The following is a 1153433-nucleotide window of genomic DNA, read 5'->3' on the forward strand; positions in this document are numbered from 1 at the left end:
GGCCTGAGCTGTAGGGAATAATGGACTGGACTAGTTCAACACCATTTACTTTTGGAATGTCTCAGATGGTTTTAAACAAGATTTCCTAAAGGAATATGAACCTCTGCACACAATTTTAGATATGCATCAGAAGATACAGTAGCATTGGTGGTGTTCTCTGTGTGAGGACATCCTCTGATTAATAAAAAGAAGGAATTATATAATGCAGAGACATCCTTATCTCTGAGCTGTATGCTGCTGGACGCCACTGACGTCAATGAAAGCTATTATACAGTATAATACATATCACAGTTGAAACTATTAGTTGCATAAAGATAAAAGTAGCTAAACTATAAAAGGAAGCTCACACCAACTACAAAATGATTGTGTGTGTGTGTATATATATGTATATATATATATATATATATATATATACTGTACATACTAGCAGAAGGATCCGGCTTCACATGGGTATATTTCATCTATTTCATTTAATGTTTGTGTGTGTTGTTAAAAGATAGACAGTATCCCCCATAACAGTGACCTCTACAGCACCCGCCCCTTTAAAGGGGTTGTCCGGGTTCAGAGCTGAACCCGGACATACCCTTTTTTTCACCCAGGCAGCCCCCCTGAGGCTAGCATCGGAGCATCTCATGCTCCGATGCGCTCCCGTGCCCTGCGCTAAATCGCGCAGGGCACAGGCTTTTTTTGTTTTCAATAACACACTGCCGGGCGGTAACCTCCGCTCGGGAGTGTGTTCAGTGACGTCATCGGCTCTGAGGAGTGGGCTTTAGCTCTGCCCTAGCGGTTTTACTGGCTAGGGCAGAGCTAAATCCCGCCCATCAGTGCCGGTGACGTCACCGGGGTTCCTGTCACCCCCATGGAGAGCCCCGGTACGTCACCGGAACTCCTAAAAATGCCTTTGCCCTGTGCAATTTAGCGCAGGGCAAAGGAGAGCATCGGAGCATGAACTGCTACGATGCTCATGTCAGGGAAGCTGCCGGGGTGAAAATGGAGGGATGTCCGGGTTCAGCTCTGAACCCGGACAACCCCTTTAACAGTGAACTCCACAGTCCCCCACCCCTTAACACCAACCCCACAGTGCCCCGCCACTTTAAAATGGGACCTCCACAGCAGCCCATCCCCTTTAACAGTGAGATTCACAGCACTCCACTCCCTTGACAGTGACCTCGTTACAGCTCGCCCCCTTAACAGTGATCTCCACAGTACCCCGCTGCCCTAACAGTGACCTCCACAGCAGTTGCCCCTTTAATAGTTGCCCCTTCCCCCTTAACAGTGACCTCCACAGTGTCCGCCCCTTTAACAGTGACCTTCACAGCGGCCTTCCCACTTAACAGTAACATCCACAGTGAACACCTCTTTAATGCTAGGGCTACACGATGACATGTGTCGTGCGACATTTTGTCTCAACAATTTTTATAATGATAAGCTATGGTGTCGCACTGTGACATGTGACATGCTGCAACTGCGACACAACAGTTGCAAAACATCCATCTAAGATGGATTTTTCTGCGATTGTCGCATCGCAGTCGCAGCATGTCACATGTCGCAGTGCAACACCATAGACTATCATTATAAAAATTGTTGCGGCACATCAATATCGCGCGACACATGTAGCAGTGTAGTTGTGCCCTATGTGTCTTGTGACTTATTGTCGCGCGACCTACAGCAGTGAAGAAAACTAGCTGGGTTGTTATGGAAACCTGGAGTAAAACTGTGTGTATGTGGAGACTAAGGGCCTGCGAGCTTCTATTGGCTAATAAGGGACATGTGACCGTGTGTATGGCAGTTGGGATATGAAGAGAAAGACTTGCAAGCTTGTATTGGCTAATGCAGGTAATTATTTGGGAATATCTCAGGAACGGTACATTTTAGAGAGCTGTGACCCCCACAAGATTTCTTTCCAGGTAGCAAGGGATGTGTATACCAGGTTTAGTTGAAATCTATGGTTGCGTTTTTGAGTGATCGCGGAACATACATACATACATACATATATACGTCCTTCTTTATATATATATATATATATATATATATACAGTACAGACCAAAAGTTTGGACACACCTTCTCATTCAAAGAGTTTTCTTTATTTTCATGACTATGAAGGCATCAAAACTATGAATTAACACATGTGGAATTATATACATAACAAACAAGTGTGAAACAACTGAAAATATGTCATATTCTAGGTTCTTCAAAGTAGCCACCTTTTGCTTTGATTACTGCTTTGCACACTCTTGGCATTCTCTTGATTAGCTTCAAGAGGTAGTCCCCTGAAATGGTCTTCCAACAGTCTTGAAGGAGTTCCTAGAGATGCTTAGCACTTGTTGGCCCTTTTGCCTTCACTCTGCGGTCCAGCTCCCCCCAAACCATCTCAATTGGGTTCAGGTCCGGTGACTGTGGAGGCCAGGTCATCTGGCGCAGCACCCCATCACTCTCTTTCATGGTCAAATAGCCCTTACTTTCAAAGTTTTCCCAATTTTTCGGCTGACTGACTGACCTTCATTTCTTAAAGTAATGATGGCCACTCGTTTTTCTTTACTTAGCTGCTTTTTTCTTGCAATAATACAAATTCTAACAGTCTATTCAGTAGGACTATCAGCTGTGTATCCACCTGACTTCTCCTCAATGCTGATGGTCCCAACACCATTTATAAGGCAAGAAATCCCACTTATTAAACCTGACAGGGCACACCTGTGAAGTGAAAACCATTTCAGGGGACTACCTCTTGAAGCTCATCAAGAGAATGCCAAGAGTGTGCAAAGCAGTAATCAAAACAAAAGGTGGCTACTTTGAAGAACCTAGAATGACATATTTTCAGTTGTTTCACACTTGTTTGTTATGTATATAATTCCACATGTGTTAATTTATAGTTTTGATGCCTTCAGTGTGAATCTACAATTTTCATAGTCATGAAAATAAAGAAAACTCTTTGAATGAGAAGGTGTGTCCAAACTTTTGGTCTGTACTGTGTGTATATATATATATATATATATATATATATATATATAGTATTCAGAAAGTCTTTAGACCCTTTCACTTTTTTCCCACTTTGTTAGGCTGCGACCAGGGGTGTAGCTAAAGGCTCATGGGCCCTGGTGCAAGAGTTCAGCTTGGGCCCCCTTCCCTCAGTACTTTATGGCCAGTGGCAGGGAAGCACATAGCCTACGTGCTGCCTGAGGCAAAAATTGAAACGGCACCTCCCCCATTCCAAATTCTTAACCTTACCCCTTCTCTCCAGCCAGAGGTGTAACTTGGCCTGCATGTACTTTCTATAATGCCAGTGTCTTCTTATATGGCACAAGGGTCTTTGGGCCCCCTCAGGCTACTGGGCCCAGTATCGACTGTTACCTCTGCACCCCCTATAGCTACACCCCTGGTTGCGACCTTGTGTTAAAAAAAATCTAGTTTTTCCCCCATCATTCTGCACTCAACACCCCATAATCACAAAGTGAAAACTGAATGCTTGAAATCTTTACTAATTTATTGAAAAGAAAAAAGCTAAATATTTCATTGATATAAGTATTCAGACCCTTTACTCAGTACTTAGTTGAAGCATCTTTGGCAGTGATTACAGCATCCAGTCTTCTTGGGAAAGATGGTTTGCACATCTGGATTTGGGGATTTTATGACATTCTTCTCTGCAGATCCTCTCAAGCTCTGTCAGGTTGGATGGGGACAGCCATTTTCAAGTCTCTTCAATTGGGTTCAAGTCAAGGCTCCGGCTGGGCCACTTAAGAACATTCACAGAATTGTCCCTAAACCACTCCTATGTTGTCTTGGCTGTGTGCCTAGGGTCACCGTCTTGCTGGAAAGTAAATCTATGGCCCAGTCTGAGGTCCAGACTCTGGATAAGATTTTCATTTAAAAGAATATGGTGTTTGAGATACATGTAGCATGTTATAGAGCAGGAGGAGCTGAGTAGATAGATATATAGTTTTGTGGGAAAAGATTCAGTATAAGTTGTAATTTATTCATTAAAATTCGATTTCATTCTGGGCTTTAAAGTAAAGGCGACGGTCCTATCAGTGATTAACAGCCTTTCCTCTATGACTGTGTACACAGAGATAGCTGTCAATCACTGATAGGACCGCCTCCCTGACTTCAAAGCCCAGAATGAGCAGGAATTTAAATGAATAAAATGCAAGTTATACTGAATCTTTACCAATGAAATTATATATTAATTTTCTCAGCTCTTTCTGCTCTACAACATGCTGCCTGTAGCTTACATTGCATTTTTATGGTGACAAATTATCTTTAAGTATATTTCTGTACATTGCTCCATTCAGCTTTCTCTCAACTCTGACCAGTTTCCCTGTCACAGCCGCTAAACATCATCCTTCACTGTAGTAATGGTATTGGGCAGTGCATGGTTTCACCTAAATATGGCGCTTAGAACTTAGGCCAGAAAATTCAATCTTAACTTAGGCCAGAAAATTCAATCTTGGTTTAATCAGACCAGAGAATCTTGTTTCTATTTTGAAAACTCTAGGCAGGCTCTCATGTGTCTTTTACTAAAGATAGGCTTCTTTCTGGCTGCTTTGCCATAAAGCCCAGATTGATGGAATGCTGCAGTGATAGTTGACATTCTAGAGGTTTCTCCCATCTGCTCACAGGATCTTTGGAGCTAAACCAGAATTACCTTTGGGTTCCTGGTCACCTTTCTTACTATGGCCCTTTTTTTCCCCCATTAGTTAGTTTAGTGGGGCGGACAGTTATAGTAAGACTCCTGGTTGTTTCAAACTTCTTCCAGTTAAGAATTATGGAGGCCACTCTGCTATTTCAGTGCAGCAGACTTTTTTATAACCTTAAGAAGAAAGGGAAAATATCCGGCACTGGAATGATATTCAGTAAAAAACGTCTTCTTTATTGAACGTAACATAAATCCAAGTACAAACAGATCCTCGCACAAATCGCTTGTTGACGCGTTTCATACAGATGTCCTTAGTCGTACAATCATGCACTTCTTTCCTCCTCATGGCTTGTGATATGCATTGTCTGCTGTAAGACCATATAAAGACAGAGTTGTGTCTTTCGAAATCATGTTCAGTCAACTGAATTTACCACAGGTGGGCGTCAATCAAAGTGTAGAAGCATTTCAAAGATGATCAAGAGAAATGTGAGGTCCCCAGAGCTAAATTTGAATTGTCATATCAAAGGGTCTGAATACCTACAGCATATTCATGCAAAATTGTAGTTTTTCCAATAAATTTTCAAAAATGTTTAAGATTCTGTTTTCACTTTGTCATTATGGGTTATTGAGTGCAGAATAATAGGGGGAAACTTGTTTTTTATTTTAGAACAAGGCAGGAACATAACAAAATGTGAAAAAAGTTAAAAGGTCTGAAGACTTTCTGAATGCACTGTATATATACAGTACACATACATACATTTGCAGCACAGAGCACTAGGTCTCCAGTGTTATAGAGCAGGCACTGTCGAAATAGGATATAACTCTGATCACATCATTTTAATCCCTTAGATGCCATGGTCAAGCATGGACTGAGCAGTAAAACAGAGGAAAGGAGCTCCCTCTGTCTACCAATCGGCACCCTATGAACGCAGTCTCAGGGTGCTAATTACTTGGCAAGACAGATGGGGACTTTTTTAAAGGACCCAGGCATGCCATGTCCAAACTGCTAATACATCCTGCCTTAGCCAGGATGTAATAGCCTGTTTTTCAGAATGATTCAGGTTCAAGTCACCTAAGGGGACTAAATGTATAATAAAAAAGTAAACATAATTGGTATTGTCATGTTTGTAGCAACCTAATGTTATAAAATATCTAATTATTTAACCCGCATGGTGAACGCTGTAAAAAAATAATCCCTAATGCCGGATTTGCTGTTTATTGGTCAGCACGCCTTCCCTAAAAAAAAACGGAATAAAAAAATAATAATTTTTATGTATCCCAAGATGGTATAAATAAACACTATAGGTTGCCCTGCAATAAATGAGCCCTCACACATCTCCATAATTGTACCGACCGGCTGAATAAAACCCCCCAAAAAATGGCAGAATTATGTTGTTGTTTTTTAACACTGTTGTTCCCAAAAAGTCTTTTAAAGTTATACAATTCACCTGATGTACTGCAAAATGGTGACATAAAAAAATACACCTTGCCCTACATAAAACAATCCCTCGGCTATGTCGATGGAAAAATGTAAAAAAAAAAAACTTACAGCTTTGGAAATGCTGTGATGAAAAAATGAAGAAAGTCTGTGTCCTTAATGAAGGAGTTAAATAGCTCCTACATCCTGTGTTGGTTACTTTATTATAATCTTTTTATAGTGGTTCTCCATTTTTTTTATGTAGAGCTGCAAATCCCCTGCACAACCTATAGTTACAGCTGTCCGCAGCCACTACTGGGCACACTGAACTGTATGCTGTAATCTCGTAAATTCCCCTAGTGGCATCTGCTGGCAGAAACAAAATGTAGATTGTATCTGTATGCATTGGATTTGATCTGTATAAGGAAACAGGGCTCTAACTGCTATAAAGATAATGTACAGCACCTAAAACTCTGTGAGGACAAAAATGTGGAGATTCAGTTTACGAACAATGTTTTTCACTGGATTTAGCCCTATTTACCTATGAACACAAGTTTACAGTTTACATCTGAAATTAAAAAGGCGGAATAACATACAATACACATAATTTGCACAGGAACGAGCTTCCTTCTGAATGTTGGTTTGGCTGATCATCAGATCTTTTTGCACGCCATTGATCGGTCGCTCATTTATTGGCTGATCAACTCTTTTATGCAGCTGCAAAAATAATCATTTGTCAGCAGCACATTTCGAGAGCACAGTGGATGTGTTGATGACAATATGGAAACTGTGAAGGAGGTAAAGAATCGTACTAAAGATCGTTTGTGCCCCATGCAGTTTCTATATTGTAAGGTGTAAAGTCCCTTTAACCTCCGAACACATTAAAATTGGAAAAACCCTCCCAAAAATGTCACTTTTTTATTGTAGCTTTTTAATATGTGTTTGAAGTAAATCTACTGTCGGCTTCTGGTCCGTGCCTCCGCACCGCAAAAAGATAGAACGTGTTCTATCTTTGGCCATATGTTGCGGATTGCAGACCCATTCAAGTCAATGGGTCTGCATCCGTAAGTGAAGTGCACACAGCCAGTGCCCATGCAAAAAGGGATGCGCACAAGGGCACTGAAAAAGTACGCTTGTGGGCATGAGCCCAAGGTTTGCTTGTGATTTTATTTTTTTTACTTGTGCTTATAATCATTCTATCCTAGCTGTAAACCAGCCCCCATGCAGTAACTGTTAGCATGTGGCGGGATTGTGCGTATACACAACACTTAATCTGAACAGAGCTGCAGTATGAAGCAGAGGTTGTGAGAACAGAGGTTGTGAGTGAAAAAAAGCTCAGGTTAATGGGTTCATTCTGCCTGATGGCGCTTAGAGCTCTGCATTGGTCTGTTGTCTGGCGTTCCTCCTGCAAATGTGTGACTAAATTAACAGCTAGATGTCACCGCTCACCTTGTCAGTTGGGTGTGCCTCTAAATACTATGACGCTGTCAACACAGATTGTTAATACTCCATTTATTCATAAATTTACAGGGGGAATAACAGAGGAATAGCAAAATGCAGACGTCTAGGAAACAAAGCCCCAGACTGGTTATTTCATGGGGAATACTAGAATTAATTAACACCGACATGTCAGGAGAGGTGACAGGTCCTCTTTAAATCTTTGTGCCCAAAAGCTTGCATTTGTAATTTTTCTGGATAGCCATTAAAAAAATCTAACTTTTGATAAAAACAAAAATATTAGGAAGAATGAACTAAAAATGTGTCTATGGCCTTTACCACAAAGAAACACTAATGCATTTATTTAAAGTAGTTTATTTGTAGTTTTTAGATACTTTATACAAATGTAATATTGTATATTTCTATGCACAATTGTAAATCAATGTTAATGTTGATGCTGATTGCACATATTATGTCACTGATGAAGTGCAATAACTATTCCCTGTATTTCCTTGCTTTTTATGTTTACATTATATTTGATGTATTTATTTAAAAGAGGTTATGTGTATCTAACACCGTCCTATCAGCTTTAATAAGGTTTTTGGAAGATCTGGATATTTTCTCAGCATGATCAATTTCTGGATGAATTCTTTACACCCATTGCAAAAATTCTACACGTACGTTCCATATGTACTGTTAAAACAGACCATTACATAAAACTTTTTACTGGCCCAAGTCTATGGATCAAGCAGCGTTGCCCATAGCACCCAATAAGATTATAGCCGTCATTTTTCTTGAGTAGTTTGCTAGTGGTAACTTGCCTAGATTTACCCTGTTCATTGTAAAGCCATACTAAGGCTACATTTACACAAACGGATTTTGTTACCGTGTCCGCTAGTTTTTGTTTTTTTTTGCGGATTGGATTTCAATGGGTCCGCAAAAAATGCGGGCAGCACACTGTGTGCTGTCTGTATCTGTATGTCTGTTCCGTAGCCCCACAAAAAATGTAGAGCATGTCCTATTTTTGTCTGTTTTGCGCACAAGGATAGGCATTGTTACAATGGATCCGCAAAAAAAAAAACGGATGCAACACGGAAGTCAAACGGACGCCTTATATGAACAGATCCAGTTCTCTTAGCTATATGATATGGAACCTTATTGGAAGGCAATTGTAGAATATATTTATTTGCTCATTTCCTGAATCATGTCACATTCTGCGTGTAACTAACTCGCCAATTGCTGTTATATGATTATATAATCTTCTGCTTGGTAAAATGGAGTTGTAGAATGTTGTAGAGAGTTTCACACTACTGTAAAGTATATTTTTCTTCCTACTTGTTTTGATGTCATGGGTAACAGACTGTAGATGTAATAAAAATAAATTTTATTTAACTATGTTACAGGAATTGCTCATGTGTCCAGTAATCTGTTATTTTATTTTAAAAAAACAACACAATTCAGTGTCTGCTAACAGAAGCTGTCTCCAATGATGTGTTATAATATAGACGGCTACCCATACCTAGGGATGAGTGAACTTCAAGTTCCGTTACCATGGACCATAATGCAATTCAATGATGGTATTCATAACGGAATGCCTTTAGAGGCATTCCGTTATGCATTTTGTCATAATAGAAGTCTATCACCAGCATAACGGATCAGTCTCGTTTCCATTATGCAGGAAAGTCCTGGAAACTAGACGGATCTGTTATGCTGGCCATTGACTTCTATTACGATGGAATGCATAACGGAATGCCTCGACAGGCATTCCATTATGAATACCATCATTGAACTGCGTTATGGTCCATGGTAACGGAATCCATAACTCAATTCAGCGTATAGCCGAACTCGAACTTCAAAACAAAAGAGGTTTTACTAAGGGTACTTTCACACTTGCGTTAAACTTTTCCGGTATTGAGTTCCGTCCTAGGGACTCAATACCGGAAAAAAACTGATCAGTTTTATCTTAATGCATTCTGAATGAGAGCAATCTGTTCAGTATGCATCAGGATGTCTTGAGTTCAGTCACTGTACGGTTTTTGGACGGAGAAAATACCGCAACATGCGGCGATATTTTCTCTGTCCAAAATTCCGAAACACTTGCCGGAATGCCGGATCCGGCATTATTTTCCATTGAAATGCATTAATGCCGGATCTGGCCCCAAGTGTTCTGGAAAAACAGATCCGGTTTTGGGGTCTGCGCATGCGCAGACCTTTAAAAATGTGGGAAAAATAAATATCAGATCTGTTTTTCCAGATGACAACCGGAGAGACGGATCCGGTATTGCAATGCATTTGTGAGACGGATCCGCATCCGGATCCGTCTACAGATGGTAACAGTTTGCATACAGATTCGGAGACGGAACTGCCTGCCGGAATCCAACAACACAAGTGTGAAAGTACCCTAAGGCCTCTTTCAGATGGGAGTCCCAGATTTGCTCTGGATGCGTCGCGTGGGCATTGCGGGAAACCCACACAAGTCAGCACACAATTTCAGTCAGTTTTGACTGCGATTGCGTTGTGTTGTTCAGTTTTTATCGCGTGGGTGCAATGCGTTTTGCGTGATAAAAACTGAATGTGGTACCCAGACCCAAACCCGGACTTCTTCACTAAAATTCCGGTTTGGGTTAGGTGTTCTGAGATTTTATTATTTTCCCTTATAACATGGTTATAAGGGAAAAAATTTGCATTCTTAATACAGAATGCTTACTAAAATGTCGATTGAGGGGTTAAAAAAAAATACTCACCTTATCCATTTGATTACGCAGCCGGCATCGTCTTCTTTCTTCTTCTTTCAGGACCTGCAAAAGGACCTTTGATGACGTAATCACGCTCACCACGTGGTGAGCGCGGTGATGTCAGCGCACGTCCTGCTGAATGAAGATAGAAGATCCTCCTATCTTCATTCAGCAGGACCTGCGCTGATGTCACCACGCTCACCACGTGGTGAGGGCAATTACGTCATCAAAGGTTCTTTTGCAGGTCCTGAAAGAAGAAGAAAGAAGTCGATGCCGTCTGCGCAATCAAATGGATAAGGTGAGTACATTTTTTATTTTATTTTTTAACCTCTCAATCGACATTTTAGTAAGCATGTTGTATTAAGAATGCTATTATTTTCCCTTATAACCATGTTATAAGGGAAAATAATACAGTGAATATACTTTAATGGGGTCTGGGGTTGCTCATCCCTATCATCAACCATGCGTGAAAAATCGCACCGCATCCGCACATTTATTTCTATGAGGCCTGCATTGCGTGGAAAACGCAGAATATAGAACATGCTGCAATTTTCACGCAACGCACAAGTGATGCGTGAAAATCACCGCTCATCTGCACGGCCCCATTAAAGTGAATGGGTCCAGATTCAGTGCGGGTTCACCTCACACATTGCACCCGCGCGGAAAACTCACCCGTGTGAAAGGGGCCTGAGTTTTGCTCTGAATGAACACAAAACAAAATGTGACAAAAAACAGTTTTATGCAATGATCCCTGGTCCCAAGGCTTAAAGCACATCACGTTTTATAAAGTTTTTTGCTATAAATCACTTTGTGCGACTTTCTGCAGAAATTAAGGACCTTCAAATGGTCACATGACATCTGATGGTATTTAAAGGGGTTTTCCAGGAGGGATTTAAAATGGGTGCCAGCAACCTGTCTCAGAATAATAGCAGGACTGGTTGCCAGAGCTGTCTGGAAAGGGATGAGGGGGCAGGGCCTCACTAAACACTGCTCTCTGGCACTTTCAGGCTGCTCAGCCATGATGGCCTATCACAGGCAGGATCACATTATTACCATCTATTGTAGAGCAGTGTAGCGAGGCCCGTCCTTTCACCACCCTAGGCAGTTTTGCAAGTGGAGGCAGCCATTCCTACTCACATTCTAGGACAGGTTGCTGGGGGCAATTCAATCATTCCCAGAGACCCCTTTAATTAACATGAGAGAGTAACAAGGAGGCAAAGGAGGGTCTGTGGTCTGTATTTATTTATGGGGTCTGCCCTAGGTCAGTATTTAGGGGGCCTACGGTCTACTTAATTCACAACTGACTGTCCCAACATGTGGACAAAACTCTCTATTAGCCACAAAAAGCACCCATGTGAATTGGTATCATTTTGAGGTGCGTATGACTTTTTGATCACTTGTTATTTTTTATTTTTTTGTAGAGGTGAGGTGACAAAAACAGCAATTCCGTCATTGTTTTTTAAATTATTTTTTGCAGCATTCATCAGGCAGGATTAGTAACATGATACTTTTATAGATCAGGTCGTTACTGACGCGGTGAAACCAATTATGTGTAGTTTTTTTTTATTGTTTAATGACATAAATGAACGAAGAAAAGACAATTTTCATTTTTATTGAAATTTTTATTTATTTATGTATTTTTCTACTTTTTTTTCTACTTTTTTTTTATCAAGACCCATTTGGATCTTGAAGATCCAGTGAGCCTGATTGCTATACAGTGCATTGCAATAGTCATCTATTGCAATGCACTGTATTGTCAGTGTTACACTTAGGCCTCATGCACACGACCGTTTTTTTTTAAGGTCCGCAAAAACGGGGTCCGTAGGTCCGTGATCCGTGACCGTTTTTTCGTCCGTGGGTCTTACTTGATTTTTGGAGGATCCACGGACATGAAAAAAAAGTTGTTCTCGTGTCCGCCTGGCCGTGCGGAGCCAAACGGATCCGTCCTGAATTACAATGCAAGTCAATGGGGACGGATCCGTTTGACGTTGATACAATATGGTGCAATTGCAAACTGATCCGTCCTCCATTGACTTTCAATGTAAAGTCAGGAATCCCTTTTATACCATCGGATCAGAGTTTTCTCCAATCCGATGGTATATTTTAACTTGAAGCGTCCCCATCACCATGGGAACGCCTCTATGTTAGAATATACCATCGGATTTGAGTTAGATCGTGAAACTCAGATCCGACAGTATATTCTAACACAGAGGCGTTCCCATGGTGATGGGGACGCTTCAGGTTAGAATATACTAAAATAACTGTGTACATGACTGCCCCCTGCTGCCTGGCAGGTGCTGGGCAGACCCCCCCCTGTATTTAACTCATTGGTGGCCAGTGCGGCCGGCCCCCCCCTCCCTCCCTCCCCTGTAGTTAACACATTGGTGGTCAGTGCGGCCGGCCCCCCCTCCCTCCCCTGTAGTTAACACATTGGTGGCCAGTGCGGCCGCCCCCCCCCCTCCCTCCCCTGTAGTTAACACATTGGTGGCCAGTGCGGCCGACCCCCCTCCCTCCCCTGTAGTACTGTAGATTCATTGGTGGCCAGTGGGCCCCCCCTCCCTCCCCCTCCTAATTAAAATCTCCCCCCCTATCATTGGTGGCAGTGGAGAGTACCGATCGGAGTCCCAGTTTAATCGCTGGGGCTCTGATCGGTAACCATGGCAACCAGGACGCTACTGCAGTCCTGGTTGCCATGGTTACTTAGCAATTTTCAGAAGCATTATACTTACCTGCGAGCTGCGATGTCTGTGACCGGCCGGGCGCTCCTCCTACTGGTAAGTGAAAGGTCTGTGCGGCGCATTGCTTATAGCACAGACCTGTCACTTACCAGTAGGAGGAGCGCCCGGCCGGTCACAGACATCGCAGCTCGCAGGTAAGTATAATGCTTCTAAAAATTGCTAAGTAACCATGGCAACCAGGACTGCAGTAGTGTACTGGTTGCAATGGTTACTGATCGGAGCCCCAGCGATTAAACTGGGACTCCGATCGGTACTCTCCGCTGTACTCTTGGTACTCTCCGCTGCCACCAATGATAGGGGGGGAGATTTTAATTAGGAGGGGGAGGGAGGGGGGGCCCACTGGCCACCAATGAATCTACAGTACTACAGGGGAGGGGGGGGCCGGCCGCAGTGGCCACCAATGTGTTAACTACAGGGGAGGGGGGGGCCGGCCGCACTGGCCACCAATGTGTTAAATACAAGGGGGGGGGCCCACTGGCCACCAATGAATTTAAAACTGGGGAGGGAGGGGGGGGTGCCCCCTCCTGCCTGGCAGCACATGATCTCTTACAGGGGGCTATGATACGCAGCACCTGAGGGGTTAATTGTGCAGATCACAGCCCCTGTAAAAGATCGGGAGCAGGGGGCAGTCATGTACACAGTTCTCAATATATTTTAACTTGAAGCGTCCCCATCACTATGGGAACGCCTCTGTGTTAGAATATACTGTCGGATATGAGTTTTCACGAAGTGAAAACTCATATCTGAAAAAGCTTTTATGCAGACGGATCTGTGATCCATCTGTGTGAAAGTTGCCAACGGCCACGGATCACGGACCCGGATGCCAATCTTGTGTGCATCCGTGTTTATTCACGGACCCATTGACTTGAATGGGATCCGTGAAGCATTGTCCGTCAAAAAAATAGGACAGGTCTTATTTTTTTTACGGACACGAAACACGGATCATGGCCGCGGAAGAACAACGGTGCATCTTCCGAGTTTTCAACGGACCCATTGAAAGTCAATGGGTCCGCAGAAAATCATGGAAAACGGAACAATGGCCACGGATGCACACAACGGTCGTGTGCATGAGGCCTTACACCTCTTGCACACAGTTTTTTTCACCTTTACGTTCCGTTTTTTGCGTTCCATATACGGAACCATTCATTTCAATGGTTCTGCAAAAAAAATGTACTCCATATTCATTCAGTTTCCGTATTTCCATTCCGTTCAAAGATAGAACATGTCCTATTATTGTCCGCATAACGTACAAGGATAGTACTGTTCTATTATGGGCCAGCTGTTCCGTTCTACAAAAAACGGAATGCACATGGACATCATCCGTATTTTTTGCGGATCCGTTTTTTGTGGACCCCAAAATACTGAAAAAAACATACGGTCGTGTGCAATAGGCCTTACACTAAGGCCTCTTGCACACAAACGTTTTTTTTTATGTTTACGTTCCGTCATCCGTATTTATGTGGATCCATTTTTTGCGGGCCGCAAGATACTGAAAAAGCCACACTGTCTTGTGCAAGATTCCTAAGGCCTCATGCACACAGCCATTGCGTGGCCGTATTGCCGCCCGCAAACAGCGGGTCCGCAATATGCGGGCGCCAGCCGTGTGGTTCCCGCATAACAGATGCACACCCATTCACTTGAATGGGTCCGCAATCCAGAGCTGCGGTGCGGAACGGAGGCACTGAAGCACTACGTGGTGTTTCTGTCCGTGCCTCCGGACCGCAACATGTTCTATTTTTTTGTGGTGCGGACGAATCACTGACCCTTTCAAGTTGAATGGGTCTCCGTTCAAGTTGAATGGGTCTCGATCCGTCCCAGCCGCCGCACAGACGTTGCCCGTGCATTGGGGAGTGCAAATTGCAGTCCCCAATGCACGGAACGGCTGCACAACGGCGTCCGGTTGCCATGGTAACCATCGGGCCGCTGCCATCACGATTGCCGGCAAGGGACCACTCTGATTGGCCCCCTGCCATATTCTTTGGTGTCTCTGCTCTCAGGGAGAGCGGAGACACCGGGGCTGTGACACTTTATAGTGTCACAGCCCCGGTAGGCAGATTGGACGTGACTGTGCGTCCAAATGCACTAAATTATTTGCAATTTGGACATACAGTTACGTCGAAATGTGTGAATGGGTTAAAATTTTATGCAGAATCTGCTGTTTGAACACGAGTAGGCATACAGTACAGACCAAAAGTTTGGACACACCTTCTCATTCAAAGAGTTTTCTTTATTTTCATGACTATGAAAATTGTAGATTCACACTAAAGGCATCAAAACTATGAATTAACACATGTGGAATTATATACATAACAAACAAGTGTGAAACAACTGAAAATATGTCATATTCTAGGTTCTTCAAAGTAGCCACCTTTTGCTTTGATTACTGCTTTGCACACTCTTGGCATTCTCTTGATGAGCTTCAAGAGGTAGTCCCCTGAAATGGTTTTCACTTCACAGGTGTGCCCTGTCAGGTTTAATAAGTGGGATGTCTTGCCTTATAAATGGGGTTGGGACCATCAGTTGCGTTGAGGAGTAGTCAGGTGGATACACAGCTGATAGTCCTACTGAATAGACTGTTAGAATTTGTATTATAGCAAGAAAAAAGCAGCTAAGTAAAGAAAAACGAGTGGCCATCATTACTTTAAGAAATGAAGGTCAGTCAGTCAGCCGAAAAATTTGGAAAACTTTGAAAGTAAGGGCTATTTGACCATGAAGGAGAGTGATGGGGTGCTGCGCCAGATGACCTGGCCTCCACAGTCACCGGACCTGAACCCAATCGAGATGGTTTGGGGTGAGCTGGACCGCAGAGTGAAGGCAAAAGGGCCAACAAGTGCTAAGCATCTCTGGGAACTCCTTCAAGACTGTTGGGGACTACCTCTTGAAGCTCATCAAGAGAATGCCAAGAGTGTGCAAAGCAGTAATCAAAGCAAAAGGTGGCTATTTTGAAGAACCTAGAATATGACATATATTCAGTTGTTTCACACTTGTTTGTTATGTATATAATTCCACATGTGTTAATTCATAGTTTTGATGCCTTCATAGTCATGAAAATAAAGAAAACTCTTTAAATGAGAAGGTGTGTCCAAACTTTTGGTCTGTACTGAATGTGTTTCAGATTCTACCTGAATCTTTACTCATAGCACAGGTAGTGTCTGTAAGCACATTTGTGTTCAAAGGTTTCTGTATGAGATTTTATTGTGAACATTGAAAGAGGCCTTGCACTATGCTGCATAAGTTTTTCTTAAGCTTTGAGTTCATGCACACAGCTGTTGGGTGTTTAGTGTTCCACAAATTACGGACCAGCAAAACGCAGATACCGGCCGCGTGCATTCCGCATTTTGCAGAACGGAAGGGCCAGCCTCTAATAGAACAGTCCTATCCTTGTCCGAATTGCGTGTTCATCACAAAACATATAACATTTACATATTGATCTATAAAATAAATTTATACCCTCTGTTAATTTTAACAGTGAATGCCGTAACAAAAAAAAAAACTATAGTGGAATTATTTTTATTATGCAGTTCCCCATATTTAAAGGGGTTGTCCAGCCTTTACCAAGTGATAGCCTATTGTCACTAGCTGACCTGGCGAGGTTCTGACACCCCACACCTCCGCTGATCAGCTGTTCGGTGTAGCTCATTACTACAGCACTTAAGTCAATTGGAGCAGTGCTGTAATACCAAGATCCCTCCACTACACAGTTGACGGGCCTCTGACTTTAGGTGACGGAGCTACACCAAACAACTGATTTTGGTGCGGGGTGCCGTACCTCCCGCCAAACAGGTGGTAGTGGCATATCCTAGGAATAGGCTATCACTAAGCAAAGTCTGGACAACCCTTTAGTGACATAAAGTGTACCTGTCTATTGCAACCACTGCATCTGTGCGGTTATTTAAAGGGAGGGGGCCATTTGATTGCTAAGAATGTTTGCAGCCCTCCAAAGGCCCGCTATAATTAAGCCCAGGGCCGGCCTTAGGTGTTCAGGCGCCCTGTGCGAGATAATCTTGTGGCGCCCCCCCCCCCACCACCGTTTCACCTAAGCATACACAAAGAGGAAAACAATCTTTGTAACAAACAGTTTCCCAGACAGTGACAGTGCCACTTTAATAGTATAATCCACAAGGTCAGTTTATGTATTGTAGAAACAAGAGCAATGTTGTCAGTACACTATATTTAACCATTTTTCAACACTAAGCATGTATAGCCTCTCCCTCATTTCTTCAACCCAAGTCTTTGTTTGGCCCCCTCTAGACAATTTCAGGCACACCATATGCCGCCTTCACCCCCTTCACCAAAACCCTTGGCCACTCCTTCAATAAAACCCCTGCCCCCTTCATCAGACACTGGCCCCCCTTCAACATATACTGCCTCTATTCATCAGACCCTGTCCCCTTCATCAATCCCCAGGCTGCACCCCTTCATCAACCATTTGCACCCCTTAATCAGTCCCCTGCCCCCCTTAATCATACCCAGTGTCAACCAGAGCCAGTCCCCTGCCCCCTTAATCATACCCTGTCACCCTCACTCAGTCCCCTGCCTTTCTTAATCATACCCTGTCACCTTTACCAAGTCCCCTACCCACCTTAATCATACCCAGTGTCAACCAAAGCCACTCCCCTGCCCCTTAATCATACCCAGTGTCACCCTTAGGCCTTATCCAGTCCCCTGCCCCCTTAATCATGCCCAGTGACTGTCACCCTTATCCAGTAGTCCTGCCCGGCTGCCCCCCTTAATTAGACCCTGCCCCCATTTAATGAAAGTCTTTCAAGATATTTGGTTTAAAAAAAAAACACAATAAGAACAGCCAGGTAGGTACTCACTGACACTGTCTGTCTTCTGCGACTGCTCCCTCCCACCTGTCTGCAGAGGCGCACCGCCGGTCCGGCCGCAGTCACACATTGAGCGGCGGATCATTCCGCGGCTAGTCTCTGTGAAGGCGCAGGCTGCAGCACTTGGACGCTGCGCCTGCGCCCCTAAGCTACTCCTCCACGCTCCAGAACCAGCGGCTCAGCCTCAGCTCGCCACTCACCAGGCCCAGGCTCACCTAGTCGCCTCACCGCTAACACAATCTCGGGTCGGGCCGGCTGGCTGCTGTATCCTGTGTAAGAGAGAGTAGAGAGTGACCGACTGCGAGCTGTGTCGGCCGCCGGGCGCCCCTGTTGCCATGGCGCCCTGTGCGGCCGCACAGCTCGCACACCCCAAAGGCCGGCCCTGATTTAAGCCCCTATAAGCCCTTCTACAGACATGCCTTAATATGATCACTGGAAGACATTTATTAAGACCAGCATATTGTATGCCAGTCTTGATTCCCCCTGTGCTTCTGGAGGATGGGCCAAATTTAGGCAGAGGTGCATGCTTCTCATATATTTGGCACATCTTTCGGGCATGTGACACACTTAAATCTGCCATAGATTTTAGTATTTCGTCTACTGCTGTCTAAGGTATGTGATCCAATGATCACATGTTCAAGTCCACTAGATGGACTAAAAACAAAGTGAAAACAAATAAAAAACGGTTTTTAACCCCTTTGCTACCAGTGCTGTACATGTACAGCTCTGGAGCGAAGTGCAAACATGGCGCCTGCTCGCTCATGCAGCGGGCGTCATGGCCAACGGGTCTCCGCTGTTTCAAACAGCAGAGACCCGTGGCTAAAGACTGCAACTGGCAACAATGCTGATCATGGTCACTAAAGCCTTTAGATGCCGTGATCAAGTGAGATCACGGCATCTAAAGGATGAAAAACCCGGAAGCTCGCGCTTCTGGGCTTCTTACCGACCTCCTCTGCGGCCAATGAGGATGCCAGTAATTGAATTAAATACACTGGTCTCTCTGAACAGACCTAAGGTATTGAAGCTGCAATTTTTATTTTGGCCAGCAGGTGGCAGGCCAACATAAGAAATAAGCAATTCTGTACAAATAATAGATCTAAAAGTTCCATGATTGTTCAGAATTAAAAAAATATATATATTTTATAGGCTCAAATACGAGCTTGAAAATCATAAAAAAGTTAAAAGAAACTTAAAATATATATATAAAAATTGAAAAAAATATGAAAGCTTAAATCACCCCCCTTTCTGTAGAATAAAAAAATAAATACACGAATAACAAAAAATGTAAACATCATGGGCATCACCGCATCCAGAATCGCCCATACTGTTAAGTTATAAAAATATTTTTCCAATACGGCGAATGGCGTAACGGAAAATATGGTCAAAATAGCCAATTTGCTATTTTTTCATCGCTTCTCTTACGCAAAAAGAGTAATAAAATGTGATAAAAAAGTCACACACACTCCAAAATGGTGTCAATAAAAACTACAGATTGGCCCACAAACAATGAGTCCCCACACAACTCATTAGGTATAAATATAAAAAAAAGTTATGGGGGTTAGAATATGGTGATGTAAAAAAAAACAACATTTTTTAAAGGTTAAAATTTATTTTTACACTATTTAGGCATTAAAAAAACCTATAACATTGTAATTGTACTGACCCAGAGAATGAAGGGCATCGGTAATTTTTGCCACATAGGGAACACCGTGGGAACAAAATGCCTAAAATGGTGGAGGAATTGCATTTTTTCCAATTCCACTCCTTTTTGGAATTTTTTTCCTGCTCCCCACTACATTGTATCCCATATTAAATGGTGACATTATAAAGTACAACTTGTCCTGCAAAAAATAAGCACTCGTACAGCTAAGTGAATGGAAAAATAAAAAAAGTTATGGCTCAAGGAAGATAGGGGAAAAAAAATTAAACTGCAAAAATGAAAAACCTCCGGTATCCTAAGGGTTAAAATATTTTAAAATAATGAAAGGATTGAAAAGCAATCATGTCCATTCCCTATTATAGAAATAAAAATAAACAAAAAATAAATAATATTGTTATCCATGTTATAACGGAAAGCAGGACTGGTGCAAGGATTTTTGCCACCCTAGACAAAAGCTAATTTTGCTGCCCCCTTGACTCCGCCTATTGGCCACGCCCTTTGGCCCACCCATTTTTTGTCGCTCACCTGTTTATACAGACTACCTTTCATTGTGGTAAGGTCACGTTTTCTCCCTCCAGCTACATACCATGTCATCCACAGATCCCCATAAGTGTCATCCACAGATCCCCCTAAGTGTCATCCACAGATCCCCACAAGTATCATCTATAGATCCCCACAAGTGTCATCTACAGATCCCCACAAGTGTCATCTACAGATCCCCACAAGTGTCATCCACAGATCCCCCTAAGTGTCATCCACAGATCCCCCATAAGTGTCATCCACAGATCCCCCATAAGTGTCATCCACAGATCCCCCATAAGTGTCATCCACAGATCCCCCCAAGTTTCATCCACAGATCCCACCCAAGTGTCATCCACAGATCCCCCACAAGTGTCATCCACAGATCCCCCACAAGTGTCATCCACAGATCCCCCACAAGTGTCATCCACAGATCCCCACAGTGTCATCCACAGATCCCCCAAGTGTTATTCACAGATCCCCACAAGTGTCATCCACAGATCCCCACAAGTGCCATCCACAGATCCCCACAAGTGCCATCCACAGATCCCCACAAGTGTCATCCACAGATCCCGTCAAGTGTCATCCACAGATCCCCTCCCCGCCCAGCGCCGCCTCCTAGCTAATTTATTCACTTCACTTGCCTCTGTGTAATATCGCACTGGCAGAGGCATCGTCGAACGAGGTGCTCTGTAAGAAGGCGCATGCACACTTTGCTCGACGATGCTTCTGCCTGTGCGAGATTACACAGAGGCAAGTGAAGTGAATAAATTAGCTAGGAAGCCGCGCTGCGGGGAGGGGTCCGGGGGCCAGCGCCTCCAGCAAGAGTGCGCTCTATGTGGTGGCGTACCTTGCTTATGGGTGGCGCCGGCCCTGACGGAAAGCAATAACAGAATTCATAATATTGATGCGAACCCGCCCTAAGTGGTGCTGTGTGTCTCATTCTTTGCCTGAGGAACAGGTTTACTAGCTTGCTAGATCCTGCTAAGGTGCAATAATCTGCTTGCCTTCCCGTGTACAGAAATTCGCTTGATTCCTGGATCCTGAACCTCTGCTGCCTGATCTGACCCCCCTTTGCTGATCTGACCAATGCCTGATCATGTATTGACCCTGTACTACCTGTACTATCTGCCCTGACTTTTGGACTGTTTCACAGATTTGCACGAACTCTTCCTGCCCTGACCTCGGCCTGTTACTGACTACGAGTTTAGCCTGATCCCTCGGTCAGAGACAGGTGTGTCCGACCTCTGTGGGTCAGCTGTTAACCACACCAGGACTACTCTAGGAAGTAGTGGCTTGGTGGCTCCCTTTCAGTGAAGTCCAGATCTCTGTATAGGGGTTAAAGGGTGACTACCAGAGAACTGCCAGGATAACGGCTTTAGGATTAGCCCAAAGTCAGAACGGTTGGATAATTCAGTCACAAGAAAGTAAAAACTGTTATGGCTCTTGGAAGGCAGGGAGAGAAAAAGGTGAATTGATCATTAATTAGTTAAACTACAGTAGCATGCATAAGTTTGGGCATCCCTTGTCAAAATTACTGTTACTATAAACAGTTACGCAAGTTAAGGATGAAAAAAAAGGCATAAAGTTAAAGATGACTCATTCCCTTTGTATTTTAAGTAGAGACGAGCAAAGTTTTGAAAAATTTGATTTGGCAGCTTCGCTGAAGTTCCACAAGAAATTGTATTTAATCTCTATAAATCAGGTACACCCAGGCCACTCTGCCTTAGGGTACGGCCACACAGAGCGGCTGTACTTTGGGGGGGGTTCCAGCCATGCTGTGGTGAAGAACTGCACGGCAAATTAGCACTGTATAGTTGGTCTCCATTGTTAATGGCCATGCGGCACCTTTAACACACCTTTAAATAGGGGCTGTACCCACTTCTCCAACCCAATCGCTCTCCTGCCCTACAGGTGGGAGCCCTTCTTCTGCCATCTGCTTTTCCTCTTTTTCCACATCATCTGATATCTATGAGAATATGTCATCAGGAAATTCCAGCAACTCCTCTCTCTGCATCTTGCTGACTTTTCTAGAACATTGAGACTATGAAGGATGATTTGGAAGAAGTAAAGCCAGTAAAATATAAGGATGATCATTATTAGGACCTGGCCCCCCTAAAGGGTGCAGACTGGATGGTATTGGTTGGCACGCTGGCACTGGAATAATAAAGGCTTCCATCTTATTGGTATTAAATTACATATCTTAGTTTACGGCTGATGTAGGAATAAATAAATGTAGGAATAAATAAAACTGACACAGAATAAATCTCCATGCACTCTCCCTTTGCAATATTCTTCTATTAATTGTTTTCAGCAACACTGTCCCTAGTGTATGAGTGCTTGCCACATCTCTTCCTATGCTCAGCTAACGGGACAATGGCGGAGACCGCGCACAATGAGGGTTTTATAGGGCTGTGAGTAGTGATGAGCGGCAGGTGCAATATTCAAATTCGCGATATATCACGAATATTTAAGCGAATATTCACCAAATATTTGTGATTTCGTGATATTCATTATATTCTTTTCGATTGCGCTATTATGCGCGCACGCACGTACTCACTACTAGATGAAAATGGTTGGCAGCAACTTTCGAGATAGTGAGGAAGAACTCCTGATCACGGTAAGTAATTGCACATTACAGCACTGTTTTACATTTAAATTCCATGCATGTCATAACAATAGCTTTATATGCAGATAGAGTTTTTCAAAGTATTCAGGATCACGTAAATCGCCACTATTGATTCAAATATTTTAGCGCAATACATACAACTTCACCTTTAATCAGGTCATAATACTGATTGTTGAACTTGGTATTGTTGTGACATCACAGCTCTATTTCTGTAGCATGTATGTACGGACAGCAGAGAAATCTCTCTCACATGCACATTGCACATTTATTTTCCTGCCACACACTATAACCTATACTATCTAACACTAACTATATGGATTATATATTTCAGCTAACTATATCTATAACCTACACTACACTCTGCACTGGACCCTATCAGCTATTCAGCTACACAATTCCCTATTACTATCTAACACTAACTATCTGGAATATTTACATGCGATTTGGAAAGTAATTTGAAAAAGCACAGCACAGTATTCTCTCACATGAAACTCTACAAAATGCCTGCAGGGGAGTGTCTTAATTAATATAGTGAAGGGGTAGGCAACTTTTCTATTGGCTGCCAGGGATGTTGCTAAGCTGTGACAAAGCCTTCTCATTGGCCCACAAGCTAGAAGAAGGGAGGGATGATGACCTGATGTGTACTGTGTTAAAAAAATAAAAGCGAATATTCGTCATTACGAATATATAGCACTATATTCTAAATATTCGCGAATTCTCGAATTGCCGATATTCACGATAAAAATTCGTAATACGAATATTCGCGCTCAACACTAGCTGTGAGATCACAGGGGAAGAAGTTCTCTGGCTTGTCTCCTCTACACTTAGTTTCACTTTGTAACACGTACAGCCGCCATTTTAGGAAAACCTGATTTGTTACCACAAAGCGTAAGGAAATTCGGATTTGTTGTGAATCAAAGTTTTCCTAAACTTCGGATAGAGTTTCACTTCAAATGCTTTGCTTTGTTCAACGCTAATTTTAAGCCTGAAGCAGTGATATCTGCCAAAGGGGATGCTACCAGATACTACTAACCATGCTGGGTGTCCAAAATGTTGCTTTGGGCCCTTTTCCTTTTTTGATATTTTGAAAAATGTAAAAGATGAAAATATAAAAATAGCTTTTGCTTAAAATAAAAAGGAAATGTGTCATCTTTAACTTTATGCCTTTTGGAGATCATTTCATCTTCAACTTGCTTAACTGTTCACAATAACAGTATGTTTGACCAGGGGTGTCCAAACTTTTGCATGCCATTGTATACATATCCTGGATCTGTTTTGGAACAGCTACCAATGAATATCCATAGATATCATTGAATAATAATGCAGTTCTATGAGATTCTGGTATTTTTGCAGATTACTTTATTCTTGCCATCAAGAACATGGGAACTTCTGACAGAAAGGCAACAACACAAACGTGAGTAGAGCTAAACTCCACTGACAATGCAGACACATTCCAGAAATTTTTTGTACTGTTTCTTTTGAAAATGAACCCCAAATACCAGCCTGACATTGTCCTTTCTGAGGTATCCAAATCCAATATTCCATGTGTCCCTGAACACTGACTTCCTTGTGTTCATTTTTATTTTTCCAAATGATGTAGAATTTAAACTGGTTTGCCATCACATATAAGTTGTGGACAGTGAAACAAATCCTTCTCTCTGGAACAATGGAAATCTGTCCTGTATTGTTCAATTAAATGTTCTCACTGCATTAACCACGCTGAACAGAGTAGAAAGATTCAATTACGTTGGTCTCTCACACCGGACAGACTGTCCCACATAGTCCGAAACTACTCTTCCCTCTGTTGGCGCAAGTGTGGATCAAGGGGCTCCCCCTCTCATATGTGGTGGTTCTGCCCACACTCCATTATGGAGAGAGAAGGAAAAGTTGCTGGAGGAGGTCTTGGACGCCCACACTCTCTTGTCTCCAAAACTGGTGATTCTTAGCATTGATCTAGATGGCATTTAGCCATCCTTCCGATGGTTAGTGTCCCATATCCTCACGGCCATGCGCAAGGTAATAGCGAGACATTGGAAACAATCTGTCACCCCTAGCATATCAGAAGTGACCCAAATGGTAAACTTGCATATGATGTATGAGCTGGTTTTTGCCCCCTCCTTGCAATCCAGGATAAGGGCGCACAACCAATGGCTGATGTGGCTTTCTAGCGCACACGCCACTCCGCTGCCCACAACCTTATTATAAAAGAGTGTTTAAAGGATTATTAGCCCGGGTGTAGGCCCTCTTTACAGATCACTCTGTGGAGGCTGCTGGCTATAAAAACTTTCTCTTACAACTGTCTATGCAAAGTAATCCGGTCTCATACTGTACATGTAAACATGACAATACCATGTATCATGTCTTCTTTTATTGTTATTTTTGATCTTCCTTTTTTTTTATTTATTCTGTACTTCTCAAAATGTATAATATGCTTGAAAATCAATAAAAAGACAATGTTGAAAAAAAAAGTTGTGGACAGCGGTAGACAGTGGTGCCAAAAGCATTTTCATTTTGTGATAGTAACCCATAGATGATATATCAAAATGGCAAAGCTTTGATCCCAATGCCTTGACATGGTGGATTATGCTGAATGTACATTACTTTGTTCCTTGTGTTTAGTCTTAAATACATGTTCCATCATTTTATTATTTGCTTTCTTACTGTCCCGTAGTTTAACTTTCTTTGTTTGTTTTCCACTCTGGCTAAACTCTTCTTCACTCTCTCAAATGTATAACATCTTGGCCAAACATAACATTTCCCATAGAGTGCTTCCCTGAAATGGTTTCAGCAGGGCGGGTATGTGGGTAAGGCACACGTCACTGCATCTTCAGGAAAAACACTGCTGAACTGCAGCTTATTCATACCTCGAGGGTCACGAAAGTCTGACGCTGCTTTACCGAAAAACACCGTGGGACACGCCAGCAGAGCTCAGAACCCATTTCTATTAGCCTGTTCAGTTTTGGGTTTGGATGATATGTAAAAGCAAACTGAGTATTGCTTCTGTTAAAAATGTTATCTGAGGAGAGGTCATATTAAATAGAGCTATAAATCTAGTTATACAGGTACATGTGAGAATAATGTCAGCTGACTGTTAATCCCACCTCTGCTTATTTTGGGGAAGAAACTGTTTGTATCAGCTGAAATTAAACATGGCTGATTTTTGAGCTTGATGGTGTCTGAAATATGCTGTCAGACACCTGTCTGGAATCTGTCCAAAAGGAATCTATCCACCAACAGGGATCTAAAACATGGCAGAACATCTCAGAAAACATCTGTTCTCTGAATTCATCGTTGGATTACTTCAATGGCATCAGAGTGATAAAAACATGGAAACCGAGCACAACCTAAGTCTGTTTGGAGCCTATTGAACAGCAGTCTTATCATTGGCCACACTAGTGCATATAGGTTAATATATATTAACCTTACCCCATTGTCCTGGTATTTAATCAACACCTTTTACATTAGTTTACATTAGGTAAATGGGGTGTAGCCTTCCAGGTGCATGAGGTTTTTCTTATGATAGGAAATACAGTGCACCAAACAGGTGTGTCAATATTCATAAATTTGCTTTTTCAAGGGAACCATAAATCAATAGTAGTGTTATCAAAAACAAATTTAATTGAAATTTCCCTTGACACTATGTTGGAAATACTGAAATACGTCCACACAACTTCTGAGAGGCCTAGCCCTCAAATTTGGGAATAAAATGACAGTTATCCCACAGTTCACTGTGATCTCTTTCTACTCACATTACCCACAGTGCGATCTCCATGAAAGCACATGAAATATTACTACAGTATCCCACTTTTCGCTCCCTTCTTTGCTTGTTATCCATCTATCAATTTCTAACCTATTAGGTTTCAAGCCTTCCATTAGGTTCTTACTTGTTTCCTTTTTAATAATTTCCAAACTTTTTAGTGCCTTAGCAGTTAAATAATATTAAATTAAATTATACAATTCCATCTATGCAATGAGCTCACTAGAGTGCGCACTTGCAACTCAATAATAAATCAGTATGCAGTAAGAACCTCCTAAGAGCAACAGAAAGAATTTACTCATTTTTTGTTTGTTCATTTAAAGGCATTGACCACTTTATGGCTAATCTCAACAAAATATGTTAATGATTCATTTATGCAGCTTATTAATACAACCCCAACGCTAAGACAGTTGGGACACTGCATAAAATGTCAATAAATGTAAATAAAAACAATGCATTTTATTTACAATAGATCAGGGGTGCACAACCTTTTTTGGTCTGAGGGCCGCATTGTCACATCGTTCTATTTCAAGGGGCCGCAAATTAAAAAAAATGTTGATCGCCGCTAATTTGCATCAGCCTATTACACAGGCCAATGTATAGTCATTCCTCCTTCATTAAGTTCGTTAAGCTTATCTTCACTGCAGAGGCTGGCGCTCATTGGTTATTACCTCCTCCTGCCCCTTAGTTACAGGCTACATGTAATAACCAGTAAGCACTTTCCCTTACTAGTAGTACACTTTAATAACTAGGCCTGAACAGACAATTCTTTTGTGATGTAGCGCATGTGATGGTTCAAACGTTTCGAACTTTTTTGTTTTATGTGTTTGGACTACCAAATAATTTTTGAAACAAATTTTTACTTGACACATAGGGCTTTATAATTTATTTTTTTGTTTTATTTGGGGGAAAAACTGTACAAAACATTTTTAAATAGTATTTTTTTTTTCAAACTAAAGCTCCTTATTCTTTAAATATGTAAACTGACACCAAAATTAATTATTATAATTAGTTCCCCATTTTGTGTCAGTCGTTTTGTTATATAATATGTATGGTTTCACGTAAATAGGGCGATAATGGTGATGGTTTTGGTTGGTGTGTGTGTTTTTTCCTTTATGTATTTTATTTTATTTTATTTATTTTTTACTTAATTTTTTATATAGTTCTGCTACCAAATATATCCCCTAAGAGGTAATAAAGAGAACTTTGGACACTTACACTTTTTGTTAATGTTTCACTCTTTTCTTTTTTTTTTTTTCCTTTTATTTGTATTTTATTAATATTTTATTGTAACATTTATTAGTTTCTTTAAGAAGATCAATCAGCCCAAAAATAGTTTAAAAATTAAAAATGGTCATATGGTGCTATAGAGCAGGGCTGGCGAACCTGCGGCTCTCCAGCTGTTGTGATACTACAATTCCCACCATGCCCTGCTGTAGGCTGGTAGTTGTAGACAGTCTGGGCATGCTGGGAGTTGCAGTTTTGCAACAGCTGGAGAGCCACTAGACTGGGGGTTATTTTGATATATGGGGGGTCTCATCGGATATTTATATCCCCTTGAGCTACTGAGCTATGGCAATATTAAATCTTATTGTATCATATTATTGCTCTTGCGAATATGCAATAAATGTAGCAACTAAGTATCCAGTTTTTTTCTAATAGATTGCCATTCACGCTCTGATAAATAGCGATAGGGTATTTATTGCTAGTAATGGCTTGTGTCCGTTGTATCTTGCCCTAGGTCAGGGATGGGCAAACTGCGGCTCTCCAGCTGTTGTAAAACTACAACACAGTATGACCAGTCTGCCTACAGCTATCATCCTAGAGCAGGGCATGATGGGATTTGTAGTTTTACAACAGCTGGAGAGCTGTAGTTTGCCCATCATTGCCCTAGCTTAATGTCCCTGGGCTAATGGCAATACTAATCTCTACCCCTAATCGTTATTATCTCCCTTACCGTCTAATTTCTCTATAACATACAGATGTACTGGGTGCCTGCAGCACACCCTGCTCCTACATTTGTATTAACATGTGGCCATTATCTTTAAAATTAGAATTGCAGCTCCCCTGACATGTTTTCCCATTAAACGCGACGTAATTGCTATAACGTATTGCAATTTAAGCATGAGAGGTGGGTTTACCGTCTATCTTAGCCAATATGTTCTCACCGCTCGTGTGAACATGTAGGGGGGGAGCCAATAAACTCTTACCACACGCCAAACTCCAATGCAATATGTGGAGCTCCGTTCACCCAAGTTTACTACTGCGCATGAGTTGGGAAATAGTTATGTTTTCAATCCCCTCTACTCAATGCGCATGCTCCGGGACTTAGAATTATTCCTTCGATTTCTAGCTCTCAAACTACGCTTGCGCTTGGACTTTTCTTGTTTATTCATTGCAATAAAAAAGGAAGAAAATATGCTATCCACTGAATTGACTATATTAAATCTGGATTGAAAAAAATATTATATAACTTTTGATCTTAAGGGAGTGAGTTATTTGAAATAAATTCTCCTGGTGATGCTATCAAAATATATTTTTTGTTTCTTTTAACATTCGTTTTATAATATAGATAATAAAATCTATTTGGTTCTTATACTATGAGCTATTATAATAGTAAAGCAATAAAATATACAAAAAATATGCAGTTGCTTAATGGAAATAACTAAGGTGTCAACCCCAGTTAGGTGCAGTCTACATTAATCTTAGAATGATTAGTAAATTTATTAATTACATAAGGCAATCAATACAGTTTTTATTTTTTCTCATTCTTGGTTCATTTAGAGCCTTAATGTACTTTATTCTCTACTAGCAGATGGACCCGGCTTCACACGGGTATATTTAATCTACTCACTCACCTCACTCCCTTGACAGTGACCTCTTCAGGGGCCCTCCCCCTTAACAGTGACCTACATAGTACCCCACTGCCTTAACAGTAACCTCACAGTACCCTGATGCCTTAACAGTGACCTCCACAGCAGTTGCCCCTTTGATAGTGGCCCCTGCCCCTTTAACAGTGACCTCCACAGTGTCCGCCCCTTTAACAGTGACTTCCACAGCAGCCTGCCCCCTTAACAGTAACATCCACAGTGAACTCCTCTTTAACAGTGACCTCCACAGTGTCCGCCCCTTTAATAGTGACCTCCACAGCGCCCTGCCCCTTTAATGCTAGGGCTATACGACGACATGTGTCGCACGACATTTAGTCTCAACAATTTTTATAATGATAGGCTATGGTGTTGCACTGTGACATGTGACATGCTGCGACTGCGACACGACAGTTGCAAAAAATTCATCCAAGATGTAGCACTGTAGTTGTGCCCTATGTGTCATGCAACTTATTATTGCGCGACACGTCGTTGTGTGGCTTTGACTAAAGCTGACCTACAACAGTGAAGAAAAATGGCTGGGTTGTTATGGAAACCTGGAGTAAAACTGTGTGTATGTGGAGACTAAGGGCCTGCAAGCTTCTATTGGCTGATAAGGGACATGTGACCTTGTGTATGGCAGTTGGGATATAAAGAGAAAGACTTGCAGGCTTGTATTGGCTAATGCAGGTAATTTTTTGGGGAATATCTCAGGAACAGTATGTCCTAGAGAGCTGTGACCCCCCCACACAAGATTTCTTTCCAGGTAGCAAGGGATGTGTATACCAAGTTTGGATGAAATCGATGGCTGCGTTTTTGAGTGATCGCGGAACATACATGCATACGTTCTTCTTTATATATATATATATATATATATATATATATATATATATATATACACTGCGTGCAGAATTATTAGGCAAATGAGTATTTGGACCACATCATCCTCTTTATGCATGTTGTCTTACTCCAAGCTGTATAGGCTCGAAAGCCTACTACCAATAAAGCATATTAGGTGATGTGCATCTCTGTAATGAGAAGGGGTGTGGTCTAATGACATCAACACCCTATATCAGGTGTGCATAATTATTAGGCAACTTCCTTTCCTTTGGCAAAATGGGTCAAAAGAAGGACTTGACAGGCTCAGAAAAGTCAAAAATAGTGACATATCTTGCAGAGGGATGCAGCACTCTTAAAATTGCAAAGCTTCTGAAGCGTGATCATCGAACAATCAAGCGTTTCATTCAAAATAGTCAACAGGGTCGCAAGAAGCGTGTGGAAAAACCAAGGCGCAAAATAACTGCCCATGAACTGAGAAAAGTCAAGCGTGCAGCTGCCAAGATGCCACTTGCCACCAGTTTGGCCATATTTCAGAGCTGCAACATCACTGGAGTGCCCAAAAGCACAAGGTGTGCAATACTCAGAGACATGGCCAAGGTAAGAAAGGCTGAAAGACGACCACCACTGAACAAGACACACAAGCTGAAACGTCAAGACTGGGCCAAGAAATATCTCAAGACTGATTTTTCTAAGGTTTTATGGACTGATGAAATGAGAGTGAGTCTTGATGGGCCAGATGGATGGGCCCGTGGCTGGATTGGTAAAGGGCAGAGAGCTCCAGTCCGACTCAGACGCCAGCAAGGTGGAGGTGGAGTACTGGTTTGGGCTGGTATCATCAAAGATGAGCTTGTGGGGCCTTTTCGGGTTGAGGATGGAGTCAAGCTCAACTCCCAGTCCTACTGACAGTTTCTGGAAGACACCTTCTTCAAGCAGTGGTACAGAAAGAAGTCTGCATCCTTCAAGAAAAACATGATTTTCAAGCAGGACAATGCTCCATCACACGCGTCCAAGTACTCCACAGCGTGGCTGGCAAGAAAGGGTATAAAAGAAGAAAATTTATTGACATGGCCTCCTTGTTCACCTGATCTGAACCCCATTGAGAACCTGTGGTCCATCATCAAATGTGAGATTTACAAGGAGGGAAAACAGTACACCTCTCTGAACAGTGTCTGGGAGGCTGTGGTTGCTGCTGCATGCAATGTTGATGGTGAACAGATCAAAACACTGACAGAATCCATGGATGGCAGGCTTTTGAGTGTCCTTGCAAAGAAAGGTGGCTATATTGGTCACTGATTTGTTTTGTTTTGTTTTTGAATGTCAGAAATGTATATTTGTGAATGTTGAGATGTTATATTGGTTTCACTGGTAAAAATAAATAATTGAAATGGGTATATATTTGTTTTTTGTTAAGTTGCCTACTAATTATGCACAGTAATAGTCACCTGCACACACAGATATCCCCCTAAAATAGCTAAAACTAAAAACAAACTAAAAACTACTTCCAAAAATATTCAGCTTTGATATTAATGAGTTTTTGGGGTTCATTGAGAACATGGTTGTTGTTCAATAATAAAATTAATCCTCAAAAATACAACTTGCCTAATAATTCTGCACTCCCTGTATATAGATTTCATCAATTGTTTTATCTTTGATACTCTAGTATAATATAATAATTCTTCGATCCAGATATATGTGCTTGGCTTAATAAGAGTATAATCCCCCTATTGAGCTAAGGCTACTTTCACACTAGCGTTCGGGACTCCGCTTGTGAGCTCCGTTTGAAGGGGCTCACAAGCGGCCCCGAACTCATCCGTACTGCCCCAATGCATTCTGAGTGGATGAGGATCCGCTCAGAATGCATCAGTCAGCGTTCAGGTGTCCGCCTGGCCGTGCGGAGGCAAACGGATCCGTCCAGACTTACAATGTAAGTCAATAGGGACGGATCCGTTTGAAGTTGACACAATATGGCTCAATTTTCTGAACTACTTTCGCACTTAGAATTTTTTCTAAGCTATAATGCAGACGGATCCGTTCTGAACGGATCCAAACGTCTGCATTATAGGAGCGGATCCGTCTGTGCAGATACCAGACGGATCAGCTCTGAACGCAAGTGTGAAAGTAGCCTAAAATAGTTTTTTAACACATTTTCATCTAAATTATAAGGATCTTCATAGACAGAGGTTTTTTTTAGGGGATTACTGAACAGTACCCCTTTTCCCCTTAATTTTAAATAAATGCTGTGAAGGAAAACCCTTCATTGAGTCCATTCGGGCTTATGGTATTAAGCCTTTGGATCCAGCGAGCCACACATTGTAAACGTTTTTTGTCTAAATTACCCCCTTTGGGTCCCAGTCTCATCCTCTCCACTCCCCAGAAACATAACAGACTAATATTTTTCCCATGGATGTGTCTTGAGATGGACGTATCCTTATTTGTCTCTATTGCACATACAGGGAGTGCAGAATTATTAGGCAAGTTGTATTTTTGAGGATTAATTTTATTATTGAACAACAACCATGTTCTCAATGAACCCAAAAAACTCAATATCAAAGCTGAATATTTTTGGAAGTAGTTTTTAGTTTGTTTTTAGTTTTAGCTATTTTAGGGGGATATCTGTGTGTGCAGGTGACTATTACTGTGCATAATTATTAGGCAACTTAACAAAAAACAAATATATACCCATTTCAATTATTTATTTTTACCAGTGAAACCAATATAACATCTCAACATTCACAAATATACATTTCTGACATTCAAAAACAAAACAAAAACAAATCACTGACCAATATAGCCACCTTTCTTTGCAAGGACACTCAAAAGCCTGCCATCCATGGATTCTGTCAGTGTTTTGATCTGTTCACCATCAACATTGCGTGCAGCAGCAACCACAGCCTCCCAGACACTGTTCAGAGAGGTGTACTGTTTTCCCTCCTTGTAAATCTCACATTTGATGATGGACCACAGGTTCTCAATGGGGTTCAGATCAGGTGAACAAGGAGGCCATGTCATTAGATTTTCTTCTTTTATACCCTTTCTTGCCAGCCACGCTGTGGAGTACTTGGACGCGTGTGATGGAGCATTGTCCTGCATGAAAATCATGTTTTTCTTGAAGGATGCAGACTTCTTCCTGTACCACTGCTTGAAGAAGGTGTCTTCCAGAAACTGGCAGTAGGACTGGGAGTTGAGCTTGACTCCATCCTCAACCCGAAAAGGCCCCACAAGCTCATCTTTGATGATACCAGCCCAAACCAGTACTCCACCTCCACCTTGCTGGCGTCTGAGTCGGACTAGAGCTCTCTGCCCTTTACCAATCCAGCCACGGGCCCATCCATCTGGCCCATCAAGACTCACTCTCATTTCATCAGTCCATAAAACCTTAGAAAAATCAGTCTTGAGATATTTCTTGGCCCAGTCTTGACGTTTCAGCTTGTGTGTCTTGTTCAGTGGTGGTCGTCTTTCAGCCTTTCTTACCTTGGCCATGTCTCTGAGTATTGCACACCTTGTGCTTTTGGGCACTCCAGTGATGTTGCAGCTCTGAAATATGGCCAAACTGGTGGCAAGTGGCATCTTGGCAGCTGCACGCTTGACTTTTCTCAGTTCATGGGCAGTTATTTTGCGCCTTGGTTTTTCCACACGCTTCTTGCGACCCTGTTGACTATTTTGAATGAAACGCTTGATTGTTTGATGATCACGCTTCAGAAGCTTTGCAATTTTAAGAGTGCTGCATCCGTCTGCAAGATATCTCACTATTTTTGACTTTTCTGAGCCTGTCAAGTCCTTCTTTTGACCCATTTTGCCAAAGGAAAGGAAGTTGCCTAATAATTATGCACACCTAATATAGGGTGTTGATGTCATTAGACCACACCCCTTCTCATTACAGAGATGCACATCACCTAATATGCTTAATTGGTAGTAGGCTTTCGAGCCTATACAGCTTGGAGTAAGACAGCATGCATAAAGAGGATGATGTGGTCAAAATACTCATTTGCCTAATAATTCTGCACGCAGTGTAGATGACCAGAGATACGGCATCTTAGTTCTTGTGTTGTCTTTCCGACATACAGCTTTGGGCATAGGCATGAAGCAATGTAGATTACCCCTTGAGTTTTACAAGTAATTAATTGTCTAATCTCATATTCCTTTATCACTTGGATTGGTAAATTGCTTGATTCAAGGAATATATCTACAGAAGGAGCAATCTCCACTTGGTGCTGACCTTCAATATTTTCTCTGATTTCCGTCCTCATTGTCTTGGTCTCTTGAAGAAAGCTGTGGACCAAATGGTCCCTTAAATTTGGGCCTCTACGGTAGGTGATACTGGGGTTGGGGGTAAGAACAGGTCTCAGTTTTTTTAAACCTGGTGTATCTCTTTATTGTAGCCATCAAAGGTACCGATACATCTGATAGTATCATTATCTTTTCTCTGAGGAGTTTTCAATAAATACTCCCTCTTGGTGGTTGTAACGAACCAGCGGGTGTGTACCCACTGTGCCACTGACTGGCAATACTCTGGAGGGGCGTAACTAAGCAACACCAGGTCTTCACTATCGCCTCTGGTGGTGAGGATAGACTTGAGCCATTGTAGTTGCCAGGGGCGACTCCATGACGTAAACCAAGTCAGTGGCAGCTGGTCCAGCAGACCAGAAGATACCAACAATGGTACCAGCAGAGTCAGACAGTGATACCGATACAGATTCAGATACAGATTCAGAAACAGATACCACAGACAGGCAAGGCAAAGCAAAGGCTGAAGCAGATGCCTGCGCCGCAAGCAATAGCAGCTAGGTGGCCCCAGGCAGAGCTGCACACGGATGGCGATTCCCCCTCTAGGGAAGCCAGGGACCATCTTCCGAAGGCAGACATGGACATAACTGACATGAACAGAACAGGGACAGAAGCTAGAGACACAACAGGACAGGGCAGTTAAGCACTGCCAGGCTCTCAGACGCAGTTACGCACTGCTAGGCGAACAGGGAACAAACCAGGAACAAAACATAACATAATACAGGGCAGGTACAGACAGAACAGGACATGGCATAAACAAGATACAGAATAGAACAATGAAAACCTAGGCGGAACCATACAAACGGGCAGATGGTAAGACCCCTTGAGTCAGCAGCAAGGAGCTACACTTAGAGTGGAACAGGACAAACTGACCCCGAGCCCCACAGCTCACAGGAACTTAAAGCTGCATAACAAGGCACCTGAGAAGCCCCACCCATTCAAGAACCGCTGGGTTGCTGGTCAAGACACGACCGCTAGCTGACACTGGGAACTGAGGCCTCTCAAAGTGACCCCCTTACTCTGCTGCGACCTCTTCCTGCGCCAGAAACATTTCGGCCTCTTCCACTCCCCTGTGCAGGGCCTGGCACTTCTCTGTCTGACATGCTGTTAGATAAAATAAATAAATAAAGAGTAAATTAAAACACCCCAAAAAAATCAGCACACAATGGCTAATAAGCCCTTTTTTTTACCACCAATACATGCCAAAAAGGGCTGTAATTTTCTCACTTCCCCACATAACGGCAAATACTTTTTTGTGCCACTAATACACGCCAAAAAGGGCTTTAGAACATATAACTGCACCACTGAATGGCAAATAGGCCCTTATTTTTTTCCACTTATACACGACACAAAAGGCTTTAGAACAAATAACTGCACCGCTGACCGGCAAAAATATTTTTTCTTTTTCCACTAATACACGCCACAAAAGGCTTTAGAACATATAACTGCACCGCTGAACGGCAAATATATTTTTTCTTTTTCACTAATACACGCCACAAAAGGCTTTAGAACATATAACTGCACCGCTGAATGGCAAATATATTTTTATTTTGCCACTAATACACACAACAAAAGGCTTTAGAATAGATAACTTCACCGCTGAACGGCAAATATATTTTTTCTTTTTCTACTAATACACGCCACAAAAGGCTTTAAAACATATAACTGCACTGCTGACCAGTAAATATATTTTTTCTTTTTCCACTAATACACACCACAAAATGCTTTAGAATAAATAACTGCAAATAACTGCACCGCTGACCGGAAAATACTCTATTTTTCGCCCTATAAGACGCACCGGCCAATAAGACGCACCTAGGTTTTTGAGGAGGAAAATAAGAAAAAATATATTTTTAACCAAAAGGTGTGCTTTTGGTGCGTTTTGAACTAATAGTGGTCTGTGCATGACACTACTATGGGGGATCTGTGGATGGCACTGTTATGGGGGGATCTGTGGGTGGCACTGTTATGGGGGATCTGTGGATGGCACTGTTATGGGGTGATCTGTGTATGGCACTGTTATGGGGGGGATCTGAGGGGGGCACTGTTATGGGGGGGATATGAGGGGGGCACTGTTATGGGGGGTGATCTGTGGATGGCACTGTTACGGGGGGGTGATCTGTGGATGGCACTGTTACGGGGGGGATCTGTGGATGGCACTGTTATGGGGGGGTGATATGTGGATGGCACTGTTATGGGGGGTGATCTGTGGATGGCACTGTTATGGGGGGGTGATCTGTGGATGGCACTGTTATGGAGGGGGATCTGTGGATGGCACTGTTATGGGGGTTGGGTCTGTGGATGGCACTGCTATATATGTGTCACCCACAGATCCCCCACCCCATAACAGTGCCATCCACATATCCCCCACTCCATAATAGTGGCATCCAAAGATCACCCCTCCATGACAGTAACACCCACAGATCACCCCCCCCATAACAGTGCCATCCACAGATCTCCCCCCATAACAGTGCCATCCACATATCCCCCACCCCATAATAGTGGCATCCACAGATGCCCTAATATACGGGAGCTAAACCTGTGGGAGGGGCCGGTGTCATGCAAATGCGGCGGGGCCAGTGCGGTCACTGTACTCCGGCCCCACCACTCACTCACTGCTTTATTGCCTAAACATTTTATAATAATAGCTTTCATTGAAGTTCTGATCCCCAGCCCCATCTGTACTACTTACTAAATGTCCTGTAGCAGGCAGAGCAGGGCGGGCGGCCGGCCGGAACTCACTGACGTCACGTGCCTGCGCCACCTACTTTATGAATGAATTTGAGATTATATTCTTGATTGTGAAAATCAGCAATGTAATATTCTTGTAATGCGCACTAAATACAGGCGTGGGTCACTTATGCTATATTTTTCAAGCTGGTATAAGTTTCCTGAGACTGGAGAAAATGGTTGGCACGGCAGAACATTACAATAGCTTTATATGCAGATAGAGTGCTCCAATATATTTGCGCTTGCAAATTTTCGGCAATTAATGATGCACATTTTTTTTCGCAATACGTGCAACTTGTGACATCACAGCACTATGTCTGTAGCATGTACGTATGGACAGCAGAACCTATCACACTACCTAGCACCCTGCTACACTATATCACGATCTAACCTACACTGACTATCTCCCACTAACTATCTGAATTATATATATAAGTTAACTGTCTAATGTAATACAACAAAGCACAGAGCACAGCAATGACACTGCTGTCTCTTTCATAACTGCAATAAACTTTAGAAAATAGCTGCTGGGCAGGTTCTTATATAGTAAGGGGTAGGCAACTTTTCTATTGGTTGCTATGGATGTTGCTATGCTGTGACAAAGCCTTTTCATTGGCCCACAAACTAGAAGAAGGGAGGGATGATCACCTGATGTGTACTGTGTTAAAAAAACAAAAAAAAATAAAAAATATATTTGTCATTAGGAATATATAGCACTATATTCTAAATATTCGCGAATTCTCGAAGTGCCGATATTCACGATAAAAATTCGTAATACGAATATTCGCGCTCAACACTAATGATAATGTCAGTAAAGCACTGTGTAATATGTCAGTGCTCAGTGCCATATAAGTAAGTAAAATACATAAATATGGAATCCATTAGAAAATAAATTGTGATATGCTCCAATGCATATTGTACTATTGAGGTATTCTCTCCTTGAAGTAAAGCTTCTAGTGAAGTATATGTACCATTCACCAGTTTGTATATGTATAGCTTACACTAAAGCAAAAACAAACACAATGCAACAGCACTCCACAAACAAATAACAAAATATATTAAATAGTGCCATACTAACTATAAAAAAGACCATACTAGTGCTAATGCTATGCTCATCATATAAATGTGAGATTCTTGGCAAATACATTTTGCACAAAATCATTTGTGCCTGTCCACCTTGGTAAGGCGATCTCTTTAGCACAAGAACCTACGCTAAATACTTCCTCTTTTGGTGCCAGACTGGCCTCCATTAAATTCAGGAAATGCAGGTTGCTGAGCCCACTTTGCACTTTACCACTCCTGGCGCCAAATGACCTCCAATGAATACTGGGAGAGGAGGCTATAGCTTTATACTTGCACTAATTAAAATCAGCCTGTGGGACAGACAGGTTAGTCAGGAGTGCCCGACCAATGGAGACAGCTACATCTCCAAATACAGACTGCTAAGAAGACTGGGGGTTAGTCCGCAAATCCCAATGACAGATGTATGTCGCCATGGCTGATAGCACAAGAGCAAAAACAAACACAATGCAACAGCTCTCTGCAAATGAAAACAAAAACATATATATAATAATGCTATGCTAGCTATAGAAAATATAAATGTGAGATACTTGGCAAATACATTTTTTACAAAATCATTTGTGCCTGTAATCATTTGTGATCTGCAATATGTTGCCTATAGCCTGCTCCACATGCCTCTGGTTTAGGGCTCATTCAGACGACCGTATTTATGTGTCCGCATCCGTTCTGCAATTTTGTAGAACGGATGCGGAACCATTCATTTCAAAGGGGCTGCAAAAGTTGCGGACAGCACACTGTCTGCTGTACTCATCCGTACTTCTGTTCCGCGGACCGGCAAAAAAGATAGCGAGCAGTGTATAATGTGATGGAAAAATGAATGAAGCCTGCAAAGGAGGCAATATGGAAAGTCACAATACATTAATAAGTGTCTTGTATTTTGTCTACATGTTAAATTAAGTGCATCCTCCAGTGGTGCAGGGGATATCAAGCATCTTTGATAAATAACCCCATATGTAGTAAAACAGTAAAAGAGGACCTTTCACTAGAATAAAAAATCTAAACTAAGCATACAGACATGGAGAGCGGCGCCCAGGGATCTCCCTGCACTTACTATTATCCCTGGGCGCCGCTCCGTTCTCCCGGTATAGGCTCCCGTATCTTCATATGTTCGGCTCAACTGGGTGGAGCCTGCCGGCGTCTCCTTCTCCCAGGCTGTAGTGCTGGCCAATCGCAGCGCTCAGCTCATAGCCTGAGAGAAAAAAAAACCTCTCAGGCTATGAGCTGAGCGCTGCGATTGGCCAGCGCTACAGCCTGGGAAAAGTAGACGCCGGCAGGCTCCACCCAGTTGAGCCGAACATATGAAGATACCGGGGCCTATACCGGGAGAACGGAGCGGCGCCCAGGGATAATAATAAGTGCAGGGAGATCCCTGGGCGCCGCTCTACATGTCTGTATGCTTAGTTTAGATTTTTTATTCTAGTGAAAGGTCCTCTTTAAAGGGAACCTGTCACCGGGATTTTGGGTGTAGAGCTGAGGGCATGGGTTGCTAGATCGCCGCTAGCACATCCGCAATACCCAGTTCCCATAGTTTTGAGTGCTTTTATTGTGTAAAAAAAACTATTTGATACATATGAAAATTAACATAAAAGAGTCATATCTTACTTGTGTGACCAGAGAAGAGTCATATTTTCAGGCTCTGACTCATCTCAGGTTAATATGCATATGTATCAAATAGTTTTTTATACACAATAAAAGCACACAGAGCTATGGGGACTGGGTATTGCGGATGTGCTAGCGGCCATCTAGCAGCCCATGTCCTCAGCTCTATACCCAAAATCCCGGTGACAGGTTCCCTTTAAGAGTGACCAGAATGTGCAAAGGAGATCACCGGTGATTTCTAAAGTCAGTTCACTATATTGTTAAAAGTATACATTGGTCCTAGCAACATCAACAGGTATGCTTGGGTTAATAGCGTTTAATATACTGCACACACTTACTAGGTAATTTAATAGTTTATAATGGATTTCTACCTCCCTGTGATAAATCTAATGCAGACTGGACCAGAGAGCATGTACAAGGCTGCTCACACAACCTCCGAGGCACTTAAGTGCTCAGCACAATCCATGATTCACTTTTTTTCCACAATTTACAGAACACCTGTTCACAATCCGTTTGAGTCCAAATATATTTTTACAACTTTAATATAGTTGAATCCCCAGAGCCACATTCTAGTTGTCCCTTTAATTAATTCTAAGTTAAAGCCTTTTTGTAAAAATATTTTTATGCTGAATTTTGAATTTGCTTTTAGTCTTACAAATTACAAGAAAGTATTAAAGAATGGCCTTGTTCTAGTGATGGAATATTAAATTAGAGTAAAAACATTACCCTTCAAACAGGTATGTTTAACCCAAAAATACCCACACAGTTTCCATATTACTTTTGTGATTCAATAATCTATATTATTTTTATAATGCCAAGACTGAATAGTAAAATTATAGGCAATATCAAGAGAACGTTAAGGCAAGTAAAATACCTTTATATAATATATATAATGTACGGTCCTAGTACTGCACATGCATTGAGTTTCTAAAAGATAGACAAGACGGGTGCCACAACTGTGGAATTAGGCTGAATCTGACATGTAAATCTGAAGTCATGCATAGATTTTGCTTCATACAGTGGGATGCAAAAGTTTGGGCAACCTTGTTAATAGTCATAATTTTCCTGTATAAATCGTTGGTTGTTACGATAAAAAATGTCAGTTAAATATATCATATAGGAGACACACACAGTGATATGTGAGAAGTGAAATTAAGTTTATTGGATTTACAGAAAGTGTGCTATAATTGTTTAAACAAAATTTGGCAGGTGCATAAATTTGGGCACTGTTGTCATTTTATTGATTCAAAAACCTTAAGAACTAATTATTGGAACTCAAATTGGCTTGGTAAGCTCAGTGACCCCTGACCTACATACACAGGTGAATCCAATTATGAGAAAGAGTATTTAAGGGGGTCAATTGTAAGTTTCCCTCCTCTTTTAATTTTCTCTGAAGAGTAGCAACATGGGGGTCTCAAAACAACTCTCAAATGACCTGAAGACAAAGATTGTTCACCATCATGGTTTAGGGGAAGGATACAGAAAGCTGTCTCAGAGATTTCAGCTGTCTGTTTCCACAGTTAGGAACATATTGAGGAAATGGAAGACCGCAGGCTCAGTTCAAGTTAAGGCTCAAAGTGGCAGACCAAGAAAAATCTCGGATAGACAGAAGCGACGAATGGTGAGAACAGTCAGAGTCAACCCACAGACCAGCACCAAAGACCTACAACATCATCTTGCTGCAGATGGAGTCACTGTGCATCGTTCAACCATTCGGCGCACTTTACACAAGGAGATGCTGTATGCGAGAGTGATGCAGAGGAAGCCTTTCCTCTGCCCACAGCACAAAAAGTGCCGCCTGAGGTGGGCTAAAGCACATTTGGACAAGCCAGCTTCATTTTGGAATAAGGTGCTGTGGACTGATGAAACTAAAATTGAGTTATTTGGCCATAACAAGGGGCGTTATGCATGGAGGAAAAAGAACACAGCATTCCAAGAAAAACACCTGCTACCTACAGTAAAATATGGTGGTGGTTCCATCATGCTGTGGGGCTGTGTGGCCAGTGCAGAGACTGGGAATCTTGTCAAAGATGAGGGACGCATGGATTCCACTCAGTATCAGCAGATTCTGTAGACCAATGTCCTGGAATCAGTGACAAAGCTGAAGCTGCGCCGTGGCTGGATCTTTCAACAAGACAACGACCCTAAACACTGCTCAAAATCCACTAAGGCTTTTATGCAGAGGAACAAGTACAACGTTCTGGAATGGCCATCTCAGTCCCCAGACCTGAATACAATTGAAAATCTGTGGTGTGACTTAAAGAGAGCTGTCCATGCTCGGAAGCCATCAAACCTGAATGAACTAGATGTTTTGTAAAGAGGAATGGTCCAAAATACCTTCAACCAGAATCCAGACTCTCATTGGAACCTACAGGAAGCGTTTAGAGGCTGTAATTTCTGCAAAAGGAGGATCTACTAAATATTGATTTCACATCTTTTTTGTGGTGCCCAAATTTATTCACCTACCTAATTTTGTTTAAACAATTATAGCACACTTTCTGTAAATCCAATAAACTTCATTTCACTTCTCAAATATCACTGTGTGTGTATCCTATATGATATATTTAACTGACATTTTTTATCGTAACAACCAACGATTTATACAGGAAAATCATGACGATTAACAAGGTTGCCCAAACTTTCGCATCCCACTGTATATTACCAATTGCAAGGGACAAAATCTGCAACAGATAAGGCAAGCTGTGAATGTGAAAATCCACAGAATACTTTGCCTCCAAAGTGGATATTGTTTTTTAAAACCCTACTCAATTACAGTATAGTATACATTATTGATGAAAATCCACAAAAACAATTTGCAACAAATACACATGTGAACACAGCCGCACCCTTAAAGTCAGTGCTGTACCGTTTTTTTTTTTTTGGCCCACCACTGAAAATTATTCTGGGGCCCAATCTCTATATCTTCAAAAATGTCTAACAGGTTTTGAATGAAAGAAATAGACCCTAGTGACAAGTGATTATTATCTTCTTAACCTTTGGGGCTCACTATTACATCAGAGCCTGGGCGCTCCAGGGAATACTCTGGCACCCTGGTGGGTCAGTCCGACCCTTAAAGGGGTTCTCCACTTGGTACACACCCTATTTGTTAAAGAATCACACGACAATAAGCTGATCACAATGTTGCCTCCTGGCAGGACCCACCACAGCTATAATCTATGGAGAGACCTGACAAACAGTGTTCAATTTCCCTGTGGCACCATTACAAAGGAAATGAAGGATTATACACTGCCTATTCAAATCAATTGGTTCTCTGTTTAATAGTTACATAGTTACATAGTTGATACGGTCGAAAAAAGACATAAGTCCATCAAGTTCAATCAAGGGATAGGTGGGGATGCGAATCCCAGAAGGAAGTGAGACTCAGATTTCTACCCATTTTCATAAGCATTAATGTAATTTACTTCTAAGAATTCATCTAAACCCTTTTTAATACTGTCCACTGTTCCTGCTGTTACCACGTCCTGAGGACGTTTATTCCACAGATTCACAGTTCTTACATTAAAGAAGCTTTGACGCTTTTGGAGACTGAACTTTTTCTTCTTCAATGGGAGGCAGTGCCCCCTTGTCTTTTGAGCACATTTTACATGGAACTGTTTTTCACCGTATTTTTTGTATGGACCATTTATATACTTGTACAGGTTAATCATGTCCCCCCTTAGATGTCTCTTCTCAAGACTAAATAAATTTAATTATTTTAATCTTTCTTCATAACTAAGACCCTCCATGCCCCTTATCAGTTTAGTCACTCTCCTCTGTACTTTTTCCAGCTACAGAGCATCCTTTCTATGGACTGGTGCCCAGAACTGAACTGCATATTCCAGATGAGGCCGCACAAGCGCTTTGTAAAGTGGTAGTATTACATCCATGCCCCGCGAGTCCATGCTTCGTTTAATGCATGACAATATCCTGGTGGCAAAGCAGCTGATTGACATTGTATCCTGTTATTTAATCTACCATCTACAAGGACACCCAAATCCTTCTCTATAAGTGACTCTCCCAGTGTTACATCACCTAGGACATATGAAGCACAGAGATTATTACTACCAAAGTGCATAACTTTACATTTACCCACATTGAGCCAAGTTGATGCCAAATCATTCAGAGTGTTCAGGTCAGCTTGTAGTTTATGGACATCTTCCATAGACTGTAAAGTACTACACAGCTTAGTGTCATCTGCAAAAATAGAAATGGTGCTATTAATCCTGTCCTCGATATCATTAATAAATAAATTAAATAATAGAGGGTCCAGCACTGAACCCTGGGGTACACCACTTATAACCCTTACCTTACCTATTAAATGTCTATGAGGGACAGTATCAAAAGCCTTTGCAAAATCCAGAAACACTATATCCACAGCCACCCCTCTGTCCAGGCTACTACTCACCTCCTCATAAAAACAAATCAGATTAGTCTGACAACTTCTGTCCTTGGCAAACCCATGTTGGTTACTACTTATAATATAAATGCTGCCCTCAACCCAGGGAAATTAGCCTTTTTAAAATTCAGTGTCTTTTCTCTGCGTGACAGAGTATGCTTCTTATAGTGTAGGGGGAATATAATTATATTGTGGTCACTATTACCTAGTGTTTCTCGAACAGTAAAATTTCCAGCAAGCTCTGCATCATTAGAAATTACCAGATCCAACAGAGCATTGCTTCTAGTGGGAGCTTCTACAAACTGGCTGATAATGTGGTCCTGTAGCAAGTTGAGGAATTTTCTCCCCTTTGCGGTTGAGGCAGAATCATGACCCCAGTCAATGTCTGGGAAGTTAAAATCTCCCATTATGACCAGCGTACCAGCCTGTGCTGCCCGCTCTATTTGGTTATACAGTTGTGTTTCTATCTCCTCTGTGATGTTAGGGGGTCTATAGATTACACCAAGTGTTATTTTTCTTAGTCTTTATATCCCTTTGAACTTCCACCCATAAGGTTTCCATATCCTCACCATCCTCACCTACGATTGCCTCTTTCACACTAGTCTTCAGATCAATCCTCACATACAGGCACACACCACCACCTTTTCTATTGACCATGTCTTTCCTAAATAGTGTAAAACCCTCAATATTTACAGCCCAGTCATGCGAAGAATCCAACCATGTCTCAGCCACACCAACTACATCTATGTGTTCTTTTAGTAGCATAGCCTCCAGCTCCCCCATTTTTCTAGCTAGACTTCTGGCATTTGTGAAAATACATTTTAAATTACTATTACCTGTAAAGTGAATATCCAGGATTTTTGGGTTACCTTGGTTGATGTTTGTATGTAACAGGTTCTTACCAGCAGTTCTATTTTTCATCGGTGTATAGTTCTGCCCAGTCTTCTCCCTACTTTCCTCACTAACCCCATCCCCCACTAAATCCCCACTGTCCCCTCCTATATCCCACTCTCTATCTACACTATCTACCCCCTTATTAGTATGACCCCCCACCCTCCCCCAGATCCTATTTTAAAGCTCATACAGCCATTTAACCATTTTTTCCCCCGGGGCAGTTGTACCCACCCCATTAAGGTGCAGCCTGTCCCTACTGTAGAGCCTGTAACCGACAGGGAATTCGGCCCAGTTCTCCATGAACCCAAACCGTTCCTTCCTGCACCAGATTCTGAGTCCCTTATTTAACCCCCTAAGCTCTGTCTCTCTGGTGACGCTAGTGGCACTGGTAGTATTTCTGAAAACACTACCTTGGGGGTCCTGGACTAGTTTAAGCACCTTCCATCTCCCCCTGACTTTGTCATTGGTGCCAATGTGTACCATGACCGCCTGGTCTTCCCTAGCCCCACCCAGCAATCTGTAAACCTAACCTGCAATATGCCGAACCAGAGCACCCAGAAGACAACACACTGTTCGGCATTCACGGTCTATGCGACAGATGACCCTGTCTGTTCCCCTAATAATAGAGTCCGCTTCCACCAGGATCTGTCTAACCTTTGCTGCACTCCTTTTCCCATCCTTCCTGCAGGAGACATCTTCCTGATTGCTAGGAGAAAAGCCCTGCTGCAGTGTTTCTGGTCCTGGGCTTTCATAATGACAAGACAGGTCCTCCAAAGAGAGAGACACTCTTTTGAAACCACTCTCCACTCTGGTTAAGACATGAGGATCCTGAACAAAGCATCCTCATCTATTAACTCAATATTTCCTTACAGGGTATATGAAATGGGTTTACTAAACTGGATAAAACCCTTTAAAAACTGAGTTTATGGATAGCTATAGCTGGATTTCTGGAAGAGCCACTATCCAATAGTCAGGGGTGACAATAGATCAAAACAACCGGGACTTAGGCCCTGGATGTTTTGTCCAAGGCCCCAAACCTAGTGGCCGCCAGTTACACAACTATATTGTCGTACTTAGGACGGTGATACAATTGAATTACTGCGGTGCACTCTTTTAGGCTAGAGGCTAGAACCTACCTCTTCAGCCTATCAGTAACCACTGGTGTCTTCCCTTCCTTTTTTAAGCTCATGCTCATACTCAACAAGCCTTCCCTGGACCCATCCTCTTTATCCAGCTATCGCCCCATCTCACTATTCCCATTCCCATCAAAACTCCTAGAACAACATGTCCATCTTGACTGTCTTCCCATCTCTTATCCAACTCACTTTTTGATCCACTAAAATCTGACTTCAGACCCAATCACTCCACTGAAACAGCCCTAAACAAAATCGCCAACGATCTGCTAGTTGCCAAAGCTAAACATTATTACTCGATGCTCCTCCTCCTTAACCTGTCCTCTGCTTTTGACACTGTCAACCACTTTCTCCTATTACAAACCCTCTCTTCCCTTGGCATCAAAGACCTGGCCCTCTCCTGGATCTCCTCTTACCTCACCAACAAAAGCGTCAGCGTTTTTCATTCATACACAGCCTCCTCATCACGCCTCCTCTCTGTTGGTGTCCCTCAAGGCTTTGTCCTGGGTCCCCTACTTTTTTTCTTTTATACATTCAGTCTGGGACAGCTCATAGAGTCCCATGGCTTCATATACCACCTTTATGCTGATGACACTCAAATCTATCTCTCTGGCCCAGATGTCACTTCCCTGCTAACCAGAATGCCAGCGGGGCTGTCAGCTATATCATCATTCTTCTCCTTCTTAAATTGTGCCATCTTTCCACCATGTCTCTCCACCCCACTACTTGACCTATTCACTACAGTTAACAGCACCACACTTTCTCCAGTCTTAGACTGCCTGGGGATAACATGTGATTCTTCCCTGTTCTTTAAACCACACATCCAAACCCTTACCTCCACCTGCCGCTTTCAACTCAAGAACATCTCTTGTATTCACTCCGTCCTCACCTCTGAGTCAACTAAAATGTTAGTGCATGCTCTCATCTCCCGCCTGGACTACTGCAACATTCTCCTCTGTGGCCTCTCATCTAGCACTCTGGAACCCCTCCAATCTATTCTCAACTCTGCTGCCTGGTTAATCCACCTCTCCCCTTGTTTCTCCTCTCCCCTCTGCCAATCACTTCTCTGACTCCCGATTGCCCAGCGAATTCAGTTTAAAATACTAATATCTACATATAAGACCATCCACAATCTGTCCCCTCCTCACATCTCTGACCTGCTTTCCAGATACATCCCCACGCATCTCCAATCCTCAGAGGACCTTCTTCTTTGTTCTCCTCTCATCTGTTCTTCACACAATTGACTACACAATCGCCAACATACCCTAAAGAGCACAACAACTTTTATTTTATGCCACATTGATACATTTGGAATCTAGAGTGCTGCATTCTCACTAGTGTTCTGCTAACTTTTATGATTTGGTGAAGCTTAATCACTTTACCATTTACTGCATTGGTAGATCATGCTGCCAGACGTCTAATCTCTAGCATAATAACTTTATTATGCCACAAGACAGTGGTCTTCTATGAATGGGCACAAAATATCAGCAATTAAGCGATTCTTCTTTGTGTGTTTTTTTGCTGTTTACCATGCGGTAAAAATAACAATTCAATTTTTCAATTTGAATGCAGCAATACTGTATAGTATATAATATTATATGTTTTAGTACTTTTATACAATGAAAACTAATTTTTACAGAAAGAAAAGTAATTTCTGTGTTACAACCCAGAACTTTTATACTCTTCCACTGATGTAGCTGTGTGAGGGTTTTTATTGGTACCGTTTAGAGGTAGATATTATTTCTTACGTTTTTATAATATTTTGGGTGGTAGAGAAATGGAAAAAAATTGCAGATTTTTTTTTTTCTTAACCGCTTCACGTCCGCCCATAGACTATAAACGTCCTATGGGTGGACGTCTATTTCTGACAGCACGTTTTAGAACGTCCTGTCATAAATAGCAGCTGCACGCTAATCGTGCAGCTGCTGATCGGGTTGCCCGCTGTCAGTGACAGCAGGGCAACCCTAAGACAAGGCAGGGACAGTTCCCAGGTGTCCCTGCCTTCACGATCGCTGCAGACACAGCGCTCACCGAGCGCTGTGTCTGCAGAGAAGGAAGCGCTGTGCGCTTCCTGTTCCGGCCCGGCGGTCATGTGACCGGAGTGTGCAGGAGCTGTGTGAGGTCTCTCAGAGACCTCGATCAGCCCTGCTGTGAGGCTGTACAGCGCTAGATTGCTGCTGTACAGCCTCTATAGGGGTGCATTTGTCCTGTAACTGGGGCTACTATGTCAGCCCCAGTTACAGGAGAAATCAACAGTGAAAAAAAATAGAAAAAGTGAAGCAAATGTCCCCCAGAGGTCTTGTATGACCTTATGGGGGACGAAAAGTGTAAAAAAAAATAAAAAAAATAAAGGGTTGAAAAAATAAAATAAAATAAAGTTTCACATGTAAAAAAAAAAAAGTTCCCAAGTAAGGAATAAAAAAAAAAAATTAAAAATAGAAAAAATAAAATAAAATAGACATATTAGGTATCGCCGCGTCCGTAAAAACCAGCTCTATAAAAGTATCACATGAACCCTCGGGTGAACACCGTAAAAAAAAAAAAAAAAAAAAACAACTGTCAAAACAAGCAATTTTTGTCACCTTGCATCACAAAAGGTGCAACACCAAGTGATCAAAAACACGTATGTCCCACAAAATAGTACCAATAAAACCGTCACCTCATCCCGCAAAAAATGAGCCCCTACATAAGAAAATCTCTTAAAAAATAAAAAAAACTATAGCTCTTAGAACATGGAGACACTAAAACATAATTTTTTTGGTTTCAAAAATGCTATTATTGTGTTAAAGTGAAACAAATAAAAAAAAGTATACATATTAGGTATTGCCGCGTCCGTAAAAACCAGCTCTATAAAAATATCACATGACCTAACCCCTCGGGTGAACACCGTAAAAAAAAAAAAAAAAAAAACTGTGTCAAAACAAGCAATTTTTGTCACCTTGCATCACAAAAGGTGCAACACCAAGTGATCAAAAATGCGTATGTCCCACAAAATAGTACCAATAAAACCGTCACCTCATCCCGCAAAAAATGAGCCCCTACATAAGAAAATCTCTCAAAAAATAAAAAAACTATAGCTCTCAGAACATGGACACATTAAAACATAATTTTTTTGTTTCAAAAATGCTATTATTGTGTAAAACTTTAATAAATGAGAAAAAGTATACATATTAGGTATCGCCACGTCCGTAACAATCTGCTCTATAAAAATGTCACTTGACTGAACCCCTCAGGTGAACGCTGTAAAAATAAATAAATAGAAACTGTGCTAAAACAACCAATTTTTTGGTCACCTTGCCCCATAAAGTGTTATAATGAATGATCAAAAAATCATATGTACCCAAAAATAGTACTAATAAAACTGGCACCTTATCCCCTAGTTTCCAAAATGGGGTCACTTCTTGGGAGTTTCTACTGTAAGGGTGCATCAGGGGGCTTCAAATGGGACATGGCATCTAAAAACCATGTGGAGTTCCTTTTCTTCTGCGCCCTGCCGTGTGCCCATACAGCAGTTTATGACCACATGTGGGGTGTTTCTGTAAACCGCAGAATCTGGGTAATAAATATTGAGTTTTGTTTGGCTGTTAACCATCGATGTGTTAAAGAAAAAAATTGATTAAAATTGAAAATCTGCCCAAAAAGTGAAATTTAAAAATTTGATCTCCATTTTCCTTTAATTCTTGTGGAACGCCTAAAGGGTTAACAAAGTTTGTAAAATCGGTTTTGAATACCTTGAGGGGTGTAGTTTCTACAATGGGTCATTTATGGGGGTATCCACTATGTAGGCCCCACAAAGTGACTTCATACCTGAACTGGTCCTTAAAAAGTGGGTTTTGGCAATTTTCTTAAAAATTTGAAGAATTGCTTCTAAACTTCTAAGCCTTCTAACGTCCTAAAAAAATAAAATGACATTTCCAAAATGATGCCAACATAAAGTAGACATATGGGGAATGTTAAATAATAAATATTTTATGAGGTATCACTTTCTGTTTTAAAAGCAGAGAAATTGAAATTTAGAAAATTGCGAATTTTTCAAATTTTTTGGTAAATTTGGGATTTTTTCATAAATAAAAGGTGAAATATTTTGACTCAAATTTACCATTAACATGAAGTACAATGTGTCACGAGAAAACAATCTCTGAATGACTTGGATAAATAAAGGCGTTCCAAAGTTATTACCACATAAAGTGAGATATGTCAGTTTTGCAAAATTTGGCCTGGTCAGGAAGGGGGCAAATGGCCCGGATGGCAAGTGGTTAATGTGCCATTTGGTATAAATAATAAGTTATCTTTAGTATACTGTAATGGAAAATAATATTTAAATAAATATTTAAAAAAATTGTAAAAAGGTGCACATTTATTATGAAGAATAAAACTACTTATCAAAAATACACACCACAAAAAATAAAAATTATAATATTTTATTTGAACTGTTTAAAATTAAGACAATAACTAATACATAATAATACTACATATGCAGAGTAAACTGTTCAAGCAATACACACCAAATATATAAACACAGATAGATAGATAGATAGATAGATAGATAGATAGATAGATAGATAGATAGATAGATAGATACTGACTATCTAAAAACATCAAGTATACAAGTGTAAAAAGCTGTACAAATCTTCAAAAAATGCAGATGCATCAACACAGACTACAGGCTACTCCAACCCTAACACGTGTTTTGCCAATAGCTTCCGCAGGCGGTATCAATATGAAGAATATATTTGTCAGGACCTATCACCCACTCATAATGGATATACAGTATTCATCTATCCATCAACGGTCATTAAGGGGTCAAAAGAGAAACAACCAGATAACTCATATAAAATCCTTACGTATAAAAGTAAAAAATAGCTGCTGAAACCTCTAAATCACTAACAGGAGGTTCTTCAGGTTTCCAGACAGTTTCCATAAGTTGAATGTGGCCTCAAGTTACAATTGTATCTTTAAAATATTGTATCACAAGGTTATTGTAACTTGAGGGATCAATTGTTTATAAAAAGATCCAGGTGGAAGGACTGAGCTCCTGGACTTTTGCATCTACTGCCACCAACACATAAGGCAGATGTTCAAAGCAAGAACAAAAAGAAGAATACTAGTAAACACCATAACAAGCGTGTAAGAGCAATAGACACAGGCACTCTTTTAACCCCTTCTACCCCAGGCCAGTTTTCGCTATTCTACCCAGGCCATTTTTTGCAAATCTGACATGTGTCACTTTATGTGGTAATAGCTTTGGAACACTTTTAGTTATCCAAGCCATTCTGAGATTGTTTTCTCGTGACACATTGTACTTTATGATAGTCATAAATTTAAGTCAATATAGTTCACCTTTATTTGTGAAAAAATCCCAAATTTACCAAAAATTTTGAATAATTCCCAAATTTTCAAATTTCAATTTCTCTACTTTTATAATACTGTAGATAGTGATACCTCATATGGTAGTTATTACTTTACATTTCCCATATGTCTACTTCATGTTTAGATAATTTTGAAAATGAAATTAAATTTTTTTGGGGACGTTAGAAGGCTTAGAAATTTGCAAGCAAATCTTGAAATTTTTCAGAAAATGTTCAAAACCAACTTTTTAAGGACCAGTTCAGGTCTAAAGTCACTTTGTGGGGCTGCATAATAGAAACCACCCAAAAATTTTACCACACCCCTCAAGATATTCAAGACAGATTTTACAAACTTTGTTAACCCTTTAGGTGTTCCACAACAATTAATGGAAAATGGAGATGAAATTTCAGGATTTCACTTTTTTGGCAGATTTTACATTTTAATCCATTTTTTTCCAGTAGCAAAGCAAGGGTTAACAGCCAAACAAAACTCTATATCTATATATATATATATATATATATATATATATATATATATATATACACACAGTACAGACCAAAAGTTTGGACACACCTTCTCATTCAAAGAGTTTTCTTTATTTTCGTGACTATGAAGGCATCAAAACTATGAATTAACACATGTGGAATTATATACATAACAAACAAGTGTGAAACAACTGAAATGTCATATTCTAGGTTCTTCAAAGTAGCCACCTTTTGCTTTGATTACTGCTTTGCACATTCTTGGCATTCTCTTGATGAGCTTAAAGAGGTAGTCCCCTGAAATGGTCTTCCAACAGTCTTGAAGGAGTTCCCAGAGATGCTTAGCACTTGTTGGCCCTTTTGCCTTCACTCAGCGTTCCAGCTCACCCCAAACCATCTCGATTGGGTTCAGGTCCGGTGACTGTGGAGGCCAGGTCATCTGGAGCAGCACCCCATCACTCTCCTTCATGGTCAAATAGCCCTTACTTTCAAAGTTCTCCCAATTTTTCGGCTGACTGACTGAACTTCATTTCTTAAAGTAATGATGGCCACTCGTTTTTATTTACTTAGCTGCTTTTTTCTTGCCATAATACAAAATTCTAACAGTCTATTCAGTAGGACTATCAGCTGTGTATCAACCTGACTTCTCCTCAACGCAACTGATTGTCCCAACCCCATTTATAAGGCAAGAAATCCCACTTATTAAAGGGCTTCTGTCAGCCCACTAAACCGTTTTTTTTGCTTAATAATAACCCCTACACTGCGATTTATCCATACATAAGTAAAAAAAGAATTTTGGTTCAGTAGAATTTGCTAAAACCCTATTTTTATAATATGTAAATTACCTTGCTACCAGCAAGTAGGGCGGCTACTTGCTGGTAGCAGCCGCATCCTCCGATGGTAATGACGCCCCCTCTGCTTGTTGATTGACAGGGCCAGCGGACGGGATCTTTCTCCGCTGGCCCTGCCTGTTTTCATTCAATATCTGGCGCCTGCGCCGCGGCCGTACCTATCTTCAATCGGCGCAGGCGCACTGAGAGGCCGCTTCATCCTCAATGCGCCTGCGCCGATGACGTCATATCTACACCCGGCGCAGGCGCATTGAGGATGAAGCGGCCGAGTGAGTGGCCGCCTCTCAGTGCGCCTGCGCCGATTGAAGATAGGTACGGCCGCGGCGCAGGCGCCAGATATTGAATGAAAACAGGCAGGGCCAGCGGAGAAAGATCCCGTCCGCTGGCCCTGTCAATCAACAAGCAGAGGGGGCGTCATTACCATCGGAGGATGCGGCTGCTACCAGCAAGTAGCCGCCCTACTTGCTGGTAGCAAGGTAATTTACATATTATAAAAATAGGGTTTTAGCAAATTCTACTGAACCAAAATTCTTATTTTACTTATGTATGGATAAATCGCAGTGTAGGGGTTATTATTAAGCAAAAAAAAAAAAAAAAACGGTTTAGTGGGCTGACAGAAGCCCTTTAAACCTGACAGGGTACACCTGTGAAGTGAAAACCATTTCAGGGGACTACCTCTTGAAGCTCATCAAGAGAATGCCAATAGTGTGCAAAGCAGTAATCAAAGCAAAAGGTGGCTACTTTGAAGAACCTAGAATATGACATATTTTCAGTTGTTTCACACTTATTTGTTATGTATATAATTCCACATGTGTTAATTCATAGTTTTGATGCCTTCAGTGTGAATCTACAATTTTCATAGTCATGAAAATAAAGAAAACTCTTTGAATGAGAAGGTATGTCCAAACTTTGTCTGTACTGTATATATATATACACTGCTCAAAAAAATAAAGGGAACACTTAAACAACACAATGTAACTCCAAGTCAATCACACTTCTGTGAAATCAAACTGTCCACTTAGGAAGCAACACTGAGTGACAATCAATTTCACATGCTGTTGTGCAAATGGGATAGACAACAGGTGGAAATTATAGGCAATTAGCAAGACACCCCCAAGAAAGGAGTGGTTCTGCAGGTGGTAACCACAGACCACTTCTCAGTTCCTATGCTTCCTGGCTGATGTTTTGGTCACTTTTGAATGCTGGCGGTGCTTTCACTCTAGTGGTAGCATGAGACGGAGTCTACAACCCACACAAGTGGCTCAGGTAGTGCAGCTTATCCAAGATGGCACATCAATTTGAGCTGTGGCAAGAAGGTTTGCTGTGTCTGTCAGCGTAGTGTCCAGAGCATGGAGGCGCTACCAGGAGACAGGCCAGTACATCAGGAGATGTGGAGGAGGCCGTAGGAGGGCAACAACCCAGCAGCAGGACCGCAAGGAGGAACAGAAGGAGCACTGCCAGAGCCCTGCAAAATGACCTCCAGCAGGCCACAAATGTGCATGTGTCTGCTCAAACGGTCAGAAACAGACTCCATGAGGGTGATATGAGGGCCCGACGTCCACAGGTGGGGGTTGTCCTTACAGCCCAACACCATGCAGGACGTTTGGCATTTGCCAGAGAACACCAAGATTGGCAAATTCGCCACTGGCGCCCTGTGCTCTTCACAGATGAAAGCAGGTTCACACTGAGCACATGTGACAGAGTCTGGAGACGCCGTGGAGAACGTTCTGCTGCCTGCAACATCCTCCAGCATGATCGGTTTGCATTGGGTCAGTAATGGTGTGGGGTGGCATTTTTTTGGAGGGCCGCACAGCCCTCCATGTTCTCGCCAGAGGTAGCCTGACTGCCATTAGGTACCGAGATGAGATCCTCAGACCCCTTGTGAGACCATATGCTGGTGCGGTTGGCCCTGGGTTCCTCCTAATGCAAGACAATGCTAGACCTCATGTGGCTGGAGTGTGTCAGCAGTTCCTGCAAGACGAAGGCATTGATGCTATGGACTGGCCCGCACGTTCCCCAGACCTGAATCCAATTGAGCACATCTGGGACATCATGTCTCGCTCTATCTACCAACGTCACGTTACACCACAGACTGTCCAGGAGTTGGCAGATGCTTTAGTCCAGGTCTGGGAGGAGATCCCTCAGGAGACCGTCCGCCACCTCATCAGGAGCATGCACAGGCGTTGTAGGGAGGTCATACAGGCACGTGGAGGCCACACACACTACTGAGCCTCATTTTGACTTGTTTTAAGGACATTACATCAAAGTTGGATCAGCCTGTAGTGTGTTTTTCCACTTTAATTTTGAGTGTGACTCCAAATCCAGACCTCCATGGGTTGAAAAATTTGATTTCCATTTTATAATTTTTGTGTGATTTTGTTGTCAGCACATTCAACTATGTAAAGAACAAAGTATTTCAGAAGAATATTTAATTAACTCAGATCTAGGATGTGTTATTTTTGAGTTCCCTTTATTTTTTTGAGCAGTGTATATATATCTAAATTTTTTTACGGAGCAGGTTGTTACGGACGCAATGATATCAAATATGTCTACTTTCTATGATGTTTGTTCCAGTTTTACATAATAAAGCATTTTTGAAAACAAAAATTAGGTTTTTGTATCTCCATTTTCTGAACGCCTTATTTTTTTAAAATTTTTCTGCCGATCGTCTTGTGCAGGAACTCGTTTTTTGCAGGAAGAGTTGACGTTTTTATTTGTACCATTTTTGGGTACATATGATTTTTTGATTTCATTATTACACTTTATGGGGCAAGGTGACCAAAAAATTGGTTGTTTTGGCGCAGTTTTTATTTATTTATTTTTACAGTGTTCACCTGAGGGATTAGGTCATGTGACTTTTTATAGAGCAGATTGTTACAGACGTGGCAATACCTAATATGTCTACTTTTTCTTATTTATTTATGTTTTACACAATAACAGCATTTTTGAAACCGAAATAATGATGTTTTAGTGTCTCCATAGTCTAAGAGCCATAGCTTTTAAATTTTTTAACAGATTTTCTAAGGTAAGGTCTAATTTTTAGTGGTATGAGGTGACGGTTTGATTGGTACTATTTTGGGGGGTAAATGCCTTTTTAATCGCTTGGTGTTGCAATTTATGTGATGTAAGGTGACAAAAATGGCTTTTTTTTACACAGTTTTTTTTGTTTGTTTTTTACGGTGTTCACCTGAGGGGTTAGGTCGTGTGATATTTTTTATAGATCTGGTTGTTACGGACGTGGAGATACCTAATATGTATACTTTTTTTTATTTATTTCACTTTAGCACAATAATAGCAGTTTTGAACCAAAAAATAATCATATTTTAGTGTCTCCACTGTCTGTGCAATTGAAAATGGATCCGTCCCCCATTGACTTTTCAATTAATCCGTTTTGACTTAGACTTTTATTGAATAATGCAAACGGATCCGTTATGAACGGATACAAGCGTTTGCATTATCAGTGCGGATTCATCTGTGCAGATAGAAGACGGATCCGCACCGAGCCCAGGTGTGAAAGTAGCCTTAGGTGGGGCATCATTTTTTGCGGGATGAGGTGACGGTTTGATTGGTACTATTTTGGGGGGCATACGCCTTTTTGAACGCTTGCTGTTGCAATTTTTGTGATGTAAGGTGACAAAAATGGCTTTTTTTTCCACAGTTCTTATTTTTTTTACGGTGTTCACCTGAGGGGTTAGGTGATGTGATATTTTTATAGAGCTGGTTGTTACGGACGTGGCGATACTTTATTTATTTTTTTGAAAATCTTTATTTTTTAAATTTTTCGCATAAAGACATACAATGTTCAATAAGTGCATCAGATATTAACCACCTCAGCCCCCAGTGCTTAAACACCCTGAAAGACCAGGCCACTTTTTACACTTCTGACCTACACTACTTTCACCGTTTATTGCTCGGTCATGCAACTTACCACCCAAATGAATTTTACCTCCTTTTCTTCTCACTAATAGAGCTTTCATTTGGTGGTATTTCATTGCTGCTGACATTTTTACTTTTTTTGTTATTAATCGAAATTTAACGATTTTTTTGCAAAAAAATGACATTTTTCACTTTCAGTTGTAAAATTTTGCAAAAAAAAACGACATCCATATAGAAATTTTGCTCTAAATTTATAGTTCTACATGTCTTTGATAAAAAAAATATGTTTTGGTAAAAAAAAAATGGTTTGGGTAAAAGTTATAGCGTTTACAAACTATGGTACAAAAATGTGAATTTCCGCTTTTTGAAGCAGCTCTGACTTTCTGAGCACCTGTCATGTTTCCTGAGGTTCTACAATGCCCAGACAGTACAAACACCCCACAAATGACCCCATTTCTGAAAGTACACACCCTAAGGTATTCGCTGATGGGCATAGTGAGTTCATAGAACTTTTTATTTTTTGTCACAAGTTAGCGGAAAATGATGATTTTTTTTTTTTTTTTTTTTTTCCTTACAAAGTCTCATATTCCACTAACTTGTGACAAAAAATAAAAAGTTCTATGAACTCACTATGCCCATCAGCGAATACCTTGGGGTCTCTTCTTTCCAAAATGGGGTCACTTGTGGGGTAGTTATACTGCCCTGGCATTCTAGGGGCCCAAATGTGTGGTAAGGAGTTTGAAATCAAATTCTGTAAAAAATGACCTGTGAAATCCGAAAGGTGCTCTTTGGAATATGGGCCCCTTTGCCCACCTAGGCTGCAAAAAAGTGTCACACATCTGGTATCTCCGTACACAGGAGAAGGTGGGGAATGTGTTTTGGGGTGTCATTTTATATATACCCATGCTGGGTGAGAGAAATATCTTGGCAAAAGACAACTTTTCCCATTTTTTTATACAAAGTTGTCATTTGACCAAGATATTTATCTCACCCAGCATGGGTATATGTAAAAAGACACCCCAAAACACATTCCTCAACTTCTCCTGAGTACGGGGATACCAGATGTGTGACACTTTTTTGCAGCCTAGGTGGGCAAAGGGGCCCATATTCCAAAGAGCACCTTTCGGATTTCACTCCTCATTTTTTCCTGAATTTGATTTCAAACTCCTTACCACACATTTGGGCCCCTAGAATACCAGGGCAGTATAACTACCCCACAAGTGACCCCATTTTGGAAAGAAGACACCCCAAGGTATTCCGTGAGGGGCATGGCGAGTTCCTAGAATTTTTTATTTTTTGTCACAAGTTAGTGGAAAATGATGATTTTTTTTTTTTTTTTTTTTTTTTCCATACAAAGTCTCATATTCCACAAACTTGTGACAAAAAATAAAAACTTCCATGAACTCACTATGCCCATCAGCGAATACCTTGGGGTCTCTTCTTTCCAAAATGGGGTCACTTGTGGGGTAGTTATACTGCCCTGGCATTCTAGGGGCCCAAATGTGTGGTAAGTAGGTAAATGACCTGTGAAATCCGAAAGGTGCTCTTTGGAATGTGGGCCCCTTTGCCCACCTAGGCTGCAAAAAAGTGTCACACATCTGGTATCTCTGTATTCAGGAGAAGTTGAGGAATGTGTTTTGGGGTGTCTTTTTACATATACCCATGCTGGGTGAGATAAATATCTTGGTCAAATGCCAACTTTGTATAAAAAAATGGGAAAAGTTGTCTTTTGCCAAGATATTTCTCTCACCCAGCATGGGTATATGTAAAATGACACCCCAAAACACATTCCCCAACTTCTCCCGATTACGGAGATACCAGATGTGTGACACTTTTTTGCAGCCGAGGTGGGCAAAGGGGCCCATATTCAAAAGAGCACCTTTCGGATTTCACAGGTCATTTTTTACAGAATTTGATTTCAAACTCCTTACCACACATTTGGGCCCCTAGAATGCCAGGGCAGTATAACTACCCCACAAGTGACCCCATTTTGGAAAGAAGAGACCCCAAGGTATTCGCTGATGGGCAAAGTGAGTTCATGGAAGTTTTTATTTTTTGTCACAAGTTAGTGGAATATGAGACTTTGTATGAAAAAAAAAATAAAAAAAAAAAATAAGCATTTTCCACTAACTTGTGACAAAAAATAAAAAATTCTAGGAACTCGCCATGCCCCTCACGGAATACCTTGGGGTGTCTTCTTTCCAAAATGGGGTCACTTGTGGGGTAGTTATACTGCCCTGGCATTTTTCAGGGGCCCTAATGTGTGGTAAGTAGGTAAATGACCTGTGAAATCCTAAAGGTGCTCTTTGGAATATGGGCCCCTTTGCCCACCTAGGCTGCAAAAAAGTGTCACACATGTGGTATCGCCGTATTCAGGAGAAGTTGGGGAATGTGTTTTGTGGTGTCATTTTACATATACCCATGCTGGGTGAGAGAAATATCTTGGCAAAAGACAACTTTTCCCATTTTTTTATACAAAGTTGGCATTTGACCAAGATATTTCTCTCACCCAGCATGGGTATATGTAAAATGACACCCCAAAACACATTCCCCAACTTCTCCTGAGTACGGCGATACCAGATGTGTGACACTTTTTTGCAGCCTAGATGCGCAAAGGTGCCCAAATTCCTTTTAGGAGGGCATTTTTAGACATTTGGATACCAGACTTCTTCTCACGCTTTGGGGCCCCTAGAATGCCAGGGCAGTATAAATACCCCACATGTGACCCCATTTTGGAAAGAAGACACCCCAAGGTATTCAATGAGGGGCATGGCGAGTTCATAGAAATTTTTTTTTTTTGGCACAAGTTAGCGGAAATTGATATTTTTAATTTTTTTCTCACAAAGTCTCCCGTTCCGCTAACTTGGGACAAAAATTTCAATCTTTCATGGACTCAATATGCCCCTCGCGGAATACCTGGGGGTGTCTTCTTTCCGAAATGGGGTCACATGTGGGGTATTTATACTGCCCTGGCATTCTAGGGGCCCTAAAGCGTGAGAAGAAGTCTGGAATATAAATGTCTAAAAAATTTTACGCATTTGGATTCCGTGAGGGGTATGGTGAGTTCATGTGAGATTTTATTTTTTGACACAAGTTAGTGGAATATGAGACTTTGTAAGAAAAAAAAAAAAAAATTCCGCTAACTTGGGCCAAAAAAATATCTGAATGGAGCCTTACAGAGGGGTGATCAATGACAGGGGGGGTGATCAATGACAGGGGGGTGATCAATGACAGGGGGGTGATCAATGACAGGGGGGTGATCAATGACAGGGGGGTGATCAATGACAGGGGGTGATCAGGGAGTCTATATGGGGTGATAACCACAGTCATTGATCACGCCCGTGTAAGGCTTCATTCAGACGTCCGGATGCGTTTTGCGGATCCGATCCATCTATCAGTGCATCCGTAAAAATCATGCGGACATCTGAATGGAGCTTTACAGGGGGGTAATCAATGACAGGGGGGTGATCAATGACAGGGGGGTGATCAGGGAGTCTATATGGGGTGATCACCACAGTCATTGATCATGCCCCTGTAAGGCTTCATTCAGACGTCCGGATGCGTTTTGCGGATCCGATCCATCTATCAGTGCATCCGTAAAAATCATGCGGACATCTGAATGGAGCTTTACAGGGGGGTAATCAATGACAGGGGGGTGATCAATGACAGGGGGGTGATCAGGGAGTCTATATGGGGTGATCACCACAGTCATTGATCATGCCCCTGTAAGGCTTCATTCAGACGTCCGGATGCGTTTTGCGGATCGGATCCATCTATCAGTGCATCCGTAAAAATCATGCGGACATCTGAATGGAGCTTTACAGGGGGGTAATCAATGACAGGGGGGTGATCACCACAGTCATTGATCATGCCCCTGTAAGGCTTCATTCAGACGACCGGATGCGTTTTGCGGATCCGATCCATGTATCAGTGCATCCGTAAAAATCATGCGGACATCTGAATGGAGCTTTACAGGGGGGTGATCAGGGAGTCTATATGGGGTGATCACCACAGTCATTGATCATGCCCCTGTAAGGCTTCATTCAGACGTCCGGATGCGTTTTGCGGATCCGATCCATCTATCAGTGCATCCGTAAAAATCATGCGGACATCTGAATGGAGCTTTACAGGGGGGTAATCAATGACAGGGGGGTAATCAATGACAGGGGGGTGATCAGGGAGTCTATATGGGGTGATCACCACAGTCATTGATCATGCCCCTGTAAGGCTTCATTCAGACGTCCGGATGCGTTTTGCGGATCCGATCCATCTATCAGTGGATCCGTAAAAATCATGCGGACGTCTGAATGGAGCTTTACAGGGGGTTGATCAATGACAGGGGGGTAATCAATGACAGGGGGGTGATCAGGGAGTCTATATGGGGTGATCAGGGGTGATTAGGGGTGATCAGGGGCTAATAAGGGGTTAATAAGTGACGGGGGGGGGTGTAGTGTAGTGTAGTGGTGCTTGGTGCTACTTTACTGAGCTACCTGTGTCCTCTGGTGGTCGATCCAAACAAAGGGGACCACCAGAGGACCAGGTAGCAGGTATATTAGACGCTGTTATCAAAACAGCGTCTAATATACCTGTTAGGGGTTAAAAAAAACACATCTCCAGCCTGCCAGCGAACGATCGCCGCTGGCAGGCTGGAGATCAACTCTCTTACCTTCCGTTCCTGTGAGCGCGCGCGCCTGTGTGCGCGCGTTCACAGGAAATCTCGCGTCTCGCGAGATGACGCGTATATGCGTGACTGTGCGCAGCGCTGCCACCTCCGGAACGCGATCCTGCGTTAGGCGGTCCGGAGGTGGTTAAAGACGACAAATCCAACATTGTTACATCAATTTGATCTTCATACGAAGCAGAGAGAGGGTCAACCAGTAGGGTAAGTCCTCTCCAGCCACAAGTAAGAAATGTCATATATTAGCCTATAAGGCCAGAGTCAACTGACTCTTCCATTCATGCTATTTTATCCTGAGGCCAAAATATAGAATTGGTTGGGGGACCCCCCCCCCCCCCCCCTAGTCATCGCCTCCACCCACTCCAGGCAGTATGAAAGAAAATACATAAAAACCATTGAACAAAAGGACAAAGGGGGAAAAAATACAAGTCAGTCAGGATGTCAAGTATTAAATCCTCATGCTATCACCATAGTACCTATACCTCTAAAATATAAAGGATGTGAATGGATGAAACACGCAATCTCTACTGTACCACAATATTGGGGATGGTGTTAACCTTTGCCCTAAGCATACTTCTCCTCCATATGCACGAGCCAGGGCTGCCAGGTTCTAAGGAACAATTTCCTATTATTATTTTCCCACCCCGCCAACTCCTCCATCCAACATATTCAATTCATTTTCTCATACCACATTGCCAAGGTTGGCGGGTCTACCTCCCTCCATTTAATAGGAATAAGGAGTTTTGCAGCTGTAATCATGTGAGTAGCTAGCGAGGATTTATTTGGTCTAAAGTTTTTCTCTGGTCGCCATAATAGGACCAATGGGCCAGTGAGAACAATATTGACATGGAATACCTTATTAATAGTAGTTTTAATTTAATGCCAGAAATGTCTCAGTGACTGGCAAGCCCACCAAATGTGTGAGATGCTACCTACCCCATTGGAACATCTTCAGCATTCATTTGAAGGAATTAAGTTAATTTTGTGAAGAAATTACGGCGTACGATACCACCTAGTCATAATCTTCACCGAGTTCTCTTGGACCCGCACACACCTTGAGAATCCATAGAAATGAGATAGCACAAATGCCTTATCTAGGTCATTCAATGTGATATTCAGTTCTCTCTCCCACTCCCTCAAATAAGCTGGGGTCTGCTTATCTCTACCAGACAGTAATTGAATATATCTCAAAGAGAGGCATTTTGGGGGGGGGTGGAAGGGAGAAGGACATAATTTTCCAACCAGGTAGGATCTGGAAGGGGCAATAGCGAAGATCTCAAAAACCTGGCACAAGTACTCTCAAAGTCCCATTTCTGAATCATATCTATTTCAAACACAGAGTTACCAGTTAGGGTCGTGTAATATTCAGAGTTCGGGCCAATTTTCACTAAGTCCCCCAATCTGAGATCATGAACAAATCCCCAAATCTTGGGTCGTTTACTTGATGTGGTTGAGAGCATTTGTGGGAGTAGCTGAAGAGGCACCATGGGTGAAAGGCAGTCTTGACCCATATTAAGAGCTGAGGTAGCATTACAGTGCACAATTGTACACCTCGTGATGTCGCTTAAGACTACCTGTCTATTGGGAATGTTGTTACTATGTCTCCATAGGAGGTGTTCTTGATTCACTCACAGAAGAGCCTTTTCTAGAGAAATATTTAAGGGGGATAGGTTGCGTCCTAGAAAGAGTCAGCCACCTCTCCAAGTGAATAGCCTGAATGTACATAGAGAGATCCAGAAGGGATATACCCCCTTGTTTCCGGCGCCTGGTTAAGAGTGCATAAGACAGTCTGGCTCTCTTGTCGGCCCAGAGAAACCTACCCATGAATGTTCTCAGTTTGTTCAGGAATGACTTTGGGACCGTGATTGGGAGAGACCTAAAAGTGTACATAACCTGAGGCAGGACATATGTCGTCAGTACATTTTTTCTCCCTAACCAAGAAAGATTGGGTAATGAGGGTTTAGAAAGGAAAGCTTTTAATTTATTTAGTAAGGGGGTATAATTAAGCCTGAAAAGGAGAGCTGGATTAGCCGGCACCATGATCCCTAGGCGATACCTAATATGTATATATATTTTTTTATGTATTTCACTTTATCACAATAATAGCAGTTTTGAAACCAAAAAATGATGTTCTAGTGCAGGCATGGCCAACCTGTTGCTCTCCAGCTGTTGTAAAACTACAACTCCCACCATGCCCTGCTGTAGGCTGCTAGCTGTAGGCAGTCTGGGCATGCTGGGAGTTGTAGTTTTGCAACAGCTGGAGAGCCTCAGGTTGGCCATCCCTGTTCTAGTGTCTTTATGTTATGAGAGTTATATAAATTTAGTTTTTTTTGGGCGATTGTCTTCGGTAGGGGTTAATTTTTTGCGGGATGAGGTGACGGTTTTATTGATACCATTTTCCTTTTTGATCGCTTGGTGTTGCACTTTTTGTGATGTAAGGTGACAAAAATGGCTTTTTTACACCTTTTTTTATTTTATTTTTTATGATGTTTATCAGACAGGGTGGATCATGTGATATATTTATAGAGCCGGTCATTATGGATGCGGCAATACCTAATATGTGTGGTGGGGTTTTCAGTTTTTTATTATAAAATAAGCGTTTTTTCTTTTCTTTTTTTACTTAAAACGTTATTAATTTTATTAAAAACACTTTTTTTCTTTACTTTATTTCTGATGTTCACTTTTGGGGGTCTGATCCCCTCTGCAATGCATTACAATACATCTGTATTGTAATGCATTGCCTGTTCGTGTACTTCAGTGAGTAGTACACTAACAGGTTGCCTAGGAGACGCAGCCTGAGGCTGGATCTCCTCGGCACCCGTAGAAGGCAGGTCCCGATGCCGTGCAAGGCATTGGGCAGCCTCTACACGGCATCGGGCTGCCTTCTAACAAATCGAGTCCCCGCCACAGCAGCGCGGGGACTCGATGTGCTCCCTCACCCGACACAAACCCCTTCTATGTCGCGGTCAGTGTGGACCACGGAATAGAAGGGGTTAATCCGCCGGCATCAGATTTTACAGCGAATGGGCCCGGCTACCAGGGACTTCCGGGCCCCTGCAGTGATCGTGCACGCACCGCTCTGGTGCCCGCCCTATCACCATGACGTACTATTACGTCAAATTGCGGGAACTCAGTGGCTTCCATGATGTAATAGTACGTCATGTGTCGGGAAGGGGTTAATCATACTAATTGAGCACTTGTGTTTTGCGTGTAATATAAAAATGATGCTTGCAACAACCCATTTATGTTCTCTACTTTAGACTCTATATGACTGCTCTCATGGTAGTTCACTCTACATGTTTATTTTCATAACTGGTACCTAGAATTTAGACTACTTTGTTTTATGGTGGTGATCTTTAAAGGGGTTATCCAATATCATACAACAGTCCCCCCATGTGCTGGGCCCCTCAGAGGGAATATACTTGCCCTGCTCCCCGCTCCCTACGCAGCTCCTGGTGTCGAGAGAGGAGCAGCCAATGGCAGGCAGGGACAGGGACGAGCCTTCCTAGCGTCACCCGCGATGGCTGGGTGTTAATGGCATATTGTTAGGAAGTACAGTTCTGGGACCCAATCCTATCTCCAAAACAGGGCTCCTGAAGTGAAAAGACAGTAGCTGCATATAAGTGGCCACCCTCTATTCACTTCTATAGGAGTTCTGAAAATAGCTGAGCGCTGGCTGGCTTGGCTATTTTGTGCAGTCATATATTAGTAAATGGAGAGCAAGTTGTACAACCATGATGTGCTCTCCTTCACTTTCAGGCACCCCACTCTGGAGATAAGAAAGGGAACCACAGGTGAGACCCACACCCAGGGCCGGTTTTAGACAAAATGTGGCCCTGAGCAAAATCAAAAGTGGGGACCCAAATCGTGTAATAATGTACCAACAACACAGTCACATTGCGTTGATTCTGTCCCTCCCTCACAGAATTACACCCCATAAAGCTCTCCACACAGATCTGCACCCTCATTATCCCCAGAATTTGCCCTCCCCTCAAAAGAATGAGTTCCCTTCCCTCCCAAAAAGCTACAGCAATGGAGCGGGTCGTCATGCAGCATGTACCCCAGAACTGCACTGCATGCCACTAGATCATCCCTCACATGGCCGCTTGCAGGCATATACAACCTCTCTCCCAAAGTACCTCCAGGAGCTCCAGCAGTCCATGCAGAAAGAAAGCTCTATCCTATACACATTTGGTCATGTGACCATTAAAGGGTTTCTACCATCAGAATTTCTGTTATGTAGCTGACTGACATTCGCGATGTGCTAATGTCAGCAGTACATATCAGTGTTCTTTTTACATTTGTCCCTGCGGCCGTTCTCCTAAAAAACACACTTATACAATATGCTAATGAGCCTCTAGGTGCTATGTGGACGTAGATTCAGCACCTAGAGGCTCGGTCCACTCACCCTTTATCCCACCCAGGTCCTCCGTTTAGCCCGCCCCGCTCCTCTTGAGTGACGTCCGGGTTCGCAGCATCGCTGACGAAATACCGCGCCTGCGCCGTCCACTTCTGTATTCGGTGCAGGCGCAGTGATTGAATGACGCGCTCCTGGTGCCGGCTTCTTCACTGTGACGTAGTCGGTGCAGGCGCAGTGAGGAAGCCGGCACCAGGAGCGCGTCCTTCACTCACTGCGCCTGCGCCAAATACAGAAGTGGTCAGCACAGGCGCGGGATGCTGCTCATTAGCATATTGCAAAAGTTTGTTTTTTAGGAGAACGGCAGCAGGGACAAATGTAAAAAGAACACTGTTATGTACTGCTGACATTAGCACATCGCTAATGTCAGTCAGCTACATAACAGAAATCCTGATGGTAGAAACCCTTATAGGAGCCTTCTAACACAACCTTCTAACAAATCCATTCTAGCTTCTACACTGGTGCAGCAGTGTAGTAAGAAGAAGGAGGAGGCCGCACCAGGTTCACGTTCCTCACAGAACTTCCTGACACTAGTGTCCTGACGCACTGATTGAGGCTGGGCTTTCTGCAGTGATCGGGCCTATAGAGGTCCTGAGAGGGGGTGCTGTTAGGGTTGCCACCTTTCCCAACAAAAAATACTAGCTAAGCTTACACAGGTTAAGAAGGTTGGCGTGGTTTGGGGCGTGGCTTAACACGGGTGTTATTTGATTATATTTTATGTTCTGATTTCAATAAAATCAAACTTTTCACTGTTGGGGACACCCTGTGTGTTTAAGCTTTATTTAGTCTCTATTTCTGAAGTGTTTCTGCTGGGATTTGAACTCACAACCAACTACATTAAAGGCAAGAACCTTAACCACTGCGCTATACAGCTCAATGTTAAACTGCTACAGATATATTATGGCTAAAAACTTCAGTAAAAGTTTCCCATGTATTATGTGTTCATATAAATCAGAAGTATTATTTAATCAAAAAAATGTAGCAATTGCATTTTTTTTTTTTTAGTACTTCCAAATTTATTTTGGGCCATAATTTTTCTTTGCAATTACAAAAAAAATATAAAATTATACTTTTGCTTTATATGAATACATAATACATGGGAAACTACTACTGAGATTTTTAGCCATAAAGATGAGCAAACGGTTAACAATGTTTGGAACTTTAGACTTTCAGATTCCATATCTGGCCATCCACTACAGCTTCAAACGTGAGACTACCATCATTTTGTAGATAAATATCTTGGCTATCTCATACATAAATTGGACTTGGAACTATTTAGCATGTAGTTAGGATAGGTCATCAGTAGTAAAATGTTCTTGAGAGCAATGACAACAATAGCAAATAATGCAAGAGTGACACTGACATATATAGCTATGGGTCAGCGCATGGTTGACAGTGGTACAAAACATTGTGTTTATAATAACTGTCAGCAATAGTAACAGCAGCAGTAGCAGCACAGCATGGAACAGACAAGGCAGTAGATGTGTGTGGCTGTGTTGGGATAGTAGTAGTAGTGGCCACTGTGTAGGGGTAATGGTAACAGCAGTAGGGATAATGGAACTGGCAGTAGGGGGATTAGCAGCAGGGAGAAGTAGCCATGTCGGTGGAAGCAGCAGCCATATGGTACAAACCATTATGGTAGGCAGGCAGACAGCAGCAGTGGCGTGAAGGGGCGGGCAACAAATAATCATCAGCAATGGCAAATCTATTCATCGGCCTCATTCAGAGATGTCTGTAAGTTCTCACTGATCCATGGCTAGTTAAATTTTACAAATGTGATGTTTTGTACACAGGTGGAGGACAACTTTGTCCATTAGGGAGTGACAACACCACCTGCTGTGCTTAAAAAAAACATCTCTCAACTACGAGTACACACAGGCACAATATTAACCCCAAGACGACAAAGCGTTCACACAAAATGGCATACTTGCACGGCACTCTGATCGAGGTCAATAACAACCAGCTCTATATAATTATCACATGATCTATCCCGTCAAGTGAACACTGTAATACTATGCTAAAACAGCCATTTTTTGGTCACCTCGCCCCAAAAATCATTATATCAAGCAATCAAAAAGTTATACATACCCTAAAATGGTACCAATGAAAATGCCACCTCATCCCGCAAAAAACAAGCCCTCACACAAGATCATCACCAAAAAAAAACACTTTTAAATATGTCTCTTAGAATATGGTGTAACAAAAACGTGCAATTTTTATTTTGCCATTTTGCACCATCACCTGCAAAATTTCTGCAAAATACCTGTAGTGTCAAAATGCTTACTCCAACCCTTGATAATTAACTTGAGGGGTGTAGTTTCTAACATGAGGTCATTTTCAGTGTTTCAAATGGGATGTAGCACCCAAAAAACATTCCAGCTCCAAAAGCCATTCCTTTCTGAGCCCTGGCATGTGCAGCTTACTTCTGCATTTATGGCATTTCTGTACCCAGTAGAACCTGCCTATGAATTAAAGTAGCAAAACACCTGTGGGGTAAAAATGCTCACTACACCCCTTGGTAAATTCTGTGAGGGGTTCCATTTTTTTATTTCACCTCAGAACCTCTGCAGTTGTCGGCCAGTGCGGTATAAATCACCAAACTAGGCATTAAATACACATGATGCTCTTTCTCTTTGGAACCATGTAATATGCCCAAACAGCAGTTTGTGACCACATAGGGGGTATGGTCGTACTCGGAAAACATTATGTGAAACATTTGGGGTGTTTTTTTTTTCCTATTACAATTTGTGAAAAGTAAACATTTGAGGCTAAAATTACATATAATTGAAATACAATGTAATTATTCATTTCATGTTCCAATTAAATTCTATGAAGTCTCTGTGGGGTCTAGCCAATCACTATACCCCTAAGTAATTTCCTTAAAGGTTTTAGTTTCCAAAATATGGTAACTTTTGTGGGGTTTACACTGTAGTACTACCTCAGGATCTCTGCAAATGTGAAATGGCATCAGAGAACCATTCCAGCAAAACCTCGAAAAACTAAATGGCCCTTCTGATCCTTGTGGTGTGCCCGTAAAGCAGTTTATGGCAACATATGGGCTTTTGCCGTATTCAGGAAAAAATATGTAACAAACAGTGCTTTTTCTCTTGTTGCTCCTTGTGAAAATGAAAATGTGAGGCTAAAGCAACATTTTATTGTAAAAAAAATTCATTTTTATTTCCACAGCCAAGTGTCTCTAAATAAATGAAATGCTTTTGGTCAAAGTGCTAACTACAACCTTCGATAAATTCCAAGAGGGGTGTAGTTTCCAAAACGTCATTTTTGGAGAGTTTCCATTGTAGAGGTACATCCTCGTCTCTTCATATGCTGCATGGCACCCTACAATCATTACAGCAAAATCTGCACTCCAAAAGCCAAATGGCACTCCTTCCCTTATGAGCCCTGCTGTGTGACTAAACAGCAATTTACAGTCATACTTGGGGTCTTTGTTATAGGTGCCCCTTGTGAAAATGAAATATTTGGGGCTAAAGCAACATTTTTGGGGAAAAGATAAAATTTTCCATTTTTACAGCCAAGTGTCTCAAAAATTCTTTAAGGAGTTTAGTTTACAAAATGCAGTCACTTTTGGGGTGTTTCTACTGTATGAGTACCTCAGGGTTTCCTTGAATGCAACATGACACCCAAAAACCATTTCAACAAAAATATGACCTCCAAAAATCTCCCATCTGAACCCTGTCTTGTGCGCATACAGCAGTTTACGACCACATGTGGGGTGTTTCTGTTAACTGCAGAGCCAGTGTAATACATATTGAAATTTGTTTTGCTGTTAACCCTTTCTATGTTACAGGAAAAATGGAAAATCTGCACATAAAATTTTTAAAATTTCTCCTCTATTTTGCCCGTGGGACACCCAATGAGTTAACAAAGTGTCTAAAATCTGTTTTGAATAATTTGAGAGGTGTAGTTTCTAAAATGGGCTCTTTTATTGGTGGTTTCTATTATTTACATCCCTCAAAACTGAATTGGTCCTTAAAAAAAGCCATGAAAATTTTCTTGAAAATGTGAAAAATGACGTTTGCAAAATGATGCCAACATAAAGTAGACATGGTGAATGTTAATTTTTACCTATGTTCTAAGGTACGTATCATTATACCTTAGGGCTTGTTCACACAAATGTATTTTGCGTTCAGTATACGGACCGTTTTCTGCATTCCGCATACGGTACGTATATGGAACCATTCATTTCAATGGGTCCGCAAAAGATCCGATCAGCACTCTGTGTGCTGTCCACATCCGTTGCTTCGTTCCGTGGCCCCGCAAAAATTGAGTCCTGTCCTATTCTTGTCCGTTTTGGGGACAAGAATAGGCATTTTTACAATGGGCCTCCTGTTCCGTTCCGCAAATTGCGGAAGGCACACGGGCGGCATCTGTTTCTTGTGGATCCGCAATTTGCGGACCGCAAAAAACGGCACGGTAGTGTGAACAAGCCCTTAAAAGCAGAGAAATTCTAATTAAAAAAATTGGAAATTTTTGATTTTTTTTCATAAATAAAAAGTTAAAACATATCGACCCAAATTTACCAGTAACATGAAGTAAAATATGTCACGAGAAAACAATTTCAGAATTGATTGGACAAATGTGTTCTGTCCCCACATGAAGGAGAATGAAGATGTAAATAATAATGACTTTGTGACTGTCCTACCTTCGTATCCAAGCAGTGGAGCAGACCGGACCGGCAGATGCTCAGGTTAGATGGATCCAGACGTAGACATGAGGATGCAATCAAATGTGGGTTTATTTGATCCAGAGCAGTTACATACGGTGATACAATACAGGAATGCAGTAGATGCTGTGATGTGGATGTCTTTCCTGAGGCTAACTGCTGAGGCAACTGCTGGTCAAAAACTGATGCCTTCACAAGCCAAGGTGTGTTTCTCCAGTCACAAAGGATGCAGCACTGAAAAAGGCTACAGGAAGTGACCAGGCCCAAGGCTGCTAAAACCACGCCCAGAGAAAAAACTTTATTTAACAAGAACGAAGGCGTGCAGCATACGAATTCCGGCCAGCAGATGGCAGCAGAGAAAAAGAGACTTAAACAACATAGGTAAAACAAGAAATAATACAGTGCAGAAATTCAATATGAAAGGAACAGCACACTCCCCGTCTGAAATTCACTTTGGGGATTTCACTATGACGAATGTCCATAAAATATAAACAACCTGTAAAAGAAAACATGTTAGAATGCAAACATAGATAGTCCTGTTTTCCAATTTGGAATGGAGAAGATCTGCGAAGCTTGATACAGTCCTGTTCACCCATCAGGGACGTTCTCGATGGGTAATATTAAAATGAGTTTGTTGATTGGTCTTGAGAACGTTTTGAGCTCGCCTTTCCTGAAGATCTTCAACTCCACCTTCCGGACCTTGCCATCCTTGCTAGGGAAAACCTTTGAAATTAGTCCGATAGGCCAGTCAATCCTTTTGGTTTGTTGCTCTTTCACGGAGGGAAGTGGGGTATCCCAATCCTTGACTGTTTCAGAAAACTGTCTCAGTAGAGATTTACCTTGTATGGTAATGGGCGCTACAAATCCCAGCGGATCAAATAGGCTGTTTACCACTGATAGGACGCCTCGTTTTGTGAATGGCTTGTCTGCACAACTTATCTGAAAACCGAAGGAGTCAGCCGAGAGATCCCATCTGAGGCCCAAGCTCCTCTGCACAGGTGGACTGTCTAGTCCCAAGTTAATGTCCTTGAATCCTGGTGCATGATCGCCTGATTCGAAGGCCCTCATAACAGCCAGGCTGTTTGAAGCAATTTTGTGTAGTCTATGTTTAGCTTGGTACAACATACCTTGAGTCCTTTTGAGCAGATCGATAGCCGCTTTTTCAGTCGGTAGTGATTTGAGTCCATCGTCTACGTTGAAGTCCTTTTCTACAAAGTCTCTGGCGTCTTTACCGTACTCGGATTCTCCCTCTAATGCAGTTCGCCGAAGGCCGTAAGTTGCCACGGCAGGTGAAGGGCTGTTTCCAAATACGTGTACCCTCATTCGATATTCTGCCATCTCTGCGTTGGTGTCGTTATTCTTGTACCACAGAAACCTGAGGAAATTCCGGTGGTCCTCTCTGACTACGAAACAGTGGAACATCTGTTCAATGTCAGCGGTGATGGCAACGAGCTCTTTTCTGAACCTCATCAGCACTCCAACTAGGTTATTCGTCAGATTAGGACCTGTGAGAAGGACATCATTAAGAGATACACCTTGATGTTTGGCACTTGAGTCGAAAACAACCCTAATTTGATTAGGTTTCCGTGGGTGATACACTCCAAATGAAGGCAAGTACCAGCACTCGTCGTTCTTCCCTAAGGATGGAGCTGGTTCTGCATGGATGTTGCGGAATATTTTGTCGATAAAGGCAACGATGTGTTCTCTCATCTCAGGCTTACTGTTCATGGTACGCTGAAGAGAGTTAAATCTAGACAGAGCTTGTTCCCTATTGTTCGGGAGTCTCACCCTGGTAGCTCGGAAGGGTAATGGAGAAACCCAGTGATTGGTTTCGTCTTTAAGGAACTCATTGTCCATTATCTTGATAAATTCTCTGTCCTCTACTGACAAAGCTACTTTATCATCGTCCTTGCTTGTGTGAAAGACTAATCTTCCCAAGTTGTCGGCAAAGGGAGGAATGTCGTCAGGTGGTTGTATGAGGTCTGGAGGCTTCTCTTTCGCCTCATAGTGATGAGGACAAGGCTTAATGCAAGTTGTGCGTCCATCTCCACGCACGTACGTTTTGAATGAGTGGATTTTTGGCTGATCCAAACATACATTTCCTATGACTACCCATCCCAAGTCCAGTCTCTGGGCGTATGGTGCATAGTCGGGACCATTACACTGTTGACGCACCTTGTGTACCCTTAGATTGTCTCTGCCAAGCAGGAGTAGAATCTCGGCGTTGTTGTCCATAGGTGGGATAATGTTGGCTAGGTGCCTTAGGTGTGGATGGTGAAATGCAGCTTCCGGGGTAGGAATTTCATCCCTATGGTTGGGTATTTGATCGCATTCGATCAGCGTCTGTAGAGGTATTTCCGTATTTCCACTGACGGAACAAGCGATGAATCCTTGTGCCCTCCTGCCGCTAGTCTCTATGCGACCCGAGCAGGTGTTTAAGATGTAGGGTTCTGATGGTCCCTTTATTCCAAAGGCTTCAAAGAATTTAGGTCCTGCTAGGGAGCGGTTGCTTTGGTCGTCAATGATGGCATACATTTTTACTGCCTTTTCTGGTAGCCCCTCCGGGTAGACCTTGATTAGGCATATGCGGGCACAACATTTCTCACTCTGGCCCTCCCCACATACATCCAAGCATGAGCAGGAAACAGCAGTGGCTGTGTTAGCGTGGTTCTGGGGCTCCCCGCCATGACTTTGAGCAGGACTGGTGGTGACAGCAGCAGGTGAATCCCTTGTGAGTGGAGTTGGGTGCATAGCTGAGGCATGTCTTTCACTATGACACTCCTCACACTTGATAATGGATTTACAGTCCTTAGCCATGTGCTCCAATGAAGCGCAGCACTTGAAACATACCCCAAGCTCGGTGAGGACTTTCTTGCGCTCCTGTATGGTTTTGGATCTAAATCCTCTGCATTTGTTCAGTGAGTGTGTTTTTTTATGAATGGGACATTCACGATTGAAGGCCTTGTCTCCTGATGAGGTAGTGTACTGTCTACCAGTGGGTACTGCAGATGATGGTAGGTTAGTCTTTCTAACATTCACGCTGCTCTTAAAGTCTGTGTTTATGCACAATACTTTCATACCTTGATGATGGTGTCACTGAAGCTGTAGTATTGAACTCCAGGAAGTCAAGGCTGGGGTCATTCCTCATCTGGGACTGTTCATCGATGAATCTACAGAAATTAATAAATGAGGGAAAAGTGACGTCATGCACTCTTTTGTACCTTGGGACTGATGCCGCCCACTTCTCTTGCAGGCTGTATGGTAACTTCACGACAATTGGGTTCACCCCATGGGCTGTATCCAGGTAGCACAACCCGGACAGACGAGGGTCTCTTTTGGCGAGCTCCAGTTCCATGAGCAAATCACTTAAATCCTGAAGCTTATGGACATCCTTGAGACTGATCTTGGGGACGTTCTGCAGTCTCCTGAATAGTGCCTTCTCTATTGCTTCTGCACTGCCAAAGGTGCGTTCGAGTCTCTGCCAGGCTGCAGCGAGACCTGCTTCTGCTTGTCCCACATAGACAGTTCTAAGGCTCTTGATGCGATTTGTGGAGCCTGGGCCCAGCCAGTTGATCAAGAGGTCGAGCTCCTGCTCTGCGGTTAGGTTGAGGTTGGCGATGGCGGCTTTGAAGGTTGCCTTCCAGGCTCTGTAGCTCTCCGCACGGTCATCAAATTTTGAGAGACTGGTGTTAATTAGCTCTCTGCTCACCATAAACCTGGCAAATTCAGACATATCTGATTTCTCACTGCTTGTTGCCATGACAACTTGTGATGCCCCTGGGGCGTATAGGCTGCGTTGCGTGAAAGGGTGAGATGCTTCCGGGTAGAATGATGTTGCTGCAGGGTTGAGCTGTGGACTAGCCTCTGTAGATTTCGATGACTGCTGCTTGAGCTGTGGAGGTAGGCCAGGAAACACCTGGTAGCCATCTTGCTGTAATAACTGCCCTTGAGAGAGCGCGTCTGGGCGACTGTTATTGGATTGCTCGGGTGCTGTGGGTGTCACTGGCCCTGCAGGTAGAGCTGACTTGGAGGTTTCAGTGTTGTTGGCTTGGACAGTACTGCACACTGGGGGTGGTGCAGATAACTGTTTCAGTACATAGTCGCTGGTGCGATCAGCTGGATCGTCTATCTCCTCTGGTGGTAAGCAGACTGAATCAAGGCCTTGGCTTAATGCTTGCTCAAGTAGTCTTACTTTTGCTAATGCGATTTCCTCTTCCCTCTCTGATTCAAGCCTCTGCTTCTGCCCTCTTGGCTTCTGCCTCTGCTTCTGCCCTCTTGGCTTCTGCCTCCGCTTCTGCCCTCTTGGCCGCCGCCATCTGTGCTTCTGCCCTCGCAAGGACTTCTTTTTCAGTGAAGGAATGCCTCACTTTGGATTGCTCTGCATTTATGCGGGCCTCTAGTAATCTTTCGCTCAGGGTGGAGCTTCTAGAGCATGATGATCTGTAGGACCGCGAGGAATGTTTGGATGAATGCGATCTGTGTGATCTGGTTTCTTGTAAATGAGAGATGCGGAGTTTCACTTTATCTTTAGCGTCCAGCACCATGGCGTCTCTTTGTCTGTCTATTGATTCTGCCTTGCACAATTCTGACGGGGATTCTTCAATATTAGAGTCTTTTAGAAAGGTTAAATACCTTGTGGACAGTCTCTTGTATTTTTCATGGGCTGCGTTCAGCCGCCCGACAGCAACTTGTAAACTGGTGGCATCGCCTGAGGAGGACTTAAGTCCTGATATGAGGGAGGAAACTCGTTCCCATAGCTCTTCCAGGTTGTCACATAGCTCATCTTTCCTGGTGTGATAGTTTTCCGTGATCTTTATAGTTGGTTTGAGAGAGCGCCTTGGTCGCGTGACTTGGTCTGCTGGAAGTGTGGGTTCTACCTCCAGCTCTTCATAATGATCAGTATCAGGTTGCATTTGCTTTGTTTCATCACTAAGAAACTGTACAAGGTCCTTTTCGGCCATTTTGATTTAAGGTGCGCTGTCTCTTTAAGAAATCAAACTTTTGAATTGGGGGCTGAAAATTGCAGTGCGGCTCAGATGAGGCACCCCGATGAGTTTCGCAAGGTGTTTTGAGTGAATTGCGGGGTTTGGTTTAAGGGAGGCCCCGCGTGCGTGAACAGTTCTTATATCATGCGAGCAAGGGTTAATATAGGATGCAGAAAGTGGCTTGGCGAGTAGTGGAGGACTTCCAGGCGAGGGTACATCTACTGCGGACACGCCGTGCTTCCCCTTGGGCTTATGGGACGTGCACTGTTGCTGGGCAGATTTGCTGCGAGTGGGCCTGTTGCAGGGGAGGTTCCTGAGAGTGGCGCTGGGCTCTGTGGGAACCTGTAGCCGGGCATTGGACATTCAGACAGATATTGACTGGGGTATAAGGCTTTAAGGCAGTTTTTGACTGTTCTGTCCCCACATGAAGGCGAATGAAGATGTAAATGATAATGACTTTGTGACTGTCCTACCTTCGTATCCAAGCAGTGGAGCAGACCGGACCGGCAGATGCTCAGGTTAGATGGATCCAGACGTAGACATGAGGATGCAATCAAACGTGGGTTTATTTGATCCAGAGCAGTGACATACAGTGACACAATACAGGAATGCAGTAGATGCTGTCATGTGGACGTCTTTCCTGAGGCTAACTGCTGAGGCTACTGCTGGTCAAAAACTGATGCCTTCACAAGCCAAGGTGTGTGTCTCCAGTCACAAAGAATGCAGCACTAAAAAAGGCTACAGGAAGTGACCAGGCCCAAGGCTGCAAAACCACGCCCAGAGAAAAAACTTTATTTAACAAGAACGAAGGCGTGCAGCATACAAATTCCGGCCAGCAGATGGCAGCAGAGAACAATAGACTTAAACAACATAGGTAAAACAAGAAATAATACAGTGCAGAAATTCAATATGAAAGGAACAGCACAAAATGAAAGCCTTCAAAAATTACCACATAAAGTGACACATGTCAGATTAGCAAAATTATGCTCGGTCCTTAAAGGGAACCTGTCACCAGGATTTTGTGCATAGAGCTGGGGACATGGGCTGCTAGATGGCCGCTAGCACATCTGCAATACCCAGTCCCCATAGCTCTCTGCGCTTTTATTGTGTTAAAAAACCGTTTTGATCCATATGCAAATGAACCTGATAGGAGTCCTGTGTCCGGAGATGAGTCCAATTTTCTGAGCGCAGCACCACCCTGCGTCCTCCGAATCTCCTCCATGGGGGCTGACGTCACAGAGTTGGACCGCAGAAATCTCGCGATGCGCGAGCTAGCGCATGCGTAGTTCGTTCCCTGTGCTGATGCCAGCACAGGGAATGAACATGATGCCGACACTACGCATGCGCTAGCTCGCGCATCGCGAGATTTCGGCGCTCCAGCTCTGTGACGTCAGCCAGCAAGGAGGAGATTCGGAGGACGCGGGGTGGTGCTGGGCTCCTTTCCGCTGGACTCCCCTTCCGGATACAGGACTCATATCAGGTCATTTGCATATGGATCAAAATGTTTTTTTAACACAATAAAAGCGCAGAGAGCTATGGGGACTGGGTATTGCAGATGTGCTAGCGGCCATCTAGCAGCCCATGTCCTCAGCTCTATGCACAAAATCCTGGTGACAGGTTGCCTTTAAGGTGAAAACTGTGTCTTAAAGGGGTGTATTCAATCTCTGCATTCCATAATCACTAATGTCTTATTCATTAAAGTTTTTAAATAGCCATTTAGTTTCACATTGTTTTATGAAAAAGTTACACTTATTAAATGAAAGTAAATAAGAAAACTATTATGTATTCCATACAGTAAGGATATTATAGGAACATTAAAAAACAGACCACACATGTTGTACACTAGAAACTTTATGCACAGATGGATCTGAGGTAACAAACCTGTGAACAAGAAATCACACAATAGAGGTATTCATGAAATTAGTATTTGTTTCCACTAGTGGTTACCGTAATTGTAAAGGTCAGAAATGAAAACATTATGAATACATGAAATGTTCCAATTAACAGGAACTAAACCAACAGTATACTGTACATATGTTTAACCCTAACTAACCCTTCATTTTCACCTTTCTGCATTTTCTGATGCCTCATTCTCCCAACTATTAAAGGGAATGTGTCATCAGAAAATTACTTATTTAAACCATGTTATTATGTTACACATATTTTAAGGATTTTTTGGTGATGTTATTTTTAATTTCCCATGTCAATATCTATATAAAAAACAAACACAAAATTCTGCAGTTTTGGCACAGGCCACTGTGAAGCCTATTAATACGCACCACTTCTTGGTCTGACTCTGTACAGATCAGTATACTGCAGTTACCTGCTTATCATCAAAGGCAGGATTAGAAGGACAGATAGAATAGATAGATAGATAGATGAATGCATTATTGTTAGCACTATATAAATCCACTATGTTCCCACCAACCACTACACCTTGAGAAAGCTGACGGCGAAACGCGCGTCAGGGCGTGGTGGTGGTCTGACTTGAGGCTGGACACAATGATTTGGTTGGTACTATATAGATATCTGTCTATATACTTTGTATCATACTGCATCGCTTATTTTTTACATGTTATTTGATCTGTACTATTTATAGCCATACCATTAGGCTGTGTGTATAATACTTATTTATGTACTCTTGAATCTGCACTTTATAGTACCTATTAAAAGCTGAGACTTTTGCCAATATATTCCTGTCAGGAAAATATCGGAGCCCATCATGCACGTCACGGTCACTCAGCATGGCAAGGGGTCCTACCACTATGCTAACTATGGTGTGAACACGGTCTGAAGGTGATGTAATCCAGCTCACAGCCCAGCCTGCACACAACCGCATAGCAGGACAGCCAGTGCAATGTGAACAAAGCGAGACTGTAAGCCACACCCATATCAGGCCAAGTGATGGAGGTCACCAGGTGCAAAAGAGAGTGTTTGAATGCCAGGTAACGGCACATACACTACATATAAAACAAGACACAAACACAGAAATATAGTGGCAAATCTGGGGGAGCTGCTCAACCCCTAACACTGTAGCGTGTTTTTCATTGGGGGAGCAGCCCCACCGCATGTGGACCGCAGCAAACGACTATCCCCAGCAAAAAAAAATTGCATACGGTGGAGGATGTTGGCGCGGTCCACATGCACCACAAAGGCATCCTACACAAAACGGAGCATTGTGCGGATGAAAATATAATCATATAAATCACAGAAAAAATGCACCAAACGGATATGCCACTGGCTATACTGGCTAGTCATAAATGCAGATATTAAAAGCTGAGACTTTTGCCAATATATTCCTATCAGGAAAATATCGGAGCCCATCATGCACCACGTCACGGTCACTCAGCATGGCAAGGGGTCCTACCACTACGCTAACTATGGTGTGAACAAGGTCTGAAGGTGATGTAATCCAGCTCACAGCCAAGCTTCCACACAACCGCCTAGCAGGACCACTAGTGCAATGTGAACAAAGCAAGCCTGTAAGCCACACCCATATCAGACCATGTATAGTCAGTGGCATATCCGTTTGGTGCATTTTTTCTGTGATTTAGATGATTATATTTTCATCCGCACAATGCTCCGTTTTGTGTAGGATGTCTTTGTGGTGCATGTGGACCGCGCCGACATCCTCCACCGTATGCAATTTTTTTTTGCTGGGGATAGTCGTTTGCTGCGGTCCACATGTGGTGGGGCTGCTCCCCCAATGAAAAACACGCTACAGTGTTAGGGGTTGAGCAGCTCCCCCAGATTTGCCACTATATTTCTGTGTTTGTGACTTTATAGTACCTCCCTAAAAAAAGTTTTTGCACTTGCACTTTATTGCGTTTATCCTGCCATGTGGTCACCACTACTGTGTTGGTGTTTTTAACCTATTTTAATTTATTTGTGTATGCCAATCATGTCTGTAATATATGTTTAATAAAAATCTGATACTATAATCATTATAGATGTGTGATTAGCTTATTATTTATTATTGAACCACATATACTTCTATTGGTGTTCTGTTATCTGGAATAGACATATACTCAGATTGCCCAGACCTGGGACTGTATTCGGACTATATCTTTTGCTTGATTCCTTAGTGCTTTGTACCGGTGTCTCTGACCCCTGTGGGTCAGCAGCCAACTACACCAGGACTAGTCCAACCTGGTTGGTTCCCTACGGTGAAGTCCAGATCCCTGTATAGGGGTTAAAGGGTGAAAACCAGGGAACCAGCAGGACAATGCTGTTAGGTTTAGCGCAAAGTCCATTACAGCTGTTAAGAATGGCTTAGGCAAGGATGGCCGCCCTATAATCATGTTCAGGAAATAGAATAAAAAAATCTACAATCATAAAATAAAAACAGATTACAAATAAAGATATGTGTCACTATCTGGTTTTAAGTAGCAGAAAACATTTTTGGTCACATATTTCCTTTAATGACCTCTTGTACCTGTGACCACACTGTCCATAAAAGCAATAGATACAATGGGACAGTGTTACAGGAAGCAGATGTGGATCTGCTGTGGCTATTGTATTGATTTGGCTTGGGGCTACTCCTAAGGGTAATATCCTGGCAGGGATCTGTAATTCACTGCAAGGGAACCCCAGGCTGCTACCTCCTGGACTAGTCTCAGCTCAGAGGTTGCTGACCCATGGTGGTCAAGAGACATTGGTGCTAAGAATTGAGGGATCAAGCAATCCAAAATCAGTCTAAAGGTCAGGGCAGGCAGCTCAGAGTCAATGTGATGAATAGGCAGAGGTCAGGTCGGGCAGCAAAGTGTCAAATCCAAAAACTGGAAGATGTCAGTACACAGACAGGCAAAGCAGGACAATGGCATACATACCTTAGTTGGACACTAGATAATTAGAACCTATTGCTCAGGCACCTTCCCACAAGGGCAGGAGCCTAATATACCTTTAGGTGGTCAGACACTGCCTGGGGAAGACTGAGTTGCAGAGACATTGGCCCTTTAATAGCCAGAGGACAGGCATTCTCACGCCCTACAGGTGAAGAGAGGCATAGCAGGTGTATAGCAGGTATTTTAAGCCTATGCCACTTTCTTTAAACCATGCTATCTTTCATCAACCACACCACCTTTTCAAGACACTAGGCCAGATGAACTATTGACTTTGCACCTTCATTTTCTGTATAGTTCTGGTTCACTTTGCACAATTTTGCATGTAGTGTTTATCTAGGAGGAGATGTGGTCTAAAATGCAACTTTCAGCACCATACAGAGCCAAAGAGCCAAAATTTGGGCACAAAAATAGAAAGAAAGTAAGACAACTAAAAGTTATCTTAAACATTCATACAGGCAGTCTGTAAACTTAATCATTAGGGATAAGCGAATCGACTTCGGATGAAACATCTGAAGTCGATTCGCATAATACTTTGTTCCAATACTGTACGGAGCAGGAGCTCTGTACAGTATTAGAATGTATTGGCTCCGAGTATTAGAATGTATTGGAACTGAACCCGAGTTCAGGAAATGGTTCTTTACAGTACAAATTAATTTATGAAGTTATTACGCGAAGTCTCGCGAGACTCATCAGAGCCAATACATTCTAATACTGTATGGAGCTCCTGCTCTGTACAATATTGGAACGAAGATTTATGCAAATCAACTTTGGATGTTTCATCCGAAGTCGATTCACTCATCCCTACTTATCATACAACCTATGCCACTGAAATAATTGTGCCGCATTTAAAGATTCCCTGTCTACATGTCTACCCTGTCTTAAAAAATAAGAAATCTCGGCCACTGTCTATTGAGGTGAAGAAAGTGTCTAAAACAAAATAAATCTGGTGCAAGTCATGTACACCAGTTTTTTTTGGTGCAAACTGAGACGGAATATTGGTACAATATAGATTTATAATTTGATAAACATATATGGGGAAATTCATTATTCCCCCATGCCTGTTTTTGGCATAGAAAAGTCGCAAATGGCATTTTATGCTGGCATAAATAATGACTGAAATCTATGACTTAAATTAGATTTTATTCTGGCGCATGGACTACTGGAGGAGACATGTAATTTATGATGAGGGCTACACCTCATCATAAATTACATGGATGCTCCAACAGTGCAGGTTCCATCAACACGGCGTAGCAGGGCCATAGAGCATTAGGTAAATGTTCTGTTTTAAAACAATTATGCAGCAATCTAAGAAAGCCCTGTTCACAAGTAGCTCCCATCAAATCAGCATTGTCAAAAGAACTTAGAGGGGAATGTATTAAGGAGTCTCTTTGGTTATTCTTACGCTGCTGGAATCCGACGATTGAGAATTATTAAAAAATAATAATTCTGGTGCATCTTTGGTAGTTCCGTGCACCAGAAAATGAAATCTACACTATCAAGGAGCTGGAGTTGATTTCAAGTGTATTGTGGGCCAGTCTTCTTTTTAATGTATCGGACTGTGGGTGACCCCCTTCAGCCCTCTTCTTCCCACCCACTTTTTTGTAAAAGTGACATGGGGGGCAGAGAAGAAAAGGCACACTTTTTTCTGCAAAACAGCACTTGGGATAAAATTAGCAACTTTTGTGCCCCACAAAACTGTAGTATATTAATGATAAATTCCCACTTTAGTACTTAGAGGTATTATTATTAGAAAATAATTCCCACTTTAGAGGTATTATTATTAGAAAAGACGGCCTGCTAGCTCTGCCTCATTCAAGTGAATAGTGTTGGCATGCAATACCATACACAGCCACAGACAAGCGATCTCTTTCATTCTTTTCGACTTTCCGCTACTTAGAGGTTTTGTGGGGGGCAGTGCTTAACCACTTCCAGACCGAGCCATTTACCCCCTTCCTGACCAGGCCAAATTTTGAAAATCTGACATGTGTCACTTTATGTGGTAATAACTTTGGAACACTTACTTATCCAAGCCATTCTGAGTTTGTTTTTTCGTGACACATTGTACTTCATGTTAATGGTGAATTTGAGTCAATATGTTTTACCTTTATTTATAAAAAAAAATCCAAAAGTTAATGAAAATGTGAAAAAATTCACTGTTTTCTAAATTTGAATCTCTCTGCTCTTAATACAGATAGTGATGACTCATAAAATATTTATTAATTAACATTCCCCATATGTCTACTTTATGTTGGCATCATTTTAGTAATGTAATTTTTTTTTTTTTTAGGATGCTAGAAGGTTTAGAATTTTAGAAGCAATTTTTGAAATTTTTAAGAAAATTTCCAAAGTCAACTTTTTTAAGGACCAGTTCAGTTCTGAAGTCAGTTTGTGGGGCTTGCATAATAGAACCAACCCATAAATGACCCCATTTTAGAAATGACATCCCTCAAACTATTCAAAACTGGTTTTAGAAATGTTGTTAACCCTTTAGGTATTCCACAGAAATTAAAGCAAAATAGAGGTGAAATTTCAAAATGTCAATTTTTTTTCCGATTTCCCATTTTAATTTTTTCCTGGAACACATCAAGGGTTAACAACAAAACAAACCTCAAAATTTATTTCCTTGATTCTGCAGTTTGCATAAACACCCCATATGTGGTCATCTACCGCTGTTTGAGCACATGACAGGGCACAGAAGGCAAGGAGCGCCATATGTTTTTTTATGCAAGATGTTAACTACCCAAAATTACAGGAACAAGATAGCGAGCTTCTGGACGCAAAGATTACCCTAGAAGAAGTAGAAGATGCTATAAGGGGATTAGCCTTGAGAAAGTCACCTGGTCCTGATGAAATACTATTAGAGGTGTACTCCAAGTATATTGATATCCTCGGACCACAATTGCACTAAATGTATGGGGCAGCACAACGGGAGGGACGCCTTCCGGAGTCGCTATATGATGCCTCAATAGTAGTGGTGCTGAAACCTGATAAAAGCCCACTGGAATGCGGCTCTTATAGGCTCATTTCATTATTGAATATAGACTATAAAATACTTACCAAGATACTAGCCAATAGACTGAATAAAGTAATTACCACTATTATACATGAGGATCAATCCGGCTTTATACCGGGACGATCGACATCCAGGGCGCAGGTCATTGCTCAGGTGGGAGTAGGAGGAAAAGCGCACTGGGCCTTGGCTTCTCTAGATACAGCTAAGGCATTCGACTCCATGTAGTGGCCATATCTTTTAGAGGTGCTAAAATGTTTCGAGTTTGGCCCGATTTTTATTACTTGGAGCTCTATTCTATTTTAATGCCTCAAGGCACGCATCCTGGTTAATGGCTCATACTCAGCACCAGTTACTCAGCACCAAAGAGGGATGCCCCCTTTCACCCCTGCTGTTTGCAGTGGCCATAGAACCCCTTGCGCTTAGAATATCGCAGGACACTGTGTTTAAAGGGAATACAGAATTGGCTTATACACTGATGACTTGATACTCTTCATGGATAGTGTGGAGACCTCTTTACCGAGGGCGATAGATTTAGTTGACCGCTTTAGGCACTTCTTGGGACTCCGCATAAACTGGTCCAAATCGGCCCTCATGCCACTATGGACAACCACCTGGCCAACAGGATTTTACAATCTCCCGGTAGTAGATTACTTTAAGTATCTAGAAATAATTATCACTAAAGACCCGCTTCTATCCTTCACTAAGAATATAGCCCCCATTGAAACCTACTTTACAGATAAATTTAGATCTTGGAAAACTCTTCCCCTATCTATAATGGGCAGACTTAATCTAATTAAAATTATTTTGCTGCCCAATGGTCTCTATTTACAGGAATATGCTTGTACGTCTTTTTCGATCGGATGCACTCATTAATGACAGCCTTTGTATGGGGGTCAGCTAGACGTAAACTTGTTTTACACACCCTACAGAGATCTAAGCAGCAAGGGGGAGCAGCATTACCGGATTTCTTCTTATACTTCCTGTCTGGCCAGGTGAGATTTCTTGCATTTTGGGTGACAGCTACTACGTTACCTAATGCAGAATATTATCTACAGCAATACCTGCAGTTATCCACATTATTGCCAGTGCTGGAGAGCATTCACTTGTTTGCTGGACGTGCCCTCCCCATACATAGGCTGGCACATCAGGTATGGAATGCAGCGAAGCTTCATCAGTACAAGGATTTGGTGGATGCCATACCATTATGGGACAACCCAATGTTTCCTCACTTGCAAAACCATGCGGGGACGTAAATTTGGAAGGAATATATAATGGTCACTCTAAAAGATTTTTATGAAAATGGGATCTTATGTTCATTCACACAAATACAGGGAAAATCTGGACTCCCGCGTATTCACTTTTATAGATATCTACAGGTGCGCCACGCTCTTCACGCACAGTTTCGAGATGATATACGGCCTATTTCTAAGTACCCCCTGATAGGAGTACTCACCACACAAGGACCAAAGGGTATTATATCTATTCTATATACCCATTTATTGAGAAACCGAATGACTTGATCTCAAGTGCCCAAGTCCTACACGCACCCTATGCAATATTCTGTTAGCGGCAGCTAGGGTATTGATAGTGGTGAGATGGAAGTCTATAAACCACCCCACAAAGCCACATTGGATTCAGAAGTGTGATCAGTTATATCGCCTTGAACAGATAGCACACTGGGACTCCCGCACAGCTCATAAATTTGAGACTATCTGGGGACCCTGGAAAAAATACAGGAATTTTTCAGACACCTAAAATTGCAGGGCCTAAAAAGTGTTGTTGGATCTCTAGCATCCTGTATGCTGTATGCTTTTTTTGCAAAGATAGAACCCCCCCCCCCCATGACATACACTTACAAAACTCTATGAGTCATCCATTCCAACTAAGTTACAGTTTCGCAATGCCTCTTTATGTAGTGCCTCACCTGTTGATGTACCCTACCTACAAACAAAACTTGCCTTCTGACCGCCCATTACTATGAAGGGCCTTTTTCCCTTCCCCCCCCCCCCCCCCCCCACCCCCTCTATCCTAGTAATTCTATTCACCTTGTTCATAACTGGTTTCAGTTACTATATAGCAATTTTGTAAAACTATGTAGCATTGTACAGACTCTTGAAACTGTATTCCGGAATAGTTTTCTGACATCTCAAGGTACAACTACATAAGAAGCTATGTTATATACCTACTTGTTATAATGCATAATGCTTTATCACTTGTGACAAAGCTTATTGTCCATGATAAAACTCAATAAAAATAATTTTACAACAGAAACCGAATGACTTTAAATTAGCTGAAGGTTGAATCTAAATGGAGGGAAAATGTCTCTCTTTTATCTGCAGAGGAATGGCAGGAAGCACTAGAATCACCACTATATTTCTCACCCTCTACCAACAACAGGCTAAGGCCTCTTTCACACGACCGCATGTTTTTTCAGTGTTTTGCGGTCCGTTTTTCATGAATCCGTTGTTCCGTTTTTTGTTTCCATTGTCTTTCAGTTTCTGTTCCGTTTTTCCGTTCCGTTTTTCCGTATGGCATATACAGTTTACAGTAATTACAGAGAAAAAAATTGGGCTGGACATAAAATTTTAAAAAAATGGAACGGATACGGAAGACATACGGATGCATTTCCGTATGTGTTTGTTTTTTTTGCAGACTCATTGACTTGTAAGGAGCCACGGAACGTGATTTGCAGGTAATAATAGGACACGTTCTATCTTTCAACGGAACTGAAAAACGGAAATACGGTAGCGGAATGCATACGGAGTACATTCGTTGTTTTTATTAGGAACCATTGAAATGAATGGTTCTCTATACGGACCATATACAGTACGCAAAAAAAACGGTCGTGTGAAAGAGGCCTAATACAATTATTTATTTTACATAGATGTTACTTGACCCCCACTAGATTATACAAGATGGGTAAGCTATCGCACACTAGTTGCCACAGATGCTCACAGATAAACGCTGACTTCTGGCATATGATCTGGGACTGTAGCTACATCAAGTCCTATTGGCAGGAGGTCACTAATATGCTATCTAATGTGTTTTCTAGTCCTGTTCCCCATGACACTAAAGCGTGTTTGCTAGGAATTCTGGAGGAAGAAATGTGGCCCCACCATACTACAATATTTTTAAGAGAGACCTTGTTAAGGAAAGCCATTGCAATTAGATGGATGGCAGACCGTCCACCAACTGTGAATCAATGGAGATCTCTGGTTAACCAAATTGTCCCCTATAAAAATGTGGTGTTCAAAAACAGGGGGTGCCCGCAGAAGTTCTGGAAGGTGTGGGGAGCGTGGCGCACATCACTCTTGACAGTTTTCCAATCCAGACATATGCATTCTGGTAAAATGAACCTACAATAATGAATAACACCATGTATGCACAGTTGCTAATGTATTGAACAAAGCTTTATTTACTGTAAAGGACATGTAAGCATTTGTAATCTGTAGAGTATGTAACATTGCTATACCTTATTTGTTTATTCTTCAATAAAACAAGTAAAAAAAAAAGAGGTTTTATGAGATACAATTTAACTCCATACCGACCAGGCAGTGTACATGTGTGTCAGTGTCAGCCGTGGGACCCTGAGGCGAAGATAGAAGTGGTTTATTACCGTTTCTGCATTCCCCTGTGCTTGGTGTATAGCGCTATGCAGTGGATAGAGGAAGCAGCTCTGCTTCTTCCTATATTGGACCCAGCAATCAGGTGTCTTGGGTATAGTAGAGCTGCAAGGTCTAAGGCTACCACACTCGCGTTTGGTGCGGATCCGTCATGGGTCTGCACAGACGGATCCGCACCGATAATACAACCACATGCATCCGTTCAGAACGGATCCGTTTGTATTATCTTTAACTTTGCCAAAACGGATCCGTGTTGAACACCATTGAAAGTCAGTGGGGGCGGATCCGTTTTCTATTGTGTCAGTGAAAACGGATCCGTCCTCATTGACTTACATTGTGTGTCGGGACGGATCCGTTTGCCTCCGCATCGTCAGGAGGACACAAAAACGCTGTAAGCAGCGTTTTGGTGTCTGCCTCCAGAGCAGAATGGTGACTGAACGGAGGCAAACTGATGCATTCTGAGCGGATCCTTATCCATTCAGAATGCATTAGGGCAAAACTGATCCGTTTTGTACCGCTTGTGAGAGTCCTGAAACGGATCTCATAAACGGAAACCAAAACGCCAGTGTGAAAGTAGCCTAAGCAGACCCTGTTTGCCCCTGTTTGCATCCTAAGGGATGCCTCAGTTACAGTGGAAATGTGCAAAATTTTAAAAAAAAAGTTAATGTCCTCCAGAGGTCTTAATGACCTCTTGGGGATCAGATTATTTCCAAAAAATGTATTATAAATTAAGTAACGAAATATAATAAAATACAAATAAAAGAAAAAATAAAAAGATTAAAAACACCCATGCCAACCAAAACAGTTGCCATAGTCACCCCATTCACTAGGGGTGACTAGACTAGGGAATAGGGAATCTATTTTAAAAATGTATTTTGGTGCCAGTTTGCATATTTAAAAAATAAAAAGCCACGGTTTGGAAACAAAAGTATTTTTCACAGTTTTTCCAAAATAAAACTAAACAAGAAAAAATCTCTAAAAATATATTTTTTTTAAAAACGTACATGTCACATAAAAAATGTTGCAAAAAACCTTAGGACCATTAAAACATCAAACCACAAAAAGTGCCTGGCCATTAAAGGGTTAAAGATCTTCATACAATTCCTACAATATCAATTTAGGAGAAATATCGTTAATTGTATGTTTTTTCTCACAGAAATTTTATTTAATATAGAATTTAATAAAAATAAAAAAAAAGAAAACTTCAATTAGAACTCGGCTTTAGGCCTAGTTCACACGAACGTGTGTGATCCGTGGCCAAATTGCGGCCCGCAATACACGGCCACAGTTCCGTGTGCATTCCGCATCACGGATGCGAACCCATTCACTTCAATGGGTCCGCAAATCCGGAATTGCGGAACGGCTGCACGGAACGGGACCCCTCGGAAGCACTACGGAGTGCTTCTGTGGTGTTGCGTCCCATACTTCCGTTCCGCAAAAAGATAGAACATGTCCTATCTTTTTGCGGAACGGGCGGATCGCGGACCCGATGCGGCTGACCTACGGCCGGGGATCGTGCATTGCGGCCCGCAATTTTCAGGCCGCAGCACGGGCAAGGGTCACACGCGTTCATGTGAACTCGGCCTTAGGCCTCCTGCACACGACCGTATGGCTTTTTCAGTGTTTTGCGGTCCGTTTTTCACGGATCCATTGTTCCGTTTTTTGTTTCCATTGTGTTTCTGTCTCTGTTCCGTTTTTCCGGTCCGTTTTTCCGTATGCCATGTACAGTATACAGTAATTACATAGATAAAATTGGGCTGGGCATAACATTTTCAATAGATGGTTCCGCAAAAAACGGAACGGAAACGGAAGACATACGGATGCATTTCCGTATGTGTTCCGTTTTTTTGCGGACCCATTGACTTGAATGGAGCCACGGAACGTGATTTGCGGGCAATAATAGGACATGTTCTATCTTAAACGGAACGGAAAAACGGAAATACGGAAACGGAATGCATACGGAGTACATTCAGTTTTTTTTGCGGAACCATTGAACTGAATGGTTCCGTATACGGACCGTATACGGAACGCAAAAAACAGCCAGTAAGGGTCCATTCACACGTCCGTTGTTTCTTTCCTGATCTGTTCCGTTTTTTGCGGAACAGATCTGGACCAGTTCTGTACCCATTCATTTTCAATGGGTCCTGAAAAAAAATCTGACATTGAGCTGTCCGATTTTTTTCAGGACCCATTGAAAATGAATGGGTACTAAGGCTCCATTCACACGTCCGCAAAATGGGTCCGCATCCTTTCCGCAATTTTGCGGAATGGGTGCGGACCCATTCATTCTCTATGGGGACAGAATGGATGCGGACAGCACACAGTGTGCTGTCTGCAGCCGCAATTGCGGAGTGCGGCCCCGATTTTGGGTCCGCAGCTCCGCAAAAAGATAGAGCATGTCCTATTCTTGTCCGCAGCTTGCGGACAAGAATAGGCATTTCTATGGGGGTGCCGGGCGGGTGTGTTGCGGATCCGCAATTTGCGGGTCCGCAACACACCAGGGGCGTGTGAATGCAGCCTAAACGGGGGGAAAAAAACGGTCGTGTGCAGGAGGCCTTATGTATATGAATTAAAATATTATTTTACATGAAAGTCCACAGTACTGTGTTAAGTGTGAATTAAACAGTAACTTCTATCTGTTTTCCACACAGGACGTGATGATAATATATAGACTGGACCACACAGCTTGTTTATGTACAGATGTGAGCTAATGAACTCCAGCCCTCACACTCATGTGCAAGACACAATAGGCGTATTCATTTGGGCAGTGACAACATCTGAACATCTCTGGAAACACCGTCCTCATGATGCACATTGTTTGGCTGCATTCCTATAAATAGGGTGCAGGTCTTGCTGACCAGAGAGCGGCCATTCTTTACCACAACACTTATTTTTTCTATATTGCTGTATTCCCAGTCAGCGACATTCTAAAATGTAAAATTCAATAGACCTTGGCTGATAAAAAACAAAGGTGGAGATTTATGAAACTGGTCTAAAGTATCCAATCAGATTCCACCTTTCTTTACTTACAGCTCCTTTGGAAAATGAAAAGTGGAATCTGATTGGTTGCTATGGGCAACTAAGCCAGTTCTATTTTAGACCAGTTTGACAAATCTCCCCCAGAGTGTTTTACATTGTAGCATTTTTAGGCCTCACGACCATATTAATGGTCTGTGTCCGATCTGCAGTTTTTGCGGATCACACACAGACCCATTCATTTTTATGGGTGTCCGCAAAAAAACGGACAGCACACAGATGTGATAATTTATATCTAAAGGTAGGAGTCCGAATGAAAGCTACATTCACATGACAGTAAATAAAACAAACAAAAAAATAATAATCAGCTGTTAAAAATGGCCAAACAGTCAATTTTTAACTGCCATTTTTTCACGGATCCCTTTCTGAAAAATGGACATTAAAAACTACCCCCTTCAATTTTATAGAGGTTGTCGTCCGTGAAAACGGACTAAATAGGAAATGTATTATTTTTGGATGTCCGTTATTTGGTTGTGTGTATAGACTGCAATATTTCTTAAAACAGCCGCCTGCCGACAGTTAAAGTGACGGCCGTCATGTGGTAGTTTTTTTTTATGCCATGTGAATGTAGCCTAACCTTAATCGGATGTCTCCAAGGTATTTCAGGACTCATCTAAACACTCTTGGATCAACTGAATACTTGAATGTATGCGTTTGCACTTCCCGACTACAGCCAGTAGAGGGCATTGTTGTTCCAGCAGTTATGCAGCACGCACACATTGGTACAGTAGCAGCTGTTTGGGACATCAGTGTAGTTAAAGTGGGATCGTATTACTGTTTGTGGTAGTCGTATAAAATGATGGGATACAAAGCAAATAACAGATGACATGTAGTCAAGACAGAATATTGCTTTTCCATTGATGATTCTTATGATGTCATGAAAACAAAAGCATTATGAAACTAGCGTTCCGTCCTTGAGTGTAGAAGACGCATGAGGATTTCATTTACTGGCCATGGCAATTTGTCTCTCTATAAGTGTTTACCTTCACAGGGCATGGGATCATCTGTCAGCAAGTCTTTAGGGGAGGCTACTTTATTAAAATACATAACGAGGCAAATGCTTATTCAATTTTCTATATTACAGAGGGTTGTGGAGCTTTACTCCGATGCACAGCTGTCTTTTACTAGGTTACAGAGAGAATCTGGAGCTGTTTAACCATTCCTGAAATTTTGATTGGTTTTGACACAGTAGTCAGGTTGCATTGTGCGTTGTGATCATGTAGCAATCTTGGTTTTTTTCTGGGTATACCATTGAGGCAGACCACAAAGCTGCTATGGAGTCCTTGGCAGGATCAGGCCCAGCCCTGGTTGGTCTTGTCCTCTTTGCTACTGGGTAATTAAATTGTCTGCAGGACTGCACTCATCAGAAGAACTCTATGGAGGGAGGAATCGGCCAAGGATCATGGATCATGCTGAGCAAATACCAGGCCCTTCAGTTCTTGGTGGCAAAACTAGACACCATGATGGAGGCTTTCTTCTTCTAGGTCTTCCACATATCAGATATGAAAAATGATTCAAGTGCCCCCTAAGCACTAAAATTAAATGAATACATCACATGAAGGAGTGAAAAAAAATCCATGCCAATCCACTAGTCCCCAACCTTCCTTAACTTGAGAGCCACATTCAGCACTGAGAGATGGTCATGAGCCACATTCAACACAAAGATATTGCTGAAACCATAGCCTGTTAGGGTGCAGCCACACGTGGCGGATTCTCCAAAGTGAAATTGTATGCGGAAAATGTAAAGCATTTGCACTAGCAGCCAAGTGAGTGAGATTTCAGAAATCTTATCCATACATTACAAAGAAAACCTGCCACATAAAAATACTTGTCCTGCAGGTTTTAACCCCTTAATGCATAATCCCATACATGTACAGCATAATGGGCAAAGGCTTGAATGTATTATGCTCCATACATGCTGGGTGCCGACTGTATAATACAGCAGGCACCTGGCCACAATGACTGCAATCGGCTATGACGACAAAATCAGTAATTTAACCTCTAGGATGCTGCTTTCGGCATCCGATTGGTTACCATGACAGTCTGGGGCCTGTTGAAGGTTCCCAGGCCTGCCATGGCAAAGTGGCTGAGAAGCTGTGCAATGAAAATCACATAGACCATTATAGTTCTTTATTATGGTCTATGGTCAGCAGATAGCAGGTTAATAAGTCACTGAGTAATGAAAAAATGTAAAATAAATAAACATAAAAGTAAAAAAAAAAAATTAAAAAAAAATTCAAATCCCTCCTTCCCAATTTTAACCCCTTCCTGATACATGACGTAATAGTACGTCATAGCAGCAGATGACTTGCCGCAATTTGACATACAGTACTATTATGTCCAATCACTGCAGGGGCCTGGCAGTCACTGATAGCCGGGCCCATAACAACCTGCTCTATAAAAATAGCACATGATCGAACCTGTCAGATGAACATTGTAAAAAAACTAAAACTGAAAACTGTGCTAGAACAGCCATTTTTGGTTACTTTTGCCTCACAAAAAAACGTAATATCGAGCAATCAAAAATCATATGTACCCCAAAATAATACCAATAAAACTGTCACCTTATCCCGTATTTTCCAAAATGGGGTCACTTTTTTGGAGTTTCTATTGTAGGGGTGCATCAGGGGGTCCTCAAATGTGACATAGTGCCTAAAAACCAGTCCAGCAAAATCTGCCTTCCAAAAACCATATGGCGCTCCTTTCTTTCTGCGCCCTGCCGTGTGCCCTTACATCAGTTTACCACCATATGTGGGGTGTTTCTGTAAACTGCAGAATCAGGGTAATAGATATTGAGTTTTGTTTGGCTGTTAACACTTGATGTGTTAAAATTGATTAAAATGGACAATCTGCCAAAAAAGTGAAATTTAATCTCAATTTTCCTTTAATTCCTGTGGAACATCTAAAGGGTTAACAAAGCTTGTCAAATCAGTATTGAATAACTTGAGGGGTGTAGTTTCTAAAATGGGGTAATTTATGGGTGATTTCTACTATGTAGGCCCCACAAAGTGATTTCATAACTTAACTGGTCCTTAAAAAGAGGGTTTTGGAAATTTTCTAAAAATTTTTAAGAATTGCTTCTAAAATTCTAAGGCCTCTTTCACTCGGGCGTCGCGTGTGAGGTCCGGACAAGATGCGGCTAAGTTGCGGGAAAATGCACGATTTTTCCACGTGAGTGCAAAGCGTTTTAATGCGTTTTGCACGCTCGTGAGAAAAATCGGCATGTTTGGCACCCAGACCCGAACCCGGACTTCTTCACAGAAGTCCGGGTTTGGGAGCGGTGTTGTGTAGATTTTATTTTCCCTTATAACCATGTTAATACAGAATGCTTAGTAAAATGTCCATTAAGGGGTTAAAAATAATAAACAAATTTAACTCACCCATTCCACTTGTTCGCGTAGCGGATCTCCTCTTCTTTTTACTTTCTTCAGGACCTGCCTAAAGGACCTTTTCATGACGTCACCGTGCTCATCACATGGTCCATCACCTTTTCATCAAAAAAGAAAGAAGACATGCCAGGCTAAACGTTCAAGTGGATTAAGGTGAGTTTATTAATTGTTTTTAATTTTTTAACCCCTCCATCACTATTTTACTAAGCATTCTGTATTAAGAATGCTATTATTTTCCCTTATAACCATGTTATAAGGGAAAATAATAAGGATCGGGTCCCCATCACGATCGTCTCCTAGCAACCATGCGTGAAAATTGCACCGCATCCGCACTTGCTTGCAGATGCTTGCGATTTTCATGCAGGCCCAATTCACTTCTATGGGGCCTGCGTTGCGTGAAAAACGCACAATATAGTGATGCGTGAAACAGTGATGCGTGAAAATCACTGCTCATGTACACAGCCCTATTGAAGTGAATGGGTCCGGATTTAGTGCGGGTGCAATGCGTTCACCTCACGCATTGCACCCGCACGGAATTCTTGCCCTTGTAGACATATGGGGAAGTAATAAATATTTTATGGGGTATCAATTTATGTTTTAAAAGCAGTGAAAGTGAAATTTAAAAAATTGTGAATTTTTCCAAATTTTTTGTAAATTTTTGATTTTTTTCATAAATAAAAGTGAAATATATTGACTCAAATTTATGATGGAGTACAATGTGTCACGAGAAAACTATCTCAGAATGGCTTTGATAAGTAAAAGTGTTAAGTTATTACCACATAAAGTGACGAATGTCAAATTTGCAAAAAATGGCCTGGGCAGGAGGGGGAAAACTGGCCCGGGGTAGAAAAATATTTAAACAATAAAAAATAAACATAATAGGTATTTTTTACTCACATTGGTTTCCCAAAAAAATTCAAGTGAACAAAAAGTTATATGTGTCCCAAAATGGTATCAATAAAAACTACAGTTTGTCCTGCAAGAAACAAGCCCTAATGCAGCTCTGTAGATAGAAATTAAAAAAGTTATGGCTGTCAGAAAAAGCAATGCAAGGAAAATGTATGGGTCCAAGGGATCTATGGGACGGCTCTGTAGTATACACTTGAATAGGAATGAGCCGTCCCATTGAAATGAATGGGACAGCTTCTTGTAATTACACCTGCTCACTGCTGCTGTTGTGACGGTGAGTAGGTAAACAATGAAGGCTGCGGTGGCTCAGCACGCGGCTTCTTTTCCACCAGCTGATCATCTGATATTGATGAGCTATCCTGAGGATAGGTCATCAATAAATATAACTTTAGGGAATTAAGTTCACAAGGGGACATGTTCATGGATGAGATGGCCGTGTGGAGGGCACAGGCTGCTTTGATGTCACATGCTGGAAGGGGAGGCAGGCGCTGCACCGTTATAGCTTTTCATGGCTCTTATGCCTCTTTCACACAACCGTTTTTTTTCTGTTTACGGGCCGTTTTTTGCGTTCCAAAACCATTCATTTCAATGGTTCCGTAAAAAAAACTGAATGTACTCCGTATCCATTCCGCTTCCGTATTTCCGTTTTTCTGTTCCGTTGAAAGATAGAACATGTCCTATTATTGCCAGCAAATCACGTTCCATGGCTCTATTCAAGTCAATAGGTCCGCAAAAAAAACAGAACACATACGGAAATGCATCCGTATGTCTTCTGTATCCGTTCTGTTTTTTCAGAACCATCTATTGAAAATGTTATGCCCAGCCCAATTTTTTCTATCTAATTACTGTATACTGTATATGCCATACGAAAAAATGGAACAGAAATGGAAACACAACGGAAACAAAAAACGGAACAACAGATCCGTGAAAAACGGACTACAAAACACTGAAAAAGCCATACGGTCGTGTGAAAGAGGCCTTACTTTCCCACATTCTTGCCCTGTACAACACAAAAATTTGGCGCTACTCCATCTTAAATGTTTGGGTCTAGCAGACAGCCAAGAGTTATGCAGCAGGAGCCACTTGTGGGGATTCTTATCCTAATGTAATAATATATACAAATTATATATCAACATAAGCATGGAAATTTTAAATCATATTTTAGACACATTTTTAGACACCCTTTTAAGCTGCCTGTGGTCCAGCACTGGTACCGCTCTGGTCTCCGCCAGTCTTTTTTCACTTCAAGGCAGCAGTCAAATGACATCTAAGCACATGATCACTGTGGCCAATGGTGATACCATTGAGACCATTTATTGGCCACAGCAGTCACGGGCTTAGACACACATACAGTCAGGTCCATAAATATTGGGACATCTACACAATTGTAACATTTTTGGCTCTATACACCACCACAATGGATTTGAAATGAAACGAACAAGATGTGCTTTAACTGCAGACTGTCAGCTTTAATTTGAGGGTATTTACATCCGGTGAACGGTGTAGAAATTACAACAGTTTGCATATGTGCCTCCCACTTTTTAAGGAACCAAAAGTAATGGGACAATTGGCTTCTCAACTGTTCCATGGCCAAGTGTGTGTTATTCCCTCATTATCCCAATTACAATGAGCAGATAAAAGGTCCAGAGTTCATTTCAAGTGTGCTATTTGCATTTGGAATCTGTTACTGTCAACTCTCAAGATGAGATCCAAAGAGCTGTCACTATCAGTGAAGCAAGCCATCATTAGGCTGAAAAAACAAAACAAACCCATCAGAGAGATAGCAAAAACATTAGGCGTGGCCAAAACAACTGTTTGGCACATTCTTAAAAAGAAGGAACGCACCGGTGAGCTCAGCAACACCAAAAGATCCGGAAGATGACCGAAGAATTCTTTCCCTGGTGAAGAAAACACCCTTCACAACAGTTGGCCAGATCAAGAACACTCTCCAGGAGGTAGGTGTATGTGTGTCAAAGTCAACAATCAAGAGAAGACTTCACCAGAGTGAATACAGAGGGTTCACCACAAGATGTAAACCATTGGTGAGCCTCGAAAACAAGAAGACCAGATTAGAGTTGCCAAACGACATCTAAAAAAGCCTTCACAGTTCTGGAACAACATTCTATGGACAGATGAGACCAAGATCAACTTGTACCAGAGTGATGGGAAGAGAAGAGTATGGAGAAGGAAAGGAACTGCTCAGGATCCTAAGCATACCACCTCATCAGTGAAGCATGGTGGTGGTAGTGTCATGGCGTGGGCATGTATGGCTGCCAATGGAACTGGTTCTCTTGATTTTATTGATGATGTGACTGCTGACAAAAGCAGCAGGATGAATTCTGAAGTGTTTCTGGCAATATTATCTGCTCATATTCAGCCAAATGCTTCAGACCTTATTGGACGGCGCTTCACAGTCCAGATGGACAATGACCCAAAGCATACTGCAAAAGCAACCAAAGAGTTTTTTAAGGGAAAGAAGTGGAATGTTATGCAATGGCCAAGTCAATCACCTGACCTGAATCCGATTGAGCATGCATTTCACTTGCTGAAGACAAAACTGAAGGGAAAATGCTCCAAGAACAAGCAGGAACTGAAGACAGTTGCAGTAGAGGCCTGGCAGAGCATCACCAGGGATGAAACCCAGCGTCTGGTGATGTCTATGCGTTCCAGACTTCAGGCTGTAATTGACTGCAAAGGATTTGCAACCAAGTATTAAAAAGTGAAAGTTTGATTTATGATTATTATTCTGTCCCATTACTTTTGGTTCCTTAACAAATGGGAGGCACATATGCAAACTGTTGTAATTCCTATACCGTTCACCTGATTTGGATGTAAATACCCTCAAATTAAAGCGGACAGTCTGCAGTTAAAGCACATCTTGTTCGTTTCATTTCAAATCCATTGTGGTGGTGTATAGAGCCAAAAATGTTAGAATTGTGTCGATGTCCCAATATTTATGGACCTGACTGTAACCACTGTCCGGAAGTGAACGAGACACAGCACGCATTATAAGGGGGCATTGTTTGTACTGGTGCACATTATAAGTGGCATTTTTTTGGACTGACACATTATAAAGAGAATTATTATTACTGGGGGTTAATGAGGAATATGATTACTCAGATGGGCACAACAGGGGACATTATTACTTTTGGGGGGCATTGCTAACACTAGGTGCACTCAGGTGCCCTGCCCCTGGCCATACTGAAGGAAGGGGAACCGAATTTGAACTCTTGCACCAGGACCCATGAGCCTTTAGCTACGCCCCTGATAAAAAAGTAATGGCTTTCAGAATGTGAAAATTATAAAAATGGTTGTATTCCAAATTGAGCCATGTTCTTATGGGGGCTGTGACAACTTTTGAACTTGTTCCTTCTGCAAATGATAAGGGTTAAAAGTCTGATTGGTGAAAGTACAACTGCTGGGACTCCCATTGATCAGAAGTACGAGGTTCCTGCAGGACCGGCCTTAGGATAAATGATACCCTGTGCAGAATTTTCTTAATATAATGCCCCAGCATAAAAACCACAGTGCAGCACAGTATCCTCTCCCAGCAGACGTTGTATCACCTGCAATGCTTCCATTCATAAATGTCTATCTGCTTGAATTCGTTGTATGTCATCTGCTTAGCTACACTTCTATTGTAGATTGCCACAGAGTATTTCAGAATTCTTCTGCATGAATCTTATCTTTTTCCTTCAAAAGCCTTTGTGAGCCTGTTAACATGAGGTACCCTACTTGAATGATGTTATCACCACAATGGTTTATGTTGGTGATGAACATGTACTGTATGTTGTTTTTTTAAATACACTGGCAAAAGTTGTTTTCCATTTCATCCAGGGAAAATTGAAACTCCTTAAAGGGCATCTGTCAGCAGATTGGTACCTATGACACTGGCTGACCTGTTGCATGTGCACTTGGCAGTTGAAGGTATCTGTGTTCAAAGATTGGCGAGTACAGTGCTCAAGTGCTTCAGCAATCCCCTAGAGTTTGCATGGAGCTACAGCGCTCCTGCTCGACCGGCATTCTATTTAAACAGGGAAACCCCTTCTTGTGATTGGCGGGGGTCCCAGTATTTAGCCCCATACTTACCAGAGTCTTATAACTTATCCTATGCCATCCTGGGACAATCCCTTAAAGGGATGGCCTCATCTGAGACAATGGGGGCATATCGCTAGGATATGATTCCATTGTCTAATAAGTGCAGGCCCCACTGATGGGATCAACACCTATCTTCTAAATGGAGCCCCGAAAGTGTCTCGGCTATTTCTGTCAGGCCCATAGAAGTGAATGGGAGCGGTGACCAGTCATGCACTGTGCACTCCCATTCACTTCTATGGGGAGAGCGCTTGGTGGTGGCCGGACCGCAGTCCTCCAGCCACCAGTTTGACTGGCTCCGTTCTCGATATGCCCCCATTGCCTCAGATGAGACAACCCCTTTAAAGAGGGCCTTTCATTTTTTTTTTAAGTTTAAATAAATACCTTTCCTTGTGGGGTACCCCCACTGATGACGCCACCCTGCCTGTTTTTTTTAAATATCGCTCCTACGCCCCACTGTGCCCCCCTACAGTTTTCCCGCTCAGTATGTTAATACTGAGCATCGGTACAAGGAGGAGGAGACGCTAGGGTTTCTCAATGGGCGTCTCCTTCTCCCTGGCTGTGTGCGATCCAGTCACAGAGGAGAGCGTCACATCCAGGAAGAAAAAAAAGCTGACCTTCTCTCCGATGGGATAGGACCGCGGCACAGCCAGGGAGAAGGAGATTCCCATTGAGAAATGCTGGCGTCTCCTCCTCCCTGTACCGATGCTCAGTGTTAACATACTGAGCGGGGAAACTGCAGGGGGGCACAGTGGGGCGGTGGAGCAATATTTGAAATAAAACAGGCAGGGTGGCATCAGGGTACCCTGCAAGGAAAGGTATTTATCTAAACTAAAAAAAAAACATGAAAGGTCCTCTTTAAGATTTGTGATACTTTTCATGGTAGTATCTTTTACTATAGTGTCCTTCATAAATTGTCATTTTGTAAGAACAGTTTTCTTTAGGATATGTTCACATGATTGAAACACACATCTGAAAAGTCCAACATGCAGTTGCTATGGGTTCAGTGGTGGATCCAGAGCTTGGTCTCGGGAGGGGCACTTCCCAGGGCAATAGGAGATTATGGGGCCCCTGTGTCCCCATCCACCATCAAGACACACCCACACACAGCCCCACCCATATATCACGCCCATACCTCTTACTTCCAGTGACGTCTCCTTTCTTTATCTTCTCCATTCAGACCAGACCACCATGATGATTTCTTTCAGTCATCTCTCATCTCTGCAGAGTTTGATAGACAGACAGACATCTTAGTTTCCTACTTTTCCTCCCACCTTCTCAACATCCCATTATGCACCCCCAATACTGAGACGCTGTGCCCCCCAAAACTATACTGTAGAAACAGATAAACCCCCTGAAAATACTAGTTACACACAGATAGCGCCCCCTTCAATAATTATTGGAACACAATTCCCTAAAAAATAACTGCACCCAGCAAATAGTGCCCCTGACACTAATAGTGTAACCATAATGTCCTCCAAAAATAACTGTGCTAAACTAATACTGTGCCAGAGCACCCCACAGTAATAGTGCTCCCCAAAATCCCAACAATAGTAATAATTCTGTGCCAGAGTGCACTTAGTAGTAGTGGTGCTCCTACAGTGCTCCCAACAGTAATTATATCCCAGAAGTAATAATGCTCCCATAGTCCCCATCACTGGCGGATCCAGGGGGGGCAACAGGGCAATTGCCCCCCCGAGATGGTGGCGCACGGCCCTGCTCAGAAGTGGGGGGTGGTGGCGGTGGGGCACAGGTAAATGAGCACTTCCATTGTGGAAGCGCTCATCTCCACAGTCATCTGTATCGCCGTCCTCAGGACAGTGATACAGATGGCTGTGCTGCGGCAGGGGAGGGAGAGGCGTGTCCCTTTCCCTTCCTCTGATAGGCTGCCGGCACTAGGCCGGCAGCCTATCAGAGGCCGGCACAGGTGGCGCGATGACGTCATCGCGCCGCCAGAGCCGTACAGTGCGGGACACAGGTCGGAAGAGGCCTGCATCGCATCGCTGACATGGAGGTAAGTATAAGTGTTTTTTTATTATATATATACACAATACTTTTACTGGCACATTGGGGGGTGGGCTGTTATTACTGTCACATGATGGGGGGCTGTTATTATTGGCACATTGGGGGGGGCTGTTATTATTGGCACATGGGGGGGCTGTTATTACTGGCACATTGGGGGGGCTGTTATTACTGGGACATTGGGGGGGCTGTTATTACTGGCACATTGGGGGGGCTGTTATTACTGGCACATGATGGGGGGGCTATTACTGGCACATTGGGGGGGCTATTACTGGCACATTGGGGGGGCTGTTATTACTGGCACATTGAGGGGGCTGTTATTACTGGTACATGATGGGGGGGCTGTTATTACTGGCACATGATGGGGGTGCTGTTATTACTGGCACATGATGGGGGGGGCTGTTATTACTAGCACATGATGGGGGAGTGCTTTTATTACTGGCACATGATGGGGGGCTCTTGTTACTGGCACATGATGGGGGGGCTCTTGTTACTGGCACATGATTGGGGGGTTGCTCTTGTTACTGGCACATGATGAGGGGTGCTTTTATTACTGGCACATGATGGGGGGAGTGCTTTTCTTACTGGCACATTATTGGGGGTACTTATTACTGGCACATTATTGGGGGGCACTATAGGGGCATCTACTGAGGCCACAAAGAAGGGGTATTTTATATGGGGGGCTCTGTACAGTAGAATTTTATACTGGGACACATTATGGTGGGTACTATGGGGAAGGGGGAGAGGAGTACTATGGGGTCATCTACGGGGGGCACTAAGAAGGAGTATTTTATACTTGAAAATTATGGGGGACACTGAGGCCATCTACTGGGGCATTTTATACAGGTACATTATGGGGGGCACTAGGAGGAAGGGGGGGGAGGAGCACTATGGGGCATTTACTGGGGGCACTATATAGGGGTATTTTATACTGGCACATTATGGGGGCACTATGGGGACATTAGCTCAACTGGGGGAATTACAAGGGGGTATTTTTTGCACTGTCAGATTAAAAGGAGAATTATTTTTACGGGGGGGGGGGGGCGGCATTATGGTGGGCTTTATTACTCCTCCATGGTATGAGCCCCCTAGTAGCAGCACCAGCCTCTCCCTGCTCTGCTATCCCTCTGCCCCTTCTCCAAATCCTTATTATGAAATCTTTCTCATTAGGATAAAACACATCAGCTCCGCCGAGCCCCCCAGCCAAAGTGTTGAAGTGGTGTTCGAGATCCCCAAGGACCAAGCCAAGTAATTGTAAGTTTTCATGTGAAATATGTTTGTTATACACATATAGCATACACTGTGCCACACAATGTACAGTATACCTCTACACTGTGTAGTCTGTTCTATAAGCACCATTGTTTTGAGGTGGCGGACAGAAAATAATCTGGAAGTGCCCCTTCCGAGACCAGGCTCTGGATCCGCCACTGCCCCCAGTTGTAATAAAGCCCCCTTATAATGTGCGCAAATTGCGGCTCCGCAAAACATAGACACCAGCCATGTGCGTTTCTTGTCCGTGTCTGTGGACAAGAATAGGACATGTTCTATTTTTTGCAGAACAGAAATGCGGATGAGGACAGCACACTTTGTGCTGTCCGCATCTTTTCCGGCCCCATTGAAAATGAATGGGCCCGGATCCGTTCCGCAACATTGCGGAACGGATCTGGATCAATTTTTTTGACGTGTGAATGGACCCTAATAGATACTGAGTTTTGTTTGGCTGTTAACTCTTGATGTGTTAGAGAAAAAAAATTATAAAAATTGAAAATTTGCCGAAAATTGGACATTTAGAAATGTCATCTCCATTTTCCTTTAATTCTTGTGGAACACCTAAAGGGTTAACAAAGTTTGTAAAATCAAAATCAATTTTGAATAACTTGAGGGGTGTAGTTTCCAAAATGGAGTCATTTATGGGTGGTTTCTACTATGTAAGCCTCTGGATGGGTTAAAAATGAAGAAATGAAGACTGCAGACTGAAATTTAATAAAACTTTATTTTATTCAAAGCAACCACTAACATAAGTAAAATGTATATTTTCCATGCCAAAGATACCCATGGCCTTTAAGTACCAAACGAGTCAATAAAAGCTACAGATATGGGGGAATTTTTGGTTGCATACTACTTATATTGGTTTAGAATTATTTTTCCAATTGGTCTTTATAAAAAAAAAAATGTAAAAAAAAACTGTTTCTCTTTTACAGCTTTCAGTTTCACTGTCTCTGCACACTTATATAGTAACATAGTACATAAGGCCGAAAAAAGACATTTGTCCATCCAGTTCGGCCTGTTAACCTGCAAGTTGATCCAGAGGAAGGCAAACAAAAAAAAAAACTGTGAGGTAGAAGCCAATTTTCCCCACTTTAGGGGAATAAAAAATTCCTTCCCGACTCCAATTAGGCAATCAGAATAACTCCCTGGATCAACGACCCCCCTCTAGTAGCTATAGCCTGTAATATTATTACGCTCCAGAAATACATCCAGGCCCCTCTTGAATTCCTTTATTGTACTCACCATCACCACCTCCTCAGGCAGAGAGTTCCTGTGACGGTAACGTACACTACACACAGGGGGGAGGATAGTGACCACTGCCCTCCACCCTCACCCCTGGCCCTGCCTACTTGCCTCGCAAGTCCTAATGACAGGGGACAACTAGACAGCAGTCCCTAACTTAGGATACGTGCTGGGAAGACAGACAAGACAAATAACGGTACGTGAACGGACCGAGTCAATACCTAGAGAGCTACGCAGTACTAAGGAATGAGCAGAGAATAGTCAGGAAAAGCCGAGGTCAAATACCAGGAGAGAAACGAAGTACAACAGGAGTCCGCAAAGAATCGTCAGGTGGAAGCCGGGGTCAGGATACCAGAAGAGATGCGCAGTACAGGAGGAGCAGGCAGAGAATGGTCAGGGAACACAGGATCAGGTAAGTATGCAGGAACAAAACAATCACCAGATACCTAAAGTTAACAGGCAACCTGTGGCCAGCAGGCTGCCTGTATTTATAGTGGGGAGTGAGGGTCATGTGACGTGGCCAGCATCACATGACCGACAGACCGACCAGTCGAGCACCGAGTGATCAGCTCGGCGCTCAAGGCAGACCTAGGAGTAGGGAACCTCCCAGCTAGCAAAGCTACCCTGGGAACAAGGTCAAACACAGATCCTCGCTCCCGAAGCTAAGCAGCAGGTCTGCGGCTGATGGGAGACCGAGTGCGCCTTCGGCACCCCGTTACAGTACCCCCCCTTTTACGAGGGGCCACCGGACCCAAGACTTCAGGCGATGGCCTTTCAGGGTGTTCTAAATGAAATTTTCGAACAAGTCTAGGAGCATGAACCTCCCTGGCAGGTACCCAAGATCTCTCTTCAGGTCCATACCCCTTCCAGTGAATCAGGTACTGCAAGGAATTACGCACCTTCCTGACATCCACTATTTTAGACACCACATACTCAACAGCATCATTAACAAGAAATGGCGGAGGCGAGGCTTTCGATGGTACTACTGGTTAAACATATATTTTAAGTAGAGATTTATGGAACACATTATGAATGTGGAATGACTCGGGCAGCTCCAACCTAAACGATACTGGGTTAATCACCTCCATGATCTTATATGGTCCAATAAAATGAGGAGCAAATTTTTTAGAATCTACCTTGAGAGAGAGATTCTTGGAGGATAACCACACCTTATCCCCAACCAGAAAATTTGCGCCCCTTGAACGTTTCCTATTGGCTTTGAGTCTTTGAGAACTTTGAGCCTTTTCTAGGTTCATTTGAACCCGGGCCCAAACTGTGAACAGTTCAGAAGAGAGCCTATCCGCCTCAGGGATAGAGGAGGAGACGGATGACCCAGAATGAAAATGGGGATGAAAACCATGGTTACAAAAGAAAGGGGAGACCCCAGCAGAAGAATTAACACGGTTATTCAAAGCAAATTCAGCCAACGGAAGGTATTTAACCCATAATTGCTGGTCATCAGCAACATACGACCTTAGGAATTGTTCCACAGACTGATTAAGCCGTTCAGTCTGCCCATTACTCTCAGGGTGGTAGGCGGAGGAAAAAGACAACGAAATCTGACATCTTTGACAAGAAGCCCTCCAAAATTTGGACACAAACTGCACACCCCTGTCAGATACAATATTTTCCGGGATACCATGTAACCGTACAATTTCTTTCACAAAAATAGATGCCAGGGTCTTGGCATTCGGGAGTTTAGACAGAGGAATGAAATGAACCAACTTGCTAAACCTATCGACCACTACCCAAACCACAGTCTTACCGTCCGCCGGCGGCAGGTCAGTAATAAAGTCCATCGAGATATGGGACCAGGGTCTACTGGGAATGGGTAGGGGTCGTAGGTTACCAGCAGGGCGAGTCCTGGGTGTCTTAGACCTAGCACCAACCTCACAGGCTGACACGTAGGACTTGACATCCCTAAATAGAGTGGGCCACCAATAGGATCTAGAAACCAGCTCTCTAGTGCCCTCAAAACCAAGATGTCCACAAAAGGCAGAATCATGACACTCACCCAACAGCTGGAGACGAAATTGTATGGGAACAAACAACTTATCTGTTGGGGTGGTTGCCGGTGCCAGATGTTCTTCAGCCTTAATGAGAGCCGAGATATCTTGGGTTAAGGCTGCTACGAAGATATTTGCTGGTAGGATGGATGCAGGCGATGCCTCTGTAGGCTGAAAAGCATGGAAGCTCCGAGATAATGCATCAGCCTTCACGTTTTTACTTCCAGGCCTGAAAGTAATGGAGAATTCAAAACGAGTAAAAAACAGTGCCCATCTAGCCTGACGGGGATTCAACCTCTTAGCAGATTCGAGAAACATAAGGTTCTTATGGTCAGTGACAACAGTTACACAATGCCTTGCCCCCTCCAGAAAATGCCTCCACTCCTCAAATGCCCACTTAATGGCCAGCAACTCCCGATTCCCTATGTCGTAGTTTCTCTCGGTTGAAGAAAATTTTCTGGAAAAGAATGCACACGGTCTTAGGTTAGTTAGACTAGCAGGACCTTGTGAAAGGACTGCTCCTGCGCCGTCCTCAGACGCATCCACCTCTACAATAAAAGGTCTCTCCTGATCTGGCTGGATCAGAATGGGAGCGCTACTGAATGCCTTTTTTAGTGTTTCAAACAAAGTAATGGCCTCAGTAGACCAGTTCTCCAAATCCGCCCCTTTCTTAGTAAGGTCGGTCAACGGTTTAGCAATTACTGAAAAATTCTTAACAAATTTACGGTAGTAATTGGCAAAACCTAAGAACCGTTGTAAGGCCTTTAAGGATGAAGGCCTTACCCATTCCTTAATAGCTAGTACCTTACCAGGATCCATCTTGAAGGCGTGAGGGGTCAGGACATGCCCTAGAAACAGTATCTCCTGTACACCAAAGACACATTTCTCTTGTTTAGCGGACAACTGATTCTCCCTCAACACCTCTAATACATTCTATTCAATTTCCGGTAATCGATACAAGGCCTAACACCACCATCCTTCTTCTTAACGAAGAAAAACCCTGCTCCCATAGGAGAGACAGAAGGTCTAATGTGCCCCTTACCGAGGCTTTCCTTAATATAATCCTCCATGGCCTTGCGTTCGGGCTGAAAGAGATTATAAATACGCCCCTTAGGAAACCTAGCACCTTCTACTAACTCTATGGCGCAATCATAAGGTCTATGGGGTGGTAGATTCTCCGGGGTAGGTGATGAGAACACATCAGAATATTCCCTAATGACCGTGGGTAATATATCAGATTCTACAGGAGACCCCAGCTTGTACCACAGACAAGCACGAGTCACACTTAGGTCCCCATTTCACCAACTCCCCCCTGGACCAATCAATAGTGGGGTTGTGTAATCGGAGCCAAGGCAACCCTAGTACCACCTCGACCGGTAAGTTCTCCAGGACAAAGAGGGAACATTTCTCAGAGTGGCACACCCCCACGGTTAAAGAAATCTCTGAGGTACATGACCTCACCATACCACCTACCAGGGGAGTGGCGTCAATAGCCATGACATGGATAGGTGTAGAAAGAGAAAAAATTGGAATACCCAGTCTAATGGCGTACTCAGAGTCAATAAAGGCCTTACCCGGCCATTTATTAGCCCCCAGAGATATTGTTCTAGGTACCAAAAGCTTACATTTCGTAATATCAGGGTGTACCTGGTCTTTAGGTTGCCTTACCTTGGGAGACTTAACGGAGAAGGCCTTCTTTGGACACTGGTTGATCCAATGGTCAGGATCTCCGCAGTAAAAACACACTCCGCGTCTGCGGCGCAGATTCCCTTGAGTCATGCTGACCTGCATGGGTTCTTCGGTAGAGACCTCAGCGTTGTTTCTGGGATAGACCTCAGGCTGGACCACCATCTGAGAAGAGAACTGTCGTTCCTGTCGTCTCTCTCTAACCCATCGGTCAAGTCGGACTACAAGGGTCATCATCTCCTCTAGAGTCTCTGGAAGCTGATAGAAGATCCTTTAAGTTATCAGACAGACCTGACCTGAACTGACTCTTAAGTGCTGGTTCATTTCATCCTGAGGGAACACACCACCTTCTGAATTGGGTGCAATACTCCTCCGCAGGTAGATCGCCCTGAACCAGAACTTTTAGAGCAGTCTCGGCTACCACTGTCGTGTCTGGTTCATCATACAGGGTACCCAGGGCCTGAAAAAACCTCTCCACTGATGTTAAACAACTGGCGTCAGCAGGTAAAGAAAATGCCCAGTCCTGGGGATCACCCTGTAACCGGGAAATGACAATGCCCACGCGTTGACTCTCGGGGCCAGAGGATACGGGGCGCAAACAGAAAAAAGTTTACAATTTTCTTTAAAGGAAAGAAACTTCTTCCGATCTCCAGAAAAGGGCTCAGGAATCTTAATCTGGGGCTCTAAATGTGGACTGGAGGCCTGAGGGATGGAAGTACCTTGTCTTAGCTCAAAAGAACAGAGTTTCTCCCATAGCTCCTGCACAATCTGCGTCAGGTTAGAGACATGGTCAGTCAGGGTCACCAGAGGATTCATGATACAGTGGTTAGGTTACGGCCTGTTAATCTGTGACGGTAACGTACACTACACACAGGGGGGAGGATAGTGACCACTGCGCTCCACCCTCACCCCTGGCCCTGCCTACTTGCCTCGCAAGTCCTAATGACAGGGGACAACTAGACGGCAGTCCCTAACTTAGGATACGTGCTGGGAAGAAAGACAAATAACGGAACGTGAACGGACCGGGTCAATACCTAGAGAGCTACGCAGTACTAAGGAATGAGCAGAGAATAGTCAGGAAAAGCTTTCAGGGTACTGTAGTTGCCCCATTCCAGTTATTACTTTAGTTGCCCTCCTCTTGACCTTCTCCAGCTCTGCTTTGTCTGCCTTGTTTACAGGAGCCCAGAACTGTACACAGTACCCCATGTGTGGTCTGACTAGCGATTTGTAAAGTGGTAGGACTATGTTCTTATCACGGGCATCTATGCCCCTTCTGATGCAACCCATTATCTTATTGGCCTTGGCAGCAGCTGCCTGACACTGGTTTTTGCAGCTTAGTTTGCTGTTTATTAAAATTCCTAGATCCTTTTCCATGTCAGTGTTACCAAGTGTTTTATCATTTAGTATGTACGGGTGACTTGCATTATTCCTTCCCATGTGCATAACTTTACATTTGCCAGTGTTAAACCTCATCTGCCACTTATCTGCCCAAGCCTCCAATCTATCCAGATCCCTCTGTAGTAGTATACTGTCCTCTTCAGTGTAAATTACTTTACACAGTTTAGTGTCAGCTGCGAAAATTAATACTTTAATATGCAAGCCTTCTACAAGATCATTAATAAATATATTGAAGAGAATAGGGCCCAATACTGACCCCTGAGGTACCCCACTAGTGACAGTGACCCAATCTGAGTGTGTATCGTTAATAACCACCCTCTGTTTTCTATCATTGAGCCAGTTACTTAGCCACATACAGACGTTTTCTCCCAGTCCGAGCATTCTCATTTTATATACTAACCTTTTATGTGGTACAGTGTCAAATGCTTTGGAGAAGTCCAGATATACGACATCCATTGATTCGCCGCTGTCAAGTCTAGAACTTACCTCCTTCTGCTTCTCAGTAAACTATGTCAGAAAGCTCAATTGTCTGATCTGTAACCTAGTTTCCTAACAGCTCATAAAAACTCATGTAAATTGTGATCAAACTGATAAAAATGGAACTTAAATGGGTTTTAAAGGGAACTTGTCAACAGAACAGGCCTACTTAACTATTTACATGTCTTCTCCATTGTAGTTGTGCTCTTTCAGAAACGAGTTTTGTTGAAGCTCACAATCATGGTGTTTTTGTGAAAAATCGACTTTGAAAATGTACCTGACATCGTGAAAATGTAATTGCTGGAGCCCCTGGGACATATTGCTGCAAGCAGCGAGTCATCGAGTTATCCCCACTATCCCACCCACCTCGCTCTCACAGTCCTCCCCTTTCCTCCATTACATCAGCACCTGGCTGTATGAAACCTCGTGCAGGCACAGAGGACCTCATTCCATCAATAGGATTATGATATGCACAATGAGCAGAGGTGTATGAAACGCCTCAGTGACTCCAGCAATTATGTTTTGATGATGTCAGGTTCATTTTCAAAGTAAATTTTCCACAAAAACACCGTAATAGTGAGGTTCAACTGAACCAGTTTCTAAAAGAGTGCAGCTTGTACAGTGTGGACAATAGATTGATAGGCCTGTTCTGATGACAGATTCCTTTAAATGACCTGTCAGGGAACTAGAGATAATGGCTAGTGATGGTCAGTTCGCAGTGTTCGCCAGCGAACACATGCGGGCTGCCATCTTGACTCACCCGTCCGGCGATGCACATGTAAGCCCTTACCTGTGCCTGGAGCCGGTCTGAAATCAAATGTGGTCTCCGGGAGCAGGCAGTTCCGAGAACAGCCGCTGGCCTTCATCGGGCTGTTCTCGGAACTGCTTGCTCCCGGTGACCGCATTTGATTTCAGACCGGCTCCCGGCACAGGTAAGGGCTTACCTGTGCATCGCCGGACCGGTGAGTCAAGATGGCAGCCCGCATGTGTTCGCTGGCGAACACTGCGAACTGACCATCACTGATTATGGCTATAGATCAAGCCATCAGAGCAGCTCTCTGATGTATTTTGCTGAGGAGAACAAGCAGTCTGCAGATGCAGTGAAACTGTAAGCTCTATCAGACAAACAGTTGAAAATTTTTACCAAAGACCAATTGGAAAAATATTTTATACATTTTTTTGCCAAAAAATTTACAAACTATTGTTGTTAAAATTAAAAAAAGTGGTTGTGTGTAGTTACTTTTCAAGGAACATGCAATTAAAAAATATTTGAAATAAAGAAATTGCAAAAATTTGCTTTCGTTCTAAGCAAACACTTTGTGTGTAATTTTCTTATTATAAATGTGCCATCTTTCTTTCACCCAAAGCTACTGAAGACTGACAGATGTATGTACATCAGCATCTGCTAAATCTCACTGCTCCAATGAAAGCTCCATTATGAAGCGGCACACTGACTTCTTGCAAGCTAAACACCTGTGGAGAAAACATTCCAATATTACATATGAATGTCCCATACAGCCCACATATAAGCAAGCAAATCAGATTTTAGGAAAAAATTATCCAGTATTTAAAGGCACACTTCTATCAAAGGGGAATTTTAATAAACTCAATATTCCTAGAAATTAATTATTGGCTTTTTATTCCTTTTTTATTTCGGCAGCACTATACCATTGAAAATTAAATACAAAATATTGTCCTTCTGTAACAGTCAACACAAATTAGACCTGCTGTATAGATAGGTACTCAAATGTCAGTTTACTGCTGCTGTGAGGGGAAGATGTATTCTGAAGGATAATCCTCATTCTAAAGGTATGTGTAGAATTGGCATAACAGTATGACAGTTCTATTATTCTTTTGATGCCGACAGATTTGCATTGTATTTATTAGTCTATTGCTGTAAGTGAGTCGTTCACCCCCTTCCCTCTTACAGTGATGGTCTGACTGAAAAAGTTTAAGTTACTTTTATACCGATGGCCTATCCTCAGATAGATCATCATTATCTGATTGGCAGGGTTCCAACACCCCGTATCACTGGTAATTAAGGCCTCTTTCACACTTGCGTTGTCCGGATCCGTCGTGCACTCCATTTGCCGGAGGGGCCCGCCGGATCCGTAACAACGCAAGTGAACTGAAAGCATTTGAAGACTGATCCGTCTTCAAAATGCGTTCAGTGTTACTATGGCACCCAGGACGCTATTAAAGTCCTGGCTGCCATAGTAGTAGTGGGGAGCGGGGGAGCAGTATACTTACAGTCCGTGCGGCTCCCAGGGTGCTCCAGAATGACGTCAGAGCGCCCCATGCGCATGGATGACGTGATCCATGCGATCACGTCATCCATGCGCATGGGGCGCCCTGACGTCACTCTGAAGCGCCCCGGGAGCCGCACGGACGGTAAGTATACTGCTTTCCCGCTCCCCACTACACTTTACCATGGCAAACAGGACTTTAGCGTCCTGGAAGCCATGGTAACCATTCAGAAAAAGCTAAACGTCGGATCCGGTAATGCGCCAAAACGACGTTTAGCTTAAGGCCGGATCCGGATTAATGCCTTTTAATGGGCATTAATTCCGGATCCGGTCTTGCGGCAAGTGTTCAGGATTTTTGGCCGGAGCAAAAAGCGCAGCATGCTGCGGTATTTTCTCCGGCCAAAAACGTTCCGTTCCGGAACTGAAGACATCCTGATGCATCCTGAACGGATTTCTCTCCATTCAGAATGCATGGGGATAATCCTGATCAGGATTCTTCCGGCATATAGCCCAGACGACGGAACTCTATGACGGAACACAACAACGCAAGTGTGAAAGAGCCCTAAATGTTCTGCAGTATCTCTGGCTCCAGGAAAATGCATTGGAACCACACAACTCTGTCCATTGTGTAGTGGACTGAGCTGCTTACTGCAGCACTGCTCCCATTGAAGGTAATTGAAACAGTGCTGCAGTAATCCATCCACTATACAATGGAGCTATGTTGGTCGAACAACAACTTATGATGCTGGAGCTACTGTAGAACATACACACAGTTTTACACCAGGTTTCCATAACTACCCAGCCATTTTTCTTCGCTGCTGTAGGTCAGCTTTAAAGAGACAGGGCACTGTGGATGACACTGCTAAGGGAGCAAAGTGCTGTGGAGGTCACAGTCAAGGGGGCAGGCTGCTGTGGAGGTCACAGTTAAGGGGACGGTCTGCTATGGAGGTCAGTGTTAAGGGGCAGATTGGTGTAGAGGCCACTGTTAAGAGGGAGGGGTGTTGTGGAAATCACTGTTAAGGAGATGGGGTACTGTGGAGGTCACTAAAAAGGGGCAGCCGCTGTGGAGGTCATTGGTAAAGGGGCAGGCCGCTGTGAAGCTCACTGCTAAGGGGGTGGGATGCTGTGGAGGTCAATGTTAAAGGGGTGGGGGCTGTGGAGGTCTCTGTTAAGGGGGCAGGGAATGGTGGAAGTCATAGTTAAGGGGAAGGTCCACTATGGAGGTCAGTGTTAAGGGGTGGGGTGCTGTGGAGGTCACATTTTAAGGGAAGGGAGCTCTGTGGAGGTCACTGTTAAGGGGGAAGATTATTGTGGAAGTCACTGTTAACAAAATGGGGTACTGTGGAGGTCACAAATAAAGGGACGCCCACTGTGGAGGTCACTGATAAAGGGGTGGGCGCTGTGGAGGTTACTGTTAAGGAGGGCAGGGGACTGTGGAGATCACTATTAAAGGGGTGGCCACTGTGGAGGTCATCGTTAAAGGGACGGGCACTGTAGAGATCACTGTTAAGACAGCAGGATACTGTGGAGGCCACTATTAAAGGGGCAGAGAGGTACTGTGAGGTCACTGTTAAGACAGCAGGATACTGTAAGGTCACTGTTAAGGGAGCGGGGTACAGTGGAGGTCACTGTTAATGGACCGGGGTACTGTGGCAGTCACTGTGAAAGGGCAATCACTGTGAAGGTCTCTGTTAAGTGGGCCAGGAATGGAGGAGGTCACAGTTAAGGGGACTGTAACCTATGGTCAGTGTTAAGGGGCAGGTGCTCTGTAGAGGTCACTGTTAAGGGGGTGGACCCCTGTGGAGGTCACTGTCAAGGGGGTGGGCTGCTGTCGAAGTCCCATTTTAAGGAGGTGGGGCACTATGGGGGCGGTCAGCAGTGGCGTCGCTACAGCGGGGCAATGGGGGGCAATTTTTCCCCCCAGGTCATTCCTTGCCCCCCGGGTGCCCACCCCGCTGATTCGCTAATCGCTGCTGCGCCCAGCCGGCCGCCCGCACTACTGAGTGACTCAAGTACACACTACAGACAACACAGATACACAGACATGAGTCACATGACAGATGGGGGTGGGGGCGGCGTTCGGACCCAGCGGAGGCAGAGCTTGCAGGGCGGTCGCAGGCTGGGAGTGCGGCAGCCGCAGAGACGAGTTGACGTCACAACGTAAAACTGCGTGCCTGCCCACCCGCGCAAACGTTTGCTTCATCTTCTGCTACTAGTGACTTAGTGAGCCTGTCTCTGTCTGTGCCCACTGCCTAGCCCAGGCCCCAGCTTCAGACTGTCGGACAGGAGAGGAGGACTACTGACTGTGACTGTGTGTGGCAACTTCCTAACTCTGCCTGGCCCTGCCTGGCCGGCCCCGGTCCTAGAGAAAACAAAGTAAGAATAAAAAGTTTTAAAAAAAAATATGTACCCCCACTACCTCGCCTCATGGCCTGCCTGCCTACGCCCAGCCCCTCCTCAACCCTGATACCCCTATAACTTAGGGGTATCAGGGTACATTATACAGGGGTAATACACTGCTCAAAAAAATAAAGGGAACACTTAAACAACACAATGTAACTCCAAGTCAATCACACTTCTGTGAAATCAAACTGTCCACTTAGGAAGCAACACTGAGTGACAATCAATTTCACATGCTGTTGTGCAAATGGAATAGACAACAGGTGGAAATTATAGGTAATTAGCAAGACACCCCCAATAAAGGAGTGGTTCTGCAGGTGGTGACCACAGACCACTTCTCAGTTCCTATGCTTCCTGGCTGATGTTTTGGTCACTTTTGAATGCTGGCGGTGCTTTCACTCTAGTGGTAGCATGAGACGGAGTCTACAACCCACACAAGTGGCTCAGGTAGTGCAGCTTATCCAGGATGGCACATCAATGCGAGCTGTGGCAAGAAGGTTTGCTGTGTCTGTCAGTGTAGTGTCCAGAGCATGGAGGCGCTACCAGGAGACAGGCCAGTACATCAGGAGACGTGGAGTAGGCCGTAGGAGGGCAACAACCCAGCAGCAGGACCGCTACCTCCGCCTTTGTGCAAGGAGGAACAGGAGGAGCACTGCCAGAGCCCTGCAAAATGACCTCCAGCAGGCCACAAATGTGCATGTGTCTCCTCAAACGGTCAGAAACAGACTCCATGAGGGTGATATGAGGGCCCGACGTCCACAGGTAAGGGTTGTGCTTACATCCCAACACCGTGCAGGACGTTTGGCATTTGCCAGAGAACACCAAGATTGGCAAATTCGCCACTGCCGCCCTGTGCTCTTCACAGATGAAAGCAGGTTCACACTGAGCACATGTGACAGACGTGACAGAGTCTGGAGACGCCGTGGAGAACGTTCTGCTGCCTGCAACATCCTCCAGCATGACCGGTTTGGCATTGGGTCAGTAATGGTGTGGGGTGGCATTTCTTTGGAGGGCCGTACAGCCCTCCATGTGCTCGCCAGAGGTAGCCTGACTGCCATTAGGTACCGAGATGAGATCCTCAGACCCCTTGTGAGACCATATGCTGGTGCGGTTGGCCCTGGGTTCCTCCTAATGCAAGACAATGCTAGACCTCATGTGGCTGGAGTGTGTCAGCAGTTCCTGCAAGACTAAGGCATTGATGCTATGGACTGGCCCGCCCGTTCCCCAGACCTGAATCCAATTGAGCACATCTGGGACATCATGTCTCGCTCTATCCACCAACGTCACGTTGCACCACAGACTGTCCAGGAGTTGGCAGATGCTTTAGTCCAGGTCTGGGAGGAGATCCCTCAGGAGACCGTCCGCCACCTCATCAGGAGCATGCACAGGCGTTGTAGGGAGGTCATACAGGCACGTGGAGGCCACACACACTACTGAGCCTCATTTTGACTCGTTTTAAGGACATTACATCAAAGTTGGATCAGCCTGTAGTGTGTTTTTCCACTTTAATTTTGAGTGTGACTCCAAATCCAGACCTCCATGGGTTGAAAAATTTGATTTCCATTTTTTCATTTTTGTGTGATTTTGTTGTCAGCACATTCAACTATGTAAAGAACAAAGTATTTCAGAAGAATATTTAATTAATTCAGATCTAGGATGTGTTATTTTTGTGTTCCCTTTATTTTTTTGAGCAGTGTATAACTAAGGACCCCTGTATAATGTCCCCTGATAGCACTGAGTCCTCCTCAGTTATATTACCCTTGTATAATGTACCCTGATACCCCTTAGTTATAATATTACCCATAATGTCCCCTGATACCCCTCAGTTATATAACTGAGGGTAATCAGGGTACATTATACAGGGGGTAATATAACCAAGGGGTATCAGGGTACATTATACAGGGGGTAATATAACTTATATTACCACCGTATAATGCCTGATAGGCCTCCTGAGTAACTTATATTACCCTTGTATAATTATGTACCCGGATACCCGGCGGGGTCATATAACTAAGGAGTATCAGGGTACATTATTATACAGGGGTAATATAAATCAGGAGGCCTATCAGGCATTATACGGTGGTAATATAGCTTACATTACCCCTGTATAATGTCCCATGATAGCCCTCTTCAGTTATATTACCCTTGTATAATGTACCCTGATACCCCTCAGTTATATTACCCCTGTGTAATGTACCCTGATATCCCTTAGTTATATAACATAACTAAGGAGTATCAGGGTGCATTATACAGGGGTAACATAACTGAGGAGTGCTATCCTATCAGGGACGTAATACAGGGGTAATGTAAGCTATATTACCCCTTTATAATGTCTGAAAGCCCTCCTCAGTTATATTACACCCAATGTACCCTGTTACCCCTCAATTATAGTACCTCGACGCCAGGGGCGTAGCTGCAAGGAAAGCGGCTGCTTTGGGGCCCTGACCTAGAAGGGGCCCATCCAGGAGGAGGAGGACTAAAAGATTTTGTCAGGGCCTCCTCAACAGTATTACACTATGAAAGAATATACAGATAGTACAGACAGAGTAGGAAAAGGATGGAACAGCTGCCGGGCCTGTTCATGTAATGTGATTAACTAGCCATGGGGACTGGGACATTTCTGTCCGTGACCGTCCCTCGGTTTGGCTGGACAGGCATCTGGTTGTTATGGGGCAACATACATTAACCATGCTGTTTGCCTCAGCATCTGCAATTTGTGTAGAAACCTATACTATATTGTTTCCATAGTTTTCCATGAAGCGAATATAGATGTAAGTGAGCAGATGGATCTAGACGTTTAACATCCTTTCTTATGTGTTACAGCTTGTACAGAGTCCGAAGAGGAAGAACCCAAAAACCATACTGCCCAGGGGACGGCATTTTCTTACACCTAGCCCCCCCAGCCAAAGTGTTAAAGTCGCATCACAGATCACCAAGGTCAAGCCAAGTAATTGTAAGTTTTCATGTGGAGTATGTTTGCTATACACATATAGCATACACTGTGCCACACAATATACAGTATACCGCTACACTGTGTAGGGGTTATACTCTTTATTGTACAGCATGGCGCAGGGGTTATATTGTCCGGCATGGTGTAACCTCCATACATTTGAAGTACAGTATACATTATAATCCTTGTACCATGCCATACAATATACATTATGATCCATACACCATGCCACAGTATAATATACAGTATTGTTCATAAACATGCTATACAATATGTATAATAATCCTATATACTGTACAGCATGGTGTATGAACTAAAACGTATATTGTATTTTTCAGTAGTATGATTAGCTGGTGAAAATTATTAGTGCCCCCCCATTTTTGACTGTGTATCTTCTGTGCCCCCCCTATACACTGCGTGCAGAATTATTAGGCAAATGAGTATTTTGACCACATCATCCTCTTTATGCATGTTGTCTTACTCCAAGCTGTATAGGCTCGAAAGCCTACTACCAATTAAGCATATTAGGTGATGTGCATCTCTGTAATGAGAAGGGGTGTGGTCTAATGACATCAACACCCTATATTAGGTGTGCATAATTATTAGGCAACTTCCTTTCCTTTGGCAAAATGGGTCAAAAGAAGGACTTGACAGGCTCAGAAAAGTCAAAAATAGTGAGATATCTTGCAGAGGGATGCAGCACTCTTAAAATTGCAAAGCTTCTGAAGCGTGATCATCGAACAATCAAGCGTTTCATTCAAAATAGTCAACAGGGTCGCAAGAAGCGTGTGGAAAAACCAAGGCGCAAAATAACTGCCCATGAACTGAGAAAAGTCAAGCGTGCAGCTGCCAAGATGCCACTTGCCACCAGTTTGGCCATATTTCAGAGCTGCAACATCACTGGAGTGCCCAAAAGCACAAGGTGTGCAATACTCAGAGACATGGCCAAGGTAAGAAAGGCTGAAAGACGACCACCACTGAACAAGACACACAAGCTGAAACGTCAAGACTGGGCCAAGAAATATCTCAAGACTGATTTTTCTAAGGTTTTGTGGACTGATGAAATGAGAGTGAGTGGGCCAGATGGATGGGCCCGTGGCTGGATTGGTAAAGGGCAGAGAGCTCCAGTCCGATTTAGACGCCAGCAAGGTGGAGGTGGAGTACTGGTTTGGGCTGGTATCATCAAAGATGAGCTTGTGGGGCCTTTTCGGGTTGAGGGTGGAGTCAAGCTCAACTCCCAGTCCTACTGCGAGTTTCTGGAAGACACCTTCTTCAAGCAGTGGTACAGGAAGAAGTCTGCATCCTTCAAGAAAAACATGATTTTCATGCAGGACAATGCTCCATCACACGCGTCCAAGTACTCCACAGCGTGGCTGGCAAGAAAGGGTATAAAAGAAGAAAATCTAATGACATGGCCTCCTTGTTCACCTGATCTGAACCCCATTGAGAACCTGTGGTCCATCATCAAATGTGAGATTTACAAGGAGGGAAAACAGTACACCTCTCTGAACAGTGTCTGGGAGGCTGTGGTTGCTGCTGCACGCAATGTTGATGGTGAACAGATCAAAACACTGACAGAATCCATGGATGGCAGGCTTTTGAGTGTCCTTGCAAAGAAAGGTGGCTATATTGGTCACTGATTTGTTTTTGTTTTGTTTTTGAATGTCAGAAATGTATATTTGTGAATGTTGAGATGTTATATTGGTTTCACTGGTAAAAATAAATAATTGAAATGGGTATATATTTGTTTTTTGTTAAGTTGCCTAATAATTATGCACAGTAATAGTCACCTGCACACACAGATATCCCCCTAAAATAGCTAAAACTAAAAACAAACTAAAAACTACTTCCAAAAATATTCAGCTTTGATATTAATGAGTTTTTTGGGTTCATTGAGAACATGGTTGTTGTTCAATAATAAAATTAATCCTCAAAAATACAACTTGCCTAATAATTCTGCACTCCCTGTATATTGATCCTAGAGTCGCCACTGGCGGTCAGTGTTAAGGGGTGGGGGCTGTGGAGGTCACTGTTAAGGGGGCGGGGTACTGTAGATGTCACTGTTATAGGGGATACTGTCGATATCCTTTAACGACACACACAAACATTAAATGAAATAGATGAAATATACCTGTGTGTAGCCGGCTCCTTCTGCTAGTAGGTTTATAATATGTGCAAAAATATTTTTGATGGAAGTATTCCTTTAAAGGGACATCTATTAGGAAATGAATTAATAATAGGGTCATCAAGATTCACATCCCTTGGCTGAAGAAGAGGGCACCTACAAAGAGGATCCAGCATGGGACTCTTTCTGATTAGCCCTATTTTTTACTTTCCAAATCCATGTTTTCCACCATCAATTGACAAAATCCATGGGCTGGAGGTCACATTTTAAGGGAACGAAGCTCTGTGGAGGTCACTGTTAAGGGGGCAGGTTATTGTGGATATCACTGTTAACGAGACAGGGTACTGTGTATGAGCTCCAGCTAAACTAGCTTCCAACAATATTTTAGGTATCACCCATGTTACTACATGGCGCATGCATTTCTATCATAAACTGACTGTCCATTTCCTGCTTTGGAAGCATGTACCTGGCCATCACTTAAATTACCACAAATCACCTCTACATTCATTTTTGTAAAACTCAAATAGAGTCTGTCTACAAATTGGGTTGTGTTGTGTTCATTATTTTGGAGGCTGAGCCCACCAAAACTACTCTGGCATGCTGGTGGGCCAGCCTGACCCTTATAAATATTACCAACCATGTTCTCCTTAAAGGGGTTGTATCGCAAAAAATATTCTACAGTTTTCAAACCTGCACCCAGATAAGAATACTTTTCTAGCCACTGAGTTAATCAAAAAAATATATCTGTATAGCGCCACCTGCAGTTTGTTTTTTCTTATTTCTTTGACCTGCTCACTTAGAAGGCCGCACATGCGCAGTTTAATCCTTAAACTGCCCCCTGAGCTGTGATAGGAAGAGATGAGACACGCCCCCTTAGCTGCAGCAGAAAAGACACTCCCCTTGAGCTGCCAGATTGATATAAATCTAACAATGCAATGGATGGGGAGATCTCTGGATCCATGTGAGGTACAGGGCTGGTTCTAGCTCTGTTAGAAAGAGGTTGTCATGTTCTATATATCTGATGACATTAGTCATGGGATAACACCTTTAAAGAGTTATATCCATTGGAAACAGTGATGGAATATCGCTAGGACATACCATGATGTTATGATTGGTGGGAGTCCAATCTCTGAATCTTGAGGCCACCAACCCTGCCACCAACTTTGTAGAAGAACTGTAGCACGGTCAAGTGCATGTGGCTATGCTGCAGTTCCCTGCACAGCTGAGTGGCCAGGAGTGCCACTGCACGGGTAAAACTTAGAAGGAGACACATCTCTAAATCAGCACTGCTTCTCCTGCAATCTCGGAATGAATACTGGTCCATTCTTTAATGATATGCGATCACTTTAAAAACTGAAAGACCCCTTTAAGGCCTCATGCACACGACCGTTGTGTGCATCCGCGGCAGTTGTTCCGTTTTCCGTTTTTTTTCGCGGACCCATTGACTTTCAATGGGTCCGTGGAAAAATCGGAAAATGCACCGTTTTGCAGCCGCATCCGTGATCCGTGTTTCCTGGCCGTGAAAAAAATAAGACCTGTCCTATTTTTTTCACGGCCAACGGTTCACGGACCCATTCAAGTCAATGGGTCCGTGAAAGAACACGGATGCACACAAGATTGGCATCCGTGTCCGTGATCCGTGGCCGTAGGTTAGTTTTTATACAGACGGATCCGAAGATCCGTCTGCATAAAAGCTTTTTCAAAGCTGAGTTTTCACTTCGTGAAAACTCCGAACCGACAGTATATTCTAACACAGAAGCGTTCCCATGGTGATGGGGACGCTCCTAGTTAGAATACACTACAAACTGTGTACAAGACTGCCCCCTGCTGCCTGGCAGCACCCGATCTCTTACAGGGGGCCGTGATCAGCACAATTAACCCCTTCAGGTGCGGCACCTGAAGGGGTTAATTGTGTTGATCACGGCCCCCTGTAAGAGATCAGGGCTGCCAGGCAGCAGGGGGCAGACCCTCCCCCCCTCCCCAGTTTGAATATCATTGGTGGCCAGTGCGGCCCCCCCCCCTCTATTGTAATAATAGGTTGGTGGCCAGTGGGGCCCCCCCCTCCCTCTATTGTAATAATTCGTTGGTGGCACAGTGTGCGCGCCCCCCCCCTCCCTCCCTCTATTGTAATAATTCGTTGGTGGCACAGTGTGCGCCCCCCCCCTCCTCCCTCCCTCTATTGTAATAATTCGTTGGTGGCACAGTGTGCGCCCCCCATCGGCCCCCCTCCCTCTATAGCATTAACAACATTGGTGGCCAGTGTGCGGCCTCCCATCTCCCCCCCCCCCCCATCATTGGTGGCAGCAGAGTTACGATCGGAGTCCCAGTGTAATCGCTGGGGCTCCGATCGGTAACCATGGCAACCAGGACGCTACTACAGTCCTGGTTGCCATGGTTACTTAGCAATAGTACAATAGTAGAAGATTCATACTTACCGGCTGCTGCGATGTTCGTGTCCGGCTGGGAGCTCCTCCTACTGTTAAGTGACAGGTCTGTGCGGCGCATTGCTAAATGAACTGTCACTTACCAGTAGGAGGAGCTCCCGGCCGGACACAGACATCGCAGCTCCCAGGTAAGTATGAATCTTTTACTATTGTACTATTGCTAGTAACCCGCTGCCACCAATGATCGGGGGGGGTAGATGGGAGGCCGCACACTGGCCACCAACGAATTATTACAATAGAGGGAGGAAGGGGGGGGGCCGCACTGGCCACCAATGATATTCAAACTGGGGAGGGGGGGGGGGTCTGTCCCCTGCTGCCTGGCAGCCCTGATCTCTTACAGGGGGATATGATAGTACAATTAACCCCTTCAGGTGCGGCACCTGAGGGGTTAATTGTGCTGATCACGGCCCCCTGTAAGAGATCGGATGCTGCTAGGCAGCAGGGGGCAGTCATGTACACAGTTTGTAGTATATTCTAACTAGAAGCGTCCCCATCACCATGGGAACGCCTCTGTGTTAGAATATACTGTCGGAAATGAGGTTTCATGATCTAACTCATATCCGACAGTATATTCTAACATAGAGGCGTTCCCATGGTGAAGGGGACGCTTCAAGTTAAAATATACCATCGGATTGGAGAAAACTCCGATCCGATGGTATAAAAGGGACTCCAGACTTTACATTGAAAGTCAATGGGGACGGATCCGTTTGAAATGGCACCATATTGTGTCAACGTCAAACGGATCCGTCCCCATTGACTTGCATTGTAATTCAGGACGGATCCTCCAAAAATCAAGGAAGACCCACGGACGAAAAAACGGTCACGGATCACGGGAAAACGGAACCCCGTTTTGCGGACCGCAAAAAAATACGGTCGTGTGCATGAGGCCTAAGACACATAGGGGGCGATTTATCACACTGGTGTAAAGTAGAACTGGCTTAGTTGCCTATATCAACCAATCAATTTCCACCTTTCATTTTTGACAGCTCCTTTGGAAATTGAAAGGTGGAATCTAATTGGTTGCTATGGGCAACTAAGGCAGTTCTACTTTACACCAGTTTGATAAATCTCCCCCATAGTTTTCACACAAAGTCAATGGGTCATGTGCCGCATGGGGGACACGTATCCGCAAACTGGATACTGATGCAGGGAAAGCTGGGACCTGCAGAGCCAGTGAGACAGCAATGGAGCCGGAACCTAGAAGGGGGATCAGGTAAGTGTGATCACTGTGTGGTCTGTAGAAAAGCACAAAAATGGTGAACAAGTGCCACTGTCCCTTGACAAAGCCAGATCTTTTAGCCAAGGAGAGCCTTGCAAGTTTAAAAAAAAAATTAGCAGTGATTTGTATACTTTGTCGTAGCAGTGTATTGTTGTTTATTAGTACAGTACAAGTGTACTATAAAATTAAAGATTTCATAATTATATGGCATTTATATATTTAATTCATGGAAAAAGATGCAATCAAAAATTTGTTTACCAGATTCCTCAGCTGCCTCCTGAAAGAAAGTAGAACAAAAAAGGCACAAATTAACTAGGATGCTGCATTTTTGGTTTATAATATTCATATGCCCCAAGGGAAGTGGTTGTGGAATAAAATTTAGAAAGTAGTTATAAAAATTTGTGGTTTTATCTTAACCTTAAAAACATCTCAGGTTATTGGGATTAGCCATTGCCGCTTTCCTGCATGCCTTCAATTAGCTGCATAAAAGAAAAACCCACAGCTTTAGGACTGAAAATAGATGGACTGAAGTGACGCAGATTCCACTAGATGAAAGAGTGGATTCCAGAAGGGTAATTAGAAGCAACTGAGAAACTAGTATTTGATACAACGTTTACTCACCTGAACAAATAAACTGAGAACTGTAACTGGGCTTTAACACTGAGATGTGGGAAAGAGGCAAAAGGTTTTGCTCAGGTCACAGGAAGGCACAGTTACACAAGAACACTAAATCTGTCTGTTTCTACACTGCTTTGAGTCAGTGGGAGTTCAGTCAGTTTGATGAGGCCAACATCATTAAGAGAGTTATTCTACAAAAATGAGTTGTCTTCAACTGATGTCTGTTATGTTTCTTACATTCCTTATGCAATAAGAAAATTTAGGAAAAAGAGGGGTCGAGGATAGTTCCAACTACCAAATAACATGGTGAGGATGTTTTTACATTCCAGTATTTGCTTTTCCATTTTATCTGTATAGTATCTTCTACAGTCTAGTATGGTAATATAATAGTGCATTTAGCAAAACTTCAAAAATCCCACAGGAAAAAAAGAAAAGAAAATATCAGACTCAACACGCTGTAAAAATCTAATTTCTGGGTCAAAAATTAAAGTTGGCAAATTAAATACAAACACATGTGCCGGGCCCCTCACTGGTAATATACTTACCCCGCTCCCGGCGCCGCTCCTGGTTCCCGCACCGCCGCTGCTGCTTCTCCCTGCAAACGGATGAAAACATCCAGCGTTGGGGGCAGCAGTCATTTGTAGGCAGGGACCGGGACGAGCCTCCCTAGCATCTCTTCTGACATGTCTGTTTTAGTAATTACTTGCATTACCCATGCAATAACAATTATGGAGCAAATTTATTAATAAACTTGTAGTAGCAATAATTCAGGTCTCTAGATTTATGTTCCATGGGATACAGACGAAAGTAGTGCATTGACCCTGTTTGTGCAGAAAAACGGAGGTGTAATTTGCTCCACAGACTTCTGTGAGTCCATGTGCTGGCGCTTGCAGTCTCTTGTGCTCATGGATATCATGCAGATGAAAAATACGCCCATCTGAATAAGGACTTATAGTGATCTTGAAGGATGAAAGGTGCACAGCAATTTTTTCATACTAGGCCATGCCTCTAACTCCTCTCTAACTCATAATTATACACACCCAGTCCTACACAGTCCCCTTAATGTCCTCACATAGGGCGAGATTTCCGCGCGGATGCGATGCGTGAGGTGAACGCATTGCACCCGCACTGAATACCGACCCATTTATTTCTATGGGGCTGTTCAGATGAGAAGTGATTTTCACGCATCACTTATGTGTTGCGTGAAAATCGCAGCATGCTCTAAATTCTGCGTTTTTCACACAACGCAGGCCCCATAGAAGTGAATGGGGTTGCGTGAAAATCGCAAGCATCCGCAAGCAAGTGCGGATGCGGTGCGATTTTCACGCATGGTTGCTAGGTGACAGTCTATTCACTGTATTATTTTCCCTTATAACATGGTTATAAGGGAAAATAATAGCATTCTGATGTACCATGTGATTGGAGCATGTGATCTGACGTCACCAAAGGTCCTTTAGCCGATAGTTCATCTTTTGAGAAGTAAAGAAGAGACCGGGAGCTACGCGAACAAGAGGAGAAGGTGAGTTAATATTTTATTTTTTTTTTAACCCTCAATTGATCACCTACTATGCATTCTGTATTCAGAATGCTATTATTTTCCCTTATAACCATGTTATAAGGGAAAATAATAAAATCTACCCAACACCTAACCCAAGCCCGAACTTCTGTGAAGAAGTTCAGGTTTGGGTACCAAACATGCGTGATTTTTCTCACGCGAGTGCAAAACGCATTAGGCTACTTTCACACTAGCGTTCGGGTGTCCGCTCGTGCGCTCCGTTTGAAGGGGCTCACGAGCGGTCCCGAACGCATCCGTCTGGCCCCAATGCATTCTCAGTGGACGCGGATCCACTGAGAATGCATCCGCCTGCCAGCGTTCAGCCTCCGCTCCGCTCAGTGAGCGGACACCTGAACGCTGCTTGCAGCGTTCGGGTGTCCGCCTGGCCGTGCGGAGGCGAGCGGATCCGTCCAGACTTACAATGTAAGTCAATGGGGGCGGATCCGCTTGAAGATGACACCATATGGCTCAATCTTCAAGCAGATCCGTTCCCCATTGACTTACAATGTAAAGTCTGAACGGATCCGCTCAGACAACTTTCACACTTAGAAAATTTTCTAAGTTTTAATGCAGACGCATCCGTTCTGAACGGATGCGAACGTCTGCATTATCGGAGCGGATCCGTCTGATGAAACATCAGACGGATCCGCTCCGAACGCAAGTGTGAAAGTAGCCTTACAATGTTTTGCACTCGCGCGGAAAAATCGCGGGTGTTCCCGCAACGCACCCGCACATTTTTCCGCAACGCCCGTGTGAAAGAGGCCTAACTATTCCCCCTTTATGCCAGCACACAGTAGTAATGCCCATACTGTGCCCCTCAAAGTAGTTAGGCCCAGATGATCTTCACAGTAGTTGTGCCCAAACGTTCCCCTTTCACAGTGGCTATGCCCAGATATGCCCCCTTCATGGTAGTTGTGGCCAGATATGTGCCTCCTCACAGTGGATATGCCAGATATGTGCCCCAACACAGTGGTTGCGCCAGATAAGTTTTAAAAAAAACAAAACAGTAAATACTCACCTAGTTCCTCCGATGCTCACATGCCGGTGGTCACCAGCAGCAGGAAGCTGCTAGACATTGCGCTGCTGGTTTGTGGAAGAGGAGTACAGAGTCTGATTCCCGACTCCTACACAGACCAGTAGCATGACGCGAGGGTAAGAGATGTGAGGGTACTGTGCTGCTGCTGTGGATTGGCGGCAGCTGAGCTGCATGGTGAGGCGGGGAGCGAATGGCTTCCTGCTTCACTATTCCAATCAGCTGTCTCTGTATCCTATGGAAGCAGAGACAGCTGAGAGCGGGACATACCTCAGCTGTTCTAGGACCGCGGGACAGCCATCGAAATCCAGGACTTTCCCGCCAGATCCAGGGCGGTTGGGAGGTATGCTTTTATCATAGCTCTTGGAGAGCAGGATCTCACCTAGCCCCTCCTGCTCTCCTGTTCTACCTTCCTCTATCTGCATTTAAGGCTATAATGATTTTGGATGGTGGGGGAATTGTATCAAGCAGCCAGGCTCTGTAAACCAAGGGCATCATACAACAGTACTAGCTGTACCTGTACTGCCCTGATGAAAGTAGTAGTTTGCACAACAGCTTTCATTCTGCTGGAAGAGAGCTAATCTGAATATTCATTTTTGCCAGGAAGCACCGCCTGGTCTTTGACAGCATAATAACAGCTCTATGACAGCTCCTCACCTGGTTTGGTGCACTCCACAAGAAGCAACAATGCAACCTGGGACTTGCCTGCAGTCCTAAAGGTTCATAAACACGTACCATCTTTCCTATATTATTTTAGTGTGATTTTCATAATCACAGCAAAAACATAGTGAAAAATATGGTATGATTAGGAAAGTCACAGCAAAAAAATGCAAGCAAAAATGGTGAAGCATTGCAGCAAACAATTCTTTACATGTATTTTCCTTATTAGGCTACATGTACACAAACGTATTTTGTTTCCGTGTCCTTTCGGTTTTTGTTGCGGATTGGATAAGGACCCATTCATTTCAATGGGTCTGCAAAAAATGCACACTGTGTCCTCATCCGTATGTCCGTTCCGTAGCCCCGTAAAAAATATAGAGCATGTTCTATTCTTGTCCGTTTTGTGGACAAAGATAGGCATTGTTACAATAGATCGGCAAAAAAAACGGATGCCAAAAGGACTTAAAATACAAATGTAATAGCACTCTGCAACCAGCATTCTGCCCTGCCTCTATGCTGGATGAGGCATTGGTGTACATTTTGGCCAAAGCGTAATAAGCCACTCACCACGTCAAGGTCGCCTCTATGGAGTGGTCCCTAACACTAGTTCCTATCTGTTTATGGGCCATGACAGCCACACAAAGTCCAGGGAATTCAGGTACAGCATGCACGCCAAGCACACTCTGCTTTTGACCCCGTCCGGTGCCATTACAGCTTTCATCGGATCCAGGGATGCAAGTACCAACATGCATGCTGAGCCCACCATATACTTCTCCTGGAGCCAAATGGCTACTGGTAGGTTCTATAAAAGGACTTAGTCTGTATTTTTTTCGGTACAGTGTTTTGCGGACCACAAAACACATAAAGTCGTGTGAATGTAGCCTTAAAATTATGAAAAAATGACAAACTGCAGAAAGAAGACATGGATTGCACATCCACACGCTACGCATTGATCTACTGTATTGCTGCTTAACATAATTTCTGAATACGTACACACAGTACTGCATTAACGGTGCAAACCCTGCAGTCTTGTGGTAATTATTTGGCGCTGTTGGAGAGATATTTTGTGCTACATGGCAGTATTCATTTGGCGCAGTTGGGAAGATATTTTGTGCTGCACTGTAGTATTTATTTGGCGCTTTTGGGGGGATATTTTGAGCATTATCATGGTATGTGATGCTACTGGGGAGATAATGTACAGTCGTGGTCAAAAGTTTTGAGAATTACATAAATATTGGAAATTGGGAAAGTTGCTGCTTAAGTTTTTATAATAGCAATTTGCATATACTCCAGAATGTTATGAAGAGTGATCAGATGAATTGCATAGTCCTTCTTTGCCATGAAAATTAACTTAATCCCCAAAAAACATTTCCACTGTATTTCATTGCTGTCATTAAAGGACCTGCTGAGATAATTTCAGTAATCGTCTTGTTAACTCAGGTGAGAATGTTGACGAGCACAAGGCTGGAGATCATTATGTCAGGCTGATTGGGTTAAAATGGCAGACTTGACATGTTAAAAGGAGGGTGATGCTTGAAATCATTGTTCTTCCATTGTTAACCATGGTGACCTGCAAAGAAACGCGTGCAGCCATCATTGCGTTGCATAAAAATGGCTTCACAGGCAAGGATATTCTGGCTACTAAGATTGCACCTCAATCAACAATTTATAGGATCATCAAGAACTTCAAGGAAAGAGGTTCAATTCTTGTTAAGAAGGCTTCAGGGTGTCCAAGAAAGTCCAGCAAGCGCCAGGATCGTCTCCTAAAGAGGATTCAGCTGCGGGATCGGAGTGCTACCAGTGCAGAGCTTGCTCAGGAATGGCAGCAGGCAGGTGTGAGCGCATCTGCACGCACAGTGAGGCGAAGACTTTTGGAAGATGGCCTGATGTCAAGAAGGGCAGCAAAGAAGCCACTTCTCTCCAAAAAAAACATCAGGGACAGATTGATCTTCTGCAGAAAGTATGGTGAATGGACTGCTGAGGACTGGGGCAAAGTCATATTCTCCGATGAAGCATCTTTCCGATTGTTTGGGGCATCTGGAAAAAGGCTTGTCCGGAGAAGAAAAGGTGAGCGCTACCATCAGTCCTGTGTCATGCCAACAGTAAAGCATCCTGAGACCATTCATGTGTGGGGTTGCTTCTCATCCAAGGGAGTGGGCTCACTCACAATTTTGCCCAAAAACACAGCCATGAATAAAGAATGGTACCAAAACACCCTCCAACAGCAACTTCTTCCAACAATCCAACAACAGTTTGGTGAAGAACAATGCATTTTCCAGCACGATGGAGCACCGTGCCATAAGGCAAAAGTGATAACTAAGTGGCTCGGGGACCAAAACGTTGACATTTTGGGTCCATGGCCTGGAAACTCCTCAGATCTTAATTCCATTGAGAACTTGTGGTCAATCCTCAAGAGGCGGGTGGACAAACAAAAACCCACTAATTCTGACAAACTCCAAGAAGTGATTATGAAAGAATGGGTTGCTATCAGTCAGGAATTGGCCCAGAAGTTGATTGAGAGCATGTCCAGTCGAATGGCAGAGGTCCTGAAAAAGAAGGGCCAACACTGCAAATACTGACTCTTTGCATAAATGTCATGTAATTGTCGATAAAAGCCTTTGAAACGTATGAAGTGCGTGTAATTATATTTCACTACATCACAGAAACAACATAAACAAAGATCTAAAAGCAGTTTAGCAGCAAACTTTGTGAAAACTAATATTTGTGTCATTCTCAAAACTTTTGGCGACGACTGTATGTCCCTGACTGTATGTGATTAGGTATTTCTGTGTTCCACCTAAGTATTAATGATTTACCTAGAGGCATGAGCAAGTATAACAAAATTTGACGCAGTGTGCATTAACCACTACTATTATTTATTATTAAAACACCATTCATCCCATGGCGCTGCACATATCATAAGGGTGCTCATACACAATACAGACAATTACACTAAGCATGAACAAGACGAGTTACAAACTGGTACAGAAGGAGAGAGGGTCCTGCCCGTGAGGGTTTACAATCTGCAAGCTGTTTACAAAATATAAAAATATCATATGTGGACTTTGTCATCCCAGTCTGGCCTTGGGGGCCCCTAGGCGATCCAAAGCACTGGCTCATGGAGGGAGCACCAATTAAAACCAATGGCACAGCCGAGCTACAGAGTCTTAGCATACAATACATTGCAGATACAATCTAAGCTGACAGGGGAATTGCCTTGCAGGAGCCCGACCATGGGATCAGGTTATCATTCACTATAAAACATCTGAATTTTGCATTTGGGACCTGTTCACCACACATCCTGTATGTGCCAGTATGTGTGTGTGTTTATGTGCACATACATACAGACACATAATACACACACATGTATATATAAAATGGACACAGATGGAGGGACATGTGACAGGAGACATATTGTAAGACTGCAACATACCCCACTGCTTATAGAGCCCCCTCATCCTCTCTTGGCACAAGCAGGCATCAAACACAGATCTAAACACCCCTAGACACTTGACCTCTGCATTCTTGGTGGAAGTGCCTGGGGTCTCCTGGCAGCAGCAGAGAGAGGGGGCAGAAAACCTGCAGGTTCATGTCTCCTTGTCATCTTGTTTTCTGCTGTCATGCCTGATAGAGTCTAGAGTCTTTTAAGGACTGGTATAGGTGTGCTATCGATAGGTGAGATATACTGAGGGGTATGATATACTTATGATATACTTTTTAACATAGAAAGTATATTATAGTGCATTTGTATTGTGCAGTAGTTGTGCGCGGTTCTGCTGCGATACCGCAGGTATATAGAGGGACAAGCGTTATTGGAACAACTATTTGCAACGGGTGTGATATACCGGTTGCCCCCAAAAAAAATCTGATTGAGGGGTGCAATATACCTGCTTCCACAAAAAACTGATTAAGGGGTTTGATATACCTGCTTCCACAAAATACTGATTGAGGGGTCCGATATACCTGCTTCCACCAAATTTTGATTGAGGCCTGTGATATACCTGCTTCCACAAAATACTAATTGAGGGGTGCGATATACCTGCTTCCACCAAATATTGATTAAGGGGTTCTGGATACCTGTTTCCACAAAATACAGATTGAGGGGTGCAATATACCTGCTTCCACAAAATACTGATTAAGGTGTTTTTATATACCTGCTTCTACAAAATATTGATTAAGGGAATCTATATATCTGTTTCCACAAAATACTGATTGAGGGGTGCGATATACCTGCTTCCACAAAATACTGATTAAGGGGTTTGATATACCTGCTTCCACAAAATACAGATTGAGGGGTAAGAAATACCTGCTTCCAAAAAATACTAATTAAGGGGTTTGATATACCTGCTTCCACAAAAAACAGATTGAGGGTTGTGATATACCTGCTTCCACCAAATATTGATTGAGGGGTGCGATATACCTGCTGCCACCAAATATTGATTAAAGGGTTCTATATACCTGCTTCCACAAAATACAGATTACCTGCTTCCACCAAATATTGATTAAGGGGTTCTATATACCTGCTTCCACAAATTACTGATTGAGGGGTGCACTATACCTGCTTCCACAAAATACTGATTAAGGGGTTTGATATACCTGCTTCCACAAAATACTGATTGAGGGGTGCGATATACCTGCTTCTACCAAAAATTTATTAAGGGGTTCTATATACCTGCTTCTACAAAATACTGATTAAGGGGTTTGATATACCTGATTCCACCAAATACTGATTGAGGCCTGCTATACAACTGCTTCCACAAAATACTGATTGAGGGGTGCGATATACCTGTTTGCACAAAATACTGATTAAGGAGATTGATATACCTGCTTCTACCAAATATTTATTGAGGCCTGCGATACACCTTCTTCCACAGAATACTGATTAAGGCGTTTGATATACCTGCTTCCACCAAATACTGATTAAGGGGATTGATATACCCACTTCCACCAAATATTGATTGAGGCCTGCGATACACCTGCTTCCACAAAATACTGATTGAGGGGTGCAATATATCTGCTTCCACCAAATATTGATTGAGGCCTGCAAAACACCTGCTTCCACAAAATACTGATTGAGGGGTGCGATATACTGGCTTCCACCAAATACTGATTGAGGCTTGCGATATACCTGCCTCCACAAAATTGGTCTTCTTTAAGGACTTTGTCACAGTGTCTTTTTGAAAATGACAGGCAGAGGAAGAGGCAGGCCGTTCCGCAGGGGTGGTAAGGGTCGGGCAGGTGCACCAGGCCAGAGCCTAAGTGGGAAGTTGGAGAAGTTGCTTGCGATTACATCAAAGGACGCACCAGAGTTGGTTGAGTGGCTCACTCAGCCTTCCGCTCCTGCACCCTCCTCATTCTCTGTATCTGCATCCTTCTCACTCTCTGCTGTGTACACCCCAAAGACACCACCACCACCATAGCCCCTCCACTCGAGTCAGAGGAATTATTTTCCCATTTATCCCCAGACCTTACCGATGCGCAGCCATTCTTGGCATCGGATGAGGAAGATGAGGTAGCAACGGCCGCCACCCATAGCAACGGCCGCCACTCAGCGGACTGACGACAGTGCCCAGATCAGCCCAAGGAGGGTGGTCACCGCTGTTGCTGCCTACTCCGAGATCTCTAATGTCAGTGGTGGTGAAGGTGATGATAACGTGTCGATGGGCGTCACGTGGGTGCCCACAAGAGAGGAATAGTGTTGAGCGCAGATATTCAAATTGCGAATTTTAACCCCTTCAACCCCGGGCCTGTATTCACCTTCCTGCCCAGTCCATTTTTTGCAAATCTGACATGTGTCACTTTATGTGGAAATAGCTTTGGAACACTTTTACTTATCCAAGCTATTCTAATTGTTTTCTCGTGACACATTGTACTTCATGATAGTCTTAAACTTGAGTCAATATATTTCACCTTTATTTGTGAAAAAATCCCAAATTTACCAAACATTTTGAAAAATTCCCAAATTTTCAAATTTCAATTTGTCTACTTTTATAATAGATAGTGATACCTCATATAATAGTTATTACTTTACATTTCCCATATGTCTACTTCATGTTTGGATCATTACATTAAATTTTTGGGGGACGTTAGAAGGCTTAGAAGTTTGGAAGCAAATCTGGAAATTTTTGGGAAAATTTCTAAAGCCCACTTTTTATGGACCAGTTCAGGTCTGAAGTCACTTTGTGAGGCTTACATAATAGAAACCACCCAAAAATAAGCCCATTTTAGAAACTACACCCCTCAAGGTATTCAAAACTGATTTTATTAACTTTGTTAACCCTTTAGGTGTTCCACAAGAATTAATGGAAAATGGAGATAAAATTTCAGAAATTCGCTTTTTTGTCAGATTTTACATTTTAATCCATTTTTTCCAGTAGCAAAGCAAGGGTTAACAGCCAAATTAAACTCAATATTTATTACCCTGATTATGCAGTTTACAGAAACACTCCACATGTGATCGTAAACTGCTGTACGGACACACGGCAGGGCGTGGTAGGAACGGAACGTCATATGGTTTTTGGAAGGCAGATTGAGCTGAACTGGTTTTTAAATGCCATGCACCATTTGAAGCTCCCGTGATGCACCCCTACAGCAGAAACTCAAAAAAGTGACCACATTTTGGAAACTACGGGATAAGGTGCCAGATTTATTGATACTATTTTGGGGTACTTATGATTTTTAATTGCTCTATATTACGTTTTTTGTGAGGCAAGGTAACCAAAAAATTTATGTTTTGGCACCGTTTTTATTTTTTATTTTTAACAACATTCATCTGACAGGTTAGATCATGCACTATTTTTATAGAGCAGGTTGTTACGGATGCAATGATATCAAATATGTCTACTTTCTATGATGATTGTTTCAGTTTTACATAATAAAGCATTTTTGAAAACAAAAATTTGGTTTTTGTATCTCCATTTTCTGAACGGCCTATTTTTTTTTATTTTTCTGCCTATCGTCTTGTGCAAAGGCTAGTTTTTTGCAGGAAGAGTTGATGTTTTTATTGGTACCATTTTTCGGTACATATGATTTTTTAATCATTCATTATTACACTTTATGGGGCAAGGTGACACAAAAATTGGTTGTTTTGGCGCAGTTTATATTTATTTATTTTTACAGCGTTTACCTGAGAAATTAGGTCATGTGACTTTTTTATAGAACAAATCGTTACGGATGTGGCAATACCTAATATGTCAACTTTTTTTTATTTATTTAAGTTTTATACAATAATAGCATTTTTGAAACCGAAATAATAATATTTTAGTGTATCCATAGTCTGAGAGCCATAGCTTTTTTATTTTTTGACCGATTCTCTTAGGTAGGGTCTATTTTTTTGCGGGATAAGGTGACGGTATGATTAATACTATTTTGGGTGGCATACGCCTTTTTTATCACTTCCTGTTGCAATTTTTGTGATGTAATGTGACAAAAATGACTTTTTTTACACAGTTTTTTTTTATTTATTTTTTACGGTGTTCATCTGAGGGGTGTTCACCTGAGGGCGTTCACCTGAGGGCTAGCACAATACTAGCAGTTTTGAAACAAAAAAATGATGTTTTAGTGTCTCCATGTTCTGAGAGCTATAGTTTTTTATTTTTTGGGTGATTATGTTAGGTAGGAGCAAATTTTTTGCACAATGAGGTGACGGTTTTATTGATACCATTTTGTGGGACATATGCCTTTTTGATCGCTTGGTGTTGCACTTTTTGTGATGTAAGGTGACAAAAATGGCTTTTTTTTACACCGTTTTTTTTATTTTATGGTGTTTATCAGATAGGGTGGATCATGTGATATATTTATAGAGGCGGACGCAGCGATACCTAATATATGTGGGGGGTGTTTTTTTTTTTATATAAAATAAGGGGACAAGGGCCGTTTTTTTTTTCTTCTTTTTTTACTTTCTTAATTTTATTACTTTATTAATTTTATTGAAAACACTTTTTTTAACTTTTTTTCTTTACTTTATTTCTGATGTTCCCTTTTGGGGGTCTGATCCTCTCTGCAATGCATTACAATACATCTGTATTGTAATGCATTGCCTGTTCGTGTACTACAGTGAGTAGTACACAAACAGGTTGCCTAGGAGACCCATGCTGAGGCTGGATCTCCTCGGCACCCATAGAAGGCAGGTCCCGATGCCGTGCAAGGCATTGGGCAGCCTCTGCACGGCATTGGACTGCCTTCTTACCCATCGTTGGGCTCCTTCACCACTTCTATGTTGCAGTCAGTACCATGGACTGCTGGGCCCCTGCTCCGGTGCCCACCCGATCACCATGACGTACTATTACGTCAAATTGCGGGAACTCAGTGGTTTCCATGACGTAGTAGTACGTCATGGGTCGGGACGGGGTTAATTGCGAATATCGCCACTTTGAGAATTTGTGAATATTTTGAATATAGTGCTATATACTATTCGTATTCGCAAATAGTGTTGATCGCGAATATTCTAATTGTGAATTTATCTTGAATATCGGCACTTAGAAAAATCCCTAGCAACGAATAGGAAAATTGCCTACCCCTTAGTGTTGATCGCGAGATTTCTAATCGCAAATTTTTATCGCGAATATATAACATTGCCGATTTTTGCAATCAAGTAAATAATGACTGGAGATCACGAATTCACGAATTTGCAAATTTATGGCGAATATTCGTCCAAAAATAAGCAAAATATCGCGAATTCGAATATTGCCCATGCTGCTCATCACTAGAGAAGAAGAGGAGGGTAGTTCAGAGGGAGAGACGGAGCAGCAGATAGGGAGGAGAAAGAGGAGAAGCAGACAGAACTTGCAGTGCACAGGAGGCAAAAAGCAGACTGCAAATGTATCTGGAGCGAGCCATCCACCATGCATGGTCACATCTTGCGCTCCCAGGAAGCCGGCACATGGCTCCGCAGTGTGGGCTTTTTTTAACGTCTCAGCTGCTGACAATAGTGTTGCCATCTGCAGCCTGTGCTGTCAACGCATAAGTCGCGGTAAGCCCAACACTCACCTAGGGACGATCACCTTAAGAAGGCACCTGGCCTCCCATCTCCGAGCCCAGTGGGAGCAACGCCGTCAGAACCCACAAAGCCACACTCCCGGCGCTCCACCTCCTGCCTTTTCTCCTTCTCCTCTCTCCTCCCATTTGTTCTCCACTCCACTTTGATGCGCCTTTTGGTTCCGGCTGTCCCCCTCACCATGGATGTTCGCTGCCTGCCCCTCTGGATGGGATACAAGCGGGGGAGACATCTTCTTCCTGACATAGGAAAGGACGCAGGCACGGAAATCGTGGTCAGCAGTTGCAGTGCCCAACCCAGCAGCTCCACTCCTGTGTTAAGCAGCGGGAGGGCGCATGCCAGGAAGATTCCTCTACGCCGCTTGAAGCTCCAACATCCTCCCTTGTGTTCCGGACTGGGTCAGCTTCTGATGGTGAGTGCCTTAGTGGCTAGGCCCCTGTCCTTGCGTCTTTGTCCTCTGTCCTCTCTTCGTTGAAAAGTATGGTTCCTCCAGTTTCTCCATCTGCTGGTCCGTCTGCTTTTGTGGATGATGTTTCTTCCGCATGGCGCTCGGACGGGCAGAGGGAGAGTCAGGATTCTGATAGTGAAGATTCCCTCCCTTCGCCATTATTTTCTAAAAAGAAAAGGGTGGTGGAAACATGTTATAAAGAAACGCTCTTTTGCTATATATCTCCTTTGGGCTTTCATTTGTCCATGTCTATGAAAGAGAAGATATGGAGAAATGAATTTGTGGATATTTTATCCCTGTTGCCTGCATCTAAAGAATTTTTAGCAAAATTAGATAAACGAGAAGAAAAATCTGAGGAGGTCAGACGGCGTCCGATCCCTCTGCCTTTTAATAATTGTTTGCAGGCTTATTGTATTTTCTGTAGCGTGATGGGGGAAAAGTTCCCTCAAAAATGTTCGTGTCTGTTTCAACATTTAGACAATGTTTTGGAAGCCTATAAGAGTTTTGGAGGAATAGGTTGGTTTTCGTATGATGAGGGTTTCAGACAAAGACTGTCTGTATATCCTAGCATGCATTGGGGCACAAAGGATGTGGGTTTGTGGCAGAATTTGTTAGTGCCACAGCTTGCATCCTTTTCCGCCTCCAGACAGCAGTCATCATCGACGGTCTCTCAGTCATCTGTTTTCCGGAGGGGCACCTGCTTTACATTCAGCGAAGCGCAGTGTCAACGGCCTTTCTCATGTAAATATCGTCACGAATGTACGTTCTGTGGAGGCAGCCACCCCATGGTTCGCTGTTTTAAAAGAGCAAATTTTCCGACCGAACGGTCTACCAGAGAATTTGTTTAAAAAAGCTTGGACGCCTGTAAAGTTGGTCAGCATGCGTCCGTAGCTAGAGCAATACCCAAATCGCAAGATGGCGGAATTGCTTCTTGAAGGTTTTTCTGTCGGTTTTCGTTTGCCTTCATTCTCTGGTTCAGGGTGTGAGTGGGTAACTAATTTATCGTCAGTTGCTCAATTTCCGTTGAAGGATGAAGGAGTTGGATGCGGATAGGATTTCTGGTCCTTTCCCTTCCCCTCCCTTTGTTGACTTTCGTCTTTCTCCATTAGGTGTGGTACCAAAAAAGGAGTGCCTTTTGTTTGATTCATCATTTGTCTTTTCCCTATGGGGCATCGTTAAATGATGAAATCGATAGCGCATTGTGTTCTGTAAAATTGTCACGGATGATGTTGCAGATAGCTGGAACTTATGAATAAACGTCCGACTGGCTTGATCCCAAACTAAGGAGCATATAGGTGAGCCCTATAAAACCCTAAGAGCTCTCCCTGACTGCTATGCCCATGCAAGGTTCTCAACGGTAGACGAATGCATGCCCACGTACCTGTGTGACACCTGAAAACCCTATAATAGTGAGGGGACACGACCACCGGCTCCCTGCACTTAATACGGACGGAGTCAGGGTCACATAGAATCAAGCCAGCAAGGAAACACAATACATGAAAAGACTTATCTGAGCAAACAGCAGCAGCAGCCTCCAGCAGTGAACACTTCATCCAGGAACTAGTATAAACCGCAAAGTGAGGCAGTATGGGAGGGACTATAAAGGGAGACGATTAGTCTAAATAGGTGACACCTGGGAAAAGGAAAGGAGATGACAAAGTGAAACCAAAACAAAGAATGTCATGCAAGAGGTAGAGAAGGACGTCTGCAGACCTTCTCACAGAACTGGCGGTGACAAAAATATGCTACTTTTGATTCAGCAGTTGATTTGGTACACTCTTTTGGTAAAGGAGCACTGATGACTAAGGCTGTTTTTTCGTCGGCTTTTCGTTTATTGCCGGTGCACCCTTCCTGTTTTAATTCTCTTGGTTTTCATTTTCAGGGTTCATTTTATTTTGATAAGTGTTTGCCAATGGGATGTTCTTTGTCTTGTTTTTATTTTGAAGCTTTTTCCTCTTTTCTAGAATGGGTTGTCTCCGTGAGGACCATGCCAGGTGTAGTAACACACTATTTAGATGATTTTTTGTTTATTGGTCCTGTTGACTCCTCAGTTTGTTCTGATCTGTTTGATTCCTTTTTCTGTATTTGTTCTGAGTTTGGTGTTCCTTTGGCTGTTGACAAAACTGTTTACCCTGTTAATTGTTTAGAATATTTAGGTATTGTTATTGACTCTGTTAAGGGCGAGTTTCGTCTTTCTTTGCATAAGGTTGTTGTAATATGTTCTGTGATTACTGATCTGTTAGGTAGACGGATAGCGAAGGTAAAGGAAATTCAATCGTTGTTCGGTCTCTTGGCTTTTGCATCTAGAGTTATGCCAATGAGCCGTTTTTTTTGTAGGCAGTTGGCTTCTCGAATCTCTGGAGTGCGTAATCCGGTTTTGCATGTGCGGCTGTGTAAGGACATCAAGGAGGATTTGGTGATCTGGTAAGAATTTATTTCAACAATATAATGGTCGTTTTTATTGGCAGGAGCATTTCGTGTTTGCCCCTTCTTTAGAATTGTTCACAGACGCATCTGGCACTTGTGGATTTGGCACTTATTGGACTGGGCATTGGTGTGCTTCTGAATGGCACCCAAGGTGGGTGATTAGTGGTGTGACAAGAAATATTGTTGTTTTGGATTTTTCTACATATGGATAATAAGGGAGTTTTGTTCGCAATTAACTGTTTGTCGTCCAAATGTCCATTAGTTGTTAAGTTGTTGCGTCATTTAGTTTTTCTTTGTTTAAAACTGAATATTTGGTTGAAAGCACGTCATATTCCAGGCATAGATAACTCTATTGCTGATGCACTTAATAGCTTTCAGTTTCAGAGATTTCGCACATTGGTGAGAGGGGCCGACATGAAAGGGGAATTGCCCTCCGCATCTGTGGAATCTGATGTGGTCTTAGGTATGTCTTATTTGCAACCATCAGTAGCCCTGTCCACGTGGTTTGATTATGTACTCTCTTGGAGTCGGTGGTGTCGCTTTGCGGAATGTAGTGGTTGGTCTCCTTTTATGGGCAGTGAGGTTTCTGCATTAGCTTTTTGTTTGATGCTTTTTGAGGAACGTTTAGCTCATGAAACTGTTGTCTGGGTTTTGTCGGATGTGTCCTTTTTTCGTAAGGTATTGGGTTTTCCTTCTATCCTGGATTATTTAATGGTGAAGCAAGTCTTAATGGGTTATAGGAGAGGTAATTGTTCTCCTAATAGTAGATGTCCGACATCTCCTGGTTTGTTGGCGTCTTTGTGTAAGGTTACAGCTGCTGTTTGTTTGACTGAATATGAAGCTTTGCTTTTTTCTACTTTCTTTCTGTGTATGTTTTTTGGGGCTTTTAGGATTAGTGAGCTTTTACCGAGAAACGGAAGGTCTGGCCAGGGCTTAATGTTGGAGAATGTGCACATTCATTCTAATTATGTTTTGTTTTTTCTTCCTAATTCTAAGACAGATCAGACTAGAAGGGGTTCTTGGATACGTGTGGGCAGAATCAGGTCAGGTGATCTCTGCCCGGTGATTATTTTTGGTATTGCAGACCGGCGGGTGGTTCATTGTTTTTTATTCATTTAGATTTTTCCCCGCTAACTCAATACCAATTTTGGTCAGTCTTGTCTAAATGTTTTCAGGAATTGGGTTTGGAGGGTTTCCGCTTTACTTCACACTCTTTCAGGATTGGAGCTGCAACTACGGCAGCTTAATCTGGATTGGGTACATCACTGATTAAAAGGATTGGTAGGTGGTCCTCTAGTCGCTATAAGCTTTATGTTCGTCCATTTCTTGATGTTATCTAATGCTGATTGTTTTATTAGGTTTCACGGGGATCACCATATGGATTGTTGGCCATTCGTTCATTGGGCCCAGCTGAGAGCATCAAAAAGATCATACAGTGATAACCTTTCATGGTCTACGGACGATGTACGAGTTTATTGGAATGGAGTTAGAGAACTTCGTTGGGAGGGTTTGATGGATGTAGTGTTGGAAATGTATACGCTGCATCCGGATCCTGATATTATTGTCTTTCATGCAGGCGCCAATGATGTGGAAAAGTTAGGTACCATTGAATTGTTTTTTTGCATGAAACGTACCATGATTCGCACGAGGCGATTGTTTCCTGACTCCCGTTTTGTTTTTTCTAAAATGGTTCCACGTTTATTGTGGCTATCCTATGCGAATCTTAAATATCTGGATAGGATTAGTATTCGCATAAACAGAATTATGGCCCGATTTATGCCCTTAGTCTGGTGATTTTCTTATCGGCACATGGACTTGGAAGGAGGTTTGCCCGTCCTATATTTTTCAGATGGTATTCACCATTCGGACATCGGATTAGATATTTTTAATTTGGACTTTCAGGCTATGATCGAGATAGCTATGGGTGGGGTGGGGCCCAAGGCCCCTGTTTAGTTGGCATGGTCCGGTGGGTAAAGTCGCTCACTCAAATGGTGAGTGGACGAGTTAATTCTGGTATTTAGGCCGAGTTTATGGCTGCTCTAATCTGTGGTTATTAAGTTATATGGTTTATGTTTTAATGGTTTAAGCTGTTCTTTTATAAAGCTGGCCGTGGCCAAATCTTTCCATCACATCAGGTGTCCACGTGTCTTAATATGTTTATTTATAGTTTAAGTAGATTAAGCATTTATACAGGTTAATATGATCTATAATCCCATGATGGGATCCCAAAATTCTTATATGGAGGGATCCTCATGGAATTTTGATCATCCCATATTGTCTTTATACCGTTTTGGTGGGAATTTTCCCGCCAAGAATGGTGGTCAAGGTCGCTAAAAATAGCCATTGTCTCTGGGTAGAGGTAGGTAGTGGGAGATTAGCTGAGAAGGTTACCTATGGAAGGTCGTTGCTGGGCAGAGTAAATATTGATGCCCAGCAACAGTTAGGGCATTGGGTGGTTACTTTTGGCGGGTTAGCTGTTTTGTGTGTATATATATTGCGATGTTTGACAGTGCTATTGCTGTCAGCCAAGTCGCAAGAGTGAAGCTGCGTCCCACCCGCCCGCCCTGTAAATGTTATATTGTCATGGTCGCTTTATTAGAAGGAGGGGTAAAGTCGCTCACTGAAATGGTGAGTGGACGAGTTAATTCTCGTATTTAGGCCAAGCTTATGGCTGCTCTAATCTGTGGTTAATAATTTATATGGTTTATGTTTTAATGGTTTAAGCTGTTCTGTAATAAAGCTGGCCGTGGCCAAATCTTTCCATCACATCAGGTATCCACGTGTCTTATTATGTTTATTTATGGTTTAAGTAGATTAAGTATTTATACAGGTTAATATAATCTATAATCCCATGCCTAATTTTTGGGGCCTATACTCCACTGGTCTACAGTAAAATTGTCATTCAGTGACCGCCTAATGTACCTCCAGCCACATAATCACTTGTTCTTTTCTGTCAAGCGAATGTCTAATTTTTGGGCCCTGTACTCCACTGGCCTACAGTAAAAATGTTATTCAGTGACCGCCTAATGTACCTCCAGCCACATAATCACTTGTTCTTTTCTGTCAGGTGAATGCCTAATTTTTGGGGCCTGTACTCCCGTGACCTACAGTAAAATTGTTATTCAGTGACCGCCTAATGTACAGTCCTGATCAAAAGTTTAAGACCACTTGAAAAATCATATTTTGCATGGCTGGATCTTAACAAGGTTCCAAGTAGAGCTTCAACATGCAACAAGAGAAATGGGAGTGAGACCAAAAAAAAATTGAGCATTCAATTTAGTGAAAACAACGAATAAACTGAAACAGGCTGTTTTTCAGCTGATCAAAAGTTTAGGACCACACCTCCAAAAAAAAACTAAACCCCCCCAAAACAGAAATCCAACTTCCAAACATGAACTCAGTAATGAGTAGCTCCGCTGTTATTGTTTATCACTTCCAAAATTCGTTTCGGCATGCTTGATGCAAGCGTTTCCATGAGGTGAGTGGGAACATTTCTCCAAGTGGTGAAGACGGCCGCACGAAGGCCATCTACTGTCTGGAACTGTTGTCCATTTTTGTAAACTTCCCTTGCCATCCATCCCCAAAGGTTCTTAATTGGATTTAGATCAGGGGAACACGCAGGATGGGCCAAAAGAGTGATGTTATTCTCCTGGAAGAAGTCCCTTGTCCTGCGGGCATTGTGTACTGTAGCGTTGTCCTGTTGAAAACCCCCGTCGTTACCACACAGACGAGGGCCCTCAGTCATGAGGAATGCTCTCTGCAACATCTGGACATAGCCAGTGGCCGTTTGACGCCCCTGCACTTCCTGAAGCTCCATTGTTCCACTGAAGGAAAAATCACTCCAGGCCATTATGGCGCCCCCTCCACTGTGGCGTGTAGAAAACATCTCAGGTGGGATCTGCTTGTCATGCCAGTAATGTTGGAAACCATCAGGACCATCAAGGTTAAATTTCTTCTCATCAGAGAATAAAACTTTCTTCCACCTTTGAATGTCCCATGTTTGGTGCTCTCTTGCAAAGTCCAAACGAGCAGTTCTGTGGCGTTCAAGGAGACGAGGTCTTCGAAGACGTTTTTTGTTTTTGAAGCCCTTCAGTCTCAGATGCCGTCTGATGGTTATGGGCCTGCAGTCAGCACCAGTAAGGACTTAATTTGGGTAATTTGGGTCAACAACCCGTCCACGGTCAAAAAGGGAGAGTTTTTTTTGCCTTTGCCATCACAATGTGTGACTACCTGACAGAAAATGACAATAAATCCACATCTTTTCACAGATTTGGCCTTTTAAAGGCATGTGGTCCTAAAATTTGGATCAGCTGAAAAACAGCCTGTTTCAGTTTAATCGTTATTTTCAATTAATTGAATGCTCAAAAAATGTATTGTCTCACTCTCATTTCTTCTTGTTGCATGTTGAAGCTCTACTTGGAACCTTGTTAAGATCCAACAATGTAAAATATGATTTTTTGCCATTTTTTAAGTGGTCTTAAACTTTTGATCAGGACTTACCTCCAGCCACATAAGCACTTGTTCTTTTCTGTCAGGTTAATGCCTAATTTTTGGGGCCTGTACTCCCGTGGCCTAAAATAAAAATTTTCTAAGCTCCAGCAAGGCACATTTTTGAGAGTTTCACTTTAAGACCCATAAAAACAGCCCCTGAATAAAATACATATTTTTTGTGGAAATTTTTGCCATTGATCCCCCTCTGGTATGTCACTGTCCATGTTGTGGGACTATTTGTGCACTTCTAGTAAGTATTTGGTGGCTGCAAATATGACCTGAAGGTTTTTTAGGTTTGCCTGCCATTTAAGTGAATGGGGCCTGCCCGAACGCGCATTCGCGAAACGTCCCGGCCGATGTTCGTCCATCACTACACACCACCAGTGCGTAGCCCCATGTGAAGTTGAGCGAGTCCCTACTGTAGTTTGGACTACATGGCAGCAGCCACCTCTGTAACACAGCATTTGCAGGCAGCAAGTCCCAGCAGCCCAATAACACCCATGCCATGGCTAAATCATCCTTGGCACTGGACCCAACCAACCCCCATGCATAGCACCACAACAACAGCCACATGCAGTACTGCCCCTGTGAACAGATTAAAAAAATTCAACCTCCCATGTGGTCTCAGAAATAAGACTGAGACCGGGTAGGTGTTAAAGGGGTTGTCCACTTTCTGGTCATTGTTAAACTATGTGTTTGTAAGATGATTATATGCCACTTACTTATATACTCTTTGTTGACATTCTGCACCATTTTCTATATTTCATAAGATATGGCCCCTTGTTTACAAAGTGTATTGTGCTGTCCACACAGAGGTCCTGTTCATAAGATGGCCGCTAATGGAGGGTCATGTGACCAGGTAAATCACCTCCATGTGATGCCTCCTCCATTCAAATGCACTGCACCTGTCATCTGCATTTGTTCTGTTGGGGGTTTAGTGCAGGTACAGCGTACATGTATTTGACTGAAGAAGGCATCACATGACCCTCCATTAGCAGCCATCTTATGGACATGACCTCTGTGTGGACAGCAGAAAATACTTTGTAACAAGGGACCATACCTTGTGCAGATCGGTGCAGAATTTCACCAAAGACTATATTAGTAAGTGTGATATTACAAACACATTGGTCAACAGTAGCCAGAAAGTGGACAACCCCTTTAACCCTAAGTCCTCTTTTGCACAAGAGATACAGAACATGTCAGTCTGTTCGTGTCAGCACAATAGGCAGAAAACACACACACAGTAAGCCCTGACTGAAATCCAATGAGCTTTCCCTGCCTACTTGCAGTGTAAGCCCTAAGCAGCAAGTCCACCACTAGTCGATGTTCCCTGTTCTGCTAAGTGCAAGACAGACAGACACAAAGACGCAACCACACAGAAAAGGGTCATACGGAAATAGGTCAAAACCGGGAGGACAATATAGTACAAAACCAGAGGACGGAGGGTAGTCAAAATAGCAAAGTCAAAGTCAGAACCAAACAGGTATCAAGGTACAAAATCACAAGACAGAGGAAAGTCAGAGGCAAGCCAAGGTGTCACGGTAGGTGAGGGAAGGGAAGCAAACCAAATACAACAAAAGCAACAACACACCAGGCTAGGCCCCAAAGCTAGGGAACAGAGAAAGGTCACCACCTGACAATCCCTGAGTCTTTCCCTGACTGCTGACAACATGAGCAAATCCTAAAGGTGGAAGTGCTCATGCGCCGGAACCTAAGCCTAGCTGAAACTGTAACAAACCCTCAGCTACGGAGCTGGGGATAAGACAACCAGTTCCTAGCACTTGGTGCAAGAACCAGTGTCTTCCTGAGGCCTAGCCAGAACAAACAACAAAAGGGAAGGAATAGGACTTAGCTTAAGACAGACGGGGAACAGGAGATCCACCAAACACCAGCTGAGAACTCCAGAAGCAAATATAAACCGCAAGGGCTATAGTGAGAGGAGGGTATAAATAGCACCACAAAATAGCTAATGAGCAGAACCTGTGGGGAGGTGGGATCCTGCCCAAAACCACAACAAAGAGAAACAGAACAATCTGTCAGATAGACTCACGTGTAGCAAGTCTGTCAGATCTTCTCAAAATTCCCATTAGGCCGGTAGCCTCAACTGCCGCACGGCCGGCTGTGCCGATAGCAAGAAGGCTCCTTGGCCGGTGTAGCGACTGCCATAAACACCACACACTGTAACGACATGCAGGACAGCGGCAGCCTTCTCTCACCTCCTGGAAGCACCCTTACTACTTTATAGACACTCTGCCTGTGTCACAACTTGCACGCTTCTCATTTACAAGATTCGAATGCAACAAGTCCCAGGCATAGTCATCTGTATTGCCATCCCCAGGAGAGGGAGAGATGTGTCTGCTGGGATTTGAACCCACAACCTTCTGTATCAGAGTCAAAGCACTTACCCAGACAGCTATAAGAGCTGCACAGCCACTGACTGAAAAAAATATGAGACTTCTACTGTAGACTCTGTTATAGCTGTTATAGCCAGTGTACAGCTATACACATGACAGCTGCCCCAACACACCCAGCACTGCTATATCTCTATATGACAGCTGCCCCAGCACACTCAGTTCTGCTTTATCTCTATACATGACCGCTGCCACAGCACACCCAGCTCTGCTGCATCTATACACATGACAGCTGCCCCTGCACACTCAGCTCTTATAGCTGTGTTGCCTTGCCTCTGATATAGAAGGTCGCGAGTTCGAGTCCCAGCAGAAACTTTTCTGAAATACAGGCTAAATTAGAATACACAAGCACTTACTCCATATATGGACATACAGGCCGGAAGAGGCCTGCATCGCATCGCTGACATGGAGGTAAGTATAAAAGTTTTCATTTTTTTTCTTAAAATACCCAACTGTTACTGCCACATGAGGTATGGCACTATGATACTGGCACATTGGGGGGAGAGATGGCGCTATGATACTGGGACATGTGGGGGGGAGGGGGGAGGCACTTGATACTGGCACATGATGGGGGGACATCTATGGGGACACTTACTGGCATATTATTGGGGGGCATTATGGTGGTCCTTTTTTACTGGCACATTATTGGGCTGCACTAAGGGGGGCATCTACTGAGGCCACAAAGAAGGGGTATTTTATGTGGGGGGCTCTGTGTGGTACTACTATTATCAGGGGGTTTATCTGTTTCTGCAGTATAATATTGGGGAGCACAGCGGCACAGTATTGGGGGTAGTAGGATGATTTGTCCAAAAGATGCGAGAATGATGGAAAAGTAGTAAACTAAGATTTTTTTTTGTCAAACAGCAGAGAGGGAAAATGGCTGAAAACTGGTGGTCTGATCTGAAGGTCTGAAAGGAGAAGATGAGGAAAGAGAACATCTACGTCAAAAAGACATCACTGGATGTAAGAGGTATACCCTGTATTTCCAATTTTTTTTCGATTCCAAATCCGAATACTTTGTTAAAAAAGGACTCTTTATTTTTTCATATTAAAAAAATATTGAGTTTGGATCACTTTGTTTCTTACACCGTTCACACAGTTCTTATGTACAAGATTCGTAGGATTCAAGATTCGAAAGATTCGAGAGATTCGAGAGCCTTTTCGGATTCGAATTCAGATTAGAAAAAAAATTGAATCGTCCCACCTCTACTTTAAAGTAAAGTTCTTTGATTATTCTTAGTTCTGACCCAATTGGATGGGATAATGGTCTACTGTAGTGTTTCCCTACCAGGATGCCTCCAGCTGTTGCAAAACTACATTTCCCAACATGCCCTGACAGCCAAATGCTGTCTGGGCATGCTGAGAGTTGTAGTTTTGCAACAGCTGGAGGCATCCTGGTAGGGAAAAGCTGGTCTACGGTGATAATATGAACAATGGGGGTTCTACAAAAGAGCTATTGTGGGGAAAAGTTCATATTCGTGTTTACACACGTGTTCTAAAATGAATGCTTTCCCCTTTTATAAACAAGTAAATAATGACGCAATGCTGTGGGGCTCGTATGCAACTTTTTCCAGGGCTGGTTTTTATCCCCAGTCCGGCCCTGGCTCCATTATGCCTCATTCACACAGTGTTTTGGTCAGTGAATTCCATCAGTGATTGTGAGCCAAAACCAGGTACGGCTCTAAACACAGAACAGGTGCAGATCTTCCCCTTATACCTTATGTCTGTGGAGGCTCTGATCCTGGTTTTGGCTCACAATCACTGATGGAAAATACTGACCAAAACACGCAAAAAAAAAACGGATCGGACACGGAAACAAAATACGGTCGTGTGCATGAGGCCTTAGTCAGACACAGCACACAGGAACATAACAGCTGAGTAATCAAGGACTGCCTGTGTTCCCCCAGAACACGCCCGCTGTGGAGAAAAAAGAGCATTGCATCCAGTTGCTAGGGATGCTGTTGCGTCATAAGGGGGCGTGGCTTTGCAGCACGTCTCTCCCGGCGCTGGAGATCTTGCAAAAAATGCTGCTCGGATGCAGACCCAAACAACGGTAGGGTGCATGAGGCCTTATTGACATGAATGGACCAATCCTGCGTGAAAAACGAACAATATAGAACATGCTGAGATTTTTCCTGAATGGAGAGATGGTCAGTGAAAAACAATGCATAAACCCATTGAAATGAATGAGTCAGGGTTCAGATGCTGTCCATATGAAAAACGGAAAAAATTATTTATGTGAGATGACAGTATCTCACAAAAGTGAGTACACCCCTCACATTTTTTAAAATATTTTACTATATCTTTTCATTGGACGTTTGTTGCCAGAGGTTTAGACATTAATGGCTGTGTGTTGAGTTTTTTTGAGGTCACACCAAACACTGTTATACAAGCTGTACACTGACTACTTTACGTTGTATCAAAGTGTCATATCTTCAGTGTTGTCCCATGAAAAGGTTTAATAAAATATTTACAAAAATGTGATGGGTGTACTCACTTTTGTGAGATGCTGTAGCCTTTTGCAGTCTGCTGCTAATTAAAAACACCAGGGTCGAATGGGAGGAGTGCTGATAGCATGCCAAAAAAGAGAGGACAGATGCCAAACTGTCGAGCGAAAAAGACATGGATTGCACATTCACATGCCGTGCATTGCTCTATCACTTTTCTATCTTTTGATCAAAATTCATGAAAAAAATGCACCTACAATACATGCAGGGCAGGCTTTAAATAAAGAAAAATATATCATGCTCCCAAATTATCTAAATAACACATAGCCTAAGAAAAAATATGTATTGAATAATGTTTTATAACTCAAATAATTTCTAAATGTATAAATATAATGTAGTAGCAAACCTTTTCAATAATGGGTACAGAGAGGGCACACTGGGAACTTGAAGTGGGCCTGGAAAAAATACTAAAAGTGGCCCCATTTTGTAGTCAGAAACAAATTGATGGAAGGCAGGTAACAGAAATACCATATTGAGGCACATTATACTAGGGCTAAAAACTACTGTCCATCACAAAATACTGCCCGCAGCGCAAAATACATCCCAAAAAACTTCCGGACTCAGGAGGCCCCCTGGGCATTGGCCCACCGGGAAATTTCCCTGTAAGGTCTATGGCCAATCCGCACCTGGGTGCAGAGGTAGCAGTTGCTAACTAGTCTTGGTACTTGTCTATGCCACATAAGAAGACATCCGTATTACAAATGGCACATGGTACACTGGTGAGCCCAGATGCTTTACGTTAGGCCTCTGATTCATAGTATAATAAGTAAGAAGTGCAGAAAATTAGGTAGTGGCAGGTTTTAACACCTTTAGCAAACGTGTCATTAAAAGCTTAAAGAGGACCTTTCACTAGATTAAAAAATCTAAACTAAGTATACAGACATGGAGAGCAGCGCCCAGGGATCCCCCTGCACTTACTATTATCCCTGGGCGCCGCTCCATTCTCCGGTTATAGCCTCCGGTATCTTCATAGTTAGGCTCCACCCAGGGGAACCTGACGCCGTCTCATTCTTCCAGGCTGTAGCGCTGGCCAATCGCTGCGCTCAGCTCATAGCCTGAGAGAAAAAAAAAAAACTCTCAGGCTATGAGCTGAGCGCTGCGATTGGCCAGCGCTACAGCATGGGAGAAGGAGACGCCGGGAGAATGGAGCGGCGCCCAGGGATAACAGTAAGTGCAGGGGGATCCCTGGGCGCCGCTCTACATGTCTGTATAGTTAGTTTTGATTTTTTAATCTAGTGAAAGGTCCTCTTTAATTATACTTATATTTTTCACATACACCTCTTAGCCTCACCCACCCCACAAGATAAAATGGCCTCATTAGTTATAGAAGAGATTTAAAGGCGTTATCCAGGAAATGATAATGATGACTTATCCAGTGGCGTGCTAAGGAGGGGCGGTCTGCACCGGGGGGTGCCAGAGCCTAGAAGCAATGAGCGCTTCCATCAATATATGGAAGCGCTCATTGCTGGAGCACCGGGAGCTGTGGTCCTGTCACTCACTGACTTCTCAGCTCCCCGCACTCTGTCTCTCCCGCACTGAATGATAAAGTAGGGAGACTTCTTCCTGCTTCACCATTCAGCCTGCAGACACAGATCGCTCTGCCGGCCTGTGTAGGAGGAGCCTACAGCCCGGGAATCTGCCTGGGTTCCTCCCACACAGGGCTGCAGAGCGATCTGTGCCTGCTGGGGACAGCTGGATGTGAGCTTCAGGAATGGGACACGGTGAGTAGTTACTGTGAAGGGGACACAATGGGCATTCCTACTAAGGAGGGGGCACAAAGGGCATTACTACTACAAAGGGGGGCACAGAGGGCATTACTACTACAAAGGGGGCACAGAGGGCAATACTATTACAAAGAGGCACTGGGGGCATTACCACTATGAAGGGGGCACAATGGGCATTAGTACTGTGGAGGCAGCACAATGGCCATTACTACTGTGGAGGGGGATCCATGGGCTTTACTATGGAGGGGGCACAGTGGGCATTATTACTATAAAGGGGGCACAATGGCCATTACTACTGAGAAAGGGCACAATAGGCATTTTTACTGTGAAGCCAGCACAATGGACATTACAATTATGAAGGGGGCACAATGGCATTATTACTATGAAGGAGGCACAGAGGGCATTACTACTATGAAGGGGCACAGAGGGCATTACAACTGTGAAGGGGACACATAAATAGCATTACTACTGTGAAAGGGACAGAGAGAGGGCATAACTACTGCGAGGGGGGCACAAAGAGGGCATTACAACTTTGAAGGGGGCACAATGAATGGATAAGTACTTTAAGGGGGCACAATGTGGTCATAACTAATGTGAAAATTGTAGTGAGGGCATAAATACTGTGAGGGGGAACAAATATTGCAGCTCAGCTGCATTGACTTGAATGGGGCTGAGCTGCAACTAAGCCATGTGACGAATGTACAGTGATGTCACTGGCCCAGGAAGAGGCTCCGGCGGGCAAGGCCTTTTCTAACAGCTGATTGGCGGGGCGGGTCCCGGGTGTCACAACTCCACAGATCTGAGGCTACTGATAACCTATCCTGATTCTATCTTTTCTTAGATAACCCCTTTAATAAGGCTACTTTCACACTTGCGTTTAGGTGCGGATCCCTCTGGTATCTGCACAGACGGATCCGCACCTATAATGCAAACGCTTGTATCCGTTCAGAATGGATCTGTTTGCATTACCATGAACATTTTTTGTTCATGATAATGCAAACGGATCCGTTTTGACTTACATTGAAAGTCAATGGGAGGCAGATCCGTTTTCAATTGCACCATATTGTGTCAGTAAAAACGGATCCGTCCCCATTGACTTACATTGTAAGTCAGAACGGATCCGTTTGGCTCAGTTTCGTCAGACGGACATCAAAACGCTGCAAGCAGCGTCTTGATGTCCGCCTCCAGAGCGGAATAGAGGTGGAACGGAGGCAAACTGATGCATTCTGAACGGATCCTTATCCATTCAGAATGCATTGGGGCTGAACTGATCCGTTTTGGGCCGCTTGTGAGAGCCCTGAAACGGATCTCACAGGCGGACCCAGAAACGCCGGTGTGAAAGTAGCCTAAGCAGTTTTATAATCCCAAACTGAAATTAGGAGTTATTTTAGCAGATAATTGAAAGGGCACCTGTCTGTATGAAGACAATATCCAATCTACCAGCATCATGTCATAGAGATAAGTTGCAGAGTTCTTTAATATGTAATGTAAAAAATAGTCTGTATAACTTACCCTGTTGATGGAAGTCCTTGGTCTTACTATACTTTGGAGTCCAGTGGGCAGTCCTTTCCTGGGTATGGATACAGAGATTGCTAGCAATCAATAATTAGAACCACCCAATGAACTCCTAAGCATGTAAAGAACAAACACAGTCAATAAATTACAAGTTATACTTTAATATTTTATTATATTATATTCCAAATTATGTTTCAGTCTTCTCAGCATCTCCTGCTCTGAAACATGCAGATCAGACTGCATATTCAGCTTTACAGGTTCCCTTTAATCTTGCACATAAAAAAATGTGACAAGACCAATCTCGCCACATTGCATTGGAGAAGCCTGGTTGCCCGCCTGCTTCCTTTAGACTATGGCCCCATGTTGAAACGCGTGATTTTCCACTGCAAAGGCTATGTGAAAGACTTTGGCTCGATTCTACTGTATTTGTTTAGTCTGAGTGCCATTCACCTAATAATATGTGCTCAGACCTGAGCTATCTGGGGATATGTTAAATGTCTATGTTTTATGCAATAGCTGCACAGTTAAATATTCTTATGTCTTTTATTGTCTTTTGCTACCATGTGGCTAATGAAGTTTTGCCTCTGCCCTTGGAGATAAATTGGATTATTTCCCAGTTGTCTCCAGGACAGAAGACATTGTGTAAAACTGTGTATTCTCCTGCCCGTGATAATTACATTAACCCATTGTCTTAGGTAATTGTATCACAGGCAGAGGGGAGGATTTTGTGTGGGAGTGTCTGAGTGTATTGTACGGGGTTACTGGTTCTTTTACAAAGCCCTGTGGGTGGTACTAATGTGTAAGAATGTGTATATAAGAACAATAAACACACAGCTCTGTCTGTCCACTGCTTTACCCTCAACACAGAGCTTGGTCTTGTTCTTGGGGGGATTGTATGCTGTTCCAGTCCGACTGCTAGGAGTGTAAACCTTTCATATGGTTTTTCCTATTCGGATGTATGCAGCATTCATGTGGTTTCCAGTTCGGGAGAGGGGTGTCTTTAGTAGCTGCCCTTGCATCTGCAAAGGGAATATCTTTTAAACGGCTTTTACCCTCTTTTATGCCCGGGGTGCCGTTACATAAAACGTTTTAGAAAATCATAAGAAAAATATAGTAATTAATAATAAAAAGTAATTAAGGGTATCCAAAGGCATAGTTATGCCACAGTCGTAAACTGAGCCCTGTGAATATTTTTGTAAAACAGATTGTAAAACTAAAGATAATTTTCAACTTTATCTTTCAAAAGGAACACCGCAGCTTGTGCAGTATAAAATCAATTATCATCGGAAACATTGGTGGACCTTCACTATGTGCCTTAACCTTTATATCTACAGAGGGGTGGTTTTGTGACCGAGATTATTGGGAACTTTGTTGTTTGGCATCACCAAAAAGCTGTTGTATCCTATCCTGATCAGGACTAGTGAAATATAGCCAAGTGAGGCAGCGCGACTCCTTTTTTTAACGGACTTGTTGAATGTGAAGAAGCCCGCTTCACACGGTGGTCTGCGACGCCAAAAGAGAAGAGAACAGGGGTGAACTTTCATTTTTTATTTTGTTTGTTTTATTTTATTTTTATTTTATTTTTCTTGATTGAACAATCTCACATCAAGTAGCGGTCAAATCTTTACTGATATTCACTGTATTTTTTGGACTATAAGGCCTCATGCACACGACCGTTTTTTTTTGCGGTCCGCAAAACGGATTTCCGTTGTTCCGTGATCTGTGACCGTTTTTTCTTCCGTGGGTCTTCCTTGATTTTTAGAGGATCCACGGACATGAAAAAAGAAAAAAAAAACTAAGTCAAGTTTGCATTGAAAATGATAGGAAAAACGGACACGGATCACGGACACGGATGACTATCTTGTGTGCATCCATGATTTTTCACGGACCCATTGACTTGAATGGGTCCGTGAACCGTTGTCCGTGAAAAAAATAGGACAGGTCATATTTTTTTCACGGACTGGAAAAACGGATCACGGACGCGGAAGCCAAACGGTGCATTTTCCGATTTTTCCACAGATCCATTGAAAGTCGATGGGTCCGTGAAAAAAAAACGGAAAACTGAACAATGGCCGCGGATGCACACAACGGTCGTGTGCATGAGACATATTTTTAGGTGTGTCTGCACACCTTTCTTTCTCCCTGCCCGACAACGATCTGTGTGATCAGTGCAGGAAAGAGTGGAGGCTGAATGTGCAGCTCATGGAGAGAACTGAGAGAAGCACGGCCCTCCTCATGCTGAGGGTCCCCACGCAGCAGGGAGATACAGTACATGAAAGATCCATCTTAGTGTACCTAGAGCAGGGGTGGCCAACCCGCGGCTCGCGAGCCGCATGCGGCTCCTTGAGCCTTCATTTGCGGCTCGCAGGGGAGCGGTGCGGCCAGCGATTACAGTCTCCTCTCTGCCGCGCGTAAGTGAACTTCAAGCGCTGGAACGAGGTGGAAGAGTAGAGAGGACTCAGAGCGCCGAGAGCGGGCGAAGCTGCAGTGCTTAACCCCGCCACCAGCCGCCGATGTGCCCGCCCACGGCCCCACACCCCCTTCTGTGAGTGTGTTTGTGTCCTAATGCCTGCCCCCGCCCCCCAGTCTTCTCAGTGCCAGCCCAGCAGCCAGATTCATCAGACCGCGGGCTGGGGCTATGGGCGCGGCAAGAAGTGGCGCAGCAAGCAAGGAGGACCTGCTTCCAGCTCCATAGTAAATTTTAATGACTGTTAATGGTGGACAGCAGGGCAGTGGGCACTCAATCAGAGCAGCAGTGGCAAAGAGACTCACTGAGGCCAGCAGCAGCCATTTTAGTCCGATTACAGCCACTCTGCAGCTTTGGCTCTAATCTGACTGAAATGGCTGCTGCTGGCCTCAGTCTCTCTGCCACTGCTGCTCTGCCTTTTTTTTCACAGGTGCCACTGCCCAGCACACCAAGTGTGTTTGAGCATATGGGTGGTAGTCCAAGCATGGGTGGTCACCTGAGCATAGGGTGGTCACCTGAGCGTGGGGCGGTCATCTGAGCGTGGGGCGGTCATCTGAGCGTGGGGCGGTCATCTGAGCATTGAGCGGTCATCTGAGCATGGGGCGGTCATCTGAGCATGGAGCGGTCATCTGAGCATGGGGCGGTCATCTGAGCATGGGGCGGTCATCTGAGCATGGGGCGGTCATCTGAGCCTTTTGCGGTCATCTGAGCATGGGGCGGTCATCTGAGCATGGGGCGGTCATCTGAGCATAGAGCGGTCATCTGAGCATGGGGCGGTCATCTGAGCATGGGGCGGTCATCTGAGCATGGGGCGGTCATCTGAGCATGGGGCGGTCATCTAAGCATGGAGCGGTCATCTGAGCATGGGGCGGTCATCTGAGCGTGGGGCGGTTATCTGAGCGTGGGGCGGTCATCTGAGCGTGGGGCGGTCATCTGAGCATGGAGCGGTCATCTGAGCATGGGGCGGTCATTTGAGCATGGGGCGGTCATCTGAGCATGGGGCGGTCATCTGAGCATGGGGCGGTCATCTGAGCATAGAGCGGTCATCTGAGCATGGGGCGGTCATCTGAGCATGGGGCGGTCATCTGAGCATGGGGCGGTCATCTGAGCATGGAGCGGTCATCTGAGCATGGGGCGGTTATCTGAGCCTTTTGCGGTCATCTGAGCATGGGGCGGTCATCTGAGCATGGGGCGGTCATCTGAGCATGGGGCGATCATCTGAGCATGGGGCGATCATCTGAGCATAGATCGGTCATCTAAGCATGGGGCGGTCACCTGAGCATAGAGCGGTCACCTGAGCATAGAGCGGTCATCTGAGCATGGGGCGGTCATCTGAGAAATCTTGAAACACATTGTGAAAAACAAAGATTGCCAGAAGTCTCACTAAAGCTGTCTACATTACAGGTAGGAAAGGTGGTTTAAATGCACTTTTAAATGTTTGATAACTCAATTGCATTAATACTGTCGTGTGCACGCATATTTGTGTAAACGGAAAGCTTGTGGCTCCTGGCAGTCATACGATTTTTTTTTCTGGCTCTTTGTGCCTGTAAGGTTGGCCACCCCTGACCTAGAGGATCTTTCATGGAGTTAGACCAGGAAAAAAAGGGGGGTATTGTAGTGTACTGTACACTGTAACGTGTGATGAGGATAATATTGTGTAGGATGCCTGTGGGATAATGTGTATAACTGTGTTTTGCATGCAGCAGAGATGTGTGTATATGGTATGACTGTGTGTATCTACTGTGCATGTAGCAGTGCTGTGTGTGTATCTACTGTGCATGTAGTAGTGCTGTGTTTGTATCTATTGTGCGTGTAGCAGTGCTGTGTATCTACAGTGCATGTAGCAATGCTGTACGTACCTAATGTGAATGTAGCAGTGCTGTGTGTATGCATTTACTGATGCATGTAGCAGTGCTGTGTTTGTATCTATCATGCATGTAGCAGTGCTGTGTATCTACAGTGCATGTAGCAATGCTGTACGTATCTAATGTGAATGTAGCAGTCCTGTGTTTTTGTGTGTATTGTGCATGTAGCACTGCTGTGTGTGTATCTAAAGTGCATGTAGCAGTGCTGTATGTATCTAATGTGCATGTAGCAGTGCTGTGTGTATCTAATGTGCATGTAGCAGTGCTGTGTATCTACAGTGCATGTAGCAATGCTGTACGTACCTAATGTGAATGTAGCAGTGCTGTGTGTATGCATTTACTGATGCATGTAGCAGTGCTGTGTTTGTATCTATCATGCATGTAGCAGTGCTGTGTATCTACAGTGCATGTAGCAATGCTGTACGTATCTAATGTGAATGTAGCAGTCCTGTGTTTTTGTGTGTATTGTGCATGTAGCACTGCTGTGTGTGTATCTAAAGTGCATGTAGCAGTGCTGTATGTATCTAATGTGCATGTAGCAGTGCTGTGTGTATCTAATGTGCATGTAGCAGTGCTGTGTGTCTACAGTGCTGCTACACGCACACTGTAGATACACAGCACTGCTGTACGTATCTAATGTGAATGTACTGTAGCAGTGTTGTGTTTTTGTGTGTATTGTGCATGTAGCACTGCTGTATGTGTATCTACAGTGTAGCAGTGCTGTATGTATCTAAGGTGCATGTAGTAGTGCTGTGTGTGTATCTATTGTGCATGAAGTAGTGCTCTGTGTATCTACTATGCATGTAGCAGTGCTGTGTGTGTGGTGTTTGTTCAGCAAAAACTGCGTGTAGCTAATGTGATTGTGCACATGGCAGTTGTGTGTGTATCTACTGTACAGTAGCAGTGATGTGCTTGTATCTATTGTGCAGGTAGTAGTGCTGTGTGTATAATGTGCGATGCAGAGCTTTGTGTACATACAGTATAATGGGGGACACTTATCAAATCAGATATGTCAGTTTTGTGGCCTAAAAATATAATATTGCAGTGTTTGCTGCAACATTTGGTCAAATTTTGACACATTTGCTAAACCTCACTACGTCTCAAAGTGGTCAATGTTTAAGGGACAAAAGTGAGATTAGACCTGGATTATGGGACATTTACTACGTGCAACTTTTTGAAAATGTTGAAGAAAAGTCACTGTACTTTACTACATATAGGTGTATACCACATTGCACTCACACTAAATATATTATTAAGGTCTGCCGTGTCATAAATTTGGCACAGACACACAAAGCAAAGAAAAATTACACAAAACCAACTGCAAATGATAAATGTCCCCCAATGTGTTTGCCTCAAAGTTGGGTTTACATGTACTGTGCATGCAGCAGGAGAGTAGAACCCCCTCTACCCTAGATTTGTAAAGTTAGTGACATTGACCCCTCAATTTCTTTAATCTATCGGGATAGGTCATCAATATCAGATTGTCGGGGTCTGACTCCCGGCACACCCACTGATAAGCTGTGCTTGTATAGAATGGGAAGTGAATGGGACAACGTAGTTGTAATCACACCTGCTCACTGCTGCAGTTGTGACGGCGATCAGGTAAACAATGAAGAGAACACAGTGCTCGTACAAGCGTGGCCTTCTCTTCAGCTGATCAGTGGTGGTGCTGTAGGTCGGCCCCCCGCTGATCTAACATTGATGACCTATCCTGAGGATAGGTCATCAATATAAAAAAATCGGACAACCTCTTAAGTTTGTTGCAGCTAAGCTAGCCCCCTTGGATCTGGGCCCCATAGCAGCTGGTATGGATAATGCTATAGTTACCCCCATGATCATAGTGAAAACATGCCAGTTGACATGACTCGTTCCAGGCAGCACGTTATAACCGATAATCACACAGAATCCAATGCACAATAGTTAAATGCAAGTCTACCACAGGCTAATGTGCGTGGCATACTTCTGTTAGCAATTGGATTTTGTGGCATTTCATTATGCATTAGTAAATTGCTGCAAATCAACTACAGATGTCAGAGGAATTATTAACATTGAGGAAGAAAAGTTTTGGTTTGTTGTTTTCCTTGTTAATCACTAGGTAAACCTGTCTGATTGCTGTATAATCAGTTATCAGAGTATTTACTAAAAGTGACGACATTAAAGGCTTTGCCACGGGCTGAATACTGATTTAGATATTTCAAATGAGAGCTCTCTAAAGCTGACCATGATTCCTATTGCCATGGGGTAACCTCTAAAAGATAGCTTTAATCCAAGGGAACTGCTTCGCCCATTTCTACTGGTTTAGTAAATTAATGAAATAACAAGCCTGGAGCATCTTTCTTAGGCCTAGTTCACACGAACATATGGCTTTTATAGTTTTTGCGGTCCGTTTGTCACGGATCAGATGTTCCGTTTTTTGTCTCCATTGTGTTTCCGTTTCCTTTCCGTTTTTCCGTATGCCACATACAGTATACAGTAATTACATAGAAAAAATTGGGCTGGCCATAACATTTTCAATGGAAAAACGGAAATACGGAAACGGAATGCTTACGGAACACATTCTGTTTTTAATGCGGAACCATTGAAATGAATGGTTCCGTATACGGACCGTATACGGAACATCAAAAAACGTCCCGTACACTCGCAAAAAAAAACTATCGTGTGAACTAGGCCTTAGGCCTCTTTCGCACTACCGTTTTTTTCAGTTTACGGGCCTTTTTTTGCGTTCCATATACGGTTCGTATACGGAACCATTCATTTCAATGGTTCCGCAAAAAAAACGGAATGTACTCCATATGCAGTCCGTTTCCGTATTTCCATTTTTCCATTTCGTTGAAAGATAGAACATGTCCTATTATTGCCCACAAATCACGTTCCGTGGCTTCATTCAAGTCAATGGGTCCGCAAAAAAAATGGAACACATCCGGAAATGCATCCGTATGTCTTCCGTATCTGTTCCGTTTTTGCGGAACCATCTATTGAAAATGTTATGCCCAGCCCAATTTTTTCTATGTAATTACTGTATACTGTATATGCCATACGGAAAAATGGAACAGAAACACAACGGAAACAAAAAACAGAACAACGGACCGCAAAACACTGAAAAAGCCATCCGGTCATGTGAAAGAGGCCTTAGGGTCCATTCACACGTCCGTGTGTGTTTTGCGGATCCACGGATCCGTGGATCCGCAAAATACGGACATCAGCGATGTGTGTTCCGCATTTTGCGGATCGCACATCGCCGGCACTTAATATAAAATGCCTATTCTTGTCCGCAATTGCGGACAAGAATAGGATATGTTATATTTTTTTCAGGAACGGAATTGCGTACCCGGAAGTACGCATCCGCAATTCCGGATCCGGGCAGCACATCGTGCTGCCCCATAGAAATGAATGGGTCCGCGATTCCGTTCTGCAAAATGTGGAACGAAATTGCGGACATGTGAACCCTTAGGCTACTTTCACATCTGCGTTTTCCTTTCCGGTATTGAGATCCGTCATATGATCTCAAAACCGGAGGAAACTGGTTCAGTTTTGTCCCCATTCATTGTCAATGGGGACAAAACTGAACAGAACAGAGCACACCAGAATGCATTCCGTTCCATTTTGTTGTGTTCCCATGACGCACACAAAAGGGCTGCAAAGCAGCGTTTTTGAGTCCGTCATGGGATACGGAGAAAGACAGATAAGACACAAAAGAAAATGGATCCGGCGCCCATTGATGGTTTTAGTGCCAGATCCGTCTTGGTCATTTTAGAAATAATATAACCGGATCCGTTATCCATGACGGATACAGCAAAAGCGCAGATGTAAAAGTAGCCTTAATGCTGTATTAAACAGCCCGATTCTGCCGGTGATTGTCAGGAAGGTAACACTCCCGGCAATCGTCTGCTTGGTAGCGGAGGAGACCACTGCTAGTACATGCAGCAATCTCCTCCACAGCATGGGGAGGAGCAATCGTTATACCATCACTTGTCCCCATGCTGTCCAGTTGTTTGACGGCAGCAGGTCATGATTAGACACCACGATCTGCCGCTAGCAAATGCTAATTTTTAAACTTGTCAAAAGATTTGGATTGCAAACACTCGTTCATCGGGTAATTAGCGGCAGTATTAAACTGCCAGATGTAATATGAACGCTCATTAGCGATTATTGGTCCGACAATCGCCAGTGTAATACAGGCTTTAGAATTCTGTATTGAGATGTTGAGGCAGGGATACTGTATATACAAACCGTATAAAAAGTTGAATAGCTTGTTCAATACATTACATTACTTATCTTGTACTGTATCTACTTTTAAATAGTGTTATTTAGAGCTGCATTCATAATTTAGCTGGTCATGACTGGTAAAAGTTGATAAGCTTGTTGAAGGCCTAACCTAGACATCTATCACTCAGTATTATAGCTGAGTTTGCCCACATGACTAATGTAAAGATATCATTTCCAGTAATACAATTCTTCTGAGAAAGCTCTGTGCAGGCACTGACCCAGAAAGGGATGCTGTAAGATTTCAGCTCTGAAGGCAGCAGAACTGTGAACGTAGCTGGAGACTATTATACAGGCTGTGACTCAAAATTTATGATGAGGTGCAGCTTCCTCCGGCAGTCCATGTGCCAGAATGAAATCTACAGCAGTTCAGTCTGCCATAGATTGCAGTCATAATTTACTCCAGATTTTGCCGTGAATGAGTCTAGGCTGATGGCTTCATCCACATCCCATCCTTACCATGCCCCCTTTTCATAAAATTGTCGACAACTACGTAAAATGCTAATTGCAAGTAGAAAAGTCGTCATTGCATTAAAAAGTTGCAAATTTCTTGGATTTGTGACTTTTTTATACCAAAAAATGTTGTAGGGGGAATGATGAATGTCCCCCTAAATGTTTTCACAAATGTAATCAATTTTTTGTAGAATATTCTATATATGAATGCTAAAATAGTTGGTGTTCAAATGTGGGCATACAGTTTAAGGTTCCTAAGGGGAAAAAAATCTGTAAATAAATCAAAATGTTGGCTTGTTCACTTTCTAGACTATTAGTTTATTATTATAGTAGCCAATCCAGCACTAGATCAATCCTTGAGATTACACGGAATTAACAAAATAAACTGTAATTTGCTGTAATTAACTAATAATTACAGGAATTTTGTAAGGCAGACCGGATATGTTTCAGATAATCTGAAATAGTTTTACTGATCCACTTCACTATCTTACATTAACGCAGGCTAACTAGTAAAACAGGGTTAAAAATACAGAAGAATTTGTCAACCTACCACCGTGAAGGATCAATAAAGAAAATAGCAAAAATGTACAGTAAATTTATTTAGTTGCAGGATTATGGTACATGAGAATAGTGTTCTTTGATTTCTCCAGTGCTTTCAACAACATACAGCCAGGGCTACTAAGACACAAGCTGGATCTTATGGGAGTGGACCACCACCTCTTCAATTGGATCTTAGACCACCTGACAAACCAACCTCAATATGTGAGAGCCCGGAACTGTCAGACATGGTGATCTGTAGTACAGGGGCACCTCAGGGTACAGTTCTTGCTCCTTTCCCCTTCACACTGTACACTGAAGACTTAAGGTACAACTCATCTAGCTACTACTTACAGAAGTTCTCTGATGACTTCGCAATAGTAGGTCTCATCACAGACGAGTATAACATGGAATACAGAGAACTGACACGGGAATTTGTGGATTGGTGCTGGCAGAACTACCAAAACCGGGAAGTCTACGGAGATGGTTGTGGACTTCCGCAAGTACAGACATCCTTCTAAACCAGGGGATGGACATTGAGATAGTCAGCACTTATAAGTACCTGGGTGTACTCCTTAATAATAAGCTGGACTGGGCAGACAACATGGGCGCACTATACAGGAAGGGCCACAGCAGGCTTTACCTGCTTAGGAGACTGAGAGCTTTTGGGGTGCAGAGGGCACTTTTTAAGGCCTTTTTCAACTCTATGGTGGCATCAGCCATCTTTTTCAGAGTGGCTTGCTCGGGGTAGCTGCATCTCAACCAGAGAGGAAGAGACTTGACAAACTGATTAGAAGGGCCAGCATCGTCCTGGGGAGCCCCCTAGAATAGGTGCAGGTGGTAGGTGAGAAAAGGATACCATCCAAGTTGATCTCCATGCTGAAGAATAACTCCCATCCCATGCATGAGACGGTGATAGCATTGATCAGCACCGTCAATGACCGACTGCTTCACCCCAAGTGTGAGAAGGAGTGCTCTCGAAAGTCATTCGTCCCTGCTGCTTTTAGGCTGTACAACCAACACCGCCCCAAGCCGAGATAGACTGCACTATCTGGACATCATTCCATCCAGAGACTGAATTCTATAAGCTGTGATATCTATATCCCTTATTTTTACATTTTTTATCTGTAATCTACTGTCACTGTAATGCCTTTATTATCGAACACTTAGAATTTCCCCATGGTGGGACTATTAAAGGATTATTTTATCTTATCTTATACTTGTTTCCTTGTGAGATCAACACAATGGGGGAGATTTATCAAAACTGGTGTAAAACTGGCTTAGTTGCCCATAGCAACCAATGAGATTCCAACCATAATTTTTCAGAGCTTCTTTTGAAAATGAAAGGTGGAATCTGATTGGTTGCTATGAGCAACTAAACCAGTTTTCATTTGCACCAATTTTGATAAATCTACTCAAATGTGTAATGCAGAGTGTGCTGAACCAGAATAGATAGGGTAGGATACAACATATTTTGTTTTATGTTGATTCATATGATCAATCCTACATAAAAAAGCAAACCATATACTGTATGAGTGTAATAACCAGTGTAGCAGGCATTGCAGTGGCTATGGTGTGCAACAACTAAGAGAACCCACCTTCACTCCACAGAGGTGAGTTGAAGTTACCAATCACTATGGATGATGGAAGGAAATAACTGAAGAGACATTGATAAAAATCTAATGCAGATTACTCAGAGACCAAAGAAAGAAGATAATGGTACAGTGGACACACAAGTAATCATTGCTTTTCATGTCCGAAACATTATTGGGGAGATTTATCAAAACTGGTGTAAAGGTGAAGGTGGGTTCTCTTAGTTGTTGCACTGGCTTGGTTGCTCATAGCAACCAATCAGATTCCTCCTTTCATTCTTCAAAGAAATTCTGAAAAATTTGGAATGGTGGAATCTGATTAGTTGCAATGGTATGTGCTGCTGGAGGTGGGCATAGCAAAATAAAATTCCATATCTTTATGGTTTGGAAAGCAATGCTTACAAAGTTTGTAATGAAATTGTACCTCATTTAAAGTGTACCTGTACTTTCAAAAATTATTTGATATGTCATAGCGACATGATATAGGTATTGATTATGGGGGTCCAAGTGCTGACACCCTTGCGGATTGTCTGTCTTCTCGGCTGAAGACGGGCTCAATAGAAAATTTAAGAGCCTGTCTCCAGTCTGTCTTCAGGAGAGAGAAGAGACAGGGCTATATTCTTTTATCTCCTTGTTTTAGCAATAAGATGGGGCCTAAAGGATCCACACCAATCAAAACCTTTGATATGTCAATATGGAAAATCAGGCAGACTTTGTTTTTTGCAGGATGATTAGTAATTTTCATGGTTATTGTCATTTCAATTGCAGAGAGTCTCTGGTTGGCACCCTGTTGGAGGTGGTGCTCAGTGGTAGGAAACCATCTCCAATCAGTAAAATTTGTGAAACCACGGCACTCAAGAATTGTGATTCAAATAATTTGTCTTTATTCAGAGAGCTCCAAATATGACTATCAGAGGGGCAACACTAGTGTTCGGTCCATCCCGGTCCTTGGTCACAGCTGATTAAAAGGAATTGGAGCAGGTATAGAGGAGTTGGAGAAGGTGTAGACTAACAGATGTGTAGTGGAAATGCTCCACTTTGCATCTGCTAGTGACAGGTGTGACACCGTGATTCGGACACTGGTAAATATCTGGGTCATGGACTCAATAAACAGCCTAATTAGGCGCAGAGGGTTGACTAGATGAGCAAACGCTCATCTTCTCAATTATTGTCTGGGGAAAAAAGACTTCCCCCTGTAAGCAAATATGGTCTCTGAATAATGAGGGCAATTGATAACATGCACACAAGTCCATGTTACCCATCCCCTGGGGACATATACAGTTACATAAGGAGGGAGGATCTATGTCTCTCCTCACTGCAGCCTGTCAGCATGTCTCACACTGGCACCACCTCTCCTCCACACTGGCTAAAATAATAGCTAGCTCAAGGGGGTGGGCTGCTTTAACCTTTAATATATCACTCTACAAATGCGCTAGAGTCATGATCTTGGTCTTGTTTTAAAGCCGATAATCTAAGATGTTCTAGCTGCTATAAATATATATAAAATAGTGGTAGGTTGTGGTGGCTCACTAGCAAGTAGTTAAGGTATGGTGCTGCAAGCTCATATAGAGGGAATCACCCCACCCTCTTTTAAAGGCAAATGTAGTAATAGAATAATGAGCGAGCACTCATACACTTGGCAACCAGATTGACATATGCAGAAAATATTTATTAAATCCCCATAAAATACAAGTAATAAAATTTATAAGAACAATGTAGCAATAATATACAACATTACAGTCACATATATTGTGGTAGATATGATCGACACTATATTCATATGACTCAATAGTGTCGATAAATTCAATAATATATATCACACCAAAAAACTTCAAGTATATGCTGTTATTTGGGAAAGAGGGGGTGCTATCTTCTAGCGCTCTATCCCAATTTGGGAAACTGAATGTCACTGAAAATGTTGTAGGTGTATTCACTGGGAGCGCAATATGTTCATAAAGTGTCCACAGGAATCCTGATAATATGAAAAGTCTCTTATAGCATATCCTTTTAAGCTCGATATGAGCTTTGGATTGAAGAAAACTTTAAATCGATGTTTGGCTTACCGTCTAGCGTCTGCTGTCTCCCTATTGCTTCAATGGAGCTTTAAATATTTTCCGGCTTATTCAGTCGCTCCATACAGCAAGCTGGTTTGAATTTCGCGGGAGTTCCAAAGATCGCAGGAGTTGCCACTCTGTTCCGCAATTTCCTTTGGTGCAGCTTTCGACGATAAGAATAGTTAATCCTTTACAGTGGTCCACTGAGGAAGGGAGAGTGAATCTACCCGTAACGCGTATGGTGAAACAAGTGATGTACCTGCATTGAAAAGCCTCCGATAATACTGTATGGCCATACAGAAGAAAATCTCTACAGTAAAGGATTAACTATTCTTATCGTCGAAAGCTGCACCAAAGGAAATTGCAGAACAGAGTGGCAACTCCTGCGATCTTTGGAACTCCCGCGAAATTCAAACCAGCTTGCTGTATGGAGCGACTGAATAAGCAGGCAAATATTTAAAGCTCCATTTAAGCAATAGGGAGACAGCAGACGCTAGACGGTAAGCCAAACATCGATTTAAAGTTTTCTTCAATCCAAAGCTCATATCGAGCTTAAAAGGATATGCTATAAGAGACTTTTCATATTATCAGGATTCCTGTGGACACTTTATGAACATATTGCGCTCCCCGTGAATACACCTACAACATTTTCAGTGACATTCAGTTTCCCAAATTGGGATAGAGCGCTAGAAGATAGCGCCCCCTCTTTCCCAAATAACAGCATATACTTGAAGTTTTTTGGTGTGATATATATTATTGAATTTATCGACACTATTGAGTCATATGAATATAGTGTCGATCATATCTACCACAATATATGTGACTGTAATGTTGTATATTATTGCTACATTGTTCTTATAAATTTTATTACTTGTATTTTATGGGGATTTAATAAATATTTTCTGCATATGTCAATGTGGTTGCCAAGTGTATGAGTGCTCGCTCATTATTCTATTAATAAATATATATATATATTTGTAACGGACCGTTTCAGCAGACAAGGGGTTAAAATCCGTTTAGGCGATGTGCCCCTTTCTGAGAGACAGGCACAGCTACTGCAGAACACCAAACTCCCGAACTGGATACAAAGTAGCACTCCAAACTGGAACCTCACGAATAGCTGCTAGCAGACGAACAGGAATCAGCTTACACTCCTGGCAATCAGTCTCTAACAGCCTACAGCGGATCCCCCCAATAACGAGACAAGGCTCCGTGTTGAGGGTCAAGCAGTGGTCTGAGGTCCTGGCACACCCAGCCTGTTTTTTATTACAGTTGTTGCAATTACAGGTCCGCCCACAGGGAGGTATAAAACAACCAAGCCCATCTGGTGTACACGCCCCTAGGGGACCAGAATGAAGACTGTGACATAGGACAGATATGCAGCACTGTAGGATACACAGAGACAATACATTCCCACAATGCATCATGGTTTCCTCCTCTCTGCCCTGGAGACACCCGAGGCGTAATCCAATTATCTCTCAAGACAAAGAGAAGTCACCAATACACATGTGGATATAACAGGACAGACATCACCATTTAAACACACAATGGGACAATGGCACAATAGAAACACACCCAGCATATTCCTCCTAAGCTGACAAGTTACACTTATTATAAATTGTTACAACTTTGTGAGTTTACATTGGCCATACATATAACTTACATCAATTTAAACAGTATAACTTGGGGACAAACCTATCCAAAATTCACTTGAATAGGTTCAGGGGTTTAAAAGTTAGTATGGGCCATAATCCTGAGGCAAGAGGCTGATAAACAGGCCTCTCCAAAACCCAGTGGCGAGGTTGGTTTCGCCACACATCTCCCCCCCCCCCCCCCAGGGAAGACTAACCAGATACCTGACCTCACGCCGGTCGGTACCTGAGTTAGTCTGGCAGCCCACCCACAACCCAATACTGGACCTGTTGCATTTGGTAGCCTGTCTCTGTCCAGTGAGTCCACCAAGGTTATGTTGGAAGCTGGTACTCCCGGTCTCGGTGTTGCTCCCTGGCTTAGAGTCTGGTTGTTGGAGGGTGAGACCGACTGTCTCTACCCCCTGTGCTGTAAGTGCAGAGACCACGGTCCCATCTGCACTGTTGTGGGGCTTACTGTCTCCCCCTGGTACGTTAAGCTGCCGCTGGGGAGAGGGGGTAACGAGCTCCTCTCCCATACATACTTCCAGCCGCTGAGGAGGGCGACCGACCGTCTCCGCTCCCAATACAGTGTCCTGCTGCTGGGGAAAGGAGACTGGGCTCTCTATTCCCTGCTGGACACTCTGCCGCTGGGGAATGGAGACTGGGCTCCCAATTCCCAAAAAATAACTCTGCTGCTTGGGGGCAGGAACAACTACCTCTGCCCCCTGTAACTCAGCCTGCCGCTGGGGAGGGAGGACGCTGCTCTCCTCTCCCTGCATTTCACACTGCCTTCCCGGCATATCACTCTGCTGCTGGGGGGCAGGAACAACTACCTCTGCCCCCTGTAACTCAGCCTGCCGCTGGGGAGGGAGGACGCTGCTCTCCTCTCCCTGCATTTCACACTGCCTTCCTGGCATATCACTCTGCTGCTGGGAGGCAGGAACAACTACCTCTGCCCCCTGTAACTCAGCCTGCCACTGGGGAGGGAGGACGCTGCTCTCCTCTCCCTGCACTTCACACTGCCGCTGGGGAATGGAGACTGGGCTCCCAATTCCATGCAATTCACACTGCCGCTGGGGAATGGAGACTGGGCTCCCGATTCCCTGCTGGACACTCTGCTGCTGGGGAGGGGAGACTGAGCTCTCTCTGTCCCGCAACTGTAACTTCCGGTGGAGGTCCACCCAACGTGGCAGCTGACCGTCACCTTCTGCCCGGTATAGTAGGGTCTTGAACACTAGACTCCTCACGAACTTCACGTATTTCTCAGCTGGATTGGGTCCGAAGAAGTTCAGCCGCAACCACATCATATGGTCAAATTCCTCCACAGAGTATCTGTACTCCACTGCTGGTTCCATCCTGGTGCTTTTAGGGTCGCTGTACTGAGACATGCGTTGCCCTTAAGTTGTAAAATCCAAAGAAATGGTGTCTCCTGTAGCTGTCCTTCTGGCTGTAGGAACGATCCCGCTGCTTGCCACCAATGTAACGGACCGTTTCAGCAGACAAGGGGTTAAAATCCGTTTAGGCGATGTGCCCCTTTCTGAGAGACAGGCACAGCTACTGCAGAACACCAAACTCCCGAACTGGATACAAAGTAGCACTCCAAACTGGAACTTCACGAATAGCTGCTAGCAGACGAACAGGAATCAGCTTACACTCCTGGCAATCAGTCTCTAACAGCATACAGCGGATCCCCCCAATAACGAGACAAGGCTCCGTGTTGAGGGTCAAGCAGTGGTCTGAGGTCCTGGCACACCCAGCCTGTTTTTTATTACAGTTGTTGCAATTACAGGTCCGCCCACAGGGAGGTATAAAACAACCAAGCCCATCTGGTGTACACGCCCCTAGGGGACCAGAATGAAGACTGTGACATAGGACAGATATGCAGCACTGTAGGATACACAGAGACAATACATCCCCACAATGCATCATGGTTTCCTCCTCTCTGCCCTGGAGACACCCGAGGCGTAATCCAATTATCTCTCAAGACAAAGAGAAGTCACTAATACACATGTGGATATAACAGGACAGACATCACCATTTAAACACACAATGGGACAATGGCACAATAGAAACACACCCAGCATATTCCTCCCAAGCTGACAAGTTACACTTATTATAAATTGTTACAACTTTGTGAGTTTACATTGGCCATACATATAACTTACATCAATTTAAACAGTATAACTTGGGGACAAACCTATCCAAAATTCACTTGAATAGGTTCAGGGGTTTAAAAGTTAGTATGGGCCATAATCCTGAGGCAAGAGGCTGATAAACAGGCCTCTCCAAAACCCAGTGGCGAGGTTGGTTTTGCCACAATATTGTTTAGAAATTAGGTCAAAAGTGAGAGCTGCAGGTTTATGCAGCTCTTAATGAGACCTGTTTCTAACAGCTATATCTCAGTTTTTATGGCTAACACCACCATCCTAGTCTTGTTGTAAAGCTTAGGTTGGTATGCCAAGACCGTGGCTCTAGCTTAAGAAAGAGCCATTAGAAGCAGCCCTCCTGTGTAGTCACACAGCCGAAACACCATTTGGTCAAAACGGTATTGTCCTACGGTATCCTCCTTGCACAAACAGTCTATGTACTAATCACTTAGTGATTAAAAGGGTTTTTCGGGTTTATACATAGTGATAACCTATCCTTAGAATAGGGCAGGGATGAGCAAACTGCGGCTCTCCAGCTGTTGTAAAACTACAAATCCCATCATGCCCTGCTGTAGGCTTATAGCTGTAGGCAGACTGGGCTTACTGGGAGTTGTAGTTTTACAACAGCTGGAGAGCCGCAGTTTGCCCATCCCTGGAATAGGGCATCAGTATCAGCTCAGTGGGGGTCTAAAATAACATAGAGACAGGAGTAAAGCTCCATTCTCTACAATTTTTAAACTTGGCACAACCTTTTCAAGCTGGGGGCCGTAGCTGCATCCCATAACTCTGCTTTCCAATGATTAAGTTAAAGTATGTACAAATTCTGCACTCATTAATTTCCCAATATACCAGCTACATTTTTTCTGATGTATCCACTGCATAAGCTTTCTACGTACTGTTATATGTTAAACTAAATTATAAGACTAGTGGTAGCTGAATGCTAACCTGAAATGATGTCAGTGCAGTATACTGTATCAGTCTTCACAACATCCTAAAGATATATTAAGAAATTATTGAATTCAGAATTTTGGATCTGAGGCCTTATTCACATGTTTGTGTTGACATCCTTGACAAGTGGGTGAGTGGTTCGTCTGTGAAGATGTCCATGAAGGATCCATGTTTGGTGCGTGTGTTCATTTTCTGCCCTCCGTATGTCATCTGTATTCCATGGTCATTCCTAGGCTTAGGGTCCATTCACACGTCCGCATCCGCACTTCCGTTCCGCATTCTCACTTCCGTTCGGCAAAAAATAGAACATGTCCTATTCTTGTCCGCAAGAAAACGCATTTATATTAAAATGCCAGCCATGTGCAGTCCGCAAAATGCGGAACGCACATGGCCGGTGTCCGTGTTTTGCGGACGTGTGAATGGACCCTTAAAATTTGTTTCCAGAGCATCTCCTACCAGAGGTCTGTGAATACCACGACCAAACACAGATGCCACCAGTGTTGTGACTGTGGTCTTCACGGACTTGTTTGTATGAGGGATCCATATTCACTGACAAAAATAAGGCATGCCTCCAAGGTGTCACCACGGATCTATGGTCTGTGGAAAATAAATACACACATTAAAGTCAATAGGTATGTGTGCTGTCCATGGAGACCATGGACAGCAGACATCCATGATTTATTGATGTGTGAAAGAGGCCTAAGGATGGCATTATGAAAAAGGCAGAGATTTACTTTAAGATCCCGGGGGTGTTCACACTGACCTCTCCTCGACTGAAACTGATTTTTCTGATTCTGATAGTATACCGAAAGGTAATAGGCAATCCCCTCGTGGAGGGAATCGCCGTGGTCGACAAAGAGGAGGTTCCCATGGGAGGGACAGTCGTTTTTTAGGGGGAATCGGCCCATACTCGGGCCAACCCAATCCCCCACAAGTCTACCCGCTACGCAATCGGGCCCAATCCCTCCAAAACCCCTAGGACCTCAAATCGTCAATTTGTCCTCACGCCCTCTTAATGCTATTGAGACCCAGGTTCTTCAACTAGGCCTCTCATTTGTACCAACTCCCAATTTTAACAGATTCGACATCATAAAAGATCTCAATCTGTTTGTCCGTAAACTTCGCTGGCATAAATACTTCAAACTACAAGAAAGGAAGCAGTGCCGTGAACTTGGCATCCCTCTTGAGATCGTACGTCTGCTATACGATCTTGATAGGGAACCAGAGCAACAGGAGGGTCTGGGTCCTTTCACTAAGTTAAAAGCAAAAAGTAATAAAATGCCACCGTTGTCTGCGGAATTGTCCTGCGTAGATGTTTTCCTTGATCTGGCTTCACATCAAATTGAAGATTTAAGACCTTCACATTTCTCTAATATTGACCGGACCCAGGCCACTGTGATTTTTGATCTCGAGAATGATCGTTCCATAGTTATCAAACCCTCGGATAAGGGGGGTAACACAGTGGTCATGGATCAAGATCAGTATAGAGCTATGTGCGAATCTCATGATCCTTCTACATATGAGGTGTTACCTCGGGATCCTACCAATGATTTCAGGTCTGAACTTAAAACCATTCTTGAGGAGACTAAGTTGTCACGTGTCATTTCTGATGAGGAGTTTAGGTTTTTACTACCCACCTGTCCTCGCATGGCCACCTTTTACTGCCTCCCTAAACTTCACAAGGGAACGAATCCACTCAAGGGGCGCCCCATAGTATCGGGAGTGGGGAATCTGTGCCAAAACGTAGGAATATATGTTGACCAGATTTTGGCCCCGTTCGTGACTGCCCTTCCCTCATACACCCGCGATACCACAGATCTTCTTAAGCGTTTGGAGGGCATTTCACCCTTACCCGCAATGTGTTTTCCTTCAGCGGCAAGGTCTACCACCAGCTCAGGGGCACCTCGATGGGGAGCCCTTGTGCCCCATTGTATGCTAATTAGTTCCTGGGCTGGTGGGAGGAGACTTTGGTTTTTACAGATGCGGGATCCGCTACCATGGACCCTGTGGGACTGTGGGCGCGATACATTGATGACATCTTCATCACTTGGAATAGTGATGATGTCTCGTTTCGATCTCTAGTGGAGACACTTAATAATAACACCATAGGCCTTCGCTTCACTAGTGAGAACAATACCGTTTGCTTGCCGTTCTTAGACGTTCTCATCTCTAAAACTGAGGAAGGGGAGCTGATTACGTCTGTATATAGGAAACCTACCTCGACCAATACACTACTTAAGTGGGAGAGCAGCCATCCCCTCACCCTTAAGAAGGGCATTCCTAAGGGGCAATACCTCCGGCTGAGGAGGAATTGCTCTTCAAAAAAAGAATTTATTAAACAGGTCGATGACTTGCGTCTTAGATTTCGTCAGCGAGGTTATCCTGATAAGGTTCTGAGAGGAGCTTTTAGGTCAGCGTTGCAAGAAAACAGAACGAATCTTCTATCTAATCCCTAAGTCCAACCAGGCACAGACCGTGAACCTCATCCGCCTCATCGGTACCTTTGATCGGGCGGCACCTGAGGTCCGGGACGTTGTACGTAACAATTGGGGCATCTTACTCATGGATCCAGACAGGGGCGGACTGAGAAGCCTCAGGGCCCCCGGGCAAAATAAATCAAGGACCCCCTTACAGGCTCCACCCATGTTCAGCCGCAAGCCCCACCCACGTGTACAGGACCAGGCCCCTCCTGAGTCCTATCCTATGGATGGAAAAGCGCTGTATTATTAACCTAGTTCAGCAGTCCTGAGTCCCCCATTCACAGTAGGTATTAACTCCTTTCACTAGTCCCCTCTTCAGTGAAGGGGTTAATAAATACTGTGAACAGGGGACATTTGAAAGGGGTTAATAATTACTGTGTAAGGGCCTTCAATAGTTATTAACCCCTTTCAGCAGTCCCAATTCACAGTATTTATTAACCCCTTTCAGCAGTCCCCCATTCACAGTATTTATTAACCACTTCAGCAGTCCCCCATTCACAGTATTTATTAACCCCTTCAGCAGTCCCCCCTTCACTGAAGAGTGGACTAGTGAAAGGGGTTAATAAATACTGTGAATGGGGGACTGCTGAAACTGGTTAATAACTACTGTGAAGGGCCTTCAGTAGTTAGTAACCCCTTTTAACAGTCCTTCATTCACACTGGTATTTATCAGACTTTTTTATAACTTATTTTTCTCCCCTTTTCACCCCGGCCCTGCCACAGCCCACAGCAACAGCAGCACCGCCAGCCCAGCACAGTCTTCCAATTTCTTTCAGACCAGACATGGCTGAGACGTAAAGCTGCCTAGGCTACCACTTAACCAAAAACCACTAACTCAGCGAACTCTGTGCCCACGCTCCTCAGAGTTCCCTTCCTTCTCTCGCAAATCCCACAGTGCCAATGAGTGCGCGAAAAGCGCTGTGGTGTGCAGGGGCGTAACTAGAAGTGACTGGGCCCCACAGCAAATATTTGTAAGGGCCCCCCCAGCACACTTTGTAATGCCCCCAGTTGAGCTTATGCCCCCATAGTGCCCCCATAATGTCCCAGTATAAAATACCCCTATATAGTGCCCCCAGTAAATTCCCCCATAGTGCTCATCTCCCCCCTTCCTGCTAGTGCCCCCCATAATGTACCAGTATAAAATGCCCCATATATAGTGCCCCAGTAGATGCCCCTCAGTGTCCGGCCTCTGATAGGCTGCCGGCCTAGTGTCCTCCATAATGCCCCCCAATAATGTGCCAGTATCAAGTGCCACTCTCCTCCCCCCCCACATATCCCAGTATCATAGTGCCATCTCCCCCCCCAATGTGCCAGTATCAAGTGCCTCTCTCCTTCCCACCCCCCATGTGCCAGTATCATAGTGCCAAACCCCCCCATGTGCCAGTATCAAGTGCCTCTCCCCCCCCCACGCATGTGCTAGTATCAAGTGCCAAACCCCCCCTCCCACGTGCCAGTATCAAGTGCCTCTCTCCTCCCCCCCATGTCCCAGTATCATAGTGTCATCTCCCCCCCCCCCCAAAAAAAGTGCCAGTATCAAGTGCCTCTCTCCCCCCCCCCCATGTGCCAGTATCAGGTGCCAACCCCTCTCCCCCCCATGTGCCAGTATCAGGTGCCAACCCCCCTCCCCCCCCCCATTTACCAGTATCAGGTGCCAACCCCCCTCCCCCCATGTGCCAGTATCAAGTGCCTCCCGCTCCCCCCATGGCAGTAACAGTTGGGTATTAAAAAAATAAATAAACACTTATACTTACCTCCATGTCAGCGATGCGATGCAGCCTCTTCCTGTGTCCCGCCCTGTATGTCCATATATGGAGTCAGTGCTTGTATTTCAGAAAAGTTTCTGCTGGGATTCAAACCCACGACCTTCTGTATCAAAGGCAAAGCACTTAACCACACAGCTATAAGAGCTGCCTTGCCACTGACTGAAAAAATATGAGACTTCGACTGTTATAGCTGGCTAAGCGTACATCTATACACATGACAGCTGCCCCAACACACCCAGCACTGTTATATCTCTATATGACAGCTGTCCCAGCACACTCAGCTCTGCTATATCTCTATATATGATAGCTGCCCCAGCATACCCAGCTCTGCTACATCTAATACACATGACAGCTGCACCAGCACACTCAGATCTACTATATCTCTATATATGACAGCTACCCCAGCACACCCAGGCAAGGAATACGTCGGCAAGACCATCCGAAAGTTCCGCAGGCGAGTTGGTGAGCACTTGAATGACATTTCCAAGGCCAAAGATACACCAGTGGCCAATCACATTCATAATCACCTCAACGGCACTGCCCGTGTGTCTGTCATGGGCATCGGGGGGGGGGGGACTGGGACTGGGCCAGTTTTGCAGCGCGAGACCCGCTGGATTTACTATCTAAAAACAATGGCTCCAATGGGCCTCAACGAGCAGCTTAATTTTAGTAGTTTTTTGTGACTTCTGCTGGTTATAGCTCTATTCATTTGCATTACACTTCTTAACCCGGCTTCATCATCAGTCTAACTGTGTGTATTCGAGGCCTTATGCTCCTTAGCCTGTACATATGTAGCTCTGCTCTTACAAGTAATTTATTGCTATGGTTAACATGAGATCCATTTGACTGTTGGTCTCCTGTGCAATCTATGACGGCTCCGAGGTAAAGTTCCCGGCGTCTCGATTGCTTGGCAACCAGCCCGCCTCCAGTGTGTGAGTAACCGCCCCTCCTCCCGACCTGCGTGCGTTGTGGCGCGGCGGCTCCGTGCGATGTGTTCCACGCCTCCCCGCCTCCATCACGTGCTCCGTCACGTAGAGGGCGTCCCTACCATTTTGGGCCCCACAGGGACCTTGTTATGCTACATGCTATATAACATTATGCTGACATAGCCCACTGGCATGCCGGCATTTTAGGTCCATCTGTGTATACATTCTTTGCCTGGTCCCACTGGCCCGGCAATTGCTTCTGAGCCTTATTGGTCCCATTGGCGTATCTCAGTGCTTTTTCTGAGCCATACTGGCCCTATTGGCCTAGCTCAGTGTTTTTAGCCTCACGGCTTTAATTGTTGCCATTTTTCTTATTTTTCCCCTTAATTGCAGGCTTGGTTTGCCTGCCACCCTTAAATGCATACTTCCCCTGATGAGTTTTTTGTAATGAAACGTGACACGTCGGGAATTTTTTAGGGTACATTAGGGATACCGGCCTTCACTAGGGATTGGTATCCGGACGGGGTCGCTCCTTGCAGGGCAAGCACTCCGTATAGGTAGATAGGGTATCAATAGCCCCTTCCCTGCATTAGGATCTCACTAGGGAATTTATTCCTGACACCTACCTACTATTGCAGCAATCTTTTTGTGGCATCATTTTTGTATGGTTTCCAGTATTTGCAACAACACAGAATTGGAAGAGGCACTCCACGGTATCCTGTCATGGCACCCTTTTGATGGGCCCCATCCATCTTGACCATAACGGGTGAGAGTGTTCCTTTTATTTATACTGGTACCGCTTTGTAATTGTCTAGGCCCACGCGGGCTTGTCTTATATGTCATTTTGTTTAGTTCTTTTGTGCGCCATTTTCTTTTAACTAGATTCAATTAAATGCTACGTTTTATTCCCTCTGTCCCCTTCTCAGGAGACTAGTTCGTTGCTTTTGACTTTTGGGAGTATTTTGGACAAGCCTTTACCTAGCTCGACCATTCTGTACTTATTTTGCAGATATAAGCACATCTTAGCATATAAGAATAGCTCTAGGGGCAGATTATTATAGAAAATGTATCTTCAGTATAATAGCTTGTCTATAAATAATAAAGCATCCGTCAGACACCAAAACTGTACCTCAAAAGCTAAAATATTGAACGCTTCAGTGCCCAACAGCTGCCATAGCAACCAGAATAACTTTTTTCCTCCCTGCAACATCATTTCTAAACTTCTGGTGGAAAAATAAGCATGCAACATTAGTGAAACCATGATTTAGTAAATGAGTGCAAATTATTATTAATTATGATTATTTTCTATAATTACATCATCATTATATACTGTTGGAATGAATATCATCATCATATACTATTGGAATGAATATTCAATGTTGATATACACATATATGCAATTTGAGAAATGCAACCTCTGAAGATAAATGGTCCTAGTGGCTTCATAATGAATTTTGACAACTGCAATGGGGGTTGTAGATAAGTGATTATTCATGTTTGTGTTTTGCATTCATTCATTTGTAAAAAAAAATAAAGCCAAATATTTTATATTAGGTTAAAAAACAAAAAAATTGCATTGGGCTCCCTATTTTTTACATAGAAAAATAGGTCAGCACTATAATTTAGGTGATGTCCTTCACAATACTCTTTATTAAAGGGGTTATGCCACGAATGATGAAAATCAGACATCATATAGTATATGACTACCTCTTGCTAACAAATCTAGAACCAGCCCTGTACTCATTCTTTGCTCCAATAGCTCTGTTTTAGGCTGGCAGCTCGGGGGCGTGTCCTTTCTGCTGCAGCTCTCTCCTTGCAACTGTCACAGCTTCTAACAGTATATACGCTGGTGGCAGTTAAAAGGTGGAACTAAACGTGGATCTAAACACCAGCTTGTGAGCTCTTTTTACATGACTGCATATAAAGCTTGCCAATACAATGGGAAGCGATACATTGTTGTTTCAGAAAACTGCATGCATCATTGTTTTATTTAGCTTGTCCTTTTGCTACAGTAATGATGACTGTTTATTTTGTCATGGCAAATATAGTAAATGTATTCTTCCATTTGTGTTCCCCATTTGCAAGGAAATAGGCCAATTTCTGTGATTATTGGAGCATAAGTGTAAAAACAAGCCTCTAAGGAGTGAAAATGTGTAAATCACCCTCCAGTAGGTGAACTATAAAGCTTGTGCTTACATTAGGGACTATTGTTATAAGGCCTCTAACAAAGCAAACCCATGGCTCAGTCCCAACTCACATATTAGGCACTACACCGCCACTGAGTTAAGAGAAGCGTCAGTCTTCTGCTCTTAATTTAATAGGACAAAGAGAGATGTGTGTGACCGTCTGGGTCACTAGAAGTTCAGTCATTTTTACATCAGAGCACATGCAGTGAAATATCTGATTGCACTAATAGCTTTCATTACTTTTAACATGTATTCACTTAGCCAACAGGTGAAACTGATTTATGCCAGGTTTTACAAGCCCAGAGGCTGAGATAGAGATGAGGTTTTGCTGTGACAAGCTCTAGCTTCTTCTGGTTCCCATCCCAGTTTGATATTTGTGAGAAATTCAATTTGAGAAAGCACCCTTTTCAACTTTCAGGCTAACTAGGATACTGGAATCAAAACCAGATGTACTTATCAAGGCTAAAAATAACAAATATGCCGGAGGACCACCAGAGCAAGGGATAGAAGGAATCTCATGAAATTCTAGAACAATGCATAATAATGTTCAGCAAACCACTAAGTCTGAAGTGAGAGGGTTTTTTTCTTTCTGAAATTCTGAACAGTATCACAGTATTGTACAGTCGTTATTTGAGATTGTTTAAGTGAAACCAAAGACGGCCTGTTCTCCTCTTGTGCTGTCTTGTTCCCTTACAGAGTTGCCAAAGACAGGTCTGTCCAAGTGTGCCCATAGCAGGGGATGGTTTGTTTTGGCAAAAGGAGCAGGTGCCTTCCAAGTTCCAAGATCTGAAGTGTCAGCAGTGACCTCAGGTCTTGGGTGGCCAGCTTCACGCGTTCATTTCCCCCCCTGTCAGCTGATACTTCTGCCACCCACATACAATAGACGATTTTAACAAGCTCAAAGTCCACAAAATTGTAACAAAAATGTATTTTTGCATGCTGTCCCATGGTTTTGTTACTTTTTAAATGTTTGGTGCAGGTAATGGAATATTTAGTTACAAAAAAAAAGAACAATAGGGGAAACGGCAAATTTTTATTTGTGTATTCTCTTAATATGCAGATTATGAAAGCAAAGAAATGTATGGTCGGACCCAAGAAAAGAACAGCATAGGCTACTCCGAAGGTAGAAATTATATATGAATTGCTGTTGGTTGACAGAACCAGTAAGTTGGAACTGGTAAAATTAGGCTGTAGAAGGGTTTCTTACATTAACATCTCCATTTCCCAAACAAAAATGTCCTTGCACACTGGTAGAAAAAAAATTCAGAAACGTTTAATTTGTGGTATTTCACATTGTGTAACTTCTTTCCATATGGCATTACCGCCACACATCTATAACATTCCAAGAACATCTATTGGGCACCTGTTCCACCTAGTGATGTTTTTTTATTCTTTTTCTTTGCCAAGATGTGTTCATCTGTGAAACATGAAAAGTTTTCCTACATTCCTCCGCATTAAATTACATTCAATTATGAATGCATGTATAGGATCCCAGAGCAGGGGGTAGCTGCAAATGGTTTGTTATTTAATGTATTGTATTGTTATGTAATGTGTACCCAATATAGCTGTGTATGGATGGCACAGCCAGGGTTAACAATTTTGGCTCAGTCCTTGCAAGTTGCTAGGTAGTGGCTGGCTCCACCCCTAGCTTGAGGAAGTTGAGAGTTACAATTCAGGGAGAAAGGAGTCTGTTGTCTTGTACTCCCTCTTCTCAGACCCAGAAAGCCAGACTTACTAATCTCCGCATGATCTGCAATTGGATAGAAAGACAAAGAGAGAATTAGAGAACTTAGTATTTACATGACATTGAAGTCAGTAAGGTAACCCGCTACCAAAAGCTGCTAAGACTTTATTGCTGAGAGGGACACTGTTAAGACACTCTCCACACTTGAACACAACTTGGCCAGTCATATCACTAAACTTGAGCTGATTCTGTGGTCCTTAAGACCCTCGGAGCTGAAGAAGATGTTGATGCTTTCAGCCTAACTAGCTCTGTCCCTTCCTGGCAGGAATTCAGACCAGCCCACTGCTACCAAGAGGGGGAGGAATGGGATTGTTAGTCCCATTCCTGATGTCTAGCATAGCATATCATTGCTGGTGCACTGAGCATAACATAACAAATGAAAATACATAACATGACATGACAGATACCCTCAGGTCTGGGGTAATGCATATACCTTAGTGGACACTACAGCCATTATTGCACAAATAATATTGCCTGCCATAGGTTCTGTTGGAAGAGACATTAGCAAGATAGAGAAAGACGGTCATAACTCCCATCCTTGCCTAAATCCATACATCGCTATTCGGGAGAAAATAGCGCTGTGTACAGTTGCCTTCTAGCAGTGGATGTACTACAACTCCCATTTTGCACTTCTGTAAAGAGAGATGTTTATTGTTCTACCATTGGCCTGGTTTTCTGACTCCTGCACAATACACTGACCATTTCACTCCACATGCCCTGCCTTGCACTCATACAGATACTTTACATCATGGGCACCCCAAATACCATCAGGCAGGAGCACCAGTACCAAGGTGTGCCCAAGGACAGAAACAGTGCGTAATAGGGAGCAACAGCAAAAGGATAGCCACAGTGATAAATTGTTGCAGCCAAAGTCAATACCATCCTCATCCTCCACTCCAGCTCCTTTCTAGCCTCGGCACATATACTTATAGTCCTGGTTTCAGTAGTTTTAAATGTATCATGGAACTCTATAACATTAAAACTGGGGTGTGGCGTGGTGAGTATTATCAGTTAGCCTTTCAAAATCAGGTAAAGAAATTTGTAAAATAAGGATAGAAACTAGCTGGTCATTAGCAAGCTGTGAGAGTCTTCTGTTACTGTAGTTCTAAAATTTTGCAATGTTGGAGTACTTTCACATACAGAATCTGAAGGTACCCATCGTAAAGCAGAAAAACTGTATATCAATAAGTCAAGTCTAAAGTATGTAAGCCAGGTAAATAGAGGTACTGTAAATAGACTGTAGTTATAGCTACTGGACAAGGAAGCAAGGAAGTGAGAGACCAAGCCGGGAAAGAGGAGACCTCTGTCCTTTCCAAAGGATTTCGTTAAATGTTTTGAGTTATTGAAAATCAAGCATTGACACTGCTAGCATAGCAAAAAAAAAAAATTATACTCGCACTCTCAAATCCTTTTTGTTCCATCTCCACTGCTCCTATCACACCCACTACTGCTGCCATAATAAAATATTTTCACTGCAGCATTGACGTGCCTGTATACAGCGCAAGACCGCTAAGGTCAGTTATTTACTGCAGTAGTCATGTGCAGTATACAGACAGGTCACCTCTGCAATCAGGACACCAAAGCTCGACCAGAAGGACTGGTGCAGCGACGCTGGAATGGAGGTATTTTTGTCACTGATGTGCTAAAACACACTACATGGCCAAAATTATTCAAAATGGCCAAAAAAAGGTGCTTCAAGACACAATTTTTAAGCAGTTTTTGCCCAAAATATGCACGACACAAAACTGTGTGGCAGCACCCTTAGCACCAGTCAGCAAGATTAACCCTATTAAACCAAGTATATTGCCTGGTAGGGTTGATTCTGTTGATTAAAATGGTACCTGTCTTTTGAAAATCGGATGCAGTATTCTGAAGAAAATTTTTTATTATTTATGCAAATTAGGGCTTTAGTGCACAAAGGGGGCAGGACCTGGTAATGTCACGCTTCGGTGTGGGAGGGAAACACCACACTGAGCATAGGAGGGAAGGGGGAAACAGGGAATCAGGCCTGAGAACTAGGGAAGGAAGATGGACACTCCTAGTGAAAACCCTATCAAAATCCTGACTAACTACCAGTATGAACAGACCCCAAAAGGTACGTGAGTTCATACACAGGAATACCTAGAGTCCTGTCTAGCCCTATAGGACCCCGGTACTAATGGCAGGGATGAGACTATCTGTTCCTCCAAAAGGAAAGACGAACAGGATTCTACTTCAGGCCTAATATAAACAATAGGGAAATGCAACACACAGAACCCAAACAAAATAAAAAAAGGGAAAGGAAAGACTTAACGTCAAAGAAGCTATGGAAGCACCAGGAACTCAGCCGAGATCCAACCACAAACAATCCACAGGCACAGAAGCTATAAACCGCACAGCATAGTGGGAGAAGCAACTATAAATAAGGAAAGTTAAATGACCACATAAACAACACCTGGAGGCAAGGGGTGTGGCCATTACCAGAAACAACACAGACGCCTATTGATCCACAATTAAAACCTGTCAGATCAAACCACATGTTGCCAGTCTCACAGAGCCACTCACTGTTGCCGGGAGGTCCGTATGTCTCGGTACGTCAGTGACCAGTAATTGCATTGTTGCGTTCTTATTCCAAACCAGAATACCAGAATTTAAATGGTAATGTGAACGTAGCCTAAGGAAGAAATGCAATTTTACTTTTGTATAGTTAAGTACCGGTCATTTCAAAATTTGGCAGATATCAGAAGACACTGCATAAATGAAGACAGGCTATTTAGACATGGACTAACTTTATCACAGAGGCTCAGTCTGGATGATATACAGTGCATTCAGAAAGTCTTCAGACCCTTTCACTTTTTTCACATTTTGTTATGTTGCGGCCTTGTGCTAAAATTACGTTTTTGCTCACCATCCTGACTCAGTACCCCATAATGATAAAGTGAATGTTTGGGTTCAAGTTATGATTCTGGCTGGACCACTGAAGGAAATTCAAAGTTGTCCTCAAGCCAATGTCCAATGTTGTCTTGGCTGTGTGCTTGTCTTGTTAAAAGGTGAACCTTTGTCCCAATGTGAGTTTCAGACCCATCTGGATCAGGTTTTCATTAAGAATATCTCTGTACTGCGCTCCATTCATCTTTCCCTAAACTCTGACAAGTCTTCCTGTCCACCACATCATGGTGCTGTTCCCACCATGCTTTACTGTATGGATGGTATTGGGAAGGTGATGAGCAATGCCTGGTTTCCTCTAAACATGTCACTTAGAATTGAGGCTAAAAAGTTAAAGGGAGTCTTTCACCTATACTGACCGTTTTTGAACACTAACACCATTCTCAGCATTTTAGTACCCATATGTGAATGCTACTTACTGTTTAGCTGTCCGTCACCTATTTCCTTCAAAAAACACTTTATTCCAACATTCAAATTAGGTCTGAAGGTGCCCAGGGTTGGCGTTCAAGCGGCCGGTGCCCAGGCCCCTCTTCGCTATTCATATGTGCCCCTGGGCACCTTCAGTACTAATTTGAATATTGGATTAAAGTGTTTTTTGAAGGAAATAAGCGACGGACAGCTAAACGGTAAGTAGCATTCACATATGGGTACTAAAATGCTGAGAATGGTGTTAGTGTTCAAAAACGGTCAGTATAGGTGAAAGACTCCCTTTAAATCTTGGTTTCATCAGACTAGATATCTTGTTTCTCACAGTCTGAAAGTCCTTTAGGTGTTTTTTTTTTTTTTTTTTTTGCAAACTCCAATCGAGCCTCTATGTGTCTTTTACTACCTTTTGGAAATTGTTTTCCATATGCACACAGAATCTTTGGAGCTCAGGCATAGTGACCGTTATGTTCTTGGTTACCTCTCTTACCAAGTGCCTTCTCCCATGATTACTTCATTTTTTGGGATGGCCAGCTCTAAGAAGGGTCCTGGTTGTTCCAAACTTCTTCCATTTAAGATTCCAATTGTGGAAGCCATTATGCTTTTAGTGGAGCAGACATTTTTTTGTACTGTTCTCCAGAGCTTTGCCTCCACACAATTTTGTTGCTGAGCTCTACAGGCAGTTCTTTCCTCCTCATGGCTTAGTTTTTGTTCTGATATGCATTGTCAACTGTGAGACCTTACATAGACAGTGGGATGTGTTTCTAAATCATGTCCAATTAACTGAATTTACTACAGGTCCAGAAACATTTCAAAGATGATCAAAAGAAATGGGATAACCCAGGGCTAAATTTCAGGTGTAACAGCAAAGGGTCTGAATACTGATGTTTATGTGAAATTTTAGTTTTTCTTTTTTAATAAATTAGCTAAAATTTCTAAAATTCTATTTTCACCTTCTCATTTTGGGGTATTGAGTGCAGATTAATTGAGGAAAACTTGATTTTTTTTCTTATTTAAGCACAAGGCAGCAACATAACAAAATGTAAAAAGACAAAAGGTTCTGAAGACTTTCTGAATGAATGGAACGTGGTGCATGGCTATACATTTTTGAGTAAGCTTATATCAACTATTGATTGGCTCACTAGAATTTCATGGCAAAATTATGACACAATATGTTATATCTTAGGTCATGTCCCCTTAACTACTCCCTTTTCGAGTAATCTATGACCCATTGGTAAGGTAAAAACTGTGAATTTAATAAAAATAGATGTACCAAATTGTTACAATTTACAGCGTCTATGAGCACTTACATTAGTAAATATGGGCCATATTCTTGCATAGATTTTCTGGATACAGCTATGAAATTCATCTCTTCCATGTCACACACAAAATATAGAAACAAGTAACTACTCATTTAGTCGCCTTAATTAATAATATAGTATAAAGCATACTAGTTTATCAAGCTAAGGCCACTTTCACATTATGTTTACAGAAGCTCCTGTTCTTTTCTTTTTATTTTATTTTTTAAGCATAAGGGAATTTTACCCCACTAAAGAGGAGCCACTACTCTACTGAGCAATATGCATGAGTTTCTGTTGCACGAGCACAGTTGTATACACCCTTGACATCCTATAAGTTTTCATAAACATATACCACTCATCCCTTATGGCAAGGAAAAGGTAAAGATCTCATGGTTTGCACCTCTCAGGCCCCTTTACACAGGCGACTTTGCAGGCAATTATCGGGAACAAACTTTTCGTTCCCGATAACTGTCGACTTTTCAGATGAGATAAAAGCATGCAGCAATCATCTCCTCTGTACGTTCCTGATAACTGGCCCATGTAAAGGGGCTTTATGTCCATCTCAATTTTATTGATGTCATAAATTGTAATGTTTACATAGTTCATTTACAGGAAGTAGGACAGAATAGAAAAAAGAATGTAAAGTGAAAACAAGGCATATATTTCAAGAGTTTTTTGCTGCAAAAATATACTTAGAAATAATTCCACACTGGTTTCATGAATCCGTAGAAAAACTATTATTCCTCCAAGGAATGACATACAGTCAAACTCTTGAGAAATTCAAGAAATAATTAATCATACTACTGAATTATTTTAATGCTTGTTCAGTTATTTTAAATGACATCGTTAATGTCTGAATCCATTTGTAAATAACAATGTTAAAGTATGCTATCCTTTTATATAGACTATCCTCAAGAAAATTAAGCCTTAATTAGTTTCCCACAACTTTCCCAAAATCTCTCCTGACATCAAAAACACTTGATGGTTGGTTGCAAATCTGAGGAATAATAATGTATATAGTATTCTGGCATTTTTCATAGATTGATTAATTGGCTTTCATTTTCTGAAGAAAAACTATGTGAAGGCTAACTCCTGGTAAGGAGTCAATAGTACTTATCTATTCCAAAAACGCATTTGTGGAAAATGTTACAGAAAAGGTAAACAAAACCACAATTACTGTCCGCTAAATGTAACATTTATTACAATCAGTAGGCTTCATAGTTATTGCTACAAGGAATTCTAGAACACACATCACATGCTCTGTATAAATAATGTTAAGAAATGTAAGCAGGTATGGGGCAAGGAGCTTAGAGAGAAACAGCGCCATTTTGGAGAGCAACTCAAGAGCTGGGACAGTAGCAGTTGATTATATCATAATTTTAAGTTAACCAATGTTTTATCCAAATGATCAATAACACCTGTGATTTACATGCAATAGACAATGCTATGTTGTGGGCAATTACAACATTCCAGAGGCTAATCTGCAGGTCATGAGTTCACTAAAACCAATGGTATGAGAGAGAACTCAAAGACTTATGTTACATGTTTTCAAAGACTGTATTCATGAATCCTGGTTCTTTTTATAACGGTTCTTTTCTATGCAAAAATGGGTGTATGATAACTCACTGGAACTTCAATCAGTAGTTTAGGTAAAGTTTTGGAAAAAGTTTAGGAAGCAGAAGTTTGCTAGCATTAAACATTTTTCAAATTTCTTGTTGGTTATACACTAATCAGCCATAATATAACCACCTGCATAATGTTTGTAGATGTTGTGTGGAGGCACCAAGAAGTTAACAACAAACAGGCCCCTTAAAGTGATAGCGACGTCAAAAGTTTTGATCAGTGGGTTACAGGTGCTGAGAACCCACCGATTGCAAAAACAAGGAGGCAAAACCACTCATTCAAGCATTGTCTCTCCTTGCTAGTTGAAGACAGGCTAACTAGAAATAGTATGACATGATATGTCAACAGTTACACAGTCCTGTAATTTCCAAGGTGGGTTCTCCATTGATCAGACATTTTTTTCCAGTGCAAACCACAGATGCTCGATTGAACTAAGATCTTGGTAGTTTGGAGGCCAAGTAAACACCTTAAATTGTTTGTCAAGTTCTTCAAACCATCCTGAACTATTTTGCAGTGTGGCACAAAGGAAGGGGGGTACTTCATCTGCCACAATGTTTAAGGCTACTTTCACACTAGCGTTCGGAGCGGATCCGTCTGATGTTTCATCAGACGGATCCGCTCCGATAATGCAGACGTTTGCATCCGTTCAGAACGGATCCATCTGCATTATAACTTAGAAGATTTTCTAAGTCTGAAAGTAGCCTGAGCGGATCCATTCAGACTTTACATTGAAAGTCAATGGGGAACGGATCCGCTTGAAGATTGAGCCATATTGTGTCATCTTCAAGCGGATCCGTCCCCATTGACTTCCATTATAAGTCTGGACGGATCCGCTCGCCTCCGCACGGCCAGGCGGACACCCGAACGCTGCAAGCAGCGTTCAGGTGTCCGCTCACTGAGCGGAGCGGAGGCTGAGCGCTGGCAGGCGGATGCATTCTCAGTGGATCCGCCTCCACTGAGAATGCATTAGGGCCAGACGGATGCGTTCGGGGCCGCTCGTGAGCCCCTTCAAACGGAGCTCACGAACGGACACCCGAACGCTAGTGTGAAAGTAGCCTAAGTAGGTGGTGTGTGTCAAAGTAACATGCACATTACATTGGCTCTGCCAACCATCACACACATTTGGCCATCCGCAAGATGTAAAAGAAAATGTGGTTCATCAGACCAAGCTATCTTCTTCCATTGTTCCATGGTCAATTCTAATACTCATGTGACCATTATGGTCAATATTAATGATGGACAGGTAACAGCATGAACACTCTGACCAGTCTATGGCTATGCAGACCCATACACAGCAAGCTGTGATGTGCTGAATGTTCTAATAACTTTCTATCATAGCCAGCATTAACAATTTTTTGCTTTTCTGTGCGATCAGATCAAAAAGGGGGCGAGCCTTCGCCAACCACACGCATCATTTAAGTCTTGGACACCCATAGTAATATGCAATAGGCATAGAGTCTGGACCCACAGTGCCAACCAGTTTGGCTTTGGGCTAGATCTAAGGTGTTCTCCTGGTGGTCCCTTGGTATTTCAAGTTTTCAAGTTCGGCATACAAGGTTCGGGTTATCTAAGAATTCCGTTATGGATTCCTCTACCACGGACCATAAGTTATGGTCCATGGTAGCGGAATCCATAACGTTATTCTTAAATATCCCAAACCCGAACCTTGTACACCGAACTTGAAAACAGAAATTCGCTCAACATCAATATTCACCCTTTAACCCCTATACAGGGATGTGGTCTTTACTGCAGGGGAGCCACCAGGCCACTACCTCTTGGAATAGTCCCGGTGTAGTTGACAAGGGTCAAAGACAATGATTGAAGCACTGAAGATGCAGACAATACTCGTAGTCAGGAGACAGGCCAAGATCAGGGCAGGCAGCATTCTATGTATCTGTAAAACAAAGCTGAAGTCATGGCATACAGCAGGGTATCAGGGTTGGTAAACAGGCAGAGGTCATACACAGGTAGATGGACATAAAAAGCACACCTACACTAGGACTACCAATACACCTTGCAATAAACGAAAGAACCAACTGGTCCTACCTCATCCTGGGTGTCGCTGGCATCGACGTGATGTCCGCTGGATCCGGAACAAGGTCTCTGTGGTGATAGAGCAAAAAGAGTATTCACATAAGGAAGGGATGGTGACTGCCCCTGTTAAATAGGTACCCGTAGGACGGGGTGCTGTGCTGGTCCTGTATGACTGAGCCATCCTAATGTATAACAGGTTAATCTGAGGCATTTCCCTTTAGTGCTACCACACAGTACTAATGCCCAAATTGTGTCCCCTCACAGCAATTATGCCCACATTGTGCCCACTCACAGAACTAATGCCCACATTGTGCCCCTTTACATATGTCCTGCCTATCTTTGTGCCTCCTTTACAGTTGAAATGCTCACATTGTGCCACCCTCACAGTAGTTATGCCCACCTTGTGGCCCCTTCACATTAGTTATGCCCATCTTTGTGCCCCTTCACATTAGTTATGCCAACCTTTGTGCCCCTTCACAGTAGTTATGTCCTCTTTGCGGCACCTCACTGTAGTGATGCCCATCTTTGTGCCAGTCACAGTAGTTACGCCAATCTTTGTGTCCCTTCACAGTAGTTATGCCCACCTTTGTGCTCGTCACAGTAGTTATACTCACCTTTGTGCCCATCACAGTAGTTATGCCAACCTTTGGGCCCCCTCACTGTAGTTATGCCCCCTTTTCTGCCCCCTCACTGTAGTTATGCCCAGATATGTGCCCCTCACAGTAGTTATGCCCACTTTTGTGCCCCCTCACAGTAGTTATGTCCTCCTTGTGGGCCCCCCCCCTTTGGCCCCCAGTGCCCTCTCCAGCTCCATAAAAAAAATGCTTACCTGCTTCCCTGACCTGACGACGTGCTCCCACACATATCACCACTGCTGGCTGTACAGGATGCTGATTCCTGGGCTTTCAGTGCTCCTCTGACACATCCAGCAGTATGATGTGCAGCCTGAGGGGAGAAGACATTGGAGACCTTGAGGACCTGGAGAAGACATTCATAGACCTTCCAGTATAACAAGTCTGTGTGCTAACAAGGTATTCGCTGTTTATGGCCAATAGACTTTGCTCATGGTGGAAGGATTAACAGTCAATGGCACCTTTCAGACTCATAACGGGTTGGCCGACCATTTGTAGGATTTGCACCCCACCGTGGGACTGCAATACTTATTTTTAAAAGTTTTGCATGCCTGCAATCTTCTTGGAAATGTTGCAAAATGTTTAGAAGGAGTCTAGGGTATACTGCTCCTATTATCATCGCTCTTGTTGTTTGCCTGTATACAGCTATTGGTAAAGAGACTGTGATTTACCTTGGAACTGTGCCCTTATATCGTTGGATGTACTTCAACTCCCATTCTGTGCTTTAGTAAAGAGAGACTTGTTTATTCTGTATCATCAGTTACTGACTCTGGCCACAGCACCTACACCTCCTGCCTTGCATACGTACAGCACTCATAACACCAAAAGGCACCCCAACTACCATTAGGAGCAGGAACCCCAACATTAGGCTGTGCCCTGAAGGAAGAAAGGGGGTGCCCTCCTATCATTGCCCAGTGTAAGGATTGACACTGTGACTAATTATTGCAGCCAGAGCCACAACCACTCCCATCCTCTACTCCACTCCTCCAGGGCTTGTGGCCCTAGTGTTCATTAAAAAAAACTACACGTGACCCCTGTATCACACCTGTATTACTTTTGATATGTATTAATTGTATATTTTGTACCCAAACAGCAAATTTGTATTTGTATTAGCAAGGTTCTTAGACCCCTGCCTATTGCTTTCTCTAAAAGGGGATCACATGCTGGTTAGAACACAGAAACACAAAATGATTGTCCTCCCAACATGTTTAACTGCTGAATTAGCGTCATCAGGGGAAAAAACAAGGACAACAGAGTGTATGTTGGATTGCTAGTGATTTACTGCAATCCAGTATACACTGCGTGCAGAATTATTAGGCAAATGAGTATTTTGACCACATCATCCTCTTTATGCATGTTGTCTTACTCCAAGCTGTATAGGCTCGAAAGCCTACTACCAATTAAGCATATTAGGTGATGTGCATCTCTGTAATGAGAAGGGGTGTGGTCTAATGACATCAACACCCTATATTAGGTGTGCATAATTATTAGGCAACTTCCTTTCCTTTGGCAAAATGGGTCAAACGAAGGACTTGACAGGCTCAGAAAAGTCAAAAATAGTGAGATATCTTGCAGAGGGATGCAGCACTCTTAAAATTGCAAAGCTTCTGAAGCGTGATCATCGAACAATCAAGCGTTTCATTCAAAATAGTCAACAGGGTCGCAAGAAGCGTGTGGAAAAACCAAGGTGCAAAATAACTGCCCATGAACTGAGAAAAGTCAAGCGTGCAGCTGCCAAGATGCCACTTGCCACCAGTTTGGCCATATTTCAGAGCTGCAACATCACTGGAGTGCCCAAAAGCACAAGGTGTGCAATACTCAGAGACATGGCCAAGGTAAGAAAGGCTGAAAGACGACCACCACTGAACAAGACACACAAGCTGAAACGTCAAGACTGGGCCAAGAAATATCTCAAGACTGATTTTTCTAAGGTTTTATGGACTGATGAAATGAGAGTGAGTCTTGATGGGCCAGATGGATGGGCCCGTGGCTGGATTGGTAAAGGGCAGAGAGCTCCAGTCCGACTCAGACGCCAGCAAGGTGGAGGTGGAGTACTGATTTGGGCTGGTATCATCAAAGATGAGCTTGTGGGGCCTTTTCGGGTTGAGGATGGAGTCAAGCTCAACTCCCAGTCCTACTGCCAGTTTCTGGAAGACACCTTCTTCAAGCAGTGGTACAGGAAGAAGTCTGCATCCTTCAAGAAAAACATGATTTTCATGCAGGACAATGCTCCATCACACGCGTCCAAGTACTCCACAGCGTGGCTGGCAAGAAAGGGTATAAAAGAAGAAAATCTAATGACATGGCCTCCTTGTTCACCTGATCTGAACCCCATTGAGAACCTGTGGTCCATCATCAAATGTGAGATTTACAAGGAGGGAAAACAGTACACCTCTCTGAACAGTGTCTGGGAGGCTGTGGTTGCTGCTGCACGCAATGTTGATGGTGAACAGATCAAAACACTGACAGAATCTATGGATGGCAGGCTTTTGAGTGTCCTTGCCAAGAAAGGTGGCTATATTGGTCACTGATTTGTTTTTGTTTTGTTTTTGAATGTCAGAAATGTATATTTGTGAATGTTGAGATGTTATATTGGTTTCACAGGTAAAAATAAATAATTGAAATGGGTATATATTTATTTTTTGTTAAGTTGCCTAATAATTATGCACAGTAATAGTCACCTGCACACACAGATATCCCCCTAAAATAGCTAAAACTAAAAACAAACTAAAAACTACTTCCAAAAATATTCAGCTTTGATATTAATGAGTTTTTTGGGTTCATTGAGAACATGGTTGTTGTTCAATCATAAAATTAATCCTCAAAAATACAACTTGCCTAATAATTCTGCACTCCCTGTATATTGAGTGGATGGGGTGAGCTCAGGAGCTGTGACAGTGACATCTGCTGCAGATGTCAGCTGTGACACACAGCTGACACTTTGCTGCAACTGCCGAGATCAGAGTGATTTACTGCAATCCAGTATATATTGAGTGGATGGGGTGAGCTCAGGAGCTGTGACAGTGCCATCTGCTGCAGATGTCAGCTGTGACACACAGCTGACACTTTGCTGCAACTGCCGAGATCAGAGCTAGCTCCGATCCCAGAAGTTGAACCCCTTACATGCTACAAAAAATGGCAACCACAGCATCGAAGAGGTTGACAGAGGGAGGGAGCTTCTTCCGTCTGGCCATCAGCGCCGACGATGTGATCACAGGGTGCCACAGGCAGGGTCTAATAGGCTTACTGTCACTGTCATTGCAAAACTGGTACCTACGTTTTCTATGGCAAACAGAAGTCAAACAATGGCCCACAGGTCTGCCAGCTATGGAAGCCGATTAGACCCTGCCACAAGCAAGTTCTAATAGGCTCACTATGACTGTCAATGTAAAACAAGTACAATACCATGTAATTGATAAGCATTGCCACATATTATAACACTGATTAGGACAATACCATTTCAAGTCCCGAGTGTGACTTAAAAAAATGAAAAATGTTCATAACAACCCAATCTATAAAATTATCATGTTACTTATCCTGCAAAGTGAACACACTAAAAAGTAAAAAAAAAAAAGAAAAAAAACTATGGCAATGTAAAATACAAAAGATTTTTAATCAAATAAATGTACATATAAAAGACAAATAAATTTGGTATGTTACTTATCCTGCAAAGTGAACACACTAAAAAGTTAAAAAAAAACTATAAAAAAAACTATGGCAATGTAAAATACAAAAGATTTTTAATCAAATAAATGTACATATAAAAGACAAATAAATTTGGTATGTTACTTATCCTGCAAAGTGAACACACTAAAAAGTTAAAAAAAAACTATAAAAAAAACAATGGCAATGTAAAATACAAAAGATTTTTAATAAAATAAATGTATATATAAAAGACATATAAATTTGGTATCATAATCATATGAACCAGCAGAAAATTAACGTTATATAACCCACACATTGAAACCCATGAAAAATTTTAAAAAATTTACAGAATGTATACTATTTAGCCCCCTTGCCTTCTGAAAAATGGATGACACCAATGGAAACTAAACCTGATCCCGCAAAAAAACAAGCACTCCTACAGCTCCATCAATAGAAAATACAATAATTAAAAAAAGTGATTTAACGGTGTAAAAGTAGTAAAAAAAAAAAAAGCCTTTATATATTTGTTACCATGTTATTACCCCACAGGAACCCCATAATAAAAAAAACACTGACAGAATTGCTATTATCTGGCCACCTCACCTCCCCAAATATATAAAAGTCATCAAAAAGCTATATGCACCAATAAAAACTGCAGCTTATTCCACAATAAAAAGCCCTCATATAGATACCTTGACAGAAATATTCAAATGTGCTATGGATGATAGAATATGGTTCTAAAAGTACAGATGCAACCAGGCTAAATTTGATGGTTAATGCATTAAAAATGCCACAAAAAGGTGCACTAACTTTTTCAATGTATTTCAATGGCTTTTGTCAACAATGGCACGAGATAACACTGACATGTTAACAGAGCTATCAGAGTCAATTTTAGCTCGGCTACATGTGTAAGTAAAACTTAAAAAAATATATATAAATTTCATATCATTATAATCGTATCCACCCACAGAATAAAACGACCATGTCATTTATACCTCACGATGAACCCCATAAAAATAAAAAATAAAAACACTGTTAGAATAGCCGTTTTTCGTTTATTTTACCTACCAAAAAATAACATAAAATGCAATCAAAAAGTAATTTGTAACACACAATGGTGCCATTAAACACTACAATCTCTCCCACAAAAAACTAGCCCTCATACAGCTAGCTCAATGGAAAAAGTAAAATTAAAATATGGAGATGGGGAAAAAAATTCTCTTGATAGGTCATCAGTATCTGATCGGGGTTCCCGCCGATCAGCTGTTTAAGAAGGCACTACCTTCTCTCAGCTTACCAAGCACAGCGTCATCATACATTGTACAGAAACTGCACATGGTATCACAGCTCAGAACCATTTACTTCAATGGGACTGAGCTGTGCCTATGCTATGAGACAGATGAACATCACATCACATGGCCTAGGCTAAGCTACGAGAAGGCAGTGGCACTACTGCGAGTGCCGTTGCTTCTCAAACAACTAATCTGCAGGGGTCCCAGGTGTCAGACCCCCACCAATCAGATACTGATGACCTATCCAGATGATAGATCATCAGTATAAAAGTCTCGGAAAACCACTTTAACCCTTGTTTAAATGAAAAATGTATGGATAATGCAACAGACAATTGGAAAAAAAAAATATTTTTCATGGTCAAATGTTAATAAAGTCTATGAAACTATTAAGGACAGTGGATTCACTGTGCCAACCAATTTGACTTTGGGCTAGTCCTGAGGGTGTTATCCTGGCAGTCCCCTGGTTTTCACCCTTTAACTTCTGTACAGGAATCTGGCCTTAGCTGCAGGGGAGCCACCAGGCCTCTACCTCTTGGAATAGTCTCAATGCAGTTGACTGCTGATCCACAGGGTCAGAGACAGCAGAGTGAAGCACCAAAGGATCAGGCAAAACTTGTGGTCTGTGTAAGGTTGAGGTCAGAGCAGGCAAAGATAATGCAAATGCAAAAATCAGTCTAAAGATAAGGGCAGGCATCACAGGGTCAGAATGGAGAATAGGCACAGGTCAACTCAAGAGGCAGACGGTCAGAATCTTGGAATCAGGAAGAGGTCAGTACACAGACACCATTGGCTGATGAAGATTGGTGTACAGGTGCACAGGCTCTTTAATAGCCACAGAGCACACACACCCCATGAGTCAGGGAAAGAGGCCTAGCAACCAGATGCAGGCTTCGATCTCCAACAAGGGATACAGAACTGTACTACAATGACAGAAAGACCATCACTCCCAGATGAATTCCTGGGGGTGTAGTTTCCAGAAAGGGGTAATTATTTGGGGGTTTGCACTGTACTTAAACCTCAGGGGTTTTGTAATTGCAACATGGTGCCCATAACTCATTCCAGCAATATAATGATTTAATATCCAAATGGCACTCTTTCTCTTTTCTGCCCTGTTATTTGCTCAAGTAGCAGTATATGACCACCTTTGAAGTATTTCCTTACTAAGGAGAAATGGCTGTAGGGTGTTTTTTATCCTGTTAGCCCTTACATCTTGGTTAAAGCAACATAATGTTGCAAAAAATGTTATTTTCACAGTGCAAAGTTAATAAAGTTAATGAAACACACAACCATCACTACACTCTAGCTTTATTCCCTGGGGGTGTAATTTCCAAAACTGGGTCTTTCTTAGGGGTTCCATTGTATTGGTACCTCAGGGCAGGGCTGGATTAACCCTGGTGCAGATGGTGCAACTTCTCTGAATGTTGCTTGGGGGGCCCGAATCTCAAGAACTGAGAATAGATTTTCCACAGATATCAATCTGTAGTTTGCAATCAGATTGGACAGACAGCAAATAACTTAGACCAAATTCACACTTCAGTTATTTGGTCAGTTATTTCCATCAGTTATTTTGAGCCAAAACCAGTAGTGAAGCCTACACAGAGATCAGGTGTAATGTAAAGATTTGCACCTGTTCTGTGTTTTTGACCCACTCCTGAAAACTGACCAAATAACTGAAGTGTGAACTTGGCCTAACCTTCATACTGCACTACCACCCCTCTTGCAGACAACATGCTTTTTATTCAGCACTGCAGGCTTAGGTCCACCCCCGAGAGCTCCCACTGACTCACTACTCTCCCAGCTGGCTCTCCTGTTCTTCTGGTTTTGGAATGCCTACTAGATCTCCCACTAACCACTTCCCCAGCTGGTTCCCCTTACAGTGGCAGTAATACTGTAGTGGTGTTATGTATTAGGGACCATTCAGGTGGAGTTTTTTGCAAGCCGAGTTTGACACAGACCTTAAACTATACTAGTTGGTATAATTAAAATATCAGACAATCCTAGCCTAAAAGATAAAATAGCCTAAAATATAAAAACATGTAAGCAAGAGGTAAGCAAACGGAGGTAAAGAGGTAAGCAAACGGAGCCTCTAGGAGCAGGTGCAACCCCCCCCCCCCCCCCCCGCGCTCCTAGAGGCTCATTTGCATATTATAAAAGTTCATTTTTCTAAATAACGGCGGCACATAGGGACAACAACAACACAATGTAACTCCAAGTCAATCACACTTCTGTGAAATCAAACTGTCCACTTAGGAAGCAACACTGAGTGACAATCAATTTCACATGCTGTTGTGCAAATGGGATAGACAACAGGTGAAAATTATAGGCAATTAGCAAGACACCCCCAATAAAGGAGTGGTTCTGCAGGTGGTGATCACAGACCACTTCTCAGTTCCTATGCTTCCTGGCTGATGTTTTGGTCACTTTTGAATGCTGGCGGTGCTTTCACTCTAGTGGTAGCATGAGACGGAGTCTACAACCCACACAAGTGGCACAGGTAGTGCAGCTTATCCAGGATGGCACATCAATGCGAGCTGTGGCAAGAAGGTTTGCTGTGTCTCTCAGCGTAGTGTCCAGAGCATGGAGGCGCTACCAGGAGACAGGCCAGTACATCAGGAGACGTGGAGGAGGCCGTAGGAGGGAAACAACCCAGCAGCAGGACCGCTACCTCCGCCTTTGTGCAAGGAGGAACAGGAGGAGCACTGCCAGAGCCCTGCAAAATGAGCTCCACAAATGTGCATGTGTCTGCTCAAACGGTCAGAAACAGACTCCATGAGGGTGATATGAGGGCCCGACGTCCACAGGTGGGGGTTGTGCTTACAGCCCAACACCGTGCAGGACGTTTGGCATTTGCCAGAGAACACCAAGATTGGCAAATTCGCCACTGGCGCTCTGTGCTCTTCACAGATGAAAGCAGGTTCACACTGAGCACATGTGACAGACGTGACAGAGTCTGGAGACGCCGTGGAGAACGTTCTGCTGCCTGCAACATCCTCCAGCATGACCGGTTTGGCATTGGGTCAGTAATAGTGTGGGGTTGCATTTCTTTGGAGGGCCACACAGCCCTCCATGCTAGACCTCATGTGGCTGGAGTGTGATGCTATGGACTGGCATTGATGCTATGGACTGGCCCGCCCGTTCCCCAGACCTGAATCCAATTGAGCACATCTGAGACATCATGTCTCGCTCTATCCACCAATGTCACGTTGCACCACAGACTGTCCAGGAGTTGGCAGATGCTTTAGTCCAGGTCTGGGAGGAGATCCCTCAGGAGACCGTCCGCCACCTCATCAGGAGCATGCACAGGCGTTGTAGGGAGGTCATACAGGCACGTGGAGGCCACACACACTACTGAGCCTCATTTTGACTTGTTTTAAGGACATTACATCAAAGTTGGATCAGCCTGTAGTGTGTTTTTCCACTTTAATTTTGAGTGTGACTCCAAATCCAGACCTCCATGGGTTAAAAAATTTGATTTCCATTTTTTTATTTTTGTGTGATTTTGTTGTCAGCACATTTATTTTTTTGAGCAGTGTAGTTATGTTCAGCTGACATTAGCACATCGCTAATGTCAGCCAGGTTAATACCCATTTTTCTGATGACAGAAACCCTTTAAAGGCGCTTCCTGCCCCCAGAAAGGCGCCTGAGCAATCTTGGTCAGTAACTTGTTGTCAGGACTTGAACCCACGAACTCCTGTATCCCAGGCCGCAGCTCTTCCAACTGAGCCATTCAGCTTTCTGCACTGCTCCTGTGCTGAACTGAATCCTAGTTCCCTGTGCCTCTAGTTTCAGTTCCAGCCTCCCTGGTTTACTCCAACCTGTTCCTTGAGTAAACATCCTATTTAAGCCCAGCCTTGCACTTCCTGCCTTGCGAGGTTATTGTGCTCCCAGCCTGTAATCAAGCTAGTCGCTCCTGCTCTGCTGCTAATACGGACGCTCAATCTTGTGTATCGATCACTGGCTTCGTCCTTACTACGGTATTTGCCTACTCCTCTAATACTGACGCTCCATCTTTTGCATCGACCACTGACTTCCTCCTGACTACAAAATCGGCCATGCAATTACCCCAAGTAGTTGCAATAATAGACTACGAACCAGACCCGAACCATTACAGAATAATCTCACCCAAAAATGGAGTCTGTTGTGACCACCTTGAGGCAACAAGTGGCTGAGCTTCAAGAATTTGGTGCTATTTACCAAGAAAAATGTTCTAAGTTACAAACCCTGGTGCTGGATCAACAACAAGAAATAATTGAATGGCAAAATCAACTTCTGGATATGCGCAACTCATGCTCAGATTTAAATACCCGTATGCCTCTGCCATCAAAGTTCAGTGGGGATCGTCACCATTACAGAGGATTCCTTAATCAATACCGCATATATTTCCAAATGCAACAGCGACAGATGAAGCTCTTGCATGGGCCTCCCCTTATGTGGAAAAGAACTATGACCTCCTCAATGATTTAGATAACGTTATCACTGCTATGGATTACGTTTTTGAAGACCCTAATCATTATGCTACAGCTGAGACCAAATTGCATAATCTTCGACAAGGACGGCGCTCAGTTGCTGAATACACAGCAGAATTTCATCATGGGTAGCTGACACCACATGTAATGTAGCAGCCCAAAGGAGTCAATTTTGATGAGGGTTATCAGAGCTAGTGAAGGATGAACTTGCCAGAGTTGAGGCTCTGAATAATTTGGAGGATTTTATACAACTGTGCATCCGAATTGATCAAAGACTTACTAAACATAGAAAAGAGAGACCACGGATATTTGGAAACAAACCTACCTACTCCTTCAATCAATCAGCATTGAGCACACAGCAAAAGATTGAATCCTTACCAGAACCTATGCAGATTGATGTCACCATAAAACTTCTTAGTGCAGTAGACAAAGAGGGGCCGTACAGAAAATCTGTGCCTCAATTGTGGGGGCTCAGGACATTATGCCATTAATTGTCCCAACAAGTTTCAAAGGTCTAAAACCTGCACTATTGCTAAGGCAGATAGTAATTTTGAACTTTTCTGAACTGCTGGATTCAGTAATGCAGACCATTTCATTTCTAACCCAAAACAAAAGCAAAATGTATTCATCATCTTCTTATTTTGTCATTCCAATACAGGTCATTGTTGGGAGCCATAAACTGCAATGCTCTGCCATGTTAGATTCTGGGGCAGGGGGAATTTTCATAGACTTACAATTTGCGCTTGATAATAACATTGCGCGTAGAACAAAATCCATGCCAATTGACATGGAAACTGTTGATGGATCACCTTTATCATCTGGACCTGTAACTCACGAGACAATTGAACTTGGAATCTGTATTGAACCTGATCATCATAAACTATTAGTTTTCATCTGATTTCTTTCCCAACTTTCCGGTTATTTTAGGAATTCCGTGATTTGCTATCCATAATCTTTCTATTAACTGGGAATCAAGGACTGTTACATTTCTTTCTGAATACTGCAAGGACAATTGTTTATTCATCCAAAAACAAATAAAAGTTTCCAAAATTCCTCATGAGAGTTATGATAATTTGCCACCTCAGTATCAACAGTTTAGTGATATCTGCAGCAAGAAAAAAGCTGATCAACTACCTCCTCATCGTCCTTATCAGGCCCGTCTTTGCCGCAGGGCAAAAGGGGCAGCTGCCCCGGGCCCAGTTGCTCCTGGGGGCCAAAGGGAGCTCCGTTTCCAGAGTCCCGACTCCCAGTCCCATCCCATTCTGATTCACACTATGCGCAGCGCCAGCAGCAGTCTTCAGAACAACTTACAAGCGCTGCTTAGCAAGCACGTCGGCGCCCCGCCATCACGTGGTAAAAGGGGGTGTGTGTGTGACTCACTCACCGCAGCCTGGTGAGTGGCGCCACGGCGGAGCAGCCAGGCCAGCAGCAGGGAGTCCAGGGACTAAGTCTCCGCCTCCGGTCCGGAGCTAAAGGGATTGGGTGGTGAGTCACTCACGGCCTCACGTGACCAGACCAAGGCACCAGTGACTCACTCACCTAGTACCTACCTTACACAGCCAGACCTGAGACCTGCCACTGCCGTGCCTGGAGGGGAGGAGATTTGGTTAAGCAAAAAGCAGCCCACATATTGATTTTATTTTATATTAGAAATTTAGGCCGGTCAGGTCACCCCGAATTAATAATTAACCCCAGATGATCAGTTCCATTCATAAATTAGTGGGAGATAGAGACAGACGGCCCCAGGAGACATAAGGGGTTGGGTTCGGTTCTCTCTGTCTGCAGTCTGCTGCTGAACTGTGGCCTGGGGCCCCACCACCGGCCACATTTACTAATCTTTGCTCAGGGTCAGGGGGGCCGTCATGGTGTGGACTGGACTGGTCATTTTCACTAAGGAAGAATAGTTTAACCATTTATGTGCAAAAGAGAAAGTAAGAAGTCAGCTCCAATCAGATATCAATCTGCACATAGACCAAGAGTCTTGGTCTATGTGCTGCAGATATCTGATTGGAGCTGACTTAGTGACTCCTTTTTTTTCTCTTTTGCACATAAACGGTTAAACTATATTCCTTAGTAAAAATGAGGGCCCCCCTGAGCAAAGATTAGTAAATCTGGCCCCAGCCCACAATTAAGCAGACAGAGAGAACCCCTTAAGTCTCTCGTCTCTCTAAAAATCCACCAGTAATTTAAATAACCCCATTAGTGGGGGATTATTATAGAGACGGGAAACATAAGGGGTTGGGTTCTTTCTGTCTGCTGAACTGGGGCCACCCGGCCGGCCACATTTACTAACCTTTGCTCAGGAGGGCCCTCATGGTGTGGTGTGGACTGGTCATTTTTACTAAGGAATATAGTTTAACCGTTTATGTGCAAAAGAGAAAAAAATAAGTCACTAAGTCATCTCCAATCAGATATCTGCACATAGACCAAAAGTGCACATAAACGGTTAAACTATATTCCTTAGTAAAAAATGACCACTCCACACCACACCATGAGGGCCCCCCTGAGCAAAGGGTGACACCAGCCATAGCAACGCCACTGCCTCTATCTGTAAGTCGCTGGAGTGCACAGCAGGTTCGCTTTTCTGAAGGAAGTGGAACTGTTAACTGTCTGAACTCTGAACGACTGTACAGTCAGTAGTGGCATGTGACACATGTGGCAATAATAATGTGTCTGCTGGCCTGCAGCCTGGTAAAGACCTGTGTCATGTCATGTGTGATGTGCATCCCAATTATGCCATACATACGTGTACAGATACTGGTCCTGTACTCCTGTGAGGCTGCAAGGCAGGGGTGTGGTGGGGACCACTCATGAGACTGCATTGTGCTTAGGCCTTATGCACACGGCCGTTGTTTGGGTCCGCATCCGTTGCTCCGTTCCATGGCCCCGCCAAAAAAATAGAACATGTCCTATTCTTGTCCATTTTGCGGACAAAAATAGGCATGTCTACAATGGGCCGCCCGTTCCGTTACGTAAATTGCGGAAGGCACACGGGCGGCTTCCGTTTTTTGCGGATCCGCGGTTTACTCTACGAGGTGTGTGGATTATTATTTTTTGTGTGTGTTGTGGTGGAGGGCGTGATTGCATGCTAGGGTGTGTGAAGGCGGGATCCAGGGGGCCCAAGTAAATTCTTGCCCAGGGTCCAATCAATATTAAAGGGATACTGACAGGCCAAATCATGTTTTGCGGATCCGATCCATGTATCCGTAAAAAACATACGGACGTCTGAATGGAGCCTTACAGGGGGGTGATCAATGACAGGGGGGTGATCAGGGAGTCTATATGGGGTGATCAGGGGTTAATAAGTGACAGGGGGGGTGTAGTGTAGTGTAGTGGTGTTTGGTGCTACTTATTACTGAGCTGCCTGTGTCCTCTGGTGGTCGATCCAAGCAAAAGGGACCACCAGAGGACCAGGTAGCAGGTATATTAGACGCTGTTATCAAAACAACGTCTAATCTACCTGTTAGGGGTTAAAAAAAATCGCATCTACAGCCTGCCAGCGAACGATCGCTGCTGGCAGGCTGAAGATCCACTCGCTTACCTTCCGATCCTGTGAACGCGCGCGCCTGTGTGCGCGCGTTCACAGGAAATCTCGGCTCACGCGAGATGACGCCAATCGGCGTTAGTGTGACCTGGGAGCGCCGCAGCAATGACACCCTTCGGCGTTAGTGTGACGGGAGGTGGTTAAAGAAGGCCCTGGTCCTTATGATTGTCCCATTGAGTTGCTTCCTGGAGCTACTATTCCTTTTGGCAGAAATTACAATCTCTCTGAACCAGAATTAAAAGTGCTCAGAGAACACTTGGATGAAAATTTAAAGAAAGGCATCATTCGACCCTCCTCATCCCCAGCTGGGGCACCTTTGTTCTTTGTAGAAAAGGAAGACTCAACCTTGAGACCATGTATTGACTACAGAGAACTAAATAAGATTCCTGAGTTGCTGGAAGGACTCCGCTCTGCTAACATTTTTACAAAACTAGATTTGAGAGGGGCCTATAATCTCATACGCATTCATCCAGGGGATGAGTGGAAGACTTTAGAACTACATACGGACATTTTGAATACCTGGTTGTGTCATTCGGCCTCTGTAACACCCCTGCAACCTTTCAACATTTTGTTAAAGCGAACCTTTCACCTCATTTTCACTTTATAAACTAGCAACAGTACCTTATAGATTATCTTCAGTGTGTTCTTATACATGTTAGTGCCGCTTTCCTGCGATGTTTATTCTTGAAAAAATCATCTTATAAAGTTCACATTTCCAGCTCCAACAGTCACGCAACAAGTCAAGGGGGTATCCCTTCCCTCACCTCTGTCTGTACCTCCCCTGCCCTAACCCCGCCTCTATGCTCTGTAATTGACAGCCGGCTCAGTCGCCGGGACCGCGCTTGTGAATCCTGCGCATGCGCCGTCCTCCTCACTCGCCACCCGTCTTTCTTGCAGACACAAGCGCGATCCTGTAACAGAATCGCGCATGCGCCGTACGCAATGCCTGCCTGTCTGCTCTCCCTCCCGTCCGCGCGCTCCCCTATCTACAGTAACGCCCATATAGGAAGTCCGCCTTCCACACCACGCCCCCTTTCCTTCCCGATGCGCTCCACATTGGAACGCATCGGCACTACCTTCCCTGGTGCGCTCCACCCACCAGCTTACATGCTGGAACTAGCGCCTCCCAGTATACCCTGCCCTCTCATCAAACACGCCTCCTCTGCCTTGTCTGCCCAAACTCACCAGCACACAGCGGCCCCTCAAGAGTCCACACCTCCCCCTGCTTCAATCCACGGAACGCATAGTAACAATCCTATAATAGAGTTCTAATGCGTTCCACTGTGGAACGCATCACAGTCGTCATTTCCTGTGGATTCACAAGCGCGGTCCCGGCGACTGAGCCGGCTGTCAATTACAGAGCATAGAGGCGGGGTTAGGGCAGGGGAGGTACAGCCAGAGGTGAGGGAAGGGATACCCCCTTGACTTGTTGCGTGACTGTTGGAGCTGGAAATGTGAACTTTATAAGATGATTTTTTCAAGAATAAACATCGCAGGAAAGCGGCACTAACATGTATAAGAACACACTGAAGATAATCTATAAGGTACTGTTGCTAGTTTATAAAGTGAAAATGAGGTGAAAGGTTCGCTTTAATGATGTGTTTCGAGACTTCTTAGACCAATTTGTTGTTGTGTACTTTGATGACATCCTTATATTTTCAGACACCTTGTAGGAACATTGCAGACATGTTCAGTTAGCCTTGGAACGTCTACAGGAGAATAATCTTTATATCAAACTGTAAAAATGTGAATTTGAACAAACAAAAATCCCATTTCCTGGATATATCATCTCCCCAAAAGGTTTGAGTATGGGTCCTAGTAAAAATCTAAGCTATCATGGATTGGCCCACTCCAAGAAATCTTAAAGATGTTCAGCGATTTATAGGGTTTGCAAATTTCTACAGGAGATTCATAAAATACTTTTCTAAAAATGATCTTACCAATCACTTTACTCACAAAGAAAAAACAAGTATTTTCATGGTCTCCAGATGCACAAGTTGCTTTTGACCAACTAAAGACTCTCTTTATACCCATACTGGTCCATCCAAATCCTGAAATGCATTTTGTTGTTGAAGTAGGTGCCTCAGACTCTACTGTGGGAGCTGTCCTGTCTCAACGAGTTGCAGACAAGATGCAACTTCATCCATGTGCATTTCTTTCTCATACCACATCATCGGCAGAAAGAAATTACGACACAGGAAACAACTGTTGGCCATTAAAGTTGCTTTCTCTGAATGGAGACATCTTTTGGAAGGAGCTAATCATCCAGTGACTGTCCTTACTGACCACAAAATTTTTGAGTTCATCCGTACAGCTAAGAGTGTCTGCAAGACAAGCAAGATGGGCATTGTTTTTCTCTAGAGTTAATTTCATTATTTCTTATCGGCCAGGTTCAAGAAATGGCCAGGCTTTTTCCAGGAATCTTGCTGAACCACAGGAAGGGTCTAAAACAGAGTCTACTATTTTATCTTCCAAAAATGTTGTAGTAATACTGGATTCCAAAGAACTTTTAACCATGCTCAGAGAGGGATACCAGAATGACTCTTTTCTCAACCATCGTTTTAAAGATGTGGACCTTTCCTTTAAAGAAGGTTTTTGGAAGCAGGAACACAGAATATACGTCCCTGAATCTGCTCGACTTGAAGTCCTCAAACTGGTTTACAATTTTAAACTTGCAGGGCATCTTGGAGTCATGAAAACTTATGACCTACTGCTTTGTTCATTTTGGTGGCCTAATTGTAAGAACGATGTGAGAAAATATATTTTTCCTGTTTAACATGTGCACGAAACAAGACACCACGATCTCCCCCTCTAGGTCTTCTTCAACCACTTCCAGTTCCATCTAGGCCTTGGGGATCAATTTCCAATAGATTTTATTGTGGACCTTGTTGTTGTGGACCAACTGGATACCACCCCTTTGTACCCTTACTGAAGGCTAATAGCAATTCATTCATAACTTCTAGCAGGAATAATAAAGGAATGGCAGAACACAGAGACATAAGAATAGATGCTAAAGAATTGTTATTACATGGGCAATGCATGAAGCTATTAAAACAGGCATGTCGGGGTGGTGAAAGGTCCTCTTTAAGCCCAGCATTGCACTTCCTGCCTTGCGAGATTATTGTGCTCTCAGCCTGTAATTAAGCTAGTCTCTCCTGCTCTGCTGCTAATACGGACACTCCATCTTGTGCATCGACCACTGGCTTTCTCCTGACTACGATATCGGCCTTGCAATTACCCCAAGTAGTTGCAATAATAGACTCTGAACCAGACCTGGACTGTTACACTTGTCTAGTTCCTTGTGTGAAGGTGTTTTTAAGTTCTGCTTTGAATTATGGACATTGCTTGCTCACTGCCTGCCCTGACTCCGGACTTCCTGACTATGTCTTTTCCCTCTGTGCTTTGCACCAGTATCTTTGACCCCACAGGTCAGCTTTCACTGACTCGGGGACTGCTCTGGAGTGGCACCTGGTGACTACCCTAATGGCCCAAGCCTATCCTCACCATCAGAGGCTCTAGTGAATACCAGGTAGTTACTTAGTCATGCCCCTCCAGGGTATAGCCAGTAAGTGGCACAGTGGGTCCACACCCGCTTGCATAACACTGTGCCGCTCGGTTCCACAGAGACCCACAGGCCAATGTTGAGAGAGAAAAGTCACATCTGCAGACTCTGTTAAGCCATCTGATGATGAGTTCCTTCTGTCTCAGAGTTAGTGAAGGGTGGTGGACAACTTAAATGAATGATGATCAAGAATAATTTAGCCTATAATTTCAAACTCATAGAGGTACTCGTGTAAAATATAGTAGTGGCTATACGCATTCTGGGGCTCCTGTCCCTTTCATCACTAGCCAGGATAACCTTAGTTTCATCATAAAGGTTTGTGATGGTAAAGAGAATCACTGCATATACGGAACACAGAAGGGGCATTCATTACTGTGTGGGGCACAAAAGAGGGTATCATTACCATTTGGGGCAGTATGGATGGCAAGTGTAGAGGTGGGGAAAAGGCAAGGAAGGGTGTTCAATAGCAAGGAGCCAAAGATGTTTGTGTGTTACACTCTGCAGACAGGAAGAAGTTGTGGCTGGAAGAATCTCAGAATCGCTGGAATAAATAAAAGCATTCTAAAATGATAACCACCACATAGTGTGACATATTTTATATTTGAAAAATGGGGCTTTGGAGTTTGGGTCAGAATGACTTTGGCTGGAAGGGGTTAAAAATAGACAGAAACTCTCTGACTGAATTTCCCTGGTGGGCCAAAGTCTATACAGGTTGGCTGTGCAATTTTTATGAACACTACATCTAACAGCTGTATACAGATTCATGTGTGGTATAATTTATATAGTGTAGTTAAAGATGAGTATCATGAGTATCATGAGTTGTGACCAAAATAGCATTGCAGAGCAAAACACTATTTCTACAAAAGATTGATAGTATCAAATAAAAAAAATAAAAAAGTCATAGTGTTTATTTATTTGCAACACGTGTTAAAATAGATTTGTGAGAAAGTGTCAGTCGGGGACCTCTTCATCAGAAACATAGAGGATAACTAAAACCCTAGGGGGTTCATTGTAATCCAAAGATCCAAATAACATCATAGAGAAGAATGTTCTTGGGACCTTGAGAAAGTTAAACTTAACTTTATATATTTAGCTTATACAAGTCTCCTTATAATTCTGGTACCATGTGAAAGTTAAGGAACCTTGTAAGTCAAGGAACCTGAAGTTATAGTAAACTGTCCTTATGGTGCTCATCTTTTCCAATTATCTAGACCATTATTGGAGATATATAGCATCAGCATTTCACATTATGAATGGTTTTCAGGGACATATTAAAATTGATGCCAAAAGTACACTCACATGCTTTATAAAACTAGCAGATGATGACAAACTAAATACAAATATCCAAATTTCAATGTTCTAATAGCAAAATAAGCTATTTATTCCTAAATTCCACTTCCAGCAGACATATATATCCACATCAATATAAATGAGTCTTTAGACAAATATCAAAATAAAGTCCAGCAGAAAAGAAGACCCTTTAAAACACTCTTTAATTAATCCGATTAAGAATAAACCTAAAATATTCCCAATACATAATTATATTAATGGTCAAGAAGAAACATATATATCTATGTCCCAAGATAGTAATCTAGTATGTATGTCAATCATAGGGACAATGCAGTGAAGAGAAAACTTTCCCTGTGATATCCCTGCAGTGTCACTCAGCCCAGAGACAACTCCTGAAGGTGGGGACTCTCTCTCCTCGTACCTATACTGTCAACAACCCTAGTTGGCCCTCACGGGTCCCTGTACCCCAATGTGTTTCTCCCACTCTTGGGTTCCTCAGGGGGTCAATATATTGTGAGGTGGCTAGGTTCAATAAACGCCACCCACAGGGTTATATACGACATAAACAAATACACACGAGACACTGAATGGATAAATCAAAATGCTGTGCCAAAATGTATACTGTATTGTATAATAATGTATACTGCACCAGCAACTATTGATAGCAGGGGGGCGGTGTTGAGGGGTGATAGTGATGAAGTCATACAGACAAACTGCCTGTGAGTCAACCCCTCTGCTTGGGGTCCACTGGGTGATGATGACCCAAAGGTACGTGGACTACTCAAGGTATGTAGACTAACGCCTCCGCCGGTGTATTCCTAAATTCACAACATTGCCACTGAGCATACACACCCTGATTTTTAAAGTGGAAAACCACTTTAAAACTTGGAACCGAATGTGGCTTCAATTCCAAGGTACCTTATGTTTAAACATTGTTTATTGAGCTTTTACAAATAGTATAACCGTACATAATTGTAAATGTACAGTACAATAAAGGTATCAGTAAGCCAAGCATAACAGTCTCATTATTGGCTATAAAATATATGAACAAGAGTCATAACAAGTAACTGTCTGCAATTGTTATTGTTCGTAGATAGGTATATAAATTGTAAATACGAACAGTGTACAGGAGTGAGATTAGAAAGTGTAAGTTACGGAAAGGATAAAAGACAAGGGAGAGGAAGAAGAGAAGAAAGAAAAGAGATGGAAAAAAAAATGTTTCTCTTCCCTCAGCCTAAAGCCCCCCCCCCCCCCCTCTCCGACCCTCCATCCGATACTTAGGTTTACCTCAGAGGTCACTCAAGATGAGAGAAGTGTGAGGAAGTCCGGGGAATTCTGAGAATCTATCCAATGTGAACAAAACTTACGGTACTTGGAAGACTAGTCATTTGTTTCAGAGGAAATCTCTTCTATTCTGGCAATGTGTAGCATTTCTTGGTACCATTCTCTCATGTTAGGAAGGGTTGTCGTACGCCAGTGTCTAGGTATTACCGATCTACTGTAGCTGCTGTGATACAGAATCTTAGCAGACTCTTTTTTTGGGATGCAATAGAGCCAGGTAGGATGGAGAGGAGCGCCACTTGCAGAGAATTAACTACTGTTTTCTGGGTAATACTGCAGAATACTTCAAATACCTTGTCCCAAAAAGGTTTGACTCCTTCACATCCCCACCACACTTGTAGCATTGTGCCCTTTTCTTTACCGCAACGCCAACAATATTCAGAGACCATAGGATATATCCTGTGTAGTCTAACTGGGTATCTGTACCAGAGTGATAAAATCTTGTAATTTTATTTCCTGTGCTGAACATGCCATAGAAAGCTTATGAGAGAATAAGTAAGCTTTTTGTTGGTCAGAGCGTTCTATGGCAGTTCCAAATTCCTGCTCCCACTTCGAGACAAAGCTTGGAATGTCTTTATGAGAATCAGCCAGTAAGTTCTGATAGAGCTTAGGTGAGCCGGTGGAGAAGACAGATTGAACTGTTTTTTTATCTCTGTCAGGGATGTCCCAAAAGCGCATTGCTCTCCTCCAGAGTAGATAAAGGACTTCAATTGCTCATATTCCAACCACGAAATCTGTGAATTGGGGAATTTTGTATCCAACGCTGATAGCGAGGGCAGGGGGTTTCCAGATAGAATATGGTGAAGGTGAGGGTCCTCTATGGCTCGCAAACCGAGAAAGGAGTCTCTACCTTCACTAGCAGGGAAGGCCAGGATAAGTGGGCTGAATCTCCGTAAGCAAATGCCTTTTTGCGTCAAGGTGAGTATTCAGGAGTCCAACAAATAGACAGGAACCTAGAATCAACAGGCAACCTGTGGCCAGCAGGCTGCCTGTATTTATAGTGGGGCTAGCGTCACATGACCGACAGACAGACAAGTCGAGCACCGAGTGATCAGCTCAGCGCTCAAGGCAGACCTAGGAGCAGGGAGCATCCCAGCTAACAAAGCCGCCCTGGGAACGAGGCCAAACACAGATCCTCGCACCCGAAGCTAAGCAGCAGGTCTGCGGCTGATGGGAGACCGAGTGCGCCTTTGGCGCCCCGTGACAGTACCCCCCCTTTTACGAGGGGTCACCGGACCCAAGACTTCAGGCGATGGCCTTTCAGGGTGTTCTAAATGAAATTTTTGAACAAGTCTAGGAGCATGAACCTCCCTGGCGGGTACCCAAGATCTCTCTTCGGGTCCATACCCCTTCCAGTGAATCAGGTACTGTAAGGAATTACGCACTCTCCTGATATCCACTATCTTAGACACCACATACTCAACAGCATCACTAACAAGAACCGGCGGAGGCGAGGCTTTCAACGGTACAACAGGTTCAAAATACTTTTTAAGTAGAGATTTATGAAATACATTATGAATGTGGAACGACTCGGGCAGCTCCAACTTAAACGATACCGGATTAATCACCTCCTTGATCTTATATGGTCCAATAAAACGAGGAGCAAATTTTCTAGAAGCTACCTTGAGAGATAGTTTCTTGGAGGACAACCATACTTTATCTCCAACCTGAAAGTTCACTCCCTTGGAATGTCTCCTATCGGCCTTGAGTTTTTGAGAACTTTGAGCCTTTTCTAGGTTCAATTGAACCCGGGCCCAAACTGTGCACAGTTCGGAGGAGAGTTTATCCGCTTCAGGGTTAGAGGAGGAGACGGACGACCCAGAATGAAAATGGGGATGAAAACCATGGTTACAAAAGAAAGGGGAGACCCCAGCAGAAGAATTGACACGGTTATTCAAAGCAAATTCAGCGAACGGAAGGAATTTGACCCATAATTGCTGGTAATCAGCAACATATAACCTCAAGAATTGTTCCACAGACTGATTAAGGCGTTCAGTCTGCCCATTACTCTCAGGATGGTAGTTGGAAGAAAAAGACAATGAAATTTGACATCTTTGACAGAAGGCCCTCCAGAATTTGGACACAAACTGCACACCCCTGTTAGAAACAATATTTTCCGGGATGTCATGTAAACGAACAATCTCTCTCACAAAAAATAGACGCCAGGGTTTTTGCATTCAGAAGTTTAGACAGGGGAATGAAATGAACCATCTTGCTAAACCTATCGACCACTACCCAAACCACAGTCTTACCCTCCGCCAGCGGTAGGTTAGTTATAAAGTCCATCGAGATATGGGACCAGGGTCTACTGGGAATGGGTAGGAGTCGTAGGTTACCAGCAGGGCGAGTCCTAGGTGTCTTAGACCTGGCACAAACCTCACAGGCTGACACGTAGGACTTAACATCTCTGGTCAGAGTGGGCCACCAATAAGATCTAGAAACAAGATCCTTAGTGCCCTCAAAACCCGGATGTCACAAAAGGCAGAATCGTGACACTCACCCAACAGCTGGAGACGAAATTGTACGGGAACAAACAACTTATCTGTTGGGGTGGATGCCGGTGCCAGATGTTGTTCAGCTTTAATGCGAGCCGAGATATCCTGGGTTAGAGCTGCTAAGAAGATGTTTGCTGGTAGGATGGATTCAGGCGGTGCCTCAGTGGGTTGAAAAGCATGGAAGCTCCGAGATAATGCATCTGCCTTCACATTTTTACTTCCCGGCCTGAACGTAATGGAGAAATCAAAACGGGTAAAAAACAGAGCCCATCCGGCTTGCCGGGGATTCAACCTCTTGGCAGACTCGAGAAACATTAGGTTTTTATGGTCAGTGACAACAGTTACCCGATGCCTTGCCCCCTCCAAAAAATGCCTCCTCTCCTCAAATGCCCATTTAATAGCCAGCAGCTGCCTATTCCCAATGTCGTAGTTTCTCTCCGTGGGAGAGAATTTCCTGGAGAAGAAGGCACATGGTCTCAGGTTAGTGAGGCTAGCAGGACCTTGTGAAAGGACTGCTCCTGCGCCGTCCTTGGACGCATCCACCTCTACAATAAAGGGTCTCTCCTGATCAGGCTGGATCAGAATGGGAGCGCTACTAAATGCCTTTTTTAATGTTTCAAATGAAGAAATGGCCTTGGTAGACCAATTCTCCAAATCCGCCCCTTTCTTAGTAAGGTCAGTCAATGGTTTAGCAATTACAGAAAAATTCATGATAAATTTACGATAGTTATTAGCGAAACCCAAAAACCGTTGTAAGGCCTTTAAGGATGAAGGCCTTTCCCATTCCTTAATTGCCAAAACCTTACCACGGTCCATCTTAAAAGGCGTGAGGAGTCAGAACATGCCCTAGAAACAGTATCTCCTGTACACCAATGACACATTTCTCTTGCTTAGCGGATAGCTGATTCTCCCTCAACACCTCTAATACTTGTTTGACATGAGACACATGAGATTCGAAATCAGGAGAGAATATCAAAATGTCGTCAGGATAGACAATAATACATTTACCTAAGAACTCCCTAAGAAAATAGTTCATTAAGTTTTGGAACACAGCTGGGGCATTGCTGAGTCCAAAAGGCATCACCTGATATTCAAAGTGTCCTATCGGAGTATTGAACGCTGTCTTCCATTCGTCTCCCTCCTTGATTCGGATTAGATTGTATGCCCCTTTCAGGTCAATCTTGGAAAACCAGGTTGCCTCCAGAATCAATGGGAGAGAGTATCTATTTTGGACAGTGATTTTATTTAATCTCTGGCAATCAATACAAGGCCTAAGACCACCATCCTTCTTCTTAACAAAGAAAAACCCTTCTCCCATAGATGAGACTGAAGGTCTAATATGCCCTTTAGCAAGGCTCTCCTTCATATAATGTTCCATAGCCTTGCTTTCGGGCTTAGAAAGATTATAAATTCGCCCTTTAGGAAATTTGGCACCCTCTATTAGATCTATGGCGCAATCATAAGGTCTAGGGGGGGGGGTAGAACCTCTGGAGTAGGGGATGAGAATACATCAGAATATTCCTTAATAACTGAGGGTAATGTATTAGACCTTACTGAAACCCCAGCCTGGACCACGGATAAGCATGAGTCACACTTAGGTCCCCATTTCACCAACTCTCTTTTGGACCAATCTATTGTGGGGTTATGTAAACGGAGCCAAGGCAACCCTAGTACCACCTCAACCTGTAGGTTCTCCTTACTGAAACCCCAGGACTAAAAGAGAACATCTCTTAGAGTGGCACACACAAATTTCACAGGTACATGACCTCACCGTACCACCAATCAGGGGAGTAGCATCAATAGCCATGACATGGATAGGTGTAGGTAAAGCAAACATTGGAATACCCAATTTACTAGCATATTTAAAGTCAATAAAGCTGGCCGCTGAACCGGAATCAATAAAGGCCTTACCCGGCCACTTATTAAACCCCAGAGAAATTGTTATGGGTACCAAAAGCTTACATTTAGAAAAATCAGGGTGTACCTGGTCTTTAGGTTGTCTTGCCTTAGGAGACTTGTCAGAGAGGACCCTCTTAGGACACTTGTTGATCCAATGGTCAGGATCTCCACATTAGATGCACTCTTCGCATCTGCGACGAAGATTACCTGGGTCATGCCAACCTGCATGGGTTCCTCGGTGGAGACCTCAGTGTTGTCCCTGGAAAAGGCCTCTGGCTGGACCACCATCTGAGAACAGAACTGTCGTTCTTGACGTCTCTCTCTAACTCGTCGGTCAAGTCGGACAACTAGGCTCATCATCTCCTCTAAGGTCTCTGGAATTTTATAACTGACTAATAGATCTTTTAAATTATCAGACAGACCGAACCTAAGCTGTCTCTTCAGGGCTGGTTCATTCCATCCTGAGGGGACACACCACCGTCTGAATTGGGTGCAATACTCCTCCGCAGGGAGATGGCCCGTAACCAGTGCCCTAAGAGCCGTCTCGGCTACCAGGGCCCTGTCTGGTTCGTCATAGAGGGTACCCAGGGCCTGAAAAAACCTCTCCACAGAAGTTAGACAACTGGCCCCAGGAGGTAACGAGAATGCCCAGTCCTGGGGATCACCCTGTAGTATAGAAATGATAATACCCACGCGTTGGATCTCGGGACCGGAGGACACGGGGCGCAAACGGAAGTAGAGTTTGCAACTCTCCTTAAATGAGAGAAACCTCTTCCAGTCTCCAGAAAAGGGTTCTGGGAGCTTGATCTGGGGCTCAAAATGTGGACTGGGGGGCCGAGGAGTGGAAGAACCTTGCCCTAACTCAAAAGAACGGAGTTTCTCTCCTAGCTCCTGCACCATCTGTGTCAGGTTAGAGACATGGTCAGTCAGGGTCACAAGAGGATTCATGATACAGTGGTTATTGGGCCTGTTAATCTGTAACGGTCACGTCCACACACACACACACACACACACGGGGGAAGGATAGTGACCACTGCGCTCCACCCTCACCCCTGGCCCTGCCTACTTGCCTCGCGAGTCCTGATGACAGGGGACAACTGGACGACAGTCCCTTACTTAGGATATGTGCAGTGAAGACAGACAAGACAAAATACGGAAAACGTGAACGGACCGGGTCAGAACCAAGAGAGCTATGCTGTACAAAGGGTTAAGCAAAGAATGGTCAGGAGAAGCCGGGGTCAAATACCAGGAGAGTAGAGAAATACCAGAGGAGTCTGCAAAGAGTAGTCAGGTGGGAGCCGAGGTCACAATACCAGGAGGGATGCGCAGTACAGGAGGAGCAGGCAAAGGATCGTCAGGGAACAGGATCAGCTGAGTATTCAGTAGTCCAACAAATAGCCAGGAACCTAGAATTAACAGGCAACCTGTGGCCAGCAGGCTGCCTGTATTCATAGTGGGGTTGAGGGTCATGTGAAGTGGCCAGCGCCACATGACAGACAGACAGACAAGTCGATCACCGAGTGATTAGCTCGGCGCTCAAGGCAGACCTAGGAGCAGGGAGCCTCCCAGCTAGCAAAGCCACCCTGGGAACGAGGCCAAACACAGATCCTCGCTCCCGAAGCTAAGCAGCAGGTCTGTGGCTGATATGAGACCAAGTGCACCTTTGGCGCCCCGTGACAACACAAGCGAATAATACAAATAGCAGCCTATTGCTCCTGCCGACCCGGATTTCGCTCCAAAGCTTCATCGGGGGCGTAACCTAAAATCCCACATCGCATCTTTAAATACCCCCTCCCTTCCCCCATTTCAATCTTAAAACAATAAAAATTCTTCCTCTTCTTAAAACCACCTATCCACATTAATACCCTGTCTATAAACCGCAATTTCTTTAGATGTTCCTTTCATTCATCCACAAATATTCTTTTGTACGCACCCATCCAAGTCACATGTTCTATTTCATTCATCCTCATATACTAGATTTTACACACTAGTCAGGGTCACATGTCCTATTCTAACCTATCCTATACCAGCCAGCGCACACACCCTCTCCTGCTTACTCCAGCATCCAATCTTCAGAGGTCCACCTCTCTTCTTAACCTTAGATGACATAGTTCATACCTCGCTACAAGGTATGTGTTTGCAGAATCCTCCCTGGTGTAGGGGAACTATGCTTCCATGATATCTCCACTCAATCTAAAAGGCAGGGCGCGAGATCGAACTCCACATTAAGCCCATTTGGTTGAAGCGTATCTAATTCATAAATCCATTTGACTTCGCATCGATCTATCTTTGCAACAATATTCTCTCCCCTCCAATTGCTTTTCACTACTTCAACCCCCGTGAACTTTAACCCTTTTGGGTTCTTCTGATGTTTGTTTTTAAAATGCAGAGACACCCCGTGCGATTCTAGACCCTTCTTTATATTTTTCATGTGCTCCTGCACCCGAACTTTAAGCTTCCTGGTTGTTCAGCCCACATACTGGAGGCCACACGGGCACTCCAGCATGTAGACCACCCCTGAAGTTTCACAGGTAATCTCTCTCTTCACTTTAAAATCCTTGTTGCTTGCATTCAAATGTACTATTTGCACATACCTCTCTTTTTTTATTATATTTTTACATGGGGGAGAAAAACCGCACCATGTGAACTTCTCCTGACCTTTCTCCTTACCTTCCAATGGGATAGCGCTATGGACTAAATGATTACGAAAATTGGGGGCTTTTCTGGAGATAACATCCGGACGATCCGGTATATGAGGGACGAAGGTTTGCGACGTTCTAGGATGTAAGAGACGGGCCAATGGTCTGCCGCATTTGTTGGAATGTAGAAAAAGCGTTTTCCCTCATCTCAAAATTTTTAGCATTGTTTGTCAATTAGAGCTTTAATCGAATCTCTTACTTTAAGTAATTAAACATGTGTGGCCAGGGAGAGTGTTTGTTTATGTTGTATTTCTAAGTTATGGGCCTGAGCGAGAAGATTATTGAGCTTATTTGCTTTTTATTTTTTCAACCGGGTTCTGTGCTTTATGAAAACTCCTCTAAGTACGCACTTTAGCGTCTCCCATTGTGTGGGTAAGGATGTGTCGTCAGAGGCATGTAACTGTAGAAAGTTGCTAATTGTCTGTTCAATATCTGCTACGCATACTATATCTTTAAGCAGGTTGTCGTTCAACCTCCAATTCCATGGCCTAGGTGTTGCATCAGGAAGCTCTATTGTAAAATAGATCGGGGCATGGTTAGAAAATAGTATGTCTTCGATAGAGGCTTGTGGTTTCCAAGCTAGTCTGTGATGGCTTACGAGGAAGATATCTATGCGACTATAAGACTGGTGCAGTGGGGAAAAAAAATTAAAATCTTTACCTTGTGGGTGAGGAGTCCGCCAGATATCCACCAACTGAAGCAAATGGAGGTGGGATAGTAGGGATCCCAGTTGTTGGCGGGGAGCAGTGCCTTGGCCTGTGATAGAATCCAGAAGAGGATCCAAAGTGAAATTGAAATCTCCATTGAGAATCACCTGTCCCTCCGCAAAACAAGATAATTGGTGTAAGAAAGATCTGCAAGTAGAAAGCGGTCTCTGATTAGGAAGATACCAGTTGACCACAGTAACCAATGTGGAATAAAACCTCATTTTAAGGAATATATAGCGCCCCTTTCCCTCCATTTTGACATCACCCACCGTCCCTTGTAAGGATTTATGTAAACCCACTGATACTCCTCTGGATCGTGAGTTAGAACTCGGGGTATGGTGCCACACCGTATAATAACTATCACGTAGCACCGGGACATACCCCTCTTTAAAATGCGTTTCCTGCAGAAGTAGTATTTTCACCTTCTGCTTGTGCATGTGGTAGAGAATTTAAGACCTTTTTTGGGGTATACTAAATCCCCGTACATTCAGGGAACCTATCTTTAGAGTGGACATCTCTTCCTGAACGTAAAAAAAATGCAATAACGGGAAGGAAAGAGAAAAAAAAAAGGGGGGGGGGGGCGCCGGGACCTGGGAAGGAAGGAATGAAGAAGAAAGGGGGTGAGATGGAGAGAAAAGGGGGAATAAAGCGCAGGTAAAAGGCAAGGAGGAGGAAGACTGGAAAGACGAGAGGAAGAGAAAGAATATATCTCACATCAAGAGAGACGTGAGTTCCTAAGCGGAAGCAAACTTTCAACGGAGGAGCTACCCCCCTAGTCAGGAGGGGTCCCAAGTTATAATCTTAAAAAATGCTGAAAAGATACAAACATTACTATTTAAAGTAACAAACATTCGTGAGCTATGGGCTCGTAGACTCAGAGACACCTCACCTAGGTATTGGTATCTCAAGAAATAGTATCATTGATATTTTAACTGAAGCAGTGCCCATGCAGGTCCACCATCCAACTCCCTTCCATGGTTGAATAAAAATCAATCAGCCCTGGGCTATGTATTAACACCAAATCTCAATTGTAATATACTAAGAAAACATCGGGTTAAATATCCTAAGTGAGTTACTAATGTGTCCTCATATCTATCTAAGGCCTAATGTGACCTCGCACCATGAATGCTTCTCCATTCTAATCTTACTATCAGCAGGTCAAGGTTATGAACTAGTGTCTGCTCTTATTTTCAGAAATTCAAAGACAACTTCAAAAGTAAACTATTCTAACTATCAACAGTTGTGATTATATCAAGATTTTTCGGCTAGGATCACTAGTAATTTGAGGGTACTACACCATCTTCCTATGTATATCAGCTATTAATCCTCTACTACGAAGTCACCCCACTGGGGATGACAATCATAAAGTTAAGCATTCATAATATCTTACAAAGAGCCATCTCCACCCGGACCTCTGCTCCCCTAAAGGAGGAGCCAAATCCCAGAGGGCAGACCGACACGTGTGATTCAAATGCTCCAATTAGCTATTGTAGCCGTATGGTAGAATCTAACTGCACAAATCTAATATACAACCACCATTATTACTGTAGGACTCTAAGAGAGCCTTAAAGCAAAATTAGATAAGATTAGTAACATAAGTGTCCTCATCTGCTTGCAATTTTCTATGTGTCTTGGATACCTTCTTCTGTGGAGGCATTGGTCAGTGCATCTTGACTTCTGGCTGACTGTCTCACTTTTCTACGGGATGATCTGGATTCCCTCTGAGGTAATGGTGCTGCTTCTCTCATAACCGCGTCAGATAAGGAGGGCCAATCTGAGATTTTGACTAAAGAAATATCTAGTGCTTATGGGAAAGTTGGTAGGTCCCTGTGGAGCCGGAGAATTACTGACTGACCATTGATTCGAACTTGCAGACGAAAAGGGAATCCCCAGGTGTATGCAATTTTATGCTGTTGCAAAAGAGAGAGCAAGGGGCGCAAGGCCTTCCTTTTTAATAAAGTATAGCGGGAAAGGTCAGACAGGAGTTGTATGGTGGAGCCTCCATATTGCACTTGGCCAGTCTCTCTAGCCTTCTTCATTATGGCTTCTTTCTGTTGGTATTGATGTACTCGGCATATAACGTCTCTGACCCTATCTGGGTAGGTAGGTCTGTGTCCCAGGGCACTGTGCGCTCTGTCCAGCTCCAGGGGAGTATCTAATGGGACCCCCAGGAGACCATTAAAGATGGAGCGTAGTGTGCTCTCTCTAAGTCTCTGTGTGCTACTTTTTCAGAGAGGCCTTGCACTCTAATATTATTTCGCCTTTCTCTATTTTCAGCGTCATTCAGCATGTCTGCCAGGTATTGTATTTGAAAAATGTGTGCCTCAATGCTGTCCTCCTGTGTGGTTTGTTTGTTAGCCACTACTGCTATAGATTGTTTCATAAAAGTCACCTTAGTTCCCATAGAGAGGACTTCATTTTTTATGTTGTTAACTTCTGCCCTGTGGGACATTTCTAATCTGGAGATGTAAGTCTCCATGTCATCTTTGGTTGGGATAGTGGCAATACGTGCGCTTAAGTCCCTTAATTCAGTAAGGGTTGGGTTCTCCATGTCTGCCCTCATGGTGATGGCTGATGCAGACTGCGATTTACCCACTAGGGGATCCGGGAATGGAGGGTTAGATTGATGGTGTTCAAATAAGGGAGAATTTTACCACTCTCTGTCTCCCCACTCACTAGTTGTTGCCGCCTCCATGGCGGGTTCCCACGCTTCAGCTGCTGCACCACATGGCGACGCGGAGTGATGGACACTTGCTGGGTATATATTCGGTAAGCTGTTTGCCTGCTCTGTGTCAGCTGTCTCCCCTGGATCCTGAGCTGTGCCCATAGGGCTTCGGTGGTCTGTATCCAGGAGTGCAGATGGTGACTGTGTCCCTGCGGTCTCCACTACCTGGGAAGATGGCGCAAGGTGCGCCTGCTGTGAGCCCGGGGAGAGAAACCTCTCAATACTGTGCGATGGCGTTGTTTCCAGCTGGTTCGTGCTCGGTGGCATACTTTTCTTTTTTTCTTATGCCCATGGTGGATAGGATAGCGATGTTTGTATCGTGCATAGGGGTCTGTCCATTTCGACAAGGAGCAGGAGCCGAAGTTCAGCACGTCTTTACTCCTCCATAGCCAGGCCACGTACCTTATGATAAGATGCACTTCGATTTTTATTAGAAAAAAAAAAAAGAAAAAGAATATTTTGAACCAAATGGTGCACCTTTGGTGGGTTTTTGAACGAATGGGGTTCTATGGATGATGCACTGTTATGGGGGGTCTGTGGATAATACACTGTTAAGGGAGATCTATGGATGATACACTTATGGGGATCTGTGGATGACATTGTTGATTACACACATATGGCACCTTATGCTGGTATTAGTGTACCCTCATGTCTCTATGTGTCACAGTCATTAGTGTCTCCTCATTTCCTCTTATATCACAATCATTAATGTGTCCTCTCATGTTCCTGTGTGTTACAGTCTTTAGGTACCCATTATACTGGGGGACACTAATGGGGGCACTCTCAGGGAGCAGTATCACTGTACCAGAAACTATTACTAATGAAGATACCCTGAGAGAGTATTATAATAGGTGGGAATTTTGGAAGCACTATTAGTATGTGGGGGACTATATGTATGGTACTATTATTTCTTCAGTATCGTACTTGGGGGCATTGGGGAACACAGCAGGCTCAGTATTGGGGGTAGACAGGAGGTGGTGATGGAAAAGTAAAGAATCTAAGATGTCTGTGTAGCAATCTTGAAAGAGATGAGATGTGGATAAAAGATGTCATCATGGCGGTCTGCTCCATATAAAGAAGATGAGGAAAGAGAACATCTAAGGGTACTTTCACACGTGCGGCATAGGATTCCGGCAGCCAGTTCCGACAATCCTGGTGCAAACGGATGGCATTTGTCAGACGGATCCGGATGCAGATCCGTCTGACAAATGCATTGAAATACCGGATCCATCTCTCCAGTGTCATCCAGAAAAACGGATCCGGTATTTATTTATTTTTGCATTTTTAAAGGCCTGCACTGGAAATGTACTGGTATATACTGTAATGGATAAACAACCCACTATGGGAGACAAAGGCAGGGCCGCCTCCTCTCTGATGTATTTTAAAGGTAAAGAACTGGTTCATACTAGTCAATAGATATCCTGTTTCATTAGAATGTCTCGAAAAAATGTTGTAAGTATATTTATTTTGGCTGTTTAAGTTGGGATAATGTTGAAAGTGGATATTACAATCCTGCCAGACCAATGAGATCAGATCCATTAGGCAGCACATGCCAATATTCACAGGCTGAGTGTAGATTGTCTTTTTATCTCCTAAGCTAAAAATAAGTCACATAACACATTTGTGTCAGAGGCCTGATTATACTGAAATGATACTCATGTGACTCATTTATTTTCATTAATTCTTTGATAAGAGGCTTATTACTTAGTGAATGATTAGTCTATATTTAAGCTCAAGCAAAGAAGTACTTCTACGCTGGCCCCCATACACTTGAACCTGTCCATACTGGTGGGACTTGCAGATTATCTGATGTGTTTGAGGTCTTCCTGACTCTCCCTCGAAATCACTGGAGGGATCCAGCAAGTAATATTAATTTCAGCACCGGATTATTTTCTCAGGGAAGATAAACTGTCTGGCAGTGGCTTAGGACCTTCACCACACATGCTCAGCCAAGCACACATGTGTATGGGGAGGTCCAGTGGGTCTTTGTTTATGAGTAACCAGAACATGACTGCCAGACCGTCTGTACTGGATTGCAGGGATTGGAGATGTTTTTTGTTACTTTATAACATTTGCTGCTGTTGCTTCTTTTCTCAAAGGTTGCATAATCCCTTTAACACAACATTACTGGGGTCTGGGATAAAAGATCCCAACTAATACAGTAAATTAAAGTCAGTAGTGCTTGGTCGTGGCTGCAAACTGCTTTATCAGTTATCTGATATTTCCATAGCTCAGAATCAGCAAAGTTCAATAGAACCATTAATTATATTCATAAATAAGCTCTAGCATTCCCTTGTAGGTCTCAAGGTCACGCCACATGCCACTGGTGACGGCCTTACATACAGTATCCCAATTGTATGTCAGTAGATCTTCAAAGCAGTAAAAACTTCTTTAGGTGGGCGATTTCCACAAACCTTAAAGGAGGTTTTCCCCAATTAACATTAATTTTGCATGCCATAAATATCTTATCGCAGGGAATCCAGCCATTGGGACTTCTTGAGATCATGGAGATTGTGTTGCCGAATCTCCCATTTCCAGCAGAGAAGCAGAGAGTTGGCCATACTGTATGTGCCACCATTCTTCTATGAACTCTATGAAAATACGGAGACAGTAATTGTTGGACCCAACTAATAAGGTAGTTATGTAATATCACACAGTAGGAAAACCTTTTTTATACATATATATCCATATTTTCAAGCATCTTTGTCCAAGAAAAAACATGTTTTCCTAATTATAGGATCACTTATATTTTATCACTGAGAAGTCCACATTGATAGCCAAGTTGTTATGATATGAAATATTTTGACATTAAAAAGTGCAGTTCAGAAAATAACTTATGGGTTACCCCTACTGTTCATCTGTTCATCATGTGAATATCTACCATCTAACACCTGCTCTGAATATGATGCTGGGAAAGCTTGACCTTTTGCAGACTTTACCATCTGGATCCCAGTGGATTCTTATTAGAACATCTTTTTCACAAGAATCCACTATGCCTTACAGGTATATTTATATTGAAACGTTTGTCTGACTGGTGACATAAGGCTGGTTCCATCTTGAGAACATCTGACATCCTTAGCTCCTGCTGTTTCCTATTCCCCTTCAGAAAATAATTCCAGATGAAATGGTGGGAGGTAGAACACAAAGGTAGAGTCAGGTGTCTGTACTTGCTGGGGGCTGATACTTGATGCCAGTGTACAGTATATAACTCATTGTCCAATGTATTTTTGCAGCTGAGAGCACAGTTTGCAGTCTTACTTCAATTAGAGAAAAATGAATATCCAAGGATGACCTTTTCTGCCCCACAAGAGGAGATGGGAGTGGAAATGTGAAATGTTAAAAGTCCTCCAGGCGAGACCATAGGTTAAGAAAGATCAGAAAGGAAGAAAATTAGTTACATCAAAATGTTAAAATTATAATTATACACATGGCAGTAAACATAAAACCAGATCCATGGTTATTAAAGTTTCCTTTATCATCAATGCCAGATATACAAAGAAATATAAATGTTTTCCTATTCTTTATAGTCAGCTCTCATGTGTCTGTACATATATAACTTTCCTAAAGATTTCACTTACTGTATCTTGTCTAGGCAGAATCGCTGCATATTTATCAGAGATCAGCAGATCATTAGTGATGCATAAGGACATAAATAGTGCATGTAAGTAGTATCCTGAGGTATACCAGAATTATTAGAATACATAATGTTGATGCATGTATATAGCCATAGCTTAGGTTTCCACTGCTCCAGAGTCCAGTGTCAGGGTGCTTTATACCACTCCAGCAGAGGCTTAGTATTGTCTACGATGATCTTAGGCTTGTGTGCAGCTGCACACCAATGAAAACCCATTTCATGAGGTTCCCGACAGAAAATGTTTGTGCTGATTTCACATAGCTTAGACTCCAACTTATTACTCCAGAGAGAAGGTTTCCACTGCTCCAAAGTCCAGTGTCAGGGTGCTTTATACCACTCCAGCAGAGGCTTAGTATTGTCTACGATGATCTTAGGCTTGTGTGCAGCTGCACACCAATGAAAACCCATTTCATGAGGTTCCCGACAGAAAATGTTTGTGCTGATTTCACATAGCTTAGACTCCAACTTATTACTCCAGAGAGAAGGTTTCCACTGCTCCAAAGTCCAGTGTCAGGGTGCTTTAAACCACTGCAGCAGAGGCTTAGTATTGTACAGTGATCTTAGGCTTGTGTGTAGCTGCACACCAATGAAAACCCATTTCATGAGGTTCCCGAATCCCAACACAAAATTTTGTGCTGATTTCACTTCCAGAGACTGCTTTAAATTCTGTAGTGAATGATGCAACAAAGGCAAGCATAAGCAAATTTTAAGCGTTACTTTCTTCAGTGCTGATGTCACTTTTAAAGGGAACCTGTCAACATGTAAGCTACAGGCACCATGCTATAAAGGAAGAGGAGCTGAGCAGATTGACATGCTGTATAGATTTATCAGACAAGCTGCTGCATAACTTGTAATTTATTCATTTAAATTCCTGCTCATTCTGGTCTGTGAAGTCAGGAGGTCCAATCAGTGATTGACAGCTATCTCTGTGTACACAGTCATAGAGGGAAGGCTGTCAGTCACTGATAGGACCGTCTCCTTGACTTCAAAGCCCAGAATGAGCAGGAATTTAACTGAATAAATTACATGTTTTACTGAATCTTTTCCCATAAAACTTTATATCAATCTGCTCAGCTTCTCCTGCTCTATAACATACAGTCTGCAGCTCAAACACCATTTTCAATGTGACAGGTTCTCTTTCAGAGGGGGACTAGGAACCCACTAGGAACCTAAAGTCGCCGTGGAGACAAATCCAAAATGATAGAAGGCGGGACAACACAAGTAAGCAGTGCCAACACAAGTAGATAGGGCTGACACAAGTAGGCGGAGTCAGCAATACCATAGCGCAGCACAAAATACCACCCAAGCAGAACTAAATAACTCAGTGTAGCACTAGATACTGCCCCAGAAGCTGTCCCTCTCTGGTGGCGATCAGTAGCTGTACTTTCTGTCCTCCAGTTGTCTCTGATTAAGTAATGGAGCCACTGACTCCCATTCCCTGCTGCAGTATATATATTTTTTTATTTAACTTTCTTTATTAAAGTTCCAATATTAACAATCAGTTTTATAAAAACATATAAATATTAATATCTTTTTTCAACCAAAATACCCCCTCCCAATCACTCCCCCTCCCCTCCTATGATGCGTCCTCCCTTCACCACCATCCCTTCGTAACCAGACCGAGGAGAGATGGAGAAGGATGGAAAAAACGGAGGAAGCTCTAGGGATTCCAATCTCCCTAGATTCTAAGCCATTTTATCTCAATATTTCTTTGCTTATACAAAATATATTCATATCTCTTATTAGTATTTACCAAATTTAGCCATGTATTCATACTGGGAGCATCTCGCGCAAACCAAGAACGTGCTATTAGGAGTCTTGCCAGAAACATTATCTTAAACAAAAGATTTTTTTTTATATTGCTGACAACCCACCTTGGCAAGATCACCCAATACCCAACATACAGCAGTAAAAGGAACTGTATCAATGTCCTGAGGACAGCTATACAGTAGAATTCAGGTGGCACCTGCAGCCGCCGACCAGGTATATGAGTACCTGATGCTCCCAGCATTAATTACTGCCAAGAGCAGCAGATCCTTGTTTACTTGGCCATCGGCAGAAAGAAGGGTTTGCGCAGCCCCCTAGGAATCAGCCCATTGGGAAATTTCCCTGTAGGGTCTATGGCCAGTCCCTGTTCCCTTTAAAGGCTATTTCCACATACGCCATTCTACTAAAATATAAAAATTTTGGAGGGAGGTTAAGCAACCAAAAATGACCGTATGGGATAAATATTTTTATATTTTAACTAGCAGAAGGACCCAGCTTTGTACGGTTATATTTAATCTATTTCATTTAATGTTTCTGTAACAGTGACATCTACAGTACCCCGCCCCTTTAACAGTGACCTCCACAGCGGCCTTCCCCCTTAAGAGTAACATCCACAGCGCCCTCCCCTTTAACAGTGACCTCCACAGTGGCTGCCTCCTAATTAGTGACCTCCACAGTACCCCGTCTTGATAACAGTGATTTCCACAATAACCCGCCCCCTTAACAGTGACCTTCACAGAGCTCCATTCCATTAAAATTTGACCTCTACAGCATCACGCCCCTTAACACTGACCTCCATAGAGGACCGTCCCCTTAACTGTGACCTCCACCGTTCCTTGCCCCCTTATCAGAGACCTCCACAGCGCCTGACCCTTTAACAGTGACCTCCACAGCATCCCACCCACTTAACATTGCCCTCCACAGTGACCTGCCCTTTATTAGGTACTTCCACAGTACCCCATCTCCTTTAAAAGTGATTTCCGCAACACCCCCTCCCCTTAACAGTGGCCTCTACAGCAATCTGCCCCTTAATACTGACCTCCATAGCGGATCGTCCCCTTAAATGTGACCTCCACCATTCCCTGCTCCCTTAACTGAGACCTCCACAGTGCCTGCCCATTTAACAGTGACCTCCACAGCAACTCACCCCTTTAACAGTGACCTCCACAGCATCCCACCCACTTAACACTGACCTCCACAGCGACCTCCCCTTTATTACGTACTTCCACAGTACCCCATCTCCTTAACAGTAATTTCCACAACACCGTGTCCCCCTAAAAGTGGTTTCTACATAAATCTACCCCTTAACACTGACCTCCATAGCGGACTGTCCCCTTAACTGTGACCTCCACAGCAACATGCCCCTAGGGTGGCCAGAGGTCCAGTTTTAGGCCGGACAGTACGGCTTTCAGACTCCCTGTCCTCCGTCTGGTGCAGGGTCTGGATGGACACAGGGATGTCCTTTTGAACAGCTCACTCTCAGACAGCAGCACTTTGCTGTCTGAGCGTGAGCTGCAGGGAGAAAGTCACCATCCCACCCCTGCAGCTGACATAAGTTGATTTTTACCATAATTTTTTCAATCCCCTCAGCTGCGAGTGGGAAGGGGTGTGACCTAACCGGGTCAGAAACTTGGCTTAGCAGGGCCCTTGGGGTGGGGTTTTTATGTTGATCTTTTGAGGGTGGCCTGAATATCCACCCTACCTGCCCGCTTAACTGTGACCTCCACAGCACTCCGCTCCCTTAACAGCGCCCTGCTCCTTTAAAGCTGACCTACAGCAGTGAAGAAAAATGGCTGGGGGAGCATGGACGCGTGAACACATACCTTTCAGAGCTTCCGGACCCTGGGCCCTTTAACCTACCCTTTCTGCCTCTCAGAGAGCCTACAAACAGCGCACAAAGCCATGGTCAGGCGCTCAGGATGACGGGGATCCACTTACCTCGCCCCTGAGCCGCACATTCGGAGATTCTTCACCCAAACTCTGACCGCAGAGCGCGCGCCCGGCGCTTCCAAGTGGAACCTGCAGGGAAGACTACGACGCCGCTCCTTGGCTCACAGCCCCTCCTCGCTCTGAGCACCAGTGAAGAGCAGACGGAGCCCGCACCACAGAGCTCATCTTCTCAGCCCTCCTACACGAGGTCAGCTCTTACCTCGGGTCCTCTCCCGCTGCAGGACCCAACAACGGCAGCGCAGCCTCCATGGGGCCCCTCGGGCCTGAATGCCCAGACAGCAGCAGTGCCCCCATTCACTCACCCTCCTGCCCCAAGCCCCATATCATTGGCCCTGAGCACACAGGGAATGGAGCATTTAAACACATCTCCCATAGGGGAGACTATAGGGCGGGTCATAGAGATGAATAAACCCGGCGGGAACGCAGAGATCACATCACGGGGACAGATTGCAGAGGACTTGTGGGAGAGCCATATCTCCTCTCCCCACCTGATTCCACATGGTAGACTCTCCCCCATGGCACAGGAATTTGTCCCTCAGTCTGATTATTTGATCCAATCTCCACGAAACATATCAGGAGACTTTTCATCTGCTCCGGTGATCTTCAGCACTCAGTCTCCTTCAGAGGAAACGGAGGCCTCCACCTCTGCCTCGACCTCTCCATCCAGAAAGTCCAAAAGACCGAGGCTCAAAGATATATGGTCGCTATTAAGCTCTCCTCCCACCAAATCCGACTTAGAGACCTTGATAAGGAAGGTAAAATTCAAACAGGATAAAGCAATAGCAGAGGTGAAAGCCAACATTTCGAGTATTTCTGCTCAAATCACATCACAGGCTCAGGTGTCTGGTGTCCTGGACTCTCGCCTCACCATAGTAGAAAACAGTATTGCGTCCCAGAAAGCTTTGAACAGACACCTACTACTGCAGCTTGACGACCAATAAAACCGCGGTCGCCAAAACAATATCAAACTCCGTGGAATACCGGAAGAGGTTCAAGCCATTGATCTATGCAAGGTGGCTACCTCCATATTTAATACCCTCCTGTCCAGACCCACTGATGCAGAGATTGAATTGGACAGAGTTCACAGAGTTCTGGGTCCGAGACGCCCTGGGAATCTTAATCCTTGCGACGTTCTGTGCAGAATTCACTTTTCCCGCATTAAAGAAGATATTCTACAAAAGGCTTGGAGGCATGGTCCCGTGATGTTCGGCAACTCCCAAATCCAGCTCCTCCCAGACGTTTCCAGATGAACCTTACTGATGAGGAGATCTCTCAAGCCGCTCTTACAGATCATCACGGAAGCGGGGGCCACGTACCGCTGGGGTCACCCATTTCATCTCATCGTCCGCAAGAATGGATCCTCATTTGCTCTCCATACTCCAGACCAAGCAGGTGACCTGGGACGGTTCTTGGACATTCCATCTTTACAATCGCCGGGCTGGTTTGATGTCCCGATTTCTTAATTCCCTATGTCTGGTCCTTCCGCACATCCAGATGTAGGACCACATCAGGATCCCCAGTGAGAATCCACTTCTGCCGCCCTGCCACTGGCTGTCGAGACGATCGCTGGACCAATGGACTGACCTCTCAGTCTAGCTTAACTGTAGGATAGGCTTATATGTTTACCCTAGTTCCTTTTTATGCAGTTCAGCAGATGCAGATCTATGTGGTCCTGGCGTGTGGGCCGCCTTTTGGCAGTTTTGTCACCAATCTCCCATATGTTTAGCATATGCTGGACCCAGGGAAAGGGAGACGCTTCGATTTGCTCTCCCTCCTCCGACATAGTGTAGTGAGTCTTGGCTGGCTCTGTTACAGTTTGCCAAGAATCGCAAAGTGGGCTTGGTTCCCACAGTATTCTTTAGGGTTCCTCTAGAACCCTTTTTGTTACTTTTGCTCAGAGTTATTTCCTTCATTATTACTACCCTTTCTGGGTTAGCCGGTTGGGGTACATAGCTCTAGTAGCTTGTGCTGTGTGTTTTGTCTTCCCTGTCCTGGTTGTGTCTATCCCTTCCTCTGTTGTGTTCCTTTCCTCACATCTTTGTCTTCCAGATTGGAAACATGTCCACTATCAACTTCGCCTCGATCAATGCCAACGGGTTGAACACCCCTGAAAAACGCTCCTCCATTCTCCGGCTCCTATGGAGTAAAAAGGTACAGGTTGCTTTTATCCAGGAGACGCAATTTTGCTGTGATGCTATGCCGTCCTTCAAATCCCTAAGATACACTGATATGTATTACAGTTGCTATTCAGAATCAAGGAGGGTTAGTATCCTGATAGCCAGATCTGCCCCATGGGAACTTATTGATACTCGTAGAGATGACAATGGTAGATACCTCTTCGTCAAAGGCCGCTTAGGAGAACAACTTTTCACTTTTGCTAATGCCACAAGCTACGAGCGTTCTGGAACAGGGTTCATGGGTCATTGGCCAAGACGTTTCCCTTCTCTATACCGAATACACCAGGATTCTTCTTGCTATTTTACTCAGACCTCCCGCTGACGGTGTTGCGTAAATCCTGGTTGCGCTCCCTAGTCATAGCCGCAAGGGCATGCATCCCGGCGAGATGGAGGTCGTCCTCATCCCCACAGATTAGTTACTGGATTCAGAAGGTTGGGAAGATACGGAGAATGGAGGAGCTCATGTCGGCTTTAAGGCATGCTACTATTGCCCATGTCAAGGCATGGACCCCATGGCTTACCTTCCAGGGTACACAGGAGTACCAAGACCTACTGACACAATAGGCATTTATTCCCCCCCCACACTGACCCTTCCTCCCCCCTTCTGTCTAATCTTCCCCCTTGTTGTTCTGTCTTTGTCTGCTTCTTCTGTTTGTTTGGTTAATCCAAATACTGTCAAATGTTGACAAAGTGCTCTTAATAGTATATCTGATCGGTTTTGATGGAACACACCTAGCGCTTGTACTTTATGGTGTCATGTTTACGAAAATACTTCTATGGGACAACTTTTTCGCTAAATGTCCCTTTACATGTTTTTTATTGTTCATTCTCTTATATGATGATGTCATATGAAAATGGTAACCCGTTTGATTGCTTCACTCTTGGTGATTCAATAAAGAATAAAAAAAATAAAAAAAAATAAGAAAAATGGCTGGGTTGTTATGGAAAGCTGGTGTAAAACTGTGTGTATGTGGAGACTAAGGGCCTGCGAGCTTCTATTGGCTAGTAAGGGTCATGTGACCAGGCTTCTATTGGCTAATGCATTTTTTTGGGAATATCTCAGGAATGGTACGTGCTAGAGAGCTGAGACCCGGTCTAAAACCTTCCCGGACACCTGATGCACCTTTTTAGTTCCCAGATGCTAAAAAACAGCAGGCATTCTGCAGCTATGGCGCCCACTCTTTCCAGACCACTCAATGTAAATTTATGTTGGCCACCAGGAATTTAAAATAACTTCCGGGTGTCTGCTATTTTAAGTAGCAGACAACCGGCACTAATATCCATGAACGGCACCCCCTTTCCCCAAAATGTGAATAAAAATATATAAAAAATAAATATCATTGGCAAAAAAAATACACATCATGGGCATTGCTGCGTGTGAAAATGCTCATACTATTAAAATATAAAAATATTTTTTCCCATGCAGCAAACGGCGAAATGAAAAAAAATAAAATAAAATTTACGATTTGCATATTTTTTTGGTCACTTCTCCTCCCACAAAAAAAAAGTGATCAAAAAATTGTACACACCCCAAAATGGTATCATTGAAAAGTACAGATCGCCCGCAAAAAATGAGCCCTGCAATAAAGTTAGAGGGGGCAGTATATGGCGATGAAAAGAAAAAAACATTTTCAAAGTTTTTATTTTTTTTTAGTACTGAAAAAACTATACAAATGTGGGCTCACTATAATCAGAATAACTTGGAGAATAAAAGTAACAGATCAGTTTTATAGTAAATGGTAAAAAAAAAAACTGTGGCAGAATGATGTTTTTATTAATAATTCCACCCCATTTGGAATTTTCTATTCCGCTTCCCACCACATTTTATGCAACCGTATATGGTGTCATTAGAAAGTGCATCTTGTCCCACAAAAAACAAGCACTCATATGTCTATGTTAATGGAAAAATAAAAATGTTATGGCTTTGGGAGGGCTGGGAGTGAAAAAACAAAAACGAACAAATTGAAGATTTCCCAGTCATTAAAGGGTTAAAGACATGCCCAAAGCTGGGTGGAAAGGGTTAAAGGTGACATGTTATATATGCTGCATGGTGAACAACATAAATGGTTTAAATGCAAAAAATATATAATTTTATGCATTTTTCATTCATTGTCCCACATAAAAGTTAATAAAAATGAAACAATAAGTTATTTGTTCTTTAAAATTATACAGTTTTTATAAACTCAATGGAAAAATAAAAAAGGTATTGCTCTGTGAATGTGGCAATTCAAAAACACTAAAATGAAAAAAAATCTGTCAAAATAGGTCTGGTAACGAAGGGAGGGGGTGGGTTAAACCCACAGGAATTCAGCAGTTAGCATTCCTACTTTCTATGACGCCTAAAAGATACATCTTTAATTCAATGAAATATATGTAATCATCAGGTAATCATTGCCCGTTCATTATTTGTAAAGCCCTATGTGCCTTTTTTTTCTAGATATTGTAAAACTACTTGGTGTGATGCAGAGTGTACACTTACACCAGATGGAACCAGAGAGAGCCAAATCTATTACAAACTGGCTATAAACCCATTATGTATACATGAGGTAACCTGACCATTATTTGCTTCAATTTCTCTTTATAAGTCTTATAAATAGCCAACTGAATGAGGGAATATATTGCATGAAGGGAATATAACTGCTTATATATTTTCAAAAATTCAGAAACCTATATGCACCATTCATCTTACATTTTCATTAATACGTGAATTGTACCTGGCATCCTGCAGCTGAACAAACTTACAATGCACACTTTCTAATGATTTGATACATTATATAACAAGAGCGCCTTTATGAAAAACGCTGAAGCTGCCAGGGCATTATTTCTCTGAACTAATACACTCAGTATTTTATGTAGCAGCAAATCATACATCATAATATACGGAAATTTTATTTATAATTTGTTGTCTGCTGATAGTTGAATACAGACCCTAGAGTATATAAAACACAGTATATTTTTCTAAAGATTATACTAATTATCAGACCACCAAAGGTTTCTGGAAACATGATAGAATTCTTTTTATACAAAGTATTTGACCAGTGACACAATTTACCCTCTGTACACCACCACCACCACGATGGATTTGAAACAAAGCCATTATAGACAGAGCCATTAAGCATTTTAGTCTTGCTGTGTCGTTTTTTAATTAGGAATCTCTGTAGGAGTTTAAAAACACACAAAAAAACTGTTTATACAATTAAAAAAACACTAAAAACTGAGAAAAATGGGAGAAAATTATAAAGCCGCATGTCGTTTGTTCCCACCAAAAAAAAAAAAAAAATACTATTAGGGGAGTTATTAAACTGGTGTCCATAGCAACCAATCAAATTCCACCTTTCATTTTTCAGAGCTTCTTTGGAAAATGAAAGGAGAAATCTCATTGGTTGCTTTGAGCAACTAAATCAGTTTTCATTTACACCAATTTTGATAAATCTACTCAAATGTGTGAAGGAAGCCTAAAAGAGGAAAACAAAGAGAAACTGTTCTAAACTAAACTAACAAAAAAATACAGTACTCCTTTTTTCAATCCCGATCCAGCGCAGATGTCAAGTGCTGAGAAAGCACATAAGCGCTAGTAGCCTAGAAACAAAGACTGCAGTGGGACCACCAAAGTTTCTGAGCTGGATCGAAAGGGGCTTGAAGAGGGGAGTAGTTTTTTTTCTTATTATTTTAGAGAATTTGCTGCTCCTCATTTATCAAACACTCAGACAACCCCTTTACTGTTTGGAAATTACACCCATTTTTAACATACCTCCATTCTAACAGTAATTGGACAAACTTCTATAATTACGAACATAAGGATTAGTCTGTAGTACATGGACATCGCCAAACGTTTTCTCCTCTGCTATTCTTTTGCCAGACCTTTACTTGAGCTATCTTCTGTTGCTTCCTGGTTGTGGTTCTTTATGATTTCACTTTTGTCAGTAAGTAAAAACGACTGAGATGAGGTCAGATGACCAATTTGGCAACTGAAGAATATTTCATTTCTTTGCCTTAAAGGGGCTGTCTCCTGTAGGAAGGTACAAGAGGCCATCATTGATGGTCCGTACGTGTCACCGAGGTTCCTGGCCTCAGTGAGGTAAGAGCCAATTCTTTTTCCTGAAGTGTCAATATTGCAGATTGCAGTCTGACACTTCAGCTGTTTAGTATGGCTGTAAAGCTGATCCGGGACGGCTCTTACTAGGAGTAGCAAAGTGCTGGGTGGGTGGCTACTCCCCACGTTCCAGGCCGGGTCTTGGCAGACTTATAAAAGCAGTCAGCACTAGCAGGTGGTGTGGATTTTCCTCCATCTGACAGTGAAGCTGTGGAGTCCCCTAGGCTGAAGACTGCAAACAGGCGTGCAGGCCGCCTGGAAGCCTGCCAGTGAACTTTTCTGTGGCTGAGCATTCAGCCAGGTGTGAACCGACACCTAGGATTCCAGGTGAACATTGTTTTGTTTTTGCTGTGTGTGAACAAGCACCAAGACTGTTATGATTTGCTGAGTGTGAATAAAACACTGAAGTTTGATTTACAACCTGGTTCCTTGTCTCTATACTGCGTCCGCTAACCGGTCTAACAGAGCAAATCCCCACACCCTTAAAAAATATTCTACGGTTTTCAAACCAGCACCTGGATCTAAATACTTTTGTATTTGCATTTAATTAAAAATTTTGCATAGCCGTTGAGTTATTCAATAACATGTATCTGTCGAGCACCACCTGCTGCTTGTTTTTTTCTTATTTTTTTGGGGGCCGTGACAAAGATGGCTGCATAAGCCCAGTTTCATCCTTCCACTGTCTCCTGAGCTGTGATAAGGAGAGAGCCACAGCAGAAAGGAAATGCCCCCTGTGCTGCAGTAGAAAAAACTGTCTACTTGAGCTGCCAGCTTTATATAAATCTAGCAAAGCAATGAATGGGGAGATCTCTGGATCCATGTGAGGTACAGGGCTGGTTCAAGCTTTGTTAGAAAGAGATTGTCCTAAACTACATCATGCCTGATTTTTTTTTTTTACATTAGTCATGGGATAATCCCTTTAAGAAGCTCTTGGGTTGCTTTTGTGATATGCTTTCATCCATTACCCATCTGTGTCTATTAGCTGAACAGCATTTGACTGAATCTGATCAAAAAGTATATTTCTATACACTTCCAAATCTATCCTGCTACATCTATCCACAGTCACATTGTGACACTAGTGACTCAGTTTCCTTGGTAGCCATACATGCATGAGAGAAGATGTGGTATGCTTACGATCATGAGCCCTTCCTTTTATTCTCCATACTGTTCTCTTCCCATCATCCTGATACAAGTTAATCTTGGGTTCACCTGTCTAAAGAATCTTGTAAAAGTACTGGGCAACTTTTTTAAATGTTTTCTAGCTAAGTCTAATTTTTATTTATTTATTGTACTCACTAACATAGCTGACATATTCCGCATCAATTTACAGATGTTTTTATTGCTTGCTGTCTCCAATGGAGCTCACAATCTAAGGTCCCTATCAGTATGTCTTTGCAGTGTGGGAGGAAACTGGATTACTTGGATGAAACCCACGCAAACACGGGGAAAACACACAAACTCTATTGCCTTTCTGTTCTTGAGTGTTACCAGTGGTTTGCATCTTGAGATATATCATTTATATATAAATTAAAGAAGATATGTTTTCATTTTAGACTTTGATAATGATATGACTACCTCCACAAGAATGTTTTTGAGATGGTTAGATGTTGTATATAGATCCTTCTTTGCCAAGAAAAGATCATCCACTTTGACTGTTTTCAGTAATCTCCCAGGCCTTTTGATGTTACTGAGCTCACCCATGCTTTCCTTATTTTTTTAAATATTTTTTTATGATTTAAGGTATCTACAGTAATTGTTAATTTGGTCACTCCTAAAGTGAAGGCCTCCTTAATTTGCTTGACACCTCTCTGGACTGTATATTGAGAGTTTATGTATCAAATGCAAATTCAACTCTTGGAAATAACTTGATCTTTCATTTCTACTTAATTCCTCTGTTTCAATGAAAAATTCAAAGTGGGCTCTATGATAGTGAGCTGCCCAGGCTGTGATGCAGCAAGGTGGTCCAAAACAATAATATTTCCATCACGACCACCATACTTTACACTTGATATCAGGCTTTCCTAGTGAAATGTGGTATCAGGCGCTACTGCTGAAAATGTACATAATTAATAATTAACTGATGTTCTTTTTGGATGACCTACTATTCAACCATCAACCTTGACATCACTCATTTAAGCTGAATTCTTATCAACTTATAAGAATTTAGCTTAAATGAGCATTTATGAGCTTGTAGGAATAGAGAGATATGGCTTACAGATCAAGCCATGAGACAGCTCATCTGATGGATTTCACTGTAAAGGGAGCAGCCGTTTTCTGTGGGAAGATGCAGGTTGCAGAAGACAAACAGCTGCACATTTTTAACAAACTGCTAGTTGAAAAAATATTTTAACCCAAAATAATCACAATGTAATAATATAAAATGCATTCAAAGTTGTTCATAGCACTTAAGATACAAATTTGATGAATGTTAGCTAAACCTCAATTTTGGTGGGACCAGCAAACCATCTAATATATAGGATGGTGTTCCGATCCTCCCCACAACTCCAGATGACAGGGGAAAGAGTTGATCATGTTGATTTTCAAAATCCCTAATTCTTTGTTTTCAAATTAAATAAGCCACTGCCAATGGTGTCTGGCAGTTGCTTATTCTCCTCTCCCTACTGAGAAAACATGCATGCTCGCCCTAAGCGTGTATGTATATATGGAGCTCAGGAGGTATAGCTGTCAAGCATTTAGCCAACAGCTATCTAAGGTGTATGGCCAGAATAAGTGAATCAAATTTGCCTGGCAGTGACCAATTACCTTCCCTCCATTGAAAAATATGCTGATCTGAGTAGTCATGTTCTTGGAAGCAGCAGGAAATGTAGCTGCCACCCAAAACAGAATTTGGAAGAATCCTATATTAGCACTATAACAACTAATATGGCGGCGAGGATGTGGCGACAGAGTCTAAATAGTAAAATCTGAGGTTATACAGAAATACTACATACAATACAATTATGGTGCATAAGAATTTGAAGCACTGTCATGTTTTCATATTTTTTGTAGGAGGTATACTTGAATAAAGCTTCATATAATTTTTAAAGTTATGCTGTATTCTGTTGAATGTTTTAGACATACATTACTGTATGTTTTTATGGAACTGTTCTGTAAAATGTTTTGCATCTTTTACATTTTGTGAATGGTAAATGACTGGTTATGCAAGTATGCGAAAATTTTCTAGGATCATATAGATAGGAAATCATTAAAAGAGAGATGTTGTGCTGTATTAAAGTTGACTTATTTTTAACACTACTGGGAGCTCATTAGCAACTAGGAAAACATCAAAATGTGACAGATGTAGAGAAATAAATCTACCATGCCAAGAGCAGAATGTTAAAGTGGAGGCAATATAAGGTAATCCAGATGAAGCTTTCATAAACGCTTCTCAGACTTGTTCAATAAACAGGATTACCCAATGCATGGATTCACATTATGGGAGTGGTTCCAAGAACCTGAAAAGTGGGAGAACATATTAGGTAAATAATTTTGCACTGCTCTTTAGTGAAACTTGCTGCCTGTATGAATGATTGATAGATAGATATTTTTGCATTTTCGTTTTTCACTTCCTGCCTTCTGGGAGCCATAACATTTTTATTTTTCCATTCAAATAGCTGCAAGAGGGCTTGATTTTTTGCAGGACCAGTTGTACTTTCTAATGGCACTATTTATTAATGCATACAAGGTATTCGGAAGCTCAAAATAAAGTTCCAATTGGAAAAAAATAAAATTTCACCACAACTTGGAGTGAAACTGACTTTCTCTGTTCATTCTCTGGGTCAGTATGATTACAGCGATACCACATTTATATAGTTTTTCTCTTTTAATACTTATAGCATACATCAATATTATACCAAATACCAAAACACCGAATGACCAATTCTGGAATAATCAAAGAAATGTATTAGTACATATTAAATCATCATAAAATTAATCACAACAGCGGCATACATATACAGCAAATAAGAAGATACACTGGGCATGTAGTAATAAAAGCTTCATATCTCACATGGGCTTAGTACATCATAATGTGGCGCCTTATCGTATTATCCTAACACATACAATTCATATAAGTAAAGTGCTTAGTGCAATCCCAAAAACAAAAAATAATCAATAAGTATAGCAAATCTGTAGAAGATAAGAAGCAACCTCTAAGGGGAAAACCAAAATAGGATCAGATAGTATAAAATTTAAACATAGCCCATAGGGAGTGTATAATGAAAATACAGACCAGAGTGGCTCCAACCCCAACTCACGTTTCCTCTTAAGCTTCCTCAGGGGATAACAAATTGCTAGCTACTAACCTATTTATACACTGTTAATGACCTCAAATTAAAATCAAGTGGGGATAAATGGCTATACCTTGACCTACATGTTTCTGCTCTGTTTGTAAGGTGTGCGTTCCAATGTGGAACGCATGATGTTATTTACTCCCTAGATATCAATGTAACAAAAAGGCCCCTTAATGTATTCTCTATGATGATCAAAAGTAGATGCAAGGAAGAGTAAGTATAATCTGCCCCAAGTGCATATTAATATCTTCCTCTTTACTAGCTGCCCCAATACCAAAAATGTGTTCTCTAGTTCGTCTCTTGAGCTCCCGTGAGGAAATACGTGATGAAATTGAAGCACTCCTACTCCTTTGTCCATTTAAGGCATGCTTTACCTATATATACTCAACTTTGTTTAAAAAAAAAAAAAGGCTTATTGAAAGTATTCCGACAGGTCAGTTCCTAAGGTTACGAAGATTGTGTTCCAGTGATGAAACATTTGAAACACAGGCTAGAGAATTGAACGGCAGATTGAAGGCAAGAGGATACAGTGATACCCCATTGACAAGGAGCTATCTGCGAGCAAAGAACACAAAGAGGGAGGCCTTATTACAAAACCGAATAATAACTAGGAAAATGGATGGTGATAGAATCAGGTTTATCACTTCGTTTAACCCGGGTCACAAAGATGTTACAACAATTCTAAGGAAATATTGGAATATCTTACTTATGGATGATGTTTTGAAACAATACTTACCTGTCCATCCTGCCGTGACGTACAGACGGGAGAAAAATCAACGAGATATTCTTGTTCTCAGTCATTATGAGGGTATGAGCCCTACTAGAACCTTTGGGTCTAAAGGGCCCAAGTGGGGTTGTGGACCCTGTGGTGATTGCTTGTCTTGCCCTAATATAGAACGAACAAATGTTTTCACGGATGGATCTGGCCGGGAAAACGACCAGATTACACATGCTACATTATGATGTACTAAGCCCTGTGAGATATGAAGCTTTTATTACTACATGCCCAGTGTATCTTCTTATTTGCTGTATATGTATGCCGCTGTTGTGATTTATTTTATGACGATTTAATATGTACTAATAAAGTTCTTTGATTATTCCAGAATTTGTCATTCGGCGTGTTGGTATTTGGTATAATATTGGTGTATGCTATCTGTTTGGAACTACACATAGATTTATATAGCAGGAGACAGTTATTCGTTTTTTGGGGGGTCTTTTAATACTTAGAAAAAAATATTTTATTTGCATTACCATATTCTGACCCCCATAACTTAGTTAGATCTACGGAGCTGTGTGAGGGCAAATTTTTTCCGGGGTGGTCTGTAGTTTTTACTGATACCATTTGGTGTGTTTATTGCTTTTTTATTCCTTTTTATTAAATTTTAAATTTTATTGGTAGGGAAAGCGATGAAAAAATGGCAAATTGGCCATTTTGATTTTTTTCCATTACAGCTATCACCATATGGGATAAATACATTTATAGTTATATTTTAATAGTACAGGCACTTAGGGGTGCAGCGGTACAAATACATTTCTATCTTTTATTAATATTTTTTAAAACTTTTTCTTGACTTTTTTTTATTACACTTATATTAAGTCTAGACTACACTAGACTGCAACTACTACTTCTCGGACATTCAATACGTGCCTATGCACATTACTCCCATGGAAAGCCACCTCAGGTGCTATAGTCACAATTGACCTTGGCATCTGAGGTGTTAAATGTCTGTAATCTGTGTTATCACTAATTCTAGACATTAGCTCCAGGTGTCTGATGTGTGAAACAGCAGAAACCCGGCAGTTATGGTGCTTGTTCTAATCAGGAGTGGGGACCATCTTTAAAAACCCCACTTCCTCCATTCATGTAGGGGTTGAATTAAACATAAGATTATATTTTACATACTAATACTATACAATACTAATGCTTTAATGCTACCCAGAGCTTCCTGTTTTTTTGCAAGTCACAATTAAAGGGTTACTCCGCTCTGCTCACTCTGCAACTGCTGCATCCTCTCCACTTTCAATGACTTTAGGAGAAGTCAGGGCCAAGCGTGATCACGTTTACACTGCCTGGTCCTGTCAATCAAAGTGCAGAGGGAGCAGAAGAGAGCTGAGTCTCTAGGAGTAATGACAACGCCCCGGTTGCTCCTAGAAGCTCATTTGCATATGTTAAAACATCATTTTTCTCAGCAATGTGAGCACATATGAACATGGGACCAACACAGATGCCTTCAGCTACCAAGCACACATGCATAGATACAAATCTGCCGACAAATGCCCTTTAAGGAATATTCTATAAAGATTTAGACCTTTTAAACAGGAATCTATCAACTAAATTATAATTTATTTTCATTTATGAAACATGCAAGTGGTCCTGTTTGCAACTTTGTTTTCTTAATTATTGTGGAAATTACCTTAACAGTTCAAAAGCCAGGCTGGCAATTTTTAAAAAAAATTGTCTAATTTTGTTTTAGGTTTTAAAACGCTCATCTTTTTCTCACAATATAATCAAACTCTTGACTGTTTCAAAACGTGACCTTTACTGTTCACTGTGATTTAATGATTGCAAGCTCAAGGTGAGAAATAACTCATTTTGCCTTAAAAACCCAAGGTGCGTTTCATTTTTACAACTTGTATGCATTCTAGCTTGTGTTGCTGCTTAGAAATGATGTGTGAAGTTGCTGCATTTCTTCTTTCTTCTGCCAATATTTTTGTATGAAATAGATTAAGAAGTGCCTAACATCCCGCTGACCCTTAATACCACATTTTCATTCCTTGTTTGCTACGGGGCCTTAAATGAGGTTCTATATTTTGCCCTTGAGCTTTCGTTACACAAATACCTGATCATAAATTTTTACAACCAAATCCCACCATGTATTTTTTTTTACCATTTTATATTACATAGTAACTAGATAATGCTTTGCTTTCTTTAGACTAATGCTTGCGGGATCTTTATTGCAGATGATGGTGATACGTAAAGTCTTTTCAAACTAGCCTAATGACTGTGGAGCACAACTGAGCCCCAGTTAGCCACGGTCTTTCCCAAAAGTCTGTTTTGCCTTTCATAGTTCTATGAGTAAACAGTGATACAGTGTAATCAGGGGCGGAGTGGGAAATTAAAGTGGCCATGGGAAAAAAAAAACTAAGTGGCCCTATGTTATAGGTGGGTGTACATTGAATAAGGTGGGGCAACACAACTAGGCAGGGTCAGCAATACCACAACGCAAAATACCGTTCGAGCAGAACCATGAACCACAATGCAGCACAACATATTGCCACAAAAGCTGTCCCTATGTGGTAGCCATCGATAGCTGCCATTTTCTGTCCTCCTCCTCAATTTGCCTCTAATTAAGAGTGCATTCACACAACCGTAAGTGTTTTTCAGTCCGCAAATTGCGGATCCGCAAAACACGGATACCGGCCGTGTGCTTTCCGCATTTTGCAGACCACACATGGCGCTATATAGAGAATGGGGCATGCCTATAGACAAGAATAGGACATGCCCCATATTTTTTGCAGGGCCGCGGAACGGAACAACGGATCCATTTATACGGTCATGTGAATGTACCCTTAGATCTTGAGACATGAGCTTAGGAGGTGATATGTAGCCACAACAGTTGAATACAGGAGCGCAGTCACTGGCCGTGGACACAAGTACCTGATTCTCACAGAGTTAATTACTGCTTATAGCTCATTATGTACCCATCCAGCGGCAGAAAGGAGGGCTTGGATGTCCCACTGGACATCGGCCCACCAGGAAATTTCCCTGTAAGGTCTATGGCCAATCCACCCCTGTGTGAAATGTATTTTTTTGTGTGTTTCATGTACAAAGCAGACTCGAGAAAGTAGAGAAGAGAAATTTCCTGGAAGATGCAAGAACCATAAATTACATACCAAATGTGATTGATGTTCACTGTAACAGAACTGTCACGGGGTTCCGAAGGTGCACTCGGTCCCCCAGTTCCCGCAGACCTGTTGCTTAGCTTTGGGAATGAGGATCTGTGTTTGACCTCATTCCCAGGGCGGCTTTACTAGCTGGGTTGTTCCCTGCTCCTAGTCTGCCTTGAGCGCCGAGCTGATCACTCGGTGCTCGACTGGTTGGTCTGTCGGTCATGTGACGCTGGCCACGTCACATGACCCTCACTCCCCACTATAAATACAGGCAGCCTGCTGGCTACAGGTTGCCTGTTAATTTCTAGGTTCCTGGTTATTTGTTGGACTACTGAATACTTACCTGATCCTGTTCCCTGACGATCCTTTGCCTGCTCCTCCTGTACTGCGCATCCGTCCTGGTATTGTGACCTCGGCTTCCACCTGACTACTCTCTTAGGACTCCTCTTGTACTTCTCTGCTCTCCTGGTATTTGACCCCGGCCTCTTCTGACCATTCTTTGCTTAATCCTTTGTACTGCGTAGCTTTCTTGGTTCTGACCCGGTCCGTTCATGTTCCGTATTTTGTCTTGTCTGTCTTCCCTGCACATATCCTAAGTTAGGGACTGTCGTCCAGTTGTCCCCTGTCATCAGGACTCGTGAGGCAAGTAGGCAGGGCCAGGGGTGAGGGTGGAGCGCAGTGGTCACTATCCTTCCCCCTGTGTGTGTGTGGACGTGACCGTTACAAGAACTGACAGGATAAAGGTAACCTGTCCAGCAAACGGCTCACTCACTGCCAGACTTGGCGCTAGCTACCCGGTTCAGGAAGAGCTGGCGAACTTGCCCTGCAACATCCCTATGACTTATGAGGCATTGCCTACTGTGGAATAGCCACCCAATAATAATAAGAATACATATTTATATAGCGCCAACATATTCCGCAGCGCTTTACAGTTCAGAGGGAACATGTGCAAACAAAGTTGACATAACAGATTGAAAAGTAAACAATTCAGACAACAAAAATGAGGGCCTTGCTCAGAAGAGCTTACAATCTATGAGGAGATAGGGGTGATACATGAAGCATAAGCACTTGTATTGGACAAGGTCATAGCCAATCGTCTGCGCTCAACTTCTGGAATCAGAGATATTTCCGGTCCTAGTAATGTAGTCCCTTAGATGAGCGATTGCGGCATCTAAGCAGTTTGACAGAAGGAGTGGGCTCCAGCTGACACAGCTGGAGGCCTAGCAAAGGTCCACAGGTCTGCCAAAGGTACAAGCCTATTAGTGCACTGGAATGCTAAGTATGCCAAAAGCATTGTAGAAGCAATCAAAAGACTGCAGCTTCTATTCCCTTTGGGTCCAAAAAAGTGAAATTAAGATCAATAAAATGTAATGAACTAAAAATGTCCCCCATAAATAAAGAGAATCAAAACATTTCTAAATTAAAAATATAATTAAAAAAATTGTTACAAAATTTAAAAAAATATAACACATTTTTTTATAATGCATCATGTGTGGCGTGTAAAAATTATAGTGAAAGTGCTGTTTTTAACTCATCCCCTTGTAAAAATAAATAAAGGTTAAACAATAAACAATATGTCCTTAAAATGCCCTCATAGAGCTACATCAATGGTAGAAAGTTTCTATTCAGGAAAAGTACGAAAACATAGAAAACTGTATACATTTTTGCTTTTAGGATAAAGATTAATTATTTACACTGCAAACTACATGGCATAAAAAATGTAAAGTTAGCTAGTAAAAGTTAATAAATTAAATGTACCCCAGAATTATGTCACTGAAAGAACTCATTCTGCAAGAAAAACCCCAAACAGTTCATTAGCTAAGACAGAACCCGTCCCTGTCTCTCCATCAGCAGGGGCGAAGTGGAATAGATTAGTTAATGAAGTAGTCGGAAAGGATACGTTTATTGGTGAAAACGGAATAGAAAGAAGGCTCTAGTACCTTGTTGGACCCCCTGGATACAAGATGAGATACGGTTGAGCATGGAGGTATACAGGTTATTATAGTATCCTGCAGGATGTTTGCAGCTGGGCATGGAGATCCTGCACACTCATAGGTTACTAAAGCTGGCATCTTACCTGGTCCCATAAATGCTAGATTGGCAATAAATCGGGCATTCAAGCAAGCCACGGAAGTGTTGCAATCTGGCATTATCGTACTGAAAAAATGACTGTATTTGTTGCAAAAGACAATACAGTTGCAATCTGTAGCAGTCTAGTTTTGTCTTTTACAACAACACTGCAAACAAAGGAGCTGGTGGCTGCCAATGGCAGGACTTGTAATGGAAGCCATGGCACCAGATTTCCTTCTGCTAAGCACCTGGAAATGGTCTGGGCAGAGACAGATGTGTGTAATAAAGGTGCCACCTGTGTCTGGATGGTGGACAACAAAGCTGTGGGAGCTGCTCATGGTTGCCTCACATAACCACTGCTCACATCACCTATCTGCTAGGTCAGAATGGCCTATATGGTGGGCAATTAGTCGAAACATCCATCCTGCTTCTCTTCAATGATACACCCTCTCTCAAAGTCTGTCAACTGGGCAAAATATCTTTGAATGAGTCGTAGAGGCATGTCTACCAGTCAATGATCTCCTACCAATGTCACGGCAGACAGGATACAAGATACACAGGATATAACAAACAAGTGTCTAGGCAAGAAGCTGGGGAAAGGGGTCACCTCCTGACAAATCCCTAACAGCTCTCCCTAGACTACTATGCCCACATTCAGACCCTGAAGGTGGGAATGAATGTGTCCTCGTGCCTGGGCTGAAGATTCCCTAGAATCCCTAAGATGGTGAAAGGGGGAAAGAGGCAGCCTGCTCCCTCAGACCTGGAGGGGACAGGCATCTCTCTAACAGCCTAGACAGACAACCACAATAAAACAAAACCAACTTATCTATTGCTGAGCACGAACAGCCAATCCTTCCTTCCTTCCTCTGAGCCAGACAGAAGCTATAACCCGCCCAGGACACTGGGAGTGGGCTTAATTTAAACTCTTACCAATGACCCCACCCAGTGCACCTAAAGGGAGGCGGATACAGCTCCACTCCAAAACAATAACAAAAGGCTACACATGTGCTGCTAAACTAGCAGACCTCCGCACATGACCTGAGCAGGGCATGACAGTACCCCCCCTTCTACGGGTGACCTCCGGCCCAACTTTATCTCAGTGGGATCTGTGAAAAGCCCTCACCAGTCGGCTGGCATTAACATCCACAGCCGGAACCCACATCCTCTCCTCAGGGCCGTATCCCCTCCAGTGTACCAGATACTGAAGGGAACCCCGAAGAACTCTTGAGTCGAGAACCCTGGAGATCTCGAACTCTAAATTTCCATCAACCAGAACAGGGGGAGGAGGAAATGGCGATGGTTCCACCGGTTTCACATATTTCTTTAGTAAAGACTTGTGGAACACATCATGGATCCTCCAAGTCTGTGGAAGATCCAGACGAAACGCTACTGGATTGACCACCGCAGATATTTTGTAAGGTCCAATAAATCTTGGACCCGGTTTCCAAGATGGTACTCTCAGTTTAATATTTTTAGTAGATAACAACACCAGATCACCCACACACAGGTCTGGACCAGTCATATATGTCTCTTGTCAGCCATTCACTTATACCTCTCACCCATCTTCTCTAAATTCACCTGGATCCTCCGCCAGATAGAAGACAAGGCAGAAGAAAATCTTTCCTCCTCTGGCATCCCAGAGGAACTAGTCCCAGAAAAGGTACCAAACTAAGGATGAAAACCGTATGCGCAAAAAATGGCGACTTACCCGTGGACTCCTGCCTACGGTTATTCAAAGCAAACTCTGCTAGGGACAAGAATGAGGACCAGTCCTCCTGATTCTCAGCCACAAAGCACCTCAAGTAGGTCTCCAGGTTTTGATTAGTACGCCCTGTCTGCCCATTCGACTGCGGATGAAAAGCCGAAGAGAACGAAAGTTGAATGCCAAGCCGAGAGCAGAACGCCCTCCAAAACCTGGAGACAAACTGCGTGCCCCTATCAGAACCCACATCCGAGGGAATGCCATGTAATTTCACGATATTATCCACAAAACTCTGAGCAAGAGTCTTGGCATTAGGCAGACTGGCTTAGGCTACTTTCACACCTGCGTTCAGGTGTCCGCTGGTGAGCTTCGTTTGAAGGGGCTCACGAGCGGTCCCGAACGCAGCCGTCCAGCCCTGATGCATTCTCAATGGAGGCGGATCCACTGAGAATGCATCCGCCTGCCAGCGCTCAGCCTCCGCTCCGCTCAGTGAGCGGACACCTGAACGCTGCTTGCAGAAGTCAATGGGGACGGATCCGTTTTGAAGATGACACAGTATGGCTCAATTTTCAAACGGATCCGTCCCCCATTGACTTTCAATGTAAAGTCAAAACGGATCCGTTTGCATTATCATGAACAAAAAAAAAAAACGGATCCGTTCTGGACGGATGCAAGCGTTTGCATTATAGGAGCGGATCCGTCTGTGCAGACACCAGACGGATCCGCTCCTAACGCAAGTGTGAAAGTAGCCTAACGATACAAAGTGAGCCATTTTACTAAAACGGTCAACAACCACCAAAATTACTGTTTTCCCGGAGGAACTCGGCAGATCCGTTATAAAGTCCATAGACAAGTGTGTCCAAGGATGAGACGGAATAGACAAAGGAAGAAGTGAACCAGCAGGTCGAGTATGAGCAACCTTTGATCATGCACAGGTTTCACAAGCTGCTACGTAATCCTCAACACTCTTACGTAACCTGGGCCACCAGAACCTCTGGGACACAAGATCAAAGGATGTCCAGCAAGGACAGTATCGTGATGTTCCTTGAATACCTTGTATCGCAGTCCATCAGGAACAAACAACCTCCCTGGGGGACAAGAACCAGGAGCCCCCTCCTGGGCTCCCAACACCTCAATTTCCAATTCGGGGTACAGAGCGGAGACCACCACCCCATCAGCCAAAATCGGAGCAGGATCCTCGGAATCACATCCCCCAGGAAAACTGCGAGACAACGCATCAGCCTTGACGTTTTTAACCCCCGGACGAAAAGTAACCACAAAATTGAACCTGGTAAAGAACAGTGACCATCTGGCCTGTCTAGGATTCAGACGCTTGGCAGATTGCAGGTAAGCCAAATTCTTATGATCCGTATATACAGTAACGGGATGAGACGCCCCCTCCAACCAGTGATGCCATTCCTCAAAGACCAATTTGATGGCCAGCAATTCCCTATCTCCTACATCATAATTCCTCTCGGCGACCGAGAGCTTCTTGGAAAAAAAAGCACACGGAACCCATTTGCCAGGGGATGAACCCTGCGACAGCACTGCTCCAACCCCCACCTCTGATGCATCAACCTCCACCACGAATGGCTCAGACACATCGGGCTGCACCAGAATGGGAGCAGACACAAAACATTCCTTAATTGCCCAAAAGGCCTGCAATGCCTCATCTGACCAGACAGAGACATCGGCGCCCTTCTTAGTCATATCGGTCAGAGGTTTCACAATGATAGAATAGTTCAAGATAAATTTCTATAATAATTAGTAAACCCCAAAAACTGCATCAAAGCTTTCTGATTCTCCGGTTGGTCCCATTCCAGAACCGCCCGGACCATTTCGGGATCCATACGAAAACCAGAGTCAGAAAGCAGATATCCCAGAAACGGAAGCTCCTGCACAGCAAACACACATTTCTCCAATTTGGCATATAATTTATTCTCCCGAAGGATCGTCAAAACCTGCCTCACGTGATCCCGATGGGTCTTCAGATCAGGAGAGTAAATTAGAATGTCATCCAAGTAAACAACCACGAACCTCCCCACAAAATGATGGAAAATTTTATTGACGAATCGCTGAAATACTTCTGGTGCGTTAGTTAACCCAAAAGGCATAACCAAATTCTCGAAATGACCCTCATGCGTGTTGAAGGCCGTTTTCCACTCATCCCCTTCCTTGATTCTGATCAGATTGTAGGCCCCTCTTAAATCCAACTTGGAGAACACCTTGGCTCCAACAATCTAATCAAAAAGATCGGAGATCAAAGGAAGGGGATACGGATCACGGACTGTAATACGGTTCAATTCCCGGAAATCCAAACAAGGTCTCAGTGATCCATCCTTTTTCTTTACAAAGAATAAACCCACTGCCACTGGAGACTTAGATGGCCTAATATGACCTTTTGCCAAACTCTCTGCAATATACTTCCGCATGACCTCTCTTTCAGGTTGAGAAAGATTGTAAAGCCGAGACTTTGGCAACTTAGCTCCTGGGATGAGATTAACTGGACAATCATAGTCACGATGAGGGGGCAATTCCTGAGCCCCACCCTCCGAAAAGACATCCGCAAAATCTGAGAGATACTGAGGTAAAGCCGTAGTAGACACACCAGAGATAGATGTGCCCAGACAATTATCCGAACAAAATTCACTAAAACCAATGATCTGTCTTGCTTGCCAATCTATAATTGGGTTATGTTTTGTCAACCACGGTAACCCTAAGACTATAGGAGCGGGCAAGTCCTTCATGACAAAACAAGACATGAGCTCAACATGTGAATCACCCACCCTTAACAGAATACCATGAGCAATATGAGTGAGACTCCTTTGAGAAAGAGGGGAAGAATCAATTGCGAAAACCGGAATCTCTCTTTCTAAAGTGCAAGTACTTAGACCCAGATTTTGAAGAAAAAGAAAATCAATAAGGTTTACCCCAGCACCACAGTCAATGAATACTTCAACAAAAAAAATTCTTGAGTCTAGCGCCACCATAGCTGGAGGGAGAAAACGAGTATTACAGGGAGCTTGCATACCTGCATGCTCTACTACCCCATTCACACTACCAAGAGTCAGGGATGTTTCTTTTTTCTCTTTAAGTAAACCTCTTTGTTATTTTTTCTCAACATGCGGTTTAACAAAAGGACAACCAAAAATAAAATGACCACTTTTTCCACAGTAGTAACAAAGTTTATGCAACCTCCTAAAGTTCCTACTACCAGAACGGATAGATACCTGACCCAACTGCATGGGTTCCTCCCCTACCCCAGAGTTACATGTCATATCACCCTGGGGAGCAGGTGAGACGAAACCACTCACAGAAGGGATCCCTTGCGCGGAGGGAACCTTACACCTCTCTCTAATATGTCTATCTAACCGTACTGCCAAAGACATAGCATTCTCTAATGTATCCGGGTACTCATGAAAAGCTAGGGCATCTTTCAATCTCTCTGATAACCCCTGACAAAACTGACTACGTAACGCGGGGTCATTCCACTCTGACTCAGTAGCCCATCTCCTAAACTCAACGCAGTAAGTGTCTGCAGTATGTTCACCTTGTAATAAATTACGCAATTTAGATTCCGCCATCGAGACCCGATCTGGATCATCATAAATTAATCCCAAGGCTTTCAAAAATTCTTCCACCAACTGGAGGGCCAGAGAACCGGACGGCAGAGAAAAGGTCCAGGATTGCGCGTTCCCTTTAAGCAGGGAAATGATTATCCCTACCCTCTGACTCTCATCACCAGACGAAGATGGACGCAGCCGAAAATACAACTTGCATGACTTTTTAAAGTGGATAAAGTCATCCACACTCCCTGCAAATCTATCAGGGAGAGCGACTTTAGGCTCCCCATAAATTTGACTCCCTCCAGAGCATTCTGACACCGTGTGACCGAAATACGCAGATCCGCAACCTCTAGGGATAATCCCTGCATGCGATCAACTAGCGCATCAATTGACTCCATCTCAAAACAGCTGAAAAATGGCAGACAAAGTATTGGCGGGTTATAATGTCACGGCAGAGAGGATACAAGATACACAGGATATAACATATCTGCCATTCAGAGTTTTGCAGCAATCTAACATTTCTATATGGGTGTGGTATATTAATTAGTATATAATTAGTAAGTTTTATTGAATCACATGTGCTAAACAACCAAATAAGACTTTATGTCATAGATAACACCTAGTCTATTTTGGACTTCAGGCCGTGGGTGATTTTTATTTTCATTATTTTTTCATCTCCAGATTTAAAAAGCCTATTTTTTTTTTTTTTTTTTCTGTTGGCTTTTTTTTTTTTTTTTTGCAGGGCAAGCTGTATTAAATGGAACAATTTTGGGGTACATCCAATGTGTTAATTGGGGAGCCAACATGAAAAAACACAATTCCACTGTGTTTTGGGGGGGTCTTGAGGGAGGAGGGTTGTTTCTATGGCATTCCCTATGCAGTATAAGTAACATGATAACTTTATTTGGCAAATCAGTACAATTGTGTACAAGATGTGTTTATTTTTAATATGGTTTTCTACCTTTCTACCGTAAAAACACTGTAGTTAGAATTTATCATAGGGGTAGTGCATGGTACATTTTTAAACCTGATACTTTTGTTAAGAAATACTGTCCCAGCTACAGGACTGAGTTTGCATCTTATTTTGCAACTTTAAAAAAAAAAGTCACAGTGATAAATTACAGATTCATGGATTAAAGCTAATTAACATAGCTAATCACAACCACTTTTCAACCAACTTTTCAAAACTAGAAGGAATAAATAAGAAGATTGAGCAGCTCTCACCTGCTGCACCTGTAGTGAGCACGGTACTAGCCTGGACATGGCCGTAACAGCAAATCAACAAAAAGAGAAAATCCGGCTCTTGAACAACAGGAGACACTTTATTTAGCGGTAAAACTTCCAATCCTCATAGGCAGGGTATAGTTATTGTTCAAGAGCCGGATTTTCTCTTTTTGTTAACTTTTCAAAACAGGAGTGACTGGTATAAAAATGCAAAATGTCAGAAGATTTTGGCTCAAGTTAAGTCTAAATGCTGCAAAATCCTATTTGTGCGACCTTTTGAAACCAGAATTCTGGAGGATAGGGGGATGGGTTGTTTAAACAAATAAATAAACAGCAATTTTCACCCTTTATTTGTTCACTGTACAGGATAAATAATGGGGCATATTTAAAAAGCCTGTAGATGGCATAAGTCGAGGCTGACTGTCTAGACCTGCACAGATGAAGGACGACCACCCAGATGTATATAGTCAACAGGTAAGCAGGAAAGGGTTAATAATGTTGATAGTTCACCCCCATGCTCCCTCTGTACTGACTAAAGTGCCACTGAAATACATTGACAGGACTCCTGAGCTTGCACTCAAAATGGAAAAGAACTACCTGAGTGCAAGCTCAGTTGCAAGTTCTCTCAATGTATTTCAGTGGCATTTTACGGCATCTCAGAGGGGGAATGGTGCTGACATCAACATGTTAACCCATTCCTGCTTGCCTGTTGACTATATATGTCCGGGCTGTCACAGCACAAACCTAGGGGTGCATCTAGCCTTTCTGCTCCTACTGCACAAAATGTTGCAGATCTGACCTTAGATTTGACAGGTAAAATCTGTGGTCAAACATTTGGATTTTCTGCAAATGGGGAGTGGGGGCTTGTCTTTAGCAAAAATATTTCACTATGTGTATTATTATCTTTTGTGTTTGAAATGAGTGAAGAACCTGGAGTCCAGGGGTTACTCACCTCCTTCGGCTCCAGTGCTGTCTGGTGCTCCAATCCTTGGTCCACAACTAGGCAGGAAGGAACTGAATCCAGGCATTCTGCTGTATAGACAACCAGGAATAGGTGTGAGAACACTAACACTCAGAGAAAGAGTCAACAACAAGCATACACTTGTACCTAGCACAAGCATACATACACAGCATATACACAGTCCAGTCACATTATTATGAACACCAGCTAATAGCTAGAGTAACCGCCATATGCAACATAGACAGCAAATAAATGGACTGGGAGTTACTCAATATGGTTCTAGTAGGTTGTCACAGATCTCTAGAGCCATGATGATTGCAGTGCATCCCACAACTGCTGGAAGGTACATGGGGGAGGATTCATAGAGCGAACATGACGATTAAGGTGGTCCCACATATGTTCAATTGGCCAGGGTAGTACTTGAAAGTCTTGGTCATTTTCTTCCAAACAGTGCCGGACATTTCTAGCAGCATGACATGTTGCATTGTCTTGCTTGAAGATCCCATCTGCCCCAGGCAAGACAATCAGCATGTATGGGTGTACGTGATCTGCAAGGATGGATTCATACCCAAATTGGTTGAGCGCGCCTTTCACATGGATGAGTGTGCTCAGAGAACGCCAAGAAAACATTCCTCTGACTAATGCTGCTACCACCAACTTCTGTTCTTCCGGCAAGGGTTGCAGGGTGTTTTTCTTTTGATGTTTCTAATCTGAACTGCCAACATCCATCTGGTCGATGAACCAGAAAAACATACACACATACAGTGCCTTGCAAAAGTATTCACCCCCCTTTCCCCTTGACTTTTTTGCCCATTCCTCCTTACAAAACTGCTCCAGCTCTTCGGCACGTTCTTCTACAGGCGTGTGACATCAGCACGGGTGAGGCCGGTTTGAACGAGACAGAAAAAGAACAATGGCAGTGAATGTTTATTCCACATCAGTAACCAGTGACAATCTAAGTCGTCATGACATGCTTGCTTAGATTAATGAGTCCCTACAACTCCAGCTGACCAAGATAGAGCATATGTGTTCAGGTAGGATGTATTGACAGTTTATACAGTCGTGGCCAAAAGTTTTGAGAATGACACAAATATTCGTTTTCACAAAGTTTGCTGCTAAACTGCTTTTAGATCTTTGTTTAAGTTGTTTCTGTGATGTAGTGAAATATAATTACACGCATTTCATACGTTTCAAAGGCTTTTATCGACAATTACATGACATTTATGCAAAGGGTCATTATTTGCAGTGTTGGCCCTTCTTTTTCAGGACCTCTGCAATTCGACTGGGCATGCTCTCAATCAACTTCTGGGCCAATTCCTGACTGATAGAAACCCATTCTTTCATAATCACTTCTTGGAGTTTGTCAGAATTAGTGGGTTTTTGTTTGTCCACCCGCCTCTTCAGGATTGACCACTCAAGTTCTCAATGGAATTAAGATCTGGGGAGTTTCCAGGCCATGGACCCAAAATGTCAACGTTTTGGTCCCCGAGCCACTTAGTTATCACTTTTGCCTTATGGCACAGTGCTCCATTGTGCTGGAAAATGCATTGTTCTTCACCAAACTGTTGTTGGATTGTTGGAAGAAGTTTCTGTTGGAGGGTGTTTTGGTACCATTCTTTATTCATGGCTGTGTTTTTGGGCAAAATTGTGAGTGAGCCCACTCCCTTGGATGAGAAGCAACCCCACACATGAATGGTCTCAGGATGCTTTACTGTTGACATGACACAGGACTGATGGTAGCGCTCACCTTTTCTTCTCCGGACAAGCCTTTTTCCAGATGCCCCAAACAATCGGAAAGAGGCTTCATCGGAGAATATGACTTTGCCCCAGTCCTCAGCAGTCCATTCACCATACTTTCTGCAGAAGATCAATCTGTCGCTGATGAGAGAAGTGGCTTCTTTGCTGCCCTTCTTGACACCAGGCCATCTTCCAAAACTCTTCGCCTCACTGTGCGTGCAGATGCGCTCACACCTGCCTGCTGCCATTCCTGAGCAAGCTCTGCACTGGTGGCACTCCAATCCCGCAGCTGAATCCTCTTTAGGAGACGATCCTGGTGCTTGCTGGACTTTCTTGGACGCCCTGAAGCCTTCTTAACAAGAATTGAACCTCTTTCCTTGAAGTTCTTGATGATCCTATAAATTGTTGATTGAGGTGCAATCTTAGTAGCCACAATATCCTTGCCTGTGAAGCCATTTTTATGCAACGCAATGATGGCTGCACGTGTTTCTTTGCAGGTCACCATGGTTAACAATGGAAGAACAATGAATTCAAGCATCACCCTCCTTTTAACATGTCAAGTCTGCCATTTTAACCCAATCAGCCTGACATAATGATCTCCAGCCTTGTGCTTGTCAACATTCTCACCTGAGTTAACAAGACGATTACTGAAATGATCTCAGCAGGTCCTTTAATGACAGCAATGAAATGCAGTGGAAATGTTTTTTTGGGATTAAGTTAATTTTCATGGCAAAGAATGACTATGCAATTCATCTGATCACTCTTCATAACATTCTGGAGTATATGCAAATTGCTATTATAAAAACTTAAGCAGCAACTTTTCCAATTTCCAATATTTATGTAATTCTCAAAACTTTTGGCCACGACTGTAGATATGTTGTTTCCTGGATCAGTCACATTAAAGAAAGTGAAATTTCAAGCCAAACTTGAACACGAGTACATCCAGAACTTCAAAGTGCTACAAGCCGGCTTCAAGAAAATGGGTGTGGACAAAATAATTCCAGTGGACAAATTGGTGAAGGGAAAGTTCCAGGACAACTTTGAATTTGTACAGTGGTTTAAAAAGTTTTTTGATGCAAACTATGATGGCAAAGAAATAACAGGAATAGCTCACTCCTATGCGATCAGGACCAGGTGCTCTAGGCCAGAAAACTGTATCACCCGTACAGAGAAAAATATTGGAAATAGATAAATAAACTGGACTGGCACTCTGTATGTGTGGCGTAATACGGATAAAATGCAATAAAATATCAATAAAAGATAAAATAAAAAATATAGAATGCAATGTAGAGTGATCACACAATTTAATTCAAATAGCAATAAAATCACCAAAATACATGGCTTAAAAAATGAACGCTGCACGGCAATCCTGTATAAAATAAACATGCAATAACAATAGTATATTGTTCATATAATGTTCATGAAATATAATCCTAATGCGTTCTTGGAATCATGTATATCCAATAGTATTCAATAATATTCCTACATATAAGATTCTTTTAGTAGGAAAAGAAAGCAGGTTAAATGTCCTTCCTCTCAAGTACTTTATATAGGGAGGAATGCCGCTTGAATGTGCGGTTGTGAATCCTGTCCGTGATTTGAAGAGGACTTTGAAAAAACAGGTTCCCAAAAAAACTTTAGTTGCGATCCAATTCAATAGGTGGATAAAGTGCTGTGTGCTCTAAGGTAAAAATAGATCTTACCTTGGCCCAGATGATATTCAAAGTGGATGTAGATACCGCATACCTGATTGTGATTCCTCTGTGATATGCACGGTTTCGCGTTGTTTGAATGAACGCCGAGGTAGCGTGGTCTATGGCGTGCTCCTGGCTTAGTCCGTAGCGAGGTATCGTGAGAGCTAGTAACCGGACTGTTCGTATCCCAGGACGCCCACGTCTCACGTGATCTGTGACGTGCCTCTAGTCCGTGACCATATCGAGGTATCGCAGGAACTGTGCTCGGCGGTTTCTATGTAGAAAGATTTTTTACTGGAGCGCTCCAATTTTTGAAGAAATGTTCACAGACTTTGTGTCATCTGTAAAAAGGCCTTAGACGAAATGGGAGCTATCAGCTGGTTACGCCAGACGCGTTTCGGGGACCTCAGTAGCAGTAGCAAACAAACCTGCCCAGGGAGTTGCCAGAAAGCCTGCTGCCATGGGCAATGGTGAAGAGGAATCTGCAGAACTAATTCAACAGGTAAACGTCCTGAAAATCACTGTTGAAGACTTAGAGAAAGAAAGAGACTTTTATTTCGGCAAGCTAAGGAATATTAAACTGATCTGCCAAGAGAACGAAGGAGAGAGTGACCCTGTTCTGCAGAAGATCATAGAGATTCTTTATGCCACAGATGATGGCTTTGTCATACCAGATGAAGGCGCACCCCCAGAAGACCAGGAAGAATATTAACGGCACTCTCGTACCATGCAGTCATTTCCAGAAAAACATATTTTTTTTTTGTTTCCCTCCCAAATCATGTGCTTAACTGTAAAATATCCCTTTTATTCTCAGAGGGCTGGTTCAGCGCCTCACTTTTTGAAAGTGTACTTTGCCAAAGTTTCCAAAGTTTCACTTATTTTACAGTGGTTTAACCTTGGAGATGTCTGATTTTGTAGCAAAGAAGTATTGTTTTTATTGAACATTTTTGAGAACTTGAGAAGGTTCATATGTTGCAGAAAAGAATGTTTTAAATTGATTGTCGCTAAATGAAACGTGGGGTTGGGCAAACGACAAAAACGTATTGGAAGTCTTGTATTCATTGTAATGAGATTAAATCTAGTGAACAAGAGTTGAAAATGCCTTAAGAAGTTTACACGTGCTTTCATATCGAAGCCCAAGAAACTATAACCCTGGCGGCATGAGCGAGTTGCGTGCTCGTTGTGAAGCTGGTGTGCTTTCTTCTTAATCGTTTAAGGGCGTTTTCCTGGCTCCTCATATTGTTGACTGAGTGGAGCGGGGGGGCGGGGCACTACTACTAATGTCCAGACATTGAGAATTACACCCACTGGACATGCATAGTTGCCAAATGTCCCGAATTTTCAGGGACTGTCCCGGGCCAGAAATGGGTGGGGATAATGATAACACCGACCATAAGCTGGCGTTTCCAGGTAGAGTTGGGGCATTCCCAGGGTCAAGGTTTGGGATGCCATGACTTTACCAACCTAAACATTGCTAAGTATGGACATGATTAGTTGTGATGTGAAGTTCTCATATACAGATATGACAGCAGACGTTGACACACACAGATAGAGACAAACACACAGACACTTATTTGCTTGCAGGCTGCTGCAGGTTCTCCTTCTCCTCCTCGAAGGCTTAAGGACCATTGAGAGACAGTCATGTGACATGCCGACATCATCATATCCCAAAGGTCTTTTACCCTCTCCCAATGCCTAGAGGATATTCTAAATTGCAGTTTTATTGAAGCTTTTGCTGTGAATTGCGGCAAAACCCTGCAATAAATCTGTGATGTACCATATGATGTGTGCAGTGCTGTGCAAGACTACAGGGCTGGAGGCTAAATTGCTGCCTGCCTGCAGTCCTAGCAGAGCATTGCCAGAAGCCAGAGGCACAATTTGCCTCATCATTGGTGCGCCCCTAGTACTGCCCCACTCTCCTTACCGACGTCAGAGAGGGGCATTGGTACATGCATAGAACACCTCTGTGACCCTGTTGTCTCCAGACAGCTGAGATCACAGAGGTTTACCTTGGAGACCAATCAGTATGACCTTAGGGCATGTGAGAGCTTTAACAAACAGTCTCAGTGCTCACAAGTGTTTGAATGATCTCCCTCTCCTCAGTGCTGTTTGGAGAGGGAGATCACAATAACCCTGCAGCACCTTCATGACCATTGCTGTTTCCAGACAGCCGAGATCACAGAGTTTTACACCAGAGACCAAGGATCGCAAAGACTTTGGGGGTTGTATTCCTCCTGTAACGGGGGCTAATATATCTGCCCCAGTTACAGGAGAAATCAGCAATTAAAATTTGTTTAGACACCAGTCTTAATAAGGCCCTGTGCTGATGGTGGCCCGCCGAAGTTATGTAGAGGCGCCGGCCTCTACATAACTTCGGCGGATCCACCCCCACTTCTAAATCTACACCAACTCTCTTGCTGGCATAGAATTAGACCATTTTCTATGCCTAAAACAGGCATACAAAATATTGAATGAGACTGGCCTGCTGTCCCGTCCCCTTCCCCGTCTATGCCACGCCCCCTTTTTTAGACCTGGGATGGGTGGGTAAAAGTCGCAGATTGCGGCACAAATATATTTGCGCCGCAATCTGCATCAGAAATACGTCTAATATAGACATATTTCTGGTTAGTAAATGACCCCCTTAGAGCTCATTCCAGTAGTACTTTGCATGCAGTACTGCACTTAAAGGGGATAGGTGATCACTATCTGATCAATGGGGATCCGACACCCAGGACCCCCACTGATCAGCTGTTTGAGAAGGAACTGGTACTTGTAGTAGCACCGTGGCCTTCTCTCAGATGACCAAGCACAGTGCCGTGCTCAGCCCTATTCACTTCAATGGGGCTGAGCTGCACCTAAGCCATGTGACCGATGAACGTGACGTCACATGACCTAGGCAAAGCTGAGAGAAGGCTGTGGAACTACTGGTAGCACCGGTGCCTTCTCAAACAGCTAATCAGCGGGGGTCCTTGGTGTCGGTCTGCCACCAATCAGATACTGATGACCTATCCAGAGGATAGGTCATCAGTATCAAAATCTCGAAAAACCCTTTTAAACTTGCTTAGATGAATAGACAAAGGTCTACAGGCCAGCCCATGGAAAATGTAATTCTAATCTATTCTAGGTTAGATTTTAAAGCTTCCATTTTAAATTCTATAGGATAATAATTCAATTGTAGAAAATACCCAAGTTCCATCTAAATATAATACACATGAGAGCGTCGGCCCCTGGCCGCACAAGACTCTGAAGTAAGAACTGCATTTTGTTTGTGCTTTATTATATACAATATTATTTTATGTATGTTCTTCATTTTGCAGAGTGTAGGTTTCATTATCTCTACATAAAAATCTGAAGGATTGGCTGGAAAACCAGCAGGGGTATGGCATCTGGAAAAAAGAAGCCTACTTCTCATTTCAGACTACCCTTATTAAACCTGCATTTCAAAAATGCATTTATTACTCATCGTTATTCACTCGGCGAAAGTAAAAATGCACGGCTTATTCATGTTGTATGAAAAATGTTATTTTAGAAGGTGCTAAAAAGCCGGTTTTAAGCTTTAAAACCTGACAAGCATGATATCCATAGCAAAGTTGAGCCCACTGTGTTTTGGGTGAGCCAAATACGTTACAGACAGGCTGGTGATATATAACAGGTCACTACAAGGTTTCCATGACAATGCTGCGCTGTTCTAAGTAACGCATTTACTGGATATCAATTTCTACTTCAGACTATTTTTCATTAGGATGCATGTTATATTTCATTATGAAGTACCATGCCACACTGAGGAACCATAAGATTCATACTTTGTTTCCATGGTCACCCTGTGTATCTTGGCAGACTTCAGTATTCTAACAAGTAGCTAAAACAGTAATACGACCTCCCCAAACCACGGCTACATTTAATATTGCAAATCCAAACAGTGAAGTATGCCCAGGAATATTGGAGGGAATTACAAGTTAAAATACTTGTGGTGTCAAACCTCAGAGTGATACAAAAGTATGTAACATTGAAAGGGACATTTTCTGTTCATCAACCATTAAGAAGATTAAAGGGGTTGTCCAGGATTTAACAGGTTGATCTCAATCAACTACAAGTGTGATAATAAGACATTCTGTCATTTACAATAATGGCCGTTTTGGCTCTGTTTAGCCGATTCCCATGTTGGTCACATGACCCCCTTCCATTTTACTTTCACTGACATCACGTCCACATCTTCTGGCTCTCTGAGACTGAGATCTTCTGGCTCTCTGACGGTGCTCCTCCGATCCACTGCCAGTGCCTGGCACTTGCACAATGAGCATCCACCTTCATCAGAGCTCGGGATTGCACTGAACTATTGTTCTGCTGGTAAATTATGCATAAAGAATACCCTGACATACTATTGGGAATGATAAGAAAGAAAGCAAGAGTTCAGCTCACCAGTAAGGCAGAGTTCACACTTCAGTTATTTCCATCAGTTATTGTGAGCCAAAACCAGTAGGGAAGCCTACACAGACATCAGGTGTAATGATTTGACTTGCACCCATTCTGTGTTTTTGACCCTCACCTGGTTTTGGCTCACAAGAGGGGCCTGGATGTATTTCTGGAGTGTAATAATATTACAGGCTATAGCTACTAGAGAGGGGTCGTTGATCCAGGGGGATATTCCGATTGCCTGAATGGAGTCGGGAAGGAATTTTTTCCCCTAAAGTGGGGAAAATTGGCTTCTACCTCACAGTTTTTTTTTTTGCCTTCCTCTGGATCAACTTGCAAGATAACAGGCCGAACTGGATGGACAGATGTCTTTTTTCAGCCTTATAAACTATGTTACTAATAACTGATTGAAATAACTGACCAACTAGCTGAAGTGTGAACTCAACCTAATCCATAGGCTGCTTCTGTGTGTGAAGAGACACCATGTTGGTAGTGGGTATTCTGTGCAAACTTGAAAACACTCTTGCACTCGTGGAAATAAATATAGTTTAAAACAATAGTTTTTTTGTCAGTCCATAAAAAAAATGACACAGTCCATTGGTAAAAAAAAAAACACTTACACGTTTCGGACCAATGTGCACTAGTTCTTATTCATAGCATGCTATTAATAAGTACTGATGTACACTGGTTCAAAATGCGTAAGCGTCGTTTTACCAATGGACGGTGTCATGTTTTTAATGGATTGACCACAAAACTAGTGTCTTTAACTATATTTTTTCCACACAAGTGCTGGAGTGCTTTGAAGTTTGCCTGGATGTACCATTCCAACAATAACACTGCTGTGTTTTCATATTTGTCATTACATATGAGTTCTGTTTCCGGGGGTAAACCACCGATGAGGCCAGGTGAGGCAATTGCCCCAGGCAGCACCAGGCAGGGGCAAGAGGGGGCAGCGGAAGGGCCATGGGCAATGAGCGCTTTCATTGTGGCAAAGGGGTTAGGTTTAAGTTTTCGCCTCTGGCAGCAGAAAGGCTAGGTGCACCCCTGTCTGTTTCTGGCATACATACAGTATGTATCACACTACTTTGAAATCAAAAAGTTATAATCCCGTTGATTCTTTGCTCATATCTAGAAATATGTTTCGACTCAACTGACGCTTGGCGATATGTAGCATCAATATTAAAAAGTGTGTATGATTGTGCTAATGCAGCAGATTTATATATTTCTTTTATAATATACGTGTCATTAAAATGCATTCCTCTATAACAAGACACTGTCATTCTTTACTTCCTCTCTCCCCTGAAGAAAATAATAATGACCTGTTATTTTGCCAGTGTGCTACAATTTTTAGATGTTACCATCGGGGAAAGGCATGTGATACAATAAAAGCGTTCTAATATTAAAATAATATATATTTTTTTACCTGACAATACAGAATATTTATAGCTATTATATATTCACAATACTGAATGTTCCTGGAGGAAGTGTAATCTGGCAGAAGTAATGGGACATGACTTTGGTGCCCAGTGCTGACTTGACAATGGACATTGCAATCAATGCATGTCTAAAGCTTACACCAGCCACGTCCATTGATTAGCTTTCGGGCTGCCATGGTGCCAGAAACTATACAGTATGCAGAGCTGAAGCAGACAGCTCCATACACTATGTAGTGGTCATGCCGGGGTACTGCAGCTCAGCTCTTTTTCAAGTCAATGGGATATGAGCTTTAGTAGGCTGGGGCTGGAAAACTACACAATGTATGAAGGCATCTGCTTCCACTAAGTACACTTCTAGTTCCCGAGGCCGTGGCAGCCCGGTGGGGGGTGCCATCTGTCAGACCCCTAAGGATCTGATATTGATGACCTATCCTGAGAATGTGTTATCAATATCTGTAGCCTGGAGCACTCCCTTAAAGAGTCTGCTCTTTTTTATTTCATTCCTACTTGGCTATAAAAAAATGTCCGCAAAAATCATAGAACACTGCAATTATACTGGTAACCAGAGTGTTTGCATAAAAATGGTACTAGGAATAAAGACTATGCGGCAGATTTACTAATCCTGTCTAGAATGTAGACAATGTGAAGAAAAATAGGAGGAAGCAGATCAAGGGGCGCTCAAAGATTTATTAAAACAAATAATACAATAATAAAACTGTGTGACGCAATTCATTAGTGCACCGCTGGCTTCCTCAGACACATGAATATAGACAGTGTAAACTAGGGCCTGTTCACATCTCGATGTTGCTGTATGTCAGATAGATACGTTTAGACGTACCGTAAAAAAAGGTACACAAATGTATGCAATTTTGTGATTATCTAGCCTTTTTTAACATATACAGGTGAAACTCGAAAAATTAGAATATCGTGCAAAGTACATTTATTTCAGTAATGCAACTTAAAAGGTGAAACTAACATATGTGATAGACTCATTACATGCAAAGTGAGATATTTCAAGCCTTTATTTGTTATAATTTGGATGATTATGGCTTACAGCTTATGAAACCCCAAAGTCACAATCTCAGGTACCCTTTGCTCAGGGGGTATGGATTAATTAGCTGACTAAAGTGTGACACTTTGAGCCTGGAATATTGAACCTTTTCACAAAATTCTAATTTTAAGCTGCATTAATGCAATTCCTTTCAAGTTGCATTACTGAAATAAATGAACTTTTGCACGATATTCTAATTTTTTTTAGTTTCACCTGTACGCTTAATGGATGTGCATACGTTTCAATACCTGCATTAAATGCATTAAAGGAAGTAGGAAGTATCTGGATGAAAACTGATGCGTTTAAAGGAGGATAAACGTACTGTCTTGCGTTTCCATCCATCTCTTATTCTCTGCAATGTTGAAAAGAAATGATACATTTCTATACTTTTTGCAGGACAGAAAAGCGTTGTATGCAATGTTATTCTATTCTGCCAAAAAAACCTACAGAAAAGTAAACAGTGACAAATGGAGTAAAAAGTAGGCACTTTTGAACTACCTTTGCCCAATTATAGTCTGTGATCAAGCCATACGTTTCTATACGTTTTTTCAGTTTACAAATGTATCTGCTTGACGTACAGCAAATATAAAATGTGAACAGCCCCTCAGATAGGCACCTTTAAATGTGCCAAATCTATCATAGCCTTTTAATAAACATGAATATCTTCACTCCAACTATCTTTCTTTCAGACAGGCATATGAAAAGTGAGTCTTAATGAATTTGTCCAATTATCATTATATACAGAACACTGATGTACATACTTTCAAAATGACTAAGGATGAACATTGCTCCGCCCAGAGGACATTCTATGAACTGCACTCTCAACTAAGGACATTTCTAAGACTAGGCTTATTTATTTAATTTATGCACTTATATAGCTCTACTATATTCCGCAGCGCATTACAGACATTAGCATCCAACTATCCCTAATAGGGCTCATAATCTAAGGTCTCTATCAGTATGTATTTGGAGTGTGGGAGGAAACCGGAGTACCCGGAGGAAACCCACGCAAACACAGGGAGAACATACAAACTCCATGCAAATGTCGTCCTTGGTCGAATTCAAACCTTGGACCCCAGTGCTGCAAGGCAACAGTGCTAACCACTGAGCCACCGTGCTGCCCGGTTCACATATATCAGTTGTGCCCGGCTAGTTGTTTTATGCTGGAGCCAGGCACAACTGCTGGATGTGTACTGCAAGTCAGTGCAGATCCGGCGTCTGTACACTGATAGCGCCAGACCGAAAAACTGAGCGTGCAGCGTTTTTCTGTCAGGCACTATTTGACATTCAGCATCACAACCAGAATTTTTCTTTTTTTCAGGACAACTTATCCCAAAAACACGGACAACACTTTTTACTGACAAATTGGAAAATCGTAACGAATGATAAAGATTATAAGTACTACATGTCTATAGATCAATATACTGATAAGAACTCATTACTGCATTTACTGTAAGCTGTAAATAATGATAATTACCACCTAAATAATCTAGACAAGTACCACCAGCCTCAAAAAAATCATGGACACATCTATTTTTTTTTCACGGACACAGGAAAAAAAGTAGCCTATTTTTATAGACTGTCCAGAAATTTCTAGACTTTTGGCAACCCTGATCGCAACTGATGTGTTGGATGTATGAGAACAATCCCACAGAATCTATGGGACCAGTTCTAATGTCAGTTCCCCTCAGGCATTTCCTGCTTCACACTGGAGGGGAACTGAACAGGATTGCCGGATATATGTGTAGGGGCCCCTATGGCTCCTCAGTAAGAAAGAGTGGGTAAACGTGGAGCTCATAGAAGAGTTAGGGCTCATGCACACAAACGTATTTTCTTTCCGCTTCTGTTCCGTTTTCTTTGCGGACCGTATGCGGAACCATTCACTTCAATGGGGCTGTAGAAAATACAGAATTTACGCCATGTGCATTCCGTTTCCTTTTGTCCGCATGGCCGTTCTGCAAAAAAGTAGTGCATGTCCTATTATTGTCTGCAAATCACGGTCCGAGGTCCCATTCAAGTCAATGGGTCCGCAAAAAATAGGTAACACACACGGAACACATCCGTATGTCATCCATATTTCATCCGTATTTTGCGGATCCATACTGTAGAAATACTATGCCCAGCCCATATTGCTCATGTGTTTGGTGATTAATAAGTTACTGTTTCAGTATACGATCCGCAAAAAATGGATCAAATACGGAAACCATACGGATATGTTTTGTGCAATAACGGAACGGAAGAGGACTTAAATCAGAGACAAAAATCTCAGATACGGAACAACGGATCAGTGAAAAACGGACCGCAAAACAACAATGGTCGTGTGCATGAACCCTTAGTCTGACAAGCGTGTTAGGTCTGTGCATTTCCTGGACTAACCTCGACTCAGATGACCCAAACTCAATACATCATAGTGATCTCTGATGCTCTGACCTCCAGTGGAAGACAGTAGACCAATGTTTGGGCTGGAACAACATAGTGACAGAGATCCTTATGATCAGCTGAACCACGGTCGGTTCGGTAAATGCAACCGTCACACAGACCAGACTAAACATACTTGTGTGAAAGTGTGATAGTGTAGGGATAATCTGCTGCTGTGAGTACAGATCAAATCAGTTCTTTGGACTAAATCGAGAAGCAAAAGTGAGACAAGTGTTTTTTTTACTTATGGGAAGAAGCTATTTTTTCACATGAGTGATATTCTGGTTCATAACTGTGTTAATTAACCCCTCCAGGACTAAGAACCTTGGTGCCTAAAGGTTCACAACAAATTTTCATCTTTTCAAAACAATGCATTTTAAGCGTACGTACGCACGGGAGAAATACACTAGGGATTTGCTGCAAATCTGCAATCTTTACAGTACCTGCCAAATGGATGAGATTTTAAGAATTTATGCTACAGCATAATTTGACCTGTGGTTCAGATTTTAAATCTGCACCATGTCCATTTATCCTGCGGATTTCTATTGCAATGCATGGGGCTAAACCCATAGCTAATCCATAGCAAAATCTGCAAAGGAAGTTCCCCATTTGGCCGTACCCTAAGGATGAATATTTTTATATTATCTTTTGTATCTTAGATTTGGCTTTACATTTCGGTTTTATATAGAAAAACTGCAATCAGTTGTATTGTATACACATTTTCTTCTTCTTTTTCCATTTGTAACTCATTGTAATAATTTAATTAAATTTATATAAAAAAAAAATTAATATCATTCTACCATGTAGAATGATACCAAATATGCATACGGTGTCCAGTCTATATCATCACTGTAATACCAGAAAAGTCCTCATTTTTTGTGTGTCTCTTGCCATTAGGGCTTGTTTTGAATGCTATGTCCAGCACTTCTTGTTTTGAGAGATGATCATTTTAACTTCTCATCAACGACAGACACAGTGCTTTCTCAAAGTCTTTAATGTTGAAATGCTACACATTTGCCATAAAAGCAGTGGACATATAAAAGTGGTGCATCAATAACTACAATGTATACATAAAGATGGTGAGCTGAAAGGGGTTAACATAATAATTCAAGAACCGCATTGTGTGTTTCCCTAATATTACATTTTTTTACACATTGGAAACTTTTCAGTATAACAAATATACTAAAACATAGGACATTTTCACAACTCTAATATATACGTGTAGTTTATTAAATTGTCAGTCAGATACTTATTATTTAGGTCCAGATTAAAATTTATTTTTGCATAGAAAAAATAGAAATGTATTGTTTTGGGCTATTTTAAGTCCATAACGGGCAATTATGTGCTCCAGTTCACTTGATTTGTTATATGTATTTATACACTGTAGTAGATACATCTTGCAAGTCGACTCATACAGGATACCGGTAGTTTTACTTTGTTCACCTCAATATTTTATAAACGGTTGGGAAAACACTGGAGTCTTCCTCATACCATGAGTGAAACAACTAGCAGAAAATTCCCTGTCGTCTGAGGGGTCTGTCACAGTGTATGAGAACTGGCACAGATCAGACTATGGCTTTATGTCAGAGCTCAAGATTGATTACCCTGCCCATGGATCCAACTTTCTGTTCATGTCTCACCATAATGGTCACAAGAATCAAATTTCTGTCTGGGTTTAGTAAATCGTCCAATCATGTTCATTGCTCCAGTGTCGTGGGTGCTAATCTTGCTGTGAACTGGAGTGATAATTTGTTTTAAAGAAACCCAGAACTCCATGAATCACCTCTGCACAAATCTGCTATTCTTTAATAGGGGAACTATGCTTTTTTTCTGTCTGGTGGTAAGAGAAGTTCAAAATAGCTCAGGCTGTAATGCCAAATACCTCAAATACTAAGACAGCAACTAACTTTCCATTTTTTATTTTATTTTTTACTTTTCTCTGCTCAGCTTGTTACTTAGAGTACCATAATAACTCATGTGCACAGACGAATGATTAAAAAATATTATTTAGAACTGCTGCTTAACCCCTTCACTACCGAGCCATTTTTCACCTTAAATCCCAGGCCGATTTTTGCAAATCTGACGTGTCAATATATATGGTAATACATTTAAAACACTTTTACTTATCCAGGCCATTCTGAGATTGTTTTCTCGTCACATATTGTACTTCATGACAGTGGTAAAATTTTGTCAAAAAATTTCATTTTTATTTATAAAAAATACCAAATTGACCAAAAATTTAGAAAAATTAGCAAATTTCAATTTCTCTACTTTTATAATAGATAGTATTAACTCCAAAAATAGTTGCTACTTTACATTGCCCATATGTCTACTTCATGTTTGGATAATTTTGTGAATACCATTTTATTTTTTGGGGACGTTAGGAGGCTTAGAAGCAAATCTGGAAATTTTTCTGAAAATTTCCAATACCCACTTTTTAAGGACCAGTTCAGGTCTGAAGTCACTTTGTGAGGCTTACATAATAGAAACCAACCAAAAATGACCCCATTTTAGAAACTACACCCCTCAAGGTATTCAAAACAGATTTTACCAACTTTGTTAACCCTTTAGGTATTCCACAAGAATTAATGGAAAATGGAGCAAAAATTTCAGAATTTCACTTTTTTGGCAGATTTTCCATTTTAATCAATTTTTTTTCTACTAAAAAAGCAAGGGTTAACAGCCAAACAAAACTTAATATTTATTGCCCTGATTCTGTAGTTTACATAAACACCCCATATGTGATCGTAAACTGCTGTACAGGCAGACGGCATTGCGCAGAAGGAAAGGAAAGCCATATGGTTTTTGGAAAGCAGATTTCACTGGGATAATTTTAAACTGCCATGTCACATTTGAAGACCCCCTGATGCAACCCTAGAGTAGAAACTCCAAAAAAAAAAAACATTTTGGAAACTACGGGATAAGGTGGCAGTTTTGTTGGTACTATTTTAGGGTACATATGATTTTTGGTTGCTCTATATTACACTTTTTGTGAGGCAAGGAAACAAAAAATAGTTTATGTAAAAGGTTAGATCATTTGCTATTTTTATAGACAAGGTTGTTACGGATGCGACAATACCAAATATGACAACTTTTTTTGGTTATTTGTTTCAGTTTTACATAATAAAGCATTTTTTTTTTATTATTTTTTAGTGTCTCCATATTCTGAAAGCCTTAGTTTTTTTATATTTTTTGGGCGACTGTCTTATGTAGGGGCTCATTTTTTGTGGGATGAGATGACCATTTGATTGGTACTATTTTAGGGTGCATATTACTTTTTGATCGCTTGCTATTGCACTTTTTATGATGTAAGGTGACAAAAAATTGCTTTTTTTACATCGCTTTTTTTTATGGTGTTCACCTGAGAGGTTATTTCATGTGATATTTTTATACAGCAGGTTCTTACGGACGCGATGATACCTAATATGTATACTTCTTTTTATTTATTTATGTTTTACACAATAACAGCATTTTTGAATTTAATAAAATTGTGTTTCAGTGTCTATATATTCTGAGAGCCATAGTTTTTTTTATTTTTTGGGCGAATGTCTTAGGTAGGATCTAATTTTTTACGGGATGAGATAACGGTTTGATTGTACTATTTTGGAGTGCATATGACTTTTTGATCGCTTGCTATTACACTTTTTGTGATGTAAGGTGACAAAAAATGGCTATTTTACACCGTTTAAATTTTTTTTTTTACGGTGTTCATCTGAGGGGTTAGGTCATGTGATATTTTTATAGAGCAGGTCGTTATGGACGTGTCAATACGTAATATGTTTACTTATTTTATTTAAGTTTTGCACAACGATATAATTTTTGAAACAAAAAACAAACCATGTGTCACGGATGGTGTTGCAGAAAGCTGGAACTTATAAATAAACATCCGACTGGCTTGATCGCAAACTAAGGAGCATATGGGTGAGCCCTATAAAACCCCTAAGAAGGCTTTTGATAGAGTGGATTGGACTTTTATGTGTGCAGCGTTGAAAGTCTTTGGTATACCCCTAAGCTTTATTGAAGTAGTAATGGCTATGTACAGCAACCCTAGCGCCAGAGTTCTTGTAAATAGCCTACTCTCCCCCCCTTTACAATTAGTAATGGTACTAGGCAGGGCTGCCCTCTTTCCCCGCTCCTCTTCATCCTGTCAATGGAGCCACTCTTACAGGCTCTCCGGCGAGATGAAAAGATTCGGGGAATGACCATCAAAGGGAGAACCCACTCACTTGCTGCATTCGCAGACGACCTCCTCCTCATCATTACGAATCCCGCTGAAGCCTTCCTGGCGATTCATATGTTGTTGGAGTATTTCGGGTCCCTCTTTAATTTTAAGGTGAATCTTACCAAGTCGCAGGTCTTGAACATATCTCTTGACATACAAACACAAGCTTTCTTAGAGCTTCGTACCCCATTCAAGTGGTCTAATAATAGTATTACCTTCCTGGGGGTGAACATTACTTCCCATTACTCGCAGCTGTGTACGGAAAATTTTAAAAATATACCCCGGAAAATTAAAGACCTTATGACATCTTGAGATCTACCATTTACATCTTCGTTCGGCCACAGAACCTTAATTAAATCACTGATCCTTCCAAAGGTCCTGTATTACCTGCAGGCCTTACCAATTTTTGTACCAAGAATGTTTTTCATTCAACTGAAAGGGATATTGACGCGTTTCCTCTGGAGCAGTGCCAGACCTAGATTGCCGTACAGCCAAGTGATCAAACCTCAGAAGCTGGGAGGCTTGGGTGTCCCAGATTTTCTTCTGTAATATAAAGAAATCCATGGCCTAAGGGTCCTAGATTGGATGCGTAGCCCACCAGAAAGGTTGGATGTAGGGTTGGAACAGGATTTAGTGGGATTCCCTCTGCGCTCTTTAGCACTACTCACAGACCACAGGCAGGCAATCATGAAGCATATAACTAACCCCCTAACTCGCAACACTATCAAAGTATGGTTCGTGGGAATATCGGAGAAACTGGTCCCAGGGCTGATCTCTCCACTTTTGCAAGTTAGATACGTCTTATGGGATTCCTCCCCGGAGTTCAGATCCACGTTGGGTGAAGGGCCTAAAGTGAATTCTACCCCAATACTTGACTTATTGAGCAATCCTCCTGAGGGAGATGATGTGACTCTTGGTCAACCCCAAATTAAGAATCTATCCCAATTCCAATATGCCCACATTTTAAAGGCCACTGCAGGGAGACTATCACAGGTTCGGAACACCCCCACTCATTTTGAACAAATGTCCATGGGGAATCTCCAAAATATACGCCTCCCTACTCGAATCTCCCCAAACAATTGTACCCCCTTTCATCAGGAGTTGGGAGAAAGTCCTAGGCACCACGTTTTCTTCAGATGAAATAAGAATAATCTTATCACAAACCAACAAAATATCCAGATGTGTGCGACTGCAAGAGAATTACTTTAAGATGGTTACTAGGTGGTACTACACCCCAGCAAAGCTGCACAGGATTTTTCCTGACTCCTCGCCATTGTGTTGGAGGTGCCTTGACACTGAAGGCTCGTTCAAGCACATATGGTGGGATTGCCATCTAATAGAACCCTTCTGGAAGGGAGTATGTGATATTATTTCCAAATTGCAGGATAAGACCTTCCCACTTTCACCACAACATTGTCTAATTGGCTTAAGACCATCAAATTGCCGTTCTCCACATACTAACCGCCTGCAACAACACCTCTTGGCAGTAGCCAGACTCCTCATAGCTTCAAATTGGAAGTCGAGGAGTGTGCCTACTATCCCTCAATGGATGGCTCGCTGTGACCAAGTGTATAGGTTAGAGCAGATAGAGCATTGGGAGATTGGCAACACTCCTCTGTTTGACAGAGTCTGGGGAGTTTGGAAAAAACTTAGGGAATTTACCTAATTGGACCAAACATGTTGTTTGTGTGTAACAGCCTTCCGCTTTGTGAGGTATTCAGCCTATTATATTGATTAACACCTAGGAGTATAACTAAGAAGGTATATGATGCCACTGATATGACTTTATTCTGTGTCGTATGTTAATGTTAGTTGTTTCTTACTGCTTTACAAACTCACAGAAATTTGTCTATGTAGATGTCAATATTATCTTGCCTTGTGCGGAAGCACAATATGATACCATATTTGTCCTCAAAGTATGACATTCTTTATGATATGTACAATAAAATATTTTACAAACTAAACTATAAAACCCCTAGAGCTCTCCGACTGCTATGCCCATGCAAAGGTCTTTATGGTAGATGATTGCATGACCACGTACCTTATACTGTGTGACACCTGAAAACCCTATAATAGTGAGGGTACACGACCACCGGCTCCCTGCACTTAATACGGACGGAGTCAGGGTCACCTAGAATCAAGCCAGCAAGGAAACACAAATAAAGGAAAAGGACTTATCTGAGGAATCAGCAGTAGCAGCCTCCAGCAGTGAACAACTCATCCAGGAAGAAGTATAAACCGCAAAGTGAGGCAGTATGGGAGGGAATATAAAGGGAGACAATTAGTGTAAATAGGTGACAGCTGGGAGAAGCAAAGGAGATGACAAAGTGAAACCAAAACAAAGAACCTCATGCAAGAGATAGAGAAGAACGTCTAACAGACCTTCTCACAGAACTGGCGGTGACAGTACCCCTCCCTCTACGGGTGGACTCCGGACACGCAGAGCCAACCTTCTCAGGATGAGACCTATGGAAAGCCCTGATGAGAACAAAGACCATCTGGCCTGTCTCGAGTTCAGACGCTTGGCCGATTCCAAGTAGGCCAGATTCTTATGGTCTGTAAACACGGTAATAGGGTGTCTGGCTCCCTCTAACCAATGGCGCCATTTCTCAAAAGCTAATTTGATGGCCAACAACTCCCTATCTCCCACATCGTAATTTCTCTCTGCAGAGGAGAGTTTCCTTGAGAAAAAGGCACACGGTCGCCATTTGGCAGGAGAGGGACCCTGAGATAAGACCGCACCCACACCCACCTCAGAAGCGTCCACCTCAACAATAAACGGTAGAGAGACATCAGGTTGTACCAAAATGGGAGCGGAAGCAAAACCTTTTTGATAGTAGAAAAGGCTTTAAGCACATCTACCGACCACGAATAAATGATTGGCACTATTTTGGGGTGCATATGACTTTTTGATCGCTCGGTATTACACTTTTTGTGATGTAAGGTGACAAAAAATGGCTTTTTTTCACACCGTTTCTATATTTTTTTTTTTATGGTGTTCACCCGAGGGGTTAGGTCATGTGGTATTTTTATAGAGCAGGTAGTTACTGATGCATCGATACCTAATATGCCTACTTTTTTATTTTTTTTACATTTAAAACAATAAAAGCATTTTTGAAAAAAATAAACATGTTTTAGTGTCTCCATAGTCTGAGAGCCATAGTTTTTTAATTTTTTGGGCGATTGTCTTAGGTAGGGGCTCATTTTCTGCCGCATAAGGTGACGGTTAGATTGGTACTATTTTGGGGGGCATATGCCTTTTTGATCGCTTTTAGTGATGTAAAGTGATAAAAAAATGTTTTTTTAGCACAGTTTTTATTTAAATTTTTTGACAGTGTTCACCTGAGGGGTTAGGTCATGTGATATTTTTATAGAGCCGGTTGATATAGACGCGGTAAAACCTAATATGTCTACTTTTCAATTTTTTCCCTATTTTTTACAAAAAAAATTCTACTTTATTTTGGGAAAAGGACGCTTTTTTTTTTTTTTCTACTTTAAACTTTATTCTTTTTTTTTACTTTTTTTAACTTTATTTTTTGTCCCACTCTGAGACTTCAACTTTTGGGGGTCTTTACAATGCATTGGCTGTAAGTGTATTACCACTATAATACGCTTACAGCCTGCTTGCCTGTGAGATCCAGGGGGCTGGATCTCACAGGCTCTCCCGGAAGGCAGCCACGATGCCTAAGGAAGGCATCGGGCTGCCTTCCCTGCCATGGGGTCCCCGTCACAGAAGTGCGGGGACCCCATGGACATCGGCACCTGTGAGGATACCGCACGTGCTACCGTGGCCGTGCAAGGGTTAATGCGACTGCATCAGTGTTTTCACCGATGCCGGAGCATACAGCAGGGGTCCGGCTGTCATCGATAGCTCCGGCACCCACCCGATCAGGGCGCCGTACCTGTACTGCGCTGGGATTTCTGTCCCGCATTTCTGCGCCGTACATGTACGGCGTTGGTATCCTAAGGTTTAAAAGGAAATGCAGTAAGTGAAGTAAAAAAAATCTAATTCATGCTTAAAGGGGTATTCCCATCACAGACAATGGGGCATATCGCTAGGATATGCCCCCATTGTCTGATTGGTGCAGGTCCCACCTCTGGGACCCGCACCTACACCAAGAACGGAGTGGGGGAGCTGGCAGAGGGCACACTGCGCATGCGCAGCTGCCCTCCATTAATTTCTATGGGCCCACTGAAAATAGCTGAGCACTAGTTCGGCCATTTCCATCGGCCCCATAGAAATGAATGTGAGTGGTGGCCTTGCAAGCGCTGTGCACTCACCATACACTTGTATACCCGGGGTCCTCCAGCCACCATTCTCCCCGCTCCGTTTTCAGCGTAGGTGTGGGTCCCAGTGGTGGGACCCGCACCTATCAGACAATGGGGAATACCCCTTTAAGGTGACCCTCTAGTTCACAAAATAATCTTCATCTTTTTAGCTGCAGATCCACTGATTCCTTGACTTTTCTGCTATCCAAGACGGCCACACCGCTTCTCAGACTGCTTGATGAATACTGCGCATTTGGTAGCCAAAGACACATTCTGCTGCCCTTGGATTGGCCAGCACTGCACACGTGAGCAGTTCTGGCCAATCTAAGAGCAGAGCTGGAGAAGTAGGAAGTGTCTTGGGCTACTGATGCACAATGTGTATCAGGTAGTCTGAGAAACGATGCTGCTGTTTGGCTTGCAGAGAGAGGTGTCCAAAAATTAACAGTTCTGCAACTAAGAAGTTGAAAAGAAGGTCATCATGGAGGTATTCTGCTTGATTTCCAGTTAATGTGAATTTCTTTCTTGAACCAGAGGGTCACTTTCAAGGAATTTTCTGGAATTTTAAGTCTCAATATGGCCAAAAGTAAAAAAAAAAAACGAACCAAATTATAATATAGTTGCCTTAGTAATTCCCTGGTGTTCCGTTCCTCCTATTTAATATCTATTTGCCATGACACTCATGAGATGTCAAGTGATTGTAATGGCCAATTGAGTCCTGCAGCGATGACCATCTATACTAATGTCATGTTATACAGCAGTGAATGGCTGTAGCTCTCTCATATGGCATCTGGTGGTGTCACGACAGGGAGTGGGAGAAACCCCCCACCGTGCGGTGTCAAAGGGAAAAAGGGGATCAGCCTGGCCAAAAGGAGTAATAAGGGAGCAGGTCACCTCCTACTGCATCCCTAATCTTCTCCCTGACTCCTCACTGTATGAGTGGACCCCGATGGTAGGACGACTCATACTCAGGATACCTAGAAACCCTAAGTCGCCCGGGTAATCCCTCACTTAGCAGCTGGGGAGAGACAACCTGTTCATCCCAGTAATGGAGGAACAGGAGTCTCTATCTGAGGCCAGGCTGCAAGGAGAGGGGAACACATACAGCATGTGGAGATGGCAGGTAAGCGAGACTAATAACACACTTACCTGCCACAGACACACTGACAGGAACCCGTGCATAAAAGGACACAGCACACACCACAAACCACACAGGAACACCATAGCTGCAATAACGTGAGACACCACAAGAACATAATCTTAACATCTTCTATGACCACAAGGGTGGCCCTCACTAGACAGATGGCATATGAAGACCAGGAGGATAACTCCAGCATACACCATGGCTGGAGTACCCCCCAGCTTCAGGCATCCAGCAGAAGTTCAATAGCCCAAGCAACCACACCCACACACACATAAACCCAGTGTTAACACCAGGCATCCTCAAACTGCGTCCCTCCAGCTGTTTTAAAACTACAACTCCCACAATTCCCTGCTGTAGGCTGATACCTGTAGGCGGTTCGGGCATGCTGGGAGTTGTAGTTTTGCAACAGCTGGAGGGCCGCAGTTTGAGGATGCCTGGTTAACACACTAGAAAGGGAGTTAACCCTTCCATCACCAGACAAGGGAAGGAAGCCACTTAAAGGGGAAGTGCACACACAAGCATAAAAGCTACACGTTGCCGCAGGCAACAACATGCGTGGCAACCATGTCACGGCAATCACCCAGAAGGCCGAGAAACTGCCACCGCATGCACACACAGCAACACGTTGCCGCGGGCAACTGCAAGTGTAGCAACAGTGTCACAGCGCACACCATAGGCCGTGACAGGTGGACATCATAGAACAGGGAAACAATAAATTACAATTGGTTTTCCATTTTTAGCCACATTAAATCTTAGTTAAACTCCTGGAAGACCCGTGAAAAGATCCACTTTTGTAAAAATAAATCTTTGGCATTTTTAAATAAAACTAGTCTATTAGAACAGAAATTACCATACATTTCAGTGCCTAGTCTTCTTTAAAGCGGATCTGAATCATATTCTTAAAGAGGACCTGTCACCACAAAACGCAGTGTAATCTGCAGGCAGCAAATTATAGAGAAGGAGGAGCTAAGCAGATTAAAATATACTGTAGTTTTGTGGTAAAAGATTAAGTAAGACTCATAATTTAATTATTTAAATCTCTCCTCTTTCTGACTTCAGTTGTACATGGAGGAGGTGACTGATAGCATTCTCTGTGTAAGTGTGTATACAGAGATAGCTGTTAGTCAATGATAGTTGTACAAAGGCGAGGTGTTATCAGTGATTGATAGCATTCACTATGTAAATATGTATACAGATATAGCTGCCACTGATAGCTGTACACATGGGAGGTGTTATCTGTAATTGATAGCATCCTCTGTGTAAGTGTGTATACATAGATAGCTCAGAAGAAAAATCAGCCGGCACTCCGTGTATATGGTGAGCGGTGTGCGCGTCCAGGGTCGGCGTCCCATTAATCCAAGAACAAAGAAGACCGGCACTCGCTATATTGGATGTAACTTTATCCTTTTAATTCCCACATAGAGGAACAAATGACGCGTTTCAACTCAACACAAGTCTTTGTCAAGCAGCTTGACAAAGACTTGTGTTGATTCGAAACACGTCATTTGTTCCTCTATCTGGGAATTAAAAGGATAAGGTTTCATCCAATATAGCGAGTGCCAGTCTTCTTTGTTCTTATACATAGATAGCTGTCAGTCACTGATAGTTGTACATGGAGGAGGTGTTATTAGTGACTGATAGCACTCTCTGTGTAAGTATGTATACAGAGATAGCTGTCAGTCACTGATAGCTATACATAGGGGAGGTGTTAGCAGTGATTAATAGCATTCTCTGTGTAAGTGTGTACACAGAGATATTTGCCAGTCACTGATAGCTATACATGGGGGCAGGGGTGTAACTACCATAGTGGCAGACCATGCGACTGCTATGGGGCCCAGGGCAAGAAGGGGCTCAGTCTTAGTTGGGATTATCTCCTACTGGAGGTGAAAACTTGGTCAGGACTCTACACTCTAAAGCAACAACGTTTAGCAAATGAAGCAGTGGAAAAGTGGCCCTTCTGTCCTGTGTGGGGGGCCTGGTTTGATCCTTGCTATAGGGCCCTTACTTCTCTATGCACGCCACTGCATGGGGGAGATGTTATCAGCGATTGATAGCATTCTCTGTGTAAGTGTGTATACAAAGATAGCTGTCAGTCACTGATAGTTGTACATAAAGGAGGAGGTGTTATCAGTGTTTGATAGCATTCCCTGTGTAAGTGTGTATACAGAGATAGCTTTCAGTCCCTGATAGTAGTACAGAAGGAGGTGTTATCAGTTATTGATACAATTCTCTGTGTAAGTGTGTATACATAGATAGCTGTCAGTCACTGATAGCTGTACATGTGGGAGATGTCATCAGTGATTGATAGCATTCTCTGTGTAAGTGTGTATACAGAGAAAACTGTCAATCACTAAAAGCTGTACAGAGTAGAGGTGTTATTAGTAATTGATCTGTACAGACCAAGAAATGGCATCTATTATTAGGCTTAGTGACCAGTGCGAAAACTGCAGGATTTTATGGTTTGTGTATAAATTAGGGTTGCTTCTGGTATCGAACTTTCAATACCCTATCGATACTTTTAGCCTGGTATCGATACGATATTGGGATTTGTCTTTTATCGATACTAGGCTGTGCTGCTGCACAGCCCAGTATCAGTGAATATGGATGGCGCTGCTCTCAGCGCGCTCCATGTTCCCTCAGCAGCACAGGGAAGAAAGAAGCAGTCTTTCTCTCGCTCCTGTGCTGCTGCCGCTGCCTCCGATGAGAGCGCAGAGGGGCAGAGGAGGGGAGGGGCTGTGGCCACTGCACCACCAATGATAACTAACGTTTAATACATTAAAAATGCAGGCGGCGGCAGAAACACATTGCCGCCACCCTGCCTCTGACAGGGAGCTGCGATCCGCGGTAATTAACCCCTGATCGCAGCGCCCTGTCAGAGGTCGCGTGCCGGCAATGTGTTTCTGCCTCCGCCTGCATTTGTATATTAAACATTAATTATCATTGGTGGCGGTGAATGCTGTAAAAGAAAAAAAAAATAGAAAAACTGCGCGATTCGCCATTTTTTTTTGTCACCTTGTACCCCCAAAAAATAGGATAGGACTGTTCGATTATGGGCCGGGCGTTCCATAAAATGCATAATGCACGTGTCTTTTTTTGGAATTTTATTTTTTTCGCGTGGTATCGAATGGTATCGAGTATCGCAATACTTTTTTATGGTATCGAAACCGAATCAAAATTTTGGTATCGAAACAACCCTAGTTTAAATATAGATATGGACATGGAAAATTAAAAATAACATCCTTAAAAATTCTTTAACCTCTTTAGGACACAGGGCATACAGGTACGCCCTAATGTCCTAGTACCGTACCTGTACGCCCTGTGTATTTCCGATCACCGCCGTGCGGCGATCGGAACAAGGTGCCTGCTCAAATAATTGAGCAGGCACCTCGGCTAAATGCGCAGGGGGGTCCCGTGACCCCCCCCCCATGTCCGCGATCGCCGCAAACCGCAGGTCAATTCAGACCTGCGGTTTGCGGCTTTTAATGTAGCAGGCGGCGGCGGGTGTGCCATCGGGTCCCCATGTGGCTGTAGGGAGGACCCTATGACATCTCACAGGCCGGAAGCTGTATGAGTAATACACACAGTATTACTCATACAGCCAATGCATTCCAATACAGAAGTATTGGAATGCATTGTAAAGGGGATTAGACCCCAAAATTTGAAGTCCCATAGTGGTACAAAAAATAAAGTGAAAAACAAGTTTGAAAAAATAAACTTTTCCCCCCAAAAATTTAAAGTTTCAAGTAAAAATAAAGAAAAACTTCATTTTCCCCAAATAAAGTAAAAAAAAATTGGCAAAAAATAGGGGCAAAAAAAATACACATATTAGGTATCGCCGCATGCGTATAGAACGGCTCTATGAACATATCACATGACCTAACCCCTCAGACGTAAAAAATAAAAAAATAAAAACTGTGCTAAATAAACCATTTTTTTGTCACCTTACATCACAAAAAGTACAACAGCAAGCGATCAAAAAGGCGTACACCCACCAAAATAGTACCAATCTAACCGTCACCTAATCCCGCAAAAAATGAGCCCCTACCTGAGACAATCTCCCAAAAAATAAAAAAACTATGGCTCAGAATATGGAGACACTAAAACATATTTTTTTTTGTTTTAAAAAAGCTGTGTTTGTTTAAAACGTACATAAATTTAAAAAAAGTATACATATTAGGTATCGCTGCATCTGCATCTACCGGCTCTATAAACATATCACATGACCTAACCCCTCAGATGAACACCGTAAAAAATAGAAAATAAAAACTGTGCTAAATAAACAATTTTTTGTCACCTTACATCACAAAAACTGCAATAGCAAGCGATCAAAAAGTCATATGCACCCCAAAATAGTGCAAATCAAACCGTCATCTCATCCCGCAAAAATCATACCCTACCCAAGATAATCGCCCAAAAACTGAAAAAACTATGGGTCTCAGAATATGGAGACACTAAAACATGATTTTTTTTTTGTTTCAAAAAGGATATTATTGTGTAAAACTTACATAAATAATAAAAAAATATACATATTAGGTATCGCCGCGTCCGTATCGACCGGCTCTATAACAATATCACATGACCTAACCCCTCAGATGAACACCGTAAAAAATTAAAACTGTGCTAAATAAACAATTTTTTGTCACCTTACATCACAAAAAGTGTAATAGCAAGCGATCAAAAAGTCATATGCACCCCAAAATAGTGCCAATCAAACCGTCATCTCATCCCACAAAAATCATACCCTACCCAAGATAATCGCCCAAAAACAAAAAAAAACTATGGATCTCAGACTATGGAAACACTAAAACATGATTTTTTTTGTTTAATAAATGAAATCATTGTGTAAAACTTACATAAATAAAAAAATATACATATTAGGTATCGCCGCGTCCGTAATAAGTTGCTCTATAAAAATATCACATGACCTAACCCCTCAGATGAACACCGTAAAAAAAAATATTAAACGGTGTAAAATAGCCATTTTTTGTCACCTTACATCACAAAAAGTGTAATAGCAAGCGATCAAAAAGTCATATGCACTCCAAAATAGTACAATCAAACCGTTATCTCATCCCGTAAAAAATTAGATCCTACCTAAGACATTCGCCCAAAAAATAAAAAAAACTATGGCTCTCAGAATATATAGACACTGAAACACAATTTTATTAAATTCAAAAATGCTGTTATTGTGTAAAACATAAATAAATAAAAAGAAGTATACATATTAGGTATCATCGCGTCCGTAAGAACCTGCTGTATAAAAATATCACATGAAATAACCTCTCAGGTGAACACCATAAAAAAAAAGCGATGTAAAAAAAGCTATTTTTTGTCACCTTACATCACAAAAAGTGTAATAGCAAGTGATCAAAAAGTCATATGCACCCCAAAATAGTGCCAATCAAACCTTCATCTTATCCCGCAAAAAATTAGACCCTAGCTAAGATAATCGCCCAAAAACTGAAAAAACTATGGCTCCCAGAATATGGAGACACTCAAACATGATTTTTTTTGTTGTTCAATTATTTTATTTAGGCATAAAAAAAAATGTAACAACATGAATCAGTACAAAGCGAGAAACACATCATATTTAAAATGACATCAGTAGGTTACAGAACTTAAGCAAGTAAACCTTGCATCTGTAGGATTCACAACAAAGAGTGTTTCCAAAAGCCTATGCATAAACATGAGACGAGACAAACGGGGGAGACAAACACAGACAACACAGATAGACACAAAAGGAAAAAGACAAACTACTAGGTATCTTCCATAAAAGCAAGCATCTACAGTCTTATACAACCGGAGACACACTGTACCGATTCATCCATTCAGAAAATCCCTGAGACCCTTTAAACAAAATCCATGGCATCCACATTTTCAAGTATTTCTGGTCTAGTCCCGCATCCTCTGCTATCAATTCCTCCATTCTACGTAAGTTCTCAAACGTCTCTAGCCATTCTGACATCTTCGGCGCGTCCTGTGACTTCCAATGTCTAGGCAACACCAAACGAGCCGCCTGCATGAAAAATCTCAGGAGGCCTCTTTTGACTACCAGAGTGGGACTGGCAAACATTGATAACAAAGCTTCCTCCGGGGTCCAAACAGATGTCGTACCCACCACACTGTTGTACAATTCATTCAGGGCCGACCAAAAGGGAACAATTTTCTTACACCGCCACCAGATATGGGACATTGTACCCACCTCCTCCAAACATCTCCAACACAGGTCAGAGCACTCCGGGAAAAAGGAATGCAAAATAGCAGGGGTCCTATACCATCTAGAAAGTATTTTAAAATTATTTTCTTGCACCCCACAGCATATGGAGGACTTGTGAGATAATACAAATGATTTCTCCCATTGTTCCTTAGAGAACACTTTTCCCATTTCCTTCTCCCAAGCCCGAACATAAGGCAAGGAAGAGGCCGGTCCAGCATTCTCCTGTAGCAGCCCGTACACCAGAGACACCAAATGCGCAGGAGGAGATGACTGTGAACACACTGCTTCAAAGGGGGTCAGATCCCTAGCCAGGGCTTCCGTCGGACCTAAGGATAGTATGTAATTTCTCAGTCCTCTATATAAAATCCACGCCCCTCTATTCCTACACCCCGGCAAGTCATCTAAAGTACGGATAGAGGTTCCCAAGATCAATTGTCGAACCCTAAGTCCATCCTCTCTACGATAACCCAGTATTTCTCTCCTACCCTTACACAGCGGAAAAGCTGGATTATCAAATATCGATGTCATAGGGCTCGGGAAAGATGAGCAACCGAGTGCAGCCGCACATCTGTCCCACACCTGTAGTACCCCAGCTGTAATGGTCGGGATTACCTTGCCACGCAAACTTTTTGGTATCCACAAAAGATTTTGAGGGGGGACTTCCATCTCGCTCCTCTCAAATCCAACCCATCTTTTGCTGGAGCTGTTGTGAAACCAGTCTAATATGTATGCCAGAACTGCTGCTCTATGGTATAATTTAATATCAGGGACCCCAACTCCGCCTCTATCCTTAGTCCTAAAGAGGAACTTGATCCCCAACCTAGGAGTAGAACCGGCCCAAATAAAGTTTATAAACAAGGATCTTATGGTCCTGAAGAACACGCCTGGCAGCGGGATGGGAATAGTCCTGAGAACATAAAGAATCCTAGGGAGTACATTCATTTTTAACGCGTGTATTCTGCCAAACCATGACAGGGGTAATCCCTTCCAGACCGCCAGATCCTTCCTAATCTCCTCTATTAACGTAGAGAAATTTAGCTGATATAAGTCCTCTAAACGGGTAGGGATGGACACCCCCAGGTATGAAATGTGATCTGTCTTCCATTGAAATGGAAAGGCTTGTTTCAAAGCCTCCATTGTGGTGTGTGGAACCGTGACATTCAATATCTCAGATTTGTAGAAGTTCACCTTAAAATTACTCAAGTCTCCAAATATAGAGAATTCTTTAGTAATATTTGGTAAGCTAACAACTGGATCTGTACAGTATATCAGTAAGTCGTCTGCATATATTGCGATTTTAGATTCTAATGTACCAAAACACAGACCTCTAATTGAAGCATTAGCTCTCAGTGCCCTTGCCAGAAACTCCATGACCAGAATATATAGTAATGGCGATAGCGGACACCCCTGGCGAGTCCCATTGTGTATCTCAAAAGAGGAAGACAATGCGCCATTTACTCTCACCTGAGCTCGTGGTTTATTGTAGAGCGCCATTATTCTGAGCAACATATTAGGGCCCAGCCCAAACGCCAACAAGGTCTCCCTGAGGAAATCCCAGTCGACGCGGTCAAATGCTTTTTCCGCGTCGACTGAGAGAAGGCACAAAGGCGATCTGTCAGCTCTAGCCTTTGCGATATGAGCCAAGGATCTGATGGTATTGTCCCTAGCTTCCCTGCCGGGCACAAACCCCACTTGATCTGCCGAAACCAGGGAAGGAATATGCCCCCTTAGCCTATTTGCCAGTATTTTCGCGTAGATTTTCACATCCACGTTGATTAAAGAAATCGGCCGGTAATTACAACAGGCCAGGGGGTCCCTCCCCGTCTTAGGGATGACACATATGTGTGCCGTAACTGCCTGCGCCGGAAACACATCCCCCTGATCTAGAGAATTGCACATATCCTTCAGAGGCCCCAATATCTCCGTCAAAAACTTTTTATAAAAACGAGGTGTGAACCCGTCAGGGCCTGGGCACTTGCCTACCTCCAATGACTTCACCACCCCCTTTATCTCCTGATCCGTCACCTCCCTCTCTAAGTCCAAACTATCTATAGATGAGAGTTTAGGTCCCTTTAGCTCATTCAGGTACTGTCTTATCTTTTGGGCTTTAAGTTCAGAGGCTAAATCAGCATATTTCCCTTTTAAGCTATAAAGCTCCTCATAATAGGCCCGAAACTCCCTCAGAATGTCCTCCGTAGCATGGACCTTCCCCCCTACTCTACAGTTGAGAGAGGGAATATACCCGGAAGCCGTGCGTGGTCTCAACGCCCTCGCCAGGAGTCTACCACTCTTATCACCTAAGCCGTAGAACAAACTCTTCAATTTGTCCCTGGCCCCCAAATATTTCTGGTCAATGAGTTTCCGCAACGCACTTCTAGTGTCGCAGAGCTCCTGAAACACTCCAAGATCCAGACTGCTCTTATGGGACTTCTCCAGATCCGCTACCTACCTCAAAAGATACATGATTTTTTTTGTTTCAAAAATGAAATCATTGTGTAAAACTTGATCTAACATGATCTAACCTGTCAGATGAATGATGTAAATAACAAAAAAAAAGCTGTGCCAAAACAGCTATTTCTTGTTACATTGCCTCACAAAAAGTGTAATATAGAGCAAACAAAAATCATATGTACCCAAAACTAGTACCAACAAAACTTCCACCCTATCCCGTAGTTTCTAAAATGGGGTCACTTTTTGGGAGTTTCTACTCTAGGGGTGCATCAGGGGGGCTACAAATGGGACATGGTGTCAAAAAAACAGTCCAGCAAAATCTGCCTTCCAAAAACCGTATGGCATTCCTTTCCTTCTGCGTCCTGCCGTGTGCCAGTACCGTAGTTTACGACCACATATGGGGTGTTTCTGTAAACTACAGAATCAGGGCCATAAATATTGAGTTTTGTTTGGCTGTTTACCCTTGCTTTGTAACTGGAAAAAATATATTAAAATGGAAAATCTGCCAAAAAAGTGAAATTTTGAAATTGTATCTCTATTTTCCATTAATTCTTGTGGAACACCTAAAGGGTTAACAACATTTGTAAAATCAGTTTTGAATACCTTGAGGGGTGTAGTTTCTTAGATTGGGTCACTTTTATGGAGTTTCTACTCTAGGGGTGCATCAGGGGGGCTTCAAATGGGACATATACAAATGCAAAATACAAATGCAATAGCACTCTGCAACCAGGACTCTGCCCTGCCTCCATGCTGGATGTTAAATGAGGCATTGGTGTACATTTTGACAAAGCGTAATAAGCCACTCACCACGTCAAGGTCGCCTCTATGAGTGGTCCCTAACACTAGTACCTACCTGTTATGGGCCATGATAGCCACACAAGGTCCAGGGAGCGCAGGTACAGCATGCATGCCAGGCACACTCTGCTTTTAACCCCGTCCGGTGCCGTGACAGCTTTCATCGGATCCAGGGATGCAAGTACCAACATGCATGCTGAGCCCACTATATACTTCTCCCGGAGCCAAATGGCTACTGGTAGGCGCTGTAAGGACAGACACAGTTTTATACTGACTTTAAAACCAGCCTCCAGGGCATTCAACTGGCCCACGACGACCAATCCACTTTCCAGGAAACTGTTCATCTAGGAATGCTCGGACCTGACACCCATAATGTGGTGGTGCACCATCTTGCTGGAAAAACTCAGGGAACGTGCCAGCTAGATGAACAGTTTCCTGGAAAGTGGATTGGTCGTCGTGGGCCAGTTGAATGGCCCCCAAGGTCTCCCGATCTGACCCCCTTAGACTTTTATCTTTGGGGTCATCTGAAGGCAATTGTCTATGCTGTGAAGATACGAGATGTGCAGCACCTGAAACTACGGATACTGGAAGCCTGTGCTAGCATTTCTCCTGCAGTGTTGCTATCAGTGTGTGAAGAGTGGGAGAAGAGGGTTGCATTGACAATCCAACACAATGGGCAGCACATTGAACACATTTTATAAGTGGTCAGAAACTTGTAAATAACTCATGAAAGAATAAAGTTACATTAAAACCAAGCACACCATTGTTTTTCTTGTGAAAAATAAGTTTGATGTGTCACATGACCCTCTTCCTATTGAAAAAACAAAAGTTGGATTCAAAATGGCCGACTTCAAAATGGCCGCCATGGTCACCACCCATCTTGAAAAGTTTCCCCCCTCACATATACTAATGTGCCACAAACAGGAAGTTAATATCACCAACCATTCCCATTTTATTAAGGTGTATCCATATAAATGGCCCACCCTGTATATCAAAAGAGGATACTTTTGTTTTAAATTAATTTTACACACTTATATAACGCTACTACATTCCGCAGCGCTTTACAGATATTAGCATCTTGCTGTCCCCAATGAGGATCACAAACTAATTTGAATTGAGTATCTGGTATTGTCGTTAAACATCTTTTTAACGTTCCCCATTTGCTCACATTTAATCTTCAAGCTGGTAAGCCATGTCGAATAATTTTCTGTCCTCAGTGGAATCAACCATGGATTTCCGTAACATTCTTATTTTTGGTAACCCAAATAAAGCAGCTAAAGAAATATATACACAAGCGGAATATCGTAATATTAGTATTATTGTTTTTTTCAGAAATGGTTATGAAATGTTTATACTCATACACACACATAAGAGCTTGTTAAACCTGGCAAGCGTGGGCACCAGATGTGTCCAATTATATCTATATATGTGGTCCTCAGGTATGCCAACAGCAGGGACTGGCTCTTTGTTCCGTAGTTGCAGTAATCGGCTGCCACACTTTTGAGCCCTGCCAGACCACACCACATGGAAATGTACTGAATGGAATGGCCAGAGCAAAACAGGAAAGTTACTTAAGCTCATAAAGTCTGATTATAGTAACGATCATTTAAGTACTGACCAATGACAGTTTTTTTCTTTATTTGCATTTTGTATGGACTCAGAACAAGGCTCATAAATAAGAGGGATACAGTACATGAGGATTGTTACAAGGATTCAATACTGAATGTACAGTCGTGGCCAAAAGTTTTGAGAATGACACAAATATTAGTTTTCACAAAGTTTGCTGCTAAACTGCTTTTAGATCTTTGTTTCAGTTGTTTCTGTGATGTAGTGAAATATAATTACACGCACTTCATACGTTTCAAAGGCTTTTATCGACAATTACATGACATTTATGCAAAGAGTCAGTATTTGCAGTGTTGGCCCTTCTTTTTCAGGACCTCTGCAATTCAACTGGGCATGCTCTCAATCAACTTCTGGGCCAATTCCTGACTGATAGCAACCCATTCTTTCATAATCACTTCTTGGGGTTTGTCAGAATTAGTGGGTTTTTGTTTGTCCACCCGCCTCTTGAGGATTGACCACAAATTCTCAATGGGATTAAGATCTGGGGAGTTTCCAGGCCATGGACCCAAAATGTCAACGTTTTGGTCCCCGAGCCACTTAGTTATCACTTTTGCCTTATGGCACGGTGCTCCATCGTGCTGGAAAATGAATTGTTCTTCACCAAACTGTTGTTGGATTGCTGGAAGAAGTTGCTGTTGGAGGGTGTTTTGGTACCATTCTTTATTCATGGCTGTGTTTTTGGGCAAAATTGTGAGTGAGCCCACTCCCTTGGATGAGAAGCAACCCCACACATGAATGGTCTCAGGATGCTTTACTGTTGGCATGACACAGGACTGATGGTAGCGCTCACCTTTTCTTCTCCGGACAAGCCTTTTTCCAGATGCCCCAAACAATCAGAAAGAGGCTTCATCGGAGAATATGACTTTGCCCCAGTCCTCAGCAGTCCATTCACCATACTTTCTGCAGAAGATCAATCTGTCGCTGATGAGAGAAGTGGCTTCTTTGCTGCCCTTCTTGACACCAGGCCATCTTCCAAAACTCTTCGCCTCACTGTGCGTGCAGATGCGCTCACACCTGCCTGCTGCCATTCCTGAGCAAGCTCTGCACTGGTGCGACTCCAATCCCGCAGCTGAATCCTCTTTAGGAGACGATCCTGGTGCTTGCTGGACTTTCTTGGACGCCCTGAAGCCTTCTTAACAAGAATTTAACCTCTTTCCTTGAAGTTCTTGATGATCCTATAAATTGTTGATTGAGGTGCAATCTTAGTAGCCACAATATCCTTGCCTGTGAAGCCATTTTTATGCAACGCAATGATGGCTGCACACGTTTCTTTGCAGGTCACCATGGTTAACAATGGAAGAACAATGATTTCAAGCATCACCCTCCTTTTAACATGTCAAGTCTGCCATTTTAACCCAATCAGCCTGACATAATGATCTCCAGCCTTGTGCTCGTCAACATTCTCACCTGAGTTAACAAGACGATTACTGAAATGATCTCAGCAGGTCCTTTAATGACAGCAAGTGGAAATTTTTTTTGGGGATTAAGTTAATTTTCATGGAAAAGAAGGACTATGCAATTTATCTGATCACTCTTCATAACATTCTGGAGTATATGCAAATTGCTATTATAAAAACTTAAGCATATGTATAAAAGCAATATACTGTGCTCTGCCCACATGCCACCATTGCCAGTACAGAGAGAACTATAGTGGGTCACCCAGTTTGTGTCCATAAGATATATTTCTTGTGTGTTGTAAATTTTGAATGTCTTTATTTAGGCTCCATTCACACGTCCGCGGTGTGTTGCGGACCCGCAAATTGCGGATCCGCAACACACCCGCCCGGCACCCCTATAGAAATGCCTATTCAAGCTGCGGACAAGAATAGGACATGTTCTATCTTTTGTGGAGCTGCGGACCTGAAGATCGGGGCCGCGCTCCGCAAATGCGGATGCTGACAGCACACTCTGTGCTGTCCGCATCCATTCCGTCCCCATAGAATATGAATGGGTCCGCACCCGTTCCGCAAAAATGCGGAACGGATGCGGACCCATTTGCGGATGTGTGAATGGAGCCTAAAGGGGTAATCCCTTGATTAGGAACCTGCTAGAACCTGCCCTGTACCTCATGGATCCAGACCTCTCCCCATTTACTGCTCCAATTGCTCTGCTAGATTTATTTCAAGCTGGCACTAAGGGGGGGGGGGGTTCTTTCTCAGGGGATATGTCTTTCCTGCTGTAGCTCTCTCCCTGTAAGGCCCCTTTCACACGGGTGAGTTTTCCGCGCGGGAGCAATGCGTGAGGTGAACGCATTGCACCTGCACTGAATCCTGACCCATTCATTTCTATGGGGCTGTGCACATGAGCGGTGATTTTCACGCATCACTTGTGTGTTTGCGTGCAAATCGCAGCATGCTCCTCTTTGTGTGTTTTTCACGTAACGCAGGCCCCATAGAAATGAATGGGGTTGCGTGAAAATCGCAAGCATCCGCAAGCAAGTGCGGATGCGGTGCGATTTTCACGCACGGTTGCTAGGTGACGATCGGGATGGAGACCCGATCATTATTATTTTCCCTTATAACATGGTTATAAGGGAAAATAATAGCATTCTGAATACAGAATGCTAAGTAAAATAGGGCTGGAGGGGTTAAAAAAAATAAAAAAAATAATTTAACTCACCTTAATCCACTTGTTTGCACAGCTGGCATCTCTTCTGTTTTCATCTGTGAGCAATAGGATGTCACAGCCAGACAGCTGAGAAGCGCTCACAGGAGCTTCTCAGATCCTCCTCCTTGAATTTCTTTGTTTTGGTTTAGTTTCTCATCTCGTTAGTCTATCTCAGCTGTCATGCAGTTGGACTGATTGCTACCCTTTAAGTTCCTCCCCATAATGCAGTAGTGTGCGGCTGATACAACTTCCTGGAGTGTGTGTGCATGCAGTTCCCAGTTCCCAGTCCCCAGTCCCCAGTCGTCTGCAAGATAAGTGCTGTTTATGTATTTATGATTTTGTCTTTTCTGGATCCAGGTGACCCTGACTCCCTCCGTGTCAGTGTAGGGAGCCGGTGGTCGTGTCCCTTCACTATTGTAGGGTCTTCAGGTAATAGATAGCCGAGGAACGTGGATATGCGGCCATCCACCTTTGGGGTGTTCGCATAGGCTGAGCAGTGAGGGAGAGCGGCAGGTCTATTGCAGGGGTCTCCCTTTGTTCCTTAGTTGTGGATCCAGAGAGACATTGTTTATATGGTATTGTCTTGTTTCCTGTACACCATCCGTGACATTATCAGCCGCCAAAACCGTCTCAAGCATGGATCCGGTTTCACTTTTGGCTGAACGCCTCCAGGGTCTTTCATTGGAGGTAGCTGATCTCCGTAGGATTTTTTCTCAGTTTCAAGTGACCGGTTCAGCTTGCGTTCATGGAGTTTGTGCTGAGCCCAAGATCTCGCTCCCGGATACGTTCTCTGGGGGTAGTGAGAATTTTGTGCGTTTTAAAGAGGCTTGCAAACTCCATTTTCGCCTTCTTCCCCATTCTTCTGATGATGAAGAACGGAGGGTGGGGATCATTGTATCGCTGCTCCGGGGTAACGCTCAGTCTTGGGCCTTTTCGCTACCGGAGGGGGCACGGCCCTTCCGCTCAGTCGATGAATTATTTTTAGCCCTGGGTCAGATATATGATGATCCGGATCGTATTGCTCTGGCTGAGTCTAGACTACGTCTGTTATGCCAGGGTAAACAATCCGCAGAGATATACTGCTCAGAATTTCGGAGATGGGCAGCTGATACTGGTTGGAATGATGCTGCACTCCGAAGTCAATTTTGCCATGGTCTTTCAGAGGGATTGAAAGATGCATTTTCCTTTCATGAGAGGCCTATCTCCTTGGACTCTGCTATGTCTCAGGCCGTTCGTATTGACAGGCGTCTTAGAGAGAGACGAGAGATCTCTCCTTCCTGTCCTACTCAGTCCCGGAACAGTGCAGCGGTCTCATTCTGTGCGCAGGAGTCTCAGTCGCTGTCAGCCCCTTCTGAGCAGGAGTCCATGCAGCTGGGGTTGATTGCCTCTGACAATAGAAGATTCAGCCCGCATGGGAGGGTTTGTTTTTGTTGTGGAGGTATAAATCATTTGGCAAATGTTTGTCCCTCTAGGAGATTCAGGCAGTTTTCTGGGAGTAATAAAGAGACAAAAAGGAAAAAATCTTTTAAAAATGTTCCGTCTGTTACTATTGGCAGGGTTGAGGCGGAAATTGAAGGTTTTCCGTTTGCTTGTAGTTCCCGTTTTGTCCTGCCTGCTAGGGTGGCGCTAGAGAGCAAGAGCATTTTTTGTGAGATTTTTGTGGATAGTGGAGCAGCTGTCAATCTCATTGATAATCAATTTGCAATAACTCATGGTTTCCAGGTATGCACTTTGGGAAAGGATATTCCTGTTTTTGCTATTGATTCAGCTCCACTTTCTCAGAAATCATTAAAGGGCATAGTTCACAATATCCGTTTAATTGTGAGTGATGCTCATGTTGAGGATGTGTCATGTTTCGTCCTTAGCGGTTTGCCTACTCCTCTAGTGTTGGGGCTACCTTGGCTCACTAAACATAACCCCACCATTGATTGGCAAGCGAGGCAAATAAATGGTTGGAGTAACTTTTGCAAAGAGAATTGCCTCATGACATCTGTTTCTGAGGTTTCTACTAAGACTGTACCACCTTTCCTCTCTGAATTTTTGGATGTCTTCTCTGAGAGTGGAGTTCAGGGTTTACCTCCGCACAGGGAGTATGATTGCCCTATTAATCTCATCCCAGGCGCCAAGCTGCCTAAATCTCGTTTATACAATCTCTCCCAACCTGAGAGGGTCGCTATGCGGGCTTATATCTCTGAGAGACTGAGAAAAGGACACATACGACCCTCGAAGTCACCTGTTGCCGCTGGTTTTTTCTTTGTTAAGAAAAAAGATGGTTCTTTAAGACCTTGTCTGGATTTCAGGGAGCTGAACAGTATCACTATTCGTGATCCTTATCCGCTTCCTCTGATCCCGGACCTGTTTAACCAGGTTGTTGGGGCTAAAGTATTTTCCAAATTAGACCTAAGAGGGGCATACAACCTGGTTAGGGTCAGAGAAGGAGACGAATGGAAGACGGCTTTCAATACCCCTGAGGGCCATTTTGAGAATTTGGTTATGCCTTTTGGTTTGATGAATGCCCCAGCCGTTTTTCAGCATTTCGTCAACAGCATTTTTTATCATTTAATGGGAAAATTTGTATTAGTGTATTTGGATGACATTTTGATTTTTTCTCCTGATTTCAAGACTCATAAGGAACACTTACGTCAGGTCTTGCTCATCCTGCGGGAGAATAAATTATACGCGAAACTGGAAAAATGTGTGTTTGCGGTTCCAGAAATCCAATTTCTGGGGTTTCTTGTCTCCGCTTCTGGTTTTCGCATGGACCCCGAGAAGGTCCGCGCTGTGCTTGAGTGGGAGCTTCCTGAGAATCAGAAGGCGCTGATGCGTTTTTTGGGCTTTGCCAATTATTACAGGAAATTTATTTAGAATTATTCCTCTGTTGTTAATCCACTCACTGATATGACCAGAAAGGGGGTAGATTTTTCTTCCTGGTCGGTAGAGGCGCGTAAGGCCTTTTCTAATATCAAGGAGAGTTTTGCTTCCGCTCCCATCCTAGTACAACCTGATATTTCGTTACCCTTCATAGTTGAGGTTGATGCTTCTGAGGTAGGGGTGGGTGCGGTCTTGTCTCAGGGTTCCTCTCCTGCCAAATGGCAACCGTGTGCCTTTTTCTCAAAGAAACTCTCCTCCGCAGAGAGAAATGATGATGTGGGAGATAGGGAATTGTTGGCCATCAAGTTGGCTTTTGAGGAATGGCGCCATTGGCTAGAGGGAGCCAGACACCCTATTACCGTGTTTACTGACCATAAAAATCTGGCCTACTTGGAGTCAGCCAAGCGTCTGAACCCGAGACAGGCCAGATGGTCTTTGTTCTTTTCAAGGTTTAATTTTGTTGTTACGTTCCGCCCTGGGGTTAAGAATGTGAAGGCAGATGCCCTGTCACGTTGTTTTCCGGGAGGTGGGAATTTTGAAGACCCGGGTCCCATTTTGGCTGAAGGTGTGGTGGTCTCTGCTCTTTTTCCTGAATTGGAGGCAGAGGTGCAGGCAGCCCAGTCAGAAGCTCCTGATCTTTGTCCTCCTGGGAGGTTGTTTGTGCCTCTCGCTTTGAGACACAAGATTTTTAAAGAACACCACGACACGGTCCTTGCTGGGCACCCGGGGGCAAGAGCCACACTGGATCTCATCGCTCGGAGATTCTGGTGGCCTGCGCTTCGTAAGTCGGTTGAGGGTTTTGTGGCAGCTTGCGAGACTTGCGCTCGTGCCAAGGTCCCTCATTCACGGCCATCAGGTCCTCTCCTTCCTTTGCCCATTCCTTCCCGTCCTTGGACACATCTGTCCATGGACTTCATAACGGACTTGCCTCGTTCCTCGGGGAAGTCTGTGATTCTGGTGGTGGTGGACCGTTTTAGCAAAATGGTGCATTTTATCCCTTTTCCTGGTTTGCCCAATGCTAAGACGCTGGCGCAGGCATTTATTGACCACATTGTCAAATTGCATGGGATTCCTTCAGACATAGTCTCTGATAGGGGCATATCTGCGCTGTTTTGTGGCGGAGAATTAGGAGGATTGGTGTTCTTTTTTGTCCCTTGCTGAGTTTGCTTTAAATAACCGTCGTCAGGAGTCCTCTGATAAGTCACCATTTTTTGGTGCATATGGGTTCCATCCGCAGTTTGGGACTTTCTCGGGAGAGGGCTCTTCTGGTTTGCCTGATGAGGACAGATTCTCCTCGTCTTTGTCATCTATTTGGCAAAAGATTCAGGATAATCTAAAGAGCATGAGTGAGAGATATAAGCGTGTGGCGGATAAGAGACGTGCGCCTGGTCCGGACCTGAATGTTGGTGATCTGGTGTGGTTGTCTACCAAGAATATCAAATTGAAGGTTCCCTCCTGGAAGTTGGGTCCTAGGTTTATTGGGCCTTACAAGATCCTGTCTGTCATCAATCCTGTTGCCTACCGTCTTGATCTTCCTCAGACTTGGAAGATCCATAATGTTTTTCATAAGTCCTTATTGAAACCTTATGTTCAACCTATTGTACCCTCGCCTTTGCCTCCTCCTCCGATTATGGTTGATGGAAATCTTGAATTTCAGGTCTCTAGGATTGTGGATTCTCGTCTTGTCCGCGGTTCCCTCCAGTACCTCGTTCATTGGGAGGGTTATGGTCCTGAGGAGAGGATGTGGGTCCCAGTGACGGACATTAAGGCCTCTCGTCTCATCAGGGCTTTCCATAGGTCCCATCCTGAGAAGGTGGGCTCTGAGTGTCCGGAGTCCACTCCTAGAGGGAGGGGTACTGTCACAGCCAGACAGCTGAGAAGCGCTCACAGGAGCTTCTCAGATCCTCCTCCTTGAATTTCTTTGTTTTGGTTTAGTTTCTCATCTCGTTAGTCTATCTCAGCTGTCATGCAGTTGGACTGATTGCTACCCTTTAAGTTCCTCCCCATAATGCAGTAGTGTGCGGCTGATACAACTTCCTGGAGTGTGTGTGCATGCTGTTCCCAGTCCCCAGTCCCCAGTCGTCTGCAAGATAAGTGCTGTTTATGTATTTATGATTTTGTCTTTTCTGGATCCAGGTGACCCTGACTCTCTCTGTGTCAGTGTAGGGAGCCGGTGGTCGTGTCCCTTCACTATTGTAGGGTCTTCAGGTAATAGATAGCCGAGAAACGTGGATATGCGGCCATCCACCTTTGGGGTGTTCGCATAGGCTGAGCAGTGAGGGAGAGCGGCAGGTCTATTGCAGGGGTCTCCCTTTGTTCCTTAGTTGTGGATCCAGAGAGACATTGTTTATATGGTATTGTCTTGTTTCCTGTACACCATCCGTGACATAGGACCTTTGATGACGTCACTGCGTTCATCACATGGTCCGTCACATGATCCATCACCATAGTGATGGATCATGTGACGGACCACGTGATGAGTGTAGTGACGTCATCAAAGGTCCTATTACTCACAGAACAAGACAGAAGAGATGCCGGCTGCGCGAACAAGTGGATTAAGGTGAGTTAAATTAATTTTTATATTTTTCTAACCCCTCCAGCCCTATTGTATTATGCATTCTGTATTCAGAATGCTATTATTTTCCCTTATAACCATGTTATAAGGGGAAATAACACAATCTACACTACAACTAACCCAAAAATGAACTTCTGTGAAGCAGTTCGGGTCTGGGTACCAGAGTCAGTTTTTTATTAAGCGCGTGCAAAACACATTGCGCTCGTTAAAAACTGAACATCGGAACGCAATCGCAGTCAAAACGCACGGGATTGGACCTAATCCGGACACGCTCGTCTGCAAGGGGCCTAACTGTTTCACACGGACAAGAATTGCGCGCGGGTAAAATGCATGAGGTGAACACATTGCACCCGCACTGAATCCAGACCCATTCACTTCAATAGGGCTGTGCACATGAGCGGTGATTTTCAAGCATCACTTGTGCGTTGCGTGATAATCGCAGCATGCCCTATATTGTGCGTTTTTCATGCAACGCAGGCCCCATAGAAGTGAATGGGGCTGCGTGAAAATCCCTTTATTTCTTTGTCCAGCTCACTGAAATGGCCGCACATGCTCAGTTTCATCCTCCAACTGCCTGCTGAGCTGTGATAGGGAAGGCGATGCAGAAGAAAGGACATGCCTCCTAAGCTGCAACAGAAATGGCACTCCCTTTGAGCTTGCTGGCTTGATACAGTCATGGCTGTAAATGTTGGCACCCTTGAAATTTTTCAAGAAAATAAAGTATTTCTCACAGAAAAGTATTGCAGTAACACATGTTTTGCTATACACATGTTTATTCCCTTTGTGTGTATTGGAACAAAACGAAAAAAGGGAGGAAAAAAAGCAAATTGGACATAATGTCACACCAAACTCCAAAAATGGTCTGGACAAAATTATTGGCACCCATAACTTAATATTTGGTTGCACACCCTTTGGAAAAAATAACTGAAATCAGTCGCTTCCTACAACCATCAATAAGCTTCTAAAACCTCTCACCTGGAATTTTGGACCACTCTTCCTTAGCAAACTGCTTCAGGTCTCTCTTATTGGAAGGGCGCCTTTTCCCAACAGCAATTTTAAGATCTCTCCACAGGCGTTCAATGGGATTAAGATCTGGACTCATTGCTGGCCACTTCAGAACTCTCCAGTGCTTTGTTGCCATCCATTTCTGGGTGCTTTTTGATGTATGTTTGGGGTCATTGTCCTGCTGGAAGACACAAGATCTCGGACGCAACCCCAGCTTTCTGATACTGGGCTCTACAGTGCGACCCCAAAATCCGTTGGTAATCCTCAGATTTCATGAGGCCTTGCACACATTCAAGGCATTCAACCTCCACCATATTTCACTGTAGGTACTGTGTTCTTTTCTTTGTAGGCCTCATTCAGTTTTCAATAAACAGTAGAATGATGTGCTTTACTAAAAAGCTCTATCTTGGTCTCATCTGTCCACAAGACGTTTTCCCAGAAGGATTTTGGCGTACTCAAGTTCATTTTTGCAAAATGTAGTCTTGCTTTTTTTATGTCTCTGTGTCAGCAGTGGGGTCCTCCTGGGTCTCCTGCCATAGCGCTTCATTTCATTTAAATGTCGACGGATAGTTCGTGCGGACACTGATGCTCCATGAGCCTGCAGGACAGCTTGAGTATCTTTGGAACTTGTTTGGGGCTGCTTATCCACCATCCGGACTATCCTGCGTTGACACCTTTCATCAATTTTTCTCTTCCGTCCACACCCAGGGAGATTAGCTACAGTGCCATGGGTTGCAAACTTCTTGATAATGTTGCGCACTGTGGGCAAAGGAAAATGTAGATCTCTGGAGATGGACTTGTAACCTTGAGATTGTTGATATTTTTTCACAATTTTGGTTCTCAAGTCCTCAGACAGTTCTCTTCTTTCTGTTGTCCATGCTTAGTGTGGCGCAGACACAGAATGCAAAGACTAAGGGCTCATGCACACGACAGTATTTTGCGTTCAGTATACTGGCCGTTTTTTTAGTTCAGTATGCGGTACACATTCACTTCAATGGTTCAGCAAAAAATACTGAAGTGTCTCCGTGTGCATTCCGTTTCAGTATTTCCGTACCGTGAAAAGATAGAACATGTCCTATTCTTGTCCGCAAATCACGGTGCTTGGCTCCATTCAAGTCAATGCGTCCGCAAAAAAAAGGAACACATACGGAAATGCATCCGTATGTCTTCCGTATCCGTTCAGTTTTTGCGGAACCATCTATTGAAAATGTTATGCCCAGCCCAATTTTTTCTATGTAATTACTGTATACGGCATACAGAAAAACGGAAAGGAAACGAAAACAAAAAACGGAACAACGGACCCGTAAAAAACGGACCGCAAAAGACTGAAAAATCCATACGATCGTGTGCATGAGCCCTAAGTGAACTTCTCTCCTTTTTATCTGCTTTCATGTGTGATTTTTATGTTGCCCACACATGTTACTTGCCCCAGGTGAGTTTAAAGGAGCATCACATGCTTGAAACAATCTTATTTATCCACAATTTTGAAAGGGTGCCAATAATTTTGTCCAGCCCATTTTTGGAGTTTGGTGTGACATTATGTCTAATTTGCTTTTCTTCCTCCCTTTTTGGGTTTGTTCCATACACACAAAGGGAATAAACATGTGTATAGCAAAACATCTGTTACTGGCTGCAATACTTTTCCGAGAGAAATACTTCATTTTCTTGAAAAATTTCAGGAGTGCCAACTTTTACGGCCATGACTGTATAAGTTACAATTGGAGCAACAAATTGGGAGATCTCTGGATCTATGTGAGGTACAGGGCTGGTTCTGGCTTTGTTAGATAGATATTGTCATGTACCATATGATGTCTCATTTTCTTTTTTTTTTTACATTATTCATGAGATAACCCCTTTAAGCAGTTCTTATGTAGCTGTATATGAGCTAAAGTGAATAGGTGTTCATGTCCCATACAATTTGTAGTTGAATTCCCGTAGAATATACAATAAGCTGCTAGTCTATTGTTACATGCACAAAGCACACAGCTAGCAACACATAGGGGGTCATTTATCAAACTGGTGTAAAGTAGAACTGGCTTAGTTGCTCATAGCAACCAATAAGATTCCACCTTTAATTTTCCAAAGGAACTGTCAAAATGAAAGGTGGAATCCGATTGGTTGCTATGAGCAACTAAGCCAGTTCTACTTTACACCAGTTTGATAAATGACCCTAATAATTTTCTTAACGGTCTAACCAACTATTATTCAAGAGACTGAAGATAAAAGCTACATTTTAATACCCCTGTTTTGCATCAGTGAAGATCTAAAACAGCGGCTGCTTGCCCCATCAAACCTTCCAAATATCAGTACTAGAATTTACAAAGAAGACCAGTGATTTTGTGAAATATTAACTTGCACTTGAACAGTGTTTAAAGAACCTGTCAAGGCGAAAATCCTGATAAAACTCAGGCCTTACTAGAAAAGCGTTAGCGGCACCAAATTCTGTATATTTTTCCTTTGGTTCTTGTCCAGCTAGTTTTAAACCAGACATTGTTTTAAAAAAATTGTTCCACCTGTACAAAGAGCAGGTGTTCATAGTATTACGTCATCTAAGCCTACAGAAGGTCAGAAGAAGGAGATTTACATAAAAAATCTCCCAGATGCATCAGAGTGTTAACAGACTGCACACACATGACATCAGCATGCATTTAAATCAGGCTGCAGGTTCAAGGAAACTCAGAAACCACAACCAGGATACAATTCCTGCCCAGATGATATGTAATCCTGGCGCAATGTGGAGACAAGCCTGGAAAGACAAACAAATCTACAAGTCTATGAAATTCACTCTGTGATACGCAGGTACAGAGACAAAGGCCTCCTGCAAACCAACGTGAGCTTCCCGTTGCAGTATTGCGGACCGCATTTGCAGATCCGCAATACACGGGCACCGTCCCGTGTGCATTCCGCATCATGGATGCGGACCCATTTACTTCAATGGGTCCGCAAATGCGAAGATGCGGAATGGTGCGGAACGGAAGCACGGAACGGAACCCTAAGGCCTAGTTCACACGAACGTATGGCTTTTATAGTTTTTTGCGGCCCGTTTTTCACGAATCCGTTGTTCCGTTTTTGAGTTCCGTTGTGTTTCCGTTTCCGTTTGGTTTTTCAGTATGGCATATACAGTATACAGTAATTACATAGAAAAAATTGGGCTGGGCATAACATTTTCAATAGATGGTTCCGCAAAAACGGAACGGATATGGAAGACATACGGATGCATTTCCGTATGTGTTCCGTTTTTCTTGCGGACCCATTGACTTGAATGGAGCCACGGAACGTGATTTGCGGGCAATAATAGGACATGTTCTATCTTTCAACGGAACGGAAAAACGGAAATACGGAAACGGAATGCTTACGGAACACATTCCGTTTTTAATACGGAACCATTGAAATGAATGGTTCCGTATACAGACCGCATATGGAACACAAAAAAACGGCCCGTACAGTCGCAAAAAAACCATCGTGTGAACTAGGCCTAAGGGAGCACTACTATCTTTTTGCGGAACGGCCGGATCACGGACCCATTAAAAAGAATGGGTCCGTGATCCGATGCGGCTGCCCCATGGACGGTGTTCATGCATTCGTGTGCACAAGGCCAAAGGGTGGGTATACACGTTTCATTGTGACAAAAGCGCACAGTAATAAAATGCAAGCTTTCTTACTATGACTGCCACGGTTTTGCAGTGCTTTAATAGACTATGCAGTTCTTACAGATAAAATACATTAATTTAACCTATTTCATATGTAAAAAAAAAATGAAATCACGTAAAAATGAACAAAAAAAAAATGCAACCAAAACTGCTCACAGCTTACCAAGCACAGCGCTGTCCGATCATATGGCCTATGAAGAGGCAGTGGAGCTCACAGGAGTGCCGCAGCCTTTTCAAACACCCGATCGGTAGGGATACCGGGAGTCAGCCCCCAGCCGATCTGATATTGATGACCTAAGCTGAGGATAGGCCATCAATATCAAAATCCTGGGGAATCCTTTAAGAAAAAATAAAAAATAAAAATTTGTTTAGCGTATAGTCACGCTGGGCCACGTTCCACTGCAGATTGTTGTGGTTTTTGCTGAAGATTACGAACTCTACAAAGGGTGAAATCTGGGGTGGATATCTGTAGGATCAATTGACATCTGCACCGCAAGTCAATTTATGCAGCAGCATCATTTCTTAAACTCTCATTCACTTTGCTGGACGCAAATATGTGGTGACAAATCAGCAAAGTTTACATCATGTGTAACCCTGCCCTTAGAGTGAGATCATACATAACCACTAAGGTTTATTAGCGGTGCAGCTGCAAATGTGACGGAAAACCACCCTGTCATGCCATTTCATCACAGATTGGTGCATATTTTTATACCAACTGTTAAAGATCAGTTTTTTGCTCTGGCAAATATGCTGATTACCTGCAAAAACATGGCAATTTGACATATTGCGGGTGCACCTTAGGCACTAGAGGTGAACAAATTCTTAGGCGTCATGCACATGAACACATTTTTCCATTATGTGTTATCTGCACTTTTTGGATTCGTGTGGCCATTTTACAAATTATAGAACATGTCCTATTCTAGTCCACATTGCAGACAAGAATAGTCATTCCTATTGACGGGAGTGAGAAAAATGTGCAATGCATGCAAGGTATCCATATTTTGCGGACCACAAGCAGCACATCACTGCTGAAGCCAGTGGTTGGCTGCAGCAGAGCATGTGACCATGCCCATGCAGTGTAGGACGGATCAGAACAAGGATACAGAAGAGGCAGCACAGAGGACCAGACTGGCGGGGAGCAGGTACCGTAAGTATAAATGTAATGGCTCCATTACATCTCTGCAGAGGCTATTTATTACCCAGCTTTCCAAATTTGCCTAGTTAGGTATTGATAAATCCCTTAATATAGCCAGACCAGCTTGCTGTTCAGGGTCCTGGAAAAGCTGGGTGACAACACTATGCAGCTGCATTGGTGACAATAGATTATGTTGCCCTAAAATCATATGATAAATGCACACACACAGCATATCGGGGGGGGGGGGGGGTGGTATTGTGTGCATTTAATATAATCAATCAATATGCCCCCATCATCACCCCACAGATTGTGACCCAGCTCTATATATACTATAGCACAGCATTGAAATTTGCAACACTAAGCAAGAAAAGTCGTGTAATTATGGAAATCACAGGATCAATAGATTGATAATAATATGCAAATTATAAAAAAAATTGAAAAAAAATATTCAAAACATCTCAATTTCTTCAATATCCAGTATGAGTTCCTCCTGCATTACATGACTTGGCATGCTATCAGTGAGGTTATTAATGGCTATCTGAAGAACATTCTGCCACTCTGAATGCACTTGAGCACACAAATCATCAAGACTAGCTGCTGATGGCTCCCTTTGCAATTGCTGATCAATGAGGTTCCAGATGTGCTTGATGGGAGACAAGTCCAGAGACACTACAAGCCATAGAAGCATGTTTAAGCCATGCAGGCTGCTCAGCTCCCGTTAGATCTTATGACCACTTAGTTTTTAATTCTATTTTTCTTGAATGAATTATATACGTGTGGATTTTCCCATATACAGTATTTATTTTGTAGTGCAGTCACTGTAGCAGGAACAACATGCGGCCTGGCGTTGTTCTGTTGAAAAACGGTTTCTGGTATGTTTTGCACAAATAGCTGTACCACTGGTTCTACAACCAAATCAATGTAACACTGAGTTGTTAATGTACCTTAAATGAAGACGAGTGTCACGACGGGGAGTGGGGGAAACCCCCCACCGTGCGGTGTCAGAGGATAAAGGGGATCAGCCTGGCCAAAAGGAGTAATAAGGGAGCAGGTCACCTCCTACCGCGTCCCTAATCCTCTCCCTGACTCCTCACTGTATGAGCGGACCCCGATGGTAGGACGACTCATACTCAGGATTCCTAGAAACCCTAAGTCGCCCTGGTAATCCCTCACCAAGGAACAAGTGCTGGTGTCCCCACCAACATTAAAAGGACACAGCACACACCACAAACACACAGGAACCCAGGACCTCCATAGCTGCAATAAACGTGAGACACCATAAAAACATCTAACATCTATGACCACAAGGGTGGCCCTCACTGGACAGATGGAATATGAAGACCAGGAGGACAGCTCCAGCATACACCATGGCTGGAGTACCCCCCAGCTTCAGGCATCCAGCAGAGGCTAAATAGCCCAAGCAGCCACACCCACACACACATAAACCCAGTGTTCACAAAACACTAGGAAGGGAGTTAACCCTTCCAACACCAGACAAGGGAAGAAAGCCACTTAAAGGGGAAGTGCACACACAAGCATAGAAAGCTACACGTTGCCGCAGGCAACAACATGCGTGGCAACCATGTCATGGCAATCACCCAGAGGGCCGAGACACTGCCACCGCATGCTCACACAGCAACACATTGCCGCGGGCAACCGCAAGTGTAGCAACAGTGTCACAGCGCACACCACAAGCCGTGACAACGAGAGAGGTCTGGCTAACGTACATTATGCTACCGCACACCATAATCCCAGAAGTAGGACCAGTGTCATGTTCCCTTGTGAAAGCCTCTTCATGGCATTGCCAATGCGGTCTTCAAACCAATCTCCAGCTATTTTTGCGTCTGAGACAAAAGTGGGACTCATTGCTGAAGAGGACAGACCTCCATTGCCATCTTTCTTGCACCATGACAACCTTTGAAAGAACTGGCATGAGGTCAATGGAATGCCTGTAGCTGGACGTCTGGCTCAAAGACCAATGTGTTGCAAATGCCTTCTGATAGTGTAAACAAGAAGGCCACCAGTAGGCTCTGGAGACCAGATGTTTACTCCCAGCAATACCCGGATGACCTGCCAGTACCGAGCAATGAGATTCCTCCAAAACCTTAAAGGGCTTCTGTCACCCCACTAAACTGATTTTTTTTGTTGTTGTGTACTTATAATCCCTATCATGCGATATTGTTTTACCTTATGTTAGTAATAATTTTCGTTCAGTAGATTTTGCAAAAAACTTACTTTTATGATATGCTAATTACCTTTCTACCAGCAAGTAGGGCGTCTACTTGCTGGTAGCAGCCGCAGAAAACTGCCCCCTCCTCTTGTTGATTGACAGGGCCAGCCGCGATCTCCTCCTCCGGCCAGCCCTGTCAGCATTTAATAAATCGCGCGCCTGTGTTGATTCGGCGCAGGCGCTCTGAGATAAGGAGGCTCGGCTCCTCAGCACTCGCTCAGTGCGCCTACTTGCTGGTAGAAAGGTAATTAGCATATTATAAAAGTACGTTTTTTGCAGAATCTACTGAACGAAAATTATTAATAACATAAGGTATAGCAATATCGCATGATAGGGATTACACAAAAAAAAAAAAAAAACAGTTTAGTGGGGTGACAGAAGCCAAAAAAAAAAAACTGTTTAGTGGGGTGACAGACAAAACAGATAGCACTATAACAGATCACGTTATCAAAATCTGTCTAGCTTGCCTTAGTTCCAAAACGCATCTGGTATTGACAGCATAGCCAGTATTTGAACACTAATTGAATAAGAATCGTTGGTGCAACTGGAAACTGAAGATATTAAACCTGCAACATTATAACAAGTCCGGCGTCTCCACATCTTAAGAGCACGTGCGTGAAGACAAGCCGGCACATAGGAGAACAGCGGGCTGAGCAAATGACTGTGTAGAGGGGAGACGTGCGATCAATGTACACCAGCGCTTGATCTGCTACTGAACTCCCATTGCTGAAGTACCGCAAGTCCCAGCCTACCTAAAGAGACTGCAAGGAGGGGTGAGAAGCGCGGATGCGCAACCTTATTATCTACTGCCTGGTCTGTATCTAATGAACGTTCCTGCAGCATAACCTACTAGTGAAAATATAATTATAATATATGCACCTTACAACATTTGGACATTGCTATATTATTAAGGGAAACAAAGACATACTAATACTGAAATTGCACTAATGTGAATTGACACTAATTTTAGACATCAACTTAACTGTCTTTTAGATCAAATACAATAGTCCTATATGGAAGAGCTCTGTATTTCATGGAATTTATAAGGGACGGTGATTGCATACTATTACATAATATTGTATTGTTCATGTTTGTTTGTTGAGTAAAAAATTGTATGAAAGTATGCTGTGAGCCAGCCACTTTCTTCTAAATCAGAAACTGAACGCCCAGTGTTCAGAAGACAAGCCGAGATCAGAACCAGACAGACAACGCAGTACCAAACGAGAGACAGAGAGTGTTCAGAAGAGAAGCCGGGGTCAGAGGAACGAGCAATCCAACAAGCGCAGGAAACAGGAACACAGCTAGTGAGTCAGAGACTATCACTGGCACTGGTGTATGGTCAGGAAGGGGTTCCAGGATCAGAACGCTAGGCTTCTTTCACATTAATGTTTTTTTGCGGATCCGTCATGGATCTGCAAAAACGCTTCCGTTACAATAATATAACCGCATGCTTTGAAAGTCAATGGGGGACGGATCCGTTTTCTATTGTGTCAGAGAAAACGGATCCGTCCCCATTGACTTACATTGTGTGTCAGGATGGATCCGTTTGGCTCTGCTTCGTTAGGCAGACAGCAAAACGCTGCAGGCAGCGTTTTGGTGTCCGTCTCCAGAGCCGAATGGTGACTGAACAGAGGCAAACTGATGCATTCTGAGCGGATCCTTATCCATTCAGAATGCTTTAGGGAAAAACTGATCCGTTTTGGACCGCTTGTGAGAGCCCATGACGGATCTCGCAAACGGAAAGCCAAAACACCAGTGTGAAAGTAGCCTTATAGGTCAATACTCAGCGCTCCATTAGTCAGAAACACTAGTACATAAGAATAGAGCAGCGGAGCAATCAGCCCACTGCTTATATCCTCCAGCACATGCCCGCTGTGGTGAGAAACAGAGCACTGCATCCTGTTGCTAAGGATTCTCTGGCCTCTCCCGATGCGGCCTCACTGAAGCCAGAGATTGCGCCACTGGAACCTGGACAAATGAGTTTGTGACAGATGGTTTTTGGAGACACTGTTTACCACCCTAGGCTTGGGATGTGACATTAAATCTCACTTGCAGTACAGAATGGATTACTAAGTGCCATTCTTTTAATCAAACGATCGGTCCATTCAGAGGTTCACCTCTGTGCACCTCTTGCAGTCATTCTAGTTTATCATCGTTCTTCCAACCATGCAACTCTGAACATCCCACACAACTTTATCCAATTTTTGAGGTTTCAGTTCTGGCTTTCAAGTCCTTCCCACATGCCACAGATTGGAGCTAGGTGCTTGAAATTTTGCTCTGCAGATTTTAGTGACACCTGTTGCTTCCTCAATTTGCATAACCTTGCAGCTTGTCCTTCTTGGTGCTGCAATTTCAATGCTGTATATAAGTAAACCTATCCAGAAACAAGTTCAATAAAATAACTACCAATGTTAGTAAAGTGCCTAGTGCAATACAGGGCAATTACATCAAATACCCTAAAGACGAGCTTAAAATAATACTAAAACCTAAGGCTGCTGCATCCGAGGCGTGAAAGTAGACATTTATCACAGTGGCTCAGGCTGGATGATAAATGTGGTGCAGGGATAGGCACTTTTGTCTAAAGGCTGCATTACAGCCAGATCAGGCAGGTGATTACATGCAGCGATCTCCTTCACAGCATATGGAGTGCTCATTACCATGCTGTCCAGTTGTTTGCTTGTAGCAGATCGTGATTACACAGCACAATCTGTTGCCGGCAAACAATGATTTTTAAGCAGGCTTAAAAATCTGGATTGCCCAATAATCGGGTAATCGGCGGCAGTATTAGACGGTCAGATCACTGCTGATGAACTGGTCGATAACTGACCAGTCTAATACTGTCACGGCGGACAGGAAACAAGATACACAGAATATAAACAAACAAGTATCTAGGCAAGAAGCTGGGGATAAAGGTGACCTCCTGACAAATCCCTACCAGCTCTCCCTAGACTTCTATGCCCACGTTCAGACCATGAAGGTGGGAATAAACGTGTCCTCATGCCTAGGCTGAAGATTCCCTAGAATCCCTAAGATGGTGAAAGGGGGAGAGAGGCAGCCTGCTCCCTCAGACCTGGAGGGGGCAGGCGTCTCTCTTATAGCCTAGACAGACAACCACAAGATAAACAAACCCTTCCTTCCTTCTTTCTTTCCTTCCTTCCTTTGAGCCAGTCAGAAGCTATAACCCGCACAGGATACTGGGAGTGGGTGTAATTTAAACTCAAACCAACGACCCCACCCAGTGCAGGGTGGGAGGCGGATATAGCTCAACTCCAAAACAAAAACAAAAAGCTACACACGTGCTGCTAACCTGGCAGACCTCCGCACATAGCCTGAGCAGGGCATGACAAATACAGGCTTAAGGCCCCCTGCACACGAACATGTGCTTTCTGTTGCCCTTATTGCGGACCGCATTTGCGGATCCGCAATACACGGGTGCCGTTCCGTGGGCATTCCGCATCACGGATGCGGACCCATTCACTTGAATGGGTCTACAAATCCGGAGATGCGGAATGGTGCGGAACGGAAGTACGGAACGGAACCCTACGTAAAGCACTACGGAGTGCTTCCGTGGGGTTTCGTCCCGTACTTCTGTTCCGCAGAAAGATAGAACATGTCCTATCTTTTTGCGGAACAGCTGGATCGCGGACCTATTCAAGTGAATGGGTCCGCAACCCGCTGCGGCTGCCTCACGGTTGGTGTTTGTGCATTGCGGCCCGCAATTTGCGTGCGCAGCACAGCCATGGGGTGCACATGTTCGTGTGCAGGAGGCCTTAACCTCATTAGAAACAAAGGTATATTAGACCTACATGATGCCCATTTGCTCTCTGTAGCAACAGATGCACTTACAGTAAATACATTTACAAGTAATTTAATATTAGGCCATTCTGAGCTATTAAAGAATTGTAAATGACTATTATCCTGACAATTGAAAGAGAAGGAGAGGATGGATTGTAATTGCATCATTTAAGGTGGATAGGAGACGGGAGTGGCTGATTGGATATATTGAAGTAAGGACATCTACGATGGAAGCCCCTAAATCCTGTCTCACACACCTAGTATTACCTTTTGTTCTACATAAACCCACGCCTGTCTAATCTTGAAATAGGCCTGAAGAACACAAAGGTCATCACATCTAATTATACCTAATTGGGAAACACTGATAATGTCTACCATTGACAGGCTTTAACAGTAAAATGTACTGAGCTCTTATTGTATATAAAGTAATCAATTAGACCACAAAAAATCCCACTAGGGATCCTCACAAACAAAAGTTAAAACTTAACCTTTATTTACAAAAATTATAAAGAATAGTGGTATCTCTATATGTGAGGAAAAAGTAAAACTATTAAAACTATCAGCTGACTAGTATAAGTAAATCCTTCAGTATTAGGGTCCATTCACACGTTCGTAATTGTTTAGCGCATCTGCGAAACACTGACACTGGCCGCGTGCACATGGCCGGCACTATAATAGAAAATGCCTATTCTTGTCTGCTATTGCGGACAAGAATAGGACATGTTCTATTTTTTTGTGGAGCCGCGGAACGGAAGTTCGGGGCCGCGGAACGGAAGTGCGGATGCAGACAGCACACTGTGTGCCGTCTGTATCATTTCTGGGCCCATTGAAAATGAATGGGTCCGCACCCTTTCCGCATAATTGCGGAACGGATCCGGACCATTCATTCGGACGTCTGAATGGAGCCTTATTCCGAAGTTTTGAATGAAGTGACTTCAGATGAGGCAGCCGAAGTTCGCTTCGCTCAACACTACCAAATATACTTAAAGTTAAAAAAAGAAAAAAAAAATAGGGTGCTGCACTCGGAAGGCAGGGAGCAGAATAAAAAGTTTTCCTTTCTTGCTGTGTGTAGAGGATAAAGAACCAGACACTGGGCCCCATTTATCAAAACTGTCTAACAGGAAAACTTTCTTAGTTGCCCATAACACCAATCAGAGGTCACCTTTCTTTTTTTCAGAACATTTTAAGAAATAAAAGGGGGGCTCTGGTTGCTATGGGCAACAAAGACTGTTTTCCTGTTAAATAGTTTTGATAAATGAGACCCAATGTCTACACTCCACCTATACTAACGACAGAGAATGGGGGAGATTTATCAAAACTGGTGCATGGGAAAACTGGCTTAGTTGCCCATAGCAACCAATCAGATTCCACCTTTCAGAGGTGGAATCTGATTGGTTGCTATAGACAACTAAGTCAGTTCTACTTTAAACCAGTTTTTGATAAATCTCCGCCAATATGTGCGCTCTAAGGCCGCTTTAACACAGTCAGTGTTAGCCAGTACTTTCCATCAGTGAATGTAAGTCAGAACAAGGTGCGGCTCTAAATACAGAACAGGTGCAGAGCTTTCTATTATACCTTATGTCTGTGGAGGCTCCACTTCTGCTTTTGGCCTAAAGCCTCATTCACACATCAGTGTTTTGGTCAGTGATTGTGAGCCAAAACAGGAGTGACGCCTACACAGAGATGAAGTATAATGTGAAAATGTGCACCTGGTTTCGGCTCACAATCACTGATGGAAATCACAGAACTTTGGACTAGGCCCGACTGTGTGTCGTGCCCATGAACATAAGGGCTCTCTGCCCATGCTGCAGACCACAAATAGCAGTCTGCAATGCACAGGCACTGGCCGTGTGCAGTCCATGCTGCGGATGTGGACCCATTGACTTGAATCAGTCCACTATCCGCAAGATACAGCAAAAGAAAGGACATGTCCTATATTTCGCGGTGCGGAGACACGGACCCGAAAGCACACGGAAGTGCGTCACTGTGTTTCTGTGGGCTTTCGATCGGTGCCTCCGCTACTCAAAATATAGGGTATGTCGTATCTTCGGTTGTTTCTTGCGGATCGCGGACTGATTCAAGTCAAAGGGTCCGCATCCGCAGCTTGGACTGTACATGGCTAGTGCCCATATATTGTGGACCCGCCATTTGCAGTCCGCAATAATGGCACAGAGCCCTTACGTTTGTGGGCATGAGCCCTAAGGCCTCGTTCACATTTTTTTTGCCTCGTTCACATTTTATTTTTTCATGGAAATGTGCTATCAGCATTTTCTGTGGACTGCACACGTACCAGTGGCATGCCTACCATATAGGCAGACGACTCAGCTACTATGGGGCCCGTGAGGAAGGGGTGCCCGCAGTGGAGAAGATGCTCCGCCCCCTAATTGCTCCCGTCTATCTTCCTAAAGCTAAAGGACGTTTGATGATGTCATCACAAGTCCTGTAAGGACACTTCACAGTCTAAAGTGTACTTCCCAGGTTAGAACAGTACATCTGCCAGGGCCTGTAATTACATCATCTTCAACATCACAGGTCCTGCAGGATCTAGCAAAGGAACTGCACCAAAAATGGTGTAGTTCCCAGGTTTGAAAGGTACATCTGCCAGGACCTGTGATGACATCATCACAGGTCCTTCAATCCCTAACAGCAAGTATAGAAGTTTACAATGAGCTCTGCATTGATCCATACAGCCTGGAATGGAGTCATAAGAGGAGCTCCTCCACTTTTCTCTTCATTTGCCCCACCCATGCCCTGTTTTTACTCATTGCTCACTCATATATAATACTTCAGACAGTTACAGTGACCACTACCTCATGTACCTCACACACAGTGACCATAATGAATAACTGACCACATATATCTGTACACACTACACCGATTATACCTTCTATGTATCACATCAATACACTGCTCTGTGTGTGTATTAGCAGAAAGACACGGGTATATTTCATTTAATGTTTCTTTGTGTCATTGAAAGATATCGACAGTATCCCCATAAGAGTGACCTCTACAGCACCCTGCCTAATTAACAGTGGCCTCCACAGCCCCCCTTAACACTGACCCCCCCAACAGTGCCCCGCCTCCTTAAAATGTGACCTCCACAGCAGCCAACCCCCTTAACAGTGAACTCCACAGCCCCCTGCCTCCTTAAAATGGGACCTCCACAGCAGCACACCCCCTTAACTTTGACCTTCACAGCAGCCCGCCCCTTTAACAGTGAGTTCCACAATACCCCACACCCTTGACAGTGACCTCCACAGGGGCCTGTCCCTTTAACAGTGACTGCCACAGTACCCCGCTCCCTTAACAGTGACCTCCACAGTACCCCGCTCCCTTAACAGTGACCTCCACAGCAGCTGCCCCTTTAATAGTGGCTTCCACAGTCCTCTGCCCCCTTAACAGTGACCTCCACAGTGCCCGTCCCTTAAACAGTGACCTTCACAGCGGCCTGCCCCCTTAACAGTAACATCCAAAGCGAACGCCCCTTTAACAGTGACCTCTACAGCGGCCCGCCCTTTATTTGTGACCTCCACAGCAGCCCGCTCTTTATTTATGATCGCCACAGTGCCCCGTCTCGTTAACAGTGATTTCCATAATAAGGGTACTTTCACACTTGCAGCAGAGGATTCTGCCAGGCAGTTCCGTCGCCGGAACTGCCTGCCGGATCCGACAATCCGGGCGCAAACTGATGGCATTTGTCAGACGGATCTGGATGCAGATCCATCTGACAAATGCATTGCAATACCGGATCTGTTTCTCCGGTGTCATCTGGAAAAAGGATCCAGTATAAAAAAAAATCTACTCTTAAAGGTCTGCGGATCCGTTTTGCCGGAACACTTAATGCCGGATCCGGCACTAATACACTTCAATGTAAATAAATGCCGTAAGAAGGACTGAACTGATGCATCCTGAATGAAATGCTCTCCATTCAGAATGCATTAGGATAAAACAAATCATTTTTTTTCCGGTATTGAGCTTCTAGGATGTAACTCAATACCGGAAAACAAAAACGCTGGTGTGAAAGTACCCTAACCCACCCCATTATACGGCTTTTCTCTTAGCATCTGATGACAATCGTCCAATCAAATTCCTTTTTTCATGGGGCATCATTGTCTTTAATTGACAGTATATAAAACCCCACAGAATTAGTATACTCTTAAGGTCATGTGAGTTACATCAGCCTCTACAATGACGTTGGGTAAGTGTCGCAATGGAAATCATATTAACTCACACATAAGCTGTCTTATACTAAGAATGTCCTTCGTTGCCTATAGCAACCAATCAGAGCTTATAAAATGACCTATAGCAAAACAGAAGCTGAGCTGTGATTGGTTGCTATATGCAACCTGATGAATATCCAGGCTAACTGCCACAGCAGCCAACAGACAATGGCTTCTGTAGTTTGGCGGTTAGGTTACTAAATGTATTTTTTTTAAACAAATAATTGGAAAGTGCAGGGTGAAAATTTCCATTCAAAACATAGTCTATGACGTTCCCCGAGTCACAGGAGGCGGCTGTGCAAAATTTTGTGATTGTAAATGCGACGGTGCGGATTCCTTTAGCGGACATACATACAGTGGATATAAAAAGTCTACACACCCCTGTTAAAATGTCAGGTTTCTGTGTTGTAAAAAAATGAGACAAAGATAAATCATTTCGGAACTTTTTCCACCTTTAATGTGACCTATAAACTGTACCACTCAATTGAAAAACAAACTGAAATCTTTTAAGTAGAGGGAAGAAAAAATATAAAAATAAAATAATATGGTTGCATAAGTGTGCACACCCTTAAACTAATACTTTGTTGAAGCACCTTTTGATTTTATTACAACACTCAGTCTTTTTGGGTATGAGTCTATCAGCATGGCACATTTTGACTTGGCAAGATTTGCTCACTCTTCTTTGCAAAAACACTCCAAATCTGTCAGATTGCGAGGGCATCTCCTGAGCACAGCCTTCTTCAGATCACCCCGCAGATATTCAATCAGATTCAGGTCTGGGCTCTGGCTGGGCCATTCCAAAACTTTAATCTTCTTCTGGTGAAGCAATTCATTTTGTTGATTTGGATGTATGCTTTGGGTCGTTGTCATGCTGAAAGAAGAAGTTACGCTTCATGTTCAGCTTTCTAGCAGAAGCCTGAAGGTTTTGTGCCAATATTGACTGGTATTTGGAACGGTTCATAATTCCCTCTAGCTTAACTAAGGCCCCAGTTCCAGCTGAAGAAAAAACAGCCCATTGGCATGATGCTGCCACCACCATGCTTCACTGTGAATATGGTGTTCTTTTGGTGATGTGCAGTGTTGTTTTTGCGCCAAACATATCTTTTGGAATTATGGCCAAAAAGTTCAACCTTGGTTTTATCAGACCATGCTTTTGGGAGACTTCAGATGTGTTTTTGCAAAATGTAGCCTGGCTTGGATGTTTTTCTTCGTAAGAAAAGCCTTTCGTCTTGCCACTCTACCCCATAGCCCAGACATATGAAGAATACGGAAGATTGTTGTCACATGTGCCACAGAGCCAGTACTTGCCAGATATTCCTGCAGCTCCTTTAATGTTGCTGTAGGCCTCTTGGTAGCCTCCCAGACCAGTTTTCTTCTCGTCTTTTCATCAATTTTGGAGGGAAGTCCAGTTCTTGGTAATGTCACTGTTGTGCCATATTTTCTCCACTTGATGATGACTGTCTTCACTGTGTTCTATGGCATATCTAATGCCTTGGAAATTCTATTGTACCCTTCTCCTGACTGATACCTTTTAACAATTAGATCCCTCAGATACTGAGATTCAATTCCTGGACACTACTGTCAGATACCATGAAGGGCAATTAGATACTTACTTATTTACCAAACCAACGGATAAGAATACCCTTCTGTATTTTGACAGCAGTCACCCACGTAACATAGTAAAACATCTACCTTTTTCTCAGTTCTTGAGAGCTAAAAGGATTGTCTCTGACCCTGATGTACTTGATGATACACTAAATGTCATGGTCAATAAATTTGTACAAAGGGTTTATCCCCCCAGGCTATTGAAGTCTTAAATAGATAAAACATATGCGATTGATAGGAGGAAAACATTAATGAGGAAAGAAGTGAAGGAGTCCCATACCAGGATTCCATTTATTTCTAGATATACTGAACACAGTAATGAGATTAACCGTATCATCAAGAAACATTGGGGTATTTTGGGAGGTTGACTTGGTCAAATTCCTGAATTTAGGTCCCATCTCCTTTTCTCTTATCGCAGATCAAGAAATCTATGTGATCAGTTGGTGAGAGCAGACATTGGTCCTGGTCCCAGAGTGACACAGAGTACATTGACCCAGCGGAGTAAGGGTTGTTTTCCTTGTCTCAATTGTAGACATATTTGCAAGGGCAGATTTTTTATACATCCAGTTACAGATGTTAGGTATTCGATACCTTTTTACCTTACGTGCAATTCCAACTTTGTTATTTATGTATTGATCTGTCCTTGCAAATTACTATATGTGGGCGAGACATCTACAGATCTGAAAACTCGCCTGAACAACCATCGGTATACTATCAGGAAAAAACGTTTGCCCATTTGCCCATTCCTAAACATTTTTCTGATTTTAATCATACGGAGAGGAGTTAAAATGCTGGATTATTGATCACATTCCCCAACCACATTCCCCTCCAGAGGAGGCAATAGAATTTTGCTATTAAAGAAAAAGGAGCTGTTCTGGATTCATACGTTGAATAGTCTTAATATTGACTATAACCCTGGGTTGTATGCATAGAGGTTTGATTTGCCCCATGATGACAATGTGTATATGTCTTTTTCTACATCCTGAATGGGTAGATGCTCTTTTGAACACAAGTAAGCCATATTAACATATATTTATGGTGGGGGATTCAGTCAGTACAACCCTGTATGCAGGTGCATATTTATGGTCTTTTCTTTGTTTTTACAGAATTTTGGATAATTGAGGTGGAATCATATGGAGAAGGTACATACATGCCCCATGGAATAATATTGTGTTCCCATGCTATCGTGAATGGATTGCTTTACTTTTATTCTTGCCATTTTCCAGGTTGTGTCACTAGATATATATTATAATGTCCCAGAGGTGTCAGGAGAACCCTGTTTCTGGCTGCGTTAGGAGGTGCATATGGGGCGGTGTTGTATTGCGCGACTTGCATGGTAGTGCGGATCGTGCTTACATTGCATGCCCATTGGTGAGGAGGGTGTACCCCCTGACAAGGAGTATCCCCTCCCTACCTCTGCCCTCCTGCATGCCGTTATCATAATGTAAAATAAATCTGGGCAATCTTGCCAATATCCAATATGGCGCTGCCCGTTATGACATGACACGGGCATGCGCGTTGGGATTCAGTTCCTGTGACTTGCTGCGGAGAAGGGGGAGGCAGGCGATACGCATGCTCCACTGACGGCATTGAGTCACATACTCTTGACGCAACATACTCTTGACGCAACCTGGCGCCTGCGCATTGTAAGTTACTACACGCCGAGTTTGGCGGCCGATCGCATTTGGATTCACGGTATATCTGATGGGTATGTTTATGTTTCATTCCTATGTCCCACCTCCTGACATTTTATTATCATTATTATGATGCACAGCACTTGTGTCTAATAGGTCTCACTTATCGATTTTAGTGTTTTATTTACATATACTCAAAATCAACTTATTTTATATACAATTATGTTTTTGTGACTATAATCATGTATCACATTATGTTGTTTTTCACTTGTTTTTATTATATATCATGATCCTTTTTGAATATTATTATGTAATTTGATTGCTCCACCTTTTAATCATGTAGTCATACTCTTTATGAATTGTATGTGCTATTTATACTTTGCACTTCACTTGTGTTTCATGCTTGAGAAAGGCTTTATTTGAGCCGAAACGTTGCCTCACTGTACCACATGGGTGAATAAACCACCGCTTTTGCTACTGGATGTGCTGTCCGTATTTTGGATTATTTTATTGGGTAAGGAGCTACACCCTTGGACATAGCACCCAACGTATTACCTGGTCATTGGTGCTGCCATCTTTTCCATTTATATATATGTATATATATTATATAGTGGGGTTTCGCTCTGGTAGATAGGATAAACGGGCGCAGTACAGAGGCAAAGTACAAATTCTTAACTCAAAACATCAGTGTTTATTCACACTTGAGGCAATTGCACAAAACTGCACGTAACTTTGCAGTCTTGGTGTTACTTGGTATAATGCACCCAGTAGAGGGCATCCGCGTTTCCCTGCAACCGGCCTGCTCTGTGTTCTACGGAGAACTTAAAGTTCTGCAGAGACAAAAACCATCTGGTGACCCGGGCATTTCTGTCTTTGGCCTGGCTCATCCACTTGAGAGAGGAGTGGTCAGTCACCAGGCGGAACTTTCGCCCCAACAAATAGTAGCAGAGAGACTCGAGTGCCCACTTGATAGCCAGGCACTCTCTCTCCACTATACTGTACCTGGTTTCGGCTGGGGTAAGCTTGCGGCTTAGGAAGACAATGGGATGCTCCTCCCTGTTGACTTCCTGAGACAGTAGTAGGCATTAGGAGCGACGCAGGTGTCGGGGAGCGGGGTACGTATTAGGCTACTTTCACACTTGCGTTTCTATTTTCCGGTATTGAGATCCGTCATAGGGTCTCAATACTGGAAAAAAAAACGCTTCTGATTGGCCCCATTCATTGTCTGAGGGCACTGTCCACTATAAGCAGCACACAGGCACAGCTCATGGGGAGGGGGGGGGGGGGCTATGGTGGTGCTGGCACAATAGTATACTAGTGCCACCATAGCCCCCCTTGCCTTATGAACTGTGTCTGCTCTTCTGTGTGGAGTCAAGCGTGGGGAAAAGAGAACCAAACAAACAATAAAGGATGCCGCACGCTGCTGATATTGAACGTACATCGATGCGTAACCTCCAGCACTATGATGGCCGTCTCGCTGTATGCTCAATATCAGCAGCGTGCAGCATCCATTATTGTTTGTTTGGTGCTCTTTTTGCCGCGCTTGACTCCTGAGGAACTGCTGGCTTATGTCCAGCAGAGAAACGCGTCGAGCAGGATGGGAGTTAGGGAATCAGTATATCTGTAGCTAGCCTCAAAGGAGGGTATAGGGCTTGTTAAGCAGGTGGCACCTCTTTGTATAGCACACCTCAAAGTTGGAACCCCAGTGAGCCGTATGTTAGGCTCAGGGGATTACTGAATGCTATATCTCAATAAGGCGCACCTGACATCCCCACCCTCCAACAAATGGGGGACAATGTCTCGATATATATCACTGAGCTATAGCGCTATAACTGTATGCTGCACAGTATCCATGGCTGGGTGAAAGTCCCCATCTAGATATATTCACTTTTGGCAGCTAGCCACATTTTAAATAGTAATAGTGAAAAATAATGAAAAAACCTCATACACTTGATCGCGCAGCCGGCATCCTCTTCTATCTTCATTCAGCAGGACCTGCGGTGACGTCGCTGCGCCTATATGGGCAGTACGCCACTGACCTCAGCTGATGCAGAACTTCTAATACACACCTAAGCCACTACAGAACATCATAGTACACACCTCAGCTGCTGCAGAACCTCCAAATACATACCTCAGCTGCTGCAGAACTTAATAATACACACCTCAGCTGCTGCAGAACCTCCTAATACATACCTCACCTGCTGCAGAACCTCATAATACACAGCTCAGCTGCTGCAGAGCCTCATAATACACACCTCAGCTGCTGCAGAACTTCATAAAACACACCTCAGCTGCTGCAGAACCTCATAATACACACCTCAGCTGCTGCAGAACGTCATAATACACATCTTAGCTGCTGCAGAACCTCCTAATACATACCTCAGCTGCTGCAGACGTCAGGTGTTGACGTCCATGAAGCGCCAGATCTGGAGCTGCAGTGATTTTCATTGTTGTGCTCATATGACGGCAGAACAGCGACCGTCACCAGCACAGATCTGAACAAAGCCTAATACACACCTCAGTGGCTGCAGAACATTATAATAGTGACAAGGGAACTACAAGTCTCATCATCACCAGATTGTTATTATTGGAAATTAGGGAGCAACACAGGTAGAGGTAAAATGGAGAGAACTACAACTCCCAGCATGTCCAGGCTGTTATTATTGGATACAAGTAGATATTACACAGAGAGAGTATAAGGCAGGGTTAACATCACCGTTTCGTTTTCCGTTCTTCTGATTCGTCAGATGAACAGAAAAATAAAGAAAAAAACGGATCCTGTATTTCAAGCATCAGTTCTGCACATTTTGCATCTGTTTATGCCATTTCTGTCGGAGATCCGTTATTTTAGATAGAAAAAAGTCCTGCACGCAAAACGGAAAACTAAACAGTGATGAGAACCCAGCCTAAGAAGAGAGAACTACAACTCTCAGCATGTCCAGATTGTTATAGGACATCATCTAGTTGTACCAAGTGAGAGCTTTAAAAAGAAATAACTATAACCCCCAGTATGGCCAGACTTATTATGGGGCATCAGTATACATGACAGAGAGGGGGTATAAGAGGAGAAAACTACAACTCCCAGCATTGCTAAACTGTACTAGAGCATAAATTGAAAATACATGGAGAGGGATACAATAGGGCTGAAGAACTACAACTCCCAGCATTACCAGACTGTACTAGGGCATACATTTAAATTACATGGAGAGGGATATAATAGGACAGAACTACAACTCCCAGCTTTTCTAGGATGTTATGGGTTATCCCAGAACACCACTAACCTCTCCTCCAGGCACCACACAGAAGCTCAGCCCCCTCACAGGGATATGCCACAGGTCTTTCACCAGTCCTCTGCACTGGTCACATGATGATGACATCAACAAAGGTCTTTAGACTTCTGCTGCTGTTGTAACGGTCGCGTACACACACACACACAGGGGGGAGGGAAGTGACCACTGCGCTCCACCCTTACCCCTGGCCCTGCCTACTTGCCTCGCGAGTCCTAATGACAGGGGACAACTGGACGGCAATCCCTAACTTGGAGTAAGTGCAGGGATGACAGACAGACAAACAACAGGACGTGAACGGACCGAGTCAATACCAGGAAAGCTGCAAAGTACAAATGGAGCAAGCAGAGAATTGTCAGGAGAAGCCGGGGTCATAAATACCAGGAGAGCAGAGAAGTACAAGAGGAGTCCTAAGAGAGTAGTCAGGTGGGAGCCGAGGTCACAATACCAGGACGGATGCGCAGTACAGGAGGATCAGGCAAAAGGATGGTCAAGGAACAGGATCAGGTAAGTATTAAGCAGTCCAACAAATACCAGGAACCTAGAAATTAACAGGCAATCTGTAGCCAGCAGGCTGCCTGTATTTATAGTGGGGAGTGAGGGTCATGTGACGTGGCCAGCGTCACATGACCGACAGACCAACCAGTCGAGCACCGAGTGATCAGCTCGGCGCTCAAGGCAGACTTAGGAGCAAGGAGCCACCCAGCTAGTAAAGCCGCCCTGGGAATGAGGTCAAACACAGAACCTCATTCCAAAAGCTAAGCAACAGTTCTGCGGGCAATGGGGGACCGAGTGCACCTTCAGAACCCCGTGACAGTACCCCCCCCTTTTACGAGGGGCCACCGGACCCAAGACTTCAGGCGATGGCTTTTCAGGGTGTTCTAAATGAAATTTACGAACAAGTCTAGGAGCATGAACCTCCCTGGCAGGTACCCAAGATCTCTCTTCAGGTCCATACCCCTTCCAGTGAATCAGGTACTGCAAGGAATTACGCACCTTCCTGACATCCACTATTTTAGACACCACATACTCGACAGCATCATTAACAAGAACTGGCGGAGGCGAGGCTTTTGATGGTACTACCGGTTCAAAATATTTTTTAAGCAGAGATTTATGGAACACATTATGAATGTGGAATGACTCAGGCAGCTCCAACCTAAAAGATACCGGGTTAATCACTTCCGTGATCCTATATGGTCCAATAAAACGAGGAGCAAATTTTTTTGAAGTTACCTTGAGAGATAGATTCTTGAAGGACAACCATACTTTATCCCCAACCTGAAAGTTTACCCCCCTTGAACGTCTCCTATCGGCCTTGAGTTTTTGAGAACATTGAGCCTTTTCTAGGTTCGATTGAACCCGGGCCCAAACTGTGCACAGTTCGGAGGAGAGTTTATCAGCTTCAGGGTTAGAGGAGGAGACGGACGACCCAGAATGAAAACGGGGATGAAAACCATGGTTACAAAAGAAAGGGGAGACCCCAGCAGAAGAATTGACACGGTTATTCAGAGCAAATTCAGCCAATGGAAGGAATTTGACCCATAATTGCTGGTCATCAGCAACATACAACCTCAGGAATTGTTCCACAGACTGATTAAGGCGTTCAGTCTGCCCATTACTCTCAGGATGGTAGGCGGAAGAAAAAGACAACAAAATTTTACATCTTTGACAGAAGGCTCTCCAGAATTTGGACACAAACTGCACACCCCTGTCCGAAACAATATTTTCCGGGATACCATGCAATCGAACAATTTCTTTCACAAAAATAGACGCCAGGGTTTTGGCATTCGGGAGTTTAGACAGGGGAATGAAATGGACCATCTTGCTAAACCTATCCACCACTACCCACACTACAGTCTTACCCTCCGCCAGCGGTAGGTCAGTTATAAAGTCCATCGAGATATGGGACCAGGGTCTACTGGGAATGGGTAGGGGTCGTAGGTTACCAGCAGGGCGAGTCCTAGGTGTCTTGGACCTGGCACAAACCTCACAGGCTGACACATAGGACTTGACATCCCTAGTTAGAGTGGGCCACCAATAAGATCTAGAAACCAGATCCTTAGTGCCCTCAACACCCGGATGTCCACAAAAGGCAGAATCGTGACACTCACCCAACAGCTGGAGACGAAATTGTACGGGAACAAACAACTTATCTGTTGGGGTGGATACCGGTGCCAGATGTTGTTCAGACCTAATGCGAGCTGAGATATCCTGGGTAAGAGCTGCTAAGAAGATTTTGCTGGTAGGATGGATTCAGGTGGTACCTCAGTAGGTTGAAAAGCCTGGAAGCTCCGAGATAATGCGTCCGCCTTCACATTTTTACTTCCCGGCCTGAACGTGATGGAAAAATCAAAACGAGTAAAAAACAGAGCCCATCTGGCTTGACGGGGATTCAACCTCTTAGCAGACTCGAGAAACATAAGGTTTTTATGGTCAGTGACAACAGTTACACAATGCCTTGCCCCCTCCAGAAAATGCCTCCACTCCTCAAATGCCCATTTAATGGCCAGCAGCTCCCTATTCCCTATGTCGTAGTTTCTCTCCGTGGGAGAGAATTTCCTGGAGAAGAAGGCACATGGTCTCAGATTAGTGAGGCTGGCAGGACCTTGTGAAAGGACTGCTCCTGCGCCGTCCTCGGACGCATCCACCTCCACAATAAAAGGTTTCTCCTGATCAGGCTGGATCAGAATGGGAGTGCTACTGAATGCCTTTTTTAATTTTTCAAATGAAGAAATGGCCTCAGTAGACCAATTCTCCAAATCCGCCCCTTTCTTAGTAAGGTCGGTCAACGGTTTAGCAATTACGGAAAAATTCATAATAAATTTACGATAGTAATTGGCGAAACCTAAGAACCGTTGTAAGGCCTTTAAGGATGAAGGTCTTACCCATTCCTTAATTGCTAGTACCTTACCAGGATCCATCTTGAAGGCGTGAGGAGTCAGAACATGCCCTAGAAACAGAATCTCCTGCACACCAAAGACACATTTCTCTTGTTTAGCGGATAGCTGATTCTCCCTCAACACCTCTAATACTTGTCTAACATGAGACACATGGGATTTGAAGTCAGGAGAGAATATCAAAATGTCGTCAAGATAGACAATAACAAATTTACCTAAGAATTCCCTAAGAATGTCATTCATGAAGTTTTGGAACACAGCTGGGGCATTGCTGAGTCCAAAAGGCATCACCTGATATTCAAAGTGTCCTACCGGAGTATTGAACGCCGTCTTCCATTCGTCTCCCTCCTTGATTCGGATTAGATTGTATGCCCCTTTCAGGTCAATTTTGGAAAACCAGGTTGCCCCCAGGACCTGGTTAAATAAATCCGGAATCAATGGGAGGGAGTATCTATTCTGGACAGTGATTTTATTTAATCTCCGGTAATCGATACATGGCCTAAGACCACCATCTTTTTTCTTAACGAAGAAAAACCCCGCCCCCATAGGAGAGACAGAAGGTCTAATATGCCCTTTACCAAGGCTCTCCTTAATATAATCTTCCATGGCCTTGCGTTCGGGCATAGAAAGATTATAAATTCGTCCTTTAGGAAACTTGGCCCCCTCTACTAGCTCTATGGTACAATCATAAGGTCTATGGGGGGGTAGAACCTCTGGGGTTGGTGATGAGAATACATCAGAATATTCTCTAACAACAGAGGGTAAAGTATCAGACTTTACTGAGACCCCAGCCTGTACCACGGACAGGCACGAGTCACACTTAGGCCCCCATCTCACCAACTCCCTATTGGACCAATCTATAGTGGGGTTATGTAGTCGGAGCCAAGGCAACCCTAGTACCACCTCAGCAGGTAGGTTCTCCAGGACTAGAAGCGAACATCTCTCTGAGTGGCACACACCTACGGTTAGAGAAATCTCCGAGGTACATAAGCTCACCGTACCACCAATAAGAGGAGTAGCATCAATAGCCATGACATGGATAGGAGTTGGTAAGGCAAACATAGGAATACCCAATCTAACAGCATACTCAGAGTCAATAAAGCTAGCTGCTGAGCCAGAATCAATAAAGGCCTTACCCGCCCATTTATCTACTTCCAGAGAAATCGTAATGGGTACCAAAAGCTTACATTTAGAAAATTCAGGGTGTACCTGGTCTTTAGGTTGCCTTGCCTTAGGAGACTTGACAGAGAGGACCTTCTTAGGACACTGGTTGATCCAATGGTCAGAATCTCCACAGTAAAAGCATTCTCCACGTCTGCGGCGAAGATTCCCTCGGGTCATGCCAACCTGCATGGGTTCCTCGGTGGAGACCTCAGCATTGTCTCTGGGATAGGCCTCTGGCTGGACCACCATCTGGGAAGAGAACTGTTGTTCCTGTCGTCTCTCTCTAACCCGTCGGTCAAGTCGGACAACAAGGGTCATCATCTCCTCTAAGGTCTCTGGAAGTTGATAACTGACCAGAAGATCCTTTAATTTATCAGACAGACCTGACCTGAACTGACTCTTCAGGGCTGGTTGGTTCCATCCTGAGGGGACACACCACCTTCTGAATTGGGTGCAATAATCCTCCGCTGGTAAATTGCCCTGAACCAGTGCCTTTAGAGCCGTCTCGGCTACTAGAGCCCTGTCTGGTTCATCATAGAGGGTACCTAGGGCCTGAAAGAACCCCTCCACAGAATATAAACAACTGGCGCCAGCAGGTAAAGAGAACGCCCAGTCCTGGGGATCACCCTGTAATCAGGAAATGATAATGCCCACGCGTTGACTCTCGGGGCCAGAGGACACGGGGCGCAAACGGAAGTAAAGTTTACAACTCTCCTTAAAAGAGAGAAACTTCTTCCGGTCTCCAGAAAAGGTTTCTGGGAGCTTAATCTGGGGCTCAAAATGCGGACTGGAGGCCTGAGGAGTGGAAGAGCCTTGCCCTAACTCAAAAGAGCTGAGTTTTTCCCCTAACTCCTGCACCATCTGCGTCAGATTAGAGACATAGTCAGTCAGGGTCACCAGAGGATTCATAATACAGTGGTTATTGGGCCTGTTAATCTGTAACGGTCGCGTACACACACACACAGGGGGGAGGGAAGTGACCACTGCGCTCCACCCTTACCCCTGGCCCTGCCTACTTGCCTCGCGAGTCCTAATGACAGGGGACAACTGGACGGCAATCCCTAACTTGGAGTAAGTGCAGGGATGACAGACAGACAAACAACAGGACGTGAACGGACCGAGTCAATACCAGGAAAGCTGCAAAGTACAAATGGAGCAAGCAGAGAATTGTCAGGAGAAGCCGGGGTCATAAATACCAGGAGAGCAGAGAAGTACAAGAGGAGTCCTAAGAGAGTAGTCAGGTGGGAGCCGAGGTCACAATACCAGGACGGATGCGCAGTACAGGAGGATCAGGCAAAAGGATGGTCAAGGAACAGGATCAGGTAAGTATTCAGCAGTCCAACAAATACCAGGAACCTAGAAATTAACAGGCAACCTGTAGCCAGCAGGCTGCCTGTATTTATAGTGGGGAGTGAGGGTCATGTGACGTGGCCAGCGTCACATGACCGACAGACCAACCAGTCGAGCACCGAGTGATCAGCTCGGCGCTCAAGGCAGACTTAGGAGCAAGGAGCCACCCAGCTAGTAAAGCCGGCCTGGGAATGAGGTCAAACACAGAACCTCATTCCAAAAGCTAAGCAACAGTTCTGCGGGCAATGGGGGACCGAGTGCACCTTCGGAACCCCGTGACAGCTGTGCTATTGGCTTCCTGCACTGGTCACATGGTTGATGACATCACCAAAGGTCCTTCTCCACCTCTTACATTCTCAGGTAGCCATACAAGTGTAATTAGTGGGCGGGGCCTATCCTCCACTGCGGGCTCCCTTCCCCCAGGGGCCCCATAGCAGCTGCGGGGTCTGCCTCAATTGGAGGTACACCACTGACCAAGGCCTTATGAAGTCGAGCGTCACCAAAACCAGTGAACCGCACAGGGCCGACTTCAAAGCAGCAAAAGCCTCTTCCGCCCGATCATCCCAGTGAAACATCACTGATTTTCAGCCCTTCAAGAGCCCTGTCAAGGGCGCGGCTAGAGTAGCAAAGTGGGGAACAAACCTCATGTAATAGCCCACCATTCCCAGGAATTACTTTATTTGCTTAGTAGTGACAGGTCAGGGCCAATTCCGTATCGCCTCTATGTTGTTCACTTGGGGTTTGATGACTTTGCGCCCAATGACATACCCCAGGTACTTAGTCTCTTCTAACCCTATCACACATTTTTTGGGGTAAGCGGTTAGGCCAGCTTTCCGAAGGGAGTCCACTACGGCCTGCACTTTGGGTAGGTGACTTTCCCAGTCGGTACTGTGGATGACAATATTGTCCAGGTAAGCCGAAGCTTACCGACGATGTGGACGAAGCACAATGTCCATTAGTCACTGAAAAGTGGTGGGGGCGCCATGCAGACCAAAGTGTAAGACCTTATATTGATTCAGCCCCTCAGCCGTGATGAAGGCAGTTTTCTCTTTGGCAGCCTCCGTTAAGGGCACCTGCCAGTACCCATTCGTGAGGTCCAAAACAGAAAAATACCAGGCTTGTCCTAACCTCTCGATGAGCTCATCCACCCGGGGCATAGGATATGCATCGAACTTGAAAACCTCTTTAAGTTTTCGAAAGTCGTTAAAAAACCGCAACATCCCGTCCGGCTTGGGTATCAATACTATAGGACAGGCCCACTCACTTTTTGACTCCTCAGTGACATCTAGCTGCAACATTAGCTGCACCTCCTCTAATATGGCTTGTCGCCGAGCTTCGGGTACCCGGTATGGTTATAATCGAACTTTTGCCTGAGGCTCAGTGACAATGTCATGCTGGATTGTCGCCGAGCTTCGGGTACCCGGTATGGTTTTAATCGAACTTTTGCCTGAGGCTCAGTGACAATGTCATGCTGGATTGTCACCCCAGCCGTGATGAAGGCAGTTTTCTCTTTGGCAGCCTCCGTTAAGGGCACCTGCCAGTACCCATTCGTGAGGTCCAAAACAGAAAAATACCAGGCTTGTCCTAACCTCTCTATGAGCTCATCCACCCGGGGCATAGGATATGCATCGAACTTGAAAACCTCTTTAAGTTTTCGAAAGTCGTTAAAAAACCGCAACATCCCGTCCGGCTTGGGTATCAATACTATAGGACTGGCCCACTCACTTTTTGACTCCTCAGTGACATCTAGCTGCAACATTAGCTGCACCTCCTCTAATATGGCTTGTCGCCGAGCTTCGGGTACCCGGTATGGTTTTAATCGAACTTTTGCCTGAGGCTCAGTGACAATGTCATGCTGGATTATGGAAGTGCCTCCAGGGAGGTCTGAGAACACATCTGTGTTCCGACAAACAAACTCCCTGGCCTCCTGAGTCTGTTTAGAGGAGAGGCTGTCAGCAATTTTTACTGTGGCAGACGCCTCTCTTGCATCAGACAGAGGGACTGGTACCTCTTCACCTAAAAAACCCGGCCGCGGGCTGTCTTATAGATAGGTTTCCCTATCTTTCCATGGTTTGAGTAAATTCACATGGTAAACCTGCTCCGGCTTTCGCCACCCTGGCTGGTGTACCTTGTAGTTTACATCTCCAATTTTCTTGAGTACCTCGTAGGGCCCCTGCCACCTTGCCAGGAACTTACTGTCCATGGTTGGCACCAGAACCAAAACCCGATCACCCGGGTTAAAGATCCGGACCCAAGCCTTCAGATTATAGACCCGACTCTGGGCTCGCTGAGCTGTCTCCATATACTCCCTAACAAGAGGCAACACTGCCTCTATCTCATCTTGCATCTGGATAACGTACTCAATGACACTTTTATGTGGAGTGGGTTGTTGTTCCCACGCCTCTTTGGCTATGTCCAATAGTTCAAGAGGGTGTCTGCCATATTATAGCAGTTCGAAGGGCGAGAACCCAGTAGAGGCCTGGGGTACCTCTCGCACTGCGAACATGAGATAGGGCAGAAGAAGGTCCCAGTCCTTCCCATCTTTAGACACTACCTTTTTCAAAATATTTTTTAATGTTTGGCGAAACTGTTCTACCAGACCGTCCGTTTGCGGATGGTAAACGGACGTCCGTAGTAGTTTTATGTGCAGCAACTTACAAAGTTCTCTCATCACCTTGGACATAAAAGGGGTCCCTTGGTCAGTCAGAACCTCTTTAGATAGTCCTACTCGGGAAAACATCTTCCAATTAACTCCTGAGTTTGGCCGAGGTATGTCGCAGTGGCACCGCCTCCGGGTACCGAGTGGCGTAGTCTAGAATGACTAAGATGTGTTGATGCTCTCTGGCAGACTTCGGTACTGGGCCTATGAGGTCCATAGCTATTCGGTCAAACGGTCCTTTGATAATCGGTAGAGGTACTAGGGGACTACGGAAATGTGGCTGGAGGCTAGTTATCTGGCAGGTCGGGCAAGACTTACAAAACTCTTCCACTTCTTTCAATATGCTGGGCCAGTAAAACCGCTGTAGAATACGATCCTGAGTTTTCTGCAGCCCCAGGTGACCCCCGAGAACGTGTTGGTGGGCTAGATCTAACACAAGCTTGTGATAAGCCTTGGGGACCACCAACTGTTCAATAGGCTCACCCCGTAGTTGGTTTACCCGATACAACATATCCTGATGAACCACAAAATGGGGAAACACTGACTTTCCCCCAGGTTGTTGTGGTTCACCATCTGCTAACAACACATTTTCCCAGGCGCGGTATAGGGTTGGGTCCCGACATTGGGCGGTAGCAAAATTATCCCGGCGTTATTGAGGTCTGCCAATCCAGGACCCGGCGACAAGTTCTCCAATTCCCCTACTATCACACTTAGTGGGGTTGTCTCCCCCTCTTCCACCGAAGTAGCGGTCATCCCTACTGCTGGCCCTTCGGTTTCAGGTTCCCAGGGTTCTGGTCCCCCCCCTGAGCCAGGCCACTCTGCTAGGGTTACACCTGTCTCATGGGTATCAGTTACTCTCATAACAGGCCACAGTGCCGGGAAGCCTCTCCCTATTATAAGTTTGTAGTGTAAATTTGGGGCAACTGCCACTTAGTGAGTCCATCTGCCAGCCCCTGTGGTTAGAGACACCAGGGCGGTGGGATAGTCTTTTAAGTCTCCATGGATGCACATGACCCCAACTTTCCAGCCAGTATACTCCGCTGACCACACCAGAGGAGCCCTTACTAGGGACACCAGACTCCCTGAGTCCAGCAGAGCCTCTGCTGGAGTGTCTCTTACCTTCAGTGGCTCATCCTAGCTGTATCTGCCCTATATTTAAATATTTCGCATAAACTTGGGACAGAATGCACATATAAATTTCTCACAGACCCCACAATACCCAGAGAACAAAAATAATTCATTAAAAGAGTGATCAATTTCATACTCACACACAACGTGTTTCAGTTCCAGGGCAAAATCTATAAGTAAATACGGGGGACCGCCATGGGGACTCGTTTTGCGCCGAGTTTTGCAAACCTTTTTATAGGTATTTTTGAAGAATCCTACATATACAAGTCACATTATTGGGAAGTGTAACGGAACGTTTCCGCAGACAAGGGGTTAAAATCCGTTCAGGCGATAAGCCCCTTTCTGAGAGACAGGCACAGCTACTGCAGAACACCAACTCCCGAACTGGATACAAAGTAGCACTCCAAACTGGAACCTCACGAATAGCTGCTAGCAGACGAACAGGAAAAGCATACAATCCTAGCAATCGGTCTTCTAACAGCATACAGTGAATCCCCCCAATAACGAGACAAGGCTCCGTGTTGACGGTCAAGCAGTGGTCTGACTGTACTTCACGTACAGCCTCTTTTATTCATAAACCACAAACATAGTACTGCCCACAGGGGTTTGAAATGCAACCAATCAGTAATTTACAACACATACAATGTAAGTACAGCCCATCTGGTGTACACGCCCCTAGGGGACCAGAATGAAGACTGTGACATAGGACAGATAAACAGCACTTAGGACACACAGACACAACACATCCCCACAATGCATCATGGTTTCCTCCTCTCTGCCCTCGAGACACCCGAGGCGTAATCCAATTATCTCTCAAGACAAAGAGAAGTCACCAATACACATGTGCAGACAATAGGACAGACATCACCCTTTAAACACACAATGGGACAATGGCACAATAGAAACACACCCAGCATTTCCTCCCAAGCTGACAAGTTACACTTATTATAAATTGTTACAACTTTGTGAGTTTACATTGGCCATACATCTAACTAACATCAATTTAAACAGTATAACTTGGGGACAAACCTATCCAAAATTCACTTGAATCGGTTCAGGGGTTTAAAAGTTAGTATATGGCCCATAATCCTGGGGCAAGAGGCCAGCAGCCAGTCCTCTCCAAAACCCAGTGGCGAGGTCGGTTTTCGCCACAGGAAGAAAACCTTGTATAATACAAGCGCTATATCGATGATTTGTTAAACATTGAAGGTTTTATCTCACATCTAAATACAAATGACTGGGGAATATCCCTCTCAGGGACCTACAATTCCCCAATAAATTTAATACCTAGACCTTGAGCTTTCTTCCAAGGGAAAAGAAATTATAACAAAAAGTTTTTTTAAAAAGTCGATAGCAACATTTCAAAAAATGGAAGCAGAATATACCCTTCAGTCAATTTAAAAGAATATGAAGAAATTGCACACTGGAGGAAGACTTTAAACCAAAAAGTAAAATACTATCGACAAGATTCCAGGAAAAGGGCTATCCAAAGAATATAATCACTGCGGCACAGGATAAGGCAACTGAACTAACACAGTTGGAATGTCTAGAACCTAAAATCGAGCAAATACCCATATGCCAGTGGGAAGATATCCAATATATAAGAAGACGAGAAATGTACTGGATCTTTAAATTGAAAGTGCACGTTCCAGGGGAATAGACTCCTTACCCCAACAATTAAATCCAGAAAATGAGCGGCACTCCGGTAGGTTGAGAACAAGTGATTCCTTTATTCACCCATGCGGTGCAACGTTTCGGCTCCAAACTAGAGCCTTTTTCAAGCAGAGATACAATACAAGTGATGGCAATTATATAGGTGAATCATTCAAGATACAAATCATGTGACCACACTCCACCCCGTGGGTGTGTTACAAAATGTGTCAATAACATAATGACAATAAAGATACAATAAGCAAAGTGGTGGCAGTGAGGATGCAATATAAAACATCATGTGAGGGAAGAGACATAATCATACATGTCGCATATTATACATATAGTGTTAATCATGTGACATAAGCTTGTCGATCAGATGCAAAAAACTGATCGAAATATATATCAAGTGAACATGTGAAAAGCAGGGGGAGGAGCAGGGAAGCGATCGCGCAGACATACCGAACAGGCAGGAGACACATTACATGCAGCTACTCGGTGTTGTGTACACCGTTCTGCGCAGGCTCGGCGCTACACCAATCAGGGACCAGCGGCGGCAATGAATTAGGAAGATCCTATACACTCCCTTTCACCCTACAACTCTTCATATAGGTTATTACACCGAATAGTGACACTGAGTACTCATGTAAGTCTAGACAGTATCAGATTACCATATTCAATAGTAATACATCGCATGCATTCACCCCCCCCCCTTTTTGTTTTACATATAAAAAACTTTTTTATGTATATTCCTTTTGGTATCATCTCTTATGTATTATATATTTAATTGTACTGTTCACATTAGTCATTTTAGTCCCTCATTTTTTATGTATTTATATTGTATTACCTATACATTCATTCTTTTTTTTCCTATGTATCGTGCATTTAATCAGATTGTCTATGTAACTTATTTATTTCAGTTCCCCATTTTTATGTATTTATTGTATTGCCTACACATTCTATTGGTCCCCCCTCCTAAGTTTTAGTATATCCGCACCCTTTTGCCCCTAAGTAATGTAAGTTACATTGGCTGCGGTGCCTGAAGGTAGGATGAGCGTTGTTCTCTCCATGACAACGCATCACGTGACTCCAAGCACCACGGGCACCACCCACAGCCTTTTCTGCATACTGAATATTCTCCAAGTCCCAGAGTCACATGATCGGAACATACCATGTGACTTACACGTGTTGGCCTAAGTGGCAGGTCCTTTGACTCCTTCCCTTCTCCGGTCACGTGACCACCTTAGGACACGTGACCCCACACGATAGGTCAGACCGCTTTCAAGCATTGCTGGTTACTATGGCGATGGTCATGTGATCGCTGACTTTGCGATCACATGACCCAACCCAGTATCACATCGTCCTTTGTAGTTCAATCTAAACTAAACTAATATTAAATAATAGGAAAACACTACCATGATCTGTAGTATAATTACACTACCACCCTCCTCCTCCAGACGTGTGCTGTTTTAACATATTTAAACCATGAACTATATACCTGTCACATATGCTAATTGGGCAGCACTTGTGGGTGGTTCCATGTGTTGGTAGCCACCCACAGGTGCAGTTTTTATGTGTATATATACCCCACACTGTATCAGCTATTAATGTCAACCTGATGAAGGGGATCTGAACTCCCCAAAACGCGTTGTTTTTACTTGTGCGCATTTTTTATGGTATAAAGAAACCTTTCTACATCCAAGACTATCTGAATTGGGTATAAAGCGCCGGAGCAGGATTTCTTTTTTTCCTACCACCACCTGGCACAGGTGGTTTAGAGTTTTTGGGGTACCTGCTGCCCACAGCTTCCTGGCATATAGCGACTGGTGGTAGCCATAGTTAGTATCCATGGGTTCCACCTGATGGGGACAGTCAGCTCTTACATGGCCCGGCTCCTGACACCGCCATCAGACTATTGGAGCCAGGTCCGTAAAGGGTACACCCCGGGTGGGTTTGGTTGGTAAAAGTCGTCGGGTCTGGGATGGAGATTTGCGGGGTTTGACTGCCCCCCTCACAAAATAACCCTCTGTAACAGTCTTAGTAGCCTTGTAGCGGGTCCACCATTTCTAGGGCGCTACCAGGAGACAACTTGCTGATCCAGTGCTGGAGAGGAGGTAGCAGTGCCCTCCAAAAATATAAGCCAATAGTCTATCCAGCATAGCCGTGGGACTCAGCACATCAGGCTGTAGCCACTTTTGCAAGAGGTGAAGTATGTCATAATACTGGGTCCTCGCAGGCTCAGTCGGCTTAAACCCCCAATGATGTACCCCCAGTCTTGCCAAAATCTCACCCTTTACTTTTTGGTAGTCGGCCGCTTGATCGTCCAGCAAGTCGAAATACACCCGCTGGGAATCAGATGCCAGGAATGGAGCGACGACCTCAGCCCACTGGTCACAGGGTAGCTTTTCACTGATGTCCTACTTCTCGTACATCGCCAGGTAGGTTTCGATGTCGTCTGCGGGGGTCATCTTAGGAATCGCAGCACGCACTGCTTTCCGGGCATCGTGGACGCTTGGGGTTGCTCCTGCTGCCTGCAAAGCCATCACGTGTTGTAGCAGGAACTGGTTGGTCTCTTGCTTCTGCTTATTAGCCTCGCATTGCTGCAGGTTTGTCTCTTGCTGCTGCAGATTAGCCTCCATGAGGGCCTTCACAACAGCCTCCATTTTGTCGTGGGGCACTGGTTGTAATACAGCTGGTTTAATGTACATACAACCGTGCCTGAAAAATGCAGAAACCAAAAATATTGGCGCTCACGCCAGCCTCACTGCTCTTGCACGCATCCTCAACCAATTGTGGAGTTAGAGCCAGGTGCTGCCAAAACCTAGAACGGCACTTAAACTCTGGTCCGGTATTTGATCTCACCTGGCTGGAAACCAGCCCAGCCGCACATGCTGGGAGGAAAATACCTGCCTTGCCAGACACAACCCCTCACTGTGTCACGATATATATATATATATATATTGTAAGAAGGTACCTGGAATCATCGTGGATGTAAGGTATATGTCACTGAGGTTCCTGGCCTCGGTGAAGTAAGAACCGGTATTTTATGTGTCAGCAGCAGCTATTGCTAATTGACACCTAAAGATTTAGCATGGCTGTTATAGCTGATCCGGGACGGCTCTTACTGGGAGTAGTCAAAGTGCTGGGTGGGTGACTACTGCTATGTTCCAGGCCGGGTTTTGCCATGCATAAAAACCAGCCAGCACTGCCAGGTGTGTGGATTTACCTCCTTCTGACAGTGGAGCTCAGGAGTCTGTGTGATGTGAACTGAGGGCTGTGCTGGGATTTGAGCCGGGCTGAAGGACTCAGGCCCCTCTAAATGTGAACAGGCCGCCTATGTACTTGATGAGGCTGAATGGCTAACAGGGTATGAATTAACACCCAGGAGAAAATGTGACTTATTGTTTATGGACTTTCCTTGTGTGTGAACAAACACCAAGCCACCTGCGTTTTGTTCTACACCAATGTGTGAATAAACACCGCTGTTTGATTCAAGAACTGTGTACTTTGCCTCTATACTGCATCCGCTAGTCCAAACTACCAGAGCGAATCTCCACAATATATTCCATATATTACACAGTATTATAGATGCAATTTGTACAGATATATAGTATATACAGCAGTTTACTGATATGTGAGGTACGAGGTATACTAGATGCAGTGTGTACAGGTATATTTTATATATAGCAGTGTACTGATATGTGAGGTAAGAGGTATAATAGATGCAGTGTGTATAGATATATAGTATATACAGCAGTGTACTGATATGCGAGGTACGAGGTCTAATAGATGTAGTGTGTACAGATATATAGTATATACAGCAGTGTACTGATATGTGAGGTACAAGGTATAATAGATGCAGTGTGTACAGATATACAGTCATGGCCGTAAATGTTTTCACCCCTGAAATGTTTCAAGAAAATGAAGTATTTCTCACAGAAAATTATTGCCGTAACACATGTTTTGCTATACACATGTTTATTCCCTTTGTGTGTATTGGAACAAAACCAAAAAAGGGAGGGAAAAAAGCAAATTGGATAAAATGTCACACCAAACTCCAAAAATGGGCTGGACAAAACTATTGGCACCCATAACTTAATATTTGGCTGCGCACCCTTTGGAAAAAATAACTGAAATCATTCGCTTCCTATAACCATCAATAAGCTTCTGACACCTCTCAACTGGAATTTTGGACCATTCTTCCTTAGCAAACTGCTCCAGGTCTCTCTTATTGGAAGGGCGCCTTTTCCCAACAGCAATTTTAAGATCTCTCCACAGGTGTTCAATGGGATTTACAGGTGAAACTCGAAAAATTAGAATATCATGCAAAGTTCATTTATTTTAGTAATGCAACTTAAAAGGTGAAACTAATCTATGAGATAGACTCATTACATACAAAGTGAGATATTTCAAACCTTTTGTATAATTTGGATAATTATGGCTTACCTCTTATGAAACCCCAAAGTATCAATTTAGAGGTACCCTTTGCTCAGGGGGTATGGATTAATTAGCTGACTAGAGTGTGACACTTTGAGCCTGAAATATTGAACCTTTTCACAAAATTCTAATTTTAAGCTGCATTAATGCAATTCCTTTTCATTTGCATTACTGAAATAAATGGACTTTTGTACGATATTCTAATTTTTCGAGTTTCACCTGTAGATCTGGACTCATTGCTGGCCACTTTAGAACTTTCCAGCGCTTTGTTACCATCCATTTCTGGGTGCTTTTTGCCATATGTTTGGGGTCATTGTCCTGCTGGAAGACCCAAGATCTCGGACGCAAACCCAGCTTTCTGACACTGGGCTCTACAGTGCGACCCAAAATCCGTTGGTAATCCTCAGATTTCATGATGCCTTGCACACATTCAAGGCACCCAGTGCCAGAGGCAGCAAAACAGCCCCAAAACATCAATGAACCTCCACCATATTTCACTTTAGGTACTGTGATCTTTTCTTTGTAGGCCTCATTCCGTTTTCGGTAAACAGTAGAATGATGTGCTTTACCGAAAAGCTCTATCTTGGTCTCATCTGTCCACAAGACGTTTTCCCAGAAGGATTTTGGCTTGCTCAAGTTCATTTTTGCAAAATGTAGTCTTGCTTTTTTATGTCTCTGTGTCAGCAGTGGGGTCCTCCTGGGTCTCCTGCCATAGCGTTTCATTTAAATGTCGACGGATAGTTCGCGCTGACACTGATGCTCCCTGAGCCTGCAGGACAGCTTGAAAATCTTTGGTACTTGTTTGGGGCTGCTTATCCACCATCCGGACTATCCTACGTTGACACCTTTCATCAATTTTTCTCTTCCGTCCACGCCCAGGGAGATTAGCTACAGTGCCATGGGTTGCAAACTTCTTGATAATGTTGCGCACTGTGGACAAAGGCAAATGTAGATCTCTGGAGATGGACTTGTAACCTTGAGATTGTTGATATTTTTCCACAGTTTTGGTTCTAAAGTCCTCAGACAGTTCTCTTCTCCTCTTTCTGTTGTCCATGCTTAGTGTGGCGCACACAGATACACAATGCAAAGACTAAGTGAACTTCTCTCCATTTTAGTGAGGGGCCTCTGCCTAACTCCATATATTCTGTGATCACTGTTGACCTTAACATTTGAGGGATTAAATGACCGGGTTTTGCGTTTGCCAGGAGTGCCAGATATGGTTTCTATAGATGTTGGGAGGCTAATTTCTCTCATACAAGGAAGTCCTGAGCTATGGGACACACGTTATGACACTTATTACGAGTATTACATCGCGTCAAGAAGGAGCGGTTGTGGGAGAAGGTGGCAAGGCTAATGGTGGGCAGCCTATGGAACACATGTAAAGTGACACACTGCCCCAAATTTGGTAAGTGTACACCCATGCAGATCTGTGTATGTACAACAAGTTTTGCTGACCAGAGTTTCTGCAGCATGTGCCAAGATATAATTATTGAAATCACTTTTTATGTCCACACAATCACATGTATTGTTGTTGAATGTGCACACCTACCTCACGCCTGATGTTGACAACAAACTATTTGTATGTCACCTAAACTATTGTCAGCATATTTTCCATCCAGAATAGCATTTGTGTAGGTTTGCATCATCTTATATATGAGATGCCACCTGAGTTTGAGTGTCTGTTCTCATTCTGTCCCCATCTACTCTATATTTCCTTGTTATAAATGGCAGGTGTCTGTATACAATATGTAATGCTTATCTTGAAAGCCATTAAACTCACAATTGTAAAATGAATTCACATTAGTACATGTTTTATACTGTCATGTCGTGACCAATTTCGGAGGGAGTTGGTGCAGGCGAAGGGCCATAGTGGGGTTAGAAGAATGCGTTAAAAAAAAAAACATTTGTGGCCTGTTCTTGAGCTGCGACTGTAAGTGACCTTTTTTGTAAAACCAATATAGATAATAATACTATAACATATGAAACATGCTTACTGAAATGACTGTATTGATTATCAGGCAGTAATAATTGTTTGACTAAGCATTGTTTAGTACGGGACAATGATCACCGCACAATCATTTTGAAATGTAGAATCATGAATCCTGACAAAGTTATGGAGAATCACACATGCTTGAATAACCAAGGTGGCATTCTTAGGTGCCATCTGTAAAGATGACAGGAATACTCTCCACTTGTTGGTAAGTATTTAAAAGGCACAGTCAACATACCGACGGGCTCGTCGGCTGCAGATCCATGTACAGCGTGTGGTAATGGCCCTTCCTGCACCGCTGAGAGACAAGCGGGTGAACCCAATGCATCATCCTTCTCGGTTCCACATTCAGGATAGATGACAGCAGTCCATTTCGCAGAGAAAGCAGCCAGCACAGGAGATCCTCATCCACCAGAAACCAATGCCTGCCAAGCACAGGATTCCCACAAAGCTCTCAATGCTGGAACAAGCTGAAGAAAATGACATCTGTGCAATCACGTGACCATCTTTATATAGGGGATGTGCCAAATTTGTGACTATATCCTGTTTCCATTTGCGATCTGCAAAACATGGATGACATACGGATACAATACGGTCATGATTTTGTGGAAACACGGAACGGATACGGCAATCAAAGAGAATCACTACCGAAATGTAATCCGGAACAACGGATCCGTGAAAAACGGACTGCAAAATACATAAGATCGTTTGCATGAGCCCTAAAACTGATGGTTTCCCATGCAAATTAAATCAGTTTTGTCTGCGATTGCATTCAGCGTGAGCGCTTTTTCCGCGTGGATGCAATCGTTTTTTTTATGTTTTTCACACACGTGAAGCAAAACAGAAGAATAGCATCCAAATGTTTTCCATTTTTCACGCAAGCCCCTTTCACTTCTATGGGGCCAGGGTTGAAAAACGTGCAATATAGAACATGCTGCGATTTTTCCTGAATGCAAAGATGATCTGTGAAAAATGACGCACATTGAAATGAATGGGTCAGGATTCAGTCTATATGCTATCCATTCATTACACACACCCGGACAAAGAACTCACTCCTATGAAATTCGCCAGGAGTGTCTCCTCTCCCTGGTGGCAGATCCTCCATCTCCTGGTGCCATCATGGGTAAAGGGAAAAAGTTAATGTTGGCTATGATAGAAAGGTGACAGAGCACAGTGCATCACCGCATGCTGGCTATGGAGCCACATAACTACAAAACATTACGTTGTCTGTTTTACCCCCTTCGTGCATCATTCAATTGTGAATACGATTGTGCACCATGCCATACATCAGCAGCGGATGTCAGTTATTGGAACATACAGCTGACACCGTGCTACAATGGTCAAGACTGAAGCCAACTCAGATCCTGGAGATTTAATCCCTTAGATGCCACATTCAAGAAAAAAAATAGGACTTTAGAATTTCTTCATGAAAAATTACTATTAAGAAGTCTTTAAAAGTCTCCAAAAAATAAAAGTTTGTTTGACAAATAACACCAACAAGGAGACGTATGCTAAATACTAACTACTATTTTATAAGTTATGACTGTCTTAAAGGGTTATTCCCATCCTGGACACTGTGGGTATATAGCTAGGATCTCTGGGACTGATACCCATACTTAGACCATAGCCCACAAAGTGCCAGAGGGAGTACCACGCATGTGCGGTCACCCTCCAATCATTCCAGTAGAAGCGCTAAAAATAACCGAGCAGCACACTCTGTTATTTTTGGAAGTCCCATTGAAATGAACTGGAAGCGCACAGCCACCGCTACATTCACTTCTATTGAGCTTACGGAAATAGCCAAGCCAGCGCTGGGACCCGCACCTATCAGACATATACCCCCGATATCCAAGATGGGAATACCCCTTTAAAAGCAGAAAACTTCCAATGCAAAAATTTCTAATTGTGTTCAATTTTTATTACCGTATTTTTCGCCCTATAAGACGCACCGGCCCATAAGACGCACCTAGGTTTTTGAGGAGGAAAATAAGAAAAAAATATTTTTTAACCAAAAGGTGTGCTTTTGGTGGGTTTGAACTAATGGCGGTCTGTGGATGACGTATCACATGCCCCTCTGTCTGCAGTCATATTATGGATGGAAGAGGAAGGGGAAAAAAAACAAACTTCTGTGTGGCCTTAATCAAGTCATCTTGATGGCGGTGCTGGAGCAGTGACTAGTCATGTCACCCTCCCTGATCACCTTGGCATATCACTCGCCAAGGCAGAGTTGGTGTGTAAACATAAAGGGTAAAGTGACTCATCACAGCTCCATGCCACCCACATGACATCTGGAGAGCAGCATGCTGCGGCTTCATGACCTTTTTCACCCTTCTAGTAAACCCAGCAATTTCAACACGTTTACAAAGGTAAAAGTGCTTAACCCCTTCAGGACTAGAGTTGTTGCGATACCAAATTTTTGATTCGGTTTCGATACCATGAAAAAGTATTGCGATACTCGATACCATTCGATACCACGCGAAAAAAATAAACAAAAAAAGCCACGTGCATTCCTCATTTTTAAAAATGGCGAATCGCGCAGTTTTTATTTTATTTTTTCTGTTCCGGCATTCACCACCTAGATTTTTTTTTTATATTTTAATAGTTTGGACTTTTCTGACGTGGCGATGTAATATGTTTATTTATATATTTTATATGTGAAATTGGGAAAAGGGGGGTGATTTATACTTCATATTTTAGTGTTTTTTTTTTTTTTCACTTTTTATTTAATAACTATTTCCCCCCTTAGGGGCTAGAACCTGGGATCTTTCATCCCTTTTCCTATTCACCCTGATAGATCTCTATCAGGGTGAATAGGACTCCACACTGTCCCTGCTGCTCTGTGCTTTGTGCACACAGCATCAGGGATGTTACCATGGCAACCAGGGCTTCCTGGCTGCCATGGTAACCGATCGGAGCCCCAGGCTTACACAGCTGGGGCTCCGATCAGAAGCTGCCACTGCACCACCAATGAGGGGGAGTGGAGAGGTCCCTGTGGCCACTGCCACCAATGATTTTAATACTGGAGGGTTGAGAGGGGCCGGCGCACTGTGCCACCAATGATTTTAATGGGATGGGGGGATTGAGGGGGGGGGGGCACACTGCACCACCAATGATTTTACCCCTTTATACAGGAGGCGGGTACTAGCAGATCAGCGGCAGTTAACTGCCGCTGATCGCAGCTCCCTGTCAGGGGCAGGGTGCCGGCAATGCGATTCTGCTGCCGGCACCCGCCTCCTGTATGTGTTAAAGACTGACTACTGTATATGAGTCCAGACTTTCACTATTAGGCCACACAGAGCGGCGCCCAGCGATGTCTCAGCACTCACCATTTAGTCCTGGGCGCCGCTCCGTTCGCCCGCAGTGCCCCATTACTGTCTCCTCTCCTGCTCCACATGCTGCTGATTACTATCGGAGCGATGGGAGGAGACATCAGCTTCACTAGTGGGCGTTCCTTCTCCCTGGCTGTAGCGCTGTCCAATCGCAGCGCAGGAAGAAGGAACGCCCACTAGTGAAGCTGATGTCTCCTCCCATCGCTCCGATAGTAATCCTATCATTGGTGGCGCAGTGCGCCCGCCCCTCCTCCGCCCCTCTCTTCTCATTGCCGCCCCTCCTCCACCCCCTCTCTTCTCATCGCCGCCCCTCCTCCGCCCCTCTCTTCTCATTGGTGGCAGCGGCAGCAGCACAGGGGGAGGGAGGACTGCTTCCTTCTCCCCGTGCTGCTGAGAGAACATGAGCGCGCCGATAGCAGCGCGCTCATGTTCAGAGATACTAGACTGCGCAGAAGCGCAGCCCAGTATCGAAAAAAACGGAAATCCCGGTATCGTATCGATACCGGGACAAAAGTATCGATTGGGTATCGAAATTTCGATACCCGCAACAACCCTATTCAGGACCCTCAGATTTTCCATTTTTGCGTTTTCGTTTTTCACTCCCCGCCTTCCCATAATCCTAACTTTTTTATTTTTCCATTCACATAGCCTTATGAGGGCTTATTTTTTGCAGGACAAATTGTACTTTCTAATGGCACCATTTACGGTTGCATACCATGTAGTAGGAAGCGGAAAAAAATTCCAAATGGGGTAGAATTGGGAAAAACGCAATTCTGATAAAGGTCTTTATTTTTTTTACACTGTACACTATGCGGCAAAATTGACCTGTTATCTTCATTCTCCAGGTCAGTACGGTTACAACGATACCACACTTGTATAATTTTTCTTGCATTTTAATAGAGAATTTTTTTTTAAACCTTTAAAAAAAAAAATTTTTATAACCATATTCTGACCCCTATAACTTTTTTGTAGCTATGTGTACTGGTCTGGTTGAGGGCTCGTTTTTTGTGGGACGATCTGTTCTTTTCAGTGATACCAATTTGAAGTGTGTGTGCGACTTTTTTATCACTTTTTATAAAAAAATGATTGGTTAGTTGAAGTGACAAAAAATTGCAAATTAGCTGTTTTTATTTTTTTTCCCGTTATGCCATTAATATTGTTGCGATACCCATGATGTTTATTTTTATTTTTTTATATTTTAAGGAAGGGGGTGATTTGAACTTTTTTTTTATTTATTTTTTTATATTTGTAAAAACTTTTTTTAAGTCACTTTGGGTGACAATAACTGGCATTCATTAGATTGCCCATTTTGTTCATTGATGGCTATATAGCCATCGTTAAACACTTAATTTGCACTATACCAATACAATGCTGCCACCTAGTGGCCTGTATTGTTATATTCATGAAATAGGCTCCGAAGCCTGCTTGAAGCTTCGGGCTATTTCAGCAATGCAACAGGTTCCCCGATCTCAGCCAGGGAATGCTGTTACCGGAACGGAAACGCGCGACTTCCGCTTCCAGGCTGATCAGATGCCGTGGTCACATTTGACCACGGCATCTGAAGAGGAAAATGAATGCGATCAGCCTTATGCCGCAAGTCTCTGCTATTTAAAATAGCAGAAACCGGGTGGCTATGTTGCCCGCTTCACGTGAAAGCATGCGCCATGTTTATGGACCGGACTTCCGCCGTACATACACTGCTCAAAAAAATAAAGGGAACACTTAAACAACACAATGTAACTCCAAGTCAATCACACTTCTGTGAAATCAAACTGTTGAAGCAACACTGAGTGACAATCAATTTCACATGCTGTTGTGCAAATGGGATAGACAACAGGTGGAAATTATAGGCAATTAGCAAGACACCCCCAATAAAGGAGTGGTTCTGCAGGTGGTGACCACAGGCCACTTCTCAGTTCCTATGCTTCCTGGCTGATGTTTTGGTCACTTTTGAATGCTGGCGGTGCTTTCACTCTAGTGGTAGCATGAGACGGAGTCTACAACCCACACAAGTGGCTCAGGTAGTGCAGCTTATCCAGGATGGCACATCAATGCGAGCTGTGGCAAGAAGGTTTGCTGTGTCTGTCAGCGTAGTGTCCAGAGAATCGATGCCCTACCAGGAGACAGGCCAGTACATCAGGAGACGTGGAGGAGGCCGTAGGAGGGCAACAACCCAGCAGCAGGACTGCTACCTCCGCCTTTGTGCAAGGAGGAACAGGAGGAGCACTGCCAGACCCCTGCAAAATGACCTCCAGCAGGCCACAAATGTGCATGTGTCTTCACAAACGGTCAGAAACAGACTCCATGAGGGTGATATGAGGGCCCGACGTCCACAGGTGGGGGTTGTGCTTACAGCCCAACACCGTGCAGGACGTTTAGCATTTGCCAGAGAACACCAAGATTGGCAAATTCGCCACTGGCGCCCTGTGCTCTTCACAGATGAAAGCAGGTTCACACTGAGCACATGTGACAGACGTGACAGAGTCTGGAGACGCCGTGGAGAACGTTCTGCTGCCTGCAACATCCTCCAGCATGACCGGTTTGGCATTGGGTCAGTAATGGTGTGGGGTGGCATTTCTTTGGAGGGCCGCACAGCCCTCCATGTGCTCGCCAGAGGTAGCCTGACTGCCATTAGGTACCGAGATGAGATCCTCAGACCCCTTGTGAGACCATATGCTGGTGCGGTTGGCCCTGGGTTCCTCCTAATGCAAGACAATGCTAGACCTCATGTGGCTGGAGTGTGTCAGCAGTTCCTGCAAGACGAAGGCATTGATGCTATGGACTGGCCCGCCCGTTCCCCAGACCTGAATCCAATTGAGCACATCTGGGACATCATGTCTCGCTCTATCCACCAACGTCACGTTGCACCACAGACTGTCCAGGAGTTGGCAGATGCTTTAGTCCAGGTCTGGGAAGAGATCCCTCAGGAGACCGTCCGCCACCTCATCAGGAGCATGCACAGGCGTTGTAGGGAGGTCATACAGGCACGTGGAGGCCACACACACTACTGAGCCTCATTTTGACTTGTTTTAAGGACATTACATCAAAGTTGGATCAGCCTGTAGTGTGTTTTTCCACTTTAATTTTGATTGTGACTCCAAATCCAGACCTCCATGGGTTGAAAAATTTGATTTCTATTTTTTTTTATTTTTGTGTGATTTTGTTGTCAGCACATTCAACTATGTAAAGAACAAAGTATTTCAGAAGAATATTTAATTAATTCAGATCTAGGATGTGTTATTTTTGTGTTCCCTTTATTTTTTTGAGCAGTGTATAAGGGGTTAGAGAGGACCTTTCACCACTCCTCACAAGTCTGTTTTAATAGCTTCATGCATTCCCCATGTAATATTAATTCAGGAACATCTATTCTTATGGCTCTATGTTGTGCCGTTCCTTTATTATTTCTACTAGAAGTTATGAATGAATTGCTATTAGCCTTCAGTAAAGGTACAGAGGGGAGAAACCAGTTGGGCGTGTACCTGCACAGACTCACTCTATCCAATCAGTGCTGCCATTTTCAGACTGTGCAGGGACCCCCCCCCCCAACTGGTTCCTCCCCTCTGTACCCTTACTGAAGGCTAATAGCAATTAATTCATAACTTCTAGTAGGAATTATAAAGGAAAGGCACAAAATAGAGTCATAAGATTAGATTCTCCAGCATTGTTATTACATGTGGAATGCAAGTACGGTAGCTATTAAAACAGGCGTGTCAGGAGAGGTGAAAGGTCCTCTTTAAAGGGGTTTTCATTCTGATGACCATTTCTCAGGATAGGTCATCAGTATCTGAATGGTGGGGGTCCGACACACTAGACCCCCACCGATCAACTGTTTAACCACCTCCGGACCGCCGTACGCAGCGACGCGTCCTGGAGGTGGTTGATTGATTCCGCCTGGACGCGCCGGCGCGTCCTCTCGCGAGATTTCCTGTGAACGCGCGCACACAGGATCGGAAGGTAAGCGAGTGGATCTCCAGCCTGCCAGCGGCGATCGTTCGCTGGCAGGCTGGAGATGTGATTTTTTTAACCCCTAACAGGTATATTAGACGCTGTTTTGATAACAGCGTCTAATATACCTGCTAACTGGTCCTCTGGTGGTCCCTTTTGTTTGGATCGACCACCAGAGGACACAGATAGCTCAGCAATATGAAGCACCACACTACACTACACCCCCCCCCTGTCACTTATTAACCCCTTATTAGCCCCTGATCACCCCATATAGACTCCCTGATCACCCCCCTGTCATTGATCACCCCCTGTAAAGCTCCATTCAGACGTCCGCATGATTTTTACGGATCCACTGATAGATGGATCGGATCCGCAAAACACATACGGACGTCTGAATGGAGCCTTACAGGGGCGTGATCAATGACTGTGGTGATCACCCCATATAGACTCCCTGATCACCCCCCTGTCATTGATTACCCCCCTGTCATTGATCACCCCCCTGTAAAGCTCAATTTAGACGTCCGCATGATTTTTGCGGATCCACTGATAGATGGATCGGATCCGCAAAACGCATACGGACGTCTGAATGGAGCCTTACAGGGGCGTGATCAATGACTCCCTGATCACCCCCCTGTCATTGATCACCCCCCTGTAAAGCTCCCTTTAGACGTCCGCATGATTTTTACGGATCCACTGATAGATGGATCGGATCTGCAAAACGCATACGGACGTCTGAATGGAGCCTTATAGGGGGGTGATCAATGACAGGGGGGTGATCACCCCATATAGACTCTCTGATCACCCCCCTGTCATTGATCACCCCCCTGTCATTGATCACCCCCATGTAAGGCTCCATTCAGACATTTTTTTGGCCCAAGTTAGCGGAAATTATTATTTTTTTTCTTACAAAGTCTCATATTCCACTAACTTGTGTCAAAAAATAAAATCTCACATGAACTCACCATACCCCTCACGGAATCCAAATGCGTAAAATTTTTTAGACATTTATATTCCAGACTTCTTAACATAGAAACATAGAATGTGTCGGCAGATAAGAACCATTTGGCCCATCTAGTCTGCCCAATATATCTGCTTTAGGGCCCCTAGAATGCCAGGGCAGTATAAATACCCCACATGTGACCCCATTTCGGAAAGAAGACACCCCAAGGTCCATGAAAGATTGAAATTTTTGTCCCAAGTTAGCGGAAAGGGAGACTTTGTGAGAAAAAAATAAAATAAAATCCATTTCTGCTAACTTGTGCCAAAAAAAATAAATTTCTATGAACTCGCCATGCCCCTCATTGAATACCTTGGGGTGTCTTCTTTCCAAAATGGGGTCACATGTGGGGTATTTATACTGCCCTGGCATTCTAGGGGCCCTAAAGCGTGAGAAGAAGTCTGGGATCCAAATGTCTAAAAATGCCCTCATAAAAGGAATGTGGGCCCCTTTGCGCATCTAGGCTGCAAAAAAGTGTCACACATCTGGTATCGCCGTACTCAGGAGAAGTTGGGCAATGTGTTTTGGGGTGTCATTTTACATATACCCATGCTGGGTGAGATAAATATCTTGGTCAAATGCCAACTTTGTATAAAAAATGGGAAAAGTTGTCTTTTGCCGAGATATTTATCTCACCCAACATGGGTATATGTAAAAAGACACCCCAAAACACATTGCCAAACTTCTCCTGAATACGGCAATACCACATGTGTGACACTTTTTTGCAGCCTAGGTGGGCAAAGGGGCCCACATTCCAAAGAGCACCTTTCGGATTTCACAGGTCATTTACCTACTTACCACACATTAGGGCCCCTAGAATGCCAGGGCAGTATAACTACCCTACAAGTGACCCCATTTTGGAAAGAAGACACCCCAAGGTATTCCGTGAGGGGCATGGCGAGTTCCTAGAATTTTATATTTTTTGTCACAAGTTAGCGGAAAATTATGAATTTTTAATTTTTTTTTCCTTACAAAGTCTCATATTCCACTAACTTGTGACAAAAAATAAAAACTTCCATGAACTCACTATGCCCATCACGAAATACCTTGGGGTGTCTTCTTTCCAAAATGGGGTCACTTGTGGGGTAGTTATACTGCCCTGGCATTCTAGGGGCCCAAATGTGTGGTAAGAAGTTTGAAATCAAAATGTGTAAAAAATGACCGGTGAAATCCGAAAGGTGCTCTTTGGAATATGGGCCCCTTTGCCCACCTAGGCTGCAAAAAAGTGTCACACATGTGGTATCTCCGTACTCAGGAGAAGTTGGGCAATGTGTTTTGGGGTGTCATTTTACATATACCCATGCTGGGTGAGAGAAATATCTTGGCAAAAGACAACTTTTCCCATTTTTTTTATACAAAGTTGGCATTTGACCAAGATATTTATCTCACCCAGCATGGGTATATGTAAAATGACACCCCAAAACACATTCCCCAACTTCTCCTGAATACGGAGATACCAGATGTGTGACACTTTTTTGCAGCCTAGGTGGGCAAAGGGGCCCACATTCCAAAGAGCACCTTTCGGATTTCACCGGCCATTTTTTACAGAATTTGATTTCAAACTCCTTACCACACATTTGGGCCCCTAGAATGCCAGGGCAGTATAACTACCCCACAAGTGACCCCATTTTGGAAAGAAGACACCCCAAGGTATTCGCTGATGGGCACAGTGAGTTCATGGAAGTTTTTATTTTTTGTCACAAGTTAGTGGAATATGAGACTTTGTATGAAAAAAAAAAATCATAATTTTCCGCTAATTTGTGACAAAAAATAAAAAGTTCTATGAACTCACTATGCCCATCAGCGAATACCTTAGGGTGTCTACTTTCCGAAATGGGGTCATTTGTGGCGTGTTTGTACTGTCTGGCCATTGTAGAACCTCGGGAAACATGACAGGTGCTCAGAAAGTCAGAGCTGCTTCAAAAAGCGGAAATTCACATTTTTGTACCATAGTTTGTAAACGCTATAACTTTTACCCAAACCATTTTTTTTTTTACCCAAACATTTTTTTTTTAATCAAAGACATGTAGAACAATAAATTTAGAGCAAAATTTATATATGGATGTCGTTTTTTTTTGCAAAATTTTACAACTGAAAGTGAAAAATGTCATTTTTTTGCAAAAAAATCGTTAAATTTTGATTAATAACAAAAAAAAGTAAAAATGTCAGCAGCAATGAAATACCACCAAATGAAAGCTCTATTAGTGAGAAGAAAAGGAGGTAAAATTCATTTGGGTGGTAAGTTGACCGAGCAATAAACGGTGAGAAGTGTAAAAAGTGGCCTGGTCTTTCAGGGTGTTTAAGCTATGGGGGCTGAGGTGGTTAAACGGGTTGTCCGAGTAATTTTTTAATTCTTTCTATGTTTCTAACTAGGCAAATGTAACAGCTTTCCAATTAACTCACTTTATCTCCGGTAGCTGATTTCTCAGATTTCACTGAGGGTCACATGACCTGTGATGTCAGCCTCTCTCCCTGCTCTGATGATTTGTGCACAAGCCTGAAAGAGCAGATGTGTGTCTGTACACCAGTGTCACTGTGCTGGCCACGCCCACCTTCACTGCCGTCTGCTCTCTCCCTGGATTCTTAACCCCTTCAGCTGCACAGACTCACGGCTGAAGGCTTTACTGAGTAGCTGCAGGCAGTGAGGAGACAAATGCTGGGCATAGGAGCTCACAGACTCAGGGGAAACATACCACCTGTGCAACCGGTTCGGCTGCACAGGGGCCCAGTGCAGGAGGGGGCCCCTTCTTACTGGCGGCAGGGGGAGATGAATGCTTCCATTGAGGAAGCGCTCTTCTCTCTATATTCATCTGTATGGCCATCCTTAAGACGGCGATACAGATGGATGTTGCCACGGGGCAGAGGGGAGGCGTCTCCCTTCCCCAGTCGTCTCATAGGCTGCAGGCCTAGTGCCTGTAGCCTATCAGAGGCCGGCGCAAGCGGAGCAGTGACGTCATCACGCCGCCTGAGCCATACAGCGCAGGACACAGGCCGGAAGAGGTCTGCATCGCATCGCTGAAAGCGGCAAGGAGGTAAGTTTGTGAGTTTATATTTTTTATTTATTTACACTTTACTAGGGGCCCTATCTGGCACTCATTGGGGCATCTACTGGGGGCCCTATCTTATGTACTGGCACACATGGGGGGCACTATGGACGGGCCCTATTTTAAATACTGACACACATGGGGGGCACTATGGAGAAGGGGGGAGAGGAGCACTATGGGGGCATCTTCTGGGGCTCTATCTTATATATTGGCAGACATGAGGGGGCACTATGGAGAGGGAGGAGCACTATGGGGGCCCTATCTTATATGCTAGCACACATGGGGGGCACTATGGAGAAGGGGGAGCACTATGGCGGCATTTACTGGTGACCCTATCTTATAAACTGGCACACATTATGGGGGCATTTTATTCTGGCACATTGTCAGGCACAATGGGGACAAGGGGAGGTGCACGATATTGGAGTATTTTATACTGGCGCAAATTATAGGGCACTATGGGGACCTTGGCTCAACTGGGGGCACTAAGAGTGTTTTTTGGGCACACATTATGAGGGTACTATGGGGACATTGGCTCTACAGGGGGCACTAAGATGAGGTATTTTTTATACTGCCATACAACAGGGCATTTTTATGTACTGGTGCACATTATAAGGGGGCATTTTTCTACAGTTACACATTATAAAGAGAATTATTACTACCGTGGGCATTATGGTGGGCTTTATTACAGTTGAGGGACTATGAGGAACATGAATACTAGTATGAGCACTATGGGAGCATTATTACTTCTGGGACACAGTGGGGACCTTATTACTCTGAAAGGAGAAGATGAGGAGAGAGAACATCTACATCAAAGGAGACGTCACTGGATGGAAGAGGTATGTGGCGCTGTATTAGGCTACTTTCACATCTGCGTTAGTGATTCTGGCAGGCTGTAGCAGCAGAGGACAGCCTGCTGGAATTCACTGGTTCCAGCACTGCTGGATGCAGACAGAATACCCGCTGGCCCCATTGACTATAATGGGGTACGGCAGAGACCCAGCCACAATCTGGCAAAAATGCAAAGATTCACCGTGACACAAACCGCTGCATGCCTGAGTTTGTGTCCGCCAATTCCATACATTCTCTGCCGGAGCGTAGTGCCGCAGGTGTGAAAGAGGCCTTACCCTGTATGTTTTGTATTGCTATAAGTAATGCTAGGACGGAATAGGTTAGGTTGAGAATTTGGCTTCGGGGGAGGGCAGGCACATTCTTTGCACAGGGGCGCTCTGCTGTCTGTGTCCGCCCCTGCCCAGATAGTATGTCACTGTGTCACTTGTGGACACTGCTGTGGCTAGTCATCGGCCATTGCAGCACCTGTGGCCCCATATACAATTGGACAATCCCTTGAAGAGCTTCCAACAGTATGTCCTAAAAAACAAGAGGCCAGCAGCTCAATGAGATGTTCACCTGCAGGCCTTCCCAACCCCTCACTAGCCCCATTCATATAAGCACACACGTCTCCCCAGTGCCGCCATTTCACCCGTCCCCCCCTGAGATACGGCGTAATAAACGCCAGAAGCCGCCTCACAGCAGCCAGGAAGAGCCCGCCGAGAAACCGGCATCACGTGACACCGCGAAGTCACGTGACCGTTCCGACGTCAGGAGGTGCCTGCATCGAAGGGGAACTAGCCGCTGCCGGATGTGTCCGTGTCCCCTTCTCCGTCTGCTGAAGCCTGACAGCCCGGTGACCGCCCTGCTGCACCCAGTAATGGTAGCCCGCACTGTATACAACACACATTTAATAAAAGCACAGGATGCTACATGTGTCCTCCCACCTAGCATCCCATACTGTGTGCATGCATGTGCTTGACCTGCTGCTCCCTCCATTCATTTATGGGGGTACAGAGGGGATCCCCCAGTTATGTACATGCATCCTCCGCCACATGTGCTGCTTCCTGATGTCACGTATCAGGATGTGGTTGGTATCTGATGGCACCTGCTGTGTAATGTTCCTATACCCCACCCCCTATAATTGCTGTCTCCTAGGAGGAGAAGGGTGTCACCTGTGACGGAGGTGAGGGCCGTCCCCTCCACGCCCTCCTTTACTCTTTGAATCCTAAGGCAGCTGCAGTATAACCTGTCTTACCTGTCACTTCCTTCTACTTACAGTGTGACTGACCTGCGCTGAGAGCACACAGCCATCTCCTCGACCAGCAGACCACCACTGACAGCATGGCCCTCAACCTGGGAAATGGATCCAAGTCCCCCTCAAATAACGGCAAGTCACGAAAAGTGGCCCTCGTCACAGGGATCACCGGACAGGTAAGAGCCCTTCAGGACGCACACCTGACCTCTTGATTTCAGTTCACTATGTACACTAGATTTTGGCGGGACTGGCCGAAGCAGAAAGCCGGTTTCCGCAGATGGACCCAGACCCATTCAACTTGATACGGTTCATGATCCGTCCGCACCGCAAAAAAAAAAAAAAATAGAACGGTGCCCGCATATTGCGAGCCACAGTACGGGTACGGCCGGGCAACTGCCGTGTGCATGAGCCCTTACTGTTCTTTAGGGTTCCCAGAACAAGGATGACCCAGAGACATGAAATTGCCGCTATTCCCACATTTAGGACTCCTGCACACGGCCGTGAGTGTTTTGTGGTCCGCAAATCGTGGATACGGAAAACGCAGATCCTGGCCGGCTGCATGCCACTTTCCTTTTTTTTCACTTCTCTAGAAATGTCCTATCCTTGTCCGCAAAACGGACAAGAATATGATATGTTTAATTTTTGTGTGTGGCGCGGAACGACTTGCAGATGCGGACAGCACACAGTATGCTATTCGCATCTTTTGCAGAACCCATTGAAATGAAAGGGTCCGCATCCGATCCACAAATATTGCAGGTGGGATGCGGACCAAAACTACGGACGTGTGCATGAGTCCTTAGGCTTTCCCCATAGGCTGAGCATCACTGCTTACGTATCCTCTCCCAAGTATTGCTGCTTACATCCAGTTAGTAGTTACAGTTAGCTAAGATGTTCCGCACATACGGTAAGATGTCTTAGTATGATTATTTTGACGAGCACGGATATTCATTGTAAGGAGACTCGGAAACACTTGGATTGGACAACACAAATCCAGTTGTCAGGTGGATTTTAAAAAATATATTTTTTGTCAGAGTTCAGATTCAGTGAGAATCTGTAAGGAAAAAAAAAAACAAAAAACGTGGCTCGCTCCAGCGTACGCTGCGTTACAGAGCTATCCTGCTTTTGGTTAGACAATATTATCCTGATAGGGGCTAACTATTTGATTGGCCCAATCCTGAGAACAGGGGTCCAATACCCCTGAAATGAACGGAGCGGCAGGTCGAGCATGCATTCTGCTGCACATTGCTGCTTCCGGCAATACCACAGAGATGAACGGAGTGGCAATATGCATGCTTGACCTGCCGCGCCATTCATTTATACAGGGCCCCCACTCTCATGGACAGTGGGGGTCCCAATGGCCCGATCCCACCAATCTAATAGTTATCCCCTGTGCGGAAAAGGACGTCACAGGAACCCATTTTGCAATAAAAATCTGGGACCATGTTTGTCGGGTATCGGCCGTAGCTCTGCTGGACTCCATTATAGTCAATGAGGCCGGCGAGCATTCTGGTAATATCCGCCAATGCCGGCACCAGATAGCTTTGTCAGGCAGTTCTTTGGTCAGGGGACCTGTTTTAAATATGGGTTATGCATATTATACTATCGGACATCAGTGTTAATAGTTTGATAATGCTTATTAGTAATATAAGCTGGCCAGCCCCCTTAAGCTTTAGATTCGTGCCAACCAAACGCACCGAGGTTTATCAAAACTGTTGTTATTCCCACAGTTTGTTCCCATTTTTCTGCTTTTTCTACATGTGGTATAGTAATTGTGGGTTTCCAGAAGAAGCAGTTCTAGTTAAAGGGGTAGTGCCAATTTTGCAAGTTATCCCCTATCTACAGGATAGGGAATAGTTAATTGATCACTGGGGGTCCGACCTCTGGGACCCCCACCGATCCCGAGAATGGGGTGCGGTTCTCCTATCTGATGGAGTGGCAGGTCGGGCATACGTCCTGCTGCTCCATTCCTTCTCTAAGGGACTGTCGGCGATAGTGTAGTACGGACTCCGCTATTTCCAGCGGTTTCATGGCGGATGAATCGAGCAGCAGGGCACGTGCCCAACCTGCCACTCCATCAGATCGGGGGAACTGTACCCTGTTCTCTGGATCAGTGGGGGTCCCAGCGGTCAGACCCCCAGCGATCAGTTAGTTATGCCCTATCCTGAGAACAGGGTAAACCTGCAAACTAAAGGGCCCTTTACACGAGCCAAGAATTCTCCAGATCATCACTAACGAACGTTCGTAAAAAAAACACTAGTTAGAGATTATCTGGCGGTGTAAATGTACCGCCGATTATCCGATGAACAAGTAAAAAGGGGAATAGATCATTTGGGCGGTCACAAAAATTGTTTGCCCGGAGCAGATCGTGCTGTGCAACCAGCATCTACAACCAGTCAGTATGAGGACGAGCAATGGTATTGGTGATTGCTGTGCAGGAGATCGCTGCTTGTAATAGTATCGGTCCCCTCCACTAACGAGCAGGAAGGTCTCTCAGCCAGGTATACCGTAAGGTGCCATGATTAGCATCCATGGCACACTTTGCAGCTGCAGAATGTGATAACTGCCTTGTAGATACAGGAGCCAAGAGTGAATGTGCCATGTCATCACTTCCTGTCCCAGTAACCTGAGAGCCGCAATGTAGTCATTCAGCAAAGGGATGCGCCGCTGGGGGAGAACATTTGACATTTAAACATCCCAGTAACAGAAAGAACTACTTTTTTTTTTATAGGAACTGGTTCTGCAACTAATTCCCTTTTGTAAGGATTCGTGTATTCTTCTTTTTTCACAATTGTTTCAGAGCGAGCCCCCTGCAGCACCATCGCCGCCCTGTGTAATCGATGGCACCCTACACATTGACCCAGATTTACTAATCCTGTAGATGGCGTAGACAGGCTGTCTAGTAGGGGCTCAGGCTGGAGGATAAATCTCATGCAGGGACGGACACTTTTTTTAGACAGATTTTTGGAGCAGATACATTAGTAAATCTGGGCCGTTGTCTCGCGCCCCCTACTTCCATAGCAATCTCAGCAGCCCCCCTTCTCTATGTGCTCACAGCAAATCCTCCCTCCTGTCCTCTCTTAACAGGTAGTAACCGGAAACCTTCCCCCAATGCTTCTCAGACTGTAAAGCCCAATACACGCATGATTCCATAAAATCTGCTTGCTGTTTTTTCCATACTGCGTGTGGTTTTTTTATGGTGCTTTTTAGTGGCATTTTTTATTTTTTCCAAATGATTTGTGGACCACATTTCCCTGTAGAAGAGATGTCAAAATGCCAAGAGCTTCAGCATGCCGCGTTGTTCCAAAAACGCCACCTAACTAACCAAAATGGCAGTAGCATAGACCTTCAGGTAACTTCTAGAGCAGACGTTTTATATCAAAATATACACCATAATCACAGATGCAACAATGCACAAAGGTGCACAAAAACACCATTAAAAACCTAAATGTGCAATCACCCTTAGGCCTCATGCACACGACCGTTGTGTGCATCCGTGGCCGTTGTGCCGTTTTCCGTTTTTTTTCGCGGACCCATTGACTTTCAATGGGTCCGTGGAAAAAACGGAAAATGCACCGTTTGGCAGCCGCATCCGTGAGCCGTGTTTCCTGGCCGTGAAAAAAATATGACCTGTCCTATTTTTTTCACGGCCAACGGTTCACGGACCCATTCAAGTCAATGGGTCCGTGAAAGAACACGGATGCACACAAGATTGGCATCCGTGTCCGTGATCCGTGGCCGTAGGTTAGTTTTTATACAGACGGATCCGAAGATCCGTCTGCATAAAAGCTTTTTCAAAGCTGAGTTTTCACTTCGTGAAAACTCAGAACCGACAGTATATTCTAACACAGAAGCGTTCCCATGGTGATGGGGACGCTTCTAGTTAGAATACACTACAAACTGTGTACAAGACTGCCCCCTGCTGCCTGGCAGCACCCGATCTCTTACAGGGGGCCGTGATCAGCACAATTAACCCCTTCAGGTGCGGCACCTGAAGGGGTTAATTGTGCTGATCACGGCCCCCTGTAAGAGATCAGGGCTGCCAGGCAGCAGGGGGCAGACCCTCCCCCCCCCTTCCCCAGTTTGAATATCATTGGTGGCCAGTGCGGCCCCCCCCCCTCCCTCTATTGTAATAATTCGTTGGTGGCACAGTGTGCGCCCCCCCCCCTCCCTCCCGCTATTGTAATAATTCGTTGGTGGCACGGTGTGCGCCCCCCATCGGCCCCCCCTCCCTCTATAGCATTAACATCATTGGTGGCAGCGGAGTTCCGATCGGAGTCCCAGTTTAATCGCTGGGGCTCCGATCGGTAACCATGGCAACCGGGACGCTACTACAGTCCTGGTTGCCATGGTTACTTAGCAATAGTACAATAGTAGAAGATTCATACTTACCTGCTCCAGGCTGCTGCTGCGATGTTCGTGTCCGGCCGGGAGCTCCACCTACTGGTAAGTGACAGGTCTGTGCGGCGCATTGCTAAATGAACTGTCACTTACTAGTAGGAGGAGCTCCCGGCCGGACACGAACCTCGCAGCTCCCAGGTAAAGTATGAATCTTTTACTATTGTACTATTGCTAGTAACCCGCTGCCACCAATGATCGGGGGGGGGGGGGGGGGGGGGGGGGGGGGGGGGGAGATGGGAGGCCGCACACTAGCCACCAATGTTGTTAATGCTATAGAGGGATGGGGGGCGCACACTGTGCCACCAACGATTTATTACAATAGAGGGAGGAAGGGGGGGGGCACACTGTGCCACCAACGAATTATTACAATAGAGGGAGGAGGGGGGGGGGGGGGGCCGCACTGGCCACCAATGATATTCAAACTGGGGAGGGGGGGGTCTGCCCCCTGCTGCCTGGCAGCCCTGATCTCTTACAGGGGGATATGATAGTACAATTAACCCCTTCAGGTGCGGCACCTAAGGGGTTAATTGTGCTGATCACGGCCCCCTGTAAGAGATCGGATGCTGCTAGGCAGCAGGGGGCAGTCATGTACACAGTTTGTAGTATATTCTAACTAGAAGCGTCCCCATCACCATGGGAACGCCTCTGTGTTAGAATATACTGTCGGAAATGAGGTTTCACGATCTCACTCATATCCGACAGTATATTCTAACATAGAGGCGTTCCCATGGTGATGGGGACGCTTCAAGTTAAAATATACCATCGGATTGGAGAAAACTCCGATCTGATGGTATAAAAGGGACTTCAGACTTTACATTGAAAGTCAATGGGGGACGGATCCGTTTGAAATGGCACCATATTGTGTCAACGTCAAACGGATCCGTCCCCATTGACTTGCATTGTAATTCAGGACAGATCCGTTTGGCTCCGCACGGCCAGGCGGACACCAAAACGACTTTTTTTTCATGTCCGTGGATCCTCCAAAAATCAAGGAAGACCCACGGACGAAAAAACGGTCACGGATCACGGGAAAACGGAACCCCGTTTTGCGGACCGCAAAAAAATACGGTCGTGTGCATGAGGCCTTAGGTGCGTTCATGTTTAGTGTTTGAGCTGCCGTTAAAACTACATCAAAACTGTATTGGAAAAAATACATGGCTTTTTGCTGCAGTTTTCAGTGTGGTCGCGGCTTTTACATGTGAAACATGCTAAATAAATGTGATTCACCTGTAAAAACTGCAACCCCATGGAAAACAACACATGGATTTTCTTTCAAATGCGCTCTTGATGCAGTTTTAACCTCAACCACTACATGTGACTATATCCTTAGCCCCCTACCGTTGTTGATCAGGTACAGTTAGGGAGCCATTTGTTGGCGATAGTGGTCGTATACTGATCACGCCTGACCTGCAGGCCTTTTCAGTTGTGCACAGCGTACACCTCATCCATATTGTCCATATTGTCCATGTAGATTGCTGTTGTGCATCAGTCTAGCAGTAAGACAGTGTCACCTAAATGGCTGATCCGGCGGGATGTTGCAGCATAAATGCTGGCTGTCAGCCGGACAAAAGCTGACGTGCAGTGGTATGTTTCCAGCTGATGCCTGGCATTTATGCGGGAAAGTCGATGGATCACCCCCAGGCCCCATTATAGTCAATAGGCATCCGGTGGTGATCTGTAGAATCCAGCAATGCCAGACTCTGTTTACTTGATGTGAGATGTGAACGTGGCCTTAGGCCCCATTCACACAACAGTATTTTTGCTCTGCTCTGCATCTGGTCCACATTTTTTTTGCAGATGTGGACTCTTTTATTTCAATGGGGACAAAAAAATGCGGACATCGCACTGTGTGGTCGGCATTTGTACGTCTGTTCCACAGCCCCATAAAAAAAAAGATAGAACATGCCCTATTCTTGTCTGTTTTGCAATGGGGGTTAGGATCAGGGACTTAGGTTCAGGATGGGAGCCTGCAGGGTCAACTGGACCTCCCTCTGTCAGCACTCCGTCATCCAAAACTAATCAGTCTTGGCTGCCACCACTCGTCATATCAGGCTGACGAGGCACCTAGTTTTAAGTAGCGCCCAAGTACTCTCTATAACTGCTAGCATTGACAGGGTTAATACCACAATCTAGGTAACGCTTCTTCTTAGGTCATGGAATCGTTAGAACACAAGAAGGCTCTTATTAAAGTTTTTACAACTGGTGAGGTCCAAGTGATCAGACCCCCACTGATCAGATACTTTTGACCTAAATTGTGTGTTATGGTAACAACCCCTTTAAAGGGGTTATCAAGGATTTTACTACCTCAAGATTGGCCATCAATATCTGATCATCTGCGGTGCGGGCTGAAATTACCAGTTGGCTGGTGGTAATAGGAAGCCAAGTTTATCAATGTGAACATAACTCCATATCACAGACATTTGTAGAGGTAAAGAAAACTAGGAGCTTCCCTACATAACTTTTTGCAAAAGTTAGTCAGCACATCCTGTAAAATGAAGTAAATGCCCAGGTGTGAGTGGCCATGGCTAAAGCTACAAAAGAAAATGCAAACGCAATGCATCAGCACTCTGCAAACATAGAATATATGAACTAATGCTATATTTACTATATAAAATTAATATAAGGTACTTGGCAAATATATTTTGATCAAAATCATTTGCGCCCATCCACCACTGCAAGGTGACCTCTCTGGATGGGCCTCTGAATTCAGAGGGGAGCAGACTACTGTCATGCATTGCACTCAATAAAAACAGCCTGTGGAAAGGATGGGTTAGTCAGGAGCAGTGATGGCCAGCGAACACATGCTGGCTGCCATCTTGACTCACAAGTCCGGCGATGCACAGGTAAGCCCTTACCTGTGCCTGTGCCGGGAGCCGGTCTGAAACAAATGCGGTCACCGGGAGCAGGCAGTTCCGAGAGCCTTCATCGGGCTGTTCTCGGAACTGCCTGCTCCCGGTGAACGCATTTGTTTCAGACCGGCTCCCGGCACAGGTAAGGGCTTACCTGTGCATCGCCGGACTTGTGAGTCAAGATGGCAGCCCGCATGTGTTCGCTGGCGAACACTGTGAACTGGCCATCACTGGTCAGAAGTACACAACCAAAATGGAGACAGCCATATTTACAAAAGTAGTGACAAGAAGCAGGATTTATGACGGCTGTCTTAGGTCTAATTTATGAGGTATGCCTTTGGGTGTGAATAATGTAGATTTGTATTGCTGGTGTCACACTGGTAAAAATATTGAGGTGCAGGGAGTTGGCATTAATGTCCTATTCTTAAGATAGGCCTACTGCTGTCCCCATCAATTGGCAAAATCTAAGAGTCCCTTCACTGCAGCACCAGATCATCAATGCGGATTTGTCCGGCATATTAAACTATACTACCAGGCATAGATCTCTGCTTGCCATCCTTCAGTAGTAACCTATATTGTTTAAAGGGGTTGTCTAGGATTTTAATATTGATGGCCTATCCTCAGCATAGTCTTCAGTGTGTGGCAGAACTCATACCCCACTATTCAATCAGTTGTTTGAAAAAGTCATGGAGGTCTGGTGAGCTCAGCGGCCTCCTAGACCAGCAGTGTCATGCTCATCGGTCACATGTCCTAGGCACAGCTCAATCTCGTTCAGATGAATGGGGCCGAGCTTCAACACCAAGCACAACTGCTATATAATATATGGTGCTGTCCTTGGCAACCTGTGAGGAGGCCGCGGCCTTTTCAAACAGCTGATGGGCCTGGGGTGCTGGGAGTCAGACCCCCACCAATCTGATATTGGTGACCTATCCAAAGGATAGGCCATCAGTATCATTATCCCAGACAACCCCTTTAATTTAATGGGATCAAAATGGTGTTGGTTATGGTATGATCATGCAGGCGTGTGTTCGCTTGTGATTTTTAGTTGACATCTTAAGAATATATCACACATTTTTATATTTACTGTGACCGTATTAGTACGATAATAATTGTGTGTAATTTATCGCACTGACGTCATACAGGTAATATGTCTCTGTGGTGCCCAGCTAGCTGGTGAGCATTACCAAACTTTTGTACTTGAAGCTGGGTTTCCAGGTTCAGGTTTTTTTTTTTTTTTAAATGTATGCGGTTTTTGAAGCCAAAGCCAGGAATGGATCCTAAACGGAGGACATGAATGAAGGAAAAATTGAGTCTTCTGTTTTTGAATCCACTCCTGACTTTGACTTCAAAGACTGCGTAAGAACCAAACACTGCAGCCACTCTGTCTGGTCTAACCCTTAGGTCTCCTGAACACAGCCGTGTGATATCTGCATGATTTGCGGCTAGCACACTGACCTATTCATTTCTCTGGTGCCGTGCACACATCCATATTGTTTGGGGATCCAGGTGCCTGTTCTGCAAACCATAGAACGCGTATTCTGGTCTGCATTGCGGACTAGTATAGTCACATCTGTTGATGGAAGTGAGAAGAATGTGGAATGCACAAGGAAGGCAGCTGTATGTCGCCGGTCCATGGTTTTCGGACCAAAATACAGAGTCGGTCGTGTGCATAAGGCCTTCTATGCAAAATGAGTTTACTGGTACTGTGTATATTTAGGTGCTTTACCCAGGGTCTTGATAAATGACCTCATTGTGTGTTTTACTACCTGGCATTTTTCCATGACATTTTTTGTATGCCGTATGTTGTTTTTTATTTTTTATTTTTTTTTATAAATGCCACTTTTTTTGTAATGCCACTTTGATTGTAGTGCAGTATATGGGACATACATTGGTGCAAAAAATACTGTACAGAAATGTCATTAAGAAACACAGCACACAGTGTTGAGCGCCGTGTCCCCTTCCTAGGCCAAGTGATGTCACAATACCAAGTGCAGCTGCTATACAATGTACGGCCCTGTGCTTGGTGAGCTGCTGGAAGCCCATCGTGCTCACCAGAGCCCCCTTAAACAGCTGATCAATCGGGATGCCAGGACTCTGATCCCTACTGATGTGATGATAATAACATATCCTGAGCACAGGTCATCATTATCCTTTCCTGGATAACCCCTTTGACTCTTGTTCGAGAGGCAGCAGTGCAGAGCACCCTGGGATCAGGCAAAACTGTACTCGGGGACAGGTCGAGGTCAGGGCAGGCAGAGTGCGTGCAGACCAATAAACAGTCCAAGGCAGGCAGCTTAGGGTCAGTATGGAGAACAGCTAAGGCTACTTTCACACTGGCGTTTTGGCTTTCCGTTTGTGAGATCCGTTCAGGGCTCTCAAAAGCGGTCCAAAACGGATCAGTTTTGCCCTAACGCATTCTGAACGGAATAGGGCAGCAGTAAACAAATATTTTAGTAATCGAGTATTCTATCGATTATTTTTTGCGATTACTCGAGTAATCTAATAAGAAAAACCTTCTTAAAATAACGTATTGCTTTATAAAAACAATATTTTTGTTATTACATCTGGTTTTTATCAGAACACAGATCATCAGATCAAACTACACCCCCCCCCCCCCTTAAAATCAGACTATCACAGATCTCAGCCACAAATAAGCCCCCACCCCAAGTCAGTCAGCCTTGCCCTCATGCCGCAAGCCCACAAGCAGACCCCCATGATCAGACCGCCTGCCACCATGATCACACCCTCCCTTGCTGCAGTGCAATCAGAGCCAGACCCCCGTGCCATCCATTGGCATGTCCCCCACTCCCCCAGTGCCATCAGATCAACAGCCCCTCCATGCCATGTCCCCCAGTGCCCCCATGATGGCACTGCCATCATCCCCTCCATGCCATCCAGATTGCCATGATGTCCCTCTTTCCCTGTGCCTCCATGCCATCCACAATGTCCCCCACTCCCCCAGATTAGCCCCTCCATGCTAAATCACAGGTGCCCCGATTTAACCCCTCCATTAGCTTTATACATGCCATTGCCAAATCACAGGTGCCCCTATTAACCCCTCTCCATCCCCCGACCTCCCTCTAATATCTCTTTATACATGCCAAATCACAGCCTGGTGCCCCAATTAAGGCTACTTTCACACTGCCGTTTCTGGGTCCGCCTGTGAGATCCGTTTCAAGGCTCTCACAAGCGGCCCAAAACTGATCAGTTCAGCCCCAATGCATTCTGAATGGAAAAGGATCCGCTCAGAATGCATTAGTTTGCCTCCGTTCCGCTCTGGAGGCGGACACCAAAACACTGCTAGCAGCGTTTTGATGTCCGTCTGACGAAACTGAGCCAAACGGATCCGTCCTGACTTACAATGTAAGTCTGACACAATATGGTGCAATTAAAAACGGATCCGCCTCCCATTGACTTTCAATGTAAGTCAAAACGGATCCGTTTGCATTATCATGAACAAAAAAAAATTAAAAATATTTTTTTTGTTCATGGTAATGCAAACGGATCCGTTCTGAACGGATACAAGCGTTTGCATTATAGGTGGGGATCCGTCTGTGCAGATACCAGACGCATCCGCACCTAAACGCAGGTGTGAAAGTAGCCTGACCCGTCTCCCCTCCCCGCCGCCAATAACGTGCTATTGTCAATTCACAGGTGCCCCCGTTTCCCCCCAGGCCCGCCGCTGGTGCTGCTAACTTTATACTTACCTTTAATGGCAGTGCGGCGTGCGCTGGCACATGGAGTCTGCAGGAGACGCGTTTTTATCTGAGCATGCACTGGGACCTGACGTCACACACATTGTCAGCCAGTGCGGTGTACGCAAGGCCCTGCAGCGCAGTGTCAAGTCGAGACTCTGGAGACCACAAAGCGGTGAGTGAGAAGCTTGATTTCACTCCCGCTCTGTGGTCATGTGATTCAAACGATTCCTTGATGCAGAATTTTTTTTTTGATTAGATTTCATCGATTTAGGCTACGTCTACATGACGACATTTGTCGCGCGACAGATAGGGCACAATTACACTGCAACATTTGTAGCGCAACATTTTGTTGCACTAATGTCGCACGACAATTTTTATAATGGCAGTCTATGGTGTCGCACTGCAACATGCTGCGACTGCGACGCAACAGAAAAATCCATCTTGAATGGAATTTCTGCGACTGTTGCGTCGCAGCATGTTGCAGTGTGACATCATAGACTGCCATTATAAAAATTGTCGTGCGACATTAGTGCAACAAAATGTCGCGCGACAAATGTCGTCGTGTAGACGTAGCCTTAATCGATGAATCATTTCAGCCCTAGAATGGAAAAGGATCTTCTCAGAATGCATCAGTTTGCCTCCGTTCAGTCACCATTCTGCTCTGGAGGCGGACACCAAAACGCTGCCTGCAGCGTTTAGCTGTCCGCCTGACGAAGCGGAACCAAACGTTTCCATCCTGACACACAATGTAAGTCAATGGGGACAAATCGATTTTCTCTGACACAATCTGGCACAATAGAAAACGGATCCGTCTCCCATTGACTTTCAATGGTGTTCAAGACGGATCCGTCTTGGCTATAGAAGACATAATACAACCGGATCCGGTCATGACGGATGCATGCGGTTGTATTATTGTAACGGAAGCGTTTTTGCAGATCCATGACGGATCTGCAAAAACGCTAGTGTGAAAGTAGCCTAAGGCCTCTTGCACACGACCGTTTTGCTTTTTCAGTATTTTGCGGTCCGCAAAAAAACAGATGACGTCCGTATGCATACCGTTTTTTACATAACAGCTGGCCCTTGATAGAACAGTACTATCCTTGTCCATTATGTGGACAATAATAGGACATTTTCTATTTTTGAACGAAACGGAAATACGTAAATCGAATGCATATGGAGTACATTCTGTTATTTTTAATTTTTTTTGCGGACCCATTGAAATGAATGGTTCCGTATACGGAACGCATAAGACGTAGCGTAAACGGGGAAAAAAAAAGTTTGTGTGCAAGAGGCCTAAGAGTCAGGTCAGATCCAGTAGTCAGGCAGAAGTCGGTACATGATACGTGCACACACGCTAACTGCACACGTTAGCAGGACATTAGCATACTAGAACCTATTGCACAAGTATCTTCCCATAGGGAAAATGCCGTAAGTACCGCAAAGTAGCCAACCATTGGCTGGAAAAATTAGGCTGCAGCTGGAGACAGTTTGCACCCTACGAACAATGAGAGGCGTTGTAGGCAAGAAACAGACCTTAGCCAGCAAGGGTGATCACCGGACCGGAAGAGAGGGATACAGGTGGGACCAGACTGCTGGAGTCCTGGAGCTATTGAGTGGTTAAGCAAGGCGGTGGCTGTGCCCGCCAGCAGGAGAGGAGCAGTGGTGGGCTTGAACCGTGGCTAGGACTCCCTTTAATATTTTACATACACAAACGAGCAAAATAATCCGCCAAAAGCGCAAAAAGAAATCCCGTGTGTGACATCAGCCAAATGAGGTTTTGGAGCTTTGGGAACAACCTGTTAACTGCGCTCCACCTAAGGCTACTTTCACACTAGCGTTTTAGTTTTCCGGTATTGAGATCCGTCATAGGGGCTCAATACTGGAAAAAAACGCTTCAATGGGGACAAAACTGAACAGAACGGAATGCTCCAAGATGCATTCCGTACCGTTTAGTTGCGTTCCCATACCGGAGAGCAAACCGCAACATGTATTTTGCTTTCCGTTCTGGGAAACTGATCAAGATGGATCCGTCATGACCCCCAATGCAAGTCAATGGGCTTTCAATGGAGTTAATGATGGATGTTAAAGATATATTAAAGATAATACAACCGGTTCCATTCATAACGGATGCAAATGGTTGTATTATCAGTAACGGAAGCGTTTTTGCTGAACCCTGCTGGATCCAGTAAAATGCTAGTGTGAAAGTAGCCTAAGCTGATATTAATGACCCTCGATTGCCTTAGCTGCATGCAAATGTGCCATTTCAGCAAAATGTTTCTCACAAACGGAAAACCAAAACACCAGTGTGAAATGGCTACTTTCACACTGGCGTTTTGGCTTTCCGTTTGTGAGATCCGTTCAGGGCTCTCACAAGCGGTCCAAAACGGATCAGTTTTGCCCTAATACATTCTGAATGGAAAAGGATCCGCTCAGAATGCATCAGTTTGCCTCCGTTCCGTCTCCTTGCAGCGTTTTGGTGTCCGTCTGACAAAACTGAGCCAAACTGATCCGTTCTCACACACAATGTAAGTCAATGGGGACGGATCCGTTTTCTATGACACAATCTGGCACAATAGAAAACGGATCCGTCCCCCATTGACTTTCAATGGTGTTCAAGACAGATCCGTTTTGGCAATGTTAAAGATAATACAGACGGATCCGTTCTGAACGGATGCAGACGGTTGTATTATCTGAACGGATCCGCCTGTGCAGATGCATGACGGATCCGCACCAAATGCGAGTCTGAAAGTAGCCTTAGGCTGGGTTCACACGAGCGGATGCCGTGCGTGGCATCCGTTCCGTGAAAGAGTGCCAAGACCCGATGCAGACTGCAGAGGCACGGAGCATTAACATGATTGATAATGCTCCGTGCCTCTCTGTGATCTCTTTACTACGAAATCACAATGAGATAAAGTTGTCACTGTGATTTCGTAGTAAAGAGATCACAGAGAGGCACGGAGCATTATCAGTCATGTTAATGCTCTGTGCCTCTGCAGTCTGCATCGGGTCTTGGCACTCTTTCACGGAGCGGATGCCACGCACGGCATCCGCTCGTGTGAACCCAGCCTTACAAGAAAGTAAATGTAGAAAGTAATTTTCCAGGTTTGGCTGCATGTTTGCCCATGTTGTCACACTACTTAGTCATTACTGTTAGATAATTATCTCTGAGTATTGACATACTTAAACTTACAAGACTTGTAAGGTCAGGTTAACCTGTTCTAAATCAGGAAACAATACGTGGCAGTTCTGGGCGTAGATGTTGGAGAGGAACAATATGCAGATGGGGATCATTTACTAAACGCTGGCATTTCATATTCCAGTCACAGTAAAAAGTCTGCTGGCGCAAGATGTAACCAGTGTCTATTAAAGATCATCTGTCAGCAGATTTGTACCCATGACACTGTCTGACCTGTTACATGTGCACTTGGCACCTGAGGACATCTGTGTTGGTCCCATGTTCATATGTGTCCGCATTGCTGATTTTTAAAAAGATGCAAATGAGCTTCTCGGCGTCCTTTCAATTAAAGAGTAACTAAACTTTTGAATACATTTTTGTTAACATGTCCCTAATGCCCTAATAACAGTTTTTGTAGTATACTTTATTAATGGTTTTTGTATTTTTAATACACTTTTCCCTCCCTAAAGTGCACTTTTCCCTGTGTGCTTAGAATCTACTTTTCTTGTTAATGGCATTGGGGGGACACAGCACCGTGGGTATGTGCCCAGCTGCCACTAGGAGGCTGACACTGGCATCCGCCTCTGCCCCCCCAGGGTCTCCTCTCCTAACGGGGTACGCTTACGCTCAGACACCATCTCCCATTCTACCTCGGGTTCTCTCAACTAGGTCCTGCTCCTCTTCTGTGTCCTCGTGTCACCCCCAGGACAGATCTGAGGCTGGCAATGACTCCTCTCCTAACCAGGTTGTCCGCAGTCTTTCCGCCGCCTCGAGGGATACCTCTGACTCAGATTCTGGATCTGGGCAGAGCACGATCCTGTCTGCAACCATACGGCCTAGGGTCTCTCCCTCATAGGTCCAGCTCATCCTCTACATCGGGGGGTGGCCGGCCTGGGGCTCTCTGGCTGTTGCGGGGCTGCGGCTCCCAGCATGCCCAGACTGCCTACAGCTATCGGCCTCTGGCTGGGCATGGTGGGGTTTGTGGTTTTGCGGCAGCTGGACAGCTGGGGAGCCGTGGGTTTGGGCCTTACCCGCTCTACTTCCTGGTTTCCTACAGAACAGGACTAGCTCTGAGGGTATTACCTAGGGTACCTTTTGCCTCATCGGGGATTCCTCTGCACCGATTCTGTCTCAGAGCAGAGCACCAGGCTGTCTTCCACCATACAGAAGTATCTGGGTGGTCAGAGACAAAGGTCCACTGAGAGACGTTCCTGTCCGTGGTTGGTTTCCCCTTTTGTGAATTCTTTGGTGGAACTCCTCTGGTTGTAAAGGTACTTCCCATTCACTGGGTTACGCCAGTTTGCCGACTCTCCAGTGTGTGGTGGAGCCCTTGCCAGGCCCTTTGCACACCTAAATGGTGCCTCGGGTACGTACGCTTTCCCCTTCTGGGGGAGGCTCTCATACCACTTCTACATGATGTATCCAGCAGACCTTCCTGGTTGCCAGGTCTCCATTTTCAGCCAGGGTAACTGCTCTATGCAGGGGCTCTATTCGACACACATTCCTGGATCCGTACCTTCTCCAGTTACTGTCGCCATGACACCATTCTGGTTCTAGTGTGCACCACATAGCAGTTTTACTCCCTCATCAGGTGAGTTTTTGGACTATCTCCAGCCCTGTGCCCTGTTCGTGCAAACTGTGGTCTACCATCTCTTGCATGGCCCTTTCTAGTTTTACTGTGGGCTGGGCATCATGTTGCTCTTTCTTCATAGTACCATCCCCAACTCGGTATTCATCCCTCCTTCCTGTTCCAGTATACTTTGGAAACCCATCTCCGTCCCCCTCCAGTGATGTACTTTTATCTGTCAACTGTCCCAGTTGCGGTATGTACCTGGTATCATTGATTTCTTCCCCCTTTTGGGGGGGGGGGGGGGGGAGTAGTTGTGCCAGCGGGAATCCCTGCATTGTGAGTACACAATTGCGGGGTTCTGTGTCCGTTAGACTCCCGCAGTCACGCCTTGCTCCTTTAGGAGAATTCTCTATGGCAGTGCTGGCTGAAATGTCTGACAGCCTGTGCGGTATCCCTGCACCAGGGCCTCTCTTTAGCCCTTTCATTTTCGGGTGTGTGCGGGACACTGTCTCGGTCACACCTCCTGTGTGCCAAAAGCCCTCTTGTTAGCACCTTCATTAGTGGTGTGTGTAGGGCTCTCATTGCCCCTATACTGGGCATGGTTTTTCTTCGTTGCATGATGCATTATCTATCTAACCAGACCTCTTGGCCCTGATATGCACCAAGAAACCACATTCCTCCACCTTGGGCTGGTTGTCAGCTATTATACTAGGTGTGTTGTTCGACAACCATAGGACGTAGCCTATTCGTTGATGGGGTATACACACTGTTGTTGCTATCTTTCTGCTTGGTTTCACAGACGTGTAGGCTCCAATCCTGGTGGAGTACCTGGATCATCACTGCATGCTCTATGCGACAGGGATTCGCCGCGATGTGAGCACCAGCTGCTGTCAGTGGACGTCCTCTTTGACATGGTCGTGGAAGGACTGGTTAGCACCACACACCTGCCTAGGTAGGGTGAGTTTTCCTCTGCTGGCTCCCGTATCAGATACAGTCCCTTGGGTTTTTCCATATACAGGCATCCTCTGTACTGCATTCTGTTTTCGGAGTAGTTGGCTACTGCTAGTCTCTCCTTTCTCTTGGCCTTGCCTTTCTTGTATGCCGCGGCTGATCCTTTTCCCCCACTTGGGGGTGTTTTCACTGTGCTCGGCCGATAGCTGGTTTCTACATGTCAGTGTAGCCTCTTCCGGCTTCCGCTGGAGAATCCGTGCCCTCGTCCTAGCCATTTCCAGGTTCTCCCTCCTCCCCAAGGGGGTGGCTGCATTCCTGGGTGGGATGGGGTCCAACCTTCTTCTCATCGGGTGTCCCCTCACCTGTTTCGTGGTGGAAGGAGACTTGCTCTCTTCCCATGGTGACTATTGTGATTCCTTCTCTCCGAAGCATTCAGTCACCTGTGCCTTCCTGTTTCCTCTCTACACTGGCATCTGCTCCTGTGCTTTCACATGGCATTTGCCACGGCAGGGCATGTCCTGGGTCTGTGACCATACTGAGTGGTTTTTCCTTGCCAAGTTCTTTTTTTCTGGCTGGGTTCTTTTTGTTTGTAGGCCTTACAGAATTTACTTGCCCTCCAGGAAGATGTTTTCCTTGGTCAGGACTTCTGTCTTTTCCCAGGCATTTTTTCCTTTGACAGCTTCCCTCGCTGGCTCGTTGGGACCACCATATCTTCTTGTTGGATCTGTCTTATAGATCCTTCTAGGGCATATTTCTATATGTAGCTTGGCTAGGTCACTGCCAGCGTTCTCTTTCCGGCGGTGATGCGCTCCTGTTTTATCAATCTGGAGCAGGGGATCTTCCAGTTCCTTCCTCTGGCTCCCCAGTGTGCATTTGTTCACCTCTGTTTCTACGCAGGACATCTGCCCTGCTTTCTCTCCTCCAGATTTTTATTTTTCCCAGCCTTGGGTTGAGCTGGGTGTTTCCCTTTGCCTTTTTCTTGCATTTGGGATTTTCTACCATGCACTTATCCTGGGATTCTGGCAGTCTCCCACTATTTTCTCTTTGGATTCTTCCTGGTCCTGGAGCCTCTCGGCCCATTCCTTTGTTTTCCGAACTTCCATTTCATGCTATGGCCTCTCCTCGTCCTGTCATATGGTTCTCCTGCACCTTCTCACCTAACCGTTTGCATTGCTGTTCTTTTCCCACCCTCGGGAACTGCTTTGGGACGTCCCATGGTGCTGTGTTCCCCAATGCCATTAATGAGAAAATCAAACTGAAAATCAAACTGATTTAAATCATAGTTTTCTACATAAAGACTAATTCTTGCAAGTAGATGAAGATTTTTAGTATAACAACTTTTCATATTAGTTTGATTAGGTTGATTCTGTATTCATAGGCTTGTAGAAGTTAGGATTAAGGTCTTTTTCTCAACTCTGTTCATATTATAACATTTTTGCTGTAAAGAAGAGGCATGTGATCTCTGCTGAGTCAAATTCAGTTTTGAGAACTGCAAAAGTAAACCAAGCATCTGTGACAATATCTTGTAGGCAGAGAAACTGCCCAATAATCTTACAAAAATCTCTGGAAGAGCATGACATTGTGAATGGTTTAATGGAATTTATTTACCAAAACAATTAAACATATACAGTGGTCCCTCAAGTTACAATATTAATTGGTTCCAGGACGACCATTGTATGTTGAAACCATTGTAAGTTGAGTAATCGGTTCCACAGCCCCAAAATGTCATCCAAGATGAGAGAAAATGAAGATTTAAGAAAAATAAGCAGATAACTAAGACAGATAAAACAAGTCTTTACATTTAACAGTCTGGAAGGGCTGATAACTAGCTACTAATACAGCTATCCCAATGCATTGAACGAGAAAGAGATTTTACATTAAGTACAAAAATCCAATTTTCAGTACACCGCTCACCCGTGTACAGAGTATGGAGAACACATTTTCTTAATGGTGCCGCAACGCAGGGAGTACGGGCAGGAATGCATATTGCTGCCCGTGCCTCCGGGAGGTTTGCTAGATGCTGGCATAGCACATGGGTACCCTATCATTAAACATTTAATCAAATTGGTTTTATCGCATGAGTGATTTTCCGCACAGACCATCAGTCTGCTGAAAAAATCTCAGCATGTTCTATATTTGCCTGTGTTGTCTGTGGGAAAACGTGGCACATATGGACCATCTATGTATGGTCCAGTCTGAAGCGGGCTGAGCAATGCTGCCCGAGTCACTCCACGGCCTCTGTTCATTGGCCCCTCGCAGTGATGTATGATGTGTTGCTACAGGCAATCACTATTATGGTTTTTACAACATGCTCAACAAGGGGGGGTGGGGTTTCGGGCCTAGGGAGCGGGGCCTAAGATTGTTTTGCTGATAAGAGCAAGACTTGAGGTTTGAATACTCTTTAAAGAGAGATTCTTAACTGAACCACAGCCTGCACTTAGGGAAGACTTGAACAGTTCCATATATTCCAGAAGAAATAACTCTGTTTCAAACTAAAGTCCATTCAGTATAACTCGGTCTACGACAGTTTAGGCCGTTGATGGGGCGGAGTACGTTTCAGAAGTTCCTTGTGTGTCATTTACTTCGCACCACCCCTGTGTCAAATAGATTAAACAAAACAAATGTCCCGTTATGACCTTCATCGGTCCAACACTGCTTTTAAATAACATTGCCCAATGGAACTGTAAAGGTCCCCTGTCTAAACGCCATATCTTATGTATTTGTCTGTATATTAAGCTCCACTCAATAAAATACTCCATAAAAAAAAAAATACTAAACAAACTGATATATTTAGTAATTTATACTTCATGGTGATCTTCATCTTCATTCTCGACACTTTAAATAAACAATGGCAATCAATATTTTTTCAATGGTCTTGGATGGCCTTTGTCACGTGATAACAATGTAACCTATATCGCTTCCTGTTAGTTTTATTATATCTGTATACTCATAACACATTGTGGTGTAGAAGGAAAACACATTTGTTTTGATATATTTTCCTTTGTTGAAATCTTCTGTGATATAAATTTTGTTTTAATCTTTTTTTAAAAGTTAATAATAAAACTCAACACTGTTAATATCACATTTATTCAGAGATCTACCCACCACTGATACCCAGTGTTGTATTTTAGTTTACCCTGCGCTTTACACCCTTTTATATTTTGTTTGCAAATGTACTCGGCTTTCTACATGTTATATCATTAATTTAAAGCTTTTCCCTTTTCCATAAGAACACTTATAACACAAAATGTAGTCCAAGTGATCAGAAACGACATCTTCACACTTTAAAGATGCTCCATTTTGTGCCAAAATTTCAGTGCAATTCTGCTGTAAAAAGCAGCCAACCAATAGTTGGTGTAGAGTCGGAGAAAAGTGTCTGTCCCTGATATCATCCAGCCTGAGCCCCTGTGATAAATCTGGTCTCTGTCTGTCTACACCATCTGCAGGCTTAGTAAATCTGGGCCATTCAGAGGTCGCAATAACTCTTGTACAAGCGTCATAGACGCTTGTTCAGGCCATTTTACTTCCTGGAAATAGTCCAGGCGTACCAATACGCCTTAGTCTTTTCCTGCCATTCATCAGCGCAGTGAAAAAATAATAAAAATATATAGGTGGCACCATGGAACCCCCCAGGTGTACAGAGTTGTATTAGGGTATGGCCACATGGAGCGACTAATTGGCCCCCAGCTTCCTTACAGTTAACACTGAAGACCGCCTATGCAGTGGGGTCTGGAGTGAATGCACCGCAGGCTATTATCGCGAAGCGCTAAAGTACAGTCCAATATAGCGGATCTTCCCTGTACTTTTCCACCTGGCTATAATAACCTGTTGTGCATTTGCTCAAGAAACCCCTTCCCCCCCCCCCCAGGGGCTTATTAACCCTATCTTGGAGAGAGGTGAATGATGTTATTTACATGGGACTGTATGTTGGAGAAGTTGACGGGAGGGCGCGTTCACACCGCCACTATTTATTTTTGTTGTTCTGCTCTGTTAGATGAGCAGAACAACAAAAATAACGGAAGCGCTGGATCGGGCACCTAAGTGACCGGAACGGAGCTGAGCAGTCTCCATTGACTATAATGAAGTTCGTTCAGGATCTTGTCTTTTTATCAGGCAAAAAAAATCCTACATGTGAGGCTTTTTTGTCCTCTCTTTTTGACAGAATCTGTGACAGACGCCCTGGACGGAGCCTCCAACACAGATGTGGGCAAGTGTAAGCCTACGTATTATGTATTTGTATTACTGAAACTTTCGTACTACTCCTCGGGTAAAAAAAACTCCTAAAAAAGAGGAGTATTTTTACTTTTCTGGAAAAAATGTAGTGCGACCTCTGGGGCTATTACTGCTGGAGCCGGGGAACAGAGAAGCGTGGGCACCTGATTAGCAGGGGATTGTTATGGGTATGGGTCTGCAAAATCCAGATCCAGACGTCTGTGTTGTGTCCGTGTTGCATTTGTTTTTGCGGACTCATTGACTTCAGTGGGTTTGTGAACCACATTTTGCAGCCAAGTATGAAACCTGGAAGTACAGCTTGTTTTCTGGTTCGCTATAAGCAGGGTACAGATGGATGGATCAAGACTATTTGCAAAAAGTGCTTCATTTTTTTTATGTTTGATGCATTGGAGCAATAAAAGATTGATTTAAGCCTGAAAGATATTCAGCACATCCATTTCTCTGGCACTTTCCTTTTATGCAGTTTTTTCTATACACCATTCAGATAATGCCAATTCTAGCAAGTCATTTGCAAAAGCTTTAGGAAGTCTTTTTAAATTTTTTTAAATTTTTTTAAAATCTTTTATTGGATTTAGACTCTGAGCCGTGACTTCCTTGTATAACGGAACCAGAAAAAAATGTGCTGTGACACATGATTTGGAACATGTATGACAGATTTGGGGAATGAAAGGTGCTTCACACGGGCTGGACAACATGATTGTGTCGAACATATTTGGGGCCTTCTGTATGTGCAGAGACTGGTGCACGGCAGCTACAGTATAAAATGGCATTAGGAAGTTTACCTATGGTGTGTTCAGATGTGTTGGAAGGATCGTCGCAAATTTACTATATAATACGTGAGGATTGGGTTTTCAAAACCCTTTCCATGCATTGCAGAAAAAAAATCAAAGTGGAAATATGAGCATACTGCGGATTTGAAAATCCATAGTGCGTGCATTTTCAATGTGGATTTCACTCTTTTCAGTACAGTGACATTGGCGGCAAAATCTGCAACAAAAAAGTCCAGTACATGTGGACTTAGCTTTAACCAATGAGCTGTGACAAATGTAAGTGTCTTTTTCCTCTTTCGAATGGAATGCAACAACACCTTGTAATGTATACAAATAAATAGACTTTCAGGGAATCCTCAGCTAAGTGCGCCATCTAGAGGTAGTTAGTGGTATAGCCTTTGTGGTAAAGCGTTGGTTATGTTTCCGGTTATGCCAACTAAAACTGGTGAAGAAGTCGGCATCATCTATAGTAGTTACTGGATGGTTGCTTGTGCTATGTTTTTGTTTGTAAGGGTGTTTTTATTGCTAAGGTTTTGTTCACCATTGAACTTACAGTTGTAGCAATTCCTTAAGATGCATGTATAATTAGAACTACTCCTTTCAAGCCAGAGTGCTGTGATACTAGAGCAGAGTATTAGCAAGGAAAGTAGTCCTGTCCCTGCCCCCCAGGTTTGGCGGCAGAATACAGGCTGTGTTCTTTCTTTGGCACATCGGGCATTGGCTGTAATAACTGGGCTTTGCAGCTGTGTAGAACAGGTTCAGGAAGATGTACACTCACCTAAAGAATTATTAGGAACACCTGTTCTATTTCTCATTAATGCAATTATCTAGTCAACCAAGCACATGGCAGTTGCTTCAATGCATTTAGGGATGTGGTCCTGGTCAAGACAATCTCCTGAACTCCAAACTGAATGTCAGAATGGGAAAGAAAGGTGATTTAAGTAATTTGGAGCGTGGCATGGTTGTTGGTGCCAGACGGGCCGGTCTGAGTATTTCACAATCTGCTCAGTTACTGGGATTTTCACGCACAACCATTTCTAGGGTTTACAAAGAATGGTGTGAAAAGGGAAAAACATCCAGTATGCGGCAGTCCTGTGGGCGAAAATGCCTTGTGGATGCTAGAGGTCAAAGGAGAATGGGCCGACTGATTCAAGCTGATAGAAGAGCAACGTTGACTGAAATAACCACTCGTTACAACCGAGGTATGCAGCAACGCATTTGTGAAGCCACAACACGCACAACCTTGAGGCGGATGGGCTACAACAGCAGAAGACCCCACCGGGTACCACTCATCTGCACTACAAATGGGAAAAAGAGGCTACAATTTGCACGAGCTAACCAAAATTGGACTGTTGAAGACTGGAAAAATGTTGCCTGGTCTGATGAGTCTCGATTTCTGTTGAGACATTCAAATGGTAGAGTCCGAATTTGGCGTAAACCGAATGAGAACATGTATCCATCCTCTGATGGCTACTTCCAGCAGGATAATGCACCATGTCACAAAGCTCGAATCATTTCAAATTGGTTTCTTGAACATGACAATGAGTTCACTGTACTAAAATGGCCCCCACAGTCACCAGATCTCAACCCAATAGAGCATCTTTGGGATGTGGTGGAACGGGAGCTCCGTGCCCTGGATGTGCATCCCTCAAATCTCCATCAACTGCAAGACGCTATCCTATCAATATGGGCCAACATTTCTAAAGAATGCTATCAGCACCTTGTTGAATCAATGCCATGTAGAATTAAGGCAGTTCTGAAGGCAAAAGGGGGTCCAACACCGTATTAGTATGGTGTTCCTAATAATTCTTTAGGTGAGTGTATGTATTAAAGCTATGTCTGTATATGTTTTTGGTGTATGACAGGGCAGTGTGCATTAGCATAACCTTTTTTAACTTCATTGGATAGACTTGTCGTCTTTTAAAAATTTTTTTTTTTTTTACATCATACAGTAAGATTTCTATGCTTTACTATGCAAAGAAACTACCTTAAAAGCCTTCTTGAATTTTCCCCTTTGTGTGTATGTAAGAGGGGAGAAGCTACAAGTGACAACAGGAAGAAACATCACGGCTTGTTATTGACAGGAACTTTTCTTCATGCTATCACCCCTCTTACCTATCATAGCTCTTTCTGTCATCTCACCTGTACTGTCTTTGAGTAACTTCCAGGGATACAGAAACTTTTATTCATGCTATCATCCCTCTTACCAGTAAGAACGAATGTACTCTCTGACAGTGGAAAGGTTGTCCCTTTTTTTTTTTTTTTTTTTTTTTTTTTTTTATCTTTAGGGGTGAGAAGATGTGTAGTTGAATGTCTGATCAGTCCATTTGAAGACTGAACTCTACACATCTACAACTTTTAATTTTAGTAGGTTTTGTACATCCCGGGTGCTGCTTTACTTTGACTTTTAGCCACAAACCCCATTTTATAAGCATTTTATTTGTTAAACGGTACACTTTGATTCCAGATTGCCAGGGTTTAAAGGGAACCTGTCATCACCTTTATGCTTCCCATACTAAAGGCAGCAAAAAGTAGAGACAGGTGAGTTGATCATTTATAAGTTAAAAGTAAGTGGTTGCCGAGAACTAACATCACAATCATTGCGAAAAGAGTCCCGGCCACCTGAGAAGAGTCATGGTTATTCATAAATTCTTGCTCTCCTGCCCACCTGCTGATGACTGACCGGCTTCTACCTAGTTTTCCCCCTTTCTCTCTAGGAGAGAACTGCCAATCATCAGCAGATGGGTGAGGTGCAGGAGATTAGGAATAACCAGGACTCTTCTCAGGCCTGGGCTGCAGTGATTATGATGCTGGTTCTCGGCAACCACTTACGTTTAGCTCATGAGTGACACACCACTGACATCAGCATTTCTGTCACTATTGTATGCATCCGTCAGTGAGGTCAGCACAAAGTTGATGACAAGTTCCCTTTAAAGAGCACCTTTCATGGAAATTTTTTTGTTTAAATACTTTTCCTTGCGGGGTAACCTCCACTGATGCTGCCACCCTGTTGTTTTGTTTCTTCAAATACCCTTCGCATGCCCCGCTGTGCCCCCTCTTCTGTTTTGGCGCCCAGCATGTTAATACTGAGCATCGGTACAGGGAGGAGGAGACGCCAGGGTTTCTCAATGGGCGTCTCCTTCTCCCTGGCTGTGCCGCGGTCCTATCATGGCAGAAAGCATCACAGCCAGGGAGAGAAAACAACTCACCTTCTCCCTGGCTGTGAAGCTCTCCACTGTGATTGGACCGTGGCACAGCCAGGGAGAAGGAGACGCCCATTGAGAAACCCTGGAGTCTCCTCCTCCCTGTACTAATGCTAAGTATTAACATGCTGGGCCTGAAAATAGTAGAGGGGCATGCGAGGGGTATTTGAAAAAAACAACCAGGGTGGCAGCATCAGTGGAGGTTACCCTGCAAGGAAAGGTATTCCATTAAACCGAAAAATTTCCATGAAAGGTCCTCTTTAAATAATTCTTGAAAAAGGGATATGGGTGAGTGCAGGCAGGGATCAGATGGCCATGTCAGAAAATGCCCTGGTTAATCAAAAAAATAGCAAACTTGGCATGTCAGCCTTGGTGACGAGGAAACCATGTAATTTTGAGCAATCGGACGACATGATATTCATATGTAGTGTCTTAATATTTTTCCTAACATACAGCTTCATAAATGCCTTAACTTGACAGCAGGACGATATGAAGTCTGTGAGGAACACGATAAAATAAAGCTAGAGCCAAAGCCTCGGTAACTGAGAAACAAATGTATTCAGAAACACTGGAGCGTTTTCCTGGCTGCCTTCATGCCAGTTTTATTTCTTCGTATGCACCACTGGCTGAGTAGCTGAAGCGCTGTATTAACCGGAAACCAGGGCATTTATGATCAAGTTCCTGTTATTGACTTGCTTGAGAGAAATGCCAAGGTTTTGCAGACAGAGCACAGTAGACTCGCTGTGGGAGCCATGTGCGAATGTTGTTTGGTTACCTAAACTGTTTCTTCCTATTAAATGAGACTAATCTGGAAGTATATTTGTGTTAAACACAATGTATATCGATGGTAAATTCACCGCTTTCAAATAGAATCAATTTACTTTTTGAAAGGTTATGAGAGGTTTATGACTTATTTGTATACAGTATCTATGATAAAAATAAACATTATAATGCACATGTAGTAACCAGATTTCATATTACGATTTTTTTATTATACTTTTTTAAAAATTTACCTTAGGCTAGTTTCACATCTGCGGCATGGATTCCGGCAGGCTGTTCAGGCAGAGAACTGCCTGCTGGAAGTCTCTAGATCCGGATGCAAATGGAATGAGATCCAGCTGCAGTCCGGCAAAATCGCGCACGCAGCGGTTTGTCTGGCCGATTCCCGGCTGGATCTCCATGCCACAGATGTGAAACCAGCCTTACTCTTTTTCTCTCTCTATTTTTATGGTAAATACTGAATTAAAGACCTTAACCTGCAGATTAGTTAAACAATGCCAGAATTGACCTTGTCTCCCCCAAAAAATTGAAAGGTCACATGTATCACAAAATGGTATCAATAAAAGCGATCAACCCGCAAAAAATTTGCCTTCCTTCGGTAGAAAAAAATAAAATTATGGGTCAGAATATGGCGACACAAAATTTTCCTAAAAAAACACTAAGGGGGGTCATTTACTAAGCTGAAATATGCCTAAATTAGGCATATTTCAGGCGCAGATGGCGGCACAATGTTAAATGGTGCACTGTTAAATGGTGCCATTAGAGAGTATAACCTGACCTTCTAAAAAAGAAAAACAAGCCCTTATACATCTATGTGAATGAAAAAAAGTTATTCTGGGAGGGCAGGGAGTTTAAAATGGAAAATCACTCCGTCAAGAAGGGGTTAAAGCAACCCTCCTGTTGTCATTTTATCAAGAATCATGAGTGGCCTTGTGCTCCCCAGTATATTTATGCATGATTGTTTTAGTACATTAGGTAGAATGTAACGCTGGTCAAAATACATTCATGCAGCCAGTGGCGTACATAGAGAAGTAAGGGCCCCATAGCAAGGATCAAACCAGGCCCCCCACACAGGACAGAAGAGTTTCCGCCTAAACCCCTTTCTATGACCCGTGGGCCATTTTTTCCGCTGCCTCATTTGTTCAAAGTTGTTCCTTTTAGAGGGTAGAATCCTAACCAAGTTTTTACCCCCAGTAGAAGAGGGGATGATCCTAAGGCCTCTTTCACACGGGCGTGTCCGGATGCGTTGCGGCAAACCCGCGCGAGTATGTACGCAATTGCAGTCAGTTTTGACTGCGATTGCGTTCCGTTGTTCAGTTTTTATCGCGCGGGTGTAATGCGTTTTGCGCGTGATAAAAAACTGAATGTGGTACCCAGACCCAAACTTCTTCACAGAAGTTCAGGTTTGGGTTCAAGGTTGTGTAGATTATATTATTTTCCCCTGTAACATGGTTATAAAGGAAAATAATAGCATTCTGAATACAGAATGCATAGTACAATGGGCTGGAGGGGTTAAAAAACATAATTTTTTTTTTTTTAACTCTTATCCACTTGTTCGCGCAGCCGGCATCTGTTCTGTCTTCTTTCTTCAGGACCTGGGTAAAGGACCTGTGGTGACGTCACTGCACTCATCACATGGTCCATCACATGATCCATCGCCATGGTGATGGATCATGTGACGGACCATGTGATGAGCGTAGTGACGTCAAAGGTCCTATTCCTCAAAGAAGAAGACAGAAGAAATTCCGGCTGCGCGAACAAGTGGATTAAGGTGAGTTAAAAAATGTTTTAACCCCTCCAGCCCTATTGTACTATGCATTCTGTATTCAGAATGCTATTATTTTCCCTTATAACCATGTTATAAGGGAAAATAATAAAGATCGGGTCCCCATCCCGATCGTCTCCTAGCAACCGTGCGTGAAAATCGCACCGCATCCGCACATTCACTTCTATGGGGCCTGCGTTGCGTGAAAAAACGCACAAAATAGAGCTTGCTGCGATTTTCAATCAACGCACAAGTGATGCGTGAAAATTACCGCTCATGTGCATGGCCCCATAGAAATGAATGGGTCCAGATTCAGTGCGGGTGCAATGCGTTCAACTCACGCATTGCATCCGCGCGGAAAACTCGCCCGTGTAAAAGGGGCCTAACTAAGACTGGGCCCCCTCTTGCCCTGGGCCCCTTAGCAGTCGCATGGTCTGCCACTATGGTAGTTACACCCCTGCATGCAGCCTAAGCTCACAGTTATGGTGCCTACAAATTTTTCACTGATTTGAACTGTGCTGCTGGAGAGATCCTGGAAGCCCGCGCTGGTCATGACGTGCATGGAACACTGTGAGCCACTCTGACGGTTGCATAGAAAATATGCAATGTATCAGTGGTGCCCATGCTTGCACAATATAGCAAAAAGCACCAGCCTATGTGCGCTCCCATGGTCCCGGCCACAAGAGAGGCTGATGCTTTTTCCTATAGTGTGCAAGTACGACCACCACTGATGGATTGCAGGGTGGTCTGTAACCATGGAAACGAGCAGTGTATAATGTGATAGAAAAATGAATCCAGACAGCAAAGGAAGCAATATGGACAATACATTAGTAAGTGCCTTGTATTAACTTTCTCTACATGATAAATGCCACTTACTCGAGTGAGACAGCCCCTTTAAGTCTAGTATATCCTGTGTGTGGGCAGTATCCACGTTGGCAGTAAAACCCAAGACTTTAAACCATAGAGCTAGGCGCAAAAAGCCATATCCAGTATTTGCTACCCTGAATAGCCATCTATTAGCTGAGGTTTACTCGAGTGGTTACGTTTCCTACGCCAAAGCAATTTTCTTCAGAAATGTGATAAAATAATGTAAACTTTGGTTGGCCAATTTTTTTTTTTTTTTTCTGATTTCCTGAAATAATGTTGTGCCAAAAGGCACAAACCACTGTTTGACTGATTTGAGTGTTTTATAATTTATTTTAAAAAAAAGAAAAAGAAAAAAAATCTCCATGCCACATGCGCAAGCAAAGCTTCGTTTTCTTTCATGGAATACTTCTGCGAAGGGTAATTTGGCAAACGGGCTCGGAGCCAAAATCCTGCATGTGCCATTTAATTCAACTCTTCTCTGCCTATCCATAAAATGTTCACTTTCCAGCCAAGGCAGAAGGAAAATCTCAGTTGTGGCATAAATATAGCACCTTCACTAATGCAAGGGAGAACGTTTACAGCACATAGTAAATTAGATGGAAATAAATATTTCTGTAACCATGAACCCAGAGAGTGAAGCGAAAATTACGCTAAGAGATTATATAGAAAGCCGCTTGTTAAGAGCAATATTCTGTCACAGTTGAAGGGGAAAACCGCTCCTATTTGCAGGTTTAGGGTTGTGAATAAAAAGACTGTGCAGTATCCAAAGCTGCACAATAAACCAATTTCTGCTCTGCATATTGTTTAATAGAAGTTGAAATGGGCTCGCTGTGCTCTAAATTGGGTGTCTAGACAGGCTCGTATTGACCGGCCTGCCCTCGGAGCATACTGCTGAGATGTTTCAGGTAGGATGGCGTGACTTTCAAACACTATTATGTGCAGGTAGCTACTGAACTCTCCCGGGACCGGGAAAGTGCCAAAAACTGCAGGAGGCTTCTTAATGCGCAGTGCCTAGAAACCCAGCCAGCCCCAATCTCTTTGTGCATCAGATGCTACGTCTTGTGTTTCTTTCTTTGGAACAGTGTTTTGCCAACAGCTACATTTTGGTAAGAAGAATAACGTGGTCCTAGGCAGAATTTTGATGCGTCCCACATTAGATGTGAATGCTGAGTAACTGCTTTTTAAAATCGCTCATCCGAAGCACAGCTGCATGAGTAAAGAAAACTAGAAAGGGTGCCACAATTGGCGAGGAGAGAACAGAAAGTAGTTGGCTGCTCTCCGGCTTTTATTTTTTTTTTAAGTGAGAGGTGAACTGCTTCCTGGTGCCCAGCTTTAGTCAAGTAGAACGCTATAAAATGCAAGGCCACCGAAAACATAACACCTACACAAAGGATGTCTTTCAGACCCTATGATGTATACTGGGGAAGATATAGCGCTGCCCCCACGGGACTTTATTTTGACCTTCTTCTATGAACCACCTACACGGTGTGTCTCTTCCCATGGAGAACATGGCTTGGCCGTGCATTGGGGTGACTTTGACTTCATGGATACCCCACTGTAATGAGGACTTCGTTCAGTTGGTAAATAAATCTTAAGGGGGTTAGGGATTAGGGAAGGTCTGCAGGGCTCTGACTCCCAGCACCCCTGCCAAACAGCTGTTTTGCAGAACCTCCGGTGCCTGATCTACGCGGTTTTGCCCACTGTATAGCGGATGGAGCTGGTTACTGCAGTGTGGCTCCCATACAAGTGAATGGGGGCAACGCTTTAGTAACCGCCTCCATCCACTGTGTAGTTTAGGCGCTTGAGCTGCCTACTGAAAAACAGCTGATCGTGGGGGTGCCGCAACTTGGACCCTCCTGATCTAATTCTGATGAGTATAAAAGTCCCAGAGAACCCCTTTATTTCCCATAGAATGATCTATTATGTTTCAGTCTGTCAACATTTTCAACACGTTGATTTCTGCTGTCAGTGGATGAGGACCATGCTTGTCGACATCCTGAGGCTGAAAACGCAGACGTAGTATCCAGTCTAGTGTAGGTGATCGTTCGTCAGCGTAACAGCCTTGGTTGATACATTGTAGCAGGAGATCGATTTTGTGTCGTTTCTGATATATACATTTCACGGAGGAATGGATACTACTGCCAGACTGGATACAATTGTAGCAAAGTATTTGGTCTGTTCCCATCCACTTACAACAGGTATAGATCTTAATATACATTCATACTGGAACATGTTTAAAATTAATAGTATATTATTTATTATTTATATTATACTATTATTATTTCTATATCATGTTTAAAGATGTTATTTCCCCATTTTCACCCAGGCAGTCCTCCTGATATGAGCATTGGAGCATTTCATGCCCTGCGCTGTATCGTGCAGGGAAAGGGCTGTTTGTTTATACTTTTTACACTGCTAAGTGTTGCCGGTGACATCACTGGCACTGATGGGCGGGCTTTAGCGATGTCCTAGCCATTGTACAGGGTATGGCGGCGCTGAAGCCCGCGCATCAGTGCCAGTGACATCACTGGGCTCACTGCTAGGTGGAAGCCTCCACCCATGGAGAGCATCAGAGCATGAAATGCTCCTATCAGGGGGGCTGCCTTGTTGAAAATGGGGATATATCTGGGTTCTGCTCTGAACACTGACAACCCCTTTTAAATGGAGGTTCTCGGCAGGACTTGGGCCCCCAAAACCACCAGTGATGATCTTCCATCTTCTGGCAGATCTGGCATAATGGAGAAAGTAACTTTGATCACTGTATTCCATTGCCAGTAAGGTGTCATGGGGGCAGAGCCATTCTCCCAAACAGTGAAGCTGCCCAGAACCCTTTGTGGTTTGATTTGTAGGTTTCACTCCAGATTTTGGCTTTCAAATACTGATGCAAAGTACTGAACAAATACTTACCATGTGAAAGAGGCCTATTAGCAGTTTTGACAACACTTAACTGCTGACCGTGCTGGGGAGAGCAGTACAAACTCTTTGTGGATCATTGGGGCCTGTAAAGCAGCGTTGAGTTACTTTCCAGCTCCTCCTCCATTTCTGCCCTGAGTGATAGCTGTAGTATCCAACCATGAGATCACTACATCTGTCACTCAGACCGGGAGAGCTGTAAAGAAGCCTAATTCAGAGAGCACTCACAGTGAAGCTCCACCTCCTGGGCACTTGTAAGAGCAGAATCTGGCAGAATAAAAGTTGATATTCACACTACTCCTGATGAGAAGCTCCACAATAGGTATGTTTGTCCTCCTCTTCCCAGCTGTCAACCGGTTAGCATGGTTAAAGCTTCTGACTCCCTTTAGGAATGCAGATATTGCTATGAAAATGCACCAGATTCTTGTTAAAGATCCGCTGTGCGAACATGCCCTCGTATGATATTTTGACGCAGGATTTCTGCCAGTCCAAGCACAACACAGTGACTTCTGTTGTTCTGTATGTATGGGACTTGTGATGATCACAGACATTTCTAACATGTGTGGACTTACAAGGTCACGGAATGGCAGTAATATTGTGCCGCCCGATTAATTTGGCTTGGCTTTATGACTGCTGATGTGTAAGGCCGCATGGGTGCACATAAAGATTTATCTTTCCGCTGTACGCTCGTCTTACATTGTGCTCTCCCTACGTCACAGTCCCCGCTCTATTCATGGAACGTGGAAACATTTCTTGTGCATTTGTAGAAGCGGCCACATCTGGTTCTGATTAACAGGGAGCTATAAAATGTAACTGCAGTAATGAAAGTGCATCTCACTTGGAAGCCGACTAGTTTGTAGCTGCTATTGAGCCCTGCCTTTTTTCCTTTTAATCTATAGCTTCACATTTTCAGTTCTTTATGGTAAACTGCTTGTTTTTTGCCTTTGTCTACATCTTCTGTGCTTCTATTCCACTTTTCATTAAATGACTTTCCTTTCTTGCACTGTAAGCTTCCAGCATACAAGGTAAGCACTGCTGTTTGCATTTGGGATTTTGCCAGCAGATGTCTATTCTCCATGTCTCGAGGCTGTTTTGTTACACCTTGTACCTGCTCTATGACTGTTGACTAATAAAGAAAATTCCCTTCAGCTATGGGAGTTTGCGAATACAGTGAAAACCTTAAAAATAATGTGTAGCTGGCTATGTGTATGCACCTGCTTCAAGCAATTTTTTATTTTTTTTTGCAGTATGCCCTTAGTCACTAATTGCATTGAGTTGTATGTTGCTTCCAACCATGACAAGTAGCTTAGTAGTAAAGTCCCAACAATCAAAAGACAGACCGAGTGGGGGAGATTTATCATGAGGGGAATCATTAAAGCATACCAGAGTTTTTAAAAATAGTTTGCTTACTGGCTGTGCTTTTTGTACAATCATAACTGTGAAGGAACAGTTATGGTTGGGCTTCCTTTTTTCAGCCATATTATTCCCTGCTTCAGCTGCATAGCTAGATTCATTTCACTCAGAAGTAGGGGGTCATCTCGCTTCTGCCAGCACTGTACCACTGTGATATCCTTTCCCCTACTTCCAAATAAGCTTGCTTTCAGCTCCACAGCTCACAGAACAGCTAAAGAGGGATAAATCACACTTGGGGCTCATGCACACGGCCGTTGCCGCATACGGCGGGTCCGCAATACATGGGGCATCGGCCGTGTGCACCCCGCATCACGGATGCGGACCCATTCACTCCGCAAACCCGGAGATGCGGTGCAGAAGCACTGATCGGAACCCTTCCGTGGTGTTTCTGGCCGTGCCTCCTCACCGCAAAAATGTAGTGCGGACCGTCGGATGTGGATCGCGGACCCCATTCAAGTGAATGGGTCCGCGATCCACACACGGCTGCCCCACGGTCGGTGCCAGTGCATTGCGGACTGCAAATTGCCGTGTGCATGAGCTCTTACAGAAAGGCAGGAGGCTCCTGTGATGTTCAGAAGCAGTGTAGAAGCAGTTCTTTTATCAGGTTCAGGATCTCGGCTAGCTCTGACACACCCCAGTTCCTCTCACCCATCTTCTGTGTCTCTGTTACCAGGGACGGATGTTAGTCTGTCAGAGCTTGTTTAGCAACTTGCAGAGGCAGGGCCAGTCCTTGATTTGAGGCCCTCTGAAAGCCATTTCAAAAATTATGTGGGCACTTATTTAGTTTAACCCCTTGCTGCCGCCTGTTTTAGTTTTTGTTTTTATTCTTCAATCAACAGCCATATGAGGGCTTGTTTTTTGCAGGATGAGTATTCAAAAATGTTTCTTAATTTTCTTTCTAGTAGTGGGGAGAGGAAAAAGGCAATTCTACAATATTTTGGGATTCGTTTTATAGAGTTTTATTTTTATGCTGTTCACCACTATTATAAATAACAAGTTACTGTACCTTTTTAGTCTGTGTGTCTTTGCAATTACAAATTTATCTGGTTTGTTATTTTATGTTTTTTTGCTACTTTTGCAATATTTAAAAATGTGTGTTTTTTGAGAAATAACTATTTTTCTGTTAGCAAACTTGGGCGACGTCTTGTGTTTTCAGAAGAGTTGGCGTTCTCTTTGGTACCATTTTGGGGTGCATATGACTTTCATTTATTGTGTTTTTGGGGGCAGAATTAACAAAAAACAGCAACGCTGGTATGTGATGTATTATTTTTTTTACAGCTTGCATAATAATTTTGTAGTTCTATTTTTTTTTTTTTTTAACCTTGCGGGGACTTGAACCTCATCGTTCATATAATACACTTCAATACTTCTGTATTGCTTTCAGTGAAGTTGTAGACATCCCATTAGGGCCTGCTTTTAGCACTGCCTAGTAGGTGTAGTAAGATGGCAGACATGGAGGCCGCTCCTGGTCCCCGCACCGCCGCTGTTACTTCTCACCGTGCGCGGATGTAAACATCCGGTGGCGGGAAGGAACAGTCAATGGCAGGCGGTGACTGGGACGAGCCTCCCTAGCATCTCTGGTGACGCTATGGAGGCACGTCCCCGTCACCGCCTGCCAATGGTTGCTCCCCCCCTACCCGTCACCGGATGTTTTTATCCGCACACGGGGAGAAGCTGCGGCGCGGGGAGTCAGGTAAGTAGATTGTGTGGGGGGCCTTGGCATATGGGGAACATATTTTTAGTGTCGGATAACCCCTTTAAGCCCCCGGCTGCCATGATAACCCATTGACACCCTGTTAGGCTGCGTTCACACGGGCGAGATTTCCGCGCGGGTGCAATGCGGTAGGTGAACGCATTGCACCCGCACTGAATCTGGACCCATTCATTTCAATGGGGCTGTTCAGATGAGCGATGATTTTCACGCATCACTTATGCGTTGCGTGAAAATCGCAGCATGCTCTATATTCTGCGTTTTTCACGCAACGCAGGCCCCATAGAAGTGAATGGGGTTGCGGGAAAATCGCATGCATCCGCAAGCAAGTGCGGATGCGGTGCGATTTTCACGCACGGTTGCTAGGTGACTGTCTATACACTGTATTATTTTCCCTTATAACATGGTTATAAGGGAAAATAATAGCATTCTGATTACAGAATGCATAGTAGGTGATCAGTTGAGGGTTAAAAAAAATAAAAAAAATTAACTCCCCTTCTCCGTTTGTTCGCGTAAGTCCCGGTCTCTTCTTTACTTCTCAAAAGATGAACTATGGGCTAAAGGACCTTTGATGACGTAAGATCACATGCTCCAATCACATGGTCCATCACCGTGGTGATGGACCCTGTGATTGGAGCATGTGATCTGACGTCACCAAAGGTCCTTTAGCCCATAGTTCATCTTTTGAGAAGTAAAGAAGAGACCGGGACTTACGCGAACAAACGGAGAAGGTGAGTTAATTTTTTTTATTTTTTAACCCTCAATTGATCACCTACTAAGCATTCTGTAATCAGAATGCTATTATTTTCCCTTATAACCATGTTATAAGGGAAAATAATAACATCTACACAACACCGAACCCAAACCTGAACTTCTGTGAAGAAGTTCGGGTCTGGGTACCACAGTCGGTTTTTTATCACGCGCGTGCAAAACACATTGCACACGCGCGATAAAAACTGAACATCGGAACGCAATCGCAGTCAAAACTGACTGCAATTGCATTCCTACTCGCGCGGGTTTGCCGCAACACACCGGGACGCATCCGGAACTAATCCGGACACGCTCGTGTGAACCCAGCCTTATGAGGTGACAAATGGAGCCTCTACCTAACCACTTAGATGCTGCAGCCTCTGTTGACTAAGGTATCTAAGGGGCTGAATGGCCAGGATAGAAGTTCTTTTCACAGGGAAGGTGTTAAAGGTATTATTCCAGGGAAATGGGATATTATTTTAATAGTTTTTTTTGTGTGTGGTGCCAGCTGTATAATACAGCTGGCATCCTGCTCTCACTGCTGAAGATAACTCAGATCCCAGCAGTTTAAACCCCCCTTAGATGCCATGGTCAGTGGTGACAACATCTGAGCGGTTAGACAGAGGGAGCTCTCTCTTTGTCCTCTCATCAGCACCCTGCGAATGAAGTTGTGGGTTGCCAAGTAGTTATGTCAGCCGGAGCCCAGGTCTGCCATATTCAGGCTGCTATTACATCCTGCTATTAACAGGATGTAATTGACCATTGGTAAATAACCCTATACAGTGTAATACAGAAGTATACAAAGTTTCAGATATTCCCACATTTTACTGATTTTATTTAAAAAAAAACAATTATAAAGATGGGTGCACTTCAAAACTTGCACAGGACTAGGGCTCCTTTACACTGCCCGAGTTTCAGCCAGTTAATCGCTAACAAGTGTTCATAGACGCATTGGCTCATTAGCGATATCTGCTGGTATAAAGTGCCACCGATTACCCGGTGAACAAGTGAAACGCTTGTTTATCGGGTAATGAGATAATTGTGGAGACACTTAAATCATTGTTTCCTGGCAGAAGATCGTGCTGTGTAATCATCACTCTGTCGCCGGCAAATAATGGTCCTATATGGGGATGAGCGGTGGCATTAGCAATTGCTCCTCCCCATACTGTGGAGGAGATCGCTGCATGTAAATGACGAGCAGGTAGTTTTCAGGAAGGAACGCTTACTTCTCGACAATCTTTTGCCTTTTAAACCATGCAGTCCAGGTATATGTGTTATCTACATTTTTAACTATTATTACAGTGTTCTTTATTGTCCAACAAGATCATGTAAAGGGAACCTGTCTGGAGTTTCATGCTGCCCAAATGACGAGCAGCACTTAGGGGGAGATTTATCAAAATGGGTGTGAAGGAAAACTGGCTTAGGCTACTTTCACACTGGCGTTTTGGCTTTCCGTTTCTGAGATCCGTTCAGGGCTCTCACAAGCGGTCCAAAACGGATCAGTTTTGCCCTAATGCATTCTGAATAGATAAGGATCCGCTCAGAATGCATCAGTTTGGCTCCGTTCCATCACCATTCCGCTTTGGAGGCGGACGCCAAAACGCTGCTTGCAGCGTTTTGGTGTCCGCCTGACGATGCAGAGGCAAACGGATCCGTCCTGACACACAATAGGTCAATGGGGACGGATCCGTTTTCACTGAGACAATATGGCACAATAGAAAACGGATGCGTCCTCCATTGACTTGCAGTGGTGTTCAAGACGGATCAGTTTTGGCTTTGTTAAAGATATGTTAAAGATAATACAGACGGATCCGTTCTGAACGGATGCAGGCGGTTGTATTATCTGAACGGATGCGTTTGTGCAGATCCATGACGGATCCGCACCAAACGCGAGTCTGAAAGTAGCCTTAGTTGCCCAAAGCAGCCGGTAAGATTCCACCTTTTTATTTTCCAGAGCTCTTAACATGTTGCCAAAGTTAATACAAGGCACTTACTAATGTATTGTGATTCTCCATATTGCCTCCTTTGCTGGCTTAATTCATTTTTCCATTGGATTATACACTGCTCGTTTCCATAGTTACGACCACCCCACACAATCCAGCAGCTGTGGTCATACTTCCACACCTTAGGCCCCTTGCAGACGAGCGTGTCCGGATTAGGTCCGGATGCGTCCCGGTGCATTGCGGCAAACCCGCGCAAGTAGGAACGCAATTGCAGTCAGTTTTGCGTTCCGATGTTCAGTTTTTATCGCGCGGGTGCAATGTGTTTTGCACGCGCGTGATAAAAAAACTGACTGTGGTACCCAGACCCGAACTTCTTCACAGAAGTTCAGGTTTGGGTTAGTTGTAGTGTAGATTGTATTATTTCCCCTTATAACATGGTTATAAGGGAAAATAATAGCATTCTGAATACAGAATGCATAGTACAATAGGGCTGAAGGGGTTAAAAAAAATAAAAAATAAAAATTTAACTCACCTTAATCCACTTGTTCGCGCAGCCGGCATCTCTTCTGTCTTGTTCTGTGAGGAATAGGACCTTTGATGACGTCACTACGCTCATCACATGGTCCATCACTATGGTGATGGATCATGTGACGGACCATGTGATGAACGCAGTGATGTCACCAAAGGTCCTATTGCTCACAGATGAAGACAGAAGAGATGCCGGCTGCGCGAACAAGTGGATTAAGGTGAGTTAAATTATTTTTTAATATATTTTTTTAACCCCTCCAGCCTTATTTTACTATGCATTTTGTATTCAGAATGCTATTATTTTACCTTATAACCATGTTATAAGGGAAAATAATAATGATCGGGTCTCCATCCCGATCGTCACCTAGCAACCGTGCGTGAAAATCGCACCGCATCCACACTTGCTTGCGGATGCTTGTGATTTTCACGCAACCCCATTCATTTCTATGGGGCCTGCGTTACGTGAAAAACGCACAAAGAGGAGCATGCTGTGATTGTCACGCAACGCACAAGTGATGCGTGAAAATCAGCGCTCATGTGCACAGCCCCATAGAAATGAATGGGTCCGGATTCAGTGCGGGTGCAATGCGTTTACCTCACGCATTGCACCCGCGCGGAAAACTAGCCCGTGTGAAAGGGGCCTTAGGGTCCATTCACACGTCTGTAATTTGGGTCCGCGTTCGTTCCGCAATTTGCGGACCCATTAACTTTCAATGGGGCTGGAACAGATGCAAATCCACATTTCCTGGATCCGCATCCGCATTTTCGGGATCCGCATCCCTTTTTTCGGGATCCGTTTTTTCGGGATCCGCAATTTAGTTCCTGAAAAAAATTGAACATGTCCTATTCTTGTCCGCAATTGCGGACCAGAAAAGGCATTTTCTATTATAGTGTCTGTGATGTGCGGTCCGCAAATTGAGGATCGCACATTGCAGGTGTCCGTGTTTTGCGGATCCGCAAAACACTTACGGACGTGTGAATGGACCCTTAGTGTGATGATAAGACCACTGATGCTGGATTGCAGGGTGGTCGCAACTGTGGAAACAAGCAGCATATAATGGAATTGTAAAATGAATCCAGCCAGCAAAGGAAGCAATGTGGATTATAACAGTACATTAATAACTGCCTTGTATTATCTTCCTCTACATAATAAATGCTATTTCCTGAAGTGAGACAACCCCTTTAAGTCCCTCCCGATACACAAATAGGCTAGTTTGACATGAGTGTGTTTGATCCAGAGAATCATGCTCCATGTGATGGCTGCATTTCTTAGACCAAATCATTTGAGCAGAACTTTACAGCCTCATAAGTTCCTGCCCGGCTGCGGGTCTTTTGTACTTTACTCACGGCATTAGGTGAGTACAGCAAGTGGTCCTGAGGTCAGGCACAAACTCACAGCATCATAGATCATTATGATGCTGTGCGTTCGGGTTAGAGGAGCAGTGTTCGGTCCAGGAAATGCAGCCATGACAGAGCATGTTACCTGGATCGGCTACACTCATGGGAACTAAGCTAGCGAGAGGAACCTGTCAATTGAGCTGAGCCAGGTAAGGAGAAGCCACGTAAAGGCTCCCCTGTCATTCTTTAAAGGGGATATCCCATGACTAATGTAAAAGATGAAAATCAGACATCACATAGAACATATGACAAGCTCTTTCTAACAAAGCTAGAACCAGCCCTGTACCTCACATGGGTCCAGAGATCTCCCCATTCATTGCTCTGCTAGATTTATAACAACTCAAGGGAGTGTATTATCTGCTGCAGCTGAGGAGGCGTGTCTATGCTCTCCCTATCACAGCTCAGGGGGTGTGTCTCAGTTCTGCCTATCACAGCTCAGGAGCCAGTTAAAGGATGAAACTGAGCATGTGCGTCCATCTCAGTGAGCAGGACAAAGAAATAAGAAAAATAACAAACAGCAGGTGGCGCTATACAGATACATTTTATTGAATAACTCGGCTATGCTAAAATTTTAATTACATGCAATTACAAAAGTATTCAGATCCAGGTGCTGGTTTGCAAACTGTAGAATATTTTTTGTGGGACAACCCCATTAAGTATCTGTGTAAAGAGAACAGTCCATTTTTATACATGCAGCAAAATTCCTTAAATCCAAGAAAACTTGCTAATCCATCCTTTTCTTCTATTGAACTGCAGTATAATTTTACACCGCAGTAGACTGCTATTCAGCTACGAAATTCCTCTGATTTGAAAAATACAGTTTTACATTTTATTTTGGGCCTTCTTTCTCTACCTCACTTTTGTGTACTTTCTATGACTGCCAGGTAATCCACCGCATTTGGCCATCTGGCATCTTTTATGTCTTAGGGTACTTTCACACTTGCGGCAGGACGGATCCGACAGGCTGTTCACCATGTCGGATCCGTCCTTCCACTATCTTGCCGTGCCGCCGGACTGCCGCTCCGTCCCCATTAACTATAATAGGGACGGGGGCGGAGCTCCGGCGGTGCACGGCGAAAGCCGCCGGACTAAAAAGTCGGACATGCAGGACTTTTTAGTCCGGCGGCTTTCGCCGTGCTGCCCCGGAGCTCCGCCTCCGTCCCCATTATAGGCAATGGGGACGGAGCGGCGGCACGGCGAAATAGCGGAAGGACGGATCCGACATGGTGAACAGCCTGTCGTATCCGTCCTGCCGCAAGTGTGAAAGTACCCTTACAGATACCACATTAATGGAATTTCACCTGAAATGGTTTAAAATTCTGTTCTTATCACATTCAGTCCTGACATCGCGTATTTGAAACGTGCAACAGAGATGTACCACTGAATTCCTACTTCTGTCAGTGACTCCCATTATAACTAGCCCTACTGATGGTTGCCTGTGGCAATCGCAGCATGTACATGACCTGATATTTTAGTAGGGATTTTTCTAGGTAGTGCTTTGACGGTACTCTGCACCAGAACCAACAAATGTGACATAGCCTTGCCTGGATGGTGATGGCATTTGTGTTTTCAGGTACATGCTGCTGTTCCACGGTTATCCAGCAGATGGCACCATCAGTGTACTAGTTGTGTATGGTGTTATGTACTGTGCTATTGCATACAGCACATTTCAATTAATGTAAGTGCTTGTTGTAATATTGTTTAGATGTGCCAAATGTCTGCCTGTGAGAACATATATGTGATCGTTTTCAGGTGGTTTAATAATCCCTTTCTCCTATTTATTTATTTTTATAATAATACTAGATTTGCCTACCCATAAAGCAGTGTCCCATTATAGTGAAGGGCACAGGACTCACTAGGGGTCAGAGATTTAACACTATGGTATCAGTCCAACCAATCTAATAGTGCCCCATAGTGTACTATTCTGTGCATCCAGGCCATAATGGATTGCGAGTATTAACACTGAAGGGTTTAGATCCTGATGCTACCCTAATAAGGAACTGGAGTAAACAGGAGTTATGGTTATGTACTAAACTTAGCAGGTATCCTTCCATTACTGTAGAGCAGGAGTGACTTGAGGTCCACGTTGTCAGATTTTACCACTCCCAAGGAGCACGTTAAAAATTTTAAGGGGTTGTGTCATGAAGCATAATCTACATCTTCCAAACCAGCACCTGAATCTGAATATTTTTGTAATTGCATGTAATTAAAAACTTTGTATAATCAGTGAGTTGGTCAATAAAATGTATCTGTATAGCGCCACCTGCTGTTTGTTCTTTCCTTTTTTTTTTTTTTTTTTTTTTTTTTCATATCACTGAGTTGGTCATACGTGCTCAGTTTAAATCTTCAACTACCACCAGCCATATGTTCAGTTAGACCCCTTGCAGACGAGCGTGTCCGGATGTGTTCAGTGAAAACTGCGCGATTTCGCAAACAATTTGCGATCGCGTTCAGTTTTTATCGCGAGGGTGCAATGCGATTTACAGCGTTTTTCACGCACGTGATAAAAAACTGAATGTTCACAAACAACATCTCTTAGCAACCATCCGTGAAAATTGCATCAGCACTTGCTTGCGGATGTGATGCGATTTTCACGCATCCCTATTCACTTCTATGGGGCCTGCGTTGCGTGAAAATCGCAGACTATAGAGCTTGCTGCGATTTTTCACGCAATGCAAAAGTGATGCGTGAAAACCACTGCTCATGTGCACAGCCCCATTTAAATGAATGGGTCCGGATTCCGTGCGGGCGCAATTGCGTTCGCATCACGCATTGCACCCGCACGGAACTCTCGCTCGTTTGAAAGAGGCCTTAGAAGCTGTGGCAGTTCTAGGCAGAGAGCTGCAGCAGAAAGTACACTCCCCTTCAACTGCCAGGCTGAAGATAATCTAGCAGAGCAATGAATGGGGAGATCTCTGGATCCATGTGAGGTTCTAGCTTTGTTAGGCTACATGCACACGACCGTATGTGTTTTGCGGTCCGCAAATTGCAGATCCGCAAAAAAAAAAAATGAAAATGGATGCAATCCATATGCCATCCGTTTTCTCTTTTTTTTTTTTTTTTTTGCGGATCCATTGTATCAGTGCCTAAAACGGACAAGAATAGGACATGTTCTATTTTTGCGGGGCTACGGAACGGACATACTGATGCGGACAGCACACGGTGAAATGAATGGGTCCGCATCCTATCCGCAAAAAAAATCGTAATGGACACGGAAATAAATAACGTTCGTGTGCATGTAGCCTTAGAAAGAGGTTGTCATGTACTATATAATGTCTGATTTTCATGTTTTACATCGATCATGGCATAACCCCTTTAAGGGATATTTTGGTTTGAGACATTAGGGGCGCATCCTTTCTAGAGTTCCAAAGCCCTACAGTTTCGCTCCTAACAGTGCCAGTCACACAGTGGCCCTCAGCAAAGTGCCAGACACAAAGCTCTTGCCCTCACCTGCTCCAGCGCCATGTGCAGCCCTCACAGCCTCTTTTCTTTCTGTCTTGGTAGATATATGTACACAGACACTATCTACGGTATGTCGCATGCAAGGAAGAGAAAATGTAGCCGCCACCTAATGACGATGTTCCAGTCTCAGGCTGAGCGCCATCTCTTTCTGAACTGTCAGAAAACGGACAAGCCTGTCTGTATCCTGATAGAGGCTGCATAAATTGGCGTGGTGCAGATTTCATTCTGCCTTCAATAATGGCGCGTTTTCTTGGTGCTGAGTAAGCAAAACATCTCAACTAACGTACTACGACCACCGCAACTTCCTTCAGTATAGTTTTTCGGTAGAATGCTGTATTTGATTTACTGTAGACACAATGGGACTTGTGTTGTCCACTGCTCCGCTCTTGACTCATCTGTCTGTGCACCATTCTTTATCTTGTGGGTCATCCATGTGTTTTTCTGGTGAATGTGAGACTAGCATTCCTGTTAATCTTGCATAACGGTGGTTTCCATGCTATTTGTGCTTTTTCTCTATTTCTGTTGTGGTAGTCCTTATGGGATACTTATTCAAATGAGCACATGAGGCGTTTCAACAAGGCTCTGAAAGCAAGAATTTTCCAGAATAAGTTAAATTCCAGGACAGGGAGCCCCATTTTCTGGATTGCTCACATGGGTGTTTTATACCTTTTTGTGTGGTCCACTGTGATCCAAAATGAACGAACACACACACACACACACACACACACAGAGTATACAAGCTTGGAAAAATTAGAAAATTTCAAATCAACTGGTGCAATATGTACACTTTTGCAACCAATATCTCTTTATTTGCCTAGTGCATTTTAAATAGTGAAAAAAGCTACTGTATTTTTTGCTTTAGAAGATGCACCTAGGTTTTTGAGGCTGAAAAAAAGAAAAAATATTTTGAACCAAAAGGTGTGCTTTTGGTGGGTTTTGAACTAATGGTGGCCTGTGGATGACACTATTATGGGGGCATCTGTGGCTGATGCATTGTTAGGGGGGTCTGTGGATGACGCACTGTTATGGGGATCTGTGGATGACACACTGTTATGGGGATCTGTGGATGACACACTGTTATGGGGATCTGTGGATGACACACTGTTATGGGGATCTGTGGATGACACACTGTTATGGGGATCTGTGGATGACACACTGTTATGGGGATCTGTGGATGACACACTGTTATGGGGATCTGTGGATGACACACTGTTATGGGGATCTGTGGATGACACACTGTTATGGGGATCTGTGGATGACACACTGTTATGGGGATCTGTGGATGACACACTGTTATGGGGATCTGTGGATGACACACTGTTATGGGGATCTGTGGATGACACACTGTTATGGGGATCTGTGGATGACACACTGTTATGGGGATCTGTGGATGACACACTGTTATGGGGATCTGTGGATGACACACTGTTATGGGGATCTGTGGATGACACACTGTTATGGGGATCTGTGGATGACACACTGTTATGGGGATCTGTGGATGACACACTGTTATGGGGATCTGTGGATGACACACTGTTATGGGGATCTGTGGATGACACACTGTTATGGGGATCTGTGGATGACACACTGTTATGGGGATCTGTGGATGACACACTGTTATGGGGATCTGTGGATGACACACTGTTATGGGGATCTGTGGATGACACACTGTTATGGGGGATCTGTGGATTGCAGACTGATATGGGGGGATCTGTGGATTGCAGACTGATATGGGGGGATCTGTGGATCACACACTGATATGGGGATATCTGTGGATGATGCACTGATATGGGGATATCTGTGGATGATGCACTGTTATGAGGGATATTTGTGGATGACACACATATAGCATCTTATGCTGGTCCCCTCATGGCCCTATGTGTCACAGTAATTATTAATATGTCCCCTCATGTCCCTGTGTATGTTGACCCCATTACACCGGGCCCCGCTCACAGCAGTCTTTATATGTAAAGTTTATTTATTTAATGCTCAAGCAGTGGCTCCCTCTTTGTTAAGCTACCCTAATCGTTGTAGTAGTACTCTCTAGCTCACTCAAAGCAGCGGTCAGGCCGGCAGCGTTACATATAAAGACTGCTGTGAGCGGGGCCCGGTGTAATGGAGTACAGTGGCTGCATCGGGCCCTGCTGCGAGTGCAACAGCAGTTGCCACCTCCAGCCCCTCCTCCCACCCCGCTTACTGTAACTGATACTTCGCAGGCCGCGCTGTGCAGCATAGTGGCCGGAGATATATCCGTGTGAGCCATGTAAAAATTTCACCATTCGCTTTATAAGACGCACTGCAATTTCCCCCCCACTTTTCCCCTCCATATTAGCAAAATTTTTGTTTCCGACTACAAACAAACATTGTGCGTAGTCAGATCCAACAACCATGTGTTACCCCATTTATCCTGTCCCCTCTTCTGCTGTCTGTATGTAGTAAACACAAGGGGCAGATAGAAGGGAGTAACACAGGGCTGCAGTGCTGCAGTTCCCTGAGACTGCGCTGTTATTAAACTGCTGCGGTCACAGTGAAGAACCAGGAGACTAGCCAAACTGGTCTCTGGGCATGTGATCGGTGTGACAGGATGTCGCAACTATCCACTGTGAAGAAAAGTATAAAGCCAACAGAGCCTCTTTCTGCTAACATCGTCTTGATGTGAGAGAGGCCCCTGCTGGCTATAAAGTTAAAGGGGTTGTATCATCTTGGACATTGGAGGCATATTGCCTATACTTAGAACATAGCCCGCAAAGTGCCGGAGGGCGCACAGCGCATGCCCGACTGCCCTCCATTCATTTCTATAGGAGCGCCAAAAATAGCCAAGCAGTGCGTTCAGCTATTTTCAGAAGTCCCATGGAAAAGCAAGCATGGCCACCTCTCTATTCACTTCTATGGGATGTACGGAAATGGCCGAGCCGGCACTTGGCTATTTTCGGTGCTCCCATAGGAATAATTGGAGGGTGGGCGTGCATGTGCGGGGTGTGACCTACACATATCAGACATGGCGGCATATCTTAGTCATGTGTCCTGAATGTCCAAGATGGAAATACCCCTTTAACTGTGATCCTGCTGTTATTGTGAAACAACTTGACTGTTGCAGGAAGGAGTTACATAGTTAATACGTTGAAAAAAAAAGAAAGTCCATCAAGTTCAAACAAGGGATAGATCGGAACGTTAATTCACTTTAAAAAATAAATAAAAATAAACTACACAAATTTGTAAAATAAAAATTATAGCTATAGTTTTAGCAATAGTATAGCATACATTTTGTGTGTAAAATATACAAACGTACACACTTTTTTTTCTCTCCTTTTTTTCATAATTTTTTTAAAATATAGGTATTTGTTTTGGCTATATTTATTCTAGCTTTTTTGTAACTATTTTTTCATTTCTACAAAAACAAAAAACAAAAAGTTAAAATGTCCAAGTTTTCCCAAGATGAATACCATAGGGGGTCAACATTAAAAACTCCTTTGAAGGAGCTTCTGATATTTTACAACATCTGTTCTGGCAGTATGGTGCCATAGAACCAACAGTCGAAAAACAGGCCGTCAAAATGTGCTCCAATCCTTTGAAGTCTTGCGGTAGGCGCAGCCAGTAGAGACATTACGCAAGTAGCATCCATTTTCACAGTACAAATGTACAGTAATGGTTTTAGAAATGTTTTGTAGTTAGGAAAAAAGTAAGAAGAAAAAAAAAAAAGTTAAAAAAGAAAACTATGGGGGAAGGGGGTCATTTATCAAACTGGTGTAAAGTAGAACTGGCTTAGTTGCCCATAGCAACTGATCAGAATCCAGCTTTTCATTTTTCACAGCTCCTTTGGAAAATGAAAGGTGGAACCTTATTGGTTACTATGGGCAACTAAGCCAGTTCTACTTTACACCAGTTTGATAAATCTCCATATATATATATATATATATATATATATATATAATATTATTATTATTTATTATATATTTATTTTATTTTATATCTAGTGGCACAAAATAAAGCTCTAATATGTCCTGGGAGAATGGCTCAGAAATTAAATAGTTTGCAGTAGATGGGCCCATTGCTAAAATTTAAAAGGGGGGTGGGGGGATGGGGGTTAGACACTCTGGTAATGAAATGGTTAAAAATGCTCTTCCCAGTAATCCTATAAAGTCTCTGCTACCCCAGGGGCAGGTTATGGTGTGTAGAAATGTCTGTCCCGTCATAAAGCGGACTAGGTTTGCAGTCGCCTTAGCAGCTGAGCATGAAGCACGTTTACTGTATCAGTTGCTTACCCTTACCCCACAATTTCTATATAAAATGTGTGAAATACGACCACCTGCCATGGCAGATCAAAAACATGTGCTCCAGCGGTGGCCCTAATTGACGGGATCCTTTTTTTCCTAAGGAACTAGTTGGTCCACAAGCAGTATATATTAACTATAGAGAGGGAGTGAGAGGATGATGGTGATGATGGGGACCATGGTTATTTGTCATTATGCTACAACGGTTCTAGATCAAAACCCAAGCTGACTTAATACAGTTCATATGTGCTCTGTGCAGCAGGACCAGACCCTTTTGGCGTGGTGCCTAGGCTGTGCAGTCATATTGCAGTGTGTTGTAGTTTCATCTCTATTGGCCTCAAATGGTGTGGTTGGTTGGAATTGTATCTTAAAGGGGTTATCCCATAAATAATGTAAAAAATAAAAATCAGACATCTAAAACATGACCGCCTCACTTTTGAGCAAGCCCTGTACCTCACATGGATCCAGAGCTTCTACCATTCAATGATCCAATTGCTCTGCTAGATTCATTTCAAGCTGGCAGCCCAAGGGGGTGTCCTTTCTGCTGCAACTGGTGCCAGTTGAAGGACGGACCGAAGCATGTGCTCCTATGGCCTCATGCACACGACACGACAGTAACGACACGGGGTTCCGTTGGTCCGTGATCCGTGACCGTTTTTTCGTCCGTGGGTTTTCCTTGATTTTTGGAGGATCCACGGACATGAAAAAAAAAGTCGTTTTGGTGTCCGCCTGGCCGTGCGGGGCCAAACGGATCCGTCCTCACTTACAATGCAAGTCAATGGGGACGGATCCGTTTGACGTTGACACAATATGGTGCAATTGCAAACTGATCTGTCCCCCGTTGACTTTCAATGTAAAGTCAGGAGTTAATATACCATAGGATCAGAGTTTTCTCCAATCCGATGGTATATTTTTACTTGAAGCGTCCCCATCACCATGGGAACACCTCTATGTTAGAATATACCATCGGATTTGAGTTAGATCGTGAAACTCATATCCGACAGTATATTCTAACACAGAGGCGTTCCCATAGTGATGGGGACGCTTCAAGTTAGAATATCCTACGAACTGTGTACATGACTGCCCCGATCTTTTACAGGGGGCTGTGATCTGCACAATTAACCCCTCAGGTGCCGCACCTAAAGGGTAAATTGTGCGTATCATAGCCCCCTGTAAGAGATCAGGTGCTGCCAGGCAGGAGGTGGCAGACCCCCTCCCTCCCCAATATTATATTCATTGGTGGCCAGTGCGGCCCCCCCTCCCCCCAGTTAAAATCACGTTTCGAATCCCCCATCATTGGTGGCCAGTGCGGCCTCACCTCTCCCCCCCCCCCTTGTTAAAATCACGTTCCCCCATCATTGGTGGCAGCGGAGCGTTCCGATCGGAGTCCCAGTTTAATCGCTGGGGCTCCGATCGGTAACCATGGCAACCAGGACGCTACTGCAGTCCTGGTTGCCATGGTTACTTAGCAATATTAGAAGCATCATACTTACCTGCTGCGCTGTCTGTGACCGGCCGGGAGCTCCTCCTACTGGTGACAGGTCTGTGCAGCGCATTGCTTAATGATCTGTCACTTACCAGTAGGAGGAGCTCCCGGCCGGTCACAGACAGCGCAGCAGGTAAGTATGATGCTTCTAATATTGCTAAGTAACCATGGCAACCAGGACTGCAGTAGCGTACTGGTTGCCATGGTTACCGATCGGAGCCCCAGCGATTAAACTGGGACTCTGATCGGAACTCTCCGCTGCCACCAATGATTGGGGGTGGGGGGGGAGAGGGGAGGCCGCACACTGGCCACCAATGATAATACAATAGAGGGAGGGAGGGGGGGCCGGGGGGGGGGCACACTGGCTACCAATGATAATACAATAGAGGGAGGGGGGGCCGGGGGGGGCCGCACTGGCCACCAATGATATTAATACAATAGAGGGGGGGCGCACTGGCCACCAATGAAATTAAAACTGGGGAGGGAGGGGGGTCTGCCCCCTGCTGCCTGGCAGCCCCTGATCTCTTACAGGGGGCTATGATACGCACAATTAACCCCTTCAGGTGCGGCACATGTACACAGTTCTTAGTATATTCTAACTTGAAGCGTCCCCATCACTATGGGAACGCCTCTGTGTTAGAATATACTGTCGGATTGAAAGTAGCCTACGGACACGGATGCCAATCTTTTGTGCATCCGTGTTTTTTCACGGACCCATTGACTTGAATGGGTCCGTGAACCGTTGTCCGTCAAAAAAATAGGACAGGTCATATTTTTTAGACGGACAGGATACACGGATCACGGAGGCGGTGTATTTTCCAAGTTTTCAACGGACCCATTGAAAGTCAATGGGTCCGCAGAAAATCACGGAAAACGGAACAACGGCCACGGGTGCACACAACGGTCGTGTGCATGAGCCCTATCTCAGTGAGCTGGACTTTTGTAAAAGAGCAAACAGCAGGTGGCGCTATACAGAAAAATTACAGTGAGTAACTCAACTGATATACTAAATTTTTAATTAAAAAAGTCTTCACCTCCAGGTGCTGGTTTGAAAAATGTTGAATATTTTTTGTGGGACAACCCCCTTTTAAGGCCTTTTTACCCTGGCAGAGGATTGGCCGAATAAACCTTTTTCTCCTGATCATTGCCCTGTGTAAACATGTCCCCCCCCCCAAAAGTCTGACCATATCTCTTGTCCGGCCATAGAAACCATTGTGTAGGCTTCGTACCCCCTCGTGTGGACAGTGCTTCCGACAATATGCAGGCTGTACGAAACAAATGATCGTGCAAAAGATTGTTTGTCCCCATATGAGCACTGGTATAATGCTATATTGTCAATCTTATTTGCATGCAGATTATATATGTAAATTGGTCTTACTTATGCCTATGTGCTAGGGTTTACATATAAGCAGTCCTTATATCGTTAGACATTTCCTAGATTTATTTTTCAGTTATAAAAACCAAGTATTTTTTAATACAGTGTTTTTATATGCAGTTTATGTATAATATCATAAACTGATGTAATATGCATTGCAGCGCTCCAGGGCTTAATTAAACTGTGGAAGTACTAATTTAGTTAGACGATTTGAAATGACAGCGCATCTCGCGCACTAATAATTCCTACGTATGCCGTCATCTCAGTCCCACTCTCTGATTAGTCACATCTTGATAAGTGAAACTGTGTAGGTTGTTTAAGGTTCTCGGTACTTGTTTCACAGAGTGGTTAGAGGAAGAACAGTAACAATGGACCTCAGTGTGCACTCCTGGAAAGAGCCAGAGGCATTTAGGAGTGGTCCCAAATATCTAGTTTAAGTGTTTACTAACCTTTTAAATGACTGTTAGCATGTTTGATTCATCATACGGTAACACCGAAATAATAGTCCTTCTGTAGTTACATCTCTAAATGACATTCAACTTGTCATTTGTTTTACTTGAAAATGTAACTTACTTTTATTGCTTGCAACAGTTATGGTATAATTTGATCAGTGTCAAAAGGGCATAACTTCACAATGACAGATCTAGCCTTTATATTATGCTGCAGCAACAATTGACAAGCCTTGTGTGGATTAAGGATTAGAAAAATTGATATATATGTATATAGTTAAATTTTTAGATGGCTTTCATATATGCAGTATGAACATAGTACTCCTTAAAGTGGACCTGTCTGCATGATCAACCCTATTAAACCAGGCATGCTGATTAAAATGATGTATTACTTTACTCTGTACCTGGCGTTGGTGAGATAAGTGGACTTTTATCCATATGCAAATTAGTATTAGGAGCACCAAGGGGCGGACTGTAGTGCGTTAAACACCGCTACAGCGACCCAACCCCCCGACAGTTGATTCACAGGCAAGACATCTCATCGTGCTATATCTTCTGCGCTTGCGCTATAGTTCTGCTGCTGCTTGCCGAGGAGCACAGATCCCTAGTGCGCAGGGGTAAATTACGTCATTGAACTTAAAAGTGGAGGCGCTGATGGCTCTGGAGCCACTTCCACAACCTAAAATGGTTGCAACAATTAAAGTATAGCCACCATTTACATTTTTTCTTTCCACAAAATTGTGTAGCGTGTCTGGGAGTATGTGTGCTAATCCAGCCAAAAGATCATTGGTGAGTTCAGGTAGTAATGTTGACTCTGTCAGAATTCTAATTCATGAAGCTATCTGACGGCAACTCATGTTCCTCAACACCAAACCCATCAAACCATGTCTTATATGTATCTCGTTTTGTGCCATGGGAAAAGTTCATGCTGGAGAAGAAAAGGGCCAAACTGTTTCCACATAATTAGAAGCATACAGTTGTTGTCACAGTGTGTTTGGGGCCAGTGCGCCAACCAACCGATTTGACTTTGGGCTATGGCTATCTTTTAAAATAAGTCTGAGGTCAGGGCAGGCAGAAAATGGTCAATACGGTAAACAGGCAGTAGTCAAGTCAGGCAGCGGAAGGTCAGAGGAGTAAACAGGTAGATGTCGATACACAGGCAGACAAACAGAACATTGCACCTTTGCAGGGAACTAGCAAGCTAGACAACGTAAAGTTCAGGCATCCTTTTCTATGGGAAAGTGCATTAAATATCCTGAGGTGGCCATCCATACATTGGTGAAGATTAGGGATTGCACGCGGTTGGCCCTCTGAAGGCTGGGAAGCACACGTGCCCATCGTGCAGATTGAAGAGGTCAGGTAAGGAAACGCTGCTGAGAGATGGAGCTCTGGTAGCTGGACCAACTGCAGGATTGCAGAGGAGGGACAGCAGGCCCGGACCAACAGCATAGGAAGAGTGAGGCTCTCATGCCCACCTGGAGAAGCGGGACAGCGGCAGGCACGGGCGACCATCATAACAGTTAGCAAAACCATTAACAAATTTATTTAACCAATCACTGGTAACAGGAGTCGTCCCAGAAGATTGGAAATTAGCAAATGTTGTGCCCATTCACAAGAAAAGTAGTAGGGATGAATCGGGCAACTATAGGCCAGTAAGCCTGACATCAATAGTGGGGGAATTAATGGAAACCATACTTAAGGAGAGGATTGTGGAACATCTAAAATCCCATGGATTGAAAGATGAAAAACAGCATGGGTTTACTTCAGGGAGATCATGTCAAACTAATCTTATAGATTTTTTTGATTGGGTGACTAAAATAATAGATGGCGGAGGTGCAGTAGACATCGCTTATCTAGACTTTAGTAAGGCTTTTGATACTGTCCCACATAGAAGGCTTAGCAATAAATTGCAGTCTTTGTGCTTGGACTCCCATATTGTTGAATGGATTAGGCAGTGGCTCAGGGACAGACAACAGGGTGTTGTAGTCAATGGAGTATATTCAGACCATGGTCTTGTTACCAGTGGGGTACCTCAGGGATCTGTTCTGGGACCCATATTGTTTAATATCTTTATCAGCGAAATTGCAGAAGGCCTCGATGGTAAGGTGTGTCTTTTTTCTGATGACACAAAGATTTGTAACAGGGTTGATGTTCCTGGAGGGATACACCAAATGGAAAAGGATTTAGGAAAACTAGAGGAATGGTCAAAAATCTGGCAACTAAAATTTAATGTTGATAAGTGCAAGATAATGCACCTGGGGCGTAAAAACCCAAGAGCAGAATATAAAATCAGTGATACAGTCCTAACCTCAGTATTTGAGGAAAGGGATTTAGGGGTCATTATTTCAGAAGACTTAAAGGTAGGCAGACCATGTCATAGAGCAGCAGGAAATGCTAGCAGAATGCTTGGGTGTATAGGGAGAGGCATTACCAGTAGAAAGAGGGAGGTGCTCATGCCGCTCTACAGAGCACTAGTGAGACCTCATTTGGAGTATTGTGCGCAGTACTGGAGACCATATCTCCAGAAGGATATTGATACTTTGGAGAGAGTTCAGAGAAGAGCTACTAAACTAGTACATGGATTGCAGGATAAAACTTACCAGGAAAGATTAAAGGACCTTAACATGTATAGCTTGGAAGAAAGATGAGACAGAGGGGATATGATAGAAACTTTTAAATACATAAAGGGAATCAACAAGGTAAAAGAGGAGAGAATATTTAAAAGAAGAAAAACTGCTACAAGAGGACATAGTTTTAAATTAGAGGGGCAAAGGTTTAAAAGTAATATCAGGAAGTATTACTTTACTGAGAGAGTAGTGGATGCATGGAATAGCCTTCCTGCAGAAGTGGTAGCTGCAAATACAGTGAAGGAGTTTAAGCATGCATGGGATAGGCATAAGGCCATCCTTCCTATAAGATAGGGTCAGTATATTGGGCAGACTAGATGGGCCAAATGGTTCTTATCTGCCGACACATTCTATGTTTCTATCTTCGTATGCTGTAGAATTAACATTCCCCATTACTGAAAATAAGGAACATAGCCCAAACCCTGCAGATCAACCTTACTGTATATCATTATCACCAGATTTTACAGTGGACACTGTTCCTTCAAGTGCGTAGTGTTCTCCAGGTACTAACCAAGTCCAGATTCATCCATCAGACTGCCAGCTAGTGAAACATAATTCATCATTCCAGAGAACCTGTTTCTACTGCTTTAAAGTCTAGTGATGGCATTCTTTACTGCAGCTGGCATTTGCCATTGCGCATGGCAATCATGTGTGCCTCTGCTCAACCATTGAAACCCATTTCATGGAGCTTATGTCGCGTCCAAAGACTGTTTTTGAAGTATCTGTGCATTGAGTGACGCTAAAGAGGATAAGTGATGTTTACATGCTACTTGCTTCAGCACTGCCACTTGGAGACTGAACCAGTGTACAATAATGGCACTTACAGTTGACTGGGGCAGATCTAGCACAGGAGATAGTGGAAGTGTACAGATGTGTCCACCCTTACCTTTTTTTTTTATTTTTTTAATTTCATTAAATAACTCTGTTTCTTACAATACAAATTCAAATATAATAAACATAATCGCAACATGCTGGCAACGCCCTCCACAGGCCGCAAATTGTATCACAACCACTGTAAGGACACATAGCAAAAATGGCTCCAGATCCGAAGATCATCTTGCACCACTCATCTCTGTATATGTCAAGCCAAGAGGAAGGGTGAAGAAGGACACATCTGTGTGTCATTTACTAGAATTTCTGCAGTGTTGCTTCTGTGTTTTGTTGCACTTCCTTTCATAATTTCCTTGGGGTTCCTTGAAACTTGATTAGGGGTCCTCTTGATGACAGAAGCAGCTAGAAGTTTCACTGTAACAGTGAAAATGAGCTAGTCAAAGGGGGCTCCTTAAGAGGGAAAAATTAATTTCTGGGTTCCTCCGATTCTAAAAAAAAATCTATTTATGGTGCAATGGCATCCTAGAATGCGGGCTAGTAGTATGTATAGCACAATAATCTTCCAACAGACTAGAAGATAATGATTCCTTATTTTTTTTACAATTGCTGATGGATTTTCTATTTGTGGGCACACCTGGCACACACTTTTTTGTTTCTTTAACAAGGGGTAGGTGGAGGGGAGTACTTTCTGTCTCCTGGTTTAGATGGTGTAATTTTTGTACCTTCTTCCTGCTCACAACCCTGATTTGGCCATTATGCTTGGATCTTTGACTCCTAGACACGTGTTAAACAAAGTTAAAATCAAATAAAAACGCGGGCAGCAGCTGGAAATGTGATACAAAAACAAAAAAAGGCAATTACCGTTTTCGCTCCTGCTGCTTCCAGCGTTGTGCTCTGGTCCTGCTCCACTGACCTCTTTCTGGCTGCAGCGGTGACATTCCGTGCACACAGGACACTATGCGGCCACTCGCTGCTGAAGCAAGTGACTGGCTGCAGCAGTGATGTCCTATGTAGAACGTCACTGCTGCAGCCAGGAAAACCAACGGCAGTCTGGAGGACCAGATGTGACGCTAGAAACGGTGGGGGGAGAAAAGTGGTAAGTATTGCTTCTTTTGTTATTTTAGGACATTTACAGCTATTTTAGGACATTTATTCAACCCAGAGGAACCCAAAGGATAAAATGGGGAACATATAATACAGTTGTGTATTTCTTTACGTTTCGTCTTCGCTCAAAATATCTTCAGATGTGTAGCACGAGATGACCAGCTGTTTAAAAAAAATACATGACTTTGCGATATTGTGTCACGAGATGTCTAGGTCATGTGTCTCTCTCTCTCTCTCTCTGTGGCCACCCAGTGGTTGTGTTGTTGTTTGCAGTTTGTCAAGGGTTTTGCTAGCAATAGTGTGTTGAATTTGTTTTATGAGAAAGTGGCGCCCTTAACCAAATTCCAGCTAAGGTAAGGGCGGACACGTCTTTGGCCCAGCGTTAGCAGCAGCTTGCAGACTCCCTATTCAGCTTGTAGATTTTGCATGTCTAATTTTATACCATTTATCTGATTAGCCATCAACTATTATGCCTCATTCCACAAGATCTCCTTACTGCTGTAAAATGGGGAACATGTGAAATTACAGAGCAGAACATTTAATCTTCAGCTTCTACCTCTTTCACTATTATATACAAGAAGTTCTCTCCAGACAGAGGGTCTTCTGTGTAGAGTCGTAATAAAGCTAAATGTTCCACCAAAGAAATGATGTTCTTTTTCTTATAAATTGGACTTGAACATAGCAGAGCAGAGCTGTGGGTTTCTTGTAATTAAACAGGGGCTTGATGTGGTTTTGGGGCTGTGGTTTGTTTGTGTTACAGTTACTATCACAGGAACAATTGTGTGTTACAGCCGAATCAAGGCAGGCAGGTTTTAACATGGCCTAATGTGCATGGGGAGATCTGTTCTGGAGAGTCATAGATTATGTAGTGTGTGGAGTGCCTTCTTGTGGTACATGTGGGCTCCAGCCCTTCTATACGCTGCCAGCTTTACCTCTGTGGGAGGATTCCATCAAGTTGGGCAATATAGCTTTTCATCTTTTAAAATATCGGCTTCTCGTCAGCTATAAAGATGAGTGTCATACTGCGTACAATTGTCACATTGTTAAAGGGTGGCGGTCTGCAGTGCCCAGCTCAGAAATGAGGAAATGCCAAACCCGATCACAAAGGAGATATTCAGTGTACTGACTGTGACGTGAGGAGCAGGTAACTCTACTGACAGGTTGACACAACAGCTCCAGCAATCGTATGTAAAAGCTTCCATGGGACGTGCTTGCTACAGGTTATGTCAGGCATCCTCAAACTGCGGCCCTCCAGCTGTTGCAAAATTACAACTCCCAGCATGCCCGAACAGCCTACAGGTATCAGCCTACAGCAGGGCATTGTGAGAGTTGTAGTTTTACAACAGCTGGAGGGCCGCAGTTTGTGGATGCCTGGGTTATGTTCTACAGCAGGGCTGGCCAACCTGCGGCTCTCCAGCTGTTGTAAAACTACAACTCCCACCATGCCCTGCTGTAGGCTGATAGCTGTAGGCAGACTGGGCATGCTGGGAGTTGTAGTTTTGCAACAGCTGGAGAGCCGCAGGTTGGCCATCCCTGTTCTACAGGAACAGAACAGATGGCGTACGTAACTGATGCTTATTAAAGGGAATTGATCACCTCCCAACCACTGAATAATACTGCTCCTACTAACCTCCTATCACTAATTAAAATTTTTGTAATTGCCCTCTTTCCCCCGCAAGCCAGCACTAGAATACATTGCGAGGACCTCGCAGCATGGACACATAATGGAACTTAAAGTAGCACTCCCACAAAAATGTTTAATTCCTGGCCTGTTAGAAAGGTACATGATATAAACTGTAATGAAGGTAATCTTATTACCAGTGTTCTTATTAGTTGTGAGTTATCCTCTCCCTTCTGATCCTCAGCTGTGTCATATGACCACACACTGACTCTCTAAATAACACAGCATCTTATGTGTGGACAGGAAGCCAGTTTCTCCATGTACTGTATTCCTATGGGAGCCTCAATGTCAGTCTCATAGGAATGAACAGAGAAGTAACTGACTTCCTGTACTGTGTCAGTTGGCAGATTGCTGGTCATATGACACAGCTTAGGATCAGAGGGGAGGTTATAACTCACAAATACAGTCACTGGTAAGCAGATTACCTTCACTACAGTTTACATCATGTACCTTTCTGACAGGTCAGAGAATAATACTTTTTATATACCCTCGTGTATTCCAGCACTTTTTGCAGTAACACAATGGGGATGAGTATGGACATATAAATTAGTGATCCGAGGTCAGTCAGTGCAGTATTACTCAAGTAGTACTGTACTTCATAGGGCTTGCAAAACCTGACAGATTCCCTTTAAAGTGTCATAAGTACACATCTCTGCTCATTACACTGAATATAATGTAGCAGGCATCCTTTGTGCCAAGATTTTTCAGGCTGTTTTCACCTGCATTTGGGGTCTTTGCCTCAAATTCCTTTAGATATGATAGAAAGAATGGCGCTGCATCTAGGACTAGTCTTTTTGTTAAAACAGTGACACCATAATGGAAGCTGATGGACCTCATAAGGCTACATTCACACGACATAAGTGTTTTGCGGTCCGCAAATTGCGGATCCCCAAAACACGGATACTGGACGTAGGAGTTCTTTATTTTGCGGACCACACATGGCCGGCGCTGTATAGAAAATGCCTATTCTTGTCCGCGATTGCGAACAAGAATAGGACCTGTTCTATATGTTTGCAGGGCCGCGAAAAGGAACTACAGATGTGGACAGCACATCTTTTGCGGTGCCATTGAAATGAATGGGTCCGCACCCATTCCACAAAACGGATGCAGACCCATTCATATGGTCGTGTGAATGGACCCTTAGTCAGTGGAGTGTGTTGGGCGCGGGTAGTATCTGTTGCAGATGTATTATTGAGTTTTTAATTGAAGTTGATTTGAAAACTTTCTTGGACTGTACAGTGTGTCTTACAAAAAAAGAGTAGTTTGTACTTGTCAATGTGAGGTTTAGTCTATTGTTAATGGGATATCTCGCTATTCTAGACAAAAACATGTCGCTTACTCTGAAAGATCGGTAGATGCCCCAGTAAGGGTAGGTCTACATGGGTCAGGTTTACTGCTGATTATTTCCACTGAAATCCTCCATGACAATCTGCAAGACAAATCGGCACCAAATCATGTGGATTTTGGTATGTATTGGGTGCAGATTTGCCTCTTAGGCTACCTGTAAACAGAGCTTTTAGTGCACAAAAACCGCAGTATAATACAGTACCAGCAAAGTGAGAGATTTACCAAATCTCCTGTACACCTTAGGTTTCTGTATGCATGGAAAGTGACATGCCGTACGGATTTTAAAGGGGTTGTCTCTTCTCTGTTACTAAGGTGAGATGATACAGTCCTGACCACCTCCCGGCCTGGAAAAAGCTGTGCGCTCCGTAGCTCTGCTGCTTTAGTAGCTCTCATTGCCGTGCATGCTGTTTCCCCAGCTGGGAGGTGGTCGGGACTGTGTCTCATCTCGCCTTAGTAACTGTGAGAAGAGACAACCCCTTTAAATTCCACCACATGCTAATTGTTTGTGCCATTCCGCACCTTATGCATGGTTTTCTCCTTAGGGCTCATGCACACCACAGTATGCCCTCCGAGACATACGGTCCGTGAGCGGGCCATATGTCCCGGAGCGGCATACATCGTGCGCAGGGGAGCGCGCTGTGCGCATCGGGCTGCCTGCGGGGCTATTGTCCCACACTCATAATATCATATGAGTGCGGGACAATAACCCCGCAGGCGGCCCGATGCGCACAGTATCATTGTAATCTATGATGCTGTGCGCTCCCATGCGCACGATGTATGCCGCTCTGGGACATATGGCCCGCTCACGGACCATATGTCTCGGAGAGCATACAGTCGTGTGCATGAGCCCTTAGACTTCAATGGGGTTTTTAAAACAAACAGAAAATAGTGAAGATTTATATGTGTTTTTTATGTGGTATTCATGGGAATTTTCTGCGTACAAGTCTGTACTTTGTGCAAGGAGCCTTAGGAATTTTAAGAAGCTCAATAGGAAAGAAAAAGTCACTATGTGGATTGCTTGCAAATTATATTACAGATTTTGACTTTCTCATTGAAAACTTTGAGGAAAATCTGCAGCATTACGTAATAGAAATTGATGCACCTCGGCTTTTGAAATCCACTCCAGAGGTCATTTTCTACATAGGAAATTTCTGCAGCATACAAATGGGATTTTGCCAAATGTCATCTCCTCCTTGTCTGGTACTGTAATCCGCCCTGGATTTTACCTGCATAAATTTACAGAAATACCCCTACCTGTGGACTTACCCTGTGCCCGTGTTCACACATGAAAGCTGTGCATTTGCCATTGCGGATTTTCGTGTGGCAAATCCGCAGCGTTGTACAGTACCAGCAAAGTGGATGAGATTTTAAAAAACATACAAAAACCGCAGTGTAAATTGGCCTTTGGTGTGGACTTAATCTGCAGCAAGTCAATTTATGCTGTAGATCTCCTCTACGGATTTCAACCTTTGCAGTGCAGAGGGAGAAATCCGCTGCCTTTTTCCACTGCAAAAACCGCAGGTAATACATGTGATTTTGTTGCGGTTTTTGCTCAGCAAAATCTGCAACAGATTTTTCCTCTGGATTTCCAGTCATGTGTAAACCCGGCTTTAAAGGGTATGTCTCATCTCAGAAAATGGGGGTATATCGCTAGGATATGCCCCCGTAGTCTAATATGTCCGGGTCCCAGCTGTGGGACTATATCGAGAACAGAGCCCCGAAAGTGGTGGAGGGCACACTGCGCATGCGCAGCCGCCCCCCATTCATTTACTATGGGGTGCCGAAAATAGCCGAGCACTGGCTCAGCTATTTCCTTCGGACCTATAGAAGTGAATGGGAGCGGTGGCTGGTGATGCGTGGTACGCTCCCATTCACTTCTATGGGGAGAGCGCTTGGTGGTGGCCGGACCAGAGTCCTCCAGTCACCATTGTGCAGGGCTCCGTTCCCGATATAGGTGTTGGTCCCAGGAGCGAGACCCTCGCTTATAATACATTGGGGGCATATCCTAGCGATATGCCCCCATTGTCTGAGATGAGACAACAGCAAGTTCTTTTGAAGTCGGCCCTCAATATTTTTTGTAAAGACAAATGGAAACAAACAAAATTAAGTTGATTAATTATATAATTGCTTGTTACCTGCCTTTATGAAAATAAAAATCCTTACATTCTGTACGTTGTAAATGTCTAATTGTAGCTATAAAGTATAATGGCAATAATACAAATGATATGCTATTTGATTCTACACATGTACAGTATTCTTTATAGTGTTAATAGTAGTAGGCTTCCTTCTGTACTCTTTCTGGTTTCCTTGTGTCTCTGCCGCATTTTCCTTTCTTTTTGTTTGGCTAATTGACCAGTTACAGAAGGTTAGAGGACAAAGATTGGGTGAAAAGGAATTAGCAGACAATTTTTGATTTTCCCAGAGGGGCTGACTTAATTTAAAAAGCAGATATCCCCCAGCTATTGCTGTATGTGTTTTGTCTGCTATCACTTGAACCATTTGGAATCCGCTTTGAGCTCCTCTGTCAGACAGGACACAGGTAGGTTGAAAAGTCACATTCGGATCTCTTAGAATAAAGGATGTAAGATGCTTCCTCTTGAGCGTTTGGGGAGACATTTTCAAGGAGCTGTCCACTGAAGGTTCAGATCACAGGTCTCAAGGTTTCCTAACACAGGACATCCACCCAGATTTTAATTCTTTTCTGCTATGAACTATGGAAGTTCAGCACTTTTCTGGAAACTATCCAGGATTCAGGACCCTTCATCAATTGCCAAACTTGTGTAAGGGTTTGCTCTAGTAAGAGTTCCTTCACTATGTGCGCTTTCCTGTCCCTTGGTATAATCAGAGGGAAACAGCATTTAATGGTTTCAGACAAGTAAAAGATAAGATAAAAGCTCATTTATTGTACATTATATCTGTTTTATGATTGTCAAAGCTTCACACTTTCAAGAGTGGATTAATAGAAAGTCATTTTTTACCTGAAATATGAAACAAAATTATAAGCAGAAAAGCCTTTAGAAATATGACATTGGCAGCATTGTTGTACCATGAATGCAAAAGCAAGCCATCCAGTCACCCTGGTGGAATTCTCTATATTAAAACCCTCTATAGAACATATCTGGTCCCAACTAGGATCCACCATTTTTTCCCAACCGCTTCGCCTTTCTGTTTTAGAGGGTGCCCCAAACCAGGCTCCATGCTACATACATGGCGGACCTGTCACATTGTGGCCTTTTTCTGGAGTCCTCTCACCCTCCTAATATTGAATGTCACTAATGTCTTGTTTCCTTGGAATCCCTCCGTTCCTCCATTAGTGGACAAAGCTTTTGGTTGCACTAATCAAACCCACAAAACGTTCACAGTTCTGAATGGCAGCTTGTATTTGTATTGCAGCTAAAAGCGAAGTCTCCCATCCTATTAATTGCCATGATTAAAACCAAAATTCTGACTTGTGAGACAATTGATGCATTCAGGACGGACGCTATGTAGGGCTTCTTGAAAACGAGGCAACCTTTGATAACATACTTAGATGTCAGTGGTCTCTAACCTGCCGGGGAAACTCTACCACGTTTTCCTCTTTTTTTAACTGTATATTCGTTTCACTTCAGTTATGCAAGCCTACTGTTTGCTAAACCCCTGAGAGGGGGCAGTTGGGTGATTTGTACCTACATTTTACATTTCAACTAAAATATTTAAAATGAAATAATATGACATATAGCCATTTGTTGCATATTTAGGAGCTCAAAATGTAATTGAGCTTTATGATTAGATCTGTATTTATGGCAACAAATTTATTGTACCTGGAAAGTGCTCCATGAACGAAAGCGCTGGATACCAGGGGATACTATATCTCCTTATGGAGAACACCTCATCAGCATGAAGAGTCTTATAGGCCAGGCAACGCTCCTCTGGAATTCTGGGAAGATGGTATGCAAATGAGCTCTTGGCAAGCTCTACCTCTAATGCCACCAGATAGTAACTATCCTTTTAGCTCCCACAATGCACTGCTCTGTTCACATCCACATTGTTATCTTTGTGGGACAGTGATTACCGCTGGTGCCCAGGAACCCATTGACTTATTCCTGTCAAACTTTCCAGAATCTGCAGTGAACACAGCCTGACACAAAACCAGGATATTTTTGAGTATTTTGTTTCTCAATCTTTTATGTAGAGTTTGTGTCTCCTATAAAATAGAGCTTTTTGAATAACTGTGAATTAGGGAGGCGTTCTTGATAACTCATTGCATTTTTGACAGAAATTTTGTTGTCTGAAAGAAGCTTCATATTTTTTTAAATAAATTTTTTTTGCAGTGTGAAAAATCTGATTCCAGGTTTTGTGTGGGTTCTGTTTTAGTGATTAAAATGACTGCTCCACCTCGGAGCTACACTTTTTCCCCCAAATATTGGACCATGCAAAACGATCATGGTTGCCCTTCCACTGCCAACCACAGAATGCTGGCAGCCTCTTGGCTGTAGCTGTAGACTTGGATGTGTGAACTTGACATAAAAGTAAATCTATAACCAAGCTGAAGCTTTTGCCGAAGCATGAAGACATAAAAAGGCTAAAAACATACATTAGGACATGAATCATACAAGTGCACTTTTACCTGGAAAAAAGATGTGAATGACACAGGAAATAAAACAAATTAATTGCTCGATTTGTCAATTAAGTTGGTGATCGCAAATAGCTCGGTGACAGGCAGACAGGCTTAAAGCACTCCCACGAGAAAAGGCAGCCCAACATCTGCAGAACGGTATTTATAGAAATGGTAAAAAAGGTCTTTGTGACTCCTCCACTCTAGAAAACTTCTTTGCCAAATGAAATTCTTATATTGGAAAACTATTTTCCAGACATCTGTTGATCTGCCTTGCTGCTTGATCACTGGAAGATGGCACGGTTGTTTTTAGATTTAGAATAACATGAAATCTAAAGTTATTTAAAACTATTTAAAAAAAAAAAAAAGTATACAAGCTGGATCCAACCCACTGTTCAGCACAGGGTGGGATTTTTTACGCTAGTAGCAGCATAGCCAAATAGCCTATCCACAATGCACTGCAAATTTATTTACATGTTCTGTCAATGGTTTGATCACGAGAATAGGGACCCCATACCCCACATGGCCTTCCCGAAAGAAATGGAGTAGCCTGTAAAATGAGTTTTGAAGACTCTCTCATGAGTTCTGGCGGCTCATGTAAAGCCTTATCTCTGATCGCCTGACCTTATAAACACTCATTTAAGCCATATTCTTATCAGTTTGATGAGAGTTAGCTATAATGAGTTTTTATGAGGTCAGGAGATCAGAGATAGGAGCTCTACATAAGCCGTCAGCTGACGAAACTCACAAGGGACAGTCTGCTAACAGACAGACTGATTTTTATCTGCATGTATCACAAAATTTGCTGAAAATAATAAAGACCAATTGATAAAATTATTTTTTAACTCAAAATGAGTAAAAGGCTATCGTAAAACAAAATTGCCTTGAAGATGTCCATAATATTCATGAACCCACAGAACAGTTATGATTTGGGTAGAGATGTGCTTTCAAGGGAATATTTCACCTTGAACATTCTGTTCAGTCTGCAGGAACAGGAGGAGCTGAGCAGATTGATGTGTTGTTTTAAGGAAAATATTCAGAATAACTTGGATTTTATTAACTTAAAGGGTCATCCCATTTCAGATTTTGTATGGCATATCCACAGTACTTCTATGGAGAAAGCCATGCATGCAGAGCCACCTCTTTGAACACTGCAGCCAACAAACGGGCCCTGTTCTGTGTCCTAGATTTATCTCGAGAAGTGGAACACTCCTCTATTGGACTTTTATGACATATCCAAAGTCTGAGATGGGGATGCCCCTTTAATTCTCTACTCATTCTTGGTTTAGGAGTCCAGGGGATGGTCTCACTTGATTGACAGTCTTCACTGTTTAATTGTGCATACGGAGATAGCTGTCAATTAGAGATGAGCGAAGAGACTTCGGATGCCACATCTGAAGTTGCTTCGCTAAAAAATTTGTTATAATACTGTATGGAGATTCTTCTCCATACAGTATTAGAATGTATGGGCTTCGATGAGCAGAAGTACCGTAAGTTATTCACAAAGTTGCTCGAGACTTCGTTGAATAACTTCGGTAATTGATTATTACAGTGCAAAACCTTTGAACCGAACTTGGCTTCGTTTCCAAGGTACCACTCGGAACCGAAGCTGAGGTCTGTTCCTAGTTTTGAAGTCTTTTGTCACTGTAATAATCAATTACCGAAGTTATTAAATAAAATCTCGCGCAACTTCGTGAATAACTTACCTCGACTCATCGGAGCCCATACATTCTAATACTGTACAGGGTATTCCGTACGCTTTACTCATCTTTACTGTCAATCACTGAGCAGGAAAGCCTAATAGACTCGAAAGTAGTGATTTCAAGGAATTGGAAGTTATACCTTTTTATATTTTCTCACAAAAGTACATATCAATCTGTTCAGTGCCTTCTGCTCTGTTACATGCTGCTTTCAGATTAGAGACCATGTTAAAGAGGTTGGCCCATCTCACAGATTTGTGGGGTATTGGTAGGATATGCCACCAATGCCGAGCATGTTCACTCATCTCTTTTTGGAACTACCATAGAAGTGAATGGAGAGCTCACCGTGCATGCTCAGTGCACTCTTCTTCACCCCCATTCTATAGATAGGTAATGGTCCCACTTCTGGGCTCCGCACCCATCTGGCCTATCATAGCCCCTTTAAATATGACCCGTTCCCCTTTAAATTGTAATATTCTTAATGCAGTTTACCTTGTACACAGCTTTCACTATTGTTCACCATGCCATTGTGAGACTGAATATTCATTGTTCCCATGCCGTGAGGTATATAAAGGACTCTCTCTAATTTGTTGGAATACTGACTTTTTTCAAAAGTCTTTAACTGGATTACTCCCAGAATTCCCGTTGCGACACTGTATTTAAATAGGTTGCGCTTTAATGTGCTGTTTCTAGTTGTTACACAGTCATTATAGTAAGGCAGTTTATATGGTGCAGAGTGATGTAAAAGTGAATGTAATCTTGTGACTTGCAGAGTAGAAGTCTAGAAGACAATACCGCTAAGTCTTTTGCAGCAGTCATCTGCGACATATCCCTACAGGCCAATACACAGGAGTCTGCAGTGCATATTGATGGATCGCATGAGCCGGCCGTGGTGTATGCAGAAGATTTACAGCACAATTAAAAAGCTGTTTTCCACCCCTTTTTGTTTTATGGGCATTCACTGAAACAAATTGCCCAATATATACAATTTAGCAATAAATGGAGTTCATTCCATGATATTCTTGCTGTGCAGAATCCCTTCAATGACAGCTTTCTGAAGGGAAGGTAATGAAGTCATTGGCAGAAAACCTAGAACAAGAACACTACAGTACACTAACACTTTGTTATTCCCCTGATCAAAAGTACTTTGGAGACTGTAGGCTGAAAGAGGGAAGGAGTAAATGAGAGCGGGAGGTTTCCTGAGTACTTCCTGGAGTTTCCGGGATGTGGAGCAATTTCTGAACGGCTCTTTAAGAAAGCCGAGATCTGCTGGAAACGCTGCGACTTTAAATAATATATTGTGCATGGTGTTAAATCTCTCCACAGCTTATAAAGTTAGCAAAATTTATCTGTGGCTAGGTAATTTGGAGCAGCAAATGGGGAAAGTGAGGACTTTTCACTTTTCTTAATGTAATGCGCCCAGACACTTAAAAGACTTCTTTGTAAAAGGACATGCAAAAGTTTTCAGCTTTTTTTTTTTTTTTCCTCTCTCTCTCTCTCCTTCATTCCCCCCTTGGCCTTCCTGAACTGACTCCAGGGTTTATGTCCTCTGAATTAAAGCAATATGGATTGAGCAAACTTATATGAACTTTGGTGATGCCAGTATTTTGAAATATTATATATCTGTATTACTGCTGCGTTACATGCTCCAAGAGAGTAAGCGCCCAGCTTAAGAATAAGGCTGCATTTGTTTTCTTTTTACAGCCAGTCAATAAAATGTGTGTGTGTTATGAAGCTTTTTCTAATCGTGATACTGCGCTGCTTGTTCTCGCTTCTGAGCAGGAACCATTCCCACCAGTGCTCTTAAATGTACCTTTTATTATGCCAAAAAAATCTTTTTTTTTTTTTTTTGTGAGCAACAGCTTCGACCTTTTTTGTTTTATATAATTGAGTTTGCTGCTCTTACTATGAGTGTGTATGTAGAATATATATATATATATATATATATATATATATATATATATTATATATTATATATGCACACTCACCTAAAGAATTATTAGGAACACCTGTTCTATTTCTCATTAATGCAATTATCTAGTCAAGCAATCACATGGCAGTTGCTTCAATGCATTTAGGGGGGTGGTCCTGGTCAAGACAATCTCCTGAACTCCAAACTGAATGTCAGAATGGGAAAGAAAGGTTATTTAAGCAATTTTGAGCGTGGCATGGTTGTTGGTGCCAGACGGGCCGGTCTGAGTATTTCACAATCTGCTCAGTTACTGGGATTTTCACGCACAACCATTTCTAGGGTTTACAAAGAATGGTGTGAAAAGGGAAAAACATCCAGTATGCGGCAGTCCTGTGGGCAAAAATGCCTTGTGGATGCTAGAGGTCAGAGGAGAATGGGCCGACTGATTCAAGCTGATAGAAGAGCAACGTTGACTGAAATAACCACTCGTTACAACCGAGGTATGCAGCAACGCATTTGTGAAGCCACAACACGCACAACCTTGAGGCGGATGGGCTACAACAGCAGAAGACCCCACCGGGTACCACTCATCTCCACTACAAATAGGAAAAAGAGGCTACAATTTGCACGAGCTCACCAAAATTGGACTGTTGAAGACTGGAAAAATGTTGCCTGGTCTGATGAGTCTCAATTTCTGTTGAGACATTCAAATGGTAGAGTCCGAATTTGGCGTAAACAGAATGAGAACATGTATCCATCCTCTGATGGCTACTTCCAGCAGGATAATGCACCATGTCACAAAGCTCGAATCATTTCAAATTGGTTTCTTGAACATGACAATGAGTTCACTGTACTAAAATGGCCCCCACAGTCAACAGATCTCAACCCAATAGAGAATAGAGCATCTTTGGTATGTGGTGGAACGGGAGCTTCGTGCCCTGGATGTGCATCCCTCAAATCTCCATCAACTGCAAGATGCTATCCTATCAATATGGGCCAACATTTCTAAAGAATGCTATCAGCAAATCAATGCCACGTAGAATTAAGGCAGTTCTGAAGGCAAAAGGGGGTCCAACACCGTATTAGTATGGTGTTCCTAATAATTCTTTAGGTGAGTGTGTGTGTGTGTGTGTGTGTGTGTGTATGTGTGTGTATGTGTGTGTGTGTATATATATATATATATATATATATATATATATATATATATATATATATATATTATAGTAGAGAGAACATCAATCCTAGCCATAGTGTTAAACCCACCTGCCTAATATTGTATTGGCCCCCGTGTGCCACCCAGTCGGCTCTGACCCACCGATGCATGGGCTCTACAAGGCCTGTGAAGGTGTCCTGTTGCACAAAGACATTATTAGCAGATCCTTTATTCCCTGTAAGATGTAAGGTGGGGCCTTAATGTTCCGGAACATTTTTTGTAATGTGGCAGGGCACGTTATCCAATTTGTCATGGATATCATTGCAATAAAGCTGTACTTTGTCTGCAACAATGATTAGGTAGGTGGTACTTGTCAGTGTAACACCAGCACCCAAAATTTCCCAGCTGAACATTGCCCAGAGCATACCAATGCCTTTCCTGGCTTGCCTTTTTCCATTGCCATCTCTGATCCTGTTAAATGATGGCTACACACCCAACCGTCCACACAATGTACTGTGTATTCTAACATCTTTCTATCATAGCCAGCAATAACTTTTTTTATTTTTATTTTTTTTTAGCAATTTGGGGTACTGTAGATCTTCTGTGGGGTCATAACAGAATGGCTAGCCTTTGCAACCCACATTCATGGATCCGTGTTGCATCCGTTTTTTTGGTGGATCCATTGTAACAATGCCTGTCCTTGTCTGCAGAATGGACAAGAATAGGGCATTTATTTTTTTGTGGAACTGCCATACGGACACGGAATGCACATGGAGTCATTTCTGTTTTTTTTTCAAGCCCCTTTGAAATGAATAGTTCCGCATACGGACCTGTAAAAATATGGTATGGAAACGGAAGAAAAATACTTGTGTGCATGAGCCCTTAAAGAGCCAAGGGTATCCATGATCCTGTTTGTGAGTTTATCAGTTTTCCTTTTTCTGGTAGATGCTGAAAACGCCCATAATACCATCTGATTTGGAGAGTTTCTGGCCCAATCACCCATTTCCTTCTTCTAGACATAAAATTACTAGCTATCTCTGCTATTTGAAGAAGGAGACCACAGCGCTCATGCGAACGCTGCGTTCTCTTCATGGTTTACCTACTTGCCGTTCACATTGCAGCCGTGAGCAGTGTAATTACAGCTCCTCCATCCCATTCACTTAAGTGGGAAGGAGCAGTTGTAGTTAGACTCCATCCCATTGAATGGGATGGCGGAGTTGTAATTACACTGCTCCATGGCTGCAATCTTGATGGCAACCATGTAAACGGTGACGAGAAGACGGCGCTCTTACGCGAACTGCAGTATCTTTATCAATACACAGAAGCCTAAACGGCTAATTACCAACTTGACCCAGATATTTACACTGCTATAAAACGTAGCATTTAAATTGCATATATTAAAACTGATTTGTGAGCACAATCTAACGGTAAAAAATAAACCGTCATTGATGCCTAGTGTGTACGTGTTTTGTTTCCACTAACAGGGATGTGCACTCTCCGTTTACCTCACTGGCTTTAGGTGACCAGCATGACGACATCGATACTGATAACCATTTGATAGCTATAACTGATATTTTGCTATCTCATGATTATGCTCATGACAGATGACAGAATCCTAAAACCTAACTACTGCCCCCCGACATGTTTCGCCAGATAGACTGGCTTCATCAAGGGTATAGGGCAGCATTGAGGAAGGAACACTACAAACGGAGTATAAATAACCTGCTAAGTCTGATTGACAGGTGGGTGGCCCAGTTGGCTGCACAGACGTCATTATAGTGGGTATTTCCAACCTATAGATTTGTCCAATCACATCACTTCAGGGACCGCCCTCTCTATGCCGCTGGGCTAATCATGATGTTTGTGGGAGTGTTCTTCATGACGTCATGCGCATCCTCCTGATGCGCACCGACTTGGACTGAAATCTCCCATATAGCATTCACTGAGGCTGCGCGAATACCTAGACTTATCCCCTGTTCAGTCCTGTGTAATGCGCATGTCCTGCGCTAGATAGCGGTGCTTGGGAACTTAGACTAGTTGCGGACTTTACAGTGCAGAGCGCATATACTGCGCGGCCATTAGATGCGCACAGACTTGGTTCTACGTGTGTGAAAGGAAATAATGCATGAAAGATCAAATAAGTAAGGAATTAGACATTCCTATACTTTTAAAGTTAGACATAGATGCCAAGAAACTATAGTCTATGGCTGCACAGTGATTTGATGATGATCGTTTCAAAAAAAAACTCTGAAGGCAAACACATATAGAAGATGGAGGTAAGTATAGGTACTTGAATTCAAGTAGTATCAATTATCCCACTTTGCATCTATTCAATTAAATCAAAAAGGTACAAATCATCATGAGCAGATATATTGTAGCGTTCTTCTAGCTCACAACTACATTGGATCAATCCATTAGTGGTTACAAAAATGAAGAATAAGTGAAACCCTCATTTAGTCCATTTGGACTCAAACTGTCCAACTTATAAATCCATTTTGTTTCTTCCTGTAAAAGGATTCTGTCCAAATCTCCTTTTCTAGCCCCAAGTGTCTTTCTACATATGCCCCAATTTTACTGCCATGGTGATGTCCAGCATGTCTTGAAATTGCAGTATCTGCTTTAGTATTCTATTGATGCTGATGTGCTGACAGATGCGGCGCCTAAATTATTGTATTGTTTTACCCACATATATTTTTTTAGCAGGGGCACTGAGAAATATGGATGATGCCAGTCGTCTGACAGTTGATCAATTCCTTTACGTTGTATTCCTTATTATCAATTGGATTCCTGAATTTATTTTTATTTTTTTAAAATAAATGGACAAATGGGACATCTACCACATGGATGTGGACGAATTCATAAATTAAAATAAAGTATAACAGTGTTTGCCAGTTATTAAGGGGAGTCATCCACTTTTCAACATTTTGTCCTACCAGCAATGCCCAACAGAATATGTAACCACCATTGCCAACATACCCAGGGTGTGGAAAAATAACTTTTATTGATATGCAAATCCAGCTCAGTGCCGAGCTGGACGGGCTTTCCTTTTGAAAGTGCCCAAGCACCACTCTTCTACCAAATTTCAGCTCCTCCCCTCTCCCTTGACATCACAGTGCAGCACTTCCAAATCTCCCCTCTCCCTGTCCTCCGATGCCTGCCCACTACAGTGCCTTCTGTGGGTAGTGCCTCAGTGTATGTCATGCCATGTAATGGGGCCTTTGTCCTTGTGGAACATACTAGTCCACAGAAGGGAATGTAGAGTGTAGGCGCCGGAAGACAGAAAGCTTGCATGAGATTTGGAAGTGCTGCACGGTGACGCCGAGAAATGAGAGGAAGGTTTGAAAGGATAGGGAAGGAGCTGAAATTGGGTAAAAGAGGTGGGCTTGGGCCCTTTCAAAAGGACAGCCTGTCTATTTGGGCACTGGGAGCCGGATTTGGATGTCAATAAAGGTTCTTTATTTGGGCAATGACTTCACACCCTGGTGACCTACAAGTTTGTTGGCAATGGTGGTTATATGTTCTGCTGGATGTTGCTGGTAGTATAAATTGTGAACAGTGGGTGACCGATTCCCTTTTAAATGCATAGTGCATTGCACATTTACTTAAAAGAATGTAAAAAATTTCAAAAATTGTATTCTAATAAATATGGTTTAAGTTCTATCTAAGTATCCTGATTACTTACATGATGGTGAGAAAAAACGACAGTAAATTTGTTATTACAAAATTATCGTCCATTTATGAATTTGTTGGAGCTGGCGTCGGAGTGTGATAAAATGCAGGAGTCTGAGTTGGATTCAGAACTTTGGCTTACCGACTCCACAGCCCGGGTTTCAACTTTAGACTTTCAAATGGTAATTTCTTTTTTTCCTAATTCGTAAGCCACATCTGGAGAAGTCTTTTTTTTTTTTTTAGTTCTTTTCTAGGTCAGCAGGTTTAACGTGTTTACCTTAAATTAGTGAATACATGTACACCCACCTTGGCCTAATATATATGGTCAAACATCATCAAAGTTGATCGCCTTTGCGGAAAAGGGAACTTTAGCTCTGGACAAACAACGCTGTGTACTTTATCACATCTAGAACTACTGGAATGTTCCTCCTTCCCTGATTTCATTACGACTTTTGGCACAAGCGAGAGACTGGAGTCAATGCTTCGATTATAGGCATCGACAATGGCTGCATTGCTGTGCCCCTTTTGAAAACGGACACCCAGTCCAAAATTGTGGCCTATGGGTGCCGGCGAAGTTCCACATCAGTCTGCGTAGCGTGTGTTGCATTGCCAGACAGTAAATCAGCTGTGCTGTGTGTCGGCCAGACACCAGTAGCACTTGCTGCCTGTTTCCATCTCATTGCAAATCCCGGGCCTATCACTCGATAGACCTGGAAAGGAAGTAGTGAGGAAGCGAGTGCCACTGCTAGTTCAGAATGTTCCAGTGTGGTTGGAAAGTCTGAGAAATAGCTTGGGTGAGAAGAACAAGACCTTATTGACAGGGTTCAATTCTGGTCAGGTCTGTTTCACATCAGCGTATTAAATCCACACAGCTCTTCCTCTCCCCTTTTACCCTATGGCTTTAGCACTTCTACAGTTTAATATTTGTGTTTCCCAGGGTAAACTATTACTGAATAATAGTAAAAGTATTGGACGTCCAGCTAATTTACAAATAAATTGAGAAATTGTGTCATGATCTGTAATGTGTAGCAGGTTACATTTGTCAATGTCTATATCCTAAAAGAGCTTACAGACGTACTTCTAATGGGACACCTTATTTGGGCAGACCTGCACCATGTCTTTTTGGCATCTGTTTGGCAGGTTTACTTTTTGGATACCTTTTTTTTAGGTACTAAAAAACTGATAATTATGATAAAACTCGTGACTGCCAATGTATTCAGACGGGTGTGTAGATTTGCATATGTTTGGATGCTAAAAGAAAGTATTAGGCTTCTTTCACATGCATTTTTTTTTTCTGCTAAAAAAAAGCCATAAAACCACTTGCAATCTTTTGCATACCACATGCGTTTTTGTGACTTTTTTTGTGGAATTTTTGACACTCATTAGAATTGCATTTTTTCAGGCGTTTTTCCCTATAGAGGATGGGAAAACACCTTAAAATAATTCCATTACCTTAACATAATGCATTTATATATATTTTGTTTTTAAAAGGCCAGTCACAAAAAAAGCCTCGAAATTAATAAAAATGCCACTACCAAGAAGAAAAAAAAATCTGTGTCCTACATTTCATGTTTTTCATAGACTTTCAGCTAACATCTGGAGTTGCTGTTTTGTTTTTTGGGACTAAAGTGCCACAAAAAACGCAGTAGTCAGGAAACGCAAAATTTTTTTTGGGGTGCAGATATGCTTTTTTATAGTGGTCATTAATGAGCCTTACTCTAGACGGCCCCCTTTTTACAGCGGACAGGTCTCCAGTGCAATGGATAGCAACAGCTCAACTCCACTATGACAGCCAGGTTTCTGCTCCAACAGCCCAGATCAGCAGAAGCGCCAATCCCAGGCCTTTTAACCCCTTAGATGCCGTGTTCAATAGTGACTGTGGCATCTAAGTGGTTTCGGATGGAGGTGGCTCCCTTTGTCAGGCATTGGCACCCCGTGAATGAGATTGCAAGGTGCCTACGTCTTCACATGGCAGACAGGGTCCAATGAAGGACCCCAGATCTGCCTTGTATATAAGCCCTATTGAGCTGTGCCAGAGATGCAGCCTAATAGAGTGCCTGTTAGTAATACGGTGCCAACGATAAAAGAATTGCATGTCGGGGTCCCTTTGTGGGATTAATAAATGGTTAAAAAAAAAATACATAATTAAAGTTTTAGAAAAAATAAAAAACATTTTAAAAATGGCCATGGGAGTAATCTACCCTACCAGTAGGTACTTATGGCTGTTACTGAAGATGTATTTCTAAAGTGAGAGGTGCACAAGTTCAGATTTAACTATTCCGTTGTTCATCGGGCAAAGTTCTGTTTTAGTATGCGATCATCATTTGCCCACTTTTGACATAAAGCAGTCATGGAATTACCAGTAAAGCTCATGAAAAAGTCAAGTTTTTTTTTACTGCACCTTGCCTTACCTTACGTACTCTACTGAATTTCCTCCATCGGGGGACAGTCCCTCCTCAACCATGTAAGCTCTACCCTTACTTACTAATGTAAGGGCTGGTCCATTATACGGCATTAATTGTGTTTACCTCGCATGCCATAAATGCCTTATAGGTGTGGGTCCCCCCTATGAACCTCTCTCCAATTGGGAGAAAAGTGATACTACTGACCAACCAACTCAGTTCCCGGAAAATATATGTCCTACATTTCAGTAGAGAGGTGGTCGCGTGTGGCCATATTCTTCTCTACTGAGGTCATTGGCAGTTATGGAAAGAGCCGAGCAAGCAACTCTGGCATGGTGAAATGCTTGAAAGGTATTATGCCATGTTTTAAAGAGAAATGCTGTCAGGAACATTGATTAAAACTTACAAAATGTAACAACTGCTAATATCCATTGTAATGTACATGTATTATGTAATTGGTGCCCTCACGGTATATCTCCGCAGCCTTTTCTACGACATTCTTTTATATTTTAGCTTGGGCAGCTCTGATTAGTAAAACCAGGATCAGGTTTCTGTAGAGCTGTCAAATAGGCCATCCCTGGAGAACATTGCCTCTGACTGTCCGCGGCTCAGCATGTGGCTAAACATTTGAGTTGGCAAAGTGTGTGTGCACCTTCCTGCAGTATGATTTCTATATCGCTGTGTTACATAATATCAGCTCCCATACGGTGGCTGTGCACGTTTCTCACATACTTTAATCTCTTTTTTTTTTCCCTCTTTTCCTAGGATGGCTCTTATTTGGCGGAGTTTCTACTGGAAAAGGGCTACGAGGTAAGTGACTAAGAGTTAGCACAGGCTGATGAAATCACTAGCATGCAGCAGCCTACAGCGCTTCCTCTGTTGCTGTCCTTTCTCTGTGTTTTCCATTCCAAGTCCAGATAACAAATCAAAGCTTCCAAAAAGAATGTGCAACATGGCCTGTAATCGCGCCAACTTATTGTACTATTTATCAGAGAGGGTCCGCTAGTGGATTCCCTTGTCTCCTCAGGGTATTACTGCGGCGTACATTTCCCGCAAGGTCAGATAAGCAGCAACCTGCACAGGCCAGAGCTGTAAAAAAAATTACGGAATAATTTATGATGTAATCCAGCACATAAAAAAACACGTTCCCAATGAAGTCACTTTAATTTGAAAGTTGCACTAAGCAATAAAATGTTTTAAATGCAGAGCAGACTCATTGGAAGTAAAGTGCTATATGTGTATGTGTGTGTGTATGTATGTATGTATGTATGTATGTATGTATATGTGTATATATATATATATATATATATATTAGTACTGTGCAAAGGTTTTCGGCAGGTGTGTATGAATTGCTGCAAAGAATAGCCTTCAAAAATAGAAGTGTTTAACCCCTTAGTGACCAGCCTGCTTTGGGCCTTACTGACCAAGAGTTGCCTTCCGAAAGCTAGAAAAATTCCATTTTAAATTTATGTATGTAGTCTTGTTTTTGCAGGATAAGTTGTAGTTTTTAATGGCGCCATTTTGTACACACAACTTTAATGAACTCTTTCTGGGAGGGAGATGGGGAAAGAACAGCAAAGCTGCCACTGAGTTTCTACGTTATAATATCTTATAATAGGAATAACATAATATCTTTATTCTCTAGGTTAGTACGATTACAGTGATACCAAATACATATAGTTTTTTTCTACATTTTACTACTTTTGTGCAATAAAAACCTTTTTATTTTTTTTTGCCACATCCCAAGTCCCAAAACTTTTTTTTCTTCTTTCTATAGAGTTGTGTGAGGGCTTGATTTTTGCAATACAACTTGTAGTTTGGTGTCATTTTGGGGTAAATAACACTTTCGCTTGTTATATAAAAAAAAAAATTCTGTGGCGACTAAGAATAAATTAGCAATTTTTGTCTTTTTTTTCTACAGTGGTCACCATATTTTACATGATGTTTGTGTAGTACGGGTCGTTACGGACGCGACTATGCCAAACGTGGGAGAGATATTTTCTTTTTGCTATATTTTTATTTTTTTCCGGAGAGGTGAAGCCTGCTGGGGAACACTACAGGCAGGCTTGGGGCCTACACCAGGTCCAAGCCAGCTATACACACATCAGCACCCCACCATCGCATTTGCTAGGTGCCAATGGGAGACATAGGGAGTCCGCTCCCTCTCTCACCGCTTACATGTGGTGGGCGCCATTGCTCACAGTATGTAAAGGGGTAAACAGCTCGGATCAGCACTCCTGCCTTTCCGGGCTGTTTGAGCAGGAGTGCGGCTCTCATGTGGGAGCAGAGCCTCTGCTCTGCGCCGTGAAAAGGTGGCGGCCCGGCCTAAGACCCCTTAGTGACTGCCGTAAAAAGGCGTATTGGTGTTCACTAAGGGGTTCATACAGAAGACCCCAGGCTGTATTATACAGTTGGCACCTGCCATGTATGGAGCGAGCTCAGCAAGTGAGCCTGCAGCGTAAAAGCCCTTTATGATTATGCGATCGGGGTGATTATGCGGTTTAATGTTGTGTGCATGTATGGTTATACATGTATGTACCCGCTTTGCAGAGAAAATTTTTGTTTTGATATAGGCAAATGAGCTTCCAGGAGCAACGGGGATGTTGCCGTTAATCCTAGAGGCTCAGCTCTCTCTGCAACTGTCATGCCCTCTGCACTCTGATTGACGGGGACAGGCATAATGATGTTCTCATTGCTTGGTCCTGTCAATTAAAGTGCAGAGGGAGCAGCCATTGCGGAGAGATGAGAGTCTCTAGGTGTAATGGGAACGCCCCCATTGCTCCTAGAGGCTCATTTGCATAAATTAAAACTGCATTTTTCTCAGCAATGTGGGCACATACAGACATTGGACCAACACAAATGCCTTCCACTCCCAAGTGCACATGCAAAAGGTCAGCTAGTTTCATAGGTGTAGATTTGCTGACAGATGCCCTTTAACTAACTAAATGCAAAGTGAATGAACAAAAGAGAAATCAAAACTAAATCAATATTTGGTGTGACCACCCTTTTGCACAGGAACTCAGCAGGAAGGGGTCATAAATATATTGAACCTCCACCTGTCACACCATTCCTTCTGCAGTGGTCATGCCCCCTACACCTCCCCTGTCCATTTAAAGCCTTTTTTCCGTAGATGATGGCTAACAAGCGCTCCTATGATCACTGCATCTTGCTGTGTAATACTGCCGCTGATTGCCCGATGAATGAGCATACTCGATCATCAGGCAATCCAAATCTTTTGACGTGTTAAAAAATTGTTTGCAGGCAGCACTATACAGCATAGGAACGAGCGATGGCATAGCTATCGCTCCTCCCCATTTTGTGGAGGAGATCGCTGGCTATAATAGCAGCGGTCTCCTCCGCTAGTGAGCAGGCGGTTGCCGGGAGGGACCGCTTCCCTCCCAACAATAGTCTGCCACATCGGGCTGTGTAATACTGTCTTTAGTTAGGTAGAGCAAAACCCTGTGAAACAATACAGAGGAAAGCATGCTTGGTTCGGTTAGCAAACACAGCAGAACGCTGATAAAAACAGGAAGTAAACATTGGAAAGAAAGTGCTGAAGTAAAAAACAAACAAACAAAAAACTGATTAGGGCTCTTTCACACTTGCGTTGTCCGGATCCGGCGTGTACTCCATTTGCCGGAATTACACGCCGGATCCGGAAAAACGCAAGTGAACTGAAAGCATTTGAAGACGGATCCGTCTTCAAAATGCGTTCAGTGTTACTATGGCACCCAGGACGCTATTAAAGTCCTGGTTGCCATAGTAGGAGCGGGGAGCGGGGGAGCAGTATACTTACAGTCCGTGCGGCTCCCGGGGCGCTCCAGAATGACGTCAGAGCGCCCCATGCGCATGGATGACGTGTCCATGCGATCACGTCATCCATGCGCGTGGGGCGCCCTGACGTCACTCTGGAGCGCCCGGGGAGCCGCACGGACGGCAAGTATACTGCTCCCCTGCTCCCCACTACACTTTACCATGGCAACCAGGACTTTAGCGTCTTGGCAGCCATGGTAACCATTCAGAAAAAGCTAAACGTCGGATCCGGCAATGCGCCGAAACGACGTTTAGCTTAAGGCCGGATCCGGATTAATGCCTTTCAATGAGCATTAATTCCGGATCCGGCCTTGCGGCAAGTGTTCAGGATTTTTGGCCGGAGCAAAAAGCGCAGCATGCTGCGGTATTTTCTCCGGCCAAAAAACGTTCCGTTCCGGAACTGAAGGCATCCTGATGCATCCTGAACGGATTTCTCTCCATTCAGAATGCATTAGGATAAAACTGATCAGGATTCATCCGGCATAGAGCCCCGATGACGGAACTCTATGCCGGAAGAAAGAGCTCTTATGTGGCAAAAATATAGGGGCACATTTATTAATACTGTCTTTTTAGACGCGCAGGCCTCTCCGTAACTTCGACGGATCTTCCACCAGTTCTAATTGTAAGACTGCTTCCTAGCTGTCTTACATTTAGGCTCCATTCGAACGTCCGTAAAATGGGTCCGCATCCATTACGCAAGTATCCGGAACGGGTGCGGACCCATTCATTCTCTATTGGGCCGGAAGAGATTCAGAAAGCACACTATGTGCTCTCCACATCCGCGTTTCCGGAGCGCACCCCCAATCTTCCGGTCCACAGCTACGCCAGAAAATAGAGCATGTCCTATTCTTGTCCGCAATTGTGGATAAGAATAGGCATTTCTATGGGGGTGCCGGCCAGGTGTATTGCGGATCTGCAATTTGCAGATCCGCAATGCACTACAGACGTCTGAATGGAGCCTTAGGCTGGTTTCACACGGGCGTTGCGGGAACACACGCGATTTTTCCGCGCGACATTGTAAACATTGTAATGCATTTTGCACGCGCGTGAGAAAAATCGCGCATGTTTGGTACCCAAACCCGAACTTCTTCACTGAAGTTCGGGCTTGGGATCGGTGTTCTGTAGATTGTATTATTTGCCCTTATAACATGGTTATAAGGGAAAATAATAGCATTCTGAATACAGAATGCAAAGTAAAACAGCGCTGGAGGGGTTAAAAATAATAATAATTTAACTCGCCTTAGTCCACTTGATCGCGGCCCGGCATCTACTTCTGTCTCCTTTGTTGAATAGGACCTGTGGTGAGCATTAACTACAGTTACAGGACTTTTGATGACGTCACTCTGGTCATCACATGATCCGTCACCATGGTAAAAGATCATGTGACGTACCATGTGATGACCGGAGTGACGTCATCAAAGGTCCTGTAACTGTATTTAATGCTCACCACAGGTCCTGTTCAACAAAGGAGACACAAGGAGATGCCGGGCAGCGCGATCAAGTGTACTAAGGTGAGTTAAATTATTATTATTATTTTTTTAACCCCTCCAGCGCTATTTTACTTTGCATTCTGTATTCAGAATGCTATTCTTTTCCCTTATAACCATGTTATAAGGGAAAATAATAGTGATCGGGTCTCCATCCCGATCGTCTCCTAGCAACCGTGCGTGAAAATTGCACTGCATTCGCACTTGCTTGCGATTTTCACGCAACCCCATTCACTTCTATGGGGCCTGCGTTGCGTGAAAAACGCTGAATATAGAGCATGCTGCGATTTTCACGCAACGCATAAGTGATGCGTGAAAATCACCGCTCATCTGAACAGCCCCATAGAAATGAATGGGTCTGTATTCAGTGCGGGTGCAATGCGTTCAACTCGCGCATCGCATCCGTGCGGAATACTCGCCCCATGTGAAAGGGGCCATAGACATTTTCTACGCCTAAAATAGGCGTAGAAAATGGTGAATGAGATGGGCCTGCCAGTCTTTCCCCGCCCATGCCACGTCCACAACTTTAGAACTGGTGTGAGTGGGGCGAAGTCGCAGATTGCTGCGCAACTTACATTGCTCACCATATTGGCCTTAAATTTAGCCTAATTAGCCTAATTAGCCTAAGATGTATTTCAGTTTAGTCAATGACCTCCATAGTGTTTGGATTACTCTAGGCAAAAAAAAATAAAAAATCATAGTTCATAGTCTTTTTCCCCAAATTTTTTTTTTCAATGCACTTTTTTTCTGTTTATTTTTTTTTAGGCAGCAAATGCCAGCTTCATATGTTATTTGGAAGTCTGTTGGGATTATTAAACACAACACAAACATTTTTTGTAGTAGTGTTTTAAGACCATTTCCTCGCATTTTTGTGGGGTCAGTGATGTGTTTTTTTTTTTGTTTTTTTTTTTAAGTCACAGCATTGAATGGTATTGCATTTTTGTACCATAGACATACACTTTTTTTTTTCCACCTTTTTTGCCCTGTGTGAAAACCAAGTACCAATGTGTATTGCTTTTTATCACATTTTGCATGACTTTTCTTAAATTTCTTATTTGCATACTGCTTTGCAGATGAAATGACAGTACAAGGGTAGAAGGGGGGGAGATAGTAGTATGCAGATGTCCTGTGAAACATTTACTAAAAGGGCAATCTTATGCCACAAAGAATCCTGTGGATACCTCACATTGGATGCATTTATTTTGCTAACCAAACCCATAATCATGTTGCACCCTTATTCTGACGCTGGTCTCAATGACATTTTTTCAAACTATAAACATTTTTAAAGAGCCACTGTATTTTCACACAATTTCATTTCATTTAATAGAGGATGATGTAACTAGCAAATTGACCACTAGGGGTCTCACTTCCACCAAACTGTTGTCAGGCAAGATCTGTCCCTGGTAACAGAGATTTAGAAGTTGGCTGAGAGGAAGTATGGGAGTGTCAGAGATGGCTGAGTTTGTGAGCCTGATAAAAATAACTGCTTCTAAACATCACATGAGTGTCCTGCTTTTCTGTAAGTGTGAGTTATCCCTCCTTATCAGCTTTTTGGGCAGTGTGAAAGAAAACAAACATGGTGTGAAGTAAGGGCAGTGAGGTCACTGCATACAGCGCTAGCAGAAGGGAGACACCCCATGCTTATGAGAGAAATGCATCTAGCTGTACTGATGAAAAAGGGATTAATATGGCTGACAGAGACTTTAGGGAAGCCCAAACATAACTTCACAGTTATGATTTTACAAAGAAGCACATCAATTATGATTTTTTATTTTTTTTTAACTCGGGTATGCTTTAAGTGATATTATTATATGAGCACCTAATTGCTATATCCAGACCTCCGTGTAAAGAGTGTCCAGAAACTGCATTCAAGTTCTCTTTTTATTTATACCTATTATGTTGGCTAAACAATAGTTGCATGAAGGTTTACTGCCATTTAATATGCACCAGAGGTAGTAGTAGGGTTTTCTGGGTTTAAGGTTTGTAGTGAAACAGACAGGCTCACATTTTAAGAATCTGCAGATATATACCCCGATTAGATTCAGCACTGCCACTTTGGTTATCCCCACCAGGCTTTGTTTACCTGGCCTCAGCAACAGGTGACAACTGCATGCAGTTACTGGCCTCAGCAGTACACAGTAACTGAAGACCTATAGATGACAGTAATAGGGAGTAGAAGGATCATTTTGCCTGTTTGTGACACTCATGCTGTGAGAGGGGAAGGGAAGCTGCAAGTGGATGAGCACTGATTGGTCAGAGCACAATTTTAACAGAAAGAGCTTGTACACTCTACACAGTTAGAAACAAGGAGGGAGGAAAAGATTCAAAATATGCAGGTTATGTGTTTTCATCAAAAACTAAAAAAAAAAAAAAAAAAAAAAGAAGAAGCAAAAACTGAGTGTGACACCACCCTAATGTGCTCAATTTCTGACTACATCTAGTAACATAGTACATAAGGTCGAAAAAAGACATTTGTCCATCCAGTTTGGCCTGTTATCCTGCAAGTTGATCCAGGGGAAGGCAAAAATAAACCCTGTGAGGTAGAAGCCAATTTTCCCCACTTTAGGGGAATAAAAAATTCCTTCCCGACTCCAATCAGGCAATCAGAATAACTCCCTGGATCAACGACCCCTCTCTAGTAGCTATAGCCTGTAATATTATTACACTCCATAAATACATCCAGGCCCCTCTTGAATTCCATTATTGTACTCACCATCACCACCTCCTCAGGCAGAGAGTTCCATAGTCTCACTGCTCTTACCGTAAAGAATCCTCTTCTATGTTTGTGTACAAACCTTCTTTCCTCCAGACGCAGAGAATGTCCCCTCGTCACAGTCACAGTCCTGGGGATAAATAGATGATGGGAGAGATCTCTGTACTGACCCCTGATATATTTATACATAGTAATTAGATCTCCCCTCAGTCGCCTTTTTTCTAAATTGAATAACCCTAATTTTGATAACCTTTCAGGGTACTGTAGTTGCCCCATTCCAGTTATTACTTTAGTTGCCCTCCTCTGGACCTTCTCCAGCACTGCTATGTCTGCCTTGTTTACAGGAGCCCAGAACTGTACACAGTACTCCATGTGTGGTCGGACTAGCGATTTGTACAGTGGTAGGACTATGTTCTTATCACGGGCATCTATGCCCCTTCTGATGCAACCCATTATCTTATTGGCCTTGGCAGCAGCTTCCCGACACTGGTTTTTGCAGCTTAGTTTGCTGTTTATTAAAATTCCTAGATCCTTTTCCATGTCAGTGTTACCGAGTGTTTTACCATTTAGTATGTACGGGTGACTTGCATTATTCCTTCCCATGTGCAGAACTTTACATTTGTCAGTGTTAAACCTCATCTGCCACTTATCTGCCCACGCCTCCAATCTATCCAGATCCCTCTGTAGTAGTATACTGTCCTCTTCAGTGTTAATTACTTTACACAGTTTAGTGTCCTCTGCGAAAATTGATATTTTACTGTGCAAGCCTTCTACAAGATCATTAATAAATATATTGAAGAGAATAGGGCCCAATACTGACCCCTGAGGTACCCCACTAGTGACAGTGACCCAATCTGAGTGTGTACCGTTAATAACCACCGTCTGTTTTCTATCATTGAGCCAGTTACTTACCCACATACAGACGTTTTCTCCCAGTCCAAGCATTCTCATTTTATATACTAACCTTTTATGTGGTACAGTGTCAAATGCTTTGGAGAAGTCCAGATATACGACATCCATTGATTATCCGCAGTCAAGTCTAGAACTTACCTCCTCATAGAAACTGATTAAATTAGTTTGACATGACCGATCCCTCACGAAACCATGCTGATATGGCGTTATTTGCTTATTTCCGTTGAGATGCTCTAAGATAGCATCTCTTAGAAAAACCTTCAAACAGTTTACCCACAACAGATGTTAAACTTACCGGCCTATAGTTTTTAGGCCATGTTTTTGGACCCTTTTTGAATATTGGCACCACATTTGCCATGCGCCAATCCTGTGGGACATTCCCTGTCAGTACAGAGTCCGCAAATATCAGAAATAAGGGTCTGGCTATGACATTACTTAATTCCCTTAGGATACGGGGGTGTATGCCATCCGATCCTGGCGATTTGTCTATTTTAATCTTTTTAAGTCGCTGATGTACTTCTTCCTGGGTCAGACAGGACACTTTTAATGGGGAATTTATTTTTACATTCTGCATGTCATCTGACAGTTTGTTTTCCTCAGTGAATACATTGGAGAAAAAAATATTTAACAGCTTTGCTTTCTCCTCGTCGCTCTCTGCGACTCCCCCCCTCATTACTCTTTACTCTTTAAAGGGCCGACACCTTCAGATTTATACTTTTTGACATTTATATAATTGAAGAACATTTTAGGGTTAGTTTTACTCTCTTTGGCATCTACAGTCGTGGCCAAAAGTTTTGAGAATTACATAAATATTGGAAATTGGAAAAGTTGCTGCTTAAGTTTTTATAATAGCAATTTGCATATACTCCAGAATGTTATGAAGAGTGATCAGATGAATTGCATAGTCCTTCTTTGCCATGAAAATTAACTTAATCCCAAAAAAAACTTTCAACTGCATTTCATTGCTGTCATTAAAGGACCTGCTGAGATCATTTCAGTAATCGTCTTGTTAACTCAGGTGAGAATGTTGACGACCACAAGGCTGGAGATCATTATGTCAGGCTGATTGGGTTAAAATGGCAGACTTGACATGTTAAAAGGAGGGTGATGCTTGAAATCATTGTTCTTCCATTGTTAACCACGGTGACCTGCAAAGAAACGCGTGCAGCCATCATTGCGTTGCATAAAAATGGCTTCACAGGCAAGGATATTGTGGCTACTAAGATTGCACCTCAATCAACAATTTATAGGATCATCAAGAACTTCAAGGAAAGAGGTTCAATTCTTGTTAAGAAGGCTTCAGGGCGTCCAAGAAAGTCCAGCAAGCGCCAGGATCGTCTCCTAAAGAGGATTCAGCTGCGGGATCGGAGTGCCACTAGTGCAGAGCTTGTTCAGGAATGGCAGCAGGCAGGTGTGAGCGCATCTGCACGCACAGTGAGGCGAAGACTTTTGGAAGATGGCCTGGTGTCAAGAAGGGCAGCAAAGAAGCCACTTCTCTAAAAAAAAACACATCACGGACAGATTGATCTTCTGCAGAAAGTATGGTGAATGGACTGCTGAGGACTGGGGCAAAGTCATATTCTCCGATGAAGCCTCTTTCCGATTGTTTGGGGCATCTGGAAAAAGGCTTGTCTGGAGAAGAAAAGGTGAGCGCTACCATCAGTCCTGTGTCATGCCAACAGTAAAGCATCCTGAGACCATTTATGTGTGGGGTTGCTTCTCATCCAAGGGAGTGGGCTCACTCACAATTTTGCCCAAAAACCCAGCCATGAATAAAGAATGGTACCAAAACACCCTCCAACAGCAACTTCTTCCAACAATCCAACAACAGTTTGGTGAAGAACAATGCATTTTCCAGCACGATGGAGCACCGCGCCATAAGGCAAAAGTGATAACTAAGTGGCTCGGGGACCAAAACTTTGACATTTTGGGTCCATGGCCTGGAAACTCCCCAGATCTTAATCCCATTGAGAACTTGTGGTCAATCCTCAAGAGGCGGGTGGACAAAGAAAAACCCACTAATTCTGACAAACTCCAAGAAGTGATTATGAAAGAATGGGTTGCTATCAGTCAGGAATTGGCCCAGAAGTTGATTGAGAGCATGCCCAGTCGAATTGCAGCGGTCCTGAAAAAGAAGGGCCAACACTGCAAATACTGACTCTTTGCATAAATGTCATGTAATTGTCGATAAAAGCCTTTGAAACATATGAAGTGCATGTAATTATATTTCACTACATCACAGAAACAACTGAAACAAAGATCTAAAAGCAGTTTAGCAGCAAACTTTGTGAAAACTAATATTTGTGTCATTCTCAAAACTTTTGGCCACGACTGTACAGTAATACACATCTATAGCTGCCTGAAGAGGGATTATCTTTTTATAATGGCAGATACTCCTTAAAGGGGTATTCCCAACACAGACAATGGGGGCATATCGCTAGGTCCCACCTGTGGGACCCGCACCTACGCTGAGAATGGAGCAGGGAGAGTGGTGGCTGGAGGACCCCGGGTTTCCTGGGGTCTGGCCACCGCTAAGCGCTCTCCCTATACAAGTGAATGGGAGCGCACCGTGTAGCCACCGCTCCGATTCAATTCTATGGGGCCGATGGAAATGGCCGCGTCAGTGCTCAGCTAATTTAGGCAGCCCCATAGAAATTAATGGAGGGCGGCTGCGCATGCGTTCCGTTCTTTGTGTAGGTGTTGGTCCCAGAGGTGGGACCTGCACCTGTCAGACAATGGGGTCATATTCTAGCGATATGCCCCCATTGTCTGTGATGGAAATACCTGTTTAAATCAAGGACTGATTGACTTTAGGAGACAGATTGACCAGCCCACAGCCTATTAAACTTATTAATAAACATTAATAGAAAACAGTCCTAAGGGTTGAAGGAAAACATTACTTTTGACTTGCATTTTAACATATTTTACAGTTTAGCTATACATTAAAAATAAGTGTTAATATAGATGACCCATCCTTGGGCTAGATCATTAAATTCCCCAAAAACACTTTGTCACCTTTTTTCTTAATGATTTTATTACAGTTTAACCAATGCAAAAGAGAAAGTATGTGGGGACGGAAAGGGGAGTAAGAGAGAGACTCATTTATCACTGTTATTCACTTTTTTGGGGTAACAAGATGACAAAAATTTTTTAAAAGTTTTAAATTTTTTTTTTTCATTACGGCGTTTACTGTACAGTCCAATCACAGCGGAGAGCGTCACAGCCAGGGAGAAAAAAACCTCACCTTCTCCCCCACTGAGAAACAGGGCCGTCTCCTCCTCCCTGTGCAGATGCTATTCATTTCCATACCAGGCGGGAAAAGTAAAAGGGGGCACAGCGGGGGAACGGAGAGCCGGACAGATAAGCTAGTAAGTGATCTTACTTGCCTACACAACCCCCTACTTATTTCATAATGTCTGGACCCATGAAAGGTCCTCTTTAGGTGCATTTAGACTCACCAATTATCGGGCAGATTATCGGGACAATCTGTCTGTCTGAATGTGCTGCCAATCGCCTGATCTTCACGACAATCGGCCGCTGCATCAAACCGTGTAAACCCCGATTGACATGATGTTTTATTGGTAGTTCAGATTGAAAAGTAAATTTAGAGACAGTTGGAGCTACATTCTTAGGTGCCATATAGTGGAGCCAAACTGCTCTGTGGTCCAGACGAAACAAGCTGAATTGTCAAGTATTGAAAACGGCTAAATTTATAAATGCCGGACTTGGTATGAAGTAAAAAAAAATAAAGTAAGGGCGCATTCACACGACCGTATAAATGGATCCGCATCCGTTCCGCAATTTTGCGGAATGGGTGCGGTCCCATTCATTTCAATGGGGCTGCAAAAGATGCGGCGAGCACACAGTGTGCTCTCCGCATCCGTTGTTCTGTTCTGCGGCCCCGCAAAAAATATGGAGCATGTCCTATTCTTGTCCGCAAAATGCGGAACGCACATGGCCGGTATCCGTGTTTTGCGGATCCGCAATAACACTTACGGTTGTGTGAATGCACCCTAAGACAGAGTATTTGTGAAGTTGTGCAACTTTTTTATTTAAAGTTCTTCTGTAAAATTGCTTAAAAGTCAGAATTTCACTTAAAATTTAAAAACAAATAAATAAGTGGCTGAACTGTAACCTTGGGTTTCTCCAGCAAATATAGGGTTATCCAGGGCAGCCAGCTCTGTTGTTCACCAGTATGCTAGCTTCTGTTTAGGATCAGATATTAGGAGTCTTAGTGGCTGGGAAAGTACAAAATCGCTACTTTTGGCAACGATGACTGTTCATTTGAGGTTGAAGCAGAGATAAAGTTGTGCAAGCTGATGGATTTGTCTCCTGGACAATTAAATATTCCCATCTGGATTGAGGGCAGGGGGACACTAATCTGTTCTGTAAAGATAAATTAGGTGTTCTTACTAAAATTGGGTACTATGGTGTCAAAATAGGGGTAATATTTCAACTCCAATAAAATATATGTTAGAAAAGTACATTTTTCAGCAAGTTATTTGTCTTCCTTCTTAGGGACACATTTACATTGCGCCCGGCATAGTTTGTGTCTCCATCCATGGTTTGTTTGGGCTGTCATTTTTTCCTGTCCATTTCTTTTATTGAACAGTTCTGAGCACACTTATTATAATGCTGTAGCATCACCGCAGAAGATAGGCGCCATTACTACGCCAAATAGATGAGTCCTTGCTCTGCAGCCTGTTCCTCTTATTGAAGGACTTGCAGCAGTATCCTCAGTGAATGTAAAATGCCAATTAGTTGCTATGTAAGGCCTCTTTCACACGGGCGTCGCATGTGAGGGCCGGATAGGATGCGAGTGCGTCGCGCTTTTTCAGTGCGAGTGCAAAGCGCTTAAGTGCGTTTTGCTCGCGCGTGAGAAAAATCTGCATATTTGGTACCCAGAGCCGAACTCAGACTTCTTCACAGAAGTTCCGGTTTGGGTTAGGTGTTCTGTAGATTTTATTATTTTCCCTTTATAACATGGTTATAAGGGAAAATAATAGCATTCTTAATACAGAATGCTACGTAAAATGTCCATTGAGGGGTTAAAAATAATAAATTTAACTTGCCCCATCCACTTGGTCGCGTAGCGGATCTCCTCTTCTTTCTTCTTTCTTCAGGACCTGGGTAAAGGACCTTTGATGACGTCGCTGCACTCATCACATGGTCCATCGCCATGTGATGAGTGCAGTGACGTCATCAAAGGTCCTTTACCCAGGTCCTGAAGAAAGAAGAAAGAGGAGATCCGCTGCGCGACCAAGTGGATGGGGTGAGTTAAATTTATTATTTTTTAACCCCTCCATCCCTAATTTACTTAGCATTCTGTATTAAGAATGCTATTATTTTCCCTTATAACCATGTTATAAGGGAAAATAATAAAGATCGGGTCCCCATCCCGATCGTCTCCTTAGCAACTATGCATGAAATAGGACCGCATCCGCATTTGCTTGCGGATGCTTGCGATTTTCACGCAGCCCCATTCACTTCTATGAGCATGCTGCGATTTTCATGCAACGCACAAGTGATGCGTGAAAATCACCGTTCATGTGCACAGCCCCATAGAAATGAATGGGTCTGGATTCAGTGCGGGTGCAATGCGTTCACCTCACGCATTGCGCCCGTGTGAAAGAGGCCTAAGAGTTAACCCTGTAAAGGCTGAGTATATTTTTGTTTGGAGGTAAAATTTTAAAAAATCGGAAGGAAAAGATAACAAAAAAGGTATATGGGCGGTGAACACCTTTCCAGACACGGGTACAAATGTCTTTGATAATCCAAATACTGTATTATACTGTAGATCCAGGCAGCTCTCCAATATGGATCATTTTATTAACCCAGTGCAACATTTCAGCTGAAAGTGAGAAAAGTTCAATTTGAGCTAAAACATCACATAGGGCTAATAAAAGGATCTGTATTGGAGAGTTGCCTGGATCTATATAACTTGTTTAGAGGTACCTTTTTACAGAGCCCATAAACACTCATGTAAATTAAATTATCAATTTGATAAGAATTTAGGTTAGAGACATGTTTGAGATCTCAGGAGTGCAGAGATGAGGGCTACGGGTTGAGCCGTCAGACAGCTCCAGTGGATATCACTGCAAAGGGACAGAGCAGCCTGCAATATACCGGAATATATGGAAGCTGCAGAAGACAAACATGTGTAAATGTTTACTAAAGCCCAAAGTAAGTACATTACATTAATAAAAAATAGATTCAACGGTGTCCATAGCCTTTAAGGATGACTGGGTTTGAGAAAATGATGTCCTTTTATCACAGACCACTGTTTAGGTAGGGCAGCTTTCAATACCACAACAGGTAGAAATTGAACATAGAAGTTTATGATCACATTCAGCAGTTTCACCAGTTTTGTCATGGTGGTAATTAAGGGATTTTATTAAAATACCCTCCATAGCTTACAGGGTATGTTCTAATTGATTTATTTTAATTTTTTTAGCTTTAAAAAATAAAATAAAATCTGTTAAAAAATAACATAATATGCCTTATCAGTCTTTTCACCTTTTAGCCCCATAGTCTTCTATACCGCAAACTATGGCACTGAAAACCAGATGTGAACACCGCTATGCGGTTTACATGTGCAGTTGTGAGGCAGGTGAAGGAACATATCCTTAAAATGCTTTATGCAGTAAACCACAGAAGTAATTGCAGAATAAAACCTTGACAAAATTCTTGTAGTTATATTTTTTATTTTTTTTTGTATGGTGCTCCCATAGAAGAGAATAGAGAGATGGCCATGCACGTGCCATGCGCTCCCCATTCACTTCTATCGAAGTTACGGAAATAGCCGAGCATGCTCGCTTAGCTATTTTTGAAACTCCTATAGAAGTGAATGGGGAGCACCCTGCGCATGTGTGGTGCTCTCTTTCACTTTCGGGGCCTTGTTCTTGAGTTGGGAACAGGTCCCAGACGTAGGACCCGTTCCTATCTGTCATTGGTGGCATATCTTAGCGGTATTTCGCCAACTTCTGAGATGACATATTAAAAGTGTTCTCCTAGAAGTTTCTTTTTTATTATAATGTTGTTCCTGCTAATTAAAAAACAAAAAAAAACCTTTAAGCCTATGTTCATATTGCATTTTAAAGTGTAACTGTCATTTCAGTTCATTTTTAATATTGGGTAGGGACATTTATTTTAACCACTTCTGGACCACCTGTTGACTATATATACATCTGGATGGTCCGCATTTCTGAAGTTTAGGAACATCCTTGTAGACTTAACAGCTCCACGCTAATCGTGCAGCTGTGAGAGAAGGACGACTGCTGTCAGTGATAACTGGGTGCCTCAAAGAGTAATCAGAGAGCAGAGACTGTTTGTTTGTATTTGTGTTTTTTTTTTTTTTTTTTTTTTTTTTTAAACCTTTCCTACTTCTTAGGCCTCATGCACACGACCGTTGTGTGCACCCGTGGCCGTTGTGCCGTTTTCCGTTTTTTTTCGCGGACCCATTGACTTTCAATGGGTCCGTGGAAAAATCGGAAAATGCACCGTTTTGCAGCCGCATCCGTGATCCGTGTTTCCTGGCCGTGAAAAAAATATGACCTGTCCTATTTTTTTCACGGCCAACGGTTCACGGACCCATTCAAGTCAATGGGTCCGTGAAAGAACACGGATGCACACAAGATTGGCATCCTTGTCCGTGATCCGTGGCCGTAGGTTAGTTTTTATACAGACGGATCCGAAGATCCGTCTGCATAAAAGCTTTTTCAAAGCTGAGTTTTCACTTCGTGAAAACTCAGAACCGACAGTATATTCTAACACAGAAGCGTTCCCATGGTGATGGGGACGCTTCTAGTTAGAATACACTACAAACTGTGTACAAGACTGCCCCCTGCTGCCTGGCAGCACCCGATCTCTTACAGGGGGCCGTGATCAGCACAATTAACCCCTTCAGGTGCGGCACCTGAAGGGGTTAATTGTGCTGATCACGGCCCCCTGTAAGAGATCAGGGCTGCCAGGCAGCAGGGGGCAGACCCTCCCCCCCCTCCCCAGTTTGAATATCATTGGTGGCCAGTGCGGCCCCCCCCCCCTCTATTGTAATAATAGGTTGGTGGCCAGTGCGGCCCCCCCCCTCCCTCTATTGTAATAATTCGTTGGTGGCACAGTGTGCGCCCCTCCCTCCCTCTATTGTAATAATTCGTTGGTGGCACAGTGTGCGCCCCCCCTCCTCCCTCCCTCTATTGTAATAATTCGTTGGTGGCACAGTGTGCGCCCCCCATCGGCCCCCCCTCCCTCTATAGCATTAACAACATTGGTGGCCAGTGTGCGGCCTCCCATCTCACCCCCCCCCCCCATCATTGGTGGCAGCGGAGTTCCGATCGGAGTCCCAGTTTAATCGCTGGGGCTCCGATCGGTAACCATGGCAACCAGGACGCTACTACAGTCCTGGTTGCCATGGTTACTTAGCAATAGTACAATAGTAGAAGATTCATACTTACCGGCTGCTGCGATGTTCGTGTCCGGCCGGGAGCTCCACCTACTGTTAAGTGACAGGTCTGTGCGGCGCATTGCTAAATGAACTGTCACTTACCAGTAGGAGGATCTCCCGGCCGGACACAGACATCGCAGCTCCCAGGTAAGTATGAATCTTTTACTATTGTACTATTGCTAGTAACCCGCTGCCACCAATGATCGGGGGGGGGGGGGGATGGGAGGCCGCACACTGGCCACCAATGTTGTTAATGCTATAGAGGGAGGGGGGGCCGATGGGGGGCGCGCACTGTGCCACCGACGATTTATTACAATAGAGGGAGGAAGCGGGGGGGGGGCACACTGTGCCACCAACTAATTATTACAATAGAGGGAGGAAGGGGGGGGGGGGGCCGCACTGGCCACCAATGATATTCAAACTGGGGAGGGAGAGGGGTCTGCCCCCTGCTGCCTGGCAGCCCTGATCTCTTACAGGGGGATATGATAGTACAATTAACCCCTTCAGGTGCGGCACCTGAGGGGTTAATTGTGCTGATCACGGCCCCCTGTAAGAGATCGGATGCTGCTAGGCAGCAGGGGGCAGTCATGTACACAGTTTGTAGTATATTCTAACTAGAAGCGTCCCCATCACCATGGGAACGCCTCTGTGTTAGAATATACTGTCGGAAATGAGGTTTCACGATCTAACTCATATCCGACAGTATATTCTAACATAGAGGCGTTCCCATGGTGATGGGGACGCTTCAAGTTAAATTATACCATCGGATTGGAGAAAACTCCGATCTGATGGTATAAAAGGGACTCCAGACTTTACATTGAAAGTCAATGGGGACGGATCCGTTTGAAATGGCACCATATTGTGTCAACGTCAAACGGATCCGTCCAGATTGACTTGCATTATAATTCAGGACGGATCCGTTTGGCTCCGCACGGCCAGGCGGACACCAAAACGACTTTTTTTTCATGTCCGTGGATCCTCCAAAAATCAAGGAAGACCCACGGACGAAAAAACGGTCACGGATCACGGGAAAACGGAACCCCGTTTTGCGGACCGCAAAAAAATACGGTCGTGTGCATGATGCCTTAATTGCTACATTCACATCGCTCATATAGAGCTGTGTATTCAGATCTGGAAGCAGCAGTGCCGTTTTCTGCTTTGGCACAAGAATGTAATCTCTGGAGGCTGGGTAATATGCACGAGCTGCTGGATCTTAGCAGACCCAGATCAGCTCTGCAGTGAGGTTTAACAGCATAATAACAACCTCAGGGGGTTAAGTTGGCTCCAGTTACAGGAGAAATCATAAATAAATAAAAATATATAATGTTAAATAACCCCCAAAGGTCTTGACCCTAAAGGGAACACACAATGTAATGTAAATAAATAAATAAATAAATAAAAAACGAAATAAATAAAATAATAAATTAACACCACCACATGCCACACTGCAGCTTCTAGCCACTCCCTGGTGACCATAAGCTATATATTCCCATATTTGAAAATGACCATTATGCAATGGGGACATAATTTAAAAATATACTTTAGTTGAACTTTGTGCTACAAAAAAAAAATGGAAAAACAGACTATTTTTTCCTTGGCATAAAAACCTAAAAATATTAAAATTAAAAATGACAAAGAAATAAAGCTCCATGTATCACCCAAAAAATAATTTAGTTATGGATTTCAAAAATGTGTGCACTAAAAAAAATACAAGAATACATCTTGTCAGAAAGGAGGATAAATGTCTTGAACAGTTTTTATATGCTTTATTAGTAAAAGGTGTTTTTCAACTCTAAGGCCTCATGCACACGACCGTATTTTAGTTTCCGTGTCCGATCCGTTTTTTTGCAGATAGGATGCGGACCCATTCATTTCAATGGGTCCGCCAAAAACGCAGACAGCACACCGTGTGCTGTCCGCATCAGTATGTCCGTTCCGTTGCTCCGCAAAAAAAATAGTGCATGCCCTATTTTTTTCTAGTTTGTGGACAAGGATAGGCATTATTACAATGGATCCGCAAAAAAAACGGATCCGCAAAAAAAAAAAAAAAATGACATACGGAACGTCATCCATTTTTTTTGCGGATACGGTCGTGTGCATGTAGCCTAAAGCAGCATTTAAAGAGCCTGTAGTGTTGCTACAGAGAGTACAATTTCAGTGTTCTGCTGAGCCTTGAAGATTACTGTGGAACGTACATTGGCCTGCCTCTTATCTCACTACCACAGCTCCTAGATCCCTGTAGGATCTCTAGGATCCCTGCCTGTCTGACTTGGTGCTTCTGCTTATTGTTGGCAGCGCTGCCAATTTAGCTCTATTCCCTGCACTTCTGTTAGTTACTGAGCACAGGAAAGGGAGAAGAGAATGGGACTGCCTATGCTTAGCACTGACAGTAAATGTACTATGTTCATGTATAACTACTGGCTTTCCAAAACATGGACCTTCCCATACTCCTCCCTTTTCTCTGTGCTCATAACTAACAAAAAAGGCACAGAGCTAAATGAGCAGAGCTGCCAACGGTGGCAACAAGTCATATAGACAAGCATACAAGCGGAGATCATTAGGGCAAATCTAGGGAGCCAAAGGCTGAGTTAGTGAGATAAGAGGCAGGCTGAGAACCATGCCTCTGTGTGTTCCATTCATTAGACACTGATAATGCACTCTCCTTAGCAACGCTGTATACACACTGTTTTCTAGTAAAAAGGATATGTTTCGCTAATAAAGTATATTACAAAATTTCTTAACGTCCCTGCCCCTTACACTATATTAAAAATAAACTGAGATTACAGTTACAATTTAAGTTGGGTAATTGCAGATGGTGCTTTATTTATTTTTACTATAAAAGTGCAACTTTTTTAAGGCTTTGAGGTTGCAGCCTTACAAAGGAAAATACCTGCTCTTACCCCCTGTATCTGTCACCTGTCATATTTGGACCACCATGTACGTAAAATCCCAAATATCCTTTAAATAATACCCATTTGTTTGTGATGACTTCTTTGAGTTGTCTTGAAACAGTTAACTGTCTGTGTCAAGGCGTAAAGATCATCTTATCTCGCATTCTTAACCAGATTATCCCTTTTGCACACATTTGGGCTTGTCATAATGTTTATATTACACCTGTATTAGCAGCCGACAACCCCAGCTTTCATCAGTCCTTACATTAATACTTGTTGTCACAGATTAAGCAGTTGACAAGTTTTTCTTTCTCCATGTACATTCCTTCAAAAGAGAGAGAACAAAACAGGAGGGAAAGAATGCGATGGCTACCACACTACGCTGCTGTGAGCATGCTGTGCTGCAGTGCCAGCCTACCAGCAGAGTGGTTTTTCCTGCTGTCAACTCTAGCTGATGTCTTTCATCACATTGCAGGGGGATGATACACCGTGTCAGTCCATGGGCTGCTCAGGACGTGATTGCCGAATGTCTAACACAAAATCCAGTCATGAGGAGATGAGAACACTTAATCGGGGCTTTTGAAAGGAAAAATAGATGTTTCCAACAGCCAAACTTTCCTTAGTTATTCCCTGGTGTCTGAGTCTATTGCACCTACAGTATATTCATTGTGTACTATTCTTCATAGCAATGGGTAACATTTATGTGATATGATATTTATGTGATTTAATGGGTTATTGTCTCCTTATTGACATTAATTAATCTACAGTGTATATATTCAGTTAGATAGTTATTATTCTATATCCTTAAAGGGGTTGTCTCACTTCAGTAAGTGGCATTTATCATGTAGAGAAAGTTAATACAGACACTTACTAATGTATTGTGATTGTCCATATTGCCTCCCTTCTTGGCTGGATTAATTTTTCCATCACATTATTCACTGCTCGTTTCCATGGTTACAACCACCCTGCAATACAACAGCAGCAGTAGTCATGCTTGACCACTATAGATAAAGGCACCAGCCTATGCGCACTTCTGCAGTCCCAAACACCCGAGAGGCCGTGCAAGAAAGGCCACTGCTGATGGATTGCAGGGTGGTCTTAACCCCTGGACACGAGAAGTGTATAATATGATGTAAAAATTAATCCAGCCAGCAAAGTAGGCAATATGGGCAATCACAATACGTTAGTAAGTGCCTTGTATTTCTCTACAGGATACATGCCATTTACTGAATTGAGACAACCCCTTTAATCTGTCGCATAGTTTTTACTAGTATAACTACCTGCAATGGCCATCAGAACATTGTACAAGCATGCTGAATATACCTTTATGTCATTTGTCTGTTTTGCAAATGTCCAGAACTTTTAATCCTATGAAAAACAGCTCCCAAGTGCCCAGCTGGGCAGGCTTGGCTATTCAAAGTTCCCAGGCCTGTTGCATTTCCCCGTTGTCTGCTCCTCCCTTAAGCTCCCAAGGTTTCCTCTCCCCTGATGTCACGATTATACAGCGCTTCCCCGCTGTGTGCTCCTTCCTTAAGCTCCCAAGGTTTCCTCCCTTCTCCCCTGACATCCCAATGATGCAGCGCTTTCCTGCTGTGTGCTCCTCCTCTAAGCTCCCAAGGTTTCCTCCCCTCACATCCCAATGATGCAGCGCTTTCCTGCTGTGTGCTCCTCCTCTAAGCTCCCAAGGTTTCCTCCCCTCTCCCCTGACATCCCAATGATGCAGCGCTTTCCTGCTGTGTGCTCCTTCCTTAAGCTCCCAAGGTTTCCTCCCCTCTCCCCTGACATCCTGATGATGCAGCACTTTCCTGTGGTGTGCTCCTCCTCTAAGCTCCCAAGGTTTCCTCCCCTCTCCCCTGACATCCCAATTATGCAGCGCTTTCCTGCTGTGTGCTCCTCCTATAAGCTCCCATGGTTTCCTCCCCTCTCCCCTGACATCCCAATTATGCAGCGCTTCCCTGCTGTGTGCTCCTCCTCTAAGCTCCCAAGGTTTCCTCCCCTCTCCCCTGACATCCCAATTATGCAGCGCTTCCCTGCTGTGTGCTCCTCCTCTAAGCTCCCAAGGTTTCCTCCCCTCTCCCCTGACATCCTGATGATGCAGCATTTCCCCACTGTCTGCTCCTCCCTTAGGCCCCTTTCAGACGAGCGAGTGTCACGCTTCGGACTCGCATCACAGCACCCTGCACGTTCAGCACTGCCGGTGTGGCATTGCATTTTATTGATTTATGATGCTATGTAACCCTTAGAGGTCTGGAATGTACTAGATAACACTGACATAATGCTGTCAGTGTTATCCAATACATTCCAGAACTGTAAGGGTTACATATAGGGATGAGCAAATCGACTTCGAACGAAACATCCGAAGTAGATTTGCATAATACTTTGAATACTGTACGGAGCGAGTGCTCCGTACAGTATTAGAATGTATTGGCTCCTATGAGCCTAAGTTATTACTTCGCGAAGTCTCACGAGACGTTGCATAATAACTTCATAAATCAATTTCTACTGTAAAAAACCAGTGGTACCTTGGAACTGAACCAGAGTTCGGGAAATCTTTTTTTTTTACAGTAGAAATTGATTTATGAAGTTATTATGCAACGTCTTGTGAGACTTCGCAAAGTAATAACTTCGGCTCATAGACGCCAATACATTCTAATACTGTACGGAGCGCTCGCTCCGTACAGTATTCAAACAAAGTTTTATGTGAATCGACTTTGAATGTTTCATCCGAAGTCGATTCACTCATCCCTAGTTACATAGCTTCATAAATCAATATAATGCTATGCGACCCCGGCAATGCTGGAAGTTCAGGACGGGTGCTGCGTTGCGAGTCAGGAGCCGGACACCCGCTCGTCTGAAACCAGCCTTAAACTCCCAATGTTTCCTCCCCTCTCCACTGACGTAACGACAATGCAGCACTTCCCTGCTGTGTGCTCCTCCTCTAAGCTTCCAAGGCTTCCTCTCCTATCCTATGACATCCCGATGATGCAGCGTTTCAACGATGTGTGCGCCTCCCCTAAGCTCCCAATGTGTCCTCTCCTGACATCCTGATGATGCAGCGGTTCACTGCTGTGTGCGCCTCCCCTAAGCTCCCAAGGCTTCCTCTCCTCTGACATCCCAATGATTCAGCGCTTCACCCATGTGTGCTCCTCCCCTAAGCTCCCAAGGCTTCCTCTCCTCTCCTCTGACATCCCAATGATTTCAGCTCTTCACCGCTGTGTACTCCTCCCCTAAGCTCCCAAGGCTTCCTCTCCTCTCCTGACATCCCGATGATTCAGCGCTTCTCCGCTGTATGCACCTCCCCTAAGCTCCCAAGGCTTCCTCTCCTCTCCTCTGACATCCCAATGATTTCAGCGCTTCACCACTGTGTACTCCTCCCCTAAGCTCCCAAGGCTTCCTCTCCTCTCCTCTGACATCCCGATGATTCAGCGCTTCACCACTGTGTACTCCTCCCCTAAGCTCCTAAAGTGTCCTCTCCTGACATCCCGATGATTCAGCGCTTCACTGCTGTGTACTCCTCCCCTAAGCTCCTAATGTGTCCTCTCCTGACATCCTGATGATTCAGCGCTTCTCCGCTGTATGCACCTCCCCTAAGCTCCCAAGGCTTCCTCTCCTCTCCTGACATCCCGATGATTCAGCGCTTCTCCGCTGTATGCACCGCTCCTAAGCTCCCAAGGCTTCCTCTCCACAGTAAACCTTGGGCTCTTAGGGGAGGAGCACACAGCTGGGTAGAGTGGCAGGCCTGGGCACTTTGAAAAGCCAAGCCACCCGATTGGACACTTGGGAACCAGTTTTCATAGGATTAAAAGACCTTTTCCGGAACATTCGCTAGACAGACAAATGACATAGAGGTATGTTCAGCATGCTTGTACAATGTTCTGATGGCCATTGCAGGTAGTTATACTAGTGAAAACTAGATGACCTATTCCCTTTAGTACACAAGTCAAATGGAAATAATACTGCCAAATAATTATCTGTAGCTGTATACCAGAAAACTGTAGACTGCTAGAGCCACTTCTCCTTTTATTCTGCTGACGGCCCCAGACACCTAATTAGACTTTGTTGTGTTAGTACAATACGTCGTTAGTTTTCAGACTTTCTTAGTGGATTTACAAATTGACATTTCTGGAACGGAGTTGCAGGAGTGACTTATCGCACATTCCAAGAAGACTTACTACACGGACTTGTCAGTCACAGGGGATGAACCATGTTTTTTGGTTGTCATTCACAGGTGCATGGCATTGTGCGTCGATCAAGCTCTTTCAACACTGGGAGGATTGAGCATCTATACAAGAATACACAGGCTCACATAGAAGGAAGTAAGGCTATTTCTATTTTACATTGCTGTTATAATCATGTTGTCATTACAGGGAAAATAAAAGGTCTTTTTCTCCCTACATAAGCATTTTTTAACCATGCAATAGACATAATTTGCCGCATTTGTTTCTGAACTTTAGTCCGTGTGTGCTTAAGGCCTCATGCACACGACCGTGGTGTGTTTTGCGGTCCGCAAATCGCGGATCCGCAAAACAGGGGTGGCGTCCGTGCGCGTTCCTCAATTTGCGGAACGGCACGGACAGCCTTTAATATAAATGCCTATTCTTGTCCGCAAAGCGCAGACAAGAATAGGACATGTTATATATTTTTAGCGGGGCCACGGAACGGAGCAACGGATGCGGACAGCACCTTTTGTGGCCCCATTGAAGTGAATGGGTCCACATCCGAGCCGCCAAAAATGGCGGGTTGGATGCGGACCAAGACAACGGCCGTGTGCATGAGGCCTAAAGGCGTTTTACTAAGTATTAGAGGACCCCACCGATCTCTAGAATGAAGGTCCCATTTCGAATGCGCACAGAAGGCATATATATTTTGCAGACCAATATACGGACATGGCCATGTGCATGAAGCCGTAGTCATAAAAACTATAATAGGGCATGCCTGTACACTGAAGGTCTTCATAGATTCCCCATGACCGTCATTTTGTCATGTGCTGGACACACTGTTCCTTATAGAGCTATATGGTAAAAACTGCATTGTCGACGTAGGCATTTATGTAAACCCAAACTACCGTATATACTGTTTTACTAATATATGGTCACTTACCTTTTTAGGTTGAAATCCCCATGTTAAAAAATATAAAATAAAAATTTCTATTTATTACTTTTTAGACATGAAGTTGCACTATGGGGATCTGACTGATAGTACGTGTCTAGTGAAAATAATTAATCAAGTGAAACCCACTGAAATCTACAACTTGGGCGCACAGAGCCACGTAAAGGTAAGTCATTCATTCTTTGTCCTATATATTACAGTATGATCTTTCACCAATTGTTCACACGCAGGATGAGGGTTGTCATACCTGGTCAGTCTGCTCCCTGCTGTATATACTTCATGGAACAATGTCGCTCGACCAATGCCCATACCATGCCTAGAACACCTGTGCTAGCGGTTGCTTAGTAGGTGCTGTACTGTAGATCTTCTGCATCCCATGGATTGTCCGAGATCCCTCAGCTTAGAAAGCAGATCTACAGTGTTTGAATGCGCCAGCCTCCAATGCTTTGAACCTGAATTACCATGGTGTGATAATAGGAACGGCCCTTATTTAGTCTCATTATATAACACCTTTCAGGGTAACGCAGAAAGGCCATGTGACCGATTGAATGTGATGTCACATGGCTACGGAAGAAGCCTCACCGAGTGCCACTGCCTCTTCATAAAGCTGATCCGCGGAGGTGCCAGTAGTGGGACCCTCGCCGATCTGATAATGATGACCTGTCCTGAGCCATCAGTATCAAAATGCTAGAAAACCGCTTTAAAGGAGTAAAATGCCATTTCCTATGTTTAAGAGCCACTGAGTTTAAAAAAAATATCTTATGTCAGAGACGTTTCAAAAGGTTTGAATGTTGGTGGTCTGACTGCTGAGACCCCCACCAATCCATAGAACGAAGGGATGGAAGCAATCACAACGTAGTCTCTCTCTCGACTGCAAGGGACAGATTCGAGACGGACCCATACATTTTATTGAGGCCTTTTCCTGCAGTGAGGAGAGCGCAATATACGAGTCCCTCTCTCTCCTCGTTCTAGCGATCGGTGGGGGTCTCAGCACTCAGATCACCACAGGTCAAAGCTTTTGTTTGACATATGAAAAGTTTTTTGAAAACTCAGTGACCCTTTAAAGGGAACCTGTCACTGGGATTTTGTGCATAGAGCTGAGGACATGGGTTGCTAGATGGCCACTAGCACATGCGCAATACCCCGTCCCCGTAGCAATAAAAGCACACAGAGCTATGTGGACTGGGTATTGCAAGATGTGCTAGCGGCCATCTAGCAACCCATGTCCTCAGCTCTATACACAAAATCCCGGTGACAGGTTCCCTAGAGTGTTCCCAAAATGTAAATAAATATCAGAGGTTACATCAATAGTCAAAGTTTGGTTATTGGGATTTTTTTATATTTTTTTTGTAACCTATAACAATAGGAGCCATATTGGTTGTACTGCTAGTATTGGCTTCTGAGCGTGTGCTGCCGTGCAGGAAGAGTGGGAGACATTTATAAGTGACCTATAGCTATAAAATATATGTTGCAGTCATCATAAATCACATTCAGTTCATCAATTTCATTTAATAAATGGGCACCAATCTTCTATATGACATTAGAAGGAAGGAGCAAGGTTTTGGGGGGCACGGCTATGTGGGATTGGAATGTTGGGTAGGGACTCTTATTGTGGTCCGATAGCTATGTAATTATGAATTACTGGATGAACTGACGTCGTGGCTACAATTTCCTGTGGTCCTAACTGGCCAATGTTTTCATAAGTCTGCTATTTACAGTAAGCTGTGAATTTCCTGCGGATTGTATTTCGGGTACGCACTTGTGTTTGTTATAATAAAGATATATATCTGTATGTTCATTTCAAGATGGTTTAGGTATACTTATATTCGTGGCCTTCTTTATAGATGTAATTGAAAGGATCACCTACTGCAACGGTGGGACACTAAACATCTACCCATTTGTTGTTAGGGTACTTTCACACTTGCGTTGTTGGATTCCGGCAATCTGTATGCAAACGGACGCCATTTGTAGACCGATCCGGATGCCGATCCGTCTCAGAAATGCATTGCAATACCGGATCCGTCTCTCCGGTTGTCATCCGTAAAAGCGGATCCGGTATTTTTTTTCCACACTTTTAAAGGTCTGTGCATGCGCAGACCGCAAAACCGGATCCGTTTTTCCGGAACACTTGGGGACGGGTCACGGATCCGGAATTAATGCATTTCAATGGAAAATAATGCCGGATCCGGCATTCTTGCAAGTGTTCTGGAATTTTGGACGGAGAAAATGCAGCAGCATGCTGCAGTATTTTCTCCGTCCAAAAACTTTACAGTGACTGAACTGAAGACATCTTGATGCATAGTGAACGGATTGCCCTCTATATGCATTTCATCCGCCGGCCTCTGCTTCCTGGTATCTTCAGACGTAAGGGAAATAACCACTCTGACCAAAGCTGTGGCAGGTCACCACTGAAGGCAGTGGTCGGCTGATCATTCACATTTTTTGTGTGTCAAGAGGGACCAGGAAAGCGAGACCAACGGGGGGACCTGGGAGGTGTTGGACTGGGAGAAGCAGGTGATCATTGTAATTATTATTGCTTTTAAAAAAAAAAAAAAATTTTATGCCATTCCATTATGGGTACTTTCACACTAGCGTTTAAGTTTCCGGTATTGAGGTCCATCATAGAGGCTCCATACCGGGGGAAAAAAAAAAACGCTTCAGTTTTGTCCCCATTCATTGTCAATAGGGACAAAACTTAACAGAACGGAATGCTCCAAAATGCATTCTGTTCCGTTTAGTTGCGTTACCAGACCGGAGAGCAAACCGCAACATGCTGTATTTTGCTCTCCGTCCTTGGATGCGGAGCAAAACTCATCCGGCATGACTCCCAAAGCAAGTCAGTGGGGACGGATCAGTTTTCTCTGCCACAATAGAAAACGGATCCGTCCCCCATTGACTTTCAATAGAGTTTATGACTGATCCGTCTTGGCTATGTTAAAGATAATACAACCGGATCCGTTCATAACGGATGCAGATGGTTGTAATATCAGTAACGGAAGCGTTTTTGCTGAACCCTGCCGGATCCAGTAAAAATACTTATGTGAAAGTAGCCTAAAAGATAAAAAAAACTATAATTTATCGGTTGGACAACCCCTTTGAAGAAGATTGATCCGTGCTACAAATTGTTTGTAAGTCACCTACAATTTAGTGAAAAACAGAAACAAATATTTGTATGTTTATTGTCATCTGAGAAAATAAATTAATAATAATAAAAAAATAGAACAGAAATGTGTAGGGTCACGGGTGAATAGGATAGTATGGATCTGCTAAGAGTTTTTTCTTCTAGAATGCCAAAACCCTGCAATTTTCGAGAAGCGTGGGACAAGAGGTGGCAAAATGTGTGTGGTTATTTTGGAAACCACAGTGCAGACATTATGGTATTTCCACATGAATCCGTTCTGTGCCCATCCCAATTAGGACTCTTGCAACATCTACTGACAGGCTGTCCAGTGGGAACGCTTCTTACTGACTCATTCCATTGGCTCCACAAGCCTTCTTTTCCCTGACTTGTGTGACAGGCTGAACTCTGCGAGCTGTCTTCTTACAGCGTCTGCGAAATGAAGTGAAAGAGATCATGACTCTTGGCAAAAACGTTAGAATATTTTACTCCGCGTTTCTCGGAGAATTAGAGGTCTTGTCTGTTTCAACAAGTTGTGCTTGTGAAGTCAATTTTCCATGAAATCCCAGTGAATCGTATGTTTTACAGGGAATATAGCGCATTTTCATGTTCATAAAGGAGGGAATGGCAGCGTGAACACTGCTTTCCTGGGAGTAGTGTCGGGTTTTGCCAGCCTGTGACTCACGTCGCAGCTGGTGCTCGGATCGGGGGTGCATTGGGCCTCCTTTAACCTACTACGGGCTTGTAGTAGGAGCGGTAGCATAAATAACATTTTCTTGAAGAATGGCATCAAATAATGTTACTGTTTGGAAGTTGTCAAAGAATAAAAAGAACATGTGATCTGTTTGGACGGTGTACACAGATGACGGGTGCAGTTTTTGTGTGTGTGTGTTTGTTTTGGCTTATGTTTGTGCAGAATAACGTTTTCTATCACTCTCACTTCCAGTCAGTTTTATGTGGGCTGTGCAGAAGGCAAGGAAAATAAAATAATAGGAAGTTGGTCTGGTTTCCTGAAGGAAACCAATGAAGATGAAATTGGTTCTTGGAATGAATACACAAGGTCTGGGAAGGCCGGACAGAAGAACTCACACTGAATCATTAATAGTAAGCACTGTGACTCAGGGCATGCTACACAGAGACGGGTTTGATGTAACCTGGTTGACGCAATGTGGGAGAAAGCAGGCTGACTTCTTCTTCAGGCTTTCTTAAAATAGCGAGTCTTAGGACCATGACTTCACGATGTACGTGATTGGAGGAACACATTGTGCACTGAGCAGGTTTAGCCGTTCCTAGGGGTGTGGACGAGGAGTGTGGTGACCTTTATTCATCCCTGTCTGCACGGAAAGACTACAACAGTAGCTCATTCACAGCGGGGTTGGATGTAATGCTGACTAAAAGCTACATTTACCACTTTGTTTGGTCTTTTATTATGTTGCTGTACTTTATTAAGGCCTATTATTGTTCGGCCTCATGCACACTAACAGTTTTTGCGGCTCGGGTGCGGACGCGTTCACTTCAATGGGGCCGCCAAAGATGCGGTCAGCACTCTGTGTGCTGTCCGCATCCGTTGCTCCGTTCCGCGGTCCGCATAAAAAAATATAACCTGTCCTATTCTTGTTCATTTTGCGGACAAGAATAGGCAGTGATATCAATGGCTGTCCGTGCCGTGCACACAGACCCGCAATTTGCGGACTGCAAATCCCACAATGGTCGTCGTGCGCATGAGACCTTAGTATGAATGGTTTATGCAGCTTTCTCTCCTGTGGCATCGTGCCCTGGAAAACAGGACTTTGTATTAAAAATAAGATGTATGGTATGTAATAGCAAGTCAGATGCCGTTACTATACTATGAGAGAGTATCTAGTGTGTAACGTAAGGAAAGTTGTACTTCTCATCAAAGGCGGAAGTGTTGCTGGAACACAATTTGGCAATTAAATCTTGGATTTGGTTATGCACTTGCGCTGTTTTGGAGAGTGATGTAAGACCTGAGGAAACAATGCTAAGGAAGTTCTTTGTGTGAGGACTCTCCATTTACCAGTCATTAGAATTCAAATTAATTTGCTATGCTTGTGCTTATGGCATATAGTAGGAGAAAACATTCTCCAATTGTATTTGGTGAATCGGGTGGAAAATGTCCTCAATTCTAGTGCTGACTGTAGAAGAGAGGAGAACTCCATGGACAGAGTCGAGCACTATGTTACAAAAGCCTATTTTTGGCTGCAAAACGGACATTAATAAGACATGTATTTAAAAAAAATAAAAATTATTGGGCGGACTACATTGAAATGAATGTGGATCGGATGCAGACCGAAAATACGGTTGTATGAATGAGGCCTCAGTGTTGGCTGAACCTGACAATTTCAGTGGGACCATTAAGCCATCTAATGTGTATGGGGTGTCCTGACTTTCCCCCGATGGCAGAAATTGGGTGATAGAAGGATTGGACCATTAGGTTTCAACATGCCCAGTCCTTTTGTTCTCAGGGACAATAAGCTATTAAAAGGAGGCGACTTGTGTCTACATAAACACTGGCAAACAAAATGACAACAGCAGACATTGTGGGTCCTAAATGCTTACTTTTTGGAGTCCATGTTTCTCAGTTTTATATGAAGATCACTTAAACTGCCTAAGGTTCCTTGTATTATAAGATAGATTCAACAGAAGACTGGCCTGATATAATAAAACAGGAATCTAAATGTTATTGAATCCATGGAGAAATCAATGCGGCATGAAATTCCGCTTGTCGGTATCCACAAAGACTACTGCATTACTTGTATGTGTGAAATGATTGTCTATGAAGGTTTAGGTGGAGCTTGTGGTTTTCAGGCTATATCAGACCACACAAAGCAATGCCTATTGTCCTTGTGCCATCCATCTTCTAATTAGTGTATGGCTTGTCTTTATTACAGTGAGTAAGAAAGCAAATATTGTTAGAATAATTAAAGACAATTTATCTGAGAATGACTAGACATCACGTGAGCCCTGTGTAAATATACATTCTGTGCTGCGTTGTGCTGGGAACTTGGACCATGTGATCCAGCAGTGATTTGGTTTATTTCAAGGCTGCTTTCCTACAGTGTTCTTCTATGGTGGTTTGAGAGTATTTTTTAAGTACATGTCATTTCCGTCTGTCTTAAAAGTACACTGTACAATCAGTTAGAAAAACCTTTGTTGCAAATTGGAACCGGGAAAATGTGTTGTTATAGAGTGTTTTTTCGGCAAAAACTATTATTATCATTATTTTAGGTAAATTAAAGGGTTGTCTCATCATAGACAATGGGGGCATATCGCTATGATATGCCCCCATTGTCTCATAGGTGGGGGTCCTACCGATGGGAGCCCCACCTATATCAAGAACGGAGCCCCATAGAAGTGAATGGGAGCATACCGCCCATGTGCGGCCCCCGCTCCCATTAATTTCTATGGGGCCGAAGGAAATAGCTGAGCCAGCGCGCGACTGTTTTCGCCGGCCCCATAGAAAATGAATGGAGGGCGGCTGCGCAATGGCAGTGCGCCCTCCTTCACTTGCGGGGGTCCGTTCACGATATAGGTGGGACCCGCACCTATAAGACAATGGGGGCATATCATAGCGATATGCCCCCATTGTCCATAATAAGACAACCCCTTTAAGTAAATGATCTATTACATTGTACCAAAACACCCTCCAACAGCAACCTCTTCCAACAACAGTTTGGTGAAGAACAATGCATTTTCCAGCACGATGGAGCACCGCGCCATAAGGCAAAAGTGATAACTAAGTGGCTCGGGGACCAAAACGTTGACATTTTGGGTCCATGGCCTGGAAACTCCACAGATCTTAATCCCATTGAGAACTTGTGGTCAATCCTCAAGAGGCGGGTGGACAAAGAAAAACCCACTAATTCTGACAAACTCCAAGAAGTGATTATGAAAGAATGGGTTGCTATCAGTCAGGAATTGGCCCAGAAGTTGATTGAGAGCATGCCCAGTCGAATTGCAGAGGTCCTGAAAAGAAGGGCCAACACTGCAAATACTGACTCTTTGCATAAATGTCATGTAATTGTCGATAAAAGCCTTTGAAACGTATAAAGTGTGTGTAATTATATTTCACTACATCACAGAAACAACTGAAACAAAGATCTAAAAGCAGTTTAGCAGCAAACATTGTGAAAACTAATATTTGTGTCATTCTCAAAACTTTTGGCCACAAATGTACATGTTGGGCGGATGTTGGGAAAGGTTTAAAAATCTCAGCCAATGTCTTAAAGATAAAAAAAAAAAAAACTCTCCTGTTTCTCCAGTGCTGTACTCTGCGGCACTGGTCCTGTACTCCAGCCGCTGTTTGTTTTCAGACAGCAGCAGTGACATGCCAAAATACAGCATGTGACAGCTGTACTGCATCCTCACTGGTCTACAGCTGAAGACCGTGATTGGCTGCAGCGATGAAGTGCTGCATCTAGGCACATCCCTGTACACATCACCGATCACTGTGACTTGCAGGAATGTGGCACTTGAAGGCTGCAGCCAATCACTGTCCACAAATGGACACAGCTGAGGACACAGTGATGGGCTGTAGTGGTCACGTGCCGTATCCAGGGACATCACCTCTGCTGTTTGGAAACAAACAGCGGCAGGAGTATAGGACCTGTGCTACAGAAAATGGCGTTGGAGAAACAGGTGAGTATTAGTGTTGAGCGAAGCAAGCTTCGGATGCTACGTCCGAAGTTACCTCGCTCAAAACTTCAGATTAATACTGTACGGAGATCCATCTCCGTACAGCATTAAAATGTACGGTCTCGAATGAGCCGAAGTAAGTTATTCGCGAAGTCACGTGAGACTTCGTTGAATAACTTTGTTTTTTTATTTTTAAAGTGGGAAAACCACTTTAAAACTTGTAACCGTACTTGGCTTCGGTTCCGACTGGTACCTTAGAACCCAACTTCGACTACTGAAGTTATTTGACGAAGTCCCGCGCAACTTTTGTGAATAACTAACTTTAGCTCATCAGAGCCCATACGTTCTCCGTACAGTATCAATCCGAAGTTTTCAGCGAGTCGACTTCGTATGTAGCATCCGAAGCTCGCTTCGCTCATCACTAGTGAGTATCTAACTTTTTTTTTATGTCGACGTTGGGGCTGTCAAAGATTTTTAATTACCTCGGACAACCCCTTTAAGCTTCTTTCAGGAAGTTGAATATTAACAGGCCACCACTACAGTCTCACATAGCAAGTGAACTGGATCTAATCGCCTGACTCGGTCGACTACTTGGACATTTACGAATCAAAGTACTGTATTCTTAGAGGAACTCTTGGTTACATTGTAACTGCTGATATAATATTAAGCTACTGTTTCACGGTTACGGTGAATGTGCTGCTGGTTGATGAACCTCTGCTTGGCAAATAGATGGCAGTAGAGTGTCACAGACTAGTCCAATCAATTAGAAATGCGGATTCAGAAATCCCATCTGTACTAGCGGCTTCAGTGTGGATATATGACTTCTAAGCTGAAACCGTCAGTGCGCCTGGTAAAATAAAGAGTAGTCCCAAGTGTTCACAAAAATAATGACTTGTCAACTCTTTTTTTTTTTCTGTCAGGTTAGTAATCTATTCAGTTTATTGATAATGAAATGATCTGGAGTTCTCCTCACTGAACAGTTAATTTTTTTTTTATAGTTTTAAAAGCAATGTACTCAGGCTAGATAATGCTAACAATTATGATTTCAGTGTTTATTTTATTACTCTTTATTAAATTTTTTACTTTATTGCTTTTATTATTATTTTTATTATTTTCATATGCCCAGAAGGTTGTATAAAGCTCTTAATGTACAAGAAATTGACATTTGAATTGGATTTTTTTTTTGTTAGCATAATAGGTAATTGTTACGTATTCAGAAGCCAAAAAGTTTTTATATTTTCTGCTGAGTAAAAAGTCTAACTCTTAATTCTCTAGAGTTAGGAAATTAGAAACGTACGTTTAGGTGAATGGATTTTAAAGTGTCACTGATTGTGCAGTTAAGACCTGCTGCACACGACTCCATTTAGCCACAGATCCGCAAAATATGGATACTGTCCATGTGCGTGCTGAAGTTTCCTTTATAGAAATGGCTATTCTTGTCCGCAAAAAAAAAATGAATACGTTTGTAGAACGGCCACACGGATGTGGACAGCACACAAGTGACATCAGTGTGCTGTCCGAAATTTTTGCAGACGCATAGAAATGAATGGGTCCTTGCGTGATCTGCAAAAAATGCGGACCCAAAATATGGTCATGTGCATGAGATATGTTATTGTTAGCATTCTGCCCAGTCTGTCATCTAATGTGACAAATTTCAGGCAAAAAAGTGCCCTTTTGTTATGTAGTATTGTCCTTGGTGTATCCGGGCACCTAGTCACTGCCCCACCTGCTGGTAGCGACTCTGAATATTATTATTATTATCATTAGTATTTTATTCATTTCTATACCGGCAGCATATTTCACAGCCATTTTTCTTTATTTTAATTGAACAAAAATGTTAGTTCCGCTGTAAGTTGCTGTATATATTGTTAGGTTAGCACCCTAACCTACAGTATTTCTGTAACTGCAACCCATGAAAATGGACCAAGTTACAACATTTACATGTTTTCAATGTCATAAAATGTTTTTTTTTTTTTTTTTTTTTAAATAAAAATAGTTTGTAAAAAAAGAAAAGAAAATGTAACCGTTCCTATTAGTGCCAGTTAACATAATGTAGGATTTGACTGGAGATATCTTTAAGTTACAGTCTGTATCTGTTTGTAGATAGAAGATAAAAGGTTGCAGAGGGATGGTATCGGGGAGAGAAAAGCCAGAACCTCCTACACTACACTGTAGGAATAGGAGATGGCAAATGTGAGCGCTGAATCGATATGCAGAGAACCGATGCTACAAGGGTCTAGTAAAAGGGACACTGTTTTTATGTTGTTTTATATATTTTTATATTAGCTTGCATGCAAGCTTTCGTCTCCTTTAAACATTCTCCTGCCGTGTTCGATAAGGAAACCGTGTAGCTGAATATTGACTACATGTCGAAACGAGCTGAAACAGTTAATCCTGTAGAATGTTGTAGGAATGGCATAAAAGAGATTTTTTACTAAGTAATCTGTCTATAAAATGAAAGGGTGCCGTCAGCTTGATGTTTTACTTGTTTAACTGTCCTTTTTATGCCCCAAAGAGATTAATATGAATTAAGGAATGTATGATACCACGTTTTTAGAGCGAATGCCCTGCTAACCTTAGAATAAATGGTACATATTATCTTTTCTGTCAACATGTGGAGATTAAAAAGGACTTTGTGTCTTTAAGCAAGTGTTAATATTGCTGGGAGTAACTTATATGGCGGACCATATGTTCAAACTAAAGGCGATGTAACAGGCTGGTAATAAAATAAAGCATTACACGGGGCTCCAGAACAAGCCCAGTGTCATACTAAAATGTCTTAATTTAGGGCTTTTTGTTAAAACTCCATAGAAATGTATAGAATATATTTTTAAGATCTGTAAGGTTTTAATTTCTAGGACCGAGTTGTTTAAGCAAAGTAGGTCCTGGCACCCATAGAAGCAGTACAATTCTTTTTTGTGCTTCTGCGGTTGTTTAGTTTTTCGTGGAAAACCCAACATATTTCCTGTTTTGAAAGCTGAAAGTTTCTTTCCTTTTGTTGCAAAGGTAAAGTTTTTAAGATTATATATTTTATCATAAGACCAGTCATTTATTATATACCAGATACTAGGTAAGTGATAACTTGCATTAGTATAATATTTAGCTATTAAACTGTTTTCTACTTTTTATGTATGACTACAGTATATTATTACCGTACTTGGCTTCAATGCCTTACATTCAGTTAACATCCAGAAGGTAAGGGTTAACTGTCTTATCTGCATCTCCCAAGCTAGATTTAATACCGGGCCTTAAAGGAGTTGTCTACAATTTAAAAAATATATATAAATCTGCTGAGTAGATGAGCTGCAAAACTGTAGTCAAGTCTTGGACAAGAGTTGTTCCTAAAAAAATAATGACTTTTTTTTCTCACCGTCAAGCCCAACTTTTTTTTTGTACTAACTTTTAATTGAAATTCAGAATTAATCATAAGTGCGTGTGGCAAATGACAACTCTTACCCAATCACCAATATACATCACAGATGTAAAGTTATAGTGCCCTTGTATTAGGCTACTTTCACACTAGCGTTTTGGCTTTCCGTTTCTGAGATCCGTCATGGGCTCTCACAAGCGGTCCAAAACGGATCAGTTTTGCCCTAATGCATTCTGAATGGATAAGGATCCACCCAGAATGCATCAGTTTGCCTCCCCGTTCAGTCACCATTCTGCTCTGGAGGCGGACACCAAAACTTTGCCTGCAGCGTTTTGCTGTCCGCCTGACGAAGCGGAGCCAAACGTATCCGTCCTGACACGCAATGTAAGTCCATGGGGACGGATCAGTTTTCTCTGACACAATAGAAAACGGATCCGTTCCCCCATTGACTTTCAATGGTGTTCAAGACGGATCCGTCATGGCTAAATAAGACATAATACAACCGGATCTGTTCATGACGGATGCATGCGGTTGTATTATTGTAACGAAAGCATTTTTGGATGATTATAGGTCCTCCACCAGTCTTTAGTCCTCATGACACTGACAATGTTGACTTTTTTCATGACTAAATAGCCTGCATGCCATATGGAGATATAGACTACAGGTATTAGGTTTATCTGGTTTGCTTCTCTGTGTTTGGCTAGTCTTTGTGATCCCATCAGGAAAAGTATATTCTAGAATTTCACATAAAACTATTGTATAATTATAGGCCAGATATTTTTTCAGTTGATTTACTATAAAAAATTATTTCACTGTTTTAATAATTATATGGAAACGTTTTTTAATTGGCCTGAAACATATTGCCAATGTGCGACAATAACAATATAAAATACAACACTTTACCACCAGTATGTCCTTCTAAGAGCACCGTATTGCAGAATGACTCCAGACTTGTAGGTCAGCTAAACCCCAGTGATGTGTAACAACTTAGATCTCCCATGTGGTTGCATTCACACAAAAATCGCCCTTTCTCATAAAAGGATTTCAAGGAGCACATGATGTGCCCTTACATGTTTCTCAGCATGACACAAGTACAACAAGATCCATAAAATAATCTGAGATGCGCACCCTCAGTAACTGGCTACTTTCTGAGTTCTGTGTGGTATAATTGGAAACAGGCAATTCTTGATTTGTAAACTTTGGCATGAATTTTCTGGGTTATTAAGATTTCATTGTAAAAAGTATTGTGTAAGGGAAAAGTAACACACATGTTTTTATAGAATTCACCTTTGCACTTTGAGTAGAACAGTGAAGCATTCTACAGAAGAAAGCAAGATTTTTTTTTGTGTGTGTGCTAGTGGCCAATTGAAATAGACTGCTCAAAAAAATAAAGGGAACACAAAAATAACACATCCTAGATCTGAGTTAATTAAATATTCTTCTGAAATACTTTGTTCTTTACATAGTTGAATGTGCTGACAACAAAATCACACAAATATAAAAAAATGGAAATCAAATTTTTCAACCCATGGAGGTCTGGATTTGGAGTCACACTCAAAATTAAAGTGGAAAAACACACTACAGGCTGATCCAACTTTGATGTAATGTCCTTAAAACAAGTCAAAATGAGGCTCAGTAGTGTGTGTGGCCTCCACATGCCTGTATGACCTCCCTACAATGCCTGTGCATGCTCCTGATGAGGTGGCGGACGGTCTCCTGAGGGATCTCCTCCCAGACCTGGACTAAAGCATCTGCCAACTCCTGGACAGTCTGTGGTGCAACGTGACGTTGGTGGATAGAGCGAGACATGATGTCCCAGATGTGATCAATTGGATTCAGGTCTGGGGAACCGGCGGGCCAGTCTTGCAGGAACTGCTGACACACTCCAGCCACATGAGGTCTAGCATTGTCTTGCATTAGGAGGAACCCAGGGCCAACCGCACCAGCATATGGTCTCACAAAGGGTCTGAGGATCTCATCTTGGTACCTAATGGCAGTCAGGCTACCTCTGGCGAGCACATGGAGGGCTGTGCGGCCCTCCAAAGAAATGCCACCCCACACCATTACTGACCCAATGCCAAACCGGTCATGCTGGAGGATGTTGCCGGCAGCAGAACGTTCTCCGCGACGTCTCCAGACTCTGTCACGTCTGTCACATGTGCTCAGTGTGAACCTGCTTTCCTCTGTGAAGAGCACAGGGCGCCAGTGGCGAATTTGCCAATATTGGTGTTCTCTGGCAAATGCCAAACGTCCTGCTGTAAGCACAACCCCCACCTGTGGACGTCGGGCCCTCATATCACCCTCATGGAGTCTGTTTCTGACCGTTTGAGCAGACACATGCACATTTGTGGCCTGCTGGAGGTCATTTTGCAGGGCTCTGGCAGTGCTCCTCCTGTTCCTCCTTGCACAAAGGCGGAGGTAGCGATCCTGCTGATGGGTTGTTGCCCTCCTACGGCCTCCTCCACGTCTCCTGATGTACTGGCCTGTCTCCTGGTAGCGCCTCCATGCTCTGGACACTACGCTGACAGACACAGCAAACCTTCTTGCCACAGCTCGCATTGATGTGCCATCCTGGATAAGCTGCACTACCTGAGCCACTTGTGTGGGTTGTAGACTCCGTCTCATACTACCACTAGAGTGAAAGCACCGCCAGCATTCAAAAGTGACCAAAACATCAGCCAGGAAGCATAGGAACTGAGAAGCGGTCTGTGGTGACCACCTGCAGAACCACTCCTTTATTGGGGGTGTCTTGCTAATTGCCTATAATTTCCACCTGTTGTCTATCCCATTTGCACAACAGCATGTGAAATTGATTGTCACTCAGTGTTGCTTCCTAAGTGGACAGTTTGATTTCACAGTAGTGTGATTGACTTGGAGTTACATTGTGTTGTTTAAGTGTTCCCTTTATTTTTTTGAGCAGTGTATATTACAGATCTACCAGTGGGTTCTTGCAGATAAGATTTTCGTTTTTCACATCAATGAACAAAATGTGGTATACCTCTTCTCAGTGCAATGGGTAGTAGGGATAGTTGTTGCACATTGACCGACTGTAAAGGAAAATTAACAGAGAAAGGGGGAGAAGAAGAAACCAATAGCCTCTCTGCTTTGCCAGATTGCAGAGATATCAGCCCCTTGAGAGCTCATATGGCGGACAGGAAGTAACTTGTGTCCAGTGTCTAAGACATGAGAAATCTGGAGTAACATAGTTTGTTAGACCTAAAAAAGAAGTACGGAACGTTCAGCCTCTTCTCCTCTGGTTGATACAGAGGAAGGCAAAAAATCTGTCAATCAGAATAAATGTCTGGCTTAATGACCTAGAAATACAATAACTAAAACTTGAGACATTGATACTCTCAACAAAGGAACCCAGGGCCATTTTGAACCGTTTTAGTTCACCACCCCAACCTCCTGTGGCAGAGACTTCCATAGCTTCATTGCTCTTACAGTAAAGAATCTCATTCCATGTTGGTCTAGCAGCCTTCTTCTAGATATAAAAGATGTCCCATTATTTTGGTTACACTCGTTGGTATAAACCGATCATGGGAAAGATCCCTGTATTGGCGTTTGATATATTTATACATCGTTTTATTTCACCACTCAGCTGCCTTTTTTTCTAAGCTAAATTGCCCTAATTTTTGATAATCTTTTTGTGTACTGTAGTCCATCCAGCCCTCATTTGAACCCAGTCAAGTTCTGTCGTTCTTGTGCACTGGGGCCCAAAACTGTGCAAAATATTGCATGTGTGGTCTAACTAGTACTTAGTAATGTGGTGGAACTTTGGTAGTGTCGTGTGCACTTATGCCCCATGTGTTGCACCACGTGGTCTTATTAAACTTGGCAGCAGCTGACCGATACTGGTTATTGTCAATTACAATTCTTAAGACCTTCAGTATGTCAATTTTACCCAGTATTTTCCAATGTAGTAAGTAATCTTACTACACAAGCTTATATATGGCAGAATGGGAAGGAGATTTGGGCAAACACTACTGGAAGAAAATCTAATAATTTTTCTTCAAGTATTAATCTTCTAGAAAAATGTGCATAAATTGCTCTTCAGATAGCATCTGTCATCAAAATTATTCAAACCTTCCCATTCCAAGCTTAGATGGAGGGTATACGGCAGAGATGGTACATTCATAGATGTGGTGGGAATGTCCCAGATTATGTTTTTGGAATCTAGTTTTTGACCTTTATAGTACAAGTAACTGGTTTAACACTTTCCCACCTACCAGAACTGGCATTGCTGAATATACAAGCTGGACAGTGTTCTAGAAATGTAGGTATGCATTGACATATGTATTGCCAAAGGGGGTAAAGCAAAATCAGTTACATATATATGAGCTGTTATATGGACTAAGTATTAAGATGTTTTATGAAACTTCTTTTAGCTTTAGGTATGCCATAAAAAATAGAGTGATTGTATTGTCCATCCAGGGATGGAAAATTTATATGCTGCAGAATATAAAAATTTCAAGGCTTTGGACACTTTTTGGAACAATTGTTTTTATCTTTGCATTTTACTCGCTGTGGGTTAAAAATATATATATTTTTCCATTGGTATTTATTAAACATTTTCAACAGTTTTTCCTCTCCAGGTTTCAGTTTCAGTGCATCTACAGACTATTGCACTCTCCCTCACACCGCATCTGTCAGGGATCTGTGCTGACGGCTCCATTTGTATTCTTTATCTCTGAACTTCTGACAGTTCATTAACGCTAATTTAAGCCATATTCTTATCAGTTTGACACAAATTTAGCTAGAATAAGACTTTGAGCTGTCAGGAGTTCAGAGATCAGGGATACAGATTGAGCTGTTAGAGCAGCTCCCTGATGGATTCTGTGTGAGGCAGAGAGCGGTAGCCTGTAGATAAAAAATTAAATAAAAACTGGTGAAAATTTTAATAACTACTAACTGAAAAAGTATTTTAATTTAGCCTAAAATGAGTAAAATGCAGTGATAGAAAACATGCCACCAAATGTGTCCAAAGCTTTCAAAGGGTTTGTCCAAGTAATTTTTTGTTCTTTGTATATTTCTTACTAAGCAAATGTAAGTGGTTTTCAATTCATTTACTTCATCTACACTGGCACTGTTCTCCTAGTTAACTGAGCGTCACATGACCTGTGATGTCAGCTTCTTTCCCTGCTCTGATGACATTCCATGCACAAGCCTGGAGGACCAGGTCTGCCTCTGTGTATGGAACATCACTGTGAAGGATGTGCAGGGTGGAGCAACAAGCCATGCCCCTTTGCACTGCCGATCTGCTGGCTGAGTTCTCTGCCCTGTGTCTCCCCTCCCACTGGATTCTTCAGCAAAGTTTAACCCCTTCTACCATCAACAGCACAGACTCAGGGCTGGAGACTCTGCTTCAGGTACTGAGCAGCTGCAGGGTTTCCCATTCTCCAGGCACTGAAGAAACAAATGCGGTGCACAGGAGCCTGCAAACACAGAGACTGTACTTTTCTTCTGGCTGTAAGGAAGTGTCTGCAGAGTATTGCACAAGAACAGTTAGGGGGAAGATCCTGTCTGTATCCGCAATGTCATTGTACTGTACTGCTGGGACTAGTAGTCCTACACATACAAAATGCTGCTGAGTATCCCAGCTGTCAGACTGCAGCCAGGGCAGCAATTTTATTCACTTCCTTTGCAGAGCAGGGGGAGGGGAAAGGCAGTCTTTGTTGACACCCTCAAGAGATTGTTGTTTCATGCCCCCAAAGCTCTTGTCACGGCGGGGAGTGGGGAAAACCCCCCATCGTACGATGACTGGGGGATAAGGAAAGCAACTAGGCCTAAACACAAGGATAAGGGAGCAGGTCACCTCCTAATGCATCCCTATACCTATCCCTAACTCCTCACCGTATGAGCGGACCTGGATGGTAGGACGGCTCATACCCTGGATACCTAAGGCCCTGAGTCGCCCTGAGAATCCCTCACAAAGGAGCTGAGGAGAGGTGCCCTGTTCGTCCAGGACACAGAAGAACAGGAGTCTCAAAAGGCCTAGTAGCAGGGAAAGGAAAAGACAATATGCAGCAAGAGAATCGGCAGGTAAGAAAACAAGACGACACACTTACTTGCCGCTGCCACCACGACTGGAACCCCTCAATACGTACCGGAGCCCTAACCCCAAACAGGACACCGTACCAGCAACTCACAGGTATCCAGCACACCAGACTCCGCCAGGACTCCCATGCCTCAAGGTGCATGGCAGCCCCAGGTGGCACTGCATACAGGCTAGGAAGTCTAGCAACCATGCTCTAAGATATCACCAAACATACCAGACAAGGAACACCAAGCTAGACATTACAACACACCAAATCATAACCCCACACCAAACATACAACACATGAAAGGGAGAGAAGACATCGCTGGAGACCTCGATGTCCCACTAGGAGGCCCTCACTCTGGGAGATGGAACATGAAGACCAGGAGCATAAATCCAGCACACACCATGGCTGGAGTACCACTGACTCCTGGCCTCTGGCTCTAGCCACAGGTAAGATGAAGCACCTAGTGACCACGCCCAACAAGGTGGTTAACCCCTCCAGCACCAGACAGAGGAGGAAACAACTGACAGGGGAAGTGCACACACCAGCATAAAAAGCTACACGTTGCCGCCGGCAACAACATGCAAGGCAACTATGTCACAGCACACACCACAAAGGCCGTCATGACACTGCCCCCGCATGCTGAAACAGCAACACGTTGCCACAGGCAACAGCAAGCGTGGCATAAGTGTCACAGCGCACACCAAAGGCCGTGACAGCTCTACAACTGCATGTAAACAAAGGGGTCAGAACAGAACTAGGTAAATGAGTAAATATATATATTTTTTGCCTAAAACATGCTTAGCTTATGTATATATTTCTGACCATCAGATTTACAGTGCTTTTATTTTTTTATATATAACCCTGATGACCCCTTTTAAGGTCTTCTTCCCCTTCTCTATTTTGTACCTCCTCTTTTTTATTAAGTTATTTAAAGGGTCACTTTAAAAAAATCTCATACAGACATATCAAAAGTTTACATCGATCTCTAGATCGAGGGGAGAGACACGCTCTCATATCTCTCTCTCTTTGCTACAGTGGACGGAATCGAGACGGGCACATAGACTTCTATTAAGCTGATCTTGTGCAGCGATGCATGCGTCTCTTCCCCTCGTTCTAGATATCGGTGGTGGTCTCAGAGCTGAGACCCTCACCAGTCTAAACTTTTAGTATGACTCTATGATGTATAAAACATTTTTTGAAAGGTTAGTGACCCCTTAAATATTCTTTTTTTTTTTTCCTTGCCCTCTCATACCTCTCTGTGTATAGAATATGTAGAATTTGATTTATGTAATAGAGATGCTTATTATTACTTGCTGATTTGCTTATATTCCTTTAGTTTGGAAACCAATACGTTATCTACAATAAAAATAGAAAACGACATGTTGGCCTTTATTGGGCCATCTTGACTTGAAACATTGAACTTTCAATGTCCTAGGGAGTGTCGATCGGCAGTGTATGCAATTGCTGGTAGATCCACCCAACTCATGTCTGTGACTTAATCCATTACATGATGGACGCCTAGAGTCAGTCAGTGGGTGATGTAAAATACTTGCACTGATCAACTGTCTAATGGAGCCATCTGAGGTGCAGTACAACACTATATTGCATGTACTGAACTGATATTTATACCATTTTACAGGTTGCACAGTACAGGATCCTAAAGCGGATTCTACCCTCAATAAGTTATCTATAACTTCCAGTAGTTTATTTTCCATCATTTTGTGTTCACATGTTTGTGGCTTCAGACACAATTAATAGTTCTTCATAGTTATGGTCTCAAGATTAATTATTTTCAAGTTACAGTGTCTGTCCTGGAACTAATCAATATTGTTCCTTGAGGCACTGTATAATATAATTCTAATGCATGCCATTGATGCGTGCTACTTCTAAACACATATCTAGATGCTGCGGGATTTCATTGAACTCATTCTAGAAGAATAGAAGCCAAGTTAAGCAGGTTTTTGAGAGGCAGTAAATAATTGAGTGTTGAAACTTGGACATCTATATTGTTTTAAAAGTTTAAAGGATTTCTGTCAAGGAATTTTTTGCACATGCATACATGATTGTCAAATCATCACATTATAGAGCATCAATCAAAATGTCTATCAGCTTTCTCTTAAAAGGCCAAACAAGACTTTTTCATTGATATCGGGAAGAACTTAAATGAAAAGTGTTTTATTTTCTCACAAAATTCACCCTGGAAACAAAAGTTATGTATTTTGACAGTCTGCTAGTTTTAACCACACTTTTGGTGGTTACACACAATACCTATTTTTGTGCCTTCATGCTATTTTGTAATGTGAACTTTCAGATGATCCTGATAATGAGAGCACATAGCCATTTTCCTAAGTACCTCTTATTACTGGGTTTTCTTTCCAGAAGTACTGATATGCGTTGTCTTTTGGCATACACATTTTATATATGATCTACAAAATGTATTATACAGGGTGGCCCACAAAAAAAGTATCCTGCCTCCAGCGATAGTATGACGAGATGAACGAACAAGTGGATCGTTTTTCTTTTTAATTACCCACAGGTCACAGAAGATGCTGAAAGTGGTCACCGTTCACGTCTATGCATCTTTGGGAACATCAGATTATATTGGCTGATACTGCTTACAGCTTTTCAACAGTGATGTTGCAGAAGAAAAAGTGTCCTGTCTTTTCCAACAAGATGGGCCAACTTGCCACACCTCATGGAACTCACTGGCATGGGTTCATAATAACCTGTTTATGGAGGAGTGAACTGTGAGCAAGGGTGTAATGGCCACCACGTTCCCCAGACTTAGCCACATGCCATTTTTATCTGTGGGAACAATTAAGAATTTAAAGTACAAAGTGTGCGCTAACAATCCACATACTCTGGATGAACTGAAGGAAAACATCACAAATACTATCCGCAGCATCACAAGCAGTATCAACCAACATAATCCGACATGCCCAAAGATGCATAAACGTGAATTTCCGCATCTTGTGCGTAATTAAAAAAAACAAAACAATCCACTTGCTCGTTCATCTTGTCATACTATCGCTGTATGTGGGCTACTTTTCCATACTTTTATATATTGAACATACCATATACACTGCTCAAAAAAATAAAGGGAACACAAAAATAACACACCCTAGATCTGAGTTAATTAAATATTCTTCTGAAATACTTTGTTCTTTACATAGTTGAATGTGCTGACAACAAAATCACACAAAAAAAAAAAATGGAAATCAAATTTTTCAACCCATGGAGGTCTGGATTTGGAGTCACACTCAAAATTAAAGTGGAAAAACACAATACAGGCTGATCCAACTTTGATGTAATGTCCTTAAAACAAGTCAAAATGAGGCTCAGTAGTGTGTGTGGCCTCCACGTGCCTGTATGACCTCCCTACAACGCCTGTGCATGCTCCTGAGGATCTCCTCCCAGACCTGGACTAAAGCATCTGCCAACTCCTGGACAGTCTGTGGTGCAACGTGACGTTGGTGGATAGAGCGAGACATGATGTCCCAGATGTGCTCAATTGGATTCAGGTCTGGGGAACGGGCGGGCCAGTCCATAGCATCAATGCCTTCGTCTTGCAGGAACTGCTGACACACTCCAGCCACATGAGGTCTAGCATTGTCTTGCATTAGGAGGAACCCAGGGCCAACCGCACCAGCATATGGTCTCACAAGGGGTCTGAGGATCTCATCTCGGTACCTAATGGCAGTCAGGCTACCTCTGGCGAGCACATGGAGGGCTGTGCGGCCCTCCAAAGAAATGCCACCCCACACCATTACTGACCCAATGCCAAACCGGTCATGCTGGAGGATGTTGCAGGCAGCAGAACGTTCTCCACGGCATCTCCAGACTCTGTCACATCTGTCACATGTGCTCAGTGTGAACCTGCTTTCATCTGTGAAGAGCACAGGGCGCCAGTGGCGAATTTGCCAATCTTGGTGTTTGATGGCAAATGCCAAACGTCCTGCACGGTGTTGGGCTGTAAGCACAACCCCCACCTGTGGACGTCGGGCCCTGATATCACCCTCATGGAGTCTGTTTCCGACCGTTTGAGCAGACACATGCACATTTGTGGCCTGCTGGAGGTCATTTTGCAGGGCTCTGGCAGTGCTCCTCCTGTTCCTCCTTGCACAAAGGCGGAGGTAGCGGTCCTGCTGCTGGGTTGTTGCCCTCCTACGGCCTCCTCCACGTCTCCTGATGTACTGACCTGTCTCCTGGTAGCGCCTCCATGCTCTGGACACTACGCTGACAGACACAGCAAACCTTCTTGGCACAGCTCGCATTGATGTGCCATCCTGGATAAGCTGCACTACCTGAGCCACTTGTGTGGGTTGTAGACTCCGTCTCATGCTACCACTAGAGTGAAAGCACCGCCAGCATTCAAAAGTGACCAAAACATCAGCCAGGAAGCATAGGAACTGAGAAATGGTCTGTGGTCACCACCTGCAGAACCACTCCTTTATTGGGGGTGTCTTGCTAATTGCCTATAATTTCGACCTGTTGTCTATCCCATTTGCACAACAGCATGTGAAATTGATTGTCACTCAGTGTTGCTTCCTAAGTGGACAGTTTGATTTCACAGAAGTGTGATTGACTTGGAGTTACATTGTGTTGTTTAAGTGTTCCCTTTATTTTTTTGAGCAGTGTATTTAAGAAACAGTACATGGTGAGTAGAAAATGGTACCGCTTCTTAACTCTGATGTTTTATTCTTCAGACAAAGAGAGAAAGATTAGGTCCTATGCACACAACTGTATTTTTTTCCGCATGCTATTGGCAGTTTTTGCGGATTGGATGCGAACCCATTCATTTCATTGTTCACATCCATTTGTCCATTCTGCTAGGCCACAAAAAAAGAATATGTCCGATAATTTTTTATTTATTTTTTTTTTACAATTTTGCAGACAAGGATAGAACATTTGTATAGGAGTTGGCTGTATGCACGCGATGGTTGTGGAGCATAAAACACATACGGTCGTGTGCATGAGACCTTAGAGAGGGAAGAATCAGACTTAAGGGGGTCTTTCAACTTCAAAACTATCTTTTAAACTACCCCCAATACCTTGTAGATAGGGCTGCAAGCACCGTACATCCATTGAGGCAGGGCTCCAGATGGCGACCAAAATGGCGACATAAATTGCAAAATGGCGACATGACTTTGTAGTCTTGTCGCCATTTGCGCCTAGACCCTCCGCTGCTCTGCCTGTCACACAGGAGTTGCACTGACATGGGACGCTCTGCGCGTCCCATGTTCTTCTCAACAGCACAGGGGAGAAGGAGGCAGTCCCTCCCCCCTGTGCCGCTGCTGCAGGGGGAGGAGGAGGGGAGGGGCTGTGGCCACTGCGCCACCAATGAATATAGTTGATGCCTGAATACAAACTCAGGCTGCGGGTGCCGGCCATATCTCATACCCGGCACCCAGCCTCTATGACTGCGCACTGTGATCTGCCGCTATTAACCCGGCACCTGAGGGGTTAATATCGGTGGATCGCAGCGCGCAGTCATAGAGGCTGGGTGCCGGGTATGGGATATGGCCTGCACCCGCAGCCTGCGTTTGTATTCAGGCATCAACTATATTCATTGGTGGCACCCCCCCCCCCCCCAAACTCCAGTATTATAAAGTATAATCATTGGTGGCGCAGTGCGCCCCCAAACCCCCCCAGTATTATAACTATTATAATCATTGGTGGCAGTGGCCACAGGGTCGTCCCCCCCTCCCCTCCTCATTGGTGGCAGTTCTGATCAGAGCCCCCAGCAGTGTAATCCTGGGGCTCCGATCGGTTACCATGGCAGCCAGGACGCTACTCAAGCCCTGGCTGCCATTGGGCAGCACGGAGAGTGTGAGGTCCTATTTACCCTAAGGCCTCATGCACACGGCCGTGTTCCACGGCCGAGAGCGGTCCGTGGTAACCTGGCCGGGATTCCTGCTGACAGCAGGAGCACACGGCATCATTGGTTGCTATGACGCCATGCGCTTCATGACACCGCTGCTGTACAGTGATACACTTGTATGATCTATACCAGTGTATCACTGTACAGCAGCGGCGGTATGAAGCGCACGGCGTCATAACAACCAATGACGCCGTGCACTCCTGCTATTAGCAGGAATCCCGTCCGGGTTACCGTGGAACACGGCCGTGTGCATGAGGCCTTATAGAGATCTATCAGGGTGAATAGGACAAGGGATTAAAAGATCCCAGGTTCTAGCCCCTAAGGGGGGAAATAGTTATTAAATAAAAAGTAAAAAAAACAAAAACAAAAAACACACCAAAATATTAAGTATAAATCACCCCCTTTCCCAATTTTACATATAAAATATATAACCATAAATATTACATATCGCCACACCCAAAAAAGTGCGAACTATTAAAATATTTAAAAATATCTCCTATGCGGTGAACGCTGTAACAGAAAAAAAACAAACCTGCAATTTGCCATTTTTTTTGTCACCTTGTCCCGACAAAAATTAGGATCGGACTGTTCTATTATCGTCCAGACGTTCCATAAAATGTGGAATGCACGCGGCTTTTTTGGTGTTTTTATTTTTTTCACGTGGTATCGAGTATCGCAATACTTTTTTATGGTATCGAAATGGTCAATATTTTGGTATCGTGACAACCCTAGGTAAGACATTGTCGTCTTTTTTTTTTTTTTTTTTATTATACCGTAATTATATGTATTTTAAATTGGCGACTAAATTTTTCAGGTTAGGAGCCAATTTCAGGTTTGACAGCAAAAGGTATGTGTACAATACAGGTCGGCAGTCCTACCAGGCATTGTGATTTAGTTTAAAGGCAATTTTTATATCATGTACCCATACCTGGATTTATATTTATACCAAGAAACATTCATGAGTGTTGGAGATTATAGGTTACAGACCTTTTCAGAAAGATTCAGAACCATTACATGCTAAGTAAGCTTTTTCCCCTATTCTTGGGATATAATTGATGCATACACTAAAATGACTAAATAGCATCACAATGTGATATTTTAGTTGTAATGTGCTGTTTAATCGTTTCTGTCACCCCGCAAAACTCTTTTTTTTTTTTGGATAGTTAGATTCCTCATAGTGCGATATAGGAGAATATAATGCTCTTACTTACTTTCATGCGGCCGATTCTTTATAAAACGAACTTTTATAATATGTAAATGAGGGCTCTACCAGCAAGTAGGGCGTCTACTTGCTGGTAGCTGCTGCAGAAATCCGCCCCCTCGCCGTGTTGATTGACAGGGCCAGCCGTGATCTCCTCCTCCGGCCGGCCCTGTCAGTAATTCAAAAATCGCGCGCCTCGCGTCATTCGGCGCAGGCGCTCTGAGCTGAGGAGGCTCGTATCCTCAGCACTCCCTCAGTGCGCCTGCGCCGATGACATCACCGAAAGAGAAGACGTCATCGGCGCAGGCGCACTGAGGGAGTGCTGAGGAGACGAGCCTCCTCATCTCAGAGCGCCTGCGCCGAATGACGCGAGGCGCGCGATTTTTGAATTACTGACAGGGCCGGCCGGAGGAGGAGATCACGGCTGGCCCTGTCAATCAACACGGCGAGGGGGCGGATTTCTGCAGCAGCTACCAGCAAGTAGACGCCCTACTTGCTGGTAGAGCCCTCATTTACATATTATAAAAGTTCGTTTTATAAAGAATCGGCCGCATGAAAGTAAGTAAGAGCATTATATTCTCCTATATCGCACTATGAGGAATCTAACTATCCCAAAAAAAAATGAGTTTTGCAGGGTGACAGAAACCCTTTAATAAAAAGAAGCTTGAATGATATTAAATGCTCTTTACAAGACTTTTTGTAAACTTGTTCACGTAGTAATCCCAGACACTGAGCCATCTATTCCTTGAAAGATATCTTGAGTTCATATGTGCAATCTTACAGTAGCAGCTTTCTAAAACTGTCACTGAGATGAACCACAGCCACTAACGCAATCCTGCCAAAATCCCAATGGTTGGTTATTGAAGAAAACAAAACTGGCTTTTCAGGCCACATAGTGATCTGTGTTTAAAATGCATGCCGGTGTTCATTTGTTAACCTTGTAAACTGATCGTCATTGTACAAAGTGTCTGTAGAAGGGTAATGTAAAAGTTCTGCCACTTCAGCATTTTAACGATATTCAACTCTGTTTTCTTTTCCTAAATTAAGCTGGAATGATCTCAGAAAAGTTCAATTTGTTGATCTTGGAGTAAATCTGTCCTATTTCATCCAGGGGGATGGGCTTGTAGTGTGCCCTAAAATGTAAGAAATCTGATAAGCATTGAAACTGGATGTCCTCCAATGCCAGGCCTGAACTTCACCACTAACCTGACCACCTGCATCTGGGGGAACGTGGCCAAATAACTGAACACTTCAGTGTGCTTCTAGATCTTTTGTGTTTGTAAAAACATAGTTCACATGCCGTAGCTTGATTTTAGAAAGCGCAGTATAGAAGATTTTATGGCACATACATTTTATTTTCCCCTCATCCTATGACAGCACCAGGAGAGAGGGTCCTCTGCCCAGGACAGGAAACCCACACATATTTAAGAAGGAGGGGCCTCTCCATTCCTCACTGGTTTCCTGTCCTGTGAGAGGATTCCTACAGTATTCGGTGGAGAGTAGTTTTTCTCCCTGTTCCTGAACCCCGGCTGGGCTGGGGAGCGTGCCGGGTGAGTTCCCCGCGCTCCCTGAAGGGTATGTACCTTGGGCTCCTGGATGAATCCTCGGCATGGCCGGTTAGGCTACTTTCACACTAGCGTTTTGGCTTTCCGTTTGTGAGATCCATTCAGGGCTCTCAAAAGCGGTCCAAAACGGATCAGTTTAGCACTAATGCATTCCGAATGGAAAAGGATCCGCTCAGAATGCATCAGTTTGCCTCCATTCAGTCACCATTCCGCTCTGGAGGCGGACACCAAAACGCTGCCTGCCTGATGAAGCGGAGCCAAACGGCACAATAGAAAACGGATCTGTCCCCTATTGACTTTCAATGGAGTTCATGACGGATCTGTCATGGCTATAGAAGACATAATACAACCGGATCCGTTCATGACAGATGCATGCGGTTGTATTATTGTAACGGAAGCGTTTTTGCAGATCCATGACAGATCTGCAAAAAACGCTAGTGTGAAAGTAGCCTTAGGCTGAAGACGTGGAAGTTGCAGGGTGGGAGTACGTGGAGTGCACCTCCCTGTCCCTGGTATCGTAAGACCGCGGGGCTTGCTCTGGCAACATGGAAAATGCTGCAGAGACGCACAAGGAACCGTCTACCCATGCATCTGTGGCATGATTTAGAGGGTATGTATGGTATATGGTTCCCCCTTTACATGTGTTTATGGTGTCATATTATCTTGCAGGATAAGCCCAGGAAAGTGGCAGCTAAGGCAAAGCATAAGGGGGGTGGGCTATGTAAGACCAAACTGCCCTCTGCTATTTTAAACTACTGTCGTTCCTGCAGAGAGAATACTATTGCGGAAGAATCCCCTTCAATGTTGAAATGCATGGAAAAAGTTGATCAGAGAGGAAGTGGGTAATGCCCTGAAGTCTAAAAGGGAAGGCCATAGGAGTAAAGATAAGTCCCCCTTTGCGCATGATTGTTTTGACGTCTCAAGTTCAGATGAAGATATTTTGGCAGAAAGTGGCGAGGTCCTGTCTGACTCATCGTCAGAAGAGGATAGGGGTGGTAGATCCTTTCTTTCCCTTCCACGATGTGGATGAACTTTTAAAGGCCATCAGGGCCACTATGAATATTAAGGATCCCAAAGAAGTGAGATCAGTTCAGGATTAGTGATGAGCAAACTTCTGTTTTAAGTTCGGCGTCTAAAATTCGGCTTCCGGTTAGCGGAGAATCCTGATATGGATTCCGAATTCCGTTGTGGTCCGTGGTAGCGGAATCAATAATGGCCATTATTGATTCCGCTACCACGGACCACAACGGAATTCGGAATCCATATCGGGATTCTCCGCTAACCGGAAGCCGAATTTTAGACGCCGAACTTAAAACAGAAGTTCGCTCATCACTATTCAGGATGTAATGTTTGAGGGGTTGACAGGTAGAAAAAAAGAGATCTTTTTTCCATTCACAAAAATGTGGCGGCCATGATAACAAATGAGTGGAAGAACCCAGATAAACAAAATTTTATTCCATCATCGGTTAAGCGCAAATACCCCTTTGATACAGATTCAATTCTATGGGATCATGCTCCCAAGATTGATGTTCCGATTGCTAAAGTATCACGCAGGTCGTCTCTACCATTTCATGATTTAGGGCAGCTTAAAGACGCTATGGATAGGAAAGCTGATGGCTTCCTGAAATTAACCTGGGAGTCGGCAGGGGCCTCCCTTAAGCCTAATATCGCTGCTAATTGTACTGCTAGAGCGCTCATTCTATGGGTGAAACAGTTAGAGGATCAAATTAGAGATAAAACTCTTAGAGACCAGTTATTGGAGTCCTTCCCTGTTACTGCCAAAGCTGCAGATTTTCTGGCAGACGCTCCTGCCGCTGTGGTTAGATTGTCTGCCCATACATCTTCCCTGGCTAATTCTGCTCGTAGTGCCCTTTGGCTCAAGAATTGGTCAGGGGACCTGGCTTCTAAAAATCGACTTTGTAATATTCCTTGTGAGGGTAAATATTTGTTCGGTTCTGCTTTAGACTATATTCTTGAAAAGGCAGGAGACAGGAAGAAGGGTTTTCCCTCTAGTTTTCGTAAACCTGAAGGTTCCTTTCGGCAGATTAGAAGGTTTCTCGGGAAAGAAAAAAGCCCAAATAAGAGAGATTCCAAGTGGAAGTTTTCTTCCTCTAGGTCCAGAGGTTTCTTGTTTAGGAATTAGGGGGGCTCTGGAAATTCTGGTTCGTCCAAAAAGACAACCCCCAATGACTCAAGGGTGGGAAGATGGCTTTTAGACTTTATCCCAGCTTGGCGAAAAATGACCAATAGTGCCTGGATTTTGGAGTCTTTACGGGAAGGATTCAGACTAGAGTTCAAAAGTCATCCCCCAGAAAAATCATTAGTTACAGAGGTAGGTGGGGGAGCTCAAAAGGCTTTGGAGAAGGAGGTAGAAAGGCTTGTTCTAAAAGGTGCAATTATTTCCTGTCCTCCATCAGAAGGTGGTACGGGGTACTACTCCGGCCTTTTTTTTTTGTTAAAAAAGCCAAGCGCAGAGTACAGGACTATTATAAACTTAAGAGGATTAAACAAATTTTTAGTTTACAGGAAGTTCAAGATGGAGACAATGAAGTCAGTGGTGGACCTCTTGTACAAAGACTGTTACATGGTAGTTCTACACATAAAGGATGCGTACTATCATCTTCCAATATGGCCAGCTCACCAAAAATACTTGAGTGGAGCTGAAGATACAATGTCTTATTTTCAGTTCCAGGTGCTACCATTTGGGATTTCCATGGCCCCTATAGGTGGTGCTTGGCAGTATAGACACAATTCAAATGTAATATGTTGAAGACAAAAACTTGCGGCACTTACCCAATTTTCTTTGCAGCTTGTTTATTCAAAGTTAAAACATGGTCGCTGGTGTGGGCACTGTGGCTGAGTACCGCAAGTTTTCGTCTTCTACATATTTCATTAAAATAGATATATTTGGTATTGCCACATCTGAATATGTCCAAACTATTAAAATATGAAAATATTTTCCTTGTGTGGAAATGTTGTAATTAGAGGGAGGGGAAAGGAAAAATGCCTGATTCTCAATAGTTTTGTCACCTTGCCCCCCCCCCCCAAAAAAAAATAAATAAAATAAAATAAAAATAGTACCCCAAAATCGTACATATAAGCTAAAAACTAGCCAAGCTAAAAATAAGGCTTCAGACAGCTCTGTAGATAAAAATAAAAGTTATGAGTGCTCAAATATGGCGATGCAAACCAAATTTTTATTTTGTCAAAGGGTTTTATTTTTTAACAGCAGTAAAATAAAATATAACTATAAAAATGTAATAATGCCGCAATCGTATTGACCCGCAGAATGAGGTCATTATGTCATTTTTATCACATAGTGAATGCCATGAAAACAAAACCTAAACAATCATGGCAGAATAGGGTTTTGTTTTTGCTACAAGATATGGAAAATTAAATGGTACCATTAAAAATTGCTACTTTTACAGCAAAAATGTAAGCCTTTATATGGCTATGTGAATAGAAAAGTAAAAAATTAATGGGTCTTGGAAGGCTGGGAGAAAAAAACAAAAATGCAACATGACTCTATCGCCACATACCTGCAACTAAAACCAGCTACATGTTCAATTGTGCGCTTGTCATCTTTGTCCCATCCCTATCTGTACCCCCAATTCTGAGAAATAAGGCTTTTAAGTTTATGTAAATTAGCCCCTTTGTACATCAAGGGCATTGCCGTTGCACCCACGACAGCTCATTTTCCTTGCTGACCGCCCCTCCACTGCTTTGAGTGACAAGACCAGGCATTGTTGATGTACTCACTCCTGGCCCTGAAGTCTCATGGCAGCATGTTTGATGCACGCACAGTACTTGGCTGGAGGTCGCCGGGCAGATGCGCAGACAGATTCCATCCAATAGTGTCTTGTACTCAGACAGCCGTTCAACTTAGGCTACTTTCACACTAGCGTTCGGGGCTCCACTTGTGAGTTCCGTTTGAAGGGGCTCACAAGCGGCCCCGAACGCATCCGTACTGCCCTAATGCATTCTGAGTGTATGCGGATCCGCTCAGAATGCATCAGTCTGGCAGCGTTCAGCCTCCGCTCAGCAAGCGGACATCCGAACGCTGCTTGCAGCGTTCGGGTGTCCACCTTGCCGTGCGGAGGCAAACGGATCCGTCCAGACTTACAATGTAAGTCAATGGGGACGCATCCGTTTGAGCCATATTGTGTCATCTTCAATCTTCAAACGGATCCGTCCCCCATTGACTTTCAATGTAAAGTCTGGACGGATCCGTCTGAACTACTTTCACACTTAGAATTTTTTCTAAACTATAATGCAGACGGATCCGTTCTGAACGGATCCAAATGTCTGCATTATAGGAGCGGATCCATCTGTGCAGACAGCAGACAGATCCGCTCTGAACGCAAGTGTGAAAAGTAGCCTTACTGTGTGGCTAAATTGTGTAACAGCCATACAGTCGAATCGGCAGTATTATGAAGCATACTAGGATACACACAGTCCCCTGATCTGAACTCTGTGGATAGATCTCAAAAGAGCAGCGCATTCAAGATGGCCCAGGAATCTCACAGAACTGGAAGACGGTTGCAAGGAAGAAAGGATGTAGATCCCTCAAACATGAATTAAAAGACTTTCAGCTGGCTACAAAAAACATGTACAAGCTGTGATACTTGCCAAAGGGGGTGCTACTTGGTACTAACCATGCAGGGTGGCCAAAGTTTTGCTTTCCTTTTTTGTTATTTTGAAAATAAATAAAAAATGTTTTTGCTTAAAATACAAAGGGAATGTGTCATCCTAAACTATATGCCTTTTGGAGATCATTTCATCTTCAACTTGCTTAACTCTTCGTAGTAACAGTAATTTTGACCAGGGGAAACTACAAGGAATATCCTAGGAGTAAAGAAATTTCAAAAACGGACTCGTTACAATGGTAGAACCCTATTACAATACAACTAGGGATGAGCGAATTGACTTCAGATATCCAAAGTCGATTCACATAAAACGTTGTTGCAATACTGTACAGAGCGAGCGCTCCATACAGTATTAGAATGTATTGGCTCAGATGAGCCGAAGTTATTACTTCGTGAAGTCTTGCAGGATTTCGGGTAATAACTTCAGAAATGTATTTCTACTGTTAAACACCTTTTACCTAACTCTGTTTCGGTTCCAAGTGGTACGGTAAAAGGTTTTTAACAGTAGAAATAAATTTCTGAAGTTATTACCCGAAATCTCACCTGAGCCAATACATTCTAATACTGTACAGTATTCTAACAAAGTTTTATGCGAATCAATTTCGAATGTTTCATCCGAAGTCGATTCACTCATCCATAAATACAACAGTGAGCTCTTTAGAACGACCAATTCTGTCACGAATGTTTGTAAAGGCAGACTGCATGGCTAAGTGCTGGATTTTATACACCAGTGGCAATGGTACTGAATAAAACGCCTGAATTTAATGATTGAGATATGCCAAAATACTTTGTCCATATAGTGTATTTTTCTATCCCATCATTCTTTAATGCCCGATTAAAGGATTTATAAACACACCTATTATATATATTATACATACACTTATTATATGTGCCTTAAGGGGATTTTCCGTGATTACTATGGTTTTTAACAGATAAGTTACAATTACAGTACCAAGAAGAAAAAGTCTAAGAATTATGGAACTCAGAGGATCGATTCACATGTTAATGATATGCAATTGATAAAAAATGGCAAAAAAGTGTGAAAAATGCATCAAAGCTGATTGCACCCGCACAGAAAAAACGAAACCACTTAATGCAATCGCAGACACAAAACTGACTGCACTTGCATGCAAAACCATCAGTTTTTTTCCTGAACAGATCAGGACACAATCGGTATGGTTTGTGTGAAAGAGGCCTAAAGTGGTTTTGCGCCTTTTTTTTTTAGATTGCTGACCTATCCTCAGCCCCTCTGACCACTTGTTTGAAGAGACCACAGCGCTCTTGAGCGCTGTTTTCCCTTTATTGTTGCTCGCCATCGCAACTGCAGCGTTGAGCAGGTGTAATTACATCTCGGCCATCCCATTCGCTTCAGTGGGGCAGCTCCTTCCTATTCACTTGAATAAGAAGGAACCGTTCCATTGAAGTGAATGTGATGACTGAGATGGAATTACACGGCTCACCGCTGCAGTTACGACGGCGAGCAGGTAAATCGTAAAGAGAAGGCAGCGTTTGTAAAAGCACTGCTTTCTGGCCACATGTGCTATCCTGAAGATAGGTCATCAATATATATTGCCTGAACAACCCCATTTAATGTTGGTGTTGGGCCTTTTACCCAACGTCCTCATTTTAGATTTAAAATAGTAGTGGAAAAAATGATTAATAAGTTTCCTATCGTTCGTTTTCTTTTCCTGCGGGAACAGTTTCCATGTTTCTTTCACTTTCTATTATGTGATGGTAATATCTATATTTATACCTAGAGCCCAGAAAAGCAGGTGACTATATTTGTCACTGTAGCTAAAATTACACATATTTCCAGCCATTGGCGATATTTAATTATTGCTTATTGAGATATATTTAGTCGCATTTCAAGCACTTGCTTTCAAATTGTCTATTTTGCTGTAAGCGCATACTCCACACAAACAGCAGTGACTTTTGTCTCGCTCTGGAGCTGGGCCAAGCTATTTGAAGAAAAAAGAAGTGACAGCTGGGATATTATATTGAGCTGCTTCTACTCAGTGCTATATGGTTGCTTTGTTTTGCGTGGATTGTGTTTTGACTGGCATGTTCCTGACAGCCATTGAAGCATTAACCTTTTTTATTGGGCTTGGAACATGCCTGCAAGAGTTTGACCCTTCCAAGCTATGGAGCTGTCACACTTATTGTTCTCAAGCACTACGTCTGCAGCAGTCTTTTATTTTCAGGTTACATTCTGAGAAATTGTTTCTTTAGTGGATCAGTGAGTTGTTCTTATTAACAAAAGTATCTGATTGCCTTGTACAAACTGCACGTATGACCTTGTGGTCATCTATGGGCTGGTGGAGTACTGGGTGCTTAGATATAGAAATGCTTATTTTTATTCCCATAGGAATAATTGGTTTTATATTACACTGAGTGTTTGCGTTGTCTGACATGTTTTTTTAATCCTGATTTCCATTGATGACCTCTGAGCGAATGTCCAGCCCAGGGTGGTACCTCTGTTTTTTTATTCTATACCTTTTACTTTAATTTTTTACTTTGCGGCTCCAAATTCATGCTCTTGTAATCACACCTCGTTTTATCTTTCTTTTGCACAGGCCAACAACTCTCTCTTCTCAGTTTTCTACTACCTGCTCAAGCCCCAAATTAGGTCCTCACAATTTGAGGGGGGAAAATTGAGAAACTGTGGTTTAACTAAAAGTATGGCAGATTCGCTATCTGTAATCAATACGTTTTTCTACTTGTTGGAGCTCCAGATCCGTTTTTGTTACCTTACCTGTTGTAGCTCCAAAACACTTCTTATATTTATGGCTTAACTTGCGGTATGGAGGCTTCCTGTTTAGGGGACATTTCCCCACACTAGTGTAATCCCTCACACTTTGATATTTACCAAGAGAAACCTATCCATTTTTATTGGTTGGAAGTAAACTTTAAAGATTATGTATACCTTTTGGGGGCAATTTTTTTATTATTGCATTGTACTTTTTTTGAGCTAAAAATCTTTTTTTCAATTTGTCTTTATTAAAAATATGTGTACATTTTTTGTGTACAGAGCTGAGAGGCTGTAGTAGCAGCCTGTGGATTTTTTGTGTTTTCCGTCCGTTGGGGAGCTGACGGGCTCCTTATCTCTGCTCTTTGACATAATAAACACTCATATATTACTGATAAGAATGTGGCTTAAATAAGTGTTTATGACCTCTTTAGAGATGAGGTTTATTAGATGACTGGCACAAAGTGAAAGTACCAGTCACACAGTTAGGAAACGGTTAACCCTTTGTGACAGAATGGGCCAATATTTTTAAGAAAGGCCAATTGAAAATAAGATTTTTTGCAAAAAATAAGTAAAATGCAGACATAAACAAAAATTGCCTCTTAAAGTGTACATAGCCTCTTAGGCATGTTTGGCTAATATGCTTAGTTATGTCGCAAGGCTTGCTGAAGGTTTGGACGTTGACTTACAGGGTAGCTACCTCCAATAGATGATACTAGGGAGACTGCGTTAGCCCTTCTATAAGAGACCTAATTTGCATATTGTTATGACGGTTACTATTGTTTTTCTCTTGTTTTCCTTTTTTGTGTGTTGTAATGTTAAAAAGGTCATTTATGTAGGCCTTGAAATTACGCATTTTCTACATATCTCATGGTAATGAAAATGTATTGTACTTGTTTCTATTATACCCTTTATTGAGAAATTTGCCCACACACTGAATTAATAAAATGTAGTTTTTGTTAAAAAAACATTTTTTTTTAATCATTAATACACAATTTCATATTTGCCATAAAGTCACAAAAATGAAGGGAATTAAATTATAGCAGCCACGTTTTCTTAGTGAAGGACAGTGATTCTTCCTCATTTGTGTCAATAATTTTCAAGGCTGCGAAACCTTGGTAGTCTGTTCAAAGCGTTGTGTTGGCCAAGGTGACAAGTGAAGTACTTGTGGTTTCCAGCCATCTTTTTCCCCGCCTCCACATACAATGTAAGTGTAACCAAACAAATGTTGTTTTCCTAAGTCTGGCAGCAGAGGTTGGAATACATTCCAACGAAAAATGAGGAGTGCTCCTAAGCTGAACCAGGTTAAATATATCCAAGAGCGGCATTGCATTTCATAACATTATAAAATGTGGATTTGGTTGATTTATTAGTCTTGTTAGTTCAGTACAGCTTTTGAGAGAAATGCTTAATTGTTAGCAGACTGGATGTTTGTGTGTGTGTGTGGCTGGCATGGGAGTAGCGGATCATTAACCTCTTGTTTCTTTACGTTACTCAGAAAAAGGTGAACATTAAGTCCCATTAAACAAGTGCTTGGATTTATCACGTTGGACAGTTGTTGGAATATGAGCTCCACTTGAGTCTCCCCTTTTTTTTTTTTTGTTTTCATCCTCTTCTTATGTCTTTGTACATTAAAGACCCTGTATATATTTAGTAAAGGTTGTGGACATTTACAATCAGCTCCTGTAGGCTCTTTATTGTCTTCTTAATAACCCTGGTATAAGGTCACTTATGTGAATGAGAAAAGTCCTTGAAATGTATTTACAGGTGGCACAGCCAAAGGTGTAAAGGTGGCCATTCAAGTTCGATGTCTGAACTGTTGATGTCTCTTCTGTGTGGGGATAACCCGACTCTCATCCCATGGTAGATGTTGTTGGGAATATGGGTTGGGCATGTTTGATTTTAACATGCCCTATGGTTAGTTCTCAAGGGAGGTAAACTCCTGCCAAAGGATGGTCCCAGTCTTTCTGTTGAAATGCCAAACACGGGCAATCTGAGATGCATGTGTAACTCCTAGTTCAGACTTCAGTGATTGCCATCAGTAGTTGTGTGCTAAAGCAAGGTGTGGGTCAGAAGTACAGAACAGATGCAAATCTTTCCATTATACCTTATTTTTGACCAAATCAATAAAGTGTGAACTAGGCCTAAGGGGGAGTCAGAAGGACTATGACTACCTTAAGGCCCCTTTACATTGCCCAATTTGAGCAGATGGTTGTAGGGAAGGAAACGTTCCTTCACAACAATCACCTGCTCGTCAGTGGAGAAGACCGCTGCTATTACATGCAGCAATCTCCTCCACAGTATGAGGAGGAGAGATTGCTAATGCCATGGCTTGTCCCCATATATAATTATTTTACGGCAGCAGAGGCTATTTAAAGAGATCTGTTGCCGACAAACATGACTTAGGTGACCGCGTGAGAGATCAAATTATTTGATGAACATGCATTTTGCTCATTCATCGGGTAAACATCGTTGCACCTTTACGCCGGCAGATTATCTTTAACAAGAGTGCCTATGAATTCTTGTTAGCGATGATCTGCCCGATGTTTGGGCAGTGTAAAGGGGTCCTTAGGCCACTCTCACACATCAGTGTTTGATCAGTGATTTCCAAACAGGAGTGCGGGCTACACAGAGATGAGGTATAATTAAAATATTTACATCTGTTCCGTGTTTTGGATCCGCACCTGGTTTTGGCTCACAGTCACTGATGAAAATAACTGATCAAACACTGACTGTGTATAAGCAACCTTAGTTTGATATTCAACAACATTCGGATCTCAGCCTCTTGCTTGTGGTTTCTCATCTGCTACACCAGTTATGAGCCACAAAGGTTTAGGGACCCCTGCTGTAATGCTGGGTTTACACGTTCAGATTTTCAGATACAGTTTTTAGAGCTGTACCAGGAATGGATTGAAAAAGAGGTTATCCATAGCTGGTTTTGGCTTCAGAAAGGGCATCAGAAAATCTGACCGTGGAAACCCAGGCTTAGGACAAACATTGAAGTTAATAAATTTTTATTTTCCTGATCACTTGATCTGTGCTTCCCTGGAAACATAGAAACATAGAATGTGTTGGCAGATAAGAACCATTTGGCCCATCTAGTCTGCCCAATATACTGAATACTATGGATAGCCCCTGGCCCTATCTTATATGAAGGATGGCCTTATGCCTATCCCATGCATGCTTAAACTCCTCCACTGTATTTGCAGCTACCACTTCTGCAGGAAGGCTATTCCATGCATCCACTACTCTCTCAGTAAAGTAATTCTTCCTGATATTACTTTTAAACCTTTGCCCCTCTAATTTAAAACTATGTCCTCTTGTAGCAGTTTTTCTTCTTTTAAATATTCTCTCCTCTTTTACCTTGTTGATTCCCTTTATGTATTTAAAAGTTTCTATCATATCCCCTCTGTCTCGTCTTTCTTCCAAGCTATACATGTTAAGGTCCTTTCATCTTTCCTGGTAAGTTTTGTCCTGCAATCCATGTACTAGTTTAGTAGCTCTTCTCTGAACTCTCTCCAAAGTATCAATATCCTTCTGGAGATATGGCCTCCAGTACTCAGCACAATACTCCAAATGAGGTCTCACTAGTGCTCTGTAGAGCGGCATGAGCACCTCCCTCTTTCTACTGGTAATGCCTCTCCCTATACACCCAAGCATTCTGCTAGCATTTCCTGCTGCTCTATGACATTGTCTGCCTACCTTTAAGTCTTCTGAAATAATGACCCCTAAATCCCTTTCCTCAGATACTGAGGTTAGGACTGTATCACTGATTTTATATTCTGCTCTTGGGTTTTTACGTCCCAGGTGCATTATCTTGCACTCATCAACATTAATTTTTAGTTGCCAGATTTTTGACCATTCCTCTAGTTTTCCTAAATCCTTTTCCATTTGGTGTATCCCTCCAAGAACATCAACCCTGTTACAAATATTTGTGTCATCAGCAAAAAGACACACCTTACCATCGAGGCCTTCTGCAATTTCGCTGATAAAGATATTAAACAATATGGGTCCCAGAACAGATCCCTGAGGTACCCCACTGGTAACAAGACCTTGGTCTGAATATACTCCATTGACTACAACCCTCTGTTGCCTGTCCCTCAGCCACTGCCTAATCCATTCAACAATATGGGAGTCCAAGCCCAAAGACTGCACTTTATTGATAAGCTTTCTATGTGGGACAGTATAATTGAGCTATAACTTATGCAAGTTATAGTTAATATGGCGGTCTGTGCTGAGCTCCACCCCTCTCACTAATTCCCACCCCCTTTTCTCTGCACTTTTGAATGTCGCAAATTATGGTGCAAAATGGCATGCGCCATAACTTGCAACTTTTTGATGCGTCTGTTGTGTGGTCGTAATCATACTCAACTGATCCCAGCCACAGGGTTCCGGCTCAGTTGCCCCACCGCCGGCTCTGCAGGTCCGGAGTCTCTCCACGTCAACATTCTGCCAATGACTGACATCAACACGTGACCACTGCGGCTAGTCATTGGCTGCAGAGGTCACGTGGCACCTATCAAACAGGATGTTGATGCAGGGAGACCCGGGACCCGAAAAGTGGAAGGGCAGCAATGGAGCCGGAATCCAGGTTTGTATGATTACCATTTGTAGAAAAGATCTTGAGGGGTGAACAACCCCTTTAAGGATCAGTATATCCATAAATTCTGCACATTGTACTGTTGACCACACAGAAGACAGAATATATTATGTGAAAGGCAGCTTGTGGAGAATAGCGGAATGCAGTCTTTAATGTGTGAGATGGGATTTACTTTAATATAAAGATAAATTATACTTGTGCAGTGTGAACAACTGTGTCTAAATGATTCCACACAGGGTGAGAGATGCCAGAAGGCTGCCTGTCCCATACTCATGACAGTCTTAAGCAGGGCGCACTGTGCCCAATATAAATTCCGATCTAGGCCCAGTGACTGAATTGATCTCATACAATGAGAGCGAATCCCTTCCTGTCTAGACCTGCCATTTGAAGATCTACACGTTGTTTTCCACTGGTTTAACCCTTTATGGACACTTAAATAAGACACGAGTTTCCTTTCTTAAAATGGCATCTATGATGGCAACATCTAGAGAAGCGCCCCCTTTTGTAACATCACTAATGGGGTAATGAAGTACAGTAAAAAGCCAGCGATCGGCAACAAAGCTGCTGTGAAACTACTGCTGTGAAACTACAACTCCCAGCATGCAACCATGCCGGGCTGTTGTTTTAACTGAGAAGTGACTGGAGCATTTTGGGAGTTGTACTTTCAGAACACCTGGAGTACCAGAGGTTGCTGATCCGTTACCGGCCTCTTTATTCTGCATAAATAGAGTCCATTCCCAATATTGCAGGATCGCGTCATCCGCAGTCTGGTACAGTGTTTGCTCTGTCGGCCGGAAGTAGGATTCTCTGTGCAGGTCTATGAAAGCCTTGATGTGCGCCTGCTAGACCTGCGTAGGGAATCTTACATTCTGGCTGGCGCAGGAGACGACGTATCAGTCGGGTAGTCCGACTGCAAGCTGCATGAGCAAAGTCATTTCATGTTGAAAAGTGGTTTTCTGGGATTTTTTAAACTGATGACCTAACCTCAGGAGGAATGCTACATCATAGATTTATATGAAAAGATGCTCCAGAATTGGTATTACACGGTAAATGCAAATGGATATCAAGACAGACATGTTAGGAGAGGTGGCAGGTCCTCTTTAATTGTACCAGCATCTTCTACAAAATTGATTGTGCTCCTCTGGGGTTGCAATCAGTGTTTGGTCAGTGATTTCCATCAGTTATTGTGGGCCAAAACCTACACAGAAAGGTATAATGGAAAGATTTGCACCCGTTCTGTGTTTTGACCTGCGCCTACTCACTATCAGTGATGGAAATCCCTGAAGTGTGAACTGGGCCTTATGATGAGGGTCTGTATTCTTGAAATAACAGATATTTTGTATTAAAATTATTAATATATTTTTTTTGAGTATTTAGTTTTACAGCTGCTTTGAACAATTTATTTAGTCTTGTGGTTTACCTCTCCTTCTTCAAACACCTGTAATAGGTGAGCCAGGAGGAGTTCTCAGCACAGTGATGGCTGGAGATATTAGGTAATGCTGTCAACTTGTGCTGAACTTCGGTGGGATTACAGCGTTCTGCACTAGGACTAGAAAAGGAGGGGGCTGCAAAACATATTTAAGGTAAAATACCAAAGTCGTTATACCCAGACATGACAGCATGCTGCTGGATTGTTACATAAAATCTGGCACGCTGTGGACCTAGTGACAATAAGGTAATTGTTAGAAGCCGCTAAGCTGAGAAATAACTCTGCCTGGTTTCACGAACTAAGGCTACACTTGTGAAAGACAATGTTATTTTCTACTTCAGTGGCCTTTCAGCTTTTCCTCAATAAAAAGCATATCAGAATAAAAGGCATGGCTTATACACTAGAACATATCATCCAAAATGATCCAATAAATGTTTTACTACTACTGAAAGCTCAGTTTTGTATGCTTTTTATCAGGGAACATACAGAGTCAGATTTTCTAATCCTAATAGTTAACAGTGTAAATATTGATTAAACAGTGTAAAATTAGGCCAAATTTATCACAGAAGCTCATGCTTGAATGATAACTGGTGCGAGTTTTCAAAGAATAATTGCATATTAGCTGTGCTTCTTTGTACAATTATGTGAAGGAACGGGTCTTCCCTGATTTTTTTGCAATTGTATTTTTCCCTGTTTCAGCTGCATAGCTAGATGCATTTCTCTCAGAAGCAGAGGTCGTCTCCTTTGTATGAAAGTCCTTTTTCTTACTTCAGCTCCAGAGCTCACAGAACGGATAAAGAGGTGTGAGATCACACTAACAGAAAGGCAGGATGCTCCTGTCATGTTCAGAAACAGCATAGAAGCAGTTCTTTTATCAGGCTCAGGATCTCAGCTAGCTCTGACACACCTTCACTTCCTCTCTGCTATCTTCTGTTTCTATGGACGTATCTTGCCTGACAACAGAAAGTGGACTGCAAATTAGGTGGAAGTGAGACTCCTAGTGACTATAACGTTACAGCTTTTTTCAGGTGGATGCAGACGTTTTTGTTTTTTTAAATGAAGTGATTTAGAAATGTGCTAGACGCACTATTCTCTGTGATATGAAATGAAAATGTGTGAAAGTACAGTGAAAATGTCTGTGTGATGGCCGTTTTCAGAGCCAATTTAATTCTATGGGGCTGTTCACATGGCCGTTTTTTTTTAACAGCCATTGAATAGAGGCCATCAAGAAATAGGACAAGTTCTGTTTTTGGCCCATTGAAATCAGTATGCCATTTCTAACAGCTATTAAGACAAGAATGACCCTACTCTAATAGCTGTTAAAATTGACAGATAGAAGGATGGTTGATGCACAAATGGTTGAAAAATGGGCATAAAAAACAGAATTTTTAGCTTCTAGTTTTTTGTTTTTTTTCCCACTGTCATTTGAATGTAGCCTAACATTGTGCCAGAAGTTTGGTGCATCTCTGTCACTAGGAAATTCACTGTTAAACCAGTCACGGTGACTTTTAGGGCTAGCTCAGCTGAATGTAATAATGCCTTTCTTGATTGAGAGGGCCAAGCAAGATGACCATGTATTAACCTGGAGAGGGAAGGGCTAGCAGAGGAAAGCAGAGAAGTAAGAATGTACAGAGTAGCTCAGGCTCACTCATCATTTGCATATGGATTAAAGTATTTTTACTCCAGAATGAGCAACAGATTGCTTAGTGAAAGGTATCAATACCTTCAGATGAGCTAGCCCTACAAGGCATTGTGCCTGGTGTAATAGTGGCGTTTCTGGTGATAGACTCTCTGTAACTGCTAAGCCGTGCTCCCTATTTAAGTGACTCCCTAAACCAACTTGCTGATCTCTACAAGGATCAATATCAAAAGCCTCTCAACCAGCCAAACTAGTACCTGCCCTGCGCTGCCAAGGGGCAGAAACCCCACAACAGCTGACTGTGGATCTGGATCTTGGATTCTGTTTCTGACTTGTATCTCAAGCCTTTGTTCCAAGGCCTGTTTAAAGGACTAGACATTGACTTATAGGATAGCCATCCAGTATACAGCACTAGAGAGCCTAGTACAGAGCGACTGTTTCTTTTCCTAGCTTCTAGTTTAGCATCAGTATTTAGTGGTTATTTAAATCTGTTTATTGTAACATGGTAATGAAGCAATTCTTTTATTATTATTTTTGGTATGGAGACTTTTTGTCTGATTCTTAAGTGAATTTCCTTTTAATCAGCTCTTTAGCAAAAAATCATCTTTTGAATGTCATTATTGGGGAGACGTGGAACATTAAAAAGGGGGGGGGAAAGAGCAGTTTTATGTCATGAACAAGTTCAGTATACAAAAAGGTAATTGTTCTATATAAACAGCGTGTACATTATGCTGCAGAAAGAACTTTGATCAATGGAAATTTCTTCTCCAGCTAAATGGACTATTAATTTAACTTTAATTAGCTATGTAATAATCTCTTTGGTCCTAATCTATACAACTCTGTGAACATAAACTTGTAGACCACAGAACTGTGGCATGATTCCACTCATGTTACTTGAATGTTGACATAGCATCCTGTACACAATGTCTGAGATTCCTTCCTGCTGCTGATACATATGTTAGTTTATGTTCACATAGCTCTACCTAGAATATCAGGGGATTATAAAACATTTATATCATTGTTTAATCACTTACAGTGGTCCAGGATAGTCTGCTTCAATGTAAAAACCATGTAATTCAGGTCACAATTAAAGAGGACCTGACTTTCATTCCCCATGTAATAACAATTAAAGGGGTTATGCCATGATTGATGTAAAAAATGAAAATCAGACACCATATAGTACATGACAATAAGTTTCTAACAAAGCTAGAACCAGCCCTGTACTTCACATGGATCAAGAGATCTGACCATTTATTGCTCAAGGTGCTCTGCTAGATGATCTTCAGCCTGGCAGCTCAGGGGGTGTGTCTTTCAGCTGCAGCTCTCTCCTTGTAACTGCTACAGCTTCTAACAGAACATATGACTGGTGACAGTTCAAAATGTAAACCGAGCACATTCGATCAGCTCAGTGAGATGGACAGAAAATAAGAAAAAAAAAACTGCAGGTGGCGCTATACAGATACATTTTATTGAGTAACTCACTGGCTATGGAAAATTTTTAATTACATGCAATTACAAAAGTATTCAGATCCAAGTGCTGGTTTGAAAAATGTAGAATGTAGTATGTTTTGTGCCGAAACCCTTTACTATTTTTACTAGAAGTTTATGAATGTATTGCCTCAGTCTGTAATAAAGTTACACTGGGGGGGGGGGGGGGGAGAAGTTGGGATACAACAGCAGGGGGGAACCTTCTTCTGTGGCAGGGACAGCTCTGTGAAGAACTCGTTGATGAGAGGAATCGATTTGTACCAGTCAATTCACTCATCTCTAATTGGTAACCATTTCATTTTGAGGGGGCACTGGGCAAAACATTAGAAAAAAATTAAATCACAAGAATAACATTTGATGGCATTGGCAACTAATCATTACAGTCTTTATGCGAAAGTATTTCAAGCAACATTGTGAAAGAAATTCCATTTTTCATTGATTAAAAAAAAGGATTACTCCCAGGTGGGCAACAGCTAGAAATAGCAAACTGTGCTCTACAACAGTGTTTCTGAACGTTCCTAAGCCAAGTACCCCTTTCTCGAACAAATGATGTTAAAATGCTCCCAAGGCTATAATAATAGACTTGTGTACCTGTTTGAAAAACATCATGAGGACAGTGTGGACACCTCGCAAATTCTGTATGGTGTACACGTACAACAGGTTGAGAACCAAGGCTCTTGATGATCCAATATTCCTATCCATTACGAAGACAGAGCTTTGATTTTTTTTTTTTATGGGAACTGTGTAATGGTTCATTTCTCTTGGGGTGATGTTGCAAGGGATTTGACCCCTTGCTAGATGCTAGATTCCACTACATATTGCAGAGTATCAGGGCCCAAACACTGGCATACTGTAATCAGCTCATGATTGGGTGAACCCTACTAAGAAGTTACTATACATTTGACTAAATAACTTCCTTATGCAATTTATGTACCAATAATAAAGCTACCCCATAAAGATGAAGCAAAATACATCATTATGTTTGCCAGTTATAATATGTCGTTCTTCAGATTAGTCATTAAAATGGTTCTGTTACAATTTGTGAGAAGATGACCAATTTAAGTCTATGTGTAATCTGTGGCCACAGTGGAAAAATATTTTACTGCCAAGTCATTTCATCAGGAAGTCCAATGTTGGCATGTATCCATGTTGTAGATAATATACATAAATAATAACTCCTAGCATCGCAGCCATGCCATCTATTAATTTGCAAAATCCTACAGATTACTAGGTAGGATCTTGGACTGTGATCCAAAAACACAAAAAAGACTTAAAAAGAAAAGTATGCCATTAGTTTGGTTGAGTGACTGCTACATGATAATTAAGAAATTTCCGATACAATTACACAACTTTAAAATATGCAAGTCGAGATTAGCATGTTGGCTTCATGTGTCCTGTTGCCAGTGAAGAAAAACGAGGGGTTTAGTGTTTGGGGCGAGCTATTGTATGTCTATCTACAAGGAAATGGCTGTGCTCTGCTACAGAACTTTAAGACAACATTCTTCTCAAATGATCTAATTATGGGCGATTAAGAATCCATCACCCAGGGTGTGTGGTTTGAGAGGTCAGTATTGTCACTTGCTTTGCAATACTGCTGACTACTTGGCGGGCTATGTAGCTGGGTAAAGGCCAAGGCATAAGCTATCACACCTCAGTGCTGACAAAACTAGTGTATAGCAGTACTCAGACTTGGAATTTTTGGGGGAATGTGCAGAATTCACAGCAATTTGCAATGATTTTTTGGGTTATTTGTTTAGTATGATGCTATTATTTCCTCAAACATGGCATGCTTAGGCTAGGATCACATTTGCGGTACTGTATTCTGGTAGTCTGTTCCGGCAGAGGAGACGACAACTGGAATTATCGTATCTAACATACCCAGACACTGCTGGGCTTGGCAGATTCGTATAGACTATAATGAGATCTGACAGGTTTTTGGTCAAAATGCTGGATTTCTGCTGTGAAAAACTACTGCATGCAGTGTTTATATTTTTATTAATATTTTATATATACACTCACCTAAACACCTGTTCTATTTCTCATTAATGCAATTATCTAGTCAACCAATCACATGGCAGTTGCTTCAATGCATTTAGGGGTGTGCGCCTGGTCAAGACAATCTCCTGAACTCCAAACTGAAAGTCAGAATGGGAAAGAAAGGTGATTTAAGCAATTTTGAGCGTGGCATGGTTGTTGGTGCCAGACAGGCCGGTCTAAGTATTTCACAATCTGCTCAGTTACTGGGATTTTCACGCACAACCATTTCTAGGGTTTACAAAGAATGGTGTGAAAAGGGAAAAACATCCAGTATGCGGCAGTCCTGTGGGCAAAAATGCCTTGTGGATGCTAGAGGTCAGAGGAGAATGGGCCGACTGATTCAAGCTGATAGAAGAGCAACGTTGACTGAAATAACCACTCGTTACAACCAAGGTATGCAGCAAAGCATTTGTGAAGCCACAACGCGCACAACCTTGAGGCGGATGGGCTACAACAGCAGAAGACCCCACCGGGTACCACTCATCTCCACTACAAATAGGAAAAAGAGGCTACAATTTGCACGAGCTCACCAAAATTGGACTGTTGAAGACTGGAAAAATGTTGCCTGGTCTGATGAGTCTCGATTTCTGTTGAGACATTCAAATGGTAGAGTCCGAATTTGGCGTAAACAGAATGAGAACATGCATCCATCCTCTGATGGCTACTTCCAGCAGGATAATGCACCATGTCACAAAGCTCGAATCATTTCAAATTGGTTTCTTGAACATGACAATGAGTTCACTGTACTAAAATGGCCCCCACAGTCACCAGATCTCAACCCAATAGAGCATCTTTGGGATGTAGTGGAACGACAAGATGCAATCCTATCAATATTGGCCAACATTTCTAAAGAATGCTATCAGCACCTTGTTGAATCAATGCCACGTAGAATTAAGGCAGTTCTGAAGGCAAAAGGGGGTCCAACACCGTATTAGTATGGTGTTCCTAATAATTCTTTAGGTGTGTGTGTGTGTGTGTATGTGTGTGTGTGTGTGTGTATATATATTATATATATATATATATATATACACACACACATACAGTGGATATAAAAAGTTTATAGGTCACATTAAAGGTGGAAAAAGTTCTGAAATTATTTCTTTCTCATTTTTTTACAGCACAGAAACCTGACATTTTAACAGAGGTGTGACTTTTTATATCCACTGTATGTGTGTGTGTGTGTGTGTGTGTATATGTATGTGTATGTATGTGTATATATATATATATATATATATATATATATATATATATATATATATATATATTTAGCACATTGCACCAAAGCCACTTGCCTATTCACCGGTGTTCTGTTCCAAGTGCCAAGGGTCCTGGTCCTGCTTCTTTTGGTCTTCTGTGGACCAGAAGTGTGAAGGACTGTCACGTGTTGTCATGTACACTGCTGCAGCTGTTCGCCAACTTCATGTTGTAGTGACGTGTCTCGAAATGATGCATGACCACTGAGGCTAGTGAATGACTACAATGGTGTACAAGACAACGGACAGGACATCATACTTCCTGTTCACTGGGGACCACAAGCAGTGGGAACAAGACCCTCTGTGCTGAAACAGAGCACCTGGTGAATAGGTGAGTGGCTTTTTTTCTTTATGCCAGTACTTTAGGTACCATAAGTGGAATTGCTTGGGGGGTCGGAAAGCCTTTGTGAGAGCTGAACCCGGACAGACCTCCATTTTCACCCAGGGCAAAGGCATTTTCAAGAGTTCCGGTGACGTACCGGGCTCTCCATGGGGCTGCCAGGAAGCCTGGTGACGTCATCGGCACTGATGGGTGGGATTTAGCGCTGCCCTAGCCAGTAAAACGGCTAGGGAAGCGCTAAAGCACGCCTATCTGAGCCGGTGACGTCACCGAACACACTGCTGGGCGGACGCTTCCGCCCGGCAGTTTGTTATTGTAAACAAAAGAGCCTACATCGCGCAGGGCAAGGGAGAGCATCGGAGCATGAGATGCTCTGATGCCAACATCAGGGGTGCTGCCTGGATGAAAATAAGGGTATGTCTGGGTTCAGCTCTGAACCCGGACAACCCCTTTAAGTATTGGTAAGTTGGCAGTTTTTTCTTCTACACATTGGTAATCATTGAAGTTGTACAGCCAACCTCTTGGAGCCCTAGCCGTAAATACCTATTAATGTTCTGTCATTTTTATATTTGTAACTTGATATGTAGGTAGACTCCCTAATAAATGGAGTTTTAACGATGTTATGAAGTGTACATAGTACTTCATTATGTCTATTTTCATATATCTATGTGCACTTGTGTCAGCACCATCAAGAAGCCCTTAGAATACTGTGTAGCATTTACCTACATATTATAGTATTGTGTGTAGGTTTTTCTGTTCTGTTTATACCTCTTGTCACATTACATCTAATCATATGTGGAATCTTTTTTCTCCCCTGTCATCTGGTATAACTTTGATAGTCAGCCAGTGGGAAGTGTCTTGAATGTTCTGCGCAAGTTGCTCCATCAGATGAATAGTCTTCTGTAACATGAATGGGGTATCAAAAATGCCATCATGGTTTAAGAACTTGCCACTTGGTATGAACATAATTACCTCTCTATATGTAGCATGGCTTCACCTTTTTAATTTAGGCCTGGAAATTGCTTACCTTTCCATCACGTCATGTACATGATCTTTAACTCTATGCGCTGTGTGCTTAATTGATGCCACGTTGTGGCTGACTTACAGTTGAACTGGTGGGGCAAACGCTTTTCAAAGTTTTCCACATACTTTTCGGAAAGGTCATCACTTCTGTAACTGCTGTTTACCTCATGCAGAGGATATTACTGTGCTAAGTAAGAAGAAAATAATTATGCAGGCTCCCCTAAAAAAGAGGAAAGCTGCGTGAAAGGCTCATATAGCTTCGACCAAACAAACCATGAATTCATAGTAGGAACAGCCCTGGATTTGCACAGCGTTTTCACTATTCTCGTCTGCTTATCAAAGCACTTTATCAGAAGCTGAGGGATGTGGGGTTAACCACTTCACTCAGATTTTACTTCCCAGCTAGCAGTCTGTCAGCAAACAGCTGTTTTTTCAATATGAACACTGTGTACAAAACCAGTTTTGAGAGTTTGACAAAAAAATATTATACCGCGGGTTAAGTAAGGGTGCTTGGTTTCGATGACCTTTCAAACAAGCAAGGTCATCCAAGTGACACTATGTAATTTTAAAACGGTAGAAAGGTGTGCTTTGTATGAGCACAATCCGTTATAATGTGGATTTGACAATTGCCCATAAATTGGGCCTGTCCCCGTAGTTTACGCCATTAATGCCAATGATCTCATATGGAAGTCCAGAGCTGGTCTGATCATTGAGTTTTGCTACGTTTTGTGCATTTTGCTGCAGAACGTCAGCCTATGATTTACTGATGTTAATAACATGCCACTTAACTTACCCTGAACCTTGAGTTGGCTCATATGTTCCTCCTCCTCTGTGTATTAGCAGGAGGTGCATGTTTCAGCACTCTTGGAGCGGAGGGGAGGGGAAGGTTTTTAATCCAGCAACCACTGCAATACATTTTCTTCAGCGCCACGCTTCCATATGAATATATGAAATGTGAAATTTAATAAAGGAATTATGAAATTCTGTGTAAATGGATGTCACGTCATGTGCTTTCCTTCACCCCACATTTCTTGTGCTGGTTCTTTTTACTACTGAAGGGAGCTAGTATTGTGATAGCTTTTCCTGGCTGGTGGTCCATAGTTAAGGAGTTTGGTGACCAGGTGTCTGCACGTTGATGGATCTGCCGTACCATATGTCCATTGGCCTGCCAATGCTTCAGCGGTGTAGGCTATATCAATTTTATCCCTAATTGCTAGCATTTCTGCCAAGCATTTCAGGCATACTCAAGCCAAATTTTCTTTTTCTGTGTTGCTGAGTGTTTTTAGGCATCCTTGGTTAGGTTCAAGATTTACGTGGTTTACTACTATTTATCTATTGAAGTCATCAGAGCATCACCAGATATTGATGTCTACCATTTTAATCCATTATGAGAAATGATAATTTCTTGCCTGTCTTCCATGTCTAGATTTTAGCTAGAAATTCCATTGCCGTTTCTAACGTTCACTAGTGGGTGGTCTCGTAACCCTCTTTCTCTCTCTGTATCTTTGTCAGCTAAGAATTGAGCTTTTGCGTGAGGTCTCTGACTTCGGTGTTGCTCTTGAGGATTGTTAGGGAATAGCTGCGGATTTGGGGAAACGGATAGCATGCCCACATTTTGCAGACAGGTACATGAAGTGCACTGATAAGGGGAAACAGTGAACGCCTGCAGTTGTATTTAAAGTGGTTGTGCAAGACTAGTATATTGATGACCCAGCTGATCTCTTCCTTCTTCACTTGCTCTAGAAAAGTTGCTGGGGCTTATAGGGGTTGTTTCTCCTGGAATATTAGTGACCTAAAACTAGGATATGCCACCAATGTCACATAGGTGCAGGTTTCCCCTTTCTGACCAGCACCTATCTCTAGAACAGAGCACCGAACGTTAGGGAGCGCACACCATGCATGCATGGCCGCCCTACATTCATTTCTATAGGGGCGCTGAAAATAGCCAAGCGGTGTGCTTGGCGATTTTAGAAAGTCCCATAGAAATGAATGGAGAACGCACTGCGCAAGAGTGACCAACGCTCCATTCACATCTATGCAACTGCCATAGAAATGAATGGAGGATGGCCATAAATGCCTTGTCCACTCTTTTGGAGTTTTCTTCTAGAGAGAGAACCTCTGGGACCCACACCTATCTGGCATTGGTGGCATATCCTAGCAATATACCACCAATGTTCCAGGTGAGACCACCCCTTTAACAATATTTTGTATTTTATTTTTTTACAGCAGGCACAGCAGGGAGGCGCCTACTCCAGCCATTTGTCTTACAGCCAGACCCAGGACAGTGAGGAGGAGGGGGACATGGCAGATCTCCTGTAACAGAGCGTTTTTTTTTTTTTTTTTTTTTATATTTAACTGTAATATAAGACCAAAAATAATTTGAGAAAATCTCAACACTTCCTCTCCTCATCTCCTCCATTCTTTTGTTCCTATTTTGAGTCTTTTCTGTGTTTACTGTTCTCAGTGTATGGCTTTTATTCTTTGTAGTGCAGTATATTCCTTTTTCTTGATTTCTTTTTCCACTGTAAATTGTGCATATTAAATTTAACTCCTAAATGGGGAATTATTTTCCTAATTCCCCACAGTGAAGTGATCATAGTTAATTGCAAGCAATTGTCCACCATTACTACGAAAGGGCCACCATTAGTTTTGATTAATACTTAGATTACAAAAATAGCAATGGGTTCTTGGCCAAATTCTAGTCAGGATGAAAAATGACCTTGTATAAAGAATTATGAGCAACTTATCTATATCATATAAAAATAGTCTCCTACTCATTACCCTAATTTCTAGCCAGGGAGATTTATTTCCAGAAAACATAGTGTTTTTTAACTATATTTGGTTTAGGACCTTGTTCAGTTACCGTTACACTGAAGACTGTCGCACAGTAGAGATAATTAGAGTGGAGATGGTTGTGCTTAGATTTTTATCAGCAAACTGCTAATTTTATTAACACTTTGTTATCTTAATGCCTTTTCTGTAGCCAGACCATAAATCTGTCATCGGGCAACTGTGTTCTATCATTTAATTACACTAAGCTAATTTTTCTTCTTGGCTTCTATGTGGGAGTCTCAAGTTCTGTGGGGTTTTTTCAAGCAATCTAATTTAGAATTCAATTTGTGAACTTGGAAATCACAGTGCTTCCTAGTTCAAGGTACATATTTGTATAGATCACCTGAACATTTGTGGTTTTAGGGCTCATGTGCCAGGCAGTATTATGGCTCTGTTTTGTATGTAGCTAAAATAGTGCTGTAATAGATATGCATAAGCACCCTAATGGAGGAAAACGGAGGAATGTTTTCATGCTTATGGCACCAAATAAAGCCTATACAGAAACACCTATAGTCATTCATGCCATGACTCTAATGTGTGCATGAGCCTTTAAACAGTATAAATCACTATGCAGATGTATATGGCTCCATTCAGTGAGCCAGAAAAAGTCTATATTGCACACTCTATGGCCATTATTACTCTATTATCGCCTATTCAGCGGTCGGACCCACACCAATCCCTACACCGGGAGGCCTGTTTCCTATTTCTGATGGGGACAGGGGAATGGCTATTTCTGGCATTTACCAGAGAAAGTGAATGGAATGGCATGGCACAATTTCAGCCTGTTGCTCTCTCAAGATGGTGGAACTGGACACCTGTTTTCGGGATTGGTGGGGGTTCCATACTGATCAATTATTTATCCCCTATTCTATGGACTTGAAAACTTGCCACAATCCCTTGAATCATTATGACATGAAGAATTAATTTATAATAAAATATATAATTATAATTAGGGCTCTTTCACACGAGCGGATGCCGTGCGTGGAATCCACTGCGTGAAAGAGAGCAAAGCCCCGCTCTGGACAGCAGATCTTTTTTTACTACAAAATGACATTAAGATAAAGTTGTCACTGTGATTTTGTAGCAAAAAGGTTAGAGAGGCACGGAGCATTAGCAATCATGTTAATGCTCCATGTGTCTACTGTCCGGAACGGGGCTTGGCTGTCTTTCACGCAGCGGATTCCATGCTTAGGCTACTTTCACACTGGCGTTTTGGCTTTCCGTTTGTGATATCCGTTCAGGGCTCTCACAAGTGGTCCAAAACAGATCCGTTTTGCCCTAATGCATTCTGAATGGAAAACGATCCGCTCAGAATGCATCAGTTTGCCTCCGTTCAGTCACCATTGCGTTTTGGTGTCCGTCTAACGAAACTGAGCCAAACTGATTCGTTCTGACACACATTGTAAGTCAATGGGGACGGATCTGTTTTCTATGACATAATCTGGCACAATAGAAAACGGATCCAGCCTCCATTGACTTTCAATGGTGTTCAAGACGGATCCGTCTTGGCTATGTTAAAGATAATACAAACGGATCCGTTCTGAACGGATGCAGAAGGTTGTATTAGCTGAACGGATCCGTCTGTGCAGATCCATGACGGATCTGCACCAAACTAGAGTGTGAAAGTAGCCTTACTCTTCAATAAGCAGTATAATCTTCAATAAGCAGATGTTGCTCTCCATAAGGAGATATAGTCCTCTCCCCAGTTAAGCCAGTACTCTCTGCACCATACTGATGAGGGGCAATCACCCCGAAACAGCTGTCTGCAGGTGAGCTGCTGGTTTATTAATCCAAGTTATGATTCAAGGCCGATTTAAAGGATCGAACATTGACTTATAGGTTAGTTATCTCAAATCTGGTGGCATCAGAGGCAAAGCTTGCTAAGAGCTCATTTACATACCTTCTTCCCAGAATTCCAGAGGAACGTTGACCTATAAGAATCCTCATCTCGGTTAGGCACTCTCCATAAATCACTACATGGTATTCACTTTCTACGGAATTGCCAAGGACATCGCTTGCCTATCTCTAGCAGTCCCATCGCGTCTTTCACATAGGGGAGTCAGGGACCCCCATTCACATAATTGGTGGGTTCCCAACAGACAGACCCCCATTAGTCATACATTTATCACCTATCCTGTGGATAAGTCATACATGTTCTGTAGAAAACCGGAATCATTTGAGATAGAAACCTTGACACTAAAAGCAGGGTCTGATATTCGGCCACTTCTCAAAGTTGTATCCTTTTAATTCTTATGTTTTACGGGAAAAGGAAAATCTGGTTTACTTATAGGTTTTGTGCTTTTGTTTGTGCTTTGGGTACCTTCAGGTAATATCCAGTGACATTTCTGTTATCTATCATCTCCAAGACTTAACTTGTCATTAATAGAAAGCAGCATGTGTGCATCCTGCAAAGTCATTTCCTTATTTAAAGTGGGTATCCTTCCTCTAGTGAGATAGGCTTCCTCTCTCTATATAGAAGTAAGGATCAAGCCTTTTGTAAGTTCTTAAAGGCGCATTCCTGCCAATTGACCTTTTGTCCCAAAATCCTAAGATGCATTGTTTAGCCATTCTAGTACAGCTCCATAATGTGTTGTAGTGAACACTTTTTTGTTAATTATATTTTCGTAAGGATGAAACATTTTCCTGTTATAAGTCACTGAAATCGGAAAGCAGCAAGTCTAGCCAGCTGCAATAGTCGCACGTGCTTGATGAATTCTTTACATTACAAATAATCACATGTCTAAAATTGAATTATATCGTCTTTTGCCTCAAAATATTCATATCAACGTAATCCCTCTGAATGAAGGGGAGATGAATATGCCTTGGGGAAAATAAAAGTAATGAGGAAAAAGCTTAGACTCTTCTTATACTAGTCAGAAATATGTATTTTTATTATAAAACCATACAAAGCAAAAACTATCATTATTGTATCCCATCTTCTGCTGAAAGGCGGGAGTCCAACCGCAGCGCTAGGTCAGCAGTAGCGCTGTGCGGAGATAAAAATCCAGTGAGCCTGCAGTGTATTAAAGGAGTTTTCCAGGACTTTGATATTGATATCCTATTTTTAAGATTGGTCATCAGATTGGTGGGGATCCGTCAGCCAGTCCATCACCAATTGTCTGCTAGCAGTAGCCGTGGCCAACTAACAAAGTGTACAGAGCCAGAAAGACAGCTCTGTCCATGGTGTAGTGGCCATGCAGGGTTACTGCAGCTCATCTCCCATTCACTAGTAATAGCTTGAATTTGGGGTACAAAATATCCCCCTTCTTCAGGAGTAAATACAGGAATTCAGTATACCATCTCTTTTTATATTGTTACCACCACTTCTTGGCGAATGGAACACAAAATGATAGGAACTACTCATAGACATCCTAATGCTATAGAAACAGGGGGACATTTCCAAATGTTTGATTACATGAATGGTAGTTTCCCCATCATATGTGTGTACAGTTTATACCACCTGAGAGGTTGGTAGTCTGGCATCTCCCAACACTATACTTGTTTCCTTGCCCTATGATGCCCTCACTTCTGTCCCTGGCCAACTTTACCGTCTTTGGTTGGCACTATCCTATTTTGTGGGATGGTAATTAATACAAACTATTGTGACTGTCATCCTACCACTTTTGCCACCCTCATTTATCCTTTATACAGATCCTTAGACAGCGTGACTGGTGTGCCTAGTATAAGAGATTATGCATGATCCTGCTGAAATTGGGATCATTTAGATCAACCAGTTACATGTTGTGCCCCATGCCAACTCATCTAGCAGACTAAATGCCCAAGCTTCATTCCTTGAATACTAAACATTTAGAGGAGAGTGGTGATTCTATCACTGAAGCATAACTAGCAGGCGCAGATAATTGAAAAGGCACAAATTGGCACAGGTTTCAGGTCCTCCACCATGTTTGGAACCAAGGGTGCCTCCACTACACACCTGCCCAGACTATTTCTGTCTGATGAGGAAAGACCTACAGGACACCCACATGTTAGGAAAACAGGAGTCCCAATTGGCTGCATATCGGGAGTTGGAGAAATATGAGTGTCTCCTTTTGACGCTTAAAGGGGTATTCCGGTTGTTTCAAGTTATCCCCTATCCACAGGATAGGGTATAATTATCAGATTCGTGGGGGTTCTACCACAGGAACCCCCACGATCACGAGAACAGGATCCCCGTGCCCCCTGCAGCCCGCTGAAATGAATGAAGCCAAGTGCACATGGATAGGGGATAATTTGAAACAACTGGAATGCCCCTTTAAGGAAGTTACTGGCTTGGCAATGTCCAAAACTCACGTAGTGGCCACCGCTCTGGTGGGCGCAAGAGCTGGGGTGGGACCCTCGCCAAATTCTTTCCCCACCTGTTTTTTTTAACTTGGTAACAAGTATAGTAACCACCAAGAATGAATAGAATAATATGAGTGAGCTTGTAAAGGCCAGCCCTTGTTTGCAAAGAATAAAATTGAAAAATGTTATTGATTAATCAAAGTTTAAAGTGTACCTAAACTTTAGAAAAAATTTATTAAAAACTACTGTCAATGAATTGCATATTGCAAATTGCAAATTGTTTAAATATACTTTCAATTTTTTTTTTCCATTTCCCTCACAAAATAGACACCTGAAGTTCAAGTGTCTGTCATGCTTTGGTATCCGTAAGGGTTCCACTGTGGGGCCACAGTGAGCAATGTACAAGCAGGAGCACACGTTGCTGACCCTGCCTGTACCAGCTCTGCTCTGCTAAAGCCTGGCATAGATACGCTAATTGATGCCAAAAAGTCAGATTCTGCCTTTTGCTTAAAATAATGTTCACATTTTTACACAATAAGGCCGGTATTTTCCAGGATATCCTACCTAGATGTGAGATACTTTTTATATTTTGTCTCTGAAATTCAAATGTAAATCAGAGCCTATAACTGAGCAGTACCTTTTGTATGTGCTAGCAAAAAGGAATTTCCCAACTCTGTGAACTTTATAGGTGACGCTCTACATTAGCCTGCAATTATATTAATGTCACCAGAAAGGTCATACATTATCTCACTGTTTCAGGTCTGAACTTAAGTATAGTTAACCATACCTTGCAAGTGTCAGTGCAACAGCTGAACACTGTCCTGAGATCATCTAATCATTCATCCCCGACAAGTGTAAAAATGTGCACTGGAAAGCCACAGCTGCTTTTCTGTCTCTTTAGAGTTTTCCATCATTGCCTTGTTTCCTGTTCCCCATATACCTTGTGTGACAGCTAAAGTATGGCTGAACAAGCAGGGAAGCAGTAGATGCCTGTAGTCAACCTAGTCCTCATTGCTTTTGTGAGCTAAGTACCAAGGGGGTCATTTATGACCAGATATACGCCACTTTGGGGGGAAGGAGGCGGGCTGGCAGGCCCATCTCATTCATCATTTTCTATGCCTGGTTTAAGCAAGGAGGCTGGCTTACATTTAAAATCGGCGCTGGATGCGCCAAAGTTATGTAGAGGCTGGCCAGCTATAGGGCTTATTAAGACCGGCTTCTAAAACGCCTGTCTTAATAAATGTGTCCCCAAGTGCTCATTTGCAAAAACTGTTGGCCGTAGACTTCTTTATTTACGCTGTCATAATGTATGTACAGATTGGCTCTATGCATTCATTTTGTATTTCAGCACTGTGCAGATAAAATACAGTACTCCATATTGTTACATCATCAGAAAAATTTAAAAGCTATGGACCCAAGTATATATTTTTTTCCATAATGCATTTTTTTTTTATTATACTGTAATTACAAAAATCTAAAAAAACTAAAAAAAATTGTAACTGATATACACTCACCTAAAGAATTATTAGGAACACCTGTTCTATTTCTCATTAATGCAATTATCTAGTCAACCAATCACATGGCAGTTGCTTCAATGCATTTAGGGGTGTGGTCCTGGTCAAGACAATCTCCTGAACTCCAAACTGAATGTCAGAATGGGAAGGAAAGGTGATTTAAGCAATTTTGAGCGTGGCATGGTTGTTTGTGCCAGACGGGCCGGTCTGAGTATTTCACAATCTGCTCAGTTACTGGGATTTTCACGCACAACCATTTCTAGGGTTTACAAAGAATGGTGTGAAAAGGGAAAAACATCCAGTATGCGGCAGTCCTGTGGGCAAAAATGCCTTGTGGATGCTAGAGGTCAGAGGAGAATGGGCCGACTGATTCAAGCTGATAGAAGAGGAACTTTGACTGAAATAACCACTCGTTACAACCGAGGTATGCAGCAAAGCATTTGTGAAGCCACAACACGCACAACCTTGAGGCGGATAGGCTACAACAGCAGAAGACCCCACCGGGTACCACTCATCTCCACTACAAATAGGAAAAAGAGGCTACAATTTGCACGAGCTCACCAAAATTGGACTGCTGAAGACTGGAAAAATGTTGCCTGGTCTGATGAGTCTCGATTTCTGTTGAGACATTCAAATGGTAGAGTCCGAATTTGGCGTAAACAGAATGAGAACATGTATCCATCCTCTGATGGCTACTTCCAGCAGGATAATGCACCATGTCACAAAGCTCGAATCATTTCAAATTGGTTTCTTGAACATGACAATGAGTTCACTGTACTAAAATGGCCCCCACAGTCACCAGATCTCAACCCAATAGAGCATCTTTGGGATGTGGTGGAACGGGAGCTTCGTGCCCTGGATGTGCATCCCTCAAATCTCCAACTGCAAGATGCTATCCTATCAATATGGGCCAACATTTCTAAAGAATGCTATCGGCACCTTGTTGAATCAGTGCCACGTAGAATTAAGGTAGTTCTGAAGGCAAAAGGGGGTCCAACACCGTTATTAGTATGGTGTTCCTAATAATTCTTTAGGTGAGTATATATACCTCAAAATGGTGCCAATAGAAACTACTACTCGGCCCACATAAAGATCAGCCCTCATACCACTTTGTCAACAGAAAAATATTTTGAAATAGAATAGTAAAAAATTCTCTTGGATCATATTGATGCAAAAATAAAAATTTGGATGCAAATTAAATCACCGATTTGTAATATATTAAGAGATTAGTGTTACAGTAACACCATAATTACCTAATACACTGCATACACTGATGAAGGTGCTTGGGTAAGTGCCCTTTTTGACCCTACTTTACCCCATGGTGTCCCAGTTACTTTGTGAAGTGAGTGGGAGCAGCGCTGCAGTAACCTGCTCTCTACTACACAATGGACCAGAGCTGTAGTTTCAGCTGCAGTACAGCGGATACAACGGGGATACAGTGTAGATCTTGGTGGCTTATCCTGAGGATAGGCCATCAATATAAAAAGGACAGGAAAAACTCTTTAAATTTTAGTATGTTGTAGATTGTAGTTTTTGGAGAGAGGTATCTTATGAAATTTTATGCATGCTATAGCTATATTGGCAGTTTTTGCTGTTTCTTTTACATAAAGTGAAAGCGGCAAAATTGGCTCCATAGTTGCAACTAAAATCAGTGAAAGTTCTGTGAAGGAAAAAAAATGAAAATCTCATTTTTTTGCACGGGGTTAAAATACAATGCTATCAGGGGGAAGCAGGAAGAGCATTTTCTCATGGGTTGTGAGATTGCGGTTTATAGTGGAGTGTTGAAGCTTGTGAAGATTTGAAGCAGGAAGTGACTGTGTGGCTGTTATCAGGCATTCATTCCTCTACGAGATAACAGATTGGGGATCTGTCTCTGGAATAGTCCTATACCCTGTGAGTTACAACAAGCTTATACTCCTGGCTTATGTACACAGGGTACAGAGGCAAACAGGGCTTAGGGGAGGTTCACAACGAGTATTTTGGAGGAGTTTTTGAGACAGATTTTCTTTAAGGTTTTTCAGCCAAAGCCAGAAGTAGATCCATAAGGAAGACTTGAAAGTCCTTCCGTCTATATATTTGATTCCTTTCAAATCCACCTCCCGTTTTGGCTGTAAAATCTGCATGAAAATCTGCCTTAAAACCAGCTCCAAAAAACTGTATGTTTGGTACTGGACCACCACATTTTTAGCACTGGTGTATCTGCGGGCTGGGGAGTTAGGCTTTTTTGTATTTAGTTGGCCATGACATAAAATAGGAAATTTTAACTAACAAGTAAATTCTAGCTATGTTGCTTTTAAGTTACTTCCACACTGGATGGATTTTCCACAGTGGAATTTCAGTGTTACATGTGGATTTGTCATGGATTGTGCCACAGGTCTGCCGTGGATTTTATTATAGTCATCGAATAGGGTGAAGTCCCTGGTGGAAATCTGTGGCATAGTGTCATGCCTTGGATTTAAAATGCAGTGCCGGTGAATGTGCGCTCTGGACTTTGTATAATCTCATCCACTTTGCTGGCACTATAATATGCTGCGTATAATCCATCCACAATTCTGTGCCAGGAAATATGCAGCGTATGTGCCACATCAGATATACCCTTACAGTTACGGTATATTTATTTCAATCTATCCACATTTGCACTAAATAAATCCTGATTTATCAAAGCCTTCATTTAACATGCTTTCAGTATGGACATTTGGTCCATCCTGTCACGTACAGATAAAACTGTGCTTTAGTTGATCAAATCCTATTCTCAGATTAAACAGTACTAGAATATGGCTGATATAGAGTCAAATACTGACTGCACCAAATCTCTCCTGTTTAGACACTTTTTTTTTTATATCTCACTAGGCAGTATCTAGAAAAAGGGGGATAGCTAAGAGGATACACCAGATTTATTATTGGCGTATGCCATTAATTATATTGGAGCAAAAGAGTAAGTGAGCCAAGAGGTTACGTACGGAAAAGTGTCTAATGAGATACGCCAAATTTATCACACCGCAGCAATGAATTTAGTGCAATTTCGGCCTTTCTTGTGTCATTTTATGCTGTCAACATTTAGGACCGTATTGGTAAAACTTCTCCAATGTGTTTTTAATAACTTTTTGCACTTTTTCAACTCATAGTATGCCTTGTCTGCTGCAGTTTTACCCTAATGACTTTATTTTTATAAGGGGTTCCACAATGAGGCTTTCTAAAGAGGCAATTCTAGGATAATTTTGAAGAACAGCTTTTTTAAGAAAAGCTTGGCTATAATCATGGTGAAATTGTGGTAGAAACAGCATGCAGTAGAAGTAAAACATTGGGGTGTAACCCTCTAAATGTTATCTAAATAAGACAGATTAAAAAACATAAATTTTGTACATCCCCTACATCTCTATCCTCCATCCAAAATCCTCCATAATCCGATCCTTTCTCTCCCCTACGCAAGGCTGCTTTAGAGCTGCACAAGTTCTTTGGACTTCCCTACACCAGACAGTTGGGTAACGCTCAACAGCCACAATTTTAGACCTCATGCAAAGTGCCATAGTTATTTGCACATCACACGTGGACCCTTCCGTGTGGCTGTTTGGCAAATTATAAAACATATCCTATTCTTGTCCTTTTTGTGAACAAGAATAGACAGTTCTTATGAAGGGAGTGAGAAAATTGTGTCATGCACATGGCCGATATCCACGGCTTGCAGTTCGCAAAATGGATATGGTTGTGTGCATGAGGCCCTAATCAGACCTCTTTAGGGTGGACTATCACATTCCCTGATCTAACTCTTCTTCATTCACCCCCATTCAGCATAATTTTTCGGAACCTGATCCGTTATCCAACACTATCCACCACACCCCATGCACTCAAATGCACTAAATATACTGGCTGGTGGCTGGCCCATAAAGCTCAGCTTTATATGTACTCTCCTCATTAGTAGTGATGGATGGACCATTGTACACAACAAGCACTTTTTGTACCACCATCTTCTTTCTCATAAATTGTAAGCTCTTATGAGCAGCGCCCTCACTCTTCTTGTTTTAATTGTTGATGAGTTTGTTACTCTATAATTTCTGATTGATTTTTGTTTGCACATGAACCCTCAGGTTGTAAAGGTCTGCAAAATATGTTGCCGCTATTTTAAAAAAAGTATTATAGATTTTGGGGGGGGGGACATGTCAACAAGTCATTTTCCCTTGGCCAGAGTATTTAGATACAGGGCAAAAATAACGTAAATCTTTGTCCTGGGTTTTTATAAGCCTAGCTTCAACTCTAGTCTGAAGTATGATATATATAATAATGCAGTAATAATAATCAGCTGGTGGCTTGACCAGTGTGACTGCTTGCTCCAGGTCTTCGTCATGCTAATGTCCTCTCCGATCATTCCAGCGCAGGACATATGCGTGGTTTGGTAACTGTGGATGCTCTCTTGCTCTGTAGGTTATGTGTATCCCTAAAGGTTAACTAAATGCTTCCACAGTGATGGATTCAGTCTGTCTAATCTTTCTTTCCACATCATTAAGCACATCATGGGGATATCTGTGCAAATGTAACCTGCCATACATTTGGTGGTGAAGATAACTTGACAAATGCTATGAGTGTGACTGGAACAGTTGGGGAAGAGTTGACTTCATCCTGGTAGCAATGTGATTAATGGAGGAAATGTCCTTCAGACAGATGAGGTCTGAAAGGGTGCGAAGAGACCTCCACCTGACCTAAAGGGAATTGACATATTCACACACCAGGAGGTCCTTAAAGCAAACCAGGTGGCAAACTTTTGACATTGTAATATGTTCAAGTTGTTCCACTACATACATTATAAAGCAATCCATAGAAATGTATTCTTGTAACATTGATTTAGGACACTTGTGCAAAAATTCTTACTTTGACAATCTGGTAGAATCCAGTTACAGCGCTGACTTCTGTTTTATTTCTTCACGTTTCTTTCAGTGTTTTATGTAGACGAAAATTGACTTTTGAATTGAATTTTGGCATTTTCACCTTTTTCCTATGTTTCCTCAGAGAAGACATACAACAATCAGTCTTCACATTAAAACCACCTGCCGATGCAGGCCTCTCTTGCTGCCAAAACAGCTCAGATCCTTCATGGCATGGATTCCACAAGACCTCTTAAGATGTTCTTTGGCATCTAGAATGCTAGAAACAGATCCTTTAAATCCTGTAAGTTGCAAAATGGCCTCCATGGATCAAATGTGCGTCAGTGATCCTTGGGCAACCAGTTCACCAGTTGTCCTTTTATCAGGAGCCATCCCACCTGCCATTTTGTAGTCATTTAGCCATCACAATTTTGCCCTTGTCCAATTCGTTCAGATCTTTACACTTAGAAATTTTTCAACTTCAAGTGCCATTGTTGGGAAGTTATTCATTTATATGGTTTTAATGTTATCACTGATCAGTGTATATTGGTCAGTAACAATGATAAATGTTACAGTATATGGCCTGAATATGCATTTAAGAGGGAGTGTGCTGTTTTTGAGAGTAAGGACATTTTTGGGATTTACAGTACACAATAAGTGCCACAAGTCTGTGTAACTTGTATTCTTACCTGCAACCTAATCCTTATCATCTCACTTTACTTTAGTGGTACCAGTCCAGAGGGCTGTAAAGGAAAGTGAGCTCTGCCGCTGACAAACCACTAGATAGCATGAGGACGAGCGATGCATTAGCGATAGCTCCTCCCCATGCTGCGAAGGAGATCACTGCATGTAATAGCAGCGGTCTCCTCCGCTAGCGAGCAGGCGATTGCTGCGAGGGAACGCTTTCTTCCTGACAATAGCTTTCTCAATCGGTAATATAGGCTTTTATCAACTTTCAGTATGTATTTACTTAGTGCTCCAGTAAAGCAGACTATACAAATTGGATAATAGTTGGAGGAAGGATCTAACATGTATGAGGGCAGTCTGACAGTCTAGGACAGCAGTTGTCAGGAAAGAAAAATCAGCCAAGCTGGATTTTAACCAAGGGCAACAGGGCCTGTAGTAGCAGGGGGCCCTCAGACCCTGGCCTCACTTGCCAGTAATATGTGACTGTGTGTACTGGCAGACAGGGCCCGGGCCATAATGGATCACAGACGAATCTGGTTGTTGTCCAGAGCTCCATTACAGCCCAGCCTGTGGTCTCCTCAGTAGCAGGCGCGATGCAGTAATGTCATCTCACCTGCTGGGCTGAGTAGGAGAGTGCATCCCCCAGCCTGTGTTCTCTCCTGTTCGGCAGGTGCAATTATGTTGCTACATCGCGATTGCTGCTGGGGAGGACATGATGTCCTCTAATCATCAGGAGAATGGGACTAGAGGAGTATTACTTTTTTATTTTATTAACACTACAGCGGCTTCACTACTGTAAGGGGGCCACTAAGGGAGCATAACTACTGTGTGAGGACATTCTTCTGTGTTTGAGCGTAAAGAGGCAAAAACTACTGGGTAGGGGCATTGAGGGGAGCATTGTACTGTGTGGGAGCACTAAGGGGGCACCACTACTGTAAAGAGGGCACATAGGGAGAATTCTGCTGGGAAGGGGACACTAAAGAGGAATGACTACCGTGTGGAGTACTAAGGTGGCATAACTACTGTGTGGTGCACTAAGGGGGCATACAGAGCCCAGGCAGCATACCGTAAAGTAGATCCTTGACTCCTCCTTCTGTCCAGTGCTAGTAAGCATTTTATTTTTGTATTTTCTATGTCACAGAGTGGGTGAGGGTTGTGTGGTGAGTGTGAGCGGTCTTGACTAGTCATGGGAGGGGAAATTCCTCAGAACAGGGAGTGGGGCATTCAAAAATTTGCAATGCCATTGCCTTTTATGGTTGTCCGTACACAGTGCAGCAGGGTCGCGGGTGACCGCATGCTGATTACCACTAATTACCGGGTTGCCCCTATACCTGCCAAGTTGCAAGTACAAGTGCAGATCGGCAATTAGCAGCAGTATGCATGTGTTTATCGCAGCCCAGTACTTATTGATAATTTTATCATATAATAATACTTACCATTATTTCAGTTATACCTGATTTCTTTATCTGGACTTTATTTATTTTAATAATATGTAAAAGTATCCTGCAACGATATATAATTTCTTTGTCCAAAGTATACAATATTATATACTGATCCAAATGAAACACCGGGCAGTACTGAGGTTCAGCATGACGAGTTGTGTGCATGCACTGTACGATTCTCATCACCTCTATCTGCTTTGCGTAATAGACCCATCAATGTGTCAATGTGAAATGATTCATCATTCCAAGAACCCTGTGGAAAGGAATCTGCCAATTTGTAAAATCTGACTCCTAATCAGTGCAAGGCAACAGGATGTGAAGTTCCTGCCCTACACCTGATTAAAGCCAAATGTACACCGAACAGCTGGGATGAAGAGGAAGCACCAAGCCTCTCCGCTGGAGGCAGACGAAAAAATAAAGACAAAATTTTAATACCGAGCAATTACAATGAAAACCTTGATGGGTGAACAGGTTAATGTCGATACAGCTTTTATTGTTTTTTCACTTCCAACAAGGTGAATGCCGAGCTAGCCTGTTTATGGAGCTACTGCATGAAAGAGTGTTGCCATATGTCTTCCCACATTAGTAGTGAAATGGACATTGTTCGGTGTTAAATTGCACACTGCCTTGTCCTGCCAATACTGACACTTGTCAGATTTCCAACCTTTAAATCAAAGCTTCATTGCTTTGCTTTAACAGTGCCCATCTGTTTGAGTAGGGAATGCTTCCTGCTACAAAACACTTTATAGATTGTAAGCTCCTATAGGAAAAGCTTTCTTGTAGGGCAAGTTTATATATTGGTTACTGAGTTGTATGCCCCATTGTCCTTATGTTACTTTTAAAGGTTTTCCATTATTCCAATGTAATAATAAACATAAAACTCATTTACATTGGGCTTTCAGTCGTCCTTTGCAGATGTGTCCATTATGAAACTGATCTGTCACTATGTGAAAACGAAATAATTTCAGCGATATGTGCAATGTATGTTGCATTGCTTATGATGACTATTACTGTCGATTCAAACTGATTGATCCCGATGGTGTAAGCTTAGACAGACTGTCTAGACCTGCATCGGGTTTATCACAGGGGTTCAGGCTGGATGATATCTGGTGCAGGGACATACACTTTTCTCTGACTATACCAATTATTGGTTGGCTTACTTTGAGACCTATTGTTATGCCAGAATTGCACTGACGTTTTGGTGCAAAATGGATTATCTTGGGCCACGTCCCCACTAAACTCATTCAAGTAAATGGGACGAATAGTTGTAATTACACTACGCCTCCTCTACAAGGCAGACACCACACAGGTGATTTTGAAGGGCTTCATACAGCTGATCGGCAGATGTGTCGGGTGTCAGACCTTTACCGATCTGATATTGATGATCTATCCTAAGGATAGGTCATCAATATTGTAGAGCTGCACAACCCCTTTAAAAATAAATTGACTTCAGTCAGATTAAAGGGGTTTTTTGGGACTACAATATTGATGGCCTATCCTCAGAATAGATCAACATCGGTGATCAGTGGGGGGATCTCCAGCTGTTTGAAGAGGCCAAGGCAATCTGTTGCAGCCTTCTCACAGCTAACCATTGTATGTGGGCTGTGCTTGGTATTGTAGCCAAGGCCCGTTCACTTGAATGAGACTGAGCTGCCAAGGCCAAGTGACCCACTCACTCATCAGCTATGGTGTCTGCTGAGCTCCTCAGCCAGTGCCATCTTTAAATTCACAATATTACATGTATGACAGATGTAAAAAAAGGGGTTAAACGTAGTCAATCTGGCTCCTGAAGTCTGCAAATACTTTATCCATCCCTGACTTATATGTAACAAGTCTAGATGATATTTATAAGTATTACTGATAATTATGAATTACTACAATTGTTTGATAAATACAGGGTGAGTCATATATGACTGTATTCAGAACACACTTATCTTTTTTTTACAACTTGCACACATTGAAAAATGTAAGGCTTTTTTGTAGTATTGTGTGGCATAAGTCACAATAGAATAGTTGCTATGTTTGTTTGTTTAGCTTTTGTCACATTTTATGTTTTTTCACATATATAATAAAGGATTATTTGATGAAACTTTATCCATGTGGCTATGTGTGTGCCCAGAATTTCTGGCTCAGTTTTGTGTCTTCCTGAAAGTTCCTAGTTCCAACTTCATAATGAAATACAAATCAGTTACCTCTCTGTGGGGCTGTCATAGGAAGGGCATGAGGCCACTTAATGTCTATAATCAGCAGTGCTGTGTAACTTTTAAACCCAGTCATTTTTTCATATGACATACGATCTAGTAGGCATATGAAGTGCCACTGATTCTGCTGCATAGGGCTCATTAGGGTTTTGGGTGGTTGAAAATATTCACATATTGCATCTTATAAAGCCCCTTCCAGCACATGACCATATACTCCATCAGTATAAGGGCTCGTTCACACGACTGTTGGTGTCCCGTTCCCGTATTGCGGACATTGCATTGCATTCTATATAGACTAGGCCTTCACTCTGATATGATGCAATCTGAGACTCTCGGCCAATATATTTTGATCAAAACACATCTGTGCCTGCCTACCCGCGCAAAGGTGTTCTCAGGCAGGTCCTACTCTAAACCTACCTATGCCATTGGGCATCTACATTCAGGAGAGCAGGCCCTGCACATATAGTGTGCTGCTCCTAGTTACCTCTGTGTGCATCAAGCAATCGATGAGAGGAGGAGCACTCATAGCTATATGTACCACCTAATCAAGGTCTCCTGTGGGCTGGCCGGGGCAAAAGTGCACAAAGATTATACTCCCAAGATAATAGGAGCGCATTCACACTTGAAGGTGTCACTCATTCAATAACATAAACTTATCAAAAATCATGGAAAAATATACTTTTGCTTGATGCACACACAGGTAACAAGGAGCAATGCATTATATGTACAGGGTCTGCTCTCCTGAATGTAGATGCCTAACTTCATAGGTAGGTTTAGAGTGGGACCTGCCTGACTGAGACCACCTTGGCACAGGTAGGTGGGCACAGTTGTGTTTGATATTTTATATCAAAATATATTGTCTGAGAGTCTCAGATTTTATCAGATCAAATCAATATTTGGTGTGACCACCCTTTGCCTTAACCGCCTCACGTCCGCCCATAGGATATAAACGTCCTATGGGTGGACGTCTATTTCTGACAGCACGTTTTAGAACGTCCTAATCGTGCAGCTGCTGATCGGGTTGCCCGCTGTCAGTGACAGCAGGGCAACCCAGAGAGGAGGCAGGGACAGTGCCCAGGTGTCCCTGCCTTCACGATCGCTGCAGACACAGCGCTCACCGAGCGCTGTGTCTGCAGAGAAGGAAGCGCACAGCGCTTCCTGTTCCGGCCCGGCGGTCATGTGACCGGAGTGTGCAGGAGCTGTGCGAGCTCTCTCAGAGACCTCGATCAGCCCTGCTCTGAGGCTGTACAGCGCAGGATTGCTGCTGTACAGCCTCTATAGGGGTGAATTTCTTCTGTAACTGGGGCTACTATGTCAGCCCCAGTTACAGGAGAAATCAACTGTGAAAAAAAAAAGAAAAAGTGAAGCAAATGTCCCCCAGAGGTCTTGTATGACCTTATGGGGGACGAAAAGTGTAAAAAAAAATAAAAAAAAATAAAGGGTTGAAAAAATAAAATAAAATAAAGTTTCACATGTAAAAAAAAAAAAGTTCCCAAGTAAGGAATAAAAAAAAAAATTAAAAATAGAAAAAATAAAATAAAATAGACATATTAGGTATCGCCGCGTCCGTAAAAACCAGCTCTATAAAAGTATCACATGACCTAACCCCTCGGGTGAACACCGTAAAAAAAAAAAAAAAAAACTGTCAAAACAAGCAATTTTTGTCACCTTGCATCACAAAAGGTGCAACACCAAGTGATCAAAAACGCGTATGTCCCACAAAATAGTACCAATAAAACCGTCACCTCATCCCGCAAAAAATGAGCCCCTACATAAGAAAATCTCTTAAAAAATAAAAAAACTATAGCTCTTAGAACATGGAGACACTAAAACATCATTTTTTTGGTTTCAAAAATGCTATTATTGTGTTAAAGTGAAAAAAATAAAAAAAAGTATACATATTAGGTATTGCCGCGTCCGTAAAAACCAGCTCTATAAAAATATCAGATGACCTAACCCCTCGGGTGAACACCGTAAAAATAAAAAAATAGAAACTGTGTCAAAACAAGCAATTTTTGTCACCTTGCATCACAAAAGGTGCAACACCAAGTGATCAAAAATGCGTATGTCCCACAAAATAGTACCAATAAAACCGTCACCTCATCCCGCAAAAAATGAGCCCCTACATAAGAAAATCTCTCAAAAAATAAAAAAACTATAGCTCTCAGAACATGGACACATTAAAACATAATTTTTTTGTTTCAAAAATGCTATTATTGTGTAAAACTTTAATAAATGAGAAAAAGTATACATATTAGGTATCGCCACGTCCGTAACAATCTGATCCATAAAAATGTCACTTGACTGAACCCCTTAGGTGAACGCTGTAAAAATAAATAAATAGAAACTGTGCTAAAACAACCAATTTTTTGGTCACCTTGCCCCATAAAGTGTTATAATGAATGATCAAAAAATCATATGTACCCAAAAATAGTACTAATAAAACTGGCACCTTATCCCCTAGTTTCCAAAATGGGGTCACTTCTTGGGAGTTTCTACTGTAAGGGTGCATCAGGGGGCTTCAAATGGGACATGGCATCTAAAAACAATGTGGAGTTCCTTTTCTTCTGCGCCCTGCCGTGTGCCCATACAGCAGTTTATGACCACATGTGGGGTGTTTCTGTAAACCGCAGAATCTGGGTAATAAATATTGAGTTTTGTTTGGCTGTTAACCATCGATGTGTTAAAGAAAAAAATTGATTAAAATGGAAAATCGGCCAAAAAAGTGAAATTTTAAAATTTGATCTCCATTTTCCTTTAATTCTTGTGGAACGCCTAAAGGGTTAACAAAGTTTGTAAAATCGGTTTTGAATACCTTGAGGGGTGTAGTTTCTACAATGGGGTCATTTATAGGGGTATCCACTATGTAGGCCCCACAAAGTGACTTCAGACCTGAACTGGTCCTTATAAAGTGGATTTTGGCAATTTTCTTAAAAATTTGAAGAATTCCTTCTAAACTTCTAAGCCTTCTAACGTCCTAAAAAAATAAAATGACATTTCCAAAATGATGCCAACATAAAGTAGACATATGGGGAATGTTAAATAATAAATATTTTATGAGGTATCACTTTCTGTTTTAAAAGCAGAGAAATTGAAATTTAGAAAATTGAGAATTTTTCAAATTTTTGGGTAAATTTGGGATTTTTTCATAAATAAAGGTGAAATATTTTGACTCAAATTTATGACTATCATGAAGTACAATGTGTCACGAGAAAACAATCTCTGAATGACTTGGATAAATAAAGGCGTTCCAAAGTTATTACCACATAAAGTGAGATATGTCAGTTTTGCAAAATTTGGCCTGGTCAGGAAGGGGGCAAAGGGCCCAGATGGGAAGTGGTTAAGACAAAATCAAATATTCTAGGTACAATTGCACACAGTGAGATTGTTAGAAATATCTTTGAGAACTAACCACAGATTTTAGGATGTAGGCTTGCTCAAATCCGTCTTCTTATGTAATTCTAGACAGACTTGATAATGTTGAGATCGGGGCTCTTTGGGGCCACATTATCACTTCCAAGGCTCCATCATTGTCTTTCTGCAGAATAAATTTGGAGCCAACCAGGCATCTTTGTAATGTTATTGCATGATGGATAAGTATCTGCCTGTAATTCTCAGCATTGAGGACACCATTAACAGTGATGAGCGGCAGGGGCAATATTCTAATTTGTGATATTTCGCAATATTTGGGCGAATATTCGTCATATATTCGAGAATTCGTGATCTCCAGTCATTATTTTCTTGATTGCGAAAATTGGCAACAGGAAAATTCGTGATCAACACTACTCCTATAGGCAACTTTCCTATTGGTCGCTAGAGATGTAGCTAAGTGCCGATATTCGTGATAAATTTGCGATTAGAATATTCGTGAATACGAATATATAGCACTAAATTCTAAATATTCGCGGATTCTGCCTAAAACTTTTGCACAGTACTATAAATGGCAGCCTGTCAATCATTGCTGAGGGTGGTGGGAGGAGTGTCTGATGTAGTCTTTAATAGCTGTTGTTAGCCAAATGGCACATGTGCTTGTGGTCTTATGGTGGACCCGATCTTTAGCCATACTATTCTATCTGTGAACAGTGCTGCATAGTATAGAATCATAGGCCCAGATTTTCATTGCAACACACCACTTTTATGGTCTGAAAAAGGTGCAAACTGCATGTTTGCAACTTTTTCAATGGTACTTGTACAAAAAGTTTTGTGCACATGCTGTTTCTCCGCCAGCCACACGTTCCAGAAAATGGGGCGGGGCATGCCCATCACATTTATTATCTTCTACATCAGTTTTTTGACGTATAAGAACATTGAAATCTACACCAGCCAGGCGGAGATTTCAGTTTAGGCACACAGGCTGGTTCTAATACGCCACCGGGCTATGATAAAACTGCTACATAATGTACAGATTTTCTTTGAGGTCTGTTGCCAGAATGAAGGCTGCCATATTCTGTTGAGGGAATAAACTAAACACTTTCGTAAGGGAATTATTCAAATACTAAATTATTAATATAATGTAATGGTGTATGAGGTGGACTCATTATTTAGACTTGCCAGTTGGACCACTTTAGTAAGCAGCTTAATTTTTTTTTTTTAGCAGCCAGACAATACGAAATCTAATAGACCTCAGTAGAAAAAATACCAGACATTGGATGTCATTTTCCCATCTGTGGGATCTGTTTTCATTTTTAACTGATGTAAACATACAAGCGAACATTTATAAAACCCCAGTCTTAATCTGTCCCCCATTGGCAACAGATATGCCACATTTTTTAAGAGGTGTCTTTAGAACTGGTGTAGTTCTTAGTTTTAATCTACACCAGTTTCCTGGTTTCACCGAAGTCAAGTTCTGTTTCCCGTTTTAAAGGATAACTGTCATATCTTCATCAAAAAAAATCAATTTTAGCATATGTTACTGCTGCAGCAGCATTATGCATAAAACAATCTTTAGTTTCTTCACTTACCACTGTTTTCCTTGAGTTTTCCCCTTAGTTACGGCTGTTTTGAATCCTACATTATGAGAATCTTCTCTAGATAGCTCCTCTGCCAGCTCTCTGAGGCCAAAACTGCATTCCCTCAGGTCAGATACAAACTTGCTGTAGCCAGCAGCTTCCTGCCAGCCAATCAGATTGGATTACTCAGACACGCCTCCTCACTCTGAAGCCTAATGCAGGCATGCAGTGTGAAGGACCGCCCCTCTGTCTTCAGTTTACATCAAGTGGGGAGACAGATGAGCCCTAGCAACGGTCTTTTAAGGGAGCAGTGGAAAGGGACAGGAGACATTAATGAAAGCTGTTATTATAAGGTAATTACAGATCTTTTGGCAATCATTGACAGACTAACTCAGGTATACATGCCTAGTTCTAATAAACTAGCAAATAAGAAAAAATATGACCGTTATCCTTTTAAAGTGGTTTTCCACTTTAAAAATCAACTTCCGAAGTTATTCAACGAAGTCACGCGCGACTTCGTGAATAACTAGTTTCGGCTCATCGGAGCCCATACATTTTAATACTGTACGGAGACGACTCTCCGTACAGTATTATTCCGAAGTCTTGAACGAAGCGACTTCGGAGCGAAGCATCTGAAGCTCGCTTAGCTCAACACTAATTACAATGGATATGCTGGACTGGCTATGCTCAGCCCCTCACTGCCCACTCCCCACCCCACTCCATGCACCTTTTCTAAAAAAAAAAAATTCAAAATGCAAGCGGTGCTGATAACTCCTAAAATATTTGAAACATTTTGCGCAAGTAGTGCATGCCCCAAATTTTTCAACTTTTTGTTGCCTGTTTTCAGGCATAAATGTTCACCATATTTCATATACTGTATTGTACTATTTGGATATAATATATGAAAACTCGTTTAGGGTACTTTTTCACCCTTAGGGACTGATAGCTCTGCACATACAAAGTACTCACACATTTGGTAATGAGGAAAAACCCTTTAGTTAATTCCCAAAACTAAATTTCCCTGTCTGAATAGAAAGCCAAACTGTGTATTAATTTATAATGTTTAAGAAGGCACAGTCCCTTTAGAAATGCGACAAAGGGTGTCAATTGCCATTTATCTACCCACACATCTGTTAATGAGTTGATCCAATAGTGTGTTGCCATAAAAAGGTGTTTGTTTCTATTAAGAGATGTCCCTTTTTGGGTGACATCACGGAACTAGCCTGGATCTATTGTGGAACGCTGAGGTGTGCCGTATTTTTAGCAGCCTCCAGTTTATTTTTGGAAAGCAGGTGGTATGTAGAGCGGGACCTGAAGCCATGTTGTTGTGCATTGTGTTAGAAGAATGCTGGAAGCTCTCCCTCTCGAAAGTAAGAATAGCTCTTCAGCCCAAGAGAAATAAATTGCATCGAAATAAAAAGTGCACAACACGAAATACTGTCATGTCATACATGAACATGTTTTACCAGGAATGGCCTTAAAACCTTAAACTAAGTATTACCTCTGCATCATCCATTTCTAGCTTTAGGCTTCGGGTTATTCTATTTTCAGCTAATTCTTTGTGCACTATGGAATAGTTTTCAATAATCCAATATACCTTCTGCCTCAGTTCCTCTCTGCTTGTCAAATCTCTACTCATTGCTTACCTTCCAGGTATAAAAATTTGTCCTGATCATTTGATGTTCTTACATACAATTTAAAGAGAATCTGTCACCAACGACCCCTTTATCCAACTTTTTGCATTAAAGCTGATTTAAAGCACCATTTTTTTTTCTTTCGTTGATCCAAGGCTCTGTTCCCAAATTATAATACTTTCTCTTGACATGCAAATTTGGTGCAATGAGGGTGTCGCCATTGTTGTTGTTGCACCCAAGCTCCACTCTTTTGATGGATTGTGTACCAGATGGGGTCCTCCTGATATTGTGAGCCCCATAGCAGCCGCTATAGCTGCTGTAGTGGTAGTTATTGCCCTGTCTCTGGACCATCACGATTCTGACAAGAATGGGCACACATCACTGCATATAATGTGATGTTAGCATAGGCCTGCCTCCTTCTTCAGGCTGGGTCACAAATAAGCTCTGAAAGCTTGCAATATGATTTTCACACTCGCATAATATTTTAGTATTTCTTAACACAAAGGTATTCGACATGACATTGTTTTGTTTTCTGGCTACCATAGTACTTCGTAATTTCTCCTGTATAGTTGACACCTGAACAGGGTACTCATTCCACAGAAAAACAAAGGATGCATTTAATGTGATGATTTTACGGATGTGACCATAAATGATCAAGATTTTAGATTTGCCGTAGAATTTCTTTGGTTTTTCTGTGGAATGAGTACCCTAAGGCCGGTCTGAGTTTTTGTCCAAGATCGTGGTCAGTTGATTCATTCTTTCTGCCATTGTTGGACAACTGTGTGGCCATGAATCACACTGTGAATATAAAAATTATAAGGGCATGAAAGACTGAAACAGTGCTGTAGTCCCTTCATTCTCTGGATCAGTCAGAGGTTGGACCTCCACTGGTCATAAAGTAGGGAATTTCCATTTAATTATTTAAAGAGGACCTTTCACCACTCCTGACATTCCTGTTTTAATTGCTTCATGCATTCCCCATGTAAGAACAACTCTGGAACATCTATTCTTATGGCTCTATGTTGTGCCATTCCTTTATTATTTCTACTAGACGTTATGAATGAATTGCTATTAGCCATCAGTAAGGGTACAGAGGGGAGGTAACCAGTTGGGGGTGTGTACCTGCACAGACTCACTCTATCCAATCAGTGCTGCCATTTTCAGGCTGTGCAGGTACACTCCCCCAACTGGTTACCTCCCCTCTGTACCCTTACTGAAGGCTAATAGCAATTCATTCATAACTTCTACTAGAAATAATAAAGGAATGGCACAACATAGAGCCATAACAATTGATGCTCCAGAATTGTTATTACATGGGGAATGCATGTAGTTATTAAAATAAGCAGGTCAGAAGTGGTGAAAGATCCTCTTTAATGTATTTTTTAATTTCTAGTTCTCATTCTTTTTTCCCATTGTACCAGAAAGCAACAAGCCTGCTTAGATTGCCTTAATTTATTTAAGATTGCTATTTGAATACTTTATCATCCACATATCCACTTTAATGTGTGCAGAGGGAGAGGTTGTGGAAGCTGGGTGGGCACATGATTCACGGTGGAGTGACAGTGGACGACTACATAGCTTAGCATGGAGAAAAATTCCATTTGGTGGAGACTGCCTGGGAGTAGTGTACAGAGGGCACAGTGCTGGATTGATGATCTCTGCAAGATGCTTTGCAACTAGCCAAACATTATCTGCTTAATTTATCACTTTTTAAGCATTTCACTCCTACATTAGGACAGCAAATAGTTCATGCCTGAAATCCTGAGACCTTCACTGAGCCTTTTCCAAGTGGGACCCTTATTTATTTTCCAGCCTACATAATGAATGTGTTATTACGCTGAACCAAGAATCACTAAGATTTATGGTAGAAATACACAGAGTGACTGTAAAATAAGCATTTCTTATTTTAGATGAAATCTAATTTTTGTTTAAACAGTTTGCACCTTTTTATGTTATTCATTGGTTTATAATCACTTATTTTATTGCTTTGTCCTGTCTGCCTGAGGAGATTTTTTTGGAATTCTTGTGCTCTAAATGCACATAAGAGTTCTCCAGTGTTATTTAGAAATGTCAGGATATAACATCATATGGGATATGGGAGCCGGGTCCTTTGGTAGAATATTTAATCGTTCTCCGGGATTGATTTAAAATAGTCCCAAGCAAACTATCCTAGAATGTGAGCAGGACTGGTTGTCGCCACTTGCGGAGCTGCCTAGTGGCATATATTACACATTGGTGAGCGTTCCTGTCAGGCTGCTTAGCCATGATGGCACATCTCAGGCAGGATCACATCATTACCATTTATTATAGAGCAGCGTAGTGTATAGTGAGGCTCCGCGCCCAGACCTTCCCCTTGGCAGCTCTGCAAAAGGAGGCAACCAGTCCTATTCACATTCTTGGATAGGTTGCTTCTGGCCATTTTAAATTATTCCGGGATAAACCCTTTTAAAGATGTATTTTCATAGTTAGCATTCTAGTGTAAGTTGATATCCCAACCAATGGCAGTCAGTGAGCCCGAGTTCCAGCACCTCCTTATTATCCAACTTGATAATAACAGAACTAAAGGCCTTCGAAAAATGTAAAACGACAACAAGGCATGGCGGATAGCCTTTGAAATAGTTGAACATCCCCTATCTTCCATGCCTCAACAAGCATCCCAGGGGAGGTTTGTCAGCACCTTTTTAAAGGGGTATTCCAGGATTTTACTTTCATGGCATGTCCTTAAGATGGGCCATTAATATGTAATGGGCGAGGGTCCTACATCCTGTACCACCTCAAAACAACTGTTTCCGAGTAGCTCTGGTCTCCGAAGTTGGCGCTGGAAATACACAGCTTTGTCCATCGTTTAATGTACGGAGGTAGTTACTGCGGTGCTTCTTCCATTCACTCCAATGCTGCAGTTACTAGTTCCATCAACTACACAGTGGATGGAGCTGTCTAGTTCCGGTGAGGACTTCCGGTGCCAGAGCTACTGCAAAACAGCTAATCAAGAGCGGTGGGAGGTGTCAGACCACAGCCATCAATACTAAAATCCTGGAATCCCCCTTTAAAGGCTATAGACACCTTTTGACATAAAAAATTGAATTAACATATATTAGTGGTTTCCTTGAATAAATAAGTTGCACTACGTTTTAGTTTGCAGTCTTCATTCAATTTAAAAATCCTGATATTCAGTTTGCAGCCTGCTTCTAGGTACAGACTTATCTCATGAGGTCACATTCCTCCCAATATTACATGCTGGATCTGAATGTCCAAAATGCTGCTGCCTTCTTCTGCAAACTGCCTGGTGTATGCTCTCCTTCTTTGTCTATAGCTTGTGTGAGCTGCCCTCTTTGTATCCTCCCCCAACTGTCCACACAGTTCCATAATGTGCAGACTCCTACCATTGTCTCTGACACTAAGGGTACTTTCACACTAGCGGCAGGACGGATCCGACAGGCTGTTCACCCTGTCGGATCCGTCCTGCCGCTATTTCGCCGTGCCGCCAGACACTGCCGCTCTGTCCCCATTGACTATAATGGGGACGGGGGTGGAGCTCCGGCGCAGCACGGCAGTGCGCGGTGAGAGGCCGCCGGACTAAAAAGTCGGACATGCAGTACTTTTAGTCCGCCGGCCTCTCGCCTTGCACTCCCGTGCTGCGCCGGAGCTCCGCCCCCGTCCCCATTATAGTCAATAGGGACAGAGCGGCAGTCCGGTGGCACGGCGAAATAGTGGCAGGGCGGATCCAACAGCGTGAACAGCCTGTCGGATCTGTCCTGCCGCTAGTGTGAAAGTAGCCTAAGAAAAGGGAGGGGGAGAGCAGAGAGAGCTATCAAAAATAGGAACAGCACACTCACTGATTTATGTAAGAATTAGCAGCAACGGCATCTAAGTGAAGAAGCAAAATAGTAGGAAAAAGTTTCCGAAGAATATTTAGAGTTGCTTAATTTCACATTTAGGGAACAAATAAACAATAAAAACATCAGTGTAAAGTCGTCCGTCGCCTTCAAATAGGATCTTTGAACGCCACAAATTTTGCAAATGCAGTAACAACAAAACAATTTGCACAATATATCAGTCACAAGCAAAACGGCTCTTGATGATCTGCTGGATCCCTAATGATGATTAGTCATATAATCACATCCAGTATTCCCACCATGGCAATACTGGTGGTTTTGTTCTGTGTTTTTTTTTTAATGTAAAATTTTCATCACAATGCGATAATCTGACAGCTCTTTATAATGTGCTAATCAGAATGTAATTGCTCCCCTCCAGCAATATTAATATCTTCCTTCCACTTCATTCTTTTTTACTCATTGTGACTATTTGAGTCCTGTTTGATGTGTTCTTCCCTATGTCACTTTATATATAGCTTGTAAAGAGTGAAGCCTCAAATGGAAAATGAGCTTTGTGAAGTTATGTATGAAAAGCTAGAGTTGACATATAGTCTTTCGCTTTTTCATCCCTATTGGAGTGATTGTCCTTGACCAGACACTAGGGAATTGCTGTGCCCACTCTGCTGGAAGAATATTTCGTTCTAATAATTTCTGGAGATTATAATATTTGTGTAAGAGTGGATTAAAACAACATATTGGGGCACGTGTATAAACGGGGTAAAGGTCCCAGATGACCAGTTACATGGACCTGTCATCTGGCCAATTGTTGGGGACGAGCATTTGTACAAACGTGTGTTCCCAATTATTGGCCCTTGTAAAGTTGCCAACGATCACCCAATGAACGCTTAGTCTTTAGGTGATTGATTTTTGATGCTGGCTGAAAGATACAATGTTTCTAGGCAGCAGATTATCCCATGTAAAGAGGGATCTGCTGCCCTGAAACAACGATTCTCTATCGAGACCGAGCGATCGCCGTATCGATTACTGGTCCCCTTCTAGAGGAGGTGTAAATACAGCTTCATCTCCCCTGACGATCAGGCAATTATCGTGAACATTTTGATCATTCAACGTAATTGACTGCTAAATCGGTGGCTCAATTAGAACTTGTTCTGTTCCATTACAACTTGTTCTGATAAATGTGACAGAAACAAATCTGCTGCATGTAGTTTACTCTAGTAGAACATTAGACTTATTTTTTTATTCTGTGTCTAACAAAAGTTTTTTTATTAAATTTTTTATTAATAAGCTTGTTACATTGGGCATTCACATGTGGTGGAAGTGGGGCCTTTAAAGGGCTTCTGTCACCCCACTAAAGTCATTTATTTTTTTTGGGCTAGTTAAATTACTTATATTGCGATATATGAAAATATAATGGTCTTACTTACTTTGATTCAGCAGTTTCTTCTAAAAACGAAGTTTTATAATATGTAAATTAGGTCTCTACCAGCAAGTAGGGCGTCTACTTGCTGGTAGCAGCTGCAGAAAACCGCCCCCTCGTCGTGTTGATTGACAGGGCCAGCCGGGATCTCCTCCTCCGGCCAGCCCTGTCGGCATTTCAAAAATCGTGCGCCTGTGTTCATTCGGCGCAGGCGCTCTGAGATGAGGAGGCTCGCCTCCTCAGCACTCCCTCAGTGCGCCTGCGCCGATGACGTCTTCTATTTCGGTGATGTCATCGGCGCAGGCGCACTGAGGGAGTTCTGAGGAGGCGAGCCTCCTCATCTCAGAGCGCCTGCGCCGAATGAACACAGGCGCGCGATTTTTGAAATGCCGACAGGGCTGGCCGGAGGAGGAGATCCCGGCTGGCCCTGTCAATCAACACGACGAGGGGGCGGTTTTCTGCAGCTGCTACCAGCAAGTAGACGCCCTACTTGCTGGTAGAGACCTAATTTACATATTATAAAACTTTGTTTTTAGAAGAAACTGCTGAATCAAAGTAAGTAAGACCATTATATTTTCATATATCGCAATATAAGTAATTTAACTAGCCCAAAAAAAATAAATGACTTTAGTGGGGTGACAGAAGCCCTTTAAGTATGGCGGCTGCTCAAGAACTGTGTTATACAGCAGACACCTGCTGGCAGTGTCCGTGATATGCGATAACTCTGATCATGGGCATTTAAGCCCTCAGATGCTGGCCGTTTGTAACCACAACATCAGATTGGTCATTTACTGTGAGCGGGCTACTTCTGGTGACTGTGACGGAAAAATGAATCCAGCCAGCAAATAATAGCAATACATTAGTAACTGCCTTGTAATTCACTTTCTCTACATGATAAATGCTATTTGCTGAAGTGACACGACCCCTTTAAGCGACATACATAAAACATTTTAACATATTTTCAAGTACACATAGGGACACATTTATTTGAAGATACCTGGCGGTGGATCTTCTAAAGCAAGGACGCTCAACCTGCGGCCCTCCACCTGTTGTAAAACTACAACTCCCACCATGCCATGCTGTAGGCTGTCTGGGCATACTGGTAGTATTAGTTTTCCAACAGCTGTGGAGCCGCAGCTTGGGCATCCCTGTTCTAAAGCGTCTAAATGCAAGACCGCTTCCTGCTGGCCCGTCTCCCTCCCCGCCCATGCCACGCACACTTTAACACTTGACGTGAGCTCGGAGAATTTGCAGATTGTGGCGCAAAGAACCATTGTGCTGCAATCTGTTCCAGAAATAAACCTAATTTTGGCGTATTTCTGTTTAATAAATGACCCCCATAATAATCGTCATGGCATTTTTTTTTTTTTTTTTATTGTTTTAATCACTGGAAGCCTGCCTTAAAGGGCATCTGTCAGCAGATATCTACCTATGAAACTGGCTGAATGGTGGGACATATGAGCATGAGACCAACACAGATGCCTTCAGCGGCCAAGCGCACATGTAACAGGTCAGCCAGGTTCATAGGTACAGATCTGCTGACAGATGCCCTTTTTAATACTGTAGGGGTATGCTTGGCCTTTCTTCATTTCTATGGGAACACAAAAGCTAAATCAGCACAGGGAAAATAAAACCTTGCAACCATTTAACCCTTAATAATGGATCTTTATATTTGCTATTGTAACAGAACTATCAAACCGAGCCGAGTAAAGGATTTTTGCATGTCTCCTGCATCCACAAGCCTCAGTACACACGTGACTCCGTTTTCAGAGAAAACCCACATGCTGTGCCAACAACAACCTTGCCGTGCAGTACTCCTGTTTGCAGTGAAGATGGCATTGCAGGACAGAAGAGCTCTGGTGCCTGTTAGCAGAAGAGCCTTAGTGTCACTGAGATCAAGGGAAACTCAATTCACAGTTGATAAAAAGGGTCATCCCCATTTCTTTTGCATTAATCACTTCCCCAGCCGTTCCGTTAAGAATACTCTTGGCTCAGCGCTCCTAAAGTATGACACAAACACCATTCCCTATGCAGAGCTGAGGCCATAAAACAAATGGAATTTTCATGTCAAGAATAATTTTGCTCTGGAACTTGTGATTAACTTTGTGACTTTCATTGTTTCAGCAGCCATACAATTAGTGGTTTCCTACTCCCCACGACCGGCATCAGTGGTTACCATAGTAATCTTTATTTCATAGAGTTTACATTTTATTGTCCTGGGAAAATATTTTGTTTTTCTTCATTGTAGCACTTTACAACCTTAAATGCAATTTACAAAGTGTGTTCAGCTTGTGGATAGGCAGAGCAGAATGAAAAAAAAAAATGATTTCCTCCCATAATTATTCTTAGGCTAAGATTCCCATGGCACAAATAAGGAAAAATGAATTGGCTATCTCTTACATCGCTCTTAGTCATGTCCTCCAGAAAGAGAGCGCCCTCCTACTAGTCCTCCCTTTTCCCATCTACTGTTGTTGCCTGCAGGATAACTCGCTTTGTAAACCATTTCCAGCCGTTCATCAGCCCAAATCCTTGACGCTTATTGATGAAATCCTTAGACATTTCCATATTTTCCTTTATATCTATTGTTAACGTTTTCTTTTTGTGTTTGTATTTATATCTTATTTAGTTGTTGAGAAGCTAAACACATTTTCGACAAGATAGTTTTTACCTCTTGGTTAGTGTTCTGTGAATCATAGACTTTATGAAGATGTTCAGGTTCCAATACAGCTAGGGTCACATTGCTCATTATCTCTTAAAGGGAATGTGCTGTTTAAATCACTTTTTTATGTTGAACATATTTTTTAATAATTTTTTTTATGGTATTTTGCATTTTCCATGTCACTTTTTATATTTAAAATAAAACAAAAAATCCTGCAGTTTTTGCACTGGCCACTATGTCTAATAATTGGCGCCACTTGGTTTGTAAAGATCATTTTACGGCAGTTATATACCATTCTAATCCTGCCTGTAATGATATCATCTCTGTGTACAGATAAGACAGGATTCATCATTCACAATAGGCAATATCACAGCTTTTCAGCTCCCTCCTGACCTCTGCACAGGTCACAGAGCATGCCTGGAAAACTATCCCATAGAAGTCAATAGGGTCCCCTCCTGACCACTGTGTCTATGGTCCATGTGGCTGCCGTAAAGCAATTTTCTTAATGTTTCCGTTAAGTACAGCTCAGGCAAGATGGCCGCCCCCATAATAGTGTTCAGCAAAAATAAATAAATAAAAAACTATATATATATATATATATATATATATATATATATATATATATATATATATATATATAAAATCAGGAAATAAAACAGATTATAAAAAAAGAGATGTGTTACTATCTGGTTTTAACTGGCAGATAAAATGTTTGGCGATGCATTTCCTTTAAGTGCCAGACATGCCAATTAACTTTCATCAACACAAGATATAAAGTACACTTAATAGATGTTGTCACGGCATAGGTTTTTAAACTTTATTTAAAAAATGTAGGGACTACACCCTCCACACAACACATCTTCATTCCATTATTAGACTTGTAGTCCGCAAGGAAAAATAAAAGTGGTGGTCTATACCAGCAAAGGATAGCATATATTCAAAACAATTCCATATAGAAAAGAGTATATAGTATGTACGGCACTCACTAGTAAAATCCAAAAAATTCTTCTATTGAAGTTTCAAATCCATAAATCCCATATACACATATGTGTGGAGATAGAAGGTGGTTCCTTCACATGCACTGGCATGACGGCCGCTTCACATCCCACATGTGGCACCTTGATGAAGCGTGACGTGGGATGCAAAACGGTCGTCGTGGAAATCCATGTGAAGGAACCTGTATACCCCACCCATTTATATATATATGCACTTTTTATGGATTTAAAATTCCAATAAAAGTATTTTTGGGGATTTTACTGGTCTGTGCTATACATATACTCTTTTCTCTACTGAATTTTTTTCAACAAAGGCATACAGTTGCATATAAGTATATGATTGGCGGCACACCAAATGTAATGCATTGTGAATCTAGCATATCAGTTGTGAGTTGGTTAGAGAACTGGTATGTTATTTATTTTTCTTCTCAAAATGTTATTTGTTTTATAGAACCAATGTATTTGAAGAATACAATTTCTCAACATTGTACAATGTATGGGACTGCCAAACACTACTCTGCTAGTTCAGGTAATCCTGTAGAGTAGAGTGTGCTGGTTCTGAATTGCAACACAGCTCTGTTCCCTGTACTGGGTCAGGAATGGCAAAATATTGGTGAAATGCAAACGTTTGTTCCAAGGATCAGTGACAAAATATATTGTTACCAACCGCTACACTGATGCTACTAGTCTGTGCCAGTCACCTCACTGGTTGCCCATCCACCACAGAATAGAGTTCAAACGTCTCACCCTCACCCACAAAGTTCTCCACAGTGCTGCACCTCCATACATTTCCATCTACCACCCTACTCGTGCTCTCCGTTCTGTTAGCGACCTAAGATTAATAACCTCCATAATTCGTACCTCTCACTCCCGTCTTCAAGACTTTTCTTGAGCTGCACCTACTCTCTGGAATACTCTACCCCGGAATACTGGGTCAATCCACAACTTCTCCACCCACAAACGTGCCTTAAAAACACATCTTTTTAGGCAGGCTTATCAAGCTACCTAAAATGACTATTCCTAGACTAAACCTTTCCCCCACCAACTCCCCTGGCCTGAACTCGATCCTCCAGTAGTCCCAAACCCGAAGCAGATTGGCCGGCACCACTCCTGTCAGTTCAATAATGACTCAAATCCTACTTATCACAATCAACTACCTTATGTGTCACCCCAATTCCTCATAGATTGTAAGCTCTTGCGAGCAGGGCCCTGACTCCTAGTGTTTCAGTTGCATATTAGCCAGTTAGTTTTGTTTTGTACATGGACCCTATGAATTTGTAAAGCGCTGCAGAATATGGTGGCGCTATATAAATACATTTTTTTATTATTATAGTTACACATTAAGGCCTCATGCACACGGCTGTATCCATTTTGCCGTCCACAAACCGTATGGATACTGTGGATACCATCCACTTTTTTTTTTCTGACTCATTGACTTGAATGAGACCAAAGACCACATTTTGCAGACCAGAATAAGGTGTGTTCTAAATTTGCCGAACGGACACACAGATGCAGACAGCGTACTGATGACATGCCCGTTGCACAAATTATGGAACATGTCCTATTCTGGTCCGCCAAATGCAGTCCTTGGTCCCATTGAAGTCAATCAGTCCGCAATAAAATGCAGATGGTCGTGTGCATGAGGCTTTACTTGGACTGGCTATCTGAAGAGATCAGCGTGTTTCCCTCAACAGATAATTCCAAAACTAAAACTTTTCTGAACAGAAAGCATTAGTAAATTGGTTGCATGAAGTGTGGCTTGGAAGATACCGTGTACACGCTCGATAGATGTGAGTTTATAGCCTTGAACAATGACAGCTTTCTATGGTTATGTCGCCTCATGAGTTGTACATTTTAGTCTGTCATTTTAGCTCATGTAGTTTTGATTTTTTTATGGGCTTGGGGAGTTGCTTTTAATTAAAAGGTTGTCATTAGGTGTTTGTTGACTGTCATTTTTGCTGTCATAACTGATTGCAGTAATCCCACTCTAACCTCTTGGGTTTGACATCACAATACATAATGGATTGAATAGTTTTCCCTTATCTTCTGTTTATCACACATTTGTCTTTACTGATAATGCCATAAAATCACTGAGAAGTCACCGGGAGCTTTGTGTCATCATAGGTACCTGTAGTACTAGTAACCTGTATGGTCAACATACTGTATATTTATGGGCAACTAAACATTAATGTAGGTGGATTAAAAAAAAATTCAGGTCATTGATGTAGCTTTTTTTATGTGTTAATGTTATTTTTTATGATATCGAAATATTGACTTTAGTGAAAGCAAAATACACCTTTATTGAATATTTTTTAAAGGGACCCTTCTTTCAGACACTGAAAAAGGGATTATGTAAGTCAATACTTGCAGGGGATGATTGCCTGCTATTTATGTCCCTCATATCTTACTGCTTTATAGCTCAGCTCAATTAGGGTAGAACTGTGGTCCGTAACTACAGCTTAGCTCCAGTGCCTAGTCTGAAGGAAGTCTTAGCTCCAGTGCCTAGTCTGAAGTAGTCTTAGCTCCAGTGCCTAGTCTGAGGTAGTCTTAGCTCTAGTGCCTAGTCTGAGGTAGTCTTAGCTCCAGTCCCTAGTCTGAGGTAGTCTTAGCTCCAGTGCCTAGTCTGAGGTAGTCTTAGCTCCAGTGCCTAGTCTGAGGTAGTTTTAGCTCCAGTGCCCTGTCTGAGGTAGTCTTAGCTCCAGCCCCTAGTCTAAGGTCATTTTTAGCTCCGGTGCCTAGTCTGAGAAAGTCTTAGCTCCAGTGCCTAGTCTGAGGTAGTCTTAGCTCTAGTGCCTAGTCTGAGGTAGTCTTAGCTCCAGTCCCTAGTCTGAGGTAGTCTTAGCTCCAGTGCCTAGTCTGAGGTAGTCTTAGCTCCAGTGCCTAGTCTGAGGCAGTCCGAGTCTGACTATGATCAGTGACTGCAGCTTAGCTGCATTGTGTATAGGAGGTCCAGTACATTGAATATATGTTTGTAGTGCAGTAAGTCTACTGTGTTATATGCCACTTGTTGAGGGGGTTTGAGACTAGGGGCCCACCTGGCTCAGGGGCCCACCGGGGGATTCCCCTGTACCCCTGTGGGCCAGTCCAAGCCTGGGTCCAACACCCAGGACCCTCGCCGATCAGCTGTTTGAGCCGGCATTGGCGCTCCTGTGACCGCTATTGCCTACTCCCTGCTTACCAAGCACAGTGCGATACACTGTATAGCGGCTGTACTTGGTATCACAGCTCCGTCCCAATCACTTAGATGATGCTGAGCTGTACCTAGGCCAAGGAAAAGCTGAGAGAAGGCTGTGGTGCTCACACAGCTGATTGGCTGGGGTCCCGGGTGTCTGACCCCCACAATCAGATACTGATGACCTATTCAGAGAATAGGTCATCAGTATTAAAATGTATTTATTTTATGCACTTATATAGTAGTGCTATATTCCACAGCGCTTTACTAAAATCTTGGAAAACCCCTTTAAGAAGAGTATGCTGGTGATTCACTGTGATGCTTTTTCCAGAACTCCTGTCCTCTCCTTCAGAAATAAGAAGCCAAGAAATACAAGAAAAAGGGCATGCCTCCCTTAATGAGGTTTTGCCATGATTGATGCAAAAAAAGAAAATAATATCATGTAGTACATGATAATCTCTTACTGACAAAGTTAGAACCAGCCCTGTACCTCCCGCACGATCCCAGAAAACTCCCCATCAATTGCTCCAGTTGCTCTTCTAGATTCTCCTGAGGCTGGCAGCTCAGGGGATGTGTCCTTTCTCAGGGGGACATGTTGTTTTTTTTTTCTCAGGGGACATGTTCTTTCTGCTGCAGATCTCTTCTTATAACTGTCACAGCTTCTAACAGTACATATGACTGGTGGCAATTGAAGATTTAAACAGAGCATGTGTGACCATGCCCATCCAGCTTAATAGGTGGACGTGCACATTACTATGCAGATTAAATACCAGGAGCGCCATTTATAATGAAGGAAAATATATATCTCACAGCTGGCACATATTTGTAAACAGAAAATACATTAGTTATAGTGATGAGCATACCAGGTTCGGCCTGCTGTGGAAGAACCCAGTTCGTTCATGTACATAACTCATATTACTAACGAACCCCTAGCTCCGATGAGGCTTTTCCAAGATGGTGCAGGGTAACGGGAGATTACTGTAATCTTGCGCATGTGCCATTATTGTAAATAGCGGTGCATGCATTAATGTGTTACATTACGAAGCCGTACCCCAGTTCTTTAATAATTGTGGAATGTGCATCCAAGAACCCAGGTTTGAATTTGTGATATAATACATTAATGCATGCGCCGCTGCTTACCGTAACAGTGCATGCTCTAGACTACTGTAGTCTGCACCAAAATGCATTCCGTTCCGTTTGGTTGCGCTCCCATCGCAGACAGAATTACTGTACAGCGTTTTTCTGTCTGCGATGTGTTGTGGAGCAAGACGGATCCGTCCTGGCACACAATGACAATAGAAAACGGTTCCGTCCACCACTCACTTTCAATGGTGTTCATGACTGATCCGTCATGGCTATAGAAGACATAGTAACATAGTACATAATACAACCGGATCTGTTCATGACGGATGCATGCGGTTGTATTATGGTAACGGAAACATTTTTGCAGATCCGCAAAAACCACTAATGTGAAAGTAGCCTTATTCCTCATTTTTGTAGGTTACTCAATTATTGTTATTCTTTTTAGATCTCCTTTGATCTGGCCGAGTATACCGCAGATGTTGACGGCATTGGCACATTACGTCTTCTTGATGCTGTGAAAACCTGTGGCCTTATTGAAACAGTGAAGTTTTATCAAGCCTCAACCAGTGAACTTTATGGAAAAGTCCAGGAAATTCCACAAAAAGAGACTACTCCATTTTATCCTCGCTCTCCATACGGTGAGTCAACACAGAATTCTGTAAAATAATACGTGTTATTCATATGATCAAGTAACCTTTATATTTATGATGGATTGCTACCATTTTTTTCTTATTTGCAACAGGGCAAATTTTCTATGCCCTTTTCTTAAAAAGTTTTGTATCCTCATCATTTATGTATGTATGTAAGGAGTGTTCGTTTCCTTGCTGGGGTTTCTTCCTCCGGAAAGCAGGAAATGTAAGAAAAGGTTTAAATGTATTATTACCCCTTAAATGTGGTGCAGTTCCTGCATTGCTTGTCACCAGAGCCCTTTGCTGCCTCGTGGCACATTGTTGAGCACTCTACATGACCATGGCAGTCAATTGCTGACTGCATTCGTGACGCCAGTACTGTAGCGTGTGATCTCGTCAAATCTTGAGTGGTGCCTATGCAGCTTCTTAATACCAAGCCCTAAGCCCCCATGCACTTTTGTACAAACTCCTTTAGACTCATTGTGTAAGTATAAGGCCCTGCACTGGCGGTAGATCTACCGAAGTTATGAAGAGGCGCCGGCCTCTTCATAGCTTTGGCGGATCCACCACCACTTCTAAATGTAAAAATCAACAAAGAGAATCGGTACACGTATTTACCTAATAAAGTTAAATTTTATTGCAACATAAAATACATACAAACATAAATGTAGAGACCATACAGCATGCTTAGAAGAGACAGTCCACAATATATCCACAGTAGATGGATTAAATTGCTTGACTTGCTGCAATCACTTTCAAAACACCCTATATCTGGAATCTAGGTCAGCATATATTATTGAAAGCTGTATCTAGCCATAATATTGTGATAACTTCTGATGTGGAGCGAGTCAAGCATGGGTCTATGGCGAGCATAAATGACATTCATATATAGGGCTGCATCCTATCTGAGTGGATACAATTCTCAATACATGTTCAATATACATACAGAATGGATGCATCAAATCGATCAAAGTTGCTCACCTACCCAATGTCCAGTGGTCTAACGTGTGGGCTCTCTCTAACAAGCGTACTCCTCGACGTACGTTTCGCTAGTGCTTCTTCAGGAGGATTACTTCTAAATGTAAGACAGCTTCCGAACTGTCTTACATTTTGACCATTTTCTAAGCCTAAAACAGGCGTAGAAAATGTTAAATGAGACGAGCCTGCCGGCCCATCTCCTTCCCTGCCCCCCCTCCTTTTTTTTTTTTTTTTACACCTGCCGTGAACTTATGGAGTCAAATGGGACATGTCACATTCTTTTCTGTTGGATTAATATGGAATCCAACAAATTAAGTCATTATGCCTCCATCTGAAATCATACCTCTATGGTAGCCCTATTGCAACCTTTTACTAAACAAATCCAAAGTCAGATCTGGTCTATGAATTAATTTACAAACAAATGGCAATCTATGCAGATGTGTTGCTTCTCCGTTGATTTCTATTTCAATGATATCTTCTTCATGTCTTACAGGAGCTGCCAAACTCTATGCCTACTGGATTGTGGTGAATTTTAGAGAAGCCTATAACCTGTTTGCCGTCAACGGTATTCTTTTTAACCATGAAAGCCCACGCAGAGGTTAGACACTGAAATGATTTTCATTTGTTAAAACTGTGTAATTTGTTGCAAAGCACACGGGGGGAGATTTCTCAATCCTTTTATGCCACAAAAGTGGGATTAAAAAGTCACAAGTTATGGCGCTCTTGATATTTGCATAATAATCTGTGACTTTTTCAGCTTTTTGACACTTTTATAAAATGTCAAGAAAAGGAGTGGGTCTTAGCGAGAGGAGACGGAGCTCCACAGTTCACCAGATTTACTATAATTTATGTCGCATACTAGCATAAGTTCTAGTTCTAGTCTCCCAGGACCTCCCAATCCACCCCCCATTCCAGGACCTGGTTTTCCCTAACAGGTGATCACAGGTGAAGACTGCTGTAATAAGTCTGGCATAAAACGAGCCCTCAGTGTGTTAGAACGGGAAGAGAGTGATTATGAATCAGACACCTGCAGAGGCTCTGGGTGGTCTCAGCCAAGGAGGGCTGAGGGGCCACGAAGCTAGGTGAAGCCTGATCTTTACCCAGTGTGGACTGTGGGTTGGTGAGCAGACCGACTAAGACTTGGAGCCTGAGACTCTGTGCATAAAGCTATGATTATTAGTGAGTCAGGGAAACCATTATATGTATTAATTAGAGCCCAGCCGGGCAGGTGTTTATTTTGTATTGTTTATGTTTGTGCTTGTGCCGCAAAAAAGCACAGTTTGGACATGAAAAATCCATTGTCTGTGAAGATATCTGTGAGTGTGATGCCTGAAAGAGAGCTACCCCTCACAATTGGTGGAGGATGCGGGCAAATTGTCCATGAGAAAAAGGCAACAACAGCCGGTTGCTAGGGGCAACGACAAGACAAAGAGAAGGTGCTACTGAATGCTGCTTTGTTGCTGTGTGAAGCATTAAACGGCTGGAAGCCTGTTTTTTTTTTCTTTTTTAGTGAGGCTGCTGCTCTTTAGATTCTGGACTCTTGCTGTGTTGCAAGTTACTGAAATTGTGCAGTGATTTAAAGGGCCAGAAGCCTAGTGAAAGAGAGACTGACCTGTTGAAAAAAAAAATATAAAAACATTTTTTTTTGGTCACTATGTCTGTGCACACCCACCTACAGAGGACTACGCAATGGATAATTGTGTGATTAGAAGATCTGATATAGAAAGCGCCTGCGAGTTGGTGATTGGGGGAATCCCGCTGTGGGTCACTTTAGATTTCCGCCAACAAGTGTCCCGTGTTATGCCAGAGGTCCTGGAGTTCATAAAGGGAAATTCAGAGACAGATACCACCATGACTCTGACCTTTGCAACAGACTATGGCTCTTTGCAGTGGGAGGTGTTGAAATGTAAGACCCTGAGTGGAGTGTGTGCTGGGAAAAGACTTTCCGTTCTTCTGGCAGCTATGGAACGGAGAAAAGGCTTCGAGTTGTGCGGCTGGAGTTCCAGAGGAAAATGTGTGCCGTTGCCAAGGGCAAAGGTCGGGAAGAAAAGGAGGTGGAGAGTGGTGCGGCTCTCAGGAGATCCTATGTTTCTTGCACATGTGCACAAAGTCCTAAAGGGTGTGGATGGAGTGACCGTCCGGAACAAGACTGGAGTCAAGGCCAAGGCGTTTCCCGTGGCAACTACTGTATTAAGGAGAAGGGCGATGACCGTGCTGGAGATAATCCTGGACTACCCTCATTTCCCGTGAGTGCCGAATCCGTGACGACAATCTGTAAGATCGTTCTGATTATCCCGTGTGTAGCAGACCCAGTGACATTGAATTTGCTGCAGTTGCTATCCGCTGGGCTGGTGGGTGATATGTCACAGAGGCGAGAAACGGTCTCGAAAGTGCTTGACAATGTGGAAAATGCATTGTCTGAACAGGCGGGTAAGCCTGTTGCGGTTGCTCCCTTACAGGAATCTGCAGGGGAGAAGGGTACTGTGTTGCCCAAAGAGCCTGTGACCAAGGCTAGATTTGGGGTGGGAAAAGTCAGAGATCCCATGCAAGCCTGGGTAAGTGGTAGCATGATAGCCGCCCCTGAGACTGGTAGAATGATAAATGTTCGGGACAATTATGCGGATACTACGGACTATCCGGTGGTTCTCACTAGGGGTGAGACCCTGGTGAAAACTGAGACTGATGAACTTGGTAATGTAAAAGTGCTCATACATGAGGGAATGGTGGGCCGTGCTTTTCCTTTGTTCTGGGATTTGTGGGGAAGTGGAAACACTTCTGCAGAACTGGTTCCCAGCCCTGTAAATGAAGTGACCATTAGAAACAGTGGTGCTGATAAGGTGAAGGTGATTGTACCAAGTTCGCGGGATTGCATAATGAAAATGTGATGTCATGTGAAATATGTGATGATGAAGATGACATGATTTTTTCCGTTGCAGGTTGTGGACAGGGGATTGCCCCCTGTAGATAAAAATGTAAATGATGCAGAAGGGCAGATAAATGTTGTGAACCTACTGTGGTAAACGTGCAGGAAGGTGTGGCAGTCCTAGAGGGGGTACCACAAGTACCAGAGGTGGATATGCAGTCTCAACTGGGTTCTTTGGTTGCTGGAGAGGTGTCCAATGTGGGGATTGGCTCATCATTGCCCCTAGAGGTCAGGATTGATAATGACTCGAGTGTATATATGACGTATGTGCTGTGACCGATAGCAACTCGGAGAGGGAAGTTACCATGTCAAGGTCTTGTGAAATTAGGTTAGTTACTAGTAGCGACCAGACAACAGTTATACCGGACATGTCGAGAGTTAAGTGGGGAGATGTCAGCATAGGGTCTGAGAATTATACCCTGCCAGTGGAAGACTTTCTGGCAGGTCTGACCAACCAATCTCAGAACCTTCTTTCCAATGTTCAGGTTAATCCACCTTGTAGCCAAACAATCTGTTACCAGAGGCTAGTTCACTCACGTACAACAGCACCCTAGAGGGAAGTGATAGTACAAATAGTGAAGTTCCACCAGGTAGTTCTGCAATCAGCAGGTTTTATTGTACTTACAAAATATCGTAAAATTCAAGCCTAAAAACAAATTGCTTTCATCAAAGATCCACCCAACCCGGGTTTCGCCAGTCCAGCTTCGTCAGGGGCGATAATGTGCACCCTCACAGGTGCAAAATTTAATGAGCCGTGATCTCTTTCAAGGACCGCCCATTCATTCAGACTTTTTTTTTTTTCCCCTCTTTTTTTGGATGTTCAACAGAACTCAAGCAATAGAAATAATAAACATAATTCCTAAAGCCCACAAGCGCCAGCGGTATTTTAAAACAAAATAAAAAATTACATCAACTTAACAAAGCATATAATTTGCACGTACTACTAACCCCCTATTCTCCATTCATGAAAAAAGCACGTAGCGGCATTCCGATCACCTGACTTCCCAGAGCCTATAACTGCTCACTATATTAATTTCATTCATAATAGACAAGGCATCCAAGAGCAGCGGCGACAAACCACCCCTCCCCACAACTTAACTTCTTATATCTTGACAACGCCTCAAAGAAGTCCACCCACTACCCTTGCATAGTGGTCTAAATAGGTCCATAGCGACAGAACCCCTGACAAGTTCTCTTCATTCCACCAGACACGGCTTCAGTACGAACTCAACGTTGAGTCCCGTTGGTTTCAAGGTTCCTAATTTATATATCCAACCAACTTTCTTGCGGTTGATATTAGCAACAGGATCCCCACCCCTCCAATTCCTCTCCACCTTTTCTAAACCACTAAACCTCAAGCCCGCCGGATTCTTACCATGCGCTAGCTTGAAGTGTAGTGGGACACTGTGATCCTCTTTGCCCTTCCTGATGTTCCCTATGCTCCTGCAGTCGGGTCTTCAGTTTCCGAAGGGTTCTGCCCACATACTGGAGCCCACAAGGGCACTCCAGCATGTACACAACCCCCATCGTCTCACATGACATTTTGCCTTTGATCTTCTGCGTCTGTCCTCCTCGACACAATTTCCTGCTGATTGTTTTTTTTCTTTTTGTCCTCTCTGGTGCGGTTCTTGCACAGGGTACAGAAACCGCACCAAGTGAACTGGTCCCTACTTGTTTTTTTATTTTTCACTGTGCAGCTGTGTACTAATGCATCTCGCAGGTTTAGTGCTCTTTTATATAGTACCCTCGGCCGCTCGGGGATAACCTGTCCCAACACTGGGTCATTTTTTTTTAAATGAACCAGTCTTTCTGCAAGGAGTTCTTTAGTGGTCCTATCTGCGTGTTGTATTGAGTAAGGAAGGTGAATTTAAAATCCAGCATTTTTTTCCCCATTATTTGTTTCCTTCTTTCCATTGTAACTCTTAAACCCCCCCCCCCCCCCCCCATCCCAATCTTCCAATTCTTTCCTGATCTTGTTCAGAACCTCAGGGTTGTATCCCTTCTCTTCAAACCTCTCCTGAATCACCATGCTCTGTTCCCTATAGTCCTTGACCTCAGTACAATTACGGCGAACACGTATAAATTGCCCCTTTGGAATATTTTGTTTCCAAGGGGCATGGTGGCAGCTCTGCATATCGATGTAGCCATTCACATCTGTTGGTTTGAAGTAAGTCTTTGTCTTCAGCTGATCTTCCTCTAAAAAAATTGTTAAATCCAAAAAATTTATACTCTTGGGGCTCATTTCACTAGTAAATCTAAGATTTAAAGGTATTCTTATTTAAACTGTTCATAAATTTTTCCAAACCCCAACGTTCCCCTTCCCACATAATCAGGCAATCGTCAATAAAGCGTTTCCACACTATCAACGTGCCTCCTTCCTGGGCTGTATTCAGATGGGGATCAATTGCTAATTTTTCCCAGGCCGCCATGTACAAATTAGCGAAACTGGGGGCGCATTTCGCCCCCATCGCCGTTCCGGTCAGCTGAAGATAAAAAGTGCCATCAAACCAAAAGTAGTTCTTGCTAAGACAGAAATCCAGGCAATTCAAGATAAATTTCCTCTGCTGCGGTGGCATACACTCATCCTCCTCTAGATAAACCCGAATAGCCTCGATTCCCAGGTCTTGGGAATCACCGTATACAGTGAGGTTACGTCTGCTGTCGCTAGCCAAAGGTCAGTATGAACCTCCCCAATCTCCTTGATGATATTTAGAATCATACCCGTATCCTTAAGGTAAGATGCTGTTTTCCCTACATATCTTTGTAAAAAATAATCAACATATTCAGTGAAGCTGCTTGTCAAAGATTGGAGGCCCGAAACTATCGGCCTCCCAGGGGGGTCCACTAGCCGCTTGTGGATCTTTGGCAAGTGGTATATCACTGGTGTTCTTGGATGCCCGATCTTTAAAAAACCCAATTCCTTTTTATCAATGATACCTCCTTTAAAGGCCCTATCTAACAATGTATCCACTTCTTTTTTTATATTCAGGGAGGGGATCCTTCTTCAAAACCTGATAGGTTTCCCTATCAGAAAGAAGTCGATACATCTCCTCATCATATTTAGACCTATCCAGTACCACTATCCCCCCCCCCCCCCCCCCCCCCATCAGCCGGTTTGATGACAATCTGGCTGTTGGACTCCAAGCTCTTTAATGCATTTTTTTCCTCTCTAGTTAGATTAAGACTCCTCAGTCTATCATCCATATTCTCCACACTGGATGATATAAGTTTGAAATGTTTTTAGATGTACATAGATTCATTCGCAAGTTAAATATGACAAAGTATATGATGAATAATGAGAAGATTGAATACAAGCCTCTGGATCAGCAAAATGACATTATCAATACGGGTCTGAGGGCTAGAAGCAGATTCTTTCCTGTGGACAAAGATAATGACTGTGTGGAGGCATTTAAAAGGGCCTATTAAAAAGTGTGGAGAATATGGATGATAGAATGAGGAGTCATAATCTAACTAGAGAGGAAAAAAATGCATTAAAGAGCTTGGAGTCCAGATTGTCATCAAACCGGCTGATAAGGGGGGGGGGGGAATAGTGGTACTGGATAGGTCTAAATATGATGAGGAGATGTATCGACTCCTTTCTGATAGGGAAACCTATCAGGTTTTGAAGAAGGATCCCCTCCCTGAATATAAAAAAGAAGTGGATACATTGTTAGATAGGGCCTTTATAGGAGGCATCATTGATAAAAAGGAATTGGGTTTTTCAAAGATCGGGCATCCAAGAACACCGGTGATATACCACTTGCCAAAGATCCACAAGTGGCTAGTGGACCCCCCTGGGAGGCCGATAGTTTCGGGCCTCCAATCTTTGACAAGCAGCCTCACTGAATATGTTGATTATTTTTTACAAAGATATGTAGGGAAAACAGCATCTTACCTTAAGGATACCGGTATGGTTCTAAATATCATCAAGGAGATTGGGGAGGTTCATACTGACCTTTGGCTAGCGACAGCAGACGTAACCTCACTGTATACGGTGATTCCCAAGACCTGGGAATCGAGTCTATTCGGGTTTATCTAGAGGAGGATGAGTGTATGCCACCGCTGCAGAGGGAATTTATCTTGAATTGCCTGGATTTCTGTCTTAGCAAGAACTACTTTTGGTTTGATGGCACTTTTTATCTTCAGCTGACCGGAACGGTACATGGCGGCCTGGGAAAAATTAGCAATTGATCCCCATCTGAATACAGCCCAGGAAGGAGGCACGTTGATAGTGTGGAAACGCTTTATTGACGATTGCCTGATTATGTGGGAAGGGAACATTGGGGTTTGGAAAAATTTATGAACAGTTTAAATCAGAATACCTTTAATCTTAGATTTACTAGTGAAATGAGCCCCAAGAGTATACATTTTTTGTATTTAACAATTTTTTTAGAGGAAGGTCAGCTGAAGACAAAGACTTACTTCAAACCAACAGATGTGAATGGCTACATCGATATGCAGAGCTGCCACCATGCCCCTTGGAAACAAAATATTCCAAAGGGGCAATTTTATACGTGTTCGCCGTAATTGTACTGAGGTCAAGGACTATAGGGAACAGAGCATAGTGATTCAGGAGAGGTTTGAAGAGAAGGGATACAACCCTGAGGTTCTGAACAAGATCAGGAAAGAAGTGGAAGATTGGGATGGGGGGGGGGGTTAAGAGTTACAATGGAAAGAAGGAAACAAATAATGGGGAAAAAATGCTGGATTTTAAATTCACCTTCCTTACTCAATACAACACGCAGATAGGACCACTAAAGAACTCCTTGCAGAAAAACTGGTTCATTTTAAAAAATGACCCAGTATTGGGACAGGTTATCCCCGAGCGGCCGAGGGTACTATATAAAAGAGCACCAAACCTGCGAGATGCATTAGTACACAGCTGCACAGTGAAAAATAAAAAAACAAGTAGGGACCAGTTCACTTGGTGCGGTTTCTGTACCCTGTGCAAGAACCGCACCAGAGAGGACAAAAAGAAAAAAAATCAGCAGGAAATTGTTTCGAGAGGAGGGCAGACGCATAAGATCAAAGGCGAAATGTCATGTGAGACGATGGGGGTTGTGTACATGCTGGAGTGCCCTTGTGGGCTCCAGTATGTGGGCAGAACCCTTCGGAAACTGAAGACCCGACTGCAGGAGCATATAGGGAACATCAGGAAGGGCGAAGAGGATCACAGTGTCCCACTACACTTCAAGCTAGCGCATGGTAAGAATCCGGCGGGCTTGAGGTTTAGTGGTTTAGAAAAGGTGGAGAGGAATTGGAGGGGAGGGGATCCTGTTGCTAATATCAACCGCAAGGAAGTTGGTTGGATATATAAATTAGGAACCTTGAAACCAACGGGACTCCACGTTGAGTTCGTACTGAACCCGTGTCTGGTGGAATGAAGAGAACTTGTCAGGGGTTCTGTCGCTATGGACCTATTTAGACCACTATGCAAGGGTAGTGGGTGGACTTCTTTGAGGCGTTGTCAAGATATAAGGGGTTAAGTTGTGGGGGGGGGGTGGTTTGTCGCCGCTGCTCTTGGATGCCTTGTCTATTATGAATGAAATGAATATAGTGAGCCGTTATAGGCTCTGGGAAGTCAGGTGATCGGAATGCCGCTACGTGCTTTTTTCATGAATGGAGAATAGGGGGTTAGTAGTACGTGCAAATTATATGCTCTGTTAAGTTGATGTAATTTTTTATTTTGTTTTAAAATACCACTGGCCCTTGTGGGCTTTAGGAATTATGTTTATTATTTCTATTGCTTGAATTCTGTTGAACATCCAAAAAAAGAGGTAAAAAAAAAAGTCTGAATGAATGGGCGGTCCTTGAAAGAGATCACGGCTCAATAAATTTTGCACCTGTGAGGGTGCACATTATCGCCCCTGACGAGGCTGGACTGGCGAAACCCGGGTTGGGTGGATCTTTGATGAAAGCAATTTGTTTTTAGGCTTGAATTTTACAATATTTTGTAAGTACAATAAAACCTGCTGATTGCAGAACTACCTGGTGGAACTACACTATTTGTACTATAACTTCGCTCTAGGGTGCTGTTGTACGTGAGTGCACTAGCCTCTGGTAACCGATTGTTTGGCTACAAGGTGGATTAACCTGAACATTGGAAAGAAGGTTCTGAGATTGGAACTCTACACCCATAAGGCAGCGCGATCAACATTTTCTGGAACTTTGACTGTGAAGTGAACTTTACCCACGATGCTTGGTGGATGTGCAGCGCCGATAAATATCCACAAAGACTAGAGACTGCTTGTTTTTTATATTTAGGTCTGACCAACCAAAAAGAGCATGTAGAAGACAGACTGCTGGCAGAGGCTCACTACTAGCTGGCCTGGCAGGTCAGTACAGCTGCAAACTTGAAGATGTTTTTGCTCGCTCTGCACAGTCCCTAGATACACTAGAAAAGGGACTATCTGTTCTCGCAGAGCAACTGGAGAAAGCTCCAGAAGAGTCAAAGGAGGAGACTCCGAAAGAGATGAATGAACTAAAGGATCTAGAGTCTTGCAGCTTCTGAGCAATCCAGATGTCACGCGGAGCAGGAAAGAGATGAGCTGGCTGATGAGGTCTCAAACAGTATCTTAGGAAAATGTGCTCTCTTGGAGGAGAAACGTCATTTGGAAGCCAGGATTGCTCTACTTGATCAAGAGTTGCGTGATCGGATCATGGACCTGGACCACCAGAGTTAAAATGTTTCTAAGTTGAAAAAGAAACAGAAGAAGTTTGACCAGCTCCTGGCTGAAGAGAAATACATCTCGGCCCAGTATGCAAAAGAACATGACCGAGCGGAGACTTATGTTTGGTTACAAGGAGACAAAGTCTCTTTTTTTGGCTAAAGACCTTGAAGTGCTTGAGGAGCAAGATGAGTTTAAGAGGCGGAACAAGCAACTTAGAGCAGAGATGGAAGATTTCATGAGCTCAAAGGATGACGTCCATGAGTTGGAGAAGTCTAAGTGGACTCTCGAGAAGCAGGTGGAAGAAATGAGGACTCCGTTTAAAGAGTTAGAGGCAAGAGCTTCTCGAGACTACATATTTGCTCGTTTAAAGGAAAATGAGAAACCTGAAGAGGAGTCCTCTGAAAGATACCAAGAAGTCAAAGTCTGTGCCTATTAACAATGGGTCTGGAGATGTTGGCGCTGCGGTGCAGGCTGAGGCAGAGAAGATGGAAGATCTTTCTGCTGAACCCGTTGATGGGGCTGATGGGGACGCAGAAGCCAAAAGACTCATGGCAGTGTGTAGCCAGGACCTGGTTCCGAAAGACATCCCCTCCGCCATCAATGCCTTCCAAGAAGCCGGTCGCCTTCTGGGGAAGAAATACGAGGAGACAGACGCCCAGCATGCAGATGCTGTCTACTACTGTGAGATGGCTCTCCTAGAGAATGCATGAATGGAGGGAATACCGGAAGATAAAGAATCTGATAAGGACCCCAGTATCCTTAGTGACTCCAACCCTGATGGCAAAGAAAATGAGGAATTGGGAGTGCAGGTATGTGATACCATATCTGAGAGGGGTGAGAAAGATATTAAAGAGAATGGAGACTCCAAGAAGACCAAGGCTGAAGAAGCTAAGGCAGATGTGTTTGAGTGGGAGAAATCCTCGGATGTTGCAGAGACCAAAGATGAGGCTGGAGAAGAGTCTGCCGAAGTGGGAAAAGCCACTGAAGAAGCAGAGGACTGAAACTGAAGCCGAACCTGAGGAAACCCTGCAGAAAAGAAGAAAAAAATGAACCAGATGTGTTTAAAAGGAGTGAGTGGCGATGAGCATGCTCTTCTGAAGAAGATCCGCAAAGCAAAGGAGAAAGGGTCTGGACACGACCATGACTGAGAACAACTGTGTGAACAGTTCAGTCAAGAGCGGCAGCAGTCCAAGAAAGGACCTGAGCATGTGCGAGAGCCAGAGAAGTTAAAGAGAGAGCCAGTCGATTGGGAAAAAATATCTTGTGAAAGAAGTTCCAGAAGCCAAGATCGAAACGCTGAGAGTAAAGTGAAAAGAAAGATGCAATATGTTGATGAAATAAAGAAGTAAAAAGAGTGAGATCAGAGAGTGAAAGAGCCTGTCATCATAGCTTGTAGAAGAGTAAAAAGAGTATCTGGCCATTAGATGGGCACTAGAGTCCGTTAGATATTATCTACTAGGTAGAAAATCTGTGTTCGTGATAAACCAAGCTCTGCTAGCCTGGGTGTGGCGGAGAAAATGTGACACTGGCCTCATCTTCCAGAGGGCATGGTATGATGTGGGAAAATCCCCATACCTCTGGTCTGAAGAAGGAGGGGGGGGATATGTGGTGAGAAGAACAGTAATGTTTTTGGTAAAGCCCTGAAAGGGGTGTATATCTCACCTGGATGAGATAAGTAAAGTCCAGGAAGATGATGCTGGCTTCAGCAAACCTAGTTGCTGAAGCTATTTTCTTTATTTATTCATGGCTGGATTTTGTTTGAATTAGGATGGTAGGCTTGGTAGTGGGATCTCCCAATCCACCCCCCATTCCAGGGCATGATTTTCCCTGACAGGTGATCATAGGTGAAGACTGCTGTAATCAGTCTGGCATAAAACAAGCCCTCAGTGTGTCAGTCTGGGAAGAGAGTGATTGTGAAGCAGAGACCTGCAGAGACTCTGGACATGAAATTCCATTGTCTGTGAAGATATCTGTGTGCATGATCCCTGAAAGAGAGCTACCCCTCACACTATATATAACCCACCACGTGACGAGTGGATATCCCTATAGCTTTAGACCTTGCTGCTGAGCATCTACTTCTTATTTCATGAGTTACCAAGGGACAATTTAAGCAAAAAATACCAAATGCAAAACTCATTTAATTATTGAGCAAGGAGCAGGAGTTTCCAGTAGACAGCACATGTATTCAATCAAATGTGAAGATAATAACTTGTTTGGAAATGGTACATAATGGTATCTATTGATGTACAGGATGGAAACACCCTACCTCAGTGTGTGGACCATTCCACAAATGATGTCAAGATGCTTAGCATCAGGAAGTCCTTGGTGCCAGCTTTAAGTGGGTATGAGAAAACAATTGCTCCAGTGTTGTAGGTAACCAGTATTTCCCCCTTTACTGGTTCTCCAAAACAATGATTGCTTGTCCTCGATCTGTGGTGAACAGCAAAGTTGCTTAAATCCCTTATATAATGCTGAATGTCCTGTGTTTCACAACCAACCTCTGCAGCAGACACACCCTCATAGCTTTTCCCTATAAGATAAGAGGTTGGCTTGGGCACGCATACATTGGACAAAAATAAGAAACCATGCATACATTCCTTGAGCAGGCGGGATCATAGTGTGAGAAACAAAGCAAGTCACATAGGACTCTACATCAAAATGTAATCGCCCTTCAGAACACTGTGAAATACAATCTACTGGCTGACACCGCGTGCTGCAATAATTAGACATAAATGCAAAAAAAGAATAAATCTAAATCTGAAAATAAAGCCACTTATTATGTTAAATGAATGGGAAATGGATATAAAGCAGAAGGGGGGAAATGTCTTTGTGGCATCATGTAACTCCATAAATCACCTTGTAGGAGAAAATTTCTGCTGTGGTCTCAAAATAATTCTTCTATACATAAAAACTTGAAAAATATCACTTATTTTAATTCTTTGTAGGCTTACATTAGAGTTTACATATCAACGCATGATACCAGATTGAGGGATGTGTGAGTTTTATAGCTCTCAGATCGATATGTCTAATATGAGCACACCTATTCATGGAGAGTAATACAAAAGCTCTATTTTATTCATATCCAAGATATCCCTTCAAGCTACTACAGTGGGATTGAATGTGCCAACCTTGATGGAAAGCCATTTGCTTTTGGCTAGCACAGACACACACAACTGCAGCATACGGGACATTTTAAGAAATTATCACTTTAATGTTTCTGACATTTATGGAAATTGCTAAAACTACTTACTTCAGACTAGAACTTAAAACGAGTAAACGTAAAACTTTAGTAAACAGCAGATATAAGGCAATTTGTGTATTTGGCAGTCTTAGGTTAGTTTCACACACGCGTTTTACATCTCCAGCAGGCTGTTCTTACAGCGGAGCAGCCTGCCAGAGTTGTCCAGATCCGACACTGCAGGAAGCTACTGGTCATCTGCCAGCCCCAGTCAATATAATGGCGACCGGCGGCGATCTGGTTGCAACCCGTCGAATATGCCGAGAAGTGGCCAGACAAATACCATTACACTCAGCGGTATTTGTCAGGCCATATTGCTGGGTTGCAGCCGGATTGCTGCCATTCCCCATTAGAGTGAATGGGGACAGACGGCAATGCCGGAATGCAGAGAGGTCCTGCAGGCAGTTACCTTCCAGAAAAGCCTGCCGATTTTCTTTACTGCATATGTGAAACAGCCAACACTTAGGAACACTAAACAAGAAAAGGCACATAAACAATATCCCAGGACCTCCTCTCTTGATCTCCTCTATTCCTTGGTCCTATTTTGTAGTGTTATCAGCCAGTTCCTTTCAATCCCAGGCAGAAACTTCACTCATATCAATGTCTTGTTGAAGCTCCTTGGGCCCCCCAGAGGAAAGGATACACAGAGTCCACCCTCTTTATATACTTCACATGTACACAGACTTTTAAGTACGTATCATCAATGGGGTTAAATAGGATATGTGGAGGCTATTGGTTCAGAGGTCGGCTCCAAATTAAATAGTCTTCTGCTAGACCTTATGTACACTGTTTAATTAGGGGTCCATTGTTGTCTAATAGCTTTGGCCCACTGGAGGATCTTCTGATACTCTGGCAGACCAGTCTAATCCTGGCTCCTATTCACATGATATGGTACATGTAATACACCGACAGTGTGCCTTTGAGACTCAGCCTGGGGTCTGGATCTCATAGGCTTCCGTAGGAAGTCATCGGGTTGCCGTTCCAGGTATTGGGTCCTCATCACTGCAGGGCGGGGACCAGATGGGGTCATAGAGGGAGCCCCCTCTCTCCGCAAACACCGTCAGGTTGACCGTGGCATACAAGGGGTTAATGCGCCGGCATTGGTGTATTCACAGATGCCGCCCTATACAGCAGGGGGTCGGCTTTTAGGAACAGCCAGGCCCCAGCCTCTGATGGAGCAGGCATAGTTCCTGCACCCGCCTGATCAGAGCGCCGTACATGTATGGCACTGGCGGCATGTCACGTCCCGCTGTCCTCTACATGTACGGTGCTGGTCGGGAAGGGGTTAAAGAGGACCTATCACTATTCCTGATGTATTTGATTTAATAAATACTTGCATTCTCGATGAAATACCAATTCTGGATAATCGTTTCTCATAACTCTGCATTGTGCCATTACTCTGATATTGATCATAGAAATTTATAAATAAATTGTCGGCGAAGTGTTACCGTTCACCTTGTCAAGGGGGGATATGTCCCTACACAATCTGACACTGTCAGCACTGATTGGACAATGTCACACTGTGCATTATGTTGGCCATTAGTTACCCTATTTACATTACCCTCGCCTCATAAACAAATCTTTATTAATTTATTGATTGTAAAGCTAAATATTAAAAGCCCTGTGTAATGCTGCTGCCTAGGTTCACTGTTTTCAGATAGTCAGCTAGGGATAGGGTTGGTGCACTCAACCATACTATCCCCAGATTGCCGTCAGGTACAACAATTCAGTTTATCTACTTGGTATAAGCCTGCTGCAGGATGACAGTTATTAAACTACTGAACACTGCCCCCCGACATGTTTTACCAGATCTCTTGTGTCTTCAGGGGTTTAAGGCAATGAAGGTTGCTTTACTTAAGTTTCACTATGAGGTTACTACGCCATGAGAGGGAGAAGAGAGCAGGGAAGCTACTGGGCATGTAGGGCCACCACAGAGTGCAGGAGAAGTTGGGCCAGAACTTAAGCACAGGAGAAACAGCAGGGGGCACTACCAGCTAAATGATGGACCCTCACCAATCTGATATTGATAGCCTGTCCTGAAGATAGGTCATCAATAGGCTGATCCCAGAAAAGCCCTTTAAAATGTACAGTGTCTTTTTAAAGGAGTGTCCAGGAGCCTACAAAAACCTTCAGAAGAGCAAATAAACCTTTAAAACAAAGAATAAAGCTTTTCTCACCTGCTACAGGTCCCTCCATTCCAGTGCTGTGGGGCTTCCGGTCCCCATCGTAATTTAAATGATGACTTCATGTCCATTGCTCACGTGACCACTCAATGACTGCAGTCATTAGTGCATGAACGACACATGACCACTAAGGCTAGTGATTGGATGAGCGGTCATGATATTATTTGTTATAAAAATGTTGTAATATATGTTCCCTTTCTTTAAACTATATGCACTTGCCCTGTTATGTACTTATCCATACTTTTAGAGATTTAGTGGAAACTGTAACGTCTCTGTGAACCCATTCAAGCAGCAATGTGTTGATTTCAACTCTATTATTTTCAGCTGTTTGTAAACTATATAAATAGCTTTACATTCACTGGTTTTATTAATAAATGTAATGCTTGTAGTATAGTATAGCCAAGAGAGATAGACTGTGTCCATATCACATTTCCAGATTCCCAGGCTCCATGTTCATTACATGTGCAGAAATATTCCCAGGGTAAGGTGCTGATGACATCATTGTAAAGATTTCTTTTGGCTGGCTGACCTCTCCCATGCCATGCTTATAAGCAGACATGGAGATTTTATAAAAAGTATGTAAAAGTTATTCTGTATCTTTCCTTTAGCATCCAGATTTATAATTTTAATTTCTCCTAGGTGGAGAGCGTGTGATGTCAAATTAGAAAGAAGAGAAATAGTTTGTGTTCTGTGAAGCCTTAGTATTACTACTCTAGCATGTTCTTTGTCATTAGTTTACATCAGATGTTTACGAATGCTGTCTAATGGGAAGCAGATCCTGTGATTTACGGTATTTCTCTTATTACTCTACAGAGGCATGCATGGTATCCTGGCTGCAAGATAGGATATTCATATTTGACAATATATCATCTACTCCGTATTGTCGTTTGTAACATCCAGTTTTCTGAAAGGACAACCAACTCCTAGGTCATATTTCATTTGTTTTTGATGCAGAGCAGTAGTTTCTTGGATGAGAGCAGAAGTGTCTAATTTTTAGACAGTGTAAACTTAGACTAGACAAACAGATGTGCCGCAGTGGCTGGATGAAAAATTTGTCGCACCGTTAGACTGTCTAGACTAAGTTTACACTGATGAGCAAAAGGGTAACAATGTTTTGAACTTTTGACTTTCAGACTCCATATCTCACCATCCACTACAGCTTCAAAGTGAGACTACCATCATTTTATAGGCAATCATCTTGGCTATCTCATACATAAATTAGACTTGCAACTATTTAGCATATGATTAGTTATGCAGATTCTTGTCATGTAACTGCATCGTTATTGTCTTGCTCCTGGTGGTGGAATTGTCTTCTTGTATACTTCAAATTACAACCTGTTCTCACATTCCATAAAAGCTCAGTATGTTATTGGGTTGATTCCCACTCAAAACATCACTGGTTCTTATCCTGGAGCAGCCATGAAGAATATTTCCCAAGAAAAGAGAAACTGCATCATCCAGCTCATAGATAGCGATCTCTCGGCCAATAAAAATGCCAAACTGCATCATGTGAGTGCCATGATAGTTGGAAAAATACAAAATGAAGTCCATTCATCCATTCCAAAACCAAGAGTTGGACGTCCAGGCAAAATATTGGAGTCAACAAGCCGGCTCATCACAAGGTCTATCAGTTCTGGCGTGGCAAACATGGCAGTGGAGGTGGCTCGTAGGCTTTGTATTAGTGAGATCAAAGACATCCATGCAAGTACCCTGCGACACACATTACACAAGTCTGGAATGTTGGCCCGAAAAAAAGTTGACGAAGCCTCGACTTCAGTATCCTCATAATAAGCATTGGCTTAAGTTTGCAAAAAAGTACGAACAGTGGACAATAGAATATTGGAAATGGTGATTTGGAGAGATGAGACAAGTCAATAGACTGGGCTCTGATGGGTGCAAATGTGTCTGGAAGAAACAAGGGAAAAGGTGGCTAACGGATTGAGAAATTGAAGGAACTGTCAAGTTTGGTGGAGGAAGCCTGATGATATTGAATTGTTGGATACTTGACCAGGATCAATGGTGGTCTCAATGCTGAGCTATATGTGAGTATCGTACAGGACAAGTTACTTCGTACACTCGAATACTATGGGTATGAAAACGACAACATAGTGTTCCCGCAGGACAACGACCCGAAGCATATGTCAAGATTGGCGAAGAAATGTTTTAATGACAATGAATCTATTCACTGACAATCGAACACTTCTGAGTAGAGTTGAAGAAGAAGCTGTATTCGTACCCAAGTGAGTCGACCAGTATGCACCAACATTGGGAACGTGTAGAAGAGACCTGAAAACAAATTTCAGTCGAGACATGCTTTAATCTGATAGAGAACATGCCTAGAAGTATTCAGGAAGTGTTGAAAGTCAAAGGTGGGTTTACAAAATAGTAACAAAATAATAAAAATAGAAAATTTTGAATTTTAGGAGCAAAACAGTAACAATGAAGTTACATGGCAAGAATCCGCATAACAAACCATATGCTAAATAGTGGAAGTCCAATTTACGTATGAGATAGCCAAAATGATGGTCTATAAAATTATGGTAGTCTCCCGTTTAAAGCTGTAGTGGATGGTGAGATATAGAGCCTGAAAGTCAAAAGTTCTAAACATTGTTACCCTTTTGCTCATCAGTGTATATCAGTTGGCCTACTTTCCAACAGAATTTTAGCAGTTAAGCTACACCGTTTTCTGACTTGCCCCTCCTCTTTCACACTAAGTAATGAACCCCTTGACAGATAAGTGGACAGAAGTGTCTAAGACACTTAAAAGGGGTTTTCCAGGACTTTAATATTGAGCTATTCTTAGGATGGGTCATCAATATCAGATTAGTGGGGTCTGACACCCTGCACCCCTACCAATCAGCGGCTAGTAGGGGAGTTGAGCTGCAGGAGCTCAGTCCGGCCACTTTACATTGTATGAAGCCGTTTGCTTCTGTGATTCTAACTCTGTACACTATGATAGTTTTGATGACCATGGCTCTGCTAACATCTGATTGGTGAGGGTGCCAGGTGTCCGCCAACAATCTACGTCATCACTATCTAAGTTCTGGAAAACCCCTTTAATAAATGTGGTGGAAAGCATGTATGCCAGATTTCTTTTGGCATTCAACCAGAGATTTGCCACATTTTGATTAGTAAATCTCCTTCATTGTTTACCTGTGCAGACAATCACTTTCTCTCTGCAGCCATGCAGCGAAGCAATTCTCTACATTTAAGATTACAAATAATTGGTACTCTGTCAACCACTTGACCCAAGAGAACAAGTAATTTTTTTTTGTCAGAAGTTACTTGTGGCATAAGTCTGTTGTTTTCAGGTATATGCCTCAAGTTCCTTTTTGCTGAAGATCTTCTCTGGTATTTTACCTTGTGTATTTCTAGATTGATATCTGTGAAACATTTGAAGATATCAAAAGGACTGTTTATTGGAAACTAAAAGGCTTGTCAATGAGTTCTCCCAGTAGCATAGTTTAGTTGAAATGAGTTAATATGTATCTAGAAGTAACTGGCATATGAGCCTTCTGCATGCGACCAAGCCTCATACTGGTGGAAGAAGACATGGGCATTAAGAGGATAGAGATGAACCCCTTGACTATCATGTGTATAGGTGTTGGCTTGTTTCCATTGTGCTGTGGATATTATGCATGTGCATAGTATATAATTATTAAGAGCATTACAGAGACTAGTTGTTCAATTGTATATTTTGCGTGTGTTATCCTTTTCCTGTTTGGCATTTCTCAAAATGCTTCCCCTGTGAAGTTGTCATCCGATACAAGTCTTTTGGAGAGTCTTAATTGTGAGCTGGGCAGAAGACCTGTCCAGGTTAGGACCAATTAGACTTGCCTCATGTACGCTACGTGATTGACGTGGCATAAGCTGAGGAAATTGCTTTGCATGTGAACAATGCACATGACCTTACAATCAGGGCTAGAAAACATTGGTGGCTCAGTCACATAGCCTCTCCAGGAATCTGACGTTTGGGGGGGAAAAAAAAAATTTGAGTAAATAAAAAATGTGCAAATATTTATGCTAAAAGAATAGAAAGTCAGAATACCCTTTTAAAGAAGAACAAAATGTATAATTAACATCAATTACATCTATAGTTTAAAAATACAATTTACCACATTTGGAGAGACTTTTGTGCTATAGGTATGGTTAGGCAGTCACTTATAGTAGAGCAAACGTGTGGCAAACTCCAAAAAAAAAACGTTTGAATGGATAGCTGAGATCACGTGGGCACCAAGTAGGCCATTCGATTAGAGGGTTCCTTCTAATTTAGGTGAAGATTAGGGTTGCCTCTTACTATAAATGGTTGATATTGTTTTGTTCCTCTTGCATTATAAGCCAGTGAGAATTATAATGGTTCAGTTTTAATAGTGTAAGCGTTAGATGATCAACAGTCTAAATGGTTGGTCCTGTCGCTTTTATTCCGTGCTTGAACAGATTCTAAATAGAGAAGATTAAAGTAATAGAGCTTGTATATCTGTACATTTAAGTAATGCCATACAAGGCCTAGTGCCTCGTCATTTATTCACAGTGTATAGAAATCAGTGTAGAAGTTAAGTGAGAACAAATGAAAATGCCGACTGCAAGAAGACTGTTTGTATATGCACATTCCATTATTTTGACACAGCGATAAGCGACTGGAACATGAAGGCGCTGATATACAGTACATATGGCGTCAGCCTCTGGCATCTCTGGTAACTCTGACAAAAGCCAATTTCTGGAGCTCGCTGGGGGAATTGTGGGACCCTACCCCTGCCAGCTCTCTGCATTGCAAAGTGGAAGGATTTAGAGAGGCATCAAGTCGCTGGTACACAGAAAGCGGCTTGATGGTTTAAAATCACGTCATGTATATTTATAAAGACCCCTGTTTTATATTCACTGTAAAACTTATCTTAAATTATGACTGCATTACCAACTTGTCTTGCCATAAAGACCAAATGTCGTGTGATTGATGGTTTGTGCAAACATTATTCTTTATTTTGCATAATAATATATTTTTTTTCATAAAGAATAATAATACACTCATTGACAAAAAAAACTAACGAGCCAAGAAGTACTTGTTGGAATTAAACATGTAAGTGATTACAATATTAGAGGGAAAGAATACGTTTATTGGGGAAACAGTACAATAGAAAGGAGGCTCTAGGACCCTGTTGAGCCGCCTCTAGCCTGGATACATGATGAGATATGGTTAGGCATGGAGGCATACAGGTTCCGTATGGTATCTTGCAGCACATTTGCCCACAGGAGTCACAGCTGGGCCTGTAGATCCTGCACACTTGTAGGCTGCTCACACTGGCATCCCAACTAGTCTCATAAATGTTCATTTGGGCTGTAAATGGGCAACTCAGTGGTTAGCACTGATGCCTTGCAGCTCTGGGGTCCTAGGTTTGAATCCAATCAAGGACAACATCTGCATGGAGTTTGTTGTATGTTCTCCCCGTGTTTGCGTGGGTTTCCTCCGGGTACTTCGGTTTTCTCGATGTACTGATAGGGAACTTTGATTGTGAGCCCCATTGGGGACAGTGATAATAATCTCTGTAAAGCGCTTCAGAATATAGTAGCGCTATATAAGTGCATAAAGCGAATGTGTAGACTGGGCAGGCCAAGGAAGTGTTGAAATCTGGCAGAGACATTCCTGGAAACCCTTGCTGTTTGTGGGAGAGCATTATCCTATGTGAAAAATTCCAGTTGGAAGCCCTGCCATGGCTGCAGGATGTCTTGCACATATCGTTGAGCTGTTAGGGTGCCTCATATCACTACTATCTATGATACATATCTATTATCTGAAGCTCGATTTTGCTCAAGGCTAGCTCTAACCCCGAGCCTGACAGTGTTCAGGATCCCAAACAGAATCTGCATTTGTCACTAATGACAATACAGTTCTAATCCATAGCAATCCAGGTTTCTCGTTCTCTGTTCACTGCAAACGAAAGTGACGATTGCTGGCTGTCAATGGCAGGACAAATAATGTGTGCTGTGATGCCAAATTTCCTTCTGCTGAGTGCCTGGAAATGGTTCTGGCAGAGACCATGTATAATGAAGGTGCCATCTGTGCCTTGATGGTGGACAATGAAACTGTGGGAGATGCTCGTGCATGATGGCAGAACGATCTCTTTGGACCTTCTGGAGCCTGTTCACCGTTTGTGAGTGCCTCACATAACCACTTCTCCCACCATTGCAGCAGTCTGACCTTGCAATGCAGGTGATCTATATTATTATTATTTTTTTAATTAATGAGTGCATTTGTGTACTGCCTGCAACTGCTGCCGTGTGCCTGCCATAGAGGTTCCCAAATATCTCAAGCCAAGTTGTTGATGTGAAACACAAAACCACCTCCTCTTCTGGTTTCTCGCTCTATTTCTAGATATTCCACTGGAACACAGCACCAGCTAGGTTCTTAATCCTTTGGTGAAATAGCTGTTGCCTGTATGTATATATGGGCCTCTAATGGAGGCTTGCCCAGGAGGTGCCAAATTATGATGGCCAGTGACGGACACAGGGGAGGCTTTTAAAGTGGTTGTGTTTGAATAATCCTTTTCATATGTCCTATTAGGGCATGTTGTGAGCGTGGTACTTTGAGATCTCCTTCTGTTAACCCGTCTGGTATTTAAACATGGCACTTGCTCAGAAGCTGAAACAGCAGTTTTAAACAGCAGACACTTTGGGCTAATGTCTGTAATTGGCGATAAGGGCGATCTTGGACAATTAACCCTTTAGGTGCCACGGTCAGTTGTGACTACAGCATCTAAGAGGCTTTTCCCCAGAGTGTGGAGAAGCCGTTCGTTCTCTATGGTAACCTATGAAGAACATAATGAGACTCCCATAGGCTGCAATGGTAATTCACTGCAGTTTATGGGAGCTGCGATCAGACAATCGCATGTTCAAGTCCCCTAGGCGGGACATTAAAATAAAAAAAAGTGTTAAAAAAAAAAAAGTAAGATTTAAAAAATTGAAATCACCCCCTTTCCCTATATATCAGGTAATCACATTTTTTATGCAAGCACAAAACTTGTTTGCAAACAGCAGATCACGTCGTCTAATCAAGCTCTGCTGATGGCAAATAATGATATATAGGGACATGCAATGGCATTAGGGCTGAAACGATTACTTGATTAAATCGAGTAATTCGACACAAAAAAATCCTCGATGCAAATTGTTTGCATCGAAGATTCGTTTGTGTCATGTGACCACGGAGCGGGAGTGAAGCGCTTGCTATTACTCCCGCTCCGTGGTCTCCCGCTTCGCTTGGAATACTTACCTTTCCAGCAGGCGGCCTCCGGACACTCCACAGCATGTCCATGGTCCCGCGCTGCTCTGACCTCCTGACGTACGCACGCCGTGATCTGACCACTGTGTGACGTCAGGAGCAGAGCAGCGCAGAACGATGGAGTGTCGGCAGCGCCCCTGCTGGAAAGGTAAGTTGGTGAAACCGAGGGGGTGGGGGGCGCGACTAAGGCCAGGCGCCTGGGGTGCACAGTGTCATAGAAACCAGTGACGCTGTGCAATCCGGGTGTCAGGAGGAGCATGGCAGCAGAGCTGATGGCACAATGGGGGCAGAGCTGATAGCACAATGGGGGCAGAGCTGATGGCACAATGGGGGCAGAGCTGATGGCATAAGGGGGCAGAGCTGATGGCTCTGGGGTGGGGCAGAGCTGATGGCACAATGGGGGCAGAGCTGATGGCACAATGGGGGCAGAGCTGATGGCACAATGGGGGCAGAGCTGATGGCACAATGGGGGCAGAGCTGATGGCACAAGGGGGCAGAGCTGATGGCACTGGGTGGGGAGAGCTGATGCACTTGGGCTGATCGCACAGTGGGGAACAAAGGGTGTTGGGGACTAATGGCAGGGGGTCTGATGAGTTTTTATAAAGGAAAACAGTCTATTATTTTTTTCTTATTAGATTACTCGATTAATCGTAAAAAATAATCGATAGAATACTCGATTACTAAAATAATCGTTTACTGCAGCCCTAAATGGCATTAGCGATTGCTCCTCCCTGTACTGTGGAGGAGACGCTGCATAAAAATGCAGTGGTCTCCCTCACTGACGAGCAGGCAATTGTCGGGAGGGAACGCTTTCTTCCTGACAGTCGTAAGGCTTATCTGCCTGTATAATACAGCCCTAAAGGATGTATTGGACACCCCGATGCTGCAAGCGATTGTTGGGAGGGAAGCCTTCCCTCCCAGCAATTGGAAGATAGCTAGCAGAGGACACCACCGCTATTACATGCAGCAATGTCCTCCGCAACATGGGCAACATTACATCTCTATGCAATCGCTCATCCCCATGCAGGACAGCAGTGTGCCGGCAACAGATCGCTATTAGACTGCCCGATGAATGAGCATTTTCTTGTTGATCGGGCATTTACAGCCTGTGAAACTCGAAAAATTTGAATGTCGTGCAAATGTCCATTTATTTTAGTAATGCAAATTAAAAGGAATTGCATTAATGCAGCTTAAAATTAGAGTTTTGTGAAAAGGTTCAATATTCTAGGCTCAAAGTGTCACACTCTAGTCAGCTAATTAATCCATACCCTCAAAATGGTACCTCAAAATTGTGACTTTGGGGTTTCATAAGCTGTAAGCCATAATCATCCAAATTATAACAAATAAATGCTTGAAATATCTCGCTTTGCATGTAATGAGTCTATCTCATATGTTAGTTTTAAGTTACATTACTGAAATAAATGAACTTTGCACGATATTCTAATTTTTCCAGTTTCACCTGTAGACTGCCAGGTGATCAGTAACAAGCATTTATAGGAACTCTCATTACCGATTATCGGGCATAAAATCTGGCAGTCTAATATACCCTTAAGTCCTTAATTATCTCGCAGATAAGCGGTGTGAAAGCTTTATGGTCTCTAAATTCATGTTTTCTCATAGACCTGGTGCCTTCACTATGTCTATAGCAAACCCTCTAGATCTTTTGTGCCATAAATCCCTGGGACAAATTCAGTGCAGTATTCAATATGTCAAGCAGTGTCATAAATTTGTATTCCCAAATTCTTTTGGCTCTTTGAGTTTTGCAATTGCCTTTTAATATGTCTACTTTCATTTGTTGTTCATTGTGTCTTGGGCTACAAAAATACTTAGCCACAGGAAAATGTACCGTTTTCTCTTTAATTGTGTGGCGATGGGACCTCATCCTTGCTTTACTCACTTTTGTTGCCATCGGTTTAGACATTAATGGTTGTGTGTTGAGTTATTTTGAGGGCACACCAAATTGACACTGTTATACAAGCTGTACACTGACTACTTTACATTGTATCAAAGTGTCATATCTTCAGTGTTGTCCCATGAAAAGGTAATATTAAATATTTACAAAAATGTCAGGGGTGTACGCACTTTTGGGAGATACTGTATATGGCCAATTCTGCCTGACGAAGAGACTGAAGTTGTTTTGAAAGCTTGCTATGTAACATCATTGCTTCTATTGTTGTTGGCCATTAAAAGGTATCAGACCTGCAAGACTTATTGGTCCTCTTAATAAGAGCACTAACCTAGTTTTTTAATGTCTAAGGCCTCTTTCACACTTGCGTTGTCCGGATCCGTCGTGTACTCCATTTGCCGGAAGTGCCCGCCGGATCCGTAACACCGCAAGTGAACTGAAAGCATTTGAAGACTGATCCGTCTTCACAATGCGTTCAGTGTTACTATGGCAGCCAGGACGCTATTAAAGTCCTGGTTGCCATAGTAGTAGTGGGGAGCGGGGGAGCAGTATACTTACCGTCCGTGCGGCTCCCGGGGCGCTCCAGAATGACGTCAGAGCGCCCCATGCGCATGGATGACGTAATCCATGCGACACGTCATCCATGAGCGTGGGGCGCCCTGACGTCACTCTGGAGCTCCCGGGAGCCGCACGGACGGTAAGTATACTGCTCCCCACTACACTTTACCATGGCATACAGGACTTTAGTGTCCTGGAAGCCATGGTAACCATTCAGAAAAAGCTAAACGTCGGATCCGGTAATGCGGCGAAACGACGTTTAGCTTTCAATGGGCATTAATTCCGGATCCGGCCTTGCGGCAAGTGTTCAGGATTTTTGGCCGGAGCAAAAAGCGCAGCATGCTGCAGTATTTTCTCTGGCCAAAAAAACGTTCCGGTCCGGAACTGAAGACATCCTGATGCATCCTGAACGGATTTCTCTCCATTCAGAATGCATGGGGATAATCCTGATCAGGATTTTTCCGGCATAGAGCCCCGACGAAGGAACTCTATGCCGGAAAAGAACAACGCAAGTGTGAAAGAGCCATAACATGGTAACACTCTTTTTCCTTTTTCTTTTGCCTTCGATGTTAGTATACAATAGTATTAACAGCCTTCTTTTTTAAGTTGTCCTTAGACATTAAAGTAACTGTACTTTCACACTTGCGTTGTCGGATTCCGGCAGGCAGTTCAGTCGCTGGAACTGCCTGCCGGATCCGGAAATCCGTATGCAAACAGGTTCGGCATTAATGCATTTCAATTATAAATAATGCCTGCATTCCGGCAAGTGTTCCGGAATTTTGGAGGGAGAAAATACTGCAGCATGCTGCGGTATTTTCTCCGGCCAAATTCCGTAAGAGTGACTTAACTGAAGACCTCCTGATTCATACTGAACGGATTGCTCTCCATTCAGAATGCATTAAGATAAAACTGATCAGTTTTTTTCCCGGTATTGAGCCCCTGGGACGGAAGTCAATACCGGAAAACTTTAACGCTACTGTGAAAGTACCCTAATGTTGGCCAGACTTGCCGATTTTGGTACGACCAGCCAACCGTCCTTTGGGTATTGGCTTGTCCCACCTTTTCTTCAAAGGCAGTTCTCAATAATCAGCTCCATCAGCAGACTGTGTAAAGGGGCCCTTACATGCACACTTAGCCAAGCTCTGGAGGGATAGCTGCGTGCTGACCACTTGCACAGCTATATAAAGTGTATGTCCAGCTTGATTCCTTCTCTGAGTTATTTGTACAAAAAAAAGCCACGTGGCTAGATTTCCAAAGTCACCGTTGTCTGTAAATATTCACTGTGATTCAGAAGAGAAACAGGCAGCAAAATTGCATATTGTGGTTTTGTGTGAAAACCAGTCAATTATTGGCAGGTCTAAGTCTGTGAGCTTCCTTATAAGAAAACCATGCAATCTTCTTTCTCCAGCTACTAAGTAAATTGTCTCCAGATATATGGCAGCGAATAAATGCAAATGATTGGCATGTTGGCAGGGTTCCACGCGTTTCACACTTTATTTGAAAGATGCAGTTGTTAAATAATATGCCCTAAAAATAAGATTAATTATGAGGGTGTCATAAAACAGGGTAGTTAATAAGGCCATAAAATAGTTTTGTGAGGTGCTGTAAATAGTGAACACCTTGAGCTCTGTGTTTATATTCCTGAAGCAGTATGAACCCGCAAAGGGAAATGGTACTGTTTAGTAGAAATTAGCTCCTGGTGATTTAGGGGCAGAGGGTGAATAGTGCAAAATGTGACCCTGTGCATTCTGCTGTTTTTTACAGCCTAGATTTTGACTTCCAGTTGGCTTATCTAAATGGTCAGAAACCTCACAACCGGTAGACCTGCTTGATGTGCACTTTTGCAACCTTCTCTTTTTATTGCACCAATGCGTCGAAAAGAAAAAGTAAGGCTACTTTCACACTTGCATTGTTAATTTCAGTATTGAGATGCAGCAGAGGATCTCAATACCGCAATTAAACTGATCCGTTTTTATTTTGCACATCAGGATTCATTAATTCCGTTAGGATGCACTTGTGTGAAATCAAAATAAAAAAACGTATCCGTCACTAAATACATTGTAAGTCAATAGGTGACAGATCCGGTTTTTTAGGCTCCTTTTCATGACCAGACACAAAACTGCAGCTTCCAACGGTTTTGTATGCAGTCACAAAACAGAATGCTGCCGGAACGGATTTCTTTCCATTCAGAATGCATGAGGACTAAACGGAAGCGTTTTTTTTCCCCGGTATTAAGATACTCTGCCGGATCTCAATACCGGAAAACAGCAAGTCAAGTGTGAAAATAGCCTAACAAAAAAAAAATTGGCTTATGTCTTTGTGTATGTACCCTTTGCAGACATGCTGTATGTGTTTTATGGTTACAGATAAAAAACAAATCCTGTATAGGATCCTGCAGCCTGTTACGTCCTTTCTTTAACCGCTTGCCGCACATGTAACGCCGAAAGGCGTCATTGCGGCGGCTCTCCCAGGCTACGCTAACGCCGTTTGGCGTCATCTCGCGTGAGCCACGATTTCCTGTGAACGCGCGCACACAGGCGCGCGCGTTCACAGGATCGGAAGGTAAGCGAGTAGATCTCCAGCCTGCCAGCGGCGATCGTTCGCTGGCAGGCTGGAGATGTGATTTTTTTAACCCCTAACAGGTATATTAGACGCTGTTTTGATAACAGCGTCTAATATACCTGCTACCTGGTCCTCTGGTGGTCCCTTTTGTTTGGATCGACCACCAGAGGACACAGGTAGCTCAGCAATATGTAGCACCAAGCACCACACTACACTACACCCCCCCTCCCTGTCACTTATTAACCCCTTATTAGCCCCTGATCACCCCTGATCACCCCATATAGACTCCCTGATCACCCCCCTGTCATTGATCACCCCCTGTCATTGATCACCCCCCTGTAAAGCTCCATTCAGACGTCCGCATGATTTTTACGGATCCACTGATAGATGGATCGGATCCGCAAAACGCATACGGACGTCTGAATGGAGCCTTACAGGGGCGTGATCAATGACGGGGGTGATCACCCCATATAGACTCCCTGATCACCCCCCTGTCATTGATCACCCCCCTGTAAGGCTGCATTCAGATGTCCGTATGTTTTTTACGGATCCACGGATACATGGATCGGATCCGCAAAACACATACAGACGTCTGAATGGAGCCTTACAGGGGGGTGATCAATGAAAGGGGGTGATCACCCCATATAGACTCCCTGATCACCCCCCTTTCATTGATCACCCCCCTGTCATTGATCACCCCCTTGTAAGGCTGCATTCAGATGTCCGTATGTTTTTTACGGATACATGGATCGGATCCGCAAAACACATACTGACAGGGGGGTGATCACCCCATATAGACTCCCTGATCACCCCCCTGTCATTGATCACCCCCCTGTCATTGATCACTCCCCTGTAAGGCTCCATTCAGACATTTTTTTGGCCCAAGTTAGCGGAAATTTATTTATTTTTCTTACAAAGTCTCATATTCCACTAACTTGTGTCAAAAAATAAAATCTCACATGAACTCACCATACCCCTCACGGAATCCAAATGCGTAAAATTTTTTAGACATTTATATTCCAGACTCCTTCTCACGCTTTAGGGCCCCTAGAATGCCAGGGCAGTATAAATACCCCACATGTGACCCCATTTCGGAAAGAAGACACCCCAAGGTATTCGCTGAGGGGCATATTGAGTCCATGAAAGATTGAAATTTTTGTCCCAAGTTAGCGGAAAGGGAGACTTTGTGAGAAAAAAAAAAGTGCTGGGTGAGAGAAATATCTTGGCAAAAGACAACTTTTCCCATTTTTTTATACAAAGTTGGCATTTGACCAAGATATTTATCTCACCCAGCATGGGTATATGTAAAATAACACCCCAAAACACATTGCCCAACTTCTCCTGAGTACGGAGATACCAGATGTGTGCACTTTTTTGCAGCCTAGGTGGGCAAAGGGGCCCACATTCCAAAGAGCACCTTTCGGATTTCACCGGCCATTTTTTACAGATTTTGATTTCAAACTACTTACCACACATTCGGGCCCCTAGAATGCCAGGGCAGTATAACTACCCCACAAGTGACCCCATTTTGGAATGAAGACACCCCAAGGTATTCGCTGATGGGCATAGTGAGTTCATAGAAGTTTTTATTTTTTGTCACACGTTAGTGGAATATGAGACTTTGTAAGAAAAAAAAAAGAAAAAAATCATAATTTTCCGCTAACTTGTGACAAAAAATAAAAAGTTCTATGAACTCACTATGCCCATCAGCGAATACCTTAGGGTGTCTACTTTCCGAAATGGAGTCATTTGTGGGGTGTTTGTACTGTCTGGCCATTGTAGAACCTCAGGAAACATGACAGGTGCTCAGAAAGTCAGAGCTGCTTCAAAAAGCAGAAATTCACATTTTTGTACCATAGTTTGTAAACGCTATAACTTTTACCCAAACCATTTTTTTTTTACCCAAACATTTATTTTTTATCAAAGACATGTAGAACAATAAATTTAGAGAAAAATTTATATATGGATGTCGTTTTTTTTGCAAAATTTTACAACTGAAAGTGAAAAATGACTTTTTTTTGCAAAAAAATCGTTAAATTTCGATTAATAACAAAAAAAGTAAAAATGTCAGCAGCAATGAAATACCACCAAATGAAAGCTCTATTAGTGAGAAGAAAAGGAGGTAAAATTCATTTGGGTGGTAAGTTGCATGACCGAACAATAAACCGCTAAAGTTGTGGAGTGCCGATTTGTAAAAAAGGGCCTGGTCACTAGGGGGGTATAAACCTGTGGTCCTTAAGTGGTTAATGAAAAACCTAGGAAATGCAGCAATAGTATGTCAAGAATATTACTATTGCTCCACAATTTTATTTAGCCTAAGGCTACTTTCACACTAGCGTTCAGAGCGGGTCCGTCTGATGTCTGCTCAGACGGATCCGCTCCTATAATGCAGACGTTTGTATCCGTTCAGAACGGATCCGTCTGCATTATAACTTAGAAAAAATTCTAAGTGTGAAAGTAGCCTGAACGGATCCGTCCAGACTTTACATTGAAAGTCAATGGGGGTAGATCCGTTTGAAGATTGAGCCATATTGTGTCATCTTCAAACGGATCCGTCCCCATTGACTTACATTGTAAGTCTGGACGGATCCGCTTGCCTCCGCACGGCCAGGCGGACACCCGAACGCTGCAAGCAGCGTTCAGGTGTCCGCTTGCTGAGCGGAGCGGAGGCTGAATGCCGCCAGACTGATGCATTCTGAGCGGATCCGCGTCCACTCAGAATGCATTAGGGCTGGACGGATGCGTTCGGGCCGCTTGTGAGCCCCTTCAAACGGAGCTCACGAGCGGACACCCGAACGTAAACGGAACCTGTCACCTGATCTAGGGTCACTAACCCATTAGCATATAACATTGTGCAGCTAGGGACTCGAATCCGCCCATATCAAACCCGTCCATCCCTGCAAAGTATACTAAATGTAGATCTTACTTACCAGGAAATAAGTCTGGGCCATTCTTCCAGCAGCATGAGATGCTTGCAGTTGCACCAGTGAAGCAGAGGACGGAACACCTCACTTCACTGCTCATACTCTCGATGTGCAGGGCATGCGCAGTGAAGCAAGATGCACCGTCCTCCAGGGTTGCCAACTGTCCAGAAATTTTTGGACAGTCTCTAAAAAAAATAGGTGGCTTTTTTTCCTGTGTCCGTGAAAAAAAATAGATGAGGTTTTTTTGAGGCTCGTGGTACTGATTATTTTGGTGGTAATTATCATCTTGTTTCAGCTCACAGTAAATGCCGGTAATGATTTATTATCCGTATACTAAGATATAGACCTGTAATTATAATCTTTATCATTCGTTATTTTTTTTCCCCAGTTTGTCAGTAAAAATGTTGGATATTGGTATTTGGATAAGTTGTCCCGAAAAAAGTTGCCATCCTCAACTTCATCAGCTTAAAGGCTCATGCACACAAACATGTGCCGCTCGTACCATGCACTGGGGACCCCATATTGTCAACCGCAAATAACTTTCTGTACACATAGCCATATGATGGCTTGTCTTGTGTAGGACATGTTAATTTTAGTGGGGTGAAATATAAAAAAAAACACAAAACAATTTCTGGTATTGTTTTTGAGTTTTGTGTTTATAGTGTTCCCTATGTGCAAAAAATGACGACAGCCTTATTTTGTGGGTCAGTGCAATTATGGTGATAACAAATTTATACTTTTGGGGATTTTTTTTATCGCTATATCGCCATATTCTGACGGCCATAACTTTTTTTTATATATACAACCACAGAGCTGTGTTTTTTTTTTTTTGTTTTTTTTTTGCAGGGTGAGTTTTATATTTGTTCCATTTTGACATATGACTTGAGATATATATATATATATATATATATATATATATATATATATATATATATATATATATATATTTTTTTTTTTTGTGTGGGCAAAGTGATGATCAAAATGGCTAAATCACCATTTAAAAAATAAAATAAATTATTACACCATATATGCCAGTCTATTAGAATTATTGGCATTGCCTGTTCAGGCCTGCCTGAGGCAGGGCTTAAGAGGCAATTTTCTATGGCAGGCCTTAGAGCTTTTACAAGTCCTCAGGCTACCATAGAAACCGATTGGATCTCTGCAATTTTTCCGCGGGGAACCAAGTAACCACTCAGATTCTGTGGTTTCTATTGGCCGCGGTATCTGAGAGGTTGAATGAATGGGATTAAATGACTAGCAGATGTCAGCTGTATAATACAGCCATCACCCTGCTCCATATATAGCCTGTGAGCATATGAAGGGTATTTCTATTATATAGCACACAGGGGTTAAAAGACACAACTTTGATAACTGTCCTGTATCGGTTGTGACCTGTATGTTTGCCACATAATCAGGACTGATTTTTATCTACTGGAAGGAAACAATGGAGCAATCAAAGTTCATGCACACAGTAAAAACTTTCATATACAAAGTATATTGGACAGTTTATAGCTTTTTGTTATACACCCAATAAGCTTTGTTTGCTAAAATCTTAACGCCCATTTACCCTCTCCTGACATTTGACATAATTGTACGTCACAGCAGGAAGTGACTTCCCACAAATTGACGTAGTATTATGTCATGCTGATCAGGTGGGCATCAGAGCTGTGCGCACCCGATCACTATGCGCACCCGATCAGAAGTCAAAAAAGTTTAATATTGAGCGTCCCAAAAAAATCATACCAGTATGTACTCTAAAATGGTACTAATAAAAACGTCAACTCTTCCCAAAAAAAGTCCCCTCACAAGACAATCAATCGGCAGAAAAATGTAAAAGAATGTCTTTCAGAAAATACATTTTTTTGTGTGTGTAAAACTGAAACAAAAAATAGAAATAGACGTATTTGGTATCGTCACATCCTTACAACCTGCTCTATACACACCGTCAGGTGAATGCCATAATAAACATAAAATAAAACTGTGCCAGAACAGCCGTTTTTTTAATACCTTGCCTCAAAAAAAGTGTAATAAAAAATCATATGTATCCCAAAATAGTACCAATGAAACGGTGACCTTGGCCCGTAGTTTCCAAAATGGGGTCACTTTTTGGGGGTTTCTACTGTAGGGGTGCATCAGAGGGACTTCATATGCAACATGCCCTCAAAAATCCATATGTTGCTCCTTCCCTTCTGCACCCTGCCATGTGCCCATCCAGCAGTTTATGACCACATATGGGGTTTGACTGTAAACTGCAGAATCAGGGTAATAAATATTAAGTTTTGTTTGGCTGTCAACCCTTGCTGGCTGCCTTACTGGAAAAAATGCATTAAAATGGGAAATCTTCCAAATAAAAATGAAATTTAGAAATTTCTCCTGTACTTTCCTTTAATTCTTGTGGAACATCTATAGCAGGTATCAGCAACCTTTAGCACCCCAGCTGTGGTAAAACTACAACTCACAGCATGCACACTTTCTTAGCTGTTTTCAGAACTCCCATAGAAGTGAATGGAGCATGCTGGGAGTTGTAGTTTCACCACATCTGGAGTGCCGAAGGTTGCTGACCACTTATCTGTAGGGCTAACAAAGTTTTGTAAAGTCATATTTGAATAACTTGAGGGGTTTAGTTTCTAAAATGGGGTCACTTATGTGTGGTTTCTATTATGTAAGCCCCACAAAGTGAACTAATAACTGAAGTGCTCCTTTTAAAAAGGGGGTTTTGGAAATTTTCTTAAAAATTTTAAAATTGCATCTAAAATTCTAATCCATTCTATAAAATGACATATACAAAATGATTACAACATAAAGTAAACATATGGGAAATGTAAAGTAATAACAATATGATGAGGTATCACTATCTCTCTTAAAAGCAGAGGAATTGAAATTTTGAAAATTGTGAATTTTTCAAAATTTTGGGTAAATTTATTATTTTATTTTTTATTTAAAAAAAAAAGTGAAACGTATCAACTCGCAATTACCAGGACAAAAAAAATCTCAGAATGGCTTGGATAAGTAAAAGCATTCCAAAATTATTACCACATAAAGTGACTCATGACTCAGATTTGCAAAAAATGGCCTGGTCAGGAAGGTGAAAACTGGCCGGGGTAGAAGGGTTTTAATTGTCCAGAACACTATGTATGGGCTGCTCACCTGTTTATTGATAAAATTGCTTATCCTGTGTAATGGATTGTGAAGGCTTTTTGGATGCCAACATGTCTATTTTTTGGACATAGCCATATAAAGGTGTTAAAGGGGTTGTATGCTTTTCACTGTTGATGACTTATCCTCAGGATAGGCCATCCCGGTGCCCCCACCGATCAGTTGTTTGAAGAGAAGGCAGCGCTCTACAAGTGCTGCCTTCTCTGCTCTGTTTACCTCCCACAGCAATTGCAGTGGTAACCAGGTGTAATTACAAGTATGGCCATACCATAGAAGTGAACGTCGATGCCGTACTTGTAATAACACCTGCTCACCACTGAAATTGTGCTGTGGCGGGCAGAGAAGGCAGCAATCATATTCAAACAACTGATCTGATATTGATGACCTATCCTGAGGACCGGTCATGAATAGTAAAAAGTAGACAACCCCTTTAAATGGAAGTTTCCCTATGATTTCAGTTTCACTTTTAATGCAGTTGTTCACATTTCTCATGATGAATTTGAAGAATTTCAAGCCGCTGTTTAAACATTTGATTATCGTAAAAAATGTCCTAGGATCAGGGCAATCATGTCTTTCCAGTCTCCCTGGATGAAGGTAGGCTGACTGTAATCCTCATCATGGACTCCGTCACACAGCTCAGTGATATAAACTCTTTCCACAGGCAGTCTTTTCATGACCTTCGATTTCAGGACCGGCGTTTGCCGACATGGTAAATAGATTTATTGAGGCATGTAAAACATGTAGTTTGCAAACGTCTATATTTAACCCAGACATATTTAGAAGAGCTTTGAAGTTGCAGCTCTGCTTCTAGATTGGGGATTAGATGTGACACGTTATTTTCAGATCAAATGATAACTGTGGTCATATAGGGTGATGCGTCATATTCAGATTATTTTGGTTGGCAGCAAAAAATTCCTTACAAGACACCAATAGAGGACACAGTAGATTAACCCTCTATGTGCTTACAGCAAAATTCCAAATAAGGGTATTTTCACACTTGCGTGTATCTGATCTGGCGGTATCTGGCCTAGCTGTATATTGTCGTTCACCACCAGACCCCATTGCCTATAATTAGATCCAGCCACTTTCTGGCATAATTGCCGGTTTTCGGCCAGACAAAAACTGTTGCATGCAGTGGTTTTCGTCCGGCCAAAACCCGGAAACTGTCCGGATCCGTGCCAGATCCCATTATGGTCACTGGGGTCTGGTGGGGAATGGCTGTTTCCGGCACGGCGAGATCCGATGAACTCCAGTAGGCTGTTCTCTGCCTGATCCGATAAAAAGCAAATGTCAACCTACCCTTATTTGGAATTTTGCTGTAAGCTTATAGAGGATTAATCTACTGTGTAGCAGGATCTGATCAACACAAGTGTGAACTTACCCTATTATTTGCACAATTCAAGTGCATGTTATTATATTGAATGCAAAATATGGTAAGATTATGTACCTTCCAACCATCCTTTCATATAATTGATGATCACCAAGTTGTATTTTAAAAGGGGTTGCCTGATTAAGGCACGAACCCAGAGGACAGATTCATTATATACTAGCACCAGTCTGGGTTATATACAGTTGTAGCATGTGATTTGCAACAGTGCTAGCAGCCTATATAGGATCAGGAGCAATAGTAGAACTTCACTTGTTTTCACTTATCCCACCTCTGATACAATTATTTATTTATTTTATGCACTTACCGTATTTTTCGCCCTAGAAGACGCACCTAGGTTTTAGAGGGGGACAATAAGAAAAAAATAACATTTCATTACACCTCAGGTCAGACAGCCAATCAGACCCCCTATGTTAATCAGATCTCAGCTGACAGCCCCAGTCAGACCCCCAATTTTAATAAGGCCTCAAATCAGACCCCCAATCAGACTTCAGCTCAGACCCCAATGTAAATGACCCCCAATCAGACCTCAGATAATAGCCCCATGCCTCTCATTAGCCCCCATATCAGCCCTTATGCCTCATTAGCCCCATTATGCCTCTCATTAGCCCCCATCAGCCATTATGCCCCTATTATGCCTCTCATTAGCCTCCATCAGCCATTATGCCTCTCATTAGCACCCATGCCCCCAGCCGTTATGCCCCCAGCAGCCTCATGTTTTATAAAATAAAAAAAAACACTTACCTCTCCTGCTCCTGCACGCCGCTGTTCCTCACCGCCCGTGCTCTGTCTTCCTCCTTCTCCGTCTGCTGCGCTGTGAACTGGCGCGCACAGTGTGAGGTCACAGTGCGCCTTCACGCTGTGCACAGCCGACGACCAGGAAGCGGTGAGTACAGATCTTTCACCGCTTCCCAGTCCTCCGGTACTATTGAGCGCTTCCATAATGGAAGCGCTTCATTAGTATTCCCCCCATATGACTCCGGGGAAAAATGCGTCTTATGGGGCGAAAAATACGGTATATAGCGCTACTATATTCCACAGCGCTTTACAGACATTAGCATCACACTGTCCCCAGTGATGCTCACAATTGGGGATGAGCAAATCGACTTTGGATGAAACATCTGAAGTCGATTCGCATAAAACTTTGTTCTAATACTGTATGGAGCAGGAGCTCCGTACAGTATTAGAATGTATTGGCTCTGATGAGCCGAAGTTATTGCTTTGCGAAGTCGCCAATTTATTTTTGAAAATTTCTAAAAATCCCTTGATTAGACATTGATTAGAACGCAACTGTGATTAATTAACCGCAAGCTGACGACTTCACTGCCTCTCATGCTCCAAGCTTCCTGTCCATTTTGTATCACAAATGGTATTATATTTATTGTAAAAAGTCTTGTGTTAGGCTCTTTTCACACTGCTTCTTAATGATCCAGAAAAGCCCTGATGCATCCGTATAATGGACCCATAAAACGGATGCTACGCACAGTATATATTTTTTCACAAGACACCTTTGCCAAGCTGGAGCTACATTTGCACTTTTTGTAGTAAGACCTTTTCTCTAGACCTTAAAGAGGTTGTACAGTGGTATAATACTGATGACCAGTCCTTAGGATAGGCCTGTGATGGCTAGCCTCCGGCACTCTAGCTGTGGTAAAACTACGACTCCCAAGATGCACACTTGCTTGGCTATTCTCAGAACACGATAGAAAGGAGTAGAGCATGCTGGGGGTCGTAGTTTCACCACAGCTGGAGTTCCGGAGGTTAGCCAACACTGGGATAGGTCATCAATATCAGATCAGCGGGGTCTGACTCCCAACACCCTGGCGATCAGGTTGAGAGGTTGTGGCGCTTGTGCTCACTATTTAGCTGCACAATGTCTACCTTGTAGCGGTGGTGCGGTGCAGCTACAACCTGCTCGTCCCATTCAAGTGAAATGGATGAGCAGCTGTAATTACCCTGCACCTGCACTACAAGAGGCAGCTTGCAGTTAAATTTAGAAGAGGACACAGCACCCGCCTAAGTGCTGGGACCTCCCTTCAAGCAGCTGATCAGCCAGGATGCTAGAAATCGTAACCCTGATCTGATATTGATGACCTTAACCCCTTCACTACCAGCTCTGTACATGTATGGCGCTGGAGTGATGGGCAAACATGGTGCCCACGGGTCTCTCAGATTTAATTTTTTTTCCAATTCCACCCCATTCAGAATTTTTTTACCATTACATTGTATGTGGTATTAGAAAGTACAACTTGTTCACGCAAAAAATAAGCCCTCATATGGATATGTGAACGGAAAAATAAAAAAAAGTTATGGCTCAAAGAACATGGAGAAGAAAAATGAAAAAGCAAAAACGTAAAAACCTCCGGTATCCTAAGGGTTAATAAGTGATTTTTCAAGAGGTTTTTGTTATGCCAGGTAGACTACCAGCATGTATTGATTGCCAAAGAAATCACTGTTGTCTCACCTGACTGCAGCAGATTTCAAGCTAAACAGTGCATTCCAATGGACAGCGATATCGCAGCGATTTTTCAGAGAGAGCGATGAAAAGTCTAGGTATAACCCCAGCCAAATTAGGAATGTATTGAGAAATCGGGAGCAGGCACCTGTGTTTGTATTACCTGGTCGTCCTAGAAACCAAACCTGTATATAATGACATACACCGACTCCGCATATAGAGACCGGGTAGCAACGGTATTCCTCTGTCTAGTAAATATTTACTCCGCTGCTAAACTTTGTGTTTCGATTTTTACAAATCCTCTGAAGTACCGACATGTACCTGCGGTGTCCACGTCGGGACCTAAAGAGGTTTGCATTGTGTTTGGAAAGCAGTGATGTCATTATGTTATATACACACAGTAATAATATTTACAGTTCTCATCTATCAGAGTTTTAGTTCTTTCCCATATAAAATACCTCTTGTGACAAAAATATATGGAAATGGGCACCCTCATAGATCCCATTGAATTTAATACGATATTGTCACACTTTTGTGCAACTGATTTTACTGAATATCATTTTTTACCACAACAGACATTGGTAGTAGATATGTCAATGTCTGATCATGACTAGTCTGTGATAAAGCACACAGTGTTGATTTTCAGTTCCTTCTCAGACCTGACTGATAGTCTTACAGCGTCAGCTTGCCACTTGCCTCGCCCAGGGGCCCAGACCCTCCTCACACTGCCTTTTTCCCAGCAGGTCCAGCCTACGGGTCAGCTCTGTCCCTCCATATACAGGCTGTTGCCTTCTTGCCGGCAAGGCCTCCCCTCCTCTGCCCGCGGGGAGAACACTCTCTCTGGCTTTTACTCCCCTAAGTACCCAGCGATTCCCTGCCTTCCTAGAGCCATGACTTTTTTTATTTTTCTGTTCACATAGTTGCAGGCTTGTTTTTTGCTGGGCAAGTTGTACTTTCTAATTGCACCATGTTATTTTGCATATGATGTAGTAGTAAGCTCTAAAGAAATTCCAAATTTGAAAAAACAACCTCATTTCCGCCATAGTTTTATGGAATTCATTTTTACTATGTTCCCTATGCGGTAAAACTGATCCGTTACTTTCTTTCTCTGGGTCAGTATGATTGCAGCAGTACCACATTTATATAGTTTTTCTTATGTTTTAATACTTTAAAAAAAAAACTTTGAAAAAGCTTTTTTTTTTTTTTTCTTTGCATTGCCTCATTCTGACCCTTCACTTTGTTCCTGCCTAGGTATTTTGTTATGACTGGTCTCGGAACCTTCAGAAGGTCCATGGCTGCCACAGCAACCAAATGTCTCTCTTGACCTCAATGTGGGGAAGCCATTCAGGCCCCAGGAGTGCAGTGCTATCAGGATTTCACCGCTCTGATGCTGTGTTCACAATTGACCATGGCATCTGAGGGGTTAAAAATCTGTGATCGGACAATGCCTCAAGGTTTCTGCTGTGTAAAACAGCAGAACCCTACTGCTACAGCACATGCTCAGCTTTTGAGTGGTATGATCTTTAAAGTACAGACTTGTGCTGTACATGTATGGTAAAGCTCTTTGAGGGTTTAAAAGGTCAGCAAGCACCTTTCTAATCTTCACCAGCCAATGGTTGGCAACCCTGGGGTCCTTAAGGCAGTAGCTTGTCTAGCTTGTTTACCGACTTTCTGCAGTTTACTGGATTCTGACCCTCTGCTGCCTGACCTGACCTCTGACCATTTACTGTGTAGCACGTACTCTGCCAGCCCTGACCTAGACCTCTCCCTGTCTACGATTTTGCCTGACCCCTCGGTGCTCTGCACCAGTTTCTGTTGACCCCGGTGAGTCAGCTGTCAGTCACACAGAGACTACTCCAGGAGGTAACAGATCCCTGTATGGCGCTTAAAGGGTGAATAACAGAAGATTGCCAGGATAACGCCTTTAGGTTTAGCACAAAGTCAAATCTGTTGATTGACACAGCGGTTTCACTCCCACTGCCATTGCATATTGATTAGACTTCAATGGCAAAATACTAATGATAGGTTAGATATGATAAACCCTTTAAAATCGTTAACAACAAATGCCACAGATGTGATATTAAAGAACAAGAAAAGATGCACAAACTGATTGCACCTAGTTTTTAATGTATTATAATACATTTAAAACTAGGTGCAATTGTTTTGTGCATGTTTTCTTGTTCTTTAATATCACATCTGTGGCATTTGTTGTTAACGATTTTAAAGGGTTTATCATATCTAACCTATCATTAATATTTTGCCATTGAAGTCTAATCAATATGCAATGGCAGTGGGAGTGAAACCGCTGTGTCAATCAACAGATTTTATTAAAGAGTTCAAGATGCATGACAAAACACATAGGCGCAGATTAAAACCAATAAAATTCACACTAAACGATGTGGAAATTACAGCACCTCTGACACTCAGTCACTGGTCAAAGAATTGTCTACCCCTCCATGGAAAAAGAATATAAAAATGTCACAATGTACATATAAACAAGAAAAATTACAAGACCAACATTTGTGGGATAGTCCTAAAATGCATTGAAAAAAATGACACATAAAGTGAGCACCAGGGAAGAAAAAAAGAAAAGTGGATGTGGAACATGAAAGCAGTACATCTATTTCCATTGCTTATTTGTGCAAAATGTGCATTAAGAAGCAGATGCAGAAATCTAAAACTAGCTGAACTGACAGTCTTGCATCAGTACTATTTCTTTGATAAACAGGTACAGAACAGGACACATACTATAGCGTGAACAAGTTTACCTCTGCTAATAAATGTAGCATATATGGCACTTATTTGTATGCATGACAGTTAGTAACGTGGATGACTTTGTCATGGTAAAGTTGTATTCACACGACCGTCAGTATTTTCTGGATGACTTATGGATGACTTCCATGTGACGTCAGCGTTGCATCCATTTTTTGCAGACCCATTGTAACAATGCATATTCTTGTCCACAAAACGGTCAAGAATAGGACATCTTCATTATTATTATTTTTTTGCAGGACTGCAGAATGGACTTATGGATGTAGACAGCACACAGTGAAATGAATGGGTCCGCATCCAATCCGCAAAAAATACAGATCAAAAATACGGTTGTTTGAATGGGGCCTAATATCCAGATGTTTAATAATTTTACCACTGTGCAAAACCCGTTGCCATTTTTCACTTGACAGGGGCCTTACTGTGAAAAACCCTGCACCTTAGCCATGCCCCCTCTTCGCTGTACATGTCTGTACTGTGTCTGGCTGTAAGCCAACTGACTGGAGCAGGAGCATCACTGCTGTGTCCTGTCTGCAATAGGAAAAAAAGATTAAGCCCTGACCCTTTGCTAAGCCCTGCCCCCCGAGCCAGTCACAAGCTGAAGATGGAGAAGATCAGCAGAAAATATATCCCTGTGTTCTCTTCATGGTTTCAATAAGACTGTTTATGTTAGGATCATGCAAAAAATGCTGTAGACTGACAAACAGAGAGGGCGACAATATTTCTTGTTTACTTTTATTATTTCTAGGTTTAGTGATCCTTTAAATAGTTTTGAGATGGACACCCACATGATGATACTGGCTTGATGCAAGATAAGATACCATGTGCTCTGAAAATCTATCTGGCTAGAGGCATAACAGTGGAGAGTTGGGAAGTCAAACTGCTGAGCACAAAAGAACAGACTGTTTCCCATCCATCCTTGAGGTCACTTGCTTTTGAAGAATTGTGAAGTATTATATTAAATGTGCAGACAGGTTAGAAAATAGACCACTGTGTCTACTGTATCACAGATTGTAAAATAACCTCAAGTAGAATTCATTTTAGCCACTGAACAAACATTAAACATTTATGACCCACCATCTGTCAGTGGAAGCATATCTTCCAAAGTCAAAGGGGAAATCCAGGAAAAAGGGTCCCCTTATCTTACAAATTAATATTACCTATAACAGACCCTATTCCAATGACATCAATTAGGGTCAAGAATTTAGGTGCCTCTATCTAGTCCACTGGTTTATTCTCTGGATAACAGTAGCTAAAGGGGGAAGATGGGTCTGTGATGCTTTGGCTGTGGGTAATACCAAGCAGTCTATTTCTGCTTACCACAAGGGGTACAACACGGAGAAGGGTGAAGCCAGGTCAGGCAGTTCATAAGTTGGCTTTGGGAATCAAAGTACCAGGGGTAGGTCAAAAACATAGTCAGATAGTGAAAGGGTCAGGAAACCGTAATCACACAGAGTAAAGTGTGTAGTCCAGAGGTGGTAGTTAGGAAAGTAGTCAATTGAGTCAGAGTTTAGTAGCAGTGATTTAGCACAATGCAATATGTGGTACAGAAGGGTATACCATAGAGGTGTCAAACATGCTGTGTTATGCACTAGCCAAATCACAAATAGAGAAACACTGAAACACATTGCCGATTTATAGTATACAAATATAGAACTGTCACTAAAGCCAGAATAATAGGGATTTCAATATTTTTCCTTGCTGTTTGATCCTGAAGCCCTCTTCATGTCCAGAACAAAAGTACTTTTTTTGGAACAGAGTTTTTTCTTACCCGATTACACAACCTTTTGTTAATGAATTGTGATTGACTTGTGAATAGTTTTTGCTTACAATGATGTGCCAAATGGGATTTGAGTGAGCTTTAGAGCGCTTTCCTTCTTGAAATCCGTGGATATGCAGACCTAGTGGTGAGCGCTTTAATCCTGCTTTTGCTGTGCAGCAGCACACTCCCCCACCTGCTGGTGTAATGATCTGGGGAGTCATCGTCTACGAAAGTTGGTCAACCCTACTAGTAATAGGATGGACACTAACCATGATATGTGCTGGACATCCTGCTGCCAAATGTATTGCCTCCATTGGCAGGGCTTCCAACTGGCATTTTTCAGCAGGATAATGCCTGCCCACATGTAACAAGGATTTTCCAGGAATGTCTTTTGCCAGATTACAGCACTTCCTTAACTTGCTCAGTTGCCAGATTTATTGCCATTCAAGCATTTATAGGACCAGCTGCGATGGCAGTTTCAGCAACCTATGAGCCACATTTGTAGGCAAATGTGCTGCAGGATAGTGTATGTAACCTGTATGCCTCCATGCCCAACCGTATCTCACCTTGTATTCAGACTAGAAGCGGCCCAACAGGTTCCTAGAGCCTTCTTTGTACAGTTTCCCCAATAAACATATCCTTTCCCTCTAATATTTTAATCACATACAGTGAGGAACAGAAGTATTTGAACACCCTGCGATTTTGCAAGTTCTCCCACTTAGAAATCATGGAGGGGTCTGAAATTCACATTGTAGGTGCATTCCCACTCAGAGAGACAGAATAAAAATTAAAAAAAACTGGAAATCACGATGTATGATTTTTTAAAGAATTTGTCTTGCACTGCTGAACATAAGTATTTGAACACCGAGAAAATCAGTGTTAATATTTTGTACAGAAACCTTTGTTTGCAATTACAGAGGTCAAACGTTTCCTGTAGTTCTTGACCAGGTTTGCACACACTGCAACAGGTATTTTGGCCCACTCCTCCACACAGATCTCCTCTAGATCTGTCAGGTTTCGAGGCTGTCGCTGAGCAACACAGAGTTTCAGCTCCCTCCAAAGATGTTCTATTGGATTTAGGTCTGGAGACTGGCTAGGCCACTCTAGAACCTTGATATGCCTCTTACGGAGCCACTCCTTGGTTATCCTGGCTGTGTGCTTTGGGTCGTTGTCATGTTGGAAGACCCAGCCACAACCCATCTTCAATGCTCTGACTGAGGGTAGGAGGTTGTTGCTCAAAATCTCACAATAAATGGCCCCATTCATTCTCTCCTTAATACAGTGCAGTCGTCCTGTCCCCTTCGCAGAAAAGCAACCCCAAAGCATGATGTTACCACCCCCATGCTTCACGGTAGGGATAATGTTCTTGGGTTGCAACTCATCCTTCTTTTTCCTCCAAACATGACGAGTGAAGTTTAGACCAAAAAGTTCTACTTTGGTCTCATCTTACCACATGACTTCCATGCCTCCTCTGGATCATCCAGATGATCATTGGCAAACTTCAGACGGGCCTAGACATGTGATGTCTTGAGCAGGGGAACCTTCCATGCAATGCATGATTTGAAACCATGACGGCGTAGTGTTCTACCAACAGTGACCTTTGAAACTTTGGTCCCAGTTCTCTTCATGTCATTGACCAGCACCTCCCTTGAAGTTCTGGGCTGATTCCTCACCTTTCTTATTATCAGTGATACCCACGAGGTGAGATCTTGCATGGAGCCCCAGTCTGAGGGAGACTGACTGTCGTCTTTAGCCTCTTCCATTTTCTAACAATTGCTCCAACAGTTGATCTATTTTCACCAAGCTGCTTGGCAATTGCCCCATAGCCCTTTCCAGCCTTGTGGAGGTCCACAATTTTGTCTCTGGTGTCTTTTGACAGCATCTTTGGTCTTGCCCATGGTGACTGACTGTGGGATGGACAGGTGTCTTTAAAGAGCTCAGACAGGTGCTACTAATTTAAATTAATGAGTGGAGTAGAGGTGGACTTTGTAAAGGCACAGTAACAGGTCTTTGAGAGCCAGAATTATTGCTGTTTCACAGGTGTTCAAATACTTATGTTCAGCAGTGCAAGACAAATAAATTCTTTAAAAATCATACAATGTGATTTTCCTGAATTTTTTTTTTTTTATTCTTTCTCTCCGAGTGGGAATGCACCTACAATGTGAACTTGCAAAATCGCAAGGTGTTCAAATACTTCTGTTCTTCACTGTATAAAGTTTCATTATATTCCAACTACTCCTTCTTTGTGTATTATTATTTTTTTGTCAATGAGTGTATAAATGTTATGAAAGTGTAAAAAAATCTTTAGCTATTACCATAAGGTTCATTCTATAGCATAGCCTAACTCCAGTTTTTTGGAGTATCCCACATCAAGGCTGTTGAATCTGGTGCACAATGTCTGCTAGTTGTAAAAGGTCTACCTAGTTTTGAACTGAGGAAGGACCAAGGCTTTAAAATCTGTTTTGCACCGTTTTACAGTTATCATCTGAGATGTAGAAATCTATAGTACTTGAGTCATTGCTGGATAGCTGTCTACACCTGAAGATTGCCTTGTGCTGTATATATTGTATTATTTGAACATTTCTTAAATACAACTTTGTATTGACTAAAGGTCACAATTTCCAACTTTTCACAATTTCTTTTCATTGTTGTTAGGGTAGCATGTGAGTTGTCAACATGACTATATCATAGAGACTATTCTGTTTCAGGCAAAACACGAGGTTAAACTAAGATTTAAATAGACTGTGGTGTCTAACACTTCAGCCTCAGGATTCTTCCATTGCAAAGGGTGCAGACTGGTACTTTTGGTGAATCAAGTTTTAGTTTTATTTAAAGTACAAAATATGCAAGTACAACAAGTCAAAAACAAATCAATGAAGGACCTTAGTAACCGAACACCAGTATCACTCTTCAGGTATCATTAATAGATGTATCCAGTATCATCGATCCTTTCATAGGTCTGACCATATCAAGGAGAAACAATAGACATAGTGTGAACAAACAAAGGGAAAAATTAAAAAGGAGGAAAGGAAAGGAAGAGGTGTCCATGCTCAAAATGAAAACCAGCTGTGTGAACAGATAAAAGAGATTGGTACAAAGTCACCCTGGCTCCAGTTAACAGACACCCAACTGCTCAAGTGTCCAGAGTCCCTCAAAGTCCTCCAGTTAAATCAAGTGTGTGAATTTCCTAACTGAAGGAGAAAATGATGCTCTCCAGTGTCTGGGAATCACCTGTTTTGAAGGAAATACCTCAGTTACCTCTCCTGAAAGCTGGCATTTGAACCATATGAATGGGACAAACGTACCAACCTAAAGACCTGGCAAAACTAACAAAAATGCTCCAGAGTTCACAGATCCTGACCACATTTCCAGCACATAGGAACAACATCTTACTCAGCAGTGCTGGATGGTAATACCAGTGATACAGAACAGACTGCTACTTTTACTAGTTGTCAGTTGGATCCAATAAAGAGAAGTTGAGATGACAAGGGAGTGAACCAAGAAGTCCTTTCATCAAGTCTTCTTTTAATTTAGGAGGCAGGAGAGGTGACGCTTTGAATAAAAGTCTTCTTTGTTCAATTACTGCATGTTTAGCCAGAGTTCCTTTTTGGTTAGTTATTCCTCCTCAATCTACAATTTCATTATTTGCACTATTAATTGCTTCACTAGTTTGACATCACCCATGCTAACACTGTTCTTGGAAAACTGTGTACTATCAACTTCAGACAACAGAAAATAACATTTTAAAAATCCACCAAAATTTTGTTTTCTATATTCATGTATCTTATTGAGAAAATAGTTGATGAATGTTTAATCTGTGGGACCCCAATAGCTGGGATTCTACCAATACCAAGATCAGCTTTGCCTATTGTGCATTAATGTGACCGGGAGATGAGAAACAACTGAGCATGCTCTTCTCATCTCTCATAGACTATATTCAAATTTGTTTGCACATGCAACATTTTGTGATCTATGTTTCCTTTATGATAAATGCAATAGCTAAATTGTAAGAGAGAGAGAGTATAGTAGACTTTGCAATGTTAACGAAAAGATTTTGTTGAAGAAGCAACGAAGTGGTAGGCTGTGACATCATTTCCTAATTTCAAAAACTCCTAGAGGTCGTGTGACCTATTCCTCCTTCTCCTTTTCCATCCCTGAAAAATATGGCTGATTTTCTGACATCAAGAACCATTCTTGTCCATTTGAATGTGTCATATGTTCTATGGTGTTAGGCTACTTTCACACTAGCGTTTTGGCTTTCCGTTTCTGAGATCCGTCATGGGCTATCAGAAGCGGTCCAAAACGGATCAGTTTTGCCCTAATGCATTCTGAATGGAAAAGGATCCGCTCAGAATAAATCAGTTTGCCTCCGTTCAGTCACCATTCTGCTCTGGAGGCGGACACTAAAACGCTGCCTGCAGCGTTTTTCTGTCCGCCATATGGTGCGGAGCAAGACGTCCTGACACACAATGTAATTCAATGGAGAGGGATCCATTTTCTCTGACACAATAGAAAACGGATCCGTCCGCCATTGACTTTCAATGGAGTTCAGGACTGATCCGTCTTGGCTATAGAAGACATAATACAACCGGATCTGTTCATGACGGATGAATGCGGTTGTATTATTGTAACGGAAGCTAATGTGAAAGTAGTCTTAGTTGTGTTCACTTCCTTACGTTAAGAAAATCAAGAAGAACCCAAATATTTTTATGAGATGCATCCTATCTTTATTTTTGGGGATTTTTACTAAAGTAAGGCCCTATGCCTAGTATTACAAAGGTATAAGATGATTATTGCTATATTTGCTATTTTAGGGCTCTTTCACACTTGCGTTGTCCGGATCCGGCGTGTACTTCATTTGCCGGAATTACACGCCGGATCCGGAAAAACGCAAGTGAACTGAAAACATTTGAAGACGGATCCGTCTTCAAAATGCGTTCAGTGTTACTATGGCAGCCAGGACGCTATTAAAGTCCTGGTTGCCATAGTAATAGTGGGGAGCGGGGGAGCAGTATACTTACAGTCCGTGCGGCTCCCAGGGCGCTCCAGAATGACGTCAGAGCACCCCATGCGCATGGATGACGTGATCCATGCGACACGTCATCCATGAGCGTGGGGCGCCCTGACGTCACTCTGGAGCGCCCGGGGAGCCGCACGGACGGTAAGTATACTGCTCCCCCGCTCCCCACTACACTTTACCATGGCTGACAGGACTTTAGCGTCTTGGCAGCCATGGTAACCATTCAGAAAAAGCTAAACGTCGGATCCGGCAATGCACCGAAACGACGTTTAGCTTAAGGCCGGATCCGGATTAATGCCTTTCAATGGGCATTAATTCCGGATCCGGCCTTGCGGCAAGTGTTCAGGATTTTTGGCCGGAGCAAAAAGCGCAGCATGCTGCGGTATTTTCTCCGGCCAAAAAACGTTCCGTTCCTGAACTGAAGGCATCCTGATGCATCCTGAACGGATTTCTCTCTATTCAGAATGCATGGGGATAATCCTGATCAGGATTCTTCCGGCATAGAGCCCCGACGACGGAACTCTATGCCGGAAGAAAAGAACGCAGGTGTGAAAGAGCCCTAAAGTGAACAAGTTTAGTTTTTTCCTTTTGACGTTTCTTTACATTATTTTAAAGTGTGTGTTTTTATACACACGTATACATTTTTATTTTTTACACACATGAGCCATTGCCTAAGGGTGGTACAGTAGATATCCCTAACACATCTTCCTTATGAATGGCTCTTTTGAGCCTTAACATTCCTTTTATACATGCTTATTGGATATGAGTACCTGCAGTTAAAAAGTGTTGCTTTTGGCAAGACCTGGTGAGTAAATGAAGCATAATCTCTCTGATCTCTGTAGTCTAGTCGGTCAACCATGACATTCTCAGTGTCTTTTCTTACTACGCCCAGTCTAAAGTGAGCCAGGTCTCTACAGGGAAGCCAGCATTTGCCATGTGAGCTGAAGCAGATTGGGCTGGTGGAAATACTGACTTGCTTGGGTTCATATGTGGTTCAGGCTAAATCAGCAAATACATGTCAAGGGAATATGTGTTATACAGTATATGCAATATTTAATACATGAACAAAAGTGCAATTCTGTACATTTCTGTATAGTGCATATCCAAAAGATCAAGTAAATAGTTATCAGTGCATAAATTGCGTTGTCTGCTTAGCGTTGGCTGTTCACAATTGTAAAGAACTATTGGCCAATGGCAGGTGGGGACGTTTTCATCCATGTACAGGGATAATCAACAGCGGCGGTGCGGGGACCAGGAGCGGCGCAGGGAGCTTGCAGTGTTTTTCTGTCCGCGATGGGGACGCAACCAAACGGAACGGAATGCATTTTGGTGCGTTTCGTTCAGTTCAGTTTTGTCGTCCCCGTTGACAATGAATGGGGACAAATCTGAAGCATTTTCTTCCGCTATTGAGATCCTATGACGGATCTCAATAGTGGAATTGAAACCGCTAATGTGAAAGTAGCCTAAATTAGGATTTTTGAGTTGTTTAGGAATTAGGAGTAAGGACTACAGATGAAGCCATCCGGGAAGCTCTCTGACAGGTTTCACTGAAAAGGAGAAAAACGAACAAAAAATTAATAAATACCAATTAAAGAAATTATATCTATCCCGAAATAAGTAGAATGCAATAAGAAATAAAATGCCCCCACAAAGTCTCCATAGCCTTTATGTCCTGTAATTTGCAAGGAGCTTCCATGGATTGGACTTGTTTTTCCAGTATATCCCACATATGCTCATTGGGATTAAACTCTGTTAAGTTCCTCAAACCATTCCTAAACAATTTTTACAGGGTTACGGGACATATTGGGTTCACTCATTAACTATAAATTCCTGTGTACCAGGACTCTTTTTGAAATATATTACTGTATGTAAGGAAGCAGGGATGTTATCAGTGCATTTATGTCAGTTGTCTGGTGTGACATAGCAGTTGTGTAAAGTGTTTTTATTTTTTTATTTAAAAAAATCTTCACAGATAAAAAAAATAAAAATAAATAATAATAATAATAATAATTTGGCATAAATCTCACAAGTGTGCATACTATGTTTTGCCTAGGAGCTCTATGAGATTTCCAAGTTAGGAAGAAACAGCACGGCACTCGCCTTAGGACAAATTCACCTTCTTTTATTAGCTTCACAGCTAGGCGGGTTTGTGTGTATCAAGTCATACCCATGATATGTACCCGCTGTGGAGTGAATTTGTCCTAAGGCAAGTGCCGTTTTTTCCTAACTTGTATTGCAGTATCTTCTATTGTGCACTAAGCACCCGTGCGCATTGTGGAACTACAAGTCTCAGGATATCCATTTAGGTGAGCTGTAGTTCTGTTTCTAAGTCTTATGTACACCACTGGCGCTTGCCCATTTTACCTGCTTCCAACCCATCAACTTCAAGAACTGACAGTTCACTTGCTGCCTTTGATATTTGCCGTAATAATGAGATAATTGTTATTCACCTCTCTTGTCAGTGGTGTTAAGTTGCGCATACAGAGTATGGCCAGGCTACAGTAACCACATGCAGAATTACCCTGCTGCATCTGTACTGGCTGTGGCTTTAAGAAGTTGTCCCAGGAAAAACATTCTACATTTTTCAAACCAACCTCGGAATCTAAAAATTTAGTACAGTCACTGAGTTATTCAATAAAAAGTATATGTATATCGCCACCTGCTGTTTATTATTTTCTTATTTCTCTGTTGACCCTAGTTACATTGCTGGGGTGGTCGCACATGCTCAGTTCTAACTTTGAGCTGCCACCAGCCCCATCTACTAGAGTTAGATGCTGTGACAGTTAAAGGGAGAGAACTGCTGTAGGACTGACACACCTCCTGAGAAAGGACACGCCCTGGAGCTGCCTGCTTGAATGAAATCTAGCAGAGCTATTGGACCAGTGAATGGGGTATCTCTGCAGCCATGTGAGGCACAGGGCTGGTTCTAGGTTTGTTAGAAATAGATTTTTAAGTACTATATGATGTCGGATTTTCTTTTTTTTACATTAATCATGACATAACCTTTTTAAGTTGCAAGTAAAGGTTCTGTCTGGCACTGCCGTGACCAAGCTGCACCATGTAAGTGCAGCCTTGGCTGATTGCTGTGTGTTTGTGTGTGTATATTTTCTGTTGCGTATTGGGATTTTTCTTTTCCTTATCTGAGCACTCCTACCTTGTTCTTGGAAGCATCGCTCAGTCATTCCAGTTTTATTTTTTTTGTTTAAAGAAATCTCTTCTATGGCTTTCTTGACGAAATACGATGGAGATTGTGCTGCACAATTTATATGGCAAATGTGCTCTTTTAAAAATGTGCACAGAAAAAGTAATTTGTTAAGAATTTTATTACTGAGCAGCTGTAACCATAAGTTACAAATGGGCTGTTCAGTTCCATTCCTAGAAGACCACAAATATGCGTGACCTTATTTAAATAGATGTGGCTATTCATGATTTTAACTTGCACACAATTAAACCAATTTTTATATGTTTAAGTCTAATATATCTCAGATATTGGGTATGTCATCATTCTCAGGGCATTTGTAACATAAATAATTGTAATATACACATAGAAACCATACTGACACCCAATGTTTAAATACTCACTGGTTCAGAAAATAATTATTATCAATATTACATATACTGCAAAATGTCATGTATTGAATGGTGTAACTCAGCAGAGTATACTGAACGGTGCAAACTGCCCCTCGCTTTGTGTGGTGGTGATGTAGCTCTAGAGCGTTCATTATCTACTACAACTAAACATTTAAAAATGGATTATCCAGACATCTCAGCTGTTGTAAGGATTGGAATGTCCCAACCATATGACAACTAACTGAATTCAGGTTTATTAGAAATGATACCACCATAAAAAGTGTGAAAATATAAAGCAATACAATGTAGAGAAGACACCTACATGTAGATAATGGTAGATTGCAGTGTCTAGAAAGTAACGTCAAGGAGTTCTCTGGGGCTTTACCTAAATTCTTTGGTTCAGCTAACCTGTGTGTAACGGTCACATCCACACACACACAGGGGGAAGGGTAGTGACCACTGCGCTCCACCCTCACCCCTGGCCCTGCCTACTTGCCTCACGAGTCCTGATGACAGGGGACAACTGGACGGCAGTTTCTAACTTAGGATATGTGCAGGGAAGACAGACAAGACAAAATACGGAACATGAACGGACCGGGTCAGAACCAAGAGAGCTACGCAGTACAACGGATTAAGCAAAGAATGGTCAGGAGAAGCCGGGGTCAAATACCAGGAGAGTAGCGAAGTACAAGAGCAGTCCTAAGAGAGTAGTCAGGTGGGAGCCGAGGTCACAATACCAGGATGGATGCGCAGTACAGGAGGAGCAGGCAGAGGATCGTCTGGGAACAGGATCAGGTAAGTATTCAGTAGTCCAACAGATAGCCAGGAACCTAGAAATTAACAGGCAACCTGTGACCAGCAGGCTGCCTGTATTTATAGTGGGGAGTGAGGGTCATGTGACGTGGCCAGCGTCACATGACCAACAGACCAACCGGTCGAGCACCGAGTGATCAGCTCGGTGCTCAAGGCAGACTAGGAGCAGGGAGCCACCCAGCCAGCAAAGCCGCCCTGGGAATGAGGTCAAGCACAGATCCTCATTCCCAAAGCTAAGCAACAGGTCTGCGGGAAATGGGGGACCAAGTGCACCTTCGGAACCCCGTGACACTGTGGAAGGGAGAGAGTTTCAGCAGTACTTAGGCTACTTTCACACTTGCGGCAGAGTGATCCGGCAAAACATATGCCAACTGATGGCATTTGTAAGATTGATCAGGATGAAAAATGCCTGATCAGTCAGAAAAATGCATTGAAATGCCGGATCCATCTTTCCGGTGTCATCCAGCATTTATTTTGTACACCTTTTTTTCAGTCTGCGCAGACCGCAAGGACGGATCCGGCTTTCCGGTATTTTGAATGCCAGATCCGGCACTAATACATTTCTATGGCATTCATGCAAGTCTTCACTATTTTGGGCCGGAGATAAAACCGTAGCATGCTGCGGTTTTATCTTTTGCCTATTCAGTCAAAATGACTGAACTGAAGTCATCCTGAACAGATTGATCTCCATTCAGAATGCATGGGGATTAAACTGATCAATTCTTTTCCGGTATAGAGCCCCTAGGACGGAACTCTATGCCGGAAAAGAAAAACGCAAATGTGAAAGTACCCTAACTAACCCTTCCATTGCGCCTCTGATTCCACAATCTGGACTGTGATCACATGACTGCCTGACAGGTCTCCTGCTTCTTCAGTATAACATATCTGATCACAGCCAAGATTGTGGAATCGGAGGTGCGATGGAAGGGTAAGTACTGCTGAAACGCTCTTTCTTCCACAGATTAGCTGAAACAAAGAATTTAGGTAAAGCCCCAGAGAACTCCTTTAAGTTACTTTCTAGAGACTGCGATCTTCTGTAATCTGTATAAAGGTATATCTTTTGAATTGTACAGTGCATTGTAGTGCTCTTGCTTGTTGCTGATCTCATGTACATCTTTTACTTTTTTTTTTTTATTTGGACTCTCCTGACCCGTGTTCACCATGTAATCAAATCATGTAATTGTTAGAGCTTAGTAAACACCATAAAAGCAAAGTTATAAAAAACAAACAAAAAAACAGGTCAGAATTTATTTATTTTTTTAAAGAAAAGAAAAATGTTTAGGTCTTGGAAGGCGGGGAGGAAAAAAGGTAAATGTGAAAACGAAAATTGGCCTGGTCTGTAAGGGGTAAAATGATTTTAATGCAAACCAGAAAAACCCTGTTATGGACATTGTCTGTGGAACCATTGTACCAAGTAACCAGTTTGACTTTGGGCTATACCTGAGGGCAATCTCCAGGTTTTCATCCTTTAACCCCCTATACAAAAATCTGGCCTTCACTGCAGGAGACCCACCCCGCCGCTACCTCTTGGAATAGTCCTGGTGTAGCTGGCAGCTGACCCACAGAGTTCAGAGACACTGGTGCAAAGCACCAAGGGATCAAGCAAAACTCCTAGTCAGTCAATAGGCAGAGGTTAATGCAGGCAGAGTTTGTGTGATTCCGAGAAACTAATCCGAGGTCATGGTAAGCAGCAAATGGTCAGTACAGTAGACAAGCTGGCAGTGGAGTATAAGAGTCAGTTAACAGAAGCTAGGTACTTGGGCAGACAATCAGAATAGCACACTTTTACTGGTAAAACTAGTAAACTAGGAACCTAAGCTCAGGCACTGCTCCATTGGGGAAGGCACCATAAATACCCAGAAATATCCAGCCATAGGCTGTGTAAGAATTAGGATGTTCGCACACTGGTCTTTTAAGAGCCAGGGAGCATGTGCACACCCTACGGGCGGGACTAAGAAGCACTAGCTGTGGCCTGCAGAACACTGTCGGTGAGACAGAGGAGGGCAGCAATTCCAGGCCGCTAGGCAGGACAAGGAAGGTGAACAAGACGATGCCTGTGCCTGCTGCAGCCTGGTTCCCCTGGGAGCGAAGCCTCTTTAAGGACCAATCTATTTTGAATTTTAAAGGGGTTTTCCTGCCATATATATTAATTAATTATTGTAAGGATAGGTCATCAAGCAGTCCTGCCAATCAGCTGTTTGAAGAGGAGTCATACACTACGCGTTGTCTCCTGTGGAGTGGCGGCGTTGTGTAATTACAAGTACTCGCTCCATTCAAGTGCCACAGGCAGACAGTAATTCATGCACAACGAGCCCTGACCAAGTATTAAGTGCACATACTATACATACTTTTCAGCAGTCCAACATTTCTGTATTAGAGATCATTTTTTTTAATTGGTCTTGTATAATATTCTATTTTTCTGAGACTTTTGGGTTTTCATTAGCTGTAAGCCATAATCATAAACATTAAAAGAAATACACGCTTGAAATAGATCACTATGAATGTAATTAATCTATATAGGTTTTAATTTATTAATTGAATTACTGAAATAAATCAACTTGGTATTCTAATTTATTGAGATACACCTGTATAGTGTATTGCATTTTACTACATTTACACAATAAAAGCTTTTTATGTTGCGCCTTTCTCGAGACATAACTTTTTTTAATTTTATTTTTAGGGTTTGTTTCTTTTGTGGGGCAGGATGTTGTTTTTTTTTTTTTCTGTACTGGACTATGGTTTTTGGGTATGTATATTGATAGATTATTAGAAGTTTTTTTTAGGGGACTGAAAAAAACAGCACATCTACCTTGTTTTATGGGGGGGGGGGGGTTGTTCCATATATTATGAATAATAAGTTAACTTCATTCTGTTGATCCTTATGATTGCTTCAGTACCAAATATGTTTTTTGGTAAAATGTTTATTTTTAAGTAGAAATATTTTATGTTAAAATGTATTAACTTTTTTGTTCCCCTTGGTGACTTGAAGCAGCATTACCCTGTCACGCAACAGAGAAGTTCACCTCTCTGGCATGGACAAATAGAGACTTCTTTGTGGGGAACATGAATTTTTATTTATTTTATTTGGTAGATACATAACTCAATGTAGGATCATGGTATGAATTGTTTTACGTGCAAAACAGTATGAGCAAGGGAAAAAAATCTGAAAAGTTCAAATACATGACACTAACAATAAAAAATGGAGTAAAACCCAAATACTGTGCATTATATTTCTACCATCGCCGGCATCATTTGTTGACCTTTGGCTTACTTGTGTGATTCATGTGCCGTATTTATTATACATACTGTTGGGCCGATTATCAGCACAGAAAACTTTACTATACATTGAACCATCAACTGCAGGTTGCCAATAGAACATGATCCGGGCGTTTTTATTGTGCACCATGCAGTATAACAAACTGGACTTCCAGCCTCTTGCCAAGGGGAAAAATACACAGGTAGATTGTGTAAGCACTTGGGTACTGTAAATACTTTTTATGAGCAAAAGTTTAATTTCCTTTAAATCCCACTTACCAATAAAACTGTTCGTTTTTTGTTTGTTTAAAATATACCTTTGATATATAATACCATTAGCACCATTTGAGTTTGTTTTAAACAGTCCTTGTCTGTGCAATGATATAATAAGCTTGGCACGTTCATTCTGCATAGTTATTCAGTAGCACATCTGTTTGCTCTGAGATTTGGCATATTTTGCCTGGCATAGGCTCACTGTCTCCAGAATATTCATTTAAGCACAGAAATGCAGTTTCTCACACCTATTCGTCCAAGCACCATATCATAAAAAATCCTGCAAACAATAATAAATTACCATAGCTGCTATTTTAGTATATTTGTATGCATTGTGTGTATACACCAATCAGCCATAACAGTAATCATGGTGACGTGCTTAAAAGGGTTCTCCCATGATTAATATAAAAAAACAAAATCGGAGATCATATAGTACATGGCAATCTCATTTTAACAAAGCTAGAACCAGCCCTGTGCCTCATATGGATTCAAAGATATCCCCGTTCTCATTGCTACAATTGCTTTGCTAGATTCTTTTCACAATGGCATCTCATGAGGTGTGTTATTTCTCAGAGGACTTGTCCTTTCTGCTGCAGCTTTCTCCCTATTAAAGCTCAGGGCGTGTGTCCTTCTCTCCCTGCAACTATCACAGCTTCTAACAGAAGATATGGCTGCTGACAGTTGAAGGAATGAACTGAGCATGTGTGTCCACCTCAGCAAGGTGGACAGAGAACTAAGGAAAAAACAAACGTTAGGTGGTGCTATACTGATAAATGTTATGGAATTACAAACGAATTAAGATCCAAGTGTTGGTTTGAAAAATGTAGAGAATCGTCACCTGTCAAGGTGTGAAACATATTAGGCAGCAAGCAAACAGTCAGTTCTTGACTTTGATATGTTAAAAGTAGAAAAATTAGCCAAGAGTTGGGATCTGAGTGACTTTGGGGCAGTTTGTGATGACTACTTTTGGGTTAATACATAGAAAAAGTCCAAAGAAGGACACTTGGTGGACCGAGTTCAAGGCTCATTGATGTGCTTGAGGAACAAAAGCTAGACCATTTGGTCTAAGTGCACAGAAAAGTTAATATAGCACGAATTGCAGAAAATATAATACTGGCTATAATAGAAAGATGTCAGAACACACAGTGCATTTCTGTATGCAGTCTGTTTGCATAAAACCAATGATACAGCTCACTTATAGTGCATTTAGGATGCATCAACCTACAAGAGCTGTACATAAAATGTTGATGATGGCAGGTGAAGGTCCATACCAGATCCTTAAAATTAGAAAATCTTTATTGGGTCATCTTAAAAACAGATAAGAGAGTACATCGGCACTGCCATCACATTGCTGTATGCAGTGTATGTGGCCAGATGGTTTTAGCTTTACGGCTGATCAATGTACATGGTAACACTGGAATAAATACAATTGTTAGGTTCACTGTAAAGGTGTTGTCCAGCAGGGATTTTTATTTTTTCAAAGGGCCGAAAATGGGTTGGAAAAAAAATTAAAAGAAGCAATACTCACATTAGCAATGCCCTGCTAATTGGACCCACTGGTCTCCACTTCCCCTTCTTGACACACAGTTGCCCCACCTCATTCAGTGGTTGGCTGAGTGGATAATTCTTAAAATTTAATGTGTTTCATGGTGGGACCAGAAACTAGAGATCTGGTAAGCATCAGAATGTGAGAAGTGGTGGATTGGTGGAAAATGCTTCTTTAAATTTTTTTTTATCCCACCTCAAGCTATTTGAGAAAAAAAAATTGTAAATAAAATCAGGGTCGGAGTGAGTTAGGGCAACAAACAATCATTACTCATTGCTCGGTAGCTGCTGCTGTTCAGCCACTGCTTCATTCCTTGCTCTTGTCCACTATCTGTTTTTTGTCTCAACGTGCAAATAGCTTACTTTGCCCTCTCAGCCAATTACTGGCTTAGGCGGGTCACCACTGAGGCCAGTGATTTGCTGAGCCAGCAGTCTAAGTCATTCTCATGCGTGTGGAGCCGAAAAACAGGAAGTGGAGAGAATCGGGGACCACAGCGGCTGTCGGACAGCAGTGAAAAACTGTTAAACCTGTTTAATAAACTCCTACTTGTAACACATACTTGGTGTACATATGATTGAGCTAATATAAGTAGTTAAAGTGACACACAATATCTGATATCTGTAGCTGCATTTCTTCCTAAATGTGCACACGGGAGAGATTCAGCGTTAACTAGGGACGTCCAGTAGGAGTAGTATTAGAGGGACGCTTTTGTTGCTGATTGGCAGAATCTTGAAAATTGCTCTGAGCTGCACACCTTATACGCTTGTCTGTCCTTAACCATTCAATAAGATGCAAAGAAACAAACCATTCTCTGAAGTGTTCCATTATTCATCTGCTTGGAAAAAAATCTATATTTTACAGGACTTTGTCAGCTGCTTTATTTACAGTCAAAAAGTGTATTCCTACTTGTTCTTCTGTCTAAAGCTAGGGTGGTCTTAGATGTCTGTCTTCCATACCAGTGTTTCCCTTTGTATAACCTTTTGCATTTTATGTTTATAAACTGACATTCCAATTGATTTTCCTTGGCCTTCTGCCTAGAGTGAATATTGAAGCAGCGAATTAGGAATGCTTAAGAAGTTTTAGAGAGAAAAGACGTGAAAGTGGAGCTTGCGACTCTGGCAATTGAAGCTTCTTAGCTTACTCAAATGATGAACGAGATGCCATGGTTATTGAAAGGGGGGGTGGGAGGCTTCAGAAGAGGATTGAGGAGTAAAAGAAATTACTGTGAGGTGGAGAACTAATGGTGTCCTGCCAAACTCTTTGGCGGGCCAATTCTAACAATATCTTTTATCTTTATTTCAGGGGCAAACTTTGTAACCCGAAAAATTAGCCGTTCAGTAGCTAAGATTCACCTCGGACAGATGGAGTGTTTCAGCCTTGGAAATCTGGATGCCAAGAGAGATTGGGGTCATGCCAAGGACTACGTTGAGGTAGGATACAGGCCAGAATCCCTTCATAAAACAGTGATTTTTTTGCTAGGCTGAAATTTTTAATGCACCATTGCTAAATAAAACTGTCTGACCTAAGGGGGGTATCTTTTTTGTCAGTGGTGGAAAACTCTCTCAGCTGTCCTCTCAATTTCATTCAAGACATTTCACTAGAAATTACTTCTATATTGACTTGTACATAAATTGACTTGTGAATAAATTAGCCGTGGGGCGGTGCTGGGCTCCAACGGCCGGAGGGACAGTCCCTTGGGCTCCTTATTGAGGTAATTAGCATATTAATAAAAGCGATTTTATAGACAAATTACAAGACCTAGGGCAGTAATACTAGTATATTTTAATATAAATCGTGGCGAGTGATGTGATGTTAATAGCTCAGTAAGTGAAATCCAGGTGACAGTGTCCCTTTAAGTAGAGGTCAGTTTTATTTTATAGCGGTTTCCTGAGTTCCACTTGAGAGGAAATTTATGATACAATCCAGCAATTAGTCTTTTCATATTTCACAATCATTGTTAATTCAAGGAAGGCAACCCACTGATTTACATGAAAGTAGGAAGGAAGCAGCAAGTTCTCCACCTTCTGCAATGTGAAGTAATGTATTGAAGTGTAAAATTGTAGAAATAAAATATACTACTAATGGTGTATCACCGATTACTTTTCGAAGATTTTTGTAATGACTTTTGAGGCACAATGAAAATCTTGTGTCTGAATGTGTTATTTTGCTGAGTACACCAGAAAGGTAATTTTATCTCTGAACTAAAGCTTAACATCTAAAATATTTTCTTGTACAATATGTATCTTTTTTGCCAAGCTTTGTTGTTCGAACTGCATAGGTGAAGTGCCTATATATAGTACCACATGTGCCGACTGCAGCCAATCACTGGCCTGGTGGGCTTGTGCCAATATGCCACTGAGGCCAGTGATTGGCTACAGCAGTCACATGTGGTATATGGGCATGTTATTGCTGCACCCTTCAAATTACATCATGGTGGTGTCGCAGGAATGGAAGGGGTTCAGGGCAGAAGTTATCGTTTTTTGTTCTTTTAACAGTGTCTCTACAGTTTGTAAGACGTTAAAAAAATCTGAGTTTTATTATAAACATATTTTCCTTGATTTTAATGGTTTAATGGTATTTTTTCCTATTTTTTTTGTGTAACATTCCGTTAAATTGTGCAATATTCCAATTTTCACACTGAACACTAGAACAGTCGCAATACGCTGATCCCTCCCGTTTTCTGCAGCTCACTTGTCAGCTTTTCTCTGTATACTGGCACAGAATGAGATGCATCATCTCGTTATCATTAGTAGGGTCAGCAAGTTAATTATACTCTTGTTGTACTGCTGGAAGCCTAGATAAGGTTGGACAGTAGTAACACTATACACTATGCACATAGATAAAGCTCTGTATGCATGTCCCTTTTTGGGGGGGAGAGGGGTGTACTCCGTCACTTCCTGGAGACTGTAATATTTCTCTGTCAGTTGATTCCCATTTATTTAATCTGCTGCAAAGCACAAACCCTGTTGCACTGAATATATAGGAAAACCAGGAACGAAGTCCATGCCTCCAATATGGCCTCCCCCACGGAAGGTGACATGAATTCAAATAGTTACAACATTTAAATAAGGCTAAATGCATAAGTTATCATCTATGTGCTCACATCTAATTAATGAAACTACAATTAAATACAAAACACTTTCCAATTAAGATTTTCTTCATTGTAATTTAGGTCTTGAGAAAAGAGATACTCAAGGTTATTGTTGGTAAAAATATGGTAAATCTGCTTTCAAACTTTTTGCTTTGCATATTGAAAACGGCTAGCTACAAAAAAATATCATCTGAAATACATTATTACATAAGATGTACTAAGGATGTAAACGCTATTGCAAATGGTCCTAGAATATGTTGTAGAACTGCTTCTATCAGGGGCATAACTGGAAAAGGCTTGTACCCATAGAACATTTTTGAATGGGCCCCCCTGTGGCTAGTCAGGACCACCCACGCTGGTCATAGAACCCCACCCACTCTGTAGTTATGCCCCTTTAGTGCCCACATACAGTAGAATGCCCCCTTAGTGCCTCTGAAGAGTAGTTATGCCCAATTAGTGCTCCTGCTTAGTGCTCCCGCCTTAGATTAGTGAAGCAGCCCCTGTGGTGGGAATAAAATAAAATAGAATTATAGCCCCATTCCCTCAATGAATGGAGCACATCCTGCTCTCCTCAACAAGCGTGATGAAGTGACATCAGGTGAGCATAGAGGCCGGGGAATGATCCTTGGTCCATGTGCTCTTCAACTCAGCAGGTGCAGTGCTGTCACTGCATCGCGCCTGCTGGGGAATAAGGCCTCACCTGGGCACACACTTAGTAATCATTATTACTGTGTGTGTTTGCTGGCAGGGGTAGGAGTGCACCTAGCCTTTCTGCTGTCGGAGGTGAAAATTGAAAGTTCCATCCAACCCTTCAACCCCCCAGTCCCACTGTTAAAGACATATATGGATGGACATTACATGGAAAATACAGCATACCTCTTGCATTCAGCGGATGCAGATGTTCATGAACACATCATTGCGCCACCTGAGACTCTGTGCAGGAAGTCGCGTTGATGTCACCTCAACCCCATGCGCTGCTTCACTGCCTCATAGGCTTCAGGCCTAGTGGCCTGTAGTGTGTGAGGCAGAACAGTGGGGACAGAAGACATAGGCTTCTGTGCCCCACCTTAAACTACCACCCATTCGGAGGCGTGTTGTGGGATGCGGCCCTGGGCAGGGGAGGCCCAGGCCTTGCTGACCAACCTCCCTACCTCTGCAGGCTCCGTAGCATCTGCTACTGTGACCATGGTGGTAGTTCCAACTCTGGCTTCTATGGAAAACTACAGTTGCGTTATAACATTTAAAAAAAAAAAAATTTAATGCAGTTTCCCTAACTAAGTGGAAAAATACACCTCATTAACATTTGTGCAACATCTTCTGTGCATAAATACAGCTTAAAAACAGTTGCAAAATGCCAACCTGTAGGCCATATAGACCTGATATATGTCCACTAAGTACCACATAAATGTGTATGCATCAACAATAGACATTGAAGTTCTGTGGTGGATGTGGTAAACTGGAATACATAATTGTCTCAGGCAGTCACAGAATCTCATGTCTCTGAATGGAAGACCTTTCTGTGATGACTACCATGTGATGACTACCATCAAGGGACAGGTAGGGTTTCAATGATTCCACCTGTAACTGATTGTATCATGTAGACGATCATCCTCCTCTTTCTGCTGTTACTAATTTATTTAATATGTGATGGGAATCATTCCTACTACATACGTTAGTGTGGACATCTTATGGTCATTATAGCATTTATTCTTCTTAAATAAAGCAATGCAGCCGTTTTTTCTAGGGATGACAGGTTTTCTTTTTACCTTGTCAACTTTTTATAACATAGAGAAAAAGTTATTACATCATGCAGGCAAGTCTCTGTAGGAGATATATTGTCTCTGGTCACCTGCCCACAATCCTCCCTTGCTGAGAAGATGAAGAAGCATCAGTTGGTTGAGACTTAGGTGGTGATTGACGTGGCAGATCTGTGGAACTGATGAGATTATCTTATCATTACCATGGAGGTCATGCAGAGATTTTCAGTGATTATGCAGCTTGATAGATTGAGTTATTCGTAGAAGTGAAAAGTGTCCTGCATTCATCAAATTCTTTACACATTGGATTGCTAAAATGTTCCTCTCACCTAGTGAAGAGTTAAATGAACTCATCAGCTTGATGAGCAGGATGTATGAAACAGCCACCTGTTGTGGTTAGAGATCTTTTTGAATGTTTTACCCAGATTTGTTAAACTGAGGGTTTATGCACAGAAGTGCATTACAGCTTCTGTGTAAAAGTTTTATAGGGATCTTCTGAACCTATTTTCTTGTGTTGGACCCACCTACAACATTGGGGCTACTTTTAGCTTTTTTTCCAGGTCTACTTTAAGTTCCCAGTCCGCTGCCTTCAGATAGGAGAGCATAAAACTGGTGACATATTCCCTTTAAGGGTGCAGAAAGCTAATTGTTAGAAGTAGCAAGTGCAAAAAGAACATTAGAGAGAACAGTGGGCAAAAGATGATTTTCGAAATCCTTGTTGAGAATGACAAGAAGCACACAACACCTGATGCAATACTTCTCCAAAAGAAATGATTCCATCTTCATACTGTGTTCTGTGTTTTTAGTTGTAGTATTCACTTACAAAACATATGTTCCTAGGATGTGATTTTGCATTTAGGCTACTGTCTATCTGTCTGTATCCCTCAAAAACAGTTCTGTGCCCTTAACAGCTCACTCAACAATCATCTCTTGACTGTCTCCAAGTGATAGCAGTTACACAGCGTGGCTGGAAGTCCAGGTGTCTTTGTCCTATGATGGACACATGAAAATGCCATTCACTTTGCAGAAAGGATGGACTTTCAGGAATCCCCCCTGGACAGAACCGCTCACACGTTGACTAATTTTTGATTATGTCTTTCATTGCCACACATGTTTTCATTGCATCTTTAAGCTGTGAAAATAAACAGTCGGCAGCTGTTCAAGTGCTCCCTTCTTCTCCTAGTTCTAGGAGTCATATCCCAGTTAATCACTCTGTGAAACCTTAGACAGACATAATCACTGTAGTAATAAACCCATTGGTAAATAGATATCCCCACCCCCACTAATGGTTTGAGGACTATGAGCACTAGTAAGATGTGATTTATTGACCCTGTTCGTTACATTACATACTATATTTATCCCTTCATGTTATGTCATTTTATGCCATTTTTATTCTCCTATTTGTTAAGATCCCCATACATATTAGTGTATTGTCAACCGAACCTCCTAAGTACGGCGGGTTTTAATAAGACTATAATGTGTATTGGGGAGCTCCTGACTCTCCCCCAACAGATGATGTTGGGGAAGAGAAGGATTGGGCAAAATGTATATTTTTGTCTAGTCCTTTTGTTCTCATGGAAGATAAGCAACCGCCATAAGTGTCTGGCAGTGGCTTTTTCTGCTCTACCCATGGAATGCACGTACATGTTCGGCTGGTCCAACATCCTGCATTTCCACCAATCAGCGGTTCCTTGCATCCTCTGGCCTTAGAATTTGCACTTTAAATGGAGGTGGAAGCGCATACCTGTTTAATGTTTGGTGGCAGTGCTGGGTGAAGGCCCCTTTACATTGCCTGAGCACTGGCCATATAATTGCTAACAAACGTTTGTAGGAACGCTCATGAACCATGATCTGCTGGTTTGCAGTTGCTGCCGATTACCCAATGAACGAGCGAATGATGCTATGTCTGCAAACAATGATTCTGAACATGGACGAGTGATTGCATTAGGGTTCGCTGCTCCCCATGGAGGAGATCACTTCCTTCCTGAAAAATGTCTGCTTAATTGTGTAGTGTAAAGGGGTCTTTACTATAGCTCTTATTGAAGAAAATCAGAGCTGAGCTGCAGTAACCTAGTATGGCTACTACACTTTGAACTGAGCTATGGTGTCGGTTCCATTGAAAGTGCTAGTTCTGGAACCTTAAGGGAACAACTGATCTTGGGGGTGCAGGATGTTGGGCCCCCATCAGTCGGATATTGATGACCTATCTTTAAGATAGGTCATCAATATCAGGAGCTTGGAAAACCCCTTTAAAGTATGTAATGTTTGGTACTAAAAGAAATACCAACTTCTACAGACTTCTCTGTCATCTTCTATAATACACTTTACGTGTATATACTGCAGTAACAAAGGCAAATACAGTATCTTTAATTGCTAGCACTCCTCTATAAAATCTTACCAGTTGACTATTGTGTGACAATCTCAGAACCTGTTGAAATGTTTGAAAAAAGCTTAACCATATGGTTACATTTCCTGTCCATGAGTAAGTCAATGTGACTGATCTAATGGCCACCCCTTTAGCATGAGGGTGTACTTGTAACATTGGTGGTCTTTCAAATTTACGGGGGTTGATTAGAAATGTTAATTCGTGTCATGATTTCTTTCAAGCTTATGGCTTCCAGATTCCATAACACTGCTCTTTAAAGGAATCTGACTTATTATGTAATTATCTTCATTGTTCTTTGTTTTTTTTATATTTTTTTTACTTCATTCAAGAGAGTGAACTTTATTGGGCCACAATATTCTCCAGAAAATTATGTATGGAAGTAATTTATTCACTTATTTATGTAGTTCACTTTTGGTGATCTACAATATAGTCCTAAATTACATTTGACAGGCCTGATGTGAGGTCAGTAATAGATAACTTTGGCCATGTGGCCAGTCACACGGCCTCTTTTAACTATTCTGATCTTGAATAGGGCGTTAATAAAGGTGGGTTAGAAAATGTAATTTATTTTAGCATAGAAAATATCTACTAATTGGAAAGGTTCAAAGAGAATATGCTTATCACAAAGTGTCTCCTGCTGAGAGCCCCAACAATCAGCTGTAATCTGTTGTTAAATGGGTTGATTTCCTTTCAGGACCATCACAGATTTTCTTTTTATCTTTACACAGTCATTATTCATATCAGTGGGTTGTCTATGAAAGTCCTCCAGAGCAGGAGACACTCTTTGTAACCACACTCCTTTTTGGCCAAGAGATGGGAATCCTGAACATTGGACATTCCTCTATTAACTCTGAACTCCTGAAAGTGCTATATGAAAATGAATTTTGTAAAGTGGACAACCCATTAATTAACAGTTAATACCTTGGTTCCCGTTCATTTATTTTGCAGTACATCTGATACATAACTGTAGTAAAAAGGGTTATCCAACTTTTAGTAAGAAACTACATGACACTTTGGAATGGGCTAAAATAAAAAAGAAATGCTTCACTACTCACCTAATAGATTTACTAGCTCTGCTCCAGTTCTTCCCCCAGGCTTTCTTTCTCCAACTGTAGCATTGCCATCACATTGACAAGACATGATTGCTGTGGACAAGCAATGGCCTCAAAGGTACATATTGTCGAGGTGACCTCAGCATTGCAGCCAAACGAAGCCCGGTGGGTAGCACCAGAATGGTAGTGCTGGATCTACTAGGTTGGTAGGGATGCATTTGCTATCCCATTTTTCAGCATTGTCCAGTTTCTTTCTGAAACTGAACAACCCTTTTGACTCTAAAACTGCCTATTTACATACCATAGCTGTTAACCAAACGCTCAGCTGAGTGTGAATGTGTTTGGAATGGGGAGAAGAGAATAAGCTGCTGCCAGACACATTGGGACACCCCATACACATAGGATTAGTCGACCGATGTGGGTTTGTCCGAATTTCTTCTAATATGTATGGGCATCTTAAGACTTAGCTCTGATTTATTAGCATGCGACATATTGAAGTTTGTCTTCACGTTTGCCTACTTTTGTAAGGTTAACGTTCTGAGCAATTTAGCAAAGGCAAATTATCAAATTCTGAATTAATTTCTCCTGCTACGCCTAAGGCAGATCAGAAGTGTGGAGAACTTAAGACAATTTTTTGGGAATTTTCAAATGTCCCAGTGGTAACGTACTCCATAGGTATGCCACAAAACAGCTGGTTTTCTGAAATTGACTTAGTAGGAGCAAAAAATAGCATTGGCCTGTCACAGACTACTGATAGATGTGTCTTACAAATAAACACGAAGACAAAGCCAGTTTGATAAATCAGGGCCTAAATGTCGACCATGAGTTGTCCTAAAATTATAAGATGATGGCAAACTAACCTTGATGTTTCTCTATGAAAAAAAAGTCACATCTTTTAGTCAAGGTCCTACTATGACATTGACTTCACTTGCTAACGATACTAATATTTAAACTTACGTTTAATAAATTAGTCTGATTTGGGCTATATTTTCTTTAGTAGTTTCTGTGATGGCCATTTGTTGACCTTGTGCTTGACATGTATATAGCCTGTATTTCATTTGGTAAAGTAAGCAGCTTTTTTTGCCATTAAAAGATCTCCCTATGTAGGAATTAATCTTAATCCACAGTGGGTACTCATTTACGACCAGTATCACACAGCTAGCTAGTATGCCCCCTGACCTCCAAGGTCCACTGCTTGCAAATTGACATGGCTGGTGTTTGACCTTCTCTGCATGAGCTGGTTATTGTAATACACACACTGTGTTCTTGGGTGGTGTGCATGGAGATCAAGTGACGTCTTGTGTATCGGAGTATGTGGTACAGCAAAGACACACATGTATCCTCTTGTGGCTTGTATAATTTTATTAAGGTAGAACAATGGAGCAAATTAATGCAAATTATTGTAGCGTTAAATTCTTAATAGAGGCTCACAAATGGGCTATACCAATTGGGTATGCGCTGAACTCTCATGTATTTAATCACACATAATGTCGGTGCTAAAACTAAAAATAACAAATCTTTATTAATGTATCAGTCTTATAAATAATGGGCAAGGAACATTAATCCAAAACTATCCTAAAAATTTGGTCTGATAAGTTTGATTCAACTGATATCAGTAATCCCCCCGTGGTCAGAGCCACAGAGGCAAGCACATAACTGCCGCAGTGGCTGAGGCTAAATAGCCACAGGAGATATTAGAGCAGATTCAGACCACATGCCCCTCTCATTTGGGCACTGTAGTATCCATCTGCTAATAATGCAGTACTATGTGACGGAGGTATGGGGTGTAAATCAATTTTGTTAGAAAAAAAATTAATGTATTCTCAATAGACTCTAAGGAAACTTCTTGATTTAGGCTGGCTCCTGACTGTGTATTTTTGGGTGCAATTTTTAAACCCAAAAGCAGGATCCTAAAAAGAGAAGTCTAAAATGTAACTCTCTGCTTCTTTTGAGTATTTTGTATGGTCTGAGATAAAATAGGTCACATTATAGTATACTGTATATCTTCAGATATGTGATCCTTTCTTCTTCTGGGACTGGATTTAAAGAGTATGTATCATCACAAATAACCTGTTTAATATAAAAGCTACCAATCGAATTATGTGTTCTCTGCAGTTCCAGCTTCTGAGACCTCGGACAAACAGCTGATATTGCAAGGGAAAAACTGCCCATTTCTTCTGCATCATCATCCATTGATTTATTATGGTGACCCGTGCCCAGTTGATTAGTAGTGGCTCATTGCTCTAGCTCATAGAGGGGAGTCCTAGGTGGCAAACCCTTCTTTGTGCCATCCATACTTCCTTATAGGACAACCCCTGTTTGATCAAGGTCTGCTTTTTTTTTCTCAATATTCACTACTTTCCCTTTCTGTATTACCACATCAGGCATAGGGCTTGTATCACACAAGACTAATACGGGTACATTTCTGCACCCTTATTAAGACTGCAAATCACAGCCCAGCCATGAGTCTAATGAATTGTATCTATGATGCTGTTAAGGCTGGGACTTATGCCCAAAATACGAGCGCAGACACGTGACCAATTTCCGATTTTTATGAAACTGGTGATACGCTGTAAAGATCATGTTATATGATTTTACACTAGGTTTGTTTTTACTTATTTGTTGCTCTGATATAACTTTTTTGTATTGGGGTCTACCGGAGTGATGTATATTTGCAGTATATTGGGTTTACTTATTATATCTTACCTGTACCAAATACTAAGCTGTGACTATGAGACACGAAGATCTCAAGATAGTTAAGAACACACAAAGTTAAAACATTTTGTGTTCTGAAATGCTAACATAAAAAGGAACTTAGTACAAAGTATTTGCTCTGCTGAAACAGAAATACAGGTTTTTATTCTGTGATTATTTCGTTCCATCGTAAAATAATAAATTATAGGGTGACAAATGGTCAAAGAAAAAAAAATGAATTTATCAACTTCTTACAAGCCCCATGCTTGACTGGCTGACAAGCCTCCTTTAGCAGACATTGGCCTCTCCCTGTGGGGTTTTTCAGACTGCTTTCTTTCCTTCTGCTTCTTGTCTCTTTCCTCGAAATGGCTTTTATTTTTCACAGGTAAAGGGAGAACGGCTACAGAGGAAACTTCATGCCAAGTGACGAATGGACAGTTCTTCCTGTGTCTATGTCTACTTCTCCACATTGTAGAACATATAGACACAGAATAGAGGGGAATGCTTCATACATACACCATTGTATTTTTCTATGGAGAAAGATAAACTGCAGTTCAGATACCTTTTAAAAAGGGTATCTGGATAGGTCATCAGTATCTGATCGTTAGGGGCCCGACACTTGGGATCCCCGCCGATTAGCTGTTTGAGAAGGCAGCAGTGCTCATGTGAGCGCCACTGGCTTCTCCTGGCTTAACAAGCACAGCGCCGTACGTTGTACAACGGCTGTGCTTGGTATCACAGCTCAGCCCCATTACCTTCAGTGGTGCTGAGCCGCGCCTAGGCCATGTGACTGATGAAAGTGTCATCACTGGCCTAGAAAAAGCTATGAGAAGTCCTTCTCAAACATCTGATTGGCGGTTTATGGACCCCCACCAACCAGAGGTAGGTCATCCGTATTAAAATCTCAAAAAAAACCTATAATGTTGCATCCAGTAATTTTGCCAGTAGTCTGGAATCTGGTTCTGGCATATACTGCAAGATATGTATGACCAGAAGGAAAAGTAACCAAATAGAATACTCCTCTGGTGGTAAAACACTGTGATTATAGTTGATTCCATGTTATAATTTCATTGTGTGCTGCTTTCCTGGAGGTTCTCCAAAATTACAATATGAACTATATATACTTTTACATGACTATCCAAGGATTAATCATATAATATGTCATTTTTTCACTTTTAGTTTATTTTGAGTTATAATTTTATTTTTACTACTTTACTTTGATAAAAGTAAACAAGAGGTAATTTTTCCCCCACCTCCCCAATTGGTCACTGCAGGATTTTCTTCATGTTCTTCAAACAGTCTTGTAGAAATCCTGCAAAGAGCATTAGGGTTAATCTCCTGCCTCCATTTTCGAAAACTAGCAGAGGCAGTGTGGCATATCCAAGGGGCAGGGCTTAAAGGGGTTCTCCAGGAACACTGATTTTTTTCAGCAAGTGCCCACAGCCTGCTTCCATAAACAGAAAATTCATACTTACCTGCTTCCTGCCTCTTCAATCCTCTGCAATGCCTCGCTGTTTTCATGTTCCGGTTTTCTTCCAGCGGTGCATGGGCATGGTCACATGCTGCACGGCAGCCAATGGCTGGCTTCAGCAGTGACCTGGCCAGAAGCAGCAAGTCACCGATGGAGCCAGTCATTGGCTGCAGCAGAGCATGTGACCTTGCCCGTGCAGCAACGGGAGAAAACAAGCCGGGGTCCAGAACATGGACACAGACGACGAGAGAATGTCAGGGACCAGGTAAGAATGAATCTGATGTTTATGGAGGCAGGCTGTGGGCACTTGCTGAAAAATCTGTATTCCCGGAGAAACCCTTTAATGGTCTTATTGCAAAGGGGGAGGCTCTTGCTACAACCACTTGTTTTACAGTCAGACAAAAGATAGTGAGAAGGAGGAGGGGGACATGGCTGAGCTTCTGTGACACATATGCAAGATTTCTTAATAATATATTTCTCAGTTTCCATAGTAATATGAGACAAAGTAGGATCAAAGGAGACATGGAAAATTAATGGAAGTAATGCAGCTGGGATTTTTTATTTTTTTATTTTAGTGTTTCAGTGTATTCTAAGCTAACCCATCTGACAGGAATCGGATACCAGCTAGGTATGTTTACATTTTTCCTTAGAAGGACATCATCACACGATAGTAAAGGGGTTCTCCAAAAATTAAGAAAATAAAAATACTTAATTATTACTTTATACATTCACAAATACCTTTCATTAGTTATTGCGGCTCGTTTTCTCTAGGGAGCAATCATCTGGAGAAATAAAATGGCCACCATCCTATTAGTACATACAAAACCTGTCCTAATCACACAGCAGGACAAGTTACTTCACAACACTGAGCTAAAGAGCTGCCTCATTCTCCTCACCTACTTGTAGGGATTATGGTCCTGAATATAGCTGATAAGATCTTCAGCTGAATTTCGAAGGGAATGGAGTTCATGAGGAGACAGAGAGGACGGACAAGACAGACTGTGGTAATGAAGACTGCATACAAATTCTGCTGCTTATTAACCACATCCCAACCCTCCTCTCTCTACTTCATGTCTCCTCATGAGCTCCATTTCCATATCGATTCAGCTAAAGACCTTGTCATCTGTATTCAGGATCATAATCCCTAACAAGTAGGAGAGGAGGATGAGGCAGCTCTTTAGCTCAGTGTTGTAAAGTAACTTGTCCTGCTCTGTGATTAGGACAGGTGGTTTTGTGTGTACTAAGCCATTATATTTCTCCTAATGATTTCTTCCCAGACAAAATGAGCCATTATAACTAATAAAAGGTATTTAGTAACATATTTAAAGTAATATTTAAGTATTTTCGGTAATTTTTATTTTCTTAATTCATGCAGAACCCCTTTAATATTTCCCATTATACTGCAGTGCCCCTTCGCTAAAGTATCCAGGTCCATGTGCATGCATCTGGTAATGACTTAGGCTAAGCTGCCATACCAGAGACCTCCGCATGGAAAAATGCGCCACTATAATGTTCTGCTGATGAATGAAGATTGGGACCCCACTGATCACACATTGATGACCTATCCTAAAGATAGGTCACCAGTGTAAAAATCCTTGGAAATTCCATTGCATTAATCTACAGGGTGGGCCATTTATATGGATACACCTTAATAAAATGGGAATGGTTGGTGATATTAACTTCCTGTTTGTGGAACATTAGTATATGTGAGGGGGGAAACTTTTCAAGATGGGTGGTGACCATGGCGGCCATTTTGAAGTCGGCCATTTTGAATCCAACTTTAGTTTTTTCAATAGGAATAGGGTCATTTGACACATCAAACTTATTCGGAATTTCACAAGAAAAACAATGGTGTGCGTGGTTTTAACGTAACTTTATTCTTTCATGAGTTATTTACAAGTTTCTGACCACTTATAAAATGTGTTCAATGTGCTGCCCATTGTGTTGGATTGTCAATGCAACCATTTTCTCCCACTCTTCACACACTGATAGCAACACCGCAGGAGAAATGCTAGCACAGGCTTCCAGTATCCGTAGTTTCAGGTGATGCACATCTCGTATCTTCACAGCATAGACGATTGCCTTCAGATGATACAAGATGTGCAGCACCTGAAACTACGGATACTGGAAGGCTGTGCTAGCATTTCTCCTGCGGTGTTGCTATCAGTGTGTGAAGAGTGGGAGAAAAGGGTTGCATTGACAATCCAACACAATGGGCAGCACATTGAACACATTTTGTAAGTGGTCAGAAACTTGTAAATAACTCATGAAATAATAAAGTTACGTTAAAACCAAGCACACCATTGTTTTTCTTGTGAAATTCCGAATAAGTTTGATGTGTCAAATGACCCTCTTCCTATTGAAAAAACAAAAGTTGGATTCAAAATGGCCGACTTCAAAATGGCCGCCATGGTCACCACCAATCTTGAAAAGTTTCCCCCCTCACATATACTAATGTGCCACAAACAGGAAGTTAATATCACCAACCATTCCCATTTTATTAAGGTGTATCCATATAAATTGCCCACCCTGTAGAACGTTTTCCAGTGATTTTGGTGAATTTCTTTGTTACTCCCTGTCTTCCTAATTTGACATTAAGGTTACAAAGTGTTGACTCTCTTCTCTAGTAATGGTAGTAACTTAATCATCTGGACATTATATATAACTAGCTGAAGGCCAGCTTCCCTCGGGTATATTTAATCTATTTCATTTAATGTTTGTGTGTGTCGTTAAAAGATATCAACACTATCCACTATAACAGTGACATCTACAGCACCTCGCCACCTTAGGCTGGGTTCACACGAGCGTGTCCGGATTAGTTCCGGATGCGTCCCGGTGTGTTGCGGCAAACCCGCGCGAGTAGGAATGCAATTGCAGTCAGTTTTGACTGCGATTGCGTTCCGTTGTTCAGTTTTTATCGCGCGGGTGCAATGTGTTTTGCACGCGCGTGATAAAAAACCGACTGTGGTACCCAGACCCGAACTTCTTCACAGAAGTTCAGGTTTGGGTTCGGTGTTGTGTAGATGTTATTATTTTCCCTTATAACATGGTTATAAGGGAAAATAATAGCATTCTGAAAACAGAATGCTTAGTAGGTGATCAGTTGAGGGTTAAAAAAAATTAAAAAAATTAACTCACCTTCTCCGTTTGTTCGCGTAAGTCCCGGTCTCTTCTTTACTTCTCAAAAGATGAACTATGGGCTAAAGGACCTTTGATGACGTAAGATCACATGCTCCAATCACATGGTCCATCACCGCGGTGATGGAGCATGTGATCTGACGTCATCAAAGGTCCTTTAGCCCATAGTTCATCTTTTTAAAGAACTAAAGACCGGGAGAACTACGCGAACAAGAGGACAAGGTGAGTTAATTTTTTTTATTTTTTAACCCTCAATTGACCTTCTACTAAGCATTCTGTATTCAGAATGCTATTATTTTCCCTTATAACCATGTTATAAGGGAAAATAATACAGTGTATAGACAGTCACCTAGCAACCGTGCGTGAAAATCGCACCGCATCCGCACTTGCTTGCGGATGCATGCGATTTTCACGCAACCCCATTCACTTCTATGGGGCCTGCGTTGCGTGAAAAACGCAGAATATAGAGCATGCTGCGATTTTCACGCAACGCATAAGTGATGCGTGAAAATCATCGCTCATCTGAACAGCCCCATAGAAATGAATGGGTCCAGATTCAGTGCGGGTGCAATGCGTTCACCTACCGCATTGCACCCGCGCGGAAATCTCGCCCGTGTGAACGCAGCCTTAAAGGGATTCTGTCACCAGGTTTGACCCCTGTCAGCTAAACATATGCTGATGTTAAGGGCGTCTTCACGATTCCTAATGTGGGTTTATAAATGTCATCTGTGGGCTTATTTAGCTAAAAAACCGCTATTACTAACCTGTCAGTCAAACAAATAAGGTACCCAAGGGGATGTTAATGGGTGCAAGATGCCCGCCGCACCCACCGCCGTTCGTGCCCAGCGCCGCCTTTCCGGATTTCTGTGCCGCCTCCTAATCCTCTGTGCCGCCTCTAGCTCTCCCTCCCTCCCCCCTCCTTCTGTTGTAAGATCTCGCGCTTGCGCACAGGGCTCTGCCTGATGCGCCCGTGCGGACTTCTCCATTTGGCTTCTTACAGCGAAGTGCGCATGCGCCGGCACTTCGCTCAACCCCTGTATGCGCGAGATCTTACAGCAGAAGGAGGGGGGAGGGAGGGAGAGCTAGAGGCGGCACAGAGGATTAGGAGGCGGCGCAGAAGTCCGGAAAGGCGGCGCTGGGCACGAACGGCGGTGGGTGCGGCGGGCATCTTGCACCCATTAACATCACCTTGGGCTCCTTATTTGTTTGACTGACAGGTTAGTAAAAGCTGTTTTTTAGCTAAATAAGCCTACAGATGACATTTATAAGCCCACATTAGGAATCGTGAAGACGCCCTGAACATCAGCATATGTTTAGCTGACAGGGGTCAAACCTGGTGACTGAATCCCTTTAACAGTGACCTCCCCAGGGGTCCGCACCCTTAGTGGCTTTTACAGCAATCTTCCCCTTAACACTGACCTCCATAGCGGACCATCCCCTTAACTGTGACCTCCACAGCAGCGTGCCCCTAGGGTTGCAAGAGGTCCAGTTTTAGGCCGGACAGTCCGGCTTTCAGACTCCCTGTCCTCCGTCTGGAGCAAGGCCTTGACGGACACAAGGATGTCCTTTTGAACAGCTCACTCTCAGACAGCAGCACTGTGCTGTCTGAGTGTGATCTGCAGGAAGAAAGTCAACATCCCTCCCACCCCTGCAGCTGACAGAAGTGGATTTTTAACTTCATTTTTTTTCAATCCCTGTCGGCTGAGGAGTGGGAAGGGGCGTGGACTAACCAAATCGGGGGCATGGCTTAGCGGGACCTAGAAGTTGATTTTTACCTTCATTTTTTCAATTCCTGTCGGCTGAGGGGTGAGAGGGGGCGTGGCCTAACCATATCAGGGGGTGTCTTAGCAGAACCTGGGGCGGAATTTGTGGCTCAATGAGTATGTGTAGATGATCGGCATTTTTTACACATCCTCTCTGCGTTTAGAAAAAATCTCCGCTTGTTCTACAGTGTGCGTTTTTCACACAGCTCTGGCTCCATAGAAGTGAATGGGTCTTGCGTAAAAAATGGAAGGCATCCGGATGGAACAAATGCACACACTGAATGCAATCGCAGAAAAATCTGATTGAACTTGTGCAAAAGCATCAGTTTTAGGGTCCATTCACGCATTCGTATGTGTTTTGCGGATCCGCAAAACACGGACAGCGGCAAGGTGCGTTCCGCATTTTGCGTTCCGCACATTGCCGGCACTATTAGAATATGCCTATTCTTGTCCGCTATTGCGGACAAGAATAGGACATGTTCTATTTTTTTCCGGATTGGAATTGCGGACCTGGACATCGTGTGGCCCCATAGAAATGAATGGGTCCGCAATTCCGTTCCGCAAAATGCTGAGCGGAATTGCTGATGTGTGAATGGAGCCCTATCCTGAACAGATCCTGTCACAATCTGCATCACTTGTGTGAAAGAGGCCTAACTTTAGTTCACAATGTCGCTTGGACTCCAATTACAAGTCCCATCCCTTATTTCAGGCCGTTATATTCATGTCCTTCTCTTTCTTGTATGCTATATGGTTGCATTATACATCTGTATTGATGATTCTGTAATATTCCATTAATGCAGAAAAAGTCTGATAATCCGCTGATTTCCTGGTTTCTCATTCCTGCTTGTTTTCTTACTGTATATGGTTGCTGTTATTATGTTTATATCATATATATATATATATATATATATATATATATATATAGTATATATGTGCAAAAATAACGCGTTTAAGTAAGTAAATGACCAAAATCCAGTGGATTGCAAACTGTATATATTTAGCAATGTACGAAGTTCCTTATTTTTCAGAATGCTAGAGACGTCACGACGACAGAACATCCATGTTATGTGAGAATCTCAAAAATTCAGTCTGTCATCTTTTGGTATGTGTCTGGCATGTTGTATGAAGTAAGAAAATATCCAGAAGTCCCATGAGTGTAGCTATTGCCACAGAGAGATGGTTTTACTCTGCTGGTGAAAAGAAACCGCTGGTATAATATGTTATCTCTGCAGCTAGAACATGAGTACGACCGTCCGTCAATTCCTATATTACTCCTATATTAGGTCATTCATTGCCGTTCTGCAGAGCATATCAGAATTTAGTGGTTATTGGTAAAAACATGCTATTGTATCAGACTCTATGATGAGCTCAATTCATCCTTCATTCATGAGCGATGCCGCGTTCCTCCATGCTATAGTGCAGTAGTAAAAAGTGACTGGTTGTTTTAGTGCTTCAGTGTCTCCAATATTCTAGGTTTTTGTTCTTTTTATAACATTTGTGCTTTTTTTTTTCTTTGGTCTGCCGTTATATGAATGCATTTTTTCTGTATGACATAAACGTGAGCACCCACTGAAGCGTACACTGAGGGTTAGAAGTGGTGACCAGCAGAGGATATCCAGTCCTGGCAGCCTTGTAGGCACTAGCTTATATCCTCTTCCTCTCATGGAGAAGCGTCAGCCTCTCCTGTTCTGTCCTTCTGATTACAGATGATTAATCCTAATGGGTAATCAGGGATTTATTGTTTTCTCTTAGATAAGACACGCGTTTCCTAAATGGCCATATGATGGCAGTCTGTCCAGTCTGCACTTGGTAAAGCTTCCCAGTCTTCAGTGTACAGTGCCTTTTTGCCTTCCCAAAATGTGTCTGAATTTTGTCATTTTGGTTTTGTGATGGGAGGTCCTACTTTGCGTCACAGACTTTAGCAGCAACAGTGCCTTTTCTGTTCTCTTCTCAACCTCCTCCCCAAAGCTGAAATAAATCAAAGTTGGTTGAGACTCAGTCGTAATAAATCAAGACCTGTCCAAAACTGGAGCCTGCTCAGTCAAAATGTCATTGCTTGGCTTTCACTGAGGATTAATTAAAGGCCTGATATAAAGCCCAGATGTGCTTCAGGAGAGTAGCAGGCTGTTAAGTTCAGGCAATACTGCTTACAGTCTCCCTATGCATCTGCCCACCCAAGAATATGGAGGAGGACAAGGTAGTTATGATGGTGGTAGAGGAAGGGGGAGGGACTCCATATATTCCCAATGTATTTTATGGTGTCTAGCTCTCAGGAAGCGAGGCAAATTTGTCCCATACTGCATAAAAAGACGGGGGGGGGGGGGGGGGGGGGGAGAGAGAAATAATTAAAATAATTGAGTTTGCTAACACAGGCTTGATTATAATTGTTTAAGTGATCATTTGTCAGGCAGCCCCAGCAGTGGACCAATAAGACTGACACTACTTTGTACGTTTCCAGATGTATTTTAAAGGTGTTTGATCTGAATTATATCTGTTAATCGTAGTATATGTGAGAACTGTTGGAAAAAAACAGAATATCATGCTGTGAGTGATCCGACATTGGTGTCTTTGGAATGTATGTTTTCTTTATTACTGGAATATAAAAGTCCTAAGGTGCCCCTACACTAGGTATCAGCAACCTCGGGCATTCCATCTGTTCTGAAACTACAACTCCCAGAGTCCTCCTTTCACTTATATGGGCATTGCAAGAACAGTGGGATAAGTGTGCATGATGGGAGTTGTAGTTTCACAGCAGCTGCATGCCGAAGGTTGCTAATCCCTGCCCCACACCTTTAATAGCTGTCGGAAGTTCTGCTGACAGATGTTCCTCCTGACCCCTCCCATGCACATGCATTGTTTGTTTCCGCCAAGCGTGCATGTGTTCTTTTTGGAAAGAAGGCAGTAAGCCAGAGTCACCTGGCAGTGGCTAATCTCCCTCAAAAACAAGAGGATTGAGTATTGAAGTTTAAGAAACCTGATACTTCTTTCCTCTTCTATCATCCTTCAGGGGAGAGTCACACAACCCAATAGACATAGTCATCCAGTCCCACCAAAATCAGCAGAGTGACAACTATTGGGGTCATTTATCAAACTGGTCTAAAGTAGAACTGGCTTAGTTGCCCATAGCAACCAGATTCTACCTTTCATTTTCCAAAGGAGCTGTCAAAAATGAAAGGTGGAATCTGATTGGTTGTTATGGGCAACTAAGTCAGTTCTACTTTCCACCAGTTTCATAAATGACCCCATATGTGTTTATTGGAAGTAAAAAAAAGGAAACCATTGCATATGTGCAGACATTTAGGTCACACCTCCTTTGAACCCGATCTAGGTTGTAGATATCACAACTTGGTCTCTTATGTAATGATGTTTGTCACTTGACCCTTTAGACATAACTTAGGACTATACAGCCTATATACCGATAACAATATACAAGGTAATCAAGGATTTTTCTCCCCTCTAAGACAAATCCCTCCCCCCCCCCAAAAGTGGGGGAAAAATGCGTCTTATGGGGCGAATACTAATGAGCGCTTCCATTATAGAAGCGCTCATTAGTACCGGAGGACCAGGAACCCGTGAAGTATCTGTACTCACCGCTTCCTGGTCCTCGGCTGTTCCTCACGCTGTGCGCGCCTGTTCACAGCACAGCCGGCGGCAGGATGTAGAGGATCGTGCTGGAGGGGAGGAGCAACGGCGTACGGAGCAGGAAAGGTAAGTGTTTTTTTTTATCTTATTTTATTCCATATGAGGCTGATGGGGGCTGATATAACATGGCTGGAGGCTGGTGAGCGGCAAAATGGGGGCTGATATAATGCTGCTGGTGGCTGAAGAGAGGCTGCTGGGAGCTGATATGAAGCATATGGGGGCTGATGAGAGGCATGGGGGTTTGATCTGAGGTCTTATTGGGGTCTTATTAACATTGGGGGTCAGATTGGTGGTCTGACCAGAGGTCTAATGAAAAATATTTTTTTTCTTATTGTTCTCCTCTAAAATCTAGGTGCGTCTTATAGGGCGAAAAATACAGTAACTTTTGGAGACCAATATATGTGTCATTGGAGACCAATATATGTGTAATTTGTCACCATGATTGTGTACCCTTTATTGAGTCAGAACTTGGGAAAATGGACCAAAAGAGATGAATGCATTTGCTCAGCTGCCTTGGCATATAGCATTAAACTTGAAGAGTTAGCTGAGATAACAAAGAAAACATATAGGGCTATCTTGTTGTATATTGAGTATCTTAAGCTGTTTAGACTTTTTGTGTTTTCATTCAGGGTATCTGATATTTGACAACAAGAATAGTGCAGTCTGCTGCTCTATATTTTACTTATAAAATACTGGAACCCCCATGCATATCTGATGGGCCCCGTTATATATTTTATGCAGTAAGATCCATCAGGGTGTGCTGGGATCTATTTAAAAGCTCTTTCTCCTTGGAACAGAGATCTGACATCTGGTGCAGGGGAACCACCAGGCCACTACATCTTGGAGTACTCTCTGCTTTGGGACTACTGACCTTAGGGGCAACAGTGCATGGCACCACTGGATCAGGCAAAACCATAGTTGGAGATGAGCATGGGTCAGGGCAAACAGAGTACATTCAGCCTGAAAATCAGTCCATAGGTCGGGGAAGACAGTGGCCAAGCACGGGAAAACAATGGGACTATAGTGCACCTTCACAGGAGAACTAGCAAGTTAGACACATCTATTGCTCAGGCACCTTCCCTAAGGGTAACGTTTCATTAAATACCCACCGGAGATCAGCTGTATGCTGGGAAAGACTAGGGAGCTTTCTTTTGCCCTTTAAGAGCCAGTGAGCCTGTGTAGTGGTATAGAGGAAAATGGCAAGGATGGAGGAGGAAATAGGTAGGCATGGACTACAAGAGCAGATCCACTCCATAGGTGACGCAACGGCGGGCACAGACATTACATTGACATTTGCACATAGTGAAACTACTTTGATAGGGCATGACATAGTAACTTATGTCACTCATTCTGATTTGGTAAATTAAAGGCGTTTTCTGAGATATCCTCAGGATAGGTCCTCAGTATCTGATCGGTGGGGGTCCAGGACCCCCACCGATCAGCTGTTCAAGAAGGCACCGGTGCTCCTGTGAGTGCCGCGGCCTTCTCTTTGTTTTTCCTATGCCAGTGAAGTCACGTTCAGCGTTTTACGTGGCCTAGGAGCAGCTCAGCTCCATTTAAGTGAATGGGGCTGAGCTGAGATACCAAGTGCAGCCGCTATACTATGTACGACACTGTGCTTGTTAAGCTGTGACAAGGCAGCGGCACTCACAGGAGCGACGCTGCCTTCTCAAATCAGCTGATTGGTGGGGGTCCTTGGTGTCAGACACCCACCGATCAGATCCTGATGACCTATCCTCAGGATAGGTCATCAGTATAAAAGTCTCAGAAAACCCTTTTAAGGCTTCAGAATGATCATTGGTGTTTATTGTCTTTTTGTTAGTTTATGCTAAAACTCTCCATACACTTATGAATGCAAATATTTTCTAATAATCCTATTTGACAACCCCATACAGCACGCTACAAAAAAAAAAAAAAGGTAATAACTTTAATATAGAGCAAATCTTCTGTAATAGGAAATTCAGCTCACCTGTCGCTTCTACAGGATGCACAGTAGTTCCCAAGGCCATGCAAGAACAATGTCTGGAGGAAAGTCCAGCATCCAAAACAGAATAAATTCCAGTAAATATTACAGTAAATATAGACAAAAGATCCTGTAATGTGTGTTTTGGACCAACTGAGTTCTTTACTCATAGCTTTACTCGTATCTATGTAGGTTGGATCTTAACTTTTAACTATTGTTAACCTGCATTTTATTCTATTTTGGATGCTGGACTTTCCTCTATACAGAGCAAATCTTTAAAAGGGTTGTCTGTTTTTTTTTGTATTGATGACCTATCCTCAGGATAGGTCATCAATATCAGATCAGTGGTAATCCGACTCCCAGCACCCCCGCCGATCAGCTGTTTCGAGAGAACATGGCAATCATGCGATCGGAGCCTTCTATTCCACGTTTACCTGCTGGACGCCAGCATTGCAGCAGTGAGCAAGTGTCATTACAGCTCCTCTGTCCCATTCACTTGAATGGGAAGGAGCAGTTGTGGTTACACGCCGACCTATTTAAGTGAATGTGACAGAGGAGCTGTAATTACATCTGCCTGCCAATGAAATGTCGACTGCGAGCAGATAAACAGTGAAGAGTATGCAACACGAGCGCTGCGTTCTTTTTAAACAACTAATCGGCATGGGTGGTGGGAGTTGGATCCCAGTGATCTAATATTGATAACCTATCCTAAGGATAGGTCATCAATGTGGGTGACAGGGTGGGTTTACACACAGACTTTTGCTGGCATTTTCTTTCTTTATGTTTGTGTTTATAGTGTCTCTTTTTGCACCTGCGATTCTACAATTGATGTTTTTGTTAATTAGGTGGGTTTTTTTTGTCTTTTTTGCTTCTTTTGAAAAACAGTATTTTGTAGCCGTTGATTTTTTTTATTTATTTAGGCATTTCCACATCACCTTCTCTGAAGGGAAAAAATCTATTAAAAAAAGGTGGGCTAACACACTGGGGGAGATTTATTAAAATAGTTACCAAGCAAAATTGGCTTATTTGCCCATAGCAACCAATCAGAGTAAACCTTTCATTTTTCAAAGGAACGCTGAAAAATGAAAGGTGGAATGTGATTGGCGGCTATGGGTAACTAAGCCAGTTTTGATAAATCTCCCCCACTATTTACAAAAAGATCCCAAAAAACACAGGTGGCAATAGAAAGTCTCAGAGAGTTTAGTGGAGGAAAAAAAGCTTGTGCAGATTTGAGTGCCCTTAATTGTTCCTGCAGAGGAACAGCCTGCTGGAAGACATTTTGTCTGGCATACCCTATTGACTACAATGGGACCCCGCAAGGATCCATCTTGTTTCTGTCATTGGTGCCGACATGCTCCTTGCAGTAGTATTTGTCCGTCCGAATCTCAGCACTAATGCTGGAAACCGGCCAGATGCCGCTGAGTCCCAGTGTAGTCAATGAGGCTTGACGGTGCTCCAGCCTTTTCCGGCTATGCTGGATACGATGTCTGCCGGAACAACCTGCCGGAAGAATTTACCGCTAGTGTGAAACTAGCCTAATAGAAGCAAATATGGTTTCCTTTATTTTTATTTTTTTACTACATTTCCTTATTTGTTTTTGCACAAATATATATTGTCATGAAATTCTGGATCATAATAAGTAACCTCTAATCAAAAGTAATAACATTTCATAATTGAATTGCTAGAATTGTTCTCTACTGTAGAACTGTTAATGTAATATAAGATTAGCGTTGGCTTCTAGCATTGTTTAACGTTAGGTTAATGCTTTACAAATCCTTTTAAAAATTGCAGTTGCATTTGGAACATTTCTTTAGAGCTAGCAGAGGAGTATCTGTGTGAATATACCAAAACAACGTATTAGAGCTTGTTCTCCAACCTCATGGGAGCTGAGTGGGTGGTTGAGAGTCCTTGCCTTACAATAATTTCTTTCCAAGAAGATTCAAGATAAGCAGCCAGTATGCAAAAAAGAAACCGCTTGTTTCTACATCAAGAATTTTCACTAACTATATATAATAATCCCATTTAACAAATTTTTTATATTTTCTTACTACACCTTTTCCAAAGCTAAGCATCCTTTCCGTATGTATGTAAAAAGTGACTTAATATATTTTTTTTCTTTAAACCATTTTGTTAGAAGCAGAATGTAGTATAGATATACAAAATTTCAGGAAAGGTCATTCTTTTTATTTTGTTTTCGTGGAATATCATCAATTTTCAGTTAAGATTTTTGAATACAGGATTTGAGATGTTTTTGTTCAAGGTTTTAGTTATAATCATATTCATGACAATTTTTGAAAGGTAAAAATTTTGGCCTGGGTAAAAATTTTGACAAAACATATGTTAAAAAATTCAACTTTAGTTATCTTATCATTCCACATTAAATTACTTAAGTCATTATGTAAGTGCATGCTTAAAGATCAATGATCATAAATCTATGATAATTAAGCAAAATAGGGACATAACAACACTCCACTGATTTTGCTTCTCAATTTTACCTAGTCAACAGCTCAGGAGAATGGCTACTGACAGATTTTCCATTTGAATCCATTTTTTCCTGTAACACAGCAAGATGTTCACCTGACAGGTTAGAGCATGGGCTACTTTTACCGAGCAGGTTGTTACGGATGTGGTGATACCTAATATGTCTATTTAATTTTTTTATTTATATTGGTTTTATACAATAAAAGCATTTTTGAAAAAAAATCATGTTTCTGGGTCTCCATTTTCTGAAAGCCATATTTTTTGGGGGGGGGGGGGTGATTTTCTTATGTGGGGGCTCATTTTTTGCGGGATGAGGTGACTGGTACTATTTTGGGGTACAAGTGACTTTTTTTATCACGTTTTATACCATTTTCGGAAGTGAAATGTGCAAAATTGCAATTCCATCATAGTTTTTCAATTTTTTTTTGTTTGTAGCGTTCACCATGCAACAAAAGTTACGTGATGTTCATAGATTGTCGTTACGGACGCGGCGATACCAAACGTGTAGTGTATTTTATTTATTTATTTTTTCATTTTTAAGCAATGATTTCACTTTTAAACACTTTTTGTACCCAGACCCACTAGCTTCTTGAAGATCCAGTGGGTCTGATGGCTGTGCAATACATTGTATAGTGTACTGCAGTGTATTGTGACTCACACAGTTTGCAGTCCCCAATGCACGGGCATCAACTTGAATGGGTCCGTGATCCGTCCGCGCCGCCAAAAAATAGAACATTTTATGTTTTTTTGAGGTGCAGAGGCACGGACAGAAGCACTCCGTAGTACTTCCGTGGGGTTCCGTGCCTCCACTCCACAACCCATTCAAGTGGGTCCGCATCCGTGATGCGGGGAGCACATGGCCGGTGCTTTCATATTGCGGACCCGCTGTTTGCGGGCCGCAATACGGCCACGGCCAGGCAACGGCCGTGTGCATGAGGCCTAAGCCTGATCAGGCCCTTTCCTCTGTCAGGACCTGTCAGGCTCAGATATCATGGCAAGCCGGGATGCCTGTAAAGTGATGGCATCCGGTAGTCATGGTAACCATCGGAATGCTGGTAAAATGTATGTATAAAAGTTCTCATATACTAAAACAAAATGGATGATTTATATATGTTGAATTGAGCCACAGCAATCGAGAATGTGTAATGCAGAGTCAAGGGAAAGTCATCATTTCCACCAGTCACTTTTTAACTAGAAAGATATAAATAAGAAAAGTTTTAGAATATTGTTCCCATTTCTCAGTTTTTATTCTGATGAGATGCAAGATTATTGTTTGTAAGAAATTATTGATTTACTAGATACCGGTAAATGATTGTTTCATTCACAGGAGATTGACTTCATGTTGTGCTTTTCCCTCCGGATAATAATAGTACATTGTAAAATGTATTCTTGTGACAAGTAAGAAATAGTAGCCCTTTATTAACACACAGGCTTCAAAGCAAGATTTTAATTTTGTATCAGGTGACTGTTAGTACAAACTCTGCAAAATCTGCATGAAGGCACTGCGAGCACAGTTTATCTTGGCCTCTGAAATGTTTTCTGTCCGATAAAACGCAAACAGTGCACTGTATATGTGTGTTTACAGCGAGCAAGCAGGGTAGGTATACTTTGTAATACAAAACCTTCTCAATTTTGTGGGAAATTAAAAAAAGTGAGGCAACAAGAAGTCTGGCTTCTTGCTCTTCCACACCTGCCACTTTCTGACCTGCGCTTATGCAAACATGACTGACATTGGATTGTGCAGGCTATTAAGTTCAATTCATTTTTTTTTGTCAGTCTGGGCTACTTTTTGGGGGTTAATACAAGTCAAAAAATGTATTTTTTTTTTTAAATAAATAAAATTAGTGTATTTTAGCTCTTGCTTTCAAATGCAAAAAAATACTGTCTTAACCATTTCTACCCCAGTGTTTTTTTTGTTTTTGCGTTTTCGTTATGCGCTCCCTGCCTTCCCAGAGCTATAACTTTTTTTTGTCTGTTCGCATAGCCATTTGAGGGCTTGTTTTTTGCAGGACAAGTTGTACTTTCCAACGCCACCATTTAATATTGCATATGATGTAGTAGGAAGCCGGGAAAAAATTCCAAATGGGGTGAAATTGCAAAAAAAAATAAAAATGCAATTTCACCACAGTTTTACGTTTTTTTTTATTTATGACATTTGATGTGTGATAAAACTGACCAGTTACTTTCATTCTACAGGTCCGTACGAATTGGGCAATACCTTACATGTATAGTTTTTCCTGCGTTTTGATAGTGATAAAATCAGGGCTCGACAAATCCCAGGCACCAGGTCGCCATGGCGACCAGGAATTTGGTCCTGGCTCTTGGGTATTTGTCAGCCCGTTATCAAAGATGCGCGCTCGGCGCGCACCATGGTTTCCTGAGCCGGCACAGTGGAGAAGGAGGGAGTCCCTCCCTCCCCACTTTTCGCGGCTGCCGCTGACCACCAATGAGAACAGAGTAGGAGGAGGAGGGGAGGGACTGTGGCCACTGTGCCACCAATGAATGCCTGAATACCAATGTGCCGGCCATATCCCGGCCCCTATGACTGCACGCTGTGATACGTGCGATTAACCCCTCAGTTGAGGGGTTAATCGCGCGGATCACAGCGTCCTGTCAGAGGTCGGGTGTCGGGAATGTTGTCTGCATTGGTGGCAGTGGGCAGTTCCGATCGGAGTCCCAGCAGTGTAATGCTGGGGCTTCGATCGGTTACTATGGCAGCCAGGAGTCACGCTACTGAAGTCCTGGCTGTCATGGTATGTTAGTGAGCAGCATTATACTCACGTGCGCCGTGGCCGCCGGGCGCTCCTTCTTCTGTCTGTGCGGCTCATTGCTAATGCTTATAGCATTAGCAATGCGCCGCACAGACCTATAATAAGGAGCTCCCGGCGATCACGGCGCACGTGAGTATAATGCTTCTCACTAACATACCATGGCAGCCAGGACTTCGGTAGCGTGACTCCTGGCTGCCATGGTAACCGATCGGAGCCCCAGCATTACACTGCTGGGACTCCGATCGGAACTGCCCACTGCCACCAATAATGGGGAAGGGGGGGGAGGAGGGGGACCCTGTGGCCACTGCCACCAATGATTAATACTGAGGAGGGAGGGGGGGGGGGTTTGTTACCTGAGGGGGCTGATAAGAGGGAGAGGCTGGAGGGGCTGATCAGAGGGGGGGGGAGTGGCTGATCAGAGGGGGGGAGGGGCTGGTCAGAGGGGGGGAGGGGCTGGTCAGAGGGGGGAGGGAGGGGCTGATCAGAGGGGGGAGGGAGGGGCTGATCAGAGGGGGGAGGGGCTGATCAGAGGCTGGAGGGGCTGATCAGAGGCTGGGGGGCACATGATAGGCTGGCTGCCATGGTCAGCTCCCTGCTGTTGTGTGCACAAAGCACAGGGCAGCAGGGAGAGTGTAAAGTCCTATTCACCCTAATAGAGCTCTATTAGGGTGAATATGACAAGGGTTCTAGCCCTTAAGGAGGCTAATAGTTATTAAATAAAAAGTTAAAAAAAAGTTTAAACACCCCCCCAAATATAGAAAACAATATATCGCACATGCTTAAAATTATATCGCAATATAGATTTTATGATGCGGCTCCGCCTGGCTCCTAACTTTTTTAGCTGTCTCCTAGATTCCAAGGAAATTTGTCAAGCCCTGGATAAAATAATAAAAAAGTGGGAAAAAATCAGTTAGATTTTTTTCGTCGCCATATTTTGACCCCTATAACTTTTTTGTAATTATGTGTACAGAGCTGTGTGGGGGCTCATTTTTTGCGAGGTGATCTGAACTTTTCATTGATCCCATTCTGGTGTGTGTGTGTGACTTTTTTATCACTTTTTATTAAATCTTTTTGTAGAAATTGAAGCGACCAAAAACTGTAAATCGGCCATTTTGACCCTTTTTTTCCGTTTTGCTGTTTGCCATATGGGGAATATATTTTTATTCTATGGGCGTTTTCGCACATGGCGACACCCATGATGTGTAGGTTTTTAATTTTTTTCGTTTTTTTATTTTGGTAAAAGGGGGTTGATTTGAATAAAAAAAAAATTTTTAAACTTCTTTTTTTTTTTACACTTTTTTTTATAGTTCCATTAGGGAACTATAACAAGCAATCATTAGATTGCTATTCTCATAGACCCCAATGCACTAGCATTGGAGTCTATGAGAAAATTGCTAGTTTCCTATGGAGCCCTATTACAGGCAAGCGCTCCATTGGAAATACTAAGCAGCAGCCTCATGACATTCACAAAGACAGGGGCTGCTGCACACAAGCTCCGGCTCCTCCGATTGCTGCATGGGGGAGCCGGAGCATCACCGGAAGCGTATGCTTCCGGTGTTTCACGCGCTTAGATGCCGTAGTCAGGATTGACCATAGCATCTGAGGGGTTAAATGTCCACGATCGGCATTACTGCCGGTTGCGGACATTAGCCGCAGGTGTCTGCTATAAGAAACAGCAGGCTACCCGCAGCTATAGCACACCTGATTAAATTAAAGGGGTAAGGAATATACAGTGGGATGCGAAAGTTTGGGCAACCTTGTTAATTGTCATGATTTTCCTGTATAAATCGTTGGTTGTTACGATAAAAAATGAGTTAAATATATCATATAGGAGACACACACAGTGATATTTGAGAAGTGAAATGAAGTTTATTGGATTTACAGAAAGTGTGCTATTATTGTTTAAACAGAATTAGGCAGGTGCATAAATTTGGGCACCACAAAAAAGAAATGAAATCAATATTTAGTAGATCCTCCTTTTGCAGAAATTACAGCCTCTAAACGCTTCCTGTAGGTTCCAATGAGAGTCTGGATTCTGGTTGAAGGTATTTTGGACCATTCCTCTTTACAAAACATCTTTAGTTCATTCAGGTTTGATGGCTTCCGAGCATGGACAGCTCTCTAAGTCACACCACAGATTTTCAATTATATTCAGGTCTGGGGACTGAGATGGCCATTCCAGAACGTTGTACTTGTTCCTCTGCATAAATGCCTTAGTGGATTTTGAGCAGTGTTTAGGGTCGTTGTCTTGTTGAAAGATCCAGCCCCAGCGCAGCTTCAGCTTTGTCACTGATTCCTGGACATTGGTCTCCAGAATCTGCTGATACTGAGTGGAATCCATGCGTCCCTCAACTTTGACAAGATTCCCAGTCTCTGCACTGGCCACACAGCCCCACAGCATGATGGAACCACCACAATATTTTACTGTAGGTAGCAGGTGTTTTTCTTGGAATGCTGTGTTCTTTTTCCTCCATGCATAACGCCCCTTGTTATGGCCAAATAACTCAATTTTAGTTTCATCAGTCCACAGCACCTTATTCCAAAATGAAGCTGGCTTGTCCAAATGTGCTTTAGCCCACCTCAAGCGACACTTTTTGTGCTGTGGGCGGAGAAAAGGCTTCCTCTGCTTCACTCTCGCATACAGCATCTCCTTGTGTAAAGTGCGCCGAATGGTTGACTCCATCTGCAGCAAGATGATGTTGTAGGTCTTTGGTGCTGGTCTGTGGGTTGACTCTGACTGTTCTCACCATTCGTCGCTTCTGTCTATCCGAGATTTTTCTTGGTCTGCCACTTCGAGCCTTAACTTGAACTGAGCCTGTGGTCTTCCATTTCCTCAATATGTTCCTAACTGGAAACAGACAGCTGAAATCTCTGAGACAGCTTTCTGTATCCTTCCCCTAAACCATGATGGTGAACAATTTTTGTCTTCAGGTCATTTGAGAGTTGTTTTGAGACCCCCATGTTGCTATTCTTCAGAGAAAATTAAAAGAGGAGGGAAACTTACAATTGACCCCCTTAAATATTCTTTCTCATAATTTGATTCACCTGTGTATGTAGGTCAGGGGTCACTGAGCTTACCAAGCCAATTTGAGTTCCAATAATTAGTTCTAAAGGTTTTGGAATCAATAAAATGACAACAGTGCCCAAATTTATGCACCTGCCTAATTTTGTTTAAACAATTATAGCACACTTTCTGTAAATCCAATAAACTTCATTTCACTTCTCAAATATCACTGTGTGCCTCTCCTATATGATATATTTAACTGACATTTTTTATCGTAACAACCAACGATTTATACAGGAAAATCATGACGATTAACAAGGTTGCCCAAACTTTCGCATCCCACTGTATATAGTGAAAGCAGAATTTTAGACTTTTTTTTGCTATTTTAGTTAAATGGAGAAACTACAATTTTGCAGGGACCTTAGTATTCAGACCATTTACTGTGACACTTGAAATTTAGCTAAATTTTGTTGATTGGACATGATTTGGAAAGACAAACCCCTGTCTATAAATAGTCTCCCAGCTGACAATGCATATACAAGCAAAAACCAAGCCATAAGGAGGAAAGAATTGCCTGTAGAGCTAAGAGACTGGATTGTGTAAAGACAGATCTGGAGAAGGAGGCAAAAATTCTGCCACACTGAAAGTTTCCAAGAGCACAGAGATCTCTATAAGGCCTCTTGCACACGAACGTTGTGCATCAGTTCCGTGCATTGGAGACCACAATTTGCCGTATGCGGGCCGCAATATGACCATAGGCACACAATGTTCATGTGCAAGAGGCCTAATTCTTAAATAGAAATGTGGAACAACCAGGACTCTTCCCAGAGTTGGCCACCCCACAAAACTAAAAAATATATTTGTACCATGTTGACCAATAAATAGGAGAGAGAAAAATAAGATTCCTTAGTGGTTGATATCTTTTAATGACTAACTGAAATGATGACAACATTGCAAGTTTTTGGGATTACTCATGTCTCTTCCTCATGCATACATGAGAAGTTAGCCATTAAAACATATCAACCACTGAGGAATCTCAATTTTCAACCACCAAACTTATCGAGAGAAAAGGGCCTCGGTAAATGAGGTGACAAAGAACCCAATGGTCACTCTGGCTGAGTTCCAAAGATCCTGAAGGTCAACCATCACTGAATCACTCAACCATTCTGGGCTCTATGGCTGAGTGGCCAGTAAGAAGCCTTTTCTCAGTAAAAGACACATGAAATCCAGAGTTTTCAAAAAATGCAGCTAAAGGACTCTCACACTGTGAGAAACAAAATACTCTGGTCTGATGAAACCAAGATTAAACCTTTTTCTTCAGATCTTAGCATCATGTCTGGAGAAAACCAGACACTGCTCAATACTTGCCCAATAACATCCTTACAGTGAAGCATGGTGGTGGCAGCATCATGCTACAAGGGTGTTTTTTAGCGGCTGGAACAGGGACACTGGTCAGGGTTGAGGGAAAGCTGAATTGAGCAAAGTACAGTGGTATTCTTAATGAAATTGATCCAGAGTGCTCTGGAACTAAGACAATGCTCTGGACCTTTCACTAAGCACACAGCCAAGACAACACAAAAGTGGCTTAGGGACAACTCTGTGAATGTCCCAGCCAGAGCCCTGCCTTGAACCCAATCGAACATCTCTAGAGAGATCTGACAATGGCTGTCCACCGACAGTCCCCATTCAACCTGCCAGAGTTTGAGAGAATCTGTAGATAAGAATGTCAGAAAATCCCCAAATCCAGGTGTGTAAACCTTGTGACACCTTACTTAAAAAGACTGGAGGCTGTAATCGCTGCCAAAGATGCTTCAACTAAGTACAGAGTAAAAGGTCTAAATACTAAGGCTACTTTCACACTAGCGTTCAGAGAGGATCCATCTGGTGTCTGCACAGACGGATCATCTCCTATAATGCAGACGTTTGGATCCGTTCAGAGCGGATCCGTCTGCATTATAGTTTAGAAAAAATTCTAAGTCTGAAAGTTGTTCAGACGGATCCGTCCAGACTTTACATTGAAAGTCAATGGGGGACGGATCCGTTTGAAAATTGAGCCATATGGTGTCAACTTCAAACGGCTCCGTCCCCATTGACTTACATTGTAAGTCTGGACAGATCCGTTTGCCTCTGCACGGGCAGGCGGACACCCTAACGCTGCAAGCAGCGTTCAGGTGTCCGCCTGCTGAGCGGAGCGGAGGCTGAACGCTGCCAGACTGATGCATTCTGAGCGGATCCGCATCCACTCAGAATGCGTTGGTAGCTGGACGGATGCGTTCGGGGCCGCTTGTGAGCCCCTCAAACGGAGCTCACAAGCGGAGCCTCGACGCTAGTGTGAAAGTAGCCTTATGTCAATGCAAGATTTTAGTTTTTCCTTTTCAATAAATTAGCAAAGATTTCAAACACTTTGTTTTCACTTTGTCATTATAAGGGATTGAGTGCAGATTGATGGGGGGGAAAGTTTAACTTTTTTTATGTTATCACAAGGTTGCAACATGAGAAAATGTGATAAAAAGTGATAATGTCTGAAGACTTTCCAAATGTACTGTATACTTTGATATTATCCATGGCACAAAACAAACACTTAACTATAACCCCCTACCCCAGAAACTGTCCTAAAAAAGTAGCAAACTTCAGGTTTCCGACATTTTAAACACCATTGATACTAAACTACTAAACATATTTGCAGTTAGTGTTTTTCTGCTGTCCTCACCACAGCATGGTGGCATGGTGAAGGAGGGGTGTGGACAGGGCCAGCACCCTCACCAGATTTATCATTTACTCCAGTTTGGGTTTCTCTGTCTTGGAATAGAAAATACTCTAATTGTCAGTATAAAAGAATATGACATCCATGTTTGGAAGCCCCAATACCAGGTCATGTTGCTATATCACTTACCATGACACGGTCATGACTAGTGGCCTACCTATGGAAATATAGTTACAGGCGGCCAGGTCATGTGAGAAGTTTCCTAGTCTAGTATGTACACATAAGTAGTTTGTGCCATGTATGCACATTTTACTGAAAACATATCCTAAGATTATGTGACAAAGGTAAATCAGGGTTTCCTGTATTTTCAAATGTGCCGCATGTTTTAAACATGCTTTTTGAAATGTGGTTGACCTAATTTAATTTCGGCTGTTCATTAATTCTCCCATTCTGACCTTCAAAATAAATGTCCTTTCACACGAATCCAATTTAGCTTCAATATACCTTATTCACACTGCCTTTTATTGCACGCTTCAGTTTCGCCAGCTGTAACATTGCCCAGCTGCCTCAAGTTTCCCAATTTAGCTCTGGAAATGATTTCAGTATGGCAGAACCCCTCCACTGGCCAACTTGCAAATAAGCTTGAGTTTGTGGAAATGTCCTGAAATGGCCACTGATTTTTAGGGGGGGGGGAGTATGTGTATGTGTGTGTCTGCATGTATGTATGTATGTGTGTATGTATGTGTGTGTGTTTGCATACATACCAGTCACGATGGAGAAAAGCATGAGGCTTTGGTTAGAAAAGAGTGACAGAAAGTCAGGTCTTTGCCTTGCACTTTTGGCACCCTCATGGGGACGTCTCCTCTTAATTGCAGCACTGATATAAACAAGGGGTTTAGTGTGAAACTTTGTAAAGGCAGCTGGAGGTGAGCTGGCAATGTGAACCAGGATCAAGTTCAGCACTCAGGAAAAAAGAAAGTCTAGTTTTATCTTGGAAAAAAATATAGGAAAAAGAAAAAGAGCTTGCAGCTGTGTTTTTAGGAAAGCACGCTTAATCAGAAGTGGCTAAGGCAATGGTTTTCGTGTTTTCTCTAAGCAACTGAATTTGTAGGCACTTGTTTCAGTAAAATTCATAACATGAAACTTTTTAACAGTTGAAATGTCATTGTCCAATGAATCAAAAGTAGAGTCGTCCTGGTAGTTTGTTATTGTGCGGCATCAAAAATGATACCTTGGGAAGTGTGCTCATCTTGGAAGGTCCAGCATGAATGTCTGTTGAATGTCTAATGACAGACTGATGTGTAACTGATCTTTTTTACAGCAGAATCTATGCCGATTGGACAGCCACATAATGCACAAATTCATATAGCAGATGTGAGGGATTGCCTTCATTCAAAACTGTCTCACACCACATATGTGGCTGCAATGATGTAGATTATATTTAGATATTTTAAATACTGAGTGTAGATGAATTTTACTGAGATTTGTTGTGTGTAGTTTAACCTTATCCCATCATCACATACATGTTCGTCACACAAAAAATATCCCTTTCCTCCACTTTTATGTAGATGATAATGATCAGTCTGGGGACAGAAGCGGTGCCCGCATAACCGCCCACTGGAAAACTGCTGCGGTTGACAGTGGTCTCTCCAGCACCAATGGCCAGGATTGGAAAAAATTTGATCCCAGATGTCTAACCCTTTGTGCACACCCGTGTGAAACCAGCTTAACACTTTACATGCCGCGGGCAATGGCGCCCGCCGCATGTAAAGCGGTGACAGAGGGAGCTGACTCCCTCTGTATCCCATCAGCACCTTGCAAATGCGATCGCGGGGTGCCGATGTGTGTGAAGCCTACCTGGCTTCCAATGTAGGCCCTGTTCCCGGCTGTAGTAGTTTCCAGCAGGCTGCGCCTCTCTGGCGCAGCCTGCTGGTCAATGTTAAAATAGCATTGCTATTAAAATTCAATGCATTATAGGGATAATGCATTGCATTTTAAAAGCAATCAAAATACTGTCTGTTATAGTCCCGTTGTGGGACTATTAAGTGGTAAAAAAAAGAAAAAAAAAACATTTATTAAATAAAAAAATTCCCATTAAAAAATCAAACTTTTTTTTTCATTGAAAATGCAATTTTCAATGAAAAAAAAATTGCAAAAAAAAAAAGCTCCCCTGTATATTTGGTATTTCCGCGTCCGTAACGACCCGCACTACATAAATATCACATAAATTATCCCCTACGGTGAACGCCGTAAACATTTTTTTTTTTTAAAAGACAGAATTACTAATTCATTCTTAGTTGCCACTGAAAAAATTTACTCCAAAATGATAACAATGAAAAATATAAGTCGTCCCGCAAAAATTAAGCCCTCACGCAACTCTATAGAAAGAAAAATAAAAAAATTATGGGTCTTGGGAAGCGGCAATGTAAAAACATTTTTTATTGCAAAAAAAAGCATTTTTGGTATTACTGTAATCGTACTGACCCAGAGAATAAAGATATGTTATTTATACCGAAAAATGAACGCCGTAAAATTTGTAACGTAAAACCGCAGTATTGCTGTTTTTCCTGTGTACCTCCCAGAAAAAGTTAATAAAAGTTAAATAGAATGTTATGTGTACCCCAAAATGGCGCCATTAAAAACTACAACTTGTCCCTCAAAAAACAGCCCCTCATAAAGCTATATAGACAGAAAAATAAAAAAGTTTTAGCTCTTGGAACGCGACGATGAAAAAAGGAAGAAAAACGCTTGGTCAGTAAGGCCCAAAACAGGCTGGTCACTAAGGGGTTAAAAAGTTGCAAAATATGGCATTTGGACTTGTAGAAATTGCTTGTAGAAAAATTTTGGGACTTTTTTGAATTTTTACACCAGTCACTCCACTTTGGTAGGGTTAGCTATGTTAATTAGTTTCACTCCACATTCATCAGTAGGACCATTAAAAAATAAATAAAAAAATACAGTATCAACCACACTCCAGTAGGGGGCTGTAAAAAAACGGGAGAAGCATTTCTACGCAAAGGTGTTCGATTTAAAGATGCACCAACTTTAACAAACAACATTTGACATTTGCTAAGTTTTAAATATCACCCCCATGTTACATTCCCTAATATTTTTAAAAAATTAAAACAATTTAAATTTAAACAATTGAAAGAAAAAAATCACACTGCAACAGAAAATAAGGATTTTAAAACTTTATTGATAAATAATTAAATTTAAATCAAGCAAAAAAAGAATTCTTACTACATGTCCCCCACACTCAAATTGACTTGAACAATAAAGTTATACACTCTATTGACTCTCGAAACCATCTACAATGTCATGCTCAGCAGCGAGGAGTTACTGCTAAGCGCTTCTGACCCCTCGTTCTAGCGATCGGTGAGGGTTTCAGAGCTGGGACCCCGCCAATGAACACTTCTGATATGTCTCTGACATATCAAAAATTTAAAAAATGTCTTGTTACTCTTTAAAGTTTTTGGAATTGCAAAGAATGGTCTACTTTTTTCTAAAAACAGTGCCACTCTAGTCTAGTGGCTGTGTCTGGTATTGCAGCTCAGTCTAATTAGTTTAAACGGACCTGAGCTAGGGTGCTAAACACAGACCTTGATCAAGAGTGATCCTAGGGAAACGTGGACTCTTTTTCTAATCTGAGTCTAAAGCTGCCCATACACATTCAATAGCTGTCGGCTAGTTTAGGCTAACACAGTACCAGACTTCATCCGTTTTCTTTATGACATAGCTGTCAGCCTAACGATTGTTAGCCAACAGTTTTCTCTCCCATCTCCCTATTAGCTTAGCCGAACGTGTCTGTGTGTGCTATGGGGAGAGCTGAGAAAGCTGCTGCCAGACTGTTCTGATGACGGCTTACCTCCCAGAAAAATAAAAGGATGGTGTGAAAATATTAATTTCAACCGGTCCAGATAATGGGGGAGAGTTGGGAGCTCCCCACACACATTAGTTTGTCGGCCGAACCGCTGTTCTCAGCAGGTCCGGCCGACAAAAGTAAAATGTCTATGGCCAGCTGTACTTTTTAAGTAAATGATAACTTTTCTTGACATACACAAGTCTATAGTGTACATACATATATTAAAAACTGCATTGGGATTGTAATGTATTAGTACCCTATGACATGTCGAGTAAATTCTTGTTTTAATAGTCCTTTTTTTTGGTTTATTTTAGCAAATGTTAGATTCACTTTTTTTCTATTCTGCTTGGTACATTAGTTATCATTTTACATTTTTGTTGGAGCAGATGCCAAAAATGACACCTCCTAGTGAAAAGGCCTGAATATCTTGACCCAGCTCTCCTTAAATTTATGCTTAATGCTTCCCTGCCTAAGAAATATTCAAAGCATCCTTTTTAAAACATGGGTGCCCACTTCTTCTATGATTTAATGCTTTATCTGAGGCCAATGGTCATTTTTCATTAGGTTTAGCATTGCTGCCTGTGCTTGTCAATTAAAAACTTTATTGCTTGGTTAACGTGTAGCAGACAGGTTAGAGAGGAAAAGAGTGAAAATTAGAAAAATCATTTAGATTTTTACAGAATTCTTGAAGTAAATGTGTACTTCCACTATTTCATTTAATGTTGTTAGCTCTATAGTCTGATCTCTCTTACTGATACAAAGCTTCAAATCACGTTCCCTTTTTATTTTCACAAAGTTAAATGATAAAATTCTATTTTTGACATTTTAATAAAGTTTATAGGTTTGAGACTAAAATTCTGTCTACCTCCAAACACCACTAGGGGGAGCATAGGAGCTGACTGCATATGGACTTGATTTTAGTGTTGAAATAGTATTCAGTTAGCTCTTAAGCTCCCTCTAGTGGTGGCTACAGGTAGATTTTATGTTTTTCATTTATTGAAGGAAAAGCAAGACATGCAGTTCTGAATTTCTGACCAAAGATGATATTGGGAAAAAAAACTTATGAAAGTAAAACATGTGAGTGAATAATTGCCACGCCCATAAAGGCTTGTAAAAAAGGCATGACTTAAAAAAAGGTGTGGAACCAACCACCATATATATTTTTTTTAACGCTTTCAAAGGACTAATTCACTGCTATGCATTATGACTGTGTCGTCGGCCATGGCTGCAGTCGTTCAGAGGGAAATATAATGAACTATATTTAAAAATATATATTTATGACCCCCATCTTTTTACTTCCTGCCAAGACTCCCAAGTGTCTTGGCTTCCATTACATCATTTATTCTCTTTTCCAAAAGAGTTAATCTATTCTAGGAGGCAAACTGAATACTTAAAATCTGAAGTATGACACTAATGGCGAACCAGTGGTTCTCTTGCATTCCAGAACCTATGATATCACATTGTATGTCGGACTCTAATGGCAAATCAGTGGACTGTGTTATGTTAAACTCTGAAGAAAATGCTAATATCACCAGTGTTATGAAATTCCCCACCATATTTGGACAATCTCTCTCGATTGTACCCTAAACACTGCCAAGAATCTAATTGGCAGGGGGAAGAAATGCCACTCAAATGTAGACATACTTTTGACTGGGAGTATAAATTGAAGTTGTCTATTTAAAAATCCATTTACACATGCCTAATGCATGCAATCCACTTACTATGACAGCGTCTTATTACTTCTATCGCATAATAAGCTGTGTTTAGACTACAGAAAATGTATGTAACGCATAAGCGATTATTGCCGTGTTAGTAGAGTGTACGGCCCTTTATAATTCATTTTATAATGACCTCTGAACACATGTATCACAACTACTGCAGATAGCAATGTTAGAGAGCAATCACATTCTAGATCAGGGGTCAGTAACCTTTGGCACTCCAGCTGTTGTAAAACTACAATTCCCAGCATGCTCCATTTATTTTTTTGGGAGTTCTAAGAAGAGAAGAGCAAGTATGCATGCTGGGAGTTGTAGTTTCGCAACAGTTGGAGTGCCGGAGGTTGCTTACCAGTGTTCTAGATGATAATTCTAGATTTCTATAATAGGCAAGTCCTCTGCATTATGTCCATACAGATATTAGTGAATGAGGGCCACTGGTTGATTGCTACCTTGATCTAACTATAAGTTAAAGAGGTTGTCTCACTTCTGCAAATGGCATTTATCATGTAGAAAAAGTTGCAAGGCGGTTACTGATGTATTGTGATTATCCATCTTGCCTCCTCTGCTGGCTTGATTCATTTTTCCATCACATTATACACTGCTCGTTTCCAGGTGTTATGATCACCCTACAATCCAGCAGCGGTGGCAATGCTTGAAAAATCGCTGGGCCACCTGGTGGCGGAACTGTGGGAGTTCATATAAGCAGCATGCGCCACAGCTCCCATGTTGGCCACCTTGTATTTGCGCTGCCGCGGTAGCCGTAACCCCTGGAAACGAGCAGTGTATAATGTGATGGAAAAAGGAATCAAGCCAGTAATGGAAGCAATAAGGACAGTCACAATACATTAGTACGCGCCTTGTATTAACTTTGTCTACATGTTAATGCCATTTGCTGAAGTGAGACAACCCCTTTAATAATGTAAATAATATTTGTAAGTTTTATTTATTTCTATGTAACTATCCATAAAAACAAAATCTTGAAATATTTCCGTTTTTAGAAGTACACACAGTAGACTGACATTTCCTCTTCTCTTCAGCTCAGTTTTCAGCTTTGCTGTGTAGACTGGGACAGAGAAAGCAGAGTGAACTTTATTTGATGACATCACATTGTTCTGCTGGAGACCAAAATAAGGCATCTCCTTTGCCACTGCACTGTTGCTGTCCACTAACTCTCATTAATTTCAGCTGGCATAAATCACTAACACCCTGTAACACTCTCTATACTGGAAAGGCCACCGCCTGGAAGGTATTGAAATAAAAAAAATACATGCCTACAAGAGTTAAAAGGGTTGTCTTGGCATCTATATTGATGCCCTATTGTCAGGATAGATCATCAATACCAAGCACCCCGCCGATCAGCTGTTTAAAGAGGAGGCGGACTCCATGCAAGCACTAGTTTGTCGCCCTGATTGATATATATAGCAGGACAACCCCTTTAATATCATAGTATCAAATACTGATACTGGCTTTTTTTTTACATTTTGTTATCATTCTTTCACAGGACCCTAGAACATCAGTGAGGTGGTACTTGGAATGTACATGAACTCCTAAATGTTTGCAAAGCATCTGCTCAAGAAATGATTAACCTTGTGTGGAAACATGCCATGGCTAATAGACAATGCTACATTAAAGGGGTTGTCTGGCTGATCTTTTTTCTTTTTTTTTTGCCAGCATAGCATAAAAAAAATAAAAATAATAAGTTATACTTTCCTCCACCAGTCCCTGGCCACTCCTGTTATAACACTCGCCGGGTACCTGCCAGTCTTCTGTCAATGCACAGAAGATGGCTGCTTAGCCAGTCACTAGCTGAGTGGCAGAGGACCACTGGCTTTTTTGTGTCACTCTGGGCTTAAAGAAAATAAAATAAAAACATAAATAAGACCACTAGATTGACTGGACAACACCTTTAATGCCTATAAAATGTGACACTCCTATAATATGCTAAGCTGAGTCTCAATGTGAAATAGTGTATAGGTAAGTTATTTATTAATGGGTGCGCAAGTCGGTCGTACTTAATGCCAGAGCAAAGTTATTTATTTACGTCCGCTTCTGTCAGAGTAAAGATCTGCATATTATTTGAATTAAAAAACTACTGACATTTTACACATCAATAATAATCCTCATCCCTCATTACCCAGTAACCATATAGCCTACAAAAAACCGCAACAAGCTTTTACCCTACAGAGATTTTTGACGTACAGGATCGGTTGCTAAAGATGGATGGGCGTGCAGTTAGCTCTATCAAAAGGTTTAGACTTATGTAGTCCATGGGTGGCCACTGGGACCCAAAAACTCCTCTAGAGATCAGTGCTAGTCCTGGATGTTCAGGAGAACTTGATGCACATGATTGGTCAATTACAAGAGAAGTGAACGGGAGTTACAGAACCAACAGCCCATTCTTGGGATGGTGTCCTTATTTTGATATTACTGATTGACTTGTCATAAACCTATTTTTCGGCAAAACCCTTCTGATATGTCCATAGTTTAGTTTGCATAGTTTTTGCTGGTCAATCCAATGCTAAAATAGTTCTAGTGGAACTGATACTTTTGAAACATTTTGTTTATTCACAATTACAATACAGCAAATAAGCATAAAATAATATGTTACATGTTAGGCATCAATCTAGAATGGATATCCTACTCCGAAGCACTGTATAGATATGCACCAGTCCCCAGTGAGGCTCACAATCGGAGTTCATAAAAAAAACACATACATACATGGCCCAGTTTAATTGGAAGTCAATTAGCCTTCCTTTGTTTTTTGTTTTTTTGGTATGTGGAAAGAAACCCACGCAAACAAGGGGAGAACATGTAAACTCCGTGCAGATGTTGTCCATGGTCGGATCTGAACCCAGTACTCAAGCAATAGTGCTAGTGTTGGACATAACAGAAATAACTCATCATTTGTGAACGTCTTGGGGATAAAAGCTGTTAAAGGATATTGAATGCCTTTTTTCATGAGTTTGTCTTAGAAGGGTCAGTGGTTTTTCGTTTCTTTAATGGTTCATTGTTCCAACTGCATAAACTTAAACCACTCATTGACAATAAAGCCCTTTTAGATTTACAGCCAGCAAAAATGTTCCTCAGATAAAGTGGCGGTAATTAAAGGCTTGGTTGTACTGGTATAATAAATGCATTGTTTAAAGTGTAATATTTTTCCACTCGATTAAAATGGTCCCTCTGTATAGTAATCGGCTCTTTCAGGTATATACTCTACATAGATTGGTGAACTGTCTGTGGCATTAACACGAAATGAGTGTGAGAAAATAATAGCTGGTTACTTCAGGCTGTTGGCAAGTGATGCCACCCATTCTAGTCACCCACTTAAGTCTATGAATATTATCACAAAGACTATGATGAAAGCAAGCTTAGCAAGATGGGTCATTAATAATTATTAATGCTGAAAATGTTCTGGTCCACAGTGGGATAAGTGATTTTTTTTCTCCAGTGTTTTTACATTTACTTTGTTCCAACCATGACCGGTTGTACTCAATACTTGAAACCATGTGTGTGGTCTTGTAATGTTTGTTAGTTTAATTAAAGAAAGTCTGTAAGCAGTTTTGACCCCTTTAAACTGCTGACAGCACTATATATGTGACATTGAGAGCAGTGTAAGCATACTTGGGGTGATGTTCATTCAGGCTGCATGATTGAGAAATCCAACCTTTGATCCTCCGGTGCTGTGATAGCAAGTACCATTCTAGTGGTTCCTTCATGTTCAGTGTCTTCGGCTCTCTGCAATGAACACTTCACCAACTCATCTCTTCTATTCTGAGTGATGGCTGTAACAGTCTCTTGAGTGGATGCCACGGCCGTCACTTATTGCAGAGGGGAGCAGTTGGGAAAGTGTTCAGTACAGAAAGCTGAGGGCACTGAATGTGATGGAACCACTAGAATGGCACTTGCAATCACGGCCCCGGGAAAAAAAAAAGTTGGATTTCTCAAACATACAACCTGCATGACTATCATCCCAGATATGCCTACACTGCTCTACCCCGTCACCTATATAGTGCTGTCAGCGATTTTGAGGGGTCAAAACTGCTGACAGGCATCCTTTAATAGTAAACTGTTATTTGTGGAATACCAATCAGTTAACGGCATTATCCAGCCATTTCATTCTTTTGAACAAAGGCTCCACATGGTGGGAAGCAAGTTAGGCTACATGCACACGACATTAAAAACGGACTCACTCACGTTAAAAACTGACTCATTGTCAGTTTTTCATGGCTATTTTTCAGCCATTAGTGCATCCATTTTCTGGCCATCTCTCAGTTTTTAACGGCCGTTTTGCATCAGCTGGCTTTTTTCTTTTTTTTTCTTTTTTTTGCTATAAAGATGCCAACACCTGTAGTGCCACATAATGTCCCCCATAATGGCCCCCAGCTGGATTAATGTCTCTCATAGTGGCCTCTATTTGTAATAATGTCCCCCATATTGGCCCATCAATAATAATGTCCCATATAATGGCCCCCAGCAGTAATAATGTCCCTCCTAGTGGCCCTATTTGTAATAATGTCTCCCATAGTGGCCCCAGCAGTAATAATGTCTCTCATAGTCGCCCCCAACATTAGTAATGCCCCCCTTAGTGGCTCCAAGAATTAGCAATGTCCCCATAGTGGCCCCCAGGTTAGGTAATGCCCCCCATAGTGGCCCCCAGCTTAGGTAATGTCCCCCATAGTGGCCCCCAGCTTAAGTAATGTCCCCCATAGTGCCCCCAGCTTAAGTAATGTCCTCCATAGTGGCCCTCAGCTTAAGTAATCTCCCCCAGAGTGGCTCCCAGCTGTAATTTTTTTATTTACACAACGGCAGTTGCTCCTCCCTTCATTGAAAAGGACCTGCTGAAGGACCTTATCTTCGCGTGATGACATCACCACACTCTCCCAGCATGAGCGCCTTGGTGTCTCAGGCCAACTCCAACTCAGTGAGACATACATATTTCAAAAAAGTTGGCATTGTAACCTTATCATTTCACATGCAGGGCAAGCATGAAATAGGTCAAATGACAAGTGTTTAATTTTGTGAGTCAAAACTAAATAATCTATTGTCTTTTGAAAATCCAATTGATTTGATATTATGGCCCCTTTACACTGCTCCATTGAACAGATGATTGTTGGGAAGGAAGCATTCCTTCCTGACAATCGCCTTCCCATCAGTAGCGTCCATGCAGTGATCTGCCCCACAGTATGGTGAGGAGTCATTGCTGATGCCATCGCCTGTCCCCATACAGACTCATTGTTTACCTGCAACAGAGTGCTGTTTAGATGCACCAATGATGCAGTTATCCGATGAATGAGCATTTTGCTTATTCATCATGTAATCCGCAGAACCCCCAGGCCCGCTGTATCGCTAATGTGCGTTTGTCCCAAACCCTTTTTAGAGATAATCTGCCTGAACATCGCGCAGTATAAATGGGCCTGTACTGTCAAGACCATTAAAAGATTCTCTAACATTAGTGGGTGCGAACCCTAACGTGCGTTTCAGCTCTGCCTTAATCTAGAACACACATCGTGGTTGACGTCATAAGTAGTGCATTCATGATATCAAGTCTGGCCTTTTGTTGTGTTTGGTATTGATATCTTTATCGTTGCCACAATTTTATGAATTATTATATTGGTGTCCTCTGGTAATGTCTCCAAGTTTTGCATACACATTTTTAACCTTCTTTATTTGTATGTTTAATAAAATCTCTGTGTTTTGTTGATACATACATAGTGTACTATATGACCTCTTTGAATGTTGATAGGTTTGAAATAAGCTTAAATGAGACATAACTGAGTAATAAACTGAATGAAGATTATAAGCCCCATTGTGGACATGGACTGATGTTACTGCATTTTATACATGGGAATACATTGCCACACTTCCCCCTTTGATATATAGGGTGATCTGAACCATAGTTAAATGCTGTTTTAATGGCAGACAGAATTACTGATGTTCTTGAACATTTATTGTAATAGACTAGGATAAATTGCAAAATGACTCCTTTGATGTTCCTCTCATGTATCAGAGCCCTCCCCTTCTGTATTAAAAAAAATATTCATGGCAATTGTAATCTGTGGCCTAACTGATCATCTGATATGTTGGTGATGCCTTCTCACAGAAGCGTTTACCAGACATGTTATTTTTATGAAAATTCTGGAAATGCTATACCCTGTCTCCATTCTACTGGATTTTTCATGGTTGTCTAATGACAATGTTGGTCATGAATAAGATATATTGCTACCTAACAGCTGAATAAATGTCAAGTAAAACAACTCCTTTGATGCAAACAACTTTCCAAGGATGAGAATCTAATGTGCATATATAATGAAAGTTGACATCAAGAAGAAATTTGGAAATTCTGTGTGGCATTGTTCACTTTAACGATGACTTTGTGATAGTTTCCTACTGAGGACAAATGCATTACTAAACAGATTTACAATTTTTCATTAGCATAAATTAAAGGGTAGTCCCTTGACCTTTGAAACCCCCATCAGTCCTTAAAATGTTTGGCTGCAATGCTAATTCAGTGCTGCAGCCCCTTCAGTCTTTCTCTGTAGAGCAGCACCATGATCACTGGCGATCAGGATCAGCGGGGATCACAAAAGTCAAGCCCCCACCAATTATAAAGTAATAGCATATCACTTACGAAATTTGGCCACTTGAACAGCGTGACAGCCCCTCACAGCTCAAGAATTGTGTGTTCATGAACAAGTTGATTAGTAGAAATTGATTCGCTCATCTCTACCACCCACCTTACTCCACCTTGCTCCCCTCATAGTTCCTCCAGTTAAAGGGGTTGTTCAGCATTTTTAAGTGATGGCCTATCCTCGTGATAGGCCATCACTAGCTGATCAATGTAGCTACAGAGCACTGTCAACATTGTAGTGTCCAGCGCTTGTAATTGCAGTGCTGCCCCTGTTGAAGTCAATGGGAGCAGCACTGTAGTAGCGTGTTCCATCCATTACAATGTTAATAGTGCTCTGTAGCTCCTGGGTTGACTTCCACTGACAGAAATACACAGAAAAACTGATCACTGGGGTCGCGAGGTGCCGAATCCCTGCCAATCAGCTAGTGATGGCCTATCCTGAGGAAAGGCCCTCACTTGAAAAAGGCTGGGTGACCCTCTTTAAGTTCTATTCTTAATTCAATGCACTGATTGATGTTTTTGAAGCCCTGCAGTAAAAATCTAGAGTATTGCTCGGACATATTCTTTTAAAGCAATACCAGTTTTGTAGGACATCGTTATTGTTGTAACTGTATATCTTCTTCATTAATTGATGAAACAGATAAGCAATTTTTTTGTTTGTTATTTCTCTTAAAGAGGACCTTTCATCAGTCCAAACATTGTAAGATAACTATCAGGCTGTGTAGAGCAGCTCCCCGGGATCTCACTGCACTTACTATTATTCCGGGGCACCGCTCCGTTCTCCCGCTATGTCCCCCAGTATTTTTCGCTGACTTGGTTATACTGGGAGGAGTCTGCCCTGTTTCTCCCTGGGCGTTCCTTCTCCCAGAGTTTTATTTTCTCCCATGCTGTGAGCTCTGCGCTGCGATTGAACAGCGCTACAGCCTGGGAGAAAGAACGCCCAGGGAGAAACAGGGCAGACTCCTCCTAGTATAACCAAGTCAGTAAAAATACCGGGGGACATAGCGGGAGAACGAAGCGGCGCCCCAGAATAATAGTAAATGCAGTGAGATCCCGGGGCGCCGCTCTACACAGCCTGATAGTTGTCTTACAATGTTTGGACCGATGAAAGGTCCTCTTTAAATTAATGCTATGTAGAGGGACACGTCTATTACAATATGAAGAGATAGAAAGTTTATAGAGCTCAAAAGAATGTGCCACTGTTTTTTCTCCTTTGGACCTCTTGGATACAAAGGTTCTCCTTTCTCACATTGTTCACTTTAAGTGACAGTCACTTAAAGTGAACAATGTGAGAAAGGAGAACCTTTGTATCCAAGAGGTCCAAAGGAGAAAAAACAGTGGCACATTTAATCTTTTGTTGTACATATAACCTATTTCTATATGTAAAAACCAAATAAATATAAATTCAATGAATAAGTATAATGCCACATGATAAATGACTTAAGGTGTGGAGATTTTATGGTACAGGATTTAACGCAAGTTGTGATAATGGTCAAAGTAATTCACGGATATATTCTTCAAAATTTTCTAGATGTGGTAATGTATACGTAAGGTAACATGATCTGAGTTTACCAGGCAGATGGCCGTATTTAAGAGCACAGTGAACTCTCATATTTAGTGTCTGGGAACCATTCAAGATAACATAGTATATGATGTGATGTCACCAGTTTAGCCCGAAGTATGCTAGTGATGCATGATATGTTTCTGGGACAAATACCAACTTCTACATTCTTTATATGTCCTCAAACCTGGTGCTGCTTTGTTATCCTGCAAACACTAAAGAGGTGAATACGGTTTTAACGTCTTTCATTATAGTATATGCACCATTTTTACCCGACATCGAAGTGTCAGAAATCACTACATCACATTCTCCCATCATCAGAGTTGCCAAAGAAGACATTCTTGGATGGCTTCCAGTTGTGTGATTATGTTAGAGCTACACTTGACAGAGACAATGTCATGATGTTAATGGGGCTGTCCACAATTACTATTAAGAATTTGACTTTTTTCCAGAAACAGATCCATGTCTGTTGATGTGCTGTATCTGGTATTGCAGTTCATCACCTTTCACTTGATTATTTTTCTAAACCTAGTCAACCGCTTTAAGGAGAAAGGCTTTTGACAGCATTACTCCATTTTCTTTGGCTGCTTGGACACTGGGGCACAGTGGTGCATAGGGCCCACCAGTAAAGTTCATTCTTGGGCCCACTGTACAGCTATATTCAAATATTACCTACCAACACAGCGGCAAGATGCTACAAAATAATTGATTATGGGGGCCCCTACAGTGACTTTGAGAGGGCAGGAACCTGGAGAAAGAGGATACTGGCTGGCCTGTCTTTGTACCTAGAAGTCACCTCAGCCACCTGATTTATCTATACTAATAAACTGGGTAGTCTGCTAAATAATCTATACAGTTTTATATATGAATGTAGGCTAGTTGAGATGCTGTACACTGCATATCTATATGTCGTGCACTCTGTCTACTTTATCATATGCCACTTGTGGAGGACCCATTCTTGCTCAGGGGCCCATCACGGGCTAGTCCAAGCCTACTGGTGCAGATTTGTTAATGTTTTTATGCAAGTATTCTGATGTAGATACCTAACATCATATTTAACATTTCTTGTTCTGAGATGTCTAGATGTCATATACAGAGACCATTTATCATCCTGCGACACATCCCAGTAACACCCGTCAAACCCTCTTGACTTATCTTGGTGCCTTTTGGGTGCTTCAGCACCACCTGTTGACAGGACAGGAACAATAGTGCCGTAGGCTAGTCTATAACTGCCACTATGACCGAAGCGCTAATGGAGCCTCCAATTGAAGTGTTGTCACAGCCTAACCAAGCAGGGCTTCAGAGTCATACCCAGTGCAGCAAAAGTTTTTGACCAAAGAGGAGTATTGATGAATCTGCCAAAATGTGTCTGTCCTATGTTGTCCCTTAATTCCAGACAGAAGGCATAGATGCATTATCGTTGATGCTAGCAGCCCCACTGCCAACAATCATATGCAAGGTACAGTATAATGAGTCACACTCTACGATACTGAAAGAGGTGCCTGTAGAGAGAATCAACTTCAATTTTTGCAATATGCAGAAAATCACAGATCTCCCAATGGAAAGAGGTTGCGCTTGAAGTGAAGGTTTAGTTTGATGTGATGTGAATAGACAACATGTGAGTTTTCTTGATGTTTTGGTCCTGATGTTTAGTGCGCAGTCCAAAATCTATGGCCTGAAAGCGCCAGACAGAAAAATCATTTAGTATATTGTTTCATTAGCGTTTATTTTCTACTTTTTATATTAGTCTTTTGTGTTTTTTTTTGTTTTTTTGTAAAACCTATTACTGTCTCTTTGCCATAATATATGTGTCTGCCGCTCCACTTATATGCATATAATTTCCCTTAATCCCATCAGTTGATGCATTTTACTATCAACTAGATCTATGACCCAGAGGACTGTGGGGGGGTTCAAAAAATTGTGTAATCCCTACGCTCCCAGGTCCCTGTAATTAGAGTAGGGCAAATATAGCTATTATTTAAATGACTGAATGGCTCTGTGTTTCTAATAACTGAACTCACTGAAAGTAATTATAGGGACGTTTACATGTGGATAGGGATGCAGGACATGTTTTCTATCTCAGTTGCTGTAAAGCTGGGAACATTTACACCTCCTCCTGGGAGGTATACCTATTTTCCGTCATGTACAAGTTTGCACCAGGCTCAGTCTGAACTTTAGAATAAATATAATTTAAATTTTTTCGCCCAGGGTCAAATTTAACCTGGGGGAACGAGGTTTAAAATAAATGAATATAATCAAAAACCTAACTGCTTAATTTACAAAGAATGTTACAAGGACACACACAAGTATAGAGTAGACATTGGTGGTTACAGATAGCAACAAATGGAGCACAAAGCTTAGCATTTAAGTGGAAGAAAAATAACGCTGGATGCCGAGGGCTTCATTAATTTATAATAGCAGTCTGTACAGAAAGCTGCAAATGACAAAGTAGGTTTGTTTCTGATCTCCAGGATAAAGACATGGACAGAGTAGCAACACAGGAGAATATATAGTTAAATAATGAATCAAAACGCCTTAAGTTTATTTCCCCAAGAGTAAAATGTGACTTAGAATCAGTTGACTTTAGAAAGTTTCATCAAAAACAGGCTTGCAGACAGTGGTAAAGTGTATGTAGTAGCTGGAGAGCTGGCATTGCTGATGCTCATACCATGTGCAGAAGGCTGGTGCTGTCTTTAATTATAGCTTTGCAGCATTATGAAGGTGCCTCTGTCTGAAAGGACTTACAGCACAATCAGAGGCTTGTATAGTTTTAATATAGTAAGTGTGTGGTATAAAGTCATTTTAATTACTTCTGGTTCTTGTTTGGTGAGGAAGGGTGAGGTGGCGAGGGCAGAGTTTACTCTCCTGATGTCTGCCCAGTTCCAACAACAAATAAGATGTTATGTTGTGATACATCTGCTTAAAGCCAAGGGCGTGAGCAACATAGAGGTAGGCCTCGTGTGCTCTGAGAGTAGGGGTCCAGCTCTGCTTAGTCATATCCCATTGCTGCTAGGTGGCACAAAGCTGGGTAAGATCCACTCTCTCCGAGAAGAAACAAAAAAATAATAAAATTGGTGGTATGGTCCAAGTTAAATGGAAAGGAAAAACTACAGAAATTTGCATCATATATAGTTCCTTAATATACTATATTAGCGTACGTTAGGACTTCATACAGGCACTTGTAAGATCAATGATATTTAGCATAGGCTCCATATAGTAACAGTGGCATGTTGTTATAGGAGTGCTGAAGCTTCGGTTTAGATCAGACCACACTTTTAACATCTTAGTATGTTCTACCCATAATGTGCAAAATAGTTTCTAATATGAATAATCATTTCTAATCCTATTGTACAGTGCATTACCATTATATAACCCTAATATGACATTACTTTTAAAGATTTTTTACATACAATAAACCAAAGTTGATAGATGTTTTACAAATCTATGATTGGATTCCATATCTGAAAGTGGATGATTTTTGAGCAGCTTTATTCAATCTTGAAGTGAACCTCCAGTTTTTGAAAACTTCCGAAATATGCAAAAATAAGACATGGGGCAGATTTACTAAGGGCTCTTTCACACAAGCGTGTCTCTTGTGGGAATCGCACTCCGTGTGAGGGATGGGATTGTGCTTTCTGGACTTAGGAAGCGCAGAACATTACCATGATTAATAATGCTGTCTGCCTCTGCCTGACCTTTCTGTAATGGAATCATACTGACAGCTTTATGTCAGTATGATTCCATTAAAGAAAGTTAACCATTTACATCAGTGTGGTCTGCTTGCTAGACAACCTGCAAGAGTACCTGACCACACCACCAGGCACAGGCATCATCCTCTTGCTTGGGCCAGGGAGCATCTACGCTTGATGAGCGACAAGTGGGCCACAGTGCTATTCACTGATGAAAGTCGATCCACGCTGAACAGAAATGTTGGCCACCAATGATGTTGGAGGAGAGTGCTACACATCAGCCACTGTTGTCACCAGATGAGCCTTTGGTGGTGGCGGTGTTACAGTGTGGGCAGGTGTGTCTAGTCAATACAGGACTGCCCTACAGTTTGTGAATAGTACAGTGTAAAGTCCATACTACTTAAATAAAATCATTAATCCAGTCATTGTGCCTCTAGATGAACAACAAAGGTCTAATTTCAACAATGCGCCAGCTCTTAAAGGTTGAATCATTAGGGAATGGCTGCTGGAGACTGGGGTACCTCAAATGTAGTGGCCTGCACTTTCTCCAGACCTGAATCCCATTGAAAACCTATGGGATCAGCTGAGTCGCAGTGTAGAGGCTCATAACTCTCTACCCCAGAACCTCAATGGCCTGAGGGCTGCCCTTCAAGAAGAGTGGGATGCCATGCCTCAGCAGACAATAAGGCTACTTTCACACTTGCGTTAGGTTCAGATCCGTCTGGTATCTGCACAGACTGATCCGCACCTATAAATGCAAACGATGGTATCCGCTCAGTGCAGATCCGTCTGCATAACAGCTTTTTCAGATCTGAGTTTTCACTATCGTGAGAACTCAGATCCGACAGTATATTCTAACACAAAGGTGATGGGGACGCTTCAAGTTAGAATATACTAAGAACTGTGTACATAACAGCCCCCTGCTGCCTGGCAGCACCCGATCTATCTCTTACAGGGGGCTGTGATCCGCACAATTAACCCCTCAGGTGCCGCACCTGAGGGGTTAATTGTGCGTATCATAGCCCCCTGTAAGAGATCAGGTGCTGCCAGGCAGCAGGGGGCCAGACCCCCCTCCCTCCCCAGTTTTAAATTAATTGGTGGCCAGTGCTGCCCCCCCTCCCTCCCCAGTATTAAATTCATTGGTGGCCAGTTCGGCCTCCCCTCTCCCCCCCCTAATTAAAATCACCCCCTTCATCATTGGTGGCAGCGGAGAGTTCCGATCGGAGTCCCAGTTTAATCGCTGGGGCTCCGATCGGTTACCATGGCAGCCAGGACGCTGGTTACTTAGCAATTTTAGAAGCATTATACTTACCTGCGCTGTCTGTGGCCGGCTGGCGCTCCTCCTACTGGTAACTGACAGGTCTGTGCTATAAGCAATGCGCCGCACAGACCTTTCACTTACCAGTAAGAGGAGCGACCGGCCAGCCACAGACAGCGCAGGTAAGTATAATGCTTCTAAAATTGCTAAGTAACCATGGCAGCCAGGACTGCAGTAGCGTCCTGGCTGCCATGGTAACCGATCGGAGCCCCAGCGATTAAACTGGGACTCCGATCGGAACTCTCCGCTGCCACCAATGATGGGGGGGGAGAGGGGAGGCCGCACTGGCCACCAATGAATTTAATACTGGGGAGAGAGGGGGGCCACACTGGCCACCAATGAATTTAATACTGGGGAGGGAGGGGGGAGCCGCACTGGCCACCAATGAATTTAATACTGGGGAGGGAGGGGGGCCGCACTGGCCACCAATGAATTTAATACTGGGGAGGGAGGGGGGCCGCACTGGCCACCAATTAATTTAATACTGGGGAGGGAGGGGGGCCGCACTGGCCACCAATTAATTTAATACTGGGGAAGGAGGGGGGGCCGCACTGGCCACCAATGAATTTAATACTGGGGAAGGAGGGGGGGCGCACTGGCCACCAATGAATTTAAAACTGGGGAGGGAGGGGGGTCTGGCCTCTGCTGCCTGGCAGCACCTGATCTCTTACAGGGGGCTAAGATACACACAATTAACCCCTCAGGTGCGGCACCTGAGGGGTTAATTGTGCGGATCACAGCCCCCTGTAAGAGATCGGGTGCCGCCAGGCAGCAGGGGGCAGTTATGTACACAGTTCTTAGTATATTCTAACTTGAAGCGTCCCCCCTCTGTGTTAGAATATACTGTCGGATCTGAGTTTTCACGATCTAACTCAAATCCGATGGTATATTCTAACATAGAGGCGTTCCCATTGTGATGGGGACGCTTCAAGTTAAAATATACCATCGGATTGGAGAAAACTCCGATCCGATGGTATATTAATAGGGACTCCTGACTTTACATTGAAAGTCAATGGGGGATGGATCAGTTTGCAATTGCACCATATTGTGTCAACGTCAAACGGATCCGTCCCCATTGACTTGCATTGTAAGTCAGGACGGATCCGTTTGGCTCCGCACGGCCAGGCGGACACCAAAACGCTGCAAGCTGTGTTTTGGTGTCCGCCTCCAGAGCGGAATGGAGGCGGAACGGAGCCAAACTGATGCATTCTGAACGGATCCTTATCCATTCAGAATGCATTGGGGATGAACGGATCCGTTTGGGGCCGCTTGTGAGAGCCCTCAAACGGATCTCACAAGCGGAACCCCAAACGCAAGTGTGAAAGTAGCCTTAGTCGACTTGTGAACAGCATGAGACGTCATTGTCAAGCTGTAATTGATGATCAAGGCCACACAAGTTATTGAGACACTGACATTTTTGTGGTGGTATACCCACCACTGTTGTTGGCTTTTGTTTCAATAAACTGTTTGAGATGAGGAAATCACCATTGCATGCTTCTAATTAAATGCCCTACTTTCATGATATAATATAACTGTAGTGTGAACTTTTTAAGTTTTCCATAAATTTCACCCAAAAGCCAAATATCCCTTTTTGTGAGTAGTGTATATAGACAGTGCATCAAAAGACTCCATAGATTCCCTACAGTCATAAATTGATAAGAGTTATGATCCATGTCCAATCGCTTGCCTAGTGCCTGCAACTAGAGGAATGCTAACAGCAAACATGTAAACAGCTGTTGAGAGAAAGAAATCTCTTCACAGAATTGAGTATTATGCCAAGTCCATTGCTGCCATGTGTGCTGTGTAATACTTGTCATCTCAAGTGAGTCATTAAAAGGTTTCCCCCTAATGGTGCTTTGAAGTGCTGTGACAGCTTGAGAGCATCTATAAATTGCCACAAACAGCGTTCAGAGCGAGTTAGCTAATTGCTTGCTCTTTGACTTATTAGGAGTCAGTGAGTTAAATAATTTGTCGCATGTGTGGCTTGTAATAAATAATGTGACTTGCCAGTTTTCAAGCCTTTCTTTCTGTGATATATTGGAGCCCTTTTGGACGCTGTCATTTGCAGCTAATGAATGCTTTAACTAGATAGTATGGATCCCAGTTTACCAGACTGAGAGTATTGGAGAATGAGACAGGCAGCCCGAGCTTCCTTTTCATATAGTCTTACATTTATGTGTTGTTGTTTTTTTGTGTAATTGTTACAAAAAGAGTCTAAATCACTCCTTGTGTTGTAAATGTACTATTAGTTGTAGTACAGCTAGAAATGATCTAACTTGGGTTTTGGAGTATATTTCGATAACCACTATGAAAATGCGTATTTTTTCTCTTGGTGCCTGCTAATTGGGCAGATCCTCATGCTAGACATATAAATGTAGCATGTCGAATTTTTCTGCTGACCCAACGCTACTGATATGTGTGCACCCCATGTGCACTCCCATATTCTGCTCCATCTCATAGCTGTCTCACCAAGTTAGAGGGAAACTGCAGCTGCATCCCCCTCCACCATATCTCCCAATTACTGTACAACACTAAACATATTTTTTTTCAGGGTTACAAGGAGTAAAATTAATACTGAAGTTAGCATTTTCCTGGACTAATCTTAGTCTATTTTCAGTCCATGAGTTTCTGAAATAGTCCTTCGTTAGATCAGATTCAGTACTTTACCATGTTCTTAATTCTTGGGGAGTTTAGAGGATTGTTAGAGACTATGATCACGAGTACACTGGTACCTGGAGAGATAACTTGCTAGAGTGGATTAGCTTTATTGACCGTTGAACATAAAGACTTAAACTTGGTGCATATTTATAGGATATGTGAAACCTAACCATGATTTGGAATGCAAGTATTAGTACTAGCTGCTCATGATAGCAGTACACCGCTTATGGTATACTAGTTTAAAAAGGTAGTCTGGACTATGAAATAAAATAAAAAAAATTGCTCAGAAAGGTATAAAATAATGAAAAATGCAATACTCAGCACTACCGATCCCCCACAACTCCTTTTTCAACATTTGCTGGGTTTTCCTCCAGTCATTACTTACAGGCCTCTTGACATGGAAATGTGACCTGTAAGTGGCTGAGGTTGGTCACCACTAATCTAGGGCAGCATATTTAGTTGACAGATCTGCTTGTAGCATGCTTTGGATAATATGTCTTCACATGGTAAATATCCTACTAGAATCGGATTTGTGGGGTGTACGATCACTTATGAGGCACGTAGTTGGAATAATTTGAATGGACTGCTGTGCATATCCAATAGCTATAAAGGACACAAAAGAAAAGATAAAGAAGTATATATTTTGTTTCGTCAGTGGTACCAAGCAGCCTACTTTCTGTGGAGCGAATGTCCGTTTCTCTGTGCATACCATAAGATTTTCGGTGTGCACAACTATTTACCAGATCCGTTACAAACAGATGAGAAAAGTACATTTTTCAAAACCCCCAGGAATAAAAAAAATATATATATTAAAAAAAAGAGCTAAAAACATTTGTCGTCTTTTGCCCCCACCGCCAGCATCTTATAATCCTGCATTTGATTATTATTTTTTTTTTCCCTGATAACACCATTAAATTAAAGAATACGTCACTTGTTTGTCTCTTTATATATCATTTGCTATTCTAGTAAATTAAGAGGTTTTCTAGAACTAGATAACCCCTTTCATCAAGCAGGTTGCCCTGATTTCTGGCCACTGAAGGACGAATGCATTATTGCTTGGCTGCCATTCAAATGAATGGACGACAATGCAAGAACTGTGTACAGTCTGCAGAAGCAGCTGCAAAGAGTTTTTTCCATTTCCATAAGACTTTTTACAACCCATTTACCAAATCATAGCTACATAGTTTTTAAGGCTGAACCAAGACATCCATCCAGTTGATCCTGTTATCCTGTAAAACTGATCCAGAGGAAAGCAAAAAAAAAAACGTAAGGTAGAAGCCAATTTTCCTAATCTTAAAGAGGACCTTTCACCCATTATGACAATGTGAACTAAGTATACATACATGGAGAGCGGCGCCCGGGGATCTCACTGCACTTACTATTATCCCCGGGCGCCGCTCCGTTCTCCTGCTATGCCCTCCGGTATCTTCGCTCACAAAGTTATGGTAGGCGGAGTCTGCCCTTGTTCTGCTGTAGCGCTGGCCAATCGCATTGCAGAGCTCACAGCCTGAGAGAAAAGAACCTCCCAGGCTGTGAGCGCTGCGCTGCGATTGGCCAGCGCTACAGCAGAACAAGGGCTGACTCCGCCTACCATAACTTACTGACTGAAATCTCCGCCTACCATAACTTAGTGAGCGGAGATACCGGAGGGCATAACGGGAGAACCGAGCGGCGCCCAGGGATAATAGTAAGTGCAGTGAGATCCCCGGCGCCGCTCTCCATGTCTGTATACTTAGTTCACATTGTCATAATGGGTGAACGGTCCTCTTTAAGGCATCATGCACACAACCGTTGTTTTATTCCGTGTCCGTTGTGCCGTTTTTCGGGATTTTCTGCAGACTTATTAACTTTCAATGGGTCAGTTGAAAATGCGGCTAATGCACCGTTTTCCGTGATCAGTGGTTCCAGTCCGTCAAAAAAATATAACCTGTCCTATTATTTTCGCGGAAAACGGTTTGCGGACCCATTTAAGTCAATGGGACCGCTAAAAAACGCGGAGGCACACAAGATTGTCATCCGTGTCTGTTTTTTTCCTATCATTTGCATGGCAAACCTGTCTTAGACTTTTTTTTACTTTCCTTTATGTCTGGTGGTCCTCCAAAAATAAAGGAAGACACACGGAAACAAAAACGGATCACGGAACAACGGAACCCCGTTTTGCGGACCGATAAAAACAACTGTCGTGTGCATGAGGCCTAAGGAAAACATTTATTCCTGATTCTAATCAGGCAATCTGAATAACAACCCTTCTATACGTTTCTAGTAATTATTACCTGTAATATTATTACACTCCAGAAATACATCCAGGCCCCTCTTCAACTCTCCTAGTGAGTTCACCATCACCTCTTCTGGCAGAGAGTTCCATAGTCTCACTGCTCTTACCGTAAAGAATCTACCTCTTTGTAAAAACTCTCATTGCTATAGATGTAGATGTTACTGTCATAGTCCACAGCCAGCGTTTGCAGAAGGAGGGATGATTTCTGTCAACCAGTATTACATTGTTTATTCCTAGAGTTTTGTGTACTATGTGTGTGATCATTTCAAGGTATAGTTTAGAGACAGGAATATCCCTGCCAAGGTTGTAAAACAATGTGTTGCAGATGGATGGGAAGTAGTTGCTGTAATTTTTTGCAGCCTTTACTTGTTACATTTATGTCTTTAGGGCAGTTTTCACCTTTTCGTTACGTGTATAGGCTGTTTCTGAATTACATTTTTCATTTGTTTCCATGATGTCTCTTTATCTTCTGTGCTTGCACGTTATCACTAAGGCTGCACACAATAAAAGTGCCAGAAACTCTAAAACAGCAAAGGAGACCTGTTAAAAACAGCAACCATCTGGAGTGCTTTAACTCAGCGCATCTTTCTTTGAATATATGGTTTGTATGTTACATTGTGAGTTTGGAGGACTCGCTGAGTATCAGGACACCCACCCATATAGATATATATAATTTTGTATATACAGTACAGACCAAAAGTTTGGACACACCTTCTCATTCAAAGAGTTTTCTTTATTTTCATGACTATGAAGGCATCAAAACTATGAATTAACACATGTGGAATTATATACATAACAAACAAGTGTGAAACAACTGAAAATATGTCATATTCTAGGTTCTTCAAAGTAGCCACCTTTTGCTTTGATTACTGCTTTGCACACTCTTGGCATTCTCTTGATGAGCTTCAAGAGGTAGTCCCCTGAAATGGTCTTCCAACAGTCTTGAAGGAGTTCCCAGAGATGCTTAGCAATTGTTGGCCCTTTTGCCTTCACTCTGCGGTCCAGCTCACCCCAAACCATCTCGATTGGGTTCAGGTCCGGTGACTGTGGAGGCCAGGTCATCTGGCGCAGCACCCCATCACTCTCCTTCATGGTCAAATAGCCCTTACTTTCAAAGTTTTCCCAATTTTTCGACTGACTGACTGACCTTCATTTCTTAAAGTAATGATGGCCACTCGTTTTTCTTTACTTAGCTGCTTTTTTCTTGCGATAATACCAATTCTAACAGTCTATTCAGTAGGACTATCAGCTGTGTATCCACCTGACTTCTCCTCAACGCAACTGATGGTCCCAACCCCATTTATAAGGCAAGAAATCCCACTTATTAAACCTGACAGAGCACACCTGTGAAGTGAAAACCATTTCAGGGGACTATCTCTTGAAGCTCATCAAGAGAATGCTAAGAGTGTGAAAAGCAGTAATCAAAGCAAAAGGTGGCTACTTTGAAGAACCTAGAATATGACATATTTTCAGTTGTTTCACACTTGTTTGTTATGTTTATAATTCTACATGTGTTAATTCATAGTTTTGATGCCTTCAGTGTGAATCTACAATTTTCATAGTCATGAAAATAAAGAAAACTCTTTGAATGAGAAGGTGTGTCCAAACTTTTGGTCTGTACTGTATATATATATATATATATCAGTACAGACCAAAAGTTTGGACACACCTCATTCAAAGAGTTTTCTTCATTTTCATGACTATGAACTGAAGGCATCAAAACTATGAATTAACACATGTGGAATTATATACATAACAAACAAGTGTGAAACAACTGAAAATATGTCATATTCTAGGTTCTTCAAAGTAGCCACCTTTTGCTTTGATTACTGCTTTGCACACTCTTGGCATTCTCTTGATGAGCTTCAAGAGGTAGTTCCCTGAAATGGTCTTCCAACAGTCTTGAAGGAGTTCCCAGAGATGCTTAGCACTTGTTGGCCCTTTTGCCTTCACTCTGCGGTCCAGCTCACCCCAAACCATCTCGATTGGGTTCAGGTCCGGTGACTGTGGAGGCCAGGTCATCTGGCACAGCACCCCATCACTCTCCTTCATGGTCAAATAGCCCTTACTTTCAAAGTTTTCCCAATTTTTCGACTGACTGACTGACCTTCATTTCTTAAATTAAATAGGGGTGCACCGAAATTCCGGCGGCCGAAAATATCGGTCGAAAATGGGCCTAATCCATTTCGGCCGATATTGGTACATATCGGCAGAAAATATGGGGTTTGGGATTTGTCACCCGCGCCGGGCGGGCGGTTTACTTTAAGTTACTACATCTTTATTTTACCTTACAATCGTGACGCTCCAGTAACAACTCTGCAGGCAGAGCGGAGGGCGACGTAACGTCACTTACTCACGTGACGCGCCTGCTCCGCCTCCTTCATTCATAAAGTGGGCGGAGCAGGTGCGTCACGTGAGTAAGTGACGTTACGCTGCCCTCCGCTCTGCCTGCAGAGTTGTTACTGGAGCGTCACGATTGTAAGGTAAAATAAAGATGCAGTGAGTGATTAGTCTGCTGTGAGCAGCAGGGCCGGGGCTGTTATGGGTAGGGGGATCGGTCTATGGCACTGCTATGGGGAGGGGGGATCTGTGCACTGTTATGGGGAAAGGGATCTGTGCACTGTTATGGGGAAAGGGATCTGTGCACTGTTATGCCCATAACAGTGCACATATCCCCCCCTCCATAACAGCGCCACCCACAGATGAATTTCATTCATGAAAAAGAATTATTAATAAAATCATTAAAAAAAAGGTATTTTAAAAGTATTTGGGCAAAAAGGCAGTTTCAGTTTTCGGTCAAGGGCATCCTGAATTTTCGGTTTCGGACCAGAATTTTCATTTCGGTGCACCCCTAAAATTAATGATAGCCACTCGTTTTTCTTTACTTAGCTGCTTTTTTCTTGTCTATTCAGTAGGACTATCAGCTGTGTATCCACCTGACTTCTCCTCAACGCAACTGATGGTCCAACCCCATTTATAAGACAAGAAATCCCACTTATTAAACCTCACAGGGCACACCTGTGAAGTGAAAACCATTTCAGGGGACTACCTCTTGAAGCTCATCAAGAGAATGCCAAGAGTGTGCAAAGCAGTAATCAAAGCAAAAGGTGGCTACTTTGAAGAACCTAGAATATGACATATTTTCAGTTGTTTCACACTTGTTTGTTATGCATATAATTCCACATGTGTTAATACATAGTTTTGATGCCTTCAGTGTGAATCTACAATTTTCATAGTCATGAAAATAAAGAAAACTCTTTGAATGAGAAGGTGTGTCCAAACTTTTGGTCTGTACTGTATATATATATATATATATATAAGTCCAAGAAAACTGGCAGCACTCCAAAAAATAAATGAAAAGAAGTTTATTCACCCATATGGAAATGCAACGTTTCGGCTCAGCACTAGAGCCTTCCTCAAGCCAAGGCTTGAGGAAGGCTCTAGTACTGAGCCGAAACGTCATAAAGGAGTTTAATTATTTTACATACAGATATTATTTTTGCATTATGGTAATATATTTTACTAGTACTGAGCCGAAACGTCGTAAAGGAGTTTAATTATTTTACATACAGATATTATTTTTGCATTATGGTAATATATTTTACTATTAAATCTAGCATATTGGTGTAACAAAAATAGACCTTATTGCAATGATGATTTCTCCTGGAAACCTTGAACATCATTGTGTAACTATAAATATATTTAAAAATATATATATATATATATATATATATATATATATTTATAGTTACACAATGATGTTCAAGGTTTCCAGGAGAAATCATCATTGCAATAAGGTCTATTTTTGTTACACCAATATGCTGGATTTAATAGTAAAATATATTACCATAATGCAAAAATAATATCTGTATGTAAAATAATTAAACTCCTTTTATATCATGCAGTTATCTCAATCCTCCTCTGCCAGGAGTTGTATTCATGGCTTCCTGCATCATGAGTGGAGCCTCTCTGTCTTGTTATCCCCCCAGGCCCCTGTTTGGATTATTATTGTCCGTGACATCACAGGAATAGAGGCCATTAAGACAGGAAGTGATGTCATTTTGATTGACAGATGCCAGCAGTAGGAGTGCATCTGGAGCAAAAGAGGCATGAAATAAGAACATGGTTTTATAGCATGGTTACATAGCATCACATAAGTGATCATTGAACATAGGCATTAACTGAACACAATAATTATTATATTTCATATATTTATTATATTGTATTTTTTTTATATTACAGGTTTATGCCTTTTTGATTCTGCGTCACAATTTTATTATTTAACAAAAAAAATGGTAATGACCAAGTTTCTAAAAAAATAATTGTAATATAAATAAAGTTTCTTAGTTGACATTACTAAATTGTCAGCCATGTGTGTAACAGTGCAGGGTGTATTTGTTGTGTGTTTGTGTGTACATGTGGTGCACATATTCTTCAGGGACTTGTTGTACAGGCTGGCTGGTGACATGACTTCACCTTTTGTCAGCCACCCTGGATAATGTTAAATGCAGTAGGTTTCAGAGCTAGCTCAGAACAGTGGGAGCTTTGTTCCATGCACCGTGCATATATTTATCTGGTCTGGAACAGGCATTAATCTTTAATTACTGTATAAACATGTAAAACAGGTGTGGAATAACTACACTTCCAAATATGCAATGTTTATCTACTTACTGGGTGTATGTGTCGGCTTTGCTGTTTGAAGGGTTTCACCTTGCTAAGTCCAGTGACTTTGGAAGGGAGAGGACACAGAAATGACCAAATCCCACATTAAAGAAAAAACGCCAGTTATAAATTATGCAAAAAAACAACATCCTTCTGCTAGGGTTTGTGAGCGTAGGTTGGGACATTGAGCAGTTTACGGGAGAAAGTGGGTTATTCAATGCAGCGTGCAACCCCGGCCTTCGTTTTCTCATAGGCCTTGCACTGGAAATGTGGTGTGAGGCGACATAAAGCAGCATTTTCTAGCTGCCATGAAAAAACAATGAAGGCTCTGTTACTGGGAGCCGCATTACTGCAGGCCTGCCTCATTGGATGGAATGCCTACTGAAACCTAGCTTTAAAGCTCTTGGCCTTCAAGTGAATTCATTTTACTCTATTTTTGTTTCCTTAACCTCAATTTTTTTTTTGTAGGCTTAACCCATGTGAAGCCCCTTTGTTTTACAGAAGCAGGACATGATTTTGTTACTTACTGTGGAGAAATTAGTAGTAATCAAATAATAAAAATTGCTTGGCCTGTGTGGTTTCTACATACTGTTGTTTTATTTGATCATGTAAAAACATTGGGTCATATCTACTTAGCAGTGCTACTTGACCAAAAAAACATGTTTATTAAACCTAAATATTGTAGAAGACCGAGGAACATGGCTGCATGGCATGCTCCTTCTCTGATATATGTATAGCTTTGTTATGTGACAAAGCTATATGGTTCCGGTAGTCCCTTGTACAGTACATTTCTCATAAGGAAAACCTTAAGCCTCATTTCATATATTTGAAATTATGGAGTTAGGCTAATTTCAGATCTGTGGTTTTGTATTTTGGTTTTAAGATCCGGCAGAGGATCTCAAAACCGGAGCAAAACGCTTCAGTTTTGTCACCATGCATTCTGAATTTATTACTGTATACCGTGAGAAATTAAGAGTATTCCAGCCTGAAGATTTTATCAACCGTACAATAGAGAATTGATGAACGCTACATGGATGGGGGTCTGACTGCAGCTACCACCAAGAGCCAGAACAGGTACCTGTGGTTTGCATTCGCTCCAGACACGCAAGACTGAGGCTAGAAGGAGTTTTGAATGGAACAATGTTCAAGTTTGTTTCCTGAAGCTCCATTCAAACTCTATAACACAGACAGAAACAGCCGAGCATAGTTTCCATAAGTGCTTTAGACTTTCAGTGGAACGGCAGGGCCATGCTCAACTGCCATTCCTTTCTGGTTCCTCCTCACCACGTCTTAGGTGACAGGATACCGGGGTCCACCATTCTTGAAGTCGTGGTTCGACTCCCACCTAGCTACTAATTATCACCTGTCTAGTAGACTGGTGGTGTAAATGCTTAGGTCTGGAATTGAAAAAGTTTTCTTTTCTGGGAGTGAAATAATGATGACCTATCCAGGATTGGTCATCAGTACCTGATGGGTGGGGATCTGACTCCTAACACCCTTAGCGATCAGCTCTTTTAATGAGGCAGCGGCACTCCAGTGAGCACTGTGGCCTCTTCCGGTGATGCAACTTTCATTGTTCACCTAGCCTATGTGCAGCTAAGTCCCATACAAGTGAATAGGCCAGGGCTGCAATACCAAGCATCGATATTGTATTTCTAGAAGACCCCTTTAATCAGCACATAATTTGTATACCAATTTAGATAAAATAAAAATGGTGTTCAATGGTGGACATTCGCCTAAAATTCTTTTTCATACAAACGGTTCTGTCCATGTATTAAACATAAGGGGATAAATGAATCTTTTTGGGGGCCTTTAGTATTTATTAGTTGCCAAATTGCTGATGATAACTAAATGTAGTTAAGGATTCCCCCATAACGTCCTTGTCTCTAATGACTTACGAATAAACCTTCTACATTTCCACTTAGCCTTAAATATTTAGGTAAGGTATGAGTGTGTGTCAGACTTGTAGACTAAATGAGCCCCATCTTTAAAACTAGGCTGTAAGTGGCTCCTCTGAAGTGTCTGAAATATTTAGTTTTACCAGTCAAAGTTAAGCATACAGCCTATACATTTCTTTAGGCAGCATTTCTTGTGAAGGCTGAAATAAACAAAAAAATGTCATCTATCATCCCGAGACAGAAATTGCCTATCTGACTTCTATAATCCATTTCCCAGGTTCTCAGGTCTAGAGCCATAAGGGAAAACAGAGGTTATCTAGACAGAGCGATAAGAAGCAGAAGCTGTTACTTTAGTAACAAAATCTAAATGTCTCTCTTTTTTTCTTTGCTACAAGTCATAATAACCCCTAAGAGAAGCACGTCACAGTTCATTTTACAGGCTGAATAATCTCTGCCGTTGCTAAAATCTAAACATTTCAGCTTCCAGGGAATATGTGTTCAACTTGTATGTATTTCTCCAAAGAATCTTAAAAAATTCAGCTGAATGTGATAAACAAACCAAAGATAAACTATGGGAGTCATTTACAGATATTCGCCACTTTTTGGCATACATCTGTCGCAAATTGCAGCACAAAGGTTATTTGCACTACAATCTGTGACTTTTCCCCACTCACGCTGGGTCTAAAACAGGGGGTGGGTTGGCCGACCAATCTCATTTATCATTTTCTGCGCCTGTTTTAGCCATAAAAAATTGTCTAAATCCACGCTAGCAAGGGAGCTGGCGTAGATTTAGGCAGGCGGTGGATACGCCAAAGTTAGGTACAGTAGAGGCCATAAATTCGCCACATCCACCGCCAGCTAAAGGGATATTAAGACAGGCGTCTAAAATGTTGGTCTTTATGTATAGCCCCCTATATGTTCAGGGTATAAAGAGGTATGAATAAAGGAGCCTTGGTTCTGGTGCAGATTTAGCATAAATTATGACAAGAGAAACTCGAGCAAATCTGATTAAAAAAATTCCCCTCATGATAAATCTCCCCCATTGACCTTTTTGTATAAAACATGTTATTATTGTGCAAACTTCTAAATCATAAAGTGATGGTATATCCTAACTATCCCATAAGGTGGGAACATCCCATTAAATGATCTGCCCAGTTCCTACTCTAGGTTAATGGCAAATATAATATTAAGAAAGATCTTCTTCCAGTCTTGTGAGTCTTTAAACAGAGAGCTCTAGATACCTTCACTCTCATTGGTCATTAGACAAAGGGAGAGCTCAAGATATCTTCAGTTTTCTGGGCCATTATACAGAGAGAGAGAGACCTCTAGCAGGGGCGGACATAGAAATCATTGGGCCCCATATCAAGAATCTGAATTGGGCACCCCTAACTCTGCCCACTACCCACCCTGGCCCATCCCCCACCTGCCTTGGCTCCTCCCCTGCCACACCCACATTGCATTCCTACTGACCCAGAGAATGAAGGCCACAGGTCAGTTTTGCCACAAAACAAGGGAACACCGTAGGAACAAAACCCATAAAACGGTGGAGGAATTTTTATTTATTTTTTATTTCATCCCATTTGGAATTTTTTGCCTGCTTCCCACTTCATTGTATGCCATATTAATGTACAACTTGTACCTCAAAAAATAAGCTCTCATATGGATATGTGAACAAAAAAATAAAGTTATAGCTCAAGGAAGATGGGGAAGAAAAATGAAAATGAAAAAATGAAAAAACCTCTGGTATCTTAATGGTTAAAAGGGTTATCCAACCCCTATTATGCCCCCCAAAATGCAACAGTTCTTCACCCTTATGGCCCCAGAATATGCCACATGCCCCCTCTCCTCACAGCAATGAGTTCCCCTCACTCACGGCGTCTGAGAGTGTTAAAAACCGGAAGTGTGGGCTTCCTCTTCAGGCGCGCTTTTCCCCAGCGGAGATCGGGAAAAGGACCATGTTCTGTAAATAAGCAGCAGCCTGTACTAGGCTTCCAGGCTCATTGTTCATATATCCCAGTTTAGGCCACTAGGTGGCAGCACTGAACTGTGATATATAGTGATTTCTATACAGACTAATGGAGCAATTTACATCTGATGATTGTAAGTTGTGGTCCACTTCGGGGACCTAACAAAAAGTAAAAAAAAAAATGTGTAAAAAAAGTTTTGAAAATATAAAATTAGAATTACCAATATTCCCCAAAATAAAAAGAAACAAAAAAAATTGCATTATGGGCATCGCCGCATGCAAAAACACCTATGTTATTAAAATATTTTAAAGTTAGCCCATATGGTGAATGGCGTAACAGAAAAATATTTTTAAAAAAAGCCGCTTCACATTCTTTTCATCACTTTATCGCCCAAGAAAATTGAATAAAAAGTGATCAAGTCATACACACCCCAAAATGGTATTGTCAAAAATGACAGATCGTCCCACAAAAAATGAGCCCCCATACATCTCTGTAGACATAACTATAAAAAAGTTTTGAGGGTCATAATATCGCGATGAAAAGAAAAAAAAAAATTTTTATGAAGTGAGTCCTATGTATTTAAGTTTTATTTAGACTCTATTTTTAAAATGTTTCTGTGGGGATTTGAACTCACAACCATCTACATTAAAGGCAAGAACCTTAACCACTGGGCTATAGAGCTTAATGCTAAGTCATTGCTTAAAAACCTCATAGAAGTTTCTCTTGTATGACACAAGAGAAACTTCTATGAGGTTTATCAGTAATGACTAAACAGTAATAGCCCAGTGGTTAAGGTTCTTGTCTTTAATATAGATGGTTGTGAGTTGAATCCTCACAGAAACATTTCAAAAATAGTCTAAATTAGACTTGTATACACAGGGTGTCCCCCAAGCATAGTGACCATGCTTGGGAATACCTCTTTCACGTTCATAACATTGACTCCATATATGGACACATCCATATACGGAGTCAAAGCAGGGACTCCTAAACCGGGAAATTCCCCACTTCGTGGCCCTGACTGAGCATAGGCGAAGCAAGCAGGGCCCGAAACAGAAGAAAGTGGGCGGGGCCTTCCTTGCTCTACAGGCCCCATAGCAGCTGCTATATTGGCAGTACTCCACTGACCTCTAGATATCTTTAGTTTTGTGGGTCATTATACAGAGAGAGAGCTCTAGATATCTTCAGTCACATACTGTAGGTCATTAAACAGGGAGAGCTCTAGATTTCTTCAGTCACATAGGTCATTAAATAGAGAGAGCTCTAGATATCTTCAGTCGTGTGGGTCGTTATACAGAGAGAGCTCTAGATATCTTCAGTCACATAGGTCATTATACAGAGAGAGGTCTAGATATCTTCAGTCTCGTGGGCCATTGTTATATTCTGTCTAAACAGAATGCGTAAGTATTGTTCACTTAGAGCTTGCTATGTCGTATTACTGCGTAATGAAGCATTTAGCTAGTATGATATGAAATTTATTCTCGAGATTGTATCTGTGTATTGCTAAATTGAGGCAGTGTCAGTTTACCTCGCCAGTGCCATTTTTAATTTTCAATCCGAAAGTGCTGGGACAGGAAATTTACCTTTAGGACAGTGGGCAGCCCGTGCAATAACATGAGCTGGTGCTGCAAATTCCTTTAGTGCTCCTAACTGATGTGAGCTATGTCATATAGTAACTGGACCTCTTCTTCATCACTATTACTTTGGACAGTTCTACTATACTATCATTCCAATTTGTCTGAAATCCTCACTTTTGTTTAGGTTAGTCTGCTGATTTGCCGTCTAGCCTAAAGCATGTAATGAATGTAAATGACCAGATTGTTGAAGTGAAACTCTCCCACCCACAGGTCCATGTCTGTCATGTCACCTTTAGATAAATTGGTATTTTATGAATGTGAAATGTTCTCCTGCTATACAGTTTTGATGCATGGTAAGCAGTGATAACTTCTAGTCAGTTGGTCAGCCACTGCCTGTTTCGTATTAGGGTGATGACAAGTCTTATTAGTGAGCACCCTAGCAGTTGAACAGCTTCTGCTTTCTAAGTCAATGTAATATTTGCCTGCCCAAAATTTGTGTGGATATGACAAGCGAAAAAAGGGACAGATGAATAGACCAACACAGGACTCCAGTGTCCAGTTAAACTTAGGTTTGTTTGTAGTTTATACCAATAAAGATTCCTAGGTGTGCATAGAAGCTATATACACAAAACGGTTGGGTCTTTGTTATTAGTGACTATAAAGGATCCAAATGTTGTAAAAGTGACATACTGTGTTCTTTGTATTCCATTGTTAGCCTCTACCTACATTACATATTGTATAGGTACAGATTCAGGGTTCCTCCAGACCCCAGCCCTTACCTACATTGCATATAGGTCACGTAAAGATCCAGATTTTTTTTAGGAACCCAGCCCTTACATGCAATGAATATTGGACAAATAAAGATCCAGTGTTCCTCCAGATACAGCCCTTACCTGCATTGTATATAGGAAAGGTAGAGATCCACCAGGCTCCAGCTTTTACCTGCATTGTGTATAGCAGGGATAAGAAACCTTCGGCACTTCAGCTGCTGTGAAACTACAACTCCCAGCATGCACACTTACTCAGCTAATCTTGTAACTCCCCTAGAAGGGAAAGTAGGATTCTGGGAGTTGGAGTTTCAGAACAGCTGGAGTGCCGGAGATTGCTGATCCCTAGTGTATAGTATAGGTGGAGATCCACAGTTCTTCCAGACTCTAGCCTTTTTCCGCATTACATATCTAGTAAGATTGGTAGAGATCCAGAGACCCTCCTGCTTTTACCTGCATTGCATATAAGATTGATGAAGATCCGGAGTTCCTTCAGGTTCCTGCCTTTACCTGTATTACAGATTTCCAGGGTTCCTCTAGACTCCAGCCTTTGCCTGCATTACATATTGGATCAATAGGGCTTCAGAGATCCACCAGCTTTTACCTGCATTACATATTGGATCAATAGGGCTTCAGAGATTCTCCAGCCTTTACCTGCATTACATATTGGATCAATAGGGCTTCAGAGATCCTCCAGCCTTTACCTGCATTACATATTATATCAATAGGGCTTCAGAGATCCTCCAGCCTTTGCCGGCATTACATATTGGATCAATAGGGCTTCAGAGATCCTCCAGCCTTTGCCGGCATTACATATTGGATCAATAGGGCTTCAGAGATTCTCCAGCCTTTACCTGCATTACATATTGGATCAATAGGGCGTCAGAGATCCTTCAGCCTTTACCTGCATTACATATTATATCAATAGGGCTTCAGAGATCCTCCAGCCTTTGCCGGCATTACATATTGGATCAATAGGGCTTCAGATCTCCTCCAGCTTTTACCTGCATAAAATATAGTGAAGCTCCTTACATCACAGAGAATGGAGACCGTTTCCAGCACATTTGTGGCTTTAGGAAAGACTTATTGATATTAATATTACTACTATTAGTTTGTGTTATTTATTGGATGGTTTACCTTATGTCTTACTGATTGGGTCATTTAAGGTGCTGGTATTTGTCACAAATATTTCCTTCTGTTTTTGTTTTAGGCCACATTAGAAGGTTTACCTATAGTTTTTTTCTTTTTTGTCATGCTCAGTTTTCATATGAATAGCATTCTCATTGACTTCTTCATTTCCCTTCATCTCTGTTTATCTAGAGAGTAAAGTTCAAATATATTAAACTAAATGCAGGCTGACTGCCAGTAAGAGGTTTCAAAAAATGCTTTTATTACTGACAAAAAATTAACAGCAGGAGTCCAAATAAAAAGCAATGGAAAACAATATTTTAGACATCACAGAGAATGGAGACAGTTCCCAGCACATTTGTGGCTTTAGGGAAGACTTATTGATATTAGTATTACTACTATTAGTTTGTGTTATTTATTGGAGAGGCATGGAATACCTAATGTCTTACTGATTGGGTCATTTAATGTGCTGGTATTTGTCACTAATATTTTCTTACAAAAGGAAAATTTATTTTGGTGAATGGAGAATGCAGCTAAAGACCACTAGAATTGAAATGATTGCTGTGATAGTTGGTTGTATTGTAGTGTATTTTCTCATCATCCTCTTTTTGCAAATGTGTTTTTTCAAAATACATCTATTTACAATGTTTTACGCTGGTCATACTTGGAGAAACCACCATTTTCTTGAAAAACGTTTCATTTACAGTTAATTTTTGATGGCTATTGTTCTAGATATATAATGATATAGGATAAAATGACAAATCATTGATGTAATGATGTGGGGCCTGCACTAGACTTTTCGGATGTTACACCCAGCAGTATTTGACTTTTCCACGAGTAACTGGCTCTGCCTTCCATTGGCTTCTGATGCTGTCATTGTGCTATTAAAAATATAGAATGTCAGCAGAACATAGTGTAAATCAGCCAATATTTGCCATCTGAAATTAACAGTGTATGGCCATCTTAAATGGGTTTTCAACGCGGTTGACACTGATGACCTATGTATTATTAATATCTGATTTGTGAGGGTCTGACATCGCACATCCCCAACGATCAGCTGTTCCTTGTAGCCTCCAGCCCCAGAACTATCTCTTTGAGTCAAACTGGAAGCACAAGTGTAGGAGCTGTGCTGGCTTACTGCAGCTCATTTCACACCGAAGTGAATGGAAGCTGAGCTGCAGTAACCTGGCATGACCACTACACTTTGCACAGAGCTGTGCTTCCTGTTCCATTCACAATGCTAATTCCAGAGGCCGGAGGATGGAACAGCAGATTGTTGGGCGGCATCAGTTGTCTGGCCCCCACTCATTGGCTATTAATGACCTGTTTTGAGGATAGGTCTTTAGTATTAGGAGTCTGGAAAATCCTTTTAAGAACCTGTTGTAGAGCTTCCATCCAGCTCCTTCCTAAGCACAACTAAAGGTTTTGCTGTTTTAGTGAACAGCTACAACTATATTGTTATGTCATGCTGCAGTGTTCCAAAACGTGGACAAAAAAAAGCGTTGTCCACAACAAACAGTCTGCAGTAGAAGAATACAGAGCTAATATTGGATTGGTTGCAAGCCCTGGACTTTTTGTCTGCACTAGTTTTTATACATACGATGTATAAAGTCCTGCAAAATCTAAGCCTCTCTAAAAAGAGGTGAATGTTTTCAACAGTCATGTCAATAAACAAAAAACTGTGGTCCTCAAGCAAAGTATGCGCACAGTTTGATAACTAGACCTAACATAGAAACAATAATGGCATTGAAATGTAAGCAGTTATCTTTATTACATACACAAAGAGTGGGCATTTATGGACATTGTTTGACTACATTCCCTAAAACAGTTGTACAGAACTACTCATTGGATTATTACACTGCTACCCATCTGTAGAGTGAAATATTTTAATGTGGATATCCTTTTCTCCACATGTCTTCTACAAAAATGCATAAAATCAACAGCTTTTTTTAATGGGAATTTTTATTGCCATTTTTACATGTATTTTCCCCCAAAATGTCAGCTGAAAGTCACTAGTAAAATATACAACGGACTACAACTTATGCTTTTTTCTTTGTTTTGCAATTTTTATTGCCATTTACAGTTTTTTTTTTTTTTTTAAATACTGCTTGCTCTTGTTATGGTGTTTTCCATGGGCTTCTCAATAGGACTAAGAAAATGGCATAAAAAAACATGTTAAAAAATATAATGGATAGAAAAACATCACCAAACACCTCTAAAAATGCAATGAAAACAAGAAAAAAACATGAAATTCATTGTGAGGGTAGTATTTCAAGTATTGAAATACTTGAAGTTAGTTTTGCATGAGCTTGCTTGGCATACTTTGCACCAAATGTACTGGACGTTGTTTGTTGAATTTGGTGCATCTTTAAACCTAAGGCTACTTTCACATTAGCGTTTTTTGCGGATCCGTCATGGATCTGCAAAAACGCTTCCATTTCCATAATACAACCACATGCATCTGTCATGAACGGATCCGGTTGTATTATGTTTTCTATAGCTATGACAGATCCATCCTGAACACCATTGAAAGTCAATGGGGGACGGATCCGTTTTCTCTTGTGTTAGAGAAAACGTATCCGTCCCCATTGACTTACATTGTGTGCCAGGACGGATCTGTCTTGCTCCGCACCACATCGTGGACAGAAGAATGCTGCTTGCAGCGTTATTCTGTCCGCGATCAGAGCGCAACCAAATGGAACGGAATGCATTTTGGTACATTCCGTTTCAGTTGACAATGAATGTGGACAAAACTGAAGCATTTTCTTCCGCTATTGAGATCCTATGACTGATTTCAATAGTTGAATTGAAAACGCTAACGTGAAAGTAGCCTAACACGTTTGTCTAGAAATGCTACACCACCCCTACTATAGTGAGTTTGCAACTTTTTTGTGACTTTCTAAAAATGTATTGATAAATATAGAGTGAAACTAATTAACATAGCTAACTATGCCACTTACCTGCCCACTATACAAAACTGGGATGAGTGGTCTAAAAATGCTGCCAAGTTTTTGCTCAAGTAAGCCTGAAAAAATGCGAAGCCTTATTTTGCTAGTTTTTGAAGACAGATTTTTGAAGCACTGTGCTTGATAAGTTCCTCCCTTTCATGGAAGCCTTAGAGAGTGGACAATTTAAATGGTCCCTTTATTCTCTGCATTCCCCCGTGATAATCTAACAAAGATTTGTCTGCCAGGGATTTGGAAAGCATTCCCTGACTATGGCAGCTTGGTGGTCTAAAGCCAGATCTCTGTTTATGTAAAGGTAGTCAGTAGTTAGCTAGACTTATGTACAAATCTTGAATGGTCAATAGAGTGTATGTATATATAAGTGTATGTATGTGTATATATATATATATATATATATATATATATATACGCTAGCTGATTATATTTAATCAATTTCATTTAATGTTTGTGTGTATCGTTAAAAGATATCAACACTATCCACTATAACAGTGACATCTACAGCACCCCGCCCCCCCCACAGTGCTCCGTCCCTTAAAATTGGACCTCCACAGCAGCCCACCCCCTTAATTTTGACCTTTACAGCAGCCTTCCCCTTTAACAGTGAGTTTTACAGCACACCACCCCCTTGACGGTGACCTCCACAGGGGCCTGTCCCCTTAGTGGCTTTTACAGCAATCTGCCCCTTAACACTGACCTCCATAGCGGACCATCCCCTTAACTGTGACCTCCACAGCAGCCTGCCCCTAGGGTGACCAGAGGTCCACTTTTAGGCCGGACAGTCCGGCTTCCAGACTCCCTGTCCAGACTTCATTTTTTTTTTTTATCTCTGTCGGCTGGGGAGTGGGTGTGGCCTAACCAGATCAAGGGAGTGTCATTTTGAACAGCTCACTCTAAGACAGCAGCACTGTGCTGTCTGAGTGTGAGCTGCAGGGAGAAATTCACCCTCCCTCCCACTCCTGCAGCTGACGGAAGTTGATTTTTACCTTCATTTTTTCAAATCCAGTTGGCTGAGTAGTGGGAGGGGGCGTGGCCTAAACTGATCAGGGGTGGGTTTAGTGGGCCCTGGGGGCGGGGTTTTAAGTTAGTCTTTTGAGGGTGGACACATTGTGGCAGGGCGCGTGTCTGGGCTCCTTCCTGAGAGAGTGATGCCCCTCTGGGCACCTTACTGGCTCATTTGCAAACCAAATAAACTGGATTTTCAGAGGATAAAAACATCTATTGCTGGAACAAAGGCACATCTTAAAATAAGGTACTAAGTGCTATTAGGCCATGGCTTTACTTCAATAGCGATTATCCTGGTGACAGATTTCCTTTAAAGCTCACCTACAGCAGTGAAAATAAATGGCTGGGTTGTTATGGAAACCTGGAGTAAAACTGTGTATGTGGAGGCTGGAGGACCTGCGAGCTTCTATTGGCTGATAAGGGTTATGTGACCTAGCTTCTATTGGCTAATGCGTTTTTTTGGGAATATCTCAGGAACGGTACGTCCTAGAGACCTTAGACCTGGTCTAACACCTTACCGGACACCTGATGTACCTGTGTGCCAAATTTCGTGATTGTAAATGTGACGGTGCGGATTCCTTTAGCAGACATACATACACACACACACACACACACACATACACTCAGCTTTATATATTACCGTATATAATATATATTTTCCTGATAAAAGTATGTAACATAAGTAATTTTGTACAGAACTGATCCACTTAGGGCTCATTCAGACGGCCGTATGCTGTCCGCAAATATGTGGATACATTTTTTGCGGACAGTTTAGTATGTCCGCAAAAAAACATTGCATTCCGCATTTTTGCGGACCCATAGACTTCAGTGGGGCCATGTCCTGATTTTCACTGACAAGAATAGGACATGTTTTATTTGTTTTGTGGAACCGTAGAATGGAAGAAAAGGGCCCCATAGAAGTGAATGGGTCTTCACCTAATCCGCAAAAAAAATAACAGATCTGCATTTTTGCGAACAGCATACCGCTGTCTGAATGAGCCATTACAGTGTGGTATCTTTGTCCGGGTTTACCCAAAACTGGCTGCCCGGACTGGGCATGTTTGGAATGTGAATAGCTATAATAAACCTATCTGTGCAGCGAGATGTAGTCATGATTTTATTTGGATGGAGCTACTGGTACAGAGCCATACACCTGAACATAATTATAAAGCATGGCTGAACAACATATTTGTAGCTTTCAGTTGTTCCGGTGGTTACTGCAGTCAAGTCTCAAATACTATTATCCTGTTCTTAATGTTTCACTATTTCTTTGCATTTTTCCAAGTATAAATCCAGTCTGCTCTAATGTTTGTTTTTCTTTGCGTGTAGACAATTTAGTCTAGAATGTTAAGTGACAATAAGTAGGGCTGTATATTTCATCATTTCTAGAATATGGCCATATAATTAAAATAATCAGCGTGTGTTTACAATATTAATGCTAGTAATGGCAACTGTTTAAGAGTGAATGTTTAAGTTAGAAAATGTTACTCCAAAATATAACAAAAAAGGAATGAACTAGATATACCTCACGGAAACGAGCCCAGTGTAGTCAAGATAACATTGTGAATCTGGCATACTTTCTTGAGGCAAGTCAAGTTGCTGGTTATTTTTATTTTTTTTACTCTTTCATACAGTGATTGAAATAGACATTAAAGCCATTGTACATGTTTGCAACCGCAATTTTTTATTTTCCAATGCATCTAAAATGAAAAGAAAAACAAAATGGAATTCAAACGGCATAGTAAAGTGTTTATTCAGGGTTCAGAGTGTTTCTCCTTTCATAACATCTTGATGTGTGTCTTATAGCCAAAAAATGCTTAGTCTTAATTACAAATATCCCACAGTTTTGTCTATACAGCTTCTATGCAGATCTTTATGTTTTCATGTTTGCAGACTACCGTGTGCCGCCAATGCCATACATTGCTGATGGATGCACACCATTTCTACTTGAATGGGTCTGTGATCCATCTGCATCCCCAAAAAATAGAGCAGTTCTATTTTTTTGCGGTGGGGAGGCACAGACTGAAATGCCACGGAAGCACTCGGTAGTGCTTCTATGGCCTTATGCTCTGTGCATCCACTCCATATCTTCATGTTAATGGGTCCGCATCCGTGATATGGAGCGCACACGGCCGGTACCTGTATATTGCGGACCCGTGTTTGCGGGTCGCAATATAGGCCCACCCTGCACACGTTCGTGTTCATGAGCCCTAACCTTGTGTAGTCTGATGCTCCTACTTCCTGACCACTGACAGCTGGAGAACGGGGACTCCATAGACTCCGTACTAGCAGTACTACCCATGTATTACTGTAGATAACAGTCCAATATCGGGGGGACAGATTCCCTTTAAGATAAGAGTTGGGTTCATAGATGGGACCTGCACCTGTTGGTCACTTATGACATATCCTATCGATATGGCAGAAATGTCCACATGGGACAACCATTGGGGAAAATTGTGGTCATCAATGTGATAGGTCTTTGTGACATGTGAAAAGATAGCTGTAGTGGAATTTCCCCTAAACTTTTTGTGTTTCCCCCAATCTTTAGAGAATACAGTAACTATGAGTGTTGATATTGAACTATGTGCATCATTCTTTCCTGCGATGGCTGTAAATGTTTTTTGCCATTCTATAAAACTGCCCTTAGCAGATATAGTGAGCAGAATACTTCTTTGAGAGGCAAAAAGATCATATAATTTTTCTGTAATTAATCCTGGTTCTCAGTTATTTAATTGTGACAGATGTGGCTCAGCAGGAAACCAAATGAAAAGCTGTTCCCTGGCACTGGACATTGAGCGGCTGTTGATGTCACTTAATATTTGGTGACAAGTAAAATAAAACTTAGAACAGTTTAAGCACAGGACTGTTTGTGTGCATGGCTGTACTAAAGGTTGACTTCAAATTCTGGTATTAATAAATGAAAAAAATCTACTTATTCACTGGTAAAGAAAGTTTTTGTATGTTAATGCTTGAATTGCTCGCTTGTTCGTCTGCTATGACGTTCATTATTTAACTGCTGGGAATATTATTGTGAGAAATGGTCCCCACCAGATTCTACTTGGGTGTTCTTCGGTCAGCATGGTGCTTTAAATACAGAATTCCCATCACACGCAGGGAAAGTGAAAGAGGCCAGAGAGCAAACTCTGTATAGATCTCCACAGAGTTCTCACTGTGGACAGGTTAGGGTAACGGCAATTTCTAGCTCGAAGAGTAAAGTAATGACACTTAAGTGAAATTGGTCTTCGAAAGCAGTTGCTGGTCTGGATCCAATAATGTATCATTTGCTACGTCTGGAAAAGATCATTGGGATAAAATAAGTGAACTCTTACCCTGCTGTGCACATGTTTCTTGTGTATGTTTTACTCTGTATGCTCCACGTTTTCGTCTTACAGGTTCAGTCCTGAAGTTTCACTTCTCAGATTTCCTAATCTATTCATTTCTTATAATTATTATTGCATGTTTCTTTACCTCTGCCACAGTGAAGGAAATAGTGGAATCCTTAACTGTTTACCCAGAGGCAAAATTAACAGGTGCATCAAAAATTCCTACAAGCGATGTTCATCCAATCTACTGAAGGCCTGGCTACTTTCCAGTCGCTGTAAACAGAACATCTTTGTCAAGTAATTGAAAACTGACAAGGATTACAATTGGAAACGGTTTTCCATGTAATGTCCTGGTGACTATAAGGTTCTATGCTCACATTGTAAGGTGGGAGCCTCAGTACAGTGAGGTCCTGGCCTGCAATAGAGAACCTCTTTCTCTATTGATGGGAATGCTGCCCGCGGCCACTGGCACCCGTGTGAAATATCAGAGAATTACAGAGTCAGATTACCAAAGTGATAACACTTAAATACATTTATCATTTCATTTTTATGAAATATTACTCATTGTTCTGTAGTAGACATAAAGCCTCATTGTACCAGGGTTGAAGTGTTTGATTTTAGGTAAGCGATTTCAACAGAAATGATTGATTTAACGAGTGCTTCTTCATATTCAAGACTTTTTCTAAACAAGTGGGAGGCATGTTTTCTTCCGGGGAGAACCCAAGGAATATCTGATCATCCATGTAAAAGTCTAGAAGAAGTCATCATGGTCACCTTCCAACAGGAAAGGTTGAAATTTCTGCTGTACCAAAAGTAGTTCAGAACTTTCCAGCAAAGTTGACTTTTTCCTTTCTCTTGCCTATGCACTCTTTGCTGTCCTCCTACAGTGGATATAAAAAGTCTACACACCCCTGTTAAAATGTCAGGTTTCTGTGATGTAAAAAAATGAAACAAAGATAAATCATTTCAGAACTTTTTCCACCTTTTAATGTGACCTATAAACTGTACAACTCAATTGAAAAACAAATCTTTTAGGTAGAGGGAAGAAAAAATATAAAAATAAAATAATATGGTTGAATAAGTGTGCACACCCTTAAACTAATACTTTGTTGAAGCACCTTTTGATTTTATTACAGCACTCAGTCTTTTTGGGTATGAGTCTATCAGCATGGCACATTTTGACTTGGCAAGATTTGCTCACTCTTCTTTACAAAAACACTCCAAATCTGTCAGATTGCGAGGGAATCTCCTGTGCACAGTCCTCTTCAGGTCACCCCACAGATTTTCAATCTGATTCAGGTCTGGGCTCTGGCTGGGCTATGGTGAAGCCATTCCTTTCTTCATTTGGATGTATGATTTGGGTCGTCGTCATGCTGAAAGATGAAGTTCCTCTTCATGTTCAGCTTTCTAGCAAAAGCCTGAAGGTTTTGTGCCAATATTGACTGGTATTTGGAACTGTTCATAATTTCTTCTAGCTTAACTAAGGCCCCAGTTCCAGCTGAAGAAAAACAGCCCCTAAACATGATGCTGCCACCACCGTGCTTTAATGTGGGTATGGGATTTTTTTGGTGATTATGGCCAAAAAGTTCAACCTTGGTTTCATCAGACATAACACCTTTTCCCACATGCTTTTGGGAAACTTCCGATGTGTTTTTGCAAAATGTAGCCTGGCTTGGATGTTTTTCTTCGTAAGAAAAGGCTTTCGTCTTGCCACTCTACCCCATAGCCCAGACATATGAAGAATACGGGAGATTGTTGTCACATGTACCACACAGCCTGTACTTGCCAGATATTCCTGCAGCTCCTTTAATGTTGCTGTAGGCTTCTTGATAGCCTCCCAGACCAGTTTTCTTGTCTTTTCATCAATTTTGGAGGGACGTCCAGTTCTTGGTAATGTCACTGTTGTGCCATATTTTCTCCACTTGATGACCACGGTGTTCCATGGTATATCTAATGCCTTGGAAATTATTTTGTACTCTTCTCCTGATACCTTTTAACAATGAGATCCCTCTGATGCTTTGGAAGCTCTCTGTGGACCATGGCTTTTGCTGTGGGATGCGACTAAGAAAATTTCAGGAAAGACCAACTAGAGCAGCTGAACATTATTTGGGTTTAATCAAAGGTTCTTTGTATGCTGACTCCTATTTAACATGATTTGGAATGTGATTGCTTAATTCTGAACACAGCTACATCCCCAGTTATATATATACACTTATGCAACCACATTATTTTTGTTTGTTTTCTTCCCTATACCTAAAAGATTTCAGTTTGTTTTTAAATTGCGTGGTACAGTTTATAGGTCACATTAAAGGTGGAAAAAGTTCCGAAATGATTTATCTTTGTCTCATTTTTTTACAGCACAGAAACCTGACATTTTAACAGGGGTGTGTAGACTTTTTATATCCACTGTATATGTCTGTGCTATGTCAGTCGTACATATGCTAGTTATGTTCATAACTACTTGGGTAAATTCTTCGTTACAAAAAAAAAAATCAGCTTTTTTGCTTGGTTGGACAATTCAAAGAAATGAAGGTAAATCTAGAGAACACAACAAAACTCTCTTCCTGTGACACATCAGTAAGCATTTATTGTATATATGGCTCCCTTCCATGTTGCATTCATGTCACACTTGTAATCCTGCTCCGAGGAGCCTGATATGACCTTTGCAATGAGCATTACCTGTTAGCTGCATGTAAAACAAGCCTATACTGGAAATATGTACATGTCGTCATCACTAGAGATTAATCCACCGCTGCTGAACCTCTAATGGAACCAATTAATCCTTTTAACACGCTCTGTGCTGCAGACTGTTTGCCCTCACTTCTTATGAAATGTTTCTGTCATAGCTGATGAGTGAAAGCTCAATAACTGACATAGAAAGCTGTAAATAATAACCTAATTTTGGCAAAAGAAGAGCATTTTGTGGCGTTTATAATCCATGTTATTGGCGTGTAGCAATGTTTTTGTTTTTTTTCTAAAAGTACAGATGATGTGTAACATGTAGACAAAAGGGGAGATTCCACAGTCTTGGAAATATAGACGTGCCCTTGATCCCATGATGCTATCCCTTCGGTCACTTCAGTAATGTGCTTAAAATTAAGTAAAAAAATTAAATAATATTATGGATATTTAGAAAATCTAATTCAGAATAATTCCTGTCCTGGAGTCCCGGACCTCACACCACTGCACAGAATGACCTCATTTTAATTCAGTCCAGGCCCTGATGGTGGTTCTTACCTACAAGCTTGAATTAAAAATGTAGCCAGAATCTTGTATTCTCGATTTTCACTCATTATTCCAAAATTCATTGGCTGCATTTGCTGCGATACTTGAATAACTATTAGGCAACTGAACATGTATTAAAATATGTAATCCTATAATGTGTGATATCCATGAATAGGTTTGTTGGGATTAATGTTATTGCTAAGATCTGTAAAGGCATTGAGGAGCTCAACAAGCCCTTAGTCTAGAGGAGGGCAGCTTTGTGCATGTGCTGACATCCCCTCCAAACTTTACATTTTGACCACTCATCTGAGCCAAACTCCAATGCCAGTCCCCAGTTGCGTTGACCCGGCAGCACAGTATTCTTGTGATTTGGAGTCTCGGTGAATCCAAATCGGCATCCATTTTCTAACTACACATCTTTGTTACAATGTGGATATCAATGTGAACGCTATGGTGGTTTTATTGTGCCAACGTAAAGTACTGTTATTTGGGCATTGTGTAATACAGTTGTGTGGTCACAGTATAGCACTCTTAAGCTGCATTTAGATACTGTGAGGAGCAGCCGATTGGCTGGAAGGAAGCATTCCTTCCCGGCAATCGGCTCCTTGCACTGCACTTACGTGCAGCGATCACCTCCACAGTATGAGGATGAGCGATGGCTACTGCTGTTGCTTGTCCCTATACAAAATCATCATTCTTTTATTGTGTATTGCATGGTTTTTTTCTTTTTCTCATGAGAAGAGTTGTTCAAAGGCGTGGCACTCTTTTGAGGGTATTTGCAGTCATGTGATCACAATTAGTGAAGACAGGTGCAGTCTCTCTTATAAATAGTGGCACTTTTAATGTCCTACTGTGTCATGAGTAAGGGCTGGAATTGTCTCTAGTAGCCCGAAACGCGTAGACAAGACTTTTTGTAACTACAATTGGATTTGATTTTAGCGCAAGCAAAATAAAGATTCCTTTATCGAAGTGGAGCTGGATTCCTTGAACCTTTTTGCATTTATACAAAATCATTGTTCCCATGCAGCAGATTTCTGTCTGCACCTCCAATCATTTCACCTAGTAAATGAGCATTTTGCTCGTTAATCTGGTGATATGCGGCACCTTTATGTGGCTGATTATTGGGAATGAGCTTTGTAGGAATGCTAGTTCTACTTAATTTTCCCGAGCATCGGGCCATGTAATTGCAGCTTAATTATCATTTTATTGAGATACTCTCTGTTTTTCTTACAAAAAGGAAGAGTAGTAACTACCTACTATTTAGCTTGCTGACTTCAGAGTTGAATCCAGCCCAGCCTAATCTATGCTCATGTTAGGGACTTTTTGTGTTGTTTACTGTGGCTCCACTTTTATCTCACCCTAGAAAAAGAAATAGTCTGTCTAAACTGCATCCTGGCTACCATGAGAGACAGTTGTGTATAGGTTTCAAAGTGATATATATCAATAGAGCGATGGAAAATGCAAACAAAAGCGCTTTTCAGGCTATAGTTTCCAGGGGAGTTGACTTGTACTCTTGATAGAACGCTTCTATATCTAAAGGTGTGAGAGAGAACGAAAATGTGCATTGTCTCATGCAGGTTTTACACATCAGATATTAATTTCAGCGAGGCCAGGCACCATCTGATGTGTATGGGGATATGCCAACTTTCCTCTGGCGGCAGATGTTGGATAAAGAAGGATTGGGCTGCTGCATTTCAACATGGAGTCTGGCAGTGGCTTACTCCCTTCTCTTCATTTAAAGGGGTTGCCCAGGTTCAGAGCTGAACCCGGACATATCTCTATATTTGCCCCTCCAGCCCCCGTGATATGAGCATCAGAGCATTTCATGCTCCAATGCTCTCCCTTGCCCTGTGCAATGGCTTTTTTGTTTACTTTGGTACACTGCTAGGCAGAGCCTTCTACCTAGCAGTGTTGCTGGTCACGTCACTGGCTCTGATGGGCGGGCTTTAGCGCTGCCCTAGCCGTTTTACAGGCTAGGGCAGTGGTAGAGGCCGCCCATTTAGTGCCGGTGACATCACCGAGCTCATTGCTGGGCAGCAGCCTCCGCCTAGCAGTCCCTATGGAGAGCCCGGTAAGACACCGGATCTCCTAAAAATGCCTTTGCCCTGCTATCATTCAAGCTTGAAATGCTCAGATGCTAATATCAGGGGGGGGGCTGCCTGGGTGTAAATGGGGATATGTCCAGGTTCAGCTCTGATCCCAGACAACCCCTTTCTAAATACATGCACACACAGCCAAGCCGAGACTGCATGTGTATGGGTTGGGAGGGATTAATGTCGACAAAACAAGCCTTCAGCTGACGGCTAACTAAAGTGTCTGGCTGACGATAGAATGGAGCAGATCTTCCTTACGATGACATTAATAATATATTTTATTTGGAGATTAACATTAGTAAAAACGACTCCGGTTTATTTAATCGGAATCCAATTGTTTATTTCTTTCTAGAAGTTTGGCAGGGATTTGGGAAGTATATATTTTGTGAGCACATATTACAGCAAGGTTGGAGGCATCCCACAGGCGTTTTATTCTATATTTAGTTAGTGGGACTCTCTTACTACCCAGGATAATGAAAGGGTATGACATACCTTGGGAAGAATCGCATGGTAATACTTGGCTAGAATGATGGATCTCTGCTGCACTTGAAGGGATAATTGTGCACCACTAGTTTGAAAGCTGGTAAATATTTAAGGGTCAGAGGGTTAAATGTCAAAGCCACGGCACTTGGGCTCAACTCCATAAAGTATTGAGAATGACTTGTAATTAAATCCAGGGGATATTTCACCAAAGGGAAATAAATTTGACAGCTTACAACCAATACAGGATTACCACCTCTCAGAGGTTAGGGATCATGCTAGTAATTGTAGGTGGTTTACAGTTGTTAACATAGCAGCATGTGCGCTAGTGATTGCTTAACCATACACATGAAAATTGTGACCGATTTTACAATTACCAAACTAAGCACATAAAATTCTAGAAAAGCTGGAATTATTGACAGGCCATTATTCGGATTTGGACACAGTCACAAGTATCCAGTATCTATACATTTTTTAATACAGACCAAGGGCAAGCCAAGTATTGCGCCCCCTTACCTGCGGATACGCCTCTTATTATAGAAAAATGCCCCAGCCACGTATGGAGGGGGATCAGCACATGATACCTCTCCGTAACCTCTTGTGCTCCGCTGACGTACTATTACGTCAAGGGTCACAAAGAGGTTCTGTTCCCAGCCCCTATTCATGCTCCATGGTCCCAATCAGCCCCACTGAGAGTAGTACAAGTACAAAGAGGTTCTGTTCCCAGCCCCTATTCATGCTCCATGGTCCCAATCAGCCCCACTGAGAGTAGTACAAGTACAAAGAGGTTCTGTTCCCAGCCCCTATTCATGCTCCATGGTCCCAATCAGCCCCACTGAGAGTAGTACAAGTACAAAGAGGTTCTGTTCCCAGCCCCTATTCATGCTCCATTGTCCCAATCAGCCCCACTGAGAGTAGTACATGTACAAAGAGGTTCTGTTCCCAGCCCCTATTCATGCTCCATGGTCCCAATCAGCCCCACTGAGAGTAGTACAAGTACAAAGAGGTTCTGTTCCCAGCCCCTATTCATGCTCCATGGTCCCAATCAGCCCCACTGAGAGTAGTACATGTACAAAGAGGTTCTGTTCCCAGCCCCTATTCATGCTCCATGGTCCCAATCAGCCCCACTGAGAGTAGGACAAGTAACGTTCCCAGTGGGGATGCCTGGGGCATGAGGCTCAAATGGTGATGGCTAAATAAGGAGGATTTTTACTGTGGAGGCCCAAGTGGAGTCTGCACGGCAGGCCCATGGGAATTTTACTAGTACTAATCACTGTGACTCCACTTACGCACCCACAGTAATAATCTTCCATCATCAAAGAGATGTTAGATCAGTGGGGGTCCTACCGCTGGGACCCCCACCAATCATGGGAACGGAGACCCCATACCCCCATGGAGCCCTGTGGGATGAAACGAGCAGCCAGTTGGACTTGTGCAGCACTCGGCTATCTCCGGAACATCTGTGGAAATTAATGGAGTATTTGCGCACAAGCGAGGCCTGTGCGCAGTTCATGGCATGTGAGTCCTGTGCACATCCCACCAGCGCCATTCAGTGAATCATTCACGGAATGTCAATGGTGGGATGCACTCAGTGTGCTGCCTGTGACAGAGTGGATGGCATTGTCTCTAATAGTCGGGTGCCCCCTCGCAGTTTGCAACCGCCCCTCTGGCCACCCACATGCTATGGCACTGCCACAGAGTCAGACATCCTGTTTCTGTACCACAACAAGAAGTATGGCATGAGAAATAACTTCACCCAGGCCTAGTTGGAACTACTTTGGGGCCACAAAGCATCATCATGACATATATCATGCCTCTCATCATAAAAATAAATACATTCTCTTAAGAACATTCTCAAGAGATCAGCGCTTGAAAGATAATATATACTAACATGATGATTGAGCCTCTGTCAAAATCTGTCAGTCAGTAAAAGTCTGCAGACAAGGTGGAACTTTTTTTTTTCTTTTTCTTTTTTCATGGAGCATGTTAAGCGCTTCATGGAGAGCGCTCATCACTACAGTATTGATTACACTCTGTAGTTCTGGCACCAACTTCCAGTGACAGAGCTACACCGAACAGCCGATCGACGGGGGTGCCAGACCCTGCTGAACAGCTAGGGATGGACTATCCATCACCCCCTTAGGGTCCACTCACTCGTGCGTATGTGTTTTGCGGATCCGCAAAACATGAACACCGTCAATGTGTGTTCCGCATTTTGCGGACCACACCTCGCCGGCACTCTCATAGAAAATAGCTTTTCTTGTCCGCAATTGGGGACAAGAATAGGAGATGTTCTATTTTTTTGCGGAACGGAAGTGCGGATCCACAAATGCGGATGCCGACAGCACATTCCGGTCCTATTGAAAATGAATGGGTCCGCACCTGTTCTGCAAAATTGCGGAACAGATGCGGACCCATTTTGCCGACGTGTGAATGGGCCCTTAAAGTGTCATTGAACTTTCAAAAAACTCCATTGAACTTTCAAAAAACTTGATATGTCATGGCAACAAATCAAAGGTTTTGATTGGTGGGGGTCTGAGTGCTGAGACACCCATCGATCACTCAAACGAGGAGCGGGAAGTACTCACACAGAGCCCTCTCTATCTTCAGTGCAGGAGATGAAATTAAGACAGGCCCTATTTAATTGAGCCCATCTCCTGCAGCAAGCAGAGTAAGCTATGTGAGCACTTCTCGCACCTTGTTGAAGCAGTCAGTGGGGGTCTCATACCTCAGATGCACAACCATCAAAACCGTTCATATATCGCTATGACATCAAGGACCTGTTCACACTACACTTTTGACACTGTTTTTCATGTGTTTTCCATGTGGAATCTGCACTAAAAATGCTTCTAAAAAGCCTCCCATTCATTTCAAAGTGAGACCGAACTGAAAATACTGTGTGGATAAAAGAAGCAGCGTACTGATTCTCCCATTGAAATGAATGGGAAGATTAGATTTCGATGCCATAAAAAAGTAGTCTGATGTTCGATACCATGCGAAAAAAATAAAACCCCAAAAAAGCCACTTGCTTTTCGCATTTTATGGAACATCCGGCCCATAATCGAACAGTCCGATCCTTTTTTTGGGGGTGAAAAGGTGACAAAAAAATGGCAAATCACACGTTTTTTTTTTTTTCTCTTACGGCGTTCATTGCATGGGAGATTTTTTAAAATATTTTAATAGTTTGGACTTTTTCGGATGTGGCGATAGGTAATTTATTTATTGTTAATATCTTTTATTTGTAAAATTGAGAAAGCGGGTTATTTAAACTTAATATTTTGGTGTTTGTGTGGCACCTGAGGGGTTAACTGACGCGGAGTGCAGCGCCCTGTCATAGAGGTCGGGTGTCGGCTATGTGATTCTGCTGCCGGCACCCACCGCCTGTATTTGTATTAAACGTTAGTTATCTTATCCCTCTCTCTGCTCATTGGTGGCAGCGGCGACACAGTAGCGCAGCCTAGTATCGGTAAAAGGCAAATCCCGGTATCGAATCGATACTGGTACAAAATGCAGAAAATACACGATCAGTATCTGTGTTTTGCTGATCCGCAAATTGTAGACTGCAAAAAACGGCTACACCTTCATATAAACTTTGACATGCCTTCATATAAACTTTGTGAAAAATGCATAGTGTGAAAAAAAAAAGTTATGTACAATTATCAAATCATCCTTGAGTAGTCATCTGATTGGGTTGTTCTTGTGAATATTCATGGTCTTTTTGCTGTAATTATGCCTGTTGAGGCAAGGTCTGACACAGACAGAAGTGGGCCTGGAAGCTTGCACATTGATTCCTGCTCCCGACCATGCACAGTGTAGGCAGGTGTTTTAGTTCTAGATTTATCTGCACGCTGCTCATGGATCAGGAGACGAGAGGTAGGGAGTGATGAGCTTCCTTCTAAGCTCAGGGAGCAGGAATCAACTCCACATGTGTGAGCTTTCAAGGGTGCTTCTGCTTACGTTGGATGATATTTGGAACTCCAATTACACCACAGTGGGGAATCCATGACTATTCACATGAACCGCCCATGCAGATGACTACTTAGTGGGGGTAATTTGCATATTGCATATAACTTAATTTTAACACAATGTGTTTTCTCCAAGTTTATTTGAAGGCATGTCTATAAAGGTGCATAAAGGAGCTAGCAGGTTTAGTGTGCAAAACCCAAGTGATAGGGTTCCTTACAGATTATAAAATCCGTAGTTTTTGAGAGGCATTGAATATAAAGCTAGACATCTGCATTACCGATCCTATTTTTCCACAGCTTTGATGCCTTATATGTTGGAAAGTGCTGAATGTGCATTTTACGATTTGCTGTTATGATACCGATAATCACATTTACGGTTGGAAAGGTTAACCTGTAAGGAAATGGTCACTGCTTTGGAATGAAAGTAACAATATTTGGATTTGGTGAAAATTGTGTATTTTGATAGACCATTTAGTACATCTAAGTTGTTGGAACACCAGAGAACATGTCACTTCCTGGCTAGACAGGATGTGCTACAGGATGAATTATGTCCCTGCCCTATTGTCTTCTTCAAGTTCTTCACAGCGTTCACAACACATTAAATGGTGTGGAGGTAACTGAGCGTCTAATGATAAGTCCTATATCATGTCCCACATTATTGTCACAGCTCAGGAATGCTGAAGGCAAGGGAGGTAAAGGAGTAACGTAGTGACTTGGAACATTAAGCCGAATTCCAGCGTGAAACGAGACATAACTTACTTTTCTCCTACGCTTCACACGCTAACTATGCTTTTTATGATAATATTGTCATTTTATTGTCGCTGAAGTGTACTCTTCTGGGAAAATTAATTAGGTCTAAAACATTAGTGATGGAGCTTAACGGTTTTTACCTTTGCAATATAATACCTATACATGAAATATATCAGGGCTTACTTATAAAAAGTATTGTTTCCTCATAGTTTGCCTTTGGTCAAAATGGTAACCTTTTACTAGATGTTACAAAAGTGGGTGCATACACATATCTGGCGTACTATTATCAAATTTATGAAATTGTCACACAAATTACAAAATATACAACATACTACACGGTTATGCTGTTTTTTGCACTATGGAAAAAGCCAACTATTTTTTAATATAAAGCTTTAAAATAAGGGTGCAAAACGTGAAAGCCAGAAGCTATTTTATATCCAGATACTGACCATTTTTTTGTGTGCACAATTTTTTTTAAGAACACATTCAAGTTGGACGTTTTTCAATAATAAATTAGTTAACAAAGCAAATAATATATTGCATATTCAGTTCACTTTGTGTGTCTTTCCAGTATTCTCCTGTATACAGTACTGAGTACTTTCATTCTTCATCTGTATCATTATCTTCAGCAGCATCAATATTAGTATTTCTACCCAAAAAGCAATGGGTTACTTGTCAATTTGTAAATTACTTTACCAAGCAGATACATGTATCATATTTTAACAACCAAATACAGATATTTCCATCCCTAGTGGAACGTGACCTGTTCCTGTATTACTCGTTGATTGTAATTACTATTATAATTTTAGTGGGGGTTATATAAGTGATCCATTTTTATGGCCCCCTGGGTCCTCCATTTTCCTTGTTGCCCCTAGGCCTCTAATGTCTTCTTTGTGTATGGGTCACCCTTTTCCGAGAAGTTGAAGCTGATGTGGAGATCCTGTCCAGACCTGTGGGAAAGAACAGCTATTAATACTGTACGTTTCCCACCGACTCTGAAAGGAACTCCCAACAGGAAGGTTTGCTCAGACTGCAAGACATAGTTTCTTGCATTTAACTTTTTGGTTTCCATGCCATTAGTTCTCTGTAGAACAATAACTTATCTGTCGCACATTTTGGTGTCACTGCTATGTTCCCATGCATGCTTTTACCGCAGAGCTGTATTTTTCACACAACCCACGCTGCTTTTGACCTTTTATAGAAATAATTCTATACTTTTATACCGAACATCTTTACCCAATGAGAACAGTAATACAACCAAAAAGGAGAAAAGACAACGTAAGGACACACATTGTGTTAGTCTGTCACAATGCTTCTCATATCAACCTATAGTGTTAGGAAGTTATGGTAATTTTCTACGTGGTCTTTATTTTATTATAATTGTGTAATTGTAATCATTATCTGTAGTGTTGAGCTACGCGAGCTTCGGATGCTACATCTGAGGTCACTTCGTTCAAAACTTCAGATTAATACTGTACGGAGATCTGTCTCCGTACAGTATTAGAGTGTATGGGCTCTGATGAGCCGAGGTTAGTTATTCGCAAAGTTGTGCGTGACTTCGTTGAATAACTTCGGTAGTTGATTTCATCGAAGTCACGCGCGCGCCTTTGTGAATAACTAACTTTGGCTGATCAAAGCCCATACATTCTTATACTGTTTGGAGACGTACAGTATTAATCTGAAGTTTTAAACAAAGCAACTTCAGAAGGAGCATGCAGCATTAATTAGCTGCATGTAACTAATCTGGTACTGCTCTTCGCTTTATTATACCCCATTTTATCTACAAAGTACACCTAGCAAGGAGGTAAATCCACACCACCTGGCAGTGCTGGCTGGTTTTTATGCCTGGCAAAACCCGGCCTGGAACATGGGGAGTAGTCACCCACCCAGCACTTTGACTACTCCCAGTAAGAGCCGTCCCGGATCAGCTATGATAGCCATGCTAAATCTCAAGGTGCCAATTAGCAATAGCTGCTGCTGACACATAAAATACCGGCTCTTACTTCACTGAGGCCGGGAACCTCGGTGACACATACCTTCCATCCATGATGATTCCAGGTACATTCTTACACTGGTAAGAATGCCCATGCTGACCCCTATCCAGGAAGGAGGGACATAACTTTAGGGGAAGCGGCTACTTTGGGGCCTGAACTCAGAAGGGGCCCACCCTGGAGGATGGCTAAAAGATTGTATCGTCAGAGCCCCCTCAACAGTATTCTACAATGACATAATATACAGTGACAGTATATACTGTACAGTGACATGACGTATAGTATATACTTAAAGGAAACAAAGGGAGCAGCTGCCAGGCCTCGTCTGAGAGAGCAATCTTCACTAGCCACAGGAGTGGGAGTTGCAAGAGAGGAGAGGGTTGCAAAGAAGTTGCTGGGGGCCCATTCAAAAAATTGGTTGTATGTCCCAGTCATTTGTAGTTAGACCACTGCCAGCTAGTGTGTCTATAATGGGCACATGAGCATCAGAACTGGACCATGAAGCATTGGTCTTATGGCCTGGTCTAATGAATTGCATTTTCTTCAACCTTGTGTGGATAGGTGGGTGTGTGCATCACTTTCCTGCAGCAAGTGATGGCACTACAGAAAAAAGGCAGGCTGGCGGATTCAGTATAATGCTCTAAGCAATGTTCTGCAGACAAGCCTTGGGTCCTACCGTTCATGTTAATGTTACAATGACATGTACCACTCACTTAGCCTTAACCCTTTCAGGACCCTGCCATATTTCACCTTAAGGACTAGGCCTTTTTTTTGGAAATTTGACATGTCACTTTATGGGGTAATATGTTTGGAACGCTTTTACTTGTCCAAGCCATTCTGAGAATGTTTTCTCGTGACACATTGTACTTCATGATAGCGTTAAATTTCAGTCAATATTTTTCATAAAAAAATTTTTTTTCAATCCCAAATTGACAAAAAAAAATTAGAAAAATTTGCAACTTTCTAAATTTCAATTTCTCTACTTTTAAAACAGATAGTGATCCCTCCTATAATACTTATTACTTTACATTTCCCATATGTCAAATTTTTTTGGGATGATTTTGTGAATGCCATTTATTTTTGGGGGCCATTAGAAAGATTAAAAGTTTAGAAGCAAATCTTAACATTTTTTAGAACATTTCCAAAACCCACTTTTTTAAAGGACCAGTTCATTTATGAAGTCACTGTTGGGTTTACATAATAGAAACCACCCATAAATGGCCCCATTTTAGAAACTACACCCTCAAGGTATTCAAAACTAATTTTACTAACTTTGTTAACCCTTTAGGTGTTCCACAAGAATTAAAAGAAAATGTAGATGAAATTTCTGAATTTAATTTTTTTGGCAGATTTTACATTTTAATAATTTTTTTTCTGGTAACAAAGCAAGGGTTAAAAGCCATACAAAACTCAATATTTATTACCCTGATTCTGTAGTTTACAGAAACACCCCATTTGTGATCATAAACCGCTCTATGGGCACAGAAGAAAAGGAGCGGCATATGGTTTTTGGAGGGCAGATTTCACTGGGATAATTTTAAGTTGCCCTGTCACATTTGAAGACCCCCTGATGCACCCCTAGAGTAGAAACTCCCAAAAAGTGACCCAATTCTGGAAACTATGGGATAAGGTGGCAGTTTTCTTGGTACTATTTTAGAGTACATATGTATTTTTTGCGGATCCGTTTTTTGCAGACCGCAAAACACTGAAAAAGCCATACGGTCGTGTGCAATAGGCCTAATACGCCCTGCCACACTGCAAAAATTGTTAAGTAATGGTTTGAGGAAAATAAGAGTGCAAGGTGTTGACTTAGCCTCCAGACACCCCAGGTCTTCATCAGATCGAGCATCTATGGACGTGTTGGAAAAGTATCATCAGCTAGCTTCTTGGTGCTAACTACCACATAAGGCTTCATTCACACGTCCGTGGAACACGGTCCATGAGATACCGGACTAGCATCCTACTTAGTGCAGGAGCGCACGGCGTCATTGGTTGCTATGACGCTGTGCACTTTGTGCCGCCGCTGCTGTACAGTAATAAACTCGTATAGATCATACGGGTGTATTACTGTACTGTGGCACGAGGCGCACGGCATCATAGCAACCAATGACGCCGTGCGCTCCTGCATTAAGCAGGATGCCAGTCCGGTGTCTCACGGACCGTGTTCCACAGACGTGTGAATGAAGCCTAACACAGAGGCCTTGTGGAGTCCATGCTTTGACAGGTCAGGGTTGTTTTAGTGACACAAAGGGGGCTCGCACAATAATGTAATGGCTGATCAGTGTATATTTGTAGTAAATTATGCATTCGATTTCATAGCAATAATGTATTACAATGAAACTCTATACACCAGTGAGAGGATGGGAAGTATAAACTTTAGGTAGATGCCAGAGATTCATTAGACGCCCCAAGTTCGTTTATGGATTCATCAAAGGGAGAAGTATGATGTATAGAAAGTTCTCCGAAAGCTCAGGTCACCAGTGAATGCTTTGGCTGTCTGGCTTCTGGGATTGTAACAGCTGTAGGTTAAATATTTTTCCAAGTATACACAGATCACAATATTGCCGTATGCAGCTCCTTACACGGCTTTCAGCAGATGAGTCATATTTCATTTGTGATGTGCACTGTGTGGTTCCTCGGGGTGTTTTTGATCTAGTTACATTGAGGCTCTTGGTTTGGGCTCCTGGCTGAGAACACAGAACTGACAGCGCAGGGTGGCACTGTCTGCCGTCAGGATAACTGAGATCACATACCTTCTATTTATTTTGTGTCTCAGCCAATTCTTGGCTTTGCGACACTTTCTTCTTACTAATGAGAACATAAAGAGCTTTTTTCTGCTGAAAAATGTGTTATGCAAGAAAATGAATACAAGTTCAGAGGAAGTCTAGCAGATGAAGCAAAAAAGTTGGACTTCCTGTATTTGGAATTTTAACCTTTCCCAAAACTTTCCCCATTGTAAAGCTGAAACATGCTCTTATCAGCTAGTAACATATACCAGCAGCTGGATATCATTAGGGCTTTCTGTCGAAACCATTCCTCTTCATTAGGTTGTTCATGACAGCTTTTACTTCACACAAAAAATGTTACTTTATGTTCAGATTTATCTAAGCCTTGTCCCACACAGCCTAAGAAAGCTAGGCCATGACACACATTAACATTTGTAGAAAATCCCAAAATCAGAACTTTAGTCTGAGCCTGGCAGAAGACGTATTTCATGATGTATGTATTCTGAATCATTATGTAGTAGACTGACTCATCTTCTACTTATTACTCTGTTTTCTTCTGAATCCCCAGAAGAGGAAAAAAGTGGATGTTATCTGATAAGTATAGGAAAGCTAGGATGAGAATGATGGAAAATGTATCTACAGATAAAAGAGGACATTTTATCAGTATGTGTTGTACAGTATTATTACGTCTTCATAAGTCACTAATTGAGTACACGTATTATTAAAAAATATCTGTCTGATGATGCGATTTCAGTGAAGTGACATTAAAATTTAAGTCTATATCTCCAACAATATTATGAATAACATTGGAGTACCATTAGGGTCATTTCTCAGATCACCATTTACGCTACAATCATTTGTTTTGAACTACTTTTTTATGGCAGTTTGTACACTTTTTCTCCCATGGGGCAATGCCTGAAAATAAGTCTCTATATGCCGCTGTTTCTTCACTTGGAAACACTACCCCACTGAGTTGGGTCTGAGATATCACATCAGTTACCCAGTACATTTTTTTCTACTGATGAGGGGCAAAAACCCAGGAACAGTGCTGTCTCTGGTTTGGCTGGTATGAGTTAATTTGCATACTTTTTCCCATGGAGCATTGCTATAACCCCTTCATGACATCTGCCTACATGTATGGCAGATGTCTTCTCTTTAACCCTTTAAGAACCTCCGCCGTACATGTACAGTGCCATATCTGCCAGGTTTCTGCTATTTTAAATAGCAGAGACCCGCGGCACATGTATGCGACCTTTCAGATGCCTTGGTCAAATGTGACCACGACATCTGCGCAGTCCGGAAGTGGAAATCACGCACTTCCGCTCCGGTCACAGCGTTCCCCAGCAGAGATCGGGGAACCTGTTGCCTTGCGCTAATAGGCTGAAGCCTCAAGCAGGCTTCAGAGCCTATTAGAGGACTATACCAATACAGGTGGCATCATTGTATTGGTATAGTGCAAATGAAGTGTTCAATGATGTCGCTATAGACATCAATGAACACAATAGGCAAGCTAATGATTGCCAGTTATTGTCATCCAATGTGACTTAAAAAATAAGTTAAAAAAATTTAAGTAAAAAAAGTTTTTACAAATATAAAAAAAAATAAAAGTTCAAATCACCCCCCTTTCTTTAAAATATAAATAATTAAACAATAACATAAACATCATGGGCATCGCCGCGAGCGAAAATACCCATACTATTAAAATATAACAATATTAATGGCATACGGCAAATGACGTAATGGGAAAAAAAATTCAACTACCCAATAATTTTTTTTATAAAGAGTGATCAAAAACTCGCACGCACTTCAAATTGGTATCACTGAAAAGAACAGATCGTCCCGCAAAAAAATGAGCCTTCACACATCCCCGTACACATGACTACAAAAAAGTTATAGGAGTCAGAATATGGTTATAACATGTATTTTTTTCCCTCAAAGGTTTTAATTATTATTTTTTTCAGTATTAAAACGCAAGAAAAATTATACAAGTGTGGTATCGTTGTAATCGTACTGACCTGGAGAATGAATATAACAGGTCAATTTTACCGCATAGTGTACAATATAAAAAATAAAAACCTTTGTCCCAATTCTACCCCGTTTGGAATTTTTTTCCCGCTTCCTACTACATGGTATGCAACTTTTTCCGCAAAAAGTAAGCCCTCATATGGCTATGTGAATGGAAAAATAAACAAGTTAGGACTATGGGAAGGCAGGGAGTTAAGGGGTTAAAGATGTTGCTCAGTGTGCTATAGCTGCTGGTTTCCTGCTTTTTCACACAGCAGATACTCAGGACTAATGTCTGTGATCAGCAATAACGCCGATAGCAGACATTTAAGCCCTCAGATGCTGTGGTCAAATGCGACCACGGCATCTGCGGGCTGGTGCCAGAATGTGTTCCCCTCACTGAGCTCGGGGAAGGCATTCTTTAGCAGTAATAGGCCTGCGCCTGTACAAGGCTACTATGCCTATTACAGGTATATTCCCATGCAAGCCCGCAGATGGCAGCACTGCATTAGATTATACTGAATTTTCCACACACTAATGTATAAAATGACATTAGAATGTGGAAAAGGCAATCTGATGTCCCCTAGGAGAGTTTTTAAAAAGTGGGGGGAAAAAAAGTTTTTCAACATAAAAAAAAGTTCAAAAGCATAAAAATTTGAATTGCCCCCCCCTACCCCCCCTCAAAAAAATAAAATCATAGGCATCAGCAAAACAGCCGTACTATTAACATATAAAAAAATATTTACCTCATGTGAAAAATAGCTCATGGGAAAAAAAAAATCAAAATGGCTAGTTTGCTGGGTTTTTTAATCCCCCCCTAAAAAATTGAACAGAAAGTCATACACACCCCAAAATGGTATCCTTGAAAAGTATAGATTGCTCTCACATAGCTCCGTAGAAATAACGTATAAAATAGATTGTATGGTCGGCAATTTTACTGAATCAGGAATACTGCGAACTAGGGCTGCAACGATTAATCAAAGTTTTCGATAACGGGATTCGTTGTCGACGGGCGGGAGCAGGCGGTTTACTTTAACTTTAAATCAGCGCATCTTTATTACCTTACAATGAAGCTCCAGTAACAGGCAGAGCGGGCGGCGGCGTAACGTCACTTACTCATGTGCCGCGCCTGCTCAGCCTGCTTCATTCATAAAGTGGACAGAGCAGGCGCGTCACGTGAGTGAGTGATGTTACGCCGCCGCCCTCTCTGCCTGTTACTGGAGCTTCATTGTAAGGTAATAAAGATGCGCTGATTTAAAGTAAAAGTTACTGCCGGGCCGGGGCTGTTATGGGGAGGGGGATCTGTGGATGGCACTGTTATGGGGGGAGCTGTGGATGGCACTGTTATGGGGGATCTGTGGATGGCGCTGTTATGGGGGCGATCTGTGGATGACACATATAGCATAAGATGCTATATAGTGTCATCCCATAGATCCCCCCCCCCATAGCATGGTAATCCACAGATGTCCCCATAACAGTATCATCCACAGATTCCCATAACAGTATCATCCACAGATTCCCATAACAATGTCATCCACAGATCCTCCTTAACAGTGTCATCCACAGATCCTCCATAACAGTGTCATCCACAGATCCCCTCATAACAGCGCTATCCACAGATCCCCCATAACAGTGCCATCCACAGATCCCCCATAACAGTGCCATCCACAGATCCCCCATAACAGTGCCATCCACAGATCCCCCATAACAGTGCCATCCACAGATCCCTCATAACAGTGTCATCCACAGATCCCCCTCATAACAGCGCCATCCACAGATCCCCCTCATAACAGGGCCATCCAAAGATCCCCCTCATAACAGCGCTAGTAAGCTTGATAGTAAGATTACAACGAATCTTCAAAGGACTTTGTCGGCTCTACAGTTACTGGTAACCGCCCATTAAAAACATATTTTTCATTTGTATTTACTTTGCAGACAAAAACGCATTGAAAAATCATGATGATTCCTTAAAAAATGCAGTTTGTTTTATTTAGCTTTTTTCAGTCCCTTTAATATTAGATTTAAACATAGCATATTACCAAGGATTGTTGTTACAGAAGACCTGCTATGTATCACGTGTGGATGTATTTCCAAGAATATTCATTGATGGCCCCATTTCTCACCTGTACTACCATATAGTACGTTTCTTGAGATTCCTTATGCCTCTCTACATGTGCTGATTGTTTGATTGAGCGAACAAGTGTCTGCTATACATGATGTGCTTTAAAGGCACACCTCTCAGAGTGATTTAAAAAAATATATATATATAGTAGAAAACAATTTTTAAATTAATTTTTGGCAGTACTTTGCAATTAAGAATTGAATACAAAACATTGCCCTTCTGTAGCAGTCAGCACAGAGAGATTAAACTCCTTTATAGATAGGTAACCCATTATTTGTTTACTGCTACTGTAAGGAAAAGCTGTTATCTGTTAGTAAAATACTACATTAGTATAATTAGGATAACAGTATGACTGCTGTATTGTTCTTATGATAGGCCTAGATAAAGATGCCCACAGAAGAGTATTGCACTGATCAGTATACTGTGTGATGATCTAGTTGAGTCACTCATCCCCTTTCCTTCTTTGGCCGCAGTGAATGGTCTGACCAAGAACTAGCAGGGCAGTGTGCTGGGCCAAATGTCCAAACAAAGGAAGCAAGGACAGGAAGGAAAGTACATGGGGTCACTTCAAAAATTTATATCCAGAAAACCATCCACCCATTTTTTGTAACAAAAAAAATGACATAGAATATTCACAAATAGAGTGTTAATATGTGATCAATAAACTTTGGTGGTAGTGTCCCTTTAAGCAGTATTTTTCATCAAGAAGTGTTTTATTGTTAGTTTTTGGCATTAAACCCACAGTAAAGTCTTGGTTTACATAGAAAGTCTATAAGGCTCGTCTTCCGTATCTAAAGACAATATAAAAAATGTATATAAATGAGTGTAGAATTCACTATAGCAGCGTGTAAGGGTTTGCTAGAGGTGTCTCATAGCAGCGACTTCTTCTTGGACAGTGAAGCTGTGAATCACTCTGTGTCTGGGAGTAAAACTGCAGATCTTGTGTTTCATCCTCCTGACACCTTCTTGATGAGATTTCCATACCAAAGGGAAGAGAGGACATTCAGCGGTACTAAAATGTTCACGTGCCTCCCCCTCTTTCAGAGTCGGCTCTGTTGCAGCCTTGACCAGGAGTTTCAGTGTGAGATTACATTGGGCCTCTTGCTTGGTGATTAATGTATCTGAGGGCTCATACCCTCCTAGATCTTCTTCCAGCGCTGCTTCCTTATCATGGCATATCATTTCATATATTCAGCTGTGGGATGATCTAGGAAGAGGCCCTCTGGCGCCATCAATTTTCTGTCCTTTGTGTTAGTATCAAGGGACTGGTGCACAGGAACTGCCAGCAGCTTCGCCTGCCGCAGCTATGTCATCAAGAGTAGTTGAAGACTTCCTTCCTAGAGAGGCCTTAGCACTCCATAAATGTGTAATTGTGATGCCAGCAACCTAGATAGGAGCAGAATGTGTCATTTATTTTTAACCTTTTGTTTGCTGCAGTGATGCTAAAGTTAATTACAATATTAATATTGAGGTAATATGTGCATGGCGAAATCATTGTTAGTGTCCTTTCTATCAGATCTGATTAGCATAACGGATACTAATAGATACCGTTGACGTTAAAGACATTTAGCCAGAAAATACATTTTTTTTCTATCCACACGAAGAGTTTGAATGAAGGAATGGCTGCATATGTCTAAGGCTATGTCCATGCTACAGAAACAGCTGGACTACATGAAAGCGCTGCAGAAATGCATGCCTAGCTCTTCAACCTCTCGATGCAGCAACTGCAGCACAAAGCCGATTGGGTTAAAGGTAGCTGTAGCTATGCCATACTTTCTGCTAAAATCGCTGGAAAGTTCTCTGTTTTTGTATAAAAACGTCCAGTGTAAATGAAACCTAAAACACGTAAAGGAGTTTATCCCGTAAAAAAAAACCGATCAGATGTGTTGTCCATCTGCTTTCACGGTCATAGGCACATGCCCTCTATGCATCTTGACTGCACAGTTCATGAGCCAGAGAGGAAGAAGAGCGGCCAGGAGGGAGTGGTATTTTAGTCAAGTGATGCTATGACACGCCAACTACTGTCATGCAGCAAGATGTGGCGCAATGTCAACAGGACCAATAGGAAAGATGGCTAAATGGAGCAGGGGGTTAGTGAAGGAACCATGTATATGTTTAGGAAACTCCCTTTAAAGGGGCTGTCCCAAGATTGACAGTTGCCACCTTTCCACAGTATAGGTGATAAGTGTCTGATTGTTGGGGTTCCTGGGGCAGAGTACAGCAATTGGCTATCTTTGTCTCATAGGCTCTGAGTGGATCAGCAAGGAGCTTGCCCCCCCCCCCCCCCCACTCAATTTAAACAGGGGACACAGGACTCTCGTTCTTGTGATTGGTGGGTGTCTAGATGGTGTCTTGTCTTTTTCTGCATCAGTATTCCCATTATAAAGGAATATTGTTTTCAAGTGTAAAGATGCCCAATGTTTTCATTAAGGAATACAATATATGTTTGGAGGTTAATCAAAATGCAGCCTCAGCAATTGTGCACTTTCCAAATAGTGATACAGTATACGTGGTGCAGTTGTTTGATATGTCATCTTCTGTCAGATTAACTTAATTCATCCTACTTACACAAATTCTTCTTTCATTTTACTGGTTTGAAAATTGTATCCCATCGTTTATTGGTTTGGCTTGAATTAGATGTCAGTGGTTTGTAACATTATCCAAGATTTTTTACCTTCCAGTTCTATTACTTCGCAGAACTGCACATTTCTTGCGAAGTGTAGGCAGGCAGCACAATTACAATCTGTTGTGCTACTCCTGCTCTTGATCAGCATCAGTACGATGAGGAGTAAGGAGAAATGTTAGGGCCCTTTTACAAGGGCCGATGATCAGGAAAGTACAACGCTCGTTCAGTTATTGTCCAGTGTAAACATGTCACTCATTTGTCAGGTGATCATGTCTATTATACAACACTAACAACTAAAATTGTTCGTTGGCTTGCTATCGATCGGCACTCATTGCCAAGCATATCATCTTACCATGTAAAAGGACCCTAGTTCACATTTCCGATTCTTCTATCCAGGTAACAATGTAACCAGCTACTTGGGATTTTCTGGCTTTAAATACAAGTCACATATCACATGACTGTAGCAGGACATTGTATTAAGAGTTGTCACCCATGGGAGAGCACCACCACAAGCAAGGTGTGGATTAAACATCATAAATATCATTTTGGTGACACTTTTTAAAACGGTGATAAATTGCCTGTATCAGTCAGTCATTAAAGTTGATACTTTATCTTGTATTTCCATTTGTATTCAGTAATGACAGAAGATAGTAACCTACAGTAACTGTATACTGACCTTACAAGGAACAGTCAGCAGCCTTAATTGAGATGCACCTAGTGGTAATTTAAAGGGACAACGATGCAGAAAGATAACCTATGTCTGAGCTTTGACCCTCTATTTGTTTTGACACAAAGGGCTTCTTAGACAAGTCATTTGTACCTGAGGAGTTTAATTTCAAAGGTGTAGTTTCAAGCCCTTGAATACCGATGCAAAATCTGTTCATTTTAGGACTTGAAGAACAAGCACATTAAAGAGAAATGGAAGATATCGTACAGGGGTTGTCTGACCTTTGAAACTTTACCCGTTTAAAAGAATCATACTCGCCTGCACCCTGCTTCTTCATTCTAGAAAATGGCTCCATTCAGCAATTTTACAGTCCCCAGCCTGTAACCTTCTGGACAGGTTGTTTATGTGCACCACTGCCAATGACTGGCCACAGTGGTGACGTTTCCACATGCGGCATGTCACTGGCAGGGCCAGTTTTAGTGTGGCCATGGGCAAAATTGAAAGTGGGGCCACAAATCCTGATATATTGGACAGCAACTGATTGCAGAATGTCACATCATCTCTCTTGCAGCCTCTTTGGGTATGTTCACACAGAGTATTTTCTGTGCTTAAAAAACCTAATGCAGAATCCACATCAGGGTTTTTTTTGGGATGTCTTTTTTTTTTCTGAAGCATTTTATAAAACCGTTTTTGATGCAGTTTTGGTGTGGATTTTTATTCCTTCCCATTTTCAATGGGAATTCTGGACATGGCCTCTGCGTTATGAATGGCCAGGGCACTTCTTTTTTTTTTTTTCATGGTGTGCAGTTTATAAAACCGAAAGCTGAAAAAAAAAACAGCTGTCCCATCCGGGCCCCTGAAGTGAAGGGAGAGCACAATGTGCATGCATGGTCATCTTCCATTATGCTATGAGTGCTCTGAAAATAGCTGATCACTGGCAATTCCATAGCAGTGAATGGAGATAATGCTGCACATGCACACTGTTATGGGGGATCTGTGGATGACACACTGTTATGGGGGATCTGTGGATGACACACTGTTATGGGGGATCTGTGGATGACACACTGTTATGGGGTACCTGTGGATGACACACTGTTATGGGGGACCTGTGGATGACACACTGTTATGGGGGACCTGTGGATGACACACTGTTATGGGGGACCTGTGGATGACACACTGTTATGGGGTACCTGTGGATGACACACTGTTATGGGGGATCTGTGGATGGCACACTGTTATGGGGGATCTGTGGAGGACACTGTTATGGGGGATCTGGCTGTGATCCTGTCTCAATGTGTGACATAGCTTTACAGATTCCTTTATTAGAAGCCCTGGTCTGTTCCCCTTGAGTACTAAGAAAAAAGACACTGCTAATTTGGGCTTAGGTAGCGCACACAGAGAGGGCACAGGGAGCACCCACAGGGTGCACAGGGAGCAACACAGGAGGGGCACAGGGAGCAACAGAGGGGGCACAATGAGCTCACAGGGGGCACAGTGATACTGCCTCAATGTGTGACATAGCTTTACAGATTCCTTTATTAGCAGCCCTGGTCTGCTCCCCCCAAGTACTGGAAAAAAAAACACTGCTAATTTGGGCTCAGGTAGCACACACAGAGGGGACACAGGGAGCTCACACAGTGGACACAGGGAGCTCGCACAGTGGACACAGGGAGCTCGCACAGTGGACATAGGGAGCTCGCACAGTGGACACAGGGAGCTCGCACAGTGGACACAATGAGCTCGCACAGTGGACACAGGGAGCTCGCACAGTGGACACAGGGAGCTCGCACAGTGGACACAGGGAGCTCGCACAGTGGACACAGGGAGCTCGGACAGTGGACACAGGGAGCTCGCACAGTGGACACAGGGAGCTAGCACACTGGGCACAGGGAGCACACATTGAGCACACACAGGAGGCACAGGGAGCAACACAGAGCTGATAGTGGGAACTCACAGCTCGGTGACCATCAGTACTTGAGGGCAGTGCAGGGCTGTTACAATGAGAATGTGACCCCAGCAGCCCTGCAACCCCCTCCTCCACAGACACTGCTGCATGCCTTTTACACCATGGACTTACCAGCTGGAGAGGGAACAGGCCGGGTGCTTTAATAAGAGGGTCCTGGGAGCCCCCTGCAGTCCAGGAGCTGAGGTCAGAGTCTGGGGGACAGAAGCAGAAGTAGGCCCAGTCATCCCAGTATGAAGTTTAGGCTTCCAGCCTGGAGCAAGTGCAGGCAAAGGATGGGGCGGAGCTATGCTAGCTCAGCCCATACAGAACGTCCTGATGCCGGTCTGTGACATCACTCAGGATTGTGGATAATGCAGCCTGCTGGGCTGTCACTGAGGTCTGGTGAGACGGGGAGACTGTGCGGGAGGGGAACAGCAGTGGTGACTGTTCTTACAGAGACCGCTGCAGCATGGTAAAGAGACATTGGGGAGCATGTGGAGGAGGGGGAAAAAAAAACTCCCACACTCGGCCCACTTAAGTATCTAACAGCAGGGGGCTGGGCAATTGCCCTGCTTGCTTCCCCCTAACTCCTGCCCTGATCACTGGTGGACCACATAGTGCTTGGGAATCAAAAGATTAGTAACAGAGTCAGGGAACCAGAATGGAAAAGCAGAGAACAGGTATGATTTTTTTCAACAGGTACAACATGCTGCTGGTGAATGTCAAAAAAGTTCTAAAGACTGGAATTGGTAAAGGAATTGGTCAGCATCTTTATGCTGCGCTCACTGCACTAAATGTTGACAGACACATCGATTTCAGTAGTCCATCACTCATCTGCTATCATTATGGGCTTTCAGAACATTTACTATTTAATCCCTTTTAGAACGTGTCAAAGAGTCATGCACTGTCAAAGAAGATCCCATCCTATATATATGAGCTCCTACTCTCCCAGCCTCTAGACTGGCCTTTTCCTAGTAAAAAACTGTCAATCAGTAGAATTTAGGCTAGAGTTTATGCACAACCCTCCTCCAGTTCGCTCTGTTTTCTAAAACGGTTCGTGTTCCACAACCTCTTAACATTAGCAGATGATCGACAGACTATTGAAATCAATATGTTTCCCACTATTTTATGAAGACAGGTTCCATTTAAATGGTTTTCTCATAGACTTAGATGGAAGCTAACTTTTCAAACATCCTCTTCTCAAAGGTCACTTCAGGTGAACCTGAACAAATCTGTAAATCACTTTAATTGAAGATGTTCATGTTATCCCCCCTAAAAAAAACTTCTAAAATCTCTGCCACTAGGGGTGGCAATTTTGCCCTCCACTCACTGTTACTAGGTGACTCCAGTCCAGCAGCATAGATGGACTGAAGAAAGTGAGTATGTCTTTCTTCACTGGCTGTCTGGGGAGCTCAGTGAACTTCTGAGCTCAGTGCAGAGGACCCTTCCCCATCCAGGGCTGAGTGCTTGAACTCTGCAGAATGCTCAGCATCTCAGACTGCTGTTTTCTGTGTATGACAGCCACATCTTCCCTCCAGTACCTAGTAAGTGCAGTCATAATATAATCCATGTATGAAGTGCTTGAGTGCCTCTGCATGTGTTGGTTTTAAACTATTAGTCAGCATCCCTCGCTGGACTCACTCTGCATCAGTTTACATAGTGCTTGCCCTGTCTTGGCTGTAATAGTGTCCTTGTTTTCTGCATGTTTTCCCTCATAAATGCCCACTCTTTCCCATAAACTGTCTTCTGTGACCTGCAATTATTTTCACATCTCTGTGCTTTCTTGATGTCTATTCTGAGTCCGAGATCTGTGTGCTGTGAGTGTAAACTGTCTCTTACACACCATGTGTCTGGAAGATAGTGGCAAGGATTAGGATAGGGCTCATGGTTGATTGGCCCAAAACTATGGTAACGGAAGTCTACACCAGTATAGTAGTGGCAGACTGCCTGTACTTGGACATGTCTCCAGGCTTGAGGAACTGCTGGATGCAGGAGCAGCACTCTGGGGCAGCTAGAAGTCAATATAAGCAGACTGGAGCTCTGGGGGAGGTTGGAATGAATCTTAACGCTGTCCCCAGCAAAAGCAGAAGTTAATTATTGTGAGAAGCTCTAAAACTTAGTTACCCGTTAAATTTTGATGACCAATGTTTAATATAGGCCATCAATCATTGATTTGTGGAAGACCAACTTTCAGAAGCCCTGCTTATCAGCCAAAACAATGGTCTGCCTCGTCCCCTTTATTTTTTGCAGGTTTAGCGGTGAATGGCACAAGCTCCAGTACCAGGCACAGCTGCCCATATGGATGAATTGCTGTGCATGTGTAAAAATAATGAGGGGATGTAATCCTCATAGGAAATAAAACCAATAAATATTTGAAGATATGCTTCCTTGGGAACAAGATCTTGCCTCTCTTTAATCACAGTGAACCATCAAACTTAGTGGAACTGCATTTGGGTGGTCTTCAATTTATTCAGGGTTGCATGTCATATATTTCCTGTTTTGCATAATATATTTCCTCACATTTTTTGGTGTTTGTTCATATAGAGATGTGAGCAAAACAAGAAAGTAAATGTGCTATTTTTAGTTACTTAATAGACTTGTGTATTCCACAAGTAACTCCACAAGTGTCAACTATCTTGCTTTGAAATATATTTGCATGGCCTGGAACATGTGGTGCCCAAGACTGTATCTAAGAAGAAAGCTTCTGCCAAAGGCGGATTGGCCATAGACCCTACAGAGAAATTTCCCGGTGGGCCAATGCCTAGGAGGGCCACCTAAGCCCTTTTCACAGCTGCCATCCAGGTTCATAATGAACTGATTCTCTCTTACGCACCTGGCCAGCAGCTGCAGGTGCCCTCCTTAATTCAACTGTATCGATGTCTGAATACTGTGTAGTAGATGGCAGTATATAGTGCTGCACTGTGGTATTTGGTTCAGCTGGGGTGGTATGTTGCTCTGCACTATGGTATTGCTGGCCCTGCTTACTGCTCTTGTCCCTGCCTGCATATGTTAGCCCTGCCTAATTATGTTGCCCCATCTTTTGTCAATTTGGACCCACCTGCAATATGGGGCCACTTAAACCTTTTTTCCAGGGCCACTTTTAGTTCCCAGTCTGCCCCTGGCTTCTATAAAAAATTGGTGGACACTACTATCTTCTTATAACCGCCTCTTATGCAATGTGTTGTTGCTCATTCTTATAATTAAATGCGCTGCCGTTTCCCTCTTGGGTACTCTAGATTGCTTTTAGGTATGAGTTAAGTTAGACACAAGAGATTACAGTTGATGAAAACTGACAGTTTCAATCAAAATGAACATTTCTTGGGTGTGCTTTAAGAATGAAAGATTATCTTGGCATGAGTTGTCCATGTTTGAAATTTTTCATACATTAGTTGCTAGTACATGTGTATGGAGCACACAGCCAGTACACAAATTGAAAGTTCTTTCGTCCTTCTTTAATGAACGTCGCTTCCGACAATACTTTGGTCTTTGCTCACACTGTTTTAAACAGCTGTAATGGCCATTATTAACTAATATTCGTATGGCTACAGCAATCTACTTCCATCTACACCTACCTTAAACGTTTTTTCCAGTTTGCATCAACATTCTTTAAAGTAATGATTTATGAAGATATCTGTAATTTTGTAATGTTTTTTTATTACCTTTATTGCTCCTAACTTTTGTCCACATGGCCATGTCCATGCAACTCTTTCAGAATATGGGCCCAAAAAAATGTAATGTCTATGCCTTAAAGCACATTTATTGTTTTAGACACTTTTCACTTCGTGGATGACACACTGTTATGGGGGATCTGTGGATGACACACTGAGGTCTGGTGAGACGGGGAGACTGTGCGGGAGGGGAACAGCAGTGGTGACTGTTCTTACAGAGACCGCTGCAGCATGGTAAAGAGACATTGGGGAGCATGTGGAGGAGGGGGAAAAAAAAACTCCCACACTCGGCCCACTTAAGTATCTAACAGCAGGGGGCTGGGCAATTGCCCTGCTTGCTTCCCCCTAACTCCTGCCCTGATCACTGGTGGACCACATAGTGCTTGGGAATCAAAAGATTAGTAACAGAGTCAGGGAACCAGAATGGAAAAGCAGAGAACAGGTATGATTTTTTTCAACAGGTACAACATGCTGCTGGTGAATGTCAAAAAAGTTCTAAAGACTGGAATTGGTAAAGGAATTGGTCAGCATCTTTATGCTGCGCTCACTGCACTAAATGTTGACAGACACATCGATTTCAGTAGTCCATCACTCATCTGCTATCATTATGGGCTTTCAGAACATTTACTATTTAATCCCTTTTAGAACGTGTCAAAGAGTCATGCACTGTCAAAGAAGATCCCATCCTATATATATGAGCTCCTACTCTCCCAGCCTCTAGACTGGCCTTTTCCTAGTAAAAAACTGTCAATCAGTAGAATTTAGGCTAGAGTTTATGCACAACCCTCCTCCAGTTCGCTCTGTTTTCTAAAACGGTTCGTGTTCCACAACCTCTTAACATTAGCAGATGATCGACAGACTATTGAAATCAATATGTTTCCCACTATTTTATGAAGACAGGTTCCATTTAAATGGTTTTCTCATAGACTTAGATGGAAGCTAACTTTTCAAACATCCTCTTCTCAAAGGTCACTTCAGGTGAACCTGAACAAATCTGTAAATCACTTTAATTGAAGATGTTCATGTTATCCCCCCTAAAAAAAACTTCTAAAATCTCTGCCACTAGGGGTGGCAATTTTGCCCTCCACTCACTGTTACTAGGTGACTCCAGTCCAGCAGCATAGATGGACTGAAGAAAGTGAGTATGTCTTTCTTCACTGGCTGTCTGGGGAGCTCAGTGAACTTCTGAGCTCAGTGCAGAGGACCCTTCCCCATCCAGGGCTGAGTGCTTGAACTCTGCAGAATGCTCAGCATCTCAGACTGCTGTTTTCTGTGTATGACAGCCACATCTTCCCTCCAGTACCTAGTAAGTGCAGTCATAATATAATCCATGTATGAAGTGCTTGAGTGCCTCTGCATGTGTTGGTTTTAAACTATTAGTCAGCATCCCTCGCTGGACTCACTCTGCATCAGTTTACATAGTGCTTGCCCTGTCTTGGCTGTAATAGTGTCCTTGTTTTCTGCATGTTTTCCCTCATAAATGCCCACTCTTTCCCATAAACTGTCTTCTGTGACCTGCAATTATTTTCACATCTCTGTGCTTTCTTGATGTCTATTCTGAGTCCGAGATCTGTGTGCTGTGAGTGTAAACTGTCTCTTACACACCATGTGTCTGGAAGATAGTGGCAAGGATTAGGATAGGGCTCATGGTTGATTGGCCCAAAACTATGGTAACGGAAGTCTACACCAGTATAGTAGTGGCAGACTGCCTGTACTTGGACATGTCTCCAGGCTTGAGGAACTGCTGGATGCAGGAGCAGCACTCTGGGGCAGCTAGAAGTCAATATAAGCAGACTGGAGCTCTGGGGGAGGTTGGAATGAATCTTAACGCTGTCCCCAGCAAAAGCAGAAGTTAATTATTGTGAGAAGCTCTAAAACTTAGTTACCCGTTAAATTTTGATGACCAATGTTTAATATAGGCCATCAATCATTGATTTGTGGAAGACCAACTTTCAGAAGCCCTGCTTATCAGCCAAAACAATGGTCTGCCTCGTCCCCTTTATTTTTTGCAGGTTTAGCGGTGAATGGCACAAGCTCCAGTACCAGGCACAGCTGCCCATATGGATGAATTGCTGTGCATGTGTAAAAATAATGAGGGGATGTAATCCTCATAGGAAATAAAACCAATAAATATTTGAAGATATGCTTCCTTGGGAACAAGATCTTGCCTCTCTTTAATCACAGTGAACCATCAAACTTAGTGGAACTGCATTTGGGTGGTCTTCAATTTATTCAGGGTTGCATGTCATATATTTCCTGTTTTGCATAATATATTTCCTCACATTTTTTGGTGTTTGTTCATATAGAGATGTGAGCAAAACAAGAAAGTAAATGTGCTATTTTTAGTTACTTAATAGACTTGTGTATTCCACAAGTAACTCCACAAGTGTCAACTATCTTGCTTTGAAATATATTTGCATGGCCTGGAACATGTGGTGCCCAAGACTGTATCTAAGAAGAAAGCTTCTGCCAAAGGCGGATTGGCCATAGACCCTACAGAGAAATTTCCCGGTGGGCCAATGCCTAGGAGGGCCACCTAAGCCCTTTTCACAGCTGCCATCCAGGTTCATAATGAACTGATTCTCTCTTACGCACCTGGCCAGCAGCTGCAGGTGCCCTCCTTAATTCAACTGTATCGATGTCTGAATACTGTGTAGTAGATGGCAGTATATAGTGCTGCACTGTGGTATTTGGTTCAGCTGGGGTGGTATGTTGCTCTGCACTATGGTATTGCTGGCCCTGCTTACTGCTCTTGTCCCTGCCTGCATATGTTAGCCCTGCCTAATTATGTTGCCCCATCTTTTGTCAATTTGGACCCACCTGCAATATGGGGCCACTTAAACCTTTTTTCCAGGGCCACTTTTAGTTCCCAGTCTGCCCCTGGCTTCTATAAAAAATTGGTGGACACTACTATCTTCTTATAACCGCCTCTTATGCAATGTGTTGTTGCTCATTCTTATAATTAAATGCGCTGCCGTTTCCCTCTTGGGTACTCTAGATTGCTTTTAGGTATGAGTTAAGTTAGACACAAGAGATTACAGTTGATGAAAACTGACAGTTTCAATCAAAATGAACATTTCTTGGGTGTGCTTTAAGAATGAAAGATTATCTTGGCATGAGTTGTCCATGTTTGAAATTTTTCATACATTAGTTGCTAGTACATGTGTATGGAGCACACAGCCAGTACACAAATTGAAAGTTCTTTCGTCCTTCTTTAATGAACGTCGCTTCCGACAATACTTTGGTCTTTGCTCACACTGTTTTAAACAGCTGTAATGGCCATTATTAACTAATATTCGTATGGCTACAGCAATCTACTTCCATCTACACCTACCTTAAACGTTTTTTCCAGTTTGCATCAACATTCTTTAAAGTAATGATTTATGAAGATATCTGTAATTTTGTAATGTTTTTTTATTACCTTTATTGCTCCTAACTTTTGTCCACATGGCCATGTCCATGCAACTCTTTCAGAATATGGGCCCAAAAAAATGTAATGTCTATGCCTTAAAGCACATTTATTGTTTTAGACACTTTTCACTTCGTCTGACAAGCGGTGTTGCTTAGCATTAAAGAGGTGTTGTCTAACGGAAAGGTATGTGGCTTAAGTTGTGAACATAGGGCAGATTTAATATTGCAAATGCGCCTGAACTCTGTCTCACATGCCTTACACCACATTTATTAACAGTTTTAGACACTTTTTCTGCCATGCTTGACATAGGGCATGAATTCGCAGAAAATGGGCTTGGCTTAGTTGGAAAGTTAATGTGCATGACAAAGGGTGTGGTGCAGTATGGAACATGTTGTGGTCTCTTATGTGATGTGAATTCTGGCTGTAAGTTAGCCAACTAATACATAAAATGTCACTAAAGAAAAAGGGGGTCAGTCAGCACATCCCAATGCGCAGGTGCGGGCTGCCATGGCTAGAAACACAATGCAACAGCACTCTGCAAACCAAAGAAAGTACAATAATGCCATAGTAATAGAAAGAATTCTGGTGCTAATGCTACGCTTATTTTGTAAATTTGAGATTTTTACCAAATACATTTTGTACAAAATTATTTGGGCCCGTCTGCCACACGTCAAGGCGATCTCTGTAAGACAGGAACCTAACACTAAATTCTACCTGTTATTTGCCATAACGGCCACCATGAAATTCAGGGAATGCAGGTTCCACATGCATGCTGGGTCCACTCTGCTTTTTATCATTTTTGCTGCCAAAATGGCCTCCATTAAATTCAGGGGATGCAGACACCAACATGCATGCCGGGCCCACTCTATACCTCTCCTGGTGCCAAAAGGCTTCCAGTGAGTGCAGGGAGAGCAGACTACAGCTTTATACTTACACTAATTAAAATCAGCCTATGGGGCAGACAGGCTGGCCAGGGGTGCAAGACTAAATGGAGTCAGCCACAACTCCAGTACAAACTGCAAAGAAAAAGGGGGTCAGTCAGCACATCCCAATGCGCAGGTGCGTGCTGCCTTGGCTGGAAACACAAAGAAAAAAACACAATGCAACAGCACTCTTCTTTTTTTTTTTTTTTTTTTCTTTTTTTTTCTTTGTATAAACTTAGACTTGACAGTGTAAAAGTGGGCGTTGGGCCTACCACAGAGAACAGAGCAAGTGAATGTGAGCCGAGCTGCAGTAACCTGGTGCGACCGCTATACTTTCAACAGAGCTGTGCTTCTGGCTCCATTCTCAATAGTAGTTCTTGTGTTGATGAGCTATCCTCAGGATAGGTCATAAATATTGTTGACCCCAAAAACCCCTTTGAGGTTGAGGAATAGATCTGCAGCATTTCTGCATCATATACTTCTATGTTGCTATGATTCCTGATTAATAGCAGCTAGTCCTTATTGTGGCTCTGAAAGCAGGCCCACCTGTTTTATATTATATCTGTATTAATCCTTTCCTTGGAATATAACGGCCCAGAAGGAACAGATATAGAACAGAGAGGAGTTGGCCATTTCATGATCTCAGTGCTGAAATAAACCAAATCAAATGAAAGCAGTGTTTTATCTTTCAAAAAGTAAACTTACAGTACTTTCTTTCCAGGATAACATACAGAAGCTAATTTTAGTTCCTTGATCAGATTGACCCTGTCTTTAACCCTGGCAAACATTACCACAACACACATCCAATAGACAATTGTCTGCATACCAGCATCACACTGGAAACAGATGTGGTTATACAGCAGAGGAAAGAAGGCACTCATAATGAAGGAACCTCAGGCCTTAGATATGAACCATATGTAACTGTGTACTGTTATCTTTACAAATAAATGTACATTGTTATTATTGCATTCAATAAATGGCAGTGATGGGCATACAATTCTATATCATGGTAGGCGGTCTTGTACATGTGTCTTCTCACTTACCAAAGTAGGGTATTATTATCAAATGCAACGTTTCTGTAAAACGTTATGTGGTGCTGTCCCGTAAAATACTGGATTGAACACTTTAGGTTTGTAATGTGTAATTTCTTAAGGTTGAGTTCACATCTGTGGTGGCATTTCTGGTTTTCTTTTGTGTCATAGTAGAGTACCAGATGCACCGCACAACGAACAGGATTGGTGCCCGTTGGACCCAACTAACTTCTAATGTGGTCCTTCGGGTTCCGATTTTCTTGGGAAGAATAATGCTGCTTGTGCCATTCTTCCCAACAGATATGATGAAATCTGTGATGGAAGCTTTTGATTGAGCCTTCAACACAAATGTGGTCTTATCAGATTTCATTGTGGTGTCCATCATTTTGACAGGAAGAATAATGTTGCATGTTGCGCTTCTCTTCCTGTCAAATGTGATGGAGTCTGCGACGGGGGCACCTGGTGGAACCTCCAATGCAGATCCGAACAGAGCTGTTTCTAGTTTTTCATTGATCAGAAAGAGCATTATTTTATTGTATTACAGGGTGAGAACATGACAAGGGCAACGGATGTCAGGATCTAAACATTACTCTGGGGCCCAGTTGGAGCGCAGTTATTAAATGCTAGCTCAATGGCTGCTGTAGATAGCTGCTGTAGCTTCCAGTATGCAGGAAAAAGAGGCGATGTGCAGAACTGTCAGATATAGTAAGAGAAGAGAGAACACTTTGGTAGATTTTCTGAGCTGGTCTATTCATGAAGAAAGTAGATGCATAGTTTATATGACTGGGCACGGGAAACAATTATGCTTTTTACTTTTTTTTTTTTATAGTCTCCACAATTTGAATCTTCAGTGTTAAATATAAGACAGGGTTTTCTGGCCAGCCATAGTTTAAACTTGGAGATACATTGAGGGTTTGGCCCAGCCTTGACGAGTGTAACATTGGTGGTCCTTGGCAGTATACATTTCTTTCGGCAAGGCTGACTGCAGAATGAGTTTGAGCAGCCAGAGTTCACAGCAGAAAGGCAGAAGTTTTCTTAGGTTACAAATATTAAATACGGGCTGTGTTCTGGTGCCCTGGGGATGCTTTCTGGTTTCTGAAACACTAGTGACTGCAAACTCCACAGGCAGGGAGAGCAGAAATAAATTACTGAGTGCTGTAAATGAGGGAAAAACACATTTCCTGTCTCGCAGTACAGTATGGATTTGTGTTCTCTACCTTTTTCTCTTTTTGGGAAGCCTAACCTAGTATTATGTTGCTTTCACTTTAACAGATCTTATTAACTCTTAACTTTAGACATGTTTCCATCCATTTAGTTGTTGTAGAGGCTATCTTTTTAATTTCTGGTATATAGTGATGCCTCTCGAAATGACCACCTCTTTGAGAAGACCATCTATCAGATTCCCTGTGACAGATTTTTTTGTTCCACCAAATATTATGCACACATTTGAGAAGACCTTTCTGGTGTGGTCACCTCAAAGGCGTTTCACTATATAATGAATTTTACGTCATTGTGTCAGTTTTTAGATGTATGGTATAGATAATATTTTTTCTGCTAAATGCATTTTCAGTTCTGTACTTTTGGGCATATTTACTAAACCTGACCATGATTTAGACAGTGTAAAATTAGGCTAGGCAGTCTAAAGATGTGCCAAATTTATCACCGTGGCCGATGCCAAATTTTGTTTACCGTGCGGCTAGACAGTTTTGTCTACATTTACACCACCTATTGGCTTACTTTGCCCCAGTTTTCTCACTAAGGCAGACCTCCCTTACTATGCAAGCTGAAAAAGTGTCTAAAAACACATAATAAATATGGTGCATGTACACCAAGGTTTGTTTTTTTTGCAAATTAAGCCAGGATTCAGTTGCATTTTATACACTAATATATATTAGGCTCTTAATTATACAGGGTGGGCCATTTATATGGATACACCTTAATAAAATGGGAATGGTTGGTGATATTAACTTCCTGTTTGTGGCACATTAGTATATGTGAGGGGGGAAATTTTTCAAGATGGGTGGTGACCATTGCGGCCATTTTGAAGTCGGCCATTTTGAATCCAACTTTTGTTTTTTCAATAGGAAGAGGGTCATGTGACACATCAAACTTATCTGGAATTTCACACAAAAAACAATGGTGTGCTTGGTTTTAACGTAACTTTATTCTTTCATGAGTTATTTACAAGTTTCTCTTTGTTTACAGCCATTGACATGTCGCCGAGGTTAACACGTGAGGAGCAGATAGAAATTGTGTTGATATCTGGTGAACGCAGTAACCGGGTCATTGCAGTAGATTTCAATGCAAGACACCCTACGAGACCACCCATCTCCCATGCTACAGTTAGCAAACTGCTTGCTAAGTTTCGTGAAACTGGTTCAGAGTTGGATTTGCCAAAATGTGGACTCATGAAATCTGTCTCTAATGAGATTTTGTTCAGTGATGAGACAAACTTTTATGTGAATGGTGAAGTTAACAAACAAAACCTCCACTATTGGTCTGACACTAACCCACATTGGATAGATCCCTCAAAAGACTGTTGGAACAAAAAAATTGATGGTATGGTGTGGTATATGGGGTACAAAGATAGTGAGGCCATTCTTCATTAATGGAAACCTCAAGGCCACTGGATATGTGAAATTGCTACATGATGATGTGGTTCCCTCTTTGCACTGAAGCTGGCACGTTCCCTGAGTTTTTCCAGCAAGATGGTGCACCACCACATTATGGGTGTCAGGTCCGAGCATTCCTAGATGAACAGTTTCCTGGAAAGTGGATTGGTTGTCGTGGGCCAGTTGAATGGCCCCCAAGGTCTCCCGATCTGACCCCCTTAGACTTTTATCTTTGGGGTCATCTGAAGGCAGTTGTCTATGCTGTGAAGATACGAGATGTGCAGCACCTGAAACTACGGATACTGGAAGCCTGTGCTAGCATTTCTCCTGCGGTGTTGCTATCAGTGTGTGAAGAGTGGGAGAAGAGGGTTGCATTGACAATCCAACACAATGGGCAGCACATTGAACACATTTTATAAGTGGTCAGAAACTTGTAAATAACTCATGAAAGAATAAAGTTACGTTAAAACCAAGCACACCATTGTTTTTCTTGTGACATTCCCAATAAGTTTGATGTGTCACATGACCCTCTTCCTATTGAAAAAACAAAAGTTGGATTCAAAATGGCCGCCTTCAAAATGTCCGCCATGGTCACCACCCATCTTGAAGTTTCCCCCCTCACATATACTAATGTGCCACAAACAGGAAGTTAATATCACCAACCATTCCCATTTTATTAAGGTGTATCCATATAAATGGCCCACCCTGTAGTTAAAAGCTTTATCAAAGTGTTTATCAAGAAATATCTATAGATCACTCTAAGTTCTGTGTGACCATCTTACCTAGGTTCCTGCTCTATCAATATACCATAATTAAAAGCCTTCAATCCTGATTACTTTTTGACCCAATTCCCTATGGCATGGATGGAATAAAACAGACTAGCCAAACATTTTTTTTCTAGCAATACTAGTAGTATTTAAATGAAGAAGGTTAAGTGCCGTAGCAATATTAAAGACTGTGAAACACCTCAGAACACACACAATATAAAACCTAATTCTTTGCAAAACTCAAACCACTCACAGCACCCGTACCATATTCACAGAGCTCCAGGAAGCTGAGATACGATTTGATTGGTGAGATTCTTACGATGTCCAGCAGATTCTGTTTGGTCAGTGCACAGAAAACCACATGGCCATGGTGACAGACACCTAACATTGTCATAACACTTCTGTGGTTCTAGTCACTCTCCATTTCTGGGTGGCACAAAAGACTGTCCTGGACCTACAGAAAATGTGAAGGTGACATATAAATCTCCAAACAGTTTTTGTTTTGTGTCATGCTTGTTCCATGATGTCAATTATGTCAGTGGATGGGATGGCTCTGCATGTAATGCATAGGAAAACCTTTAAAAAAGTTTTACTGTTCGTAAGCAGATAAAACCATTTGATAAGTGTGCTAAGTGACCGCTCTTCTGTCAGTGTTGTTTAATAAGCTCAGAGTTTATTCCACATTTGTTTAAACTGCTATATACACAGCCAGGCTTTTGAATGTGTATGTTTGACTGAATCAACCTGGGCAATTGTAGGCAGGAAAAAAGCACAGGGACAAAAAGTTGTAAAATTCTATTCACTAAAGTAAAAAATAAATTAATTAGCACATATACTCTGTTCATATAGATAGTTTATAGTTCTTCCCAGGGGCCAGTGTAGAATAATTTACTTGAAGATTTTTATGTGATTTTTTTTTATTTTTTATATGTACTTTTTTGTTACCTCATTTTACTCCATTAGTCTTTCTCTCTGTTGAGCAGCGGTTTGGCTCTTCGCTATCATAGTCTTCCTTTCTCAAAGCCTCTATCCTGGGGTCTTTTCATATTTCATGCATCCCTGCTGATAATGTTTTCAATTACGTATTTCACTTTAGAAATTGAAAGGCAAGTTTCTGGTTTTAATGAAGCAAACCTATTCCTGATTTTCTCATTCTAAATGACATGTTTAGTAGAGATATTGATGATTTTCATTTTAGTTCATGTTGGTGTCGGCAAATGTTTCAGAAGGTTTGAAATCAGAAGAGTTTGAAAAATAGTGGTAATAATAAAATAATTAGCATTTATTGATAGCAGCTGGATTCCTTTGAAATGTTGTCCAAGTTAGGAGTGCATAATATATTAAAAAATTGCTGCATCAAATTCATCATGGTTTATTCACTGTGTCTTCAAGTGGATGGGTGAAAGTAAATACCTACAGATAATATTCTGGAATTTCAGAAATTAAACTTCCACTTACAGAAGAAAGGTTCAGAGATCCAGATAATAATTGTGTGATGTCTCCAGAAAGTTGTGGGGGCATCGCTCAAGCCTATTCAGGTTCACTAGGCCTGTCATTTTTTTTTAACTACAGTTAAACAGTTTGTAAGATAGAAGAACTTTCCAAGGAAATTTTGAACAGTAATTAGGGATGAGCGAACTTCATATTTTGAAGTTGGCGTTCGTGTTCGGTTTGTGGTATATGCTGAATTGCGTTAAGAGGCATGCCGTTATTCATTCCGTCATAATAGAAGTCTATGGCCAGCATAACGGAAATCGGACGGATCTGTTATGCTGGCCATAGACTTCTATTATGACGGAATGAATAACGGAATGCCTCTAAAGCAGGCATGCTCAACTTGTGTCCCTCCAGCTGTTGCAAAACTACAACTCCCATCATTCCCTGACAGCCTACAGCTATCCTCCTACAGAAGGGCATCGTGGGAGTTGTAGTTTTACAACAGTTGGAGGGCCGCAGGTTGAGCATGCCTGCTCTAAAGGCATTCCATTATGCATTTCTTCATGGAATTGCGTTATGTTCCGTGGTAATGGAATCCATAAAGCAATTCACTATATACCACAACCCGAACACGAACTTCAAAATAGGAAGTTCGCTCATCCATAATAGTAATATTCATAGATTTTGGACACCAGAGTTTAAAATCAGTTTTGTAATATATTTTCCAAAGTCCTTAGTCCCCCAGTCGCTCTTCACTTGCCTAAACCTTGCGAGCTTCACCAGTGAAACTGTTCTTGACATTGAAGAACCAGTTTTTGAAATTTAACACCATAGTTCCCCAAAACTGTAAAAAATATATTTTTTTAAAGATGAGTATTTGCCTTTGCAACAAAGTCACCCTAATTTTTCACATTCATCATTGAGAGGTGGAGAGTTGGAGGATACACAAACAGAATAACATCAATCCCATGCACCTAGTCATTCGTTTTGAAAGGGGAGAAATTTGTTTTTCTGAGATTCATAAAAAAAAAATTCCAATTGGGTGATGCCCAACGGTCTGTGGTCCTTCTTGTTTGCCATCTTGTCACATGATCATCAGCCTGGATGGAACATCACCATAGCTGAGAGCCTTGATTGCTTGCTGCAGTCATGGGATATCACGGAGAGTATTTGGCATGTTGACATCCAACATGCCTGACTTGTTGACCCTGACATCTGCCATCAGGGGAGAGTATGAACACACCATACACATAACTGTATATTGTTGTTCAATCCTACATAATCAGCTGGTTTGGCCAACATTTATCCAGTGTGTAGGGGCTATTAAGGTGGCCATACACATAAGTTTAAAGTCAGTCAGAATGGCAAATTTCAGCCATTCCAGCCCACTGTTGTTTGAAAAACTAGCATGAACGAGCGTTTGGGTTCGCCGATGGCAAACTCTTGTCTGTCAAAAATGTAATCCACCGGGCTGGAAAACTTGGACCTTTTATTGGCCGAAACTGCATGTTGATGGCATGATTGACTGAATTCAGGCCATTGTGCTTATTAAAAACTGACTCCCTGGTCAGGCAATTTAGTTGGCGAGATCGTTTGTACATCATTATCTCAAATTCTCCAGTTCTCCAAATCTCCTTCTGTCAGTTACATATGCCCTAATACAGCATATTAAAGGGGTAACAGCATCTTCAATAGGCCAGAATAATATGATTTTGAATGAAGTGTCAGTTTTATCATTACATTATTTCACAACTTTTTTTTTGTACTTTTGGGCTACTGAAAATTCTCTAGTGTATAACCAATGTATAATAAACAACATTCCCACTTTATTCCACTTGTACAAATTAGTTTAATGGAGTTATGGTACCATGATTCATGTAATTTTTGGTGCCAATATTAATCTAATGGTTTAGTCTAATTAAGGTCTTAATTAAAGAATAGCAGTTATTCCTTACTGTAATGCATATTTTACATGGTGATCGTTATGCATGTTGAGCACTAATAACAATGATTACATGACCCAACTTCACCTAGCTTAGAGTCACATACTGTATATAAATCCAGACTAGACTTATTTTTTTCCCATACATTCCACTGCCTACTAATTACAAATGTCTTCATTCCGAGATGTGCGTGGACAGGACACATTGGTACATTTGACCCAGTGGGTAATAAATCAGCGCTGTCACTATTCTGTTGATGTAGAGACTGGAGTAGAAAAGCAGGACTTAAATTGCCCCTAATTCTGAAGTAATATAAGTCTTGTAATTTTACTCTCATTGGTGGTCCTATGTGCTCTCTGACACTATTTCACTTTGTAATTAGACCTGATGTGGAGACCTTTATAGCTGTGTTTTTAGCTGTACTTCACAGTTTTCACTTTCTTTCAACTATCTTTTTATGAAATTTTTGCATGGTGTTAAATTTTCTAAAAATTTAACATGGGATGATAAACAGCGATACAAAATTGGACATCTTGATGACTCCTATTGTTATCAAAATTATGTCTAGTCCACAATCCATGGCTGTAGCTACCCCCGTTCAAAAAGTCAAGTATAGAAATTATAGGCCATATATATATTTATATACATATGTATATATAATATGTTATCAGTAATATATGTTAAGAAGAACACTGTGCTGGATCTGTAAACCCTCCAAACTTCACATTGTTTGACCTCATCTTCCTGTTGGCAGTGATAGTTCATTCTATAGATTCATGAAGTAATGAAGAAGAAGTCTTTTAAAAAGATAACATTTTTCCTTATTCATTTGATGCTCTGGCATTGAACCACTCAGGGCAGGCACTCTTCATAATCTCTGCAAGTCCAATGGTCGTACTCTTTACTAGAATGGAGCAGAAAGGAATCAGCAGCTTCTTTGCACAATAACCCTAAGTTCACACTCGCACGTTTTACAGCGCGTTCGAACGCGCTGTAAAACGCATAACCGATGCAAACCAATGCTTCCCTATGGGACTGGTTCACATTTTCGCTTTTTACAGCACGTTCGAACGCGCTGAAAAACGCCCGACGCATAAACCAAGTTCTTGAGCTTCTTTGGGGCATTTTGTCACGCGTTTGCGGCCATAGGACACTGCTGTCAATCACACAAACGCGCGTAATACGCGCGTTGACTATGGACAAAAACGCGCGTTAAACGCGCATATCAAATACGCTCAGGTCTGAATCCAGTGTAACAGCTGAAATTTAGGCTTTCAGCAGTAAGTACCCCTTAATTAACATGTTAATGACCAGGCCTGGAAGGGTCTCAATGACCAGCTACATTTTTCATTGTTGCTTCTCTGAATGTAAGGAAGCCGTAACTGTTTTCATTTTTTCATTAATCAGGCTTCACAATGTGTTTTTATGTGGGAGAAATTGGATTTATTTTCTGTGCAGTGTGGGGGAGTTTATTAATTACTGTGTAAGGGTACTTTCACACTAGCGTTTTTCTTTTCCGGCGCTGAGTTCCGTCCTAGGGGCTCAAATCCGGAAAAGAACTGATGAGTTTTATCCCCATGCATTCTGAATGGAGAGCAATCTGTTCAGGATGCATCCAGTTCAGTCTTTTTTACTGATCAGGCTTTTCAGAAAACCGTAGCATGTTGTATTTTTACCTCCAGCCAAAAATCCGGAACACTTTGACTGAACGCCAATTTTTCCCATTGACTTGCATTAATGCCGGATCCGCCGCCGTGTATTCCGTCAAACCGGATCTGGCTTTTGCATGATAAAACCTGAAAAATTTGAAAAAAAGTTAAAGTCCTTAAATGGTGGATCCGTTTTTTTCAATGCATTTTTTTTATTGTGATCAGAAATCCTGATCAGGATTCAAATGTAATCCGTTTTCACACGTTTTTCCGGATCCGGTGGGCAGTTCCGGCGACGGAATTGCCGCCGGATTCAAGCAAAGCTAGTGTGAAAGTACCCTAATTTATAGAATTTTTTGTGGCACGACTATAGAAAAAAAATAACTTTTTTTTTTGCTTATTTTTATGCTGTTCCTGTTTCAAATTAAATAACAATAAAATGTGTTTTATACATTTTTGTTCATTTATTAATTACATATTTTAATGCCTTTTCAGGATTTTTTTTTAAATATTTTATTTTTATTTTTTTTAATTTTTTTTAAACTTTTCATTTTTTTTATACTTATCACGTCTACACCTACTCCTGTATGCTGATACATTATGCTCTGTGTCTCTATTATACAGGATGCATTTAGGTTAATACTAACTAGGGTTACTAGGGTTAGGTCTGGATGCACAGGGGTTTCCTAGTCTCTGATTGTCACTGGAAACCAGGCGACCGGATAAAAGGGGGTTCCTCTAATCCCAGCTGTAGTCAAGAGGCTGTTATTTAGTATCTGCATTGTGGTTAAGAAGTTAATAATTATTTGGCTCCTAATTGATTGTCCTATGAACATCTAGAAAAGTCAAGCTGATTGCAAGAGCGGGAGGCACTTATTAGTACATACTACTAGTGCTATTCCTAATCTTGCGCTAAAGTGAGTGCAAATAGGTTGTTTTTTGCTTTCCAACACTGAAATGATTTTTTTTCTTTTTTCCTGTAAATTGATATTGTATGTATTATTTATATTAAAAAGTTTCCTGCTTTAATAACATAGTTAATACTGAAAAGCCATGACGCTATATGCAGATTCTTAATAAACTCTCACTTTCACATATAAATATGTTAGATTTATACATCTTTTTCTGCTTCCTTAATTTTTCTTTACAAGTATTCTTTCATCGCTGTCAAACCTTTTTTCTATTTTTTTTTGTCCGTGAGTCCTTTATGTGCAATTTATTTTATACGTGAACCCCTGTGCCTACAAATCTGTCCTAGTTCATCTGTTTGTGGCAATTTATGAACTCTATAAAATGTCATGTAGAGTCACATTTTAATGCTTTCTAAGTAATGGCTAGATGGGTGCAGTAGGGAATTGAAGGGAGGGGGAGCCTGTGAGCAGTCCATTATTTGACTATTTATAGCCAGAGAACAGCCATTGACAATGTTTGGCAATGTTACAGCTGCGAGTGCCGGCCATTGTGCTTTTCGATGTAATTTATTAAGCAAATAAAACTATTATTGGTAATGGACCCTGGTAAAGCTGCCTGGGTTGCCAGCTTGTGAAAGTCAGAAAGTCTCGTAGTACCTACGCAGTACCTTGTACATCTGGACACTGATATTTTACACTTACTTCATGGAACTTGCAATGTTTATTCTGTTGCCTCCATGCTCTTGATTGGGTTGTAACCAGAGGGGTGGAGCAGAGCAAAATTGAAATGCGTTTGCTCGGCATAGACCTAAATCCAGATTTTATGAGGCATGGCATTCAGCAAAGCCAGTTAGTGGAGAGAGTGACGGGACATTATTGACATGCCATGATTTCATAATGTCTTCTGATAACTAGTGTAGTCATGACTTAGCACGTTTGACCAGCAATAAAACGAAGCTCTTCTGTAACTACTGTCTTAACCCCTCATTCGTCTCACATCTGATCCTTATAAAAATGGTTCTAAATACTATGAAGATTAGCTTGAAACTGTTTTTATTGAACTCTGACAACATTTTATTAACAAAATCTCTTTCAGACCTCTACTTGCCCTGGTATATATTACAGTGTGAATGCATAATACTGTTGTTTTAGTAATGCATGACTTTTTTTTTTTTCGACAGCAACTATTTTAGCAATTTTTCTGGCAGACGTTAGGTAACGTCTGTTAAAAAAGAAGCATGTAGCTGTTTAGCCATGGTTATGTTAGCAGTGATGCTGGTGCTGTACCATCTACCCTCCTTAAGTCAGTGCTGTGTATCGTGAGCAATGGCAGTCGCAAATAGTGATTTTTCTGTCTGTGCCAAACTGTGTTTTCTAACACAGAAATGTTAATTGTGCAGCTGTGCTTTGTGGCATCTTTGACATGTGGTATTATCTTTGGAACTTTTTATATTAGTATTTCTTTGTCTATGAGAGTCTTTTAGACTTGGCCAAACAAAGAAAAAAAATGTTTTGTGGTACTATCTTAAGCAGGGTGCTGAATCTCCTTAAAGAGACCAGTACTGTATGGAGACTTACTGGAAGTACTCCATGATATGGAGACCAATTGGCAATGCTCAATGAGAAACGAATATGCTAAGAAGTATCTCCCAAAAGAGCCATCTTGCCAGTACCACCTTGTGATGCCTTGGAAGCGACTTAGACAGGGTGCTGAATCTCCTTAAAGAGACCAGTCCTCTATGGAGACTTCCAGGAAGTACTCCATGGTATGGAGGGTTGTTGGCAATGCTCTATATTTAGCCATTAAGCTTACTGTACACTGGCATAATGGCTTCCAATCATAATGCTGTGGTGGATCTGTCATATAACTTAAGGATTCCGTCAAAGTTTCTGCTTCATGGCGTCAAAGTGACTAAAACCCAACTGAACCCTGAGCGAATTGTCATAGTGCAATTGTGAACATAGACGAATAAATTATATTACCAAGTTATTCAAAGTGAAACACAAATCCCATGATGTAACTTGAGCTGATATTTTTTTCCACAATATGTAATCCAAAACGGTCCTTTATTTTTCCTCAGCGCTGATAGAGTGTTAAAGCAGAGGACTAGACATCCTTGTTAATTCAAGTCTTTCACTGAGATTTACTGACACAGCAGAGTTAAAGAATAAGAGAGCGTTGATCAACACCTCTGTAGTGTTTTTCTAATTATCGCAACTACTTCTCAGGGGCCCAATAAAAATGTTCACTGTTAGTTTGTAATAAAGTGTCTGAACTGCTTTTTTGTGTGAATCTTGGCCTTTGCAAGTAGAGCTCCTGCCTAATATAGAATCCTGAAGTCATGTCAAACCTTTATACGTTATAGGGACAGTATATGTCTTGTGAGAGCTTACTGAAACAGATTAAACTGAAGTTATATTACCCTATATAAAGGGAAAATAAGAATGGTGTCTGGTAGATTTGTGACTTCCTCAGAGCGCATTCACAGACTGAGGTTTTGAGTTCTGGGATAAGTGGTCTCTATGCATGGAAAAACATGCTTGTGCTAAACCAGGACAAGGAAAATCCATAGAATTGAAAAATAGAAACTAGAATGTGCCATGACCACCATCATGAAACAGGCAGAGGTCAGGGCATGCAGAGTTCATGCAAATCTGTAAACCAGTCCAGAATCCAGAGCATGCAGCTCAGTGTCAGTACAGTGAACAGGTACAGGTCAGGTTAGATGGCAGAGACTCAGAATCCAGGAATCAGACAGAAGTTGGTACACAGGCAGACAAATGGATTACAGCTCTTTTGGAGGGTCTAGCAAGCTAGGAAGACCTAAGTGAATCTAAAGGATTGTTCAGCCAAGGGGGTCAACAAGCAGCCCAGCATATATAGGAAAGCTGATAAGCTCATTAGTCAAGCAGCTGAACACAGAGCAAAAGTGGAATTAAACCTTGCAGTGCTGATGGGTGAGGTTCAGTAAATAGACACTAATGCACATACAGAAAGAGACCTACCTGCCAGGCTGCAGCTTGCAACATGGGATACTGGAGTTTGGTGGCTGGCACTGGGTAACAGCAAGGTTAGTGATACGGTGCAAGTGCCCACCCCAAATAGAGGGATGGCAGTGAGTACGTAGCGTCGCCAAGCACATGAGATGGGTCTTGGCCGAATGCTTGTTTAGACAACTGCTAGCTTTTCCAGTCCCAAGTTTGTATATCTAGTGAATAGGAGAAGGGAGAAAGCCACTTCCAGAAATCTCTGACAGCAACTTATGCCCCTGCTACCAAAAGTATCAAGCAGTTTTAATCTAACATGCCCAATCCTTATCTCACCCATCTGCAGCTGTCAGGGAAGAGTTGGGAGGCCCCATACACATTAAATGGTCACCTAAGATGTAAGAATAAATCAAGTCCTTACATATAACAGTCAAGAATGTATGTTGAAAGCTGTAAGCCTCGTACTATGAGGAAGAAAGAAGGGTCCTGTATACCAGAAAAATAAAATGGAGCTGTCGTCCATGTCCAAAAGTACAAGACATGCAGTGCCACACTGTACTGTAAAGAGGAGCTACTAGACAACCAGTAAAGTTGTTTTACTAGTGAATTCCTCAAGTTGATTGGTTGGATCTGGGTCTTGAGGCATTGTTGCATCTAGTTTTAACTTACAATTGCCCTAGAAAGACCATTGTAAGCTGAAAATATTGTATCCTGGGGCCATTGTTTATGACTTGGGGCCATTGTATCCTGCTGTACTTTAAAGTGATCATAGGCATACCCATGGAGCAGACATATGTCAAAGTGTGTCCCTTTGGCGTACAATTGACATATTATGTTTGGATACTTTATTTTTTACAGTAGTGTAACTTGTAGGCTGCTATGCTTTTCAGAACAACACAAAACCACAAACAATTTACCGTATTTGGTAAGATTTTTGTTTTTCATAGTGCAAGTCACCATTTCTGTAAATGCTAGTTTTCTTTATGTAAGGGCCCTTTTACATGGGTAGATTATCAGGAATAAATGTGTCATACCTAGGATGTGGCGGTCACAATCGCTGGCAGGCAGCGCCACCGCCATCCTATTTCTATTGTGACCAGGCCGTGCCTCTGGGTGTAGGAGCGCCGGCCAATAACGCTGACAGGTCCTATGTGATGACGTCACGTGTGACTAAAATGCAGCCTATTTAAACAGGCAGCTGCTGGCCACAGTTGCCTGTAAATAAGGTCCTGCTGCTATTATGTTTTCCTGCTGATATCATGCCTGGACTTTGCCTTTGCCTGACAATTTGAACCCTGCTGTTACTTCTTGGTATTGACCCAGCTTTGGTATTGTATTGCTCTTGTCTCTTGGTTTGGCTATGATTGTCTCACCTGGTTTTGACTTGGTCCGTTAGTTATTGTTTTATTGTGCCATTTCTTTTCTGTATTCCTTGTTCCTGTTTGCCACTATGTTTATTATTTTTCCCTTGCTTGCTCCCGCTTACGCCCCGCCACCTAGGCACATCCAAATCCATTGTGGTAGTGTATAGAGCCAAAAATGTTAGAATTGTGTCGATGTCCCATATATATATATATATATATATATATATATATATATATATATATAGTATATATATTGAATATTATATAACATTGAAATTGCAACACCAATAAGGACAAGCTGTAAGTTTATGCAAATCAAGGAAGTAGCAGGTGTCACTAAAATAGGCAAATTATGACATTTTAAGCACCTAGCTCCAATATGTGGCATGTGGGAGGGGCATAAAAGCCAGATTGAAAGCAAAGTTTTTTAGCCACAAGAAACCTCTGTAATCAAATCAAGTCAAGTGGGATGATTGTGCAATGCCTCCTGTTCATCAACATGTCTGTTATCGACACTTGCAAACTGAGAGGGACACAATCCTTGAACTGAAAGACCTTGGTTGCTCACTCCGGCTGATTGCTACAGACCAAGGCCAAGATGCCATTACTGTTCAACACTGCGTGTTCAGGTGGTTCGGAGAACAACTAGAATGACCGCAATAGGTGCACAGAAGTGAACCTGTGCATGGACAGATAATCTTATTAGAATATTGGTGCATAGTAATCCATTCTGTATACTGCAACTGAAATTGCCACTTTTTCGCAAATTGTGAGGGACGGAATCCTTGAACTGGGAGACCTTGGTTGCTCACATCCCAAGCCTAGGGTGGCAAACAGTGTCTACACACACCATCAGAAGGCATTTGAACGACATTGGGCTATGAGTCAGACGTCCTATTGACCTCACGCTATATTGTCATGGACTATCATGGTGCACAGCAAGATGGCAGTGGAGCTCTATCCTCTTCAGCAATGAGTCCTGCTTTTGTCTCAGACTCATTGATAGCCGGAGATTGGTCTGAAGACCATGTCGGCAACACCATGAAGAGGCCTTAACAAGGGAAAGTCATGCTGGTTCTACCCCTGGGATTTTGGTGTGAGGTGGCATAACGTACCATAGCCAGACCCCTCTAGTCTTTATTTTAGCTACACAAACAGCTCACTATTACATTGATTTGGATGTGGAACCAGTGCTACAGCCATTTCTCCAAAGTGTCCCAGGTGCCGTTTTTCAATAGGACATTGTCCAGGCGCATGTTGCTTGTGCTTATATGAGCAACATGCATTGCCTAAACATGCTACCTTGGCGTGCAACATCTCCAGACATGACTTCCATTTAAAACATTGGGGATGTCCTTGGTCAGCAATTGCAAAGGGAGCAGTGGATCATGATGGTTTGTGTGCCCAAATGCATTCCTCAGACAACCATTCATAACCTCATTGATAGCATGCCAAGGCAGATAAATGTGTGTATTTCTGTGCGTGGCACTCATACTTGATACTGAATAAATTGAGATGTTTTTAATATTTTTTATTTTTATTTTTTTTATCATTTACATATCATTAACATGTCTATCAGTCCTGTGATTTCAATAATTCTATGACTTTTCCTTCTTAGTGTTGCACTTTCAGTGTTCAGGAAGGTATATTTATGTATATGACCATTCAAAGTGATTGTTACTCATATATGAATGAGTACTCTATGTTTGAGTATAAGAGGAATAAAGAAATAACATAAATACAGTTTTTTTTTCCAGCACCAAGTAGCATTTTAAAATTTAGACTTTCTGTGGAAAAAAAAACATTTCTGGGGCCTCTTTTCTCTGAGTATGATATAGTAAATTCATATCAGTGTCACCAGTAATGCTTCAGCAATTACTACTAAATGAGCATTGATTGCACATAATATTTTTGTTGGAGTAGTTTTCTGTAAGTTCATGCCACCCTCTTTATCAGTTGCGCTATTAAATACTGTGGCTTTGCCCCTATCGGACTCTCATCAGCACAGTTAGTCCGTTTTACCTTCCAAGGAAGTGTGCTGTGAGCCAGCTGGAGCACGCAACATGTAGGAGCTGGAGAAAGTCATAATTAAAACAGGCGACTGCTCCAGTACAGACAGGAAATAAAAGGAAGACTGGGCCCTTCAATGGATTAAATTAGATGTTTCAAATTCAGACAGTATCAGGAAAAGAAGACTAATGTTAGAAAAAAAGGTAACACTAAGTTCATTCAGCCATGCTCTTTTTTTTTTTCCTCCCCTCTGCCGTAACACAGGCTTCTGCTTGGCATTCCACAGATCTCAGACAGCCCACATTTGTGCTGCTGACTTCAGACCTTTGGTGGAGGTGAAGATAAAGTGGGGGTGTCTGTCCTGAATCCCATCCAAAACTCAAATTTTACCAATGTCTGAGGCGTTGTATGAGCTATTTAGTCATGCTGGACAGATGTGGAGATCAGAGTTAACCTCGTAGATACAGAATTAAGTATGAAGTAGTTTATGTGCTGTTGCCAGTATAGAACATCGTCCACAAGTTTCAAGAAAAGGAGTCCTGGGGCCACCAAGTCTGGATTATTTGAAATAGGGGAAATATAATTTTATAGTGTTCAGAATAAACTAAAATTATGTATGGCCCGGTTGCTCATTTCAACTTTTTACATTTCTATTTGGAATATTAAACTATCCACCTAAGTAATCTGCTGCAAAAATGGCATGAATTCTCTTGCTGAACCAAGGCTTGCCAGATGTCTGTAAAATGTGTGAAAAGCAGTAAAGATTACAGATCCAAATGACACTGCCTTCTCAGAGGAGTTGTCTGGCCAATAAAAATTATTCAGAAATGTCTCCGAATGCTGTAAAAAAAATAAAAATAACAAAAATCACACTCGCTGATCTCCCACTGCTCACGTTCTGGCACTTTTTGGTCCCACTAGTCTCTACTTCCTAGTCCCTCTTGACATGCAGGAAATGACTGCTCAGCCAGATACCATTGGTGACCGGCTACGGCCCATGATTGGCTGCACGCCGAGAGGCACCATGTTTAGAGACTGGCAAGGGACAGGGAAGTGCCATGAGATCGGTGAAGTGAGTATCATTTTTATATTTTTTTTATATTTTTTTATTCACCTTGAGTAGTTCTGCCTTCTTAGGCTAGTTTCAGACGAGCAATTTCATTGCGGGAAACACGCTGTTTGTGTGTGAGCGGCATTTTCTGGCCTGAATGCTGCTCCTGGGAAGTGAATTTGCAGCATTTTAATGATTTATTGTGTTGTGAATTCCAGTCTCACCGCCAATAAAGCAGCGACTACAGTTCAGTAGACCGACGGTGACACTGGAATTCACAGCATCATAAATCATTAAAATGTTGCGAGTTCACTTCACAGGAGCAGCGTTTAGGCCGGAAAATATGGCTAGCGTAGCCTGTTTCCTTCTGAAACTATCCTTAATGGCTCCTTTACACATGATTTTGATCTTCCTTTTTTTTTTTTACTACTTTTAAAAAGCCATAAAAACTACCAGCGTTTTTCTATACAGCATACAGTTTTTATATGGTTTTGTATTAAAACATGTTGGGAAGAGTTTTTTGCAGCCATTTTTCCCTACAGAGAAGGAGATGGAAAAATGCTTAAAAAGGCCATTACTTCAGCATGCTACAAAAAATGGTATTAGAAAAACCTTATGTGCCTCCTGAATAACATATTCCTCATAGACTTTTAGATAAAATGTGGAGCTGGCATTTTTTTTAAAACAAAAAGTGCACCAAAAGATGAAAAAGTGCATAAAATGCCACTAAAATCCACCTCAAAGGGGTTGTCTGGCAGATAAATTATTTAGAAAATGCTCAGAATGCTGTAAAAAAAAAAAAAAAAAAAAAAAAAAAAACTAAACAAAAAATAATACACTGATCCCCGGATGCTTCCCAGTCTTTTGCCAGTCTCTAATCATGACTCCTCTCGACAAACAGGAAATAGAATCTCAGTCAGTCCCTGGATGTGGTCAATGATTGGCTGAGCAGTTATATCCTGCGTGGTGAGAGGAACCAGGAAGTGTCAGACATGAGCAGTTGAGGGGTCAGTGAATGTGATTTTCTGATGAATTTTTTACAATACGTTGAAATATCTGATAGTGCTGAGGCTGGGTTCCATCATCTTTCCCCCCTACATTTAACAGAGTCCAGTAAAAAAAAAAAAAGTGTACTTTAACATATGTTTTGGTATTTTTTTCAGTTTTTTTTTACAGTGGCTCTCTATGGTGACGGATGCCATTCTACGGCATCTATCTGAGGCTTCTGTTTAATGTATATGTTAAACATAGTTAGCTGCCCCCATTGTCTGATAGGTGCGGGTCCCACCTCTGGGACATGCACTTACAATGAGAACGGAGCGGGGAAATGAACGGAGGGCGCATTGTGCGTGCACAGCCGCCCTCTATTCATTTCTACGGGGCCGCCGAAAATAGCCGAGCGTTGCTCAGCTATTTCCGTCTGCCCCATAGAAATGAATGGGAGCAGGGGCCGCATGTACGCGCTGCGCTCCCATTCACTTCTGTGGTAGCAGCTCTTGATGGTGGATGGACCCCAGGAAACCCGGGGTCCTCCAGCCACATCTCTCCCCGCTCCGTTCTCGTTGTAGGTGCGGGTCCTAGAGGTGGGACCCGCACCTATCTGACAATGGGGGCATATCCTAGCAATATGCTCCCATTGTCTGTAATGGGAATACCCCTTTAAATAACATGTGGGACAATGCAAATGCACCGTGTCGTGTCTCCATTATTTCTTACATTTTTATTTTGTATTGTGGGAAATATTTATCCATCTTTGTCCTTTTCCCAATAACGATTCTGAAAATCAGAATACTTATTGTACTGTGGCCAAATCTTTACATCTGTTGCCAGCTTTAGACATCTCACTGTGAGTGGCCACTTCTGAGGACAGAGTTGGAGGAGAATGCGGCCTACGACATTCCATGACACATGAGGTTTTTTTTTTGTAAACAACCAAAATTGTTTTTCTCTGTAATATTTTCCAAATTTGGAACAAATGCATAATCTAAGCACAGGAAATAAGAACACAGATGGCCGGACTTAGCTTTTAACATTTAATAAAAATTTACTTGTATGAAATGAACTCTTAAAAAAAAATAAACTATTTAGTCACAGGCACTTCTGCTGGCAAGTGAACTGTGTTTAGAGTCACTAATATAAAAAACAAATATTATAGAGGCTGCGACCCTATGCTTATAGGTATTCTGTTCATCTCGCCACTAATTGGACAGCTCTATTGACACCTTTCTCATTGCATAGATCCTCACACTGTACTCCAATGTCTCTTTAGACCAAGAGAGGGAACATAGGTAGCTATTGTATGGTGTACAGTTACTTCATTGTATCTGCATGGGCAGCTAATTCCATGGCTTTGTATCGTCTTAGAATTATTAAAGAATTATTTTCAAACTTTAATTTCATTTTGTGGCTGTAGTAGAGGAGAATTAAAAATATAGATAATCGAAGAGGTTATCCTACCTTGAAAGGGATTTTCCGAGTGTTTTATACTGATGACCTATCAGTGGTGGTCCAACTCCTGGAACCTCCGCACAGCGCTGAAGGTGCAATCACTGGCCTAGGAAGAGGCCTCTTCACACAGCTGATTGGCGCGGTGCCAGGTGTTGGACCCCCACCAATCACTTACTGATGATCTATCCTGAGGAGAGGTCATCAGTATAAAACACTCAGAAAAAATAAAAACAGCAGCATATGTTTTAAAATAACAAGTGGCTGGCATGTAACTGCTGCTGGCCTCAGTGGTCTCATGCGGTACTGCTCACATTACTGCTGAGTGATGGAAGCCAAGATTCCAGTGGTATGGCAGTTGACTGCTGAGGTCACTAATTGGCTGCAGCAGTCCATTTGCTGATTTCTCTTTTTTCTTTTTTTTTTTAATGAAAAGTAAGGCTACTTTCACATCTGCGTTTTTGCTGCATCTGTCATAGATCAGCAGAAACGCTTCAATTAGGATAATACAATGGATGAATGGATCTGGTTGTATTATCTCTAAAATAGCCATGATAGCATCCGGCACTAAAAGCATTGTAAGTCAATGGGTGCCGGATCCGTTTTCTCTTGTGTCCGATAAAACGGATCCGTCACCATTAACTTACATTGTGTTTCATGCCAGATCCATTTTTGTCCGCATCCCATGACACACTCAAACGCTGCTTACAGCGCTTATCTGTCGGGTATGGGAACGCAACCAAACAGAACGGAATGGATTTTGGTGCACTCTGTTTTGTTCAGTTCAGATTTGTCCCCATTGACCATGAATAGTGTTTTCCTCCGGTATTGAGATTCTATGACGGATCTCAATACCGGAAAGGAACAGCGCAGATTTATAAGTAGCCTGACTCCTTTATCTCTTCTACTCTTTCTAAGAAAGTACATTTTAAAGTACCGGTATGTGGTAACAGAGATGAATGAACATGTTAATCTGGGGAATCTGCTCATCTATCTCACGTTATTACATTTTCCTTTTGCAGGGGATCATCTAGTGTAGTGAATCTTCAACAGCCACACATAAATTGCCACCAATATTCCAAAACGCACATTATGTAAATGACTTGCTCTTTTCCGTGCCTAACAGATGTTTGCTTCCTTGTACGAATGTTACATCATACCTGTCTTCTCAGACACTGCTTTGGTGTACATTTTCAGAAAATTAGGCATGAAATTTGTCTGGGACACGGATACATGAGTTCAAGTGTTATACAGCTGTTGGGCAACTGGACAACATTGCGGATCTTCAATTCTCTCATAAGAGAATGGCACTTTTTCACTTAATATTTGATAGATTGTCACAAGATGCACTAAATCTGCTCCAAGTTTTCAAAATGTAGTAAATGTGTCAGAATTGTGTCCCGATATTGGGGGCTGAGACTGCAGGCTTGGGCTCTCTGTTTTTACACATAGACATCTCAGGAGCCATGTATACTGATAAAATACATACATTGACTTCTATCGGCCGTCATAGTTCCTAATATCAACTCACAAAGCGATTGAACTCTGGCCTACCACAATTTACAAACTTTCAAAGGTGCGTATTAAGGGTCTAAATGAACAGTCAAAATACATATAAAGCTTAAAAATAAGGTAAAGAAATAAAAAAATAATCTGAATCTAATATTGTAGTATCTCTCTTTAATCCCTTGAAATGTCTTAGCCTGAGCAAGAGAAATAAAGAGCCATTCTGCTATTCTGCTACTAACATTCCTATTAAAATGCATCAGGAACTTGAAGGAAATATGTTTTAGCAGGCATATCCTTTTCATTTACCTCAAAACCTACACACAGGGCCCAGAAAGGGAAGGTAGCAGGAAGGAACAGTTTTCAGAATAATCTACCCACTTGCATTACGCAAACTAGTCAGGAAAACATTTTTTTTCCTTTCTGCGATATTTCTTTTTCTAGGTAATGTTGTGTTTAGTTTGCATTACCAGTTTACTACGCCGAGGGGACTGCTTGAGCTGAGGCAAAAATGAGGGTCTCTCCAGGACTATCTGACTCTGTTCCTAATATTCCTAACCTTTACCATTGAGTTCACAGGCAGAGATCTGAGGACTACACTGTATAGATATGTGTATTATGATTTACAACTGCTCATACATACATCACCGTCAGGGTGATTCCAGCCTTATACACTAAGTAAAGTGGCTCCTCACTCCCAAACTAGAGATAAGAGTGCTAATGAGTCTTTAAACAGAATTGGTCCCAATCAGCAGAAAGCTGTTATACCAGTCATCCATGCCCACCTCCATCTCACCTTACCTAGTCACTGGAGCACTCACCTGGTCACTGCTATCTGTCCTCATACCCATCGGCTTCCTACTGCTTCTTTCCACTGGGTACTTCCAACATAATATCGCTGTCTTACTCTCTTGCTGGTGTTGTGCTACCTCTTCTCCTGCTGCCTGTAGCGTGCACATGCATGCACTCTCTGACTCATAAAAGGTCCAGCACATGGACCTTAGTCCTCCCAGCTACTGGATGGCCACCTTAGGGTATTTATGGCACCTTCCCCTGCCAGATTTGGCCCATTGCTGCCGGACCTGACCCCTGTCTCTGTGGCCCGCACATATATACATAGGCACACAGCAGTGCAGTACACACATATTACACACACATTATTCATACACACAAAGCTTTGCTGTATGTACAGCTGACGAACACAGCCCTGCTGCATACACAACTGAAATATATACATACACTTATACAGTTCTGCTGCATATACAGCTGACAAACTCAGCTCTGCTGCATACACAGCTGACATGTATACATACACACATTCTGATGTGTTTTTTCCAAGATCAGGATATCAATGGCCGGTCCTCAGGATAAGCCATAAAAATCTGATTGGTGGCGGACTGATGGTGTTGAGGTAGGCTCTATGTAAAACAATGAAGCGGCTACGCGGCTTGCAGTAGCTGATCGGCAGGAGTGCTGAGAATTGGACGCCTACCAATAGGCCATTAATATCCTCATCCTGAAGATATGCTTCTGCTTGAGGTGAGGTTCTCACCTTGCCACATGGATAGAAAATACCCAAGGATTAGCTATGGACCTGCAATCTATGAAGACTTGAATGGGTTTTTTTTATAAACAAAGACACTCTCAAGTGTTGTCCTTAAATCTTGGCTCAGGGACAAAATTGTAAAGGAAAGTAAATTAGGAAGTCTCAGGACGTTCGGTGTGAAATTGCATCAATTTCCTGGAGAGCAACTTTAATTTGAATGGAAGGATGGTTGGTAGACAGGGAGGACGATAAGACCGAACAGGAGGAAAACAAACTGTGTACATGTTAAACTATGCAGTATGTAATAAAGTGCACTGGGGATGGAAGGGATGAGAACTAAAACATTACTTACAAATTTGTGGGTAGGGGACTGAATAAATGTAACAGCAAATCCTTCTTTAAACTATAATTCTGCAGGCGGATAATAAATTACGTGAAGCCTGCCCTGAACTCCATGATTTTAGTTGTTGGGCAGCATGCTCATAGTAAAAATTCTTTGGGCATGTCTAATAACCACCTCCTGGTGTGGTAGTGCACATCTTGCTTCATGTGTGGGTCTTACAGCTTCAAGAAGATGATTTACTCTTCCCCTGGTGAGGAGGACTAAGATATGTGAACAATGAAGGCATTTGTAAAATAACTAACCATAGAAACTCATTATTTCTTCCAAACACATGTATTGCTGGAGGCTAGGAGATCTGTATGAATATACTGTGTGCCACACTGCCTGGTATTGAGGATTTAATAACTTTTATCATTTAGATCACATATTTTCTTCAAGTAACAGCAGACAAAATCATTTTAGGAGGAATATGATTCTCCAAAGCTTCAGTACTTGACATAGTGTTATATATTCACCTAAGAAACACTTGGCCGTGGATAGGGCTTATGGATGTCATACATGGACAGCATTGGACTGAAGCTCCTTGTGTCCACCAGAGGACCCAAGGAGCACACGTTTAAAGAGGTTGCGCCATGACAAATATTCTACAGTTTTTAAACTAGCCCCTGGATCCTCTCGTACTCTGGTGGGCCAGTTCGACCCTGTATATGGATGTCCCTTGGGACGTTCTCTGTTAGACATAGAGTAGAGGCACAGGAAAGACCGGCTCCCACACCCTGGGGAGGGCTCAAGACAACCATGTATTGCATTGTCAGCAATTAATTTGAAAGGGCTCTGGGTAAAACATAATTTTGTTAGCTCTTGAGTTTCCCAGTTATCGATTGGTTCTGAAGCCCCAAAATGTCATCCCAAGGTATGAGAAAATGAAGATTTAAGAAAATTAAGCAGATAACTAGGGCATATATAGTCTTTACACATATAAGTCACAGGAGCTGATGCTGGAAGCTGTAAATCATTTTCTATGATGGGCACATGAGCTTCTTCAGGGTTCTGTACATGTGCCATAAAAATAAAATGAAGCTAACCTCACCTGGTGGTAGAAGGAGCAGCTCCTCCTATTACAGATAGAGGGCAGTACAGAACATATAATACCACTCTCTACTGTAAAGAGAGGCTACTAGACACCAATACCATTTTACCAAAGAAGTGGCCATGTTGATTGGTTGGATTTGACTCCGAGGCATTGTATGTTGAGTCTAGTTTCAACGATGGCCCAGGAAAGACTATTGTATGTTGAAAATATTATATCCTGAGGCCACTGTATCTTGAGGGACCACGGTATATGTCTGAATGATAGAAATGATCTGATATGTATTTAGAAATAATTTCTTGTGAACTGTTTGGACTCCGTTCACATCTGCATATGACATTTCCGGTATAGGAGCAGAACAATGAAATGACGGAAGTGCCTGACCCGTTTTATGACCAGCGCCCATAGGCTAAAATTGGGTTTGTCTGTCAGTGAGGCCCAGCTCTTGATGAAGCCTCTAACGCAGATGTGAACGGAGCCTTACTGAATTCTTTCTTGATGTATGCATTGATGCTGGTATCACATTGCACCCACCTGAATAGCCCAGATATTCTCAAGAAATCTTCTTTCATTCCCAGTCATTCCCACTCATAGTGATATTTTTCATAGCTACCTCCAGTGAACCTATAAGGTCGGCTCATTTATCTTTCAGGTGTTATAATAATTGACCCCAATCAGTATTCCATTATCTTAAATGGAGCAATTATCCACATTGTCACTTTTGTATTTGCTCTTTTGACCCTGGGGTCACAAAGGCCTAGAGTAACCAAATCCCACAAAATTATTCCCTTACCTGTCATATAAATAGTCATCCCAGCAAAATGAGACCCAAGGGGGCTTTTGCCAAGGTGTTGAGAAGGCCAGTCTCACTCAGTCCTTTCTTCTGCTCGGTCAGGAATGCAGTACTGTTCTGGCACTCTATCAAAATAAAACAACGTTCCATTTTTTCTTTTCTTGTAGAAAGTTAGAGAGAGGGAGAACCCCTGTACTCACAAACACTTCTTTGTGGACTGCTTTATTGAAATTTCCATTCAGTTCTTCCATCTGTTAGCCGTGCTTACCACCATTACCAGGGAAAGAATTCAGCACCCTCCATTTCAGGGTCTAGGATCATAAAACTGTCTGGATTATTTCAGTTATATTTACAACTAACTTAATATTACTTTTCTAACAAGTTTAAAGCTTTTAATTCCACCACGGTCATTATTCAGGCTGGTGTTTCTTATGGATTGGTACGATACACATATACCGGTAATATGTTTTCTTTTATGGATGGAATATATTTTCAGAGAATTTATTCTTACATGTTCTTTAGGCACCTCATAGATGGGTTAATATAAGGAGTATTTTATTAAAGAGGTACTGTGGTCATTTCAAGTCCTCCCCTTTCCATAGACTAGATCCATGTTGCTCCTTCCACTGGATTCCCCACAGATCTGTTTATTTTGGGCGGCATTACAGGGTACGGGGCTCCAGTCTTGTGATTGATTGGAGTCTCAACAGTAGAACTCCCAACGATCTAATAATTATCCCCTATGCAGTGAATACGGGATAACGTGAAATGAGCGGAATACCCCTTTAGTGTACGTAATTGGGACTTCTCTAACAACCTATATGTTTAAAGGGACCTTTTCTACAGACCCACCTTCCCACCCCCATATCAGTCTGGTGAGACCTGCAGTGGTAATCATACTTACCTGATAGCCGCCACTGGTTCCATTGATGCCTCACTGGCTCTACAGGTCCCTGGTTGCCACACATCAACATCCGGTTTGATGCGGGTCATGTGACCACTGCAGCCAATGACTGGCCAGTGTCGCCCATGCGTCATGTCACTGGGTTTCAGATTCTGAAAAGTATAACCAAGATAAAGGCACAAAAGGGGTGTGTATAATTTCTTAGAATGATGACATATGTCAGTATTAGATTTTATCTCATACTCCCACACACCATGTCACGCCCCCAGGCAAGGCGGTTGCCTGCTCCACATATGCGTGTAGTATACCGTGTTGTCGATGATTTCTTCTTTGCCGATTCCATAAAAGGTTAAAGGGGTTGTCCGGGATGAAAGGTTTAAAAAAAAAAACACGTTTACTTACAATGTACAGTACAGACCAAAAGTTTGGACACACCTCATTCATAGAGTTTTCTTTATTTTCATGACTATGAAAATTGTAGATTCACACTGAAGGCATCAAAACTATGAATTAACACGTGGAATTATATACATAACAAACAAGTGTGAAACCACTGAAAATATGTCATATTCTAGGTTCTTCAAAGTAGCCACCTTTTGCTTTGATTACTGCTTTGTACACTTGGCATTCTCTTGGTGAGCTTCAAGAGGTAGTCCCCTGAAATGGTTTTCACTTCACAGGTGTGCCCTGTCAGGTTTAATAAGTGGGATTTCTTGCCTTATAAATGGGGTTGGGACCATCAATTGCGTTGAGGAGAAGTCAGGTGGATACACAGCTGATAGTCCTACTGAATAGACTGTTAGAATTTGTATTATGGCAAGAAAAAAGCAGCGAAGTAAAGAAAAACGAGTGGCCATCATTACTTTAAGAAATGAAGGTCAGTCAGTCAGCCGAAAAATTGGGAAAACTTTGAAAGTAAGGGCTATTTGACCATGAAGGAGAGTGATGGGGTGCTGCGCCAGATGACCTGGCCTCCACAGTCACCGGACCTGAACCCAATCGAGATGGTTTGGGGTGAGCTGGACCGCAGAGTGAAGGCAAAAGGGCCAACAAGTGCTAAGCATCTCTGGGAACTCCTTCAAGACTGTTGGAAGACCATTTCAGGGGACTACCTCTTGAAGCTCATCAAGAGAATGCCAAGAGTGCAAAGCAGTAATCAAAGCAAAAGGTGGCTACTTTGCAGAACCTAGAATATGACATATTTTCAGTTGTTTCACACTTGTTTGTTATGTATATAATTCCACATATAGTTTTGATGCCTTCATAGTCATGAAAATAAAGAAAACTCTTTGAATGAGAAGGTGTGTCCAAACTTTTGGTCTGTACTGTACATCTAAATAAAGGTGCCTCCATATATTTTCTGCTATTTTTGCCACTTCTATTTGGCTCCAACGGTCCCCCACTCATTGTTTATATATCTGTTTATCTTTCCCTAACTTCCGGCTGCACTGCCCTGTAAGTCCGCCCCATCATCAATATTCACCTCCATTCATTCTAAAGCTCCTTGCCAGGTGACGTGACCGGACTGGAGGGGCAGGGCTTAGCAGGATATCAAGGGGCGGGGCTTAGAGGGATGTCAGCCAGCCGCTATAACTCTTCCCCTCATCAATATTCACCTCCATTTATTCTAAAGTTCCTTGCCCGGTGGCGTCACCGGACTGGGGGGGGGGCGAGGCTTAGCGCGATGTCGGACAGCTTAGTTACCGCCCCTCCATCCACTTTGCATAAATTACTTATGCTGCCAGTGACATCACCGGGGTCCCTGAGCAGCGGAAGAGGAAGCTTTGCTTGCCTGCAAGGGACCCGGTACGTCAATGAGAAAGAAACCAGTAACATCCGGCTATGAATTTCAAAGATGAAAACGGGGCTGCAGAAATCTGTGCCAAAGGTACTACCTGCTTGTATGTAATGTGTATGCCACACTTGTACTATTAGAGCAATGTCCCCAATCCCGGACAACCCATTTAAGTCTACCCCCATTTATAACCCGCCACAGTTTAGAAGAATTGGATTCGATATCCGTTTTATACTTATTGGAGTTATTATCCCTTGCCGTTACCAAATGTAAGACTGATTTCTTTTTCCATTAAACATGATATATGATGTCATGTATAATATCCATAAATTTACATTGCAGGTTTTGAAGCCAACCTGTGCATTAATGCTTGAAAAGAGAATATTAGTATTTTAATAGCTACGAGTATGCTGAGGGGTATTATATGTTTGGTTTTAAGAGATATAAAAACTATTTGCAGCTGTGAGGGAATATCCCACCACGGTCATTTGGCCTTTCTCTTTAAAGAATTATTGCCTTTTTTCTCTCTTAAAGGATGTCATGGGACAAGTTCCATGTAGTGTTAGCTCATCATGTGTTTGTAAGCACATGAAATGTAGACCCTTTAATACGAGCTCCCTTTTAACTTATGTAGTGTCGGAGCCTCCTGCTGCACTGTTTAGTATACAGAAGACAGATGTACAAGCTTTCACTGTGACTTCTTCACATGGGAACCTTCAAGGAACCATGAGAATCCTTTCAATTACACCCAAATACCTAATGCCTGAGGAGTCTGTTCAGTTCAAAGACAAAGAGTCTTTACTAAATTTTCTCTGCAAGCATCATTCTGTAGGACACGTGTGAAATCATGTAGCCTCACGTAATCATCACGGTGACTCCATGATTAGCACTGGGATTCTGGGTTTGAATACCAGCCAAGGGCCACCACTGCATGGAGTTTGTATGTTCTCCCGGTGTTTGCGTGGGTTTGCCCCAGGTACTCCAGTTTCTGTTCTCCAAAATCATACTGAGAGGGTATTTAGATTGTGAGCTCCAGTGGCATACTATGTATAAATGGGTAAAATATTAGTAATTTTTCCTGAACCTAAACTTAACAGAAGTGGTTCTGGGTCTGCATTTCTTTTAATCAAAGATGCAAAGGGGCAAATGCAAAGAGAACCATCTCGCTAGAGTCACCTTTTGGAAGTGGCTCCCTATGAGTCAAAGTACTACCTATTAATGAGCCTTGGAACATGACAAGGGGAAAATACTGAAGCCAAATATCCAACCACAGACAGCTGTTTCGGTTTGCAAGCCACCCATTAGTATGGAGTAGGATTCTGGCTGGCTGAGAGCCTTGGAGGGAACTTAGGTAGGGTACTGGCTCTCCTCAAGGAGATGAGCTATGTGTGGTGACTAAGTGGCAATGCTCCATGGGAAAATAATATTCCCTTGTTATGTTGTCCCAAGGCTTGTTACAAAGTCAGACTTTGACTCATAGGGAGCCACTTCCAAAAGGTGGTACTAGCGAGACAGTTCTCTTTGCCTTGGAGATACCTCTTTGCATATTATTTTCCCCATGGAGCATTGCTGTAAAGCTAATGTGTCACCAAAATTTTTATCTGCCAGTTAAAACCAGACGTATCCTTTTTTGTAATCTGTTTTTATTTTCTGATTGCAGATTTCTTTATTCAATTTTCTGAACATGATTATGGGGGCTGCCATCTTACCTGAGCGTTTCTTAACAGCATTTTCCCAGCATTAAAAAATTGCTTTACGGCAGCCCCATGGTCCATAGACACAATGGTCAGGAGGGGACCTCATTGACTTCTATGGGAGAGTTTTATAGACTTGCTCTGTGACCTGTGCAGAGGTCATTGTACAAGGAAAGAGAACAGATAAGATTTGACAATCACCTATTGTGAATGCTGGATCCTGTCTTATCTGTCATTCTAATCCTGCCTGTAATTATATCACCTCTGTGTACAGATAAGCAGGTAACTGCAGTAAAGTGATCTGTACAGACCAAGAAGTGGCGACCAATTATTAGGCTTAGTGGCCAGTACGAAAACTGCAGGATTTTATGTTTTTTTGTTTAAATATAGATATTGACATGGCAAATTAAAAATAACATCACCAAAAATTCTTAAAAAATATATTAAGCATAAAAATGTGATTTAAACAATAGGTAATTTTTTGATGACACATTCCCTTAAGTCTCTATACAAAGCTGGTCTCCTTAAGGAGAGCCAGTGCCCTGCCTAGGCTACATCCAAGGCATCTCCCTCAGCCTGCCAGAATCCATACACTGAAGCAGTTGTCTGCCGATAGATCTTTGGATTGGCTACTTTCCCTGGTCACGTCCCAAGGACTTTGGCTAAAAGGGAGCCACTTCCAAAAGGTGGCTCTATCATAGTTGCCAACTGTCCCGAATTTGGTGGGACCGTCCATGATTTTCAGAGACAGTCCCAGCAAATTTGCACTGTTCCGGGTCAAAAATGTGTGGAGCTAGCATAAGTGGGTGTTTCCAGGCACGATTGGGGCATTCCCAGGGCCTGGGCTTATATGTCCCTATTTTATCAACTGAAATGATAAGTATGTGCTAGTGAGACAGATATCTTTGCCTTGGAGATATCTCTTTTCATATTTTAATCAAAGACAAACTGCAAGGGTGGGCTATACCTGATTTATAAAAAGTGTCTATGTCAGCAGCCAATCAGAACTCCGCTTTTATTTTTCCAGAGCAGTTTAAGAAATGAAGACTGGGCTGTGTTTGGTTGCTATGGGCAACAAAGACAATTTTTACTGTTAGGCTGTTTTGAGGTCCACTCTTTTTTTAACATATCTGACGAAAGGAGAATACTTCTGGTGCCAGTCTTAGCTTTTCATTCTCAGAAAAGTTTCATATATATGGGCACCTCACGGTAGAATATCATATCAAGTAAGGCTACTTTCACACTGGCGTTTCTGGGTCCGCTTGTGAGATCCGTTTCAAGGCTCTCACAAGCGGCCCAAAACGGATCAGTTCAGCCCCAATGCATTCTGAATGGATAAGGATCCGTTCAGAATGCATCAGTTTGGCTCCGTTCAGTCTCCATTCCGCTCTGGAGGCGGACACCAAAACGCTGCCTGCAGCGTTTTGATGTCTGTCTGACGATAAGGAGCCAAATGGATCCGTCCTGACTTACAATGTAAGTCAATGGGGACGGATCCGTTTTCACTGGCACAATATGGTGCAATTGTAAACGGATCCGTCCCCCATTGACTTTCAATGTAAGTCAGGACGGATCCGTTTAACTTGCACTTAGACTTAGGCCTCATGCACACGACCGTTGTGTGCATCCGTGGCCGTTGTGCCATTTTCCGTTTTTTTTCGCGGACCCATTGACTTTCAATGGGTCCGTGGAAAAATCGGAAAATGCACCGTTTTGCAGCCGAGACCGTGATCCGTGTATCCTGTCCGTCAAAAAAATATGACCTGTCCTATTTTTTTGACGGACAACGGTTCACGGACCCATTCAAGTCAATGGGTCCATGAAAGAACACGGATGCACACAAGATTGGCATCCGTGTCCGTGATCCGTGGCCGTAGGTTACTTTAATACAGACGGATCCGAAGATCCGTCTGCATAAAAGCTTTTTCAGAGCTGAGTTTTCACTTCGTGAAAACTCAGATCCGACAGTATATTCTAACACAGAGGCGTTCCCATAGTGATGGGGACGCTTCAGGTTAGAATATACTAAAAGAACTGTGTGCATGACTGCTGCCTGGCAGGTGCTGCCAGGCAGCAGGGGGCAGCCCCCCCCCGTAGTTAACACATTGGTGGCCAGTGCGGCCGCCCCCCCCCCCTCCCTCCCCGTTTTGATGTCTGTCTGACGATGAGGAGCCAAATGGATCCGTCCTGACTTACAATGTAAGTCAATGGGGACGGATCCGTTTTCACTGGCACAATATGGTGCAATTGTAAACGGATCCGTCCCCCATTGACTTTCAATGTAAGTCAGGACGAATCCGTTTAACTTGCACTTAGACTTAGGCCTCATGCACACGACCGTTGTGTGCATCCGTGGCCGTTGTGCCGTTTTCCGTTTTTTTTTCGCTGACCCATTGACTTTCAATGGGTCCGTGGAAAAATCTGAAAATGCACCGTTTTGCAGCCGAGACCGTGATCCGTGTATCCTGTCCGTCAAAAAGAAAGAAAGAACACGGATGCACACAAGATTGGCATCCGTGATCCGTGGCCGTAGGTCCGTGGCCGTGGTCATGAAAGAACACGGATGCACACAAGATTGGCATCCGTGTCTGTGATCCGTGGCCGTAGGTTACTTTAATACAGACGGATCCGAAGATCCGTCTGCATAAAAGCTTTTTCAGAGCTGAGTTTTCACTTCGTGAAAACTCAGATCCGACAGTATATTCTAACACAGAGGCGTTCCCATAGTGATGGGAACGCTTCAGGTTAGAATATACTAAAAGAACTGTGTGCATGACTGCCCCCTGCTGCCTGGAAGGTGCTGCCAGGCAGCAGGGGGCAGCCCCCCCCCCTGTAGTTAACTCATTGGTGGCCAGTGGGCCCCCCTCCCTCCCCTGTAGTTAACTCGTTGGTGGCCAGTGGGCCCCCCCTCCCTCCCCTGTAGTTAACTCGTTGGTGGCCAGTGCGGCCGGCCCCCCTCCCTCCCCTGCAGTTAACTCGTTGGTGGCCAGTGGGCCCCCCCCTCCCTCCTCTGTAGTTAACTCGTTGGTGGCCAGTGGGCCCTCTCCCCTCCCTCCCCCTCCTAATTAAAATCTCCCCCCCTATCATTGGTGGCAGCGGAGAGTACCGATCGGAGTCCCAGTTTAATCGCTGGGGCTCCGATTGGTAACCATGGCAACCAGGACGCTACTGCAGTCCCGGTTGCCATGGTTACTTAGCAATTTGTAGAAGCATTATACTTACCTGCGAGCTGCGATCTCTGCGTCCGGCCGGGAGCTCCTCCTACTTGTAAGTGACAGGTCTGTGCGGCGCATTGCTTAATGACCTGTCACTTACCAGTAGGAGGAGCTCCCGGCCGGACGCAGAGATTGCACTTCGCAGGTAAGTATAATGCTTCTACAAATTGCTAAGTAACCATGGCAACCGGGACTGCAGTAGCGTCCTGGTTGCCATGGTTACCGATCGTCACACCAGCGATTAAACTGGGACTCCGATCGGTACTCTCCGCTGCCACCAATGATAGGGGGGGAGATTTTAATTAGGAGGGGGAGGGAGGGGAGAGGGCCCACTGGCCACCAACGAGTTAACTACAAGGGAGGGAGGGGGGGGGGGGGCCGGCCGCACTGGACAACAAAGAGTTAACTACAGGGGAGGGAGGGGGGCCCACTGGCCACCAATGAGTTAACTACAGGGGAGGGAGGGGGGGGGGCGGCCGCACTGGCCACCAATGTGTTAACTACAGGGGGGGGGGCTGCCCCCTGCTGCCTGGCAGCACCTCCCAGGCAGCAGGGGGCAGTCATGTACACAGTTCTTTTAGTATATTCTAACCTGAAGCTTCCCCATCACCATGGGAACGCCTCTGTGTTAGAATATACAGTCGGGTTTGAGTTTCATGATCTAACTCATATCCGACAGTATATTCTAACATAGAGGCGTTCCCATGGTGATGGGGACGCTTCAAGTTAAAATATACCATCGGATTGGAGAAAACTCCGATCCTATGGTATATTAACTCCTGACTTTACATTGAAAGTCAATGGGGGACGGATCCGTTTGAAATTGCACCATATTGTGTTAAAGTCAAACGGATCCGTCCCCATTGACTTGCATTGTAATTCAGGACGGATCCGTTTGGCTCCGCACGGCCAGGCGGACACCAAAACGACTTTTTTTTTCATGTCCGTGGATCCTCCAAAAATCAAGGAAGACCCATGGACGAAAAAACGGTCACGGAAAAACGGAACCCGTTTTTGCGGACCGCAAAAAAATACGGTCGTGTGCATGAGGCCTTAGATATTTTTTTTTTTTACAGAGTAATGCAAACGGATCCGTTCTGAACGGATACCAGACGGATCCGCACCTAAACGCAGGTGTGAAAGTAGCCTAAATGAAAAGGTGTGGATAAGGAAGTGTAAATAATATTGCACTAGCATGAAAAGGTTAAGGGCTCATGCACACATTAGCTGTTTTGTGATCCGCAAAACACAGATACTGGCCATGTGCATTCCTCATTTTGTGGAAACGAACATCTGACCCATAATAGAACTGTCCTATCCTTGTCCAGAATACAGACAATAATAGGACATTCTATTTTTTTGTGAAACGGTCATGTGGACACACTGACACAGAATGTATACGGAGTAAATTCAGTTTTTTAAGCGGACCCATTGAAGTGAATGGATCCGCACATGGGCCACAAAAAAAAATTAAAATAACTTTCCTGTGCATGAGCCCTAAAGGAGAAGAACCCTCTGCAGTTAATGATGGACACTGTCATCCATTATTGAAATCCTACCAAGTATAACGGCGCCCTCCACCAGATTTGGATATTTTTGTTCTGTTGCCAGTAGCAGCGCGTAGTTGAAAAAAAGAAAAGAACAAATGCGCTCATATAATAATACTTAAAGACTGCCTCGTTATAATGGAGGATAGTCCTAGTTTCCATAGAGGCATGACACTACAAAGACTTTCAGCTTCTACACGATCACAACTGGACGTAGATGTTATTGACTAATTAAGAACAACTTTTCCCAACTGCTTTGGGTCAGAACCTGCTCCCTGTGGGCAGACCGTAGAGGAGCTTCAGGAAACCCTAATTACCCTCAGTTCATATGGCAACAGCTTCTTAGTTACATTGACCGTCAGCTTTTTATTGCTAAAGGGGTTCTCCGGGAATTAAGAAAATAAAAATACTTAAATATTACTTTATAATAAATATATTCCCAAATACCTTTCATTAGATATAATGGCTTGTTTTGTCTGGAGAGCAATCATCAGGAGAAACAAAATGGCCGCCGTCCCATTAGTTCACAGAAAACCTGTCCTGATCACACAGGAGGACAAGTTGCTACTTTTACACCTGCATTCAGTGCGGATCCGTCTTGTATCTGCATAGACGGATCCGCACCGATAATTCAAACGCTTGTATCCGCTCAGAACGGATCCGTTTGCATTATTCTTTAAAAAAAAAAAAGTCGAAGTCAAAACGGATCCGTCCTGACTTACATTGAAAGTCAATGGGGAACGGATCCGTTTTCAATTGCACCATATTGTGTCAGTGAAAACGGATCCGTCCCCCGGATCTGTTTGGCTCCGCATCGTCAGGCGGACACCATCGTCAGGCGGTCCGCATCGTCAGGCGGTGTCCGCCTCAAAAGCGGAACGGAGACCGAACGCAGTCAAACTGATGCATTCTGAACGGATCCTTATCCATTCAGAATGCATTGGGGCTGAACTGAATCCGTTTTGGGCCGCTTGTGAGAGCCATGATACGGAGCTCACAAGCGGACCCAGAAACACTAGTGTGAAAGTAACATTACTTCACAACACTGAGGTAAAGAGCCACCTCAACCTCCTCCTCTCTACTTGTTAGGGATTATGATCCTGAATACAGATGATAAGAACTTTAGCTGAATCTCTGGGGAATTTAGTTCATGAGGAGACATGAAGTACAGAGAGGACAGACAGGACAGGCTGTGGTAATGGAGACTGTAAACAAGTGCTGCTGCTCATTAGCCACACCTCGCCCTCTTATGTCTTCTCATCATCTCCATTCCCACAGAGATTCACCTGTATTCAGGACCATGATTCCTGACAAGCAGAGCAGAGAGGAGGATGAGGCAGCACTATGGCTCGTTGTGGTGAAGTAACTTGTGTGATTAGGACAGGTTTTGTGTGTACTAATAGGATGGTGGCCATTTTTATTTCCCCTGATGATTGCTCTCTAGACTAAACAAGCCAATATAACTAATGAAAGGTATTTGGGAATATATTTATAATAAAATAATATTTAAGTATTTACATTTTCTTAATTACCGGAGAACCCCTTTAAGCTCCTGAACATGTTACTAGGAGCGATCTTCAGGGAAGTCACCTCAGTTTGTACTGCAAGCTGCAGGCTGTCACAAAACAGCATGCGTAAAACTTGTAGCAGGGGGAACTTAGCTGATTATTAAATATTAGGGAGCTATGAATATGGCAGGTCGATGCTACATTTAGGGGGTCATTTATCAAACTAGTGTAAAGTAGATTTGGCTTAGTTGCCCATAGCAACCAATCAGATTCCTCCTTTCATTTTGGACAGTTCCTTTGGAAAACAAAAGGAGGAATCTGATTGGTTGCTATGGGCAACTAAGCCAGTTCTACTTTACACCAGTTTGATAAATGACCCCCTCAGTGTGTAATATGATTCTTTCTCTGTTGTTGACCCTGTTTTTCATTTCGCTCTACATATCTTTTTTGTGGGGGGGGGGGGGGGCAGGTTTTGATATCATATATTTAACTTGTGGTGATTGAGTTGTAGGAGAAGGTACAGTTGATATACGTTGATAGACGTTGATATATACCATTAATTTCACAGTGTTGTAAAGTGTCTCCTCACTTTTCAGAATTTATTAGGTAATTACTCAACTAGCAGTTCCATGGGTAATGTTATCCTTGGAATCACTCCCCTGAGCTGTCTATTAGGTAATTACTCAACTAGCAGTTCCATGGGTAATGTTATCCTTGGAATCACTCCCCTGAGCTGTCTATTAGGTAATTACTCAACTAGCAATTCCATGGGTAATGTTATCACTGGAATCACTCCCCTGAGCAGTCTATTAGGTAATTACTCAACTAGCAATTCCATGGGTAATGTTATCCTTGGAATCACTCCCCTGAGCTGTCTATTAGGTAATTACTCAACATTACCCATGGAACTGCTAGTTGAGTAATTACCTAATAGACAGCTCAGGGGAGTGATTCCAAGGATAACATTACCCATGGAATTGCTAGTTATCATTGGAATCACTCCCCTTTTGGCTGTCTATTAGGTAATTACTCAACTAGCAGTTCCATGGGTAATGTTAACATTGGAGTCACTCCCCTGAGCTGTCTATTAGGTAATTACTCAACTAGCAGTTCCATGGGTAATGTTATCACTGGAATCACTCCCCTTGGCTGTCTATTAAGTAATTACTCAACTAGTAGTTCCATAGGTAATGTTATCCTTAGAATCACTCCCCTGAGCTGTCTATTAGGTAATTACTCAACTAGCAGTTCCTCGGGTAGTGTTAACCTTGGAATCACTCCCCTGAGCTGTCTATTAGGTAATTACTCATCTAGCAGTTCCTCGGGTAGTGTTAACCTTGGAATCACTCCCTGTAGCGGTCAGATTAATGTGGCAGTAGCATGTGAGGCTCCTGGAGGGAAATGGCCCATGGTTGGACCACAGATCCATCAGCTGGCTGCAGTTTACCAAATTTGTATCCAAAGGACATATTCCCATTTCTAGAGATCGGCAAATCGGCTCGGTGTAAATTATGGCATTTTGTAAAAAAAAAAATCTAACTTTATCACAGAGGCACATTAGTGCCCACAAATGAGCCGGCTAATGGAAGTGAAGTTACACACTGGGCTTTGTGCTTGTCGTGAACTCTCTTACATGGATAAAAGTCAAATTGTGAGTACAGAACATTTCTGCAGCAGCTTTGGGCTGGGATTAACTCGGATCACCTCGTCCCCTGCTTTTAATGAAATTCTCCCCCTTGTGTTTTCTTGTTTGGAAGGGAGTCCAAAGTTATCTCATGCTAATTTAGTTAGGCAGTGCCCTCAAGGGATGTCACAGGCCTCTATGACCCTTCCAGAGAGACTCAGTGAAGGGATGAGGAGAATTAGACATTCCTGAGAAATTGCAAAGTAGCAACCCCCAGAGATTTCACATAGAAACCAGCTCCAGACAAACTGCCAGAGACCAAAGTCACCTTTTCAGCACTTCCTTGACATCCTTCCACCAATCCCATCTGGCTTGCCTCAGAGGTCAGCGATGGGACTGGGAAGGTGGTAGCGAACGTCGGGGAGGTCCTTTTAATTTCTATATAAAAATGATTTAAGCAGAGGAGCATATGTGCGAGACGTATCATCTGCTTTCCCTTCCAAGCAAGACACTAGTGCCAGAAAAATAAGACACCAAGATCATGTCGGGTTTCCTGTATGAAAGGCATTTATTATTAAGAAGAGTCTCAATTCAAGAAGCATTGAAAGGAATCACTCTTTTCCTAGGAGGTAAAGGTCATATATTAATGCGGTGAATTCCTTCCTTGCTAGGTGGCGCTGTTTCTTCCAAAAAAATCATTTTTTGGATTTAATATACTGTGTTATACTGTGACTAATAAATGTGGCCATATGGCTTCTGGCAGACAATATTGATATTACAGCCTTATATCCCACTAAGGGTACTTTCACGCTTGCGTTTTTCTTTTCCTGCATAGAGTTCCGTCACAGGCGCTCTATACCAGAAAATCACTGATCAGGTATATCCCCATACATTCTGAATGGAGAGTAATCCGTTCAGGATGTCTTTAGTTCAGTCATTTTGACTGATCAGGCAAAATATAAAACCGCAGCATGCTACGGTTTTATCTCCGGTGGAAAAAAAACGGAAGACTTGCCTGAATGCCGTATCCGGCATTTTTCCCCATGGGAATGTATTAGTGCCGGATCCGGCATTCAAAGTACTGGAATGCCGGATCCGTCCTTCCGGTCTGGGCATGCGCAGACCGGTAAAAATGTGAAAAAAGATACAAGACGGATCCGTCTGTCCGCATGACAAGCGGAGAGACGGATCCGTTCTTGCAATGCATTTGTGAGACTGATCCGCATCCGGAGGCGTCTCACAAATGCTTTCAGTCACATCCAGATCAGAGGATCCGGGGGGCAGTTCCGACGACGGAACTGCCCACCGGATCACACTGCCGCAAGTGTGAAAATAGCCTAACACACATTCATACACAAGCACTAGTCAACTAATATTTCCGAAATCATAGCGAAAAATACCTAGAAAAACATGCCAGAAAACCAGAGGGTAAAATCACTCTTCAAAATATCGTCTCCTATAAATCATCCTGCATTAATCTGTGTAGGGATCAAGCAACTACAATGATAAAATGTAATACATAAATACCCATAAATACATTTAAATATTATCAAATAAATTACGGTAATTTACAAGAATCTGAAAATTATCCTTGCAATTGCATTTACAACAGTGTTCACTGTCAGATCCTTATAGACTAACTTATTAAAAAGATAAATCTGTCTGTCTTTGTGTCTCTGTATCTATTTATTCATCCATTCGTATAAAGTAAAAAAAATATATAAAAATTCATTATTAAACCTTATTTAGAAGGACTATCCCTAATAATAAAGATCTCATTGGCTTTCACTGTGGGTCAATCAACTTTTACTGAGATATTGAAAATACAGTTGATTGTGAGGCTTCGTTCACATTCCCAATTTTCACGGACATGTGCTATATCCATTGATTTTAATGTGTTTGTTCACACATCCGTATTTTATTACTGATCGAGGGTCAGTGAAAAAAATTGCGAGACGTGCACTACTTTGGTCTGTCATGTGGACCAAGCACGCCCATTGAAGTCTATGGGTCAGTGAAAATCACTGACACGACATGGATGGCATCCATGTTTGCTCTTTCTTTCACTGACAACAGATAGGAGATGCTCTGGAAATAAATTTTCAGCTGAGCAGTGTCCATAGAGTACAAATGACACAGGAAGGGCAAAAAACAGACTTGCGGATCTTTTAAGGCCATCTTCACGGATGAAATACAGATGGGTTTTCCCCTTTTTCCAAACAGACACAGAAATGCGAGCAAGGCCTAATGCAGGGTGTTTGAAAAGGACGTGATTTGAAATCGCTATATCTCTGCAACCACAAGCCTTCTTTTAAAAGATGGCAACCCTGTCGGGCGTGAGCGGGGAAGTCGCAGATTGCGTCGTAAATAGCCTTTGTAATGCAATATCCGCCGGAAATACGCCTAATATTGGTAAATTTCTTATAGTAAATGACCCCCAAGATATTTTGTGTTCTGCAGTTCAGCAAAACTTAACTCAACTGGGGTGCAGCATATATTTTAACGGCATTTTGGCATTGATCTGCCAAAGAAAATTTGTTGTTGGCACGGACAATTTGAAGAAATGGGCTGTTTATAAGTGGAAGAGCACAGGGTAACCTGGCACGTCAGAGGAAAATGTGAGAAGAACTCATTAAATCGGTGCAGTGATGCAATATTGATGACCTATCCTCAGGAAGGAAGCCACCATCTTTTTCTAATCTTATAGAATCCCTTTAAAGCGTCCCTGAGAACCCTTGTAAACCTTTGCTATGGCTCATGTAATGTAAATAAATGTATAGACACCTGCATGGTTTATCTCACCTGTCCTGTAGATCTACCATACATTTCTAGTATGACATGGAGGAAAGATGTTCATATCCATACAAAAAATAAAAGTGAGGAGTTTACTGGAGCGGTGGTTGAGTGCACACCCTGCCTTTCCTTTTAATGTCTGTGGGTCTACCGGACACAGCCAAGTGTGATAACCTGTGGATTGGTGGTAATTATTGTGGGAAGACCCTTTTAGCCATCATCAAATGCCCATAAGTGACTGGTGAGATTGAAACAATATGGCAGCCATGACAGAATTTGCCTGAACCCATATACAGTGAGGAACAGAAGTAATTGAAGACCCTGCGATTTTTCAAGTTCTCCCACTTAGAAATCATGGAGGGGTCTGAAATTTACATTGTAGGTGCATTCCCACTCAGACATAGAATAATAAAATAAATAAATCAGGGAATCACATTGTATGAATCTTAAAGAATGTATTTGTCTTGCACTGCTGAACATAAGTATTTGAACACCTGAGAAAATCAGTCTTAATATTTGGTACAGAAGCCTTTGTTTGCAATTACAGAGGTCAAACGTTTCCTGTAGTTCTTGACCAGGTTTGCACACACTGCAACAGGGATTTTGGCCCACTTCTCCACACAGATCTCCTCTAGATCTGTCAGGTTTCGGGGCTGTCGCTGAGCAAAACGGAGTTTCAGCAACCTCCAAAGATGTTCTATTGGTTTTAGGTCTGGCCACTCCAGAACCTTGTTATGCTTCTTACGGAGCGACTCCTTGGTTATCCTTGTTGTGTGCTTTGGGTCGTTGTCATGTGGTAAGACGCAGCGACGACCCATTTTCAATGCTCTGACTGAGGGAAGGAGGTTGTTTCTCAAAATCTCATAATAAATGGACCCATTCATCCTCTCCTTAATACAGTGCAGTCGTTCTGTCCCCTTCGCAGAAAGCACCCCCAAAGCTTGATGTTACCACCCCCATGCTTCACAGTAGGGATGGTGTTCTTGGGATGCAACTCATCCTTCTTTTTCCTCCAAACACGACGAGTGAAGTTTAGACCAAAAAGTTCTACTTTGGTCTCATCTGATCACATGACTTTCTCCCATGCCTCCTCTGGATCATCCAGATGGTCATTGGCAAACTTCAGACGGGCCTGGACATGTAATGACTTAAGCAGGGGAACATTCCGTGCAATGCATGATTTGAAACCTTGACGGCGTAGTGTTCTACCGACAGTGACCTTTGAAACTGTGGTCCCAGCTCTCTTCATGTCATTGACCAGCTCCTCCCTTGTATTTCTGGGCTGATTCCTCATCTTTCTTATCATCAGTGATACCCCACGAGGTGAGATTTTGCATTGAGCCCCAGTCCGAGGGAGACTGACAGTCGTCTTTAGCCTCTTCCATTTTCTAACAATTGCTCCAACAGTTGATCTATTTTCACCAAGCTGCTTGGCAATTGCCCCGTAGCCCTTTCCAGCTTTGTGGAGGTCCACAATTTTGTCTCTGGTGTCATTTGACAGCTCTTTGGTCTTGCCCATGGTCTTGCCCATGACTGTGGGATGGACAGGTGTCTTTAAAGAGCTCAGACAGGTGCTACTAAGTTAGATTAATTAGTGGAGTAGAGGTGGACTTTTTAAAGGCACAGTAACAGGTCTTTGAGAGCCAGAATTATTGCTGTTTCTCAGGTGTTAAAATACTTATGTTCAGCAGTGCAAGACAAATAAATTCTTAAAAAATCATACAATGTGATTTCCTGAATTTATTTTTAAAATTTTGTCTCTCAGAGTGGGAATGCACCTACAATGTGAATTTCAGACCCCTCTATGATTTCTAAGTGGGAGAACTTGCAAAATCGCAGGGTGTTCAAATACTTCTGTTCCTTACTGTATATATTATAATAAATGCAACAATGTGAACTATAAGACAGACATTAGTAGCTGTATATTAAGTAATATTGGTAGATTATACATTTCGACTCCCTTTGTTTCACTAGTAAAACTGCGGTTACCCGCTAAAGAGTTGTGTGTTTTATTAACCAGTCTGGATGCCATGCTTTCTACACAAGCACAAAGCGTTCTGGTGTCTTCAAGGTGAAAGTGTTAATCTGTAAGGTAAATATGTCCCGCAGACGAGTGATATCTTATTGGGGCTTCACTGCTGTGTTAGCTGAAGTCACCTGTGAATTCCTTCTCATTGTCAGAAAGTGACTGGGCTGCCAGTTTACACAGTGTGCTGTCACCACCGCGCCACTAAAGCTCTCTCGCCTGTCGTTACCCCTTCTCAATCCTCACACATTCTCTTGGAACAGTGTAATAAATGCCTTGGCGTTGTAATCAGTGTAAATAGCATAATGATTGTTTTATCTAGCCTGTTGCCTGGTATTCCTACAATTGCTCAGTCTCACCAGCATTGCACGATGCTCAGGACCAGATGTAAGATCAGTCAGCTTGTAAATTTTATACACTACCAATTTTTGTAAAAAAATGTTTTAATTATCTTGCTGTGAAAAGTGCAACCTTGACCTTTAAAGACTGTATAACATATCCAGCATAGCATTGTGACTTCTGCGATAGATAAACTACCTCCAGAGGTGCCTGGTTATGGCTTAATCCCCTCTCCTGATTGAAAACACGTATTGCCTGAAACATTTTCGCCAGGACTGGATGGCAATCTTATGTGTATCAGGTTGTGGCAATTCTCACTTGGCAGATAATGATAGAGAAATGTGGAATTAGCCATGTCTCATTGTCTCATTACGGATCCGCATCAAACGAGAGTGTGAAAGTAGCCTAAGCCACCTCCAGAGATGCCTGGTAGTGGCTTTCCCCCCGGTATATGCTTGGCCAAACCGTTTTCAGCAGAACCGGATGGCGATCTTATGTTTTTGGAGAAATGGCGATTGCCCTCTAAGTTAACGTTGGAGAAATGAAGAATTGGGCATGGCTCATTGTAGAGGAGCTGCCTCCAGAGGAGTCTAGTAACTGCTCACCCCTCCCGTCCCTATTGAAAACACTAAACACTTTCGGAAGAACTGGATGAATGTCTTATGTGTATTGAGGTGTTCCAACCATCTCTGGACAGGTGATGTCAGAGGAACGAAGCATCGGCACATTTTATTGCAGATAAGCCAATGCAAGTGGTATCTGGAATTGGCCTTCTCCCCATTGAAAACACATGCACACTTAGCCAAACCAGTTGTGTATAAGGGTTTCTAGAGGAATAGCTGTCATTGGCCCACCACTATTGAAGATGTATGGCCATCTATATGGTAGATATATATGTGTCTTGAGTGTGATGTTCTATTTATATATACAATGAAAGCGTATTCCTTTTCTTGGCCTAGTCAATGGTTGATACAATGCAGTCTACCAGTTGACTCTATACTAGAGTGCATGATAAGATACACATATTCGCAATCTCTGGCCTATCTTTCTCTGTGTCTGCTGTCTAGTGTCACACATCAATCTGTTCCCTTCTCAGGTTCTCTGTCATTCCTCTCTGTTGTCATGATTACCTCTGTCTTCCTGTGCAGTAGGTCTCCTATTTCCTGTTTCCTTCTTCCTCCAGACAATGTATCCTCAGTCCACTGCTGTTATATATCTTTGATGCACACAACGTTTTTAGCTTTGGCATCTGCACACCAGTTGTTTTCTGACTTTACCTTGTGACCTTTTCCCTTCATGTTTCACTCTTCCTCTTCCGGCATGTCTTTTTATAGCACCCTTGGCTGTAAAGATGAGCAGTCGAGACCTCCGACCTCTTAGAAGGCTTGCTAAAAAGATGAACAATGTTATTTAGTAAGGGATGCTACAACATAGCTTCTCAGATCAGTGTATATGAAATGCAACTTTACCGTAATTTTGACGTCATGAGCTGTAATTCCACATTCTCTTCTCAGAATGTCTTACTTAATGTTTCATTGTATTCTCATCATGAAAAAGCACAAAGCTTCCATATTTAATTTACTCTTTGAACGTGATTTTTTTTTTTTCATAAGCTCTTGGATCACATTAAAACAAATCAATTTTGGTGATCTCACCTGCTTGGGACAGAGCTCTCATTTAATAATAATCCAGCATTGTACTCAAGAGGGTGAGGCTGAAAGTAGCGCTCGCTACAAACGGGAGAAGCCAAATACTCTTCCAGACGAATTGCGTCATACGTAGTGGTGTTATCAATAAGAGCATTGAGACGAGCTAATGACCTGGTATGTAGCAGTGATCCAACACGTGACTTTAGAGTCTGATGTTGTTTCTTGTGGGAAGGTTGTGGGATTTTCCTGGAACATATTTCAGTGGCTGCACTCTGGATGCCACAACCTCGACCCAACCCATTGAGTTCAGTGGTGAGTAATACTGTCAAACTGAGCCACCTTTTATGTCAAAGGATAATTTATTTAATTTGAAGGAAAAATGGAGCCTAAAAGATGGGTTAGGAATTAGTTTAGAACTTTGTGAGTGGATCTTTAAATTGACCAGAGAGACACAGTTCAGATATGGGGCAACACAGCAATATTTTACCGTTTTTTGCAGTAAAAAGTAAGTGAGATACATTGCTCAGAGACGAGAGCTCAATGATCCTTATTGAACAGTTCAGCTTTTGCTGAATTTTCCACAAAAGTAATAAATGGTCTGGTTGATAAGTCAAGACACTTTACGATCATTAAGGAGTTATTCCCATCTGGACATTAAGTTCCAGGACCCCCATTCTTCAGATAGGTGTGGAAGTGTCCAGATGGGAATAGGCTATGAAGAAGGAAAATCTGTGCACTAACACTTGTAAAATGAGGCCTAGTATTGTCCCATCCCCATTGTTGGTCATGAAAAGTATGTGTAGGGGGAATCGAAAACTAGATTTTGATCTCTTCTCTTTTCTGTGCAGAAAGTTTCCGTAAACACAATGTACGTTGTCTACCTTATACAGTATGAGATCTAAACTGACTGAAATACATGGTTGCTGCCGTAGATTTCAGTGTGGCACATGGAGAGATGGAGGTGGCAGGTATATTATGAAGAGGCCTACGCCTCATCATAGATTACATGCCTCCGCTGTCAGAGCAGGCCCTATTACGCTGGCCTTGATAAATCAGGGCCATAGTGTTCAGTTCATATTTGTGCAGACCGGTACTTCCACTTGCACCTTCTCATAATCTCACTATCCTCTGTGTTGTTCAAATAATTCATGTTTTACATTGTTGGGCAGACATGACACTCATCACACTTTGACAGCTCGGTTTTACTTGTGGCATACATCTGACATAGTAAAGCTCTGTACAAATATCTCCATTTGCTGATGGAGCAGTATTTTGACACTCAGTTAAACAACCGGCTCTGTATCAAGATATAAGCAAACATTAGCGGAGGGATATTCATTGGAATTGGTTGTTTCAGTATAATCTCAGTGACTACAGACTGGAATTCCCCCCCTGACATCTCAATGTCATGGAAGTATGACTGTTTTCACAGGTCAGTGCCTTGTGTCACACCGTCATCTACCCTTCTGTAAGCATATCTTGTCATCTCTGATGGAGATCATTGAAGTTGAATTTTTTTACTTTGCTACATATCAGGTTGTTTCCATCGTATATTTTATGGAACTCCAAGATACGACAGTAGACAGTATATGGTGACTACCAGTTCTAACTAGAAGCCAGGAGCTTGCAGTGCACATATCCCATCAATGGTGGGAAGGACTGATGCACAAAAATAGATAAGCTACAGCAATGTATTAATTAAAATGAATTAGAGTTTTGTCAGTAACCTTAATAAACCCTGATGAATTTCAACAATCCTTTATTCTAGGTACAAAGATGCATGTAATTATATTTAATTGTACACTGTAGGTAAAGAAAGCAATCCTGCCCTATTCGACAACTACATAAAGATTTCATTGTTGTGGACGTGATTAACCATAACTGGAGCAGTGTCATAAAAACATTGGAGACCTTATTATGCACAGCATGACCTCTCTCTCATTTTTGGAGTCTGAAGCGAATCACTTGTTCTGCCATGTTTCAGTTCTGTGTTGGTGTGATTGCGTTCCAGTGATTATGGAAGATCAGAAGACAATTTCCTAAGCTCCCTTATTGATCTGGCTGCCGCGAGTCATCCCATTCTCAGTTCCCTCTTAATGTATGTAACATGGATTCCAAATTCTCTGGCTACCCTATGCACAGTGTTCTTTGGGAGACGCACCCCCTCGCTTTTGGGATCTGCAGGTAAAGACAGAGAATGTGCACAGTGCTAATGTCATCAGCACTGGTCCATCAAGAGCAGGGGAGAGGGTCTCAGACTACTGAAGAACACTGCACATAGGATAGTCCGAGAACATGGAGACCAATTTACATAAGGAGAGAAATCGTGATGGGACTGCAAAATTGAAAAGAGGTCACCATGAAAGTGAACTGTAAATTCTGCCTCTGTAGTGATTTTTTTTAATGTGAAATGGAGACCTTAAGTTTACTGAAAAATCCAATATATCAAGTGCAAAGAGCAAAAATAAAAATCTCCCACAATAAATAAACAATTCTTCCCACTGAGAATCATTCATATCATGAGAAATGATGGGAGATCTATAATGCCACACATCATTTTGAAGCATAAAAGTTGCTTGTTCCCAGTAATGAAGTGGATTTCACTTACAACTGATTGCTTTAGTACTTAAAGGGGTATTCCTATTATAATAGCTATCCCCTATCCTGTGGATAGGGGATAACCTATCAGATTGATGGGGGTCCTACTACTGTACCCTGTGGAGCCCCCCTGAAAAGGATGGACTTCACTCATTTATGTGGGAGGGCTGGTAACAACCAAGCGTTGTACTCTGTTGTCTCCTCCGGCACTCCGGTTATAACCAAAATACTCTTTTAAGTTTGCCATTCATTTTAGCTAGCTGTCAGTCCCATGCACTCCTAACTCGGCTGAGCACGCAGATATTTTCTTTGTAGAAAAATTTTTGGTGGTGCCAATTGGACATTAAAAGTGTATGCCCCCTCCCCCCCACCTCTTTCTCAATGGCAGATGTAGGGAGAGATAAGAAATGAGTAAATTTCAACTGCCTAAGCCTTTTGTTCTCGGGGAGAAACACCGCTGTTAGAGGAGTCTGGCAGCAGCTTCCTTCCTTCTGTCTTCTGAGAACACACCTGGATCCCCCATACACGTTCAGTTCTGCTGAAGGTGTATTCTATGGGAAGAGTTGTGACCGCTCTGGCAGCGACTTATCTCCCAGGAGAACAAAAGGATTGGGAGAAATATTAGTTTCGCCTGATCTTTCTCTTCCCCGACATCATCTGTCGGGGGAGAGTCGGGAGCTCCCCATACACATTAGAGTGTCTGCCTAACCTGCTGTTCTCGGCATGTTCAGCCAACGGTATTAATGTGTATGGGGGTCTGAAGTCACTGCCAGACACTTCTGAGATCTAAAGGGTCAGGAATGTTCAATCCAACTGGGTCCTGCTGTCTACAGACAGTAGATAACCGAAATCGGAGGCTTTGGCCAACATTAATGAGTATGACAGCATCATGATGATCAGAAAGGTGATAATCTTTAGAACTATACCCTAATCCACAGACCTGCCTTTTGATATCTAGCCCACAGTGTAAGTTCCAGTGTAAACCCAATTATTCCATTTTTATTTTTATTTAATTTTTTTATATATATTTTTTTTTTGTCGCACTTTCCTTCATTCATCCGTTTGACACAGCAGAACATATGTGATTTATAAATGTGGAGGCAGAGTACGGCAGGCGGCATCTTGGCCAGGTTACTCCGGCTATTTTTAACTCTTTCATTTGCTTAAATACAAACATTTACTTGAAAAAAAAAATCCATTTTGTTGCCAAATAATCAGTGTGTGGGGGAGCTGAGCGCAGTGCCTACTAAATCAAAGCTGGAGTGCTTATGGGAACAATAATTGTATTTTTGTTTTCAGTGACTATAAATATTAGGTAATAGGAAACGGCGGTGGTTTATTCAGATTGCATTTTTTACTTTAGCGCGTGGAATGTGTATTACCAATCTTTCAGTTTTGCTGGCGTGCAGCAGAGTCTGGGTGGGTCTAAATGGAGCCTGCATGTTATGAGTTCTGCTTATCATACCGGCCATGCTATCTTAATCTGGTTTGGGATTACTCACCCTGCATCCTGTGTATTACGTCGCTACACAAATCCGAAGAGGAAACAATCTTGATTAAAATTCCTAATTGTGTTCTATCTTCATTCCTGAAGCTGTTTTCTTCACACTGACATATCGGCTCGGCAGCGCCAAAATGATGTTTGGATTCCCTTCTTGGCAATATCAAGACCAGGAAGCATTCATAAATCAGGCGGCCGCTTTTCCAAGTGAAAGTGTTTGTTGGTATACAGTACGCTTGTGGAGGAAATGGTATACAGTACGCTTGTGGAGGAAATGGTATACAGTACGCTTGTGGAGGAAATGGTATACAGTACGCTTGTGGAGGAAATGGTATACAGTACACCTGTGGAGGAAATGGTATACAGTACGCTTGTGGAGGAAATGGTATACAGTACGCTTGTGGAGGAAATGGTATACAGTACGCTTGTGGAGGAGACGGTCTACAGTACGCTTGTGGAGGAAATGGTATACAGTACGCTTGTGGAGGAAATGGTATACAGTACACCTGTGGAGGAAATGGTATACAGTACGCTTGTGGAGGAAATGGTATACAGTACGCTTGTGGAGGAAATGGTATACAGTACGCTTGTGGAGGAGGAAATTGTATACAGTACGCTTGTGGAGGAAATGGTATACAGTACGCTTGTGGAGGAGACTGTATACAGTACGCTTGTGGAGGAAATGGTATACGGTACGCTTGTGGAGGAAATGGTATACAGTACGCTTGTGGAGGAGGAAATGGTATACAGTACGCTTGTGGAGGAGGAAATTGTATACAGTACGCTTGTGGAGGAAATGGTATACGGTACGCGTGTGGAGGAGGAAATGGTATACGGTACGCTTGTGGAGGAGGAAATGGTATACAGTACGCTCGTGGAGGAGAAATTACACCAGTTTAGTAGTTTGATGCTAATACTGTTCCATCTGTCATTTAATAAAAATAAAGTTTGTCAGACCTACATGGACTATATAACAAAAATACTTATTCTTTTGCACTCTGCATTTTTAACCGTTTTTTTATGTTGTTAACTGAAGGTCTATGCGAAATATGAAATGCAGCACACACAAGCATTTTTTCTCTTTTGGCGTTTTTGTCATTAGGTGGTGTTTTTACCGTATGCTGGAACTCTTGGAGTTTTATTCAGCCTTTTTGCCATCGCCTTCTTTATAGGGAAAAAACAAATAAAGAAAATGCTAGTGCTGAAACACACTGGCCCAGATTTACTAAGCCTGTAGATGGCATAAGTTCAGACAGGCTGTCTAGACCTGCACCAGATTCATCACAAGTAGCTCAGACTGGATGATAAATCTGATGGAGGGACTCTATGCAGACTCTAGGGTCCATTCACACGTCCATAGTGTATTGTGGAACTGCAATACACCCAGCCGGCACCCCCATAGAGCTGCCTATTCTTGTCCGCTATTGCGGACGAGAATAGGGCATGTTCTATTTTTTTCCAGAGCCGTGGACCGGAAGTTCGGGGCCGCTCCAGAAATGCGGATGCGGACAGCACACTGTGTGCTGTCCACATCCATTCCTGCCCCGTAGAAAATGAGTGGGTCCGCACCGTTGTGGATAATTGCGGAACGGGTGCGGACACATTCTACGGAAGTCTGAATGGAGCCTCTATGCCAACCATTGGTTGACTTACTTTTTACACAGAAGACCCCAAACCTTTTCCCATGAAGTCCCACCGATTGGTTGAACATGTCGGAGAAAATTGTAGAAAACCTAGATGTGCCAATTTGTGTAACGTTTTTAGGCAGATTTGTGGCACAGATACATTAGGAAATCTGTGCAAAAAATTCCAGAAAATATATCACAAAAATGCAGTTGGCCAAAAAAGGTTCTTGCACTTATTCTGGTCCTTTTTGTAAATAGTAAATTCATTTGTTTATCAAAAGCGGTGTGAAGGAAAACTGGCGAACCAATCAGTTTCCACCTTTTATTTTTCAGGGCTCCTTTGCAAAATGAAAGGTGGAATCTGTTTGGTTGCTATAGATAATTAAGCTAGTTTTCCCTTACTCCAGTTTTGATAAGTTTTCCATTATGTTTTCCATAGGCATTTTTTATAGTGAAATATTAAAGGCACTCACACTCTGGGGCATATTTACTAATTCTGCCTAATATTTAGATGTAAACTTAGACTAGTAAATCTAAAGATTTATCACAGTGGCTGACGCTGGATGATAAATCTGCTGCATCTTTAGGCATCTTTACACCACTAATTGGTTGGCTACTCTGCATCAACCTTTTTTTCACAATTTTGTCCCACATTCATGCATCTTAAGCATCGCCCTTTTTTCTCTCCAAGCCATACCCTCTTCCCCTAAACTGCACTTGTCGTATGGGGTACAAAAAAAGTGTCTGAAATACATAGCATGTACGCCAATTTTATTTTTTTTTCCAAAATGAATGATCTAGGTATGTCTTTTTTCCCAATAGCCCTCTTTATAGGACATGAAAAGCACCAGAAAAAAATGCAGGTTACAAATCGAATCAATGAAAAAATGCCCCTAAAAGCTTGTAATAAACGCAATGAAAAACTGACATTCATGACATTTTGTACGAGCAAAAAAAGTGTATGTGACTAATGTCATAATCAGTACATCTCTACAAGATGGAAAAGCTGGGTGATGCATTTTAGGGAAGCTGTAGTAGCCACAGTATTTTTTGTCATCCAGCTTTCCCAGAAATCGATTATCAGTTAATTTAGGGAGTAGGTTTTTTGTCGCATTTATTGGTGAATTGGAAATTATTTTATGGGCTTCTGCATTAATAAAATTGTTCAGTTCTGTAATACAGATTTTTTGGGGGGGAAAACTAGAATGAGGTGGCTCTACCGTCTGACTTAGTGGTAGCGGTGCTCTTTTTTTTATCTGTATTTTCTTTTCTTAATAAAGTATACGTGTATCCAGCTGCAACAGCGAGTGCCTGCTACTATTTGTACAGATTTTTTTTTGCCTAAAAATTCCATGAAGGGAAAAGGTGATTGATGAAAGACATGGTTATAGAAATATTTGCCCCACCTGATTAAAACCTAGATTAAAACTACCTGTGCGTTACGAACGGAAAAACAGTACCAGCGAAGACGTATGAGATTTCACAAATCTCATGTACACTTTGCTTTTCGGTAGCATGTCAATTCTTTGTGCAGATTTCACCCTTTTTAATGCAAATCCGCAAGTAAAACATGCAGAATTTGGTGCGGAAACGCACATGAATGTGCAGTAATGAACATGGATGCCACAGTTCTCCTCGTACTACTGTACACCAAGTGCTCATTTTCTGATATAATATTTTTGCATAATTGCTCTGATAATGGAGCAGGTTATATAAGCTATTATTTGGCCATGTTGGTAATTCTCCATATATATATGTTCACACCAATATAATTGTAGGTCTGCTCTCTGGGAGTAAGGTGTGAAGCGGCTCTGCTACTTAGAGTACAGAAGCCCAAGGAAAAGCGCCTGAGATAAAGAAGATTGATTAACGAGACGTCATGGTTGATAACACAGTTAATAAGTTTTCCTGGGCTGGATGCTGAGCGGAAGGAGGGGAAGTTACAGGAGAGTCTCTTCATGCACTAAACTGTCTGAGGACAGAAACCTATGGAAAATGGCTTCAGTCTTTGTTAATCCATTGGAGGTTTTTCTCCTTCACTAGTCCAGGTGTGAAATGCATATGAATGTCTCCTAAGTGGGTGTTTCACTCACATATATTATAGCAAAGCCATGGGATTTTCAATTCTGTTTTGAAATAGCCTTTATCACTTGAATGGGCATGCAAGGGCTTTTTTTTTTTTTATATATATTTTTTTTTCTTTTTTGGCAGTAGTCGTAGGTAAGACTTGCAAAGCAGGTGTCTTAGTCACGTAGCTTTACAGAACACATTAACCTGGCATATTTCCCTTGTGCACCTCAGCAATTGCGTGTTTTCCTCTGTATAACTGCGCACTTATTCACCACAAAAATGTAACTGATATTAAATAAGACATGAAGAGAGAGACCCTTCATAAGCAGACGCTAACCGGCTCTTAAAAGTGTCTTAAAGGGGCCGTGTGGGCGATGCAAATGTTTTCAAAAATAATTATTATTATTTATATAGCGCCACTATCCATGTACAAAACAGAAGACATCACGCCGTAACTAGCTATTATACAACTGAAACACTAGGAGTGTGGGCCCTGCTCGCAAGAGCTTACAATCTATGAAAATGATAATAATAGTGAATAAAATCACTGATCCCCAATGCTGCCATTCTGACGCTTCTCCAATGCCCGGTTGGTCTCTGTTTCCTGGTGCCTCTCAACACATAGGAAATGCCAGCGCAGCCAATCGGTGACTAAAGCTGGTCACTGTGGCGGCCAGTCATTGGCAGAGCGGGCATTTCCTGTGTGTCAACACAGACCGCGAAGTAGAGACCAGCCGGGCACTGGAGAAGCAGCATTAGAGATCAGTGAGGTAGGTAGTTGAAATTCTTTACACTGTTCTGAGGATTTCATAATAATTTGCATTGTCTAGATACCCCCTTTAAAGAAAAATGCCTACTTCTAGAACCTGTTGACTGTCATCTTTGTTTTTTTTTTCTTTACTTTTCCTGTACCGTATTTCATTTACATGATGATCTATTTTCCATTCATTTACTAAGCTATATACGAACTGATGGAATTTTACATTTTTCCATTGTGATGACCGTGATCTAGAAATGCACATGTAGACATATCTGCATCGGGAATCTGTATGCGTTTTGTAAAAGTCGGGGGACAACCCTATGTAGATAGGACAGATTGCCACAATATAAATTTCGGCAATGAATCCGGCACTTTTGAATGCACCATGAAAGATACTAAAAATTCTTAGTTTTCTTTTGTTTTTGTTTTCATTTTTTTCTTCTTTCGTATTAAGCCTATAAGTGTAAAATAAACAGTTAATCTTGAGGCAAAAGGTAGCAGAAAGTTCATGTATTTTTTTTTTTATCCAGCAAGAAAGAAAAAGTTATGGGGGGGTGGGGCGTCCAATTCTTAAAATATGTGACCTATCTAATGCGGTTAAAAGATAGCCAAGAGGTTGCAGTGATTGTATCTGAGATTGTGGCCCGCCGTGTCATGGGTCATGTGGTTCAGCATGTGAACAGGAAGGTGAGAATTGGTGAACTTTTGCCTGAGCTGTGCAGTCCATCAGGGAATAAATGGACCAAATCAGCTCTGCAGCTGTATAAGGAGGTAAACGGCTGAGTAGCTCTCACACAGAGGCCTTTGTGCTCTGGACATGATCTAGCATTATGATGGGGTTCAGTATTCCTTCACTTTATAGCAATTACTAACCCATTATCACACTAAAACACTGGATCATTTATCTTCTAATTCCAAATGTCACCTGTTCTTCATTTACGTCTCAATAACCATTAATTATACTCGGTGGAATTTAAACAAAGTTTTTCTCCTCTGTTAAGACTAGTAAAAGATCCAGTAATGATAAATAAATCAGCCACTATGTAGCTCTCGTTTCTCGTTCTCAGACTGAGGTCTGGTACAATGTGAACTATTAAAGGAAATGCCTAGAAATTGGTAGGTCAGGGGCCTGGGAGAGTCTGTCTGACCATTGTTGTAACTGCAGATTTCTGGCACTCGTTCCAGACAAGTAACTCGTACGCTATGCAAATTTCAGACGCGGCATAAGCAGTGAAAACAAACATTATCCAATGGGAGCTTGAAAGTCTGTGACTCTTTCCTTTTTGTTATGAACAAAGAAGAAAAGTTTTGTGCATGCTTTTTTTTTTTCTTTCTTTCTCTCGACTTCCAAGCTGAACTTTCTTTTTGAGAAACCTAGAAAATAGCTTGCTATATATAACACAACTTTCTCTGAGGCTAGCAATGTACTATGGGAAGCATTTGCTGCTTGGCCACAATCTTCACGGCAGTTAACTTGTGTATATTATTACATTAAATCCGAATTTATATCTGCAAAGGAGAAATGTACTATTTCAGCTAAAGTAGAGCATGTATGACTTTGGGATCTCGATGGATAACAAAAAAATACCTTGGCATTCTGACAGGACCTTTTTTGTATATGTATAAATACTTGGAATATTGGATAATACCGCTACTGTGGCAAATGTTAACGTGAGTGCTTATCTTCTCCTTACAGAACATATAATTGCTACAATGCATTCAGAAAGTCTTCAGACCCTTTCACGTTTTTCTCATTTTGTTATGTTGCGGCCTTGTGTGAAAAGTTTTTCCCCATCATCCTGCACTCAATACCCCATAATGACAAAGTGAAAACAGAATGTTTGAAATCTTTGCTAATTTATTGAAAAAGGAAAACTAAAATCTTACATTCACATAAGTATTCTGACCCTTTACTTAGTACTTAGTTGAAGCACCTTTGCTGTTGATTACAGCCTCCAGTCTACTTGGGTATGATGCCACAAGGTTTGCAAACCTGGATTTGGGAATTTTCTGCCATTGTTCTCTGCAGATTCTCTCAAGTCATGTTTGATGGGGACCATTGGTGGACAGCCATTTTCAGGTCTCTCCAGAGATGTTCGATTGGGTCCAAGTTAAGGCTCCGGCTGGGCTACACATGGACATTCACAAACTTGTCCTTAAGCCACTCCTGTGTTATCTTGGCTGTGTGTTAATGGCTGTTGTCATGTTGAAAATTGATCCTTTGGCACAGTCTGAGGTCCAAAGCACTCGGGTTTTCATTAAGAATATCTCTGTACTTTGCTCCATTCAGCTCTTCCTCAACCCTGACCAGTCACCCTGTCCCAGCCACTGAAAATCACCCCACAGCATGATGCTACCACCACTATGCTTCACTGTAGGGATGGTATTGGGCAGGTGATGAACGGTGCCTGGTTTCCTCCAGACATGTCACTTAGAATTGAGGTAAAAAAGTACAATCTTGGTTTCATCAGACCAGAGAATCTTGTTTCTCACCTTCTGGGAATCCTGTAGGTGCCTTCCTGCAAACTCCAGGCAAGCTTTCATATGTCTTTTACTGAGGAGCAACTTCTTTCTGGCCACTGTGCCATAAAGCCCACATTGGTGGAGTGCTGCAGTGATGGTTGACTTTCCGGAAGTTTCTCCCATTTGCGCACAGGATTATTGGAGCTCAGCCAGAGTGACCATTGGGTTTTTGGTCACCTCTTTTACCAAGGCACTTCTCCCCCAGTTACTTAGTTTGGAAGGGGGGGGCAGATCTTGGAAGAGCACTGATTATTTCAAACATCTTCCATTCCAAGTGCTCTTGGGACCTTTCAAGGCATCAGATATTTTTTTGTCCCCTTTTCCAGATCTGTGTCTCCACACAATCCTGTCTCGGAGCTCTACAGACAGTTCTTTCCAACTTATAGCTTGTTTTTTTTCTCTGATATGCATTGCTGTGAGACCTTATATAGACAGGGCACTGTCTTTACAAGTCATATTTAATTAGCTAAATTTAGCACAGGTAAACGCCAATCAAGGTGCAGAAACATCTCAAAAACGCTGAAGAGGAATGGGAAGCCCCCAGAGCTAAAAAAAAAAAAAAGAAGAAGAAAAGTTTCATATCAAAGGTTCTGGAGACTTAAGTCCTTGCAAAATTTTGTTTTTTTCCTTTGTAATAAATTAGAAAAAAAATTCTAAAATTCTGTTTTCACTTTTTCAATATGGGGTATCGAGTGCAGGTTGATGGGAAGAGGAATTTAATATTTTTATTTTATTTTATACAAGGCCAAAACAAAATTAGAAAAAATGAAAGCATCTTTCCAAATGCATTGTATATAAGTGGGGCATTTATACATTTGACAATTATGTAGATATCAAAGCGGATAATACATAGACTTGGAGCGTTGTGCTGTGTGAGAGCTTATTCACATGGCCATATGTTTGGTCATTCATGTAATGTCCAGGTGTACAACAGCTGCACACAGACCCCAAGAAGTAACTGGTGCTATGCACACCACGAAGCCGTGTCTCATAGAGCAAGGACCTGGAGACCATTAGAGACAATAGTCCCCAGCGGTCACCGGGTCTGTGTCTTACACGGATATATGGACCTCACTGCTTTATTAACAATCAGCTGTGTTGCGGCCACAACACGGATGATTTTTTTTACATTTATCATGTAAACAAAGGTAATACAAGGCACTTACTAATGTATTGTGATTGTCCATATTGCCTCCTTTGCTGTCTTGATTCATTTTTCCGTCGCATTATATTCTGCTCATATTCAGGAGTGACAGGCACCACTGCTGGATTACGGGGTGGTCGTTACACCTGGAAATGAGAGGTCTATAATGTGATGGAAAAATGAATCAAGACAGCAAAGGAGGCAATATGGACAATCACAATACATTAGTAAGTGCCTTGTATATAGGGTACTTTCACACTAGAGTTTTTCTTTTCCGGCACTGAGTTCCGTCAAAAGGGCTCAATGCCGGAAAACAACTGATGAGTTAAATACCTATGCATTCTGAATGGAAAGTAATCTGTTCAGGATACATAAAGATGTCTTCAGTTCAGTCTTTTTGACTGATCAGGCAAAAGATAAAACCGCAGCATGCTACGGTTTTATCTCCGGCCAAAAAAACTGAAGACTTGCCTGAATGTCGGATTCAGCATTTTTTCCATAGGAATGTATTAGTGCCGGATCCAGCATTCTAAATACAGCGCAGAATTAGTTGGCATACGTTTTGCCAGATCCGGCAGGCAGTTCTGTCGACGGAACTGCTTTCCGGATCACTCTGCCGCAAGTGTGAAAGTAGCCTAACTTTGCCTACATAATAAATGCCATTTGCTGCAGTGTATGCAACCCATTTAAGGCGATATCATCCTGCTGAATAAACGGTGACAGCAAGCTCTCAAAACCATTAAATACTAACCTAGATGAAAGAATTTTCCCCAATCCAACAAATATGTCAGTGTTTTTATCATTGGAATGTGTATCTGGAAAGCCCCTTCATGATGCAGTATTTTTCATGGGAAAAGTTTAGTGAGATGCAAAATGCATAACTAGATTGAGAGTTCATTGTTTAAGGCAAACCTGTAGCTTCTGAATCCAGTGCAGATGTTTTCTCTACAAACCTGTCAATGTATACTCGTTCGGGTGTATAAGAAGTGTGGATGTCATAAGGCTGCAGCCTTGGTCTCCTGGCTTCCTTCTTCTCTTAGAAGTCTAGAAGATTGCATCAGTATTTCCCATAGGCACTCTTCCTTCCTTCTCTTTCCCCTCATAATGTCGTTAATTAGTTTGAGGGCCCTACCATTTTCACACCACATGAACTATCTATTGGGTGTAGTAATATGTTTGTATCTTGTGCAGAGAGAGACAAGCATAGCCTGCACCATGCAAGCATAGCCATTCCCACTTATCAAGGAGGACAGGAACTAGAGTTTTGTAGTAATGTCATGGATGAGGAAGGTCCTGGCGGTGCACTGCCTAGATATTTTTTATTACAAAGTGTGCCAAAAATGAGGGGAACAGACATCTTGTTGCAGAAGCCCTCAAACATAACGGTTAGCCGAATAACCAGAACACATTACACCCGAAGTGTTAGAAGTTTTTTATACTCTGTTGTTAGGATTGGATCTTGGGAGTAAGAAGTGCAGCCTTAGGCCTCATGCACACGACCGTTGTTGTGTTCCGTGTCCGTTGTTCTGTTTTCCGTGATTTTCTGCGGACCCATTGACTTTCAATAGGTCCGTTGAAAACTCGGATAATGCACCGTTTGTCATCCGCATCCGTGTTTCCAGTCCGTCAAAAAAATATGACCTGTCCTATTTTTTTCACGGAGGCACACAAGATTGTCGTCTGCGTCCGTTTTTTTCCTATCATTTGCAAGGCAAACTTGACTTAGATTTCTTTTTCACTTTTCATGTCTGGTGATCCTCCAAAAATCAAGGAAGACACACGGAAACAAAAACGGAAACGGATCACGGAACCCCGTTTTGCGGACTGTGAAAAAATACTGTTGTGTGCATGAGGCCTAACGTAGATCTTTATGCAGGGTTGGACTGGCCTACCACAGGATCCTCCAGTGGGCCCAAGCTCTACCAATAATGGACCCATAATAAAACAGGCTCCTTAAGGTCCTATATAAACAGAGGATGTGCCCTCAGAATCCTTTCCATTGGTGGGCCCATTGGACTTTGGTCTGACGTGGTCTCTATGTGCTCAGCATTTCCTGGTTGCTGCATACTCAGACCGCTCTTTGCCATGTCCAATGGGCCTTTTCTGTGAACTTACCCTCTAAGAAGCCATCATAACAGACTCAAGATAGAATTGGCGAAAACAATTAATTGTGCCTCATTTAATGTAGTCAGTTGGATTATTCTTGTCATCTACTCTTTTTGCCAGCTTACATAGAGACCTGGATGTTTGCTTAGGTGATCCTGTATATCTGTGTGCGTTGTCTATATCAGCTCACCCTTACTCAATATTCATCTTGGCATCCATTCCCAGATTGTCATGTATAGATCGCTGTATCACACCAATGATCTCCTGCTCAGCCACAAGCCAAGCCGCGCTTCCGGGATCACTGAGAACTGAACATTGGCTTGTTTCTGAGCCATCATTTAACCATCCAAGATAAATATCAGGTTTCATACTGTCCTTTGTTACATGATTATGTTTGATTGCCATGTGCATCACAAGGCTGATTAGTTACATGGCATTTCATGGAAAAAGGGCATTTCCTCTGTAAACTAAACTGTTGTCACCCAGAAGAACAATATAGCAGTGCTTGATGATGGGGAGTGTTCACCACTCCTGACATGAGAGCCATGTATTCATCCCCTTGGATACAGATATGTTGGCAGTGTGCTGTAATGCAGTTGGTAAGTGCTGGATACATTGCCAGACAAGTGACACTAGACCAGAGATCCTTTTAGGAACATTTCCTCTCGAGTTGCAGTTGTTACAACAGGCTGTTTTCTCTCTCAACATGCCCCAGCCATAAAGAACAATTTGTCTGTGTATTTTCAAAGCAAACAATTGGGAACCTAACACTTCTAGCCCAGCCATTAATGTTCAGCACCCTATTGTCCAGGCGCACATGTGCCAATCTGTATGACAACCAGTCCAGGCGCACATGTAATCACATTACTCAGACAGATATTTTATAGGGACTGTTAGGCATAGGAACGTTATGAAAATGATATTTCCTAAAGGTACAAATTATCATTCAGCACAGCTGTGAAACTACAACTCCCAGCATGCATACTTGCTCTGCTATTCTCAGACCTCCCATAGAAATGAATGGAGCATGCTGGGAATTGTAGTTTTACAACAGTTTAAGTGCCGCAGGTTGCCCACCCCTGATTTAGCATTTACATTTTGTAATAAATAAAAAAGGTAAAGGTTTAAGTGGACCTATGAACCCATTTAATGGCAATCCATTTTATTTCTAGATCAGTATATGTAACATGGATTGATTTTCTTTGCAGTATAAAAAAATGTTTTGCTTTTTTTTTTTTTTCAGAAAAAAATACACTCAAGTGCAGGGTTGACAGATATTCAACAAAGATAGTGATAGATGGATATTGACTATATAGAAATATAGATCTAAAATAATGAGATTTATTTTATTAGATAGATTAGATACTAGATGGATGATAGATAGATATTAGATAGATAGATAGATATTAGATAGATAGATAGTACATAGAGATAGATAGATATTAGATAGATAGATATTAGATAGATATTAGATAGATAATTAGATAGATATTAGATAGATAGATAGATAGATAGATATTAGATAGATAGATAGATAGATTGATACTAGTTAGTTATTAAATAGATACTGGGTAGATAGGTTTTACTGCAAATATTAGGCAGACCAGATACATACATATTAGAAAGGTATTGTGTAGAGAGAAATTATATATATATTATGTAATTAGATTAATTATATATATATATATTTGAAATAAATTTGTTAGATACAAAGAATGATTATTAAATAGATAATTAAAAATTAGATGCACATAGAAATAAAAAAAAATATACTGTAAATATTAGGTAGATTTAAACAGGTAGACAAACAGATGATTTTATATATAAGAGAAAGAAAAAATACTTAGACACATAAATAGATATTATGTACATTTTAAACCTATGTATATTCTGTAATTAGGTAGATTTAGACATCAACAGATAGATATTGAGTAGGTAGAAGTATAGATATTATGTTATGTGATTGATGTGAAGTAGGTAGATATATATTAGGTAGATATATTAATTTGATATGCAGATTTTAAAAAGATATTAGATGTGTAGATTTTAGATAGATATTAATTAGATCAATATTAGGTAGATATTGAGTAGATATTTAGATTTTAGATAGATATTAATTACAGATAGATGATAGATAGATTGATACAAGTTAGATATTAGGTAGAGATAGATAGATAGATAGATAGATAGATAGATAGATAATAGATAGATAGATAGATGGATAGTAAAAAGGCAGCACTTTCAAATAGAAAAAATAAATCCACAGAGTTTATCCCCCCATGCAGGAAGCGACGTTTCGCTCTATACTGGAGCCTTTTTCTCAAGCAACAGAACATAGAGTTTATTAACACAAAGTGCAAGTGCATCAAATAATCAATTAATCAGTGACAATATACACACAATCCATAAAAATATATAGAATAAAGTGCAAGCATAGTGAAAAAAAATTCAGAAGTGTATATGATTGTTTCAGAATATTCCAAACATGATTGTGAATAGATAGATAGACAGACAGACTTTGTATCCCAAGAATAACATATCATAGCAGACACTTTTACCCAGTATTTTGGCTGATAGAGATTTTATGGACAGGAAATTCCAGAATATACTGTATATACAAAGCCTGTCCGAAGGTAGTACATATAGGGAATCATTAATTGTGGGAGATTACATTTCTATCAGAAGCAAACCTATAATTCAATGTACTACACCTTTGACTAGTTTTACTGCGCTGTTCTATATTCTGTTACTGTTATGACATATATGTTTAATTAGTCCATAGTAAGAACTTTAATTATTGGATAGTAAGAAATGAATACAGAGATCGTGGTGCCAAACCAAATCATTGCTTTAAATTCATAAGAAGCATTTAGTTTTCTCTGCAGATTAGAATTGTATATTCCTTGTGCTTTGCTTTTCCTGGCAGTAACCGCTTTACAAAAGAAAGCACTTTCTACAAGGTAAAAAAACTTTGTAAAGATTCCTCTCAAAGGGTTTTGGATGAAATGTGTGTCTATGCGGACCTAGGGGGATGAGTGATATGTCTGGCATGATGATTGTGAATTCATCTGGACTAATGGAGGAGTAGTCCTCTGTGTTTACTGCCTGGTGTATCTCATTAGCTTCTCTTTCACACTTCACACTAGGTTGTGCAAACACGGGGATAAAAGGGGCGCTATTGTGGCTGAATAATTAAAGACAAAAGGGACATATGGTCAATTGAATCTGTCCCTCCCAGTAATTGACACTATGTTCCACCTTAGAAAATCTGAATGGTGGTGTTTGTTACTAGAAATGTAAAGACTGTTGCACTGACTGCTCTGCGGCAGCCATGAACACCTGACCGGAGGAGACCGTGTTCCTGGTGTGAGGCTGAGTGTCTGTATTAAATGAAAAGGTTTTTTTCTTTTTCTTTTTTTTAAATGGCCAACACCTTGCTCGTGGCGTTCCCAGGTACAGCTGCTCGGACACAGTGCAACGCGTTTTATCCCTGCCAAGCTAAATACATTTCCAAGTTTCTTATGTTTGTGTTGCTAGGCTTCCTAGTGTGTTGCAAGTTTTTTAAAAAAAATTGGATTTCATTAAAATAAGGTTGTTGTAAAGGCTTACAAATTCTTTAAACGGTAATGGCAGCCAAAACAGCAGATCTGGTCAATGTTCTATAAACAACCCTTATAGGACAGAATATTCGGTTTCCCGTACCTTCTCTATGCTGATGATATCCAACTATATACTTCTTCCCGTGACATTAGCCCTGCTATACTACAGAACACCAGTGCGCTGTTCACCGTCTCTAACATAATGTCCGCTCTATATCTGAAACTGAATCTTTTCAGAACGGAACTTCTTGTGCTCTCTCCATCTACTAACCTACCTAAACCTGATATCTCCATCTCAGTGTGTGACACCAACATCATGCCTAGGCAGTAGACCCACTGTCTTGGTGTTATGTTTGACACTGATCTTTCCTTTACCCCCTATATTCAATCGCTCATCCCGTCGGCACCTGAAAAACATCTCTAGAATCCGTCCCTTTCTTACTGTTGAAACAACAAAACTCTCATTGTTGCCCTGATCCATTCCCATCTCGATTACTGTAACTCCTTAATAATTGGCCTCCCCCTCACCAGACTTTACCAATCTCTAATCTATCCTGAATGCAGCAGCCAGGGTCACCTATGTGTCTAACCGCCACTCCGATGCCTCCACCCTGTGCCAGTCATTGCAATGGTTGCTCATACATTGCAGGATTCAATTTAACCCCTTCGCAAGCTTCAACGTACCTGTATGGTAGAAGTCGTGTCTTTAAGCATGGAACCCGCTCACACATGCCGCAGGCTCCATAGCCACCGAGTTTCTGCTGTTTTTAAACAGCAGAGACCCATGGCAAATGTATGCGATCAGCCTTACAGCCTACATTTCACCCCTCAGATGCCGTGGTCAAATTTGAGCACAGAATCTCAACAGTCCAGAAGCGAGAGCCACTCTTTCCCGTAACAGCTTTCCCTGACTGAGATCAGGGAACCTTTTACACTGGACTAATAGCCAGAAGCCTCAAGCAGGCTTCGGCAGCTATTAGTGCAATATACTAATACAGGCCACCAGGTGGCAGCACTGCAGTATTGTTAGATTGAAAATAAAGTGGTCAGTGATGGCTATATAGCCATCAATTAACACAATGGGCAATCTAATGATTGCCAGTTATAGTCAACCAGGGTGACTTAACAAAAGATTTTTTTTTAAAAACCATAAAAAGTATATATGGAGAGGTATAATCAGTGCCCCTGGGGCACAGTCTGACGGTGTGACAGATACCTGGGTCAGTATGCATAGCTTTTTGCTGATTGTATGATAACTTAGCAAAGTATTGTGTTTGATATTGTCCGTAGGATCCAGGGTCGGCATCTCTGACTCTGTGACCATACATTGTGGACAGAACAACACTCTTTATATGCACTGATTATCTCTCCATATATACTTTTGCACTAGCACTTTATCTATATGAATGGTAACTGCGATACACCCGAAGTCTGATGGTTGATTTTAAATGTTCTTAATGTCTGTGAGGCCAGCAATGGTCATAACTCTGTGAGTACCAATAAAAATGATGATTATTTGAAAGCAATTGTGATGGAGTTATGATTAGTGATTTAATCTGATCTATGTATCTATGATTGGTTGCTCTAATGGTGATACTGGATCACTAATATAATAAGTTCAAGGGAAATAAGTTTTGGTTGTTTATGTATAGTTCCTCCTTAAATTAACTTTCCGTTGTGTCAGGTGGTGCTGATGATATTGCATATGCTGTATCATAAATTTATTAGAGTCTGCACATATGTGAATAAGTTATGCATATCCATAAACATATATAAACTTAAAGGGGTTGGCCCATCATAGACAATGGGGGTAAATCTTCAACTCCAGGACCCGCACCTATGCCGAGAACAGAACCCACCTCCACACGCTCTACCCATACAAGTGAATGGGAGTGAAACGTGCTTGCGCGGCAATCGCCAGCACTAAGCTAATTTCGACGGCTCCATAGAAATGAATGGAGGATGGCTGCGCATGCACATTGCACCCTCCATCACCTTTCCCCGCTTCGTTCTTGGTGTAGTTGCGGGTCCCAGAGATATGCACCCATTGTCTATGATGGGCAAGCCCCTTTAAAGAGATTCTTTCAGATTTAACTATTGATGACCTATCCTTAGCTTTGGTCATCAATACCACATTGGTGGGGGTTTAACTACCGTCCCTCACCCCCCACCAATCGGTTGTGTGACATCAGACCTACACAGCTTCATCCACTGTGTAGTGCCCATGCTTGGTTACTGCAGTAGTGTCGGTGCTGCACAGCTGATTGGTGGAGGTGACAGGACTCAGACCCCTGCCGATGTGATACTGAAGACCTATCCTAAGGATAGGTTATCAATAATTACATCTCGAAGAACCCCTTTAATGCATGAGAAAATGAGGTCAGACTATCTAACATTCCATATTACTTATGTCATACTACTAGAAAGTTTGTAGGGTCTTTGCACTAGACTTTGCCTGTAGCACTATGAATACTAGTGGGATGCCTTGTTCTAGTCAGCGACTAATACTCTATGGCAGATTGCTCACTTGTGCTGTTTATTTTCCCTGCAGGCTATGTGGTTGATGTTGCAAACAGATGAGCCTGAAGACTTTGTGATATCTACAGGGGAGGTCCACAGTGTTCGTGAGTTTGTGGAGAAAGCTTTCAAGCACATTGGGAAAACCATAATGTAAGCAAATGACATAACATGGAGACTCTATTAATGTTCTCTAAGCACTGGAACAATGTATGCAACCAAATGACATATAATTAAATATAAAATGTAAGACATGTGCATCACAGAGAAAAATAATGGCACCAGACAGCAGCGCGAGACAACCAATTCTGTTCTTGTAGACAGAAGTACGACTACAGCACTCATCCAGAGGGCTTATGTGGGTGCACGTCCCAGGTTGATCTCTTCCACCCCAGAGATCTATATAAATACTTAAATTTGGTTTGAGACGGCACACCAGATGATCTTCAAGAAAAATGTATACTTTTATTGATTTTTCAACATCAGTGGTACATATTATAGCAACATTTGGGCCCGAAATGTTGCTATAATATGTACCACTGATGTTGAAAAATCAATAAAAGTATAAAAAAAAATTAAAGATCATCTGGTGTGCTGTCTCAAACCGAATTTAAGTAACCAATTCTGTTATGTTATTTAAATTCCTTGGTTCCTGCAGTCCGCTATTCATCATAATGATGCTAAAGGATTTTCATATAGGCATGAATCGAGGTAGAAGGTGTGCCAGTCTGCTCCCAACTAGCTAGGCGTCTTCACCAGCTTATTTGTGGTATTACAGTCTGTGGCTCTCCATAATTCATTTGCAGCACTTTCAGAGTGCAAGAGCAACATGGAGGATGGCTCAAGCACAGTGGGTGAGAAACAATCATCTCCCATGCCTAAAGTATGCAAGACTGCAGCCAAAGACAAAAGGTTAAGGTGAGAACTGATAGTAAGCAGCTGTTGGTAGGCAATTCCATCATAAGAGGTGTGAAGTTTGAGGAAAATTGTGTTGAGATGTCTCCCTGATGCTACCGCTAGCAGGAATAGACGACGTATCCTTAATATTGTTAGGCAAGCAAAGCAGAAAAGGGAGGTGGATGTTATTGTCCATCTTGGGACAAATGATCTGGCTTTTCACACACTTGGAAATGATATACGGGAGGTTGCATCAACTGTTTCATTCTCTGCAGCATGACAGGAAGATGCGCATTAAGGAATTCAATGTATGGCTTGGTGAATGGTGTCTGAACCAAGGGTTTGGCTTTGTGTCTCATGTTAGCTCTTGTTGGAATGGAAAAGAACTGTACAAGAAAGATGGTTTGCATCTTTTTCTCAAGGGAACGAATGTCCTCAGTGAATAGTTCCTAGTATTTGCTAAGGAGCATTTAAACTAGGAAAGGGGGGCAAAAGAGTGATAATCCAGCAGTTCGACTGCCCCCCGGAACAATGCCAGAAGATGCCAGTAGCACATAGGTTAAGAAATGACAAGCTCAGAGTCTTGTCTACAAATGCTCGCAGTTTAGGGAATAAGATCAATGAACTTGAGGCTATAATAAGATCAATGAACTTGAGGCTATAATGGAATCAGAGAATATAGATTTAGTGGCTGTTACTGAGACGTGGTTCAATGGGAGTAATGACTGGGATATAACAATACCAGGGTTCTCTCTATATAAGGAAAGACAGAGAAGGCAAGAAGGGGGGAGGGGTGGCCCTGTATGTGAAAGATAGCATAAAATCTAATTTAATACAAGTTAGTGAGACCAATTTAGAGTCAGTTTGTGTTACCTTGCAGCTTGATAATCATAAGGTAAATTGTGTAGGTGTGATATATAGACCACCTAGCCAAGTCAAAGAATTAGATGATCTACTAGTTGAGGAAATAGCTAAAATGACATTGAAGGGGGAAGTTATCATTATAGGAGACTTTAATCTTCCTGATGTAAACTGGAAAACCAAAATAGCTAGTTCTGCCAGGAGTACAGACATTCAAAATTCCCTACTGGGATTATCTCTACAACAAGTAGTTGAGGAGCCAACCCAGAAGGAGGCCATTTTAGATTTAGTATTCACAAATGGGAATTTGGTATCTGATATTACTGTAGGGGAAAGCTTGGGATCTAGTGATCACCAATCAGTGTGGTTTGCTATAAGTACAGTGACTGATTCACACCACACAAAAACAAAAGTTTAAAATTTTAGAAAAACTGACTTTTCTAAAATTAGATTAGTGGTATACGAGTCCCTATCAGATTGGAACAATTTCAATGGAGTCCAGGAGAAATGGGACTACTTAAAAGTGGCACTATGGAAGGTAACAGAAAATTGCATTAGGCTTGTCAGTAAAAGCAAAAAAAGGAAGAGACCACTGTGGTACTCAGCAGATGTGGCCAAAATCATTAAAAACAAAAAGATAGCATTTAGTACCGTATTTTTCGCCCCATAAGACGCACTTCCCCCCCCCCCACACCCAAAAGTGTGGGGGGGAAATGCCCCTGTGTCTTATTTTACAGACTGCGATGTATGAGCCGGGAGAGAGGAGGGGCTGGAGTCCGGAACATCGGGCCCCCCCCACTCCACAGATCCCCCCACCCCTTAACAATGCCATCCACAAATCTCCCACCCCATAGCAGTACCATCTACAGATCTCCCATAACAGTGCCATCCACAGATCCCCCATAACAGTGCCATCCACAGATCCCCCATAACAGTGCCATCCACAGATCCCCCATAACAGGGCCATCCACAGATCCCCCATAACAGTGCCATCCACAGATCCCCCATAACAGTGCCATCCACAGATCCCCCCCATGACAGTGCGTCATCCACAGATCCCCCATAATAGTGTCATGCACAGACCACCATTAATTCAAAACTCCCCAAAAGCACACCTTTTGGTTAAAAATATCTATTTTCTTATTTTCCTCCTCAAAAAGCTAGGTGCGTCTTATAGGCCGGTGCGTCTTATAGGGCGAAAAATACGGTAATTATAAAAAAAAATAAAAAAAGAGGATGAGAGTGAGGCCAAACAAGTTATAAGAGCTTCTAAAGCACAGGCAGAAGAGAAATTAGCTCAATCAGTGAAAAAAGGCGATAAGACATTCTTCAGATACATAAATGAAAAAAGGAAACTAAAACAAGGAATTGCCAAATTAAAAACAAAAGAAGGAAGGTATATGGAAGAAGATAAAGAACTAGCTGACTGCCTCAATGAATACTTCTATTCAGTTTTTATGAAGGAAAAGGACCTCAGTTAGGAAGGAAGACAAATTAATCTTTTGATGCATGTGTCTTTACAGAGGAAGAGGTTCTAAGTCAGCTGTCTAAAATTAATATAAATAAGTCACAGGGGCCTGATGGGATACACCCAAAGCTATTAAGAGCTCAGTGGTGAACTAGCAAAACCATTAACAGATTTATTTACAGGAGTTGTCCCAGAAGATTGGAAATTAGCAAATGTTCTGCCCATTCACAAGAAAGGTAGTAGGGAGTAATCGGGCAGCTATAGGCCAGTAAGCCTGACATCAATAGTGGGTAAATTAATGGAAACCATACTTAAGGAGAGGATTGTGGAACATCTAAAATCCCATGGATTGAAAGATGAAAAACAGCATGGGTTTACTTCAGGGAGATCATGCCAAACTAATCTTATTGATTTTTTTGATTGGGTGACTAAAATAATAGATGGCGGAGGTGCAGTAGACATTGCTTATCTAGACTTTAGTAAGGCTTTTGATACTGTCCCACATAAAAGGCTTATCAATAAATTGCAGTCTTTGGGCTTGGACTCCCATATTTTTGAATGGATTAGGCAGTGGCTGAGGGACAGACAACAGAGGGTTGTAGTCAATGGAGTATATTCAGACCATGGTCTTGTTACCAGTGGGGTACCTCAGGGATCTGTTCTGGGACCCATATTTTTTAATATCTTTATCAGTGAAATTGCAGAAGGCCTCGATGGTAAGGTGTGTCTTTTTGCTGATGACACAAAGATTTGTAACAGGGTTGATGTTCCTGGAGGGATACACCAAATGGAAAAGGATTTAGGAAAACTACAGGGAATGGTCAAAAATCTGGCAACTAAAATTTAATGTTGATAAGTGCAAGATAATGCACCTAGGGGGTAAAAACCCAAGAGCAGAATATACAATCAGTGATATAGTCCTAACCTCAGTATCTAAGGAAAGGGATTTAGGGGTCATTATTTCAGAAGACTTAAAGGTAGGCAGACCATGTCATAGAGCAGCAGGAAATGCTAGCAGAATGCTTGGGTGTATAGGGAGAGGCATTACCAGTAGAAAGAGGGAGGTGCTCATGCCGCTCTACAGAGCACTAGTGAGACCTCATTTGGAGTATTGTGCTCAGTACTGGAGACTATATCTCTAGAAGGATATTGATACTTTGGAGACAGTTCAGAGAAGAGCTACTAAACTTATACACTGAGGAAGGAGTCGTGTTAACTCCGAAACGCGTCTGGTGTACACAAGTCTCTACAAAAGGAAGAAAAACCGCAGCTTACTATCTGCGCATCTTTACTCAATTTGCAACAATATCCGAATATATTTCATAAAGAAACGAAAGTCCGGTCTTGTCCTGGGAAAAAAGACATCAAGTTACTACAAATTTCAAGTGGGTGTAACCATACACCTACCCCGACACTTAAGCGGACTGTTTCCTTGTTTGCAAGTTTATAGCTCACATTTAAAGTTGATCGGAGGTACGACTACCTGCGCTGATAATACGTGGGACGCCATGCATGGGATAGGCATAAGGCCATCCTTCATATAAGATAGGGCCAGCGGCTATCCGTAGTATTCAGTATATTGGGCAGACTAGATGGCCAAATGGTTCTTATCTGCCGACACATTCTATGTTTCTCTTACTGTTAGCCTGGGATTAGGGATGAGCGAATCGACTTTGCATAAAACTTTGTTGTAATACTGTACGGAGCGAGAGCTCCAAGGTACCACTTGGAACCGAACCAGAGTTCGGTACCAAGGTTTTTTACAGTAATAATTAATTCACGAAGTTATTACACAAAGTCTTGTGAGACTTCACGAAGTAATAACTTCGGCTCATCGGAGCCAATACATTTTAGTACTGTACCGAGCGCTCGATCCGTACAGTATTACAACAAAGTTTTATGCAAATCGACTTCGGATGAAGCCTCCAAAGTCGATTCGCTCATCCCTAGCTGGGACTACACAGCAACGTGTCACACAACAGCAAGTTTTAGAAAAGTTGCACGACCAAAAACATTTGCGCCACTTATCCACAACTTGCTGTCACTTGAATATTGTAGAGCTGTGATTAGGCTGTAAAAACATAGCCAAACTGCAGAAAATTCCCACGCAAATCACAGTCGCACAAGACTTGCATTATGGTCTATGATGGCAAATTTGCATGTGAGTGGCGATTCCATGACCAAAATCCAACATTGGATTTTCAGTTGCAGTCGCAGCATGTCACTTTGATACCCTATTGACAATCATTAAATGTGATGTAATGCAACATTGCGATCTTCATGTAGCCCCAGTCTTAGGCTACTTTCACACTCGCGTTTTGGGCGGATCCGTCATGGATATGCAAAAACTGATCAGTTACAATAATACATCCGCATGCATCCGTCATGAACAGATCCGTTTGTATTATCTGTAACATAACCAAGACGGATCCGTCATGAATTTCATTAAAAGTCAATGGGAGACGGATCCTTTTTCGATTGTGCCAGATTTTCGCAGTGAAAACGCATCCGTCCCCATTGACTTACATTGTGTGCCAGGACGGATCCGTTTGGCTCAGTTTCGTCAAGCGGACAGTGTTTTGGTGTCCGCCTCCAGAGCGGAATGGAGGCTGATTGGAGGCAAACTGATGCATTCTGAGCGGATCCTTTTCCATTCAGAATGCATTAAGGCAATTGTGGTCAAGAATAGGCAGTTCTATGGGGGGTGCCGGCCAGGTGTATTGCGGATCCGCAATACACTACGGATGTGTGAATGGACCCTTAGGCCTCATGCACACGACCGTTGTGTGCATCCGTGGCCGCTGGGCCGTTTTGTTTTTTTTTTCGCGGACCATTGACTTTCAATGGGTCCGTGTAAAAATCGGAAAATGCACCGTTTTGATCCGTGTTTCCTGTCCATCAAAAAAATATGACCTGTCCTATTTTTTTGACGGACAACGGTTCACGGACCCATTCAAGTCAATGGGTCCGTGAAAGAACACGGATGCACACAAGATTGGCATCCGCATCCGTGATCCGTGGCCGTAGGTTACTTTCATACAGACGGATCCGAAGATCCGTCTGCATAAAAGCTTTTTTAGAGATGAGTTTTCACTTTGTGAAAACTCATATCCGACAGTATATTCTAACACAGAGGCGTTCCCATAGTGATGGGGACGCTTCTAGTTAGAATATACTACGAACTGTGTACATGACTGCCCCCTGCTGCCTGGCAGCACCCGATCTCTTACAGGGGGCTGTGATCCGCACAATTAACCCCTCAGGTGCTGCACCTGAGGGGTTAATTGTGCATATCATAGCCCCCTATAAGAGATCAGGGGCTGCCAGGCAGCAGGGGGCAGACCCCCCTCCCTCCCCAGTTTGAATATCATTGGTGGCCAGTGTGCGGCCCCCCCGCCCCCCCTCCCTCTATTGTAATATCATTGGTGGCCAGTGTGCGGCCTCCCCCGGCCCCCCCTCCCTCCCTCTATTGTAATATCATTGGTGGCCAGTGTGCGGCCTCCGTCGGCCCCCCCCCTCCCTTTATTGTAATATCATTGGTGGCCAGCGTGCGGCCTTCCCCCTCCCTCTATTGTATTAATATCATTGATGGCCAGTGTGCGGCCTCCCCTCTCCCCCCCCCTTGCCCGATCATTGGTGGCAGCGGAGAGTTCCGATCGGAGTCCCAGTTTAATCGCTGGGGCTCCGATCGGTAACCATGGCAACCAGGATGCTACTGCAGGCCTGGTTGCCATGGTTACTTAGCAATATTACAATATAAGAAGCATCATACTTACCTGCTGCGCTGTCTGTGACCGGCCGGGAGCTCCTCCTACTGGTAAGTGACAGATCATTAAGCAATGCGCCGCACAGACCTGTCACTTACCAGTAGGAGGAGCTCCCGGCCGGTCACAGACAGCGCAGCAGGTAAGTATAATGCTTCTAATATTGTAATATTGCTAAGTAACCATGGCAACCAGGCCTGCAGTAGCATCCTGGTTGCCATGGTTACCGATCGGAGCCCCAGCGATTAAACTGGGACTCCGATCGGAACTCTCCGCTGCCACCAATGATCGGGCAAGGGGGGGGGAGAGGGGAGGCCGCACACTGGCCACCAATGATATTACAATAGAGGGAGGGGGGGGGGGGGGGGCGACGGAGGCCGCACACTGGCCGCCAATGATATTACAATAGAGGGAGGGGGGGGAGACGGAGGCCGCACACAGGCCACCAATGATATTACAATAGAGGGAGGGAGGGGAGGCCGCACACTGGCCACCAATGATATTACAATAGAGGGGGGGCCGGGGGAGGCCGCACACTGGCCACCAATAATATTACAATAGAGGGAGGGGGGCCGGGGGGGGGGGGGGGGGTCGCACACTGGCCACCAATGTTATTCAAACTGGGGAGGGAGGGGGGTCTGCTCCCTTCTGCCTGGAAGCCCCTGATCTCATACAGGGGGCTATGATACGCACAATTAACCCCTTCAGGTTCGGCACCTGAAGGGTTAATTGTGCTGATCACAGCCCCCTGTAAAAGATCGGGTGCTGCCAGGCAGCAGGGGGCAGTCATGTACACAGTTCGTAGTATATTCTAACTAGAAGCGTCCCCATCACTATGGGAACGCCTCTGTGTTAGAATATACTGTCGGATCTGAGTTTCACGATGTAACTCAAATCCGATGGTATATTCTAACATAGAGGCGTTCCCATGGTAATGGGGACGCTTCAAGTTAAAATATACCATCGGATTGGAGAAAACTCCGATCCTATGGTATATTAACTCCTGACTTTACATTGAAAGTCAATGGGGGACGGATCCGTTTGAAATTGCACCATATTGTGTCAACGTCAAACTGATCCGTCCCCATTGACTTGCATTGTAATTCAGGACGGATCCGTTTGGCTCCGCACGGCCAGGCGGACACCAAAACGACTTTTTTTTCATGTCCATGGATCCTCCAAAAATCAAGGAAGACCCACGGACGAAAAAACGGTCACGGATCACGGACCAACGGAACCCCATTTTGCGGACCGTGAAAAAATACGGTCGTTTGCATGAGGCCTTACTCAGATAATATTGTAGGCCACTGTATAAAGGAGACCCACATCTTAGGATAAAACTTAGATTATGGACATTCACATAATTTCAAAAACAATATGGTACAGGTGGAGAAGTAGAAAAGCTGTAACAGACTCTCTAAATTGGAGTTATCCCTGTCATGTGATCAAAGTAATAGTTATTCAATAAAAAGTAAAAATAAAATTAAAAAAAATTAAAAAACAAACACCAAAATATTAAGTTTAAATCACCCCCTTTCCCAATTATACATATAAAATATATAAACAATAAATAAACATATTACATATCGCCATGCCCAAAAAAGTGCGAACTATTAAAATATATGGTTATGATGCCAAATTTATATACGGCAGGTTTTTTATGTTTTACTTTTGCAGCATAAAATCACTTTTCTATAAAAAATAAGTTATATTTTGCAATAACATTTTTATTTCTTAGCAAACATTTTTTGTGGGACGAGCTGTAGTTTTTGGGATACACATGACTATTTAATTGCTTTTTATAAAAAAAAATTGGGGAGGTAAGATGACAAAAAACAGCAATTTCATCATTGTATTTTAATAGTTTTTTACGACGCTCACTACGCGGGATAAGTAATGTGATCCTTTTCTAGATCAGGTTGTTACGGACACGGTGATACCAATTATGTGTAGCTTATTTTATTTTTTCATTTTCATCAATTATAAAGCCAATATGGAAAAAAGCTATTAATTTTTTTATTGCAATTTTCATTCACATTTTTTTATATATTTTTTTTATCAAGTCTCACTTGGATCTTGAATATCCAGTGGGACTGATGGCTGTACTATACTCTGCAAAACTGATATTGCAGAGTATAGCAGAGTCAGTTTTACGCTAACATTCACCCTGATCAGGACCCGCCTACAGCAGGGCCTGTTTATTATATTTTTTCCATTGAGGATTCTTTTGTGTAATGTGACCATGGAGCAGGAGTGAAGCACTTGCTATTACTTACCGCTCCGTGGTCACCCGCCGGGCCACCTCGCTGCACTTTCTTCCTGACTTACGTGCGTGCGTAAGCGCGCACTATGACACGACTCTGTGTGACGTCAGAACGACAGTTCACGGACCCATTCAAGTCAACGACAGCAGAAAAGATGATAGAGGAGCTGTGGAGCGGCGCCCCTACAGGAAAGGTAAGTACTGTTGCTGGGGACATGGCTTGGAGGGGGAGATGGTGGCACTGGGGGGCAGTTAGGCGCGCAAGCTGGTGGCACTGGGGGGAAGTTGGTGGCACTGGGTCGCAAGCTGGTGCTATTGGGGGCAGTTGGTGGCACTGGGGGGCAAGCTGATGGCACTGGTGGCAGTTGGTGGCACTGGGGAGCAAGCTGGTGGCACTGGGGGCAGTTAGTGGCAATGGGGGGCCACGCTAGGGGCAGCTGGTGGCACTGGGGATGCAAGCTGATGGCACTGGGGTGGCAGCTGGTGGCACTGAGGGAGCAGCTGATGGCACTAAAGGGGCAGCTGATGGCACTGGGGTGGTGAAGAGCTAAAGGTACTGGGGGAACGGAGCTGATGGCACTGGAGGGAACTGATGCACTTGGGCAGTTCGCACAGGGGGGAACAAAGGGTTTGGGGACTGATGGCAGGGGGTCTGATTAGTTTTTATAAAGGAAAACAGTATATTAATAATTTTTTCTTATTAGATTACTCGATTAATCATATAAAATAATCAATAGAATTACTCGATTTTTAAAATAATCGTTTACTGCAGCCCTAGACGCAATACTGTCAGAATACAGCAATGCATTCTTTCTATTTTTTAAAAGTATTAAAGCATAACAAAAATGGTATAAGTTTGGCATCACTGTAATTTTACTGATTCACAGAATAAAGTTAACAGGTCATTTTTACCACACAATGAATGCCATCAAAGAAAAACCCATAAAACAAGGGCGCAGACGCTTTTTTTTTTCTAATTCCACTGCATTAAGAATTTTTTTCCAGCCTCCCATTACATCGTCCTGTAATAAACAAGCCTTCATATGGCTATGCGAACAGAAAAATAAAAAAGTTACGGCTGTTTTTGCAGACCTATTCATTTCTATGGGGACACATACATGGTCGTTCCTGTAATAGAACAATGCTTATTCCATATTGCACACCAGAATAGCCCTTTCTAGTGAGGGGAGTGAGAAAAATGCGGAATGAACGTAGATAATATCCGTATTTTGCGGACCGAAATAGACTCAGCCGTGTGCATGAAGCCTTTTTGGTGATTCTTTGAATCCTTTTCTATTGATTTGTACCTGAAGCAGAGAATTTCCCCCATCAAAAAGTGATAGACCCTCTTTATCTGGTAAATGTGCAGATAAATATAACGTACTGAGCAACTATGTACATTATGCGAGAGTGAAAAATATTAAATGGAAGGTGATTTAGAATTCAGGCTTTGTAGCAACATGTCGTTCTTACAAAGCTTGAGCCTCTTTGCTGGATGTACCCATTACAGTTTTGACACTAAATAATTTTTTATGTATTTCTAATTCAAAAGACTTGAGCATGTCAGCAAAATGGTTACACCCTTGTCCTGTCTTTTCACAATTAACTGTTGGCTCAGTTTGCAGGTCCCATTAACAACGATGATCTTATCACATTAACTTTAGCATATGTCATTAACCATTCGTAAGGCCAGGATTGCTTTTTATGACATTTCGGGGGGACGTAACTAGTAATATTCCAGATTGAAACATTTTACCACCAGTCTTTAATTCACAGGGGGAAAGGGGGTTAAACGCTACTTCAGTCTGTCAGTGCCTAGATGGTGTTTAACGTACCGAAGTCTCTGCTTGTAATAAAATTCCAGTCTTTCACAAAAAGTTTTGGTGGACCAAAGCTTGACACTGTTACTGACTGCTTCTCCGCTGATCGGCAGCTGGACTGAATTGCTTCCACAGAGTCAGCTTTCATAGGAAGTGTAGCGTTCACCACATTAATTCCTGGTTGAATATATAATCACTATTTATGGGTATGTTCACACCGCTATATTGTCATGTCTAAAAAATATGATGTGGAATTCATGGCAGAAATCCAAAGCTGATCTTTAGATCTTTGACACGAATTTGCAGTTTGAAATGTTGTAGGTCCGCACACAGATTATCTCCATTCAATGGGGCTAATCCACATGGGGTAACGTCAAAATGCAGCATGTCACTTCTAAGCGTGGATTCCAAATCCGTGCGGAAAAAAATGCAGCATTTCAGCATGGATACCTAGTGTAAACAATGAGACTCTGGTTTCCCATGGAATTAATACCATATAAGCTTGCCCTTATAGGTAAACACATGAGACCACGGGCGGACTGGCAACTTAATGTGGCCCTGGAAGAAGAAACTAAAAGTGGCCCAAAATGACAGAAGGTGGGAGCAACACAAGTAGGTGGGCTCAGCCATACCATATGCAGTGAAGGCTACAGGTGGGGTAGAAAGCCATGGGCTCCTGTGCTTGCTGCAGTATTCATCTGTATCACCTGTATCCTGATAATGGTAATACAGTTAAATTCAGAAGGTCATCTGTGGAACCAGGCTGGGAACTTTAAGTACCTGATATTTCCATCCTTGCTCCCATCAATGTTTAGAGTGTTGAGTGTTGATGAATCACAATGCATTGTGATTTGACCTGAGAAAGGGAGTGGTCCACTCCTGAAATGCGTTATTCCAATAAAGCGAACCTTCTTAGCAAGCTACCCGTATGACGACAACTTCTTTGGCAGCAAGATCACTCGAACTGGACCATTTGATCTACTAGATGAGGCAAATGAGACTACCTAACCAAGGTACCATGTAGGGTGTAAAGCTCCCTTTATAATCTGCCTGTGTAAAGGGCCTCCGATTACTGGATGAACAAGAGAAATACTCGTTCATCGGGTAATAGAATTGTTAATGCATGGTTTGATGGCAGCAGATTGTCTATACAGCACTCTGCTGTCGGCAAACAATGGCGCTTTATTGGGGACAAGCAATGGCATTAGCGATCGCGCCCTCCCATACTGTGGAGGGGAACGCTGCGTGTAAACATGTAAATGCAGCAGTCCCCTCCACTGACGAGCAGGCGATTGCTGGGAAGGAGCGCTTCCTTCCCAACAATCGCTTGCTACATCAAGCCATGTAAAGGGGCCTTTAGGCTGTTGTGTTTGTAATATAGACGGTATTACCATGGCCATGCACAGGAGAATAAATGACAGGCGAAATGAATGACTACAGCTGTTGACCAACTATAATTTACAGGGCCCCATAGCAAAATAAGATGGGGCCCCACCACCTGGTGTAAGAAAATAAAACAGCAGCATAATTGGCTCGAATTAAAGATATGTGTAATAGCGCCATATATGAGAAAACCCCACTTTATAGCAAAAAGCCAAGCGCTACAGTTATAGTTTCACTCATGCCATTAACTATGAATTGATCAAGTTTCTTCAATCTATAGACCAGTTATTAAGAATATTACCAAAAATTGTATGTACCATGTTGGATTTTTGGCCAATAATTTGATGGTTATGGTAAGGTGGGCCATCAAATTGACATCACGAACCATTGATGCCTAACACAGCGCTGTCAGTAGGTGATGATGCTGACAATATGTTTCCTCCCTACCGCCAGCAAAAATCAACCAAATATTTAGCGGGTTTTCGAGTTGTATTAGTTGTGTATTCAGGCATTTAATAATATTGTGCCAAGCGATTGAAAATTGAGAAAATATTGTTAAAATAGATGGTGAAGGCAGTGATAGAGATTGTCTTTTCCTTTGGGTACAAAAATTCACATATTTTGTGAGTGCAGTTGAGAAATAAAGATGATTTATGTCTTTAAAATGTAAGGACTCATATCTGCCAATAGTTAAAGGCAGACTGTCAACAGTTTTCAATAATACAAAACACATAGGGGACTGGGACAGGAAGGTAATACCTTTGTCACAATTTATTTATTTTTTATCCAAGGAGTGATGTAAAAATTAGCTTTGATTGTTGCGGGTGCTGATCCTGCAAGTCTACCAGGGCAAGTCCGCTGGCTGCAATGCTGGCTGTATAAGCCCCTCCCCTGTGCTGTGAGGCATGTCGTTGGCGGTTTCCTAGTTGGATACTACAGCCGTCATTCACAGCAGAGGGAAGGCCCTTTGGGAAGTGCCCATACACTGAGCCTGAAGCACTGCAGCCTGCTGGCACAGCCCAGGTGCACTTTCAGGAGTGGCACCAACTTCGATCAAAGCTACCTACCGGTATGTCTAGCTGCAGTTGTGCATCGACAAAAAAACAAACAAACTGCAAATTAGGGACATTAAAGCTACTCCCCAGGATTGCCTTGGAATTCCTCCAAAATGGCCTGATAATACCCCCAAAATGCCCATTGCACAAACCGTGTCCGATCTGTATTCCAGTTTATGGTATTGTCCCACCAAAATCAGGACTGTTAGCACATTCTATATATTAGATTAGTGGTTAATTTGATAACTGGCAGTTATCTTGCTACGATTATATGCAGGATATACAGAATACAGTATATATTGTGGAAATGCCACACTGCTATAGGCATGAAGTGCCCTAGTACCAGATGCAGTACTCTGACCACCGGATACATATTTTAGTGAATGTTCATAGTCTTTTTACACATTATAAATATTTACTCACAATCTCAGCCGAAAAAGTGCATGGATTTATTTTGTACAGATGGGATGGATAAGACCCTTTCGTGATGATGAAAGGGAAGTTTAGGTTGATCAAAAAGCCTCTGCCAGAGGAGGAGGAAAAATGTAAAGACAAGAAACGTACTACAAAAATCATCAAATTATTTAATTTTTATTATTTGTTTACCAATCATCACTAATTTTTGCAGTATTTTACAATTTTTCAATCAACACTTTTGAACTATTTGTGAGCTACAGTTGCAACTGAGATTATTTGAATGTGTGAACACAGGGTTTTACACCTCAGTTTCCAATTAAGGTTTATACAAGGGCTATCATTTGGAATGCACAACTTGGGCTTTTCACACATGGCAAGAATGTGACAATATGGGAAATTATTCTAGTGGCAGGTCTTCTCCTTTGTTCCGTTTGATAATGCGTTTACACTCTCCTAGGGAGATGGGTTTGACGCCAGGCTCTTTGGGAGGTGAAATAAAACAGCCAAATGTTCCTACCCAGGTCTTTGAATGTGTTCATCATCTGTTTATCTTCTTTACAGGTGGGAGGGCAAGGATGAAAATGAAGTGGGCCGCTGCAGTGAGACTGGAAAAGTCCATGTGAAAGTTGATCACAAGTACTACAGACCCACTGAAGTGGTAAGTAGGAAATTCTACATCTCCCCTACTGCCAGCTAATTCAATCAATTGCACTGTAATTGCCAGCATGTTTGGCCAGCTGTCCAAGGTCTAATTGACCCCCTGCTACCAGCCTCTGATAGTCAAGCTGTGTGCAGTCTCACCCGCATGACCCCAGTAAATAGTAAGTAAAGAAAATAAAGCAACATTTAAAGACTAACATAACAGTTTATAGAAGGCTGTTTTTAGAGATGGCGGTAAAGGGTGTCTGAAATGGAAGTGAAATTCTCAACTTCTAAATTCACTTTTGAGTAAAACAAAAAGAATGGTCTTGCTAACAAAAATGAGCACCCGCTTCTGGGCCGGATCGGCATTCTTCTCCTAGCTTGGTTATTGAGTTCCCATATGTCCAGAGAGAATAATAAGTATGTCCCTTGACTTTAGTTGTAGCTGGAAGAGTTTTGCGGTACATACTTTGCTTTTTAATAAGCAGCCAGTTATTAAGGGAAATTCCAAAGCAGCATCCCTAGCTAGACATAGGAGCTTCCGAACATTTTAGTCATGATGGTATGTCTTGTCACAAAAAAAAATAAAACACATATTCCAGACTGAAGCTGGTTAATTGTTACTATAGGACAAAATGGAGGACATTTATCAAAAGATTTACACCACTAGTGTTAAAAGTTGTAAATTATGGACTGTGCCATATTTGTTGATAATTTGAGACTTTTCCAGCTTCTCACCATTTTTCTGAAGGGGTGAGGCTTAGCGGGAGGGGTGGAGCCTATAGCAGCCTGCCTGGATTTACTATAACTTGCGCCAGAAACTGGCGTAAATTGGAGGCCAAGTCTAAGCCAGCCCCTAGCTGGTGTAGACTTGAGTTTCTAGTGCAGAATGCCAAGGATTAACCTAATTTGGCAACTGCCTCTTAATAAATTAGGTGCATCTCACTCCAGGGCACAGGGGACAAGACTGGCACATGAGAACTCCAGTCTTGATAAATGTTCTCCATTATGTCTGTAAGCGGTTAAACATCAGTAGATAGTAGTTATACAATATTCTCCACGCCAAACCGGCAGAGGTACAATAGCCAAGAATACCCCAGGCATTCTCTCACTATACCGCTGACTGGAAGACGGAATAATGTCCTCTTGAACTACAGTTGAAAAAGAAGTGATGGCACAAGATATGCAGGCATAAATAGTAAAAAATACATTGGTATATTGTGCCTGGGCCTTATGGACTTCATTGCATTATCAGTGGTCCAGTTCAAACTCATGGCCACAGTACTGCAAGACAGCAGTGCTAATCATTGGATTATCTAACCTGGAACTGGTTTAGGCCTCTTTCGCACGAGCGAGTTTTCCGCGTGGGTGCGATGCATGACGTGAACGCATAGCACCCGCACTGAATCCTGACCCATTCATTTCACTTGGTCTGTGTACATGAGCATTTTATTTTTTTTCACACATCAGTTCTGTGTTGCGTAAAAAACGCAGCATGTTCTATATTCTGCGTTTTTCGCGCAGCCCTGGCCCCATAGAAGTGAATGGGTCTTCAGTGAAAAACGCATTGCATCCGGAAGCAAGTACAGATGCAATACGTTTTTCACTGATGGTTGCTAAGAGATGTTGTTTGTAAACCTTCAAAATCAATCAAAACGCATTGCACCCGCACGGAAAAATCTGACCGCAAACGCAGACAAAACTGACTGAACTTGCTTGCAAAATGGTGTGCGTTTCACTGAACGCACCCGGAGCTAATCCGTCACCCTCGTGTGAAAGAGGCCTTATATTCTAGCAGGATGCTGATGGTCCACTGATTCTGAAAAACCCAGCCTCCTCAGTCCATGTTAGGAATGTTCTAAATCACCTTGAAGTTCCATGACCTGCAAACTCATACATGAGAGGCCACAGAATTAATATTCTTAGAATTTACAGCGCATTTCCCCATATGTATTGTCTTTTTGGCAAATATAGTTATTTTTTATTGTGACCCATTCCTTTAGCAGGAATCAGGTACTGCCATGAAAAGTTACTGTGACGACTTGTACAGTAAAGCACTATGGGAAAGTCTGTCGAGACGAACAACATGTTCCCATGCTGGAATCAGGATGTACAAGACATTTGCATAAATTAATCTTAAATCCTTAATCCTATCATTCTTATAACTTCCTTAATCTCATAACACTTCAGTGAATATTTTTGTCTGCTCGGCTTAATCGTTATTTCTGGTGACTAACTTTTATATAGGTTCTGATATTTGTGTGGATATGCAGTAACACGGTAGTTTCCCAACCAAGGTTCCTAGAGCCCCGATCAGGAGAACCCCAGAACACAGCAACAAGATGATATGTCACTTGTACAATGGGGAAGGCAAACGGATTTCATCCTTCTTAAAGCAATAAACATATCTGAACCAAATGTTAGTCCTGGACAAGAATTATGGAACACTTCACCTGCCCATACACCAAGACTGAGATGTGTATGGCATAAGGGGTTCTCCAGGAGTGGAAACCAGTTGGGAGTCTTCTCATTACACAAACAAGAATGAGAAGGGATGATTTAGATTGCTAATAGACATTATATGTGCAGTTTTGGTCATTATTTGCTTTATTGAGTTAATTATGTAAGTACCGCTTTCCCTTAGGGCTCACTTACATGGACGGATGCACAGGGCAATGATCCCAAACAAAAGCGTTCATTCCTGATCATTGGCTGCTGGTTCAGCTGCATTCACGTGCAGCAACTATCCTCTCTGTACGGGGAGGAACGATTACTACTGCATGACTGTCCAAACTGGTTCTATTGTATTTCGGCAGGACATCCCTGTTTACGCGGGGCGAAGTGCTGCCGGCATACAGTCATTTTATGTGCCACATCACAAAGAGGTGATCACCCTATGAAAGAGCATTTGCTGATTTGTTCAGTGATCAGTGGCACCTTTACACAGGACAATTATTGGGAGTGAGTGTTCATACTAACGTTTGTCCCTGACAACTGCCCCAATCCGCAGGCCCTATAAAAGGGCTACTTATTAAATCACCCCCCAGTGCTTGCCTGATGTAAGCAATACAGTGCAAAGATAACAGAACTCACATAGTAAACTTAACAGAGATAATTTAACATATTAAAAATAAGTCACAAAGTACCAGGGTGGATTTGATTTAAATCACTAGTCAGTAAGGCTTGATTTAAATCATAGTTTTCTACATAAAGACTAATTCTTGCTGGTATAACTTATAATATGCAAGTAGATGAAGATTTTTAGAATATCAACTTTTCATATTTGTTTGATTAGGTTGATTCTGCATTCATAGGTTTGTAGAAGTTCGGATTAAGGTCTTTTTCTCAACTCTGTTCATGTTATAAAATGTTTGCTGTGAAGAAGAGGCATGTGATCTCTGCTGAGTCAAATTCAGTTTTGAGAACTGCAAAAGTAAACCAAGCATCTGTGATAATATCTTGTAGGCAGAGAAACTGCCCAATAATCTTACAAAAACCTCTGGAAGAGCATGACATTGTGAATGGATTAATGGAATTTATTTACCAAAAAAATTACACATATAGAAACATAGAATGTGTCGGCAGATAAGAACCATTTGGCCCATCTAGTCTGCCCAATATACTGAATACTATGGATAGCCCCTGGCCCTATCTTATATGAAGGATGGCTTTATGCCTATCCCATGCATGCTTAAACTCCTTCACTGTATTTGCAGCTACCACTTCTGCAGGAAGGCTATTCCATGCATCCACTACTCTCTCAGTAAAGTAATACTTCATGATATTACTTTTAAACCTTTGCCCCTCTAATGTAAAACTATGTCCTCTTGTAGCAGTTTTTCTTCTTTTAAATATTCTCTCCTCTTTTACCTTGTTGATTCCCTTTATGTATTTAAAAGTTTCTATCATATCCCCTCTGTCTCGTCTTTCTTCCAAGCTATACATGTTAAGGTCCTTTAATCTTTCCTGGTAAGTTTTGTCCTGCAATCCATGTACCAGTTTAGTAGCTCTTCTCTGAACTGTCTCCAAAGTATAAATATCCTTCTGGAGATATGGTCTCCAGTACTGCGCACAATACTCCAAATGAGGTCTCACTAGTGCTCTGTAGAGCGGCATGAGCACCTCCCTCTTTCTACTGTTAATGCCTCTCCCTATACACCCAAGCATTCTGCTAGCATTTCCTGCTGCTCTATGACATGGTCTGCCTACCTTTAAGTCTTCGGAAATAATGACCCCTAAATCCCTTTCCTCAGATACTGAGGTTAGGACTATATCACTGATTTTATATTCTGCTCTTGGGTTTTTACGCCCCAGGTGCATTATCTTGCACTTATCAACATTAAATTTTGGTTGCCAGATTTTTGACCATTCCTCTAATTTTCCTAAATCCTTTTCCATTTGGTGTATCCCTCCAGGAACATCAACCCTGTTACAAATCTTTGTGTCATCATCAAAAAGACACTCCTTACCATCGAGGCCTTCTGCAATTTCACTGATAAAGATATTAAACAATATGGGTCCCAGAACAGATCCCTGAGGTACCCCACTGGTAACAAGACCTTGGTCTGAATATACTCCATTGACTACAACCCTCTGTTGCCTGTCCCTCAGCCACTGCCTAATCCATTCAACAATATGGGAGTCCACGTACAGCCTTATTCTACATAATTAAAAAACTAATCTTTATTTCATGATGGAATAACCTTTGGATGGTAATCTATTTTCCTCAAAAAGCATTTTATATAAAAAAAAATCTGATTTAAATAAAAAAAAATCCTAATTTTTTAAAAAAAATCATTGATTTTTATCCACCCTGCAGAGTACTCAAATTGCCGTTTGCTTCTCTTCTTCACATATATCAATTGTGCCCGGCCAGTTGTTTTATGCCAGGAGCTGGACACAACTGATATATGTGTACTGTGAGTCAGCACACCGATCCAGCATCTATACACTGATGGCGCTGGACGGAAAAACTGTGCGTGCAGTGCTTTTCTGTCCAGCGCCATTGGACATCTGGCATTACAACATCTCATCAGTTCTGGATTCAGTTCCCTCTTGGTATTTTCTGCTTCATCCCAGAGGGGAACTGAACTGGATAGCCGGACATATGTGAAGGGGCACTTACAGTGTATACATTGCCCAAATAAGCCTCACATTCCCCACAGTCCAAGGCTTTACATCACATAACCTATGGTCCATGGATCTGTGGAACGTAGGAGTTCCTCCAAGAACAAGTGCTGCCATCTTTACAGTAAGGATGCGATCTGAGGTTTCTCCATGGTAAAAATGTTGAGTATTACTGCCCTGATGTAATGTTTGGGGGCAGATTATTTTTAGCTTAGGAGTTTACTGTGCTATTGATACTAATATCCATTGTGATTGGGAATGGTGTTTCAGTATGGAGATTGTATGTTTGTATGGACAGTATGTTTACGGTTAAATATTATTATAAATGTTATGGTAAATACTATTACTAACATTATATCACATTTATCGGTGACATAATGATAAATATACCGCCTTACACCAATTTTAATACAATTTCAAGTTGCACATGTATGAGAGAGCACTTTTCTACTTAAAGGGAATGTGTCATTAGAAGATGACCTATTGTTGAAATCACATTTTTTTCCATGTCACTATCTATAGTTAATAAAAATGTATATAATCCTGAAATTTTAAACTGGCCACTAGGCCTAATACTAGGTTGTGAGTTCCTGTTTTGTGTAGGTGACTTTTCAGTAGCTATTATCATTAAAGGCAGAATTACAATGATAGATATCACCTCTATATAGATAACACAGAATCCACCGTTCACAATAGGTGATATCACAGCTTATCAGCTCCCTCCTGACCTCTGCACAGGTCACAGGGCATGCCTAGAAGACTCTTTTGCAGAAGTCTAGCTCCTGGACATTGTTTCTATGGCCCATGGGGCTGCTTGCAAACAACAGAAAGTCTTGACATATTTTAGGCCTAGTGACCCGTGTGAAAACGGCAGGATTTTTTTGAAAATATAGATAGTGACATGGAAAAAGTAAAAAAGAAAAACACCAAAAATCCAAAAAAAAAAAAGCTTAACTTAAAAACGTGATTTAAATAATAGATCATTTTCTGATGAAGCAGTGCCTTTAACGAGGATCTGTCACAGGTCAGTCCTCTTTAAATTAAGGGAAGTATTAGATTTTGTATTCAGACCCATGAGTGCTAATATATGCACTAAACAGAGCTGCTTATACAGTAATTGGGATATTTTTATTTATTTTATGCACTTATATAGCGCTACTATATTCTGATCACGTGGCTAGCATTTCTACAGATAATTCAAGTAAATCACCATTCATATTCTCATTTACAGTATAAATATCTACTACTATTTGACTATGTCTATGAAAAAAGTTGGCTGACTTATACAACCTTTAAATTAAGCATCTAAAAACATGTTACGCTGGAGAGAACAAAGCAAAGTGTAGTAAACAGCTGGGCCCAAAGCAAGGATTACTGGAGATTAAGCTGACTTTTTAGATAAAGGTACTATTGCAAGTTACTACCTGTCGTAAAGCATTATGGAGGATAGTGATCTCTAGAACTCTTGATTTATTTAGGTGACTAGATAATATTCCAGATCTAAAACTGAATGCATTTGTTTTCAGGGCTGTGGAGTCATTAAACCAACCTTCTAACTCTTCAGATTTTTCTCACTCCAGCTCTAGCTTGGACTCCTTCATAAATGGGTCATCTGTATCATACATCTTAGTAAATGTATTACAGACTATCCTAGAACATCCTAGTTATCACTGTTTTATAAATCGGGGCCTTAGTTTAATTATACATTTTATGATTCAAATTTTCCTAAACTCCAAAGTATACAACACACTATGCATTTATTACATTAATGATAATTGACTCTGACTCCGTCCATCATAAATCTCAACAGGACTGCAGGTTTAGGTGGGAAAAAAGCTGCCTTCTTTATAGACCTATAATTTTTTTTATTCTTGGTCTACTCCTCTTCAATATGGGGTGAAGTGTTTATGCCCACACCTACAGTATGAACAATTCGCTAATCTCATCGTCTGCATGTACTGGAATGCTGTTCTATGAATGGAGGACCTTAGGTAATGAAATCCTACACAGTCGCTACTGATTAATTTTCAAAGGCAATATACCTCCATCAGTGATAGAGATGGAATATGTAAAGTTATTGTAAGTAGCACCTACTGTTAAGCAAATATTTGGTTGGTAGCCTAGATGAGAGGACACCGTGAAACAATAGTGAGCTCTTTGAGGGTCTCATGATTGATGCTGACATCAGAGAATGACTTGACCCCTCCCCTGCTGAACGAGCCAGGTCTTTAGGCCCCTCTGCTGCGATTAATGGATTTAGTAAAGGAGGTAAAGACTCTGTTCAATGCCAAAAGAAATAAGAATGGATATATTTTACCCTCCAGGAAAGTTGAAAGCACTGGAAAGTTGGAAAACATAAATCAGAAGTAGAGTTCGTACAGCTAAGGTCATTGCTGGTTCTCTGTTGGTATTTATAACTCACCCTTCCCCTGAAGCAATGCAAAAGTGACCACATACTGAAAAATGCTTGCTTGTAATAATAATAATAATTCCGTTATTTCTACAGAGCATTTTACATTGTCACGGCTTGCCAAGTCCATTGCAAATGTCATTAATTTACCCCACTTGTGAAACAGTCCACAACAACAAGCCATACTGATGAACTGTACACAAGTCTGTGGTACAACTGTACTGTCATCTCCACAAGGGTGTGTACTACAACAATAAGAAACTGCCTCCCTCCCAAATATACCAAAAAACCTAACCAACAATGTATATAGTACACCTACCATTCTCTAGCTTATATACAGGCAATTAGGATAAGGGAATGAGGGCTTACGGTGATTGACGTGCTGGATATCCCCTGTTGTTTGCCCTCTATCAGCCGCGATCTGTGAACCTTGAACCTTTAATCTACTGCTGTGGTCCCCTTGATCTCTGATTATTTTTCAGTGTGTTTATTGGTCGGTGTAAGAGAACTGGTTTGGATTTAGCATCCGTAAATAGAGATGTGTGAAGTATTAGTAGAAGCTCAGGGGGTTGGAAAAGGTTTCCTTGTGTTTAGTGGTAATTATGCGAAATTCCTATTTTCATAACACCTTTAGCAATTGATGCTGTCCAATGGTCAATTCACCTACGAAGAGCAAAATACATACAAAATGTATTCTTATAAAAATTAAACAATGGGTTTGACCTGTTGTCTTATTTTCATATTGGAAAATGTTTGTTTGGGGGTTTTTTTAAATGACTTTTAGTTATGTACCAGGCAAGTCAAAAATTATTCACACTCTGGCAGTAGAATTTATTTGAATCAACTTTCAAAAAACACAATTCCATCATTTTACCACATAATCTCCCTTAGTCACTGCTGTGTAGGTTTGAATGTGTTGCCTCAGTTCATTTGTGATTGTGGTATGAGAAACAATGGCTGCCCCACTTGTGATTTACACAAAAGAAGATCAGAGTGCAATTTTTTTTTATGGTTTGAGTGTGTGTTTGGTGCTAATATTAGTATGGAGAAAGTGTTTTGTCGCGAAGAAGTGGGTATGAATGGATAGGGAAGTTCAAGAAAGGTCGCACGAGCGTGAGCCAAGAAGAAGGAGCCAGACGCCCGTCCACGACTGGTGACAACATTGAGCTTGCCCATGAACTGATTCTGTTAGATAGTGACAGTGGATTGTGTGGCAAATTGTTTGAAAATCACCCTATGAGGATGAAAACTCACGTCTGATGAAGAGGTGAAGTTAGCGATGCATTCGTGGCTCACAGATCAGCCTAAAAGATTTTTTAATGAGGGAATGTGAAAGCTAGTTGGCAGATTGGAAGGTTGATTAAAATAAATTCTACAACCAGAGTGTGGATACTTTTTTAATGACCCTCATATTAATTTGTTGCTGTCAGAAAATCTGTTGACTTTTGCAGTCAGAAAATCTATTTTTTTTTTTTATGTGAAAGCCTGGAGTGGATCTAAAAGGTTTATCTGCTTTTTTTGTATCCACTTCTGTGTTTGTCTCAAAAAGTGCTTTAAAAAACTGCATGTGTGTTTTAGGTCTTAAAAAACTTTGGCCTACAGCAACATTCAGTGCAACTATAGCGGTCTATACTTTCAGTGGGATCAATAAAACAAAAATGGTGGGGCAGATTTATTAGTTATTACTGTCTAAGATTTATGTAGTGTAAATTTATACTAGACAGTCAAAAAATATGCTAGATTAATTACATTTGCTGATACCGGATGAGACTGTTTAAGTTGAAACCACCTATTTTTTTGGCTTACAACAGAATCCGGCATGAATATTTTGGAGCACATAAAAATTTTTTAAGACATTCCCTATATCCAGTAGGCTGTATCCTTTCCCGTAAAGTCACGACTTCTTCTTGAGCTCGTAGAAAAAATGGTCAAAAACACTTAGGGCCTCGTCATAAATTAGGTGCATCCTCCAGCAATCCGTACGCCTAACCAGAAATCTGCAACAGCTCAGAGCTGCCATAGATTTCTGGCTTTTTTTGCGCCAGAAGACCAGAAGAAATGAAGATAAATTTGTCGCTGTGGCTGGCCATGCGCACTTCCCTGCCCCTGCCACACTCCCTTTTACAAGAGTCGCAAAGGCGCAAGGGGAATAATAAATCTCCCCCTTAGTGTGGTGTAGATTAGTGTATTTATGGGTAATGGGCATAGGAATATATGTCAAAAATGCTAATTTCTTATCTTATAGAAATCTATGTGTATATAAGACTGTGCTGGACATTTATTATGGTATTGTGACATATAATTGCAAATTCTGGTGCACGCTATATTTGCAGCCAAATTTTCTACTTTTACCCGTTCTCCACTTTTCAGAAGCAGTAAGAAAAAAAGGGGTGTGGTTAGGGCAGGAGGGGGCGGGACCAACAGGTCCAGCATATTTTTTTGTATTCACGCCAGTTTCTAGTGTGAATGAAGACAGAAATCTACAGCAGGCTACTGTAGATTTTAGTCTGTCGCGCAGCCAGACTGAGGATGCGCCTAATCTATGAGAGGCCTGTACATCAGCATAAATTTGGCGCATCCTCTGGCTTAGAAGGGGGAATCAAGACCGGTGGTGAAAACGGTGGTCTTCATAAATCTCCCCCTGTGTACACAGAGTCTTATGCCTAAGGCTACATGCACACGATTGTTGTTTGTTTCCATGTCCGTTCCGTTTTTTTTTGTGGATAGGATGCGGACCCATTCATTTCAATGGGTCCGCAAAAAATGTGGACAGCACACCGTGTGTTGTCCGCATCAGTATGTCTGTTCCGTAGCCCTGCAAAAAAAAATAGAACATGTCCTATTCTTGTCCGTTTTAGGCATTGTTACAATGATTCCGTAAAAAAAAAAATGGATGGCATTTGCGGATCTGCAATTTGCGGACCGCAAAACACATACGGTCGTGTGCATGTAGCCTTAGGCCTCTTTCACACTGACGTGTGTGATCCGTGGCCGTATTGCGGCCCGCAAATCGCGGGCCGCAATACACGGCCACAGTTCCGTGTGCATTCCGCATCACGGATGCGGACCCATTCACTTCAATGGGTCCGCAAATCCGGAATCGCGGAACGGCCGCACGGAACGGGACCCCTCGGAAGCACTACGGAGTGCTTCCGTGGAGTTACGTCCCGTACTTCCGTTCCGCAAAAAGATAGAACATGTTCTATCTTTTAGCGGAACGGGCGGATCGCGGACCCATTAAAGTGAATGGGTCCGCGATCCGATGTGGCTGACCTACGGCTGGCGATCGTGCATTGCGGCCCGCTATTTGCGGGCCGCAGCACAGGCACGAGTCACACACGTCAGTGTGAAAGAGGCCTTATTCATACAATCAATGTCCGATCAGTAAGTTCCATCAGTGATTTTGAGCCAAAACTAGGTGCGGGTCTAAACACAGAACAGGTGCAGATCTTTCCCTTATACCTTTTGTCTGTGGGGGCTCCAATCCTGGTTTTGGCTCACAATCACTGATGGAAATAACTGACCAAACACTGACTGTGTGAATAAGGCCTTACAGTGGACAAAACCTGTTACTGCCAAAAGAAAAGCTAATGGGGGGAATTTATCATGAGGAGAATATTTGAAGTCCGTTTTGCTTCAGTCTGTATTGGAGTATTTTATGCCACATTTATCAAATGTCACAGGTTGTTTGATACATTTGGCTTGTCCTTAAAGGGAGTCTGTCACCAACCTGACCGGTTTTAAACCGATCACATAGTTCAGTGGGACACAAAGACATGACACAGATGTTACCTTTGTTTCGTTTTTCAGATCATCCAAATCGCCCAAAAAGTCGTTTTTATGATATGCTAATGAGCCGTCGCAAGTGCCCAGGGGCGGAGAGTTTGCTGAAAGTGCCCAAGTTCACCCGCCTCACTCGTGCCTAACTCCGCCCCTTAGTAAACTCCGGCCAGCCCTGTGGCTGTGTGACATCATATTTCCCTATAGGCCGTTCGTGCATCGCAGAGGCACAGAGATATTCAGTGCGCATGCGCCGAGTTTACGCCAGTAACTGGCGCATGCGCACTGCATATCTCTGTGCCTCTTCCCACTGTGGGCAGAACACTGCGCATGCCCGGCAGCGATGCGCGAACGGCCTATAGGGATATATGAAACCACAGGGCTGGCCGGAGTTTACTGAGGGGCGGAGTTAGGCACGAGTGAGGCGGGGGAACTTGTGCAGATCTTTGCGCAAGCGAGTGCAAAAAAGTCGAAAATGCCCTATTTTGCAACTTTTTGACACCAGAATTCTGGAGTGAAGGTATGATAACTCAGGGCCAATAAGTTGGCAGCAGGCATACTGTCAGTAAGGAGAAGGATAAACAAAACTAACTCAGAAAATGTAAGGTGACATTTTATTTAAAAAAAAATTAATTTAGAGCAAAACCCGCCTTTTTTTAAGATGGTATAAAACGCACAAGACACAAGAAGTAACGGAAAATGCACCTTTCTTTAAGGTGACATGAAAAAAGAATTGACGTGAGACACAAGTTCTAGAGGCCAAATGCTCAAGCAGCGTCATTTCTCTGGAGATGGAATGATTTTTCAGAAGCCGTCAACTTGTCCAGACTTTTATAATTTAGGCAGCATAGGTGTAATTAATATAGCAAATGAGACGTCCAAAACAGCTGTGTCTGCAGCTTTAGAATAGTATTCCACTTGTTCTGCTGCATACTTGGGAAAGAGCAGAATGTGAAGATTCTGCACAATTTCAGTCCTTGTGGACATACCTATGACAACCACATATGAATGGAACAAATTAGAAATATTTACTATAAGGAGTCATTTATGTTTTTCACCCTCTGTCCATTATAGTCTTTACTAGTGACCGGCACATGAGTTATATGGTGGACTCTCCACATTACATTCTATATTTTTGTCCACTTCATTATAAATTGTAAGAATGTTAGAAGAAAAAAAAACATTATAGACATGGTCAATGTATTTTCCATTTATAGACCCCAAACACTAAGGCTACTTTCACACTAGCTTGTTTTTGCGGATCCGTCATGGATCTGCAAAAAGCTTCCGTTACAGTAATACAAGCGCATGCATCCGTCATGAACGGATCCGGTTGTATTAGGTCTTCTATAGCCAGGACGGATCCGTCATGAACTCCAATGAAAGTCAATGTGGTGCGGGTCCGTTTTCTATTGTGTCAGACAAAACTGCAGGCAGCGTTTGGTGTCCGCCTCCAGAGCAGAATGGAGACGGAATGGACGCAAACTGATGCATTCTGAGCGGATCCTTTTCCATTCAGAATGCATTAGGGCAAAACTGATCCGTTTTAGACCGGTTATGAGAGCCCTGAACGGATCTCAGAAACGGAAAGCCAAAACGCGAGTGTGAAAGTAGACTATGGCTACTTTGACACTAGCCTTTTAGGCCGCCTTTCTTCCAAGCCCAACATGCCTCCTTATAAATAAATGTCCCCCCAACATACTGGCCGAACGGCGCCGCCCCCTCCGCACCACGTCATTTAATTTATTCATTGCACCATCGTGCTTCCTCCTCTCTTAGCCTATGGCGCTGCCCCCTCACGATTACGTCATTTAATTTATTCACTTCATCGGGCGTTTCTTCCTCCTCTCTTGGCCTGCGGCGCCACCCCCTTCCCATTACGTCACATGTATTCATAGCACCGACCCTCCCTTCCTCCTCTCCTGTCTCAGAGGCAACAGCGCTCGGATTATGTCACTGGGCTCGGCGCATGCCCAGTGACAATATTGAGGCTGTTGCCCTCTGGAACAGGAGAATCGTGCAGGCGCTCACCGATACTGCGCCTGCGCGGGATTTCTGATGACAGGAGGGGAGGAAGGGAGGGCCGGTGCTATGAATACATGTGACGTAATGGGAGGGGGCGGCGCTGTAGGCCAAGAGAGGAGGAAGGAACGCCCGATGAAGTGAATAAATTAAATTTATTTATGAGGAGGCGTGCTGGGCTTGGAAGAAAGGCCGGCTGGGCACTAAAGAGGGGCGTTACTGGGCACCAGAGCAGAGTAATAACGCCCCTCTGGGCACCTTGGAAGCTCATTTACATATCAGAAAAATCGCTTTTTTTTATAAGAATGAAAAGTTGAATAAAAGAAAGAAGACACATGTAGGTAAGAAGGTTCTTTATTGCACATTGCTATTTTAACGGTTTAATAGGGTCAAAATAGGTGACAGATTCCCTTTAAAGGGTTTCTGTCACCCCACAAAACTCATATTTTTTTTTTTGGATAGTTAGATTCCTTATAGCGCGATATAGGAGAATATAATGCTCTTACTTACTTTCATGCAGCCGATTCTTTATAAAACGAAGTTTTATAATATGTAAATGAGGGCTCTACCAGCAAGTAGGGCATCTACTTGCTGGTAGCCGCAGCAGCAATCCGCCCCCTCGCCGTGTTGATTGACAGGGCCAGCCGGGATCTCCTCCTCCGGCCAGCCCTGTCGGCGTTTCAAAAATCGCGCGCCCGTGTTGAATCTGCGCAGGCGCTCTGAGATGAGGAGGCTCGTCTCCTCAGAACTCCCTCAGTGCGCCTGCGCCGATGACGTCTCCTCTTTCGGTGATGTCATCGGCGCAGGCGCACTGAGAATGACCAGAGGCGCGCGATTTTTGAATTACTGACAGGGCCGGCCGGAGGAGGAGATCATGGCTGGCCCTGTCAATCAACACGGCGAGGGGGCGGATTGCTGCTGCGGCTACCAGCAAGTAGACGCCCTACTTGCTGGTAGAGCCCTCATTTACATATTATAAAACTTCGTTTTATAAAGAATCGGCCGCATGAAAGTAAGTAAGACTATTATATTCTCCTATATCGCCCTATAAGGAATCTAACGATCCAAAAAAAAAAAAAAGTTTTGTGGGGTGACAGAAACCCTTTAATATGCAAATAGTTTTTTGGGTCCCCTGTTACAGACATTTGCCTAGAGAAGATGGTATGCAAATTAGCTCTAAACATGCTCTGCCCCTAATGCCACCAGATGTAAGTCAGCGTTTGACTTTTTGAAAGGCCTTGAAACATGGATAAAAAATAGGCCAGCATCTCGACTGCAGACAGCTGTTTCAGGGAGATAGCCCCTCGTCAGGGCAGAGTCCCCACGCCGTTTAAGGCGCTCTCCATAAGGAGATATTGTATTCCTGCAATGTTGGTGATGAAATTGTGCTGCTGTGCAGATGGACAAATGATTTCTAGTCTACTTGTTTTGCCCTTTTTTATGTCAATACCTACATATGGTGAAATACACTGAAACAAGATTACAATTGCAGAAGGAAAAGCCAACTGAATTGAATCCAGATTTTAGATTTTATTGCATTTTAAGGCCCACTTCACTTATGTAATGCCCACTTCACTTATTAGGCCGGGAGTCGGACACCACTAATGTGTATGCTTCAGTGCCCAGTTCTGGGGTCTATCCACAGGTGGCACCGCACTGAAAAACTGTGCATGCAATGTTTTTCTGTCCGGCGCTATTTGGCATTCAGCCTCACAGATGATGCATCGGATGTATGCGTATTGATCCCACAGAAGACTATGTGATCAGTTCTTTCCTCAGTTCACCTCTGCCATTTTCTACTTTACCCTGTAGGGGAACTGAACTGGATTGTCAGATTTATATGTCAAAGGGGCCTCGGAGGATAAGACCTGTAGTCATTGTTACAGTTTGAAGAGTGTCCCATGAAAAATATTTTACCGTTCTCAAAACAGCACCTGGATCTGAATACTTTTATAATTGCATGTAATGAAAAAATTTGTATAGCCACTGAGTTATACAACAAAATGTATCTGTATAGCGCCACCTGCTGTTTATTGTTTTTTTCTTTATTTCTTTGGCTCTCTGAGATGGCCACACATGCTTGGTTTTATCCTTCAACTGCCTCCTGGGCTTTGATAAGGAGATGGCTTCAGCAGAAAGGACACACCCCCTGAGCTGCAGCAGAAAGGACACACACCCTGAGCTGCAGCAGAAAGGACACGCCCCCTGAGCTGCAGCAGAAAGGACACTCCCCCTGAGCTGCCAGCTTGATATAAATATAGCCCGATTAATGAATGGGGAGATCTCTGGATCCATGTGAGGTACAGGGCTGGTTCTAGCCTTGTTAGAAAGAGATTGTCATGTACTATATGATTTTGATTTTTTTACATTAATCATGGGATAACCCCTTTAAGCTTCTATTACTTCATTTTTATTTAATGAATTTAAGTGCAACATTTTTTCAACAATTATACAGTGAATCATAGATATGATTATCTGCTGTAGAGAAATTTGACCCTAGAAGTATTTCTACAAAATGCAGAATGGATATAGCATTATGAACTGTTTGCAAAAAGTCGTCGTCCCCCCCCCCCCCATAGTTCAAATTTTTTAACCTTCATTTGCAGACGTCCGCTTCGGAGGATATAGTAGTCAGCTACTCAGCCCCTTATGCATTAAAATGATGCCTATTGTAAGAATTATTATTGTAGATCTGCCATTTTGAACTAGGAGACCTGATGCAAGTCATTGTGCTGATAATTCCACTCATGGTTATAATTGTGAGGTGACTGTCTTATTTTACTAAGTATTTGTGCCAAATATAACATTTGTAGCACTGGGTGCTGAACAATTTTCTACATCCCAGGATAATGTATGGGCAAATGTGTGCTGTGCTCAGATGACTGAGCGGTATAGGGAATGAGTCAAGGAATTTTAAATGTCTTCAGTAAATTGTAAGTTCTAGCCAGTAAGCTATACCAGAATGAACACACTGATCCAGTAATGACTTTTGGCCCAGTTTTCCAGGCTTTCTCCCTGTCAATCCAATATATTACGTTTACCTCTCAAGAGATTAATTTTCTTTGGAATGTCTAAAGTTCTCTAAAATTCTATAAAATATAAAATATTATAGTAGAGAAATGAGACCACTGGAAAAAATGTACACGGGGAAGAGAGCATAGTCTAATTTGTCCTATACTCCCGTCATGAAATTTGAGAGGTAGGACCAACTTCACACTTAGTACCACATACATTAGTATAAATACTCCCATATTCTTGTAGTTTATCACTTAGTGGTGATCTCATGTATCTGGACTAAGCCTTTCGAAAACTCCATTCTTTATGCAGCCTCCAGGATACTAAGAAGATCAGATATTGCTTGTATAAAGTATCATTGATTTCAGTAAAGGAGTACAACACTGGGGAACCCTTTTGTACATTTGCAGGGAATTAAACTGCAGATTATGATGTTTTTGATTTGGGATATAAAGTAAGAACTCTTCAGACAGAAGCAAGAACCCATGGTGTTGATGATTCATACTTTCTGCACATATTTGTGGTATTCATGTCTGACTAGAAGAGAGTACTTAGAAGGGTTGTCAGATCTAGAAACCCAGTTTAAAATATTTAATAAGAGATTTATGACATAGTAGAGACCATTCAGGACTGTCATCTATCACACACAGAGCAGACAGTGGCTACTAAGAACATTTCTTACTCTGGAGGACTGTACTGTGTAATTCTTAATGTCCTCTCTGGTGGCACTGCAGGATCATTTTAACACTATCTACCAGATAAAAGTTAGATTAGTAGTGTTCCAACCTCGGAGACGCCCGCCATTGGGAGCAGGATCCTAGTCCCCCACTCCTCCCCAGCAGCACACCAATGATAGGAAAGAGTTCTGTGGAGTGGTGGTTGTACATTTGTGTCGCCTCTTAATTCTGCTGTATAGGAAGTATTAAAAAACAGTGCCATTCTCACTTGACTTTTCATATTTCCCATGGAGGGGGAGTTGGGACCTCACTACCCTGCTGTACAATAGGTAATGATGATGCCTACGGTATGCCATCATGGCTGAGCAGCCTGACAGGAACGCTCACCAATGTGTAGTATATACACTTAGACAGCTCTTAGACGCTTAGACAGCTCTTCAAGTGGAGGCAACCGGTCCTACTCACATTCTAGGACAGGTTGCTGGCAGCCTTTTTAAATCATTCCTGGAGAACCCCTTTAAGAATCTCACCACTGCAGATGTACAGTTGGGGAGGCACTGGAATTACTCATATGAGCTATTGGTTGGGGTCATAGCCTGCTAATCCTTACTGCTTTTACATTCATCACCAATCCCATGAATAAATGATAGCAGCTGCAATGCCTTTTTAAATATTTATACTGTGCATTGAATCAATGAAGTGCCCTATTATATAATAAGAGCAAAATAAAAGTGAACTTGGACATTTTCAAAGCTCTTTATGCCATTATTGTGGTGCAAAAAAGTCGCAAATGATGATGCATGGCATATGTGCACCATAATTTGTAACTTTTTTAGGAAAAGGGGAAGGGGTTAGCGCGGCCCCCTGGATCTATTATAACTTGCGCCAGAAACTTGTGTAAGTTATAGCTGAAGTTATGCAAGCCTGTAGCTGGTGTAGACTTCAGTTGCTAGAGCAGGGCACAGATGCGCACATTTTTTTCAAGGGGTTATCCATTGATTAATTTAAAAATGAAAATCAGACTTCATATAGTACATGAAAATTTCTTTCTAACAAAGCCAAAAACGGCCCTGTACCTCACATGGGTCCAGAGATCTCCCCATTTATTGCTCTGCTAGATTTATATCAAGCTGACGGCTCAGTGGGTGTGTCCTTTCTCTGGGGGTGTGTCTTTTTCTGTCGCGCTTTCCCTAACACAGTTCAGGAGGCAGTTAAAGGATGAAACTGAGCATGTGCGGCCTTCTCAGTGAGTAGGACAAAGAAATGAGATAAAACAAACAGCAGGTGGTGCTATACAAATACATTTTATTAAATAACTCAGTGGCTATGCTAAATGTTTAATTGCAAGCATTTACAAGAGTATTCTGATCCAGTTTAAAAACTGTAGAATAATTTTCACGGGACATCCCCTTTAAGAGGAATATGCCTCCTAATAAATTAAGCGCATCTCACTTCAGTGCAGGAAGATGAACACTGATGTATGGGAACGTCAGTCTTAATAGATGTCCTTCAGTGTCTCTTACTTATCACACAAGACAGTTTTATTGTGTAATTGTCTTATGTAATACTGTTCAGGGCCAGAATTCGGATTCATACTTCAGGTACTCTGTTGTCTTTCAATCTGCTGAGTGAGTACAATTCTCCGCAAGCAGAAGGAAATCCTCAGTGACTACTAATCTATAATGTGAAAACCAGCACACATAAATTAGATTTTTTGGCAGGTTGCACTTGCAAGAGGCTTTAGCCTAAGCTATTATAGTGACTATATGACCTATTTTTCATTGGATTGGGTGGATCTGATATATGATGTATAAGGTCATTAGTTTTAGGAAACTTCAGTGGGTCTGGAGTCATACATGCAGACTGTTGCATTTCGACTTCCTGCACTATTACATCCAAAATGTTCCTGATTTTAAAAGAATATAAGTTCAAAATTTTGAATATCCAACATTTTCTTTATGAAAATTCAATTGCAGCTTATGTTGGTGTCCATGATGTTTTCACTAAACTAGATACTATCCCTTTAAGTGAAAAATATCGCAGGAGAAGCCTGTTGAGTTATTAGTCGTAAAAAATTACTAAAATTATGTAATAGTGTCACAAATCTTATGAACAATACGCTCAGAACCCAAATCAACTGTTCTAACACGTGGCCAGGTGATTTTTTATTTTTTTTTTATATTTTTTTTTTATTTTTATCTTTTTGTGTAACATCCTGCTTGAAAAACTGGATACTTGAGCGAGACAAATTTCCTGATGCAGAAAATCCCTTTCAGATTATGATGGTGAAATAGTAGACAGGTCTGACAAAACGTATTGGAGTTACAGGTAAACAAACAAAGGAGTAAATGAAATTTAAACCTCACAGTATGATTCATATTGGGAACTGGATCACACTCTTCACATATCAGATATGTGTAAGTCATCCAGCTCACAAATTAATACAGTTTCAGAAACCAATTGCCTTTATCCAAGGTAAACAGACCGCAGTCAGATTCCTTGTCTTAGCGATTGAGCTGTCACTTTCTATAAGAACATTTCGCGTCGTGGCAGTTTTGGCAATCACAATTGAATCATGCAAAGCAAATATGTTGGCTTTCTTTCCATTTACATTTTCTGAGGGACATAAGAATGTTCTTTAATAATTGAGATAAATAAGACCTGCATCCAAATGCAATGGGCACAGGAGCAAAACTCTGCGTAATACCACATGAATAGCTTATGTTTGGAACATATTCTGTACTTGTAAAACGACCTATCATGTTGAAGAAGGCTTACAAGGTAGGTGACCGTGTTCCATAGGAATCAATGCTACATGAAAGGAACACAATCCCAGAAACAATGGAAAAGTGACTCGCCCTCCAAAACCAGGAGAAACCCATCCGCTTATACAAACCATGTAGAAAAGTGTTCAGGACGGCACGTCTTCCATAAGAATAGTCTTTATTCTAGACACCATATAGCCTGCTGGCAATGTTCTGACCCATGTACACAGCTGGACCCTTGTCAAACAAGTACAGTCTTGGTTGTACCATGTCGTGATTTAAAGGGCATCTGTCGGTAGATTTTTACCTATAAAACTGGCTGACCTGTTACATGTGCACTTGGCAGCTGAAGGCATCTGTGTTGGTCCCATGTTCATATGTGCCCGCATTGCTGAGAAAAATGAAGTTTTAATATATGCAAATGAGCTTCAAGTACTCTCTATCCCGGGGAGTACCCAATTTACCGCCTCATAAAATACCATTAGGGCACTCCCATTAATAACATTACACCCCTAATGCAAATAAGCATACACTGTCCTGAAATATTTCTGATATACTGAGCCTGCACCATAGGAAATCCACAACTGGTGGCAAAAATTGGATTGTAATCAATTGGATCTTTAAGACTCATCATAACGTCTGCAGCCCTAGGTGCACAGAAAGCGGCATTTTCTAATGACAGGTTAAAGTGGTATTCACATCTCAGACATTGGGGGCATATCGCTAGGATATGCCCCCAATGTCTGATAGGTGCAGGTCCCATTTCTGTGACCTGCACCTATGCTTAGAACGGGGACCCGCACCGTGCATTTTGTAGCAGCCTTTCATTACATAGAAAATATCGCTATATTCCTTGTGGGACGGATGATGAATAAAATAGACAATTCAAGAATGTAGATTAGTTTTGTAAATACATTAGTTGAATATTGTCAGAATGTATATTCAGCTACATGTTCACATGGGTGAGAACTTTCCCTGCCTGTGTACATTCCCAGGTATTTTAGTAAAACTAATTAGAAGTTGATTAGGAAACAGTTTGACCAACTAATTATCCCTGCACTGGATTCTGTGGAGCAAAGGGCCACCATCTACCATTTGCCCGAGGTCATTGTGCTCTCAGCAGTGCTGTCTACATTTAATGGATGATCCAGGTCTACTCCTTGGCTTCCTGTCACATTGTGGTATTTTAAATATGATGCAGCAGCTCTCCAGTACTTGTCCTCTGACCTCTTGATGCATGAGCTACTCCAACCTTGTAAAACCCAACAAGAAAAACTAGTACCTATCTGTCAAAAAAGTAAAACGCATCCACAAAAATATAGAGATTACAGGAGGAAACAACATCTTCCTGTATACCAGTGTTTTGTCAGGGAGTCTGCTCAAGCCTTCTGGATGTACATGCTTTTATTTGCCCTGCTGATGTCTCTAACTGTTGATATGACTGGATAATGTCGTTTGGATCTACAATATCATATAATTTGAGGACTTTTGTGATGTAATTTGGACGCATTTGGTGATGATCCTAGCTAACCCTAGCAGTTAAATTAATCAAAAATGTCCAGAATAGCTTAAAAAATAACTACCGGTAATTCCTATCTCACTGATCCCCCGCTATTCCCATTACTATGCTTCCCATGTCTCCTGTGGTTGTCTACTTACTGGCTCCTCTTGACACAGAAATGTGACCACTCAGCCAGTGATTGAGGTGGGTAAGCACTGGTGCCAGCAACTGGCTGAGAAGTCACTTTTCCTATGACAAAAGGGACCAGAAAGCAGACACCAGTACTTAAAACCCTTGGTACATTAGTGTAGCATTGCCAGATAAGTGGAGCTAAAACAGGGAGGAGACCCAATGAAATCAGAGGCATCAACCCAGTTTAGTAGGACTTTTTTTTGGAGAAGAACATTTGCAGGAAACTTCAGTTAATGGTCTGGTATCAGTTTTGATGCACTTTGCGTTACACACATGTACTTCATTCCTCATAACTCTATGAAATAGACAATTTTTGAAAAGATCTGCACCCCTGGCAGGCTCCTCATCAGTGATAGGACACATAAGTCCTTCCTACATATTTCATGTTCCTGGCTTTAGCTATAGAAAAAAAAGGAACTAAAAGCTGCCACAAAAACTGCATATGTGTGATTTCAGCCCAAAGGTGCAGTATTTTAGAACATTTCTGAATTTATGCATGACTAGGTAGGATCTCTTGTATTAGGTAGGAGTATTGTATATCACCTGACAAATGTTCGGATTTGTTTCTGTTTTTGAATAATAGCTTAGCATTGTGACACAGGGAAAGCCTGATAAATGCATCATTCCACAAGGGGCTACAATGAAGTAATGGCAACGCTATGTATTTTCGCTCCAGGTTCAGGTGATTGATGCGTTTAAAACACCAGTGAAGATTTCAATAGGGGTAATTGTCAATGCTGTTGGCTGCATCCCAGTGATAAGATAATCAGATCGAAAAACTCCCCATTCTTGTTAGAAGAATGTCACTTAGGACAAGGGAGAGGGTGAATATGAGGACAGTAAAGCCCAACTAGAACTTCAAGTTACATTGATCACTTAGATTGCTTTTATAAATGGATTTTGACAGAGGGATTTGACATGTCTGGACAGCGTACTGTCTGCTAGAGCCATCAGAAAGACGTGCACCCAGAGATTCCAACAGCTTGCGTAGTGTTCAAAATATTTCTAAGACAAAAATAGGTTTAATCCATTTCGGAGGTGTTGTAGTCGTACTTTGTGGCATAAAAAATCAAATTGTGTTTTAACACTTTTGGAAAACTTTTGCCAAAACTGTAGAAAATAAAAAAAATTAAGATATTTGCAGTACACCATCATTTTATTCAGCTGTCAGCCCCCTTTGTCCTTCTACTCGGGGGCTGAAAGCTGGAAACTGCTGAGTCTACTTAGTTCTAAGTTCATGCTGATGTCAGCAAGGGGAAAACGAGAAGCAATCACTAGAAGATGACCCCCCCGCCTATTCTATATGTTTACAGAATTGTACTGCATATTGCGCTAAACTGCAGTTATGTCCATTATAATGGGGGTGAGCTAATAAGAGATACATAGGAACTCTATTATATCAATGGAGTGGTTTCTCGCTAGCAGTTATTTTTGTAGAAGTTATATACAATATAATCTAGAGCTGTTGCTGATGCCATTTACATTGTTACAGGCATAGTATGTGTGTGCCCTTTATCTGCAGCATATTAGAAGGTTTGATTGGTTGCCCTACACTGCAGTAGACTGTTGTGCTAGAACATAAAAAGAAATGGGACTAGTAGAGAATATTATCTTAATACTTGAGCACCATTCTAGCACTATTCATCAGGTTTCACGAATATTAACTCATTTTTGCTTTCTTGAACAGACAAATCTATATAGAGGATCATAAAAGATATGTTAGTGAGTCAATATTAGGCAGTCCATTTAATATAAAGGAGTTCTCCGAGATAATGAAAAATCTCAGACAACCCCTACAATTTATTTTATGCATTTATATAGCTCTACTATACAGGGAGTGCAGAATTATTAGGCAAATGAGTATTTTGACCACATCATCCTCTTTATGCATGTTGTCTTACTCCAAGCTGTATAGGCTCGAAAGCCTACTACCAATTAAGCATATTAGGTGATGTGCATCTCTGTAATGAGAAGGGGTGTGGTCTAATGACATCAACACCCTATATTAGGTGTGCATAATTATTAGGCAACTTCCTTTTCTTTGGCAAAATGGGTCAAAAGAAGGACTTGACAGGCTCAGAAAAGTCAAAAATAGTGAGATATCTTGCAGAGGGATGCAGCACTCTTAAAATTGCAAAGCTTCTGAAGCGTGATCATCGAACAATCAAGCGTTTCATTCAAAATAGTCAACAGGGTCGCAAGAAGCGTGTGGAAAAACCAAGGCGCAAAATAACTGCCCATGAACTGAGAAAAGTCAAGCGTGCGGCTGCCAAGATGCTACTTGCCACCAGTTTGGCCATATTTCAGAGCTGCAACATCACTGGAGTGCCCAAAAGTACAAGGTGTGCAATACTCAGAGACATGGCCAAGGTAAGAAAGGCTGAAAGACGACCACCACTGAACAAGACACACAAGCTGAAACGTCAAGACTGGGCCAAGAAATATCTCAAGACTGATTTTTCTAAGGTTTTATGGACTGATGAAATGAGAGTGAGTCTTGATGGGCCAGATGGATGGGCCCGTGGCTGGATTGGTAAAGGGCAGAGAGCTCCAGTCCGACTCAGACGCCAGCAAGGTGGAGGTGGAGTACTGGTTTGGGCTGGTATCATCAAAGATGAGCTTGTGGGGCCTTTTCGGGTTGAGGATGGAGTCAAGCTCAACTCCCAGTCCTACTGCCAGTTTCTGGAAGACACCTTCTTCAAGCAGTGGTACAGGAAGAAGTCTGCATCCTTCAAGAAAAACATGATTTTCATGCAGGACAATGCTCCATCACACACGTCCAAGTACTCCACAGCGTGGCTGGCAAGAAAGGGTATAAAAGAAGAAAATCTAATGACATGGCCTCCTTGTTCACCTGATCTGAACCCCATTGAGAACCTGTGGTCCATCATCAAATGTGAGATTTACAAGGAGGGAAAACAGTACACCTCTCTGAACAGTGTCTGGGAGGCTGTGGTTGCTGCTGCACGCAATGTTGATGGTGAACAGATCAAAACACTGACAGAATCCATGGATGGCAGGCTTTTGAGTGTCCTTGCAAAGAAAGGTAGCTATATTGGTCACTGATTTGTTTTTGTTTTGTTTTTGAATGTCAGAAATGTATATTTGTGAATGTTGAGATGTTAGATTGGTTTCACTGGTAAAAATAAATAATTGAAATGGGTATATATTTGTTTTTTGTTAAGTTGCCTAATAATTATGCACAGTAATAGTCACCTGCACACACAGATATCCCCCTAAAATAGCTAAAACTAAAAACAAACTAAAAACTACTTCCAAAAATATTCAGCTTTGATATTAATGAGTTTTTTGGGTTCATTGAGAACATGGTTGTTGTTCAATAATAAAATTAATCCTCAAAAATACAACTTGCCTAATAATTCTGCACTCCCTGTATTCCCAGCACTTTACAGACATTAGCATCCAACTGTCCCCAATGGGGCTCACAATCTAAGGTCCCTATCAGTATGTCTTTGGAGTGTGGGAGGAAACCCACACAAACACGGGGAGAACATACAAACTCCCTGCAGATTCGAACATAGGACCCCAGCGCTGAGCCACCATGTAATGTCTTAAAATAAAAACCTTACCCCAATACCATTTTCTACAGCGCTTGTCCAGTTCCTTGAAAAATTGCAGTTTGAAAACAAACCGCAGTGGTGACATGCCTGAATTCGGCATGTGACCACTGCAGCCAATCACTATTCTCAGCAGTCTACAGCTGGGGACATTGATTGGCTGCAGGGGTGAGGTGCCTAATATAGGCACATCACTGAGCAGGTTACAATATTCGGTGATGTGCCTGTATTCGGCATCTCATAGCTGCAGCCAACCACTGTCCCTCGCTGTAGACTGCTGAGGATAGTGACTGGCTGCAGTGGTCATGTGCCATATCCAAGCACATCACCACTGCTGTTTATTTTCAAATTGACAACGCCATTAATATCAACTGTCCCAACATTCCCCTCATAGTAATAATTTTCTTGTAACAAGTGAATAAGGATGTGCTGTAGTACCAGACACATCCCATATACAAAAGTGGTGTTATGCCTGGGAAAGTAGAATTCTTTTTCTAATCTCATACAACCCTTTTAATGAGAACACACCATGTCTAAGGTGTTTATTATACATTTTATTTATTATTATTTTTTATTTAACATCTTTATCACTATACAAAACGAGTACACAAAAAGAAAATTCATCCTTATTATAAATTATCACAATTTTTTTCCCATTACCCCCAACTCCCCCCCCCACCCTGTGATGCGTCTACCCCCTCCTCCCCCCCAACCCCCCCTCGAAATGAAATAGGGAGAAGGGGAGAGAGAACAGAATAAGAAGGAAAAAACAAAAAGAAAAAAATAAATAAATGATATATTCCACGTGCAATCATATCAGAACTACCAACCGTCCCATATCTTAACCCATTTCTCTAATCCACCTCTCTGCTTATAGAGAACCCGTTCATAGTTTTTAACCTTGTTAACCAGTTTTATCCAATTGTTTACCTCTGGGGCATGGTGTGCGAACCAGCTCCGACTGATCAGGAGCCTGGCCAATAGTAGTGTTCTACCTAATAGGATCTTTTGAGATTTATGACTACTTAATGTCGAAAGATCGTTCAGTAGAAACAATTGTGGCTCAAGAGGGATCCGTATTTTTAACTTGTGGGTGAGGAGATTATTAATACCATTCCAGTATGCTCTGAGTTCTGGGCATGCCCAGATCATATGCAGATAATCCGCACCAACAATATCGCAATGAGGACACTTGGAGGTAGCTCTTATTCCACACTTGTTTAACCAGATGGGGTAACATATAGTCTATGATAAATATTAAACTGTATTAAAACTTGATTAAAATTGTGAGAAAGTACATCTGGGTTAGTGAAAATATTCCCCCACCCTACCATTTGTAGGTTTGGGCAATCCATCTCCCAGGCCCTTTCTCCTGGTAAACGTGTCTCAGAAAATCGTGACTTAATTAGTAATTTATATATATTTGAAATCTTCATTCTTAATGGTATCTCTCCGAACCTCTCATTTAACAGAGAAGAATTATCTATTTCTAACAGTGATTTATCATCCAAACTAAAAAGTGCCGACCGAAGCTGAAAATACCTAAACCAAAAAAGGTTCGCTATGTTATGTGATAATTCCACAAACGACTTAATTTCTCTATTCTTAACAACCTGTGCCATATAAATAATCCCAATCTTTTGCCAGAATTGATCCATTGCTATACCATCTAAAATCTGTAAGTGAATATTGTGCCAGAGAGGCGTGAATATAAGTGATCCCTTTACCCCCAACCATCCTCTAGTAATAGCCCACATTTTCGATAGTAATTTTGTAGTCCCTTTATAACCCCGATCCCTGTTAGTCAATAGCCCAGATTCCAGAAGCGTGAATATGTTGTTATGCGCAGAGCTTCTTACTAGGCTACTTAGAAGTGTACTATTTGGCCATACATTACACATCCATAGCTGAACAGCAATAAAATAGCCTTTAAAGCATGGGAGATTTAAACCCCCATGCTCCAGCGGTTTATATAGATATTCCAATTTGAGTCTCACTCGTTTTCTTCCCCAGACTAAGTCATTAATTATTCTTTCCGTAAGTTTAAAATATTTATCCTCTATCCAAATAGGTATATTCCTAAGAACATAGAGGAATTGGGGTAGAATTACCATTTTAACCAGTGAAACTCGGTCGGCTCTGGATAAAGGAAGTCTCAGCCAAATCCCTATTTTTGCCCTAGTTTTTGTTATCAATGGGATCAGGTTAAGATGTACAGAGTTTTCAACCTTGGGAGATATCGTCATACCCAAGTATTGAAAAGTATCGACAACATCTAGCTGGGTTATCAATGACTCCTTTTGGGACACCGGGTCTATTGGCATCAAAATGGTCTTTGACCAGTTTATGTCTAGGCCTGATACCTCACCAAATAGTTTAACCATATGTTTATTATACACTTTAGTTATCTGTTGGCCAAATATTTGTTTGGCCGACAGCTATTCCTCCAGCCCCCATACACTTGCACACTTGGCACAGCCATACATGCATGGGTTCTCAGTGAAGAAAGGTGAGGAAGCCACTGCCTGACGCCTTTGGCAGCTGCTTATTTCCTGGTAGAACAAAACGATCAGGTGAGAAAATTCTTTCCCATCATCTGCTCTCCTCAGAAAGTCACGACACATTAGATGGTCCGCTAGTTCATTAGACATTCACCAATGTGTATGGCCCCCTTCACTCTACAAATGTTTTCTTGTTTTGTTCTGCTAGTGTTTGTTTTAGCTCCTGCATCTGCTGCTCTTTTCATATAAAGGTTTGCACATTGCTCTATGAACATATGGCTTTAAAAAGAACCTGCATGGATGAGCGTGCAAGGAGCATATGTAAACAGTCAATGCTTTATCTTTATGTAAAATTCCCCGTGATCAGCTCTGGAGAAACAAGTTTTGTTAAAGTGGAACACCACATGTTTTCAGTTATTGAAGCCATAGTACTAACCCATGCTTCTCAAACTGAGATGGGTCTCACTGGCGAGAAAAATTTCCCCCCTTCCCCAGCACCCACCTTATTCGTGAATCATGGACAGTCAACCTTTTTTATTGACACGTTGGAAAGCCTTACTGTGCCGCAAAGAGTTTGTGATATTTCTTTATATCAGCCTTTATTGTGATCTCCGACATGATGGTAGAAACCATCATAATTACCTGCAAGCTCCTAGAGTTGCAAATATATGACAGGCACATCCTTTTTTTAAAATATTTTATGGATGCTGGAAAAAGTGGCCCATTTTTACAGACTGTCCATATTAGCGTTCAGAAGGTAAAGGAAATATAAATTGTCAAGAATGAGGTGAGGACCAGTCATTATCATTGTCTTGTTGGTGAGGCCCAAGTAGAAAAGCTGTATGTTAAACTCTACAAGCCATTCCAGGTCTAGGCTGTGAGACTTCAGAAATAAAAATTTGTTGAGAGTCAGTTCCCTGTTACTTGAAACTGAACCAATTTATACAGTGTCAAAAAATGTTTAAAATTACCAAAAACAGCAAAAACGTTACAACTAATCTTGTGGCTCATTAATAAACTATACCATGTATTAAAATAAGATATAAATTCAAGTTGTATTGGAGGCTACAGATTTTTCGATGTGTGTCTCCTTCTAATTGAGAATAATGGAGCCCATAAGACTGGAAGCATTAACGCTAGGCATAGCATATCACAGTGGACGTGAGCGGCTGAACTTGTGAACCCTGTCCAGAAGTTTAGGATTACTGTGAAATATATTTAATTAAAAGAGCATTTAGGTCTGTTTATTTGCTTCTACAAGTATAACAAACTAATAGAATGTTTTGGTTAAGTAATCTCTGGTTAAGCAAATCCATGATCCGAATATCATAGACTGATGGTGAAGCAATTCCCAAATTGGCAGGGATTTAGCACTGCCAATAAGCTGGTGACTAACGGTCATAGAGCAAATGAAGCATCCCGTATGTCCGATGCTGAGGGCATTACTATAATATTCTTCATTGTATGTAAGTGAAATAAGCTGTCAGAGGACAGAACAAAATGAACTCCTGTGTGTTCTTGGCCAGGCAGTTTGGCAATGAAATTTAAATTATTCCACTCCCTTCTATACTAATAGTACTTGACCACTCTTTAGTCTCCATAAAATGTTTTGCCAAATTCACACAAACTTTCATCCCTCAAGCATGTGATGCATTTTTGTGGCTGCTGTTTATTTTATTTTCTCTTCATGTAGAATTGACAATGGTAGAAATCGGATAAGAGCAAAAGTAACTGATATGCAACAAAATGTGCATGTACCGTAACAACAGTCATACCTGTTACAGGAGATTGTGGAATTGGCCCCATGCACTTTTTGGAATCTAACTGGTTTCTTTGGGCAACGCTGGCAATCATTAGAATGGTTACTATGCAGGAGGTACAGTCCTATTTAGTGTAGGCGCAGAGTAACTTTTTGTTCACCCATAAAAGTATAGTCTAATAAAGAAATGGATGAAATGACTTCTATTGCTTGAACAGAGTGAAGGTGTTACGAGGTGACAATGCAGTCACCTATAAAGAATTAACATTTGACTCCTCTTTGAGTATTCTGCACCACAGTATAAAGGACTGTTTATTTAGCAGTTCCCTGATATAGTTCATTAGTATTTTAAGCCTTAAGACCCACTACCGCTTTATTACTCAATACACAAAAAGATGACATTATGTTTTAGTTGCTGTATGAAGAATGTATAGTGTGCACTAACCTGGTAGAGTTGTGTTCAATAGGCACAACTCTATATAAAGCTCGGTTGTGGAGATCAACCAGTTCAACCACTGCTCTGTCTGGGGATGCCGTCCATCCCTTGTCCAAGGTACAGAACACTGGAGATATCAGAAGCAGTGGGTCTGGTTCCAGGAGAAATCCAGATTTTTCCCAAATTGCATCCTGTCTTGGTCCAGTGTATTGCCAGCATTATATAATATGGTAACATCGTTTTTAAGGCTGCAAAAAAGACATCTGTCAATCCAGTTCAGCCTGTTCAGCCAAGTTGATCCAGAGGAAGGCAAAAAAATTCCTTTGAAGTAGAAGCCAATTTTTCTCACTTTAGGGGCCCTGGATGAACGACCCCTCTCTAGTAGCTACAGCCTGTAATATTATTACACTCCAGAAATACATCCAGACCCCTCTTGAATTCCTTTATTGTACTCACCATCACCACCTCCTCAGGCAGAGAGTTCCATAGTCTCACTGCTCTTACCGTAAAGAATCCTTTTCTATGTTTGTGTACAAACCTTCTTTCCTCCAGACGCAGAGGATGTCCCCTCGTCACAGTCCTGGGGATAAATAGATGATGGGATAGATCTCTGTACTGACCCCTGATACATTTTAGTAGATCTCCCTTACCTCCATATCATTGCTGTCACCTGGCTATCGGGCTAAAAACTTTTATTGTAACAAGCTTACAAGTGACGTGTTTCAGCATTGTGCCAGTGCTTAAAAGAGGCTTCATGAAAGCACAGGTACAATGCTCAAATGCGTCACCTATAAGCATGTTGCAGTAAAAGTTTTTTAGCCCTATAGCATGGCGAGAACATCATTGCATTCTAAAATGATATAATATTAGCAACACCATGGACCAAGTTAGCATCCACTCTGGGAATAATCAGGATTTTTAACTCAGTAGGGTTGTTCATTTTAAACATCCTCTTCTGCATGATATATTCCCTTAATGATGAACTGATATTCAACCTAATATCTTGGCCTTAACTTGTCACAAATTAAGAATTTCATGCTACCCATTCGAACCTGTATAACAGATGATTCTGCAGGATCATAGTGAGGTGTTCCTCAGTGGAGTAACCTCTTCTTTTTATTAACCTAATAGGATGTATAGAAATGGATTGATGTTTTTGTATGGAGTCTTAATGGGGTTGCCATAAAGTTGCATGATCTTTCTACTGTACCTTTTGTGTGCCTTTTACTTTTATGCTTTCATATAGAGGTTTATATGAATTCCACAGGAATCCAATGGAAGAAAAAGATCATGGCATACTCCTTTGAACTCTAAATGTATGGACTTAGTCTCCCATAGAAACATTGCAGGTGTAAAGAATGACAAGATGTTAAACAATATACAGTAAATGTAGATATTCACTGGCTAGGACTATGCTATATATAACTATAATTCTGTAATAAGTGGTATACCGTCACATCAACAGTAGGTAAAAAAAAAAGGAAACGTATGTCCTGCTCATAAGTTTTACCAAAGCAAGACCTGTCATGACAAAATGCAGTGCAATCTGCAGACAGCAAGTTACAGAGCAGAAGAAGCTGAGCAGAGGGATACATAGTTTTGTGGGAAGATTCAGTAAAATGGACCATTTATACATTTATATTTCTCCTCTTTCTGTCTTCAGTTGTACACAGGGCAGGTGTTATCCGTGATTGATAGCATTCTCTGTGTAAGTATGTGTTTTAAGTCCAGGAAGAGCAGAGATATAAATGTATAAATTTAATGTTTTATTGAGTTGATTTCATTGCATTTTATGATGACCGATCCTCTTTAAGGTTAGTGATAGAAACTAAACAGCATTGAAAGCCATAGCATATAAACATATTCAAAGGAGCATGTCTGGAAGGGTTGGTACTGATCTGCTGCTATAAGATAGCCATACAAATTAGATATATGCCTACTGAACCCACCAATTTTTGTGGGATTGGCCAACCATCTAATGTGTGTAGAATCCTCACAACTTTTCTCCCATGGCAGATGCCAAGGAAAAGAACGGTCAGGCATATTGAATTTACATTCCCGATCCATCTGTTGTTGGGAAGACCAGCCGCCCCTCAGAAGTGTCTGGCAGAGCCTTCTCCCATCTTCCCATTCACAACACATGCATATTTGGGCGAGCCAAGCATACCTGTGTATGGGAGGATCAGGAGAGATAGCTGTTGGCCAACTTTACTCTTCTAAATACAACATAAAACATGCCATAGCATTTTACAATGGGGGAAGTAACAAAAAAAAAAAAACAACAAGCAAAGTAAATGAAGAAAGAATGAGACAAAAGGAGAGATCCTATAAGAGGAGTGATGCAGATTTTGTGCTGAGGTTCATCCTGTGGGCAAGAGGAATATAAATATTGCCACCAAGGCAACAAAATTAGTATCAACATGGTGACTTAATAAAGTACAGTTTATACTCGCATATTCCTTTATTCAGAGATAGTGCTTTCATGGTTACTAATTTGCTGGTCGTCAGAAATCCACGGCTATGTTGACCCATTTCAGAGCTTGACTATACATTACAGTAAGGGCTCATGCACACGACCGCTGCCTGTTTTGCAGTCAGTAGATTGTGGATCCGCAAAACGCGGATACCAGCCATGTGCATTTTGCGTAACAGAACATCTGGCCCATAGTAGAACAGTCCTATCATTGTCTGTAATGCGGACAAGAATAGGACACGTCTATATTTTTGCGGATGCAATGGAATGGAAAAAACGAATGAGGACAGCAAAAGGTGTGCTGTCTGCATCTTTTGCGGCCCCATTGAAGTGAATGGGTCCGCATCCGACCCGCAGAAAATGCGGATTGGCTGTAGACAAAAAATAAGTTTGTGTGCATGAGCCCTAAGTCTGAGTAATACCGGGTTTAACTTTGTGAATATTTCCAAAACCTTTGCTTATGGTGTAATATCAAGGAACAGACAAGCTCATTGTCTGCCCCGATTCCTAACATGACACCAAGCAATTGTTCAAAGCTGAACTATTAGGAGCATTTGCAAGCGTTATTTTTGGCTCTCACCAAGCCTCGCTATGTTCCGGTTAACCAAGAGCACAGTTTCTTTGGTTGTAAGTATTCCAGTGAGTTGGAATTTCTTTGAAGCTTTAACATTGAGCCTACAGGAAGTTTCTGAGTTCATTTGAATTTTAGAGTGAAAAAGTTGTTAATGCCTATGTACTCCTATATTGTGATTTATGTAAATTCATTCTAATATTTGACATGTACAGCGGACTAGGGATGAATAGTACAGCATAACACTTGCTTCATAAGGATAAGGAAGCTATCTGATAAGTTATTCTTATGGAAGAAAACACTCTTTGTTAATTCTAAACTTGAAAATGATTGCCAAAAGAAGCAGTTTTGATGTGGCTTCCCTCGACTGGGATTTCTCATACAAGTAATCCTGTTGCACATATAATATATTCCATCACCATCATTTCCAGAAAATCCTTCTACAACCTCTTGTTTCTCGGAAGTTCACGGACCTTTACCCAGTACTGTGGCTTCAACTGTGAGGCAGTTGCTTGCAAACAGGCAGAGATGCAATATTGAGTATAAAATTTGTATCCTGCTATTCTGAGATTTCTGTAATCAAGGGTAATGCGTTGAGTAATATTTACTTTAACATATATTTAAGAAGCTTAGAACTGCATCTTATGTTGGATTTTAGTGTGTGATGTGCTGTTTTTTTCAGGAGGCTTTTATCTATGTTGCTTAAAACTAGCTGCAGGCACACTGCCGTGGGACTACAGTAAAACCTCTCCAGAAGACCACTTCCCATCTGATGAAATTTTCCTCTGATAGATTTTAAATTCTTCTATAATTAGTGTATTAACCCTATTATTTGTGAAGGTTACCCCTCTAGAAAAACATTTTTTTATTTCTATCTAACTAAAATCCCCCCAAAAAGAAATATAAATACATAAATGGTTACGTATAATAGGAGTGACTATTGGGTTAATAGGGAAACAGCCCAGTTAGATACTATTATGTTATATTGTGGGGCAACACAGATCTAGCCCAGGACACCGTAACCACAAATTCAAATTACTGGTCACCATCCATCACTGAGGTACATCACTACTCATGGTCAGATGACCCTCTTGTTAAGGATATGATTCATGCGATTCAACTTCTCCTTTAACATATACGATGCTTGAGATGGTTCTATATATGTGGTCCAGGGAGATCTAGTGACTGTGACAGCCACCGATAAGTGGTGACTACTCTGCTTTTAGGTAGAGGTTAGCTGGTCAGCAATAGGGATATTAGTCCCATGACCTCTTGCCTATTAAGCAGAAGCTAGTATATCCACCTATTCCTAGAACCGATACATAAAGGATTATTACATCAACTGCTTGAAAGCATCTTGTTGTAGGATCCTCTGTCCTGATTGAGTTAATGAGAAAAAGGACGCTGGTCCACATATATGGAACCATTATGCATCTGAAGCCTCTTATATGTTAAAAGAGAAGTTGAATTGGATGAATTGTGTCCTTAACAAGAGGGTCATCTGACCATGAGTAATGACGTATCTCAGTGGCCTGGGCTAGAGAGGTGTGATTAACCTATGATTGGGAAATGGACATCCCATTTAAATGATAAATTAATACCAGTAAGTTGAAAGTAACTCTCCATTGCCTGTGCTCAAGTAGTCCCTGAAATAGTCCTTTTGGTAGTCCCTTTGTGTGCATGTCCTGCAGTGATGACATTACTTACATACTTGTGACTGGCCTCTGCAGTCACATGCTGTACATGAAAGCATCGCCTCCTTGGTAGTAAGCAAAAAATAGTGGGGACCTATAGAGTGTCGGACCTGGATGGGCAAGGGATTTATTTTTTATTATTGCCTACTGTTAGGCTAATGTTTCAAACCCCCCTTAAACTGCAGATAAACTATTAGAGGTTGTACAACCCCTTACATGTATATAAATTGCCTCTCAGTTTATCAACAGCCCTATCTGCATTCTGATAAGAGAAGTATATCATATAGAATATATGAAGTGACAAAATCCTGGTGAAATAGGGGTGTATTTTTTAAGTGGATAATAAAAGTGTGTGTTCAGGGCAAAGGCCAGTGTAGTGTAGAGACAAGAAGAAGCAAGACAGACCCCTGAGGGAGGGAAAGGAGCAATTGTATGCAGCTAGATAAAGTTGTCACACAATCAATTATATTGTATGTAGCTTAGAGGCAGGCAGCAATTTTGGCTGCTGATTGACATTTAAGAGACTGTGTTTCACAATGTACCATGCATCAGTTACTAGGAATCCTCTGGTTATCAGTCTGAAAAGCTGATGTGAATTAATCACACAACCTGCGCAGTAAGGTGAAGGCTCCCTTGAATAATGACCTCAGAGCTCTGCACTTTTCCAACAGCTTCTCATGTTTTTGTGTGTTTTTTACATCCTATTTCAAGCATTTAACACAAACAAAATAATATTTCATTGATCTGAAGTGGAATAGTTCAAAGTAAAAAAAAAAAGAATACAGGGGACATTTTGCAAAAGGCTTGGAATTGGTTAAAATAGCAATAATAAAAGAATTAGTACTCACCTTACCAATCCCTTACCGCTGCAGCTCCTATGCTGCCCAAGTCCCTGCTGGTCTCTTCTTTCTGGTCCCTTATATGTATGTAAAAGAGGCCTGCCTGCATGTAGTTCAAAAATAAAACACATTATATAATGTTTAATTTGACAAATTAAAGGAGATGGCCACTGTGGGCAACCCTTTTTCATATCCAATTTTAGGGTATATGGAGGTATTACACCTTTCCACTCCGTTCTAGGTGTAGGTACGGGTCCCCAGAGGTGGAACCTGCTCCTATCAGACAATGGGGGCATATCCTTGTGATATGACCCTATAGGTTTACTGTATAAGTGGCACGTGATGGAACAATCTGTCTGCTCCAGCCAAGGTCTTTCAAGCTCCTCCTAGTCTCCTCACTTGCGTAAACTTTATTTGCATTTTGGAAAGATCTTGTGGGCTACAGCCAGTAGACAATAATTCCGGACAGACCCCAGTAAGGCAAATATCTGCCTCCAAGGAAATAACATCATCTGTGTATTTTTCTAAGCCTCAAATATTGTTTTCCATTGTCAAGAGCTGTTCACATCTGTATTGGAGGGTGTTCAGTCACTCTTGACGGGAAAATAGCGCTGCGTTCAGCGCCATTTTTTTCTGTTCTTGTGACAGACGCCAACTGACCCGTGATAGGTCAATGGGATCTGTTGGGCGTCATTAGTGTCTTTCTTATGACAGATCCATCACAGCTTTAATTTTATTTATTTTTATTATATCTATTTTATTATGGAATTAACCAAGCAGAATTGAGCGAATAAATATAGAAAATATACAATTATCTCTTCTAATGAAGTGACTCTATATAGATATTCGCATATTGTATGTAGAATATCCTTTGTAGATAATCTGGATGTTGTGTTTGTTGCTTTCCTTGTTACTCAGTACATGTGACCATTTCAATATTACTGTCCACGGAGTATTTTTTTCCCTGTCAGACTTGTCTTTTTTTCTGTAAAGTATCATCTCTCTGAAAAGATAGAGGGAGGTTGGGAGAATATGAACTCTGAGAATTTAGCAGAGATAAGGTAAACCTAGGCGAGTTTTACAGGAGAGCAAAAAATATATATATATTCCTTATACAAAAAAAATATAATTAGGTTTTACCCCAGGCAACAGTTTGACCTACACATGACTTTTTCATCTAGCATTGTGGTATGCGGAGCACAGAATCGAAAGAAGTAGAACTGAAAACTTTCAGATTATCATCTCTATCTCGCTGTGAAGGCCACGCCAGCCTTCCTACACAGCCTGATTGTTATGTAAAGTTGATGGCTCTGTGACTTTTATTTAGCATAAGAAAAGAAGCATATCTTTCTCCCGTAGCCATTGAAAATATTGTTCATTAGTGGATAATTTCTATTGTCATAACTTAAAGCACTGGATGTCTTCAGTTAGGCCCTCTGTGCATTTTATTTCCACCTTTATTACTTACAATTGAGTTTTTTTTGCATTTTTTTTTTTTAAGGGTAGGCAGCTACCCTGAAATAACTGTAAAGTAGGACGCATGATGACTTTAAAGTGGTTGTCTCATGAAGCCAACCCTACATAGATATCATAGAGCGGGACACCCATCTATCAACTAGAATGGAGAGCCACTTTGTCCAAATCGTTTTTGTTTTGGCAGACACTGGCCATTCTTGTGTACCAAAGGAAAGACATCACTGGCCACAGCTTTCCCAGCAAAATCAGGTTTTTGCCGGGGGTTCTGGGGGTGGACTGGTCACCCGTGGCCACATTTTGAAAGAGGTTGTCTCTGATAACTCCTTTTTAAATCCATATATTTCTGGAATGTTCATGTGTTGTTTTTTTTTAAACCAAATATTTTCTATACCTTAGTACTCCACATCATATAATAGTGCAGTCTGATGTATCCAGTCATATTATACATACCGGTTATCCCTACGGTTCAACATACCTGAATATATTGTCATTTGGAAGCACAAGGCAGTTATACAGGACCTTCCATAACACATGCCTGATGCATGACCATCCAAATAGGTGAGATAACAGGCTTCCGAGCTGTCTTACATTTAGGACCCATTCACAGGTCCGCAATTTCATTCCGCCTTTTTGCGGAACGGAATTGCGGACCCATAGACCATTTTCTACACCTAAAAGAGGTATAGAAAATGATGAATGAGACGGGCCCACCGGCCTGTCCCCTTTCCCACCCACACTACACCCACTTTTTTTAGACCTGGCATGAGCTGGGAGAAGTTGCAGATTGTGCCGCAAAGGATCTTTGCACAGCAGTCGGCGCCAGAAATACACCTAATTTAGGCATATTTCTGTTTAATAAATGACCCCCATAGTGTGAAGTTATGGCAACTCTAGTTTTTGCCTCTGTCTGAAGGGTTGCTTTAATGTTTTAATAAGCTATTCATATACACTGTGTCTATTGATTGCAGTATGTGATTATGCCCTGTAAGTACTAAATGGAAGCAAGATTAATATTAATTATTTTTAGAAATAATAACAATTTTAAGAATAGTAAGATCCATTAACAGAAGTTTGATGCTAGTTTCTGGGTAGCAGCCGTAGATTTGTTTTATACTGCTTGATTCAAAAATGTAAAGCAGAACCCTGTTGTTGCAAACCACTATATATCTAGTCAGCTTTGCACTGGATACAATTATATACGGTGTATAATAACCCGTGCTCTACATGCAAGCTCCTGTAGTTCAGGCTGTTAATCTCACAGAGCATTTCCTAGATTTGATATAATCCTATCCACTTCTCAGCTCTGAGAGCAGGACTAGCCGGTTTCCAGCCTCTGAATGTAAGCAACAGTCTCCTCATTCACTGACAGCAAACTAATAACTTGAAAAAGGTGGGGAAGTCAAACATAAGATATATCAGACAGTTGTAGAGCTTTTCCTTTATAAACAGAAAATGAAAACCTCCAGAAGTTAATTTATTATCTATAGAAGTAGAACAATTTTATTCAAAACTATATGATACTGCCAGCAACCCTTGCACCATTGGTTTCTTCTTATGAGTTCTTAGGTTGTATATCAATATATACAGTATACTATAAAAAAGCATAATTAATAGTGTTTACTTATATTGTGCCATATATTCTGCAGCGCTTTATAATTTTGGAAGTGACAAAGAAGTAAATGACAAGTAATAAAAAACAAATGAACAAACAGTGAGAGAGGCCCCTACCCAGAGGAGCTTGCAATCTAAATATATGAACCATAAAGGAGAAACTTGACTGGTGGCAGTTCAATTATTCCCTTCCTAGCATCCGTCATAGATGTACAGTGGATGTCTGGTCATTAAAAATGGCACTCTGAACCTGTGAATGGTTGACTGCTCTTTTGCACCCGCCGACAGTGTCAGTGATCGGAGAAAACTCCAGTCATGTACATTTAACCCCTCAGATGTGGTAGGGTTTAACAGGAGCATCACAATTCTACCATAGACTGCAATAGTTTATTAATGCACTATATGGTATAAGCGATCTAATGATCTTATGTTCAAGTCCCCTGGTGGGGGGCTTAAAAGAAAGTTAAACAAGTAAAGTTTAACCAAAAAGAAATGAATCACCCCCTTCCCCCATTTTGCAAGATTGAGAAAAATAAACATGATTTGTAATGCTGGGCCCTAAAATGCGAATTATTAAAATAGAAAAGTATGTATCCCATCTGACGAACGCCTTCACAGAAATAAATCAAAATTTGCAAAAAAAACCTCTTTTGCTCTCTTCTGTTCCCACCCAAAAATGGAATAAAAAGTGATCAAAAAGTCATACGTACCCTAAAATGGTATCAATAAAAACTACTGCCCTTACATAGCATTGCACAAAAAAAAAAATTATTGGTGTCAGAATATGGCGAAGTAAAGAAAATATTTTTTGCAATGTTTTACATGTTTTTTAAGTATTAAAGTATATTAAAAATTATATAAATTTGGTATCTTTGTATCATTCTGACCCGCAGAATAAAGATAACATTTTACCACACAGTGAACACTGTAAAAACGAAACCCATAAAACGAGGGCTACAATATTTTTTGTTTTTTCAATTTCACCACATTAATAATAAAATAAAAAAAATTCACTTCATTAAATGGTGCTATTGATCGTTTTTTTGTCCTGCAAAAAACAAGCCCTCATATGGGTATGTTAATGGGAAATTTTTAAAAGTTATGGCATTTGGAACGCAGGGAGTGGAAAACAAAACTGGAAAGTGGCTGCAGAGGGAAGAGATTAAAGGGGTTGTCCAGTTCCAATATTAATGACCTATGTTCAGGACAGGTAATAAATATCAGATCGGCGGGGGTCCAACTCCCGGTACCCCAGCCAATCAGCTATTTGAAGAGAACGCAGCGCTCTTGGCCATACAGTTAAAGTCCACAGGTTTCCCCGCCATATTGAAGCCTTTGAAAGACAGTATGCGTTTTCATAATGGATCTGAGGAAAAATAATCATATCCAGGCTGAGGGTCATCAGCAGACATTTCTAAAATAGGTGATTGTGACCTGCTTTGGCAGTCACATATATTTAATATGTTAGATTTCATTTAAAGAGGACCTTTCACCTCTCCTGACATGTCTGTTTTAATAGCTATATGCATTCCCCACATACTAACAATTCTGGAACATCTATTCTTATGGCTCTATGTTGTGCCATTCCTTTATCATTTGCACTAGAAGTTATGAATGAATTGCTATTAGCCTTCAGTAAGGGTACAGAGGGGAGGTAACCAGTTGGGGGCGTGTACCTGCACAGACTCGCTCTATCCAATCAGTGCTGTCATTTTCAGGCTGTGCAGGGACACACCCCTAACTGGTTACCTCCCCTTTGTACACTTACTGAAGGTTAATAGCAATTCATTCATAACTTCTAGTGCAAATGATAAAGGAATGGCACAACATAGAGCCATAAGAATTGATGCTCCAGAATTGTTATTACATGGGGAATGCATGGAGCTATTAAAACAGGCATGTCAGGAGGGGTGACAGGTCCTCTTTAAAAGACTTGATGGTTATAGAAAGAGATTGCCTGACATTGTCTATACATTGTTACATAGTGTGAGCATGGTAATGTCTGTGTCTATAGACGATGCTGGTGCTGAACGGGTCCTGCCATTAATACAACAGGTCCTGGCATTTAGTACATAAGTATCACCTCCTGCAATAGAATGGAAAGTGTGTTTTCTCTCTCCTGAGGCATGCAGTCAAAGCTACAATCTCACATTTGTATTAAGTTATATTTGCATAACTACCACAGTTCATTAATAACTCCATGGCATGCTCACTTCCTCTCTTCTCACTTAACAGGTCTCATTTTTGGAGATTTCAACCTTGCAGTCAATAAAACTAATTCCTGTGTCACATGCCAACTTCTCTCAGTGGGGTAACGCTCATAAACAGTCCAGTTTTAGGTCCCATTAATAGTGTGCTTCCTGCATATAGATTTTGTATGTCTTTTCTGGATTAAAAGCGTGCTTTTTGCTGTGAGATCGATGTTGTCCATTATCTTTTTCTTTTTAACTGAAATCCATGACCTCACAAGATCTTTGCATGCATGTTCCTTCAGTTTTTCATATTTAATGGCCACTGTGACTAACACTCGATAAGCTCCCTGTGTGACCCATGAGTATGAATTTCACTTTTCATCCAAGGTTTTTAAGGTTTTTAGCAGCCTTTACACTTATTTGTCCTTTGCTGTTATGGTTTTGACCGAAGTCTAGGCACTTTCTATTATCCAAAAACTTCTTCTCACCTGGGATTTGAAGAGGATATGGACTATGTAACCTGTACCTTATCAGATCATAATTCTTGCAGATTTTCATGAAATGAGAAGCCATTATCTGGTGGGAGGCATTGACCTATCTAGATATATGACTAGGTTGCAGTATCATAATGTGAGGAAGGAGTACAGACAGGCTGGAAAAAAAAACAGGCCAAAAGTGCAAGCTATGGAGTCTCCTAAATCTCCAGAGCATTAATGAGAGGCCCCCATGGTAAACAGATACATGAGGACTGCAGAACCAAATGTGTCACTGTCTGCCAACTATGTTAGCAGTTTATAGTAAATGTGGCTCCTCATTCTTTTAAGGAACGAGATGTTGGAAAAGTTAATATTTTATTCCTTATGTAAATAATGGCAGCACTACAAGTTAGTGGGTCAAAGTTGGTGCACATTCCCCTGGTGTCCATGTCGAGGACCACCTCAATGTATCCACACAGTTTCTAATGTATGGACAGCGCGCATAGATTCCAATGCAATTCAGATAATTTATTCAGAAATACAGTGTCACCAGCAGGTGGAGCCAAAAACCAAAATGTTTTGAGTAGACTTGCCATTTGTTCTGTTTAGTCTGAGTCCCGTCAGATGACGGCTCATGTAGAGCTCTTATCTCTGATCTTCTGACCTCATAAACACTCTTAAGTCCTATTCTTATCAGTTTGCTATGAATTTAGCTATAATGAGTGTTTAAGGTCCTGCAAATACAGGAATGCAGAAAGATCCAGCAGGCTATTCCCTGCCAGCTCCTTAGCGCTAGTGTGAAACTAGACTTAAAAAGTCACTTCTACGATTACTTAGTTTGTCGGGGCGGCCACCACCAGGAAGAGTCCTGGTTATTCCGAACTTCTTCCATCTAAGAATTATGGATGCCACTGTGCTCTTGAGAACTTTCAGTGCAGCAAAAAAAATATTTGTCCCCTTCTCCAGATCTGTGTTTCTGCACAATACTGTCTCGGTGCGCTACAGGCAGTTCTTTCCTCCTCATGGCTTGGTTTTTGCTCTGATATGCATTGTCAGCTGTGGCACCTTATTAGAGACAGGGATGTGTCTTTCCAAGTCACGTCCAATCAACTGATTTTACCAGAGGTGGACTTCACTCCAATCAGTGTGTCATAGCAAAGGGTCTGAATACTTATGTCCATGCAAAATTTTAGTGTTTCCTTTTTGATAAATTTGCATAAATGTCAAATTTATTATTATAATTTTTTTTTAAATATATATACTTTCTCATTATGCGGCATTGAGTGCAGACTGATGGGGGGGATTCGATTTTTATTTTTCCACAAGGCTGCCACCTAGCAAAATGTAAAAAAAAAAGTGAAAGGGTCTGAAGACTTTCGCAATGCATTGAATGGACATATGGCTCTCGTAAACATTCATAGAATGCTGTAATACAGATTTTGGATGTATAGTTAAAATAATTTGCTCTCTGAAGCCAAAACCTGCTGCTCAGTGGCAGCTATATATGTTTTAGCATGTTCATTTCGTACTTTGATTTATCATGTTACAACTTTTCTATTTTAAGATTAGTTGGAATCTGGAGCCTATTATCATGAAAAAAGTGACAGTGTCACCAGTGAAACATAAGGCTCCAATCAGTGGCTTTAATAAACTGCAGTAGGCTGATGTGAAATGTACCCTGGAGTGACTGGCTTTTAAACTGTTTGTATATGTCAGCCCAGGGATGGTATGCATCACCTTAAATTAAACACAAAAGTTCTTTTGTTTTGCTGGGTGTCAGCTGGGGGAGGTAGATGCTCGAAATGGCTCTTTCTGCTGCACAAGGCATTTTGCAAGCTGCAGCCATATACAGTTGGCAGTCAGTGTACTTATTCATATGGAGCAGAGATATGTTTGATAGGAGAGGCATTTTGTCAGAGTGGCCTCTTGCTGTCAATCTTGACTTTCACGCTCTGCACTTACACTATGGACAGTATGTGTAATGTGCCGGGCTACGGGCTCTATGACTTCATTCAAGAGCAGATTTAATCCCAGATAGTTAAACATGCTGCATTTTTATGCCATCATTTCATTTTCTTTTTTTTTTTACTTCTAAAACTAGATGTCATTTTGACTTCAATCTGTAATGATTGTGTGTGCTGGCTGCCACCACAGGTAGTACTTGGAAGGTTTGCAATTGAAAAAGCTAATGTATATATTTTTATGGTTTAATATATATTTTTGGGTTTTAATACTTTTTGTTGTTTTATGGTTTATATCAGAATTCGGAAGAAGTTTTTCTCTGGGTCCATATGCAATGTAGTTGTTTGCATGCTAATCTAATGTAAAAAGTGCAAAAATAGATGTTATTCTATATGAAATATATAATGTATAAAGGGGCTTAATCCAGATTTTAAAAAAATACTGCCCATATGTAAAGTAATAAAATTCTTAAAGGTGTTTTCCAGGATCCTGATATTGAAAACCTATCCTCAGGATACATCATTAATATCTAATTGGAGAGGGTCCGACATGCCACACCCCCACCGATCAACTGCAGTCTCTAGCACTGTGAATGGACAGGAAGCACAGCTCCGGGCAAAGTGTAGTGGTCATGCCAGGTTACTGCAGCTCATCTTCCATTCACTTCATTGGGAGATGGGCCACAGTAACCCAGCACAGCTCCTACACTTTGACTAGAACTTCACATCCTGTTCCATTAACAGTAATAGTTACAGAGACTCTAGGGAACAACTGATCGGTGGGGGTGCAGCATCTCGGACCCTCACCAATTAGATATTAATGGCCTATCCTGTGGATAGGTCATCAGTATCAGGACCCTGGAATACCCCTTTAATATACTTATCTTTACAATTAATTACTGTTCCAATGGTGACTATAGTCCATGTATTTCTATTCATGGTGTCTCAGTTCAGTTTGCCTAGCAATCACGCCCTTCTGACCACCATTTGAGAAGTGTTTCAAAGTCTCTTCCACCAAGGCAAGAGGAAGCACCATAAGACTGTCCCAAAAAAGATTGTCTAGTTTTAGAAAGTCAAGGGTGAAAAATTAGAGGAAGAAGAAAGATTGTAAAGTAATATTCTGTTTACTCAGACATCAGCTCTAGGCTATGCTCTGTATATCTGAAATAATCACACTTGTTTGCTCAACAATTAACCAGTCTCTATTGCTACTTACATAGGTGTTGGCTGCACAGAGATGTAACTTGTAAATCTGTACATGTTGTGCAATTGTGTTGTCATTGTGCTTCTTCCTTTGTCCTGACCTTGATGCTGAAGGATCCAGTCGGGTGTTTTTCGGGAAAGACATCACTGGTGTGCCCTGCTACTGCAGTTGTTTTTTTTTTGGTCTTTTTTTATAGATTTTTTTTATTTAGCTTTTTTTTTTGTCATTTTTCCTGGCTTCAAGATGGAGAAGAAATGACATTAACTAATGGGATACCAGCGTGTGCATTTTATTTCTCGCCTCCATCACAGCTCACCTGTCTTGTCAGCACTCACAAGGCAGTGGTGCTGATGGAAAGTTATATAAAGTAAATTACAGATATTGCATCACATGCTGGGAATTTTCTTTGCTTTTATGCTTTTTTTCATATAATTTTGTTGCAAATACTAAACTCTAAAACAGGCATCCTCAAGCTGCGGCCCTCCAGCTGTTGTAAAACTACAACTCCCACAATGCCCTGCTGTAGGCTGATACCTGTAGGCTGTTCGGGCATGCTGGGAGTTTTGCAACAGCTGGAGGGCCGCAGTTTGAGGATGCCAGTTCTTAACCAATCTCAACAGGTCATCTCTAGTGGATTACAGATTCATTCTCGATCATTAAGCTGTGTAAAATGCCCCTAAGATTGCCCTGCATAGTCAACACTAGATAAGATACACATCTTTTTATTAATATGCAGTACTAATTGGGCAGTTCCCCTGTTTTTGTGACCAATCAGGAGTTCCCCTTTACACAGCTGTCAGCTGGGAAGATAAAGTGATTTCATCTGCAAAGCCGCCGAAATATAGCAGTGGACAAGAACCCAATTTCACAAGTGTCCCTGTTTGCAGCCGATCTCATAATCTACTTGTGCAGTTTTATGTGGATCAACCTAATTTCTATCATTTCCTTCTACTCCCGAATATGTAAAAGGTTACAAGCGTTTCCCTGTATTCACCCGTATATTGCTGCTCTTCTTTAGATAAACATGTATCAAAGACATGTCATCCAAGTAATTAGCAATGTAATGCTCTAATGTGCTAACTTGTAAAATAGCAGAAAAAAGACACACAGTCCGTCTGAAGACATTTAGCATGTAGGTGTCACTGTAGCACAATGGTGTCACTTTCAGATAAAAGTCACTCCATGTGTTAACCTGCAAGTGCAACAGATGTTCTTACACTTGAACACTTACTTTGGTGCAAGATGCCTTACAACACATTCCTAATACTCTTCCTTGCAAATGGGTACGGCAGTGCAGATGGCCACACACAGACACATTTTATTTAGCCAGCATGTCAGGATCTCAAAACCAGAATGAAATTGGTCTGTGCCATTTAATACATCCTGATGCATCCGTTTTGGCCGGATCCGGTTGTATTAAATATAAACTGAACAAACTGGATCCAGTATGAAAATCATTGTAAGTCAATGGGGGCCTAAATTAGTTTTTTTGTGTTAACAACAAAAACGGATCTGTCACCATTAACTTACATTGATTTTCATGCTGGATCCAGTTTGTTTCGATTTGCAGACCGGACACAAAACGACAGCTTGCAGTGGTTTTGTGTTACTGCTTTTTTGTATTTCTGGAGTGTAATAATATTACAGGCTATAGCTACTAGAGAGGGGTCGTTGATCTAGTGATTGCCTGATTGGAGTCGGGAAGGAATTTTTTATTCCCCTAAAGTGGGGGAAATTGGCCTCTACCTCAGTTTTTTTTTGCCTTCTTCTGGATCAACTTGCAGGATAACAGGCCGAACTGGATATGTTACTATGTAAAACAGAACAGAATGCATCCTGATCAGTTTTGTCCCCATTGACAATGAATAGGGACAAAACAGATCTGTTTTAGCCCAGTTTTGAGATCCTCTGCCGGATCTCAAAACCAGAAAGCCACAAAGCAAGTGTAAAACAGACCTTAGTTATCTACCTGAATATGTAAAAAAATATATATATATATATCTCAGAAAATTGAACTTACTACTTTTCAATGTAATCCCCCTTAACCTCCACCCACTTATTCCACTTTGCCTCCAGTGGGCAGTGTTGCCATGATCTTTCCGGCTGACTGCTGCACACAAAATATCTTTGGAGTTGGTGACCCCTTGTGCTTCCATTGCATGGACTCTTGTTTGGTCTCAGTATGGTGGTGGTGGACCCATGTTTCATCACCCATAATAATTTGAGAATGGAGGTCTCCTGGATTTTCTCTAAGCATGTCTAAATTCTCTTGGCTAAATTGCTGGCAACAAGTTCTATGCCCAGGCGTTAACATTCGTGGCACCCACCTGTACCTGACCTTTTGACATTATCAGAACATCATGAATGATACTCAGAACATGCTGGGGTAGATAACTTATTGAACACCTCTGTTATTTATTTCATTATTTATTTATTTTTTACTTATATGGCACTGACATATTCCGCAGCCATTTACAGACATTATCATTGCTTGCAGTCCCCAATGGAGCTCAGAAACTAAGTTCCCTATCATTATGTCTTTGGAGTGTGGAAGGAAACCCACGCAACCATGGGGAGAACATACAACATGCAGATGTTTTCTTTGGTTGAATTCAAACCTAGGACCCGAGCGCTGCAACGCACCAGTGCTAACCATTGAGTTTCCGTGCCGCACCATGCTATTAGCCCTTTACTTCAGGTAGCTGAAGACATACAATGGAAAAGTGTCCTAAAATGAAAATCATGTAATGATATGGATGTGACCCCCATGGCTGAATGTAGCTGATGTAGCACTCCTATAAACACATTCCTGTCTTTTTTCCTTCTTCACTGTTTACAAATTAAGTTGATTATCTTCATTGAGGTTTACCAGGTACTACAACCATTAAGATGGTGATCACTTCCCATGCCTCATAATAGAGGACATCAGATATTTACTGCTGAATTCTAACTAGAATGCAATTGAAATTAATGGTATGCAAGCTTCATGTAATTCAAATCCATGCGTATAGTGCCACTACTGGTGTTATTGGGTGGGTAAGCAGCCACAAATTGCCTTGTTAGACTAATATCAAGTAATGCACCTACTATTAATGCCGTCATTGGTCATTACTACCATTGGTGAGTTATTACTGATCATTACTGCTTTGCTCATGTGATAATGGAAAATATCATCTAACATAGTAACATATAGTAACATGGTCTCTAAGGCTGAAAAAGACATCAGTTCAGGCTGTTATCCTGCAAAATTGATCTAGAGGAAAGCAAAAAAAAAAAACCTCATGAGGTGGAAACCAATTTTCTTCATTTTAGGGGATAAAAATTCCTTCCTGACTCCAATCACGCAATCAGAATAATTCCCTGGATCAACTACTCTTCTTCAGAATTCTAATAACTTTTACCTGTAATATTACACTCCAGAAATACATCCAGGCTCCTTAAGGCACCTTTCAGACGGGCAAGAATTCCGCGCGGGTGCAATTTGTGAGGTGAACGCATTGCCCCCGCACTGAATCTAGACATGTTCTATATTCAGCTCTTTTCACGCAACGCAGGCCCCATAGAAATGAATGGGGATGCGTGAAAATAGCAAAGCTTTCGCAAGCAAGTGCGGATGCAATGCGATTTTCACACATGGTTGCTAAGGAAAATAATAGCATTCTTTAATTCAGAATCCTAAGTAAAAGGTCCATTGTGGGGTTAAAAAAATAAAAATAAATTGTAACTCATCCACTTGATCGCTCAGCCGGGCTGGTCTTCTTTCTTCTTCTTCTTCTTGCAGGACCTGGCTGGAAAAGGACCTTCGGTGACGTCATGGGTGACATCTGTGCAGGTCCTGCTGAATGAAGATAGAAATCTTCATTCAGCAGGACCTGCGCTGACGTCACCACGCTCACCACGTGGTGAGCGCGATGACGTCACCGAAGGTCCTTTTCCAGCCAGGTCCTGCAAGAAGAACTAGAAGGAAGACCAGCCCGGCTGTGTGATCAAGTGGATGAGGTGAGTTAAATTTTTTTTATTTTTAACACCACAATGGACATTTTACTTGGCATTCTGAATTAAAGAATGATATTATTTTCCATTATAACCATTTAATTTGTTCCTGAACTTAACTTGTGTCCCCTTTGTGAAAAAAGCGCATTACAAATTTTGTCATTTGAAGATGATCACAATGGCAGATTTTGATACTACTGATGCTTTTGTGTAGTTCACATGCATCCCAGTTTAGTCCCCATATTTAGCTGACTGTACCCATAAATGGACCGCAATGCTTCACCAATGACGTGCAGTTGTCATGTCAATATAATGACAAGGCAGTTCTCTCAGCCCGCATTGTGCAAGAAACGTATAATGTTCTGCCTTTTGGAAGATCAGGATCCACATGTGTGGCCAACTTAACCCACTGGGACAGCAAGGGTCGATCTATATTTTGTAATAAGCTTGTTGTAGGTTCTTAATCATTCCTGTCAATCTGGGTTCAGTGGCAAAAATACTAATAGTGATAATTTTATTAGGTTTAAATAGCTATTTTCTTATAATTTTGATTTGTTATGTTTGGGCTAGTTTTAGTCTTGTATTGACTATTTCATGTTTTAGATCATAGCATATTAGGATGGATTTGCAGCTCTTGGGAGGGAACCTTTGCCTGTACTGGGCTTAAAGCCATATCATGAGCTGTAATGTTTCTAGAGAAGATATTTGGTGAATTAGGAAGTGTTAAGAGGAACAGACAGGTTAATAGTTTTAAAGAAGCAGCATATTTTAAGAGTGGCATTAATGCTACTGCATGTTACCCTATCAAGTAGCTGGTGTGGAGTACAGATTATCCATTTAATAACTTGGTTCCAAGTCTATGTGCTCGTTTTTTGCGTCTAGTAAGTGGGCTAATGTTAAGAAATGACTGTCACCATCAATATATCTGTTATAGAAGACTCTAATTCTTTCAGCATGTTCATATGGTTTCATAAAGCCCCTGATGCTGGGTAAATCCCCCTGGTGTTGTAAGACAAGATTGCTGCTAGAAAATGTTTAGGCTTAGCCCGTTTCTTCTCACCACTGGAACCATAAGGGACTATGGGAAACGGTGTTTATACTAAGCTTAAATTGATTGGGCAAGTTTAATGCAAGCAGGTCAAAGGTACAACTGCTTAGCTAGTCTCATCAACCACTCAGGTTTCAGCTTGAGTTTATAAGTAGAGGACGGGAAAGATAACATCTGGCTGGGAGTACATGTGCAGCTATTTCATCTGTGATTGAATGGCTATTAATGGTGGGGAGGAGCAAGCTGAGAGAGCGGCTTCGTTTCTGAGTTATGTTGCTTCACAGATAAAAATGAATAGGCAAACTTTGATCACATCTGGCTCTCTTATCAAAGCATTTGATGGAAAGCTTTTCTCCAGTACAGCCCTGAACGAGATGTCCTTGCTGAATGAAGAAGAGCAGACGAGTTAGTAGTGGCAAAGTCAAGTGCATGTTCTAATGTCTATCCTCCCAAGGCTGTATTGCCAGCATTAGTCTCATGAGATCATATAAACTCTAATTTGCAGTATTGCTATCACCATAAAGAATACACATTATAGGGAACCATATAGTCCTACATCATTTAACATATTTCAGTAACTTTTTGTCAACAAAGGAATGGTTATGAAATATTGACAAAATGAGCAGATCTAGATTAATTGAATAGGGACTTATTCCAAAAGGCCAAAATGAAAGTGAGAGCATCAAAACCTTCAGCCTCTGGACCATCCATATTCAAAAATCCATATACTGGGATATATAAGACTATGTTGTTGCTCACCCACTGAAGCAAAATCGCATTTCCACTACTATGAACATTGCATTCTCAGGGTGACATATTTGGCCACATAGTATAGTAGTAGTTATTTGAAGGGAGAGCATTCTGGTGATAAATATTGAGTGACAACAAAGTGACCTGTATAGGTTCATTAGGTCAATCGAATGGGAACCGAGTCAAAACAATTTTGCCCTAAAGGATAAGTCCCTGAAAGTGTCACATTTTTTTACCTTCACCCTAGCCACCCTCCTAAATACATACATAAACACACATGAACTATAGGTCCACTACGAAAAATAATCAGTGCTTGAGTAGCTGTGGTGCTCCTTAGTTGTTCTCTTGTTGCAGTCAGGTCATGGCACAACCAGATTTCCACTGCCGTCAACTATCAGCACTCATTGGTATTTCAAAATTGGAAGAGTGGAGGATATTTGGAAGAAGCTGCATTTCAAGTCCAGGGCAGGAGAGTAAGGAAAAGGGTTGTCCTACCAAATCCATAATCGTTAACAACTAATATGTTTAGTATAGTGTGGTCCAGAACCTGTTTAGTTGTGTGACTGACCTTTTTGTCACTAGTTAGTAATTTGTTATTGATATTAAGTTAAGATATTTTGTGGCAATTTAGTTAAATAATTAATAAAACTGCTGCTAAAAGTGATATACATTTAACAAAGTTTGTTAAATGTGTCAGTACATGAAGTACTAACCTGACATCTGGCTTGCATAGACTTAAAATCGTCATGGTAGGCTTCTAGATGTAAATTTTCACAAAATGCTGCAATACCAAGTGAACATTAATAAGAAAAACAAAAGTATAATGGATGGGTCACAAATTCCATTTTTAGAGCCAATGAGATAATAAAAGGTGTAAAGAGGAATAGTTAAAACCCCAAATTAGTCACTGTTGAAAGCTATTAAAAGATGTGCATTAAATTGGTTGTATAGGTTAGACAGCTCATTGTAAAATACTCCATTAGAGCATGATTTATAGGATTTGGTAATCATGTAAGGCTTTCTACTGATGTATATAAGTTACTGTGATAGGTCACAAACTGAGAGCATATATCTGGACTAATCAGCAGGTCTCCAGTCTCCAAATGCCTACCACAACCATTTGCAGTGTTTCCATCTTAGATAGATATACAAATGCTCTCCCATTTTTGTCCCACTCAGAGTAAATTATCTGCTACTGATCTAATATTTTTTTGTTAGTATATTTGGTCAGATGCAAAGTGTATGTCCGTTGAGCAGCCAGCCAATCAATCTGATTTTCCCCAGTAGGGTCGGTGACAAAAGCATGTTTTGCTTTGGTAAACATCTCCTCAAGGGAGCATCAAGACTTGAATTATTTTAGTTCTATGAGTCATTATAGCAGAAATAAGTACTTCCTTCATAACAAACATAATAGCCTCCTACTCTGCCAATACTTTGCCAATTCCTGCTTGCACTTAGTATACCAAGCCTCATAGGGTTTAGTCACCAAGACTATGTTCACATCTCCGTCACAAACACCAGTAGTCTGCTCCGGCAGAGGAACAGACTACCGAAGTTTATTGTATCCAGCATAGCTGGGTACTGCCAGATCCCCATTGACTATAAAAGGGATCTGTTAGCTTTACTGCATAAATGCCGGCTTTTAACTGGACAAATACTGTACTTCTCCGGTAGTTGCAGTGGTATCCAGCATACAGTAGACTCCAGTAGTCTGTTCAGATTTTGTGCCAGAGATGTGAACATAGCCTTACTGGGCGATCCAGAGGCTGGGTAATAACGACTAGAAGTGGGGCATGATTAGAGATCGTGAAGATAGATCTATCAGAAGATAGTAAGCTGCAGAAATTTGTAAGAGAAAGTCAGGACTGGTGAAGACCAGGTCAATTTGTCACACAGTTAGCTGAGTGACAGGAAAACTGTTTAAACTTCGGATGGAACCAGATTTTCACCAGATTCACCAGATTATGCGAGTTTAATTAACACCTTAGCCACCACTGCATCTAAAACCTCTCTTTGGTACAGGGAAGGATATAGATCACCATGAAGACATTCCCAGGATGGCCTGCAGAATTGCATACCTCTCAGATGGATCTATTTGTATAGTACTCTACTGAAAGGGAGGGAGTCATATCCGCCTTTAGTAATTGGACTTAACAGAATTTTAGTCCTTATATATCCAGGGTTGCTTGAGAGTCGATATTTTTGTCCTCTTTGATTTGTTTCGTAATAGAAGATAATATCAAGACTGTACCCCTTAAGGTAACTGAAGTCTAAAGACTGTATCATCTCTCAGTTAAAACCCTGTACATTCCATGAAATTATTGTGCAAGTCATCATCTTTGCCAAGACAAGAAAAAGTGAAAGCAGGGAACATCTGTAAAATGGCTGCTACTGTCACTCACACATTAACACTGAACCACAAACCACAGCATAATCCCAAATCCCACCCCACCCAAACTGCCCCAACCTGTCTGAGCTTGAGAACCGAAACCAACTACTGTATTATGGCCCCTAGGAGCTATGTCCTGGCTCCTACACCTCTTTACTGAAATGTGAGAGACTAATATAGAAAATTAACCCCAAACGTTGAACTATCACCTGCGTTTTACCTTTAGGAACCTGAGCTCCAACTGATCAAAAAATACTGTAGCCATCCATAAGAATAAAAAACGGTCAGTGGGAAATAACATCTGCAACAACCTGTGAAAGAAGAAAACAGAAAAGAAAAATACAAAATACAAATACATACGTAAAGGGGAAGAAAAACGCTTCACTTCCCGCAAAAAATGGATAAACAGTGATCAAAAAGCCATACACACTTCAAAATGGTATCAAAGTACAAATCGCCCCACAAAAAAATGAGCTGTCTTATAGATCCATGCATAATCACTGTGGTGGGGACACTTTTAGGCCTAATTCACACATCATTGTTTTGGTCAGTATTTGTTCACTGATTTCCATCAGTGATTGTGAGTCAAAAACCAGGAGTGGAGCCTACAAAGAGACAACATATAGTGAAAAGGCTTGCTGCACCACTTGGAGCAATGTTCAATGCTCCTTCAGGAATCAATAGTAGGGAATGGAGGCAACACCCAAAAATGATGATCAGAAAGTGTTCCTTTAATCCATATGTGACAGTCCAATTACATGCAACGTTTCGCTATACCTTAGCCTTCAACAAGCATGATGATGAAGGTATAGCCAAAACGTTGCATGTAATTGGACTGCCACATAAGGATTAAAGGAGCACTTTTTAATCATCATTTTTGGGTGCTGCCTCCATTTCCTACTATTCAAAGTGTGTGGAGCACTATTACTGAGAGGGGACACAAAGGAAACTAAGCAGGATCTGCTGTGTGTGGAGAGAAAATGGACCAAGTTAGAGGCATGGCTTCACAAAATAAATTGGCACAATGTGCTACAGTATATATGCACTGCATCGTTTATTTGCTTTCTTTGAAAGCTGTGAGGTATGGATCTGTAATCGATTATCTGTCATCCTTCCCAGAAAAACAAACAACTTGCTAATTTTTTAATTTTATCTTTTAATTTAGGTATTTTAGTATAACCTCCTGTTCCCATGTATGTTCCTATAGATCCTTTTGCAGTACAGTTCACTTATTATTTTCTTGTGCCAGATAAACTTGAAAACTGTGTCAAAAAAATTACAACACAAGCCTTACAATTAGCACGGTTTCTCTGTGCCTGCCAATTTGATATTACTTTTTACAGTGGGGCTATTGGGAAAAAAAGTAAGCCATGCATGTAATAGTATATGTAACATTTTACTGGAGCATACCATGAGTCAATTCCAGGTTATTATGCTATTTGCAATGCTCTGCCTGTTTTTTTATATAATTTTGCTTAACAATTTTTCTGTAATTTAATACATTACTTTTATTTGGGTACAGGTCATTTTTTTGTGAATCCTGGGATTTTTGTTTTGTTTTCATTTTTTATTTAAATTTTTTTGTTGCATGCCACTAAACCAATGCAAAGAAGTTGTCACTTTAAGCCAGGACTTTTTTTTTTTTATTAACATTTTTATTAGCTTCACCCACCTTTGAATGCAGCAGATGTTGTAAATATCCCAACTTATGCCCGCTTCACATATATCAGTTCTGGCCAGCCAGTTGTTTTAGGCCAGGAGCCATGCATAACTGCTATATGTGTACTGTGTTTAGATAAAGCTTCCATAGACTGCTAGACAGAACGTATCGACCGCATTGCGGCCAATTAGTCGTCCATGGGATAATTCATATGAATATTCCCACCTACTAAACTGCCTGGTGCTTGAGCACAACAAGTGATTGGCTGAATTCAGCCCATCATGCCATCAACATGTAGTTTCGGCTGATGAATTGCCAAAGTTTTCCAGCACGGCGGATTGCATTTTCAGCAGACAAGAGTCTGCCGTTGGTGATCACGAACGCTTGTTCGCGCTAGTTTTTCAAACGAAATCTGTCTTGCTAGCCAACTTTAATCTTATGTATATGGCCACCTTTACATAACTCTTCAGTGTAAGGACCTCAAGCAACAGTTCACCCAGTCTCTTCCTCCAGGACCATTTCTATTTGGAGGAAGATGGTATTTTCCAATTAAGTACCCATGAGTAGTGCAATATTCTGGATCAATAATATAACCCCATATAATGCTATGGAAAAGTACTGTACCTCTTTGTGTCTCTAATTTTGTATGAAGACACGTAGAGATTGGCATGTTCTGTTGCATGAAACCTAACTGTGGTCACATTTGAATCTTCATTTCTTGACTGGACTTATATGTTACAAACCTTTTGCACAAATTTGAATAACTCAGTAGTGCAGACAGATATAGAAAACTTTTAAATACCTCTTTCTCCACTTCTCAGCACTTTCCAGCCCCTCTTTCCTAAGCTAACTAACATCCACACTGAATTCACTCTGTACAGCAACTTTTTCCTGAAAAGCCATCTAAAAAGTGTAGGTACACTTTAAAGAGGATATATATATGATATGATATATTTTTTTGTTGGAAAAGATTCAGTAAAACTTGTAGTTTATACATTTATAGCTCTGCTTTTTCTAACTTAAGACCACTCCCATGACAAGCTTGTCAGTACACAGGGGAGGTGATATCCGACACCTACACTTTCAGATGGCTTTTCAGAAAAAACGAGTTGTCATACAGGAGTGATAGCACTATTTCTAGCCATTATATGTCTTGTTAAGTTTCCATCAGGATCCTTTTTTTTTCAACAAATGAGAAAAATGGAGACTTATCCTTCTGATAAACAGTATCCCAATAATTAGTTCGATGCAAGTATGTGGCAACAGGATTGGTGTCCTGCGGCACTAAACTTTTTTTTAAGGTAAAAAGATGCTTTAACAAAATAAAATAAAAGTTGCGTGAACCTAACCTTAAATTGTTAAAGTCTGAAAAAAATACAGAAATATTAATGGAGAAAATGGAGCACTGTTCTGGCACCTGTGGCCATGAAGAGATTGTGTTTTATTCTGTAGAGGGCTTTTTAAACTCTTTATCCTTGGAAACCTTATTTAGATGCTCAATTTGTGCTACCTTAAGCCTTAGCAAGTGCAGAAAGATCGTGTCTAATCCGGTGTGCCTATATAGAGTAATTACACAAAATGAAAGAATCAGTTGAAACAAGTGAGTATATAAAATCAGGATTGTAAAATTCTTCTGCTTTACAAATCATATGGGCAGACTAAGTCAAATAATTTCATGGCAGGCATATAATCCAGCAACTTGTTAAGAAATGTGTTTTTAATTTAAAGGTCTTGGAATGTCATATGAAAATGCAGATATTCTTGGTAACCATCACTACAGTATGTAAATATTCCCCCAGTGGAACTAATTATTTCCCATAATTATGGGAATGTTTAAGTTACTAGTTTATAAAAAAAAAAAAAAAAAAGCCTGCTTCACAAATGCCGAGTAGTTGATATTAATGCAGACGTATAAAGCTACGAAGACTGGACAAGTGCCATAAACATTTTAGGAGGAAAGAATAGGAAGCGCTCATTTTCAGTCATTTTTGCTGTTGCTCTATTATGTGTAAATAGAGCAGCACATTGTGGTCTCTCTCTTCATTGCTAGTCACATAGATCCTTCAGTATCTTAAGTATTCAAGGTCCTGGGTCAACTGGAATCCTGGCAGACTGTCAGACACTCTGGGCCGGGGTGGAAAGGAATGAAGTTAAGCTATGTCAGTAAGAAAAGGGAGTTGCTGAACCATAATTAACTACTCCCGTGAAATGTAATGGGAGCCTATAACTCAGCCCATTCTGTTTTTGTCATTAAATCACAAATGACACCAAGATCCTGAAATTAATTGGGAATGTTGCTTGTAATAAAGTGATAAACCATAACTCAACTCCTTCATTCCATTAATCCAATTAAGTCATTACACAAATTATTTTCTTGTAGTGAAATGATGGGTGGAGATTTGGAATGACCCCTTCCAGCTTAAGTCATAGCAAAAGCATTCAGTGAAGCTACGGGCAAGTCCATATATAAGACGCTATATCAAATATATATATCACTATATCAAAAATACAGTCCTGTTAGTTTAATGTTCAGTAATAGTCTATGAATTAGTTATGTTGCAGTCTATAATATAAATGGCCAGTCAGGGCAGTGGCTGTAGGTGGGCAGAAGTAGCTGGCACATTCGGCAGACCCCGCTGCCACATAAGAAAAATTATAAATGGCACATGCTAGGTGGGGCCCTGCTTTTTGGGGTATGCACACATTAATGTCATTCCTATGATAAATATATGCTAATTATATAATGACCATTCATAAAATGACTCTTAATTATGTATCTGTGTAGTAGTAGATTTTCATCCAATATAACGAATGCATTTTTACATATTTTGGAAAAGAACATTAAACATTTCTACTACAATATACAATATACTTTTATTCCAGACTTCACTTCTGCTGTTGATTGTTAGAAGCAACTTATTCTCTATCATAAGCAGCTTGTTTAGGATATCAGTGCAGATTTGGAGCAGCAAATGTGTCCTGTCTGTTTTTTTGCTTTGTCCATAAGAAAGTCTTGTTCACCACTTTATTGTAGATTGATATATAGTTTTATGGGAGAAGATTAATATAACTTGTATCTCATTTATTTAGATTCCTGCACCTTCTTTCTTTGAAGTCAAGGAGGCGGTTCTATCTATGACTGTGTATATAGAGATAGCTGTCAGTCACTGATAGGTCCATCTCCTTTACTTCAAAGCCCAGGATGAGCACATATATACATTAAGTTACAATTTATACTGAATATTTTACCATAAAGCCGTATATCAATCTGCTCAGCTCCTTCTGCTCCATAACATGCTACCTGCAGCTCAGACACCATGTTCAATGTGATAAACTGTAATAGGCCTGTGTCATACTTTTTTTTTTTTGTGAGAAACTCAACAGATCTGTTCTCATGAAAAATGGAATAGTGCAGACACCTGTACACACTGAAATCCACGCAATATGGTGTAGAATTTGTCACAGCGAATTTCAGCCAGATACGCTGCGCAGATCCGTAACCCGTGTACCCTTAAAATGTTTTGTCTGAGCGTTATTTTAGTAAAATCTGTGTACGATTCTTTATGCAGACATAATTCTTCTAATATTAGCGGGTCCGTGAATATTAGTGGGTCCTGATTGTAAAGTGCTGCAGAATATGTTGGCGCTATATAAATAAAGATTATTATTAATATTATCTCCAGTTAATGGAAATCTCATCATAGTAACAAAATAATCATCATAGATGACGGAAGACTGCTATAAAGGAATTAATAAGACAAAATCACATTACATTGATGGCCTATCCTTCCATAGGCCTTCAGTGTATAAGCTTTGGGGTCCCAATGATAGGTAGAAATAAAGGGCAGGGTTGACTACTGCAGCACTCAGTACAGGAACATCCATATAAGTGTGGTTATGCCTGGTACTGGAGCTCAACACATTTAAGTGAACAGGTTCACAGTGACTGTGGACAAGCTGCAGTACCAGGCAGAGCCACACTTTGTGCTGCTGATCATTGCCGGTCCCAGCGGGTGGGGCCATCAGTGGAAACCCTTTTACCTTGAATGTAGACTGATAGAGAATGGGATCTCTGTCTGTAGCGCTTTATTTCGATGCAAGATACCTTGATGACAACCTGCATTCTGCAGATTGGTTCTTAGGTTAACTGTGGACAACTTGGAGAATCTGCAATCATGTAACTTATAACCACAACATTCTGCTGGTAAAGAGAATAATTTTAATAATAGATGGTGAACATACAATCCAGTGAGTCTAGTGTCACTTCCACTCATTAGACAATGTCTGATATGTGTGGTCTACCAGGAAAAAACTTCGGAAACCAGATCTCTTCAAGGTTCAGGTGACACACGATGTGACCCTTACCAAACAAGATGTTTTAGTAGACACCTAACTGCTTAGGTTATACCTTAAGTGCTGTAAATTGTACCTGTTACTGTCATATCGCCTTGCTAGTAAGTGGCCAAGCTAGCATTATTGTATATTAGTGAATTGTTGCTTTACAAATGCCTGTCATTACAGAAAAAAAAAACATCTCAATCATCCCTTTGGCAGCTATAGGCATGTATTGGATGTAGTCAGAAATGTTGTGTCTCTGATTATTTTGTGAGTTTCTCTTTCTTCTGCTGGCTCATGATTTCTTAGTGGGTCGGGGCTTCCTGGTATGATTTGAGAGCTGTTCTGTGTGGTCTGAGCCAATCAGATATTTTCTCTCTTTTAAACGCCACCTCATGACAAAAGTGAAGCTATGTGATCCATTTGGAAAATACCTTGATACTAGAATAGACTGGAGACATATACATTATACTGCTGTCGGCGAAAAAGACATTGCCCTCTCACAAGGGAGAGGCGAATAAGGCATTGTGGGACTCCTCTGGGAGCAGCTTATTCTCAATCAGAACAAAGGTATTGGGCTTGTTGAAATTCAATTGCCGATCCTTATTTCCCTGGAATCTGCAGTGGGAAGAGCATTGGGAGGCCCCAATACATATTACATGGTCAGCTGTCTCCGCCTATATAGATCTAATGTTTAAGGCAGGCATCTAGGCCAGGGATCAGCAACCTTCAGAACTCCAGCTGCTGTGAAACTAAAACTCCCAGCATGCTTCATTCTTTTCTGTGGGAGTACGGGAAAGAGCAGAGTAAGTATGCATGCTGGGAGTTGTAGTTTCACAATAGCTTGATTGCTGAAGGTTGCCTACCCCTGATCTAGGCTTAAACACATGTATAATGATAGTACCATGTAGTATTTATTTTTTATTAAATCACCATATGTCAATAAAAAACCTGAGAAGCAGAACAAAAGGCCCCTAACTACCTAACTGTTTTGCCTGAGATCAGCTCAGGCCGTGGAAAAAGTAGTTAAAGGGGTTGTCCCACGAAAGATATTCTACAGTTTTCAAACCTTCACCTGGATCTAAGTACTTTTGTAATTGCATGTAATTAAAAAAATTGCATAGCCACTGAGTTATTCAATAGAATGTATGTATCTGTATATAATCACCTGCTGTTTTTTTTTTTTCTTATTTCTTTGACCTGCTCACTGAGAAGGCCACACATGCTCAGTTTCATCAATTCAACTGCCTCCTGAGCTGTGATAGGGAGAGCTGAGACACGCCCCCTTAGCTGCAGCTGAAAAGACACCCCCCTTGAGATTTCAGCTTGATATAAATCTAGCAGAGCAATGAATGTGGAGATCTCCAGATCCATGTGAGGTACAGGGCTGGTTCTAGCTTTGTTAGAAAGAGATTGTCATGTACTATATGATGTCTGATTTTCATGTTTTACATTAGTCATAGGATAACCCCTTTAACTGTTCTTTCCAAGCTGGGCTCAAGCAGAAGTTGAGGGGGAGGGGGTTGCTTTAGCTGCTGATATCTCCAGGCTTTCATACAAGACCAAACTGACAGCATTTGCCCAAGCTAAACAGTATATATCACTGTTAGAAATAGAGTCTGGAATAATTGTGGGTAAAACCTGCTTTTACTTTTACGTTTAGCTATATTCATTGCATCCCAATTTCTATCAGTGATATCTTCCTATGTACTGAAGATAATGCTGTCATTTTGGTATTGTCTGAAAGTGGAATGCTAGCTTTCAAACAATATACCACAGCCATATCTCTACCTGCTACCAAACCAGAGATATGAGTAGATAAACAGCCCCCCCCCCCTCTTTCCCCCCATCAGTCTGGAGGAGAACAAGAGAGCAGTTGCAGAGCTGACAGGCTGCAGGAGGAAAGAAAAAAAATTATACCCAAATATTATTATCATCAGTGTACTGACCCACATAATAAATTTATGTTGTTTTTACCACACAGTGAACGCCGTAAATAAATTCTACAAAATAATGTTAAAATTGCTGGGTTTTATATTTTCCCTAAAAGTAAAATAATAAAAGCTATTTACTACACTGCATATACAGTACAGACCAAAAGTTTGGACACACCTTCTCATTCAAAGAGTTTTCTTTATTTTCATGACTATGAAGGCATCAAAACTATGAATTAACTATGAATTCCACACATGTGGAATTATATACATAACAAACAAGTGTGAAACAACTGAAAATATGTCATATTCTAGGTTCTTCAAAGTAGCCACCTTTTGCTTTGATTACTGCTTTGCACACTCTTGGCATTCTCTTGATGAGCTTCAAGAGGTAGTCCCCTGAAATGGTCTTCGAACAGTCTTGAAGGAGTTCCCAGAGATGCTTAGCACTTGTTGGCCCTTTTGCCTTCACTCTGCGGTCCAGCTCACTCCAAACCATCTTGATTGGGTTCAGGTCCGGTGACTGTGGAGGCCAGGTTATCTGGCGCAGCACCCCATCACTCTCCTTCATGGTCAAATAGCCCTTATATTCAAAGTTTTCCCAATTTTTTCGGCTGACTGACTGACCTTCATTTCTTAGTAATGATGGCCACTCGTTTTTCTTTACTTAGCTGCTTTTTTCTTGCCATAATACAAATTCTAACAGTCTATTCAGTAGGACTATCAGCTGTGTATCCACCTGACTTCTCCTCAACGCAACTGATGGTCCCAACCCCATTTATAAGGCAAGAAATCCCACTTATTAAACCTGACAGGGCACACCTGTGAAGTGAAAACCATTTCAGGGGACTACCTCTTGAAGCTCATCAAGAGAATGCCAAGAGTGTGCAAAGCAGAAATCAAAGCAAAAGGTGGCTACTTTGAAGAACCTAGAATATGACATATTTTCAGTTGTTTCACACTTGTTTGGTATGTATATAATTCCACATGTATTAATTCATAGTTTTGATGCCGTCATAGTCATGAAAATAAAGACAACTCTTTGAATGAGAAGGTGTGTCCAAACTTTTGGTCTGTACTGTACCCCAAAATGATTACTAAAAAACATAAAACTAATCCTACAAAAAAAAAAATGAATTTAGAAAAAAAAAAAGTTATGACTGTTGGGACAGAAAGGGGGAAAATATTATTGGTTCTCCAGGAATAAAGAAAATGAAAATACTAAATAATACTTTATCATAAATATATTCCCAAATACCTATAATGGTTCATTTGTCTGGGGAGCAATCATTAGGAGAAATAAAAATGGCCGCCGTCCTATTAGTACACACAAAACCTGTCCTAATCACACAGTAGGAAAAACTACTTCAGACCACTGAGGTAAAGAGCTGCCTCATCCTCCTCTCTGCTCTACTTGTCAGGGATTATGATCCTGAATAAAGCTGATAAAATGAATCTCTGTAGGAATGGAGGTCATGAGGAAACATGAAGTACAGAGAGGAGGGCGGGGGTAATGAGCAGCAGCATATGTATGCAGTCTCCATTACCACAGCAACACATTACCAGAGTCTGTCCTATCCATCCTCTCTGTACTTCATGTCTCCTCAAGAACTCCATTCCTACAGAGATTTAGCTAAAGATCAGCTGTATTCATTATCATAATCCCTGACAAGTAGAGCAGAGAGGAGACATGTCCTCCTGTGTGATTAGGACCGGTTTTGTATGGACTAATAGAACGGCAGCCATTTTTGCTCCCCAGACAAAACAAGCCTTTAACTAATGAAAGATATTTGGGAATATATTTATAATGAAGTAATATTTAAGTATTTTAATTTTCTAAAATCCTGGAGAACCCCTTTAAGGCTAAAATTAGTTGTCACTAAGGGGTTAAAAATGCAATTGTGTCCCCTGAGGTGTGCGCCAATAAGATTTACTGCAGACACACATTAAAAATCTACAAAAAAAAAGGGACATTTTTGGGAGGGTTTTTCCAATTTTCATGTGACTGTTAGGAGGTTAAAGGGGTTGTCTCACTTCAGCAAATGGCATTTATCATGTAGAGAAAGTGAATACAAGGCACTTACTAATTTATTGTTATTATCCATATTTCTCCCTTTGCTGGCTTGATTCATTTTTCCATCACATTATACACTGCTCGTTTCCAGCAGCGGTGGCCGTGGTTGCTCATTATAGGAAAAAGAGTCTGTCTTTCTGGTGGCCGGGACCATGGGAGTGCACATAGGCACCATGCACAGCAACTCCTGTCCCGTCCACCTTGTATCTGCGCTGCAATGGTGGCCGTAACCCCTGGAAATAAGCATACAATGGAAAAATTAATCAAGCCAGCAAAGGAGACAATATGGATAATAACAATACATTAGTAAGTTCCTTGTATTAACTTTGTCTATATGATAAATGCCATATGCTGAAGTGGGGCCAACACCTTTAACATGGTTGTCCAGAATTAGAAAAACATGGCTGCTTCCTTCCAGAAATGGCACCATGCCTGCCATGTTTTTCTAATCCTGGACAACCCATAATTTAATAACCACCATGATTGATACCTGTAGTCCATTGTTTGTTAATCCTTGTGTGTGGAGTTTATATTAGTCACTTTGGGCATTTCTTTACTGCTCCTAGTTAGCTGATCATATCCTGTCACATTATTCTGGCAAAATTTTCAACCTAGGTATGAAAACAAATCAGTTCTTACCTTGAGATGTGTAACAAGGAAACTGAGTGATATGACCATAATTACTTTGTGTCAATGGGACACTCCTTCCTAATGGGAATTAGCTAAAGTTCTCCGACATTCCTTTACAGGTAATTTGTTTGAGAGTCATATTTGTTGACTATAGATCCCTTAAGTATAGAGAAATACGTATATATTGTAATATGGTAGCCTATATCAACAGCAAAATGTATAAATGAGTAATATTCATTATATTGATCATATGATATGAGCGATTAATAACACAAAAAAGTGCCGCTAATACAATACAAATAGGTTTATATAATAGCAATGCTGTAGCTGCATTGTGCGATATGTGTTAGGCTACATGTCGTAGTTTTATGCTGCAGCCAGACCTCCGGCCAACCCCCATTATAGTGAATGGGGCCGGAGCGGACTTCCGGCGGCACGCATGCACTAGTGGCAGCACGGATCCGGCAGGCTGTTCACCCGCCGGAGAAGGACGCTGCTAATGTGAAAGTACCCTTAGTTACTATGATCCAATATACCTCTACCTGTGACACTATGAGAAAAGTCCACATTGGACACATTTTGACCCTTGTTATGGGGCTCCCTCTCTTCTATGTGTGCTGCTGAATAAACACTGAACCATTAATATGTTTTATGTACTCTCCAGCCAGTTAAATGCGATTTGAAGCAGTCATGTCCGTCTCTTGTTTTTACATGGGATTAATACCAGGAAGTGATCAAAACGCGTGATTTGCTTTTTTTTCCCTTTTTTGGAAGGAAATGCAGCATAAACACGGATATGTTGCTGCAAAAATTGGATGCTTTTTTATTCTTTTTTTTTTGGCCGCATCCGAAATGCAGCAGCACCTAAAGGTTTCAAAGTCTCATTTGTGCATCAATAGGTGGCTCAATTTAACACTTTGGGGGGTATTTATCAATAATGACATAATTTGCACCAAAAAATACTAACATTACAAATCAAAAGTGGTGATATATTTCACTTCATATATCAAAAGGTGCACACCACTTTTAATATGTGACTTTTTTTTAAATATAAACTTGATTATCTGCCTATTTCTCTCGATTTGACATTTTAATGTCAATAGCACTAAATTGCGACTTTTTTTTAAACCGAAATGTGCCACTTATATTAGATAAAAATAAATACATCCAGTTTTATTACTTACTATCCCCCTGTTCCCACGAGGAGTTGTTTTTTTGTGTTCATAAATGCGACTTTTTGACAAAAAGTCGCCTTTCTGCCATAAATGCGACTTTTTACACAAACCACCACCACATAAGCTGGCTGAATTGTCTGCAACAATTGGAGCCATTTCTACCCATAAGAGGATGATAAATGAGGCGTAATATGCGCCAGATAGCCCTGTCCACTTTGACATTTTCTGGCATGATGCATTCTTTATGGTGAAAATTCTGAAACCGTTAATATATTTGGCACAAATCAAAACGCCATTATTTTTGGCGCATTTTACTCAATAATGTTCAGTTGACGCCCCCCTTTATTTCATTGTGGTGATGTAAAGAGGAAAATAAGAACATGCCCACTACTTCCCCTGATAGACATTTGCATTTTGTAATTATATTCTCTTAGGTTTGGGGGGGGGGGGGAATCAGAATCCAAGAACTGCAAAAATCTGATTTCAGTGGTAACCACTATTACATGTAAATGAATTAACATACGTAATGTGTTCATCAGAAATGCCTAAATAATAGGAAACAGACAATCCCATGCTGAACTATTTTTCAACTTTCTCTGTGTTGTGTTTTAGTGTGTCAATTTTCTTTTTGTTTTAGTTAAAAAGTGGATTCTGCGCTTTCAGATTAATTTGCAATTTTGCCAGAAATGTGCCATTCATATGTAATACTTCAAACGAAGCGATGGAATGAGGACAGATTAGCTCTGAGGCTTTCTATCCCAGTGAATATGTAGATTACATTTGTACAATTAAATGAATTTATTGTATGGCGTGTGTGTGTAATGAAGGACATGTTCAGTCACATAAACAAGTGTACGGTATAGCATTTTGTTTGCATGACTTTCTGTTCTCATGGTGCCAGAGTAAATCTGAGTATCAAATAGTAGAAAACTGACATTTTTATGCAAATGGAGGATCTCTTGTGGGGATACCATATGCTAAAACCATCTCAGATTAAAACCGCACGGCTACCACAAGTGGAAGGGTTTGTACTTTATCTATGGGGGTATTTGTTATATAAAGTTGCTTTTTTGTCAGTAGGAATTTAAATGCATGGAGCCTTCTTTACATGGGATTGTTTTGGGCTTCAGTTTAAATTATGTGCCTGAAAAATAACTTTGATCGTGGGTCCTTTCTTTAGATCTTACTTTCTCGAGACACTGGTGTATTTCTTTGCTATAGTATTATTAACGATATTGTTTTTATCATATGGTAAAACGAGATTAGCATGAAGAAGATAGTTTTACATTTGATTTTATTTCTTCCGAATATATAAATGCAAGCTATAAATTGTTCTGCAGTATCGGTGACTGATGCTGGTCATAAAAGCTGCAGACCTATAGTATTTTCCATCTTGTATAGTCATTTTCTTGGTACTTGCCTTGTGTAAGCCTGACAAGATGATTATATGGCCTCTACACTGTCATATGAAATTATGCCTGCTACTATAAGAAAATATCAATCAAAAGTTCTCATTATAATAATAAATATCCTATAATGTCCACCTTTTAATACCATGGTAGACATTTATTAAGACCCGAGTTCTACATGTCTGAGTCTGTCACCCGCTGGCGTCAGATATCTCACAATTATTAAGAGGCGCACGTCTCAGATCCATGTGCCAGAACTAAAACCTACACCAGCAAGGGAGCTTGTATAGATTTCCGGTATAATGTACATGAATTACTAGGCGTAAATGATATAAGCTGGCCATGCCCACTCCCAGCCCTGCTCACTTTTTGGAAAAAGTGTTGCGCGGGAACAAACCCCCCAAAAAAGTTGCAAAATTTTGATCAAGCTGGGTGTGCACGAAGGTTTGTGACTTTTTTTATTTTGTGGCATTATGGCATTCTGGCAGTAACGGGTTGATAAATGATCCCCATGACTTTTTAGGTCCAAAAGTCTGTGCCTATTTATCTCTTAATGTATCTTTATAAGGCCCCTTGGAGACGAGCGTGAGCGGAATAGGTCCGGATGCATTGCGGATGTGTTCAGTGAAAAATGCGCGATTTCGCAAGCAAGTTCATTCAGTTTTGCCTGCGATCGCGTTTAGTTGTTCAGTTTTTATTGCGCGGGTGCAATGCGATTTAGGCTGGGTTCACACTTGAGCGTTTTACAGCGCATTCAAACGCGCTGTAAAACGCTCAACACATGAAAACCAATGCTTCCCTATGGCCCTGGTTCTCACTTGAGCGTTTTACAGCGCGTTTGAACGCGCTGAAAAACGCCCTACGCTCAAACAAGTTCTTGAGCTTCTTTGGGGCGTTTTGACGCGCGTTTGTGGCCATAGGACACTGCAGTCAATCACACAAACGCGCGTTTACTATTGCTAAAAACGCGCGACAAAAACGCGCGTTAAACGCGCATATAAAATGCGCTCAAGTGTGAACCCAGCCTTAATGCGTTTCGCTTGTGCGTGATAAAAAAAACTAAAGGTATACTAACAACATCTCTTAGCAACCATCCTTGAAAATCGCATCCGCACTTGCTTGCGGATGCGATGCGATTTTCACGCAGCCCCATTCACTTCTATGGGGCCAACGTTGCATGAAAAACGCAGAATATAGAACATGCTGCGATTTTCACGCAATGCACAAGTGATGCGTGAAAACCAACGCTCATGTACACAGACCCATTGAAATGAATGGGTCTGGATTTGCATCACGCATTGCACCCGCGCGGAATACTAGCCCGTGTGAAAGGGGCCTAACAGTCTGAGCTCGATTATTCTGATACAGAGCTCCAAATCCCCTGCAAAGATATAGATTTAAAACATAAGATTCTGGCTGCCTGCAGCCACTAAAGAGAATTTAGGAGCATACTGTGTATAGCTATTGAGTATAAAGGGGGTTTCCAGGCTAGGATAGGTCATCAGTTGCAGATTGGTTGGGGTCCAACACCCGGAGCTGAATGAGAGTTGAGCTGCAGTAACTTGGCACGGCCACTACACTTTGAACAGGGCTGTACTTCTGGCTCTGTTCTCAGTGGTAGTTCAGACTCTGGTGGCTGCAGGTAACAGCTGATCAGTGGGGGTATCAGTTGTTGGACCCCTCCAAACTGATATTGATTACCTATATTGAAGATAGGTCATCATTATTTTCAGTCTGGAAACCCCTTTAAATGTATGACTGTATGCAGTAATCTGCCAAGATCACTCTAGAGGAGGCTGCAGGGCATCTGGGGCTATGTTTCAGAAAAATACAGAGCTCTAACTGCGATAAAGATAAATCTAAAAATTAATCAGTGCAGAATTTTTTATTTATTTAGATTAAAACAATTGAACAAACACCAATCTTATTAAAGAGTGGATATTTACTTTAAAGCTATGTGGACAGTATTACCTCGTATAAGCCAATTCTATTTTAGATTTTCAGGTTTCATTGTTTTCTATGGAGAGGAATGAAAAGAGTAGACACAGATCTGACTGAACAAGCAGTCCCCGATTGGGAAGTTTTATTGAGTTTGAGCCACCCACACAAGTTCTCAGGAACTATTGTTTGTCTTTGTAATTCTGTAATCTCTCCCCAAGTAACAGAACTGTGAAATTGATAGGCGTAATGGTGTCACTAGTGGCATGCTATCATTTCCAGGGCTGCTTCTGTTATTTTGGGTGAAGTCAACATATGATTAAAAAGTAAAGCCTGAACAGTTAATAGAGTCTGTACTGGTAAGGGAGTGGTGGACTAAAGCTTGTATTACACTGCCTTATTTTTACGCAGATAATTGCTAATGAGCGTTCATCTTGCAGTGTAATACTGCTGCCGATTGCCCGATGAATGAGCAAACTCTCGATCATCGGGCAATCCAAATCTTTTGACATGTTAAAAAATTATCGTTTGCAGGCAGCAGATCATGGTGTCTAATAATTATCTGCTGCCGGCAAGCCTCTATACAGCGTGGGATAGCTGCGGTGGAGATCGCTGCATGTAATAGGTAACGCTTCCCTCCCTACAATCCTCTGCCACATCAGGCTGTGTAATACAGTTTTGAAAGTCGTTTTTGTCCTATGTAATGTGGTTTTTACTCTTAATTGCTTTGTTGCTAGTAAGGGTTATTTGGCGCACAAAGTATGGGTCCAAATTGGTTTGTATTATATAATAATAGCAAAAGGAGATTGGGTTTTTTGAAAAATGCTTTTCCTACTGATTTCGTTCTCTTGACCAACACCCTTGGTGTCTTGGTTTCCATGGCAAGACAGGACTTAGTGTCGTACCCATGCAGCAGGGCTCGGGAAAACAGCCAAGTAGGCTGACGCACCGCCGTTGTAGTAAATGTGAGCTGTGCAAAACAGTGTAGCAGAACAAGCTACTCTACTTCTGTAACTCATGGAAACAGCAAGATGGGACAACCCTTTTAAAACTTTTTTTCCAGACCATGTTTCTTAACTTCTTAGTACATTGGCCCTCAAATATTGATGGACCTTAGTAAACAAGCCATACAAAAGCCTCTTTTGCAGTCTTTTGTCTTCATTGGCTTGTCAGGAAGGGGTGACCTTTACCTTTTGATCCTCCATTCTTCTGTGGAAAAAAAAAAGAGGATGGTGTAGGCAGACCCTTCACTTGTGAAGAAAATATGTCTTGGATCCTACAGTTCACTCAAAAGCCTCCTATTTTATGAAGACAATGAAGAATGAAATTGTACCATGGTTCTATTGGTGCCCAAATAAACTATATTATGTGTTCCATTCCCCTTCCTTTCTACTTACATTTGGTTGGGCTGCTTGGAAGTTCAACATTCTTGGCCTAAAAACAAATCCGTTCCACTTCTTCCATCTCAAAGGAGCTAGGCTTCATTGCACAGACTTTCTGTCTCCGTTTAAGAGGGGGCTACTTCGCCAACACTTGACTACTGAGAGGCAACTTACTGTATACCTTGATTTTGGAAATCTAGAACCCTTTATTGAATGATTAAATCAGATTTTACGTAATTCAGAGTTGCCATTAGAAGGAAATGATGTGATGGATGGTGGTCTGATCACCTTGGTTGTCGTTCTTTAAGAGTGATTACCTTTGGTGGTTGTCTCACCACTCAATGTCTGATTTTGGTTTAATGAGCAGTGAAAGGCCGTATCTTGAGCCCAGTTTTTACTTTGTACCCTTCTATCACAATCTCCTTTACAAACCCTGAAGAAGTGTCATTTGTGGTTTTACCTTTACAGTAGGTAGGCTTTTCTTTCGGTGTGGTTGTGTTTTACCTGTTTTCTCAAATGCATATTTTAGTCTTTTTCTTTTTTTTTATACATTACTTCTTCACATTTTGTTCTTGTACATTGTGACTTACACTATAACTGGCTTATTAGAAATACTAATTTACCCTTTGGTAAATCCATTCTGAGACTTTATTATCTTGTCCTGGCTTGCAGTAGTTAGGATTTTTTATATTGTCTTATAGTTTGAGGGAGCCTGGCATCATTAAGAAATTCAGTGGTATTCTGCATTATGTTCTGTTGATTCTGTATCCTAGCACAGCTGATTTGCATAGTGTGTGAGTTTCTACCTTGCATCTGGCTTTAGGAACTCATAATCCTACTTATTAAGTAGGCAAACACTGTCCTATGTGAAGAGAAGGAAGAAGTGTGTGATTTAGGGCGGCTCTCTAAATGCAGTTAGGCTTATCACTTATTAATCATGTTTTCCTAACCTGTGTGACAGATGTGATGTCAAGATGAGTAGCAATGTTTAAGTCAGGAAAGTGCCAGCCATTGCCTACGTGCAGAAGAAGACACTACCATAATCGGCTTCAGTTTTTGATTAGATTTTTTTTCGATATAAAGAACATAACTATAATTACTTGAAAGCGCCAAAGGCACCGACAAGTGCCAGGAAAACTGTAACTTAGCAACCTATACGTCTGCATTTATTTATCTCATGTTGTGCATACTCTTTCCATCTGATAAGTCCTAGTTACTTTGCTGTTTAACTGTGCCTTAACAAGGAATTAAATGCAGATTTTGTACTTGCAGTTTACTTCACTGGACCATGACACTATGTTCTTCATTTAGAGTTCATATTTTTATGCAGTTCACTATAGCAAACAGTTGTACATTAGTAAATGAATAAAAAGTCTTTCTTGATGTAAATGTTGCTAGAAACTCCAATGGTTTACTTTAAATTAATTTAATAGGGTCAATAAATAAGCTATGCACAGTTTCAGGTGAAAGTGGGTTCTAGTTCCTGCAAACTACCGTAAATGTGCAAAATGAATAAATATTAACAAATAATGTAGAAGAAGTATGCAGCTGAAAAGGAAGACTAAAGAACACATCTGGTTGGGACCTGAACTGAAGGGCCTCCATCCATTCCCAGCGGTCACATGGTGGAGACAGCGGTGCATTGGAGGGATAAGTACTGAGTAGTTTTCTTCCCTCCACAGATCGGCACACAGGAGGACTTTCACCAAAGCCCAGACAAATTCCTTGAAAGGAAATATTCCGCCGCGATTCTGGACTATTATCTGCAGTAATACATGAGTAGTACTACACATAAGGAGTCCAGATCAGCATTCCTCCACTGTCAGCGTTCAAAACTGCACTGAAAAACACAGTCCAGACTGCTGTGATGTGCAAACATAATGGAGAGGACTCCTGTGTGCATGCACAGCAGTCCTGACAATGTATTTAATTGCAGCTCTAAATGCTGACAGCAAGAAAATGGGGGGCAGTAGGAAAATTAAAAATAGTGATCTGGACTTCAATACTATTCTCGTATTACTGTAAATAATAGTCCAAATTTGGTGTGACAGATTCACTTTAAGCTAGGAAGGCTGTCAGCCATTGATAGGCCACCCATTACAAATGACAACAAAACTACCGGTATATATCAATCTGCTCGGCTCCTGCCCTATAACATGCTGCAGATCAGACTGTACTGTATGTCCAGTGTGACAAGTTCCCTTTAAAGGACAACCCCTGTCCATATTACTTATAAATTGACAGGTCTCAGTGACAAACATTTAATGTAGATTACCAGCTTTCAGACCTGAGATTCATTCAGCTAGTGGTTCTTCATGCCATAGCTTAGCTAGGAATGCCAAGTGCTTTATTTACTGGGAATTCAGTAGAGAAAAAAATCTGAAACAATTTTAAGTTAAGTTAATTATATTCAGCAAATCAAAATATCATATCATTACAATAATGCTAGTAAAAAAAAGTTGTATAAGCGGCCAAAGTGAGAATTATTCTTGTGACCAAAGAGACTTTGTGGCATAACTTGGGTAGCTCTTTGTATGTATGCAAGCCTTTCCTTATATATGCAACATTTGGACTTCTATAACTACATAGCCAATAGTAGTGCGTGCATGGGACTGTGTCAGAGGCAAGGTGCTGTAATCTGAAATCAGAGAGTTAATGGACCTACTTCATGTTATGCTATTGCACCAATATACAAAATGGCTCCTACAGAGTCACAACTGTGTATCTTAGAATAAATCTACCACACCAATAGAAACTATATATACACAGTACATAATTAGTATAAATATATATTTTATTATTTCATCACAAATAACATTAAAAAAGTCAGTAGCAGCGGCATTCGTGTCCAATAGAATAGAACTACACCAGGCGTGTGACAATATAACAAATTGGCATTATGTTATTATGTATTCCCTAATGAATTGTGTATAATATGTTTTGCACTAGGCACTTTAATCATTTATTTATTTCATCATATATTTATTTCATCGATTGAGATCAATAGTAATGGTGGGGTTGAGCATTGGTCCGCTCCATTTTTTCATTGAAGGGAATTTGTTATATTGTCACGCGGCCTGTGTAGTTCTATTCTATTGGACATGAATGCTGCTGCTACTGACTTTTTAATGTTATTTGTGATGAATTAATAAAATATATATTTATACTAATTGTGTACTGTGTACTGTGTATATATAGTTTCTATTGGTGTGGTTTATGTTATGCTAGTAGCTTCCCTGTACGCCAACATTTGTAAATCAGGTGCAAAAAATTTCCAAGGAAATTGGACTTTTGCTAATAAGGGCATTGATATCAACAACACACCTGGGCCCACATGTACATTCAAAGCTGATGGTAGTTCCCACACTTTGAATCTACCCATGGAATAGCAGGTAAATGTTCATTTAGAAAATAATGTTGCAAAGAAAGCAAAAATGCAGTAAACTATTGAAAAATTAAAGTTTGTAACTTTTGCGTTTGTAATTATATTTGATACTAATGGTGTGTCAGGTGTAAATTCTGTTTTCAAAGATCACATGAAAAATTTCACATCAAAAATTGGTTGCGTATTAACAGAACAACTATAACAAGTCAAATACGTATAAAGTAAAACATTTTAAATCTAAAAGAAATGCTAAGTTTTTCAAAATTCCAGAGGTTCTTCTTTAACTTAACCTAGATATAAACTATGGCAGCAAAAAAAAAAAAAAAAAAAAAGAGGTATGCATGCAAATGAGGTGAATATTTTCATGCCCCAGAGGCAACAACCTTTCACTACAGTTAGAAAAAATAAACCTCAGTGGGTAGCAACAGCATTGCATAAGGGAATGTGTCCAGGTTTTAAGCTCAGTTAGCAAAAATGTGAATGTTTAGAACACAGTTTAACCTTCTGTCTTCTTAAGAGAATTACACTTCTGTTGCACTTGCATGTGTAGGGGTTAATTTAGATGTAGCTTACGTGTCCATCTTAGGCTGGGTTTCCACATTGAGGTTTTATGATGCAGTTTTTGCAGCCAAAACCAGGAATGGATTTGAAAAGAACAGAAGACTCAGCCTTTCTTCTATACATGTCTAATGTTTATAATCCATTCGCAATATTGGCATAAAGAATCCAAAACATAAAAAGATTTACAAAGGCAGTGGTCAAATATATAAACATGAGTGACATCAGAGTCAACTTACTATACCACCCTAGCATGATAAATAAGCTGCAGGACAGTGACTTTGAAGCCTTAAAGTTGTTTTGTTTTTTAAAGTTCCCACATATCCTACAGTATTTCAACTAATATTGGGCATATTAAAATTAATTCACAGAGGTAATAGAATACGTGTGTTGTAGGTATATATAAACTGTATATCACTGAATAATTACCCTACTTAAAACTTAACTTTTACATTGATTATTTTCTAAAATAAGTCCCACAAGATTATTGTAGATGACTGCAATTGATTTATCTGGCATATGAGCAGATATTTTTAAAGGTACAAGGCACCACTTTCAACATATAATAATGCTGTTTGAAAAAAAGAAACCTGAATTATTATCACCACTCACGGTTTGATGTATACTTCCTTCAGGCTATTGTAGAGGTTTTTGGGTCCCAAGCAGGTGGGCGCGTTCACCAAAGATTAATCCTCTTTGGATCCATGGATCTTGTTAGCATCTTTGTTCGCTGTAAATATGGTCCAAAAGAGGTTTATTTGCATTCCTGCCCTTCTTTATAAATGTAGGACAGGGAATTGGGAGATATATCCCTGATAGTCTATTAGACCCTGCCTAAAAGCGGAGAGGTCTCCCGCCTATATGCGGAAGAATCACCCCCAAAGGAGCGAGCCCACTTATCGATGGCTGACCCTGATAATCTCACCCTACATTGGTGTCTCCCAACGCCTACATAGACAGATATTCCATATTCTTCTCGACGCGTTTCCTCTGTCAAGATATGCTGTCAGATTCATCAGGGGATGAAAGAAGATGTAGATGCGGATCAATAGCCGTTAGCTGAATCGCTATGTACTGATGCTCCAACTGTTTAGATGCAGTCCAGAGTAATGTCTGAAGCTGTCTCCCTAATATACCCAATAAGATTAAGCTAATTTGATGCACATGGATCACTTACATTTCCACGGCGTGCGTTCCACCTTGTCAGGAGCGGATCCGGATGCTTATCAGTCGGCGCATGCGCCGGAACATGCCGGTATCCACTGTGGAACGCAATGATGTAAGAATCATACGTCCGAATAAGCGCCAACAGGAAGTGCGGCGCGTGTGCTGGATATGACAATATCCATTGTGGAACGCATTGACGTTACAATCGTGCGTCTGAGAGAGCCCCACAGGAACTTATTCAGGATGGAACGCATATTAGTGCGCATGCATTTGGCGATCATGTCCACAGTATAGATAAGAACATATTCGCCGATTGTGTGTATAATATAAATGAATATATATATTTAGTTTCCTTGCGCTTACACCCAGAGTAAAATTTACTCTGCCATTAATTATGATGTTAATGCAAGTGAGACAAGAATGTAAAATATTATATGTCTCCTTGCATATCAATATCACTGGTATATAGTCTATAGATGTTTTGGAATAGCACACTAAATATTTTTATTTTTTTCCCACAATATAGAAAGCACACATTACGCCTGTAAGTAATGCCAGGGTCAATTATATAAAATTTGGGTATATTGTATTTGGGCTTCAGTAGTTAGATTAGTAGGGACCAGGTGAAAAAAGAAGAAGAACAGGGCTATTGTATTATATAAAAAAATTCATGATATGCCCTTTCATAAATGGTGATTTCCACCTACTTAATGATACATAATTATGTGACCTTTCACGGTCTGATACATTTATTTTCTGACTAGTCCATATATTTCCTATATATTATCAATTGGTCAGAAGTAATTAGATGCAACAGGATTTATATGAAACATCCGAAAGACAATACCTCATTAAGGCCTAATGGGCTCACCGTTTTTAGTCTGTGAGTCCACTCTGCCTCTTTTTGTAATATTTTCCTATTTAAATCGCCTCCTCTTGGTGACGGGCGTACAACTTCAATTACACAGAACCTTAATGATTTTGCATTTCCTTCATGGAAGTTCTGTATATGTCTAGAAATAGTAGTGTCTCTTTTGTGTCTGATATCTCCTAAATGATCCCCAATCCTTCTCCTAAATTCCTTTTTAGTCTTGCCCACATACTGAAGATTGCATGTACATGTACACAGATACACGACTCCTGTTGTTTTGCAATTTGCAAAGTCTCTGATGGTATATGTTTTATTAGTCGTGTTGCTGGTAAAGGTTTTGGTTTGACAAATATGTGGACAGGCTATACAGGATCCGCATCTACAGGTGCCAAGAGGTTTTCTGTCTAGCCAAGTTCCAGGTTTCTTGATAGGTGTATAGTGGCTATGGACAAATCTGTCCCCCAGAGACCTACCTCTTCTATATGTTATAGCCGGATATGAGGGAAGACTATCCTGAACATCAGGATCCATGCACAACATTTCCCAATATTTTTGTAAGATATCTCTGACCTTTCTGCTACAATTATCAAAGGTTCCCACTATTCGAAAGATTGGATCCATTTCTGGTTTCCTCTCTTTTTTGGGGGACAGTAAATCTGTCCTTTCCGCATTTAAGGCTGATCTGAAGGCTTTTTGCAATGGGCGGTCCAGATATCCTCTTTGATTAAATCTGATTTTTAATTCTCTGGCTTGATTATAAAAATCTTTTTTGGTGATACAATTTCTGCGGATTCGGAGGTACTGGCCCTTCGGAATGCCGCATTTAAGATTAACAGGGTGATGACTTTCCCTTCTTAGTAAATTATTGGTTGCTGTAGGTTTTCTATAGGTCTTAGTATTAATAATGCCATTGTTCAGAGAGATATACAGATCTAAAAAGGCCAGACCTTGGTAATTTATCTCCGATGTAAAATGCATACCTATCTGATTGTTATTTAGATCAGCCAAAAAGTCAGAGAATAGTTTTCTGGAGCCGCTCCAGAATATTAGTATATCATCGATATAGCGGCCCCAGAAAACTATTCTCGACGTCCAGACGCTCTCCTCAGTGAATACCACTGTGTCTTCCCACCATCCCAGGAACAAATTAGCATAAGTGGGGGCACATGCGCTCCCTATTGCTGTGCCCCTGAGCTGGTGGAAGAATTTAGAGTCAAAGAGGAAGTAATTATGCCTAAAGACAAAATCCATAAGCTTCAGAACAAATCGATTGTGAGCTGTGAATTGAATTCCCCTGCTTTTCAGGAAATGGTTCACCGCACATAAACCCAAGTCATGGGGGATATTACTAGAGAGCGCCTCTACATCTATAGAGGCAAGTAGGATACCCTCTTCAAGATGTAAACCATCAATTTTAGTTAGTAAATCAGAGGTGTCTCTAATGTATGATGGAAGTGCCGTAACAAATGTTCTCAAGATCTTATCAATATACACACCTACATTCTGTGTTATGGAATTAATCCCTGCCACTATTGGGCGGCCCTTCAGTGGGGTAAACCCCTTATGGATTTTAGGTATAGTGTAGAATGTTGCAATCTGTGGATGGGGCCTTAACATAAATCTAATTTCATCACTGGATATTAGTTTATCATCAAAGGCTTCCATAAGTAAGGCCTCTAGGTCACTATAGAAGTTAGGTGTAGGGTCCATCCTGAGTATATTATGAAAAAAATTATCATTGAGGATGGCATTACACATTTGTTTGTAGTATACTACATACTATATAATATTGGGCAATTTCTGCAATATTGATCTGTGGTAAAGCTTATGCCAGTAACAATGTTCTAAAAATCAAGAGGACCTTGTTAGGTGGAGCAGAGAATGTGGTCAAAATGGGACCACATTGTTCAGTGAAGACATGAGTAGGCATCTCCACAACGTTAAACAATTTATTCTGTGTATGACTATATATCCAAGAGAAGCTGAATCAGCCCAAAATTCTGGCACCAGGCATACTACAAGATTTTGCTTATTAATTACACTGTTAAAACATCCTTCTGTACCAGTGCACCTATTATTTTAACATTTTACTGCACCTTATTTACACAACCCTTCACCTTGTATTACAGTAGTACCATGCTAGACGCTTTCATTCAGCACCACTGAGATCTCACCTCAAGCCTCACATTAAGACAAACGTACTGTCCTGAGGTAAAGCAGGAGGCAAAGAGACACAACTGGAATATTTCCAGTTTTTTTTAAATCTTTTATAAGTTAAGGCGTTTCCTTCCACAGTTCAAATAAAGGGCAGATTGCATTTGATGATACTTCTTGGTGTAGCAGAGTATGTGAACTGTCATAGAGGTGCCTTTAATGTAAGGATGTAAATTACCATTACTTAAGGTGTGATAGGTATCAGCTGAAGGCAAACTACCAGACAGTTTGTGTCCTCTTGTGTTATTAGCACTAGCTGGAACAGGTCTTTCTGCTCAAACTATGCATCAATAAAAGGCTAAGTAACTCAAATGGAAGGATATGTCTTCTTATTTTATTGTCTTTTTCATGGCTTCTGCATAATAAAATATATATTAAAAAACACATATCTACAGACCAATTCTTGGTAAATAATAATTGTTCTGTCACGAACCAGCTCACTGTGCCACGTGTCCTACCTCCTCTAAGGGCGTTGTCTAAGTGAACCCCTCGATCTTCACAGTACCCCTTATGGTGGGGATAGACTTTCCCGAGGGGGACACCAGGTTGCTACCTCTTGAGGATAGACACACGAGGCAGCTGGTCCAGGAGGTACCTGAGGCATCATCAGCAGGCTGAGTCGTTACCAGGAGCAACCGTGCAGGACTGAAGGATGAGGCAGAGGCGAAGTCAGACAGGCAATAAGTCAGGGCAGGCGTCACAGGTACAGGTCAGGCAAACGGGGTCGGCAACAGGAGAGTCAAGGTGAGCAGGCAGGAATCAAACAGGTAGCAGAGTACAGGAATACAAGTACGAGTCAGGAACACAAACGGATATCAGAAACCTTAGCAGGACACAAGGACCTTGACACAGAGGCATCTGGGAAGGGGGCTGAGCCACTTATATATGTGCAGGAGGGCTAGGATTGGTTGGTCAGGTCACATGATCCAACCCATAAAACACAGGAAGTGACGTGTGCCGGTCCTTAAGGAAATGCTGCATGAAACAAGCAGCAAGCATGCTGTGGTCCGGGCTGAAAGGAAACCCTGGCAGCAGATCACCGCTGAACACGGCGCCCAGGACCGCGGCGGTAAGCAGGGGAACAGCGGGCGCACAGCAACCGCTGTTACATGTTCAAATTAGTCTGTCATCATGTCAGTACTTTGGAAGTTATCCAGACAAATAATTGATGTCATTTATATGAAGAATGATGAGAACGATGGGGTTATTGGTTAAATATATTTAATATGTCTGAAAGAATTTTATTTTTCCCCTTCAGCTGAGACCAGAGTTGCTATAAGTTGAGCACACAAAGATAAATTGTTTAATCAGCTCAACTTCATTGTGTAACAATAAGGCACATTACATGGGATCCTATCCAAATCTGCAGAATTGAACAGGTCGATTGCCTAATTATGAATTCAGAAATATTTTTGAACAGCAGTCAACGTATTGCCTCATTGCTTTTAGATGACTAATCCTTTTTGTAAAGTATTTTTATATTGGTAAAGTTGTGACCATGTAACAATGGTAGTTACGTTTTGAATGATTCCGAGTGATAATAGCCCAGTATATATGCACAAAGGAGGCCCCATGCACTTGGCCAAACTGTGGCTTCCGTAGAACCTTTGAGTTAAGCTGCATTTATAATAATCGTCCAGATTGTTGGGAACGATCATACCTGCTAACGGACATTCTGCCTGTGTAAATTTGCCACTAATCCTATCTTTAATGCAGGCACCACTGATCATAGTTTCTGGGCAGCAGATTGTGTGGTCTAAGCAGGGATCACAATAGCCATCCCTCGTCCTCATACTGTGAAGGAGATCACTGCATGTAAATGCAACGTTCTCCTTCACTGAGCGAGCAGCCAACTGTCAGGAAGGAGCGGTTCTTTCCAGACAATCGGCTGCAGGTTCGTCTGGTGTAAATGCACCTTTTATACAGAGTTTTGGGCGTCCCTAGGCTTCTGTTGTGCCATCTTCCACTAGGCACTTTATTACAGGGAAAGTCTCCCATAGATTTATATGACAGTGCTACTCCTACTGCAGGCGGCCTTTCCCATTTTACTGCCTCCTGCACATGGCCCTGCCTGGTGTATGAGACCTAAGAGAAACCTTGAGCATCCATATCTTCTACTGAATTGTAAATTGTTGTCCACTGACTCACTGCACTCTAACCAATCTAAGGATGATATCAGTAATTGGTGGGTGTAAAAAAATTCATAACATAAATTGTTTAATGTGTTTGTTATCAAAACATAAATTATTTATTTATTTATTTTATGCACTTATATAGCGCTACTATATTCCGCAGCACTTTACAGACATTAGCATCCAACTGTCCCCAATAGGGCTCACAATCTAAGATCCCTATCAGTATGTCTTTGGAGTGTGGGAGGAAACCGAAGTACCCAGAGGAAACCGACACAAACACAGGGAGAACATACAAACTCCATGCAGATGTTGTCCTTGGCCGGTTTCGAACCTAGGACCCCAGCTCTGCAAGGCACCAGTGCTAACCACTGAGCCACCGTGCTGCCCGTACAGAAAGTTCTTACTCTGTATGGCATAATCTTTAAAGAATTTACATGGCTTGCCTGCCCTTGGGAAGTGTCACTAGCATGGTGTCCCAGCTGTAAAATCCCTTCCTAAATGGAAATTGCCTCCCATGACATTCATGTTCTCCAGTAGACAGCCACATATCTGATGGCTAAAATCCACATTGATATTCTCTAAAGTTGTGGTAAACTACATGTGACACATGGTCAGGCTGAGTCATCCAGAGTAGGAGCTATACTTTGTAGTAGCTTTCCTTTTTGGCTAACAGGGTGGTGGTCCCATACTGCCTTTTCCTATGACCTCCTTATGCTCAGATCAGGCATATGGGCTGGGGTTGACAACTCCTTTAATAAATTTTTATGGTCCCCTACTGTTTAAAAGAATGTGGAGTTATCCTTTCTAGCTGTATTTTCATCTATATCTATCTATCTTAAAGGCCTCTATTAATTCTGGCAGTTTTTTTTAATGCTGCCTCTCTGCCCCAATTTTTCAGCACTAGCGGCAGTGATTTATGGTGATTTACCTCTTGTGTGGATGATGTACAGTATGTATATAAGTTTGCAGTAAATTGTCAGTTGGACAACGTTTTCGGAAACGTGCTTTAAACAGACTTCTAAGTGGAAGAACAATGTAAAAATAAACAGAAGAAAAATAATCCCTGAAAGACTCAAAGTAACAGATTAATTTGTATCTCATTCTCTAGCTGAGCAAATTGTAAAATGTTGCCAACAATGAAACAGTGAGATAGTAACACAATCCAGATAAGAACTTTGAGATACTGTAACCCATTCAGTTCTGAAAATATCTGTTCTGGACTGCGCTGGGCATTGGTTCTGTTCTTTCCTTTGGTCTGACAAACCAATCAATGCTTAAAGCCTGAACTACAGGCATTATCCTAGTTCAGTTTAGCAGTTCTGTTTAAAGGGTTACTGTGCAAAGTGTAATAAAGCTTTCATCAAAGTAAATCTGATTATTTTCCACACAGTTTTCCTGAAAGGATGTTATGATTTTCTAGATGTTTGGTGGCTGGTGATAAATTAGACTTTTATGATGTCATGTGAAAGGCCACCGCTTGGACTTCCTCCATTGGGCATGCTGCATGAAAAAAGCAATTGGAAATTTGCCTGTAGAATGCTGTCACTTAACTGGACCGAGCTCCAACACCTACAAATGCAGATAACATATACTTTAATATGGAACATGTCTAGCAGCATATGTTAATATTAATTATTGTCATTTTGATATTCTGAATATAGAGAGTTATGGCTGGCTATAATGCTTACTTATGCAATGAATGCACGTATTGTTGTCATATTAATGCCTCTGTACCATTACAATTTAAGCTTGCAATTAAGTCGTTGTGACAATGTAATTGTAAAATCTGTAATATTTTTAAAAAATTAACTGAATTGCTGCAGTAGATGAGGCAGCCTGTGGAAGATACAGATGTCGCTCATGTCATTGAGTTATCTTGGTCATCTTGTGTCGGTAGTGTAGCACATCACTAAAACAAAGAGTGGGGGGCTTGTTGGTTGGTAGGGAATACCAACAAAACCACTTTTTCACACTTTTTTTTTAGAGACAATGCAATGGTTGGAAACTGAATGTAGGTCAAACCCACCAATTTTGGCAGGACCAGGCAGCCATTGAATGTATGGTGGTATCGTGACACGTCTTAAATGGATATGTTGGGAGAAAGAAAGGTTTGGGTTTGTTGAACTTCAACATGCCCAATCCTTTGTTCTTATTGGAGATAAGCCAAGAGAGTCTAGAAAATGATTTAAAAAAAAAAAAAAAAAAGATTAGAAGTACTTTGCTGGCTAACCCAACTGTAATGGGCAGGAGTATATTTTAGCTTTGTGTCACTATGTGACTGTGACACAAAGTGGGTAGTGTTTTGGTCCTTGAGCCATCCTGTGTTCTGTCACATTGTATACAAAATTTTTAAAAATCTAATCGGCTTTAGCTTACTTTTACAATTCCTAGAAAAGTTGTGAGACATCCAGTATGACCTCCATTAGAGCTTCTACAAGGGTTGTTCCTCATCTTTTGAAATCTTGTTGGTGAAGAATGTTGTGTGACAAGGTATAGTGAGAAAACACCTCAGTGGGGTTTGAAAATTCCATGTACCTGGAATTGTTAAATGAATAAACTTGGATAATTACACTCCGCACTAAGGAACTGTGAGTAGTTTTATGTGATAGAGAAGTGAGTGTTGTGATGCTCATGAGCAGGCTTGGGTTTTTACATGGGAATCAGGTGATAGGGTCACACTTGGGTTGATAGTGAAGATAGAAAAGATTAGCAGACCTCCAGACACCTGTCAACTATTGTTGAAGTGCTTTTGTTTGTATCTTGATGGTTCTTTGATTAACCAGTGGCCCTAAAGTATATTTCAAATCAGTAGCAGTCACACCAGGCCTTGGAGCCTAAGGAGACATAAAAGACCCTCTAGACACCAATATTATAAATGGCACAAGGTAGGAAGGGGGTCCTATTAAAGATTTTGCATCGGGGCTCAGAAGTTTCATATTACATCTGTGTTTCAAATATTAGATTAAACTGGAAATGTAAAGAATGATTCTCAATTTCCAGTCTGTTTGGTTAGATCTGTTTATACCTAAGCTGGTCTAGGTACAGCTTTGGTGCTAAAAGTAATCAGTACCAATGGAGGGAATTTTGTTCCATTGATAAAAACATTTAGCTATTATCAGTGGCAAAGGCCACAATAGTAAGGGTCACGTTACCATCATCTGAGAAATATGCAAAATTCATTTTCACATTCTTATCATGAAAATATTTCTTGCATGTGCCCCTTTCCCAATGAATATTTTTGAAACGTAACATTCATTGTATTGTAGATACGTTTTATAGCCATTTTAAATAATAATTGTAGCACCATCATGTATGTAAAAGAACATTGTCTGCCAGTGTCTCACAAGGTATTACTACAGGGCTATTATATGCAATTTATTAGTCATCTCCTTGATTCATTATCAGTGTATTGAGGTTTTATAGACCATGGAAAAATACATACCCGATGTTGCCACAAATTACCCAGGAAATCTGGTGCAAATGGGGAAATCCACAGTGAAGATTTGCAGAAAAAAATCTGCATCATATGTTAATTTATGTGCAGATATTTTTCTACAGTATGTGGATAGGATTTATTAGCATCCACTTCTAATCTTACTCGCTTTGCTGCTGTAATAAGCTGAAAAATTACCCGCAATCTGAAAATCTGCCGCATTTCTGCCATGTGTGGACGTAACCTTAGAGCTTGAGCCATAGGTGCATAATGAAGCTTTCCTCATCAGATTATATAGTGGGTAGTTAATTGCTTTCCTGTGTTTTAAACACTAATTTACATTAATTTTGTCAATGTAACTAAGCTTTTAATCAAGTTTTTTTTTTAAATGTGCTAAATGCCCTAAAAATAATTATTTTTTTATATGCTTTACTTGGATTTAGAATTTTTACTAAAGATATTCCCCCCTAAAGCTCTGATTTCCTGCGCACTTTGAATTCACTATTCTCCACATCGCTGCCTCATCAGCGGTGTACAGAGTCTACACTTTATGAATGGGGCCGCAGAGAACGGAGTACAGGCAGGAGCACACATTGCTGCTCCTGCCTGTGCCCCCCGAGGTTTACTAAATGCTGGCACAGCACATGGGTACCCTGTAACCATGTACTATGCCAGGATTAGCTGAGGGGAGCGAGCTCCTGCCTGTGCCTGCTTCGCTGAGCCAAAAGCTGACATGCAGGACTCTTAGCTTAGCGAAGCAGGCACAGGCAGGAGTCAGCGATGTGGAGAATAGTGAATTTAAATCATGCGGGAAAGCAGGGCTTTAGGGGAGAATATCTTTACTGTAGTAAAAATGCTAAATCAATAAATAAAGTATATTAGAAAAAAATTACCTTTAGGGCATTTGGAACATTTGAAATAAACTTGATTAAAAGTTTAGTTACTCTTTAACCACTCATTTGCATTAATTTTACAAGTCCTTTTAGAAAAATTGAAGTGATATTGGTGCTTCTAATCCTGTAACATCCCTGAAGTTCTCATATAACTGTACTGCCTACAATGCATGCCATAAATGTAGTAACACAGCTGGAAAGCTGCGCACATCCATTAATAGAGGGATATATTATGAGCTTGTGTTGATAAATGTGTCCATTGCATCCTTAGCACTGGCAGTATGGAACATGCAGTGCAGGGGCCAGCTCCCTCTGGCTCACTCCATTTACTATTTTATCTCCAGTGTCAGTATGCTTGTCAGAGGCAGTGCTGACTGACTCCATTTCCCTAAGGTTGAGCTGAAGCATTGTTTGAGCACTGATGGAATTCTCTAAGCCTCCACTGGCGGACAATGCTGCTGATTCCTAATTTCCTGAGCAGACCAGACAGCTTGCTGTTTTCTTGTCGTCTCTTATCACCCCTGTCATTAAAACACAGAGCTGCTTTCTGCTTTAATTTGTGCTGATATTCACAAACCAAGATTCCAGGAGGGCGCACTGTATGTGTTGTCACTGGCCACTTGTATCGCTTTTTCCACTGCGACATTTTCTTTTTCCATTCCTGTGCACAGCAGATTTGGAGATTTCTGTACAATCACTAGATAAGAATATTTCCGAACTGTCTCTTATTTTTCTATAAACTATATATACATATTCTAATTACCACTTAAAGCAGTGGTGTTTTCATTGTCTTGGTCTATGTAGCGTTTTTTCCATGTAGGTTGTTGCTACCACAGGTCTACACTAGGAGTTAAATCCTCTAAAATTCCTTCATTCCCTTGATACCCTGGCTGTTCCACTGCATGAGATTTCTAGGAATGCTGAAAAAGCACGAGACTGTCTTCTCAGTCTGTGATAGTTTGTACTCTGTGTAACATTCAGTCATCGCTGGAGGATAAAGAATATCTTATATTATAAATTTTGCAGCTGTATGGCATGTTGTGCAGATTTTTTTACAAAATGAAATGTCATCTTGTCCTCCTGTATTTTAGAATGTTATTGGGGATCTAAAAACATAGACAAAATTATTTGTTAAGCCTCGTCTATAGAAGAAAAGAGAGGAAAAAAGAAAACCAAACCGACAAACTATACCTTAATCCTGGAATCGAGTACTGCATGTGATGTTGTGCATCATCAATACGTGCCCTTTATCACTTCCCCAAGTTGTCACTTGCATTCTATTGTACAATGTAATGGGAAAGTCTTCAGACTTTTATTTTTTCCACAATTTCTTATGTAGCTTATAATAAATCAAGTTTTCCCCATCAATCTGCACCCAATACCCCATAATAAGAAAGTGAAAATAGAATTTTAGAATTGTTTGCAAAGTATTTACACCCTTTGTTATGACATTAATTTAGCTCTGGAGTCCACCTGTTGTAAATTCAGTTGATTGGACACAATTTGGAAAGACACATCCCTGTCTGTATACGATCTCCCAACTGACATTGCATATAAGAGCCAAGGCATGAGAAGGAATAAACTGCCTGTAGTGCTCAGAGATCGGATTGTGTGGAGGCACAGATCTGGAGAAGGGGACAAAAAAAATTCTGCTGCATTGGAAGTAGCAGTGGCTTAGTTTAATTACAAGTGCTCGCTCTTTTCAAGTGAATGGAGCAAGTACTTGTAACTACACTGCACTTCTGAGACGACAGGAAGTGGCGCTTGCATGGAGCACCTCCTCCTCTTCAACCAGTTAATCAGCGGGGGTTTCGGACCCCCGCCGATCAGATATTGATGAGCTGTCCTGAGGATAGGTAAGCAATACAAACAGGCTGCACAGCCCCTTTAGGCTGGGTTCACACGAGCGTGTCCGGATTAGTTCCGGATGCGTCCCGGTGTGTTGCGGCAAACCCGCGCGAGTAGGAATGCAATTGCAGTCAGTTTTGACTGCGATTGCGTTCCGATGTTCAGTTTTTATCGCGCGTGTGCAATGTGTTTTGCACGCGCGTGATAAAAAACCGACTGTGGTACCCAGACCCGAACTTCTTCACAGAAGTTCAGGTTTGGGTTCGGTGTTGTGTAGATGTTATTATTTTCCCTTATAACATGGTTATAAGGGAAAATAATAGCATTCTGATTACAGAATGCATAGTAGGTGATCAATTGAGGGTTAAAAAATAAAAAAAATTAACTCACCTTCTCCTCTTGTTCGCGTAGTTCTCCCGGTCTTCAGTTCTTTAAAAAGATGAACTATGGGCTAAAGGACCTTTGGTGACGTCAGATCACATGCTCCAATCACAGGGTCCATCACCACGGTGATGGACCATGTGATTGGAGCATGTGATCTTACGTCATCAAAGGTCCTTTAGCCCATAGTTCATCTTTTGAGAAGTAAAGAAGAGACCGGGACTTACGCGAACAAACGGAGAAGGTGAGTTAATTTTTTTTATTTTTTTTAACCCTCAACTGATCACCTACTATGCATTCTGTAATCAGAATGCTATTATTTTCCCTTATAACCATGTTATAAGGGAAAATAATACAGTGTATAGACAGTCACCTAGCAACCGTGCGTGAAAATCGCACCGCATCCGCACTTGCTTGCGGATGCATGCGATTTTCACGCAACCCCATTCACTTCTATGGGGCCTGCGTTGCGTGAAAAACGCAGAATATAGAGCATGCTGCGATTTTCACGCAACGCATAAGTGATGCGTGAAAATCATCGCTCATCTGAACAGCCCCATTGAAATGAATGGGTCCAGATTCAGTGCGGGTGCAATGCGTTCACCTACCGCATTGCACCCGCGTGGAAATCTCGCCCGTGTGAACGCAGCCTTAATGTCCTTGAGTGGCTCAGCCAGAGCCCTGACTTTAGCCCAATCGAACATCTCTGGAGAGACCTGAAAATAGCTGAATGTGCTGTATGTGTTCTAGTCAGCAACCAAAGTATACTTAGGAGCGACCTAGCAAGCAATGCATTCTGCAAATTTGCTCACGATTTCTTATAAATGGCGAACTCAGAAGCATATCACACCTGGGAATGTTAATAAATTATATGTTAGGGGTCGACAATATGTACTTTCTGTCAATAATCCCATTGAAAAATAGAATGGCTACCAGCAGATCAAAAACTGCTACACACATCAAAACTCGCTGAAAATCATATATAGAATAAATTATGGATAAAATATTTACTATCTCAAGTTGGTTGATACACAACATGACCAGATACATGAGGACACCCTTTCTAATTGCAGTAGAGTGTGCTGGACTGAAGCCCTTCTAGCGCAGGTCCCTTTGACTGTAAGCATTATTGTGAAGATAGGACACCTATAACAATATAGCCATTGGTGGCACACTTGAATCGTCTAACCTTCTCACTTCATCCAGCAGAGCCTTGTTATGATGTGTATTGTCCTATAAACAAGAAATGAAATTCATTGATATTATTAGTATAAAATACCCCCGGTTTTTGTTTGGAGTTGATTATACCGCCTCGCCCACAAAAAACAGTGTATCATATCAGATGGTTTCACACGCGGCACTTTTATGCATTTATTCATGTCTTTATTTAATTAGAAAATGCTGCAGTCAGATGTTACTGACTGCAAAAATGCAGAGAATTGGCCAGACAGAAACCACTGCACGCAGCGATTTTTGGTCCCATCGATTCCTGGCATTCTCTGCTGGAACTGGCTGCGGATCGCAATGTTGCAGATGTGAAAGCAGCTTATTTTAAAAAAAAAATGTTTTAAACACCTCAGATTTGCTCTAGGCATGTGTGAAAAAAGCCTTAAACTGACAAGGCAAGAAGCTTCTGTAAATGTGCAGAGAATATCTGCCAGGTGGACAGGGCCAGATTAGAGAAGGATTATGCATGCACAGACACCAGCGATGTACAGTGCTTTGTCTATTGGCAATCAAGTAGCACCAAAAGTAAGGCGTGTTTGGATCAGCTGAACTGGCCCACCGGTGCAGGGATAATTTTACAGGTTTAGGCTCCAAGGATTAACATTCAAAAATAGATAAGAGGATGCCAAGAAAAAGGTGCATTTTTCAAAATTCATTGTAATTACTGGTTTGAATAACTATTGAAAGGTGATCAAATTACATCTGATGTTTGAGTTGGGAATATCTCTTTAAAGCGCATTGCCTAGTGGCTTTCTTTGTTGACAGGGTGAATTATTTTTTACAATGTAGGTTATGTTTGGTTAGCTGCAAGTGACCTGCAGTCAATGTAACATCTCTATAACTGACATGTGACAGTAAAAGAATTCCTGCAGGGGAATCACATTGCGACCACCAAGATTTCATTTGGCTTAAGTCATTTGAACCTAAATAAGTGGCAGAGGATATAGGATTATTGGGAAGATTTACTGCACCAGAATTCAGGCATGAGTACTGTGTATCAGATTTACTAACCTGTTTTAGACACTTTTACCCTTTTTATGGCTGAGGCATAGCTTAGTAAAAAGGGCATTGGCTTTGTGGAGAAAGACGGGGGGGGGGGGGCTTAAGTGTGGTGCCATGGGCAAAAAATAAATAAAAAAAGGGCACCATAATTGTGTCACTTTTATGTTGTATGCGAAGTCAAATAGGTGGTATAAATTTACACTAGGTAGTCTATGTGAGCGGCAGATTGATCATCTAGCATCAGCCACTGTGATAAGTCTGGCACAGACCTTTAGACAGTATTAGGAAGTGTGGGCCAACATAGCTAGATGAGGATGAATAATGGATTACCTTAATTTTTCACTGTGTGTTGGGAAATAAGAGCATCACACAAAACATTATCAATATTTAAGGAATAAAATGATTTTTTTCTTCAACTTTGAAATAAAAACGCATTCTCTTTTCTGTTTCTTACAAATGTGTGGCTTGTCACCCAAACAATGTCATTTCCTAGACTCTGCGTTGTAAAATTCCCCATTCGCTGAATTGTTCGATTAATAATGTTCTCTACTGACTGCTGAGATTTAATGTAAAGGTCCCATAAACGTAAAACACAATAGCCAATAACCTCCATTATAACGCGTACTGATAAGAGCTTCCTGTAAACCGAAACAATCTAAGACAGCAGTGTACAAATTTTCCTTCCTGCGCATTATAGACTTAAAAAAATGACCTTCCTAAGGCTACCTGCACATGTTGCGGATTACGGGCGTTTTTTCTGCGTGGATTCTCATGGGGAAAAAAACACCAAGTGACATACAGTACCAGCACAGTAACCGTGTACAAGACAGTTCTCATGTACACTTTGCTTTTTTCTTCCATGCAGAAATTTACCTGCCATGCAGATTTTGAAATCTTCAGCATGCCAATTGTTTGTGAGATTTTTTGTATGTGTGTAGTTACATAGTTAATACGGTTGAAAAAAGACAAACGTCCATCAAGTTAAACCAAGGGATAGGTTGGGACGCGAATCCCAGAAGGAAGTGAGACTCACATTTCTACACATTTTCATAAGCATTTATATTTTTTACTTTTAGGAATTCGTCTAAACGCTTTTTTAAACTGTCCACTGTTCCTGCTGTGACCACGTCTTGAGGAAGTCTATTCCACAGATTCAGAGTTCTCACAGTAAAGAAGCTTTGACGCTTTTGGAGACTGAACTTTTTCTTCTTCACTGGGAGGCAGTGCCCCCTTGTCTTTTGAGCACATTTTACATGGAACAGCTTTTCGACGTATTTTTTGTATGGCCCATTTATATACTTGTACAGGTTAATCATGTCTTCCCTTAGATGTCTCTTCTCAAGACTTTATTCATAACCAAGACCCTCCATGCCCCTTATCATTTTAGTTGCTCTCCTCTGTACTTTTTTCCAGCTGCAGTGCATCCTTTCTATGTACTGGTGCCCAGAACTGGACTGCGTATTCCAGATGAGGCCGAACCAGCGCTTTGTAAAGTGGTAGTATTACATCCCTGCCCCGCGAGTCTATGCCTTGTTGAATGCATGACAATATCCTGGTGGCCTTAAAGGCAGATGATTGACATTGTATACTATAATTTAATCTACCATCCACAAGGACACCCAAATCCTTCTCTATAAGTGACTCTCCCAGTGCTACATCACCTAGGACATATGAAGCACAGAGATTATTACTACCAAAGTGCATAACTTTACATTTATCCACATTGAACCTCATTTGCCAAGTTGATCCCCAATCACTCAGTGTTCAAGTCAGCTTATAGTTTGTGGACATCTTCCATAGACCATACAGTTCTACACAGCTTAGTGTCATCTGCAAAAATAGATATGGTGTTATTAATCCTGTCCTCAATGTCATTAATAAATTAAATAATAAAGGGCCCAGCACTGAACCTTGGGGTACACCACTTATAATCTGGGACCATTCTGAATAGGAATCATTGACCACAACTCTCTGGACACGGTCCTTCAGCCAGTTTTTAATCCAATTACAAACTATACTTTCCAAGCCAATAGACCTTACTTTATTTATTAAGCGTCTATGAGGGACAGTATCAAAAGCCTTTGCAAAATCCAGAAACACTACATCCACAGCCGCCCCTCTGCCCAGGCTACTACTCACCTCAATCTTGTTAGTCTGACAACTTCTGTCCTTGGTGCCCATGTTGGTTATCACTTATAATATTATTTATAGTCACATACTCCTATATATAGTCCCTTAAGAATCCTTCAAACATTTTTCCCACAACAGAAGTTAAACTAACTGGTCTATAATTACCTGTGGAGGACCTAGATCCTTTTTTGAATATGGGCACCACGTTTGCCTTGCGCCAATCACTTGGCACTGTGCCAGTACCTAGAGAATCCTTAAAATTTATAAACAGGGGCACAGCAATGACTGAACAGAGCTCTTTAAGCACTCTTGGGTATAATCCATCTGGACCCGGAGTTTTGCTCACATTTACCCTATTTAACTTCTCTTGGACAATATTTGCAGTTAGTCAATTGAGTATATCACTGGATGTACTAACAACCCCGGCGCCAAGATATCAGCTCCTTTCTCTTCTTTTGTATATACAGAGCTAAAAAACCTATTAAGGAACTCTGCCTTTTCCTTATCTTCAGTGACTACCCCTCTTTACCATTATTTAGGGACCCTACCTGCTCAGACCTAGGTTTTTTAGCATTTATATATTTAAAAACTTTTTGGGATTTGTTTTGCTTTCTTTTGCTACCTGCTGTTCGTTTTGTATCTTTGCTAATTTTATCTCCTTTTTGCAGATTTTTTTAAGCCCTTTGTAATCTTCAAACGCTACAGCTGACCCCTCAGATTTGTATTTTTTAAATGCCCTCTTTTTGTCTTTTATTGCTCTTTTTACAGTAGCTGTAAGCCATGGGGGGTTTAATTTAAGTCGTTTATACTTGTTACCTAAAGGGATACATTTTTTAGTGCAATTACTCAATGCGGATTTGAAGCTCTCCCATTTATCCTCTGTATTATTATAGTTTATACCCTTTGGAATGCAAGGCTGAGATCTGTGGCAAAATCGTATCAAATCTGCATCAAAATCCGCAGGCAACCCAAGCACATTTTGATTAAGATTTGGTGTGTAAATGCACAGAAATCCGCATGAAAATTCTTGTAGAATTTCTGCAAGTCTGCACGCACCCATGTGCAGATAGCCTAAGGATTTTTTCACATGGATGATCAGGCCAATTTTTGTGGATGAGTATTTGTAGAATAATAATTTGGCCTGTAGAAAGATGCCAGCAATTACCTGATGAAGACGCAAACACTTGTGTTTTTTGGCTAGCATCAAAAATCTTTGTTTCTGTGCAGCATACCTCCCTGTGTAAACAGGGATCTGTCACCCAGAAGCAGTGATTTTCTATGGGGATGAGTAATCACAGTAATTGCTAGTCCCCATACAGACTATGCATGCAGCTCTCACCTCCTCTAACGTTCAGGCACAATTCGGAAACTAGCGCTCTGTTCCCGATAACTAGCTGCAACATCGGTCCATGTTACAGGGCTATTACTCATAAAACCCAATTAGAGCTTTCATTTTTCCCAGAAACATATAGAAAATGAAAGCTGAGCTTTAATTGGTTGCTATAAGCAACAAAGCCAGCCTATTTGTTTGTCTCTTTTGATAAGCGAGGCCGAATGCATCCAGATTATTTTAGTGGAAGAGAATCCAATCATAGAATAATTTTAAAAAAGTATTAATTGTAAATAAGTAAAAAATTTATAAAATGTGAATAAACATTAAAAGTTCTCTCCCCCCAAAAATCTGCACAGCTTTCTTAACCCACATGCAACAATTTTAGGCATTCTATAGGACACAAATGCATTTTTGAATGGCCACAAGTTGCTCAGGTGTGAATATGGTCCTGTCACTCAGATTGTATCTTACCATATAAAATAATTCCTTATTAATCTCTGCCACCAGTCTTAGGCTACATGCACATGACTGTTTTGTGGTCTGCAAATCGCGGATCCGCAAAACACAGATGGCGTCCGTGTGCGTTCCGCAATTTGCGGAACGGCACAGACAGCCTTTAATATAACTGCCTATTCTTGTCCGCAAAGCGCGGACAAGAATAGGACATGTTATATTTTTTTTGCGGTCCAAGGAACGGAGCAACGGATGCGGACAGCACTCGGAGTGCTGTCCACATCTTTTGCGGCCCCATTGAAGTGAATGGGTCCGCATCCGAGCAGCCACAACTGCGGCTCGGATGCGGACTTTGGCCGTGTGCATGAGGCCAAAGTCTGTTCTGCCTCTACCCTGTCTACTTTTGGATGATTATTATCCATGTACAGAGACATAGTCTAAAGCTAAGGGAGGGGATCCATGTAAGGCTAAAATTGGATTTTTGCTTTTGGCGCTGTAGTGATGTCATACAATGTTTAAAATCACTATGCATGGGAGAATTAGAGGATTGTTTTTTGGGATAAATATTACCTTTTGATCAACCTAGCTTGAAGGGGTTGTCTGAGTTGTATAAAAACTCAGGAACCCCCGTTTTCTCCTCTGCTTCTTCCTGCTCTGAGCTCTGGTGCTCCCAGCAGCTCTTTGTTTTCCTGGCTCAGCAGTAATGTCCTGTGCACACAGGTCACCTCTGCATCCAATCACTGGCCTCAGTGATTGTCTGCAGCTGTGACCGGTGTGCTTGGAACGTCACCGCTGCGGCCAGGAAGATGTGGTCAGCAGTGTATGGATGCTGGAAGAAGCAGGAGAGAAAATGGGTATCCATTCATTTCTTATTAAAGGCCATTTACAGCTATTAAAGGCCATTTAAATAACTCAGACAATCCATTTAAAACAAAACAATTAGTAAAAACGGTATTTTGTCCTGTTTCTAACCATTTAATTTATCATCTCCCTTGCGTCAAAAAAGTGGCTTTAAAAAGTCTCAAGCTGTGTGTTTGTGACTTTTTAAATACTCTATTTTGCCGATATACCGATAACGTATTGGGAACACAGAACGCGCTGCTCTCAGCGCTCTCTGTGTTCCCTCAGCAGCACAGGGGAGAAAGAAGCAGTGTCTCCCTCCCCCTGTGATGCTGCTGCCGCCAATTAGAGGAGAGAGGACAAAAGAAGGGGAGGGGCTGTGGCCACCGCTCCACCAATGAAGAGAAATCTCTCATTAATTCATATACAGGAGGCGGGAGCTGGCTGCAGAATCACATAGCCGGCTCCCGACCTCTATGAGCTGTAGCTGCGATCTGCGGTAGTTAACCCCTTAGGTGCCGCGGATCGCAGCTACCGCTCATAGAGGTCGGGAGCCGGCTATGTGATTCTGCAGCCAGCTCCCGCCTCCTGTATATGAATTAATGATAGATTTCTCTTCATTGGTGGCGCACTGCGCCCCCCACCCCCATCCCAGTATTAAAAACGTTGGTGGCGCAGTGCGCCCCCCTACCCAAGCCCCCCCCAGTATTAATCATTGGTGGCAGTGGCCACAGGGTCCCCTCCTCCTCCGATCGGAGCCCCAGCAGTGTAAGCCTGGGGCTCCGATCGGTTACCATGGCAGCCAGGACGCTACTGAAGCCCTGGCTGCCATGTTCAGCTCCATGCTGCTGTGTGCACAAAGCACAGAGCAGCAGGGACAGTGTGAGATCCTATTCACCCTGATAGAGATCTATCAGGGTGAATAGGACAAGGGTTCTAGTCCCTAAGGGGGCTAAAAGTTAGTAAAAAAAATAAAAAATATTAAGTATAAATGAAAAAGAAAGATTTACAAAAAAAATAAAAATACACGTTAACAATAAACATATTAATTTTCAGCAGATTTGTGTAGGAAATGTATTTTTTTTTATAAATGAAAATTCCCAGAATATCGGTATAAATTATCGGCTATCGGCCTGAAAGTTCACAAATTATCGGTATCGTCCCTAAAAAATCAATATCGGTCGATCCCTACTTCAAACCAGCTATGTACTGTATATAAACGAAGAAAACTTAAAATAACTTCATCAGTACAAAAAAGTGAAGTAAAATATTTGAAGACTTGCTGAAACTTTATGTGCATTTCAACTTGCGTGTTGCAAAAAAAATAAAAAATTTATTAACATGTTAAGATATTTTGTGGCTTGGTAATTTTCTTCTTTTATCTCTCTCATTGAGAGAAACAATTTTTTGTGCTGCCTACTTCAGTCCCAGACTTTTTTTTCTTTTCAATAATTTATTGTTATATCCACAGTTATATGATAATAATGAATATGGTGTTTTGTGTTTTCTGAATCACTTGCAAGTGGGACTGTCATCATAGTATTGACATTAAAAGATACCTGCTGCATGAGATGCGTATAGTTCCTACCTGATTATTGCAGGCTCCAATAAAGCTTGACAAATTTTATTACATATAGTTTACTTACTATTACTGTCCTGATCATTTTTCTTCATGGGAGGTATGAGATACACAAATTTGTTCTTGTATGTGGTTTTAAATTTATCAGTGATGTATCTCAGTATTAGCATTATTACTATAAACCTTCAATTTACAATCTAATCTTCATATTGGACACCTCTATAATGATCAGTAAGACTGGCTATACACATTACAGCTGTCACCCAATAGTGCATTGGTTCTGAATGGGAAGAATGGAAATACGTCGCTGCTCTTGAGAACAAAGGTCCTGGCATGTGGAAACCACCTTGTGTGATCAACCTGTCCTCCACATCTCCATGTAGGGAGAATTGGGGGGCCCCCATACACATTAGATGGTTGGCTAGTAATACCAAAATTTTGCCTACTTTAGTCAACATTTATCTTATGTATATGGCCAGCTTAAGAAGAAAAATAGACATCCCTTGAAAACATGGTCAATACAGTGAATATATTTAGATTTGTTGAATTTAAAGAGGACCTGTCACCATGAAATTCATTGAAATCTGAATGCACCATGTTATAGAGCAGGAGGAGCTGTGCATATTGTTTTGTGGTAAAAGGTTCAGTAAAACTTCTAATTTATACATTTATATCGCTGCTCTTTCTGAACTTAATACAGCCCCCATGTACAGCTATCAGCAACTGACAGCTATCTGTCCCGGTCCCTCAGGTTACTGGTGTCAGGAGATCAGGGAGACTGGCTGAGCGTGGCGGAATCTAACAGCCTCCTTGATTTCTCTTGATTCAGTGTTGATAGGGTTAATGACCGCTTCCCTTTTTTCAGCTGTTGCTCAGTGGTCATCACTTCTACCTTTATAGTCTGACCCCACCCTTCTGACTATGCGGTTGATGGCTTCATTTGGGTTTGGCTGAGCTGATGTGAGGTCATCTCTGGTGTTCCGTTCATCCATCTCTACAGAAGTTAAAGGGAACCTGTCACCTGGATTTTGGGTATAGAGCTGAGGACATGGGCTGTTAGATCGCTAGCACATCTGCAATATCCAGTCCCCATAGCTCTCTGTGCTTTTATTGTGTCAAAAAACGATGATAATAGTTACCTGTACAGATTGGGATTTCATGACCTAATATTTGGCCCAGTGGCCAGTGTGAAAATTGCAGGATTATCTCTTTTTTTTAATATAGATAGTGACATGGAAAATCTTTTAAAAATCACTAACAATTGTAAAAAATATGTTTAACATAAAACAGTGATATCCACAATAGGTGATTTTCAGAGGACACGTTCCCTTTAAATCTAGATCTGTCAAACCCTTTGGACCAACAGTTATCTCTCCAGCTTTTGGATCTCTTCTTCAGTCAGTGGTATGCTGGTCATAGCTTATTGGGGTATTATGGAAGATAACATTTATTCTTTAGACAGGTATCTCCATTATAAATGTGCATTTGTAGGTGAGCTGAAAGTGTTAACCTTGAGTAGAAAAATGAAGACAAGTTGTAGCCCAACTGTTGCCACTTATCTCTACATGAAGAGAGGATTGAGCATTTTCTTGATTCTCCCATTAGTCATGGGCATAGCTATAGGGGAAGCGGCTGCTTTGGGGCCCAAACTCAGAAGGGGCCCACCCAGGATGAAGATTTTAATGTCAGGGCCCCCTCAACAATGTTATACAATGACCATATATACAGTGACACTGTAGGAAAAGGATGAAGTGGCTGACTGGCCTGGTCTGAGAGGGTGATCTTGACTAGCGACAGAAGTGGGGGTTGCACGGGAGGAGGGGGTTTGCAAGTTTCTGGAGGGATGGGGGGCCCAATCAAAAATTTGCTGTGGGCCCAGTCATTTTTAGTTACGCCACTGCCATTAGTAGACATTGGAAAGCAGACCTTCTTTTCTGGGAGCTAACCATGCTTTAATGGAAAATAATAAGTCTTGAAATTATCTCTGAGCCCCTCCAGAAACATTTACATGTCTAGTTGTGAATGATATTCATGCATGTTACTATTATAAGCGTCTGTGTTGATTCTGTGATAAATGCAGCCTTTATGAACAGTTGGTAAAAGCAGCCAATCTAACTGATAAGGAAATGAGAGGACTGGTATGTCCGTCTATGGCTGGTATAGCTGTTTCTAATCACCGTTTCTCCAGAGGACTATGCTTGGGGAATTAGAAGGAACATTTCAGTGGATTAAAAAAACACAAAGATTGTGAGTTTGCGTATTTATGACATGAAATTGAGAGATCGTTACAATTTATTATTGCAGTCAAGGTTTTCCAGCATGGATTAACTATCTAGAATCTGAGCTTGTTAACCTGGCTGGTTTTATTTGCGGTCGTAATACTTTGAAAATATCAATTACAATGATTGAATTAGCCCAAATACATTTTCAGACCATATCTTTCACCTAAATAGGCAGAGTAAATGCAGTGCTCACACCCCGAAGCAGTGCTCAGGAAACCGGGTATTTACATTTAAATGCTTCACATTTTTCACTCGTTTTTGAAATGCTGTCACAGCACTACACAATATGTCCCTTTGTCTTCAGCGTAGGAGAGTGTAAGCATATTCTTTACTGTTGCAAATTGATTTTATTATTAATAAGTTGATAGTTTATTGCTTAACAGGACTGAGTGATACTTTCATGGCAGGTTTAGAGGGGCTTTCTGGCAGCTGCATAGGCAATAACCAGGGAAAAAGACGATACTCACCTTTTAAATCCCTTGCCTCTCCAGAGTGACCAGTCTGGTCGTCCACTGCCTTGCTCAAGCGATGATGTGGCTGCCCCAGCAGTCAAGTACTTCACACACTTACATGACCATTGTGGGCTGATCAAAACTTAAGCTTTCATGTAAAATAAACCATGTAAACACCTTTTACCCAATACATGGAAAATCTAAAAGGCCCTTACATAATTCCAATATCTTAGTGCTATAGCAACTTGCTAGCTTCTGGTCTATCCCTGATGTGGCTATACACCTTAGATAGCTTTCGGCCGACAACCGTTACTTGTGACGCCCCCCTCGCCCAATCACATGCACACTTGTCTCAGCCGAGCGTGTCTGTGTTCCTAATGAGGAGAGGGGAATGAGATGCTGCCAGAAACCTGTTTTGGTGGCTTTTCTGTCATGGAAACAAATGTTCTGGCATGTTGAACACTAACTGCCTGATCCTTCTTTTCCCCATCTGCTGTTACCCCGTACACCTTCGATCAGGGATGCCCAACCTGCGGCCCTCCAGCTGTTGCAAAACTACAACTCCCAGCATGCCTGGACAGCCTACAGCTATTAGGGCATGCTGGGAGTTGTAGTTTTGCAACAGCTGGTAGGCCACAGGTTGAGCATCCCTGCCTTAGATGGTTGTCTGGTTCTACCAAAAATGGTGAATTTGTCCGATGTTCATCAAATGTGTATAGGCACAATGCAGTTACTACACTAGTTATCAAATGCTCAGGGTCCATATACGCAGCCAGATAAATTGCCTGTAACAAGCAGCATTCAACAGTATAGCACGTTAATCGGTGCTTGTTTGCTTGCATTGATATGTGACAATAATAGTTTGGGGGTTTTGTACATATGATCGTTCTTGCGATCGTTTATTATCTCCCATCGCATAAGTTTTCATTGCAAGCGAGATGCAATGTCGCATAGAAGCTGCAATCAATGACTCCTGATCAGATCAGATTTATTGCATGTCGTTTGCTTGCCAGACATGTTTTCACTGGGCAATGATTGTAAATGATCGTTTGAGAGATTATCGCCGTGTGAAAATGGTTCTTTAATGTGCAAAATCATGTAAAATATAGTCAGGTTCCAAAATATCTACGCGCTGTCTGTAGAAGCATCCACACGTCTGCAGGCTAATCCATGTCTCTGTAATGAACATTTTACAGGCCCTAAGTAGCTACAATTTGTCCTAAACAATGAAATCAATCTAAACCCTAAGGCCGCAGAAAGTCCTTTCAGGGACAGCGTTTATTTTAGGGTGAAAGGTAATGTCAGGGCTAGGCTCCTGGAACTGATTACTCAACAGCCTCGACCATCTCAGCCACAAATCTCTATGTGCCACCGCTGAAAACCCCAAAGATACAAATCTTAATCATCTAGCAGATTGTATTAGACACTAGTTTAGACCAAGTATATCATTAACAGTAGGTAAGGTTATGATATATTATTTATTGCTAGGGTCCTGCTGTATGCTTCTTTGGTTTTTAACTTGAATTAAAAGTTTAATGTAAAAAAAAAAGGTGTATTATGTATTATTTCTGCATATGCTACTGGTGACGATGCTGCCTGTAATAAGCAATCCTTTACTGTGCAGAGTTCTGCATTAATAATGATTTCATTAGCACTCTGCAACTAAATATACAAAAAGAAATCATCAATGTGTCATATATACATTTTGAATTTACATATTTGAATGAGCATGAGATAATTTATAAATGCCTAACTTGTATAAGTGCTAGAAAATAGGAATCAGGGCAGGTTGCACTAAAAAAGAATAGATCACACAACCTTCTGAAACTAGTAAAAAATCTCCGTAGTTTTAGCAGTTTCAACTTTTTGCCTTGAGCAGATGTTCTTTATTTAAGGTCGGGCATTTCATTTGTTATTGTGTTTGTTTTGTGATTTACTTCTGTTTTAAACAAAGCAAGACAATAATTTGAACCAGTTGATTCAGTAACCTGACCATTGGGCTTTCTAGTGCTCCTCTGCTGTTTTTCCCAAGTGTGGTTTAGGCAGAGAAAAACTAGAAATTTGAACAAATTTATCTGTCGGCTCTTCACATAAATGTAGACCATGAACTGTAACCCAAGTAATTTCATTTATGCTGAGGGAGGGGGTGTGTTTGTATCTTTGGGGTTTTCAGCGGTGGCACATAGAGATTTGTGGTTGGGATGGTCGAGGCTATTGAGTAATCAGTTCCAGGAGCCTAGCCCTGACATTACCTTTCACCCTAAAATGAACACTGTCCCTGAAAAGACTTTCTGCAGCCTCAGGGTTTAGATTGATTTCATTGTTTTGGACAAATTGTAGCTACTTAGGGCCCGTAAACTGCTTTTCATTATAGAGATGTGGATTAGTTTGTTGAAAAAGCTAATTGCTTCAGCGATGATAATCCGATTGTTAAAAAGATATTTAGCAGAAATGACACTCTGCTTAATAACGAGGCTCTCCTTCTTGTTTGGTGTGTGGTGGTTTAAGCTGCTGTTTTGTATGTATTATGTCTGTGTATGTACTGTTTAGTAAGCATGTAGCAATCATGAGTTCTTTTCGTCATCCTTCCTACTTTTCCAATATTCTTTTATTCTAGAAATCAAAATGTGTCAGTACATACAGTCTAGTAGGCAGATGCTTTATTTTTCTCACCTTCTATCTTTGTGCCTATATTTATAGTGACCTAATGTTATTTTTTCCTTACATAAAAACCACAATAGTATATTCAGTGGCTTATTTAGAAGATATCATTGGAGCCTACATTTTCAATACATTATTACCGAGTAGGCTGTGGACAGGATTGTGACCTCCTAATGAACAGAAAAGTGTAGAGGATTGCCTTATTTTCTTTGGGTTAGGTTTAAATGAACGCTCACTGCTTCATAGCATCTGAACTTTGGTGATTGCCACATGACATTTGATTCCATAGAAATGTGCATCAGTGTGGCCAAGACATTTGCTGAAGTCAGGTTGTACTAAACTGTCCTGCCTAGGACAATCAGTCAGTAGGTGGGTTTTCCTAGCCACATGACAATGTGCCTCAGAACAGTAACACAAACCACCTATTATCATTTTATTGACTTATATAGCACCACCATATCCTGCAGTTATCACTCACATCAGTACCGGTCATTATTGAGGCTAACAATCTAAATTCCAAAAAACCTATCAATGTACTTTTGGAGTGTAGGAGGAAACCAGAGTACTTGGAGAAAACCCATGCAAACATTGGGGAGAACATGTAAAGTCCATGTAGATGTTGCACTTAGTCAGGAACCTAGTGCTTCCAGACAACAGTGCTAACTGCTGACTTACTGTGCTGTCCTGAACAATCTGGTGAAATGTACTGCATGTGCAATGGTAACAACATTTATGATGCACATAAAATGGAAGTGCACGTGTTCATGCTCCTTATGAAGCTGTACCCAAGGCACTCAAATCCAACATAGGACCCAGGTTTCTTAAAGGAGTTGTGCGCTGTAATGATATTGATGACATATCCTGAGGATAGGTCATCAAGATCAGATTAATGATTGTCTAACTCCCAGCACCCCTGTTAATCAGATGTTTGAAGGGGTTGCAGCGCTCATGCGAGCACTGCATTCTCTTCAAAGTTTAACCGAGTGCAGGCTCCCTTGTAGTAGCAATGCACCGTAATTACAACTGCTCATTCCATTCAAGTAAATGGGACGAGCAGTTGTATTTACATTGTACTGCCACTACAGATTTGAAGACATGCTGTTAAACAGTGAAGAAGACGCGGCGCTCATACTAGCGCCGCAGTCTCTTCAAACAGCTGATCAGTTGGGGTGCTGGGATAGACCCTTGCTGATCTGATATTGATGACCTATCCTGAGGATACATTATCAATATTATTAGCTGCTACAACCCCTTAAAAGGCAGTCCCGCTTACACCTATGTAGTGGTTGATTTTCGGCTGCATCTTTCTCTTAGGTCTCTTTCATATAGACTTTATTTTTTGCCATTTAAAAACGCATGTAACTCACCATACATTTTTAATGGATTTCCCAGTGTTTTTAGTGGCATTTTATTTTTTTACATTTTGTATGTAACTTTTTTTATGTTCTGTAGAATGGACAAAATGCAAGAAAAAAACATCATAGTGGGGCAGATAGTATTTATGACAAATTTGCAGCTTAAGGTCCCATATTATGGTGGCACGCCATATTTGTTATTTTAAAAAGTGAGAAGGAAAAGAGGTGGAGCCAGCTGTGGTCCACTAGATTTGCTATAATTTACAAAAGAAACTGAAATAAATTATACTTTAAATCTACTCCCGCTCACAGCAGCTGGGATAGATTTGAATTTATAGTACATAGAACTGTCAGAAGATGCCCCAAATTTATTAATGGCGCATCTTACTTCAGGTGCTTTTTTTATTTATTTATTTTATAAATAAGACTGGTTAATGAAAGGCCCGATGCTGCTGACCCTCAAAAACAAAATGCTGTGTATTTAAACTTATCGATATATTTATATAGACTTCAGTAAAAAAAAAAGTTAAATTTACCCCACAGAAAATGTTCCAAAATTCTTTGTGTGAAACCAAACTAGCAGCGCAAGTAACACGTGACTTTCCCTACAATACTACAGTACAGTATAAAACCATAAGAGTGAAAAGTCACCTTTCTGTTCTGTCATTGCAAGTTTCATGGTATCTAAACTTGTAGGGATGACTGTTGCTTTACGTCTGAGGTTTGGATATGCTTACACCATACAGGACTCTGAAACCTGATATACTGTAATAGTATGAAAGTGATTCAGCCGTTTCATGTCTGCCTCTGAATCTTGTTACTTTTCTTCGCTCCCACAGGAATTTCTACAAGGAGACTGCAGCAAGGCTAAGCAGAAGCTAGGCTGGGCAACAAAAGTCACATTTGATGTAAGTATTCTATTGATGCATTTCAATAAGTTTAACTTTTTTAATACCTTGATGCCCAGAGCAAATTGTAACTTTTTGTAATTCTGGATTCTATGCAGATATTTTTTGTATTTACCATAGCCAGTTATTTTTTCTCCTAGTTATTCGAATTGGAGTTAAAGGGGTTGTCCGGGTTCAGAGTAACTTTTTGTAATTCTGCATTCTATGCAGATATTTTTTGTATTTACCATAGCCAGTTATTTTTTCTCCTAGTTATTCGAATTGGAGTTAAAGGGGTTGTCCGGGTTCAGAGCTGAACCCGGACATACTCTTACGGCGGGTCCATAATAGAAAAGTCCTATCCTATTTTTTGGGGTGACAAGATGACTAAAAAATTGAGCATCGCATGGTTTTTATTTATGCGGCGCTCACCGCATAGGAGATATTTTTTAATAATTTAATAGTTTGGACTTTTCGGACGCAGCGCTATGTAAAATGTTTATTTATTTATTTATTTTTTATATATTTTATATGTAAAATTGGGAAAGGGGGAATTTAAACTTAATATTTTAGGGTACTTTCACACTAGCGTTGTTCATTTCCTGCATAGAGTTCCGTCACAGGGGCTCTATACCGGAAAAGAACTGATCAGGCATATCCCCATGCATTCTGAATGAAGAGTAATCCGTTCAGAATACATCAGGATGTCTTTAGTTCAGTCATTTTGACTGATCAGGCAATAGATAAAACCGTAGCATGCTACGGTTTTATCTCCGGCGAAAAAAACTGAAGACCTGCCTGAATGCCGGATCCGGCATTTTTCCCCATAGGAATGTATTAGTGCCGGATCCGGCATTCAAAATACATGTGCAGACCGGTAAAAATGTGTAAAAAGATACAAGACAGATCCGTCTGTCCGCATGACAAGCGGAGAGACGGATCCGTTCTTGCAATGCATTTGTGAGATGGATCCGCATCCGGATGCGTCTCACAAATGCTTTCAGTCACATCCAGATCGGCGGATCCGGCAGGCAGTTCCGACGACGGAACTGCTTGCCGGATCACACTGCCACAAGTGTGAAAGTAGCCTTAGTGTTTTTTTTTTTACTTACTATTAGCCCCCTTAGGGGCTGGAACCCTTGTCCTATTCACCCTTAGGCCCCTTTCACATGGGCGAGATTTCTGCACGGGTGCAATGCTTGAGGTGAACGCATTGCACCCGCACTGAATCCGGACCCATTCACTTCTATGGGGCTGTGCACATGAGCAGTGATTTTCACGCATCACTTGTGCGTTGCGTGAAAATCGCAGCATGCTCTAGAAGTTAATGGGGCTGCGTGAAAATCGCAAGTATCCGCAAGCAAGTGCGGATGCGGTGCGATTTTCACGCATGGTTGCTAGGATGAAAGTCTATTCACTGTATTATTTTCCCTTATAACATGGTTATAAGGGAAAATAATAGCATTCTTTTAAGGCCTCCTGCACACGACCGTTGTGTGCACCCGTGGCCGTTGTGCCGTTTTCCGTTTTTTTTCGCGGACCCATTGACTTTCAATGGGTCCGTGGAAAAAACGGAAAATGCACCGTTTTGCAGCCGCATCCGTGATCCGTGTTTCATGGCCGTGAAAAAAATATGACCTGTCCTATTTTTTTCACGGCCAACGGTTCACGGACCCATTTAAGTCAATGGGTCCGTGAAAGAACACGGATGCACACAAGATTGGCATCCGTGTCCGTGATCCGTGGCCGTAGGTTAGTTTTTATACAGACGAATCCGAAGATCCGTCTGCATAAAGCTTTTTCAAAGCTGAGTTTTCACTTTGTGAAAACTCAGAACCGACAGTATATTCTAACACAGAAGCGTTCCCATGGTGATGGGGACACTTCTAGTTAGAATACACTACAAACTGTGTACAAGACTGCCCCCTGCTGCCTGGCAGCACCCGATCTCTTACAGGGGGCCGTGATCAGCACAATTAACCCCTTCAGGTGCGGCACCTGAAAGGGTTAATTGTACTATCATATCCCCCTGTAAGAGATCAGGGCTGCCAGGCAGCAGGGGGCAGACCCTCCCCCCCCCTCCCCAGTTTGAATATCATTGGTGGCCAGTGCGGCCCCCCCCCCCCTCCCTCTATTGTAATAATTCGTTGGTGGCACAGTGTGCGCCCCCCCCCCCCTTCCTCCCTCTATTGTAATAAATCGTTGGTGGCACAGTGTGCGCCCCCCATTGCCCCCCCCCTCCCCCCTCTATAGCATTAACAACGTTGGTGGCCAGTGTGCGGCCTCCCATCTCCCCCCCCCCCATCATTGGTGGCAGCGGAGTTCCGATCAGAGTCCCAGTTTAATCGCTGGGGCTCCGATCGGTAACCATGGCAACCAGGACGCTACTACAGTCCTCGTTGCCATGGTTACTTAGCAATAGTACAATAGTAGAAGATTCATACTTACCTGCTGCTGCGATGTTCGTGTCCGGCCAGGAGCTCCACCTACTGGTAAGTGACAGGGTCTGTGCGGCGCATTGCTAAATGAACCGTCACTTGCCAGTAGGAGGAGCTCCCGGCCGGACACGAACATCACAGCTCCCAGGTAAGTATGAATCTTTTACTATTGTACTATTGCTAGTAACCCGCTGCCACCAATGATCGGGGGGGGGGGGGGGGGCGCAAGATGGGAGGCCGCACACTGGCCACCAATGTTGTTAATGCTATAGAGGGAGGGGGGCCAATGATTGCCACCAACGATTTATTACAATAGAGGGAGGAAGGGGGGGGGGGGGGGCGCACACTGTGCCACCAACGAATTATTACAATGAAGGGGGGGGCGGGGGGGGGGGCACACTGTGCCACCAACGAATTATTACAATAGAGGGAGGAAGGGGGGGGGGTGCATACTGTGCCACCAACGATTTATTACAATGGAGGAAGGGGGGGGGGGCCGCACTGGCCACCAATGATATTCAAACTGGGGAGGGGGGGGGGGGGTCTGCCCCCTGCTGCCTGGCAGCCCTGATCTCTTACAGGGGGATATGATAGTACAATTAACCACTTCAGGTGCGGCACCTGAGGGGTTAATTGTGCTGATCACGGCCCCCTGTAAGAGATCGGATGCTGCTAGGCAGCAGGGGGCAGTCATGTACACAGTTTGTAGTATATTCTAACTAGAAGCGTCCCCCTCACAATGGGAACGCCTCTGTGTTAGAATATACTGTCGGAAATGAGGTTTCACGATCTAACTCATATCCGACAGTATATTCTAACATAGAGGCGTTCCCATGGTGATGGGGACGCTTCAAGTTAAAATATACCATCGGATTGGAGAAAACTCCGATCCGATGGTATAAAAGGGACTCCGGACTTTACATTGAAAGTCAATGGGGACGGATCCGTTTGAAATGGCACCATATTGTGTCAACGTCAAACGGATCCGTCCCCATTGACTTGCATTGTAATTCAGGACGGATCCGTTTGGCTCCGCACGGCCAGGCGGACACCAAAATGACTTTTTTTTCATGTCCGTGGATCCTCCAAAAATCAAGGAAGACCCACGGACGAAAAAACGGTCACGGATCACGGACCTACGGACCCTGTTTTTGCGGACCGTGAAAAAAAACGTTCGTGTGCAGGAGGCCTAATACAGAATGCTTAGTAGGTCAATTGAGGGTTAAAAAATAAAAATAAAATTAACTCACCTCCTCCAACTGATCGCGTAGCTGCCGGTCTCCTGTTCTTTCTTATTTCTTCACCAATGTTTATTATACTGGGGTGTTGGGGGAGGGGGGGGCACACTGCGCCGCCAATGTTTATTATACTGGGGTTTGGGGGTACCGCACCTGAGGGGTTAACTGCCACGGATCGCAGCTCCCTGTCATAGAGGTCGGGTGCCGGCTATTTGATTCCGGCATCCGCCTCCTGTATTTGTATTAACAGGTCAGTTATCTTCATTGGTGGCGCAGTGGCCACAGCCCCTCCCCTCCTCCTCCTGTCTTTCTTCTTACTGGCAGCGGAGACTCCTTCTCCACTGCGCTGCTGAGAAGAACATCGGTGGCGGGGCAGAGAACTATCATCTCCTGTGCCCCGCCGCTGTATTCAAATGCAGAGCTGCGGCGGCGGGTCTAGTCGCAAATGGCGACAAGACTAAAAAGTCTTGTCGCCATTTGTAAATTCTAAGTTCTTTTGTTTTCAATAACACACTGCCGGGCGGAAAATTCTCCGATGTGAGTAGTCATTTCCTATGTATCTAGATGGACCAAGAAGTAGGGACCAGCAGGGCGCAGAAAGGAATCCCGCCCATCAGTGCCAGTGACGTCACCAGGCTTTCTGGCAGCCGCATGGAGAGCCCGATACGTCACCCGATCTCCAAAAAATGCCTTTGCCCTGTGCGATTTAGCGCAGGGCAAAGGAGAGCATCGGAGCATGAACTGCTCCGATGCTCCTGTCAGGGGGGCTGCCTGGGTGAAAATGGAGGAATGTCCAGGTTCAGCTCTGAACCCGGACAACCCCTTTAATATCTTTTATAGGATAGATAGATGTTATTGTATTATTATTTTCAAGTTCTACTGTTAGGCCTCATGCACAGGACCGTGCCGTTTTTTGCGGTCCGCAAACCGCGGATCCACAAAAAACGGAAGCCGTCCGTGTTGCCTTCCGCAATTTGCGGAACAGGCGCCGGCAATATAAATGCCTATTCTTGTCCGCAAAGCGCGGACAAGAATAGGACATGTTATATTTTTTTAGCGGGGCCGCGGAACGGAGCCACGGATGCGGACAGCACACAGAGTGCTGTCCGCATCTTTTGCGGCCCCATTGAATTGAATGGGTCCACATCCGAGCCGCCAAAGCGGCGGCTCGGATGCGGACCCAAACAACGGTCGTGTGCATGAGGCCTTAGTTTGTCAGACATATTAATGAGGTTGTCTAGTGATTACCCGTTTTGCATGGTGTACCATCACAGTGTGATACCTTAAAAATTCCTTTCTGCGCCCTGCTGGTCCCTACTTCTTGGTCCATCTAGATGCATAGGAAAGGACCACTCAGCCAATCACTGGTTCACGGTTGAGATGGGCCACTACTGTGACCAGTGATTGTAATTTCCGGTGTGTTGATAAGTACCAGGAAGATAGAGGCCAGCTAGGGACCGAAAAGCATCAGAATAGGGGGGAGGGGGCTGGCTTGTATCGGGAATTTGACTTATTTATTATATTACACCCTTCTGAACCTTTTTCAAAATTTGTAAAGTATCTGAACAACTGTTTTAACCCCAAAAATGAATCCTCTAATTCTGACAGCTTTAATATTAACAGTAAAGACTCAATTTTACTTTTAAAGATTGTTTAGAGAAATGTACAAGAGCAAATAAAGATGACGTGCACCAAACCAAAAAAATTGAGGATTATTGTTTACTGTTCATTTGGGCCCTGTAATACATGGGGATTTTGGTGTGGAAACGCATGACAATATGCACAAAAATTGAAGCTGTCTAAAAGAAAAAACTGACTTTACTTTCATAGGAACCAATCGCAGCACAGCTTTCATTTCCTATTTTGCTGTTGAAAAAATGAAAGTTGTGCTATGGGCCATTTTCATAAATCTGTTCTCTTCTCAGGAAAACTTTTAGCCCCCCACCCCCCAATCACAGAAAATCCTGTGACATCAGAAGCAATGACTTATACACTAGGAAACACAGTCCTCAATATGAGTGTTATGAGGGGCATTTATCATGTGATTTACATCACTGTTGTGGCTTTAAAAATCATCATTTGCAACTTTTTGAGCTATTCAGCACTTTTCTAAAGTGGCGAGAAAAGGAGTGGGGCTTAGCAGTAGGGGCTGGGCCTATCGCGGCTTCACTGGATTCAATATAATTAATGCTAGAAACAAGTTATAGCTCAAGTCTAGTGACTGGTGTTGATTTCAGTTTCTGGTGCACAGAGTTCCACAGATGTGCCTGATTTATTAACCTCTTAGTGACCAACCTGTTTTGGGCCTTACTGACCAAGCATTTGCCTTCCAAGAGCTATAACTTTTTTATTTTTCAAACTCAAAAACACAAATGCAATAGCACTCTGCAACCAGCATTCTGCCCTGCCTCTATGCTGAATGAGGCATTGGTGTACATCCTGGCCAAAGCGTAATAAGCCGCTCACCACGTCAAGGTCGCCTCTATGAGTGGTCCCTAACACTAGTTCCTACCTGTTTATAGGCCATGACAGCCACACAAAGTCCAGGGAGAGCAGGTACAGCATGCATGCCAGGCACACTCTGCTTTTAACCCCGTTCGGTGCCGTGACAGCTTTCATCGGATCCAGTATGAAACTGAGTCAGTATAAAACTGAGTCTACTTTTACAACGCCTACCAGTAGCCATTTGGCTCCAGGAGAAGTATATAGTGGGCTCAGCATGCATGTTGGTACTTGCATCCCTGGATCCGATGAAAGCTGTCACGGCACCGGACGGGGTTAAAAGCAGAGTGTGCCTGGCATGCATGCTGTACCTGCGCTCCCTGGACTTTGTGTGGCTGTCATGGCCCATAAACAGGTAGGAACTAGTGTTAGGGACCACTCATAGAGGCGACCTTGACGTGGTGAGTGGCTTATTACTCTTTGGCCAAAATGTACACCAATGCCTCATTCAACATCCAGCATAGAGGCAGGGCAAAGTGCTGGTTGCAGAGTGCTATTGCATTTGTGTTTTTGAGTTTGTATGTGTATTTCACCATAGCGATGTGCACCTGCATACAGGGTTGTGCTGACTGAATCCCCCACATTTTTTATTTTTCGGTCTATGTAGCTGTATGAGGGCTTGTATTTTGTGGGACAAGTTGTAGTTTTTAATTGTGCCATTTTGGGGTACACATAATTTTCTGATTAACTTTTATTAACTCTTTCTGGGAGGGAAATGGGAACAAACACCAATACTGAGATTTTACGTTTTAATTTTTTCAGCGTTCATTTTTCATCATAAATCACATAATATCTTTATTCTCTTGGTCGGTATGATTACAGCGATACCAAACACATATAGTTTTACTACTTTTGTGCAATAAACCCCCTTTTTTCGCATCGTCACATCCCAATACCCAAACTTTTTTATTTTTCTTTCTATGGAGTTGTGTGAGGGCTTGATTTTTGAAGGACGACTTGGTATCATTTTGGATTAAATAACACTTTTTAATCGCTTATTAAATTTTTCGGTGGCGACTAAGAAAAATCAGCAATTGTGGCATTGTTTTTTTTTTTTTGTTTTTTTACAGCATTCACCATAATGGATAATTCACATGATATTTGTATAGTGAGGGCCATTATGGATGCGGTGATACCAAACATTTGGGGGAGATTGTATTTTTGCAATTTATTTTCATTGAAAAGCTTATTTTCAACAGAATTTTTTTTTTTTATTGGAATTTTTTTATTCAATGGTTTGTTTGTTTGTTTTTGCTTTTTTTAACCACCTAATAGTCCCACTAGGGGACTATAACAGGTAATGCTTTAATTGTTTCTAAAATACAGTGCACTATCCCTATAGTGCATTTCATTTTAATGTCCATGCTATACTGACATTGACCAGCAGCCTGCGCCAGAGAGGCGCAGCCTGCTGGGCAACACTTAAGGCAGGCTTAGGGCCTACACCAGGTCCCAGCCTGCCCATACACACATCAGCACCCCGGTGTTCACATTTACAGGGCGTCGATAGGAGTCCGCTCCCTCTGTCACCACTTACATGCGGTGGGCTCCATTGCCCGCGAGACTTAAGGGTTCAAACAGCCCGGATCGGCACTCCTGCTGGTCTTGGCTGTTGAAGCAGGAGCGCAGATCTCATGTGAGAGCCAAGCACCCCCTCCCCGCTGCACAGCGCTGCCGTAAAAAAGGTGGCAGCCCAGCCTAAGGCTTAGTCACTACCATAAAAAGGCGTATGGGTGGTCACTAAGGCGTTAAAAAGGATCTGCCTCTTAATAACTTTGTTTTCCGTCCTGGAAAACGGAAACCAGACGGATCCGTTATGCTGGTCCATATACTTCTATTATGACGGATCAAAACAGAATGCCTCTTAAAGGCTCCCGTTCTGCATTCCGTATAGCATTCTGTTATATTCCATTATATTCCATTATAACGGAATTCTTACATCATCCAAACCCAAAACTGTAAAGTTCGGGTTCTCTAATCCCTACTGCCCGACTATCGGGCCGTGTAAACAGTACAGTACACACCATTCAGATTAAAGCAAGACCAATACAGAAGTTGGTCTTTTATGCCTTAAGCAACCCTGCCATACAGGGTTCAGAGCACATCCTGCCGTGATATACTGTGTATTTAGTTCAGAAATACATTGTTTTTCTTAGGCTGGGTTCACATCAAGATTTAACATATACAAAAAACATATAAGTTAACCAGATGCCTCACTCAGACTGGTGGCATCCGTTCACCATAGAGTTCCACTGTAAAAAAAATAATATATATATATATATATATATATATATATATATATATATATATATATTTTTTTTTTTTTTTTTTTTTTTACTGGACGCTGCAGGAAACAAGAACGTGGTGTGCTGTGTTCTAATTCTATACGTCAAACTGAGTCATAAAACGTGATGTGAACCCACTCTTACTGCACAATACACGTTTTATACAACCCTAGCCTTGTTGCCCATAACAACCAGAACAGCTTAAAAAGTAAAAGCTGCGCTCTTAATGGTTGGTATGTTCAGCAAAGCCAGATTTCCTGTAAAACAATTTGGTAAATGAGGGCTATTGTGTCGAGTACACTGATGTCTAATAGCAACTGTCACCTTCCTGTGAAGTCCCCGATAGATGCCATACCAGACTCTAAAGACTAAAACAGAGCTCTGGCGGGTGCGTCTGTCAGGTCACTGAGACTCAGTATATCGAGCTGCTGAGTTGCTGGCGATAATGAAAGTAATATTAGTTCTTCATGATGTGATTAACATTTTCATTCTAAATATCATAGGAAGTATTGAAAAGGGTTGTGATTTTCAGGCCATTAGGATGGGTTGGGGTTGGGTTAAGAACAAGGGACACTCTTATTTTGTGTGGTTGACGGATTGGCTCCGGATGCATTCAGGGTGCGATCAGTGAAACTCGCACCATTTTGCAAGCAAGTTCAGTCCGTTTTTTCTGCGATTGCGTTCAGTTGTTAAGTTTTTTCCGCGCAGGTGCAATACGTTTTGATGCGTTTTTCACGAGCGTGATAAAAAACGTAAGCTTTACAAACAACATCTCTTAGCAAACATCAGTGAAAAACGCATTGCATTCGCACTTGCTTGTGGATTCAATGCGTTTTTCACTTCTATGGGGCCAGGGCTGCGTGAAAAACGCAGAATATAGAACATGCTGCGTTTTTCACGCAACAAAGAACTGATGTTCAGTGTGGATGCTATGCGTTCACGTCACGCATTGCACCTGCACGGAAAACACGCTCGTGTGAAAGGGGCCTTAGGCCTGTATTAGACATGCAGATCAGCATTTCGATTAGCAGGAAAGGTAGTGCTCCTTCCCGACAATCGCATCAGTAGAGAAGAACGCTGCTATTACATGCAGCAATCTCCTCAGCAGTATGGGGAGGAACAATCCCTAATGCCGTCGCTCGTCCGCATACAGAATCATTATTTGCTGGCAGCAGCCTGTGATTAAACCAGATAGCGACTCATCTCCCTTTTTTTTAATCTGTTTTTATTTTCTGATGGCAGATTTTTTTATTTTTATTTCCTGAACATGATTATGGGGGCGGCCTCTTGCCTGAGTTGTTCTTAGTAGCATTAAGAAGATTGTTTTACAGCAGCCCCATGATCCTTAGACACAATGGACTAGAGGGGACCTCAGTGACTTCAATGGGATAGTTTTCTAGTCATGCTCTGTGCCCTCTGCAGAGGTCATTGTACAAAGATAGAATAGATAAGCTCTGACAATCATCTACTGAGAATAGTGGATCCGGTCTTATCTATACACAGAGGTGATATCATTACAGGCAGGATTAGAATGACAAATAAGCAGATAAATGTAGTAAAGTGATCTATACAGACCAAAAAGTGGCGCCTATTATTAGGCTTAGTGGCCAGTGTGAAAACTGCAGGATTTTATGGGTTTTGTTTAAATATGGATATGGACATGGAAAATTAAAAAAATATTAAATTCTTTAAAAATATGTTAAACCTAAAAACGTGATTTAAATAATGGGTCCATTCCCTTTAGTTCTGTTTCCATGTATGCTAGCCACCTGTACTAAGACTAGCTAACACTGATTTCTTTCATTGCAGGAACTGGTAAAAGAGATGGTAGAAGCAGATATTCATCTGATGGAAACCAATCCCAATGCCTGAAACAGCACTGCCTACTGAACCCTTCAGAATCAATTAGGGCAACTTGTTAAACCACTTCAGCCCATCATTCTATAAATATATATTAAATGATATTTGTTTTCTGACCTGCGTGCATATAACTGGTGCACAGTGCTCGCAGTCACACGTGTCCTTTTTGTATTATGGGAAAACTTTGTTGGGATTTTTGTTATGTTTCCTTTGTTACTGTTTCTTGGGTTTCTTTTCCTCCGCATTCTGTGCTCATCTATTATGATATGATTATGATGGTTCCCGTTTTTTTCTATCTCTTTCACATTGGTTCTTTCTTAATAAATTGCTTTGTAAAAAATAAAAATGCTAAAGAATCATTTTTTTCTATTTTGTCCATATAGGTAAGCAAAAAAAGTCACTAATAATTTTTAATAAAATTCTGAACGATTCATATCAGAACGTGGAAAAGCAAGCATTCTGCCATGCAATCAGCTCCACATAGGTTTATACACAGCATTCAGCAGCCTAAAAAGGGTTGTCCGGGTTCAGAGCTGAACCCGGACATACCTCCATTTCCCCCCCAGCAGCCCCCCTGACTTGAGCATTAGAGCAGTTCATGCTCCGATGTTCTCCTTTGCCCTGCGCTAAATCGCGCTGGGCAAAGGCCTTTTTTGGAGATCCGGTGACGTAACAGGGGGGTCACCATGGGGCTGCCAGGAAGCCCGGTGACGTCACCGGCACTGATGGGCGGGATTTAGCGCTGCCCTAGCCAGTATTACGGCTAGGGCAGCGCTAAAGCCCGCCCATCAGAGCCGGTGAAGTCACCAAACACACTGCAGGGCGGAAGTTTCCCCCCGGCAGTGTGTTATGATAAACAAAAGAGCCCGTGCCGTGCGCAATCTAGCGCAGGGCAAGGGAGCGCATCGGAGCATGAGATGCTCTGATGCTAGCCTCAGGGGGGGCTGCCTAGGTGAAAATAAGGGTATGTCTGGGTTCAGCTCTGAATCCGGACAACCCCTTTAAAACATCCGGCAAGTTATTGTATTCCACATATCAAAACCAGATATTCTGTGTGCAGACAGGCAATGGCCATTTGTTTACTTAGGTATACGCTTGTACACTGCTCAAAAAAATTAAGGGAACACAAAAATAACACATTCTAGATCTGAATTAATTAAATATTCTTCTGAAATACTTTGTTCTTTACATAGTTGAATGTGCTGACAACAAAATCACACAAAAAAAAAAAATGGAAATCAAATTTTTCAACCCATGGAGGTCTGGATTTGGAGTCACACTCAAAATTAAAGTGGAAAAACACACTACAGGCTGATCCAACTTTGATGTAATGTCCTTAAAACAAGTCAAAATGAGGCTCATTAGTGTGTGTGGCCTCCACGTGCCTGTATGACCTCCCTACAACGCCTGTGCATGCTCCTGATGAGGTGGCGGACGGTCTCCTGAGGGATCTACTCCCAGACCTGGACTAAAGCATCTGCCAACTCCTGGACAGTCTGTGGTGCAACGTGACGTTGGTGGATAGAGCGAGACATGATGTCCCAGATGTGCTCAATTGGATTCAGGTCTGGGGAACGGGCGGGCCAGTCCATAGCATCAATGCCTTCGTCTTGCAGGAACTGCTGACACACTCCAGCCACATGAGGTCTAGCATTGTCTTGCATTAGGAGGAACCCAGGGCCAACCACACCAGCATATGGTCTCACAAGGGGTCTGAGGATCTCATCTCGGTACCTAATGGCAGTCAGGCTACCTCTGGCGAGCACATGGAGGGCTGTGCGGCCCTCCAAAGAAATGCCACCCCACACCATTACTGACCCAATGCCAAACCGGTCATGCTGGAGGATGTTGCAGGCAGCAGAACGTTCTCCACGGCGTCTCCAGACTCTGTCTCGTCTGTCACATGTGCTCAGTGTGAACCTGCTTTCATCTGTAAAGAGCACAGGGCGCCAGTGGCGAATTTGCCAATCTTGGTGTTCTCTGGCAAATGCCAAACGTCCTGCACGGTGTTGGGCTGTAAGCACAACCCCCACCTGTAGACGTCGGGCCCTCATATCACCCTCATGGAGTCTGTTTCTGACCGTTTGAGCAGACACATGCACATTTGTGGCCTGCTGGAGGTCATTTTGCAGGGCTCTGGCAGTGCTCCTCCTGTTCCTCCTTGCACAAAGGCGGAGGTAGCAGTCCTGCTGCTGGGTTGTTTCCCTCCTACGGCCTCCTCCACGTCTCCTGATGTACTGGCCTGTCTCCTGGTAGCGCCTCCATGCTCTGGACACTACGCTGACAGACACAGCAAACCTTCTTGCCACAGCTCGCATTGATGTGCCATCCTGGATAAGCTGCACTACCTGAGCCACTTGTGTGGGTTGTAGACTCCGTCTCATGCTTCCACTAGAGTGAAAGCACCGCCAGCATTCAAAAGTGACCAAAACATCAGCCAGGAAGCATAGGAACTGAGAAGTGGTCTGTGTTCACCACCTGCAGAACCACTTCTTTATTGGGGGTGTCTTGCTAATTGCCTATAATTTCCACCTGTTGTCTATCCCATTTGCACAACAGCATGTGAAATTGATTGTCCCTCAGTGTTGCTTCCTAAGTGGACAGTTTGATTTCACAGAAGCGTGATTGACTTGGAGTTACATTGTGTTGTTTAAGTGTTCCCTTAATTTTTTTGAGCAGTGTATAATAGGGAACTGCTTTATAAGCTACTACACTGGGAACAAACTCATTATTTGCTTTCCTACATGAACATTTTTTCAGTGTACAAATCCTAATGGTTGATATGGAGCCAATAAAAATCATTGTGCATCCCAGAATTCAATAATTTTAATAAAAAAACTAAGCGGGTCATTTTATTAAGACTGGCGTTTAATACGTCGGTCTTAATAAGCCCTTTGCGATGGCGGTGGATCTGCCCAAGTTATGAAGAGGCGCCGGCCTGTACATACCTTCGGCGCATCCACCACTGGTCTAAATGTAAGCCAGCTTCCTTGCTGGCTTAAATTTAGACCATTTTCTATGCCTAAAACAGGGCCCCTAAATGAGGCCCCTTCCCCAGCCATGCCACCTGGTGTGTGTGGGAAAAAAAGTCGCAGATTGTTGCGTAAATAACCTTTGGGCCTTAATCTGCACCAGGTATATCTGATAGTAAATGACCCCCATAGTGGATAGGAATTCATATTGAAAATTAATTTTATGTGTCATACTAGAACCTGTCAGCGTGCAATCTGCAGGCAGCCTGTTATAGAGCAGGAGGTGCTGAGCAGATCGATATATAGTTTTGTGGGAAAAGATTCAGCAAACTTGTAATTTATACATTTAAATATCTTCTCCTTCTATGCTTTGGAGTCATGTGGGCGGTCCTATCATTGATTGACAGCTAATTTGCATGACTAAAGGAACACTCGTTAGATTTTATCTGGCGGTGTAAAGGTGCTGCCGATTCCCGGATGAAAAACGCATTGGGTAATCGCACCTTTCATGCGGTCACCTAAATTACCATTTGCCGGCAGCAGATCGTGCCACCTAAACACGCTCTGCTACCAGCAAACAATGATTATGTATGGGGACGAGCGATGGCATTAGCGAATTGTCACGTGTAAAGAGGGAAGGCTGTCAATCACTGACTCCTCAGCATAGATAGAGCAGGGGTTTAAATGAATATATTCCAAGCTTTACTGAATCAGTATATCAGTCTGCTGAGCTCCTCCTGTTCTGTACCGTACTGCCTGTAGACTGCAGTGCATTTCCTGGTGACAGGTTCTCTTTAATACCTATTTAAAGCACTGATTCAAATTGGGGCATGGCGGGAGCAGAGTGTGGGCATAAATGATGATTTAAATCTATGCCAGCTATGAACTGGCATAGATTTCATTTTAGGTGCCGAGACTGCCAGGGGATGCGCCTAATTTATGATGAGGTGTGCGCCTCGTCATAAATTAAGCACATCTTCTGACAGCACAGGGAATATCAAAGACCGCTGTAAAATGCCGGTCTTTGATAAAAATTTTCCCCAAAGTGTTTTTTCTGATGTACCGTATTGAAACATACACACAAAACACATTTTTCTGTGAGTGTAGGAAAAATAGGAACAGGGCTTTATTTGTCAGAATTTGTAGAGCTTTGTGGGCACTGGCAGCGTGAATAAGGTAGCGCTTAAAACGATTCTAAGCTGTAACTGGGCTGTTCTGTCAAGATGATGGCGAAATGGCTTCATGAAAGGTTTGAACTGAAGTCCATTAGCTTGTCAAAATTATCATTACTAGAAGTAATAGGAAAAGCATGCATAGCCAGAAGAACTGTTAATGTGGCTATATACTGGCTACATGTATAGATATACAGGTGAAACTCAAAATATTTGAATATCGTCGAAAAGTCCATTTTGTTCAGAAATACAAATTAAAAGGAATTGCATTAATGCAGCTTAAAATTAGAATATTGTGAAAAGGTTCAATATTCTGGGCTCAAAGTGTCACACTCTAGCCAGCTAATTAATCCATACCCCCTGAGCAAAGGGTACCTGAGATTGTGACTTTGGGGTTTCATAAGCTGTAAGCCATAATCATTCAGATTATAACAAAGGCTTGAAATATCTTGCTTTGCATGTAATGAGTCTATCTCATATGTTAGTTTCACCTTTTAAATCGCATTACTGAAATAAATGAACTTTGCACGATATTCAAATTTTTAGAGTTTCACCTGTGTATATATGTATATATATATACACACACTCATACACTTTTAAAGTGTACCTAAACCTGGAACTGTTACAAATACCATAATGATGATTTTTGTAATATATTTTATATATAGATCCTAGGGCTCATGCACACGACTGTATGTATTTTGTGGTCCACAAAAACGGATCCGCAAAAAATACGGTTGAGATCCATGTGCATTTCATATTTTGCGGAACTGAACAGCTGGCCCCTAATAACAGTCCTATCCTTGTCTGTAATGCAGACAATAATAGGACATGTTCTATTTTTTTGCGGAACGGACACGCAGAAACGCAATGCACACAGAGTAACTTCATTTTTTGCTGAGCCATTGAAATTAATGGTTCCACATACGGTCCGCAAAAGAAAAGGAACGAACACGAAAAGAAAATACGTTTGTGTATATGAGCCCTTAAAGTCCACTCACACGTCCGTATGAATGGTCCGGATCTGTTGCGAAACAGATCCGGACCCATTCATTTTCAATAGGGCCGGAAAAGATGCTGACTGTCCGTATCCGCATTTCCAGTCCGCGACCCCGAACTTCCGATCCGCGGTTCCGCAAAAAAATAGAACATGTCCTATTCTTGTCCGCAGCTGCAGACAAGATTAAGCATTTCTATTGGGGTTCCGGCCCGGTGGATACGCAAAACACTGCAGACGTGTGAATGGACCTTTATTGTTTTAGTAGCCAAACAGGATACCGTGCACCGATATGCTATGCTAGGCTTTGGCGGAGCAGTGTTGTGCTGTGCGGAGCTCCTGCCTGTCCTCACTCCTCTTGAGATAGCATGTTGGTGCGGGGCGTTCAGCACAGCAGAACACAGACAGGAGCAGGGCATATTGTAGAAGTCAGAATCCACACACCACAAACATGGCTGCAGTGTATGGATTCTATATGAACTGCAGTTAATAGCAAGGCCTGAACTTTGGGGGCCTGTTTGGCTACTACAATAATAAAATCTGTCAATAAAATATATTTAAAAATCATTCTTTATGTATTTGTAGCAATTTTTTAAAAATCACTTGAAGGTTTAAGTGCACTTTAAGAATTATTGGGCAATACCTTTATTATATAATAAGGTTTATATGACATATTAAGGACAGTTTACTCCTACTTTCTATAGCAGCAATCATTGTGGAAAAGGTAACCAAGTTCACTGAAATTATTTTAATTTTATTTTAAGATATAGCCAGTGCAGGTAAATTTCCATCTAAATGCATTGTATTGCGTTCATGTAGCCCAGACATGCATGATGTGTGGTTTGGGGTACATGAGGTCCATGTGCCTTTCTGTACAACTGGCAGCAGAAGGAACAATGGAAATGCGCAATGGAGGAATTTTTGAAGCCTTGTGTGCGCCAGTTTTAAAAAAAAGTCACACATTTTTGTCCCCAGCATTTTTACACAAAAATGTGTGACTTTTTGTGGTATTATGCTGCTCTCGTCACTTTTGAAAACTGGTAGAGAAAGTGAACGTGGGTAGCTAGGAGAGTAGGTTTTTGCCAGATATAACAATTTGTGAAGTTTTTTTCAAGAGGGGGGGGGCGGAAAAACTGGAGTAACATCTCTAGACATCTTTACAGATGTGTCAGGTTTATTGGCAGAAATGATGATACAACCAATTCCTCTCAAATCTCTACCCGGTATGTATGTGCTGCGTTGTGTCTTCATGCAACTGCAAATCGTAATAAGCAACTACCGCACTAGATCCGCACAGTGAAATATGCACATATAACTGAAACCCTGCTAGGATCACGTGGAAAACCTTAAAAACTGGTTTTGTCTGTGTGGGGGCAAAATCATTCTGTGAAACCCTTCCTGACAATAGGCCAAACGATAAGCGTTTGTGTTTCGGATATCTCACATAGTTATTACACTATAAATTAATTTTCTTACCTCTTGAGGGCTTGAGTAAAGATTTTATTTTTAAACCGGCATTGTCACAGCAAATAGGCCAAGAGTGGATACCCTGTGATATGCAGCCTAAACGTTGAAAGCTAGGAAATATATGGGACACTTTAATAAAAAGTCTATAAAAAAGGAATTTATTATCCAATCTATAAAATGTCATTTTACTGTTATATGGCATATTTTTCCCCAGGATGTAAGGACTGGTAAAAAAAAAAAAGTGATCCTGAACGGTTTAGGGGGACAATCATGGTTTATAAGAGCTCGGTTAAAGAGGCGCTGTCTCTCCTTCTGACATGTCTGTTTTAGTAAATTATTGTATTCCCTGTGAAATAGCAATTCCAGAGCTTTTTTCTCAGACCTCTGCATTGTGCAGTCCTTCTATTGTTCCTCCTAGATGTTTATGAATAAATTGACAACTTTGATGTTACCAGGTGAGGTGGCGTCCCCGCAAGGTCTGACATTGTCCAGTCAGTGCTGACCGTATCAGATTGGGAAGGGACACATTCCCTTTGACCTGGAAAACGGTAATATCCAGTTGTCAATGTATTTATACTTTTCTAAGATCAATAGCAGAGGAACAGCACAACACGGAGGCCAAAGAAAAGAAGCTCCAGAATTCTTATTTTATTAGGAATCTAATAATTTACTAAAATAGACATGTCAGGAATGCTGGCAGGTTTTCTTTATCTATGATATGGATGTCTGAAAATGATCACGACCAAGAAACATGCATGTAGGGTAATATTTTCCAGGACATGGACATAGTCATTTTTACCGTGGCAAATATATATTTATGTAGGATCAATTTCTGAAGTCCATTCCGAATGCAAAAAATACTTGAACCTCTCGGCATATTGAAGAACTTTTGCATCTATGACCATTTTTACCAGTACATTTTTAATAAGTGGCTTTTAACTACTGAACGCAGCACTCAAGTATCAGTTGCTATAAGACAAACAAAAAAATAATAAAAATATCAAATAGTTCATTAGCCACATATCAACATATTCCACCATTTTTTACATCCCGTCAGCACTGGTTAACCTCTATATATGTTGACCTGTGGTGCACAATTTTTTTCTCTGTGGAGAGATAGACCTGTCATCGAAATTTTCTTCCAGCTCAGGTTTCAAAAAATTGATGACGTGATTAGTGATGAGCCAAGTTTTGTAAAATTCGATTTGGCTGTTAGCCAAATTTTACAAAGAAATTTGCTTTGTGATGAATGACTTCGTCACAAGGCGCATTTCTTTGTAAGCAGTGAGTGCATTGAAAGGGAACGGTGATTGCGCCGCTCCCCGTCATTGTACCCCTCAGATGCCGAGTTCCTCGCTGATCACGCCCTCTGAGTTTAATACGAAAGTGTATTATAAAAAATAAAATAATACTCCTCTCAACTCTTTGATTGCGAAGAGCCAGGCACCATCTTGATTGAAGATTAAGCGCAAAATCTTGCGTGGCCTGTGATGACGTCACCATGTCGGCCAGTGTGGTGACGTCATGCGTCAACGTGCACAGGATCTTCAATCACGATGGTGGTGGCTGACTGTGCTCAAACGAATGAGGTTTTTTTTTGTTGTTTTTTTTTATTTTTTTTTAACCCTTTTCAAGGGAAATTGATTCGTTACCACGAGGCACAAGAAAATTCGGCTTCGCCGTGAATCGAATTTTCCCTGATATTTGATTCGCTCAACACTAGACGTGATCTTCACCATTGATAGCTGGCCCTAACGAAAAAACAAGGTGCCTACAGACGTTGTGGAATTTTCCGCACCACAAAGACATCCGCCATGTTAGCCTATGGGGATGAAAAGTGTCAACACCTGTGTTCTGTTGTGCTGCAGAAGTAATATTCCATAGATGAACAGAGAGCAAATAAAATTTTTGTGCAGATTTTCTGTAGCTGAATGTCTTCATTCATTTCAGTGGAGATGTAATCCGCACAGAAATCCGCAACATTATTCACACACAAAATCCGTAGCATAATCCGCAACAAAAACTGCAACTTTGAAAAATCTGCACCTGCAGATGTTGTTGCGGAAAATTCCGCAACGTGTGAAGGCACCCTTAGGGATTTTTGGGTTACCCAGAGATTCTCAGCCAGTATAAATCCATAAATGTTGTCATATTCTGTCTTTGCAGAGTGCTATCAACTTCTGCTGTAAAGATCATTACTGAAGATAATTGTTATCCCTTTGGTACTGAAAACACCCCTTTATGTGTGTCCCTTTCCTGACTAGTATTCCAACTGGAAAAAAAAAGTCAGAAAAGGTATTGCGTTGGGGAAACATTTTTTACGTCTATGGTTAGCTTTACTCACCCTGCTAATGCGCATTTCAGTAATGCAAGTTAATAGCTCAAAAGCCTCCTTTGAGAATGTGGTTAAGTGTAAGAAGTGTGTACTGGGAGGTTTGAAGTTGTCTTGAATGTAGTAACCTAGTACAGAATTGGTGACAAAAAGCTCCTCTATATCCAGGCCCCTGCACCTTCAGAATAGTGCCATTCATGTGCCTTTCCTGTTTCTCCTTTCTATAATTAGGCACAGGATCCTGAGGCAGCTGAAACGATGGCAGAGACTAGAAAGACTATACCTACAAAGCTGTACGGTTAGTCAATGTTGATCAAGAGGTCTTTGCCAAGGCGCTCGGGTTATGCAGAGGTCATAAAGCCCATACTACAGTAAAGCATCTTCCATCAAGTTTCCCCTCTTAAATCCCATTCATTTTTTTTCCTAACTTGAGGTCAGGCGCTAGAAGAGGCACAGTAAATGTCTTGTATATTTGCTGAGATTCAAAGATGTTAATGTAGTCCTTCAGAAAGAAAAAAGTTTTATGGGTTAAAGAAAAAAGAAAAAGAACACAAAGTATTGTGTGTTTTCTTTGGCACATTACACATAAGATTCCAGCTTCAGCATTACTGAGTAATTCACAGCAAAGGATGGACAGACACTTGTAAGACACAAAATAGGCATTAGTCACATGATGAGTGATTAAGGAAAGTGATTTATTTTCTACATAAAGTTTATTATAATTGCAGTCGTTTTTTAAAACTCATTGCAGGAATCTACCCACCATGGGAGTATAGATTACACTTAGAAATGCACTGGAGTGAATGGAATTATTGTATCTGATGTGTGCTACAGCCATTTCTAGTTGTCATGTATTGAGAATAGATTTTATTAGGTATCCAGGACTTGGATATGTGTATATCTGTATGTGTGTGTGTGTATATATTAGAACATATCCTCTCTCTCTCTATATATATATATTTAAAAAAACATAGTGTGTATATATATATATATATATATATATATATAGAACATACTCTCTTTCTCTCTCTCTATATATATATATATATATATATATATTAGATAGAACATACTCTCTTTCTCTCTCTCTCTCTCTCTATATATATATATATATATATATATATATGTATTAGAGAGATAAAACATACTCTATATATTTATTCTATATATATATATATATATATATATATACACACACTATCTCTCTCTCTCTATATATATATATATATATATATATATATATACATACACACACACTCTCTCTCTCTCTCTATATATATATATATATACACTCTATATATATATATATATATATATATATATATATATATATATATATATATATATATATATATAATTACACATACACACACAGAAGAGAGGGCTGTAGGTTGTTACCTTGCTAGGATTTCACAACTCATTTATAAAATGCACTGCAATATAGAAAAGTACAAAAAAAAAAGTACAATGAAGTGGTGCGAAAACAATTGCAAATAGTAGGGAGTGATTTTTGTCATGGGCTTCCTCGTCTGGCCACAGTATTAATTAATTATGACATCCAAGACTTTGAGTAATTTAGGCAAGGAGGGAATATTTTTTGCTGAAATGAGTGTTCTTGTAATGTGTGCGTGCAATGTGGGGGCTGCCTGTGCTGGAGAAGAGAGGGCTCTTTGTATGGCACGGATGATGGAGGAGAAGAAGAAGGAGCCTTCTAGAGGTGTTCAGTGGAAAGTCTGGGCCTGGCCTGAGATGTGGAACACCTGGCCTGCTGTGAAAAGTGTGTCCTTAGAGGACACCTTGCTGAAAGTGCTGGAGGACCTGGGTCAGCAGTGGTTTGCTGTTAATGGGAAGCAGATGAGTGTGGACCTGCAGCAGCTCCTGGCCTCCTATACTCACTACAGGTGCGCACTGAGCACCTACACAATACCCTCTCCAGATACCTGTCTGGGTACTCCTGCCTGGCAGCAGCCATATGGCTTGTGGGCACACACAAGTCCCCTGTAGAATAGCCCAGCAGTATCCTCTGTACCCCTGCACCGGTCCCGGAGATGCTGGCTCATCATGCTGCAGGAGGCCATCTATTAGCACTTTCCAGGAGGACATTCAGCAATAATACCCGTCACTGACTACATACCTAGCTGAGGGGGTGAGGGTGGTAGGTGCTCTCCAGGTGACTGGGATGTTACCTTGTATGATGTATCTGCTGTACAGCTCTGCTACATACCTGCAGGGCACTGGGGGTATATACAGATGTTCAGTACAGCGTCAGTCCCTGGTCCATCTGACCACTGCGCACCTCCAGGCCGGCAGTTCTGTGATTTGTGCTGGGTGACTGGAGCACAGGAGGACACACAATGGCCGCTCTGTGCTGCACTCCTGAGCCAGCAGCCATGTCATTAGGAAAGACCCAGCGCCTATCAATTAGCAATGGAGGACGCGCCATTCCCTCTACAGTATATCTTCTGTCACCTGTTGTCCCGATATGTGACCAGTCATCTGATCAAACTAAATACAATCTGAATAAACATACATCTGCCCTGATATCTCTCATATATGTTACACCCACAGAACATCATATAATGTATGGACGCCTATAGCGAGTTCCGCTCTGGAGGTACAGTGCTGGGGAAAGTCACTGGTCTGAGACGTGAGCACTGTGACATCCTCTCCCCTGTGTGACCCCCGTCCCTCTCTCCTAGCCCTGAAAAATGATTCCCAGTCTGTGATTGAGTTTTATTCCTTCCTGACCAGACCTGCTTTTATTACATAGAGCCATCAATCTTGGCCTAACGCGACATTTGTTTATAGCTCTGGAATGAAATGAATGGCTTTATGGGTCTGATCATAATTACAGCTAGAGGCCTGCACCATCCACAGCACAGCAGATACTGGACTCCATATCTTATCATCTATCTATCTATATTATTAGCTAACACATCATTTATCAATTCATATTCTAGTCTCTGGTATACATATACATGTATTGTCTAATTCTAAATATATACAATGATTATCAAACATGTATTTCGTGTATCTGGCTATCAATAAGCTGTTTCATACGTCCCTTCATGTATGAGAAAGATATATAGATAGATGTAAGAATATATATATATATTAGAATAAATAGATATTAGACTAGATGGATGATAGATATAGATAGTGGATAGATTCCATCCGGAATATATTGGGGGGGGGGGGGGGAATAAATATATATATATATATATATATATATATATATATATATCCTGTAATAAAATATAAAGTCCAATGCTCTGAATGGCCACATCACCGCAGATGGTCTATAGTTAGAGGTCCTGTAATCGCAGCCAATAAGTAGAGATATTTAGCTACCACACTAAACCTATGTGTAGTAAGCCTGGTAGGCAAGTCATAAAATGATTCTGCTTTGTGAAATCTGTCTTTAAATTTAGACCGGTTATTTAGTTCATTAATATAGGCAGTGCCCAGATACCAATTATACATACCCACTCCAAATGCCCTCCATATTCGTCTGTCTCCCACACCTGTATTATTGGAGACGATAATTATGATTATCATGACCAAATATGGGTTTCAATTTGATTTTAAGGATCCTGAAGTCGGGGTACCTGTGGCTTGCACCCTCCTCTATTACTGTGCCATTGCCTTCCTGTTGTGCGGCTATCTTGTGGTAACGTTAGATAATGGATGGATGAATAGATAGATAGATAGATAGATAGATAGATAGATAGATAGATAGATAGATAGATAGATAGATAGATAGAATGTAGATTAATCAGGAAGCACAGCTATAGAAAAAAAGAAGTAACTGGAGTGCCAGCGGCTGAAAGGCGATCCCTCAACTCCCAAAAAATAAGCAAATTCTGTACGTTTATTTACCCGATATAATGCGACCTTTCAGTCCTCTCAGTAGGACTTTTCTCAAGCAGTGTGAATAGATAGATAGATAGATAGATAGATAGATAGATAGATAGATAGATAGATAGATAGATAGACAGATAGACAGATAATTAGATAGATAGTAGATAAATTAGATAAATAGTAGATAATTAGACATTTAGATAGATAACTTGGTAGAAAACTATATAAATAATATTTTAGATAAATATATACAGACAGATATTAGGTAGTAGCTAGAATAAAATAGAGAATAGATAATAAATAATTTTTGTCAGGTTTTCTCTACACACACTTCTATCTACCTTCTATTATTATGTATTTTATTATTTTATCTATCATCTATCTTTAATGATGCGCATAATATTTATCTGCCTTCTGTTATGTTTATCCTTCAGTATCCTATCTTCTATTATTGTCTATCCTTTATTATTTTATCTATCTTCTATTATTGTCTATCCTTTATTATTTTATCTATCTTCTATTATTGTCTATCCTTTATTATTTTATCTATCTTCTATTATTGTCTATCCTTTATTATTTTATCTATCTTATATTATGTCTATCTTTAATTATTTTCTCGAATTATCTAATTGTCTATTATCTAATACTTATTCATCTATGATTATCATTTATTTATTATCCTTTGTTTTATCCATCTATTCATGCAAAACCCAAGTGTCTATATGTATATTTATCTATCACTGAATTCTAACCTATAAAAGATATTAACTCCAATTTGAAACACTAGAATAAAAAAAAAAAAAAAAAATTGGCTGTATGGGAAATTAAAAAAAATGTCACCATACCTACCTACCTGCCTGTCTATTATTATGCTTTATTATTGTATCTACCTATTATTACGATTTTTCTTTATTCTATCTATTCATTCCTCTGTCTGTCTACCTTCCTATTATTATCCTTTATTACTTTATCAACCTACTTACCTTCCTAATATCTATCTATTGCTCTTTTATTATCATTTATTCTCTCTCTCTCTCTCTCTCTCTCTCTCTCTCTCTATATATATATATATACAGGTAAACTTGAGAAATTAGAATATTGTGCAAAAGTTCATTTATTTCAGTAATGCAATTTAAAATTTGAATATTGTGAAAAGGTTCAATATTCTAGGCTCAAAGTGTCGCACTCTAGCCAGCTAATTAATCCATACCCCCTGAGCAAAGGGTACCTGAGATTGTGACTTTGGGATTTCATAAGCGGTAAGTTACACCTGTATATAAACTAAAGAGGGCTGTAGGTTGTTACCTTGCTAGGATTTGACAACTCAATTATAAAATGCACTGCAATATAGAAGAGTACAGAAAGGTGTATATATATATCCATTTCCTCGGTATCTCTCTGTTGTGTCCGGCATACATTTAGTCTGTATGAAGTATTCAGAGCTCCAGATGCAGTCCTGGATGGAGCACAGATTCTGCTCTGGATTACTGGGAGGTGACAGGCTGGAGAGACCTTCTTATTGCCAGCAGGGTGATGTGGCCTTATAGTTCTAGCAGACATATCCACAAAAAATGGAGAATACTCTGTGGAGTCCATAGCCCCAGCAATACAAGCAGCACTTGTGGCCTCAGGGTAGAGGTGCCCACCTGGGTGCCCTCCTCAGTCGCCCGCCTGCTCCCAGGGATTTACTTTACAATTAGTCTTGCTCCTCGCATGTTTGTCTTGCCTATTTCTGAATAATGAACGCTAAACAGGACACCACAAGAAAAAAAAAGAGAAAACGCCTGCCAGCTGTGCCCTGCACCTAGTGCTGATATCACCTGGTATCGTCTCCACAGAACCTCACCTATACCATGACCATTATTGGGGAGGAGGTAGATCTACACTCAGCCCCACACAATAATTATTATTACTTACTCACAATTATTATTATTATTATTACTCAGCCATCACAATTATTATTGGTAGTTCGTTTTATAAGATTTCTATCTGTTAGCATTGTATCATAGTCAATGTTAATATTATTATTTCAGCAAGAATAATAACTAATGGTATATCATCAGCCTCAGTAGCATTTTATAACAATCCTGAAGACGACTATCACTAATAGTAACAATAATCATTATCAGACTAGGTGTGGATGAGTGGAGAGCTGCTCTCCCAATCACTAATTGCTAGTATCAGCCGGAGGCTGGGGTCACTTGGGCCCCTCTGGGGTGACCGCACTACAGGAAGCAGGTATTGGGGAGCCCAGCGCTGTCTACAGCCACAGTCGGCTCTTATTCTACACAGATCCAAAATACAATAGTGACCTGATCCAGTGCTAGCATTTATGGGCCATAGATACAAAGATGGTATTTTGTAATTATGTATACATGTTATATATATTAGATCTTTTATAAAATGATTTGACCAATACATAGAGAGACGATATTCGATAGATAAACAGGCAGATAGATAGCTATTAGATAGACAGTAGAATTGTAGAAAGCTATTAGAGAGATAGATAATAGATAAATAGATATTAGATGGATAATAGATAGATAGATAATAGATATTAGATAGATAATAGATAGATAGATATTAGATGGATAATAGATAGATAGATAATAGATATTAGATAGATAATAGATAGATAGATAGATAGATAGATAGATAGATAGAAGTAATGGATAAATATAGTAGATAGATAATTAGATGGATAGATAGATAGATAGATAGATAGATAGATAGATAGATAGATAGATAGATAGATATTAGATAAATTAGATAATATAATTCTTCAGAATTCAGTGAAGGATAAATAAATAAAAATAAATAAATAATAGATGATATTTTAGAATTCAATAATAGATAAATAAATATACAGATAAGTAGACACGTAGATTGTATATGAAGAGATGAATATTTTAGAAGTTAATGATAGATATATACACATACAGGTAGATGATATCTGAGCAGTGATGGTGGTAACACGTCCTGCACTGTTAGGAGTCTGGAGGATTGTCAACACTACCACAAATAATGACAACTAAATACTCCAAGCGCCTGGACCACCAAGGAGACTTTCAAGAGTCAGAAGACAAAGCAGACAAGTACAGCCATGCTTCTCAAAATATGAATCGGAATAAATGCAGAAATATATGGCTTTTAGGTTACAGTACTGACTTCACTGTATGCAGTGCATGGTAAGAGCATTGGATAAAAGAGGTTATCTGGGATATATTAGCAATAAAATCTGAACTGCGGAAAGAAGAGATAATAATAAGTCTAAGTGGCTCCTTCTAGATAAGGGCCTGATAATTCCCTGTATGTGTATGCGAGACCTAATCAACTCATCAGCTCTCAACCGCTGATTGACAGGGCGGATCACCGCAAGCTATTTCCTGATGGATCGGGGGAGGGCAGGACACTGCCCCCAGGACTCTACCTGGTAAATTAGGGTTAGTGTCTACCTGGGTAATAACAAGCAAAAGGCGCTAATATGGAACAAGAGAAACTTCTGATTCATTACCCCTCGATGTGCACGAATGAAAAACAAATGATGTCTAATTAATGTTAAATAAAAAATTTTTTTTTATATATATATATATATATATATATATATATATATATATATTCTAAAATAAAGGGAATTTTTTTTTATATAATTGATGTAGCTATGTGTACAGAAAAGAAATCTATTTTTCTTTAGAATTAGGAGAAGGTAGAGGTAGTAGAGTAGTTTGGGCTACTCCTTGGTAATTAATTGGCATGACAAGACCCGCTGCCCATCCTATTATTACTTGGTACTGATGGGAGAGGAATGTTACAAAGCAGCAGACGTTGCGATCGTTCAGATAGAATGGTCATTTATTAGGAAACAAACAATACTACTATGCCTTCAGAAGAAAACAAACCGGTAATAAACGGGTACAAATTCCCTTTGGTTGTAATGAAAACTCAAATGTTCACACAAGCAGATAGACAACACTGTCTGGTTTGGTCCTCATTATCCATGTAGACATTAAAAAATAAATTACTATATTGCAATATACATGTCCATATAGAAAGCTCACCATATATATATGCTCTGTAACATACATTGGAAATTAAGATACCTTACAAAACAACCTGTGGAAAGAGCAGGAACTTACGTGTTGTCCCTCTACAAACCTGGCAGTCTGTACAAACTAATGGGGCCTTTACAGAGTTCTGGGCTGGACGAGGTGGCACTAGCTCTATGCAGCACCTCTTCTCAAGGTTACATACTGGGAGTTGTGGTTGTTGGGAGGTCAGAACTTGCTGCAGTCATACACAAATGCCCCTGATGTGCGGTACAGAGACTGACTGGAGGGGAAGGACATCTGACAGCTGCTATTACCGTTCACAGGGGAGCTGTTCAAGCCAATTCTCTGCGACTCGAACATCTCTCTTACAGAGTGGAAGTTCTGCTGCTGTCCCGGGTAGGTGGCCCCAGCCAAGTGGCCTAAATCCCCCGACTGATTCAAGTACCATGATGGGAGTCTGCTTTGGTGAGGATGCTCCTGGCCGGAGCTCAGGCTACCATGGCTCAGGGCAGAGGTGGTGGTTGTGGTAATGGAATAATCAGGCAATGTCTCTTCCACTGTGGTGGCCGTCGGTGTGCTGGCTGAAGTCAAGTGTCCAGACCTGTCTCCAGAGTATAGACTCATGGCTTGCATGTTACAATGATAGGTCCCTGCAGAGCTGGCACCACTGGTACTTTGACCACAAGGTGAGCCGTAGATAGAGCCCTGACCCGGGGAATAGCTGAGAGAAAGAGAAGGGGCTATTCCCGTCCTGGAAGAGGCGATCAGACTAGTGGCCATTTCTCCTGTGGCCTGCGGAGACCCCCTAAGAGAGGTCATGATGTTGTCCACGCTGAAGCCCTGGCTGTGGTGCTGGTGCTGGTGTGGATGGTGGGGCTCGGCTGTGTCCAGGCTCATGGACCTGCTGGATGGGATGCTGTGAGGGCTGCCACTGGACATGCTGCTGCTGCTGTCTGGGCTCTCTATCTTAGGCACCGCGTTGAGGGCAGGAGACATGGCCTGGGGGGGAGAAGAGGTACCATTCTCGGTCTTTATATCCTGGATCCTGACAGGCTGGGAGTTGCTGTCCTGGTCTCCTTGGGCCTGCGCCTGGCGCTGCTGGCCAGCCGGGGTCTGGGACTGATGGTGATCCTTAAGAAGCCTGTCCTTCTCCTCCTTGGTGCCATCTTTGACCACGTCTTTCTTCTTGAACCTGCGCCTCCTCCTCAAGAAGCTGCCATTCTCAAACATGTTGTAAGAGTCTGGGTCAAGGGTCCAATAACTACCTTTCCCCGGTTTCTTGTCGTCCCTGGGCACCTTGACAAAACATTCATTGAGGGACAAGTTGTGCCTGATGCTGTTCTGCCAGCCCTGCTTATTGTCTCTGTAGAATGGAAACCTTTCCATGATGAACTGGTAGATGCCATTCAGAGTGATTTTCTTGTCAGGAGCATTCTGGATGGCCATGGTGATGAGGGCGATGTAACTATAGGGAGGCTTCACCATGTCCTTGGGTTGAGGCTGAGGAGTGTAAGGCCCATATCTGGCCATGCCGGCCTGGTACTGTTCGTGAGCTGGGTGGGAGTACATGCTCATGGGGGCAGGCATGCCAGTGTAGCCTCCACCAGCTGCTGCAGCAGCTGCTGCCGCCCTGTAGTAGCTTTGATCCCCTCCAAGATATGGCACAACACCCAGGGAGTTTGGGCTGGACACGGAGTAACGCGCTTGCATGGTTCTGCCACCTCCTTGTGGAGGCCAAGCCAGCCAGCCTCCCGCCCGGGCACTCGCAGGCTGATAAGTGGAGAGGGAGCTGGGGGGTCAGGATGAGGCAAGTGTCATACAGAATCCACAGTGTACGTCCCGCCAGACAGATCCAGGCCCAGGGCATGCAGGTCACCGCATAGAGGACACGCCGCTTCCACTTCTCTGATGCTTGGGGTAACCTTATCCTACTCCGTACAGATCCCCGGCGTCTCGTACTGCCGCTCCCCAGGACTCAGCAGCTGTCTCTGGATGCAGATTGCACTTCTCCCGGGGGCCCCTCTCAGCGCCGGTGACTGGGTGCTGCTCTCAGGCTCGGCTCGGGGAACATTGGGAAAACTTGTGAACTTTGAGCATCAGTCAGCAGTCAGGGACTTTTCTACGGCGCAGCAGACGGAGAGTGCTGAGCCACGCCCCCTACACGGCGCTCAGCCAATCAGAGCGCGGGACGCTTCCACCGGGGGCTGCAGCAGCAGCAGCAGCTAGTGCCGGGTCCCAGGCACTGACCACACACCCTGCGCCCCACTGCCCGCACACACCGAGCTCACACCCGAGACACCCTACTTGTCACAGACTGCATCCCAGAGGTTTGGTTTCAGATGCCAGCAACTGATGTCTATGGGCACCTTTACACATTTTCCTGGAGTTGCATGGGTTAAACGCGGTGCAAGGGGGTGTGAATGACAAGATAAAACTCACTGAAATACTGAAAAACCGGTTAATCTGCTTTATATGCGTCTGCCCGAACACCTCCAGCCAATGCCCAGGTGACAAGAGAGTGACATGTCGCCTGCGGCCATCACAGCTTGGCACAATGCTTCTGCCGCCTGGTACCTCCATAACTGGGGCACCACGCCGGGCTCTGCTCTGGATGGCCACCTGATGGCCTTCACACCTCCTCCCTTTCATCTACATAAGGTGGTAAATGCGACCATTTGGCCTCATTATCTCCAGGCCTCTCCATTCCCACCTGCCTGTGACTTGTAAATGAACCACTGTGGGGGCCACCTCCTATGGGGGCCACCTGACCAGCTTAAGGCACCCCATCATTATCAGCCCTTCCTCTCCAGCTGCAGGGATCCCGCTCACTGCTTTCATTAACACCCTCCTGAAAATTGTTTCTTTAGATTTTTTTCGAGCCTGTTCCAAATATTGTCTGACTTGAGTGGAAATCCTGCAGGAAGCTCGATCTGCTGAATTTCTGTGAATATTCGGAAACAGCCGAATACAAACAAAAGGACTGATGTAAAGTGGACTTATTAATAGTAATAATTCATCTGCGGACACTACTCCCATCATCCTCCACACGTGAAGGGCTGGGGCACATTCACTGACAGCACTAGACAATCTCTTATAACACTGAGTGATGTTCCTAATAGTGCAGGTTCTCCTGCTCCCCTACCTGACTCCATCCTGCTGATGACGGAGCCCCTACAGGTGAGGAAGGACGCCTCCACGGGGACCTGGAGATGAACTTTATTTGCCAGCTTCAGGCTGTGTATACTGCCTAGGTCTCCGCGTTTCTCTCCACTACCCCCTCTCACCCTAAACAGGCGACTGCCACAATACTACCAGCATCATACTGGGCATAGCCCCCGACCAGCTCAGCATCATACCGGGCATAGCCCCCGACCAGCCCAGCCTATCATAATACCGGGCATAGCCCCCGACCATCCCAGCCTATCATAATACCGGGCATAGCCCCCGACCATCCCAGCCTATCATAATACCGGGCACAGCCCCGACCAGCTCAGCATCATACTGGGCATAGCCCCCGACCAGCTCAGCATCATACTGGGCACAGCCCCGACCAGCTCAGCATCATACTGGGCATAGCCCCCGACCAGCTCAGCTCTGTAGGAAAAAAAAGTTATAGCAGACCAAAATATAACACAATCCATACAAATAGTTATCGTCTTAGATGGAAGATGTACTTTGTTCTTAAATTTTAAACATTCTGTATAAATGTACTTGTGTCAAACAGGGGAGGACAATTATAATTAATTAATATTATTATTATTATTGTTATTATTATTATGACTACTAATAACAATTTAACAATTATTCGAAATATTTATGTTTACTAATATTTATTAATTTCCTGATTATGAAAATATTTATATATAATTATTATAATTTATATTCTAATTTTAGTTTTCAATTTTATTTATTGTTAAACATATTTCTATCTATTAACTATATTAGATACATTAATAGATAATAGACTTCTATCTTTCTTTCAGCTAACTCTATTTATCTATCCTTCTATCTCTCTCTATCTAATATCTTTCTATTTAATATCTATCTATCTATCATTGCATCTGATATCTATATATCAATATATCTATCTAATTATCTATCTATCTATCTATCTATTTATTATCTATCTATCTATCTATCCTTCTATCTCTGTCTATTTAATATCTTTCTATTTAATATGTATCTATCTATCTATCTATCTATCTATCTATCTATCTATCTATCTATCTATCCTTCTATCTCTGTCTCTCTATCTAATATCTTTCTATTTAATATCTATCTATCTATCCTTCTATCGCTGTCTCTCTAATATATTTCTATTTAATATCTATCTATCTATCTATCTATCTATCTATCTATCTATCTATCTATCTATCTATCCTTCTATCTCTGTCTCTCTATCTAATATCTTTCTATTTATTATCTATCTATCTATCTATCTATCTATCTATCTATCTATCTATCTATCTATCTATCTATCCTTCTATCTCTGTCTCTCTATCTAATATCTTTCTATTTATTATCTATCTATCTATCTATCTATCTATCTATCTATCTATCTATCTATCTATCTATCCTTCTATCTCTGTCTCTCTATCTAATATCTTTCTATTTATTATCTATCTATCTATCTATCTATCTATCTATCTATCTATCTATCTATCTATCTATCTATCTATCTATCTATCTATCTATCTATCTGTCCATTTATACATACACCAGCAGCCCTGACTTTTACAGCATGAAGGTCCCACAGATCCGAGTCAGTCCTTTTAGTAACACAGGGGACAGATTCGCAATGCAGACATGTCAGCGATGCGTTTATATAGATTTCTTATAATTGCCAGACTGTCCCGAGCCAGGAGGAGGTTATTTGGGGTAAAAAAGCACGTTTCACCGGCTGAATGACACTAACATGCCCGGCTTCTCTGTGCAGATGTCGCAGAGGCTCCTGGTCACACTACATGCTCACACGGATCACTCTGAGGTTTCTATTACAGAGGTATTATTGTCACTTGCAGATGTTGTTCCAAAAACTTGCCATTCTTTAACACAAAACACATCAAATTCATTTTTCTAACTAAACTGAAGTTTGTGCTAAAACCTGATGGGGTTTTTTTCCTGGAAGGGTGGACATTTGCTTAGCTTACTAGGGAAAATGAATTGTTTTTGCAGTTTACTTTGATTCATTTTGTACTTTTTATTTCCATTTTTTATTTCAGCCGAAACCACAAGCCTAAAAGTATTTGTCCCCTTATTTTCTCAGACTATTCTAATAAAATGAAGCTAGCATTAGGCGACATAAGAGTCGCATGGTGATGGTCCTGCTGCCTGCGACATTGCAGAACACCCTTCACTGATTTCTGCTCACATAGAGCAAGTGGCGCAAGACTGTTATCACAGACCACAGTGTCACTTACCTGCGACCTTTCAGCTATTTGGTTGTTTCTAATACTGTCTCAGCTGCAGACAAGCCCCACGGAGGTTTTTGTTGCCCGGCCATAAATGTCAGTTTTAGAATAATCATGTACAATGGCAACATTATGTAAAAGTCCTAATTCACACAGGTCTGGCCCTCCTACCATGTGTAGCACAAGAAGCAGGACAACACTGACCCCATGGGAACAGTTTTCTGACCAGTGGCTCCAGTTGTGACAGCAGAAGACTGCAGCAGGCAGAGATTTCCTGCCCAGCTATGAGCTCCAGACTGGCACACAAAGTGCACAACTTTGTCATCCCTTGTGAAACCAGCCTCAGGTTCTGTTCATATCTGCCTTGTGGCTCCCATTCATAAGGGGCCCCCCATACTATGGTGGGTTGGTCACAGAAAGGACACCAGCCTTGTCTTCTTGACTTATAATGGGATTTGTCAGTGTCCATCGTTTTGATGGGAACATTCTGCCATCGAGTGTTTAATCTCCCCTCTCCCCCTCTGTATGGTCTTTGTATCATTGTATTATGTCTGTGTAACCCCTCTTGCCATGGAATTAATGGCTAATAATAATAATACTGGAGTAGTGAAGTATTGAGTGACATCATTATACTGAGGCTGTAGTTTCTAGGAGCCCCCAACCACCACATCCAGGGGTGACATCTTTTGCCCTCATTTCATTTTCCTATCCTTCCAGTGTATTTTGCATCACACAGTGTTTCCATTATATTGAGCTTTCATAGTAATCAATTATTTGAACCACACAGTTACTTTCTATATTATGTGAAATATACACTATATTCTCTATGGAGCAGTCCTTTCATTGTGTCATGGCAATTATTTATTAGATTGTTTTACATTGTATTGTTTGCACCATTGTTTGTAATATGAGTACAATCTTCTTGCAGGGTTTTTAATAATATTTTACCCTCTTCTATATTATTTGCTGCGATTATAATTCTAGACTGTGTCTGAGGAGCTGCTGCTCTATTACCACCTTATTGTTATACTCTCCTGTATCCTGAGACATTTTTTTATACAGTATTGGATTATCTGCCTTAGGCCTCTTGCACACGCCCGTATGGCTTTTTCAGTATTTTGCGGTCCGCAAACAACCGATCCGCAAAAAATACGGATGACGTCCGTGTGCATTCCAATTTTTGCAGAGCGGAACAGCTGGCCCCTGATAGAACAGTACTATCCTTGTCCGTTACGCGGACAATAATAGGACATATTCTATCTTTGAACGGAACGGAAACACGGAAATACGGAAATGGAAGGCATACAGAGTACTTTGCGTTTTTTTGCGGATCCATTAAAAATGAATGGTTCCGTTTACGGTCCGTATACAGAATGCAAAAAACGGAATGGAAACGGAAAAAAAACCATGGCCTTAGTGTGGGTGGTAGAGCAGTGAAATGAAACATTATTGTGTATAAAAAGGATAGGGTGGTACAGTGTTCAGTGACATCAATGTATATTAGAAGGCGGAAGGGTTCAGTGACATCACTGGACATGAGAACTAGAGTGGTAGACTTGGTTATGTATTAAAAGGCTGGAGTGGCAACATGTTCAGTGACATCACTATATCTAAGGCTACAGTGGTAAAGCATTCAGTGACATCACTATATCTAAGGCTACAGTGGTAAAGCATTCAGTGACATCACTATATCTAAGGCTACAGTGGTAAAGCATTCAGTGACATCACTATATCTAAGGCTACAGTGGTAAAGCATTCAGTGACATCACTATATCTAAGGCTACAGTGGTAAAGCATTCAGTGACATCACTATATCTAAGGCTACAGTGGTAAAGCATTCAGTGACATCATTGTGGGAAAGTGGAGAAGTGTAAAATGACATCATTACATATTCCAAGGTTAGAGTTGGTACACTGGTCAGGTATAAAGGGGTGGTAAGGTGATGCTATTATATATTACAAGCCTAGAGCGGCATGAAGTGACGTCATTGTATAGCAGAAGACGTTAGTGCTGAAGTGTCTGGTGATGTCATTATACATAAGAAGGTATATAGGGTAGTAGTATATTAGAAACCTGGTGCATCTTACAGTGTTAGTGTTCAGTCCATCATCCTGCTACACACACTTGGGGGCTAAAACCCACCAGAACTGGTTCTGACATAGATAAGTATAGATTACGTCTATCCTCATGATTCTGGGTCTTTGTAGACAGTACAGGCAGCAGTTCCAAATAGTAATGACACCAGGACACATCACTCCTATTACCAGTATAGTGCTCTCATTAAGTGATGCTCCGCAGACAGCTAAGTAGAGTAATCCTGGTAATTGAAGTGCTGAGCTGTAATCGGGGAGAAGTGAGCTTTCTGTGCAGCATAAGCTTTAAATGGTTACTTTCTTGTGAGGCCAACAATGGTGAGCGCTATTATCTGGACGGCTTATTACACATCCAAGACGAGCTGCATCAGTTCCGTGACCTTATAATGGAGGGAGCCGGCTCTTACTGCTGGGTGGGATATGCTGACGCCTGCAGCATTTCTGGGGATTTGCATATGTACTAGCAGTGGGAGCCACCTGTTTGCTGCGATGCTCTGAACCCGAGCGCCCTCTAGTGGTCAACATGGCGCAGTGTTTCATCTGTCGTTCTCAATATTCGAAATGGGGAAACTAGATGCTGATTGCTGCAGCATTGCCAACCGCCTGATAACGATTACTTATGTCTGTACTAATATTACCCTATTCGCATGTGACATGTAAAGTGGCAATTACAATAGCCTGCACAAGCAATCTAATGTCTGTTGTGGACATGGTCCCAAGTCGTCTGTGTTTATGAGCTGTATATGAATTTATAAGTCGGGGGTGCTCCTGAACTAGGTGTGGATATATCTGCTTGTCTAGGTAAAGAAAATCTTAGTTCATACACGCATTTCAGCCAGGGGTGCACCACCAATGAGGCCAGGTGAGGCCATCGCCTCAGGCAGATCCAGGTAGGGGCAAGAGGGGGGCAGTGGAAGGGCCATGGGCAATGGGTGCTTTCATTTTGGCAAAGGGATTAGATTAAGAAATTGGCATGGGCGCACGTTTCAGTTTTCGCCTCAGGCAGCAGAAAGGCTAGGTGCACCCATGATTCCAGCTATATAAGCCTGGGTGCCCAACAGCTTTCAGGCTCAGATGTGTTCTCATACTGGTCCAGGTCAACTGATTTGATAACCACAAGTTCTGTCTATGACAAAGATCACACCATACTCCTCCCCTAAATCTCAATCAGCTCCTGCTGCATGGAGGATGAGTGCTGGGGTCTCTGAAATGCCTTATTCTATTGTAAAGGTTACTATTTAAAGGGAACCTGTCATCATCATCATCAACTTTATGGTCTCCTCACTGAAGGCAGCATAAGGTAGTGACAGACATACTGATTTCATCAACTAAAGGTAAGTGGTTGCTGAGAAGCAGCATCATAATTATTGCAGCCCCTGCCTAGAGAAGAGTCAGGGCTGGCTGAGAAGAGTCCCGGTTATTCATGAGCTCCTGCTCTTCCCGCCCACCTGCTGATGATTGGCAGAAGACAAAGGAACAGACTGTCAGTCATCAGTGGGTGGAAGAGATCAAGTCTATCAAGACTATTTTTCAGTCTGGAGCTGCAAAAGGAAGTTAAAGGGGTTTTCCAAGATTTTTTAACTGATGAGGATAGGACATCAGTATCTATTTGGTGAGAGTCCGACACCCACACTGGTCAGCTGTTTGAGAAGACACTGGCACTCGCAGTAAAGCCATGGCCTTGTAAGAGCTTTCCCGAGGCCAGTGACGTCATGTTTATTGGTCACATGGCTTAAGCATATCTCAGTCCATGGGGCTCCGCTGCGATACCAAGCATAGCCACTATAAATGGTGCCATGTTTTGTGAGGAGCGAGAAGGCCTCCGCAGTTCTGCGATCGCCGGTGCCTTCTCAAACAGCTGATTGGCGGGAGTCCCGGGTGTCGGACCCCCACTGATCAGATACTAAAGTAGAATACATGGAGTGGCTTAAAAAATTATATCCAGAAAACCATCCACTTTGTTTTTGTAAAAAGTATTCACATACAGGCTGTTAACAAAGCAAACAAATGAGGACCCTTCAAATAGGCTTTAGTCAATTTTTTTTAACAAATACAAGACATACTTCAACTTCCTAAGGCTCCTGGCAATTTTCGAATCATCTTTTGCAGGAAAAATGGCAAAGCCAGATGTTAATTTGAAAGACTATATGAATTTTGATAAGCAGGATACACTTTTTTAGGACTCATGCACACAAATGTTTTTTTTTTTCCGTGTCTGTTCTATTTTTTTTGCGGCCCGTATGGGCCAAAAAAAACGGAAATGACTCCATGCATTCCGTGCATGGCTGTTCTGCAAAAAATAGAATATGCCCTATTATTTTCCGTATTACGGACAAGAATAGGACTGTTCTATTAGCAATGCACACGGCCAGTATCCGTGTTTTGCGAATCCGCAATTTGTGGACCGCAAAACATCCAGTGGGTCGTGCGCATGAACCCTTATAGTGTTTTTTTTTTCATTGCAGTGCTTTTTTGTGTTCATAGCTATTCTTTCTTTTTTTCAGGCATTTTTTTATACCCATTTTTATAGGAAAAACATGGCTGTAATTCACACGTGTGAAGATAAAAATGTTCCTAAAAATACCATAAAAATACGTAGCATAAAAAAACATGCATTTTTACCAGCGTTATTTTAGAGGTTAAAACATGCCAAAGAAAATTCATGCGTGAGGGAGGCTTAATGTATATTGCAATAAAATTTGATACCTAAACAGTGTGTGATCTGTGGCATTAGCTAGAGGTTAGATAAGTGGCTCATCCATTAGTCTACACTATGGACAGATGAGCTGAGGATCAGACAACTTTCAGCACTGTATACATTAGGAAGTTAAGAGAGTGTCTGGTGCTGTTGAACACGATTTATTGAAATGTTTATTATAACCTCTTGAAAAAATATATAATCAGGGGTTTTTCGAAAAACGAATGACATTGTTGACTATTGTAATTCCAGTATTAGGGAAACACAAGCATAGCCTACTTAGACTGATGACTGCCTCCTTCCATTTTATATAGTCATGAAATTCCTTCGTGATTATAAACTGTATTCTGTTCAATACCGCACACACCAATGACAATATTATTATTTGTTGATCTATGGCAGGGGTACTCAACTAGTTTAATTAAAGGTCCACATACCTGGGTCTGCAGTCACGTGAAGGTCCGAGCTGAACGCCAACAGTAAAGATGCCATCTTTTTAATTTCTTGCAAACATTGTAGAACTATTTACATTCAGATTTATAATTGTTTTTTTGGGGGGCTGCAGATAGGGTTGCCACCTTTCCCAACAAAAATTACTGGCCAAGGGGCATGGCTTAACACGGGGTGTTACGTCACTGTCATACTGTGCCCCCCAGTAATATTAATACCCCCAATAGTGCCGCCCAGAATAAATAATGCCCTTATTAGCGCCGCCCAGAATTAATATTGCCCCCATTAATAGTAATGCCCCCATTTGTGCCCCCAGAATTAGTAATGCCTACATTAGTGCCCCAGTAAGAATAATGTCCCCATTAGTGCCCCAGTAAGAGTAATGCCCCAATTAGTGCCTTAAGTAAAAATAATGCCCCTTTAGTGCCCCCAGTAAGAATAATGCCCCCATTAGTGCCCCCTTCTCTGATTTAAAAAAAATAAATAAAAAATCATTCACCTCGCCGCGGTGAACATTCGCTGCTGACTGGAAGTTCAGGACAGGACCGGTGCTCTAACATAATGACGTCTTGCATGTCCTGTCCTGAGCTTCCAGTCAGCAGCAGGGAGTGTTCCCCACAGCGTGAGCAAATGGAGGTGGAGGCAATTTTTTAATTTTTTTATTAGCACAAGTGGCGGTGGAGGTAAAGGCTGTACTAATGAGCGATCCACGATGGAAGCACTCATTAATAACGGTCCTTACAGGAAAATTCCAGCACCAGCAGGGGAACTAAAATACCAGCCTTGCCGGTGAACTACTGGCTGGGTGGCAAACCAAGCCACAAAACAGACATATGCATTTTTGTTCCACATCCAATCCCCATTATTGGGGGATTGGATGCGGACCCCTTAATTACAACGGGGCCACAAAAGATGCAGATAGCACACTGTGTGCTGTCTGCATCTTTTGCGGCCCTATTGAAATTAAGGGGTCCGCATCCAATCCCCCAATAATGGGGATTAGATGTGGAACAAAACTGTCATGGTTTGATGGGGCTGTATCTTTATTTAAAATCATTACCTTTAACTTTACAGAGAGGCCCAGGAAAGATGGGAACACGACACTCACACCCTGGAGTCCTTTCCTGCAGTCAGTGATGTGTTCCCGCCTGTCTGTACCCCTCTCCGCCCCCCCAAATGTGAACTTTATTTCATTGGTGGCAGTGGTGATGTCCATCCCCCTCTCCAGCAGCACGCAAGTGTCCTTTGGAGCTTGAAGCTCCCTTACGTGCCGCTGCTGCAGGAGAGAAGGGACCTGTAAACACACTGAGTGCACTGAGGGAAACAGCTCCCTCCAAGTGCAAGTGTCAGATGAAAGCGCTGGTGCCTGCATGTGGAGGGACTTGTCTCTTTCAGCGTGCTCCTGGGAGATTAGGAAGCTCCCAGTGCGCCGGAAAGAGCAGAAGCTCCTCCCTATGCAGGCGCTGGAGGAGCGCGCTGGGGGAGCGAGCTGAAGGGATGGCAGGGGTCTGGACAGCTGGCGTCCGCGGTCCGTATTTGGACCGCGGTCCGCAGGTTGAGTACCCCTGATCTACGGTATATCCCATTTATTATAGCATTCACCTAGATTTTGCTGTATTATACTTTAGAGAGGTTCTCCGGGAATTAAGAAAATGAAAATACTTAAATATTCTTTCTTATAAATATATTTCCAAATACCTTTCATTAGCTTTAATAGCTCTTTTTTTCTAGGGAGCAATCATCAGGGGAAATAAAATGGCTGCCGTCCTATTAGTACACACAAAACCTGTCCTAATCACACAGAAGGACAAGTTACTTCACAGCATTGAGCTAAAAAGCCACATTATCCTCCTATCTGCTCTGCTTGGAATTTGTTTTTCCCCTAAAGTGAGAAAAATTAGCTTCTACCTCACAGGGTTGTTTTGCCTTCCTCTGGATAATAGGCTGAACTGGATGGACACATGTCTTTTTTCATCCTGAATTGTAAGATGGTAATAGCAAGATAAAGGAATCTTACAGTTTTACATCTTGGGGTGTGAGGGGCTCCTTTCGGGATTACTGATGTTTAATCTATGACAGTACCATGTAGCAATGTCCTATAGTATAGCCTAGTTCATATGTAATGATAAATATTATTTACAGGAGATGGCATGTTATTCTAGCACACCAAAATTGGTATTACTCATGTGAAACTGCATAATGTATTTGACATTGCCCTAGCATTAGTAAGTATATAATATGTAGAATATATGTCATGGAAATTTCTGGTGCATGTTGTCTCATCTGAGAAAATGGCGGCATATCTGATAGCTCCCATTGTCTGATAGGTGCGGGTCCCACAGCTGGGACCTGCACCTATCTCTTAAATAGAGCCCCGAAAGTGGTGGAGGGCGCACCGCGCATGTGCAGTTGCCCTTCATTCATTTTTATGGGGCCGCCAAAAATAGCCTGGCATGGCTTTGCTATTTCTGTTGAGCTCATAGAAGTGAATGGGAGCGGTGGCCTGTAATGCTCCATGCACTCCCATTCACTTCTATGAGGAAAGCACTGGAGTTCTCCAGCCACCACCTTGCAGGGCTATGTTCTCTGCTGGGACCCGCACCTATCAGACAATGGTGGCATATCCTAGCGATATACCCCTATTGTCTTCAACCCCTTAAATGTAGGAGTATTAGGCACTTATGCATCTAGTCAGCAGGGGCAGGTGCTCTCCTGAATTCAACTATATTGCCATCCTCAGGACGATGATACAGTTTCATATTGTGGTGTGAACAGCAGTATTTTGTTCTGCACTATGGTATTGCTGGCTCTGACTACTTCTGTTAGCCAGCTTTCTGTCAATTTGTACCCGCCTTTAACATGAGGCCACTTTTATGTTTCTTCCAGGGCCACTTTAAGTTTCCAATCTGCCCCTGACTAGGTTGCTAGTTGCCGTGTAGCTTTTACCTCAACAAATATATTTGAAAGGGGTGCTTGCTTACTTTAAGAATGATCACAAAACATAGATAAACAGATGACTATTTTTCCTTACAGCAATGGCACATATGCTTGTTGGTAGCACATGCAGTGCTGCAAAAAGCTTGAGTTCTGTTGGTCGCAAAATGTGGTGAAAAACATTTTCATGTTGCAGAACTTAAAGGGGTTGTCCCATTTCGCGGTTTCCACATTGAGTACTGGCCCCAGGTGGGCAGGCTTATGGAAACTGCTGAGCAGGCTGGCACCTTGCTGTTTTTGTAACTCTCATTGCAGTGAATGAGAGCTACGTAAACAGTGTGGCAGAACAAGCTATGCTGTTGTCGTAACTCCAGAGTGTTGTGCTATGCTATTTGTGTAAATCCCATTCACTGCAATGGGAGCTATGGAAACAAGGGAGTGCCAGCCCGATCAGCAGTGTTTCTGTGAGCCTGTACACCTGGGGCCAGCACTTAGTCCTATCCAACCATGGAAACAGACAACCCTTTTAACTCTTTACTAACTTTTGACCAGTCATCTACTGGGGACTGTTAAATACACAATTTCTTAAAACCGCCTCCATATCAGGCCATTTACCCCCCTTCCTGACCAAGCCTAATTTAGAAAATCTAACACGTGCCACTTTCTGTGGTAATAGCTTTTGAATGCTTTTGCTTATCCATTCTGAGACGTGTTTTTATGTGACATGTTGTACTTCATGTTAGTGGTAAATTTGTGTCAATATGTGTCACCTTTATTTATAAAAAAAATCCAGAATTTGCCAAAAATTTACTGATAATAAAATAGTTATTAATTAACATTCACCATATGTCTACTTTATGTTGGCATCATTTTGGTAATGATATTTCATTTTTTTAAGACCATAGAAGGTTTACAATTTTAGAAAATTTCCAAAATCAACCTTTTTTTTTGGGCCTATTCTGAAGTCACTTTAAGGAGCTTACATAAAAGAAACCACCCATATATAAACCAATTTTAAAAACTACACCCCTCTATTCAAAACTGATTTTAAAAATGTTGTTAACCCTTTAGGTTCACAGGAATTAAAGCAAAATGGAGGAGAAATTTCTAAATGTATTTTTTTTTTTGATTTTCAATTTTAATAATTGTTTTCTTGTAACACATAAAGGGTTAACAGCAAAACAAACCTCAATATTCATTACCCCGATTCTGTAGTTTACAGAAACCCCCCCAAATTTGGTCGCAAACTGCTGTATAGGCATATGGCAGTGCTCAGAAGGTAAGGAGAACCATATGGTTTTGGAGGGCAGATTTTGCTGGAATGGTCTTTGGGTGCCATCTTGCATTTGAAGAGACCCTGAGGTAACCCTACAGTGGAAACCCCCCAAAAAGTCACCACATTTGAAACTTTTTTTTTTAACAAGATAATGTTGCTTTATGCCCAAACTTTCATTTTCACAATGGATAACAAAAGAACATTACCCCACAATTTGCTACCCATTTTCTCCTTAATACAGCAACATCAGATTTGTGGTCGTAAACTGCTGTTTGGAGATACACCAGGGCTCAGAAGGGAAGGAGCAGCATCTGGATTTTCTAACATAGAATTTGCTGAAATGGTTTTTAAGAGCCATAACTTTTTTATTTTTTTGTTGACTGAGCTGTATGAGGTCTTATTTTTTGCGGGACAAGCTATAGGACCACTGAGGAAGGGAGAGTGAATCTACCCGTAACGCGTATGGTGAAACAAGTGATGTACCTGCATTGAAAAGCCTCCGATAATATTGTATGGCCATACAGAAGAAAATCTCTACAGTAAAGGATTAACTATTCTTATCGTCGAAAGCTGCACCAAAGGAAATTGCGGAACAGAGTGGCAACTCCTGCGATCTTTGGAACTCCTGCGAAATTTAAACCAGCTTGCTGTATGGAGCGACTGAATAAGCCGGCAAATATTTAAAGCTCCATTGAAGCAATAGGGAGACAGCAGACGCTAGACGGTAAGCCAAACATCGATTTAAAGTTTTCTCCAATCCAAAGCTCATATCGAGCTTAAAAGGATATGCTATAAAAGACTTTTCACATTATCAGGATTCCTGTGGACACTTTATGAACATATTGCGCTCCCAGTGAATACACCTACAACATTTTCAGTGACATTCAGTTTCCCAAATTGGGATAGAGCGCTAGAAGATAATACCCCCTCTTTCCCAAATAACAGCATATACTTGAAGTTTCTTGGTGTGATATATATTATTGAATTTATCGACACTATTGAGTCATATGAATATACAGTCTTGTGAAAAAATTAGGACACCCTTTGAAAGCATGTGGTTTTTTGTAACATTTTTAATAAATGGTTATTTCATCTCCGTTTCAACAATACAGAGAGATTAAAGTAATCCGACTAAACAAAGAAAACTGAAGAAAAGTCTTTTCAAGATCTTCTGTAAATGTCATTCTACAAAAATGCCTATTCTAACTGAGGAAAAAGATAGGACACCCTTGCCCCTAATAGCGAGTGTTACCTCCTTTGGCTGAAATAACTGCAGTGAGACGGTTCTTGTAGCCATCTACCAGTCTTCGACATCGGTCTGAGGAAATTTTACCCCACTCCTCAATGCAGAACTTTTTCAGCTGTGAGATGTTTGAGGGGTTTCTTGCACGTACAGCCCTTTTCAAGTCACCCCACAGCATCTCAATGGGATTCAAATCTGGACTTTGACTTGGCCATTCCAGGACTCTCCATTTCTTCTTTTTCAGCCAATCTTTGGTTGATTTACTAGTATGTTTTGGGTCATTGTCATGTTGCATGGTCCAGTTCCGCTTCAGCTTTAATTTTCTAACTGATGGTCTCACATGTTCTTCAAGCACCTTCTGATACACAGTAGAATTCATCGTGGATTCTATGATGGTGAGCTGACCAGGTCCTGCTGCAGCAAAGCAGCCCCAAACCATGACACTTCCACCTCCATGCTTCACAGTTGGTATGAGGTTCTTTTCTTGGAATGCTGTGTTTGGTTTACGCCAAACATGTCCTCTGCTGTTGTGTCCAAATAATTCAATTTTGGACTCATCTGTCCAAAGAACATTATTCCAGAAGTCCTGGTCTTTGTCAACTTTATCGCTGGCAAATGTCAGTCTGGCCTCGATGTTTCTCTTGGAAAGCAAAGGTTTCCTCCTTGCACACCTCCCATGCAAGTTAAACTTGTACAGTCTCTTTCTGATTGTAGAGGCATGTACTTCTACATCAACAGTAGCCAGAGCCTGCTGTAGTTCTCGAGATGACACTTTAGGGTTTTTGGATACCTCTTTTAGCATCTTGCGGTCTGCTCTTGGGGTGAACTTGCTGGGGCGACCAGTCCTGGGCATGTTGGCAGTTGTTTTGAAAGCCCTCCACTTGTAGACTATCTTCCGGACAGTGGAATGGCTGATTTCAAAATCTTTTGAGATCTTTTTAAATCCCTTCCCAGACTCATAGGCTGCTACAATCTTTTTTCTGAAGTCCTCTGACAGCTCTTTTGCTCTCACCATGGTGCTCACTCTCACTTCAACAGTCAGGAGCACACCAAACTAAATGTCTGAGGTTTAAATAGGGCAAGCCTCATTCAACATGCAGAGTAACGATCTACTAATTATGTGCACCTGGTGTGATATACCTGTGTGAGATCTGAGCCAATTTAAGAGGGAATACATGTGAGGGTGTCCTATCTTTTTCCTCAGTTAGAATAGGCATTTTTGTAGAATGACATTTACAGAAGATCTTGAAAAGACTTTTCTTCAGTTTTCTTTGTTTAGTTGGATTACTTTAATCTCTCTGTATTGTTGAAACGGAGATGAAATAACCATTTATTAAAAATGTTACAAAAAACCACATGCTTTCAAAGGGTGTCCTAATTTTTTCACATGACTGTAGTGTTGATCATATCTACCACAATATATGTGATTGTAATGTTGTATATTATTGCTACATTGTTCTTTTTTTTAACAAATCTCTTTTTATTGAAATAGAGTAACAGTTTGACACGCAATAAATGACAAAATATCAAAAATGCTATGTTATCCAACATATGAAAATGGTACAATAATGAGATTCAAAGAAGAGCAAAGAGAAAAGAAAAGGAAAGGATAGAAGGGGGGTGGGCGGAATGGTTAGGAAGGTGGGAGTAGGGAAGGGAAGGGAAAAGAGGGGGATGTGGGTTGAGAGGAGGGAAAGAAAGAAAGATAATACATACTGTAATAATACCTTCTATTCATAAGAGTACACGTACACACCTATTATAATCAGCTGGAAATATTATTGATAGATAGAATATGGCATGAGTAGTCCTGGTACTCACTAAAATGATATCCAAATGAGAACTTAAGAAGCGTATAAATGTCGATGTCATACCTGAATAATAACATAGTATGTCTTTGCAAGTTACAAACTCTGGGAGGAGAGACCTATCTGACATGAAAAATATAAATACATACAATAACAAGTCAGAAACTTAAATAGTAATGAGATGGGTGAGTCAAATGTCAGAGACCGATTACTTGTTTATTGCGTCTCGGAATAATTTCCATGGGTTCCACAATTTTTGAAACTTGGAATGTGATCTTGTTGCCCAACTAGCTAGTTCCTCCATCAAGAAAATTTGGTCTATTTTTTCGTACCAATTTTGTAGCGTTGGAGGCGAGGTATTGAGCCAGTTTGCTGGTATTAGTAACCGTGCTGATTGAATCAACATAGTGGGTAAGTCAAACATTGAGGGCCGCCACTTCTTGGAGGGTAACCACAGTAGAACCGACTGAGCTGTTAATTCCAATGTAGTCCCACAAATTTCATTTATTTTTTGTTCAATCTGCTCCCAAAATGAACGTATCAAGGGGCATAACCACATGATATGGCCTAACGAACCCTTTTGAGACCTACACCTCCAACATGTGTCATTCATGGAACAACCCATTCTAAAGAGCTTGCACGGGTCATTGTACCATCTGGTTAGAGTTTTGAAGGAGTGTTCCTGGACCTTTATACATCTAGAAAATTCATGTGACCTCAAATAAATCAGGTCAATCTCTTGAGGGGAGAAGGAGCAGTCGAGATCTCTTTCCCATTCTCTGATGAAGGCTGGGACACTACTACCCTTATCAGGAATTAACCCTTTGTAGAGGAATGAAATACTGTGTCTCAGGAGATGATCATGAGAAGACAGTTGTTCAAACCATGTCGGGGTAGGTGAAGTAACATATTTGGTGCCGAAAGTTTGACAAACATTAAAAAATTCTGATTTTGCTAGGAAATCTCCTTTTTTAATGTATTTGGAACACAGAGCAGGGATATTTTCCTTTTGTTTCAACACTGGCAACAAATCAATTAGCTCAGTTCACTTTAAGTTGTCCCAGAATTGTGGAGCATCGGGAACATCAGGCTTAACTAGGTAGGAGATAAATTTTGCTGGCAACCTAACCGGTGGTTCTGAAAGAAGGCGTACCTCAGTTTGAAGGTTTCGTATGTTCAGATATAAGCCTTTAGATAAACCAGTGGGGGCATGGGTGGGGGTAGTGATTCCCCATAACCCTGCCTGCTGTTTATTGGACATGAGGTCCAGTTCGATGTCGGCTCCTAGTGTCCTAAATTTGGGGATACATACTTGTAGCCAGCGCTTCAATTGTATCGCCTTATAATAATAGTGTATGTCCGGTAAACCCATTCCTCTGTTTACACGTGATCTAATTAGCTTGTCGTATGCTATCCTAGGTTTTTTATCTTTCCATAGGAATGAGGCAAATACCCGTCTAACTCTCTTAAAAAATGTGTTAGGGATGTGAATTGGGACCATTTGAAGGAGATACATTAATTTGGGAACAATATAGGTTTGGAGAAGGTTCTTGCGGCCGATCCAAGAAACCCAAGGTAGTGTTAGTGAATGGAGTTGATTCTGAATTTTTGTCAGTAGAGGCAGATAGTTCAATCTGAATAAATTAGAAGGATCTTTTGCAAGTTCAATTCCTAGGTAATTTAGTGAGTTGTCATTCCACTTGAAGGGGAAGGAAGATTTAAGATAGTTTATCATCTGTGAGGACAGAGCTATTCCCATTGCTACCGATTTCGAGTAGTTAATTTTAAAATTAGATAATGTGCCAAAGGCGGAGAAGAGTTCCAAAATATGAGGGAATGCTTGTTTGGGGTTCGTTATCAGCAACATTAAATCGTCCGCAAAAGCTGCACATTTGTGAACATATTTATTTAACGTCAGACCTTGAATGTTTGGGTTGTTACGAAATGCTTGGAGTAATGTCTCCATCACCATTATGAATATGGTAGGTGACAGGGGGCAACCTTGTCTGGTGCCATTGGTGATGGCAAATGAATTAGATAGGGTGCCATTAACCCTAACTTTGGTACTAGGGTTATGATATAAGGACATTACCGCTTTAATGAATAAGTCAGGGATTCCAAATTTATGTAAGGTGCGTTGAGTATATAGCCAGTCAACTCGGTCGAACGCTTTTTCTGCGTCTGTGCTTAGTAGTACTAATGGCTTAGAGTTTTTCCTGGCCCAGTATATTGCATTAATAAGTCGACACGACTGGGAGTTCCCTTCTCTCCCCTTCACAAAACCTGCTTGTTCCTTATTAATAATTCGGGGTATCAAGGAGCTAAGTCTAAAAGCAAGGATTTTGGCCCAAATTTTTACATCTATGTTGAGTAAGGATATGGGTCTATAGCTACCGCACTCGCGAGTATCTTTGCCTTCTTTTGGAATAATTGTAATTATGGCTTCCAGTGATTGCCTCGGGAGGTTTTCGCCTACTGACAGAGCTTGGCACCATTTAGTTAGTTGTGGGGATAAAAGGTTTGAAATTTTTTTATAATAGCCTATTGGCAGGCCGTCAGGTCCTGGGGCTTTACCCAAAGGCATACTTCTAATAATTTTCTGTATCTCAGACTCTGTAATCGGTTGAAGCAATAAGGAGCTATCCTCCTGGCTAACTTTGGGAAGATTCAAAGTATCTAGAAAGTTGTCTATCTGTTTCACTCTCACTGAATCAGGTAGTTTATTTGCCGCGATATTGCCCTCATTATCTAGGTTATATAGGGCACCATAAAAAGAACAAAACTCTTTTGCAATAGCTTCTGTAGATGAGACTAGCTTTCCTTCTTTGGTTTTGATCGAGGGGACGAATTGGGTAGCCTTTCTCTGATTAATTAGGTGCGACATAAACTTGTTTCCCTTATCTCCATGAATATACTGTTTAAATTTTGTATATTGGTAAGCTTTTGCACACTTGATATTGAGTAATACCTTCAACTGCCTCCTCAAAGATGCTAGTTCTTCTAGTGCAGTTGATCTCACGGAATGTTTCTGGATAGTCTCAATCTCCGAAATTTGGCTAATAAGGGAATCAAGTTTTTTCTGTCTCTCCTTTTTAATCCTAGAGCCTAGTGCTATGAATTCTCCACGGACAAAGGCTTTGTGGGCCTCCCAGATGATGGAATGAGACGTGTCTTGTGGTTTATTTTCCTGAAAATAATAAGATAGTTTAAGGGTGATGTCCTCAATGTGTTTATCAGCGTCCAATAACGTTTCGTTTAAACGCCAAACCCATTCTCTTGTTGGGAGATTGGAGAAGTTTATGGAAGAAGTAACGGGGGCGTGGTCAGAAATTGTGATAGGACCAATAGAAGATTTTTTTAACATGGCTATATGGGAATTAGACAAGAAAATATAATCAAGTCTTTGGTAGGACTGGTGAACTGCGGAGTAAAAGGTGTAGTCTTTCACCGCAATATTGAGTGTCCTCCAAGTATCTGTTATATGCATATCATTTAACAGTTTATGAATTCCTCCTAGAGTTTTCTGAGACTTGGTGGAACTACCAAGTGATGAATCTAATTGAGGGTTTAGAGATACATTCAAGTCTCCTCCAATTATTTTAATCCCTTCTGCAAAATCATTAAGTCTGGAAAGGGTTTTCTTAAGCCAATTGTGTTGTCTAACATTAGGGGCATAAAGACCGGCAAGCGTCACTACCAAGTGACCAATTTTCCCCTTGACAAATACAAATCTGCCTTCAGGGTCCTGCTGAGTAACTGTAACTACAAATGGGACATTCTTACTGATTGCAATACTAACTCCCCTAGATGCAGATCTATATGTGCTGTGAAACCACTGTGAATATCTTAATTTAGATATATGTGGTATTTTATCCGTTTTAAAATGAGTCTCCTGAAGGAAACATATATCGCTCCCAGTTTTCTTCAGTATAGTGAGGATCTGAGAACGCTTCTGGGGTGTATTACAGCCTCTGACATTAAATGATGTTATGTTTAGATCTGTCATGGAAAAAATGAGAGTAAATGCTTATGAGCCCAGTTTGCAAACTTGCAAAGGAGTAAGACCAGTGTCAAGACAGGTATGCAAGTTCCATGTTGATGAAAGGAACTAAGAGTATGACTATAAAGTAAGGTGAGTACGTGGCTTGTAAATACGCTAATAGCCAGTATAGAAGGACTTAAACGACTGAGTGCTAATGAAAGTAGTGAACTGAGTATATGGGAAAGTGGGTAAAGTAAAAAACGGTTAGTGGAGAGTTGCCATTGTTGTGGGCCACCACAAGTCATAAAGGGACCGAGATGAATCCTAACCCGGTACATCATAACCCATATTACATAAAACAAGAAGCATTGATCATTATAGCATTAATAACCATATATTACCAAAGCTATCGATCAGGTAGCTAAAAGAATGCACTTCTGTAAAGGTGAAAAGAAAGCCTATCACATAAGACTTCTAGTAGTGAGATCCTATTAACAGCAAACATATAACAGTTTTTCATAACCTTAAAACATGGCAATAATAGCCTGCAGCGCTGTTGAGAGAAGGTCGCCCTTTCTACCAGCGGGGCTGTGAAAGGACCTCTATATTTTCAAGACGCCATATCTCTGGAAATAGCGCAATTCAAGTTCAGGTAAGATCTCTTCTCCCCAGAGACTTCTTGCTGTTGGGAGACCTGCTTGGATTGCACCGACCATGCTTCTTGGATGAGTAGCTGTGGCAGTTTAGGGACCGAAATGTCAACAGCAAGCCAGTTGTCCAACTTGATAGGAGGAATATCCAAGATCTTCCAGGCCATGGGCAAGTCCTGCGGGGTACGTACAACGCAGCGGCGACCATTTCTGGCGAATGTGACCCCGAACGGATAAAGCCATTTATAAAGAAGCTTGTGGTTCCTCAATTGATCCGTGAGGGGCTTTAGAATTCTGCGTTTCATTAAGGTGGATGACGCAATATCCTGGAATAGCGATATTGATGAATCCCCAATTTTGATGTCAGGATTCTTGCGGGCTGCTTGCAAAATGGCCGCTGTGTCTCTGAAACTTAATAGGCCGCAGATCACGTCTCTGGGCGCTTCCCCTTCTTTAGGAACAGGGCGCAGTGAACGATGAATTCTTTCAATTACAATTTCAGCAGCTCTATTATCTCCTAGCAGATCAGCAAATAGAGACTTAGCTGCTGTTTCTAGTTCGTCTGGAGTGACTGATTCATCTAGCCCTTTCATTCTTATATTCTTCCGTCTGCTCCTGTTTTCTTGGTCCTCAATCATGAGGAACGCATTGTTGAGAGAGGAGACCTGCGCTTCCATAGCGGTGATAATGTCGGCACTGTGTGACAAGGTATGTTCCTGCCGGGTCTCTAACTGTTCAACCCGACTCCCTAGGGCTCGCATATCGTGTCTTATGTCACGTACCTCCTGGAGCAGGGGAGCAAGAGCTTGGGCTAATGTCTCTTTAAAAAAGACTTTAGTAAGCATATCGCTATCTTTCTTTGTTGTATCCTCCTCCGGAGTGTCCATGTAATCTGCGTCTCCATCCTCCTGCTCTGATTCCCGCTCTGCTTCTTTCTCGATGCGGCGGGCCGCCATCTTAGCTGCACGGGCAGGGGATAATGCTGATTTCTTATTGAAGAATCTGTCCATATCTCCTTGATTTTTCTTAGATCGTGGAGTGTCAGGGGCATCTCCGGATCTGTCTCTACCGGTTTTGCCCATGTTGGATTAAATTAAGAAGTGCAAAAGCTGAGTAATACGGGTTAGATGAGAGAGAGCTCCTACTCAAGCCTCCGTCTTGCTCAGCGGTTAGGCTCCGCCCCCATTGCTACATTGTTCTTATAAATTTTATTACTTGTATTTTATGGGGATATAATAAATATTTTCTGCACATGTCAATTTGGTTGCCAAGTGTATGAGTGCTCGCTCATTACTCTATTACTACATTAAGCTATAGTTTGTATTGGTAACATTTTGGGGTACATTTGGCTTTCTTTTTATCTCATTTCTTGGGAATAATTTGCACGACTTCCTGAACCGAATAAAGCTGTCACTTCCCCCGGAAAATCTATCTGGGAGAGCGACCGTAAGTTCAGTATAGGCCTGGTTCCCGCTGCCGGAACCAGCCGTCTGTGGTTTTTGGATCTGTGAGACGGTCGTGTGGAGGTCAGCTACCTCTAAAGACAGCCCCTGCAGTTGTCTGACCAATGCAGAAATAGTATTCATCGCTGCACTGACACAAACAAAATGGAATTTTTTTGGGTGGTTGATAATGTCACGGTGTAAGGAGAGCAGAGGAACACCAGAATGACAACAGAAGGAAAATGACCAGGAACTAGGCCTCAAGGCTTGGGAAAGGGAAACGGTAACCACCTACGAAAACCCTAAACCTAGCCCTGACTCCTGTCAGAATGAATGGACCCTGAAGGTGAGAATATTCATACACCATAAACCTAGGACCTAGTAGCCCTGAATAGCCTTAGGAGTAGTGACAGGGTCTGAGACTACTGGTTCCTTCCCTGATGAATGAACCAGTGTCTCCCTGGGGAAAGGGAAACAGCAACCACCTATGAAAACCCTAAACCTAGCCCTGACTCCTGTCAGTATGAATAGACCCTAACCCCAAATATTCATACACCGGAAAGCTAGGCCCTAGTAACACTAAATAGCACTAGGAGTAGTGACAGGGTCTGAGACTACTGGTTGCTTCCCCGATAAATGAACCAATGTCTCCCCGAGGCCTAGTAAACAAAGAGCAAATGGGAACAAAAAAATACAAAGAGAAGTACACTTATCTTCAATAGAAAATGGATGAGCAGGAACTCAGATGAGGACCACACTCCAGCAATTCCAACTCCAGGCAGAGAATATCAACCACATGGTAAGAAGTGTGAGTACAGACTAAATAGAGGAGCAGTAATGACCACAAGCTGAGACAAGAGGTGTGGTCATTACCAACAACAACATTGCAACAAGTGAAAACAAAGAGACTGTCAGATAACCTCACGTGCAGCCAGTCTCTCAGATCTTACCTCTGTCATGGGAGGGACTGTGACAGTACTCCCCCTTCTCCGGGTGACCTCCGGACACCCAGGACCGACCTTATCCAGATGAGCCCAGTGGAAGGCTTTAAAAAGGCGACTAGCATTAACATCGGCCACTGAAATCCACATTCTCTCCTCTGAACCATAACCCTTCCAGTGAACGAGATACTAAAGGCATCTACGGAGAATTCGTGAGTCTACTATCCTGGCAATCTGAAATTCAAGATTACCGGCCACCATGACAGGAGTGGGAGGCAAGGAGGACGGTTTAGCAGGTTCGACATATCTCTTCAGCAATGATTTGTGGAAAACATTATGAATTTGTAAAGCCTGCGGAAGTTCAAGACGAAAGGCTACCGGGTTAATAATGGCAGAGATCTTATATGGACCAATAAACCTTGGACCCAACTTCCAAGAAGGTATTAATGAAAGCTGGTTCTTGTGGACAGCCACACAGAATCACCCACTCTGGTCCAGACCACTCATACGTCTCTTGTCAGCCATACGTTTATACTTGTTGCCCATTTTGTTTTAATTATTTTGAATTTTCGGCCAAATAGATTTTAAAGAAGAGGAAAATCATTCCTTTTCAGGTATACCAGAAGTCTCAGTACCAGAAAATGTGCCAAACTGCGGATGGAACCCATATGCCCAAAAAAACGGTGACTTATCAGTGGACTCCTGCCTACGGTTATTTATGGCAAACTCGGCCAAAGCCAAAAATGAAGACCACTCCTGATTCTCCGAGACAAAACATCTCAAATAAGTCTCCAGATTCTGGTTAGTGCGTTCAGTCTGCCCGATCGACTGAGGCTGAAACGCAGAATAGAAGGACAATTGTACCTCCAGGCGAGTACAGAACGCCTTCCAGAATCTGGAAACAAAGAGTCCCCCTATCAGACACCACATCAGAGGGAATACCATGTAGCTTCACAATGTTATCGACAAATACTTGTGCGAGAGTTTTAGGTAGAACTGATAAAGTGTGACATCTTGCTTAAGCGATCAACAACCAGCAGAATCACAGTTTTCCCTGATAAATTTGACAAATCTGTGATAAAGTCCATGGATAAATTAGTCCAAGGTCGGGATGGGATAGACAACGGAAGTAGAGATCCTGAAGGCCGAGTATGTGTCACGTTGGCACGTGCACAAGTCTCACAAGCTGACACATAGCCCTCAACACATTTACGCAACCCAGGCCACCAGAATCTGAGAGAAATGAGATCGATCGTGGATCTGCTCCCAGGGTGTCCTATAAGAACTGTATGGTGATGTTCCTCGAAACACCTTGTGCCGTAATTCAGAAGGAACAAACAACTTCCCCGGAGGACAGGAATCCGGTGCATCTCCCTGGGCCTCCAACACCTCTGCCTCAAGTTCGCGATAAAGGACAGATATTACCACCCCTTCAGCTAATATCGGACCAGGATCTCCCGAATCACCCCCCCCAGGAAAGCTACGCGACAAAACATCCGCATTGACGTTCTTAACCCCAGGGCGATAGGTGACAACGAAATTAAATCTGGTAAAAACAACAACCATCTGGCCTGCCTTGGGTTCAGACGTTTAGCCAACTTTTGTGATCGGTAATTACCGTAATGGGATGAATCGCAACTTCCAACCAATGGTGCCATTCCTCAAAAGCCAACTTAATGGCTAGCAAATCTCTATTCCCTACGTCATAATTTTTTTCAGCAGTTGAGAGCTTCTTAGAGAACAAAGCACATGGGCGCAATTTACTAGGTGATGGACCCTGTGACAAGACTGCTCCTACCCCCACCTCGGATGCGTCAACTTCCACAATAAATGGCTGTGACACATCAGGTTGCACCAGTGTAGGAGCAGAAGCAAAACATTTCTTCACAGCTGAAAAGGCTTCTAATGCCGCATCAGACCAGACTGAGATATCGGAACCTTTCCTAGTCATGTCCGTTAAAGGTTTAACAACAGTCGAGAAGTTCAAAATAAATTTATGGTAGTAGTTGGTGAACCCCAAAGATCGCATAAGTGCTTTCAGATTTTCGGGCCGATTCCAGTCCAACACAGCGCGGACCTTTTCCGGATCCATACGAAAACCTGAAGATGAAAGTAGGTAACCCAGGAATTGCCCTTCCGGAACTGTAAATACACACTTTTCCATCTTAGCATACAGGAGAATAAATTAGAATATCATCCAGATACACCACAACAAACCTGCCCACCAGATCATGAAAGATCTCATTGATGAAATGTTGAAAAACCGCAGAATATGGCCTAAGAGTTTCGTCCTTTTCTTAATAAAGAAGAACCCTGCATCCACTGGGGATTTGGATGGTCTAATATGACCTTTAGCCAAACTCTTGGTGATATATTCTCGCATGGCTGCTCTTTCGGGTTCAGAAAGATTATACAACCGAGACTTGGGCAACCTAGCTTCGGGAATAAGGTTAACGGGGCAATCATACTCCCGATGTGCAGGTAACTCCTGGTCTGCACTTTCAGAGAATACATTAGAAAAATCAGAAATAAACAAAGGTACAACTTTAGTGGTTACAACAGAAAGTGACGTGCTAAGACAGTTGTCTATGCAATAATAACTCCAATCAAGAATCTGTCTCGCTTGCCAATCGATGGTAGGATTATGTTTGCTTAAAGAGGTTCTACAGTTTGTTTTAACTGATGATCTATCCTCTGGATAGATCATCAGCATCTGATTGGCGGGGGTCCGACACCCGGGACCCCCGTCGATCAGCTGTTTGAGAAGGCAGTGGCACTCCAGCAGCTCCGTGGCCTTCTCACTGTTTACCGCAGGGCCAGTGACATCACGACTAGTATCACTGGCCTGGGCGGGGCTAAGCTCTGTTCACTTGAATGGAGCTTAGCCCTGCCCAGTCCAGTTGATACAAGTCGTGACGTCACTGGGCCTGCAGTAAACAGTGAGAAGGCTGCAGTGCTGCTGGAGCACCGCTGCCTTCTCAAACAGCTGATCGGCGAGGGTCCCGGGTGTCAGACCCCCGCCGATCAGAAGCTGATGATCTATCCAGGGGATAGATCATCAGTTAAAACAAACTGTAGAACCCCTTTAACCATGGTAAACCTAGCACCAAGGGAGCAGGCAGACCCTTCAGCACAAAACACGAAATGGATTCTTGATGAAAATCACCCACCTTTGAACGAATGTTCTGTACCATTTGTGACAAACATTTCTGTGTGAGTGGAGCAGAATCAATTGCAAACAACCAAATATTTTTGTCTAATGCACTTGTTGTCAACCCATGCATACGGACGAACTGACCATCAACTAGGTTAACCCTTGCCCCACTGTCAATAAACACTTCAATTCCCACAGTTTTGCGCCACCTTGGCAGAGAAGAGAAATCGGGTAATACCAGCAAATGACAAAAGTAAAGTCTCAGATTCCCCACCCACACCACCAAGAGAGAGATGAGGACTAAACACGTTTTTTTCTTTTCACCTTGACGCTGAACATAAGGACATAAGTTAACAAAATGTCTAATTTTTCCATAGAAAAAGCAGAGTCTCTTTTTAAACCTAAAGTTATTATCAACAGGTCCGGGGTAGCTCCCCCCAGCTGCATTGGCTCATCACCAGACATGAGCTCAAGTGTCTCTCTACCCAAAGTGTTGGAGGAGGCAGCCACTCCATATGATAGTACGTCCTGAGTGTGAGGAACCTTAGATCTCTCCCTCAGGCGTCTATCAATATGTACAGCAAGAGACATGGCCACTTCCAATGACTCCGAATGTTCGTGAAACTCCAGCACGTCCTTCAGGCTATCGGATAACCCTTGACAGAATTGACTACGGAGAGCTGGGTCATTCCACTCCATATCCATAGCCCATCTCCTAAATTCAGAGCAATAGGTCTCCACAGAACGTTCACCCTGCCGTAAGCCGGAGGGACTGTGATCCGGTCGGCAACAAAAAAGCCCAAAACTGAGCATTACCTTTAAATAACAAAATAATTATACCCACTCTTTGACTCTCTTCCCCAGAAGAGTTAGGATGTAGTTTAAAATATAATTTGCTCGACTCCCTGAACCGAATAAAGTTGTCACTTCCCCCGGAAAATCTATCCGGGAGAGCGACCTTAAGTTCAGTATAGGCCTGGTTCCCGCTGCCGGAACCAGCCGTCTGTGGTCTCTGGATCTGTGAGACGGTCGTGCAGAGGTCAGCTACCTCTAAAGACAGCCCCTGCAGTTGTCTGACCAATGCAGAAATAGTATCCATTGCTGCACTGACACAAACAAAATGGCGTTTTTTTTGGGTGGTTGATAATGTCACGGTGTAAGGAGAGCAGAGGAACACCAGAATGACAACAGAAGGAAAATGACCAGGAACTAGGCCTCAAGGCTTGGGAAAGGGAAACAGTAACCACCTACGAAAACCCTAAACCTAGCCCTGACTCCTGTCAGAATGAATGGACCCTGAAGGTGAGAATATTCATACACCATAAACCTAGGACCTAGTAGCCCTGAATAGCCTTAGGAGTAGTGACAGGGTCTGAGACTACTGGTTCCTTCCCCGATGAATGAACCAGTGTCTCCCTGAGGCCTAGTAAACAACGAGCAAATTGGAACAACACTTATCTTCAATAGAAAATGGATGAGCAGGAACTCAGATGAGGACCACACATCAGCTCTTCCAACTCCAGGCAGAGAATATCAACCGCATGGTAAGAAATGTGAGTCCAGACTAAATAGAGGAGCAGTAATGACCACAAGCTGCACCTGAGACAAGAGGTGTGGTCATTACCAACAACATTGCAACAAGTGAAAACAGAGAGACTGTCAGATAACCTCACGTGCAGCCAGTCTCTCAGATCTTCTAACCTCTATCATGGGAGGGACCATGACATGAGGTTCACCATGTGTTATACATGATATGATAATTTTACTCTGCAGGTTGATACGATTATGGAGATACTAAATGCATAGCTTTCCTGTTTTTTTTGCATAATGAAAAAACTTTTTAATTAAAATGTGCTGTATTTTGAATCGCCATATACAGTTATGTGCAAAATAATAGGCTGTTCACAAAATAGCAGTGTTAGCATTTTCAAACTGGGATATTTCCACTATAAACTGAAATTAGTTTCTAGATTTAGCTTTTCTGTTAATCACTGAACTAATATTTTTATTTATATAACCTTTATTTCATATAACTGTTTTATATCTGTGTGGTATGGAGTCAATTAACATCTGACACCTGCGAACAGATATTCTAGCACAAGCTGACTAGACCACATTCCACAGTTCTTCTGCATTCTTGGGTTTGGCTTCAAAAACAGCATTTTTCACTCCACAAATTCTCAATCAGATTGATATCTGGGGATTAGGCTGGCCACTTCATAACATCAATTTTGTTGGTGTGAAACTAGGGTGTTATCCCCATTGCTGGTGTGTTTGGGGTCATTGTCCAGCTGAAACACCCATTTCAAGGACATTTCTTCTTCAGCATAAGGCAACATGGCCTTCCAGTATTTTGATTAAAGATGGCCTTGCGGTTCGCCCGGCGGTTGTTTTGCAGCGAACTTTGCATGTTCGCGATTCACCGAACATGCGAACATATGGAGATATTAGCGCCCGCCATATTCTTTTACATTGTGAAGAACTTTGACCCATGACACATCCATCAGGTGGTACAGGACAGCCAATTGAGACGTTTCAGCACATGGACATACCCCCTACCTTATAAATAAACCTGATCTGGCCGCCATTTTACATTCAGTGTTTTGCCAGTGATGGGAGAGGTTGCTGTCTGGAGCAGGGACAGGATGTTAGGGACACCAAACTCTAGCTAATAGGGCCACAAAAGTCATTTTAAGGACTGATATAGGTGTGCTATCGATAGGAGTAATACACAGAGGGGTGCGATATACTTATAATATACTTTTATAATGAGTCAAAAACACATATATCTATATAGTGATCACCTGGAAGTCAGGGGCCTAGGGGCTAGGGGCTTACTAGGGCCATTTTTTTATAGGGTAAGGTTCCGGATGGAATAGCACCCCCCTGTAGGGCAATATCAGGGACAGTTCTTTGCCCACCCTGTCCTTCAATACCACATCATCATCTAGCCCAGAGATAGATGATTTTTTGCTTTCCCTCCGGGATTCATGGATGTGCACTAGAACCCCCCGGATTGTGGTAGGACATATGGTTTCTGATTTGGTGCCGCCAAGCACCTGATTTAGTGCTACCGAGCACTTGTTATTGTCTACCACATCTATGCTTTTTGCTTAACTTAAATAATTTAATTTATTTTTATTTTGAGGGATATCTTTTCCATTTCCAATTTTGCGGAACGGGTGCAGCCCATCCATTTTCAATGGGGCCGGAATATGCTGTCCGCAACCGTATTTGCGGATCCGCACTTCCGCATCCGTGCTTCCGTTTCCGCAAAAAAATAGAACATGTCCTATTCTTGTCTGCAATTGCAGACAAGATTAGGCATTTTCTATTATAGTGCCAGCGATGTGCGGTCCGCAAATTGCGGAATGAACATTGCCGTTGTCCGTGTTTTGTGGATCCGCAAAACACTTACGGACGTGTGAATGGACCCTCATAGTAACATTATTAAAGGTTACGTTTTATCTTTATGTATATTCTAATGGATTGCCTTCCTTGTACAATGTTATAATATACTTTCTATGTTAGAAAGTATATTATAGTGCATTTGTATTGTGCGGCAGTTGTGTGCGGTTCTGCTGCGATACTGCAGGTATATAGAGGGACAAGCGTTATTGGAACAAATTATTTCCACTGGTGTGATATACCAGTCGCCCCCCAAAAATTCTAATTGAAGCAGGGTGTTATATACCAATATATAACAAATATACCGTGGCTCACCCAAATCCAAAGTATGGTTAAGGTGCTCTGCTTTTTGATGATTCACCTGATCATCCCAATATAAATGCAGTATATAAATTTAAAAACAGGCACTCACCAGCTAACAGTTTAAAATTATTTAAAATTTATTATGATAAAATTACACAAAAAATATTATTTACCCCTACAATATTCTGCGACTAAATGTTTACAATATTCGGCGATAATAAATATTCAGCGATTATTTCAGTCTCGAATTTCAACTCTTTGCAATCAAGGAAATTAAAAATTTCGAACTGTGCAATGTGAATAAATCAATATAATATATATTCAACAAAGTGGCCCTTAGTGCTTAAACATATTAATAATCAAATAATTCTGTGTGTACAGATAATATAAATCTTATCCTATCAAAACATACAATGATAATATAAAGTGATTGTTAAATTTCTTCCCAAAATAATTGTCACTGATGTTATGTGATGATATGGGAAATTACTTATGTGACAAAAAAGTTATTTGCAAATTTGATGTATGTATAATATTTACAAATGCCTATCTTGGCAGAGAAACCTATCTTGACCCAGGTGTTAAAACTTCACTTTTAATGAAATAATTTAAAAGTATATAGTGTATGTATGCAACATGCACTCTTTAATTGAAATGGAAGCAACCAAAGAATGAAAAATTAAAAATACAAATCACCTCAACTCTAATAACAGTGGTACCTGCACTAAGTGAGGGGAAGGGAGAATTGCTCTGTCTCTCACTACATGTCCCTATAAGCAAGGTACCACTGTCAATGGCAAAGCTACACACTGCCTTAACGGTGGCATAAAGCGTTTAAATCACAAACTGGAGTGATTGTGTAACTGAAATCGCACACTGATGCAGTGTTCAGCAGCTAACCTTAGCCTACTGATTATTTGACCTGCACCAGACAGCGACAGCTGAATGACCATGGAGCTGTAGCTGCCAGTGAGGAGGTGCAATGCAATTAAAATCTATTACTGCCCCCCGACATGTTTCGCCAGAGCACTGGCTTCCTCAGGGGCAAATGGGCAGCGACGGTCGCTGCCCATTTGCCCCTGAGGAAGCCAGTGCTCTGGCGAAACATGTCGGGGGGCAGTAATAGATTTTAATTGCATTGCACCTCCTCACTGGCAGCTACAGCTCCATGGTCATTCAGCTGTCGCTGTCTGGTGCAGGTCAAATAATCAGTAGGCTAAGGTTAGCTGCTGAACACTGCATCAGTGTGCGATTTCAGTTACACAATCACTCCAGTTTGTGATTTAAACGCTTTATGCCACCGTTAAGGCAGTGTGTAGCTTTGCCATTGACAGTGGTACCTTGCTTATAGGGACATGTAGTGAGAGACAGAGCAATTCTCCCTTCCCCTCACTTAGTGCAGGTACCACTGTTATTAGAGTTGAGGTGATTTGTATTTTTAATTTTTCATTCTTTGGTTGCTTCCATTTCAATTAAAGAGTGCATGTTGCATACATACACTATATACTTTTAAATTATTTCATTAAAAGTGAAGTTTTAACACCTGGGTCAAGATAGGTTTCTCTGCCAAGATAGGCATTTGTAAATATTATACAGTAAATTAACCTTACCCAGGCTGGTCCCAATATAGATATATCAAATTTGATGTATAAAATTCGATGTAAGCAGATAAATCGCTTGGGAGGTCAGGTATCTAAAATAAGGCTGGCGTCTGGGGCGTCCCCCTTGCACAGCCTCTTTCCTGTTCCCTCCGTTCACTGCTCAGCAGGCTGGGTCTCTTTATAAGTATCTGTGCTCCTGCGATAATTGCGGTATATCGATATGTCACTTGTTCACCGACACTCGAATTTTCCAGCCTTTTTGGAGCATAGACCTCAATGTCTCTCACAGGAGATGTTTGAAATCTTCGCCGCAGGATAGCAGCTGTAGCATAACTTCAGCCCAAATCAGATTCTGGTTTCACTCTGGTTCAAGTGCTCAGTGCTCAGTGCTCTTAAAGGGCCCAGTGTCCTATATAGAGTCTCAATCAGAATATAAAGTATAATCACTTTGTGGTGGTCTTAGGTGGGTAGTTGTAGATCCAAACACGGCCAGACGCGTTTCGAGGTAACAACCTCTTCCTCAGTGGCTCTATTTTCAAATGCAACTACCCCCTTCTTATATAGTCAGTGACTTTCTATCTTACCTAAGACATGGTCTGGAATCCAATGATTTCCATCCAATCACCGAAAATTTATTCCTCACCTGTTGTGGTGAGATTTTTGCTCCATACGGAGGAATTTGTTTTAAAACAGAAATATTCTTTCATCACAATTACACTCACCTAAAGAATTATTAGGAACACCATACTAATACGGTGTTGGACCCCCTTTTGCCTTCAGAACTGCCTTAATTCTACGTGGCATTGATTCAACAAGGTGCTGATAGCATTCTTTAGAAATGTTGGCCCATATTGATAGGATAGCATCTTGCAGTTGATGGAGATTTAAGGGATGCACATCCAGGGCACCAAGCTCCCGTTCCACCACATCCCAAAGATGCTCTATTGGGTTGAGATCTGGTGACTGTGGGGGCCATTTTAGTACAGTGAACTCATTGTCATGTTCAAGAAACTAATTTGAAATGATTCGAGCTTTGTGACATGGGGCATTATCCTGCTGGAAGTAGCCATCAGAGGATGGATACATGTTCTCATTCTGTTTACGCCAAATTTGGACTCTACCATTTGAATGTCTCAACAGAAATCGAGACTCATCAGACCAGGCAACATTTTTCCAGTCTTCAACAGTCCAATTTTGGTGAGCTCGTGCAAATTGTAGCCTCTTTTTCCTATTTGTAGTGGAGATGAGTGGTACCCGGTGGGGTCTTCTGCTGTTGTAGCCCATCCGCCTCAAGGTTGTGCGTGTTGTGGCTTCACAAATGCTTTGCTGCATACCTCGGTTGTAACGAGTGGTTATTTCAGTCAACGTTGCTCTTCTATCAGCTTGAATCAGTCGGCCCATTCTCCTCTGACCTCTAGCATCCACAAGGCATTTTTGCCCACAGGACTGCCGCATACTGGATGTTTTTCCCTTTTCACACCATTCTTTGTAAACCCTAGAAATGGTTGTGCGTGAAAATCCCAGTAACTGAGCAGATTGTGAAATACTCAGACCGGCCAGTCTGGCACCAACAACCATGCCACGCTCAAAATTGCTTAAATCACCTTTCTTTCCCATTCTGACATTCAGTTTGGAGTTCAGGAGATTGTCTTGACCAGGACCACCCCCCTAAATGCATTGAAGCAACTGCCATGTGATTGGTTGACTAGATAATTGCATTAATGAGAAAAAGAACAGGTGTTCCTAATAATTCTTTAGGTGAGTGTATATAGATGTTCAAAGTTCATATCTCTTACATTTATAATACATTTTCCATTTAATAAAAGTATATATAGGGCCTGTTCTTCAACTCAGTACCATATATATATTTAATTCATACAATATACCCCTTTTATATACATATCTATATGAATTTCTCTTTAAAAACTTATAAAAATATAAAATAACTCTAAAACAATGGAAAGGAGCATCAAATAAAACATTTTCCCCAAAAACGCACCTGCGGTTTTTCAGCGTTTTTGATGCGTTTTTTACTTATTGATGCGTTTTTTTCTTTTTCTTTTAAAATTCAATCCATATTGTTTGCCCCAACATCTTTAGGGGGTTTATCAACCGCCAATCATTATAATATATCATTCGATATTTTTTGTTGGCATTTAGCAGCAATCACAAAGTAAGGCCTCTTTCACACTTGCGTTGTCCGGATCCGGCGTGTACTCCACTTGCCGGAATTACACGCCGGATCCGGAAAAACGCAAGTGTACTGAAAGCATTTGAAGACGGAACCGTCTTCCAAATGCGTTCAGTGTTACTATGGCACCCAGGACGCTATTAAAGTCCTGGTTGCCATAGTAGGAGCGGGGAGCGGGGGAGCGGTATACTTACAGTCCGTGCGGCTCCCGGGGCGCTCCAGAATGACGTCAGAGCGCCCCATGCGCATGGATGACGTGATCCATGTGATCACATGATCCATGCGCTTGGGGCGCCCTGACGTCACTCTGAAGCGCCCGGGGAGCCGCACGGACGGTAAGTACACTGCTCCCCCGCTCCCCGCTACACTTTACCATGGCTGCCAGGACTTTAGCGTCCCGGCAGCCATGGTAACCACTCTGAAAAAGCTAAATGTCGGCTCCGGCAATGCGCCGAAACGACGTTTAGCTTAAGGCCGGATCCGATCAATGCCTTTCAATGGGCATTAATTCCGGATCCGGCCTTGCGGCAAGTGTTCCGGATTTTTGGCCGGAGCAAAAAGCGCAGCATGCTGCGGTATTTTCTCCGGCCAAAAATTGTTCCGTTCCGGAACTGAAGACATCCTGATGCATCCTGAACGGATTTCTCTCCATTCAGAATGCATTAGGATAATCCTGATCAGGATTCTTCCGGCATAGAGCCCCGACGACGGAACTCTATGCTGGAAGACAAGAACGCAAGTGTGAAAGAGCCCTAAGGGAGCAGGAGCAAAGAGTTTTTTCTCTTAAAATTTGGTCCATATTGTTTACCCTAACTTCTTTAAGGAATTTATCAATCGCCAATCATCATAATATATCATCCGATACTTGTAGTTTTGTTATAGCATCAATCACAATGTAAAGCAGCATCAAATATAACAATTCCCCGAAAAAACGCACCTGCGGTTTTTCTGCGTTTTTGATGCGTTTTTTACGTATTTATGCGTTTTTTTCTTTTTCTTTTAAAATTCAATCCATATTGTTTGCCCCAACATCTTTAGGGGGTTTATCAACCACCAATCATTATAATATATCATCCGATATTTTTTGTTGGCATTTAGCAGCAATCACAAAGTAAGGGAGCAGGAGCAAAGAGGAAATTGTCCACATCACTGATGTTTATTCTGGACTATACTTTATCTTGACTTTATATAAGCTCTCAATTTTGTGTTTTATATTTGAGTTGTGTTGCATTAGGAGAGGGAGCCCCCAGCCGAGGAGAGATCCTGGTACTGATAAAACAGCCAGACTCAGGATGTCTCATCAGCTGAGGGCACCCATCCCCATTCATAGGAAGCCAAATATTTTGAAATCATAATTTAGGCCTTTTGGTACAAGCGTTTTGAAATCAAAGATACGTCTAGATTCTTGGCGTGACATCCAAGCCGTATGGTCTCCGCCTCTCCAGTGTGTATCTATTTTTTCAAACGCGGCAAAGATCATACCACTAGGGTCTTTATTGTGAACTTGTTTATAATGTAACGACAAGGAATGTTTGTCGTACCCATTCTTAATGTTGGTTACATGTTCTGCAATTATTTTTTTGAGAGAACGTTTTGTTCTTCCAATATATTGTTTTTTGCACTGGCATTCTATAATATATAAGATGTTTGTTGAACTGCAAGTCAGGAAATCCTGTATCTTCCATGTAAAGTTGTTACTACATGATTTGATTCTGTCGGTTTTTTTAGGGAATTGGCTAATTTTGCAAATATTACATTTCCCACATCTAAAAAAAACAGTCAGTCTCAACCAATTTTGCAGATTTGGGCTCTTCTTTTTATTTTTAATAATTGGAGCTCTTGTATATGTGATTGTTGGTGAGTCACTCAACAAAGGTCCCACTAGTTTGTCCTTCAATAGATGATGCCAATGCCTAGCTATAATTCTCTCTATTTTCCTATGATCCTTATTAAATGGTAGTATCATTCTTAATTTATCTTCCTTACTCTCATTTGCGTTTGGTACCATTTTATCTTCAAAAAAGGCCCTTCTTTCCATATTCTCCACTTTTGTGATTGCCTTATCCAATATGTCCTGAGGGTATTTCTTTTCCAGAAACTGTTCTTTCATACAGAGTAATTCCGTATGAAAGACATTTTCCTCTGTACAGTTTCTTTTAATTCTCCTGAATTGTCCTACTGGGACCTCCATCAGCCATCTCGGCAGATGACAGCTCGAGAAGAGGATATAGCTATTTTTAGATACTACTTTTTGATAGGTACTACATATTAGTCGATCTATTTGTACTTTAATTAGTAAGTCCAAGAATTCTACCTGTACTGTACTAATGTTAGCAGAAAATTTCAGATTGTATGTGTTACTATTTATATCCTCAAGGAATAGATCCAATTCTTCTTGAGTATCTCTCCAGATAAATAGAACATCATCTATAAATCGGTGCCAGAGTACCAGGCTCGACCCCAGCCTTGGCGAGATGTTCTCACACTCCCACTGTGCTATGAATAAATTTGCATAGCTGGGGACGAACCTGGTACCCATAGCTGTTCCCCTAATCTGGAGATAATAATCCATACTGTAAGAGAAGTAATTATGCGTGAGGATAAAATTAACACCATCCGCCAAAAAGTTTATTTGCTCCTGTGGATAACTACTATGTGTGCTCAACTGTGTCTTCAATGCTTTTATCCCTTGATCGTGATTAATTACTGTATATAAAGAGTTGACATCTAATGTCCCCAATATCCAACTAGATTCATATTTTAGTTCCTCCACTAGTTTTATTACTTGCGTTGTATCTCTAATGTAAGAAAAATTCTTCTTTACACTAGGTTGCAAGTGTTTGTCTATATATTGTGACAAATTGGATGTAAGAGAACCTATGCCAGAGATGATTGGTCTCCCTGGAGGATTATGTAAGTCTTTGTGGATCTTAGGAAGACAATAGAATACTGGTAATCTTTGTTGAGTATTGGTGATAAATTTTAATTCTTGTTCCTTCAAAATTCCTCAATCCCAACCATCTCTGGCATAGTTCTGCAGTTCAATATTATATTCTTTCGTCGGATCTTCTACAAGTTTCAGGTATGTCGTGATATCCGATAGCTGTTTTAAACATTCTGACTCATATTTTACAGTTTCCAAAATCACAATTGCCCCTCCCTTATCGGCCGGTCTGATGGTAATGTTTTCTTCTTTTTGTAATTGTTTGATGGCCTGAATTTCTTGTGTTGATAAATTATTACCTTTCCTAGCATTCATTTTCAACTTCCTTATATCTGTTTCCACAGTCTTTTTGAAAGCTGCAATTTCATGTCCTATTTGTTGTCTGGGATACATTTTACTTTTTGGCTTCAAATCTGTATGTGTATATGCAATATATTGTATAGTGTTCTCTACCACAGGATTTCTCATAAAGTGTTTTTTTAAACACAATTTCCTCACAAATTTTTCCACCCCCATATAGATATCAAATCTATTAGGTTCTATTGTTGGCGCAAATTTGAGTCCTTTATTCAATAGACTAGATTGTGCTGAAGTCAGCACAACCTGACTCAAATTTACAATCACATCTATATTTATCGATGTTAATCCCTGTTATTTTTGTAATTTTTCCTCCTTGCTCCCCCCCTTCCTCTTCTTGTTCTCTTTGTTCTTGTACATATTGGTGTTTGTATCGGTTTGGGGTATATGTTTCCCTCCTCTCCTGATTTTGGCGAGTTTCCTCCCTTGAGTTGTGATATGTATTTTCCCCGTTCTGCGAGTGATTCTCCTGATAATTGTCCCTGTATCTTAGATTGTATGGGTGTCTTGTTGGTGGATAATAATGTCTCTGTTCGGGTGTTGGTTGCTTTGTATACCTGGTACGTGTTTTGTGGTGGGGCGGAGTCCCATCTAAAAAATGGTCATTAGAGATTGCTTCATATCTGTTCCTGACTGGAATGTCATAAGCTATATTCTCAGTTCTATGTGAATCTCTATGGGCATTTCCCACTTCCTCTAAATTGGATGTTTGTAAAAATTTTTGTTGTTGATGTATAACCGGCTTAATTTTTACTCCTTTACTTGTATGTTTCATTTTCTTACTCTTTTTTTAAATTATATCCTGTTCTAAAATCTCAAGGTTTTTACATATTCTCTGCTGCCATACTGTGATTTCCTCAGTAGTTGGAAATTTTTGTATTATCGCTTTAATTTTAGAGATTCTCTCAATGGTTTCTTCCAAAATTTGTTTTCTTCTTCTAATAATCAGTTGTACTAATAATATGAATTGATTAGTTAAAAGGTGCTCCCATTCTTCCATAAAAGATTCATTTATTAAATACTGAGAGCTGCAGGCCTTTCGGTATAATCCCCAATTCTAAATGTCTAGTAAGGGATTTAATTCCCCACTTTTGTTTCAGTTGTCTAATAAGTAGGGATTCCAGCTCTTTAAAAGATTCCTTGACAGATTTTTCATTTTCATTTTGTGGATTGTGATCCTCAAAAGAAAATGTTTCAATTCTAGCATTTTGACTATCTATAAAATGCCAGATGTCCATATTTTCGGATATTGGGGAGCTCAATGGTATGTAGGTGAAAGAAAATAAATATATAACAAATATACTGTGGCTCACCCAAATCCAAAGTATGGTTAAGGTGCTCTGCTTTTTGATGATTCACCTGATCATCCCAATATAAATGCAGTATATAAATTTAAAAACAGGCACTCATCATCTAACAGTTTAAAATTATTTTAAATTTATTATGATAAAATTACACAAAAAATATTATTTACCCCTACAATATTCTGCGACTAAATGTTTACAATATTCAGCGATAATAAATATTCTGCGATTATTTCAGTCTCGAATTTCAACTCTTTTCAATCAAGGAAATTAAAAATTTCGAACTGTGCAATGTGAATAAATCAATATAATATATATTCAACAAAGTGGCCCTTAGTGCTTAAACATATTAATAATCAAATAATTCTGTGTGTACAGATAATATAAATCTTATCCTATCAAAACATACAATGATAATATAAAGTGATTGTTAAATTTCTTCCCAAAATAATTGTCACTGATGTTATGTGATGATATGGGAAATTACTAAGTGACAAAAAAGTTATTTGCAAATTTGATGTATAAAATTCGATGTAAACAGATAAATCGCTTGGGAGGTCAGGTATCTAAAATAAGGCTGGCGTCTGGGGCATCCCCCTTGCACAGCCTCTTACCTGTTCCCTCCGTTCACTGCTCAGCAGGCTGGGTCTCTTTATAAGTATCTGTGCTCCTGCGATAATTGCGGTATAGCGATATGTCACTTGTTGTTCACCGACACTCAAATTTTCCAGCTATATGGAGCATAGACCTCAATGTCTCTCACAGGAGATGTTTGAAATCTTCGCCGCAGGATAGCAGCTGTAGCATAACTTCAGCCCAAATCAGATGCTGGTTTCACTCTGGTTCAAGTGTAAAGTGCTCAGTGCTCTTAAAGGGCCCAGTGTCCTATATAGACTCTCAATCAGAATATAAAGTATAATCACTTTGTGGTGGTCTTAGGTGGGTAGTTGTAGATCCAAACACGGCCAGACGCGTTTTGAGGTAACAACCTCTTCCTCAGTGGCTCTATTTTCAAATGCAACTACCCCCTTCTTATATAGTCAGTGACTTTCTATCCCACCTAAGACATGGTCTGGAATCCAATGATTTCCATCCAATCACCGAAAATTTATTCCTCACCTGTTGTGGTGAGATTTTTGCTCCATACGGAGGAATTTGTTTTAAAACAGAAATATTCTTTCATCACAATTATATAGAGGTTCAAAGTTCACATCTCTTACATTTATAATACATTTTCCATTAATTAAAAGTATATATAGGGCCTGTTCTTCAACTCAGTACCATATATATATTTAATTCATACAATATACCCCTTTTATATACATATCTATATGAATTTCTCTTTAAAAACTTATAAAAATATAAAATAACTCTAAAACAATGGAAAGGAGCATCAAATAAAACATTTTCCCCAAAAACGCACCTGCGGTTTTTCTGCGTTTTTGATGCGTTTTTTACCTAATAATGCGTTTTTTTCTTTTTCTCTTAAAATTTGGTCCATATTGTTTACCCTAACTTCTTTAAGGAATTTATCAATCGCCAATCATCATAATATATCATTCGATACTTGTAGTTTTGTTATAGCATCAATCACAATGTAAAGCAGCATCAAATATAGCAATTCCCCAAAAAACGGACCTGCGGTTTTTCAGCGTTTTTGATGTGTTTTTTACTTATTGATGCGTTTTTTTCTTTTTCTTTTAAAATTCAATCGCCAATCATTATAATATATCTTCCGATATTTTTTGTTGGCATTTAGCAGCAATCACAAAGTAAGGGAGCAGGAGCAAAGAGGAAATTGTCCACATCACTGATGTTTATTCTGCACTATACTTTATCTTGACTTTATATAAGCTCTCAATTTTGTGTTTTATATTTGAGTTTATATACCAATATACTTTATTTATAGTGCATTTGGGTACTGTATAGTGCATTTGCGCATGCGCGTACGCGAAAATTATATTGCCAATATTTTGCATTGAAAAAAATAATGAATGGAGATCGCAAATTCGAATAATACATCTGGTATGTCACTGTCCATGTTGTGGGACTATTTGTGCACTTCTAGTAATTATTTCTTGGCTGCAAATAGAAGCTGAAGGTTTTTCAGGTTCGCCTGCCATTAAAATGAATGGGACCTGCCGCGAACTTGCGGTTCGTGAACATTTGATCACGTTTGCGAACCGTTCCGGCAGTTTGTCCATCGCTAGTCCCGACCAACTGGACATTTATAGTCAAAGGGTGAAAGTGGTTAAAGGTCACCTATTTTTGCTTTGCAACAGAAGCAACAGTGATAACAGTACTTCATATGGTTTAAGGCCTCTTTCACACAAGCAAGTTTTCTCTGTGAATTACAATGGGTCTGTGCACATAAGCATTGTTTTTTCATGCATCGTCTCTGCGTTCAGGAAAAATCACAGTATGTTCTATATTCAGCTTTTTTTCACTCAGCCCTGGCCCCATAGAAGCGAATGGGGCTTCAGTGAAAAACGCATTGCATCTGGATACAATCCGGATGTAGTCCGGATGCAATGTGTTTTTCACTGATGGTTGCTAGGAGATTTGTTTGTAAATCTTCAGCTTTTTGGTGGATCACACAGGTCACTTACAGGCCAAAGGTACCAACAGTAACCCAACAATGGCTCCCTCACAGCGCTACAGCTCTATCATGGCTGAAGTCTTACAAAGCCTGCACAGACACTTTCCTCACCCAGCATACTGACTGCCTCCCTGTGACAGTACCAGTGCCAAACTGCAAGGGAGTGCCCGGCAGTACAAACAATACAGAGCTCACTGCCTACATCATCAGTGTTTCGGGAAGTCACTCAGGGCGACATGGAGCTGCACCCACCACTCATTACAGCTGTGCTATGGCAGGTTGGAGCACAAATAGTCTGCCTCCTCCTCAGCTCCAAGCAGGTACTTGCTGTTGCCAAGATGCAGTGACTGCACATTAACCCCAACCATCCTGGCCCCAGTGTTAGGCCTCCTGCACACGAAGGCCGTGTTAGGCCGTGCTCGCAATGCACGAACACCAACCGTGGGGCAGCCACAGCGGATCGCGGACCCATTCACTTTAATGAGTCCGCAATCCGCCCGTTCCTCAAAAAGATAGGACGTGTTTTATCTTTTTGCGGAACGGAAGTACAGGATGAAACCCCACGGAAGCACTCCGTAGTGCTTATGTAGGGTTCCGTTCTGTGCTTCCGTTCCACACCATTCCGCATCTCCGGATTTGCAGACCCATTGAAGTGAATGGGTCCACATCCGTGATGCAGAATGCACATGGAACGGTGCCCGTGTATTGCGGATCCGCAAATGCGGTCCGCAATACAGCAACGGGACAGCTACGGTCGTGTGCAGGATGCCTTATCCAGCATGTAAGTTGCTAACTCTGTATAAGTTACATTCTATGTTCTATCTGTCTATCTATCTATATGAATGGAATGGAATCTACATCAATGGAATGGAGAGACCACTTCATCATATTGGGGGAAATGCAGGGGTGCACCACCAATGAGGCCAGGTGAGGCGATCGCCTCAGGCAGCTCCAGGTAGGGGCAAGAGGGGCAGTGGAAGGGCCATTGGCAATGAGCGCTTTCATTGTGGCAAAAGGGTTAGGTTAAGGTTTAGGTTAGGTGCACCCCTGGGCAAATGGGACTCCCAGGACAAGTCTGGTGTAATATTCAGTCACTATGAGGTGGTAATAAATGTTAATGGTCTTGGCTGTATTATTTGTCTATTAGGCTGCCTGGACATGTTGCTGATTACGTGTGGTTTTTTTCATGCAGAATCACATGGGGCAGTATAGTGCAGTACCAGCAAAGTGTATGAGATTAGACAAATTTTTACTGTATGGAAATAAAGCTGCATTGTGGACTTTAAAATTTGCAGCATGTTATTGCAATTTGCAATTTTTTTGTGGATTTTAAGTGTGAATCTCACCCTTTTTCAGGGAAAGGGTGAGATCTGTTAAAATCTGCATAAAATCTGCAACAAAAACACATCTGCACAACAAAACATGCGGTAGGTAGCCTTATAGTGTTTAGTGTTATTGCTGGTAATGCTGTTTTTGATATTATATTATTATTCAGTATCAGTATGGTGGTAATATTCTGATCCTATGTGACCATGGGGTATCAGTATTATTTGACCTTTATATAGTGATATTATTGGTAATGTTCGTCTTGGTATAATTTGGGGTGTGGTTCTATAAAAACAGGGTGTGCCCATAGATTAGGGGCTCAATACTTTGCTAGCCCCGGGTGCTAGCAACCTATTCTACACCACTGGACAGCACTTTGGCCTTCTTGCATTGCTCTGCCCCGGCACTTCTGGACCAGTGGTTCTCTGCCTGAACTTCAGAAAAGCAACTCTGCAGCCTCCACAAAACCTAAGGTTCTAGTGCCAAACTTTTTATGAATATACTGTAGATTCACTTCAGACCTATATCAGCATTGGGCTCTTACGGGGCTACACTGAGACTGTCAACTCCTGAAAGCTGGCAGTCAGGAAACTTTTTGCTGCCCAGCTATTCTGCCAGGTTATTGCAGTGTGGCCACTTACCTAGGCCTGTCAGCTCATTATACCACTGCCCACAAGTTGCACAAACAATGAATGGGGGCACAATAAACACAGGATGTTACAATATTGACACAATATACATAGCATATATACACATGACAATAACAGTATAATACCAAAAGGCATTTTCTTTAAGGGAATATGCCGCCACAGTTATGGACTATTATCTGCAGTAATACATGAGTAGTACTTATTTTTCATTTCCTCACTGTCAGAACACAAAGCTGTACTGTAATACACAGTCTGGAAAGCTGTGCTGACACAATGGAGAGGATTCCTGTGCGCATGAACTGACAATGTATGTCAGTGCAGCTTTAATCCCTGACTGTATGGGGATGGGAGGCAGTAGGAAAATAAAAAAATAGTTATCTGGACTCAGATGTGAAGTACTACTCATTTATAACTGCAGATAATAGTCCAACATTGTGGTGACAAATTCTCTTTAAAGTGATATGAATACAGTGTTTTACATAGGAAGGCATGAGAGATATTCCCAGTGGCGGAAGTAAGGGCCTCATAGCAAGTCCAGAGCTGGAGAGCTAAGTTTATTTTTTAATTTATTCTAAATGTCTGATCTGAGGTCTGATTGGGGCTGATATGAGGAAGGGGAGGGTCTGATCTGAAGCTGGGAGGGTCTGATGGGGGCTGATCTGAGGCTGGGATGGTCTGATGGGGGCTGATCTGAGGCTGGGGGGGTCTGATCTGAGGCTTGGAGGCCTTTTGGAGGTCTGATCTGAGGCTAACATCTGATGGGGGATGATCTGAGGTTGGGGGGGGGGTCTGATCTGAGGCTGTGGGTCTGATAGGAGTCTGATCTGAGGCTGGCGGGTCTGATGCAGACTCATCTGAGGCTGGGGGGTCTGATCTGAGGCTGGGGTTCTGGTAGGGGTCTGATCTGATGCTGGGGGCCTATTGGGGGTCTGATCTGAGGCTGGGGGGTCTGATGGAGGCTGATTTGAGGCTGGTGGCGGTCTGATCTGAGGGTGGCGGTCTGATAGGGGCCTGATCTGAGGCTGCAGGCCTATGGGGGGGGGGGGTCTGATCTGAGGCTGGGGAGACTTATCTGAGGCTGGAGGGTTTGGGTTTAGCTTGGCTGCCAAATAAAGAACTAAATATATAACATTCTCAACGTAAAAATTTGACTGCTATATGTGGTCAAAATGGCGCCTGTACTATTTGTAATATATAGTGCTGGCACCATTTTGTTCAGCAAAAAAACTGATTTTTTTAATTGAAGCGCAATTTCTGTAACTTACTCCTAAGTCACTTATATGTTTGACCAAATATAGCAGTAAAAGTTGAGAATTTTGTATGGCCCCCGAATGATGCTACAAATGTCCAAATGGCCCTTGGCAGCAAAAAGGTTCCCCACCCCTGCTTTAAGTCTCTTGCACACGAGCGTTGTGCATCCGTTCCGTGCATTGAGTACCGCAATTTGCGGTCCTCAATGCACAGGCAACATCCGTGCGGCAGCCGGGACGGATCGAGACCCATTCAACTTGAATGGGTCTGTGATCCGTCCGCACCGGTGCGGAGGCACGGACAGAAGCGCCACAAAAGCACTCCGTAGTGCTTCTTTGGGGTTCCGATCCATGCTTCCGTTCCACATCTCCGTAATTGCGGACCCATTCAAGTGAATGGTTCCGCATCTGTGATGCAGAGTGCACACGGGCCGGTACCCAATACGGCCACGTGCACACAACGTTCGTGTGCAAGAGGCCTTAGAGGGTAGAGTCCTGACCAAGTTTTCACCTCCAGTAGAAGAGGAGGTAATCCCAACTAAGACTGAGGCCCCCTCTTTCTCTGGACCCTATAGCAGTATCATGGTCAGCCGCAATTATTATTATTATTATTATTTATTATTAAAGCGCCATTCATTCCCTAGCGCTGTACATATGAGAAGAGGTATACATACATAATATAGACAATTGCACTAATCATAAACAAGACAAGTTACAAACTGGTACAGAAGGAGAGAGGGCCCTGCCCGTGAGGGCTTACAATCTACATGATATGGGAGAAGGACACAGTAGGTGCGGGTGAAGTTGTTCATGGCGGTATAGAGGCAGCAGGGTCACTGGTTGTAGGCTTGTCTAAAGAGGTGGGTTTTCAGGTTTCTTTTGAAGGATTCCACTGTAGGTGAGAGTCTGATATGCTGGGGTAGTGAGTTCCAGAGTGTCGGGGATGCACGGGAGAAATCTTGGAAGCGATTGTGGGAAGAGGTGATGAGAGGAGAGAAGGAGGTCTTGTGAGGATCGGAGAGTGCGTGTGGGGATGTATCGGGAAAGTAGCTCAGAGATGTAGGGAGGGGACAGGTTATAGACGGCCTTGTATGTATTTGTTAGTACTTTGAAGTGAATTTGCTGGGCAATGGGGAGCCAGTGAAGGGATTGGCAGAGGGGACAGGAAGAGGAGTAATAGGGTGAGAGGTGGATTAGTCGGGCAGCAGAGTTGAGGATAGATTGGAGGGATGCGAGAGTTCTAGATGGAAGGCCACAGAGGAGAGTGTTGCAGTTGTCTAGGCGGGAGATGATGAGGGCATGTACAAGCATTTTCGCAGATTCAAAGTTAAGGAAAGCACGGATGCGGGAGATGTGTTTGAGTTGGAGGCGGCAGGTAGTGGAAAGGGCTTGGATGTGTGGTCGGAAGGAAAGGGCAGAATCCAAGGTCACTCCAAGGCAGCGGACTTGGTTGACAGGGGAGAATGTGCAGCCATTGATCATGATATATAGGTCTGTTGGGGGGGTTGAGCAAGATGGGGGAAAGATAATGAATTCTGTTTTATCCATGTTAAGTTTTAGAAAGCAAAATTGTAGTTAAAGGGAACCTGTCACCGGGATTTTGGGTATAGAGCTGAGGACATGGGTTGCTAGATGGCCGCTAGCACATCCGCAATACCCAGTCCCCATAGCTCTGTGTGCTTTTATTGTGTAAAAAAAACGATTTGATACATATGCAAATTAACATAAAGAGTCATATCTTACTTGTGTGACCAGAGAATAGTCATATTTTCAAGCTATGACTCATCTCAGGTTAATTTGCATATGTATCAAATTGGTTTTTATACACAATAAAAGCTCACAGAGCTATGGGGACTGGGTATTGCGGATGTGCTAGCGGCCATCTAGCAACCCATGTCCTCAGCTCTATGCCCAAAATCCAGGTGACAGGTTCCCTTTAAGCCCCTGGATATACCCCTTTCAATCCTTAAGGACTCAGGGCGTACCGGTACGTCCTAAGTTTAAATCGCGATTGCGGCGCCGCGGGGGTTAATCCGAACAGGATGCCGGCTGAAATCATTCAGCCGGCATCCTGTCACAACGCCAGGGGGGGTCATGTAACCCCCCCCCCCGTATCGGCGATCGCAAAAAAACGCAGGTCAATTCAGACCTGCGGTTTGCTGTGTTTCCGGTCCATTCGGGTCTCCGGTGACCCGATGAACCGGAAAAAGACTGCGATCGGTGGCAAGATTATACACCACCAATCGCAGTACGAAGATTTGGAGAGGCGGTGCTGACCATGGTGCTGATGCCTGCTGTCCAGGGTGCTGATTGGTGCGGGGAGAGAGGTGCGAGATTCAAACTTCCTGCGCTCCTCTCTCCCCTCCTCTTCCTGTTTCTGCACCAGCACCCTGCAGCACTGTCCTCACCGGGCTCCTGGGATCCCCCCTAATCGGCACCCATCACCCTCCTGCACCCATCGCCCTCCAGGTAGGTTAGGGTCAGTGAGGGAGAGGCACCGTTAGGCAGGGATAGAAGGGAAAAGTTAGTTAGGAAAAAAAAACAAAAAAAACTTTTATCTAAACTTTTTTTTTGTTTCAGCTTTCAGACCCTAGACCCCCCCCACCACATGCTAGGGGCCCTGTGGCCCACCCTAGTACGAGCCGCCCTGGGGCTCGTACTGGTTGCCCGGCCCACTAAATAAGCCCACCGGAGCCCCCTGCCAGAGAACTTAGCTGGTGTCCCCCAGTGGATTTTGAGCCCGAGATTCCGGATTTTGTTGGCAATCCAGGAATCCAGATTCCCACAGTGGGGTTTACTGAAATGGACATTTTTAGTTTTTTTTCAGTAACCCATTTGTGAATCTGATGGTGGAGCAGACGAACCTGTACGCCCAACAGTTCGTTGCTCAGCACCCGGGCTCATTTTTGGCTAGACCCGGTGGCTGAACGCCTGTCAGTGCAGCCGAGATGAGGACATTTTGGGGCCTCGTGCTGCACATGGGTCTAGTGCAAAAACCCAGTGTCAGGCAATACTGGAGTGGGGACGTCCTCTACCAGACCCCACTCTACAGTATGGCCATGACACGTCCCCGGTTTGAGGCCATCCGGAAATGTCTGCATTATTCAGATAATGCAGCATGTCCCCCCCGAGGTGATCCTGCCCATGACGGTCTGTATAAGATACGGCCGGTCATCGATCACTTCGGGGCCAAATTTGTACTTGGAAGGGAGGTCGCGGTTGATGAGTCTCTCGTTGCGTTCAAGGGGAGACTCAGTTTCCGCCAATACATTCCCACTAAGCGGGCGAGGTATGGGGTGAAAATGTTCAAAATTTGTGAGAGTGCCTCAGGGTACACTTACAAATTTTGTGTGTACGAGGGGCGAGATTCCCGTATTGAACCCCCAGAATGTCCCCCCACTCTGGGTGTTAGCGGGAAACTCGTGTGGGACCTTATGTACCCACTGCTAGATAAGGGTTACCACCTTTACGTGGATAACTTTTATACTAGCATTCCCTTGTTCAGGTCCCTTGCCGCCAGATCCACGTTCGCTTGTGGGACCGTGCGGAAAAATCAACGCGGCCTCCCTGCCTACCCCCTCCAGCTACCTATCCCCAGGGGTGAGACCCGTGCCCTTACCAGTGGAAACCTGTTGCTGGTCAGGTATAAGGACAAGAGGGATGCCCTTATGCTGTCCACAATCCACGGTAACAGCACCACCCCCGTCTCTGTGCGAGGTACCGCGGCAACGGTCCTCAAGCCCGATTGTATCGTCGACTACAATCGGTATATGGGAGGAGTTGATCTCTCTGATCAAGTCCTCAAGCCATATAATACCATGCGCAAAACTCGGGCATGGAACAAAAAAGTTGCGGTCTACTTGCTGCAGGTTGCCATGTACAACTCTTTTGTACTATCCCGAAGCGCTGGCAGCACAGGGACATTCCTCCAATTCTATGAGGCAGTCCTCAAGGACCTGATATTTTCAGACCGGGAAAGAGCAGGCCGGAGTACCTTGGGAATTGGAGGCGCCCGGATCGTCCCTGGCCAACATTTTCCAGGTGTGGTCCCCCATACTGGAAAGAAGGGACGAACCCCAAAAAAGTGCAGAGTGTGTCTCAGGAGGGGGATACGGAAGGACACCACCACTCAGTGCGACACGTGCCCCGATCATTTGGGCCTCTGCGTTATCGATTGCTTCAGGGAGTATCACACTTCCATGGAGTACTAAATTTTTATAATCCCCAACAGTCCCCTAGAGCAGTGTCCCCAACCTTTTTTTGCAGGGGGGAAGGGTTGTGGTTTAGTCGGCACTGACTGATTCACGCGCATAACAAAACACAAGGTGCATATTAAAATATATAACACTATGTATGAGGCGGCTGGGGCCAAGGTGACATTATATTGCACGGGGCTACAAAGACATTATACTGTACGAGGTGGCTAGGGACAAGTTGACATAATGCATGGGGTGACATTATACTGCATGGGGTGACATTATACTGCATGGGGTGGGCCAAATGGTGACATTATACTGTATAGGGTGGGTCAAATGGTGACATTATACTGCATGGTGTGGGCCAAATGGTGACATTATACTGCATGAGGTGGGCCAAATGGTGACATTATACTGTATAGGGTGGGCCAAATGGTGACATTATACTGCAAGAGGTGGGCCAAATGGTGACATTATACTGCATGGGGTGGGCCAAATGGTGACATTATACTGCATGAGGTGGGCCAAATGGTGACATTATACTGCATGAGGTGGGCCAAATGGTGACATTATACTGCATAGGGTGGGCCAAATGGTGACATTATACTGCATGAGGTGGGCCAAATGGTGACATTATACTGCATGAGGTGGGCCAAATGGTGACATTATACTGCATGGGGTGGGCCAAATGGTGACATTATACTGCATAGGGTGGTCCAAATGGTGACATTATACTGCATGAGGTGGGCCAAATGGTGACATTATACTGCATGAGGTGGGCCAAATGGTGACATTATACTGCATGGGGTGGGCCAAATGGTGACATTATACTGCATAGGGTGGTCCAAATGGTGACATTATACTGCATAGGGTGGGCCAAATGGTGACATTATACTGCATGAGGTGGGCCAAATGGTGACATTATACTGCATGGGGTGGGCCAAATGGTGACATTATACTGCATGGGGTGGGCCAAATGGTGACTTTATACTACATGGGGTGGGCCAAATGGTGACATTATACTGCATAGGGTGGGCCAAATGGTGACATTATACTGCATAGGGTGGGCCAAATGGTGACATTATACTGCATAGGGTGGGCCAAATGGTGACATTATACTACATGGGGTGGGCCAAATGGTGACATTATACTGCATGGGGTGGGCCAAATGGTGACATTATACTGCATGGGGCAACAATTCCCCCCCCCCCCCCATACAATATCTATTCAGTGTCTGCATGGCATAAATAGCTGAGTGCTTGCAGGGCTTTATAGTGCACTTAAGGCCATAAGTTGCTTTTTTAACCAACTTATTGTATGATGCAAACACAAAGCATCACCTACCTCAGGCAGTAACAGTGTCGACCCCATGACAGTAGCTAGGGCCCACACAGCACACAGGGTGATGCACTGCAGGTAGTCACCAGCCCGAGTAATGTACAGCAAGCCACACTAACCTGAAAACACTACACTTCCGACTGCGCTAAGCCCCGCCCCCAATCTATTTATAGCCAATCAGCATTTGTCTTAACACTAACCAATCAGCGGGCCTGTTATAGCTGCTCTCACATCAGGTGTACATGAAAGAAGGACTGGGATTGGCTGGGAGCAGCTGCCTGAGGGATTGTCATACTGGTATGGAGATTGCCGGTTCCTGCATTTCTCCTTGTCTGTATTGCCGCGGCACAGGCAAACAATCATCCAGGGCCCGGTCCTGGGCCGCGGACCGGTGGTTGGGGACCACTGCCCTAGAGAACATAAAAAACTATGGCTCTCAGACTTTGGAGACACGGAAACAAATTTTTCCCCCCCAAAAAATATTAGTTTTAGTGCAGGCATCCTCAAACTGCGGCCCTCCAGATGTTGTAAAACTATAACTCCCAGCATGCCCAGACAACCTACAGCCATCAGCAGGGCATGGTGGGAATTGGAGTTTTACAACATCTGGAGGGCCGCAGTTTGAGGATGCCTGCTTAGTGTCTCCAAAGTCTGAGAGCCATACATATTGGGCATCGCCGCGTCCGTAAAAATCTTCTCTATAAAAGAAACATGTAACCCAACCCCCCCGAAAGAACAGCGTTAACAAAAAAAAAAATGTGTAAAAAATGCAATTTTTTTGTCACCTAACATCACAAAAAGTGTAATAGCGAGCGATCAAAATGTCATATGCACCGCCAATTAGTGCCAATAAAACCGCCATCTCATCCCGCAAAAAATGACATTAGATAGTCGCCCAACAAAAAAAAAAAACTGTAGCTCCCAGGCTATGGAGATACTAAAATAATTTTTTGGGTTCCTAAAATGATAATATAGTGTAAAATCTAAATAAATTTTAAAATGTAGACATATTAGGTATCGCTGCGTTTGTAAGAATCTGCCCTATAAAAATAACATTTGACCAAACCCCTCGGATGAACAGCGTTAAAAATATAAAATAAAAACGGTGCCAAAACACCAATTTTTTGGCAAAATTTCCATTTGAATCCTTTTTTTCCGGTAATAAAGCAAGGGTTAACAGCCAAACAAAACTAAATATTTATTGCCCTGATTCTGTAGTTTGCAGAAACACCCCATATGTGGTCGTAAATGGCTATATAGCCACACGGCAGGGCATAGAACGAAGGGAACTCCATATGGTTTCTGGAAGGCAGATTTTGATGGACTGTTTTCTTTTGTCACCATGTCCCATTAGAAGCCCCCCCTGATGTAGCCTAGACTAGAAATTCCAAAAAAGTGACCCCATCTAAGAAACTACACCCCTCAAGGTATTCAAAAGTTACTTTACAAACTTTCTTAACCCTTTAGGTGTTCCACAAAACTAAATAGCAAATGTAGAAACAATTTTAGAATTTAAAGTTTTTTGTTACCTTGCCTCAAAAAAGTGTAATATAGAGCAACCAAAAATCATATTTACCCTAAAATAGTCCCAAAACAACAACCACCTTATCCCGTAGTTTCCTAGATGGGGTCACTTTTATGGAGTTTCTACTCTAGGGGTGCATCAGGGGGCTTGAAAGGGTACATGGTGTAAATAAACCAGTCCAGCAAAATCTGCCTTCCAAAAACCATATGGCGTTCCCCTTCTTCTATGTCTTGCCGTTTAGCCAAATAGTAGTTTACGACCACATATGGGGTGTTTTTGCAAACTACAGAATCAGGGCAACCCATATTGAGTTTTGTTTGGCAGTTAACCACTTTATTACTGGAAAAAATGGGTTAAAATGGAAAATATTCCAAAAATGTTTAATTTCAAAATTGTTTCGCCATCTGTCATTGACTCTTGTGGAACACCTAAAAGGTTAACAAAGTTTGTAAACCCAGTTTTGAATACCTTGAGGGGTGTACTTTCTTAGATGGAGTCACTTTTTTGAAATTTCTAGTCTAGGGGTGCAACGGGGGGCTTGAAATGGGACATGGTATAAACAAAACCAGTCCTGCAAAATCTGCCTTCCAAAAACCATATGACGTTCCCCTCCTTCTATGTCCTCCCGTTTGGTCAAACAGTAAGTTACGACCACATATGGGGTGTTTTTGCAAACTACAGAATCAGGGAAACCCATATTGAGTTTTGTTTGGCAGTTAACCCTTTCTTTATTACTGGAAAAAATCAGTTAAAATGGAAAATGTTCAAAAAAATAGAAATTTCAAAATTGTTTCTCCATCTGCCATTAACTCTTGTGGAACACCTAAAGGGTTAACAAAGTTTGTAAACCCAGTTTTGAATACCTTGAGGGGTGTACTTTCTTAGATGGTGTCACTTTTTTTAAATTTCTATTCTAGGGGTGCAACGGGGGGCTTGAAATGGGACATGGTATAAACAAAACCAGTCCTGCAAAATCTGCCTTGCACAAACCATATGGCGTTCCCCTCCTTCTATGTCCTCCCGTTTGGCCAAACAGTAGTTTACGACCACATATGGGGTGTTTCTGCAAACTACAGAATCAGGGCAACCCATATTGAGTTTTGTTTGGCAGTTAACCCTTGTTTTTTTCCTGGAAAAAATGTATTATATTGGAAAATTTTCCCAAAAATCGAAATTCTTAAACTTTATGTCCATTTTCCATGAAGTCTGAAACAGTTTTGAATATCTTGAGGGGTGTAGTTTCTAGAATGGGGTAATTTTTGTATGGTTTCTATTATGTAAGCCTCACAAAGTGACTTCAAACCTGAACTGGTCCATAAAAAGTGGGATTTGGAAAATCTCAAAATTTGCTTCTAAACTTCAAAGCTATGTAACATCCTCAAAAAATAAAATATCATTCCCAAAATGATACAAACATGAAGTAGACATATTGGGAATGTAAACTCAACACAATTTTTGCGGGTATTACTATGTATTACAGAAGTAGAGAAACTAAAACTTTGAAATTAGCTAATTTTTCAAAATTTTTGGTAAATTTGGTATTTTTTTATGCAAAAAAATTCACTTTTTTGACCCGATTTTAGCAGTGTCATGAAGTACAATATGTGATGAAAAAAAACTATCTCAGAAGGGCCTGGGTAAGTAAAAGCATTTTAAAGTTATCAGCACTTAAAGTGACATTGGTCAGATTTGCAAATCGCGCCTGCGCACAGTCTCATTCTCAGAGGCTGCCTCTGAAAATGAGACTGTGCGCAGGCGCGATGCGATCCCGGCCAGTGAGGGTGCCGGGCGCATGCGCTGAAGATGGCCGGGGACACTAGTAGCCGCCCAGCGAAGTGAATATTGATGAGCTGGGCGGCGCTTCAAACGGCAGTTGTGGCGAGGCTGGCTGGGCGCAAGCTGAGGTGAAACACCGCCCCTTGGGCAGATTGAACCCGATTCCAGCAGGTTATAAAACTTCACATTACTGTAGTTATAAGGTGGACAGGGGGGATACTTACATGATTCTTATACACTTTATAAGACCTGTACGGTCATATATATACCTTAATATGCTTTTTGGCCCTGTCAGTGTCCCTTTAAGGTGAAATAGGGCTGAGTCCTTAAGGGGTTAAGTGAGCCTGGGTTTTCTGGTTTCATGTAAAAACAAACAAACAAACAAACAAAAAAACAGATAACCCTCAGTATCAGCCAGCAATACAGAACTGGTAAGTACTTACCTGTCAGATCTCATGCTGCTCTCCCAGTCGGGTTCTATCTACCTGTCTACAGAGGTAATGTTACGTTGACAACACATGACCACCGCAGTCAGTCTCTGGCCTCTTCCACACACTGCTGAGGCCACAAAATAAACCAAATTTGTGGCGAATATTTGGAGTAAAACTAAGCTAAGTTATAGGTGGTGTAAACTTAGACTAAACAGTCTAAGGCCTCATGCACACGACCGTATGGCTTTTTCAGTATTTTACGGTCCGCAAAAAATACAGATGATGTCCATGCGCATTACGTTTTTTTTTGCGGAACGGAACAGCTGGCCCCTGATAGAACAGTACTATCCTTGTCCATTATGCGGACAATAATAGGACATGTTCTGTCTTTGAATGGAACGGAAAAATGGAAATACGGAAACGGAAGGCATACACAGTACTTCCCGTTTTTTTTTTTTGCGCATCCATTGAAATTAATGGTTCCGTATACGAAATGCAAAAAAGGGAACATAAACGGAAAAAAAAGTTTGTGTGCAAGAGGCCTAAGGGTGACTTCACACCCTGTGGATTTTGGTGCAGAAATTTCCACAACTGAAAATCAGTTACTTTCAGTTGAATGGGAAGGCAAGCACATAGATTTATGCAAGTTCCATTAAGGTTCATTTTTAATTAAAAAAAAAAAGTTTTTAAAAATATAAAAAATAAAAAACTATAAAAGTTCAAATCAGACCATTTTTACCCAAATGAAAATGAAAATAAATAATTAGAAAAAAACATCATAGGCATCACCACATCCAAAAAGGCCTGTACTATTAAAATATAACAATATTTATCCCATACAGCAAATAGCTTAATGGAAAATAAAATCCAAATGGCCAATTCGTCATTTTTTGTCACTTCACTGTCATGCCCTGCTCAGGCTATGTGCGGAGGTCTTCCAGATTAGCAGCACGTATGTAGCCTTTTGTTTTTGTTTTGGAGTGCGCTGTATCCGCCTCCCTTCAATTTAGAGTTTGAGATCTCTAGGGTTCTCGACTCAAGAGTTCTTCGGGTTTCCCTTCAGTACCTGGTACACTGGAGGGGATACGGCCCTGAGGAAAGGATGTGGGTTCCGGCTCTGGATGTTAGTGCCAGCCGACTGGTGAGGGCTTTTCACAGATCCCACCCGGATAAGGTTGGGCCGGGGTGTCCGGAGATCACCCGTAGAAGGGGGGGTACTGTCATGCCCTGCTCAGGCTATGTGCGGAGGTCTGCCAGATTAGCAGCACGTATGTAGCCTTTTGTTTTTGTTTTGGAGTGAGCTGTATCCACCTCCCTTCAGGTGCACTGGGTGGGGTCTTTGGTATCAGTTTAAATTACGCCCACTCCCAGTGTCCTGTGCGGGTTATAGCTTCTCTCTGGCTCTGTGAAAGGAAGGAAGGAATTGCTGTTCCTGCTCAGAAAAGATAAGTTGGTTTTGTTTTTCTTGTGGTTGGCTGTCTAGGCTGTTAGAGAGACGCCTGCCCCCTCCAGGTTCTGAGGGAGCAGGCTGCCTCTATCCCCCTTTAACCATCTTAGGGATTTTAGGGAATTTTCAGCCCAGGCACGAGGACAAGTTATTCCCACCTTCAGGGTCTAAATGTGGGCATAGAATTATAGGGAGAGCTGGTAGGGATTTGTCAGGAGGTGACCTTGATCCCCAGCTTCTCGCCTATATACTTGTTTGTTTATTTTTCTGTGTATCTGGTATCCTGTCCGCCGTGACATTATAACCCGCCAATACTTTGACTGCCATTGCTTTATTACGGATCTGCCGAGTTCCTCCGGGAAAACAGTAATTTTGGTGGTTGTTGACCGTTTTAGTAAAATGGCTCACTTTGTATCGTTAGCCAGTCTGCCCAATGCCAAGACTCTTGCTCAGATTTTTGTTGATAATATCGTGAAATTGCATGGCATTCCTTCGGATGTGGTTTCTGATAGGGGCATGCAGTTTGTCTCCAGGTTTTGGAGGGCGTTCTGCTCTCGGCTTGGCATGCAACTTTCGTTCTCTTCGGCTTTTCATCCGCAGTCGAATGGGCAGACAGAGCGTACTAATCAAAACCTGGAGACCTACTTGAGGTGCTTTGTGGCTGAGAATCAGGAGGACTGGTCCTCATTCTTGTCCCTAGCAGAGTTTGCTTTGAATAACCGTAGGCAGGAGTCCACGGGTAAGTCGCCATTTTGTGGCGCATATGGTTTTCATCCTCAGTTTGGTACCTTTTCTGGGACTAGTTCCTCTGGGATGCCAGAGGAGGAGAGATTTTCTTCTGCCTTGTCTTCTATCTGACGGAGGATCCAAGTGAATTTGGAGAAGATGGGTGAGAGGTATAAGCGAATGGCTGACAAGAGACGTATCACTGGTCCGGACCTGTGTGTGGGTGATCTGGTGTGGTTATCTACTAAAAATATTAAACTGAGAGTACCATCTTGGAAACTGGGTCAAAGATTTATTGGACCTTACAAAATATCTGCGGTGGTCAATCCAGTAGCGTTTCGTCTGGATCTTCCGCAGACTTGGAGGATCCATGATGTGTTCCACAAGTCTTTACTGAAGAAATATGTGAAACCGGTGGAACCATCGCCATTGCCTCCTCCCACTGTTCTGGTTGATGGAAATTTAGAGTTTGAGATCTCCAGGGTTCTCGACTCAAGAGTTCTTCGGGTTTCCCTTCAGTACCTGGTACACTGGAGGGGATACGGCCCTGAGGAAAGGATGTGGGTTCCGGCTCTGGATGTTAGTGCCAGCCGACTGGTGAGGGATTTTCACAGATCCCACCCGGATAAGGTTGGGCCGGGGTGTCCGGAGATCACCCGTAGAAGGGGGGGTACTGTCATGCCCTGCTCATGCTATGTGCGGAGGTCTGCCAGATTAGCAGCACGTATGTAGCCTTTTGTTTTTGTTTTGGAGTGAGCTGTATCCGCCTCCCTTCAGGTGCACTGGGTGGGGTCTTTGGTATCAGTTTAAATTACGCCCACTCCCAGTGTCCTGTGCGGGTTATAGCTTCGCTCTGGCTCTGTGAAAGGAAGGAAGGAATTGCTGTTCCTGCTCAGAAAAGATAAGTTGGTTTTGTTTTTCTTGTGGTTGGCTGTCTAGGCTACTAGAGAGACGCCTGCCCCCTCCAGGTTCTGAGGGAGCAGGCTGCCTCTATCCCCCTTTCACCATCTTAGGGATTTTAGGGAATTCTCAGCCCAGGCACGAGGACACGTTATTCCCACCTTCAGGGTCTAAACGTGGGCATAGAAGTATAGGGAGAGCTGGTAGGGATTTGTCAGGAGGTGACCTTGATCCCCAGCTTCTCGCCTAGACATTTGTTTGTTTACTTTTCTGTGTATCTGGTATCCTGTCCGCTGTGACATTCACTTTCTCAAAAAAGTGTAATATAAAGTTATTAAAAAGTCACACACACTTCAAAATGGTGTCAAAGAAAAGCACAGATTGTCCCACAAAAATGAGCACCCACACAACTCCGTACACATAACTACAAAAACGTTATGGGGGTTAGAATATGGCGATGAAAAGAAAACTACATTTTTTTCAAGTTTTTTTTTTCCGTATTAAAATGCAAGAAAAACGATACAAGTGTGGTATCATTATAATTAGAGGTGGGACGACGAATCCGTCGAATCCCTGGAATCTTGTTGGATTCGAGGGATTCGTGGACTCGAATCCCGACCTCATTTACTAAATTTGAATCCGACGAATCCATGACAGCGGGGATCAGTGCAGTCCCTGTATTCTAATGCACTGTCCCCGCTCACTGTAGTATAATCTTATGATCTAACCTGCATTGTTAAAATATAATAATCCATCTGTATTACTTACATTACAACATTAAGTTCCGTAGAAGGGAGGAGGGAGGAGGCAGGCCGGGAATACGGAGGGGCGGCGTGTCACTCACTACGTCACGTGCCTGCGCTGCCCACTTTATGAATGAAGCAGGCGGCACGGGCGCGTGATGTAGTGAGTGACGCGCCACCCGCCCGTCCTCCCGGCCTGCCTCCTCCCTCCTCTGTGCTACTGAACTTAATGTTGTAATGTAAGTAATACAGATGGATTATTATATCTTAACAATGCAGGTTAGATCATAAGATTATACTACAGTGAGTGGGGCTGGTGCATTTGAATAAAGGGACTGCATCGGTCCTCGCTGTCATTCCTAATCCAGATGCCGGCCCCCAGCTCCTGTATTGGGGGTCATTCACACTGCAGGGACACTGTCATGGGGGGATCTGTGGATGGCACATAGCATAAGATGCTATATATGTGTCATCCACAGATCCCCTCCCATCACACAGATGGCACATAGCATAAGATGCTATAAATGTGTCATCCACAGATCCCCCATAACAGTGCCATCCAGAGATTCCCCATAACAGTGCCATCCAGAGATTCCCCATAACAGTGCCCTCCAGAGATTCCCCATAACAGTGTCATCTACAGATCCCCCATGACAGTGCCATCCACAGATCCCCCATAACAGTGCCATCCACAGATCCCCCCATAAAAGTGCCATCCACAGATCCCCCCATAACAGTGCCATCCACAGATCCCCCATAACAGTGCCATCCACAGATCCCCCCCATAACAGTGCCATCCACAGATTCCCCCCATAACAGTGCCATCCACAGATCCCTCCCATAGCAGTGTCATCCACAGATCCCCCCCATAACTGTTTGGATTACTTTGTTTCTTACACCGTTCACACAATTCTTATGTACAGTATTCGTAGGATTCGAGATTCGAAAGATTCAATAGATTGTACTGTCCTGGAGAATGAGGTTTCAGGTAAATTTTACTCGCGCGTGCAGCGGGCGCCATAGCCGCCGGGTTTCTGCTAATTTAAATACATTTTCCCCTTCAGATGCCGTGGTCAAATGTGACCACTGCATTTTAACAGTCCGAAAGCGGATATATATAGCCATCAATGAGCACAATGGGAAATCTAATGATTGCCAGTTATTGTCACCCAAGGTGACTTAAAAAAAGTAAAAAAAAGTTTTTACAAATATAAACAAAAATTAAAAAGTTCAAATTATCCACATTTCCTTAAAATAAAAATACTTAACCAATTAAAAATAAAAACATCATGGGCATCGCCACGTGCGAAAATGCCCATACTATTAAAATATAACAATATTAAGGGCTTACAGAAAATGGCGTAACGGGAAAAAAATTTAAAACAGCCAATTTGACATTTTTTGTCATTTCAACTACCCAATAATTTTTTTTGAAAAAGTGATCAAAAAGTCACACACACTTCAAATTGGTATCACTAAAAAGAACAGATCGTTCCTCAAAAAATGAGCCCTCACATAGCCCCGTACACATAACTACAAACAAGTTATAGGGGTCAGAATATGGTTATAATATGTTTTTTTTTTTTCCCTCAATGGTTTAAAAAAAATAATTCTGTATTAAAACGCAAGAAAAATGATACAAGTGTAGTATCATTGGAACCGTACTGACCTGGAGAATGAAGATAACAGGTCAATTTTACGGCATAGTGTACAGTGTAATAAAAAAAAAAAAAACTTTATCAGAATTGTGTTTTTTCCCAATTCTACCCTATTTGTAATTTTTTCCCCCCGCTTCCCACTACATGGTATGGAACCGTAAATTGTGCCATTAGAAAGTAAAACTTGTCCCTCAAAAAATAAGCCTTCATAAGGCTATGTGAACGGAAAAATAAAAAAGCTAGGACTATGGAAAGGCGGGGAGTGAAAAACAAAAACGCAAAATGGCCCGGGCCTGAAAGGGTTAAAGGGGTTGTGCATCTTTGCAGGGGGGTTTGGCAAACTCCCCCCTTCTGGGCAGACCTACAAACGGAATCATTTTTACCTGCTTCCTAGGGCCGATTCCCGGTATCTTCTCTCCCCAGTTGCTCTGCTGATCTCCCAGGATGTAAAATTCCTGTTTGATGCCACCGCAACTACTAACTGGCTGCAGTGGTGACTTTGCTTCCCTTGCGCCATGACAATGGTCATCTGATGGAGGGAAAGCAGGTTTCTGCTGCAGCCAGCTATTAGCAGTGTCAAACAGGAAGTTTACATACAGGGCACCCATAGGAGCAGCCAAAGCAGTGCAGTGAAGATGACGGTAGCCAGCGCTGGAAGGCAGGTAAGCATGCTTCCCTTCATAGGTCTGCCCAGGGAAGGGGGGTTGCCAACCCCTTTAAGAGTAGAGAGTAATGTTTATTAAATAATTTTGTCTCATTTTCCAAAACCTGGTGGATGGTAGAAGCTAGTATGCTTGCTCTAGGACAAGTAAAATGGTATTATAGGGTAAATTTGCAGTATTCAGAAAGTGTTGAGTGGCATAGTCTAACATTTTATGAAGCATTTTTTTTATTTGTTAATGATCTGACCTCTTTGAGCATAATGAACAATATTGCATTATTTTTATATTTTAAACATTCTCAGAGGGGGCAATACAAATTATGTTTATCATTATTATCATTATTATTATTATTTATATGAGAAAAGGGAAAAAGGGAGTTTTTAAAAAACAACAACAATATTTTAGTTTTAATTTTTAATTTTTTTTAAAACAGTTTTTTTTTTAAACTTATATTTAGCCACCTTAGGGGGTATGAACCTGCAGTCGTTTGACTGCTTGTACTATTCACTGCAATACTTTTGCAATGCTGTGAATAGCAATATTACTGGCATTCTATTACACCCTGACAGAGGCATGACATTATAAGAATGGTACCATGGCAAGCCTGAGGACCTTCAGAAGTTCCCCGGCTTTCATAAAAAATGATCAGCACCCCATTATTTTTCCACAGGCCGGGTGAATGAGCCCCTCCTTATGTCTAACCACTAAGATGCCAAGGTCGCTACTGACCTAGATATCATAGTCATCTGGGATCCCCGCCACTGTGAGTGCCAGCTGTGCAATACAGCCAGCATCCTCTGTATGTGGAGGAAGCTCAAGTCATGATCCCGCTCCGTACATTCATTAACCCCTTAAGGACCAGCGCTGTACATGTATGACGGGCTGATCGGGCAGGTGCTGCGCCCACCCGATCAGCGGCAGGGGTTCAGCAGTCACTGATAGCCGGACCACTGCTGTATGCGCCGGCATCGGTGAAAACACAGATGCCGGCACATTAACCCTTGCACTGCGTGTATCCTGCCGGGTCCAGGGTTGCCATCGGGTCCCTGCGCTGCTGTGACAGGGACCCGATGGCAGGGAAGGCAGCTCGATGCCGTCCTTAGGCATTGTGGCTGCCTCCCGTGAGAGCCTGTGAGATCCAGCCCCCTGGATCTCACTGGCAGGAAGCTGTAAGTGTATTACACTGTGTAATACACTTACAGCCAACGCATTACAATACAGAAGTATTGTAATGCATTGTAAAGGGGATTAGACCCCCAGAAGTTGAAGTCCCAGAGAAAAAGTAAAAAAAAAATAGTTTTCCATAATAAAAAAATAAATTAAGTTTTAAGTAAAAAACAACAACGCCCCTTTCTCAAAATAAAACACATAAAATTGTGAAAGGGCTTCCGTTTCCAGCGCGTGCATGTAAGGAGGGAGGAAAGTGGAGCTCCGTGTCCCATAGCCCGAACATCGAGCCAGGATCCCCCCTAACAGCGCAAGGCCCCGACCGGATAACTGCGGGGAACTCCCGTATGGAGAAATACCTGCTGCAGAACACTCCCTCTGGTCCGCGCGTGAAGCAGGCGCTGAGAGACGAGCGGGTGCCGCGAGGTAAGATGGCGGCGGTGGAGAAAGCGCAGAGACTAACAAGGTCGGCGTCGCAACCCCTCCCCCGAAACAGCCAACGACAGAAAGTCAGGGCGATGGGGACGTGGAGACAACCCCATCTCCAAGCCAGGACCTCACCATATCTTGCAGGTCTATGGCTATTCAGGTAGCTAAACTTCTAGCGCCTGACATTAAATCCACACTAGAAGCTACAGTATCTGCAGCACTCCAGCAAATACAAAGAAAGGTCTCCCAAAAACCTGTTTAAATCACAGAATCACATTGGAATAGAGGACATGCCTAGTAGAGGAAGAGCTGGAAAGGGCCCAATCCCAGATAAGGGAAGTCCTCACCGTAAACCAGGCTCTCAAAGATAAAATAGAAGACCTGGAAAACCGCTCCAGAAGGAGCAATATCAGAATAGTAGGCCTGCCAGAAAAAATACCGCCAAGCCAGCTCAAGCACATATGCGCAATAGAGATTCCAGGGCACCTTCACAATCGAAAGAGCACACAGGCTGGGACCAGCTAAGAATCCGGGTTCAGTAATGGATCGCGCTAGACCGAGACCTGCAATAGTGAAATATCTAAATTATGCGGCAAAAGAGGCAATATTGAACACATATAGAAGACGTAATCAGCCACTGATGATCCAAGACCACAAAGTGCTACTTTTTAGTGATTATTCAGGGGAAGTGGCCAAACGTCAGAGATCCTTTTCTCAAATCTGCTCTCTCCTGGTGCAAAAGAAGATACAATTTGCACTCATATACCCAGCGACTTTGAGAGTGTTTCACCCAGATGGCTGCGTAGAGACATTTCTCTCTCCAAGAGATGCCATGGACACACTGGATACGGACGCCGATGTGTTACCGTACCAAGCTGAGCCAAGGTCGAGAGGTGGAACATCAGGCAGAGTCAGACGGGAGAAAACTTCGCCTAGACAGCTGTCCCCAAGATCACCAACCATCTTCGAGGATAATGGTGACTCACAAGGTTGAAATTTGGGGTGGACAAGCTGGAAGACCGTTTGCACAGATTGGTCACCCACCAAATGGACTGGTCGAGATGTCACGTGAGCCCCCAGGGACATTGTTAAAATGTTACTGCTAATTGTTATATTACAAGGTTGAACCCTAGAGGGAGGGGAGAATATATTGTCCAGTTCAGGGGTTGTTATGGTGATGTTTTGGGGTTATTGATATGGTTCAGAGAAACTGCATTGAAGGTTTAATTTTGTTTCAAAAGGGCTATGGAAGGCGGAACAAATCTTTTTGGAGTAGATGGATAGTCTATCTAAGAAAGTAGGGAGTTGCGACAGCTCCTCGAGTTGTGCGAAAAAAGAGAAGTCAATACAGTATGAGATATCGAGGTGGAAGGTAGGGGGGGTTTTGCAGTTCGGGGGGGGGGGGAGGGGAAAGTTTTAGATGGGTTAAGTATAAGCTCCTAGCCGATAAGGTCTTTCACCTAAGGATGATGCAAAAGGGGATTACATCTACCACAATTGTGTCTCCTGTAACATCTTTCATACCAGGGTTAACATGAGAGTTGTCACCTGGAACGTTAAAGGTCTACGATCTCCACATAAACGAACCATGATATTAAGACACCTCAAGAAACTGAGGGCCGACGTTGCTCTGTTACAGGAGACACATTTGGAGGAAAAAGACTTCTGGAGATTGAGGAAAATGTGGGTGGGACAGGTGGTCGGTTCTTTATCGAAGGGAAGTAAGGCAGGGGTCATAATTCTCTTACACAAGAATTTACAGTATGAGCTAAAAAAGGTTGACTCTAATACAAAAGGCAGAATTTTGAAGGTAGAATTGGTCTCTGTAGGTGGGGCTCTGAGGTTGTATAACATCTATTCTCCTAACACCTCCCAAACGTGATTTTTTCAAACCCTAGAGTCCTCCATCTTGCAAAAAGGATCCTCACATATGATAGTGGCGGGGGATTTTAATAGAGTGCAAAATGAATTGTAAGACAGAAAACAAAAAATCTATTAAATTGCTTAATCAAATCCGGAGGGCACTCAGACCCTCTGCTCGCGGTGGCAAATCTAATTTATATTTGGAGACATTATCATCCAGTGGACAGAGAGTACGCTCACTACTCTCACTCCCAACAATCTTGGTTGAGATTAGACTATCTATTTTTGTCACCGCTTTTGAGTCAGAGAGCGCAAGGGGCAGGTATTGCGGATTTAGTAATCTCTGATCATGCGCCGGTATGGGTAGACATTGCTGACTCAACTCCTAGGGGTACAGATTATATTTTGAGACTACCAAGACATTTGATGTCCAATGAAGCATTTATTGACCGGCTAAAGGAGTGGTGGTGGGAATATTCACAGGACAATGATGCCCACTCCCAAAATCCGGAATTGTTTTGGGAAATGGCAAAGGTAATTTTGAGAGGTCAATACTTTTTTATACGATAGGGGGGGGGGGGGAAGATGCCAATACTAAATATGAACAAGCAGTTCAGCAAGTTCGGGCAACATATACTAGTTACCTTGCTAATCCCACTGAGACACACAAACTAAATTGGGTCACAGCTAAACATAATTTTGATTACTGCCAGGAAGAAAAAGCTAAATGGTTTGCAGATTGTAAAAAGGCGGAATGGTTTAGGTACAGCGACAAGGCGGGGAGGATGTTGGCCAATTTAACACGCACATACGCAAAACAGTCACAGGTATACCCCCTGAAAGACGCTAAGGGATCTCTCCAAACACACCCAAAAAAAATTGTAGAGATAATGGGAAAATATTTCTCGTCCCTATATAGCCAGGACCCATATGATAAGGCACGTGCCACTGATGTTTTCAACCAAATCAACCTTCCGAAATTGTCGGAAGAGGCCCTAGCTATTTTAAACGCCAAAATCACTAAAGAGGAATTAATGACCACCATAAAATCTCTTCATAATAACAAAGCCCCTGGCCCAGATGGATACCCCGCAGAATTTTATAAAGCATTGGGAGATGTGATGCCCCCCTCGCTTATGGCACTTTTCAATTCCATATTGAATGGGGGGAGAATACCGCCATCTGGAAATTTTGCCTACATTAAAATACTTCTCAAACCAGACAAAGATTTGACTACCCCTTTCAACCAATATCTCTCATAAATCAAGACATAAAATTAATGTCGAAGGTAATGGCGAATAGATTGGCAAATGTTTTGCCAGACTTAATAGGTAGCCACCAGGTTGGTTTTGTCAAAGGTCGTTCAGCTATTACTAACATTAGAACAGTACTAGCAGTTCAAGATGGGCTTGAGAGTCTGGGAGTAAATGAAAACCCGGCACTATTAGCAATCGACGCGGAAAAAGCCTTTGACAGGATCAACTGGCGATGGCTAGGCGCAGTGTTGGATGCAATGGGGCTACAGGGAGTATTTTGCACCTACTTAAAGGCATGGTATACAGACCAACAGGCAAAAGTAAATATACCTGGTTATTTGTCCACTGCTATAAATCTGGGAAAAGACACCAGACAAGGATGCCTTTTATCACCTCTACTTTTTGATATAGCCCTTGAGCCATTAGCGCAATATTTCATACAATCTGACTTGTATGAGGGGATCACAGTAGGAAATCAAGTGGTAAAATTGACAAGTTTTGCAGATGATCTCTTGATATATATGAAAACCCCAGGGAATCTTTGACACCTTCCTCTATTATGAATCAGTCACGGGCAATAAAGTAAACGTGAAAAAAAGTCAACTTTTATTTTTGTGAAACTCAAATGATACAATGACGGACAATGTGGAAGTGCAAGTGAGAAACGAATTCCTCACATATCTGAGAATTAAAATTGGCAAATCTCCAATCTCGTTGTACTCATTAAACTACCCCCCACTGATACAAAAAATTGTAAAGGAATTGGATAAATGGAGGGAGTTGCCATTATCATTGTGTGGGAGAGTACACTTGATCAAAATGGTATGCTTCTCTAAGCTATTATATCCCTTACAAACAATTCCGATGTTAATGAAACACACAGATGTTATGCGATTACAATCAGCGTTAACTAACTTTTTTATGGAAGGGAAAGAGACCTCGTATAGCATATAAGAAACTTTGTATGCTGAAATAGGAAGGAGGGCTACAAATGCCAAATATTAGACATTATAACTCAGCAGCATTGTTTAGACATGTAAAAGATTGGATATGGGGCACCACACACTTATCGGCGGGTCAAGTAGAAAAGGAACTAGCACATCCCTGGGATCTTTCAGCTTTACTGCATACCAGACTGAAAGACATCCCGGGCCCACATCAAAACATCGATATTACTTAGAGACACAATAATGGCGTAGAAAGGCAATAAGAAAGATTTATAAATTACCAATGTATTTATCACCCATGATGCCATTGTGGTCCTTGCCAGCCTACCCTCAGGGACGTCTGAACAAAATGTATACGGAATGGAAAAATAAAGGTATTAATAAACTGAGAGAGGTGTTAGATGTGTCGGAACAAAACTTAATGGGCTGGGAAGCCTTTAGTTCCAAATATCAGATGCCTAATTCCCATTACCGTATTTTTCGCCCTATAAGACGCACCGGCCCATAAGACACACCTAGGTTTTTGAGGAGGAAAATAAGATTTTTATTTTTTTTTACCAAAAAGTGTGCTTTTGAACTAATGGTGGTCTGTGGATGACACTATTATGGGGGATCTGTGGATGACGCACTGTTATGGGGGCATCTGGGGATGGCACTGTTATGGGGGCATCTGGGGATGGCACTGTTATGGGGGCATCTGGGGATGGCACTGTTATGGGGGCATCTGGGGATGGCACTATTATGGTGGCATCTGGGGATGGCACTATTATGGGGGAATATGGGGATGGCACTATTATGGGGGCATCTGGAGATGGCATGACACTCCTATGGGGGGATCTGTGGATGACACATAGCATCTTATGCTATGTGTCATCCACAGATTCCCCCCATAAGTGTTCCTGTGTAGTGAATAACCCTCAATACAGGGGGTGGGGGTCTGCATCTTGATTTATAATGGCAGTGGGGCCCGGTGCAGTCACTGTATTCTACTACACCGGGCCCCGCTCACTGTAGTAATCATATAGGCAATGTTAAACTGTAAATTCATTCATCCAGGCTGTAGTACGGAACTTACTACTAACTTCCATAGCAGGCAGGAGGCCGGAGGCGAGCGGGCGGGATCCGGAAGCGTAACTCACTACGTCACGCACCTGCTCCGCCCACTTTACGAATGAATCCCGCTGATACACACGCCGGCCGCGCTGTACAGCAGCGCGGCAGCGATGTATCAGTGTAAAATTGCAGAATTCGCCCCATAAGACGCAGTGCTATTTTTCCCCACCCTATACAGTAAGTCCCACATAGTGACTTCAGACCTGAACTGGTCCTTAAAAAGTGGGTTTTGGAAATTGTTTTAAAAATTTTAAGAATTGCTTCTAAAATTCTAAACCTTCTAATGTCCTAAAAAAATAAAATGACGTTTACAAAATGATGCCAACATAAAGTAGATATATGGGGAATATTAAGCAATAAATATTTTATGATGTAACATTTTCTGTTTTAAGAGCAGATAAATTGAAATTTAGAAAATTGTGAAAATTCTAATTCAAATTTATGATGTACAATGTGTCACGAGAAAACAATCTTAGAATGGCTTGGATAAATAAAAGTGTCTCAAAGCTATTACCACATAAAGTGACACATGTCAGATTTGCAAAAAATGGCCTGGACAAAAGGGCGAAAACTGGCCCAGCATAGAAGGGGTTAAATTCTATATTAGTTACTTGAGAGCCGGCCATTGGTTTGAATATTTCTAGGAGTAGCATCTATTTTGGTTACATTTGAGATATACTGCCTGATACTTGTTTTCAAAGTGCAGGTGGTGCAGTCCACATATTATATTTGGCAGGAATAACATTTAATCAAATAAGTGAAATGTGGAATTGCAATCCGCACATTGTTGCATGGTGAATGATTGTTTGGTAAATACATGAAAAAAAATGTTTTAAACACATCAATCACATTGTAACAGATGCATTTAGTATGACCGCATTTCCATTTGCCTTTTAGTTTTAGCCAAGATAAAGAAGGTCTATGTGACAAAAAAAAGAGTGGGAGACAGAATCTGGCCAGATTAAGGAGCCTGTCTGGACACACACCTATATCCCTGGGACAGCACAGGATCCTGATGTAAGGCAGATAAATATTTGTGAAGTAATCCACAAATAGGTGTAATGAAAAAAGATAACTGAAGCAGCGCTCACCTGCTTTCAGCCACTCAGAAGCACGGACACAGCCCGGACCCAGCTGAAATGAATTGTAGACAGAAAATAAAGAAATCCAGCTTCTGAAAAATGTGTCACTTTATTCCAACGTTAAAATCTCCACATATAGGAAAAAAATGTACAGGTTCTACGCGTTTCGGACCTAAAAAAATTTAATGGTCCTTACTCATGTGAGTAAGGACCATTACGTTTTTTTTAGGTCCGAAACACATAGAACCTGTGCGTTTTTTTCCTGTATGTGGAGATTTTAACGTTGGAATAAAGTGACACATTTTTCAGAAGCTGGATTTCTTTATTTTCTGTCTACAAATAGGTGTAAATTCCATACTATAAATGGTAGAACTAAATATAGCTGATGATTTAAAATCCCATGTTACATCATTTTATAAAATACATTTCTTAGACTTGTTCCTTGTTTGGGTCTTGTCCCTTCTAGCCCTGTTTTTTTTTACTTTAATAATAATTCTTTAAATTTGTGGTTTACCATTTCTTACCATACGTCTTGTATTATTTTTTTGGACCTTATGTTAACTGCCGATACAGCCTCACATTGTCATTAATGACGAACTCCATAAAGAAAGGACAGTGATGTCATACTTCGGACCAGTTCATGTTATCCAATTCATACCATTAGAGTGTCCTTGTGGCGGGTGAACTCACTAGGGCCAAACAAGATAGTTCTACAACAAAACACTGTTTAATGCCAAATTTTCTATGTGACTCATCTTCGGTCATGAGGTTGGATATTAAATCAGCTATATTTTCCTCTACAAATTATAGCATGGAATTTACATCTTTTTTTGTGGATTACTTCACAAACAATTACCTATCTTACATAAGGATCCTAATTTTTGTGCCAGGGATATAGGTGTGTATCGAGATGGGCTGCTTCATTGGGACTCAATCTGTCCCCCAGTCTTTTTGCTGACTTCTTCTTCATCTTGGCTAAAACTAAAAGGCACGTTTGAATCTGTGATACTAAATGAATCTGTTACAATGTGGTTGATGTGCCTAAAACTTCTTTTTTGTGTGTTATCAAACACACATTCAACAATATGCAGATTGTAATAACACGTAATTTATTTAATTGCATGTATTTCCTGCCAAATATAATACGTGGGCTGCACTGCCTGCACTTTGAAAGCATGTATCAGGCGACATATTTCGGGTGTAACCAAAATAGATGCTACTCCTAGAAATATGTCTGTCATTTCGTTACATTTCTTACAAGTGCCTAACAAGGGCATATCTAGTTTAAAGTTGCAGATGATAGGACATCTTCCATCTTGCAAGAGGTGGCAATCACCAGCAAATATTATTTAATCGTGAAACATAGTGGATGTTTTTATTAAAAACTTGCATCTCCTTACGCATGAATCAGAAGACTGATCTAATCCTGCATTATTAGGTAAGCGCTGATCTGGGTTTTTCAGGTGCTTAAAGGGAATCTGTCAGCATGTTATAGAGCATGAGGAGCTGAGCAGATTAATATATAAATTGCAAAACTAAAAAGATGGGCGAGCACACTCCATTTGGATCATAAAGTACATAACATTTAATTAAATCACAATATAGATGGACACGTGTGAATAGGTAAAAATCAAGTCAGTTAATGAATAAAATACAATAAAACAAATAATGCACTTTAAATAGTCCACGGATTATAAAATTGTCAGGAAGGTTTTGTCCAGTGTATTGCAGTCTGATTAATGGTATTTATACCAGAGTGCTATAAGTCAATTGACGTCTTGTAATACTAGGAATCCACTTGTAGAGTAAAATAGATGACTAAGGTCCTCCTTTCCAGGAGACCTCTGGTTACAGTTCTGTTTCACAGATATTTCCCAAATATTATAAGCTGGTATTATGACATCAATATAGACAGATGGTTGAAATATTCTAATTCAGTCTCTGATCGACTGCATGCATTGGAGAATTGGTATATGCTTCCCAGACGTTGGGTGCCGGTATATGCACCAGCTTGCTAAATAGTATTATTCAGTCCCGTAATGACTGTAGATGTTAGGCTTATATGTGAAGGCTTCTTACCTCCCTCGTTGTGGACGGTCTGTTTCGAGCGTGAGTCGAGCGGCGCGGGACACTGCCGGCGTCTCACTCCGTTCAGCTGCAGCTGACTTACCCGAAATCTCACGAGGTTTCAAAACGGGATTCTTGTCCGGCACACTGAAATGGACACAGTGTATCTTCGGTATAGTTCCGATTATTGTTAAAGTCCTTCAATCCAATTTTACAGCATGGCCATGCTCATAGATGTGGAGGTGCTTTTCTTACAGGTGTGTGATCCAGCCCATACGCGTTTCGGGAATTCTTCTTCCCTTCATCAGTGGTGTCGCATCACCTGTTGACCTCCGCCTTTTATATCCTAGATAGCACCAAAATGTGGATCACTGGATTTCTTTCTTTAGAATGCAATTCATGCGTTTTTTTATGCATGCGTTTTTTTATGCGTCTTTTTTTGTACACATGCGTTTTTTATGCTATGTGTTCCTTCCATCAATATAAACATCCTCTATGAACAGAATTTATAATTCAGATTGCATATGGAAGTTATTCAATTTTAAAATTATATATGGATGTATGGTATCTTCATTTTGTTTCATAATACTATGCATCATGGACAAATCTTAACAGTGCATTATGAACATATATATTTTTGTTTAAAATGCTAAAATTAGACTCTGAATAAAATATATAAAATATAAGAATAGAACAGCGGATAATTATTATAACCCATATCCGCTGTTCTATTCTTATATTTTACATATCTTATTCAGAGTCTAATGTCATGCAATATCAAAAAGCGAGCGGAGATACCGGAGGGCATAGCAGGAGAACGGAGCGGCGCCCGGGGATAATAGTAAGTGCAGTGAGATCCCCGGGCGCCGCTCTACATGTCTGTATAGTTAGTTCATAGTGTAATAATCGGTGAAAGGTCCTCTTTAAACACCCTGAAAGACCAGGCCACTTTTTACACTTCTGACCTACACTACTTTCACCGTTTATTGCTCGGTCATGCAACTTACCACCCAAATCAATTTTACCTCCTTTTCTTCTCACTAATAGAGCTTTCATTTGGTGGTATTTCATTGCTGCTGACATTTTTACTTTTTTTGGTATTAATCGAAATTTAACGATTTTTTTGCAAAAAAATGACATTTTTCACTTTCAGTTGTAAAATTTAGCAAAAAAAACAAGATCCATATATAAATTTTGCTCTAAATTTATTGTTCTACATGTCTTTGATAAAAAAAAAATGTTTGGGTAAAAAAAAAATGGTTTGGGTAAAAGTTATAGCGTTTACAAACTATGGTACAAAAATGTGAATTTCCGCTTTTTGAAGCAGCTCTGACTTTCTGAGCACCTGTCATGTTTCCTGAGGTTCTACAATGGCCAGACAGCACAAACACCCCACAAATTACCCCATTTCGGAAAGTAGACACCCTAAGGTATTCGCTGATGGGCATAGTGAGTTCACAGAACTTTTTTTTTTTGTCACAAGTTAGCGGAAAATGATGATTATTTTTTATTTATTTTTTCTTACAAAGTCTCATATTCCACTAACTTGTGACAAAAAATAAAAACTTCCATGAACTCACTATGCCCATCAGCGAATACCTTGGGGTGTCTTCTTTCCAAAATGGGGTCACTTGTGGGGTAGTTATACTGCCCTGGCATTCTAGGGGCCCAAATGTGTGGTAAAGAGTTTGAAATCAAATTCTGTAAAAAATGACCAGTGAAATCCGAAAGGTGCTCTTTGGAATATGGGCCCCTTTGCCCACCTAGGCTGCAAAAAAGTGTCACACATCTGGTATCTCCGTATTCAGGAGAAGTTGGGGAATGTGTTTTGGGGTGTCATTTTACATATACCCATGCTGGGTGAGATAAATATCTTGGCCAAATGCCAACTTTGTATAAAAAAAAGGGAAAAGTTGTCTTTTGCCAAGATATTTCTCTCACCCAGCATGGGTATATGTAAAATGACACCCCAAAACACATTCCCCAACTTCTCCTGAATACGGAGATACCAGATGTGTGACACTTTTTTGCAGCCTAGGTGCGCAAAGGGGCCCATATTCCAAAGAGCACCTTTCGGATTTCACTGGTCATTTTTTACTGAATTTGATTTCAAACTCCTTACCACACATTTGGGCCCCTAGAATGCCAGGGCAGTATAACTACCCCACAAGTGACCCCATTTTGGAAAGAAGACACCCCAAGGTATTTCGTGATGGGCATAGTGAGTTCATGGAAGTTTTTATTTTTTGTCACAAGTTAGTGGAATATGAGACTTTGTAAGGGAAAAAAATAAAAATTAAAAAATCATCATTTTCCGCTAACTTGTGACAAAAAATATAAAATTCTAGGAACTCGCCATGCCCCTCACGGAATACCTTGGGGTGTCTTCTTTCCAAAATGGGGTCACTTGTGGGGTAGTTATACTGCCCTGGCATTTTCCAGGGGCCCTAATGTGTGGTAAGTAGGTAAATGACCTGTGAAATCCTAAAGGTGCTCTTTGGAATGTGGGCCCCTTTGCCCACCTAGGCTGCAAAAAAGTGTCACACATGTGGTATCGCCGTATTCAGGAGAAGTTGGGCAATGTGTTTTGGGGTGTCTTTTTACATATACCCATGCTGGGTGAAAGAAATATCTCGGCAAAAGACAACTTTTCCCATTTTTTTATACAAAGTTGGCATTTGACCAAGATATTTATCTCACCCAGCATGCGGACATCTGAATGCAGCCTTACAGGGGGGTAATCAATGACAGGGGGGTAATCAATGACAGGGGGGTGATCAGGGAGTCTATATGGGGTGATCACCTCCGTCATTGATCACTCCCCTGTAAGGCTCCATTCAGACGTCCGTATGTGTTTTGCGGATCCGATCCATCTATCAGTGGATCCGTAAAATTCATACGGACCTCTGAATGGAGCCATACAGGGGGTTATCAATGACAGGGGGGTGATCAATGACAGGGGGGGTGATCAGGGAGTCTATATAGGGTGATCAGGGGTGATCAAGGGTGAATAAGGGGTTAATAAGTGACAGGGGGGTGATCAATGACAGGGGGGGTGATCAGGGAGTCTATATAGGGTGATCAGGGGTGATCAAGGGTGAATAAGGGGTTAATAAGTGACAGGGGGGGGGGTGTAGTGTAGTGGTGCTTGGTGCAACATATTACTGAGCTGCCTGTGTCCTCTGGTGGTCGATCCAAACAAATGGGACCACCAGAGGACCAGGTAGCAGGTATATTAGACGCTGTTATCATAACAGCGTCTAATATACCTGTTAGGGGTTAAAAAAATCACATCTCCAGCCTGCCAGCGAACGATCGCCGCTGGCAGGCTGGAGATCCACTCGCTTACCTTCCGATCCTGTGAACGTGCGCGCCTGTGTGCGCGCGTTCACAGGAAATCTCGCGTCTCGCGAGAGGACGCGCCGGCGCGTCCAGGAGGAATGAATCAACCACCTCCAGGACGCGTCTGTGCGTACAGCGGTCCGGAGGTGGTTAATGGATTCCTGGTCTCGAATAAGTATACCTTCGGGAGAGCGAATACTAGCTATCTCTTTTTTTGGGTCCTGATTGGAAATCACCCTAGTCAGCATTTTCCCTGGACGACCCGATCCCTGGGTGTTATCCAAAAGAAAGTCAGAAAAGGCCTGACTTGTTCTCTGTATAATTTCCCTAGTTTGTTCTGTGTTCTTAGTGGGGAAGTCATCCATAGCAGCAGCTGCTGCTTCTTGCAGCTCTCTCTCTTTTTTAGCATAATTATTTCTTAAATTGGCGATATTACTAATGAACACCCCCCTCATATAGGCCTTAAATGCATCTCATACCAAATGGGTCCTTGCTGAATTATAATTGCTATCCCAAAAGAATTTCCTGTTTAATCAATTCATGGTTGTCCATTATAGAAATCCAATGGGGGTTTAATCTAAATGGAGGCCTAACAGTATATTTATCGTGCACCAAACATAATTCAATAGCGAGAGGTAGATGGTCGGATAAGGACCTAGCTTCATATTTCATACATTTTATATTTTTCAAATAGTTTTTATTTATTAAGGCTAGATCTATCCTAGACATCGACTTCCCAGATTTACTAACACAGGAATATGCTCGTTTCCCCTTTCCTAAATATCCCCATATATCCACAAAGCCAGATTCCTGGCAAAAATGGGACAAAGGAGACCCTTGACGTGCTACGTACATAACTCTCTCCTTAGAAACCCTATCCTTTTCTGGATCAATAACACAATTACAATCCCCAAACAATTAAGTACATGAAAAGACAAAGGGGGGGGGGGGGGGGGGGGGGGTAATAAATAAAGGCCAAAATACATACTTTTCCAGATAAATTCCCATGAAGAAAAACAAATCTCCCATGCTCATCGATAGAGGAGGCCCGATAGACAAAATCAATCCCTTTATATACTGTTACACCTCTTCAATAGCTGGAAAAAATTGAGTGATAAGTCTGTGCAGCCCATCCCCCACCGAGTCGAGGGATCTCCCCTTCCGCAAAATGAGTCTCCACTAAACTAACAATCGCAGGAAGGTGTCTCCAAACCCGATCACAAACTGCCTGTCTTTTTAATTTGTAATTTGTAATTGGTTACCTAGCCCCTGAAAATTCCAGGTTAGGATTATAACCAACATCAATAAAAAAATAAAAATAAATCACAATTCCTACCTCTTTCCCCCTCAACCTGGGAGACGCATCGCAACCCACCCCACAAACTACAACCCCCCACCCCCCTTCCAACTCTTGATCCGCCATTGTCTTAGACAGATCTCTCAACTAAGACCACCTTTCCTCATTTCCCCCCCACCCGCCACAAAGAAAAAAAGAAAGTTAAGATATTATTCTGATCAAGCCAATCCACCATGAGGGCAGGAGTATCGAAAAAATGAGTACCACTATTAAATATTATCCGCAAATTAGCCGGGTACACAAGTGAATATTCAATATTCTTTTCACAAAGTCGTCTCTTAACCTTGATGTAGCTGCGTCTTTTATCTTGAATATCCTTAGAAAAATCTGGAAAAAAGGACAGTCTATTTCCATTATAAAAAATGGGAGGGCACTCCCTTGCCCTTCTAAGGATCATGTCCGTATCTCGTGAGACAAGTATCTTCGCAAGAAGCATCCGCGGTTGTCTTCCGGGAAATGATTTACCCTCTGGGACCCGATGGGCGCTTTCCACAAGGAATAATGGAGAAAAATGCTCTTTTCTAAACTTCTCCACAATTAAATTCTGAATCATATCACCAGGATTATCCCCTTCCATATCTTCTGGTAGGCTCATTATTTTCACATTGCATCGCCTAGACCTGTCTTCGAGATCTACAATCTTTTTTTAAGGGTATTACCCTCAGATCTCAACATAGGGATTTCCATTTTAAACATTTTAATTTCCTTTTCCAGGACCTCCACAGATTTTTCTATGGTAGTCACTCTGTCCCGTATTTTAGAAACATCATCTCTTATCAGAGCCACATAAGTCTGAATTGCCCCAAGTTGAGTAGAGATGTCTTTAATTAACACCATTTTTTATAACCGCACCCAAAATTTCATTCAGTGGTAAGGATTCGCCCTTGGACAAACCAGTGGCATCATCTCTCTCCGCACCAACCTCTTGAATGTAATAGTTAGGTGCTTCTTCCATATTTGATCCACCTTTTTTAACTACATCTACATTTTGTGGAGCCTTTATGTCCCGCTCTTGTAGTGACAACCTTTGGGGATTTCAAGAATTGTTCAATTTTAGGCGATTCTGTCATTTTCTGGCCTATTTTGACATTGAATGTTCAGCAGAACGCCTATTTTGCTTAGGGGACATTTTTTCTTTTTTTTTTTTCTCTCCCTTCTTTCCCCTTTTAATAATAATTTTTCTTTTTCTTCTCCTCTCCTTTTCTTCTCTTTTTTATTTTATTTCTTTTTCTTCCTTTCCCCCCCCCCCCCTTTTCCCCCTCCTAATGAGCAGGAATTTTGAAGTATAAAAAACAAGTGTTACTGAATCTTTTGCCACAAAACTATATACCAATCTGCTCAGCTCCTCCTGCTTTATAACTTGCTGCCTGCAGCTCAAACACCATGTTGAAAGCAAAAGGTTCCCTTTAATTGTAACCAGCACTGATTTAGGTCACGTGTGCTTTCGTATTTCATGTTCTGTTTCTGCATGCCTCTTCTATGCTATGACTTAGACCGCTTGTACAGCTCCTGTTGTGGATTTTAGTCACTCCAATAAAGATCTTCAGTTTCTTGGATACTAGACCCTCCCCCTTACTTCTACTTTTAAATCCCTATCTCCTCATAGATTGTAAGCTCTTGCAAGTAGGGCCCCCATTGCTCTTGTTTTAATTGTTGACTTTTTTGTTGCTATATAATGTATGATTCTTTTGGACATGAACCTCGTGATTGTAAAGTGCTGCAGAATATGTTGGTGCCTTATAAATAAAGATCATTATTAGTGTTTTCCGCAGGTCCATGCATACGATTCAGAAGGTGAGCTGGCTATCATACTTGCTATTGTCAAACCCTTTGGTCTCCTGAAGTCCGCACGGCAGGTCTGTCTTGAATGGGTGAATGCCATTGTCCCTCTTAGATTGACATAGACCACCAGGAGTCACATAACTAGTTCAAATGGAGGGGTCTCGTTTGTTATCAGAATTAATTAGAATCACTTCATGAACTAGGACTGGCCAGGCCCCACCACCCATAGAATCAAGGTTGTAATGTTTAGATTATGAGAGTTGAACTGACCCCTTTCGAAACAGCTTCTTATTTCACAGTGTTTGGATAAAATAATGGGTTTATTTTATGTATCATTTTGATATACCTACAGTCTCAATTAATTTTAATGTATTATGGAATTGCTGAAAAAGAAAAAATGATACTAGCCTAAACTGTAAGTGGCAGCTCCCAGTGTTTCATATACCAATCCACTAGAACATGCCAAAATCCCACTGCAACCTTGAAAACTGTTTAGCTTACCTCTTAAATCAGCTTAACTAGGATTGGTGTGAAATATAATACTGGTATATATATGCAGTTACAGCTCATCATTGTAGGCTCTTACAATATCACCACTTCTGCCAGCTGGTTCTTTTTATAGCTGCTTTTATGAAATCTACTTGCAATGTTTCAGTATCACCTTGTAGTATGGAGATGATCTATTCTTCCATATGGATAAGCAACCATTATACTCATGTGATGAACATATTGTAGTAGTCATTTTATTGGGAATTTATTACATACACGTTGTAAGACCTCTTTCACACAGTCAGTATTTTTCATTGCCATTTATAAGCCAAAATCAGGAGTGGAAAAAAGAGAGAAAATATTATGGAAATAAATGCGCCTTTCTGTGTTTGGAATCCACCGCTGGTTTTGGCCTACAAATACTGATGCAAAATGCTGACCAAATACTGGCCTTGTGAAAGTGGCCTTGACATGATTCCAATTTATAATTAATCCAAGCAATAATTCTTACTCAATATAATAACATAATAATATAACACTCAAAATGACACTATACTATAAAACATGTTGAACACGCTTTTATAGATAAAATTAAAGGAACACTTCCATCAGAAAGGAGTACCGTATTTCTTTTAACTGAATATTCATTTTGGCAGTACTATATTGTTGAAAACGAAATGTAACATATTGTCCTTCTGTAGCAGTCAGCACAGAGAGCTAAACCTCCTATATAGATAGGCATCCCATAGTTATTTACTGCTGCCATGAGGGAAAGAAAAATAGTAGATGTAGGATGACAGAGCAACAGCTTAATTGTAGATAGGGTTAGATAAAGATGCCCACAATAGAGCATTGCACTCAATGTAATGTGTGATACTCTAATTAAGTCACTCGCACCCTTTCGCTCTCTGACCCAGGGGCGGACATACCGCTGAACCAGCTGCACAGGGGCCCAGCGTGGGAGGGGGACCTCCAATTAAGCTGTCTATGCATCTACAGGAAGCACAGACAGCTGATTGTAATGGTGAAGCAGAGAGCCACACGCTCCCTGCTTCATCATCACATCATCCAGCATGTAGAAGGGGCCCACCTTACTATCTGACTTCAATCTCAGGACGTACTGCATCCACAGCTCTGAGGAGCATCATGAAGAGTTTAACACCAGCTCAGCCAGTCCTGTGCTGAGCCACTTTACTGTGTCGTGGTAGCTCCACCCCGTGGTGGTAGCCCTGCCCACATCTGGTCCACTCCTAGCGCTTCTGGTGCTTAATGTGTGAGGCCTGCAGCAACTTAGGAGGAAGTGAGTGAGGACCGGAGGCTGCCCCAGTGACCACTGTCTCTGCCAGACACTGAACTTGACTTGGTATGTTGTTGTTTTTTTACCCCACCCATCCCACCTGTCCCCCTCTGGCCCTCCTGTGACTGTCCCTTACCCACATACTGTGAGGCTACATTAACAATGTATTTTGCAGTCCGCGGATCGGCAAGATATGTATGCTGTCCATGTGCGATCCATATATTTTTGCAAACCCATTAACTTAACCCCTTAAGGACCGGGCTCATTTTCACCTTAAGGACCAGGCCATTTTTTGGAAATCTGACCAGTGTCACTTTAAGTGCTAATAACTTTAAAACGCTTTGACTTATCCAGGCCGTTCTGAGATTGTTTTTTCGTCACATATTGTACTTCATGACACTGGTAAAATGAAGTCAAAAAAATTATTTTTTTTTGCACAAAAAAATACCTAATTTACCAAAAATTTGGAAAAATTTGCAAATTTCAAAGTTTCAGTTTCTCTACTTCTGTAATACATAGTAATACCCCAAAAAATTGTGATGACTTTACATTCCCCATATGTCTACTTCATGTTTGAATTGTTTTGGGAATGATATTTTATTTTTTGGGGATGTTATAAGGCTTAGAAGTTTAGAAGCAAATCTTGAAATTTTTCAGAAATTTACAAAAACTAAATTTTTAGGGACCAGTTCAGGTCTGAAGTCGATTTGCGAGGCTTACATAATAGAAACCACCCAAAAATGACCCCATCTAAGAAACTACACCCCTCAAGGTATTCAAAACTGATTTTGCATACATTATTAACCCTTTAGGTGTTGCACAAGAGTTATTGGCAAATGGGGAGGAAATTTGAGAATTTAATTTTTTTGTCAAATTTTTCATTTTAACCCATTTTTTCCACTAACAAAGCAAGGGTTAACAGCCAAACAAGATTGTATCTTTATTGCCCTGACTCTGCCGTTTACAGAAACACCCCATATGTGGCCGTAAACTACTGTACGGGCACACAGTAGGGCGTAGAGTGAAAGGTGCGCCGTTTTGTTTTTGGAGGGCTGATTTTTATGGACTGGTTTTTTGACACCATGTCCCATTTGAAGCCCCCTGATGCACCCCTAGAGGAGAAACTCCCTAAAAGTGACCCCATCTAAGAAACTACACCCCTCAAGGTATTCAAAACTGATTTTACATACGTCGTTAACCCTTTAGGTGTTGCACAAGAGTTATTGGCAAATGGGGATGAAATTTGAGAATTTCATTTTTTTGCCTAATTTTCAATTTTAACCCATTTTTTCCACTAACAAAGCAAGGGTTAACAGCCAAACAAGACTGTATCTTTATTGCCCTGACTCTGCTGTTTACATAAATACCCCATATGTGGCCGTAAACTACTGTACGGCCACACAGCGGGGCGCAGAGTGAAAGGTGCGCCGTTTGGTTTTTGGAAGGCTGATTTTGCTGGACTGTTTTTTTGACACCATGTCCCATTTGAAGCCCCCTGATGCACCCCTAGAGTAGAAACTCCATAAAAGTGACCCCATCTAAGAAACTACACCCCACAAGGTATTCAAAACTGATTTTACAAACGTTGTTAACCCTTTAGGTGTTGCACAAGATTTAATGGAAAATAGAGACACAATTTCAAAATTTCAAATTTTTGGCAGATTTTCCATTTTAATATTTTTTTTCCAGTTACAAAGCAAGGGTTAACAGCCAAACAAAACTCATTATTTATGGCCCTGATTCTGTAGTTTACAGAAACACCCCATATGTGGTCGTAAACCGCTGTACGGGCACACGGCAGGGCGCAGAAGGAAAGGAATGCCATACGGTTTTTGGAAGGCAGGTTTTGCTGGACTGTTTTTTTGACACCATGTCCCATTTGAAGCCCCCCTGATGCACCCCTAGAGTGGAAACTCCAAAAAAGTGACTCCATTTTAGAAACTACGGGATAGGGTGGCAGTATTGTTGGTACTAGTTTAGGGTACATATGATTTTTGGTTGCTCTATATTACACTTTTTGTGCAGCAAGGTAACAAGAAATAGCTTTTTTGGCACGTTTTTTTTTTTTTTGTTATTTACAACATTCATCTGACAGGTTAGATCATGTGGTAATCTTATAGAGCAGGTTGTCACGGATGCGGCGGTACCTAATATGTATACATTTTTTTTATTTATGTAAGTTTTATACAATAACTTCATTTTTAAAACCAAAAAAATGTTTTAGTGTCTCCATAGTCTAAGAGCCATAGTTTTTTCAGTTTTTGGGCGATTATCTTGAGTAGGGTCTCATTTTTTGCGGGATGAGATGACGGTTTGATTGGCACTATTTTGGGGTGCATATGACTTTTTGATCGCTTGCTATTACACTTTTTGTGACGTAAGATGGCAAAAAATGGCTTTTTTTTACACTGTTTTTATTTTTATTTTTTTACGGTGGTCATCTGAGGGGTTAGGTCATGTGATATTTTTATAGAGCCGGTCGATACGGACGCGGCGATACCTAATATGTATACTTTTTTTTTATTTATGTAAGTTTTACAAAATGATTTCATTTTTGAAACAAAAAAAAATCATGTTTTAGTGTTTCCATAGTCTAAGAGCCATAGTTTTTTCAGCTTTTGGGCGATTATCTTGAGTAGGGTCTCATTTTTTGCGGGATGAGATGACGGTTTGATTGGTACTATTTTGGCGTACATGCGACTTTTTTGATCACTTTTATTACCTTTTTTGGGAAGTAAGGTGGGCAAAATTTCAATTTTCTCATAGTTTTTATTTTTTTATTTTTATGGCGTTCACCGTGCGGGGAAAGTAACATGACCATTTTATAGATCAGGTCGTTACGGACGCGGCGATACCTAATATGTGTAGTTTATTTTATTTTTTTAATTTTTATTCAGTGATAAATGTTATTTTTTTTTATCTTAACTTTTTTCACTTTTTTTTACATTTTTTTGACCCAGACCCGCTTGGTTCTTGAAGATCCAGTGGGTCTGATGTCTGTATAATACAGTACAGTACAATATATATTGTTCTGTACTGTATTTTACTTACACTGTACAGATCTATGCTTTTAGCACAGATCTGTTCAGCACCATGGACAGCAGGACGCCTGAGCAGGCGTCCTGTTGCCATGGGAACCCTCCCCGTCTGCTCAGAACTTTGCAGACGGGGAAGGGTAAGCACGGGGCTGAGGGGGGCTGTCTGGGGGCTCTCTCCCTCTCCATCGGGGGGCTGCAAAGGCACAGCAGCCCCCCGATGGAGAGGGAGGGAGCTCCCTGACCGATGACAGTTAACTTTTTCCATACAGCGGTCCGTACGGACCGCGGTATGGAAAGGGTTAAACGGCTGACATCTGCACAGATGTCAGCCGTTTATACCAGGGTGCCAGCAATGTGCTGGCACCCTGGTATAACCACTAGAAGCCAACGATCATTCATGGGGAGGCGGGCGGGGGATCGCGATCCCGCCTGCCGCACCGCCCGCCTCCCGCAACGCCCCCACCGCATGCGACACCCCCCCCCGCACCACCCGCCGGCATCAAATCATGCAGGGGTGCAGGGGGGGGTGAAAAATATAGATTTTAGCCACTCTAAAGTTTCTGATCGCCGCGGTCAGGGACCGCGGGGATCAGAAACTGCAAAAAGCGCAGCAAACCGCAGGTCTGAATTGACCTGCGGTTTGCTGCGATCGCCGACACGGGGGGGTCACATGACCCCCCCTGGCGTTGTCACAGGATGCCGGCTGAAGGATTTCAGCCGAAATACCGTTCCGTTTAACCCCTCGGGCGCCGGAATACAGATTTTAAGTCAGGACGTACCGGTACGTCCTGTGTCCTTAAGGACTCGGGAAATAGGGCGTACCGGTACGTCCTATGTCCTTAAGGGGTTAAATGGGTCTGCAGTCCGCATTTTGTAGAGAAATACTGTATAGGACACGTCACATGGCAATACATGGCATATTGTGCCCAACCTTAAATTTTATTAAATAAAACACATCATAACAATAAAGAATACACCGACTAGAGAGTGGAGGTAAACGGAACTGATTTATTAAATAAAGTACCAAATACAACTCACTTAAACTTTTAAGAGCCCAGTCATAAACTCAGACTCCAATAATAAATAAATATATATAACTAAAACTCAGAGTCCATCCCATCACGGGACGACTATCATTACTTCACACAAACATCAATCACATCTCCAAAACTTACCATAGATAAGGGGCGGGTGGGAGGGGCACACAGGATCCGGCTCCACAGGCAGGTTCAAGTCCAAGACAAGCCCCAGCCTGCGGAGCACGGCTAATTATAGCCCCCTCTGCATTCCCTTAAGCCAATCCGCAGTCGTCTCCAGGGCTCCGCTAACCTTCCTTACAACCCTGGGCCATCATAGGCTAAAATTCCCACCAATTACAGAGTGTTCACTGGGCAGAAATACTTCTCTGCCCAGTGATCCCACAAAAACGGGAAACCCTTTTCCCGCCGAAAAATGCCTAATAATAACCCAACTATCACCATGCAGACAATTACCACAGGTCAAATAACCATAGGCAAATGCCAGTATGGCCATGCGTCCCCTCCATAATGTCCGGGTGCCCTTCATGGCAATACATGGCATATTGTGCCCAACCTTAAATTTTATTAAATAAAACACATCATAACAATAAAGAATACACCGACTAGAGAGTGGAGGTAAACGGAACTGATTTATTAAATAAAGTACCAAATACAACTCACTTAAACTTTTAAGAGCCCAGTCATAAACTCAGACTCCAATAATAAATAAATATATATAGCTAAAACTCAGAGTCCATCCCATCACGGGACAACTATCATTACTTCACCCAACCGGCCCAACCCTCCTTAACAAGGCGGCGCGGGCCCCACCCCACCAACCGCTATTTCAATCATAGCCTGAAGGTTGAGGTTGAAAATATCACAACCAATAACTGATAAATGAACACCATCTCTAAAATACAGGCCCGCCTCTCCACTCTCTAGATCAACATGTCTGAACGAAAAAACCCCGGACATAGGCATAAACTTAAACATTGCCCGATTGATCCTCTTCCGCACTTTTTCTTTGAACTTTAACTCCGGGGACAGCAGCCAGCAGCGCCTACAAAAATGATCTCCGAAAAAATCAGGCGAGCATCAGGAAACAGCCGATGTAGATCTGAAAATGTCTTTTTCATTTGGAAAATCAAATCCATAGTGTCAAAACAACCTATGTCATTACCTCCTAGGTGAATAATGATAACATTGGGGTTAGGAAAAACATCATGCAATTGTAACACTAAATCAACCAAACCTGACCAGCGAAGTCCTCTAACTCCGGCCCAGTATATCCTGACGGCCTCAGCTGTAAACGATAAATTGGATCCATAGCACCTCTCTGCAGCCCTCTTTTCAGCCCAATGGACAAAAGAATGGCCCAAAATCCATACTGTAGTATCTGTAACTAAAGAATCACATAATTAACAAATGAGGTCTGACATACAATCTATATCTGTTAGAAGACCACCTGCCGATCCCCTTTATAACTGACTCATTTAAACCAGCTTGTGCAGCCGCAGTCGCGGCTCCTATACGGAATGAATGAGAAGAAAAAAACTTTGCACTCAACCATAACCTACCCAAACATTTAGCCAGCACTGCCCTAAACTGAAAATGTGATAAGGGGGATAAATTACCATGTACCAGAAAACAATCCACCATCCCTTCAGGGCGAATCGCCAAATACTGCCCCACTGCCAAAACCGGACAAATCCTCTTGTCCTCAATCGCCCCCAATCTAATCCAGCACCCTTTACCTGCCTGATCAACCTTAGACTTCTCAATAAACAAAGATACACCAGCTTTCCGTAAAATAACATGCCTCAATGCCAAACCACCATTAGCCCACCTAGAACGAGGTAAAAGCTCCTCAATCCGCAAAGCCCCAAAGAACAGGACAATAAAAGCTGTACAAAACAATGACACTTCAAACTGAGAGAAACAAACAAACCGTGCAACATCACACAACCTAACTAATAACTCCGGGGAAATAGGACACCGCCCATCGGGCAAATGACCCACCGACCTATAACCCTTCAACAACTGCCTAATCAAAAAATACTCAGTAAAAAACCCTGACCCAAACAATTTAAGAAAAAATGACACTCCTGCTAGGATCCGACAAACCGAACTATATGCCAATCCCTCCTCAAATAAATGCAACACAAACGACAGAGCCAACGCCTCATTCAAAACCCATGGCGATACCGACAAACCTGCCGCAAACCGCTCCCAACGCAACCAAGCAGACATATAACCTTGCCATGTGGACGCCGCCACTGACCGCCTCAGCAGGTTCAGAGCTAACTCCAGATTAGCCCCCACAGATGCTCCGGACAAGGACTCCCGCAAGCGTCGGCCGATGGCACCAAACTGCGGATCCGATCCATCTGCAAACGGGACAAAGCATCAGCCACATCATTCTTACAACCCGGGATATGCACAGCTTTAATCCACACATTTCTCTTCAAACACAACAAAACCAAATGCCTCAATAACTTGACAACCAATGGACATTTTGAAGCTAAACAGTTAACCGCATACATCACTCCTTTGTTATCCGTATGCAAGCGAATACGCCTATCCTGGAAAAACTCACCCCAAAGCACCAAGGCTACCACCACTGGGAATAATTCTAACAACACTAAATTAGATAACACTGCATTCTCAGCCCAAGACACGTGCCACCTTTCCGCACACCATTTACCGTCCCAAAATGCGCCAAAACCCACACTACCTGCTGCGTCCGTAAACAAATTTAACTGACATGCATCCACAAATTCCTCCTGCCACAACGTCCTCCCATTAAAATCACGCAAGAAACTCAACCAAACCAACAAATCATCCTTTGCTCCCCTATCCAAAGTTATATGTAAACAAGGATTCCGAAACCCCGCTACCTTCAAAGCCAACTGCCTACAAAAAATCCTACCCATGGGCATAATCCTGCAACAAAACGCCAACAAACCCAATAATGACTGAATTTCTTTAACAGTAACACTCTGACGCAACAAAAAACCTTTAATCAACAAACAAACCTTCCTAACCTTAACCAATGGCAACCTAAACTCACCCACTTCAGCATCTATCACTATACCTAAAAACTCAATACAACTGGAGGGCAATACCGTCTTCTCCTCAGCCAATGGCACCCCAAAATCCGCACACACTGCCATGAACACAGCCAAAACCTCCGCACAAACCCCAGAATCAGCCGGACCAACAAACAAAAAATCATCCAAATAGTGAACTATCCCACCCTTCATGGCCTGCGCTGCAACCACCCACTCAAGAAAGGTGGAAAAAGCCTCAAAATAAAAACACGAAATAGAACAGCCCATTGGGAGGCATCTGTCAAAATAAAACAAACCCTGAAAATGAAAACCCAATGAATTAAATGCAGCCGGATGAATGGGAAGGAGCCGAAATGCCGACTGCACATCCGCCATTAACGCTCCCCTACCAAACATCCGTACCACTGAAACAGCTGTATCAAACGTAGTGTAACACACCTTAGTGCTACGGATCAATCTCATCATTCAATGAATCACCAAACGGATAGGACAGATGATGAATGATCCTAAACGCGCCTGGCTCCTTTTTCGGCACCACCCCCAGAGGAGACAAACGAAAATCCTTAAAAGGTGGCACCGAGAAGGGGCCCGCGACCCTTCCAGCAGCAATTTCCTTCCGTAACTTTTCCGCCACGACCCATGGAAATTGCTGAACTGAAGGTAAGTTCTTGACCATCACACATCCCTCACCAGAAAATGGAGGTAAAACAAAACCTTCAGCAAAACCATTGGCAACCAGATCAGCTATCTGCCGATTTGGGAACCTGTTTAGCCAGGGTAGCATTCTCGCCAGCTTTACCGGCGTCGATGCTTTTAAAAAGAAACTCTTTTGCCAGCGGCTGCGCTGGCAAATTGGCCTTTTTAAAACATCGCGACATTAGGTGACTTGCACCACAAAACCCACACTCATGTTTGTACTTACAAGTGGCAGGCCATTTGCACTGCGACTCATTGTAGGCAAAACAGAGACCCCTCTTCATAGCGCCGCACACCGGAACTACTCTCTGACTAACCACCGGCGGCTTCTGAGGCACCAACAGATTCAGCCATAAGCCAACATCCTTGGTGCCCCATTGCAGCTGCGGATAAACCGCCAACTTCTGTCTAAAATTCTCGTCATATTTGAAACAAACTCCTTAGAGGCCGGGAGGAGAGAGAGAATATCCACATAATCGCCACTCCAGATTTTCTCTTTAATAGCTACAGATAAATTAAAACCTAAAGGGGAGACAGAACAAGGCAACACTTTTTTCAAACAGTTCTCAGCAATACCTCCCCTTCTATCTAACACAGGTAACTGCTGAACTGAAAGTGGCTCAACTATACTGTCAGCCTCCCCCCCCCCCAACCCCTCAGACGTGAGCCAGGCAGAAGCCACATTATTCGGCTCAGCATTAGAAATCTGAGGAAGGGGGGTAGCAGAGGACCGAGGTAATAAACCTTCTAGGGAGGAAAGCACTCTGGACAAGGAAGACATAACAGGGGCAAGCTGTGCAGCTGACCACTCACCCGACATAGCAGACGATCCAGGCAGCGGTGCAGCAGCAGCATTCGGCCATCCAGCTTGCGGTCCTGAAGAGGAATCCCCTGTATCCAGATGCGAGGTGCCCACAGCGTCCACCGGTCCCCCCAGCCCCTGCGACCTGGTAACACAGGACCGCAGAGCGGGGTTAGAAACCGGCCTGCGGCATACACTGCTGTCCCCCGACACTGCCGAACTCTGACCCGGCGCTCCAGCTGATCTTGACGTACCCGGCGTAATCTCGCGACGTCCTCTCGTGAGACTACCACCGGCACTCCTCCGATCCTGCTGCCTCGGTCCAGCCCGCTCCACAGAAGCCTGTGAGAACTTTCTCTTCTGCGACCTCAATCTTCGGCTCTTCTCGCGAGAACCCGATGCCACCGCCTCCTCCCTCCGCTCCGGCAGCTCCGACACTTCACTCCGCTCCACACCAGCAGGGACGCAAACCGCAGCTTCTCCTCGATCTTGGGTACGCTCCACAGCCGTCACCGATGTCTCCTCTTCCATCTGGAAAACCGGGCCACGCAGCTGCGCCAGACAATTCTGGATCCACGCCGGGGCACCATCCTCCGCAGCTCTAGACGCCAGCTCGCTCATCAGGAAATCCATCTTCGCGGTAAGCAGCACACAGGATCCGGCTCCACAGGCAGGTTCAAGTCCAAGACAAGCCCCAGCCTGCGGAGCACGGCTAATTATAGCCCCCTCTGCATTCCCTTAAGCCAATCCGCAGTCGTCTCCAGGGCTCCGCTAACCTTCCTTACAACCCTGGGCCATCATAGGCTAAAATTCCCACCAATTACAGAGTGTTCACTGGGCAGAAATACTTCTCTGCCCAGTGATCCCACAAAAACGGGAAACCCTTTTCCCGCCGAAAAATGCCTAATAATAACCCAACTATCACCATGCAGACAATTACCACAGGTCAAATAACCATAGGCAAATGCCAGTATGGCCATGCGTCCCCTCCATAATGTCCGGGGGCCCTTCATTTTCCATCTTGTGCAGAACGGACATACAGATGCAGAAAGCACATGGAAGTCATTTGCTTTCCGCATCCGTATGTCTGTTCCGCAAAGGATAGAAAATATGACATGTCCTATACTCGTCCACAACATGCAGGCTAGTTAATGGGTCTGCAAAAAAATGCAGATGGCACAGGGGCGTCATCTGTAATTTGCAGACCATTAAATACATATGGTTCGTGTCGTGTAAATGGGTTAAAAATGTTGCCCAGACATACAGGGGGTCATTTATTAAGTCCGGTGTTTTAGACACTGATCTTAATAACCCCTAAACTGGTTCTGCTGAAGTTATGAAGAGGGACCGGCCTCTCCATAACTTCAACGCATCCAGCGCCAGTGTAAATGCATATCATCCAGACTGAATTCTGACCCATTAATTTTAATAGGTCTGTGTGAGGAGGCATATGTCTGGCAATAACTACTGTGAGGGGCACATATCTGGCCATAGCTAATGTTAGGGGGCACATATCTGGCCATAACTACTGTGGGTTGGCATATATCTGGCAATAACTACTGTTAGGGGGCACATAATCTGGCATAACTACTGTGAAGGGGGCACATATCTGGCATAACTACTGTGAAGTTGGCACATATCTGGGCATAAATACTGTGAGGGGGCACATAATCTGTCACAATTACTTTGAGGGAGCACATAATCTGGCATAACTACTGTGAGGGGGCACATATCTGGCATCATAATCTGTCTTAACTACTGTGAGGGGGGCACATCTCTGGCATAACTACTGTGAAGTTGGCACATATCTGGGCATAAATACTGTGAGGGGGCACATAATCTGTCACAATTACTTTGAGGGGGCACATAATCTGGCATAACTACTCTGAGGGGGCACATATCTGGCATCATAACTACTGTGAAGGACACATAATCTAGCATAACTACTGTGAGGGGCAAATAATCTGGCATAACTACTGTGGTCGGCACGTATCTGGGCATAACTACTGTGAAGGGGCACATATCTTGGCATAATTACTGTGAGGAGGCAGATATGTGGCATAACTACTGTGAGGGGGTACATATCTGTCCATAGCTACTGTGAAGGGGGCACAATGTGGATATTACCACTTTGTGCTGGCACAAAGGGGCAAAAATTACTATGTAGGAGCATTAAGGGGACATTAATACGCACCACAGTATCTAAAGGGTCTCCACTATCTTTGATGCCTTCCTCTCCCTGTAGTATTGGGGGAAGATGACAAATTGGGGTCCCTTCTGCTGCCACACCTCATTGTATTAATCTTTACCTATGGCCTATGTTTATTTCTATATGTGTGGTTGGGGGGGCCCAGGCACATTCTTTGCACAGGGGCTCTCTGCTGCCTGTGTCCGCCCCTGTTTTGACCACAATTAATGGTCTGACTGAAGAAGTCAAGAGAGATTGTCTGATGTGCTAAAAGTCCAAATAAAGGAGAAAGTAAAATTAAAAATGAATCCTTTGGCTAAATTCGTGTAGCTATACGTGCTCCCAAAGTTTCACTCACCAGAATGGTGCCATTACTGAGATCCCCTGCTGTTCTCCACTAGATTGCTGTTCTCCACTAGGCCACAGCTGAAGCCTGTGCTACCATAACTAATATCTGGAGACACGTCAGAGCCAGTATAAGAAATATACTCAGATCCCCCTGCAGGATACATACAGGACACCAGTGATGGTGGGGCTCAGATAAAGTTAAGGTATAAAATTGCCTCAGGCACCATGTCACGTCGTAATTTTACGGACCCATTGACTTTAGTCTGTGGCCCGCATTTTGCGGACAAGTATAGGACATGTTCTTTTTGTGGAAAGGACATACAGATGCAGAAAGCACATGGATGATACATATGATTTCCATATCCGTATGTCCGTTATGCAAAAAGATGGAACCACGGACCCACTGAAAATAAGGACCGCAAAACAGACACGGTCATATGTATGAGGTTTTAAGAGCCAGAATAGTAATTAGAATACATACAGTGACTTCAGAACATTACGGTATATCCAAATCAATTAACAGGTTTTTTTTTTAAGATTACGGTACATATAATATTCACATACAGGCTGTAGGTAGGTAGTGTTCCTAAAGCATAGTTATGTGTGCTCAAATCACAATTGTCACAGATTAGTGATTGCCTTATTGTCTCCAGCCGGCATCCAACACCCTTTCACATACAGTACTGCATAATCCACATTCTTCTTAGGCCTTATGCACGTGAGAATATATCGGTTTTGTATAGCACAAATCACATAATAGACTGTTACTGCTGAATAGAGCCATGTGTACTATAGTGCTAAACACAAGAAGTCATTTGTCATATATCATCACACATTTCTTCACTAGAAGCGCTGAGTTCCAAATACCTTTATTGTAACGCTGTATGTAACGCCTCTAAAGGCGTCATAGAATTGCGTTATGGTTTGTAGTAACGGAATCCATAACGCAATTCTGCTTTTACCACCAAAGCGTGAATGAAATTTCATAACATGAAATTCGCTCATCTGTAATTGTAATGCTCTGTTATATATATTTATTGCAATGATTTATGTCCTATACCGTTATTATAATGCTCTCTGTCCTATAGCAGTAGTGGCAAACCTATGGCACGAGTGCCAAAGGCGGCACACAGAGCCCTCTCTGTGGCACCCATGCCCTGGAAAAAGTCTATGGTGTACCAATATGCCTTAGACTTTTCCCACCATACATCAGCGCAGGGCGCACTATGAACAGCACAGGCAGCGCACTGAATGTAGGCAGGATATTATAGCTAAATGATAAAGTACATGGAAGATATACCGTACTATATTGGACTGTATTTGTCAGGGTAAATTGGCGTGTTGGCACTTTGAGATAAATAAGTGGGTTTTGGGTTGCAGTTTGGGCACTCGGTCTCTAAAGGGTTCACCATCACTGTCCTATACCGTTATAATAATTTACGTCATATATATTTATTATAATGCTCTACGTCATATATATTTATTATAATGCTCTAAGTCCTTTACCTCTATTAGGGTGTGTTCACATCACGTTTTATGCCTCTGTTTGACGTATACATTACAAAAAAAATGATACAAAAACACAGCACACCACGTTCTTGTATACTGCAGAGTCCGGTAATGCCGTATGCTTTTTTTTTTTTTACACAATAGAACTCTATGGTGAATGGATGCCACTGTAAGGAAAACTTACTCCAAAAAACATAATTTTATAAAGGCAACCAGTCACAGTATTTTTGTTGCAATGGGTAATAATTTACCTCAGAGAATGTTTAGAAGCATTCTAAATAGGCTATGTTCACATATTAAGAAGCATTAAGATTAACATTCAGTCCCTGCCCTTCACCTCATGTTCCCACGTCCCCTCCATCTTCCCTCACACAATGCAGTGTAACTTCTCACTCTTTACTTCAGTCAGCCTGATGCATGTGAGGTTTCTAGTCCCCCTACTAGTCTGTGAGGTTATGCCTCATGAATGCCCCTCCATCTTCCCTCACACAGTGCAATGTAACTTCTCACTCTTTACTTCAGTCAGCCTGATGCATGTGAGGTTTCTAGTCGTCCCCCCAGTTTGTGAGGTGATACCTCCTGAATGCCCCTCCATCTTCCCTCACACAGTGCAGTGTAACTTCTCCCTCTTTACTTCAGTCAGCCTGATGCATGTGAGGTTTCTAGTCCCCCCTCTAGTCTGTGAGGTGATGCCTCCTGAATGCCCCTCCATCTTCCCTCACACAGTGCAATGTAACTTCTCACTCTTTACTTCAGTCAGCCTGATGCATGTGAGGTTTCTAGTCGTCCCCCCAGTTTGTGAGGTGATACCTCCTGAATGCCCCTCCATCTTCCCTCACACAGTGCAGTGTAACTTCTCCCTCTTTACTTCAGTCAGCCTGATGCATGTGAGGTTTCTAGTCCCCCCTCTAGTCTGTGAGGTGATGCCTCCTGAATGCCCCTCCATCTTCCCTCACACAGTGCAGTGTAACTTCATAGGCTACTTTTACACTAGCGTTCAGAGCGGATCCGTCTGGGGTCTGCCCAGACGGATCCGCTCATATAATGCAGACTTGGGATCCGTTCAGAACGGATCCGTCTGCATTATATTGTAGAAAAAATTCTAAGTGTGAAAGTAGCTTCAGACGGATCCGTCCAGACTTTACATTGAAAGTCAATATGGGACGGATCCGTTTGAAGATTGAGCCATATTGTGTCATCTTCAAACGGATCCGTCCCCATTGACTTGCATTGTAAGTCTGGACGGATCCGTTTGCCTCTGCACGGCCAGGCGGACACCCGAACGCTGCAAGCAGCGTTCAGGTGTCCGCTTGCTGAGCGGAGCGGAGGCTGAACGCTGCCAGACTGATGCATTCTGAGCGGATCCGCGTCCACTCAGAATGCATTAGGGCAGTACGGATGCGTTCGGGGCCGCTTGTGAGACCCTTCAAACGGAGCTCACGAGCGGACACCCGAACGCTAGTGTGAAAGTAGCCTTACTCTTTACTTCAGTCAGCTTGATGCATGTAAGGTTCCTAGTCCCCCCTCTAGTCTCTCAGGTGATGCCTCCTGAACAGGGTTGCCAACCAGAATTTTTGTTTTTTCTGGACAAAATCAAGCACAGCCAACATTTTGTATGGACAAATTCGAAAAACATAATGAATGACAAAGATTATAAGTAATAAGACCTCATTACCAGCATTTACTGTGAGCTGTAAAATGATGATAATTACCACCAAAATGGCATAGTCAAGTACCACTAGCCTCAAAAAAATCATTTTTTTTTTTTTACGGACACAGGGAAAAAGTTGCCTAATTTTACGGACTGTCCAAAAATTTCTGGACGGTTGGCAACCCTGCTCCTAAATACCTCTCCATCTTTATCCCCTTACTTTTGTGTGTGCTGTTTACAATTATGGCTCTTCAGTATGGTCTTTAGATGTCGATATTCATGACTTAAGTCAGCCATGCAGTAGACGCAACAATTCCCATTACCAATAGTGGCATTTTATCTGAAAAACACTCATTTTGACAATGAGAATGTACAATATTTCCCACGATAAAAAACATTTTGCACAGAAAAAAGTCATTTATATCATAAGTAGAGATGAGCGAATTTCTTCAAAATTCGATTGGGCTGTTTCGCCAAATAAAAAAATTCGCTTTGAGATTAATTACTTTTTTTTATTTTTTTTTAGATAAGTTACCACAAAAATGTATATTTGCTACCTCAACAATCTTAATGAGGTATTCTCATTTGAGACATTTATGGCGTATCCACAGGATAAGCCAAAAATGTCTGATAGATATGGGTTCCACCACATCTCTAGAATGGGGTCCCTCAATACTGTCCCATTGGCTGTTGCATCCAGTCTGAGAGAGGTGACTGTATTGATAGAATCACCTGAGCTCGCTGTGCTATGTTCTGTAACCCCTATGCAAGTGAATAGGAGATATGGAAACACCATAAAACAGTAAGGAACGTTGTTCCCGGAACTTGTCAGGTGTGGAAACCACATAGCTTGCCATGCTACTCTGCATAATTCCCATTGACGTCTATGGGACTTATAGAAACAACATGGTGCAGTAAATTTGTCTGTTTCTGGAGGCAGCGGCCAGTGGGGCAGGGACTTGCCTTCTAAAGATAGGTGCAGTCCCCAGAGGTGGATCTCCTGTGGATATGCCATAACCATCTTAGATGAGAATACCCCTTTTAACAACCTGTAGAATAACGTATGGCCATATGGGCCACCATCACCACTAATTTATTGGGGAATTGTGCAGCCTTAGTATTAAGGAGGGTGGGATAGTGTCTTGGAACAAAAGTCAAAGGGGTTTCAAATAATTTCTCAGATTCCTTGGTCCAATTATATAGATTATAAAGTAGTACAGATCCTATCATAAACGGGTGGAGGTGTCGGTGTGAAATGCTCTAACTGTGTGTTCTTATTGTTAAATGCTGGATGCTATCATAGGAGGAGCATAGATCACTCTGCACCTCCGGGGGTCCTGAAGAAGAGCTATATCTGGCATGTTAGTGTTCTTTCTTTACTTTAGGGAAGCTCAGTAACTCTAAGGCCTCTTTCACACGGGCGAGATTTCCGCGCGGGTGCAATGCGTGAGGTGAACGCATTGCACCCGCACTGAATCCGGACCCATTCATTTCTTTGGGGCTGTGCACATGAGCGGTGATTTTCACGCCTCACTTGTGCGTTGCGTGAAAATCGCAGCATGCTCTATTTTGTGTGTTTTTCACGCAACGCAGGCCCCATAGAAGTGAATGGGGCTGCGTGAAAATCGCAAGCATCCGCAAGCAAGTGCGGGTGCGGTGCGATTTTCACGCATGGTTGCTACGTGACAATCGGGATGGGGACCCTATCTTTATTATTGTTATAAGGGAAAATAATAGCATTCTCAATACAGAATGCTAAGTAAAATGTAGATTGAGGGATTTCAAATAAAAATAAATTAACTCACCTCCTCCTCTTGATCGCGTAGTTGCTGATCTCTTCTTACTTCTTTAATCATGGGCTTCCGGCTAAAGGACCTGTGGTCACATCACATCACATGGTCCAATCACATGGTCCATCGCCATGGTGATGGACCATGTGATTGGACCATGTGATGAGCTCAGTGATGTCACCACAGGTCCTGAAGAAAGAGCAGAGAACGACAGCTATGGAGGAGGTGAGTTAATTTTTTTAATTATTTTTTAACCCTCAATTGACCTTCTACTAAGCATTCTGTATTAAAGAATGCTATTATTTTCCCTTATAACCATGTTATAAGGGAAAATAATAGCATCTATACAACACTGAACCCAAACCCAAACTTCAGTGAAGAAGTTCGGGTCTGGGTACCACATTCAGTTTTTTCTCACGCGCGTGCAAAACGCATTGCACTCGCGCGGAAAAAACTGAACCACGCAACGCAATCGCAGTCAAAACTGACTGAAATTGTGTGCTCACTCACACGATTTCCCCACCACGCACCCGCATCCTATCCGGCCCCAATCTGTAACGCCCGTGTGAAAGAGGCCTAAGGGTCAGTTCACACAGCTGATTACTAAAATACACACGCTAAATCCAAGCAGATTTTTCTGCCACGAAATTTGGCGTGTTGTTTGATGTGTATTTTTCTTCTTCCCATTAATTACATTGGGAAAATCAGTGCTGATTCTGCCCCAAGATAGGACATGCTGCTTCTTTTTTATATGCTGCTTTTTTACACATGTAAAAAAAGGCAACAGCTGACTCCCATTGAAATGAATGAGAAGCAGTCAAAATATGCACGCAATACACATCAAAATATGTGCAAAAAAGTTGTGTGAACTGTCCCTAATACGCACGTAATACACCTGTAAACTGCCTCTCATTCATTTCAATGGAAGTCAGCAGTTGTTTCTTTTTTACAAGTGTAAAAAGCAGTGTGTAAAAAATCTGCAGTATGCCTTATCTTGGGGCAGAATTAGCGTTGATTTTCCCATTTTTAATTAATGGGAAGCAGAAAAATACACATTAAAACACGTCTAATTTTGAAGCAGAAAAATCTGCTTGGATTCAGTGCTGCTTTTTTACACATATATTTTAGAAATCAGCCATGTGAACTAACCCTAAGACTTCATGCACCTGGCTGCGTCTGGTTTTCGGTTTTCAAAAGATAGATACTTGAAAAATGCAAAGCTGTCGCGTGCATTCAGTTTTTTTCATGGCCATCAATTAAAAGGCGCATTCCATCTACAAAACGGACAATAAGACCTGTGGTGAGATTTTCAGATTGAGTACATGGATCAGTTTAAAAAAGAAAAACAAATGTGAGAATAACCCCATTGGTTTGTATGGATCAGTGTGCTATCTATTTTAGGGCACATGCACACAACCATGGTTTTGGTCCAAATCTAATCCACATTTTGAAGATAGCACACTGTGTGCTCCCCGCATTTCATATGTCTGTTTCACATCCCACAAAAAAATGTAACTTGTCCTATTCTTAACCTTTTTTGCGGACAAGCAGAGACAGTTCTGACAGAGGGCAGGACATTCTGTTGTGCAAAATGTGGAACTCAATCGGCCGGCATCCGTGTTTTGCGGATTCGCAATTTGCGGACCGCAAAAATGGCTACGACCATGTTCATAAGGCCTTAAGAGAGAAAGAACAGGGATACAGTCAGATGCAAGAGGCCTACTGTGATAGAATTGAGGGTCATTTTACCAGGCACTAGAGTGGGATCTAATGACATCTAATGTTAATGGCATCACAGAAAACATAACAAAATAATGACTTGTAATGTACGTTTTAACTGGAGGGCCTCTCCTTTGCACGAGAAAATGAAGAAGGACATGAGAATGCACTTAAGAGCCAAGGGAGAAATTATTGTGTGGTTTCAGAGATTAAAATCTATACAAGTAAATTAGCATTTGGATTCAGTGGCCAATAGGTCTCTCTTGTCTCTGATTTCACTGTTTATGTGGCATGTATTGAAAGAGTAAACAATGCTGAGAGGGCAAGAAGGTAAGGACATTCGAGTCTGCCACTGGAATAGCATTTAACTTAATTAAAATAAATGTTTTTTAAAATCCCAATATAAAATGAGTGATTTGGATCATGCTTGGAAACCCCATCCTGGAAACTGAAATACACGAGCTTACGATCCCCAGAGGAAAAGAAGGCTGTTACATAGAATAATGCGCCATATGCATGTAATCCAGCCTATACTGTTTACTAGAGTTTGTCACAGGATTGTAACAATGAAATTGAATGAAGTTAGCTCAGAGCTCTCCAGCACGATCGGGTTTGTAATCCGAGCTGTGAACCAGCCAAGTGGGCCTAACTCCAGAGAAGCCATAGAAAAGTTGATGTTTTAATGTGAGCCATGGAAATCCATATTATACACACAAGCAAGCCAAGAACAGTCTTTTAAAATAATTTAATTACCTTACAAAATAAGTCATCTAGGCTGCATTCTAAGTCAGTAGGTTGTATATCCAGTTCAGTTCTTTCATACATTAAGGGGTTCTTTATAAATGAACTCCCTTACATGAAAACTAAAAATTTTTGTTTTGTTCGGGATTCATTTTCTGCTTCTGAATTGTAATGCTTTACAATGAATATCATTTCGATTTTAAATAAAATCAAAGACATTTGTATATTGGGATGTAACCCAGTTAGGTTAGAGTTAAGAGTGCATTTTAGAAAATCTTCTGGCAAAATAAAATGAAAAACATTTAGCATTTGGGCAGAACCTTATGGGAAGAATTTAGTAAGACTGGTGTTTCTTATACCTGTCTTAGTCCAAAGTGCACTGGAGTAAGGTACATCAAACTTATTAAGAGGCTTTGGCCTTCTGGTCAATTTGTTGCTTCTTTGCCCACCACAAATGCAAAAATGACATGTGCCAAAATTTTAACGGCATTTTATTGGGAATGATAAATTCCTTCCTAGATTTATAAAGTCCCTATGGCTCTCAGCCAGTACACTGGATAATGCAAGAGGCTTACAGGGCGGGCCAAGCAACAGGCTGGGGAGGGGTTATGTGAGAAGAACGAAGAGCGGCCTGGACACTGGTAAGCCCTCATTTACATATGAATAAAACAGGGTTTTTGGCCCTGGTGAAAATCAAAACAAAACGACAAAGATACCATTTGACTCATCTATAGTTATGCTACAGTGCTATTTAAGCAGTGTATTAAGGCAAAATCTGGTGAAAGACTCCCTTTAAAAAGCTGCATAATTGTGGCTTTGTGACTTTTTGGGTTTACAAACAACATCTCTTAGCAACCATCAGTGAAAAACGCATTGCATCCGCACTTGCTTGCGGATGCAATGTGATTTTTTACTGAAGCCCCATTCACTTCTATGGGGCAAGGGCTGCGTGAAAAACGCAGAATATAGAACATGCTGCGTTTTTCACACAACGCAGAACTGATGCGTCAAAAAACACAGACCCATTTAAATGAATGGGTCAGGATTCAGTGTGGGTGCTATGCGTTCACGTCACGCGTCACACCCGCATGGAAAACTCGCTCGTGTGAAAGAGGCCTTAGAAATTTAGAGTCACTGTACTTTCACACAATTTAATTTAACTGAGAATAGATATAATTGTAAATAGCAAATTTCTAAATCACTTCACTTTAAACATATGCCTGCATCCATCTGAAAAAAATCTGTAAAGTCATGGCCACTAAATTTCTCGCTTTCAGCTAATTTGCAGTTTACTGCTTGTTGACAGGCAAGATCCGACCCTAGTAACAGAGACACAGAAGACAGCAGATAGGAAGTGGGGGCATGTCAAAGCTATCTAAAATCCTGAGCCTGATAAAATAAATTCTTCTCCACTGCGTCTGAATTCACAGGAGCGTCCTGCCTTTCTGTAAGTGTGATTTCCCCTTATCTGTTCTGTAAACTCCAGATCTGAAAACGAACATACTGGGAAGTAAGGGAAAGAATGTCACAGTAGTACATTGCTGGCATATTCCACAAAAGGGAGACACCCCTTGCTTCTGAGAGAAATGCATCTAGCTGTGCAGCTGAAGAATAATTAGGCTGAAAAATATATATGGAAAGCCCAAAAATGACCTATCCCTTCACTGTTATGATTGTACAATGATGCATATCCATTATGCAAACTTCTTGAAAACTTGGGTACACTTTACAGAAAATACTAATTTATCAAACAACATGCAACATTTGAAAAATTAAGTATAACGTACACTAATACAGACTCAAAACTGACTTCAAATATTGTCCTCATCATAAATTCCCCCCTACATCTTTTTAGGAGCAAATAATGCTGCGGACAGATGTTACATGCTGGCCAAATGGAAAAGATAAAACTCCCTGCAAACTCTGCTTTTCTTGTAGTAGTATTTTAAAACCATTTCTTTGCAGTTTTGCTCCTTTGGCAATCTTTTAAAATCGCAGTATGCTGTGGGTGTGGAGATTTTTTTTTTAGACATTTTCCCATAGACTTCTGTATAGGAACAAAAAGCCCCTTCCCCCTAAAGAAAAAAAAAAACACACACAAGAAAACACCAAAAAAAGTGTGACTTAAAAACACCACACCATAAAAACTGTCGTAAAAATGACTACATGCCGTTAGTTTACAAGCCAAAACAAGTCAGGAAAAAATGTAATGTGACAGTACCCTCAGAGCAATAATAATAATGAAAAAAATGTTAATAGTATGCGACAATTGGAAATTTGCCTGGAGACTGACACATAAGCATACTGCGCCCATACAATGGTGAATTTTGCCAGCAGGCAAACCAAGCAAATGCAGAGGTCAGAGGGCAGTCTGCTGGCCACAAGTGGTTGGCTGAGAAAATGACTAAACAAGGTGGACAAAAAGCCTGTACAGCTGCTTCCACTGCACTGGGGCTCTGGTGGTCCTTCCCTGCTGTAGAGCAGTAGCAGAAGTCCTCAGGCTGCACTGCCAAACTGAGAGTAAGCTTAGCAGGAAGAGGAGTGGATGTGTGACAGTACAGAGCTTAGGTTGCAATAGGGTGGAGCTCAGTGATGTGACGTGGGCCACCCACACATAACTTTTCTTGGGGTCCTAGAAATGCCAAATTTGTCTCTGCCCCCAAGTGTAGAGAGGAAGAGGATATGAAAAACTTTTGATTCAAAAAAAGCTTCTGCTACTGAAATCTATTTGGGTTTGTTTTTGCCTCTCATAAGAGATGGCTTTGCTAACAGCAAGTCACAAAATGTAGCATCTGAACTTTTCCAAAAGTAATTGGAACTACAAATGGAGTTTAGTGATAAGTTGAGACAAAGCATTTTGGTCATGACCACCATCGTCACATTTGTTGACAAAAAAGGGACTACTTAAAAACACTTAATACCCACTTTAACCCCTTAAAGTTGTTGCCAGAGATAATTAAAAATCTCAGACGAGCCTTGAAATGGCTTAAAATAAAATAATGAAAGTAAACATGTTATACTTACCCATTTTTCCAATGCTGTTCTTTGCTGTACTGGTGTTTTTCCTGCTGCTGTTGTTTACAGACAGCAGTGGTTATATGCTGCGATATGGCACATGACCACTGCAGCCAAGCACCGTACTCAGCAGTCTATCTAGGCACACCTAGCTTTGGCATTTATGCCACAGTACCATTTTCAAATCTGTATCACTTAATGAAGTCTTTTTTTTTATATACTTTTACTCACACAAACGATTCTGTAATTTATATTGGTAAATTTTGGTTGATGTATTTTTTTTTAAAACTAAAATTAAAAAGTTTTTTTAAAGTGTCCTTTTTTAAGTTTAGCAGCAATTTTTTTAAACCATTTTGTAGAGACTAATTCAGTTCTGAAGAGGCTTTATATATTAGAAACTCTGCATAAATCATCCTGTTTTAAAAACTGAACCCTCAAAGTATTTAAAACCACATTATTATCCCCTTAATTGCTTCAGAAATTAAACAAAAAATGGAGGATAATTTTTTGTCTGCAGATTTTCCGTTTAAATTATTTATTTTTCTGTAGTAATTGTTTTTTTAACAGAGAAACAATGTTCAACATTTATTAGCCTGATTTAGTACCCTTTTTAGTCTGCAGTTTTAAGAAATATCCCATGTGTTCCTAGTGACTCAAATATTGGCTTCAGAAATGAAGGTGCACCTTGTGAATGTTGAGGCCTCTATTTTTTTCGGATGTTTTTAAGGCAACTTTTCAGGTTTGCAGAGGTCTTGAGGTGTAAAATCCTAAATAAACAGTCCCCCCAAAAACTATTTTGGAAACTACAATCCTGAAATTTATTTATCTAGGAGTGTTGTTATTTTTTTTTTTTTTTTACCCAACTAATGTTTTATAGAATTTGCTAGAATTGGGCTGTGAAAAGTAAAAATGATATATTTTTTAAATATGTAGTTTTAGCTCAAAATTGTTCATTTTCATAAGGGTTAACAGGAGAAAAAACAATTTCTCAATTTTATTGTGACAATACCTCATATACAGGGAGTGCAGAATTATTAGGCAAGTTGTATTTTTGAGGATTAATTTTATTATTGAACAACAACCATGTTCTCAATGAACCCAAAAAACTCATTAATATCAAAGCTGAATATTTTTGGAAGTAGTTTTTAGTTTGTTTTTAGTTTTAGCTATTTTAGGGGGATATCTGTGTGTGCAGGTGACTATTACTGTGCATAATTATTAGGCAACTTAACAAAAAACAAATATATACCCATTTCAATTATTTATTTTTACCAGTGAAACCAATATAACATCTCAACATTCACAAATATACATTTCTGACATTCAAAAACAAAACAAAAACAAATCAGTGACCAATATAGCCACCTTTCTTTGCAAGGACACTCAAAAGCCTGCCATCCATGGATTCTGTCAGTGTTTTGATCTGTTCACCATCAACATTGCGTGCAGCAGCAACCACAGCCTCCCAGACACTGTTCAGAGAGGTGTACTGTTTTCCCTCCTTGTAAATCTCACATTTGATGATGGACCACAGGTTCTCAATGGGGTTCAGATCAGGTGAACAAGGAGGCCATGTCATTAGATTTTCTTCTTTTATACCCTTTCTTGCCAGCCACGCTGTGGAGTACTTGGACGCGTGTGATGGAGCATTGTCCTGCATGAAAATCATGTTTTTCTTGAAGGATGCAGACTTCTTCCTGTACCACTGCTTGAAGAAGGTGTCTTCCAGAAACTGGCAGTAGGACTGGGAGTTGAGCTTGACTCCATCCTCAACCCGAAAAGGCCCCACAAGCTCATCTTTGATGATACCAGCCCAAACCAGTACTCCACCTCCACCTTGCTGGCGTCTGAGTCGGACTGGAGCTCTCTGCCCTTTACCAATCCAGCCACGGGCCTATCCATCTGGCCCATCAAGACTCACTCTCATTTCATCAGTCCATAAAACCTTAGAAAAATCAGTCTTGAGATATTTCTTGGCCCAGTCTTGACGTTTCAGCTTGTGTGTCTTGTTCAGTGGTGGTCGTCTTTCAGCCTTTCTTACCTTGGCCATGTCTCTGAGTATTGCACACCTTGTGCTTTTGGGCACTCCAGTGATGTTGCAGCTCTGAAATATGGCCAAACTGGTGGCAAGTGGCATCTTGGCAGCTGCACGCTTGACTTTTCTCAGTTCATGGGCAGTTATTTTGCGCCTTGGTTTTTCCACACGCTTCTTGCGACCCTGTTGACTATTTTGAATGAAACGCTTGATTGTTCGATGATCACGCTTCAGAAGCTTTGCAATTTTAAGAGTGCTGCATCCCTCTGCAAGATATCTCACTATTTTTGACTTTTCTGAGCCTGTCAAGTCCTTCTTTTGACCCATTTTGCCAAAGGAAAGGAAGTTGCCTAATAATTATGCACACCTAATATAGGGTGTTGATGTCATTAGACCACACCCCTTCTCATTACAGAGATGCACATCACCTAATATGCTTAATTGGTAGTAGGCTTTCGAGCCTATACAGCTTGGAGTAAGACAACATGCATAAAGAGGATGATGTGGTCAAAATACTCATTTGCCTAATAATTCTGCACGCAGTGTATGACTGTAAACAGCTGCTTGAGAACATGGCAGAGCTCAGAAGGGAAGGAGCACAGCTTTTGATCAAATTATTTTGTAAAAACCATAACATTATTTTTTTTTATTGACTGAGCTATGTTAAGGTTTGTTTTTTTGCAGTGTAAGCTGGAGTTTTTATTGGTGCCCTTTTTGATTGTGTTTTATAAAAAAAAAATTGTAATAAGAAGTGCACCCCAACCAAAAATTGGAATTATATAAAATTAATTTTGTGGGGCTCACTATAGGTCAGTATATATATATATATATATATATATATATACTGCTCAAAAAAATAAAGGGAACACTTAAACAACACAATGTAACTCCAAGTCAATCACACTTCTGTGAAATCAAACTGTCCACTTAGGAAGCAACACTGCAACTCACATGCTGTTGTGCAAATGGGATAGACAACAGGTGGAAATTATGATGTTTTGGTCACTTTTGAATGCTGGCGATGCTTTTACTCTAGTGGTAGCATGAGACGGAGTCTACAACCTGAATTGATTTATACATATGCCCCTAGCACGTGTTGGGACCTTAACTTATATTATTTACAATTGGCCACTAGGACCATCAGTGTCCCTCGATTTACACGTGTTAGTGATTCTAAAATATAGCTTTTATTGCTTGTCCATAAAATAGCTTACTGGGAACTCTATCTTAACTCTATAGTTAAAATTATCAGCATAGCCTGTCCAAACCCCTGAAGACGCCTGGTTGGCGAAACATGTCGGGGGGCAGTTAGTGAAGTTAGCGTTTTAGCCATCAATAGCCTGGCCGTTATTCATGTCTGAGTGAGTCACTAATACATGAGTCTAGTCCGCTAAAGTGGCTGGAGCCTACACGCTGTGGGAAGAACAGCGTGCATTACACAAGCAGAGAGGCACCTGAATAATAAAGGACGTATGAAACAGGCAGCTGCAGATGCACAGTGCCACCTAGTGGACGAACCTGATAATCAGAGAACACATTGTTATAATTGTCAACAGACAGGCAGGCTATGCTGATAATTTTAACTATAGAGTTAAGATAGAGTTCCCAGTAAGCTATTTTATGGACAAGCAATAAAAGCTATATTTTAGAATCACTAACACGTGTAAATCGAGGGACACTGATGGTCCTAGTGGCCAATTGTAAATAATAGGAGTCTACAACCCACACAAGTGGCTCAGGTAGTGCAGCTTATCCAGGATGGCACATCAATGCGAGCTGTGGCAAGAAGGTTTGCTGTGTCTGTCAGCGTAGTGTCCAGAACATGGAGGCGCTACCAGGAGACAGGCCAGTACATCAGGAGACGTGGAGGAGGCCGTAGGAGGGCAACAACCCAGCATAAGGACCGCTACCTCCGCCTTTGTGCAAGGAGGAACAGGAGGAGCACTGCTAGAGCCCTGCAAAATGACCTCCAGCAGGCCACAAATGTGCATGTGTCTGCTCAAACGGTCAGAAACAGACTCCATGAGGGTGATATGAGGGCCCGACGTCCACAGGTGGGGGTTGTGCTTACAGCCCAACACCGTGCAGGACGTTTGGCATTTGCCAGAGAACACCAAGATTGGCAAATTCGCCACTGGCGCCCTGTGCTCTTCACAGATGAAAGCAGGTTCACACTGAGCACATGTGACAGACGTGACAGAGTCTGGAGACGCCGTGGAGAACGTTCTGCTGCCTGCAACATCCTCCAGCATGACCGGTTTGGCATTGGGTCAGTAATGGTGTGGCATTTCTTTGGAGGGCCGCACAGCCCTCCATGTGCTCGCCAGAGGTAGCCTGACTGCCATTAGGTACCGAGATGAGATCCTCAGACCCCTTGTGAGACCATATGCTGGTGCGGTTGGCCCTGGGTTCCTCCTAATGCAAGACAATGGATTGAGTAGTGGATGCATGGAATAGCCTTCCTGCAGAAGTGGTAGCTGCAAATACAGTGAAGGGGTTTAAGCATGCATGGGATAGGCATAAGGCCATCCTTCATATAAGATAGGGCCGGGGGCTATCCATAGTATTCAGTATATTGGGCAGACTAGATGGGCCAAATGGTTCTTATCTGCCGACACATTCTATGTTTCTATGTTTCTATACAATGCTAGACCTCATGTGGCTGGAGTGTGTCAGCAGTTCCTGCAAGATGAAGGCATTGATGCTATGGACTGGCCCGCCCGTTCCCCAGACCTGAATCCAATTGAGCACATCTGGGACATCATGTCTCGCTCTATCCACCAACGTCACGTTGCACCACAGACTGTCCAGGAGTTGGCAGATGCTTTAGTCCAGGTCTGGGAGGAGATCCCTCAGGAGACCATCCGCCACCTCATCAGGAGCATGCACAGGCGTTGTAGGGAGGTCATACAGGCACGTGGAGGCCACACACACTACTGAGCCTCATTTTGACTTGTTTTAAGGACATTACATCAAAGTTGGATCAGCCTGAAGTGTGTTTTTCCACTTTAATTTTGAGTGTTACTCCAAATCCAGACCTCAATGGGTTGAAAAATTTGATTTCCATTTTTTTTATTTTTGTCTGATTTTGTTGTCAGCACATTCAACTATGTAAAGAACAAAGTATTTCAGAAGAATATTTAATTAATTCAGATCTAGGATGTGTTATTTTTGTGTTCCCTTTATTTTTTGGAGCAGTGTATATATATACACTCACCTAAAGAATTATTAGGAACACCATACTAATACGGTGTTGGACCCCCTTTTGCCTTCAGAACTGCCTTAATTCTACGTGGCATTGATTCAACAAGGTGCTGATAGCATTCTTTAGAAATGTTGACCCATATTGATAGGATAGCATCTTGCAGTTGATGGAGATTTGAGGGATGCACATCCAGGGCACGAAGCTCCCGTTCCACCACATCCCAAAGATGCTCTATTGGGTTGAGATCTGGTGACTGTGGGGGCCATTTTAGTACAGTGAACTCATTGTCATGTTCAAGAAACCAATTTGAAATGATTCGAGCTTTGTGACATGGTCCATTATCCTGCTGGAAGTAGCCATCAGAGGTTAGATACATGTTCTCATTCTGTTTACGCCAAATTCGGACTCTACCATTTGAATGTCTCAACAGAAATCAGGACTCATCAGACCAGGCAACATTTTTCCAGTCTTCAACAGTCCAATTTTGGTGAGCTCATACAAATTGTAGCTTCTTTTTCCTATTTGTAGTGGAGATGAGTGGTACCCGGTGGGGTCTTCTGCTGTTGTAGCCCATCTGCCTCAAGGTTGTGCGTGTTGTGGCATCACAAATGCTTTGCTGCATACCTCGGTTGTAACGAGTGGTTATTTCAGTCAACGTTGCTCTTCTATCAGCTTGAATCAGTCGGCCCATTCTCCTCTGACCTCTAGCATCCACAAGGCATTTTTGCCCACAGGACTGCCGCATACTGGATGTTTTTCCCTTTTCACACCATTCTTTGTAAACCCTAGAAATGGTTGTGCGTGAAAATCCCAGTAAATGAGCAGATTGTGAAATACTCAGACCGGCCCGTCTGGCACCAACAACCATGCCACGCTCAAAATTGCTTAAATCACCTTTCTTTCCCATTCTGACATTCAGTTTGGAGTTCAGGAGATTGTCTTGACCAGGACCACACCCCTAAATGCATTGAAACAACTGCCATGTGATTAATTGACTAGATAATTGCATTAAGGAGAAATAGAACAGGTGTTCCTAATAATTCTTTAGGTGAGTGTGTATATATATATATATATATATATATATATATATAGTGTTTCCTAATTTGATTTAAAAAATGATTTACTACTTTTCCACCATAAAATCACTTTTTTCTTGATTTTTTTGATCTTGCTCACATTGTTTGTGAGATAAGCTGTAGTTTTTATTAATACAATTTTGGGGTGCTTAAGACTTATTGTTCACTTTCTCTAAAAAAAAATTTGGAAGAGGTGGTGGCCAATTCTGCTAGTATTTTTTCTTATAACTTTTTTTATATACTCACCATGCAGTATAAATTACATTTTTACTTTTTCGGTGGTTCAATGCTATTACAGCTAAACCCTTTATACTGTTTTTAAATGTTTTACCACTTTTGTGCGATAAAATCATATTTTTTCTTACATATTTTGGCGTCATCATATTCTAAGATACATAACATGAATTTTTTGGGGGGCTTGTTTGTTGCGGGACAAGCTGTTACCATTTTGGGGTACATATGACTTTTTTTTTTAGGGCATTTTTTTAGGAGGTGAAATGACCCAAAACAACAATTCCAGCATTGTTGTTCAAATTCTTTTCAATGGTGTTCATCCTGTGGGAAAATTCAAATGATAATTTTATAGCTTGGGTACTTATGGATGTGGTAATACCAGTTATATATAGTAAACTATTTAACTTGACATTCTTAATTTTTTATTTTTCAAAACAATTTTTTTTTTTTTGTATACTAGTCCACTAGAGGACTTGAACATCCCATTTTCTAGTGGCTGGTATAATACATTGCAATTGTTATGTATTGTAGTGCAATAACTGGAATGCCTATTAAAGGACCTGTGGCATGTGCACTTGGCAACTGAAGGCATCTGTGTTGGTCTCATGTTCATATGTGCCTGCATTGCTGAGAAAAATTACATTTTAATATATACAAATGAGCCTCTAGGAGCAACACAGATACCTTCAGCTGCCAAGCGCGCATTCAACAGGTCAGCCAGTTTCATAGGTACAAATCTGCTGACAGATGCCCTTGAAACCCTCTGGACGGGTCTATACTGTTCCATAAATAAATCCATAAACATTATTTTCCCTTTGGCTGCTATAGCAGCCATCACCCCCTTCACAATCATGTTGCAGAGGGCTGATATGTTGACAGAGGGAGCCCATAAGGGGTTAAATGGCCAAGACAGGAGCTAGTTTCAATCCCGGCCATTGCAGCAGGTGTCTACCTGTATATTACAACTGGCTTCCGCTGCAGATGGCTCTGACAGTTTGTGGTATTACAGCAGTTTGTGGTAGCAGTCCACTTACCATGAAGTAATAGTATGTGAGGAGTGGAAATGGCTTAAAATTTGGTGGTGGGTCATGAATACTTTGGAGCTATTTTGCTGCTAATAGTCTCAGAGGTCTTGCAAAAATCAATGGCATAATGAATTTCACAAAATACCCCAAGATGTGTCTGCTTCTATCAGAAGGCTGAAACTTTCCAGGAGTTTCACTTTAAGGGTCCATTCACACGTCCGTAAGTGTTTTGCAGATCCACGGATCCGCGCATCCGCAAAACATGGACACTGGCAATGTGCGTTTCTGGCACATCGCCGGCACTTAATAGAAAATGCCTAATCTTGTCCGCAATTACGGACAAGAATAGGACATGTTCTATTTTTTTCGGGAACGGAATTGAGGACACGGGAGTGCGGGTCCGCAAATCCGGATCCGGGCAGCACATCGTTCATAGAAATGAATGGGTCTGCAATTCCGTTCCGCAAAATGCGTAACAGAATTGCAGACGTGTGAATGGACCCTAACACATTTACTAAGCGGTATATTGTCGCAGTGCAGTTCACTGTGACAGTTTTGGCCATGTAGGCTGGCTGCATGCTCTCTTGCGTACTGGCTGCAGGCTGAAACCTGTGTATGCGGGTTGTTTGTGCTCTGGAGTACTGGCTGCGGTGGACTTCGTGTATGCTGGTTGCCAGTGGCAACTTCCTGTACTGCAGCCTGTGTTCACTACCCTGTTCAGGCAGGCTCCCTTCCCTGTTTGGTTCTGACGGGATCTGGATGGAGGGTGTGAGGGGGAGGTAATGTCACGGTGTGGTTCACTGTGACAGTTGTGGCCGTGTAGGCTGGATGAAGGCTCTCTTGTGTACTGGCTGCAGGATGAAACCTGTGTATGCTGGTTGCTTGGGGCTGCGTGCTGGCTGCGGTGTCTTGTGTGAACTATGCCCGTGAATGTTGCACTTTGCTGCTCAACAAGGAGATCAGTCTGTCCTGTGCCTTAGTGGTTGTAGCCCCTTGCTGCTGACCCAGGGGGTTTTGCCATCTACCCTTTTTTGTGGTGTCGCCTGGTAATGTGTTGATGTTATTGTCTGTTCTTCTGTACCTGTTCTGTGATGATGTTGACGTTGTTAGGCTAGTTTCACACTTGCGGCAGGACGGATCCGACATGCTGTTCACCATGTCGGATCCGTCCTGCGGCTATTTCGCCGTGCCCCCGGGCCGCCGCTCCGTCCCCATTGACTATAATGGGGGCGGAGCTCCGGCGCAGCATGGCGGTGGACGGCGAAAGCCGCCGGACTAAAAAACCTTGCATGCAGTAATTTTAGTCCGGCGGCCTTAAGCCGTGCACCGCTGTGCTGCGCCGGAGCTCCGCCCCCGTCCCCATTATAGTCAATGGGGACGGAGCAGCGGCCCGGGGGCACGGCGAAATAGCCGCAGGACGGATCCGACAGGGTGAACAGCATGTCGGATCCGTCCTGCCGCAAGTGTGAAAGTACCCTTATACTTGTCCATGCCTTGCCTGTTCTTCTGTACCTGTTCTCTGTCTGGATCCACTCTGTTCCATGTCTAGCCTAGCAGTGCTCTAACTGCATCTGATAGCCTGGCAGTGCTAAACTGCTTCTGATCCTGACCTGTGTCCAGCCTGGCAGTGCCTACTGCTTCTAATCTAGTCTGTTCCTTGTCTGTCCTGCAGTGCCTTACTGCTTCTGTTCCTATGTTTGTCCTGCCTTCGTGAGAGGGCCCCTGGGTTCTCCAGAGGGAGGATCTCTAGTCTGTGTGCAGCTCTGCCTGAGACCGACATGCTTCCATTCCGCTTGGGGTCCAGGCACATGCTTCTGTGCTGGTTCCCGTTTGTCTTGTTGTCTGATCCATGTCCTGTGTTTGTATGTGTTCCAGTTCTGTTGTTGTCTGTTCCGCTGGTGCTTGCACCTGTGTGGTTCCTTGCAAGTAGGGGCCAAGTGTACTGGGACCTTCCTGGAGGTGCGACCAGTGAGCCCTCGGCCCAGTTCATCCCCACCACCAGGGGCTCTGTGAAGACCATGGCCCACTGGCTCTCCGCCCTCTGGGTTTTGCCTCTGGTCTGGTTCTGAGGTAGTGCTACCACTATTGCCTAACCTGCTTTACTGTTAGGTGCTTTTATTACATGTGTAATAAACTATCCTGTTGGTCCATCGTCTGTATCGTGCCTGTGTCCTGTTTACTAGACATCCAGGAGGTCTGCCTTGGGCCTCCAGCACGTGATATATATATAATGAGACCACTGAGAAGTGATTGGCTGCAACAGTCACATGCCATTTACCTGTATGTCAAATGTATAGAAACAGGACCAGACTGGCAATACTGAGAAATAAAGGTGAGAATATTTTAACCCCTTTAAGGTACAGCCAGTTTGGACCAAATGCCAGAACCCCATTTTGCAAATCTGACATGTGTCAGTTTATCTGGTAACAACTTTGGAACGCTTTTACTTATCCAAGCCATTCTGATATTGTTTTCTCATGACACACCATACTTCGTGTTAGTGCTGAATTTGAGTTGATATGTTTTACCTTTATGCATAAAAAATTCGTTATTAGAATTCCTCTGCTCTTAAGACGGATAGTGATACTTCATAAAATGTTACTTTACATTCCCTATATGTCTACTTTATGTTGAAATCATTTTGTAAATGTCATTTAACTTTTTTTGGAAGTTAGAAGGCTTGGAAGTTTAGAAGCAAATTTTTTAATTTTTAAGAAAATTTCCAAAACCCATTTTCTTAAGGACCGGTTCAGTTATGGAGTCACTTTGTGGGGCTTACATAATATAAACCACTCATAACTGACCCCATTTTAGAAACGACACCCCTTAAGTTAAGCCTTATTCACACATCCGTGTCCGTGCTCAAACTCGTGAGCAGGTGGTCAGTGATGCATCCATGAAGCTGTCCGTGAAGGATCCGCATTGGGTTCTTGTGTCCGTTTTTTGCTGTCTGTGTTTCACTGACACTGAAAAGCTGAAAAATAATTTTCAAAGCATCTCTTCTTAATGATCAGTGAAACACGGATAGCATAGACGATAATGGACGTGATGGATCCATGAACACGGACAAAATAGAGCATGCATCCATGCTAAAAACACTGACACAATGACACATGGACCGCGCTAAAACACTATCTGAATACACACATTAAAATGAATGGAGACGTGTGCTGTGCTATCGAACAGCACAGCACATGTCTCTATTCATTTTAATGTGTGTATTCAGACAGTGAGCAGGGGCGGATTATGTACATGATAGGCCCGGGGCTGTCTAACCAACTTGGGCCTCTCCCTCCATTTTAGTTTAGTTTTTTTTAGTTTTTTTTGTATGAAGAGGCTGCGGTGCTTTGTGAGCACCACAGTCTTTTCCTAGGCCATATGACATCTCCAGACTAAAAAAAAATACCCCAAATTACCCCAAATTGGCTCCTAAACTGAAAAATTTGGTCGCCAAATTTTAAATACATATAATTATAATAAAAAAGACTTGGAGGAGAATACAGCACCACATACCTCTCGTAGAGTCACGTAGACCTTCTCTTTCCTCTTCTCCTCTGTTAGACCGCCATGACAAATTCTTTCAGCCGCATCTCGTCTCTACAGAGTTTGTAACACAGACATGTTAGATTTCGAAATTTTTCCATTAACCTCCCCATCCTAGTGTCCCGACAGGCCGACAATGTCAGCCTGCTGCCACTCTCAATACTGTGCCCGTGGTGCTCCCCAATGTCCCAGGTACTATACTGCTGAAGAGATAGTGACTCCAGTACACATAATTGGGGTAATTTATCAAACTGGTGTAAAGTAGAACTGGATTTCCAAAAAAGCTGTCAAAAATGAAAGGTGGAATCTGATTGGTTGCTATGGGCAACTTAGCCAGTTCTATTTTACACCAGTTTGATAAATTACCCCAAATGTCCCTATAGTGTCCACAGCAGTTATAATGTCCCCTAGAGTGCCCCCAGTAATAATAACACCGTATATTGTGCTCCAGGCAATAATCCCTGTATAGTGTCCCCAGAAATAATAGAATTGCCCCTACAGTGCCTTCCTAATAGCAAGGCCCCCCACGCTGCCCCATATAGTAATTTCCCCCACACTGCCCCCAAAAGTAATCCCGCCATAGTAATTTCCCCCCACACACAGTAATTTCCCCCACATAGTAATTTGCCCCACACTGCCCCACAGTAATTTCCACCACAATGCCCCCATATAGTAATTTTCCCTAAACAGTAGTTTCCCCCACACAGTAATTTCCCCCACACAGTAATTTCCCCCACACTGTAGTTTCCCCCACACAGTAATTTCCCCCACACAGTAGATTCCCCTACATTGCCCCATATAGTAATTTGCCCCCACATAGTAATCCCTCCCATAATAATTTGCCTCCACATAGTAATCCCTCCCATAATAATTTGCCCCCACATAGTAATCCCTCCCATAATAATTTGCCCCACATAGTAATCCCTCCCATAATAATTTGCCCCCACACAGTAATCCCACGATAATATTTTTACTCCACATAGTAATTTGCCCCCATACTGCAATTTCCCTCTGATGTACTGTCTTTTCACATAGAAAAAAAAGCTAAATACTCTCCTATATCCAGGCACGCAATGGCAGGCGCGCACACTTCACTGTGCTGTGTCCCAGCACAGGGGTGCGTGATGATGTCATCACACACGCCTGCTCTGGGATTTCACCACCGCATAGGCCTCAGGCCTACTAGGCCTGAAGCCTATGGCGGTGATCGGGTTATGTAGGAACCAGTTATATTTATACTCTTCACAGAAGCCCTGGGCAGATGGGCGGGGAGTGCTTAATCTAAAGAAGGCAGCTAGCCTCCATACACACAAGAAAATTTTGACTAGCACATCCAAAATCACAGGTGCACATCCATAAAGCTATATAAAAACAGTATGTTCAGGGCGGTGTAGAAACTAGCTATATTTATACTCTGCTCAGATACCCTGGGCAGATGAGCCCCTCTGCCCAGGGCTTTAAAGTGGCCCTGGTCTAACATTTCCACCTATCTGCCCAGGGCTTCTAAACAGAGTATAAATATAGCTGGTTCCTACACTGCCCTGAACATTGTAGGCCTAGGTTAGGCCCAAGAGAGGCAGTTCTGTTAGTGTTAAGCACCCTTCTGCATAAACCACCTTGACGGTAGATGGGCCGGACACAAGTTTGATAAAAAATGTGCGCAAAGAGCTTCCATTTTTCATAGTAGTAGGTATAGCAGGTATGGTACCAAAATAATCCCTAATCCCTAGTTCTATTGTTTGCATGTATAACAGTGTGCTGCCATATTTGGTTTGCTATTTGTATGTAGCTTTATGGATGTGCACCTGTGGCTTTGGGTGTGCTAGTCTAAATTTTCTTGTAAGGTCTAAAAAAGGGGAAGTGGTGTGGGCGGGAAAAGGGCAGGCCGGCCGGCCCATGTCAATTATCATTTTCTATGCCTGTTTTTGGCATAGAAAATTATCTAAATTTGCACAAAAGGAAGAAAGAACACAGCCACCAATAGGGCGCCAGATTCCAGATCATTGCTATCGGATATTAAAACGGAAAGGGATGGAGATTCTGAAGTCGTAAGACAATAAATAGGTAGAAACTATAAAAATCTGACCTGAATAAAAGCTGGTCTACAATTAGGATAAAATATAAATTATAAGGCTTAAAAACAAAAAGTAAAAGGTTGACTCACTTCACTGAGGAGGAGGTCCGTGAGATAAAGCTCAAGACACCTATAGACTCAGCCTCCACTGCCAGGACCGCTTGTAGTATCTCAGGAAAGACAGGGCAGTACCACAGGTGTTACTTCTGGTGGTTTCCTTTTATTGAATATCACAGGTGGGCGCTTTTTGGGGATTCACTTATATCTCCTTATTCAGGAGCAGTCAAAATAAATAAACAGACAGCAATAGCATCATAAAAACCTATCCTATCAAAGGGCTTTATATGCACATGATGTTTAAATTGCACAAGGTAGAGGTAGAGGAAGTGACATCCCTTCAAGTACCGGAAGTATGCGTTCCAAGGTGGAACGCATATTAAAAACTCTTTATATTGTGATAATAATAATAATAGTGGCTGGCATGGTACAGTTTTGTTAGTATCCCGATCCCAGAGTGGAATTTCGGGGCCCCCATGCTGAGGGGACAAAATATATTATCTGTAGAGGAGCCGAGCGGGACCGGAAGAAAAGTACTTCCGTTCGCTCTTTCAGTGGAACGCAAACAGATCAGCAACTTCTGTTTTGCGGAAGGATTATTTGAATGTAGCGCATGGGAGCGGCAGTCCAGGCCGCTCCCATGGTTAATGCCTCAGTTTTATGCCGATATGAGTATTACCGGGGGTTATAGAGAGGAGAGTGCCCCTAGTATACATGTATAGTTTGCACAGCAACATATATATCAGGAATCTATAGTAATTCGGTGTATTACCCATTGGTAAATAAATAAATATATAAATAAATACTAATTAATACATAAAAGATAGCAATCAGAATAGATAAATGCACAAACACATAATTAAAAATTACTTATTAAAATACCTATAATATATACATTAAATCTAACAGATTTAGCAGCACATACAAATGATATATATGTCAAAAAATGTCAAATATGTCAAATAATATGTATATCAAATTAGATGAAAGAATTGATACATATAAAAAATAATGAAGTAAATACAGTTTGTCGTGGCTCTCCTTCCTTTTCAAACTTGGTAAGGGTGCTCTGTAATATGTGACTCACCCCATCACAAAAATTATTGTTGATAAAGAGAAGGAATAAAACAGGCACTCACCACCTGGGACCAATTAATATATAAAGGACGACTATTTTATTAGATAAGAATAGTAGAAACTGATAAAATACCTATAATAAATCACTGATAAAATACCTATAATAAATCACTGATAAAATACCTATAATAAATCAGGTGGTACTAGAGGAGTATCTCTCACAAATTAGTGCATACTTATAATTAATGTGAATAAATAGTGCATAAATATATTGAAATATAACAATCAAAATAAATATGGTTTTAAGATGGTAAAAATGTAGAAGTAAAAAAATGTAGAAGAAAAAGGTGAAAAGTAAAAATGGTGTAAAGAGAAGTGTCTCTTGATTTCAATAATGATTGTAGCAGTTGTATAATGAATAGGTATATATGGAACCAATATTGCAAATATAGGCTTCCAGTGCAAGTTGTGTTGCTCCGTGTGGTCACTCAAGGTTAATGAACCAAATGAAAAGTTAGTATGAGTCTGGAACAAAAAGTCAATTGTAGATGTGGTATCCCATATTTTCATTCAGGGGCGGACTGAGCGGTCGGGCACTTCGATCGTGGTCCGAGGGCCCGGCCGGGATGGGGGCCTGCCGCAGCAGTGCACATAACGTCAGTCGTCACTGTGTTCCTTCTGCACCGCACTGACGTCACACACACACCGCCGGCGCCCGGCAGCGTGTGTGACAGTTTATTTTCAAGTTAGTTAAATATGATTGATTCTTGTCTTAGCGGACCAGGACCCCTCGCTAATGTGATCTTAATCTTACTGTCTCCTGAAGTCTCCCAATGTGTCTGGGATTCGAACCCACAACCTTCATGTATCAGAGGCAAAGCATTTACCCACACAGCCATAAAGGCTGCCTTACCAATGACTGAAAAAATATGAGACTTCTACTGTTGTAGCTGGATAAGTGTACATCTATACACATGACAGCTGCCCCAAAACACCAAACACTGCTATATCTCTATATGACAGCTGTGCCAGCACACTCAGCTCTGCTATATCTCTATATATGATAGCTGCCCCAGCACACCCAGCTCTGCTACATCTAATACACATGACAGCTGCACCAGCACACTCAGCTCTACTATATCTCTATATATGACAGCTGCCCCAGCAAACCCAGCTCTGCTACATCTATACACATGACAGCTGCCCAAACACACCCATCTCTGCTACATCTATATACATGACAGCTGCCCCAGCACACTCAGCTCTGCTATATCTCTATAAATGATAGCTGCCCCAGCACACCCAGCTCTGCTACATCTATACACATGACAGCTGCCCCAACACACCCAGCACTGCTATATCTCTATATGACAGCTGTCCCAGCACACTCAGCTCTGCTATATCTCTATATATGATAGCTGCCCCAGCACACCCAGCTCTGCTACATCTATACACATGACAGCTGCCCCAACACACCCAGTACTGCTATATCTCTATATGACATCTGGCCCAGCACACTCAGCTCTGCTATATCTCTATATATGATAGCTTCACCAGCACACCCAGCTCTGCTACATCTAATACACATGACAGCTGCACCAGCACACTCAGCTCTACTATATCTCTATATATGACAGCTGCCCCAGCAAACCCAGCTCTGCTACATCTATACACATGACAGCTGCCCCAGCACACTCAGCTTTGCTATATCTCTATATATCTATCTACTGTATAGCAATACTTAGAGATATATAGATGTAGCAGAGCTGGGTGTGCTGGGGCAGCTGTCATATATAGAGATATAGTAGAGCTGAGTGTGCTGGTGCAGCTGTCATGTGTATTAGATGTAGCAGAGCTGGGTGTGCTGGGGCAGTTATCATATATAGAGATATAGCAGAGCTGAGTGTGCTGGGACAGCTGTCATATAGAGATATAGCAGTACTGGGTGTGTTGGGGCAGCTGTAATGTGTATAGATGTACACTTAGCCAGCTATAACAGTAGAAGTCTCATATTTTTTCAGTCATTGGCAAGGCTGCTGTTATGGCTGTGTGGTTAAGTGCTTTGCCTCTGATACAGAAGGTCGTGGGTTCGAATCCCAGCAGAAACTTTTCTGAAATACAAGCACTGACTCCATATATGGACATACAGGGCGGGACACAGGAAGAGGCTGCATCGCTGACATGGAGGTAAGTAGAAGTGTTTATTATTATTTTTTTAATACCCGACTGTTACTGCCATGGGGGGAGCGGGAGGCACTTGATACTGGCACATGGGGGGAGGGGGGTTGGCACCTGATACTGGCACATGGGGGGGGGAGAGGCACTATGATACTGGCACATGGGGGGTGGGAAGGAGAGAGGAACTTGATACTGTAACATTGGGGGGGGGGGGGAGATGGCACTATGATACTGGGACATGTGGGGGGGAGGAGAGAGGCACTTGATACTGGCACATTATTGGGGGGCATTATGGGAGACACTAGGCCGGCAGCCTATCAGAGGCCGAACACTGAGGGGCATCTACTGGGGCACTATATATGGGGCATTTTATACTGGTACATTATGGGGGGCACTAGCAGGAAGGGGGGAGATGAGCACTATGGGGGAATTTACTGGGGGCACTATATAGGGGTATTTTATACTGGGACATTATGGGGGCACTATGGGGGCACTATGGAGACAATAGCTCAACTGGGGGCATTACAAGGGGGTATTTTTGCACTGTCACATTATAAGGAGAATTATTTCTACTGGGGGGCATTATGGTGGGCTTTATTACTCCCCCATGGTATGACCCCCTAGTAGCAGCACCAGCCTCTCCCTGCTCTGCTATCCCTCTGCCCCTTCTCCAAATCCTTATTATAAAATCTTTCTCATTAGGATAAAACACAACATCAGCTCCGCCGAGCCCCCGTCCAAGTGTTGAAGTGGCGTCCGAGATCCCCAAGGGTCAAGCCAAGTAATTGTAAGTTTTCATGTGGAATATGTTTATGTTATACACATATAGCCTACACTGTGCCCCACAATATACAGTATACCGCTACACTGTGCCCCACAATATACAGTACACCTCTACACTGTGCCCCACAATATACAGTATGCTGCTACACTGTGCCAAAGGAGTGGGGTTTACACAGGAGGAGAGAGGTGCAAAGTGCCCTGGGGGGAACCCTTACAAATATTTGCTGTGGGGCCCAGTCACTTCTAGTTATGCCCCTGCACACCGCAGCGCTGTTCGCACACTCATTGGCGCTGTGGGATTCGCGGGAGAAGGAAGGGAACTCTGAGGAGCGTGGGCACAGAGTTCGCTGAGGTAGTGGTTTTTGGTTAAGTGGTAGCCTAGGCAGCTTTACATCTCAGCCATGTCTGGTCAGAAAGAAATTGAAAGACTGTGCTGGGCTGGCGGCGCTGCTGTTGCTGTGGGCTGTGGCAGGGCCGGGGTGAAAAAGGGGGAAAAATAAGTTATAAAAAAGTCTGATAAATACCAGTGTAAATGAAGGACTGTTAAAAGGGGTTAATAACTACTGAAGGCCCTTCACAGTAGTTATTAACCCGTTTCAGCAGTCCCCCATTCACAATATTTATTAACCCCTTTCACTAGTCCCCTCTTCAGTGAAGGGGGGACTGCTGAAGGGGTTAATAAATACTGTGAATGGGGGACTGCTGAAGTGGTTAATAAATACTGTGAATGGGGGACTGCTGAAAGGGGTTAATAAATACTGTGAATGGGGGACTGCTGAAAGGGGTTAATAACTATTGAAGGCCCTTCACAGTAATTATTAACCCCTTTCAAATGTCCCCTGTTCACAGTATTTATTAACCCCTTCAGCAGTCCCCTCTTCACTGAAGAGGGGACTAGTGAAAGGAGTTAATAACTACTGTGAATGGGGGACTCAGGACTGCTGAGCTAGGTTAATAATACAGCGCTTTTCCATCCCGCAGAGTACAGTAAAGCAAAAGCGCTATAGTGACGTATTTTTTTTCTTTTGCCGGGCACTTACTGGGAGAGGGGCGTGGTTTATCAGGTTGAGGATGTGGCCTAGAATGTCCTCCTTTTTAGGGTGAAGCAAGTGGCCACCCTAGTGCGAATCGTAATACTTACCCGTACAGGATAGGACTCAGGAGGGGCCTGGTCCTGTACACGTGGGTGGGGCTTGCGGCAGAACATGGGTGGAGCCTGTAAGGGGGCCCTTGATTTATTTTGCCCGGGGGCCCTGAGGCTTCTCAGTCCGCGACTGGTTAGTATACTGTAGATCTTGAGATTAAGTCAGTTATACCTTGTAGCCACCTGATGAAAGTCACACTTGGGGGGTAGAATAGTAAAATAGTAAGTATTGAACGTCTCTACTCACAGGAGACTTTTGTGGTTACGGCAGGAGTCGGGGGTGTCCCACCTGCTACACAGCCACTCACCCGTCCTGATGTATCTACGCCGTCTCTGTGTCTCTCCGTCTGATGGTTTCGTGTAGCTGGCCTCGCTACACTGACGGCGTCTCACGTGATTTCGGGTCTCTCACGTGATAACACGGTGTGTCACGTGTTACTCCTTATTCGTGAGATTCCGATTTTGTTATACTTGCAATGGAGCATTCTAATTATTATTATTTACTAATTTCAGAGTCTCCGACTTTGAGGATAGATGAAGATGAGCTCATAATAATCGCAGGATGTCGATTTTCTATTATAGTTGCAACAGAGTGTTGATTCGAATTATTTACGGATTCCACAGTCTTCGACTTTAAAGATAAATAAAATGGGCACGTAGTATTATCCAAAAGAGGGTCCCATCCAATACCACCAGACGCGTTTCGAGGTGTACTACCTCTTCCTCAGTGGCCTTGAATAGGACTCGAATCTTTCCTGCTTTTATATGAAAGTCACACTTGAGGGGTAGAATAGTAAAATAGTAAGTATCGAACGTCTCTACTCACAGGAGACTTTTGTGGTTACGGCTGGAGTCGCGGGCGTCCCACCTGGGGGTGTCCCTTTCAGTATCACTCTTACGCAGTATCACTCCTACGCTGACGACACACAAATCTACCACTCTGGTCCAGACATCCCCACCTTACTATCCAGAATCCCACAATGTCTATCTTCTATATCATCCTTCTTCTCCTCTCGCTTTCTAAAACTTAACATGGATAAAACAGAATTCATCCTCTTTCCCCCATCTTGCTCAACCCCCCAAACAGACCTATCTATCACGATCAATGGCTGCACACACTCCCCGGTCAACCAAGTCCGCTGCCTTGGAGTGACCTTGGATTCTGCCCTCTCCTTCAGACCGCACATCTAAGCACTTTCCACCAGCTGCCGCCTCCGACTCAAAAACATCTCCCGCATTCCTTAACTTTGAATCTGTGAAAATGCTTGTACATGCCCTCATCATCTCCCGCCTAGACTACTGCAACACTCTCCTCTGTGGCCTTCCATCTAGCACTCTCGCACCCCTCCAATCTATCCTCAACTCTGCTGCCCGACTAATCCACCTCTCACCCTATTACTCCTCTGCCTCTCCCCTCTGCCAATCCCTTCACTGGCTCCCCATTGCCCAGCGAATTCACTTCAAAGTACTAACAAATACATACAAGGCCGTCCATAACCTGTCCCCTCCCTACATTTCTGAGCTACTTTCCTGATACACCCCCACACGCACTCTCCGATCCTCACAAGACCTCCTTCTCTCCTCTCCTCTTATCCCACAAACGCCTCCAAGATTTCTCCCGTGCATCCCCCATACTCTGGAACTCGCTACCCCAACATATAAGACTCTCACCTACAGTGGAATCCTTCAAAAGAAACCTGAAAACCCACCTCTTCAGACAAGCCTACAACCAGTGACCCTGCTGCCTCCATACTGCCATCACCAACTTCTGATACTCTTTTTTTTCAAGGTTCTTTTTCAAGAGTATCCGAGCATATAACCAATATTAGAAAAGGATTTGAAAAACACGCATTATCCCTTCACTTCAAACAACATCATAATAAAGACCCAAGTGGAATGATATTTACAGCTTTTGAGAAAGTGGAAGTACAGTGGAGAGGTGGAAATCATATTTCTAAAATGTCAAGACAGGAATCTAGACGAATCTATGACTTCGAAACTTTAATACCTGGAGGCCTCAACTCAGATTTTGAGATTTTCGGTTTTCTGTGATTATGGGTTGTGGGTCTTTCACTGATGGGACATCATGTGTCTGGCCGATTTCTTGGCACTACCATTTCCCCTCGGAGTAAGACCCACGGCCCCCTTTTGCTACATACGAATATTACATACGAATATTACACAAGAAAAGTATATATGAAAATTCCACCATAGCCGATTGAATTAGAAACCTCAAGAAAATTACGAATATAGTTATCAACTTAGTAATGCCTTCTATTGAGAAAGAGAAAAAAAAAAAAAAAAAAGAAATAAGAAAAATTTGATTAAACAAGGATGAGGGCCTCAATTACTAATTATTTTCTATCCAGAATTATTTTCTGAGTATGTAGCAAACAATACTGAAAAAACGCATCACTTAAAAAAAAAATGCATCAAAAACGCAACACAAACGCATGCAATATTTTACAATAATTTATAGTGTCTTTTACGGTTTTCTTTTTTTAAATGCTTTTTACTTCTTAATATAAGGCAAAGGAAGATATTAACCACTATTTTGCAAGCAATTATCTTATTCATCCATCCCACACTCCATCCCACATTTTATGGCAAATCCAGAACATGGGCATATAAAAGCAGGAAAGATTCGAGTCCTATTCAAGGCCACTGAGGAAGAGGTAGTACACCTCGAAACGCGTCTGGTGGTATTGGATGGGACCCTCTTTTGGATAATACTACGTGCCCATTTTATTTATCTTTAAAGTTGAAGACTGTGGAATCCGTAAATAATTCGAATCAACACTCTGTTGCAACTATAATAGAAAATCGACATCCTGCGATTATTATGAGCTCATCTTCATCTATCCTCAAAGTCGGAGACTCTGAAATTAGTAAATAATTAGAATACTCCGTTGCAAGTATAATAAAATCGGAATCTCACGAATAAGGAGTAACACAGGACACACCGTGTTATCATGGGAGCGACCCGAAATCACGTGAGACGCCGTCAGTGTAGCGAGGCCAGCTACACGAAACCATCAGACGGAGAGACACAGAGCCGGCGTAGATACATCAGGACGGGTGAGTGGCTGTGTAGCCGGTGGGACTCCCCCGACTCCAGCCGTAACCACAAAAGTCTCCTGTGAGTAGAGACGTTCGATACTTACTATTTTATTATTCTACCCCCCAAGTGTGACTTCCATCAGGTGGATACAAGGTATAACTGACTTAATCTCAAGATCTATACTAACCTTAACGTTTTTCTAATCCTTATCACCAACCCTGAATTAAAATATGGGATACCACATCTACAATTGACTTTTTGTTCCAGACTTATACTAACTTTTTATTTGGTTCATTAACCCTGAGTGACCACACAGAGCAACACAACTTGCACTGGAAGCCTATATTTGCGATATTGGTTCCAAATATACCTATTCATTATACAACTGCTACAATCATTATTGAAATCAAGAGACACTTCTCTTTACACCATTTTTACTTTTCAACTTTTTCTTCTTCTACATTTTTTTACTTCTACATTTTTACCATCTTAAAACCATATTTATTTTGATTGTTATATTTCAATATATTTATGCACTATTTATTCACATTAATTATAAGTATGCACTAATTTGTGAGAGATACTCCTCTAGTACCACCTGATTTATTATAGGTATTTTATCAGTGATTTATTATAGGTATTTTATCAGTATTTTATCAGTTTTTACTATTCTTATCTAATAAAATAGTCGTCCTTTATATAAAAAATAATATAATTGGGGGGAAAAAGTAAATAAAAATAATGGAAGATATGCCCCTTTGTGTGTTTCAAAATATAAATAAGGTAAGCTTTTTTAGAAATATACATGATTCTAATACTTAATATATTATATTAAGAATATAGAAATGCAAGAATGTATCCTGTGTCGTAAAATATATATATTTTTTTTAATTGGTGGATCATTCAGTGATTGGTTAGATAAAAGTATATATATAAAATAAAAGGTCCAGAGTTCATTTCAAGTGTGCTATTTGCATTTGGAATCGGTTGCTGTCAACTCTCAAGATGAGATCCAAAGACCTGTCACTATCAGTGAAGCAAGCCATCATTAGGCTGAAAAAACAAAACAAACCCATCAGAGAGATAGCAAAAACATTAGGCGTGGCCAAAACAACTGTTTGGAACATTCTTAAATAGAAGGAACGCACTGGTGAGCTCAGCAACACCAAAAGACCCGGACGACCACGGAAAACAACTGTGGTGAATGACCAAAGAATTATTTCCCTGGTGAAGAAAACACCCTTCACAACATTTTACCAGATCAAGAACACTCTCCAGGAGCTAGGTGTATGTGTGTCAAAGTCAACAATCAAGAGAAGACTTCACCAGAGTGAATACAGAGGGTTCACCACAAGATGTAAACCATTGGTGAGCCTCAAAACCAGGAAGGTCAGATTAGGGTTTGCCAAACAACATCTAAAAAAGCCTTCACAGTTCTGGAACAACATCCTATGGACAGATGAGACCAAGATCCACTTGTACCAGAGTGATGGGAAGAGAAGAGTATGGAGAAGGAAAGGAACTGCTCATGATTCTAAGCATACCACCTGATCAGTGAAGCATGGTGGTGGTAGTGTCATGGCGTGGGCATGTATGGCTGCCAAGGGAACTGGTTCTCTTGTATTTGTTGATGATGTGACTGCTGACAAAAGCAGCAGGATGAATTCTGAAATGTTTCGGGCAATATTATCTGCTCATATTCAGCCAAATGCTTCAGAACTCATTGGACAGCGCTTCACAGTGCAGATGGACAATGACCCAAAGCATACTGCAAAAGCAACCAAAGAGTTTTTTAAGGGAAAGAAGTGGAATGTTATGCAATGGCCAAGTCAATCACCTGACCTGAATCCGATTGAGCATTCATTTCACTTGCTGAAGACAAACCTGAAGGGAAAATGCCCTAAGAACAAGCAGGAACTGAGGACAGTGGCAGTAGAGGCCTGGCAGAGCATCACCAGGGATGAAACCCAGCATCTGGTGATGTATATACGTTCCATACTTCAGGCTGTTATTGACTGCAAAGGATTTGCAACCAAGTATTAAAAAGTGAAAGTTTGATTTATGATTATTATTCTGTCCCATTACTTTTGGTCCCTTAACAAGTGGGAGGCACATATGCAAACTGTTGTAATTCCTACACCGTTCATCTGATTTGAATGTAAATACCCTCAAATTGAAGCTGACAGTCTGCAGTTAAAGCACATCTTGTTCGTTTCATTTCAAATCCATTGTGGTGGTGTATAAAGCCAAAAATGTTAGAATTGTGTTGATGTCCCAAAATTTATGGACCTGACTGTAGTTGATGGAAGGGTGCTATGTCCCAGGGTATTGGCTTGTAACCCAAAAAATAATGAAGAAAATTGGACAGCACTCCAAAATATAAAAAAAGCGTGAAAAGTTTATTTACCCATGTGGTACAGTGCAGCGACGTTTCGGCTCTTCCATAGAGCTTGAGAAAGGCTCTATGGATGAGCCGAAACGTCGCTGCACTGTACCACATGGGTAAATAAACTTTTCACAATTTTTTTTATTTTGGAGTGCTGTCCAATTTTCTTCATTATATATATATATATATATATATATAAAAATAAACAGATATAAAATATTTATATAAAAGTATATAAAATATTTACATAAGAGTATATGTTAGATGTTATTGAATTGGATGGTTCTGACAGTAATGATGTATTGGAGATAAAAGTATCTAGATGACTCAGACGGGCTGAGGCTGGGTTCACACTTGAGCGTTTTACAGCGCGTTCAAACGCGCTGTAAAACGCTCAACACATGAAAACCAATGCTTCCCTATGGCCCTGGTTCTCACTTAAGCGTTTTACAGCGCGTTTGAACGCGCTGAAAAACGCCCTACGCTCAAAAAAGTTCTTGAGCTTCTTTGGGGCGTTTTGTCGCGCGTTTGCGGCCATAGGACACTGCTGTCAATCACACAAACGCGCGTAATACGCGCGTTGACTATGGACAAAAACGCGTACAAGAACGCGCGACAAAAACGCGCGTTAAACGCGCATATCAGATACGCTCAAGTGTGAACCCAGCCTAATAGTTTGTGTATTCAAGAGACTCATTTAGGCTCAGTTCAGACCTGAGCGTTTAACAGCCCGTTCCTACGCGCTGTAAAACGCTCAACAAGGAGAAACCAATGCTTCCCTATGGGAATGGTTCTCACCTGGGCGTTTTACAGCGCGTACGATCGCGCTGTAAAACGCCCGACGCTCAAACAAGTACATGAGCGTTTTTTTGTGCGTTTGTCGCGCGTTCCCGTACATAGACTTTCGGGAACGCGCGACAATGTGTGTTCACTTGTCTCTGTATGCGCGCTTGTAAACGCCCGTATAATCACGGAAATAGAGCGCTCCTTTCAGAACGCTCTGGTGTGAACCCAGCCTAAGGCCAAAGGGAGATAAAGTGTTGAGACGGTAAATCCAATACATCTCCTTTCTACATAATAGTTGGTACTATTGGGGAATCCACTGCAGGGGGGTGACTTGGAGGAGAGAGGGGTCATTATCATGGCAAATGGAGAAATGTCTGGAAACACTTTGGGCCAGATTTATCATTACTCTGACAGCTCACTCCACTTTAACATATGGCTAAAGTCAGTTTTAGCCAAGTCAGATTTATGATCGGCCCTTTAAGACTGTAATAAATGTGGTTTGACGGTAGCAGTTTATCCGTCAGTAAGCAGCTTTACAAAAGTCGCACATCTTTACGAAAAAGTTGCACGTTTTTATGAAAAAGTCGCATGTTCTATTAAAAAGTCTCATAAGATAAGCATGGTCCTCACTGGAGTGAAATTGCGACTTTTTTGCGACTTTTTAAATAGTCCCAATAGTAAATCTGTCTAGAGATTCATTTACATAAGAAAACACGCCCACTTTCAGAAAGCTGGCGAGCATAGTGCAGAGCAGAAAAAAGTCGCAAATTTGTGCGCAGTTTTAGCGTTTGGGACTTTTCTGGGGACTTTTTCACTCCATTATTCTGACCTGAGCTAATGATAAATCTGGCCCTATGTGTGAGGACATTCCGTTTGATGTTTGAACGGTGCTCGTTCATTCTTTCTCTAGGGGTTTGGGTGGTTCTACCTACATATTGCAGGTTACATGCAGGGATGCTGATTTATTTTTTGTTGTGGGTGATAATGTCACAGCATTTGCACCTCTTGACATTACATCTGTGTGCCCCTTTGCTTATGGGGTTATCTTTTGTCAGAGGAAGGTATTGGCCTTCTATTCTATTCTTGATCTTGGGGCAAGATGGTGCTTTGCCGTTTTTTAAAATTTGCGCCCTTCGGTATGTGATAATGGGAAAACGTGGTAATTCATTTTTTAAAATGGGATCTTTTTGCAGTACTTGCCAATGCTTGGTTAATATTTGTCTGATCGTCATGTGTTTGGAGTTGTATCTGGTTATCAGGTTAAGTTGGGAATTAGTAGGGGTATCTTGTTGCGCTTTTTTGAGTACCGCATGTTTTGGTTTCAAAGCCTCTTTTTGATTTTCTTTGAGGATTCTTTTCGAGGATTCCCTTATAAGCTTCTTAGATTAGCCTTTTTCCTTAAAACGGTGTTTGAGGATCTCAAGTGGTTGTTTCATAGTTTGTTCCTCAGAACAATTCCTTATGATCCTCTTCATCTAAGAGGAATATTCTTTGATGGTAACATGTAGCTTATAAGGGAATCCTCGAAAAGAATCCTCAAAGAAAATCAAAAAGAGGCTTTGAAACCAAAACATGCGGTACTCAAAAAAGCGCAACTTGATACCTCTACTAATTCCAACTTAACCTGATAACCAGATACAACTCCAAACACATGACGATCAGACAAATAATAACCAAGCATTAGGAAGTACTGCAAAAAGATCCCATTTAAAAAAATGAATTACCACGTTTTCCCATTATCATGTCCCCATTTCAGGGGACTACCTCTTGAAGCTCATCAAGAGAATGCCAAGAATGTGCAAAGCAGTAATCAAAGCAAAAGGTGGCTACTTTGAAGAACCTAGAATATGACATATTTTCAGTTGTTTCACACTTGTTTGTTATGTATATAATTCCACATGTGTTAATTCATAGTTTTGATGCCTTCATAGTCATGAAAATAAAGAAAACTCTTTGAATGAGAAGGTGTGTCCAAACTTTTGGTCTGTACTGTATATACTTTTATCCAACCATCCAATAACCCCAACATAAACTCTGACTCTTATATAGATATTCTTTATACATATAAATAGTTTATACTTGTTTTTGTTTGTTCATTTTTACAAATATATACTTTTATCTAACCAACCACTGAGTGATCCACCAATTAAAATTTTTATTTTATTTTACGACACAGGATACATTTTTGTATTTCTTTATTCTTAATATAATATTTTAAGTATTAGAAACATGTACCGTATATTTTTTTTAAAAAGACCTTAACGAAAAATATATTTATTTTTATTTATATATCGAGACACACAAAGGAGCATATCTTCCAACATTTTTATTTTTATTTACTTTTTTCCCTCCATTACATTATTTTTTATATGTATCAATTCTTTCATCAGATTTGATATACATATTATTTGACATATTTGACATTATTTGACATATGTATCATTTGTATGTACTGCTAAATCTGTTAGATTTGACGTATATATTATTGGTGTTTTTATATGTAATTTTTTATTATGTATTTGTGCATTTATCTATTCTGATTGCTATCTTTTATGTATTAATTAGTATTTATTTATATATTTATTTATTTACCAATCGGTAATACACCGATGTACTATAGATTCCTGATATATATGTTGCTGTGGACACTATACATGTATACTAGGGGTACTCTCCTCTCTATAACCCCCGGTAATACTCATATCGGCAAAAAAAAGAGGCATTAACCATGGGAGCGGCCTGGACTGCTGCTCCCGTGTGCTCCATTCAAATAATCCTTCCACAAACCGGAAGTTGCTGATCTGTTTGTGTTCCACCACTGCGTTCCTCTCAGAGAGCGACCAGAAGTACTTTTCTTCCGGTCCCACTCGGCTCCTCTACAGATAATATATTTTTTCCCCTTAGCATGGGGGCCCCGAAATACCACTCTGGGACTGGGATACTAACAAAACTATACCATGCCAGCCACTATTATTATTATTAATATCACAATAGAAAGAGATTTTATTATGCGTTCCACCTTGTTTATTTTTTTTATTATGTAGGTATACCTCTTATCATATTTACAGTGCCATGGAATGAGTAGCACTTTTATAATTAACAATAATAATAGCTAAGGGCAATTCTGGAGGAAAACCTGTTAGAGGCTTCAAAGGACTTGAGTTTGGGGTGGAGTTCACCTTCCATCAGGACAACAACCCTAAACATACAGTCAGAGCTACAATGGAATGGTTTAGATCAAAGTATATTCAGGTGTTATTATGGCCCAGTCAAAGACCTAAAAATCTAAATCCCATTGAAAATCTGTGGTAAGACTTGAAAACGCTCTCCATCCAATCTGACTGAGCTCGAGCCATTTTGCAAGGAAGAATGGGAAAAAAATTCAGCCTCTAGATGTGCAAAGCTGGTAAGAGACATACCCCAGCTGTAATTGTAGTGAAAGGTGGTCCTACAAAGTAGTGACTCAGGGGGCTGAATACAAATGCATGCCACGCATTTCAGATTTTTATTTATCAAAAACCATGTATAATTTATTTTCAGTTCACACATTCTTACTACTTTGTGTTGGTCTATCACAAAAAATCCCAATAAATTGCATTTTAAGGGGTTTTGTCACTTCAGTAAGTGGCATTTATCATGTAGAGGAAGTTAATACAAGCCACTTACTAATGTATTATTACCCATATTGCTTCCTTTGCTGGCTGGTGTAACGGTCGCGTACACACACACAGGGGGGAAGGACCCTCACCCTTGGCCCTGCCTACTTGCCTCGCAAGTCCTAATGACAGGGGACAACTGGACAGCAATCCCTAGCTTGGAATAAGTGCAGGGAGGACAGACCAGACAAACAACAGAACGTGAACAGACCGATACAATACCAGGAGAGCAACGAAGTACAAATGGAGCAAGCAGAGAATAGTCAGGAGAAGTCGGGGTCATAAATACCAGGAGAATCGTGAAGTACCAAAGGAGTCAGCAGAGGATCGTCAGGAGGAAGTCGGGGTCAGAATACCAGGAGAGCAGCAAAGTACACAAGGAGCAGGCAGAGGATTGTCAGAAATTCAGCAGAAGGTAAGTACGCCAGGTAAGACAAAATCGCAGGTGGAACCTATATAACAGGCAACATGTGGCCAGCAGGCTGCCTGTTTAACCCCTTAAGGACTCAGCCCTATTTCACCTTAAGGACCAGGCCATTTTTTGCAAATCTGACCAGTGCTGATAACTTTAAAATGCTTTGACTTATCCAGGCTATTCTGAGATTTTTTTCGTCACATATTGTACTTCATGACACTGGTAAAATGAAGTAAAAAAAATACATTTTTATTTATAAAAAAATACCAAATTTACCAAAAATTAGTAAAAAATTGAAAATTTCCAAGTTTCAATTTCTCTACTTCTATAATACATAGTAATACCTCCAAAAATAGTTATTACTTTACATTCCCCATATGTCTACTTCATGTTTGGATCATTTTGGGAATGATATTTTATTTTTTGGGGATGTTACAAGGCTTCAAAGTTTAGAAGCAAATCTTGAAATTTTTCAGAAATTTTCAAAAACACAATTTTTAGGGACAAGTTCAGGTCTGAAGTCACTTTGCGAGGCTTACATAATAGAAACCACCCAAAAATGACCCCATTCTATAAACTACACCCCTCAAGGTATTCAAAACTGATTTTACAAACGTCGTTAACCCTTTAGGTGTTCCACAAGAATTAATGGAAAATAGAGACACAATTTAAAAATTTCACTTTTTTGGCAGATTTTCCATTTTAATCCATTTTTCCCAGTAACAAAGCAAGGGTTAACAGCCAAACAAAACTCAATATTTATGGCCCTGATTCTGTAGTTTACAGAAACACCCCATATGTGGTCGTAAACAGCTGTATGGGCACACGGCAGGGTGCAGAAGGAAAGTAATGTCATACGGTTTTTGGAAGGCAGATTTTGCTGGACTGTTTTTTTTGACACCATGTCCCATTTGAAGCCCCCCTGATGCACCCCTAGAGTAGAAACTCAAAAAAAGTGGCCCCATTTTAGAAACTACAGGATAGGGTGGCAGTATTGTTGGTACTAGTTTAGGGTACATATGATTTTTGGTTGCTCTATATTACACTTTTTGTGAGGCAAGATAACAAGAAATAGCTGTTTTGGCACAGTTTTTTTATTTTTTTATTTACAACATTCATCTGACAGGTTAGATCATGTGATATTTTTATAGACCAGGTTGTCACGGATGCGGCGATACCTAATATGTATACTTTTTATTTATTTAAGTAAGTTTTACACAATCTTAAATTTTTGAAGCAAATTTTTAGTGTTTCCATAGTCTGAGAGCCATAATTTTTTCAGTTTTTGGGCGATTACCTTGGGTAGGGTATGATTCTTGCGGGATGTGATGACGGTTTTATTGGCACTATTTTGGGGTGCGTGTGACTTTTTGATCGCTTGCTATTACACTTTTTGTGATGTAAGGTGACAAAAAATTGTTTATTTAGCACAGTTTTTATTAAAAAATGTTTACGGTGTTCATCTGAGGGGTTAGGTCATGTTCATCTGAGGGGTTAGGTCATGTGATATTTTTATAGAGCCGGTCGATACGGACGCGGCAATACCTAATATGTATACTTTTTTTAAATTTATGTAAGTTTTACACAATAATATAATTTTTGAAACAAAAAAAAAATCATGTTTTAGTGTCTCCATATTCTGAGAGCCATAGTTTTTTCAGTTTTTGGGCGATCATCTTAGGTAGGGTCTCATTTTTTGCAGGATGAGATGATGGTTTGACGGGCACTATTTTGGGGTGCATATGACTTTTTGATCGCTTGCTATTACACTTTTTGTGATGTAAGGTGACAAAAAATGGTTTATTTAGCACAGTTTTTATTTTTTATGTATTCATCTGGGAGGTTGGGTCATGTGATATTTTTATAGAGCCGGTCGATATGAACGCGGCGATACCAAATATGTATACTATTTTTTTATTTATGTAAGTTTTACACAATGACAGCTTTTTTTAAACCAAAAAAATGATGTTTTAGTGTCTCCATATTCTGAGCCATAGTTTTTTTTATTTTTTGGGCGATTGTCTCAGTTAGGGGCTAATTTTTTGAGGTTGAGATGACGGTTAGATTGGTATTATTTTGGTGGGCAAACGCCTTTTTGATCGCTTGCTGTTGTACTTTTTGTGATTTAGGGTGACAAAAAAATGGTTTATTTAGCACAGTTTTTATTTTTAATTTTTTACGGTGTTCATCTGAGGGGTTAGGTCATGTGATATGTTTATAGAGCCGATCGATACGGACGTGGCAATACCTAATATGTACACTCCCCCCCCCTATTTTTTACCAATTTTTTTTAACTTTATTTGGTGAAAATGACGTTTTTGTTTATTTTTACTTGAAACTTTTCATTTTTTTGGGGGAAAACTTTCTTTTTTCAACTTTTATTTTCACTTTATTTTTTGTCCCACTTTGAGACTTGAACTTTTGGTAGTATATTCCTTTACAATGCATTCCAATACTTCTGTATTGGAATGCATTGGCTGTATGAGTAATACTGTGAGTATTACTCATACAGCTTCCGGGGCCTGTGAGATTCAGGGGGCTGGATCTCACAGGCTCCTCACCAGAAGGCAGCGCAGATGCCTCAGGAAGCCATTGCGCTGCCTTCCATGCCATCGGGTCCCACCCACAGCCCCATGGGGACCCGATGGCACTGCCGCCCGCCACCCGCCGGTAAAAGCTGCAAACCACAGGTCTGAATTGACCTGCGGTTTGCGGCAATCGCCAACACTTTGGGGTCACAGGACCCCCCCCCCGCGCATTTAGCCGAGGTGCCTGCTCAATGATTTGAGCAGGCACCTTGTTCCAATCACCGCCCGCCCGCCGGGCGGCGGTGATCGCAACAACACATGACGTACCGTTACGTCATGTGTCCTTAAGGACTCGGGAAACATGCCGTACCGGTACGTCATGTGTCCCTAAGGGGTTAAATACTGACTAGCAGGGGTCATGTGACGTGGCCAGCGTCACATGACTCACCCTGCTGCAAATGGCTGAGCACCGAGTGCCCAGCTCGGTGCTCAGGCTTAATCTGGTTGCTGGGGGAACCGAGGACGCCAGCTGCGCTGAGGAGACGTGCGCGGCCGGGTCCGTCCAGCCCCCCATCACCTAGGAGACGAGGACGCTCGCTCCTGCACAGAGGCAGGGTGCCGTCTGTGCTGGGGAGAGTAAGCGCATTGCCGGCACCCCGTGACAGCTGGATTCATTTTCCATAAAATTATACACTGCTCGTTTCCATGGTTACGACCACCCTGCAATCCATCAGTGGTTTTCGTGCTTGCATATTATAGGAAAAAATACCCATGGAAACAAGCAGTGTATAATGTGATGGGAAAAGTAATCTAGCAAGCAAAGGAAGCAATATGTATAATCACAGTACATTAGTAAGTGCCTTGTATTAACTTTCTCTACATAATAAATGCTATTTGCTGATGTGACAAAACCCCTTTAAGTTTGTGGGTGTAATGTGAAAAAATATGGAAAAGTACAAGGGGTATGAATACTTTTTCAAGGCACTGTATATAAAACTACAGATAACAGTGGTAACTCTCTGAGCACAGATAATGTAGTACATGTTGCCTGCAGTCTTATGTAGTAACAAAGGTAACATAGTGATAACTCTCTGAGTAAGATTATTTAGTAGCTCTTACCTGCAGTCCTATGTAACACCACAAATAACACAGTGATAACTCTCTGAGAACAGATGATGTTGTAGATGTTACCTGCAGTCCTATGTAACACCACAAATAACACCAGACTTCCCAAGTGTCCCTCTTTTGGAGGGACAGTCCCTCTTTTTGACCCAGGTCCCCCTGTCCCTCTGTCCCTCTTTGCTCCTTAAATATCCCTCTTTTTGAGGTGTAGATTTGAACTATTATATTCACAATATTGACCCAGAAAGTGTTTGTCTGGTTCTTCTCTGTATATTTTTGTTTATTTAATTATTTGGATTTTAGAAATTTCTATATTCAGATTATTTTTGCGCCATTTTATAAGATAAAACTATTGAAGTGTATAGCTATGCAGGAAAAATGGAATTTCACACAATGAACCATATGTGTTCCTTTTTCCGCAATGAATAAGCCTCTCTAGACTCCTCTGTCTAGGGCAGTCCTAGTCAGACTGTAGTGTGCTGGGCCCGGGCCCCTGCTGCTGTGGGTGGCAGACCCTGTATGCAAATAATAAATAGTTATCCTGCGCTGCCTGGCTGGTGCAGGCCTCATAGAAGCTGCAGAGGCTGCTAAAGTGGTAATTACGCCTTGCTGGCGACATAAAATACATATTTTGTTTATCTAGATAGATAGATTTCTTTTTATGTCAGGGTACATCTTTTGTTCTATAAAGAACCTGGAATTCAAAGCTTTCAGTTGGATCCAGGAAAATGTTCTCTTTCTTATACTGCTGCCATATCACCTCCCAAATGTTCACTGGATACGAGTAATCTGTAGTTAATATGCTTTGGCAAAGTAAAATAAGATTTCCTCTTTCAGTTTGTTACATGAAATGAAAGGCAGATTCAAGGTCATACGTCTACATGTCACATGTCTTGCTGTTTTGATCCTACGATAAATTGATCCTGATCTATGTTTCCTGTGATAGTAAGCGAATTGGAACAGAACTGTAGCCTTGGAACTAGCATTTGAAGCTTTTGGGTTTGCATCTGGTCGGTGCACATGCTGAATGGTTGGCAGCGTAACCTTGAACTGAGATCCAAGATGTGGAAAGGCAAGAATACATCTATGCAACAGTATATCTACACCACAGTATTTGTCAAAATGCGAGGGGAGTTTTGTTCTGCTTTAACAGGTTTGGAAGGCGTCTTATTGCCTACCTTTGGAAGCTGGAGGATGAAATGGAATAGACCTGGCGTATTAAGCTAGTCCTTCTTACTGACACTTATTTGACTGTTTACACAATATTTGCTTCTCTTGTCTGTCTTTAGCTTTCATTTGCTCCACCACTTGATTAACTACAGCCATAGCCATGCTGACTATTTACTGGATATATGTTGGAATTACCTCTATATTATTCTGTATGAATAATATGGAAAATCTCAATTCCTTCGTACTATTTTGTGGACCAGGAAAAGTTATCTGGAACTTAAGGCAAAGCCTGTGCAACCAGTCTAGCCCGTTATACAATATTTTGTACCTATCTCTAGCTTAATGAGATGATACATTTATCACAATATTTTGATCACCTAGTTATGTGACACATATATACGGTATGGTCCTTTATTGAGCACCTTTATCATGATCCTTTCAAATTAGACTTATTCTACAAATAGCATTCTGTCAGGGTTGCATGGCTAGAGACCTCATATAACTTTTATTTGGTGAAATTCATTAATATAACAGTAATAATAATTATGAAATTGATCAGGGCAATCAAGCTGTAAGCTTACACTACCAGACTGTTTAAAAAAATACACAATGCACAGACTTTTGTACACTTTGTTTGGCATATATGCTGGGAGAGCCCTCAGACATACACTGAACGTATACATAGGGCCCCACTTACCTGTCGGACACACTTGGAGCCCACCAAACTCTATATCACGCTGCTTCAAGATTCAGGAGAATTCTTACAAAATTCTCTCCAGATGGTATCTAACCTCAGTCAGATTAAGGGCTCATGCACACGAACATGTGCCGACTGGGCCAGTGCTGCAGACCGCAAATTGCGGTCCGCAATGCATGGGCACTGACTGTAGGGCCACTGTATGCGAACGCAGGACCCATTCACTTAAATGGGGTCTGCGATCCACATCAGACGGTCCGCACCGCAAAAAAGTAGTGCATGTACTACTTTTATACTGTGCGCAGGCATGGACAGAAATCCCACAGAAGCACTCTGTAGTGCTCTTGTGGGGTTCCGCGCCTCCGTTCCGCAACGCATCTTTCAGATTGCATTCACTTGAATGGGTCCTCATTCGTAATGTGGTGCACAAACAGCAGGTCCACAATATATCGGCACCGGCTGTTTGTGCACCACATCATGGATGCGGACCCTTTGACTGGCCAACAACGTTCGTGTACATGAGACCTAAGGCAAATGTGTAGTACAGTAAGTGATAGTTGCTGCATATGTAGCACCCCAGAGTGGCATTACCACTCAGGTCCTATACACTGTGCATTTTTTAATGTTTGTAACTGTTATGTTCAAATGTAATGTGCCTGGTTCACCAGCAGGTGGAAGCAAACACAGCAGAGCTACAGTTAGATAGAATGGAGCTTTCCATTCCATTCTAACCCCCCTCTGTGGAGGAGTGGGTGAGTCCCACTTGCTGCAGGAAGTGTGGGGACCAGTTTCTAGGACCAGCCTAGCTTACCCCCTGCTAGGGGAAGGAGGGTAGGCCAAGCCAAGCCAGCCAAAGCACCTTCAGCTCTGCTGGATGTGGAGGTCAGAGCTTAAAGCCTCAGGAGACAGGAGGAGAGTTCCCTGGCATAATTAAGAGACAGACTAGAAAGAGAGAAGTTGCAGCATAAAGAAGATGCTGAGATGCAAGAGAGCAACAGATGTAGCAAAGTTGAGTTTGCCTGCCAGAGTTTTAAAGCCTGCTGGGACCAAGACAAAGCCTGAAACAGTTTGGAGAAATGTTTACCAAAGTAAAGCAGCTATTCAGCTACATACAAGGTCTGGACTTTCTTTCAAATCCCTCAATTATTCCCCCTATCTATTGCTTCAGAGCCAAAGCCTGGGGTCCAGCGACATCCAGGTAGGAGCACCGTGACACACATAGAGAGACTTTTTAGGCTGCACTATACCACTCGGCAGTCCTACACCTGGGATGCGTTTTATCTATAAAGGGCCCTTGGGGGAGGCCCCGTTGCACATATTGTGAGAGTGGCTTCCTACATATTTAGTGGGAATGTGAAAAGTTGAAACCTTTTTGCCAACAGGTTTTCAAAAATATTAATGAGGTCTGTGGAATCGTCGCCCTTCCAAAGCCCGAAAGAGTCTTACTTTCCTTTTTCCTACCTAATATCTGAAACAGATGCACATAGCATTATAAATCAGTATAATGGTGTGCACTCCTGCGAAAAAAGCAGTGTCCAGAATGGAGAATCACGCACACACACACACAGAGTGATTTCAGCACTGGACACGCTCGTCTGAAACAGCCGTTAGAATACACAGTGTGTGGCAGATTTGACGGACTTGGCCTCCAAATTCTGCAGAGCTTAATCAAATTGAGTATATATGGATTTTTCTTGAAAAACAACTCTACTCCATGGGGCTCCACCTTGAAATATACAGGATGTAGAGTGAATTTAAACTACTGTATGTATTTTGTGATCCAAAGAACATGGATCCACCAAAAAATACGAATGCTGTCCGTATGACGTCCGTGTTGCATCCATTTTTTTGCGGACCCATTGTAACAATACCTATCCTAGTCCGCAAAACGAACAAGAATAGGACATGTTCTATCTTATTTTGCAGGGCTGTGGAACCGACATACGGATGTGGACAGCACGCGGTGTGCTGTCCGCATTTTTTGCGGCCTCATTGAAACAAATGGGTCCACATCCAATTAACAAAAAATGTGGACTGAATGCAGAGCAAAAACACAATCGTGTGAATGGGGCCTTGCATGCAAGATACACACTCGTCCATTGTACATTATAATGGTCTTGGTGACTTAATTCTATTTCAATGTGTGGCCCCATTGTGTAGAAATCAGTGTTTTTACTCTATGCTAATTAGCCTTTTGGGTACAAAAAGGGCTGTGCCGCTGCACCTTGTTGCACCAGATGCTCTGTCTCTTTCATTCCCTGCCACCACCACCTTGACTGACAGAGCCAGGCCGTGAAGACATATTCACGCTCGTTACTGAAGATCATGGAAGCGCACCAGTGTGAATTGAAAGGAAAAGAGACCCTGGTGCAATGATACTGCCCTAGTTGCACCCAGGTGCTAACAATTAGCACATTGAAATAGGACCAAGGCCATTTACAAAGTACTGATGTTGCATCTAAGTTCAATTCAAAATGACGTATCTGGTAATAGATTTCCTTTAAAGGGTCTGCTGTTAACCCCTTGGTTCCAGATACCACAGGACATTTTCAGAGGTCTTGTGGAGTCCATGGCTCAATGGATCAGAGCTGTTTTGGCAGCACAATGAAAAACTACATGTTAGGCTGGTGGTTTTGGGCAATTGTTCTATGTTTCACTGAATTATGCAAACGTTTTGAAACACATGATATATTGTGCTCAAATGAATCAGCCAAAAAGTGGAACTTTAATAATTTATTAATGACATGCTTTACCTTGGACTACATTAGGGAGGAAGAAGCTAATTCCAGCATTTCTGCTCTATGGAAAAATTTTTAGAAGGTTGTGTTCTGTTAACACAGCTATAGGGAACATGAAGTAACAGTGCCATCTGCTGGACTTTGCTTTTATTGTGTAGTACAGTAAAAACAAAATGGAATTTATATTGGATATTAACCCCTTCTACCCCAGGCCATTTTACGCCCTTCTGCCCAGGCCATTTTTTGCAAATTTGACATGTGTCACTTTATATGGTAATAGCTTTGGAACACTTATTTATCCAAGCCATTCTGAGATTGTTTTCTTGTGACACATTATACTTCATGTATATATATATAGGCGGGTGGCTCTCACCTGGTGGCTATGATGGGTGCTACTAACTCAGAATTGGGTGCCCGATCCCAAGGTAATATAGAAACTTAAAACAAGAAAGAGAGTGAGCACTCACAATATCTGCGTCATATGGTAATAGAATATTTTACTTATAGGATAAGACCTGTGCGGTCAAAAAAGGGATAAAACAATTACACACCATTCACAATATAAAACACATTAGCATACAATAAACTAAAATGTTGCAAATTGGTATCAATATTTTCCAACTGATATCGGGGTAAAAACCTGTTACCACAGTCTATGTGGGTGTTAGTATTCAAGGAGAGCTCTATTGATGAAGCGAACTCTCTATGGCAATTTATGTAGCAGTGTCTGAGGAATCTTCAGGACGTCTTTATTCAATGTGCGGTGTGTGATATAGTAGGCAGTGGTAGTGATTGGACACTGCTACATAAATTGCCATAGAGAGTTCGCTTCATCAATAGAGCTCTCCTTGAATACTAACAACCACATAGACTTTTTTACCCCGATATCAGTTGGAAAATATTGGTGCCAATTTGCAACATTTTAGTTTATTGTATGCTAATGTATTTTATATTGTGAATGGTGTGTAATTGTTTTATCCCTTTTTTGACCGCACAGGTCTTATCCTATAAGTAAAATATTCTATTACCATATGACGCATGTTTTAAACATTATACTTCATGATAGTAATAAATTTGAGTCATAATATTTCACCTTTATTTATGAAAAAAATCCAAAATGTACCAAAAATTTTGAAAAATTTGCAATTTTCAAAATTTCTATTTCTCTGCCTTTAAAACAGAAAGTGATACCTCATAAAATATTTATTACTTAACCGCCTCCGGACCGCCTAACGCAGGATCGCGTTCCGGAGGCGGCAGCCCTGCGCAGAGTCACGCATATATGCGTCATCTCGCGAGACGCGAGATTTCCTGTGAAGGCGGGCACACAGGCGCGCGCGTTCACAGGATCGGAAGGTAAGCGAGTGGATCTCCAGCCTGCCAGCGGCGATCGTTCGCTGGCAGGCTGGAGATGTGATTTTTTTTACCCCTAACAGGTATATTAGACGCTGTTTTGATAACAGCGTCTAATATACCTGCTACCTGGTCCTCTGGTGGTCCCTTTTGTTTGGATCGACCACCAGAGGACACAGGTAGCTCAGTAATAAGTAGCAACAAGCACCACACTACACTACACCCCCCCGTCACTTATTAACCCCTTATTCACCCCTGATCACCCCTGATCACCCCATATACAGGGAGTGCAGAATTATTAGGCAAGTTGTATTTTTGAGGATTAATTTTATTATTGAACAACAACCATGTTCTCAATGAACCCAAAAAACTCATTAATATCAAAGCTGAATATTTTTGGAAGTAGTTTTTAGTTTGTTTTTAGTTTTAGCTATTTTAGGGGGATATCTGTGTGTGCAGGTGACTATTACTGTGCATAATTATTAGGCAACTTAACAAAAAACAAATATATACCCATTTCAATTATTTATTTTTACCAGTGAAACCAATATAACATCTCACACATTCACAAATATACATTTCTGACATTCAAAAACAAAACAAAAACAAATCAGTGACCAATATAGCCACCTTTCTTTGCAAGGACACTCAAAAGCCTGCCATCCATGGATTCTGTCAGTGTTTTGATCTGTTCACCATCAACACTGCGTGCAGCAGCAACCACAGCCTCCCAGACACTGTTCAGAGAGGTGTACTGTTTTCCCTCCTTGTAAATCTCACATTTGATGATGGACCACAGGTTCTCAATGGGGTTCAGATCAGGTGAACAAGGAGGCCATGTCATTAGATTTTCTTCTTTTATACCCTTTCTTGCCAGCCACGCTGTGGAGTACTTGGACGCGTGTGATGGAGCATTGTCCTGCATGAAAATCATGTTTTTCTTGAAGGATGCAGACTTCTTCCTGTACCACTGCTTGAAGAAGGTGTCTTCCAGAAACTGGCAGTAGGACTGGGAGTTGAGCTTGACTCCATCCTCAACCCGAAAAGGCCCCACAAGCTCATCTTTGATGATACCAGCCCAAACCAGTACTCCACCTCCACCTTGCTGGCGTCTGAGTCGGACTGGAGCTCTCTGCCCTTTACCAATCCAGCCACGGGCACATCCATCTGGCCCATCAAGACTCACTCTCATTTCATCAGTCCATAAAACCTTAGAAAAATCAGTCTTGACGTTTCAGCTTGTGTGTCTTGTTCAGTGGTGGTCGTCTTTCAGCCTTTCTTACCTTGGCCATGTCTCTGAGTATTGCACACCTTGTGCTTTTGGGCACTCCAGTGATGTTGCAGCTCTGAAATATGGCCAAAGTGGTGGCAAGTGGCATCTTGGCAGCTGCACGCTTGACTTTTCTCAGTTCATGGGCAGTTATTTTGCGCCTTGGTTTTTCCACACGCTTCTTGCGACCCTGTTGACTATTTTGAATGAAACGCTTGATTGTTCGATGACCACGCTTCAGAAGCTTTGCAATTTTAAGAGTGCTGCATCCCTCTGCAAGATATCTCACTATTTTTGACTTTTCTGAGCCTGTCAAGTCCTTCTTTTGACTCATTTTGCCAAAGGAAAGGAAGTTGCCTAATAATTATGCACACCTAATATAGGGTGTTGATGTCATTAGACCACACCCCTTCTCATTACAGAGATGCACATCACCTAATATGCTTAATTGGTAGTAGGCTTTCGAGCCTATACAGCTTGGAGTAAGACAACATGCATAAAGAGGATGATGTGGTCAAAATACTCATTTGCCTAATAATTCTGCACGCAGTGTAGACTCCCTGATCACCCCCCTGTCATTGATCACCCCCTTGTAAGGCTCTATTCAGACGTCCGTATGATTTTTACGGATCCACTGATACTTGGATCGGATCCGTAAAAAACATTCGGACGTCTGAATGGAGCCTTACAGGGGGGTGATCAATGACGGGGGTGATCACCCCATATAGACTCCCTGATCACCCCCCTGTCATTGATCACCCCCCTGTCATTTATCACCCCCCTGTAAGGCTGCATTCAGATGTCCGTATGTTTTTTACGGATCCACGGATACATGGATCGGATCCGCAAAACACATACAGACGTCTGAATGGAGCCTTACAGGGGGGTGATCACCCCATATAGACTCCCTGATCACCCCCCTGTAAGGCTCCATTCAGATGTCCGTATGATTTTTACGGATCCACTGATACATGGATCGGATCTGTAAAAAACATACGGATGTCTGAATGGAGCCTTACAGGGGGGTGATCACTGACGGGGGTGATCACCCCATATAGACTCCCTGATCACCCCCCTGTCATTGATCACCCCCCTGTCATTTATCACCCCCCTGTAAGGCTGCATTCAGATGTCCGTATGTTTTTTACGGATCCACGGATACATGGATCGGATCCGCAAAACACATACAGACGTCTGAATGGAGCCTTACAGGGGGGTGATCACCTTATATAGACTCCCTCATCACCCCCCTGTCATTGATCACCCCCCTGTCATTGATCACCCCCTTGTAAGGCTCCATTCAGACGTCCGTATGATTTTTACGGATCCACTGATACATGGATCGGATCCGTAAAAAACATACGGATGTCTGAATGGAGCCTTACAGGGGGGTGATCAATGACGGGGGTGATCACCCCATATAGACTCCCTGATCACCCCCCTGTCATTGATCACCCCCCTGTCATTTATCACCCCCCTGTAAGGCTGCATTCAGATGTCCGTATGTTTTTTACGGATCCACGGATACATGGATCGGATCCGCAAAACACATACAGACGTCTGAATGGAGCCTTACAGGGGGGTGATCACCCCATATAGACTCCCTGATCACCCCCTGTCATTGATCACCCCCCTGTAAGGCTCCATTCAGATGTCCATATGATTTTTACGGATCCACTGATACATGGATCGGATCCGTAAAAAACATACGGACGTCTGAATGGAGCCTTACAGGGGGGTGATCAATGACGGGGGTGATCACCCCATATAGACTCCCTGATCACCCCCCTGTCATTGATCACCCCCCTGTCATTTATCACCCCCCTGTAAGGCTGCATTCAGATGTCCGTATGTTTTTTACGGATCCACGGATACATGGATTGGATCCGCAAAACACATACGGACATCTGAATGGAGCCTTATAGGGGGGTGATCAATGACAGGGGGGTGATCACCCCATATAGACTCCCTGATCACCCCCCTGTCATTGATCACCCCCCTGTAAGGCTGCATTCAGATGTCCGTATGTTTTTTACGGATCCACGGATACATGGATCGGATCCGCAAAACACATACGGACATCTGAATGAGCCTTATAGGGGGGTGATCAATGACAGGGGGGTGATCACCCCATATAGACTCCCTGATCACCCCCCTGTCATTGATCACCCCCCTGTAAGGCTGCATTCAGATGTCCGTATGTTTTTTACGGATCCACGGATACATGGATCGGATCCGCAAAACACATACGGACATCTGAATGGAGCCTTACAGGGGGGTGATCAAGGACAGGGGGGTGATCACCCCATATAGACTCCCTGATCACCCCCCTGTCATTAAGGCTCCATTCAGACATTTTTTTGGCCCAAGTTAGCGGAAATTTATTTATTTTTTCTTACAAAGTCTCATATTCCACTAACTTGTGTCAAAAAATAAAATCTCACATGAACTCACCATACCCCTCACGGAATCCAAATGCGTAAAAAATTTTAGACATTTATATTCCGGACTTCTTCTCACGCTTTAGGGCCCCTAGAATGCCAGGGCAGTATAAATACCCCACATGTGACCCCATTTCGGAAAGAAGACACCCCAAGGTATTCCGTGAGGGGCATATTGAGTCCATGAAAGATTGAAATTTTTGTCCCAAGTTAGCAGAAAGGGAGACTTTGTGAGAAAAAAATAAATAATAATTCCGCTAACTTGTGCCAAAAAAAAATAAATTCTATGAACTCGCCATGCCCCTCATTGAATACCTTGGGGTGTCTTCTTTCCAAAATGGGGTCACATGTGGGGTATTTATACTGCCCTGGCATTTTAGGGGCCCTAAAGCGTGAGAAGAAGTCTGGGATCCAAATGTCTAAAAATGCCCTCATAAAAGGAATGTGGGCCCCTTTGCGCATCTAGGCGGCAAAAAGTGTCACACATCTGGTATCGCCGTACTCAGGAGAAGTTGGGCAATGTGTTTTGGGGTGTCATTTTACATATACCCATGCTGGGTGAGATAAATATCTTGGTCAAATGCCAACTTTGTATAAAAAATGGGAAAAGTTGTCTTTCGCCAAGATATTTCTCTCACCCAGCATGGGTATATGTAAAAAGACATCCCAAAACACATTGCCCAGCTTCTCCTGAATACGGCGATACCACATGTGTGACACTTTTTTGCAGCCTAGGTGGGCAAAGGGGCCCACATTCCAAAGAGCACCTTTAGGATTTCACAGGTCATTTACCTACTTACCACACATTAGGGCCCCTAGAATGCCAGGGCAGTATAACTACCCCACAAGTGACCCCATTTTGGAAAGAAGACACCCCAAGGTATTCCGTGAGGGGCATGGCGAGTTCCTAGAATTTTTAATTTTTTGTCACAAGTTAGCGGAAAATTATGATTTTTTTTTTCTTACAAAGTCTCCATTAGTATTCCACTAACTTGTGACAAAAATAAAAACTTCCATGAACTCACTATGCCCATCACGAAATACCTTGGGGTGTCTTCTTTCCAAAATGGGGTCACTTGTGGGGTAGTTATACTGCCCTGGCATTTTAGGGGTCCGAATGCGTGAGAAGTGGTTTGAAATCAAAATCTGTAAAAAATGGCCAGTGAAATCCGAAAGGTGCTCTTTGGAATGTGGGCCCCTTTGCCCACCTAGGCTGCAAAAAATTGTCACACATCTGGACTCACCGTACTCAGGAAAAGTTGGGCAAAGTGTTTTGGGGTGTCATTTTACATATACCCATGCTGGGTGAGATAAATATCTTGGTCAAATGCCAACTTTGTATAAAAAAATGGGAAAAGTTGTCTTTTGCCAAGATATTTCTCTCACCCAGCATGGGTATATGTAAAATGACACCCCAAAACACATTGCCCAACTCCTCCTGAGTACAGCAATACCACATGTGTGACAGTTTTTTGCAGCCTAGGTGGGCAAAGGGGCCCACATTCCAAAGAGCACCTTTCGGATTTCACCGGCCATTTTTTACAGATTTTGATTTCAAACTACTTCGCACGCATTTGGGCCCCTAAAATGCCAGGGCAGTATAACTACCCCACAAGTGACCCCATTTTGGAAAGAAGACACCCCAAGGTATTTCGTGATGGGCATAGTGAGTTCATGGAAATTTTTATTTTTTGTCACAAGTTAGGGGAATATGAGACTTTGTAAGAAAAAAATAAATAAAAAAATCATCATTTTCCGCTAACTTGTGACAAAAAATAAAAAGTTCTATGAACTCACTATGCCCATCAGTGAATACCTTAGGGTGTCTACTTTCCTAAATGGGGTCATTTGTGGGGTGTTTGTACTGTCTGGCCATTGTAGAACCTCAGGAAACATGACAGGTGCTCAGAAAGTCAGAGCTGCTTCAAAAAGCGGAAATTCACATTTTTGTACCATAGTTTGCAAACGCTATAACTTTTACCCAAACCATTTTTTTTTTTTACCCAAACATTTTTTTTTATCAAAGACATGTAGAACAATAAATTTTGAGAAAAATTTATATATGGATGTCGTTTTTTTTGCAAAATTTTACAACTGAAAGTGAAAAATGTCATTTTTTTTGCAAAAAAATCGTTAAATTTCGATTAATACCAAAAAAAGTAAAAATGTCAGAAGCAATGAAATACCACCAAATGAAAGCTCTATTAGTGAGAAGAAAAGGAGGTAAAATTCAGTTGGGTGGTAAGTTGCATGACCGAGCAATAAACGGTTAAAATAGTGTAGGTCAGAACTGTAAAAAGTGGCCTGGTCATTAAGGGTGTTTAAGCTAGGGGGGCTGAGGTGGTTAAAGGGCTTCTGTCACCCCACTAAACAGTTTTTTTTTTTTTTGGTTACTTATAATCCCTATACTGCGATTTATGCATACATACTGTAATTAATCATTTTTGTTCAGCAGATTCTGTTAAAAACGTACTTTTAAAATATGCAAATTACCTTGCTACCAGCAAGTAGGGCGGCTACTTGCTGGTAGCAGCCGCATCCTCCTATCATAATGACGCCCCCTCCGCATGTTGATTGACAGGGCCAGCGGACGGGATCTTTCTCTGCTGGCCCTGTTTGCATTCAAAATCTGGCGCCTGCGCCGTACCTGTGTTCAGTCGGCGCAGGCGCACTGAGAGGAGTACGCTCGCTCGGCCGCTCCTTCCTCAATGCGCCTGTGCCGGGTGTAGATGTGACGTCATCGGCGCAGGCGCATTGAGGATGGAGCGGCCGAAGGAGCGTCCGCCTCTCAGTGCGCCTGCGCCGACTGAATACTGTTATGGCGCAGGCGCGAGATCTTGATAGCAGACAGGACCAGCCAGAGGACGATCCCGTCCGCTGGCCCTGTCAATCAACATGCGGAGGGGGCGTCTTTAGGATAGGAGGATGCGGCTGCTACCAGCAAGTAGCCGCCCTACTTGCTGGTAGCAAGGTAATTTGCATATTTTAAAAGTACGTTTTTAACAGAATCTGCTGAACCAAAATGATTAATTACAGTATGTATGCATAAATCGCAGTATAGGGATTATAAGTAACCAAAAAAAAGCGCTCACTAATCTGCAGGAGGAGGGGGAGAGAAGCGCTGTGAGCGCTGTACAGTACTTACCCCTCCTCCTGCTCGCTCTTCTCAGGGCCCGCGCTTCTGTGTCATGGCTGCCTGCAGCGTCAGGACGTACAGAGCTCACTCTGATCTGACACTGCAGGAGGTCAGATGACTGCAGTGTGGGCCCTGAGAAGAGAAGACAGCCAGGACAAGGAGAGTGGTGGCACGAGAGGTAAGTTACTTTATTATTTTACAGTCTGATCTGAGGTCTGATATGGAAGTCTAATGGGGGGTCTGAGGAGATCTCACTGGGGGTCTGGATAGGTCTAATGGGGATCTGGATAGGTCTAATGGGGGGGCTGGAGGTCTGACTGGGGGGTCTGGAGAGGTCTGACTGGGGGGTCTGGAGTTCTAATGGGGGTCTGATTGGGGGTCTGGAAGTCTGAATAAGGGTCTGGAGGTCTAATGGGGGTCTGGAGATCTAATGGGGGTATAGAGGTCTGATATGGGGGTCTGTAGGTCTGACATGGGGGTCTGGAGGTCTAATGGAGGTCTGGAGGTCTAATGGGGGTCTTATATGGGGGTCTGGGGGTCTAATGGGGGTCTTATCTGAGGTCTGATATTGGGTCGTGGTCTTACATGGAGGTCTAATGGGGGTCTGATCTGAGGTCTAAAACTGGGGTCTTATATGGGGTCTGACAGAGGTCTAAAGGGGGTTTGGTCTGAGATGGGGGGATCTCATTTATAGTTTTATATGGGGGTCTGATCTGAAAGGAAGGGGGTATTTTTTTGTACTAGCGCACAATATATAGGGGTGTTTTTGTACTGATGCATTATCTGTGTGGTGCCAGTATTTTCAGGGGGACTGTTTCTGCAGGAAAGTATTGGGGAGCACAGTGGGCACAGAATTGGGGGTGGCAGGATGGGGTGTTTAGAAGGTGAGGAGGAGGATGGAAAAGTAGAAAAGTAAGATATCTGTTTGTTAAACTCTGCAGAGATGAGGCGCGGCTGAAAGAAGTCACTATGGCGGTCTGGTCTGACAGGAGAAGAAGAATGAGAATATCTACATCAGAGAAGAGAAGTCACTGGATGTAAGAGGTACATATGTGGCGCTGTATTACCCTGTATGTTCTGTAGCACTGTATGTAATGTTTTCCAAGTAGGTCTTTAAAGGGGTTGTCCGCTTTTTTTTTTTTTTTATGAGTGCTGCCTTCTCTGCTCTGTTTACCTGCTCATCACTGCAAATGCTACGGCGAGCAGGTGAACAGAACAGAGAAAGCAGCTCTCATAAGAGTGCTGCCCTCTCTCCAAATAGATGATCGTCGGGGGTGCCGGAGGACCCCGGCTGATCTGATATTGATGACCTATCCTGAGGATAGGTCATCAGTAGTAAAAAGAGGACAACCCCTTTAACAGTAGGACTGGAAGGAAGGTGAGGGGGGAATTTCAATATTTGCCTTGGGCAGCAGAAAAGCTACGTGCACCAGCGCTGAGTGAAGGGGGGCGGGGGGGCAAGCTGAACTCCTGAACCAGGGGCCATGAGACTTTAGCTACACCTCTGAGGACCAGTTCAGGTCTAAAGTCACTTTGTGGGGCTTACATAGTAGAAAACCCTCATAAATGACTCCATTGTAGAAACTACACCCCTCAAGTTACTCAAAACTGATTTTACAAACTTTGTTAACCCTTTAGGTGTTCCACAACAATTAAAGGAAAATGGAGAGGAAATTTAAAAATGTCACTTTTTTCGCAGATTTTGCATTTTAATCCATTTTTTTTCTTTAACACATCGAGGGTTAACAGCCAAACAAAACTCAATATTTATTACCCTGATTCTGCGATTTACAGAAACACCCCATATGTGGTTGTAAAAGAACGTAAGGGCACACGGCAGGGCACAGAAGAAAAGGAGCGCCATATGGTTTTTGGAAGGCAGATTTTGCTGGACTGGTTTTTAGATGCCATGTCCCATTTGAAGCCCCCCTGATGCACCCTTACAGTAGAAATTTTCAAAAAGTGACCCCATTTTGGAAACTAGGGGATAAGGTGCCAGTTTTATTGATACTATTTTGGGGTACATATGATTTTTAATTGCTGTATATTAGGTTTTTGTGAGGCAATTTAACCCCAAAAAATTGCTGTTTTGACAGGGTAGATCAGATGCTATTTTTATAGAGCAGGTTGTTACAGATGCAATGATATCAAATATGTGTACTTTCTTAGTTTGTTTCAGTTTTACATAATAAAGCATTTCTGAAAAATAAATTATGTTTTTGTGTCTCCATTTTTTGAACGCCTTATTTTTTTTTATGCTGATCGTCTTGTGCGGGGCTTGTGTTTTGGCAGGAAGAGTTGAAGTTTTTATTGGTACCATTTTTGGGTACATTTGATTTTTTGATCATTCATTACTACACTTTATGGGGCAAGGTGACCAAAAAATTAGTTGTTTTGGCACAGTTTTTATTTATTTATTTATTTATTTATTTTTACAGCGTTCACCTGAGGGGTTAGGCCATGTGACATTTTTATAGAGCAGATTGTTACGGATGTGGAAATACCAAAGTATATTTTTTCCTATTTACGTTAGATTTACACAATAATATCTTTTTTGAAACAAAAAAAAATTATGTTTTAGTGTCTCCAGAGTCTGAGAGCCATAGTTTTTTTTATTTTTTGACCGATTGTTTTAGGTAGGGGCTCATTTTTTGTGGGATGAGGTGACGGTTTTATTGGTACCATTTTGTGGGACATATGCCTTTTTGATCGCTTGGTGTTGCACTTTTTTTTACACCATTTTTATTTTTATTTTTATGGTGTTTATCGTATGGGGTGGATCATGGGATATATTTATAAAGCTGGTCATTACGGATGCGGTGATACCTAATATGTGTGTTTTTACCTTTTTTTTCAATTTTTTATTATAAAATCAGGGAAAAGGGGCGTTTTTCTCTTTTTTTACTTAAAACTTAATTTTTTAGCTTTTTTTTTTTAACTTTATTTCTGTCCCACTCTGGGACTTCAACTTTTGAGGGTCTGATACCCTCTGCAATGCATTACAATACATCTGTACCCTGGGCACCCGTAGAAGGCAGGTCCCGATGCCGTGCAAGGCATTACGCAGCCTGTGCATGGCATCAGGCTGCCTTGTCACCCATCGGGTCCCCGCCACAGCAGCGCGGGGACCCGATGGGCTCCCTCACCCGCGGCATAGAAGGGGTTAATCCACCGGCATCGGCTTTTACAGCGATGCCAGCAGATACAGCAGGGTCCCGGCTATTAGGGAAAGCCGGGCCCCTGCAGTGATCAGGCGCGCACTGCTCCGGTGCCTGCCCAATCACCATGACGTAATGGTACGTCAAAATGCGGTAAGTCACTTGCTGCCATGACGTACTATTACGTCATATGTTGGGAAGGGGTTAACCATTCACCTGAGCAGGCTATCTCATCATGCTGCAGTAATATGCAAGCGAATTGTGCAAGGTAATAATGAGTGTTTTACTATAGGAAAGTTTGTTTAAAACTGTCCTACACTATATCTAAATAAAGCTACAGTTCTGCAGACGCAACTTTTCTATCTACATAAACACCCAAAATTTCCACATTTTGCTCGCTAATCATTAATGGTGTATAGCATCCCTATTCTTACCAAAATTCACTATGATCTTCTTTATCTTGGACACATTGAGGACCAGGCCATTGATAGCAGAAACATTTGCTAAATCATTCACTAACTTCTTATATTGTAGATTACATCCTGCTTTAACACAACCACTTCCACTTCTTTATCACTACTACTAAGGCCTCTTGCACACGACCATGGTTTGGTTCCGCATCCGAGCCGCATTGTTTTGCTGCTTGGGTGCGGTCCCATTCACTTTAATGGGGCTGCAGAAGATGCGGACAGCACTCCGTGTGCTGTCCGCATCCATTGCTCCGTTCCGTGGCCCCGCAAAAATTATAGATCATGTCTAAATAGGCATTTCTATAATGGGCCGTCTGTTCCGTTCTGCAAATTGCGGAAGGCACACAGGCGGCATCCGTGTTTTGCGGATCCGCAATTTGCAGACCGGAAAACACGGCACGTTCGTGTGCAAGAGGCCTAACTCTAACTTCTCTAGTTTCGCACTTGATAAATTTAGGCTGAATTGTAGGAAAATTACTTGGAAAAAAAAACACAGGACATCAATTGTGTGCACAAAAGAACATCAATTGCAGTTGCAAAATCTGCAAGTTTCAGGAATTTACCTGAAACATTGCAAAGGGTAAAATCCATGATGGAAATCTGCTATTGATTTGAATAGGCACAACTCCATGTAGAGCGTCTCTGTCATAAAACCTATTGGCTAAACAACTGAGCTTGAAGCCATTGCCATGCTGGCATTGGAGTCTGTTCTTAGAATGCCTTGTACATGTGTCACAACCATCATTAGGAGCCCAGCAGCCTCATCAGTATTCACAATCACTTCAGTGAATAGTAATAAAGCTATGCAGGACATAGGTTAGGGGACCTCTCTCAGTACATAGACTTGTAATATAGCAATTTTGTTACAGGTCTTTATCAGGATTTGAACCTGAGACTATCTGTCTCTCAGTACATAGACTTGTAATATAGCAATTTTGTTACAGGTCTTTATCAGGATTTGAACCCGACACTATCTGTATAGCAGACAGAAGAGTTACCATTACACTACAGAGCTGCCCTGTTAGAAGGACTGAATTTTCTGTGCTTAATGGGATTACTTAAGTTATGTAAAACAACTGAAAATATGTCATATTCTAGGTTCTTCAAAGTAGCCACCTTTTGCTTTGATTACTGCTTTGCACACTCTTGGCATTCTCTTGATGAGCTTCAAGAGGTAGTCCCCTTAAATGGTTTTCACTTCACAGGTGTGCCCTGTCAGGTTTAATAAGTGGGATTTCTTGCCTTATAAATGGGGTTGGGACCATCAGTTGCATTGAGGAGAAGTCAGGTAGATACACAGCTGATAGTCCTACTGAATAGACTGTTAGAATTTGTATTATGGCAAGAAAAAAGCAGCTAAGTAAAGAAAAACGAGTGGCCATCATTACTTTAAGAAATGAAGGTCAGTGAGCCGAAAAATTGGGAAAACTTTGAAAGTAAGGGCTATTTGACCATAAAGGAGAGTGATGGGGTGCTGCACCAGATGACCTGGCCTCCACAGTCACCGGACCTGAACCCAATCGAGATGGTTTGGGGTGAGCTGGACCGCAGAGTGAAGGCAAAAGGGCCAACAAGTGCTAAGCATCTCTGGGAACTCCTTCAAGACTGTTGGAAGACCATTTCAGGGGACTACCTCTTGAAGCTCATCAAGAGAATGCCAAGAGGGTGCAAAGCAGTAATCAAAGCAAAAGGTGGCTACTTTGAAGAACCTAGAATATGACATATTTTCAGTTGCTTCACACTTGTTTGTTATGTATATAATTCCACATGTGTTAATTCATAGTTTTGATGCCTTCATAGTCATGAAAATAAAGAAAACTCTTTGAATGAGAAGGTGTGTCCAAACTTTTGGTCTGTACTGTATACACTGCTCAAAAAAATAAAGGGAACACTTAAACAACACAATGTAACTCCAAGTCAATCACACTTCTGTGAAATCAAACTGTCCACTTAGGAAGCAACACTGAGTGACAATCAATTTCACATGCTGTTGTGCAAATGGGATAGACAACAGGTGAAAATTATAGGCAATTAGCAAGACACCCCCAATATTGAGTGGTTCTGCAGGTGGTGACCACAGACCACTTCTCAGTTCCTATGCTTCCTGGCTGATGTTTTGGTCACTTTTGAATGCTGGCGGTGCTTTCACTCTAGTGGTAGCATGAGACGGAGTCTACAACCCACACAAGTGGCTCAGGTAGTGCAGCTTATCAAGGATGGCACATCAATGCGAGCTGTGGCAAGAAGGTTTGCTGTGTCTGTCAGCGTAGTGTCCAGAGCATGGAGGTGCTACCAGGAGACAGGCCAGTACATCAGGAGACGTGGAGGAGGCCGTAGGAGGGCAAAAACCCAGCAGCAGGACCGCTACCTCCGCCTTTGTGCAAGGAGGAACAGGAGGAGCACTGCCAGAGCCCTGCAAAATGACCTCCAGCAGGCCACAAATGTGCATGTGTCTGCTCAAACGGTCAGAAACAGACTCCATGAGGGTGATATGAGGGCTCGACGTCCACAGGTGGGGGTTGTGCTTACAGCCCAACACCGTGCAGGACGTTTGGCATTTGCCAGAGAACACCAAGATTGGCAAATTCGCCACTGGCGCCCTGTGCTCTTCACAGATGAAAGCAGGTTCACACTGAGCACATGTGACAGACGTGACAGAGTCTTGAGACGCTGTGGAGAACGTTCTGCTGCCTGCAACATCCTCCAGCATGACCGGTTTGGCATTGGGTCAGTAATGGTGTGGGGTGGCATTTCTTTGGAGGGCCGCACAGCCCTCCATGTGCTCGCCAGAGGTAGCCTGACTGCCATTAGGTACCGAGATGAGATCCTCAGACCCCTTGTGAGACCATATGCTGATGCGGTTGGCCCTGGGTTCCTCCTAATGCAAGACAATGCTAGACCTCATGTGGCTGGAGTGTGTCAGCAGTTCCTGCAAGATGAAGGCATTGATGCTATGGACTGGCCCGCCCGTTCCCCAGACCTGAATCCAATTGAGCACATCTGGGACATCATGTCTCGCTCTATCCACCACAGACTGTCCAGGAGTTGGCGGATGCTTTAGTCCAGGTCTGGGAGGAGATCCCTCAGGAGACCGTCCGCCACCTCATCAGGAGCATGCACAAGTGTTGTAGGGAGGTCATACAGGCACGTGGAGGCCACACACACTACTGAGCCTCATTTTGACTTGTTTTAAGGATATTACATCAAAGTTGGATCAGCCTGTAGTGTGTTTTTCCACTTTAATTTTGAGTGTGACTCCAAATCCAGACCTCCATGGGTCGAAAAATTTGATTTCCATTTATTAATTTTTGTGTGATTTTGTTGTCAGCACATTCAACTATGTAAAGAACAAAGTATTTCAGAAGAATATTTAATTAATTCAGATCTAGGATGTGATATTTTTGTGTTCCCTTTATTTTTTTGAGCAGTGTATATATATTTACTCATTTCCCTAGTTCTGTTCTGACCCCTTGTTGACATGCAGTTGTAGAGCTTGGGGGGAAGTCATGTAACAATAATCTCTGAGGTTTTCCTCATTAATATTTGTGGGTGTCAACAAAGACTGCCTTTCCTCTCCACCTGCTTTGCAAAATAAGTGAATAAAAGTTCTGCCCTGCCAGCAGTCTGACTGCTGGGATGCTCATGTTGTATGTGTAGGACTACAAGTCCCAGCTGTACAGTACAAAGACATGGCTGATACACAGAGGATCTTCCCCTACCTGTTCTTTTGCAATGCTCTGCAGACACTTCCTCATAGCCAGCAGAAGCATACAGCGTGAAAAACTCCTCGATTCTTTGTCAGTTGTGTGTTTTCAGAGGTGAGGAGGGAAGATCCTGTACACAGCAATTGTCTCTTCAGTGCCGCTCACTTGTCAGGAAAAGTGGAAACCCTGAAGCTGCCCAGCAGAACCTCTAACCCTGAGTCAGAACTGCTTATGGTAAAAGGGGTTAAACTTTGCTGAACAATGTAGTGGGAAGGGAGACACAGGGCAGACAGCTAAGCCAGCAGATCAGGCAGTGCAAGGGGCATGGCTTGTGGTCCCAACCAGTACAGCCTTCACAGTGACGTTCCGTGCACCGAGGCAGACCTGCTCCTCCTGCTCCCTTAGGCTTGTGCATGGAACGTCATCAGAGCAGGGAAAGAAGCTGACATAACAGGTCATGTGATGATCAGCTAACTAGGAGAAGAGGGCCACAGTAGATGAAGTAAGTGAATCGAAAATCCCTTACATTTGGTTAGTTAGAAACATACAAAGAACAAAAAAAAACTTGGACAACCCCTTTAAGAAGCAATTTTCTTCACAGGCATAATATTAAATATGATATTACTGGAATGAAGGAAAAACAATGCAGCATTTACCAATCATCATGAATCATATTTTCACTATACTGACAGTTTATTATGATTACAGGAATACGAAATAATGTTTGGTGGTATTTCATAATCAATATGTTACAAAAACTGTAATGTTTTGCTTCATTATTTTTTTTTGTAACAATTAATTTGCAGAAAAGTGTAACTTTTACCATAAAAGAAAAAAGCTAAAAAGTTAAAAACACTATTTTTCTGCTATAACTTTTACTGTAAAGAATATCGAACCCTAAACCTTCTGTATAGTAGACAGCAGCCTTACCATCTTCTCTATAGAAAATCTCTGCTATAAAGTTATGCCTAATAGTTTTTCTGTTCACACTTACAATATTGAATAGTTATACTGTAGCTTTTTAAGCACAGAAAATTGCATCTTTACAATACAGCAGTCCTATAGACTAGTGGTAATGCAGTGTCCCACTCAGTGATGGTTGTGGGCACTTCAAACTTTTGTATATGCTTATCAAATGTATTTCTGTATATACCTGTAAATTCCTTTAACAGGCTGGCAATATCAATACATCTATTCACCCCTAGGTGGTGCTGAGGGTGTGTCTATGCAGTGCAGAGAAGAAGTAGTTGGTTGTTGAGAGGAGAACAGAGGAGAAGGTAGGAAGTTAATGGAGGAGCAGAACAAGCCTAGTCCACAATGTAGCTGCTATTTTAGCCCCTTGGCTCAGGCCAGGCTAAGGGAGTATAGAGAACAGTATTACAGCAGCACAGAACAGACCAGTGAGTCTACGTCTGGATATAGAGAAAGTCTAGTGGAGGTTAGAGCTAAATTAACCAATGGACTTCACAAGCACCAGTGACCAGAAGGAACCTAAAAGTACCTGGACACAGCTGGATGATTAATGCGTAAAATTATCCTTGACCACATGCCTCTATGGACATAGTGGACCGTAATTCTTCAGTGAGCATCTTTCCAAAGAATGGAGCAGAAGACTGATGTCTGCCATTAGAGAGCCAACCTGTGGATTGCTACTGACGAGTAAGAGTTATTATATTCAGTACCTGAGTGCTAGAGAATGGACTTAGCGCAAACTTATATAAGAAAGAGCCTTTTTCTTGCCTGTTAAAGTAAAAGTCTTAGGAAAACTCCTTAACTGACAACTGTCCAGCCTGTTACAAGGATTACAGCTAAACCAATATCTGAGTCATATCTTTATGCCATATACATGAACTGTACTGACTGTCTGGAGAGAAGTGATTTAAGTAAAAGTTCAACTTTTTTACTACAACCGACTCCTCATCTTTTCCATCACCATCCTTTGCACCTAACGTTGCTGGCGTCACGAACAATCGGGGTCCCAGCCTCAAAAGCACCCTAAACACCTATACTATCAAGGGCACCTCAACTACCATCTGGCTGGTGATCCCTGTACTAGACAGTGCCCAGGAGGATTTAGTGCTGTCTTCCCCATCACTGCACACCGTCCCAAGGAACTACAAAAATCATGAGTACGACTACTACCCCCATCAGCCCACCGTGCGCTCACATATTGCCCCTGCAGTCTGGTTCGCTGCAGTAAGTCTATTACTTGCTATACAAAAGTTCTGGGGTTCAGCATCAAGATCTGAAAAATAGCTGTTTTACTAAAAGTTATGGCAGAAAAATTTAATTTTTACTTTCCAGATTCTTTTCTTTTATAGTAGGTGTTACAGATTTCTGCAAAGTTAATGTTCTATTTTAAATATCACAAAACTGTTTTTAGTATCCCTATAATCACACAATATAGTGAACACATTATGTGGGGAGATCAGTAAATCGCCTATATAAAAATGGTGCAATTTCTTTTCCCCTTCATTCAACCCAAAAGTTGATAGAAATTAAAATTTTACTGATGTGTATGGCAAATGGCCTGATGCAAAAAAAATTATGTGAGTAGGGCTGGAGGAGGGCCCACATGATTTACCTTTATGGGGCCCTGAAATTCCTTATGGCAGCCCTATGTGCTGTTACTCACCCCTCCCCCAGATGCCTTTTGACCTGGGTGGTTTGCTTTACAAATTTATCAAATTCATGCTGTCAGTTAAAGAGTATGGATGCAAATTACAGCCACACGTCTGCTCCTGATTACACTGGCACAGCTAATGGCCCATGTAATCAGTGATGTACATGTACTACATTGTACCAGAACCACATCTCGCCCATGACATGCATGTACATAATTTTGCATTAAGGGTTTAAACTGTGTGAAATATGAGTATCAAGTATAGACTTCTAGTATAACCCACGACTGAGTAATACCTTTGAGATCTTCACCACAGTCTGGTCAGTATATCTATTGCACTCCTTCAGAATAAAAAATAAGGCATAATAAGTTAATTTAACTCTAAAACCTAAAGATCTCAGTGGTCATTAATGTGTCACTGAGCATGCGTGAATAGCTGTGCACAGCTTAGTAGATGGACATACACATTGCTATGCACTGAACACCAGCTAACACCATACTAAGTAAATATACTGACTCTCCATTGGATTGTTTAACGCTTGTAAATGGAAAATATGCTTCATTTTTATGATCTATGAAATGAATGTGACGAGTGATATGGGACAACATTAGATATGTACTTTTTTAAATAAATAATTAAGCATGCCAGAAGTTAAAAAATCATGATTTTTACACTATGGTACCCTAAAATGCCACAGTATTTAAAATCAACACGATCTCAGTCATTTATGTTGCCAACTGGATAACAGGCCGAACTAGATGGACAAATGTCATTTTTTTTCGGCCTTATATACTATGTTACTATGTTACTAAGTGGCAGATGAGGTTTAACACTGACAAATGTAAAGTTATGGACATGGGAAGGAATAATGCAAGTCACCCGTACATACTAAAAGATAAAACCCTCCGAACACTGACATGGAAAAGGATCTTTTAATAAACAGCAAACTAAGCTGCAAAAAACAGTGTCAGGCAGCTGCTGCCAAGGCCAATAAGATAATGGGTTGCATCAGAAGGGGCATAGATGCCCGTGATAAGAACATAGTCTTACCACTTTACAAATCGCTAGTCAGACCGCACATCGAGTACTGTGTACAGTTCTGGGCTCCTGTAAACAAGGCAGACATAGCAGAGCTGGAGAAGGTCCAGAGGAGGGCAACTAAAGTAATAACTGGAATGGGGCAACTACAGTACCCTGAAAGATTATCAAAATTAGGGTTATTCCCTTTAGAAAAAAGACGACGGAGGGGAGATCTAATTAATATGTATAACTATATCAGTGGTCAGTACAGAGATCTATCCCATCATCTATTTATCCCCAGGACTGTGACGAGGGGACATCCTCTGCGTCTGGAGGAAAGAAGGTTTGTACACGAACATAGAAAAGGATTCTTTACAGTAAGAGCAGTGAGACTATGGAACTCTCTGCCTGAGGAGGTGGTGATGGTGAGTACAATAAAGGAATTCAAGAGGGGCCTGGATGTATTTCTGGAGCGTAATATTGCAGGCTATAGCTACTAGAGAGGGGTCGTTGATCCAGGGAGTTATTCTCATTGCCTGATTGGAGTCGGGAAGGAATTTTTTATTCCCCAAAAGTGGGGAAAATTGGCTTCTACCTCACAGTTTTTTTTTCTTGCCTTCCTCTGGATCAACTTGCAGGATAACAGGCCGAACTGGATGGACAAATGTCTTTTTTCGGCCTTATGTACTATGTTACTATGTTAATCATGTTAAAATCCCTTCCATGTTGGATTGTAATAGGGTAGGGCCCCATGTAGCTGCATGGCCGAGATGCCGCTTAGATGCAGCCTTGGTGTCACAGTCATATTGGTATTTGACCGTGACGCGGTTGCAGTGCAGATTGGTTGCCAGGGGCAACGTCTAGTTTGTGGTTTGCACGTGCACTTCCCCTTTAAGGTGTGCCTCTCCGCTGTTTGGTGAGCAAGGGGTTAATCTTCTGGCTAGTGGGGATTAATGTGTTTCCTGGGTGTGGCAGCAAGCTTGATATAAACCTGTGGCTTGCTGGCTGGGTGCAGTTGTACTACAGCCTTGCTTGGTGTTGGAGCTTTGCTCCTTGCCTGGGTGTTCCAGCCCAGTCCTTGAGGGCCACCTTATGGAACATAAATTGTCCTCCCTTATGTACCCTCCATGCACCTTTAGCCTCACTTGTTGTATGTGTGGTGTGGGTGTCATGACCGCTACCCCAGCAGCAGTCGTGTCGCACCAGACGGAGGGGAAGGGGGACCCTTATCTACGGATGGGAATAGTATGGCCACCCCTGACTAACCCTAAGCTGGCACCTGTCTGTCCTGATACCCTAGACGGGGTGTGAACCTGTGCGGCGAGCAGGATGCCTAAACCCTCAGTCACCCTAACAAGCCTAGAGTGGGGAAAGGCCGATGGGAGAACTAGTCACCATCACTCATGTCTAGGAGAACAGCAGGGGAAGACAGCAACAAACAAACAATATCAAATATAGACTTATCCAGTCACGAGCAGAGAAGGCGATCCCAATCACGACAGTCCACGCCGGACAAGAGCTCCACAGCAACACCATCAAACGATCTCCTTCAAAGGTCAGAATAGAACTGGAAGTAAGGACTATATCTGGCAATGACTGCAAGTGAAAGTGAAACTAATATAGTAGCTGGGAGTGGCAGACAGGACTCACCTGAGAAGGATGCCTACAAACTCCCAGTCAGGACAAAAAGGTTCACAAGGCAAAACCCAGATGACATACCCTGAACCACGGAGCAAACTCACAAGCTATCGCGAGTAGCAAGTCGCTGCGACCTTCTCCTCCCAGACCTGTCTGGATCAGTCACAGTCGTGACAGTGGGTTTATGTTCTGAGTGTGTGAAGCGTTTTGTTGGTTGCTACATGTCTGGGCTGTTGTTGGTGTTGGTCCCTGCATGTATGCTATTCGTCACCCGGTATGTTGATACCTCTGGAAGGGGGCTGGTTTCACGGAGGGGTGAACCATAAAAAAAAGCAGATTCAGCGCCAGTGCAAGGAAGTCTCTCCAAGACTGCCGTCAAAATCTGCTTTTTTTTAATGGTTGACCTCTCCGGGAAACCAGCCCCCTTCCGGAGGTATCAACATACCGGGTGACAAATAGCATACATGCAGGGACCAACACCAACAACAGCCCATAAATGTAGCAACCAACAAAACGCTTTAAAGCAGAAGGGTAGAAAAGTAAAAGAAGGAATCAGTAGGGAAGAAGGGGGTGATGGTTTGAGTTCAATAGTCTGTATCATGCTCTGAGCAAGCAGCAAATTGACATATTTTCAGTTGTTTCACACTTGTTTGTTATGTATATAATTCCACATGTGTTAATTCATAGTTTTGATGCCTTCATAGTCATGAAAATAAAGAAAACTCTTTGAATGAGAAGGTGTGTCCAAACTTTTGGTCTGTACTGTATGTCTTTGCTCAAGGTAAACTCAATTAATTTACCAAAGCATCTCCATTGTATCCTCCTCACTGGATTATCACATGCAACTGGTACCACGACCCATTGCAAGCATGGCTACATGCTGGAGGTAACTGGTGAACTGTTTGTGAGTCGGCCTTATGCTCCTGTAATTTGCCCACTGGCTCCTGGTATTGCCCATACGGCTCAGGTACGAGAGTGTTAGGTCCCGGGCTACTTGAGAAACCTTGGCGTGGTGCCCGGGCTTAGACATGTTCTACACCGTAGGACATGTTGACTAATCTCTCAATTTTAAAATCAGTTTGAGGGTTTAGTGAGACTGCAGAGTGCACCTGTCTTTGTTATTGTTTAGTTATATTGTTACACCTCATTCAAAGAGTTTTCTTTATTTTCATGACTATGAAGGCATCAAAACTATGAATTAACACATGTGGAATTACACTGCTCAAAAAAATAAAGGGAACAAAAAAATAACACATCCTAGATCTGAATTAATTTAATATTCTTCTGAAATACTTTGTTCTTTACATAGTTGAATGTGCTGACAACAAAATCACACAAAAATAAAAAAATGGAAATCAAATTTTTCAACCCATGGAGGTCTGGATTTGGAGTCACACTCAAAATGAAAGTGGAAAAACACACTACAGGCTGATCCAACTCTGATATAATGTCCCTAAAACAAGTCAAAATGAGGCTCAGTAGTGTGTGTGGCCTCCACGTGCCTGTATGACCTCCCTACAACGCCTGTGCATGCTCCTGATGAGGTGGCGGACGGTCTCCTGAGGGATCTCCTCCCAGACCTGGACTAAAGCATCTGCCAACTCCTGGACAGTCTGTGGTGCAACGTGACGTTGGTGGATAGAGCGAGACATGATGTCCCAGATGTGCTCAATTGGATTCAGGTCTGGGGAACGGGCAGGCCAGTCCATAGCATCAATGCCTTCGTCTTGCAGGAACTGCTGACACACTCCAGCCACATGAGGTCTAGCATTGTCTTGCATTAGGAGGAACCCAGGGCCAACCGCACCAGCATATGGTCTCACAAGGGGTCTGAGGATCTCATCTCGGTACCTAATGGCAGTCAGGCTACCTCTGGCGAGCACATGGAGGGCTGTGCGGCCCTCCAAAGAAATGCCACCCCACACCATTACTGACCCAATGCCAAACCGGTAATGCTGGAGGATGTTGCAGGCAGCAGAACGTTCTCCACGGCGTCTCAAGACTCTGTCACGTCTGTCACATGTGCTCAGTGTGAACCTGCTTTCATCTGTGAAGAGCACAGGGCGCCAGTGGCGAATTTGCCAATCTTGGTGTTCTCTGGCAAATGCCAAATGTCCTGCACGGTGTTGGGCTGTAAGCACAACCCCCACCTGTGGATGTCGGGCCCTCATATCACCGTCATGGAGTCTGTTTCTGACCGTTTGAGCAGACACATGCACATTTGTGGCCTGCTGGAGGTCATTTTGCAGGGCTCTGGCAGTGCTCCTCCTGTTCCTCCTTGCACAAAGGCGGAGGTAGCGGTCCTGCTGCTGGGTTGTTGCCCTCCTACGGCCTCCTCCACGTCTCCTGATGTACTGGCCTGTCTCCTGGTAGCGCTTCCATGCTCTGGACACTACGCTGACAGACACAGCAAACCTTCTTGCCACAGCTCGCATTGATGTGCCATCCTGGATAAGCTGCACTACCTGAGCCACTTGTGTGGGTTGTAGACTCCGTCTCATGCTACCACTAGAAGTGACCAAAACATCAGCCAGTAAGTATAGGAACTGAGAAGTGGTCTGTGGTTACCACCTGCAGAACCACTCCTTTATTGGGGGTGTCTTGCTAATTGCCTATAATTTCCACCTGTTGTCTATCCCATTTGCACAACAGCATGTGAAATTGATTGTCACTCAGTGTTGCTTCCTAAGTGGACAGTTTGATTTCACAGAAGTGTGATTGACTTGGAGTTACATTGTGTTGTTTAAGTGTTCCCTTTATTTTTTTGAGCAGTGTATATACATAACAAACAAGTGTGAAACAACTGAAAATATGTCATATTCTAGGTTCTTCAAAGTAGCCACCTTTTGCTTTGATTACTGCTTTGCACACTCTTTGCATTCTCTTGATGAGCTTCAAGAGGTAGTCCCCTGAAATGGTCTTCCAACAGTCTTGAAGGAGTTCCCAGAGATGCTTAGCACTTGTTGGCCCTTTTGCCTTCACTCTGCGGTCCAGCTCACCCCAAACCATCTCGATTGGGTTCAGCTCCGGTGACTGTGGAGGCCAGGTCATCTGGCGCAGCACCCCATCACTCTACTTCATGGTCAAATAGCCCTTACTTTCAAAGTTTTCCCAATTTTTCGGCTGACTGACTGACCTTCATTTCCTAAAGTAATGATGGCCACTCGTTTTTCTTTACTTAGCTGCTTTTTTCTTGCCATAATACAAATTCTTACAGTCTATTCAGTAGGACTATGAGCTGTGTATCCACCTGACTTCTCCTCAACGCAACTGATGGTCCCAACCCCATTTATAAGGCAAGAAATCCCACTTATTAAACCTGACAGGGCACAACTATGAAGTGAAAACCATTTCAGGGGACTGCCTCTTGAAGCTCATCAAGAGAATGCCAAGAGTGCGCAAAGCAGTAATCAAAGCAAAAGGTGGCTACTTTGAAGAACCTAGAATATGATATATTTTCAGTTGTTTCACACTTGTTTGTTATGTATATAATTCCCCATGTGTTAATTCATAGTTTTGATGCCTTCAGTGTGAATTTACAATTTTCATAGTCATGACAATAAAGAAAACTCTTTGAATGAGAAGGTGTGTCCAAACTTTTGGTCTGTACTGTACATCTGTGGGAGAATAGTCAAAACGAAGCCTAAATCTACAGTCTTTGCATGTCTACATGCAGTCTGCAAGCAAGCAAGCTTAGAGCTGTTCGCCATCTTACATGCACGTGGCTTCATAAGCACAGTGAGTAAGCAGAAATCCTTTCTTAAAGAGACAGTACCACTTAAACAGGAATAACATGTCCACAAGAGGCTCTGTGGATTTCTCGGTCACTGAACATACGGAAACTCACCCTGCTCCCAAAAATTCAGATATCCATGTTCACTGAAGAACAAACTGTACGATCTAAACGTATTATCAAGCCAACACAAAATATTAGAGAGAACTTTGAGGCAACCGAAGAGTTCAGTGACAATTTAAATTATTTTTTATTTTTTTTTATTTCAACATCTTTATTGATATACAAAACAAATACACAAAAGAAATTCAAACTTAGCGTAATTAATACCATTTTCCCCCTAAACCCCTTCCCCCCCGTGATGTGTCTGCCCCCACCCCCCCTAAAAAGGGCAGAGAAAGAAGGGGAGAAGGAAGAAAGGGAGGGAAAAAATAAATAAACAATTTAAATGATTTATGGCAAAGAACTAAACACTATATAGCAGCTCTTTCACGCTATAACAATGATGCACCAAAGTTAATTACAGCGTTGAATCGTTTAACTAACGCCTATGTTCGCTATCAGCGACTGTCTGCAAAGTACATCACCTTTCTGAACGATTCCGATTTTGATGATGCTTCAGAAGAGTTGAGAGAAAGAAAGAATGTACTCCAAGAGAAGGATACCTTAGTACAAGACACTAAGAACAAAGCAGAACTCCGCATCGCACACTTACAGGAGGTGAGATCTCATCGATCAACTTTAACCAAATATACGCTTTCATCTTCCGAAACCGCTAGTTCTGGAAGGTCGGCGTTACATGACAAGCTTATAGAGATCCGGGCAGAAGCTGAGGAAGCTAGTGTGAGAACTTCCTTTGCTAAGGAGTCTGAGATTGCAAAGAAGAAAGCAGAAATGGAGCAGATGGAGGCAGACGCAGAAGCTCAGCTAAAAATTCTCCAAACTGAAAGGGAAGAAGCAGCTACCTTAGCTAAACTGAAGGTCCTCGAGCAGGCATTAGGCCAAGACTGTTTTGTCCCAGGAGAAGTGAAAAAGACCCAGCTGACCGCACTGCCAGATATGTGCTATGGCAATCCTCGCCTGCTCCCCCTGCTAAATCACATGTACCAACACCACTTCTAAATCACCAACTGGGTGAATCCACAGAGCACCAGATATCGTCATCCACCGATAACAAGGTAATTTCTAGCATCGAGACAGCTGATCCTCCAGAGACTAAACCACAGCTTAATCCTTATGCCACATCATTCTGTCCTGATTAATCTAAGCCTTATAAGCCAGAGCCCCTACATGTCCCAGAGACACCACAATGCGATCCAGCAACAGGGAATGGGAGATCAGACATGTCGGACTTTGCCAGATACATGATGTGTATGATGACCGTGCTGAAAACTGTAGGGCCTGGTACCTTTGAAGCAGCAATCAGTGATCTTAACCTCACTGCCAAGGAATAACTTGACTTGCTTGTCAATTGGTTACGCCCAGAATCTGCAGAATGTGTAAAGACATTAAGAGCAGTTAATGCAGGCCACTTAGAGGAAGGTCTCGCTGCAGCATGGGAGAGACTTGAACAGACCTATGGCAGTTCTGAAGCAATTGAAAGCGCCTTATGCAGTCTACTTCAAGCCTTCCCAAAGATAACTGGCAAGGACAATCGCAAGCTCCAGGATCTGAGCGATCTACTAAAGGAATTAGAATTGGCTAAAATGGACCCACATCTGCCAGGACTGAGTTACCTTGATATTGCCTATGGTGTCAATCTAATTTTGTTGAAACTACCATACGGCATGCAGACCAAGGCTCCAGATACAAGAGAGAACACAATGTGTCTTTTCCCTCTTTCTCTTATTTTTCCAGATTAATCAGTGACCAAGCTCGGAAGAAGAATGATCCCAGCTTTGACTTCACAGAATCCACTCTACCTGCTTCACCCTCATGCTCAAGGTATGATAACACAACAAGTAAATGTAGAAACCTAAGAGGAACAGTATCCGTTAGAAAAACAAACATTCCAATTATTACAACATCCACTCAGGGCCGCCATCAGGGGGGTACAGCCGATACCCCAGTAAGGGGCCTGGACCCCGGGGGAGGGGGGGGGCGGTCGGTCCCGAGCCTTTTTTTTTTCCCTTGTCAGTCAGTGAGTGATAGGCCTCCTCGCTACAGGTAATCCGTATCCTGCAGTAACTTTGAATCAGCGATTATCTCTTTACTATCTTACACTCAGCTCCGGTAACAGGCAGTGTGGGCGGCGATCACTCACTGACGTCACGCACATGCTCCTCCCACTAGGCAGGGCAGGCGCGTTACGTCAGTGAGTGAGCGCTGCCACCCGCACTGCTGAATGTAAGGTAGTAAAGAGATGAGCGCTGATTTAAAGTTAAAGTTACTGCAAGATACGGATTACAGTTTATAAATGTATACTCCTGTGAGCGGCGGGGAGGTGTGGATGACACATACAGTACAGACCAAAAGTTTGGACACACCTTCTCATTCAAAGAGTTTTCTTTATTTTCATGACTATGAAGGCATCAAAACTATGAATTAACACATGTGGAATTATATACATAACAAACAAGTGTGAAACAACTGAAAATATGTCATATTCTAGGTTCTTCAAAGTATTTGATTACTGCTTTGCACGCTCTTGGCATTCTCTTGATGAGCTTCAAGAGGTAGTCCCCTGAAATGGTCTTCCAACAGTCTTGAAGGAGTTTCCAGAGATGCTTAGCACTTGTTGGCCCTTTTGCCTTCACTCTGCGGTCCAGCTCACCCCAAACCATCTCGATTGGGTTCAGGTCCGGTGACTGTGGAGGCCAGGTCATCTGGCGCAGCACCCCATCACTCTCCTTCATGGTCAAATAGCCCTTACTTTCAAAGTTTTCCCAATTTTTCGGCTGACTGACTGACCTTTATTTCCTAAAGTAATGATGGCCACTCGTTTTTCTTTACTTAGATGCTTTTTTCTTGCCATAATACAAATTCTAACAGTCTATTCAGTAGGACTATCAGCTGTGTATCCACCTGACTTCTCCTCAACGCAACTGATGGTCCCAACCCCATTTATAAGGCAAGAAATCCCACTTATTAAACCTGACAGGGCACAACTGTGAAGTGAAAACCATTTAAGGGGACTACCTCTTGAAGCTCATCAAGAGAATGCCAAGAGTGTGCAAAGCAGTAATTAAAGCAAAAGGTGGCTACTTTGAAGAACCTAGAATATGACATATTTTCAGTTGTTTCACACTTGTTTGTTATGCATATAATTCCACATGTGTTAATTCATAGTTTTGATGCCTTCAGTGTGAATCTACAATTTTCATAGTCATGAAAATAAAGAAAACTCTTTGAATGAGAAGGTGTGTCCAAACTTTTGGTCTGTACTGTATAGCATAAGATGCTATATATACGGTATGTGTCATCCACAGATCCCCCCCATAAGTGTCATCCATAGATTCCCCCCATAACAGTGCCATCCACAGATCCCCCATAATAGTGTCATCCACAGAACACTGTTATGGAGGGGGATCTGTGGATGACATTGTCATGGGGTGGATCTGTGGATGACACATATAGCATAAGATGCTATATACGGTATGTGTCATCCACAGATCCCCTGCCATAACAGTGTCATCCACAGATCCCCCTCCATAACAGTGTCATCCACAGATCCCCCTCCATAACAGTGTCATTCACAGATCCCCCCATAAGTGTCATCCACAGATCCTTCCCATAAGTGTCATCCACAGATCCCCCCATAACAGTGCCATCCACAGATCCCCCATAATAGTGTCATTCACAGATCCCCCATAATAGTGCCATCCACAGATCCCCCATAATAGTGTCATCCACAGAACACTGTTATGGAGGGGGGTCTGTGGATGACACTGTCATGGGGTGGATCTGTGGATGACACATATAACATAAGATGCTATATACGGTATGTGTCATTCACAGATCCCCCATAACAGTGTCATCCACAGATCCCCTATAACAGTGTCATCCACAGATCCCCCATAACAGTGGCATCCACAGATCCCCCCATAAGTGTCATCCACAGATCCCCCTCCATAACAGTGCCATCCACAGATCCCCATAACAGTGCCATCCACAGATCCCCCATAACAGTGTTATCCACAGATCTCCCATAACAGTGTCATCCACAGATCCCCCATAACAGTGTCATCCACAGATCCCCCATAACAGTGTGTCATCCACAGATCCCCCATAACAGTGTGTCACCCACAGATCCCCCATAACAGTGTGTCACCCACAGATCCCCCATAACAGTGTGTCTTCCACAGATCCTCCATAACAGTGCCACCCACAGAACCCCCATAACAGTGACTGGAGCAGACCTGCTGATAAACACACCTAGGCCACCACCAGTCAAGGTGAAAACTTACAGTTGTCAATAATGTAATGTAGTGTAGGGGGTCATGTAATGTTTTGAGGCCAAAATGGAACAGATGACCACCAAGAATATCTAGAATATCTAAAATTAGCTGGTCAAGTAAAATGTTGCATGAAACAATCATTAAATAGGTGGCCGACAAAAAAGGGGCGGTCAAAGGGTGTGGTCAATGGGCTGAGTCAAGGAGGGCGTCAAAATTAGCTTTCGCCTAGGGTGGCAAAAATCCTTGCACCAGTCCTGTTCACGCGCCGCCTGCCAGTCAATTCTGGTTTGCAGGCGTGGCGGCGGGAAGTGGAAACCTTAGCCAGGACTAGGAGGAATCAGACCGAGGCGAGACCAAAGACCACAGTCCACAGACTGGAGTGCAGACTGGGGTGGGTCCTTGGGGGTGGAGGGGCTGCTAGGAGGCAAAGTCAGGACGGAGCGGGCCACGAAGGGGGGGAACCCAGGCCTTGAGCTGTGTAAGGGGCCCCAAAATTTCTGATGGCAGTCCTGCCTCCACTACTAGGAAGGACACCCCCGTCCTTAAAGAAAAGGACCCTAACCGCATGTGCCCTATCCACAAAAGACCTCATCCTTTAAAAGAATGTCGTGGGCTCAAGGCAAAAACTTTGCAAGAACGCAGAGAGACACTCAAAGAGTGTGTTACAAGTGTTGTGCTTCGTCAAATCATATGGCAAAAGACTGTAAAGCTATCATCAGGTGTGCAGAATGCAGCAGTGACAAGCATGTTGCATCAATATTTATAAAAGAAGAAAACAGGCACTCACCATCTGCATCATAGGTTGAAAAGTTAGAATACATTTATTTAAAACATATATAACCGTTAAAATGTATACACTAAAATGAAATTTACCCAATAAAACACCCTAGAGATATATACAAAAATCAATTTAATGCTATAGCTCTTATTTGCAGATTAGTATATCTGTTAAATTTTCTGAGAAAAAAAGTTTGATACTAATGTTGATTTCAAGTGCTTTGCATTCAATAGACAGTGAATATCGGATCATTATAGTCTGTATATAAAAATAAAATTTAAAAATAAAATTACATAATAAATAGTAAGAAAAATGTTATTCCACCTGTTTAGGAGAAATTTTTCCAAATCCTAAAAAAACTCAATTTTTATATTTGCTGAATACATAAAGACTATGATAAGCAATTATAACTTTATACAGTGGGATGCGAAAGTTTGGGCAACATTGTTAATCGTCATGATTTTCCTGTTTAAATCGTTGGTTGTTACGATAAAAAATGTCAGTTAAATATATCATATAGGAGACACACACACTGATATTTGAGAAGTGAAATGAAGTTTATTGGATTTACAGAAAGTGTGCTATAATTGTTTAAACAAAATTAGGCAGGTGCATAAATTTGGGCACTGTTGTCATTTTATTGATTCCAAAACCTTTAGAACTAATTATTGGAACTCAAATTGGCTTGGTAAGCTCAGTGACCCCTGACCTACATACACAGGTGAATCCAATTATGAGAAAGAGTATTTAAGGGGGTCAATTGTAAGTTTCCCTCCTCTTTTAATTTTCTCTGAAGAGTAGCAACATGGGGGTCTCAAAACAACTCTCCAATGACCTGAAGACAAAGATTGTTCACCATCATGGTTTAGGGGAAGGATACAGAAAGCTGTCTCAGGGATTTCAGCTGTCTGTTTCCACAGTTAGGAACATATTGAGGAAATGGAAGACCACAGGCTCAGTTCAAGTTAAGGCTCGAAGTGGCAGACCAAGAAAAATCTCGGATAGACAGAAGGGACGAATGGTGAGAACAGTCAGAGTCAACCAACAGACCAGCACCAAAGACCTACAACATCATCTTGCTGCAGATGGAGTCACTGTGCATCGTTCAACCATTCGGCGCACTTTACACAAGGAGATGCTGTATGCGAGAGTGATGCAGAGGAAGCCTTTTCTCTGCCCACAGCACAAAAAGTGCAGCCTGAGGTGGGCTAAAGCACATTTGGACAAGCCAGCTTCATTTTGGAATAAGGTGCTGTGGACTGATGAAACTAAAATTGAGTTATTTGGCCATAACAAGGGGCGTTATGCATGGAGGAAAAAGAATACAGCATTCCAAGAAAAACACCTGCTACCTACAGTAAATTATGGTGGTGGTTCCATCATGCTGTGGGGCTGTGTGGCCAGTGCAGGGACTGGGAATCTTGTCAAAGTTGAGGGACGCATGGATTCCACTCAGTATCAGCAGGTTCTGGAGACCAATGTCCAGGAATCAGTGACAAAGCTGAAGCTGCGCCGGGGCTGGATCTTTCAACAAGACAACGACCCTAAACACTGCTCAAAATCCACTAAGGCATTTATGCAGAGGAACAAGTACAACGTTCTGGAATGGCCATCTCAGTCCCCAGACCTGAATATAATTGAAAATCTGTGGTGTGACTTAAAGAGAGCTGTCCATGCTCGGAAGCCATCAAACCTGAATAAACTAAAGATGTTTTGTAAAGAGGAATGGTCTAAAACACTTTCAACCAGAATCCAGACTCTCATTGGAACCTACAGGAAGCGTTTAGAGGCTGTAATTTCTGCAAAAGGAGGATCTAATAAATATTGATTTCATTTCTTTTTTGTGGTGCCCAAATGTATGCACCTGCCTAATTTTGTTTAAACAATTATAGCACACTTTCTGTAAATCCAATAAACTTCATTTCACTTCTCAAATATCACTGTGTGTGTCTCCTATATGATATATTTAACTGACATTTTTTATCGTAACAACCAACGATTTATACAGGAAAATCATGACGATTAACAAGGTTGCCCAAACTTTCGCATCCCACTGTATTCACTGAGTACATAAAGCTGAGTACATATGAATATTTAAAGATGGTTGAGACAAATTGTTATCTTATATCTTGTCAAATTGAAGATATGACCTTATATTAGCTGAGTATAGGCCAAGTATAGGCTGAGTACATGAAAGAAAAAAATCTTTATGAATGGTGCTAAAAATTCAAAAATGTGATGTGCAGAGTAGTTTTTTGAGAACGTTTTGAATAAACAGATACCAATAACTAAAGAATATAGTCCGGATCTCTGTCCAGTGGGCCGAATATTGAGTCTTGTTATTTTGTTAGTAACTTAGCTTATTAGTCTCTACTCACAGGAGACTATCTTGTATATAGGCTGACATCGGGGTGTCCCACCCGGTGTACAGCCACTCACCCGGCCAAATTTTTCTATGAATTATATAGAAAATAAAAAACAAAGAGTGGAAATGTTTTCTTTTGATGACCATAATGGAATAAATGTGGAAAGACCTAAAGAAAAATCTATGATGGAAATATTTAGAGAACTGAAGACCCTTTTAATTAAACAACTTAAACAACGATGGGAAATTAAATCCCTTAATCGTTACCTGGAAAATGGTAATATACCAAAGGGTATCCTGTTAACTAAAACTCCAGCACAAGATCTATATAGATACCTTTTTAAAGAAGAATGGGATAATCTGTTGACAGCACAATCAGTAGCATTGATTCAACTGATTATTAAAAGGAGAACTCAAATCTTGGAAGAAACTATAGAAAAGATAAATTAAGAGAAGTAATAAATAAATTTCCCCAAAAAAGAAGAGTTCACAAATTGGCAAGAGAAAAATTGTAAAAATTTAGGTGCAACTGAACAGGAAATAATCACTAAAAATAGTAGAAAAAAATCTGAAATTTTTACCAAAACGGATTTACAAAAGACACATGAGGAAAGTCAACAGCATGAACAGCATAATGTTCCAGATACACAGAAATATAATGAAAATTGGATGAAAAATAACTATAATGTTCAAGTCACAAACAGATATGAAACTCTCTCTAGTCCTCATTTTTTAGATCGTACACCGCCGCACAGACACCAGAGTCAAGACATTATCAATCGCCCCCAATGGGACACAAATACAAACTGAGACACAGGGAGACCAATCAAGAATGGGATTGGAGAACACAATCACGGAAAACTTATTATGGGAAAAGCACACAACAGAACCAAGGGAGAGGAAACACACACACTCCCAATCACCACTATCACTAATATGCACAAGACACAAGAAGAAGAGAACAAGAAGAGGTCAGGGAAAAGAGAGAAAAAAGAGTCAATTGCAGGAACAAATAATAGATAGGAACAATGTTGCTATAATAAATCTAAGCTCGGTAAAACTCACACCAGCACAATCTAGTTTATTAAATAAAGGCTTAAAGTTTGCGCCAACTGTCCAACCAAATAAATTTGATATATTCATTGGGAAAGAAAAATTTATCAGGAAATTATGCCTCAAAAAATATTTTTTTTAAAACCCAATAGTTATGAATTATACAAAACATGATATCTATGTACATACTAATCTAAAACAGAAATCTAACATGTATCCCAGGCAGGAAATTGGACATGAAATGGCAGCTTTTAAGAAAAATGTAGAAATGGACATAAGAAAATTAAAAAATAACTCGAGAAATAGAAATAATTTAACTACACAAGAGATACAAACCATTAAGCAGTTGTAAAAACAAGAGGACATTGTCATTAGGCCGGCGGATAGGGGGGGGGGGAGCTATAGTGATCTTAAAAGCCCAACAATATGATGCAGAATGTTTGAGGCAATTATCAGATACTACTACATATATACAATTAAATCGAAACCCTACTAAAGAGTATAATGATGCACTTGAAAAATATGCCAGAGATGGTTGGGACAGAGGTATTCTACAGGATCAAGAATATAAATGTATAATGGGTACTCAACAACGACTACCAGCATTTTATTGTATCCCAAAAATCCATAAAGACCAAAAGAATCCCCCTGGCAGGCCAATTATCTCTGGCATAGGCTCATTAACATCAAACTTATCACAATATGTAGACAAAATGTTACAGCCAACTGTAAAAATAATGTTTTCCTATATTAAAGATACAACTCAAATTATAAAAATAGTAGAAAATCTAGAATACCAACCACATTGGATTTTAGGAACACTGGATGTAAATTCATTGTATGCGATAATTAACCATGAGCAAGGAATAGAAGCCCTTAACAAACAATTAGAAACAGCCAGCTTCAAAAAGAACAAATAGATTTTTTAGCAAAAGGAGTAAAATTTATTTTAAACACATTATTATTTTATTAATGGATCAGATTTTTATTTACAAACAAAAGGAACTTCCATGGGTACCAGGTTCGCCCTCAGTTATGCCAATTTATTTTTGGCGCATTGGGAACAGCAATGTATTGCTCCCAGACTGGGGGAGGACCTGGTACTCTGGCATCGATATATTGATGACATTTTCTTCAGTTGGAATAAAACAGAATAAAACAGAAGTTGCCATTACTGCAGACATTGAACAAATATTCTACTGCTTTATTGTCTGGCAAGACCACAGAAATTACCTCAAGTTTCTTTGACACAGAGACAATGACACCAGCAAGGAAATGGTTGAATACAGCATGAAGGTGCACGTGTTCGGTAACAGTCCTTCACCTGCTGTTGCTACATATGGCCTACGTAGGGCTGCCTCTGATGGTGAGTCAGAGCTTGGGAAAGATGCCCGAAACTTCGTTAAAAGAGACTTTAACGTGGACGACACACTCAAATCCTTGCCCACAGTGGAGAAAGCCATACATCTGCTCAAAAGGACACAAAGTCCGGAGTTTTTGCTGAACCAGAGTAAAGAAACTCCTAATCAAGATGTCTTCAGTCTCCAAGACCCTTATGAAGATCCAGAGATTCGCCCTGAAGTTAGTACCCTTGTCACCAAGTCTGAAAGGAGGTCTGGCTTGGACTGTCATCGCTTTGAAAGCTTCTCCAGATGGTCAAGGCTCGTTCACATCATTGCAAGATTAGTCCACATTGTACAGTGCTTTCGCACTGACAAACATAACACTAAATGTTACAGTTGGCACGTGTGCCATTAACCTCTCACTGCAGAAGATATTGTCCTAAGTAAGTTGCTTGTGATACGTAACGTACAGCAGAGTGCTGTTCACATGGAACTGAAATGTATACATGACAAGCAAGACATTCCAAAAGGCAGCCCCATTGTCAACTTGAAACCAGTAATTGACGATCGTGGCATGCTGAGGGTTGGTGGTCGCCTAAACAAGGCTAAGTTAGAGATTTCAGAAAGGAATCCCCTCATTATTCCTGCCATTCACCATGTTACTACACTGTTGATATGACATTATCATGAAAGAATCAAGCACCAAGGCAGACATTTCACTGAGGGTGCTTTAAGAGCCGCATGTTTTTGAATAGTGGGAGCAAAAAGACAGGATGCTCATATAATTCACAGTTGCATTAAATGTCGCAAGACAAGGGGAAAACTGCAACATCAACAAATGTCTGATTTGCCAGTTGATAGGACAAGCACCGAACCACTGTTTACTTAGGGCTGTTTAACATGAGCAGATGCCGTGCATGTCATCCGCTGCGTGAATGACAGCCAAGCCCCGCACTGGACAGCAGAGACACAGAGAATTAACATGATTGATAATGCTCTTTGCCTCTCTGTGATCTTTTTACTGCAAAATCACAGTCAGATAAAGTTGAGAGGGGACACCAGTATGAGGCCAGAATGGGGACTGGAAGATCACGGAGCGACGGGGAGCAGGCGAGTATGGTTTTTTCAACAACTGTACAATGCACCGCTAGTTCACATCACATTTTTGTCCCACATTAAAGGCTGGGTTCACATCACTTTTTTCCCATCCGTTTAACGTATACAAAAAAACGTATTCGGATGCCTCATACTGATGCCATGACAGTGACATCCGTTCACCATAGAGTTTCATTGTAAAAAAAAAAAAAAAAAAAAAAAAAAAAGTATCCATTTTTTTTTTACCGGATTGTGCAGGATACAAGAACGTGGAGTACTGCATTTTTGTATCGTGTACGTCATATTCCAGTAAAAACACATGTATGTTAAAGAATCAAATGCCACTGTATGACGCCTGCCTGCCAGTTTAAAAATTTGATGTGGGGCCCAGTCATTTCGAGCTACTCCACTGGTTACCAGGGGCTCAGACCATGGGGACAGACTACAGTCGGTGTCAGCCCTGCAGCAATACATAGAATGGGCGCCTCTCCTACAGCAGGGGTCATACTGTGCTGTACATACAGTGTAGTGTGATGTCCTGTTCACCTCTCCGGGTATATTACCCAGGAAAGCACAATTCTGCAAAAAGGACATGTTCTATCTTTTGGTGGAACGGAAGTGCGGAATGGAACCCCACGGAAGCACTGCGTAGTGCTTACGTAGTGTTCCGTTCCGTGATTCCGTTTCGCACCCTTCCGCATCTCCGGATTTGCGGACCCATTGAAATGAATGGATCCGCATCAGTGTTGCAGAATGCACACAGAAGGGTGCCCATTTATTGCTGATCCGCATATGCGGTCCGCAATACGGGAATGGCTGGCCCCTTTCACACGAACGATACGGGTTGGCTCCAGATGCGTTCAGGGTGCATTCAGTGAAACTCGCACCATTTTTCAAGCAAGTTCAGTCAGTTTTGTCTACGATTGCGTTCAGTTTTTTCTGCGCAGGTGCAATGCGTTTTGATGCGTTTTTTATGCACGTGATAAAAAACTAAAAGTTTACAGACGATATCTCCTAGCAACCTGGTGGTGAGCGTGGTGACGTCAGCGCAGGTCCTGCTGAATGAAGATAGAAGATTTCTATCTTCATTCAGCAGGACCTGCTCCGACGTCACCACGTTCACCACGTTGTGAGCGCGGTGACGTCACCAAAGGTACTTTTCCTGCCGGGTCCTGAAAGAAGACGAGCCGGGCTGCGCGATCAAGTGGATGAGGTGAATAATTAAATATTTTATTATTTTTTAACCCCTCAAGCCACATGTTACTTAGCATTCTGTATTAAGAATGCTATTATTTTCCCTTATAACCATGTTATAAGGGAAAATAATAAAGTTCGGGTCCCTATCATCTCCTAGCAACCATCCGTGAAAATCGCATTGCATCCGCAATGCTTGCGGATGCAATGCGATTTTCAAGCAGCCCCATTCACTTCTGTGGGGCCTGCGCTACGTGAAAAACACCAGAATATAGAGCATGCTGCGATTTGTACGCAACGCACAAGTGATGCGTGAAAATCATTGATCATGTATACAGCCCCATTGAAGTGAATAGGTCCGGATTCAGTGCGGGTGCAATGCGTTCACATCACGTATTGCACCCGTGCGGAAAACTTGCCCCTGTCAAAGGGGCCTAAGACTTTGACACGGCCCCCACAACAGTATGATAGAATGACACTACATGACAGATAGGGTGTGCGTGTATAGTAACATAGTAACATAGTAACATAGTACATAAGGCCGAAAAAAGACATTTGTCCATCCAGTTCGGCCTGTTATCCTGCAAGTTGATCCAGAGGAAGGCAAAAAAAAAACTGTGAGGTAGAAACCTATTTTCCTCACTTTAGGGGAATAAAAAATTCCTTCCCGACTCCAATCAGGCAATCAGAATAACTCCCTGGATCAACAACCCCTCTCTAGTAGCTATAGCCTGAAATATTTTTACGCTCCAGAAACACATCCAGGCCCCTCTTGAATTCCTTTATTGTACTCACCATCACCACCTCCTCAGGCAGAGAGTTCCATAGTCTCACTGCTCTTACCGTAAAGAATCCTTTTCTATGTTTGTGTACAAACCTTCTTTCCTCCAAACGCAGAGGATGTCCCCTCGTCACAGTCACAGTCCTGGGGATAAATAGATGATGGGATAGATCTCTGTACTGACCCCTGATATATTTATACATAGTAATTAGATCTCCCCTCAGTCGTCTTTTTTCTAACGTGAATAACCCTAATTTTGATAATCTTTCAGGGTACTGTAGTTGCCCCATTCCAGTTATTACTTTAGTTGCCCTCCTCTGGACCCTCTCCAGCTCTGCTATGTCTGCCTTGTTCACTGGAGCCCAGAACTGTACACAGTACTCCATGTGTGGTCTGACTAATGATTTGTAAAGTAGTAGGAATATGTTCTCATCACGGGCATCAATGCCCCTTTTGATGCAACCCATTATCTTATTGGCCTTGGCAGCAGCTGCCTGACACTGTTTTTTGCAGCTTAGTTTGCTGTTTATTAAAATTCCTAGATCCTTTTCCATGTCAGTGTTACCGAGTGTTTTACCATTTAGTATGTACGGGTGACTTGCATTATTTCTTCCCATGTGCATAACCTTACATTTGTCAGTGTTAAACCTCATCTGCCACTTATCTGCCCAAGCCTCCAATCTATCCAGATCCCTCTGTAGTAGTATACTGTCCTCTTCAGTGTTAATAGTGTATGTATTCAGTGTTAACAGTGTATGTATATAATAGGAAAAGGATGGCGTGGCAACCTGGTCTGGTCTAGATCATGACTAGCCAAAAGAGCGGGGTTTACACGGGGGGGGGGGGGGGAATACAAAAATTAGCTGTGGGGCCCAGTCACCTCTAGTTATGCCCCTGGCTCCGTGTCACTGCTGTCCAGGCATCCACTCGTGTGAAACAGCCCTTATGTTGGTCTGGATGTCTTCGGGCCATGGACAGTCACTGCACGAAGGACCATAGGTGGTCATGCAGACAGTAAATGATGGGCAGTGTTGTTTACATGTTTAAGTGTACGTGCTATACACATTAAAGTAATATAATCCATAAACGCTTCTAGTTTCATCAATGCTTTAAGACGATTTCTCACCATCAGAGGACCAGTAAAGCAAATGAGATCTGACTGTGGAACCAACTTCATAGGCGCCTGCCGAGAATTGCAAATCGACTCTAAGCCAGTTCAAGACTACTTGGACAACAATGGTTGTACATGGATATTTAACCCCCCTCATGCCTCTCACCGCCCGGTTCATGGGAAAGTATGATAGGCATCACCCGCAAATTATTGGACTATATGCTAATGGACTCAAACTTCTCAAGGCTCACCCATGAGACTTTGACCACCTTCCTAGCTGAGGTATCTGCTATGGTCAATGCAAGACCTCTTGTAGCTGTATCTATGGACCCAGAATCCCCTGCCATTCTCACTCCAGCAACGCTTCTCACTCAGAAGTTTGGATCTGTTCCTAATCCACCTGAAGAGTCTTCTTCTGTTAACCTATGTCAGAAACGGTGGAAACATGTTTAACATATGCCCAACTTAACCCTTAACCCTTCTTCAAGGATGTAGGAAGTGGCAGCAGGTCAAGCCAAACTTACAAATAGGAGATCTTGTTCTCAATGAAAGACCAGAAGGTGGAAATAAATTCCTAGCCCATGGGTCTCATCTCAAAAATCTTCGCCAGTGAAGATGGCAAGGTCCGTAAGGTGGGAGTGACCATCGCAAAACAAGGCGATCCCAAGTCCTTCATCAGGCCTGCATCTGAGATTGTTCTCCTCTTACCCGTTGAGAAATGATTTCTTCTACCTTGAGGAACTTTGTAAGAACTTTTCTTCCATTTAGTTGTCAATCTCTAGACTATTCCTAAAATTCTAAGACATTTAGACTGTTCCTGTCCACCCATTCCAGTTTAAAGTGTTTTCTTTGTTGCCTTTTGTCTTTCAGGTTCCAGTATTTCCATTGAACATCATATGGACATTTGTGTTTACTATATAGTGTGAAATCCTAGGATTTCAGACGGGGAGTGTGCTGTTCCAGCATTTATTTCTTCCATTTTTGATTAAAGAGGACCTTTCATGGGTCCAGACATTATAAGCTAAGTATCAGGATATGTAGGGCATAGTGCAGGGATCTGTTCGCCCGCTGTGGCTCCCGTTGTATTCTCCCGCCTGGTATGCTAATTTTAGCATTGGTACAGGGAGGAGGAGACTGCCCTGTTTCTCAATGGGCATGTCCTTCTCCCTTGCTGTAGCGCTGTCCAATCACATTGGAGAGCGTCACAGCCAGGGAGAAGGTGAGTTTTTTTTTCTCCCTGGCTGTGACGCTCTCCGCTGCGATTGGACAGTGCTACAGCCAGGGAGAAGGAGACTCATTGAGAAACAGGGCAGTCTCCTCCTCCTTGTATAGATGCAAAAATTAGCATACCTAGCGGGAGAATACAACGGGGGCCACAGCGGCGAATGGAGCGGCTCCCATAAAAAATTGTAAGTGCAGTTAGATACCTGCACTATGCCCTACATATCCTGATACTTAGTTTATAATGTCTGGACTTATGAAAGGTCCTCTTTAATTGCTGTATTTGTGTTATCATATAATTACCATGTTATGTAATGCTGCCACCCTGTGGTTATTTTTGTTATAGGTTTCCTGAATGTATTATGTAAATACCATTACCTTTGCTCTCTATCTACTCCTCCCTTTCGGTGACATCATATCCTGTTTGTTCTGGTCCTGTGTCTTTCTTTTCTGCAGCAGACTCCGAGGTGGTGAGAGCATTTAGTTTTGGCCTCTAATGTCCTCTATATGTCTTTGCTCAAGGTAAACTCAATTAATTACCAAAGCATCTCCATTGTATCCTCCTCACTGGATTATCACATGCAACTGGTACCACAACCTAATGGGATATGAGTTCAGCTGTCTACCATTGCTTGTACAGAGATTACCACTCACAACCAGTCAGAGACTTCTCTAACGTGCATCTGTGGCAGAATAATAATGCCGAAAAAAGACATCTGTTCATTCATTTCAGTCTGTTATCCTGCAAGTTGATCCAGAGGAAGAAAAAAAAAAACCTGTGAGGTAGAAGCCAATTTTCCTCACCATCACCACCTCCTCAGGCAGTGAGTTTCATAGTCTCACTGCTCTTACCGTAAAGAATCCTCTTCTATATTTGTGTACAAACCTTCTTTTCTCCAGACGCAGAGGATGTCCCCTCGTCACAGTCATAGTCCTGGGGATAAATAGATGATTTGTTTCTCAAACCTTTTGTCTGGGTTTCTATTTTCTGTGACTACAATAAAATTTACGCCATAACACATCTGTACGACTGAAGTGTGCAACCTTGTCAGAATCACCACAAAATAATAACACGTCTCAATATATACTTCCCCGCAAATGACTAAAACAGAGACTGCGTAATCCAATTCTTTGCAAACCTCCATATGCTTAGATGTAAAAAGATTTTTGTAGAATTCCTAACATGCTCATAGAATAAGTTGGCTTGAGAGTTCTCTTAACTTCAAACCTAATACTACCCTGAGAAATGTTTAATCTTTTCTTCAGCTCATAGATTGTATTATGCACAGAAACAGTGTGTTCAGGCTTCAGTATATTACTTTCTGTCATTCCAGCTCACTATAAATGTGCAATTGTTCCTTTTTACATTTCCAAATGCAAATGCCTAACATATATAATGACAAGTGATATTTCTGAGATCTGCAAAGTAATTCAGCATTTTGTAGTTCTTGAAAGACCTTCACTTTATCTGTAGATTACACATGTTAAATAAAATATTGCTACAAAGAACTGTACAGATAATGTATTAACTCACACTGTCCCCTCCACTAGCTTCTTTATATCACAGACCACAAAAACATGCTAGAGAGAAATAATTATCCCGATTGTGGACTGCTAGTATATACAATGCAGGGAGAAAAGGTAAGTGAATCCTTTGGAATTAAATGGTTTTGTGACACCAAAAAAGGAATAATACAGGGTGGGCTCAGCATGCATGTGGAACCTGTGCAGCACGCCAGACCTGCAGGGTATAGCGACAGTGAGGTCACGGTTATGGGCATTCGAGGGTTACTCACTTTTTGGAGGACCCTGGGCAGGCATGCGGCAGTGAAGGAGAGGTAGACACAAGTTCCTCTGGGGCACACTCTGGATGGAGAGACCTGGCCTGATGGTGTGTGAGGTGCCCTGGATGTTCCAGGTGTTTTGAGTGCCTGAGGCAAGGTCCCTTTAAGGATCGTGACGCCAGTGCCTGTAACGGTGGCACACCGATTTGTAGGAGTAGTAATGGAGTACACAGGTGGTAAACCAAACGTTGCTTTACTTTAGGAAACAGTCCAACTTTATACAGACAGTTGCAGTAGGTGATAATGATGCAGTTCTTTATAATACAAATGCACAGCAGATTTACTTCACAGCACAGCAGGTTTCAATCTTGCAAGATACTTGGAGGGCATACAGTTAATGCTTTGCAGTACAGTGCTGCTCTATCCCCACAGCTATTCTAGCAGGCTAGATCCCAAGGCCCGGATGCCTAATTGCTGGCTTAAATCCTTGGTATATGAATTCCTTCCTCCAGTATTGGCACTTGCTTTAATTATTACAGTACCTTTGCTGATTAGCTGGATTCTCTGCTGAATTAAATAGATGACTGCAGGTTTCTCCCAGGAGGTGCACTCCTACTACTGGGGTGTCTTCTGAGCTAACTGAGGCTCACTTTATCTATAGGCAGGCTAGAGTTCTTCACTAGCCTCCTGGACGTAGCTAGCAGCCAGGGCTATCAAGCTGCATGTCAGGAGGAGGCCCTCAGCATATCTCTAGCTGGTGCCTTCTCACTTCTGTCTCCACAGACTCCTGACTATGACCTAACTCCTCCCTGTCTGGGCCTGAACATTTATACTAGGGGCTCCCTATCTCCCTCTAGTGTCTAGGATGCCTAACTACACCCTCTTAGGCCTGCTATGCATGACACATGGAAAATATTGCATATAAAAACACATAGAAAATACATTAAAGTGCACAGTTAAATGTAATATTACTGTCCCTTGTGAGCAGAAGTAACACGTCACCCAATTGACCCTTGTGTAGTGCCCACGCCTACCTAGTGGGACACTACACCTGCATTCCCTGAATTTAATGGAGGCCAGTATGGCACCAGCGGAGGTAGTATTTAGTGTAGGTTCCTGTCTTGGCAGACAGGCGCAAATTATTTTGTACATAATGTATTTGCCAAGAATCTTACATTTATAATGTAGCATTAGTACATCTTCTATAGTGAGTATGGCACTATTGTATTTACTTTATTATTTGTGATTGCAGAGTGCTGTTGCATTGTGTTTGTTTTTTCTTTTGTGCTTTCAGCCATGGCCTGTGCTTTGGGATTTGCTGACTAACCCCCACTTTTTTTCTTTCCAAAATGCTTAAAGGGATTCTGTCATCAGATTTGAACCTAAACATATGCTCATGTCCAGACTAATAAGAAGAATCCTAAGCTAGCCTTATTAAACCTCACTGTGGCTCTATTTGCCCAAAAAACAGGTTTTTATAACCTGTCAATCACTTACTTAACCGCCTCCGGACCGCCTAACGCAGGATCGCGTTCCGGAGGCGGCTGATTCATTCCTCCTAGACGCGCCGGCGCGTCATCTCGCGAGAGGCAAGATTTCCTGTGAACGCGCGCAGGAACTGCAGGTAAGGCCTCCTGCACACGACCGTTTTTTTTTTTACGGTCCGCAAAAACGGGGTCCGTAGGTCCGTGATCCGTGACCGTTTTTTCGTCCGTGGGTCTTCCTTGATTTTTGGAGGATCCACGGACATGAAAAAAAAGTCGTTTTGGTGTCCGCCAGGCCGTGCGGAGCCAAATGGATCCGTCCTGAATTACAATGCAAGTCAATGGGGACGGATCCGTTTGACGTTGACACAATATGGTGCAATTGCAAATGGATCTGTCCCCCATTGACTTTCAATGTAAAGTCAGGAGTCCCTTTTATACCATCGGATCGGAGTTTTCGCCAATCTGATGGTATATTTTAACTTGAAGCGTCCCCATCACCATGGGAATGCCTCTATGTTAGAATATACTGTCGGATATGAGTTAGATCGTGAAACTCAAATCCGACAGTATATTCTAACACAGAGGCGTTCCCATGGTGATGGGGACGCTTCAGGTTAGAATATACTAAAATAACTGTGTACATGACTGCCCCCTGCTGCCTGGCAGGTGCTGCAAGGCAGCAGGGGCAGACCCCCCCCCCCCCTGTTTCTAACTCATTGGTGGCCAGTGCGGCCGGCCCCCCCTCCCCCCTGTAGTTAACTCTTTGTTGTCCAGTGCAGCCGGCCCCCCTCCCTCCCCTGTAGTTAACTCATTGGTGGCCAGTGGGCCCCCCTCCCTCCCCTGTAGTTAACTCATTGTTGTCCAGTGCGGCCGCCCCCCCTCCCTCCCCTGTAATTAACTCGTTGGTGGCCAGTGGGCCCCCCTCCCTCCCCTGTAGTTAACTCGTTGGTGGCCAGTGGGCCCTCCCTCCTCCCTCCCCCTCCTAATTAAAATCTCCCCCCCCTATCATTGGTGGCCGCGGAGAGTACCGATCGGAGTCCCAGTTTAATCGCTGGGGCTCCAATCGGTAACCATGGCAACCAGGACGCTACTGCAGTCCCGGTTGCCATGGTTACTTAGCAATTTGTAGAAGCATTATACTTACCTGCGAGGCTGCGATGTCTGTGTCCGGCCGGGAGCTCCTCCTACTGGTAAGTGACAGATCATTAAGCAATGCGCCGCACAGACCTGTCACTTACCAGTAGGAGGAGCTCCCGGCCGGACACAGACATCGCAGCCTCGCAGGTAAGTATAATGCTTCTACAAAATGCTAAGTAACCATGGCAACCGGGACTGCAGTAGCGTCCTGGTTGCCATGGTTACCGATCGGAGCCCCAGCGATTAAACTGGGACTTTGATCGGTACTCTCCGCTGCCACCAATGATAGGGGGGGAGATTTTAATTAGGAGGGGGAGGGAGGGGGGAGGGCCCACTGGCCACCAACGAGTTAACTACAGGGGAGGGAGGGGGGGCCGGCCGCACTGGACAACAAAGAGTTAACTACAGGGGAGGGAGGGGGGGCCGGCCGCACTGGACAACAAAGAGTTAACTACAGGGGAGGGAGGGGGGACCAGCCGCACTGGACAACAAAGAGTTAACTACAGGGGAGGGAGGGGGGGCCCACTGGCCACCAACGAGTTAACTACAGGGGAGGGAGGGGGGGCCGGCCGCACTGGACAACAAAGAGTTAACTACAGGGGAGGGAGGGGGGCCCACTGGCCACCAATGAGTTAACTACAGGGGAGGGAGGGGGGGGGGCGGCCGCACTGGCCACCAATGTGTTAACTACAGGGGGGGGCCTGCAGCACCTGCCAGGCAGCAGGGGGCAGTCATGTACACAGTTCTCAGTATATTCTAACTAGAAGCGTCCCCATCACTATGGGAACGCCTCTGTGTTAGAATATACTGTCGGATTTGAGTTTTCACTAAGTGAAAACTCATCTCTGAAAAAGCTTTTATGCAGACGGATCAGCGGATAAAAAGTAACCTACGGCCACGGATCACGGACGCGGATGCCAATCTTGTGTGCATCCGTGTTCTTTCACGGACCCATTGACTTGAATGGGTCCGTGAACCGTTGGCCGTGAAAAAAATAGAACAGGTCATATTTTTTTCACGGCCAGGAAACACGGATCACGGATGCGGCTGCAAAACGGTGCATTTTCCGATTTTTCCACGGACCCATTGAAAGTCAATGGGTCCGCGAAAAAAAACGGAAAACGGCACAACGGCCATGGGTGCACACAACGGTCGTGTGCAGGAGGCCTAAACGAGTGGATCTGCAGCCTGCCAGCGGCGATCATTCGCTGGCAGGCTGTAGATCCGATTTTTTTAACCCCTTAAAGGTATATTAGACGCTGTTTTGATAACAGCATCTAATATACCTGCTACCTGGTCCTCTGGTGGTCCCTTTTGCTTGAATCGACCACCAGAGGACACAGGCAGCTCTGTAAAGTAGCACCAAACACCACTACACTACACCCCCCCTGTCACTTATTAACCCCTTATTAACCCCTGATCACCCCATATAGACTCCCTGATCACCCCCCTGTCACTGATCACCCCCCTGTCATTGATCACCCCCCTGTAAGGCTCCATTCAGACGTCCATATGTGTTTTGCGGATCCGATTCGCGGATCCGCAAAACACATATGGACATCTGAATGGAGCCTTACAGGGGGGTGATCAATGACAGGGGGGTGATCACCCCATATAGACTCCCTGATCACCCCCCTGTCATTGATCACCCCCTGTAAGGCTCCATTCAGACGTCCTTATGTGTTTTACGGATCCACGGATCCGCGGATACGCAAAACACGGACACCGCGGATCCGCAAAACACGGACGCCGGCAATGTACTTTCCACATTTTGCGGATCCGCACATTGCCAGAACTATATAGAAAATGCCTTTTCTTGTCCGAAATTGCGGACAAGAAAAGGACATGTTCTATAGGCTCTACAAAAAATGCAGTGTTCGCCCAATCAGGCCTGATCTTGTGCTCACACTTGCGTTCAGTCCGCCCCACCGCAGTGACAGAATTTTTTTTTTCTGATCACTGCAAAAACACCGTAAAATCGCTGCGGCGCTATAAAAAGATCACTTTTGAGGGGCATGGCGAGTTCATAGAAGATTTTTTTGCCACAAGTTAGCGAAAATGTTTTTTTTTTTTTTCTTACAAAGTCTCATATTCCACTAACTTGTGACAAAAAATAAAATCTCACATGAATTCGCCATACCCCTCACGGAATCCAAATGCGTAAAATTTTTTAGACATTTATATTCCAGACTTCTTCTCACGTTTTAGGGCCCGTAAAATGCCAGGGCAGTATAAATACCCCACATGTGACCCCATTTTGAAAAGTAGACACCCCAAGGTATTCGCTGAGGGGCAGCATATTGAGTCCGTGGGAGATTTTATTTTTTGTCACAAGTTAGCGGAAAGGGAGACTTTGTGAGAAAAAACAAAAAAAAATCATTTTCCGCTAACTTGTGGCAAAAAAAAACTTCTATGAACTCGCCATTCCCCTCACGGAATACCTTGGGGTGTCTTCTTTCCAAAATGGGGTCACATGTGGGGTATTTATACTGCCCTGGCATTTTAGGGGCCCTAAAGCGTGAGAAGAAGTCTGGAATCCAAATGTCTAAAAATGCCCTCCTAACCCCTAATTTGGGCCCCTTTGCGCACCTAGGCTGCAAAAAAGTGTCACACATGTGGTATTGCCGTACTCAGGAGAAGTTGGGCAATGTGTTTTGGGGTGTCTTTTTACATATACCCATGCTGGGTGAGAGAAATATCTCTGTCACATGACAACTTTGTATAAAAAAATGGGAAAAGTTGTCTTTTAGAATGATATTTCTCTCACCCAGCATGGGTATATGTAAAAATACACCCCAAAACACATTTCCCCACTTCTTCTGAGTACGACGATACCACATGTGTGACACTTTTTTGCAGCCTAGGTGGGCAAAGGGGCCCAAATTCTAAAGAGCACCTTTAGGATTTCATAGGACATTTTTTACACATTTGAATTTCAAACTACTTCTAACACATTAGGGCCCCTAAAATGCCAGGGCAGTATAACTACCCCACAAGTGACCCCATTTTGGAAAGAAGACACCCCAAGGTATTTTGTGATGGGCATAGTGAGTTCATGGAAGTTTTATTTTTTGTCACAAGTTAGTGGAATATGAGACTTTGTAAGAAAAATAAATAAATCATCATTTTCCGCTAACTTGTGACAAAAAATAAAAACTTCCATGAACTCACTATGCCCATCAGCGAATACCTTAGGGTGTCTACTTTCCGAAATGGGGTCATTTGTGGGTTTTTTCTACTGTCTGGGCATTGTAGAACCTCAGGAAACATGACAGGTGCTCAGAAAGTCAGAGCTGCATCAAAATGCGGAAATTCAAATTTTTGTACCATAGTTTGTAAACGCTATAACTTTTACCCAAACCAATAAATATACACTTATTGCATTTTTTTTATCAAAGACATGTATAACAATAAATTTAGATAAAAATTTATATAGAAATGTAGTTTTTAAAAAAAAAAATTACAACTGAAAGTGAAAAGTTTTATTTTTTTGCAAAAATTTCGGTAAATTTCGATTAATAACAAAAAAAGTAAAAATGTCAGCAGCAATGAAATACCACCAAATGAAAGCTCTATTAGTGAGAAGAAAAGGAGGTAAAATTCATTTGGGTGGTAAGATGTATGACCGAGCAATAAACCGTGAAAGTAGTGTAGTGCAGAATTGTAAAAAGTGGTCTGGTCATTAAGGGTGTTTAAGCTTGGGGAGCTGAGGTGGTTAAAGGGCTTCTGTCACCCCACTAAACTCATTTTTTTTTTGTGTACTTATAATCCCTATCCTGCGATATATCTATACATTATGTTATTAATCATTTTCGTTCAGTAGATATGTCAAAAAACATACTTTTATAATATCTCTCTCCTTTCCTCAAGCCAAATAAATGTTTGTGCCAATTATCGGCCAATTGCCCTCCTTAAATCTGACTTCAAAATCTTTACTAAATTATTGGCCAACCGCTTGTCAGTGTGGTTATCCTATTTGATTAATAAGGATCACGTGGGCTTAGTCATTTCGCAACAGAGTGATAATAATACCAGGAGGCTGATTGACCTTAAAAATATGGCTAACAAGACTAATGGCCCTACTTTATTATCAAGTTTAGACATCGAGAAAGCATTCAACTGTCTAAATTGGTATTTTATTGTTTCTTCTCTGATAGCCTATAGCATGCATGGTGCTTTTTTCACTGCCTTACAGGGACTATACTCTCACACTTCAGTCATGATTAAACTTTTTTATTCCACTTCCCAATGTTTTTAACTCAAATATAGTACTCAACAGGGATGACCCCTATCACCCTTGTTGTTTATTTTATGTATGGAACCCTTGACAGCGATGATCCACTTGGGGTGCATATGGGATAATGGTGAGAGATAGGGAATACAAATTATCATTATGTTCAGATGATGTCTTACTGACTTTGACACAACCTCATATCCTTCTCCCTAAATTACTTGTTTTATTGGAGAGGTTTCGGAAGTTGTCTGCTTACAAAGTTAGACATACACTCTATGAATGCACACATTTGCTAGCTGAGACATGCGCTCTATGACTGCACTTGTCTGCTAGCCCCATTTACATTATCTTCATGAGTTTTGTGACATGCTTATTACAACTGTTCATGACCTAGATGTGAGGAATATGGATTAATATTTACTGTCCGCCATGTTCCCACTAGAGATGGCCCGAATAGTTTGCCGGCGAATAGTTCCCGGCGAACATAGCTTGTTCGCGTTCGCCGCGGCGGGCGAACATATGCGATGTTCGGTCCGCCCCCTATATATTATCATTGAGTAAACTTTGACCCTGTACCTCACAGTCAGCAGACACATTCCAGCCAATCAGCAGCAGACCCTCCCACCTCCTGGACAGCATCCATTTTAGATTCATTGGGAATCTGCATTGTCAGTGAGAGGAGGGACAGTGCTGCTGCTGCTGCTGCTGATTCAATAGGGAAAGCGTTAGCTAGGGAATTGTTCTGTGTCCACAGACTCATCTGCTGTAAGGACAGCGTCCTGACAGCACCCCAAAAAGCCCTTTTCAGGGCTGGTACATCAGTCTGCTTTTTTTTTTTATATATACATATATTGCAGTTGCCTGCCCATGTGTGAGAGGAGGGACAGTGCTGCTGCTGCTGATTCAAAAGGGAAAGCGTTAGCTAGGGCAGTGTTCTGTGTCCACAGACTCATCTGCTGTAAGGACAGCATCCTGACAGCACCCCAAAAAGCCCTTTTCAGGGCTGGTACATCAGTCTGCTTTTTTTTATTTTATTTTATATATACATATATTGCAGTTGCCTGCCCGTGTGTGAGAGGCTGCAGGCTCAGTCACAGACAGTAATGTGTGCACACCATTCATACAGGTTGTGACAGAAAATACCTTGCAGATAAAAAAAATTCTATTTAATATTTTTCTGTGATCTAATCCCATTTGCAAGCCTGTGTGTGTCAGGCCCACACAGACTGTATTGTGGCCACTGGCTAGTGGCTAGATTTCCACTTATACTGTTGCAGGGTGTCATTCACTCACAAATACCTCGCAGATAAATAAAAATTCTATTTAATATTTTTCTGTGATATAATCAGAGTTGCAAGCCCGTGTGTGTCAGGCCCACACAGACTGTATTGTGTCTGCTGGCTAGTGGCTAGACTTCCACTTATACTGTTACAGGGTGTGATTCACTCACAAATACCTCGCAGATAAATAAAAATTCTATAAAAAAAAATTCTGTGATCTAATCCCATTTGCAAGCCCGTGTGTGTCGGGCCCACACAGACTGTATTGTGGCCACTGGCTAGTGGCTAGACCTCCACTTATACCGTTACAGGGTGTCACTCACTCACAAATACCTCGCAGATAAATAAAAATTCTATTTAATATTTTTCTGTGATATAATCACAGTTGCAAGCCCGTGTGTGTCAGGCTGTCACGGATGGTGTACAGGAAACAAGACAATGCAATACAATTAATGACTCACTGGATCCACAACTAAGGAACAAAAAGGAGACCCCTACATGAGTCCTGCCACTCTCCCTAATTGCTCAGCCTATGCGAACACCCCAAAGGTGGATGGGCGCATATCCACGTACCTCGGCTATCTAATACCTGAAGACCCTACGATAGTGAGGGGACACGACCACCGGCTCCCTACACAAGACACGGAGGGAGTCAGGGTCACCTGAAAATCCAGCAGACAGAAAATCACAAATAAAGGAACAGCACTTATCTTGCAGAGGACTGAGGAATAGAAACAGCATGCACACACACTCCAGGAAGTTGTATAAGCCGCAACCTAATGCATCATGGGGAGGAACTTAAAGGGAAGCAATCAGTCCAACTGCATGACAGCCGAGATAGACTAACGAGATGAGGAACTTAACCAAAACAAAGAAACTCAAGGAGGAGGATCTGGAAAGCTCCTGTCAGAGCTTCTCAACTGTCTGGTTGTGACACAGGCCCACACAGACTGCATCAGGGGAGGGCTGGCAGCCTTAGTCCTGGGGGGCAAATCCAGTCAAGTGGCCCATTTTAGCCCCGCCCATTATTAAAAGCCCCTCCTACATATAATAGGCCACTCCCAACAAACACTGTACAGCTGAAATTCTATTTTGGAGGCCTGTCTCTACACATCATACGGAGAGGGGAGGACCTGTCCTGGCTGCACTGCCTGCTTACACAACAAGCTACAGCCAGGAAGCTCCTTCACTCTCCTCCCTCCCCAGATCCTGCTCAAGGCCTGTGGTTCCCCCCACATCTTCCGCCCGCCCGTGGCCTGCTGCCCCCCTTGGCCGTCCTCACCCAGCTCTGAATCCTCCTTCTGCAAATGGCAGGGGGAGGAGCCGGAGCATCTCCTCTCCTACATAGCACCACATACCTCTTACATCCAGTGATGTCACCTTTGTTGTAGACGTTCTCTTTCTTTATCTTCTCCATTCTGACCAGACCACCATGATGATTTTTCTACCATCTCCCGTCTCTGCAGAGATTGAGAAACAGACATTAGTTTCCCACATTTCCATCATCTTCACATCTTCTGAACACCCTTTCCTGCCACCCCCAATACTATACTGCAGAAACAGTCCCCCTGGAAATACTACTACCACACAGATAGTGCCCCCAATACTGTGCCCGCTGTGCCCCCAATACTATACTGCAGATACAGTCCCCCTGGAAATACTGCTACCACACAGATAGTGCCCCCAATACTGTGCCCGCTGTGCCCCCAATACTATACTGCAGAAACAGTCCCCCTGGAAATACTAATACCACACAGATAGTGCCCCCAATACTGTGCCCGCTGTGCCCCAATACTATACTGCAGATACAGTCCCCCTGGAAATACTACTGCCACACAGATAGTGCCCCCTTCAACAATGATCGGCACACAGTGCTCTAAAAAATAACTGCGCCCAGACACTAATAGTATAAAGTTAATGTCCCCCAAAAATAATTGTGCTAAGCTGATACTATGCCAGGGTGCCCCCAAAGTAACAGTGCTCCCCAAAATCCCACCAATAGAAATAATTCTCTGCCAGAGCACACATAGTAGTAATAATGCCCCTATAGTGCCCTTACTAGTAATCATGTTCCTCATAGCCCCCCAGTAGTAGTAAAGCTCCCCATAATACCCCCTAGTAGTAATAATTCTCCCTATAATATGACAGTACATGAAATACCCCCGCTTAGTGCCCGCAGTTAAGCTAATGTCCCCATAATGTATGCCAGTATAAAATAACCCCTATATAGTGCCCAGTAAATGCCCTCATAGTGCTTCTCTCCCCCTTCCCCATAGTGTCCCCCATAATATGCCAGTAAAAAAATGCCCCTTCTTAGTGCCCCAAGCAGATGCCCCTATAGTGCTCCTCTCCCCCACAATGTGCCAGTAAAAAATGCCCCTTCTTTGTGCCACCATATGCCCCAATAGTGCTCCACTCCCCCATAGTGCCCCCAAATAATGCCCCATAGTGCCGCTCTCCCCTATAGTGCCTCCCATAATGTGCCAATAAAAAATGCCCCCTTAGTGCCACCAAATGCCATAGTGCCCCCATAATGTGCCAATAAAAAAGGCCCCTTTAGAGCCCCCACTTCCCCATAGTGCCCCCAAATAATGCCCTATAGTGACACCAGATGCCCCATAGTGCCACTCTCCTCTATAGTGCCACCCATAATGTGCCAATAATTACAAAAAGCCCCTTTAGAGCCCCCAGATACCCCCATAGTGCTCCTCTCCCCCATGGTGCCCCCCATAATGTGCCAGTAAGAAATGCCCCCATAGTGCCAGCTCCTCCTATAGTGTCAGCCCCCCCATAGTGTCAGCTTCCCCAATAGTGCCAGCCCCCCATAGTGCCAGCTTCCCCCCATAGTGCCAGCTTCCCCCCATAGTGCCAGCCCCCCCATAGTGCCAGCTCCCCCCCATAGTGCCAGCTTCCCCCCATAGTGCTAGCTTCCCCCCATAGTGCTAGCTTCCCCCCATACTGCCAGCTCCCCCATAGTGCCAGCTCCCCCCCATAGTGCCAGCCCCCCAATAGTGCCAGCTCCCCCATAGTGCCAGTTCTCCCCCCCCATAGTGCCAGCTCCCCTATAGTGCCAGCCCCCCCCCATAGCCATAGTGCCAGCTCCCCCCATAGTGCCAGCTTCTCCCATAGTGCCAGTTACCCCCCCATAGTGCCAGCCCCCCAATAGTGCCAGCGCCCCCATAGTGCCAGTTACCCCCCCCATAGTGCCAGCCCCCCAATAGTGCCAGCTCCCCCATAGTGCCAGTTCTCCCCCCCATAGTGCCAGCTCCCCCATAGTTCCAGTTCTCTCCCCATAGTGCCAGCTCCCCCATAGTGCCAGCCCCCCTATTGTGGCAGTCCCCCCATAGTGCAATCCCCCCCTTAGTGCCAGCTCCCCCCCATAGCCATAGTGACAGCTCCCCCCCATAGACATAGTGCCAGCTCCCCCCTGCAAAGAAAGAAAAAAAAAAAACACTAATACTTACCTCCATCAGAAGCGATACAGGCCTCTTCCAGCCTGTGTCCCTGCTGTGTGCTGCCGGGCTCAGGCGGCGCGATGATAATGACGTCATCGCGCTGCCTGAGCCGGCCTTTGATAGACTGCAGGCATTAGTGCCTGCGGCCTATCAGAAGAACAGGGGAGGGACACACCTCTCCCTCCCCTGCCCCACAGCACAGCGAAGCCATCTGTATCGCTGTCCTGAGGACGGCGATACAGATGACTATGGAGATGAGCGCTTCCACAATGGAAGCGCTCATCTCCTACTGCCCGCCGCCACTGCTGCCCGCCGCAATTACATCCAGGGCCGCGCCGCCTGTGGTGATCGGTGGTGCGGCCCTGAGGAATAAAAAAATAAAAAAATAGAAAATTATTATTTGTTAAAGACGGCCCAGCGGCTATTTTTTTATTTGTTAAAGACGGCCCAGCGGCAATTTCCTCCCTGCCCCCCGGCCCAGCCCGCCCCTGGACTGCATTGTGTCCGCTGGCTATTTAAATTCTATTTAATTTTTTTCTGTGATCTAATCCCATTTGCAAACCCGTGTGTGTCAGGCCCACACAGACTGTATTGTGGCCACTGGCTAGACCTCCACTTATACCGTTACAGGGTGTAACTCACTCACAAATACCTCGCAGATAAAAAAGGGGAGTTTGGTCTGTCAATGTCTGTGAAGCGGGCGTAACCCTTACACTACCTGATCAATACAACATCATACCTGATCGTATACACACACTGAATGTTTTAAACCACGTTGTTCAATAAAAAAAATTGATTGTTAGGTGATTTATGCCCTTTATGGATTAAAATCCAACTCTGTGTCAACCACATAATTTTCCATGGGAGTTTTGCCATGGATCCCCCTCCGGCATGCCACAGTCCAGGTGTTAGTCCCCTTGAAACAACTTTTCCATCACTACTGTGGCTAGAAAGAGTCCCTGTGGGTTTTAAAATTCACCTGCCTATTGAGGTCTATGGCGGTTCGCCCGGTTCGCCCGTTCGCGAACATTTGCATAAATTCGCGTTCGCGAACGGAAAATGTTATGTTCGCAACATCACTAGTTCCCACATGAACCATCTGCTGAAAGGTAGCAGAGGTAGTGAGCTCCACAGGGGGGGGGGGGGGGGGCCCTGCTTCAAAGCCAGACAGTTGGCAGAGAGCCTCTGGCAGTCCACCTTTGTTTACATTTCTCACCTCCATTCAGACAGCCAGGAACACAGCTAATGGAACAGGAAAAACTTCCCTGCAGGGGGTCTAGGCCATTCCCCAGTTCAATGAACATTATCAGACATATTGGAGCCGGCAGTTCATAAGGAATTATGAATTGCCCATCCATCACAGGCATAAACCCGATACATATTTGTGTCCCTGTGGCCACGATGAACAGGCCCATGGTTGTAGTTTGGTGGTAGGAGGCCAGGGAGGGGAGATATACATATATCCCCACAGAAACCAAATAACAGTACTATGCTTGGACTCTACTGGTAGCCAGAACCCAGGTGGATCCATTGGTCCCAGAACCACCCCCCTCTGACATTCTGGACTGGAGCAATAGTCCCTAATGGGTTTTGTGGGTCTTTGGCTGCCAGCACCAGAAGAGGAGTAGTGGACACTTCCCAGAGGTGGGTAGGGGAGCGGCCGGCTACAGGTCAAAAAGCCCATGCAAGCCAGCGAGCAGCGTCTTTTTCTGAAGGGGGGGTCACTCTGCATCAGGTGTTTGGAAGGGACCTGGAAACGGCTGACATCACTGCCTCCCAGGTGATGACGCCCAAGGAGTACATCCACTATTATCCATCACAACCCAAAGGACTCATATACCGAGTGTGACGAATACCACGCCTCGTGCCCACTTGACGTCACCTACGTCGAGCTCACGAGATGCGGTATGGTCACGGGTAACCAAAGCGTGACGTTAGAGGAGCACTTAAGATCAGCTTGGTACAGTTTACACAGACACCTCTTGTCCACATGGGCACAGAGAGGCAACAAGCTGAGAGAGCCTTTTCACTGCCATAGTGAAAACAGCGCCTTCTCAGCTCGGTTAACTGCCACCAGCTTCTCGTTTGATATAAGCCCTGTCTGCTAAAGGGATTATATAGGGTGAGAAACCAACCCGGGGTAGCTTATAACTAGGCCAAAACACGGACGTGGGGATTCGTGATCGAGATACAAGATAGCACAAGATTAAATTATATATTTAGTCACCTTAAGGGCACATTAGACATAACATAATATACACAGAGAATATATACAGTAGTCTGAGGTTACAGATACAGGTTATATGAGTACAACAGGGTTAAGCAGAGCAGAAGTCAGTTACCGGGTAATATGGAAGTTTCTTTGAAGTTGTAATGTGTTCTTTGCTGTAGTCACATGAAGGGCAGTGATCTCAGCTAGTTCCTGGGTCCCCCTAAACACATTACAAGATGTGACCCTTCTTCAGAGAAAGACACGCCCGCTTGCTGGCACAAGCCTTTTAATCTGTAGCCAGCTTTTGGGAGGGGTCCACCCCCCCTCTGCTGGACAGGCTGCAAATGACCCGCAAAACCCTTTAGGGTTTATAGCTCCAGTCCAGAAGGTCACAGGCGGATGGTTTTGGGACCAACGGATCCGCCAGGGTTCCGGCTACAACTAGAGTCCAAACATGGTGCCGCTATTGGGTTTCTGTGGAGAGATATGGATATCTCCCTTCCCTGGCATGCCACCATCAAACAAAGCCTATGGGCATGTTCACCGTGGCCACCGGTACACAAATATGTATCCGGTTTGCGCCTGTGATGGCCGGGCGATTCATAATTCTTTATGAAATGTAGGTGCCAACATGTCTGGGAGATATTATTGATCCTTGGCAAACGCCCTACTGGTGGTTTTCCTGCAGATTTGGTTGACTCCAAACTGGCTGGTTGAGGTGTGACATTATCCACCTGGGGCCTCCTTGAAGCCTGGACTGTGGCACACCGAGCATGAGTGCTTCGCCTGTGTTCTGGGGACTTGGAGCCCCTTATTCAAACAAATAACTGTCCCTTCTCTCCCTCTCCATCTTCCCCCACATCCTAATCCAGACCACCGCCATAAACTTCTTAGTCCCTGACCCAGAGATGACAATGATCACTGGCCTCCACGACACTTTATATAAACATGCCTGTATAGTGGACAGCTTCAAAGGGGTTCTTCTGATTGGGGTCATGTGGACACCCCGTGTTTGGTGCCCCTGTGACCCCAATACTGAGAGCTGAAAAATGAACCCACAATTATCGGGCGGGCATTCTCCTGTGTAGAGTTATGGGCAGAAATCCATTTTAGACCAGATTTCAGCATGACTGACCGGTCATAAAAGTCACAGCTAACCCATATGTCACGCCCTAAAGGTGGGTTTACAGACTGCCTGGACCAATTCTTATAAATTGGACAGAGCAGATTGTACTGAGTTCCCCATTTTGAGGCCAATCTGATTGAATGAGGATCCGTGTCTTTCTGTCTTGCCTCAGGACCTGATAGCTGCAAATCTCTGTGTGAGTAAAGTAGGCGTCAGTTTTCTTTCATCCTTTTTATTTTAAAAACTGTTCTGTGTATATTTGTATGCTTCTGTTTTTTACATCTTTAAATTTTTATTAAAACCAATTATTTAACCTAGCACAGGCAATATTTTTTAAGGCAATTAGAGTTCCTAATTTTCAGCTACCTGTTTGCTTTAAAATGCGAATCTCAGAAGTTTATTAGTTGTTAGAAGAAATCGGCAACAATTTGATCTCCCATGCAATCTGGTAGATTGTAGGAAGCAGGGTGATCAAATTCGATAGTGTGTGTAGTATCAGTACTTGTCCCGATTGACTGCTGGTACCTGATCCCGGTCTGATCAGGTACTGCGACCTGGGGAATAGGGCAAGATCCTGAGAGATTAGTGGCAGCAGGTGGGATTTAATTTAAAGCATTACATAGAAACATAGAAACATAGAATGTGTCGGCAGATAAGAACCATTTGGCCCATCTAGTCTGCCAAATATACTGAATACTATGGATAGCCCCCGGCCCTTATCTTATATGAAGGATGGCCTTATGCCTATCCCATGCATGCTTAAACCCCTTCACTGTATTTGCAGCTACCACTTCTGCAGGAAGGCTATTCCATGCATCCACTACTCTCTCAGTAAAGTAATACTTCCTTATATTACTTTTAAACCTTTGCCCCTCTAATTTAAAACTGTGTCCTCTTGTGGTAGTTTTTCTTCTTTTAAATATGCTCTCCTCCTTTACCGAGTTGATTCCCTTTATGTATTTAAAAGTTTCTATCATATCCCCTCTGTCTCTTCTTTCTTCCAAGCTATACATATTAAGGTCCTTTAACCTTTCCTGGTAAGTTTTATCCTGCAATCCATGTACTAGTTTAGTAGCTCTTCTCTGAACTCTCTCTAGAGTATCTATATCCTTCTGGAGATATGGCCTCCAGTACTGCGCACAATACTCCAAGTGAGGTCTCACCAGTGTTCTGTACAGCGGCATAAGCACTTCACTCTTTCTACTGCTTATACCTCTCCCTATACATCCAAGCATTCTGCTGGCATTTCGTGCTGCTCTATTACATTGTCTTCCCACCTTTAAGTCTTCTGAAATAATTACTCCTAAATCCCTTTCCTCAGATACTGAGGTCAGGACTGTGTCAAATATTCTATATTCTGCCCTTGGGTTTTTACGCCCCAGGTGCATTATCTTGCACTTATCCACATTAAATTTCAGTTTCCAGAGTTCTGACCATTCTTCTAGTTTTCCTAAATCCTTTTCCATTTGGCGTTTCCCTCCAGGAACATCAACCCTGTTACATATCTTTGTGTCATCAGCAAAAAGACAAACCTTACCATCGAGGCCTTTTGCAATATCACTTATGAAGATATTAAACAAAATCGGTCCCAGTACAGATCCCTGTGGAACCCCACTGGTAACATGACCTTGTTTTGAATGTTCTCCATTGACTACAACCCTCTGTTGTCTGTCACTCAGCCACTGCCTTATCCACTCAACAATATGGGAGTCCATGCTCAATGACTTCAGTTTATTGATAAGTCTTCTATGTGAGACAGTGTCAAAAGCCTTACTAAAATCTAGATATGCGATGTCTACTGCACCTCCACCGTCTATTATTTTATTCACCCAGTCAAAAAAATCTATAAGATTTGTTTGACATGATCTCCCTGAAGTAAACCCATGTTGTTTTTCATCTTGCAATCCATGGGATTTTAGATGTTCCATAATCCTATCCTTTAATAGGGTTTCCATTAATTTGCCTACTATTGATGTCAGACTCACTGGTCTATAGTTGCTCGATTTCTCCCTACTACCTTTCTTGTGAATGGGCACGACATTTGCCAATTTCCAATCTTCCGGGACGAGTCCTGTTACTAATGATTGGTTAAATAAATCTGTTAACGGTTTTGCCAGCTCACCACTAAGCTCTTTTAATAATTTTGGGTGTATCTCATCAGGCCCCTGTGACTTATTTGTCTTCACCTTAGACAGCAAACTTAGAACATCTTCCTCTGTAAAGATACATGCATCCAACGATTTATTAGTCATTCTTTCTAGTGGAGGTCCTTCTCCTTTTTCTTTTGTAAAAACTGAACAGAAGTATTCATTAAGGCAGTCGGCTAGCCCTTTATTCTCTTCTACATACCTTCCGTCCTTTGTTTTTAATTTAGTTATTCCTTGTTTTAATTTCCTTTTTTCATTTATATATCTGAAGAATGTCTTATCCCCTTTTTTCATAGACTGAGCTAGTTTTTCTTCTGCCTGCGCTTTAGAAGTTCTTATAACTTGCTTGGCCTCTCTCTGCCTAATCTTGTAGATTTCCTTATCTTCATTGCTCTGGTTTTTTTTATAATTACAAAATGCTAGCTTTTTATTTTTAATGATTTGGGCCACTTCTGCTGAGTACCACAGTGGTCTCCTCCTTTTTTTTGCTTTTACTGACAAGTCTAATGCAATTTTCTGTTGCCTTCAATAATGCACCTTTTAAGTAGTCCCATTTTTCCTAGACTCCATGTAATCCGTTCCAGTCTGATAAGGACTCATTTATGACTAATTTCATTTTTGAAAAGTCTGTTTTTCTAAAATCTAAAACTTTTGTTTTTGTGTGGTGGGACTCTTTCACAGTTCTTATATTAAACCACACTGACTGGTGATCACTAGATCCCAAGGTTTCACCTACAATGACATCATATACCGAATCCCCATTTGTGAATACCAAATCCAAAATGGCCTCCCTCCGGGTTGGCTCCTCAACCACTTGTTGTAGAGATAACCCCAGTAGGGAATTTAGAATATCTGTACTCCTGGTAGAACTTGCTATTTTGGTTTTCCAGTTTATATCTGGAAGATTGAAATCTCCCATAATGATAACTTCTCCTTTCATTGTCATTTTAGCTATTTCTTCAACTAGTAGATCATCTAGTTCTTTAACTTGACAAGGTGGTCTATATATCACACCTACACGAGTTACTGCATGGTTAGCAAACTGCAACGTAACCCAAACTGACTCTATGTTGGCCTCACCAACTTGTATTAGGTTAGATTTAATGCTATCTTTCACATACAGGGCCACTCCTCCTCCTTTCTTGCCTTCTCTGTCTCTTCTGTATAAAGAGTACCCTGGTATGGTTATGTCCCAGTCATTTCTTTCATTAAACCATGTCTCCGTAACAGCCACTAAATCTACATTCTCAGATGCCATTATTGACCCAAGTTCATTGATTTTTTTACCTAAACTGCGAGCATTTGTAGACAGGACTCTGAGCTTATCATTTCTTAACCTCTGTGCTTCTGACCTGTTCTGGCATTGTTTCGGGGGGCAATTGGACTCTTTTATTTTCACTCTTTTGCCCCCCCCTTCCTAGTTTAAATACTCTTCCGCAAATTCTTGGAGTTGTTCACTAAGTACAAACCATCTTTTTGTACAGTTCCTTTCTATTCCAAGTAGAGCTATCATGAGAAACAAAGCCAAATCCTTGCTCTTGACACCATTTACCAAGCCATATGTTGAACTCCTTTATGCGCCTCTGCCTATCATTCTGAACATTATGCACAGGCAGAACTTCAGAAAATGAAATGGTGGATGCAAGATCCTGTACGTCATTACCAAGTGTGATAAAAGATTTTTTCACCTCTGACACTTCATTGCAAGCCAGGTCATTTGACCCTAGATGGACAAGAACATCCACGTCCCCTTCCTGCTTTGCTTGCTTAACAATATTAATAATACGTCTTCTATCTCTTCTAGCAGTAGCCCCAGGGAGACATCTCACAAAACCATTTTCTTTAAGCTCCACACTTCTTATGATTGAATCACCCAGCAACAGCTGCTTCCTTTGAGACTTCACTTTATCTTTTTTGTTGCATACATTAGACATAGGAGTCGATGGTTTCTCACCCTCTGTGCTTGAGTCCATATCCATGTTGTCCTTACATTCTGAGAGTGCTGCAAATGAATTATGGAGAACCACCGACTGTGGGACATGTCTTCTATCCACCACTCTAAGACTTCCAGAACCTACAGTAACCCATCTGCCATTTCTGGGGGTCCTCTGTGGCAGTGGCATTACAGCAGTCCTAGCTGGAGTTTGTTTAACAGATAATTAGTACCGGCATTAGTACCGGGTTTAAGCAATTAAACCTTCCAATAACAGCTGGCAGTACGATGCCAGGGTACAGGTGAGCTGACCGTGCTGAGGCTATTTATTTTGGTTTTGAAGCAGAACATATACATACAGGACAGTTTCCCCTACCCCCTCTTGTTTTTCTTTTCTATCTTTCATTTGGGAGAAGTGCAGCATCATGTCCACTTCATACCAGAGGATGACGAAGGAAGCGCTAGTCAATCTCTGTCAGCTCAGAGGGATTGATGGAGCGGACCGGACAAAGGACTTCCTTGTACGTGTGCTGCAGGCAGATGATCAAGGGAGGACAGGCATGACAACCCAACCAGATTGCAGTCCTCCACAGCTGGTCTGTGAGATAAACCCAAGGCCTGCCTCTCCTGCCGGTGAGAACTCTGAGTAGAGTACTACCTCAGAAGGACTGCCCTCATCCATACAGGCTGCGCTGGCCTGCCTAGGTGACTCGGATGCCGAACTTCGTTTGCAACTCATCCTAGAGTACCAGAAAGCCACCGAGCGCCAAGCTGAGAGGGAAGCCTCAGAGCGCCAAGCTGAGCGCCAACTGAAGCTGGAGTTAGCGCGGCTCGACCGGGGCATTGCATCACCAGCCCCCACAGAAACCAGAGAGGTACATCAACCAATGCCATCTTTTGACAAGTTCCCCGTGATGGATGAGAGGTCAGTGGTTGATGGATTCTTCGGGAGCTTTGAAAAGGTGTGTCGCCAGTATCAGCTCCCCGACACCCAGTGGGCAAAATATCTCACTCCAGGCCTGAGAGGGAAGGCACTGGATGTTTTTGATGACCTGCCTATGGACTGTGATGGGGACTATGCTAAAATCAAAGCAGCCATAATCAACCTCACCCCTGACATGTACCGAAAACGGTTCAGGACTCTGCAGCTTGGCCCCACTGACAGCTACACTGATGGCCTGGGTAGCCTGAGATCTGCCTTTAACCAGTGGGTCAAGGGCCTGGACATTACCACCTTTGAGGGTCTTGCTGACCTCACCATCCAGACCAGCTACAGCTACATCTGCCCCACTGAGGTCAAGCAATTTGTCCTAACGCGACAGCCCAAAACAGCAGAGGAAACTGCCGAGTATGCTGACCTGTATGTGACAAGCAGGGTGCCCGACCACCGCAAGCCGAGTCCTAGCTGGAAGAGTCACCTAGAATCAAGCCAGCAAGGAAACACAATACATGAAAGGACTTATCTGAACAAGCAGCAACCGAAGTCTCCAGCAGTGAACACTTCAATCCAGGAAGTAGTATAAACCGCAAAGTGAGGCAGTATGGGAGGGAATATAAAGGAAAGAGGATTAGTCTAAATAGGTGACACCTGGGAGAAAGAAATGAGATGACAAAGTGAAACCAAAACAAAGAACATCATGCAAGAGGTAGAAAAGGACGTCTGTCAGACCTTCTCACAGAAGTGGCGGTGACACCCGCAACCACATGTCAGGCGCTGCTATGTGTGCAACAAGACCAGCCATATCAGCCTCACCTGCCCGGACAAGAAGGAATCCGGGTCGCTGGGGAAATCCTCCAGTTCACCCCCTGCTGTGTATTGTGTGGCCACCCAGCCAAATCCCCATGCTGATAACCTGCAACCTGTTAAAATCGGAAAAAAGGTTACAGTGGGGCTGCGGGATACCGGTGCACAGCTGACCCTTGTGCGTTCCCAGCTGGTGGACCCCCAAGACATCCTTCCCAGAAAGACTATGACGATCACAGGGATTGGGGGAGTCAGCCCTACTGTCCCCATGGCTTGTGTGTACCTAGACTGGGGTGAATGGTGCGGCCTGAGAGAAGTGGGGCTGTCAGACTCCATCCCTGCTAATGTGCTGCACTGACTTGGGCCGCATGACTTCCCAGTATGAACTTGCTTCTACCCCCACCGACCCTGCCTCACCCCCCCTGCCAGTGGATCAGGGACCCTTGGAAGAGGACTTTGGGCAAGGATTGGGGGTGAACCATTGTGTTTTGCCTAACCATGTTTTTTCCACAGAGGGAAACGCCGGACAGACACCTGTCTGTCCCCCACCGGCTTTCCAGATGAATGATGATGGTGATATACTTGAGTTAAAAGGTACCATTGACCAGGGTGCCCCTGTACCCTCCATAGCAGTTGTGACTCAACAGAAGAGTGCCCAGAATGCTGCTGAGGAGGATACGGGGAACTTCATTGCCCAGGGGGAGCATCTGGGGGATACCGCTCCCCCACCTCCTCTCCCTGAAATTACCTGGGCGGTGTAGCAGGCACCCGCCACAAACTTGGAGTTCGAGGAGGCCCTGGCTACAGATGCCACTTTGGAAGAACTAAGGGCCTCTGCCGCCAGGCCCCCTGGAGAGTCTGACAAGGTAAAAGTTTACTGGGAACAGGGGAAACTATATAGAGAGCCGGTTATCCCTGACCCCAGCCAATCACAGGTTGCTGAGAGGGTGTTCATTGTACCCCAAAGGTACCGGGCTCAGCTACTCAGAGTAGCTTATGAAGTCCCCTGGTCTGGGCATTTGGGGGTACGGAAAACTAAAGCCAGGCTGTACTGCCGGTTTTATTGGCCTAATATGGGAATGGACATTGCCAACTATTGTCGTTCCTGTGTTACTTGCCAATGAGTAGGAAAACATGGGGATGTAAGTAAGGCTCCGCTGATCCCTCTGCCCATCATTGATGAGCCCTTCCAGAGGGTGGCAGTGGATATGATCGGACCCTTGGCCATTCCCAGCTCTTCTAGCAGAAGGTTTATACTCACTGTGGTAGACTATACCACCCGATACCCAGAGGCTGTTGCTTTGTCTTTCATCCGCGCAGACAAAGTGGCAGATGCTCTGTTAGGTATATTTTCTCGCATAGGGTTCCCACAGGAGATGCTCACTGATCATGGGGGACAATTCATGTCTAACTTGATGCAGTGCTTGTGCAAGAAAATGCAGGTGGAGCATATAGTTGCCAGCCCCTACCATCCGCAAACAAATGGTCTCTGTGAACGCTTTAACGGAACCCTAAAGCAGATGCTTAAGATGTTTGTGGAGACCCAAGGCTGGGACTGGGAACGGTATCTCCCTTACCTGTTGTTCGCATACCGGGAGGTACCCCCGGCATCCGCAGGCTTCTCCCCCTTTGAGCTTCTGTATGGGAGACTGGTCCGTGGACTCCTGGATCACATTCATGAGGCCTGGGAGGGAGAGACTGCGGGTGCTTGGTCATCCATGGTGGACTACGTGTTAACTCTCCGTGAAAAAATGGAGACTCTGGTTGGTCAGGTCCGGGAGAATCTTACCAAGGCCCAGGCCAACCAGAAAAGATGGTATGACCGGCATGCCCGAGAACGAGCTTATGAAATTGGGCAGAAGGTGTGGGCCCTGATTCCCATGCTCCATAATAAACTCCAGGCAGCCTGGAAAGGGCCATATACCGTTACAAAACGTGTGAATGAAGTGACATATGTAGTGGCCTTGGATGACAGGGGAAAGGACCTTCCATGTGAATATGCTTAAAGCTCGCAGGACAGGGCTACATGGGCCCTGCCAGTGTGAAGCCTACCCGAGAATGGAGAAGAGGATCTCCTGATTGATCTGCTGGCAGCCAGCAAGGGCTGCGGATCTATGCAAGCTTTACAAATCAACCCGCGGCTTACTGTGGAGTAACAAAGTGAACTTGCAGCAGTCCTTTCTGTGCAACAGGATCTTTTTACGGGGAAACCAGGTAGGACACACTTGGCAGAGCACCATGTAGATACCGGCAGTCACCGCCCGATTTGGCAGTCGGCCTACCGGATTACCCGGGAAGTCCTAGAGAATATGAAGCGAGAGGTAGGGGAGATGCTAGGCTTAAACATTATCCAAAATTCTCACAGTGCCTTGGCTGCTCCTGTTGTCCTTGTCCAAAAAAGGATCGGACAACCCGATTCTGTGTAGATTACCGGAAGTTAAATGCCGTGACGGTCTTTGATGCCTTTACAATGCCCAGGATTGATGAACTGTTAGACAAACTGGCAGCAGCCAAGTTTATAACAGTCACTGGCAGATACCCCTGACCCCGGAAGCTCGTGAAAGGTCGGCCTTCACCACCCCCTTTGGGCTTTTTAAGTTTCTAGTGATGCCCTTTGGCATGAAAAATGCCCCAGCCACCTTTCAGCGAGTGGTGAATGACTTGCTGGGGGGGTTGGAACATTGCGCGGTGGCTTATCTCGATGACACGTGGGAGGAGCATCTCACCCACCTGACACAGGTCCTCGAGAAAATACGCTTCGGAGTGCTGACTATCAAACCCAAAATGTGCAAGGTGCGCATGACTGAAGTCCGCTACCTGGGACACCTGGTAGGCGGAGGCACCATTAAACCTGAGACTGGCAAGGTGGAAGCTATTACTACCTGGCCCACCCCGCAGACCAAAAAACAAGTAATGTCTTATCTGGGTACGTGCGGATATTATCGGAAATTTGTGCCCAATTACAGTGCCTTGGCAAAGCCCCTGACAGACCTCACTAAGAAAAAACTCCCCAAGCTGGTCACTTGGACCCCTGACTGCGAGACGTTTTTCAATGCCTTGAAATACTCTCTATCCCACTCCCCCGTTCTTCAGGCCCCTGATTTCACCCACAGGTTTGTGGTACAAACGGATGCCTCTACCTATGGTCTAGGAGCTGTCCTCAGCCAGGTGGACCTGGCTGGGGAGGAGCACCCGGTTCTGTACCTTAGCCAGAAGTTGCTGCCCCGGGAAGTCGCATATGCCACCATTGAGAAGGAGTGTCTTGCCATGGTCTCTTAAGAAATTAGAGCCATACCTCTATGGGCGCAACTTTACGGTGATCACTGACCATAACCCCTTGAGCTGGCTGAACCGTGTAGCCGGTGACAACGTAAAACTGCTGCGATGGAGTTTGGCTCTGCAGCAGTAAGATTTCACCATCCAGCACAAGAAGGGGAGCGACCATGGGAATGCGGATGGACTGTCTAGGGCTGCTGAAACCACAGTGACAGGTGCCATGGAGAATGACCTGTGAGTCATCCTCCCCAGGCACCTTATAAAACACCGAGCATGAGTGCTTGGCCTGTGTTCTGGGGACTCGGAGCTCCCCTTATTCAAACAAATAACTGTCCCTCCTCTCCCTCTCCAGCTTCCCCCACATCCTAAACCAGACCACCGCCATAAACTTCTTATTCCCTGACCCAGAGGTGACAACAATCACTGGCCTCCATGACACTTTATATAAACATGCCTGTATAGTGGACAGCTTCAAAGGGGTTTATTACTTTATGATAGGGGCACGCTTCCGGAGGGTGGGGGCAAGCTGCTCTCCATACCTTGCTGTCAGTGGGAAAATCCAAAAATCTTACTCCGGTCATAACTCGAAAATACAGCTCAATAGAGATTATTGAGGTATGCCATTTTAACGGTCAGGATGTGACGGTGTCACACATACCAAAATCCAACCACTTATGTTAAATCCTGGCTCAGAAAATCAGTTCTTCTGATTGGGGTCATGTGGACACCCCGTGTTTGGTGCCCCTGTGACCCTAATACTGAGAGCTGAAAAATGAACCCACAATTATTGGGCGGGCATTCTCCTGTGTAGAGTTATGGGCAGAAATCCATTTTAGACCAGATTTCAGCATGACTGACCGGTCATAAAAGTCACAGCTAACCCATATGTCACACCCTAAGGCTCCATTCACACGTCCGCAAAATGGGTCCGCATCCTTTCCGCAATTTTGCGGAATGGGTGCGGACCCATTCATTCTCTATGGGGACGGAATGGATGCGGACAGCACACAGTGTGCTGTCTGCAGCCGCAATTGCGGAGCGCGGCCCCGATTTTGGGTCCGCAGCTCCGCAAAAAGATAGAGCATGTCCTATTCTTGTCCGCAGCTTGCGGACAAGAATAGGCATTTCTATGGGGGTGACGGGCTGGTGTGTTGCGGACCCGCAATTTGCGGGTCCGCAACACACCACGGACGTGTGAATGTAGCCTCAAGGTGGGTTTACAGACTGCCTGGACCAATTCTTATAAATTGGACAGAGCAGATTGTACTGAGTTCCTCATTTTGAGGCCAATCTGATTGAATGAGGATCCGTGTCTTTGTGTCTTGCCTCAACACCTGATAGCTGTAAGTCTCTGTGTGAGTAAAGTAGGCGTCAGTTTTCTTTCATCCTTTTTATTTTAAAAACTGTTCTGTGTATATTTGTATGCTTCTGTTTTTTACATCTTTAAATTTTTATTAAAACCAATTATTTAACCTAGCACGGGCAATATTTTTTAAGGCAATTAGAGTTCCTAATTTTCAGCTACCTGTTTGCTTTAAAATGCGAATCTCAGAAGTTTATTAGTTGTTAGAAGGAACCGGCAACAATTTGATCTCCTGTGCAATCTGATAGATTGTAGGAAGCAGGGTGATCAAATTCGATAGTGTGTGTAGTATCAGTACTTGTCCCGATTGACCGCTGGTACCTGATCCCGGTCTGATCAGGTACTGCGACCTGGGGAATAGGGCAAAATCCTGACATGGACCCCTGGGGTTTTCTCCCTTGTTAGCTGACAATCAGATGGCTGGGGGGTGGGAACATATTTTGCATGTACACTGACTGTGTACAAGCCAAAAGGTGAATCAACTGACAATCAGGGCTGACAGTAAATAATAATCCATATTCCTGACACCGGGTAAACTGACTTTTTGCTCTGTTTAATCTTGTTTGTTCCATACTACCTGTATTTGTAACCTCAGACCACTGTATATATTGTATGTGTGTATAGTGTTACAGTCCTGATCAAAAGTTTAAGACCACTTGAAAAATTGCAAAAAATCATATTTTACATTGTTGGATCTTAACAAGGTTCCAAGAAGAGCTTCAACATGCAACTAGAAGAAATGAGAGTGAGACAAAACATTTTTTGAGCATTCAATTAATTAAAAATAACTATTAAACTGAAACAGGCTGTTTTTCAGCTGATCCATATTTTAGGACCACATGCCTTTAAAAGGCCAAATCTGTGCAAAGATGTGGATTCATTGTCATTTTCTGTCAGGTAGTCACACGTTGTGATGGCAAAGGCAAAAAAAAACTCTCCCTTTTTGAACGTGGTCGGGTTGTTGAACTGCATAAGCAGGGTCTCTCACAGCGTGCCATCACTGCTGAGGTGGGACGCAGTAAGACAGTAATTTGGAAATTCTTAAATTATCCTGAGGGTTATGGAACAAAAAAGTCAAGTGGAAGACCCAAAAAAATTTCACCAGCATTGAGCCGGAGGATCCAATTGGTTGTCCGTCAAGACACTGGAAGATCCTCGACCCAAATTAAGGCCCTTACTGGTGCTGACTGCAGCCCCATAACCATCAGACGGGATCTGAGACTGAAGGGATTCAAAAACAAAAAACTTCTTAAAAAGACCTCGTCTCCTTGAACGCCACAGAACTGCTCGTTTGGATTTTGCAAGAGAGCACCAAACATGGGACATTCAAAGGTGGAAAGTTTTATTCTCTGATGAGATTTTTTTTTACCTTGATGGTCCTGATGGTTTCCAACGTTACTGGCATGACAAGCAGATCCCACCTGAGATATTTTCTACTCGCCACAGTGGAGGGGGCGCCATAATGGTCTGGGGTGCTTTTTCCTTCAGTGAAACAATGGAGTTTCAGGAAGTGCAGGGGCCTCAAACGGCCGCTGGCTATGTCCAGATGTTGCAGAGAGCATTCCTCATGACTGAGGGCCCTCGTCTGTGTGGTAACGACTGGGTTTTTCAACAGGACAACGCTACAGTACACAATGCCCGCAGGACAAGGGACTTCTTCCAGGAGAATAACATCACTCTTTTGGCCCATCCTGCGTGTTCCCCTATTCTAAATCCAATTGAGAACCTTTGGGGATGGATGGAAAGGGAAGTTTACAAAAATGGACAACAGTTCCAGACAGTAGATGGCCTTCGTGCGGCCGTCTTCACCACTTGGAGAAATGTTCCCACTCACCTCATGGAAACGCTTGCATCAAGCATGCCGAAACAAATTTTTGAAGTGATCAACAATAACGGCGGAGCTACTCATTACGAAGTTCATGTTTGGAAGTTGGATTTCTGTTTTGGGGGGGTTTAGTTTTTTTTGGGAGGTGTGGTTCTAAACTTTTGATCAGCTGAAAAACAGCCTGTTTCAGTTTATTCGTTGTTTTCATTAAATTGAATGCTCAAAAAATGTCTCACTCCCATTTCTTCTTGTTGCATGTTGAAGCTCTACTTGGAACCTTATTAAGATCCAGCCATGCTAAATATGATTTTTTGCCATTTTTCAAGTGGTCTTAAACTTTTGATCAGGACTGTATTTCTAGTGAGCTCTTAAGGCAATTAAATATATAATTTAATCTTGTGCTGTTCTGGTATCTCGATCACAATTACCCACGTCCGTGTTTCGACCTAGTTATGCGCTACCGCAGGTTGGTTTCTTACCCTATATAATCCCGTTAGCGGACTTGGCTTATATCAAACAAGAAACTGGTGGCAGTCTTCCCGGGCTGATAACGCGCTGTTTCACTGGAGCAGTGCAAAGGCTCTCTCAGCTTGTTGCCTCTCTGTGCCCGTGTGGACAGGAGAAGTCTGTGAAAACTGTACCAAGACTGACCTTACTCGCTCCTCCAGGAGGGCATAACGTCACGCCTTGGTAACCAGTGACCATACCGTATCTCATGAGCTCGACCTAGTTGACGTCAAGCGGCCACGAGGTGTGATATCCCTCACACTAGGTGGCACCTTTAACTTTACAGACAGACATGCACCATACTGCATACTGACAACATGCAATGTTATTCACTGAATATTGTAACAAAATGGTTTCATTACTTTTGTCTTTCCATGAATATGGTATATGATATGCTTTTTTTTTTTTTTTTAATAAATCACTTGAGCCGCCCAGCCTCTGTGAGCAGTTAATATCATTTTGTACTGCCTTCTTGTTCCTTTTTGTGTTAGCAATTTCACTTCTTGGGTCACAATTATGACATCACTTACCTGGTGTATTTAAGCTGATAATGCTTACTGAATGAATGGTTGAAAAAGAATAGCGTCCAGCTGAAACATAGCATTCACTGGATTGCTTTTCATGGAATAAAGACTTAACTTTTTCTTTTTTGCAACATGAGTGCTGCCTTCCCTCTATTTTTTTGCTCAACATTGAACAATTGCTCTTGGACCTCTATAAAACCAAATATCCATACCATTGGCAAAAATCTACCCTTAAAAAAGTTTTTTGGACACAGTCCTACAACATGTTATATGCTTATATTTTCCCGAGATTGTTTGAGAAGATCAGACTTTTGCTCAGTTGGTGGAACACATTCCTCATGTCCCTTATGGGTAGAATCGCTGTTGTGAAAAATACAGCATTGCGTAAACTTATGTATTTATTGGAAACTGCCTCTCCCAGTCTCTTTGAGACAGCTTAGGTCCTCCAGGCTTTCTTTTTACACTTTAGTCACATTAGAAGCATAGAATCTCAAAGAGTATTTTGCTTGCCAGCAAACATAATGGCAAGACTGCAATTCCTGAAAAGTATTACTGGGCTGCCTACTTGCGTCATATTCTGTCATGGTCTAATCTGGTCTAATCTGTTTTGTAGATGAATGGAATGGAGAAATTGTGGATCACGCTAGTTCATCCCAATTTCTATGGTCCACTTTGAACTCTCGTATTGATGCTAGGTTACTAGACCCAGGGCTGGCACAACCCATAAGCAGAGTAGGCCACCGCGTAGAGCGCACTCTGCTTGGGGGCGCCGACACTCTGGAGTCCCAGGAGAATCTTTTCTATGGATGTACATGTGGCGAAACCAACCTCGCCACTGGGTTTTGGAGAGGCCTGTTTATCAGCCTCTTGCCTCAGGATTATGGCCCATACTAACTTTTAAACCCCTGAACCGATTCAAGTGAATTTTGGATAGGTTTGTCCCCAAGTTATACTGTTTAAATTGATGTAAGTTATATGTATGGCCAATGTAAACTCACAAAGTTTTCACAATTTATAATAAGTGTAACTTTCAGCTTGGGAGGAAAATGCTGGGTGTGTTTCTATTGTGCCATTGTCCCATTGTGTGTTTAAAGGGTGATGTCTGTCCTGTTGTCTGCACATGTGTATTGGTGATTTCTCTTTGTCTTGAGAGATAATTGGATTACGCCTCGGGTGTCTCCAGGGCAGAGAGGAGGAAACCATGATGCATTGTGGGGATGTATTGTCTCTGTGTATCCTACAGTGCTGCATATCTGTCCTATGTCACAAGTCTTCATTCTGGTCCCCTAGGGGCGTGTACACCAGATGGGCTTGGTTGTTTTATATCTCCCTGTGGGCGGACCTGTATTTGCAAACAACTGTAATAAAAACCAGGCTGGGTGTGCCGCTGTATGCTGTTAGAGACTGATTGCCAGGAGTGTAAGCTGATTCCTGTTCGTCTGCTAGCAGCTATTCGTGAGGTTCCAGTTTGGAGTGCTATTTAGTATCCAGTTTGGGAGGTTGGTGTCCTGCAGTAGCTGTGCCTGTCTCTCAGAAAGGGGCACATCGCCTAAACGGATTTTAACCCCTTGTCTGCTGAAACGGTCCGTTACATTGGTGGCAAGCAGCGGGATCGTTCCCACAGCCAGAAGGACAGCTCCAGGAGACACCATTTCTGTGGATTCTACAATTTAAAGGCAACGCATGTCCCAGTACAGCGACCCTAAAAGCAACAGGATGGAACCAGCAGTGTTATACGAGGAGGAGGACCTGGATGGCCGGGAGGCATTAAGGAAAGGCATCTGGTACCAGGCCCTGGATAATGTACAATACCAGCGGGGTGAGAGTCTCCCCAGTGAAGAGCAGCGGTTGCAGAAGCAAGTGGCCCTGCGGATGCCCTTCCTGGGAGAGCAGCCCCTGGAAGAATGGGTGAAGGATCTAGAGCACCGGGTATGGCAGGAGCTATGGCTGGAGGATGCCTACCAGGCGCTTTGGTGGTATATGGCACAGTATTTTCCCTGGATAGCCGAACATGACATGCCAGAGGGAGAGGTGTTTGATGGTCCTGGCTTGTTATGGGAGTCCTTTGCAGAGCCTGACTTCGGGAGCCCTGCACAGTCCAGACTTCAGGACATTTTCTATGAGAGGGAGGCTAGGCATGAGTGGGATGACCCCCATGAGGTAGAGCAAGACCTGGCTCACCTAGCAACCCTGGAGTGGGAACTGGAGCAGGACTACCGAGATCTCTTCCACTCCATTGGGAAGGCTCAGCAGGACGGTAAGGTGACAGACCCAGATCCAGACCCATTCAGCTGGGCAGATATTGTAGAGTGTTACTGGGAAGGACCCCAGGTGGCCGGTAGAGATGGGACCGAGGTCTCTCCACCGGTCCTGCAGGGAATTGGGAGCCCAGTCTCCATTCCCCAGCGGCAGTGTGAAGTGCAGGGAGAGGAGAGCAGCGTCCTCCCTCCCCAGCGGCAGGCTGAGTTACAGGGGGCAGAGGTAGTTGTTCCTGCCCCCAGCAGCAGAGTGATATGCCGGGAAGGCAGTGTGAAATGCAGGGAGAGGAGAGCAGCGTCCTCCCTCCCCAGCGGCAGGCTGAGTTACAGGGGGCAGAGGTAGTTGTTCCTGCCCCCCAGCAGCAGCATGATTTTTTGGGAATTGGGAGCCCAGTCTCCATTCCCCAGCGGTCGAGTGATGTGCCGGGAATTGGGAGCCCAGTCTCCATTCCCCAGCGGCCGTGTGATGTACAGGGAATAGAGAGCCCAGTCTCCTTTCCCCAGCAGCAGGACACTGTATTGGGAGCGGAGACGGTCGGTCGCCCTCCCCAGCGGCTGGAAGTATGTATGGGAGAGGAGCTCGTTACCCCCATCTCCCCAGCAGCAACTTAACGCATCAGGGGGAGACAGTAACCCCCACAACAGTGCAGATGGGACCGTGGTCTCTGCACCTACAGCACAGGGGGTAGAGACAGTCGGTCTCCCCCTCCAACAACCAGACTCTAAGCCAGGGAGCAACACAGAGACCGGGAGTACCAGCTTCCAACATAACCTTGGTGGACTCACTGGACAGAGACAGGCTACCAAATGCAACAGGTCCAGTATTGGGTTGTGGGTGGGCTGCCAGACTAACTCAGGTACCGACCAGCGTGAGGTCAGGTATCTGGTTAGTCTTCCCTGGGGGGGGGGAGATGTGTGGCGAAACCAACCTCGCCACTGGGTTTTGGAGAGGCCTGTTTATCAGCCTCTTGCCTCAGGATTATGGCCCATACTAACTTTTAAACCCCTGAACCGATTCAAGTGAATTTTGGATAGGTTTGTCCCCAAGTTATACTGTTTAAATTGATGTAAGTTATATGTATGGCCAATGTAAACTCACAAAGTTGTAACAATTTATAATAAGTGTAACTTGTCAGCTTGGGAGGAAGATGCTGGGTGTGTTTCTATTGTGCCATTGTCCCATTGTGTGTTTAAAGGGTGATGTCTGTCCTGTTGTCTGCACATGTGTATTGGTGATTTCTCTTTGTCTTGAGAGATAATTGGATTACGCCTCGGGTGTCTCCAGGGCAGAGAGGAGGAAACCATGATGCATTGTGGGGATGTATTGTCTCTGTGTATCCTACAGTGCTGCATATCTGTCCTATGTCACAAGTCTTCATTCTGGTCCCCTAGGGGCGTGTACACCAGATGGGCTTGGTTGTTTTATACCTCCCTGTGGGCGGACCTGTATTTGCAAACAACTGTAATAAAAACCAGGCTGGGTGTGCCAGCACCTCAGACCACTGCTTGACCCTCAACACGGAGCCTTGTCTCGTTATTGGGGGGATCCGCTGTATGCTGTTAGAGACTGATTGCCAGGAGTGTAAGCTGATTCCTGTTCGTCTGCTAGCAGCTATTCGTGAGGTTTCAGTTTGGAGTGCTATTTAGTATCCAGTTCGGGAGGTTGGTGTCCTGCAGTAGCTGTGCCTGTCTCTCAGAAAGGGTCACATCGCCTAAACGGATTTTAACCCCTTGTCTGCTTAAACAGTCCGTTACAGTACACTAGGTATCAAAGTTATCTACAGTAGAAGTCTATATATATATTTTTTATATTTTCATATACAGCTTTCATAGCTGTGTGGGTAAATGCCTTGCCTCTGCCTCAGAAGGTCATGGGTTCGAATCCCAGTATAAACTTTTCTGAAAGACAGGCTAAATAAGAACACAAGCACCAAATCTTCAACACTAGAGGCTGGTGGGAACACAGGACTGTTACTCTACTGCCACGGGGGGCTATTGACACCATGATACTGGCACATGGAGGGGGGAGGAGAGAGGCACTTGATACTGGCACATTAGGGGGCAGGGGGAGAGGATGGCACTATGATATGGGGGGGCAAGAAATGGACATGAATCATGAGGGGCACTCTGACAACCTGCACTAGGGTGTCAGAGACTGCAGGACAGTGACTGGCACTTGTGTACAGGGGTCAGGGCACACCTGCTGCTTGACTAGGGGCCATAGATTCTGACTGGCACAGGGTGCCCAGCAGTGGCACATGGAGCCTAATAGGTGGTACAGACTGTCTAAAGGGCTATGAATGGTACAGGGTGCAGGACAGTGCCAGACTGGCAGAGGGCACAAGGCAGGATTTCAGACAGTGGCACAGGATTTCAGACAGTGGCTGAATGGCGCCTGGCAGTGAATAGGTGGCACTGCTCGTGTTTGGTGTGCCAACCTGCTGAACAGCGCAGAGTGATTGGCATCACTGGGATGGTACTAGGTGGCAGACAATGGCTTGGTATTATATATACATGACCATAGTCAGACTGGCACATGGTACGCGACCATAGTCAGACTGGCACAGGGTACATGACCATAGACTGGCACAGGGTACACGACCATAGTTAAATGTTGCATGCAATAGGTGGCTGAAAAAGGGGCGGGTAAAAGGGTGTGGGGCAAAATTTGCAATCCTTGCCCTGACTAGACCCTATGCGGTTGACAAGGGATGTGTGGCAACTATATACTGACTTTGGGCGCGCAATCCCGCAAGACCAGTGACCTCCACAGGTGGGTCTCGCGGGATCACCTCATTCTACCTCATGTTGAAGTGCTCCCTGATGATGTCTTGTCTTTGATAGGACTTCCCTTCCTTGGCATACTGCTTCTTCCAGGCACGTAGAATCTTATTTTGTGGAAGGCAGCTAAAACTTCATTATGTGTTACTTATAAAGAGAATCCATACAAACTGTTAATGTTTTGGTATCATACTCCATCTTTGCTTCAAAAGCTAAATCCTGATCTACAGTATCTGGAGGTGTTGCTCATGGGAAGGGGGCTCTCCCTTACTTATTTTGAACCTGCCTTCATATTCAAGGCTTTAGGTCCTCTGCTCACCTTCCATATCCAGCCCTTGTTTTACCTTCTAAATCGACCCTCAGTCCCCCTTGTCCACAAGACAACCAAATGGAATGTACATATGTAACACCCCCTATGCATGTCTTTCCAGGTCCTCCACAATGTGCATTCATAATCTTGTTATGTAACAGTTTATTACATATAATGTGCTTGGTTCACCAGCAGGTGGCAGCAAAAATGGCATTATGGAGTAATGGAGTTATCCTTAGAGAAATATTAATTACCATTCCATTCTCCCCTCTTTGGTAAGAAGTGGGCCAGTCCTGCTTGCTACCAGAAGTAGGTGGGGCAGTTCTGGTTTGTTCTGGTTGAGACTCCATGTTGGAGCTGCCAGGATTTTAACCTACTTTTTGACTGAACATAAGTCCGACTACAAGAGTGAAGTGCAGCATAAAGAGGAAACAAAGACACCAAGTTAGCTTGTCAGTACAGCAGAGTGAGAGAAAGATATAGAAGAGTTGAATTTGCCTGCCAGTTTAATGCTAAAGCCTGCTGGAACCAAGACAAAGCGTGGAAATGTTTGGAGAAACGTTTATTCAAGTAAAGCCACCATTGAACTTCATCTCAAGGTCTGGACTCAAGTTATTTTTTCAAATCCCTCAATTATTCCCCCTATTTCTTGCTTCGGAGCCAAAGCCTGGGGTCCAGCCATATTCAGGTAGGAGCACCGTGACACACATAAAGAGACATTTAGGCCGCACTACACTACTTGGCATTCCTAACAAACCTGGAACGCGATATAGAGGGCCCTGGTGGGAGGCCGCCTGTTGCAATTTGGGCATTACGAAACAGGATATACTTTTGCCCCTGGAAGATATCTCTATCTGTAAAACCCCCACAAGAGACTTTATAGCATCTACTTGCTGCTGGAGAGTATGAATCTGCATCAGTTGCAGCACTGTGGCAAAACAGGGGTTAATAGGCCATATTGGATTTGGGCATCCTGTGTTGAGAGGAAGACATCCACCCAGCAGGGGGGAGGGAACCAAACAGCCCGCCTCCACAGAGGAACCATTCTTATAGTAGAAGGAACTAAAGTGCTCAGTACAAGTTCCCAGGAGGACAGAGAAACCAACTGTACCCCTAACAGGAAGTAGAAGCGGTGGCCATTTTGGAACAGGGAAAATGCAGTTCCTTCTTCCCTGGATCCTGAGGTCTGAGTGAGTACTTCTGGGGAAAATAACCTTGCTAGAGACTGTTAGGGTCTATAATCTGCCTGCCAGAGCAAAATTGAGCAGTCGCAGCTAGGGCCCTCTATATAAAAACGCGTCCAAGATGTAGGAATGTCGAGTAGTATAGTGCAGCCTAAAATGTCCCTTTATGTGTGTCACGGTGCTCCTACCTTGATACAGCTGGAACCCAGGCTTTGGTTCTGAAGCAATAAATAGGGAGAATAATTGAGGGATTTAAAAGAAAGATTGAGTCTAGGCCTTGTATGTAGTTGAACAGCAGCTTTACTTTGCATAAACGTTCTCCAAAACGGTTTACAGACTTTGTCTTGGTCCCAGCAGGATTTAGCATGAAACTGACAGGCAAACTCAACTCTGCTACATCTGTTTCTTTCTGGCTGTATGACTTTGCTTTTTTTTGTATGCTGCACTTCTCTTTGTATGGTCTGTCTCTAGATTAGGCCAGGGAACTTTCCTCCTGGCTCCTGAGGCTCTAAGCTTTGGCCTCCATGGCCAGCAGAGCTTAGGGTGCTATGGCTGGCTTGGACACATCCAGCAGAGACATGTCCTGCACACCTTCCCCTAGCAGGGGGTAAGTTAGACTAACTAGAAACTGGTGCCCACCCTTCCTTTAGGAAGTGGGACTAGCGCATCTCTACACAGAGGAGGGTTTAGAATGGAATAGAAGGTTCCACTCTATCTAGGATAGCTCTGCCGTGTTTGTTGCCACCTGCTGGTGAACCAGGCACATTACATATAAACAGTTGCAAACATCAGAAATGTACAGTGTGGTGAACCTGGAACAGAATGCATAAGATGACATGAGGTTAGACTATTAGAGACAGTAGCAAGGTGCAGTAGTTGTAACACCACTCTGGGATGTTACACAGTGACTCTTAAAGGAGCAACGCACCAATTCTGCTGCCGTTACCCATAGCAACGTGCACTTAAATTGCATTTTAGCTGGCACTGACCCCTCTAGTCTGGTACAGGGTACCAAGAGCTATGTTTGACTGCAAAGTCCGGCCCTAGAGAGGGAAGAGACTAATTCATCTAGAATTCTGGACTCTACCACTGGTTAAGATGGGTGGAAGTCTGAGTGGTGTGTTACTTTATCCACCTAATGTGTACCCTGTTGAAGATTTAATCCAATGTGGATACCTTGGAGGATGGGAGACCACAGAACCGTCTCCTGTATTAAATCCACCACAGTGGCTCCCCAGCCACCGAATCAAGTCCTGGTGCCGGTCAATTGCACTCCTACCCCCCGGAGACTCAATTCGGTAAGGTGATAACCCTACACCACTAGTGCTTCTGCAAAGTCTACAGGTGATCAGTGCTACCATAGTTACTCCTGTTGCCCCTGAGCCTCCAAAGCACCACCTGAGCTCGCCAAACGGGAGCACCGCCCTGATGTGCACGGGAAAAAAGAAGGAGTCCACTCATACTACACTTCGGAACCACTACCGAATCCAGAGCTCCTAGCTATGAAAGACCAAGGGTCCAACCTTTACTGTTGTACGGAGAATCAGTCACCTACCAGGAAAAAGCCAAGTCTTACAGAAGATCCTCCAGAAGAGGGTGATCCTGCAGCTCCAAGTTCTGCCACAGAAGGCCACCAAGACACTGCAGATTAAGTTTCTGCTGGAGTTGTAGCTGCAGAGAACACCACAGCTAGCCATGACAGCGATGAGGATGTCACACAGCTTAAAGAAGAACTTTTGCGCTCTCAAATATGGAAAACAGGAGGAAAACTCCCAGCCCCTCTGTAAGTGACCTAGTACTGTGAGGAAAACTATCCACTGTGGGGATTACCTACCACCTCATGTGAATTACAAATACCAGTTCTACTACCTTATATGGATTACAATTGATTTTTCTTTTTGCACTATGTGTTCCAGTTTTGCAACGTTACAAGCCAGTACCCAAAGAATAGACTCAAACGTTTACCTGAGCTCTTTGTAACCTCAACTGTGACATTTTTACACCAAAGTTTTAAAGTTTTTGCAACGTTCAAGTATTTTGCCCATTGTATGGACTTTTTTATGGGTACAACAATGTAATGTATGCACTTTTTGTATCGAATTTGAACTTTATACCGTTAGCTAGATAGTTAGCATCCTTGCTTCTTTGCTCATATGGACTGCCTGTGAGGACGTCAATACTAATGGTTCTTATGTTAGAAAGCATAGGTATTATATTTTGTCTGATTTGCATATGCCCTTAACTTTTTCTCTCCACAGACTTGGGAAGCAGCCAGTATGTCCTGTGCCTTTGGGTTCATGTACTGTTGTTACACAGGGAGGACCAAGTGGTAGAGTCGCAAGCAGTCTCAACATCTTTAAAGTGTAACCACAATGCTAAAAAAAAAAAATGTTCTTAGAAAGAATGTGAAGCTACCAGTTTAGTCATCAAGGTGATCGTGTGAAAAGCTTTATTTTGACCTTGGTGCTTGGAAGGGAATACAGGATGAAGCCACCCTTCTATTTGCAGTCTTTCATTGCATAGTGGTGGGATTACAGAGTGAAGACACCCCCACGCTTTCTTTGGTACTAGGATCCAGTACACACAAAAGAAAGTCAGGAATGATCGCTTGGTGCAGACTCTTTGGTTCTATAGTTTATACCAAGAGGGAAACAGTAAATAGATACCCTACTCATACAGGCAGAGACCTAGTGGTAGTTGTTGCTAAATCAGTCAGTAATAGTATATAGTCTAAAGCAGCACTCTAACTTTTCCTTGGGCACCCTTATAGCATACGCTAAGCACAAGCAAGGGCAGCTTGGTTTTAACCCCTTAATGACCTCCACCGTATATGTACGGCGGAAGTCCGGTCCCCAAACATGGAGCCCGCTCGCGCGTATTCTAAATAGCAGAGGCCCGTGGCACATGTAATCGATCAGTCATAAGGCTGATCGCATACATATTATCCCTTCAGATGCAGTGGTCAAATGTGACCACGGCATCTGATCAGACCGAAAGCCAAAGTCACTCGCTTCCGCTCCGGTAACAGCGTTCACCGACTGAGATCGGGGAACCTGTTACATAGCTGAAATACACGAAGCCTCAAGCAGGCTTTGGTGTCTATTTCAGGAATATAAAAATACAGGTCACTAGGTGGCAGCATTGTATTGGTATGGTGCAAACAAAGTGTACAATGATGACTATTTAGCCATCAATGAACACAATGAGCAATCTAATTAATGCCAATTATTGTCACCCAAGGTGACTTCAAAAAAGTAAAAAAAAAAAAGTAAAAAAAAAAGTTTTTACAAATATAAAACAAAATAAAAAAGTTCAAATCACCCCTCTTTCCTTAAAATAAAAATACTTAACCAATAAAAATAATAAACTTTATAGGCATCGCCATGGCGTAACGGGAAAAAATATAAAAACTGCCAATTTGCCATTTTTGTCACTTAAACTACCCAATAATTTTTTTTATAAAAAGTGATCAAAAAGTCGCACACACTTCAAATTGGTATCAATGAAAAGAACAGATCATCCCGCAAAAAAATGAGCCCTTACACAGCCTCGTACACATAACTACAAAAATGGTATAGGGGTCAGAATATTGTTATAAAAAAATGTTTGTTTTTTTTCCTCAAAGGTTTTAATTTTTTTTTCAGTATTAAAACGCAAGAAAAATTATACAAGTGTTGTATCGTTGTAACCGTACTGACCTGTAGAATTAAGATAACAGGTTAATTTTACCGTATAGTGTACAGTGTAAAAAAAAAACTAAAAACGTTGAACCCACAGTGGATAGTTTTCCTCACAGTACTAGGAAACAAAACAGGCTGGTTTTGAGAGCTCCATATATATAAGCAGGCTGTTGAGGAGGGGTTGATATATATATATATATATATATATATATATATATATATATGCATGGGAACCTGTGCATGCATGTATAATATACACTCACCTAAAGAATTATTAGGAACACCTGTTCTATTTCTCATTAATGCAATTATCTAGTCAACCAATCACATGGCAGTTGCTTCAATGCATTTAGGGGTGTGGTCCTGGTCAAGCCAATCTCCTGAACTTCAAACTGAATGTCAGAATGGGAAAGAAAGGTGATTTAAGCAATTTTGAGCGTGGCATGGTTGTTGGTGCCAGATGGGCCGGTCTGAGTATTTCACAATCTGCTCAGTTACTGGGATTTTCACGCACAGCCATTTCTAAGGTTTACAAAGAATGGTGTGAAAAGGGAAAAACATCCAGTATGCGGCAGTCCTGTGGGCAAAAATGCCTTGTGGATGCTAGAGGTCAGAGGAGAATGGGCCGACTGATTCAAGCTGATAGAAGAGCAACGTTGACTGAAATAACCACTCGTTACAACCGAGGTATGCAGCAAAGCATTTGTGAAGCCACAACACGCGCAACCTTGAGGCGGATGGGCTACAACAGCAGAAGACCCCACCGGGTACCACTCATCTCCACTACAAATAGGAAAAAGAGGCTACAATTTGCACAAGCTCACCAAAATTGGACTGTTGAAGACTGGAAAAATGTTGCCTGGTCTGATGAGTCTCGATTTCTGTTGAGACATTCAAATGGTAGAGTCCGAATTTGGCGTAAACAGAATGAGAACATGTATCCATCCTCTGATGGCTACTTCCAGCAGGATAATGCACCATGTCACAGCTCAAATCATTTCAAATTGGTTTCTTGAACATGACAATGAGTTCACTGTACTAAAATGGCCCCCACAGTCACCAGATCTTAACCCAATAGAGCATCTTTGGGATGTGGTGGAACGGGAGCTTCGTGCCCTGGATGTGCATCCCTCAAATCTCCATCAACTGCAAGATGCTATCCTATCAATATGGGCCAACATTTCTAAAGAATGCTATCAGCACCTTGTTGAATCAATGGCACGTAGAATTAAGGCAGTTCTGAAGGCAAAAGGGGGTCCAACACCGTATTAGTATGGTGTTCCTAATAATTCTTTAGGTGAGTGTATATGCATGCATTAACAGGCACATTATAGAATGATGTGCGCAGATGTGCCCAGCATCTGCGCACATCTGCCCTTAGTATTCCACAGGGGCTCATTGTGGCCCCTGTGGGGAATATGTGCCCCCTAATATGTATATATCCCCCTATGTGTCCCCTCATAGATTTTCCAAACTCATGTCCATGTGATGTATACATGTGTATGGATGTGCCCCAAGCATCCATATACATGTATATTATATATAATCATATATACCCTTATAGGCCCCATTGATGGGAAAAATGTCACCTAAAACCAGAGGTATCAGTGTGAATGTGCCCCAAGCATTCACACTGATGCCATCTGGTTAATTGCATCAGAATGACCAGACAAGTGTCCGGTCATCCTGTATGCTTCAAAGAACTCCGATTCAATAGAATCGGAGTCCTTTGTATTAATTATCTCCAGTCGATCTGCTCCCAGGGTACCCAGCAAGCACCGTACAGTGATGTTCCTCGAACACCTTGTGACGTAATTCGGAGGGAACAAACAACTTCCCCGGAGGACAAGAGTCCAGAGCATCCTCCTGTGCCTCCAACACCCTGGCCTCAAGATCAGGATAAAGAGCGGATATGACAACCCCTTCAGATAAAATGGGACTAGGGTCATTAGACTCACCCCCCCCCCCCCCAGGTAAACTACGCGATAAAGCATCCGCCTTGACGTTCTTAACCCCAGGGCGGTAAGTGACGATGAAGTTAAATCTGGTGAAAAACAATGACCATCTGGCCTGCCTTGGGTTCAGTCGCTTAACCGACTCCAGGTAGGCCAGATTCTTGTGATCTGTAAATACTGTAATAGGGTGAATTGCTCCTTCCAACCAATGACGCCATTCCTCAAACGCCAACTTAATGGCCAGTAATTCCCTATTCCCCACATCATAATTCCTTTCAGCAGTAGAGAGTTTTTTTAGAGAAAAATGCACATAGGCGCCATTTACTAGGTGAAGGACCTTGCGACAAGATTGCTCCTACTCCTACCTCGGACGCGTCAACCTCAACAATAAATGTCAAGTCCGGTTGCATCAGAATAGGGGCCGAAGCAAAACATTATTTCACAGCAGAAAAGGCCTGTAATGCCGCATCAGACCAGACAGAAATATCCGCACCCTTCCTAGTCATGTCTATTAAAGGTTTAACCACCGATGAATAGTTCAAGATAAATTTACGGTAGTAGTTGGTAAACCCCAAAAACCGCATAAGCGCTTTCAGATTTTCGGGTCGATCCCAGTCCAACACGGCACGGACCTTCTCGGGATCCATAAGAAAACCTGAGGATGAGAGCAGGTAACCCAGAAATTGCACTTCCTGTACAGCAAATACACACTTTTCCATCTTAGCATACAACTTATTCTCTCTTAGGATCTGTAACACCTGTCTCACATGATCCTGATGAGTCTCTATATAAGGTGAATAAATTGGTATGTCATCAAGGTATACAACGACAAACCTCCCCACCAGATGATGAAAGATGTCATTGACAAAGTGTTGAAAAACCGCAGGAGCATTGGTTAACCCAAAGGGCATGACAAGGTTTTCAAAATGACCCTCAGGGGTATTAAATGCGGTCTTCCACTCATCCCCCTCCTTGATCCTTACCAGATTATATGCCCCCCTCAGATCCAACTTAGAGAACACCTTCGCACCGACAATCTGACTAAACAAATCCGGAATCAAAGGAAGGGGGTAAGGATCACAGACGGTAATACGATTGAGCTCAGGGAAGTCCAGGCATGGTCTCAGGGTACCATCCTTTTTCTTTACAAAGAAAAACCCAGCAGCCACTGGGGACTTGGATGGTCTAATATGTGCCTTTGCCAAACTCTCGGTAATATACTCTCGCATGGCCTTTCTTTCGGGTTCCGAAAGATTATACAACCGAGATTTGGGCAATTTAGCTCCGGGAATAAGATTGACGGGACAGTCATACTCCTGGTGCAGAGGCAACTCCTGATTACCACTCTCAGAGAAAACATCAGAAAATTCTGAAATGAACGAGGGTACAGTTTTAGTGGTCATCATAGAGAATGATGCATTAAGACAGTTATCCATGCAAAAATCACTACAATCGAGAATCTGTCTCGCTTGCCAGTCGGGTTATGTTTGCTTAACCATGGTAAGCCCAACACCAACGGAGCAGGAAGACCCTCCAATACATAACAGGAGATAGATTCCTGATGCAAATCACCCACTCTTAAATGAATGTCATTCACTACCTGCGACAGACATTTTTGGGTGAGAGGTGCTGAGTCAATTGCAAAGACAGAAATACTTTTCTCGAATGCATTAGTAGTCAACCCATGAATGCGTACAAACTCTCCATCAATCAAGTTAACTCCTGCCCCACTGTCGATAAATGCTTCGATTTTCACAGTTTTGGACTCTAGTGCCACCTCGGCAGTCAGGAGAAAACGGGTACTACCAGTAAAAGACAAATGTGGGTTTTTTTGCTCCACACCACCAATAGTAATTTGAGGATTAAAAGTTTTTTTCTTTTTGTTTACACCTTGATGCTGCAAGTACGGACAAATGTTCACAAAATGTCCCTTCTTGCCACAATAAAAGCAGACTCCTTTCACATGACTCAAGCTTTTGCCAGGAGTAGCTCCTCCTAACTGCATAGGCTCATCACAAGGCGCAACTACCAGTGTCTCTCCACCATAAGTGTCAAAGGAAGCAGTACCCTTATTGGACAGTAAGTCCTGAAGGTGAGGACCCCTAGATCTCTCCCTCAGGCGTCTATTCTAGACGTACAGCAAGGGACTCAGCTGCCTCCAATGACACAGGATTTTCATGAAAGGCCAACACGTCCTGCAGTCTCTCAGAGAGACCCTGACAGAATTGGCTGTGGAGAGCAGGATCGTTCCACTCAGTATCTGTAGCCCATCTCCTAAATTCAGAGCAATAGGTCTCCGCGGAACGATCTCCCTGCCGCAAACTCCGTAACTTGGTCTCGGCCTGAGAGATCCGATCTGGGTCATTGTAGATGAGACCCAAGGCTCTGAAGAATTCATCTACCGACCTGAGGGACAGTGATCCGGTCGGCAGAGAAAAAGCCCAAGATTGGGCGTCCTCTTTAAGCAAAGAAATAATCATACCCACACGTTGACACTCATCCCCAGAAGAGTATGGACGCAGCTTAAAGTATAATTTACATGACTCCCTGAACTGGATGAAATTGTCACTACCCCCGGAAAACCTGTCCGGGAGAGCCACCTTCGGTTCAGGACAGGCCTGGGACCCACCACCGGAACCAGTAGCCTGTGGACTCTGAATCTGCAAGACAGTTGCGTGGAGGTCTGCTACCTCCAAAGTCAGATTCTGCATCTGTTCGACCAGTGCAGTCATAGAATCCATAGCTGCACAGATCAGAACAAAAAATGGCGGTATGGGCTTGGGATAATGTCACGGATGAAGTAGGGGAGAACACCAAAAGAGAATCAAGAAGGAAGGGGAAAGACACTAGGCCTCACCGCTAGGGAAGGAAAAGGGTCACCACCTATAAAACCCTGCTCCTGGCCCTAACTTCTATCCGTATGGGCACCTCTCGATGGTAGAGATACCCATACACGGGAACCTAGATAACCCTGGTGACCCTCAGATGCCCTAAAGATAATGACTGGGCAGAGACCACCTGTTCCTTCCCTGGTGAAGGAACTAGCGTCTCACTGAGGCCTAGTAAACAACTGGGGGGGGGATTCAAAACACGACAAGCGGAACACTTAACTTCAGAGGATGAAGGATGAACAGGACTTCAACACGAACCACACTCCAGCTCTTCCAGGACCAAATGAGGCTATCCCAAGCAAGGAGTGATGGGAAAAGTCAGACTAAATAGGGTGTGGTAGAGGTCACATGATCCACACCTAAACAGGAGGTGTGGACATACCAGCAACACACAGACAAAGTGAAACCAAAAGAGGCTGTCAGATTACTAATGCATAGATAATCTTTCAGACCTTCTGGGACCTGTCACAGATGTGACAGTAACGTGTGTTTATTAGCGGTAGTTAGCTTAGTTAGGCGCTTGCAGCTAGTTTAGGGATCAGCGTAAGGTAAAGTGAAAGTATTGTGTTATTCTTTATTTAAGGTATAAATAGGCGGAGTCATTACTAGACGATTCCTCTTATTTATAAATATTAATTATTGATATTTGCATAAATATTGGTGATTAATATTCCCCGTTTACATTGGCGAGTCAGGCCCACTGCTTAGATTTTGAACTCTGTATTTGGTCTTGAGGCTAGAGGTCGCTTATACTGTGAATTGTCAGCGGTCTGAGCGTCTAGGACCTGAGAATTCGGACAGGTAACGCGATTCTTCCTTATAGTACCAAACGCAGATCAAAATATCTAGCAGAGAATCTATAATCTATCTGTGTACTAATAATTTTGCTGTTTGCTTTACACGGTCACTGCATCGCTCGAGTGTTGCAAGGGAAAAGAGGACACGTCACTGGAAGAGATCCATCTTCGTTGGAGCTGCGTACAAGTCCGGCTGGTCGGGAAGAGGCGATCCGGGAATCAAAGGACCTCCTTCCAAGCAGCTGCATAGGACGAAGAGGTACGGCACCAATGAGAAGATGAACGTTCAGCAAAAAGTGAGTATGGACTTCTCCACACTGCAACACTTGAGCAGACACAGCACTTTCAATCCCATCCTCCCCACCACATACAAGTCAGCAGAAATGCTGTGGTCCGATTTGTTAGCACAGGCTTGTAGCTATGACAAGCTATGTGTTAACAAACGGACGGTGTTAAATAAATCCACCAAACGGCTTCAGATGCTAGCCAAACTTGTGCATACATTTGAGGTTAGCATCTGCAAGCCAAAGGAAGTTGCGCTGGTGTCTCGGTCAACGGAGACAATCCCTCCAACCATTCACTGCCAGTGCTGTGCCAGTAATTCGGACCAGGTTTCGGCATTGCGGGCGCAGCTGGCAGAGAATGCACAGTCTACCGTGGACCGAGATGCGCAGGTGGCTAGGTTAGAGTCACAGTTAGTAGAGCTTCAGAGGCAGAAGGAGGAAATTGAGGCTAAGTTTACTGCCTCTACTGATGTGACGGTAGCCAAATTGAAGGCTCAGGTTGCTGTAAGCTCCCAGATAATGACTGGCATGCAACAGGTCATCACCAATTTGGTGCCTCTTGCTTTTTCTGTAAAGTCAGGGCAGGAATCTCCCAAAACTTTACCCTGTCTAGGGCAAATAGGGGGGAGAGTAGTCTGTGACAGGCCAAATCACCAGACTAAGCCTGTCCAGACTAACAGAGATTTTTCCCTGACTATGGGAAAAAGAAATATTGTGAAAAGTGCCTCCCTGAGGATGGAACAATTCAGGGAGTGCGGTTGCAGTGTGGACGGACCTAAGCCATGCCGAGCAAACATCAGATGCTTTGCATGTGGTGGCTTAGGTCATATAGCGAAACACTGCAAAACAGGTAAGAAAAAAACACGAAGGATAGGAAGCCAGGTCAGGTGCTTCAGGTGTGGGAACAAGGGACACATTGCAAAGTAAGTGCAAGTAATTGCAATGTGTCCGGTAGTGTTTGCCAGGTAACAAATCGTGCAGTGGGGTCTAATCAGACTGGCCATAAAGGGGTTACCTCTCAGCCACACATGCCTTACCAGGTGCTGAGGGATCAAAATGGCCAAGCTAGGCTGGGCAACATTTGAAACCCCTGTACTATTTGTTACACTGTCTGTTCCCCGTGTATGTCCATGTTGTGTGTTTGTCACCTGTTTCTATGTTTTTTATGTGTACGGCAGAGGTCCTTGTCTATGAATGTGTCTCACCCTGCTGATTATTGTAGTTTACATTCCCCGCTGTGAGTCCAGTTGCTGCTGTTTTGTTTCATTCTTGTGTCCCCTTTGAGTGGGACAGTGTTATACTGTGGATCGGGAAAGTATGGGTTCGCGAGCAGATAATTTCACACGGGAATTCCTGCTGGTTGGGAGAAGGCGTTCCGGACTAAAGGACCTTCTCCTTGCAGCACACAAAGGATGGTGTGATATTATTCTGGGCAACCAGGGTCTCAGATCGATACAGATAACACTGTTGTGCTCAAGGTTTTCGCTGGGGCTGTGTTATACTGGGGACTAGGGCGGACAGGCAACATTGGTGTAATGTTGCGCTGCACACTTAATTCTGGTCCGATCAGGTAGCACAGCCCTGATTGTGAGGTAGAGGTGTTCGGGTGGAAGAACCTGTCCGGATCCACATGTTAATACTAGAGGGGTTCGGGTGGAAGAACCTGTCAGGATCCACATTTTTTTAAAGGTGTTCGGGTGGAAGAACCTGTCCGGATCCACATTAGGTGTTCGGGTGGAAGAACCTGTCAGGATCCACATTTTTAATACTTAGAGGTGTTCGGGTGGAAGAACCTGTCAGGATCCACATTTTATGAGGTGTTCGGGTGGAAGAACCTGTCCGGATCCATCTCCTGGTTCTGGTAATCGTTATCCACATGGGACTATGCACCGGAGGGTCTAGAGACTGGTTGACCAACTGAACCAGAACCAGACGGCACCTTACGAACTCAACCGCCGGAGGCTCAGGACTTGTCAGTTCGTGTGGGGGGTTCAGGATGAAAAATCAAATTATCCTGAGACCCCATGAAATGGATATTGAACTGGTTCATATGAGGTTTTGGGAGGTACATCCTATGCCTTCCTGAGACCTCATAGTATTGTGTCATAAATGTCCTCAGGTTTAGGTGGGTTGGGGGAGGGGGAGGGAAACTGTGTAAATAGGATGTATTTTGTGTGAATGGGGATAAGATTAGGGCACGATAGGGACAGGCCCCCTCTGTTTGCCATTTGCCGCCTTGAACCCTGGAACGGTGAAGTTCATAAGGGAAGGGCTGGATGTGTAGTGTGGCTGGGGTGTCCCCGCAGTTCGAATTTAGGTACCATGACATCACCTCGCTCAATGAAAAATCTCCCCTGCCTTGTAAAGACCTATTAATCTGTCCATGGAAGAACCGCACCTATCAAGATGGAACAAGAGATGTTGGACGAAAGTCGTGCTTGAACAAAGTTGGCGCAGTCAGAGACTGAGGTTGTGAGGGTGAACCCGCTCCAGATACCTTGGGGGTGGGCTATATATATATATATATGCATGCGAACCTGTGCATGCATGTATAATATATATACATGCATTAACAGGCACATTATAGAATGATGTGCGCAGATGTGCCCAGCATCTGCGCACATCTGCCCTTAGTATTCCACAGGGGCTCATTGTGGCCCCTGTGGGGAATATGTGCCCCCTAACATGTATATATGTGTCCCCTCATAGACAAACTCATGTCCATATGGTGAATACATGTGTATGGATGTGCCCCAAGCATCCATATACATGTATATTATATATGATGTCCCCTTATAATCATATATCCCCTTATAGGCCCATTGATGGGAAAAATGTCACCTAAAACCAGAGGTATCAGTGTGAATGTGCCCCAAGCATTCACACTGATGCCATCTGGTTAATTGCATCAGAATGACCGGACAAGAGTCCGGTCATCCTGTATGCTTCAAAGAACTCTGATTCAATAGAATCGGAGTCTTTTGTATTAATTATCTCCAGCGCCACTGGAGGTAATTATGCATAATAGGAAGAGGGGAGAAACCTCCTCTCCTTCTATTATGTGCATTCCAGCAGCGCGATTACTATCGCGCTGTCCGGAATGCAAAGTGTTGCAGGCGGGAGATCAAAGGCTTCTCCCGCCTGTCAGGAAGTGGCGCGGCCCCGACGCGCTCGTGCAGGGACGCGCGGGCTAGCGCAGTGACGTCATCTCACTGCGCCGGCCCACGTGTCCCTGATGGTGGCGCGCACCCACGCGCCACAGTGTGGGCGGTGCGGCAGTGCGGTAAAAAATAGAATATGTAAAAAACAAATAAAAGCTGCCAAACTAGAGACTGAGAGATTAATTGCCAAAGAGAGCAAAACTAACCCTAAAATGTTCTTCAATTATATAAATGGTAAAAAGTATAAATCGGAAGGTGTCGGCCCTCTACAGAGCAATGAGGGGGAAGTTGCAGAGAGCAACGAGGAGAAAGCAAAGCTATTAAATATTTTTTTTCTCCACTGTATTCACTGAGGAAAATAAACTGTCAGAGGAAATGCAGAATGTAAAAGTAAATTCCCCAATAAAAGTGCCATGTCTGAACCAGGAAGAAGTACAACAGTTACTTAAAAAGATTAAAATAGACAAATCGCCAGGACCAAATGGCATACACCCCCGTATCCTAAGAGAATTAAGTAATGTCATAGCCAGACCCATATTTCTGATATTTACAGACTCTATACTGACAGGGAGTGTTCCAAAGGATTGGCGCATAGCAAATGTGGTGCCAATATTCAAAAAGGGTGCAAAAACAGACCCCAGAAACTATAGGCCGGTAAGTTTAACATCTGTTGTGAGTAAACTGTTTGAAGGTTTTCTAAGAGATGCTATCTTGGAGGATCTCAATGAAAACAAGCAAATAACATCATATCAGCATGGCTTCATGAGGGATCGGTCATGTCAAACTAATTTAATCAGTTTCTATGAGGAGGTAAGTTCTAGACTGGACAGCGGCGAATCAATGGATGTCGTATACCTGGACTTCCCCAAAGCATTTGACACTGTACCACATAAAAGGTTAGTATATAAAATGAGAATGCTCAGACTGGGAGAAAACATCTGTATTTGGGTAAGTAACTGGCTCAATGATAGAAAACAGAGGGTGGTTATTAATGGTACACACTCAGACTGGGTCACTGTCACTAGCGGAGTACCTTTAGGGGTCAGTATTAGGCCCTATTCTCTTCAATATATTTATTAAAGATCTTGTAGAAGGCTTGCACAGTAAAATATACATTTTTGCAGATGACACTAAACTGTGTAAAGTAATTAACACTGAAGAGGACAATATACAGCTACAGATGGATTTGGATAGATTAGAGGCTTGGGCAGAGAAGTGGCAGATGAGGTTTAAACTGACAAATGTAAGGTTATGCACATGGGAAGGAATAATGCAAATCACCCGTACATACTAAATGTTAAAACACTTGTTAACACTGACATGGAAAAGGACCTAGAAATTTTTATAAACAGCAAACTAAGCAGTAAAAACCAGTGTTGCCAACTGCTGCCAAGCCCAATAAGATAATGGGTTGCATCAAAAGGGGCATAGATGCCCGTGATGAGAACATAGTCCTACCACTTTACAAATCACTAGTCAGACCACACATGCAGTACTGTGTACAGTTCTGGGCTCCTGTGAACAAGGCAGACATAGCAGAGCTGGAGAGAGTTCAGAGCAGGGCAACTAAAGTAATAACTGGAATGGGGCAACTACAGTACCCTGAAAGATTATCAACATTAGGGTTATTCAATTTAGAAAAAAGATGACTGAGGGGAGTTCTAATTACTATGTATAAATATATCAGGGGACAGTACAGAGATCTCTCCCATCATCTATTTATCCCTAGGACTGTGACTGTGACGAGGGGACACCCTCTGCGTCTGGAGGAAAGAAGGTTTGTACACAAACATAGAAAAGGATTCTTTACGGTAAGAGCAGTGATACTATGGAACTCTCTGCCTGAGGAGGTGGTGATGGTGAGTACAATAAAAGAATTCAAGAGGGGCTTGGATGAATTTCTGGAATTTAATAATATTACAGGCTATAGCTACTAGAGAGGGTTCGTTGATCCAGGGAGTTATTCTGATTGCCTGATTGGAGTCGGGAAGGAATTTTTTCCCCCCTTAAGTGGGGAAAATTGGCTTGTACCTCACAGGGGTTTCTTTTGCCTTCCTCTGAATCAACTTGCAGGATAACAGGCTGAACTGAATGGACAAATGTCTTTTTTCGGCCTTATATACTATGTTACTAAGAATTGCGTTTTTCCCCAATTTTACCCCATTTGGAATTTTTACATGGTATGGAACCGTAAATGGTGCCATTAGAAAGTACAACTTGTCCCGCAAAAAATATGCCCTCATAAGGCTATGTGAAGGGAAAAATAAAAAAGTTAGGACTATGGGAAGTGAAAAACGAAAATGCAAAAATGGAAAATCTCAGGGTCATGAAGGGGTTAAGTAAGGGGGTATGTAACCCCCAAGTGGTGTTACCACTACTGCACCCTGCTACTATCTCTAATGGGCTAATATAATGTCATCCTATGCATGTCTTTCCAGGTCCTCCACAATGTGCATTTATAATCTTGTTATGTAACTGTTTATTACATATAATGTGCTTGCTTCACCAGCAGGTGGCAGCGAAAATGGCAGAGCTATCGTTAGAGAGAATAGAACTTACTATTGGTAAGAAGTGGGCCAGTTCTGCTTGCTACCAGAAGGAGGTGGGGCAGTTCTGGTTTGTTCTGGTTGAGACTGCATGTTGGAGCTGCCAGGATTCTAACCTACTTTTTGGCCGAACATAAGTCCGACTACAAGAGTGAAGTGCAGCATAAAGAGGAAACAAAGATACCAAGTTAGCTTGTCAGTACAGCAGAGTGAGAGAAAGATATAGCAGAGTTGAGTTTGCCTGCCAGTTTAATGCTAAAGCCTGCTGTAACCAAGACGAAGCCTGGAACTGTTTGAGAAACGTTTATTCAAGTAAAGCCGCCATTGAACTTCATCTCAAGGTCTGGACTCAAGTTATTTCTTCAAATCCCTCAATTATTCCCCCTATTTCTTGCTAGGAGCCAAAGCCTGGGGTCCAGCCATATTCAGGTAGGAGCACCATGACACACATAAAGAGACATTTAGGCCGCACTACACTACTCGGCATTCCAACTAAACCTGGGACGCAATATAGAGGGCCCTGGGGGGGCGTCCGCCTGTTCTGTCTTCATACACGTTCACACAGTGTGCAGTCTGACATTCAGCATAAACCATTTTGGTCTTCCAAAGCAAGCTGGGCTTCCATAACACCAGGCTGATCGCCTCCCTGCCACCTCACATTGATGTAGCTATTCATGCAAAAGGACCCCCAACCAAGTATTGATTGGATATGCTATACATACTTTTAGGTAGGCCAACATTTCTGTATTAAAAATCATTTTTTTTATTGGTTTTATATAATATTCTGATTTTCTGAGATACCAACCGTTTTAATTAGCTGCAAGCCATAATCATCAACATTAAAAGAAATAAATGCTTGAAATAGATCACTCTTGAATCTATATAATATATGAGTTTCCCTTTTTTTTATCAAGTTACTGAAATAAATTACCTTTCCAATGATATTCTAATTTATTGAGATGCACCTGTATGTGAGCCTCTTGAAGGATCCCAGTAAGAGATAGCTATTAACAAGCGATTAAAGTGTATTGAAAGACATATATCAAACAGGAACGAGCATATGATGTACAGTATATTGCTCAACATGGACCATTCTGATACCATCTATTACGGAACAGTATGATATATAATAACATTGCGGTACCGCTGCAGTAACGCAGCATTCAATATACACCATCTGTTTAACTGAGGAAAACACAGTGCAACGAAGAGGATTATACAATATGATTGAACATAACAATATACTGTATGAATCTATAACATTAATAATAATGTGTGAACTCTATGAACTGCACTATTGAAGGAAAATAATAAATATGAGATACTAATCAAGGAGATTAAGGTTCTAGATAGCAAAGCCGTCAATTTGTAACTACACATGCTTCAGCTCCGCATGTGATAAGATCAAAAGGGACCAAGACCGATTAATTCATGTTTATATATTTATTTAATACATATATATATTTCATTAGGGAGTATATTTCTTATGAGATCTCAATGCATTGTTTTTTATTGTTTTTAAAAAAAAAATATTATAAGGGTACATGTTTTTAAATAATAAATGTGATGTTTTACCGTGAGTTAGCCAATTATATATGTTCTAGTGTTTATTTTGAGGCCTTGTGGTAGAGGGCAGGCCAAGCTCCGGAGTGTTAGTACCTGGTGAGCCTACCCATTTTTGAACATTTCATAAAATTATGCATAGATTGTTTCGGCTTAAATTTGTATTTTTTGTTAAGAAAATGTGTGAACTTTGGAGTTTGTGGTCCCTGAACTGAAGCATTTATCCCAGTATTATACATTTTTGAACTTGGAATTAAATAGTATACCAGAGATTCTATGTCTTTTTATAATTTGTCCCCATAACTTTCACACTCAGGGTCTCCCACATAAATATTCCCTCTTTGTGCATGTTCTCCTGTCACATGAGATCTGCAGGAATGCTGGCTCTCTGTAACGAGAGGACTTGTCAATGCCAGCTAGAAATCCTTTTTATCCAAGGTTTACTTATGAGTTGATTCATCTTGGCATGTTGGGAATCAAGTCTACCACTTGGCTGTTGAGCACTAAGTTTCTTAAATGGCTCTCATCCAAAATACAAGTATCTTTCAAATGCCATGAAAAATACATTAAATCTGCATACAATGCTAAGACATCAAGCATAGTTTAGACATGTTCATGCGCCCATTTTTTGCACGTCTGGATAATCTTTGTGTATAAAAGGCTCAATGGTGTAACAGGGAATTCTTATGGTTGAACACCCCTTATAATGATAGGAGCCTTAAGCAAAAGTCTTCTTTTTATTGTACTTAATTTTGGAATTGAAAATGGAGAAATGTAGACAGCAGCTGGATGATTTAGCATTTACCACGTACTACACTGCCCATTCCAGATGTCTCCAGATATATTTTATATATTTGAACCATCTCCAGGGTTAGAGAAGAAAGTGCATGGCAACTATATGAACATGAAACACATGAAAGACTACACTTCTAAGTACAAGTCTAAAAGAATGATAATACAATATACATGTCATCACAAGGTGATTGGTACACATACTCACCAGAGACTGTTTATGAATGAAACCACCAGATGTGGAATACCTGAAAAATTACACTTTTACTCTTCTTGCATCACATATCTACTATAAATCCACAGCTACACACCATAACTAAGCTGATTTATTTAGACAGTTCGGCTCTAATGTGCCTATAAGTTTCCAGTGTCTACATAGTCATTGCTAGGAAACAAGCACTTCTAGGTGACCACTCTTTAGCATTAAAGGAAATCTGTATCCATTCATTGTCATAAAGCTTCTTATGATGGTATCCCTCAGGCCACTGTATTAAAACACTATGGTTTTGTCATTAAAAAGGTTCTTATCTTTTCCCCTTTGGGTTCCATAGATTAGGCATTGTTTCTGATTTAGTGGAAAATTATCAGAGGAGAGCCGCATAGAAATAAGAAGAAATGAGGGAGGATGGAGAAGAAATCAGAAGGCATCTCTTCAGCTTTCTCCCCCTCCTAGTTACTAAAAATTCACATGGACAGAATTCATTGTTATTCCCTTACCTTATTGGTTCCCCTACCAGAACTATGAACCACAGTTAATGACTTCATACTTTTCCCAGTCTAATGAGTCTACTGCCTTGGGATAACCTGAACATTTGCACTGTCCTTTAGCGCACACATTCAGGCCTTTACCACCTCCACATCAAAAACATTTCTTGAATCCACTCTTTCCTCAACTTTGAATCAACACTGTGGCTTCCCATCCAACACTCTTGGACCCTTTCAAATCCACCCTTTAGAAGTTGTCTGTTTTTAATTTTATCAAAGTACCTGTACCAAGTTTACTGTGCCCACTATGATCCAGCACCACCTCTCTATTATCTTCCTAGAGTGCAGCCAGTGATGTATTAGAACATCGCTGCTGCAGCCAATCACTTGCCTTAGCGGTGTTCCACTGTAAACCATTGGGGTCAGTCATTGGCCAGTAACAACACATTTTCCCCTTTTCACTGTTAAGGTACAGCCACATGCCAGAGATTTTTCACAATTCTACGGTGCAAATTCCACTGCACATTTGTTGTCATTTTTGCGGTATGCCAGACCTTGCAGGGGAATTATGTGTGAGGTCATGGTGTGAGCAATAGGTGGGTCGAGGTAAATACAGTTTTGGTTACTCACGGGTATGTCGTCCCTGGGCAGGCTCGCATAAGTGAAAAGGAGAACGGCACAAGGATTCTCTGGGGCACACTCTGGTGTAAGGGACACTGGCCAGATGAAGTGGCCACCAGCTAGCGCAACAAGAGTATCCTTCTTCTCCTGGCCTCCTTTGCCACAGCCAGGCCACATCTACCTACAGTACAGTATCCTTTTTGTTGTCATAATCACTTACTGCTTCTCCTCCTCAGACTACTCCTCCACCTACTCTGCTCCATGGTCAGCTATCGATAATGAAATGTGTGGCCAAGAAACAACTCTATGCTACCAGCAATCAGCTGGTGCGCAACCAGAGCCGCACCGCCAATTAGGCAAGGTGAGGCGATTGCCTCAGGCGGCGCAACCCTTGGCACAAGTGGCGGACGCTAGTGGTAGGGTAGGGAGAGATGAGCGCTTCCATTGTGGAAGGCACTAGGCTTGCAGTCTATCAGAGGCCAGTGCAGTACAGGGCGCTTCTTATTGGCATATTATTATGGTGGGGGGGGGGGAATCTACTGAGGGAACAAAGAAGGGGTATTTTATATGGGGGCTCTGTATAGGGGCATTTTATACTAGGACACATTATGGGGGGTTCTATGGGGAAAGAGGAGCACTATGGGGGCATCTATTGGGGGCACTAAGAAGGGGTATTTTATACTGGAAAATTATATAGAGGCATTTTATACTGGTACATATGGGGGCACTATGGAGAAGAGGGGAGAGGAGCACTATGGAGGCATTGACTTGGGGGCATTATATAGGTGTATTTTATACTGGCACACATTATGGGGGCACTATGGGGACATTAGCCCAACTGGGGGCATTAAAAGGGGGTATTTTTTGCACTGGCACACATTATAAGGGAGCTTTTTTTGTACTGTGCTCATTTTAAGGGGGCATTTTTCTACTGTCACAATATAAGGAGAATTATTACTACTGGGGGGGAATTTAGGCAGGCTTTATTACTACTGGGGCAGTGTTGGGAACATAATTACTAGTATGGGCACTATGGGAGCATTATTACTTCTGGGGCACAGTGGGGACATATAGGGGCAGTATTACCATCAAGTGTCCTCTGGCAGAGAATTATTAGTTGGGACTTTTGGGAGTACTATTACCATGGGGGCACCGTGGTTTTATCTGTTTCTGCAGTATAGTATTAGGGAGCACAGCAGCACAGTGTTGGGGGTGGTAGGATGATTTGTCCGAAAGATGGGAGGATGATGGAAAAGTAGAACTAAAATGTTTTTTGTCAAACTGCAGAGACGAGAAATGGCTGTAAGAAATCATCATGGTGGTCTGTACTGAATGGAGAAGATGAGGAAAGAGAACTTCTACATCAGAGGAGACGTCATTGGATGTTAGAGGTATGGGGCGCTGTATTACCCTGTATGTTCTGTAGTGATATATGTAATGTTCGGAGGGAAGGGGTTAGGTTGAAAATTTGATATGGGGGGGATTGCCTCAGGCAGCAGAAAGGCTAGGTGCACCCCTGTGCGCAACTCCCACATGACCAAGTTGCTTGTGGTGCAGTCTTTACTGTACCAGTTAGTAGATCTGCTGCCTTTAGGGAGCTGATGGTTTGCGGTCAACCTCGCTGGAAGATACCTAGCCGGCAATATTTCTCCCAAAATGCCATCCCTGCCTTGTATTCTTACTTGACAAGGAACGTTGGTCGCTACTTGCAACTGTAGCTGTGCAGCAAGGTGTAAGCCATAGTGGACACTTGGAACAGCTGTTACAAGCAGGAACACTTCATGTCTTTTATGGCCCACTGGGTCAATATTTTTTGTGGCAAGGCAGTACTGCAGCAAGAAGGCCAAGTCCTATTGACACGTCCATGTTTGTGTCAACTTGGTTCCCACACCAGCTGCTTATCCACTTCCTCCACCTCCTCCTCCATGGACATCTTCCCGTCCCTAGCAGGGCAGAGTGTTACTCCTACTCCCCTTCCCTCCTATTATGTGTGTAAAGTGAAGCGTCGCCATGTGGTGAGTTGATTGGCCTGGGCAAGAGTAGCCACACTGCTGATTACTTGCTAAAGTGCATCAAGCAGCAAACATCCCACTGGCTGTCCCATTACAAACTCCAACTGGGAAAGCAGGTCAGCGACAATGGCCAGAATATCATGGCTGCGCTGCATTTGGGAGAAATAACACATGCTCTCTTCATGGCGCACGTGATAAATCTAGTTGTACAACACTTTTTGAAAAAGTACACTGGCTTTCAGAAAGTGCTGACAATGTCCAGGAGACTGTCCTCACATTTCAGCCATTTTCATGTGCTAAACTGAGGTAAATTTGTCTATGGAGACCTACCGCCTCAACACCCAGGTTCAGTCCTACCTGTATTCTGGCCACTCTCCAGCGCATTGTCACGCCCTGCCCTGTGAGAGGCCTGAGAAGATCTGACAGACTTGCTACATGTGAGTCTATCTGACAAATTGTTCTATTTATCTTTGTTGTGGTTTTGGGCAGGATCCCACCTCCCCACAGGTTCTGCTCATTAGTTATTTAGTGGTGCTATTTATACCCGTCTCTCACTATAGCCCTTGCAGTTTATATTTGCTTCTGGAGTTCTCAGCTGGTGTTTGGTGGATCTCCGTCTTAAGCTAAGTCCTACTCCTTCCCTTTTGTTGTGTGTTCTGGCTAGGCCTCAGGAAGACGCTGGTTCCTGCACCTAGGGCTAGGAACCGGTTGTCTTATCTCCAGCTCCCTAGCTAAGGGTTTGTTTCAGTTTCAGCTAGGCTTAGGTTCCAGTGCATGAGCACTTCCACCAAAAGGATTTGCTCATGTTGTCAGCAGTCAGGGAAAGGCTCAGGGATTGTCAGGTGGGGACCTTTTTACTGTTCCCTAGATTTGGGGCCTAGTCTGGTGTTTTGTTGCTTTTGTTGTATTTAGTTTGCTTCTCTTCACTCACCTACCGTGACACGGATTCCTTGTTCCCTGACCCTATGGACTTTTGGGCAGGCAGACTGGAACACTGGCCTGAACTGGCCCAATATGCTTTCTCTGTTCTCTCTTGCCCAGCCTCCAGTGTCATCCCAGAAAGGGTTTCTGCAGGGCAGGTGGCCAGTGTACAAAACTTCACTTTTATTTGATAGGATTTTGTTTTGGGCTCATAGAAGGCCATTTTAGAATAGTCCAATGCTTTGCGATTAGCTATTCTTGGATGTTTTTAGCTGTGTGTTTTTGGTCATTATCCTGTTGGAGGACTTGCGAGAAACCAAGCTCTCTGACACTGGGCAGCACATTTCTCTCCAGAATACTTTAATAGTCTTGAGATTTTATTGTAACCTGCACAGATTTAAGGCACCCTGTGCCAGATGCAGCAAAGCAGCCTCAAAACATAACCGAGCCTCCTCCATGTTTCACATTAGGTACAATGTTATTTTATTTGTATGCTTCATTTTTAGATCTGTGAACATACAGCTGATGTGACTTGTCGAAAAGCTCCAATTTTGTCTCATCTGTCCTGTCTCACTTTTTCATGATTTGCTTTCAACGTTGGTTTCCTTCTAGGTCCACTTTTTATTTATTATAACTTTTTTTCAGTTTTAAGTTATTTCAGTGACCATTATGGTTTTTCTTTCTTTAACGGAAGGGTACCAACAATTTTGTCGACGTGCCTAATTTTTGGATGCTTGCTCCCAACAAGCCACAGTTTTTTCTCATAACACCGTGTGTCTTTAAACACCATCTGCACCTGATAAGGGATAATATTTTGAAGCATTCTAATATAAAAAAAGCATAACACATATGACAATGCAGTGTGTTATTAAACACGCTTTTTGTTAACACTGTTAAACATGTGACAGGCTGGGGGTGACACAGTAACTTCTTGGTGGGTTGTCACAGGTATCTGGAGCCACTTTGACTGCAGTGCATCTCACTGCTGCTGGAAGGTGCGTGGGGGAGGATCGATAGAGGGAACAGAGGGATCAAGGTGGTCCCACAGATGGTCGATTGGGTTTAGGTCTTGGGAATTAGGGGGCCAAGGAAGTAATCGGAAGTCTTGGTAATGCTCTTCCAATCAATATCAGATTTTTCTAGCCAAGTCACATTATCTTGCTGGAAGATCCCATCTGCCCCAGGGAAGACAATCTGCATGTATGGGTGTGTAAGCCGTTTACCGGGGTGGGCTCCCCAGGATACAGCTTTCACTGTAAGTTGGGAAAGGAAGAACAACAAATAAACAAAGTACAACAGTAACACAGACTAGGCCCCAAAGCTAGTGAGGAGGGGGATGGTAACCTCCTAGTTATCCCTGAGCCTCTCCCTGACTTCTGACAGTATGAGCTAATCCTAATGGTGGAAGAACTCATACATCGGAACCTAAGACCTGCTGAAACTGTCACAAACCCTAAGTTAGGGAGCGGGGATGAGACTGCTGGGACCTTCCACCGTGAAAGGACCAGCATATCCCTAAGACCTATACACAACACACACACACACAAAGTAGAAACAGGAGGGCTTAGCTTGAGATGAGTAAGGAGCAGGAGAACCTCTAACAACCAGCTTAGAACTCCAGAAGGCAATAACTACCCGGAGTGCCATTACCACTTCTTTTGACACCTTGCGACCATTTCCTATGTGCTGACATAATATCTAATGTACTATATGTCATCGCTTAATAACGTGCATATTTTTTTCCTGAAACTGTTATGTTCAAGTGTAATATCCTGGTCCACCAGCAGATGGCGTCAGCAACATTGGCAGTATTAGCTTCCCTAAAGAATAATCTTGTCTTTCCTTCCAGCCCTCTGTAGCTAGAGGGAGGAGTTTAGTTAATTGGTTAGTGGGTAGTTCTAGTCTACCCTCCTTAGGGAGAGGTTGTGTGCTGGCTAGCAGAGCGCTGCCTGCTCTGCTAGGCCCAGAAGCCCTGCCTCTGAAGTCTACATAGTTGTTTGTCCCCTCCTGGGCTTGGATTGCCTCCTTCCAAGCGTAGCCAAAGCTTGAGGTACTCTAAAGCCAGGACAAGAAGTTCCTAGGACTATAAGTAAGAGACAGACTACAGACTACAGCTAACTTAAGTTCCAGCAGAAGAGGAAGAGTTTCCTATATATCCAGCCAAGCATAGCAGAGCTGAGAGAGCTACCGCATAGCAGAGCTGAGATTGTTGCAGATAAGCATTTGCCTGCCATTTTAAGCCAATACCTGCTGATGACAAAAATACTGTTTGGAAGCTGTTTGGATGACCAATTTATGCTAAGTAAAAGCAATTGTTCAACATTATTACAAATTCTGAACTCCATTTATTCTACTCGTCCACCATCCAAGTTCAACTACCCCTTTTGCACTGCTTCGGACCACATCACGTCTGGGATCCAAGGATATCCAGGTAGGAACACCGTGACACGTGTACATAACATCTACAGAGATTGTAGGCCACCCTGCACCACTCTGGCAATCCTACCTCTGGGAACCAACATGGCCATCTACAAAGGGAGACTTGTGCTTCCGCTGCTTAACCGCAGCTGGTGTCACGTTTACTTGCTCTATCAGAGGGACATATTTCGTAGAAACCTCCTAAGGGGCGAGGGATACCCCAGACGATGAACCCGTGGGCCCATTGCACTCTCTCCAGTAGTATTGTTCCCCAGTGCTCCCCCTGTAGCAATGTTCTCAACAGTCCTGCCTCAGGATTGTCCCCAAGTGGCCAGGGAAGGAAAAAATAATAATACTCAACTGCTCAATGCCACCCATAATGCAGGTCTCTTGAAGTCTATGGCCTTGGATGCTGGGATGCAGGAAGGCAGTCATGCTTACATCACTACACTGTGTCCTGGCACAGCCGGGGGTGCGATGACGTCATAGCATACGCATATTTCAGGATTTACTGCCTCATCCGCCTAGGGTCAAGGCCTGAGGTCTTTGAAATTGAAAGGTTGGGCAGGAAACCACTGGCTACCATGCCCCACCGCAGTCGAAGGTTCGTTCTTCAAAAAGAGCTTCTGGAAACATGTTGTGTGAATACTGAGTGAGTCCATTTTGCTTCAAGTGGATTTATTAATGATTGCCATTAATGATGAGCAGTGCAGGACTCCCAGCTTCTGCAGTTTTAGAATTAGCGTTCAGCTGCCACCTCTGCATTGAGATAAACCAGGATCGCCCAGACGTATATAGTCAACGGGCAGATCGGAACTGGTTAAAGGTTCCCTAAGTCAATGCAACCATCTTTTGAGTTTGTGTACAGTTTATTAATCATTAAAAATAAAAAATAATGAATCTGAAAATGTGTTTAAACAGCTCAAAGTGTTAAAAGGAGGCTAATATGTTAACTGTAGCTTTTCTTGTTATACTGTATAATTGGTCGTGGGAGACTCAAACTGTGGTAGCTGCTCCTCTAGTGATGTCATCAGATGTCTGAATAAACAGGATTCTTGGTCACGCAGGATGAGTGCAGTGAAAGCAGTCTTGTGTAATCAGCCTCAGAGGCAAATACTGTCAATTAAGCTTCTTGACCAATGCACCTATGTATTAAAATAGGAATTTACATTGGGTTTCTTAGTCATTGAATTTGATCTATTAGGGGGTGATTGCACAAGGCTTAATTATATCCCATCTAAGGTCCTACAAGGAAGCCCTATATTAAACTACGTAGTACTGTAAATATTGGTGGTGAATGGTAAATCCTTAGGATACCATAGGAAGTCAAACTTCAGAAATAAAGTGTTTTCTAGCAGTGAATAAATTCTGTCATTCCCAATAATGTATGTTACCTGCATTTACATGTAGCAATGATTGCTCCTGCACAGGGATGAATGACCGTGTTACTACGATCATTCAATCCCATATAATTTTATTGTTTGTCAGCAGCACATGCCTGTTTGCACAGGGAGATGTGCCACTGACAAGTGAGGATTTTTGTTACTGTGATCAGTAGCACAGTTAGATGGGATAATTACTGTGAATGATCCTTTGTATAAAGGTTCATTTTCAATAATTTGCCTAATCCTTGGCTGGTGTAAATGTGCCCCTAGTAAATTATTGGTTACGTAAATACACAGGGCAGTCTAGCTCATTTACATAATTCCATGATACTCAGGGGAATACTTAATGGTTCATGGTATTTACTTATGTATGTATTTAACTCTGATGCTCATGAAGACCGGTATCAGATGATCCGCGGCCCACTACTGCTCCGCAGCCTGGTGGTTGGGGATCACAGCAGTAGCTGTTTTACTGCGTCAGTATTATGCAAATCAAGCAGACTAATTGACAAACCATGAAGTGTTCAAATGTTCAATGTAACATACAGGGGCGGATTGGCCATAGATCTTACAGGGAATTTTCCCTGTGGTCCGATGCCCAGGGGGCCCTCTGAGTCCTCCTCACAGCCAAGTTTTTGGGAATGTATTTTGTGCTGCTGGCAGTATTTTGCGATAGACTGTGTACTTGGTTCTGTTGGGGTGGTACAGTCCTGATCAAAAGTTTAAGACCACTTGAAAAATGGCAAAAAATCTTATTTTACATTGTTGGATCTTAACAAGGTTCCAAGTAGAGCTTCAACATGCAACAAGAAGAAATAAGAGTGAGATAAAACATTTTTTGAGCATTCAATTAATTGAAAATAACGATTAAACTGAAACAGGCTGTTTTTCAGATTATGCAAATTTTAGGACCACATGCCTTTAAAAGGCCAAATCTGTGCAAAGATGTGGATTCATTGTCATTTTCTGTCAGGTAGTCACACGTTGTGATGGCAAAGGCAAAAAAACTCTCCCTTTTTGAACGTGGTCGGGTTGTTGAACTGCATAAGCAGGGTCTCTCACAGAGCGCCATCGCTGCTGAGGTGGGACGCAGTAAGACAGTCATTTGGAATTTCTTAAATGATCCTGAGGGTTATGGAACAAAAAAGTCAAGTGGAAGACCCAAAAAAATTTAATCAGCACTGAGCCGGAGGATCCAATTGGCTGTCCGTCAAGACACTGGACGATCCTCGACCCAAATTAAGGCCCTTACTGGTGCTGACTGCAGCCCCATAACCATCAGATGGCATGTGAGACTGAAGGGCTTCAAAAACAAAAAACGTCTTCAAAGACCTCGTCTCCTTGAACGCCACAGAACTGCTCGTTTGGACTTTGCAAGAGAGCACCAAACATGGGACATTCAAAGGTGGAAGAAAGTTTTATTCTCTGATGAGAAAAAATGTAACCTTGATGGTCCTGATGGTTTCCAACGTTACTGGCATGAAAAGCAGATCCCACCTGAGATGTTTTCTAGGCGCCACAGTGGAGGGGGCGCCATAATGGTCTGGGGTGCTTTTTCCTTCAGTGGAACAATGGAGCTTTAGGAAGTGCGGGGGCATCAAACGGCCGCTGGCTATGTCCAGATGTTGCAGAGAGCATTCCTCATGACTGAGGGCCCTCGTCTGTGTGGTAACGACTGTGTTTTTCAACAGGACAACGCTACAGTACACAATGCCTGCAAGACAAGTGACTTCTTCCAGGAGAATAACATCACTCTTTTGGCCCATCCTTCGTGTTTTCCTGATCTAAATCCAATTGAGAACCTTTGGGGATGGATGGCAAGGGAAGTTTACAAAAATGGACAACAGTTCCAGACAGTTGATAGCCTTCGTGCGGCCGTCTTCACCACTTGGAGAAATGTTCCCACTCACCTCATGGAAACGATTGCATCAAGCATGCCGAAACGAATTTTGGAAGTGACAAACAATAACGGCGGAGCTACTCATTACTGAGTTCATGTTTGGAAGTTGGATTTCTGTTTTGGGGGGGGTTTAGGTTTTTTTTGGAGGTGTGGTCCTAAACTTTTGATCAGCTGAAAAACAGCCTGTTTCAGTTTATTCGTTGTTTTCATTAAATTAAATGCTCAAAAATGTTTTGGTCTCACTCCCATTTCTTCTTGTTGCATGTTGAAGCTCTACTTGGAACCTTGTTAAGATCCAGCCATGCTAAATATGATTTTTTGCCATTTTTCAAGTGGTCTTAAACTTTTGATCAGGACTGTATAATGTGCCTGAATATGGTATTGCTGGCCCTGGACCCAACTACAAAACGGGGCCACTTTTAGTATTTCTTCCAGGGCCACTTTAAGTTCCCAGTCCGCCGCTGGTAACATAAAACATGCTGATGCTCATGATGAATGATGACTTTGGTGCATTGATAGATGTTTTTTTAGTTTGCGACAGAATTTTACACCAGAATTTTGGTGCAAAATGTTGCATCTTAGACCACGCTCATTTCCCACTAAGCCAAACATGTGCCAATTTTTGGCACTGTTTGTGATCACGTCTACATGGTCTCACCTTAGTATATGTGGGCCAACGTGGCTATTCTTGTATAGGGACTGTATTAACTTTTATTCATTACATTTAAATAGGCAACCAGCAGAGGGCAGTCTGAGAAATGGACAGCCTTTTTCATAACTTTTATTATCTGTGTATGGTTTTATTGTCGATGTTGAGTGATTTTATATATTTTTTTGCCTTTGTTTAATACTGTCGCTACAATGTCATGCAGTCTGGATCTGTAGGGGAGAATACACAAACACTTTTTGGCAGGATTCAAATTAGCATCCTCCTGCTAACAAAAGTAGTGTTAACAAGGTTTCCTGGACAGGACACTAGAGCCTCATGGTAATGCCTGACACATTAGATGTATTGGCACCGATGCACATCTAGGTGCTTTTCAACTCGAGTACCCGAAGATGAAGAAAATATATCATAAGCAATAAATCATCTCTGGTACAACTCACATATTAATTATCGTAATAATTGCATTCCGTATAATATGGGCATCATAGGGAGTCCAAACATTCCCCCCTGACAGTCAGCATTCCTGCGTAATGAGGACCCCAACACAGGTAGTATTTGGTATTAGAACAAGTGGCCTTAAATATGCATTATTAAAACATGTTGGGGCACGAATATCCATTAGTGTGGACGGGAAGCCATGATTTATTAATATTTTATGCCTGCCAGCCAAAGGATAGAGGTGGAGCACGCACCCATAATGAAGCCTTTCCAGAAAGCTGGGCTGAAATTTGGGAGGGAGACCCCTCTCAGCTCCACCCTCTGCCAAATAGGGATAAAAATGTGGGGCTTTGAACCTTTAATTGACACAATTTGGGGATCTGATCAACATTAGGTTGTATACTTCTTCCAGGAGAATAACATCACTCTTTTGGCCCATCCTGCGTGTTCCCCTGATCTAAATCCAATTGAGAACCTTTGGGGATGGATGGCAAGGGAAGTTTACAAAAATGGACAACAGTTCCAGACAGTAGATGGCCTTCGTGCGACCGTCTTCACCACTTGGAGAAATGTTCCCACTCACCTCATGGAAACAATTGCATCAAGCATGCCGAATTCTCCTGTCCCGGAACCAAAACGGACTCTGATCACACAATCCTTTAAGTAGTAAGAACCTGTTTTTGTCCTTTTATTTTTATAACAGTTTTGTGCACGTTTATGCATGCCTCATATTTCTTTTAATTTTTGTAACTAAGTACTGTACCCTTTTTAGTACATTATGACACATCTTGAATGCTTTTGCCTTGTGTCCTGAACAAGCCCAATGACCTCCATTTTTAAATGTATGAGTGCGATTTGCATTACCGTGTACTGTGAGTGGGGAGCTGTGGGTTTTTCTATGAGCCCCTAATTGGTACTGTATATTAATTAAAATGTCATAGATGGTGGCAGCGTGTTGGGGTGCATGAAAGGCTGCGTCGAGGTGTGATCGAGGCTCAATCTTAGTCCTATGTGTAGGGGCTTGAGAGATTAAGTGCGTAAAATAGATAAACCCATGGCAGTCGCACCCAGGTCACGTGATAGGGCAGTTCCCGTACGTAACGTGCTGCAGAGTACACTATACATCACTGTGGAGCTTCTGGATGCACCTTCTGTGGTACTGTATTATTTATGTAGGTTATGGAAATTAGTGGCCACTGTATGGAACTGTGCCACTATCTGCTCTGAACACTATAAGGCAGTTGTGGGGCAACATATGGCACTATCTGTGCACTGCACGGCACCTTATGGGCAAAGTGTTCATTATTTATATTTATTTTTTGGAAGGAGCTTCCTTCCGTAACCCCATTTCTTCTCCAAGGCAATTGCAGGGTCATAGCAGTTGGTGGCTCAGTGAAGACCCCCAAGTAAGCCATTATAGCACCCCTAATAGGCCTGTCCGTGGCATAGGATACCTGTCAGCATTATGCAGACATACTAGACAAGAACTGCAGCGTTTTATACCAAGTCTAATAAATACATTTAAAAAAATTATTAGTGTAACCACAACCCGAGTTATAATTTTTTTTTATTTATTTAACTTGCATGATGAACGCTATAAAAACTATGCCAGAAATGTCAGAAGGTGGGGATAATGTGTTGTAAAGGCCAAATAAGTCTGCTGGGTGTTAAGGGGTTATATTTCTAACATTGTAAGCCACACATAACTGATTTATAGGAGCCAGGAAACCCTTTTAATTATTAGTTCATTTTGGCATATGCTTTTTCTTGTTTCTCTAAAACTCTTTTAAAACATTTGAAGACATATTCTTCAAAATGTGAAAAAAGCAAAATTGAAAAAAGCTAAATTTTTGGTAAATACATGTACAAACACCACAAAATACAAGATAATTATAATGGAAAGCTATCAACTATGAATAGAGCTCCACCTTGTGGTTCATTTTTATAATGCATCAAGTACATAATTCTTTGTTTTGATAGCCGATTATTCAGACTTAGGCTACTTTCACACTAGCGTTCGGGGCTCCGCTTGTGAGTTCCGTTTGAAGGGGCTCACAAGCGGCCCCGAAAGCATCCGTACTGCCCTAATGCATTCTGAGTGGATGCGGATCCGCTCAGAATGCATCAGTCTGGCACCGTTTGTCCTCCGCTCCGCTCAGCAGGCGGACACCTGAACGCTGCTTGCAGCGTTCAGGTGTCCGCCTGGCCGTGCGGAGGCAAACGGATCCGTCCAGACTTACAATGTAAGTCAATAGGGACGGATCCGTTTGAAGATGACACAATATGGCTCAATTTTCAAACGGATCCGTCCCCCATTGACTTTCAATGTAAAGTCAAAACGGATCCGTTTGCATTATCATGAAAAGAATGGTAATGCAAACGGATCCGTTCTGAACGGATCTAAGCGTTTGCATATAGGTGCGGATCCGTCTGTGCAGATACTAGACCGATCCGCACCTAAACGCAGGTGTAAAAGTAGCCTTAGAAAAGCATTTTGTATATCTAAATATATAATATGTGTGTGGAAATCTCAATTTATGGACTGATGTTATCCACACATGTTTGTGTTATATATCAACTACAGTGGGGAAAATAAGTATTTAATACACTGGTGATTTTGCAAGTTTTCCCACCTACAAAAAATGAAGAGGTCTGTAATTTTTTTTTAATTGTAGGTACACTTAGGGCTGTCTTTAATATTGATTGGACCCTGGGCAAAAATTTATTTGGGCCCCCTGGATCCTGCCTTCCCACACCCTAGCAGGCAATCCCGCCCTCCACCACAACACACACACAAAAAAAAAAATCCACACACCTGGTAGAGTACAGTGAATGACTGTAAATACTTCCAGTTCTGAAGACTCCAGCAGCTCAGGATAAGTGCTCTGGGCTGGAAGTGGGCACCGCTCTGCAGTTCAGGAAGGAGACCAGGGCTCGGCTCACCCTAGCATTACAGTGCACCCCAGCACCCCACAGTATGCAGTATAGCACCCTATAGTATACAGCACCCCACAGTATGCAGTATAGCACCCTATAGTATTCATCACCCCACAATATGCAGTGTAGCACCCTATAGTATACAGCATCCCACAGTATACAGTATAGAACCCTATAGTATACAGCAACCCACAGAATGCAGTATATAGTATAGCACCCCACACTATACAGTATACAGCACCTGACAGTATATAGTAGAGCAGTATAGCACCCCACAGTATACAATAGAGCAGTATAGCACACCGCAGTATACAGCACCCCACAGTATATAGCACCTCACAGTATAGCACCCCACAATATACAGCACCTCACAGTATACAGTATACAGCACCCCAAACTATACAGTATACAGCACCTCACAGTATACAGCACCCCACAGTATACAGTAGAGAAGTATAGCACCCCACACTATACAGCCCCCCATAGTATACAGTAGAGCAGTATAGCACCCCACGATATACAGCACCCCACAGTATACAGCACCTCACGGTATACAGCACCTCACAGTATACAGCACCCCAAACTATACAGAATATAGCAGTATAGCAGTAGAGCAGTATAGCACCCCACACACCCCACAGTATACAGCACCCCACAGTATACAGTAGAGCAGTATAGCACACCACAGTATACAGTAGAGCAGTATAGCACACCACAGTATACAGCCCCCCACAGTATACAGCACCCCACAGCACACAGTAGAGCAGTATAGCATACCACAGTATACAGCCCCCCACAGTATACAGCACCTCACAGTATACAGCACCTGACAGTATACAGTAGAGCAGTAATAGCACACCACAGTATACAGCCCCCACAGTATACAGCACCTCACAGTATACAGCCCCCCACAGTATACAGCACCTCACAGTATACAGCACCTCACAGTATACAATAGAGCAGTATAGCACACCACAGTATACAGCCCCTTACAGTATACAGCCACCCACAGTATACAATAGCTTACAGTATACAGCAACTCACAGTATACAGCACCTCACAGTATAGAGCACCTCACGGTATACAGCACCTCACAGTATACAGCACCCCAAACTATACAGAATATAGCAGTATTTTGCAAGTTTTCCCACCTACAAAAAATGAAGAGGTCTGTAATTTTTTTTTAATTGTAGGTACACTTAGGGCTGTCTTTAATATTGATTGGACCCTGGGCAAAAATTTATTTGGGCCCCCTGGATCCTGCCTTCCCACACCCTAGCAGGCAATCCCGCCCTCCACCACAACACACACACAAAAAAAAAATCCACACACCTGGTAGAGTACAGTGAATGACTGTAAATACTTCCAGTTCTGAAGACTCCAGCAGCTCAGGATAAGTGCTCTGGGCTGGAAGTGGGCACCGCTCTGCAGTTCAGGAAGGAGACCAGGGCTCGGCTCACCCTAGCGTTACAGTGCACCCCAGCACCCCACAGTATGCAGTATAGCACCCTATAGTATACAGCACCCCGCAGTATGCAGTATAGCACCCTATAGTATTCATCACCCCACAATATGCAGTGTAGCACCCTATAGTATACAGCATCCCACAGTATACAGTATAGAACCCTATAGTATACAGCAACCCACAGAATGCAGTATATAGTATAGCACCCCACACTATACAGTATACAGCACCTGACAGTATATAGTAGAGCAGTATAGCACCCCACAGTATACAATAGAGCAGTATAGCACACCGCAGTATACAGCACCCCACAGTATATAGCACCTCACAGTATAGCACCCCACAATATACAGCACCTCACAGTATACAGTATACAGCACCCCAAACTATACAGTATACAGCACCTCACAGTATACAGCACCCCACAGTATACAGTAGAGAAGTATAGCACCCCACACTATACAGCCCCCCACAGTATACAGCACCCCATAGTATACAGTAGAGCAGTATAGCACCCCACGATATACAGCACCCCACAGTATACAGTATACAGCACCCCAAACTATACAGTATACAGCACCTCACAGTATACAGCACCCCACAGTATACAGTAGAGAAGTATAGCACCCCACACTATACAGCCCCCCACAGTATACAGCACCCCATAGTATACAGTAGAGCAGTATAGCACCCCACGATATACAGCACCCCACAGTATACAGCACCTCACGGTATACAGCACCTCACAGTATACAGCACCCCAAACTATACAGAATATAGCAGTATAGCACCCCACACACCCCACAGTATACAGCACCCCACAGTATACAGTAGAGCAGTATAGCACACCACAGTATACAGTAGAGCAGTATAGCACACCACAGTATACAGCCCCCCACAGTATACAGCACCCCACAGAACACAGTAGAGCAGTATAGCATACCACAGTATACAGCCCCCCACAGTATACAGCACCTCACAGTATACAGCACCTGACTATACAGTAGAGCAGTAATAGCACACCACAGTATACAGCCCCCACAGTATACAGCACCTCACAGTATACAGCCCCCCACAGTATACAGCACCTCACAGTATACAGCACCTCACAGTATACAATAGAGCAGTATAGCACACCACAGTATACAGCCCCTTACAGTATACAGCCACCCACAGTATACAATAGCTTACAGTATACAGCACCTCACAGTATACAGCACCTCACAGTATACAGCACCCCACAGTATACAGTAGAGCAGTATAGCGCACCACAGTATATAGCTATAGCCCCTTACAGTATACAGCCCCCCACAGTATACAGCACCCCACAGTATACAGTAGAGCAGTATAGCACACCACAGTTCGCTGCCTGGAGTGCCGGCAGGCATGGCAGCACCCCCCTGTGTAGCTGACAGCCTGACACCCGGGGCAGTGGCCAGCAGAGCTCAAGCGGCAGCTGCCTTGGGCCCCCCAGGAGCAACTGGGCCCAGGGCAGCTGCCCCTTTTGCCCCTTGTTAAAGACGGCCCTGGGTACACTTCAACTGTGAGAGACAGAATTGGGGAAAAAATCCAGAAAATAACATTGTATGATTTTTATTTATAATTTATTAGCATTTTATTGCATGAAATAAGTATTTGATACAATAGAAAAACTGAAATTAATATTTGGTACAGAAACCTTTGTTTGCAATTACAGAGGTCAGACATTTCCTGTAGTTCTTGACCAAGTTTGCACACACTGCAGCAGGGATTCGGGGCTGTCACTGGGCTTCATTGATTTTCAGCTCCCCCCAAATATTTTGGATTGGGTTCAGTTCTTGAAATGGACCTTGAAATGCTTCTTATGGAGCCACTCCTTAGTTGCCCTGGCTGTGTGTTTCGGGTCATCGTCATGCTGGAAGACCCAGCCACGAACCATCTTCAATGCTCTGGAGCGACCGGGCCGCAGGGGCAATATGTGAGTTATGGTGGGCCGATGGGGGTAGTAGTAGTTTACTCACAGTTCTGTGGGGTTCCCTGGGCCAGCGTGCAGTGAATGGATAGCACCAGTTCCTTCGGGGCACACTCTGTTGTCCAGGGACTCCCGCCAGATGGTGGTTGAGGTGCCCTTGGTGGAAATGGTTTTTAAGGTGCCATGCAGGCAGGGTACCTGGTGTTTGTGACGCCAGCACTGTAAGGTGCATATAGGTGATAAGTTTGCACAATAAGAAGACCAGTTCTCTTAAGAAATTCCCAGTACTTTACTGAAGCTGATCCAAAGGTCATCAATGTGTGCAAAAGTCACTTACAGCAAGGCAGCTTCTCCAATGGTTCAGGTTATTTCCCAAAAGTTGCATAAGGGGTTGTTTTCCTCTATAACAATCAATCCCTTGTTTCTCTAGGCTGGAGGAATGCACTCTCTCTGCTGTACTGTATACTCATATAATTCGGTATCCTCTCTAGGAATACTATCTCCTGACAGGTGGCCTTTCCGTCTATGGTTATGGTGGGTAGCAGGTAGCTTGGAATCTCTCCAAATGCAAAGGAGACTAGAGCCTGATAAACGACAATTACCTTTCTTTGCCATGGCTGCTGAGGTGTAGCTTTTTCCTCAGTCATCACACTGTCCTCCTTCTTCTCTGAGAGCACGGCGGAGTCAGCCCTGGGAGGTTTGTTAGAACCTCCCCTTCCCTATGCAACTTTATGGGAACTCAAGCACAAGCACATTTTCATGAAACACAATCACAATATTAAAGGGTTTCTATCACTTCGTATCACATATTTAGGTGTCAGACACTAGCGATCCGCTAGTGTCTGCTCTAACAAACCATCCTAATATGATAGGCTTTGGGGCAGCCGTTTTGCTAATATAACAACTTATATCTATATGCTAATGAGCCTCTAGGTGCTATGGGGGCGTCATTAGCACCTAGAGGCTCCGTCTACCTTCCTAAACTGCCGCCGCCCAGCGCGTCCCTCCAGCCCGCCCATCTTCTGCTGAATGCGATCCTCCCCGTGCGCGTCTCTGTTCTGCGCATGCGCAGTGAATGTCTGACCGCTTCCCTGCTCAGACATCTCCACTGCGCCTGTTCCTCGGAGCACTATGATGTCATCGGCGCAGGCGCAGTGGAGATGTCTGAGCAGGGAAGCGGTCAGACATTCACTGCGCATGCGCAGAACAGAGACGCGCACGGGGAGGATCGCATTCAGCAGGAGATGGGCGGGCTGGAGGGACGCGCTGGGCGGCGGCAGTTTAGGAAGGTAGACGGAGCCTCTAGGTGCTAATGACGCCCCCATAGCGCCTAGAGGCTCATTAGCATATAGATATAAGTTGTTATTTTAGCAAAACGGCTGCCCCAAAACCTATCATATTAGGATGGTTTGTTAGAGCAGACACTAGCGGATCGCTAGTGTCTGACAGCTAAATATGTGATACCAAGTGATAGAAACGCTTTAAGCAGTGTTTATCAGAACAGTACAGCTCTTATTGAGGAAAGGAGGTTGTTGGCCAAAATCTCGCGATACATGTCCCCATCCATCGTCCCTTCAATACGCTGTCCCCTTTGCAGAAAAAAAATCCCAAAGTATGTTTCCACCCTCATGGTTCACGGTTGGGATGATGTTCTTGGGGTTGCACTCATCCTTCTTCTTCCTCCAAACACAGCGAGTGGAGTTGATACCAAAAAGTTATATTTTCATCTCATCTGACCACATGTCCTTCTCCCATGCCTCCTCTGGATCATCCAGATAGTCATTGGCGAACTTCAAACGGGCCTGGACATGTGCTGGTGTGAGCAAGGAGACCTTGCGTTCCCTGCAGGATTTTAATCCATGATGGCATAATGTGACTAACGGTAATCTTTATGACTGTGGTCCCAGTTGTCTTCAGGTCATTCACCAGGTCCTCCTGGTAGTTCTGGGCTGATTCCTGACCTTTCTCAGAATCATTCTTACCCCATGAGGCGAGATCTTGCATGGAGCCCCAGACCGAGGAAGATTGACAGTCATCTTGTGTTTCTTCCATTTTCTAATAATTGCACTAACAGTTGTTACCTTCTCACCAAGCTGCTTGCCTATTGTCCTGTTGCCAATCTCAGCCTTCTGTAGGTCTACAATTATGTCCCTGGTGTCCTTAGACAGCTCTTTGGTCTTGGTCTTGGCATCTCTATGCTTGGCACATGGCGGTACTCGGCCGAGTACCACATGTGGTCGAGCGCAATGCTCGAGTCTCCTCCCCGCACGTTTCTTGGCTGCTACGGAGCCAATAAACGTGCAGGGAGGTACTGGCATGCACTGTAATGCCGTACCAATGTTAGCTACTGGCATTACAGTGATTGGCTGGCCGGAACGCGTCGTTAGGTGCTATAAAGCACTCAATGACACATGCTCGGCTCAGTCATAGTCAGGGAGAGCTGAGCCTAGGAACGGACAGACAGTGTAGGGAGTGTTATTGGAAGATTTTTATTAGAAAAACTTTTCAGAGACCCAAAAGTCCTTTTAAGGACTATTGTGTGTGACAGCAGCAATATATACAG

The 1153433-nt window shown here is 42.5% G+C and overlaps 2 protein-coding genes, 2 long non-coding RNA genes and 2 pseudogenes across 5 annotated transcripts; 4 read left to right on the forward strand and 2 right to left on the reverse strand.

The window, feature by feature from the left end:
- Window positions 1-78068: 78068 nt before the first annotated feature.
- Window positions 78069-79464, reverse strand: LOC121002222. Its single transcript, XR_005779254.1, has 2 exons — window positions 79287-79464; window positions 78069-78160 (listed from the first exon to the last, which is right to left on the reverse strand). It is a non-coding gene; the product is annotated as an uncharacterized LOC121002222 (long non-coding RNA).
- Window positions 79465-248173: 168709 nt separating this feature from the next.
- Window positions 248174-251782, forward strand: LOC121001126 (annotated as a pseudogene).
- Window positions 251783-341521: 89739 nt separating this feature from the next.
- On the forward strand, window positions 341522-884609 carry GMDS (GDP-mannose 4,6-dehydratase). Of its 2 annotated transcripts, none has more exons than XM_040432856.1 (12): window positions 341522-341645; window positions 342044-342196; window positions 415764-415808; window positions 439483-439570; window positions 440420-440529; window positions 525400-525592; window positions 527055-527159; window positions 584105-584232; window positions 757370-757488; window positions 771825-771921; window positions 873921-873989; window positions 884241-884608. In XM_040432856.1, exons 2-12 carry the CDS (start codon window positions 342107-342109, stop codon window positions 884301-884303), a joined length of 1107 nt encoding a protein of 368 aa, XP_040288790.1. In that variant the 5' UTR covers window positions 341522-341645; window positions 342044-342106; the 3' UTR covers window positions 884304-884608. The 2 variants fall into 2 exon arrangements, with proteins under 2 accessions (XP_040288790.1, XP_040288791.1); XM_040432857.1 differs by having other exon boundaries at window positions 341537-341639; window positions 884241-884609.
- On the forward strand, window positions 357024-371929 carry LOC121001678. Its single transcript, XR_005779107.1, has 3 exons — window positions 357024-357154; window positions 371185-371194; window positions 371919-371929. It is a non-coding gene; the product is annotated as an uncharacterized LOC121001678 (long non-coding RNA).
- A 16209-nt stretch (window positions 884610-900818) lies between the features above and the next one.
- Window positions 900819-903241, reverse strand: FOXC1 (forkhead box C1). The gene has a single exon (XM_040433046.1). The coding sequence runs from the start codon at window positions 902849-902851 to the stop codon at window positions 901367-901369; it is 1485 nt and encodes a 494-aa protein (XP_040288980.1). The 5' UTR covers window positions 902852-903241; the 3' UTR covers window positions 900819-901366.
- Window positions 903242-1100434: 197193 nt separating this feature from the next.
- Window positions 1100435-1102514, forward strand: LOC121002526 (annotated as a pseudogene).
- Window positions 1102515-1153433: the final 50919 nt, after the last annotated feature.

Source organism: Bufo bufo, chromosome 5 (genome assembly GCF_905171765.1).
Source record: "Bufo bufo chromosome 5, aBufBuf1.1, whole genome shotgun sequence".
Taxonomy (NCBI): domain Eukaryota; kingdom Metazoa; phylum Chordata; class Amphibia; order Anura; family Bufonidae; genus Bufo; species Bufo bufo.

What these genes read in the sequence shown, in the direction of transcription:
- GMDS (XM_040432856.1), top strand. Translation starts at nt 342,107, where the DNA reads ATGGCCCTCAACCTGGGAAATGGATCCAAGTCCCCCTCAAATAACGGC. An exon ending in ATGCCAAGGACTACGTTGAG is followed by an intron (nt 584,233 to 757,369) that starts GTAGGATACAGG and finishes TTTTCCCTGCAG; the next exon opens with GCTATGTGGTTGATGTTGCA. An exon ending in ACTACAGACCCACTGAAGTG is followed by an intron (nt 771,922 to 873,920) that starts GTAAGTAGGAAA and finishes TCGCTCCCACAG; the next exon opens with GAATTTCTACAAGGAGACTG.
- FOXC1 (XM_040433046.1), bottom strand. Translation starts at nt 902,851, where the DNA reads ATGCAAGCGCGTTACTCCGTGTCCAGCCCAAACTCCCTGGGTGTTGTG.